The sequence below is a fragment of the Bos javanicus genome, chromosome 6 (assembly GCF_032452875.1).
Source record: "Bos javanicus breed banteng chromosome 6, ARS-OSU_banteng_1.0, whole genome shotgun sequence".
In the NCBI taxonomy this organism is placed as follows: Eukaryota; Metazoa; Chordata; class Mammalia; order Artiodactyla; family Bovidae; genus Bos; species Bos javanicus.
The window spans coordinates 103,219,390-104,372,822 of NC_083873.1; the positions used below are offsets into that span (position 1 = coordinate 103,219,390).

At 46.6% G+C, this 1,153,433-nt stretch overlaps 9 protein-coding genes, 3 long non-coding RNA genes and 4 other non-coding genes across 30 annotated transcripts in view; 9 read left to right on the forward strand and 7 right to left on the reverse strand.

Annotated features, from left to right (window-relative positions):
- Positions 1-225: 225 nt before the first annotated feature.
- Positions 226-32,002, reverse strand: WFS1 (wolframin ER transmembrane glycoprotein). Its single transcript, XM_061420772.1, has 8 exons — positions 31,837-32,002; positions 23,793-24,025; positions 14,504-14,586; positions 13,900-14,044; positions 11,786-11,956; positions 9,997-10,077; positions 8,969-9,114; positions 226-3,004 (listed from the first exon to the last, which is right to left on the reverse strand). Exons 2-8 carry the CDS (start codon positions 24,022-24,024, stop codon positions 1,196-1,198), a joined length of 2,667 nt encoding a protein of 888 aa, XP_061276756.1. The 5' UTR covers position 24,025; positions 31,837-32,002; the 3' UTR covers positions 226-1,195.
- On the forward strand, positions 20,504-22,171 carry LOC133249827 (uncharacterized). Of its 2 annotated transcripts, none has more exons than XR_009737111.1 (2): positions 20,504-20,875; positions 21,740-22,171. It is a non-coding gene; the product is annotated as an uncharacterized LOC133249827 (long non-coding RNA). The 2 variants fall into 2 exon arrangements; XR_009737112.1 differs by having other exon boundaries at positions 20,504-20,870.
- A 25,757-nt stretch (positions 32,003-57,759) lies between the features above and the next one.
- LOC133249828 (high mobility group protein 20A-like) lies at positions 57,760-89,618 on the reverse strand. Its single transcript, XM_061420773.1, has 11 exons — positions 89,513-89,618; positions 85,349-85,503; positions 78,993-79,072; positions 77,920-78,043; positions 74,935-75,061; positions 71,593-71,651; positions 68,099-68,207; positions 63,381-63,584; positions 62,260-62,351; positions 60,791-60,920; positions 57,760-57,970 (listed from the first exon to the last, which is right to left on the reverse strand). Exons 1-11 carry the CDS (start codon positions 89,538-89,540, stop codon positions 57,966-57,968), a joined length of 1,113 nt encoding a protein of 370 aa, XP_061276757.1. The 5' UTR covers positions 89,541-89,618; the 3' UTR covers positions 57,760-57,965.
- A 26,544-nt stretch (positions 89,619-116,162) lies between these two features.
- On the forward strand, positions 116,163-272,038 carry JAKMIP1 (janus kinase and microtubule interacting protein 1). 4 transcript variants are annotated; one of them, XM_061420778.1, is made up of 22 exons: positions 116,163-116,490; positions 196,703-196,967; positions 205,324-205,818; positions 214,319-214,528; positions 215,367-215,486; positions 219,560-219,706; positions 220,623-220,763; positions 222,507-222,566; positions 235,726-235,854; positions 236,983-237,111; positions 238,521-238,604; positions 241,541-241,603; positions 243,474-243,572; positions 246,387-246,488; positions 247,221-247,274; positions 247,802-247,867; positions 254,795-254,863; positions 256,218-256,295; positions 259,704-259,907; positions 266,309-266,374; positions 269,597-269,672; positions 270,802-272,038. In XM_061420778.1, exons 2-21 carry the CDS (start codon positions 196,839-196,841, stop codon positions 269,645-269,647), a joined length of 2,496 nt encoding a protein of 831 aa, XP_061276762.1. In that variant the 5' UTR covers positions 116,163-116,490; positions 196,703-196,838; the 3' UTR covers positions 269,648-269,672; positions 270,802-272,038. The 4 variants fall into 4 exon arrangements, with proteins under 4 accessions (XP_061276762.1, XP_061276759.1, XP_061276761.1 ...); XM_061420775.1 differs by lacking the exons at positions 246,387-246,488; positions 247,221-247,274; positions 247,802-247,867; ... (4 more) ...; positions 269,597-269,672; positions 270,802-272,038 and adding an exon at positions 123,393-123,583 and having other exon boundaries at positions 116,166-116,490; positions 243,474-243,881; XM_061420777.1 differs by lacking the exons at positions 116,163-116,490; positions 246,387-246,488; positions 247,221-247,274; ... (5 more) ...; positions 269,597-269,672; positions 270,802-272,038 and adding an exon at positions 141,003-141,922 and having other exon boundaries at positions 243,474-243,881.
- Positions 222,583-232,935, forward strand: LOC133249830 (uncharacterized). Its single transcript, XM_061420779.1, has one exon. The coding sequence runs from the start codon at positions 230,842-230,844 to the stop codon at positions 230,998-231,000; it is 159 nt and encodes a 52-aa protein (XP_061276763.1). The 5' UTR covers positions 222,583-230,841; the 3' UTR covers positions 231,001-232,935.
- Positions 272,039-272,134: 96 nt separating the features above from the next.
- On the forward strand, positions 272,135-414,966 carry C6H4orf50 (chromosome 6 C4orf50 homolog). Its single transcript, XM_061419244.1, has 16 exons — positions 272,135-273,306; positions 278,773-279,171; positions 286,712-286,850; positions 290,665-291,258; positions 303,294-303,404; positions 304,534-304,821; positions 306,558-306,864; positions 306,898-309,074; positions 316,897-317,058; positions 323,754-323,810; positions 326,219-326,401; positions 334,777-334,825; positions 336,785-336,906; positions 341,079-344,036; positions 379,845-379,988; positions 406,250-414,966. The coding sequence occupies exons 2-14, from the start codon at positions 278,876-278,878 to the stop codon at positions 341,319-341,321; spliced, it is 4,728 nt and encodes a 1,575-aa protein (XP_061275228.1). The 5' UTR covers positions 272,135-273,306; positions 278,773-278,875; the 3' UTR covers positions 341,322-344,036; positions 379,845-379,988; positions 406,250-414,966.
- Positions 363,268-363,340, reverse strand: TRNAA-UGC (transfer RNA alanine (anticodon UGC)). The gene has a single exon. It is a non-coding gene; the product is annotated as a tRNA-Ala (tRNA).
- Positions 414,967-419,390: 4,424 nt separating the features above from the next.
- Positions 419,391-485,587, forward strand: CRMP1 (collapsin response mediator protein 1). 2 transcript variants are annotated; one of them, XM_061420788.1, is made up of 14 exons: positions 419,391-419,869; positions 443,591-443,679; positions 449,163-449,347; positions 450,572-450,736; positions 457,454-457,515; positions 459,443-459,523; positions 464,986-465,054; positions 466,815-466,935; positions 470,995-471,151; positions 475,117-475,258; positions 476,099-476,269; positions 481,018-481,197; positions 482,234-482,399; positions 484,542-485,587. In XM_061420788.1, exons 1-14 carry the CDS (start codon positions 419,489-419,491, stop codon positions 484,631-484,633), a joined length of 2,061 nt encoding a protein of 686 aa, XP_061276772.1. In that variant the 5' UTR covers positions 419,391-419,488; the 3' UTR covers positions 484,634-485,587. The 2 variants fall into 2 exon arrangements, with proteins under 2 accessions (XP_061276772.1, XP_061276773.1); XM_061420789.1 differs by lacking the exon at positions 419,391-419,869 and adding an exon at positions 423,683-424,084.
- Positions 420,956-424,234, reverse strand: LOC133249835 (uncharacterized). Its single transcript, XR_009737115.1, has 3 exons — positions 424,055-424,234; positions 421,359-421,576; positions 420,956-421,236 (listed from the first exon to the last, which is right to left on the reverse strand). It is a non-coding gene; the product is annotated as an uncharacterized LOC133249835 (long non-coding RNA).
- A 3,136-nt stretch (positions 485,588-488,723) lies between the features above and the next one.
- On the reverse strand, positions 488,724-588,292 carry EVC (EvC ciliary complex subunit 1). Of its 6 annotated transcripts, none has more exons than XM_061420786.1 (21): positions 587,805-588,288; positions 582,311-582,436; positions 575,107-575,190; positions 572,777-573,009; positions 571,241-571,325; positions 561,204-561,302; positions 558,159-558,296; positions 554,412-554,570; positions 549,683-549,899; positions 546,916-547,064; positions 544,302-544,400; positions 526,708-526,920; positions 514,203-514,312; positions 510,154-510,364; positions 508,293-508,499; positions 502,680-502,824; positions 499,532-499,643; positions 493,413-493,539; positions 492,286-492,379; positions 491,125-491,236; positions 488,724-490,616 (listed from the first exon to the last, which is right to left on the reverse strand). In XM_061420786.1, the coding sequence occupies exons 1-21, from the start codon at positions 587,976-587,978 to the stop codon at positions 490,535-490,537; spliced, it is 2,976 nt and encodes a 991-aa protein (XP_061276770.1). In that variant the 5' UTR covers positions 587,979-588,288; the 3' UTR covers positions 488,724-490,534. The 6 variants fall into 6 exon arrangements, 5 of the variants coding, with proteins under 5 accessions (XP_061276770.1, XP_061276768.1, XP_061276767.1 ...); XM_061420784.1 differs by having other exon boundaries at positions 488,724-490,619; XM_061420783.1 differs by having other exon boundaries at positions 488,724-490,619; positions 491,125-491,239.
- A 69-nt stretch (positions 588,293-588,361) lies between these two features.
- EVC2 (EvC ciliary complex subunit 2) lies at positions 588,362-761,564 on the forward strand. Of its 3 annotated transcripts, none has more exons than XM_061420782.1 (22): positions 588,362-588,521; positions 600,075-600,129; positions 604,547-604,713; positions 608,841-608,909; positions 610,737-610,923; positions 616,981-617,090; positions 624,464-624,517; positions 645,097-645,231; positions 647,890-648,029; positions 677,789-678,113; positions 684,221-684,460; positions 688,238-688,413; positions 691,341-691,500; positions 699,784-700,238; positions 704,773-704,977; positions 711,506-711,628; positions 739,462-739,689; positions 748,332-748,546; positions 750,429-750,516; positions 755,801-755,997; positions 758,254-758,355; positions 760,850-761,564. In XM_061420782.1, the coding sequence occupies exons 3-22, from the start codon at positions 604,564-604,566 to the stop codon at positions 761,118-761,120; spliced, it is 3,630 nt and encodes a 1,209-aa protein (XP_061276766.1). In that variant the 5' UTR covers positions 588,362-588,521; positions 600,075-600,129; positions 604,547-604,563; the 3' UTR covers positions 761,121-761,564. The 3 variants fall into 3 exon arrangements, with proteins under 3 accessions (XP_061276766.1, XP_061276764.1, XP_061276765.1); XM_061420780.1 differs by lacking the exon at positions 588,362-588,521 and adding an exon at positions 591,514-591,803; XM_061420781.1 differs by lacking the exon at positions 588,362-588,521 and adding an exon at positions 591,816-592,209.
- On the forward strand, positions 697,579-697,680 carry LOC133250173 (U6 spliceosomal RNA). The gene has a single exon (XR_009737277.1). It is a non-coding gene; the product is annotated as a U6 spliceosomal RNA (small nuclear RNA).
- A 1,693-nt stretch (positions 761,565-763,257) lies between the features above and the next one.
- On the reverse strand, positions 763,258-763,330 carry TRNAG-CCC (transfer RNA glycine (anticodon CCC)). The gene has a single exon. It is a non-coding gene; the product is annotated as a tRNA-Gly (tRNA).
- A 42,532-nt stretch (positions 763,331-805,862) lies between these two features.
- STK32B (serine/threonine kinase 32B) overlaps positions 805,863-1,153,433 on the reverse strand; it is a 404,174-nt gene continuing 56,603 nt past the window's right edge. The window contains exons 2-12 of one of the 3 annotated variants that reach the window (XM_061420790.1): positions 1,108,050-1,108,105; positions 1,079,590-1,079,741; positions 957,768-957,941; positions 893,946-893,983; positions 875,036-875,125; positions 849,712-849,815; positions 842,366-842,482; positions 838,438-838,563; positions 836,384-836,515; positions 833,292-833,356; positions 805,863-807,785 (exon numbers count right to left, since the gene is read on the reverse strand). In XM_061420790.1, the coding sequence (XP_061276774.1) occupies positions 807,647-807,785; positions 833,292-833,356; positions 836,384-836,515; positions 838,438-838,563; positions 842,366-842,482; positions 849,712-849,815; positions 875,036-875,125; positions 893,946-893,983; positions 957,768-957,941; positions 1,079,590-1,079,741; positions 1,108,050-1,108,105 (1,193 nt within the window). In that variant the 3' untranslated portion in view covers positions 805,863-807,646. Of the gene's footprint in view, positions 807,786-833,291; positions 833,357-836,383; positions 836,516-838,437; positions 838,564-842,365; positions 842,483-849,711; positions 849,816-875,035; positions 875,126-893,945; positions 893,984-957,767; positions 957,942-1,079,589; positions 1,079,742-1,087,858; positions 1,088,059-1,108,049; positions 1,108,106-1,153,433 lie in introns of those variants that run through there. The other 2 variants (XM_061420792.1, XM_061420791.1) reach the window with 2 other exon arrangements.
- Positions 1,070,906-1,070,978, forward strand: TRNAC-ACA (transfer RNA cysteine (anticodon ACA)). The gene has a single exon. It is a non-coding gene; the product is annotated as a tRNA-Cys (tRNA).
- On the forward strand, positions 1,088,923-1,091,297 carry LOC133249837 (uncharacterized). The gene is made up of 4 exons (XR_009737117.1): positions 1,088,923-1,088,981; positions 1,089,961-1,090,112; positions 1,090,334-1,090,459; positions 1,091,065-1,091,297. It is a non-coding gene; the product is annotated as an uncharacterized LOC133249837 (long non-coding RNA).

The following is a 1,153,433-nucleotide window of genomic DNA, read 5'->3' on the forward strand; positions in this document are numbered from 1 at the left end:
GCGCTGAGTTTCTCAAATCATTGTAACCCTGTGCATTTCACACCTAGTAAGGCCTGAGTGGACAGCTGGGTGGTGGGGTCCCTAGCCCAGTGGGGCTGGGGTTGCTTATTGAGTATTCTGCTCTTTGTCACTCAAACTGTACTTGTGCGTAATTCAGTGCAAGTGTAGACACCTGTTGATTCTCTAGCATGTGCTTTTAAAAAAAATGACTTAAAGGACAGCAAATTTCATCGAAGGTTTTTATTTCAGCTGCTTCAGGACCTTGACTTTCTGCTTTCTGGTTCTGAACACGGTCTAGCTTTTCTGAGCACTGGGAAGGGTTTGCAATCCAGATTCCATGATGTCCAACTCTTTGCGACCCCATGGACTGTAGCCTGCCAGGGTCCTCTGTCCATGGGATTCTCCAGGCAAGAATACTGGAGTGGGTAGCCATTTCCTTCTCCAGAGGCTCTTCCTGGCCCAGGGATCAAACCTGCATCTACCCAGGGATGGTCCCTGTGGATTCAGACAAGACCCTGGCAAACTCACCCACAACCCACCAGGCAGGAGAGCCTCCAGGCGGGTAGGCTGCTGCATGCAGAGCTCAGGGCTTCTGCCCACGTGGCCTCCATCTCAGAATCAGGCGGGGCCCCAGGCAGGTGACAGAGCAGCTCTGCAGGCCCACTCCCCCACCCCTGGGCTTGGCAAACAGCTGTCAAGGCTGAGCAGCGATCAAATAAATAAGAAAGGCTATCAAATTTACACGGCAGGACTACTAGTTATTCAAAGAACAAACTCAAACGGAAGTAAATGAGGGGGTGGGGGGCGGGGGTCGTGCGTGGAGGAGGTGCAGGAGGAGAACAAGTGTCTGTAAAGTGCTTTCCGGGCGCCGGAATCCTAGTCTGGCTGGCACACCAGCTGCACGCGGAGAGGTCGGGGCTACGGGTGGAGGCCGTGCATGCAATTTCCAACCACGCCGGGCGCTCAGGGTGGACAGAGCTACAGCGGTCAGCCTGTTCACGGAGGTGGGAGCCGGCTGCGAGCGACTGAGGATCTCCGAAGCCCTGCATTTGCACACCCACCCACCCACCCACACACACACACACACACACAGATGAGTGTGGCGCCGTCCAGCTGGGTCGGGGGGAGGGGGGGGTGCACACGGGGGAGGTCCTGGCAGCCACGCGCAACCGCCGCTCCTGCACGGGGCGCGTCTTCAGGCCGCCGACAGGAAGGGGAAGAAGAAGAAGTCGAAGGCGAACTTGACGGCACCGTGCACGGCACTCCGCCAGTCCCGCTCTACCTTCACGTGCCGCCGGGCGGGCACGAGGTGCGCCATGCAGTTGAGGCAGCTGATGGCCTTGAGCTCGAAGACGGGCCACTTGCTGCCCAGGCGGCCCTCCAGGACGGTGCTGAACTCAATGACGCTGCCCTGGCGCAAGTGAAGGAGCACGTCCTTGAACTCGCTGCTGGCCCGCAGCACGATGTCCTTGGTCACGTCGTCCTCCTCAGGCCCGCGGCTGCCGTTGGCACCGCTGTAGGGCATGCCCACTGTGATCTCAAACTTGTAGCGGTCGAACCTCTTCATGTGGCACGGGTGCTTGGCCAGGAGCTTGAGGCGGCAGAGCTCCTCCTCGGCCGTGGAGACGTTGCCGGGGCTGCAGGACGGGTAGGCCTCGCCATAGAGGCAGCGCAGCCAGTCGCCCAGGAAGAGCGGCAGCATGTGGACGGCCGACTCAGCGCTGTTGTCGATCTCGGTCACGCGCACGTACTTGAAACGGCCGGTCCACGTGACCCGGTGGCCCTCCAGGTGGCTGCACAGGATCTGGGTGCGGGCCATGTTGGTCTCCTTCCAGGCCCGCGGCCCGCACAGGAAGCCGTACTGCGGCCAGGTCAGTGTGGAGTTGTAGACCTTCATGCCCTCCGAGCGGTACAGGTAGAACCAGCAGAAGAGCACGATGGCTGTGAGCCACACCAGGATGAGCTTGACGATGGAGCTCCGCGTCAGGGACTTGACCATCCCCACCACCGAGAAGTTGGCCTTGGTCCACCAGCGGACCAGCAGGGGGACGCTGCAGAGCACCAGGGTGACGGCGATCTTGGTGAGCTCCAGGGACACGAACCAGCGGGCCAGCTGCACCACGCCCATCAGCGCCAGGGCGAACACCAGGATGGGGAGAGCGAAGAGGAAGAGGAAGTAGCCCACCGACGCCCGCACCAGCCCCAGGCCGGTGGACTCGAGCAGGATGACCACCGACAGCTCGCACCACATGAAGCAGACCAGGTAGGGGACCAGATAGCAGTAGGTGCCTTTGAAGTTCCTCAGCTGGGCCATGCGGAAGAACAGATAGAGCAGGTAGACGTACAGCAGGCAGGGCACGCTCACGTTCAGCACGACCAAGTGGCCCACGGGCACCGTGAAGAAGGTCTGGCCCAGGAGCTTCAGGTAGCGCCAGTTGACGGGCATGGTGGGCAGCAGGGAGAGCAGGCCAGCCGCCACCTCGGTCACCAGGGCCCTCCGGGTGTAGGGCTCGGCCGAGGTGCTCAGGCTCATGTAGCTGGTGGCCGTGAAGAAGACCGACACGACGGCCAGCTCCGAGCAGGGCATGCAGTCCTTGCTGGCGATGGGGAAGGAGATGATGACGAAGAAGACGGACAGCAGGAAGTGGACGTAGGGCTCCAGGTGGTTCCAGCCGAAGTTCCCCTCGGCCTGCTCCACGTCCAGGTTGGGCTCGAAGCGCAGGAGCAGGCTGGTGAGCGCGCGGAAGCTCTCCCAGGCCTTGCTGTCCTGGAAAACCTTGAGGGTGCAGATGACCATGGAGATGAAGGACAGGTAGAAGACGACCAGGGGCACAAAGAAGGCGAAGAAGTCGATGGTGAGGTTGCTGATGATGAAAAAGAAGACCAGGGCGTTGATGTGGTGGGTGGGCACGAGGGTGGACAGCCAGTGCACGCCCGCTCGGGACGCCAGGTCAATCAGGTATTCCTTGAGCTCCATGATGACGTGCAAGGGGTACTTGACCACCTGGGAGGAGGGGTGGAGACAAAGGAGGGGCGTTAGAACCTGGACCGCTCTGTGCCACGTCACTGCTCCCTGGTTAACCCTTCCAGTCTCCCTGAAGCCGGGGCCTGGCCCTGGGCAAAGTGAACTCACCCGCTGTTTCAACCAACGGCGGGTCCCTCGGTCTGCAAAGTCCTTCCACCTGTAGCTCTCTCTCTAGGTGCTCATGCTCCACATGGCCCCCACAAACCTGCCCTTGATTCTACCCAGTCCCGCAGGGTCTGCCCTCTACCTCCTGCCCATCCCTAGTCCCTGACTGTACCCGACTGTCCACAAGGGTCTCCAGGCTCATGAGTGCCCATCTCCCCTGTGAGATCTTGGGTGCCTCGGGGAGCCCACCTGGCCCCCTCTTCCCTCCCCATGGGGCCTCACACTTGCAAAGACAACAGAGGACCAGGCTACTTGCATCTCAGCCACCCCTGTGATGAGGACTTCACCTCCTGAGCCTCTGTCTCTGGTGGATGGGGGATGGGTGGGGGGGGAGGTGACCCACCAACGGGGAGAGGAAGTGCTGCTTTACCAGCCTACCCTGGGCCCTGCCCGTCCCAGGAGTGGGGACTCCAGAAAGGAGAGTTCACGCCACGTGAATGGAAATGATTCAGCTGTAACAGGGCTGATGTGACATTTTCACTGCAGCAGGAGCCCCGACACCCGCCGCCTGCACCACCCACCCCTGCACACCCGTGTGCTCAGAACAGACACACAGCCCCAGGCGGGTGCTCCCCGCCTCACGTCCCACCGCCCCCCACAGACTGTACATAGAGGCAAGGGCAGCGGAAACACTTGTCCATTCCCACAAGAGAAGAGGAATGAGGGGCTGGCAGGGACGCGAGTGGGGGACCAGCCTCGGGCAGGAGGCAGGGACGCTCCTGCCATCCAGGGCGGCCCCCACTCCTGCCTGGTCCTGAAGCTCTCAGCTCCACCAGGGCTCCGGGGAGACAGGAGAGAAGCTGAAGGAGCTGAGAAGAGAACGTGTCCATGACCGTGCTAGGGCTCACGCAAGGAGGTCAGGGGCGTGGACTGGACCATGCTGAAGAGGGGCGGTCCTTGTGAGGAACACCCACGTCGGGGCAGGGAAGCCCAGCTGAGCCCACAGCCCATTTGAGGGGCAATGTGATGGAAGCCCGGTCAGTAGCCGGGTGAGGTGGGCAGCCCCGCCTCCATCTACGTCCCGGGGACACGATCTTTCTGCCCCATGAACATAAGGGCAAAGGAGGAGCTGGGATCCTGGGGGACCACACTGAGTGGCAACATTGGGGTGTGGCTGTCATCTGCCCAAGAGGCTGGGGTGTCAACTCTGGATGACCAGGACTCCCGGGAGTAGCTGGCAGAGTGAGTTTTCCAGGTAAGAGGGACCTGGGCTTACAGGGGAAACAGGAGTGTTTAACAGTGTGTGTGTGTGTGTGTATGTGTGTATGCACTTCTATAGACACCCACGTGTGTGTGTGTGTGCACTTTTATAGACACCCACGTGAGTGTGTGTGTGTGCGCACTTCTATAGACACCCACATGTGTGTGTGTGTGTGTGTGTACTTCTATAGACACCCACATGGGGTAGTGCATGCATGCTCAGCTGTGTGTGACTCTGTGCGACCCCATGGACTGTAGCCTGCAGGGCTCCTCTGTCCATGGGATTCTCTAGGTAAGAACACTGGAGGGGGTTGCTCCAGGGGATCTTTCTGACCCAGGGATCGAATCAGTATCTCTGAGTCTCTTGCATTGGCAGGCGGGTTCTTTTACCACTGAGCCACCTGGGAAACCCCACTTGTATATGTTCAAAGAGCTGCATTCCTCATTCAACTAACAGTCCACTTACCCTCTGTTTCAGAACAAGCAAGAAAATGATGAAACCAACAAACCAGCTCAGGGCTCCTCCAGCTCCTGGGCCAGCTTCCCCAGGAGGAGACCCAGTGCTCACCGTGTCTGGAGTAGGGTACCAAGGAACTTCGAATACCATAAAGTCAGCCTTGGTGGGGATTTCTGACACTTGTTGGTCAGCTACTAAGTCAGGTCTGACTCTTTGCGACCCCATGGACTGCAGCACACCAGGCTCCCACCCTCCACTATCTCCTGGAGTTTGCTCAAATTCATGTCCACTGAGTCAGTGATGCCATCCAACCGTCTCATCCTCTGTGGTTCTCTTCTCCTTTTGCCCTCAGTCTTTCCCAGCATCAAGGTCTTTTCCAATGAGTCAGCTCTTTGCATCAGGTAGTCAAAGTATTAGAGCTTCAGCAACAGTCCTTCCAATGAATATTCAGGGTTGATTTCCTTTAGGATGGACTGGTTTGATCTTGCAGTCCAAGGGACTCTCAAGACTCTTCTCTAACACAATTCAAAAGCATCAATTCTTCACCTCTCAGCCTTCTTTGTGATCCAACTCTCACGCCTACACATGACTACTGGAAAAACTATAGATTTGACTATCCAGACCTTTGTCAGCAAAGTGATGCATCTGGTTTTTAATACACTGTCAAGGTTTGTCATAGTTTTCTTTCCAAGGAGCAAGCATCTTTTAATTTCATGGCTGCAGTCATCATCCACAATGATTTTGGAGCCCAAGAAGTAAAATCTGTCACTCCTTCCACTTTTTCTTCTATTTGCCATGAAATGATGGGACCAAATGCCATGATCCCCTGTTTTTTAAATAATGAGTTTCAACCCAGCTTTTTCACTCTCCTCTTCCACCTTCATTAAGAGGCTCTCTAGTTTATTTTCACTTTCTGCCATTAGAGTGGTATCACCCACATATCTGACATTTGCCAGACAGCAAACCAGTGTCTCCAGAACCTGCTCCAGCTCTGCAGGAGCCCCTTCGACCAAAAGCCAGACACACCAGCAACAGAAAGAGCCCATGCGTGCGTCAGCCGCTGTCTGCTCTGCTAATTCCTGTCGATGGGGCCTCTCTAACCAGACAGACCAAAGGCACCCGGTGCTCCTGTTCTCGCCTCCATTCTCTCTCTGCAGTCAGTGCTGAGCAGCCTTGGGGGAGCTGGCCTGGAGGCATCCAAGTAGCTGGCACCTTAAAATTAACCTGAAACTCCTAATGCTCAAAACCATTCACATTATTTATTGGGTGTTTTTTTTGTTTTTTTGGTTTTTGCCTATTGAGACCACACAATCACACGGTTGAGAGGACATTTAAAAGACAACGAAGCTTCTAGAACCTGAAGTCCAACAGTGCTGACCTCTGCTGGCACAGTGAGCCCCTGTGGCCGCCGTGACCACAGCTGTCCTTTAAGGTCCCTGTTCTGTCCCCTGTCACTTCTACCCAAGCCCTACTACTTGGGACCCCACCAAATTGTGAGACTAGAAACCTTTTCTGTAGAGGCAGTCCTAAAATGAACTTCACTTTGAGCAGGAAAGAAGTTTTTAAAAAACGAGTAGGGAGTCAGTTCATGACAGGATGGGAAAGGGCACCCTGACCCAGGCTGCGGTCACCAGCAGCCTTCACCACGGACACGCCTGGCTGATGGGAAAAACTGAAGAGAACTGCCCGGTACTGACCTGGGCAGCCAACCAAGGAGGCCACCGCTCGCCCAGAGGGTCCGGGCTGGTTCACTGAGACCCTGCTCAGACCTGAGCGAACGTCCACGTGCTGGACTTTCAATAATGTGATGCGAACACTGTTAGGATTTTAAGACATTTCTGAATCCATCTTTAAGAAGGTTTCATCTGTCACAAAGGCTGGAGAAGCCTGGAGCCTGGAACATCCCTGGGGGTCACGTCAGCTTGCAGAGGGGTGTCTGGCACTTTCCACTGGGGGTGCCGGGCCCTCCCCAGGCACATGCCCCTTCTCTGTCCCCAGGGGGTGGTTAATAAAGGCCGGGACAGCTTTGAGCTCCAGGAAATTCATTCTGCTCCAATTCATTCTCTCTTTTCCAAAACACTTTTTTTTTTGGCTGAGATGGGTCTTTTGTTTCCGCATGGGCTCTTTCCTCTAGTCGCAGACAGCAGGGGCTACTCTTCGATGCAGTTCGTGGGCTTCTCACTGCAGTGGCCTCTCTTGTCGTGAAACACAGGCTTTTAAGTGCACGAGCTTCAGTACTTGTACTTGCGGGTTAAGTTGCTCCACAGCATGTGGGATCTTCCCTGATCAGAGATCAAACCTGTGTCCTCTGCATTGCCAGGCAGATTCTTTACCACTGAGCCACCAGGGAAGCCTTCCAAAACACTTTTAATGAGATAAATTGTAAAGCAATGAAAGTGCTCGGACAACAATTGCAAAAAATTAAAAAATAGCCTTATTTCTTGTCAGGATACTTTAAATCTCTTTTTCACAAAAAGGAATTTCAGACATCTTACAGCACCGAGTTTGTCGCCCGTAAGGAATGTGACATAACTTGCTGTGCACACTGAGATGCTTTTGAAAGCAGGCATTATTAGTAAGTATGCCAGGACAACGCAAACTAGGCTGTCCAGGCCGGGACCGCCTGGCCCACGGGTCTTCTTCCCTCACCTTTGACCCTCACTGGCATTTGGGGAGCACTTCCTCTTTAGCCAAGAAGCATGGCAAACGCTCCACCTTTCCTCTCTCATGTTAGTGAGAACATGCCTCTCTCATGGCATTTGGAACACACTTAGCCCAGGCCTGCCCCCAGGTGGGCCCTCAATAAAAGCGGTGACCTCCCTGGCCCAGCTCCTGGGCCGTCCTGACCCTGTGCCTCAGAACCTTCACCCCGACGCCCTACCTGCCCTCAGGGGCTCTCAGCAAGCTTGCTGGTCCGGAGCGTGGCCTTCACACCCACCATCTGGGCTGCAGCTTCTCTGAGGAACTTGCTTCCCAGAGGTGGCCTCTCAACCCACGAGGGCGGCTTTCTGAGCCCCCATATTCAGCCCCTAGCATGGGGCTTACACTGAGGCCGTGTCTGGGATGAGGACACACCAGCACACGTCCCATCACCGGCCCCAACCCTGCTCACACTCCAACCATACTGTGGGCAGGTTACACGAGCCCAGGAGCTGGGGAAGCACAGAACCCTACAGACTCTTGGGGGACCAATGCCAGGGGCTCTGCGATGCTTTGCCTGCCCAGAGGCCCCCTGTGCTGGCTGGGTCCCCTTGGCCACGAGTGGGGATGGACCTGTCTGGGGCCAGGTGGCCAGACTTCTGAAAATCCTGGTGCTCTCAGCAAAGGGGGATACAGAAGACGAATTCAACCCCCTGAGCTGAACTTGGGGAAACTGGTGAAGGGGGCCGTGGTCAAACTTCACCAAGGCTTATATCTGCCCCCTTTAGTCACAAACCACATGGCCAGGAAAACAAAAGCTGTGACTCCAGGAGCATGAGCAGCCACTCCTGGCTGTCGGCACAGATCCAGACGCTCCGTGCTCATCCCTTGTAATCACGGCTGCTCCCTGGTGGGAGGCGGTGGTGAACACGAGCTTCCTCCCCACCCCCGTCCACCTTCAGGTTGCCCTCGGTCACCTCCCCTGCCATCCTCTCCACACCCGCTCGCTCCTCGAACCCCTGCAGATCCAGATAAACAGGCACCACCGCAGAGCCCTCCTGAACACAAGACCGCACTTTGCTTCTGGGGGGAGGCACCTTCGAGGAACTGACCTCTCCTCTGGGCCATAAACAGACAATTTTTCCAAAGGATGGAGTCTAAGTGAAAGGTGGTCTCCAGCGCACAGCACCCTGCTCCCCACATGGCGTTTTGCAGGGAAAGATGCAAAGGTGCCCGTGCACATCCAACAACCACTGGGCCCGCCCGACGCCAACAGCGCCCCTGCCTCCAGAGCCTGAGCGTGTGCAGGAGGCCTCCTTTCATGAGGACGCATCCTTATGCAGCTATGTGGACAACCTGGCGGCACAGGCCTATCCAGGACAAGCGACACAGCCCTGGAGGTTCCCTGCTGGGCGAGGTCTCCCACCTACAGCTTCCTGGGGGGCACCCGGGCAGGCAGGTGGCCCGGGCCAAGGGCTCACCTTCAGGCGCAGGGGTAGGTCCTCGGGACTCTTGCCCGCCACCTCGTCATCATCGTCGTCCTGCAGGAACAGGTCGGTGGGGATGATGCCCTTGGCGTACTTCTTGGTGATCTCCACAAAGTCGTCCAGGGCTATGTAGCTCTTGGCTGAAGCACAGGAGAGGACACACGCGAGGTCGGTGAGACCGTGAGCACTGCCGCCCCGTGGAGATGGGCACATGGTGGGCAGCAGCTGTGTTGGGGTCAGGCTGGAGACGGGCGACCCCTCTCGGGCCCGGACAATGAGAGGAGAGAAAGGCAGGCCAGCCTGCCAAGGCCTCCTGGCCTTGCGGACCCACCGTCCCTCCCCAGAAGTGTCCCCCCACCCTTCAAGTCCTGGGGGGCTGCCTGAGCCAGGCTCCATGCGGACCCTTCTTCAGAACATTTTCCGCCCGTGCTGCTCGGACCCCTGTACTCCCTCGGCCCTGACCCCTGCAGCCCAGCCACCTACTAGCCCCTCCAGCCAATACGCATCCTCCAAGGTCCTACTATGTGCCAGGCATGTGCCCAAATCTTCATTACCCCCCACCCCCAAGTTCAGCCCGATATCCCCACCTCCCCACAGCCCATGCTGGCGGCAGCCCCCACTCCCAGCTGGGTGCTCCCAGGCCTTTGCCAATGAGGTTCGCTCACTCAGTCTGGAGCATCCACCTCCTTGCCCCTCGCGGGCTACCCACCTCCCCACCATTGCTGGCTCACAGCCATCACAGGCCCCAGCATCCTTCTCCATCAGGGACAGTTACACTGCCCTCTCGTCCCTCCAGTGTGTATGTGCTCCCAGTGGGTGGGGTCCAAATCCCAGAGCCTAGAACACCAACACCCAACCAATAGCCCTGAAGGGACTGGAAGGAAGATCTGTCAGCCTCTGAGACCCTGGGGGCCGGGCCTGGACTGACGGGGAGTCGGGGGGCGCAGACATGAAGCCCAGGGTGGTGGGGGCGACAGCATGGCCAAAGGTGTCGCTAGCACAGGACTGGCGGCCGTACTCACATTCACTGCTGACCAAGCGTTCCAGCACCCGCCTCTGCTTCTGCAGGGACTTGGGGACGGGCCCGGGCTGCACCCCGCCATCTGCAGGGACAGAGCGGGAGAGAGTCAAGGCCAGCTGACTGCCCCATCCCCTGCAATGAGTGAATGAAAGTCGCTCAGTCGTGTCTGACTCTTTGCGATCCCATAGACTACACAGTTCATGGAATTCTCCAGGCCAGAATACTGGAGTGGGTAGCCTTTTCCTTTCTCCAGGAGATCTTCCCAACTCAGGGATCGAACCCAGGTCTCCTGCATTGCAGGCAGATTCTTTACCAGCTGAGCTACCAGGGAAGACCATGAATACTGGAGTGGGTAGCCTATCCTTTCTCCAACGGATATTCCCGACCCAGGAATTGAACTGGGGTCTCCTGCATTGCAGGCGGATTCTTTACCAACTGAGCTATGAGGGAAGCCCCATCCCCTGCAAGCCCCCAGAAACTTGCCAGTGTCCCCCATGCGGCCCTGGAGGGCTGTGCAAGGTCAACCCTTGGGACCACCACTGCTCAATCTCCATTACAAGGTGACGTGGGCCCCGCTGGGCACAGTCCAAGCCCTGGACACACCACACTCTCTGATCAGCACAGCCGGCCCCCGGACACCTTTGCTGACATTGTCCCTTGGTGTGATCTTCCCCTGGAAGAAACCAAGCTCCCCAGGGCCACCGGGCAGGCCTTCCTGTGTCCCCAGCCCTGGTGCAAAAGTCGGTTCAGTGGGTGAACACAGAGCCAGGACTGAGATATCCTGCCCTCTGTCGACACCTTCCCCCCACAACGCCCACACCCAGGCAGGCGTTCACTGGGCTCTCCCATGTCAGGCTCCAAGTGGTCTTTGCAGGGTCGGGTCAGGTAGGGGCTGGACCACAGGGTGAGACAACACATGGGGAGGGGCACCGTGACTGGGAGGGGCCACAGGAGCCCAGAGTGGGTGAGGGGGCAGCAGGAACGGGGCGGGGCCATGGTCCCGCAGGGTCACTGGGGCTCCACGAGGGGCGGCCGGACCTGTCAGGTCAAGCACGCCTCTCGGGGGTCCTGCGACTGGAGCCCCAAGCCTCACGGCCGCCTCTGTCAGACCCTAGAGGATCAGAGATCAGAAAAGAGTCCGGCCCGGAGAAGGGGCAGAGGTGCCCACCCACTCATCTTCTCTGATGCATCGGCAGGTGGCCCCAGCCCCACCCCCACCATCTCCCCCTCGGGGCAGGAGGGAGCTGGATGGAGCCCTGGCCAGGTGCTTATCAAGGTTACCAAGAGACAGAAGTCAGCCCCAACCCTGGAAATGGAGAGACCACACCCAGTCAGTAACGCCCACTCTCCTGGTCCATCTGTCCTTCCAGCTGCCCGTGCCCTTCTCGGAAAGCCAGGTTAGAAGGAGGTGGGGGCACTGAAGAGGCTGGCAAAGGGGCCAGCCCTGGAGAGGCTCTTGGGGATTCGGGGACCCAGGTCACTGCTGGCACCTCTCACCCTCCCCACTCCCTGTCCCCTTCAGGAGGAGGAGGACACCCTGGACATGCCAAGGCCTGCAGCTCCGCCCGTGGGCAGCAGGTGAGACAACCCTAGGGGTGGAGCGGGTCAGGTAGAACCAGAGCTGGGGGGGCCCTGAGGGGTGCCAGGAACAGGACGCCCAGGAAGGACACTCCGCAGCCTTACAGGACACCTGCAAGAAGCTCCCTGGAGCCCCCCATGCCAGCTCCCATAAAGGAGCCCCCAGGATCCCGGCACAGAAGCCCAGGAGGCCCCACAGACAGAGCGCGTACCGTGCTCGTTGACCTGCCCCACGTTCTCCAGCAGCTCCGCCACGGCTACCTGCTTTTTCTTCTTGGGGTTGAGCTTCCAGTACATGACGAGGGCCGCCTTGCGCACAGCCCGCTCCAGGTCGGTCTCAGAGGACAGCTGCCTTACCTCCTGCTCGTTCTCGGAGGTGATGCCTGAGAGAGGGAGGCGTCAGAGGCCTGAGGCCGCCCGCTTGCCCACCTGGAAGCTGGCAGGGACGCCCCAGCCCCGGCCAGCACCGCCTGAAGGGGCTTGGGAAGAGATTCCCACGAGCGGCTTTGCAGGCATCTTCATCACCAGGGCAGAAACAAAGGTCCAGCCAGACAAGTGTCTGGCCTGAGTCCCCAAGGGTGGGAGGCTCGGCCTGGCCTTTCAGCAGACGCTCGCCGAGTGGCCACGGAGGGCTGGCGCTGGGCAAGGCTTCCCCACCTTCCTGGCTCCTTCCCCTCCCAGGTTCCGCCTCACAAGGACCCCTCTGGTGGGGTACTACTCTTCTCATCTTACAGATGGAGAAACTGAGGCACCCAGGGGTGGTGGCCTGGACTTGGTGCCAAGGCCACAGAGTCAGAGAGGCTGAGCTGGTCTCAAACCCCGGTCAGTCTCACTGCAGTGAGCAGCCAGGCTGCAAGACGGGGGGCACCCCTACACTCACAGCATCAGCCCTTCCCGAGGGCAGCCGGGAGCAGTGTCCCCACGTAGGCGGCCCTTTCCCAGGGGGAAAGACTCGCCCACAGAAAGATGGGGAGCAGGTTTCATGGGCCGTTTAGCGGCCGCCTCTCCCCCTGCACACGGACTACCAGGAATATCAGCCCGGCCTCCCCCACCCCAGGGGACAGTGAGAATGCGGGTGGCGGACTGATATTATTTTCTCCTTTGAAGCATCTCCCTAACCTTCCACCAGAGCCCACGTTCCTTTTATGATCAGGACGCGTTCAGTGAGAAGGTGGAGGGTGTGGGCTACGTAAGACCTGGCCCCCTCCCTCACACGCCAGCCAGTCCTCAGGCCTGCCCTGGCCACCCCCCTCAGGGCCTCTGGGAAGGCCACTGGCTCCAACTGTGAACGCTGGGGGCCACACTGACTCGATTGGCCAGGGCAAGACCATCCCACCTGCCCTGGAGCAAGGGAGGCTGGCTTGGTAAGAAATTCTGGCCAGCAGAACATGACAGTTCTAAATCATTAAAGATATCAGCCTAATGTCCAGAGAAAGGAGACTCTATACAATAATAAATAATGTTAATAAATATCATTTCTATATATCTTATATATATATACATACATAATATATATACATAAAAATACCGTATACAAATTTTGTTTTATATATATCTATATGATAACCCTAACATTTAAAAAAAAAATTCCAATATAAAACCAGAAGGAAAAACAGTAAACTACGGAGCACTTCTCTCTGGGTTTATAGATAATTTTTAGAGATAATTTCTATCTTTATGTTTTCTATATAGTTCAAGTTTTCTATAACAACCATAAACACTTCTGCAATCTGAGCGGGAAAAAGGAGGTCCCCTTTAAGACACACACACTTTCATCTTTCTTCTGAGGTTTGAAGCTTCAGGAAGCACTTTACCCTGACACCAGGAATGAACCATTTCCCTTGGGCAGGATAACATAGTAAGTGTCCCCAAGTGGCTAGGCTACACATCACTGCCCCCCAACACCCACGCCCGTCCTGGCTCCGAGTGCTAGCCTGGGTGGGCCCTTCTCTGGCCCCCAGTCCATAGCTGCTCCGCTCAGACCGGATGGAAAGTCAGTTCAGAAAGTGCTACTCATACCTCAGGCCTGTCATGCCCTCCAACTTGGCTCCATGGTCTACTCCTCAATTTGGATGAGAACCCAGATGGTATATCTCATTGGAGACCCCACCACAAGTTAAAGAGGATGAAAATGGCTTTGTTCCCTAAACATCCCATGTTATACTCCCAAACCATCTATGAGGCAAAGCCACGAGTACAGCAGAAACCACACTCATTTTTCCCAACAGTGTCGCCAGCACCAGGTTTCCCTGTTGCTATTTCGGTTGGTTAATTTAGCAGAGTAGTACAGCATCCCTCATGGGTCCCTCCGAGCCGCCTCACCTACCTCTCCTGTCCGCCAGGCATCGGCGGAGAAGCTTGACGGCCTCGCGCCGGCCCTGCTTGGCGGCGAGGGTCAGCCAGTCCACGGCGGTGCAGTTGTTGAGCTCTTCATCCCCGTCGCCAGCCAGCTGCAGGTAGTGCTTCCCCACCTGCAAGCGGGATCTGGTCACACCACACACCGCGGCAGCCTCCCCATGCAGCGCCCGGGCCCCCAGTCCACATCCTGCCTTGCCCCGCCCCCAAACCAGGCAACCTTGGGCTCCCTCACCCTGTCCACCCGGTGCTCCCAAGCCAGAGCGGGGTGTGGGGACCCCACCCTTCCACTGATGAAATGAGAGAGGGGGTGGGGTCATGTGGACAGGCAGGAGGCAGGGCTGGCATCAGAGGAGGTGATGCCCAAGTTCAGGTGTGAGCTGGACAGAGGTGAGCACGTACATGCTCCCCGAAGAGTGGTGGGAAGAAAAGCAACACGCCACAAACATGGAAACCCCACACATGGGGGCCCACGCATGGCAGGTACAGGCAGGCTGTACCCAAGCCCAGATAGCAGGCTCAGCACTAGCTTGTCCTGGGCGCAGCCCGAGCTCCCCGCGGACACTGGTCCTTACCTCCGTCTGTGCCTTGGGGTCCCCAGCCTTGGCCTTCTCCAGGACTTCCTCAAAGGGCGTGTCCACATCTCCCTTTGCAGGTCCTTTAACACAGGAAAGCAAGCAGACGGACTGTCACCATGCTGGTCCTTATCGCTTGTTGGAGGACGAGAGGGGCTGGCAGAAACGGGCTTCAGCCCCGAGTCAGGAGCATGAGAGCAGGTGTGGAGAGGGCCTGCCAGGATGCTCCTTCCGTTGCTGCACAGCCAGGGAACAGGGACCGCAAAGCTGCTGAGGGGTTCCAGGAAGGAACCCCTGTTCCAGGCACAAGGACAGAGCGGGGCACAGACCAATAACCACTTTCGCCCCTGGGGTTCACTGCAGCCAGAGCAGCTGATCTCAGGCTTGAACAGGGCTCTAGAAAGATGCAAGAGATGGAATGAAAGCCCCTGAGGTTCTTTATTTAATGATTTAAAGAACCTGCACCCCAATGCCAAGCATCCCAATAAACAAACCAAATCTATGTTTTCCAAGACAGTCATCTACACACGATTGACTTTGGGAGGTCATAATCACAGTACATACATTTTGAAATATACACATATATATTTGCACAACCAACTTTGCATGTGGCTCTGCAGTGAAATGTACCACTTCAGTGGCTCAGAAATCCCACCGCGGGGACACTCAGGGCCTCTGGGCCTCTCCTCTCCATCGGACCTTTAGATTATGCCCAGACTCCCTAATTTTATAAAACAATGCCACAAACCAGTCTGTGCGTGTATTTTTATTTGGGGGGCACTTTCCTGGCGTGGGTTCTTCAGGTGAATTACTTGATCCAAGGGTCCAAATATCACATACCTCGTGCACTATTTACTTCATAAAACGTTATCTTAAGTTATAAAAGCATCATGTAACTTCACTGATTTCACTATAACCTCTCCTGCAGTGTGTAGCATAACAAAAAGTTGTGTTTTTTTTTAATCACTTTTCACCAGTCCCTTTTTCCGGTTTAAGCAACCAATACAGGAGGCCTCTGCCCGACACCACACCTGGCCTCCACCCATGGTCACCTCCCATCTTAGCAGGTGCTTATCTGGGGTTAACAGACTCTTGATCTCTAATTCAGGGAAATAAGAGCAGTCCCTAGGAACAGTGCTGGATATCTAGCTATCCCAACCCATCTCTCCAGACCTTTCCCAGGACCAGCTCCATCCACCAGGCTCAGAGTTAGCCCCTGTGTGCAGGGTGCCCGGTCGGGAGGCAGCAGGGCAGGGGCCTACAGTGACACAGCTCTGAAGTTCAAAGGCAGAGTGGCCGCGTCCAGTTTGGGGCACACAGGAGTGGGAGCAGGTGGCTGGGGATGGCTCAAAGGGGAAGCAGGTGGCTGGGGATGGCTCAAAGGGGAAGATTCTTCCTGAGACTCACAGGCCCCTGTGCTGCACCCCTCTTGGTGGATGGCTTGCAAACATGATGATACCCGTCCCGCTGTGGAGTTCCCCCTGCTGAGCTTCTTCACCGAGGTCCTGGGACCTCACTTGGCCTGGGCCCAGGACATCCACCCCAGCCCTGGCCCCGGACCTCAGTGCTTCTTAAGTCATCAAGATCAGCTCTCCCTTCTGGCTGCTGTCACGCTCTCTGCCGGCCCTGGAATGCACTCTCCGGCCAAGGGCTCAGGCTAAGAGAACAAAGAGAAGGGCAGGGAAGGAGGGTGTGCAGGGTTAGAGAAATCCGACCCGAGTGTGAATCTTTAGCACTCTGAGCCTCAGGAGTGAAAGAACATTGCTACCCTATCGGTAAACTGGAGAAGGGAATGGCAAACCACTTTAGCATTCTTGCCTGGAAAATTCCATGGACAGAGGAGCCCGGCGGACTACAGTCCATGGGGTCACAGTCAGATACAACTGAGTGATGGAGCGTCTATCAGTAAACAAAGGATGTGGCAGACCCTCCTATCATGCACTCTGGGGAGACACAGGATGAGAAAGCACAGGATACTGACCTCAGAGAGCTGAGGGGCAGATCAAAGGAATGATTTCCGTGAGCCCAGACTCTTGCATCTACCCCGTACACAGAAAAGCACTAAATTCCCTGACTCAAGATATCTGGTTTTCTTTAACAGTAATCTACTGATGTTCCGACTACCTGGTCTTTGTTGCAAAAACCCCTGTGTATCCTGGCTCCTCCCCTGTCTCTTGGGAGCAGTATTTCAGAGCAATCTGAGATCTGAGAGGCTGTGTTCCAGGGTTAAGTCTTCAATTTTGTCCACCAAATAAAATGTAATTCTCAACTTTTAGGTTGTGCCCTTTTTTTTTTTTCTTCAGTTGACAGCATCAAAGTGCTGTGTGACTGTGCGAGACTCATGTCCAATCCCATCGTCAATATCCAGCCAGTAGGACTGTTAATGAAGAATGGGACACTTGAGATTAGATGCCTGGTCCAGAGTTGGGTGTTCTCAAGGTGTGTCTGCTTCCCCTCTCCATGCCCTACCTCTCTCTGCTGACCCCAGGGCCTCCCTGGCTCACTGAGGCCACGTGTCCTAGTTCAACACCAGGTACCTCCTGCGAGTTCACAGCTCTTTTCCTGACCAACTGAATTTGCAAGTCCAAGGTCATGGAAGATTCAAGTGTAGACCTATTGGCTAAAAAGATTATTCTGTCCATGATTAATTTTCCACAGAAGTTATTCATGGCCTAACATTTTGTCATGAAATGAAAGGAGGGCCCTGGAAATTGTCCCCTCCCCCGGCACAGCCCATCTCCGCGTTCCTGCATCTCTCACGGTCCCACAGGCCTTTAATGGAGACGATCTGTGTCCAGCAGGTCTGGCCCATCTCCATGCCCTGGGCAGGACACAAATCAGCAAATGCTGAACAGACAGGGGGATGAATGGATGGGGGACCGACAAGGAAGGGTCTCCAGCTCTGTCTCCCCAAATACTCGCATGGCGCCTGGAACACGTGTGGCCCAGAGATTGAACTGCCAAGCTCACCTTCCTGATCTGAACAGGTTCTAAGTAGAAATGGACAAGGATGAGTACTGAGCAAGTCAAATGCTCCCATTCTTCAGGACCACCCCGGGTCCCTGGGCTGGGGAGCCTCAGGCATCTCCTCCCAGCAGCCCTGAGGGCTCTGCCAGCCCCTTGATCCCTATCAAGTTCTCCTGGAGCCAGCTGGGAGCAAGAGAGAGAAACTGGCTTCCAGTTTCACCCGGCCGCTGCAATCTAGATTGGCTGGAGCGCATTGTTTAAATTGCTGAATGCACGCCAAAGGCTCTGAGAAGAGCACAATCTGAAACACGCAGTGAGCAACTTTGTTGCTCCCGTCTCTCGGGGCTGCTGCCCTTCTACATCACTGGCCCTGGGGCAAAGCCTTGGCCTCCTAGAGTCCCTGGTCCTCTCCTGATGCCCGCCGCGTGGGCTGAGCTGAGGGAAAGGTGACAAGAACCCAAGGGCATCCCGTGTGTCCTTCTCATCACTGTGGGTAGCTGGGTCACCCTGCGCCAGGGGTGCCCCATCAGCCTTCGAGATGCTAACCCTGGTTCTCATGAATACACAGGAAGGACAAGCCTTGTGACCCCGCCTCTTCCAGGGGCCTGGCTGAGCTCTAAGGCGGGGGTCCCAGCCGGGAGGTCCCAGCTTCCTACAGGCCCGAGCGGGGGTCATGGACCTTGCCCCTCATCACTCACCCAGCAGACATTTACCGAGCACCCGCCCTGGACCGGTCTGGATGCCGGGAGCCAAGGGCACTGAGCAGAAAGAGGTAGGAACCCCAGCTCTCTCTACCCAGCCAGGGTGCCAGCGATGACAGCCACAGTCCACAAGTGGAATCTATGGAGGTACCAGGAGTCATCAATCCTGATGGGAGAGGCTTTTTGGAGGAGGTGACGCCCAAGACTTGAAATGCAAAGAGGAGGGGAAAGGTGAGGGATGAAGGGCATATTGTCGAGTTTCCTGAGATCTGAGGAAGCCACCAGACCTGAGAGAGCCTCACTGCCCCAGCCATCTGTCCTCACAACAGGTCATCCTAGAGTGAGGGGGTCACAGGGATGCTACAGCAACCAGACAGATCAGGGCTTCCATCAGAGTCAGGATAAATAATCCGGGTACAGAGCTCCTGAGATCATCGAGCCAGCACCTCCACTGGACAAGGAGAAACTGAGTGTTTATGGCTGTGACTTGTCCCCAGGGCAGCAGGGACTCAGCGCTTTGCATCCACCTCCTCACCCCATCATATCCCGGCCTTCCTCTCACCTCCCGGCCTTCCTCGGGGCCCATTCCCTCTGTCCAGCTCTGAATCCCACTGTGAAACTGCCTGCCCACCCCCCAGGCCCACCTGATGACTCCAGCCAGAGGCCTGGAATCAGTCTAGCTCTCCTGAAGCCCAGTCCACCCACCGCCCTGCATCACGCTGGCCTCAGCTCCCACGGTTGTCCAAGGTCATCTCCATGTAACAGAAATCACGCTGCTCATCTCATTTAAAGGCTTTAATGCTCCCCAGAACACCCATTCTCCATACCCTGACCCTCGAGGCCCTACTTGAGACTGTCTGACCTCTTGACCCCACGTCCAACCGCTGCCCAGAGCCATCACCCGTGGAGCCCTCATGCCCTGTGTGTCTTGCACTGTTTGGGCCTCCCCTCACTGACCCGGGGTCTCCCTCCTAGAGGTGGGCCCTGCCTGCCCTGCCCACCATCTCCTGCACCCACTGGGCAGGCCCTCAGATAACACCAGGGTGAATGCCTCCTGGCAAACGGAACCCACCAGGGGTTCCAGACACCATTCCTGTCTGCAGCCCTGTGGCCACCTAAGCGAGTGCCAGCCCCACGCTCAGAACTGGAGGCCTTGTGGACCTGGCACTCCTGAGGGCCTGTGAACCCTGCGAGGTTAGCAGAGAGGGCGCCTCGTCCTCCATGGCCCCTGCCTGGTGCCCCCCACAGAGGACAGAGTTACTTGGTTCTTCTGTCTCTCCCTTCCCTTGAGCCTTCACCCCCCACGAGTCTGAAGACCAGCCTGGGCCATCCCTGCTGTGCTGGTACACAGGGCGTTGCTCTGAGCCGCAATGCAGGAGGCAGGCCCAGGGCCCTGGGGCACTCCAGAGCTCCATCTGTGGTCACCGCTGCCACCAGAGGCCATCACGGTGGCTGAGCACAGACTCGCAGACTGTGTTCCATCTCAACTTGACCTCTCACCAGCTGGTGGCCTGGGGTCCTCTACTTAACCCCTGATGCATGCTCCTTGGAAGAAAAGCTATGACCAACCTAGACAGCATATTAAAAAGCAGAGACATTACTTTGTCAACAAAAGTCCATCTAGTCAAGGCTATATTTTTTCAAGTAGTCATGTATGAATGTGAGAGTTGGACTATAAAGAAAACTAAGTGCTGAAGAATTGATGCTTTTGAACTGTGGTGTTGGGAGAAGACTCCTGAGAGTCTCTTGGACTGCAAGGAGATCCAACCAGTCCATCCTAAAGGGAATCAGTCCCAAATATTCATCGGAAGGACTGATGATGAATCTGAAACTCCAATACTTCGGCCATCTGATGCGAAGAACTGACTCATTTGAAAAGACCCTGATGCTGGGAAAGATTGAAGGCCAGAGGAGAAGGGGACGACAGAGGATGAGATGGTTGGATGGCATCACTGACTCAATGGACATGAGTAGACTCCAGGAGTTGGTGATGGACAGGGAGGCCTGGCGTGCTGCAGCCTGTGGGGTCACAAAGAGTCGGACACAACTGAGCGACTGAACTGAACTGAACTGGACGTGGCTGGAGAAGTGAGTTAACATAGACAAGGACCACAAGTGAGGCCTAGCCTGGAAGGTGCTATGCCATCTTCCTCTTGGAAGTACTTACTGGTACTTGACTGATGCTCAGCAGAACTTTGCTAGATGGACAGGGGAGTTAATGAAAACTAACCCCAATCCCTCCCTGGGTGGATGATCTCTGAGCTGTGCAGGGCTGGCAGGGCGGGGTCTGCTGTGTTCCATTCAGCAATGGTGACAGCACAAAGGAAAGGGACGCAGCACAGCCCAGACATGTGGGGTTGGGAGCCCGAGGCCACCAACCTGCCCAGAACTTGCTCAGTACTCTCCACCCCTCCCCTCGGGGACAGAAGCCAATGGAGACCACATCTGCTTCCCGACTCTCCTTATCTGAAACTGGCAGTCTTGACTCGGTCTGTCCCCGGAGGCTGTTTTGCTTCACCCAGATTGAAACCAAGCATTTTTCCAGCCCTGGTCTCCACGCCCTGCGGCTGCGGGGTGGTGTTTGTGGCTGGACCAAGATTCCGGATCAGGCCTGGGTCTGCCCAAAGGCCTTGGAGACAAAGCAGAGATCTCTGAAGGAGATGTGGAGCTCAGAAGGGCCCAGTGGGTATGTTTCTGGGGTAAGGTAGGCATTAGTCCAGCACAATTACACAGGGGAGCACAGGCTTGGTTCACCCTCCAGAGTGCGGAGATCCCTGCAGCTCTGCTGGGGGCAGGGGGCCTTATGGGACAGGAGACTGGGGGAGATCCCTGCAGCTCTGCTGGGGGCAGGGGGCCTTATGGGACAGGAGACTGGGGGAGATCCCTGCACCCATCATCACTCAGTGCTGGTCACTCTGGCAAGTCAGGGGCTTGGTTTCCTGGTCTCTAAATGGAGACAGGGACAGAGCCTTTCTCTCGGGCTGCCGTAAGGGGTCACGTAAAGCCTCTGGGTCCACAGGGCACCTGGCAGGGGCCTCTGCACAGAGTAGGGGTGGTGCTGAGCTGGGGGTGGTCACCTCAGGCAGCCAGCTTCTCAAGGGGAAAACAAAACAACAAGGCTGGGTGAGCAGGAGAAGGGTGGGGTGGGGGCTGAGACCCCGTTAACTCATACAGAGCACCTGGGGGAGAGGACCCTGTGACCACAAAAGTCACGGCATCTTGCCTTGTGGTGGTGCAAGACGCGAGAAAGCACATGCACACGTGCGCACACACACACGTGCACACACACACACACGCACAGTCTGCAGCACAAGCCTCCCAGGAGGAGAAAAGAGCCTGACACTCACACGAAGTCGCTGCATGCGGACACACGGGGCCCGAAGCCTAGGTTAAGGCCGGTCACCCAAGAGGGACTGGGTGGGGCCCTAAAACTGGACGGATGCCTCAACGCACATGGCGACGCCCCAGGAGGGTCCTGAAGAGGAAGGGGAGGAGGGGAGGAGGCTTGATGACACCCACGCAGCACATCGGGTTCTGTAGCTCAGGGCACGGACCCCTTCCCCCACAGCACCACACAGGTACCTAAGGGACCAGGGGCCTTGACTCAGCACCACATCCCACGTGCCGGGCTGATGAGCACGAGGTCCCAGCACGCAGGCTCCACGTGGCTGCTCTGACTTCACAGAAACAGTCTCAGAGAGGCGTCTCGACTCCCTGGGAAGGGCACACAGCTCAAGGTCAATAGCCCAGCCAAGCATCCCACCCCGGCTGTCTCGGCCCTTCCTGTACCACCTCGTGCTCCGGATGCTCCATACGTAAACAGCTCGTATGGAGAGACGCATGCTCTGGCGTCCCGGCCGGGGTGGGCAGGAAATCAGCACTGGCGCCAAACCAGACAGCGGTTTTCAAACTGCAGACGTCGACCCAGAAGGTCACAGAACCAACTGACCTGCCCAAAGCAGCATTTGTTTGCACATAAAAGCAAGAGCGTGGAGACTTACCAGACAGCCAGGCACACTGTAAAGGCAAGTATTGTTTTGGAACTTTCCATCCCCACTGCGTGTGCGTGTGCGTGTGTGTGTGCATGCAGGCACGTGGGCGTGGGCCAGGTTATGACTACGGTACATGTATTTCTTACTGTGGGCAGAGGTCAGAAAGCCCAACAGGCGGTGAGCCACGAAGAGAAGCCGCGGGGCTTTCACCACCCCTGGAGCTCGTGTCCCCAGTGGGCTCTGTTTTGATCGCTGTACCTACAGTGAAAGCCAAGGCCCCTATTTCACAGGGTTGGTCACTGTGAGTATAAGACAGACATACTGAGAAGCACCGCGTGAGTTATTAGAAAAAGCAACATTGATGCCAGCTATGTTCTCCCCAAACATCACAGCCGGAGACCCAGGCATCCTTGCTTTTATGAAACTCACAGCAAGGCTTGAGGCTTTTTTCACCTACAACAGCCCCCGAAGCGCAAAGGAGCCTTTCACGGCAGCTCCTGTTAGGCCCGCTGCCTGGTCCTGCTCACTCCTGCTGTAGCTCAATCACAAGCCTGACACACAAGCATAACCACTCCGACCCTTCCATCCTTCCTTCCACCCCACCACCTGGGAGGTCCCGGGCTCTCTCCAGGCCAAGCCCACCCAAGGCGAGGTCAGTTCTTCCCTCTGGCCCTTGCCCGGGCTGTGCTCTCTCCCCCACAGGCTCCAACTTGCTCAGGCATCCTCTCTTCCCAAGGCAGGCCTCCAGCTCCCTCCCCAGCCCAGTACCAGGGCCACCTCTGTGCTCCCCAGGTCCCGTGTTTCCAGGAGATTGTGGACTCTTCAGAGGCAGGGCTCACCTATGCCACCGATGGCCACTCAGGGCTGGCACCAGGCCGTGCTCAGTGAGCAGCAGGTGGACTGACCAAACCCTGGTGACCCTCCCCCAATGTCAATGGCACAACAACCAGTGGTCCCAGCCCACCCGGGGCCTCACACTGTCTCATCTCGGCCCCTGAGAAGTGCTTCCTGGGACAGACTGGAAACCTGAGGGGGGCGCCCAAGAGTGGACTGGGGTTTGGGGCCATCCTTGGCCGCCGGGCCTGGGCATGGTGGATGGTGGTCCAGAGGGCAGTGGGGACCTGGGCCAGGGGCCCAGGTGAATTCTAGGGTGTCAGCTGGCCTCCAAGGGGAGTGGCCACGGGGGGCCCCCAGACCAGGCACAGCAACCTGACCAAATGGCCACTTGAGGAGTGGCCATGGTGGACAAGGGATGATGACGTGGGCCGCCCCGAGTGCTGGGGGGGACCAGAGGGGAGCCTGCCTCCCGCCACCTCCCACCACACAGCGCCTGGTGCAGACCACCTGCCAAGTCCCTGAGCAGGTGGGAGCTAGTGCATTCGATGATAAATAATGGAAGGAAACATGACATCTGCTGCAGCCCAAGTCTATGAACTTGGGAGCAGATCCTGCTGGGAGGTGGGAGTCGACAGGCCTGGGTGGAGTGGTTGGGCCCGACTTCAGGGGACAGCCGCCCGTGGAAGGAACCTTGCAGGGGCATGTGGCCCACATGCCAAGACCTGGGTGTCCATGCTGCCCACAGAACACCCCCCGGGGAGGACAGTCCGGCATCCCGGGCCCGCCCCTTACCTGTTCCATCCATCCTCTCTCGGCTCCTGGCCCGTGAGGCCTGGGGCATGGCCGGGGCAGCTGGGTCTCTCACATCTGATCCAGGTCCAACTTGGGGTCCAGGAGCGGGGGGCGCCCCACTGAACTCCTGCTCCACCGAGGTGGTGGCGTTGAGCCGTGAGCGGGCCTGGGGCTGCGGTGGCGGCGGAAGCTGGGGGCCAGAGGAGCTCGGAGGAGAGGCGCTGGAAGCCATCCTGATGCGAGAAAAACCAGGGGGTCAAATACACGAGGCCAGCCAGGCCCAGGCTGCCCTGGCCCCTAGCTTTTGGTTGAGAGACGGGACGGCAAAGGGAAATGGAAGGGCGCTGCCCAGCATTCCACGTGATCTCACTCAATCTCACGATAGCCCCCGCAAAGACACTCCCATTTTACAGATGAGGAAGTTGAGGGAGGAAACTTGCTCAAGGCCCGCTGGCCTGGCAGGTCCCACAGCAGCCATGAGCTGGACCCTCAGTCTCCAGGACTTGAGTCCCGGGCCTCGGGTGTGCTCATCTGAGAAATGGAGATGCGGCAGGTCGGGAGGATTCAGTGAGATGGTCCACATGGAGCCCTGGGGACAGAATCTGGCTGCACTGGAATGAAGCTGGTCTCCCAGTCTGTCCACCCAAAATCTGTGCAGGGGACCTTATTTGGAAGACAGGGTACTTTGCAGATGTAATCAAGAATCTTGACAAGAGAGCATCCTGGCTTAGGGTGGGCCCTAATCAAGGACTGGGGTCCTTATAAGAGGGTAACACACAGACAGAGAAGAGGATGCCATGTAGAGGAGGGGGCAGAGATGGGAGACGTGGCTGCAGGCCCAGAGACACCAACAACACCCGAAGTCAGGAAAGACGAGGAAGGACTCTCCCGCAGAGCCCCCCGGGACAACCAACCCCGCCAACATCCTGATCGTGGACCTGTGCCTCCAGAGCTGTGAGACAAAGTTTCTGCTGTTTAAAGCCACCAAGTTTCTGTCAATTTCTCCTTAGAGCCCTAGGAAACGAATACACTGGCACAAAGTGGAAGTTTAAAATAAACTTGAGAGGGGCTTCCCTGGTGGTCCAGTGGCTAAAACTCTTGAGCTCCCAATGCAGGGGTCCAGGTTCGATCCCTGGTCAGGGAATTCGATCCTACATTCCGCAACGAAATTATCCTGCATGCCTCAGTGAAGACCTGGTACAGCTAAATAAATGAATAATAAAATATTAAAAAAAAAAATAAACATGAGAAGCAGAGGGAGGGAGGGAAAGGGGGAGAGGAAGAGGGGTGGAAGACAGGTGTGGGGGGAACACAGCCCCTGGAGCAGGATGTGGTCAGGCCTGGCCAACTCCAAAGCCCCCACACCAGGCTTGAACCCCAGGACACAACTCGGCGAGCCTGACGGCACCGGATATGAGCCCACGCTAGACGTGGGTGATGGAAACCGGGGGGCTGGTGTGTCGGAACCGATGACTGGAACAGACTGGCAAGCAAAGAGATCCGATGACCAACAGGGGCAAAGGGCTCAATTAGTCAATACTGTTGTTTAGCAACAAGGCGAAAATCACCACTGACACAACTGAGGGAGACCACGAGCCCCAGACTGCGGGACTGAGAGCTCCAGGCCTTCCCCAGCCCCGGGACCCCAGGCCGGGGCCCTGGGGAGCGGGGACGGGCTTCCGTGGACACAGACACTGAAGCAGATAGGACCGCGTGCACCGAGCGGGCTGTCCGCAAGGATCCCACGGCCCCCACCCCAGGCTCAAGGCCACGTCCACCCTCTTCATTGAGATGAGGAAATGAGAGCAGAGCAGGGAAAGGCCAGGGGTGAGGAATCCAGCTCCCAAACTAACCCACCACAGCCACTGTGCTGCCAGTTCTGGGGTCCTGAGCGGGTCACATTCCTCTCTGCCCCTCAGTTTCCTCGACTGTAAATGGGGGTACTGTGAGGACTACATGAGATCAGAGACCAAAAGGGCCAGGCTCCCAGGTATCCAAAGTGTCCAGCTCCGGCTCCCCCGAGCCTGCAGGAGTGGGTACTTGAAGCGTGCCTGGAGACCGCCGTCACCAGAAGAGTCAGAGGAGGCTCCAGAGATCAGACCTGCATTCGCCAAAGGACCCTGGAGATTTCAATCTGGGCACGACTCCCTTGGAGGGACCGAGCCCTTATTTTAAAACATCCCCTTGGCTGTGAACCAAAAGCTTGTCAAGCCACACAGATCTCTGCTTGGAAACCAACGCAGTGCTCAATGCTGTTCCCAAACGCCAGGCTTCCGGGAACCAAACTAAGAGGCAACTTTTGTGAAATCCATCATCTGAACAGACGGGCAGGCAGGCCCCGTGGGCGGGCGGCCAGCTGGGGTTGGGGGGGCGCGGGGAAAGTCAGCTGCGGATTCGGCAGACAGAACCCAGCTGTGCAGGTCCCCGGCTGATCCGAGACAAACCACAGGAGTCACGTCTGACCTCACCATCTCCTGTGGCTCCCACTGCCCAGGAATCAAGTGCTACCTTCCTGGAGTGGCAGAGGGCAGCTGGCCTTCGGAGAGCTGACTTATACCAGGGATCCTCTGTCACTACTAACAACGCAACAAGCATGTCTGGAACGTGCCCTTCTCAGCAATTTCCACCGATTTCTCCTAGGGGTGCGGGTGGGGGTGGCTGGCCCGGGAGGAGCGTCCTGGTGTTACCCGGCTGTGGTGGATGGTGAGATAACCTGTCCTTCCATGCTCACCCGCTTTCACAGACAGCAACCTCAGCTCCAGAAAGGTGAGATCCCTACCTAAGGCCTCGTAACTCAGAGTCTTGGAGCTAGAATTCAAAACCACAGAGCCTCTCATTCAGAAAGACCTTGTTTCTGAAAAAGAGGCCTCTCAAAATCTGTCCACCTGCCTCTGCTATCCAATCCCCACCATGCTTTCTCTTCCTCTGTCACTCACTCCCAAATCTGCAGTTCTGTGACCCCCACGCCTTAGCTCTCAAAGTGCCCCCAAGACTTGGAAGTGCCCTCTCCGCCGGGACCAATCCAACACGTCGTTCAAGTCAAGGGCCCAACTCGCCCCCTTCTGGGAGTTTCCCAGCTGCCTCTGCCCCGAGTCCTGTCTCCATCACCTGCTCTCAGGGAACCACACAGCACCCAAGGCATGTCTCCTGGAGAGCCCTCTTCTGCCAGGTGGACAAGAAGGACTCACACCTGTCTGTCTCCCCATCTATGAGGAAGGATGGGTCAGGAGGGACAGCACCATCCCTCACCAGTAGGACACAATTTTTCCACCAAAAGCCAACACAGGGAGTGAATGTCCGTTCTACCTTTCTTTAATAGCTACTTAGGGCTTCCCTCAGAGAAGGCAATGGCACCCCACTCCAGTACTCTTGCCTGGAGAATCCCAGGGACGGGGGAGCCTGGTGGGCTGCCATCTATGGGGTCACACAGAGTCGGGCATGACTGAAGTGACTTAGCAGCAGCAGCAGGGCTTCCCTGGTGGCTTAGTGGTAAAGAACCCACCTGCCAATGCGAGAGACCCAAGAGATGCGGGTTCAATCCCTGGTTTGGGAAGATCCCCTAGAAGAGAAAATGAAAACCCACTCCAGTATTCTTGCCTGAAAAATCTGATAGAAAAGAGGAGCTTAGCGGGCTACAGTGTATGGGGTTGAAGAGAGGCGGACAACTGAGCGACTGAGCACGTAACCTCACAAGGCCTCAGTTTCCCCATCTGTAAAGAGGGAATAATGCCTCCAGTGAAGGGGTGCTCTGGGGTGTAAGGGTGTGAAGAAAGAGAAAGCAGTCTGCAAACTATCAATCATTAAAAAAAAAAAAAAGGCCATTTCTCTCAAGTGCAAAACAAAGGCACATTCAGTTGAGAGACACCTTATAATAGAAATTTCAGAACAGGTAGCTTCTGGCTGGCCTCTTGGGCTAAGTATCATGCATGTCACATTACAATCACAACGAAACTTTTAAAGTGAAATCTCTAGTTAGTGAGAATGGACGAACAGAGGAGGATTAATTTTCAGATTTCCTGAGAGTCGGCCAAACCCTTTACGGATCAAAGGCCTTGTTACTTAAAAACAAACAAAATGACCCATTGCCATGGATGGGTCACAGAGAAGACTACAGATGCTCTCCTGGTGGAGGGACCCACAGTGGTGTCTGGTCCTTCCTTCTCTGACAGTCTTCTTTCCGGCATCTCATTCACTCAGAATCCCTGCTTCCGTGCTTTGCAAGGTACATCTGAGGCAGTCTGGCCTGGGGGAAGGAGCCCTGGCTGGAGAAGAGCTGGCCCCATCTCGCTCTGTGACCAAAGAAAGCAGGTCCCTCCCTCCGGCCCAGCCCGGCATCCTGAATCTCAACCACAGAACAGAGCATCAGCATTGCACTCCGCCCCGCCTCCAAGGCTCCTCCAATGACTACAAGGAGGGGCAGTCAATCCCGACCGCCACCCCACGGTCAGAGCGGAGGCTTGGAACCTGTCATTGTGTCAGATCCAGAGTGGCTGGCATTCTTTCCACATGAGCACCCAGGCATAATTTTACCCCAGCAAAACACAAAAACGCCAGCAACCACAGAGCTCGGTTGAGGGTCTGCCACCCCTGCAAGGGGGCTGCTGGGACCACATAACTACTGACAGGTGGAGAATGGCAGCATGTGGACTTCAGCCCAAGCTCTCTGCTGCTGCTGCTAAGTCGCTTCAGTCGTGTCTGGCTCTGTGCGATCCCATAGACGGCAGCCCACCAGGCTCCTCCGTCCATGGGATTCTCCAGGCAAGAGTACGGGGAGTGGGTTGCCATTGCCCTCTCCCAAGCTCTCTAACCCTTGCTTATAAGGGCCAAGCCCACTTGGCTCTCGACCCCCAGGGGACCACCCACCTCTGAAACAAGCCCTCAGGGGAAGACTCAAAGACATTCACGTGCTCTGATGCCAGCTACAGGGGAATAACCTGGGATGCCCACTGTTTCACACCCACCCCACATCCACACCCATCTGCGGACCTCCATGTCTCTGCTCCTACAGGACGCCTCTCAGGTGTGTCCATCATACATTCCAGCGCCATCCAGAGAGGGCAGGTGTGAAACTCACAGCCCCTCTAGATGCTGCTACACTACACAGCCATTAGCCACAACTTGTGTAAGAATATTTAAAGGTAAGGACGTGTTTGTATAACTCTGTTGAGCAGGATTTATAGCAACATTGAGATACTGCCCTGAGTCTATTTAGATGAAAACAAAATGCATCTGCAGAAAAAGATGGAAGAAAATGCCCCCCCTCCAACAGACAGCAATAGTGTCTACGTCTGGGTGAAGAGGGTAGGTGTGTGCTCAGGCGTTCAGTCACGTCTGGCTCTTTGTGACCTCACGGACTGCAGCTTGCCATGCTCCTTTGTCCATGGGATATCCCAGGCAAGAATACTGGAGTGGGTTGTCATTTCCTCCTCCAGGAGATCTTCCCAATCCAGGGATCGAACCTGTCTCCTGTGTCTCCTGCATTGGCAGGCAGATTCTTTATACCACTGAGCCACTGAAGTAGTTTTATTTTATTCTTTTTTCTAAATATGCTCCCCTAATTTTCTATAATGAATGTGAAGGTTTCTGGAATTACAACAAAATGTTAATTCTGAAACCCATCTGTGACTGAGCCCAAAGCTAGAGGGTCCAGGGGTTCTCAGGGTCTGGGATGTCTGCTCTGGCCTGGACAGCCCAGCCGCCTGGCACGAGGCTGCTCAAGACAAGGGCACAAAGCCCTTGGAGACTCCCAGGTACCTATTTTTGTCCCAGAGTCTTAAGGGCCAAACCAAGGAACATTCCAGCTCTACCAATGTGCCAAGTTCACAGGACTAAGGGGGAATCAGGCTGGGGATGCTCCCACCTGGCCAGGGTGGGTCAGTGGGCATGGACTGTGGGCTGATTCTGTGCCCGGCCTGTGCTGGGCCTCCCCACCCCACTGAGGATCCCACAGGGCCAGCCTTTGCAAACTCGCAAACTCGTCCGGATGGGAAGGATGACACCCAAACAAACAGCCACCAGGATGGCACACTTGCGGGGGGCAGCAGGCACAGAAGGGGGCCACCCTCAGCCGTGGGAAAGGAGCAGGGCAGGGATTCTCCACGAGAGGCCCAGACCAAGCCTTCAGGACAAGCCAGTACAAGCCAGGCAAGGGTGAAGGAGGGGGAGGAACAGCAGTGTGTGGGCATTTCAGTGGGGGACTGCCCAGGAGAAAAGGCAGTGGACAGAGAAGGAGCTGGCAACACAGTGGGGAAGGTGTACGTGGCGCAGAACTGAGTCTGGGCAGAGGACACGGGAAGGAGAAAAGAGGCTGAGTGGACAGCCGGGAAGCTGGGGCAGGCCCTAAAACAAGTGCTAGGCTTGGTGCTGGGGTTGAGCCCCGGGCAGAAGGAGAATTGAGGGCCGGGCTGCAGGGCAGCGGCAGTTTGAGACCCATCCAGGCTGTGCGGAGACAGGCCAGGGAGACCAAGGAGGGAGCCGGGCAGCCTTCCAGGGAAAGTGAGGAGGCCTGGCCCGGGGCAGGCATCTGAGGACAACTCCTGGACCAGGAGAGACAAAAGCATCCCCAACTGAACGAGAAGGTGTGGAAGCAGGATGTGGTCTGACTGGTGGTGCAGGCCATGGTGGTGGTGCCACTTTCTGGGGAGGGGACCTGAGGGAGGGGACGGAGTCGTCTGAAGAATGGAGCAACCTCTCTACCAGACCCCTCTCATCACCAGCATCATGGACCAGGGTTTGGTCTCTGTCCAGGCACTTTGGGGACTGAACTAGGTCCCCCTTGGCGACCAGCCCCCAAAGGCCTATCCAGCCTTGGCCTGGGAGGGGCAGGGGTGGCCTGAGTGGGGAGCCCTCCAGATTCCTTCTATCCTGGGAAAGAAGATGAGATGTGGTCTCCGGGCAACCCTTCCTGTGTCTAGTCAAGGCCCAGCTGCTGGGGGGAGCAAGAATATAAAGGAACCTTCCTCCAAATCCCCGTCAGATGCCAAGGGGGCACCGGTGAGAATCACAGCCCCTTGGAGACAGGCAGTGGGGAAGAATGACCTCTGGGCTTCTCGGCGTGGCTTCCTCACTGGGGCTGCAGTGAGGGAGGCAGCCCGCACACCAGGTACCCGGGGCACTGCTCCCTGAGTGATGGATCCCAGAAGAAGGGAAAGCCCTTTACAAATGGGCCCTGTGCCAGGGGTCACTGTCCAAGGTGACAAGAGGCAGGCATTTGTTCTCAGCGACTGCCCAGGAGGGGCACAGGTTTCCACCAGGCTCTGCCCGATCCACCGTAGGGTCCTGGGCGGGTCATCAAGCCCTAATGAGCCTTGGTTTCCTCATTTGTCAAATGGGCCAATAATCCCATACCCCTAAGACTACTGGACAGTCAAATACTGTGGAAGTGTTAGCTCCTCAGAATTTCTTAACATCAACTACAACCACTGGTGTGAGAGGTCCCAGATCCATCACACCCCGATGAGGTGGGTCAGATTTCCCAGAAAGTTTCCATCTGTGTGGGGGGTGACATGCGCCTTCCAGCGGCCCCAGGGGCACTGAGGGCAGCTCAGGGTCTCACCGAGCAGGCCGAGGGGGAAGGGCCATCATGACGGGGCAACTCGAGACCCATGCTGTGGGGCGCAGGGGACAGGGGCGCCCCCTTCCACCCACCGGGTCCCCAGCGCCAAGAGCCGCCTTCCTCTGAGGCCGGTTTTCCCGCTGGCGGTGGGGCTGGGGAGGGGGGCGGGTTCGAAGCCAGACTCGCGGACGTGACGGTGCTCAGAGCGCGCGGTGCCCCCACGATGCCCGGGGAGCCCAGGCTTAGGGTTGAGGGGGCGCGCATCCCCGGGAGGAAGCCGCGATACAGGCCCGGGCAGGGGGAGCCCTGAGTGTCGCGGAGAGGACGGGACCCTGGCCCTCCAACTTCTGGGGAACTTGCAGGGGACATTGGTACCAGCCGCCCACCGCTCAGATAGGGAAACTGAGGCCGAGGCGGGCGGCCAGTCCAGGCGCTCTCGGTTCGCTTTCCAGGTGCCGCTGCGACCGCCCCTCGCCCCGAAGTACTCACCGGCCCGCGAGAGGGCCTCACGCGGCGCTGCGACGCCCTTGGGCCTCCGAGCTCGCCACAAAGTTGATCGGCAGCAGCTGGAGGGACCAGGGCCGAAGGAAAGCAGCCGGGACCAAGCGGGCTGTACTGGTTTCTGTGGAAGCCGATGAGCGCAACTAGCAGCGCGGGGAGGGGCGGGGCCTGGGCGGGGCCGGGGCGGGGCCCCAGGCCGTCCTCCACTCCCGACGCGGCCCGGAGGACGCGGCGCCGACTCGGCCCGCTGAGCGGCCGGTCTGCCTGCCAATCATGCCGCACCTCCGCCAATCACAGAGCGCCTCGGCGGCTACAGCCTACGGGCCCATGGCGCTGCCAAGCTTGAGGACGCCGGGAGGGCGGGTCTGGCCCGCCCACTGCGAAAGTTTCCGAGCTAACTCGGGCGGTGCTGCCCAGACTGAACCCTTGCACGCCACGCCACACCCACAAGGCGTCCGGGTTGCTGTGCCCGGCTGCAAGCCCACGGGCGAGGCTCAAGACGACCTTTCACCCACTACTCTGGCCCCAGGCTCCCCAACTTCAGATTTATTATCACTGCTCTTGCAATATTAACTGACACGGTGAGTGCCTACTATGCACCAGACGCCTTAATTTTCGGCCCCATCAAAGATGGAGAGGGCTGCCCTAATGGAGCACGAATTGGAAATCCCATTTAATGTGACTCATTTAACCAAGGACTGCTTTAAAAGCACAAGATCAAATGCAGTATAGCATGCGTTCACAGAGTAATTGTGAAATTCGTTTAAAAATATCTATTACCAACCCAGGGAGTGGGGCAAGGATGAGGCAGTCTGGAAACCCTCTTCTTTGGGTCCTTCTCTGGGGTCTGAGCCTGAAGAAGGAAATGATAACCCACTTCAGTATTCTTGCCAGGAGAATTCCGTGGACAAAGGAGCCTGGTGAGCTACAGTCTCTGGGATAGCAAAGAGATGGACAGGACTGAGCAACTAACACTACCTCTGGGGTCTGAGAGGGGTGGTTTGGAGATGAGGGCAAAGGTCTATTCTTAAGCCAGGCCTTGGGGCTGAGAGGCCCGGGTTGGCAGCAGGGGCACCTCTTGGGCTGTGTCTGCTCTATGTCTGATCCTCACAGCCAACCTGAGATGCCTGTCCTGGGTTATCATTGCAGACTGCGGCTCAGAATGGCCGCTGGAAACATGTTACCAACAGGTTGGGAGCAAAGATTCCAGATGGTTCCGGAGATAAAGTCTATCTGCTGAACACACTAGCTCAGGGAATTTTTAAAGCCTTGTGATTCATATCAGTTCCCTCACTTTATTCCCAGGTGCCCCACCTCTGTCCCATTGCTATCTTCTTGTGTGACCCTGTGAGGCCCACAGAAGAACGAAGGAGCCAGGCATCCAGCAGCACTAGCTTTGCTCCAGGCTCAGTTTGGGGGGCTTTCACATGTTTTTCATTTCACCCCCAATAACCCTGTGAGGCAGGTAGCTTTGGGTTCATCTTTCTTGATGAGAAGATTGAGGCTCAGGCATAGAAGGTTTATTTGTCCAGAGTCATGCAGAATTCTTTCCCCCATACAGTATACTAATTACAGAAAACTTGGAGGATCACACAAAATAGAAAAAAGAAAAGAACCACAGGCTGTTACTGTTCACATTTTGTAATGGTTTATGCATATTTAAGGAAGGGTTTCCAGAAATCACTGTGATTACACTGCGCGTGTTGGTGCATGTGTGTGTGCCTTAGGGCAGGGGTCCCCAACCCCGGGCAGGGGTCCCCAACCCTCAGGGGACCAATACCGGTCAATGGCCCGTTAGGAATCAGGTTGCACAACAGGAGGTGAGTGGTGGGCGACCAAGCAAAGCTTCATCTACCACCTATCATTGCTCCCCATCATTCGTGTCACTGCCTAAACCATCCCCCCAACCACCCATCCATGGAAAAATTGTCTTCTAAGAAACTGGTCCCTGGTTCCAAAAAGGCTGGGGGCCAAGGCACTAGGGCAAAGCCCTAGAAGCAGAATCCCTAGATTCTGAGAGGATTCTTCACATCTATAGATACATTTTTTCTGAAACAGGCTTCTCAAAGTTACTTCCAGTGTATCTCCAAGGGGCACACACTAGCTTGGGGAATTATTTATTTTTTACTCTTGCCTAATATGGTAAGTGGAAAATAGTTTCTTTGCAATTGCAATCTGCATTTCCATGGTAACTCAGAGGCTGGACATTATATATTTCTTAATTTTGAGAAGAATTCACTCTCTCATTTATCTATTGGGAGCTTAGAGGCTCTTTGAAAATGAATCAGATGAGTTTCTTTTATTTCTAACCCAAAGATGGGTATCTTTGAAGGAGGAAAAGGCAAGCTGCTTTGGAATTCTTGCTGGGAAAATGCCATGGACAGAGGAGCCTGGCGGGCTGCTTCCTGTGGGGTTGTAAAGAGTTGGAAATGACTGAGCGCGCGCACACACGTGCCCTCGTCCTTACTGCCCACCCTCTCCTTCAGCTCAGAGGGCTGGAGGCTGACCCGAATGGCTCCTGCAGCCCACCCTTGAGAACCAGCAGCCCTCCTTGCACCTGCAAGCCTGGGAGCAGAGACGCCTCCTCCAGCATCTCGACAGGACTTTTCCAATTCATTCGTCACCGTCCACAAGAACATAAGAGGCTTGTCATCCACTCCCACTGGCTGGCCACTGCCTAGGAGACCACCATCAAGTAGAGGACAAAACCTTTGAAAGGACCCAATAAATAGAGGGAAGAAGACAGGGTAAACAGTTCCTCCTGGGAAAGAAAGAGAGAAAATGAATCACAGTCAGAGTACAGAAACATTTAACATATGCCGTGGGCTTCCCTAGTGGCTCAGACAGTAAAGGATCCCCCTGTAATGCGGGAGACCTGGGTTCAATCCCTGGGTTGGGAAGATTTCCTGGAGAAAGGCATGGCAACCCACTCTAGCATTCTGGCGTGGGGGTCCCCATGGACAGAAGAGTCTGGCAGGCTACAGTCTATGGGGTCGCAAAGAGTTGGACATGACTGAGCAACTAAGCACAGCACAGCGCATGGAATGAAAAAACTTTAAAAGTCATAGGTAAATTCAGAAAGAAAACAGTCAAGGTGGAAATAAAAGGAAAAAAAAAAAACTGGGAGATAATGTGGAGGGAAAACATGAAAATCATCAGGGAGAAAATGGGAGGCTTGCAGGCAGTTCTAAGAGGTACAGCATTTAAAGAACAGGCACTCCAAAAGGAGCTTGAGGGGAAGCAGAAATGAAAGAAATGCTAATAGAAAATGTCCCGGGGGCTGAAGCTATGCCATAAAGTCCCCAACTCCAAGGATAAGGAGAAAGTCTTGCAGAATTCCAGAAAAAGCCAGTCACATCCAAGAGAAGGAGACTCAGAGCAGAGTCATATTCCTTGGTGACTTTGGGATAATATATAGGGATTCTGAATGTCAGACACTGAGACTTTCCCCTCCTGTGATGAAATTCACATGTCAGGGCAAAAGAAGGGAAATATCTGACATGGCCAGACACAGAGAAGTTTCCTCTTACCCACAGAAGTTTCTTTCTCACCAACACAGTTCAGTCAGAGTCAATAACCCAAGATAGAACTCAGAAAATGGTGGTGAGCAGTGACCTTTGCAAAATTGATGGTTTAATCTAAATATACCTGGGATTCTGTACCATAATTGCTAAGTAGGGATTCTTGAAACATAAGCCACATACTGTAAGGGAAACCTGTGTAGCCTGGAAGTGGAAAAATAGAATTGATCTTAGCAAAACCCAGGAGAAGAGGGAGCAAGGGGTGGAGTGGAAAAGTTCAAGGAGCTGAGTAGTGTGGAAGTTGGGAGGATTGGGAGATTATGCATAAGAGACAAAAAGAAAGGGGAAAAAAGAAACAGCAGGAACAACAAAACATAATAAAGGATGAAAAATTTAAAACCATGGACATCAACTTTCATAAGAAATATGAATGGGCTGCATTTCCTATCTAAAGTCCATTAGACCAGGGAGATAAATACAAATCCAGTTTAAGTGCTGTTTCCAAGAACTGCACCCAAAATGCTAACAAACAGAGGTCCAAAGGGGACTACATTTGAAAACTGAAATTTAAAATGTAACAAGAGTGACAAATTAATGTTGCATAAAGAACTCAAGGCATAAAGCATTCACAGGAACAAAGAGGGCTATTATGTAATGGAGCAAGATACAATCTGCTGAGATTCAATAGTTATAAATCTTAATTCACCAGAAAATATAGCAGCTGTGATGGTTACTTTTATGCATCAATTTGACAGGGCCAAGATTTGGTCAAACATCAGTCTAGGTGTTGCTGTGAAGATATTTTTTAGATGAGAGTAACATTTTATACCAGTAGACTCTGAGGAAAGAAGATGACCCTCTGTAATGTGGGTGGGCCTCACCCAATCAGTTGAAGATCTTAAGAGGTAATGACTGAGGTCCCCGAGGAAAAGCGAACTCTGTCATCAGATTGCCTTCAGATTTGAGTTGCAACATCAACCTTTCATTGGGTCTCCAGTTTCCCCTACTTATTTTGGACCTGGCAGCCCCCACAATCACATAAGCCAATTCCTTGAAATCTCTACATCTGTCTCTCTCTGTCTTTCTGTCTGTCTCTCTCTCTCATATATATATATATGTGCTTTCGAATTGTGGTGCTGGAGAAGACTCTTGAGAGTCTCTTGGACAGTAAGGAGATCAAACCAGTCAATCCTAAAGGAAATCAACCCTGAATACTCATTGGAAGGATCGACGCTGAAGTGAAGCTCCAATGCTTTGACCACCTGATGCAAATGGCCAATTCACTGGAAATGAACTTGGTGCTGGAAAAGATTAAAGGCAAAAACAGAAGAGGGTGGCAGAGGATGAGATGGTTGGATAGCATCACCATTCAATGGACATACATTTGAGCAAATTCCAGGAGATGGTAAGGGACAGGGAGGCCTGGTGTACTGTAGTCCATGGGTCACAAAGAGTCAGACAAGACTTAGTGACTAAACAACATACATATATTAGACACAGATGCAGATGTTGATACAGATATAGGTATAGATATCTCCCATTGGTTCTGTTTTTCTAGTGAACCCTGACTGATGCAGCACCCAAACTCATAGGGCACTAACTTAGACCTACTAAGAGAACCTACTGAAACACAGCTCTTGTCCTAATTCAATGCCATCTCTCTAGGAGGCCTGTCTTCACTTCTGCACAAAGTCGAAATAACCCTGTGCTTTATTGTTGAGTATTAAATGAATGAATGGCTTCATAAGGAGCTCTTTCTTGCATTCAGGTCAGTGTCCAGACTCTTTAATGGAACATCTAAAAAAGTCTCCCACAGGCTTCCCTGGTGATCCAGTGGTTAAGACTCCATGCTTCTGCCTCATGGGGCGTGGGTTTGATCCCTGGTTAGGGAACTAAGATCCCACATGCCACACGGTGTGGCCAAAAAAAAAAAAAAAAAATGCCTCCCACACTTCATTCTTACTTTCCCACTGCAGTTCTCTGATGCCTCACTGTTTTCAGATTCTGAATTCATGTGCTTGCCCACTTCCTTCCTATTTAAGATATTGAGATATTGTTAGTTGTTCAGTCATGTCTGACTCTTTGAGACCCCGTGGACTGTAGCCTGCCAGGCTCCTCTGTCCGTGAAATTTTCCAGACAAGAATACTAGAGTGGGTTTCCATTCCCTTCTCCAGGGGATCTTATTGACCCAGGGAGCGAACTCGGTTTTCCTGCATTGCAGGCAGATTCTTTACTGATGAGTCACCAGGGAAGACCACTTCAGTTTACTCCACAAGCATTCAGTGATGTCCCACCAGCTCCAGGCCTTGAGTTATCATCTGAAGGATAACAGAGTTGGGGCCTGTTTTAGATTATTATTAGGCCATAAATAGTCCCCTAGATATCAGGCCCTACCTCCTGGAATCTGTGAATGTTACCTTATCTGGAAAAAAATGTCTTTGTAGATGTGACCAAATGACATGTAATGTCATTACATGAGATGGGGTGATTATCGTGGATTGTCCAGGTAGGCACCAAAGACTGTCACAGATACCCTTGAAGGAGAGAGGCAAAGGGAGATCACACACACACACCCACACAGAGAAAGTGATGCGGAGATGGAGCAGACAGAGATTGGAGTGATGCAGCCACAAGCCGACAAATGCCAGCAGCCACTGATGCTGGAAGAAGCAAGAAATGGATCCTCCTTGATTTCAGTGCAGTGACACTAATTTCAGGCCTTTGGCTCCAGAACTGTTGTTTAAAGGCACTGAGTTTGTGGCAGTTTTTCACAGCAGCCTCAGGAAACTAAGGTAATCCTGACGTTATGTTGTTTCTACGGTCTTGCTGTCACCTGCTGTCCACCAGGGTCCTGCAGATGAACTGGAGTGAGGCATGGAGATTCCAACCTTTGCAAGCACAGCCTTGGGATAAACATAACTAGAGCACTGAACCAACCCCTTGGCATTCAAATCCGTACTCATCAAAATCAAGAAATCAAGGGACCAGGAAAATAAAGAAGCTGTATTGAGAGCTGGGTAGTGCCTTTGAATGACCAGGCTGAGAATTCCACAGACCCAGTGACCTAGGTCCTGAGTGTGTAGCCCCCTGGGCTAGTGAGACCAGAACAACATTTGGGCATGTCAGACACACACTGGGTGTCCAGGACTGTGAGACCCTAGGACCACTCATGTATCCACATTTCTTTTAATTAATTTATTTATTTTAATTGGAGGATAATTCCTTTATTAATAATTGTGGTGGTTTTTGCCATACATTGACATGAATCAGCCACGGGTACACATGTGTCCCCACATCCTGAACCCACCTCCCACCTTCCTCCCCACTCCATCCCTCTGGGTTGCCCCAGAGCACCGGCTTTGAGTGCCCTGCTTCACAGACTCCCATGAGGGATTCTGATGTGCAGGGAAATTTGAGACCCATGACTGTAAAGGTGCGTCATTGAAAGTGTGATCTTTGTCCTTCACCTGGGCGCCTGTTAGAGATGAAGAAACCCACTCCACCTGAGACCTCCTGAGTCAGAGTCTTCATTTCAGAGAGAGACGCCTGTGATTCGTGTGGATGGTAAAGTAGGAGGTGCCCTGCTTTGGGCTGCAGCTTCCCAGACCAGGTTGCATGCGTCTAAGAACCACTTGGAAAGCCTAACTTGCCCAGGCCAAAGGAGTCAGAAATTTGGATTTATGGGGAGTCCTGGATAGCTGGAAGCAGAGGGGCCGTGCTCGGCATTCAGCAAGTTCAGGAGCGCACTCCAGCCGTGCTCCCTCCAACCCCTTCCCAGCCTCCCTGCTGGAGGCCATTCTCCCTGCCCTTGACCACGTCTTAGACAGGAAACTCTCTTAGTGTTACATCTCCATGGATCTTCCTGACACCATGACCGGGTGGCCTCCCTCTGTCCCCAAGGAAGTGGAGACTCCCCAGGATCACACATCACAGGGCGGGTCAGTGGCAGAATCTCTGGGCTCCCAAGCTCCGCTTCCTCTATCCCCACTTCTCTAACCATCCCCCAATACCCTCCTTCCCTATGTGCCTTTATCAACCCAAGCTCACAGTCCACTCTGCAGAATCCTTAAAACTGCAACAGAAGTGTCCAGAGTTGTGACAGAGGGCCTGGCACCAGTCACATGGCTCTGTGTCACCAGCGCCGGGTGCTACATGAGGGCCGCCCCCCACACACCTCACCTACCCACGCTGACCTGCACTTCCACCCCCCTACACTGCATTGTTGCTGGGGAACTCTGAGCCCCCACGAGTCTGAGTCGTGATTTACTCATCTCTGAAGGCAGTGTGACTGCCACTCTTAAGGGCCTTCCGATGGATGAGTCACCGAACACATCAAGAAGTTTCATACTGGAAAAAAGACCTCCCAACATGCCAAGGCAGCTTTGGGGCAGAAGACAGACAAATGCCTGCTCAGGGGAGAAGCAAGGCCCAGGCATCCCCCCGGGTCCCCGTCACCCCACTAGGTCATTAGGTGGGTTCTCTAGAGGGACGGAACCAACAGGACCTATATGGATATATAGAGAGAAATGCCTTAGAGAGATTCTCATGCAATTACGGAAGCTTACCATTTGCCTTTTGTAAAGCTGGAGGCCCAGGAAGGCTGGTGGTAGTTCCAACCCAAGTCAGAGCACCTGAGCCAAGGTCCAAGGACAGAAGGTGGACGGCCCAGCTCAGGCAGTGTGGATCCGCCCTTCCTCTGCCTTTTCTGTTCTGTCCAGGCCCTGAACAGATGGAGGGTGTCCACCCACACTGGGGAGGGTGATCTGCCTTCTCAGTCCCAACTCAAGCACTCTCATGTACACGCTCAGAAAGAAGGCCTAACCAGCTCTCTGCACACCCCTTGGTCCAGGCAGGTAGGCACATAAACTTAACCAGTCACAGCCACTGCAGCGCCGGGGTTGGGGGGGCACCCACTCCCCCAGCATTGGCTCCTTCACCTGAGAAATGGGCCCAGCCTGCTGCCCTGGGATGGGTGGGGAGAGGTGACCGCAAAAGCCACCAACGTGGCGCCTGCCCGTGGCATCACTGAGGGCAGCTCAGGGGCCACTGGTGGTTCAGTCAACAAGAACAAGCCACAGGGCTCTGTGTCACCAGCAACAGCGGCCACATCTGCCAAGAACCTCCTGCTTATTCCCTTCCTGAGCACTGCGGCATGAGATGGAAGAGTCTAAGGTGTATCCACTTCCTCGTTCTGGAGGGGCTTATGGACTGGTTTGGTCCAGAAGCTGGAAAATACCAGCCACCTGTTAGAGAACAGAAATGAGGAGATAACTAGGAAGAAGTGGTGCTGGCTTACAGATTCCCAGCACGCAAAGAAATTGCCACCAGCTGCAGCAGTCAGAGAAGGCCTCCCTGGAGGAGGTGATGACTTGACTTTTTTTGTTGTTCTTTTTTCTAAAAAGTAGACTTTATTTTTTAAAGCAGTTTCAGGTTCACAGTAAAACTGAGCGGAAAGTACAGATACTTTTAACATATACCCCCTACTCCTTAACACCCAGAGCCCCCTTCACTGTCAACAGCCCCCTCACCCCCACCCCGCAGAGTGGTACACTTGTTATAATCAATGAACTTGCATTGTGCTAAGTCACTTCAGTCATGTCCAACCCTTTGCGACCTAGGCTCCTCTGTCCGTGGAATTCTCCAGGCAAGAATACTGGAGTGGGTAGCCACGTCCTTCTCCAGGGGATTTTCCCAACCCAGGGCTCCAACCCATGTCTCTAGTATCTCCTGCTTTGGTAGGTGGGTTCTTTACCACTAGTGCCACATGGGAACCTGTAGTATGACGTCATTATATTGTTTAAAGCATATAGTTTAATGAGGGTTCACTCTTGGTCTTATACCTTCTGTGGGTTTAGACAAATTTAAAATACATGTATCCATGATTATAGCATCACACAGAGCAGTTTCACAGCCCTCAGAATCCTCTGTACCCCATCCATTCATCCCTGGCCCCTGTCATCAGCCTGGAAATCCCTGATTTTTCACTTTCCATAGTTTTGCCTTTTCCAGAATGTCATATAATTGGAAACGCATAGTAGGGGGTTTTTATAAGATTGGTTTCTTTCACTTAGTAATATGCACATCAGGTCCCTCCATGTCCTTCCTCCCCTGATAGCTCATCTCTTTTCAGCACCGTATGGTATTCCAGGTGGGGATGTGTCCGTTGATCCATCCATCACCTACTGAAGGACATCATGGCTGCTCCTGAGAGGTGCAGACCTGACATCAGAGAACAGAGCAGAGAGGGTCCTTAGGTAAGCCTGGCCCAGGAGATTCAGGGATCTCCCTGAGCATCAGCTCAGCACACACTTTACCCCACAGGTTGCTGGGAAGGTCCATGAACTAACTTGCGGGAAGTGGCCAGTACAGGGCCAGTGCACAGCAGGACCAGTGGATTCTGGTTCCTGCACATCATCACAGAAATGATCAGTACCCCTTGCAAAGGGTCACTACACCTGGGGGCTCATTAAGTCCACACTTGACCCTGAGAGTTTGTATTATCCCCAGGCTATAGACAGAGAGTCAGAAGCTCTGAGAGGTGGAGGGACCTGCCCAAGGTCACGCCATGACACCTCTTTGGTCTGATTGTCCCCAGTCCCTGCTGTGATGCCACGCCACCCCCAGACCCCCTGTCTGAACCCTAACAAGCTCACCTGGGCAGAGGGTCAGGTGGCTTTAGGGAAGATAAAATGTGTCACCAAAAGCGCTCTTTTAAACAAACACCCCCAGTCTGTAAGTTCCCAACTTCCTCGTGTACCTTCCTGGGGGAGGGGGTGCGGCTTTTCCTCCCTCCCTTCGGAAGTGACAAGTTCTCAGTCTGAGTCCCTGCTGTCATCTTTACAAAACCCAGAGTTAGTGGGAGAGGGAACTTATCGCTCACTTTAGCATGAAACAATAGAAGAAAACTTGGGCACACAGCACTCAAACAATGTCAAGAAGTGCTGAACATTACCCAATTCAAAATCCTCCCCGAAACTTTCCAGACACCCACTTAGCAGCAGCGATAGGAACACCATAGATAGGTGTCAATGCAGAGACTGGCAGAGAACGCTGGGCGGAAGAAAAAAATCACTTTTGATATTTGTGGGAGCAATTTGGACAGTTTAGAAAAAGAGATATTGTTTTTGACAATTGTTAGAAATATAAGTTACCCAGAGAGCTTACTGTGATCGCATATAATTGTTTTCCCGAAGTTTTTGACACAATGGAAGCTGTCAGACTGTGGCTGCAACTTGCTCTGTAACTTGCAAAAGAACTTTGAGAACAAGAAAGGAGAAGGAGCCTGGGTACAGGAGATCCTCTTGGCTCTTTGAGACTGTGTGGTACATGAAATGCTGCACGAATGTGTTGAATTGAAATTTCTTTCCTGGGGAAAATAAGAGTGGTTAGCCACGGTTCAGGCGGTCTTTGTGTTGTCCCGATGCAGGGACCACGAGCTGCCATCCCAGAGCACATCCATCTTGGTCCCTGAGCCAGGGGGGACGGTCTGGCCTGATGTCAGCATGTACAGTCTGCCTGGAGACACACCAGGATCCAGGATGTGCCCCACCAAGGGCGGCAGTACTATTTTCAGAATAAGGTTCAGACGTCTTCATGAGGGCCTGTGGGGTCCAGAGGTAGCCTAGGGGCAGATGGAGAAAGGATGACATTTGAGCTAGATCCCAAAGGAGGGACAGAGTTGTGCTGTAGGAGAGGAGGAGGAAAAGACTCCTCAGGAAGAAGTCAGGATGGATGCAAAGGCATGGAGAAGAAACAGAGCAGAGCCAGGCAGAGATCTGGGCTGATGAGAGCCAAGGGGGTGGGAGCAGCGGCCCAGGAGGCCGTAGAGGGCTGGATGGTGAAGAGTTCAGAGTTTGCAGATTACCCACTGGTGAAGGAATAGCAACCCCATCCCCAACACCCAATGTTCCAAAGTGGTCCCCTGGAGAGGAAGAAGGCATGTTTCACGATAATCAGTTATCTACTGCTAGGTAAGAATCTATGCCCAAACTCAGTGGCTGAAAACAACCAGTTCACCTGCCCTTCATTTTGGGTCAGGAATTTGGGCAGGAATCAGCTGGGTGGTTCTTTCATTGCAGGGGGCAGTGAGCGGTCAGCTGGGGTCCTCCATTTGGCAGCATTCTGCTGGCGGCTGAGCAGGGCTGGAAGGTCCAAGAAGTCTTTGATCTCGGCGAGGCAGTAGTGAGCCATGACGTGAAGCAAGATCTTCATTCCCTGCCCAGGAAGTGAACCTGGGGAGCCTGGATGAAAACCAGGAATCCTAGTCACCCGACCAGCAAGGGCTAGAGGCTAGAAGCTCTTTTCTCCTGGATCTTTGCCCCTGGTGAAAAATGGATTTATCATGGAGGCAGAAACTGTGAATGCAGATACAAAGTTTATCAGAGATATAGCACAACAAGAAGTAGGAGAACACGCAGTGAAATGGTTTGCTTAGCTAAGATGGAAGGCAGAGATGCACACCCAAAGAGAAAGGGTATGGGTGTCCCCCCTAGTGAGGAGGAGAGCGGTAAACAGACAGTTAAGTCATTTATATAGGTCAGTTCTTCCGGGTCTTTGTTTACCTTTAGCCAGTTATCTGGTTTCTTTTTCCACACCTGACCCATCCTGGGACCCTTCCCTGGTTGCGCCTGCACACCCCAGCCAAGACAGATCTCGAAGGGAAGGCTTCTGGGAGGAGCAAGACTCATTATGGCCTGGCATTATCCACTAAATTTTGACCCCCAAGGAGCCTTTCTGCACACGTGTAGTGTCTTCCTTATTTCAAAAAGAGGGGAAGCAGAGGTCTCTTAATCCTTTACTCAAACAGCATCTTGCCCCTCTTTGTCCTTGCCAAGATTACTACCTTAAGGTACTTATAAGAGACAAAGACTGGCTATTCATCCTGTTTCTGTTACTTCTGTTTCAGAGGGCAAGCAGGAGGCTAATTGTAAATGCTTTAACTGGAGAACACTGTCTCAGGAAGTGCTAACAATTTTAAGGATCCAGCCTGAAGCCTACTTCTTCGTGCCCCATGAAATGCAAACAGGAGGCCCAGTTGTAAACGTCTAACCTGGAACCCATTGATCTCCTACCTCAGCTTCACTCGCATAAAGTGGACATTGGGCTCCTGCACGTGGCCTCTGTCTCTTCATGTGGCTGCTTGGGCTTCCTCCTGGCATGGTGGCCGAGGGCAGTCAGGCTTCTTATGTGGCAGCTGGTTCACACGAGGGAGGGTCTAAGAGGGGCACGAAAGCTGAACCTCCCTTAAGACCCAGCCTCAGAGAAGAACATCTCTTTGCATCATATGTTCACAAGCTATTGTTCAAAATGAGTCACAGGGGAGCCAGCCCACATTCTACATGATGGGTGATGAAGAGTTTGCAGCCATTTTACATCTGCTGCAGCATGGGACCCCCAGGGAGTTAAGTAACCAGTTCAGTGTCAGGCTGACATAGTGGAGAATCAGAACTCAGGTTCAAGTCCTTGGCTCCTGGCCAGAGGTCTTTCCTCAACACACAGGCTTTAAAGCCACTTATCAAAAAAGGAAAATATTTCATCTAAAAAGACAAGCTGTTGGGATCAGGGCTTTGATTTTCTCCTTCCACCAATTGTCCAGAGACCTTTTAAAGAGTCTGCAGAAATGAATGAAAAGAGCAAAGTGGGAAGCCTTTGTCTTTAGAGAAAAAAAAAGAAAAGAAAAGAAGTGGGAGTCAGTGTTACCAAGCAACAAATATAAGGCAGAATGATATGAACAGCATCAAATTAAACAGGGCTTCCCAGCCTTTCTGAAGTCACAGCTCACAGAGAAAAATGGTACTTGTGCAGATTAGAGCAAAGGGGTGAGGCTACTCCTATAGGGAGCTCACTGGACCCAAAGGCTCCAGGCATCACAGGGAGTAATGGATCCTAGTGCAGAGGATATCACTATTCCAGCACACAGGAACCCATTTGTTATCACTGTTATTACCACCATCACCAGTACCACAACCATCGTCATCACCACTACCACCACCAACATCACCACCATCACCACTATCACCACCATCACCACCATCTCTATCACCACCACTATCATCATTACCACCATGACCACTATCACCACCACCATCACCAGCATCACCACTATCACCACTATCACCACCATCTCTATCACCACCACTGTCATCATTACCACCACCACGACTACCACCACCACCATCACCACTGTCACCACTACCCCACCATCATCATCCCCACTACCACCACCATCATCACCACCACCACCACCATCACCACCACCACCACCATCTCTATCACCATCACCACCACCATCCCACAATCATCACCATCTCCACAACCATTCCATCATCACCACCACCATCCCATCATCACCACCATCCCATCACTATCATCACCACCACCACCATCATCAACATTACCACCACTATCACTGTCACCACCATTCCACCATCACCACCACCATCCCATCACCACTACCATCCCATCATCCCCACAACCATGCCACCATCACCACCACCATCCCACCATCATCACCACCTCCACAACCATCCCATCATCACCACCACCATCACCATCATCACCACCACCACCACTTTAATCACCATTATCATCAACAAGGAAATAGAGCAGAAAAATACCCAAGTAACTTAGGGACTTCACCTCTCTTCCTCATCTCGAAACCAGGATAGTGCTAGTTAGCATTCACTGAGCACTTACTATGTATTGTCTCATTTGATCCTCTCAACAGCTGCATGGAACAAGGGCTGTTCTCTGCCCCACCCCCACCCCCATTTTATGATCGGAGGAGGAGAGTCTTTAAGTAATATGTCCAGGGTCATGTAGATCCTGGTGGCAGAGGCAAGCCTGACTCACTCTCAACCACTGAGTGCTTTCCTCTTGGTCCTCCTGTGAAATCCAAGTGGCATCCTGCTTTTACAGCAGAGGCTCAGAATGGTTAAGAGACTTGCTCCCAGCCACTGAGCCAGGGACCAGATCTTGTCTTTTCCTCCTGGCTGGGGGCTCTGTGCCTGAGTCCACACCCTGAGAGCCAGATCTTTATCCAGCCTGCCAGATTTTATGGTCTTCAAAGACTGCTGCCTTCTAGTTACTATGGCTGTTAGCACTCAAAGACAATTGAACCCTCCTGTTAGAGCCCCTGGATGTGTGTCTTTATCTATGCCTCTCTCGGAGCTTGCAGGCAGTTATCTTGCATGACTGAATGGAATGAGACTTCTCTGGAGGTGAAATAAGATCTGTTTGCATGTCTTCCTTCTCCCCACATCTTAGGCCACAGGAGGATGTGTTGATCAGAATTGCAAAAGAGCTATGCAAATTATAAAGTGTTTATAAAAACTTGTTATGATAAACTTTCTGATTAATAAGGCCTGTGGAACAATTGAGTTCTTGGATAGCAAGCTGACAGCGTCATTTCAGGAATTTATTACAACATGAAAAAGGTATTATGAGAAATAATTGCAAGAATTGCCACATCCAGCCTGGAAAAGAGATGGCTTGTGGAAGCAAGAGCAGGTTGTGCAGACTTTGCACCCACTGTGCCTGCTGCCAGGGCCACCATCCCCTGACCCTCTCCTGGCAGAGCAGGTCTCTGCTTGAAGCTCATCTCGCCATCAAGAAATGGAATCTTTCCTGCCATATCAGTAACAAAGAATGTCACAGTCATCAACAATTGCAGCCTTCCATATGAGCCGGTGAGCTCGGAGGAAACTCGGGAAGGAAAATAACACCTGCAGTCTAGCAGCCATCAGACTGCAGCCACTCCACACGGTGAGCCCTAAGGAAACTCAGGATGTGAAAACACCAGATACTGGCCCTAGGTAGCTGAGGTGCATAGCAAAGGAATGATTTCTTTGAACCCATTTGCATCTTCCCATAATAGAAAAGCACTAAATTCCTTAACTTAAGATAGCTTGTTTTCCTTTAATTCACTGTAATCTTTTGATGTTCATGTTACCTGTCCTCTGTTACAAAACTTCTGTATAACCTGGCTCCTCCCCTCCCTTCCTTGGAGCAGTTCTCTCAGAGTTACTTGAGATGCTGCCTGTCCCGCTTGAAGTCCCCCAAATTCCCAATGAATAAGACACCACTCTCAACTTTTAGGTTGTGAATATTTTTTTAAGTCTACACCATTGTGGGAATCTCTGGCCACCTTGACCACCCAGGGTACTGTCTTGGCCGTTTCATTTCATCTGCAAGCCTGAAGATGAAATGGTTCCAGATTATTTATTTTTATTATTAATCATTGAATGAATAAATGAATGGAGTGAGAAATGTTTTCAAATCCTCCACAGAGCAGTCAAAATGACATGTTTGGTCATATCATCCTCTTCCTTAAAAACTGTCCACAGACCTCCTTGCCCCTGCACTTAGAAGAAAAAACTCACTCCTTTTCCTGCCCACCCCCCAGGTGATACTGCCCCACTGAATTCACACCCATCTCCTTTGTTCCCACCTGTTCAGCCACTCGGCTTCTCTTCTGTTCTGAGAGGGTACCAAGCTCTTCCCACCCCAGGGCCTTTGCCCATGCTGTTCCCTCCACCCACACTCCCCTCCCTGACCTACTCTTCATGCAGTTGCCCCATGCCCTCCTTCCTCCCAGACCATTTTATTCACAGCATGCTTCTTCCACCAACACCGCCCATTACTGACTCCGCTGCAGGGTCTTCTAAGTGTCCCTTATTTGTTTGTGAACTGTATTTTTATACTGTATTTTGTATTTCTTTCTTCTTTACTAGCCTGTAGGTAGATTGATGGTCAGAGCTGAGCTTTAGTTACTCCACTGTATCTGCCTAATAAAGTCCCTCAAAAGGCTGGGGCAAGGGGCCTTAAAACACAGAATTTTCTTCTTTCACAGTTCTGGAGACCAGAAGTTTAAAATCGAGGTATTGGCAGGGAGGTGTCTTCCTGGGGGCTCAGTGGCAGGATCCTTCCAGGCATCGTCCACCCACCCGCCCCTCCTCCCAGCTTCTGGTGGCGGCCTGCAGTCCTCAGTGACCATGGCTTGTGGTGGCATCAACCAGTCCTCACCTCTGTTACCACATGTCCTTCTCCCTGGGTATCTCTATCTTCACATGGTGTTCTTTTCTGTGTGTCTGTGTCCAGATTTCTCCCTCCTTATAAGAGAACATAAATCCTTGGATTAGGGCCCATCCTATTCCAGGATGACCTCAACTTAACTGGATTACATCTGCAAAGACTCTGTTTCCAAATAAGGTCACATTCTGAGGTCCCAAGTGGACATAAATTTTGAAGGGGGCAATGCTATTCAATCCTCTACACCCCCTATCCCTGGCAAGCAGTCTACTGTATTTGTTAAATGAATGACTCAATCAATTAATTATCCAGATGACCATTTTCTCCAGACGGAGAGTGAGCATATATGTTCTGGAATGTTCTAGAGGACAGGACATGGGGCAAGAGTCAAGGAGGAAGATTTCAACTCAAAAGGTGGAAGGACTAGTGGTGACTGAGAGGGGCCAGCGTGCTCCCACATTTCCTCATTTCACTGACCCAGTGGGCTTGGCAGTCAGGCCTCGGTTCAGCTGGTGGAGAGAGGACAGGAGTGTCCCAGGAACATTGGTCATGGGTGGCTGCCTCATCAGCAGGGAGCTCCAGGTCACTGGGCATCTGTGCCTTGTGCCCAGCAACAGCTGTGTCACCATCTTGCCAAGGACTCTATCGAGGAGCTTCAGTTGGATGAGCAGAATCTAAGAGCCTTTCTAATCCTGAGGCTGTGTGATTTATTATCACAACCAACACTGCAGGGCCAGTCACACCCAGAGGGCAGTGCTCACGCTTCTTCCAGCCCAGTGCATGGTGGCCTGGGGAGGCAGGGGTGGGGCATGGCCTTTGGTGTCACACTCTGGCAGCAATGATAAACTATCCTCCAAAAACATGTACCCCTCTTTCCATAGTGCCGCTGCTCAGGCAAGGACTGTATTTCCCAGCACCCCTGGTTCTGTGTGTGGTCATATGACTACTTCTCACCAATGAAATGCATGAGAAGTGATGTCACTTCCAGGCTGTGGGTATAAAGAAGCATGTGCCTTCTATACACACTTATTCTCCAACTGCCAGCCAGGCAGGAGGTTCCTGAAGCCAGGGAAACAGTGAAGTCACTGACTGGTAGAGCCTGGGTCCCTGAATCACCATGTGGAGGAAGGCTGTCCACCAATCAGGGTCACCAGATTGCACTGTCAGAGAACAAAAACTACCTTCTACTGGTTGAACTACTGAGGTCTGAGGATTATTTGCTACAGCAGTTAGCATTGTTTAATTGACATACAGACAAACCTGATTCTACTGCTCCGCTGGCCACCTAGCCTTGCGCAAGTAACTCTTGTTCTTCTAGCCTCGGTTATGACACAGGAGTAATACGTGTCTTCAGAGGTTGTTGTGAAGAGTGTAAAAGGTTACTAAACCATGTAAAGTGATTTTCACAAAACCTGGCAGCCATTAAGTAGCCGTAATCAAAGTCAACTCCCTCCCCTGCCAAACCCAATACCTTTCTCAGGTCACCTAACAAATCTTTGTCACTTTCCTGCTCTGGGCCAGACAAGACTACACATGCCCTCATAGGAGTTTTCCTGGGCAGACTAGCACATCACTTGAGTAACTAAACCTCTAAAAACAAACTAAAAGGAGTGCTTATAGTTATTGAGAGAAGACCAGGAAGACAGAAGTGAGCCATGAAAATAAGCACTCTCCAGCCCTCTCAACCAGCAGTTCCTGTGTTCCAGTCCCAGCTCCACCACTGACTCTGAGCTCCTGGGACCTGGGATGGAGTCACTTGCTTCCCTGGACCTCAGAGTCGCCATCTGTGAAATGGTTGGAGCCTCCAGCTCTGTCCCTCCATCATCTTACACGTCTCTCTCCACACTCAGAATCCACTCCACTCATCACAGAGAAGAATGTGTCTTTACCTCTAGAATGCTGGGTGCCTTAAACCTCTGGGCCAGCCAGATAACCTGGATGGCACAGCTGTGACAGCCAGAAAGGCAGCTTAGGGGTAGACACAGGAGTTTGGAGCCTTGGAAAATTCTGGGGCACAATATAGAAAGCTGGATCAGGAAAAGACCCACACCATCCAAGCTCAGGGGACCCTGGGAATCTCACAGTCTGACTGCCTACACTTTATAGATGGAGTCCTGTGGACTGAGAGCAGCAGCAACTTGCCTGAGGTCACGCCATGGCAGTGGGGGCAGCATAAGCACTCAGCACCTCGGCCCCACCATCCCACCAGGCCAGCCCCTACTGAAGGGTTTTCCCCTGAAGACCAGTGCTCTGACCTCTGATGGCAGGCTCTCTACAAATGCAGATTTCTGATTAAACTTGCCTTTGAGGAGGTGGGCAGAAAGTTTCTGTATGAGGGAGGTGGGAGTGCAGGAGGATTTGACTCTTCTTGGTTACTCCCAGCCTTGTTACTGACATTTTTTTTCTTTTTCCAAGGAAATGGTTGTTGTTGTTCTGTTGCGAAGTCGTGTCCAGCTCTTTGTGACCCCATGGACTGCAGCACACCAGGCCCTTTTGTCCTCTACTATTTCCTGGAGTTTGCTCAAATTCATGTCTATTGAGTTGGTGATGCTGTCTAACCATCTCATCCTCTGTTGCCCCCTTCTCCTTTTGCCGTCAATCTTTCCCAGCAAATGGTAGGCAAATCAATTAACCACTTGATTCTGGTGACCTCTACTGGGCACACTTTTAATAGCAATGTTTAGGACTATATTCCTAAAAGCTGTTGTTGGGAAAGATTGAAGGCGGGTGGAGAAAGGGACCACAGAAGACGAGATGGTTGGATGGAAACACCGACTCAATGGACATGAGTAAACTCCGAGATATGGTGAGGGACAAGGAAGCCTGGCATGCCGCAGTCCACGGGGTCACAAAGAGCTGGACACGACTGAGTGACTGAACAACAAAAACAACAACAACTGCATTTTCCGCCTGCTTTTGGAATATTTTTATTTTTCACTGGGTCCAAAATTTTTAGTCGAGTGATGGGAATGCAGGTGAAAAGCACTGTATAAACTGTAGTGTGCTTAGTTAGTATTTTCTAACATGTTGCTATGGATGTGGGGGCTGCTGGCTTTCCAAGATCCTCAGTATAAGTCAACAACAACAAAAGGACTAAACTCAAGAGACAAAGAACTCAGACAACTTCCCCAAGCAGTTTATCTAAGGTTGTGACACTAAGACTCTCACATGCCTGTAGGTTCTATGTTTTTGACAAGCTCTCGGGTGATGTTTATGCAGCTGGTACCTAAGGCAAAGTTTTGAGGAGGAAAGAGATGGGGAACTTTGATTTACCCACCTCTGAGTACAGAGGCACTTCCATGTGCTACCTCACCACCCTGATATCAGAGAAGAGGCAGAGATGTGATTCCCCTGAGGACACACAGCTGGTGAGCGTGGGACTTATACTGAGGACCTTGAAAAGCCAGTGGCCCCATATCCATCGGTTTGTTGTAAGCCTGAATCTAGTTTTGAATGTAATTGTATACAGTGGTATTTTAATGTTTACTGTCTGATATTTCCTGTAACTTGTGGAGTTCATTTCATTTCAGTTCAGTTCAGTTCAGTCACTCAGTCATGTCTGATTCTTTGTGGCCCCATGGACTGCAGCATGCCAGGCCTCCCCGTCCATCACCAACTCCTGGAGCTTACTCAAACTCATGTCCATCGAGTCGGTGATGCCATCCAGCCATCTCATCCTCTGTCATCCCCTTATCTTCCCACCTTCAATCTTTTCCAGCATCAGGGTCTTTCCTAAATGAGTCAGTTCTTTGCATCAAGTGGCCAAAGTATTGGAGTTTCAACCTCAGCATCAGTCCTTCCAATGAATATTCAAGACTGATTTCCTTTAGGATTGACTGGTTGGGTCTCCTTGCAGTCCAAGGGACTCTGAAGAGTCCTCTCCGACACCACAGTTCAAAAGCATCAATTCTTCGGCGCTCAGCTTTCTTTATAGTCCAACTCTCACATCCATACATGACTACTGGAAAAACCATGGCTTTGACTAGACAGACCTTTGTTGACAAACTAATGTCTCTGCTTTTTAATATGCTGTCTAGGTTGGTCATAGCTTTTCTTCCAAGGAGTAAGCATCTTTTAATTTCATGACTGCAGTCACCATCTGCAGTGGTTTTGAAGCCCAAGAAAATAAAGTCTCTTACTGTTTCCATTGTTTTCCCATCTATTTGCCATGAAGTGATGGGACCAGATGCCATGATCTTAGTTTTCTGAATGTTGAGTTTTAAGCCAACTTTTTCACTCTCCTCTTTCACTTTCATCAAGAGGCTCTTTAGTTCTTCTTTGCTTTCTGCCATAAGGGTGGTGTCATCTGTGTATCTGAGATTATTGATATTTCTCCCAGCAATCTTGATTCCAGCTTGTGCCTCATCCAGCCTGGCATTTCACATGATGTACTCCGCATATAAGTTAAATAAGCAGTGTGACAATATACAGCCTTGACATACTCATTTCCCAATTTGTGGAGGTTATAACAGAAACCAAAAATGACTTCATGACTTGTATATAGTTCGATCACCTATTTATGCATTCTTTCACTATATCTTAATTATAAGGAAAATTTATTTTAAAATTGTCTTCCTCTTTAATCACTGGTTCATCAAAGCTTGATATGGAGATAATGCTTTTTTTTCCATCAAAAGTGACAATCTTTACGCTTAATTTCTATTTATAAGTCCTTGAACATTTGCAGCATTGCAATAGCTGTCAAAGCCAGAGATTCTAAGCTCACTGAAGAGTTCTAATAATTCTTGGCATGCTGTATTGCAATGTCCATGTGTACAATTTTGTAATAATTTACTGACAAAGTTTACTGCCGGCGTTCCAGCAGTTCCTACCCCAGCCCTCAGGCCTGAGAGTTGATATTTATATAGGTCCCCCCAGGACAGACTCCTGGCAGGAAGGTCCTCCTCTCTTCCAGGGTTTCCCACTGGCCACCATGATCACCACCAGCAGCTTAGGTCCCAGCCCCGGTCACAAGCTCCCCAGGACCCCACAGTGCCCCAGGCCACGCCAGGCATGTGTGTATGTTTGTAGCCCAGCAACCAAGCTAACTGCTTGGAGCACAGCACTGCCACCTGGCACATCCCCTGAGCAGGCTCTGTCGCCCTATCAGACATCAATTATAAAGCACAGGTTCAAAGAAAAACTGATTAAGACTTTCAAGATGGCGACTGCAAAGCATTAAACTCAGTCTTTTTGGGAGCAGGGCTCTGTGAGACTTGAGAGGATGCATATCTGTGAAGCCAGCCCTGCTGACCATCCTGGCTGATGTTTACTGAACTCCCCACATGCCAGACCTGGTCTAGGAACCCATGTAGTTCTCACAACAATCTGATGAGGTCTTGCTATCATCATCCCCATTTTACAGATGGGGAAACTGAGCATCCTAGAGGTAAAGTGATTTATGCAGGGTCACAGAGCTAGCAAGTGGCAGTGTCCGGGCACCTAGTCTGGCCCCAGAGCCAGTGCTCTTAACACACCAGCTGTATGGTTTACTCTACTTCATTCTAGGGCAGGAGGACTATCCACCGTTTGTACTCTCAGAGTCCTCAGCATCTCATCCACTTCGGCCCATCTCTGCGGGCAGGCAGAGCTAGATGCCCAGATTTCTTATCTCCCAGCATGAAGAGAGGAAGCAGTTCAGGCCAGAACTCCGACCTGCTCAGTCATAGACTCTGATAATCAAATGTAAGGGGTCTGTAATGAGGATGCCTGAGATTTATTCAATTATTAATAGTCATCTATTGAACTATGATAGGCATCACCTATTAGAAAGCCCTGAAATCAATTTAGGGGGCTGTGCCCAGTAGTTTTAAAATATGAAATAGAAGACAAAGTGTCAGAGTGCACCTCTGAAGTAGGGTAACTATTGCTTGGCATGAGTTTGGTTTTAATTCTGTTTGTATGCGCTGGGTCACACAGCAATTCTATTTCTTTCTGTGCCTCCTTGAACAAGTCCATCTCAGATCATTATGTTTCAGCTCCTCTGGCCAGGGGCACACCCAGGCATGCTACAGAAGTACAATGGCCACTCCTGCCATCTGAGGGCACCGTGGCCCCCTTGCGAGCCCCAGCACCCCCAGCGATTTGGTTTCCCTGGGGTGCGTCCTGCAAAGGCTGGGCCAGGAGCTGTGGAGGCACTGTCCAGAAGCATAGGTAACTGGATCTGGAGGGAGTCAGATTTCACAGATGAGGCTTCAGCTGTGGAGGGCAGAGCTTCTTGAAGGAGGCATCACTGAGCTCCGAGACCTGGTCTCTCTGCATCAGGACCACCCCAACAGCATCATCTCCCACCCCAGTCCCACATCCCATCTAGGACAGTGGCATGGGGTTCAGCTCCCATGAGGGGCATGAGGAACCTAAACCCAAGCTGGTCCCCACAGTGCCTGGGGAATGGAGTCACTCCAGCAAAGAGGCTCGGCCGTGGGGATGAGCATGAGACAGGCATCCGCTCAGCACCTGTCGGGTGATCCGGGTGTTACTGTCTCCATGGGATGGATCCTGGCAGGATGGTTGTCAGGGACAATAGGCACACCCACATCCAGTGTCCCCGCAGCATGCAGTCCTGTGCAGGGTGACTTAGAAGGCACAACTCCTCAGTCCCGACAGTGACCCCACTAGGTGTCAACATCCCCATTTTACAGAGCAGAAAACTGAGGCTCATGGAGGCAGTGCCTTGCTCAGAGTCCCACAGCTGCTAAGTGGAGATAACATGTCTCGGTATGTTTGGGCATTCAGACTCAACTTATTAGATACAGAAAATGGCAACCCACTCCAGTACTCTTGCCTGGAAAATCCCATGGACACAGTCCACAGGGTCGCAAAGTGTTGGACACGACTGAGCGACTTCACTTTATTAGACGCAGGCTTGTCCAGCTCCCTTGTGGCAAGTGAGGAAACGGAGATGAAGGGATGGATTCCAGGCCCTGCACGTTTTGGGAAGTAAAGCTGAGGCGAGGATCAACCCTGCTCATCATCCATGGTTAAGCCTTCCACCTGCACCCGAGAAGAGTCGCCCTCACCTCCGAGACACCTGGGCCCACTCTGTCTCACTCAGAACCTGCCACTACCTGCTTCTCTTGTTTGTTTGGTCCAAAGGCCAGGGCCTGAGACCCTGGGACCTGGATACAGCTCAGGGGTCACTATCAGTGTGCTGGACACCCTTCCAGGAGAAATCCAGGTTTTCCTGTGATGAAATAAAGGGCTGAGTTTGATGAGTTACACAACCATTGAGGCATTCGTGTTTAGGGCTGCCAGATAAAATATGGGGTGTCCGGTTAAAATTTTTTAAACCATTTTTCAGTGTTTCTTAAATACTGCATGGGACATACTTATACTAAAGTTCTTGTTTATCTGGATTCAAATTTAACTAGTGTTCTGTATTTTCATTTGCTAAATCTGGAAGTCCTCTTCATGGTCTAATTTGGATAATCCAGGTATTCTTATTCAGCAAACTTTGTTGAGTGTAACCTTGGCTGTAGGTTAGTGCAGGACAGGGTCACTATAGGGAGGGAGAGGCTGAGTTAGTTTGAAAGAGAAAGACCACTGTCTTCCTGCAAAGCAGCTACCCATCCTGTAGGCCCATGTGGTCAAAGCAAATAGCTGAATCTCCATAGGATACAGTTGTCATGGAAACCAAATCTGATCTCCTTGCTGATGGCATCTCTGGCCAATTACTGAGTTTCTTTCGTTCCATCTGTAAGTGGCTCAAGCGGACCTGCCTCACAACGAGATCAGATGTGTGTGGTGGTGATAGCTTAGTTCTCAAGTTGTGTCTGACTCTTGCAAACCCATGGACTGTAGCCCACCAGGCTTCTCTGTCCATAGGATTTCCCAGGCAAGAATACTGGAGTGAGTTGCCAAGCATCAAGTGTGTACAAAGACCAAGTACAGACCAGGCCTTCAGCAGCACTAGTGTAGTAGCTATCATGCTGGCTGAACACCTGCCATAAAAATGCTCAGAGACACCCCACCAATGTTTGCTGAGCAGAGAGAAAGATGCTGGGATCCTCTGCCAGGACTCCAGCCAGACTGCACAGAGACCTCTGCAGGGTCACAAGCTGGCTTTCTCCTCTAGAAACAGTGTCCACTGGGGCAGATACTGCCCTCTGTCCCACCCCGCCCCCCAATTTTTCTCTACCCGCTTCTTCCTCACTAACCCAACCCAGCTTTGCTCTGGACACCCCTGTTTTCAGCTAAAACTACATTTTTCTGACTCCCTTGCAGCTATCTTGACCAAATGCTGCCACCTTGGTCCCTGAGATGCAAATAGAAGTTGCTTTCTGGAAATTCTTTCTAGAAATTTGGACTTTCTGGAAGCTCTTTGTGAAAAGAGGCAGACCAGCTGTCACCCTCCCCCCTTTGCCCTCATCCTGCCTGGAGCACAGAACCAGTGCTGGAGGTTGGGGAGCTACCTTGTGGGCAATGCATGTACACACAAGAACTGCTGTCTTAGTCCCCACTGCTCACCACTCAACCATTTCTTATGTGGTGAGGCCATTGTGGTCACATCTTTGTTGCAGGTAGGCAGACCTAATCCCTGATGTCTACACCCCTGTGTGCAGGAACCACCGTGATCTCCCCTATTTTGTAGCTGTATCTTGATTAATAGCCTATAAAGCCCCACAGCAGCCCCATAACAAACACTGTTGGGTCCCACTCTCATTCCTTGTCCTTTCCACCCCAAGGGGCACACTGGCCAGCCTTCCAACCTTAGCCTTCCCTGCCCAAGGCTCTTCCGGTCTCTTGGGTTCCCCATGTTATCTGCATAGCAAGCAGGAAGAAAAAGGAATTAACCCCTCCCAGAAGTCATCCCCTAGCAGAGTCTGAAGGGAGTTGGTGGATAACTACCCCATTTCCCAGGCCACTGAGTGGGATGCTCTCAGGTGTGTGTCCCACCCTGGCTCCCGGAATTTCCCCAAGGCCCAGCCACAGTATCTTGCCTGGACAATGTGCCCTCTCATGTCTGTCCTCCCCTCCCTGTTTCACTTCCCCACTCCTCTACCTGGGGTTACCTCCCAAACAACCTGCTTGCTTGTAGGTCAGCTTCTGGGGTCTGACTGTATTACTTCATCTTCACCCTACCTCTTGTGGTTGGTGGGCAGCGCTGGTGTCCTTATAATTCAGTAGAGGAAACCGAAGTGCTTCTGTACTACTCACGGAGACTGACCGTGAGAGGGAGAGGTGGGCATAGGCTCAGGGACGCTGGGCACAAGGGCTCCAAGAGCAGGTGTGTGCGGCACTTACTCTCTCTGCTTGCAGAGGCAGACACGCTCCACCAACATCTTTCCAGATCAAAGCTGCTCAACTTACAGTTCCTGGGAGCAGACACTGCCAAGCCCGAGACAAAAGATAGACTGAGTCTGTTGTGCAAAGACACACACACGCATGATTTATTTTCTCCTGGATCAGTAGAGTAGACAGCTCTCCGACTCATCCTTGCTACCCCATCCTCAGGGGCCCAGGATCCCCACTCTTCTTCCACCGAGGGAGATGGCCTTTTGGAAGCTGACCTCTAATGCGCCCGGGATGCATCCTGGGGTCCCCACTGGTGAAAGGTGTGCACTGCTTTATGCTGCAGAGTTGGGAAGGGAGAGAAGACAGTTTAGTATCAGGAAAAAGTTGTGGAGCCCAAGGGCTGCTTCAGATGGAGCCCAGTCCACGTCTGCTCTGCTTATCCCAGATGCTCCCGGAGAGACAACTGTGTCCTAGACAGAGAAGTGGGACAGGGTCCTGGAAGAGGGGGCCCTGAGAGGAGGGCCTGCTTGGTACCCCATGCACACAGCTCAGGTTCAGATAGGATGGCTGAGTCACATCATGGCACGTGTGTGTTCAGTCACGTCCAACTCTTTGTGAACTCATGGACTTAGCCCGCCAGGCTCCTCTGTCCATGGAATTTTCCAAACAAGAATCCACTGGAGTGGGTTGCCATTTCCTTCTCCAGGGGATCATCCCAACCCAGGGATCGAACCCCTATCCCCCATGTCTCCTGTACTGGTAGGCAGATTCTTTCGCACTGTGCCACCTGGGAAGCAGGTCACACCATGAGCCTTGATTTACTTCCCAGTGTCACCCTCTGAGATCCAGAGTTCCGTGAGGTCATAAAACATCTTGAATTTCTGGCTTCCTAGCACTGAGCCCTGGGCTCAAAGGACGTCTGGGGATGGAGTGAACTGAGTGGGCTGAGGGGAACTTCAGGAAGCAGAGAGTGAGGGGCAGGAGCAGAGAAGCAGCTGAACCTGCAAAACTGCTTCCTGGACATTACCTGACACCAGGTGCATTGACAAATTTGGAGCCAATAATCAAGAAATGCTTTCTGAAAGCTGACCTTTCACATTATACTGTATCCTGTATACACATTACACAGGCACCACATGCCATGCCTTCCATCATGCCTTCCCTGGGAAGGACACCCACGTGAACACATCTGGACATTAACCAAACCCCACAGCATCTTTTGTCTGCTCCCCAGAGTTGCCAGTGTCATGACTGCAGTAAAAGGATCCAATTCACCAGGTAAGGAAGAGGCCACAGGGAGGCAGAAAGAGTAGGGGCCCATGGGCTTATCAAGACTGGAGAACATGCCTCCCACCTGCTTCCCTCATCCAACAGGAACCCAAGCCTGGGTAACCCTTCTCCCTTAGGAGCACTCACCACCTGGCACCTCTCCCTAAATCTCACTTGTCTAATTGATTCTTGGGACATGGCTGCCAGGTTGCTGGCTTGGGACAAGGAGAGTGGGGCAGTTCCTAGGCAGTGAGGGGCTCTTGGACAGTGGCTGTGCACCTTCTTTTCTTCCTTCTCTCCTCCTCTCCTCCCTATCCTTGCTTGAGAGCATTTGCCCCGGCCTGATTCCATGTGAATTTTGATACTTACGTGTTGTTGTTGTTCAGTCGCTCAGTCATGTCCGACTCCGCAGGCCAGGGCAAATGCTCTCAAGCAAGGATGGGGAGGAGAGGAGAACGGAAGGAAGAAGGGGAGGGGCCTGCAAGCTCCATTCCTCTCATTGCCAGGACCCTTGGCCTTGAGGCTTAGCTATTTATAGAGCAGGGATGCTACACCTTGTACCCGATGTGCTGTGTTCTGGAGTCACTGCTCCACCGTGATGGTGAAACCCCAGGGGTCCCCCACCTCAGTGTGAATTAGCCGGGCACTGGGGTGCCGTCCCATCTGTAGGAAACAGATAAGCTGTCGATGAACAAGTCCAGCTGTTTCTCGCCAGCACCGTGCTGATGGTTAGCCAGTAATGCACCAGTGAGGCGGTACCAGGTTTGAAAGTATTGAAATCTGCCAGACTGATTGGTACACACCCACTGTCCTAGGGCCCCTAACTGCCTAGGAACTGCCCCCTTCCCCTTGCCTCAATAAAGCAACACGGCAGCCATGTCCGGAGAAGTTCCCTCTTGTTAACGACTTTGGCCACCACCTTGGGCTTCCCAGGTGGCGCTAGTGGTAAAGAACCCACCTGCCAATGCAGGAGACATAAGAGATGCAGGTTCAATCCCTGGGTCCAGAAGATCTCCTGGAGGAGGGCATGGCAACCCACTCCACTATTCTTGCCTGGAGAACCACATGAACAGAGGAGCCTGGCGGGCTACAGTCCATGGGGCTGCAGAGCTGGACACGACTAAAGTGACTTAGGACACATGCACTCACCGCCACCTCATTCATAAACAGGAAATGGCAAGATGTGAACAGTAAAAACTTCTAGGGAAGGGACTGGGCAGGGGTGTGGGGAGTGAAGAGGAATGTTCACGTTTTACATTCCCCCAAGCAGTCATGTTTAAATATTTACAATGAAGTGGTACTCATGACATTTTCTTCAGAGAAGGGTGTTGGCACCAGGCCTGCGTGAGACGCAGCATGAACATGCTCTGTGCCCTCGCTCACCTCTCCCCACTGGCAGACCTCTGGGCCCTTCTTTGTCTCAGGAGTTTGGGACTGTCCTCTTGGGTCCTTCCTCTGTCAAGTCCTTCTAGAAGCCCACCTCGCAGAGATAGGGAACTGCCTCGCACCTGAGTGCCCACAGCATCTTGTCCATGGGGGGCAGCTCTCCTCTGGAACACATTGCACCCCAACAGTCTAGTGACCGAGGGTCCAGGCAGTTAAGAACTTGAGGCCAGGGGCTTCTCCGTATCTTCATCCCCTGGCAGCACCCAGATCAGGGACTGATGCCAGTGGGTGCTGGATTTAGGGTGACCATTCATCTCCACATCCCTCGCACCGGGCACCAAGCTTGGATGCACTGGCCGTGCAAGAAGTAGGCTAAGTGAAGAAGTGAGGGATGAAGGCACGACTAAGTGAATGGACAGGAATTTCTGGGCCTCAGTTTCACAGACCAGTGAGGACCTGGAGGAAGCATGTGTGAGGCCAGAGGAGGGGGAGAGGGACTCACCCGTGTCCATTACTCGCAGGCCAAAGTGGGGCAGCATGATGACTGTGTTCAGGTTCTCAAACTCCTTCTCCAGGATGACCCCATAGGTCTTCAGGCTGGCCAGCTCCACCTCCAGCCACTGCTGTCGGTTCTGAAAGGAACACCAAGGTGTTCATGTGGCTAGCCCCAAAACTTTACAAATGAATGAATAGCTGAATGAATGAGTAAATAAGCAAGTGAATAAATAAATACATAACTATGCACATAAGTGAGGAAGTAAATAAATGAACCAGTAAATAAGTACATAATTATAAGGAAGTAAGGATACATGTAAATAAATAGGCACCAAATGAATAAGTAATCAAATAAGCAAACAATTAGACAAAAAGGGTCTTGCAGCTGCTCTTGTAGGGCACACACAGAAGCCATGAACATAGTCAATCTCCCCTCTCTGAGTCCAAGGAATAAAACAGCTGTCCCACTGACAGAGCACCACCACCCTGCCTTGTTAAAAATACTACTTGGTATTAGACTCTTTATATCTTGGTGCTAGATTCTTTATATCTCTCAGTATCTCACCTGCCCTCCTGCCCAGGTGGTATCCCTGCCTCCTATATATAAATAGGCCTGGGGAGTGAGCTCCCTGAGGGTCAGGGAGCTTCCCTAGCCCCACAGCCAGGGAGAGGAGCCCAGACCCACAGCTGGGCCCCGGGGCTCCCATCTGCGGGGCCCCCAGCCAGGATGCCCCACGATGGGGCAGCCCCAGGGCGAGGGCAGGATTTGCAGATAAAGTGTGACTGTGTGCCAGGCCCTTGGCCCCTCCCAACATCCCTGGCGAGGCAGATGTGGTTGTCATCCTCCAAGTTGTGGGCTGGGAGCTCAGTGAGCCGCTCTGCTAAGAAGGTCCCGGACCGTAAAGGACACCCCCTCCCAGCTCCACAGTTCACACCCTCTCCACCAGCCAGGCTGCTGAGCCAGGGGCCCTGGCTGGGCTGACATCCAGGGACCTGTGTCAGGTGGGCCATTGCACAATAACTGGGGTGTTTCCTTTGGTTTTTTTTTTTTTTGTTTAACATTCACTGTTCTTTAATAAACTACACTCAAAGGAGTGTGGCAAACTAGAGGCCACAACACGGGTAGCGGGCCAGGGACATGCAGAAATAGCAGGCCAAATGCCACGGGGCAGTGTAGATGACCACGGAGCCTTGAGTGAAGCCAGCAGGCAGCACAAGAAGGCCCATGGCACGATTTCTGTACCTTGGAAACACTCTGTATTTTACAGACAGACACTCCATATTTTACAAGAATATGCAACAAGTGTGCTCTAGCAGGAACCGTGCAGAGGGAAGTGGCACTGCAGATTGCAATGTGTTCTTTTAATCGGACCACGTGGTCTTCCTCTCCAGCTTCCTGACCCACCAGGCCGGGCCCTGAGCTGAGCAACGGGCTACAGAGATGGGGACTGGCTGCTTCCCTCTGGAGCACCTTACCTGGAACTCCAGCAGCTGCCTCTGCAGGGCCTCCTGCTCTGCTTGCGCTCTTTCTAGAGTCTTCCTCAGCTCTCTGAGCTCAGATTCTTTGACTGGAAGGAAGGCGGAAAGAAGGCTGTCTTTATCTGTTCCTTTCCATCCAAAACCTCCCCTTCTCTTTGAACCACACCTCACATAGGCATAGGCTTCCCTGACAGCTCAGTTGGTAAAGAATCCGCCTGCAATGTGGGAGACCCTGCTTTGATTCCTGGGTCGGGGGGATTCCCTGGAGAAGGGATGGGCTACCGACTCCGGTGTTCTTGGGCTTCACTTGTGGCTCAACTGATAAAGAATCTGCCTGCAATGCAGGAGACCTGAGTTCAATCCCTGGGTTGGGAAGATCCCCTGGAGAAGGGAAAGGCTACCCACTCCAGTATTCTGGTCTGGAGAATTCCATGGACTGTATAGACCATGGCGTGGCAGAGAGTCAGCCACGACTAAGCGACTTTCACTTACTTCACATAGGCAACATTTGGGACCCTGATATGTGCAGGTGACCTCAAAACCCTTTAAAATAGAGTTAATTTTGTGCTTTGATAATAGAAAGGACATCAAGTCATCGAGGGAAATGTGGCAGATATAAAAAGGAATAAAGAAAAACACCCTCCTCTTGCCTGCCAGAGATAATCATGGTTAACATTTGCATGGATTCACATATGCGTAGTTTTATATAGTTGAGATCATAAGGAAGTTATGAAGAGCATGGGTCTTGGAGCCCAAGCACTTGGGTTTACATCTCAGCTCACTATCTGTGCAACCATGGGAAGTTACTTAACCTCTCTGTGCTGCACTTGTCTCATCTTTAAAAGGAGCTGATACTGTAACCGACCTCACAGTACCTTTATGATAATTAAAAGGTAGTTATTATAAACGTCTTAGACCTGTGCCTGGTGTGTCAGAAGCCCTCAGCTATTTCCCACCTGATTATCTTTATTTATTGTTATTCTCCTAATATTAATAACAACCTTTCATTTTTCCCACTTAATATTATAATACAACCTATTAGGTAGGTTACTCTTACTAGGATTATAAAATCTTTGGTCACCAAAGTTACTAGCAAGCGGTAGAACTTGATTACTCACTTTGCAGAAGTTTAAAGATGAACTCTTGCAAGAAACACAAGTCAAATGAAGCAAAACCCTTCTCTGGAATCAGGCCTCCGAGAAGAAGCGGGTCAGGATACTCGGCTTCCTCCTCTGAGTCCCCTTTGTTCAAATTCTGACCTTCCTCTCCCTCCAGAAGCTCCAGATGCTTCAAGCACTCAGCAGAGTCTTTTTCAAATTCCCCTAAAAAAGCAAAGAAACTCCATGTCAAAGGTCAGCCCCTGAGCACAAGATGAGCGGCTCTTCTGGACCTGGCCCTCTCTCCAGATGTGGGCAAGCCCGTCCGTCCTGAGCCCCCATCCCTGAGTACCAGGTCCCCAGATGTAAAAGAAGAATGCAGTGGGACTGGTGCCGAGTGGAGGCCAGCAGGGGAGGCTTCCTGGAGGAGGGGGTCCTTGACTGAGATCGGTATCTTTTTTCCAAACAATTTTGAGATCTAATTCACGTACCATACAATTTACCCATTAAAAGGGTATAATTCAATGGGTTTTAGTATATTCTGGTACATGAAATCATCACAACAATCATTTTTAGAATATATTCATCACCACCCCAAGAAAATCCTGGTTCCTTTTAGCCATTACCTCCCATCCCCCACCACTCCCTCAACCCTGCGTGCTAAGTCATTTCAGTTGTGTCTGACTCTTTGTGACCCATGGACTGTAGCCCGCCAGACTCCTCTGTCCATGGAATTTTCCAGGCAAGAATACTGGAGTGGGTTGCCATGCCTTCCTCTGGGGGGTCTTCCCAATCCAGGAATCGAATCCGCATCTCTTTTGTCTCTTTCATTAGGCAGGCGGGTTCTTTACCACTAGCATCATCTGGGAAGCCCCAACCCTAGGCCTCTACAAATTTCCCTATTCTGGACAATTCATATTCAGGAAATCCTACAACATGTGGTCCTTTGTGACTGGATTTTTAACTTACCATGTTTTCAAGGTCCATCTACGTTATGGCGCCTATCAGTACCTAACTCCTTTTCATGGCTGAATGGTATTTTCCACTGCGTGGAGGGGCCACATTTTCTTTATTCATTCATCAGTTGATGGACGTTTGGGTTGCTTCCCCCTTGGGGCTACTATGAATAATGTTGTTACGCACATTCATAGTGTTGTGTGAACATACATTTTCGGTTCTCTTAGGTACATACCTAGGCGTGGAATTGCTGGATCCTATATTGGGTGCGCCAAAAGTCCATTCGGGTTTTTCAGTAACATCTCATGGAAAAAACTGAACAAACTTTTTTTCCAACACAATAGTAACTTTATGCTTAACCTTTTGAGGAACTGTCAGACTACATTCCAACGTGGCTGCCCCACTTGACGTTCCCACTGGCAGTGAATCAGGGCTACGATTCCTCTCCATCTTCTCCAAAACTTACTATTATTCACCTTTTTGTTAGGACTTTGGGGGATGAACAGGAGGGAGACCAGGTGCACAGAGGTGGGAAAGCCATTCCTAGAGAAAAACAGCTTGAGGGGAGAGACAAAGAAACTGCAGAGTACAGAGCTATGGGGACCATTAGCAGTGTGAGATTCCTGGAAGGTAAGCGGGGTAGGGAACTGGTCTGCTTATCTGCTACAGCCCCCAAGCTCATAATAATAATAGTAGGCCCCAGAGTGTGCCGAGCATCACAGAATTATCTTGTTTCCTTACAGCAGCCCCGTGAGGTCAGTATTATTATCATTATCCCCAATTTTGCACTCGAAAAAGAAAAGGCAGTGGGTAGAAAATTCAACCAAGGTGATAAAGGCCATAAGTGGCGGAGGAGGGAGGCAAACTCAGGTCATTCGTGGCGACAGGGCTCTGCCCACCTAAGATATCACAAAGGCGGGGATGTCTACTGTCATCACAGAAAGGAGACACCAAGTATTAAACCCCCAGAGCCCCCTGTGGAGGCAGAAGGCACTCTAGCGGTTGCCCAGAAATGGGGTGTGACTGCTCACGGGTACGGTGCTGTCTGGGCTGATGGAAATGTTCTAAACTGAACTGCAGTAGTGGTTGCACATATCTGGGGATATACGGAAAACCACTCTCAGTGGGTGCGTTTTATGGTGTGTGAATTAGATCCCAGGAACACGGTTAAAACAATGAGCTCTGGGCCCTGGCTTCCCATCTGTGCCACGCCCTGATTTTGGTGAGCGGAAACAGAGAGCTGGGCAGGAGTCAGCTTCTTCTAGAGCTGGAACAGGCGATCCCTGGGCTCACACTCGCCTCGAAGGGCACTGTGAACCACGTGAGATCCAGCTCCAAAGGGACGCATGGCTAACACCCCCTCCCATCAGCACTGAGACTCAGAGACCCAGAGACTCACAGTGCGGCTACCCGAGGCCCTGCTTTCCAGCAATATCACAGCAGTAAAGGCAGATGTGGAAACGCTCTCAAGAGCTTGACCGCTAACATAAAACTTGTAGGCTGTTTAGGGGGAACGCTAAGCGAGGTGTGCCCACGTCCGTTTCCCTTTAAATAACTTTAGAGGTCCTCAGAGAGTTACACGGAATCAGAGCCACATGTATGTACAGCCTCACGTCTCCCAGCACATGATTTTATAGATTTTGAAATGAGCCGTAAACCTCTCCAGTGAGTAATTTACACAGTATAACTCTAGGTATCTGAGCTCACGTGTTATACTCAGTTGCAAGTAATGCGATGCATTCTCACCTTCACTGCCATTACTCACCTTCAACAAGACATTACTGAAGACGGTTTATTGCCTTACAAACCCCAGACGAAGGTCAGCCTCCTGTAGATCTGTGCATTCCTTCATCAAATGTCTATCGAGAATCTAGCAAGAGATATGTCCTAAACCACATGGCTCCCTCCTTCCAGGACAGTAGACGTTGTGTGTGTCTATGTGGGTGTGTCTGTTGGCATGTCTGTGTGTAAGCGTGTCTTGTGTCTGCATGCATGCGCACACATGTGTCACAGGCTGATGGTAACAGTAGAAGAGGAAGATAATTTCTAACTAAAGGGTACATGCTGGAGGCTCAGGAGTGCCCCCACCCCCAAGTTTGGGACCAGGAACAACCTTCCTAGGGGAGGTGGCATCTCAGCTGCACCAAGCAGGCACAAGGCTCTGATGTCCATCCTCGGAAGAGCCCTGTGAGGCGAGCAGCTCATCCTTATGTTACAGAGGCAGTAGTGGAAGCAGAGAGAGGTTAAGTAATTGGCCCCAGGCCACTCAGCAAGCAGGGTGCAGAAGAGAGGCTTAAGTCAGATCTATTTCTGTTTTAATAACATTAAGGAATAGGTGGGAAAAAATGTCACCCCCTAGTTCTGCCCCTGACACGATGGCTTTCATTCTTTGAGGATCTTCCCTAGTCCCAGAGCACGCCTCTGACTTACGCAGTTCCAGTCATTGCAGGGTCTCTGTCTTCTGTGAGTCTCCTTTCACTTCAGTGCAAGATGTTTTAATGGAAAGATGTTGTACTAATCCATATACTTCAGTTTCTTTGGGACAGAGCTCTGCCTTATTCTTGCTGTGTCCCTAGCACCTGGCTCAGTGCCAGGAAGGAATAAGTACCCAGGAGTTATTTGTTGAACATATTCATTCATTCATTCTACAGACACACAGTGAGTACTGACTATGAGCATCAGGCATGGCTCTAGATCCAGGGGATAATGCAGTGACTGAAACGGGCAATTAATCCCCAAACATGAGGGGCTTGTATGCTGGTGGGAGACAGCAAGCAATAACAAAGATGGACAAATGAAAGAGGCCAACAGGAGATGATGGAAGCAGGGAGAGAGATAAAGTTGGAGAGGGGCCCTGGGAGGGGCAGGATGTGTGCAGCACAGCCTGGGCTGGCCTCCTGGGGAAGAGGTCAGTTAAACAAGACGAAGGTGAAGCGGGGAGGCGAGCCTTGCAGGGACAGGCTGAGTGCTACGGGAAGAGAGGATGCTGTGCTTAGGCCTGGAGGCCGCACAGGACGGTGGCCAGGTCTGGAAGCCATTAAGGAGGCAGCGGGGCTCCAGGAGGTTCTAAGGCCCCTGAGGGGCGGGGCCAGAGCAGGGGGGCCCTTGTCAACTAAGAGGCAAGTCTATTTGTGCTTCCTTGGAAGACCCACTCCCCTCCCACATACCCACCTAGCATTAAGAGTGTTTGAATAGACCCTGCCTTAAAATTAAATTTAAATGACAAGGAGTCTCTGGGCTGTGGGTTGGTGAACCCCAGCATAGATGGAGTCAAGGTGTGCGTTTGCCTTGCCGCATCAAGCTGGTTGAGCTTCCTCAGTGACTCAGCGGTAAAGAATCTGCCTGCCAGTTCGGGAGGTGTGGGTTTGATCCCTGGGTGGGGAAGATCCCCTGGAGAAGAAAATAGCTTCAGTTCAGTTCAGTTGCTCAGTCGTATCCGACTCTTTGAGACACCATTGACTGCAGCACACCAGGCTTCCCTGTCCATCACCAACTCCCAGAGCATACTCAAACTCATGATGCCATCCAACTATCTCATCCTCTGTCGTCCCCTTCTCCTCCTGCCTCAATCTTTCCCAGCATCAGGGTCTTTTTAAATGAGTCAGCTCTTCGCATCAGGAGGCCAAAGTATTGGCATCAGATGGCCAAAGAAATGGCTACCCACTCCAGTATTCTTGCCTGGGAAATCCCATGGACAGAGGAGCCTGCCAGGCTACAGTCCATGGGGTGGCAAAGAGTGGGACACAGCTGAGCAATTAAACAACAACAGCTGAGCTGGTTACCTGTGAGGTTCTGCAGGTGCTGCTTCCCCAGCAGGTGCTCCCTCTTGTTATGCAGGGAACTGAAGAACTGCCTGCAGGTCCGACAGTACAGGTCATCGTTCTCATCGGCCTGTGGACAGAGATAGCTCCTGGTGAGCAGGGAGGAGGCACAGGGATCCCGCCTTCTCCGAACATAAGTGTTAAAGTGTTAGTTGCTCAGTTGTGTTTGACTCTTTGGGACCCTGTGTAGCCCGCCAGGTTCCTCTGTCCATGGGATTCTCCAGCCCAGAATACTGGAGTGGGTTGCTAATCCCTTCCCAGGGGATCTTCCCAACCCAGGCATCGAATCCAGGTCTCAAGCATTGCAGGCAGACTCTTTATCATCTGAGCCACAAGGGAAGCCCCCTCTTGGAATATAAAATTAGCTTAAAATGGCAGATGGGCTTTAGGTGGGTCCAACCGGGTCCAGCTAGTCCCTTTTCCACCTGGAAATCACTGGCCGGTTTGAGGCTTTTCCAAGCACAGTTGAGAATTTCAATTCATCCCAAGGTCTGTGTCACAGGGTGGGACAGAATATTAGGAATGTGGCAAAGAGGGTACAACAGGGAGTGTTTGAGAATTGGTGGTTATAGAGGGAGAGCAATTAGTCAGGACAGTGGTGGCCAGGCTCTCTCGCCCCATGTCCTTTCCCTTTCACCCTACATCCTGTAAACAATGACTCTGTAGGGTTACGTAACGGCTGAGCCCATCCACAGCACTGGGCACACGCATCATGATATAACTGCTTGGCCACGCACTGCCTTTGTTCATGCATACTTATATGAGCACCACCCAAAACGTCCCTTGCTGCTGCATCAGCCATGAGTGAACAGAGCCTGTCTGCAGTTCCCACAGTTCCTTGAATTTTCATCCAGCTTCCCTGCACATGTCTTGCCTACCCTGGGTTCATCGATTAGTGAGACAGTGGTATTATCTGAGTCCATGACCAATTCTGAGTTTTTCTTATGTTCAAAGGGTTTGCTTTGCAATGCTGAACAAACTCTATGACTAAATCACAAAGATGTGTCTTCTTATCAGACACATGCACACCAACCTGTAGGTGCTTGCCTATCCATGGGCCAGTTCTGGAAGATGCACCAGAAACTGGTCATAGTGGACACCAGGGGATGCAGGGACAGGGTGGGTGAGGGAGGGACTGGGTCTCTGGCTGAGCAGAACCCACCTCGCACTGTAACCTTTGTGCACTGTTTCCATTTTTAAAACCAGGCACATGTATTATTTTTAACAGAAAAATAACTTTAAAAGAGGTATACATATTTGATTTCATGTATTAATTCAGAGATATAAAAACTTGCCAATATCTGACAAGAGATGGGTCCTAGCACAGGCCTGAAGTGTCAGCTCTTAATATCCTCTCATAATCAAGCTTTGAGCTACATAAGGTTATGAGGAAGGCCAGCCTCAGACTACCAGGTGCTGGACTAAGGTCATAGAGGGGGGAAGGAAAAAAAATGAGGTTCTGGAACAGCATGGTCCCTGCTGGTGGAGACATAAGCCCGGCAGGGAGATGGAGACCAAGTCACGGCAGGCACTGGGAGCCAGTGTAGGCTCCAGGGAGAGGATGGTTGGGCTGGTGGGAGAGCAGGTGGATGCACAGAGCAGGCCCCTCCAGGAGGAGGGGCTGCTGGGGGGCAAACTCCACTCACATGGCCCCTGCCATAGTGGCTCCAGCCTGGGTCACAGAGGGGCTGACCATCCCAGGTGGACAATTAACTCAGGAAGTCCTTTGCCTTCTAAGTCTCGAATCATTGTCTAATGATAAAGAATGTTATACTTAAAACAATGTTTAAAGTTATTATGAATGCATGTTGAAAGTAATAGAAAAGGGATGCGTAAAAAGTTACAGGTATCCAACATCCCGTTTCTACTCACTGTGGGCAAGAGCTTCTTGTGTAGCCTTCCAGAAAGTTTTGGTATAAACACGTGTGTGTATGTGTGCTTAGTCGCTCAGTCATGTCTGACTCTTTGTGACGCTGTGGACTGTAGCCCACCAGGCTCCCCTGTCCAAGGAATTTTCCAGGCAAGAATACTGGAGTGGGTTGCCAATTCCTACTCCAGGGGATCTTCCTGACCCAGGGATGGAACCCACATCTCTTGCGTCTTCTGCATTGGCAGGTGGATTATTTACCATGGCCCTACCTGGGAAGCCCCATAAATGCATCTGTCTGGCCCCTAAGATTTACTTGCAGGTGTTCTTCATTTGTTAAATATCTATTTCATCATTACTCAAAACTCAAAGAGGAAGCGCCTATGAATTACAACTTAGCTTGGACATCTGACAACCCAGGTCCCCACCACCCTGTCCTTGACCCTATACGCACACTGTCTGCTCCAGGCGTCCAGAACTGTTCACGGCCCCCACACACCCTGTGCTGCTTCCCACCCCCAGGCCTTTGCACGTCCTGTTCCCTAGCCTAGAGCTCCCTCTTTGCTTCATTTCCATCTGGCCAGCATTTTCTCCGGGAATTTCCCATTTCTTCTTCATGAGCATCATCACAGAACCACCTGCCCTGAGACTGGCCCGGACAGCCTCGGGTGGGGTCCCTCTCACTGTGCATGCGTCTCTATCACAGCAGAGCCTAGTGTCATGGGTTGCACACTTGCCAGTTCGCCCTGGACAGGAGCCGTGGGGCTGCGCTTCACTTCACCCACTTCTGCAACCGGAATCTGGTGCCCTGCCTCCCACTGAGCTGGACTTCATACATACTTGCCCAAGGAACCCACAAAGAAAGGCCTCCATGAGGGACTGATGTGTGAGGCAAGCTCCAGTGATGCATGAACCCCTGCGCCCAGATGTTTCATTTCCTGGGCTGCCATAACCAAATACCACCAAATGAGTGGCTTAGAATAACAGAAGTTCACTCTCTCACAGTCTCAGAGGCCAGCAGTCTGAAATCAACCTGACTGGTCCAACATTATGATGTGGGCAGGGCCTAGTTCCCTCTGGAGGTTCTGGGAGAAGCTGTTCTTACCTCTTCCAGCCTCTTGGGGTGGCTGATGCCTTCCTTACCTTGGGGCCACATCACTCCAATCTCTGCCAGTGGTCATGTGGCCTCCTCCTCTTTGGTGTCAAATCTCCCTTCATCTCCTTCTTGTAAGGACACTTATGATTACGTAATTGTTTTTCAGTTGCTAAGTCATGTCCTACCCTTTGTGACCCCATGCACTGCGGCATGCCAGGCTTCCCTGTCCTTCATTATCTTCCAGAGTTTGCTCAAATTCATGTCCATTGAGTCAGTGATGCTATCTATCCATCTTATCTTCTGCCTAATGCCCCTCTCTTAAGATCCTTAACTTAATCACAACTTCAAGGACTTCCCTGGTTTTTGTTATATAAGGTAACATTCACAGGCCCCAGGGATTAGAATGCAGCTATCCTTTGGGAGGCACCATTTCTCAGGTGCCCACACCAAATGAGGCTGATTAGTTTAAAACCACAGTCCCCCAGTACTTACATCCACTGCTGAGAAGTCAAGGCCCTTGCCCTCAAATTCATATCCTGGTGCACCTGTTCCTGATAGACAAACAAACGGCATCACTTTACAAAGCACCTGTGTCAGAAAAGGCCTCAGCCGTGTCGGGAGAGAATCAATTCAAGGGTCAGAGATGCCTTCTGAGGATGAAAACACTTATCCTAAGAGGTCTCCATGTTTCCTGCTGGAGGATCAGGTCTTGACTTCAGTTGCTCAATTTCTGGCTGATTCATGTTGATATATGGCAGAAACCAATACAATATTGTAAAGCAATTATTCTTCAATTAAAAATCAATTAATTAAAAACCTCAGGGAAAATGCATAAATTTTTTTAAAAGAGGTCTTAAAATCCCTTATTATAAACCAAGAAGAAACACCAGATACCTCTGACTTCAATTTATAATAAACATCTAGCCAGGTATGAAATGAAGATTAGAGAGAAACAAGGAAAAATATAAACAATTCAGTTTTTATTAGCATGGCAGAATCTAGGTGGTCTTTTAAAAAATATTCATTATGATTATATTTATATAGTAAACTTTTAAATTTACTGCTTTCAATTAGGCAGAAATACATCTTGTTTAAAAGCCAAGTTCTCTTGGACTAGCCTTTCCTTGTAATACGGCAACTTGTCGTGTGATGACAATCTACAAATAATCACAAAAATAAGAAGGCAATAGGAGACCAACATGGCTGAAGAATTAAACAAGATGAGGTGTTCTCTGCTAAGTCTGACAAATGGCATTTTTAGGGAGAAATACATGAACAGAAAATGACAACTGCTCTCTGGGGACCCTTAGCCAGAGGTCTCAGGGCATGATCTGCTTAACTTTGCACATGAGGACCAGAGGCCTCACAACTCCCTCGGAACCATCTGACACTCCACTTTGTTAATGCCAATTATAAGCTAGACCAGTAGTTTTCAGAGGATTATTTTTATCTGGAGGTACTTCACTGAAAACAAATATTAAGTGGAAACCCAAGAAGTACAATGGACCAGAGTGGAACTGTCTGTGGACCAACCTGTCCCTCTGGTTGTTTTTATAAACAAAGTTTTATTGGCACACAGTCTCACCCATTTGTTAACATATTGTCTATGGTTGCTTTCCTGCTACAACCTTAGAGTTCAGTGGTTGCAACAGAGACCACGGTACCCATAAAGAGTAAAGCATTTACTATCTAGTCCTTTACGAAGTTTACAGATCCCTGATCTGGATGAAGCTACGGTGAGGGGCTCGTGCCCCAGAACTAAGGGTACAAAGTATGAATATTTGCTGAACTCGCTATATGCCAGGCACTGAGTTCCAAGCTCCTATGGTTTAACTTGCTTGATCAGCACCAGACCCAATGCTGCTGCTGCTGCTAAGTCTCTTCAGTCGTGTCCGACCCAATGCAGGGAGGTCCTATTAAAGCCCCACTTTCCATATGAGGAAACTGAGGCCCTGAATGTTTTAATGATTTGTGCAAGGTGACAGAGCCAGGATTTGACCCCAGGCATTTGGCTCACTGAGCCGACACCTGATCACTATGGAGACGGTTTTCCTGACCACTATGGAGATGGTTCTCTGCCAGGCTCAGGTGGGAAAGAGAAGCACCAAAGTGGAGAACTGATGGGCTCTGTTGGGATGCTGGTCAGCCCCAGCATGGGGAATGCAGGAAGAACCCTTAGGATGGACAGTGATGAGCCCTGGTCAGAATGCCCAATGCTGTTCTAGGTCATGTGCCCCTTGGTGGGGAACATGCCACAAGTAGGGTGGAGTTCCTGTCTCTGCCTTAAGCCTGCAGCCCCCAGAGGCACACCACAAGGATTTTGTTGCAAGCATTCTTTTTTTTTTGCACAGTGATCCCAGGAAATGCTGGTAGAGGAGAGGGGAAGTGGGTCAAGGGAGAGGGGAAAGCCAGTAGTGCAGGGGTGGGGTGGAGCTGGCGCTCGCTGAGCAGAAGCCCGCCGTCAACAGGGTGCAGTCCCATCAGGAGCCTCTAGAGGGCGCATGGGACACACTTCAGCAAGGCGGGTAGGGGCGACTTGAGGTCTTTATCCGCCATTGTTGCCCTTCTTGTGTGCACTGGTTTAGGGATGTTTCGTGTCTTAACTTCCTGGCACATCAGGCATGACTCAGGCTGGGCAAGGCGGAGTCCCTACACCAGCAGCATGGACTGAATCAGGGGTGTGTTGGAAATGCAGACCCCAGACCTGCTGGGTCAGAACCTGCATTTTAAAAGGCTTCGGGGTGATCCAGGGCACTTTGCATAACTGAGTTCCATAACTGCCAGTTCCTTTTCTCCTTCTAAGGATTAAAATGGAATCGGTGGCCCAGCACCACTCTGACATTCCCCAGAAGGGGGAGGGAGGGGGTGCCTCCTCCGTAATCAGGTACAAGGTGTCTCAACCCCAAAAAAAAGAGCCACAAAGGGATTACACCAGCTGCTTTGTGTAGGGGCGTGACTCCTTCCCCTCCTCCAGTTTTGCTCAGGTTTAATTGACAAATTAAAAAATGTGTATACTTCAAGTGTTCAAAGCAGATGACTGGCTATAGTATACCTTACCACAATCAAGTTAATTAACACACCCTTCATTTCACATAGTCTTCTTTTCTGTATCTGTGGTGAGAGCACTTGTAATCTTGTTGTTTAATCACTAAGTCAAGTCTCTTTTGTGACCCCGTGGACTGTAGCCCACCAGGCTCCTCTGTCCATGGAATTCTCCAGGCAAGAATACTGGAGTGGGTTGCCATTTCCTCCTCCAGGGGATCTTCCTGATCCAGGCAGGGGTCAAACGTGTGTCTCCTGAGTGGGTACTTACGATCTACTCTCAGCAAATCCAATACACAATGGGGAAAGGACAGTCTCTTCAATAAATGATGTTGGGAAAACTGGATAACCACATGCAAAAGAATGAAATTGGACACATCTTACACCACACACAAAAATGAACTTGAAATGGATTAAAGACTGAAACTGAAAAACACTCCTAGCAGAAAACATCAGGAAAAAGCTCCCAGACACCAGTCTTGGCAGTGGTGTTTTGGATAGCACACCAAAAGCTCAGTGACAAAACCAGAAAATAAACAAGTAGGACTATATCAAACTAAAAAGCTTCTGCGCTGCAGACTACAATGAAAAGGCAGCCTACGAAATGGGAGAAGACACCTGCAAACCGTACATCTCACAAGGGGTTAATACCCCAAATACATAAAGATGTGAATATTGATAGAGGCTAGGACTAAAAGAGAGCTCTCCAAACCCTCCATCTGCTGTAGAGCATCGCATAGCCCCAAGCCTGGAAGACAGCAGCTGCAGTCCACCCCGGCCAGGCTCACTCACCGCACCGCGCCTGCACCTTGAGCGCTGCCCGCCTCCGCAGGAAGGCTCGGTAAGCCTCAGAGTTCTGGTAGGCCTGCAGCTCGCGGATGTAGCGCTGCTTGTCTTCATCCGCCTCACAAACGTACCTCTGGAAGAAGGAGCACAGAGATCCTGTGAGACTCCCCTCATCTGGAGGGGGCTGGTGGGGTCCCCTTGTCTAACTTGCCTCTGTCTCTCTAGGATGCTACCAAGAAGCTATTGCTCATCTTCTACTTACATACCTACAGGGATGGAAACCTCACTACCTAACAGCAAGTTCACTCATTGTTCAAATGATGCAGACCATAGGAAAGGTCTTCCTTCCAATCAACTAGAACCTGCCTCCCTCTGGCTTTCACCACAACTGCCAGGTGTGGTCTGATGACTGCAGAGGAGGGTAGCGCTATCAGTGCCCCCACCCCAACTCTGGGACCTTACACTTCTATTCAATTATGGCAGTGCTTAAGACATTAGCGCTTAACTTTGTGCAGGGTGCTGGATGCAGAACAGGTGATAAAGAGATGAATCAGATCCATCCCCAGGCTACCTCATCTGCTATTGTTTTCCCTCCATTTGGAACACTTGTCTCAGCTTCCCTCCCCTGGCCAAATCTTACTTATCCTTCAAGATCTATCATAGAACATTCACCTCCTGGAGAATTTCTCTGATGCCCCCAGGTTGGCTCGGGCACCCCCACATTGGATTAGATGCCTCCTGGATACCACCCCCTGGGCCTGGTAGAAACCTCTGTCCCAGGCACTCCTCATACTGGATTGTATGTGTCCACTTTGGGGGTCCCGACCCCCTACACTATGAACTCCTTGAAAGCAGGGACTTGGACTCACCTTCAGTCACAGAGGCTGGCACCAACTGGTGTAACCCAGGGTCTGGTGTGTGTGTGTGTGTGTGTGTGTGTGTAGCCAAAATTTGCTCTAAGAATGCTTGTCAAGTAGTTATTATTCACAGTGACTATTTTATGCACCTGGTAATTTGAAATAAATTATCATGTTAAGCAAAAAACTTTTAAAGCACTGATGTGTTGAACTGGGGGCTTCCCAGGTGGCACTAGTGGTAAAGAACCCACCTGCCAGTGCAGGAGATGTAAGAGATGTGGGTTCAATCCCTGGGTCTGGAAGATCCCTTCGGGGAGGGCATGGCAATATTCTTGTCTGGGGAACCCCATGCACAGAAGAGCCTGGGAGGCTATGGTCCATAGGGTCGCAAAGAGCTGGGCATGACTGAAGCGACTTAGCATGCACGTGTTGAACTGGTCCTAACAAAGTATAGAGCTGAGCGTGGCCTCTTTCCCTGGGCTTCTGGAGCCTCTTTCCACCAGGCACGTGGTGCATGGCCTCTGTCCCATTCCTGCAGGGACTTGACTCTACCAAGGAGACAGCTGACAATGCTGTAGCAGGGCTTTTGAAACCACAACTTGGAGGCGCTCCAGACACAGCAGCTGGGGCAGGGAGAGAGGGAAGGATTTCTGAAATCGTGAAAGTAGCTCAGAGACTCCCTAAAATCTTGGATCAGAGGTTCTGCCTCTCCCTGACTCATAAGCGCTGTCCTGTGCTTTGTAATCACCATGCTTATTCCAAAGACAATTGTCATTTTTGTCTCAGCTGCTCAGACTGGAATGTTGGCAGCCTAAGCTACTGTGACAGGTGGGGACTAACCCTAACCATCTTCACCCAACTTAGTCACCGTAATTTTGCTTTGATCTCTTTTACACGTTAGCAAGGGTGTGTGGTGGGAACATTTCTTCCCCACTCCTGATGTTTCCTTCTGTAAGGGGGGAGCTTAATCCTGCTGGCCTCTCCAGGATCACCCTCCCCTCCAAGTGGGAGGAGGGGCTTATCGAGGGTAAATTGGGAGCCAGAACCAGACATGCTCCATGAGGCCCCTCCTGTTTCCTCCCCTGAGACCTGATGGAGACAGACAGCAAGGGTCCCAGGCTGCTCTTGGCCAGAGTCAGGGGCCTGCCCTGACTGTGATGACCAGGGTTTGTCCGCTTGTCTGACTGGCTACTGGATCTACTTCCTGAGTGGTTGCAGATCTGAGTAGCAAAGGGAGGGACTCTATTAATTGACACCATGCTCTCAAATTAGGATTTCTCTGTGATAGTTCATTTGAACCAAAGGTTTTCTATGGCAAAAAAAAGTTGGAAGTGCAGGGGTTAAAGAAGCTCATCTCAGAGTTTTTGCATTTGACCCAAAGAAATGACACTTTGGAGGCAGTAGGCTTTTCTGGGAAGAGTATGGGGGCTTTGAGGTCAGACATACTCAGAAGGAGTTTGGGAGGGCTTCTTGTAGGAGGTGACGCCACAGCAGGCATGGCTTGATCAGGCTGGAAAGTAGTGGGGGACGAGGTGGCAGAAGTTGACATTGGACATAAATGCCGTGATAAAAGCATGACTGTCCTCTAACTTAGGGCTGCTTCTTCTGTGACCCCAGAACATACTTCCACAGGAGGTTAACAGGAGCTCTGTGCATAAGGGGTTCCATGGTGGATTACTCTGAGAAGCCTTTCACGAGAGGTGGCAGAGATTCTCGTGCCCTAGAGTGCTGTGCTCCATCTCGCCCTTCACACCTCATTCCAGGAGAGCATGGGCTTCATCTGAACTATTTTAAGTGAATCAAATTATAGCAAAAGGCTCCAAAAAAAGCCCCGCAGAAGGAAAAAAATCTATTTCCCTTGGTCTGCTCCAGGATTTCCTAAACTTATTGGACAATTTTGCCATTTTTCACCGATTCAGCATTCTGCCTGACAGTTTGGGAGATAGTGGATGCCAAAGCCACAGAGACCAGTAATTGCTTTTAAGGGGTGAGGTGGGAGGCACCTCGTGCCTGTCTTGTGGAACATTCCCTCTCGCTCCAGTATGAAAAGATGGCCTGGGGGGAGCAGCCCCTAATCAAGGCTGCAGACAGCTAGACCCTGTTCTCTGTTCACTCCTCGCAGAAGAAGACTTACTTGCTTTTTCTCTTGTGGCAAGTGAGCCCATTGAGCAGCCAGCATCTTCGTGATTTCCGGGAAAGGCAGACTGGGGTGCTGGGCCCTCAGCTGGCTCCTCTGTTCGTTCAGGAATATCGTGTAACTGCGCCGGGAATGGAATACACACAACAGTGCTGAGCTGCTGTTGGAGGGGAGGCCTGCCGCAGCCACTCCCGCTTTCAGGGTTTCATGAAAACCAACAGTCAAGAGTTTGTCCATATTTTTCACTCAAACTGGTGAAATGGGGGCTATTTGAAGGTGGCGAAATACATGAATGGCTGGCTTATCCAGAGACTGATGGAAGACTTAAGAGGAATTTCGCCCCCTCCCACAGGAGGGGCATGAAGACTGGGTGGGCAACTTGCTCAAGCCTACTTGAGCCTCAGTTTCCCCCTCTGTGTTATGGACATAATATACCTGTTCATGGGGTGGTTCTATGGCTCAAATGCTCCAGGTACAAGCCCTCCCACCCTCCTGATGAGGGATCTGTGTCAAGGCACAGGGAGAAAGTCTGCAGGTGTTGGAGTGAGACAAACCAGTCTTTGGACCAAAGGCCATGTGCACTGGAGTTATGGGAAAACTGAGAAAAGACCTTCACCCTTCGAAACATGTGAACCTTGAGGATAAAGAGAAAAACACTCAAGCTTCCAGAAGAATCAGGTGACCCTCAGAGCAGCGGGAAGTGACTGGCCTGGGGCCTCTTTTCTGCAGCCCAAGATGCCAGGGGATGAGGCACAGGTCTCAGGGCCCTCGGGGGTTGCATTTTGAGCCTTGATGAAGGTTCACTAGATCATCCAAGGCCATGGAGCCCCAGGTATCACAAGCCTGGAAGGGAAACCAGACACACTGGCCCCACGGCCACCCACTTTCCTGTCTGTGACTCAAGCCCAGCTCTCCTTTGAGTATCACAAACTTATTCCAGCTTAAAGAACTAAACAACCCTCTCTCACTCCCTGTGGTGTGAGACTCCGTAACAATCAAGGGTCCTGAAGAACAGATAAAGGCTGAGATGGGACAGAGGCCATCCAGGCTCGGCACATAGTACATCTTACCCTGTCGTAGGAGCACGGGGAACAGCAAGATCCCTCGGGGGTTTCCTTTTCTTGCCTTTAGGCCAGCCTCCTTTCCTTTTCTGAAAGAGTAATACACAGGAAGACCTCAGGATTGTCAACAACGATTGACCATATTTGAGTCACAGTCCATAATAGGCAACACACTAAAGAGTCCTCGCCACACTCTACTCACATGACCTCTGACATCCTGGCAGCTCTGCAGAGTAGAGATGGTCGTGTCCTGAAGATGAGGGAACCAAGGCTTGGAGGAATGCAATCATTGCCTGGGTGTCCCCAGCAGGTGGGAGAGCCAGGGATGTTCCCTCCCATCGTGTTATGACTGTATGTGCTTAGTCACTCAGTCGTGCCCAACTCCTTGCGACCCCATAGACCCACCACGCTCCTGTGCCCATGGGGATTCTCCAGGCAAGAATACTGGAGTGGGTTGCCATGCCCTCTTTCGGGGGATCTTTCCAACCCAGGGATCGAATCCAGGTCTCCCACATTGCAGGCAGATTCTTTACCATCTGAGCCACCAGGGAAGCCCAATCACCAGGAAGCATATGGTCATATGATTGGGCACAAACAAGAAAGCAACATGAGATTTGGGTGACTAGGTTCAAGGTGAGGGGGTGGGGATGGGGCCAGGCCTTGGTCCTGGAGGCAGGGCGTTAACCTCTAAGCTTGACTAGCTCAGCCTAGGTTCCCATCTCAGCTCCACTTGTGTCATGTGACCACAGGCAAATTAGTAACATCCCTGTGCCTCTGTTTCCCCACTTGTAAAATGGGAATCATAATAGCCTGAACCTTGTGGGTTGTAATGATGATTAAATGTGGAAACAATCATGTGGTTCTTACAACAGAGCCAGGCAAGCAGTAGGTGCTCTCTAAATGCAGGCTGCCATGGCCACATGCAGACCCCCTCCTGTGGCAGCCAGTTCTCAGGAAGGAGACCCAAGCTGCAGCTCTCTCTTCTGTTGAGTGTGTTTCTTGGTTCATCAATGGTGCCTGCACCCTTGCTGCCACTGGGATCCTGGGCCATGCTCAGAGCCTAGAGGGCTGAATAAGATGTAGGCTTGGCCCTCAAGTGGCTCAGTCTAATGGAGGAGGTCTGGGGCATATAAATAATGGCAACAACTTATTTCAGGGACTAAGGGCTACAAAATGATAGCCTGGACACCCTTGCATTCAGGGCTCAGTTTCATATTTTTCCTAAACCAAACACACACAGGTGCCAAAAATGGTGGCAAATAATCCAAATGTGGCCTAAAAACCTCTGTTTCAGCTTTCCAGTTTTCCAGTTTTCAAAACTCCCTCCAAGACATGCCCATTTCAGCTTTCCCAAGGCCAGGAGATACACAGCTGGTCAGCAGCCCAGCAGGCTGGCTGGGAGAGGATCTGATACCATCACAGCCAGGCCACATGTGCTGAGGGCCTCAGGACAGAGGCGGTCAGGGCAGCGCCTGGCACTGGGGACTTAAGGAACAAGAACATAGAGCTCAGGCCATGCAGAGGCAAAAAGCCAGGCTAGTAATCACACGTGTTAGAGAGAGAATTCTGCAGAGCATCTAGCAAGGCACCAGGCATGCAGCAGGTGCACAGTAAACAACTCTCTTTCTTTCTCACTCCTATGTGATTGATTCCCGGAGTCAGAAAGGGAATGACAAGCCTTTCAGGACCCTGGAGAGCTCCTGGGTCCTGTGGTCAGCTCTGATTTCTGGTAATAAAAGCTGAAACCATTGCTACAGTCCGGTTCACCAAGAACTTTCCAACACACATGTTCCTGAATTTGAGTCTCACATTCCCTGCTCAAAGGAACTCTTTTAATCACCCCACAACACAGCAAGACACTCAGATAGATGATGTGACTTGGCCACCGAATGGCCAGGCTGAGAGTCAGAGCACACCGTGGCTTCTGTTAGAGCTGTGCCTTCTGAGGGAGACCCCACAGCTGCCTGGAGTCACATGGAGGTAGACCAGGTCACCTGCGCCCTGCATCACAGCGGCCTCCTCCCGTCTGCCTGTTCAGCTCCTCTGCTGAAGCACACAGGGAAAGTTGCTTGTTTTTAACTGGAGGAAACACTTTCATATATTTATTGTTATTTCTCTATATTCTAGTTTTATAAATCAGAAATCAAAATAAAAGTGCTTATCATTTTACTGCCATCCCTGGCCCTTTGTTTCAGCTTCTTTATCCAAAGAAAATCCTTCCTGAGCGTTTTCTGCGTTTGTCCAGAAACCATAGTTACAGAGACAAAGACACTTGGAAAGGCTGCGGGGATGTTTTTCTCTGAAGCTTTTTTGTTCTCGCTGAATTTCTCACACAGGATTTAAACCAAATTGACTCTGCCCTAAATAGAGCCACGTCCACAGTGAGCTGATCATTAATTAGCACTGGGTGTTACTACATGGAGAATATTTCCCACACACTTGAGTACGTTAGTTTAAAAGGAAAAGCAGAAGTAGAACATGGCTGAGCAAGGAAAGACATTGCAAAAAAGTGCAATCAGCAGGCGCGCAGAAGATCAATGGATGGGCAAAATTCAAGGGGGAAATAAAATCCATCTCAATAGGATTCTTGACCAGTACGGACCTTTCATGTTCAGATTGCAACAGACAGGGAATTTTTGATATTTGGTTTTATACACCAAATTTTCTTTTACAAAGAAAATGTCCACTGGGAGTCAGCAGGGTGTAGCAGAAGGTACAGTGTGGGGGCTTGAGTGACAGGTATGGGCTGAGTCCCTGGATCGGACGCACCATGAACCTGAGCCCCCTGTACCTCTGCAGCTCCTAACGGACACAACAAGAGGTAGCACTGCAGTAGGTGAGCTGACGTTTGTAAAGGGCCAGGACGTCTCGGCATACAGCAGCGTTCAGTGCATGTGTTCTTTTTATCGATAAGGGAGAAAAAACTCCAGAACATATCAATGAACAGGATTCTACAAGGCAATCGAGCAGGTCTCAAGGAGAAGAACATTTTCCTGTATGTAACAATCATATCAACCATTTGGGAACCAGACCAAAGCTCGATTGATGATTATAATCACAGTTAGGAAAAGGATCTTGGCTCCAGTGGTTTTACAACTCGCCCAGAAAAGTCCTGGTGATTTTCATGTGGGCAGAGCTTTGTTGAGGGGCATGCACCATCCCCCACCCCCACCTGAATACTGAAGATGTTTATTGCAAGATGTTATCTGCATCACACGTTTAGACACTGTCAAAGGCTGGCTTCCCACCTTTAGATATTATGGTCCTAGCTTAAAACAAAATTCTAGTTCATTTGTTTCTGAAATACACACACTGCAAAAGAAATATTGAGCTGACCAAAAGATTCATTTGGGTTTTTTGTTTTGTTTTTGTTTTTTTTTTATGTTCTTATGGAAAAACCCAAGTAAACATTTTGGCCAACCCAATACTTCTCTGTTTTTCTAAAAGGAGGGTTATTAGACATTACAGCATCCTGTTGCCTAGTTTCTTATCTCAGTTTTAACCAGGTTTGCAGACTAAAACCAGAGAGGTAATGATTCTAAGCACAGTGGAGGGTAGTGGTGAAAGCATGAATTCAGGAGTAAGACTGTCCAGATTCAAGTCCCAGTGACTCCGTGTGCTGGCCCTGAAATCTTGAGCACATTACCTAACCTCTCTGCGCACCAGTATCTTCCTCTGTGCAGCGGAGATACCAGCTCCTACCCCAGTATCTTCAAAGATTAAATGTGTGGGGCCAGGCACCCAGCTGTTAGGGTAGCTGTTATTGTTATTACAGTCAGCCCTCTTGCATTCTAAATCTGCTCTACCACCTTCTGCATCTCGTACCTCAGGAAAGTCATTAGTCCTTTCTGAGTCCCCCTCCACCTGGTAAGTGGAACTGGCTTGTTGAGAAGGTCATTAGGGAAGATCTCTGCAAAGGAAAGTACTTTCCCAAATCAATGCCATGATTTGGGATTAAGCCTTGTCTCTAAGAGATGAAAAGGTCCTGAGTTAAGCTCATTGCACATTTCTCTGGGGGCATGACAGACACTGCCAGTCATCTTCCTAGTATCTATTCTGGCCTCCTCCGTTAGGAATTGAAATTTGATTTTCAGCTGGGCAAGACCACCTGGAATAAAGCCTCCCATGCAACTGGCAGCCATGTGACTAAGTTCTGTCCATTCAAAGTAAACTGAAGTATAGTATGGAACTTCTGAAACATATCATTCAAGGAAGGAACCTATTTTTTTTTTAACCTCTTCCTCCTGCCTGCTGGCTGGAATGCAGACATGAGGGCTAGTGCTCAAGCAGCCACCATGGACCATAAGGCATCATGATAAGGACGGTGAAGCATTATGCTAAGGATGGTGGAGCAGTGAGGTGGCTCTGGGTCTGGGTCTCTTCTGACTGTGGTATCAGTGTGCTTGTGTGTGTGTGCTCAGTCACTCAGTCATGTCCACCTCTGCAATCCCATGGACTGTAGCCCACCAGACTCTTCTGTTCACGGAATTTTCCAGGCAAGAATACTGGAGTGGGGTTGCCATTTACTTCTCCAGGGGATCTTCCTGACCCAGAGATCGGACCCATGTCTTTTGTATCTCCTGAACTGGCAGGCGGATTCTTTACTACTGAGCTACCTGGAAAGCCCAAATTACTATTATCTGGGGAGTTTTTAGTTATGTGAAGCTGAGCCTAATCCCAACTGGTGCAGAGTACTGCTTCTTTTTGGTATTTCTCAGCAGACCTGGTTATGTCTCACTGTACTTTCACAATAATAAAGTAAAAAGAAAAAAAGTTTTTTTGTGCACCTATTATGGACCAGACCTTTCAGTATGCAATACTTGTTTAGTCTTGAGAAATTCCTTTAAAGTAGTGAAAGGTTGTTGTTGAATCACGCGAATACACCAGGATTCTTGGCCCCCGGAGGAGAAGAATTCAATCCGGAGCCAGAGACGAGGCTTGATCGCTCAGAGCTTTTGTGTAATAAAGTTTTATAAAAGTATAAAGGAGATAGAGAAAGCTTCTGACATAGGCATCAGAAGGGGGCAGAAAGAGTACCCCTCTGCTAGTCTTTAGCTGGATGTTATATAGTCACTAGCAGTCTGTTAATGAAAGAAAGGAGTGTCTTAAAATTCAGAATGGCACCAGGCCCCTCACCCATAAGATGCATTTTGGGATAATCTTGGCACCAAATGGTTTATCCTGGGCCATAAAATGATTAACTTGAATCTTGAAGAAGGGCAGACCACCATACAAATAGTTTCATTTACATAGATTAGGGGAACAATATCCATACTGGTTTGTCAAGTAGGTTCTGGGCCAAGAGGCAGAACCGACTTGGAGACAGAGTTTGGGGTAAAGGCTTAGTACATTAGCATAGCTTAAGACAAACATTTCCATAAGAAAAAGGCATTGGTTATCTCTAGACTCGAGAATAGCTAACTTCAGGCGAAGCTGGGTGTCATTATGGCAACACAATATTTTAAGAGAAACCTCCCTTTAAATTTGTACAGAGAAGGAAAAAATATTGCTAGTTTGTTTCCTCCTGCCACTTAAGAGAGATAAAAATGTCTGACACTTGCAGGCTATTTCCTCTATTTGGAGACCCCTGGCCTTCCTGCCTGTTACCCTCTCAGTAGATAATGTTATAAGGCTTTCCCAGTGGCTCAGGGGTAAAGAATCCACCTGCAATGCAGGAGATACGGGTTCAATCCCTGGATCAAGAAGATCCCTTGGAAGAGGGCATGGCAACCCACTCTAGTGTTCTTGCCTGGAGAATCCCATGGACAGAGGGGCAGGTTACAGTCCATGGGTTGCAAAGAGTCAGACATGACTGAGAGTATACACAAATAATGTTATCCCTGTTTCACCAAGAAGTAACTGAGTCTTGAAGATTAACACACCTTGTGCAAAGTGTCACAGCTAGAAGATGGCAGAGCCGCACTTCCAATACCCATCTGTCTGCCTTCCAAGACCACCTTCTTCCCACTTAGCCACCACTCAACTACCACGGTGCCCTCCATGCCAGCCCTCACCAACTCCCTTTCCCACACAGAAAATGGACTAGGTCATCCCCCAGCTAAGAACTGCTCACCTCACCCCAGAACTTTCACCCAAACCCCAAGTTTCCTGGAGTGGTCAGGCTCAGGAGCCAAACTCTTTAAGATCAAATCCTGCTCTGCCAATTATTGTGTGACCTTGAGCAAGTTCCTTGACTTCTCTGTGCTTCGCAGTGTCATGAAGGTTTGAAAAAATAATGCCCAGGAGTGCCAGCCCAGAACCTGGAGCACAGAACATGTTTAAGATGCAGGTGTTATCACTCGTGTTATGACGCCATGACATTGCAGCATGGGAGGCCCTCCAAGCCTGGCCTGGACCGCACTTGCCTTTGGTTCCTCTAAGTCCTGCTCCTTTGGGTCCCCCGGGTCAGTCAGCCTAATGTGCTGCATGGGCAGAGATGCCAGGTCCCGGCAGTAGGTCTGGATCACAGAGCTCCCGGGTAGTAGGCTGCCCGTCCCATTTGGAGGTGGGAAAAGGAATTCTGTGGGCATTAAAACAGCAAAAAACAGCCACATAAGGTCTGAGATACTGAAATCACCATCCCGCCTAGAGTCTGTCCAGCACAGGGACTCTGTGATGTGAACATTTGTGTTTGAAATGCCCACTGCTGCTGCTGCTGCTGCTGCTAAGTCGCTTCAGTCGTGTCCGACTCTGTGGGACCCCATAGACTGCAGCCCACCAGGCTGCCCCGTCCCTGGGATTCTCCAGGCAAGAACACTGGAGTGGGTTGCCATTTCCTCCTCCAATGCATGAAAGTGAAAAGTGAAAGTGAAGTCGCTCAGTCGTATCCGACTCTTAGCGACCCCATGGACTTCAGCCTACCAGGCTCCTCCATCCATGGCAAATGCCTACAACCTGAGTTGACGGTCATTTCTCTTGGCTCAGCCCCCAAGTCCCTTGAGTTAGCTTCACACCATCAGCAACACAATCCCCTGTGGAACCATGGGTTCCTCTTCACAAAGTCAGGGCAAACTTCAGACCAACTTGACAAGAGTTGTTGAAAGGTCTATTCACACCACAGGTACTTACAGGATGCCAAGTGCATGCTGGGTGTGGCAGACAACCATGTAGAACTGACAAACAGTCCCCCTGGAGTTTACATTGTGAGGGTAGGGGGTTAAACCCAAACACACAGAGTCCTCAGAGCACCACATGGTCCTTGGTAGGCTCTCAGTAATGTCACTTATTTTCCTGACATTTTAAATTGGTGCATTTACAGAAATCTATCCTCTGAGAATGTTGAGGATATTGTCTGCAGTCAAATAAACTCCTGACCTCCTGTGAATGAGGCAGAATGGTAATTATGATCCCATTTTACAGATGGGAGGGAGGTGGGAATGGGACACTTGATAGCTCAGATCTGAGGCTGCAACTCCAATATTTTGGCCACCTGATGAGAAGAGCCGACTCACTAGAAAAGACCCTGATGCTGGGAGAGATTGAAGGCAGGAGGAGAAGGGGATGCCAGAGGACGAGATGGTTGGATGGCATCACCAACTCAATGAACATGAGTTTAAGCAAGCTCCGGGAGATGGTGAAGGAGAGGGAAGCCTGGTGTGCTGCAGTCCATGGGATCGCAAAGAGTCAGACAAGACTGAACAACTGAACAACAAATAGCTCAAATCTGTTAGATGTATGCACAATCCCCCCTCCCCCCACACACACTTAACTATCGCTGTGACTGTAGATGAAGTACCCGGAAGCAGATTGATTCCAGAAAGATGCCTAGAATCACACAGGTGGGAAAGGCAGGTGTGACTGAACCCAAGCCTCCTGGCTACCAGTCCGAGGTCTGTCCTTTGCCTTCAACCTGCACCCCATGTGCTTCCTCATGGGGAGGGGAAGGTAACGACTTTCAAGTTACCATTCTGAAGTGGTATCCTGGTTCACTTCAGTTCAGTTCAGTCGCTCAGTTGTGTCTGACTCTTTGCGACCCAATGGACTGCAGCATGCCAGGCCTTCCTATCTATCACCAACTCTTGGAGTTTACTCAAACTCATGTCCACTGATTCGGTGATGCCATCCAACCATCTCATCCTCTGTCCTGGTAAGTATTACTTAACAACCACAATGCAGGAAACAGATCCTGCCAGACAGTTCTGGATGCTGACTTGTCTGGGGTTGAGGAAAGACAAGAAGGTATCCACTGACTTCCCTCTCAGCTTCCTGGGAAGGGGAAATACAGCCAAGAGTGATGACAAAACCCAGCATTCTGGAACTTTCCTTGGCTTGTATCCACATGGCCAAGCCTGATCCAGTCTTGCAATCCATCACTAGGACTATTTTTGTTTTTTTAATGGTATTTTTGTTTTGAATCATAACTTGTGGGTATGACTCAGAACTAGGGGGGCACTCCCATGGGTTATGGTAAAAGGCAGACAGCACCCCTCCCTGGTCCTTCAGCACCCGGTCCTTCAGCGCCCAGTCCCCTCCCTGGAGGCCACATTAGGGGGCTCTTCATGGGCCCTTCCAGAGTTAGTCTGTGCATTTACAAACACTTCTGTACCCTGCATAATGGCGAGAGGGCACACTGAACTTTACTTCTTTTGTTGACTATGTCTTTGAGTACTTTCCGCACCAGCCCATTTAGAGCTGCTGCATTTTCTGGTGAAGGGGGCCTGGAATTCTGCTGTGAGGAGGGGTCTTAGAGCAGTTAGCAGACCCAGTAAGAAATGCATGTTCCTCCTGGCCTTGCACACATAGCATTTCATGCATGCAGTGGGCTCTCTAGAAAACTGGGTTGCTGGGTCAAAGGGCATATGTGTTTCTAATTCAGATAGACTCTGGATGTCACATACCCCTCCACAGGGCTGGATCCATTTTACACCCATCAGCAGTGAAGGACTCAACTTCCTCTCGAGGATCCCTGCCGTTGGACCCACAGGTGAGAATCCCACCACCTCCCTCTCTGCTCACATCTCTTTATGGCTCCCCCTGACTTTGGCATGAAGTCCAGACCCCTTAGCCTGGTATTCAAAGCTCCAGGAAGCTGGGCCCTAATGTCTCAACTAGTCTCACACCCATCCAAATGATATAACTGACTCCAAAAGGTGGTGATAAAAATGGGTGATAATCAGACCCTTTGTTCATGTTATCCTATTTAATCTTCAGCATGACTCTAGTTGCCATGGCAACACCCACAGGTAGGGAAAGAAGTTCAGGTCAGTGACTCTCCCAAGTGCCCAGAGCAGGGCAGGGCAGATAGGACCTCCCCCCTGCAACCTTGGGTTGCCAGGCCACAGGCAGCAGCTGCAGAAACAGCAGTGGCTGACAATGCAGACTTCAGGGAGCTCTAGGTCCATATTAAGTCCCAGCTCCTAAGTGGGCAAAGGGGTTGCAATGGTGATTGCTTTGCCTAATACTGAGGCTCTAGAATGTTCTGTGACCTGCTCAAGATCTCCAATCCAGAGACAAGTGGTGCTTGTCCTGGGGCCTTGGCCTCCTCACTGGCTGGACAGTACAGTGGTCACACCTATACCTCAGCTAGAACTTTTGATCCCAGACTCAGCTCAGCCACCTATTAACCACATGGTCTCTTGTTCCTCAAGTTTTCTCAGTTGCAGGACTGGGCTACTAAGAGGCACTGGTTATTATAGTGCCTGGCACCCAGGAAGCAGGCTATCGTTAAGAACTGCTGGTAGCCTAAGCCTCCTCAAAGTCCTTATTGGAACATGATAATCCAGTCTGCAAGTTCAACTTTAAGTTCAAATGCCACCTGCCCGCAGGTGACAGAAACACATTAGCCAGGAGCAAAATCATAGGGCTTATCATGAAGGGCAGGAAAGGGCTTTTTCTGCATAAAGGAAGGTTCTGGACTGAGACCTGGATCTTTCCAGCATCAGTGTCAACATTTGCGCTGTAGACGCCAAAGCTTTGACACCCACCACCTGGGCTCGAATCCTGGTTACGTAAGGACCCGCGGGGCCGCGTTCGAGTCACCGAATGTCCTCTATTTTTCACTGTGGAGCACAGTCCCCGCCCCCAGGTCGCCAGGTCTTTACGCGGGACAGGTGAGAACAGATTCGCTGAGCCGAGAGCTGCCCGAACGCCGCACAACGCAACAGCTCTTATGAGCAGAGTCGCCGGCTGACGTGCGCGCGCGTCCGGCCCCAGCGCAGGGGCCCGGGATCTCAGGCTGTCACCGGAGCAGGGGTCACCCCTCCATCAGCACCGGCGGGCGCAGACAGCGCCGGACCGGCTCTGGGGCCGCGCTGGTGAGGGGAGGAGGTCATCGGCGCAGGGCCGACGGGGGCGGCGGCAGGGGGCTGACAGATGGGCACCTGAGCTTAGGGACGCGCGGGGAGCGGACCGGCCGGACGCAGGCCCGAGTCACGTGCCAGGCCCTGGGCACCACCCCGGGCATCCTCACCCGCGCCGCGGGGCCGGGTTGCACCGGGACGCGCCCACCCCGTCCCGGGGAAGACCCCCCAAACTCCCAAGGAGCGGGGCTCGCGCGACCGAGGGGAGGGGCCGCAAGTCCAGCCACTGACCCGCAGCCTGGCCGCTGTCCCGCTGCATGTCGCCCGCCCTGCCGGGCCGCCGCCTGGCCTCGGCCCACCAGGTACGCCCGCCCAGCGCCTGCCGCTCCGCCCCGCGCCCTGGGCTCCGTTTCCGCCCCTCCCCGTGCGCCGTAGGCGGGCCCTCTGGAGGCGTCACTCGCTGAGCCGCTGCGAGTGCCCGGGGTGCGGGCTTTGTCCACCCTGGACCGCGTCGCGCCGCCTGGACGTGGGCGGGCGCGTGGGGCAAGAGTTACAGCTGCGCAGGGTGCTCCGGGCTCCGGCGTTTCAGAGTAGCCGGGGACTGGGCGGGGCCAGGGTGGAAGGGGCGGGGAGTGGGCGGGGCGGAGAAGTGGGCAGCCCCGCCCCGCTACCGAACCCCCACCTTGGTTGCTGCGGGTCCCTCCACCCGCCCCCTCAGTTACATAAGTGCCCCTATTTATACGTCTCTGAGTATTTTCAAGTCACACAGGAATACATACTGTATTAGCACTGTGGCGTAATTAGAAAACTCAAAGCAGCCAGCCCCCTCTCCCTGAATCCTGCCCCTCAAAGCCAACAACCTGTTAATCCACTGGAGTGCCTCCTTTACGTTAAAAAAAAAAATCAAAATACATTTTCACAGATAATTCTAAACATTTAGAGATGGCCACGAGCTGCTCCACCCCTTCAGCGGCAACACTTCCACATTCACATGTCTCCATCCAGCTTGTGGCAGGTGACCTAAAGGCAGTCATGAGTTCAACACACTCTCTGTGTGTAATTTTGAGGTTGCCTATATGAATGCACGATCCCTGGAGTCGGAGGATGTGTGTCCACCAGCCTACCTCTGGCTGGGTGATCTTGGGCTGGTTACTTCACCTCTCTGGGCCTCATTCTCTTCATCTGAGACATGGGGATAATAAATAGTGCCCATTATATAGGATGGTTGTAGGGATCAATGAGTTAATATTCCTAAAGTACATCAGAGGCACTCACTGAATGTGTTAGTTGTTTCTGAGGTCCTTCCTCTGCATGTATCAAGGGTAATGAGAAATAACTGTGTAAAAACATAATTTGGTCTTTTCATACTCTGTACAGCTCCCCACTCCATTCCCTTATTTTTATTTTTAATCAACCAGTGGCTTCAACAAATAAGCCACTAAAGCTCTCTGTTCCTCAGTTTCTTCCTATGGAGAATAAAGATAGTATCAATAGCATCACAGGGATGTTTGAGGATTAAATGAGATGCTGTGAGGAGTATATAGACTCGCTGGGTACTAAGTCTGGTGTATATTTCCTAGCTAATGACATAAATAGCTACTCTTAGCTGGTGTTGTCCATGTCCACAGGGAAGCCCCAGGGCTGAGTCAACCTGGGCTGGGACTCCAGAGCAGGAAAGGAGTCCAGGAATCTAGAGTGCCAGTCCTTCTTTCACCAGTGGAGGAAGCTTAGTCCTGGACAGGGAACGTGGCTTCCCCAAGTGATGGTCCTTCCACCTCCCCATGCATCTTCTCAATTCAATCTAATTAAATGCAGTAAATGCAGGATGAGATTCCCCTCCTTGCAAAACTGAGTTAAGAATATTCTCTTAAATCCTTGCGATTAGCTAAGAAAACTATGAAACAGAAGAACATTCAAATGAGATTTATATTTTCATACATTAGACTACATAAAGCTTCTGGAATCTAATCAGTAAAGTGTTGATAAAGGAATGGTTAAATATGTGAGTGGAACAAAAGACAGAACCAAAATGAAATCCCAGAATACATGTTAGGTTAATTTATGACAAACATAATTAATTCAGAAAAATACAATTATTAATCAATACTATTAATTGGCTAGCTATCTGAGAAGAAAAAAGGATGGACTTCAATCTAATTTCAAATACAAAAGTAAATTCTAGATGGATTATGCTGCTGCTGCTGCTGCTAAGTAGCTTCAGTCGTGTCTGACTCTGTGCGACCCCATAGACGGCAGCCCACCAGGCTCCGCCGTCCCTGGGATTCTCCAGGCAAGAACACTGGAGTGGGTTGCCATTTCCTTCTCCAATGCATGAAAGTGAAAAGTGAAAGTGAAGTCAGTCGTGTCCGACTCTTAGCGACCGCATGGACTGCAGCCTACCAGGCTCCTCCGTCCATGGGATTTTCCAGGCAAGAGTACTGGAGTGGGGTACCATTGCCTTCTCCGAGATGGATTATAGACCTAAATTAATAAAGTGAACAATAAAAATAATACAAGACATTAGGATCCCAATAGCATGCTCAGCTAGACAGCTCACCTGGAACACCCTCCCAGATGAAAGTACTGAGATGGAGGATTATTTATAACAAAAGGCTCTGCTGAACCCACAGAGAAATACCCAAGAACCACATCTCCCACACAAAAAAAGAATAATCAGCCCAGGATAGAGTGGTTATTAACACAGACGTCTGAGCTCCACTGGGTCCAACCACCTACAACATGAACTTCAAGTTTTAGGGACTCATGCTGGTACGGTGGACCAATGAAAAAAATCTGCTCATATCTGCTGCGTCTGGGAGGAAAAACCACAAATGATACAAATGATAGTCTCTCCTGATATTTGAAGCTGGAGGACAGCTCCCATGTGTGTCTGAGTTTCAAACTTGCCCTGCCCCCAGGGTAAACACCCATCAAACTAAATTAAAATAGTTGTGAGTTAGTATTGCCCCTTGGTGGCGCTAGTGGTAAGAACTCGCCTGACAATGCAAGAGATGTAAGACATGCAGGTTTGATCCCTGGGTGGGGATGACCCCTGAAGGACGGCATGGCAACCCACTCCAGTATTCTTGCTTGGAGAACCCCATGGACAGATGAGCCTGGAAGGCTACAGTCCGTGGGGTCGCAGAGTCGGACACCACTGAGTGACTTAGCACAGCACACATCACCCCCTGGAGCACAAAACAAGCAGATACAAATGCTTTCTGGAGAAAAGGCATCTCCAGTCTGGGCCCTTCACCATATACCATATATGAGCTCATAATAAAAATTACCAGACAAAAAAATAATGCAGTATAAGTGAGAGTCTGCAGTTCAGTTCCGCTCAGTCATGTCTGTGTCTTTGCGACCCCATGGATTGCTGCATGCCAGGCTTCCCTATCTATCAGTCTCCCAGAGCTTGCTCAAATTCATGTCCACTGAGTCACTGATGCCATCCAACCATCTTGTCCTCTGTTATCCTCTTCTCCTCCTGCCTTCAATCTTTCCCAGCAGCAGGGTCTTTCCCAATGAGTCAGTTCTCATCAGGTGGCCAAAGTACTGGAGCTTCAGCTTCACCATTGGTCCTTCCAATGAATATTCAGGACTGATTTCCTTTGGGATTAACTGGTTTGATCTCCTTGCAGTCCAAAGGGCTCTCAAGTGTCTTCTCCAACACTGCAGTTGGAAAGCATCGATTCTTTGGCACTCAGCTTGCTTTATGGTCCAACTCTCACATCCGTACATGACTACTGGAAAAACCATAGCTTTGACTAGATGGACCTTTGTCGGCAAAGTAACGTCTCTGCTTTTTAATATGGTCTCTAGGTTGGTCATAGCTTTTCTTCCAAGGAGCAAGCATCTTTTAATTTCATAGCTGCAGTCATCATCTGCAGTGATTTTGGAACCGAGGAAAATAAAGTCTCTCGCTGTTTCCATTGTTTCCCCATCTATTTGCCATGAAGTGATGGGACCAGATGCCATGATCTTAGAGAGTCTGCAGTTAACATTAAGTTAGGATCCTCAAGTATTTCTGAGAGTGGACAATTAAATCACAGACTAAAATTAATCAAGTATAAACATAAAAATTTTAAAGAGATAAAAACAAAATAAAAAGAGTTCAAAGAACAAACATCAAACAAAGTGGTCAGGAACATTTGAAAAAGAACCAACTAAAGCAACTTGAAACAAGAAGTATAATCACAAGAATAAAAACCTCAATTGGTGGATCAAGCAGGTTGCTTGATACAATTAGTTAACTCAAGGCCAGATTTCAGGATGTTACCCAAATGCCACTCAAAGTGACAAGGAAGTGACAAATAGGAGAGGGAGTTCTCTGGACACACATGATAGAATGTAGAAGTCTAAGCTGAAAAAAATCAAAATGCCTCAGTGACTTGTGAGCTATCAAATGGCTATATAATTAGAGTATTGGAAGAAGTACAGCAGGAAATAATATGTAAAGAAATAACAATAAGAAATTTTTAAAATTTAAATTTGATGAAAATTACAAACACAAAGATCCAAAAGTATCAACAAACGTCAAGAAGCGTGCACACCACACACACACACACACCCCACACACATACCAATTCATGTCTGACATTGCTGAAAATCACTAATAAAAAAAGATAATCTTAAAAGCAGTCAGAGAAAATATCACATCAAAAGGAAAGCAAAGGTCGAAGATCTACACTACCTGAATTTTCAAGATTCAGTGTGAAGTCTGTGGTATTGGCATCAAAGACAGACAAATAGGTCAATGGAACAGAATAGACTCCAGAAATAGACTCACACATTATGTGGTCAATTGATTTTTGACAAAGGTGCAAAGAAAATTCTGTAGAGAAGACAGGCTTTTCAACAAATGGTGCCAGAACAATTGGATATCTATATAAAAATGAATTGTGATCCATACTTTGAACCACATGTGCAAATTACCTCAAAATAGACCATAGACTTATGTAAAAATAAACATTATAAAAATTCCAGGAGAAAACATCAGAGAAAATTGCTGTGATTTGGGCTTGGGCCTGGATCTTAGGTACAACACCAAATGCATGAGAGGTGGTGTGCTCAGTCGTGTCTGGCTCTTTGAGATCCCATGGACTGTAGTCCAGCAAGCTCCTCTGTCCATGGAGTCTTTCAGGCAAGAATTCTGGAGTTGGTTGCCATTTTGTACCCCAAGGGATCTTCCCAACCCAGGGATCAAACCGGCATCTTGAGTCTTCTGCATTGGCAGGCGGATTCTTTACCACTGAGCCACCAGGGAAGCCCAATACCAAATGCATATGACATTGATAAAATAGGGAAAAGATAAATGATATACTAGGAGAAACTGTATGATTATATAAATAAATGTGTATCAACTCTTGCAGCAAAACAAACCCATTTTAAAATATCAAAAGATTTGAATAGACACTTTATAAGAAGACATACAGACAGCAAGTAAGCACATGAAAAGCATTAATCATGTCACAGTATTAATCATGCAAATAAAAATGAAAATTAAAGGTACAAAGCCCTACCACTACACACTTATGAGAATTCTAAAATTAAAAAGGCAGACCATGCCAGGTTTTGGCTGGAGCTCTCATATACTGCTGGTGGGAATGTAAAATGGTACAACCACTTGAGAAAACAGTTTGTCAGCTCTTAGAACTGTTAAATATACATTCATTTCTGTTGTTGTTGTTCAGCCGCTCAGTCATGTCTGACTCTTGTGACCCTGTGGACTACAGCCGGCCAAGCTCCTCTGCCCTTGGGATTTCCTAGGCAAGAATATTGGAGTGGGTTGTCATTTCCTTCTCCAGGGGATCTTCCTGACCCCAAGGATCAAACCTATGTCTCCTGCTTTGGCAGGCGAGTTCTTTACCACTGAGCCACCAGGGAAGCCCCATTTGTTACCTGACCTGGATTTTACACTCTTAGATGCATATCCAAAAGAAATGAGGGCATAATTTACACAAAAACTTAACGCAGAAGTATTCTCAGCGGCTTTATGTGTAACAGCTGAAAACTGGAAACAATCCAAATATTAACATGTGAATGGACAAGCAAATGGTGGTGTATCCATCCAACAGAATACTTCTGAGCAAGACAAGGAGTGAACAGTAACTGGTGCAACAATCTGGATGGGTCTCAGAATAACTGCCTAGTGAAAGAAGACCAGGAAAACACCAGGAATGAGAGGTGGGTGTGGGGAAGGGGTAGAGGCAGGAAGGAGGGCTCATAGAACGGCTCCAGGAAGCCCTCAAAGGATGAACATGTTCATTATCTTGATTTGTGGCGATGGCTACATAGGTGTCTACACGTGTCAATGTTCATCAGCACTTTATATATGTGCAGCTTATCCTTACTAATTTTCCTTTGATAAAGCTGTTACAAAAATTATAATTGACAGTTTTGAGCAAATATAATTACACCACACCTGCAATGCGGGAGACCTGGGTTTGATCCCTGGATTGGGAAGATTCCCTGGAGAAGGAAACAGCTACCCACTCCACTATTCTCTATGGCCTGGAGAATGCCATGGACGGAGGAGCCTGGCAGGCTACAGTCCATGGGATCACAAAGAGTCAGACACAACTAAGTGACTTTCATTTTTTTCAGTTTGTAAGAAATATCGAAGTAAAATAATGGACATTAGCACAAAGGAAGGGATGGGAGAAGACTGAAATATAAGGTTCACATTACATGGGAAGTTATACGTGCTATTTGAACTAGATTGTGATAAATAAAAGATGCATATTATGAATTCTAAGTCAGCCAGTAAAAAGAAATAAAATAAAGATATAACTGAAAAGTTACTAGAGGATAGAAAATGGGATACTAAAAGTACTTAATTTAAAATTAAAAAAGGGTAAAAGGGGGAAAAATGAATAAATAAGTGGGAAAAACAGAAAGCATATACCAAGAAGGCAGACTTTAGCCCACATGTATTAACAATAACATTAAAAATGGATGGATTTACCACTCCACGGAAGAGGAATAAACAGGAAGACCCAATGATATGCTGTTTACAAGAAATCCTCTTTAAATATGAAGAAAGATGGGCTGAAAGTAAGTCTTTCGAAAAATAGACCATTCAATATTAAGGATAAGAAATTTCATAATGCTATACAAATATCAGGAAAAAAAAACAGGCTTTACAGCCAAGACTGTTACCAGAGAGGTTTCACAATGATAAAAGGATCAGTTCGCGAAGCAGACAGGACAGCCTTAGTTATATACATTTGTAATAATAAGGCTTCAAAACACATGAATGAACGTGACAGGACTGAAAGGAGAAATGGACACATTCACAATTATTGTTGTAGACTTTTTGACACTACTCACTCTCTTGGTTATTGACAAAAATCAGTAGGTTCATAAGATCTGAACAGCCTTATCAACCAACGTGACCTCATCGACATTCACAGACTTCTCTACCCACTGAAAGCAGCTATTGCATCTTTTCAAGTACAAATGGAAAATTCACCAAGATAGATCCTGTGCCAGACCATAAAATACATCTCAATAAATTTAAAAGGGGCAAAGCTATACAGAGTATGATCTTCACCAATGGTAGGATTAAATTAGAATTCAATAACAAGAAGATGTATGTAAAATCCCCCAAGTATTAGGAAATTAAGCAACACATTTGTAATTGATATGTGGGTCAAAGAAGAAATTAAGGGATTGACTGGAAACAGGGGGAAACAAAATATTTAAATTTGAATCATACATATTATGTATATAAAATTAGTGAGCTACTTAATTGAGCTTAAAAGAATAGAAGCCATAATTAAAATACTGGATAAAAACCATGTAACCTGAAAGGGAAGTGATTGAGGTTAAAGTCCTTGTTGTTTGAGATGGCAACTGAGAGTTTGATTAATTTAGGCTTTGCAAAATAAATATGGTAGAACTTTCAGGTTAATAACTGAAAAGATGAAAATAAATTAAACCTTTCAAAGAGAGGAAAATAGAATAAGAAAAAAGTTCATGTAATCTAAAAGAAGAAAAAAGAAAAAGGAGAAGGAGAAAAAAGCAAGACAAAATCAGATGGGTAGAAATAGCTCCAAAGAGACCTACACTTATGATCTGCTTAGGTGAACAAGCTGATTGGCTTAGGCTGAAGTGTTATTGTTGTAAAAATTCAAAACCCAAGTATTCAAGCCGCACCTGAAGTGTGAGAAGGACATAGGAAGGTTGGAAGTCAAAGGATGAAACAAAATTTATGAAGTAAAAGAAAGCTGTGGTAGCTTTTACTATTGAACAAAATAAACCTTAAATTAAGCAATCATTAGGATAAAGAAGATTACTACCACATACTGAATTTAGCAGCAGGAGGCCACAAGCTAGAATTACATGCATGGTATATGAAACGAAGGTGGAGAGAACTAAAGGGGAAATTGACAAATCCACTTAGTGGGGCAGTTCACCATACCTCTTTTTAAAATTTTATTTATTGTGGTGAAATATAAAGTTTACCACTTGAACCATTTTAAGAGTACAGTTCAGTGGTACTGAGAATATTCACATTGACACTGTGCTGCCATCACCACCATCCATGTCCAGAACTTTTCCATCATCCCAAACTGAAGCTCTATACCCATTAAACAATAACTTCCCATTTTTCATTCTCCCTAAGCCATTCTATTTTCTGAGTCTATGGATTTGATTACTCTTGTTGTTGTTGTTCAGTCACTAAGTCGCATATGACTCTTTGCACCCCCATGGACTGCAGCACACCGGGCTTCCCTGTCCCTCACTATCTCCTGACGTTTGCTCAAACTCATGTTCATTGAATCAGTAATGCCACCCAACCAACTCATCCTCTGTCGCCTCCTTCAATCTTTCCCAGCCGTCTTTTCCAATGAGTCTACTGTAGGGACCACATATAAATGTAATCACACAGTATTCTTCCTTTCATGATTGTCTTATCTCATTGAGCATAATGTCATCCATGTTGTCACATGTGTCAAATTTTCCTCCTTTTTAAGAGTGAATAATATCCTGGTATGTGTGTCTATGTGTATCAATCACATATGATTTATCCATTTGTCCGTGGATGGATACTTGGGTTGCTGCCACCACTTGCCCATTCAGGTGTGACCTCAACACGTGGTTGCTACCACCACTAGGCTATTCAGCTATAACCTAAGTCAAATCCCTTATGATTATGCCGTGGAAGTGACAAATAGATTCAAGGGATTAGATCTGACAGAGTGCTGGAAGAACTATGGATGGAGGTTCATAACATTGTACAGGAGGTGACAATCAAAACCATCCTCAAGAAAATGAAATGCAAAAAGGCAAAATTGTTTTCTGAGGAGGCCTTACAAATAACTGAGAAAAGGAAAGAAGTGAAAGGCAAAGGAGAAAAGGAAAGATACATCTATCTGAATGCAGAGTTCCAAAGAATAGCGAGAGATAAGAAAGCTTTCCTACGTGAACAATGCAAAGAAATAGAGGAAAACAATAGAATGGGAAAGACTAGAGATCTCTTCAAGAAAATTAGAGATCCCAAGGGAACAGTTCATGCAAAGATGGGCACAATAAAGGACAGAAATGGTATGGACCTAACAGAAGCAGAAGATATTAATAAGAGGGGGCAAGAATACACAGAAGAACTGTAAAAAAAGATCTTAATGTCCCAGATAACCACAATGGTGTGATCACTCACCTAGAGCCAGACATCCTGGAGTGCAAGTCACGTGGGCCTTAGGAAGTATCACTACGAACAAAGCTAGTGGAGGTGATGGAATTTCAGCTGAACTATTTCAAATTCTAAAAGATGATGCTGTGAAAGTGCTGCACTCAATATGCCAGCAAATTTGAAAAACTCAGCAGTGGCCACAGGACTGGAAAAGATTCATTTTCATCCCAATCCCAAAGAAGGGCAATGACAAAGAATGTTCAGACTACCACACAGTTGAACTCATTTCACACAGTAGCAAAGTAATGCTCAAAATTCTCCAAGCTAGGCTTCAACAGTACATGAACTATGAACTTCCAGATGTTCAAGCTGGATTTAGAAAAGGCAGAGGAACCAGAGATCAAATTGCCAACATCCATTGGGTTATAGAAAAAGCAAGAGAATGCCAGAAAAACATCTACTTCTGCTTAATTGACTAGGCTAAAGCCTTTGACTGAGTGGATTATTACAAACTGTGGAAAATTGAGATGGGAATACCAGACCACCTTACCACCTCCTGAAAAACCTGTATGCTGGTCAAGAAGCAACAGTTAGAACCAAACATGGAATGACTGACTGGTTCAAAATTGGGAAAGGAGCATGAAAAGGCTGTATATTGTCACTCTGCTTATTTAACTTCTATTCAGAGTACATCATGAGAAACGCTGGGCTGGAAGAAGCACAAGCTGGAATCAAGATTGCCAGGAGAAATATCAGATATGCAGATGACACCACCCTCATGGCAGAAATTGAAGAGGAACTGAGGAGCCTCTTGATGAAAGTGAAAGAGGAGAGTGAAAAAAACTGGCTTAAACTCAACATTCAAAAAATAAGGTTATGGCATCTGGTCCCATTACTTCATGGCAAATATATGGGGAAAGAATGAGAACAGTGACAAACTTTATTTTGAGGGGGCTCCAAAATCACTGCAGATGGTGAATGAAGCCATGAAATTAAAAGACACTTGCTCCTTGGAAGAAAAGCTATGACCAACCTAGACAGCATATTGAAAAGCAGAGACATTACTTTGCCAACAAAGGTTCCATCTATCAAAGCTATGGTTTTTCCAGTAGTCACGTATGGATGTGAGAGTTGGACCATAAAGAAAGCTGAGTGCCAAAGAATTGATGCTTTTGAACTGTGGTTTTGGAGAAGACTCTTGAGAGTAGCTTGGACTGCAAGGAGATCCAACCAGTTAATCCTAAAGGAAATCAATCCTGAATATTCATTGGAAGGACTGATGGTGAAGCTGAAGCTCCAATACTTTGACCACCGGATGCAAAGAGCCGACTCATTGGAAAAGACCCTGATGCTGAGAAAGATTGAGGGCAGGAGGAGAAGGGGACAACAGAGGATGGGATGGTTGGATGGCATCACCAACTCGATCGACATGAGTTTGAGTAAGTTCCAGGAGATGGTGATGAACAGGAAGCCTGGCATGCTGTAGTCCATGGGGTTGCAAAGAGTCAGCACAACTGAGTGACTGAACAACAACCCCCTTTTGGCTATTGTAATTAATGCTGGTGTGAATATGAGTGTACCGATATCTGTTCAAGGCCCTACTTTCACTTCTTTTGTGTATAAATGTGAAGTTTCTGGTTCTTGTGGTAATTCTGTGGCTCAGCAGTAAAGAATCAGCCTACAATGCAGGAGACGCAGATTCAGTCCCTGGGTCCAAATGTCCACTGGAGAAGGAAATGGCAACCGATTCCAGTATTCTTGCCTGAAGAAATTCCATGGACAGAGGAGCCTGGCAGGCTCCAGTACGTGGGGTTGCAAGGGTCCGACATGACTTAGTGACTAAACCACCATCGTGGTAATTCCGTATTTAACATTTTGAGGAATCACCATTTCCCATGTGGCTGTGCCATTTTTACATTCGCAGCAACAGTGCATAAGAATTCCAGTTTCTCTACATCCTCTCAACACCTGTTGTTTTCTGGGCTTTCTTGATAGTAGCTATCCAAAATGAGTGTGAATTGTCAATGTACCTCTTGATAATTTGTAAGCCAAAGAGGAAAAAAGAGCAGGTAAAAAATAAGATCTGAACAGCACATTTATAATCAGCTTTATTTAATGAACACATAAACTTATCATATAAAGAACATTTTTCATTTTAAGAAAAATACCATTTACAGTAGCAAAACAAAATGAGAAATACATTTACTGACAGATATGTAAGACTTTAACGTGGAAAATTATAATTTCATACAGAAAGATTTTTAGGAAGACCCAAGTAAATAGAGGTATTTATCAATATAAGGACTTGATATAGTGTCGCAGCTCTCCAAATTGTGTGGTTTCAAGCAGTTCTGATCAAAATCCAAATAAGGATCTTTGCAAAATTTGCCAAGCTAATTCCAAGATGTATATGGAAGTGCAAAGGGCTAAAAATAGCTCAAATGCTCCTTTAAAAGATGTTCAAATGAGGCGGGATAAACTTTGACAGATATTAATACTTACTATAATGTTAAAGTAATTATGACAGTGTGATATTGACACAGAGGTAGACAAATGGGATAAAAAGAGCAGACCATGAATACATGGAAATTTGATATATATCACAGGTTGCACTGCAGTTCACTGTGAGGAAGGATGGAGTTTTAAATAAGTGATGATGTGACAACTGGCTATTCCTATCAGGGAAGAAATTGAAATAGGATCTCTAGCTCACAGTGCACACAAAACCCAATTCCAAGGGCATTAATTCTTAAAACGACAAAGTAAAACTTTAAAACATTTAGAAGGGAATATGGGAGAATATTTTTAGTGCTTCAAGATATGGAAGAACTTCTTAAAATGCAAAAAGCACAAATCATAAATGAAAAGATTGAAAAATGGACTGTATTAAAAGTAATGTTTTTATTCACCCCAAGTAAAGTATATTAATATGAAATGACAAACTCATAACTGAAAGAAGATATATGTAAAACATATGCTCAACAAGACATTAGTATATAGAAAGAATAAATAATCCCTGAAATAATATGAAAAAGACTACCTCGTAGAAAAATAGGCACGATACATGGAAAGGCACGTTCACTGAGACAAAGTATGCGTAGCCAGAAACACAGCAAGAGTTGCTGTCAGAGAAATTCACGATTAAATGGCTCTGAGACACCACTGTACTCTCACCAGATCAGCAACAACCTAACATTTAGCCAAGAGTATGTGTTGGCAAAGATGAGGAGGAACTGGATTTTTTGGAGAACGTTGGTTGGAAAATTAATTGGCATGAACATTTAGGAAAACTATTTGGCGGTTATCTTGTAAAGTTGAAGATGTTCATGGCCATGATCTAGCAATTCCATTCCTATGGCACATACTCTGTAATAGCGCTTCTCAACCTGGGGTGACTTTGCTGTCTAGGGGGACATTTGTCACTCTCTGGAGGCATTTTTGGTTGTCACAGGTAGGTGGGAGGATGCTGCTGGCATCTAGTGGTTAGAGGCCAGGGACAGCTCCTCCCAAAGATTATCGTACCCCAAATGGCAATAGTTCTGCTGCTGAGAAACCCTGCTCTAGAAATCTATCTTTGTGCCTCAGGAGATATGAATCCTTGTGTCCATTGCTGTACTGTTTAAATAGGAAAAAAAAATCACCAGACTCTCTATTTACAGTTCATTCACATGTGTCAAAATGGATGAATTTTAAAACCTCAGTGTCCTGTAAAAAGTAAAACTTTGTAGAATATATATTAATAAATGTGTGCTAAGTTGTTTCAGCACAACTTAGGTCGACTCTTTGCAACCCTATGGACTGTAGCCCACCAGGCTCCTCTGTCCATGAGATCCTCCAGGCAAGAATGCTGCAGTGGGTTGCCATGCCCTCCTCCAGGGATCAAACCCGAGTCTCTTATGTCTCCCATCACTGGGAGGTGGGTTCTTTAGCACTATAGCTACCTGGGAAACACTATATTAATATATATACTGATATAAAAGAATGGTTACCAACTGCGTAAGGGCTTATGTGATATAGTAACATTCTATTTCTTAAGTTGAATGGTGGGTAAAATGACAATTATTTTTTAATATTTTTATTCCTTGACTGTAGTAAAATCTTAGAGTAATGAATCCTATGATCACACCAGTTTCTGCTTAATAGTTGTGGATTGAATCTTCTGTTCATCTTTTATTCTCAGAAGGGGCAATCAAAATTTCTTACTGTTTGAAAGACTACGATCACCGGAAGCTCTCTCAAGTCCTTGTGGGGCTACACTGCTTATGTGCAGTATAATTTCACTGCTTTTTTTTAATCGCAAGTTTTCTTTTAAATAAAAAATTTAATATAATTTTTAAAGGTTGCACATCACTTACAGTTGTTACAAAATATTGGCTGTATTGCCTGTGTTATTCAATACATCCCTGCAGCCTGTCTTACACCCGAAAGTTAGTATCTCTCACTCTCTTACCCCTATATTGCAGTCCCCACCAGTAGCCACAAGTTTGTTCTCTAGATCTGAGTCTGCTCCTTTTTTGTTATTTTCACTAGTTTATTTTTTAGATTCCACATATAAGTGAAATTATATGGTATTTGTCTTTCTCTGCCTGACTTATTTCACCTAGCATAGTACCCTCTAATTCCATGCATGTTGCTGCAAATGGCAAAATTTGTTCTTCTTTATGACTAAGTAATATTACATTGCGTGTGTGTGTGTATGTATATATATATACACACACACATATATGTATATATATGATACATATATGATAAGAAAGTCTCCAAGATTTCTAGACTGTACATGCAGCCTCTTAGATTTTCCTGCAAGAAAAAAATTGGTTTCATTAACAGTTATTAGGTAGTGTTTACTCCCAGTATAGCAAATTGAAAAGTGGCTTGACTGGCAAATGTGACCCTATAAAATACTAAAATAGAAGTTTTATATTATTACAAAAATATTTTCAACCTGAAATATTGCAAGAATGCCAAATAAAATATATAAGGTATCTATTCTCCAAATATATATACATATATATATGTATATATATATGTTGTTGTTCACTCGCTAAGTTGTGTCTGACTCTTTGGGATCCCATGGACACCAGGCTCCTCTGTCCTCCACTACCTCCCAGAGTTTACACAAATTCATGTCCATTGAGTAGGTGATGCTATCTAACCATCTTGTCCTCTGCTGCCTCCTTCTCCTTTTATATGCGTATATATTCTTTTATACATGCATATACATATATCATCACGGATTTTGTGTGTACCTTTTCCCCTTTTCTTTCTTTCCTCATTTTTCTTCTCAATCTTTCTTTCTAAGGCGGTATATAATGCAACTGACTTTTCCTGAAATTTTCTATTGAGCTTTGGAGAATACATACCTTATATATATTATTTGGCATTCTTGCAATATTTCAGATTGAAAATATTTTTGTAATAATATAAAACTTCTATTTCAGTATTTTATAGGGTCACATTTGCCAGTCAAGCCACTTTTCAATTTGCTATACTGGGAGTAAACACTACCTAATAACTGTTAGTGAAACCAATTTTTTTCTTGCAGGAAAATCTAAGAGGCTGCATGTACAGTCTAGAAATCTTGGAGACTTTCTTACCATGAATAAAACTCAGAAACTATATTTAATAAGAAATATAAAGTGAGAAACATTTATATACTTGATTATATAAAAGTTTGTTATTATGTGACAAAGATGCCACAGGTGGAGGAAAATTCACAGTTCATCCAGCAATGAAGACTGGATTTGGAAAAAGTGCCTGAATAGTCATGACAGGCAAAGATGTCATGTTAAAAACTGAAAAAAGAAAAAAGCGCCCCCCCTCAAAAAAAAAAAAAAAGAAAGAAAAAAGCCCCAACTAAAAAGAGTTGAACAGACAATTCACAAAAGAGCAAATCCTAAGTTATGTATATATTCAAATTCTGCCAAATTTCCCAATAGGCAGAGAAATGAAAACTAAAATAAGAAAGACATATCACTTTACACTCATCATAATGGCAACAATTATAGTATGCTGTAGCATCAGCATTGGTTGATGATGGGAAATAAATACTTTGACATAGAAGGGTAAGGTGTCACAGAATCTTGGTAAGGTGACCTCTCAACGTCTACTAAAAGTTTAAACCTCAAACCAGCAATTCCGTGCCTGGGAATCCATCTGTAGAAAGCTATGTGAGGACGCACATGCAAGGGTGTTTATTGTCCACAGTTCTCAGCTGGCGAGGACAAAAGGACGCCGCAATCATGGGAGCCATCCTTTCAACCTTTCAAAAGGGTGAGTCTCGTTCCTTCTGGATGCTGGCAGGGATTTTCACCAGGTGTTGATGAGCATGACAAGTTAGAAGCAGACAAATGTAATTACGATGGGTTCAATGACTCCCCAAATCCCTGCGTGTGTGTGTGCTTGTGTGTACATCTGCAGGTATATAGCATATAATTACAAGCCTCCATAATAAAATATGCTGCATAAAAGTAGTCCGTTCATGTAAATTAGTCACATGTATCTGCACTGGAGGAGCTGCATGAAGACCAGTCACCCGGGGGCCCATGAGGGTCACCCTGTGCATTGAGATTCAAGGTGAACTTTGTTTTCCTCTTTATATCTGCCTGTACTGTTTGAACTTTTTACATAAGCATGTATTATTCATAGAACCAGAAATAGTCCACAGAAAGCTGTTTTCATTGAAAGGGGAAAAGAGATAAAGGAAGCCTGTTCTGGCCCAGGGACCTTGTGGCTGAGAAGGCTGGAGCCCCCACACTGACGGTGGTAGAGAACTAGGGTGCTTTCCTGCCTTGCCTGCCTCAAGGCTGCTCCACCCTGTTTCTGGAGGAGAATCCCCCCACCCCGCGCCATATGCCTGCCAAAGGGAAGAGCCCTGTCCTATGCAAGAGCCTTGATCAGCTACTTTAATGGTCACCATTGTCCTTTTTTGCAAACTTTTAATTTTGAGACAATTGTAGATTCACATGCAGTTGTAAGAAAAAATACAGAGCAACTCACTGTACTTTTCATTTAGTTTCCCCCATGGTAATATCGCGCCAACATATAACACAGTATCACAATTAACCTTGGTACCAACCATGCACCTTATTCAGATTTCCCTGGGTTTATATGAACTCATGTATGTATGTTTAGTTCTATGTAATTTTATGTATGCAGCTCCATGTGCGGCTACCACGGTCAAGATACAGAGCAGTTCAAGACAAAGATCCCTACTGCTAAACCTTTATAGTCACAGCCACTTCCCCAACTCCTGGCAACCACTAACCAGTTCTCTATTTCTAGAATTTTGTTATTTTGATACAATTATATATATGGAATCATACAGCTGCTTTCACTCAGCATAGTTCTCATCACCATCCTTTGGATTTTAAAATGAATTGATGGAGAGCATGACCTTGGGATTGCAGAGACCTGGCTGTAGTTTCCAGATCCTTTTTGTTAGAGTGACTTGGCCTCTCTGAGTCTCCATTGTCTCATCTAGAATATGGGAATCACAGCACCTGCCCTGCAGGGATGGAAGTGAAGTTTACTCACTCGTGTCTGACTCTTTGTGACCCCATGGACTATACAGAGCATGGAATTCTCCAGGCCAGAATACTGGAGTGGGTAGCTGTTCTTTTCTCCAGGAGATCTTCCCAACCCAGGGATCAAACGCAGGTTTTCCACATTGCAGGAGGATTCTTTATCAGCTGAGTCATCAGGGAAGCCCAAGAATACTGGAGTGGGTAACCTATCCCTTCTCCAGCAGATCTTTCTGACCCTTGAATCAAACCGGGGTCTTCTGTAACCCTGTGGACTGTAGCCTACCAAACTCCTCTGTCCATGGGATTCTCCACGCAAGAATACTGGAGTGGGTTGTCGTGCCCTCCTCCAGGGGATCTTTCTGACCCAGGGATCGAAACCGCATCTCTTATATCTCCTGCATTGGCAAGCGGGTTCTTTACCACTAGTGGCACTTGGGAAGCCCGCATTTCTGTTGTTTTGTATTTGTTTTAATTTTTTATTGAGGTATAGTTGCTTTGGGATGCTGCTAGTTTCTGTTGTACAATGACGAAATGACTCAACTCTATGTATACACATATCTCCTCCCTCTCTCCCACCCCATCCCACTCCTGATGACCTTTAGATCATCACAGAGCACTGAGCCGAGCCCCCTGTGCTATTTAGCAGGTTCCCACTAGTTATTTGTTTTATGTATGGTAGTATATATATGTCAATCCCAACCTCGTGATTCATCCCATTCCCCCTACCCCCTACATCTACACATCTATTGGTTTCCTAGGGCTGCCATAATCAATTACCATAAACTGAGAGGCTTAAAACAACAGAAATGTATATCATTTCTGTTGTTTTAAGCCTCCCAGTTTGTGGCAATTCTACAGTTTTAAGGCCCCCCCCCCCACTTTATGGCAGCCCTAGGAAACCAACAGAGATTTATATACGTGAACCATGAACTTCCAGATGTTCAAGCTGGTTTCAGAAAAGGCAGAAGAACCAGAGATCAAATTGCCAACATCTGCTGGATCATGGAAAAAGCAAGAGAGTTCCAGAAAAACATCTATTTCTGCTTTATTGACTATGCCAAAGCCTTTGACTGTGTGGATCACAATAAACTGTGGAAAATTCTGAAAGAGATGGGAATACCAGACCACCTGACCTGCCTCTTGAGAAACCTGTATGCAGTTCAGGGAGCAACAATTAGAACTGGACATGGAACAACAGACTGGTTCCAAATAGGAAAAGGAGTACGTCAAGGCTCTATATTGTCACCCTGCTTATTTAATTTATAGGCAGAGTACATCATGAGAAACGCTGGGCTGGAAGAAGCACAAGCTGGAATCAAGGTTGCCAGGAGAGATATCAATAACCTCAGATATGCAGATGACACCACCATTATGGCAGAAAGTGAAGAGGAACTAAAAAGCCTCTTGATGAAAGTGAAAGAGGAGAGTGAAAAGGTTGGCTTAAAGCTCAACATTCAGAAAACAAAGATCATGGCATCTGGTCCCATCACTTCATGGGAAATAGATGGGGAAACAGTGGAAACAGTGTCAGACTTATTTTTTGGGGCTCCAAAATCACTGCAGATGGTGACTGCAGCCATGAAATTAAAAGATGCTTACTCCTTGGAAGAAAAGTTATGACCAACCTAGATAGCATATTCAAAAGCAGAGACATTACTTTACCAACAAAGGTCCGTCTACTCAAGGCTATGGTTTTTCCTGTGGTCATGTATGGACGTGAGAGTTGGACTATGAAGAAAGCTGAGCGCTGAAGAATTGATGCTTTTGAACTGTGGTGTTGGAAAAGACTCTTGAGAGTCCCTTGGACTGCAAGGAGATCCAACCAGTCCATTCTAAAGGAGATCAGCCCTGGGTGTTCTTTGGAAGGAAGGTATTCTTTGATGCTAAAGCTGAAACTCCAGTACTTTGGCCACCTCATGCGAAGAGTTGACTCATTGGAAAAGACTCTGATGCTGGGAGGGATTAGGGGCAGGAGGAGAAGGGGACGACAGAAGATGAGATGGCTGGATGGCATCACTAACTCGATGGATGTGAGTTTGAGTGAACTCCGCGAGATGGTGATGGACAGGGAGGCCTGGCGTGCTGCGATTCATGGGGTCACAAGGAGTTGGACATGACTGAGCAAGTGAACTGAACTGAACTGAACTGATTTAATCTCCACTCAAAGCTAGGAGGTTATTACCACTATAAGCTCCACTTTACAGATGGGGAAACCAAGGAAAGTCAAAGGGCAATGGCTTGCTTAAGGTCATCAGCTAGGAAGGGGCAGAGGCAGGATCCAGGGCAGGCAGCCTGGCTCCTGCAGAGATAAGCAAGAGCTTCAAGTTCGCCCTGGCAGAATCCCCTCTCCAACACTCTCCGAAGTTCATGGCCATCATAGGCATGATGTCCTCATGATGCTGAGCTGAGACCTACACCCCCGTGACATCCTGGCCTGGGTCGCACACCACAAGCCCATGTGCCAGGGAGGCCGCTTTTTGGAGGAGAGGATGGGTTCCTGGCCCCCCCGTGGCTGCTTGCTATGTCCCGGGGACCCTCGGCACTAGTGAGAATGAAGTGACCATACCTGCCTCATCGGCTTGTCCTGAGGATGTGGAGTGAGCACAGGGTGGCAGAGGGGCGTGGATGTACTGCAAAGCTAAGGATGGTGAAGTTGCAGGTGCCTCCAAGCTCTGAGGGGCCTGAGCTATGGGTTCAGGCAGTCACACAGTCTTAGAAATTTTGCAAAAGTGAGATATTTTAGCTGCAATTGGTCAAGACCACTGTAGGGCTGCCATAACAAGGTACCATAGACCGGACAGCACAGAAACATTTTCTCACAATTCTGGAGGTTACAAGTCCAAGGTCAAGGTGTCCGCAGGGTTGGTCCCTTCCGAGGCCTCTCCCCTTGGTTTGCACATGGCCATCTTCTCCCTGTGTCCTCATGTGGCCTTCCTGTTGTGCGTGTCTGTGTCTCTAATCTCCTCTTCTTATAAGGACACCAGTCATACAGATTAGGAGCCACCCTAAAGACCTCATTTACCTTAATTAGCTCATTAAAGACCTTATCTTTAAATATAGTCAGAGTCTGAGGTGCTGGGGGCTAGGACTACAACGTTCGAATCTGCGGGGAGACCAGTTCAGCCCGCAGCTCCCCCCGCTTTCCCACCAATTTTGCATCATCATACTTCTCCTATTGGGAAGTGCTGGGGTGGCTGAAGGCATTTTGGGGATGTAGCTGAAGGGAAGTTGACTGGAGGATGACTTGACATGTGTTTCGTGGGCAATGTTTATATCCTTAGCTGATCTGTGTAGGTTGAGTTCTTGCTCCCTGAGCGACTCTGATGACTGCCAAGTGTGACCTCCCCTACGCTGTGCCAACCCAGGGGCACCTTGCCTGAGAATATGGGTAAAGGAGGAATGAAGTTTAAAAGGGAGTCCTTCCCGTGGGGTGACCTGGATTTGCAGAACTTGAGTCACAAGACAACTTTGGAATCACCTGATCCAGGGCCTCTCAGGCTTCAGCAGACACTGGAATCACCAGAGGCACTTAATAAAATTCCGATTCCTGGGCCCTGCTATTCCGAGGCCCCACTTCAGAGTGGAACACAGGAACTGGGCATCTGCAGTTTTATACGCTTCCCCGTGTGCCTGTGAGGGGCACTGAGGTTTTGGAAGAACTGGCAGAGTCATCTTCTGGAAGATTTATACAATTTCTGGAAGATTTATTTGAATTTGGACAACTGCCTTTTATCCCCCAAATTAATAAAATCGCAAGGAGAAACTGAAAAAAAGAGAAGAAGCAATTCTTCCAAATCCTAGTGTTCACTTATGAAAGAATGATAAAGGTTGTCCCAAATTTGACAACAATCCTAAAAATGTCCATGACTACTAGTGATGAATTATGAAGCCAAAAGAAAATTTCCTAATTAACACTTAAAAAAAAAATCCATCATCAGAGGAGTACTCTGAATTATCTTTTTTCTCTGTAGAAAAAAATATTGCAAAATTGTCTTATGGAGACACAATCCAAAAGGATGAAAAAAAAAATGTAGAGAAAGATTATAAAGGTCAGTATTAGTTAATTAAAAATTATTATAACTTACAGAGGGGAGGAAGGAGAGGGTGGGACATATGGAGAATGTAACATGGAAACATATACACTAACATATGTAAAACAGTTAATGGGAATTTGCTATATGACTCAGGGAACTCAAACCAGGGCTCTGTAACAACCTAGAGGGTTTGGAAGGGGTGGAAGATGGGAAGGAGGTTCAAGAAAAAGGGAACATATGTATACCTATGGCTGATTCATGTTGATGTGTGGCAGAGAGCAACACGATATGTAAAGCAACTATCCTCAAGTAAAAATAAATAAATTTATAAAAAAATATTGTCTTATTTCCTGGATTTTATACTGCTTGTGATAGCTGACAACTTAAAACATTTAAACATTTGTTCTGATTTTTTAAATTATTCTAAACAAACGTTCACTTTTGTACCTGGTTTTGTCATATAATTTTAAAATTTCTTTTTCTTAAAGAGAACCTCCAAAATTGTGAAAGCTCCAGGTGCTATGAAACCTGGTCCACGCCCACTCAAAATCCTCTCCCCAGTTCCTTACCAACAGAACCCTGATTTTGTTTCAGGCAACAATTAACCCTCTTTAATTTTTAAAAATAATTTTCAAGAAGCCAGAGGTGGCCATGTGATACTGACCTGGTGGTACATATAAACAATGGAACATTACTCAGCCATAAAAAGGAATGAAATTTGGGGCACTGTAGTGATGTGGATGACCCTAGAGTCTGTCCTATAGAGTGAAGCAAGTCAGAAAGAGAAAAACAAATATATTATTGCATATATTTGGAATCCAGAAAAATGGTGCCGATGAACCTGTTTGCAGGATAGGAATAGGGATGCAGACATAGAGAGTGGACTGTGGACACAGTGAGGAAGGAGAGAGGGGGATGAATTGACGGGGTAGCACTGACATTAGAAGGCAGTGGCACCCCACTCCAGTACTCTTGCCTGGAAAATCCCATGGATGGAGGAGCCTGGTGGGCTGCAGTCCATGGGGTCGCTAAGAGTCAGACACGACTGAGCGACTTCACTTTCACTTTTCACTTTCATGCACTGGAGAAGGAAATGGCAACCCACTCCAGTGTTCTTGCCTGGAGAATCCCAGGGACGGGGGAGCCTGGTGGGCTGCCGTCTATGGGGTCGAACAGAGTCGGACACGACTGAAGTGACTTAGCAGCAGTACCCCACTCCAGTACTCTTGCCTGGAAAATCCCATGGATGGAGGAGCCTGGTAGGCTGTAGTCCATGGGGTCTCGAAGAGTCAGACATGACTCAGCGATTTCACTTTCACTTTCATGCATTGGAGAAGGAAATGGCAACCCACCCCAGTGTTCTTGCCTGGAGAATCCTGGGGATGGGGGAGCCTGGTGGGCTGCTGTCTATGGGGTCGCACAGAGTGGGACACGACTGAAGCGACTTAGCAGCAGCAGCAGCAGCAGTAGCTCAGACGGTAAAGCATTTGTCTGTAATGCAGGATACCCGGGTTCAATCCCTGGGTCGGGAAGATTCCCTGGAGAAGGAAATGGCAACCCACTCCAGTATTCTTTCCTGGAGAATTCCACGGTCAGAGGAGATTTGGCAGGCTACAGTCCATGGGGTTGCTGAGAGTTGGACATGACTGAGCAACTAACACACAAGTGTAAAATAGATAGCTGGTGGAAAGTTACTATACAGTGCAAGGAGCTCAGCTCGGTGCTCTGTGATAATCTAGAGGGGTGGAATTGGAGGGGTGGAAGGGAGGTCCAAGAGGGAGGGGATATATATATACATACATATAACTGACTCACTTTATTGTACAGCAGAAACTAATACAACATTGTAAAGCAATTATACTTCAATTAAAAAATTAATTGAAAAAAGAATAGAAGTCTCTGAGAAGAGTTTCCAGGAAAGTGGTTAAAGGGAGCCAACTCAGCTGAGGTATGCCTTTTGCCCTTCCCTTTCATCTTGACTGGAGTAGTGTTGGGATCCTAGGGGAAGGGTGTCCATCTTGACACCATGAAGATACTCTGAGGAAGAAAAGTCTGTGTTGAGGATGAAGGAGTGAAAGGGGATAAAATCGGGGAGGTTTACCTTTGGGTTTCTTCCTGAATGAGAAAAAAATGCTTAGTTTGCTTATGCCAAGTCACTTCAGTCGTGTCTGACTCTGTGCGACCCCATAGATGGCAGCCCACCAGGCTCCCCCGTCCCTGGGATTCTCCAGGCAAGAACACTGGAGTGGGTTGCCATTTTCTTCTCCAATGCATGAAAGTGAAAAGTGAAAGTGAAGTCACTCAATTGTGTCTGACTCTTAGCGACCCCATGGACTGCAGCCTATCAGGCTCCTCCGTCCATGGGATTTTCCAGGCAAGAGTACTGGAGTGGGGTTCCATTGCCTTCTCCAACAGTCAAACATAACCCCTAACTAATATACATGTATCAGTGTACCCCAACTCAATGGCTTAAACAAGAGAAATTGATTGTTTTTCAGTTCTGGAAGCTAGAAGTCTGAGATCAAGGTGGCAGCACGGCTACACACCCTCTGGAGGTGCCAGGGAAAGGTCTAGTCCAGGGATCTTTCCTGGCTCTGGGGACTTGCTGTTAATCTTTGGCATTCCTTGGCACTGATGCATCACCCCATTTTCAGCCTTCGCATTCACATGGTGTTCTCCCTGTGTGTGTCTCTGCATCTAGTTCAGTTCAGTTCAGTTGCTCAGTCGTGTCCGACTCTGCGACCCCATGAATCGCAGCACGCCAGGCCTCCCTGGAGAAGGCAATGGCACCCCACTCCAGTACTCTTGCCTGGAAAATCCCATGGGCAGAGGAGCCTGGTGGGCTGCAATCCGTGGGGTTGTGAAGAGTTGGACATGACTGAGTGACTTCACTTTCACTTTTCACTTTCATGCACTGGAGAAGGAAATGGCAACCCACTCCAGTGTTCTTGCCTGGAGAATCCCAGGGACAGGGGAGCCTCGTAGGCTGCCGTTTATGGGGTCGCACAGAGTTGGACACAACTGAAGTGACTTAGCAGCAGCAGCAGCAGCAGGCCTCCCTGTCCATCACCAACTCCCAGAGTTCACCCAAAGTCACGTCCATCGAGTCAGTGATGCTATCCAGCCATCTCATCCTTTGTCGTCCCCTTTTCCTCCTGCCCCCAATCCCTCCCAGCATCAGATTCTTTTCCAATGAGTCAACTCTTCGCATGAGGTGGCCAAAGTACTGGAGTTTCAGCTTTAGCATCATTCCTTCCAAAGAAATCCCAGGGCTGCATCTAAATCTCCTTTTAATAAGGATTCCAGTCATATTGGATTAAGGACCACCCCACCTCAATACAACCTCATTAAAAAAATATTATTTATTTATTTATGGCTGTGCTAGGTCTTCTTTGCTGTGTACGGGCTTTCTCTAGCTGCAGTGAGCAGGTAAGAAAGTGAAAGTCACTCAGTTGTGTCCGACTCTTTGCGACCCCATGGACTATAAGGACCATGGAATTCTCCAGGCCAAAATACTGGAGTGGGTAGCCATTCCCTTCTCCAGGGGATCTTCCCAACTCAGGAATCGAACCCAGGTCTCCTGCATTGCAGGCAGATTCTTTACCACCTGAGCCACCAGGGAAGCCCAAGAATACTGGAGTGGGTAGCCTATCCCTTCTCCAGCAGATCTTCCTGACCCAGGAATTGAACTAGGGTCTCCTGCATTGCAGCCAGATTCTTTACCTGGTCCGGATGCACAGGCTTCTCATTGCAGTGGCTTCTCTTGCTGTGGAGCACGGGTTCTAGAGTGTGCAGGCTTCAGCAGTTGTGGCACACGGGCTCAATTGCCCCTTGGCATGCGGAATCTTCTTGGATCAGGCGACTGAACCCGTGTAGCCTGAACTGGTAGATGGATTCCCAAACCACTGGACAACCAGGAAAGTTCAGTACAACCTCATTTTAACTAATTAATCTGTATGACCTTATTTCCAAAAAAGGTCACATTTTGAGACACTGGGAGTTAGAACCTCAACGTTTGGTTTTTTTGGAACTCAATTCAACTTGTAACACCAAGGCCTGTCCCCAGTGCCTCCATTCTTTGGGTGCCTCTTGACCAAGCATTGAGTGCTGCTGCTGCTGCTGCTGCTAAATCGCTTTAGTCGTGTCCGACTCTGTAGGACCCCATAGACGACAGTCCACCAGGCTCCCCCATCCCCGGGATTCTCCAAGCAAGAACACTGGAGTGGGTTGCCATTTCCTTCTCCAATGCATGAAAGTGAAAAGTGAAAGTGAAGTTGCTCAGTCATGTCCGACTCTTCTCGACCCCATGGATGGCAGCCTACCAGGTTCCTCTGTCCATGGGATTTTCCAGGCAAGAGTAGTGGAGTGGGGTGCCATTGCCTTCTACAAAGCATTGAGTAAGTCCTGCCAAATCAACTACCTGACCCTCTCTGATGCTCCTCTTCCCTTGTCACCGAAGCTATGCACACGCACCTCTTTGATCTCCACTTGCCTTTTCAGTCTGAGATTCAAAGACAGCCAGTGTATCTGTTAATGAGAGTCTTAGATCTGTTCACAGATATTCCAGGTCTACTGGGAACATGGGAGGTCTGCCCTTCCCGCCCTGATTCAGGTCAGGCATGGCCGATGACTTGTTTTAGCCAATGAGCCATAAAGCCAAGTGATATGTCTCTTCCAAGTGGAAACTTTAAAAGCTGGTAAAATTTGCCACCTTTCATTCAAAGTGCCAAAAATATTATGCGTACATGGTTTCAGCTTGGGCTCCTGACTGACTAGAGCCAGCAGAGCGCCCTGCTGGTTCAGGTAGGATGTGAGCAAAAAACAAGATGGTGATATTTGGGTTCATTTGTTACTTGGGCTCCACATAGCTTATCCTGATGTATACACTTAGACAAATCTGACAGGGGTCCTACAGACCCCCTTACCTGGTGAGACAGTCTCAGGATAAACAAATTCTTTCTTGTAGCCTGCATGTGCTGGCTTCTGCCCATCTTCCCATCTTACACTTTGGATTCTCAAATATGTAACATTATGTGAGAATTGAACCATAAAGAAGGCTGAGCACTGAAGAACTGACGCTTTCAAATCCTGGTACTGGAAAAGACCCTTGAGAGTCCCTTGGACTGCAAGGAGATCAAACGAAAGGAGATAAAATGAAAGCAAATGAATGAATCTTTGCCTAACTAAATCCTACCCTTCCTTCAAGCCTCAGGTGGACATCACGTGGTCCATTTTACTACTGTTGGGTGACGCTCTTTTGCCTAGTCACCAGGTCTGTGCCACCTGCTGGCTGTGACACATTCAGTATTTTCCTTTAACCCCTGACCTTCAGATCGCTATCTCTGGTTGTGTCTTCTAGACCATGGGTGGCCCCGGACAGCCACAGTTCCAGGTGATATACACCCCCTCCAAAATGGAGGTGAAGTTTCCTGGGGCCCTTAGCTCTAGGTGGGGCCGTCTGCCTGCAACAGCAGCTTCGACTAAGCCGGCGGCAGAGCTGCTAGCTTGGAGGAGCTCAGCAGCGGGACCCCCGCTCCTCCTGGGCACAAGTCGCCGGGTCCACTGCGCAAACTCAGGCCTCCTCGAAACTCTCCTCCTGGCGGCAGAACAGCTCCCGGCAACGTCCCCGGGCTGGGGCGGGGCAAGCGTCCGGCCCTACCCTCTGACTGGCAGGAGGACGGGCCAACCGGAGGGGCGCCCCGGGTGAGGGGCGGGGCCGCGCTGCGAGCAGGGCGGCGGGCGGCTGAGCGAGCTGCAGCCGGGAGTGTGCGGCACGCGCCGGCCGGCTGCCCGGAGCACGGTCACCCGGCGTCGCTGCACCTCGCCCCTCGCCCAGCCGAGCCACGCGCGCATCAGCCCGTCTTTCTCATTTGCTTCTTTCGATTTTTTTTTTTTTTTAAATTTTGCATGAATCCTTCTTCCGTTCCGTTTTGTCCTTTTTAAGGCGGGGGCGGTGGCAGCGTAACTCGGGGCGGGGAGGGGGCGGCCGGAGGATGCGGTGCGGGGCTGCACTCGCTACGCCCGCTGCTGCTGCTGCTGCTGCTGCCCGGCTCGGGCCTGAGCACCGAGCAGGTGGGTACAGGTGCGCGGGGGGGCGGGAGGCGCGCGCTGGTCAAAGGGAACCCGCGGACCCTGCGATCGATGGGGCTGGCACAGTGGCAAGGGAGGCAGTGACCGGTGCCGCCCCGCCCCATCGCCCACCTGCCTCTACCCTCCTCCAGCCTTTCGCGCCCCCTTTAATACCGCTGCCACCTTCGCATCTCACCTCCGAGGTTCCCCACCCTTCCGTTCCCATCCCCCACTCCCTTCCAAATCCCCCTGCGGCGTATCCCGTCCGCAGGACTCTGCGTCGCCTCCCTACAGACGCTTCCCCCGCCTCTCTTCCTCACGCCACCCCCATTTCCACTCCTCTCCCCATTCCGCCCCCAATCTGTGGAGGGGGATGGGGACCCACCGGGTGCCTCCCGGGAGTGGCGCGGGGGATGGGGGGGCGTGGTCGGCCGGTTCCCTGGATGTCCCACCCACTGAGTAGGTCTGGGTCCCCCGGATCTCGGCCGGGCGAGATGGCCCAGAGGATGGAGCCCCAGGGCCGCGCCTTGGAGGCTGGGGGCCGGGAGGGCGAGGCCGCCCCACCCCACGCATTGCACACCCCCACGCTGCTCCGCCCACGTGGGCGCCGGGGAGGAGGCTAGAGAAACGCGAAGAAAGGCTGGTACCCACCCTCCTGCCTGGCCGGCGCGTCCTGGGCGCACTCGGCCTCCGGAGATGGCGGACAAGGATTGGTTCCCGCGGGGCCCGGCACCTTGCCGGATGCCCTGCGTTCAGGCCAGCCACCTCTCGGGCCTCCCGCGCCTTCGCCCCCCGGCCCCTTCGCTCCATCACTCCACCCTCCTGGCTTCAGGCTCCTGAGGATCCGGTCTTGTCATCCCTGATAGAGGCTGCTTCCCACGCTGGAGCCTTTTACCTAAAAGCAGCCACCACCCACCCTCCACCCCCACCTCCCGCGTACACACCACCAGCACCATCCCTCCCCACACACTCTGGTCTGCCCTTCTCCGGACGTCTGGGGCGGCCTGGGCTCTGCGCCAGCCTCTGCCCAGCTCTGTAAGCTCCAGAGATACTGTATCTAACCCTGGTCCTCCTCCGCCACCCCCACCCCTTCCTTGCACACTCACAGGCACACTGTCCTTGGCCTTTGCTTGTGCTGTTCCCCCTCTTGGAACATCCCTACTTCAATTGGATAGCTCCTTCTAGAAGAAGGCAGGGAGAGCACGGCGGGCCACCCTCCCCTGCCCCCCACCTGAGTGTCCCTGTATGACAGAGCTGGACACACTGCCATCCTATCCAATAGCCTCCGCCTCCCTGATCAGACTAAGAGGTCCTGGAGTAGGGTGCAGGTAGCCTCAGCTCCTCACAGGGGGAGTCACCCAGAGTAAATATCTGGTCTAAGGGTATACCGCCTCCCATCTCAGGGTGACCCACTGGTGGGGGCCAAGGCTATAGGAGGGGCCCGCTTCTTTTCCAGGGCCTTGAGCAGGTGGGTGGCTCTCCCATGAGCCAGAATGGATGAGGAGGAGGGGCAGATTTGGAGATGGGATGGGGTGGTTAGGAGCCCCCCTTCTTTCCTGCCCCTAGGATGCTTGTCCAGCAGGACATTTGTTAACTCGCTGCTCTGAGCAATCTTTGTTTTGTACAACTCGGTGGAGGCTAATGGATGATTGCAAAGCTTTTGTTGTTGAGACGCCTGCCTGTGGTTTGTAATGCTAAACATCCCTGTTCAGTCTGGGGTGGAGGTGTTCACTCTTGCCTTGAGTCTTGTCCTAGCGAGAAGCCCCTCAAAAGGGTCAGAATATGGTTCCAGCAAATGAATTCATTGCCATTTTTTCTCCTTCACAAATCACCTACAGCTCCCCCTGCCTCCATGACCTCCTCACAAGTTCTTCCCATCCCGGCTTCCCTGGACCACCTCTCCCTCTCCCTGCCACAAAGTCTGAGGCAGACACGCCACCCCTGTGTCCCCAGATTGTCTTCACATTTAGGGGTTCCCCACAGGCTGTGTTTCCTCCCAAAAAGTTTCCCCTCCTTTGTGTGTCTGGAGAACTCCTATTCATATGACATCCCAGCTCTCGTGGTGGGAGATTCTGTGGTGGAGAGTCTTGTGGTGTTCCTTGATTCTGCTCAAACAGATTGTGTGGTTCTCTTATCTCTCACGTCTCTGCTGGCTCAGACGGTGAAAGAATCCGCCTGCAGTGCAGGAGACCTGGGTTCGATCCCTGGGTTGGGAAGATCCCCTGGAGAAGGGAATGGCAACCCACTCCAGTAATCTTGCCTGGAGAACTTCATGGACAGAGAAGCCTGGCTGGCTACAGTCCGTGGGGTTGTAAAGAGCCGGACACCACTGAGCGACTAACACACACTTAGTTCTCGCAGAACCTTATATCTGTACATTGTATAATATTTATGTCATTTTTCCTTAAGAAGACCTTGCCCATCAGAGATGAGAGGCACAGTGAGATCTGAGAGGCAGCACGTGTTTGGTGGGGCTCTGTCTTCCTGGGGATGCACCTGTACTGTCAGCGCTATAAGAGAGACACGTGCAGAGGGAGAGAGCATGACAGCTCCCTTCCTCCAACTTGAAGGCTTCACGAGGAGGAGGCAGGATGGAGCTCCCCTCCCTTTTTTTTCTTTTTAAATTTATTTTTGGCCATGCTGGGTCTTCATTGCTGTGAGGGCTTTTCTCGAGTTGAAGAGAGTGGGGACTACTCTCGAGTTGTGGTGCATAGGCTTCTCATTGTAGTGGCTTCATTTGTGGAGCACAGACTCTAGGTGCTTGGGTTTCAGTATTTGCAGCACGAGGGCTCAGTAGTTGTGGTTCCTTCCTGGGCTCAAGAGCACAGGCTCAATAGTTGTAGCGCCCGGGCCTAGCTGGTCCGCTGCACGTGGAATCTTCCAGGGCCAGGGATCGAACTCATGTCTCTGGCATTGGCAGGTGGATTCTTTACCACTGAGCCACCAGGGAGGCCCCCGGAGCCCGATTTCTTAGTGCACAGAGCACGTTGAGGCTGGGAGATGAGTGGCAGAAAGAACAGTTTCTGAGGAAGGCATTAACCAACAGCAGTTGCCCCTGTGTGCTGTGGTTTGTTTATCTCCCTAAGTGTTAAGGGACCCTCTTGCCAATGCAGGAGACAAGAGGCTGGGGTGAATCCTGGTTCTTCTCTCTCTGCCTCCTTCCCCTCTGTGGTTGGACCAAACTGCAGGGCTCCTGAAGCTGCGCTCACTGGTGTCCTGTTCTTGACAGCTGTGTGATCTTGGGCAAGAGGATTAACCTCTCTGAGCCTCTATTTCCTGTACAAATAAGGGCAGTGGTCCGACTTTGGCTTAATTGGTGTGGGGATCAGAAGTGTGGCCTCTGGGCATCCGAGGCACTTAAATAAGTGGTGATGATGATGATTCAATGGACACGAACTTGGGCAAACTCTGGGAGATGGTGAGAGACAGGGAGGCCTGGCATGCTGCAGTCCATGCAGTCCCAAAGAGGTGGACACGACTTAGCGACTGAACAGCAACAACATGATGATGAAGGAGTGTGTGATACGTGATTTGGAAAAATAAACCCTTTAGCTTTGTCACAGAGTAAACGCCCAGGTTAGAGGCCCTCACCTTCTTTGTCCTTCCCAAGCTAACATCATCAGGCCAATAAGCTAAATATTCAATAAGCAAGAATGAAAGATGAAAGAGATGGGTGCCATGTTGACTAATTCCAACTGTGCAGACTTGTGTGAGAAGGTGCTGAGAACGGTGCCAGAATCCTGAACTCAGAGTCCACTGGCCCCAGAGCAGATCCTCTGATGCCTCTTTTGTCTGGACTTTTTCCTGCTCACTGCTGGAGTCATCTCCATCCATTTCTTAGGAAAACTCTTTAAAAAATTATTGAAATACAGTTGATTTACATTGTTATGTTAGTTTCAAGTGTGCAGCAACATGATTCAGTTATATATATATTTCAGATTCTTTTCCATTATAGGTTATTACGAGGTATTGAGCCTAGTTCTCTGTGCTGTATAGTAAGTCCTTGTTGGTTGGTTCCCTGTTTTAGGGAAAACCCTTAATGAAAATAATGATCATAGGCTGAAGCTACCAGCTAGGTGAGGTGGGCTGTGAAGGAACAGGGCTGGGTTACAGGACGTGTGCCGAGGAACCAGCTCAGACCCTACTGGCTGTGTGACCTTGGGCAAGTCACTTAACCTCTCTGTGCCCAGTTCCTTTCTTGTGATGTTCACTGAATGAAAACAGCTCTCTATGGTTGCTTAAACTCCCACTCTTGCCATGAATTATCTTAATTTAAACTGCCTAGCAGCAGGCAGGGTAAGGATTGCATGAACCCCCTTGTTAGGGGCTGTGTCTGGAGATGGAGCTGGAAGAACTAAGCAGTGGTGGAGGCGGGGGATGGTCTCCCTCCAGAGCTTAGGTGTTGCTCCACGAAGCACGCCGATTCCTGTAACGGAAAGACAACTTTCCTGCAGGACTGGTGTGAGAAATCAATCAGAAGAGCCTTCTTAGTGCTTTTAATAGAAACATGTTACCTTAAAGCCAGTAGTAGCTGTTGGTGTTGCTGTAGCCTGAGGCTCAGAAAAAGGCCTGCAGGCTGGCCACCAGAGGGACCTTGGCTTGTCACTCTAGCCCTGAATGCCTTCGGAAAATGTTTTCTTTGCTTATGCCTTTCCAAAGCCAGAGGGACAGCCCGGGCACCGTGGGTCAGCAGTGAGGAGCAAGGGCCAGGAAGGGGGTCCTGGGGTCCTCACGGTGTGAAGGGCAGGGGTCAGGAGCCTCACCTGTAGGGAGTGGGAAGGGGCACTAGTGTTTGAGGGAGTGACCCAGGAGGTCTTAATTACCAGGGTGTAATTAACATGCTGGTACCCAGCAGTGGGGCTTCCCAGGTGGCGCCAGTGGTAAAGAACCTGCCTGCCAATGCAGGAGACATAGAGGTGGGTTGGATCCCTGAATTGGGAAGATCCCCTGATCCCCTGGAGGAGGGCGTGGCAACCCTCTCCAGTATTCTTGTCTGGAGGATCGCATGGACAGAGGAGCCTGACTGGCTACGGTCCATAGAGTTTCAAAGAGTCAGACACGACTGACACCATTTAGCTTGCACGGGGCAGCAGAGAGAGGGCACTGGGGTTCTCAGAGTGAGGGAGGAGCCAGCTCCCCAGTGGGGAGGGGGCCTCTGCTCTTGTCTTTGGTGATAGTATTTATTTTCAGAACCACAAGGAATACTGTTCCTCTCACTGAGATCTATGGAAATGAATTGAGACAAATGCTGTTTTCCTTAATGGAAACATCGCCTGAGTACATACCAAAAGCCAGACTATCTACAAGCTATGGCTCATCCACCCGGTGCTTGATGTTGTAAATAAAGTTTTATTGGCACCCAGTCATGCCCATTTGTGTACCTGCTGTCTATGGCTGCTTCTGCCCTGTACTGGCAGAGTTGGGCAGTTGGCGCAGACATCTGTCAAGTCAGAAACATTTACTACCTGGCCCTTTGCAGAAGTTTGCTGCCCCCTGGTCTGTGCTCTCTCCCTGGTTTGAGTTCACCCAGTCCTGAACACAACCCCAGGGGCTTCCCTGATAGCTCAGTTGGTAAAGAATCTTCCTGCAATGCAGGAGACCCTGGTTCAATTCCTGGGTCGGGGAAGATCCCCTGGAGAAGGGATAGGCTACCTGCTCCAGTATTCTTGGGCTTCCCTTGTGGCTAAGCTGGTAAAGAATCTGCCTGCAATACGGGAGACCTGGGTTCCATCCCTGGGTTGGAAAGAGCCCCCGGAGAAGGGAAAGGCTACCCACTCCAGTATTCTGGCCTGGAGAATTCCATGGACTGTATAGTCCATGGGGCCACATAGTCAGACGCGACTGAGTGATTTTCACTTGGATACAACCCCGGAGGAAGATGCTTGCATTTCTCATTTTATTGGTGGGCACATAGAGGCTCTGAAGTCTACCCGGGGTCACAAAACTGGCAGCCCATGTTATTTTTTTTTTTTTTTTGAGAAGGGGAAGAATTTATATTTTTTGTTAGCTTCTAATTGAATCTTATACTTGTTCAGAGAATGTGGTTCCGTATGATACCTATTGTTAAAAATTTCGATCCCACAGTTTCTTAATGTCCCGGTACCTGATGACTTCTTAAAATATCTTTTAAATATATACATATAGTTCAGTGGCATTGAGTATTTCATGGTGTTGTGTAACCACCATCAGCATCCATCTTCAGCACTTTTCCGTCTTCCCAAACTGGCAGGTCACATTCTTAACCATGACCCCATCCTGCCTTGTGGGTGTTTTGTAGAAAAAAGCAAGCATCAGCAGCATTATAATTTAGCACAGGAGGCTTTGGTGGAAGCCTTGGGACTGGATGCTGGTTCTGCAACATACTGACCGTGGATGATGGTCTGTTCCCTTTGAACCCTCTGGAGCTCAGTGGCTTCATTTGTGAAATGGGCATAGCCCCAGGCCCTGTCCCTGCAGACCATGTGGGTGCGAGGATGAGATGCAGAACAGAGGGGAAGGCCCAGCCTCGTGCGCTAGGTAGTATCTGTGATGCTGTCCCTGGAACAGCCACACCTGAAACAGCTGTGAGGTCTGTCTGTCTTCTCTGTGTGGCTCGTGTGTCCCTTTATCCTTTCCAGGTCCTGGAATCATCCACAGGCCCCGTCGTGTATCCTAAAGCCCCAGCTAGACCCCAGGGGACCCGTGTGCTGTGTGGATGCCGCTTTCCTGCCGTCCTTTCTCCCCTGCGGCCCAGACTTGGCTGAAGGGCCACTCTAGGGAATGAAAGGAGGTTCTGTTGCGGCCATCCTGGGGCTGCCAAGGGCCGCCCATCGTGGCAGTAATGCCCTTGTGTGTGCCAGGTCAGGGGATGCGCTGGCTCGGCCTGCTGGCCCCCGAGCCTCCATCTCGGCTGTATTTTGATACAGGAGCCCTGGACTGGCCCCTGGCCCCTTCCCCAGGCCTGGGGGGAGTGGGACACACCACCGAGGAGTGTCCTGCTGCCCTTGTGGGACAGACCCTGAGGATTCCAGGCATCTGCAGTGGAGGCGTGCTGCCGTCCATGGGGTCGCGAAGAGTCGGACACAACTTAGCGACTGAACGGCATCAAATGGTGGAGGTGAGAGTGATCTGGTAAAGTCGCTTTCTACTTCTTCTAGCTTTGGAAAGTCCATCTTCTCTCTTTTCCATTTCTATTCTGGTACTTCTGGAGGCTGATCCCTCCTACCTGCTTTCTGAGACATGGGGTTTTATTTTATTTAGCAGAATCACCACCTGACTCTTCTGTCGAAACAATTCTTTTTTTTCCTCCTTTCCCCTGTACTTTTTAAAGCTGAGCTGGAATTCAAGATTAGCCATTTTAAAATATACAAATTAGTGGCATTTAGTATTAATATATTCACAATGTTGTACAGCCAATACCTCTGGGTTTAAAAACAGTTTCATCACCCCCAAGGAAAACCCCTTCCCCCTCCCCCAGCCTTTGGCAGCCACCCACCTGCCTTCTGTCTTTGTGATTCCCCTGTTGTGGAATTTCATATACACGGACTCATATATAATGTGTGGCCTTTTGTGTCTTCTTTCACTGAGCATAATGCCCTCAAGATTCATCCATATCATAGCATGCGTCCATACTTCAGTCCTTTTTAAGGCTGAGTAATGTTCCATTGTAAGGATGGGCTACATTTTGTGACCTATTCATTATTTCCATTTCAAGGATGGACGCTTAGGAGGTTTTCACCTTTTGGCTATTGTGCAGACTGTTTGAAGCATGGCTTAAAGTGTTAAAACTTTCTTCCTGGGGCCCTAGTTGCCAAGGTTCTGTTCTGGTGTTTCCACTCTCTCTTCCCAGTACTCACTAATTCATCTGTTCAGACACTCATCAGATAGCTGTGGATGTGTCCTCCGTGCCCAGTTCTATGCTGGGGACCTCCAGCCTTGACTTGCTCTTGATATCTGGAGAACGGTTTATTGATTTCTCACTTTCCAAGCCAGAGTGTGGGAGTACCCAGAGGCAGGAGGGCCGGCACAGGGCACCCGAGTGGCCCAGAGAGGCAGCTGGCACCGGCAGGGAGCCCAGCCACCTTTCTGTGTGTTCCTGGAATGTGCCAGATGCTTTGCAGTTAGGTCTGCCCCTTGCTTCCTGGCCTCTTCATCTCCTGCCCGCTCCAGAACTGGCTTCTTCTCACCCTTGATATCAGCTTAAATTTCCCCTCTTTGGAGAGGTCTTCCCTGCCCTTCCCTGGGAGATGCCCACCTGCCCCGTCCACTGTTACTGTCCCCTTTGTCCCCTTGTTGCTTCTGACATGAAGATCTGAAGTGGGTTTGTTTCCCCATTTGTGATCATGGCCCTGGTCCTCATAAGCTAGACTGAAAGCACCGTGAGGGCAGGAACCTAATCTGTCATATTTTCTGTCTCCTAGCACAGGACGTAGGCATGCAGTAGGTGCCCAAGAAATGTGTTGCTACCGCTTGGAGTCAGATGTGAGTTAATTTCCTACCTTCACCTTGCTAGCTTGATGATCTTGAGCCTGTTACTTAATCTTTCCCAGCTTCACTTTTTTCTTCTGTTCAGTATGGAGAAAGTCCAGTGTCCCGAGCCTTTGGGGTCAGTGTGGAGGTCAGAAATAACTGTGTAGATGGCCCAGAGCCTGTCGGTATACAGTAGATGTTAGTTAGCGCTGCTGCTGCTGGTGGTTCCAAAAGTAGTGCTCAGAATACTTGTGAATGAGTCTCCTAAGTCATGTGCTCGTGTGCCCTGGAGAGTGGAAAATGTACTCTGAATTTCAAAGACTTTGTGGGAAAAAGAGAATGAGGAAGATCTCAGTAGTAACTTGAACATTGATTACTTGTTACAACGGGACCATTTTGGATATATTGGCTACGTGAAATGTATTATTACAATTAGTGTCACTGGTTTATGTTTACATTTTTTAACGTGGGTACTAGAAATTTAAAATTGCATTTGGGGTTCACATTGTATTTGGGGAGACAGTGCTGCTCCAGAGGTTGGTGGCTTTGCCTTTGTGAAGTGTGTGGCCCTGGGTAAGTGAGTCACATTTCTTCCGTGCTTCAGTTTCCTCCTCTGTAAACAAGAAGCTCGATCTGATGACGAACAATGACACTGCACATTTGAGGGCCTCCTGTGTGCCCCTGAAAGGACCCATAGCCCCATGAACACGAGTGGCTGGGTCCCTGCCCATGGCAGCTTTCAGTCTGAGAGAGGGGAGACCCAAATAAAACACAAACTCCGCCACTAAGACTGTGATTACTCTCTGAAGGGTATAAGTAAGGATACCTGACAAATAATGATAGAGTGAAGAGGGCTGGGTCTCTAGCTTGGAGAGGTCAGGGCTGAAACTTCAAAACCTTGGCCACCTGATTCGAAGAACTGACTCATTTGAAAAGACCCTGATGCTGGGAAAGATTGAAGGTGGGAGGAGAAGGGGACGACAGAGGATGAGATGGTTGGATGGCATCACTGACTCAATGGACATGAGTTTGAGTAAATTCTGGGAGTTGGTGATGGACAGGGAAGCCTGGGGTGTTGCAGTCCATGGGGTCGCAAAGAGTCGGACACGACTGAGTGGCTGAACTGAACTGAACTGTGAGGAGAGCTGGGGTGAATCCACCTACAGCCTGGGGCATGATAAGCTCTGTAACTGGCAGCCAAGATGAACACTTTGGGATGACCCGAGAGCGCTGAAACATTGGGCCACTCTACTCAAAGTCGCCTCCACTCAGCGGTTCTGGCGTTTTTCGTCCCTCTGCATATAATAACTGTACCAGAATTTTTATGTTCTGTGAAGAATTTTCAGTTCATTTCTCAGAGGCTCCCCCGGGGAATGTGGGCTTCCCCTGTGGCTCTGCTGGTAAAGAATCCGCCTGCAGCGCGGGAGACCTGGGTTTGATCCCTGGGTTGGGACCATCCCCTGGAGAAGGGAAAGGCTACCCACTCCAGTATTCTGGCCTGGAGAATTCCATGGACTGTATAGTCCATGGGGTCGCAAAGAGTCCGACACGACTGAGCGACTTTCACTCGCCCAGGAATACGGAGATCTCGCTTCTGAGCATCTCGTGGGCGGGGCTGCACCATGGTCAGCGCTGATTGGATGAGGGCCACTGATGCTCTGGTCGTGGCAAGCCTGTCTTCTGGTGTTGCGCGCCTTCACTGCTGGAGACCGCATCTTCTCTGCTTTCTGCATTTGGGAGGGAGGCTGTATTGAGCTCCTCTTGATCTTGCCAGAAGCCACGAGGGAGACAAATCACTTCACCGTTGGGAGCTCTGGTGGTGAGGGCCGCACCCGGACCCCGGCCAGGTGCGTGTGCTTCACGTGGAGAAATGCCGAGGGAGGCTTTGTCCCAGTTTTTCACGGGTCAGGGGCATTCTCATCTTCCACACACACACACACCTGCCAGCAGGTGCCTGATCTTGTGCGCCTGCTGGGTGGGGGCTTAGGGGTGGGCCTTGCACACGTGTAAGTGAAAATGGGTTATTGCGGGCGACAGTGAGTCTTCCTCTCCAGCCCTCATTGGGCCGCACTTATTGCTGGAGAACGAGTGACTTACCTGAGGTTGCCCACGTGGAAGTCGCAGTGGTGGGGATGGGGGGTCAGATCTCTGGCTACTCTGACAGTCGTTGATTACTTCTGAAAAGAGTGCAGCCACCTTCACCTGTGTTCAAGGCCCCCGTGGCCTGCTTCCAGCTCAATTCCTGTATCTCCTCCAGTGAATGTACCCCTCTCCTAAGCACTGTCCCTTCTCCTAGACCCTTGCTTGCCAGCTGCCTCTGCCCACAACAGCTCCCTCACCCACCCCCGCTTGTGAAACCCTGCAGGCTCCAAAGCCCAGCTTGGATGGTGGGGCCCCAGGAGGGACCTATCAGCTTGATCTTCAAGTGAAGATACAGTGAATGAAGTCAGTGGGGTTGGATTAAGACAGGAAGAGCCTGGAGGCAGAGGAACAGACTAAAGAGGCTTCCTCCTGCTCTGCGCAGGGTGTCATGGCCTGCCCCTGCGTCTCTCCTCCCAGGCCTTCACCAGAGCATGCTTCCAGCCATACTGTCTGCCTGCCGTTCCTGAGGGGGTCCGGCCTTTGCACATGCCGGTCCCTCTGGCAGATCTGCCCATCCCTACCCCATTCACTTGATGAACATCCTCCACATGTGCTGAGTGTCCATCATCAGCCTTATTTGCTCCAGAAAACCTTCCTTGACAGTACTTCCACATTTGCAGGCCACGTTGCATGTGTCCCTGGGGCTCCTGCTGCCCTGGATTCTGTATTCCAGCTGCCAGTGATTTGCTGGACTTTCCTGCTAGACAGAAGGTTCCAGGAAGTGGAGATGCTGCCTGGTCCACAGGGGGCCTCCCACAGCCCGGCACAGGGTCGGGCCACCGTGGATGGTCAATAGCTTTTGGCCTTTAGCCTCAGTGTTTGGTGTTGATAGTATGGTGACTGATTTGTCTTCACGTCTGAGCCAGGAAATGAAAAATGAGTATGTTTCATCTGCCTATAATGTCAGTGTTAGGAGGGACCTTAACCGAGTGCCGTTGGTTCTTCTCTCTGTTGTTTGCATCGAGTCCATTCTGCCCTTAATAAGCCCCACTCCTTCATGGCAGTGGCCACCTCTAGTGACATCAACTCTCCAAACCTTGGATGCCTCAGTACTTGCGACTGAAACATCCCTGGTTGTTCCATCAGTCCCGAGATGACAGTTGTGAGGCATCTTCTGTTGTTGTTTAGTCTGTAAGTTATGTCTGACTCATTGTGACCCCATGGACTGTAGCCTGCCGGGCTCCTCTGTCCATGGGAATTCCCAGACAGGAATACTGGAGTGGGTTGCCATTACCTTCTCGAGTGAAGCTTCTATGGAACTTAATAAAGTTTTCCTTCTGCACAGGGGGGTTTCACTGCCTTACCGTGCAGCCTGCTTTTACTTTAGGGCAGAAAAAAAAATGTTGGAAAGCTGTTCTTCAGAATCCAAACCATGTTCTTGTGTTCACAGGTCATACTTCTTGTTAAAGTGGTCTGATTTTTCCATTTCTCCAAAGCTGCACCTCAGAACATGCTCTGGAAGGCACATCTCTCTTTGGAAATTGGCAGGGCTGCTTCGTGTGCCAGGGCAGCTGGGCAAGTGAGCTCATTAAGCCTGGCAGCAATTGAGTTTCTGTGGCAAGTCTTGGAGCCTTTCAGAATCAGGGCCAGAAGAGGTTCTTTTGCCCACCAGACACCTTATTTTGAACAAAGGCCTGGATGCCCCCCGGATTCTGCCTAATCTGTTTAAACTATTGGGCAAATGGGTGTTTTACTTGCATGATCTGTCTCTCCCTGGAAATTTTCCAGATACCCAGGACGAGTCCAGTTTATGAGGGCTTGGGCATTACAGATCCCCTGAGTTTTCTATAGACATGGCTAAAGGTGCATGCAAGACATTCATGCATGCATGCTAAGTCCATTCAGTTGATTCCCCACTCTTAGTGACCCTATGGACTATAGCTGTCCATGGGATTCTCTAGGCAAGAATACTAGAGTGGGGTGCTGTGCCCTCCTCAAGGGGGTCTTCCTGACCAGGGATGGGACCCACATCTCATTATGTTTTCTGCATTGGCAAGTGGGTTCTTTACCACTAGCAAGATGGATGCAAGATACTTCATACCAAAATACGTAAATAATCCTGTAGCTGGAGAGGATATCAGAAATTGGGAGTGCCCCAGCTAGAAGATGGGGGAGGAGTTCTGGGTGCCCCAAACCTCAGGTGTTTACAACATACATTGTAAATTTTGGATTTCATAATTCATAAGCTCCTGGATTGTAGTTTCACTTTCTGGAGCAGAGGGCTTTGTAGGTAGACTAAGAGGTGGTGGGGAGGGGTGTTAACACTCCCAGGCAGGCATGTGCGCTGATCATTTTGTGGTGTCTTACCTGTTCATTGTTGCAGCTGTAGAAAAGTCTCTTGCTCATTAGATCTTTGTTAGCATCTGTGCTAGGTCTGTGAAAGCAATGCCATGGCACTTGAAAATACCTGTGGAACCATCCTTTTCCACCTTGGTCTGAAGCACTGAATTGTTATAACACTTCTCATCATCACATGTCATGAACAGGATCCTCAAAATGTTGTGAATGGCTCTATCTCTCCTCTGTGTGGGAAGGTCAAACTGTAGCCTCAAATTCTCCACCCCAGGAAGCTGGTAATGGACATTATTATAGTTGGTGTTCCATGACTACTGGGTGAGTAATTGATTTGCTTCTGTTTACCGGAACCAGAGAGAAAAAATCAGGATGGATTAGAAAGTGAACCATTTAAGAACCTAAAAATTGTGGGAGAGGTAATTTTGTATCTGAATGAAAAAGAGTTAGCTCTTTGAAGTTCTTGCTGTGACATTGGTTTGATTCATCTAATGCAAAATAACCTAGTAAAGGAGGAATAGAGGAACTAAAATGACATGGGACATATAGAAAACAAAAAGTAATGTGGAGGATGTAAACTCAACTATATCAGTAATATTAATAACATTAAATGTGAATGGATTCAACAAACCAATCAAAAGGCAGAGATTGTTAGACTGTATTAAAATGACTTAACTTTATGGTGTCTACAGGTGTATACCTCTTTAGACTCAGATATACAAATAGATTGGAAATAAAAGTACGGGAAAATATACACCATTCGAAGAGCAACTATACGAAAGCGACAGTGACTATACTGGTACCATGTGTGGGCTTAGTCGCTCAGTCATGTCCAACTCTTTGCAACCCCAGGGACTGTTGCCCACCAGGCTCCTCTGTTCATGGGGATTCTCCAGGTAAGAATACTGGATTAAGTTGCCATGCCCTACTCACTGCTATCATACCAGATAGATTTAAAATAAAAAAGCAGAGATAAAGAGGGATATTTTATACTTACATTTAATTACACAACCTAGACAGCATATTAAAAAACAGAGACATAAGTTTGCCAACAAAGGTCTGTCTCATCAAGGCTATGGTTTTTCCAGTGGTTATGTATGGATGTGAGAGTTGGACTACAAAGAAAGCTGAGTGCCGAAGAATTGATGCTTTTGAACTGTGGTGTTGGAGAAGACTCTTGAGAGTCCCTTGGACTGCAAGGAGATCCAACCAGTCCATCCTAAAGGAGATCGGTCCTGGGTGTTCATTGGAAGGACTTATGTTGAAGCTGAAACTCTAATACTTTGGCCACCTGATGCGAAGAGCTGACTCATTTGAAAAGACCCTGATGCTGGGAAAGATTGAGGGCAGGAGGAGAAGGGGACGACAGAGGATGAGATGGTTGGATGGCATCACCGACTCGATGGACAATGGGTTTGGGTAGACTCCGGGAGTTGGTGATAGACAGGGAGGCCTGGCATGCTGCAGTTCATGGGGTCGCAAAGAGTTGGACACGACTGAGCGACTGAACTGATACTGATACTGAATGATAAAAGGGTAAATTCAACAAGAAGATATAACAATTATAAACACATACGCACCTAACAGCACAACACTCAAATATATGGAGCAAACACTAATTGAAAAGAATGGAGAAGTAGATAATTCAGCAGTAATAGTTGGATACTTCAATATCCTACTTTCAATAATGGATAGAACAACTAGACAGATCAGTAAGGAAGTAGAAAACTTGAACTACACTATAAACTACACTATAAACCAATCAGACTTAACAGATAGCAATAGAATACTCCACCAACAACATCAGAATATGTATGTGTATATGTGTGTTGTGCTCAGTCATTCAGTCACGTCCAACTTTTTGCGACCCTATGGACTGTAGCCCACCAGGCTCCTCTCTGTGGGATTTTCCCAGCAAGAATACCAGAGTGGGTTGCCATGCCCTCTAGGGGATCTTCCCAACCAAGGGATCGAACTCATCAATCCCACATTGCAGGCGGATTCTTTACCATCTGAGCCACCAGGGAGATCTGTGTGTGTGTGTGTAAATAACATATTTTTAATTGAGGTATAATTGAGGCATAATACATTAGTTTCAGGTGTATAACATAATGATTTGATATTTGTATACATTATGGAATGATAACTGCAATGTCTAGTGAACATCTGTCACTATATATAGTTACTTAAATTTTTTTTTCTTGTGACAAGAACTTTTAAGATATTCTCTCTTAGCAAGTTTCCAATATGCAACACAGTATTATGAACTATAGTTAGCAAGTTTCAGATATACAAAACAGTATTATTAACTGTAGTCACCATGCTGTATGTTATATCCCCATGACTTTTGTATTTTGTAACTGGAACTTTGTGCTTGCTGACCTCCTTAGCCCATTTTGTCCACTCTCCTACCCACCCCCCACCCCCAGCCTCTGGCAACCACCAGTCTGTTCTCTGTGTCTGTAAGTTTGGTTTTGTTGTTGTTATTTTAAGATTCCACATATAAGTGAGGTTCATGTGGTATTTTTCTTTCTCTGTGTAACTCATTTCACTTAGCATAATGCCCTCAAGGTCCATCCATGTCTCACAAATGGCAAGATTCCATTCTTTTCTGTTGCTGAATAATATTCCATTTTATATCTATTTTACATTTTATTTATCCATTCATCCACTAATGGACACTTGAAAGTCAAAGTGTTAGTCGCTCAGTCGTGTCCAACTCTTTGCGACCACATGGACTGTAGCTCGCCAGGCTCCTCTGTCCATGAGATTCTCTTGGTAAGAACACTGGAGGGGGTAGCCTTTCCCTTTCTCCAGGGGATCTTCCTGACCCAGGGGTCAAACCCGGGTCTTCCACACTGCAGGCAGATTCTTTACCGTCTGAGCCACCAGGGAACAACCAGGGAACTAGCCGCCAGTGGACAACCTAGTGGGTACTTAGGATTTTTCAATCTCTTGGGCATTATAAATAATGCCTCGGTGAACATAGAGATGCATATATCTTTTCAAGTTAGTATTTTCATTTTCTCTGGATAAATACCCAGAAGCAGAAAATGCCAGATCATGTGATAGTTCTACCTTTAAGTTTTTGAGGAGCCTCCATACTGTCGTCCATAGTGGCTACACCAATTTACATTCCCACCAAGAGTGCACACGGTTGCCCTTTTCTCCAGTTCTTCACCAAGAATATACTTCTCAAGTGCCCATGGATCAATCTCCAGGATAGACCATGTGCTTTGCTGTCAAATAACTCAATAGACTTCAAAGGATAGGTATAATACAAAGTGTGTTCCCTGACCACAGTGCAATGAAATTGGAAATCAATAGCAGCAAACACAGGGCCTGGTCCACAGCTGATGCTCAGTTTCACCCTTGTCAGGCTGTCATCTCCAGCCCCTGCTTTTTTCTCCCTTCTCATCCTCCATTGCTCCTCGTTACCCCTTGGACCACAGTGAACTACTGACTTCCTTACCCGCCGTTTCCAGTGTGTTTGCTCACACTGCTCACTTCCTAGAACGCCTAGTCCTCTGCCTTCTCCACCCTCCCCGTCTTAGGAGGACCTACCTGTCCAGGCTTCCATGACCTGCCTTAATGAGTCACACTAAGGAGATTTTGTAATGAATAGATTACAGCAGTGGTTCTTCAAGGAGGGTCCTGGACCAGCAGTAGCATCCTTGCTTGGGAACATTTCAGAAATGCGCTGTCTCAGGCCCCACCCTGAGCTGCTGGATCAGAACACTGGGTTAAAAGTCAGAAGTCTGGGTTTTAACTAAATCTGTCTGGGGAGTTCTGATACCTGCCCTCCCTCCAGTTTCAGAATCAGAGTAGGCAGAACTGGTCCCCCACTTCTCTTGTAGTTACACAGTCGGGTTGTTTCTAAAATAGCTGGCAACTGGTTGATTCCCTCCAATAAGGGTGAATCACATTTACCATCTTGCTGGATCTGTAGGTAAGACTGCTGCTGCTGCTGCTGCTAAGTCGCTTCAGTTGTGTCCGACTCTGTGCGACCCCATAGACGGCAGCCCGCCAGGCTCAGCCATCCTTGGGATTCTCCAGGCAAGAACACTGGAGTGGGTTGCCATTTCCTTCTCCAATGCATGAAAGTGAAAGGTGAAAGTGAAGTCGCTCAGTCGTGTCTGACTCTTAGCGACCCCATGGACTGCAGCCCACCAGGCTCCTCCATCCATGGGATTTTCCAGGCAAGAGTACTGGAGTGGGGTGCCATTGCCTTCTCCAGTAGGTAAGACTAGGGGACCTTAATTCATAGCATGTAAAGGGTAGTTCTCCACCCAAACATGTACAGATGTGAGAGTTGGACCATAAAGAAGGTTGAGTGCTGAAGAATTGATGCTTTTGAACTGTGGTGCTGGAGAAGACTCTTGAGAGTCCCTTGGACTGCAAGGAGGTCAAGCCAGTCAATCCTAAAGGAAATGAAATGAAAGTTGCTCAGTTGTGTCCATCTCTTGCGACCCCATGGACTATACAGTCCATGGAATTCTCTAGGCCAGAATACTGGAGTGGGTAGCCTTTCCCTTCTCCAGGGAATCTTCCCAACCCAGTGATCGCACCCAGGTCTCCCACACTGCAGGCGGATTCTTTACCAGCTTAGCCACAAGGGAAGCCCAAGAATACTGGAGTGGGTAGCTTATCCCTTCTCCGGGGATCTTGCCAACCCAGGAATCAAACTGAGGTCTCCTGCATTGCAGGCCAATTCTTTACTAACTGAGCTACTAGGGAAGCTATCCTAAAGGAAATCAACCCTGAATACTCATTGGAAGGATTGATGCTGAAGCTAAAGTTCCAATACTTTACCTGATGGGAAGAGCCGACTCATTGGTAAAGACTCTGATGCTGAGAAAGATTGATGGCAGGAGGAGAAGGGGGTGACAGGATGAGATGGTTGGATGGCATCACAGTCTCAGTGCACGTGAGTTTGAGAAAACTCTGAGAGATAGTGGAGGACAGGGAAGCCTGGTGTGCTGCAGTCTGTTCAGAGGTGACTTGGCGACTGAATAATAACAAACCACCTAAGCAAGCACACATTTCAAATTGGTGCTCAGAGTGAAGGGTGTGTCAGCTGTCAGTGGCTTCCTGCAGAAGGAGGCCTGGCCCTGTTACTCTATACTCTGTCCCTCAGGGTGCTGGGCGTGGACTGCTTCATCATTTCTAGGAAAGGAGTGAAGGCAGCGGAGTGTGAAACCAACCCTGAGCCAGGAGTCACAGGCTTGGGTTTGAGTTCTGCCCACCCCCTGCCTGTAATGCTCTGCAGGGGTCCTTCCTCTACACAGTTTGTGGAGTGCCTGCTGTGTGCTGGACACTTGCTTTCTGCTCTCCTGAAGCCCATTGAGCAAGGGTGATAATCAAAGATAATAGTAGAATGACACAATACCCTTCCCTCTGTCTGGGTCTGTTTCCCCATCTGTAATAATGAAGCGGGTTTTTTTTTTTTTTTTAAATTGTTTTAACAGCTGATCTCCTCCCCCAATATACAAAACAGGGAGGAACTAATTTACCATCACATTTATTTTATGATTTTAAACTTACAGCGTTTCAAGTTATGAGTCAGCCCGTGAGAACAGTGAGGTTGGTCTGATGAATACAACTTTCAAAATTAAGTTTGGAGTGTTACTTGGGCTTTATTGTGGGTGTGAAACTATTCTGGTTTGAGAATCTTTTACCCACCACATTTGCAAATGGTAGGTTTTTGTCAACAACTTGTCTTGCCTTTTGGGGATCCATTTTCCTGGACATGATAGGAAAGTCTCAACCCCAAGAAATGCACAAAGCTGAGCGTTCACCTAGTAGCCAGGTCCATGCGCTGGAGTCTTTTGGTGTGCATCTCATTTGAGTTTGTATGCTCTGTCTGTAGTTTAAAATTAATTGCACCAGAAAAGAAAAATAGAATCAAACATTGTTGCTCCAACACCCTGATCTTTAAGATCCCTAAGCACCTTCAGGGAGGACCAGGGCTCCATGGAATGTGGTTTGGAACCCAGGCCTGGTCGCCCTCTCCCAGTGCCCCTCAGTCCTGATGGTCTGCTGTCTTAGGTGCTTGTTGTTGTTGTTCAGTCACTCAGTCCTGTCCAATTCTTTGTCCCTGTGGACTGCAGCACGCCAGGCCTCCCTGTCCATCACCAGGTCCTGGAGTTTACTCAAACTCATGTCTATTGAGTTGGTGATGCCATCCAACCATCTCATCCTCTGTCACCCCCTTCTCCTCTTGCCCTCACTCTTTCTCAGCATCAGGGTCTTTTCTAGTGAGTCAGCTCTTCACATCAGATGGCCAAAGTATTGAGCTTCAGCCTCAGCATCAGTCCTTCCCATGAATATTCTGGACTGATTTCCTTTAGGATGGGCTGGTTGGATCTCCTTGAAGTCCAAGGGACTCTCAAGAGTCTTTTTCAGCACCACAGTTCAAAAGCATTAGTACTGGCCGCCATCTCTTCGCAGACACCTGTGTCTCTGTGTTGCCATCTGCTCCTCAGTATATCACATTGGGTTGTTTGTTCCGTCTTAGCCTCCAAATGTCCTCACATCCCTAGGACCATGTTCTGGGAAGGAAGCACCTCCAGGACTGTCATTGATGGAGCTGACCCAGGCTGGAAGAAGAGCCACATTAGAACCACACTCACTTCCCAGGTCTCTGTGAGCAGACCTTGAGTGTCCAGTGCTCTCCAAGGATAATCTAAGGATGCTGCCCACTCACTTCTTCCTCAAAACGGACCTTGGGTTACTGGGTTACTGGGAGTGTTTGGAAGGATGATCAGTCATACCGAGAACGGCTGATGTCTTTCAGAAACCATACACCTGGCTGTGTCACCCCTCTGTTCAGTGGGCTCCCTGTGTCCTAGGATGAAGCCCACACCCCCTGTCAAGACATCTGTGGCCTCATCTCTTGATGCTCTTGCTTTCATCCTTTATCTTCATCTGCTCTGGCTACTATAAGAAAAAATACCATTGACTGGGCAGCTTAAACAACAGAAGTTTATTTCTCACAATTCTGGGGCTGATCAAGGTGCTGGCTGATTCTGGTGAGAGTTCTCTTCTGACTTGTAGGTGGCCGCCTTCTCACTGTGCATTCGTGAAGTGGACAGAGAGAGAGGAAGTAAGCTTTCTTGTGTGTCTGCTTATTAGGACACTGATCCTGTCATGTGAGCCTAATCACTTCCCAAAGGCTTCATCTCCAAATACCATCACATTGGGGATTAGGGTTTCAACATATGAATTTCTGGGGGACACAAACATTCAGTCCATAACACTTCCCCTTGCCTTACATAACAATCTGTTTTCCTTGAGTTTGCCCTTTTTCCTCCTGTCTCTGTACATCTGTTTTCTTGCCATAGCACACCCTTTCTGCCCCCTCTAAAGGTGGCTCAGGCTCATATCCTCGGGTACTTCCTGACTCCCTAGGCCCTGCATATTTTTCTGTCCCAAACTTGGCCAAACTGTGAGGCTATTGTCTTTCATAGTTTTTCTTCCGCACTGGTGGGAGTCCAGGACCTGGGTGGGATTTGTGTCTGAGGCTTCTGTGCCCAGGACAGGGCCTGGAAATGGGCAGCCACTGGAATGTTGAGTGAATGAGTGAATAAACAAATGGATTAATGAATGAATGGAGTGCATGCTCCTGCTCTTCCTGCCTCAATGCCATTCAACCTTCTTTAGACCCCTGCTGCCTTGTCTGCATGTCTGCATTTCACTCCTGCCAGGGTCCATGTCAGATGTCTCTTTCTTCACACTCTCCTGGGAGCCACAGCCCCAGGTCTGCAGTTATCACCTGGGCTTGTTACATTCATTTCCTCGCCTGCCTCCCTGACTCAGCTGAACTCCTCATGCGGGTGGGGTCACCACTGGGACACACAGCCCTGAGCCATCACATTCAAGGGACTGGGCAAATGTCTGCACCAGAAGACGTCATCCTTAAGCCTCTTCCTTCCCTGTGATGGTAGTAACCTGGCAGTGAGTAATCTGGCCATACGTTCTTCTTGGTCCAGGCACCCCAGCCCTGTAGCAAACCCCTGGTCTCACCCCGCTTGTTTCAGCTCAGCCCTGTGCAGCTCTGGAGTCATTCTCTTGAGAGAAGCCAGGATGTAGATGAGCTCTGTGTGCCCCTCCTCCAACTGTGCACACAGCAGGTGCTCTGTAGTTGTCTGGCGAGGAGTGCCCTAAGCATATCGAGCCCCATTGAGTGGCTGGTGTACAAAGGATGTGGAAACCACAAAAGAAGTTGCTCTTAGCTTGAAAGTCACCAGTCACCCTGCTTCTTCTCAGCGGTGTGATTATGTGACTCATTTCAAGAGAGGTGAGAGAGAAATGGCCTGATGGCTGGGGCCTTTTCTGGGACTTGTTAAGGGGCCGTTGTACATTAACAAAGGGGAGATTCCAAAATGGTGCAGGGAGTTTGTGAAGAGTCAGCAAGAAATAGCAGCAGAAAGAGCAAACACTGTATTCAGGTGAGGATTTGAGCAAGTCCTTTACTTGCATGCAGTTGAAATTGTGTCCCTATTAAATGAGGAAAACAACCTGTGCTTCTCCAGGACCTCGTGAGAACCAGGATTATGGATGTAAAGACCTGACGCCTTCTTGCTGCCTAAGGAGTGGCACCCATCTATCCCCAGGTATGCAGAATGGCTGTGGCTTCTTATTATAAACATAGTTTCTTTGACTTTTTGTGGATGAGGCAGTGCCTGGGCTTGCCTGTGGCTCTATCTTTACAACTTAGCACAATATCTGACACCTGGAAGCTACATAGCAGAGCCGGTAAAAATGTGGACATTGGAACCAGACCACTTGGGCACAGCCTCCCACACCTACTTGCTAGCTATGTCACCCAGTCAAAGTACTTCTGTCTTTTCTGCCTGAACACTAAATCGGGGCACTAATAATACCCATGTCATGGGGTTGTGGAATTATAGAGAATTTGGAGCATTTGGAAGAATTTCTAGTATAGACTGTTACATAATCAGCGACTGTTACGATTAGTACTACTGGGTGCATATTTGTTGAATTGTATCAAATTCTATTAGATGGGAGAGGAGCGTTGGTGCTGCCATGATGCTTTATTTCCCTTGCAGCACAGTTATTGGTTCCCATTGCTCTTTCCCACCTCGAAGTTTCTCTCTCATTCAGGATCTGGGAAGATTTTACAGTGAAAAGCTAAAGAAAAAGGAAAACCTCACATGCACAGAATGTTCTAAAGGAAGTTTCACCATGTTCTCATCAGATCAGATCAGATTAGTCACTCAGTCGTGTCCGACTCTTTGCGACCCCATGAATTGCAGCACACCAGGCCTCCCTGTCCATCACCAACTCCCGGAGTTCACTCAGACTCACGTCCATCGAGTCAGTGATGCCATCCAGCCATCTCATCCTCTGTCGTCCCCTTCTCCTCCTGCCCCCAATCCCTCCCAGCATCAGAGTCTTTTCCAATGAGTCAACTCTTCGCATCAGGTGGCCAAAGTACTGGAGTTTCAGCTTCAGTATCATTCCTTCCAAAGAAATCCCAGGGCTGATCTCCTTCAGAATGGACTGGTTGGATCTCCTTGCAGTCCAAGGGACTCTCAAGAGTCTTCTCCAACACCACAGTTCAAAAGCATCAATTCTTCGGTGCTCAGCCTTCTTCACAGTCCAACTCTCACATCCATACATGACCACAGGAAAAACCATAGGCTTGACTAGACGAACCTTTGTTGGCAAAGTAATGTCTCTGCTTTTCAATATGCTATCTAGGTTGGTCATAACTTTCCTTCCAAGGAGTAAGCGTCTTTTAATTTCATGGCTGCAGTCACCGTCTGCAGTGATTTTGGAGCCCAGAAAAATAAAGTCTGACACTGTTTCCACTGTTTCCCCATCTATTTCCCATGAAGTGGTGGGACCGGATGCCATGATCTTTGTTTTCTGAATGTTGAGCTTTAAGCCAACTTTTTCACTCTCCACTTTCACTTTCATCAAGAGGCTTTTTAGTTCCTCTTCACTTTCTGCCATAAGGGTGGTGTCATCTGCATATCTGAGGTTATTGATATTTCTCTCGGCAATCATGATTCCAGCTTGTGCTTCTTCCAGTCCAGCGTTGCTCATGATGTACTCTGCATAGAAGTTAAATAAACAGGGTGACAATATACAGCCTTGATGAACTTCTTTTCCTATTTCTCATTCCTCTAGTTGATGAGAATTTTGTTACGTGGGTCCTGAATATGAGTAGCAATTTTATCAATAATTGTGTTTATGTTTAGTAGGGAACTGAAGTAGGTGGTTTTCTGATGATATTGAAAGTTTCTCATGATTGAAAAAGTTGTACTGTTTTATATAAGCGTTGCTATTACTTTGGTGACGTTTGATATATCCTGTCAGTATTCTTTGTTCTTGGAGGTGATGGCACAATTTGCAGGAAGGAGCCTTGCTCTCCCTTCCTAAAAATGTTCCTGGATGCCTTCTAAGAACATGCCTGGCATAGTGCTGGGTCCTGGGGAAAGAAGACAAAACTGACAATTCTTTAGGCACCTAAAAAGTGGCCTTAGAGTCAGATACACCTGGGTTCAGTCCTGGCTTTGCCACTTAAACAAGCTGTGGACCTTGGGCAGGCGACTTCACCTCTTTGAGCCTCAGTTTCCTTATATGTCAAATGGGGATAATATTGTTACTTGTTTCACAAGGAGGTTTTGAGGATGGATTGAGATGGGTATCCCCAACACATTGCCTGGCGTAGAGTAGGCTCTCATATATGGCGGCTCTTGGTTTAACAGCTGCTTTTAGGGTTCAGGGAAAGGAGTCAGGCCTCAAGAGACCCATGCAGACTGACTCTGGGCCACCCTCAGCCACTTGCCTCTTGTTCTCTGGCTGGCAGGATGGGTAGGGTCACCTTTTCCAGAGGAGGTAGCTGTGTGTGGGGCAAGAGGCCTGGTTTCCTGTGGGTTTGTGGCTTTGCAGCATTGTCCTGTTGATGGCACCTGCGGGTTTCTGGAAGGTGGAGGAGGCAGGTGGTGGTAGATGGGATGAGGTCTCCAAGCCAGCCACCCCGGACTTGGTCTGGACTATCTTGTCCCGATCCATCCAGTCTGCCTTTTCACTGTGATATTTATTGAGTAACCCCTGGATGGATGCTTTATGCTCCTCTCTGGGTCTCTGAACCACCATTCAGAGAAGGTAGGAAGAAACAGGTGCTGCAGGAGGTTACATAAGTCTTTAACAGTCAGAGTTAGTGAACGGTGGACCCTAAGCAGGAGAGCTTTGTCTTCTCTCCACCCATGCTGCACCTTTCTGGGTGGGCTCAGCAAGGGGATTATAACAGGCTGAGGTTTGGCAGTGGGTCCTTCCAAGAGCAGATTCATGTGGACTGCACAACAAGATTTCATTTCCTGGGGGAAAAAGAATTTGAAAAGCACCTCTAATCTTTATTTATATATATATATATATATATATATATATATATTTTTTTTTTTTTTTGTCCTCTCAACACATGTGCTAGCTTTATATTTTACTGGAGTTCATACTGCACCAACTTTGTAGCCTGCCCTTCTTTTTAAGTGCAGAAATCCCTGCTGAAGATTTCCCCATCATATTGTTCCTTTGGAACAGGGACAGGAAGCAGGTGGTGGGCGTGGCCAAGGAGGCGGGGTGGTGATGGAAGCGGAAGGGGAGGAGTCAGGCTCAACTTTAAAAGTCAGTGGCAGGAAGTGATTCCTGACTGGCTGGAAGTTGGGGAGACGTGAGTCGGAGTTGAGGTGTTTGGGGTAACTTCAGTGCTTTAGTGCACATATTTGCTTTTGGAGTTGAGGAGGCTTGAAAGGGGCGGAACAGAGGAGTCTAGACAGAGGGATGACCTGCAGCATGCGAGTCACTCAGTTAGGACAGAGCCGAGTGCTTCCCAAGCCAATGAGAAAATAAGATGGTGGCTCTGATGTAGGTAGTGGCATTGGAGGAGAGCAGTGGGCTTCGCATTGACATTCAGGGAAAGGCAGCCGTTATTGTTTGACTGCTCTCTGGGTCCATCCATGGAAGGGGCTGCTTTTCTTAGCAGACCCTACAGGGGTGGCCTAAATTCTCGTAATCCATGGAGCATTCTCCGGAGACAGAATTTTCTCTGGCTCAGGTAACAGGACTTGATGTTGGTCCTACAGGCTGTAAGAAATGGAGCCAGGATTCAACCTGGGGTCTGACAGGGAAGTCCAGGGTTTTTTAGGGAGGCCCAGGTTTTCAGGGGCAGGAGCATTGGCAGTCATGGAGGACTTGCTGAAGCAGGCAGTAATGTTGCTTATACACCTTTACTTGGTTAAGCATGAGGCCAGGGTAAGGAGACCAGAGGATTGGGTTCAAATCCCGCCTCCTTGTGTATGTTTGCATTAGACACACCCTCTCTGGGCTCCATGCCCCATCAGTACAATGGGGAAGAAGGACCAGGTGGCCTTTCTCAACATCCCGTCCGAGTGTGGGGCTCACTCCTTCTCTACATAAGTGTTTGCTAAATATTTTTCTCTTGAGGAAGACTGATGTCTGACTGCCAACACAGCCTCCCTTCCTGAACTCCGTTCCTGATTGCTGGATGACAGTGGGTGTCCAGGTAGGTGTCCCTGTTCATGACAACAAGACTGTGTCCGCCATTTTGGAAGACTCTAACTCTTGTTGGCCACCCAGGCTGTCAGTGATGCTAGGAGAGTCACCCACTGGATGATATTATGGAGTAAGCCCTGGGGCCTGACAGATCTGTGTTCAGATCCCAGTCTTCCTGCATGTTCAGTGCCAGTCCTTTGACTCAGAGAACCTCCATTTCCGTATTTTTTAACAGGGAAGTGTTATCTCACCTAATCCCCTAACCTCCCCACCCCCGACCCCCACCTGCCACCCCCTACCCCTGCCCCAATCCTCTTGGTTTTCTTGAAACTGTGCTGCTTCCCATTTCTGTAGAAAAGTAGCCCTGGGGTAGGAGTGATAAGCCTGGGGTAGGAGTGATAAGGAGCTTGGTAAATGTTTGAAGAGATTTAAAATTAGATTAAAATGTAAAATACAGGGCTTCCTTGGTGGCTCAGATGGTATAGAATCTGCCTGCAGTGCTGGTGACCCAGGTTTGATTCCTGGGTCAGGAAGATACCCTGGAGAAGGGAATGGCAACGTACTCCAGTGTTCTTGCCTAGAGAATCTCATGGACAGAGGAGCCTGGTGGGCTACAGTCCATGGGGTCGGTTGGTTGCAAAGAGTTAGACACAACTGAGCAACTTTCACTTTTCTTTTCACTTTTCAAAATGTGAAATACAGCTCAATTCAAGCTTTAGAAATTCTTTGTCGTCATTCACTTGGACTATACTCCTATGGTTTTGCCTCTTGAACTATTCACATCCATAATGTCACCTCAGGCTCCTTCATCCCCTATCAGGGAGAGACACACAGCCTCAGGACGCTGTCTCTGCCCCTGGGGGCCCCCTCCAGGCAGCCCTCCGTGTTGACCCTGAGCAAGCAGTCAGAAATGCATGGGTGTTTGACCTTGTCCTGGCCATAAACCTCTCCAGTGGCTTCCTGCTGTGCTCAGGGTCAAGTACTAGCCCTTTAGGAATTTATTGTCCTCCCCCCGCCTCCTACCCCCCAACATTAGGCCTCTAATCACTCCAGGGTAGCACTGTGCCTTCTTCATCTATGTAGCTTTAGTACCTGGTATCTGACACTGAGTAGATTGTCAGGAAGTGGTAATGATGCTGTCTGTCACTGTATCTACTGAGCAGAACACATCCTCTGCTATTAGGAGTTTCACTTATAGCCCTTTGGATGCCAGTGTTCCTATTTCTTATACAGATGAAGAACCTGGGGTTCAGAGAGGATAATGGGTCTTGACAGAATTAAAAATAATCATTAAATAAATATAGAGTTAGTCTCTTAAGCTCTTTAAAGGGAGCCATGAGTCATCTATTGGGGCTTCCCAGGAGACACAGTGATAAAGAATCCACCTGCCAATACAGGAGACACAAGAGATGTGGGTTTGATTCCTGGGTTGGGAAGATCCCCTGGAGTAGGAAATGACAACCCACTGAAATATTCTTTCCTGGAAAATTCCATGGACACAGGAGCCTGGGGGGCTAGAGTTCATGGGGTCACAAGGAGTCAGACGCAACTGAGCACACACACACACATAAGGCATCTGTTACTTCAATTGGAAGGAAAAAAATCGGAAATCTTTTCCAGGTGCAGAGAGAGTCCAGGATTGGTAGGCATGCTCCAGTTGTGGGCAGGGTCCTGGTCTAAGGCAGCATCCACCTGCCTGGGCAGAGCTGAGTGGGAAATCCTGCCGATGCCCGCCATGCTGGGATGAGCTCCCAGTTGAAATCAGGCCACCAGTTCTGTTTCCTGTGCATAGTGTATCAGTGATGTAGTGATAGTGAGATGTTTGTGGGACTCTTCATCACTTAGTGCTTGTGGAATTTTAGTTACTATTATTGTTCCACTGTGAAATTTAAAGCTATACAGAAGTAAGAAAGCATTTCATAAAGAAAAAGCCACCAGCTTTCATCTTTATTCCCAGCACCTTCTGAACCACTGTTGTAGTATCTTTTCCAGCATTGTCCAGAGGCAGCATGCAGATCGAGACCTGTGTCAATGAAACACTTTGCTTCTCATGTGGGCTGAAGGGCTCTGGTTTGGAGCGTATTTCTTGGTGCCTCAGTTCTGTTACTCCTGAGCTGCTGGACTTGGGCCGGTTCCTCAACCTCTCTGGGCCTCCATGGCTTTAGCAATCAATGCTCTGGAGAAAACACCACTGCTGGTTAGGGCTGCTGCTTTCTGACATTGGTTGGGATACTGGTGAGGAGAGTCTCAGGGGATTCATGGGAAGGAGGAGGAGGGGACAGATGAGGAAGGGCTTTATCCAAGCCAAGGAGTTTGGTTTGCACCCTGAGGGCAGTGAGGCACCAGCGACAGTCTGTGAATATATTTTACTGTTTCAGATTCTCAGAAATGTAGTGGTAGACACCCAGATCAGGGACCCTGGATTAGAACTCAGCAGGGCTCAGGGTGGCCATGAATGAGGGGGCAGAGGGTGAGGAAGTGGCCAGACTCCACCCCTACAGATGGGGAAACCGAGGCCCACAGTGTCTATGTGACTTCTCCAGGTAGACTCAGCAGTTGCGAGGTGGGAGCCCAGATCCCCTGCTCTTATGCGCTGTGGCCCACCTGACCCAGGCTGCCAGCTCCCAAGGACAGAAGGACCCCACTGTCATGCCCGCGGGCATGTGGTTTGTGTTTTTCTTAGACACAGAGCCGAAGACCAAGGCTGGTATCACCTGAGGGTTCATCATCCTCGATCATGGTGCCTAGAACCCTTTCCAGCTGCCCTGTCCTACTACTTGTCAAAGATTATTCTAATGAGGCATATTATTCTGATTGTCTTTATGTTTTACTTTTCCACTTGATTATTTGGGTAAGTTTGTGGTTTGGAGTACCTCTGACAGAGACATGACCTCACCCTGCATACAACTGCTCTTTAATTAAAGTGCTGGGTCAAGAAAAAGAGTCATTTTGCTAAGTAGGACATCACTGCAACAATTGGTGACATACATTGGAGTGGGAAACGTATCAGTGGTAAAATCTCCTGGTTTTGATAATTGTGTTGTGATCTCATCATGTCTTTGATGTTAAGAGATGAAAGCCACAGCACTGAGGGTGAGCTGTTGTGGTGTCTGCAATTTATTTTCAAGTGGTTCATAAAAATAGACTTTTATAGATGTATCAATTCTATCGCTATAGATCTATAGATTGTATAGATTCTATCGATGTATAGAAACATCGATAAAGTAGCAGAGGGAAACTGTGAACTATTGGTGAGTCTAAGGAAGATGTGGAGAGTTCACTATACTATTCTTGGGACTTTTCTGCAGTTTTGAAACTTTGCAAATTGAAAAGTTTGTACTTTTCAATTTGTACTCCTAGCAGGAGAGGCTTGGTGAGGCTCGGCTCTGTTCACCATCCACCCTTGGGTCTCTGGCCTCTTCGGCATCTCCATCACCTCTAGGTGGAGAGAACTACTCACTCCACAGTTCCATTCTGATCAGCCTCCTGGGGACCAGTCTTGAATCAGAGACACAGACTTTTGACAGAATTCATTCTACCTTCTTTAGAGAAATCATTTCATTTTCAGAATCTTTCCTTTTGGGTCAACTTTCCTTAAATTTTTCATTTCTCTTCTTGCTTTACATGTTTATTGTGTTGCCTTCTAAAATTACTAAAATCCTATTTTTATTGTAACTATTCAAACCAAGAGGAGAATAAAGAAAGAACTACATTCTCTCCATGCTTGTGGGAACATATAGAAATTCACACACGCATAGTAGGGCTTGGTGTCTTTGTTTTTTTTATCCTTTGCTAATCTGGGATCCCTACCTCTCCATGAAGACATGACTTAAGGGCTCCCTTCTCCAGGAAGCCCTCCAGGCTCTGAGCACTGACCTTATTTCATTGCAGTCATCTGATTATAAGCCACCACCCCTGCCAGATCGTGGGTAATGCAGGGGCAGCAGCTGTTCCCATTTCATCGTCTGTACTCAAGCCGGGAGCCCAGGAGATGTACAGTCAGTGTTTGTGGAGTGAACAGATGGGCAGGGCCAACATCCTGGGCAAGGATGTTGCCTGAGCAGAACCTTGCAGGTAAGAGATGCCTCCTCTTTCAAACATTCCTTCTAGCCCTGAAGAAGAGAGTTCTAAGGCCCTGGGCATCTGGGATAGAAAGTCAGTTTGGGGAACATGGCCACTGCCACCCTGAGGCTCCCGTGCCCTGGCTGGCTGTCCTAACAATAATGCCCTGTGTGGGCCAAGCTGGTGGAATGGGTCATGAATGACCAAGGGTGGGGCCGGGGCTGGGTTCTCTCTTTTCCCCCAGGCCCAGTACAGGCTGGCCCGCTGGTGGTCTTGGGTGCAAGGAAGAAGTCCAGGCTAAGGCTGGAGAAGCACAGGATTTAGACATGGGACTGGCCTGGGTCTCGTTATCTTGTCCTGTCCTGGCTCCGTCCTCATTAGAGGCACTGCTTTCTGCAGCTGGGATTTATTAATCTTGTCTGCAGATTGCTCGGTTGGTGCCAAGGGACCAGGGCATAGCCAGCTGGAGGAAGTTGAAAGATCAGCAGGATGTAAAGCTGAGGGGCTGGCATCTCAGCTAGTGTGCTGGGGAGTGTAGACAGGAGCATCACTTGCTCTGGGCAGCTGTCCTGAGCTCGCCTGCCGGTTCAGGCTGAGGGGGTCACAACTCGCCTGAAGGCAGGACTGTAGATACTAGAACATTGGACTGAGATTTCAGAGGATTTTCGTTACTGGAAGAGAGTGGGCTGAGAATTCTCTAGCGGTGTGGTGTGTATCCTGGGAAGAGTGGTCAGCGTCAATTGAGGAGCCTGTGGAGAAGTGAGAAGTTCAGCTTTTCTGTTAGTTTCAGTTATTAATGATGAATATCAGTAATGCTTAACTATTAGATATCTTCATAGCTCTGTAAGAATATATACTTCAGCAACTTTGAAATTAGCATTTTCCCTATTTAATGGAAGCATAAACTGAGTAGGAAAGTGACTTTGAAAAGTCAAGTCTGTGGACTCATTCCTGATTCCATGGCCAGGCCCTGTACCCGGAGTTGACATCTGGAGATGAAAGAAGCACAGCCCTAGTCTCACCTGGTCTAGGTGGTTTCTGAGATTGGACCACCAACATGCAGGACATGTAAAGATCCCTCTTCCACCTTCCCACACCCATCACTATTTTGCATTCATTTCCTTGGCATTTGTCTCTGAACAAACGCTGAACTGAATTGGTCTAACCAAGCAGGGGTCCCCCGCCCCCAGGATCTAACACCTGGTGATCTGAGGTGGAGCTGAGGTAATAATGATAGAGATAGAGTGCACAGTACATGCAGTGTGCTCGGATCATCCCAGGCCATCCCCCTGCAGGTCCATGGGAAAATTGTCTTCCATGAAACCACTCCCTGGTGCCAAAATGGTTGGGGGCCGCTGGTCTACACGACAGGAGGTTCTGTATTCTCTCTCTCTCCCAGTCTCTTGTCTGCCTGTCCACCTAGGCTAACAGTCTTTGATGACTGGGGCTGTATTGTGAATACCCAGTGGTGGGGGTCATGGTGGTGGTGCTGGGAGGGTGGTGGGGAGGGTGGTGATGGTGATGGTGTTGTGGTAAGAAGGGTGGTGGTGGTGTGGGTGATGGAGCTGGTGGTAATTATGGTGATGCTGATGATGGAGGTGGCGGTGAAAGTGACTTTGGTGCTGGCAGTGGTGATGGTATTGGTGGTGGTTTGAGGGTAGTTTTGGTGATGGGTGTTGGTGATCATGATAATTTGGTGGCGGTGGTGATGGTAGTGATGGTGGAAATGATGCTGATGGAGTGGTGGGGTGGTGGGGTACTGGGGAGAGTGGTGATGGTGATGATATTGGTGATGGTGCTGGTATTGGTGGTAGTGGTGTGAGGGTGGGTGTGGTGATGGGTATTGGTTACTGATAAGGGAAGAGACGCCTCCTCCTTCACACATTCCTTCTAGCCCTGAGGAAGAGAGTCCCAGGGCCCCGGGCATCCGGGGACAGAAAGTCACTTTGGAGAACATGGCCAAGGCCACCCTGAGGCTCCCATGCACCCTGGCTGTCCTCACATTAATGCCCTGTGTGGGACAGGCTTGTGGAATGGGTCATGAGTGACCAAGGGTGGGGCCGGGGCTGGGTCCCCTCTTTTTCCCCAGGCCCAGTACAGGCTGGCCCCCTGGGGGTCTTTGGGGTGAGGAAGAAGCCCAGGCCAGGGCTGGAGCAGCACAGGATTTACACGTGATGGTGGTGATGGTGGTGGTGAGAGAGGCGGTGGTGTTGCACGTGATGGTAATATTGTCTTGGTGGTGGAGACGATGGTGATGGTGATGGTATTGATGATGGTTGTGAGGATGGTGGTGGTGTGGGTGATATAGTAGGGCTGGTGGTGGGAAGTGCCGATGGTAGGGATGGTGGTGGCTGTGGTTTTGATGGTAGTGTGAAAGTGAAAGTCGCTCAGTCGTGTCTGACTCTTTGCGACCCATGGACTATATTAGATGGTCCATGAAATTCTCCTGGCCAGAATATTGAAGTGGGTAGCTGTTCCCTTCTCCAGGGGATCTTCCTGACCCAGGAATCGAACCCAGGTCTCCCATATTGCAGGCAGATTCTTCACCAGCTGAGCTACTAGAGAATCCCTGTGTGTGTAGTAAAACTTAAAACTATGGGTCCACTTGTACTCACGTAAGCACTTTAGTTGTCAGTCTACTGCCTCTTCATAACAAGTTATGAAGTTGGAATCACCGCTAGGCTCCTTAGCCAGGTGGGACACAGGGCTGCAGTCAGTGCATGCTAAAGTTGGATTCGAACCCTGATAGATTGGCTGCAGAAAAGAAAGAAAGAAAGAAAGTGAAGTCGCTCAGTTGTGTCTGACTCTTTGTGACCCCCTGGACTGTAGCCTACCAGCCTCCTCCATCCACACTAAATCAGGGTTAGCTAAGTGTGATCCTGGGACCTCCGGCATGACATCACCTGTGGAAATGCTGACTCATGGGCCCAACCCATTTGATCAGCATTACTGGGGATGGGCCAGCTAAGGGACATTCAAGGAGCTTGTCGTTCTCAAGCGCATTAAAGTTTGAGAAGCACTGCATTAAGCTGCCACCCGGGCCTGCTCTCAGTTGCTGAGTCAGTCAGCGTGTAACCCAGGCTTGCGTGTCTCTAGCCTTGTTCCTTCCAGTGGCCTGTGTGCACCAGAGCATCAGGACCGTGGCCTCCTTCCTGGTGAGATGAGAGCTAATCCAGAGCAGAAGGGAGCAGGGAAAGGGGAAGAAGGGCATATCCTGTCTTCACTGTGTGCTTGACTCACCTGGGCATCTAGTTAAAATGCAGGTTCTGAGTCAGTGGGTCGGGGGATGGGGCCTGAGACCCTGTATCTCTCATGCAATCCTGGGGATGCTGACGCTACTGGTCTGTGGACCCACTTTTGAGTTGCAAGAGATTCTCATCCTTGAACTTGCATCAGCGGCACCTGAAGGACTGGCTGAACTCACCCCCACATTTCCGATTCAGCAGATCTGGGTTGGGCCTGAAATCTTGCATTTCTAACAAGCTCCCTGGCTGTGCCAGTGCTCCAGACCTGGAGGCCACACCTGGAACAAGCAAGGCCCGAAACCAGCGGCTACAGCTTTGGCTGCACGTTAGAATCACCTGAGGACCTTAAACAACCACTGAGACCTGTACCCACTCCAGGATGCTGAGTCACTGAGATGGAGCAGGGCCTGGGCATCAGGAATTTTCAGCCAAGGTTGAGAACCGCTGCTGGAGCCAATTTTTTTTTTAACCCTAGTTGCCCGGGTAGTTGAGAATATGATACCATCTCGGCCCCTGGAGAGTTCTGATTCAGTGGCCAGGTGGAGCTGGGCACGGGTATGAATAATCAATTCTCTGGGCTTTTCCAGTGGTCAGCAGGGCTAGGAACAGTTGCCCTGGACTGAGAGCTTGTGCCTGGCCCCTTGAGGCTCCTGTGCTGCTGGCCGTAGGTCCTGAGGACCGGCCTCGTGCTCCAAGCCTCTAATTCCTGCCCTTGGCGAGGTGAAGCGCCTTGTGCTCAAAGAGACTCTGAAGAGATTCCGCTTCTGCTGCTCCCCACTGGGCTGTGTGACCTCCTGGAACTTAGTTAACCTTCCTGAGCTCTGCCTTCATCTATAAAGTGAGGGAAATAAACTATTTGCTCCAAGGAGTTGCCTGAGAAATAATGTTTATAAATGGCTTGCACTGCATCCCGACACTTAGGAGTGCCCCTCAAGATCAGTAGCTGCGTTTTATTTATTTATTATTTATACTGATAAATCAAATGGAGCGGCTCTGAAACATGAGGAGCAGGAGAATCATGGGGGAACTTGGCTTCTGTGAGATTCATTAGGCTCCAGGGCTTCTGGTGCACAGCAGTTTGAAAATCACTGATGTTAGAATAATCTGGTGGTTGTTATTAGCTAGTAGCTTAGAAGGACTCACTCAGTGGTCTTGGACTCTGCGACCCCATGGACTGTAGCCTGCCGGTCTCCTCTGTGCATGGGATTTTTCCAGGCAAGAATACTAGAGTGGGTTGCCATGTCCTTCTCCAAGGGATCTTCCTGACCCAGGGGTCAAATCCAGGTCTCCTGCATTTCAGGCAGATTCTTTACCATCTGAGCCACCAGGGAAGCCCAAGGCACCCAGATTTCTGGCCTAGGGGGCTGATGGGGTATTTCCTGGGGTGAGGAACTTGAGAGAAACACAGATGTAAGGATGGGAAGTGGGGAGCCCAGTTCTGGGCTGCGTATTATGAGATGTCTGTGGGTTAGCAGGAAGGTATGGATGGCACTTGGAGACATGCATCTGAAACACATGAGACAGTCCTGGGCTGTATTCCCACCATCTCTGAGGAAAGGCTCAGGTTCTTCAGCACTTAGAGCTTCTTGTGTTGCGCTGTGACATTGACATCTGGTCGTGTGAGTGAGATCCATTTGCAGCATCTGAAGGATACTGTGTGCCATGAACTGGCTCTGGGTCTTGCTTATGGTCTGCTTTGGCCCTCAGGCAACACTTTGACCGTTGCTCCCCCTGTGTGTTGTCAACCCCTTGCCTCACTTTCTCTGCCCTTCCCTCCTGACACCTGCTCTGAGGCTGCCTCTTGGAGGCCATAGTTAATGGTTTAATGTCTTGGGTCAGGCCTGGTTACAGCTGTCCTTGGTAGTTTGTGGGCATGGACATGGCTCCTCTCAGCCTTGAGGGTTTTGTTTAGTTCCCTTGCCTAATGGTTAAAAGTCAATTTAAAAATAAATCATATATATTCAACATTGATAATTATTAGAGAAGTACAGACCAAAACTACCATGAGGTCCCATCTCACACTGGTCAGAATGGCCATTATCAAAATGTCTACAAATAAATTATGGAGAGGGTGTGGAGAAAAGAAACCCTCCTACACTGTTGATGGGAGTATAAATTGATGCTGCCACTATGAAGAACAGTATGGAGGTTCCATAGAAAACTAAAAATAAAGTTACCATATTATCCATCAATCCCACCTTTGGGTGTATATCTGGAGAAAACCAGAATCAAAAAGATACATGCACCCCAAAGTTCTTTGCAGCCCTGTTTACAATAGGCAAGACATGGAGACAAACTGTTTGTCCCTTTACTGAATGCATAAAGATGTGGTCCATATGAACAATGGAATACTACTCACTCCCCCAAAAGAATGAAATATTGCTATAAAAAAGAATGAAGTATTGCCATTTGCAGAAACATGGAAGACTGTTAATTCTGAGTGAAGTTAGATGAAGTGAGTGAAGATTGCTCAGTCATGTCCGACTCCTTGCGACCCATGGACTATATAGTCCATGGAATTCTCCAGGTCAGAATACTGGAGTGGGAAGACTTTCCCTTCTCCATGGGATCTTCCCAATCCAGGGATTGAACCCAGGTCTCTTGCATTGCAGGTGGATTCTTTACCAGGTGAGCCACACGGGAAAGGCAGATATTATATGGTATCACTTATATGTGGAATCTAAAAAATAATATTCAATACAAATGATTTATTTACAAGACAGAAATAGACTCACAGACATAGAAAAAAAAAACAGTTACTAAAGGGGAAAGGGGGAGGGATAAATTAGTATGGGATTAATAGATACACACTATATATTCTATATATAAAATAAATAAACAGCAAGGATTTATTGTATAGCACAGAGAACTATATTCAATATGTTGTAATAACCTGTATAAGATAAGAATCTGAAGTGTATATATATATGTATGTATACGTGAATCACTTTGCTATATACCTGAAACTAACACAATATTGAAAATAAATTTTACTTCAATATAAAAAAAAAAGAAAAAATCATGTATATGTGTGTGCACACATACACACAGTTTCCCAGGGCTGCTATAACAAAATACCACAAGCTGGGAGGCTTAAAACAGGTGTTTTTTCCTCTAGTGGATGTGAAGTGCTGTCTCATTGTGGTTTTGATTTTCATTAATGACTAGTGATGTTGAGCACATTTTCATCTGTCTATTGGCTGTTGGTATATATCTTCTTTGGAAAAATACCTATTTAAATCCTTTGCCTATTTAAAAATGAGGTTGTTTGTCTCGATTGTTGAGTTGTAAGAGTTCTTTCTATATTCTGGATATAGGCCCTGTCGACTAAAAAAAGATGTACAACTTGAGAATTGCGAGTTAAGTTTTATATGGGGCAAAGTGAGGATTGCAGCCCGGGAGGCAGCATCTCAGACAGCTCTGAGAGGCTGCTCCAAAGCGGCAGTGGGGGAAAGTCAATATATAAGGTTTGGGTGAAGGGGGAGTACCATGAAGCACTCACTTTACAAAAGGTTTTTTGTTAGTCATGAGGATCTGATGTCACCATGAAGGGATATAGCGCTTCTCCAGATATGAGATGCAAGGGTTGAGATCATGAAATTTGTTCCTAAAAACATCCAATATCTAAAGACCTGTCCACCAGGTTCCCTGGAGCACAGAGTGCCTCACCCTGCTTTGAACTCCCTCAGGGGTTATTGAAGGTCAGCAGCATGGGGTTCAATCTTCTTAGAGGCAGATGGCAAATGCCTTTGTTGTTCACTCATTGGCAGCGCCCTTGATAAGTGCCAATTTGTAGTTGACAGCCTCTTATTGGATATATGGGAGGCTTCCCTGGTGGCTCAGATGGTAAAGTGTCTGTCTGCAATGCAGGAGACCCAGGTTCGATCCCTGGGTCGGGAAGATCCCCTGGAGAAGGAAATGGTAACCCACTCCAGTACTCTTGCCTGGAAAATTCCATGGATAGAGGAGCCTTGTAAGCTACAGTCCATGGGGTCACAAAGAGTCGGACACGACTGAGCGAGTTCACTATTGGGTATATGACTTGCAAATATTTTCTCCTGTGGATTTTCTTTTCATTTTCTTTGGGCCATCTGGGTTAGTTTCCTGGGGCTGCTATAACAAATGGCCACAAACTGGGTGGTGTGGTCCTAAAACAACAGAAATCTATCCTTGCCCAGTGCTGGAGGCCAGAAGTCTGAAATCAGGGTGTCAGCAGGGTCACACTCCCTGTGAGTCTCATGCCTCTTCCAAGTTTCTGGTGGCCCCAAGCATTCCTCGGCTTGTGGCCACATCACTCCAAACCTTCACCACTGTTTTCACGTGGTCTTCTTCCCTGTGTGCCTTTCTGCTGTCTGTTATAGACTCCAGTTCCAGAATGATCTCCTCTCAAGATCCTTAACTTATTATGTCTGCACATACCCCATTCCCAAATAAGGTCACATTCTGAGGTTCCCGGTGGACATGAATTTTTGAAGGACACTATTCAAACCACTGCAGTGTCCTTCAAATTTTAAAATTCTGGTCAAGTTCAGTTTATCTTTTTTTTTTTCCATTTGTGCTTTGCATATCTTATCTAAGAATTCATTGCCCAGTTCAAGGTCATGAAGATTTATTCCTGTGTTTCCTTCTAAGGGTTGTTTTCTTTTGTATATGACATGAAGTGGGTATTAGCTTCACTCCTTTGCTTGTGAATATCTAGTTGTCCCAGCACCATTAGTTAAAACGGCTGTTATTTCTATCAATTTATCTTGATATTCTTGTCAAAAATAGAAATGACCATACATGTAAAGGTGTGTATTTGAATTTTCAGCTCTGTTCTGTTTATCTCTATGTCTGTCCTCATACAAGCATCACATTGTCTTGATCACTGTGGCTTTGTGGTGAGTTTTGAAATCAGGAAATTTGTGTCCTCAATCTTTGGTTGTTGTTTGTTTTAAAGGTTATTCATGTTGAAATTTCAGGACTATCTTCTTGAAGAAGTCAGCTGGGATTTTGATAGGAATTATGTAGAATCAGTAGGTAAGTCTGGTCTTAACTATAATAAGTCTTATGATCCATGAACATAGGATGCCTCTCCATTTATTAAGGTCATCTTTAATTTCTCTCCACAGTATTTTATATTTTTCAGTCTTTTACTAAATCCATTTTATTCTTTTTAAGTTACATTTTTAATTGGAGGATAGTTTCTTTACAATACTGTGTTGGTTTCTGCCACACATCAACATGAATCAGCCGTAGGTATACATACGGTCCCCTCCCTCTTGAACCTCCCTCCCGCCTCCCACTGATACAGCCACTATGGAGAGCAGTATGGAGATTCCTTTAAAAACTAGGATTAAAACTGCCATATGATCCATTTTATTCTTTTAAATATTATTTATTTTTAGAGGTTGTCCCCAAAACAAAATTCCCCACTGGAAGAGACTCCTCCTGTTTGAGAAATGATTGTTTCCCTTCTTTGAGTGCTGTTTCTTCTGAAGATTTTCTTTTTAAGCTGAGCCTAGGAATTGAGGTCCAGACCCCAGGCGTCAGGGGGACTGCACCATAAAGTCTTAGAAACTCAGGTTGGAAGGAGTCTTAGGGACCCTGGCACCAAACTCTGCTTGGGCTGTTGAAGTTCTGAGTTGAATGGAGTCATTTTTTTCTTTATTTCTGTGTTCATCTGTCCTTCCATCCATTCCCCCTCCCGCCTCTTTAACCCCACCACCAGGGTATCCCACATGGCACTCTGCGCTGAGGGATAGAGACTGGGGTGACTTAGACCCAGTCCCTGCCCCCAGGAAGCTCATAGCCCGCAGGAAATGAGGAGGCAGCCTAGATGCCAGCCTCAAAGATGGAGAGGCAGAGGTTAGGGGTGTTGGGGACAGAGAGAAGTCTGTTTATTTTAATGGAATTGACTGGAGTAGATAAAGTTGACGGTGAGGAGCCCTGGAGGGAGGTGACACTGCAGTAGCTGGGACAAAGGAGGGAGGTTTGAGAGAAGATGGGAATGAGAAGGGGTCCAAGGCCAGAGAAGAAGCAGGTGTTGATTTGGGGAGTGCAAGCCTGAGAGTGAGTAACTGCTTCTCGGTTCAGCTTGCTCTGTCCCTTATAGAAAAATACCATTTTCTCCTCTCTCCTGAACAGTCTGTGCTGTTCATTCCTAGCTCATTTTGATTCAGTTACAAACGGAATCATCTTCCAGTTTTATCTGCGAATTGGTTATTGCTAGTATATAGGAAAGAAAGCTATTATTTTTGTCAGTTAGACTTATTCATCTACTCTGGGAGAGTCTAAAAGTCCCATTAGTATATTTAGTCCCAATTGGATGTTTAGTATATTTCATCTTCTTGGTGCCATTGTCACTTCTCTGCAGGCTAATTTCTTCTCCCTCTCTTTTTCTTGGCCCAAACCTACCTACCCCCACTCCATTTCCTGGTTCTTCTCTCCCTCCCCACTGTTGACAGCAGCCTTCCACCTTTTCTTTCTAAGAATCCTCTTTGTTCACACAGCCGCCTTCCCCTGCCCCTAAATGGAAATACTTTCTTGGCTTATCCTGGTCATTAGAGCTGTGATGCCAGTGAGTGTCTCGACTTGCGGCTTTTCCCCTGAGAAAAGGGATCACTCGATTTGTGACCAGCTTTTCACACACAGAAATCTTGCCATGGCCTCTGCTTGGCTTTATTTAACGAGTGCCTTTTTATTCCCATCTTTATGGATTATCTCCCTGTCTGATTGTTCCCTTAGGAAAGATTCTAGAAGTGAAGCTACTAAGCGAAAGCAATCCGCATTTAAAATTTTTCACAGGAGTTGCCAAATGGCACTCTAGAAGAGCTGTGCCAATTTGTACCCACCAGGAGTGAGCGGGAATAGCCATGTCCCAGGACCCTGCCAACAGTGCAGACCTGTGCCAGCGTGACAAGTGAGAATTCTCATCCCTAGTCTCGTTTTTGGATTTCAGTGAGGCTGAGCATCTTGTCGCCTGTGTACTGGCCACGTGCTTTTCTTTTTGGAGAATTGCTTCTTCATTATTTATGCTTAGTTCTCTGTTGGCACGTCGCTTAAAGCAGATTTGATTTGTAAAGCTTCGTAACCTAAAGGGGATATTAACTCCTGGTCTTTAATATGTTGCAATAATTTTTTTCCCATCTGGGCTCTGGTGTTTTCGCTCTGGGATGCTTTTCCCCACCAGAAGTTTAGCCTTAGTGCCCTCTGTGGACGCTTAAACTGTTGGCCTCCTCTAATACTTGTTTTTAGGAGATTTCTTTGTTCTGTGGTTTCTTTAAAAAAAAAAAAAAGTTGATTTACAATGTTTCCAGTGTGAAACAAAGTGATTCATACACACACACACACACACACACACACAGATCTATTCTTTCAGATTCTTTTCCATTATAGATTGTTATAAGATACTGAATATAGTTTCCTGTGCTATACAATAGGACCTTGCTGTTTATCTATTTTATACATAGTAGTGTAAATATCTGTTAATTCCTAATTTATCCTTCTCCCTTCCACCTTTCCCCACTGGTAACCATAAGTTTGTTTTCTAAGTCTGTAAGTCTGTTCCTGTTTTGTAAATAAGTTCATTTGTATTAATTTTTTAGATTCCACATGTAAGTGATGTCATATGATATTTGTCTTTCTCTGTCCACCTTACTTCACTTAGTATGGTAATCTCTAGGCCCATCCATGTTGCTGTAAATGACATTACTTCACGCTTTTTTATGGCTGAGTAGTATTCACTGTGTATACACGCATATATGCACGCGCATATATAGACATGTATATGGTGTGGTATGCATACATGGGGATGTGCATATACACATATGTATATGTATACATCTGTTTATACCACATCTTCTTCATCCATTCATCTGTTAGTGAAGCCTTGTTTTTATCTCAGTGTGTAATCCACATGAAAGTTGTTTAAGGATCTAGATAGATATCTGGTTTTATTTGTTCCCAAATAGCTTGTCCTCTGTCCCAGTCCAGTGGTAGGGCATGAGCTATTCTCTCTCTCCCCATTTATGTGGGTTAAATTCCTGTGTCTGTCCTTGGATCCGTTTTTTGAACTTTCTCTCCCATCTCACTGATCTGTCGATCAGCCTACATGGTATCCCTCAGGAAAGAGGCACAGACACCCAGCTTGAAGTTTTCAAACCAGTTTTCCTTTCCTTCAAAAAAGATAGATTTCCTGTCTGAAGACGGCAACTCTGTGGATGTGTGGGTGAAAGTCCCTCAGTCGTGTCCGACTCTTTGCGACCCCATGGACTATAGCCCTCCAGGCTCCTCTGTCCATGAAATGCTCCAGGCAAGATTACTGAAGTGAGTTGCCATTCCCTTCTCCAGGGGATCTTCCTGACCCGGGGATCAAACCCAGGTCTCCTGCACTGCAGGCAGATTCTTTACTGACTGAGCCAATCTGGAGGAGCACAGAAAACCCTGTAGGGTGATCACCCCTACACCTCCAATCCTCTGAAATGTTCTCATCCCTTCTCTCTGCCTAATCATATCTCAGCAGTGGCTCCAAAAGTAAATTTTTATTTAACTTACAAACACTGACTTGCCACCTCTTCCGCCAGACCCTTACTGGGTTAGCCACATGAATTAAGCAGGGGCTTCCGAAGCCATGGCCCCTGCTTGCTTTCTTCACCCAGCACAAAGCCTCTGTGGACCTGTGTTCACTCGCAGCACCTGTGACATTTCCTGCCTGGCAGCCGGTGGGCAGGTAGACACCACCGCTCCACTGCTGTCCCCATGCTGGAAGGTTTTTGGCCTTCAAGTGCTTCGTGTTTGAGGTTGGGGGAAGCCGGATGTCTGGAGCACTCCCTCTGTGCTACCCTTGTCTGTCCACAGTCCTGACAGCATCCCTGGGAAGTGTTCCACCCTCATCATCCTCACTTCCCAGGTTGCGGGCTGGAGACCATGAGGTGAGGGCAGAGGAACCCGGCCAGGGTCCCCCACAGAGAAAGGGGTGGAGCCAGCCTCCAACTGGGGCCCTGCCTCGTAGCGCTGTTCTCTGTTGCCTTAACCCTGGAAATGTGGCCCAAATAACTTTCCAAGCTGTAGAAGCTTAGTTAGCTCTTGTTCTTTGGGTTGAAACAAAGTGTTGTCGCTCAGTTGTGTTTGACTCTTTGCAACCCATGGACTGCAGCCCACCAGGCTCCTCTGTCCATGGGATTTTCCATGCAAGGATACTGGAGTGGTTTGCCATTTCCTTCTCCAGGGGATCTTCCTGACCCAGGGATCGAACCTGGGTCTCCTGCATTGCAGGCAGATTCTTTACCGACTGAGCTTTGTTCTTTGGGGGAATAAAATGCTCCATAGAAGAAAAACTGTGCCAACCTAGTGCTGTTGCTTTAAGTGAGGACATCCCGGGAGTGGATTCCCTCATGCAGACGCACTGTGGGAGGCTCCATGCCCGGTGCTTTCCAGAGAGACAGCTCTAACTGCACAGGGAAAGGGATAACGCAGACAGTGAGCCCCAGTCTATGCACGAGGAGGTGACGCCTCAGGGAGCTTAAGTGACATGTCCAGGGCAGCCCAGGGGGACAGTATGGCATTCTGGTTCAAGTTCCTGGCCCTTCGCTGCTCTGACAGTTTGTGCCACTGGCTCATTAAAAAGGTCTAGATAATGGTAGATTTTAGTCAAAAGAAGGCAGGTGTTACAATGGAAAGTAGGTGCTAAAGTTTCATCTCTAAGTTTGAGATGTTCTACACATTTGTATCTTTCTAAATGTCACAAATCACCTGGTATAGAAATTGCTACTCTCCAGATAACTTTCAAATGAACCTCATTTGGTTCTCAGAATGGCCCTGTGCAATGGGCCAGATTCGCATCCCCATCCCTCTTTTTGCGCATGAGGGTCACCAGCCTACGGCATCTGGCTCTCTTCTAACCGTGGGACCAGTTACAGCACGTGCAGGGCTGTAGAGCATTGGCCAAGGGGCGTCAGTCTTTCGAGTGCTGAGAAGTCACAAGAGGACCAGTAACTGTTGCACCAGACCATGTGCCAGGATGAATCTCCGGGGAGTGGTGGGGCTGGGATGAACACAAGTATGGGCCAGAACCATCCTCTGGCACATCCTGCGGCCTCCAGGTATGTAGAGAAGCCTTCCAAATGATGCTGTCAGAAGTTTCCCAGGTGAAGACAGGTGAGAGCCTGTCATTCACATCAGATCATGGGTTGGAACCTCAGCAGCAAAGGGTTGGATGACCGGGACTAATGGGGCCTCCTGCAGCTGAAAGCTCAGGACAGATGGCATTGGGTTGATTTTTGCAAATCTTAAGAGAGGGAATGCACAGCAATCTGTTAGCTGTATTGGCATATGACTTGAATTTTTTTTGAAATCAGAATGATGTACTCAGTTCCTGTATTTGAATAAATCTAAGATGACACCAGTTGAGAGGTGTTTTATTGTTTTTTTGTACCACTAAGGAAAGGGAAGAACAATGCTGCCAGCTAAACCGCTACGGGGCTAGGTTGTAAGACACATTCCGTGTCTAGAGTGAGAGAGCATGCAGCTCGGAAGCAAGGCACACAGCAGTGTTCATGTGTTCACATGCTTGTGGATCGTGTCGGAGGGCTGACTTTGTGCTGGGTACAGCAAGGTGAAATTACGTGCACAGGCCCTGCTTCTCTGAGGCACACAGACTGGTCAGATACTTAGATCTGCCAACAGCTCATGGCAGAATTGTTTATTGATTGATGGGTTCATTCAGTCACCAAAGATTTCGTGAGCATCTGCTGTGTGCCAGACACTGTTCTAGCCATCGGAGACCCTGAGGTGAACAAAACTGCTCACGGAGCTGACCCTTTCCATGGCAGTGGATATTCATCTCCAGCAGTGGTTCTCAAATGTTACCATGCAGAAAAGCCTGCACACAAAGATTCTGATTGCCAGGCCCCACTTCCAGACATGGTCTGTCACGAGGTCCAGGGTGTGTGTGCACTCAGTTGTGTCTGGCTCTGTGTGACCCCATGGACTGTAGCCTGCCAGGCTTCTTGTATCCAGGGGATTTTCCAGGCAAGAATCTGCTGGAGGAGGTTGCCATTTCCTTCTCCAGGGGATCTTCCCCGACCCAGAGATCGAACTCAACATCTCTTGTGTCTCCTGAATTGGCAGGCGGGTTCTTTACCACTAAGCCACCCGGGGGGCCCTCAGGTCCAGGAGAGACCCAGGAATTGCATTTTCAGAGGCACCCTGGGAGATCCAGGAACAGGAGGACTTCAAATCGAAATGTGAGAAATAGAGTTTACAGCTCTATTAGCACATTAAGGACATCATAGCAGCCCACCGCGTAAATGCTCCACAGTAGTTCAGGGTATTTGCTAATATTTGGATGTTTGGCAGATACTTTGTTTTTGGTTTTCCTCTGGTGAACAAAACATCCGTGAATGTCCTTGCAGCTAAATCCCCCGTAGTTTCTTTCGGGTACATTGGGTACTTTGGCTGACTTTCTAAGGGTGAGGTATGGATCCGCTGTAGTTCTCCCAGCCACCATATCTGGCTCTGGCCTGACTGTCTGGCTTCCTGTCCCACTTGTTAGCTGGACACTTCTGAGCAGCTTCCTGAATCTTCCCCTGATTTTCTCATCCCTAAAACAGGGCAATAATAGTAGCTACATTTTAGGGCTATTGTAAGGAGTCAGTGTAGGTACTTAAAGCAGGGCTGATAAGTGGAAAGGCTGTGTTATGTGCACGTGAGCTATGGTGGTGGTGGTGGTACCACGTTGGAGTGAGGGAGGGGTCCTGCTTTCTCTGCCCCTGTCTGTGCACAGCAGTGACTCTGAAAGGGAGCTCTGGATACCAGCAGCCAAGCAGCTACGATTTGATGCTAGAGACTCACTTTGTCATCATGGATCCAACTTCATTCTGTCTCCCACATTGTCACCAGAAATTTCCTACCACTTTGGTCTGGATGTGTTTTTCTGCTCACGGCTCCTCCCTGACTTCCCACCCTGTGTGAGAATGAACTGTAAATTCCTTGCACACTGGACAAGGATGGAAGGCCCTTTAGAACTTGCCCCCAGCCCCAAAGAGCACCCCCACCCTACCCCGTCCCATATACTCTGTGCTGTTCTGTGGAGGGAGAGACTCTCTGAGGAGAGACTTCCTGTGGGAGGTGATGGTTGAACTTGGCCATTATTCCTGGGCCTTTGAGGAATGAATAGGAGTTTTCCAGGTGGAGAAAGGAAGAAGGGCTATCCTGACTGCTGAACCAGCACATGCAAAGGTGTAGCTGAATGTTTGGGGTGATGTCAGTAGATCATTGCGTCCTGGTGTGGGGTGTTGGGATGGGGCTGGGTAGTCAGTATATTGAGAAGGTTGCAGCTGTGAGCTGGATCGGAAGGCGCTCCAGTTGCTGGGTTGCAGAGTTGGGGCATGGTTCCTACACGCAGTGGACCCGCCATGCCAGGGCTCTTGAAATCATGCTGTTTCCCTGCCTACCTTTTCATTAGTGCCTTTTTCTGAGCTGTGATTCACCTCTGCATTCATCTTCTGTTTCTAGTATTTAAAGGGCTGTAAACATCTGACAAACTCCTTGCTCAGTTGCTAAGGACACAGAAGGCTTCCCTTCAATTATTTAGCTCGTCGCGAAACTGGGGCTTTGGAAGGCGACCAGTCTCTCTTTGCGCTCTTTGTGGTAAATCCCTTCTGGGAATGCAGATGCGACATCTTGGAGGGCTTTTCTAGCAAAAGGTTTTGCCGTGAAAGCGACTGAGTTATTAAAATAACTTCGTGGGCTAAAAACATGCAAGCAGAGGGTGGAGACTTAGGAGCAGCTTCCCCGAACTCAGCCTTGGCGCTTTCACTGATCTGCTTCTCTTCCTCACCCACCTGGTTTCCTGCCTGGCTCTGCATCTGCCCCGCTCGCTCTCTGGGGTGGCCATCTCTCTGAATGCAGCGTTTATCAGCTCTGAGGAATGCCAGCTGCTGCCTCCCACCGGGGGTGGTGGATGTCGGTCACGTCGGTCAGAGATGGAAAAGAGATAGGCCGTGGATTGTCCCTCGTGTTGAGCAGCCAGTGTTTAGCAAGCACTTGCTGTGACTTGTCTCTCTGGTGGCTCAGAGGTTAAAGCGTCTGCCTGCAATGCAGGAGACCTGGGTTCAATCCCTGGGTTGGGAAGATCCCCTGGAGAAGGAAATGGCAACCCACTCCAGTACTCTTGCCTGGAGAATCCCATGGACGGAGGAGCCTGGTGGGCTACAGTCCATGGGGTTGCAAAGAGTTGGACATGACTGAGCGACTTCACTGTCCCTGTCCACTGTCCTGCTGTGACTTAGCATGCATGCACGCATGCTGTGGAGCTAGTGGTAAAGAATCTACCTGCCAATGCAGGAGACGCAAGAGACTCGGGTTTGATCCTGGGTTGGAAAGATCCCCCGGAGAAGGAAATGGCAACCCACTCGACTATTTTTGCCTGGGAAATTCCATGGACAGAGGAGACTGGTGGCCCCCAGTCCATGGAGTGGCAAAGAGTCGAACATGACTGAACAACTGAGCATGCATGCACGCATGCATTCTGTATACAGGACACGAGGCCAGACTCGGTGACAAGAGATGGAATCCAGACTTTCAGAGCTAAAGAGGCCTCGGGAGGGAGTGGTCATCTCATTTGAGTATTTCTCCGTGGGACACACATGGCTCCGTAGGTATGAGAGAAGATTTTAGGTAGCACTATTTTTTTTTTTTAAGATTTTTTTTTGGTTGGACCATTTTTAAAGTCTTTATTGACTTTGTTACAGTATTGCTTCTGCTGCATGTTTTGGCCAAGAGACAGGTAGGATCTTAGCTCCCCAACCAGGGATCGAACCTGCAGCCCCTGTATTGGAAGGTGAAGTCTTAACCACCTGGCTGCCAGGGGAGTCCTGGCATTTTATTTTAGTAGGAATTATTTTTGTGTGTATAAGAGAAAATATGCCTAGCCCATCAAGCTTGTGATTTTGTGGATATTATTGCTTAGAATCAAGCTGAAACAGTGTTATGTTTTTAAAACGTCAGTCATTTTAAAGAAAAATATTAAGCAGTTAAAGGGAAGTTGCAAAGGGGCATGAGGGAATTTTGGCAGAGGTTCCTCCAAATATTCTGTATCTCAATTGCAAATGCCCTCTGAGTTATCCACTTAAAGCTGAGTTTTAAAAAGTAGTACATGTTGTATGTGTTTTATGCAGCAGCTGCAACTGGACGACTTGAAACAATGTCCAGCCCAAATGTGCATTTTTCAAAGGATGAAATTGAGGCCCAGAGAGAGGCGATTCATGGCCCAAGGTCACACAGCACTTTGAAGGAAGTGTAAGTTGCTCAGTTGTGTCTGACTCTTTGTGGCTGCATGGACTGTAGCTCACCAGGCTCCTCTGTCTGTGGAATTCTCCAGGCAAGAATACCAGACTGGGTTGCCATGCCCTTCTCCAGGGGATCTTCCCAATCTAGGGACTGAACCCAGGTCTCCCTGCATTGCAGGCAGATTCTTTACTGTCTGAGCCACCAGAGGCCTATGAGGGAAGAATGGTTATCAAAACCCAGGGCTGATGGTGGTCAGCTCAGAGGCGCCCTTTCTCACCCCAGATCCACCCTGCCTCCAAGGCCTGTGTAACAGGAAGCTGGAGTGCAGCAAGGTCCGGAGTGGAGGCTGCCCTGGTGGGGGAACCTCAGTGCTGGGGACGTGGAGCAGGTGTCTGGGCCAGGTGCACAACTTTCTGGGTGGGGCTCGTGTTTGAGACCTGGTGGCTGCATTTGCCTGCTTATTTGTCAAGGAGGGCGGGAGTGGTGGATGTGCCTGGGTGTGGCTGGTTACAGCAAAACAGATGGTCCTCAGATGAGCAGGTCGGTGGCGTGGGTTATTAGAGTTGCTTAGGAATAACCACTTCTTGAAGAAGATTCTGAAGACATCCCCATGGCAAGAGTGAAGGTCAAAGAACCAGAGTTTAGATTAACTTGGGAGTTAAAACGTCACGTAAACACTGTCAGGTCTCAGATGTTATGACTCTCTTGTTGACCTCCTGCGTTTTGAGGTCTGACCCAGCTCCTCTGGGGCCTGGTCTTATCTTTTCATTCATGGCACACAGAGCAGCTGTGAGATTCCTCAGCAGGTTAGAGGGAGGGTGGGTCCGGGGGAGGGAGGGCACTGAGAACAGAGGCTCCAGGCTCAGGTAATGCAGCTTTCACCAAGGAGGATGAAAGTCAGGCTCGGATAAGTTGTGTGTGTGTGCTTAGTCACTCAGTTGTGTCTGACTCTGTGTGACCCCATGGACTGTAACCCGCCAGGCTCCTCTGTCCCTGGGATTCTCCAGGCAAGAATACTGGAGTGGGTTGCCATTTCTTCCTCTAGGAGATCTTCCTGACCTGGGGATCGAACCCACGGCTCTCGTGTCTCTTGCATTGCAAGCAGATTCTTTACCCTCAGCCATCAGGCTTGGGATAGTTCATCAGAGCAGCTGTGGGGTGTCATGGCCAGAATTCGAAGAAATTTGGCTTTTTTTTGCTGCCCTTTAGGGCACTGTCTGTTGGTTATGTGGTTCTATTCCAGGTAGAATGATTGGTCTCGTTCTTCCTTCCTCCTTCTCTCCCTTCCTCTCTAAAGTGGTTCACGGTCTATCAGCCAGAGTGGTGAGGACTATAATGGGTACCGTGTCATCACAGTCATGTCAGCTCATGTTTGTGAGGGTGTGTCAGGCGCCCAGCGCCGTGTGAAACTTTTACTTATATTATTCCATTTACTTCTCACAACAACAGTGAGAGCTGGGTATGGTTATTTAAGACCCCATCTTCCAGGTGTGCGTCCCCTTGAGCTCGCCAAAGGACCACCTGCTTGAGGTGGCTATGTGTGTCTTTTGTCTGGAGACACGACTGCCCCGCTGAAACAGAGGAACACGAGACTGGGGTGTAGACAAACAGGAACCTGTCACTGTTCCCTAACCGTTGCAGTCTAGGGAGCTGGTTTTAGAGACCGGCATTTTCAAAGGTGCTTTGCAACGATTTGCTTCTTATCAGCAGCATCAGGGCCGTTTTCTGGGGCCCAGATGGAGCCTGTCGGGTTTCAGGGAGGAAGCCAGGCAGACGCTGATCCAGGCGCTGCCGGCTCCCTGGGTTATTCATCACCAGAGAGAGGCTGTTTCGGGGAACGCTGCTCAGAAGCCAGGAGTAGAAGCATGTGTCTATTCCTTGACGCGGAAACCACTCAATTCGGCAAGCGGGGCCATGTCCCTGCTGCATCAGGTGCTGGGCAGGGCCCTAGAGATGCGGAGGTGGGTGAGCGCACACGCTGCCCTTGAGGTTCAGGGCGCGACAGTCAAGGTTTAGGTGGACAGAACCCTGATGGGTGGATGCGGCTTCCCAGCCTGTGATCTTGGGCGGGTTGCTTCATTTCTCTGGGTCACAGTTTCCCCTTCTCTGAAATGGGGGGTGGGGTGGGGAGAATGAGAGCATCTCTTTCAAAGAATTATGGTGATCACTGAGCACGTAGCAGGGGCCTGCTCTTGGGAGCTGCTCCTCTCTCTCTCTCTCCAGAATGTTCTGCACTGTAGAAGCAGGGTGGGGGACCCTCGCCATCTCACTCACCTTTTAAACTCCAGAGCTTGGCTTACAGCAAACTTTGTGGTGTGTTTATTGAAAGAATGAATGTGATTATGGCCTTGGAGAGTTTGGCATTTAGGCGAGTGGAGACCTGGGAAGACGGGGTGTGTTCGGGACAAGCAGGGTTCTGAATGGAGGGGGCAGAGGTGCAGGGGTTGGGAGACCCGAGGCCTGGGCAGGGGGTAAGGAGAGTGGCCTGGCTGGAGAACAGGCTTCTGTAGGGAGAGCTGGGAGTGGAGTGGGAGAGATCAGCTGGACTGCACTGCAGCTCTTGACCACCAGCTGGATACTCTCTGAGGTTCTGAGTTGGTCTTTTGAGCCTGAGGAAGAGATGTTTGGGCTTCCCAGCTGACTCAGTGGTAAAGAATCCACCTGTCAATGTAGGAGATGCAGGTCAGAGTCTCGGGCCTGGAAGATCTCCTGGGGAAGAGACAGGCTTCCCACTCCAGTATTCTTGCCTAGAGAATTCCATGGACAGAGAAGCCTGGCAGGTTACAGCTCATGGGGTCACAAAGAGTTGGACACGACTGAGCGACTAACACACACGCAGACAAGAGATGTTTGGACTCCCCAGGTGGCTCAGCGGTAAAGAATCCACCTGTCAATGTGGGAGATGTGGGTTCCATTCCTAGGTCGGAAAGATCCCCTGGAGGGCAAATGGCAACCCACTCCAGTATTCTTGCCTAGGAAATCCCATGGATAGAGGAGCCTGGCGGGCAGCAGTCCATGGGGTCAGACATGATTTAGTGACTGAACAGCAACAACAAGAGATGTGTATCGTCATCTTCTCCAGGCCTGGTGGCAAATGGAGGCCTGCTCTGTGCTGGTTGGGAGCTGAGAGGCACAGCCCCGCCCGTTCCCCGAGTTTACAGTCTGGTCAGGAGAAAAAGACCCCACAGGTAGAACGAGAACTTGATATCATTTGGACTTCGTGAGCAGATACATAAATATTGAATTTTAAGTTAGGTGATTTTTTTTTTTTTTTACCATATTGTTTTAATTTGGAGGAGAGATGAAATGAACTTTCCTTCCATCCTGAGCACAAACAGTGCTTCGCAGTCAATTCTGGTTTCAGATCCTGGACTCAGCATTTCTTACCTGGGTGGCCTTGGGCCATGTCACAATTTCACGGAAACGCTCTTCTCCCGTCTGTAAAGTGTGAGAGTCATTCTGTGAACAGAAGACTTGAGGGTCAAGTGGTATGGCCCCACAGAGCTGGGCCTGAACGTGCCCGTTCACTGCTGGTCCCTCCCTTCTGGGAAGAAAAGCTGCAAATACACCATGTGTTGTGGAGAGGATGGGATTATAAATTAATTTTGTTTTCTTTTCTGAACCCTTCAATTTTTTTTCTTCAATTAGCATGATTTTGCTTTTATAATTAAGAATATGACTTACAAAGAAAAGCCCCAACAAGCAATCTGCTCAGTTGGGTCTTTGCCTCTGCAGACTGGCCCTGTGCCCAGTGGTGGCAGGTGTGGGACTCAGGAGGCCCCGTGCCCATGGTGCCGCTCCAAAGCTTTGAAATTTCCCAGGCAGCCAGAGAAAGGAAGACACTTGGTTGGACCCTCATACCTTTGCAAACCTTCCCTAGTGGCTCACTGGTAAAGAATTTGCCTGCAGTGCAGGAGACTGGGTTTCAAACCCTGAGGAGGAAATGGCAATCCATTCCAGTATTCTTGCCTGGAAAATCCCGCGGATGGAGGAGCTTGGGGGCTGCAGTCCATGGGGTTGCAAAGAGTTGGGCACGACTGAGTGAATGATCATGCAGGCATCTTTGCAGAACCATGTGTTCACATGCCTTTCCTGCAGTCCAGGAGCTGAAGCTTGAAAACCCTCATTTACTTAGGAAGAAACAAATGCAAAGGGGCACCAGTCTTCTGCTCCAGAAACATCTGCTGGGCGTGAGCCAGCGCTGGGGACAGTAAGTCAGTCGGCTGCATGGAGTATCTCATCAGGAAACACACCGGCCACACCATGGCCATCACATCATCGCACTCCACTCCAGCCTGCATTCAGCTTGGAATATGCCATAGAGTTCAGTTAGCATGTACGTGTTACCCAACCTACAGCAGTTCCAGAAAGCTGTTCTGCAATGGAAACCCTGCCTGACCTTTCTTGCTGTCACTCACTGTTCTCTGAGCTCCTCCTCTGCCCACATGGACTGTGGTCAGTCCTGGAGCACAGAGCTGACCTGACCAGGCCCTAGCACCTAAGGAGTGGATGTTCAGAGGAGGTCAGCTCTGCGAGGGCAGGGATTTCTGTCTGTTTCATGGTCTCAGTGCTGAGAACCTTGTCCTTCAGAGTAGAGACTCAATAATCCTTTGTTGACCAGATGAATAATTACGTGGGAACAAGCAGTAGATGATGCTAGCCCAGCATGGCCATAGTGGCCCTGTCAGAAGGAAGCACAGGACCTGTGGGTGCCCTGAAGCAGATTATAGAAGCTTCTAGGGGAGGAGACTTGTGAGTTCAGGAGAAGATAGTGTCCAGACTGAGACAGGACCCCTGGTCAGAGGGAGGCACGGAGGCAGAAGCCCCGCCTGATGGGACCTAGGAGCTATGGAGTGAACTGCATGGAAAGGTGGGCATTTGGAGAGCTGACCATGTGGCATCAGAGGAAGTGGAGCAGGGGGTAGAGTCTTGACCGTTGGGGTTAGGCTGAACCCCAAACGTGGAGGACCTTGTGAAGCCATCTAGGCAGAGGGATGACGTGATGGGAACCTGGAGGACAGTTGGGGCCCCCGGAGCCTGGGGAACAGACTGGACCCTCATCCAGAGACCTCATTCCACAGCTGTCAGTTCACCATGGTGTTGCCCAAACATCCTTTCACGTTTCTGTGACTGGCTCAAATATGTTCTCTGTGGACAGCCAGTCCGTGTTTCTTTGTGACTTACTGATGTGTACTTTAACTCTAAATTAGGCCCCTTCAGTGAATGAGTTTTAAGAGTTGATCCTTGCAGAACCCCTACACCATTATTTAAGTAAAGTGTCATTTTCTCACATCACTTCTAGCTTATGTTGGGAAGATCTCAGACCAGGGTTCAAATCCTGCTCCTGTGATGTGCTGGCTGTGTGACCTGGGTTGGGGGGTGGGGGCATTGCTGACCTTTCTGCGGTTCAGTGTCCTGAGCTGTGAGATACAGGAGGTGGCAGGTGAGGTGACAGTTATAAGGGATAATGCGTGGAGCATGTCCACCATAAGCCCCGCTCATCAGAGATGATACATCTGATCCTATGGAGCCAGTGTTGTCTGTATTGATCAGACTTTTCTAATTAAGGTTGGCTTCAGGGAAGAGGTTACCCAGTAATTGAAGGTCATTTCCTTCACATGTGCTGGATGGCCATGTGCACAGAGGGCAACGGGGTCTAGTGGGCAGGGCCAGGCTTTGGCATGAGTCAGTCCCATGTTTGAATCCCTGTGCTGCCACGTATGAGCCGTGTGATGTCTCTGGGCCTGAGTTTCTAGTTTCTTAGCCTAGGAACTGGGCATACTGATAATTTCCATTACATGAGTGTCGGGGCAGAGATGAGAAGTCCAAAGCTGAGAACCGGATGGAAGTCTTCTGATTCCAGGTCTTGCAGCCTCCACCTTCTTTACCTGGACTGGGTTTTTGAGATTACAGTTGTGTGTCTTTTGCTGCTGCTACTGCTGCTAAGTCGCTTCAGTCGTGTCCGACTCTGTACGACCCCAAAGACGGCAGCCCACCAGGCACCCCCATCCCTGGGATTCTCCAGGCAAGAACACTGGAGTGGGTTGCCATTTCCTTCTCCAATGCATGAAAGTGAAAAGTGAAAGTGAAGTCGCTCAGTCGTGTCCGACTCTTAGTGACCCCATGGACTGCAGCCTAGCAGGCTCCTCCGTCCGTGGGGTTTTCCAGGCAAGAGGACTGGAGTGGGGTGCCATTGCCTTCTCTGTGTGTGTCTTTTAGATGCTCCATTTACACTAATGCTTAAAAGCCAAGAATGACTGCTTATAACAGTCAGTGCACAGATTTGTTAGTTAAGTTTTTACAGGTTACAAGGTGCCAAATGTGTGCCTAAGTTGAGCTTGTCCAGCCTCCCTCCCTACATGAATTCTAGGTGTTGCATCTGGGAGGAAGCATACTTGCTGCCCTGGGTCAGCCTGTGTCTTTCAGGTGGGGTCAAGTGGGGCTTCCCTTGTGGCTCAGCTGGTAAAGAATCCACCTGCAATGTAGGAGATCTGGGTTCGATCCCTGGGTTGGGAAGATCCCCTGGAGAAGGGAAAGGCTACCCACTCCAGTATCCTGGACTGGAGAATTGTGTGGACTGTATAGTCTATGGGATCGCAAAGAGTTGGACACGAATAAGTGACTTTCACTTTCACTTTTTCACTTTCAAGTGCGAGAAGACCCTGAAGAAGCCTCCACTTCTGTGGATGTTCAGAGCAGAGCCTCAACCCTGGCACCCAAGCTGCATGTTGGAATCTCCTTAAAGCTTAGAAAAATGCCCATGTCTGTGCCCTACCCATTCAGTCAGTCAGTCAGTCAGTTCAGTCGCTCAGTTTTGTCCAACTCTTTGCGACCCCATGGACTGCAGCAAGCCAGGCTTCCCTGTCCATCACCAACTCCCCGAGCTTGTTCAAACTCATGTCCATTGCGTCAGTGATGCCATCCAACCATCTCATCCTCTGATGTCCCCTTCTCCTCCTGCCTTCAGTCTTTCCCAGCATCAAGGTCTTTTCCAAGATCAGTTCAATCAGATTCTTTCCGGTGGGGCCCAGGGATGGGTATTTTTGAGTCCTGGGAGGTTCTGATGTGCCAGGGGCTCTGTGTGGGAAACACTGGGGCATGAGGGCTGTGGGAGTCCAGCACAGGGACAAGACATGAGCTTCAGAGTCAAACTGCCTGGTGCCTCCTCTCCCCAGCTATGTGACTTTGGGCAGGTCCCTTCACCTCTCTGACCCTCAAGTTCCTCATCAGTCAAATGAGGAAAACACCATTTGCAGGGGTGTGAGAGTGGAAGGAGATTCTGCATGGGAAGAGCCTGGCTTAGTGCCTGGGATGGAGCAGGCACTCGTGCTATCGTGGCTGCTTTTACGATTAATTGTTAACAATCGTGCCAGTCCAGTGGGATGCACAGATACACCTGTGTCTTCTGGACAGTAACTGTTTTCTTAATTGTGTTTTCTCATGGTTCATGGCTAATGTGTAGAAATGCAATTAATTGTTGGATACTAATCCTGTATCCTTCCACCTTGCTGAGCTTGTGTGTTAGTTCTAAGAGTTTTGTGGGGAGGTTTTTGTAGATTCCTTAGGACTTTCTGTACAGAAGTTCATGTTATTTGCAAGTAGGGGTAGTTTTATTTTTTCTTTTCCAATATGGATGCCTTTTATTTCTTTCTTCTGGCCTTACTGCCCTGGATAAATCTCTAGTGCAGTGTTAATAGAAGAGATGAGAATAGACATCCTTGACTTGTCCTTGAACTTAGAGGCAAAGCTTTTAGTCTTTCACTATTGAGTGTAATTTAGACTGTGGGTTTGGGGTATGGTGGATGCTTTTTATTTGGTTGAGGAAGTTCCCTTCTGTTCCCGGCTTGTTGAGTGTTTTAATCATGACAGGGTGATAGATTGTGCCACATGCCTTTTATGCATTGAGATGGTCATGAGGATTTTGTCCTTTATTCTATTAATATAGTTATTAAATGGATTCATTTGGATGTTACACCAACTTTGCTTTCTTAGGATTAATCTCACTTAGTCATGGTATATGGTTCTTATATGTTGCTGGGTTTATTTTTCTAATATTTTGTTGAAAAATTTTGCATCTATATTTATAGGGGATATTAGTTTGTTGTAATGTTTTCTTGTGGGGCTTCCCTGGTGGCTCAGACGGTAATTTGCTCACAATGTAGGAGACCCACGTCTGATCCCTGGGTCAGGAAGATCCCCTGGAGGAGGGAATGGCTTGTTTTCTTGTAATGTTTTTGCCTGGTTTTGGTATCAGGGTAATGCTGTCCTCATATAATGAATTGGGAACTGTTCATTCCGCTTCTACTTTTTGGAAGAGTTTAGTATTGGAGCCGGAAATGGCAACCTACTCCACTGTTCTTGCCTGGAAACTCCCATGGACAGAGGAGGCAGGCGGCTACAGTCCATCAGGTCACAAAGAGTCGTGCATGACTGAGCATGCACGCAAAGTATTGATTCTTCTTTAGTGTTGGGTAGAATTCACCCATGAAGCCATCTAGGCCTGGGCTTGCTTTGTATCTAGGTGTAAAGTATGTTTAATATATAATAGTTTTCATCTTTATCATGGCATTACGGTTTTCCCTGAATTGGGAAGGAATGGCTAACATGGCTAGGGCGTCTTTGTTGTTGTTTTTAGTCGCTCAGTCGCATCGGCCTCTTTGCGACCCCGTGGACTGTAGCCTGCCAGACTTCTCTGTCCAGAGCTTTAAAGGATACGTTTACATCAGACTTTGACCCTTTAGCACTTTCCTGATAGCTCAGATGATAAAGAATCTGCCTGTAATGCAAGAGACCTGTGTTTGATTTCTGGGTCGGAAAGATCGCCTGGAGAAGGGAATGGCAATCCACTGCAGTATTCTTGCCTGGAGAATCTCATGGCAGGCTACAGTCCATGGGGTCACAAAGAGTTGGACGCAGCTGAGTGGACTGAGCATGCATGCATGCTTTATAAAAATGCATAGGCAGAAATGGTGGATTTTTTGCCCCATTCAGACCTTTGCTGGCATCATGATAAAGCTCCTTCCTCTCGAGCCTGTCTACCCACGCCAGCCTCTGAGCCTGGGTCAGCATCTCGCCTGTAATCTAATGGGTGTGTGAAGTAATGCTGTAGTCCCGTGTTCCAGATGAGGAGACTGCATGGAAGGGAAGGTACTGGCCCAGATCCATGAGTCAGTAAGTAGACAGGGAGCAGGCTAGCCTGGCCCCACATCCGCAGGCTTTCTGTTATCCTCTTATGACTGTAAAGAGTCACTGTGAGAGTATTCTTTTTCTTTTCCATTTTAATAAAAAATAATAAACAATGCTTGCTGTTCCAGAGCAGCAAGCGTTAGAATATTCTGGAGGGCATGTTAAAACTCACATTGCTGGGTCCACCCCCACTTTCTGATTCAGTAGGTCTGAGTTGGGGTCGAAGGCTTTTTATTCCTAACAAGTTTGCAGTTGATGCTGCTACTGGTCCAAGGACCATGCTTTGAGAACTACTTTTCTAGGGGAGGCATCCTAAGTTAATATTAAAAAAAAATTATCCTTCAGCCATAGGTGAAACTGTAAGAGGCTAAGTGGGACCTGGGGTGGATACAGCAGGCCTGCCTCTTGTCTTTGTTTTAGAGTGAGGGGGCTGCCCCCTTAGGGCCTCTGTTCACTCTCATCAGCCTGAGTTCATAGAGGGCCCCAGAAGGAGTCTGTGGCAGTTGAGCCTCGAGCCTTGGTGATGGCAAAAGGAGGTCTCCCGCTTCCAGATCCAAATTCAGATGGGAGGCCACAAAGCCCCTAAGTCTGTTCAGAAAGCTTTCAGAACATATCCAAAGGCAAATAGAAACAGAATAATAAAGACTTAACATTGTCTGCAAACTCCACCAGGTGTCAGGGTGCGGTACAAAGTGCCTTACATGTGTTGATTCATCTAATCCTTTCAGGTGAGAGCTGTCACCATCTGTACAAGTGAGCCACTAAGGCTCAGAGAGGTTAAATAACTTGCCCACAGTCACCCAGCCAGACACGGCCAGAGTGTGTGCTGAACCTGAGTCTCCCTGAGCCCCTAGAAGTCATCAGGGTAGTTTTTCTCTTCATGTTGATAGTGTGGTCTCAGACAGGAGGCCACACGTGTACGTGTGTGTGTGCACACACACACACACGCAGTGCTGGACCGAGGGAACCAGGATCCCAGGTTGACCTCTGTCACTTCCCACTGTGTCGTTTAACTTCTCCATCCTCAGTGTCCTCAGTGGACAGCGAGGTTGAGTTATTATCTCCAGGGTCACTCCCACGGTATCATTTGTCACTTCATAGAAACTTTGCACTGGGAGTATTTAGAAAAATGTGTCTCTTGGTGGTTTAGTCATAGGTTAATCTCAGCCCCTGTAGATTAATGCTGACTGTGGCCCATGCCCTGTGCTAGGAGCTTTCCATTGTCATCTCCTGGAACCCTCGCGTCAGAGTCCAGAAGCTGTGAACTTGACCTCTACTCCAGCTGCCTTCTAAGTCTGAGGGCAATGACTCTGGATATATTTTAAGAATTTAAGATTGGAATGCAGATAGCAACATTTTGCTATGTTAGTTTAAGAAATACCAATAATATGAAATAAAATCAAAGTATACAACTTTTTAGTATCACCAAGTCTACCTGGAACTTTTATTGTGTGACAGATCAGTGCAGTGCTCTGTCTGAATTTGCAAAAAAAATGTCACACCGAAAGCTCTAGACTCAGAAAAAGCAGAATCTGAGAAACCTCCTGAGAAATCTGTATGCAGGTCAAAAAGCAACAGTTAGAACTGGACATGGAACAACATACTGGTTCCAAATCGGGAAAGGAGTACATCAAGGCTGTATATTGTCACCCTGCTTATTTAGCTTATATGCAGAGTATATCATATGGCATGCCGGGCTGGGTGAAGCACAAGCTGGAATCAAGATTGCCGGGAGAAATATCAATAACTTCAGATACGCAAATGACGTCACTCTTATGGCAGAAAGGGAAGAAAATCTAAAGAGCTTCTTGATGAAAGTGAAAGAGGATAGTGAAAAAGTTGGCTTAAAACTCAGTATTCAGAAAAGTAAGATCATGGCATCCAGTCCCATCACTTCATGGCAAGTAGATGGGGAAACAATGGAAACAGTGAGAGCTTTTATTTTGGGAGGCTCCAAAATCACTGCAGATGGTGACTGCAGCCAGGAAATTAAAAGACACTTGCTTCGGCTCAGAGGTTAAAGCGTCTACTTGCAATGCTGGAGACCCGGGTTCAGTCCCTGGGTTGGGAAGATCCCCTGGAGAAGGAAATGGCAACCCACTCCAGTTTTCTTGCCTGGAGAATCCCATGGACAGAGGAGCCTGGTGGACTACAGTCCATGGGGTCGCAAAGAGTCGGACATGACTGAGTGACTTCACTTTTCTTGGAAGAAAAGCTATGACCAACCTAGACAGTATATTAAAAAGTAGAGACTTTACTTTGCCAACAAAGGTCTATCTAATCAAAGCTATGATTTTTCCAGTAGTCATGTATGGATGTGAGAGTTGGACTCTAAAGAAAGCTGAGCGCTGAAGAATTGATGCTTTTGAACTGTGGTGTTGAAGAAGACTCTTGAGAGTCCCTTGGATGACAAGGAGATCCAACCAGTCCATCCTAAAGGAAATCAGTCCTGAATATTCATCAGAAGGACTGATGCTGAAGCTGAAACTCCAATACTTTGGCCACATGATGTGAAGAACTGACTCCTTGGAAAAGACCCTGATTCTGGGAATAATTGAAGGCAGGAGGAGAAGGGGACAGCAGAGGATGAGGTGGTTGGATGACATCACCTGTTCAATGGACATGAGTTTGAGCAAACTCTAGGAGTTGGTGATGGACAGGGAAGGCTGGTGTGCTGCAGTCCATGGGGTTGCAAAGAGTCAGACACGACTGAGCAATTAAACTGAACCATTATGAAAACATAGGACTCCCATGTTGGGCTGGCTAACGTTGCTTGTGCAGGTCTAAATGGGTTCAAGCCCCCTGGAAAGTTTGCAAGATTTGGCTACAGAACCCACTCCTGGGATGGGAATAATTCTAAATATTCACGAAGTGCCTGCAAAGGGAGGTTCAGTGCAGCTCCTCTCAACAAAGAAGCATCAGCAATAACTCGGTGTCCAAAAATCAGAATGGATACACTCTATGGTGTTGCCACTTTTCAGACTCTCACACAAATGCTTACTTTATGATGTAAAGTGGTGAAAACAAGATAGAAAATGATCAGAGGACACAAGTTTGAAAAATAAGTGAATAGTGAAGTCTACATCTAGAAAAACAAGACAGACTGGGAGGAAGAAATCAAAATGCTACCAGTGCTTAGGGTGGATTTTGGGGATAAAGAGAAATTTCTTTTCTTCTTTCTCTGTGTTTTCCTACATCCCTTAAGTGGAGTAGTGTGCTCAGTCACTCAGTCATGTCTGACTCTCTGCGACTCCGTGGACCATATTCTGCCAAGCTCCTGTCCATGGGATTTTCAAGGCAAGAATACTCGAGTGGGTTGCCCTTTCCTCCTCTAGGGAATCTTCCCAACCCAGGGATCAAACCCATGTCTCCTGTGTCTCCTGCATTAGCAGGTGAATTCTTTACCACTGCACCACCTGGGCATGCTTTTTTAAGTGGAGTAGACGGACTTTTAAAGTGAAGGGAAAAGGTGACCAGCACCTTTTCAAAGCCTAAACTACTCTAGACACCTCGAGGGGTGGGTGTTCCCTCTCAGAGCCTGGAGCGGTTTCCGATCAGGCAGGCCTCTCAGTGGTTGCCAAGGTCACCTAGAGCTATGATGGTCAGTAGCAGTCCTCAACATCCATGTCCTGGGGGACTTTCCATTCGGCGCACAAATAGCTCCCAGCAAGTTAAGAGGAAGGAGATGCCTGAACAGCGGGACGGGCGGAGCAGGGGGTTGAGGGGGGTGGGGGGGGGGTGGGACGGGACTTGCAGGCCAGGCTCTGACCTTGTGGAGGGGTCATGAGGAACGACCAGTCTATGTACAGTTGGGAAGGATTTAGTGTATATACCACGTTTGACCTGGGAGCTGTTTCTCATTCTAAGTGGTGTGATTAGGATGGTCGAGACTGAGGCTGAGAGAGTCGATTCCTTCGCAGGTTGATAAGAAGTCCAGGGGTCCCCAAGGAGAGAGGGGTCTGGCGTTCTCGAGGAGGAGATAGGGGTCTGGAATTCTCAAGGAGGAGGAAAGGAAAACCTTTTTTTTCCCCTCTACATTCCTTAGTCTCAGTCACATAAAACTGTTTTTATCTTTAAGCCTGGAACTGATGATTACACAACAAACAACTCAGTTTAAACTCTACTAAGGATTATATTAGTAATCCTTATAATATATGAAATTATAGTAGTTAAATTGCCAACATCTGTTGGATCATCGAAAAAGCAAGAGAGTTCCAGAAAAACATCTATTTCTGCTTTATTGACTATGCCAAAGCCTTTGACTGTGTGGATCACAATAAACTGTGGAAAATTCGGGAAGAGATGGGAATACCAGACCACCTGACCTGCCTCTTGAGAAACCTATATACAGGTCAGGAAGCAACACTTAGAACTGGACATGGAACAACAGACTGGTTCCAAATAGGAAAAGGAGTACATCAAGGCTGTATATTGTCACCCTGCTTATGTAACTTATATGCAGAATACATCATGAGAAACACTGGGCTTGAAAGAAGCACAAGCCGGAATCAAGGTTGCTGCGAGAAATATCAATCACCTCAGATATGCAGATGACACCACCCTTATGGCAGAAAGTGAAGAGGAACTCAAAAGCCTCTTGATGAAGGTGAAAGAGGAGAGTGAAAAAGTTGGCTTAAAGCTCAACATTCAGAAAACGAAGATCATGGCATCTGGTCCCATCACTTCATGGGAAATAGATGGGGAAACAGTGGAAACAGTATCAGACTTTATTTTTGGGGCTCCAAAATCACTGCAGATGGTGATTGCAGCCATGAAATTAAAAGACGCTTATTCCTTGGAAGGAAAGTTATGACCAACCTAGATAGCATATTGAAAAACAGAGACATTACTTTGCCAACAAAGGTCCGTCTAGTCAAGGCTATGGTTTTTCTTGTGGTCATGTATGGATGTGAAAGTTGGACTGTGAAGAAAGCTGAGCACTGAAGAATTGATGCTTTTGAACTGTGGTGTTGGAGAAGACTCTTGAGAGTCCCTTGGACTGCAAGGAGATGCAACCAGTCCATTCTGAAGGAGATCAGTCCTGAATATTCTTTGGAAGGACTGATGCTGAAGCTGAAACTCCAATACTTTGGCCACCTCATGCGAAGAGTTGACTCATTGGAAAAGACTCTGATGCTGGGAGGGATTGGGGGCAGGAGGAGAAGGGGACGACAGAGGATGAGATGGCTGGATGGCATCACTGACTCGATGGACATGGGTTTGGGTGGACTCTGGGAGTTGGTGATGGACAGGGAGGCCAGGCGTTCTGCAGTTCATGGAGTCACTAAGAGTCGGACACGACTGAGCAACTGAACTGAACTGAACTGAATCCTGTTATCTTAAAATGTAGATTATGGGAGTGGGTCTAGTAAGATCTTTACAACCTCCAGACATTCTTTTGATTCATTGTAATAACTAATTAAAAAGTATGTAACTCCCTTGCTAACACTAGTGAGGCAGGCAGGGCACTCTTCCTAGCCCCTTCTGATGTCTATGTCAGAAGCTTTCTCTTTTATACTTTAATAAAACTTTACTACACAAAAGCTCTGAGCAGTCAAGCCTTGTCTCTGGCCCTGGATTGAATTCTTCTCCTCCGGAGGCCAAGAATCCCAGCATCTTTCGTTCAACATCAACCTTTCGAGGCGGAGAGGCACCCTCCATTCAGGAATGTTTACCTTGCTGTGAGTCCTGGGCTCCGTGCACACGATGTGCTGGGATTATGGCTCCACACCTCCGGCTCCATCATGGCTCAGCTCTGGGCTCTTGGGAAAGCACTTCACCCTTTCGAACCCTCAGTTTCTGATTCTGTGAAGGGTGAGGAAGAAGGACACTGTTTTGGAGTGTCTGCTACAGCACAGGCGCTGAAGTGCTTCTCACTGGTGCCCCTCCTAAAGTGTTTTCAGTTGACATTAATTATCTTGATTGCAGCTCTTATTTAATTACGTCTTTCTCGGTGCCCAAAGGATACCTTCCATCAGATCTGAGAAATGCCATTCTATCAAGTTGTCTGAGCATTTTTTTTTTTTTTAAAGGAGGAGGTATGGCTGGTCATTGCAAACTCCTTTTAAGTTAACTACTTAATTTTATTTTTGGCTGCACTGGGTCTTCCTTGCTGTACGTGGGCTTTCTCTAGTTGCGGTGCACGGGCTTCTCATTGCAGAGCCGGGGCTTTAGGTGCAAGGGCTTAAGTAGTTGTGGCACAGAGGCTTACTTCCCCTGCCGCAAGTGGGATCTTACCAGACCAAGGGTTGAACCCACGTCCCCTACGTTGGCAAGCAGATTTCCAACCCCTGGACTACCAGGGAAGTACACGTCTGAGCATTTTTTTTTTTCTTTTAAAGAATTGTTTTATTGAAGGATAACTGTTTTACAGAATTTTGTTGTTTTCTGTCAGACCTCAACATGAATCAGCCATAGGTATACATATTTTTTAACCCCCTTTTTATATATAAGCATTGCATGTTCATGTGGAAAATTTGGAGGAGATAGACAAAGAGATTAAAAGTCACTGATTTCCCCACAAAGTGACTGTCAAGTCCGTTCTTACTGAAGCAGAAGGGCTCATCTCTGACCCAGGAGAGGAGTCTGAGAAAGACCAATCTGTACCCATGGAACATCCTTAAATTGACCCGGGGAGGCTGGATGTCTGTCAGGCCCCATGCTGATGCAGCAGGCCCTCGGTACACGCTCCAGCGACAGCCCTCGGTACAGCCTTTCGGGCAGGGTGGGCGCTGCAGCCCCACAGCTGAGCCGTCCACTCCGTGGGGGAGGCGTGTGTGGAAGGCTGTCTGTCTCTCAACAAGCCCCTCCCCCACAAAGAAAGGAGAGGAACAGCAGGGGACAACCTCAAAGTCCAGCTGAAGAAGCATTGTTCACCGTTATCCTAACGCCGGTCTTTTCTCCCTGTGTGTACAAAGTGGTTCCCTTAAACACCGGGACAGTAGTTATGTGCAGATGCCATTACTTGGTAAATAGTCTGCGTTAGTTTCCTGCTGGCTGAGGGCCCGCACCCTGGGCGGCTGAGATGACACAAGCTTGCTGTCTCCCAGGTCTGGAGGCTGCAGTCTGCTCCCTCTGAGGCTGTGAGCAAGGATCTGTTGCAGGCCTCTCCCCAGCCCCTGGGGCTTTGCTGGCCCTTCTCGGGGTTCCTAGGCTTATAGCTCCACCCTGCCGATCCCTGCCTTCATCTTCACACGGGTCCTTCCTGCGTGCCTGTCTTTGCAAATGTCGCACCAGTCATATTGGATTAGGGCCCACCCCGATGACGTCACTTTAACCTGATTACTTTGTTAAAGACCTTTTTTCCCCAATAAGGTCACATTCTGAGATGCTGGGGGGTTAAGACTTCAACATCCAGATTTTTACAGGAGGGTGAGGAGTTTAACCTGTAACATACATCAAGAACATTTCTCAGTATCATGAAATGTTCTGACATTGTGGTTTTCAAATGTTTTTGTACTTAGAGTGGAACCCTTTTAACAATGAAGTGTTGAAGTCCCTGTGACACCCTTAAACTCATGTTAAAGTTGGGGAGGGAGAGAGGTACCCAGGTTTCGGAGGAGTCCAGAGGTGAGTGGGGCTGGCCTCTACTGTAGTGTGTGTGTGTGTGTGTGTGTATCTGCATGTGTGTGTATGTGCGGGTGTGTGTCAGAGTATTAATTATTAATATTAACTGATGAAACGGTTAATAGTTAATAATTAATTGTCCCCACTGTTCCCAGAGGGGTGGGGAAATAAGTGATTTAAAATTTTATCTTTGTCCTCACATTTTTCACAGTGAACATGTAATGCTTATTAACTATTTATACTCATTAATATTAATCACAATAAAAAATTAAATTTTGACTCAATTAACAAGTTAATGCAGCTCATGCCGTACTCACAACAACCCAGCCCCCTGAGGTGGGTGTTGTTACTTTCCTCATTTTCCTGGGTGGAGAAACTGAAGCTCAGAGAGGGCAGGTAACCTGCTCAGAGACACACAGCTAATGAGGACTATAGCTCGCTCAGTCTGATGCCAGAGCCAGCCCTTGGGAACCCTCCACTCCCCTGCCATCCTGAGGTTCTAGAAAGAGATGTTGCATTGGTGGAGTGTGGGTGAGGTAGAGTGAGGCAGAGTCTATTCGTAGGGAGCATGAACGAAGTATTGGATTTCTACTGTGTCATTTAACACTGCTCTGTGTCTCCCTCTTTCATTTTAACTCAGCTTTCTGGGGCACCCCCATTTCCATCTGTGTTCAGTTGCAACTCTGTCGGGCTGCTCTAAATAGGGGTGTGGAACAGGGCAGCGGGCGCTGATGGCATGGTGGAAGGTGAAGGAGCTTTCTGGGTGTGATCAGGACCTGCTGCCCTGTGGGCTCCAATCAGATGACCACAGTGGAGGGGAAGCAGACCTGATTTGTTTGGTTTTTTTCCTGGGCTGGTCATTTCTTGGAAATCTAGATTCTTTACCTTAGTTTGGCTATTAACTAGTTTTAAACACCATCAAAAGGAAGAAAAACAAGCAAGAAAGGGGTAAAAGGTGGAGTGGTGATGGCAGGGGCCATTTCTGGCTGTGTGAGCATGAGCAGAGGCTGAGCCCCTCTGGACCTGAGCTGTCTCGTGTACAAAGTATTCCACACGAGCCTCCCTCTCAGGCTCGTGAGGCTTGATGAGGTGACTCTGTGCCCACACTTAGCACATTCTCCTCGGTCCCTAATTGGCACTTCCCTCATTCCCAGAAGAGAGATTATCACTGAGGTGCTGAAATAGGATATTTCAAAAGTGCTTAAATATTCTCATGATTATTTGGGTGTCATGTCTAAAACACTGCTGAGTTTTCCAGATTTGCTGGCATATTGAATGCAGCACTTTCACAGCATCATCTTTTAGGATTTGAAATAGCTCAACTGGAATTCCATCACCTCCACTAGCTTTGTTTATAGTGATGCTTCCTAAGGCCTGCTTGACTTCACATTCCAGGATGAGTGATCACACCATCATTGTTATCTGGGTCATAAAGATCTTTTTTGTATAGTTCTTCTGTATATTCTTGCCACCTCTTCTTAATATCTTCTGCTTCTGTTAGGTCCATACCATTGATGTCCTTTATCATGCTCATCTTTGCATGAAATGTTCCTTTGGTATCTCTAATATTGTTGAAGAGATCTCTAGTCTTTCCCATTTTATTGTTTTCCTCTATTTCTTTGCACTGATCACTAAGGATGCTTTTTTATCTCTCATTGCTATTCTTGGGAACTCAGCATTCAAATGGGTATATCTTTCCTTTTCTTCTTTGCCTTTCACTTCTCTTCTTTTCTCAGCTATTTGTAAGGCCTCCTCAGGCAACCATTTTGCCTTTTTTCATTTCTTTTTCTTGGGGATGGTCTTGATCCCTGCCTTCTGTACAGTGTCACAAACCTCCATCCATAGTTCTTCAGGCATTCTTGTCTATCAGATCTAATCCCTTGAATCTATTTCTCACTTCCACATATAATTGTAAGGGATTTGACTTAGGTCATACCTGAATGGTCTGGTGGTTTTCCCTACTTTCTTCAATTTAAGTCTGAATTTGGCAATAAGGGGTTCATGATCTAAGCCACAGTCAGCTCCTGGTCTTGTTTTTGCTGACCTCTCCATCTTTGGGTGCAAAGAATATAATCAGTCTCATTTTGGTGGTGACAATCTGGTGATGTCCATGTGTAGAGTCTTCTCTTGTGTTGTTGGAAGGGGGTGTTTGCTGTGAGCAGTGCGTTCTCTTGGCAAAACTCTGTTAGCCTTAGACCTGCTTTGTTTTGTACTCAAAGGCCAAATTTGCCTGTTACTCCAGGTAGTTCTTGACCTCCTACTTTTGCATTCCAGTCCCCTATAATGAAGAGGATATGTTTTTTGGTTGTAGGTTCTAGAAGGTCTTGTAGGTCTTCATCGAACCATTCAACTTCAGCTTCTTCAGCATTAGTGGTCGGGGCATAGACTTGGATTACTGTGATATTGAATGGTTTTCCTTAGAAACAAACAAATCATTCTGTCGTTTTTGAGACTGCACCCAAGTACTGCATTTTGAACTCTTTTGTTGACTATGATGGCTACTCCATTTCTTCTAAGGGATTCTTGCCCACAGTAGTAGATATAATGGTCATCTGAGTTAAATTCACCCATTCTGTTTATTTGGGTGTAAACAGACTTAAGTATGGATTCACAGGTGCCTGCTGGAAGCCAGAACACTTCCATAAGTGCTGAAGGAGTGGTCCATTCACTATGCGATTCTCCCCCTCCCATTATTTCTTGATCCTCAAGACACCAGTCTCTATCAAGGTGTTAGGTGATGATTTGAAAACATTTGTAAGCATTTTTGTGGGAGCCAGCAGTTCTACTGGGTAGTGCTTTGGGGAGGAACTTGGCTGTCAAATGTTTGGATTTAAATCCAGGCAGGCTATGGGTCTCAGATCTCTCCTTCCGTGTAAAATGGGGCCATAAATGACTTCCCAGAGGGTTTGTGAAGGTTTTAATGCAGTGAATATTAGGGGCACTAGAGTGTTTCACTCTGCATAGTGCTTTGTTCATGATGGCGTTTTTATTAAGGATGGGCCAGGCTGCGTCTGGGAAGTGCCCATCCCTGAAGTGGGGTGGGTCAGCTCTGGCGACCTCCCACAGCTGGGGGATGGGGAGGAGTGGTTCCCAAGGAGGCTGAGCCACCCTGCCCGAGCCCCCAGACTCCAAACAGGTGGACCTGCATCTTTCACCTCCCTCTGCCTAGGTCCTGCTGTCCAACCAGGGCCAGCTCAAGACGTTGCCTCCATCATCCAGCCCCCAGCTGGAAGCCACGTCTCTTGCCCCTGGGTCTCCCCAGAGGGTTATCCCTCATTATCATTTTCTGTTTGGGGCTGCGATCATTTATGGACACATCACCTCTTCCCTGCTGGACTTGAAGTTCTGGTAGGAGTGGGGATAAGATTTATCTTTCTATCCCTGGGCCGTATGCGGTGTGACTGAAGGAGGGCCCTGCAGTGTCATCTGTGTGCACATACAGTCTCCTCTTTCACAGGCACTCGCCAGCTGCTCCAAGGCAAACGCCAAGGTCTCGCTGCCACAGAGTGCCTAGTCTGATGGCGAAGACGGTGCCAACTCAGTGCAGTCAGGGCTGTGAGGAAGAGAAGCCCAGGGGACTGTGGATGTGAAGAGGAAGCCCCCTACCCTTTGGAGGGCGGGTAGGAAGTGGCATCCATGGAAGGTCCCTGGGGGAGTTGATGCCCCCGCTGAATTTTGAAGATGGACAGGTGGGAAGGAGGGGTTGGGCATTTCAGGAGGAGAGTATCAGCGAGGTTTATGAGGCCGTGCTGCAGTAACAAAAGAACCCTGAAAGGTCAGTTCTAGGTCACCCGTGCGCTGGGGCAGGTCCACTGGAGCTCTCTTCCAACAGTGATTCAGGGATCCAGCCCTCCCCATCTGCTCAGGCCACAAGCTCTACACTTGACTTGTGAGGTCTGTGCAGCAGGAAGAGAGAGAAGAGGAAACACATGGGCTTTTACGTGCCTTTGCACAGATGGGAGAGAGGTCATTGCTGCTCACACATCATTGACTAGGCAGTCACGTGATCCTCACATGTTGCAGGGGAATCTGTGAAATGGAGGGAAGTGAATGGGGATTTGCTGAGCATGCAGGAATCCCACTTCCAGACGTGCTGGGGCCTCAGAGAATGTGGTTCCAGCCCCAGAGCTTTAAGCTCCGCAAGAAACTTGATAAAACTAACCCCCTCCCCCACCCATATTGAGTATTTATATCATGGTTGCAAAAGAGATTCATGGACAGAACAAGAGTTCAGAAGGTAAAGGGAATCTGATTACCAAATACAAGGATTAATTTGTTGGTAGACTTTCAATACATTTTTTAAGGAGTTGGGTGTAACATTGGCCCCCTCTCTCTCTTGCTCTCCCTCTCTCCCTCTCAAAACATAAATAAGCTTTTTCATATGGAAACAAAATCTTTGTATTTATGAGTTTCCTAAGCCTTACATAAGACGACAGATGGTTGCATGGCATCACCGACTCAATGGACATGAGTTTGAGCAAGCTCCGGGAGTTGGTGATGGACAGGGAAGCCTGGTGTGCTGCTGTCCGTGGGGTCACAAAGAGTCAGACATGACTGAGTGACTGAACTGAACTGAAGCCTTACAAAGAAACTGTGAGCAGGGTTACAATCCCATTTATGGTGGGAGATGCTGGGGGTGAAATTTTCTCATAAAATATTCAGGAGCACACGCTGAGATTCCTAAATAGGTAACTTCACGATTCTAATTGGCATGGGCTTTGTCTTTGTGATTTAATTTAGACCATCATTATGATTGCTGGTATTCTTTTGGGTCACGTTATTTTATAATGTGCTTCTTGAGTATCATTTTTATAATACGATTTTAATCCTATTGAATGCATTACAAAGATCTTTAATTCAAAAGGGGTGAGTTGTACCTTTTTGGTTGTAGCTTGGAGATTGTGGCAACATTGAGAGATTAACACTAGGTGTCAATTTGAGCTTTCATTTCCTTTAGTTGACAATGAATGCGTAGAAGTTGGCTTTTCGCATGCGAGCCCTACAAGGTCAGTGTTTCCTTGTAGATAGCCCATAGTTGGGTCTTGTATTTTGAGCCCTTCTAACAGTTTCTGTCTTTTAATTGATGTACTTAGACCATTGATTATTTTTTATTGAGGTATAATTGGCATGTGACATTATAATAGCTTTAGGTGGGCAACAAATGATACAGTATTTATATATATTGTAAACTGATCACCACAGTAAATCTAGTCTTCATCTGTCACCAGGCAAATTTACAAAAATTACTGTTTTTGTGATGAGAACTTTAAGATCCATTCTATTAGCAACTTTAAAGTATGCAACGCAATATTATTAACTATGCTGTCCATGGTCACCTTGCTGTATGTTATGCCCCTTAGACCGCTGATGTTTGGAGTGATTATTGATATGGTTGGATTAATGTCTATCATATTTGTTATTGTTCTCTATTTTTGTCCCTGTTTGTTTCTGTTTTTGTCTTCCTCTCTCTGCTTTCTGCAGTTTTAATTGAGCATTGTATATGTTTCCATTTTTTTCCCTTTCCTTTGTTAGTATGTCAATTGTACCTCTTTAAAAAAAATTATTTTTTAGTGGTCACACTCGAGTTTGCAGTACACCAACCCAAGTCTACTTTCAAATGGCACCATACTGCTTCATGTGTAGTATGAGTACCTTATAATAAAGTTTTTTTATTTAGTTCTTATCCTTGCTCTGCTATGTACTTTTTTCCCTCTGGATTCTTTCAAGGTTTTTCTTTATCTTTGATTTTCTACAGCTTCACTATGATATACCTAGGTGTAGGTTTTGGGTCATTTATTCTGTTTGGTGTTCTCTGAACTTCCTACATTTGTGATTGGAATCAGTAAGTTTCAGAAATTCTCAGACATTATTGCTTCAAATACTTCTTCTGCTCCTTCTTCTCTCTTCCCCCATTATACATATGCTGTACCTTTTGCAATTATACCACAGTTATAGGGTATTCTATTCTGTTTATTTTAGTGTTTTTAAAAATTTGCATTCAGTTTGGGAAGTTTGTATTGATGTAGCTTCAAACTCACTGGCTCCTGGGCCATGACCTGTCTACTGAGGAGCCCATCACAGGCATTCTTCATCTCTGTTACAGCGTTTTTGATCTCCAGGGTTTTGCGTGCTTCTTTAGAATTTCCATCTCTGCTGACATTAGCCATCTAGTCTTGCATGTTGTCTATTTTTTCCATTAGTGCCTTTAGCATATTGATTAGAATCATTTTAAAGCCTCAGTCTGACAATTCTAACATCACTGCCATATATCAGTCTGGTTCTGATGTTCATTCTGTCTTTTCAAACTGTTTATTTATTTATTTTTTTATTTTGCCTTTTAGTATGCCTTGTCGTTTTGTTGTTGTTGTTGAAAGCTGGACAGGAAGTATTTGGTAAAAGGAATCTGAACTGGTTCCCACAAAGTTCTCTGTTCCTGGGTTACAGTTTTGGTAAGTTGTTTTTCTTTGTGTTTACCTATCTGCAGCCATTTGCCCTATGATCTCAGTTCTCTGATGGATAAAAGAAAAGTGACTGATTTTCCATTTGTTCAGCATTTTTATTATATGAATGAGAGTGATGACTCCCAAGTTTCTTACACACCAGACCAGAAACTGGAAGTTTGATTCCGTTGTTTCTGTGTTCTTCCTTCCTTCCTTCCCTTCCCCCCTCATACTTTTATTTTCCACCTTTCCTCCCTTCCTTTCTCCTACGGAGGTCCCCTCCACACACATACTTTTCCTTCGGCAAGACTTTGCCAAAGTGGCCACGGGGCAAACAACTGCAGTGTTACCTTACTATTCAGTTTCTCTGGTACTTGGGGGAGGTGGCACCCACGAGTCTAGATGTGCCCTCTGTGGGTCCCTGAGCATGAGTCTTGCTGTTCCAGAGTCTCCCAAATTCAGAAAGGCTGAACTTGCCTGAACTTGGCTGCACTTTACTTCTTTGGGACATATTAAGATGGACATGTTAGAACCAGATGACGGAGGCTGTCCGAAGATTCCCAGGCCCTCCTATCCTTGTCGAAGCTGGTGTCCTTTGCTGTGAAGGCTGCAACCATTCCCATGACCCTGACTTTTAAGGTGATCATGCTGACTCTGTGACCGGGGTGACAGTGACAAGTGACAGTGGCAGGTGATGCTGCCACCAAAAGGGAGGGGCGTTCCGACCTCCTGTCATTTTTCTAGGGATTGAAGAGTGGTGGTCCTTGGAGAAGTTTCCCTCTAACCGTCTTTCGACTGTTTTAAGGTACAAAGGACAGGTCTCCTCCTATTCTGCATATGGAGATATGGAAGGCGTCAGGGGGTCTGACAGGAGGGAGCTTTGGGCTGGAGAGGCCTTCAGCATCCCAAGGGCAGGGAGGGGAGGACAGATACTCAGTATCATGGTCCCATGCCCAGCACAGTGCCTGAATGTAGGAGGCAAGCTGAGAGCTTGTGCTGAGCAAATGAGGGACTGATGTGTTCAACCTGCCAAGCCACTCTCAGCACCCAACATGGTTACCCAAGGGCAAGACCAAGGTCCTTGATGCTGTGAGCTTGTGATTTTGCTTGGAACCATATCTGAGTATGGGAGGGGGGTGTGGATTCAGCTGGCAAGTGAGCCAAACCCGCTATCCCGGGCACTCGCATCTCTGTCCACACAGAAGTCAGTTCTTACGTAGTGCTGCTTGGCTTCACGGTTGGGGATTATTTTTACCAAGCACTCAGGAATCCTGCATCCCTTGAAGGGTATGTCCTGCCTTAAATTTGTACCTGTGAAGCCACGCCTGGGCTGGATGTGAAAGGAACGTATGTAATGCTTTCACAGTTCAGCACACGTCCAGAAGGGGTCCTGATGTCACCAAACACCTCTCTGGGCAGGCACGTTGCTTGGTACTGGAGAGTCAAGCAAATAAGATGGTTTCACAGGAGTTGAGAATCCAGCCGGGCAAGCAGACGCAGAGGAGACCTAAGGAGACGCAGCTATTGGGCCCGATGGCAGGAACCTCGCAAGGCATCCCTCACTATGTGCAGACTTTCCTCTGAGGCAGTGGGACCACAGCAGGTTGACATGATGTTGTTATAATTAATGTTGTTGTTTTGATTATTTTCTGGGTAGAGGGGCAAAGTTCTGTTTAGTTCAGTCACTCAGTCGTGTCCAAGTCTTTGCGACCCCATGGACTGCAGCATGCTAGGGTTCCCTGTCCATCACCAACTCCCAGAGCCTGCTCAAACTCATGTTCATCAAGTCAGTGATACCATCCAACCATCTCACCCTCTGTCGTTCCCTTCTCCTCCTGCCTTCAATCTTTCCCAACATCAGAATCTTTTCCAAGGATTCAGTTCTTTGGCATCAGGTGGCCAAAGTATTGGAGTTTCAGCTTCAACATCAGTCCTTCCAATGAACATTCAGGACTGACTTTAGGATGGACTGGTTGGATCTCCTTGCAGTCCAAGGGCCTCTCAAGAGAGATCCACAAGATGGGGTAATTATAGCACCTGCAGGATAATCATTGGGAGACTTCGATGGGTTTGTCCTGTGAAAGGCTGACCATAGCGCCAGATGAGGGGTGTGGGTTGAGGATTGTCTTTCCCATCAGTAAGCACTCGCTCTTCTTATGCCTCATCACCTGGAGGACAGGACGATGTGGGATGTGTGATGGGCATCTTCAGCGTCTAAAGAGCCTTCTGTGTGTCCAGGGGAGTGGGCTCTTTTGGGGTGGCTTGCGGGTGCTGGAGGCGCTCACAGCAGAAGATGGCCCTTTTGGTTTGTGTGTTTGTAGCTTGAAAAATTAAGTGATTTCTAAAGTAAGATTGTCCTGGGGAGCAGACGACCCCATGGGGGCCTTCCTGTCCCTGGAAGGACTTTGGAGAGAAGCTGGAAGGCCATGTGTGGGGGCTCCTACAGAGGAATGACAGGCCCCAGGCTCCCCGCCCACGGGCCTGGCCTTTGTTTACCTTATTTGTTCATAAAGATGCTAATCCTCTTCGTGAGGGCTCCACTCTCCTGACCTAATTATTTCCCAAAGGTCCCCTTCCTAATATACCATCACATCAGACATTAGGATTTCGACCTATGAACACTGGAGACACACAAGCATTCACTCATTAGCTTGTGTGTGTGTGCTCACTCCTCTGTGGTGTACGTGTGTGACGTATACATTGCACGTGTGTTTCAGGACAGTGTGTGCATTGTGGTATATATGTGGTATGTGTGTGTGTATGCAGTGTGCGTGTTTCCTTGCATGAATGTGTGGCTTGTGTGTTGGGTGTGTGTTTCAGGACAATGTGTGCATTGTGAGCTGGGTGTGTGTGTGTGCGTGATATATGTAGAACATCAACAGAATCCACCCCTGCCTGTCGCTAGAGGGATCCTCAGAGGTTCCTTGGATGCAAAAGGTATAACCTGGACTAGCAAAGGAGGTCAGCCTGATGCAGGCCCCGTGGTGGGAGGGTTCACAGCTGGGAGACTTGGTAGCAAGGGCCGAGAGTCCCAGCTCGGGGGGAGTGGGTGGCCCTGGGTGTAGGGAGAGTCTTGGTGGGGTGGAATCTTGGCTCTGGTGGCCCCTGGAATGAGGGGGTCCTAGGTGAAGGGTCAGCAAGCCTGGGAGTGGGGCGCCCAGCTGCTGTGATGAATGACAGCACTGGTGCCCCCAGCGGTGGGGGCTGTGGAAGCTGAGGGCACCTCAGTGCGCCCGTGGTGACCACGTGGGTGGTACCCACTCCACAGCCTCTGAAGCACCCGGCAAACTCTGCTGACCTCCTGGTGGGGTCGGAGGAGTAATAAGTTCTCCTCTCCCCACCAGGCCCCTACTCCCAGTGACTCTGACCTGTCTGGGCCTCAGCTTCTTCATCTGTAGAATGGGTCTGTTCTCTTGTGGTGATCCCCAACCCCGCTGGCCTCCTAGTCCAGGTGGTGACTGAGAGTCATCCTGATGAGGCTTGGGCTGCAAGGACACTCTCACCTTCCCTGCGGGGCCAAAGAGGGAGGAGGCCTGGCCCAGGCCGAGTCCTGGGACAATTAGGAGGTGGCCAGGGGTGGCTCTGCCAGGCAGGGGGAGACGTGTGCTGAGGACTGGAGGGGACGGCAGGCGTGGCCCACGGTGGCTTCCGCTGGCTCAGGCTGCGTGGAGGGCTGCCCTCTGTGCCCGTGGGCCCTGTCCCCTGCAGGTGGTCAGCAGGGAGTGGCGGGGGAGGGTCACCCCACTGCCCCTGGGTGAGGGGGGCCGCGTGCAGGCCAGGAGACAGGGGAAGCCACGGTCAGGCAGGAAGAGGTGAGGGCTGGCCAGAGCCATCGCAAGAGGGTACACCTCTGAGAACGGGGGAGAACAAGGCTTGGTGGTCGGACACTTGAGGGTCAGGAGCCCTGGGGGCCAAGGTGAAGGCTGAGCGCCACCCAGAGGGTGTAGAACAGGCCCAGGCGGCCAGGCGCTCCCGGATTGCTGGGGCCGGTGGCTGTTCTGCCATCACTTCTGAGGCCCGCCAGCTCCAGGGTCCTGGTTTGTGTGACGGGAAGCAGGGGCCCTGGAATCCTGGCTGCAGACGGTCTGCTCTGGAGGGAGCTGTGATGCCAGTCCCCACACACTGGATGCGTGGCCAGCTCCACTGTGTGGCTGGAAAGTCCTAGGAAATGACAGAGGTTGGTGGCAGGGCTGGGCTGAGTGACTGAGCCCTGCTTCTTGTTCTAGGTGCCCCTTCCAGCCCTTCACACCTGAGCCCTGAAAACGTGTCAGGACAGCCCTGACTCGGTTGACTTTACTTATAACTTGCTATAATTTTTTGAAACTTCCACCGACTATTTCACACCCATGTTGAGTAAGAAAAGAGTGTGGACAGTGCGCATGAGCACCTTATTAATTTGCTATAACTGGAGAACGAGATGTCCTCAGAGTGTTAATATTTTAGACCTTGAAGGCTTTTTAAGTGTTAAAGGAATTATTTACTCTATTTTTTGCAGGGGGGGGAGGGTGTGGCCGAAAAACTTTGCTCTCTAGAAAAACCTTTGCTCTTTTTTCGTTTTCCTATCTGTTTGCCTCTTGCAGAATACCATCTGCCAGTTGTGTGGTGTGTTCTGCTGTTGTTTTGCCCTTCTAATGTCCTTGCTCTTTAATTTTTTTTTTATTGGAATGTGATTGCTTTACAATGTTGTATTAGTTTCTGCTGCACAGTGAAGCGAATTTGTTTCCCTTCCGCTCTGGGCTGGGCGGACAGACCCCTCAGCTAGCCTTGTGTGTAAATCATTAGATGGTAGGCTATGAGGGAGGGAAGGACAGGGGAGTTGCCTGCGGGGTGGTGTGTGCTGGCTTACGACTGATGTGAAAGGCAGCCGGGAAAGTGGCAGGGCTCGGCACTAAGAAGCTGAGTTATCTTAAGTCATTAAACAAAGTGCTGAATATGTGCCCTGAGCTTTTTTCCCCCTCCTTCCCAATGTATTGCTTTCCAGTGGCTGCCAGAAAGAATTCCCACAAATGGAGTGGCTTAAAACAACAGAAGTTTGTTTTCTTACACATTTGGGAGGTCAGAAGTCCAAGGTCAAGGTCACCCTAATCTTGGATGCTCTCATCTTGGGATCTTCAACTTGATTACATCTGCAGAGACCCTTTGTCTAAACCAGGGTGTGTTCCCGGCTGCCAGGAATAGGATGTGAACATATCTTTTGGGGGCCACTGTTCAGCCCACTCTAGTCCTCATCAGCCAGAAGCTGACATTGCTTGGGACCTGCTGCCCAAGCAAGCACCCTCAGAGTCATGCTTAAACTCCTTCCAGGGCCAGCACACAGCGAGGTGACCGGCGCACAGCGAGGTCATAGAGGCTGTCAGGGGGCCCACCTCTTGGTTTAATGCTCTGTGTCACGGTCATGAAAGTCTGAATAGCTTTTGAACCCAGACCCTTGCATTTCCATTTCGCACTCGGCTGCACATTCTAAAGCTGGTCTTGGCCCGGTCTGTGATCTGCAGGTCCCAGGAGGTCTGACACATTTGCACCCCTTGTCTCCTCCACTGATGACTTGAGTGATATTTGTTACAGGTTCCAATTCCCTGTTTCCTCTTTCATTTTAGCACAGTCACAATCCAGGGTTATTTATGCATTCATTCCCTGGTTGTCTCCCTGGCTAGAAACTTCTGTGATGGCCGGGACCCTGTCTGGTCCTCCTTTGCCCCCCACGGCTAGCGTGATTTCTGGAATGTACCTTCTCAGGTCTGCTGTCCTTCCCAGCATGGTGCCGAGGAATCACATCTCCTGGCTGAGACTCTTGGGCTCCTCTGTGAGGACTGGGCTGTGCCGGGCTCTTGGGCCGCAGTGAGCTCTAAATGAAAAGCCGTGGCACAGAGTGGGCACCAGGCTCATCTCAGGTGGAAGCATGACCCAGAGTTGCTCCTGGAGGTGGGGGGGGTGGGCAAGGCCTTTGCAGAAGTCATTGGCTGTGGGCTGATCATTGTGACACTGTGTGGCACTCTAAGCCTTGGGCCAGACTGGCCTTGGGTGTGTTCTTGACACAAGGCCAAGTTTGGGCCCAGAACCCTGGGTACCTTCCCCTCTTTCGTCCCATTCATCTCAACATTTATTGAGGCTCTGGCCTGGCAGATGTTGAAGGTGGCTGTCGAGAGCAGTAGGCTTGGCCTTAGCTTATTGGAGTCTATTTTTCCTGGAAATACTGAGCTCAGGCTTTGGGCTGAGCACAGGGTGAAGCAAACAAAGCTGGAAGTCAAGTCCTGTCCTTGAGCGGTTGATTGTCAGGGGGAGCTGACAAATGAGCAAACACACAGGACAGCTCTCAGCCTGTAGTTGGGGGGCTCAGAGGAGGCACCTGACCAACGTGGAGGGCATCTGGGAGGCTTCCTGGAGGAGGCATAATGGGAGCTGGCCGTGAAAAGGGGTGGGGAATTGGCTTTCTCTGTCAGAGAACTGCATCACCATGGCCTTCTGGGGAGTGTATCGGGCCTGGAGTTTGAGGTGGCTACGGGAGAGGTGGTGGGGTGGGGCTGTGGCGTGACTCAGACCCTGAAAGGCTTGTGCCCCTTCAGGGGTCAGGGTTCTCTTCAGAGGCGGCCTGAACCTTAGATGGCTTCTAAGCAGGAGAGTCTCTGTGACTTTCCCTTTTGAGGCCTCAGTTTTCTCATCTGTAAAGTGGGGGATGTGTGCTGAGCTTCTAATGAGATGATGCGCTTTTCCAAGGGGTGCTATGGTTGGGGTAAGAAACTGGGTCATCCCCAGGCATGGCCTCCTGTCTCTGCCCTTTGGCTCTTCTGCTCTTGGGGTCATGAGAGCCTGACCAAGGGGGCCTTGGGTCCAGCCAGTCCAGGGTCTGATAAAAAGGTGGTGTCTGGGACTGGCCCCAGAGACTTAATAGCCACCGTTCTCATGACCCCCAGATACTCTTGGGTTTCCATTCTCGTTCCCACTGCTGTCCATGGCTGGGTTGCTGTCCCAGGGTCTCACAGAGTGGTGGTCCAGTCTGGCTGCCTGCTGTGCTGCCTCGGGCACATGCTTTGCTTCCCTGGGCTCAGAGCCTCATCTGAAACCTCCTTTTTCCCAAGCATCGTCAGTGATCATGGGAGGGGCTGCTGGGAAGGAAAGGGGCCTTCCCATTTGTCAGGCCACTGGCAAGCTGTGACAGTGTGGTACCAGGTGGACTGTGCCTTGATACCATGGCTTCTAGCAGTGCCCAGATCCAGCACAGATCACCTTGGCCTTCATGGAGACAACTGGAGGCTGGCATTGCTCCTCCTAATAGATTTAGCTTTGTTTTGTTTAGTGAGTATCTTCACTGGGCCAGGCACCTTGCCAGCACTTCAAATTCTGGTCCCTATGAAGTGAGTGCTGTGGATCCCATTAAACAGACGTGAAAACTGAGGTACTTTCACTTCATTTCACCTTCCTTTAAGAAAAATGGCATCATTTTTTCTGTAAAACAGTAATAGAAAATTCAGTCTACTCTGAAGAGTATTAAAGAGAAAAAGTAGCTGCTGGCGCATCGTCACTAGGCTGTCCCAGCCGACGCCTGGGAGGTGAGCCTACCTCCTCCTCACCCCTGTGTCCCCACAACGCAGGGCCTGGCGCCGCGCAGCTGCTCAACACACAGTTGTGATCAAATGCAAAAGATGAACAAATACAGTTCAGAAAACTGCAATCACAAATCATATTTGTCCTTTGACACTGCCTTTTCCACTCTTTACGATGCTGGCCTTTCTCCCTGTGGGGTTTGCTCTCACCGCCTGGATGTAATTTACCTGACCCGCCTGTTGTGGCTGAGCGTTTCGTCGCTGGGAAGAACATCCGAGTGTTCGTCCAGAGACTGAATCTCTGCTTAGCTAAAGTGCATTCCTAGAAGGGGCGTTGTGGGGCCACAGGATGGAACAGAGGGAGCAACCTCCCCTTTCCCAGATGTCTGGAAGATGCTTCCTGCTCCTCGGGCTGTAGGGGAGACACACGGCAGAGGCCCAGGCCGATTTCTGAGAAGCACTGCGGTTGCAGGAGCAGGCAGGTCAGAGGAGAGAGGAATGAATTATGGTTTGTGCTCTGATAAGTCCAGTTGGAGCAAATGGAGTTCATCCTTCTCTGAAGACAGAATGTACCTTTCTGGAATCAATCTGGGGTGGGGGGGGGTGGTGGAGGTTGATTACCCCAAATAAACCTCCATGGCACGCTGAGAGACAGCTCTGTCTCCTGTTCAAGAGAGTGTAACTGGCCTCCATTACTGCCTTCCCAGATTCCTAGTTGGATGGACATCCCGGGCCCCCAGGGCTAGCAGGTCATGCTGGACTGGAGTTCATGGCCATTTCACGTCCCTAGCCCACCAGACCCACTGGCATTGACAAGAGCCCCCCACAACTCCCCATCCCACACTTCCCCTGGCCCCCTCCCAACTCCCACCCCACCAAGCAGCCCCTGCCCAGGCCACGGACCCCATGTTACTGAATCCGATGGCCACTTTCCAGTCTTCCTCTTCACTTCTCAGGAGCTGCCCCTGTCGGGTCCTTCCTTCTAGAAACACTTTCTTCCCTTAGCTTTCCTGGTTCTCCATTTTTCTCCTTCAATCTGCAGACTTCTCGTTTACTGTTCTCCTTGCTGATTTCATGTCTCCTCCCTGACCTCCCAAGGTTGGTCTTCCACCACTCTGGAATGCTCTCTTGTTTTCCTCTCTCCATTTTCTCCCAAGACTTCCCTGGTGGCTCAGACAATAAAGCGTCTGCCTACAATGTGGGAGACCCGGGTTTGATCCCTCGATCAGGAAGATCCCCTGGAGAAGGAAATGGCAACCCACTCCAGTACTCTTGCCTGGAAAATCCCATGGACAGAGGGGCCTGGTAGGCTATAGTCCATGGCGTTGCAAAGAGTCAGACACGACTGAGTGACTAAACTTTCTTTTCCACTTACTAGCTGTGTGGCCTTAGGTAGCTTACTTAGCTTGTCTGCAACTCACTTGTCTCATCTCTATCATGGCTCTCCTGCAAGGATGATATGCTTCCCTTCTCTCATTACAGGATTCGGCACATAATAGGTGCCTTGTAACTGTCTTCTGTGGTCACTCATTCATTCTCTCATTCACTCAGGAGGTGTTGATGGGGTGCTTCCTGCATGCTGGGCTCTGTACTAAGCACGGAGAACACTGAGAGAACTAAACAGATGTAGGCCCTGCTTACTTGAAACTCATATCCTGGTGTAGGGGAAATAGACAGGAAGTAAGTGAATGTCTGTTTGTCACACGGAAAGCAGTAACAAGGCAGAGCGAGGGGCAGAGGGCCCAGAGTCAGGCTCACAGCACAGAGCAGCCTGGGGTTGGCTGGGCACAGCACTGGGAGCTGGGAGCCTGTACTGTCTTGCCCCAGGCTGGCTTGGGCACTGCCGCTGGGCCCAGAGCTGGCTGTTCTAGCCAACTAGTGCTGGGCTAGTCCTGGGAGTGTGGAGGGAACTGCTAACCATAAAGGTTAGACTCCATAAAGGAGTCTGAAAGCCCAGTTTTCAGAGTGTGGTCCTTATTCCTGCTCCGGCTTTGTGCTCTCGGAGCACAGTGTGGTACCAGGTGGGCTGTACCTTGAAACCACGGGACCCCCTAAGGTCCTGCCTTAGGAACCGGCATCCGGTGACTGAGGCTCAGTGACATTTGCAGACCAAGGCTTACAGTCACTTAGGTGGCATAGTCTCATCTTGACGAGGCCAGGACTGGACCAGACAGAGTTACTCAGTGAGGAGTGGTCACAGGGAACCTCAGCTGGGAGCGTGGGAGACATGCAAATCGGCTTTCTGGGGGGTGATCCCAGGACCATAATAAGCTTCCAGGTGATTCTGATGCAGCCCTAGCTGGAGAAGTGCTTGGTCAGTTTTGAATGGCAGGGCATCCTTGGGTTAGCAGTGCAAGCTCTGGGAGGGAGGCCTCGGTGAATGCTGGCTGCACTCCTGTTAGAGTGCCCCAGGCAAGAGGCACACTACCCCACCCCCACCCCCACCGCCTCTGCTGACCTGGCCTCCTTCTTCTCCCAGGATCCCAAGTGATGGTGGTTTACACGGAGGAGGAGCTGAGCCCTGCGAGACTGGTTAGCACGGCGGAGCTGGGAGTGGTGCCTGCTGGCTGGCGGGAGTGAACGCAAGATCTCAGCGTCTCAACTTGAGAGGAAGCATGTCTAAGAAAGGCCGGAGCAAGGGCGAGAAGCCCGAGATGGAGATGGACCCGGTGCAGATGGCCAACGAGGAGCTGCGGGCCAAGCTGACCAGCATTCAGATCGAGTTCCAGCAGGAAAAGAGCAAGGTGGGAAGGGCGCGGGTCTCCCGGCTCAGGTGAGGGGTGGGCTGTGAATTCCTGGTGGACACACTGCCCCACGAGGGTGTGTCCCGGGGCTGGGGTGAGAGTGGGCACTTCCACTCTCCAAGCCTCAACTTGCCCTTCAATAAAATGGGTATAACATGGGTACAGAGGCCACATGGGTGCAAATCCTGTCCCATCCCCCACCTTTGGCTCTGATCTCAGGCCAGTCACTTCACTCTCCATACCATAACCCCCCTCACCTGCAGGATGGGATCATAATAAGGCCACCTGATGGGCCAACGGTCAGGAGTAAGGGTGTAAATACAGATACATGAAGGGCTCGGTATGGAGCCTGGCTCTGTGATGGGAGCCTTTGCTCTGGTAAGGCAGGTATGAGCTTTGGAGCCAGTCAGTACAATACCCAGTTGGGTGCCAGTCAAAGGGCAGGCATGATGGGAAGCCAGTGACAGGGGAAGGAGCCCAGGCTTTCTAATCTTGCAGACCTGGCTTTAGACCTCACCTAGGCTCCTGACTGACTTCACAATCTTAGACAAGTGACCTGAAGTCTCTGAACCTCCATTTTCTCATCTGTAACATGGTATCATAATGACTGCCCGACTTAAGGTTATCATGGGCTTTCATGGTAGCTGTCAGTAAAGAATTTGCCTGCAGTGCAAGAGACCCAGGTTCGATTCCTGGGTCGGGAAGATCCCCTGGAGGACGGCATGGCAGTCTACTCCAGTATTCTTGCCTGGAGAATCCCATGAACAGAAGAGCTTGGAGGACCACAGTCCATGGGGTTGCAAGAGTCAGACACAACTTAGCAATTAAACCACTACCAAAGATCTATAAAGAAAGCTTGAGTCCCGAAGAATTGATGCTTTTGAACTGTGGTGTTGGAGAGGACTCTTGAGAGTCCCTTGGACTGCAAGGAGATCCAACCAGTCCATCCTAAAGGAAATCAGTCCTGACTATTCATTGGAAGGACTGATGCTGAAGCTGAAACGCCAAAACTTTGGCCACCTGATGGGAAGAACTGACTCATTGAAAAAGACCCTGATGCTGGAAAAGATTGAAGGCGGGAGGAAAAGGGGATGCCAGAGGATGAGATGGTTTGATGGCATCACCGACTCGATGGACATGAGTTTGAGTAAGCTCATGGACATGAGTTGGTGATGGACAGGGAAGCCTGGCATTCTGCAGTCCATGATGTCGCAAAGAGTCGGACACAACTGAGAGACTGAACTGACCTGAACTGAAAGATATCAGGTGATGGAAACAAAGAAAGCCCACCTTGCACAGCCATGGTCCCCTTTATGCTGGTGTAGTTCTGACCCGGGTGGTTTGAGGGCAAAAGCAGGCAAGGTGGGAGGTGCTGTGCCAGCCCAGAGAGGAGCCGCCACTTGTGTGAAGAGAAAGAGGATGGGATTCGGGCTTGTTCCTGGGGGACCCATCTGAGGACCTTGTCGGCTGGGGACACGGAGGTTGTACCCTCAGCCCCGCAGGTCCCCTCCCGCCCCACCCATAGACCTGAGGGCGGGGAGGGCCTGCCCCGGGAATAGCTGCAGGTGTCTGGTTGAGAGCTGGGACTCTGACAGCAGCTGCAGTGCTGAGCAGGGTCCAGCTTCTGGGTGGGGAGGGGGCTGAGGCTTGGTCCTTGGCTCTGAGCCCAGCTCAAGACGGCTGCGTGGAGAACAGAGGCAGAGTCCCTGAGCTGGGGCGATGAAGACTGGGCTTCTAGAGCTTGGGGACACGTATGCCCCTTCCCGTGCCCAGACTCTCACGATTTCCAGCGGCAGTGCAGCCACAGTCTTTCAGCACAGCTGCTGGCCGTGCAGCCTGTCCACACCCTGCCCAGCCCAGGAAGGATTTGCCTGCCAGGATCTCCCGGGGTTATCTGCTGCCCAGCTGGGCCTGAGCAGCTGGCTGGGAAGGAGCAACAGCAGCTGTATCTGTGGGACCAGTGTCCTTTGACCAGGTCTCCATTGCACCTCCACCACCTAACCCGCCTTGAGGTCTTGGGGCAAGCCGGGTAGCTGCCTTATGCCTCAGTTTCCCCATCTGTTAAATGGGGACATCTGATGTGTTTGCCTCTCTGGGTTGTTTAAGGAATGAATAAGAGTCACATCCAGGGCCCTGGGCACTGCCTGTCACGTTGTAGTTACTCAGGGGTTGGCAGATGTTTCTTATGTGTCTGGTACGCAGGCCACACCAGGTACCGTGGAGAGCCTCCTGACCCTCGAAGTGACCTGTGAGGTTAGATGAGGCTCTCCCCACTTTGTTGTCCTTTAGTTGCTAAGTCGTGTCTAATTTTTTGCGACTCATGGACTGTAGACTGTCAGGCTTCTCTGGCCACGGGATTTCCCAGGCAAGTATACTGGAGTGGGTTGCCATTCCCTTCTCCAGGGGATCTTTCTGATTCAGGGATCAAACCCACACCTCCTGAATTGGCAGGCAGGTTCTTTACTGCTGAGCCACGTGGGAAGCCCCCTTCTCCCCACCTTACAGGTGAGCAGACTGAGCATTGGGGAGAAGAAGTGGCTGGGTTTCCGTAAATAAAATACCACAGACTCAGAGGCTTCGACCACAGAGATTTATTTCCTCATAGTCCTGGAGGTTGGGAGTCTGAGATCAGGGTTCGGACAGAGTCGGTTTCTTCCTGGGGCCTCTCTCCTTGGCTTATAGACGGCCGTCTTATTCCTGCATCCTCAGATGGTCTTCTCTGTGTGGGTCTGTGTTCTAATCTCTTCTTATAAGGGCACCAGTTGTATCGGATCAGGACCCCGCCCTCATGACCTCATTTAACTTGGTGACCTCTTTTAAGACTGTCTTCAAATACAGTCACATTCTGAGGTTCTGGTAGGGGGTGGTGGGGGTTGGTTAGAACAACCACACAGGAATTTGGTGGACACGATTCAGCCCATCACAGCAGGACAGTCCAGTCGTAGGTGTTGGCAGGGGGTTGGAAGCCTGGCCCACGAGAACCCCAGCCTGGGCCTCCCTGTCCCCAGCACCTCCTGCCACCACATGCCCTGGCTGCTGTGTGCTCAATCCAGCCACCTCGTGGCCCTTCCAAGGGTGTGCGGAGAGGGTTTCTGTTCTTGGAGAATTCAGCAATGTGTTTACTGGCTGGTATGATACCTGTGAAAGTCACTCAGTTGTGTCCGACTCTTTGTGACCACATGGATTATACAGTCCATGGAATTCTCCAGGCCAGAATACTGGAGTGGGTAGCCTTTCCCTTCTCCAGGGGATCTTCCGGACCCAGGAATCGAACCGGGGTTTCCTGCATTGCAGGTGGATTCTTTACCAACTGAGCTATCATGACAAACATACATATAAACCTTACGGTTGCATGTAACTGTTACTTCTATATGATCTTGTGATATCCAGTTTTGATGTTGCATTTACAGTGTTGTTACTTCAGCAGAGGAGCCCATAGAATCAAGGGTTGTTGGGAACACACCTGTTGGTTCTTCAAGCCCCCCTGGGCCTGTGCCCCAGGCCTGGGCTGGGCATTTGGAGGTAACTCAGAAATGACCCCATTCACAGACAGGCTGTGTGCTCAGATGCTCAGGGAGCTAGGCAGATGACAGTACTTGGCTTGTGGCACCAGGGATTTTAGGAAACCATGCAGTGGTCATAGGGGCCTGAGAAAGCTTTGCTTTATCTCTCCAGAGGTGGTCTGGAGCCAGCTCTGAAGGATTTTGCTAGCTGGTGAGAAAGGGAGCCGGATTCACACTATCCCAAGTATCCAGCATCAACTGGGGGCTTCCTCAGTGTCACCTGGGGTGCCAGGCCACTGGGGGCAGAGTCCCTGACTTGTTGAAGCCCACAGTCTGGGGTGGGTAGGGGCAGAGAGGGCAATGGTCAGCACATGGGCTCAAGACAGGTGCTGCCCACCACTCGACAGCTGGTGATTCTTGCAGTGAGCAGCCCACTGTGGTCTTGATCTACCCCGGGTCAGGGACTAATCCAGCTACAGAAGCGAGTCAGGCCCCATCCTGCCCTTCAGGGGCTGGCTCAGGTATGCTGAGAGGGTTGGAACTGGGGTGTGGTCTGTGCGGTGATGGAGGGAATCACATTCCAGGGACCCAGAGGAGGCCCTGACCCAGTCGATGAAGGCTTCCAGACCCTCTTGGAGAATGGAGGGAAGGCACCAGGCAGAAGGACCAGCGAGCCTAGGAGCTGGGACCCCCTGGGGAGTGGATGCTGTCATTGATTATTTACAAACTGCCAGACCCATCATCCTTTCATTCTTTCTTTCGCTCAGTCCACGGCTGGTTATTGAGCATCTACTGCGTGCCATGCTCTGTCCCAGAAACTGTGCTGCCCTGGAGACCCTCACCCTGAGCTGGTGTCTAGTGGGGGAGGTAGGGAGCAAAGGCCAGGAGGTGAACATGTGATATTTGTTCCATAGTGAAAAATGCCAAGAAAGTAAGGCTGGAGAAGCAGGTGGAGTGGGATTGGAGTAGGGGTGGCTCTTCTGGGAGGTGGTCAGCAACACAGGGGCGCTGCAGGTTGGGGAGGGCAGGCCCTGCAGAGACCTGGCCGGGAGCCCTCCAGGCAGAGGGAACAGCTCGGGAAAAGGCCTGCAGGTGGGAAGGTGCCTGCGTGTTCGAGGTGCAGCAGGCAGGGAGGTGGCCTGAGCTGGGCAGTCAGGGAGGAGGACCAGAGAGCCATAAGCCAGGGTCAGTCCTGCAGGCTGGGGAGGACTCAGGCTTGTGTGTTGCATGCTACAGAGCTCTCGAGGGTTTCTGTTTGTGTACTTTTGTGTTTTTTGTATGTTATCTATTCAATCCTTTATATCACTATGAACTCTCATTTTATACTTTGGGTTGTCATCCAGTACTATTAGGTTGGCCAAAATGTTCGTTTGGTTAATGAATACATCGTTCAATGAAGTTCTTGGTGAAAATGAAAAATGTCTTTTATTTTCACTTAAAACCAAGTGGACTTTTTAGCTAACCCGATACCTTATTTTGCTCAAACCGTTCCAGCTCTGGCCACTGGATCTCTTCCAGCCGTCTCCTATGTCCCTTTGACACCCTCGCCACTGTGGCCTTTCTTTGTTAATTTCTTCTTGGCACACCCCTACTTTCTGGTCCTGTAAGGTGCTCCTGGTTCATCTTGGATGTTCCCTGCCCCATTCCTAGAGCCACTCACCAAGGCCCTTTGGTCACTTTTATTGGAAAATGGTGTGAAAAACCAAGATCTGGGCACTGGGGGTGCTCACCACTGCTGGCATGCCATTACTTCTGGGCTTAGCTAGAAGAGCAAGGAAGTGTATGCATATATACTAACTGTGTATCTATACATATCTAAGCTAGTTCTTAATGTAACCTCTAAATGTGTATTAAGTTAAAGGTGAGTTCTTACTGATGCCCCCAGCCTAATCCAGTACCACTTGGATCCTCTGGCCTCCTTCCCTTGATTATGGTGTCCTCTCTCCAGCAGAGACAACCTGACCCCACCACCCACTTAGTTACTCAACACTCTGCACACACAGCGGTTTCAGAACAGTTAACCCGCACCCCAAGAATTCAGAGGGCAGTGGAGGGAAATCATCTAACGTGAGTGCTGAGGCCTGTGCCGGCCACCAGGGGGCGACATAGGGACGCGTGCACAGGGGCAGAGGCAGGGCGATTGGTGAGGCGACTGCCCCGGTCTCTTAGAGGATTGCAGCTGCCAGCTTGAGCCAGGGTGGTCGCAGGGATGGTTTGAGGAGCGAGGGAGACAGCCAAGCAGAGGCAGACTTCACTGTGCCCACTGGGGGGTGGGGTGGGCAGCGTTCTTCCCGCCAGCCCCTCCTGCCTCGATGCGTGCCCTGTCTCGCTCATTTTGCTCTTGTTGCATTTAGAGCCCAGGTGCTGAGACAAGGCTGGTAAGGTCCCCTCTCTCCTGTTGCCCCTCTGGACTTGGTGGGGTGGCTTAGAGGCGTCTGGCGAGTGAGATGACACGTGACTTCTGTCAACCTGCTCAGCGGGATGGAGTAAGGAGGGGGTGCCCTGTGCACACCGGGGCAGCCCCCGCCTCACTGTGCTACACTTGGGTCCTTGCCTGGGCTCGACCCTGGGCTTTTCTAGGTAGAGCTGGTAGGACCAGCAGGGTCTTCTCCCCCGGCCCATCCACTGTGAGCATCCCTGGCACCTCTGTTACTGTTAGCTTCAGCTGGCCCCCTCTGCCCCTCCCAGGGACAGGCCTGGCCTCCCCAACCCTCAGACTGCCCTGCACACACCTCTGTTCACACTGTCCACATCCCTCCTTCCTTTACTTATGGGGGACCAAACTTCCCTTCATCTGCTCATTCACTTTCAGCTTTCTCTCTCCCAAGAGTCTTCAAGGGGCAGCTGTTGATGGACTTGTTTCATAGAGAAGGATCAGGGAGGTTTTATAGTCAGGGTTCTTCAGACAGAAAAAGAACCAATAGGAGAGAGAGATGGAGGGGGATTTTTTGTTTTCAAGAAGGTGACTCACCTGGTCATGCAGGCTGACAAATCTGAAATCTGCAGAGCAGGCAGGCTGGAAATTTCAGGGAGCATAGATCTCACAGTAATGAGGCAGAATTCCTTTCTCATTAGGGCATTTCAGTCTTTTCTGTTAAGGCCATCAACTGATTTAAGGCCTTAAGTGAGGCCCACTCACAGTATAGAGGCTCATTTGCTTTACTCCAGGGCTGCTGATTTAAATATTAATCATTAAAAATACCTTCTCAGCAGCATCTAGACTCGTGTTTGGCTGAATGACCCGGTACCACAGCCCTGCCCAGTGGACACGTAACCATTAACCATCTCGAGGTTAGGTAATTTGCCAAGGGAAATGCATTCATCGGCACAGATTCAGAATCCGACAAGATCCCATCCTTTTGACTTCAGGTCACTGTCAGTGTTAACCCAGGAAGTTAGGACAGAGTTGCTCCCGTGGAAGGAGCATGCTGGAAGCACTTAGTCCCTCCCTGGGAAATCACGTTCAGTATTTAAAGTTCTGGCATCCTGGCCCTTAGTCCCTTAGGAAGAGGCCCATTCTAACTCTCAGGCAAGATGGGCCTTCTGACTGGGTCCATGTTTTATTTCCGTGCTTGTGTTTGATGTAAGGAGACTTGTGTCTTTGCCTGGTGGGTTTGATTTGCTTTTTCCCTGCTGTTTTAAGTAAAGATTTGTCCACCCTAAGTAACATCGTAAAACTCCTCACCTAAAATTAACTTCAGCATGTTGGTGTGCTATAAACAGTGTGGTGGGGGGAAATGATGCCATTTTCCATGGAAACAGACTATCCGTGAGAGACACATTTGTTTCAGTTCTTCGGAGATGGATGTCATTTAGAAAACAAATGGATTCTTGTGTAATGTATGTAATTGTGTGATATTTGAAATGGAAAGATCGAATAAAGCCTTTTGGAGTATTTGAAGAAAACACTCCCTTGGCACATTTTACAAATAACGTTTTGTTTGCTGAACAGATGAATACATTCTGGTGGGGCTGGCAGCCTGGCATCTGCAGAACACTTTCTCTGGGGCCAGGGACCTGGGAGTAAAGCCTGGCTCTGCCCCTTGGCAGCCCCTCACCCCAGGCAGGTCACTGGGACATCTCTGAGCCTTGGTTGCATACATGCTCAGTCATATCCAACTCTTTGTCACCCTATGGACTATAGCCCGCCTGGCTCCTCTGTCCATGGGATTTCCCCAGGTAAGAATACTGGAGTGGGTTGCCATTTCCTCCTACAGGAGATTTTCTTATCCAGGGATCAAACCCACGTCTCCCACATCTCCTGGATCGGCAGGCAGATTCTTTACCACTGAGCCACCTGGGAAGTCCGAACCTTGGCTGCCTCATGGCAAAACAGTTGCCCCCTTCCTAAGGTGGTGAGGGATTCATGCTGCTGTGGCTCTGGAGCCCCCCAGTCCTGGCAGGGGAGTGAGGGCACCTCTGCGTCCCCCACCCCCACCCCTTTCTACCTTCACCTGCTCCGTCTGCTCTAACTCCAGAGCTCAGGGCACGAGCACTGGAAATGTATTTCTGGTCTACACTTCGATGACACAGATGATTACTGCAGGGCATATTTTGTGACTGATAAATTGGCCTTCCTTGGAAAAACTCCAAATCGGAGGTGATGTCAGAGCCTGACCCTCCTCCAACACCTTCAGATGGTTTTCCAGGGCTGGGGAAATCTCAGAAAAACAGTAGGGAAGAGTCTGGGTGGGGCTGATGGAGATGGCGGCAGGGGGAACTGGAGGGTGGGGGCCCAAGAGGGTCTCAGGGGCCTGTCATACAAAAAGGGACTTGGGAAGGTGGCAGTGAGCCTGGCTGGCGCCCCCAGTCCTGGCCCTGACCCTGACCGAGTCTCCCCGCTCTGGCCGCAGGTGGGTAAGCTGCGTGAGCGGCTGCAGGAGGCCAAGCTGGAGCGTGAGCAGGAGCAGCGACGGCACACGGCCTACATCTCGGAGCTCAGGGCCAAGCTGCACGAGGAGAAGACCAAGGAGCTGCAGGCACTGCGCGAGGTGCTCATCCGCCAGCATGAGCAGGAGGCAGCGCGCACGGCCAAGATCAAGGAGGGCGAGCTGCAGCGGCTGCAGGCCACGCTGAACGTGCTGCGCGACGGCGCGGCTGACAAGGTCAAGACGGCGCTGCTGGCCGACGCGCGCGACGAGGCGCGCAGGGCCTTTGACGGCGAGCGCCTGCGGCTGCAGCAGGAGATCCTGGAGCTCAAGGCGGCGCGCAAGCAGGCGGAGGAGGCGCTCAGCAACTGCATGCAGGCCGACAAGACCAAGGCGGCCGACCTGCGCGCCGCCTACCAGGCGCACCAGGACGAGGTGCACCGCATCAAGCGGGAGTGCGAGCGCGACATCCGCCGGCTGGTACGTGTGCCACCCCGCCCCGCCTTGCGTGCGCGCCGGTCCTGCAGTACACGCACCCCCGCACTCCCCATGCATGCGCACCCTGTCTCTCTTGTACACAGGCACCTTTTCTGTTTTATACACGGGCACCCTGTCCTCCCTGCCCACAGACAAACCGTCCTTCTGTGCACACGCGCCTTATCCTTCCCTGACTCATGCGTGTGGCCTCTCTGCAAGCACGTGCCCCATCCTCCCCTCTTGGAGCAGTAAAGGGGACCACTGTGCTCCCGGCCTGGCTCTAGGCCCTAGGGTTCCAGCAAAGCCCCTCCCATCCTGGGTGCGGAATGGAGGCTTCCGGCAGGGCTCTCCTGTCGGTGGGAGACACCGTAAGAAATTGAAGGACTGGAGGTGGAAGGACCATCTCTAGACTGGCCACCAGCCAATGACAGAGCATCAGTTCACATCTTAACAACCCAGTACCTGGAATGGCAGAAGAGTCGCACTGATTTTAAATTTCTAATGTATAGAAAATCTAAGCACATACCAGGACTGAGGTTTTAGAGGTGTTCCGCAGCCCCTTTCCCCTCCGTGTATGGAGGCGGTGTTGTCACCTAATAGGAAGAGAAGGCTTTGGAGAAGGTCTCTTCTGCCTGTGAATCCAGACTCCTTCACTTGTCAGCTGTGACCCCAATCAGGTTGCATACGGTCACTAAATCTCTGGTGCCTCATCTACAGAAGGAGGAATGATCACATATCTGTTCCAGCATGCAGCGTGCTGAGAATTAAGTTAACCGTCTTTATCAACAGCCTATAGTTTCTGTAATAGGAGACATATAAAATATGTTCCTCTGCCATAGGAAATGTATAAAAAAAGTGAAAGTGTTAGTCGCTTAGTTCAGTTCAGTTCAGTCGCTCAGTCGTGTCCAACTCTTTGCAACCCCATGAATCACAGCATGTCAGGCCTCCCTGTCCATCACCAACTCCTGGAGTTCACTCAGACTCATGTTCATCGAGTCAGTGATGCCATCCAGCCATCTCATCCTCTGTCGTCCCCTTCTCCTCCTGCCCCCAATCCCTCCCAGCATCAGAGTCTTCCAATGAGTCAACTCTTCGCATGAGGTGGCCAAAGTACTGGAGTTTCAGCTTTAGCATTATTCCTTCCAAAGAAATCCCAGGGCTGATCTCCTTCAGAATGGACTGGTTGGATCTCCTTGCAGTCCAAGGGACTCTGAAGAGTCTTCTCCAACACCACACTTCAAAAGCATCAATTCTTCGGCGCTCAGCCTTCTTCACAGTCCAACTCTCACATCCATACATGACCACAGGAAAAACCATAGCCTTGACTAGACGAACCTTTGTTGGCAAAGTAATGTCTCTGCTTTTGAATATGCTATCTAGGTTGGTCATAACTTTCCTTCCAAGGAGTAAACGTCTTTTAATTTCATGGCTGCAGTCACCATCTGCAGTGATTTTGGAGCCCCCAAAAATAAAGTCTGACACTTTCCCCATCTAACGCCATGGACTATAGCCCGCCAGGCTCCCCCCAGGCAAGAATACTGGAGTAGATTGCCATACCCTTCTCCAGGGGATCTTCCCAACCCAGGGATCAAACCCAGGTCTCCCACATTGCAGGCAGATTCTTTACTGACTGAGTCTCCAGAGAAGCCCCAGGAAATGTATATTTAAGGGAAATAGAATGGGGAGAAAACATGTATTTGCCCAAGAGATGGATTGAGCTTAATTTAAAACGTACCAGGGACTTGGTGTCTGTGTGTGTGTGTGTGTGTGTGTGTGTGTGTGTGTGTGTATTAGTCACTCAGTTGTGTCCAATTCTTTGCGACTCCACAGACCGTAGTGTTCCAGGCTCCTCTGCCCATGGGATTCTCTAGACAAGACTACTGGAGTGGGTTGCTATTCCCTTCTCCAGGGGACCTTCCCAACCCAGGGATTGAACCTGGGTCTTCCACACTGCAGGCAAATTCTTTACCATCTGAGCCATCAGGGAAGCCCCAGGACTTGGTATCTGTTTCCATTCCAGTGCCAAGTAGAAATATCCCCAGTTCAGGTTGTCTCCGTGTGTGGGGGCCACTTAGGAGAATAGAGTGAAAGGAATTAATGTCCATTTCTCCCACTATTCCCCCACTTGATAAATGTCCCTCCTCCAACAGGCCTCTTGGCAAACTGTTCAGAAGGTGACCTGCATTTTGTTTCTTTGTCAGCTGAATTGGATTAGAAATGCAGGAAGGCTTCCAGGCTTCCGCTTACACATTTAACATGCCTCTTAAGAAACAATTGAGGAGAAAAAGGCAGTTGTGGTCAGTGTGGGGCCATTGGACTCATTCCTTAGATCAGTTAGGATTAGGTCTGACAACCCTGTTACACAGGGGCTTAAAATCTGGAATTTATTTCTCTGTTAATGTGCAAAGTCTGGAAAGGGCTTCACAGAGTAGTGCAGGCCACAGGGCCTCTCAGCTCTCCCCTCAGAAGGGGCTCTGTGAGGTGGCCCTGTTCCTCACGGCCCCTCCTGCCACGGAGTGCCAGCCATCACATCTTTATCCCTGGTTGGCAATAGGAGGACAGATGAAGGAGGGTGTGGTCATCTTCCACCCTCAGGTGGTTTCTGGGAATCCTTGGCCTTCCTCCGCTCACGCTGTATCACTCCAGCCTTGGCCACCATGTGGCCTTTCCTTTTCCACATGCCTATGTCTTGTCCTCTTTCTATAAGGACACCAGTTAGTGGATCTAGTTGTGTTGTGTTAGTTGCTCAGTCATGTCTGACCCTTTGCGACCCCCAAGAACTGTAGCTTGCTAGGCTCCCCTGTCCATGGGATTTCCCAGGCAAGAATACTGGAGTGGGATGTCATTCCCTTCTCCAGGGGATCGTCCCAAACCCAGGTCTACCCGCATTGCAGGCAGATTCTTTACCTTCTGAGCCACCAGGGAAGGCCTGCCCCAATGTGTTACGACTTCATCTCAGCTTAACAACTTAGTTACATCTGTAAAGATCCTATTTCTAACAAGTTCATATTCTGATTTCCCAGGTAGACGTGAAATTAGATGGGGACACCATTCATCCACAGGTACCGAGGAGGAGAAGAGAATGGGTCTGGGGGTAGCAGCTTGATTCCTCAGACTTTGCAATGAAGAAGCACTAATGAAATTATCCCCAAATCGATGGATTTGTTGGGAGCTGGCTAAACTGGGGTGTTTACTGAGACGTGTGCGCTGTTGGATGTGCTTGCTGAGAAGTGGCTAGATTCTGTGCCTCTGGGGCAGAGAGACAGCATAGGGAGGACTCTAGAGAGGCTGGCTTGAGTCTGATTCATGGATCTGCTGCTGCCTAGAGTGTGGGCACATTCACTGTTCTGGGCCTCAAGCGTATCTGTAAAGTGGGATAATGTCTACATTGAGGGTCTTTTAAAGACTGAGAAAGAGCATGTCTCTTAAGTACAAATGTCGTCCTGAGCTCACAGTAGCATGTAAGTAAGACAGCCATCATCCAGAACTGTTATTTTTTCCCATCAGTTAGAATCTTATGGTTGCAAATGACAGAAACTCTACCTCAAACCAGTTTTCTTGGCTAAAGTAGCTGGAATAGCCTCTGGCACAGCCCCAGTGGGACTAATGATGTCACCCAGGACCTGGATTTCTTAGGCCCTGCCCCGTCTTTTATCGTTCTCAGACTTTAGACTCTCACTGTGCTGGTGAGATGCCATCATTGTGTCAGACTCAACATCCTCAGAAGAAACAGCCCAGAGAAAGTGAGAGAAGCTCTTTCTTAACTCCTACGAAGAAATAGGAGGGTCCTAGCAACACCCTCTTCAGGCTGTTGGCTCTGAGTGGGTCATGTATCCATCCCTGAACCAATTACTATTAAGGGGCGGGGCCATGCGGGTGGTGTGAGCCAATCAGGGCCTGCCCTGGGAATTTGGAGTGGTGCCGCCCCACCCCCTTTCATGGTGATAGTGAGAACGTCAGAGAAGGGGAAATGGATGCAGGGACCAATCCAGGAATGTCCCGCACACTCAGGTGATGGGGTTCAGGGAAGCTCAAGAAGGTCACTGTCAGAAGGTCACACTTCATCACCGTCCTCAGGGCAAGGGGAAGGATCACTAAGATCAGGCTGGGAGCCAGACCAGAGTCAACAAATAAAGAGTGACTTCACAGCCGTCTGAGCTGGCAGGTCTCCTAACCTCTGGAACCCCAGGACTCTGTCTGGGGAAATGTGACAACCTAGAAAATATTGGCTCCAGAATCTATTTCACATTGTCCATCCATTCCTGGATGCCTTCTCCACTAGTGGAGGCTGTTTTCTAGGAACCTGTTCCATGTGATTGGGTTTAAGCCCTTTTCTCACTTACTGGAATCAAGTAGGAAACGGATGCTCTTCTAAGCTGAGGATTTCCAGAGACATCTTGCTTGTGATGCTGTGCCCTCTTGTGGAAGGGACTAGTGTAATGTGGTGGCGGAAGAGAGTGCTTCCTGGCCCCAGAGCAAAGCCAGAAGTGTGCAGCCAGGATGATGAGGGGAACAGACTGGAACCCTACCTGTTAACTTGTAACAGCTCGCACCACTAATTCCCCTGGCTTTATTTTTTCTCCTAGCACTCAGCATGCTCTAGTCTCCTCCAGTATTGACTTCTGCTTTCAGCTACCCTCCCCTCTGGAATGAAAGCTCTGGGGGCAGGGACTCTGATCTGTTTTGCTCATCAGTGTTTCCAGCATCTGTTGATGGCACTCAGTTAGGTATTTGGAATTCAGGAAAACAAGTCTAAGTGGTTTAAATTAATGAACTCCTTTCATATTGTTCTTACAGTTTCTGGGTTGAAATGGGCAGTGGCAACAATGTTTCCCGCGTCACTAAGAGTTCTTCCTTGCAGTGGGGAGCTGCTCCCCACACCTTCAGATCAGGTTTAGTCAAAGTGGGGAGCTGCAGGAGATTGTCTTGGGGGACAGGGAGGGATGCAGAGGGAAGGGGAAAAGCCTTTTTTTTTTCCAAAGGCCACTCAAAGAGCTTGTCAGAACTCTGGGACTTTGCTTGGAAACCTCAGTCTGGAGCTTTAGGGGTACCATTTTCCTCCTTTGTAAATCTCAGTTATATTTTATCAGTTTTTCATGGTCTGCTGTTTAAATAAGATAGCCAGGAGCTAAAGTAGATTAATGATGGCCGCCAACATTGATTGTGTGCTTATAAGATGCCAGGTTCTGTGATAAATTCTTCCCGTAGTTGATCTGAATCTCCCCCTAGTTAAACAGGGTGTTATCATTGTCTCCACCTCACAGAGGCTGAGCCAAATAGAGGTGACCCAGCCTGCCCAGAGTCACACAGCTGGTGGGGGCGGGGATTTGAACTTACTTCTGTCTGCCCTCAGGACAGGGCTCTTAATCAGTATTCTCTGCTTGAGTGATCTGTGTCTTGATTCAAGGTGTCTGATTCAGAGGTAGGAGTTTCAACTTCTGATTCGGGTTACAGTCAACTTCAATGTGTACCCTCTGCTAACTGCTAAGTCGCTTCAGTCGTGTTGGACTCTGTGTGACCCCATAGACGGCAGCCCACCAGGCTCCCCCGTCCATGGGATTCTCCAGGCAAGAACACCGGAGTGGGTTGCCATTTCCTTCTCCAATGCATGAAAGTGAAAAGTGACAGTGAAGTCACTCAGTTGTGTCCGACTCTTGGCGACCCCACGGACTGCAGCCCATCAGGCTCCTCCATCCATGGGATTTTCCAGGCAAGAGTACTGGAGTGGGGTGCCATTGAGCGTGCTTAATGAGAAGGGCATTTGTATTTGTTTTCTGGGGCTGCCTTAACAAATGGCCACAGACACACTGAAGTTTATTCCCTTGCTGCTCTGGACGCCAGATGTCCAAAATCAAAGTGTCAGTAGGGCCATGCCCCACTGAAGGCTCTCAGGGAGGGCCCTTCCTTGCTCTTCCGGCTTCTGGGGCCTCCAAGCATTCCTGGGTTTGTGCCTGCATCACTCCAGTCTCTGCCTCTTACAGGGCTCCCCTCTATGTTTTTCCTCTTCCTATGCATCTTCTCTTTGTCCTATGGGGATGGTTGTCATTGGATTTAGGATCCACCCAGTTAATCCAGGATGATCTCCTCATCTTAAGGTCCTTAATTACACCTGTAAAGACCCTTTTCCCAAACAAGTTTCTATTCACAGGTATCTGAATTCAGGATGTGAACATACCTTTTTAGGAACCACAATTCAAACCACTGCTGTGTTCTTCATATTTGCACACCAAAGGAGATAAAAGTCTAGGAAGGACAGGAGGTCCTACTTATTGAGACCTAATATGTGCCTGCAACAGTTATAATTAGAGTTGTTTATTTTATGCCTACCGTGTGTTAGGCACTTTCCATGTATTCATTTCACCCTCACAACATCCCCATGATTATCCCCATTTCACAGATGAGAAAACTGAGGCATAGGAAGAAATCAGGTAACCAAACCAAGGTAATGGAGCCAGTGAGTGGTGGCCTTAGGGCCAGGACCCAGCAATCGGTGGCCTTGCTCCTAAGCAGCCTGCCTGTCTGCTGTCCCCTTCTGTCCTCACAGTTCCCCTTTTTACATCCCCATTTTACAAGTGAGCCTGAAGCCTGGAGAGGTCAAATGCCTTGCCAGAGGTCACACAGTTCACCAGTGGAGGCTTAGTCTCCAGTTCATACCTTCTTACTCCATGCCTAGTACTTTTCCCTCTGTGGCAAGCTGTTTTATAGCACATGGCTTTAACCTTTGAGTTGGGTAATCCAGGCAATATCCACGTTATGTCACCTTAGATACAGGCTTGCTCATGGCGGGCATGCACAGGTATGTGTTAAATAATACCGTGTCATAAAGACTCTATCCAGAGTTTGTTGAAACAATTCTTACTAAAGTGTTAGTATTCTTTTCAGAAGTTTTTTGTGTGTCTTATCTCAGAATTTATTCCTAAATTCCATAATGATAATCACTGTAGTTGAAACTATTATGATTTTTGTCAATTAATGAAACTCTAGTACTGGGAAATTTTCTCTTTTAACACCTGTATTAGTTTCCTAGGACTGCTGTTACAAAATACCACGAACTGGGTGGCTTAAGCAACAGGAATGTATTCACTCACAGTTTTGGAGGCTAGAAGTCTGAAGTCAAGGTGTTGCAGGACTTTGTTCTCTGAAGGCTCTAGGGGAGGCTGCTTCCTGATTCTTCCAGCTTCTGGTGGCTCCAGGTGTTCCTTGGCTTGTGGCTGCATCACCCCAGTCTCTGCGGTCATCTCCTCCCTGTGCTTGAGTCTCTTTCCTCTTATAAGGACACCAGTCATTAGAGCCACCCAACTCCACTGTGACCTCACCTTAACTAGTTATATCTGCAAAGACTCTATTTCCAAATGAAGTCACATTCCCAGGTGGTGAGAAGGGCATGGATTTGGGGAGGGGGCACGCCAGCACAGCGCCCTTCCTGGGGCAGTTTCTCAGCTGTTGGCTTTTGTGGCCAGAAACAACTGAAGTGTATGGTATATGGCAGAAGCTTCCTCCTATGAGCTTTGTTCTTCTTGGTTTCCTGTAGGGAATGAGGGACGAGGCTGAGTGAGCTGGGGCTCGTGGTGAGGCGTGCACATGGGGAGACCGAGGCACTCTGGGGCCCCCAGAAGCAGCCAGTCAGTTCTCTGACTGTGGGACTCCTAGAGGTGTCAGAGCAGGGGTAGGAGGATGGAGCGCCAGCCGCATACAGGGAGTTAGTGTCGTGCGTGAGGACTTGGCTGGTCGGGAAGAGGCTGCAGATAGGAAGAGGAAACTACATGGAAACTACAGACTTCCATGGTGACCAGAAGTCTGTAAAGTAGATGGAGACAGTCCCATGGAGGGCAGGAAGGCTGGGGGAGTTGAGGAAGCAAGAGGGTGGGTGAGAGTGTCAGATGGGGTGAGGAGAGAGGACAGAAAATTGTCCGGTGAGTTTGGGGGCCAGGAGAGGGTTGGAGACCTTAGCGAGAGCTGTTTGCTGAAAGGCTGCAGCCCACTCCAGGATTCTTGCCTCGAGAATCCCATGGACAGAGGAGCCTGGTGGGCTGCTGTCCATAGGGTCGCACAGAGTCGGACACGACTGCAGCGACTTAGCAGCAGCAGCAGCAGCAGGAGACACAGCCAGATGGGAGTGGGAGGCAGGAGGACAACCAACTCCGACCAAGCTGAGGTGCAGGGGGCAGGGTGGGGAGTGGCTGGGTGACCCTGGAAGGTCAGGATTTGACTTTATGTCATGAAGGTAAGAGAGAAAGAAACATAGGTCAGTTTCGGGGTAAGTGTCTGGTTGATGATATAGGTTGAACCCTCAGCTCTGTGCTTCTCTGTGCTGGGGCCGGTGATTGACAGGGGAGCAGGGCCTGGGCTGTGCCCCACGGTGTCTCTCTGCCCGGTGTTGCTGAGTCCAGCCACCCTGGATCCATGGAGCTGCTGAACCTTCCCCTGGGCCCGAGGCCAGCAAGGGAGAGCACTCCTTGGTCACAAGCCCCTACAGTCAGCTGCTTGTTCTTTTTCTTTTCAGATGGATGAGATCAAGGGGAAAGATCGTGTGATTCTGGCCTTGGAGAAGGAGCTCGGCGTGCAGACTGGGCAGACCCAGAAGCTGCTGCTTCAGAAAGAGGCTTTGGATGAGCAGCTGGTTCAGGTCAGAGAGGCTGAGCGGTACCACGGTAGTCCAAAGAGAGAGCTCCCGCCCGGCATAGGGGACATGGCCGAGCTCATGGGCGTCCAGGTGAGGGGCTCACGAAGCACTGGGGCCATCGAGCCGACCGCCTACCCGTCACTGCTCCCACTGGTCATTCTTCTGGCGAACTTGCCTGCCTGCCTTCCCCCATCTCTCCTTCCCATCCATCTGTATACCCTTCCTTCTCTCCCTTACCCATCCCGCTACACGTGTAGACATTCACTGCGGCCAGGCCCAGCGCTCAGCACAGGGAGTGCAGGCTGCTTTTGCCTCTCGTGGTCTTAGAGTTCAACTGAAAAGAAAGAAATGAAAGCTTGAATGCCGAGTATCCAGTAAGAGCTCAGAAAGGGACCCAGTGAGGACAATACAGGATTTAAAGGCAGAGCCCCCTGCCCAGGAGAGGGAGCTCAGCCAACAGACAGGGCACCTGGGGCCACAGCTGGTAGTTAAGAGGAGGCCGAAGCTGCAGGCATTCATTCATTCACTCATTCATTCATTCACTAAATACTGAAGTGTCTGTCAGATAGGCTGTGTGCAGACACCACGTGAGGTCCCTGCATCTCAGTGGTGAGCGAGGTGGGCACAGTGCCTGCCCTTGAGGAGCGTCCTGGCACGTCAGCAACATGCCTTCATCAGAGATGCTCGGAGAGCAGGGGCTGAGATGGGAGGTCCCCACATCTTACGGAGCTGCTAGAGGGTTTGCGGTCTTATCGCCTTGGAGCTGGTCTTTCCACATGTTGCTTGACTTGGGGGAGCCCCAGCACGGCTGACAGTCCCCCTAATGAGGAGTTCACCTTTGTCCTGAGAGTTTTCCGAGAGGGTCCATGAAGCACTCTGACTCAGTTAAGCTTTTTCAAAGTACATTCGTGTCTTGATTCTATTTTAGGATCAACATATGGATGAGCGAGACGTGCGGCGATTTCAGCTAAAAATTGCTGAACTGAATTCGGTGATACGGAAGCTGGAAGACAGAAATACCCTCTTGGCAGACGAGAGGAATGAACTGGTAATCAGCCCCCCACCCCCTCAGAGGCAGATGGAGCCTGCGGGGTTTGGGAAAGCAGTCCTGGGGCCACAATCCAGGCTCTAAACAGGAAGTTAATACCCAGGCTGTCTGGTTTTCTCTACTTTCCCCTGATTTCTTCCTGATTAAAAATCAAACACACACTTGTTGAAGAGACCTGTTAGTACCCTTAGTTTCTGCGGGAATTTATCCTGAGCTGACAATCAGAGAAGTTCAGTGAGGGGTCCGAGGAGAGGGTGTTCATTGCAGTGATGTCTCTATATAGTAGCAACCAAAACTGAACCCAAACGAAACCAAACCCCACTTGTTCGATCCTCAAGTACTGATCAAAATAATTATGGAACATTTATGCAGTGAATTGTATGCAGTCATTAAGAATGGTGTTTTAGATCATATTTAACTGCCATGGAAATTTGTCCACAATAAATTAAATAATAAAAGCGGTTTACAGAACAGAAACACATTATCATCATCCTGGATAGTGGAAGTTATTTTAGGTGGTGTGATTATGGACAATTTTTATTTTTTGCTTATCTGTTTACTTTCTTTTGCGTAAAAGTTCACATAGTTCTATTTTTAAAGGTAGTGAATGTGAACTTCTGGTTAAAAAAAAAATCTCAAGTAAAAATAGTAACTTCTTGAAAATGCAGGATTAAACAGTTAAACTAATTTTCATGGAGTGGTAGTCAATATATAAACTTCTTGACAGTGCCTCATAGTATTTCTCTTTATTCGAAATTTTGTTATAAAAGTAAGTGTATCTGTATTTTTGAAACACATGGAGATAAAAAGTGTTATTAAGTGTTACTTCTTCATGGTTTTAACAGGATCAGAATGATTTCATTTCCTTCCAGTATTTTTAAAGGCATATTTTTATATAGCTTTCATCAGATGCTCCACCTCATATTATGTCCCCACTTATTGGGTAAATATTCATGAGCTAAAAAAAAATCCCTCATGAGAGGCAAAATAGTTTACTAAATGGATTAGAAAAAATATATTGCTTGAAACAATTCAGACCTGAAGCATTTAAAGAAAGAATTGATAAGCTTGCCACAACTGGGATTTTTTTTAAATTTATTTTTAATTGGAGGATAATTGCTTTTCAGTGTTGTGCTGGTTTCTGCCCTACAACAGCGTGAATCATTCATAAGTATGCACAGCGTGAATCAGCCATAAGTATGCATATGTCCCCTCCTTTAACCTCCTTCCCACTCTCAGCATTCAACCCTTCTAGGTTGTCACAAAGTAACAGGTTGAGCTCCCTGTTACATAGCAACTTCCTGCTAGCTATCTTTTTAATCTTTTTTTAATCTATTTACAGGTAGTAGTGTATATGTGCCAGTGCTACCTTCTCGGCTCGTTCCGCCCTCTCTTTCTCCCGCTATTTCCACGAGTCTGTTCTCTATGCGAGCGTCTCTATTTTTGCACTACAAATGGGTTCCTCAGTACCATCTTTCTAGAATCAACATATATTCATTAATATGCAATATTTATTTTTCTCTTTCTGACTTAACTTCGCTCTGTATAACAAGCTCTAGGTTCAGCCACCTCACTAGAACGGACTCAAACTCGTTCCTTTTTATGACTGAGTAATATTCCATTTTACATATGTGTACTAACAGCTTCTTTATTCATTCATCTGTCAGAGGACATCTAGGTTGCTTCCATACTTTAAATAACAGTGCTGGGATCTTAAAATCATGAGATAACTACTGTTAACAGGTTGAAGTGGTTCTGACATGCTTTTCGTGTTTATGTGAATGTCTTTACACTCAGGAAGAGCCTTTTTTGTTATTTTATGGTTACACACAGGATAGTTTCCCGGTGTATTGTTTTGCAACTTGCTTTTTTCCCTTGATGTATCAGTTGCCCCATTTCCCAACCATGCCTGAAGATCTGCCTTTGTCTTTGTAACAACTGTGTCGAACTCTGTCTGTGTGGCCAAACCATGGTTTACTCAACCACTCCTCTACTGGTAAAGATTTAGGCCATTTCAGGTTTCTCTGCTATTGTACACAAAGCCACACAGCAGATACATTTTTGTTTTTACTTCCTGGAACCTTTATCCCTTCAGGAAGATTTCTAGCGGTACAATGTATGAGTCAAGGTACATTTTACATCTCATGACTACCATCAGTGTTTCATCTTAACTCTCACATCCTGGTGACCCAAGGCAGAGGTCTGCAGTCAGTCCCTTGTGTTTGGTTCTTGGTTCTGGCACTTTCTGTGTGACCTTGAGCACATCGCCCCACCTCTCTGTGGCCAGGTTCTTTGTGAAATGGGGATGGGAAGGAGCCCCTCCTGGGATCGAGGTGAGGGTTAAAGGAGAGGGGATGCCTGGACACATGGTGAGTACCTGATGGATGCAGTGGGTCTTGCAGCTGGCATCATATGGATGAATATTTGAGTTGTTTCTAATTTTCATCCATTAAAATAACCCTGCAGAAGCTATACCCATGCACATTCTCGCAACAAGTGTCTGAGGCAGATACTACCATTGTTGTTCAGTCACTTAGCTGTGCTGGGCTCTTTGCAACCCCATGGACTGTAGCACACCAGGCTTCCCTGTCCTTCACCGTCTCCTGGAGTTTGCTACTGTTATTCCCATCTTATAGATGAGAAAACTGAGGCTGAAAGTTTGGCTGTGGTCTTGGAGCTAGTGTGTTGCCGAGGACACTGTATGCAGGAGGAAGAGAGGATGCTTCCAGTTGTGCAGTCTCCCAGTCCCTGCTCCGTATCCCCCTCCAGCATCATTTCTCGTGTCTCTGTCTCTCTGGACTGGCCTGCACACAGCAGTCAGAGTGATGGATTGTTCTAGAAGGCAGACCCGACCACAGAATGCTTGTGCCTCAAAGCCTTTGGCCAGAGGAGGGTGGGCGGGGAGGGCTGGCGAGCTGGGGGTGGAAACCGATGATATAGTTCTCAGCTCCCTAAATCAGGCCTCACCAGGCCCAGCCCTTCCCATCCCCCACATTGCGTGTTCCCACTGCCGTCCATGAAGCTCCTTGGACGCGCCATGTTCTTGCCCCTTCTGACCCCTGACAGTGTGCCTGCCCTGTCTGGAACATCCATGAGGACCTGTCTCACTGTGTTCCTACCTCTCCTACCATCTTTGCTCTCTTCCCCCATCTCTTGGACGGTCACCCCCAGGTGACTGTGTCTTCCCTTTGACGCAGCCCCCAGGACAGGACCCGGGCCCAAGAGGGGCCCTCCAGATGCTGACCAGATGCGAGGTTGGAGGGACACCCCACCAGTCACAGGGACCATGCTCAGAGGACTCGGGGAGCAGCTCAGGGCCGGGTGCTACCCCATCTTTCTCATACCCGCAGCACTGAGCCGGGCCCAGGGATCCTCTGTTGTCTGAAGAGTGCTGAGCTTTCACAAGTCTGTGCCTGGGGAGAAATGGTGGCCAGGAGGAGCTAGATGGCTGGACTGACTTTTATGCATGTGAACCTTGACCTCTGGGGGTTTTGCCTGGAGGTAAGGGAAGTGTCGGAGAAGGCAATGGCACCCCACTCCAGTACTCTTGCCTGGAAAATCCCATGGATGGAGGAGCCTGGTAGGCTACAGTCCATCGGGTCACTAAGAGTCGGACACGACTGAGCGAATTCACTTTCAATTTTCACTTTGATGCATTGCAGAAGGAAATGGCAATCCACTCCAGTATTCTTGCCTGGAGAATCCCAGGGACGGGGGAGCCTGGTGGGCTGCCGTCTGTGGGGTCGCACAGAGTCAGACACGACTGGAGTGACTTAGTAGTATAGTATGAGGGAAGTGTGGATGCAGCTCAGGCCTCTTGCCAGCAGGGTGACCTGAGGCAGATCTCTGAGTCTCTGTGTTGGGCTGTACCCCTTCCTCTTGCCTTGCCCGAGGCCTCCTGAGGCTCAGGTGGGAGCCTGTGTCTGGAAGCCAGGTATCTGGCGGCTCTTCCTGGTGTTTGCATCACGTAGGCCATGTGGTCCCCGCAGGGGCGGTTTCAGCCAGGTGGCATCTCCGCTGGCCTCCACAGCTGGGTCATTCAGCTGCTGCCCTCTGTGTCTGTCTGATTGCAGCTGAAACGCTCCCGCGAGACGGAGGTCCAGCTGAAGCCCCTGGTGGAGAAGAACAAGCGGATGAACAAGAAGAATGAGGACTTGCTACAGAGCATCCAGAGGATGGAAGAGAAGATTAAGAACCTCACTCGGGAAAACGTGGAGATGGTGAGTCATGGACCCGAAGTCCTTGTCTCCACCTGGGCTCCTCCAGCCCCTGACCCGAGCAGTCCAAGTTCTCCTAGGCCATCTCCCACCCGCCCCCCACCCCACCCCACCCCATCCCTCTAGCCTCTGTTCCCCAGAATTCACAGTGCTGTGGGCATCTGTGTCCGAAGGAGCGTGTACCAGGTGGCCTGACAGCGGGTTTGCACCTCCGCTCTGCCATCTCCACCTGGGGTCCTTGGGCCCAGCCCTCTTCCTCATCCATGAAATGGGATTGAAAACATCAGTGCTCTAGGGTCAGGGACAGGATGGAGTGATGACACAGAAGGTTCTCACAGAAGACCTGGCACATTGGGGCAGCTCAGTAGGCCGACAATTACAGTTTTGCTCCAAGTGCTTTGAATCAGGGCCTTTCATTTGCTCCAGCAAGAATGACTGGTCTTTGTGGTCAGAGTGGTGTCTTGCAGCTGATGGTTTAAGGAATACTCTGAGTTTCATTGTCCAAAGTAGCCTCAAGCATGCCTGTTGTACAGCTGAGAAGACTGAGGCTCCGGGAGATGGAACACCCTTCTCCCTGTTCCCTGGAACGTCCAGGTGTGAATGTGCATTGTTACCACGTGGTGTGCTCTCTTCCCCCAGGACCCACGCTTTCTAGGCTCAGGGCAGACGTCCACCTCTCCCACCCCGTTGCCTGCTAGTCCTTCCTGTTAGCAGTGGGCACAGTCGGCCCCGCCTCGAGCCTGGCCCTGGTCTGCAGCTGTCTGCTTCTCCAGCGTGGGGACCAGGGAGCAGTCATCCCTCCCTCCATCTTTCCATCCTGTATCCCCAAGCCCACACTCCATGCCCTGACGTATGGTGGGTCCCTGACAAGGGTTGTGGATGAGCGGCCCTGTAGTGTCCTCTCTTTCCTTGGCTGCAGAAAGAGAAACTGTCCGCCCAGGCGTCCCTGAAGAGGCACACTTCCTTGAACGACCTTAGTCTGACACGGGACGAGCAGGAGATCGAGTTCCTGAGGCTGCAGGTGCTGGAGCAGCAGCACGTCATTGACGATCTCTCACTGGTATGTCTGCGCCTGTGCCAGTGCCAAGCCCTCCGTGGGGTGCCAGGAGACATGGGCCTCCAGAATAGCATCAGGGGTGCAGGCAATGTGGGGGCGCAGGGGGGCAGGGGAGCATCTCACGGAGCTCCTCCTGGTGATGGGGCCTTCCTGCTCCATTCTTCCAGAAAGCAGCCTCCACTTGCTTTACACGACATCACCCGGTATCTGGGAGCGGTTTCCATGGTTACTCTTTTTGCTCAGCTCTTATCCCGAGTTTGCTGCCATTAAGAAGCAGCAACAGCCTCTGTTGAAAAGAGTCTCTGGCCTTTACAGAGTGGGTGTGATCGATCTGTCCTGGAGAAGTCTGATTTTTTTTTTTTAGCCTATTATTGCAGACTGTGAATTTGAAAACCGGAACCTTATAATCAGACTGGAATTTGAAGGACTTGCTAAGACATGTGTGTGTGTTTGTAAGATCAAGGAGGGGGGAGTGTGAGTATATCTTAAGGCGGCTGAGTGTGACATCCAGAGAGTTCTGCTGCTCTCTGTGGAAGGAGCTTAGGGACCATGAAGGGAGCATTTGTAGTGAGCTTTAGTTGTATCTTAGAAGCAAAGAGTACTACTTCAAAAAATAGAAAAGCCAGTGACCAAAGCTCTAGAAAAGGCTTTGACTGTAAGTTGTCCAATTCACTTTGCTTGCCCATCTCTCCATCTCTGCTCCCTCCTTCCACTCACCCATCTATACTCCCTCCCCTCCTTCCATCTGCCTTCCCATCCTCCCCCTCTCCCATCCATTCCTTCCTCTCTCCATCCTGCCTTTATTCCACCCCCCTCCATTTATTCTTTCAACCTTCTTTGCTTCATTGCACATAAAAGTCTTTATGCCACATAAGGCGAAAAAAACACACCCAGCAAAACGATGACAGGGTTGAAAGAGGAATAATAAACAGATAAGACGAGAGAAAATGAAGATGGCAGCGTCAGTCAAGATCAGGAGGGACACATGGGTGGACCATAGGGTTGTTGCCAGGCACCGTATTTGTCTCTGGGTGTCCTGACAGCCAAAGAGGATAGGAGCAGCCTATCAGAAAGGAGATAATCAGGAAGGAGAGAATTTGCTGCTTTCTTCTGGGGCAGAATGCTGCTACTCCTGCTAATACCCCTGTAGGTGCCATTTCTACTGACAGAAGCCACAGGTAATCGCAGTCTCTTGCAGGGCAGGTTCTACCACTTATAGCAAAGGAAGAAGCTGAGAATCAGAGAATCTCTTGCAGGGCAGGTTCTAGCATTTATAGCAAAGGAAGAAGCTGAGAATCAGGGAAACGAGGTGTGTGTCATCTGGCCAGGAAGAGGCCCCATGGGGCTTTGGCCGCAGCTCTGTGTGAGATCGAAGCCACGAGTTTATTTTCTGTTGGGGTCACTGACAGTAGGTAACTAGGTAACACCGCTTGACTCGTTTTCACTTTCACCACTTTCAAGTTTTATAGCTTCCAGCCCCAAAGGCAGCCAGGGTGGAGTTTTACAGTACTGGCCAACCTTGGCATTTTTTTCCTGGGAGGGTCCAGTCCAATTCACGGTGTGGCTCTGTAGCTGTCAGTTCTGAGAAGCAGCCGTGCCCTGGGTGCTCAGAACCTGGGCCTACCCAGGCCCGGTGCAGACCGGTAGGCGCAGCAACTTTGTGAGTTACGCCCTCTTGGAGCCAGTGGGTCCCTGGGCGTGATGTGAAGACTGGCTGAAGATGCAAATAGTTGTGTTTCCTTCTAGGAGAGAGAACGGCTCTTGCGGTCCAGAAGACATCGCGGGAAGGGCCTGAAGCCACCCAAGGTGAGCCAGCGGTGGCACAGCTGCCCTGCTCTGGCTCCATGCCAGGATCTGCAGGACGGTGGTCCAGGGATGGAGGAGGGGAGCGAGCAACCCATAGAGGGGCCCTGAAGGCAGGCACCCTCATATCTCTGCATATTTGATGCAGAAAAACCTGTTATAACTACTTCTCAAAGCAACATAAATAACTAGGCCATGGACCTGGTTACTGTCATTTATTCATGGAAAATTTACAGACGTATCCTGTATTTAGGCCTCTGGGGATGTGCGCCCAAAATTAAAAACATAAATACTTAGACCTTTTGAAGGATTTAAAGGATACCTGGTCTTGGTTTATAACATCTATATATCCTGTTTTGAAGAATCAGGGGCTTCAGGCTTTTTTGGAATGATGCAGAATGCATTCTTCCTGGAAAATGTGGTTTTGCCCTTTTTATAGAGACGTTGTCCAGATGTCCAGTGAGGTGAGCAGAGGCAGTCTTGGAAAACTCAGATGCCCACAGGGATCGAGCTGGAAAGTAAAAGAACAAATTGGTTTTTTTTTTTTAAGATTTTTTTGATGTGGACCATTTCTTAAGTCTTTATTGAACTTGTTACACTATTGCTTCTGTTTTATGTTTTGGTTTTTTGACAAGGGGGCATGTGGTATCTTAGTTCCCAGACCAGGTAGGTATAGAACCCACACTCCTGCATTGCAAGGTGAAGTCTTAACCTTTGAACTGCTACAGAAGTCCTGCAAATTGCTATTTTTAAAAAGGCCTTAGTTTGCATTAACACCTGGAAACATTTTTCACTTCCATGAAGATGTGGGCCTGGTCACCTTCTTATTAAACCAGATGCCCCTCCTGGTTTATCGTTTGGTAGAGATATGGCTATATAGAAATATTTCTCATCTATAAAGAAAACAGCCATGCAGATGTCTTACTGAATGACCATGGATATATGGCTTTGGTGTCAGTGGGACAATAGGGAGTGATGGGGACTGTGAAAAACTGGGTCCAGAATATCAGCTGCTGTAAGAAAGTGAGCCAGGTGGTGTCAGATAATTCAGTCACTCAAGAGCGTGGAAATCTCTGCATTAGTGTCCTAGGACTTCTGTAACAAGGTACCACAAACTGGGTGTCTTAGAACAGAAATGTATTAGCTCAAGGTTTTGGAGTCTAGATCTAAAATCAAGGTGTTGGCAGCACGATCCCAGCCTTTAGGGAGATCCTTCTTTGCTTCTGGTGATTTACTGGAAAATTGGTATTATTTGACAAGACTTTCCTTGTCTTCAGTTCAGTTCGGTCACTCAGTTGTGTCTGACTCTTTGCGACCCCATGGACTGCAGCACGCCAGGCCTCCCTGTCCACCCCTCTCTGTTCCTTGTCTTAAAGCTGCACAGCTGCAGTCTCTACTTTTGTTGTCATGTGCTGTTTTCCCTGTGTGTCTCTGTTTTTGCATAGCCATCTTCTCATAAGGACATTAATCACACCCCAATCCAGTGTGCCCCCCTTTTAACTGATTATTGCAATGATTCTATTTCCAAGTGAGGTCACACTCTGAAGTACTGGGGGGTTAGGGCCTTAATATAACCTTTTTGGGTTGGGGGGCTCATTTCAACCCATAACACTTCTATGTAAAATCTCAGGATTGTGAATGTTGGTGCAAATTGTTTATAGTACACTCTGGGCACATAAAATATATCTTGAACCAAATTTGTACATTTGGATAAAGGTTTATTTATAGCATCTCATTTAATCGTCATAGCAACCCTGTGAGGTTGGTGTTATTTTTTCTATTTTAAAATTACAGGAAGTATATAGGTATAAAATATATAAATAAGTCAAAGAGGAAAAGTAACAGACCGACATTTAAACTCAAATCTGGGGCTCCAAGGCCCAAGCTTATGCCACCAAGTCAAGTTGAATGAGGTACAAGTCTCTATGCACTGACATCAGAATCTCAGAGATGGGAAGCGGTTCAGCAGAACTTGGTTATATTTAAATACCTATTTTTATTATGGAAGTAGTATAGCCACATTGTAGACTATCTGGAACATAGTGGCCCATCATGGCAGTGCCTCCCCGGTGCGATCAGTGTTGGCATTGTAATGCAATCTCCTTCCCCCATCCTTGTTCCGCTTCACATTTTTTAGATACTGTAGCTGTAATTGTAGAATACATTTTTGCACCCTGGGTTTTTACTTACCATTATACCATAAAGCATTTTTCCGTGTTATGATGCTGTCATCATAAATACGAATTTTCAAGACTACATAATCTGTTGAGTGGATGGGCCATAAATTTGTCTAACGTTCTGTGTCCACCAAGCGTGTCTGCTTCCAGCTCCTCATGGTTGTGAATAATACTGCAGTAAATGTGTCTGTGCTTAGCAGACTGCTCTTCACCAGCCAGTTCTGCTAGATTCCTTGAGTGTTGAACGTTTCATTGGGTGACCACCCTTTCGGTCTTCTTGGACTCCCCGCTTCTGTAACTGTAACCACAGTGAACTCCTTTTGTCCAGAAAACTGTGTCCATAGTCTGGATCGTTCCCATGGATAGATTCCCGGAAGTCTACATGTGGGTCAGAGGGTGTGAAGGCTTCGATCAAGAACATTCAGCCTTCTGTCTGCTGTATAGAAGGGCTGTGTCCTTTTGCCCCGTTGTCAGTAATGTACATGATGGCCATTTTCACCACAAGACATGTTTAAAAAGTAACCATCGAAAGGAATTCAGTTTGTTGCATGAACTGGCTGTGTTGTGGCCTCATACACCCCAGAAAGGGTTTCAGGAAACCCAGTTTTGTGCCATGACTATATTTTTCAAATGTTGTCAGAATATCCAGAATAAGAGATTGTTTCCCTTTTCCTGTTTCTGAATGTGTCTATGGGAAGAGAACTTCACAAAGGCCTAGACTGGACTTAGGATTGGCTAGGCTTGCATGTACTGCAGGCAAGGTGGGCAGGAGCTGTGTCCTGCTCACTATGTCCTGGTCATTGCCTGGCACAGAGTGGGTGTCCCTAAATAGTTGTTGACTGAATAAACAAATTGCTCTTACTGGAAAAAACGCATTTACCTAACACTGGATCATTCCAGGATGCGGAAGTTTGGTCACTGTAATTACAAGAGTTTGACGCCACTAAAGGCAGAGTCTTGGAACCTCTAGGGGAATTTCCTGACCCGGCTTGGGGTCTTTCCCACTTACTGTGACCCACCAGTATTTTCCTTTTTCTCAGGATTCAATGTACAGCTGTTTCCCTTATGCTCCTGCTTAATCCTAGCTAGTCCAGGGCCGGATGGATGAGTGGATTCATCGGGACCTGGGCAGGTTTTTAGTCCCCAGGGCTTGGCCCTCAGGCCTGGGCGGCTTCCCTTCCTTCTTTCCCACATGTCGTGGGGATCAGTACTTTCTTTTCTCTCCTTAAATAATCTTCCTTGCACTCTGTCCCTCATGCATACATGCACTTTATCACTTTGTCCGGGTCTTTATGTGACAGAGTGTCTCGGTGAATGCACCGAAGATTCCAGAACTTTCCGTCCCTGCTCTCCAGCTGTTGCAAGCCTCTTTGGACTCTGTAGTTCCCTGCCAAGGGTCTGCTCCATTTCCACACCATAGCCCAGCTGCTGCAGATGCTCTGAGGACACAGCAGTCATCTTCCAGGGCAGCCAGCATATCCTCAACAGCTCCCGACCTGTCTCACTGGGCTCCTGGGGACAAGACTGGTGTTGGCTGTCCCTGCCTGGGGACCTGCCGTTGATTTTTCAGCCCTGGGTGGGGGTTACAGGAGAAGGACCTTAAGTGGTTCCTTGGGCCCTGTCCAGGGTTCAGGGCTTGCTCTGTGGAAGGTGTGATCAGGACCTAACTGGAAACAGAGCCCCTGCCCTGAAGTGGCAGGAGGTAGTGGGTCAGCCATTGGAACGTGCAGCCTAGCAAGGGAGAGATGTGTCTTAGGAGAGAGCTGGGCCCATAAAGAATGGCTAAAATGAGTACAGTTTGCTCACTTGTCTTGAAAGTAGAGCTGAGATCTTGGACGAGGCTCAGGAACTATGGCCTGGAGCAGCAGGAAGTCAGGCCAGCTCCTAGCTGTGAAGCCTTGAACTCTGAGAACCTGTTTCCTGGTTCTTAAAACACGTATCATATCTATGGGATCAATTGAAGCATCTGGCTCCAGGCCTGAAGAGTAGACAGGAATCAGTAAATTATATTATCCTTTTTCTTTCTCCCTTCATCTTAAATGAATAGCTTTCCTTTGGAGGGCCTGTTAGATGCAGGCCCTGCATGGGGGGGTTAGATGTGAGGCCCTGCCTCACCCTGCCCCCCATCCCCCTCTAACTCATGGCCCCCATTTTTAAAAGAGGCGGCTTCCCTATAGCTTAGATGGTAAAGAATTTGCCTGCAATGTAGGAGACCTGGGTTCAATCCCTGGGTCAGGAAGATCCCCTGGAGAAGGAAATGGCAACCCACTCCAGCACTCTTGCCTGGAGAATCCCATGGACAGAGGAGCCTGGCAGGCTACAGTCCTCGGGATAACAAAGAGTTGGACATGACTGAGTGACTAACACTGCTACTACTGCATTTTTAAAGAGAGAGAAATAGTCTCAGGTAGCAGCAAGGTGACATCCCCACCCTTTGAGGGAGGCTGGGAAACATCAAAGCACCACTGGAGAGTCGGCCCTTCCTGGGATCCAAGCGTCAGCTCTGTGGTCCCCTCTCCCGAATGGACCAGGCCTCTGCTGTCACCAGGACGCAGGTCACCCTGGGGATCTTCTTGAAGGTCACTCCTGGTTCGCAGCCCCTGCATTCACTCTGACAGTACACCTGAAACCTATCCAAACTTGACCTTGTGCCCCGAGGCCAAGCCCACAGCCTTGTGGGAGGAAGAACTCGGTGTCTGAAGCTGCCCTGGGACAGAAGCCGGGGTGCCATGCCTTAGCCTGGCCACACGCCTGAGTGCTTTCCATCACGTGCACACTTTCTCCATTTTTAAGTAGCCAAAGAAACCCTTTTTCCCCTCTCTGGTCATTTCCACTTGACTTTGTTCCCAGACCACCTTTCCCCCACGGCTCCGTCCTCAGCCTTTCAGCGTGGGGAGGGCTGGCTCCTGCCTTGTTTGCCGGGTTATAAGCAGCCCCTAGCACAGCGCCTGGCCCTCACCGTGGGGCTCGATCGCATGGACTAAGGGGGCTTTTCATCCTTGCAGTCTTGCCGAGGTTCCCCCCCGAGCAGCAGGCAGCCAAGGGCTTTCGCTCCATGTTTCAGTCCCTGGAAGGGATGAGGGCTTGGCCCTTCCAGCCTGGGCAGCAGCCCATCATCTTGTTCCCTCTTCAACGGCCAGGCAGGTGGCTAAGCTTCACATCAGAAGCACGTGAAGCCCCACAGGGAGCTGCTCCAAGGGCCGCCTGCTGGCTTCGTGGGCCCTTCGGTAAAGGACTCTGGAAACGATTGGGGCACTGGAGATGGAACACGGGCGCGGTTTTGAAAGTGCAGGGCCACACTCAGGCAGCTGAGTGGCTCAGCCGCACACGCAGTCTGTACTGTCCTACCTGGGGGAAAATCGCAGGTTGCTGGGCAATGGAGAGAGGGAGAGCAGAGCTAGGAGCCTGCCTTGGCCATTTCACCTGCCCAGCGTACCTCATCTAGCACAGCAATGCCCATGGGGACATCCAGATCACTTCCAAAGACTTTGGGATAGACAGGAAGTAATGGTGGTCATAGGCAACATACTCTAGCAGGACAAGACACCCCAACACCAGGAGTGAGCCTGGGGATGAGACTCAGTCTTCAGAGAGGACCACGCTAGAAGGCAGGTCTGCAGCTCCTGGCCCCCTGCCTAGAGTCAGGAGGGGACCCTAGATCCAGTGTGGAGGGGCTTGAGGCAAAGGCTCCCTGATTCCAGACCCTCCCTTCCAGGCCCTTGCTTCTTCATCTGTGTCCACCTCCTTCCTTTGGGTCCTCATCTTCTGTTCTGGGACCATTGCCACAGCTCTCTGGCTGCTCCCCTGCTTCCAGTATCTTCCTCCCACCAGAACTGTCTTTTTAAGGCAGAGGTCTTACCCTGCCACCTTCTTCCTTAAAAAACCCTCCACTGGTTCTCCTTTTCTCAGGAGATGAATCTAGGGCTCTTTGGCTGGGCCCTCAGGGCCTTTCGGGACCTGGTCCTGCTCACCTCCTGCCCCGACCTTGTGGCAGCTCGTGTCCAGCCAAGGCAGAACAGCTCTCAGCCCCTCCATCCCCCTATCCCTCTCACCATTGTCTTGGTGCATCTTGTTGCCCTGGGCATAACAGAGCGTCAGGTGATGGGTACAGAGGAATTTTCACTTTTGAGGAATTTCTGGCAAAGTGGGTCTAAGTAGATCCAGGAGGCAGCCCACTGTACATGTGTCATGGCTTCCACAGAGCCAGGAATCCTTCTGCCAGGGATCCTTCTTCCAGGCAGAGGCTGTCTTTGGTTTTTCTTGAGGGTCCAAGTGCAGAGCAGCTTAGAGAGAAATCAGGTCTTTAGGCTTGTTGCAGAACTCAACAGTTTGTAGATGGCTTGACTTCTAGGATTATCTCCCTCCTCCCTGTTAGCTGAGATTTTTTTTCTATTGCTAGTGCCAAAAATTCAAAGTCGTTTAAGCAAATAAATGAATTTATATAGCTAAGAAGTCTAGACGTCCGGTTTCAGGTACAGCTGGATCCAGATGCTCACGCGCAATTATCAGGGACTTGTCCATCTTCATCTTTCAAGTGTGCTTTCCTCTGGACTGGCCTCTTTCTCAAGCAGACTCTCCCATGTGGTGGCCCAAACAGCTTTAGCAGCTTCCAGCTGGCATTATACCTGACAACCAACCTTTGTGGTCAGAGGATCTCTCTCCTCAGTGGTTCCAGCAGAAGTCCCGGGACCGGTGCTCCTGGGTTCAGCCTGGTCACAGGTCCATTCCTGACCCAGTCCCAACTCTGGAGGCACCTCATTTGGAAAGACAATTTAAAGACTTAGCACTAAATTGCATAGTGTGACCTGGTTACATAGCTCATATCATGGCTACTTTGAAAGGATCAAACATTATTGAAGTTGAAATATATATGAACTTGGCTATACGTATTTTTTTCTCTTGTGAATTGGGGCTTCTAAAGTGGTACTAGTGGTAAACAACCTGCCTATCAGTGCAGGAAACTAAGAGACTTGGGTTCGATCAGTACCTGGGTTGGGAATATTCCCTGGAGGAGGGCATGGCAGCCCACTCCAGTATACTTGCCTGGAGAACCCCATGGACAGAGGAACCTGGCAGGCTATAGTCCATGGGGTTGCAAAGAGTCGAACATGACTAAAGCATCTTAGCACACACTTTTGTGAATTATTATTTGCCTCTTAATGTTGCTTTGTGCTTAGTTGCTCAGTCGTGTCTGACTCTGCGACCCTGTGGACTGTAGCCCACCAGGCTCCTCTGTCCATGGGGATTCTCCAGGCAAGAATACTGGAGTGGGTTGCCATGCCCTCCTCCAGGGTTGCTTTAATACCTTTCAAATAAAAAGGTTTACTTTTTAATGGTGAAATCTACCCTTTTTTCCCGCTAGGAGGGTTTTTGCATTTGATCTTGTGGCTAGAGAAGCTTCTGCAAGAAGGTGCCCTCATAGGTGCTACATGGGTGTGGGAACTGAGGGCCACTCTAGCTGCCATTTTTCTATCGGATGGTGGTTTGCTTCAGTTCATATAAATGGTAAAACAAATGCTTATGGAAGAATTGCTAAGAACCCATGAGTTCAGCTAGTCTGGGGGCACGCACAGGGTGAGGGGATGAACTGAGAAATTTCCTAAGTACACGAGGCAGGAGGCACCTCCCTGTTTTGTGCTCTGGTCCTGAAGAAGGTTCTCTCGGCATCACGGTTGCTAAGGCTGTTCCCAGGGGCCCTGACGACAGGGCGACTCGGGGAGCCTGGGGCTGGGAGGAAAGCCCCCAGAGAATCAGCCAGCCTGAAGGCTGTCTGCTGTGACTGATTCACCCAGGCCCAGCCCCTGGAAACTGGCTCCTCTCAGCCCACGATCTGCCCCAGAGCCGGCATCCCTTTTAACAAAGGCACACCTTCTAGAGCATCCTGGTTGTTCTCAGAACGGTGCAGCGGAGAAGGAAGGCAGTGGACCTAGTGTGGTAGAGGAAACGAGAGCGCTCTGCAGAAGAATCAGTGCTTCCTCCCAGGACTCGAGAGAGGCCTGGAATCTGGTGGCAGTGATGTGGCTTCCAGCTCCCCTGACATACACAGGCTAGCGGGTCTCAGACTCTCTGCCCCGCCCCCTCCCCGCTCCCGCATCCCCACCATGGAGTACGTCCTCTTCGTGCTGTATTTCTCCTTTTTCCTCTGTCTCTGCACCCTGGTGTGTCTGTACTTTTCTGGCTGCCAGGAGATGACCTACAAGCATGAAGGTAAGCGGCCAGCTTTGGGTCAGTTGCAGTCGTGTGAATATCAGCGGCTGTGATTGGAAAGCTCTCCTGTGCCTGGGATTATTGGGAATGACATGGAGGAGAGAGGAGGCCGTGAGAAGCTGGGCTCAGCCAAGAGGTTGTTTATTTGGGGGACGGGGTGCCTCCCTTTTTCCCCTCTGTTCACGTGATCTGCTAAGAATGAGCACCTTTGTATATTCAGCATGTCAGTGGAGAAGAAATGTTTATTTTCCAGTCATGGTTGCCCAAACTGCATTTCAAGCGTTTGGGTTGGTTTATAGAAAGATGTCAGCAAGACAGGGCTTTGGTGGCAAAGAAAATAGAAGTCTGGAGAGGTGGGCCCTTTTCCATAGACGATGCATTTGGAGTGAGCAAAGATGGAAATCTTATGTTCCTGAAGTTATTTTTCCCTTAGGAATTTCCCAGGGAATTTTTGAATGATGGAGGCTCCAAAAAATCAACAGTTTCTATTGTGCTTGACTTTCTTTAAAAACCCCATTATGAGCTGAGCGTTTGAGAAACAGTATTTCCAGGTGATTTTCCTTTCATTCCTTGGAGAATTGTATGTAATTTCGTGTATATGAACATGCAGTGGAAGGCAGGGTTGCTTGGTCTCCAAAGAAGACAGCCACCAGATTTTCACTTGAAACGTTGTCTTTTTTTTTTTTAAAGCTAGTTTTTTTATTAATAAAGCCATAAATTTATGTGGTGCATTTTGGCTTCCCATATAATACAGTCAATTTAAAAAAAACTAACTCTCAGGAAACAAACCAACCCAACCCATATGTCACACAAGGTGGGGGTGACTCGTGGTCACCTCCCTACTGCCTTGGAATTTGTGTGTGCTGTGGATTCATGGATCGTCTCCTTTGTGGTCATAGGATTATATATTTTAATTTTTTAATTAGAGGAAAGTTGCTTTACCATGTTCTGTTGGTTTCTGCCATACCACAACGTGAATTAGTCCTAATTGTATATGTATATCCCTTCCCTCTTGAGCCTCCCTCCCCCGTCCCAGCCCTCCCCTCTAGGTCATCACAGAGTGTCAGGCTGGTCTCCCTGCCTTTTACAGCAACTTCCCACTAAATATCTACTTTACACAGGACAGTGCATGTTGGTCAGTGCTACTTTCTCAATTTGTGCCACCCTCTCCTTCCCCTCCGGTGTCCATAAGTCAGTTCTCTATATTATACTTTGAATGTCCTTGTGTGTTTGAGCCCGCCTTCGGAGCTGTTTCTTCCTTCCCTCCTCGCAGCGTACTTCCTCGGGTTCTGTCTCTGGAGCCACATGATACTTCGAGGTGCTCCACTGGGGTCCAGGCAGGTCAATTTTAAATGCACAGCTGCAGCATCTGTAGTTAATACCCTGGTTGTTATTTGTCATTGTTTAGTCACTAAATCATATCCGACTCTTTTGCAACCCCATGGACTATAGCCTGCTAGGCTCCTCTGTCCATGGAATTTTCCAGGTGAGAATACTGGGGTGGATTGCCATTTTCTTCTCCAGAGGAATCTTCCTGGCCCAGTGATCAAACTCACATCTCCTGCTTCTCTTGCACTGTAGGCGGATTCTTTACCACTGAGCCACCTGGGAAGCCCAGTACTCTGTTTTAGGGCTCAGTAATTCCCAGGTGGCGCCAGTGGTAAAGAACCCACCTGCCAATGCACAAGACATAAGAGACGTGGGTTCGATCACTGGGTCAGGAAGATCCGCTGGAAGAGGGCATGGCAACCCACTCCGGTATTCTTGCCTGGAGAATCCCTATGGACAAAGGAGTCTGGTGGGCTTCCATCCATAGGATCACAAAGAATCTGACACAGCTGAAGTGACTTAGCATGCACGCAATTGAGTATTTAACTCTCAGTCCCACAAAGTTTCAAAAAGCAGGTCACCCTAGGTAATGGAGCACTGAGTCATCACCCCCCCCCCCCCCGCAAGAATAGCCCGCAATGCCTGCAGTGGGTGACCACCGCCTGGCCTCGTGTCTTGGCTGTGTGGAGACTGTGAGGCTTAATGTTTCCTGGGGCTGCATCCTTGTGCCGGGCAGGGGCCTCGCTGCGTCACTGCTCACTGCTGATCAGCACAACGGGCCTGTCCTTGGAGGCCTTGCAGTTAGCAGTGTTTACAAGAAATGAGGTCAGCTGAGTGGCTGCCCAGAAAAACAAGGAGCCTGGGGCTCGAGTGAACCGCATGTGTGCAGACGAACTGAGTGCTATGAATGTGTCCGCCGTCAAAGGTCATGGCCACAGCTCTCTGGAGGTGTGGCGTCTGGAGCATCATTGACACAAACTCAGGGGGATTTCTCAACCCGGGGGCTGGAAGTGTGCCTTTGAGCATAGGAATGTCTCCTCCAACCTCCACTCAGAGAGGATTGCATTTGACGTTGATGGAGTCTAGTAGGGACTCATGTCTACCTGGTGGACTCGCCTGGGGTGCACCGCCAGGTGGCTGCCCACCGATGCGGGCTGCAGGAGCGAAGGAAGGGACACCACGTGCAAACCCAAAACTACTCGTGGGTGAACGTTTGTTTACCGTTGAGTTCTTTGCAAATACTTATTGAGCAACCAGTATTTCTTGAGCGTGTCAGGCCTTGACATCAGCACAGTGTATCTTATGTTAGGCAGTGATGAGCATTATGGAGAAAAATAAAAGAAGAAGAACAGAGAGGTGGGGGTGGGGAAAGGCTAGTTAAGACTTTGATGTGGTGATCAGGGAAGTCTTTTGATAAGTTATGTTTGTGCAAAAACTGGAGGGAAGGGAAGGAGAGGGTCACGTGGGTTCTGGGGGACAGCATCTGGGAGTACAAAGGCCCTGGGGCAGGCACGTGGAAGGGGCGGAGGTGTGCTCGGCGGTGTGGCTGGAGCACAGTGGTGAGCAGGGGATGAGGCCGGAGCAGAGCAGGGGCAGGCGCAGGGCCTGTGGACCGCGCTGTCGATGTTGGCTTCAACTTAAGTGTAGTGCAGGGCTTTGAACAAAGGACAAACACAACGGGATTCTTATTACAAAATAGTCACTCTGGCCACCAGGTTATGGGACAAAGGCAGAAGCCGGAAGGCCAGTAGTGAGAGGTGATGGTGGCTTGGACCAGGAGGCAGGTGCTGGTTCGTGGAGGCTTGGATCGTGGGTTGAAGATCGAGCCAGCAGGGTTTCTCTCAGAGGCGTGGAGCATGGAGTGGAGAAAGGAGTTGGTTTTTGGCCTGAGGAACTGTAGAGGTGGAGCTGCCAGTGGTGAACACAGGTTAGTCCGAACATGGAAACAGCAGGTTCGGGAGTGTTAGGTCAGTGTTCTCCAGCCTCCCTGGAACTGTCGAGGAGGTGGCTGACGTGTGACCCGGGAGTTCAGGGGGCAGTACGTGTCCCACCTGTGTTAAATAAACAAAAAGCATAAGGCGAAAGCAGTTTGCAGAAACACAGTTGTCAATGCAAGGCTGTCGTGGGCGCCAGCCGTGGCCGGGGGCCTCCCTCAAAGCCCCATAAGAGATGCTAAACTGTGCAGGGTGACAAAGGAGCTCCCTTTGCCTCACTTCCTGGTTCTGAATTGGTTCCTAATCCTGTTAGTGCACCAGCCACGTTTTTCTGACATCTGGACCCAAGAGTTTGTACACCAGCACTGGCTCTGACGGCGGGAGGTGCCTGAGCATGTGGGGAGCGTCTCTGTGTGTTGATGGGTGGGGAGGGACCCCTGCGAGAGCCTGGTTCAGATTGACGAGTGGGAGCCTGGAGCTTGGCTCCGGATTTAGGTATGGTTCTTTCTTCATGGTCAGGAGCATCCCTGATTTGTAAAATCAAAAACCTTCTCACGGACTATTTGAGGCGGGCGGTGAGGGGGGGAGACCAGTGTTTCTTGGACAAGGGATGTTGATCTGGTGATTGTGGGCTGGTGTCTGTGGTCCCAAGGGACTGAAGCTCTTTGGGGCAGGGACCACACCTGGTTTTGATTGGTTGTGGCCCCCCAGGCCCCACCCAGGGTCTGACCCATAGAAGGCGCTCAGTCAGATGTTCACTTAAGGAATGAATGAATAAGTGAGTGAATGAAGGCCCATCTCTTGTGATATTCGGGGTGAGAGAAGTGCTGGACAGGGTAGCTGGAAGCCCAGCACACAGAGCCTCAAAACTGCCTCTGAATCTGAGTACTGGGTGTATATGGGTCCATTACGCCATTCCTTCTAATTTTGTAACTGTGCTTGTTAAAATAAACTAAAATTGCCTCTTGGGGCACGTCTGGTGGGGACCTGGGCCCCCCGCTCCCCAACTTGCCCAGCCAGTCAGAACCCCAGGTCCACCTGTGGACACTCTGCCCTCTCACCATTCCGTGTCTGACCTACAGCCCGGCATCTCACATGGCCTGCCCCTGCCCTCCCCTCCCCCACTCAGTATAGCAAGGATGCTACTCACCGTGTGTTACCACGCTGGGCACCTTGCTCGGTGACCTCACTTTGTGCTCAGGGGTGAGCTGGGGGTCCTGTGTCCCTCTGATGGAGAAGGGAGCTGGCTCTCAGACAGGCTGTGTGGCTCCCTTGCAAAAGGTCATCAGCACGTGAGCCTGAGCCAGGGTTGGGCCAGCACCCTCTGTGGTCACCCTCCACCCTCTGACCACCTCTGGCTGCTTCTTTCCCCCTCAGCAGTCACGCCCCCCCCCACCCCACTCCTGGGATGCCCCAGTGGCCCTGATGCACAGTGTCTCCCTGCAGATGACGGGGTGGGGGTATCCAGGCGACTCTTGAGTCCCTCTCTCATGCTTTGCAAATTGCCTTTCACAGAAGCATGTTGTGGAGACATTTTTTGGATTTGACGAGGAGTCCGTGGACTCGGAAACACTGTCGGAGACGTCCTGCAACACGGACAGGACGGACAGGGCTCCGGCCACACCCGAAGAGGACTTGGACGACGTAAGCGGGCCTCACCCCCGGGTGCTTGTAAGGGGGTGCCTCCCACCTCACCTGGGCTCTGTAGCCTCGGTCCCTCCCTGTGAGACGAACCTCGCAGGACCTGTGTGGTCACAGCCTGTGGCCAGGGAGGGTGGTCCCCACTTTGACGGGTTCTGAGAATGGCGATGGCGGGGTGCCTGCAGTCTGGAGGGGCCCTTTCCCTTCCCAGCACAGATTTCACACCGGAGACCTGTAGCCACGGCGGTGCCGCTTGCCCTTTGTCATTAAAACTGCTGTGTGGTGGTCTGCCCCTCGCCTCCCCCCAGGCTTGTACACACACACACACACACACACACACACACACACACACCTGTGTATATAAAGATGGTGTGTCACTGTAGGAGAGGATGCGAGCAGCACAGAAAAGAGCAGAGGGAAGCTGACTCCTCTCTCTCACGCTTTCCTGACCCTCCGTCTCTGCACATCCACCTTCCTGTTCCCTGCTCCAGAGAGCCTGAGTTACACAGGAGCAAAGAGCAGCCCCTTCCTCCCACCCTGCCCGCTGGGATTCATTCAGGAAACCCCAGTCAAATACGATCTCGTCGGACACACGCTTTTTGATTTGCCTTTTTCACCAAGAATGTGTAACAGGCTTCTTTCAGCACCAGATGCTGTTAGTCATCATCCTCCGTCCTGAGCAGACCCTCGTAGATCCACACGTGCATCCAGCCTAAGGGCTCCTGATGAGAGGCGTACGGGGCTTCCAGTTTTTCACAACTGCAGCGATGTTCTTTGGGTGGTTGTCTCCTTGGGAGAAATCCCCAGAATGAGACCTGAGGGGTGGGAGGGGTGCCTTTTACAGCCTAGACGCTCGCCATGCAGTCGGGACTGGCTCACCCTTGTTCCCCTGCACACGATTCAGTGATTCCTGGGGTTCAGGGAGCTCCAGGGTAGATGGCAGAGAAGGGATCTTCCCCCCAGCACTCTCTCCAGAGCCCTCCAGTTAGGTCCTGGCCCGGGCCAGTCTGTTAAGTAAGAGCTGGCAGCGGTCGTGACATCTGCACGTTGTCTTTGCCTGACTTGACCCTGGCACTGCCGTTCACGTCAAGTCACGGGCTTCCTGATGCTTTTCTCTTCCATGACGTGAAGACGACAACCCGAGAAGAGGCTGACCTGAGATTCTGCCAGCTGACCAGGGAGTACCAGGCCCTGCAGCGAGCCTATGCCTTGCTTCAGGAGCAGGTGGGCGGGACACTGGACGCCGAGCGAGAGGCCCGGGTAGGTGCCAGCGGAAGGTGTTGAGGGGTCGGACAGAGGCTGGATGTCCTGTGCATGCCCTTCCCAGCAGCCGGATTCTGTTGAGAGGGGATGGGGGTTGCCTGGCAGCCTCCGCTGTGGTGATGTTCCAGCATTTGGCAAATCCAACGGGAGCTACCTGCCCGTCCTCAGTGCAGGAGCAACATTTGCAGAAGAAATGCTGCTGTCTCAGTGTCCTGTGCCCCTTCCGTTGGCAAGAAGGGTTTCAGAAGTTTGACTCAGTGATGAAATCAGACTCACTGTGAAACAGACATCTCTCTTTCCCGGCTGAGAAACCCCCAAGAATGTTCCTAAGGCACACAGGCAGGGCTGCCCAGTTAAAGCCCACCCAGCGCTCTCTCGGGTCCCTGCTGGCCACCCAGGTCTGGACCATACCAGCCCTCATGGCTGGGCTGACCTCCACCATCTAGTAACGTCCACTCACTGGCCATTAGCCCATCTTCAGGAGTTGCACAGACCAGACTCGGCCAGCCCTTCCCTCTGAAGGCAAGAGGGACCCCTGGGAGGGCTCCTGCTGGGGTGACTCTTCACCCCAGCACACACCTGTTTCATTCCCACAACAGCCCCATGAGGTAAGGGGTGGCAAATGAGGCTGTGGAGGGAAGCTCCTCGGCTACAATAGTGTCAGCCTGTAACCTGTAGGTCAGAGGAAGTACACTGGAGGTGTATGCTGGAGGTGGTTTGGACTGAAGCATGGGTTTCTTATTAAAAAAACTTCAGCTCCTTGCACCATTCAAAAGTTGACAGATTTCACGTAGAAATCCGGGTTCCTGGCTTCTTTTGAGAGCTCAGAGCATCTGGTAGCACCAGTCTTCCCATTCCGGGTAGTCACCTTTGGCTGCAGCTGCTGAGTGGCAGCGTCCCCTCTGAGTTGAGACATGTGCCCCTGGTTTGCCACAGTCGCCACCACTCCCTAGTACCCTTCACCCAGTCAGTCTCTCTTATTTATACTACCCGCCTGGTCCTTGGGGTATCCGGTTTTCAGCCCTCGCTGTCGGTGATACCTTTGTCAGGAGATGGGCTGAGCAAGGGAGAAAGTGTGGCTGGCGTTGGTGGTACAGCCACGGCACGGGATCAGGAAGCTGGGCTGGGAGCTGACATGCTGGCCCCTCACTCACCCTCGTGAAGAAGCTGGCCGCTTCTCCAGGCTGCGCTCGTCTCTCAACAGGGGTGGCGCTGACGGCCTGTCAAGGCCTTGCGGTTCTTCCAGGTGTCACACCCGTGGGTGACACAGGAACCAGGCAGGCCAGTCGGCACATGTGCTCCTAAAAAAAGGGCCCGTTTCTCAGGACCGGATGCCACCTTGTCCTTTCCCCTTCTCTGTCATCATCCGCGGGGACCTGCTCACTTCCTGGTCTTTTGCATTTCAGACTCGGGAACAGCTCCAAGCTGATCTGCTGAGGTGTCAGGCCAAAATTGAGGATCTGGAGAAGTTACTGGTTGAGAAGGGCCAGGTGAGCAGAAACGGTCACGTGACCTGTAACTCTTTGCATTTCTATCCCCTTGGTGGTGTCGCTGGGGTCTTGGTGCCCAGGGGGATGGTCTGTTGATCTATATCATTTGCTCTGGAGATGTGAGAGAAAAAAAAAAGAATGTTAGCAGAGTTCAGGCGAGACTATCCCAGCTCATTTGCCTCTTTACCAATTTTTTAAAAATCCATCATGTTCTGAGAGTCTACTTGGCTTTTTCTTTGTTTGTTTGCCAAATGTACAAGAATAGGAGACAACTCCAAACATAAAGTGATCAGCAGAATCTTTTCTGACTTGAATCTGGAAGAAAAGCTGACACTGCCTATGAGGATTCAGTTGTGCAAATGAACTTGCAGCTAGCTCTCAGTGATGGCAGAGGTGGCCATGGGAGCCGGTCCAAAACTCTCCATGAGGCAGGGGAGCAGTGCAGAACATACACCACAGCCAACAAGCCACAGGCCAGCCCTGCCCCTGACCTGTTGCACAGCCCTGGGAAAATTACGTGATCTCTTATGTCTCAGTTTCCTCATCTTTAAAATGGGGCTAATAATAGTACTTAACACATAGGGAATGGGGGAGGAGGGAGACTCAACAGCAGCCTGGGTGGAGTCCAGGGGGAAGATGAGGCTGTTTTCACACTTCTGTCCTCACCTGCCATTGACCTCAGCTTCCCTCTTTCAGGCTGAGCTCACAGGTTGCAACCCGTCCAACCACAGCCTATGATTAAGTTAACCTCCCATCTGAGGTGCTAGGCCCTGTTTTTGGGTGTGCTCTGCCCCCAGTGCCTGCTAAATAAAGGGGCCAGTCTGGGACAAAGCACATGGCCGTTCATTCAGCTAGCACTTTACCAGAGCCCTTGCCCTGTGCTGGGCTCTGTGCTCAGCGTGTGGGATCATGTATCAGTTGGCTATTGCCGCCTAATAAAGCACCCCAAAACTGAGTTGTTTACAAATAACAGAAATTTTGTGTGCTTACAGTTCTATGGATCAGCAGTTTGGGTGGTTCTTCTGCTGGTCTCCCCTGGGGTCACTCTAGAGGCTTCATTTTGCAGCTGATTGGGGATAGATGGCCCCAAATCACCTCAGTGTCCTGTCTGCGCATTAGTTCCAGCTGTTGGCCAGGCTCTCATGGTCTCTCGTCCTCAAGGAAGCTGGCTCCTTTAAGTAAAGGTCTTGGAGCAGGAAGAAAGGGAAGCCCCCAAAGCACAAGTATAGGCCATGCCTCTGCCTGCATCACATTGGTTAATATCCCGTTCACCAAAGAATGCTTCAGCCACACCCAGTGGTGAGTTTGCTCCTTGGGAGGAGCTGCAGAGTCACCTTGCAAAGGGGCAGAGCCATGGGAGGGCCACTGCCAACAACCTCCCACAGGAAAAAAGATGAATGGACCCAGCTCTGGACTCAGCCTCATGGGCCTATACGTGTGTCAATACTGGGAAGACACAGGGTGATACGCGCTGGGTAGAAGGAAGGGAGGGAGGAAGTTCCCTCGTTTATACCTTCATCCATCCCCTGGCATTTACTGAGCATCGGCTGTGTGCTGGGCACCGTGTTAGGTGCTGGAGATGCTGGTATAAAGACAGACTTAGCCCCGCGGCTCATGGAACGTTCCTGGACAGAACTTGTCCAGACAAAGATGTGGTTAGGCAGAGGGTCTCGGATGAGCAGAAGTGTGTTACTGTGATGACACCAGTTCAACGGGCACATCCATGGGGGTGTGGCCCAGACACTTGCCCTCGAGCCTAAGAGAGCAAGCCCTGGAAGGGCTGCCAGGACCAGCTCAGGTGTGCTCCAGGTGCTTTTCTGTCGGTGATAACAGATGTTCAGTTAAGTCACTCAGTTGTGTCCAGCTTTTTGCAACCCCATGGACTGCAGCACGCCAGGCCTCCCTGTCCATCACCAACTCCCAGAACTTGCCCAAACTCATGTCCATTGAGTCAGTGATGCCATCCAACCATCTCATCCTCTGTCTTCCCCTTCTCCTCCTGCCTTTAGTCTTTCACAGCATCAGGGTCTTTCCTAAGGAGTCGGTTCTTCCCATCAGGTGGCCAAAGTATTGGAGCTTCAGCTTCAGCATCAGTCCTTCCAATGAATATTCAGGACTGATCTCCTTTAGGATGGACTGGTTGGATCTCCTTGCTGTCCAAGGGACTCTCAAGAGTCTTCTCCAACATCAGAGTTCAAAAGCATCTGTTCTTTGGTGCTCGACTTTCTTTATGGCCCAACTCTCACATCCATACATGACTACTGGAAAAACCAGTAGCTTTGATACAGATGAGCTCCCTGAAATTTAGGGAACATGAGTGGAGGAGGAATGCACTGCAGACCTGCCAATTCTCTTTTTCAGAATTAAACGTTTAGAGCAGTGGTCCCCAGTCTTTTTGGCACCAGGGACCAAGTTTATGGAAGACAATTTTTACCCTGACCGGGGCGGGGGGTGGTTGGTTTCAGGATGATTCAGCACCTTATATTTATTGTGCTCTCTATTTCTAGTCTGACTCACTAGAAAAGACCCTGATGCTAGGAAAGATTGAAGGTGGGAGGAGAAGGGGACGACAGAGAACGAGATGGTTGGATGGCATCACTGACTCGATGGACATACGTTTGAGTAAGCTCTGGGAGTTGGTGATGGACAGGGAAGCCTGGAGTGCTGCCATGGGGTTGCAAAGAGTCAGACACGACTGAGCGACTGGACTGACTGATTTCTAATCTAAAGCTTCCACTGATCTGACAAGAGGTCTGGTTCCCCGGCCCAGAGGTTGGGGACCCCTGGTTTAGAGGGACAATGAGATCATTCTAACTGCTCTCCTTCTCTCTGGCCTTTTCATAGAAAGGTTCATATGAAGTCACCTTTCCCACTGATGCTTTGTTACTTAGCTGTCTGCTTCAATGAGTATGAACATATTTAGTACTTTTCCTTAGGATTCCAAATGGGTTGAAGAGAAGCAGCTACTCATCAGAACAAACCAAGACTTGCTGGAAAAGGTACGTGGCACCAACACCCTGAGCCCTGCCCCAGCCGATCATGGAGCCCGAGGCCTGCTCCGGCCGCCGGAGTCTCACCCACGCCCGTCCTGAGGGCTCCTACCCACCGGTCCTGTCTCTGTCTTCTGGGTCGGGGCCCGCAGAGCTGGTTTGCAGATGTGGTGAGGCCTGCCAGTCCTCCTTATGCTGGGCTTCCAGAACACCTCTACCGTTGCCTTGGATTCCAGACCACTCCCCAACCCCCCCACCCCCACCACCTGGAGTGGTGCTGGCAGAGCCGAGCCTGTCCTTCCCTTTGTGGTCATGGAACTTGTAGGGAGTCGGCTTGAGTGGTAAATCTAATGCTTTGGGACGAGACCTCAGCTTTATCTTTTTCTTATTTGTGAACAATTCAGTGATTTTTTTTTTTTTTTTAGTAAATTTACTGAGTTGTGCACCCAGCCCCACCATGCAATTTTTAGAACATTTTCAGCCTCCCTTAAGGATCCCTCTTGCCCCTTTCTAGTCACCCCTGTCTCTCACCCCTCAGCCCCTGGAAACCTGCTTTCTGTCCCAGCAGATTTGCTTGTTCTGCACCTTCTGTCCTGGTGGAAGTGGACTGTGTTAGGCCTTAGCTTCTAAACATCCTCAAATGTCCCAACCGGACAAGCCCAGCCTTGCCTCCTTGGGGGGCGGCGGGGTCCTGTCCCAGCTCTGTGCTGACCTGTCGTGTGGCCGTTCATTGTCCCATGTCCCTCCACAGCATCTGGAGCATTGGGACAGAGCTGGTCACTTCCTGTGGGGTGGCTCCAGGCTTTGGGAGAGATTTCGGATCCCTGGTCCTTCTGGCTAAATTCTGAGAGGCCCGGAAAACTCTTATGCTATTTCCAGATGTCCCCCTGGGGGCAGTACCACCCCATTAGAGGTGGGGAGGCAGGAGTAAAGGTGACCATGACCCACCAGTGAAAGTGAAAATCGCTCAGTCGTGTCCGACTCTTTGCAACCCCATGACCATACAGCCCATGGAATTCTCCAGGCCAGAATATTGGAGTGGGTAGCCTTTCCCTTCTCCAGGGGATCGTCCCAACCCAGGGATCAAACCCAGGTCTCCCGCACTGTGGGCGGATTGTTCACCATCTGAGCCATCCGGGTAGCCCAAGAATACTGGAGTGGGTAGCCTATCCCTTCTCCAGCAGATCTTCCCGACCTAGGAATCAAACTGGGGTCTCCTGCTTTGCAGGCGGATTCTTTACCAACTGAACCATCAGGACCTTCATTTCCATGTATTGTCTTGGTCCTCACTGCAGGCCGCCAAGTGGGGGCTGCTGTGTGCCTCCATGTCATCCAAGGAGCTACATAGCTGGCCCAGAGTCTCCCAGTGGGTTTGGGACCCAGGCAGCCCGACTTCCCAGACTTTCAGATCTCCTACTCATAGGAGCCCTCTGGGGAGTCCAGGACACCTTCCTACTGCAACTAGCCAGGCCCTGGGTGGGCTAACTCTGGGAGATCGGGATAGAAAGAATTCAGACAGGCTTGGGGATCATTGTTGCTTCCCCAGGACTGACCTCTAGGAAGGGACTCAACTGCTCTGTGCCTTAGTTTCTCCACCATTTGTGTATTCAGCAAATACCTGGCCCCCATACAGGGCCAAGCTTGGGCTGCAGGGACGAAGCAGGCACAGCCTCTGATCTGGGCCATCCCAGCCCCTGGAGCAGAAAGGGCCCACCGTGCACACCCACTGAGACCCTCCCCTTCCCACCCTACCCCTGATAATGGCCCCTGTGTCCCCAGGCCAACATCCCGGGGGTCTGTGATACGGGACACGTTCTCACGGCCCCCGATGAGAAACAGTGCTTCTCCCACCATTAACCCCCAGGTGTCTCTGGTCTAGATTTACAGGCTGGAAATGGAAGAGAACCAGCTGAAGAATGAAATGCAAGATGCAAAGGATCAGAACGAGCTGTTAGAATTCAGAGTGCTAGAACTCGAAGTAAGAGACTCTATCTGTTGTAAACTCTCAAACGGAGCAGACATTCTCTTTGAGCCCAAACTGAAATTCATGTAAAGTCCCAGATGTTTTTCAAGCATGTGTAAGGGGACCTGTGACACTTGTTTTCTTTTCTTTCTTTCTTTTTCTTTTCTTTTTTTTTTTTTAAATCTGTACATTGAGAATAATTTCACTGCCTTAATATGTTCTGAAGAGAATGCTCACCGAAGTCCTTGGACATGTACCAGAGCTAATCTATTTATTGCCTACGGCTTGTTTTTGCACTTAATAAAATAATTTGTTTTTGCAATATTTTGCCTTTTTTATTTGTGTTTCATTTCCATAACTACTTCTTTCCTGCATGCATAGTCACCTGGTATGCCTTCTGCAAACGCGGACAGAAGCACTGTTGCAATTGATAACACACCTTTTTAAAGTGACGTTGCATGCATGAATCTCACCTTTTGAAAGAGCGGGGTCTGACCTGGCCTGCGGCTGACCTCATAATGTGTTTACTGCTAGTTTGGCCTGTTTTCTCTTTGCCAAGGTAAACACAAGGTAAGTAAACAGGGTAAGAGGAGGTGTTTGCAATAGGTAGTTGAGAAAGCTTGTAACAATGACGCAGTGAACGCAAACGCGAGCAGTACTGGACTAAATATGTCTGTAACTCAAACTGCAACTCAGAATGATTCCCTTAGCGTGAAGGGAGATTGACTGTTGTCCACAGGTAGAAATCCTGTTGCAAACCTTCAGTGACGTCCCAGATACACAGAGCTGGATCCAGGCTGAGGACATGGATGGTTTTATTGCTTCCAACTGGAGCCCTGCCTCGGATATGTTACTGTATTGCCTTGCTACCACCTGACTTCATAATCCTTTTTCGTTTGTTCGTTTCCATTTCAAACGCATCTACATGTGACACATCACCCGAGTTTGTGACTGGTTTTCTCTAAGCATCTGTGGTGATACGGCTGTCCTTTCCCTCAGCTGAAGCCTTTGCATGTCCTGAATCCTCGGTAAAAGTGAGCTCCTTGGCTATGTTGGTGTCTCTCAGATTTCGTTTTCTCCTCTCAGCTTCAGTTAAAATTCTGCTTTCTCTAGAACAGGGCTTCCCTATGGCTCAGCTGGTAAAGAATCCACCTGCAATGCGGGAGACCTGGGTTCGATCCCTGGGTTGGGAAGATCCCCTGGAGAAGGGAAAGGCTACCCACTCCAGTATTCTGGCCTGGAGAATTCCATGGAATAGTCCATGAAATAGTCCATGGAGTTACAAAGAGTCGGACCCGACTGAGCCACTTTCACTTCACCTCACTTCCCCGGGGCATCTCATCCTATACTTTGTTGTGCTAGCATGGACCGTGGCCTGTCTCAGAGCCAGGGGTGGCCGTGTGATTCAGCTCTTGTCTAAACATAAACTGAGTCCTTCGTTCAGGCAGCAGAAGTAGAAGTTAAGAAAGATCATGGTGACTATTTCTACCCCTGTCAGAAAACCTTTCACGGCTCTTTGCTACCCGCCATTTCTCATGAGAATTCCATAAGCATTGATCACTTTACTAGAACTTTCAAGTGTTTCCACCATCCTTTGGAGGAGCCATTAGAAATCAGTTTTCTGACTTTCATTCATATAAAACATGAGCTTTCTTGTGTCAGCTTTTCTATGGAGACCCCCTGTAAGTAAGTATTACAGGTAGAAGAGACATCTATAGACATTGTGAATGTGGTTGTTCGAGTCTAATGAGGGAAATAAGGTTTTCTATCTAAACTGTTTCAAACCAGGTTAGCCAGATTGGGGCTTCGTGGAAATTAATTGAATTAATGGCCCCGCCCTTCCCTTCTCCTTTAGAGGATCTGATTAGGGACCTGCCATCTAGTGCTGCCTTGGCTACATTTCTTAGTTAATGGCTAAAAAGTAACTCTTTGGTTCTGTGGCTGGATTCTGCAGCCGTGGTCCAAAGCAGGCTTACTGACTGTAATTTTGAGGAAATAAAAGCAGTTTGATTTCAAGGTATCATTTGGTGAGGTCTTGGCTGCTGGCTGACCTATCCATTGCTCGGGGTTTAAAGGCGGCTCTGTGTAGGAAACGCAATTGAGACCAGAGTACTGTTTTGCTGCTGTCCTTTATTTCTGTAAGTAATTGGGCAACTCAGTTCCTTTTTAAAAATCTGTCACTTTACCTATGATTAATGTACTACTTCTGGGGAAATGCTTGCTCTCCTTTTTTAGTAGTTGAGATTTGACTTATCAATATAAGGCAAGGGTCATTGGAAGGTTAGTGCAGATCAGAAAAAAAATTTGTGAACAAAGTCAGAAGATCGTATTGAAAAAGATACGAAGCCAGGGTCTGGGGTCTGGCCTTGTCACTCAATTGTATGGGACCTCGGAGGGGTCCTGTCTCACAGCCTCCTTCTCTCTGTCCACAAAACGGAAGCATTCACGGCTGCCTCCTGGGGTTATGTGAGGATGAAGTGAGCTAACAATGACTTCTATTGAAATTTCCCACGATTGTTCTTCATCGAGTGTTTAATGATGATTGTGTGACTTCTTGGGCTTTGATCAACAGGTCCACTCAGGACACTCTGCTAACCATTTCTTCCCAGCTGACTAGGTTAAGAAGTAACCCAGTGTCAGCAGGGGATCCGCTGCGGGGCAGACAGGACAGCATCTCTACCATCGACCAGACCGTAGCCTGAGTGCGCACTTACTAGGAACACCTTTGCCAACTGGAATTCCTTGGTTTTTTGCTGAATAACGTGGGAAAATGACAAGTGGTGAAATAATACAATAAAGTTCTGTTTTTAAACCAAATCTTTTCCCCAGGAGAGAGAGCGGAGGTCGCCAGCATTTAACCTCCAAATCACCACCTTTCCCGAGAACAACAGCAGCGCCCTCCAGCTGTTCTGTCGCCAGGAAGGAGTTAAGGTAGCGTGCCCGGGGGGGTGCCCCCACTCTATTATGGCCATGGCCCGCTCGCCCGAATGCCAGGCTCAGCTGGAAAGGGGATTGTGTGCCTGTGCCAGGGCTAGAATTGATTTTAATAAGATACCCCCTGTCGCTCCACTCTGTTTTGAAAGTCAGAGTTTATTACTCCAGCTGGGTCACTAAATTTGTATTCACGTTAAAAAGAGCAGAGGCATGGGATACAGCCTTGAAAGCAAACCCCACCTTGGCCACTTCCTGGCTCTGGCCCAGAGCCTGTCTGACCATCAGTCTCTTTATCTAGGAGATCTGAGTGGCAACACCCACACCGTGAAAGGGGTGTGACGGTTTTTAAACTAGATAATGAACCTGAAGACTCAGTGAAGTGCTCAGAGCATGCTGAGTGTTCTAGAGACGGGAGCTGGTGGTGGTTCTCACAACCGTTGCCCATGACCCTGGAATCCTGCTAGGCCCGCGGGCACAGAGAGGTCCTTTCGACTTACAGGATCCCATGAGAATTTCTAGAAAGCAGTGTTTGCGCTGGTGTAAAACTCAGCCAATACACGGCAGTTAGCAGCCCTCTCTGCTTGAAGGGACCACCGAGAATAACTCTCCGCCCGGCCTAAGAGACAAGGAAGGGAATGGTGTCTTACAAGGAGTGAGGGCTGTGGCCCAGAGATTGGTGTGGATGGCCTTTGTAGCTCACACAAAATGAACGTTGGACATCTTTTCCAGGATGTGAATATTTCTGACCTTATGAAGAAATTAGATATCCTTGGCGATAACGGGGTAACTATGAGCGATCGGTTTCCGGTTTCGTGTCCTTGTTTTGATTCGGGTGTACTCTGTCGTGGCTTTTGTTTCCGTTTTTGTTTTAATTTCTTCCTGATTTAAGAGATCGACTAAGTACAATGTAAGGCTTTTGTATGGCCGTGTTCCTGCGTGGGTGGCTGGGTCCGCATCCGTGAGAAGTGGGGTTCTGAAGTTAGGTCATCCTGACAGCGTGTGAGTAATGAGGGTTAAAAAGGCCTAAAAATAAATGCCCGGAAAGAAAGTGGAAGCACTCAAGAGCTCTGAAATCCCAAAGTGAGACTTTTGCCTTCTTAAAAGACTGGGCTTGAGCGAGGCCCTGTTTCTAAAAGGCTCGGGGACGCTGTGTGAGGTGTCCCCACCCCCGAAGGGCCGGTCCTCAGACCTGTCACTTCTGTGAGTTGGGGCTGACCCTGGGGAGGCCACTTTCAGAGTCGCGTAGGGCTGACTGTCTGCACGGGATGTGGGAGCAGTGTAAAACGCCCTTGCCCATTTTTGTGTTTTAGAATTTGAGAAATGAAGAACAGGTTGCAATAATCCAGGCTGGAACTGTGCTTGCCCTGTGTGAAAAGGTAGAGCCCAGCGGCATTTCTGTCCATACACCTTGTCCGAGCTTCCTGGCACCATACAAGAAACTGTACATTGGCGTCTCGCTTTGTTCTGGAAGCATGGTTCTGGTTTCCTGTCTGCGTTTGCATGCGCACGTGCACGCCTGTTCGTTTTCCAGGGGAAAGTCACTCATGCTTATGGTAGAAAGCTTAGAGACGGAGAAAGAAAATCAAAACTTCCCTCGAGGAAACCCGTCTGCGACAGTTGGTTTTATTTCCAGTTTTTTCCCCCCATGCCCCCTTTTTTTTTAAACAAACAAACAAACAAACTTTGGGTTCATACTTGACTTTAGCTTTTAATCCTGCTTCATAAGCTTTCCCCCATGAGATCGAACGGCCCTGCATCATTCTACCTACAGCCACGCCCTCAGCTAAATATTCTTCCGCTGTTAACATATTAGAGTATTTCTGTATATCATCATGCAGCGATGAGCAAGCATCTTTAATCATAAGTTTCTATCTATGTTTTAAAACACTTCCACAGGATAGATTCTAGAAGTGTGATCACTGGGCCGATGGGTAAGAGGGTTTTTAAGAGCTTTGACACTGTTTAGTCGTTTCCAGAAAAATGGTACCAAGTCGCCTTCTACATGAACGCTACCACTGCCGGTTTCTTGTTCAGCAAGGCATATGTGGCCACTAAGAATTCTGCTGATAGGATAGGCAAAAATCATACGACGTCATTATTTTAATTTTCATTTGTTCAAGTGCTAGTGATAATGAATTTTTTGTGTATTATCCATTTTCTCGTTCCTTGAGAATTGTAATTACGTTCCGTTCCGTTTGTTTATCATCCATTCATAGCTTCATTCAATCATGCCTTCATCTATTCACTTATTTAATATGAATTTGGTCATAATAATGGTTTTTCTTACTGATTTCTCTGTGAGGTTTACATGCTAAAGATAATAACTTTTGCCATATTTATTAAAAAAAATACATTCCTGATTTGCCTTTTACATTAATTTAGGGTGTTTTAAGACATCCCAACTTTTCAATGTGGTCTTGTCTGTGGATCTTTTTCTTGTAAACGTGAGTTAAATTTTAAAATGCTATTTTTATAATGATGAAGTCTTAATGATTTTAATCAGGATTCCTTCCAGAATCTTGGAGGACATTTAAAATGTAAATAGTTTTTTTTTTTTTTTTTTTGCCCCTGAGAACCTGTCCAGCCTTCCCTGTGCACAGGGCCCTAAATGTTGGCAACAGACTTACGGCAAAGCCTTGCTGAGGTCACACAGCTGGTAAGTGGCGATGCCCACGTCACTGTCTCAGTCACCCGGCTGAGTCTGCATTCTCAGGTGAGCGGGGGTGAGGAGGACTCACACCTGGCTGGCTGTTGGCCCCTCAGATGCAGGTGATGGTAGGTGACAGGGACATGGAGTGCATTCCGAAAATATCCTCTCAGCAGGAGGGCCAAATGTGACAGTGTAGCCTCCTGGGGGTCATGGAGAGAAGCCGGCAAGCGCTTTCAGTTTATACCATGTTCATTTCAACATGCACTACCCAGCTTGCCTGGAGGATGTGCCCAGGGCTCCCTTCTGGTTCCCCAGGGGCCCCTCCCAGGCTGGCTCTCAGCTCCACACCCGCTAACGACAGGGGCTGCTGCAGGCCGGCCCCTCCATCTCCCTGAGCCCTGAGCCTTGCTGGTGAACATCAGGACTCCAGGACATGGCACTTTTAACTGGGACCAGGCACCGCTGCCAAGCACCTGGGACCAGGCTGGGTACTGAGAGGTGACTGATCCATGTATAAGGATGGTGAGCAAAGAGCAGGCAACACCAGGGACCAGGGTGGGGCTGGAGCAGTGGGCCTGGGGAGGGAGTCTCCCTCTCTTCTACCCCCTTGAGCCTCTTGGAGGGTGGCAGGCTGTCTGGAGTCCCCAGCCCTGCCAAGAACAGCCTCTGCCAGGTACCAAATTCTCCCACCCGGACCCTTCTCAATAAACTCCTCCCCACATGCAGCAAACAGAGGTCTTTATAGACTCACAGCCTTGGCCCTGCCTCTGACCCTTGGGGCTCCTCGACAGTTGTGCAAGGTGAGCGGCATAGATCCCTTGTACACCGAGAACACAGGGCCTGCCTGGCATGCGGCTGCTATCTACTTTGACCCTGTCGCCCACTCCTTGCCCACCTATAGCAGCCCCTGCTGGTCGCTGATCATAGAGTCCCAAGTTGGACGGCCAGCACCATGCTCTGCTTCCTAAATGCAGAGACCTGTGCCAGCCGCCCTTGCCTAGCAGCTCCCCCTGAAATCCCACAGGGGTGGCGGCAGGAGTGATGGTGCCCAGGGTTGGCACAATACTCAGGACTGGTGCTTAGAAGCACCAGCACTGGACTCTGTGCCAGTGAGGGGCCCAGCTCCCCATTTGGGACAGTCCGTGGAGACTAGACTTAGAGACAGATGTCCTCTCATTTTCTCAGGGACATTTCTCATTTCCTCTGCTACGTGTCTGTGATTGAAGCCCCAGTGCTTGGGAGGTGCTGTGTCTCCCTCTCAGAGAGAAATGGCGCTGAGAGCGCACAGCCAGAGGAAAAATGGGTCATTGGGACCCCTGGAAGCACCTACAAGTCAGCCAGGGTGCCCAAGTGTCCTGTTTGCCCAGGATGTGGGATTTCAGTGCTGAAACGGGGACAAGCTGGACACCCTGGAGCTGACAGGTGCTGTAGGAAAGCTGGCAGTGGGACCCAGAGCCCCAGTGACATCCTCAGCCAGCTCCCTCAACCAAGTCATACATCATTTTGAAAATTGCCATTCAATTCTGGTATCTGACCAAACTGAGGTTCACTTCAGTTTTCTCTCTAACAGCACGAAACCCCTTTCATAGCCTGTGAGCGAAGTGCCACTCAAACTAGTTTGCACAGCCCCAGGCATTCCTAGGGGTGCTGGTGCTAGGTGCTAAGTCACTTCAGTTGTGTCCGACTCTGCGACCCCAGGGACTGTAGCACACCAGGCTCCTCTGTCCATGGGATTCTCCTCCCAGTGGCCATTCCTCCTCCAGGGGATCTTCCCAACACAGGGATCAAACCCATATCGCTTATGTCCCCTGCATTGGCAGATGGACACCAGAGCCACCTGGGTGTGCAAATGGGGTCCTGCCCGGGCAGCTTGCCCTTCTCCCATCACCACCTGGGGGAGCCCTGCTCCTGCTGGAAGGTCTGGCCCATCTCAGCACCCGCCAGACCCACCTCTGGTCAGCGGAGTCCAAGATCAGGGGTGTTGCCTTGCTGCCTGCCGCCCACCACCACACAGAGGCTGAGCAGAGAACACGGGATGTCCGGGGCATACAAGCAATCACAAATCACTCCTCTTCTCACACAGGTCAAATCCGTCAGAAAGATGGACGCTTTTTAAAAACCCAGGCTCTCACTGGGAATAACCGACTGGAGAAGGTGGCTTAGGCCACAGGAAAGTTTTCTAGTAGTTGGCCCAGAGTCAAGGCCTTGGGACCCTTCTCTGAAAGGAGGGTTGGGTCCTAGAGGAGGAAGTTCCCCACCCCTGGGCTCTGGGACCAGAGTCCTGCACTGGTGGGCAAAGTACCCACTGGGTGAGGGGTGTACTGGCCATGCCTCCCATGAGAGGCCCTCTCCTCGTGCCCTGTTCACTTGTCCTTCAGGGTTTTGGGGGCAGCAGGTGCCCTGTCCCCATGTCTCTTCCTCCTGGAGGATGGCACAACCCTGAACATCCAAGTTCCCTCCCAGAGCGAGGCCCCATAGACATCTGGTGGGATTCTGATATGAAGTCCGTGTCCTCACATGCCCGGGTGCCCAGGGCCAGCACTTTCTGTCCTGACTTTACTCCCCCAGTGGCTGGAAAGGACCTGTCAAGTTTTTCTGTGTGTGTGCCTGTTGTGAGTGGGCTTCCCTAGTAGCTCAGCTGGTAAAGAATCGCCTGCAATGCAGGAGACCCTGGTTTGATTCCTGGGTCAGGGATATCCCCTGGAGAAGGGATAGGCTACCCACTCCAATATTCTTGGGCTTCCCTAGTAGCTCAGCTGGGAAAGAATCTGCCTGCAATGCAGGAGACCCTGGTTTTATTCTTGGGTCAGGGAGATCCCCTGGAGAAGAGATAGGCTACCCACTCCAGTATTCTTGGGCTTCCCTGTTGGTTCAGACGGTAAAGAATCTGCCTACAATGGAGAGATTTGGGTTCCATCCCTGGGTCAGGAAGATCCCCTGGAGGAGAGCATGGCTACTCCGATATTCTTGCCTGGAAAACCCCATGGACAGAGGAACCTGGCAGGCTATGTCCATGGGGTCAGAAAGAGTTGGACACGACTAAGTACAGCACAGCTAATATACAAAGCAAAATTTTTTAGTTTTTTTTTAATGCATAATGTGCATAGCAAATCTTTTTTCTTAGCAATAAGAAAAAAACTAGACATCATGTTCTATAAAAGCAAAGAGCAGCTTGTTGTAAGGATTCTAAACTGGACTCTTTTTCCATTTTAGTTTATTCATTTTATGACTGCTTGCCTTAGGATAGTACAAAGAAAGTCTTTTTCATTCCTTGTAAAAAATATGTTTCCCAGTTTCTAAGACACTGCACACCTGCTCAGCCTAGTCTAAGGAAATGCTGCGTTGGGCACCTGCTCCCGAGGCTGCCTCTGTAGCCACCCTTGGGGGCCCAGCAAACGTGAACTCTAGGGGGAGGCTCTGTGGGTGCAGCTTTATCCAGGCTTGTTCCTGCTATGGAGCCAGCATGCGCCCTACACCTCCTCAGCCCATATCCCCCTTCCTTCAGGAAGTGACTGTAAGGGTCTTGCTTCAGGCCAGACCCCGGGCTGGGTGAGGAAACTTAACAGAGAACACCCCATGTGGTGGGACAAGGGAAGCAGCAATCTGTCAGCTGAGTGCTGTGCCGGAATCTGTGGAAGCCCTCGGACCCCACAAACTCAGGAAGCAGGGCAGGCTTCCTGGAGGAAAGAAAGAAAGAAAGTGAAGTCGCTCAGTCGTGTCTGACTCTTTGCGATCCCATGGACCGTAGCCCACCAGGCTCCTCCGTCCATGGAATTTTCCAGGCAAGAACACTGGAGTGGGTTGCTGTTTCCTTCTCCAGGGGATCTTCCTGACCCAGGGATCGAACCCAGGTCTCCCGCATTGTGGGCAAATTACCGTAGGAGCCACCAGGGAAGCCTTCCTGGAGGAAGCGACACCTAACACAGGTCCACAGGTTAAGTAGGTGTTATCTCTATAAAGACCCCAGGCGGAGGCTGGGGATGGGAGAAGTGGTGACGTTCCGGGTAGAGACAGGAGGTGGGCAGAGGCCCTGAGGTGAGGGAAAGCGGGGCTGTTCCCCCAGCGTTGTCAGGAGCTTGGGGGGCTTTAAGTGGGAGCAGGGAAGGTCCACAAGTAGATGCTAAGTGTTTCTGAGGGAAGGCACTGGCCGAAGGGGATTTGGGGTAAGACGCGAGCTTAGGGGCTGAGAGGGGGTCCTGCCTTGGGCGGTGGCAATGGAGAGTGGTGGGCGGGGTTTTGAACCAAGAGGAGGTAGAACCAACAACGGGAAGTGAAGGGGGAGGAGCTATGGCTGCTCTCAGCTTTTCCTTCCGGGGTCAAGGTGAGATGGGGCCCTTCCCTATAGAAGTGGGCCAGTGAGCCCTGTTTCTGAGGCTTGAGGCATTGGGCTCTGGGAGACATGTCTGGACTAAAGGGGGCATTTCAGAGACATTTCAAAGAGGGAGAACCCATAAGGGAGGTGAGAACCCCAGAAGGAGGACCCCTCGAGGAGGTCATCCTCGAGGAGAGAGGATGACCAAGGACAGGGGCTCTGAGGGCCCCAAGAGTCCAGGAGGGGCGGCCATGTCCAGACGAGGAGGAGGACAAGGGGTCTGGGGTGTCGGGACGGGCCCGTCCCCAGGTGCTTGGCCGGCAGGCCCCACGGCAGGGAGGTTGTCTGTTGGCTTTAGTAACGAGGAGACAAGGGGTCTGAGGCGTTGGGACAGGGCCGGTCCACAGGCGAGTAACAGGCAGGCCCCATGGCAAGGAGTTCGTCTGTAGGCTTTAGCAACGAGGAGGTGAATATTCATACATGGTGTCAAACCCGACCCTCCTGGACACTCTAAAACATCCTCCACAGGGTGTCACCCAGTTACCTGGACCTCTCCCCCGGCTCTCAGGTGCGCTCCTTGTAAAGAGACACCTGCATGCCCACACTTAAGGGGCAGCTGCCTGTGCCCGCTCACCCCCAGCCCAGACCTGAGGAGGGGCAGACACACCCCCATTACCAGCCCATGCAGGTGCCCCCACGGGTTCTCTCAGGCCATCACAGCCTGCTTGTCAGAACCCCCTTCATTCCTGCACCCCATGGTGCCCCTGGCTGTTCAGACATGCCCCACATGGCTGCAGGGGGCAGCTGTGGGGGTGCAGACCTGCGGGCAGGGTACAAAATCCCCACTTCTCACCTGTGTGACCTTAGACAAGTGACTTAATTCAGCTGCTGTGTCCTTACCTGCAACATGGAATGATGCTGCCTTCTCCACAGGGTGGTCATGAGGGGGCTGGGTGAGGTCCCAGGCGGGAAGCCGCCAGTACACGGCAAGGTAGAACCCAGGGAGGCTCGCTTGCCCACCTGGAGGGCTCTCAGGGCACACACTTGCAGGCTTCCACGCGGATCCATCGTGCATACCCACCACCTCCTCTACATACAGGCTGACCTGGACACACACCTCACACCCACCTTCACGTACATATGCACACGTGTGTACCCATGATTCCTGAGCAAACATCTGTTGAAGCTGAAACATCTGTGCAGACTATGAAATTCCATTTCAAGGACCACCATGGGACATATGGGGGGACCCCTCTGGGCCAGGAGCCTCCCCGAGGAGGGCGGCCCAACGATGGGCACTGGTTCTCACTAGCTGCGCCCTCTGTCCCTGCTGTTTTCCAGTGGCTGAAGCAAATAGAGGGAACGGAGGCGGCCCTGACCCAGAAGATGCTAGACTTGGAGAAGGAGAAGGTAAAGGACATGCCCCCACCCTGGGAGAGAGGGGGTTGACAGAGCGCAGATAAGTCATTTCCCGGGAAGGATTTACGTGTGTTTTGTATTGATATGCATGCATTTCTAAATTTTGCTTTTGCTCTCATCCCTATCCTGTGTGGTCATCATCCATTCACTCAGTTATTCACTTGATACATATTTTTGGAGCCTCTGTGATCCTGGAAACTATGACAGTTTTAGGGGTTCAGTAATGAATAGCAGGGTCCCTGCCTTGAGGGTCTAGCCCGAAAGCCCATGGGGACATGTGCATGGGAGTGGACAGCCACAGTGCAGCATGAGAACCTAAGGAGAGGCAGATCAGTGGTATGGAAGCAAATGGACCAGGGGTTCCGGAGACACAAAGAAGGGGCTCCAGTCTTCGCTTGCCCCTTCCTGGACATGAGTTTGGGAGAGACACATTGGACCTCCTTTTTCTTATGGCTAATGGGGTTTTCTATTTCCATCTCGATGAGCTGGAGGGATGAGCAATGCTGGACACATAGCCCATTATCACACAGTGCTTGGCACCTGTGGGCACCTGATTAACAGTGATGGTGGCTATTCACCAGGGCCCCTGGGCATAGAGCAGGATCTGTCATACCCAGTCTGGGGATGTTGGAGAAGGCTGCCCAGATGAGATAGTTCTTGAGCTTTCAAAGACCAATTTCCCCAAGTAGAAGTGAGGGGAATAAGGAAGAGCCTGAGGCCTGGAAGCTGCGTGTGGCATGGGAAGAGCCCTGGGCTGAATCCCCAGGCTTGGGTGTCTAGTCCGCCTCCATCACCGGTGAACCGTGGGATCTAGAACAAGGCACTGGTCCTCTCTGGCCCTCTGTTTCGTCCTCTGCAAAACCAAGTGGCTGCAACAGCTGAGCTCTAACCCTGAAACCCTCCAGTCAGTTCTGGAGAACTCATGCTTGGGGGGACTGAGTGATGGAGGGTGGGGAGGACATGTCCAGCAGGGAGAGTACCCAGGAGGTGGGTGATGTTGCTGGTTGGGGGAGAAAGAGCCACATCAGAGAACTACTGAGATGGTCTTCAGAGGGATTCCTACAACCTGGGCTTGGGGAACCAGGCCAGGCACCCAAGAGGAAGGAAGCTGGGGGTGTGGGGAGAGGTTTGATGGAGGTTCCTGGGCCTGGGAGGCTCCTGCTGGGGGTTCACACAGGAGCGACCAGGGCAGACCTGATACCCCTTCTCACCTGAGCACCTGATGGGTCCCCACCTCAGTGGAACTGACTCACTCTCCAGCAAGTGTGAGTAGGCTGGCTCTGAAGAGCTGCCTGGTGATGGGTCCTTGTGCTGATCTTGACCTTGGGCACCTTCTCTTTTTCAGGATCTGTTCAGCAGGCAGAAGGGCTACCTGGAGGAAGAGCTGGACTACAGGAAGCAGGCCCTCGACCAGGCTTACCTGGTAGGACCGGAAGTGGGTTGGATGTTCTGGTTCTTTAGAGTTAGCACTACAGGCTGCTCTCCCTTGGGGGCTGATGGCGAATGTGGGGTCCGTGCGGTGCTGAGTGGGCAAGATCCCAGTGCTGCCTCCACGTTTCGGTTTCAACCTGAACAACTGTACAGATAAATGGTCACTTTTTCCAAGTCAGTCATGATTTTTCCAAAATATTTACTTAACTTGATCATTTTCTCTGGGCATACTTATTCATACTTATTCAGTTCTGGGCTTCCCTGGTGGCTCAGACAGTAAAGAATCTGCCTGCAATGTGGGAGACCTGAGTTCGATCCCTGGGTTGGGAAGATCCCCTGGAGGAGGGCATGGCAACCCACTCCAGTATTCTTGCCTGGAGAATCCCCATGGCCAGAGAAGCCTGGCAGGCTACAGTCCACAGGTTGCAAAGAGTTGGACACCACTGAACGACTCAGCACACACACTCAGTTCTAGTAACCATTTGAAATGAAGGAAAAGAAACTTTCTGCTTATTAATATTTTTATTAATATTTATTTACATGCTTAAAGCCCAGAGCAAGTTTTCCCATAAGTAGCAAAAAGAGACGGTCACAAAGGAACACAGAAGTGGGACTTGCCAGGCAATTCAGTGGTTAAGACTCACGCTTGCACTGCAGGGGCATGGATTTCGATCCCTGATTGGGGAACTAAGATCCCACATGCTGCATGGCGTGGCAAAACTATCTTTTTAAAAACAGAACACAGAGGTAAAGCAGTGAGTGGAGGGCAGGTGATCATCAGAACAAGAATTATTTGTCATGAGGTTCTGTGCAACATCAAGCCTGGGTCACAGAACCAGTTGTGGGCTTCCAGGTGATGAGTGTGAGGAGGGACCACGCTCAGGTTCATAGGTCATATGGCTTTGAGGGGGCGTTTCCCGGATGTTCCCCACATCAGAGAGAACTCTGAGCTCAAGGCTGCTTTTTCAGGAAGAAGCAGTGAATAGCAATATCTGGAGCAAGACTTTGCCTAGATCATTTGTAGCTAAATCTTTTGACAAAGAGGGTTTCCACCTAACAAATGCAGAATCAATAACTAAACATTAACTTGCAATCCCCACTTCCATAAAGACAGAGAGCAGGAGGCTGGGCTTAGCACAGGCAGGACATTCTGGACGTGAAGGCTGGTCAGCCTCCTCTTGACCCTTGACCCTTCATGTCCAGGCTCCGGAGGCTTGAAACCCCAGGGCAGGGAGCCGCAGATGGTGAAGGTCGGGAAGGTTTCAGCCTCATCAAGACAAGGTGTTTTCCTCTCGATTGTCATTTCTGGGCATACAATGTTGTAATGGTGGTCAGAGCAACTGAAAAATGAGACCATGTTCATTCTTTTCTCCCTCTCTTTCGCTTTTTTGGGTTTTCCTTGATTCTATCTATCTATTCTATCTTGATTCCATCCTTTTGCAAATACCCTTTCTTGCTGCATTGTACACCATCTCTGTGCTCCCCTGGGCTTCCCCAGTAAGTTCCTAGGAATACTATTTCAGGGGATAACAAGAAAACCTGTGGCCAGAAAAAAAGAGGGAGAGTAATTTTGTTGACCTCTGGCTCCTTAATATGCTTAAGGATGGGCTGAGACTCCAAGAGGAACAGAGGAAGTCATATGTCAAGTTCACAGGTTCTTGGGCCCTCTTCTCAAGGGACATCTTGCAAGGCTGGTGTTCCCCAGCACACTCTGGGAAACTCGGTGTCCACCCTTGGCTGTCAAAGTGCTGTGTGCAGAAAGGCCCTGGGGGACCCTGAGAACCCGAGTCCTGGTTCTGCAGAGGAGACCCCTGGGCAGGCTGATCCTGTTGCTGGGTAGAAGCAACATTCTTACCTGAAGAACATTCCAGGAGCTTCTCTGGTGGTCCAGTGGTTAAGACTTCGCCTTTTAATGGAGGGGGTGTGGGTTCTATCCCTGGTCAGGGGGCTAAGATCCCATATGCCTCAAGGCCAGAAAACTAGAAAAACCACGGGGGCAAAATTATGACAAACTTAATAAAGACTTTAAAAATGATCCACATCAAAAAAAAAAAAAAGGAAAAAGACTATTCCAAAGCCTCGAGTGGGATTTCAGGCACATGTTGAGGTTGGAGCTGTGATCAGTGTGAGGCTGACCTGAAGAGTCAGGGAAGTAAAATGCTCCCGAGGGTGGCAGTGCCATGTGCCCAGGCAGAAGCGAGGAGAGCAGGTGCCAGACGCACACCTGTGTTCCTTTGTCATCGTGCAGAGTGAGATGGCACAGGGCCACAGTGAAGCTTCCGGAATTGGATGGTGAGATCCTGGCTGGAAACTGGCCACTTGGGGGTCTCCTAGGAGTTCGGCTGCTGAAGGGGGGCAGCCAGCAGGCACAGGCAAGCTCCCACTCCATGGGGACCCCTTGGCTGTGTCAGTGGACACATTCCCACCTTCTAGTTTCCTGGGGTGATCGCTGGAATTGGGAGAGAGGAAGCCAATGCCTATTGGCTAAAATTGGTCTGGTGGGCCTGGAATTCCCTTGCAGAGTTAGCACAGCTGTGCTGAAACGGGGGAGGCTACAGGAGTAGATGGCCACAGGCACAGAGGGCTACCTGTGTTGACCCCCTGCTTCATACCACTTCCTGCCTCTTCCTGGCAGTTTCCATTAAAACTGGTTGTTGGCCGGTAGCATCTTGGGAAAAGAAGGAGCTGCTCCTAGCAAGAGATTCAGGTGGGGATTTAGGGGAAAAGAGAAGGAAATACTGCTTTCTCTCTTTCATCCTTAGGTATTCCTATAAGGTAACTGTATTTAAGTGTCTCACCGTGAAGTTGAAAAGAAGTAACTTCCTCTCAGGATGAAAACTCTGAGCTTTCACAAAGATCCCCTCCATTGGCTACTAATCTCTTATGTGCTTCGCTAACCAAGGGAGTCTTGCTTTTTGCGGGGAGGAGGGAGCAATGAGGACATTGCCCCCAGTTGCTTGGGGTTGAAATCGCTTTTCTAATGAGCCAGCTGAATGCCAAGTGCCTGCAATTTGGAACACATTTTCCCACGCTACTCCAGATAAAAGAGATTTGTTTCCCAAGCTGGAGACAGTAAATTGGAAGCCAAGGATAAAAATAAAGACGAGTCCAATCAAACCTCTCTTTGAATCAGATATTTCAAGAAGGGATTATGACTATTTTTTCTTTATCTGTGGAGAGCAGAGCATCTTGATTGAATAGAGTAAGACATGTTCTCAAAACTGTGTGCAGGGAACTGGAAGGGGCTCCCTCACCCCACCCCGCTCTGCTCTGCCCGCTGCATGCCTCCCCACCCCGCCCAAGATCCCCCAGCTCAGCCTCGCTCAGCTGCAGTGTCCTGGGGTTTCCTGCCGCCCCCACCTTGTGACCTCCCACTGTCTGTGTCATGTGGGTCGCTCAGAAAATCCAGGAGCTGGAGGCCACGCTGTACGATGCGCTGCAACAGGAGCCGGGGCGGAGGGCCAGCGAGGCGCTGAGCGAGGGCCAGCGGGAGGACCTGCAGGCCGCCGTGGAGAAGCTGCGCCGGCAGATCCTGCGGCAGAGCCGGGAGTTCGACAGTCAGATCCTGCGGGAGCGCATGGAGCTGCTGCAGCAGGCCCAGCAGGTAGGGGAGGGGCCGGCAGGGGGAGGGGCCTAGCTGGTAGGGGTGGGGCAGGCAAGTGGGGGAAGGACTGGTAGGGGGAGGGGCCCAGCAGATGGGGGAGGGGCCGACAGGTAAGGCAAAAGACAGGCAGGGAGGGGCAGGGGCCGGCAGGGAGGGGAAGGCCCAGTTGGTAGGGAGACGGGCCGGCAGGTAGGGGGAGGGGCCAGCAGGTAGGGGGAGGGGTCAGTAGGTAGGGGTGGGGATGGGCATGTAAGGGGAGGGACCCAGCAGGGAGGGGAAGGGGCAGGCAGGTAGGGGGAGGGCCCAGCAGGTAGTGACAAGGACCTGGCAGGTAGGAGCAGGCGCCCCGCCGGGCACCTCTGTCCATCGTCTCCACTTCTCCACCCCTCCTGCCCGCTGTCGGAACACTGACACCTCTGAGGGCCCATTCGCTGGAGAGCTGGCCGTAAAGCAGGTTTCCGTGAAGTGGGGGTGTCTTCCCGTGGACGCCCTCATAGCCCGGCGAACCCTCAGTGATGGAGGGGGGGTTGCTCACGGGCACACTATACCGCCCACTGTTTCTAATCATACATTTGAACAAGGTTCCCACCCTGCTAAATGATAACACAAACCAAAGCGAGGCGTCCCCGCTTCCTCCAGCATCCGTCTTCTGTTTAAACTCAGGTTCTTGTAACAAGGGGCGCCGGCTGGCCGGTTTGCTTTGGTATTCCTAAGTGTGTGCGACGTCCTGTGTGAGCCTCTTGTGCTGCTGAGCACACGGGGGCCTGGTTCCCAGGACCCGTCGTGCTGCTGGAGCTGAGGCGGCCCCAGGGTCTGGCAGACCTTGGAGGCTCACTGCTTTAGATCTCTTACCCCATGGCACTCCTGCGGGTGAGACGATTACTTCCGTTTCCCTGATGCGAAAGCTGAGACTCAGGAAGGTTAACTCATGTGCCTGAAGGCTCTACAGCTCATAAGGAATCCTGCCAGTGAGGAAGGATCTAGATAACCATTGGGAATCGATGGCACCGAAGGAGAGGGAGACAGAGAATTGGAAGAAGGAGCCGGTGGAGAAGTGCCTTCTGTCCGAGGCAGCAGAGGCCCCGGTTAGGACTAAGAAGCGAGGATTCCCATTGAGTGCAGAAAAAGGGGTGCGGGGTCGGGGCAGGCACAGCTGACTGCATTTGGTTGAGGAGTGAAAGGGTCGTGACCAAAGGGGAAAGGGTAACTGGAGGTATGAACGCGAGCTCTTCATTCCATTCTTGATTTGGGCGAAGGGACTCCGGGCAGCCCCTGCAGGAGCCCCTGGGCTCCTGTGCTGCTGTGATATGCTCGCCAGCTACTGAGCTAGCCGGCTCTGATGGGCGTGGCTCCTGAGGGACCCGCCTCTGATGGGCGTGGCCCCTGAGCCGGTCTGATGTCTGGCACGTGCTAGGTGTTGGCTGAGCACCTGGAGCTGCAGCACACACAACACATACAACACACAACTTTCAGAGCACGACACAATATAGCACATATAACACACGACAAAACACAGCACAGCACCGTCAGGGCCTCTGGCAGCACTCGGCCGTATCTGACCCAGCCTGGGGCACCGGATGCCTGATTTGACCAGGACACATCCGAGTTTGCCATGGGCTGCAGCGGTCTGTCTTGCCTGCATCTAGCCCATGGGATGCAGTGACGTCACCAGTGTGACTCCTATGGACGTTTTATTTTTCAAGCACTGTTAACTAAGGGGAAAAGTGGATGTAGAGGGCAAAAAATCAATCAGCACATGGCCCCTTTCCCAACAGACTCATTTGGCACATTTACACCATGTTCTGCTGTAGTGCAGATTGGAGTTAATCCACTCATGCCAGCTTGCTTTGTCCTATCCCTCCCCAACCGCACAACCTCTGTCCCAGCCAATCTATCCACTGCACCCCAGAAGGCTTCCTAACACAGCGTAGCACCACCCTTCCCCAAAGACCCACCCTGGCTCCCCAGTTCCCAGAGGATGAAGCCTAGGTTGCATAACCTGACATTCTGACACCCCTGGGCCCCGTGCTCACCTCTACAAATGCATCAGCTGCTTTTCTCACCAGCTTTTCCTGCTCCATGTCACACTGTTTCCATTTGTAACTTTTCTGACATTTGCATGCCAGGCACTGTTCTCTGGGCTGGGGACACAGGGCTTGCCCTCTTGAGGCTTATATTCCAGAGCAGGGAGACAGACCAGTGCTGGCACTTAGAGGAGGCTCCATAAATGTTGGTTCATTGAGGGTCACACCAACCCTCTGAATGGGGGCCATTGATGCAGTTTCACAGGTGAAATGAGTGAGGCTCAAAGAGGGTAAGCAACTTGCCCAAAGACATAGCCAGGAAGTGGCAGAGCTGGGATGTGATGGCAAGACTCTTTTGAACACTGCCCCTTCCAGCCTCCCATAACCAGGTGAGAGGCTGACCCTGGTTATTTTTTTTAAAAAGTCATGAAAGACTAGAATGAGAGTCAGCTTCTCAGGCTGATTTCTTTTTAGATAAAGATAATTTTTTCACTTAATCTTTTTTTTTTCTTTTACTTTATATTGGGGGTATAGTTGGTTTACACTGTTGTATTAGTTTCAGGAGTACAGCAAAGTGATTCAGTTTTACATATACATATTTCCACTTTTTTCAGATTCTTTTCTTATATGATTTATTACATAATGCCGAATAGAGTTCCCTGTGCTATACAGTAGGTCTTTGTTGATAATATATTTCATATGCATATGTTAATCTCAAACTCCTCATTTATCCCTCCCACCCCAACTTTTCCCTTTGGTAACCATAAGTTTGTTTTCAAAGTCCATGAGTCTGTCTCTGTTTTGTAAGTAAGTTCAAAAAATGGACAAATGATCTAAATAGACATTTCTCCAAAGAAGACATACAGATGGCCAAAGAGCACATGAAAAGATGCTCAACATCACTAATTATTCAGTTCAGTTCAGTTCAGTTCAGTCGCTCAGTCGTGTCCGACTCTTTGCGACCCCATGAATCGCAGCATGCCAGGCCTCCCTGTCCATCACCAACTCCCGGAGTTCACCCAGACTCACATGCAAATCAGAATTACAATGAGGTATCACCTCACACTTGTCAGAATGGCCATTGTCAAAAAATCTATAAACAATAAATCTGGGGAGGAGATGGAGAAAAGGGAACCCTCCTCCATTGTTGGTGGGAATGTAAATTGTACAGCCACTATGAACAACAGTATGGAAGTTCCTTCAAAAACTATACATAGAATTACCGTATGACCCAGCAATTCCGATTCTGGACATGTATCCATAGAAAACCATACTTTGAAAAGATACATGCACCCCAATGTTCATGGCAGCACTATTTACAATAGCCAGGACATGGCAGCAACCTAAGTGTCCATCAACAGAGGAATGGATAAAGAAGATGTGGTACATACATATAATGGAATATTCAGTTCAGTTCAGTTCATTCGATCAGTCGTGTCCGACTCTTTGCGACCCCAGGTCCATCCATGCTGCTGCAAATGGCATTATTTTACAGATCAGCTCACCAAATTCAGTTCAGTTCAGTTGTTCAGTTGTGTCCGACTTTTGCAACCCCATGCACTGCAGCACGCCAGGCCTCCCTGTCCATCACCAACTCCCGGAGTTCACTCCATCGAGTCCGTGATGCCATCCAGCCATCTCATCCTCTGTCGTCCCCTTCTCCTCCTGCCTCCAATCCCTCCCAGCATCAGAGTCTTTTCCAATGAGTCAACTCTTCGCATGAGGTGGCCAAAGTACTGGAGTTTCATACTCAGCCATTAAAAAGAATGAAATAATGCCATTTGCAGCAGCATGAATGGAGCTGGAGATTATTATACAGAAGTAATATCTCTCTGTCTGAAGTAACTCAGAGAAAGACAAATGCCACATGACATCACTTGTATGTGGGATCTAAAAAAATGATACAAAGGAACTCAGACTGATTTTCAAAGCCCAGAAGTTGTTCCTGGGAGATTTTTGCAAACCCTTCGAAAACTATAAGAGGTTGTCCCCCCTCCATGTGGCACTGTGATTTCCAAGGCACTGTTCCCTGGGTGCCCATTTCACCCCCAGAGTCACAGGGTCACAGTGTGGTTATTACAGAAGAGGGATTCCACAGAGAGATTAACTGATTACATGACACCCCAAAGTCCACCAGCTGGTAAATTTGGGGCCTGGGATCCAAACCGGAGTCTAGCTGAGTTTGTGCTCATTCTTAGACGATCCCCGCCTTGCAAGGGGATTCTGAGGAGCGGTCACTGTCTCCCTCAGGCGGAAGAAGGTTAGAAACATTTCCGGTCTCCTTTATGGAGCACATACTCTGCCAACTTTACTCTAAGCATTTTGAACGGGCCTCCCTTGTGGCTCAGCTGGTAAAGAATCCGCCTGCAATGCAGGACACCTGGCTTTGATCCCTGGGTTGGGAAGATCCCCTGGAGAAGGGAAAGGCTGCCCACTCCAGTATTCTGGCCTGGAGGATTCCATGGACTGTACAGTCCATGGGGTAACAAAGAGTCAGAGATGACTGAGTGACTTTCACTTTCTTTTTTTTATCAATTCACTCTATTTTGCTGCCAGTGTGATCTTTCCAAAATCAAAATCTCATCATTTCCCTACTTAAAACCCTTCACAAACTCCCCATGACACCCCTAAATCTTCAAGCTCCTCACCAGAAAGCTTCTCACTGGAACATTCAGACCCTCTGCCCCCTGGCACCCCCAGCTCCCTGCACACACATCTCATTCCTTCTGCCTGGATTCCTTCTCCTTTCCTCATCTGGAAAACCACCATGGGCTGGATTCTATGCCTCCTCCAGGCCCCCCAGCCCACACCTCAATTCCTTACCCTCCTCACCTCTCTGCCAAGCTTGCCCTTCCCTGAGCCCCCATATAAAATAACACCCCTTCCCTTTCCCTACTCCACTTGACTTTCTCTGTGATGTCTGTATTTATCCAGGGCATCATCCATGTATTTGCGTAGTTCCATTGTCTGAATCTGATGGACCACAAACCCCTTGAGGCCCTAGGCCTATTGAGCCATACCTGCTGAGTAGGCACAGGGCCTATTGAGCCATACCTGCTGAGTGGGCACATGTGCCCACAGTGGTGATTCTCAGAGTAGGGTCTCCAGACCAGCAGCATCCCCATCACCTGGGAATCTGTGGGGAACACAGCTTCTCAGGCCCCACCCTGGAACTGATGGGTCAGCAACTCTGGGGCAGGGCCTCTGGGATCCACAGGGCCTCCAGGTGATGCTGATCTGAATTTAGGAATCTGGACAGAAAGTTTCTCCAGGCCTGAGGATGGGTCTACAAGCTTAATTCGGGCTGATGTAAATTGCCTGGCCATCAGTCCGACAGCCTTTTCCCAAGGAATGAGGTGTCCGTCTGCATTCAGGACTGGTAAGGCTAGTAGCTGTCCCGGCGTATCAACCCTGTCGGGTGATGAAGCGCTATTGGACACATGACAAACTGGAAGAGGTCGTACCTGCCAGGCCTCCTGGTGAAACGCTGCGTGGAACTGGAAGGAACAGATTGATAAAGCACCGGTGGGTGTGCACCCCAGGGAGCATTCGGTGGGTGCAGAGCCAGGCAGGTGGCCATCTCTCCCTGTTGGCCCAGGACTGATGAGTTTCTCAAGACTCTGGACGTTCAGTGCTAAAACCAGGAATGGCCCAGGCTCACAGGGACAGTTTGTCATCCTTAAACCTTCTAAGAACCTGGGTGCCCCCATCAACACTCATCTCCTCTGCCCCTGCTCCCAGGCTCCAGCTAAATAAATCTTAGACATGTCATTTGGTGCTGCTTCAAATCCATGAGCTTTATTGACCTGCCCAAAAGGCACCTCCGTGTCTTGGTCTGATCTTGATGTTTATGTTTTCAAAAGATCCTGCCTTAAGAGTGCAATCTGTTTCCATGCGTTTCAAGAACAGGCAAAAATCTACTTTTAGTGAGAGGTCAGAATAGAGTCACGTGGGGGCCTGAGGGAGCCTCCTGAGTGCTGAAGAGGCCCTCAGTCTTGATTCAGGGGGTGGAGAGACAAGGCTGTTCAACATATAAAAGTGAGTCGAGTTGCCCACTTACTGTTTGTGTGTTAAGCAGCTTATTGTTGTTCAGTTGCTAAGTTGTGTCCGACTCTCTTTGACCCCATGGACTGCAGCATGCCTGGCTTTCCTCTCGTCCACTATCTCCCAGAGTTTGCTCAAACTCATGTCCGTGGAGTCAGTGATACTATCTAACCATCTCATCCTCTGCCGCCCTCTTCTCCTCTTGCCTTCAGTCATTCCCGACTCATTTCCAATGAGTCGCTGCTTAAACACACTACACTAGACAAACAATGAAGAGTGAGATTTGAACCTGGAAAATTTACTTTTTCTGATACAGAACTTAATGTGTTGCAGAGAGTGCGAGAACTGGAGGATAAGCTGGAGATCCAGAAGCGACACCTAAAAGAACTGGAGGAAAAGGTAGGTGGTGTGAGCTCGTGCCAGCCCCTGGCGTCTTCCATGAACCGCTCACGTGGAGTATTCTCTTCTGTCAGTTTCATGAAGCCTAAGGAACAGGCTCTGTCTTCAGCCCTCTCTTCTCTGCCCGTGTCCCCCGTACTGGCGGTCCAAGAAATAAGTACTTTTCTAGGGAAGAAAGTCTGAACCCCTCTAACACTACCTCACTGGGAAGGGTGAGGTGACTTTCTCCATGGACTCATTCTCCTTAAATGACACTTAGGCCTAGAACCAATGAGTGTTCTTCCCTTCAGGGAAGTCTCTTCCTTCCAGCAGGAAGTGAGGCTGATGCCCAGTCCCACTGGCCCCTATGGTTGTCCCCACTTTACGGGTGAGGACACTGAGCCTGAGAAAGATTCAAACACCTGTCCACAATCCCACAGCTGGGGAGGGATAACCCGGGTCTCCAGGGATTCCACAGTCACCCTACCAGCGCCCCCGCCACATACTGCTGGTCCAGACAGATAAATGAATCCATATACGCGGCATCTTTGTTAGGGCACTTACCACTTCTTGTTCGTCTGCCCAGTGGCCAGGACTTCCTTGAGTTCAGGGACCAGCTTTTATTTATCTCTTTATCGAAGACAGTTCTTGCCATGAAATAGGGCATCATCAAATGTTTGCAGGATGAGTAATAGATGAGTAGAAAACCCAGACTTCCCTGATGGCTTAGACAGTAAAGAATCTGCCTGCCATATGGGAGACCTGGGTTGATCCCTGGGTTGTCGGGAAGATCCCCTGGAGAAGGGACTGGCTACCCACTCCAGTATTCTTGCTTGGGAAATTCCATGGACAGAGAGCCTGGCAGGCTACAGTCCATGGGGTCACGAAGAGTTGGATGTGACTGAAGGACTAACACACACACACAAACACACTCACACAGAAAATCCACAATTGCACATTTTATGTTGTAGAGGTAAGCTCATGTTTGGGAATAGGTGATGGACTCTGCCCCCAACTTTGGGGGTGGTGTCTGTTGGGGACAACATGCGTCAAAAAAGCTTTAAGGATGATGTGCTGCCACCCTGGAAAAGAAGATGGAGAAAGGATATTTCTGAGCTTCAGGTGTCTGACTCATTCCATGGACAGAGCAGGGCCAAAGTCACGAAAGCCACCAGAGGGCAGATTCACGGTTGTCTGCAAATGGGATGACAGCCCACTCTTTCTAGAGGGAATCAAACACAATGGCCCAAAGAGATAGTGCAGCTCTTCAGATGCTACACCAGTTTTCTTTCCTAAAAGTCAGCTTTTACACAGATTAACTCACCTTCCTAGCGTCTTCCCTACTGTACCTGGAGCCCCAGGGCCTCCCAGCCTGCACAACCATCAGTGTCCTCACGGGGGCAGCAGAGGGTAATGGCTGGAGGATCTGGGCCCATTTTCCTGAGTGCCCTGGAAACCCCTTAGGAATTTCGTTTAAGTAGACCCCTAGAGTCCCCATCCGGCTTCCCTAGTGGCTCAGCTGTAAAGAATCTGCCTGCAATGCAGGAGACTCGAGTTTGATCCCTGGGCCAGGAAGATTCCCTGAAGGAGGGCATGGCAACCCACTCTGGTATTCTTGCCAGGAGAATCCCCATGGACAGAGGAGCCTGGCAGCTACGGTCCATGGGGTTGCACAGGGTCGGACACGACTGAAGCAACTAAGCAGCAGCAGAATCCCCATCAGACAGCTGCTCACCACTCCCCCCACCCCCACACAATTCTGCGGTTATTTTGAGCAGCCAGTGAAAGCAAAAGTGTTAGTCGCTCAGTCGTGTCGGACTCTTTGCGACCCCATGGACTGCAGCCCACCAGGCTCCTCTGTCCATGGCATTCTCCAGGCAAGAATACTGGAGTGGGCTGACATTCCCGTCTCCAGGGTATCTTCCCAACCCAGGGATTGAACCAGAATCTGCATTGCAGGCAGATTCTTTTCCACTAGTGCCACCTGGGAAGCCATAAGGATAAGTTGAAGTGAAAGTATTAGCTGCTCAGTCTGTCGGACTCTTTGTGACCCCATGGACTGGAGCAGCCCAGGGGGTCTCAAGGATACTTAAAGGATACTATTGGCCTGGGCTGGTGGAAAAATAACTCCAGCCACCGTGGTCAGCTGTCAGGAACTCTTTCCCCACCACATGCCACAGGGTGGTCTCGGCAAGGACCTCGCCATTCTCAGGTCTCAGTTTCCCTATGTAGAAAATCAAGAGCTAGGTGATTCTAAATGTTCCTTCTAGCTTTAACTTCCAGTGATCCTAAAATGTGTTTAAAATTTGTTGGCTGTCTGGATGTTCATTTTTTCAGTAACAATTTAGGGGAGCTATTACCTTGAGGTTTTGGGAAAAAAAACAATGAATTATTTTCAGACACCTCAGATAATATTCAGACATGTTTCTCATAACCTAATCTCCAAAAAGAATCACCAGCAATTCTTTTTGAATAAATCAAGTTGTAAATAAGCTAAGGAAGATCTCTATTTTCAAACTGATCTGTACAATTTTTCACTCCTTTAGGGCCACTTTTTTTTCCTGATATTTTTTTCTTTTTAAAGCAGAAAAACCAGAGGCATAAAAGATTTTAAACAATGACTCTCTTGGAAGAGTGGGCCCTGGCAGGGATGTGGGAGGGGGAGGGGTTCTGTTTGTCTTCTGGTGGGACTGGGTGACCTGGGACCTGGGTGGAGTCTTCCTTGATCTTTGTATGCATGTCATGCCCCGCCTTTGGTGGGACCATCAACCATGACCATCAGCGGGTTCTTCCTGGATATATACTATCCTGCCACATTCTTCAAGGAAGTCACACCCCAGCACCAAAAATTCCTGGTCTGGGAATGTCAGTCCACGCCCTTCTTCTTGCCTGGAGAACCCCATGGACAGAGGAGCTTGGCAAGCTACACGGTCCACGGGGTCACAAAGAGTCAGACATGACTGAGCGACCAACACTTCCACTACGGTGTACCTCTCCCCCGTCTGTATTAGCCAGATGTTTGCAGACTCTGTGGGGTAACCCACCCTGGGCAAGGAATCCCACAGAATGGGTTTCTCAGGTGGAATCAGCTTCTGAAGCCCACTGACCTCCTGTGTCTCTTTCCAAACCCACCCCAGGGCCCTAGCTCTTGTGAAATGCTGTCATTGAATTCCATTCTACATATCTTACATCTTTCTTTCTTTTCTTCCCCCCTCCTCATTTTCTTTTGGTCTTATTTTATAGTTTTTGTTCCTTTTTTTGTTTTTCTCACTAGCATTCATTCTGTGGCCTTGATGACTTCAGTGAGCCAAGAACTCGGGTTGGTATCCTTTCATTTTCATTCATATTTTCTAAAAAGGAGATTTCCTCCCCACTCTGACCATAACATTCCTTTAGGCAATGTGGAAGGTGGCCTTGTGATAGATTGCTCAATATCAGGCCCACTGGGCTAGAGGCATCCAGGGGCCGCTGGCATGTTCCACCCCTGGGAGGGAGATGGGGGAGTTCTCAGTGAATAAGGTTGGACAGTGGAGACCTGGTTGTCACCCTATTGTTATTTCATCTTGAAAAGGTGGTTACAGTTTTGTCCAAAGGTCCTCTCTATTTTGGCTTTGGTTTTTGGTTCTCTCTGTCGCCTGTGAACCGGTAAATTCACCATACGGTCCACTATAGGCTATTTCCCGTGGAGCAGTAAAATTAACCAGAGTCGGCTTCTGGGGTCAGGGGTCTGCAGGAGTCCATGGCCTGCATACAAAACGCCCAGGAAACCTGTGTAAAGATTCCAAGCCCCTGGCCTCTCCCCCTGCCCTGCCCTTGACCGCAGATCTGGCTTTGATGCCATCCCAGCAGCTGGTCCTTCTCTAATCATTGGACCCTGCCTGTCTCACACTGAGTTCCTGCTTTGGCACCCAGGCCTACCCCCTTCTCCCTGTTCTGAGTGCCCACCATGGACTGGGGACTGCCAAGGCCCCTAGAACCTAGAGTTCTGCCCCCTGAGTCCAGCTCACGTGAGGGCCTTGTGAGCTCCAGGGATGCCCATAGCCCAGCAGCTGCCTGGACCCCCAGACTGAGCTCAGACACTGTGTCTGTGCCCAATGCCCAACCCTTGCACCTGAGGACTTTTCCTCGGGTCCTCTGCCCAGTCCTAGGACAGCACTTGGCATGTGGTTGATGTTCATTCAGTGCTTGTGTGGCAAGTAAAAGAAAGACCCCAGGTCTCATCAGACAAGAGTGAGGGTCACTATAGCAGGTTGGGGTGGGTGCAGGAGAACAGGTCATCTGAACCCCATTTCCTCTTTTCCTGGATTGTCGGGGAACGTCCCTCAGTGGGCTCGGCTGGAGGGTTCGGGACAGTGGTGGGGACAGGCGAAGGCAGATAAGCAGGGACTTCTCTAGCCATCCTAACCCTAGGTTCTTGTGTCATTTCCAATTATTTTTTAATTTTCCAGGATAGAAAAAAAGCTTATGGAATAAACTGAGTCCTATGGCAACCCTGACCCCACTCAAACCAAAATTCAACAGCAAAACAAGCTATTCCAAGCCCAGAGACTGAAACCAGAATTTGTGGATACTTGATGACAGTCCAAAGGGGAGGCATTTAGGATCTACGGCTGGGTCCTGGCTGGGTCGGGCTGTAGGAGCTCTGCAGGGACCAAGGGGAATTTGTCAAGCTCAGGGCCACATCTGAGTCCCCGCTATGGCACCTTCAAGAGCCCGAAGGGCAGAGACCCGAATACCAGGAAACTAAGTGCAATTACTAGAAACTGGTTGATTGGAGAGCTGCTGCACTGTCTGGGGACAGACCCGTGTCCTTGTCCCCACACGGCATGCCTCCCCAGCCGTGGTGTGTGTGCCCGGCTAGACACTGACTGTATACATATGTCTCCATGAGCTGTGCCCTGTGTATCCCAGAGTCTGTCAGCCAGAATGACTCAAAAATGTCCCTGTGATCTGAACGCAAAGTCAAGACCCAGTCACCAAAGCCCTCCAGGTCCATGTGCAGCTGAATTCAGCAGCTGGAGGCCAGAGAGAGACATCTGGAGCCTCACCCACTGTGGACAGTGGATGCCAGGACCTCAGATTTACAAGGGGGAAGCCACAGGCTCCATCACTCTTGTGGGTATGACATAGTGAAAGTCCCAGAGCCTGACTGCACCTGGGGTCATGGTGGAACAAGGACTGAGAGGTGGATAGAGCCCCCACTCAGACCACCCTTGGGCTTTCTCGCATCTGGGTTGTCATTTGCAAGGGGTTGGCAAGGAAGAAATGCTGTGTTATGAAGTGATTCCCTGGAGAGCCTGTGAGGACTGAGGCTCCTTCTGCCGTGGTTTGAGACCAAGTCTGCTCTCTTACAACCGGAGAGAAGGAGGCAGCCCTTCCTGATCTCGGGAGACCCACCTCTGCATCAAGCCCCTCAGGAGAACGGATGGAGTGGGGCAGCTCAGGAGGGCAGGACACCAGCTAGTGGGAGTCAAGTTTAGGAGGGAATCCCGGAGAAGAGAAGTCCCTTTTGGATGTTGTTGCAGTGAGTGGGTGGGTGGGGGAGCATCTCCAGGAGAAGACACCCGCTTATATGACTGCCCCCTCCCAAACTTTTGGAAGGAAGACTTTTGGAATCAAAATAAATCAAGTGAAATAGAAGGTAATGGCTGTGAAGGAGAGGATAGCCGTGTCTTATTGGAAGAAGCACCTGAAGGCAAGGATGGTTTTATCCCAAGGATGGAAAGACTCACTGCTCTGTGTTTGTTGGACTGCAAGAGCAATCTGTAATTTCTAGTGAGAATAACCTTTGGAGAAAACCTAAATGACCAAAATTCAGGCCACTGGAGGAATCAAGGAGGGGAGGAGAATCTAAGAAAAGAGCTGAAAGTTCTCAGAAGGACAGACCCAAGGATGGAGAACATGGATCTCAGTACAGAAGGGGCATCCAGCCAGACAGAGAGGGATGTTCAAACAAAACCAAAGGATTAGGGGGCTCTAAGCAAACAGACACCCAAGACAGCTGAGAAGCGACCATTCCTCTTTTGAAATCTAAACCCAAAGCACCGCCACACCAGCCCCATGACTTTCCAGCATCTGATGACCAAAAGCAAATGAACTGATGTCTCTGCTTGGAAAAAGCAGGCATCTGAGCACTCCAGGTAGCAATGGGAATGTAGAATCACACAAGGAACAAAAATGAAAAAGCACACCTGATTTCTCTGGAGCCAAAGAAGCACAGAGAAGCCTTGCTTTGCTAACTTAGCAGCGCAAGTCCGGGAGGTGTGCAGGGTCCCTGGGAAGCTGGACCCGCAGCACAGAGCACCCATCACCTCCCCGCTGCAGGAGTGTGGGGTCTTCTGTCCTCCTGCCCCACACTTCTGTCTACTCAGCTCTCCCACTCAGACAAGAGGATACGAACGATGGTGGCTTTGATGTCAGACCCATCCGGGTCCACTCCCAGACCTGCCACTCCCCTGCAGTGAACACTTGGCAAAATACTTGCCCCTCAGTCTTAATTTTTTCTATCTGTGGAATGGGGGTGATATTCCCACACAGCACTTCACAAAAGATTTTCTTTGGGTACAACTAGACAGTTAGGCCCAAAGACTCTTAGACACTGTCAGGAGCTGTAGCAGACAGCATTGAACACAGCTTTGTGGGAGTCATCCTCAAAGGAGACCTCATGGCCCACAGGGGACCAGGGGCCATTCTCTTTGGCCCCCAGGAGAAAGTTCAGGCCCAAGGGAGTGAGACTTACACAGGCAGGTATGGGAGCTGCCCAGGCTTAGAAGCCCAAAGTCCTCAACAAGAGCCAGCATTTCTTGTGACAGTCCTAGGCATCGCCTCCAAGGTTCCTGCCAGGGACAGGCCCAGTCACAAGAGCCACTGTACTCAGCAGGCCTCAGAGCTCCGGCAGCCCACCAGGTGCATACTCGTTCTCAGAGGCCATCCACAGCTCCCTGCGAGCCCAGGTGAGGCACAGGGCTCAGGGCTACTGGTGTGGTTGTCGCCTAGCAAGACAGCTGATCTTCTGCGCAGGTGTGGTTTCCAGGGCAGAAGAGCTACAGAGTCAACTCAGTCTCACTCAGAAAGGAGCAGGCTTGGGTCTACCCTTTACCACCTGCCTTCTAACAGATCTACTCGGAGTAAAGAGAGAACCCAGGTCAAGTTCCTGATACAGGAATGTCACGCTATGCCATGCTGATTAAGTGCCCAGCATCCCACTCCTCATTCTCCCCTCTCTCCTCACGCCTCACCCCTCCTCTTACACCCTCACGCCTCACCCCTTCCCTTACACCTCATCCCACCTCTTACACCTTTCCACCTCACCCCTCCTTTCACACCTTACCCCTCCTTTCATACCTCACCCCTCCCCTCACACCCTTACACCTCACCCCTCTCCTCACACCTCACCCCTCCTCTTACACCCTTACACTTCACTCCTCCCCTCACAACTCACACTTTATTCCTCCTCTCCTCCCCTCTCCTTTTCCTCCTCCCCCTCCTCTCCCCTCAGTTCTCGGCAGTGGAAACTTGTGAGGGGCAGAGCAGTGAAGAAGTTTAGATGACAGAATGTGCCCTGCCACCACCTTCTGGCAGCCATGTGGGCCCAGGGATCAGCCCTGCGGATGACCAGCCATTGGGTGTACCCAGGTCAGGACTTCCAGTTCTAAAATAGGAAAAGTCCTGGGTGCACTGGGCGGTTTTCCCTCCACTGCGTGTTCTGAGTTGCACTGACTGAGTCCTATATTCCAGATGCACTGACTCGGTGCCCACGGCCCTGCGGGCCGGGAGGTAGGGTGGAGGGAGGTGCCGCTGGAGCGGGGATAGCCCCAGGGGCGCTCTGCGCATGCGCGGGCCCTGCTGAGGGGCCCTGCTGAGGGGCCCTGGTCACCCGGGGAGCTGGACTCCATGATTTAGCGTTCACTCGGTGCCTTCCTGGCAGTTGCATTCTCTCTCCTCCCATCAGCCGCCTCCCTCTTTCTTGATCCTTGAGGTTGATCAGTTGAGCCTCAGGATCTGGGAGGTCTGCTCTCCCCTCTCCTTCCAGATTCAGTGTGTGATGAGTAGAAATCCCGCCTGACGTTTCCAGTACAAAAATGCATGTTTGTTTCTCTTCCATTTAACCAGACCCTGCTAGATGCCTGCCAAACTGGGCATACCAGCCAGCCAGTTGGGTGCTTCTCCCCCGAAGTTGTCTAAGAATCCTTGGGGACTCCTGCTGCTGCTAAGTTGCTTCAGTCGTGTCTGACTCTGTGCGACCCCACAGATGGCAGCCCACGAGGCTCCCCTGTCCCTGGGATTCTCCAGGCAAGAACACTGGAGTGGGTTGCCATTTCCTTCTCCAGTGCATGAAAGTGAAAAGTGAAAGTGAAGTTGCTCAGTCGTGTCCGACCCTCAGGGACCCCATGGACTGCAGCCTTCCAGGCTCCTCTGTCCATAAGATTTTCCAGGCAACAGTACTGGAGTGGGGTGCCATTGCCTTCTCCTGGGGACTCCTACAGACCCCAAACTGTGCCCCCAATTCCAGCTCAAGGGGCAGAGCTGTGGGTTTCCAGACCCCTATCAAGGCAATGGCAACCCACTCCAGTACTCTTGCCTGGAAAATCTCATGGGCAGAGGAGCCTGATAGGCTGCAGTCCATGGGATTGGGAAGAGTCGAACACGACTGAGCAACTTCCCTTTCACTTTTCACTTTCATGCATTGGAGAAGGTCATGGCAACCCACTCCAGTGTTCTTGCCTGGAGAATCCCAGGGATGGGGAGCCTGGTGGGCTGCCATCTGTGGGGTCGCACAGAGTCGGACACGACTAAAGTGACTTAGCAACAGCAGCAGCAGCAGCCTCCTCTCACCTCCCTCTCAACCCTCCCCTACCCCTCAACCTGTCCGGGGCTGCCGTCTGGTCTGAAGGGGGAACCCCTGTGCCCTGCTGTAGGTCAAGCTGTGTGTCCTTCCCATGACCACACTCAGCCTTGGGGAGCCTCACCCAGGCTGCTGAGGATGCAGGACCCTGTCCTTACAGCTGCCCTGTGGCCATCAGTGTCCTCCTCCCAGGTCTCCAGCTCTGAAAAGCCCACAGAGGTGATAATCTACCTTCCTGCCCTTCTCCCTCAGACACAGAGGGTTCATTCCAAATGGACCCCACAGTCTTAGTTACTTACCCAGAAAGACTCTGAAGACACATTCTTAAGCAGAGGTTCGGGGCCTCAAATGCCCTTTACCTGTCCTGGAGGGAGGAGACAAGATGCATCTTTACTCCAGCTGCTTCCCTAAGAAAGGGCTACCTGCTCCCTCCTCCTTGCTGGCCTGGCACTGTGATTTTTTTTTAGGTGGTCATCCTACCTCAGTCAGCTGTCAATCAATCCCCCTGCTTGAGGAGGCTCCTGGCAGCTAGGGTCCCTGGGGACTCACTGTGCCAGGCACAGGACCAGGCACTTGAGAGCTAAGTGACTCATGCAGCAGCAGGAAGGAGACTACTGTTCATCTCGTTTTGCAAGAGGCAAAGTTAATTGCCTAAGAACTTGGCACATAAGAGACAGAGTTGGACACAGCCCAGGCAGGCAGGCAGTAACTGCAAGGTGCTGCCTCTGTCCACCACCTGACAGCATGCCCGCTGTGTTCACTGGGGGCCGGGCTCTGTACAGGGGTGCTTTGCCTACAGCAACCCATTTATGCATCAACAGCGCTTGATGTAGGTGCTATTTTTACCTCCCACCCCTGCCTTTTATGAGAAGTTAAATGATTTGTCCAAAGTTCCGTCAGAGAAACACCAGAAATCTAAGGGCCCCCCCACAGCGCCCCCTGGCGGCTGATACCCGCCCCCTGCTGCCTCTGAGTTCCCCGTATCTAATGCAAGCCCCTGAGCCACCCTACACAGTGGCCATTGTTGGAAAAATATTTTAAATTTTTTCTTTTCTATTATGATTTATTATATGATGTTGAATATAGTACCCTGTGCTATACAATAGGACCTTGTTGGGGTAATTTTAAATTTTTTCCCATCATGTTTGGGAAACATTTTAAAACACAATCTTCTTCCACCAGACTACCTCTCTGCTGAGGTAGATAAGAAAGAAAACGATCATTATCAAATGAGCACCAAACCAGAATGTGATGTGCATCACAGACCATCTGTTAAGAGATTTTCAAAGGCAGAAAAGAATTCATAATCTTATGAGCCAAGGAGATGCAGCCCTGAAGATACAGATCTTCAGGATAAGCAATAATTTGTTCTCAAATAAAAGAACTTGGCAACATTAATTATTACATGTACGTTACCCTAAATCCATCTGGATATTGGGGTGACCCTCTATGTTAATTTGTTTTATACAAAGGAAAATGGAATTTCTCATACCTTTAGAATGAGGTGGTTGTGCAACTTGGAGCCAGGTGACCACTAACGTAAGCTCCGACCCTCCCACGGGAACTAGGAGATGAGGTCCTATTTTCCTTGAATGTTTGCATGCCAAAGAGATGGCTCCTAGGATCTTCAGAAAGATATCCTGGGTCATAAAACTGGCAAAAGGCTTATTTAGCTTTTAAAAGGATTTACATGTATTTCAAATAGATGAAGAACTATAAGTTTTCTAAAGTAGATCCTCTCAGAAAAGGGCAGGGGAAGTCTCGTCCATCATTTTTAGAGACGTCCATCTCTACCCTGCAGGAGGAAATGGGAGCTCATTCCAGTATCCTTGCCTGGAAAATCCTGTGAACAGAGGAGCCTGGCCGGCTGTCATCCAAAGGATCACAAAGAGTCAGACACGACTGAGGGGCTAAGCACGCATTGTCTCTTTAATGGGGCTTCCCAGGAGGCACTAGTGGTAAAGAACTCACCTGCCAATGCAGGAGACATGAGACTTGGGTTTGATCCCTGGCTTGGGAAGATCCCCTGGAGGAGGACATGGCAACCCACTCCAGTCTTCTTGCCTGGAGGATCCCTTGGACAGAAGAGCCTGGCGGGCTATAGTCCACAGGGTCCCACAGAGTCAGACACGACTGAAGCGGCTTAGCATGCACACACATCTCTTTAATGACGTCCATTATTTTAGAGAGAATTAAGCCACTTAGTTTAAATTTCTATTTATTTCTGTACCACTGGGCCTGTTTATGGCACTGGCTCCTCTTCCATGGCCAGCTGCCTCTGTTCTCACCTCCTACACCTTCACAGTGCTCTAATTCTCAAAGTAAGATCTGACCAGGCCCTCCTGCCTCTAAACACTCCAGGGACCCCCACTTGCCACACAGAGATGCCACAGTGCACATCCTGGAACCCACGGCCCACAAGTATATGGCCCCAAGTCACCTGTCCTGCTTGGGTCTTCATTTCCCCCTTGATTGTGTCTACTGGGCCAGCCAAACCCAATCGCTCCCATCACCTTCATCTTCCTGACTCTGTCCTGGGGCTCTGGTCCTGTTGCTCCCTCTCCATGGAGGAGCCTTTTGCCCACCTCCACCAGCTGCAATGGGTCATTCTCAGGCTACCTCTCCAGCTTCAGGCTCCCCCACACTCGACATGATGTGTTTCCTCCTGTTCAGGGTCTTGGTTCATCCCTCACCCTTTTAAAATATTTAAAAATACATATATTTTTTATAAAAAAATATTTATTTGGCTGTTCTGGGTCTTCATCGCTGCACGGGCTTTTCTCTAGTTGTGGAGAGCAGGGGCCACTCTAGTTAGTGGTGCGTGGGCTTCTCATTGCAGTGGATTCTCTTGTTGCCAGGCACAGGCTCTACAGCACATGGGCTCAGTAGTTGCGGCTCCTGGGCTCTAATGCACAGGTTCAGTAGTTGTGACACATGGGCTCAGTTGCTCTGCGGCATGTGGGATCCTCCCAGATCAAGGATCAAACCCATGTCTCCTGCGTTGGAAGCTGGATTCTTTACCACTGAGCCACCAGCAAAGCCCAGTCCCTCGAGCTTTCGTCCAGGCTCAGATTTGAATCCTAACTCTACCACTGCCCATCTGTGGGGCCTGAATAAGCTCCTCTACCTTCCAGAGCCTCTGTTTCATCATGCCATCTATATAATGGTTCTGAAAATGCCCATCTCACAAGGTTATCAGAACTGGACTAAGTAAGGCGAGATGGCCCAGTGCAGTGCTAGTTACCCTTCCCCTCCACCTACTCAACTCCAAGCCAGTGATAAATGTTTGCTGGACTCAGAAAGGAAGTTTAGAGCATCATTTATTGCTGGGTGAAAACTTGAGCCTCACTCTTGAGAATCTATAACACTCTCATGGTCCTGCCTGGAAATTTTATTTTACCTCTTTGTACACATTATTCAGTTTGTAACTCCAAGTGGCCTTTCTGCTTTGGGTGAGTGTGGGCATGCTGGCTTGTAAAACGAGAGGCTTTCATTCATATTGTATGATGTTTGTGCAGGTGAAACCCAAGTCTCCCACTCATAAATAATCCACCTGTTCTTGCCCTTCTCAAAGGATATTTTCTTGCACAATCTGAAGCCACCGCAGCCACCTGGAAATCTCCAGAAAGTCAGTGTTGCAGATTCACTTAATTTTATTCAGTCTTGGCCCATGAACTATGTACGGGATGGAGCCAAACGCTAAAGGACGGACTGAAAAAAGTTTCAGTTACGTTGTCAGAGCCCCCAGCAGTGATGGGTTTGATATAATGAACGTTGATGTGAAGATCGACACGTCCTGGATCTTCCAGGATGTGGAGGAGAGTGGTGAGGAGCAGGGATGTTTTCTGGGAGGAGCAGCCAGAAGTCCAGACGTGGACACGGGAACACTCAGGAAGCAGCTGGAATCCTCGGAGCAGAAGCTGTTGGCAGCTGTGGACAAGTACATGATGCCGGAGTCTGGGCTGAGGAGCAGGTAAAGATACCCTTTGGACCTCTTCTTTGTGTATGTTACAAATCCTGGGGCCTCCTCATCGTGGTAGAAGGGTGTATTGAATCGTTTCTATGGCTGAAGGAAAGGGAAGTGTTAGTCGCTCAGTCATGTCTGACTCTTTGTGACTCCATGGGCTGTAGCCCACCAGGATCCTCTGCCCACGGCATTCTCCAGGCAGGATAGAATACGGGAGTGGGTTGCCATGCCCTTCTCTGGGGATCTTCCCAACCGAGGGGTTTTTCCTGGGTCTCCTGCATTGGCAGGCAGATTCTTTACCCTCTGAGCCACCAGGGAAGCCATTCTATGGCTAAGGATGCAGGCAAAGCAGTCAGTGTTCCATCGTCTGCCCACAGCAGCCTCTGGCTCCTCTGTCTTTCCCATCCTCTGCTCTGTACCACAGGCACTGAGCCTGTTTCCCAGGCTCCCTTGCTCATTGGTTTTCATGTGGATCCAGCCAATGGGAGGTGCTGAAGGGAGGAGGAGGGAGAAGCCAGGATTCTCCCACCTCTCTTCTGCTCTGGGTGACATCTCCCACAGTGGTTGCCATTCAGTCGTGCCTTTGGCATCCTCTGTGGTCCTGTTCCTGGGCCCTGGAGTCTCCATCTTCTCTCTGTCTGTCCTTCCAGCCCCAGGGGCAGAAGTGGCCCCAGTGGTGGCTAACCTCTGGGTTGCCTGTCCACTCTGTCTGGCCTTTCATCTCTTCTGTCATCTTGGTAGCAGATTCCCTGTGTTTGATTCTCACTGCTGAGCCTCCTGGCTTCCCACATGGTTCAGTGGTAAAGAATCTGCCTGCCAGGGCAGGAGACGCAAGAGACGTAGGTTTGATCTCTGGATCAGGAAGGTCTCTTGGAGGAGGAAATGGCAACCCACTCCAGTATTGTTGCCTGCTGAAATCCCATGGCCAGAGGAACCTGTTGGGCTACAGTCTATGGGGTTCCAAAGAGTTGGACACAGCTGAGCACAGCACAGCATGAAAATAGCTGAACCTCCTGGCATAGGCTCTATTTTCTAATGGAAGCAACATGGTCCAGAGGTGGGGCATTTGAATCCAGGTCTTTATCCAAAGCCTATGTTCTTGTTTGACACCTAGTCTTGGAGGTTGGAAGTCAAAGATTAAGGTGTGGGCAGGGCTGGTTTCTCTGAGACTGCGCTCCACGGCTTAGCGTTGTCTGCCTTCTGTCTGTGTCTTCTGTGCATGTCGGTCTCCTCTTCTTATAAGGATACCAGTCATATGGGATCAAAGCTCATCCTAATGACCTCATTTTAACTAAATCACCTCTTTAAAAAAAAACTCTGTCTCCAAATACAGTCACATTCTAAGGTACTGGGGTTAGCTAACTTCAACATATGCATTTCAGGGGATATATTTGGTCCAAAGGGGCTTCCCTGGTGGTTCAGACAGTCAAGAATCTGCCTGCAATGCAGGAGACTTGGGTTTGATCTCTGGGTTGTCAGGAAGATCTCCTGGAGGAGGGAATGGCTACCTGTTCCAGTATTTTTGCCTGGAAAATTCCATGGACAGAGGCGCCTGGAAGGCTATAGTCCATGGGGTCATAAACAATTGGACATGACTGAGTGACTAACACACACAGTCCCAAACACAAGTTCTAGGGATTGACAGCTAGAAGAGGCAGGGCCCCAGCGCTGGAGAGATAAAAGTATAACCCACAACTGGTTATACCTGGCAGTGAAAATGAGGTCATGAGGCCTGGAAAAGATGGGTGGGAAACCCCTGCCAGAGGAGACCCTTCCATGTGAGGAAGAGACAGACAGCCTGGAGGCACCATGAGTGATGGAGGGGAAGGGCCTCTGTGGCTGGGGCTGGGATGAGGCCATCCTGGGAAGGCTGTATCCTGTACCCACCTGTGGGGAAATGTGGGCTGGGTCCTCAGTTCTCTTGTCCTCTGTAGCCATTCCCTTCCCCAAATGTGGGCTGTGTCCCACAGAAGCAGGGTGGAAGGGAAAGCAAGATTCGTGGCAAGGGTTCAGAGAAAAAGGCTTACCAAGAGCCTGTGGCATGGGCCACAGTGCAGGTCCTCCCACACACGGGTGAAGATAGCTGTTACTTGAACCCTGTGATACACAAAGTGATATGGGCCCCTTTTCCAGATGGGGAAACAGGCTCAGAGGATGGAATACATTATCCAGGGTCACTAAGAGCTGAAGCCAGGGTCTGAACGCACAATTGTGAACATAGACTTCAGGCTAATGTCACCATAGATTTCCTCCAGGTAAGGTACAGTAAAAGATCAATAGTGTATATTGGATATCACTTCCATTAAAGAGTTAAAATTTAAAAGTATTTATGGTAAAACTAATGCAACCACAGTGTTAGAAATTTGAGAAAGAGAACTCCACTGCCCATAACACCATCATTGTTACAAATTCACTTCCCACCTACATGCAACAAAATTAATAATAACTGAATACTTGTTGAGTGCTTGCTCTGGGCAAGGCACTATGTACATGCTCGACAAGTATTAACAGGGTTAATCGTTCAGTTCAGTTCAGTTCAGTTACTCAGTCGTGTCCAACTCTTTGTGATCCCATGGGCTGCAGCATGCCAGGCCTCCCTGTCCATCACCAACTCCCAGAGTTTACTCAAACTCATGTCCGTCGAATCTGTGATGCCATTCAGCCATCTCATCCTCTGTCATCCCCTTCTCCTCCTACCTTCAGTCTTTCCCAGCATCAGGGTCTTTTCCAGTGAGTTAGTTCTTCACATCAGGTGGCCAAACTATTGGAGTTTCAGCTTTAACATCAGTCCTTTCAATGAATATTTGGGACTGATTTCCTTTAGGATGGACTGGTTGGATCTCCTTGTAGTCCAAGGGACTCTCAAGAGTCTTCTCCAACACCACAGTTCAAAAGCATCAATTCTTCAGCACTCAGCTTTCTTTATGGTCCAATTCTCACATCCATACATGACTACTGGAAAAACCATAGCTTTGACTAGATGGACCTTTGTCTGTAAGGTAATGTCAGTGCTTTTTAATATGCTGTCTAGGTTGGTCATAGCTTTTCTTCCAAGGAGCAAGCATTTTAATTTCATGGCTGCAATCACCATCTGCAGTGGTTTTGGAGCCCCCCAAAAAAAGTCTGTCACCATTTCCATTGTTTCCCCATCTATTTGCCATGAAGTGATGGGACCAGATGCCATGATCTTCGCTTTTTGAATGTTGAATTTGAAGCCAACTTTTTCACTTTCCTCTTTCACTTTCATCAAGAGGCTCTTTAGTTCTTCTTCACTTTCTGCCATAAGGGTGGTGTCATCTGCATAACTGAGGTTATTGATATTTCTCCTAACAATCTTGATTCCAGCTTGTGCTTCATCCAGCTTGGCATTTTGTATGATGTACTCTGCATATAAGTTAAATAAGCAGAGTGGCTTAATCCTTAAAAATATTTAAAACTAAGTAATATTGGTATCCTCAATTTCTAGGTAGGGAAATCAAGGTGCTGGCTTAAGTATTTAATAACTTCTCCCCAGTCGCACAGACCATCACGTGGGGTCGCTGGGACCTGGACCCAAGCAGCCTGCCCAGTGGTACCTGCAGCAACAAGGCACCAATTTATCCTGGTAGAAGTTCCATGATAGAGTCTCCCAGTTTCATAGCACTCTTTGCAGCTCTACATAGTATAATATATTTTTAATTTGTCACTAATCAGTTAAAAGACGCTTACTCCTTGGAAGGAAAGTTATGACCAACCTAGATAGCATATTCAAAAGCAGAGACATTACTTTGCCAACAAAGGTCCGTCTAGTCAAGGCTACGGTTTTTCCAGTGGTCATGTATGGATGTGAGAGTTGGTCTGTGAAGAAGGCTGAGCGCCGAAGAATTGATGCTTTTGAAGTGTGGTGTTGGAGAAGACTCTTGAGAGTCCCTTGAACTGCAAGGACATCCAACCAGTCCATCCTAAAAGAGATCAGTCCTGGGTGTTCATTGGAAGGACTGATATTGAAGCTGAAACTCCAATATTTTGGCCACCTCATTCGAAGAGTTGACTCATTGAAAAAGACTCTGATGCTGGGAGGGATTGGGGGCAGGAGGAGAAGGGGACGACAGAGGATGAGATGGCTGGATGGCATCACTGACTCAATGGACATGAGTTTGAGTCAACTCCGGGAGTTGGTGATGGACAGGGAGGCCTGGTGTGGTGCAATTCATGGGGTCGCAGAGTTGGACACGACTGAGCGACTGAATTGAATCAATGAAAAAGGTATTTTCATTGTCTAGTTCTTATCTGTTAAGTGTCTATGTTTCCTAGGGGGTTCCCTGGTGGTGCAGTGGTAGAGAATCTGCCTGCCAATGCAGGAGATGCAGGTTCAATCCCTGGGTTGGGAAGATCCCCTGGAGAAGGAAATGGCTACCCACTCCAGTGTTCTTGCCTGGAAAATCCCATAGACAGAGGAGCCTGTTGGGCTACATACAGTCCATGGGATTGCAAAGAGTAGGACGTGAATGAGTGACTAAACAACAAAAATGTTTCCTACAGCTGCTAAAGCAAATAACTACAAATTTTCTGCCTTTGAACAACACACATTCATTGTCTCTCAGTTCTGGAGGCAGAAGTTCTAAAGTCGCCTCACTGGCCGACAGTCACGGGGTAGCGGGAAGTCTGTGTCCGCCTTTTCCAGCATTTATAGGTGCATTCCTTGGCTTCTGGCCTCTGCCCATCTTCAAGCCAGCAGTGTAGCATCTTGCTTCAGTGGTCACATGGTCTCACCTTCTGCCCCTCTCTCATGAGGACAATTATAATTGCAGTTAGTCCCACCCAGATAATCCAGCATAATCTCTCCATCTCAAGATACCTAACATAATCACATCTACAGTCTCTTTGGCATCTTAAGGTTATATTCATAGATGCTGGTTATATTTGGAGGCCATATTTCAGCCTGATGCAATAAGATTAGTCATTTTCTGCTTAATTTAAGTAATGGGATAATACCAGGATTAAATATTGTCTCAGATTTAATAGTTCATGTTGGTCTCAAAAACTAAAAAAGTTAGGCTTCTCTTTTCTCATTCAGGTATCACCACATTTTATAATCAATCAGAAGGTACTCCTCCCAACTCTCTGACTGATTAACCTTTCCTGGTGGCTCAGTGGTAAAGAATCTGCCTGCCAATGCAGGAGATGCTAGTTCCATCCCTGGGTCAGGAAGATCCCCTAGAGAAGGGCCTGGCAACCCACTCCAGTATTCTTGCATGGAGAATCCCATGGACAGAGGAGCCTGGTGGGCTACAGTCCATGGGGTCGCACAGAGTCAGACACGACTGAGTGACTAAGCATGAGCGCTATTCCTCTGGTTCATTTTAGAAGGAACATGATTTTAATCTATACAAGACGGCACCCTCCCTTCTGTCACTTTAGAGACCTTCCCCCAGGGCCTCAAAACTAGAGTAGGAGAGGGGCTCTTGGCCTGATCATTAATAACAGTGCATCATTTTATTTAATCATCGCCACAACTCCCAGAGCAAGGTGCAGTTACTTCTTACAGATGAAGATCCTGGGGGTCATAGTAGTGAATGAGCCCTATTAAGGCCTCATGACTGGTGAGTGGGAAAGCCAGCAGGCAAATCTGGGTCCTCTCCCGGGGAAGCAGAGTCTGTCCTGGAGGAGCAGGTCACGTGGTGTGGAGCTGGGTGAAGGATGAGGATGGGTAGAGCTTGTCCACATAGGCCGCAGATGTACTTTCCACAGGTTTCATGGTGATCTAGTCCAGAAGTAAGACTGGCACATGAAAGGGACTTGGATACCAGGCAGGAGACAGACAAGTGAGTCATTGTAGCTCCTCCTCTCTCAATGGGACCAGCAGGCAGATCTTCCCTTTTGGCTTCCCTCCATTCACACGTGCTTCTCCTGTCTATGGAGCTGAGGTCAGAGCTCACTTCCAGCCTGGGTATTACTTTGCATATGATGCAACTTCAGCACTTCCTCGGGATAATAAAAAAGACTTCCAGAGGCTTAGCCATCCCTAACTATTACACAGGTCATTTCCAACTTCTCATTTCTGTAAGTAATTCAGAGTTTTTGTAATCACAAAAAACTTTTTCTGTATTTTAATCATTTCCTTAGAAGAGATTTTCAAGACTGTAGCTCAAGTGGAAAGCATCAGAGCACAGGATTAGAGCCTGAGTTTGGGAGTCATGGGCTTCCCTGATGGCTCAGATGGTAAAGAATCTGCCTGTATAATGCAGGAGACTGAAGTTTGATCCCTGGGTCAGAAAGATGCCCTGGAGAAGGGAATGGCAACCACTCCAGTATTCTTGCCTGGAGAATTCCGAAAGAGGAGCCTGGTGGACTACACTCCATGAGGTCCCAAACAGTTGGACATGACTGAGTGATTTTTTAACTTTGGGAGTCATGCAGCCTGGACTCTATAACGCTGTGTGCTGCTGCTGCTGCTGCTGCTAAGTCGTTTCAGTCATGTCCGACTCTGCGACCCCATAGATAGCAGCCCACCAGGCTCCCCCGTCCTTGGGATTCTCCAGGCAAGAACACTGGAGTGGGTTGCCATTTCCTTCTCCAATGCAGGAAAGTGAAAAGTGAAAGTGAAGTCGCTCAGTTGTGTCCGACTCTTAGCGACCCCATGGACTGCAGCCTACCAGGCTCCTCCGTCCATGGGATTTTCCAGGCAAGAGTACTGGAGTGGGGTGCCATTGCCTTAGGCAAATTGTCCGGCCTCTCTGATCCTGTTTCCTCATGTGCAAAATAGGAGAAAAGGAGCCTACTTTCAGGCTGATCACATGAGGATTAATTGAGACAATGCAGATGTTTGGTTCGGGCTCAGTCCTTCATTGGTATGACCTGTACTGGGAATTACTGGTTTAGGGTTGAAGGGTTGAGAACACTGTTAAGGTTCCTGGTGCCTTGTTATTCAAAAGATGTGTCCAAACTATTTTAGATTATCTTGAAAAAGATACGTATGAATGTTTTATAAAATGTCATTTTTTTGTCTGAATATCAAATTGACCAAAAAACAGAAGAAAAAAAAAAGATGATCCCAGTGTCTGTGAAAACCTTAGGCCACGCTTACTGCATCCTGAATGTTGGGGCAGTCTGAGCACAAGTTGGAAAAGAATTTCCAGACACGGAGTACCGCAGAAAAGAGTGAGTTTATTAGGAACAAAGAACAGGTATAAAGTGATCACTGTGAGTGCAGAGGGCCTACAACTCCTGATGGGCCAGGGAGAGTCGACAGTTTTCATGGGTCAGTAGCCAATGTTTATAGCCTCAAGACAAAGACCATTGCTGCTGGAAGGCTGGTGTTAGGTGACTGGTTGGGGCGTGATAGTGTGTTTACTGGAGTGGGCATCTTTGCCTAACTGGGAGTCAGGAAGCTTGTTAGTGATGATCAAGGGGCTTTTTGGCAACAGTTAGTTACAAAGGGGCTCAATTAGCCTCGGAGGCGTCCTTGGTTCTGGGCACTGCTGCTGTGGCCTTGGTGCAAGGCCTGGCACCTGTGGCCAAGGCAGGACTCAACACTGAGTAAGCGCCTTGCTGCTTCGATGCGCAGGATTCAGGAACTGGAGCTGTCGGAGAGGAACCTCCTCCAGAAGGTGGACCAGCTGAGCACGCGCGTGTTCCAGGAGCGAAGCGCCTCTCTCCGGGCCCAGGAGCAGCTGGACGCACTGCAGGGGGAGCTGGCCAGCCAGGTACACAGCCCCTCCTCCTTCTTTCTGGCACTTTTTTCTTGTCGCAGCAGAGTCACCCTATGGGTTTTTTCGTGGCAGCAGCTGTGCCTGAATATAGACCATGGGGAGGGTGTGGAGAGCCAGACAGGAGGAGTGAGAGGGGTCCTCATTCTAGCAGTGCAGGCAGGGGCCACTGGACCTGGGCGAGGTCATGTGACTTCCCTGGGCCTCAACTGTCCCATCTGTAAAATGGGGCTCGCATCCTGCCCTGCCCCCTCACAGGGTGGCCTGTGGGAGCTGTGCACCCACTAGGAACTCTGGCCAGAGGTTCATTTCTGTGGGCTTGGTGCCTGACATCAGGGGAGCCAGCTCTGGTCTAAGGACAAGGAGAAGGACTGATGCCAGGTCTCTGCCTTCAGGAGCTGGCTTGTGGGCGGGGACACAGATGGGAAACAAGTAACTCCAAAACCGGGTGATGGAGCCATGAGGAAACGTGCAGGCAACAGTGTGCTTTCTGGGCCCTGTGAGTTGAGCCTTAGGGGAACAGCATGCGAGGGTGGGTAAGAGCCTGGGCAAGGCACGGAGGTACGGAAGAGCATAGCAGGACCAGGAGTTGAGACAGGAGGGTCCCAAGGAGGACAAGTTGTCAGAACCATGGCGTGAACCAAAGTCTGGAAGCCAAGGGGGAGCAGGACTTTGAGCAGGAGAGGCTCAAGTCAGGGTTTCGGGGATATCACTCTAATCAAATGGGAAAGAGAGATGGTGTAGGGAGGTGGCAAGTTAGAGCATAACTGGAGAAGTGGGTGGTTAAGGGAGTTGGCTCTGGAGGCAGATGTCTGGCGCCAAACCCTGGTCTGCCACTCACAAGCTCTGTGATGTAGGCCAGGTGACTTAACCTCTCTAGGCCTCAGTTTCCTCATCTGTGAAATGGGAACGATACAGCACCAACCTTCCTAACTTGTTGTCTGGTTTAAGGGAGTTAGGCTTTCCCAGTAGTGCAGTGGTAAAGAATCCACCTGACAGTGGAGGAGATACAAGAGACACGGATTCAATCCTTGGGTTGGGAAGATTCCCCTGGAGTAGGAAATGGCAACCCACTCCAGTATTCTTGCCTGGAGGATCCCATGGTCAGAGGAGCCTGGTGGACTATAGTCCGTGGGGTTACAAAGAGTCGTTCACAACTAAGCAGCTAAGCACACACACACTTTAAAAGAGCTCAGTTCAGTCCAGTTGCTCAGTTGTATCCGACTCTTTGCGACCCTATGGACTGCAGCACGTCAGGCTTTCCTGTCCGTCACCAATTCCTGGAGCTTGCTCAAACTCATGTCCATCGAGTCAGTGATGCCATCCAACCATCTCATCCTCTGCCATCCCCTTCTCCTCCTGCCTTCAGTCTTTCCCAGCATCAGGGTCTTTTCTAGTGAGTCAGTTCTTCACATCAGGTGGTCAAAGTAATGGAGCTTCAGCTTCAGCATCAGTTAATATGTGTAAAACACTCAAAACAGTAGGCATTTAAATAGCACTAGTTGCTTTTGTAATTACTAGTCTTTATTGAAGTGTTCCAGGGGAGAGAAAACGAAGGCTGGAGAGCAGAGACTTGGTGGGCAGAGACCCAAAGATCCTGAGAGGCATCCTCTTTTAGCAAATTGCTACTCACAGGCGAGCACAGCAGTTGTCAAATTGCAGGTTGACTCCCGCCAGTGGGTTGTGAAATCAGTTCTGTAACTTGCAACCAGCATTTAAAGATGGAATTGACTAGGAAATATGAAAGGGCATCATGTGTGTGAAGGGGAGTGCTGTTTTGTGAAGCTTGTTTCAGTTGTCAACACCTGCCACGTGTGTAACGGGCCACGTTCTTAAAAGATGTTTCTTACTGTGGGAGGCAGTCCGAAAAGTTTGAAAAACACCAGATCGATTAGCTTTTAAAAGAAATAGAGGTGAAGCAGGGAAGATAAGAAGTTCAATTAAATCGATGATAGCCTTTGAGATACCAGGGAGACACGCAAGTGCTGCTTTCTCCCTTTACATTGAAATTTAGGTGCAGAAAGTTGAGTCTATCCTCTTGGGTACAAGCCATCATCATCAAGATCCAGGACTTTTTAACCCGCGATAAAGTGGTGTTGTGTGGGCTCCTGCCATCAACCATGTAATCTCTTTGTAGAAAATCCTGTAATAAAGCCTTATATACATGTAGGATTTCCCAGGTAAGCATACACAGTCCTGGGACTTCCCTGGCGGTCCAGTGGTTAAGAATCTGTGCTTTCATTGCAGGGGGCATGAGTTCAATCCCTAGTCGGGGAAATAAGATTCCTTCATGCCTCGTGGTGTGGCCAAAAAAGTAAAATAAATTTGAAAAACATATGCAAAGCTCTGCAATCACCAGAGGTTCATACTCTGATGGGGAGACAGAAGTGAGGGTGACAAGCCAGAGAAATGCTGGGAGTGAGCTCCAGACACTGCAGGACCTGCAGCTCTGTGGCCGCACGCCTTGCATTCTGTTCTCCTGTCACCAAGATGCTCCTGGGAACGTCCTGTCACAAAACACTGTTTCCAGGTGAAGGGCAGACGTTCACAGTGGTGAGGGGGCTGGCTCAGGGCCCCCTCGGAGACCACTCGGCCCAGCTTCAGCCCAGCCCAGATGTAACCCTCCCCCTCTGCCTGGAGCTGTCTGCATTTCAGAGCAAGTTTGCAGGAGTGTGTGAACTCTGCCCTTTGTACCTAATATCTGCCAAATGACAATTTGCCCCACTGTTGACTATATTTGCTGTAACTATTTGCATACAAAGACGCCTCATTTCTGTGGCGACCTGTGGTCACTCCCAAAGGTGATCGAGGTAGACCCCTCTAGGTAACGGAGCTCTGGGCTCTAAGCATCACTGACTATAGGATTCGCACCATCAGGCAGCCCTCGCAGGGAATCTAACTCCAGTTTCTTCTGCCCCAATTTCCCCTGAAAGTAAAGCCTGCCAAGCTGTTCTCAGGTTTCCTGTTTCTCGTTTGCTCTTCTTTGTTTTGTCTTCTGCAAGCTCTTAAGAAATATATGTGCAGGTACTAACAGTTGAAACAGATCTTAACAGGAAGGCAAGTCTACCCATGTGCATAAATTAATTGTGACTATTAGGCCAGGACCCTGTTGTTTTTTGCAGTGAGTGGGTCACCCTGGTCCAGAGTACAGCCCATGGGTCTGGGAGGTCAAGATTTAAGAACAGGGAGGTGTGTTCTCGGATAGGCAGGGAGCCATGCAGAAACAAAAATCCTTGAGACAAACACGTGGTGGATCAGTGACTTTTAGCCGATTGACATTCAGCAGGTCATTTCTCAGTAGCTCAGGGTTGTATTCACAGTAAGGAATGGCTGCTGTGACACTGTTGATCTTGTCTCAGCCAGAAGTCACGGTTTTCAGCTGACCCTTACTGGACCAGGCAGGGTCCTTTTAGGCACTGAGCAACGGAGAAGTCTGGGAGGTTCTGGCGTGGAAGAAGCGACACTCAGGGGGTTCCAGGTGGCAGCTCTTTTCAAACTGGTGTGGGGGTACTCCGTGTTGGAACCACTGTGTGTGCACCAGCCCGTCCCCATCCTGACCAAGTTTCCCTGAGTCCCTGTCCTTGGAGCTCAAGAGGACCTGAAGGAAGGCACTTGAGTCCTGGGCAACATTTAAGAGGGCGCCAGTAACCGTCATTGAGATAAATACTATTCGAAGCAATATTTTAATGCAAAAACTAATGCGAAAAGAAAAGGCACGCTGAACAACAAAATATCGAAGTTTCAAATAAGGACAGGCTCGGTGAGACCCCGGGCCGCCTTCCTGACGCCCTCCTCCACCGCCAACCCGTAGGTTCGAGAGAACGAGCGCGCGGCCCAGCGGCAGCGGTGGCGGCTGCGGCGGCTGCGGGAGCGGCTGCGGCGCAAGGACGCGGCGCTGGGGCGGCAGGCTTCGGCGCTGGAGCGCGGCAGGCGGATCCAGCGGCGCCAGCTGCGCCTGGTGCGCGAGCAGGAGCGCATCCTGCGGGCGCAGGTGCAGCGGCTGGAGCTGGACGTGCGGCGCCTCTGTCGCGCCGCCGGCCTCCTGCTGGCCGAGCTGGACACCCCGAACTCCGGCGGCCCCCGATTCTCCGGCCCGGGCGACCTCCGGGGCGCCCCCGAAGGGGCTGCGGAGCTGCGCGCGCTGCGGGCCAGGGCCGAGCGCGGCGAGCGCGAGCGGGACCAGGCGGCCCGCCGGCTGCGGGAGCAGCGCGCCACCGAGCGGCGGCTCCGCGAGCAGCTGGAAGAGCTGCGCTGCTGTATCTATGGGCTGAAGCTGTCGGAGATCGGTCTGCAGGCCCAGGTGGAGGAGCTCACCCAGCACAACGAGAGCCTGCGGGGGGAACTGGGAGCCCAGGCGCCCGGGGAGAGAGCACTCAGCAAGGCCCCCACTGGTCCCCGTAGCCTGGTAAGTGACCACAACCCAGGGTGCGAGTGATTTTCTACTTTCCTCTTAACTTTCTCGCCCAGCCACTTAGTCAAGTCATGGACTCCTTCATTCCCCAGTCTTCCTCTTCATTCACCCCTCCAAACCACCATCCCCATCTATCCCTCCTTCATTCCATCCACCCATCTACCCACCTGGTGTCACCGGTCCACCCATACAACTTCACTCACCCGTTCACCAGTCCAGCAACCTCCCCATCATCTGTCCGCCTGCTCAGCCACCCATCCGCCTTTCCATCCACTCACCCTATCTCTTGTTCACCCATCCATGCTCTCTTCTACTCACCCTCCATCATCTTATTCACCGGACCACCTCGTTGTTCTATCTCTGCATCCAACACTCTCCAGGGAGCCAACCAGCTACCTTTCATCCTTCATCATCTGTCTCCTGTACGTCCATTCATCCGACAGTTCATGGGTCCCCGCCTGTGCCAGGCCCCAGGTGCTCTCTTCCACGTGTAGTGTGAAGTAACTGTCCTGTGCTCCTGCCTCCCCAGTCCACCCTCTCCCTGGGAAAGCAGTCAGCCTTTCCCACCTCCCTCACAGCTCCGAAGGTGACCATGGTTCCCAGCCTGGTGGTCCTGTATATGCATCTTCATCTCTGCTTGTTTAGACTGTGAGCCCGTCGAGGGCAGGTCCAGGTCAGATGGGTTCCGTAGCCGCAGCCCCAGCAGCAGCACACAGGAGACCCCCAAGGTTGGTGCAGGAGAGAATATGCAGGGTTGGGCCCCTTTCTAGTTCTCCTGTTTACTAGCTGTGTGACCCTGATTAAGTTTCTTAAGCTCTGGAGCCAAGGGCAGGCTGGACATTTATGTTATCATCTAACTGATTAGAAGAGCAAAATGTGTGTTTAATAATACTCCTGCCATGTGCTTGGCACCTTGCGGTGTTTTCAAAGGCATCATTTAATGTTCATAAATCTGTGAAGCAGGTACTATTAATGTCCGCACTCCACAGAGGAGGCTGAGGCTCAGAGAGGCAGTGCACCGGCCTGTTGTCACACAGCTCAGAAGAGGCAGAACTGGAATTTGATCCACGCTACATGTGAGTCCAGGGTGCTCTGTTTCTCCCGCAAGAGGCTGCTTCCCTGTAAAGGGAGAGTTAATTCAGCTCCCTCCAAGAGATCAAGATCCCAGTGGTTCGATTTGCATTTAAGGAAAAATCAGGAAGCCACCTTAGCCCAAAGAAGGTGGCTCATTGGAAAAAAAAAAAAATCACATTTATCTTCCGGCCTGGACAGTCTATTTCAAATTAACTGGAACTTGAGTTTCCTCAAGATCATGACATGTATCCTGCCTAGATGGTTTTAGTAATGAGTTTGTCTGTGCTCACAGTTTCTCTTTTTCGTACTTCATCCTGCCAGTGTCACCTCTGCGTGTCCTGTTCGTTCTTCCTCCGTTAAGTTAATCAGATAAAAGGAAAACAGTGTACCTTTGATATTGGCACCTTGTTGTAATTTCAGAAAATAAATGGTGTAGAGATTAAAATTCTCCTTTAGAATCCTTTCTGTAATGTTGCTAAATGTAAGACTTTAATTTAAGCTGTTAGTTTACATCCTTTATTCTCCCAATCTCTGCCCTGCTACTTTCTCTTTTATCTAAGGGAAAGGCTGAATACCTAAATGTTTTAGTGATGAGTAAATATTTTGTACGTTTTACGTTCTCTCATTTAATCTTTAGAGCAGCCTTGCAAGCCAGGTGCAATTCCACTGACTAGATGGAGAAACTGAGACCCAGGAGGGTCTCCAAAGAATCAGGGCCAGCAAGGGGACACCGGCCAGATCAGGGCGGTGACTCCAAGATGCTGTCCTTACCTTGGGACCCTGGGGCCAGAGTTGGATCCTGAGCAGTTTGGTGCAGCGTCAGTGGCTGCATTCAGTAGTTTGGGTGCCATGAGTTATAAGCCCCTTGTTGACACACATCTGTGACTTTTTAGATGTTTCAGGCCTTATCATTGAAAAATCTCAAGAAACTGGAGAACTACATCTCTCGAGGGGCTCATGCTCTCAAGACTTTGCTGGAGGTTGTGGTGCCCAGTCAAAAGTCTCTCAAAAATTCCCTGAATTGCCCATCAAGCGTGGTCCCCAGCCATTTTTGCCTCTAGCATTGGGAGAAGCTGGCCCATTATCAGATGAGTAGCAGAGGGAGCAGGGGCCTGTGAAATAGAAAATGCTGATCCTTAAACGTGGGAACCACATGCACTGGGGTGCGAGGCTCGTGCTTTAAGTGTCAGGTGGGACCCCAAGTGGACAGAGCAGTTCAGCTCTCTCTCTTACCAGTGGTGATAAAGTCCAGCAGGTTACTAAGCCTTTCTGTGACTCAGTGTTCTCAACTGTGAAATGGGAACGATACTGAGACCTGCTTCTAGTGTGATTGTGAGGATGCAATGAGAAAGTGCTGGGAAGGCCCTGGCACAGAGCCTGGTACCCGGTAGGATTTAGATTGTCGCATCATTGTCACCGTCACCATCGTCATCTTCACCATCACATCTTCATGGCCTTGTCTCATCCAGCAAAGATTGGATGGAATCACTCACACTGCTTACATCATGGTTTCCTCTTTCTTGTCTTTTTGTTTGTCCCAAGAGCTTAGGCTTCACTGCATGCAAAGTCGCTTCAGTCGTGTCTGACTCTTTGCAATCCCATGGACTGTAGGCTGCCAGGCCTCTCTGCTCATGGGATTCTCCAGGCAAGAATAATGGAGTCAGTTGCCAGTTCCTTCTTCAGGGGATCTTCCCGACCTATGGATCAAACCTGCATCTCTTACGTTTCCTGCACTGGCAGGCGGGTTCTTTACCACGGGCGCCATCTGGGAAGCCCTGCTGCTGCTGCTGCTAAGTCACTTCAGTCATGTCTGACTCTGTGCGACCCCACAGACGGCAGCCCACCAGGCTCCCCCGTCCCTGGGATTCTCCAGGCAAGAACACTGGAGTGGGTTGCCATTTCCTCTCCAATGCAGGAAAGTGAAAAGTGGAAAGTGAAAGTGAAGCCGCTCAGTCGTGTCCGACTCTTCAAGACCCCATGGACTGCAGCCTAGCAGGCTCCTCCGTCCATGGGATTTCCTAGGCAAGAGTACTGGAGTGGGGTGCCATCGCCTTCTCCCTGGGAAGCCCTGGAGTCGGTTAAATGTGACTGCGATTTATCTCCTCCGATCTGCGGGAGATGCTGATGCAAACTCAGGCTGACAAGGCCCTGGAGTGGGCAGGGCCTGTGATCACCAGCTCCCCCATCACAGCAGCCCATGGGCCGAGGGAGACGGAGAGCACTGTGGTGGCTTTCCGGGCAGGGCTGTCCCCAGGTGTGGTTCTCTCGGCCAAAGGGCTGAGAACCTCTGCCTGGTTTCAGAGGCCGGAGGTCAGTCTGCAGGGGCAGGTGGGGTGGGCGAGGCCCGGCCTGCTCCAGGATGACCTCACCCTTAGTAGGGAGGTCATTAGGGCATCTGCAGAGACCCTGTTACCAAATGAGGTCACAGGTGCTGGCGGGGGTGGGGGGGCAGTTCGGACTTGAACTTGACTTTTAGGCGACACAATTCAGCTCACAACCGTGCTGTCACGCGGCCAGCGATGACTCCGGCCTCGCCTCCTCCTCCTCCTTGGCCTCCTTCAGGTAGTGTTTCCTCCTCTGTCCTCCTGGGACCTGGGCTGAAGGCCCAGATGATGCACTATCCTTGGCGCCAGGCCCAGCTTCTCTGGAGCAAGTGCCCGTGAACCGCAGGGTGAGCTGCTGAAGGCAGGGTCCTCAGGCTGCTTCCATAGTCATCCTGAAAGACCGCCCTGGGCAGGGAGGTTGGCATGGTAACAGCCCATGGAAACATACCTGGACTCATGTCACCCTCTGTGGTTGTGCAAATGCAAGAACCCAACCCCCACTCCATGTGAGGTGCCCCGTGCGCCCCCATCGCCACCCCACCTTCTTTCTCACCAGCCTTCCTTTCCTCCCTGCTTCCTTCTACCCACACACAGAATCCTTCGGGTCCTCTCTGTTTTCTGCCACAACCCCAGCTCCAGCACAGCACTTGACATGGGAAGGAGCTTGGTAGATATTTATCAAGTGCAAGGAGAGAGGGAGAAAGGACCACAGACTGTCTGAGTCTCTTATCATTGGGGCCCCACGGGTGGGTCCAGGCCCCTTTCAGCCTGCGGCTCAGATGCTCTAGGTTCCCGGCCATCTCTGACCCTGTGAACTTGGGGCCTTTAACCCCTGTGGATTCTGCTGGGCGAAGGGCTAGCAGCGCTCTCTGCCTTCTAAGTGTGTCAGAGTGAAGAGCCCATTGGAGCACGAATGCAAGAGCCCTTTAAACATGGAACAAAAGTCGGGGACCATTTCAGTATAAAATGTCATGGGACAGCCACTGATTCTGGCTTTTAGCAATCTAGCAGCTTGTCTAGGAGAGTGTTATAGGCAAGGGCTTACTTTGGCTGTCGGTGTCTGTTTCATCATGGTTTGTGTGTTTCTCGTGTGGCTTGTTCTCGCTTCCAAGAGGAGAGCTTCCATCCCCTTCTGATGGTCCCTCCGAGGGGGCCTGGCACCTGGATGATCAGCTTCTTGTTCCAGACATTAGCAGTTCTCCCAGATGGAGACAGGCAGGGCCTAGTCCCCCAACCTGGAGGATCCAGAGCCTGGCCCTGCCCTCTGGGAGCCCCGGGAACCTTGCACGTCATTTAATTTTATGCCTCGATTTCCCTATTGGTCAAATAGAGAGGTAAGTGCTATAAGGGTTTCCTGCAGTGCCCTGGCAAAGGACCACAGACCTCAACAACAGTCCTGGAGCCTGGAAGTCCGAGATCACGGCATCTGCAGGGTCATTTCTTCTGAGACTTGTGAGGGAGGGTCAGTTCCAGGCCTCTCTCCTTGACCGTCTTCCCCCTGTGTCTCGTCGTCTTCCTTCTATATGTGTCTGTGTTCAAATGTCCTCTTTTTATAAGGACACTGGTCACAGCAGATTAAGGCCCGCCCTAATGACCCCACCCTAATTAACTGTGTCTGCAAGGACTGCATTTCTAAATTAGGTCATGTTCTGAGGTCCTGGGGGTTAGGACATCAACTTAGGAAGTTTGGGGAGGACACTGGAGGACACGTCCAGTGCAACTTACTGGATGCATTGTTACAGAGGCCCCATGACTGGCAGAACTGTCAGTTCTGGTTCCTTCGTGCGCTTCTTCACCAGCTTTGTGTGGGTACCAAATGATCCCTGTATTTATTAGGGAATCTTTGCACCAGATGCCATCTCTGGTGCTCTGTATCTGTTGTCCACTCCTTTTGTCCCTCAGCGACCTTCAAGGGAGGTGCTCTCTTATCCCCATTTTACAGATGAGGAAGTGGAGGTATGGAGAGTCCCAGGGTTCCCACAGATACTAAGTGATGGGGAAGGATTTGCACCCTGGCAGATGGATGCGCTGGTGGGTGCCACACTCTGCTCCTCCAGTAACTACTGGTCCATGGGTCAGTCAGCGTTTAACAGATGTCCACTCCACATGACGTGGTGAACTCGGTACTGGGGCTGGGAAGTAAGACAAGACCGCTGCCCAAATAGGATGACAAGACCGCCTAAGGCAAGAGGGTGCCAACAGAGGAAGGGGGAGGGGCCTGACAGTCTGTGGGTCGCTGTTGGGGACCTTGGTGTTTGGGAGGGGAATGCACCTAGGGCCGCGGGGTATGTCACAGTCTTCCAGGCTGTCCTCCTTTCAGAAGGCACTGACAGCCCCAACTCTGCGAATCTTGGAGTCAGAAAGGGCCACCTGGAGAGGAAGAAATGCTCCAGAGGGGGCGCTGGGCGTTTTGAAGTGCCAGCCAGTCACCAGCTCATGGAGGAGCAGTGCCTGCAATTTTAAAGTTGAAATGCTACAACGTATTGATAACCACACTGTAAAGCCAGAGAGTGTGTCCTTCAGGGTCTTGGTCTGCCCCTTGCCCGGAGCTGTGCATGTATGGAATTGCACTTGGAGTTCTGAGATCATTGCATGCTTGTATGCATTCCCAAAGGCTGACTGCATTTCCAAAAGGGTTAGACCCAAAGGGGTTAAGAGCCACAGCAGGTCTTCAATGCCTTTCTCTGGGTAATGGTGTAACCCCCAAATGATCTCCTTTCACGAGCCCCCAGCAGCTCCATCGGCTGGGGCTCCAGCTCCACTTCCTAACCACGGCATTCAGGGCCCTGCTTCTCCAACCCAGTCCTCAGCCTCACTGCACAACACTTCCTCCAGCCTGGCCCAGCCACCTTGGGCTCTGCTCCTCCAGCCTGCTCACCTTCCCTGGGTCTAAAGGCTTCCACCACCTGCTGCCCTTGGCCTCTCAGTAAACTCCTGCTTCTTTCTCTACATTTGGTGAGAATGCCACTTCCTCCAGGAAGACTTTCCTGATTTTACGTCATCTCACTCTGGCCTTGGTGTTCCCATCATGACATGACCCGCCCCTGGGGGCCCTAATTCTCACTGTGCCAGACTCGGAAGCCCACCTTCCCACAACTGTGCCTTCCTCATCATCACCAGCTGGGTACCATTCAGCCCTAAATCCCAGCCCCCAGACAGAGGCTGTGAGAGCAAGTGAGAGCAAGTGACTCAGTGAATAGATGACCCAAAGGAGATATTTGCTCCATGCCCAAGGCAAATAGAAGCTTCTGGCCAAAGGGACCACCCCAAGATGGCAATGCTGAAGTGAGGTATAGAAAGTGGAAAACCAGAGGGCGGTCTAGCCCCTGGAAAGTGGGTGTCATAGAGAAAATTATTACAAATTATTAGGGTACCTCCACCCAGGACCCTCCTCCCAATTGGTTACTTACATCTGAAGACTTTGGGCGTCATGGTGTGAATTATGGTGAGGATGATCTTTATGAGAGGATATTTTATTTGCTTCATATTTACAAAACACTTTCCCAAACAGGATCTCCTCAAAGCTGGGAGGTTGCCAGGTAGGGGTCAGTGTCCTTGTCCCCAACCCCACAGAGGAGACACTTGCCTTACCTAGGATCACAGAGTATACAGTTTCTAGAGCAAATTGCTTGGAACCCAGCTCCCTGAAGAAACAGTCATTTCAAGGACAAAGTCCAGACCTGGGGAGGAATTTGGGGAGGGAGAGTTTACTCAGGATCCCAGGGGAAAGAAAATTTAAAAGGACTCTGGCTTGCCAGATGTTGGTGGTTTAGTTGCTAAGTCGTGTCACTCTACGATCCCATGGACTGCAGTGTGCCACGCTCCTCTGTCCATGGGATTTCCAGGCAAGAATACTGGAGTGGGTTGCCATTTCCTTCTCCAGGGAATCTTCCTGACCCAGGGATTGAACCCGTGTCTCTTGCATTGCAGGTGATCTCCTGCATATCAGGCAGATTCTTTATCACTGAGCCACCAGGGAAGCCCGGTTTGCAAGATGAGCAAGGCTCATCTGCAGATGTGTCTGAATGCTTTTAGCAAGTATGCACCAGACACCATTCATGTGCCAAGCACCATGCAGGACATGAGGGGCTGGAGAGGTGAGCCTGCTCTTCAAAGGCTTGTAGGGAAGCAGACATGATGATTGCTGCCACAGGGGACAGCTCAAGGGCTGTTGCCTGGCCTGGAGGGTAACACGTTGGCTTGTACAGAGATTAAAAGTCACTCTCTTATTCTGTCAGTGTCAGGCTGTCATCCCAGAGCTGAGATCCCAACACCCCCCTCACTCCAGGTGGCAGCGGCTTCAGGGAAAGTGGACACTCCAGTCAGCTTCTCAGCCCCAGCAGTGTGAATAGAGCACCCTTGGTTGCAGGTATGAGAATTTATCATTGTTCCTTCAAGTCTAGGCAGCCTCTCCTTGCTCAGAGCTTGCATCTGTGCAGAAGTGCGTGTCACACACTTGTCACTCACTCCCATAGAGAGCAAAGGCTTTAAAATAGTGTCCGTAATGTCAAAAATAAAAACCTAAGCAAAAGTCACATAAAAGGTAATACAGATGGCCAGTGGTCTTACAATAAAGGTCAGTTCCATTACTTGTAAAACAAATACAAATGAGCAAAACCTCAAGATTCTGAATATTTGTTAAATATTAAAAGGACCTCAACACTGTTTATAGTTGGTAAAAATTGGAAACAACCCCAATGTCTGATCAGAAGGACCTGATTTGGTAAGTGAAGGCATTCCTTACATCAGAGATTATAATAAGGTGACCCTTATTATATCTGCTTTGCAGAAGAGGTTGTAGAAATTACAAAAGTTGTGGAAATGGTTTTCTGATACCATCCCATGATAAATGCACAAAGCAAAAGTCAACATTTTGTAGAAACAGACTTATGGAGGAATTTAAATATCTATGCATAGAAAAGGGGGGGAAAAGCCCAGAGGGATATAGTCTAACACATTTATAATATTTGTGCCTAGATGTCACTGTATTCCTTGTTTTCTTTTTTCAAAATATTGGCAGGTTAAAACTAAAACCACATAAAGTTACAGGCAAATGCTCCTGAGAGTGTTGAAAAGTAGGGAGGGCTGACAAGACTGAGCAGGGAGGGGCAGGAAGGCGGAGAGAAGACCCAAATCAAGTTCGGAGACCTGAATTCTGGTCCTCTTTTCCCATTGTGTGTGCTGTGTAACCTTGGGCAAGTCACTGTCCCTCTCTGAGAATTGATTTCATCACTTGTGACATGAAATGGGTATGGCATCATCTTCTCAGGAGTCCTCCCCTGGGTCTCCTCCTCAAGGCAGAGGTCTGTGTGTGTTCCCCATGGCTGTGTCCCTGCCCCAGAACCAGGCCAGCCACATAGGAGGGACTCAGAAAGTATTTGTAGAACTGAGTCAAAGTCAACGTGGGTATTAGAACAAAATTCAAATAGAAATGAAGAGCAGAATGGTGGTGGCCTTCGACACCTCCCTCCACCTCCCTTTCATCTGTTCCCTCCTCCTTCCTTCTGCTCCTCTCTTGCTGGTTCTCGCATCTTTGAATTGGTCTCCCTTTCTGCATCCCATTCCCTCTCTTTTCCTCTTTTACCTTCTCCCTCTCTCTCCTTCATTGCCTCATCTCCATCTAGTTCCAGTGGTGATTGTAAGCTCTTGACAAAAATGTTTAGTTCTGATCATGTGGGAAGCCAGTGGAGAAGACCAAGAAACAACCCAAGGTCTGTGGGCAGAAGACACCCACAGACCTGTTGGCCTGTCAACTGGGCCTGTCTGAGTGCCTAGCAGGGCCGCACCCAGACCTCTCTGCTTTTCATTGGTCTTGGCTGAGGCCTTGTTCAGATACTTGTTAAAAGCTTCTGGATGATTCTAAGGTGTGGCCAGACTCCCCCGGGCCTCTGAGGAGAACAAGACAAGACTGTCACACAGTAACTGGAAGGTCACAAATTGGGGTATGAGGATGGGGTGCTATGGAAGGGAGGAGCTTCATTTGGGGGATAGTCAGGAAGGCCCCGACAAGGAGCAGGTGGGGTGAGCTGAGGTGTGGGGAGGAGAGGAGCAGGCAGCAGGCACTAGGTGTCAGGCCCCAAGGCAGGCGGGAGAAGGTCCATCCAGGGAGCTGAGATGAGGGGGCGGGGCCGGGCCCGTGGGCGCTTTATCTTTCACAGTGGGAAGCATGGAAAGGTTGGAAACAGGAGGGCAACCCAACCCAGTTTTCATTTCAGTGAGATTGAATGCTCAGCTGCTGTGGGGTATGGAAGGGAAGGAAGGGCTTTGCGAGGAGGCGGCAGGTGACTAGTTACCCTTCCAAGGCAGGTGGGAGGAACAGTGTGTGCGGAGGTGCAGAGGCAGGCAGGAACCAGGGTGGGGAGGGGACAAGGAGGTGCTGGAGCAGAAGCCTGGGCAGGGGCGGTGGTGATGGCCCTGGATGGCCTCCTGTGCCAGATTGCAGCACAGTGGATTGAGGGGGAGCCAAGGCGGGGTGTTTCTGGTCAGTTCAGTTCAGTTCAGTCACTCAGTCATGTCTGACTCTTTGCGACCCCATGGACTGCAGCACACCAGGCCTCCCTGTCCATTGCCAACTCCCAGAGTTTACCCAAACTCATGTCCATCGAGTCAGTGATGCTATCTAACCATTTCATCCTCTGTCGTCCCCTTCTCCTACCCTCAGTCTTTCCCAGCATCAGGGTCTTTTCCAATGAGTCAGCTCTTCACAGTGGAAGAAGGCAGATTCTTCAGCAAAAGTATTGGAGTTTCAGCTTCAGCATCAGTCCTTCCAATGAACACTCAGGACTGATCTCCTTTAGGATGGACTGGTTGGACCTCCTTGCAGTCCAAGGGACTCTCAAAAGTTTTCTCCAGCACCACAGTTCAAAAGCATCAATTCTTCAAGTGCATTTTAGGGGTTGTCTCTGGCAACTGTGGGCAGGATGGGAGGGGAAGCAGGAGATCCAGTTAAGGGTCAATGGAGGAGTCTGCTGAGAGCAGGTGAGGACCTGGGGACAGGTGAGGAGGGCACGGGGCATCATCTGTCCACTTCCATTTCTTCCTCCCCTAGAAAAGCACCTGACCCATTACTTGTTCCTTACCTGTTTAGTCGCTAAGTCATCTCTTCTCAACTCCATGGACTGTAGCCCACCAGGCTCCTCTTTGTCCAGGGGATTTCGCAGGCAAGAATACTGAAGTGGGTTGCCGTTTCCTTTTCTAGGTGATCTTCCCCAATTCGGGGGTCAAACCCATATCTCCTGTGTCACAGGCGGATTCTTCAGCTCTGAGCCACCAGGGAAGCCTGGGAGTGGGGTTAGCCCTGCTCAGTTGAGTCAGTTTCCTGTAAGAAGCTTTCCCAGAAGACACACACAGCATATCTACTCAACTGTGTTTGTACTGAAGGGAAATTGGGGAAATGTAGGCTCTTGGATCAGAGAAGGCAGTGGCACCCCACTCCAGTGTTCTTGCCTGGAAAATCCCATGGACGGAGGAGCCTGGTAGGCTGCAGTCCATGGGGTCTCTAAGAGTCAGACACAACTGAGTGACTTCACTTTCACTTTTCACTTTCCTGCATTGGAGAAGGAAATGGCAACCCACTCCAGTGTTCTTGCCTGGAGAATCCCAGGGAAAGGGGAGCCTGGTGGGCTGCCGTCTATGGGGTCACACAGAGTCGGACACAACTGAAGTGACTTAGCAGCAGCAGCAGTCTCTTGGATGATATATCGCACCCCTGAATAAAATCCTGGGTCTTTTTCTGTAGAAAGAAGATGAGTTGATAAGGGGAAGCCATATAGAAGCTTAATAAATATTTGCTGAATAAATGTACCCTGAGTTCGAAACACCTGCCTTCCTGCAGGCTCTGTCTGTCCATCCACTGTCAAACATTTATTCAGCACCTAGTGTGTGCCTGGCAGGGGTGATGGTGAAGACAGAATGAAGGCAAGTTTCCTTCCTGAAGGACCTCGGGTCTAGTGTGGAAGCAGGTGGGAAGCAAGCATCACCCATTAGAACCGGGTTAGAAGTACCCGGGGCTGTGGGAACCTGCAGGAGAACTACCCCCTGCCCCATGGACGTTGACCGGAGCTGAGTTTTTCTGCTGGGCCCAAGCCTTCTGTGCTGTAGCTGTAGTCAGGTGCTTGCTGCCTGTCACATGCTCCGCAGGCTGGGAAGGGGGTGTGTGCTGGGTCAGGGAAGCCCCACAAATGTATCCCTGCTTGTCTTTTGGGGCAGGGCCCAGGGACAGCTGGCTTTGGCCATTTGGGCCTGTGGAAAGTTGAGGGACAGGATTCCCAGAGGCCCTGGGCAGGTGCCGCCTCTGAGGGTGTACACAGAGGAAACTTCCACCCAGGAAGGGGAGGGGCCTGGAGCCTTTGATGCTGCCTTGGGGAACCTGGGGGTGGCTTGGCTGAACAAACAAGCTCCTCGTCTGCTAAGTGGAGTCTGGGAGCTCACAGGAGGCAGTTGCATTGGCAGGACCAAGCACACAGGGCCAGGGCCCTACCACCAGGCCACGTGCCCTCTGCTGTCCTCACCAGGGGAGGGGGTCCAACTCCCTCCTAGGGTCTTTGGGAGGGCTTGATGGGGACAGGCTTGGAGAGAGCAGTTCAACCAGGGACACCCACCACACTTTTGACCTCTTGTGTCTTCATCAAGGATGCCCTGGGCCATGTTCAGGATGAATCGCTGCCCCTGCCCCGGGAGGAGGCGCTGGATGCTTGCAGAAGCCAAGACCCCAACGAGGCACCTGAACAGAGGGCTCAGCAGGTGCGTGAAGGAGGGGTCTTCAGGGACAGCCACTGATGGGCTAGCTCGCTTACGAAGTCCTGATGACCCAACAGGGTGGTGGTCTCTGCTCTGCAGACAGGAAGCTGAGGCTCAGAGAAGTAGAGTCCCTTGCTCACTGCCACCCAGCTGGGAAAAGTGGGCTCAGCCTCCACAATGCCCACGACGAGGTCCATGACACAGGCTCAACCCAACATTTAGGCTCACTCTCTCAGCCCTCAGAAGGGTGCCAGGCAGGCAACACACGTGTCAGCCTTGGGCAGCAGGGTCCTCTCAGGGGGATTTGTCCTCAGGGATTTGTCTTTGGAGAAGACTGTGTGATGACCAGGAGCTTCTCTGTTTCCAGCCCCACCCCAGTGACAGCTCAGGTGTGAGACAGGTGCGAGGTCTGGGAGCAACCAGGCTTGAAAGCCACTTGTCTAAGCTGATGGGAACCAGTGTATTTACTCACAGTCTCGGGTGTAGCTTCCGGGGTGTCTGCTGCAAAAGCCGGTGCACTCAGGGAGCCCCAGAGCCACGGTGTCCACCTGGCTGTCTGTGGTTTGCGTACAGTCCTCCAAGGTCATGTTCAGTTTCCATATAAGGCCAGTTATACCCAGTGGTACTGCTGACTGGCCAGGCTGACCGTTCCCCTCCACATTTCTGGGGAGCAGAGCAGATAAGTCAGACAAGGTCAAGTTTGCCCTTGGGGAAACAAGCGGGATCCATTGGCGAAGCCTGGGTATCAGCTCCTCCATCTACTCCGTGTGGGGCTGGGGCCTGGGAGTTATGACCCTGCGTGACCACGAGGGTACGGGGCTGAGGGAGGTGTCCTGCGCTTTGTGGTCAGAGGAGGTGGCTCCCAGACCCGATTCTGCTGCTCATCAACGGATGGTCACTCGCCATCACTGAGCTGGGTTCCTCACCAGACAGGCAGTGGTGACCATGAGGCCACCTTTGGGGGCTCAAAGGCCTTGAGTCACGAGACATACTGCCTCACCCTAACAGCAGATGTTGCTGTTGGTGACACTCTCCGAAAAGTTCCCGGGAGGGTCTCCTCCCTGGTGGCTTAGACAATAAAGTGTCTGCCTGCAATGCGGGAGATCCAGGTTAGATCACTGGGTCAGGAAGATCCCCTGGAGAAGGAAATGGCAACCCACTCCAGTACTCTTGCCTGGAAAATTCCATGGATGGAGGAGCCTGGTGGGCTACAGTCCATGGGGTCGCCAAGAGTCGGACACGACTGAGCGACTTCACTTTCCTTCTTTTCTTTCTTTCCTGTCACTTCCCAGGCCAGTCCTCCGAGGGGCCCCATGCATGGGGCTGCGTCCGGGCTGGACGAGGCCCTCCTGTTTTGGTCCCCAGCCCACAGACCACGAACAGGCTCCCCAGAGACCTTGCAGGATCTGACCGTGGACAGGTGAGGCCAGTGGCTTTCTCCATGCTTGGGGTGCTAGCTGGGTCTGATGAGCCCTGCTGTGCATGCTGCACAGTGTGACCACTATTTAGGAAGTGGGAGAGGGAGGGGAAGAAGCTCGGGGTTGGAAGAAGATTCTGGAAATAATTAAGAGGGCGATTTGAGCCCCAGGTGAGGAGTGGGCAGGAAGGGAGCCCTAGCTGTGTGCATGGGCCCAGCTGCCACATAGCAAACTTCATCTTGTTGAAACCTCCCTACCACCTGTGGGGCAAAAGCCATGACCCCCTCGTTCTGCAGAGGAGGAGGCTATGATTTCCCAAGGCCTCCCAGCCCTGGAAGGGACTGAGGTCCTGTCTCCATAGCCCACGATCTGCACCATGCCATCCCCTAAGGGTTGGAAGCCTGGTTCCAACCAGCCCTGATGTGGTCCTAGAGAGAGGGGTCTTTCTGCATTACTTTCATTCGCTCACCTCCTGCCTTGAGCCCTGCCTGGTGTGCTGTGTCATGTCCAGAGTGGAAAAGAGCTGAGAGCAGTCCCTGGGGTGGGAAGAGCTTCATAGAAAAGTTGGACCCCAATGGAAGGATGGAGTTAGACAGACTGGAAACCAGGGGTGGGCAGCGGAAGGGCAGGCCAGGTGGGAGGGCCCGCCAGGTAAAGGCGGTGAGGCTGGGAGTGGCCATGGGCTGGGGGCGGGGTCGTGGGCACAGGTGAGCCGAGGGCTCCCGGTGAGACTGAACAAAGCCGGGTTTCACCTCCCAGACTGGGTCTATTCTCTGAGTTGGCCCAGTCCTCCTCTCTGGTTAAATGCATTGAATGAAAAGTGAAGGTAAAATACAATATTGTAAAGTAATTAGCCTCCAATTAAAATAAATTTATATTTAAAAAAAGTGAAAGTGTTAGTGACCGACTCTTTGTGACCTCATGGACTATAGCTCACCAGGCTCCTCTGTCCGTGGAATTCTCCACGCAGGAATACTGGAGCGGGTTGCCATTTCCTTCTCCAGGGGATTTTCCCAACCCAGGGACTGAACCCAGGTCTCCTGCACTGCAGGAGGATTCTTCACTATCTGAGCCACCAAGTAACTATAAGAATACATTTAAAAGTATCTCTGAAACACCTCCTGTGTGCGCTGGACTGTTCTAGGCCGAGGGTCCCTGCCTTCGGGGGCAGATAGTCTACACTGCGTGTCCACTGAAGCCTCCCATGGCGCTGGCCTGCTCTATGTCCGTGCCGTCCAGCAGAGGAGCCGTGAACCACATGTGGGTTCTGGGCACTTGAAACGTGGCTGGCGTGACTGCAGAACTGAGTGTTAACTTTTATTTAATTGGTTTACATTTGAAGAGCCCCACGTGGGCTGTGCAGGGCTAGGGCAGGAGGTAGGGAGTGGTTCAACAACACACACACAAATATCCTACATGATCTGAGTGAGTGGAGGGTGCGATGGAGGGAGGTCAAGTGGGGTCAATGGACAGACAGTGGTGGAAGTGGCCGGGGGTCCTTTTTGAGTATTTTCTGAGCTGAGACGTTAGTGAAGCAAGAGAGAGAGAGAGAGATATGGAGGGGGATGGACATTCTAGGCAGAGGGGAGAGTGGGTGTGAGCCCACTGGGGCCGCTCACAGGCCTGCTTGTGTTAGGAAGACCCGTATGGCTGGTTGGGGAGATGAAGCTGGAGAAGTGGAGAGGGCCCCTGTTGGGAGAGGGGCGCTTCACACCTTCTCTTCTCTTCCCATCCCTAGTTTACTCCAGCGGAGCCTTGCTCGGATGACCAGACTCGCCTTCTCATCCGTGGCTGCCCCCCGGGGTCCATGGCTGGCTCACCGGTCCCCACGGAGCTGACCTGGGTTCCAGGGCAGAAGCTCACAGCCAGGCCTGCCCAGGGGTCCTCTCTCGGTGTGCAGGCGTCCGCACGCCCTCCCCAGGGCCGGGCTGCGGGCCCAGCTCCCTTGCCGCTGCTACTCCTGGAAGCTCCTCCAGAAACACTGCACACCGAACAGGTGCTGGAGGCCCGGCCCCTGCCCGCTCCCTCCGCCGCAGGACACCCTGGCCGGGGCCACCACTAGCCAAGAGGCTGCACTGCTTTCCTCGGCCAGGAGGTCTCACACATTTCACATCACCAGATTCCCGGGAGAGGATCCGAGGATGGAAAAGACTCTGGGAAAGCGGGAGGAGGAGCCCCAGGGTCAGGGTGGAGACTGGAGAGGCAGGAGGTGAGGACTTCGGGCAGAAAGCAGGCAGAAAGCAGGGTCAGGTGTCAGCTGGGTCAGGAAAGCGGGAAGAATCTGAGGGTGGAGGCTGGGGTCAGGGCCCCAGAGGGCACATGGATGAAGGCCGGGGCTTCTGAACCCCTAGCCGCAGCATCCTGCCTTGGGCACAGGCAGGAGCTTCCACTACTTGTTCTGCAGGGGGAGACCTCAGTGTCCTTGGAGGGTCCTGAATTCCTGAGCAGGTGGAGACATGAGGAAGGGCATGTCTGGGGCCTCCAAGGAGAAGAAGGAGGAAGAAGAAGGCTTTTATCATCATCAGAGGAGGAAGAGGGCCCCGCAGCCACATTCTCGGGGTCTCCGGGCACCAATGGGCCATCTTCAGTGGATGCCCAGCCCCTTACAGAGCAGAGCAGAGCCATCAGGAGAGTTCAGGGCAAGGAGGAAGACCCTGTGTGGTCTGGAAATGCTCTGCTTCCCCCAGAGGTAAGCCCTGGGGACGAAGGGCAGGAAGAAGAGGGGGAGAAGGAGCTGTCTAGCCTGGGTCTCAGGGATGTCCTGGAGGAGCCTGGCTCAGAGGACAGTGAGGCCAGGGAAATGTTTTCCCTGTTGGAGGAAGAAGGTTCATCACCATCGCCTGGATTGGCCTTCTGGTCCAAGGAGGCCGGAGCCACCCGTCACCCCTCGGCTCCAAGTAGAGGCCTTGACCAGTCTGCACTCAGAATAGAAGAGTTTGAAAGGGAGATGGAGGCTTGTTTCCAACACCTCTCCATTCTGAAGCTTGGGAGTGGGGGGTGTGGACAGAGAACTTCCTCATTGGCGGGAGAAACCTGGGGCTTTGCTCAGAGATGGTGCAGCTGCCAGGGGATCCTGCACCCTCAGCAGGCTTTGACACACCTGGGTTTGGATATTTGTTTTGTTGAGAGAACAAACCCCAGGGAGCCTGGTGAAGATGTTATGCGGGGAGAGACTGAGGCCCTGGGAACCTGCAGCCTTCTTCCGGGACTGACGTTGGATTTGGTTGACCTGAGCCCGGGCCCTCCAGCGGGGCCCTCAGAGCATGGTGGGAACCACCTCTCGCAGCCGCCGAGAGCCCTCGAGAGAGCATGGAGCAGGTTTCATCAGCTCATTTCTGGATTGAAGAATGAAAGGAACAACGTTTTAAGTGATAACGCCAGGCTTCAGGGAGATCAGAAGAGATGCCACCAAAAACTGCGTGCCCTGGAAAAAGAGAGGGAGAGAAATGTGGAAAAAATATCCACGCTTGAACAGGATAAGAGCGTGCTGTTAGAAGACATCTCTCACTTAAAGAGGGAACTGGACCAGTACGTGAAGGTCATTTCTGAGCTTGAAGACTGCAATGGGAAGAGTTACTGCAAGATTTCTGAGCTCGAAGAGGAAAACGATAGATTGAAAGGGCTCCTGGGGCAAATCCAGAAAGCCATGTCCACGAGCATCCAAAAATCCAAAGGTGTGATGGAGCGCGTCACCCTGGAAAACTGGGAGCTCGGTGTACTGACTTCAGAGCTCGGGGTCAGTTACAAACGGCTGATAAATGATATCATCCTGGGAATAGAAGACACGATCCGCACCTTCAGCGGGGAGAACGAACACCTTCTAAGAAGGATCCAAGCCCTGGAAGGGGAGGTTGTGTTGGGGAGCAGCACAGATGTGGGGCCTTTGGTGAGAGCAGAGGAGCATCTCCAGGGGAAAAGCACTGTGGAGCAGGTGAACACAGGAGAAAGAGGGGTGCAGGTGACTCAGATTTCAGGGCAACCGACTGCCAGAGGCCCCAGGCCGCCCTTGGAGCAGGATATGGGTCTGGCTGAGGGTTGGACAGGGCCGTGCTTAGGCCTGGACAATTCCAGATGTGGTGCTTATTCTGCTCCGTCTCCGTCACTGGTCCGGGGAGATGCCACAGGATCCAGGGCCCTGCAAGGAAACACCGATGGGTCAGGAGTGAAAGAAGCACATTTGGAGAAAGAGGAAAAAGCACCAAGCTGTTCTGCGGACCAAGGGCGAGCACTGAGGTCCCTGCGCGGTGGCATCCGGGTAGGTTGACTCTGTGTGGCTGTTGAATCATCTTGCTGACTTTCTGTAGCTCTGACCACACCCTTTACTCCAGCGTCCTCCAGCAGCCCTGAGAGGGAGTAGCAGTTGCCATCCCCATTTACCAAATGAGGAAATGTAGGCACAGAGAGGTTAAGTGACTTGCCTCAAGTCACACAGCTGGGAGGGATGGAGCCCACATTCTACCTGGGGGTTCAGGCTCCAGAGTCTGTATTCTTGTCTATGACAAGAAGAAGCGAGCCTGCCTCTCTGCTCAGGCTGTTCAGATGGGTTTCTGGTGGGACATGGAGAGGGTGTTTATCCTTTAAGATGAGAGCTTGTATTTTCAGACCAAGCAGTTTTTCAAACAGCTCAAGTCATTATTCTACTTATCGAGTCTCTATTGGTATATATGTATTTATTTATATTGAGGTATAATTGACAGCCAACATTGTGGAAGTTTAAGGTGTGCAGTGTGTTGACTTGATACATTTCTATATTGTAATCTGATTACCACCACAACTTTAGCCAACACCTCTTATCACGCTGCACATTGGGACTTAAAAGGAGACAGCAGGGGGCTTTAGAATTTAAACAAGGTTCAAACTCACCTCTGCACCGCCTACATCCATCCATGACTTGTCTGAGTCGTTTTCCTCATCTGTGGACAATACTCCACTTTCAGGACTCCTAGGATGAAATGCTCGTGACCTTGTTCCAGTGTCTGTAAGATATACAGTGTATCCTTTGTATAATTCATATCTCATCTCTCTGCCTCTGTCTTTCTTCTCTTTCTCTCCAGTTTTATCAATCACTTCACAGGATCATCTTTTGGTTTTATTGATGTTCTTTATTGTATGTGCTTAGTCACTTAATCATGTCTGACTCTTTGCGACTCCGTGGACTGTAGCCTGCCAGGCTCCTCTGTCCATGGAATTCTCCAGGCAAGGATACTGGAGTGGGTTGCCATTTCCTCCTCCAGGGGATCTTCCCAACCCAGGGATCAAACCCAGGTCTCCTGTACTGCAGGGAGATTCTTTACCATCTGAGCCACCAAGGAATGTCTATATTTTATTTCATTGATTTCTTCTAATAACTTCATTGTTTCCTTCCATCTACATTCTTTTGGTTTAGTTGACTGTTCTTTTTCTGGCTTCTTGTGCTGAAAATTTGGATCACTGATTTTCAACTGCTCTTCTTTTGCGATTTATGCATTTAAATCTATGCATTTCGTTCTAAGCACTGTTTTAACTACAACCCACACATTTTGATAAGTTGTACTTTTTATGTCTGTTCAGTTCAAAGCAGCTTCTCATCTCTATTGTGATATCTCCCTTGACCCATGGGTTATTTAGGAGCGTGTTGTTGAATTTCCAAGCATCTGTGTAATTTTTTAGTTATATTTTTGTTATTGATGTCTAGTTTTATTTCATTGCTGTCAGAAACATACTATATATATTATTGTAATCTTTTGAAATTCATTGAGACTGGTTTTATTGACCACGTGATGGTCTGTTTTGGGAAATATTCTATGTGCCCTTGTAAAGAATGAATGTTCTGCTGTTGCTGAGTATTAATTAGGCCAAACTGGTTAATTATGCTAATCAAATCTTCAATAACTTTACTGATGTGTGGTCTATTCGTTTTGTCATCTACTGAGATGTCTTTTAAGATCTCTTCTTTTTGTTATGTTAGTTTTGATTCTTGTTTTTGAAGGTATTTATGAGCTACATACAGATTTAGGTTTATGATGTTTTCCTGGTAAATCAAGTCTTTAAAGATGATGAAACGTCTCTCATGTCTCACATTTCTTGCCCTAAAATGGACTTTGTCTGATATTAAAATAACCACAAGAGTTTCTTTTTGCTAGTGTTTCCATGGTGTATAACTTTTTTTATACCATCCATATTTTTCCATTCAATCTATCAGTATCTTTATATATAAAGCATATTTTTTAGAAGCAGCATATGGCTTTTTTTTAAACTTAGCTCTGAGTAAGTTTGACATCCTCTGCTTCTTAGTTGGAGTGTTTGTTCCATTTTTGTTTCGTATCCATAATGGTGTAATTGGCTTATTTTTGCCTTGTTGGTGTTTCTGTTTGTCTGATCTGTTGTTTTCGTTTATTCCTGCTTTCTTTCCTTTGTTTTTGGTAAACTATTTTCTGTTATTCCATTTTCTTCTCCACTGGCTTACTCTTGCATGCATTTTGGTGTCATTCTTTTAGTGGTTACCCTAGATATTTCAAAATGTAGCCATTAATCATTAAAGTTTACTTTAGTACTTTTACCATGTCTCAAAGAATCCAAAAATCTTTTAATAGTTTAACTCCATTAATTTCTTTTTATCCTTTTTCATTGTTTATTTTTGTCAACTATGTTGCTTCTGTGTACAACATCCCTTATAAAGCACTATTTAGATCATTTTAAGCACTCAATAATTCTTTTTATTTACTCGTGTCTTCTTTCTACGTTCTTGCACTGTTCATTCTTTCTTCTGCTTCTGTGGATGTGCTTTACATTCAGCTGAAGAGCTTTTTTATTTCTTGTAGTTTAGGGTCTGCTGGTGATGAATTCTCTCAAATTTCTTTTTATGAGAACAGTTTTTCAACTCTACTTTTAAAAGATGTCTTCTCCTTGATTCAGAATTTTTGGTAGGCAGATATGGTTCCTTCTTTTGACACTTTAAAGACCTCATTTCATTGTCTTCTGGTTCTCACAGTTTCTATTCAGAAACTGAATAATTTGTCTTTTTTCCCTTGACAGAAATGTGTCATTTTACCACAGACTATTTTAAAGACTTGCCTTTTATCTTTGGGTTTTTTTCAGTCAGACTATGATATGTCTACATGAGGTTTTATTTATGTTTATCCTCCTTGTCTTTTCTGAACCTCTTGAAACTGTGGAGTCATGTCATTAATCAGATTTGCAAAATTCTTGGCCATTAGTTCTTTAAATATTTTGTTCTTTTCAATTTTTCTCTTCTCTCCTAGAAACCCAGACTTTTTTTTTTAACTTTATCCCCACATCTTTTGAAACTCTTCTATATTTTTTTCTCTCTTTGTGCATCAGTTTTAGTTTTCTATTGACCTGTCTTCTAGCTCACTAAAAGTTCTGCCATGTCCTGTTTTCTAGTAAATCCGTCTAATTAGTTTTTAATTTCCTTTATTGTATTTTGCAATCAAATATTCATTTTACCCTTTCAAAAGAGATTTTGATTCTCTGTTGAAATACTCCATACTATCATTCATTTTGCTCCATCTTTTCCTGTGTTTTAAAGAAATATAATCATAGTTATTTTGCCCTCTTGTCTGCTAACTCCAATATGTAGATCACTCAGTCTGTTTCTATTGACTATTTTGTTTCTTAGTGAAATCCCACTTTTCTCCTTCTTCATGTGACTAGTAATTTTTTTTTTAATGTTGGACACCATGCAGAACATATTGTAGGGATTCCTGTTTATTAGCTTCCTCTAGAGCAGGTTGAGTGAGTTTTGTTCTAGTAGGTAGCTGAATGACCAGCAGATCATATTATTCCCTTGCATGTCTATTTCAGTTTCCCCCTGAGTACCAGGCTTGATTTCACTCCTAAAGCATGGCCCTGGCTTCTAGGGCATGGCGTTCCAGTGGTATCAGGTGAGTTCTCAGAGCACTGACGGAAGACTCTCCACTCTGGCTCGGCCATCTTTGTAGCAGTGCATGACCTCCAAAATCTCTTCAGCAGCTGACCTCCCAGCTTCTGTTCTATACTAGGCTTCCGTTGTTGTTCAGTCACTCAGCTGTGCCTGACGCTTTGCAACCCCATGGACTGTAGCACACCAGGCCTCCCTGTCCTTCACGATCTCAGAGTCTTGCACTATGCCGTGCCACTTATGATTCAACCAAGGACCCAGGGGTATTTCTAAGACAGTGTCTGGATTTTTCCTCTGCAGTTCACTTCTCTCTGCTACTTTGTTCCACACATCCCAGCTGTCATAGCATCCCTGACCCCAGTCTCTGGTTTCATTTAACAGGACCACAGCGTTCAGCTTGGGATCTATTTCCCTAAGCCATGGTTTGCAAAATGTTCCAGGGAGAATGTGGAGCTCATCTTGTTGGGTGTGCTTTTTCTCAAGGATGGTAGCCCTGCATTGGTCGCCATTCGTGCCTGCAGAGAATTGTTTCTGTGTAGTTTCCTCATATCTTACAGTTGTCAAATCCCACCTAGTCAGACCAGGTGGGGACTGGAACGCTGAGGAGGTGAATTTCAAGCTGAGAGTTTCAAGGTTTGAAAGGAGAAGCAGATGAAGAACATTCCAGGCAGAGGGAGAAGCAAGTGGCCAGGCCCTGAGGCAGGAATAAGCCTGGGTTATTGGAAAAGCAAAAAGTTGCTGGCATGGCTGTATCACAGTGGGCACGTGTGAGGTGTAGAGTGAGGTGTAGATGGGAAAGCTGTCATGAGAAAGACCACAGAAGGCCTGGTAGGCTCTAATTATGATCACTTCTAAATGCACTGGGAAACTGTTGGAGGGTTTTCGTCAGAACAACATGATTACATTTCTGTGGTAAAAAGAACACTGTTTGCTATAAAGACACAGGGAAGACACAAGGAGAACAGTCAAGAGGAATTTGCCAAGAGATGATGCTAGCATAGAGGAATTTGAAATTAAAAACAAAAACAAAAACAAAACACGGAGGATTCCAGACAAAAACCATAGTTGGAATCAGTGGAACTGGTGGTGGACAGGAGGCGGAGGGGGAGGAAAGCTTTCCGTTTCCTTCATCCCAAGTCACAAACCTGATCGTGTTTTTATTTGTTTAAAATAAAAACCCTTAAAGCTTTCTGTGTCTTCCTGTTGCACTTGGTACGAAGTCCAGATTCCTTCTGGTGAGTTACAATCTGGCCCCTTGGAAATGTCAGCTATTGCTAGATAGGTCCCCAATCTCTACACTTCTGGATCCTAGATTTGCTCCTCCCACATCCCAGCTTTCTCCTGGGAACTGCTGCTCACCCTCCAGGTCTCCCTTTAGGGCTTGCATGTATGCTAAGTCACTTCAGTCATGCCTGACTCTTTGTGACCCCATGGACTGTAGCCCACCAGGCTCCTCTGTCCAGGGGGTTCTCCAGGCAAGAATGCTGGAGTGGGTTGCCATTTCATTCTCCAGGGGATCTTCCCAGCTCAGGGATCAAACCCACATCTCATACTTCCTGCATTGACAGGTATGTCCTTTACCACTAGTGCCAACTGGGAAGCCCTCACTTTAGGGCATCTCCTCCCAACCCTCCAGGATGGACTCAGTGCAGAGGTGGCTCACGCGTATCTCTCCCATGATGCTGTTTTTGTAGCTTGCAGTTGGCCGTGATGGCGTTTACACTACAAAAGTCAGCAAACGCTGCACATCTGTGTGCACTACCTCCCTGGAGAGTGGAGAGAGCCTCTGAAAGTGTGCCTGCCCCAGGCTCTGGCCGTCGCTTCCAGTAACAGGGGTCACTGTCTGGGGCAGTCCCACATGGCAGGCCGGGCTGACCTCCACCCCGCACTCTCATCCTCTTTAGAATGTCCTGTGGACGCTCTCTCAGGACGCTGGGGATGAAACCCAAGTCACTGCAGAGCAGGGAGGCAGCGAAGACACCAAACTTCCCAGAAAGGCCAAGTTGTTTTGCAAGTCTTAGATTTTACAGAGCCATTCGGAGCACCCATCTGTTCTTGAGGGGGCCCAGTCTGTGAATCTCAGGCCCACGCTTTGTGGATTTCTATTAATTAAAAAAAAACACATTCTGCTATCGTATTCCTGGCTTACAAGCCACCAAGTCACACTTTGTCCTCTCTACCTCCCTGCCATCTTGTCTCTCCTCCCCTCTTGCCAGCTCACACTCAGGTCAGGAACACGTGGAAGAGATGTATTGTGGACTTTCAGTTCCCAGGGAGGCTGCTTCCAATGAAAGCTAGACAGCTGGGACCATGAGCAGGGCTGTGTGAAACGTCTCAGGTTTCTGGGGCCCCTGACTTATTGCAGTTGCAGCTTTTATTATTAGCAAGACTGCTCCCTCCCAAGGCCACCTTAGTAGCATGAATCAAGAGCTTAATGATGCTCAGGCTCTTGATACAGAAAGTCACCCTTTGATGACTTCAGGGGAAGAATGAGAGCTGTGTCAGATAAGGCTTTCTGTCACATCCCCAATTACAGCAGCAGAATATTCGAATAATCTGAGTATTCGGTATACCACAGGATGCCATATAGAAACTAACAACAGGTTAGTTTAATACCATGACATGGTATTAAGGGAGAAAAGCAGGATACAAAAGATATATATGGCATATAAATGTTATATAGAAAAAATGCTACTAAGTCGCTTCAGTCGTGTTCGACTCTATGTGACCCCATAGACGGCAGCCCACCAGGCTCCCCCATCCCTGGGATTCTCCAGGCAAGAACACTGGAGTGGGTTGCCATTTCCTTCTCCAATGCGTGAAAGTGAAAAGTGAAAGTGAAGTTGCTCAGTCGTGTCCGATTCTTAGTGACTCCATGGACTGCAGCCTACCAGGCTCCTCTGTCCATGGGATTTTCCAGGCAAGAGTACTGGAGTGGGGTGCCATCGCCTTCTCCGAAAAAATATGCGGCTATTCATGCGTGTGTGTGTGTGTGTGTGTGTGCACATGCTCAATTGCTTCGGTCACATCTGACTCTGAGTCCCTGTGGACTGTAGCCCTCCAGGCTCCTCTGTCCATGGGATTCTCCAGGCAAGAATGCTGGTAGTGGGTTTCCATGCCCTTCTCCAGGAGATCTTCCTGACCCGGGGATCGAACCTCTGCCTCCTGTGTTTCCTGCATTGCAGGCAGAACAGATGCTCTACCCACTGACCCATCAGGGAAGCCGTGTGTGTGTGTATAGACATATACACACACATATAACCTGCCTATGTGTATGTATTTATATAAGTTATTACAAAATAAAAATTAGAGTCCAGAACCACTGGGGGCAGTGGCATCACCACCATTTGACCACGTTTCTCAAGGTGATGAATCAGCCTTCTCACTTTCTGCCCTCCCAGAAATTCCTTACTTGATGTTCATATGAAACCTGCTCAGATTTGACCCAAGAAGAGGCCCAGGGACAGGGGAGCCTGGTGGACTGCCGTCTATGGGGTCGCACAGAGTTGGACATGACTGAAGCGACTTAGCAGCAGCAGCAGCAGCAAGAAAAGTGCTTAAGGAAAATGCAGTATCTTCTCTTTCTTGTGAATATATGAAACTTTAGTGTAATAAGCATCTCATAATTGGATGTGAACACTAGATTTCAGTCATCATACTGTGTTTCAGTACGATGGTGACGGGCATCTATTAAAACAAACTCTGGGATGCCGTGCCATTTGCGTAGTTTTCATATGCCAAAATAAGCTTAAAAAATAACACTCTAGAATGTTATTTTGTGATTCCCTGGACCTTCCCCAACTCCCCTACTCAAGAAACTCAGCAGGGGCTGCTCACTCGTATGTGTACTTGGGTTCAGTTCAGTTCAGTTCAGTCAGTCGTGTCTGGCTCTTTGCGACCCCATGGACTGCAGCACGCCAGGCTTCCCTGTCCATCACCAACTCCCGGAGCTTGCTCAAACTCATGTCCATTGAATCAGTGACGAGAGACTGAAAATATAAGATAATAAATGGGTGAGAATGATGTTTATGCTGACTGATAGTTTTTGGAATGATTTCTGTTACTTTGTTTTATAAAATCTGTGGACTATGAGACACATAGAAGCAGAAACACAAGAAGGAAAGCAGGTACTGTCTGTTGATGAAGGCAGATTACTTGGAAGATAACCTAAGAATTGCATTCGACTCTGGTTCCTCAGCTCCAGGACCGGGAAGCCTCGGCCTCCAAGGAGGACCTCAGGCTGCACATCAGACGACTCCATCACCAAGTACTGACCCTGCAGCGCCAGCTCCGAGACCAGTGGTCTGCACACCGCGAGCTGCAGGCCTCTCTCGAGGAAGCGGAGCATCTCAAGGGCAAGGTAGGCTGGGCCCACACTTCCTTTCCAGCCTGTAAACTAACGTTCCTTCACTCCAGCAAGACTAGAAAGTGGAAAGAAGAATTAAGAGCTCACTGGACATTTCCAGCAGTTTGCAAGCATTTATTAGATTTTGAAAGTACAGAGCAGTATAGGAAAGAAAAACAAGCCTTGTAATCCCTCCATCTGGGTAACTTCTATTAGATCTAAAAATAATAATACATGTGTGCATGCATGCTAAGTCACTTCAGTCATGTCCGACTCTTTGCAACCCCATGGTCTGTAGCCCACCAGGCCCCTCTGTCCATGGGATTCTCCAGGCAAGAATCCTGGAGTGGGATGCTATGCCCTCCTCCAGGAATACATGTATATAGCTTTTTAAAAAGTCAAATGGTACCTAAATAAAAGTCTTTTTCCTGTAGGAGGTAAGTGGGTGTGAATATAAAAAAAGCAACAAGAGCAGTTGTTAGAATGGTTTAGTATTGTGTCTGTGGTGGTGGAGACACAAGCTTTTGTAGGTGGTAAAATTGTTCATAAATTGGGACACACACACACAGTAGAGAGATCCAAGTAAGAATGGTGGCTTGGGATTAGCAGATGCAAACCGTTATATATAGAATGGATAAACAGCAAGTCCTACGGTACAGTGTGTCTGTCGCTCAGTCGCTCAGTCATGTCTGACTTTTGCGACCCCATGGACCGTAGTACACCAGGCTCTTCTGTCCTTGGAATTTTCCAGGCAAGAATGCTGGAGTGGGTTGCCATTTCCTCGTCCTCCAGGGGATCTTCCTGGCCCAGGGATCAAACCCGTGTCTCCTGCGTTGCAGGCAGATTCTTTACCACTGAGCCACTTGGGAAGCCCCGTACTGTACAAGGAACTACTTTCAATACCCTGTGATAAATCATGATGGAAAAGAATATGAAAAAGAACATATATATAGGTATAACAGTCACTTTGCTGTACAACAAAAACCCAAAATTGTAAATCAGCTATACTTCAATAAAATAAATTAAAAAAAAAGAATGGTACATTGTCTCCACATCAATACCTGGTTGTAATATACTATATTTTTACAGAATGTTCCCATTAGAGTAAAGCAGGCAAAATATGCAAGAGATCTCTCTGTATTATTATTTTTAAAAAAATGTACATAACAGAGGCCAACACAATATTGTAAAGCAATTATCCTCCAGTAAGAAAAAGAAAAAAGAAAAAAACTGTATATAAACCTAAAATTATCTCAATATTTAAAAAATGCAGAGCAATATGGTCCTTTCTCCCCCTAAACCCCAACCCCTTCTGACTTCTATTTTTTCAACCCTATGTACCCACATTTCAGTACTTATTTGTGTGCCTCAGTTCAGTTCAGTTCAATCTCTCAGTCGTGTCTGACTCTTTGCAACCCCGTGGACTGCAGCATGCTAGGCCTCCCTGTCCTTCACCATCTCCCGGAGCCTACTCAAACTCATGTCCATCGAGTCAGTGATGCCATCCAACCATCCCATCCTCTGTCATCCCCTTCTCCTCCCACCTTCAATCTTTCCTAGCATCAGGGGCTTTTCCAATGAGTCAGCTCTTTGCATCAGGTGGCCAAAGTGTTGGAGTTTCAGCTTCAGCATCAGCCCATCAGGTTGGCATCAGCCTGTTCAATGAACACCCAGGACTGATTTCCTTTAGGATGGACTGGTTGGATCTCCTTGCAGTCCAAGACTGCAAGACTCTCAAGAATCTTCTCCAACACCACACTTCAAAAGCATCAATTCTTCTGTGCTCAGCTTTCTTTATAGTCCAACTCTCATATCCATGCATGACTACTGGAAAAACCATACCTTTGACTAGACGGACCTTTGTTGGCAAAGTAGGTCTCTGCTTTTTAATATGCTGTCTAGGTTGGTCATAACTTTTCTTCCAAGGAGCAAGCATCTTTTAATTTCATGGCTGCAGTCACCATCTGCAGTGATTTTGGAGCCCAAAATAATAAAGTCTGTCACTGTTTCCACTGTTTCCCCATCTATTTGCCATGAAGTGATGGGACCAGATGCCATGATCTTAGTTTTTTGAATGTTGAGTTTTAAGCCAACTTTTTCACTCTCCTCTTTCACGTTCATCAAGAGGCTCTTTAGTTCTGTGCTTTCTGCCATAAGGGTGGTGTCATCTGCATATCTGAAGTTATTGATATTTCTCCCAGCAATCTTGATTGGTCCAGCTTGTGCTTCCTCCAGCCCAGCTTCCTCATGATGTACTCTGCATAGAAGTTAAATAAGGGTGACAATATACAGCCTTGACGTACTCCTTTTCCCAATTTGGAACCAGTCTGTTGTTCCATGTCCAGTTCTAACTGTTGCTTCCTCACCTGCATACAGATTTCTCAGGAGGCAGGTCAGGTAGTCTGGTATTCCCGTGTCTTGAAGAATTTTCCAGAGTTTGTTGTGATCCACACAGTTAAAGGCTTTGGCATAGTCAATAAAACAGAAGTAGATGTTTTTCTGGAACTTTCTTGCTTTTTCGATGATCCAGCGCATGTTGGCAATTTGATCTCTGGTTCTTCAGCCTTTTCTAAATCCAGCTTGAACATCTGGAAGTTCACAGTTCACAAACTGTTGAAGCCTGGCTTGGAGAACTTTGAGCATTACTTTACTAGTGTGTGAGATGAGTGCAATTGTGCAGTAGTTTGATCATTCTTTGGCATTGTCTTTCTTTGGGATTGGAATGAAAACTGACTTTTTCCAGTCCTGTGGCCACTGCTGAGTTTTCATGTACTGAAATCATACCGTACAGAAATATTCTGTATCTTGATATTATCATTTAATGCAAAATTTTGGTGATATTTTCAAATCAATACATGCAAATTGAACTACAGTATTTTAAACTCTTGCATATTATTTTTCCAGAGGCCAAACCATAACTTCCTTAATGGAATCTTTGTTTAAGTAAATCTGAATTGTTTCTGTTACTTTGCTCTACAAGCATTTTTATCCATCTATCTTGGAGTATGTTTCTGCAACATATGCAAAGGCTAAAATCTTAGTGAAAGAATTACTGTGTCAAAGGCTATATTGACTTTGATTGATAATGGCAACTAGCCCTCCAAAATGGTTATGTCATTTATACTCTCACCAGGAATGAGTGCAATTGCTTGCCCACAACTGGTTACCCTGAATCATATCACATTTTATATATTTTTTGACAAACTGATGAGTGAAAATATACTATCAACATTTTGATGTGATTTCTGACTCCTTTTAATGCATTTTTTGTATAATCGAATACACTATACATGGAGTTTTATGTCCTCTATCCATATTGCTTCATAGCCTTTATGTCCGTTATTTTTGGGACTGTGCAGTAATCTATGGGGTGTTTGTGATTTCTGTTCCCCTACTGTTGGATCTATAGTTATTTCCATTAATTTATATATCATTTTTATGGGGCCGAGGTTCCTTCCCTGATCAGGGAACTAAGATCCTTCAAGCGGGTGTAATGTTCAAAGAAAATGAAGCAGGGGATAGGGGGAGTTTCTTACATATTCAAGTATGTTTATAAGGAAAAGGGGGCTTCCCAGGTGGCACTAGTGGTAAAGAACCTGCCTGCCAATGTGGAAGACCCAAGAGACATGGGTTCAATCCCTGGGTTGGGAAGATTCCCTGGAAAGGAGCATGGCAACCCACTCCAGTATTCTTGACTGGAGAATCTGATGGACAGAGGAGTCTGGTGGGCTAAGGTCCATTGGGTTGCAGAGAGCTGGACACAACTGAAGCGACTTAGCACATATATCATTTTTTTTTTACAGTAGTTCAGAGAATTGGGATTACTGGTTCGAAGAGAAGAAATAGTGCTCATCGTAAATACATATTGCAAATTTGCTTTCCATAAAATGCTGGCACCCACTTCCAAAGTCAAAGCCATTCATGGGGGGATATTTCTCATTGTGCCCTCAATGTGGGAGGTAAGATGACATTTTTGTCCTGTCTGTCACTGATGTGTGAAAAATATAGCTCCAATTATACACATGTTAGAATTTTTTTTTTTTTACCATATCCAATATGTGTTTAAGTCTTTTTGAAAAATTACTTTCATTCTTTTTGTCTTTTTCTGCTTCAGTTTGGATATTTCTTTCTAATCCATCTTTCAGTTATATAATACTCTTTAGGTGATCAAATTTGCTCTTAAACTCATTATTTTAGTTCTTCATTTCAGGTATTGTCTTTTGGAGTCTTAGAATTTCCATTTGGTTACTTTTGGATAGCTTCCAGTTCTCTGATGAAAGTCTTGTAATATAATTATTAAGCGTTTTAATCACAGTTACTGTCAGATCTGTCTCTGATAGCTTCATTTTACATTACCACTAGTGAATGGAGAAGGAAATGGCAACCCACTCCAGTGTTCTTGCCTGGAGAATCCCAGGGACGGGGGAGCCTGGTGGACTGCTGTCTATGGGGTCGCACAGAGTCGGACACGACTGAAGTGACTTAGCAGCAGCAGTGATGGATGAAGGTCCCAACTTCACGTTCTCACCAACATTTGCTACTGTCTGTCTTTTTGTTGCTATCGTCCTAGTGGGTGTGAGGTGCCATGTCATTGTGGTTTTGACTTGCATTTCCTTAATGGCTAATAACCTTGAGCATCTTTTCATGTATTTATGTGCAATTCATGTGTCTTCTTTGGAGAAATGTCCATTCAGATCCTCCCTCCCTCAATTTTGTAATTGGATAGTTTCTTTTTTGTTGTTGAGTTGTGAGAGTTTATATATATTATAGATACAGGTTCCTTATTAGCTATAGGATGTCATTTTCTCCCATTCTGTTGTCTTTTCACTTCTCATTTGTTTTTTAATTGCAAATGACCCAGTATACACGTTAGTCGCTCAGTAGTGTCTGACTCTTTGCGACCCCATGGACTGTAACCCACTAGGCTGCTCTGTCCATGAATTCTTCAGGCAAGAATATTGGAATGGGCTGCCATTCCCTTCTCCATGGGAAGAGCAGGGAATAGCTCACAGCAATATATTCATGCTATTTCTTACACTGAAGTAGAGAGAAGATTTCATCCAAGCCTGCAAATATTACGATGTGCATTTTGAATAGAAGACAGTATGCTTGGAGCTGGCATTTTAATCTTCAGATATATTCAGAGAAGTGTGCCAAAATAGATATATGGAAATGTTCATTAAAGTCTTATTTTTAAAACAAAGAAATAGAAACAATATAAATTTTCATAAACAAAGAATTGGTTAAATAATTTTGTTCCAATCTCATGATTAAATAATGTGCAAGATTTTAAAAGAATATGATTGGTTTGTATGTATTAAGGTGGAATCAACACCCAGGATTTTATATTAAATGACAACAGCAAGCTGTAAGAACAAGATGTAAAGCATTTTGTATAGTATAGTTTCATCTGTGTGTATACACACATATGGCTTCTGATTGTGGTAATGCAGGGTTGAAAACAGTATTAGAGGTCAAAAGAGCTTGGGGGAGAGGAAGAAGGACTTTTATCTATCTAGCTTTCTTGTAGTGATTACAGAGAAAATCAGAGAGTGAGTGAGAAGAATTCCCAGATCACCCATCTTATTGTAGCTTATGATTTTATGGGTCAGGAATTTAAGGCAGGACTTGGCTGCACAATTCTACTCTGCAGAGCATCAGTGAGGATCACTCAGTGGTATTCACCTGGGCACTGGGCTAGGCTGGAAGGTCCAAGGTGGCTTCATACATGTGCCTGCCGCAGAGAATAATAATGGTTTATATTCACTGAATGTTGGCCAGATGCCAGGCCTTGCCCTAAGCACTTTACAGGAATCAATTCATAGAGTCCTCATCCAATCTTCCCCGTGAGGTGGACAGTAATACTACCCCTGGGCTTCCCAGGTGGCACAGTAGTAGAGAATCCACCTGTCACACAGAAGACACTGGTTTGATCCCTCGGTCAGGAAGACTCCCTGAGGAAGGAAATGGCAACCCACTCCAGTATTCTTGCCTGGGAAATCCCATGGACGAGAGGAGCCTAGCAAGCTGCAGTCCACGGGGTCGCAGAGAGTGGAACACGACGTAGTGACTAAACAGCAACAACACGGCACCTACTTTACAGGTGAGGAAACTGAGGCACAGGAAGACTTGACTTTCTCAAAGTCACAGGACTCAGGCATCTGTCTAGGACGCCTATAGGTTTAAGACCGCACCAAAAAACTCTGGCAAACTCTGCATGGGGAATGGGGAAATCTTTCTTTCTGACTGCATGCTTGCATGCTCAGTCATGTCAGACTCTTCAACCCCATGATCGGTAGCATGCCAGGCTCCTCTGTCCGTGGGATTTTCCAGGCAAGAATAACGGAATAGGTTGCCATTTCCTCCCCCAGGGGGAGGGACCTAGTGATAGAACCCGTGTCTCCTGCAGCTCCTGCATTGGCACGCCATTTCTTTACCACTGAGCTACCTAGGAAGCCCTGCTTCCTCAAGGAAAAGGCAACAGAATGGCTTCATCACCTGCGGTCTGGCAGAGCTCATTCTCTGGTGCTCAGAGAATCCTTCCTCCTCTGATCTGGTCGAGCAGCTGATGGGAAAGGCCTGTGTTCTCACCACCAACTCCTGGGGGAAAAGAGATGCGAGCCAAGCTCTCTGAGCACGGCTTGCCTGTACACGCAGCAAGCTGTGGTACCCGCCACTCAGCGTTATCAAAAATCTTGGTTCTCTTTCAGCTTGATGAACTTCAGAAAAAGCACCATGAAGTGAATTTGGCTGTGACGCCTTTGAAGGTAATACATGTGTGAAATCAGCATGAAATACCTCTTTCAAAAGAGAAAAAGGGAGCGTAGTACTAGATTGGCCAAAAAGTTTGTTCGGATTTTCCTGTAAGATGTTATGGAACAATCCAAGAGAACTTTTTGGCCAACCCGATATTTTTCCCATTAGGAACTAGTCCATGCCTGTTGTATAAAAACAGTGGAAAGAAGAAGGAGAAACACAGCATCCCAGGTTCCCTTCTGAATCTAGCGTCTTCATGTATTTTCTTTTAGTATATTTTACATGTGTCTGAGACCCTACTCTACCTGCGTAGGTATGTCTGTGCCACGTGGGTCTTCACCAGCCTTTGAAGCTGCCGTTCTTGCCAGATCTAAAGCAGGAGACTGCAGTTCATAAAGCCTCCAGACCCTGCGGGTGTTCAAACCCCTCTGTCCAATCTCCTTGCCTCTCTAGCTCCCTCCCTGTCTCTTTTGCATTATCACACAAAAGCACCATGCTGCACTTTTTTTTCTTGGAAAAGTTTTCTCCATGCATCTAGACATTTCCTGAGGACACATTCCCAGATAAGGCATTATGGGCTCATAGGGTTTAATACGCTCATCGAAGATGTAGTTTGGGTGAGATGACACGTGTAAGCTCACACATGGCACTTGGACTTGAGCAGTGCCAAGTGCCTGGAGGGACTGTCCATTTTTCCCACTCTCTGGGCATGGTGGGCCAGGAGGACATAGTTGAGCCCCCAGACCCTACTGACTTTGCTGAATCCCACCCCCTCTGAAATAATAGTGATACCCTTTGGCCTGCTCTCACAGCTTCTTCTGACCCTCAGTGGCTATGGCATTGATGGAAAAGTAGAGCACAAACTGTAATGCTCTTGAAAATGGGAGGTGTTCTTGCTCCTCTGTTATTTTCGTCATCTGCTATGTACCGGCAGTACTGGGCACTTGGGCATCATTGCCTAGAAACTGATGTGCAAAGGTCCCTGACCCTCTCTGGGCTGGGCTTGGAAGGGAATTCTGGCAGGAAGGGGTCATCATATCCTCCGTGGAGCAGCTCCTCCAAACATGCACAGACACGGGAGGTCATTTCATGGCCAGAGGGTCACACACTCAAGTCACCCACATAACAGATCTCTCCTGTGCACAGCCATGGAGCGAGGACAGTGCAGGGAATCCAGGAGAGTGTCAGCCTTGCCCTTAAGGAGCTCCCAGGCTATGGAGGAGACAGAACCACAGATGTAAAGATTTACTCCTGGGACAGCAGGAGCCAGGAGCCTGGGCACAGAGGGACCCAAGTTCTGAGCATGAGGGGGACCTGCCCAGGGTGGCACTACCCAGGCTGGCTTCTGAACAGATCTGCACAAGGTTTTCCTGGGCTCAGGACATGTAGGAGCCACAGAAGAGTAGTGAGGAAGTTCTGGGGTGTCGGGGGTGGGGAGTGGATCATTGTGTCTGGAACACGAGGCATGAGAAACAGGGTTATCGTTGTGGTGGGGCTGGAGAGGCACGGTTCTACCTTTCATGCGTGAGCACCTGCCTGGGCTGGCCAATGCGCGTGCTTTGTCTGCATCGTCTCCTTCTGTCTTGATGTGGCAACAATGCCCATTGTACAGATGAGCAAGTCACGGGGTAGAGAGGAGCTTGGTCTCATAGCTGGTTGGTGGAGGGGCTGAAGACCCGTCCAGAAGGCATCCAGAAGGGATGGGCAGCAGTGTGGCCCCTTGATTTCAAAGCTGCCTCTGGCTTCTGGGTGAAGGGAGGGATGGCAGGAAGGAGGCTGAGCTAAGACGGGTGTGTGTGTGTGTGTGTGTGTGTTAGTCGCTCAGTCATGTCCAACTCTTTGCGATCCCATGGACTGCAGCCCACCAGGCTCCTCCGTCTATAGGATTCTCCCGGCAAGAATACTGGAGTGGGTTTCCATTCCCTTCTCCAGGGGATCTTCCCAACCTGGGGATTGAACCTGGGTCTTCCCCATTGCAGGGAGATTCTTTACCAGCTGAGCCACCCGAAGTCCTAAGGCAGGGCTGTGGAGAAGGCAATGGCAACCCACTCCAGTACTCTTGCCTTGAATCCCATGGACGGAGGAGCCTGGTAGGCTGCAGTCCATGGGGTCACTAAGAGTCAGACACGACTGAGCGACTTCACTTTCACTTTTCACTTTCATGCATTGGAGAAGGAAATGGCAACCCACTCCAGTGTTCTTGCCTGGAGAATCCCAGGGATGGCGGAGCCTGGTGGGCTGCCATCTATGGGGTCACACAGAGTCAGACACGACTGAAGTGACTTAGCAGCAGCAGCAGCAGCAGAGGGAAGCAAAACCTGGAGCCAGTGCCCCGCCCCTCCCACTCAGCCGTCCCGCCCCCATAGGAGCCCAGCGTCCATGGACCCCACCAGTCATGTCTTCACCCTCATCCTTTCAGGCCAAGCTGGCTTCCCTGGTCCAGAAGTGCCAGGAGAGGAACCACCTGATCACACACCTGCTTCAGGAGCTGCGCAGACACGGGGCGGAGAACCACCTGCTCTCCGGGATGGCGCAGAACATGGTGAATGACGTGGCGCTGGCCGAGTACGCGGCCACCTTCCTGGCTCCGAGGGTCCCAGAGGTAGGGCCCCACAGACCGCCCTGCCCCTCTTCCTGTAGGGACTGTGGGCTCATCCACCTGCCTGTCCACCTCCTGACCTGCCCTGACCTCCCCCCTTCTGTCCCTTGACCTTGCCTGGAACATGGCTCCTCCATGCCAGCGCCTCTGCTCAGGGCTGGCACAGGGAGGTGATCCAGTCATCCTTAACCTTAGAAAGTCTCACAACATGGTGCAGGAGACAGACACAGAAACCGTGACTTTAATTCAATGCCATACAAGTTCTGTCTCATCAGACATTTCTTTCATGGGTGCCTCAGGACCTTAGCACTTGCCACTTTCTCTGGCAGGATTCCTGTCTGCCCTGCAGCCTCCCACATCTGTCCTTCAGGGCCCAGTGTGGCCTTGCTCAGGAGCTGGCCCTGGATCCCACATGGCACGTGGGCACAACCGATGCGGCAAGTTAGAGGAATTTCCCCCTACTGTTAGAGGAGTTTTGTCAGCCTCTCTGTTGGGGCCAAAGCTGCTCCCTAACCATTTCTGTCTCTCTAGTGCCTGGCATGGAAAAGCTGTGCAGGGAATAGTTGTTGAATGAATGAAGTCATGAACTAAATGACTGAGAATGTCCTCTTTTAATGGTCAATGAAAGAGGAGACTGGGGCTCAGAGAGGTTGGGAGACTCATTCACATGCAAGCACACACACACACACACTCATTGGGCACACAACCCCATTCCTGGGGACCAGCTAGCAGCACCCCTAACCAAACTAGCTCAGTTCCTGATTGTGCGAGGGGGAAATGCAGCTTCTGCTATGGATATAGCCGGCCCTGTTCTCCACCATTCCCCTGGGGCTCTGCAATCAGAGGGGCCTGCTTTTGATAGTGTAGCCCTATGTCTGCATCTCCCTGCTTGGCCTTCCCAGCCCAGCCTCTGCAGGCCAAACCTCTCTGTCCCTTCCTTCCCCTACAGCCTTTAGGATATCAGGTGTCCTCTAATCCAAATTGCCACACAGCCCATGTGAACTCCAGGAGACCAAGGGGCCTGCTCAGGGCCACAGTGACTTGGTTCAGAGTCAGAATTTGAACCTAGAGCCCCTGACTCCCAGGCCAGCGCTCATCCCTCTGCCTGAGGCTTTCAAGCTTCTTCAGAGGCAGAATAGGGGTGGAGAGAGAGGTCGGCATCTTGCTGAGGGGCCTGGCACAGTCCCCATGTCTCAGTTAAGGCAGGACTGAAAGCAGAGTTCCAGGAAAGGTGTTGGCTGTGCCAGGGGTCTCCTGGGAGAGAGGCTGGCGGTGGGCTGAGAAGGCCTCGTCGCAGTGAACCCTCCCACCCACCCAGGGGCCGTTCTGTCTGGCAGGCTCTGAAACTAGACCCGATTTGTTCATTGGGATTGGACAGGCTGACTTACATTGACCAAATTCAGAGTCTGAGGTATAAACCTGAACACTAACAATCATTTCTCATGTGAGATCAAGCTATGCACAGGCTGAAATATTGGATGGATAAAAAAATAATCAGCCTGTTCTCTCCCTATAGTGGAGTTATCTACAAAGTCCAGTTCATGGTTCATTGGTTTGTTTGTAAGTCAATCAACATTTATAGTCAGAGAGTCATTTGGGAGCCTGGGATGGAAACAGAGAGAGTTAGTGGTGTCATCAGCCTGACACGTTCATTTCCTGGAAGGATATGCTTCTGGGCCCGGACAGGCCTCCCCAGGGGCCAGGGTGTCTCCCCTGTGGATATTCTGAAAGGCCATGGCCAATCATAAGCTTATACTCCCTCCTTTACAGGTGACTTTGAATCTGCCATGACCCATTTTGCAGTATTTTACAAATCAGCTCACCAAATTCAGTTCAGTTCAATTGTTCAGTCATGTCTGACTCTTTGAAACCCCATGGACTGCAGCACGCCAGGCCTCCCTGTCCATCACCAACTCCCGGAGCTTACCCAAACTCATGTCCATCCTGTTGGTGATGCCATCCAACCATCTCATCCTCTGGCATCCCCTTCTCCTCCCACCTTCAATCTTTCCCAGCATCAGGGGCTTTTCCAGTGAGTCAGCTCTTCACATCAGGTGGCCAAAGTAGTGGAGCTTCAGCTTCAGCATCAGTCCTTCCAATGAATATTCAGGACTGATTTCCTTTAGGATGGACTGGTTGGATCTCCTTGCAGTCCAAGGGACTCTCAAGAGTCTTCTCAAACGCCACAGTTCAAAACCATCAGTTCTTCAATACTCAGCTTTCTTTGTAGTCCAATTCTCACATCCATACATGACCACTGGAAAAACCATAGCCTTGACTAGATGAACCTTTGTTGGCAAAGTAATGTCTCTGCTTTCCAGTCTGCTGTCTAGGCTGGTTATAGTTTTTCTTCAAGAAGCAGGCGTCTTTTAATTTCATGGCTGCAGCTCACCAAGAACACCCCCATTTTCTTGATCTGAGGAATAGCTTACTGTCCCCTCCACAAACCACAAAAGCCTGGCTCTGCCATTTCATTTCACAGATATTTATTGAGCACCTATTGTCACGAGCCAAGCATGGTGCTGGGGTCTGGGGAGAAATGATGAATCAGGCCAAAATGTGCACACAGACAAGGAGAGAAATAATTGTAAATTACAGTGAGGGTCAAAAAGGAGAAGATTGAGACTATGTGTATGCCTTAATTGCTCTGAGCCTTGCTTTACTCATCTGTAAAATGGGAATATTACATCCTACTTGGTAGAATGAACATGAAGACAGTTGGAGATAACTCATGAAACACCCTGTACAGGGCTGTCCCACAGGTAGGAACTTGGTCCTCGTGTGAGCAGTTGTCAAGGGGGTAGGCATCCAGGAGCCCTGGGTTCAAATTTTAGCTCTGCCACTGTCTTACTCTGTGGCCTTAGGAGGGAACACTGACATGTGTCACCACGGGGGCTTTATGTAACTGACTTAGGGAGTCCTCCTGTGTGGGAGGTGCTATTATTATCACCCCCCACCTTTCCAGATGGGAAAACTGAGGCTCAAGGAGGTTACAAGTCATGCCCAAAGACACCTGTCTACAAGCAGCTGTCTAGCTCAGCCTTTTGTGTGTTCAGTTGTTTGCATAAGCAGAGCTGGGTTTGAACCTGGGTTTCTGTGCAGGGCCACTGCAGGGTGGAGAGGCAGTGTGTGTTGGGTGCGGTGTGGACCTTTGGGGCATGTGGGCAGCAGCAGGGGTCTGGCACGTACAGACCAGGCCCTCAGTGAGTCCGTCCCTGTTGTCCCTGCAAGGCCGATCCTTGTGTGCAGATATTAATATGTGACCCCAGGGACTGTGGCCCACCGGGCCCCTCTGTCCGTGATATTTCCCAGGCAAGGTGCTGGAGTGGGTAGCAATTCCTTTCTCCATGGGATCTTCCTGACCCAGGGTTTGAACTTGGGTCTCCTGCATTACTGGCAGATTCTTTACCATCTGAGCTGCCAGGGAAGCCCTATATTAATATAAGGCAGTGAAAAATAAACGTGATGTATTTAAGAAGCAAAAAGGGCTCCAGGATGGCTCGAGTGAGGGGACTTCCGAGTGGAGAAGTTCTGAGAGGTTAGACACGAGGTCACGGGCACCTGACTGGCCATAGGAGTGTTTGCACCCAGTTCTTCAGTGAATGGGGAGCTGCCAAAGAGGTGCAGCAGTAACTGCTGTGCTTTGGGAAGATGATCCCAGCAGGCCTGTGGGCTGGACTGGGCTGCAGAGTCCCAGGCAGGCCATGCACATGGCAGCCAGATGGCTCAGGCCGCAAATACCCAAGGCCCAGGCAGCCAAGCAGAGCCCTGGGGGTACGGAGACCCTTCGTGGTGGTGGCGGCAGCTCCTCCCGCTGGCAGCTGGGCAGGAAGTGGGTTTTACTGGTGCTGATTTTCGTTTCAGAGAACACAGATGGAATTCCCGGTGGGGACATTGGGCTTGGGCTCAGAGCCCAGGAGGGCTGCCCGACTGGCTGGGGAGATACTTAACGGACTTGAGGAAGGGGGCACATGCCAGAGCCGAGAGGGTGGGTCCTGGGAGCCCTGCACTCGGGAGGGCGCTCCCGTTAATCACAGCCTCCTGAGGGAGGGTGGGGTGTGGGCTATGAGGGGGGCATCCCATATGGACAGGCTGCTGTTCATTTATTCCCGGGAGGCAATGATGATGGGAGACTCACAGAGCCTGCCCTGAGCCAGCACTTTCTGTGGTTTATTCACTTCATCCTCCCAACATCCCCCCTCGTCAAGGAGGAGACTGAGCCCCAGCGTCAAAGCTGGTCAAGGTCACACCCGGGAGTGGCAGGCTGGGGTTCAGAGCTGGGGTCCATCTGAGCTCCACCCGTCAGGAAGAGGGTGCTCCCCCTCCCGCCATAGCAGTGGCTCAGGGTCAGTGATCGCCTCCCATCAACTTCCTCTTCTCGCCTTGGTTGAGTGGGTGATAGAAATTGAGCCTCAGTGGGCTCAGGCCCTGGACCCCTTTCTCGGGGCTGCATCTAAAGTGTCTTGGTCTGTTGGGCTCACTTAACAAAAATACTACAGACTGGGGGGCTGAAACAGCAAGCATCTTATTTCTCACAGTCCTGGAGACTGGAAGCTGGGGATCAGCCACGTGGTGGGATTCTGGTGGGGGCTCTCTTCCTGGGGTGCAGATGGCCGCCTTCTCCCTGTGTCCTCACATGGTGGACAGAGAAGCCAGCTCTCTAACATCCCTTCTATCAAGGACATTGGTTCCTCTGGACAGCCAGAGGACCCTGTCATCATGATCTGATCACTCCCCCAAGACCCCATCTCCAAATTCCCTCACTTGGGGGTTAAGATTTCAGCATGCGCATTTTTGGGGGGACACAGACATTCAGGGCAGAGGACAGCGTGTGGGGGGGATGGGGGCGGCCAGCCCTCAGAGCTGCCATCTTCCTGACCTGCCTCATTGTCCAGGCCGCCACTGTCCGCAGGTCAGCCCTGCATCCGGCCTAGTGCCCTTCCCCAGCTCTGTAGGTTCTCTCGAGCGTTGGTCCCGAAGCAGGGAATCCCACGAGGCCAGCTTGGCCAGTTCCCCCACTGTCTTTCAGCTGGGAACATGAGGTCTTGGTACCTCCCTGGCTTCAGCTGAGATGGGAGTGCGAGGAGGGCAGGTTCCTTCCATTCTTGGACTCCCAAATGGACATGGGGGTTCTCAGTCCCACCCCAGCCCCAAACTGACTTGACTGAACAGGGCTCTGGGCACCTTCTTGGGGCCCCCTTAACTTTTTTCCTGACCCCGAGCCCCAGGACATCTCTTTTTTTCTGGATTTCACCAGGACCTAGGCTGTTGACATTCCCAAGCCAAGAAGGAGACACCATTGTTGTTACTTGCACCTGGGTGTCATCCGCTTTTGAAGGCAGATGCTTGGGTGCCAAGGGGCAGTGGAGAAAGGGTGCCCTCCGGCCCATGCCCAGCCTCCTGCAGGCTCCAGTGGTGGTGGTGGTGGGGTGGGGGTGGGGTCAGCTCAGCAAATGGAAGATCCATCAGAGCACTGGATGTCTTATCCCTGTCTGGCTCCCTGCTGTTCCTGGGATGTGAGAGTCCCTGCCCTCTCTATGGGCATGGAGTTTCCTTTGGCAGATAAAGACACCCAGACCCTGAAGAATAGCCACCCTGTGGCCCAATGCTCACCCTTCACCTCCTGAAGTCACCTGCTCTTTTAGGCCTGGATAGCACAGGGTGGGGGTTGCTAAGCTCTTGTAGGGCTCTGTGAGACCCCCCTCAAATGCCCATCACGTTGCATCACATAAAGATATTCACTGAGGATATAAGGTCAAGCAGTAATTGCTCCACTGAGGGTGGTCAGGGGCTTGGTGTACTAAAACCAGAGGGTCATCGAGACCCCAACCTTAAAAAGACACATGCAACCAGGCGAGGAAGCTGCTAATTCCACTTCCTCTTGCCCTGCTTTTTCCTCCATTCTCCATGTCCTGGAAACATCTTGCTCTCCTCTGGGCACTGGTCAACAAGATCTATATATGAGCCTTTGGAAATGGAATCTCATCTTGAAAGAAACAGCGAAACTGAAAGCCCTAAACTCCCTTAATTCATTAAATCAACGACCCCAAGCCTGGGCCTCCGAGGATCCAGGCAATTAGTTTCTCTTCATCTGCTGCCTTTTATGGAGAATATCCCCCAAAAAAATTTACCTGGGGAGAGAGGCAGGGGAGTGGAGTGTGTAGGGTGAGGCTTTATCCATCTATTACTCTGCGTGGAGCATTTGGTAGATGTTTACTCTTATTTGGTTCTGACAAGACCCTGCAAGGAGCATATTCGTGGCTCCACTCTGCAGATGGAGAGGGCAAGATTCAGAGAATTCAACTGAGTTGGCCAGGACCATGGAACCAGTAGGCGGAAGAGCCAGGTTCAACCTGAGGTTGCCTGGCTCCACGCCTCTCCAGGCTAATGGGATAAACAAGAAGCAGGAGAAATATCTGTAGATCTCTGATCACGTACTGAATGCAGTGCCTCTGAAAGTAGTTTAGTGCCTATGAGGCTACTCTGTGCATACAAAGGCCAAGGAAACCTGAAGTCTGTGTCTAATAAAACTAACTCCAAACCCAGGTGCAAGCAAAAGCATTCCCTTGAAGCATAGCAGTGAGTGGAGAGAAGGAGACTGATCTGGGAATATAATTCCTGGAGGAGGAAGCACACAAAACTAGGCTTTTAAGGATGTAGATGGATGGTGTGAAGACCCTCTAGGCTGGGAGAACAGCATGTGCAAAGGCACTGGGGTGTGAAGGGTCATGGTCCTTGAAGACACAGAGTTTTAGGAGGTGTGAGTGGAGTGTTCTGGGGGCAGGAAACGCAGTGAGAGAACAGGCACTGTGCCTGGTGCAGAGGGTTTCCGATAAGTGGTGCTGTGATTGGATTGGTATCAGAAGATGGTAGGGCCATCATCCACGCCCCTGTATATTTGTCTCTGGATTAGTCAGTCCATTTAGAGGGATAGTCAAAGAGCCCAGGTGTCCCAGTGCAGTGTAGAGGGGCTATGTGATAGGCAGGTGGCTGAACTCAGCCAAGGGGAGTCAGGGAAGATTTCATAGATGTGGAGACACTTGGATTAGGTATTGATGTATACATAGAAGTTCACTAGAGAATGAGAGCGCAGAATCCTCCGGGCAGGAAGGTGGCCGGTGCAGTGGCTGGTGCAGATACTTGGTGGACACAGTGGAGTTGGGAGAAGGGAGCTATCACAGCTACACTGCACTCGGGGCCCCTTCCCCACTGGAAAACCCAAGAGGAAGCAAGATCTGGGCTGCTGGTCTGGAATCAACTCTAACCTGCCTTGAAGATCCAGCTGTTGCTCTTGTTGAACCCACTGGGAGCCGCCAGGCCGACTAGCTGAGTTCCTACTGCCACTTCAGCTCTTCCAGAGCCTGTGCACTTGTGGGGAAGAGGAGGACAATTGGTCCATGGAGTGGTGCAGGGACTTGGGTCCAGCCTGACCTGGATTCCTGAGTGCTCAGTCAGGGGCCGCAGGAGCAGCTCAGTGATCGGCTGTCACAAGGGGCTGGAAGGACCTTCATGCAGAGAGAGTATTTCTCCTGAAGACTCTCTTGTGTGGCTGCCCTCCTCGCCCTGCCCCCCTCCCAGCCTTTTTTGTTGTTGTCCAGTTGCGAAGTCATGTCCAACTCTTTGTGACCCCATGGACTGCAGCATGCCAGACCTCCCTGTCCCTCATCATCTCCCGGACTTTGCCCAAGTTCATGTCCATTGCACTGGGGATGCCATCCAATCAAGTCATCCTCTGTCACCCTCTTCTCCTTCTGCCTTCCATCTTTCCCAGCATTAGGGTCTTTTTCAGTGAGTCAGCTCTTCTCATCAAATGGCCAAAGTATTGCAGCTTAAGCTTCAGCATCAGTCCTTCCAATGAGTATTCAGGGTTGATTTCCTTTAGGATTGACTGGTTTCATCTCCTTGCAGTCCAGGGGACTCTCAAGAGTCTTCTCCAACACCACAGTTCAAAAGCATCAATTCTTTGGTGCTCAGCCTTCTTTATGGTCCAACTCTCACATCTGGAAAGACCATAGACCTTTGACTATACAGACGTGTGTCAACAAAGTTATATATTTGCTTTTTAACACATTGTCTATGTTTGTAACAGCTTTTAAAACCTGTTCATCAGTCTCCACTTGGAGATTCAATTTGAATAAAGGAAATGGAAGCTTTTCCTTACACCTGTATCGTTGGGAGCAAATCCTGGACTCCCCTGAAGGTCCTGGGTGGAGGAGGGGGTGCCCTGCCTATACGTGTGCACACACAGGAAAGTGGATCCAGCCATAGGATGCACTTTCTGCAGGGGCCAGGGGCTGCTCTTTCCAGTTGTAGTCAAGTGTGGAAGGCTTTTCCTCCTGTGTCACGCAGAGTAACTGCTGGGATGTCTTTTCTTCCAGACAAGCCACCATCTGGACGTCGAGTCTGAGATGACGGCATTTGTCAGAGGTCAGTGCGATTTTCAGTTAGGAAGAGTCTGCATACTCAGACAAGTCCAGGCCAGCAAGACAATCTGACAGGTGGGCCAGGGTGGGGAAACGCCCACGGTCAAGTGCAGACGACTAAAGGAAACCAGAGCCTGCTGTCTTGCACTCTCTTTCCTGCTTGGCTTTGCCTTTTTGTTTCACTCTTAAGGAGAATATGTTAGAAAAATACTGCCATACCCAAATGGCCAAATTCTGCAGCCCTGTAGTTTCACTCCTGGAAATTCATCCTGAGTAAATAATTCTGTGTGTGGACAAGCTCAGTGGACAGGCATATACATGCCAGGTTATTTACAACAGTGAAAAACTATTCAGGGAAACTCCAGTATTGTTAATTAACTCTTATTTATCAACTATGAGGGAATTCCCTGGTGGCTCTGTGGTAAAAGAATCCACCTGCAATGCAGGAGACCCAGGTTTGATTCCTGGGTCAGGAAGATCTCCTGGAGAAGAAACTGGCAACCCACTCCAGTATTCTCACCTGGGAAATTCCATGGACAGAGGATCCATGGAATCTACATCTACTGACTGTAGATGGGCTACAGTCAGTGGGGTCACCAAGAGTCAGACACGACTGAGTGAACATATGCTATGCTAAGTCACTTCAGTCGTGTCCGACTCTGTGCGACCCCATAGGCGGCAGCCCACCAGGCTCCCCCGTCCCTGGGATTCTCCAGGCAAGAACACTGGGGTGGGCTGCCATTTCCTTCTCCAATACATGAAAGTGAAAAGTGAAAGTGAAGTTGCTCAGTCGTGTCCGACTCTTAGCGACCCCATGGATTGCAGCCTAACAGGCTCCTCCGTCCATGGGATTTTCCAAGCAAGAGTACTGGAGTGGGGTGCCATTGCCTTCTCTGGAGTGAACATATATACCACTGATATAACTGTACATGAATATCTGTGAATGACTGGCAGCTTAGGCTAGAAGATAAACTAAAATACCAACAAGGGTTACTTAGATGGTAACATGGGTGGGATTTTGTCATTCTATTATTCTAATTATTAAAAAGAAAAGAATTTCCCTGAGCCTTATTTTACCAGTGCAGTGGACTGTCAGCCCTGGGGAAGGAGGCTTCCTAGGGGTGTATTTAGGGTTATTTTGTTTTAAGATGCTCAATCTAAAAGTGAAGAAAGTATGGATAATGTTACCTTTAGGCAACTGAGCTGCTCTTGATAACTGCTTGCTTAGAGATTCTTATTACTAGATTCTGTTCTTACCAGCTGTGTGATCTTGGATGAGTTAATTAACCTCTCTGAGCCCGGGACCCTTATCTTTAAAAGGAGGATAACGTGATCTTTTTCAGATATGTTAGTGCCTGGTATGTTGCACGGCGCCAACAAATAGGAAGAGAGACCTGGCTCCAGTTTTCCGCTGCTCAGGATGGACCGCCCCTTCTGTACCTTCAGCTTCCATCCCTGCAGTCTGGGTTGGCATCTGTTTCCACAGTTGGAGGCACATCAATTCTAGCTGGTCCTGCTTCTGCCACTAGTTTGTGCAAGCCTCCTCCTTCATCTGGGCTCAGCTTCTTCATCCTTGAAAGAAAGACGTGTACCAGATTGATGAAGTTACTTATTCACTCAGCATTTCTAAAAGACTGCTGCGTGCCAGACCCCTATCAGTGTTGTAGGGTTTACAAAGATGAGCTGGCTTGCAGAGGTGGTGGTCCTTGTGCTGAAGGAGCTTATAGCCAGGCAGTAGACGGTGAAGCAGGCAGGCAGTTTTCTAGGATACCGGAAGACCACAGCAGTACCATCAGAGGGGTGTGGGTGTGGCACTCATAGAGTTCAAAGGCACCCTTCAAAAGAGGGACTTTGTCATGGGGTGAAGGATCTGGGGATGAAAGAGAATGAAAAGGCTCAGAGACTTGCTGGTTTTTAGAATAGATTTCTGGATTGAAGTTTGACTGGGCATACCCTCTTCTAGTTCAGAAATGCCTCCTGAATCCCCAAATGGACAGTGTCCTGCAGAGACCTTTGCATTCAGAGACCTGGCCTATTCCTGAGGCTGAGTGGCCAGCATGGACAGCTGAACTGGATTCTTTGAAGGTGAGAAGACATCAGTCATTTAATTTTTTTTTTTTAAATATTGATTTATTTTTCAGTTACTTCGGGTCTTAGTTGCGTCATGCAGGATCTTTCATTGCAGCACGCAGGCTTCTCTGTAGTTGTGGTAAGCGGGCTCCAGAGAGCTCAGGCTCAGTGTATGTGGCACACCATCTTAGTTGCCCAGCATCACGTGGATTCGTAATTTCCCAACCAGGGATCGAACCCATGTCCCCTGAATTGGAAGGCAGATTCTTAACCACTGGACCACCAGGGAAGTCCCAGTCACTTAATTTCTTAAATAAACAGTTTTATTGAAGATATGGCTTCCCTGATGGCTCAGAGGTAATGCACATACAGAAGAGGGTACAACTCAGAGGTGTACAGCTCCATGAACTGCCATGAAGCGATTTATGCTCATAAAGCCATCATCAGATCAAGAACTAGAAAGTGACCACAAAACACCCCCCCGCCCCGGTTTCCCTTATGTGTATATTTAGCTGCTCAGTCGTGTCCGACTCTTTGCAACCCTGTGGACTATAGCCCTCCAGAGTCCTCTGTCCATGGGATTCTTCAGATAAGAATACTGGAGTGGGTTGCCATGCCCTCCTCCAGGGGATCTTCCCAACCCAGGGATCAAACCCAGGTCTCCCAGATTGCAGGCAGATTCTTTACCATCTGAGCCACCAGGGAAGCCCAAGAATACTGGAGTGGGTAACCTATCCCTTCTCCAGGGGAATGTCCCAACCCGGGAATCGAACTGAGGTCTCCTGCATTGCAGGCGGATTCTTTACCATATGAGCTACCAGGTTTCCCTTATAGTCTCTTTTTATCCTCTGTTTTTTAATTTTCTCTTTTGTTCTGTGTTATTTTTGTGTTCTGTGTCGTTATTTTTGTGTTCTGTTTCTGGTTATTTTTGTGTGTTCTGTGTCTGGTTATTTTTCATTGAGTGCTAGACATCATGTGTGAGAAAATATGAAGGCATATTTTGAGATTCTGTTTGATAGTATCTTCATCCAGACAGGGCTTTTTCCATTCTTCACACCAGAACTGTTTCAGAGATGAGTTTCATACTTATCAGATTTGTTTGTTTCTTGGTCACTCTTATTCATAGGGCCCAGCCTTTCAGGATTCTAAGCAAAAGACTGTAATGTTTATTAGTGTCCTTCCCCTAGCCCCTGCCCACCCCATGAGGCTGTCAAAAGCTCTGCTTAGCTTTCTGTTAGTGCTTCTCAGCTGCCACCCTCACACACAGGCTCCCCTTTCACTTGGAGGGGAGATTCAACCTTCAAATGTGGGCCAGCTACACTTGGTTTCTCTCCTGTCTTGAATTTTAGTCCCATGAATCCTCACAGTCTTTGGGGGCTCTCAGATGCTTTCAAGTAGATCTTTTGTTACATTCTGTCCAGCTTTCCTAGTTACAGTTACTCAAGGTTTGGTCCAGAATGCTCAAACCAGTTGGAGTCAGGGCTTCCCAGGTGGCACTAGTGGTAAGGAACCTGCCTGCCAATGCAGGAGACGTAAGAAACCCAGGTTCGATCCCTGGGTCGAGAAGATCCCTGGAGGAGGGTATGGCAGCCCATTGCAGTATTGCTGCCTGGAGGATACCATGGACAGAGGAGCCTGAGGGCTACAGTCCCTGGGGTCCCAAAGAGTCGGACGTGAATGAAGCTGACTTAGTAGCATGCAGTTGGAGCCAGAGCAGCACTCTGTTTTCCCAGAGAAAACCTATTTTACTTATGAGATTTGAAGTCTGACTGGCCTGAGTTGAAATCTCAGTTGTAATTCAGTGTGACGTTGGGCAGATTACTTACTGTGTCCGTAAAATGGGGATAATGATGTCTACTGTTGATATGAGGATAAAATCAGATAAGCAGAGTTGAATATGTGTCTGGAATATAAGAGATGCTCAAGAAAAAAGAATAGCAACCATTACTTAGGAGGAAACTGATCTTATTCTTAGCATTTTATTTCAACCTATGATTATTGTTTTTTTTCCTGTGGCTTCTCTCCTGCCTTCATGCTTATATTAATTTTTTTAATCTAACAAATGGAGCCAATATTTACCTCTCAGGGTCTCTGGGGAAATTCAATGAAATCATGCACATAATGCAATTACCATACTGCCTGACGCAGGAGGTGTTCAATAAGTGACAGCTGTGTTATTGACTGACCTTAAGGTTTGTTTGTTTGTTTTTACTGATGGCTTTCATTTTGAATTACTTGTCTACAGGCTCATTATCTAATAATGAGAACGTCTTTCCAGCTCTGATCTTTTTCTAGGAAAATTACACCTGACTTTGGATCATAGACCTACCTTATCACAGGCAGGTAGAAGACATTTTAGGCAGAGGGAATGGTAACTGCAAAGACAGAGGGGAGAGCAATCCTAAAGCATGGGGGGCTGGCAAGAAATTAAACGAGGCTGAAGCATGAAGGAGAGGGGAGTCTAGGAGATCATAATGAAGATGCTGATGAGAACAACCATGAGAAAGAGCCCCGGCCCCTATATCTCTTTTTAACATTTATGTCTTTATTGTTCCTTTATTTTTGGCTGTGCTGGGTCTTCGTGGCTGCACTCGAGCTTTCTCTAGCTGTGGCGAGCGGGAGCTACTCTCTAATTGCAGTGCGTCGGCTTCTTGTTGCAGAGCATGGGCTCTACAGCTTGTGGGTTTCAGTGTTTGCAGCTGTGGCCCGTAGAGCTCTAGAGCATGGGCTCAGTGGTCGTGGTTCACAGGCTTAGTTGCCCCATGGCATGTGGAATCTTCCCGAACCAGGGATCAAATTCGTGTCCCCTGCACTGGCAGGCGAATGCTTGACCACAGGAAAACCAGGGAAGTCCTGCCTTCATTTCTTGACTACATACGCTGTGCAGTACATCAGCTTATCCAGTACTCACTATAAACCCACAAAACAGATCTCAACATTCGTTCCACTTCACTGTGAGTAAAGGTGTGGCACAGAGAGGATAAGTAGCCAGGTCACACGGCTGGAGAGCTGGGGTCCCCACCCGGACAGCCTGCCTCACGAGCTGGCACTCTGGGCATCATGCGTCCAGATTGTGCTGGGCCTTCATTGAGGGGGTTAAAAGTTGTCCCTCCTGCTCTCGTTGAGGTTACAGTCTAGAGTTCGATGTGAGAAAACACCATCCAATGTCTGCAGTCAGCGATATTGGGCAGAAACCGATAGCCAAGCTTTTGAGGAAAAAGTTGGAGCATAAATTGAATGAACAGACCAACCCAAGCGCATCGTAATACTCTCACGGTTCCAGGTTTCTCAGGTGCTCCTCAGCCTTCCTCAGAGTTCTCACCATCCCATAGAAGGCCACTGGATGACAACTCCTGTACCGGAATGATCTCAAGGCCACACGATAGTTTACCGCGAGATGACAGAACGGTTGATGTAAATATCTTTGTTCAGTACTGTACACAGTACCGAGCCCATAGGAGGCCTTGTTGAGTGGATTTGGAAAAAGAACGAGGCAGTGGAAGGGAGCTGTTGGGTGATTTCTCTAGAAGGTCACGCTCACACCTCGTCCATCCTCGGCATTGTATTTCGCCTGCAGCCTTGGTTCTGTTCAGTTGTAACAGGCATTGAGCAGAGCTCTCTGCCCTGCAGAAAAACAGATTGCCAGCCGTCTCTCTGGGCCGGCTTTGGGTAAGAGCTTCCCATAGTGAAAATGAACTCTAAATGACACCAGGGGATTAATGACCTAGAAGCAAAACGGGGTCATTTTTTGAAGGGCAGTAACTAAATTTGTCACATGTCACAATTATTTTATGGTTGAGCTTAGAGGAAAAAATGAAAAAGGGGAGGAAGGAGGTTGGCATCCAGTGGACACTGGCTTCCTTTTAATGAGAAGGTCACCATCTCTTGTCACTGTGAACCACACACAAAATTTACAGAGGACATCACTCTACAGAGATACCAGTCACGGTCTTCCCAGGCCTTCAGACCCGGGGTTTGAGCCTTCCCCACCCCCATCTCCGCTTCCATCCATAACTCAGTGCTGATGGCGTGTGCCTCGCTGAAATGTATTAGAAGCTTCCAGGCACAGAAAGTGCTCAATAAATGTTCATTACCATTGCCATCTCTTCCTTGGATAAAATGTGGGGTCAGAGGGGCTTTTATGAACATTAGAAGCAGAGACCATTTCATTGTGCTCTTGCCTCCAGCTTCCCCTGCCCTCAGGACTGATGGCTGATCCTGAAATATGCCAGGCTTCCGTCACCATGGAACCAGGGCTCCCTGTGCAATGTCTGCAAGAAAAAGGCAGAACGTCCTGTCCTGGCCTCCAGTCTGATGATCTGCCGTCCCCCGAGCTCCTGAGCCCCGCACGGATCCTGGCTTTGCACCAAGAACTTCGACGAAGCTTCAGCAGCACTTCCCAGGTCAATAAATCACCACTGGAGTTATAAATAGAACTGGGCTGTGCACTCTCTGGGGGCCATTTCCTCCACACCATAAATAATTTGAAGCAGAACTTTCAGAGAGCGTTTTAAGAAATTGGTAGCAATCAAACCCCTCATTCTGTGGCAAGTGGCTTTGCCTGTGGCTTAGGGAGCTGTGGTGATTGTCAGAGCTCAGGAGATGCACTGGACTTGCACATTTTTAGGAGCGCAGCTTTGCAAACGTCCAGGCAGCAAAGGGAATATCGACTGTTCCCAAGCCTACCAAGTGGCTGGCCCAGTGGCTCTCCACTGGGTGTGATCCCCATCCCCCACCCCCACGCCCAGGGCAGAATTTGACAATGTCAATATTTTTGTTGTCACAACTGGGAAGCTGCTGCTGGCATCTAGCAGGTAGAAGTCAGAGATGCTGCTCACCGCCCTCCAGTGCCTGGGATAGCCTCCTAAAACAAAAAGAGTCGTCCCGCCCAGGTGTCAGCAGCGCCAGGCTGGGAGTCCTGACCTGATCTAATAGCTCCTAACCTTGTCAGCTGCAGAGAACTGTTTGGTTACGTTCCTACCTGAGGCCCCTCCCCACGTTTTAAAAGATTTTTGTCTACCAAAGGAGATGCTTGATTGAAGTCATTATCTCTTTTACATTTTCGAACATTAAAACCACTTAGAACTTTCCGATAAGTCCATTCATTCAACAGACATTTGTGGAATCCAGTGTATGCCAGGCAATAAGATATGAGGGAGAAGGAGGTGAGATCACGTTGGTCCCTGCCCTGGGGGCTCACAGGGCAACAGAGAGACGCAGGTGTAAACATTTCACCATGCACTCGTGGTTAAGTGTGTCCTGGGACGTGAGACGAAGGCAAGGGCTGGTTCTGCCTGGCTTGGGGGAATGGGAAGTCATTCAGGAAGGAAGCCCAACGAGGTGCTGAATACATGGGTGAGGTGGGGAAGGGTCTTACAGTCAGAGGGAACAGCAGGGGCCAAAGTCTGAGGCATGAAACTTCCCGGTGTGCAACCAGAGCGGAAGCAGGTAGGGCAGCCCGTTGCCAAGCCAGGTGCTAAGAGTCGCTGCCTCATCCCTACCCAGCACCACTTACCTTCTCTGGGAAGGAGACCCTGTCCTGACCTGGGTGTAGGACCCAGGGGTAGAAGAAGAGGCGAGGGAGCTCGGGTCACGTTAGCCCAGACCCTGTGCCCCCGGCTCACCGATCAGAGACTTCATCTCTCTCCTTGGGAGGGGCTGGAGGGAAGGTCAGAGTTACCCTCCTAACTCTGTTCCCACCTGGAAGCAGCTGTCATGGGAGGCCAAGGAAGGACCAGGACAGGCAAACCAAGGGCTCCTGGAGTAGTAGGCAAAACCTATTGATTTTATTTTAATGTATTTTCACTTTTTATGCTGAAATGAACAATGCAAAGAGTTCCCACACAGCCTCACCCAGCTTCCTCGAAGTTAACACCCCAGGTGCCTAACCAGAGCACAAGGAATGAAATGAATAGATTGATTTTGAGGAACCCTGGGAGGCCATCAAGACATAAGGAAAGCACCTCCGAGAGCGAGCATCGGCTCACCAGGCTGCTACCGTCTTCATTAGCCCATGGGATGTGTCATGGGTCATCACGATCATCCACGGTTCCTTGGATGGGTTTACCCATGGATCCACCCATTCATTTGTTCAGTAAGCATTTGATTTAACTGCCACGTGAGCGCCGGGACCTCGGGGAGGTTCTGGGAAACAGGAAGAAAGCAGATGCCTGTCTCCAGCCTCCAGGACCTCCTAGAAGATGGCCCCATCACACACAGAGTCCCCAGACTGGCATGTCGTCCTCACCTTCATGATCTGAACCAGCCCCGCCACCCCGTGACTGCCGATTGTGTGGCATCCTGCAGAGACCTTCACTACGCTGGTTTGCACTCGCCTCTTTTGCCCTCTCCCTCCTTTTTTTCTGGAACAATGCCATTCACTCTGAGCACTGGGACTACGCTCAAGACAAGCTGGGAAACGGGTAACGTTGGGGTGAGCAGCCAGCTGAGCTGCAGGACCGAGCCCGCCGGAGGCAGTCAAGGCCATTTCTGGTTCCCAGACACTCCCGCCAGGTTCAGACATTGGTGTCCTTGAGTGCTTCCTTCCGCCACTGCTCACGTTCGGGGCCTCAGCAGAGAGGCCATGGGGGAAAATCCATTAAAGAAGTCACAGCAGTCTTGGCAGCGTAACCCGATGATTCCATAATAAATCACAGTCTGAAGACAGGAGCCACTTAGTACCCTGAGCCAGGAGTCCCACCTGGAGTGGCACTTTGGATCTCCTCGCACTGGGTCACTGCTTTGTATGGTGATTCCTCCCGGTGGCACTTTTGCGAGGGCAGACTCTGGAAACTTTCTGGCCTGAACCATAGATTCCAGCCCTTGGAAGGGACCCTATGTTCCCCTGCCGCCCCAGGTGGACCTGATGGGACCAGGGCCCAGCTTGGTCAAAACTTCCCAGGCTGGGGACAGGACCTTCCCAGGGTGACCAAGCAAGGTCAGGCAGGAACTTGACCCACCGGAGCTGGCTCAGGCCGCCCCACGCTTCAGGAGTGACCCAAGGCCTCTGGAGATGAGCCAGATGGGTCAGCCTGGCCGCCTCTGCGGAAAGCAATTCATCACATGGCTGTCAGCAAGCTGCAGCCATGGCCTTCTTGGTGAAGCCCGGCCGAGCTATGCAGAACGGGAGCCCTGCACACAGCAAGGTAAATGCACATCCCACCCCGACTCCTGTGAACAGGCCCCACCTGGGCTTTTAGGCAAATCCGATGAGAGAGTTGGCTTGGCTGGTGGCCAGGCAGTACTAGCGTTCAGTGCAGTCTCTCCCTGCACCTGATTCACTGCTGTTCACTGCCGTGCCCTTCTGGGAGGCATTTTGTTCCTGTGTCAAAGCGATCTATTGAGCAAATATTTCCCTGAGCATCTGCCTGTCAGGGCAGATGAGAAGCTGGGGGCCGGGTCTCAGGAGTCTCACTCTAGGTCCCCATCCTCCAGGCTGCTGGGGGGATGGTTGCACAGATGGAGCAGATGGAGCGGCATAAGCAGGGTGTGGCAGGGAGCATGCAGGGGCCAAGGGCGCAAAGCTGTGGCTGACCAGCGAGGGAGGGGTCAGGGAGGGCTTCCTGGAGGAAGTGATGACTGAGGTGGGCCCTGGAGGTGAGTAGAGCTTGGCCAGGGAGGGAGGCCTTGCGGGTAGGGGCAATCACAAGGGCAAAGGCTAGGGGTAGTGTCGGGGGTAGGAGATGGGAGGTGGATGGGTAAAACATCTTTCTACAGTCCCCCAGTGAAAAGTGATGCTTTTTTTTGCAATACTATTATGAGTTTCCTGTGTGATTTTACAAGGGTTGTTAGTGTGCATGCATGCTAAGTCACTTCAGTCATGTCCGACTCTTTGCGACTGTATGGACTATAGCCCACCATGTTCCTCTGTCCATGGGATTTCCCTAGCAAGAATGCTGAAGTGGGTTGCCGTTTCCTCCTCCAAGGGACCTTCCTGACCCAGGGATCAAACCCATGTCTCTTGCATCTCCTGATTGTTGGTCTAGGGAAGACATTTTCATGTTTCAAAATTCAGAAGGCGCCGAAGTCTGCATGATGCAAGTTTCCTTCCCACCCCTGTTCCGGGCTCCCCTCCCAAGAGGCAAACGCGACCCAGCTTCTTAAGACTCCTTCCAGAGACGCTCTGTATATCCTGCACGGTCACTTCCCACGTGTGCTCACCCCTCTTCCACCCCGAGGAGCATTATTACACACTCTGGCCTGTGCTTTGCTTATTTCAGTTCCTACAGCTTGGTGATAATTCCACATGAGAACATAAATTTCTCATTCATTTTCTAAACAGTTGCACTGTTGGGAATTCTCTGGTGGTCCACTGGTTAGGGTGCTTCCCAGGTGACGCTCATGGTAAAGAACCCGCCTGCCAATGCAGGAGACATAAGTGTAGGTTCGATCCCTGGGCCGGGAAGATCCCCTGGAGGAGGGCATGGCTACCCACTCCAGTGTTCTTGCCTGGAGAATCCCATGGACAGAGGAGCCTGGTGGGCTACAGTCCATGGGGTCACAAAGAGTCAGATATGACTGAAGCAACCTAGCACGCATGCACCGTGCCCGTGTGATTGGACTTGGTGCCTTCACTGCCGCCAGGGCCCGGGTTCAATCCCTGGTCAGGAAACTAAGATCCTGCAAGCTGAGTAGTATACCAAAAAAAAACACAAAAACCATATTTTAAAGAACAGTTGCACTGTTTTCCATTGTGTGGACAGCCCCGCTTCAATGGACATGTGCATTGTTTCTGATCTTTTGCTGTTAAATCCAGGACTGTCACGACGATGCTTGCCCATCCATCTCTTTACTCATGTGTGAATTCATCTGAGGGCAGATTCCTGGAATCTGGAATTTCTGGGTCAGAGCAGAAAAGCTTTTGTCACTCTGAGAGCCCTGCCCACCCCCACTCCCCAGCCCACTCTGAAGCTGCGTGGCTTTCACCCACCCTTGCGACGCTTGGCGGTCCCTGCTGTCATGCACGCAAGGATGTGCTCTTTCAATTTAGCCTTTCCTTTCTGAGCCCCTGCCATGGATGGGCCAGCGTGGCTTCAGGTGGTGAACTAGACAGACAGGGCCCTGTCCTCAGGAGGAGGGGGGACGTTGGACTGGGGAGACAGCTCAGTGGACAGCACCTGCTTCCTGACCTCAGGGAGGGACCATCGGGTTTCCAATCTGCAGGCGCATCCCTCCTTTTTTCGCTCTGATGCTGGGAGGCAGGTGGCCCAGGACCTGAGCACACCCGCCCTGTTTGGCTCCTCCCCTCACCTTACCTCTCTGTGCCTCAGTTTTTTCATCTGTACAATGGGGACACAACCTAGGGTGGGTGTGAGTGAGTGAGGAAAAGCACTAAAAAGAGGGGACATGGTGAGAACGCCAGGAATGCTGCTGTTGTTTCCTCTCCGTGAGGGTGATGTGAAGAACCAGAATTAGGAGGAATCAGGGAAGTCGAGGGTGACGAGGAGAGGATGCCGATGCTGGTGGCACAGGTGGAGACAGGGCTTAGGACTGCAAAAGCTCTCAGAGGAACATCTGTAAGGAGATTGGGAGACAGTGACGGTGCTGCTGAGGGTCTGTGTGTGGTGATACAGCCAAGCTTGTCCAGGGCTGTAAGGAGCCTGCCAGGAGCTTTTCAACAATGACGGTCACAGGAGCTCAATTCCTGTGCGGGAACTGCTGCTGTTTCCTCTAGGATCTTTGGTCCTTCTCCTTGGTCTGCCTGTTCCTGGAAAGCTTCCCCACGGCTTTGAGGGCATCTTTGTCCAGGTCTTCAGGAGGCAGTCTGGGCTGGTATCGCTCACTTCCTAAAAGCCCCTGTTCATCAACCATAAGGAAGCTCATTTATGCTGCTTGGGCCAGTCCTTCTTGCTTCATTTGACTCTCGTTAAAAATGAACAGATCTAACGTGGGCCATTCAGTATGAGCTGTGCAGCTCTGCCATCATCAGCTGTGTGACCTTGAGCAAGATGCTTGCCCACTCTGTGCCTCAATTTCCTTCTTCTGATGACAGTAACAAATTCACCTCCCAAAGTGTATTCCAGAAGGATTAAGCAGAGGCTAGATGCCTGCATCGTAACTGCTTGTGGTGTTGATGTTATTTTTAAGTTTAACTTGCTGGTATGCCTTCAAGTAGAAAGCCAACATTCCCCGCCATCCAGAGAAAATGTTTTCAAAAATACAGAAATTACTGGTAAGCATGGAAAATAATTTCCTGAGCTGCTTCTCCCCCTCCAACTCCTGGTGAGTCCGAATCTGCAGGACCAGCCCAGCCTCAGATGCTGACGTTCAGCCCTTCAGGGATCTAACCAACAATTCCTCTAGCTTTATCTACCCTCTGCTCCATCCACAGGGTGACCAACACGCCCATAGCACTTGCCCTCCTGTCCGCTCTGCCTAACCTATCCTCCTTGAGGGCAGTTCCAGAGTGCAACAGAGCAGGCTCTGGCCTCAAAAGTCCACCTGCCATTTCCTTTCTGTGTGACCTTGGGCCCCTCGGGACCTCAGTATTCTCATCTATAAAATGGGGACATTTAAAGGACCTCGTATCTTAGGGAGACAGTTTAGTGCACAGAACTCAGCTCATTGCGCAAGATATTATTACTGTCGTTGCTGCTTTTAAGTTCTCTACCTGCTAAAGTCAAGGCTCAGTGTGTCTTCCCATTCCTGGAATTGCATAAAACACAGTGCCCCCCCACTGACCAGATAATAGCCATCGCCACCCCAGACACTGGGCACTCATGGCTTTTATGCAGTGTATCTCTGAAATTCCTCACTGATCAGCTTGTGAAGGATGGTGGTTTATCCCCATTTTGCAGCTGAGAAAACTGAGGTTCACAGATAACCCAGACAGGTAGAGCCCTGGATCTGAGCCCCAGTCTGCCTGGCTCTGACTCTGAAATTAGTTTTTCCTCCATTGGACCTTGAATCCCAGAGCGTGACACACAGGTCCTCACACATGTACCTGTGTGATCCACCTCGCCCCATGTATGTCTCTGTCTCTGTCCAAGGAGTTAAAGAGACTTAAGTAACAGACATGGATACCAGGAAGCCTGCACACAGCAGTGAAGACCCAGTAGAGCCAAAAATAAAGGTAAATAAATAAATTTTTAAAAAATAATCTGTATTACAGAGTGAAAACTTAAGGCCAAATAATAATTGATGGTAGGAGAGAATAACTATATGCCCCACACTGAGGTTGTGGGCAGCTATGACAATTGAATGGGAAAAATATGATTTCTGAGCTTCCTGGTGGTCAAGGCAAACGGGGGGAATAACATGGGTTTGATTGCACTGAATCTCCAGTGAAAGGAAGCAGACTAGAGAATTTTCCTTCAAGCTCTGACCTCCTACGGGACTCGTCCTGAGGGTCTCTGTACAGTGGAAGGGGGGTAAACAGTGGCTCGTGTCCCTAGGAGGACACCCGCTCAACCATGTGGGCTATGGAGGGAGGGCCATCTCATAAAAGCTGCTTCCTGGATTTCCCTAGTGGCGCGGTGGACAAGAATCCACTTGCCAATGCAGGGGACACAGGTTCCATCCCTGGTCTGGGATGATCCTACATGCCGCGGGCAACCACGGGGGTGGCGCGCCCATGCGCCACAACTACTGAGCCCACACTCTAGGTCTCGAGAACCATGACGAATGAGCCCGAGTGCCACAACGAGAAAAACCACCCCAGTAAGAAGACTGGGCATTGCAACAAAGAGTAGCCTCCCCGCGTGCTGCAACAAAGACCCAGAGCAACCTGAATTTAAAAAAATAAAATCTAATAGAAAATAAAGTTTAAAAAAAGAAGCTGCTTCGTGCCCCCATCTGTGCCATGGGCCACACCCACCTTCACGGGGTTCTCACAGCTCCTTGGGCTCACGGCATCATCACTCGCCCTTTAAGGTGAGACCACATAGACACCTCTGGTGTTAAGTTTTCTTGGCCTGTAGGGGACAAAGCTCTCAGAAGGGGTGCCAGCCTGCCATGCTCCTAAGCCCTGCCTCTCTGCCACGCTGCCTGGCTCAGGGATGCCCGGCGCTTGGATTACTGCCCAGAGCTAATCCCCTCCGTTACTCCTCCCAACCCCCTCCCTCTCTCTACTCCCCACTCTCCCTTCCCCCACCCACCTGCAGTCCTCCCCCACAGGCAGGCACATCAATTCTCCCCTTGGCTATAAATCTCCGCCAAAAGCTCCCGAGGGCCCCCAAGCCCTCCAAGGCTCCGCTCCAAAGCGTGCAGCTCTGACTGCTGGCAGCTGAGAGTAATTGAGCGACGGGAAGCAGGTGTGAGGCTGGAGGTGGGGAGAGTTGGGGGCAGGGCTGACTGCTTCCAGCTGCTGCTGTGGTTTCTGCTACCCTCATCCTGGGGACTAGGACCCCTGGTGTTTGCCTCACACTGGACAAGACCCCAGAGTCAATATCCTCCACCACACACACACACACACACACACACACACACACAGGGAAGACTACAGACAGAAGGTGATGGGTTAAATCTCAATGGCCTCAATATACAACTCCCTATCATTCAGTTCAGTCGCTCAGTCGTGTCCGACTCTTTGTGACCCCATGAACCACAGCATGCCAGGCCTCCCTGTCCATCACCAACTCCTGGAGTCCACCCAAACCCATGTCCATTGAGTCAGTGATGCCATCCAACCATCTCATCCTCTGTCGTCCCCTTCTCCTCCTGCCTTCAATCTTCCCCAGCATCAGGGTCTTTTCAAATGAGTCAGCCCTTCGCACAGGTGACCAAAGTGTTGGAGTTTCGGCTTCAGCATCAGTCCTTCCAATGAACATCCAGAACTGATCTCCTTTAGGATGGACTGGTTGAATCTCCTTGCAGTCCAAGGGACTCTCAGGAGTCTTCTCTAACACAGTTCAAAAGCATCCCTATCGTTACTGATGGTTTATTCATCAGACACATGTCAACACTGAGGTCGAACTGTGTCCAGGTGCTGCCCCGGGTGTGATCAGCAGAGCAGGATCCAGGCCCACCAGCTGGGAGTGTGGGGTCCATGGTCAGGCAGCAGAGCCAAACAGCCAACTGTCCGTCTCTTCCAGGGCTGCTGGTCTGGTTGTTCACGTTGTGTACTGAACCAAGTATATAGTCCAGGGGCCAAAGGGGGTCAAATCCCCTTGCTGTCTCTTCTTGCCAGGAGACCATGCCTGTCTAGAAGAAGTAGTGCCATTTATGAGTTCACAGAGAGGGCTGTGGGCTGGAGCCACGTGGAATGGGCATTTTTTTGTGATTCTGCACAAATGCTCCAGACCAGTCTCAGCACCTGATTTTTGCCGACTCAGACCCAGAGGTGCCACGTCAGCAGGCTGAGGTCAGCAGGTCTTGGAGGAGTCAGGGAGGCCCCAAGGCCTTCCCTGTGCAGCTCTCCAGCTTGCCAAGTGCTGCAGGGCTGTTCCTGGCCCCGTGCATCTTTGAGCCTGACTCAAGAGCCCAAGCTGTCCTGAGCCTGGCCTGGGAGCAGCCCTCAACAGGATGGTGGTTTCTGTTCACTGCATCATTAGGAATGACCATGAATTTCTTCCTTTTTTACCCCGAAAGAGTCTGAGCCCTGAATTCTGGGTCCTACCTAGGACCATCTAACTTCTATACCCCAGTCCCGACCCTGAGGGGAGGGAAGGAGCACTAGGTAAGGAAGTTACAGGGCTGCTGCTTAATAGCTGTGTGTCCCTAGGGGAGTCACTTAACCTGTCTGTGTTGATCAGCTGTTGCTTCAACATCGCCAGATAACAAACCAGCCCAAACTCAGCCACCACCATGTCCATGCCCACACTCTAAGGTCTATGGTGGGCTGTGGTTCGGCTGACCAGGCTGGGCTCAGCAGGGCAGCTCTGCTGTAGGCTGAGGCTGGATTCAGGCCTGTGGCACCCATCACCACATTCCCCTTTGAATTCCGGGAATTCATGGTCTTCTGGTGGCACACAGGGGGGTGGATGGGGCATCAGTGCCTCTTAACACTGGAATATGCCCAGAACCATATTCCAATGGCCACAGCGAGTCATGTGAACAGGTAGAACATCAGTGAGAGGGGAAATGGACTCCTCTGCCCACTCCCCAGTGTTTCAAGGTCATGGGCAAGAGGAGGAAGAACCGATCAGAAACACCCCAACTACTACACCCTCACAGCCGGACTTGGGCGTGTCTCACGTGTGACGGCGATCAAGACGGAAAGCGACCAGACGTGCAAAGAGGAGGAGGCACGTGGCAGCTTTCTGCTCCCGCTGCCACCCTCCTTTGCCTCTCCTCGAGTATCTTTCATGTGGATATAAAATATGTCCAAGTGAAACCAAACCTCGTGTACCCTCAGTGGAGTAAGGGCTAAGGACCTCGTAGTACATGGAACAGTCATCCTCAAGTGTCAGAGCACCCATCTCTGCTCGCTTTCTGTCTTTCTCTCTTTATCCCCCCTGGTTTTTGGCTCTGCCATGTGGCATGCAGGATCTTAGTTCCCCAGTCAGGGATCGAACCCATGCCCCCTGCAGTGGAAGCACAGAGTCTTAACCACTGGACCACCAGGGAAGTCCCTGTTTTGTTTTGTTTGTTTGGGTTGGGCTACACCACATGTGAGATCTCAGTTACCCACCTGGGATCGAACCCGTCCCCCCTACAGTGCAAGTGCAGTGGTTAAGCCACTGGACCTCCTGGGAAGTCCCTTTCTGTCTCTTCTCACTGTCTCCTTCCTCCCTGGTCTGCCTCCTAGAAACACCTGGCTTTCCTCTTCCAAACACATCTAAACTGAGACATGCAGAGAATGATCAAAGCAAGTCCATCCCCCAAAGGAGCCAGGTGGTATTTTATTTTTCGGCCCCTGATCTTTTAGGAAGTTGAAGTATTTCCTCCAAAGTTCCCTTAAGGAAGAGGAGGTGGAGTGAGAAGGGATGTTTCCTGAAGTCCCAGGCCTGGAGCCTCCCTCCCACCGGCAGCCAGGTTTGGGGTGGTTGTCGCCTGGCTGAGCAATCCCAGGGCAGGGGCCCCAGGGCCCAGCTGCTTCCTGTACAGACTTCAATCCTCCTATATTTAGTCCTGCTCTGCCTTCCTCCCTCAGAGGTGCCCTGGGCCCGTCACCAGCCTTCTCAGGATTCGGAGGTGTGATTGTGCTGGCTTCTTACAGGAATTCAGTAGAGCAAAAATGCTGCAAAGTGAGCTTCACTTCTGTGCTCTCTCTTCTCTTCCTCCTCCTCCTTCTCCTGCTGTGTGTGTGTGTACGTATCCTCAGATCAGCAAACCCTGTCAGCTCTACCTTCAGAATTTATCCAGGATCTGACCACCTCCTATTGCCCCCAACACTGTTTTGTTTTGGTTTTTCTGCAGCCGCATCCCCAGTGCCTAGAACTGTGCCGGGTGTCTACTAGGGGTTCAATTAATGTTTACTGAATGAATGAATTAGTTGCTCGATTTTTTTCAGTGGTGCTCCCAGCACCTGTTTTACCATATCTGGTTGTTTCTAGGGCACAGGCTGCCCAGGTGGTGCAATGGTAAAGAATCCACCTGCCAATGCAGGAGACCCAAGAGATGAGGGTTCAGTGCCTGAGTTGGGAAGGTCCCTTGAAGTAGAAAATGGCAGCTTGCTTCAGTATTTTTGCCTGGAGAATTACATGGACAGAGGAGCCTGGCGGGCTACAGTCCATGGGGTTGCAAAGAGTCGGACATGACTATGCACACACAAGATCCAAACCTTGCTGGATGAGAAATATTACCGTCCTTTTCATGTTTGCCTTGGGGTGGGGGGGTTGGGAAGGAAGTGATTCAGCAGAAGAGGGGGCTGGATTCGAACCCAGGTCCCCTCCCAACCCCTACTTCTCCTGCACTGGGACTTTTGCCTTTAGCTGCTGAAGAAGTAAAGAGCCCAGGCATTTCTAGGGGTCTGGGATGGAAGAAAGGTGGGTCAGAGGGTAAAGATGTCACAGGCAGGGATGGAGAAAGAGGCAGAGGTGTGAGGGTTGGGGGCAGGGAAACGTCATACTCATTCTTCATCTCTGGAAGTTTTCCTTTGGAAGGATTGCTATTTACTACACACCATCTGTCTTACTCATTTAATACAGATGCCTTATCTGTGCCATTATTATTAGGGCCATAAATTTCACCTTATACATAGGGTGACATCTTTTCTCAGCTTAATATTTGTATTTCTTGTATCATGGAGATTTTCTTCAAGTATTGGTTTGCAGGATGGTGGACAAAGACTTGGAATGAGACAGACTGTAAAACTAGTACTGAATCTAACTGGCTATGGAACCTAAGGGGATATATTCTCTCTGAGCCTCAGTTCCTCATTCCACAGTTTCCTTTATTTTGTAACCATAACCTTCCTCCCTCCTTCAGAATGATCATTCCAATACATTCAGTACAGATGGCTTTACTGTACTGTCAGGAGGAAAGTCATCTTGTTTAACTATTAGTACTTCATACTATGTAGTGAATGACTGACAGTTTCTAGGAACATTTGTATTTTGTGAAGAAGGTGCTCACTAGCACAGGGGAAATTTTATCTGGCAGATTTGGGAGCAGAGGGGTAAAATGCACTGATGCCTTTGAGGGCCCTTGCTTTATAAATAAAGGCATCAAGACTCAGAGAAGGGGAGCGTGGCTCCCTTTGCCACACAGGAAGTCAGGGATAGAGCTGGGCCTGGGACCTGGGATTCCTGATTCCCACATTGCATGGTACTCTTTCTGTGCATTGAAATGCAGAGGAGAGTTTGTCACGGGGTACAGGTTTGGGTCATATAAACAGTACATGTGCGGTGAATACAACATGAGAAGAACATATAATTCTTCCTCCAACAGTGACCCCTTAGCAAGTTCAGTCTTATTTCTTTTTGTGAGCCATGACAATTTGAGTCTTATTCAACCCAAACCATGAGTCACTCCTCTTGGGAATAATGAGAAAATGAGTGAGCTGGGGTTTCCAAGAAGAGGAAGCCTGAAGGACTAGCAGCAGGAATAAGGGGATGGGATAAATTATATCCTTCATTACATGGAAGCTTCTGGAGGCAGGGAACAGACCTCTTTCCTGGCCCTGAGGAGAAGGAGAGGCTGGAAAAGTGTAAGAAAGTCAGATGGCTTGATCTGACAGGAAGTTATCAGGGGCAGAATCTGGGCTGTAAGCCCTGAGTACTGGGAAGGTGGGAAGGAAAACTAATCAGCATAGCTGATATAAAAGCAACTCAGACTTTTTCCAGTTCAAGCTTCCAAGTCCGCCTATGACCTTGAGACCAGGATGGGTCCTAACATGCAAAGGAGAGTGTTTCAATTAAAACTGATTTTGGATGCATATAATGAATTCCAAAATAATGATGGCTTAAATGAAGTAGAAGCTTCTTTATCTCAGAGGGGCCCACGGGCATCACTCAGTTCAGTTCAGTTCATTTCAGTTCAGTTCAGTTGCTCAGCTGTGTCCTACTCTTTGCGGCCCCATGGCCTGCAGCATGCTAGGCCTCCCTATCCATCACCAACTCCTGGAGTTTACTAAAACTCATGTCCATCGAGTCAGTGATGCCATCCAACCATCCCATCCTCTGTCATCCCCTTCTCCTCCCGCCTTCAATCTTTCCCAGCATCAGGGTTTTTTCAAATGAGTCAGTTCTTCCTATCAGGTGGCCACAGTATTGGAGTTTCAGCTTCAGCATCAGTCCTTCCAATGACTTTTCAGGACTGATTTCCTTTCAGATGGACTGGTTGTAGCTCCTTGCAGTCCAAGAGACTCTCAAGAGTCTTCTCCAACACCACAGTTCAAAAGCATCAATCCTTCAGCACTCAGCTTTCTTTACAGTCCAACTCTCACATTCATACATGACTACAGGAAAAACCATAGCTTTGACTAGACGGACCTTTGTTGACAAAGTAATGTCTCTGCTTATCAATATGCTATCTAGGTTGATCATACTTTTCTTCCAAGGAGCAAGTGTCTTTTAATTTTGTGGCTGCAATCACCATCTGCAGTGATTTTGGAGCTCAAAAAAATAAAGTCTTAAAATGTTTCCATTGTCTCCCCATCTATTTGCCATGAAATGATGAGACCAGATGCCATGATCTTAGTTTTCTGAATGTTGAGTTTTAAGCCAACTTTTTCACTCTCCTCTTTCATGTTCATCAAGAGGCTCTTTAGCGCTTTTTCACTTTCTGCCATAAGGGTGGTGTCATCTGCATATCTGAGGTTATTGATATTTCTCCCGGCAATCTTGATTCCAGCTTGTGCTTCTTCCAGCCCAGCATTCATGATGTACTCTGCATGTAAGTTAAATAAGCAAGGTGACAATATACAGCCTTGATGTACTCCTTTTCCTATTTGGAACCAGCCTGTTGTTCCATGTCCAGTTCTAACTGTTGCTTCTTGACCTGCATACAGGTTTCTCAAGAGGCAGGTCAGGTGGTCTGATACTCCCATCTCTTTCAGAATTTTCCAGTTTGTTGTGATCCACACAGTCAAAGGCTTTGGCATAGTCAATAAAGCAGAAATAGATGTTTTTCTGGAAATCTCTTGCTTTTTTGATGATCCAACAGATGTTGGCAATTTGATCTCTGGTTCCTCTGCCTTTTCTAAATCCAGCTTGAACATCTGGAAGTTCATGGTTCATGTACTGTTGAAGCCTGGCTTGGAGAATTTTGAGCATTACTTTACTAGCGTATGAGATGAGTGCAATTGTGCAGTAGTTTGAACATTCTTTGGCATTGCCTTTCTTTGGTATTGGAATGAAAACTGGCCTTTTCCAGCCCTGTGGCCACTACTGAGTTTTCCAAATTTGCTGGCATATTGAGTGCAGCACTTTCACAGCATCATCTTTTAGGATTTGAAATAGCTCAACTGGAATTCCAACAGCTCCACTAGCTTTGCTTGTAGTGATGCTTCTGAAGTCCCACTTGACTTCACATTCCAGGATGTCTGGCTCTAGGTGAGTGATCACACCATCGTGATTATCTGGGTCGTGAAGATCTTTTTTGTATAGTTCTTCTGTGTATTCTTGCCACCTCTTCTTAATATCTTCTGCTTCTGTTAGGTCAACACCATTTCTGTCCTTTATTGTGCCCATCTTTGCATGATATGTTCCCTTGGTATCTCTTAATTTTCTTGAACAGATCTCTAGTCTTTCCCATTCTATTGCTTTCCTCTATTTCTTTGCATTGATCACTGAGGAAGGCTTTCTTATCTCTCCTTGCTATTCTTTGGAACTCTGCATTCAGATGGGTATATCTTTCCTTTTCTCCTTTGCCCTTAGCTTGTCTTCTTTTCTCAGTTATCTGTAAAGCCTCCTCAGACAACCATTTTACCTTTTTGTATTTCTTTTTCTTGGGGATGGTCTTGGTCACTGCCTCCTGTACAATGTCACGAACCTCTGTCCATAGTTCTTCAGGCATTCTGTCAATCAGATCTAATCCCTTGAATCTATTTATCAGTTCCACTGTATAATCATAAGGGATTTGATTTAGGTCATACCTGAATGGTCTACATGCTCCTTCTTTATTTTCTAACATTTCAGATCAAAACTTCCATTCTCAAAGTCCCCTCATGATCTGAGATGGTTGCTGTAGTGTCAGCCATTAAGTCCAAGTTCCAGGAAGCAGAAGATAGGTTATCATTGGGCTTTCCTGGTGACTCAGTGCTAAAGAATCCGCCTGCCAATGCAGCAGACATGGGTTCCATCCCTGACCTGGGAAGATCCCACATACTTCAGAGCAACTAAGCCTGTGCACGACAACTACTGAGCCATGACTACTGAGTCCATGCGCCTAGAGCCTGTGCTCAGCAATAAGAGAAGCCACCACAATGAGAAGCCCATGTGCTGCAACTACAAAGACCCAGCATAGCCAAAAACAAAAAAGAAAGTATGTTATTTTTGGTCGTGGAGTAGTAGGAGAAGTAACTCCCTAAGGAGCCCTTTAGGCGTCTTCTGCTGATACTGTCTGAAGGTCAGAACATAGTCACATGACCATAATTGGCTGGAAAGGAAACTGGGAGTACAGTCTGTTACTTGGATACCTGGAAACCCCAAACAAAACTAGTGTCCCATTATAAAAAACAAGTGGCAAATGATCAGGGGATTGGCCTCTATGGTCTCAGCCTCAGGTAGCATGAGCTCTTCCTAGGTGTCGAGCATTTGGATACAAAGTCATATACACATGGTGTGGCCTCACCATTCACGCTGTCAGCAACAAAACAGAGCAAATTCACTGGCGTCTTAATGGAAATGTAAGGAAGAAAGAACCTAAAGAATTTCTGTGGAACAAGGGGACAAAATGCTCTATCCACCCCCTTGATGTCTGACCCATGTTTTCTGTATATCATATATTTCCTCACCATCCTCTTTATTCTCAGAGAACTCTGTACTGGCTCTTCATTGGTTCACCCACAGCCTTTTAGCTCTATGAGGCCTCGAAATCTTCCACCACCGGTCGTCTCTGCTGGACCACTTTTAGGAGCCTGACCTTTTGAGGAGAAGAGGGACCCCTGGGTCTGCTCTGATCCAAGACAAAGACTGCTCTCTTTTAAAACCTAAGGCTTTGGCCAGGTTGTTCCGTAGGATTAGCCCATCTCTTACTAAGTCAAGCCCTACCTTTTTTCTGAGCCGCTTGAATCGTCAGCCTCCTCTAGCATCACATTTCTCACTGGGACATTTGAGTTGCCCTCGCACACTGTTGTATTGTAAGGTCAAGAGTTTTGTCTATATTGAAATCCCAAAGACCCAGAACGCTTGAGGCACTCTGGTTCTAGTCAAAAGACAGCCTGTTTCCTCAAAAAGTTAAAAATAGAACCATCACAGGATCCTGCAATCCTGCTCCTAGGTATACAGCCAAAAGAACTGAATCACGGTCTCAAAGAGAAACCTGCACTCCCGTGTCCATGTACCATCATTCGCAGTAGCTGAGACGGGGAAGCAGCCCAGGTGTCCATCAGCGGGTGAGTGGGTAAGAAAATGCAGTCTGTTCATGCAACAGAATATGATTTAGCCTCAAGAGGAGGGACATTCTGGCACATTCTACAATGTGCATGAATCTTGAGGACATTATGCTCAGTGAAATAAACCAGTCACAAAAGCACAAATGCCAAAAAAAAAAAAAATAAGCACAGATACTGTGTATTTTATACCACTTATACATTGCTGTTGTTGTTTATAGTCGCTAAGTCATGTTCGACTCTTTGTAACCCCATGGACTGTACCCTCCAGGCTCCTCTGGCCATGACATTCTCCAGGCAAGAATACTGAAGTGGGTTGCCATTGCTTTCTCAAGGGCATATTCCTGACCCATGGATCAAACCTGAATCTCCTGCATTGGCAGGCGGATTTTTTTTACCACTGAGCCACATGGGAAGCTCACCACTTATATGGGATTATCTAATGGAGACAAATTCATGGAGACAGGAAGTAGAATGGTCATTGCCAGGGTTGGGGCAGGGGCATGATTGTTCATTGGGTGTAGAGTTTCAGTTTTGCAAGTTGAAAAAGTTCTAGAGAGTTATTGCACAGCAGTATGCATATCTATAAATGGTTGAGATGGTCAGTTTTATTACTGTGTTTTTTTATCACACACACACACAAAGAGTTGTAGGTTCAGGAAGATAAAGTGAAAAAAAAGCATGATTGCTTTTAAAAAATTTTTTTTTGAAGTACAGTTGACTTACAATATTGTGTTAATTTCTGCTATACAACAACGTGGTTCAGTTATACATATATGTGGTCTTTTTCACATTCTTTTCTCTTATGGTTTATGGCAGGATATCGAGTACAGTTTCCTGTGCTAAACAGTAGGACCTTGTTGCTTAGCCATCCTATATATAATAGTTTACATCTGCTAATCCCAAACTCTAATCCTTCCCTCCCCCTTGGCAACCGTAAGTCTGTTCTCTGTATCTGTAAGTCTGCTTCTGTTTCATAGACATGTTCATTTATGTCATGTTTTATATTCCACATATAAGTGATATCACATGATATCTGTCTTTTTCTGACTTAACTCATTCACTATGATAATCTCTAGTTGCATCCATTTGCTGCAAATGGGTTGTTTCATTATTTATGGCTGAGTAATATTTCATTGAGGGGCTTCCCTAGTGGCTCAGAGGATAAAATATTTCATTGAGGAGGGCATGGCAATCCACTCCAGTATTCTTGCCTGGAGAATCCCATGGACAGAGGAGCCTAGCTGGCTACAGTCCATAAGATGCAAAGAGTTAGACACGACTGAAGTGACCTAGCGATATTCCATTGCACGTCTTCTTCATCCATTCATCTGCTGATGAACATTCAGCCTGCTTCCATGTCTTGGCTGTCTTTAATTGTGCTGCACTGAACTTTGAGGTGTGTATATGCTTTTGAATTATATTTTTCTCTAGATATGTGCCCAGGAGTAGGATTGCTGGATCACATATGGCAACTCTATTTCAGTTTTTTGAGGAACCTCCACACTGTTTTTCATAGTGGTTGTATCAATTTACATTCTCCATACCCTCTCCAGCATTTATCTGTAGACCTTTTAATGATGGCCATTCTGCATGGTGTGAAGTGATACCTCATTGTAGTTTTGATTTGCATTTCTCTGATAATTAAGCATGCATTGCTTTCAAGATGGAGAGAAAAGAAAAAAAGAGTTAGTGCTCAGTCAGCATCTATCCTTTCCTGGGCTTTGGGCTGAGCACTTCATTGCACTCCTGGTCCTGTCAACTTGAAGCAGCAGTCACTGCTTCCGTAATTTTAGAGATAGTTCATGTATTCTCTCATTCCAGCAATTCTTATCCCTCATCTCTTATGTGCCAGGCATGCTCCTTGGTGTGGGACATGCAGCTATGAATGAGTCAGAGGGGGAGAGAAAGGCTATACCCACACTCATACGTGGTGTGAGTTCAAGTCATGATTGATGAAGAGGATGAAGAGGGAGAAAAAGGGATAAAAATGAGGAAGGTGCTCCTATACCTACAGCGGTGTCATCCCAAGATGCTCAGAACAGTTGACGTTTGGAGCGGAAGATTCCTTGAAGAAGGAATGCAGGAGAGAGGTGAAGTAGCATGTCCTAGAGAACCCAGCTAATAAAAGACAGGTCTGAGATTTAACTTCATTTTGAAAAACATTTTACTATGAAAGAATTCAAACATTTACAAAACAAACAATAGAAGGAACCCCCATGTAGATGTCACTCAGTTTCAAAAATTAGCAATTCAAGACCAATCTTGTTTTCATCTGTATACCCCGCCCCCTGGCTTCCCCCTACACATATTATTTTGAAGTAAAACTAGACAACTTTTCACTTAATTCAAAGATATTTTTGTAACCATCACCACACTATCACCACACCTCAAACAATTCCTTTTTAATAAAATATCCAATCAGTGTACAAGTTTCTAATTATCTTATACATTTATATTAAATTTTTTTTTGCAGTTTTTTGAGTCAAGATCTAAATAAAGTCATCACACTGTGATTGACTGGTGCCTTTTTTGGTAATAAAATATACATAATACAAATTTTACTGTTTTAACCAACATGTACGTTCATATTGTTATGCAGTCATCACCACTATCCATCTCTCCAGATCATCTTCATCTTCCAAACAGAAGCTCCGTCCCTGTTCAACAACTCACCCCAGCCCCTGGAGACCACCACTCTACTTTCTGTCTGTGAGTCTGACTACGCTAAGTGCCTTGTTTAAGCGGAATTGTACAGTGTTTGTGCCCTTCTGATGACTGGCTTATCTCACTCAGGGTACTGTCCTCAAGGTTCACGGCTGGAGGTAACACAGTACAGCTACTGAATTCATCTCACAAGCCGGGTCCAGGCAGGAAAGAGGAGACACTCCCAAAAGGGGTGACTGAAGAGGGTGTACTCGGTGTCAGGACAGTGGGGGTGAGGGGACAGAGGACGGCAAGAAGGGAAGTAGGGCCTGAAGAGGCCTCTGCTGCTCCCGAGGCTGCAGGGAGCCAGGCTGTGGTGGAGACCCTCAGCCACTGTGGACATGCTCCCAAGGGGGTGCAGAATAAATTCTGAAACCTTCTCTCCTGCCTCCCTCCTGACCCCTTCTCCTGCCTCTCATTGGCTGAACCAAACTGGAATCCAGAAATCAAGCTAGAGGTCATGTTTAGGGGTCAGCCTTCTGGGTTCCAGAAAATGGATAACGCTGGTGGCTGGGAGGACAGCAGAGGCTCGGCTGGCCCCATCGGTCAGTGCCCAGCACAGAGCAGATGGCTGTCACTGTTTAGTGTCCAGGTCGTGTCTGACTCTTGGCGACCCCGTGGACTGTAGCCCGCCATGCTCCTCTGTCCATGGGATTTCCCAGGCATGAATACTGGAGTTGTTGCCTTTTTCTTCTCCGGGGATCTGCCCGATCTAGAGATCAAACCCACATATCCTGCACTGGCAGGCGGATTCTTAACCACTAGTGCCACCAGGGAAGTGGAGACAAATTAGAGTCTGTCCCTCGATCAATGAACAGGAGATGCTGAGATGGAGAGAAAGAGACTTCATGAGGGTCAGGCAAACCATGAGCTGTGTCTCCTTGAGTGGGAACTCTAAAGCACTCCCAGATCTTGTTTGCGGGGGGCCCCTCAGTGAATCACTGATGAAAGGATGCTCGGAACTCACGTCCATGGATACAATGTAGGGCTTTCCCTCCCCTGGAACTCCAGTGGGCTCTTCAGTGTGGGGGAAGATGACCTGGAGGAAAATGAAGTGAACCCCGAGGTCTGGCCTTAGCAAGACCTGCAACCAGCAGCTGCTCAGCCCCTGGGGAATCTGTGTGCCAAGCTGAATCAGGAACAGCTCCTGAAGGAAGATTGATTAAGATGTCACGCCTTCCCAGGCTGTCTAAATCAGAATGCTGCTGACTAAGGGAAACCTCCGCTCTCTGCCTCGGCTCCCCTAATGCAGTGGGGGATGGGGCTTCCAGGACCCGACTAGATTACCTGCTTTGCTGGAAGAGCTGTAGAATCCTCAGCCCGATGCACCGAGAGCATGTTGGTTAACATAGTGGATTCTGAAACTAGCCTCTTAGGCCACTTACTGTGTTGTTGTTTTTCAGTCACTTGGTCCTGTCTGACTCTTTGCAACCCCATGGACTGCAGCACACCAGGCTTCCCTGTCCTTCACTATCTCTCAGAGTTTGCTCAAACCCAAGTCCATCAGGTTGGTGATGCCATCCAACCATCTCATCCTCTGTCATCTCTTCTCTTCCCGCCTTCAATCTTTCCCAGCATCAGGGTCTTTTCCAATGAGTCAGCTCTTCACATCAGGTGGCCAAAGTATTGAAACTTTAGCTTCAGCGTCAGTCCTTCCAGTGAATATTCAGGAGTGATTTCCTTTAGGATTGACGGGTTTGATCTCCTTGCAGTCCAAGGGACTTTCAAGAGTCTTCTCCAGAACCACAGGCTGCTAACTAGCTGTGGGTAAACTGTACTTAACCCCTCTGTGCCTCTGTTGTCTCAAATGGAATGTGGAAGCACAGCATCTGTCTTATATTCATTACTTGTAGGAAGAAATGAATCGATTATGTAACATACTTGGGCAGAGCCTGGCATATAGCAAGTCTTTACTAAATATTTGATAGTATCAGCATTTTTGGTAAAATTATAAGTCCCACCGGCTACTAACTTTATGCTGGGCATTTTTCAAGGCCTTTCATACGTGTTGCTACATTTCATTTGTGTAACGATGTCAAGAAATTGGTTTTGTCTCCCATTTTGCAGATGTTGAAACTGAGACTTGTCATTGTCCAAGTTGTATGTATGGTGATGAGCACAGGCGAGATTCCTGAGAGTCCCTTTGTGGATTCCTGTGATTCCCATTTGGGCCCAATCAGACCCTCAAGCCCCTGGTCTCTTCTCGGACCACTCTGCCCCTGATCTTAAGTCTGCGGAAAGCAGAGAGGTGCAATAGTAGCTATTATTGATTAGTCTGGCCTTGATCGTTGCTGCTTCTCGGGGCAGTGTGTGCATAAAAGGAACCCTTTCAGTCTATTTGTAACCCACCCTACACTGTGCCAGGCTTCCCTTGTGGCTCAGCTGGTAAAGAATCCACCTGCAATTCGGGAAACATGGGTTTGATCCCTGGGTTGGGAAGATCCCCTGGAGAAGAGTAAGGCTACCCACTCCAGTATTCTGGCCTGGAGAATTCCATGGACAGTATAGTCCATGGGGTTGCAAAGAGTCGGACACTGGGCGACTTTCGCTTTCACTTTCACTACCTGCCCCACCATTATTTGAAACCAGGTGCTACCTCTCCTGCAGTTTCCTTAAGCAACTGACTGGGATTCCCCCTGCCAGCCCCTTCCCCAGTGCCTGGCAGATGCTCAGTGCTCCATAAATGCACACACAATTTAGCTGAAAGCAAGTCCTTTTTTTAAAAAATAGTTTTTAAAACAATCTGTTATTTATTTATATTTTTTGGCCATGCTGTGTGGCTTGCAGGATCTTTGTTCCCTGACCAGGGATCTAACCCAGGCCCCCTGCAGTGCAAGTGCAGAATCCTAACCACTGGACTGCCAGGGAATTCCCCAAGCAAGTCTTAAAAATAAACATCAGTGAACAGGAGATTCTTGGGATTGAAACTAAGACATTAGAAGGACAAAGATGGGAAATGGAGTCTTTAGTTTGGAGAAGACTTGGAGGACATCCTTCCCAAGGAGCTGTGGGTAGAAGAAGGTCTGAGGGTGAACTGGGGAAAGCCTAAGTCTGAGGTTGGTCCAACCTGGGTCCCACCCCCTGGGTGACCTTGTGTGAATGTCCTTATTCCCTTCAGCTCCTTCTGTAAGAGAGGGGAAGTGATGTCTACCCAGTGAGGCTGCTGTGAAAACCCCCATGAGAGAATGTGCTCAGAGTGGTTGTATGTGCTGTGCACGTGTTTAAACTCTTAGCGATCTGATCTACTGTGTTCTAGAAACTGGTATCTTTAATTTCTAGAAGCATATCGGACACACAACATGTGTGATGCATGTTATTGCCTAAATGAATCCTCAGTGAACAAATTTGAGTTCTTCCTTCAATGCCATTCTGAGTATATGGGTCCCAGAGGGAAGTTACATGAGATGGGGAGGAAATGGGGTGGGTGAGAGGATTACGGGGTAAGAGAGAAGTGGTCTGGGCAGAGACAGAGGATGTGGAAACTGGGGCCGGCACACCAGAGTCTCTGCTCCTCTATCTGCTGAATAGGCAGCCTTACCTGAGGTAAAGCTCAGGTCTTGGGGCCTCAGGTCTTGGGGCCTCAGTTTCCTCATTAGCAATGATCATCCTTAACTCATTGGGTTGTTAGAATTATAAGAACTTTAGTAAAATACTTAGAGCCTAGCACAGAGGAAGCACCTAGTTAATGTAAATCACCATCAGAACCCTTAATAATTGGCAGAAGGAAGGTTTATTAGATATTGTTGATCTTGCTGATTAAAACCTTTCCTATTTCATTTATTCACGTATATGGGTGAGGTTTGGACTGGCTCTACAGTTTTTTGGCTGACTTCTCGATTGGGGAGATCAGACAGTTTGGGGATAGGTAGTCTAAGATGACGGCCTCGCTTCTGGTGGTTGGGACCAGTCAGCAGTAGGCTGGTCTGTTCAGCTAGGATGCTCATCCCTGCTCCACGTGGCCTCTTATCCTCCAGGAGGCTAGCTCAGGCTTCTGTACTTGGTGGTCTCAAGGCAGCATTCCAAAAGAGAGGTAGCAAATCAACTATACTCCATATAAAATAAAGACTAAAGCAAATGAACAGCTAAAAGAGAGAACAAGAGAGCAGGTGCTTCAAGGTCTCCTGAGGCCAGAACACCCACAATGATCACGACTGCTCCTCTCTGTTCATCTAACGTGTGACAAGGTAGGGAAGTCATACTGCAAATGCGTGTGTACATAGAAGAAGGAGGAACTCTTTCGACCAGCTCTGCAAACAGTCTTCCACAGAAGAAGCTAATGTTTTTGAGGCTCTGGTAACTTGCCAAGCACATTGGCTTCCATAACTGTTGTCCACGCAGCAAAATTAGCTTCCTGATGAGGTGAGAATTTCACTATATTAGGAATATTCAAGCCACATCTGCAGATCCCTTAAAATGACTGAGATGGTGGGATTCAGCCTGCAGGCTAGGGGCTGGGAGGAGGGCACTAGGGTTCTTTCTATCAGTGAGAAATGCAGGATTCGAAAAAAATGCAAAATAGCCAACTGAATTACAGATGAGAGTTAGGATTTCTTTTGAGGGATCAGATGGTTAGATAGCATCACCGACTCAATGGACATGAATTTGAGCAAACTCTGGGAGCTAGTAGAGGACAGGGAAGGCTGGAGTGCTACAGTCCATGGGGTCTCGAAGAGTCGGACACGACTGAGCAATTCAACAACAACAAGGACAAAGTCAAAGTCATGTTGATTTTATTGAAGACAAGCATGTTAATACTAGCAGAGGTGTGTGGTTTTCCCCAGTCACTAAGCAAGAGAGGGGTGCGTGATTTTTGAGGGGCCTGAGTTGATGGGAGGGAATAGAATGACCTAGCCCTAATCTGTCTTGTGGGAGTTCTTGGTGAGGTCACTTTTTGAGGCCCTAAAGACATACTGGGTGGTATGGACACAGCACTTCTTTCATAGGCTCATTGCCCTTGTCTCTGGATATTTGAAGCCAGGAAGTTTGGAATTTAAAAATGAGAGGCAGTCCTGGGTAGGATGGAGTTGTTAGCAGCTCCTAGAGATATTAGACAATCACTCCTGCCAAGAACAATGAGAAAGCCTGTTTTGTATGAAATACGAAAATTATCCATTTAAATCCTCAGGGAGCAGCTGAATCAGTGAGGACTAGAGGGAGACAGGTTCTGGGGAGGGGAGAACTGTGGAGAGCCAGCTGCTGCTTTTCCTCTGGGTCTTTTGCAACCTGGGGGCAGGACCATGAGTCCAGGTCTGGTCCAGTGGATGCTGCTGCTGGGGACAGAGAGATGCCCACCCATGGGACCAAAGAGACAAGTTAGAGGTGGGGGTTCGGGAGTCAAGCGCCTGCTTCATTTTCTCCTCTGGACATTTGCCAGATTCTAAAGCTGGGGCGGATGGGGAGTAGATAAACCAGTAAGAAAGCCTTTGAACAGTACAGCAAGTTTTCCGCAGTCTGGAGGCTGAGAAGAAAAGGATTCCTATTCAGGCTCTGCCAGGGAAAGGACCCAATGAGCATGCTGCTGGGTTACTGTAGGAATTTGAGTTCGTGGCTCCCTTGCAACCATGGGGAGCTTCCAGCAGGGAAATGACTTCATGTGTTTAAAGACCATTTTGGACTCAGTGTGGAGAAAGGACTGAAGGGGAGAGAACAGTGGAGACAGGATGGTGTGAGGATGCTGCCTGATTCTGGACAATGACTGAGAGGCTGCATGGTGATTGATTTGTTCTATTTCTTTCATAAATCGAAGAAGCAGATAAACATGAGCAGACAGAGGAAGGCTCACTACTTGATGAATGGGCCATCTGTCTCAGCAGCAAACTTGGGAAGATTAGGGTGAAGCCAAGGCAGAAAGAGGCGTCATTTGTCTTAAATTATTAAAAAAAAAAAGAGAAGAAAACTGACATTATATTGTGAAAGGGATTTGACAGGTTTTTACAATGAGAAAGAAGAATTTGTCTTGATCCATGTGGTATTTAGCAGTATTGAAACTGGGGATGATCTGAATTAAGTTTAAAAATAAAACAGTTATCAGAGACTTGGGGATGAATCAGTGCAACTAACTCATTTGAGGAAACTGAGGCCTAAGGAGAAAAATGGCTTGTTTAGGGGACCCAGTAAATGGATCACAAAGCCTTCTAATGTATTTTTTACTTGTGGGGGCCTGCTCTAAGACTATGATTACTTCTTGCAAACATTCCTTGTATGTTTAAAAATAAAGCGTATTTAGTTATTATTAGTTTCAGACTTCTATTCAGTTCAGTTCAATTCAGTCGCTCAGTCGTGTCCAACTCTTTGCGACCCCATGACTCGCAGCACGCCAGGCCTCCCTGTCCATCACCAACTCCCGGAGTTCACTCAGACTCACGTCCATCGAGTCAGACTTCTATAGATACCATTATATCAAGTTTGTTACCTGCGTTCTTCAAATGTGATTTGTCCTAACTGGCATTTTTGTATGCTTGATCTGTCTGAGGAAGATATGTTTAAACATCCAACTTTGGAGTAGATTTAACATTTTCTCTTTCTAATTTTCTTAATTTTTGCTTTGTGTATTTTGAAGCTATATTCTTTGATGCATATAAGTCTAGTATTTTTTTATCATACTATCAATCTATCCTTAATACTGTTTGGTATTTTCAAGTTTATTTTGCATAATGCTGAATAGCTACACTGAGTTTATTTTGGTGGTTAATATTTGCTTGGTACACCTTTCCCGTTCTTTTAACAGTCAATCTTTCTCTGTCCTTATATTTTAGGTACGTCTCTGGTTGTAGCAGCATGTGGCTTTATTTCAGAAATCCAGTAGGATGATCCCTATCTTTTTTCAAGAAGAGTTTAGTCCATTTATAATTATTATAGTAACTAATGTATACATTTGATTTCCATCATCTTATTTTGTACCTATTATTTACCCTGCCTTTGCTATCATTCTTATTTTTCTCCTTTTGTGCCTTCTGTAAAACTGACTGTCTTCTTTATTCCACACTTTGCCCCGGGTACATATTATATTTCTATTCTTTGAGTACTCTTTAACATTTTATTGTGCATCCTTGGATTAATATCTCTATCATCCACCTGTACACAAAATCCCAGAAGACTTTAATTATGATATATCTTTTTACATTTTCATATTATCCAATAATATATTTCCACTCTGTTTATATACATCCCAAATTAGTCATTATTATTTTATATAGTCATTACTTGTTTAGATTTACCAATTTCTTGCTTACCATTCCTTCTTGAATTTTGTATTCTTCTTTTGGGTTCAGGTTAGTTCTGCCTGGAGCCCATTGATTACTAGCATCTTATCAGCAAGGAATTTTAGCAGTTAACCTCAGTTTGTGCCTAAAAATGTCTTTACTTTGTTTTCACTATTGAATGATCATTTACCTGGATATAGAATTCTAGATCTTCAATAATTTCTTCTTGGTAATGTGACAGTGTTATTCCACTGTCTTCTGGCTTCTATCAAGACATCTGCTATTGTGTAATTGCCATACATTCTTAGGTAACCTGTCCCTTTCTCTCTCTTTGGCTGATTTTGGGATTTTCTCTTTGTTTGGGGGATTATAAAGTTCTGCTAGAAGACATATTTATTTTCTCTCTCCTACTTGGCACTTGTAATTCTTAAACCTGAGAATTTATATTTTTCAATATTTCTGGAAAATTCTGTCATTATATATTTGAATATTATCCTCTTTCCTTTCTTTCCTTCTGGAACTCATACTAGCATTGTTGGACTACCTTATTTTTTCTCAATTCGTGACGTCTCTTCCATGTTTTATAACTCTGTCTAAATAATATCCTAGCTAGTTTCCTCAGGTGAATCTTCAATGGTACTGTATTTTTCTGCAGCATGAAGTCTCTGAATTCAGACTCTTTCTATATTTCAGTGTTACCATTTTTAAAGTGGAAGTTATAATAATACCTACCCACCTAAAATTATTTTGAGGTTAAATGAGTCAATATATTAAAAAAAAAAGCTCTTAGAGCAATACATGACCCATATTAAGTACTCTATAAAAGTTAGACATTATTTTTAGAATCTACTTTATGGTGCTATCCAATAGTTCTATTATTTGATGTTCTTAGGAAACTGAACTCTCCTGATTATGTCTTATGTCTCACAAGTAAACTATCCTTTTGTTGGGTGCTCTGTAATCTTGGCCTGTGGGACTTTATCAGTATGAAGAATCCTGTGTGTCTCCACTTCAGCCATAAGAATGTTATAGGCTCAACAATATCAGGCCCAGGAATTTCAGGAATATCACTGGCCTGTGGGTGTTAGGATATCAGGCGTATCATAACCAGAGTTTCACTGGCTCAGGAAACCTTTTATCTATTCATTTACTAACTGGAGGTTTGTGCACCATTTGGATGGTATGAGTTCAACCCCACATTCCCATGAGATACAGGCATGTGGTCACATATTCTCAAGGGAGATATTTTTCCCCACTTAGAGCTCTGACTGAGAAAGACAAGCAAATCTTATGATCTCCTGTGCTAAAGGGAGAATTTCCCCACCTAATCTACTGTTTTGCTGAGGGACTTGTCATTCAAGGTCCCAAGTTACATGATGATCTCAGTTCCAGAGCATGACTCTCTCTGCATAAGTGTTATGTCCCATTCCCCTAATTCACAGAGAACAGCACAGCCTTCCCAGGGCACCATCTTTCATGGAGATTTCCCTTCCTGGCTTGTGAGTTCAGCCCTTCATGTAGAAAATGCTTTCAGTGCTTTATCCAGCGATGTGGAAGTCATAGCATCCACCATATTAGGGGAGAAGTCTTCTTTGGTCTTCCTCACAACCTCACACTTAGCATAGAGCCCAGATCAAGGTTGGATTCAGGAAATATTTGTTGAATGGACAGACTGGAAGACTGGACACCTAAGAGCCTAGTCCTCCAGTTCAGAGCCTTGGCCACCACATGGGACTGTGTCTCTACTTGCTCAGGAGTCTGATCCTAAGCAGAGGAGACCATGCCTGAAGAGGACAACAGAAAATTAATTGGAGGGTATGATACTGCCAATGAATTTAGTTAACAGATGTTTCCTTTTCAGCCTGATGCTCTCCATGCCCCAAGCCCAGCAGTAACGAAGGTGACCACTGCCTTACAGGGTAGTGAACGCTTGTTCCATGAGGTAGTGCTTCTCAGGGGTCAAAGTGCACATGATCACCTGGGGGTCTTGTCAACAGGCAGTTGGTCTGGATCTACTTCTGCAACATGGGAGCGAGGAAAATCCAGTCAATTCTGGCAACACAGAGAAGACATGAGCTCTGGACTTGGGTTGAACAGCAGGTCAAATCCGAATCCCATATGGCTCCTCCCCAGTCCCCCTGATTGATTCATTTCAACTGGGTGAACCTTGGCTCTCTTTCCTGCAAAGTACTTTCCTTACAGAGCTGCTGGGAGGAAAAAAGTAACTACCTTTAGTAACAGCAATCATGAATCTAGAGCTTCTTGAGTGCCAAGCACAGTTTACAGCACTCACATGTATTAACTCAGTCCTAACAGCAACCATACGTGCACACAACTACTAACCCTGTGTTGCAGCTAAAGACATGAGGCATAGAACTGTTGCCCAGCCAGAAAGTGGGGAGTCACATTTGAACCCAAGCAGTCTAGGTCCAAATGCAGGCTGTAAGCCAACATTGTGCTGCTTCCCAGGATATAGGAGGACATTTTTTGTGGTCTCTGGCCCATAAATGTGCATATACAACATTGGCCATTATTATTATTATAAATATCATTATTGTTATTATTACTACTATTGTCATTGTTTACAAGTAAATCATGTTCCCAAGTCCTGGGATCTCATGGCTCAGGACCGCCCCCTCCCCATTCCCCCAACCAGATCCACATTGGAAGGAAGGCTTGCTTCTCCCAGCCTGGCTGTGGAAGTGATGTATGAGATGAGGATGAGGATAGATCTTGGGAGATTGGGGGCTGGGATGAGGCAGGTGATTCGAAGCTAAGGCAAAGGAACATGCCAGGGATCAGTGTGGCTGGAACAAGGAATCACAGAGGAGCAGCAGGTCATGAAGCAAAGGCTGATTGGATCAGATCACAGAGGACATGGGAGGCTGTACCAGGGAGTGAGGCATTCTCCTGCAGGAAATGAAGAAGAGAAAGTTCTTGGGTTAGAGGAGGGGTAATTGATTTTTTTTTAAAGCTCAATTCTGTGTTGAATTTTCCCCTGAAAACAAACTTGCCAAAAATTTTATATTGAGGTTATTTGGACAGAAAGACTAAAAAAAACAGTGGAGATGTGAAAAGGATTAATAACGTTTGAATGATTCCTGATTTTTAAGTATAGATCTGACACTTCCTGTGTGCTTACTAGGTACAGACACTCATTACTTTTTAGCCATTTAGTCTTCACAGCCACCCTGTGGATCCCTGAACTTTGTTTATTCAATTTAAAAAATTGTATATTGAAGTATAGCTTATTTACAATGTTGTGTTAGTTACTGATATAAGCAAAGTGTTTCAGTATATATATATATACACACATTCTTTTTGAAATATTCTTTTCCATTATGGTTTATCAAAGGATACTAAGTATAATTCTCTGTGCTATTAGAGTAGGACCTTGTTGTTTATCCATCCTATATGTAAAAGTTTACATCCGCTAGCCCCAACCTCCCACTCCAACCCTCTCTCAACCCTCTCCCCCTTGGTGACCACCAGTCTGTGCTCTATGTCTGTGATTCTGTCTCTGCTTCATAAATAGGTTCATCTGTGTCGTATCTTAGATTCCATGTATATGTGGTATCATGGTATTTGTCTTTCTCTTTCTGACTTACTTCACTCAGTATGATAATCTCTACGTCCATCCATGTTGCTGCAAATGGCATGATTTCCTTCTTTTTATGGCTGAGTGGTATTCCACTTAGGGCTGGGGTTAGTAGTACTCATTGTATGTATGCACCACATCTTCTTTATCCGTTCATCTGTCGATGGGCATTCAGGTTGTTTCCCTGTCTCGCCTGTTGTGAATGGTGCCGCTGTGAACATAGGGGTGCCTGAGTCATTTTGAATTAGAGTTTTGTTTGGACATATGCCACCTGATCTGCCTCTTGAGAAATTTGTATGCAGGTCAGGAAGCAACAGTTAGAACTGGACATGGAACAACAGACTGGTTCCAAATAGGAAAAGGAGTTCGTCAAGGTTGTCTATTGTCACCCTGTTTATTTAACTTATATGCAGAGTACATCATGAGAAACGCTGGACTGGAAGAAGCACAAGCTGGAATCAAGACTGCCGGGAGAAATATCAATAACCTCAGACATGCAGATGACACCACCCTTATGGCAGAAAGTGAAGAGGAACTCAAAAGCCTCTTGATGAAAGTGAAAGTGGACAGTGAAAAAGTTGGCTTAAAGCTCAACATTCAGAAAACGAAGATCATGGCATCTGGTCCCATCACTTCATGGCAAATAGATGGGGAAACAGTGGAAACAGTGTCAGACTTTATTTTTCTGGGCTCCAAAATCACTACAGATGTTGACTGCAGCCATGAAATTAAAAGACGCTTACTCCTTGGAAGGAAAGTTATGACCAACCTAGATAGCATATTCAAAAGCAGAGACATTACTTTGCCAACAAAGATTCGTCTAGTCAAGGCTATGGTTTTTCCAGTGGTCATGTATGGATGTGAGAGTTGGACTGAGAAGAAGGCTGAGCGCCAAAGAATTGATGCTTTTGAACTGTGGTGTTGGAGAAGACTCTGGAGAGTCCCTTGGACTGCAAGGAGATCCAACCAGTCCATTCTGAAGGAGATCAGCCCTGGGATTTCTTTGGAAGGAATGATGCTAAAGCTGAAACTCCAGTACTTTGGCCACCTCATGCAAAGAGTTGACTCATTGGAAAAGACTCTGATGCTGGGAGGGATTGGGGGCAGGAGGAGAAGGGGACGACAGAGGATGAGATGGCTGGATGGCATCACTGACTCAATGGATGAGAGTCTGAGTGAACTCCGGGATTTGGTGATGGATAGGGAGGCCTGGTGTGCTGCGATTCATGGGGTCGCAAAGAGTTGGACACGACTGAGCGACTGATCTGATCTGATCTGATCTTGGACATATGCCCAGGAGTGGAATTGCTAGATGACATGGTAATTCTGCTTTTAGTTTTTTTGAGGAACCTCCATACTATTTTCCATGGTGGCTGCACTAACTTAAATTCCCACCAACAGTGTAGGGGGATTCCCTTTTCTCTAACCCTCTCCAACATTTGTAATTTGTAGACTTTTCTTTGGTTATTCCTTTTTACAGTTGAGGAAACTGAGGCACAGTTCAGTTCAGTTTCTCAGTTGTGTCCAACTCTTTGTGACCCCATGGACTGCAACACGCCAGGACTCCCTGTCCATCACCAACTCCAGGAGTTTACTCAAACTCATGTCCATTGAGTCAGTGATGCCATCCAACCATCTCATCCTCTTTCGTCCCCTTCTCCTCCTGCCTTCAATCTTTCCCAGCATCAGGGTCTTTTCAAATGAGTCAGTTCTTCCCATCAGATGGCCAAAGTACTGGAGTTTCAGGTTCAATATCTCTCCTTCCAATGAATATTCAGGACTGATTTCCTTTAGGATGGACTGGTTAGATCTCATTGCAGTCCAAGGGACTCTCAAGAGTCTTCTCCAACACCGCAGTTCAAAAGCATCAATTCTTCTGCGCTCAGCTTTCTTTATAGTCCAACTCTTCAGTAGTCATCCATACATGACTACTGGAAAAACCATAGCTTTGACTAGATGGACCTTTGTTGACAAAGTAATGTCTCTGCTTTTTACTATGCTGTCTAAGTTAGTTGTAGCTTTTCTTCCAAGGAGCATGCATCTTTTAATTTCATGGCTGTAGTCACCATCTGCACTGATTTTGGAGCCCCCCAAAATTAAGTCAGCCACTGTTTCCAGTGTTTCCCCATATGTTTGCCATGAAGTGATGGGACCAGATGCCATCATCTTAGTTTTCTGAATGTTGCGTTTGAAGCCAACTTTTTCACTGTCCTCTTCCATGTTCATCAAGAGGCTCTTTATCTCTTCTTTGCTTTCTGACATAAGGGTGGTGTCATCTGTGTATCTGAGGTTATTGATATTTCTCCCAGCAATCTTGATTCCAGCTTGTGCTTCCTCCAGTCCAGTGTTTCTCATGATGTACTCTGCATAGAAGTTAAATAAGCAAGGTGACAATATACAGCCTTGACGTATTCCTTTTCCCATTTGGAACAAGTCTGTTGTTCCATGTCCAGTTCTAACTGTTGCTTCCTGACCTGCATACAGATTTCTCAAGAGGCAGATCACATGGTCTGGTATTCCCAACTCTTGAAGAATTTCCCACAGTTTGTTGTGATCCACACAGTCAAAGACTTTGGCACAGAGAGGTTACATAAGTTTCATAAGTTGTCCAGGGGCTCAGGTGGTGAGGGGTTGGTTCTGGAGTCCACTTTCAACCCCTACAGCATGTTACCTCTGCAGTTTAAGAACAAAAGCAGGGGGCGGACCTAGCTCGCTTCCCTCCTCTAACCCCTCTTACTCTCCTCTCTCCTCCTCTGACCCTCTCCTCCCACCCCTCCCCACTGCAGCCATGTCACCAGGATCCAGTGTTTTGGCTCTTTTCTATCTTAAAAGGGCATGACTCCCATGCCTCCCAGGGCTGCCTGTGTGCCAGCCTTGAGAATGGGTCCTCCATGTGGGTCCAGGCCACGGAGGACCTCACTGCTGCCCTAGCCCGTTTTCCATAAGCGCCTGAGCCCCAAGGGAGAAGCCACTGTAAAACAGGGCAGAAACGGCTCCTGCCAAGACAGCCCCCCACCCGCTTTCTTTCCTGCTGCAGACGTTTAACGAGTCCAGCCTGGTTGAATGCTGGTGTTGGGAACACAGGATTGAGCTAGACAGTGCCAGCCCTCAGGGACTCCGGTCACATGAGCAAGTAATTGGAGTGTAGCCTGATGTGATGGATGCTAGTCGGGAGAGTAGAGGTCAGGGAAGTTCCCCTGCGGCTGATGGAGGGTGTGGGGGTGGGGATGGGAGGAGGCAGGCAGGAAGTGCCATTCAAAGAGGCTGGAGGAGGAGAAAAAGCCCACAAAGTTCTGTGAATGGTGGCCTCAGGAATTTGGGTCTTCTCCCAGAATCCAGAGGGAGACATCCGAAGGTTTCTGTGAGGTCCTCAAGAGCGTATTTTTGTGTTCTGTGAAGTGAACTTTTAAAAGCCCTTTTAAAAAGTGTTTTCATGGGCCTCGTTGTATCCGATCCTTCCTCTGCCCTCTGTGAGAGAGGAGGGCAGGTCCCACAATCTGCATTTTACAGATGAGAAAACTGAGCTGCCAAAGGACTTAAGGACTCAGGACTTGCTGGGTCACTTAAAATTGACACTTCTCATCACAGTGCTCCTAATCCCTGGTTTGGGGGTAGCTCTTCTAAAAGCAAACTTATCTACAAAAGCTCTGGGGGTAGAGACCAGGATGATAACATTTGGGCTTCCCTGGTGGCTCGGTGGTAAAGAATCCGCCTGCCGATGCAGGAGACATGAGTTCGATCCCTGATCCAGGAAGATCCCACTTGCCAAGGAGCAGCTAAGCCTGTGTGCCACAACCATTGAGCCCGTGCACTGCAACAAAAGAAGCCTCTGCCCTGAGAAGCCTGCACACTGCAGCTGGAGAATAGCCCACGCTCATCCCTGCTTGCCCCGCCTCACCTCAGCTAGAGAAAAGCCTGTGCATCAATGAAGACCCAGCACAGCCAATAATAAATACATAAATACAATGATAAAAACAGATGATAACATTCAACATAAACAATAATATTGTGCCACTTATTGCGTGCCTGCTGTATGCCAGGAGGAGCTGGGCTGTGTGTCATCATTAATGCATCATCTATACTAATTCATGAACTGGTGATATTCTTATCTGGCACCAAAGGAAACTGAGGTTCCCAAGAGTTACTTTCTATCAGGTGGCAGATCTGGGAGTTAAACGCCCCTCTCTAATGGTTGAATTCTCTAAAGGAGCTCGGCTTCACGGCTCAATAAATGGACCAAAGATGGAAAATGCTAGAGTGGAAATGATATGCTCTCTGCTCTATAGGGCATTTAGCCAAGTCCTGCAGGCACGGTGCGTGTGCTTGTGTGAACAGGTGGCCGATGGGCTAACACCTGGCAGGTTAGTGAGTTACACCTGCCATCCTGACCAGGAGGATGGGCTAATGTCCAAATATTGTTCAGAAATGCGGCCCCATAAAGAGGCAGATGTTAGAAAGAGCTGAGCGTTTGGGAGTCACGTGGCAGCTCTCTAAATTCACTGAATGAACATCCAGTCCCATGGCTCCTCATCTACCTTCTCGGTGGCCTTAAACCACTAGACTCACTTCCCAGCCTCAGTCTCCCTTCCTCCAAGTGCTCTGTACATTTTCTTGAATAAGTGAACAGAGGGAGCAAATGACATCGAAGCCAAGGACAACATGGGTGGTGAGGTCTGTGTCAAAGCCCAGAAGAAGAAGTCTGGATCTGGACAGGGCGGGTGGATGTGGGGAGCTGGCATGTGTAATCAGAGAATTCCTGAAGGAGGTGGACCCAATGAATCCTCCAGTAGAAAAAGTGGACCAGGGTCAGCCCAGGAGCAGGGAAGGGCTTTTGTGTTAGCAGGATGGAGAGAATAAGGGCAAAGTCAAATCAGAGTGTTTGGAGAATGGATTCAGGGTCAAAAAGAGTAGGTTTTTAGTTCTGTTTGGCCTTTAAGGGCTGAATAACCTCAAGGAAAATAGCTCTTTGTTCCTAAGCCTTTTTCTCCTCCACAGAGTGAGAATCCTGGTCAATGATTCCATCTCCCCATTGGGAGATTGACAGTGAAAGTCTTCACTGACATGAGAGTGTGTTCCTTTACTCAAGAGACCAAATGTGCTTCCTCCTGGTGCTGTTCAGACCCCCTAAGAGCCGCCTCTGTTTTGCCCTGGATACAAACCACCAGGGTCATGGGAACACACCAGCCAAGTGTCTGGATGGTGAGGCCCCAGGGGGCTCTTTGTGGGGTGTTTCTAGCTCCGTCCCAGACTCTGGGAGTGTCTTTTCAGCCGGGCCTGACAGAGATGGATTCCAGTGACCTGTGAAATCCGGGCATGGTGCTTTCATCCAAGTCTCCTTGGAAAAGACCCAGGAGAGCAGATCTTGCTTCATTGCAAGGGCACCAGGCGGGCTGAACCATCACTCTCTAAGCACAAAGCATAGACGCAGTCCTGCCCAGGGAAGTCCCCCACCCTCTTTCCTTCTTTGTCCCCTCCCCACCTCTCTCCTTCCACTTATGCCTTTGAACATTTTTTGGAGCATCTTCCATGCCTGGCTTCCCTGATGACCCAGCGGATAAAGAATCCCCCTGCAATGCAGGAGACACAGGAAACTTGGGTTCCATCCCTGGGTGGGGAAGACGCCCTAAAGAAGGAAATGGCAACGCTCTCCAGTGATCTTGCCTGAAAAATCCCATGGACAGAGGAGCCTGGCTGGCTGCAGTCCAGAAATTATTAGAGTCAACATGACTGAGCAACTGAGCTCCCATGCCTGGTCCCAGCCAAGTGGATGGCAGAATTGAATCTAAACATGGTCCTTGCCCTCAGGGGACTCACGTGCTCCTCAGGGAGACAGATGTTGGAGCTGATTGTACCCCTACTGAAGGGGTGACCCAGGCTCTAGAGGAGCAATCTGACCTCTCCAGGTGCATGAGGCTTGGGGGGCTCTTTCTCCATGCACCCCATTACAAAGCTGCTGCATCTGTCCACCCGGTGTGATACTGGGGAGGAGCCACTCAGATATGCTCTAATTTAAATTGTCAAAATTGTCTAGTATTTCAAAGTTTAGTAGCGTGGTGTTAGTTATTCAGTCGTGTCCGACTCTTTGCGACTCCGTGGGATTCTCCAGGCAAGATTACTGGAGTGGGTTGCCATTTCCTTCTCCATTTCAAAGCTTATGAAACCTCAATGTTTTGACTGTCCCGGCAACCTTATGAAGTGGCCAACTGAAAAAAAAGCTCAGAGGAGTTTGAAGATGGTTTGAGTTAACACTTGAAACCAGAGTCAGTCTGAGATGATAGAAAGAGGAGCTTGAGGTGTCAAGGGTTGGCCCCATAGAGCTTTTGAGACTCTGGCATATAGTAAACACGTACATAGTGACTTTTATTACTAGTTGATATTTTCGAAGAAGTAAATGGCACACAGAGACCATCTGATCTAAGCTCCTTACTGGAAGGAGGATGAATCTGAAGCCAGGGAGAGGCAGCACCTTGAACAAGACCCCAAAGCATGTCAGTGTCAGAGCAGTCACAGCATTCAGAGCCCAGGGCCCCTGATTTTCAGTCCTGTACCCGCTCACAATCCTGGAGTAGGAAATGGCAACCTGCTCCAGTGTTCTTTCCTGGAAAAGTCCATGGACAGGAGGGGCCTGGGCAGCTGCAGTCCATGGGGTTGTGAAGAATTGGATGCATCTGAGCACATATACACTCCCCTCACAATATGGTCAACCTCTGCCAGGACCCAACAATTTCCACATGACACCTGGTTGTCATGTCTGGAGGTGTGATCTGAGTCCGGTAAACACAGGAGCAGAAGTTAAAGGCCATACACATTCACGGGGCTATAAACCTATCATGTAAAAACCACCTGAAATTTCACTCCTCTGGTTAGTACCCAATAAAGTTCACTTGCTAAGGGGTGGCAGGTATTTAAAGCTGCTTATTGTCACAAGAGCCCTTAATGACCTAGCGTCTTCAACTCTTAGTTACCCTTTATTAGATGATAGCAGAATTAGGTTGGAGAAGGCAATGGCACCCTACTCCAGTACTCTTGCCTGGAAAATCCCATGGACGGAGGAGCCTGGAAAACTGCAGTCCATGGGGTCACTGAGGGTCGGACACGACTGAGCGACTTCACTTTCATGCATTGGAGAAGGAAATGGCGACTCACTCCAGCGTTCTTGCCTAGAGAATCCCAGGGACGGGGTAGCCTGGTGGGCTGCCGTCTATGGGGTCGCACAGAGTCGGACATGGCTGAAGTGACTTAGCAGCAGCAGCAGCAGCAGAATTAGGTAATCAGATCAGGCTCTTCAACTTTTAATTCTCTCTCAACTTATGGTGGTCTCTACTGATGGACACTTTGGGTTTGACTCAAACAGAGCTCCAGGCAGCTTCGAGCTTGCCGCCAACTGTATTTACTCAAGAGAGTCTTAAGGCACAGACGATTCATTTCCCTGAATTTCTCACTTAGGGTTTTCTTTTCTGTTTATAAGGCGTAAATTGTAAATTTCCCCTCTCCTTCCCTTCTGTCCTTTGGCTTCTGATGCAAGTCACTGTTATTAAAATACAATTCATATCAGAGTCAGTTCTCTTGGGTTTCTCAAAAGTAAATATTTCATATCTGAATTCAAGTCAAGAAGGTGTAATGTTATTCCTAAAGGAGAACGCTCATGCTTTTGCAAAACAAAATGTAAATTCTAGCTGCCTTGGTGTTGGGTTTGGGATAAAGGAATATTTACCCAACTTCCAGCCTTTAACGTAAGGCAGATATTGGCTTGAAAAAAAATGTCTGTTGGCAGATGAGCCTGCAAGCTGAAAACTATTCACATCCTTCACCTGGGTAAAACCTTTTGAGGGGATTCTCTGGTTGATCGTTGAGACACAGATATAACTAATTGCACAATTTATCACAGTATTATAATAGCAAGTTATTAGGAACAACCGCAGTGTCCAGCTGCTGGAAGGGTTAAGTAAATGGCAATATATCTCATCAATGAAACATTGGTCATTTAGCATTCATACAACACATACTTACTGAGTGCCTACCGTGTACCAAAGGCAGGGTTAGGAGGTGGGTATACAACGATAAACTGGCAGATTTTGCAGCAGTTCACAATGGCTGCTGCAAATATGGTCCTTTGAGGAACTCTTACAATACAAGATCAGAACGCTTGTGAAATTTTATAATCTTGATTCCATTGAAAACACACGCTAATGTATTCCCTGGGACACTGACTTATTTTTTTACTTTTATTTATTTCTCCAAATGTCTTTGGTTTTTAAACTATTTCCCCAAATCGTATTAAGATGCACATAAAAATATCTTTGGTTTTTAAACTATTTCCCCAAATAGTTTTAAGGTGCACATAAAAATTCTATAGTGGGCGAAAAACAGATTTTAAAAAGCATTTCAATATTAATTTGGAGGTAGCCCTCTTAGGAATTGTCCGTATATCAAAAGTCACTCTCCCCTTGGAAGTGACATGGAGTGTCTTCCAGGGTAAGAATGTCTCCTGGCCCCAGAGAGATGTTTTATAGTAGGAGGTGTGGGGTGTTTGTGCCTCCAGCTCATGCAGTACCCACCCCTCTTCCTCCAGAAGCTCACGGAGAATCTTGCCTCCTCTGTTGCCATCCTGTCCCTGCGGACCTGCCGGCTGCTTCCGGTCAGAGCAAACAAAGGTACTTCATCATCGGCTGCACGCATTCCCTGGTGACAGAGGACTTGGCTGCCACTGTCTGAGGTAAGCTGTGAGTGAGTGTGCGGGCGCATGCGCGTACGTGTGTGTGTGTGTGTGTGTGTGTGTGCGAGTGTGTGTGTCTACGACACAGAGAGAGAGAGAGAAAGCCAGCCCACCCGCCAAAGACCTTTATTTACTGTTTCTTGTTTTCGCCCCTGACCTTGTAAGAGTCAATATTTTGCGGTTCGTATTCCAGGACTCTGCATCTGGTGGACACTCACTGAATAGGATATATGAATTAAAATACATTGTTCAGGGGAATTCTGTGAAAGATTTTTATTTCTACTTTTGACTTAATGAGCTCCATCTCAATTAAATTATCAGATGTATTATGAACATTTAACGTTTATAGAAGGCCATAAACTTTATGTGCCTTCAGATTGCAAGCTCCGTGTGTTAATGGCAGCTCCATGGTTGCAGAGCTCTCCACCAAGGCGGAACTGGGACACAGAGCTCCAGGCAGGACTCTGGTCCTGGCAGAGCTCAGGGTCCACCCAGGAACACACAACTGGAATCAGACAATGGTGAAGCTGTGTGGTCCATGCTGAGAGCCAGAGGAGGTGCCTGACCTCGAATGGGCAGTGCAGTTAAGGAAGGCTTCCTGGAGGAGGCCACGTCTGTGCAGAAACATTAAGACTGGAAGAGTTACCAGGCAGAGGGCAGGGGTGGAAAGAAGGAACGTTCTAAGCAGCGGGAACAAAAGGGACAAGGGCCCAAGGCCAGAAGGATGGGGAGGAGTTGAATGTGGCTGTAGAGGGAGTGGCCTGTGCTCAGTGATGGACGGGAGAAGGCAGCAGGGTCTATAGGGCTCCCACCCTTGAGGTCAGAGGGCCCGATGGTGGTCCTAGATACATGTGGCCAGCTCATCTGTTGCCATGGGAACTGCTTTGGCGCCTCTGATACCAGGTCACCTGTGGATGACCCGTCTGTTGGCTTTGATGTGCTGCTGGCTGCAGACGACACTGCATACCAGTCCTCTCCCCACCCCTGACCCTCCTGGGTGGTTCACAGTGCTCGTGGCCATTGACCATGTGCAGCTGCTCCTGGGCTGTCTTCTCCTCCACAGCGGTGACCCAAGAAGGCAGGACCACCATGCATTTCACCTGAAATGTGGGCACAAAGAAAGCGCCCATAAAATCCTTATCGAATGAATGGATAAATGAATGAATGAACATGAATGGGCAATGGAGGCACTGTGGTTCTCCCTAAGGCCAGCGAGCAGGTGGCCTGGCTGGGTGGGAAACAGCAAGCCTGAAGAATGAATGGTCATGGGGGTGGGTGGGTGGGTAGCATTTTCTACTTATGAACTGGCTTATTTCAATCATCTTAGTTCTTCCTCTGGCTCAGAAATTGTGGTCTCCAAGTCTGAGGATACAGGTGCTCTGCTGGGTCATCTATTTTTTTTTTTATGGAGGTAAATAACCTCCCAGGTGGTGCTAGTAGTAAAGAATCCACCGGCCAATGTAGTAGATGTAAGAGACGTGGGTTCGATCCCTGGGTCAGAAAGATCCCCTGCAGCGGCGCATGGCAACCCACTCCAGTATTCTTGCCTGCAGAGTCCCATGGACAGAGGAGCCTGGCAGGTACGGTCTATAGGATTGCAGAGTCAGACACGACTGAAGTGACTTAGCTTGCACACAAATAATGTAAAATTCATCATTCTAATCATTTTTAATGATTTACAATTTAGTCAAATCATTCAATTTAATCAATTAAATCATTTACAATCCAGGGGGTTTTAGTGCATTCCCAGCGTCGTGCTGCCAGCACCACTCTAATCTCAGAACATTTTCATGAACCAAGAAACAAACTCCATACCCAGTAAGCGGACGATCCCCAGTCCGTCCTCCCCACTAGCTCCTGGCAGCCACTCAGCTAGCTACATTCCGTCTCTACGGATCTGCCTCTTCTGGACATGTCGTATAAATGGACCCCTAGCGTATTTGGCCTTTTCTGTCTGGCTTCTTCACTCAGCAAGTGGTTTCAAGGTTCATCCACGTTGTAGCATCAGCACTTCATTCCTTTTTATGGCTGAATGATAATCCTCTGTGTGGATATGCCGTCCTTTGTTTATCCACTCATCAGGTGATGGACATTTTGCATTCTTCCCTTTTTTGACTACTATGCTTATTCAAGTTACCAAATTAATACATCTTCCTTACGAAAATGCAAACCTGACAAAAATACACACACACGGTAAAGTTCCCTTGGGATTCACCTCACCACAGCATCACCCTCTGCCCATGGGTACTTCTGCCTTGAAATCTTCCTTGTCTCTCTTCACTTCTTTCTCTACACTGCAGAGAACTTTCCCCGAGGGTGCCACTCTTCCCGGGGCCCCCAGGCCCCAGATTCCTCTGCCTCACTAGCTCCAGCTCACTTTCAACTTTCAGGAGGTGTTGCCACCTCCGGAAGCCATCCCTGGTTCCTAAGGAGGAGTCCTGAGCTGTCCTCACCCTAAACGCTGGTGGATGTCTGTCTCTCTTAGCCTCCCTGACAAGACCATAGCTACCTGAGGCCAGGACCGCACCTCCTAGTCTCTGAGATGGCTGGGTGCATGCTCAGCAAGGGCTCTGCTGAAACTGAATGATTGTGGGATATGCAGGTCAGAGGCGGGTTGCCATAGAAACCCAATTTGGGGATGCCTAAGAGAGGGGCCCGTCTGTTTGCAGCAGCCACCCTTCTGTCAATGTTTCCAGTGACAGACTGGCTGCCTCCAGGACCGCTCACTCCTTCCAGAACCTCCTTGGTGCAGCCACCGGATGGAGTGACCATCGGTCTGCCAGGCCCTGTGGCCTTGGGTCAAGCTTGAGCTTGTTTATATTCTAGTGCTCAGGCTACAGAAGGAACAGTCACCATTTCCAACACACGCCTCTGTGCTCACCAGGTGCCCCTTTGCCTGGAATTTGTTTTTAGTCACCAAATCATGTCCGATTCTTTGTGACTCCATGGACTGTAGCCTGCCAGGCTCCTCTGTCCATGGGATTGTCCAGGCAGGAATACTGGAGTGGGTTGCCATTTCCTTCTCCAGGGGATCTTCCAGACTCAGGGATCGAACTCACGTCTCCTGCATTGACAGGTGGATTCTTTAACACTGAGCCACCAGGGAAGCCCATCACGAGACCTTGGGTCTTTAAGGTCATCAACATGCCCTCCTTAATGTAGCTCATTTCTTGCAGTTCCAGAGGAAGGGGGCTCCCTTTCAGCCACTTCTGCCTCCCTCCCCCATGCCTTCTCTTAGAATCAGCCATTTCTTTTAAGCATTCCCAAACTCCTGGTTCCTTTGTCTCAGGCTAAACACAAACCAAATAGGCAAGCCCCTGTGCAGTCTCCACCCTGTCTCCTCTTTGCCAGGCTTCCCAGTCTCCACTCACTCCGCCCCCTCCCCACACTGCTCCCCACCCTACTCCTCAGACATGGCTTCCCCCCATCACCGCCCCCCCTCCCCCGCCAGGTCTTCACCTGGGCAATCCTGAGACCACCTCCTGGTCCTATGAACTTGATCTTTCATGCCACTTGTCCAGGAGCCGCTATTCAGAGTGCTCTCCTGGGGCCCCGGACCCCACCTTCCCCCATTTCCCCTCCTGCAATTGCAATCTCCAGGCCTCTTCACCAAGGCGCCCTTCCAGCCTCTCAATGCCCTTTTCCCCGGGGTCTGGTCCTTGGCCTGGTGTCTGGCGCCAGCCCAGACCTCCTTCCAGATCTTCCCGTTCCTTCAGAGCCTCCTTCCTAGTCCTGCCCTGATGCCCCACAGCAACTGAAGCTCAGGCAGATCCAAAGAGGGGCTTGTTGTCTTCCTGTAATGCATCGGTGAGCTCACTGTTGCCCCAAGATGCCTAGTCCATTTTGAAAGACCTTGAATTCTTCGAAAAAATTTCATTCTTCGGAGGTGAAGTCTTCCTTTTTAGAATCTATGAGAATAAGGATGTGCGTTCTCAGTCGTGTTTCACTCTTTGTGATCCCATGGACTGTAGCCCTCCAGGCTCCTCTGTCTATGGAATTTTCTAGGCAAGGATACTGGAACAGTTTGCCATTTCCTGCTCCAGGAGATCTTTCCCACGCAGGGACTGAACCCTTGTCTCTTGCATGTCCTGGATTGGCAGGTGGATTCTTCACCACTGTGTCACCTGGGAAGCCGCATAGTGAAAATAAAATTCAAACAGTGTTGTCTAAAGTACATTTCATTTATGCATCTTGGGAGGAAGTCTCCCTATGTCTGGTTCACTTCTATTTTGTACACATTGTCGCCATGCTACATACTGAGCCCTAAACTGGTTGTGCAAAGCGTTAAACCTGGAGTTACTTCATGCCCACGAAGCATCAGGTAACAGCTGTCACCCTCTCTGAAATACACACTCCCCAGTGCATCTGGCCCAGTGAAACAACACGGTGGATAATAATAGCAGCTACCCTAGGGGACTGTCAGGAGTAAATTAGCATTGAGTATTAAATTAATTAATTAGTACTCAGTGAGTATTCATTTAATAAAACATGTAAATGCCAGGCTCAGTGCTTGGCACAGAGTTAACACTCAGGAAGTGCCTGTCACCACCATCATCACCACATCATACTTATCATCTTTGTTGTCATAATGACTAGACTTGGAATCAGGCAGAACCAAGTTTGAATCTCAGCTCACTTGCGGTGCCCCCTTGGGCGCCATGCTTGACTTCTCTGCATATGAGTTTCACATCTGTAAAACGGGAATAATAATGGCCTGGCCTTGTTGCAGAGATAATTAAATAAGCTACATGTGTAAAAGTAAGGATAATGAGAGCAAGTGGAAGGCAAGCAGCGCCCGAGGGCACATGGAAGACATCGGTCCCCTTCTCTTGTGTGTCAGGGAGGGTCACAAATGCCCTGATCATCTTCCTGCCTTAACGCAGTTGTGTGAGATCCCGGGGAGATAATGTGCGGGAAGTGGTTTGGAAATGCTGAAGTGCTATAAACACGTTTATAATGATTATGACTAATTAAAATTTAGGGCAGCCAGGAGGGAGGCATGGTGTGAGATGAAGCTCCAGCCTCCTGCCTTCAGAGGGTTTTTGAGATACTCAGAAAACATAACCAGTTAAGAGACTATGAGTGATGAGTTACTTGGAGCTTGGAGGCTGAAAAGTGAAAGTTAGTTGCACAGTCGTGTCCAACTCTTTGTGACCCCATGGACTGTAGCCCACCAGGCTCCTCTGTCCATAGCATTCTCCAGGCAAGAGTACTGGAGTGGGTAGCTATTCCCTTCGCCTGGGGATCTTCCCAACCCAGGGATTGAACCCGGGCTTCCTGCATTGCAGGCAGATTCATGGAGTCTGCAGGCCAGCAAACTCCCTGGGTCCCTCCATACCTTCAGCTCCTTGTGCATCCATCTCTCCATTCATAAACACATAATGTGTCTACCCTGCACCCGGGGCAGCCAGGGGTGCAGGTAGTGAGGGGGAAGCCCCGTTCCTGCCCCCAAAGTGCTGACAGTCCACACATGAGACAGGAAAGCGGTAATTCAGAACCTCCCCTCTGATGTCCTCTATGGGGTCACCCGTCACGTGCAGGGCCAGCCTTTTTGGAGGTTCACCCCCCACCCGGTCCCCCTGAGTACAGCTCCTTAAGGCCGAGGACTCTGTCTTGTCCTCTGCATTTCCCCAACACCCAGCACAGGACCGGACATCTGGAAGGTGTGGGTGGATGAGTGTCAAGTTGAACCAACTTAATAAAACCTGCTCTCTGAGCAGTCAGGGACCAGGCGTGCATTACCCCAACCCACAAGGTTATTCATATCTCTTTTAACAATGCTGCAGTCTGATCTGGGCCACCACTCTGAGATCTTTCCATTTGTGTTTTCTCTGAGTTCCCATCACTCCCCGCCCCCTCTGCAGAAACTAGAGAGCTGGTGGCCAAGCCCTGGGCTGTGGCTGCTCTAGTTACTGGTTCCTGCAGGGACATCCAAGTGGGATCAGAGACTGCTCCATTGCCTTTTGTGTCCGATGGAGGAGCTGAGTTCTCCACCTTCCATCGCCAGCCCTCTGCCTGCACCCTCAGACCAGCTCCCCCACCCCCATTTTCTCACCGCCGCCCCGCACCAGACAACTGACTGCTCTTTTTTTTCCAAAGAGCAGCACTTTTTATATCACTGCCATGTACAAAAATACTTCCCGAATCTCTCTCACTGTCATCTGCAGGGAACAGTCCAAACCCCTAAACTCGGCATTGGTAGTCTTCGCCACCCTCTCTGGCTCTCGCTCCCTCTCCTCTCGCTCCAAACCCACCTGCCAACGCACCCAACCCTCTGGCTCCTCGCAAGACACATGCTGCCTTTCCCACCCCGTGTCTTTCTCACGGCTTCCTCCATACCTAAGCCCTGCTGCCCTGGGATGCTGCTTCAGAAGCAAGTTCTTCTTCAAAGACTTCAGTGGTTTCCATCAGCTGGAAGCCGCCTCTAGCCCACATTCCTCACTGTATCTGCACTATCTTATGTCATTCATCTCTCTCACTGTCTGTGCACACAGAGACGTGCCATCATATACTTTACATAGACATGCATGCATGTATGTTTCCCAGATGGCATTTGTCCCAGGGCTCAGGCCCATTTGTCTACAGGAGTCATATTGTATTTCCCCCAGCCCACCGCTCAACTGGGATGAGTCTCTGGCTTCTCTCTGATCCCCCAAAGAATCCCCTCACCCAGGCAGTGATGAGCAATGCAGAACTTACCAAAAGGGAACAGGAGACTGGAAGGGGCTTCATTACCTACTCTACAGCGAGCAACCTCACATCCTCACGGGGACACTTCTCTTCTTCTGGAACCCCCTCAAGATACAAGAGCCCAGAAATGGATGGACAGGGTCCTTTCTGACCCCTGCCCCCACAGCTCACCCAGGTCTGGAGGCATCAGTCAAATCAGTGAGTCCCATCCCACAGTTTCACCGACCTGTGGTCTTAAGTGTCACTTGTGGTCAGGGGCACAAACTCAGGCTTCCTAGGAGTTCAGCTTCTTTGCCCAAGGGGATCAATTTTTAGTCACCTGCAGAACTAGTGTCACAACTTTCTTGCTGATCTGAACAAAGTCATTTACTCTTGCTCTACTCATGTCGTTCAGTTGCTCAGTTATGCCTGACTCTGCAACCCCATGGACTGCAGCATGTGAGGCTCCCCTGTCCTTCACTATCTCCCGGAGTTTGCTCAAACTCATCTCCACTGAGTTGATGATGCCATCCAGTCATCTCATCCTAGTACTTGCAATTAAAACTCAAATTCACTATTTATTCTCCTGCCCTCATCACATAAGCTGAACTATATTCATAACTGTCATGGGGTGTTTGTATTCCCACAAATTTCTATGTTGAAGCCCTAACCCCCAGGGTGATGGTATGAGGAAGTGGGGCCTTTGGGAGTTACTTAGGTCAGGAGGATGGGGCCTGCATAAATGGGATTAGTGCCCTGATAAAAGAGACCCCAGAGAGCTCCCACACCCTGTCTGCAGTGTGAGAATACAGAGAGAAGTTGACAGGCTGCAGGCTGGAAGAGGGTTCTCACCCTGATCTGGCCCTCCAGCTCCCAGAACTGTGAAGAGTACCTTTCTGCGGTTGATAAGCCACCCAGCCGATGGTACTGTCTATCCCAGCAGGCATGGACTAAGACAGAAGCTAACATTAAGTGCTTATAATGCTCCAGGCTGTGTTAGAAGCACTTTGCACACATCCACTCACTTCATCATCACAACCAAGTCTGTAAAGTGTATATTATTATCACACCTCTTTATAGACGTGGAAACACAGAGGTTAACCAACTTGCCCATGATCACAGACCTGGTGAGAGCAGAGGTGGGATTTGAACCCTGTAGTCTGGCTTTGTGACTGAGCTCCTAGTGACTGTGCAGGACATCATGATGATGAAGCCCTGAGAAATCCCCGATTCAGAGTTGATCCAGATAAAGTGTCTAATATCGTGTGCCTTGTTTGAAGCTCAGACGTGAGCATTCCTTCTCTGTCCACTTTCATTTCAACAGCAATTTTGTCTGTCGTGGTCCTTCCAGAGCCCACTGGGTACCAAGCTGTGACCCCTCTTGCTCACAGCAGCAAATCCTGCAAAGGGGCTCCCACTCAACACCATGTCCATTTCCCCAGGTTTCAGGAAAGATACAGAGGAGGCTCTTGAAGGTGGAGCTGCCATCCTCACCATCTGCGCTTCTGGGGCATGTCCTGAACCAGCTTCCTTGCAGAGGCTCAGTAGGGCTGCGGGAGGCAATGAGGCAGATGAGTCCCCCCAGAAAGGGCTGTACCCCCTACCTCCACCCCCATCTGCATCTGCTTCAGTCCACAGCTTATGAGGAATGAGGGGGTAGACATGCTGTGATATCCTCAGCTAGTCCAGCCAGACTTCCACAACCTCCTGAGCTTCAAGTGTCCACCGAAACCGCACACCATATTTGCCAACCTGAAGAGCTGGGGCCTCCTCTGAACTTAAAACCAGCCCCAGAGTCAGTGGCAGTACCTCAAACTTTAGAAAAGGCACAGCTGAGGGACCCTGAATGAGAAAGGGGAGCCCTGAGGACTGACATCCGCCCACCCTGCAGCTCAACAGAGGAGACACAGACTAATATCTGTCCTAACAGAAGCCCATTGACTAGTTGTCTTTGAAAACCACCAGTCCCCGTGGGCCCTTGAATGAGCCTTCAGCATCTCCAGGCCATGATCTCTCCATCTGCCTCGACACGAGTGTGGGCTGGACCATTAATAAACACCCAGAGGAGCTTTAAAAGACCTTGATGCCTGGTCCTCAGGCCGGGAGGCTCCCTCTGCTTGGTTTGGGAGGGGTCCAGGGGTTGACACTTCTGCCAGCTCCCAGGCAGTTTTGACAAGAAGTCTGGATCCAGGTGACCTCCACAGTGGCCCACTCCACCAGGCAGAAACTTCTGGAGTTGCTTGCAAAAGAAACTAAATTCAAAAGGGCCACATAGGCGATCAGTTTCCCCAAAGTGCCTTTGAGAGGTGGCCCCAGGGAAAGTCAATTCACCAGAGAGCACCTAAGGCAGGAGTCGCTCTCGCCTTCCCCTGAAAGCTTTCTCTGAGATCGCGTGCTGCCTCCAGCCCAGGCCTGGCCCTGACTCCCCTTGTCTGTGCGGCTGCAGAGTGTGGGGACCTGATAACTTGACCACTGGCAAAGACTTAGCTGTGTTAAGAGATGGGGCTGGTTTTCTCCCTCCAAAGGTGGTGATGTGAATGATTATGAATGTGGTTCAGGACCTAAACTGCCCAGGTTTGACCTCCAGAAACACCGAGTTCTAGGTGGGTCACCTTGGGCGAGGCATTCAGCATCCATGACTCCCTTTCTTCATCTGTGATGTAGGAGATGAGGGCAGTGCTCCATCCTGGGGAGGCGTGTGATGACCAGAGTCCGGCTCTCCACACTGAACACCCTGAATACTGTGTGATGATGACCATTATGACTATTAGATAATTTCTTTTGATGTGGACCATTTTAAAAATCTTTATTGAATTTGTTACAATATTGCTTCTGTTTTATGTTTTGGATTTTTGGCTGTGAGGCATGTGGGATCCTAATGTCATGACCAGGGATTGAACCCGCGTCTCCTACATTGGAAGGTAGGAGTCCTACCTCCAGGGAAGTCCCTATTAGATCATTTCTTAAAGGGGAGAGAAATATTGGTGTTCCTTGTCAGTAAAGGGTCCAAAATTCTTTTTGTTTCACCTTATTTCTTTCTCTGAAAAAAAAAAAGATGACTAACCCAGGTGGTGCTAGGGGTCAAGGACCTGCCCGCCAATGCAGAAGATGTAAGAGACTCAGGTTCGATCCCTGGGTTGGGAGGATCCCCTGGAGAAGGGAATGGCAGCCCACTCCTGTATTCTTGCCTAGAAAAAACCCACGGACAGAGGAACCTGGTGGGCTACAGTCCATGGGGTCGCAAAGAGTCGGACACGACAGTAGCAACCTAGCACACACACAGCCATTAAAATCCAAATGTGAGTGAAGACCAGAAACTTCCTTTGGTCTTTTTAACCCAGGATGACATGTTATCTGTCCAAGATAAGTGACATTCATTTCTTTATCAAATATTTTATCTATCAAATATCTATTAAATACCTCTGATGTGCCAGATGCTGGGCTTGGCATGGGAGTTCTGGCCAGGAGTGAGACAAACCCACCATCCTAGCCTCACAGAACTAACAGCAGACTAAAATGGTACATAAATGCTTACACAAGAAATGAGTCAATTTCAACTCTTGTCATTGCTATGAAGAGGGACATGAGGGTCTATGACCGGGGACTCTGGGTGGGGAAACTTTCAGAGGAAGGAACAATTAAGCTAAGACCTGAAGGGTGAGTAGAGGCCTTCAGGGTGCTGTGGGGAAGAGCATCATCGCAGGGGGAATAGCATATATAAGTCCCGAGGCAGGAAAGGGCCTGGAGACTCCAGGGGTGGTCCCAGGTCAGTGTCCCTAGAGGGCAGCAAGCATGGGAGGGGGTTTTGGGAGATGCAGTCAGGGAGACTGGCCATCCAGGGGGCTGAATGCTGGGGCGGCAGTTTTTGTTTTCTTCTCAGTGCTGCTGGAGAGTTTTAAAGAGGAGATGTGAACTGCCCTGGCGTTGGTTCAGTGTGTCTGCTGTTTGGAAAGTTGATAGCAGGGTCACGAGTGGACATGAGAAAGCCCAGTGAGGGAGCCCCAAGGTGCCGACCATCATGATGAGCTGAAAGGTCCGGATGACAAAAGCTTGACATTCAGACAAAACTGGGGCTGCCGGTGATGGTTGGAGAAGGAGAGAAGAGAAAGAAACCACCAGTGATGGACACGTGCTGTGTGTCAGGGTCAGCGGCGTGGTATCACGTGAATTTTCACACAAGACTTGGAAGGGATTGTAACCCAGGGCCGAGCACGCTTTCTGCTCCGTGATCCTCAATGCTTGACACACCTGCCGTGGTGGAGGGGTTGTGCCGGGGAACCTCTCCTCCAGTTTTGTGTCTTGTGGTTGAATTTTGGGGTCTCCTGTCTCTGGGGGCTTCTTCTGGGAGCTTCCCGATGACAGAAGTGACAGTGTGGTTTCTTTGTCGAGTGTCCCCTTTCACTCTGTGCCTCGCCCTCGGGCCCTGGAATCATTTTTCTTAGCCATCATTTGTGTCTGTCTGGTCCCTGGCTCTCTGATGAATGACCATGGCATCTCATTGCACTCTGAGCTGATTGCATCGCCTCGCCCTGGGTCTCTGCTTGGCTCACGATGATTTACAGGTGTCAGAGACTGGACACCTCCAGGTGACCTGTACAAACTGAGACCTGGGGTGATCTCTGAAGCACTAGAGAGCCCAATAAGGAAACCTCCCCTGGGGCTGTGAGTGTGCCTCAAGACTCAAGGTAGAAGTAGAGGAACCGAAATCCACCAACCTCTCTGCATCCTGGCCCACAGTTGTCTTTTTTTTTTTTTTTTGATCGCTGAGATTTTTCAGTTATATGTTTCTGGACATTTTAATTTTATTTTCTTATCTTAGGTCTCTCAGTCATGTCCCACTCTTTGCAACTGCATGGACTGTAGACTGTCAGGCTCCTCCGTCCAAGGGATTCTGTCTAGCTTTTGCAACCCAGACTCGCTGAGCATAGCTGTGTGAATGAGGTCATCTTCTCAGAGATTCTCAGGCCTCAACTTTTCCTTTGGACTAAACCTCTCTTGTGACAGCAAAGTGCCATGTGGGAGTCTAGGCTTCACCAAGCAAGGTAGTTTTGGTTTCAAATGCCTGTTTTGCCACTTTCCAGTTGGGTGGCTTTGGACAAGACACTTAACATCTCTGAGCCTCAGTCCATCTTCTATAACATGGAGGTGAGAAGACAAGAGTGCTAGTATTAGAGAATTTCATTAAAACAAAAAATGTTGGGAGCATCTGGTAGGGTAGGTACCACACAGGTGGTCTGGAAATCCTGGATACACTTAAAAAATTTTTTTTACTGAAGTACATTAAGTGAAAGTGTTAGTTGCTCAGTTGTGTCCTACTCTTTGCAACCCCACGGACTGTAGCCCACGAGGCCCCTCTGTCCATGGAATTCTCCATGCAAGTATATCAGAGTGGCTTGCCATTCCCTTCTCCAGGGAATTTTCCCAATCCAGGGATCGAAGCTGGGTCTCCTGCATTTCAGGCAGATTCTTTACCATCTGAGACACCAGGGAAGTATAGTTGATTTACAATGTTGTCCTAATGTCTGCGATACAGCAGAATGATTCAGTTATACATACATATATTCTTTTTCACATTCTTTTCTATGATGGTTTATGACAGGATAGTGAATATGTTCCCTGTGTTATACAGTAGGGCCTTGTTGTCTGGGTCCACTTTTGTTTGGCCAAATCTTTATTTAGGTCAGACTAGTTCTGCATTGAACCAGCGACCCTTCCAACATCTAAGAAAAGGCAGCTCTGGGGTTCACCCTTCTTGTCTGTGTAGCAGACATTTCGGGGCCCCAATGCTACACTCTGGAGCCTGTCTCTGCTCTCAACAATAGTGACTTGTTCCGAGGTGCTCAGATCACCTTGTGCCCACCTCAAGCACGGGATCCTGTCCTCTAAGCAGAAAAGGGACTTCTGTGCATTGCTGAGAAATCTCAGATGCTGCTTTGGGAGGCACTCAAACCAAGACAGTTTTTATGAACAACAGAACACTGGTTTTTGCCCTTGAGTAACTCACGCTGTCCTGGGGTGACCAATTCTGTACTGGAGAAGGTGGGCAGGAGCTGTGGTGTGAGGGATACCAACCCAGAAGCTTGGGTCCAGCTGGGCACAGCCTGCTTCACACCTGCTCTGCATGGGGTGAAACCTAAGTGGCTCTGCTCCATCCCCTCATTGTTGATTGGCCTACAGCCAGACACCTGACCCAAGCAGGCCAATCAGAATTCCACAATTTTTCATTTTGAAACTGAGACCCATTCTCTCTGGGTACAACAAGTTCCACGGTAACTTCAGGAGCTGTCAGTGTATCAGATTCCCTGTGACCGTGAAGGAAGGCAGTGCAGAGTAAGAAAGAAAAAAGTCACAACCAAGGAGAAACAGAAAGGTTTCTTCCCGGTGGTGCTTGTATAATTGGTTACAGCTGTGTATAACCGCTGCGTCCCTGGGGATGGAAGAGATCCTCACCGTAAATTCCAAATCAACTTAAACTTGATTTTTGTCACAGGCAGTCAAATCATGTGTACAGATACACAACCCGGTATCTCGCAGTAAAAGTACCCAACAGCTTTGGGTACAGTGTTCCCAACAGGTGAGTGAATACAGCCCAGAGGAGATACTGAGGAAGAAAGGAGAGGAGAATAACAAGGACTGATCTTCTAGAACATTCCAGGAGCTAAAATTACCATTTTGTGTGCATTTCCTATGTAAGGGAAGACTGAGTCCCATAAAAGACCTGTTACTGCAAGCAATAGAACCCCTTAATCACTCTTCAAGGAGTCAGAGGAGTGTGGTCTCGAGGCTGGTCTGGCATCTCAGTGATACCAGCAACCACTCAGCTGCTTTCCCTCCTTCAAATCCACTGTCCGCAGCTTGTTGGTATTTCTTCCGGGTGATAAGTGCCTCATGGTCACAACAGGGCTGCTCCAGCTTCAGGCTTCACATCTGTGTCCCAAGAGGGAAGGGAAGGTAAATCTTTCCCAGATGGCTCCATCGGACTTTATTCTGTATCTCATTGGCCAAGTCTGCCCATAAATATGTTCCATGGCCATTCCTACCTGAGGGCCAATTACCACCTTTCCAACCTCTAGGTTGGGAGATGATAGAAGAAAAAAGGATTGGGAAAAGTTGTGGACTGGCCAGCAACTTTCCTTATTAGCATGTGCAGTCCATGGGTCTCAAAGTGTTGGACACGACTGAGCAACTAACACACACACACACACACACACACACAATACGTTGTGTCTGGGAATAGTAAGAACTGGCTGTGAGTGGTCCTTAGAGGGTGTGCTCACAGGTAAGATGGAGGAGGACCTGATGTGCCCATGAGAGCCACTGAAGGTCCTTAAGCCAGGTGGAGGACTGTCAGGACCAGAGCTACATTCTAGAAAGATCACCTTGGTTATTAAGTAGAGGATGGCTTGGAGAGGAGTTGTACTAAGAGCAAGTTAGAGGCATTCCGGTGCTCATTCTATGAATTGAAGATAGTATTTACAGGCATAGAATTTACACTAACCCCTTCCTGAGCTACTTATTGATCAAAAATGTGCCTGAACAGATAAATGAGACTAAACTAAAACTCTTGAGAAATACAGAAGAATTTATCCTGGTGGAGAAATAGACTCTGATATGGCACTTATATCTGATTTTTCAGATGATGCAGATGGCTTTTCTTTGCATTTCTGTGCATAAGCAATTCCAGGCCCCATTAAGTTACTGACTCAGCCACATAAAACGAACTCAAGGTTGCATCTATGGGAGAGTGAATACAAATCACATTAACTCTATAGAATAGGACATTAGACTAAGTATTTCCAGTAATTGAAGAATGAAAAATATCATTATACATTATATGTGTTCCTTCTTATAGAGCTGCTGGCCTTGTTAGAAAGGCTATCTTGTTGTTATCCAGTCACTAAGTTATGTCTGACTCTTTGTGACCCCATGGACTGCAGCACGCCAGGCTCCTCTGTCCTCCACTATCTCCTAGAGTTTGCTCAAATTCATGTTCATTGAACTGATAATGCTATCTAACTATCTCATCCTCTGCCGCTCCCCTCTTTTGCCTCCAATCTTTTCCAGCATTAGGGTCTTTTCCAATGAGTTAGTTCTTCACATAGGTTAGCCAAAGTATTGGAGCTTCAGCTTCAGCATCAGTTCTTCCAATGAATATTCAGGGTTGATTTCCTTTAGGATTGGCTGATTTGATCTCCTTGCTGTCCAGGGGACTCTCAAGAGTCTTCTCCAGCACCACATTTCAAAAGTATCAATTCTTTGGTGCTCAGCCTTCTTTATGGTCCAACTCTTACATCCATACATGACTAGTGGAAAAACCATAGCTTTGACTATATGGATCTTTGTCAGCAAAGTGATGTCTCTGCTTTTTAATATCCTGTCTAGGTTTGCATAGCTTTTCTTCCAAGAAGCAAGCATCTTTTAATTTCATGGGTGCAATCACTGTCTGCAGTGATTTTGAGGCCCAAGAAAATAAAATCTGTCACTGCTTCCTAATATATTTGTATATTTGGTTAGAAAGGCCACAGTATACTTATTAAAAAGTATACTATTTTTTATAGTATAAAAAAGTATACACACATATACTATTAAAAATTCAGATTATGAAAATTAATTTTGAGTAATGTATGTTTGTTACAAAAACATGTATAAAATAGAGAAAAAAATTTAAGAAGAAAACATCAAAACTCATAAAAACAAAATAGCTGCTGCTATTTTGGCCCATGTCCTTTTTTATCTTTATAGGTAAGTTTCCAGTATTCATAACTGTAGTATATTTTATATGCTGCTTTTTAAAAAATTATTCACATGCATTAAAAAAATTTTTAAGTCTGTATTGAATTTGTTTCAGTATTACTTCTATTGTTTTATTTGTTCTGATTTTCTGGCCTCAAGGCATGTGGGATCTTAGTTCCCCAACCAGGGTTTGAACCCACACCCCTTGCATTAGAAGGCAAAGTCTTAACCACTAGCCCACCAAGGAAATCCCTATATGCTGCTTTTTTAAAAATCTAATCTCATCTTGTAGGTTTCCCCCCCGCCATGATAACATAGTTTTCCTAAACTTCCGTTCTCATGGTTTCATAAACAAAACTTTGTTGACCCCTGTTATTGAACATTTGAGTGACTTCCTTTTTTTTCATAATAAATAATGTGATGCTTATCATTGTGTATAAATTTTTGTCTTCGTTGAAGACTATTTCTTGGAGATTGATTCTCAGAGATGGAATTACTATCTCAAAGGGAACAAACAGTTTTAAGCCACTGATACCTACTGCTGAATCATATTTTCAAACTCATGATAAAAGTTCAATTAAAGACAGACAATGCAGTGAGGAAACCTGCCTTCTGAATTCTCTCCCCTGGCAGGGGGCTTGGTCATTAGGTCTGTGGACGATTTATTGCCTTATTTCTAGATAGGATCAATATGCCCAGAAGCCCCAGTATAATGAGATTCAGAGGGGCCTCAACTCATGAAAGAATCCATCAATTAGACCAGAATGTTAAGAACAGCGAAAGTGAAAATGGTCCAATGAATCTTGATATTGAAACACTGATTAGGGCATTTGGGGGAAAAGAGCATTTTACTTTTATCTATATTTTTTGTATCCCATACAGTTAGGAAACTCATGGAAACAGAACAGAGGTTATCTGTGTCATAGTGTATGCTCTTTCCACTACACACTTGCAAGCTGACCCCACTACACTCACTCAAAATTTATTTTAAGAACCATCATTGCAAGTCTGCCAGAGTCCTTCATCACACTTCCCTGGTAGCTCAAATGGTAAAGAATCCTCCTGCAATGCAAGAGACCCGGGTTTGATCCCTGGGTCAGGAAGATCCCCTAGAGGAGGAAATGGCAACCCACTCCAGTGTTCTGGCCTGGGAAATCCCATGGACAGAGGAGCCTGGTGGGCTACAGTCCATGGGGTCTCAAAGAGACATAACTGAGCAACTAACATTTTCACTTCACTTCACTTCTGCCAGGGCCCTCCATCACACTAGCCCTGTGATGGGTGTTATCACTGTCATTTATAGATGGGGAAACTGAGAGAGAGATTAAGTATCGTGCCCAAGGTCACAGAGGTAGTAAGTTATAGGGCTGGTACACTTTGTCATCACGGCCTTTTATGAAAAAACAGGCCTGATTCTTTTAAAGTAATTTGGAGAAGCTGCTTAAAGTGCTTTTAACACTGATTCTGGCTTATTTTATTTGTAAAGTCTGTTTACCGCAGTTATAAGAAATATCCTGTTCATTCCAGTTCTGTCCTGTCACTTGTGCAAAATTGGTATCTCTGTCTCCCATTCATTCATTCTTTCATTCTTTTATGCATCTACTCTTCCCAAATACACACACACAGTGGTGGGTTGGAGCTGGTTTCTCCTGGCTGGTCAGAGCTGCTTGTGAACATCTCTACCAGCTCCTCAGTGACATCCCATTGGTGGCTGGAAATCAGCCACGGTGGGAACATTTATATCACAGAAATTGACAAATGCTAAAAATCAGGGCTGTTTTTTTCTGAGAGCCCTTCATATATACCAGCTAACCCCTGCAGTTCTCCTGCAGGAAAAGCTGTGCCTTTCTTTATCTTCTTCCACTATCAGTCAAGAACGACTCTTTATGGCTCCAGCCAGACTCCTCTGCCCATGGAATTTCCCAGGAAAGAAAACTGGAGTGGGTTGCCATTTCCTTCCCCAGGGCATCTTCCCGACGTAGGACTCGAACCCGAATCTCCTGCATTGGCAGGTGGATTCTTTGCTACTGTACTACCTGGGAAGCCCTTGGCTCCTCATCCAAATGAAGCCAGGAGCCAGGAGGGGCCACGGGAAACAGACTTAGCAGGAAGGGACCTTCAAACCAGACTCAGTGTGTCTGAAGAGACACCCTCAGTGAGTGGACCCTGTTCTGGGCTTTAAATACCATGTGAAATATCCCTTCAGTGGCTTAACACACATTCTAGCAAGTCTCATTTTTACTCCATTCATTGATGAACTTCTGTGATAGTATAACTTATAATAAGAAAAGTATATTTGATCCTCCATCCATTGCTCCAGGCACTTAGCTCCCCAAACTCTAGGAATGTCTCAACTGTTGAGATACAGATGGCTTTGTTATGTTAATAAGATGACTGGGGAGGGGTGCCCCAGGTAACCTAAAGGTGGGGGCCAGTTGCTAGGGAACCAGCCATGTGATTAGAGCATTAGAATTTTTCATCCCCCCCCCCACCAGAGAGCTTCCCAGGTGGCTCAAGTGGTAAACAACCCACCTGCCGAAGCAGGAGACGTGGGTTCAATCCCTGGGTCGAGAAGATCCCCTGGAGGAGGGCATGGCAACCCACTCCAGTATTCTTGCCTGGAGAATCCCATGGACAGAGGAGCCTGGTGGGCTACAGTTCTTCAGGGTCACAAAGAGTCAGATGTGACTGAGCACACCAAGGAGCTATACAAAACAGAAACCTTTAATTCAGTTCAGTTCAGTCACTCAGTCATGTCTGACTCTTTGCAACCTGATGGACTGCAGCATGCCAGGCTTCCCTGTCCATCACCAACTCCCAGAGCTTGCTCAAACTCATGTCTATAGAGTCGGTGATGCCGTCCAACCATCTCATCCTCTGTCGTCCCCTTCTCCTCCTGCCCTCTATCTTTCCCAGCATCAGGGTCTTTTCAAATGAATCAGTTCTTCACATCAGGTGGCCAAAATATTGGAGTTTCAGCTTCAGCATCAGTCCTTCCAATGAATAGTCAGGACTGATTTCCTTTAGGATTGACTGGTTTGATCTCCTTGCAGTCCAAGGGACTCTCAAGAATCTTCTCCAACACCACAGTTCAAAAGCATCAGTTCTTCAGTGCTCAGCTTTCTTTGTAGTCCAATTCTCACATCCATGCATGACTACTGGAAAAACCATAGCTTTGACTGAGAGACCTTTGTTGACAAAGTAATGTCTATGCTTTTTAACATGCTGTCTAGGTTGGTCATAGTTTTTCATCCAAGGAGCAAGCGTTTTTTAATTTCATGGCTGCAGTTGCCATCTGCAATGATTTTGGACCTTTTATTAACAGAGAGTTAAGAAAGTGGATTGCTTCATCTTTTGGGGAAGTGATGAAGGGTCTGTTGGGAGAATTACCTCACTACTGCTAACCAGGAAATCCCAGACTGACTTGGTAAGACAACATTGCTGGGAGAAGCTGAGACTGCCGCCAGGCTAGAAATTGGTCTTGGTTTGCTGACGCAGGGCTTAGCACAAGTGACTCCATTTGGAGTCACACTGTTGTTTCTTTATAACAAGGCTTTTTAAAAAAGATGGGGTTCACAGAGCTTCCAGGTGGATGGACCAGAGCTCATCCGTGTGCCTGGAGGGTGCAGCACACCAGACTCCATAGGGACAAAAGCTCCTACACTGGGGACCATCCTGAACCTCGCCCTATGAACCTCTTCATCTGTATCCTTTACAATATGCTTTATAATATACTGGTAAACATGAATAAATGTTCTTCTGAGTTCTGTGAGCCCCTTTAGAAAATTAAACAACATAAGCCAGGGTGGGGACTTCCCTGGTGGTCCAGTGGCTAAGACTCCACACTCCTAATGCAAGGGCCCAGTTTCGATTCATGGTCAGGAAACTAGGTCCCATATGCCACAATACACTGCAACGAAGACCGAAGATTCTTTGTCACAACTAGGACCCAGCGCAGCCAAATAAATAAATATGAACAAAATAAACAAAATTTTAAAACTATCTTTTAAAAACGTCCTAAGGAGAGGATCATAGGAACTTCCAACTTATCCCTAATTGGTAACAACACAGATTTGTGATTGGCATCTGAAGTGGGGGCAGTCTTGTGGGACTAAGCTTTTAACACGGGAGCTAAGGCTTCCTCCAGGTAGATTTTGTCAGAATTGAGTTAAATCACAGGACCTCCAGTCAGTGTTTCCTGAGAAGTGGAGAATTATTTGGTGGTGTTGGAAAAAATACACACTGAAATTTCCCAACAATCGGCTGTCCAGTGAAACAAATGTCTCTGGCATGGTGGTGAGCTCCCCATGAGAGGGTGTATCCAAGAAGAGTCTGAGCAAAATCTGTCTCAGATGCTTAAAGGATGTGGGGTTTGGGCTTTGAGAGGGGCCAGAAAAAGCCACAAATTCAGAAGGCATGAAGGAAGAAGAAACAGCAACACTGGTGAAAAATCTATGAGAAAAATAAGGACAGGGTACTACTTTCAAATTCAGTAGGAAGGTACCGAAAAAGAAAAAAACAATATGAGCAGCTTGAGGGAAGGGACTTTATTTCATTATTTCACTGACACCAAAGTAGGTTCTTGCCTGGTGCTTGGTACCCAGAAGGTTCTGGATCAATGCTGGTATCAGTTATTGTTGTTCAGTCGCTCAGTCGTGTCTGACTCTTTGCAGCCCCATGGACTACAGCCGCCAGGTTCCCTGTCCTTCACCATCTCCTGGAGTACCAGTTACAGGACTGGAAAGCTAGTCCAAGCTCAGCCTTATCGATCAAACCGTGTGATTCCTGTAAGGCCACTTTCTCTCTAGAGGTCTGCTTCCTCAACTAATTATACAAGGACTTATTTTAGATGATTTCTTGAGAATAACTAGTATTCTAATTACAACACCATGATTCACACCAAACCTGTTTATAGCATAATGTGGATCACAAACAGACATCATTAAAAATATAAAAATTAGTGGCCAGATGGAGCAGATTGTGAAGGTTCTTAAATTTTGAAGATGTTTATTTATTTATTTTTTTAATTGTGAATTTTGCATTTGATTCCCTTTACCTGCAATAAAATGCTAAATATTCCCTGAGGAAATATGTTAGAATTGGTTCGCATTCAATGAGAACTGCATTAAGTCGATCCACATTGAGTCTATTCTTTGTCAGCACTCACCCTATTCACCAGCGGTGTCTGGCCGCTTGGGCCGTCACTCATGCCTTTTTCTGTAGGCCCTGGGTCAGGTACTCATGCTCAGTCGCTCAGTTGTGTCCGACTTTTGCGACCCCATGGACTATAGCCAACCAGGCTCCTCTGTCCGTGGGATTACTCAGGCAAGAATACTGGAGTAGGTTGTCATTTCCTCCTCCAGGGGATCTTCCCAACCCAGGGACTGAACCCAGGTCTCCTGCATTGCAAGCAGATTCTTTACCACCGAACCACCCAGGAAGCCCCCTGAAGTCTGGTAGGTCTCGTTTAAAATTCCCACCCCACCAATTACTGCTGTAGGATCTTGGGAAAATTTATCTCTTAGCCTCTCAAAGTCCTCCTCTGTAAATGGGGGAAATGATAAATGCGGATCATGGAGAGTTTTGAGGATTCAGTCTGGTGGTATCTGTCAAGCGCTCAGGGAAGTAGGTGACACATAGTAGGTATAGTCCAGGGTTACTGTTCTTGTAACTTTGGATTATCAAGTTCTGCCTCTGCTGGTCCTTCCACCTGGAGCACCGGCTCCCCAGGGAAGATGCCCCCACAGAACCCTCCTCACTTCTATTTCCCAAGACTCCTGCATCCTGGTCCTGATCGCCTTGTGGAGGCTGCAGATCCTTCTGTCCTTTCCTGCAAGCTCCTGAGAGCACACACTTTGCATTTGTGCCAATCCAGAGCACTCAACCCACTGTCCTGCATGTCCAGGGAGCTGAGTATCTCCTTAATTGACCAATCTGGACTTCACATTCAGATGAGAGACACATAAAAAAAGGGAAATGATTTCTGGTCCAACAACTGCTCCTGATGAAGGGTTAATGGAATGGAAGCTCCTATTCAACAAACACCCAGAGGAGGATGGAGTTGAGGGGAAAACCCACTGAATGTGCCCATCAGTGCCAGGAACACTTGCCATCAAGTACCTATTCACTGATTCCACCCGCTAGGCACCTAACACTGCTTATGTGACCAAGGCAAGTGCACTCAGTTGCAAGGAATTTGTGTGGCGGCTTTGTGACGTGGAAGGGTTTGCATTTCAAAAGATGAGATAAGACAGGTGGTGGGGCTGGAGGTTACATAGTCCTGGAAGTCTTGCTAAGGAGCTTGGCTTTGTCCTGAGAGCAGAGAAAGACAGAGAGCAGAAGCAAGGAAGTGAAGTGATTGGTTTTCTCGTAATTCTGACTGCTGTGTAGAGAGTGGACTAAGGGGAGGCCAGCCCAACAGCTTGGTTGGGAAGTTGTTTCAGTGATCTAGGTAAAAGATGCTGGTGGTCTGGGCAGGAAGAAAAGAAGGAAACAGCAGAGAATACCAGTTCTTCACTTTCCAGGTGCCTTTAACCTGTGAAGTAGGTCAATTCAGCATTGTTTGGATTTACAGATCAGAGTGAGAGAAAGAGCAGTGACAGAGAGGTCCTTAAGTATGACCTTCTCATCTTCTCTGTACATCCCCCGGAAAAAAGGCTGTATGACCTTGGGTGTTAAGTGAATGGTGTCAAGGATAGTCACATCTGTGTTGGCCCCTCCTGTCAGAGTGCAGTCTCTTATTGAGGAGCTCCTGTCTTCACAAAGGTCTGGAACTAAGTAGGGCACTGACTGGTGTCCCCATTTTTGCCCTCATTTTCTTATACCCAAGGGCTTCCCCTCTCCCCATCATGTGGTCGTCTCTCTGCCTGGGATCTCCGTCAGTATCTGTTCAGACATTTGCTTCCCTCAATGGACTAGGAGGTGAAGAGGCAGTCTAGTCCCCTCCAACTCCCCTGGCATGTAAATACCTGCTGTTGTTTTATAGAATCATCAATTCTAGGATTGGAAAGGACTTTCAGGTCCAGTGGGTAACTGTTCCTTATGCAAATGCAGGAGTCCCCTCTTATGTCCACACACCTACAGCGCAGTGACCACATTCTTCCTCCAAGAGGTATCCTGATATTTCAGTCGGATCACCTTCATGCCTCTGACTCTCAACAACCACTGATATTTTGTGAAGTCAGCATTTCATTCTGTCTGAAATTTGAGTTTACCTGTCTATTTTACTCACTCAACTGTGTTCTTTAGGGACATAGATGCCCATGTTTTATTTACTTTAACATTCCTCATAGCCTTGAACACAGCACCTGTCATAGAGTGGGAACGTGATAATGAGAAAATGACTAAACGAACGAATGGATGAGTGGCTAGCTCTCAGTGTTAGAAAGTTCTTTACCCCTCGGCTGAAGCATGCCTCCTGCTAACCACCGCTTCTGGAGCTGAAGTCCACTCCACACAAACCATATTTTCCTCTTCCTCGTGGTGGCTTCTCACCTGATGAGACCACAGCAACTTGCTTTATTTGCCTCAAACACATCAGCCTGTTCCTGCCCAGCTTTTTCTTACCTTGAACATTTTACGTGTTTTCCACTTCTGCCTGGAAACCCTTGACTCTCATTTCTTTCATGGCCGGACCTTCCGTGCCATGTGGGCCTTACTTCCCAAAAAATGCCACATCCAACCACTCAGTCTAGAGTAACTCCCTTTGTCCTTCTACCTCTTTATCTCTCTGTGCTGAATTCTGGGTAAGTTCCTCAGATTCATCTTCCAGTTCATGAAACCTCTCTTCATCGGTGTCTGCCTAGCCTATTGACTGAGGTCTTGGATCTGTCACTCTGCATTTCATTCATAGAATGTGTATGTGAATATTGTAAGCATCGTCATTTTAAAATCCTTTTTACAATCTCTATTGCATGTCATCCTCCGTTAGTGATTTCTCCAATTTATTGTATGCTGATCATCCCTCAGGACTTGAGTATCTTTGTAATTGTTACAATTTTCAAGATGCAACTTTACCAGGAATTATCATCTATGAGTGATCCACATAGGTTATGGAGGGGACCCATCAAGTTCATGAATCTTGGAAGAGCTGTTACATTAACTCCTTGATGAATACGAGATCAGTGCAAGGAACTGGGTACCAACCTCGTGCACGATGTAGGCAAGAGGTGAGGATTTTTTCTATTTGGTCTCACGCACCTGATTCTAGAAGCGTTAACTTTACATGACAGCTTTGTCCTAAGACTGGAACATCATCAAGTGCAGTGGTACCCAGATGCCAGGCTCTTAATGTGTGCACTTCATGTCTAGAAAACACCCAGCTGAATATATGAGTGTGGGACTCAGTGAAAACACAAATTTCTGAGATCTATCTCCTTGGCACTGATTCTGTAAGTCTAAAAGTGAGCCTAGGAATCTGAATCTTATACAGCTCTCCATATGCTTCTGATGTATAGTGAAGTTTGGGTACCAGTGGTCCTAGAAGCTCTAGGGACTGTAATTGGATTTATTTTTACCTTGCTTATTTCCTTCAAATAAAAGGATTGAAAGCAGCTTACAGGATACATGCAAATACATTGTGAAAAGCAGACTTAAAAACCACCCACACAAATAAACTGAGGAAGTGAGAGCTGACCTTATGCCAAGACTGGAGACACACACAAGGTAATGCTGTGGTCAGTGTCCTCACCAACATCCTTATCATGTGGCTGGGAATGAAGTGGGAGCCGTTATTATCCATTTCTGGAGACCGTCAATATTAAAAGCCATCTCAGGGAAATAAGTTATGTGAGCAACAGTAGAACTGCAAAGGGATTGCTGCTCTTCGATAGGGTTTTAATGTTTCTAGGGTCCTGCTGTGTAAATTGTCCAAATACACACTTATTGGTCTGGCAACACTCAAGAAGACTCTCCTGGCAAACTGAATCTGCCTTGCTGAGTCCTCCGAGCCCATGTTCACTCACACTTCTTGGCCAGAGGACTCTTATTTATCTCCAAGACACCACTCAAATATCACCGACTCCAGGCAGCCCTCCTCCTTCATCTCCTTCCTTCCTTTTGTCCTTCACTCATTAAGCCCTTATCACGTCCCAGCATTGCACTGGAGCTCCCCAGTTTCCCCTCATGCCAGCATCTGCCATGTGGCAGATGTTCCCATCCTCATCTCCCACAATGCTTCCCCTCACTTCTCTGGTCTCTCCCTGTTGGCTGTCTGTGCGCCCTGCCTCTCTCCACAGGACTTTTGCACAGGCCGTGTCAGTCTTCTGTCTGGAATGCTCCTCCCCGCTCATGTTCCGGCTGTCCCCCATTTAGGTTATTCCTTTCTGGCCCCCTGCAGTTGTCTCACTCTGTCTTCCTTCGTGTCCGGGACATAATATTTCTTTCGCGATTCCTAGGTTACCATCTGTCTCCTTGAGCACACAAGGACAAGCGCTGTAACCTCAATGCCTAGCACCGAGCCTGACAGAGAGGAGGTGCCTGCTAACTTTGTTGAGTGGGTGAAAGAAGACATCCCTGAGAACCTCAGTCTCTTTCTTCCTTTGGATCAGTCATTTTTAAACTTCTCTTGGTCGCTGGCCCCTTTAAGCATCTCATGAAGGCGACACACCCTCTTTGTACATGAATGCTTCTTCACACGAAACTCCTGTGTTGTTTCAAGGTTCAAAAACCCCCAGATAAGAGAGTGCAGAGAAGAAGAAATCGTCCTATACTGCTGGTGGGAATCTAAGTTGATGTAGCCACTATGGAAGACAGTATGGAGGTTGCTCCGAAAACTAAAAATAGAATTACCACATGATCCAACAATCCCACTCCTGGGCATATACCCAGACAAAATTACAATGTAAAAAGATTCATGCACCCTGAGGTTCATAGAGCACTATTCACAATATCTAGGCACCGAAATAACCTAAACATCCATTGACAGACGAATGAATGAAGGCAATGTGGTACCTATACACAGCCATAAAAAAGAACAAAATAAGCCATTTGCAGCAACATGGATGCAACTAGACATTATCATACTAATTGAAGTCAGGCAGACAGAGAAAGACAAATACCATATGATATCACTTATATGTGGAATCTGAAATATGGCAGAAATGAACCTATCCATGAAACAGAAATAGACTCACAGACACAGAGATAAAACTTGTGATTGCCGGGGGGGAGGGAGAGCGAGGGACTGGGAGTTTGGGGTTGGTAGATGCAAACTCTTACAGATAGAATTGGTAAGCAACAAGGTCCTCCTATATTGCTCAGGGAATCGTATTCAATATACTGTCATAAATCATAATAGAATATGAAATAGAATATATATATGTATAATCAAATCATTCTGTACAGGAGAAATTAACACAACATTCTAAATCAACTATACTTCAATAAAATAGAAAAAAACACCCCAGATGAAGAGAGCATTATTAATTTCAAGCTAAGATTCATTTCTAGAGAGAACAGCTGATGATTTATATATAGATATCATGATTTACATGTGTGCGCCATCGGTAAGTCAGGTCCGACTCTTTTGTGACCCCGTGGACTGCAGTCCGCCAGGCTCCTCTGTCCATGGGGTTTTCCGGGGAAAAATACTGGAGTGGGTTGCCATTTCCTCTTCAAGGGGATCTTCCCAACCCAGAGATTAAACCCACGGCTCCTGTGACTACTGTATTGGCAAGTGGAATCTTTACCACTGTGGTACCTGGGAAGCCCATCATGATTTAAGCCCAGTTACAAGGAGAGATGACTGTGGGCTTCCCGGCATCTTAAAGTGTTGTGTGTTCAGATGGCTTCATGTAGATGCCATGCAGGTTGGTATGTTCCCTTTAAGAGCTCATCTCCCTGGTTTTTTGTTGTTGCAGGAAAGAAGGCAGCGCAGAGGCAAGTGCATCAAACTGGAAAATATTTACATCGCTCCCAACTGCCCAGTGTAGCAGAGGTGGGCCCATGATTTGAGATCCCTTCGAGGGATCTGAGCTACAAGCCAAACAACCCTCTTCCTATTTCAAGTCACTCTTGAGAACGCCTCTACTCTGTGTAAAACCAACTGGGGGACCAGCGGGATGGCTGATAGCTGTCAGAAGCCTGTATGTATTGGCACAGGGTGGCAGAAGGTGTCGGGGGCTGGAGTCCCAAGGTCCTGAATGGCTTGGCCATTCCTAAGCTGTGTCCCTGCACAGATGACTAACCTTTGAATTTCCACGTCTGCATCTGTTTGAGGGGCCTCATGCCTACTTGACAGTTTTGTTCCAATGACCTAATGAACTAATGGCTGCAAAAGTGCCCCAAACACCACAATGCTTCCCGTGTGATCAGGAATCATAGTTGTTGGTAAAATGCAATTCTGTCTTTTCTCACTCACATACTGACATCTGCTCCGGAGGGCTCTCTGCCATAAAGTACTCATTACCGTTCTATATAGCTGACACCCAAGACTGGTGATGTGGGGCCTGGGAGTGTCACAATGTGAAAGACATCTGAGTAGTCACCTTGGTATTCCAGAGCTTGTGCAGGGCTAGCCTGTGCAAAACACTGTACGTGTGTGAGCACTTTCCTAGGGAGAGGGACCATGGACTTTACTAGATTCTCAAATGAGACTGGGACCCCCCAAGGGTGAAGCACCCCTAATCTAGGGAGAAAGGACTCTACTAAGGAACGCAGAGACCCAACTCTGCCTCTAACTGGCCAGTGATGGGCCTCAGTTCTTCATCTGTGAAATGGGTGTGGACATGAGCCCTCTGGCGTCCCTCTCCGCTCAGACCTCTGATGAGTCTATAACCCTCCCTGTATCGTGTCCTTCATCAGATGAGGCTCATCCCGCTGCAGCAAACATCATCTGGGGTCTTACTGTGGGGCAGGCTCTGGCCAGCTGGGAGTTTCTGAACCCAGCCCCCACCTGCTTCCAGAATAAGTAGAGATTTCTTCTTTTCTACACATAAGTCTCTTTGGGCCACTGTGTGCATGAATTTTCCACCTCTCTCAAATAACCAAAGCACCCCCAAAGTGCCCAAAGTACTGGAGCTCTGTTTCTGCTCATCTTACCCAGCAGTTAAAGAGCGCTGTGGCCCAGCAGCTGGGCTCAGACCTAGAGGGTCTGTTTCTTCTGTAAAGACTTGCCTGTAAACTGCAGAGCTGGCCATGAGGCCATCTCACTCGGGCAGCCGAGGGGCTAACGGGGATGTCTGAAGTCTTAACACCCTGAGAAAGGCAGCCTGAAAAGCGGGCTGTGCGTGTACAAGCTGGTGAGCTGAGTTCTCTCTTGCCTCTGCTGTGAGGCAGAGGTGGATGGCAAGAAGGCGGCTGGTGGGTGGGGTCTGCCCTCACGTCTGGGACTTCAGCAGGACCAGGGCTGGGCTCACACAAGCCCCACGATACATGGGACAAACCTCAGAGAGTTCCCAGTCCACAGTCCTCAGGCCAGATTTGGTTCACAAGCATATCTTGGTTAGCTTTTGTTTTGTTTTGCTTTGTTTTTTTAATTGTGGTGAAAACATGCATACCATATAATTTACCACCTTCAGTTCAGTTTAGTTCAGTTCAATCGCTCAGTCATGTCCGACTCTTTGTGACGCCATGAATCGCAGCACGCCAGGTCTCCCTGTCCATCACCAATTCCCGGAGTTCACTCAAACTCACATCCATCGAGTTGGTGATGCCATCCAGCCATCTCATCCTCTGTCGTCCCCTTTTCCTTCTGCCCCCAATCCCTCCCAGCATCAGGGTCTTTTCCAATGAGTCAACTCTTCGCGTGAGGTGGCCAAAGTACTGGAGTTTCAGCTTCACCATCATTCCTTCCAAAGAACACCCAGGGCTGATCTCCTTCAGAATGGACTGGTTGGATCTCCTTGCAGTCCAAGGGACTCTTAAGAGTCTTCTCCAACACCACAGTTCAAAAGCATCAATTCTTCAGCGCTCAGCTTTCTTCACATTCCACCTCTCACATCCATACATGACCACAGGAAAAACCATAGCCTTGACTAGACGGACCTTTGTTGGCAAAGTAATGTCTCTGCTTTTGAATATGCTATCTAGGTTGGTCATAACTTTTCTTCCAAGGAGTAAGCGTCTTTTAATTTCATGGCTGCAGTAACTGTCTGCAGTGATTTTAGAGCCCCAAAAAATAAAGTCTGACACTGTTTCCACTGTTTCCCCATCTATTTCCCATGAAGTGATGGGACCGGATGCCACCATTTTTAAATACCCAGTTCATTGGCATTAAATGCAGTCACAGCTTGTGCAGCCATCACCCCCGTTCATCTCCAGAATCTTCCATCTTCCCGTATTGAAGCTCTGTCCACACTGACCCCCGTTTCCCCTTCTCCAGACCCTGGAAACCTCCATTCTACTCTCATGTCACTATGACATTGATGACTCTGGGGACCTCATACAAGTGGAATCACACAGAGATTTTTTTCTTTTTGAGACTGGCATATTTCAATTAGCACAAGGTCCTCAAGATTCATCCGTGTTGCAGCATGTGTCAGAATTTCCTTCCTTTTTAATACTGAATAATATTCCATTGTGTGGTTGGATCACATTTTGCTGATCCATCCACCTGTCAATGAACATTTGGGTTGCTTCCCTCTCTTGGCTATTGTGAATATTGCCATGAACATTGAGGTATGGAAACCTAGGTTATATCTGTTAATAGGGGAATTAGCAGATGACATTTAAAAGCCAAGAGATTTCTCATAAAAACCTGGATTTCTGGCTTCTCTTGGGAAAAGAGTAGATCTGGCAAGTCAGGGTCTCTAGCTTCCTGGCCATACTCAGAGCTGAATGAGGCCCGATCATTCATTCCTTGCCCCCCAGACAGGCACATAGCCCGGGGGACCTCAGGCCCCCACTCCCTCCTGGTCTTCTCCTTGCTCCCCGCCTCATACGCCTGGTCTGCCCAGCATCTTTCAGTTATGGATAGAAACACAGAGACCAGAGAGGCACAGTGACCTGGGCCCAGGGTCTCACAGACAGGCTGGTGATGTGACTGTGGTCATCCAGGAAGGCTTGGACTGCACTCTGGTTCCAACTCTGCCACTTGCCTCCCCCCTCACCCCCTCCACCGTGACCTTGACTGTTCTGAGACCAAGGTTCTTTTTTTAAGGGAAATGGGAGAGAAGGAACCTTCTCCAACAGCTTCACAGAATCATTGAGACAGACAGAGAAGGGGATGCATGGTGATTAGAACCTGGGGTCAGGATGTGAGGAGCTTATTACACAGCCCGGGTGAGTCAGGCAGCTCAGAGTTTAGAGGTCTGTCTCTTCATCTGCAAAATGGGGAAAGGGGACTAGATTGTTCTGAGAGTTAACCGAGAGGGGGACGGTGAAGCCCCCAGCAGAGGGCTTGGCACGCAGCAGGTGCTTCACACGAGTTCCTCTGGAACAAGTGAGGCTTGTGTTCAGGGCTGCAAATCCCCTTGGCAGCAGGGCACAACCCAGCAAAAGACATGATGTCCTGATGTTGCGGGGACAGCCTGGCTGCAGTCTGATTTCAGAGTCAGCCTGATTTCAGAGGCCACCCTCCACCTTTTACCTTCTGGGGCCTCAGGCAGGTCACCCGTCTCTCTGAGCTGCAGAACCCCGGCTGTCAGATGGGGTGATATCCTAGTTCTTACCAGCACAAGGTGGGTGAGAAAGCTAAGGTGCCTGGCACAGCATTGATGCTCAGTTGAGTTCAGTTGTCTTCCTTCCCTTCCCAAGCAAAAGTCTCCCTCTGAGGTTCAAAAGATGGCATATTTTCCAAATATTTTCAAAACTAAAAGAGGGAAAAATGTAGTTTTCAGCTTTCCACTGGAGGCTCCTGGGTCCACGTGTTGTTGGGGTTGAGGTGTGACACTCCCTGCGGTACCTTCCTCCATCCAGCCAGGTCTGGGCTTAGAGAAGACACTTGGACAGACCCAGTTCTCACAGGCAGGTTTTGCATCAGTCTGTTGGTTAGTCGGTTGATTACCCCTCATGACATGCCTCTTCTGAGCTGGTTTTAACATGAGGCTTCACCCTCCAGGCTCATCTCTGTTGCTGAAAGTGCATTGCCCCAGATGGCATTCTGGTCCTGACATAACCCATCACTGGTCCTTCTACTCTCAATACTACGTCTGTTACTTCAGTCCTTCCCAGAGACCCCGAGGGAGGCCTCTGAGCCACTTGCGGGCCTGTGAGGCCCTCCTGAGTGGAGCAGTCCATCCTGCTGCACCCAGGAAACCTAAGAGGCCAGGTGCGGCCTCGACAGAGCCCCGCCTCTCTACCTTCAGGCTTTGGATGAATGAAATGGGAAGGCAGATGGAAAATGCACTTGTCAACTCTTAAGTTCTGCATGAGTATACTGGATTTGACCTTCATGTCCTGGAGAGACAAGAGACCACCTGCTGCAGGAGAGAGATTAGGGTTTAAAACAGAGTCACTGGGCTGGAGTCTGGGCTCTGCAACCTTTTAGTTTTGGGATCATGGAAAAATCACTTCCTCTCCTCTATTTACTTACTTGTCAAAGGAGCAATAAAATACCTGCCTTAGCGCCTGCTAGGAGTGTTTATAGATACATGGGATGGGAAAGCGCTTTTCAGACTTCAGTGTGGTGCACACGCTTTCATGTCATTAATTCACATCACTGATCCAATGCACATCCATTACGTATCAATACCTGCTGTGTGCCGCTAGGCACAAGGTGATCTGTCTCATGACAGTTTGGAGAAGGTCTCCAGGCTAAGGAAGAAGAGAATTGCTTGTCAGATGGTTGTTCTGCGCATTCATAGATTGTGATTAGCAACAGCCAGCGAGTTGGCATGGCAACGTTTCCCCGTGAACTGCTAGGCAGTGTTCTTAAAATAGGTCCGCCAGAGGTGTAGCAGCAGTGGAGATACACAGAGACCGTGTGGTCTGATGGCTCTGCAGACCAAGATGTGCTGGGAGTGATCATGCCTCTGCCCTTCCCAGGCAGGCCAGTGGTGCAGGAACTAAGATAACAGATCCGGAAGCATCCATTGTTAGAGCTAGAGCCTTCAGTATTAACATCTCTGCCTCTCCCCATTTTACAGGTGAGGAAACTGAAGTCCACAGAGGTTAAGGGACACACTCATAATCACACAGCTGCGTGATGGCAGATGGAACCAAATCTGGTTCTGATATCTTACGCAGGGCTCTCCGGCTGTGCCACGATGCTCCTTCTTCTGATCTGTAATTCTAGATCTGAGTCTGATGCAATTCGTTTTCTAATGATTACAATCCACATGGCATCACTTGTGTGCGTGCTTAATCTCTCAGTCATGTCCGACTCTTTGCGACCCCATAGACTGTAGCTCACCAAGCTCCTCTGTCCATGGGGATTCTCCAGGCAAGAATACTGGAGTGGGTTGCCATGCCCTCCTCCAGGGGGTCTTGCCTACCCAGGGATCAGAGCCAGGTCTCCACATTGCAGGTGTATTCTTTACCATCTGAGCCACCAGGCAACGTTTATTTGATCCAAGAATTTCCCCCCATGTTTCTCCCTGGGAAGTCCTGAATCCCAAGATATGAAAACTCACCTACTTCTTAGCTAGGCTGAGATGATTGCAGCTTAAATCCGCCCCTTCCAAAGCCTCCCTACCCTAGTTTCCCATGTGAAAAGGAAGCAGCAAAGCTGATCAAAAGTTTATGAATCATTCTGTGATGAGATTACTGTATGAACTTACTTATCCATCATTGCAGAGGACAGGGAGCCCAAATCCTTTAAAAGATGGATTTCTTTCTGTTTCTGTTACTCAGCGATTTACTGAGTAAACTTTGTAAAAACTTGCGGCTTCTTAACGTTCAGGCAGGTGGGAGCTTCTTTTGAGGGATTCACAGCTTTTCTTTTAATTCCAGGGTGAAATTTCAGGTCTGGAATGAGACACTTCTTGAGAATTCAGTCAACGTCGGAGAATAGGGTGCTAGACTTTTCTGACACATTTGAAACGTTCAGCCCCTTTTTCTGTATTCAGACAGTGCCTTGAAGTGGGAGGGGCTGGGAGTCAGGGGGTGGGTGCAGTGGGAGTCCTGCCACGCCCCCTTCCTAGGCTACCATTGTGCTCTGTAGTGATGATTCTTCGTCTTGGTTGCGTGTTGGACTCACCTGGAGAGCAATTAGAAATACAACACCCAGTTCCTCTCCAGACCACTTAAATCAGGTCGTCTTGAGCGGGCCCCAGGCAGGGTCTTTAAAGAGCCCCCCAATGATTCTAACGAGCAGCCAGGGGGAGAACTCTCAAACTATAGCCTTGCTGTCTCTTTTCATTCTCCCATCCACTGTGTTTATTAAATACCCAGATGCCAATTGTGGGTTTCTTTTGTGTCAGACCCATTTTGCTCTTTGCTTAGGAAAAACATGTATTCTCAGAGGTGACAGGAGGAAAGTTCTCATCTTTGGAATATTTTATATTCCACGAGCTGGCTTGGTAACTTCACCTTTAGAGGCCCTTTTAGGCTGCTAATGCTCCTATGAAATGAAATGCATAGCACACTGTAGCCAACTGTAGCTACACTGCAGCAGACCTGGATGCTGAGTTCTTGGTAGCTGGTCATGGCACAGTTACACAGAAGTTCCGATTATATGACTGAGTGATCAAACAGGCACATAAAGCAGATTTCTTGGGTAGAGTTACTTGCATCCTAAAATCTTCCAGAAATAGATATTCTAAGTCCAGTGTGATATATAAATTGACCAGTCATGTAAGCAAATAGAAGCAGATTTCTCTTCAGCATTTGCACCAATGGTCACCTGTGTTCCTACCTGGCTCTGAAATGCATTTTTTGGAAATTCTCTGGTACATTTTCTTTTGAAAAGACCCTGATGCTGGGAAAGATTGAAGGCAGGAGGAGAAGGGGACCACAGAAAATGAGATGGTTGGATGGCATCACCGACTCAATGGACATGAGTCTGAATAAACTCTGGGGGTTAGTAATGGACAGGGAGGCCTGGCGTGCTGCAGTCCATGGGGTCACAAAGAGTTGGACAAGACAGAGTGACTGAACTAAACTGAACTGGTACCTTAAGGAGGCAGAGAAGAAGAAACCTCTGGAGTTTGTGGCTGTATTTAGTCCTCTTTCCTGTTTTATGAGAATTTCTAGAAAAAAGAGTGTATGCCTTGAACCTAAAACTGCTTTTAAAATGTCAGTAGGCTTAGGATGGGAGGACTGGCTTTGCTTTATCCCATTTGATTTTCCCTAAATCCTATTCTGGTTTCAGCAAGCACAGCTCCCATCCAAATCTGATGTCTGCAACTTTGGCATAAATGTATTACACAGAGTCGTAGGAAGACTAATGGGAGAACTGATACCATCAAAATAAGGTTTGCTCTGACAACAATTTTTTTGTCTTTGAAAAACATCATCAGGCGATGCCCAAAGGTAAACTGATGATACCTTTATATGATGGTAGAACAAGGGAAGAGAAAGACAAATGAATGGGCTGAAAACTCAGTATCAACTCTATCAATAGCTTCCTTTTAAAGCAAAAGTAATATGACACAATGTTTGCAAGTATGACATTGAAAGTGATGGGAGCAATATATATCTATGCAGCGATGTTATAACTATTAACTATTAGACTTGGCATCAGGACAAGGACACATTCTGCCTCTCACAAAGGTTGGATTATGGCCCAGAGACACAGAGGTCTACGACTCTGCCACCAACTGGTCGTGCAAGCTTTAACAGAATACTTCACCTCTTGCAGTCTCAATGTCCTCCACAGAAACATCAAGGAAGGTGTGGGCCTTAATGAGTTAGCACAGGTTTCCTAAAGCATTCAGCACAGATTAGTGCTCTGTGGATGTTGAGAACCTTCCCTCAACATATTGAACCTAACTCAGATGCATTTCAGTGCAGTGGTGGGACATGAACCACCAACCTCAGTTGGGTAACTGAGATGATCTCCCAACATTCAATGTCGCATAACCAATTTTTGCTGGGGAGGCAGGGAAATGACCTGGGTGTCACTGGCAACGGTGATGAGCCATGGCTTGTCAGTTCATTTTTGCAGAACCTCCTCAGTCTTCTCACTCTCCCAGGTTGAATCCTAGGCAGATATCACATAAAAGCTGTGAAGCACAGACAGCATTTTGGAAATTCTGTACTTTCCCAGTGGGTCCCCAACGCACAGGAACTCTACACCTCGTAATTGCATGTATCTAAAAGGACCCCATGTGTTACACATCTCTATTAATCCACACAGGGTCAGAATTTTGGCAGTCCGTGCTCTGCCCCTCCCCTCGGTTTGAAGCACTGGTTCACAGTGGGGTGGTCTGGCAACACAGGCAGACACCCCCCACTTCCTTTTGGATGTTCTGTGGTGGGACCCTCCTTTGGGTCCTGGAGCAGTGGCTGTCCCCAAACTCCCACCTGCAGCGCAATGGACACAGCGATCCATTCTTGGAGATGCCCATCCGATTTCTGACCAGTTGGGTTTTCAAGATTTGTATTGATTGCTCAATCTTGTGTATAGTAGGCTGGCATTTTCTCTTGTTACCAAGATGTATTTTTCTATGTTAGTCAAATGTATAATTTGTGTAATTTTGTACATTAAAATGTATCCTTTTTCACAATTAAAGTTTTCTTTTTTTCCTTTTTGAATGTTTAACTTACTGCCGGTTCATTACAAAGTGCTGTAGACCCTGACACAAAACAAAAAAAAAAGGCACCAAATCCAAGACTCTTGACTTTTGGTGGGGAATAAACTGTTTGGGGCTTCCCAGGTGGCTCAGTGGTAAAGAATCCACCTGTCAGGAGGCGCGGGTTCAATCCATGGGTCAGGAAGATCCCCTGGAGGTGGAAATGGCTACCCACTCCAGTATTCTTGCCTGGAGAATTCCATGGACAGAGGAGCCCGGTGGGCTACAGTTCATAGTTTACTTACTTCACTACTTTTGCTGTAACAAATTGCCATGAACCTAAGAACTTAAAACAATACATGGTTATTATCTTATAGTTATGCATATGAGAAAGCCTAAACGAAACTCACTGGGCTATAAACCAAGGTATTGGCAGAGCTGTGTTCCTTCTGGAGAGGCTAGGGGAAAATTGGCTTCCTTGTCTTTTCTGGATTCTAGAAGCTGCCTGCTTCTTAGGCTTATGTTCTCCTCCTCTGGCTCAAAGCCAGCAGCAGCCCTGCATCTTCACATCTCACTCTGGCTCTTGCACCTGCTTCTGTTGCCACATCTCCTTCTCTGACCCTCCAGCTTCCTTCCATCTTCCACTTATAAGGACCCTTGTGATTGCATGCGGCCAACTCGGATCATTCAGGATAATCTCTCTACCCCAAGATCCTGAACTTTAGTGCATCTGCAAGGTAACTTTTGCCATGTAAGGTTACATACATACAGGTTCTGTGGGTCAGGAGGTGGATGTCTTTGGGAAGGAGGCATTATTCTGCCTCCCACAATCCCCTATGAGCTGATTTGGAGGCTGGAGAAGAAAACAGACATCTTAGAATCAAACAGGTCTGGATTTGAACTGTATCTCCACTTGCTGGCCATATAACTTGAGGGAGCTTTCTTTACTTCTCTAAACCTTTTCTCTTATTTTCAAAATGAGCACAATAATCCATTACTTGCCTCACAGATTTGCTAAGAGGGTAATTAGGCAGCTAAAATGAACTTCAATTCTATTTTTCTCCATTCTATAACTTATGGGTTTTCTTCAATCCTTTTTTTGGTATATTTACCCCAAAAGTCCCTAATGGGGGATATGCCGCAGAGCTGAGTAGTGCCTCCTGTCCTGTGTCCTGTTTGTTCTCTGCCGTCACCTGGAAGGCTTCCTAGCCAGACGGGATGAGCTGGAGGCTTTCCTTCACCAGATGTCACAGTTTAATCCACTCATGAGCACTCCTTCTTAGTCTCTGGACGGCTGAGAGCAGTCAGAGTGCAGGATGGGGAAGGTCACAGTCACCCTCCGGACCAGGTGCAGAGTGCTCAGGTTTTCTGGACTTTCCTCTGTTGGCCTCTGGCAGACATCCCTCCCCTTGGTGTCCCTACAAGCTGGTGGGCACATTTCCTAACTTATCCCCTGGCTTTGTTTCTGCCTCCCTTCCTCTGTTACACTGGCGTTACTGGTCTTGAGATGAGGAGATGCTGTGGAAAGCACTCAGACAAACTGAGGTTTAATCCCAGCATGGTCACGTCCCGGAGGTTCACGTGAGCCGTGGGTTTAAGGTTCGTCATCCTCAGCACCCCAGCCTGGAAACAGAGGTGCTAACATCTGCCCAGGGGGCTGTGGAAAGCGGGATGCGATGTCTGGAAATAAACAGTGTGAGCATAGACCCTGACACATGGTGGGTTTTCAATAAAAGTCAGATTCCCCTCCTTTAGAAGACATAGGAGATGAAGAGGAAAATAAAGTCAGTAACTCAGTGGGCACCCAAGATGTGTGATGGATGAATGTGGAACGATCAGCTGCCCAAGGTTGCATGGAACACAGGATTCAAACTCAAAAATCTAGACTCTCCTACCTATGCCAAGTTCCTGCTTTTCTCTCCCCACTCCAATGGGAACTTTTCAGCCAGCTTTCTTGCGGGGAGCAGTAAAGGATACTGGTTGAGATACAGATTCTGGGACCAGACTACTGTGTTTCAGTCCAAAGTGGGATCATTCACTAGCTGTGACCCTAGACAAGTTACTTACCTCCCAGAGACTCAGTTTTCTCATTTGAAAAAGATGGCTAAAATGATATGTATCTCAAAGGTCTCTGTGAGCCTTACAAGAGCAATGACATGTAAAATGCCTGCAATGGTCCTTGGCATGTAGCAAACTCTATGAGTGGGAGTTATTCTTATGTTCTCTAGCTTCTGCACAGAGGACTCTTTCTCTCCTCCCTCCATGTCACTCCCTCCTAGTCTTGACAACCGCCTGGCCCTTTCTCCCAGTGAAAAGGGTTTACTTGGAAAGTAGTGAGGTCTCCATCAGCAGCAGTATTTAAGCAAAGCCAGAGAGACTGTCTCCTTAAGATGTGAGAGCAGATGCACGCACCCAGCATGAGGACTGACCTCAAAAGTTTCATCTAACTCAGATTCTTGAATTCTCTATTTCAATGGGTTTGCTTGTGTTTGTTAATCACACAAAAAGCTAGACTCCTTGAGACCCCCATGGACTATAGCCAGCTAGGCTCTTCTGTCTATGGAATTCTCCAGGCAAGAATTCTGTAGTGGGTTGCTGTTTCCTTCTCTAGGGGATCTACTTGACCCAGGGACAGAACCCAGGTCTCCTTCATTGCAGGCAGATTCTTTACTGTCTGAGCCACCAGGAAAGACCTTTCTAAGGGTTTAGTCACCATGAATAGTTTTGGAGCTTTAGAATAAGTCTCCATGTGGTCTCCAACATGAAATTTCCTTGCTTGGAATGTTCTGAAACAGTATTTCACAGAAACGGGAGCAGGTTTTGTTAAAAATACACTTGCACTGCATCCCGGAGTCTGGGACTCCTAGAACCATGAGGCTGGGTGCTGAAGAGACAGTTCCTAGCCCTGGAAGAGGTTGGGGTGGGGGGTGCAAGAGGAGGCACTCACGCCCCCAGCTGGGTCCCCACCCAGCCCGATATGGCATGTCTGAACTTGCTTGAGGAGTGGGGGTTGGCAGCTGGCAATTCTGCCCATCCAGAAAGAGCAGCTGGGACCACCATGTCCCTGGAGACTCTTAAGACCCTCTGCCTGATAATGATCAGGGAGAAATGAGACAGGGTATCCAGAGAAGGCACATGGCACCTGGCTTTGAAGGGGGTTAGAGGGAAACTGCAGCAGAACGACCCCCGGACCCCATGCCCTTCACCCTGGCCATAGTCAGAGGAAGCCTGGGACTACCAGGCTGCAAATTCCTAGCTCAGCAAGGGTGGGCTGCATCCGGGGTCATGGGAGGTGACCCTGGAATGGGGAATATTTGTGTGGGTGACGACAGGACTGTGTGCAGTGTGTGTGAAATGATCTGTCTCTTTGTGTGTCTTTTTCTGGAGCATGTTGCTATTTAAGCTCCCGACTACCCGTATTTCTGGGGTGATTTGTGTGTGGGCTCCCTGTCGGGGGTGTGTGTGTTGGAGTCACCTTGTGAGTTAGTCTTTGGTATAAGGGCATGAAAAATCTCTTTGTTGCGGGGTTATTGCAGGAGTCAGCCTCGTGTACATGTGTGAGTCATTGGTTCACATGCAAGAGTGTATTTCTCTTGTCTGTTGGCGTGAATGCGGTCCTAGCACATCCCTCCTGCCTTGCGGTTTCATCCTTCCTGGTGTGCAGCCCTGCCCGGTATATGGTGTGTGTGTGTGTTTGTCTCCTTCCCCTGGAGAATGTGAGCTCCCGGAGGGCAGGACTCCATCTATTCTGTTCACGGTGCTGTTGCCAGTGCCCAAAACGTGCTAGGCACCAGAGGGGCACTCAGTATAATAGCACTGAGTGAATGGATGCCGTATCCAATGTGTGAGCATCTCTCTGGTTGTGCAATCAATCTCGGTGTGATGCTGTCTATGCGCTGGGTTGGGTGACTGAGAATTTCTGGCTTGTGTGTATGTGTGTGTGTGATTGACTAGGAATATATACAAGCTTGTATGTGTATGCAAAATTACCAATGATGTGCATGAAAGAGACTAAGTGTGTCTGGGGAGCGTGTGTGTAACCGACTCTCGTGTGCGCCGGCATGCTTGTGCATCTCTCACGTGTTTGTATGGCGTAATTGTCTACTGTGCTAATACCAACCTGCGTGTGCTTGGCAGTGTGTGCGTGCCCGAGGTTCGCACCCCTCGCTCTCCTCGCGCCCTGCGCTCGGCCTGGGGGCGGGGAGTGGGGGTGCGGCGAGGGCACTGCGGTTGGGCTGCCCGCCCTCGGCGCTGCGGCGAGGGCACGTCACGGTCCCTCCACGCCCTCGCCGCGGTCCCCGCCTCTCGGTCCTTTGTAGCCGGCCGCGGTGCTCTTCGACAGTCGCCCGGAGGCCCCGCCCCAGCCCCGCCCCGGCCCCGCCCCGGCCCGCACCCCGGCCCGCCCCTGCCCGGGCCGCAGTCGCGCCTGGGCAGCCGCGGGCCCGCACCGAGCGCGGAGCGCGGCGCACGGCGGTGGCCAGGGCCGCGGGCGGGCGGGCGGGCGGGAGGGTGGGGGCGCGGTCGGGCAGCCGGCCTTGGACCGGTATGGCGGACCGGCGGCGCGCGTGGAACACGGAGGATGACCTGCCCGTGTACCTGGCGCGGCCGGGCAGCGCGGCGCAGACCCCGCGCCAGAAGTACGGCGGCATGTTCGCCGCGGTGGAGGGCGCCTACGAGAATAAGACCATCGACTTCGACGCGTACAGCGTGGGCCGCCGCGGCTCGGCGCGCACGCCGCGCAGTGCTGGCCGGCTTGATGCGGTCGGCCTGCCGGGGCCCGGCGGCAGCGAGGACACGGCCAGCGACGTGAGCGAGCCCTCGGGCTCGGCCGTCAGCTCGCCGGGCGAGCGCGACGACAGACCGCCCGCGCTGCGCATCCGCTGCCCCGCGCCCCGCGACCTGCCACTCGGCCGGGACAATGGCCAGGTACCCTCGGGGCGCGCGTGGGCCGGACGGAGGGGGCGGGGCCCTAGGGGCGCGGGGCGTGGGGCCGCCCGGAGGCCGTGCCCGGGGGCCGGAGTGCTAGGGGCCGCTGCCCTCCGGGCTTGGGAGAGCGCCCAAGGCCCCTCCCCCACTCTATCGTACAGCAGGTTTGGAGAGGTTTGGCCAGTCGGTCAGGGTTGGCCAGCATAGTCCAAGAGACTCCAGAGGGTCTTTCGAGATCCAGTCCCCTGCTCCTCCTCTGCAGAAAGGGAGAGACCGTGGTTCTGAGAAGGGAAGTAAGTTGGCTAAAGCCGCCACATGGTCCTTAGAGCGCAGAGGGCCCTCTGGGGTTAATTTCATCCAAAGGTCCCCATTCTCTGCTTTAACAAGACGAGTAGCTCTGTTCCGCATTCATCCCTTCATTTATTCACTCACTCATGAGGAATTATAGAGCACCTCCTATGTCACTAGCGCCGGGAGAGGTTTAATGAAATGCCTCTGGTTACACGGCTTAAAGCTTAAGCCTTTCTTGAGTGCTCCCTCTGTGTTTTCTGGGGGGAAGGATTTGGTTAAAGATTGAAATCGTCGGGCAGATAGACCTGGAAACCGCGAGCCGCAATCACCCGACACCTTCAGAGAATGTTTCTGAGTCCCGCACGACGCCAGTGTGCTCGCTTCACAGAGCAAGTTGGAGACAGAGCAGGGATTTGAACCGGGGTCAGTAGACTTGGAGATTTTTCTCCTCGTGAAAGCGGGGGAAACATCAGGGAGAGGGAACGCCAGGCATTGGACCCTAAGGCTCATCTCCCTTTAGTTGGTGGTCACCAGAGCCACTGAGGGAAGATGGATGGATAGACGACCCAGCTGTGGGATATATATGGTCAGGTGCTTGGAGAACGGAAACTGGAGCACCTGACGGCCGGAGAGCCATCGCCTCACCCCAGAACTCCATGTCTGAGCACTGCCCAGGTCCCAGGCCACTATGGGTACTGGGGTCCCTGTTTGGCACTCCCGCCCCACCCCTGGCCACGGTGGGCGCGACAGACTCACTGTGAAAATTAAATCAGTTATGACGCCAGGTAGCGAGCATTCAATAAACATTCGTCGTGTATTATGAGTTTTATCATTATCATCATTTTTATGAACCCTTCTCCCCTTAAATGTTATGAGAGGCATACAGTGAGGGAGCCAGTTTGATCTGGACGGAAATCTGGGTGAGGGGGTTCGTGGAAGAATGGGGGCTGGGCCGACCTGTGGCTGCTCCGACTCAATAGTGGGTCTCTTCCAGCCCCCATCCTCACACCCCCGGTTTTCTGTCCGGGGAGCTCAGGAACTCTCCGTGGTCCTGAATCTGGCGCCTCGCGGAAGGTCTACAGTGCGCGGGAGTGGGGGCGGGAGGGGGGCAAGGAAAGGACATATCGAGAGGGTCCCGTCTCCTTGTCCGTATCCCTTTTCTATCTCTCCCTCCCCACTTCCTTCCCTGCTGTCCGACCTCACTTGCGATCCAGGATTAAGAGCCCGAGAGGGAGGCTTCGGGGGCCGCGGACCTAGAAGCTGGGGCCAATACGGGAGAACCGTGGTTTCGTCAGGGCTGTGCGTCCTCTTGAGCCTCAGCTTCTTCATCTGTGAAATGGGGGTGGCATCCCCCAGCCTCCCTCATGGCGTGGTGGAGTATCAGGGAGGCGAGAGAGCTTTGTGCACAGCCGGGAGCTGTGGAAGAGCGTCCATCAGGAGCTGCGGTCAATGTCACCAACGCCAGCATCGGCCCTGGGCTCGGCCCCGGACGGCTCTGCAGCCGCGCCTCGGCCCTTGGGGACGCTGGTCGCTTCCTCTTCCACTGCTCCTTCCTCTCCCCCTCTAGCCCGCTCCCCTTTCTCCATGGTTTCTGGACAAAAGGCAGCGCCTCGGGCACGCCAAGGACCCCAGAAGCACTCGAGGTTCGGGACCGTGAAGCCAAGGGGCTCGCGGTCTCCCTTGGGGGAGCGTTTTACTCTCCGCGGGCCGAGCGGCTACGGGGTTCGGGTCCCGTAGCCGGCGGGCCTCGCTGCTCCTGCGCGTTGCAGAGGGTACCCGGGCCCTCCCCCAACCCATAAACCTCTTTCCTGGGGAGGGAGGAGGGGTTTCGGTGGCGCAGGCGCAGCGTCTGCCAAGGCCCAAGGCTGAGCGAATGCGGCGCTTTGTACCCGGGAAGTCCACTCGGAGCTGTGGTCTGTTTGGCCAATAGCGAACCTGCGCCCCTCCCCCGAGTTCTCGACCCCACCCCTGGAGCTACCCTGCCCAGACTGAGCCCCGGGGATTCCCTGGTTTGTGGAATCTAGCACTTAGCAACGCCGAGGAAGGGAATATAGAGTGGGGGGAAGGGAGACCCCAATTTCCGGTTAGCACCAAGAATTTAGGACCCAGCTCAGAGCCGAATATGAATGAATGAATGTAGGAGAACTGACCTCTAGACTAGGTATGCCAGAACCTGGCTTCCAGATACTGCTCTGCTGCAGCTAACATGCTTTATATCCAAGAGATATTTTACCTGTGTGTCAGCCTCAATTTCCCACCTGTGAAATGGGAAGCTTATGGCCTAGTGTTCCTGGAATACTAAACTGTTTCTCTTTTGTAAACATCCCATCTTCATTTTAAGGCTCAGGTAACTCTGGTCTCCGTCCTGGACTGGAGGACTGGCTCCCAAGTGGTGATGGAGGTAAGGGCTTCAGGCCCTAACCTGAGAGGTCGGGGGTTGGGGGGTGGGGGGCTTTAGCAGGCCTAGTGCACCCTTCCTCTGGGTGGCAGCTTGACGTATACAAGATGGGGTCTTTTAGCAGAGCCTGTGCCCGAGATTTGAGTTTTGTAGGCCGAAGTGACAAGGTTGGCATTTTAACCTGCCTGGAGATTTGGGGCACCTGTCTGGTGTTATGGGGGCTTGCTAGGGCTCTCCTTTTTCTTTCTTTTGTCAAGTTTATCAAGCCGTGTCCAAGCCTGCTCCTCACCTCTTCCCCAAAACACCATCTGGACCTATGGGTGCTGGGGTTGGTGTTCACTCTCCACTGGAAACCAGGACTTCCTTCTCCCCCGCCTGACCCCTAGCCTGCCCCGGAGGGCTGCGGGGATCTTAGTGACAATGGTCTGGCTCTGAAATCAGCAATCACTGTCTGGTAGACTGGCTCTGGGGATGACCCGGTGGCCCCAATGGCAGGGGGCTGTGTGATGTGAGGGGGGTGGGCTGCAAACGGTAGAGCAGGTCAGCCACTAATTAGGGCCTTGTCTTTGGGGGTTCCTGCTTCTGCAGGGAGGTTCCTACTGAGTCCCCGGACAGACGGGTTCAGTAATTGGGGTGGGAGGGGTGGCAGAGAAAAGATTCATGGAAAAGCCATTAGAGATGAGTCTGGTAGAGGAGGTAAGATATTCCGAGAGAGGGCACAGTTTGAATAAAGGCTTGGACTTGGGGCTGGATATATGCTTGAGCTGTGCAGCGAGTGGCGCAGCAGACAAACGGAGGCTGTGGAATGAGAGGTCAAAGGCGGGAGGTTGCTGGACCATATCCTCAAAACACTCCAGCAGCCGAGGGAGGGGTGGGGGGTTCTGGGCATCCGGCCCACATTCCGTCCCCCACACAGATGTTCCGGGAGCCCCCCGCCCAGGCCCCCATGAGGGACCGCACACCTGTGGCGCTGCCCATGGTCTCCGCCTGCGCATCCGAAGTCCATCTCTGGCTTTCAAAAGAGCCCTGAAAAAACCAGACCTACCCAATCGCGAGAGCGAGGCCGGGGCCCAGCCGAGGGCGTGTGCGCGGGGCGGGGGTCGGCGGGGCTGGTTGGTTGGGGGGCGGGGGGCGGAGTGCGGGGAAAGGGGTGATCGGAAGGGAAGCGCTTCCTGGTTCGAGGCGAGAGGGGCGAATCGGGCTCGGCTCCGCGCCGCCGGGAGGAGCTGTCTGTCTGCAGCCCCCTCCTCCCGCCCTCGTCCCGCCCTCCTCGCGGAGCCGGGCGGTGCTGGCAGCCGGAGCTGCGGCGGCGGGCGAGCGGGCCGAGCAGCCGCGGGCAGCCGAGCTCCGTGCCTCTCGTCTCTGGGCCGGGGCCTTTGTCGCCGCGCCCGCGGGAAGCGGGACCGAGAGACAGCCGCACCGAGCGAAAGCCAGCCCCACAAAGTCCCCCGGCCGGGCCGAGGGCGCCAGAGGTGGGGAGGGGGGCCATGTCTTACCAGGGCAAGAAGAGCATCCCGCACATCACGGTAAGCCGGGCCCCCGCCCCCCGAGCCCGCCCGGTCTCGGTGCAGTGGTGAGTGGGCGCCGCCGAGGATCGGCCGGGGTCCGCAGGGGCGGCCGGCCAGGCTTCCTGCGGCGCCGCGGGTGGGGCGGGGCCGGGCTCGGCTCTGGAGCCCCCTCCCCCCAAGCCTCTGGGGACAATGGGGGGAGGGGGAGCCCCTCATGGCGGGGCGGGGCTGGAGCCTCGGGTCCCTCTCCCCGCGGGCTTGCAGCCGCCTCCCCCGCGGCCACCGCCCCCCGCCCCCTTCGCCACGGGATGTGCCAGAGGATGGCGCGGACTGAGAGGATGCGGAGCTGAACAAAAGAGGGAGGGGCGCGGGGGTCCGAACCCCCTCCTTCCTTGTCCTGGAGCTGAAACTCCAGCGCGGGGATAGAGGGGGGGGGGTCTTTGCACCGTCCAGCTCTGGCCCCTCGCGGCAGCGTTGCTTGCCTGCTAAGGAGGGGAAAGGGTCGACTGTTGGCCCCCACTTCCCGCCCAGACCGGTGGAGTGGAAGTCTGGACCTGGAGACAAGCGCCATGATGGAGGAGCCCCTCCCAGTCCTCACGGCAGCTAAAAATAACCTAATGGAGAGACTCTGGGGGGTTAGGGGCTGTGGCCCTGAAAGGGTTAACACTGGGGTGCGGGGGTTAGGAATGGCGGTGGGGGCTGAGCCGTCCTCTGGGTCCCAGGGTGTGGCCGGAAACAAAGGATCCCAGGTCCTTCGGCTTTGTCTCAGGGTGGGGAGCTGAGGGCACAGCGGGGCCGGGAGACCTGGCCTCCATCCTCCTTGCCTGCCGGGCCTTAGAGCTGAACCACACCGTTCCTGAGGGATGTGGACCTCGGGTGCTGGAGAAAACCGTGGGCCTTGGGTGGCTGGTATCTAAGCAGCCAGATAGATGGCCTGCTGAAATTCCATCTCCATGAAATCCTCGAGAAGATGCTTGAGGTTTGAGACAGGAAACCTAGCATCCTCCTTTATCCAGAAGGGGTAAAAGCTCAGGGATGGCCCCAAAGCACCTTGGAGAGGGCCACATTGGGTAAGGGGAAAGGAACTGATGTTACCCACTTATCTGCCCAGTGTATTGTGGATCTTGTTTTATTGAATCTTCTCAATAAGCCTTCTGAAGGGGGCATTGTCCACCTAAAGCTCTCAGAGGCTGGAGCACTGGGGCACAAATGAGAGGAAGATTGGGAGGGGGCTGGCCCCCTTGCTTCTCCAGAAGAGCCCTGCCTCCTGCCCAACTCTGGACTGAGTCTTCCCTTAGAAAACTCCTCCTTGGCCCAGCTTCAGATCTTGTCAGTAGACCTTTGCTGAGTCACATCCAGAGATGAGACCCTTGAAGATGGGGGCCACCTCTTAGCCATCCCTAATCCCTGCCCTCTGAGACACAGAGGCATACGTGACCAATCCCTTAACGCTGTAGCTGGCTAAGAATCCACAGGGGAGATGTGGTTGCTTTGGGGCCAGGCAGTGTGGGAGGAACGTGTGGAATATTTGTAGGAGCCAGTCCCAGCTTCTGGACTCTGACACTGCCCTCGAGGGATCTGAGGCAGGAGATGGAGGTGATGCAGTGGTTGATGAGTTCGGAGGCCTGGGTACCGCTGTGGCTGTGGACCACAGCAGATCTGTAACCTGTACTGGACCCCAGTTTCCACGAAGGAAGTTTAGCAAGATGGTCTTTGAGGTGGGTCAATGGGAGCAGTGCCTCTGGAGTTGTGTGGCTCTGTCTACACAACCGCAGTAGTCTCCCTGCCTGCTGGCTGTGGCCCTCTGGAGTGGAGCTGAACTGGCCCGGCTTTTATACCAGATGGATCTGGGTGTTCAGCCCTGCTCTGCCTCCTTTCTGAGCCTTGGGGCTCTGCTATCCAAAGTGCGCCAAGCCCTGGCCATTTCACAGGACCCTGGAGCATTCATTCAAGAGGACCCTGGCAAAGGGCTTAGTGTTTGGTGGGCACATGGCAAGGGCTTCAGAACTTCTGGTTGATCCTGCTTCTTTAGTCCTTTGTGCGAAGCAGGCAGTCAACCTGTGTGTCAAAGAGAGTCAGATAGAGTGGCTCTGGCAGCTCCAGTAGCATGGGAAGGAGAGATGCTGAAAATGATCCTTAGTTCCTGGAAAAGTGGCCCTTGACAAGGCATTTGTGTTTGATGTAGTCCACATAGTCCACTCCTGGAGTAGGACATGGCAACCCCCTCCAGTATTCTTGCCTGGAAAGTTCCGTGGACAGAGGAGCCTGGCAGGCTGCAGTCCACTGGGTCATAAGGAGTCAGACATGACTGAGCCACTAAGCATGTAGTCCACTCCAGCTAGAAAGGTATGTGGTTTAAGAGGAGAAGCCACAAAGGATGGAGCTCCTTTGTAGGGCCCACAGCTTCTTGAGAACCTTTGGCTGATAATGCATAAGAAGTGACAAGAACTGGAATGCCATTCAGTGAGTGGACGGGCACTGTGGCTTTTCACTTACTGCTCCCTTAACCTGTTCAATAGTACTCAGTTCCTAGGTTAATAATAATAGGATCTGGTCTGTTCCATGCACCTTCTGTGTGCTAAGGAAAGTGGACATAAGATGGGCGTGTCCTTCATCTTCCCAGAATTTAGTAAAGACTGACATTTCAGCCTGAAATGGTAACAGTGTGTATGTGTGTGTGTGTGTGGGGGGTTGTTATAAGGGAAATACAGGAGGCTTGAGGGGACCACCACAGCAATACCCAGTTCTGGGAAGGGGAGGGAGTTAGGGAGGAGGGAGGGGATTCTCTGAGAGTTAGGGGAGGCCCTGAGGCCAAAGAGTGTGACCCCTTGGAGAAACTGAAGCGAAGTCAGCACTGCGGAGCCCGACCTCTGCATCCAAGTGTGGCTTCTCTGTGCAATTAGAGCAAACCTTGGAGACAGGTAAGATGTTTTTGGGAGCCATGGTGTGTGTGTGGCCTGTGGAGAGACCAAGGCGGGGGGGCTGTCAAAAGGACCAAGATACATCCTTAAGTCCCCTTGATGTTGGGTCTCTGTGCCCCCTTGAGCCTCAGCTCGTTCATCTGAGCGAAGGGGATAAGGTCGCAGATTTGGCAGTGAAATCAGAGACAGGAGAGAGGATGTGAGCAGAGGAAGAGAAGGGACACCCCAGACAGGGCACAGTGGGGACAAAGGCAGCTGCATCACAGAAGCCCTCTTCTACTCTCTTTTCCTCTATTCTTCACCTCCGCTTTTTTCTGAGATACTAGAGTAGCCTGATAGAGAAGAGGGGAAAAAAAAAAAAATCGAAACACTTGGCTTCAGCCCCCAAGGATTGTTTAAAATATTAATAAAGCTCCCTTTCACGTGTGGCTTTTTTAAAAATTAATGGTACAGCTGGGATTAATTTAAGCGGGTTTTTGGTGCCCACTTGGGTGGTTAAGTGAGTAGGGCATCCTGGGCGTGGCTCTGAACGAACAAAGGCTGGTGGCCCTGCAGATGCGCTGTGTCCCCATGGAGCCACCGAAGGGGAGGCAGGAATGTCCACTGAGATGGTTCAAGAATTATTATCATTACGAATAAGACTTCATGCATACTGACCATTTGTGATTTTTGCAGACCATTATGGCATTCAAAAGGATTAAAAAAAAAAAAAGGATTTGTGTGATCTCTAACTGGGTTTTTTGAGGAAGGCAACCTGTTTCTCAAAGAGTAAACTGAGATTACAGAGTCTTAAAAGCTTCTTCGGTGGCCTGTGAAGAAATGAAGAGGTCCATTCAAACAGGGAAGAGTAGATAGTCTGGTCTGCTTGCTAAAATAGTCACCGTCTGATTGAAATCTTTGTGTGTGTGTGTGTTAAGTCAAACATTCAAGATGAGATGAGCAGGGGAGAAAGTGATCATTAAATTAAAAGTACCTCAGACTCAATTACCTAATAGACAGATGTGCCAAAAGCTTGTTTCTTCCCAAAGATGGTGTTCAGCCTACCTTTAACTATGTGGCTTATCTTGGTGCCTTTTTATGCAAAGAATTTGAGATGCCTACAGGGATTTGTCATGCATCTAGTGAAATCGGAGGAAGTAGAATAGCAGGACTGAGACTCAAGGAAGAGCAGAGACCAAACCTGCCAGTGATCTGGCCCACAAGAGTACTAGCGGACATCTGGTTCTGAATCGGGGCTTCTGTCATCTGGGGCAGAGAAGCAGACAGTCTCAGCTTGGTCAAGTTCATGATCAGACAAGGAGTAGTTGGCCATATTCTTTGGGGTAAAATTATTTTAAATTAGATTCTTAAAAAGTGTATCAGAGAGCATGCAAGTGATACTGCATTGTGACATCTTCTGTAACATAACCGTACACACTTAGACCTGAGCGCCTGTGTTTTATGACGGACTTGGCCAAGACTGAGTACATGAAAACACATAATATAACGTTTGTGAATGCACATTGTGAGTGACTAACAGATGACAGTTCCCTCCCCCCAACACAGGAGATGAAGATACAGAATGACAGATATCAGCCACTGTTGACTGCAGATCTTTTCTGTTCCTTGAATATTTCATGATCTTGACCTTTCCAGCTAAATGAAAAATTGCACGTGCCTGGGATGACTGAAAAAGGACCAGAGGGTAATCTGTGGAATAGAGCACAGGTGTTAGAAGTGTTCAGAGAAGGGAGGGCTCAGCTTTTTCCAGAAGTGACTGGAGTTGGTCTCTGGGGGCTTGGGGGATGGCATGAGCTAGGTGTTGAGGGCTTTGATTGGTGGAGACATAAGAAAAGCATGCAAGGCAGGTGGAATAGCATGGACAAGACCTGGGCTGGAGAATGAATGTGGTCAGCAGGGTGAGGATTTTACATAGCTGAATCTGAGGATGAGGAACTTGAAATAAATTTGAATGGCTGGGGAGCGAGAGAATTCTACAGGGCTTTAGAAGTCAGGCAGAATGCGTTCAAAGTGAGGGAAATAGCCCATGGGTTCTAACTAAGTCTGGCTCAAATGCAAATGGGATGTTTGATCTTGGACAAGTCAGTTCTTCTCTGGGCCTTGGATCCCTTTTCTTTACAGAGTTGGAGTAGATAATTCAGCTCCAAGTATAGGAAATTCTGACTTTATTCTGAGGGTAATAGGAAGCCTCTAGAAGTTCTTGAGCTGGGAGGATGGTGATAAAGCCAGAATGGAAGAATGTGGACTCTGAAGTCAAACTCTCTGCGTTTGAATCCTAGCTGTTCTGCTTACTTGCTGTGTAATTTTGGTAAGTCACTTAATTTCTCTATGTAGCAAAGGGAGGCCTGGTGTGCTGCAGTCTATGCAGTCATAAAGACTTGGATATGACTGACGCAGCTTAGCATGCACGCATGTACTTTATATTAATATCAGACTGTATTCATAGAACCTTAGGGATTCAGTCCTAGGCAAATACTTGATTTGTACAGCGTCAAAGTTGAGAAGAAGCTTTTAAATTTTGTGAATTTCTCTGTGTTTATACATTTGAGGCAGCAGAAAAGAGTGTCCATTGCTTCTCCCCCACCCCCAGCCTCCCCTCTAGTGTAGGAGTTTTAAGTACCCTCTCCTTGCTTACCTCCAGTAGCAGGGAGGTCACCACTTTGCACAGCAGCCTGCTTACTCCTGGACAGCTCTGTTGTTGGAAAGTCTCATATGTAGAGAGTCTACCTTTTGCCCTCAGAAGTTTTCACAGATGCCTTCCTCTTTCACACTGATATTCCTGGAGGATCTGGAAAATATTTCTCAGTTACCTAGGACCTTCTGTTTTTCAAAATATCCCCAGTTCTTTAGTGCAATTTCTAAGTACAATATTTGGATTTTTCTTTCCCTTTTCCCCTCTTCCCCCACTCCTTTTTTCTTTTTGCTGTTCTTTATTTCTGAGCATGGAGAACAAAATGGAATCAAAATAAAACTTTGGTTACTGGGCACCTTTTAAACTGGTTTGGCCTTCCCAGGTAGTACTAGTGTAAAGAACGCGCCTGCCAATGCAGGAGACAAGGGATGCGGATTCAATCTCTGGGTTGGGAAGATCCCCTGGAGAAGGGAATGGCAACCCACTCCAGTATTCTTGCCTGGAGAATTCCATGGACAGAGGACCCTGGTGGGCTGCAGTCTGTAGGGTTGCAAAGAGTCAGACACAGCTGAAGTGGCTTAGCACACATGCAAACTGGTTTAAGTACTTTCTAGGGTCAGACTCCTTTGAGAAGCTGATAAAAGCAATGGAAGGTTTTCCTGCTTCCTCAAAAACACACAGAACATTCAGCATAAGGCATTGGGCTTTATAGGCCAGTATTTAGTGTGTCGAGAGCTTTTACTTAAGTAATCCTGTGAGTTGGGTACTTTGATTAGCTCTACTAACAGGGAAAAAAAAAAAACACTGGAACACAGAGATTAAGTTCTTACCACAGGTCACCCAGCTAACAACTTGTATAGGAGTAAGCTGTAGTCTCTGGGGTGAAGGATCTCACAGTCTCATGGGTGAAATAGACAAACAAAAATGAGCCAAAAGATGAAGTTGTGAAATGATGCTACTAAGGAGTGCAAGCCCTATGCCATAGGAACTCCAAGAGGTGGACACATGTTCCTGGAGGCAGAGTGCTGTGCCTGACAAGGTGAGCTGGAAATGAACGGGCAGAGCAGGTGTGGCAGGAAGTCCAGGTAGCAGATGCCGTAGATGAAGGCACAGGGCTGTGAAAGTGCAGCTTAGAGAGCCAGAGTGCAGTGCAGTGCTAAACTGCTTCAGTCGCGTCCGTCTCTATGCGACCCTATGCACTGTAGCCTGCCAGGCTCCTCTGTCCATGGAATTCTCCAGGCAAGAATACTGGAGTGGGTTGCCATGCCCTTCTCCAGGGGATCTTCCCGACCCAGAGGTCGAACCCATGTCTCTTACATCTGTCTACATTGGCAGGAGGGTTCTTTACCATTAGCGCCACCTTGGGAGGACTTAGATAACCAGACGATAGTGTGAATAGACGAATATGGTGCCATGCTGGGAGAGGGCAGGAGTCAGACCAGGATAGACGAATATGGTGCCATGCTGGGGGAGGGCAGGAGTCAGACCAGGATAGACGAATATGGTGCCATGCTGGGGGAGGGCAGGAGTCAGACCAGGATAGACGACTATGGTGCCATGCTGGTAGAGGGCAGGAGTCAGACCAGGAAGCGCCTGGAGGCTTACTTTATCCTGCGTGTGAGTCCGAGCTGGAGAAAGGTTTAAGGAGAGGCACACCATGGTCAGTCCCATGAACAGAGGAGCCTGGCAGGCTACAGTCTGTGGGGTCCCAAGAGTCGGAATGACTAAGCACACACATGACATGGTTGCATTTGTGTTTCAGAAAGGTCACTGGCTGTTTTGGGAGGGGACAAGGCAGGCAGCAGGGAGACAGGGAAGAGGGCTGACCTGCGGCAGGTGCAGTGGGAGGTGGAGATCAGCAGGTAGGTATAAGGGTACTTCTGGAATAGATGTTGGGTTTGGGGTGTGAGAGGTTAGAGAGAAGCTGAAAACGGAACTGGGCGTTTGAATGAGATTTATTTCCCTGGGTTGCAAGGACTTTATAAATCAGACACTAAGCTCTGTCTACACATCAATTCATTTACTTTTTCAAAACCACTCTCTGCCTTATAGATAGAATACTGAAGTACAGAGAGGTAAACGTGCCTAAGGAACAAGGGTAATAAGTGTGGGGCCCGCTTAGAACTCAGGCATTCTGGCCTCTACCCACCATGTCCTTAGCCAGCAGGCAACACTGCTTCCTTGTTAAATGAGCATTTAATGAAATAGTAAGTGTGGAAGCATCTGACTCACAGGAGGCGTTGTCAGTAATTGTTAGGTGAATGCATGCGTGCTCAGTTGCTTAGTCATGTCTGACTCTTTGTGATGCTGTAGGCCACCAGGCTCCTCTGTCCATGGCATTTTCCCAGTAAGACTACTGAAGTGGGTTGCCGTTTCCTCCTCCAGGGGATCTTCCTGAACCAGGAATCGAACCTGCATCTCTTTTGTCTCCCACATTTCAGGCAGATTCTTTACCACTGTGCCACCCAGGACATCTTTATTAGGTGAATAGGGCTCTGAATTTCCTGTCTTACCACTGGAGAGCCCTTTCCAAGTTTCAGAGGCTTTGATCTGCCTACCCCCTTTTGGCCACACTCACAACAATCCAATTAGAAGGGCTGGTGAGATGCATGATGTTGGGAATGGGCTTGATATGTATGATCTATTCTTGCTTATTCCCTTTCTTCAAAGGAGGAAACTGAGGCGCAGGCATCTTAACTAAGAACACTGGGGTAACTATCACAGAACACTGGGTTGTCACTTGGTAGGTACCCAGTGGCACTAGGTTCAGATCTGCCTCCACTATCTCCTGGCTGGGTGACCTTGAGCAGATTATATCACTTCTCTGAGTTTGCCTATTTGTAGCAATAATACCTGCTTCTTAATGTGACTTCAGAATTAAAAACAGGAAAAAAAGAATGAGAAATGAAAATCCGTGTAGTGCAAGTGGTCCTTTATATGTACTCGGAAGGCAAAGGATTTCTGTCCAGATTGCTTTATATAAGATAAAAAGCAGAGACAAGGAAGTGCAGAAATGGGTCTCCACATACATCCAGATTTGTCTGGCCTCTCCCTTCTGTAGGAAACCTGAAGACCTTTCCTGCTCCTGGGGTCATGACAGAGCTGTGTTATTTTAAAACCAGATATTCAGTTCATCAGGGAGTGTTTGCTGAATGTCTGTTAGGTACAGTGGAGCTTGAGATCTCGCTGTTAAAATTGCAGTTGCCATGGAAATGGGCCTGAGCTCACAGAAGATCCTGTAGCCCCTGGAGACCACCTCTATTTCTGATTCATGAAGGAGGGCAATGCCGCTGTGTCCTCTCCCCATGCAGGTGGAGAACAAATGTGTGTTCATTACATTCAGTTTCAGGCCTGTTGCCACTTCCAGGGTTGCTTTCCTGGAAAGTGTGGCAAAGGGCTGCTGGCTGACAGGCTGTCCCCTGAGGCAAAACCAAAGGCAGATGATTTTTGTGAATTAATAAGAGCATGCAGCTGCACTGTAGGTCGCTCTTGCTACTGCAGGGAGGCTGGTTGGGACAACTGTGAGGGGACCCTAGAGGAAAGAGGGATCTGGTCATTTGGGGTAGGAACAGAGTCATGGGTTTATAAAGTATTTGAGCTAGAAAATCAGACAGCAGCTACTGGGGCTGTGGCTCCTGGTGCAAGTTTTGGATGGTGTATCAGTTCACTTTGATACAATAATACTGCCTAACAAACAACCCCATAATTCTGTGGCTTACAACAAGAGTTGTCTGTTGTTCTCAGGTCTGTGGGTGGCAGAGGCTTAGCTGGACTCAGCTAGAATTGTCTTCAGGTTTCTGTTTGAATCAGGTGTGCTGCTCATAGCATCCCATTCTGGGACTCAGACTGAAGGAGGCATCATTCCTTGGGTCCTGCAGTTTTCACGGTGGAGGATGAACTCTGAAAGAAATTGAGCTGAAACCCACCTGCCTCTTGAAGCTTATGCTCAGATTGGTGCACTCACATCCACTCTCAGTCTATTGGTCAAAGCGAGTCATGCAGACACACCCACAGTCAGTGTGACTGGAAGAGCCCTGCACCCACGCTGGAGCATGGCAAGGGTAGGAGGGCAGGAAGGAATGTGAAAGAAATAACCCAGTCTACCACAGAAGGTCTCCGTCAAGAGTGTCTGAGGTATTTGTTAATAACATAAATTCCTGTCCCATAAACTAGATCTGGCAATTGAAAATCTTGACAAAAGCACTAGGATTGGAATCCCAGTGGATTTGCAGCATTATCTTGGCTCTGGTGCTGTGTTGTGAGTTGTACTTGCATGAGTGGAGTGCGTAGCTGCCTGTCCAATTGAATGTTTGAGTTGCAAGCGTGAGTCAGTGACTTAATGTCAGTCAGTGGCTTGTAGAGTTTGAAAGGCAAAGAACTTTCAGAACTCACCTTGACATTTCCTTGCCTCATGAGAAAGCAATTCTACCTGCGCTCAATGCATGGACAAGCATGTCCTTTACCTTTTTGAGACTTGTTCTTGTGCTTGCCCTTCAGACACAAAGAGGTTCTTCATCTTTCAAGGAGTAATTTGTCATTTATTTACTCTGAGCCCCTTCCCACTGATAAATCAGGCAGCCTGATCAAAATCTCTACACACTTACAGCCTGTAAGTGGATGGAGTTGCCCTCTTTGTATTAAGGCAGTACCCCTATTTTTGGCACTCACTCATCCACTGACAAAGTTAAAAGACTTGCTCCTTGGAAGGGAAGCTATGACAAACCTAGGCAGTGTATTAAAAAGCAGAGTCACCAGTTTGCCAACAAAAGTCCATATAGTCAAAGCTATAGTTTTTCCAGTATTCATGTAATGATGTGAGAGTTGGACCAAAAAAAGGCTGAGCATAGAATTGATGCCTTTGAATTGTGATACTAAAGAAGACTCTTGAGAGTCCCTTGGACTGCAAGGAGATCAAACCAGTCAATCCTAAAGGAAATCAATCCTGAATATTCATTGGGAGGACTGATGCTGAAGTGGAAGCTCCTATACTTTGGCCACTTGATGCTAAGAGCTGATTCATTGGAAAAGACCCCGATGCTGGGCAAGATGGAAGGCAAAAGGAGAAGAGGGCAGCAGAATGAGATGGTTATATAGCATTACCAACTCAATAGACATGAATTTGAGTAAACTCTGGGAGATTGTGAAAGACAGAGGAGCCTGACCTGCTGCTGTCCATGGGGTTGCAAAGAGTCAAACGTGACTTCAAGACTGAACAACAACAAAATCCACTGACCCCAGATTCCAGTGTGTGAACTAGTGAAGCATGGTAGGAGAGGGGATGTGGGGTGTCACAGGCTCTCCCCCCAATTTCTTGAGTGGAATAATAAGTATTGAAACAGTGGCACTCAGTGAGATGTACTTGAAACCAGCTATTACATACAATGTGAAGCATAATCCATGATTGTTTTTGATCTGTGGGAATATAAAGATTACAGATATGCCATGATCTAAGAAAGAAAAGTAGTGAAGAACTCCATGGATGGGTGAGGTAGGAGGGAGCCAGATCTTCAGCATCAAAAAGTGAAAGTGTTAGTTGCTTAGTCGTGTCTGACTCTTTGCGACCCCATAGACTGTAGCCCACCAGGCTCCTCTGTCCATGGAATTCTCCAGGCAAGAATACTGGAGTGGATTGCCATTTCCTTCTCCAGAGGATCTTCCAGACCCAGGAATAGAACCTGGGTTTCCAGCATTGGAGGCAAATTGTTTGTCATCTGAGCTTCCAGGGAAACCACAATTCATCACAGGGTTTCAGGAAATCTGTTTTCAGGTGCCTGTGGTGTTTCAGGACCATGGACAGCATACAGTACTGCTTTCCAGTCCTTATTTACTTCATGGAACCTGAAAACTTCAGAACTGTGTCCGTGTGTATACTATTTATTTTGCTGGAATCTTCCACTTCTCCTCCACTTTTCTGCTTCATGTCTGTGTGTATGTGTGTGTGTTAAGTCACTTCAGTTATATCCAATTCTTTGCGACCTTATGGACTGTAGCCTGCCAAGCTTCTAGGTCCAAGGGATTCTCCAGGCAAAAATACTGGAGTGGTTTGCCATGCTCTCCTCCAACTTCATGAGCATCTCATACTTCAGAACCCAGCTCAAACATCCTCTCCTTGATGAAATAGTCACTGCCTTTCTCTGTCTCTGTAATAGCAATGTTCACTCTCTAATGTTTTCCAGATAGCAGCCAAGGTTGCTAAACTAGTGACTTTGGGGTAAGTTGTTGGTTTGATGAGAGTGGAACCTTGTTTTTCTTCTAAAGCTCCCCAGACCTTAGTGAGTTTTCTGTTCCTCTAACTTTACTTTGGAAATGACAGACTTTATTCCCACCATGCAGAAAGGAGAACAGAATTCAGGGAGGCTTCATGCTTCCCTCAGGACAGTGATACACAAGATGCAGTGTGATCCAGACCTCCCCTCCTAACTGATGGTTGTTTATTTTGCTGTTGTGTGGGTAGAAATATCAGAAACTATAAAGGCTAATTTTTGTAAGTGGCATTCAACATGGTACTTGATGTTCTGAAGAGAGCAAAGGCATCCTGCCAACACCTACTCTCTCCTCACAGTTGGGGCTGGAAGGGAGATTAGTGTTGGGTTTGGAGAAGAAAGTCTTCCGTTCTCTGTGCTGCTGTTCTGCTCCCCACGATGTTTGGCCGTGGAGATGTGATGACTGCCCAGCACCAAGGTGTAGGTGGGCCCCACCTATATTGAACAACCTGTCCTGTATTGAACAGGATTTGCACTAAGCAAGCTCCTGTTCCCAGGCAGCAGGGTTAGACTTCAGGGAATGTTAAAATAAAAGAGATTTCTCATCTGTCAGTCTACTCTGTCCTTTCTTCATTATTTCTTCCCCAGCTTCCTCCCTTTCCTTCTTCCCTCTTCCATTCGTTTTCCTCCCCTCTTTATCACTCCTTTATCTCACTCTTCTTTTCTCTCCCCATGCCCTCTGTCTTTTCAAACACTCTTTCTTCTCCTTCCCTCCTGGCTGTCACCTCCTCCCCTCCCACTCAGCAAACATTTGCTAAAAACTTTGTAAGGGCCCTGCATGGTCTCTGGGGATTTGGAGATGAGTCACACAGAACTCTTCTGGGAATGGAGGGGTATCCAGCCCAGCAGGAGATGGGCATGTGACCAGTGACCATGAAGTGTGATGAGCATTGTGGGGGAGGGGTGCACAAGGGGCACTGGGGACACGGGGCAGCACCCCAAAGCCTGCACTGGGTGGAGTCATACTACCAGAAAGCTCTACCATGTAGAGAGTTTGGTATTTTGCTTTTCCACCTAACGTTTTATTGTCTAGCACTGTGGTTTAGCCTTTAAAATCCCTGGGGAGGGACTTCTCTAGTGGTCCAGTGGTTAAGAGTCTGCCTGCCGGTGCAGAGGACACGGGTTCAATCCCTGGCCTAGGAATCTAGGATCTCACTTACCGCAGGACAGCGAAGCCCATGCACCGCAACTACTGAAGCCTGCATGCCCCCAGAGCCCGTGCTCTGCAACAAGAGAAGTAGCCCCCATTCACCACAACCAGAGAAAGCTTGTGCATATCAGCGGAGACCCATACAGCCATGAATAAATAAATAAAAATTCCTGGGGGATATTTTAGCAGCTGAGTGCTAGCCACTAGTGGTGTGGTACCTTGTCACTCATTTTGATTTACCTCTTTGTGGATAATTCTTTGACCCTGTTTGGGATATTATCCTGAGGACAGATTCCCAGCACTGAATTTCTAGGTCAAAAGTCAAGATCTGTGATACAATTTGAAAAAATGGCTGAGGCATACCCTTACTAAGAAATCCCAGCTTGAAGGAAGCTGTGCAGATGATCAGTTTCTCTTCTCCCACTTCCGCACAGTTTGGGCAGTCTCAGTTCAGAAACTTTGGTGGGCTTGAATTCCTCCTTGGTGAAAGCCTTTTCATTATCGTCATTACCATCGTGGGCAGCCCAGCCTCGCGTCTGCTTGTGGCGTTAGAGCCCCTGTGAGCCAGCACCTGCTTGCCTCTCCAGCTTCCTCACCCTGTGGTCCTACTTCAGCCAGAGGAAACCACTGACAGACCCCCGAGTACTCTTGGCACCCCCTAATCCATGCCTGTCCCTGCCATTGCCTCCCTCTACCATCTCCTCTGTCTGTGTTAGGTGCTCAGTCGTGTCCGACTTTCTGCAACCCCACGGACTGCAGCCTGCCAGGATCCTCCATCTGTGGGCTTCTCCAAGCAAGAATACTGGAGTGGATTGCCATTCCCTTCTTCATCTCTCTCCTCTGCCACATGGCTAATTCCTACTCACTCTTCAAGCTCAGAATAAGCACGGTTCTCCTGGAAGGGCTGGAGTGGAGGCCTTCTCTGCTCCCACCACCCCTCTGTCTAAGCCCTTCCCACACTGGAGTGCAAAGGTCTGGTTATGATTCAGTCTCTCCCACTGGCCTGAGAATTCCTTAAGGGCAAGATTTTTTTTTTTAGCTGCATGTACTCTTTTTCTTAAGCAAATATTTATTGAGTATAATTTCTGCTACAGAAAATGGCAAAGAATAAACAATGTGTAACTCTGCTGAGTATTCACCAGTGGCAGGCCTGGGCAAAGCATTTTATATACGTACCCCATGGGGTTATCCCTCAGCCCTGTGAGGCAGGGACAATTATCCCCATTTTATAGATGAAGAAACTGAGGCTCAGACAGGTTAAGTCACATGGATAGCAAATGAGCAGGGATTGGAAGCTGCATCTGTCTGACTCTGAACGTTTTGTTCTTACACAACACTGATCCAAGGCCGTGAGCCATGATGAGTGTAAGTCTCTTTAGGTTACTGCTGTCACCCAGGAAGAAGTGAGCAGTCTCTGACATACCCTTGCTGTTAGATTTTTGTTGAATTTTTAAGGAGGTATTTAATTTTCTTTCAAGGTATTTAAAACAGTGAGTCTTGTACAGAGTTTGTCATTGTTTATATCTGCTGACTGTTTGCTCCTTGTGGTAATCCTGGGAGAGGCAGGGTATTGGTATTTTTCTTTTAAATGTGTGATTTTTATTAAGTTCTTCAAAATTATGTGTTATAAAACTTACTGTTTGGAGGGAAGTACGGCTCTAGGGTTTTTCACTCACACTTCCTGCATGAAGAAAGGGAGTCCTAGAGAGCTAGATCCTCAGGTTCTTTCTAGATTGCATCTGATTATGGGTGGTTATGGCTTCTACCATGTGGGTGTGTGCTAAGTCACATTAGTCGTGTCTCATTGCGACCCTCTTTGTAGCCCACTAGACACCTCTGTCCATGGGGTTCTTCGGGCAGGAATACTGGAGCAGGTTGCCATGCCTTCTTCCAGGAGCCAAACCTGCATCTCCTGCAACTCCTGCATTGCAGGCGGATTCTTTACTGCTGAGCCACTAGGGAAGCCCTCAGATGGGTGAACATATTTAAAAACGAGACAAAAGTGTGTTCGATGGAGTGAACGCTGGACAGGAAATTAGGAAACCTTGAGTCTAATCTCCACCCATGTTGATTTTATGAATTTGGGAGGTCAGCCCATCTCGAGCTCCATTTCCATCCAAGGTCAATGGGACCACACATTCCCTGAGAACCATTCAGCACAAACAGGCATGGAGAGCACTGCAGCCATGAAGCACATTTCCTGAGCTGTCTTTTGAGAAAAAATATCCTTGTCAAGTGTCCCACAGAATGAGAAGGGTCTAAATTTGGAAAAGATCAACTCAGTTCCCCTCTTGAATGTTCACATTACGCATCGGCAGTAAAGGATCTGGGAATTCCTGACATAAAAACGATCTCTACATCTCTTTAACCCAGAATTTTCTAAACTCTCTGCACCTGGGAATCCCCTTTTGGATCAACATCTATTAAAACCCCGCTGGGCTAGAGTTCCAAAGAACATACTTTTGAAAGTGTCAGTTGAAAGGCAAGCACGCTAGTCATTTGAAGGAAGAAAAAAGAAGTCACATCAGCTCTTGCCTTCTGCTGTGAGCTTATTGTTTTTAGAAATAGGCTGGCCCCTGAGAACAGCAAGAGCCAGTACCCTGATGGTAGCTACACATGGTATCTGCTGGTAGCTGGGGAGTGGAGTGGGGATTTGAACATCTGATTCTAGGAAGAGCAGAGCTGGGTGGGGCTGATCTTCTGGGCACAGTGCATTAAATACCACCTTTCAGGATTAGCCTGAAAAGCCCTTTATTAAATGTGACAAGGCAGACGGCTGCCCACGGGACACCGTGTTTCAGAAACTAGGCGCCAGCTGCCAATGAGTCACATTTCTCTGCTTTCTAGTGCCCAAGAAAACTGCACAGCAGTGTCTTTGCCTCTGGATACGCAGTGCTCAGGGCTCTTTCCTTTGGTCCTGGCTTCTGTCTTAAAGATAAGAGGCAGGTGGTTGGACCTGGGGGTGACTGAGCTTGAAGCCCTTTCCTCCAGAGACCCCCTTCCTGGAGAACAGGACATAACGTCTCTTCCTTGGCTTCCTTGGCCCTTGGTTCTTTGTCTCATGGCCACGATGCCGTTTCTCTCCATCTTTACGCAGTTATCCTTCGAGAATTAGTTCAGGTGTTCATCCATTCATCTGTCCTGCCAGGCTGTGCCCGAGGTATTGGAGACCCAGCAGTGAAGAAAACAGGTGAAATCTCTGCCCTCATGGAATCAAGTCTCTGAGGGAACTGCAGGGACAGATGTAAGTGCTGCCCTCCTTCCGCAGTAACTCGAGTGTAGCTGGTTCCCTGTGAGTGGTACCTGATGCAGCCAGCAGGGGAACACACCTCTGATGTCAGTGCGACAAGGCACATTTATAAACACATGTAAATGTAGACTATGTCAGATGTACTGTGTTAAGAACTGTGTAAACATAAAGTGGCTAAGAGGTGAGGGGTCTGCAGACGAGACTGTGATGTAAGGTGTCCCAAACAAGCCAGCCAAGGGGGGAGCCCTCAGGTGACACTGAGCAGAGAGCTGCCCGGCGCAAATGAGAGAGTGAATTTTGCCTACATAGTAGGAGTCCAGATTAAGTAAGGTCTCACTAACTTAGCCCTCACTCTGGAGGAAGCATACTGATGCAAGAACCCACTAGAGGGTTCTGAGTAGCAGGCTGCAGGCTCTGTTTCTGCTCAGCAAGCCTTTTTTGATTCCTTAGTTTGTTGCTTGTTTGTTTAGTCACTGAGTTGTGTCCTGTGCTTGTCTTTTAACACTGAGCCCCCTGGGAAGCCCCAGACGGCACTAGTGGTCAAGAACCCACTAGCAGGAGATGTGGATTTGATCCCTGAGTCGGGAAGATCCCCCGGGGTAGGAAATGGCAACCCCACCCCTCCAGTATTCTTGCCTGGAGAATTCCATGGACAGAGGAGCCTGGCCTGCTGCAGTCCATGGGATCGGGAAGGGCTGGACATGACTGAGTGCACATACATGCATGCATTCCATTTGCTGACTCCTTAATTTGGGTGACAACCTTCTTTTCTAGGCTTATGCAGCATCCTCTGCCTTCCTCTCATGGTCAGTGCTGTGGGACCACTGGGACCCACCTGAGGTGCATTCTGTATCTATAGAGGGTTTCTCAGGGGGCCCTGGTGGGATCTAGCCCAGTTACTCACTGGGTACCCTGTGTTAGCTGGATCAATGGGTACCCTGTATTGGATTTCCATGCCTGCCTCCCTTACTCCACTTATTGGAATCACCTCCCAGATCACTGCTTGGGTCTAAAATCGTCATCTCAGGCTCAGTTTTCAGAGGAACCCATGCCAGACCCTCCCTCTGAGGTGGCTACTCTGAATTGTTACTGTTTCAGTTCAGTTCAGTTCAGTTGCTCAGTCGTGTCCAACTCTTTGCTTTGCAACCCCATGAATCGCAGCACGCCAGGCCTCCCTGTCCATCACCAACTCCTGGAGTTCACTCAGACTCACGTCCATTGAGTCAGTGATGCCATCCAGCCATCTCATCTTCTGTCGTCCCCTTCTCCTCCTGCCCCCAATCCCTCCCAGCATCAGAGTCTTTTCCAATGAGTCAACTCTTTGCTTGAGGTGGCCAAAGTACTGGAGTTTCAGCTTTAGCATCATTCCTTCCCAAGAAATCCCAGGGCTGATCTCCTTCAGAATGGACTGGTTGGATCTCCTTGCAGTCCGAGGGACTGTCAAGAGTCTTCTCCAATACGACAGTTCAAAAGCATCAATTCTTCGACGCTCAGCTTTCTTCACATTCCAACTCTCACATCCATACATGACCACAGGAAAAACCATAGCCTTGACTAGACAGACTTTTGTTGGTAAAGTAATGTCTCTGCTTTTGAATATGCTATCTAGGTTGGTCATAACTTTCCTTCCAAGGAGTAAGCGTCTTTTAATTTCATGGCTGCAGTCACCATCTGCAGTGATTTTGGAGCCCCAAAAGATAAAGTCTGTCAGTAACAATTGGCTTCTTATCCAAGGGGTGGGGCTTAAGGGCAGAGGCTGTGCTTTGTCCATCACCACATCTCCAGCTAGGAGGTAACACAAACAGTAAATGGGCATGTGGCAGAAAAAGTTCTCAGCCTCCAAGAAGTGCAAGTTGACAAATATAAATGACAACCAAGGGTGTTTTGGTGGTCTCAGAATGGCAAATTGGAGAGGTACTTTTGAAAAGCAGTCTAGTTATATTTATCAAGGGATGCAAGCACGGTTTATACTTTTTGACTCAGTTGTTAAATTTCTGAGAATTTAGCTTAACAAACAGTCCAAATTAAAAGAAAAGCTTTATACACAAAGATGTTCATTGTAGAAATATGTATCATTGTGAAACATTGAAAAGAACCATGGGGGAATAATGAACAGTCTACTGTGTATGCATAAAATGAAATATTTTATAACCCCTTAAATGAAATAACTTGAGACAGGCTTATGGTAAAATGCAGAAAGGACACAACCGTGTGTTCTTTCCGGCTCCTAGAATTGGCTGTATTCTCTGCTGCCTCTGGGCCTTGGCATGTCAGTTCTTTCTGCCAGGCGCTTAGCACTCACCTTACTGGCCTTCTTCCTTACCTTTTGGTCCAGCTTATCTAGAATTATTTTCTAGATCTGAGCTTGTTCTTATCTGACCCCCCAATAAGGTCAGCAGCCCTTTCGCTTTGTGCCCATGATGGGCACCCTATAATTCTCCTTTTTTGAATCCAACATACTCCCAGATTTGTTAAACCTCTGTCTGTCCCTCACCAACTCCACGAGAGCTCATTCTTCTCCTGTTCTTCCAGGCTCCTGGGCTAGTATCTGATGGGTGAACGGGTGAGTGAATGACTAGGTGTGCTAGGATCACAAGTATGGAAGTAGAGGGAAATCGGGAAAAAACATCAGAACAGTGACTGGTGGTGTTTTTCCTGGGGAATGTCACTTTGTTTTTTTGGCCATTTCACTTGTTTGAAAATGTCTTTAAATTGAGTTTTGTTAATTTCAATAATAATGCCTGAAGAAATTCTTGTTCTATTTACAAATGACCCAGTTTATTCCACAAATGAATGACATTTAAAAAGAGGAGGAGATGGTACAAATTTCAGTGGACTGCAGAGAATTGTGGGCTGGATGTGTTCTGGGGACTTCGGGTGGATTCCTCTTCACAATACCCCAGTGTAAAAGGACATTTTTGAGATAATCAAGTAAAATTGAACATGGTCTGGTTATTAACTGAGCTGAAGGAATTGATGATGACTGGGTTTGTTGGGATAATGGATCTTAGTTTGTTTTTTTTTTTAATTGCCTAACAGATTATGTAGTAAAGCATTTATGGGTGAAATGATATCATGTTTGAGATTTGCTTTAAAATATCTCAGTGAATACAAAGCCAGTGTTTAAGGGGGGAAAGAGGTGAAAGGAGAAGGATGAAGTCTTGAAAGAATCTGGATGAAGGCTAGCAGGGGGCTTTTTAAGACCATTTCTTTACTTTAGAAGAGTTGAAAATTTTATGCTGAAAGTTAGAAAAAAGCATTTCTTGGCTTTTCTATAATGACATTTACTACTTTGCTTGGCTTTTCAGAGTGACCGACTTCTCATCAAGGGCGGACGCATCATCAACGATGACCAGTCCTTCTATGCCGACGTCTACCTGGAAGATGGACTCATAAAGTGGGTGGACCAAACACACCTTTTAAAGAAGCCCATCTCCCTAAGCTGCCCAGCCCTTAGAGGAAGTAGAAGGCTGGCATTCTGCCCCAGAATAACTGTGCTGGCTCTTGTGACTCCCAGGGAGGGAGACATGTGGGGAGGCGCAAACCATGGGTGGAGAAGGGGATGGTGTTTGCTGAGTGCCCCATGATGACACAGGCTCCCTGCCATGGTGCTCACACAGGCCGTGAGGCCCACAGAGGCTGTGAGGCACACACACCAGCCATTCTGTTCTTGGCGGGTGGTGGGCCCCTGGGGGCAAGTGGCTGCTCCATGTTGCAGAATGAGTTAGGGGCAAGGGCCTAATTCCAACCTAGCACACCTGACTAGATTCATAGCTTTTTTTTCCCCCCTACGTGCCTGCAGTTTCTGGAATTGGGTGGAGGGTGCCAGGAGAGAAGGATGCATGTTGGCCTCCAGGCAGGGTTCTTCTCTGGTTTAGGGAAGACATGCTTTGGGACTCTGGAGTTCTCCTGTGCCTTCTCCTGGCTGGCTGCCTCTTCAGCCGTGTAGGACATCCCAGAGGTGTGAGTCTGGGTGGGCTCCCAGAGCACAATACCCCTGATGGGGAGACCTACACAACAGAAATTTATTCTCATAGTTCTGGAGGCTGAAGTCCTGGGTTGAGGGTTGAAGTGCCAACAGGATGGTTTCTCCTGAGGCCTCTCTCCCTAGCTTGCTGACAGCCATCTTCTTTTTTTTAATTTATTTTTAATTGGAGGGTAATTGCTTTACAATGTTGTATTGCTTTCTGCTGTACAACAGTGTGAATTGGCTATAGGAGTAGGTATGTCCCCTCCCTCTGGAGCCTTCCTCCCCCACACCCACCCCCGACAGATGGCCAACTCCTTGCCGTGGCCTTCCCTCTGTGTGTGCCTCTGGTTTGTCCTCCTCTTTCTTAAAAGAACAACAGCCCTATTGCATTAGGATCCGCCCTAATAGCCTCATTTTAACCTAATTACCCCTTTAAAGACTTTGTCTCCAAACATGGTCACATTCGGAGTTACTGAGGGTTAGGGCTTCAATATGTGGGTTTCAAGGGACACTGTTCAGCCCCTAATACCAGACAGTGGCTTTTACGTGATTTCCACCTTTTACTCTGCTGCTCAGCTCTTCCTCTGGAGTTGGGAAGAGCAGAGTTGGAGATCGTCTCAGATCCAACTTGGGCAGCTGGCCCTGGAAAGAAGGCAGAGGGGATGTGAGCAAGGTCAAGTTCAAATAGGAATGAATGTTTATTGGTGGGTCCGTCCTGGGCATGTATCCTCTGACGATGAAGATGATGGTGGGGAGGAGAAGAGAGGGAGGAAGGGGCAGAGGAAGAGGAGGGATGAGGAGGAGGAGGCTGTGGATTGCCTTGCATGTTAAGGGACCATCTGTGAGGAGTAGGTACTCAGGGCAGCGTTGAGCCCCTCCCGGCCTCCCTCTGCCTGACCCCCCAGCAATTTATCCTGAATGGATCTGACCATTTCCGGTCCAGCTCAGGCCTCACCTCTTCCAGTTTATTCCCTCCCCGTCCCCCAGTTCCCTCTGCACTAAAAATGGCCTTTGCAGAACTTGCCAAGCAGTTCTCCCCTGCGAGACTTGCATCCATAAATCCTCCATCTGAAATGCCTTGCCCCTCCCCCATCCTCATGTCATGCCCCTGCCTCCCAGCTCCTGTTTGTCCTACCGGCCCAGCTCGTGTGGCTCCTCCTCCAGGAAGCCTTCCAGAACCCAGACTGTTCCTCTGTGCTGAATGTGCCCACCTCCCCCTCACCACCTCCACCAATGCCCTTGCCGCTGATGAGAGATCTTGTCTTACTACCTGCCATCCCATAGGGCCTAGCACTGTGCCAGGGATGGATAGGACCCCAGTATGTTGATAAATGTAACATACAAACCTAGACATCAGAAGGTGAGGACCTCAGTCTCAGCCACGGTATAGCCTGGAACCAGAAAGGGATGGCGGGGTGGGGTGGAGTGTGGTGAGATGCATGGTAAAGTGAGGTTTCTGAGTCACTGCGGCTTAGATGAGGCACAACCGCTCCGCATTGAGCTCCCCACTTATGTGAGGCCTCTGGGGTCCTGAGCGTGAAGGACATAGTGACACGGAACCACTATTCCCACCCGCCATGTGCAGTTGGGGGTTGGAAGATTGCAGTCCAGGATGTGAGCCCATGCTCAGAGGTTGGGCTGCAGTTATTAAGTGCTTGCTGTTTGTGTGAGGTCACCCAGGGTATTCAGGAAATAAGCAGTGTCTGTAAATTCAAGATTCATCAGCTCTTCCTAGGAGATGCCTTTTACTTTTAACCCTGTTGCTGTAAAATTTCTAAGCACTGGAGGTGCCTTTCCTGCCTTACTAAGCAGAGCAAATGACCATGTTTGAACACCTTACAGAGTCTCGGATGGTCTCGTGGGGCCCAGGTCCCTGCTGGCTGAGAAGGAGGTGTGGAAGTGAGGAGAGCCCAAGGAACTGCCTGGCACAAGGAGGCTGTTATTCCTCTTCACTCTGATTAAACCCCAAGAATCCTTTCATCTTGCGGCCATTCACCAAGTTTTACTAAAAGCCATTCAGCTATGTTTGTGCAGCATTTGTTATGATTCATCGAGGGCTCCATCCAATTTGCTGAGCATTGGAGAATCAGATGCTGATGGCTGAGGACTTTTTTTCTGAATGGTGGTGAGGGTGATGCTGGCTGGGGACCGGTGCCTGCTTCTCCCAGTTCCTTCCTTTCTTTTCTTTCCTTCCATCCACATTGTCACTGAGAACCATTCAGGGAGTCCTCCTCCTAATTCGTGGGGGCTCACTGGGTGTCCCGTTTAGTTTAATCCCAGTTTGGAGAGAACCTGCTGCTTCTGTGGAAGGGAAGAAGGAAGGCATCTGAGCTTGGCAGGCAGAGTATGATAGTAGACTGGGGGAGACCGAGCTTGAATCCAGACCCAACACTGGCTCGCTGGGTGGCCTTGGACAAGTTACCACCCCTCTCTGAGTTCCATTTTCCTCTTTTGTAAAATGTGAACACTTCCTCCCTCACAAGTTGTTGGCAAGAGATGAGAGAGGGTTTGTAAAAAGGCGATGATCTGCCTGGTTAGAATGGCCCTGAAGGGTAGGCCTTGTTGACGCTGCGGTGTGGCAGCCAAGTCACACAGACCAGGCTCAGGCTCGGGTGTGACTCCACTGGTTCCCACTGGAAGGCTGTGCCGAGGTGTCTGTGTGCATGTTTGTTCTAATTGGGCTGTGCCTGTTCCTTTGTGAGTGGTACACATTCTGAACATCACCCTGTCGTCTTTAACAGCTAGTGTGAACGTGAATGAGACCTTCCATAAAGGGCTTAGAAAAGTCTTCCGTGGTCAGTGCACAATAGCAGTTCACGGCTCTTGTTATAAGGCTTGGGGGTGACTTCCCTGAACCCCCTTCCCTTCAGCTCCTGGCATCGTCCATGATCTTGGAGATGGGCAGTGGGGAGATTGGACCCGGCAGGATTCTCTACATGATGGGAATTCTAGAGGGAAGAGGGCTGGCGATTAGAAGCAGCAGCAGCTGCAGTTGTTGTGCTGGTGAAATTGGCAGAAATGCTGACATTTCCTGGGGGCTCACCATGGCCTTGGCACTGTGCTTGGACTAGAACCGTTTCCATTTTCAGGGCAAACTGTGTGATGCTCCACTTCTTCTGGAAGACCCCCCACATACAGCCCGGTTACCTCTGTGCCCCAAGCCCAGGAGTCCAGAAGATCAAGGAGCTTCTGCTTCTATTCCTGCGTGTGGACTCTGGCGCCTGACGTTTGTGGTCACCGAAGCAACATTTTCCTGCATCTTCATTACTGATGTTTTTAGATAACTTAGGGAAACTAATGTTGGGGCCAAATCCCAACCGTTCAGCACAACTGGATTCCTTTTTAAAAAAATTTTATTTATTTATGCACTTTTGACTGTGCTGGGTCTTCATTGCTACCTAGGCTTTTCTCTAGTTGTGGCGAGCAAGGGCTACTCTTGGTTTCATTGTGTGGACTTCTCACTGCGGTGGCTTCTTTTGTGAAGCACGGGCCCTAGGGTGCTAGGTTTTGGTACTTGCGGCACGAGGGCTCAGTAGTTGGGCTCCTGGGCACGAGGGCACAGGCCCAATAGCTGTGCTGCATGGCTTAGCTGCTCCGTGGCATGTGGGATCTTCCTGGATCAGGGATCAAACTCCTGCATTGGCAGGTGGGTTCTTTACCACTGAGTCACCAGGGAAGCCCCTGGATTTCTGTTTTAAATAACCATTGCTTGTGGTCTCTGGCGGGCGCTGGCCATGGAGGCTGTTGAGTCTGTCCTGGTCTTTCTCCACCCACCCCCAACCCCATCCCTCCACTGGCCCCTAGATACATCTCCTGACTCTGGTTCCAACATACAAGACACAGCCGATAGATGCCGCAGGGGCAAGTCTTTGAGATTCTTAGGCTCTTCCTCCTCCTTCCCCAACTTTTGGAATTTGCCCCACTTCTCAAGGACATTTGCAGGCAGCAAGCACATGGGGAATGGAAGGGCTGGTCAGTCTATCTAGAAAAGCCCTGCCACCCTCGGTGTGACTCCCTCATGGTAGGTTTTATGGTGCTAATGCCTGATGGTTAAGCAGCTTTCCTGAGGCCAGTGCTCACAACTGTTTTCTATGAGGATTGCGTGTCTGTATCAGTTTGCCGGGGCTGACGTAAGAGTGCACAGATGGGGAGGTTTAAACGTCAGATACTTGTTTCTTCCAGTTCTGGAGGCTGACTGTCTGAGATCAGGGTGTGGGTAGGTTGGTTTCTTCCGAGGCTTGGGATGCCCGTCTTCTCCGTGTTCCCGTGTGGTCTTCCCTGTACATGTCTGTGTCCTAATCTTCTTTGCTCATAAGAATACCGGTTATATTGGGTCAGGGCCCACCCTAGTGACCTCGTTTTAACTTAATGACCTCTTTAGAGGCTGTCTCTGCAAGTATAGTCTTATTCTGAGGGGCTAGGGGTTAGGACTTAAACATACGGATTTGGGAATGTCAGAGTTCACTCTATAGCCTTGCCTTTGAGGACTTGCAGAGCTAAGGGGTCTTGTCACTCTGCCTCCCTGCCATTGCTCATCTCTGTCCCCAAGGCAGTTGCCAAGAAACTATGAAGTATTCTTGAGTGACAAGCTGTTCAGAGAACGCTTTCCCACTTAAGGCCAATGCTGGTCTCACTGCTCTTGGGTTCAGCTCTGCCCCTGCCTCCCCCTGGAAGCCCTCCCAGATCACCAGGGCTGGTGATGTGCTCCCCAACCCCCAGTGTGAACTGGGTTGTAATAAACATCTGCTTATATGTCTCTCCTCATTAGGCTGTGAGCCCCTGGAGGGCAGGGACCCTGCCTGAGTTTTCTCTGTCCACCTGGTGCCCTGGGTGGGACCTGCCCCAGAAACTGCACAGTTGGCAGCCATTTTTTCTAAGAACCAAAATCTGTCTTTGTTGTCTGTTTCCAGGCAAATAGGAGAGAACTTAATTGTTCCCGGTGGAGTGAAGACCATTGAGGCCAATGGGCGGATGGTTATTCCTGGAGGTATTGATGTCAACACCTACCTGCAGAAGCCCTCCCAGGGGATGACGGCTGCTGATGACTTCTTCCAAGGGACCAAAGCAGCGCTGGCGGGCGGGACCACAATGATCAGTGAGTCGTACCCCTGCGTTAGGCCATAGGCTGCTACTTCTGTTTCAAATCCCCAGCATTGTGAGCAACATCAGGCTCTTTGCTCTGGGTACCCGGTGTGCAGAAGGCTAAAGTTTTAGAACCAGTGAGGCAGGTGTTGTTATGACCATTGGGAAAGCAGAGGCTCAGAGAGAGAAGCTGCTGAAATTTTCACAGCTGGAAAGTGGTTGTGTCAGTATTGCTGCTGGGATAATGATGCATAGCATAATGTTTCCAAACTTTGAAAATCACGTTGCCATGGAAACCATGGAGGAGTAAGTTTAAAGGAGGAGAGAGTGATTTGCCATGTCCTGAGAGGTCAAGTAGAGTAAGGACTGGAAAGTCAAATTAGCAAAGGCTAATTTGATGCCCTATGTGGGTGGAGGAGTGAGAGGGGTTGGGTAGCAGATACTGCTCTTTATGGCTGTGAAGGGTGGATGTTAGAAACAGGGCGGGAACAGAGGGATGTGCAAAGCCCAGTGTGGTTTGAAAGACATGTCTTCCCACTGATATGCTTTACATCTAAGACTTTATTTGAAAAAGGGATGGTGAAGTTCATATTCTTTTAAGTCCTTTTCACCTTTGCATTCTATGCCCAAGAAGGTAACATGGAGTCACAGGAGACGGTCCAGTCTTTATCGCTGACCGGACTCTGGGAATCTTCTCTGTACTCCTTACTAGTTGTGTGACCTTGGACGTTTTTCACCTTCTTTAAGCCTCAGTTTCCTCATCTGCCAAGTGGGAGTATTTATACTCACTTCATAGGGTAGTTGTGAGGATTTTATTAGATAATTTAGGTAAAGCCTTTGTGGCAGTATGTGACACATCGTAAGCATTCAATAAGCAGTCATGATAACGATGGTGATGAGGAGGAGGAAGATGAGACTACAGTAACAGTGGTGGTGGCAATGAAGACTGAGATGGTGGTGACCGTTTCACTGCTGATGATTTTGATAATGATGGTGATGACAGTAACAATATTGATGTTGACGATGGTGAGAGTGATGAAGGGGATGGTGATGCTGAGCATGTTGGTCTGGATGGTGTAAGTGGTGGTGATGATCATGGTGATGGGGGGATAAGGGATGGTCACAGTAGTTATGCTGTTTGGAGGTGATGGTGATGATGGTGGCAGGGAAGAGGCTACCATTGGAACAACTTGGATCCTGAGCATCTTGGGATGTGACACATATTTTTCTGTCCCAGTTGACCATGTTGTTCCTGAACCTGGGTCCAGCCTGCTGACCTCCTTTGAGAAATGGCATGAAGCAGCAGACACCAAATCCTGCTGCGACTACTCCCTCCATGTGGACATCACCAGCTGGTACGATGGCGTTCGGGAGGAGCTCGAGGTCCTGGTGCAGGACAAAGGTCAGTTACAGCCCCAGAAGCGGGGCACAGTTCTGGAATCATTGTATCTTCGATGGATCTGGTTTGTGGAGTTAAGAATCTCTTTAACTGCATCTGTTCTGAGCCCAACTGTGAGCTCTGCCCTGCCACATGAACAGTGGAAATATTGGACCCTCGTTAAAGAGTCTGTCTTCTTCTCCTTCAGATCCTTTGGAGAATCCCTCTGTTCATAGAAAAAAGCCTGATTTCCTGAGCCTTGCACACAAGGCCCCCACTGACCTAGCCTCACTTTTCTCTCTCCCCACTACACTCATCTGGGTGTTTATTATCCTGAATGCCACCCCCTGAAACCTGCTACACTGCTGGGTCTTTGTTCTTGGTATCCCTATACCTGCATCCAGGGATGCCCGTTCTTCTCTCTGGTACCCAGCTCAACTATCACCTCCTCTGATTTCCCTGATCAGAATTGCTTTATCCCTTGAATATCCATAGCAGGTTACTGGGGCCTATTTGGCACACCTTTTCCATTGCTTTTGCTTTGTTTTTTGGATTGAAGACCCTTGTTGTCTGTCTGGCTCTTCTGTTAAACTCTGAGCTTATGATCAGAGGGGATCATGTCTGTGCATCTCTATGTCCATCCTGGCCCTCCTCTGTGTGGGCTCACACAGGCTGTCCCTTCACAGTGTGGGTACCTTACAGTGTGTGTTACACCAAATGAAGATAAACTGAACTGAAGACCCACAGAAGCAGAGAAGAGAACAGAGTGAAGAAGATATGAGTGGTCCCTCCAGAAAGGGGGCAATTTTGAGGCTCTCTGAAGAGACAGCCTCAAATAAATGAGATGCTTCAAGGAGAGAAAGGGGGGTACTTTCAATTTTTAAAATATATGTGCTGTGTTTTCTTATAAAAGTATCATCACCACAATATGAATAAAGAAAATCAAGAGAAGGAAAAAAAAAGTTCCCCCTCTGGTCCTACCCCCAAATCACCACTTACTATCAATGTTAAAGATTATTGCTTTCCATTCCCTATTTAGACAGTTTTCTCCTTATATAGTTATACAGTAGCAGTTACTTGGAATTCTTCTTTTTTCACTTAACATTTTATGAATAATCATTACTCTTCATTAATAACTTTTTATGGCTCGTAACATACAATGTAATAGCTAATTTGCTCAGCTATTTCCTTTTTATTGGGCACTTAGGCTTTCCGTTTGCTTTACTGTAAATTGTGTTTGGTGAACATCTTTGTGTATAAACATTTGTTTGCATCTCTAATTATTTCCTTAGATTTTCAGAAATGGCATTACAGGGTCAAAGTTTTAACTTTTTTCAAAAGTCTAACACTTATTTCCAAATTGCTTTCCACAAAAATGCACCCACTTGTGTGCCCACTGCGCTATGTCCATCACTCCCTGCATGTTTGCACCATTGGGTCTTGTTGCTTCTATGAAATCCTTGCTAATTTGATGAATAAAAGTCAGTCTGCTGTTGAACATTACAATGCTTCAACTGCTAATTACGTTAAACATTTTGTGCACGCTTTTCCTTTATGTGAATATCTGATGGTGTTCCTTGCCTGTTTACCAGTTTGGGTCTTATAAGTCTGAACTTCTATATCCAGATAGTTTTATCCCTTCATTGAAGTTGCTGTGAGTCACTCTTTTTTTATACAGAATCACAGTCCAGGATGTAAAAAGATCCCAGAAGTTGGGCTGCCTGGATCTGAATCCTGCCCTCATACTTCTTGGCTATCGGATACTGTGCATGTCACCAAGCTGACCTCTCTGAGGCTCACCTAGTGATCTCAGCACCAGAGCTCTGGTACCAGGGTGAGACCCCTGGTCTGAGCTTGGTGTTAATTCTCCATTCAAAAAAGGAAGCCACTTAAATGTCCATCAGATAAACAGAATGTTGTCTATCCGTAAAATGGAGTGTCATTCAGCTTTGAAAAGAAAGGGAATTCTGACACCTGTTATGACATGGGTGAGCCTTGAGGACATGATAAGCCAGTCACAAGAAGGCCAATGCTGTATGACTGTGCTCGTGTGAGGGGCCTGTTGTCATCCAGCTCATAGAGAGTATACACAGGTGGTTGCCAGGGCCTGGGGGGAAGGGGAACGTGGAGTCAGTGTCTAATTTGTTGTTGTTTAGTCACTCAGTCATGTCTGGCTCTTTGCTCCACTATGGACTGCAGCATGCCAGGCTTCCCTGTCCTTCACCATCTCCTGGCGTTTGCTCAAACTCATGTCCATTGAGTCGGTTATGCCATCCAACCATCTCACCCTCTATCATCCCCTTCTCCTGCTTTCTGTCTTTTCTAGCATCAGGGGCTTTTCCAATGAGTCGACTCTTCACATCAGGTGACCAAAGTATTGGAGCTTCAGCTTCAGCATCAGTCCTTCCAAAGAATATTCAGGGTTGATTTCTTTTAGGATTGACTCGTTGATCTCCTTGCTGTCCAGGGGACTCTCAAGAGTCTTCTCTAACACCACAATTCAAAACAAATCAATTCTTTGGTGCTCAGCCTTTTTTACGTTCCAACTCTCACATCCATACATGACTACTGGAAGAACCATAGCTTTGACTAGATGGACCTTTGTTGGCAAAGCAGTGTCTCTGCTTTTTAATATGTTGTCGAGGTTTGTCATGGCTTTTCTTCCAGGAAGTCTTTTAATCTCATGGCTGCAGTCACCATCCGTATTGATCTTGAAGCCCAAGAAAGTAAAGCCTGTCACTGTTTCCATTGTTTCCCTATCTATTTGCCATGAAGTGATGGGACTGCCTGCCATCATCTTAGTTTTTTGAATGTTGAGTTTTAAGCCAGCTTTTTCACTCTCTTCTTTCACTTTCATCAAGAGGCTCTTTAATTCTTCTTTGATTTCTGTCATAAGGGTGGTGTCATCTGCATATCTGAGGTTATTGATACTTCTCCCAGCAACCTTGATTCCAACTTGTGCTTCATCCAGCCTGGCATTTCACATAATGTACTCTGCATATAAGTTAGATAAGCAGGGTGACACTCTACAGCCTTGGCATACTCCTTTCCCAATTTGGAACAAGTCTGTTGTTCCATCTAACTGTTGCTTCTTGACCTGCATACAGATTTCTCCGAAGGCAAGTAAGGTGGTGTGATATTCCCATCTCTTTAGGAATTTTTCACAGTTTGTTGTGATCCACACAGTCAAAGGCTTTAGCATAGTCAGTGAAGCAGAAGTGTTTAATGGGGATAGAGTTTCAGTTTTGCCAAAATGAAAGGTTTTGAAATAGAAGCACAGAAGTGTGCATGTACGTAAACCACTTAAAATGGTGCAGGTGGTAAATTTTAGGTGAGGTGTATTTTACTACAACAAATAAAAAGCAACATTTATTATTTGTGCACAACTCTGTGGAAAGGCACTTTGGTCTGGGCTCAGCTGGGTGGTTCTGCTGCCCACATGTGGCTTACTTATGCTGGAGGCCCCAGCTGGGAGGTGGGGGCTGCCTGGGATGGCTCTCTGCACCCTCCCTTCCCCGGCAGCTCTCACAGGCTTCTTCCCGTGCTGTCTCCGTGAGGCTGATGGAGCTGCAAGCCCTCTGAGTCCAGGCTTGGAATGTGTCCACTCACACTTCTGCTTCATTCTGTGGTTCAGAGTCAGTCTCAAGACAGCCCACATTCAAGAAATGAGAAAATAGATTCTACCTCTTGAGAAAGGTTGTTGTAAAAGTTTTGTGAATCTTTAAACTATTTACCAGCCTGTTTAACTTCTTCCTGCCTCCTGCTTTTACATGAAATTATCTCATTTATTTGTTTGTTCACAGCTTATTTCCACTAGAATATAGATAGGAATCCTTCCTGCCTCCTTCATAGCTGTATCTCTAGCTTCTAGAATGGTACTGGCCCATAGTCCATACTCAGTGAATATTTGATGAGTCAGACAATGAATATTCCCTGAGAAAGGGCTTCTGGGCTCTCATAAGTTTCAGAAATGCTCCCCATTTATTCTCTTCTTGAATATTCTTAATGCACATTGTCATGTAAAAATCTGTCTTGCAGCCAATAAACCTATTTATTGTTTATGAATTCAGTTTTTCTTTACTGATATAAATGTCAGCTTCCCTATGTTTGATTACAAGCAAGAGACTCACTCCAGAGCTTGGCTTAAGCTAAACAAAGCAGCTTTCCTTTAGTGATAGAGACGTGTATTCAGGGATCCATGAATACATCCGTGCCATGCCAGGAAGTCTTCCTGTGCTCATCCCTGCCTTTCTCTCTGAGCCAGCCCTGCCCTCCTCCTACCCTTGACCTGCATTCTCTATTTCCGTAGTCCCTGCAGTAGAATACAACAGCCCACACTTTGTCTGGGTGGACATCTGTTCCAAAGACCAGTCAGATGTCCTTTGCTGTCACTTGGACTCAGTCCCTCCTCCTGGCTCAGCTCAGCATCTGTTAGATGCCCAGCCCTGGACCGGCCATCTGTGATCTGTGGCCATGTGGCGTGAACATGGCTGCTTCCAAGGTTACTGGTTGGATACGGGGAGGGTATTTGCTAAAAAATGTAAGACAGTTCTGAGAACTGGAGGGTGTTATGGATGGATTGATGGCTCAGTAGGTGTTCAGTGTCATCCTTTAGCCTTGGTGCTCCTTGCAGCCTCCTTGGAGGAGGACTGTGATGATGGAGATTATGAATTTGGGAGGTTGTTGAGTAACAGGGCTGACTGTATTTCCCAAAGTTTTACCGCTAGTAGTAGAATTACCGGGCCAAAGATACTGAAGCACAACTCTTGATACGGATTGGTTTTCCAAGCAGGTGCAAATTGGTTGTGCCAATCTTCCTGTCACTTGTTAGGAAAGAGCATCATTTTGATGCTTATTCACTAGCGTTGAGCAGCATATTCTAAAGTGTACAGTACTGAGGTTTCCATCTGAATTACTTTGATTACACATAAGACCAAATAGTGTTTATCTTTATTTGTTAGCCAACTAAAAAAAGTTGTCTAAAAATTCTGAGTGCCTTTTTTTGCTTTATTGCTTTTATTTTAATCTTTTTAAACTGTAAAATGAAGCATGCAGAAAACCACAGAAGAAAAAATGTGACTTTATGAATTACAAGATTCCCCTTTCCAGGTGAGAAATAGAACTTTGCCCCAAACAAAGACCTCCGTGATGAACTTCTCATGGGCCCCTACTGTAGTCACAACTCCCTCCTCTGCCCAGAAGCAACTCCTGGCGATATTCTTCAAATAAGAGGTTTTGAAAAAAGAAACTTTTGTTTAGTTTGTTGCAGATATGTTCACCATGTTGGTTGTTTCCTTTTTATTTTGAATTTTTAAGACTTAACTTATAGAAATTTTCCATTTAAAATGAGTCAACTCTATCATGATTTGGACAAAAGCGAATCTGAGACAGCTTTACCCCCATCCACCCACTCACCAGAACCAGTTCTAAGGCATATTTATCAATTCTGCCAATTCATTATTTCTGCTTTTATATTTGTATTGTTTACTTCTAATTTCTGGTGAATTTCCAGACTGAGTGACTGAACTGAACTGATCGTAGAAGTTTACTCAATCGATATGTTTCTCCTCTCTTTCCAAAAATAACAAAGCATCTAAGGCTATGAATTTACCTTTCACTGTGGTTTTACCTGTTCATTGTTGTTCGGTTGCTAAGTTGTGTCCAACCCTCTGCCATCCCATGAACTCCAGCACACCAGGCTTCCCTGTCCTTCACTATCTCCCAGGGCTTGCTCAAACTCATGTCCATTGAGTCAGTGAAGTCATCCAGCCATCTCATCTTCTGTCACCCACTTCTCCTGCCCTCAGTCTTTCCCAGCATCAGGGTCTTTTCCAGTGAGTTGGCTCTTTTCAGCACATGCTGTGGGTGTGGAAGGTGAAATAATGGTCCCTTGTTCTCGGGCCCCTTGATGGCACTAGGAGCAGTCCTCTCCCCGCATGCCCTGCTCCCCCACCTCTGACTGCACAGTAAATCCTGTCATTTCAGCTTTTCACATTCTCACTCCCTCTCCTTCCCCGCAGCTCCTACCCTGGTTCAGAGCCTCACCTCACCTGTCCCTTTGGCCTTCAGCATCTTCCAACTCGCTTCCATGTCTCTCTGCTGTTCTGCACACCCATCCTTCCAGAAGAGTCCTTCTGGGACAAAAAAGTCTGATCGTGTCATTCCCTTGCTTTAAAAGCACGTGTTTTACTAGACAATAGTGATGGCTGTACAACATCCTGAATGCGCTAAATGCCACTGAAATGTACACTTTAAGATGGTTACGATGCTGAATTTTGTTTTGTATATTTTACCAGAATGAAAAAGCCTGAGGGAATTTTCTTAAAAGCACATGATCTTTTTGCTTCTGACACAGGACATTTTGTAGCACATCTAATGTCCTTTTATCCTTCCTTCTGTCTGTGCCGTGCACGCCCCTCCCTCTCAGCCCAGGTAGCTCCCCTCCCCTTCCCTCTTCCCTCCCTTTCCCCCTCCCCTCCCCCTCATCCTCCCTGTCCCCTTCTTCCTCTTCCCCTTCCTCTTCCTGCTCTTTCAGACTCAACTGTCACGTGGCCTTCCCTGGAGGCCCCCTTTGACCCTTATCCCCACCCCCAGGCTAGCTTAGATGCCCCTGATGTGAATTCTGATGGCACCCTTCCATCTTGGTTGTTACCACTCTGTGCTGTGCTTATTGATTTACCGGCAAGACGTGTTCTTTTTTTTCTTAAATGCATTTTTTGCTCTCTTTTTATCTTGAAACAGGAGTCAATTCCTTCCAGGTCTACATGGCTTACAAGGATCTCTACCAAATGTCTGATAGCCAGGTAGGTCCTCGTACACCCTCCACCTCCCCGGGGCAGGAATAGACCTGCCTTGTCAGGAAGGCAGCGCAGGGCAGGGGAGATGTCAGAGCAGGCCGGGGAGGGCCCTGGGTTCAAGTCCTGGTTCTGACACTGAACTGTCAGTCATCACCCTGTATTCCTTTCCGGCTATAGTGGCATAGAGCGGGGACCCCCTGCATGGTGATTCCCAAACTCAGCTCGTCCTCAGCCTCATGTAAAGACCTCACTAAAAATACAGACTCTTAGATTCCATCAGAGATGCTCAGGGCTAGACTTCAGGAATCTGTATGTCCCGAAAGCTCTGCAGCTGATTCTGGGGCTCAAGCGAGTTTGGGGACCATTTCCTTAGGTCTCTGACTTGAAGCAGAGCCCTGGCTGTTCCTCCAGCCACGTGCGAGTCACGTCCTTTCTCAGTTTTCTCATCTATACAGCATGATCACTGCTGGCCCTGTCAACCTCAAACAATTGTTATGTGGATGAGTTGAGTCAAGGAAGATAGTGTTCTGAGGAGTACAGATGTAGCGGGTTACAATTTATTGGGCCCTGGGCCTTCTTTCACTACTAGGACCCCTGGTTTGATTTTGTTATTATCGCTCTGCCTTCTGCTTGTTAAAAAGGTGGGGCAGTTTGGTGGCAAAGGAAATGAATGCTGGAGCCAGACTGCTTGACAGGAAGCCCCAACTTTGCTGTGTAGCCTGGGGCTAGATTTCCTAACCTCTCTGTGCTTTAGGCTCTTAATGGCACTTACCACTAAGAGAGGTTGTCGAGGATTAAATGATTCCGTACAAGTAAAGCTCTAGGGCAGCGCCTGGCACACAGCAAGCGCCATTCGGGTATTAATAAGCAGATTGTCATGATCACCATGGGGTTTCATGTGCAATGGAGGAAGCGTCCATGTGTTCCCTTTCAAAATAGACACTTGGAGTTACAGGATATAACTTAGCCCCGGATGTCCTGGAAACCTTTGATGCAACCATCAAAGGCATCCTAAAGGCTAAAAGTTCATTCAGTTTCATGGAAAAAGTAGTGTGTGTTTCTCTAGCATAGTTGACATTTTCATCTGTTTCATTCGAATGTCTGTTTCACTGAAGCCCTGGTTAGAAATGGAGCTGAGCAGATTCAGGGTATGGGTCCTCAAAAGTGCTCGATAACTCCATATGCCTCCACCGCCTGTTGTCTACCCCTAAAAGCACACATCCTGGGTGAAGGAGGTCTTATATGCAAAGAGGACAAAGTTGAGATTGGCAAAGGGAGGGAACATGTGGCTTTGTCCTCACCAGATACAACTGTCTGACTACAGATCCTTTGTGGGTTGGAAGAGGGTGGTGGGCAGTGTGGGCAGGACCTGGATTGGCTAAATCAGGTGATGCTTGGCAGGATATATGTGATCTGGGCATTAGAGTTATTAAAGGACTTGGTCCCCCCTATTTCACTGTGACTTGTAAGATGACATGGGTTGGAATTTTTGTAGAGATGTACACGTTTCCTGTGGTTGTTGGTGGTTGCAATACAGGCTCAGTGTGTTTAATTATACAATTTCAGTAAACTTCTCAGCTGCACTTGTGCCCATCAACAACTGCATACTTTAAAGAAGCAAAGCCACAAAGAAAGTGAAAGGCCCGCATGGGTGTACTTGTGGGCATAATCATGCCTTGGTGGGACTTTTATCAGTTATGCCCACCACTGCCACCCCCCCACCCACCTTAACTTCCTGCTTTTGGATCTGGAGGGTGTAGGGCTAAGGGAAGATCTTTTCCCGTGCTCACTTGTTGGACAGCGTGTTCCATTGATGTCGATGGAGCATCCCGGCAGGTGGATGACTGTATGTGTGAGCAATAAGGCCAGTCTTTGCAAATGCTCATGCTGTGATATTTTTATCTGACCCCAACCCCCGTTTATCTCTCCTTAGCTCTATGAAGCCTTCACCTTCCTTAAGGGGCTGGGAGCTGTGATCCTGGTCCATGCAGAAAATGGCGATTTGATAGCTCAGGTGAGTGGTCTGAATTCCCAGCCTTTCTACCTCAGTCTCCTTCTCCTTGTTGTAAAGGCTATGAGAAGAGGGGATGGAAGCACTAATCAGCCAGGTCACTAGGCAGTGAAGGGTCAAGCCAAGAACTGGATGGCATGTCAGACCTGAGTGTGAGTCACTCATACACTGTCTGCATTGTGGCCTTTGGCAGGCCATAGTACCTCTTGGATTGCAGTTTTCTCACCTGTATAATAGGGGTAACATGACTGCCCTGTGAACCATGGAGAGTTTGCATGTGCAATAAATGAAGATCCGAAAGAAAATGCATTTGGCACACCTAGGGGACCCCAGAGGCAACAGACGTGGAAACTGGAGTTGCCCGTCCTCCAGTGATTTGGGAGCTTTGGGAGCGGGGATAGCGGACAGAGCGCAGGCTAGGAGCAGAGTTCTAGCCCAGCCTCCTCTGTCTCCTGGCCCTCTGACATGGGGCAGGGAGCTCTACCCCAGGAAAGCTCCTGTTCTTTATCTGAGGGTCAGTGATATTGTGTATGCAAAGCTCAGTGTTGGACATGTAGCAGATGGGGTCGTGCAAATTTTTGGATAGAGCGAGACTTGAACTCATTTGGATCATTCTGGCCATAGGGTGGAGAATTTGATGGGAATGGAATAAAGTCAGGTTGACCGGTTAGGATTTACTCATAGGAAATGAAGAGAGGATACAGAGGGGGTGGAAGGGGCAAGAGTACGGTGGAGGAGGAGCACTCTCTGCAAGACTCATGATAGATTGGATGGGGAGGAAGAGGACGAAATCAAGAAGGGTCACGTCGTCTCCTTCGGGGGAAGGGCTGGGTTAATCATGATGCCACAAATCAAGATAGAAGATTTGGATGCGCCCAGTGAAAGTAATTAATGCCACGCTAAGTAGTGTATGTGTGTGCTTAGTCACTCACGACTCTCAGCGAACCATTGGACTGTAGCCTGCCAGGCTCCTCTGTCCATGGGATTTTTCAGGCAAGAATACTGGAGTGGATTGCCATTTCCTCCTCCAGTGGATCTTTCTGACCCAGTGATCGAACCCACATCTCCTGTGGGTTCACTATGAGTCGGACACAACTGAGCGACTTTCACTTTCATGGTAAAACTCTACTTCTGTACACCAAAACTTGTTTCAGTTCTCGTGGCTGCATAACAATCCCCCGCCATCCCAGATTTAGCATTCTCAAACAATAAACTTCTTCTGTGTCACGGTCCTGTGGGTCGAGAGTCCAGGTGTGGCCTTCCTGGGTCTTTGACCTTGGGATCTTTCACAGGCTGCCATGAAGCTGTTGGGTCTGGCTGCAGTTGTCTCATGGCTGGTGTGGGACAGAATTCCTTTCCAGCATTGCTCAGAGCGTTGTTGCTAAGATTTAGTTCCTCACAAGCTATCAGACCGATGGCCTCTATTCTTTGCTGGGTGTTAGACAGAGGCCCCCTTGGCTCCCTGACACATGGGCAGCTACATCATGGTGGCGGCTTCCTTCCAAGTGAGGGAGAAAGAGACCTCATTTGACCTCACTCAATCCTAGGTCTGTGAGATTTATCCCTATGGCTTCCTGAAGCACAGTGTTTTCTTTTTCATCATGGTGTAGAATTACACAGCAGAAATAGATCACAATTTGTTCTCCAGTTGATAGTTTATTTATTTATTTATTTTTCTATTTATGTTTGTTCAGTGTGTCTGACTCTTTGGGACCCCATGGACTATATCCCGCTGGACTTCTATGTCCATGGAATGCTCCAGGCCAGAATACTGGAGTTGGGTTGCTTTTCCCTTCTCCAGGGGATCTTCCCAACCCATGGATGGAACCTGGGTCTCCCGCATTGCAGGCAGATTCTTTACTGTCTGAGCCACCAGGGAAGCCCCTGATAGATATTTGGATCGTTTTAAATTTGGGACTCTTGTATGTAAAGTTTTCTTGAACATTCTTGTTTAGTCTGTTGTTAAACATGTGTTCGCATTTCTGTTGGTAAATACCTGGGAGTAGCACTCCTGGGTGGTTGGGTACATATATTTAGCTTTTGTAGTTACTGTTACCCACTTTTCCAGGGTGCGCCAACCTGTCGTCTCATCAAACGTGTGCGAGACGTTGAGTTTGGAACCTCAATACTTTAAAAAATTATTTATTTATTTATGGCTGTGCTGGATCCATGTTGCTGTGCATGGACTTCCTCTAGTTGTGGCGAGTGGGGTCTACTTTCTAGCTGTGACTTGCAGGCTTCTCACTGCGGTGGTTTAGCTCGTTGCGGAGCACAGGCTTCAGTAGTTGCAGCACATGGGCTCAGTAATTGTGGCTCCTGGGCTCTGAGCGCAGGCTCAGGAGTTGTGGTACACAGTCTTAGTTGCTCCATGGCCTGTGGGATCTTCCCAAACCCGCATCAAACCCGTGTCTCTGCATTGCCAGGCAGATTTTTTTTTTTTAACCTCTGAGCCACCAGGGGAGCCTCTGGAGCCCCAGTTCCTAAATGGGGCTTTTTTGCTTTCTTTGCTGCCATTGTGTGTGTGTGTGTGTGTGTGTGTGTGTGTGTGTGTGTGTGTGTGTTGGCCTCACCATGCAACATCTAGAATTGAAGTTCTCCAGAAAGAAAAGAAAGATAGTGGTAAGTCTTGAGATCCCATGAACTGTAGCCTGCCAGGCTCCTCTGTCCATGGGATTCTCCAGGCAAGAATACTGGAGTGGGTTGCCATTTCCTTCTCCAGGGGAGCTTCCCGACCCAGGAATTGAACCCAGGTCTCCTGCATTGCAGGTAGATGCTTTACCAACAGCTATGCAGAAAGCCCAGCCAGGGATCAAACCTGGTCCTTGTGCATTGGAAGTACAGAGTCTTAACCACTAGACCACCAGGGAAATCTCTTGCTACTGATTTAAGATTGAGTTTTCTCAGCTCCAGTAAATATGTTACCTTTTGTACACCTGCTTCCCCAGTTCCAAAACATTTTTGACATCTCCGCATTCTTTCGGTTCTTGGGTACCATTTCTATCACTCTAGTGGAGTTTCATGATGGAGTGACAATAATGGGAGTATTCAGCCATGATAGTTAACTAGAAACCCTTCTCTAGCCTTTTGTGATCCGTTCCCACCACGCCCCCTTATTTCATCTTTTGTCTTCCCTCCCTTTTTCTCCTCTTTCCTTCCTTCCAACAGAAATAGTAACTGATGTTTAAACAGTCTTTCACAGGGATGTCTCCGTATCGTAAATCTTTTTGTAAACAGTTTAAAAAATGCCTTGTAAACATCATCTTCAATAGCTGACATTATCTCGTTCTGTACTTAAATCCACCCCAGCTGTTGGATCTTGAAAACATTTCCATTTATGTTCTTATAATAAACTCAAGCTTAATAACCATAAATGCAGAGTTGAAAATTACGATTTTTTTTTATTGTTGATAGGGTCTGGGGCTTCTCATAGGAACGTGTTCCAGAATGATGATACAGAAACTGGAGAAGTTAAAAATAGCAGCAGCACAGCTGACATCTGGGCGATGTGAAGAGATCACTGTTGAGATACTGAAGTATTCCTAAGGAGGGGGCATCTTGAAGCTTTGGAGCCAATGGATTTGCATCTAGGCCATTAGCTCAGGGAACCATTTCATTTCTAAGCTTGAGGTAGAGCTTTCCTGTTAGAAAGATAGGTGCCAGAAAGATGAAGCTATAGTAGAGGGAATGAGAACTGGGTGATGACTCAAGAGCTCTCACTAGACACTATATGCACGACACATATATATATACACTGCAGATTGTATATACATCACCCAGACATTTCTCATCTACCACCTTGGTGATGCATGATAGCAACTCCAGGTGCAGGCGCTGTTATTTCTAGTGTGAACTAGAGAAGGTGAATAAAATAATGCTATTTGCAGCAAGCATGGGTGGACCTAGAGATTATACTAAATGAAATAATGAAGTAAGCCAAAGACAAATATCATATGATAACGGCTTATATGTGGAATCTAAAATTTAAAAATGATGCAAATAAACTTATTTACAAAACAGAAACAGATGCAGAGACATTAGAAAAGACATGTATGGTTACCAAAGGGGAAGGTTGAGGGGGAGGGATAAATTAGGAGTTTGTGGTTAACATATACATTCTATTATATAGAGAACAGATAACCTACAAGGACCTACTTACTGTATAGTACAGGGAACTCTACTCAGTATTTTATAGTAACCTATAAGGAGGAAGAATCTGAAAAGGAATATATTGGGTTGGCCCAAAAGTTCATTCAGTTTTTTCCTTTTGTGTATAACTAAATCACTTTCGGCTATGGGTTTTCCAGTGGTCATGTATAGATGTGAGAGTTGGACTATAAAGAACACTGAGTGCAGAAGAATTGATGCTTTTGAACTGTGGTGTTGGAGAAGACTCTTGAGAGTCCCTTGGATTGTAAGGAGATCCAACCAGTCCAACCAGTCCATCCTAAAGGAGATCAGTCCTGGATGTTCATTGCAAGGACTGATGCTGAAGCTGAAACTCCAATACTTTGGCCACCTGATGCAAAGAGCTGACTCATTTGAAAAGACCCTGATGCTGGAAAAGATTGGGAGCAGGAGGAGAACGGGACGACAGAGGATGACATGGTTCATGGGGTCACTAAGAGTCGGACATGACTGAGCAACTGAACTGAACTGAAAATTACTTTCAGTTCAGTCAGTCACACTGTTGTGTCTGACTGTTTGCGACCGCATGGACTGCAGCATGCCAGGCCTCCCTGTCCATCGCCAACTCCCGGAGCTTGCTCAAACTTAGGTCCATCAAGTCGGTGATGCCATCCAGTCATCTCATCCTCTGTCATCCCCTTCTCCTCCTGCCTTCAATCTTTCCCAGCATCAGGGTCTTTTCTAAGGAGTCATTTATTCCCATCAGGTGGCTAAAGTATTGGAGTTTCAGCTTCAGCATTAATTCTTCCAGTAAATCCCTTTACTCCTCGCCTAAAGCTAACACAACCTTGTAGATCATCTCTACTTCAATTTTTAACAAAAGGAAAGAAGAGAAGACTGAGTCTCACGAGAGTGTGACCAGTGTGCCCAAAGTCACACGCACGCTCAGTTCTGGAAGTGGATGCCCAGTTGAGGATTCTGTGGTTTCCGCATCCATGTCACGCCCACACACCACCTGCTTCCTTCTCTTGTTGGGCAGCAGAGACTTAGAAGTTGGAAGAGTGGAGGGTGGTCTTTGAGGCTCATTTCTTACAACCTTGCTTCCTCTTACTGGTCCTGTGGGGTTGAATAGAGCCCCTGTGGATGGGGACATCGCAAAGGGGGAAGGTGGGCACTGGGAGTGAAGGGGGCAAAGAAGCTGTGGATGTCTCCAGCCATTAGACTCCACACGGTCCAGTCCTCCTGGGCTCAGCTGTCCCATCCGTCTAATGGGTTGGAGGACTGGCCTTTCCTGGCTCTGGCATTCTGCCATCACTGACTCGTTCGTTCTTGTCTTGTAGGAACAGAAGCGGATCTTAGAGATGGGCATCACGGGTCCTGAGGGCCATGCTCTGAGCAGACCTGAAGAGGTAATGGAGCCTCTGCTGGGTGTGACTCTGACATAGCTGAGAGCTTACCCCAATGCTATTCCAGCTGGAACAGCTGGCTAGAGCTCCCGCCCCCGTCCCATTCCCCATATGAGTATCTCGGCACGTGTGGTCTTCTCCAGGGTCTGCCCTGGGTCTCGGGAGCTCTGGGGGCTGCAGATCCATCAGAAGAGTTAGGAAAGGCTCTGCCTCTCCGAGGGCCCAGGAGCTTCCCACCAAGGCCCCAAGGTCACTTCAGAATCCCGACCGAGGACTCGGGGTATTTGACAACAGGAATGTGGAGCCCCATGTCCCAGACACAGCGAGTTCCAAATCACTGCCTCTGCATAGGCCTCCTGTCCGCTATACTGTAAGACTTGACAGATTCCCCCAGGAGTGAGTGATAGGGCGCACCTCGTGTGTGTGTGTGTGTGTGTGTGTGTGTGTGTGTTTAGCAGGGACAGAAGGAAGGCAAGCAGATTGAACATCGGACAGGATGGGCGCCCAGCATTTTCTGATGTCTCATCAGATCACTAGCAGTCTTCCCTGATCTCCGCTTTGGGCTGGCCTGTTTGGAACATGGGACACGACACATGAATACACAGACTCCTTATCCCAAGGATTCCTGAACTGGCCCAGTGCTCCAGACATGAGGTCCATGCCCATGAGCTGGATTCCCAGTCCCTGGTGAGACCAGGAACACACCAGAGATAGTGTTTATAAACCTTTATAGCATGTTACGTTGCCACCAACTCTAGGCATGTGAGCAGCGTGGGGACTCTTCTGGGTGTGGCTGCTTTCCCGGCACGTGGCTGTGGCTTGGGCTTTCTGTCAGCCAAGAGCAGCACAGCCATGTGTGGGCCTCCGACAGATTGGAAATTAAAAATAAGACAATAAAAACATCACTGGTTCTTTTATTCAAGAAGTACTGGTCTAGGGTGTACAGAGAACAAACCTCATAGCAGGTGGTTTCAAATGGTTGTTGAACAAATGAAGGAAGGAATGTATGGGAACCCCTGTGTTCCCTGATATCAGGAATTTTGTAAATAACCACCTCCAAGCATGTGAGTTGGACCAGAGAGAAGGCTGAACACTGAGGAATCGATGCTTTTGAACCGTGGTGCTGGAGAAGACTCTTGGCCAGCAAGGAGATCAAACCAGTCAGTCCTAAAGGAAATCAACCCTGAATATTCATTGGAAGGACTGATGCTGAAGCTCCAATATTTTGGCCACCTGATGCGAAGACCCAACCCATTGGAAAAGATCCTGATGCTGGGAAAGGTTGAAGGCAGGAGGAGAAGAGGGCGACAGAGGAAGAGATGATTGGATGGCATCATGACTCAATGGACATGAGTTTGAGCAAGCTCCAGGAGATGGTGAAGGACCGGGAAGCCTGGTGTGCTGCATGGGGGCGCAGAGAATCAAACATGACTGAGTGAACCACCACCACCAAGCATGTGAGCAGTGTGGGGACCTTTTGATGGCCTGTTCTGCTTAGGTGATCTTCTGACAGAGCATCCAGAGCACTGCCAATCATGCAAATAACAGAGTTCTGCCTTCCAACTCTCTAGCCGAATACATTGCCTTTTTTTTTCCTTTTTAAAAATCGACAGTGTCTTCCTCCCTTGATGCGACAGATTTCCCTCTGACCACACTTCATTAAGGAAAATCAAGGAAGGCTGATCAGGAAGAGCCCTGGGTGCTCAGAGTCGGTGGTGCCCCCACCCCTCCCCTCATGACCTGTGTGTTCGCTGTGTCCGCAGCTGGAGGCCGAGGCTGTGTTCCGGGCCATCACCATCGCGGGCCGGATCAACTGCCCTGTGTACATCACCAAGGTGATGAGTAAGAGCGCGGCGGACATCATCACCCTGGCCAGGAAGAAAGGTACGCAGCCCAGCACCCGGGATCTCCGCTGGGTGTGAGGAAGGGGCGTGTCCAGCAGGTTCAGGTTCACTGGTGGAGCTCTTGCCCAGGACAGAGACCCTCTGCCAGCCAGGTTGAAAAGGGAGCTGGACAGTGGGCAGATGCCAGATGGGTGGTTGGTTTTAGGTTTGATTCCTGGTGTGCCACGGGCCCCAGGTAAGTGGTGTTCTGAGCCTCATTTTCTCCATTTGTAGCTAAGGTGATTATCCCTCCTGTGGGTCACGTGAGACCATGTATTTTAAAGGTCTGTGAAGAGTTCCAAGTTCTCCCCAGGGTTTCACATCAAGGCAGTGATGGAGCTGGGGCTGCATCAGCTTCTGGGTCCTCCCCGCCTTCTTTCTGCTTCTCTCTGGGCCCTTCATCCTGGTTCCCCCATCCAGGGCCTCTCAGTGGGTGCATGCACCCAGGCTCCACTGTGGGACCCACAGAGAGCCTCAGCTGCAGGTTGGGAAGGAGGAAGATGTTGTTCCACCGGCCAGAGGGTCTGGGGGACAGCCCCATGCTGGACATCAGGGGAGTGAGGCAGGAAGTCCGCCTCCAGCTCTAAGACTTGGACATACTACTTACCCTCTGACCTGCTCAATGGCCCTTCCCCAGGAGGCTCAAAGGAGGCATTGAAGGGCATTGCCCAGGCCTTATGATTGAGGCCTACAGCCCCCAACAACTAGCAGGTCAAGAGTGAGGAAGGGCGCCCAGATGAGTCTTCCTTCCCAAAATCAGGGCGAGAGAGATGGACAGAGAGAGAATGACAGATGGACAGAGATGAGAGAGAATGACAGGAGCTCATGTCACACGGAGACAGTGGCTAGACTCTTTGATCCTTGTGGACATTCACCAAGGAGGTTCGCCACTCAGACAAGGTCCACCCCATCCACGCTCTGGGAGTCGTATGAGGTTGATCGGAAGCTCTGGGTCACACGGTGTGGCCAGGTGAAAATCAGCAGGAGCAGCACAGCCCTGACAGCATCCACCACCCTCTGTGCCCAGAGGGCTCCCCCTTCTTACAGGAACCCTTCATGGAAAGTGCAAGTGGCTCTGGTCTTAAAATTCTTTGATGATATATGTTACTGGGTTGACCAAAAAAGTTAGAGTTTTTTTCCATAAGATTTGACAGAAAAATCGAAACGAACTTGTTGGTCAACCCGATATTTCACCTAATGTGTCCAAAATATTCACTCCACATGTAGTCAAGATAAAAGCACTAACAGGATATTTGGCATTATTTTTTCTGTACAATCTTCAAAATCTAGTGTGTGTATCACCCTTTCAGCACGTCTCATTTCAGACCAACCCCAACTCCAAATGCCTGAAAGCCACGATGCGGCTGGTGGTTTTCATATGGAACAGCAGCTTTTTTTTTTTTTAAATTATTTGTGTGGCTGTGTGAGGTCCCAGCTGCATCGTACAAGATCTTCTGTTGTGCGTGAGCTCGCTAGTTGCAGCTCAGCTGTCCTTCTGCAGGTGGGATCTTAGTTCCCCAACCAGGGATTGAATCTGCATCCCTTGCATTGGAAGGCTGATTCTTAACCACTGGGCCACCAGGGAAGTCCGGGAACAGAGGAGTTTTGAACCCCAAATACCTGGTTTTAGTATTTTAAGGGCAAGCTAACGAGTGGAGGTGTTGATAGCGCTCTAGGCCAGCGTAGCTTGCGGAGGACCAACTTTGGGTTAAAGATGAGGAAACTGTGGCTCAGAGCGGTAACAGAAGCTTAGAAGCAGCAGTAAGCATGCTGGCATAACTATGCCTGCAGGCCCTGGAGCTGCCGAGAAATAAGGTGACCACCAGCCGTGGGTGGCTATTTCAGTTTAAATGAAGCAAATTTAAATACAATTTTTAAGTTGGCTCTTTAGTTGCTTCCCTGGTGGCTCAGTGGTAAAGAATTTGCCTGCAAACACTGGAGACTCAGAGACACGGGTTCGATCCCTCGGTCAGGAAGATCCCCTGGAGAAGGGAATGGCATCCTGCTTCCAGTCATGTTGCCAGGAAAATCCCATGGAGGTCTCAAAAGTGTTAGACACCTACCAGGGTCCAGCCCCGGTGGATCCAGGGAATTCGAAGCGGGGACAGCGTCGGCGAGGATCAGGAAACAATTGCTTAATTAAATGTTAATTAAGGATATAAAGAGTAATAGAATAAGGATAGCTCAGTGAGAAAATTTAGTGGAGAAAAGAGGCTGAATAATTCAGCCAGAAGGTGAGAGAAAGAACGACATGGGGAGACCAAGTTTCGGTGAACAAGGCCCTCACTTTATTTTCCAAAGTAGTTTTTATACCTTAAGTTATGCGTAGAGGATAATGGGGGAAGGGGTAAAGTCATACAGTAAGCCAGGCTTTCTTCCTGCAAACTTACCATATGCAAAAGTTTAGGTGATTTGCATCATCTTCTGGCCTGGAGGCCTGTTAACATTTTAAGACCCTTTGTTCAGAAAACTTATTTTTCTCTAAAGGTGATTAGTCAGGCGCCACCCTCCAAAAGCATTAGATAAAGTTGCATTCCTATAGGGCAAAGGTGTGGTGGGCTATAACAAGAAAAAGAATTAACTCAAGGGTCCAAGGTTACAAACATTAAAGCTACTACTTACACCAATTATATCAATCAATACAATGCCAGGGACACAGTAGGTAAGGGATATGGAGACGTAGCAAACATTGGCCCAACAAGTGAAAAACCCTTCACCAATACAATTTCTAATCAATCTTTTAACTGCTCAAAGGAATCTGTATTTAGACAGTTTAGAACATCTCATGCCTCTCACAGTTGGGAGGCTCTGAGCAATCACATGTGGCCAGAAAAACCTATTCAGGCAGGCTAGAGGACTTCCAAAGGAGTTTGTAGGTTGAAACACTATCACACCCAGGAACTTTATTAACTGGAGCTGTAAGTTGACTCTTTTTTCAGAGAGAGGTAGTGGGGGACAGCCCCCCATAAAGTCAGAGGTGTAGGTGAGAGCACAAAGCAGAAAGTAGGCAGAGTCTGGTTTTGGGGGTAGATACTCGAGAATTTCCAGGGGGACTCCTGAGGCTTGATCCCACCTTTGCGTATGCCGAACCTCCTTCCTCATGACCCTTGCCACGGGCGGAGCTCCTCACGCTGGCTCCCGGCAGACACCGCTGAGCGTCTAAACAACAGTGGCATTAGCCCTGTTTCTTGTGCTCTAGGGTCACGTGTGGCTGGTGGCTCCTGCCCCGGACAGCTCGGCACAGAACAGTCCCACCACCACCGTTGGGTGGCACCATCCCAGAGCCAGGCTGCTGGAGACAAAAGCCTCCCTCCCACTTGCCAGCAGTGTGGCCCCGGGCAGATGCCACAGAGCCGTGGGACCAAGTCCCCTTGGCACTTCCTCAGCTGCAGGAATTCTCACTAAGCCTGAGACTTTGCCCGTGGGTTTTTGTTCTGGCAGAAACACCTCTGGCCCCTCCCTGGAAAGTGAGTGCTCAGCAATGAGCCCCCAGCAGTGACTTGGCGGCTGCATACCCTGGTCCCCTTGCTCCGCATGGTGGGACGGCCTTGGGGCTCCTGGAGCCCCCAGGGCACTGAGCTGTGGGCGCCCACGGCCATGACTGGGTGCTCACTCCCCTGTCCTCGGTGTTTCTCTCGGCCTATGTCCCGTCCTCCATGCCCGCCAAGTTGTTTCCTGGAATCACTTCCAGATAAAACGCTTGAACTTGATTTTTCACTTGAATATCTGCTCCTGGCAGAACCTATGCAAGGACAGCACATCAGGTGTCTGTGCCTTGATTGACCATTGTAAACAGATAATGATCAGATCCAAGTGCTGAAAGTGTTGATGGTCCACAGGGTCACTGAGTGGGACAGCGGGTGCTGAGTGCCTGGTGGCCGGGGGTGGGGCCTTTGGGGTGTATGTGGTGAAGCCTGATGGAGAGGACGCCTGATGGAGAGGACGGGTGTGATTTATCCCCAGTCTCATTGTCTGGCCTTTGAGATTCTATTTTCCTGCATCAGAATCTCCCATGAGAGACCATCCACTGTCAACCATACGTGTCTGTTTGCCTCCCAAGGCCCGCTGGTTTTTGGTGAGCCCATTGCTGCCAGTCTGGGGACGGACGGCACCCATTACTGGAGCAAGAACTGGGCCAAGGCGGCGGCCTTCGTGACTTCCCCTCCCTTGAGCCCGGACCCCACCACGCCTGACTACTTGACCTCCCTACTGGCCTGGTGAGAACCCTGGGGTGGCTGGGGTGTTGGGGCTGGGATTGTGGGTGGGGTCACGGGGCTGGGGTTGTGGGTGGGGTCTAGGGGCTGAGCAGGTGGGTCGGGCCTTTGGGCAGGTTGAAGGGCTGGAGATTGCAACTGCCTCAGACGCACTTGGGAGAGGACCTTGGGCGGGGCACTCCGGGAGACCTCAGAACAAAGCTCCAAGTGGTTTACAGCACGCCTTTGGGCCTTTTGGGCTTCCCTGGTATCTCAGATGGTAAAGAATCTGCCTGCAGTGCAGGAGACCCAACTGAATCCCTGGGTCAGGAAGGTCCCCTGAAGAAGGAAAGGGCAACCCACTCCAGTACTCTTGCCTGGAGAATCCCATGGACAGAGGAACCTGGCGGGCTACAGTCCATGGGGTCACGAAGAGTCGGACACATCTGAGCATCTTAACACTTTCAGGCCTTTTAATCAGTAACTGTTCGAGTTTATAGGTCACCTGCCATCCATTCAGCAATATTTAAGCACCTTCTGTGTGCCTGGCACTGCAGTGAAATAGGAAACACACAGAATTAGGAGTGTGAGACCAGGATCCCAACCCTGATGGACTGTGTCACCCTGGCCATGTCAGCTAACCTGTAATGTCTCTGCATCAGTTGGCTCCTCGGCCGAGTGGGGAGAACGCAGTACCTACTGCAGAGCTTGCTGTGAGGTAGTGTAGGCAGAAAGCCTGGAATTCGGTGTTCACAGCAGCCAGTGCATTCTAGTCTGCTTCCTGCACCCAGTAGGCGCACAGGTGCTTCAGTCCCTTCTCTGCTGTCCGCCAGTGTGAGGCAAGAATACGTGAGGTCACAGGAGAAGGCTAAATGGTGAGGGGTGCAAGCCGTTCTGGAAGTGGAGATGCAAGCTTGGAAGGTTTTCTAGAGGAAGTGACATCAGGCCTGGAGCTAGAGGATGCATATGAGTTTGCCTGATGGGTGAGGATAAGAAGGAGCTTCTAATCAGCAGGAACCTTAAGAGGGTGAGGCTGTGTACCCAGCATTGACGCAGCAGCCTATGACTTACATATCCAATCGCTCACTCAGAGTCTCTGCAGCCTGAAGTCTGGTGGGCAGTTCCAAGTCCAAAACAAACCCTTGATCTTCCTCCAGGGAGCTGCTGCCCCCCAAATTTTGCCCATCTCAGGAGGAGGCTGGACATGGACCAAAGGTCCTAGAATCTGGCCATTTCTTCCTCCTTGGCTGCAGCCATCCTGGCTAAAGGACCATCATCTCTCACCTCCCAACTGGCCTTGTTTATTTCCATGTGGCCCCTTCCACACCCTCATCGCATCACAGTCTGTTCTCACCAGATGCTGAGAAATTTTAAAACTTTAATCAGACCAAGCCATCCCTTGGCCAGGAGACCTCCAGGGTTCTTTCCTCTCAAAGTGAAACGCAAGTTCCCACGATGTCCCACAGGGCTGAACCTGATCTGACTTTCATTCCTCACTAACACTGCCTGGCTCTCCCAGGCCCTCCTCTCCCCTCGGTTCCCCTGGTCCAGCCCGCTGGTCTCAAATACCCCAGGCAGGATGGTGCCATAGGGCCTTTGCATTCACTCTACCCCTGCCTAGCACTCTTTTCTTGCTCATCTTCTGATTTGCTCTTTGCTGGAAGATTTCTTCTTAAAGAAGAGTTTGAATCATCTTCTGAAAAATGGCAACCCCAGTGCTACCCCACACACCCTAATACTCATTCTCCTGATAGATACGTTCCTGACTTCTCCACCCCGCACGGGAATGTCAACAAATGCACAGAGACATTTGTCTCTTTCTGCTTGTAGGTGCATCCCCATTGCCTAAGACTATGCTAGACACAGGACCACACAGCTTTGTTGAATAAATGAGTGAATATCACATCTGAAAGTATTTTTGTATGTCTAGATGATTGCTCACATGCCTGGGGCTCTGAACTAGAGGCTGGCCTCTGTCCTCATTGAAAATCACAAAATAACGCTCCACTTATTCCATTGATTTAGATGCCACTTTGGGGCTCATCACATAGTCCAAAAGTATTTTCTCTCCAACGCCTGAGGGACGAAAGAGCAAACCCAGTGAGCTTGTGTCACTTTGTTGCAATCAACAAATCAACAAATAGCGTTTTGTCCCTTGGGCACAGCACAGAAACACCAGCCTTACAGAAGGATGACCTGTGTCAGGTCCCATGTGACATGGCAGGAATACAAGGCCAGGGGCATGACCTTCCTTCCAGCACAAACATCCCTGACTCCATGAGACTCACAGGCACGTCCTGGAGGCTAGGTGTTTGACTCACTTATTTATATATTCATTCATTCATTGGCTGCACTCATTTTTTTTCCTTTTTTTAAACCTTGAGATAAAATTCACATAACCTAAAATTCCTTGAGCACTCAGAAAGAAGAGGTTGGTGAAGGAAGGAGAGAGAAGCAAGGGAGTTAGCATCTTTGACACCGTTTGTCTGGAGCTGAGCGCCAGGCAAGTAGCTCATGGGCTCCTCAGAGTGACCCTGGATGGAAGGTTCTATTCTCTTCTCCGTTTTATGCATGTGGAAAAGAGGAGTGACTTACCTGACCAGGAGGTGGCAGGTCCGGGATTCAAAAGCAGACCTGTTGGATCTGTAAAGTCAAAGGGTTGTTCAGAGGTCTAGTGAGATGCAGAGTGGAAGTAGAGTCACCCTGCTCAGCTTTAGTAGCTTCTGCTCAGCAGGCTTCTGCACGGATGCTGCATCGTGGGGGCACCGTGGACTCTCTCTCCGAGGGGTGAAAACATGCCCACCAAGAGGGAAATGATGCCTTCTGCAGCAACACTGATGGTCCTAGAGATGATCATACTGAGTGAAGTAAGACAGAGAAAAGCGAACATCATATGACACCGAAAGCAGGAACAGATGTAGAATAGATGCTTTCACAACATAGGAAACAAACTTATGGCTACCAAGGGGAAAAGAGGGGGTGAATTGAGAGATTGGGGTTGACATACAGACACTAGTATATATAAAATAGGTAATGATAAGGACCTACTGCATCGCTCAGGGAACTCTACTCCGTACTCTGTAACGACCTATATGGGAAAAGAACCTAAAAAAGGCTGGATATATGTATACGTATAACTGACTCACTTTGCTATACTACAGAAACTCAACGTTGTAAATCAACTATACTCCAAAAATTTTTTTAAAAGGAAAAGAACAGACCAGCGCCCCAGGACCTGTTTTAGGGCAGGAGGAAAAGGCTGACCTGGGGAGCCTTACCCAGAGTCCACACTCATACAGAACCTACTCCTGATGCCCAGGTCTCTTTCCAGTCTTCAACCAGACACCAAAGGCCAATGGACCTTGTGGTGTCACTCAGCAAAGCCTATTGTTGTTGTTCAGTCGCTCAGTTCTGTCTGACTCTTTGGGACACCATGGACTTCCCTGTCCTTCACTATCTCCCAGAGTTTGTGCAAACTCATGTCCATTGAGTCAGTGCTGCCATCCTATGCCTCATCCTCTGTCCATCCTCATCCAACGCCTCATCCTCTGTCACCCCCTTCTCCTCCTGCCTTCAATCTTTCCCAGCATCAGGGTCTTCTCCAATGAGTCAGTTCTTCGCATCAGGTGCCAAAGTATTGGAGTTTCAGCTTCATCATCAGTCCTTCCAATGAATATTCAGGGTTGATTTCCTTTAGGGTCGACTCGTTTGATCTGCTTGCAATCCAGGGAACTCTCACGAGTCTTCTCCAGCACCAGTTTGAAAGCACCAATTCTTTGGCACTCAGCCTTCTTTTGCTCACATCTGTACATGACTACTGGAAAAACCATAGCTTTGACTATGTGGACCTTTGTCGACAAAGTAAAGCCCATAATGTGCCCCGAATCTCACTAGGGTTTGAGTTTCACAGCCTTCTTGGGTGTTTCAGTCAAAGCCTGATCCTCAGCGTGAACTCAGGTCTGAAGCCCACCCTGTTTTGCCTTTACCAGTGGAGACCTGCAAGTCACGGGCAGCAGCCACTGTCCCTACAGCACCGCGCAGAAGGCGGTGGGCAAGGACAACTTCACCCTGATCCCTGAGGGTGTCAACGGGATAGAGGAGCGCATGACCGTGGTCTGGGACAAGGCGGTGGTAAGGCGGTGGCATCTCCCCCTGGAATGTTCTAGAAACACCCTCCTGGCCCTCCTGGCCCATCGAAGCAGTGTGTTAGGCCCCTGGTTCCTAAATTTCCTTTCTTGCTTCGAGGGAGAAGCAGAATGTACCAGGATGGCACATGGAAAACAGGTGGACCCTTAGGAAAGCTTGAGGAAACTTCCCTGGTGGTCCAGTGCTTGGGACTCCAAGCTTCCAATGCAGAGGACACGGGTTCAACCCCTGGTCGGGAAACTAAGATCCCACATGCCTTGAGATGTGGCCAAAAACTTTTCTTTTTAACTTAAAAAATTTTTTTTCATTAAAAAAGAAATCAATGTGAGCCCTGTAGCATCCTCTGCACGTGTAGATGAGACAGCGGCTGTCGTTTAGTTTTTAAGGATGAAGATATTTTGTTTTGAGCCACATTTTAGTCCATGTAAAGATAACTGTAAACCATGTGTGTGTTCGAGGTTAGGGTTGAGAGCAGGGTACAGAGACTTCCTGTTCCATAAGGAATCCCTGGGTCACACCTCGATCACTCACTTGAAAGAGTAGATTTTTATTCTCAATTAAACTTGGGCCCAGTGAAACTGACCAGATATCAGGATGGCCCTCGGGAAAATATTAACACACCTTGGAGTGGTTAATTACATCTCCTCTGCTCTGATGAAGCCAGGCCCCTGGCACTCTTTCAAGGTGGCCTGGTTTCAGCGGGCAGAGGAGAAGAAAATTCTGAAGTCCTTGCAAGGACTCCCATTGGCTGCTTTAGGTGTGTCCTGTCTGCCCCTTCTGAGCCTACTGTGAGCTGCTCTTCTCATCAGCGGATCTCTGCTTCAGGCTACTGGCAAGATGGATGAGAACCAGTTTGTCGCTGTTACCAGCACCAATGCAGCCAAGATCTTTAACCTGTACCCCAGAAAAGGGCGGATTGCCGTGGGCTCGGATGCCGACGTGGTCATCTGGGACCCAGACAAGGTGAAGACCATAACAGCCAAGAGTCACAAGTCGGTAAGTCCTGGTTTATCAGTGACGCTCCTGCCTTGGGTGAACGGGTCTTGCTCTGCAGTCATTTTAGGAGCCTCTGGTTAAAAATGATTTATGAATTCTCTAACTAAAGTGTGATCTGATATCTGGTGTGACTCCGTCATTCTGATTTCTCCTCTGGTTGGAGAGATTGGGAGAGGGGTTTGAAGCAGGCTCAGCTGAACTGTTCTAGCATCTCTCTCTCTCTCTCCTCTCTCTCCCCCTCATTTCTTTCTCCCTCGGTCTCCGGAGTTCCTGGCAGCATTCTCAGCTGACTCTGCTCTTAACTCTATGTGGGTGATATAACCTGAGCCTCATAGAATTCCCCAAGTGAGGAATGCCACTGTGGCATTTAACTGTCCTTCCACTAAGAGACAACAGATCATACAGAGCTGAGTGAGTGCACAGTTGGCTAGTTTTGACTGGAGTTAGTGATTTGCTTCTTGCACCACTTTTTTGACATTTGCAATCCACATTTAGGCTTCAAAAAAATTATAAATTATTGCCTAGCAGGATCACTTCAGGGTGACTCAGGACACAGTAGATGAGCAAATGTTAAAACTGAAAACAAATCATCTGCCTGGGTCCTGGAAGGCAGTGGCCACGAGGAGTCCAAGGCGTAGTATTAACATCTGTTTGTAGAAAATCAATTTGATTATTTCCCTGAAGCCCTGAGTCCACACCTAAAAACCATCACAAACAATAAGGCTGATTCCAAATCAATATAAAGAATCGATACCTTCACTGTGAGATAATTATAGAGCACTTGGAAAAACAGAATGGGAATCAAATTCCTGTTTTAATAATACTCAAAAATGAAGAGTTCCAAAAATGCAATTTCTTCTATGCTAAAAAAAATTCAATAGAATAAAAATATCAGTTCTTTCTAATTTAATCTATAAAGCTGAAGTCATCTTCACATAAAATGTAATGGAGTTGTTTTTTTTAACTAGAAAATCAGAGTTCCTGGATGGAAGATGTGAGAATAGCCAAAACATTTCTGAAAAAAATGAAAGAACCAGTGCTAATCAGCCCCATTATTAACTCATATTATAAAGCTACAATCATCAAGATAGTTTGGTATTCAGTTCAGTTCAGTCGCTTAGTCGTGTCCGACTCTTTGCGACTCCATGAACTGCAGCATGCCAGGCCTCCCTGTCCATCTATTACCAACTCCCAGAGTTTACCCAAATTCATGTCCATTGAGTTGGTGATGCCATCCAGCCATCTCATCCTCTGTCGTCCCCTTCTCCTCCTGCCCTCAATCTTTCCCAACATGGGAGTCTTTTCAAATGAGTCAGCTCTGCGCATCAGGTGGCCAAAGTACTGGAGTTTCAGCTTTAACATCAGTCCTACCAATGAACACTCAGGACTGATCTCCTTTAGGATGGACTGGTTGGATCTCCTTGCAGTCCAAGGGACTCTCAAGAGTCTTTTCCAATACCACAGTTCAAAAGTATCAATTTTTCTGTGCTCAGTCCTCTTTATAATCCAACTCTCACATCCATACATGACCACTGGAAAAACCAGAGCCTTGACTAGATGGACATTTGTTGACAAAGTAATGTCTCTGCTTTTTAATATGCTGTCCAGGTTGGTCATAACTTTCCTTCCAAGGAGTAAGCGTCTTTTAATTTCATGGCTGCAGTCACCATCTGCAGTGATTTTGGAGCCCCCCAAAATAAAGTCTGACACTGTTTCCACTGTTTCCCCATCTATTTCCCATGAAGTGATGGGACCAGATGCCATGATCTTAGTTTTCAGAATGTTGAACTTTAAGCCAACTTTTTCACTCTCCTCTTTCACTTTCATCAGGAGGCTCTTTAGTTCTTCTTCACTTTGTGCCATAAGGGTGGTGTCATCTGCATATCTGAGGTTATTGATATTTTTCCCGGCAGTCATATTCCAGCTTGTGCTTCATCCAGCCCAGCGTTTCTCATGATGAACTCTGCATATAAGTTAAATAAGCAGGGTGACAATATACAGCCTTGATGTACTCCTTTTCCTATTTGGAACCAGTCTGTTGTTCCATGTCCAGTTCTAACTGTTGCTTCCTGACCTGCATACAGGTTTCTCAAGAGGCAGGTCAAGTAGTCTGGTATCCCCATCTCTTTCAGAATTTTCCACAGTTTATTGTGATCCACACAGTTTGGTATTAGAGAAAGAGAAAAGAGAGCCACGCAATAGACTGACCATATACAAGAATTTGATTTCCAACAAAGGAGACAGTTGAAATTAGACAAAGACTGTTATTCAATCAATTGTGTTTGAATACTTAGCTCATAGGGCTAGACCTCTACTGTACTCTCGACTGTAAAACAAATGGAAATGGGTCAAAGACTGAAATAAAATGAAGTTATGAAAGGACTAGAATGATACCCATTTTTAAAAATGATCATTTTGAAGGTGGGAAGACCTAAGCGAGATACAGAACTTAGAAGCTATGAAGGAGAAGACTGGTCTGTTTGGCCACTGACTACATACAAATAAAACCAAGAAAAAAAAAAACCTTTATATTGCAGCAGGTAATAATACTTATTACTTTATATGACATCTAAAGGCAGAAGATGAACAGGAGAAGTATTGGTAATACAAACAAAGGGAGAAAAATTTTTAATGTATTTTAATTTTTATAATTTTTATTTTAAATTATGAAAGTATGGTAACAAGAGACTTGGAAAATACAGAAGAAAGGTTACATATAATTACACTATATATTACAATTACTTTTTAAGTAGATAAATTAAGATTTGTAGTTGGATTTTTAATATCAAACTCTCAAAAATGAATAGAATGAATATACAGAGAAGTAGAAGGATATTGTAGACCTGAAAAGCACTATAAACTATTTCAACATAATTAAGATTTATACAATTTTCACACAACAGTAGGATACAAATTCTATTCAAGCTCTCACAGACAAGAAATTTTTTTAACATTGACTATGTCATTAGAAACCATTAAGGAAAATACTGAAAGCCTAATAGAACAAGGAGCATAAAGCTCAGTGACACGAGAAGAAATACACAAAGCGTTTCTGTTCATTCAAAACCAGACCTGACCTTATGTGTAATTAACCAAATACAAATCATCGTAGTAAAATGTTTTCACCCGCACCAGTGACTGAGATGCAGGGGTTTACGACGACAGAGATGAGGTCTGACAAGGAGGCCAACCGACTGATGGGGTTTCACTGGGAATATAAAACAGTGCTGCCTTTTCAGAGGGCAAATCTAAGTTAAAATCCATTTACGCTTTGGCCCAAACACCATGTCTAGGAAGATGTTCACATATGCCTGTGTGGACACCCATGTGTATTTGTCATGCTTTTTAGCAAAAGCAGGAAAATGACCCTCATGTTTGTCCCTGGAAACTGAATAAGTAAATGATATTATGTCCCTGGCCTGCTGCAGTCCCTGGGGTCGCGAAGAGTCAGACACAACTGAGTGACTGAACTGAACTGATTATGTCCCTGGGGTGGAATCTAGTTCAGCATTTTAAGGAATGTCAAGACACTTTTAGCCCACAAGATGTGCTGACAGGAACATTCTCGGAGGTAGGAAGAAGAACAAAAGTGGAAACTGTGTATGGAGCACCTGGAACATGAGATAGTTGTTCACATACAGAAAATATCTGGGGGCCCAGGACGGAAGCGACGACAGCTCGTGAATAATAGTCGTTTGTATTGAATTTTACTTTGTTCATATAGCACCTTTAAGTAATGCAGCAATTATATTAGCTTCTAAAACTCTGTGTGGTCCAGTGGTTAGGACTCTGCGCTTTCACTGCTGAGGCTGTAGGTTTGATCCGTGGTTGAGGAACCAAGATCCCCCAGGTCATGTTATATGGCCAAAAATAAAAAACTAACAGTAAAAAGCAAAGCCAAAAAAGCCAAAACTCTATGTGGTTGTGAAATACAGAATGTGACATTGTGGGCAATTTATCCTGAGCCTCAGAAGAATTCCCTGGTGGAGGAATGCCAGTGTGAGTCAGGCTTCTCAGTCTGAGAGTGAAGACAGACCTGCTTTTTAAAATGATGTATCTTTTGTACAATTGGAATTTTCACTGTCTACATGACCTGCTTTTTGAATAATCAGAGAGTGTGACTGGTGTTAGTTATATTCACTTTAGGAGTTATGAAAGGAACGCATTATGTTTTAAGGAAATGATTTGTCTTTCAAATTATTTTTTTAAAAGACAGAAAAAATTAAAAAGACCTTCCCCAGTGCTGGAGGGGACTTCATAGACATGAAATCACTACATAGTCCCCTGTTGCCAATGTCGTGTCAATTCATCTGATGCCTTCAGAAAATTATTTGGCAGTCTGCAATGAATGCCTTTCAAAAGCTCATATCCCTGTGACCCAGTAATTTAATTTTAGGAAACCATCTTAAAGAATGTTTTTAAAAATGAGATCCCAAAATGTCCATGTTAGCCAAAGTGGCTGCATTTCCTAACTCCAGGGACCCCATTCACATTCAAGATCCCCAGAGGGTAATAGTTAGATTATATAAAACCACCAGCAACATCAAAGTTTAACAGTGAGGGGCTAATTATACAAATGAAAGAGCGTACAAAGGAATATTTCATGGCACTAAGGTGTTTCCCAGAAAGAATAAACACAGGAAAATGCCCGTGATAGCCTGTGTAGCAGAATCACCATCAGGATGAACAGGGCTCATGCAGAGAAAAGCCTGGGGAGCTGATTAAACCCGGTGGTTCTCGCCCCACAGGCCGTGGAGTACAACATCTTCGAAGGCATGGAGTGCCACGGCTCCCCGCTGGTGGTCATCAGCCAGGGCAAGATCGTCTTCGAGGATGGCAACATCAACGTCAACAAGGGCATGGGCCGCTTCATCCCCAGGAAGCCCTTCCCCGAGTACCTCTACCAGCGTATAAGGATCCGGAACAAGGTGACAGCCCGGGGACTCTGCCCAAGCCTCCCCTTCCTCCTGTGTAGGAGGAGGGAGCTGAGGACTGGGGTCCCCCTGTGCAGGGGAGGAGGGAAGTGGGTGTGAGGCTGGGCCGTTGTCACTGACTCACACTGGGGACCTGCTTGTGTCCCTGGCCACACGCTGTCTCCCGGGACTTGGGAAGACGCCCACAGACCCCTGGCTGGCTCTGAGCCCTCTGGCGGGCTCCCAGCCTCCCACCTGAGCCCCTGCAGGTTTCAGTTTCTCTGCTCAGGGCTCTGTCCCCTGGGGCAATCCTCAACCCATGCAGAGGGCTGGGGGCCTTGCCCCATTCATTTCTGGGTCCCAGCAGAGGTTTGTGCTGGCAGTTGTTCTGAGCCAGCTGCCCTTAGAGGTGACCCTCTCATCCTCTCTCCTCCTGTCTGGGATCACCTTCCAAACAAACTACCCAACATCCCCTAATCCGTGGTGAAGATGCCCCTAGTCCTCGGTTTAGGGGTCCTTGTAGGAGCATCAGGGAAAGTGTTTTCCTCTTGGAAATGGCTTTGGAGTTCTCCTGCAGGAAGCTCTGTGTGTGTGTGTATGCATGTGAGTCTGTGCATGCCTGTCTTTATATGAATGTGTTAGGTTGTATGTAGGCATGTGTGATGTGTGCATTATATGTGTTTGTTAGTATATGTATGCAGGCATGCATGTACATGTGTAAAATTGTGTGTATGCATGTGGCGTGTGTATTATGCATGTTTGTTAGTGTGTATCCAGGCTTGTGTGTGCGTATATACACATATGTGTGAATTATGTGTGTGTGGAGTGGGGGTGTGTGGTGTGTGCATGCATATGCATACATGCACACGTGTGTGTGTGTGCGTGCATTTAGGTATGCTGGTGCATGTGAATGTGTGCCTGTGTGTGGCGTGTGTACAAGCATGTGTGTGCGTACTTGTGCATATCCCCAGGGAGACCACAGGTCACTCGCCTGCATGTGGGAATGCATATGTGCATCTTGTCAATCAATTGCTCTTCTCACCCCTCTCAGGTTTCTGGGTTGCAAGGGGTTCCCAGGGGCATGTATGACGGGCCTGTGTACGAGGTGCCAGCCACACCCAAATATGCAACTCCCGCTCCTTCTGTCAAATCCTCGCCTTCCAAACACCAGCCTCCACCCATCAGAAACCTCCACCAGTCCAACTTCAGCTTATCAGGTGAGAAACTACAGCAGCCAAGGCTCCCCACCCTGCAGTGGCTCCCAGCGCCATGAACTCCTGAGAAATGGACCCACAGCCTCAGACACCCGAGGAACCAAAGATGGGAGTGGGGGAATCCCCGCCTCCCTTCCTCCGGGGGTTGTGCAGAAAGCAGAGGGGGTCCATGGGGGCAGCATAGAGATACATGACCCTGGTTTATGAAGAATCTGTGTAAATTGTCCATGTGCTCGTCCTTAATGCACTTGGGTCCATTTTACATTCTTACCCATGAAGCTGAGTATGGAGGGGAAGTCACAGTGGCTGCCTTTGCTGGGTATATCTTCTGGGTCGGATCTTTAGCTAGTCCCATCCATGGTGGTTTGTCACATGCTCTAGTAACTCAAGACTGTTTCAGCCTCACAACAGCCCTGTGTGTAGAGTCATATTATTCCTACTTCTTTAAGGAGGAAATTAAGGCCCCAAGACATTCAGTGTCAAAATGCCAGGGCTTGATGCTCAAGTGAATGTGTGTGGACAGAATCAGAAGTTCCCTGGTCCCTCAGCCTTTCTGAAGGCTTTTGGGATGCGTGTCTGCAATTTCATCAGCTCACCACACGAGGGCAGGCGTGCATGTGTTGGGACCTTGGAATTTCAATTGAATGTGGGTTGCTTGCTGTGCCAGGTACTAGGAAGATGGTGATGAATAAGACATGGCTGGGCAGCCTCAGTCCAGTCCAGAGGTTGGCAGACTTTTTCTTAAAAGGCCAGATAGTAAATATTTTAAGTCTTGTGAGCAAAAAGGCAAAATCTAAGGCCATTAAAAAATGCAAAAACTACTCTTAGTTCATGGGCTGTACAAAAACAGAGCTGAGTTTTGTCATGGACTGATTGGTGGGCCAGCAGGAGTGAAGGGCATTTAAATAGAAAGGCTATGTGGTTGGCAAAAGGCAGAATGGAGGGACAGAGAGAAGATACCAGTTTAAATACCAGTTTAAATTGTGGGGGTGACCACCTACCACAATAATTCAGGGATCATGCAACGGGGGACATGAATTAAGGGGTCCCTCAATCCAGACCTTCTTGCTTTCCCTGAGCCCATTTGTTCTGGAAGGAAAATCTTCTGACTGACCCTCCCCACAATACTCCTCCTCCCCAGCATTATCCAGCTTTCAATATTTACTTAATACATATTCATTGAGTGCCAGCACTGAGCTTAGTTCTGGAATTTTAAATCTTTAACCACAAGAGAATGTATGAGATTGGAACGGATGGTTAGCTTTGCAGATTTATAACAAAAAAGGCTGTCCCTACCTCCATGCAGAACTGCCCGTTGCAAACGGGGTGGGTAAATCCAGCTCTGAGTGTTCACACACAGGCACACATGCATGCCCACACATGCACATACATGTGCCCCCACACATAACATAAAACACCTTTGTGACATTGGACTTTGGGGACAGACCACTTGGGGCTAGAATTCGGGCTTTTCTGCCCTCCAGTGGTGCTCCTACAATTGACCTGAGCCTCAAATTCCTCATCTGTAAATTGGGGGTAAAACAACACCCTTTTCACAGGACTACTCTGTGCCCTGAACTCAACAACATATGCTAAAGCACCAAGTCTGTGCCTGCACATGGTAGGCAATCAATCAATAATTATTTGTCCCCGTTTTAGGCTTCCCTGCTAGCTCAGTTGGTAAAGAATCTGCCTGCAAGGCAGGAGACGTCTGATTCGATTCCTGGGTCGGGAAGATCCACTGGAGCAGGGATAGGCTACCCACTCCAGTATTCTGGCCTGGAGAATTCCATGGACTGTATAGTCCATGGGGTCGGAAAGAGTCAGACACAGTTGAGCAACTTTCCCTTTCCCCTGTTGCAAGACCATGAGGCCAGACAAGAAAAGAGAATGGGGTGGTCAGTGCTGCAGGAGGTGGCCCCGGGGCCTCGGGGGGCACAGAAGAGAGAGCATTGGACCCCATGGAGGTCAGGGAGCCTTCCCAGTGGTAAGCCTGGACTGCAGGGTCGGGTGGACGGAGGGCTGGTCAAGACAAGGGCTCCATGTCCCAAGGGCTTGACGTGGGGACTTGACACGAGAGGGCAGGAGCAGCCGGCAGAGCTGGTGTCCACAGATCTCCGAGTGACTGGCCGTGTCTCTTCCCAGGCGCCCAGATAGACGACAACAACCCCCGGCGCACCGGCCACCGCATCGTGGCGCCCCCTGGCGGCCGCTCCAACATCACCAGCCTCGGGTGAAGGCGCTGCATGGATGAGCCAGAGTGAAGGATTCTGGGAAGGACGTCCATCCCTTACCTGTCAGTGTTTGGAAGCCCACAGTTGTGTTTGGTACTGATGGAGGGGGGAGGGAGATGGAATGATGTTCTTTCCCTTTATTTGGTTTAGGAAGAAGTGGTACTAGTGTGGTGTGTTTGCTTGGAAATCCCCTGCCCTCAGTCGTGTGTTCATCTGAGTCCACCTCAGAGCATGGCGTCTCCACAGGCCCCTCCTTAGTGAACACAGGTTCTAACCTTGTCTTGTACTGTTCCCTCCCACTCCTGACGCCACGGGCTCCATGGTTCTCCGAGTGGTTCCCTTGCACCCCTCTAGCTGTTCTAGGATAGTTGATGCATGTTACTAAGTTATGTATGCGAGTCCGTGCGTGCGTCTGATGGAAGACGGCCGGAAGACCCAGGTAGACAGACACGAAGCCCAGACCTCAAGCCCCCGCGGGGGGCAACTCCAGATCTCTCGCAAGGAAAATGTGTTCTAATCGGCCCACCCCCCACACCCCCAGTGAGATCCTGGGTGGAACTCCCAGGCAAGAGAGCCCCCCACCCCCAGCTGCTTACCGAGAAGCGTCACCCGCGTCCTGTGTCAGGAACCCTGGTCTCCGTGGTGCCGGTAGCTCGCCATGTCTTTCCGGTCCATGTGTGTCCTTCCAGCCAGCTCCGGACTGCAGGCCGAGCAGGTTCACCCTCAGAAAGGGGTCTCCCGCCCGCATTCAGGGCTGAGGACGGTGGGGCCACGGCTGCTCCCGGTGCCCGTGTCCTGGTCACTCCAAGGCAGATGATGAGCAGTCAGATTTTTAAAGTTTTGTACATAGTTTTCCTTTGTAATCACCCCCATTTTTACTTAACGACTGACTTATTGTGACTCTTATTTCTGAATTCAAAGCTTGTGAAAAAATAAAATCAATGGCCCATTCCCGGACTGGGGTGTTGGCATTTAAGTGGCGGCTGGTTGAGTGCACGTGCTTGGAGCTTCCCCTCATGGTAACCAGTGGTGCTTACTTTAACAAGGACTCGTTAGGTGGTGGGGGACACAGAGGAGGGAGCAGAGGGAGCCTGTGGGGAGTGTTAGATCCTGAGACTGAGGACGGGAAGAGGAGGAGGATGGCTGGCAAAGGGCCGGCTTCTCTGGTGCAGACACTCTCACTGTAGCCAGTTTCAAGCTAAACCAACATGAAGCCCATGAGTCTGCGATCCATACACTGTAGGTTGGCTCCGGTGCCCGGGGCTATGGTACCCATCCCAGCACAAATGGCCACTCCTGTGCCAACCCCCCTGCATTGTCACATGGAGCTCAGGCCAGGGGACCCAACACAAACACATAGCCCCTGGCACCAGGACACCAGAGCCGACCTACAGTGTATGGATTGCGGTATGTATAGTAAGGGCCATTGGCTTCAAGTTCTCCTCCAATGACTTCAGCTCATGAAACAAGAGAGCAAGAAGAGGATTCCTGAACAAAGGCTTCTACTAAATTGAAAGTTCCCTCCTCCCTCCCTCCCTCCCTTTTTACTTCCACCAAGTATCTAAGGACTGCCTGCTTTATGCTAGGCATCGGGCTAGTGGGGACAATGCAGTGGGTATATATTCGAGGGGGAAGGTCAGATATTATTACCCAAACTACACACCATGCCAATTGCTGTAAAGGAGGCATTTTGCAAGGAGCAGAGACATTATCTCCCACTCCTCGTGTCCCCATAGAATGAGAGGTGCCCACTCTCTGGGGGGAAAACATGGGGGCTCTCTTGGCCTCTTCCTCACTCATTCTCCCCCAGTGGAGGGCGAAACTACCTGATTTCTTCTCCGAACTGAGTGTGCTAACTGGCTCCCTTCCTCCATCCATGGAGATGACTGGCTTCAGGAAACACACCCCTCAGATGTGAATTTAACCACAGTTAGTGATGTTCACCAGGTGACCCTGGGAGGCTGTGGACTCATCTGGGATCTGGGTTAGGGCAGGTTGAGTTGTGTTGGGGATGGGCATATGTGCAGTGGAGGTGTTGCCAGCCATCCTGGCACAAATGGCCACTCCTGTGCCAACTCCCCTGCACTGTGACATGGAGCTCAGGCCAGGGGACCCAACACAAACGTGCCCCATAGCACCTGGCACCAGAAGTGCACCCAGACAGGAAGTGTGCCCAGCAAGGAGGAGAGGCGAGTGTTGCAGAGCCAGAGACTGGTCCATGGACATCTCTCAGCTGGCAGATGCAGCAGTAAGTGGAGCAACATTAGAACAAAGAATTATAGGAGTGGTTAGGCAATTCATTGACCTAAAAAATTACTTTTTTTTTTTTTGTATTTGTGATTTTGTGGAATTCATCAAGTTTTAAAAACATAATTTGTTCTGATCTCATTCTGAATATATATTCACTCTTACTATCTTTTGTAATTTTATTGGCTTTTTTATGAAACTCCCAAATACACAAGTTCCAGACACACCCCCCCCATCTCCCTACCCCATCCCTAGTCCCTGCTAGATCTGGGTCCCCTTGCCAGTCTTCTTACTGTTGTGGGGGTGACCCCGTGGTAGAGGCTTGTGACTGGGGCCATGTCTGTCTATGGAAGGAAGGAGCGGGCAGGTTTAGTTCAGGGCAATGTAGGAACAGGTCTTTGTGGACATCGAGTCCCCAGTTTGGCTTCACCAATTCCAAAGCTGATATGCAGATGTGTGTAGCTGCTTTGCCTCTATCTCAGCTGGTTCCAAACTTGGATGAGAAATAGAGTGTTATCTACCATTCCCTCTAGCATCCCAGCAACAAAAAGCAGAGACAGTTCTTAAGAGCAAAAGAGGAGGGTCTGATATTGTCAAGGAGGGCAGGGGAAGCTCTTGCAAGTTGTGAGTGAGCCCTGTTGAGATGTCAGCATGGCTAGGAGCTAATGAGGCAAAGGGGATGGGAGGTGGAAGTGTTCCCGGCAGAATGTCATGTGGCAAGGCCATGTGGTAGGCGGGGGGTGAGGCCTGCATGAGGCCAAGAGAGGAGACAGACTGGATGCTGGGTGAGGCAAGGGCATCAGCTGGGCTGGAGGGGTGGCTAACACCAGACCTCACCAGACCCGTGGTCTATGTCAAAGACTGTTTTTTTTTTTTCTCCTAAGAGCAAGGGATCGCCACTGAAGAGCAGCAGTCAGATCTGTGTTTTAGGAAGTGTGGACAGATTAGAAAAGGGTGGTCCAGGGCAGAGGGAAGAGCAGGAGCAGTTAGGAGGCTTCTGTAACAGCAGCAAGATCAGCCCTAAGGTGATGAGAACAAGACAGACCCCAGGCTGGCTGGAGGAATCCTAGGAGTCTTGACCTTGTATATCCCTTGGCTTCATCCCAGCAACTCAGCTCAGAGAGGCTAAATTTGCACAAAATCCGCCAAACTTGTCATTATATTATCACTCATGAACCCCTTCCATTTCACCTCTTTCCATCTCTGTAACCACTCACATTCTGTAAGGACTGGGGACACAACCCAAACGGAGGGAGGGTGGCTGAGATGTGTCCCCTGGGGGCTTCTGGCCGCTCCTCTCTCCCCTGGCCCGGGGTGTGCTGTGTTCATGCAGCTCAGTGTCAGGCCTGAAAGCCCTCCTCCACACCTGGGTGTCCCACCTGCACCCACCATCGCCAAGGGTCCTGTGGCTTCCAGAGGTCCATGTTCCATTTTGATCACAGAGGCAATTCCATTATGAAAGACTCCCAGAGTCAATTTGGGATGTGATGAAAACAGACACAGCCCACAAGCCTTCATGGAGAGTAATGTGCCCCACACTGTGCCAAGCCGTCCAGCAGTCTGTGACATGTGACATATTCCCTTGGGCTAAGGAAGCTACATTTAAGCAAAATCATCACCCATGCAAGATCGGTGGAGGTTGGTTTGCTGCTCATGACCTTCTGAGGGTTCTGGTGCTGCCAGGGCATCTGCAGTTACCAAACCCTAGTCACCAAATCATTCCCAACATAGGAGGCATTTGCCTCCAGACTACCTCTGGGCACAAGACCCATGTGCCAAAAGCAATTTCTATGTAAACCAGGTTCTCAGAAGACTGCAGGAAGGAAGCCATCGCTTGTTACAAGACTGCAGAATAAGGTGATGTTTTATTTAGCCACAAGAGGGAGCTGCTGGTTAATTTTGGAACTCTACTGGATGCCCAGTCAGGATTTGAGGATGCTCTAATGGCAGATATCCTTAACAAATGATGCAACTAGCATGGATTCCCTCTTCTGTTAAGAAGCCACTCTTTCCTGACTAAGAGAGACTAACCTGGGTTTTAAGAAATATAGATTCAGACCACAGATCGTTGGTCCAGAAAATCCCTGAGACAGGAGCTCCTAGAACCTGAAGCCCACTGTGTACTGGGAATTCATGGAAATACTAAACTCTCATCCCACACACACATGGGCTGGCACCCTCTGCCTTAGGTCAGAGGATGATGCCCGCCCCCCAGCTCCCCAGGAAACATCTGGTGGTGTTTGGAGACACATTTTGTTGACACAGTTGGGAGTGTTCCTAGCATATTGTGGGTAGAGGCCACACGTGTGCTAAGTCTCTTCAGTCATGTTCCACTCTTCTGTGACTCTGTGGACCATGGCCTGCCATCCTCCTCTGACCATGGGATTCTCCAGGCGTGGGTTGCCATGCCCTTCTCCAGGGGATCTTCCTGACCCAGGGATTGAACCCGCATCTCTTAGGACTTCTGCATTGGCAGGTGGGTTCTTTGATGATGCTAAACATGCCATAATACACAAGATAGCCCCCATCCCCAAAGAATTTTCTCACCTCAAATGTCCCCAGTGCCAAGATGGAGAATCCCTGATTTCAATTAAAAGAGCAATTTTCTTTCCAGATGGGAATGGCCTCTCCTGGCAGTGGTTGGTCTGGAAGCTTCTGGATATTCCCAGCATCCTCTGGGAGAACCATTTCTCCTTAGGGGAGAGCAGCTGTCTAGCAGAAGGCCTCACGGTTCCCAGAGGAAGTCTTCAGGGTGGGCAAGGCCTCCCTGCATGCATCTTCATTCACTTAGTCGTATCCAACTCTTTGCGACCCCATGGACTGTAGCCTGCCAGGCTCCTCTGTCCATGGGATTTTTTCCAGGCAAGAACATGGAGTGGGTTGCCATTTCCTACTCCAGGGCAGGGCCCCCTACCCAGTGCTTTAAATGTCTCCAACAGAAGACACTGCTGCAGCTGTCATTACGCCTCTATGGGTCCTTGAGTCCCTGGGGTGGGTGAGGACAGGCCCACAGGCTAGGGGTTCCATGGTCTATGTCATGAGACCTGAGACTCAGATCCTCTTATGGAGACCAGGCCAGAGCTGCTGGCTGAGCCAAAGAAGGGACTGGGTCCTGATGAGAATCCAGGTTGGCCAGTGGTCATGGTGCATGGGACAGAGAGAGTGGGGGTGATGAAGATGCAGGAGAAAAGCCCTCGGACCCAGAAAACACCAGCAACACCTGCTTCACCAGCGGCAGAACTCCACGAGGCCGCTAGAGAGCAGAGGGCCCCGAGGCGGGACTGAGGCCACCCAGCCTGGCGAGGGCAGGCCTGGAGGGCATCAGCACTTGGCGGAATGGGAGGTTAGAGAGAGTCATGAAGGAAGGGCTCCCTAAGGAACCAAGCCGTGTCTCAAAGCCGAGGAGACGCAAAAACTTGAAAAGATGTGTTCCCAACACCGGGAGCTTGTCATTTTCACAGGCCGTAGGGTCTGCCTTACTCTTTTAGGCGTTTGCTGGGACTCTGCCATCCATTCTCCAGCCCTGCACAAGCCGGTGGGCAGAGGGAAGACCCCATTGTCCCCCCTACCCCTGGGGTGGCAAATCCTCCTGGGGGAGGGGCAAGTGGGCTTCAGAGAATGCCCGGGTCTTCAGGGCCTGTCCCGAGCAGCCTTAAGCTACAGATGGCTTCTTCTCTTTAGCATCTTCTTGGAATTCTCGCCATCACCAACTTCACTTTCTTGCTGGCTCAGCCTCTTGCTGCTTAAAAATAGGGAAGAAATGCAGTTGGTCAGAACAATGATTCCAGGTCTGTCGTGATGCAGCCATGCATCCAACCTGATCATGTGAAAAGGCAGTGATGGGCAGTCGAAACAGCTGGCATGTTGACATGGGCTGTTAAGAAACAAAACTCCTAGCTCCCCTGTGCTTGGTGGGAGGCCATCCATGAGCCACAGGAACAGGAAACCCACGCTCAGAGGACTGCGGTGCCCCAGTCCTTGCCGGGCCCACCTTGCCGCCAATCCCGAAGTGTCTAAACCCAGTGGCCCTGGTGAGGCCTGGGACTGCCGGCTGCTGTGGCTGGATGCTGGTGGGCTGAAGAGATGGGTCATGGCCAATGGAGCCAAACTGGACACTAACAACAGCAGTAATAGTCACACCAACACTTCCCATCATCACCCATCAGTTCTCGGACCTGAGTCAACACCTGCAAGAGATGCCGGTTTTCCCGCCCAGGTTTAGGAGACCAACAAGGGCCCCATTTTACCTGAGCGATCCTGATGTGGGGCCCCCCGAGGCAGGGTCATCATCCTGGGGACCCCCAGTGTCCCCTCTCTCTCGGGGTGCTGGCTTCTTCCTTTTAGTCCTCAGGGGCTTCTCTGCTGAAGACACGGTAACCAGACGTTGGCTCTGGGGTAGTTTCTCTTGGCCTCGCTTTGCCCCAGCCTGGCACTCTTTGAGGAGCTCTGGGGGCCGAGTGCATTTGGTACCTACTGCTCTTAGACCTGCTTAACTCACAAGGAAACTGAGATCTTGCGGGAGGTGAGAGCCTGCCCAAACCCATGCAGCCGGGAGGTGGCTGAGCCGGGATTCACACTCAGTCGGTCAGGCTCCTGCTGTGTTTATCCCACACCCAGCCAGCCTGGCAGCTTCCCGAAGCAGTGAGAACCTGAGAACCTGCAGCTTTTAATAGCCCCCTGTGATCTCTTTTTCTAAAGTGTTTCCCCAAATTTTTGAATATTGTTTTGTTTTTTGGCCATGCCTCGCAGCATGGGGCTTCCCTGGTGCCTCATACGGTAAACAGTCTGCTTGCAATGCAGGAGACTCAGGTTCGATCCCTAGGTGGGAAAGATCCCTTGGAGAAGGGAATGGCACCCCACTCCAGTATGCTTGCCTAGAGAATCCCTATGGACAGAGAAGCCTGGTGGGCTATAGTCAACAGGGTTGCAAACAGTCGGACATGACTGAGCACATATATCCCTCCTTCCTCCACACAGCATGTGGGACCTTAGTTCCCCAATCAGGGAGTGAACCCACGCCCCCTGCCTGGGAAGTGCAGAGCCTTAACCACTGGACTTCCAGGGAAGTCCCTGGCCTTCTGTGATTTTACACACTTTCTTCTTGCCGCACCATCTGTGATGTCACTGGGGTTTCCACTGGCAGGGGGAGAAAGACTAATGAATCCCATTTCACAGATGGGGAAATGGAGTCAGATGTGAGAGTCGACTGCTGAGTGGACTTATAGCAGGTTGGAGGGCCAGGGGTCCAGCAGGCATCCTGGTTGAGCCTGCTCATCTACAGACAGGACACACAAGCCCAGAGAGGGTGCATGTGGTCCCTGAGGTCACGCACCGGTAGCGGCAGACCTGGGGTCCAGAACCTATATTCCTGCTCACCAGCCTGCAGGGCACCTCCTCCTATGACTCACCTGAGAGCCCACGTTTACTCGAAAATAGTTTGCTTTCGGCAAGAGGTACCCGGGCCAATGCTGCCAGCTCTGAGATGAAGTTCTGTTCAGCTTCCTGAATGCGAAGAGAGAGGGTCAGTGGGGCCTCCCTCTGCCGTGCTCCGCCTCTAAATCCCCTTCCATCAGATCGAGGTGGATGCGCTGAGAGTGGGGACAGGAGATAGGACAGCATTCCCATGTGGAGCATCCTCTGTCTCCCTGAGAAGCATCCAGAGAGGCCTGAAGTGGCCGAGGCACATGGAATGCAGGGGCGGCTGGCCGTCCATCCTCACTCACTTGGGCTGTGGGCCCCACTTTACAGATGAGAATACTGAGGTGTGAGGGACTCCTTGAAGGCAGCACAGAACCAGGATCTAACCCCTCCCTCTGCCTGATCCCTTGGGGCCTCAGTTTCCCCATCTGTAAAATGCCAAGAGTAACCCACTATTGGCTGTGGATGAACCTAAGGCCCTCAGTGACTGTCTACAGGAGGCCCTCAGGGAATAGGGGTCACCACCCTATCATATCACTGTTGTTACGCCACACTGCTGGTGAATACTCAGATGGGTCAACACTGCTCAGCACTCCCTTTCTGGAATATCTGATTTCTTTTTAAGGGCAGCCGCTTTGCTTTATAGCCATACCTTATCTCACACCAAGGAGATTTTTCTGGGATGAAATATTCACTTTACATCATGAAATATGAGCGTCCTGGATATTCTAAAGTGCAAGCCTTGGGCCCAGCAGCACTGCCTGAATGATGCTAAGGTCAGCCTTAACACCGAGAGGGCCACGGGGTGGCGATTGGCACACAAGGGAGATGCTCATTCTTTTCAGCTCAACAGACAAAGCTGATGAGTGGTCTGGGCTTGCCTCTAAGCTGGGCGCTGCAGACCCCAGGCAGAATCGAAGTTCATAATCGAGCTGCAAGGCTGATGCGTCATTAGCCCAGGAGACTCGCCGAGGCTGAGGGGCTCCGGCGCAGGGTGTGTGGTCCCCACGAAGGCGCCTGTGCCTTGGTCACGTGACCACGAGCTTGGCTTTTCACTGTTTCCACTCCCCTGTAAACCACTGCCCACATGGCACACGAGCGTTTGCACAAGTTGTACCTGTAGCTGGGTCTCAAGCTGGGCTTCCAGATGGTCCATGACCCTCGCCTTCCGCTTCCGCGCGTCACGGCGAGTCCGCTGGTGCGTGGTGAACTGAGCCAGGAACTTTTTCTGCTGCGCCAGCATCCTGCGGGAAGGAACGCGGCCGTCAGCGCTGCCCTGCCAGCGGGTTCATCAGACCCAGCGCGACCCTGCCCCGAGGACCTGCTGAATCAGCGGAACTGATGACCGATGGCCGAGCCCTTGGGGAGAACAGGGGATAACCGCCATCGCGGCTTGATTTACTGAAGCCATGCGAGACGCAGTTCTCGACTCCCTCTGCCCCGCGACTGACTCATCAGAAAAACAGATGTCCTCCGATGAACACTGGGGAGTTTACAGAGTCTCACACACAAATTTTTCACTTGATCTTCAGGGTGGTTTGGTAATATCCACAGGACAGAGAGGAGAAGAGCTCGGGAGAAGCTCAGAGGGCCGGGGTGGAGGGTAGGGGGGCAACCCTGAGTCCCACACCTGCAGAGTTCGGGCTGCAAGTGGCATCTTCGTAGGAGAAAAGCCATTTAATTCCGGGGTGTGGCGAGGGTGGGGAGTGGGCGAGATGGTGCCCTGAAAGGACCCGTCTTTGTTTAAAATTTCAGAATTGCTGGAGCTCCTCCCTCTAAAACAGAAGGCTGGGTTTCCTAGAAGGCAGAGTCTGAGAAGTCCTGAATAGGACAGCCTCATTACTGCCAGTGGCAGGGGCCAGAGCTGGGGCTGAAGCAGGATCCCTGACCTGGAGACAGCACCCCCACCTCCCTTTCAGGAGCAGAGACTCCCTCCCCTCCTCAGCAGACCTTCCTCTGGTCCTCAGCAAAGGGGAACATTCAATTCCACCCACCCTCTTTCGGTAATTGTTCTCTGCCGTTGTCTTTTCCTTCTTATGATTGGTTTTCTGAAAGGCGCTGAACTTCTAGACATGAAGGCAGAAGACACTTTTAGCATCAGCTGTCCATGGATTGTATCTGAAGGCACGAAATTCCACCAGCTCTTGCTTCATGCTCTTCTTTCTACCAGTAATATCTTTCCCTCTCTTTTTGCTTTTTCTGGTAAACTCTTATTCATCCTACAAGACCCTATCATCCATCCTTCCCTCCACTCATTCATTGATTCACAGAAGAATTTCTAGACTTCCAGGTGTGATGCTGGCTTTTGAAGACACAGCTGTGAATAGCAGACTCATAATCTCTGCCCTTACAGGGCCCTACTTTGAGCTGAGGGGAGGGAGAGATATCAAACAAGTAACTATGATGCAGCTGAGGTCAGTGCTCTGCAGTGTGGTCTCTCTCACACCTTCAAAGAGGCTGCATTACTTTGCTGGGGCTGCTCTAACAAATGACCCCAAACTAGGAGGCTTCTAACACATCTATCCTCTCTCATGGAAGAGTCCAGAAATCTTCAGTTAAGGAGTTGGCAAGGCTGTGCTCCATAGGAGGTTCTAGAGGTGAACCTGTTCCCTGCCTCTTCAGGTGCCTGCCGGCACCCCTTGGCTTGTGGCTGCATCACTCCAGTCTCTGCCTCTGTTGTCACATCATCTCCTCCATGAGTGGTCAGATGTCCCCCTGCTTCCCTGGCCATCAGCCAGGGTGATGGCCTCATCTCAAGATCTTTAACATAAATGACATCTGCAATGATCCTTTTCCCAAATAAAGTCACATGTATGGGTCCACCTGCCAATGCAGCAGGCGTTAAGAGATGCAGGTTCAATCCCTGGGTCAGGAAGATTCCCCTGGAGGAGGGCATGGCAGCCCACTCCAGTATTCTTGCCTGGAGAATCCCCTGGACAGAGGGACCTGGCGGGCTACAGTCCATGGGTTCACAAAGAGTTGGACATGACTGAAGTGACTTAGCATCTATGGATTCCAGAGCTTAGGACATGGACCTTTTGGCTTCCCTGGTAGCTCAGCTGGTAAAGAATCCGCTGATTGCTGAGTTGGGAAGATCTGCTGGAAAAGGGATAGGTGCCCACTCTAGTATTCTTGGGTTTCCCTGGTGGCTCAGCTGGTAAAGCAATGCAGGAGACCTGGGTTTGATCCCTGGGTTGGGAAGATCCCCCGGAGAAGGGAAGGGCTACCAACTCCAGTATTCTGGCCTGGAGAATTCCATGGACTGTATAGTTCATGGGGTCACAAAGAGTTGGACACGACTGAGCGACGTTCACCTCACTTTTGGGGACCCCTGTTCAGCCCGCTACAGAGGCCAGGTGGCTTCTTTCTGTGAGCAGCCTCAGTCCCACACGCATCTTGTCCCTAGTCCTGGTCACTCTCGACTGTCATCCAGCTGACTTTTCATCTCCCCCATGGACCTGGCTCTTGGGAACCCTGGGAAGTGACAGGACTGCCCAGGAAGGGCCTGTGTCCCCTGGTTAGGGCAGGGCTTCAGTCTCAAGAGCTGGGGAGCCACGCAAGACCCTGCAGTCTCAAGGGTCTGGGAGAATCTGAGACACGGCTGTCTGGTGTTTCATGCGATGCCGTGGCTGCAGCATAGAAAGCAGGAAGGCTGAGTGGGGGTCTGGGCAGAGGCTGCAGCTCCAAACCAGGAGGGGAGTGACGAGGACCTAAGACGAGAGAGCCGGCTGAGGACAGGGTCACCTGGTTGAGTGCATCAGCTCGTGGATGCCTTATGTGGACACAAATGCGACTACGGGAATGGATACTTCAAAAATATCCATTTGAAAGAGTTCTGATTCCAGAACTGTTTGAATTTCACATTGCACCACGTGCAGTGCCAACGTCTCTGCCAAGACGGTGCTGACAGCAGTGATGGACATCGGTGCCCTGCCACGTGCCGGCCTCGGCGTGAGAGTTTTGCAGGCTTTGCATGGCTTATCTGACACTTATACGTCCGTAGTAATAGGTGCTATGGCAACGCTGTTTTACAGATGGGGAACCTGGGGCCCGGGGCGTAAAGGGTGGGAGGGGCCTCTAAGTATCACCTGGTATCCCTAGGTGGGCTCGCTTACAATCCCACCCCTCACCAGAGAAGAAGTGTGAAATTTACCATCTGACTGAGAAGTGCTTCATGTGCGTGCTTATTCTCATATCCTTTTTAAAATCGGTATCTGTCATCACCACGCTGCTCTGTCCCTAGGAGCTCTGGCTGACTTTCACTAGAAACTGCACTTATGAATTCAAGGAGATGGGCATGGAGGGAAGAGCACTGACGGTCATATATGAGTCTCTAAGATCAGTGAGACCCGCACTCCCGCTGGGCTTTGCTTCTTTATTTTCCATAAACCCAGCAGGGTTGGACCAGGTGGTGGCTAAGGCCCCTGCTCTTGGGTCACTGGGGTCAAAGTGGAGCCCTGGGATCACAAAGGACTGGAGAGTGTTAGCAATTCAGATGTTTGGGCCCTGCTCCAAGTCCCTGAGTCTGGGTGTCCAGGGTTGCAACCAGCATGTTCAGCACAAAGCCACGAGAGACAGATGCCCCCAAATCTGAGAACTGCTGGACTGTAGTTTGAAGACTGTGCCAACAGTCAGAGTGAGTCCCAGCCTCAACCCAATGGCAGGGTATTTGCTGACCACTGCTCATGCTAAAGGTCGGACATGACTCAGCGACTTCACTTTCACTTTTTACTTTTATGCACTGGAGAAGGAAATGGCAACCCACTCCAGTGTTCTTGCCTGGAGAATCCCAGGGACGGGGGAGCCTGGTGGGCTGCTGTCTCTGGGGTCGCACAGAGTCGGACACGACTGAAGTGACTTAGCAGCAGCAGCAGCTCATGGCCAGAGGATTTACGGAGGGGAAGCTGGACTCAGTCTGATCTGGGGGACGTTGCGGATCCTGCTTCTTAAAGGAGCATCAGAGAAGGGCTGGGATTTACTCGGTGGCCCAGGATGTAGCTCACTTTCCTCCATCCTGGAGAGCGGTGGTCCTGCTGCTAGTTCCAGCTGGCGAGATGCCTCTCCTTAGACAAGGGAGCCCCATCCCCGCTGCGGTCCCACAATGCCCCCTCCCTCATCACAGCGCCTGTGCCGACTTGTTTTCTTTTTAATTTGTCCATCTCTCCCTCTAGGCTCTAAGCTCTCAGGTGGGAAGCACTGTCCCCTGTGCCTACCTCAGGACCTAAGTATGTGCTTATGGGGACATGCTGGTGCTAAGCCCACATCCCTTCAGCCTACGTGGTGGTTGGCTGCCCTTCAGGGGACAGTTTCCATGCATGCCAATGTCTCATTACGAGTACCTCTGCCCAGGTCTCAGGGCTTCCTCTGACCATGGGGTGTGGGGCTTGGCCAGCTCAGGGATGCCTGAGAACGCTGTAGAATTAATGCCTCCAGGGCAGACCCTCAACCACCGTGGAAGGGGCTCGGTAGACTTGGTAGACAAGTCCCCTATTTTCCTCACCCCTTGCTGGCATTATTGGAAGTTGAGTTCTATACATCTTGTGGGCCAAGGGCTCCACTTTGACCCCAGTGACCCAAGAGTTGGGGCCTCTGCCACTCCTTGGTCCAACTCTGTTGGGTTTATGGAAAATAAATAAGCAAAGCCCAGTGGGGGTGCAGGTGTGTGATTTAGTTTCAGTGATTTAGAGGCTCATACATGACCCTCGATGCCCTTCCCTCAATGCCCATCTCCTTGAGTCCATAAGAAGGTCCAGATTGGGGTGGGCCTCAGTTGGCATGGAAACCCCTCATTGTCACAGGCCTTATTGGCTTTTCCCTCCTAGTGGTAGGCCACACAGCGCCCCCCACTACACCCTAATCCCTGGAACGTGTGAAGATGTTATGTTACATGGCAATCAGGACTCTGCTGGGGTGATTAAGGTTACTGGTTTTAAGATTTGGACATTAACTTGGATTATCTGCTGCTGCTGCTGCTGCTGCTAAGTCGCTTCAGTCATGTCCGACTCTGTGCGACCCCAGAGATGGCAGCCCACTAGGCTCTCCCATCCCTGGGATTCTCCAGGCAAGAACACTGGAGTGGGTTGCCATTTCCTTCTCCAGTGCATGAAAGTGAAAAGTGAAAGTGAAGTTGCTCAGTCGTGTCTGACTCTTAGCAACCCAATGGACAGCAGCCTACCAGGCTTCTCCGTCTATTTTCCAGGCAAGAGTACTGGAGTGGGGTGCCGTTGCCTTCTCTGCTGGATTATCTAGGTGGGTCCAAATCACTGGGGGACTTCCCTGGTGGCTCAGTGGTAAAGAATCTGCCTGTGATTCAGGATACCTGGGTTCAATACCTAGGTCAGGAAGATCCCCTGGAGAAGGAGATGGCAACCCACTCCAGTATTCTTGCATGGAGAATCCCATGGACAGAGGAGCCTGGCAGGCTGCATAGTCCATGGGTCGCAGAGAGTCAGACACGACTGAGCGACTAAACAACAACAATCACTGGAGTCTGTGAACACAGAGGTTTCTCCAGGTGCGGTCAGAGAGATGCAGCAGAAGAGATGACAAGTGTGGGCAAGACTTAATGTTCTGGATGCAGGGACCACATCTCTGGATGCAGAGAGAGGCCACTGGGAGGTCAGGGTGGGCCCAGCCAACAGCCACAAGGAAACAGAACCTCAGTTCTACAAGGAACTGGATTCCGCTGACACCTGAAGAAGCCTGGAAGCTTCCAGAGCCTCTGATGATAGGCCAGCCAGCAACACCCTGATTTTGGCCTGGGAGGCCCAGAAAACCAGTAGCATCAGCCTAACTTCTGACATTCGGCTCCCTGAGACAACACGGAGTGTGATAGTGGCGGTGCAGGGGTGGGCGTTGCTATGGCAGCAGCAGGAAACAGTCCTCCTCCTCTTTCCCTGCCCCCTCACCATGCTTCCTGGGCTTACCTGCCCCTGGGGCCTCAGCTAAGCATGGATCAGAGAGGAGATGCCACATCAGGGCTGTGAAGACCACTCCAACCTTGGGACGAAGCCCTCAGCATATCTTGACTTGTGCCCTTCTGCCAAAGTCCCTTCCAGGGGCTGCGAGTTAGAGGGGGAACCAGACAGGGGCTTGTGGGCTGCCACATGGGACACGAAACCCAGGCCCACAGGCGAATGCATGGGAGGTCAGCTGCTGAGAGTGTATTAGAGACAAAGGCGATGCACAGGGGCTGGGACCTTTGCGTGGGGACCCTCAGCCAGCGGGAGGCCTTACCTCTGGTGAACAGCTCTGGAGGCTTCCTGAGCTCCACCTGCCATCTCGGCCCCAGACGAAGGATCGGCGAGTTCTTGCTTTTTCCACAGCTTGTAATCTTCTATTCTCTCACCTGAAAGTGAAAGTCGCACATTCCTGTCTGACTCTTTACCACCCATGGACTGTAGCCCACCAGGCTCCTCTGTCCTTGGAATTCTCCAGGCAAGAATACAGGAGTTGGGTAGCTGTTTCCTTTTCCAGGGGATCTTCCCAACCCAGGGATCAAACCCAGGTCTCCTGCATTGCAGGCAGATTCTTTACTGTCTGAGCCACCAGGGAAGCCCAAGAATACTAGAGTGGGTAGACTATCCCTTCTCCAGGGGATCTTCCTGATCAAGAAATTGAACCAGGGTCTCCTGCATTGCAGGCGGATTCTTTACCAGCTGAGCTACCAGGGAAGCCCACATAACACACAATGATCGAGGTGGGTGTTTGAAGGACTCACACTGTGCTGGGAAGGGGCCAGGCGCTGGGGTGCAGAGATGAGCAGGACACACCTGCTCTCAGGTGTGCTGTTTACCAGCTCCATGCTTCACCCTGGGAAGGGCTTCGTGTGCAGGAGGAAGCCACAGTTTCCATCACACCCCATGCACCAATGAGGACAGTACCCCAGCTCTGCCTGCATCTGCTCAGCCCCGCTTTCTTGTTAAGTATTGGGAGAAAGGAAAGCCTAATAAGAAAGGGTCAACACTAAAAGGCCACCAAAAATGGTTAAAAGTCCACACCAGGAAAGAAAACCATCCTACGCAAAGTGCTGTACGCATGCAGTGAGTCCTACAGACATGGGTGCTGAACCGGGTGCTTTCCAAGGAGCTGAGAGGTTTGGTTTCTGAGTCTAAGGTGCACTGGTCTATATATCAGAACACGTTTCCTCTTCTTTTTTTAATTATTTAAAACAATGGTATATTTTGAAACAGATGATGATCAAAATTATTTTCTCCTGCATTCTTGCTACTACCTGAATTAACTGCTTATTAGACCACAGCCATAACAATATATATTTATATATTTTTTTCATATATACATTTTTTCATATTTCATCATATATATATTTCATATTTCCTAGTCATCTTGTGCACGCTGTGTCTTAAGTCGTCTCAATTGTGTTTGACTCCTTGTGACCCCATCGACCATAGCCCACCAGGCTCCTCTGTCTATGTGATTCACTAGACAAGTGGGTTGCCATGACCTTCTTCAGGGGATCTTCCTGACCCAGGGATCGAACCCAAGTCTCTTTTTTGTCTCCTGCGCTGGCAGGCAGGTTCTTTACCACTAGCGCCACCTGCGCTAGTCATCTCAGAACATGCTTATTCTTAGCTAGCCGCTACATTTATCTAGTTACACTTACCTAGTTGCCATACCAGAGAAGGCAATGGCACCCCACTCCAGTACTCTTGCCTGGAAAATCCCATGGACGGGGGAGCCTGCTGGGCTGCACTCCATGGGGTTGTTGAGGGTCGGACACGACTGAGCTACTTCACTTTCACTTTTCACTTTCATGCACTGGAGAAGGAAATGGCAACCCACTCCAGTGTTCTTGCCTGGAGAATCCCAGGGACGGGGAGCCTGGTGGGCTGCTGTCTATGGGATCACACAGAGTCAGACACGACTGAAGCGACTTAGCAGCAGCAGCAACAGCAGTTGCCATACTGACCGAGCTATGAGATGTCAACAGGCCACTGACCTCCCTGGACCCAAGCTTTCTAGAATTAATAGAAAGGTCCATCCTGGATGATCCCCAGGGGCATAGCATTCTAGGACTCTTAAGAGTTGACTGAATGAAAAAAGGAGTTCGTGTGATCAAGTTACATCATTTCAAGGCATTTGTCGAGAAATCCTCTCACTAAGTTGAGGTATCAGGGAAGCAGGAAATTAGAGCTGAGAGGATGCAGGAAGGGTGAGCCTGAGCCTAGCCCCACAAGTCGGGAAACTGAGGCTTAGAGAGGGGATGTGAACACCCCAGTTCCTGAATGTTCTGCAGGGATGATCAATCACGTCTGCCTCCTGCTAAAGGAGACCTACCCTTACTTGAGAGAACCATCAGGAAGGATCTGTAGCCAGCTGGCAGATTTCTGGGCAGGTCCCAGATTTTATTTGAATGTAGAGCTCTAGTTCCCCAGGGAAACGGCAGGAAAAAAGCAGCAGCTGAGCTCATTGAGAAAAATAAGATTCATGGAAGACCTGCTCCCAGGACCAGCTTCCCGTCCTTCGTCTAGAGATTGTGGACAATCCAGGAAAAACCCATCAGAGAAAATAGGATTCTCCCCTGCTCCAAAGCCCCAGGTGTGGGGAGGACTATTACAACAAGAGACTTTAAGGAACTGGTTTTTGTCTGTTACTCCATGATGTTCTTGCTGGCCCTGGGGTCTGGTCTGCTCCATCCCCCAGGTGGCCTCTTACGAGAACCCACAGGGAAAAACTGACTCTCATGGGTAAATGTGCCCACATATGGGCCACTGGCCTGTTCTTACTCATTGTCACTGTGACAGCTTAAATTGAGGGAACGTCTCTTTGGCCACTAGGAAGCCCAGAGGCAAATGCATGTCACCTCTTAAGTAGGAAAGTGCTCACATATGTCCCAGACGATGACTGAACTTTAATTCCATCTCACTGTCCTCTCCTTGTCCCGCTTCATCTACTTAAAAAAAAAAAAAATCCTATTGTACTCTATAGGTATGTTTCTTTAAGTGCTTTTTCAAAAGCCTTTGGGGAACAAGTCATTGTCATTGAAAGTATTAGTTGCTCAGTCGTGTCTGACTCTTTGTGACCCCATGGAATGCAGCCCACCAGGCTCCTCTGTCCATGGGATTCTCCAGGCAAGAATACTGGAGTGGGTAGCCACTCCCTTCTCCAGGGGATCTTCCCAACCAGGGATTGAACCCAGGTCTCCTGCATTGCTGGCAGATTCTTTACCATCTAAGCCACCAGGGAAACCAAGGTGGCTTCAAGGTGGTTTGGGGGACAAGGCAAGGATAAATAAATACATAAAACATAAAAAAATTAAATCCTCTTAAATAACCATTTGAAAATGCTGACATCCCACCCCATCCCCAACTAAGAGCACATCTGGCTCGCTGCTGGCAGGGCTTCCTCGTGGAGGGCACCATACCCTGCAGGGTCTTCAGATGCTGCAGCCTTCTCTCCTCGTGGTCCTGCATGACCCTCCCAATCTGCTGGTAATATGCCTGCACAAGCCGGCCGATGCCAGGGCTGGTTACGTAGACACTCTCCACGGCTGCCTCCATCAGCGTTCTCTGTGGGCAGGAGGGGAAGGTCTTAGTAGAGGGCACACACAGAGCCAGCTACGGCCAACACAGTCCTGACTCCCATAGTCCACTTACTCCCAAACTTCGCTGGTCCAGAGCAGGTAGAGAGCACCTGGCTGGTTTAAACCAGCATTAATAATCTTATTATTAATGCCAAAGAATGGTCAAACTACTGCACAATTGCACTCATCTCACACACTAGTAAATGCTCAAAATTCTCCAAGCCAGGCTTCCGCAACATGTGAACTGTGAACTTCCAGATGTTCAAGCTGGATTTAGAAAAGGCAGAGGAACCAGAGATCAAATTGCCAACATCCGCTGGATCATGGAAAAAGTAAGAGAGTTCCAGAAAACTATCTATTTCTGCTTTATTGACTATGCCAAAGCCTTTGACTGTGTGGATCACAATAAACTGTGGAAAATTCTGAAAGAGATTGGGAGTACCAGACCACCTGACCTGCCTCTTGAGAAACCTATATGCAGGTCAGGAAGCAACAGTTAGAACTGGACATGGAACAACAGACTGGTTCCATATTGGGAAAGAAGTATGTCGAGGCTGTATATTGTCACCCTGCTTATTTAACTGATATGCAGAGTACATCATGCAAAATGCCAGGCTGAATTAAGTACAAGCCAGAATCAAGATTTCTGGGAGAAATATCAATAACCTGAGATATGCAGATGACACCACCCTTATGGCAGAAAGCAAAGAGGAACTAAACAGACTCTTGAAAAAGTGAAAGAGGAGAGTGAAAAGGCTGGCTTCAAACTCAACATTCAAAAAATGAAGATCATGGCATCTGGTCCCATCACTTCATGGCAGAGATGGGAAACAATGGAAACAGTGACAGACTTTATTTTCTTGGGCTCCAAAATCACTGCAGATGGTGACTGCAGCCATGAAATTAAAAGATGTTTGCTCCTTGGAAGAAAAGCCATGATGAACCTAGACGGCATACTAAAGAGCAGAGACACTGCTTTGCCAACAAAGGTCCTATAGTCAAAGCTATTGTTTTTCCAGTAGTCATGTATGGATGTGAGAGTTGGACCATAAAGAAGGCTAAGTGCCAAAGAATTGATGCTTTTGAATTGTGGTGTTGGAGAAGACTCAGTTAAGAGTCCCTTGGACTGCAAGATCAAACAGTCAACCCTAAAGGAAATCAACCCTGAATGTTCACTGGAAGGACTGATGCTGAAGCTAAAGCTCCAATACTCTGGCCACCTGATGTGAAGAACTGACTCACTGGAAAAGACCCTGATGCTGGGAAGGACTGAAGGCAGGAGAAAGGGATGACAGAGGTTGAGATAGCTGGATGGCATCACCGACTCAACGGACATGAGTTTGAGCAAGCTCCAGGAGATGGTAAAGGACAAGGAAGCCTGGCGTGGTTCCTTGGGGTTGCGGTCCATGGGGTTGCAAAGAATTGCACGTGACTGAGCAACTGAACAACAATATCCCTAAACACATGTTGCTTCTTTCTGCCTGTGGATTTGATCACATTATTTTTGATCACACGTATAATCTGACTCTTCTTCTATACTTCTATAGCATTTACCTCATCTGCACTACTTTTTTTTTTTTTCTTTTGCTGTGCCATGCAGCATGTGGGATCTTCCTGACCAGGGATTGAACCTGTGCCCCCTTAATCACTTAGAACTGGACATGGAACAACAGACTGGTTCCAAATAGGAAAAGGAGTACGTCAAGGCTGTATACTGTCACTCTGCTTATTTAACTTATATGCAGAGTATATCATGAGAAACGCTGGGCTGGAGGAAGCACAAGCTGGAATCAAGATTGCCGAGAGAAATATCAATCACCTCAGATATGCAGATGACACCACCCTTATGGCACAAAGTGAAGAAAAACTAAAAAGCCTCTTGATGAAAGTGAAAGAGGAGAGTGAAAAAGTTGGCTTAAAGCTCAACATTCAGAAAACAAAAATCATGGCATCTGGTCCCATCACTTCATGGGAAATAGATGGGGAAACAGTGGAAACAGTGGCTGACTTTATTTTTTTGAGCTCCAAAATCACTGCAGATGGTGACTGCAGCCATGAAATCAAAAGACACTTACTCCTTGGAAGAAAAGTTATGACCAACCTAGATAGCATATTCAAAAGCAGAGACATTACTTTGCCAACAAAGGTCCGTCTAGTCAAGGCTATGGTTTTTCCAGTGGTCATGTATAGATGCGAGAGTTGGACTATGAAGAAAGCTGAGCGCCGAAGAATTGATGCTTTTGAACTGTGGTGTTGGAGAAGACTCTTGAGAGTCCCTTGGACTGCAAGGAGATCCAACCAGTCCATTCTGAAGGAGATCAGCCCTGGGTGTTCTTTGGAAGGAATGATGCTAAAGCTGAAACTCCAGTACTTTGGCCACCTATGTGAAGAGTTGACTCATTGGAAAAGACTCTGATGCTGGAAGGGATTGGGGGCAGGAGGAGAAGGGGACGACAGAGGATGAGATGGCTGGATGGCATCACTGACTGGATGGATGTGAGTTTGAGTGAACTCCGGGAGATGGTGATGGAAAGGGAGGCCTGGCGTGCTGTGATTCATGGGGTCGCAAAGAGTTGGACATGACTGAGCAACTGAACTGAACTGAACTGAATAATCTTATTTTCCTTGGTCAGGGATGGTCTGACGCTGGGTGTATGACCCAGTCCTGACCAGTGAGATGCAATGTTAGAGAGAGTCTGTTGAGGGCCTCCCTTTTCCCAACATTAAGCAAAGCCTTGGTGAGGGTGATAGACTTTGTGTTTCCCTCTTCTGGCCAGGACACAGCCTGATGTATGGAGCAGCAGCAGCCATTTTGAGACCATGAGGCAACAAAACCAACACCAATAATGATGGATCAGAAAGAGGTTGGTCCTTGGTCACATCATTGATCCTCTGTGCCAGCCTGGAACCACCACATTTCTTGTTATGTGAGATCAGTAACTTCCATTTACTTAAGCACAGATTTCTGTCACTTGCAGTTATACACAGTCCTCAATGACACACCTTTGGACCCAAAGCAGAACAGAGAAGAAATGCTGGGATGCCCTATCACTGGGGACATGGTTGGGCACTTGTAAAGTCATCACCTTTTACCTTATGAGATGATGGGCAAAGGTCAGGTTCGATTCACCATTTCAGCAAACATTTACTGAATGGCTTCAAGCTCTGGGCAAGAAAAAAAATGCCCATTCATTATTGTTGAGTGATTCATTATGTTCGTAGGGCTGAGAAATATACCCTGACGTGCTGGCGTGGATGGAAGCCGTGGAGGTGAGGAGGGCTGCAGCTCGGGATGCAGAGGAGATGAGAGTCCGTCTCCTCACCCCTAAGTCCTGCTCCTCCCTTACTGTGGTCGCTTCTCTCTCCCTCTCCATCCAACATTCACATCTGACTCCACCCCCAAGGACTCTGAGCTCTGGCCTTGCACTTCCAGTCAGGAGCTCCCGCTAACAGCCTTCCTTGGATTTCATTTAGCACATGTAATGCAGAAGATGGGAGAAGGCAATGGCACCCCACTCCAGTACTCTTGCCTGGAAAATCCCATGGACAGAGGAGCCTGGTAGGCTGCAGTCCATGGGGTCGCTAAGAGTTGGACACAACTGAGTGACTTCACTTTCACTTTTCACTTTCCTGCATTGGAGAAGGAAATGGCAACCTGCTCCAGTGTTCTTGCCTGGAGAATCCCAGGGACGGTGGAGCCTGATGGGCTGCCGTCTATGGGGTCCCACAGAGTCGGACACGACTGAGGCAACTTAGCAGCAGCAGCAGCAACGCAGAAGACAGGAAGTCCCTCTTCTTCCCTGTCAAGTCAGCAAACCCACCTGCACTTCACACCTTCTGTCCCTCTAGGCTCCTGCCACAGGGGGGCGGTGTCCACCTCTCTGCATTGCAGCCTTCCTCCCTTCTCCAGGGCCTCCGTCCTGGCCACCTCCCTCTCCTCCTCCCCAGTTTTTCCGGCTGGTGTACCACTCAAGTCAGCAAATACACTTGCTCTAGAATGTCCAATGTTTCAGCCCTCTCTCGATCCCCCTCGGCGCTGCCTGCATCTCAGCTCCCATCCAGCACAACTTGTCAAGTTAGCGTGTCCTCTCCCAGTAGATGATAAGCTCCCTGAAGGCAGGAACACTGCCACCTGGCTCCTCTGTCCCAGCACCTGCCGCAGGGCCCGAGGCCGAGGGGCCCTGTGAACAGAGGTCCAGCAAAGAACATCCTTCCAGACACCGGGCCCACGTTCTTTCTGGTGGGTGTGTGTCTGGTGGGGGTCCGTTATCTAAGCCTGACTCAGAGTCCTTTGGAGAAGCCGAGGAGAAGATATGCCACACGTATGTTTCATTCTGTTTTCACGTAATGACCATTGATTAGGTCAGAGTTGTAAGGTTTTAGGAGAGGGAAGAGACTCTCCCAGCATCACTAGCCCTGAGGTCTGGATGATGAAGTGTGGCAGACACCAAAGATCTGGAACGAGATGGGGTGTTTCAGAATTGAGGGGCCAATCTCTCTGCTGTGCAGGTGAGTGACTTTATGTAAATGAAGGGACTCATGGAAGTGCCCTCGAGGGTCCTGGCACATCCCAGATGGGTCTGCTGCCAGCCCAAATCTAAAACACCTCCCATGGGTACCAGCCACAGACTCTCTCTGCTGAGATCTGCAACACGTGGGGGTCCCCTGCCTTTTCTTACAGCTTGAGGGAGGAGGCAGGAAAGGAGAAGCCAAGCACGTGCTGGTCATTCCAGACATGACCAGCCTCCAGTCCCAGCCACTCACTGAGGCTGGGGGGCTTTAAGCATGTCTTCTGCCCAGTGAAACTCCTCAGTCTTCCCACCTGAACAATGGGAAGAAAAATTATCCTTTCCAGGCAAGGGCTGTGGTAAGAGCCCAGTGAGATGAGGCAGTCAAAGCCCCACCCACCCCTCCACTGACTTAGAAGGGCGATGCCCACGTCACTTCTTACGAAGGTGGTTTTCACTCCTGTGGTTTGTCATAACTCAGTGCAAGGAGACAACCACGGCTTACTCAAGTCAGACTGATGTTAGCAGCAATGGTCAGCCATCAGGGACAACTCCACCAGTGCTCAGGTTCCCACAGAGGTGGCCAAGGGCAGGGAGGGCCTGCCCCTGGGGGAGGGACTTAGGCTCAGACTCTGTTACCTGCCACTGACTCACTGGGAGGCTCTGGCTGAAATGACATTCCTCTCTGGGCTGGTGCAAGGACCGAGCTGGTGCTCAGAAGGACGGGAGACAGGGCTGGGCAGCGGGCAGAAATCCTCACCGCTCCACGGGGCAGGCGTTCCCTCTTACAGCAAGGGGAAAAGGCAGCTCAGAGGCAAAGAGCTCTGCAGGTCTCAAGGCTCCTGGGCAGGCCCAGCTGCTGCTCTGCTCAAATCCCTTCTCTCGTTCACCCCTGACCCCCGCCTCTGGTCCCCTGGGCTCCCTGGGGGCTGGGGCGGCCCCGCACCTTGAAGTCGTCTGTGTCCTTGGCCCGGCTCCTGGAGGCTGTGTTCCGCGCGTGGCCCAGCAGCGCCTGCCCGATGGCGTGCTCCGTGTGCTGCTGCAGGAGCTGCCCGACTTCCTGGGCCTCGGCCAGGAGCTGCTGCTGAAGCTGCAGGCGCGTCTGCTGTGCCTCCTCCTCCAGCCTGCCGGTCTCCTCCAGCACGCGCGCCTCCTGGAAAAGTCGGGCGGGGAGAAGACTGGAGACCCCTGTCGCCTGCATGGATGCTCTGTGCATGTGTGTTAGCCACTCAATCGTGTCTGACTCTTGGCGACCCCATGAACTGTAGCCTGCCAGGCTTCTCTGTCCATGGAATTCTCTAAGCAAGAATACTGGAGTGGGTTGCCATTCCCTGCTCCAGAGGATCTTCCTGAGCCAGGGACTGAACCCTGGTCTCCTGCATCACCTTTACCGTTTGAGCTCCAGGGAAGTCAATGGATGCTCTGGTTAGGACCAAACCAGGAGGTGGGGTTGGCCCTGCCTGGGGTCCCAGAAAGGTTGGAGAAGGGTAGGAGTGGGCACCTCTGGCCTGGCAAAAACTTGTACACAGTGGATGAGCCTGGGGATCTTGACGATCCCTTTGGGCATTTATTGAGCACCAACAGTGTGCCCAGTGCCATCCATGGCTCTTTACATGTACAAGAACTTACTTGATCACCCCAAACACTTTGAGACCTGATCACTAGGAGTGATGAGGACACAGAGGAGCAGAGACGCTGAGCAACTTTCTAAAAGTCACACAGCAGAGAGGTTCTTCAGTCACATCTGAGTCTGAGAGTAGTCTGGGACATCATGGAAGCCAATATAGGGGCCGTGAGAAGTCCGTCTCTTGAAGGAATAGGGGTTGGAGAAGGAGGCTGGGGAGTCGGAGGTAGGGCAGGAAGTGCTGCCTGCTTCCCACCAAGTCCTCCAGGGCCAAGAAAAAGAGACGGTGAGCTTGTCCCTCACTCATAGGTCAGAAAACATCAGCTGCTCATACAGCTCAATAGCAGTCCTGGAGTCAGCCTGTCTGGGTTTAAATCCCAGCCCTGCAATTTACAGTCTTTCTTTAGATTTGTGAAGACCTTAAAAGAGACCACAGAGCCCTCTTCTCTCAACCCCTGATGATGACTGCACCTATCTGTGTTCTGACTTCTTATGCAACTTTAGTATAATTGTCATTATCATATACACTGCAAGCTTTGGGCATACTGGATGCCCTCAGCAGGGGTACCTATTGTGCCATTGTCCCCACCCACAACAATATGGGAGCAGGGTTGATTTTTTTTAATTTATTTATTTACTTGGGGGCTTCCCTGATGGCTCAGTGGGTAAAGAACCTGCCTGCAATGCGGGAGACATAGGAGAGTGGGTTCGATCCCTGGGTCAGGAAGATTCCCTGGAGGAGGAAAATGGCAACCCACTGCAGTATTCTTGCCTGAAAAATCCCATGGACAGAGAAGCCTGGTGGGCCACAGTCTAAGGGGTCACAAAGAGTCGGACATGACTAAGCAACTAAGCACTCATTTAATTATTTGGCTGTACCAGGTCCCAACTGTGGCACACAGGAGCCTCAATTTTCATTGCAGCTTGCAGGATATTTTTAGCTGAGGCACGCAAGATCTTTGGTTTTTTCTCTCAGTTGCAGCATGCAAACTCTTACTTGCAGCATGTGGGATCTGGTTCCCCGACCAGGGATTGAACCTAGGCCCCTGCTGCACTGGGAGCAAGGAATCTTAGCCAGAGAAGTCCCCAGGATTGGGGCTTTGACTAAACCAGACTGGAACCTGGAAGCCAAGGAAGCGGTACTCCTGCTCTGGGTGGGGCAGGGCCTGAGGCATGGTCTTACCAAGGCTCTGAGCAGTTGCCACTGGTGCTCGTCCAGACACTGGGAGGAGCCCTGCTCCAGGGCGTGTTGCTCCCGCAGCTCCTGGAGAAGGCTTTTCTTCCCGGACAGCCTCATCTGGGCCAGGGTGGTGATGGCACTGCCGCGGAGAGCCAGCCTCCGGAGAGCCGAACGCAGGAGCAGTCCGTGCCCCTGCAGGATGCACTGAGTGGACCTTTGGAGACAGTGGGGAGGAGGTTGGGGGGCGGTGAGTGTTCCTGGTGTCAGTGTGGTGCTTAATTTTATGTGTGAGCTTGGCTGGGCCATGGGCTGAATGGACAGCTGATCCAATATCATTCTGAGAGCTGCTGTGAGGGTGTTTCTGGATGAGATTAATATTTGAATAAATGAGTAAAGCAGATGGTTCTCCCTAAAGTGGGTGGGCCTTGTCCAATCAGTTGAAGGTGTGAAGAGACGAAAAGGCCCACTTAACCACAAGTAAGGGGTAACTCCTCCTGCCTGACTGCCTTGAGTGGGACATGGTTTTCCTTTGTACTTCCTTCTCTTTGTACTTAAACTGGAACATTGGCTTTTCCTGGGTCTTGGTACTGCTGACCTTCAAACTGGACATCACACCATTAGCCCCTGAGTTCTCAGGCCTTTGAACTTGGGACTGAAATTACATATTGGTTCTCCTGAGTCTCCAGCTTGCCTACCGTGGATCCTGTGACTTCTCAACTTCTCTATATCTGTACCTATGCATGCATGCTAAGTTGCTTCCGTTGTGTCTGACCCTTTGCAACTCTATGGACGGTGGCCCTCCAGGCTCCTGTGTCCATTGGATTCTGCAGGCAAGAATACTAGAGGGGGTTGCCACACCCTCCTCCAGGGGATCTTCCCGACCTAGGGACTGAACTCGTGCCTCCTATGTCTCCTGTATTGGCAGGGAAGCTCTTTACCACTAGCGCCACCTGGGAAGCCCACCTGGGAAGCCCACCTATATCTTTACCTATATCACCTATACTATGTCTTCTATTGGTTCTGTTTGGAGAATCCTGACTAATACACTGACCCACTAAGAAACACCCCAAACAGTCATGCCCCACAGGGAAGCTTTCCAGAAGCAACAGGTTAAAATTATCCCATCTTCTGCTGCCCATCCTTTTAGATGTGGGTGCACACTCGAGTTATAGTCAGTCATCTGTCCTTTGATTAACCTTTTTAACTTGATCACATTCTGCCTCAAGTTTCAGATGCATATATACAGTTACCTTCAGTACGTATCCACTCAAATTTCTTACATGACTCTCAAAATTAACACATTCAGAACTGAAGTCATGAACTATTTTTGAGTTCCTATCTCAATGAGTTAAGTAGGAAACTGGTTTAGAGAGGCTCAACATTTGGTTTTCTAACTTGAGGTATTTTCTTACAGCCTGAAAAGTTGAACAGAAAACTGTCAGTCAGTTTACCAAGGAGGAGAGAACCAGCAAACACTCCTAAGAATAAGGAATCACCCCTCGTAAAGACCTAATTTTGAATCAGCTAAATTCACCCATGGAGTGGTTGATCTGCCACTGTCTGAAATCCCTGCTGGAAGTAAGATAAATCCTGTCTGGAGGAAGATCCCATCATTCAAAGTCCTAAGTTATTACTATGATTTTTTAATAACACTGTCTAGCATTCAATAAAAATAACCAGACTTGCAAACACATAAGAACTGACCAAAAATAAAGGAAAAAAAAAAAACAACAGACAACAGAAACATACCCACAAGATACTGGATATTAAAATAGTCAGCTATAATGAATATGTTCAGGAAATTAAATGATAAGATGAATCTGAGCAGATAACTGGAAACTATGACAAAAATAAAGTGGAAATTCTAGAACTAAAAACACAGTAACCAGCATTAAGAATTCAGCAGATGGATTGAACAGCAGATAAGACACACCTGAGGAGAGTGTGAAGGGGAAGAGAGTCAAAACAAGTTATCTAGACTGAACTACAAGGAACAAAAATATAGAATAGCATGTAAGAGACAAATAACCTAAGGTAAAAAAATCTAATAGACATTAAATTGCATTCCCAGGAACAGTAGGAAGAGAATAAGCAGAAGGAATATTTAAAGAGATAAAGATTCAGAATTTTAAAAAACTGATTAATGATAGCAAATTACAGATTCAAGAATCACTACAGATTTAGTAAAAACAAACAGGAAATGCACAAAAACCCACATCCATGTTTAGGCATATTATAATAAACTGATGAAAACCAAAGAACAAAAGAAAATCTTAAAAGCAATCAGAAACAACTGAAATCAGAAACAAAAGATTTCTTTAAAAGAATTTAAAAGACAGCTAAACCAGGATTTTACACCCAATGAAAACATCCCTCAAAAGTGAAGACAGACATTTTCAGACAAACAAAATCTAAGAAAATTTGTCAGTAGCAAATCTAAAATAAACAGAATCTTCATGCAAAGAGAAATACTCCTAGGTGGACACTTAAAGATGCAGGAAAGAATCAAGAGCATCATAAAGTGTAAATCTAAATGAATATTGACTGCACAAACCAAAAACAGTATCTTGTGGAGCTGCAAATGTACAAAGAAAGTGAAAGTGAAAGTCTCTCACTCATGTTCAACTTTTTGCAGCCCCATGGACTGCAGTTCATGGAATTCTCTAGGCTGGAATACTGGAGTGGGTAACCTTTCCCTTCTCCAGGGGATCTTCCTAACGCACGGGTCAAACCCAGGTCTCCTGCATTGCAGGCAGATTCTTTATGTAAAATGCCCAATAAGTAAAGCATTTTTCCTCTGTGAGAGAGAAATGAATGGAAATAAAGCATTCTACTGTCTTGAAAGAAGGAACATATTAATGTATGCTATATTTTGGCACACAAAGGATGCAATTCAAAATCTCTGAATCATTAAAATCACAGTAAAAGAATATATAACTAATAAGCTAAATTATTAGTATATAACATATATACTATATATTACTATGTATAGTATATATATACTATATATTATATATATATATACTATATATTATATATATATATACTATATATTATCTATATACTATATATATAACACATAACTAATAACTAAATTAGAGAGAGAAAACAGAAAATAATAAAACACCTAAACCAAAAGAAGGTAAGAGAGGAGAGGAAAAGGAACATAGAGCAGATTGGAAAAACATAAAACAAACAGAAAGGAGATAGATTAAAAATTCAAATATATTACCATAAAGTTTTACATTAAATATAAATGGACTAAATATTGGTACTATTAAAAAATATAGTTTTTGAGACTAGATAAATCTTCCAATTGCTCACTACTGTCCTTAACTTGCTCACCAGATTCTCCCTACTTGTTTCCATCTCCTGATACCTCCTTTGTATTATCTAACAATACAGCTATCCACATGCTTCTTGATATATACACAAAATAATTTCCTGGAAAAGACTGGGCAACTAGAAAATTAGCTATATCTAAATAATTTTTCTTATGTAAAATAAAGAAAAAGAAATATTTTTCAGGAAGCTGAAAAAGTGATACCACATTAATAAGTATATAAAGAATATTTTAAAATATAAAATTTGTTAATAAATGGGGAATGACTGAAAATGGGCACAAGTGGTCTTTTTTGGAGTGGTGGAAGTGTTTTACAATTGGATCATGGTGATGGGTGCAGAACTCTTAAAATTAACTAAAAATCATTGAATTGTACTCTTAAAAATAATGTATGCAAACTATACCTCACAAAAGGTGTTTTAAAAGTTTCTATGAAAGACAACTCTATGAAGTAGGTATTGTTAGCCCCATTTTATGGATGAGAAAATGTGCCCACACCTGTGCCCACACCAGGTCTGACTTCAACCTTTCATACATGGCACTCTGCTATCACTGTGTTTCATATTTATGTTCACAATTTGGTTGTTCTCCAAACCACACTGTAAGGGAACCCAGGGGGTGGGAATTAACTTACAGATGAGGACACGGAGGCTAGCGTGAGTATCACACTGGACAGGAGGCCCCCAAGCCTACACGAAGTTGTACTCACTCTTCACTGAGGCTGCCGAGCTGGGCCAGGACTCGGTGGATGATGTTCTCATGGTCATCCCTCAGGTGTGCCTGCAGCAGAGTGGACAGTGCGTCCTCCTCCATCCACACCTAAAGCCCACAGCAGAGGGACAGGGGTCGAGCTCAAGTTCATTTCATCCATCATTGCTTTGTCGGAGCATACTTTTTGTTTCTTATTTTTAAAAATCCCTTTCTCTTTTGATTTAATTATTTTTCTCCTATGTGCTAAGTCACTTCAGGCATGTCTGACTCTGTGTAACCCCAAGGGCTGTAGCCCACCAGGTTCCTCTGTCCATGAAGTTTTCCAGGCAAGAATACTGGAGTGAGTTGTCATTTCCTACTCCAGGAATTGTCCCAGCACCGTTTCTTATATAATTTATCTTCTTATGACTGGCCTGTCATGACATTTTGTCTGACATAGTTTCCATATGCACATGAATCTCGTTCCAGGCTCTTTATTTAATTCTGCGGGTCTGTCTGTACCAAGACATCACACTTGAAGTTCTGCAATTTATAACAAGAGTTCATAGCTGCTAGAGCACGTCTCCCCATATTCTTTTGTACAAAACTGTCTTGCTATTCTTGGTTCCTTTTCTTCACATATGAATTTTAGGGTCTGTATATCAAGTTTGGGAAACAGCTTTTTGGGGATTCATTTTGTAATTAGATTGAATTCATAGACTTATTTGTAGAAATTGAATTTTCCTATCCAAGAACAAAGCCTTTTTCTCAATTCTTTAATTCCCTTCAAAAACATTTTATAAACTTCTCCACTGGACTGTGTCAGTCACTCAGTTATGTCTGACTCTTTGCGACCCCATGAACTGTAGTCCGCCAGGCTTCTCTGTCCATGGAATTATCCAGGCAAGAATACTGGAGTGGATTGCCATTCCCTTCTCCAGAGGAACTTCCCAACCCAGGTATTGAACCCTGGTCTCCTGCTTCGCAGGCACATTCTTTACCATTTGAGCTACAGGGAAGTCTTCTCCATTAAGCTCTTATAAACACTGGTCAGATTTATTTTTAGGCACCCTGTAGTTTTTATTCTAAAGGGGATCTTTATGATCTCACTACTGTTCTCTTCTACTGCTTTGGAAGTTACTTATTCTATTTCTATTCTATCTACATTTAGAAATTTTAACATATATTCCTGATTTCACAAATCCAAAGTTAATCAACATTTCTTTTACCATAGGATTCATGACTGTCAGCACTTCTGAAAATTTCTTATCCATTATCAGCTTCAATATTATCTCTCTTTCATTCTCTCCATTCTCTCCTAGAATTTCTGGAGCACTAAGGAAGTCCCCCTAGGACTTTCACATTCTATTCCCATGCCTCCTGCTGCTGCTAAGTCACTTCAGTCGTGTCCGACTCTGTGTGACCCCATAGACAGCAGCCCACCAGGCTCCCCCGTCCCTGGGATTCTCCAGGCAAGAACACTGGAGTGGGTTGCCATTTCCTTCTCCAATGAATGAAAGTGAAAAGTGAAAGTGAAGTCGCTCAGTTGTGTCTGACTCTTAGCGACCCCATGGACTACAGCCTACCAGGCTCCTCCATCCATGGGATTTTCCAGGCCAAGAGTACTGGAGTGGCGTGCCATTGCCTTCTCTGCCCATGCCTCCTAACCTCTCATATTTTCCATCTCTTTAGCCCTCCATGTCATATTCTGAACTACTTTCTCACCTTTATCTCCTAGTTCACACATTGTGTCTTCAACAATACTGAATTCGATATTTAACTCATCCATTAAATTTCTGTCTTCATGATTACAATTTTCATTCACAAAAGCATGTAGTTTTTAAATGTCATCTTTTTATATCATGTCTTGTTTTTATGCTAGTAATTCCTCTTGTTTTTTTTTCTTATTGTTTCAAACATACTTCCTTTATAAGTGCTCTCTAATAGTCTCTTCATCTGGATTTCCTGGCGCTTGTGGTCTAAACTTGGTGCTTGCTGTATGTGCTGGCTCTCACTTATGGCAGATTGTCCCCTGTGTGTTTCGTAATTCTGGATGTTAGCTCATCTTCAGTGTGGCTTTGTCTGTGAAAACCTTGTGAGGTCCAAGGCCACACAAGTGATGCTCTAAAGAATAGCAGAAACTCAGATCTAAGTCTGTCTGTCTCCAAGGCTCAAATATTTCCTAGGTCCACCATGCACCTCCCTAGCTCACTCACATCACCAGGAAACACAAGCACTTAGAAACATGCAGCTAGCCTGTGTTACACCAAGGGCTCTGTCTTTAAGGTGAGACTCTTTCACTTCCCCTACATCTGGAGTGTTTTTCTGGAGATGGCCATGCTGCATGCAGAACAGAGACAAAGCACAGAGGCTTCTCTGGTGACTCAGCCTGCAGTGCAGGAGACCTGGGTTCGATCCGTGGGTCAGGAAGATCCACTGGAGAAGGAAATGGCAACCCACTCCAGTGTTCTTGCCTGGAGAATCCCATGGGCAGAGAAGCCTGGCAGGATACAGTCCATGGGGTCGCAAAGAGTCAACCATGACTGAGCGACTAACACTTTCACATAGGCTTTGAATGTGAGTAAGCAGCTTAGGCTTCAGTTCTCTGGGCCTCGTAATTTAAAACACTTATACTTAATCACACAAAATCACACTGCGTTACCCAGAATTGTTTGTTAAAGCCAGTCTCTGATGTGTTTTGTGAGAACTCTACAATAACCTGTCAAAGTGCTTCGTAAACCAGAACACTCTAGAAAATTCAACACAGTCTAGATTCCCTAAAAAATATATTAACATTGTCACTAAAGTACATGGGGGTCTTTGATGTGCATTTAGAGAAGACAGATAAAGCTAGTAACAGGATCCAAAGATGGCCAAGAGTACACAGATCATCCAAGCAGACGGTGCCCAAAGTGGTCACACCATTTCTTTAATATTGTTGAAGGCAAGTTCATAAATGTTTGAATTTAGAAGCAAAGAGCTGCTTCCCTGGGCTAGAGTGTTAAACCTGTTAAGTGCTACTGGGTCATTTGTGGTTTCCAATATGGTTACTGTTGTTTCAAAGTTTCATCTACTAAGGAGAGAAAGGGAAAAGGAACCAACAGTCAGCACATGCCTGGTACGTGTTGGGGGTTTTGGAACATTTTCCTATAAAGGAAAAGAAAGAAAGTGAAGCTGCTCAGTCGTGTCTGACTCTTTGCAACTCCATGGACTGTAGCCCATCAGGCTCCTCTATCCACGGGATTTTCCAGGCAAGAATACTGGAGTGAGTTGCCATTTCCTTCTCCAAGGGATCTTCTCAACCCAGGGCTCGAACCCAAGTCTCCCATACTGCAGCCAGACTCTTTACCATCTGAGCCACCAGGGAAGCCCTCCTATAAAGGAGGTGGGTTTATAAGTGAGCCAGGAGGTGAAGTCACTGGTGTGCTACGGGGAGGGAGGCACTGCAGGTTTAAAAGCACAGTCAGAGAGGGTCTTGGGGTGAAGGCGGCATGGGAGAAAGTCCTTAAGCAGGACAAATGAGTCAGGAACGCTGGGGAGCTAGAGGCATGCAAGGATACCAGGGAGGCTAGGGTGGAGTGAGAGGGGAGACAGGGAGGAGAGAGAGGGAGGAGGTCAGCTCCTGACACATGGGGCTGTGCAGGGCAAAATAAGGACTCTGGTTTTTACGCTGCATGAAATGAGCGGAGAAATGAATTGATGTGACATAGTATCTTTTATCAAGTCTAATGTGCCAGTGGTTATGAAATGCAGTTATTTTAGGTCCCATGCAGAGAGAAAAATCACTGCCAAGTAAATTAAGAAGATCTCGGTTTTAGAGATGTTAAAATGTGAGTAAATCTGCATCTTAAAAATGAATGGGATATATGTTCCTTCTGGAGCAGGGAGGGGTCAAGATGGCAGAATAGGAAGACACTGAGCTCACCTCCTCCCACTGGCACATCGAAGTTACAACTATTCACAGAGCACCTATTGATGAGAATGACCTGAAGAGCAGCAGAAAAAAGTCTACAACCAATTGTATAAAGATGAATGGGAAGTTCCTGTACAGCACACGGAGCTCAGCTGTGATGACCTAGAGGGGTGGAATGGGGAGGGGGGTGGAAGGCTCAAAGGGAGGAGATATATGAATACCTGTATGGCTGATTCACATTATCGTACAGCAGAAACTAAGACAGCATTGTAATGCAGTTATATTCCAATTGAAAAATTGCCAGATTAAAAAAAAGAAGAAACCACAATGAGAAGGGTCAAAAGGATCGGGTCAGCGTATACTCACGTCCCATAATTACAGGTGGGGGACCCCCAAATGGGAGGATAATTACTATTGCATTGGTTCTCCCCACACAGTGAGGGGTCCAAAGCTCCCCAGCCCAGGGGTCCTGAACTACGAAGATGAACCCTAAGAACGTTTGGCTTTGAAGATCTGCAGGGCTTATATTCGGGAGAGCCAAATGATCATGGGAAACAGATCCATCCTCAAAGGCTGCACACAAAATCTCACAAGGTCCAGGATCCAGGGCAGAAGTAGTCATTTGAAAGAACCCTGGGTCAGATCCACCTGTTGATATTAAAGAGCCTGCCAGAGAGGCAGGAGGCAACTAGAGCTCCATCTGGGGACAGAAACACGGGTGCAGCCATTTGGGGGAGCTCTTTCTACCTCGAAAGCGGTGAAGAATTTGTCTGCAATGCAGGAGACCCAGGTTCGTGGAGAAGGAAATGGCAACTCACTCCAGGATTCTTGCCTGGAGAATCTCACGGATGGAGGAGCCCAGTAGGCTACAGTCCATGGGGTTGCAGAGAGTCAGACACGACTGAGCAACTAACACTTTCTACCATGAGGACACGTGCTTAGAAGCACTCTTTCTGAATCCCCACTCTGGCTTATTAGCACAGGGGTCCAGCCTCGCCCACCAGCCTGTCAGCACCAGTGCTGGGGCACCTCAGGTGAAGCAGCTGGCCAGGCAAGGACACAAGCCCTCCCACCAGCAAGCCAACTGCCTTAGGACCCGTAGAGCCTCCAGCTGGCCCAGGACCTGACCCTGCCCACCAACCGGTGGCCCCGTACTAGCTGCTAGACCAGCCTCACTCACCAGTAGTCTTAGTAATATTTTTTGGATATGTCTCCTCAGGGGGCTTCCCAGGTGGCTCAGTGTTAAAGAATCTATCTCTCAACCAGGAGACTTGGGTTCAATCCCTGGGTTGGGACGATCTCCTGGAGGAGGAAATGGCAACCCAGTCTAGTATACTTGCTTGGAAAATTCCACAGACAGAGAAGCCTGGGAGACTATGGTCCATGGGGTCGCAAAGGGTCAGACATGACTGAGCATGACCACCCACTCATGTCTCCTCAGGCAAAGGAAATGAAAGCAAAAATGAGCAAATGGGACTAAATGAAACTAAAAAGATTTTGCACACTGAAGGAAACTATCAACAAAATGGAAAGGCTGCCCACTGAATGGGAGGTATTTGCAAATGATGCGCCCCACAGCAACAATTACCTTAGGTCCACCTGCACAATCAGGATAATCTCCCCGTTTCAAGGTTCTTAACTTACTTCCCATCTGCAAAGTCCCTTTGCCATATAAAGTAACATTCATAGCTTTTGGGAATTAGGATGAGGAAATCTTTGAGGGGATGTCCCAGCAGACTGAAGAGAAGCCTACACACCTGCATTAGAATGGATCACACTTTGAGGACCACTAGGTTAGGGGCGGCGGCCGAGAGGAGCAACCCCACGTTCAAGGAGCAGTGGCTGTGCAGGCACAGGAGGGCTGAGAGGAGCTACTCCACATTCAAGGTCAAGAAGGGGGACCTCAGGAGCAGTGGCTGCGCTTGGCTAGAGCAGCCGTGAAGAGATACCCCACATCCAATGTAAGAGAAACCCAAGTAACATGGAGAGGGCATCAGAGGGCATCAGAGGGAAGACACACTGAAACCATAATCACAGAAAATTAGCCAATCTGGTCACATGGACCACAGCCTTGTCTAACTCAGTGAAGCTAAGCCATGCCGTGTGGGGCCACCCAACATGGATAGGTCATGGTGGAGAGGTCTGACAGAATGTGGTCCACTGGAGAAGGGAATGGCAAACCACTTCAGTATTCTTGCCTTGAGAACCCCATGAACAGTATGAAAAGGCAAAATGATAGGATACTGAAACAGGAACTCCCCAGGTCGGTAGGTGCCAAATATGCCACTGGAGATCAGTGGAGAAATAACTCCAGAAAGAATGAAGGGATGGAGCCAAAGCAAGAACAATACCCAGTTGTGGATGTGACTGGTGATAGAAGCAAGATCTGATACTGTAAAGAGCAATATTGCATAGGAACCTGGAATGTTAGGTCCATGAATCAAGGGAAATTGGAAGTGGTCAAACAGGAGATGGCAAGAGTGAACGTCGACATTCTAGGGATCAGCGAACTAAAATGGACTGGAATGGGTGAACTTAACTCAGATGACCATTATATCCACTACTGTGGGCAGGAATCCCTCAGAAGAAATGGAGTAGCCATCATGGTCAACAAAAGAGTCTGAAATGCAGTACTTGGATGCAATCTCAAAAACAACAGAATGATCTCTGTTCATTTCCAAGGCAAACCATTCAATATCATAGTAATCCAAGCCTATGCCCCAACCAGTAATGCTGAAGAAGCTGAAATTGAATGGTTCTGTGAAGACCTACAATACCTTTTAGAACTAACACCCAAAAAAGATGTCCTTTTCATTATAGGGGACTGGAATGCAAAAGTAGGAAGTCAAGAAACACCTGGAGTAACAGGCAAATTTGGCCTTGGAATACGGAATGAAGCAGGGCAAAGGCTAATAGAGTTTTGCTAAGAGAACGCACTGGTCATAGCAAACACCCTCTTCCAACAACACAAGAGAAGACTCTACACATGGACATCACCAGATGGTCAACACCGAAATCAGATTGATTATATTCTTTGCAGCCAAAGATGGAGAAGCTCTATACAGTCAACAAAAACAAGACTGGAAGCTGACTGTGGCTCAGATCATGAACTCCTTATTGCCAAATTCAAACTTAAATTGAAGAAAGTAGGGAAAACCACTAGACCATTCAGGTATGACCTAAATCAAATCCCTTATGATTATACAGTGGAAGTGAGAAATAGATTTAGGGGACTAGATCTGATAGACAGAGTACCTGATGAACTATGGAATGAGGTTTGTGACATTGTACAGGAGACAGGGATCAAGACCATCCCCATGAAAAAGAAATGCAAAAAAGCAAAATGGCTGTCTGGGGAGGCCTTACAAATAGCTGTGAGAAGAAGAGAAGTGAAAAGCAAAGGAGAAAAGGAAAGATATCCATTTGAATGCAGAGGTCCAAAGAATAGCAAGGAGAGATAATAAAGCCTTCCTCAGCAATTAATGCAAAGAAATAGAGGAAAACAACAGAATGGGAAAGACTAGAGATCTCTTCAAGAAAATTAGAGACACCAAGAGAACATTTCATGCAAAGATGGGCTCGATAAAGGACAGAAATGGTATGGACCTAACAGAAGCAGAAGATATTAAGAAGAGGTGGCAAGAATACACAGAAGAACTGTACAAAAAAGATCTTCAGGACCCAGATAATCATAATGGTGTGATGACTCACCTGGAGCCAGACATCCTGGAATGTGAAGTCAAGTGGGCCTTAGAAAGCATTACTACAAACAAAACTAGTGGAGGTGATGGAATTCCAGTTGAGCTATTTCAAATCCTGAAAGATGATGCTATGAAAGTGCTGCACTCAATATGCCAGCAAATTTGGAGAACTCAGCAGTGGCCACAGGACTGGAAAAAATCAGTTTTCATTCCAATCCCAAAGAAAGACAATGCCAAAGAATGCTCAAACTACTGCACAATTGCACTCATCTCACACGCTAGTAAAGTAATGCTCAAAATTCTCCAAGCCAGGCTTCAGCAATACATGAACTGTGAACTTCCAGATGTTCAAGCTGGTTTTAGAAAAGGCAGAGGAACCAGAGATCAAATTGCCAACATCTGCTGGGTCATGGAAAAAGCAAGAGACTTCCAGAAAAACATCTATTTCTGCTTTATTGACTATGCCAAAGCCTTTGACTGTGTGGATCACAATAAACTGTGGACAATTCTGAAAGAGACGGGCATACCAGATCATCTGACCTGCCTCTTGAGAAACCTATATGCAGGTCAGGAAGCAACAGTTAGAACTGGACATGGAAAAACAGACTGGTTCCAAACAGGAAAAGGAGTACATCAAGGCTGTATATTGTCACCCTGTTTATTTAACTTCTATGCAGAGTACATCATGAGAAACGCTGGGCTGGAAGAAGCACAAGCTGGAATCAAGATTGCAGGGAGAAATATCAATAACCTCAGATATACAGATGATACTACCCTTATGGCAGAAAGTGAAGAGGAACTAAAAAGCCTCTTGATGAATGTGAAAGAGGAGAGTGAAAAAGTTGGCTTAAAGCTCAACATTCAGAAAACGAAGATCATGGCATCCGGTCCCATCACTTCATGGGAAATAGATGGGGAAACAGTGGAAACAGTGGCCAACTTTATTTTTTTGGGCTCCAAATTCACTGCAGGTGGTGACTGCAGCCATGAAATAAAAAGACATTTACTCCTTGGAAGGAAAGTTATGACCAACCTAGACAGCATATTCAAAAGCAGAGACATTACTTTGCCAACAAAGGTCCATCTAGTCAAGGCTATGGTTTTTCCTGTGGTCATGTATGGATGTGAGAGTTGGACTGTGAAGAAATCTGAGTGCCGAAGAATTGATGCTTTTGAACTGTGGCGTTGGAGAAGACTCTTGAGAGTCCCTTGGACTGCAAGGAGATCCAACCAATTCATCTTAAAGGAGACCAGTCCTGGGTGTTCATTGTAAGGACTGATGCTGAGGCTGAAACTCCAAAACTTTGGCCACCTCATGTGAAAAGTTGACTCATTGGAAAAGACCCTGATGCTGGGGAAAGACCCTGACTGGGGGCAGGAGGAGAAGGGGACGACAGAGGATGAGATGGCTGGATGGCAATACCGACTCGATGGACGTGAGTTTGGGTGAACTCCGGGAGTTGGTGATGGACAGGGAGGCCTGGCGTGCTGCGATTCATGGGGTCGCAAAGAGTCGGACACGACTGAGCAACTGAACTGAACTGAACTGATTCTACATCCTATTCCAATTGTGTAACTAACAAAATCCACAATATTTAACAATTTCCCTGAGCAATGGGGTATGAAATCACCAAGATCTTTTACCTAGGTAAATAGGTGGAAAATCAATTTTATAGTCTGGGTGTGTGTTTGATTTTCCATGAAGAGTTTTGTCGGTCCTTTTCTTCTCATGACTAAATATTCATCTCGACCACAGAAAGTTCATCTCTTATTTTCATCATCAACAAGGAAATATGGAAAGCAGGAGAGAATATGGATCCCTAAATATCTTATGGTAATTTAAGGCAATTAGACAATCAATCAGTAAATTAATTTTGACATACACACTTTGAGAAAGCAGTCTTGGGTCATACTTATTTAATCAGTTGATGAGGTCATTAACCCTCCTGTTTGCTTCTTGCATGCAAAACTCCTCTCAAAATACTTCCGCACAAGCACAGGAAATTTCACATATGTGCATATGCTCACAAAGTACATGAATAAAAAATAAAACCCAGAATCTAGGTACTGTCTGATATCTACTTAAAATAAAAGACTCATAACTGGAGGTTTTTGGATGAATCATGAGCCTTTGCCTAATAATTTATCAGAACTGAAATTCTGGATTTTTTTCAATATCAATGTTATAAAGTGATTAAACAGATATAGTGCAAAGGGTTTTAGCCTGCATTTGCCTGTGTTATCTTGCAGCAACCACGTAGGGTATTTTGATCCGTATTTTTCACATGAAAGCTGAGATTCAGAGAAATTCAGTAAGTTGCACAAAATCACAGAGTTGTGGGAGGTCAGCTAACTGGCTAAAGTTACTCAGGCCATTAATGCCATTGCTGTTGTTTAGTCGCTAAGTCACGTCCAACTCTTTTGTGACCCCATGGACTGTAGCCCGCCAGGCTCCTCTGTCCGTGGGATTCTCCAGGCAAGAATACTGGAGTGGGTTGCCATTTCCTTCTCCAGGGGATCTTCCTGACCCAGGGACTGAACCTGCATCTCCTGTGTTGGCAGGCGGATTTCTTTACCACTGAGCCACCAGGGAAGCCCATTAATGGGGTTGTGTGCATTCGTGCCAAGTCGCTTCAGTCGTGTTTGACTCTTTCAGACCGTATGGACCATAGCCCGCCAAGTTCCTCTGTCTCTAGGCAAGATTGCTGGAGTGAGTTGCTATGCCCTTCTCCAGGGAACCTTCCCGACCCAGGGATCGAATCCATTTCTCCAGCACCTCCTTCATCGGCAGGTGGATTCTCTACCACTGAGCCACCAGGGGAGCCCATTAATGGGGCTACTCTGCTACAAATGCAGGCATTCAGCTTCCAAGGTTAGAAGACTGTCTGCAAACCACAATCGTCCTTAAAAGGCCTGACCCCCTACTTGGGGAGCCAACATCAGAGGCACTTTAGATTCATCTGGTGAGCTTTCCAAACCACTGAGGCCCAGGTTTCCCCGTTTCCCCAGAGATGGCAAATGATATGGCCTGGGATCCGGGATTGGTATGAATTGGAGGAATTCAGCTTCTTGTACATCCCCTGGTGATCCTGTGCCAATTTCCAAAGCTGCATATTATCCCTGGAAATGCAGCGAAGTTTTCTCCCAGCTAGTGGGTTTTGAATAAGGAAGTTAAGAAAATCAGGGCTACTGCCCTTTAGGACCTACCAGCCACATATGCAGGAGACGACTACTGGTCATAGGACAACAGATGAAGCTGATGGCAGACTGAAATTTATTAGAAGGAGATCTAATTAACTGGACAGGCAGGTAGCTAGACCTGTGCCCACCCACAGGGAAAGGCCCTGTGTTTGCATGGTGCTTCCATTTACTTTTTGGTAGTTTGGACAGCTCACCTTATTTTCTTTAGAAAATTTCTATCAGATACATACATTGAGGGCTTTTTGTGACTAACTGAACACTCAACGGAAAAAGACATGGTGTTTCTCATAACAAGCACCTAGGGGTGGGCAGTCCGGGGCTGGGACAGTCCACCTCTCTGCCCCACCCTCCTTCATCTCGTCTCTAAGTCAAAGGAAGGCCAGCGGTCCTCCAGTCCTCCTGTAACTGCTTTGGGCAAGAAGAACAGGAAATGCTAAAGAGGAAGATGTTTCTTAGCAACACATGACCTTTGTATTAGTGAACAGAAGCTCCCTGCAGGTATTGCACCTTGTCTCATAGGCTAGAACTCCATCAATGAGGCCACTTCTAGAAACTGGGATACTGAGCATGTTAGTTTTGCAGGCTCTAGCATGCAGGAAAGCAAGAGAGAAGGGAAATTGGGGCATTTTCAAGTGTCACATTTGAAAATCTGACAGTTTTAATTTTTTAAAAATAAAATTGACGTATATTAACTTCCTATGGCTGTTGTAACACAGCACCACAAATCTGTGGCTTCAAACAAATTTAGTACCTTACTGTTCTGGAGGTGAGTCTGGAATGAAAGGAACAGGACTGTTTTCCCTCTGGAGGCTCTGCGGTAGGGGTGAAATCTGTTCCTTGCCTTTTCCAGCTCCTTGAGGGCACTCCCATTCCTTGGCTGATGCCCATATCCTTCTAGCCTCTGCCCAGGACATCACATCTCCTCTGACACTGACCCTCTTCCTTCCCTCTTAAAAGGATCCTTGTGATTACACTGGCCACTCAGATAATTAGAATAAACGTCATGTCCCCAAATCCTTAATTTAATTGCATCTGCAAGGTCCCCTTTGCCCTGTTAGGTAACATATTCACAGGTTCTGGGGATTAGGATGTGGGGGCATTATTCTGCCTACAACACATATTGTTGTTCAGTCGCTCAGTCGTGTCTGACTCTTTGCGACCCCATGGACTGCAGCATACCAGGCTTCCCCATCCTTCACTATCTCTGGAGTTTGCTCAAACTCATGTCCATTGAGTCAGTGATGCCATCCACCGTCTCATGGTCTGTTGCCTCTTCTCCTGCCTTCAATCTGTCCCAACGTCAGGTCTTTTCCAATGAGTCAGTTCACATCAGGTGGCCAATATACGGTTTTAATGATGAAATAGACTTTCACTGAAAAATAGGAGTCCCCTATGTGCAGCCCCTCCCACCCCTACCTCAGTCCACTCCCCTTGAAGTACTACCTTCTGCCATTTACTTCTGTTGTTCTAAAGAACAGGCTCTGGGCGTCATCTCCTGACTTCCTACACTGGGAGAGGAGGGGTCTGCTCTCTTCTCTTCCTCCCATCCTAGCCCACCCGGCCGGCTGTTGTGAAAGGCTGGCAACCAGAATCTTGGTAAAGCATTCAGCACAGGCACTTGGGGATGCTCAGTGAAAGAAATGCCTCATTATCCTTCAAAAGTTAATGAAAAACGCAGACTCTAGACCCAGTTTTACGAAATGCTGCACCTGCTTTTCCTGCTCTAGGAGATCCTGGAAGAGTTTCCACTGCTGGCTCCGGAAGCGGTCCGACTTCTCCAGCTGCCGAGTCGAGTTCTCCTGGGCCTCCTGCCTCAGGTATTCACACTCTGCCTGGGAGAGGTCGGTTACACGGGGGAGCGTCTGCAGGAACAGGATGTCCGCGAACTTCTGGAACGTTTCCATGGTGCTGCAGTACAGCTCCTGAAGCCGAGAGCCACAAGACGGAGTTACAAGTCATGGTCTCACCCTGGGCAGGACCAAGGTCTCCTCACAAGACACAGAGGCAATCCAGCAAAGGGAACTTTGTGTGTCGAATCACACACGTGTGTGCACATGCGCATGCGCACAAATACACACACAGTCGGGAAATACCGGCTGCCTCCCAGCCCTCTCACCCGCACCCAGTCAAGCCCCAGACTTGCCCCGCTGACCCAGTGAGACTTTACTCACTGGCATCTCCTCTAAACCTCCATCCAGATTCTGTTCACAGCCCCTCCCTGGTCTCCCTGCCTCCCTCCATCCTCCACATTTAGGTGAGTTATTTGCAGAAGCACAGCCCTTTCATTTCCGGTTCAAATACCTTGGAGGGCTTCTCTTTCCATTGCAATCAGAATTACCTAGCAGGGCTTCAAGGCAGTCCTGACTCATTACTCACCATTCTGCTCTTTCATCCCACCTTCCCCACTCCATTCTCTCTCTAAAAATGTATCTTTTTAATTGTGAAAAATAAAAGCATATAGATAATAATATATTAAACATTCTGAATCCACCATTCAGTTTTCTTTTTTCCCCCAGATTAAATACACTAAAACTTGCAGGTTAAGTTGGAACCCTTTAAGTTCTCTCCGTAATTCTTTTCCCCTCCCACCTAGCCTCCCCAGAATCAGCCATCCCTATGAATTCAGCATCTCTGTCTCCAATTTAGATGTCTATACTTTCACTATATGTGATGTCCACAAACGTGGCTTTTGGTGTGCCTGTTCATTCACATAAATGACATCTCATTGCATGTTTCATTATACAGATACTTTGCAAGCCTCTACACTTTGCCCCACCTCCAGGCACTTGCACATCTGAAATGGACTCCTCTTCATCCTGCAAAACCCCTATGAAAAAACCCCTTCTCTGTGAAGCCTTGCCTGGGCCACTCAGACTAACAAGGGCATTTCTGACCCTGGGCTCCTGCAGCTTTTTGGTTAGCCCCACCAGGGCATCAAAACTACAATTCATCTGTCATTCCTCCTGGACCACAACTGCCTGAGAGTGGCTGCATCATACTCTGCACCTACGTCTCACATCCTCCCAGACCAACCACCTGACTGCAGTTTCTGAATGCATCACACACCAACAGGAGGCAGAATGCCCATTCCCCCTTCTCCATCTAGGAATTCCCTACATGTGTTCCAAATTCTATTTGAGGTCTCCTCTTCTGCGAGGCCTCCTGACCACAGGGCTTCTTGTGGCCACTAGTTGTTTGATTATCCTTTTCATGGACTAGACCATGAGGTTTCTCAAGAAACCTCTTATTACTTTAGCATCTATAGCACCTAGAAGAGTACCTGGCAAATATCAGGTAATAATATTAAAATTGTTAATAATTATGAGTCCTTACTGTGTGCCAGAGTGTCACAAACACATTTCTTGCATAATATCATCATCCAATAGTCCAATGTAGATGTTCTATTATAATTACCATTGTTTTATAGGCAAGAAAAATAAGACCCAGAGAAGAGTTGTAGAGGGTGGATTCTGACTACTGGACTATTGGACTCATGCTTTTAACTTGTATGGTATGAGGATAATTGTTCTTTCTTTTTTTTTTTTTTGGAAAAAAATTCTTAGCATCTCATCTGGTGTACTTAGCTCATACTTGGTGGGCTCAATGAATATAAGTTAAATTTAACTCCGTGTTAATTAATGACCGTGCGTGCATGCTCAGTCGTGTCTGACTCTTTGTGACCCCATGGACTATAGCCTCCAGGCTTCTCTGTCCATGGGATTATCCAGGCAAGAATACTGGCGTGGGTTGCCATTTCCCCCTCCAGAGGATCTCTCTGACCCAGGGATCGAACCCAAGTCTCCAGCATCCCCTGCATTGGCAGGTGGATTCTTTACCACTGAGACACTTGGGAAGCCCAAACTCAATGACTACCATGCTCTGAAAAGCTCATGGCCAAACTGAACTTTGTTTGGAATAAAGTGCCCATGACAGGGACATAAGGGATCCACATCCTTTTAGAAGACTTAGAGATCCTACTTCTGATAGTGGCCAGGCAGGTAATTTGAACCAGTTTTTCCCACTGAGGATGAATGTTTTTAAAAAGCTGGACAAAATGTTTATTAAACCATCATAAAAGTCCCAAAGAGCTAACAAAGAAGTATAGAGTGTAGGGTCCAAGGTCTGGGAGAAGATGGCATCAGAGAAGCATGCCCAGCCTTTGGGCTGCATTTATATACAGGATGTAGGTCAGTCCACGGAGAAGGCAATGGCACCCCACTCCAGTACTCTTGCCTGGCAAATCCCATGGGTGGAGGAGCCTGGTAGGCTGCAGTCCATGGGGTCACTAAGAGTCAGGCACGACTGAGCGACTTCACTTTCACTTTTCACTTTCATGCATTGGCAAAGGAAATGGCAACCCACTCCAGTATTCTTGCCTGGAGAATCCCAGGCACAGAGGAGCCTAGTGGGCTGCCGTCTATGGGGTTGCACAGAGTCAGACACGACTGAAGCGACTTAGCAGCAGCAGCAGCAGCAGCAGCAGGTCAATCCAAGGGACATGCCTGCACAGCTGATGGACCCTGGACAGCCTCTGGTAGTTGAAGGGACAGAAGGTGGAGCTCATGGCTCACCATGAATTGGGGTCTGGGTAAGCCATTCCACACCAAGGATTGGGAACCCAAAAGCTGCAATACAGAAACATGAGTGAAATGGAAGGAAATCAGATCTGACAGGTTTAAACACACAGCAACCTGGAATCCGTTCATGCGGGTGTCCCAGTTTATTTCAAGTTTAGGCCTTGAATTAAGGGGATTCTAGATCATTCGAGACCCAGTCATCTGGCAGAAGCAAAGGAAAAAATCTTTGGAGAAGGAGAACATCACTGTATGCCTGAAAATATTTTTGTAAATAATGTACAAATCTGAGATAAGGCATAAAGTGAAAAATACATGAGTATTTAGCCTTCATCTTCTTTTAGCCTTCATCTTCTCTTCACAAGGAGACGAGAATACAAGCAGAGTACATGAGGAGACAAGACCATGACCAAAGAGCTACACGAACAACACACATGCAAACCCACAGGCTGTCTGGGGAGCACAGTACACAGACTTTAGGGCTGATGCTTACTATGCTTCTGATTTTAAAAGCCACTCTTAAACCTTAAAGCAAAGACCTGGAGATTACAAAAAGTAATGCTATTTAGTTTTTTTTTTTTTTAATTAGAACTTCTAGAATTGAAGAACACTGTCCAATAATAGGAACCCAAAGCAAAGGTTTCACTGCAGTTTAGATGCAGTTGAAGAGAGAATACGTACAGGAAGACAGATGAGGAGAAAATCTAGGACAAAGTAAAGAGAGGCTAAAGGATGGAAAATATGGAGGGGAAGATGAAGGATAAAAGATACAGTAACAAAGTTCCACATGTTTAACTGGAGTCTCTGAAGGAAGGAAGGGAGAGTTCAGACAGAAGTCATATTTGAAGTGATGGTGGGTGAGAAATCTCTCAAAACTGATGAAACAAATTTACAGATGAGGAAACTGAGGCTTCATCTGTACATGTGAAAGGGAGGTTAAATAAATTGTGTTAGTTCACCCACAGGACCCTGGTAAGGCTTCACCACACATGATCTAACCATGATGCTCTTAGATGAATTTTTCTAACAATGAATGAATGGGACTATAACTAGCACCTAATAAACACAGGGTCACTGTTTGCTACATTAATAGTAGATAAAACAGTCTTTAGGGAAAAAAAGCTCTTCTAGAGAGAAAGGGGACCAGTTCATAATATCAAAAGGTTTAATTTGCCAGAAAGATGCAAAGTTTCTAAATTTATATGCACTTAACAAAAAAAATGAAGGTGTCAATCACTCAGCTTTGTCTGACTCTTTGTGACTCCAAGGACTATAGCCCACCGGGCTCCTCTGTCCATGGAATTCTCCGGCAAGAATACTGGAGTGGGTTGCCATTCCCTTCTCCAGGGGAATCTTCCCAACCCAGGGATTAAACCCGGGTCTCCCACACTGCAGGCAGATTCTTTACTGTCTGAACCACAAGGCATTATCCAAATCAATACAATTTGACACATTAATAAAATAAAGCAGAAAAGTATAATGTTAATTATGGGAATAAATGAAGAAAAAACTATTTCACAAATTGTAATTTCCATGCAGAAGAAACACTAACAAAATAGGAAATGGAAGGAAGCTTCCTTAATCTGAAAAAATCTATAGCAAACATTTCACCTGAGGGTAGAAACTATAAAACAATATTAAGAAAAATTAATAAGACAAATAAATACAGGGATACACCATGTTTGTAGACTGGAAGATTTGATACAGTAAAGACATTCATCCTCACCAACTTGATCTATAAATTCAAAATGCTAATCAAATTGGGGGCTATATCAGTAACTTTGTAGACTACAGATTGAAGCTGCACATAACTCTTGAATCCAACAATTCTGCTCCTAGGTATCTGCCCAGAAGAAATAGGCACATGCGTGTATCAAACAGCATCCACAAGAAAGTTCTTGTCAGCAGAATGTGTAACAGTCTAAAATAAGAAGCTACACAAATGTCCGTCAACAGTAGGATGGATAAATGGTGGTGTATTTATACAGTGAAATAAGAATGAATACTGCTGCACACGACAATACAGAGAAATCTCACAAGGCACAAAGCTTGTCTCACAATACAAAGTGGAGCGACGCAAATCTAACATGCTATACAATCCCATTCCCATAAAAGCAAAGACCTAATTTCCATGTAAGGCAGGGTCTGGCTCCTGTGAGCAGGGAGGAGACTGGGACAGGCAGGAGGTATGAGGGGGTTCAGGGATCCTGGCCAAGATCTCTTTCTCAATCTGGACAGAGGTTACATAGATGTGTTTTCACTCATCATTCGCTAACCTGTAAGTTTATGTGTTATCCATTTATTTGTATCTGTTACAGTTCACAATAAAAATGGTTTAATAATATGGGAGTGACTTACATTTTCTTCCAGCCCCTGGAAATCCCAATTTCCTGCCAGGCAGGAGACAGATTTTAAACATCTGATTCTCCTACCTTGGAATCTATCATCCCACAGCAGTGGCTGTGGACATTAAGACATACCTTTTTCTTTTTGGCGTGTGATTGTCAAACTACAAAAATATGCTGTTTGTAAATTCAAGAACTAAAATCATTGCAGATGGTGACTGCAGCCCTGAAATTAAAAGACACTTGCTCCTTGGAAGAAAAGCTATGACCAACCTAGACAGCATATTAAAAAGCAGAGATATTACTTTGCCAAGAAAGGTCCGTCTAGTCAAAGCTATGGTTTTTCCAGTAGTCGTGTATGGATGTGAGAGCTGGACTATAAAGAAAGCTGAGTGCCGAAGAATTGATGCTTTTAAACTGTGATGTTGGGGAAGACTCTTGAGAGTCCCTTAGACTGCAAGGAGATCTAACCAGTCCATCCTAAAGGAAATCAGTCCTGAATATTCATTGGAAAGACTGATGTTGAAGCTGAAACTCCAATAGTTTGGCCACCTGATGCGAAGAACTGACTCATTGGAAAAGACCCTGTTGCTGGGAAAGACTGAAGGTGGGAGAAGGGGATGACAGAGGATGAGATGGCTGGATGGCATCACCGACGTGATGGACATGAGTTTGAGTAAGCTCTGGGAGTTGGTGATGGACAGGGAAGCCTGACCTGCTGCAGTCCATGGGGTCGCAAAGAATAGGATGCGACTGAGTGACTGAACTGAACTGAAATTCAAGAAAGGTGAACTTTGTAAAAGCTACATGGTTCACTAGTCGAGGCTCTTTCTAATTAAAAAAAAAAAACCCAAAACATGCTAGATCCTGTCTGCTCCCTCGACAGAGACACATCGGCATCATTGTCACATGCTCTGCAGGTCACAAAACACAGCACTTCCACTTTACACTGAGATGTTACGTTTGGGAGATGCTGATTCATTCTGTGGCTGAAACAGAACTGGAATTAATCTGTTCTCTCTTAGCATGTGTGAGGGGTCGGATGCAGTGTGGACCGGGGGGGAACCTTGGTGCCTCAGCCTTTTGCACTTTTCTTCAAACACAAGCAGAGGGAACCCAAGCTAGGGTGGCAGTTCCCTTGGACTCCCCTGTCACTTGGCTTCCCCTTCTGCTCCCTGACCCAGAGGAGCAGTGCCCTTCCCTGACTTTTTTCAGAGAAAGTTCTGGAGGGGCAAGGATGCATATTCTGGAGATCATGGAAGGGAGTCTCAATTTTCTGATCTGCAAAAGGGATACGATGCAAAGTCCATCCGTGAAGACAGCACCTGCCTTGAGGACTGATGATCAGGATTACAGACTTCCTAGATGGTACGGTGGTAAAGAATTTGCTTGGCAATGCAGGAGATGCAGGAGACTTCAGTTCGATCCCTGGGTTGGGAAGCTCCCCTGGAGGAGGGCATGGCGACCCACTCTAGTATTCTTGCCTGAAAAAATTCCATGGACAGGGGAGCCTGGCAGGCTTGTCCACAGGGTCACAAAGAGTCAGACACGACAGAGCAACTGAACGCATACGCAAACAGCACAGGGCAAGCACTTCATAAATGCTGGCTGTTATCATTGCAGAGAGGCTAGGAAAGTTAGTGTGGCTCTCAAATAGGCTGCCTATGGCTATTTTCCTTCCAGGAACTGAACATTTTGGAGAAAAGGCAGTTTGGTTCCATTTGTCTGCAGGGTAGGGAGAAGGGAGGTAAGGAAGGGCACCCTTCCCAGCAGAGGCAGGAGAAAGCCTGGTGGAGCAGTGTGGGGTGAGCTATGGATTTGGGGAAGCAGAGGAGCAGTAGGGGGTCACCCCAACAGGGTGGGGCATGGAGGGTGGGTGGACTGGGGCAGAAAGGGGCTCAGTGCCTCACGAAGGAGGAGTCAAGGCCCGGCAGTCTGGACCAGCAAGTCATGAATGTGACCAGCTCTGAAGATGTCCTGATCATGGTGGGTGGTGACTGAGTGAATAAAACATCCTTCCAGGATCCCACAGGCATGGCCCGGCTCTCTGCTGAGTTTTGGTTCATCACAGGAACCGGAAATGTCCCCCGGCAGGGACGGTACCCTGCGTGTTCTAAGACACAGTTACCTGCTTCAGAGTAGGGTGTGCCCAGGATCCTGGGACAGAACAGTGCAAGGTCACAGGTCAAGACACAGGTCAAGTTGGGTCTCTTAAAAATGGGAAGTAGGTGGGACCAAGGGTCAGGAGCCTGGGCACCACTTGCATTGGGTCACTCACCAACAATGTGACTGGGGGTGACTCTCTTCCTCTCTGGGTCTTCACCCTATCTGTGCCTGGAAGACAGGAGATGCCGGAGACACATGTGTGGAGGGGCACACGGGGTCCAGATCTTTCTCTCTCCCAGAGCCATGCCCTTTGCCACATAGCCTTGACAGGTTTTCCCCAGAAGAGTGGGAAGTACCTCCCCAACCCTTTAACTTTGGGTCCGTCACATGACCTGCGTTGGCCAACAGAATGAGGTGGAAGCCAAGTAGGCTAGTTTGGAGGCTAGTCCTCCGCCATTGCTAGAACATCTTCAGGCTGGCCACTGGTCCCAGGAGGAGAGGAGAGACAGGAAAGCATGGTCAAGTTGTGTCAGTCATTCCTAGACCAGCCAACTATTGGCAGACACACAGACACACATCACTGTCATTTTTGGCCACTGGATTTTGGGGTGTCTCATGCACAGCATTACTGTAGACATAACTGTGTGATTCCACACCAGATGGAAGGGTCCCTAAAGGTGAAAGCTCTGGTGTAAAGGTGTCTTATCCTCACAGCACGCATGGGTTCATCCTGCAAACATCTCTTGAGTATCTATTGTGGGCCACGGCCACTCAGTGAATGAGGCTGATGTGGACCCTGACTTTAGGGAGCACAGCCCAGGATGGGGGCAGGCATCACAAAGGAACTCATGGTACAGTATGCAAAGTGTGATGGAGGAGAGGCTGGGAGCCCTAGGGACAGACCAGGGGATCTAATTGATCGGGAAGGGCTCCCCAAGGAAGTGATGTGTAAACTGAGACAAGAATGAGAAAAAGCCAAACTGAGGGGCTGGAGGAAACAGTATTTAAGCAGCAGAAGAGCATGTGCCAAGGCACTGTGGCAGGAAGGAGACGCTCACCTTCGGGGAGCTGAGGGATGTCTGAGGTTGGCTGAAGGGCAGAGAGCAAAGGACATGACTCCAGACAGGTGGTGAGTGGGACTTGTCACGTAGGCCTTGTGGGCTAGGTCAGGGGGTCTTATGGCCCAAGCAGGGTGGGCCTCATGGACCAGACAAGGTTGGCTTTTGGGTATTGTGTCACATGGGTCTTATGAGTCAGGCCATGTGAGCACTTCATGGACCAGGCTGGGTGGTCATCACGGCCAGGTTAAGGATGCTGGATTTCATCCTGAGAGCTATGGGTAGCTTTCCAGGGTATTAAGTGGGTTCTTTCATATGGTCAACCTACAAAGAAGGTAGCTAAGACTTCCTAGATCAGAGAGGTGAAGTGATATCACTTCACCAGTGACCAGGCCTCACAGCGGGTACACGGCTGGGTCAGGCCCACAGCCTGACCTGGGTGACTCTTATCTTACCTGCGCTTCTGTACTTCTTTGCAGGGAAATGAGCTAACTGTGAGAATTACTAAAAGGAGAGCACAGGTATAACTGAGTACTACGTGGTAACCTGAGGGCACGGGCACGTTTTACTATATTTACTGGAAATAAAGAAAACGTAATTACTTATCATTGTTGCTGTTGACAACTGTTGATCAGTTGTGTCCGACTCTCTGCGACCCCATGAAAGGTAGCCTGCCAGGCTTCTCTGTCCATGGAATTTTCCAGGCAAGAATACTGGACTGGGTTGCCGTTTCCTCCTCCAGGGCATCTTCCTGAACCAGGGATCAAATCTGCATCTCCTGTATTGGCAGGAGGATTCTTTACCACCAAGCCACCTAGGAAGCCCACTTACTCTATTAGCCTTATTGAAACAAAAAGTCACATTCCTGTAGTTTGCTACCGTAAGGCAGATGTGAAAGCGCCAGTCTATTTTTTCTCAGACTCATACTTAGCAACGAGGTATCACACTTTAACCTTGATAAACAAACATGGAATGGACTCGCCCTCTATAGCACCCAGTGAAATCTTCTCTCCAGGGACAGACAGCACCTATATGGGGCCTACACTTCTGTCAACTTTCTTCTCAAGATCTACTTCCAATAGAACACTGCCCCCAAGTCATTGTTTTGGTATTTCTCCCAAACCTAATTTCTTGTACTCTTTGAAAACTTGTTTCCCATCTCTGGTAGACAAAATAATGGCTCCCCAGGATGCCCATGTTCTAATCCCTGGAAACTTTTGAAGGGTCCACTTTACACAGTCCAAGATTTCACAGGTGTGATTAAAGGATTGAAAGGACCCTGAGATGAGATTATCTCGGATTATCTAGGTGAGTCCCACATAGATAATTCCAAGGGTCCTTGTAAATGAAAGAGAAAGAGGCAGGCAGTCAGAGTGACAGGAGATGTAGGGTGGACACAGATGCAGGAGAAGCCCACCTGTGGCTTGGAGATGGAGCGAGGGACCACGAGCCAAAGAATGCAGGTGCCTCCAGCAGCTGCAAAAGGCAAGGACACAGATTCTCCCCTGGAGTCTGCAGGAGGAACACAACCCTGCTGACACCTTCATTTCAGCCCAGTGAGACCCTTCCTGACCTCCAGAAACATAAGGTGATCACTTCTGTGGTTTTAAGCCACTACGTTTGTGGTAGTTTATTCTGGCAGCAAGAACACACCATCTTCAGGGTGCCACTGATTACATGACACAGCCACTGATTCATTGATTCACTCATTCCATTACTCATCAATGTTGACTGATTGCCTGCACTGTGTCATCCCCAGCTGGATTCTGCAGAACATGCCACAGCAAGCTAGAGGAACGTGGCTTTTGGTTCTATTTTAACAAGACTAGTAGAGTAACTGGACTTCCCAGGTGGCTCAGTGGTAAAGAATCCACCTGCCAAGGCAGGAGATGCAGGAGACTCCCAGCAAGGACTGCCTGCCCCTTCCCTTACCTTGTCAACTGAATTGCTTCTCCCCACCTGAACATTAGGGCCCTAGGCCTGTATCCCAGACTCCCCAGCTGTGTGATCTTGAACAAAATTTCAGTGCTGTGCAGGAAAGAGCTGACCTGGCTAATAGAGAGGCCTGGCCTTAGTCCTTGCTTCCTAGGAAGTGACCTCTAAGTTCTTCAAATGTCTTGCTTGATAAGAGGGTCTCTGTTTACCTGGGGACCTTGGGCAGCTTTAGACAATCTATGACCATGATGTGATTTAGGTTGGGGCTTTTGGGCCATGTGGCATCAGCTCCACCTGCAGAGGGTCTGGGGGTTAAGGTGAGCCATACCGGTGGTCAACCACATCTACGTGACTGAGCCCCAGTAAGAACTAGGGATGCTAAGGCTTGGGTGAGCTTCCTTGGTTGGCAATGCTCAGTATGTAGTGTCAGACACAGTTCTGGGAAGAAGTTAGTGCTGTCCACGACTTCACTGGGACAGGACAACTGGGAGCTTCCTGTTTGTAACTCTAGACTCTGCCCACATGCCTCTTCTCTTGGCTGACTTTGATCTGTAGCCTAAACTGTAACCATGAGAACAACTTTTAGTGAGTCCTTCCAGAGCAGGAGTCCCAGCCTTTGGGATCTAATACCTGATGATCTGAGGTGGGGCTGATGTAATACAAAAATAAAATATACAATAAATGTAATGTGCTTGGATCATCCCCAAACCACTCCCCTCCATCCCCCTCTGGAAAAATGTCTTCCACAAAACTGGTCCCTGGTGCCAGAAACGTTGGGCACTGATGTTCTATAGCTGTTTAGAGTCCCTTGGACATCAAGGAGATCAAACCCGTCAATCCTAAAGGAAATCAACCCTGAATATTCATTAGAAGGACTGATGCTGAAGCTGAAGCTCCAATACTTTGGCCACCTGATGCAAAGACTTGACTTATCGGAAAAGACCCTGATGCTGGGAAAGATTGAAGGTAGGAGGAGAAAGGGGCGACAGAGGATGAGATGGTTGAATGGCATCACTGACTCAATGGACATGAGTTTGAGAAAACTCTGGGACATACTGAAGGATGGGGAAGCCTGGAGTGCTGCAGTTCACGGGGTTGCAAAGAGTCAGACATGATTGAGCAGTTGAACAACAACAAAAAAAACAAGTACTGTTCTATAGAACTGAAGAACTTGAGGGTGGTCTTGGGGACCTCTGGGTTTGCATTTGATATCAGAAGTGAAGGTGATCTTGGGGACTGAAGGAAAGTTGCATGGCTCAAGGTAACCTGAATTAAAACTCCCCTCCAGGTCCTCCCCACCACTCTAGGCAAAACAAAGAACTCTCTCACTCGAATAAAAAATAGACATTAGGTTGATTTCGCCCAGCTCCAAGCCGGCCCAGCCTCTGGCCAATCTCCAGAACTCCTTGCCCCAGCCGTTTAAGAGATAACTACTCCCAGAAACCTTGGAGAAGAACAAGCCCCTTTAAGACAGTAGCTTTCTACATACATATATACTTATTCTTTTCTTAGATAAGTGCAGCAGCTCGATAATCTGACTACTGCCCCTTCTCACCTCATTAAAGGTGATCTGTTCCTGTAAAGTGCTGGTCTCATCCTTTTTCTGAACCTCGCCTACTCTAACTCCGTACCTTACAGGGACTACTCCCAAACACGTCACGAGTGCCTGCCATTATTATTTCTGCTTTCTTCAAAGACAGAGTTTCACTTTTTCTCCTCTCTTCTTTGCCCTAACTTCCTGTGAAAATCTGAAGCTGTGGGAGCTGACCTTGGCAGGGCTGTTATCCTACATACCCAGGAGCTCTTCAGGAGACAGCGTGGGGAGGACAGTCAGAAATAAATAAACAAATCAGCAGGTCTCTGGGGCACCCTGCGAAGTGACAGTGGCAAACTCAGTGCCTGTCATTATCAGGAAGACGTGTAATTTACAGGCATCCATCTCAGTCAAACTGAAAATTTACTGTTTGTTTAAGAGGCCAAGAGACAGTGGGAAGTTAGAAAAATGCACTTTTCTCTGCAGCCTGAGCACTGTTAGGTGGTGATCAAATTCATCTCGCAGTCACCGTGCCTACACTATCTTGATCAGTGTCCAAAGAAAGGGGGGATTATGTCTCCGTGTGACCAGGTCTGGGAAAGAGCCAGCAGACTGCAAGGCAAGTTACCTCGTGAGTGTGACCGGTGCTGACACACCCTTCCAGATGGTGAGTGATAATAACCAGGCTCATGATGACAGATTTCTAAGTGCTCACTGTATGCCACACACATTTCTTTCTATATGCTTTGCACATGTGAACTTTTTCAAACTTCTGAATAGCCATAGGAATAAAATTTATTATCCCCACTTGAAGAGGAGACCCAGATGTTGACCATCAAAATAGACCCCCATCCCATGCCTTCTCACCACCTCCATCAGCATCATCTAAGCCCAGACCCCCAGCATCTCTTATCCGGAGCCCTGCAGAGCCTCCCCAGGGATCCCTGCTTCCACTTTTGCCCCCTACAGTCCGTCCTCTAGACAGAAACCAAAGGATCCTTGGGAAACACAAGGCAAGTCACTTCTCTACTCAAAACAGGTTTGAAACTTCCCTTCTTACTCTGAAGTCAATGCAGGGACTTTCCTGGTGGTGCAGTAGCTAAGACACTGAGCTTCCAATGCAGGGGGCGTGGGTTTGATCCCTGGTCAGAGAACTAGATCCTGCATGCCGCAACTCATGATCCATGATGCCACAAGAAAGATCAAAGATCCCGCATGCTATAACTGGTACAGTCAAATAGATAAATAAATAAATAAATAATATATAAATAAATAAATATATATATACGTAAAAAAAAAATATATATATGTAAAAGAAGGCAATGCAAATGTTTTCGGATAGACTGCAAGGCCCTCTGAGACGAGGCTCTGACCTCAGCCCATCCCTGTTTCCCCCTCCCCCATGGCTGCCACACTGGCCTCCCTGCTGGAACCCCACACGTGCCCCTCAAACTTCACAAAAATGAAGTTGAAATTTTCTTTGGTTCACTGTTGAGGCCCCAGTGCTTAGACTGTGGGTTGCACAAAGCAGTGCCTAATCATATTCACTGAACAAATGAACTAACAAGCTCTCAAGCTTACAGCTGGTTGGTGAGGAAGCCACACTCTCACCAGGCCCTGGATCCAGAGTCGGGCTCACCACCCCTGGGCTCAGGGCCTCCTGCTCAACATGCTCAGGGACTGAGCAGAAGGGGAGGTGTTAACTGAGCACCAGCCACGTGCAGGCTGTCCCCTGCCCCCTGCCCCCTGTCCCCGTGCCCTCTGCCCCCTGTCCCCTGCCCCCGTGCACTCTGTGCTGCCACAAAGGCCAACAGGCCTTCTGTCTCCATCTCCCAGATAAGGAAAAGGGCTCTGAGAGGTTAAGCTCTCCTTGCTCAACGTCGCCCACCCAGGAACGTCCTCGCCAGCATTCCAGTCTTCCAATTGGCTTCTTTCCACTACACCAGAGGATTTCAACCTCGTTCTTTCGGAAATACCCAGTAAAGCAGTTCCCAATACCCAAGGCAATGAGCTCCACATTTAAGGGATGTAAACTTAACCAAAGTTGCCTGGAACCAGGGGACTTCCCAGATGGTGTAGCGATAAAGAACCTGCCTGCCAATGCAGGAGATATAAGAGATGCAGGCCCTACCCCTGAGTCAGGAAGATTCCCTGGAGGAGGGCATGGCAACCCACTCCAGTATTCTTGCCTGGAGAATTCCACGGACAGAGGAGCCTGGCGGGCTACAGTCCATGGGGCCATAAAGAGTCAGACATGACTGAAGTGACTCAGCACACACGCACATATGGAAACAGAGGGCTCTATGTGAAATGACTGAGTGCCGAAGAAGTGATGCTTTTGAACTGTGGTGTTGGAGAAGATTCTTGAGAGTCCCTTGGACTGCAAGGAGATCCAACCAGTCCATCCTAAAGGAGATCAGTCCTGGGTGCTTACTGGAAGGAGTGATGTTGAAGCTGAAGCTCCAACACATTGGCCACCTGATTCCAAGAGCTGACTCATTTGAAAAGACTCTGTTGCTGGGAAAGATTGAAGGTGGGAGGAGAAGGGGACAACAGAGGATGAGATGGTTGGATGACATCACCGACTCGATGCACATGAGTTCAAGTAAACTCCAGGAGTTGGTGATGGACAGGGAGGCCTGACGTGCTGCAGTCCAAAGGGATGCAAAGACTAGGACACGACTGAGTGACTGAACTGAACTGATGTGAAATGACAACATGAATAATAGGAAACATCTCTTCACTGACTCTGGGGGAGAAGCTGGCACAGGCTTCTGGCCATTTCAGGCCTTTCAAAAGCACCTGCACAGAACTGCCAACACCCCTTCACCTTGCCCCCAACCTCTCCTAACACAAGGCATTTCTAAGTGCCTCCTCCCGAGACACAACTCCAGCAGGGACTGCCCCTTGCTCACACCTGCTGGCCTCTCCTCATGTTAGAAACAAGGGTGTCTTTACCTCCTTGACCAGACTGTAACGGGCCAGCAGCTAGACCAGCCATGGTAAAGCCAAATGTGCAGCATTCTAAGGATATTGCTGGAGGGATGAGGCTGTGGTCACATCAGCATCATCAACGGATCTTTATTAATAGACAATGCTGTACTTGTGGCCACGCACTGAGACTGGCCAGGCACTGGTATGTGTATTTCCTCCTCACAGCAGTGACCGGGTGCTTTCTCCTGGCTTCGCGGAGGAGGAAAGTGACACTGAGTCGACCAAGACTTTGGATTCTAATCCCAGCTCAAGGGAGGGAGTGACAGCCTGCTGGACACTAACTCCTGCTGGACGAGAGCGCAGATGGGCACAGGGGTCCTGGACATCATCAGAGTCATAGCCCATCGGACTCTCACCCCTTCCCCACCAAAGCTGTGGTCCTCAAACTCTGCTGTGCATCTGGATGTTATTAACATGCAGGAAACTGAGACAAAAGTGAGATAACCTGCTTCCAATTGCATAGCTGGTCAGTGGCTGGAATGGGACTGGCCCGTAGGCCAGTCTGGGTTCAGAAACTTGCCTTCACTGCTGTAGTCACAGCCCATGCTCACCAGCATGGGTCATGGTAAGCACAAGAGCACTGAAGTTGGAAAGACTTACTTTAAGTCCCATCTCACTCTAGCAGGCTGGCTATGGGACCTGAGAGAGATGGTTGAGCCAGCTTAGAGAGGTTTTGTAACCAACTCACAGTCAAGCAGTATGTGAGGGGGACCCAGAGGGGGACTAGAATGCAGTATCCTCACTCCCAGCCCAGGGACTTAAGTCCTGACTCCCTTGGGGATGGTGGTGTTCCTTTCTCGCCTGGGAATCTTGGGCTTTGACAAATTGAATCCCACCTGGCTGTTTTCTCAAGAAGACCCTTCCTGGCGCCTCATCTGTAAAGGAAGGAAAATGCAGTTTCTGCCTCACAAGAGTCTCATGAGGATGAAATGATGAAAAACTCAGAAAGCACTTACGACAGGGGCTGGCCCTGAGCAAAACTGGCTCTGCCATCAGGGTCCTGGGGTTGCTGATACAAAGCACCCAGACAACAGAAGTCTATTGTCTCACAGATACAGAGGCCAGAAGTCAGAAATCAAGGTGTCAGCTTCTTCCGGAGGCTCTAGGGGGATCCCACCTGTCCCTTCCAACTTCTGGAGGCGCCAGGTGTTCCTTGGCTTGTGGTCGCATCACCCCAGTCTCGGCCTGTGTCTTCTCACGGCCGCCTTCCTATGTGTCTGTGTCCTCACGATGACCATCTCGTAAGGACACCAGTCATCAGATTTAAGGCCCATGCTAACCGAGAATGATCTCTTCTCCACTGATCACATCTGCAAAGCCCCCCTGCTTCCACATTAGCTCACATTCTGAGGTTCCCGATGGACATGAAATTTGAGGTTCACTATTATGGATGGAATTACATCCCTCCAAAATTCATATACTAAAGCCCTAACCCCCATTCTGACTATATTTGGAGATACGGCCTTGGAGGAGATAGTGAAAGTAAAGTGAGGTCATAGGGTGCAGTCTGAATCTGATGGGACTGGTGTCCTTGTAAGAGAAGGAGACACCTGAGGTTTCTCTGCCAGTGAGGGCACAGTGGGAAGGTGGCCGTCTCCAAGCCAGGAAGAGAGGGCTCACTGGAATTCAACCCTGATGACTCCTTGATCTTGGACTTCTAGCCTCTAGAACAACGAGAAAATAAATGTCGGGTATTTAAGGGCCAGGCTGGGGCACTTTGCTGTAGCAGCCTCTGCAAACTCATACAGATGCCACTGAACCCCACACAGCTGCCATCATGACGGAGGCTGTGCTGTCTCCCCTTCCTCGTGTTCTGACTGGGCTGCCTGCTGACTCCTGGTCCACTTGGAGCCTGTCTCCCACTTCAAAGCCTGTCTCAGGCATCACCTGTGGATGGCCATCTTTGAACTCACCTTCATCCCCCCATCCCCGGCGTCTCTCACCCCTCCTCTCTGCATCCATTAGCAGGGATGTTGTAAGGGCAGTGAACTTGGATTGGGCATGTCCCGGGTGCCAACTACTGTCTGGTCTCATGCACATTCAGTGCTCACAACAGCATGGTGAAGAAGGGCATCACTGGCCCCATTTCACAGATAGGGAAACTGAGACCTAGAGAGGCCAAGTAATGTTCTGGAGGTTGCACTGTGAGGAGGGAGGAGAGCCAGGATGCAGGCTCAGGCCCTCTGGATCCAGGTGGACCTTCCCTGGGGCGCTCCCCACCAATGCGGCACATGTCACCTTCCTTCCTGACTGGGGCCACATTTCTACCTTCCCAGCAGCTCTGGGTCCTGCCTGGGGCAGGGTCTCTGTCTCAGTCATCATCGTATCCCGGAGACCCTCTGACTTTGGAGGGCTTGGCTGCTCTCTCCTGTTTTCTTAGAGCCAGCCCTTGTTCCAGAGCTAAATGAGGTTGCCCAGGGAGAAAGAGATGGTGCCAGCACTCGAACCCAGGCCTCTGTTTCAAGCCTAACCCTCCTTCCTCATCACCGCTCCACACTCATGACACCCATAGACGCCAGCCTACTCTCAACGTGGATGAGCTGACTTTTAAAGACCCTTGCCTCTAGGAACGCTTAGAGGTGAGAGTCCCGAACATCTCAGAAATGGAAGGGGCCTCAGATGTGACCTGGACCAACAACTGCCCTCCCTGGTTTCTGCCCAGAGGGTCTCGGGGTCCCTGGCCCCCGAGGACGTGAGGTTCTCACGCATGCACGGATGCTGAGGTTTTTTGGCCAGTTCTGCCTGGAGGCCACGTACCTGGCAGAGCGCGGCCACGGCCTGGGCGGCCCTGACGTCCTCCTCTTCCTCCAGGTCACCCCGCGTCAGCCTCTGCATCTCCAGGACGTCATGAAATGCCTGCAAGTAAAACAGAGGCCGAATCTGCAGAGAGATGCTGATTTGTTTCCCCTGAACAACCTCCCCGAATGACCCTGCCTCGCACGTTGGAAGGATGTTCACCCTTGATTTATACCCAAGGAAACCGAGGCACAGGAATGTCACATGATTTTCATGGCTTGTGAACTGTGGCTGAGGCCGGGACCAGCGAATCCTATTTCCAGGAAAACGAGACTGCACTTTTGTTCATCTATCCAGCAGGAGAAGATGCCACCCTGCCCACCACCGCCTCCCTGCCCTGTCACCCCTGTCTCCTGACCACAACCCCTAGACATCATTTTCTGATTTCAGCTCCTGGGGACCACTATCCAGGTCTTGGGAGGCCCATGCAGCAAAGCCCGAACCCTATCAGGGTGGTCAGTGGCCAGCCGGGCCCCTCTGACCATGTGCTGGCCCATCCTTGAGGAGCCCAACAGAGTGACAGAGAGTCATGTACCAGATGCTCCAAATACAGTCAGAGAGGCACCTGGGGCCCAAGTACGGAGGGTGGACTCCTCGTAGGGGTCAGCAGAAGGGCAAGAGTCCCTGTGAGGGAGACACGTAAGTTGAGCCTTGATGGACAAGGAGGGGTCCTTGAAGGGAAGATGGGAAGCCAATCCAAGCCAAGTTCAGGGAGCAACAGCAGTGGTGACCTGGCAGTCAGAAGCCTTTGGTCTCAGTGGGAGCAGAACAGGAGGGGAGCTGAGAGGGAGGACCAGAAGCCAGAGAGGGAGGGGCTGGGCAAGGGGCCAAAGTCCACGCTCACTCATCAGTCCCTGTTTATTCGGTTGTTTGCCGCCCATTCATTCATTCAATTATCTGTGCTTTTGTGTGCATCATGCATCTGCCCACTGATTCATTTCTTCGTTCATTCACCCATTCCTTCATGTCTTCGTTCATTCACTCATTTGTCATTTCTCCATTTATTCATTCAGTTATGTGTTGCTCTGTGGGTCCTGGAGAAAGAAATGGCAACCCATTCCATTACTCTTGCCTGGAGAATTCCATGGGCAGTGAGGAGCCTGACATGACTGAGCAACTAACACTTTGTGGGTCCATCCATTCATTCATTCGTCCACTTATTCTTTCATTCACTCATGCGTCCATTCAATCCTTCCCTTCTCGGCTCCACGTCTCCTGAGCATCAGTGTGCACCAGCCTGGGCCGAGATCCTGGGTTACAGAGCTGAGGCATCACCGTCTCCACATTCAGAACTCCCCCTGAGCAATGTGACGTTAGGCAGGAGGATCCGGCAATCCCAGAGTAACAGAGATCTGTATGATCCTATCTTTTCACTCTCATTTCAAATGGATCTTCTCAAAGACAGAAGCAGCCCTCACCCCACTTTATGTCAAATCCAAGAAACCCCAGGCATGGGCCCTCAGAGGAGGCTCTACGGGTGAGCAAGAGCACTGGACCAGGGACCCAGGGATGAGAAGACTTGTCCTCCGTCTTTGAGGGTCCCTCTGCTGGCTTCTCACTGGGGGGCGGGGGAGGTAGCCACACTATCATGCTGGCCCCCAGGGAGGACCAGTGTTTATGCTCTGGGCCGAGCCTGAACCCTGATACGGTCCTGCCATCCCCTTGGCAGAGCAGAGACAAGCAAATGCTCATGCAGAGAAATAGGCAGGCCATGGCTGTCCCTAGCTTGGTCTGGTTGAGTCCCAACAGCCCCATTAGGTAGGCGTGATGATTTCTAATGCACAGATGAGGAAGTTGAAGGCCAAGTGGTCAGCGAGACACCGCAGCAGAGGCAATGCTCAAACCCAGGTCCTGCTGCCCCAGCACCCAAATGCTTAACGACCTTGGGCGACAAGCCAGAGACTAACAGCCCCTCCCTCCACACCCATCGACAGGGCACCATGAGGCAGAGTTCTGTCCTCCGAGGACCCCAAGCCCTGGTCCTTCCAGCCTGTGCTGCACCAGTTTGTCTGTTTTCCTTTAAGCAGGGTGACACCTTGCTTCCTGTGCTCCTGGGGGTCCCCTTGTCTTTTATTCCTAGTCAGGCCACGAGCTCTGTCTAGCTTGCCCACCTCTCTGGTCCTTCCTGCTCAGCTCCATGTGCAGGGCCCTCCTCTGACTTGTCACCTGACCCACCGAGGGGCCCCATCCTTGTCTGTAATTGCCTGCCCTGCACCTTCGGACATGCCTGTCCCCTCTGGGGACACTGCCTGGTGACTTCCGTTGTAGGCTGGGCCCTTGTCCGGCACCATTTGTGAGATGCCGTCTCCTCAGACCCTCCCACCGCCTTTCCTTCATCTCAGTGAGGGCGCTGATGCTCGCATCACTGGCTTATAGATGGGGAAGCTATGGATACAGAGCTCAAGCCACTTGGCTAAGGTCCTGAACTGACACATGGGATCCAAGAAGAGACTTTCTGTCTGCCGGATGCCAAAGCCTCTGGCTTCCCCAGCACAGTAACAAGGACTAAGCAGCCCCCATGGCTCCCTTGGATGGCTATGCCTGTGGACCTGGGCATGAGTCGGGAGCAGGTCACCTGGAGGAACTCCTCGGGGTGGGCGGTCAGCTGCCCCGCAGCCAGGAAGCTCCTCCGCTCCTCCTGCTGGGCCAGCGCAAGCCTTGCCATCTCCTCCGCCTGGCGCACCAGCGAGGCCTTGACCAGGTCTTTGCCTCGCTGGACAAACTCTGCAATTGAAACAAAACAAAGAACACTGCAGGTCGCTCGCCTGGCAAAACCTCCACTGGCTGCTTCTTCCAGCACGTGGAGTGTCAGAAACGCTCATTTCTTATTTTTATCATTTAGGTGCTTCCAAAAGGCTGGTGTTAGGAGCTCCTCAGAGTCCCTTGTCATTTTAAGGGACCCATCCCTCGCTCATTCACGGCCCAGGGTTCAGAGCAACATGCGAGGCTTTCACCCTGACCCTGACCTGGAGAGAAACAAAGGGGCGTTTTCCTGGAGAAAAGAGTATATGTGTATGGGGGAGGGGAGGAGGGGGCACAGGGAGGTGCAGGTGACACAGGACAGAGGGCCTGAGTCTGCAGGAAGACAGTGACATTTCAGATTGGAGTCGAGATCCGAAACCCACCAGGGCAAGTTATATCAGCAGAAGAGGAAGTGGGTGGACCAAGGCCAAGGGCCCCTGCGGTGGGGGAAGGTAAACTTGAGGCGAGAGGAAAGTCAAAGTCGCTCAGTCATGTCCGACTTTTGGCGACCCCACGGACTACAGTCCATGGAATTCTCCAGGCCACAATACTGGAGTGGGTAGCTGTTCCCTTCTCCAGGGGATCTTCCCCACCCAGGGATCGAACCCAGGTCTCCTGCATTGCAGGAGGGTTCTTTACCCGCTGAGCCACTAAAAACAACCTCTCGGCCTACCCAGGCCCCTCAGCCTCAGAGGCGCACCAAGCACAACGCTGGGAACTGGGGCCTACCAGTGAGCAGGACCTAGCCTAGCTTTCAAGGTGCTCATGGTCCAGGGAAGACAAGAAATGCGGAAGGAGAAGGAATTGTGCTGATGAGGGCTGGGATGGTGGTGGGGGAGGAGACACAGGCAGCGTGGGACCCCAGAGAAGGCTCCTGAGAGTGGAGACAATGAAGAGCCCAGCCAGATTCTGTTCACTTGGGTTTCGGAGGAGATGCTGGGCAAAGAGGTTGGAGAGGAGGTGAGGGCTGGGTCACAAGGGGCTGCAGCCCTTGGAGACATTGGTTTCAGCATCTCGCCTCCCCCAACTGCCCCACATGTCATACTTCCTTGGGCACTTTTCCCAGTGCCGGCAAGCTTCCCAGGGCTTGACCTGAGAATCTGTTTAGCCTCTAGCACCAAAGGAAAGAGTGCAGCCAGGAGAGACCAGGGTCCTCCGTCCACCCAAGACTGTCTCCTTGTCTCCTCTGTCTTGTTCTATTTCACAGGAGCCCCACCTAGGGGGCTGCTTCACCATCCCAGCCTGGCCACTCCCTCCCACTGGTAAAGCCCTGTCCACCACGTATGGTGACTCCAAGGCCAGATGCATTCAGACTCTATGCCATCCAAACTCCCAGCCACAACAGGTTTCCATGTGGTCACACATGACCACGTGAAACCACAGCACCCAGTGACACAGACATGTGTGGAACAGCCTGGTTGGAGTCCTGAGTCCCAGTCTGGAGAGCCAGCTCTCCAAAGGGCAGTGGGAAGGCACAGCAGAGGGGACAGAGCAATTGCAGAAGGATCAAGCCCATGGCTGCAGTGGAAACTGGTGCTGGAGATTGGACTGTGCCCCCAGAGTGATGAGCTGAAGTCCTAAGCCTCACGCGCCTGCCTTTGGAGGTGGGGCCTATGAAGTTAAATGAGATCCTAGGGATGGGGCCCTAATCACACAGGGTTGGTGCCTTCTAAAAAGAGGAACTCAGGTGAGAAAGCTTGCTCTCTGCCATGTGAAACATGCTGAGAGGGTAGCCATCTGCAAGTCAGAAAACAGGCCCACAGCAGAAATCAAACTGGCTGCACACTGATCTTAAACTTCCAGCCTCCGGAAACGTGAGAAACAAATGTGTGTTGTGTAAGCCACCCAGTCCATGGCATCCTGTTACGGCCGCCCCAGCAGGTAAGACACCCAGAGCCTCCCTGGTCCTACAAGGTCCCCAGAAGCTGCTGGAGACCTTGTTAGGCACACAGATCCCCTGCCATACAGACTTCCTGACCTGGAGAGGCCCCGGCTGTGCTTCCACTCAGGCCGCAGGTGCACACACAGCCTTGGCTCAGTGCTGAGGAGCTCTCCTGCTGAGGGTCCAAGGAGGTGCAGGGGGGGTACCCGCCCTGCAGGTGGAAGACCTGAGTTTCTTCCTGAGGGTCCCACCAGTGGTGTGAGCTGGACTGTCCTGGTGCCCTTGATGTCTTGAGCCCTAACCTGCTCAACTCCCAGGGTCCAGCCCGGGAGCAGCAGCACGTGTGGGAAATAATCATGCCCAGTTCCCATGTGCTTGACCACCGGCCACCTTCGTCCATCTGCAGCTGAGCCAGGCCCTGAGACTCCTGCGGGGCTTCTGGGCTTTGTTCTCTGAGTATTCCAGGGGGGGTCTCTGTCAGCCCGAATCACTGATGATGACAGAGCAGGCAACACTGGACCCTAGGAGGCAGCCCTATTACCTCTGCTTCACGGGAGGACAATCGAGGCTCAGAGACGTTAAGTGACTGGGGATGGCAGCCTGGGCTAGTCTCATGGGAGCTACTCCTGACGCCTGCAAGTGCCACCACCAGCCCTGGCCCCCATGGCACGCAGCACAGCACGGGGTCCCAGGCGCCCAGCCTGGCCTGCTCACTCACCCCTGCTGAAGCCCTCCGCCTCCTCCCAGAAGGCCTTGTGCTGCTGGGTCAGCAGGTCCTCCTTCTCCCGCCCGGACAGCTTCCCCTCGACGGTCAGCAGCTCCAGGCTGCGGGAGATGCCAGCCAGGCGGCACTTGGTCTCCTCCTGGACCTGCAGCTTCAGGAACTCCATCGTTTTGGCCACGTGTGCCCGCCCCAGCGTCCTCTCCAGGGTGTCCTGGGAAAAGCAATATGGAGAGCATCAGGCTGGGACATTCAGAGTCGGTGCTTGGCCACGAGGGTCTGTTAATAGCCACGGGCTCCATCCTGGGGCCCCCGGTTCCCTGTGAGCAGAGCACAGTCGAAGCTCCCACTCTCCTGAGCTTCCTGTGTGCACGTCTCAGATGGGGACAAAGTGGTCCCTCTTGGGGACGTGGTGCGGCCGATGCTGGATGCCGCGCGGAAAGCACCTGGAACACGGTGAGTGTGCCACAGCGGGCTCGCTCGTCTCTGGGGGAAGCTCAATAAATGCACACGACCAAACAGGAAAGTCCACCTCCCTCATCATCATCCCTCCCAGGTTGACAGGGCTTCTGGGAGAAACAGTAAAGGTCACGGGGCTTCCTGGCCTTCGAGCCTCCAGAAACCAGAGTGCTGGGGATTAAAGAGATTCTCCAGGTAAGACTGACGGGGAGGGTGACCCCAGCTGCTAGACTTTAGAACAGGTCCACCAGCCCTACTGGGTTGTCCTTCACTGAGGACACAACCCTTGGAAACGATGCCTCCCCCATGCGGGACATTTCCATCAAGGGCAGAGGCAGGCCCTGCAGGTCTGCATCTAGGGTCCTTCTGTCTCCAAGAGCAGCAGCTCAAGGAAATGTGTAGAATGGGAGCCCAGGCATGGGGTTAGAGTCGCAGGCCCTGTGTTGCAGTGAAAGGACGCCTTTCCCCTCCTGGGGTGGTCCACCTGGCCCCCGGGACTCCATGGCCACGGCCCGAGTTAGCCTCAGCGCCCCTCTCCCCATCATACCAGCACCCCTGCCTTCTCTACATCCCTGCATTTCCTTCCTGCTGGCCTAGAGCCAGGCCCAGCTCAGGCCCTGGTCAATTCCACCTGGGCAACTGCCCTGACTTTACTGGCATCAAACTGCCCCCTCAGCTCCTCCCTGCATGGCAGATGGAAGGGCCTTTCTGGGGTGCAAACATAACTCTAACATCCCCAGGCCCAAACCCTACAATCACTTCCTTCAAAGCAAATCTAAACTCCCAGGCACAGTGGACAAGCCTTCCCGAACCAGGCCTGGCTGGGCCTCCAGCCTGGTCCCACACCTGTCCTTGCTCCGGACTGCCCAGCATGCCTGGCTCTCAGCTCCGCAGGGCCTTTGCACATGCGGGGCCTCCTCCTGGAACACCCTGCCCACGACCTGTCACTCCTCTGCCTGCCCAGGTCCTACTGTGGACTGTGTGGTCGCTTCCTTGGCTTTTCCCCAACCCTTCGGTCCCTCCTCCCAGCTCCACAGCTCCTGTGCCTTGTTTGGACCAAGAACCCTGGATGCAGGGGCCATACCTATCATGCAGCCCTGGGCCTCACTGTTTACTGAGCTGCATTGGTCTGTGTTATAACAACATGTGAACAGGGCCAGGACAGTGATACCCTAGTTACAGATAAGAACGGTGAGGTTTATTCTTGAAGGCCATCAAACTAGCCCAAGGACAGCGGGCTTCCTCCAGTTCAGTTCAGTTCATTTCACTCAGTCATGTCTGACTCTTTGTGACCCCATGGACTGCAGCACGCCAGGCCTCCCTGTCCATCACCAACTCCCAGAGTTTGCTCAAACTCATGTCCATTGAGTCGGTGATGCCATCCAACCATTTCATCCTCTGTCATCCCCTTCTCCTCCCGCCTTTAGCTGGGCTTCCTCCAACTAAATAAATAAGCCTGACAGGCATCAGTGGCCCCATAACCACTAGAGGGTGCAAGAGGATAAGTGCTCCGTGCAGGAGTGGCCAGCAAGCGGTCCCGCCAGGCTCCCAGGGTAGTGGAAGGCGTCCCCCGTCCAGAGCAGCCACCTCTAAGATGGTTCTCTAAGTGAGGCCCCCTGGCTGGGCAGCGACAGTGCACTCTCTGGATTTATATTTGAGGAAAGACAGGCGTGGAGAGAGGTGAGCAGGAACACAGGAGCATAAGATGGGCGGCGGGAGGGGGACAAGGACTTGCACGGGAGGTGCAGGGGCCACTGCTGGCTCTGAGTGTAGCTGGTCCTCAAATGTACCCAGCCTCAAACCTGACTCCAGACCTGCACAGTCTTGGGCACAGTGGATCTGACTTACAGAGTGTATGTGATCATAAAATAAATCAAAATATGTATAGCACTTAAAATAGCGACCAGAAGATAGCAGGTGCTGGTGAATGCAAGCTGCTGTTCCAGTTATCTACAGCAGGTGCCCACCTCTCTCCTGGCATCCTCTTTCTCTTGAACATCCCTAGAGACTGATTCTGATGACCTCTGGGGCCCTTTCTAGGGCTCTTCCACTTCTGATATTCAGCGATGCTATGTGATACGTTCTGACTGCCCAGGCCAGAACACTCAGATGTCACTAGCTTGGGAATTTAAAGTTCTTCTGGAGCTTATCGTCAACAGACTCCATCATACAGAAGCTACTTTTTATTTTTGGTGCATAGGATACAGGCAGAGCCCAGCTGTCCCACTTCTGTACAAACAAAGATTACAGCCTTTTCACACATCATGACAATGATTTGTTTCTATCTCTTTCCCCTGCTGACATGTGACCTGCCAGAATCCAATCACTAGCACATACTGAGCACTCCCACTGGGTCAGGCTCTGTTGTAAAGGCGTTACCTGTTATCCGCTTTCTAACACTCTCAGAGCTGATGCTATTTGGATTCCCATTTTACAGATGATGAAACTGAGTCCCAGAGAGGTTAAGTTACCTGCCCAATGTCGCACGGCTAATAAGAGGCAACTGTGGAATGGGTCAGGATTCTAGCTCAAGTCTGCAGCACGGTTTCTGTAACAGGATGTGGCACACAGTAGGTGCTCATGAAATGCTGACTGAAGGAAGGACCTACTGATAACCTGGAGAAAATTCTTCCCCTTCTTCCTCTCTGGAGTGACTGGCTAATATTTGGGCCAGTGTCAGCTAAGGATACTATTTTTCCCCCCGGCATCAATATCCTGCTGATGGAATAATAATTAAATACAAAGAAAAAAGAGTAAAAGGAAAAAAATCTTTCTCCTTTGATGAGCATTCATATCGGCAGCCTTATCAAATTAAAGTCCAATTCAAAGGGGCTTGGACCGCAAACCAGGAAGTTTGGGGCACAGGCTGAGGGATGTTATTAGACAGTATAGGGGTCCCAGGTGCGTTGCTTGGCTGGTCCCTCTGCTCACTGGGAATGAAATATCTGTGTCTATCTTTCAGCAGTGCAGAGGAGAGAAAAGAAACAACGTGTACATGATAAGCAAAAGCAGAGAAAGTTCTCAAACAGCTCCGTGCAGCTGGGAATTTGTTATAATGCAGACCCTGATTCGGGAGGGGGACAAGATTCTGCATTTCTAACCAGCTCTCAGGCGATGCTGATGCTGCCGGTCTGTGGACCACACTTTGAGGAACAGAGCGGTTTGTGCAGAAGCAGCAGGAACCTCTCGATTCGACAGGACCATCTCCTCTCTGAGGAGCTGAGTCTTTGAGCTGAGGGCAGGGCGGCTGCTGCAGGTTTCTGAGTCAGGTGTGACCTGGGCGGGTGCATGGGTCTGAGCTTATGAGTTCTCAAGGTCAGAGAAAGGGTTAATAGGTGCATAGTGTCCTGGGCTTTACATACAGCCAGGCTAGTCCAAAACTTCCAGGGCAAAACCCCATGGTGACTATGAGTTTCTGAGCATTTCCCAGGGCCCTGCCTGCAGCAACTCCTGGGATGGAATTTTTTTTATCAGTAATCAAAGCTCAGAGGGGTTAAGTAACTGATTCAAGATCACACAGCTTCAACTGGGTAAGCTTAGATTTAAAGTTGGATTTGGATTTGTGGATTCCTCTGAACCAGTGGTTGGTATTCCCAGTTACACATGAGAATCGTTGGGGCAGGGGGTTTAAAACTGGCAATGCCAGAACCTTCACTTCAGACCAATCAGACTGGATTTCTGTGCAAAAGGCCTGGGGCACAGGCATTATTTTAAGCTCCCTTGGTGATGATACATGGGGCCATCAGGAGAGCTACGCAAAGCTCCATCCACCAGTGGGCGTCAATTTTGATTGCTCATTGTGGTCAGCTGGAACCTTAAAAATCCTAGACTGATTAAGTCAGAATCTCTGGGAGAGGGACCCATCTTGGATTTAAACAGCAGTACTTTTTCAACCTCCTCAGATAACCTCAATGTGCAGCCAGAATTGAGAACCAATGTTCCAGGCTGTAGTGACATGGAGCTGGCAGGCTTTTCTATTAATGGAATGGACGGATGGATGAATGGATGGATGGATGAATGGATGGAGAGATGTACAGATCTCTGTGACTGATGGACAGATGGACAGATGGATGGATAGACAGATGGATAGATAAATGCCTGATGGATGGATAGATGGACAAATGGATGCACTGCTTTTCTCTGGCTTCTGTATCCCCATCTACAGTACACGGGTGTGGAACTTAATTATCCCTGCAGCCCTCCAAGCTTCTGATTCCATATATCTAGTCTGAATATCACGTTCCCTCCCTGCCCCTTCCAGTATTACCAGAGCCTGCAAATCCTGAGAATCACGCAACAGCCCTTCAGCTGCAATCATTCTTTCTGTCAGAGTCATCATGAGCTGTCGGGCTTTGGAGCTGGAACACTTAAACTGGTCCACCAGAAAGTGCTGGATGTTTTCCATCTGTTTCCAGAAAGCTTCCATCTGTGAAATGAGAATGAGAAGCAAGAGGTGGGGGAGAGAAAACTTATTTAAGAAAGGTATAAAGCTGTCTGGTTCAGGCTTGAGCATTACTATTCACCCCTTATCACAAACTCAGATTCTAAACACTTCCACAAGTCGGAGCAAGTTATCTTGGCAACAATCACATTCTCCAGAAGTTCCTCCTCGTTCTTTTGTGAGTGCCAGTCAGTTTCAAGGCAGCTTTTCAGCAAACACCAGTGTATGGCTGATAAGGAAGGAAAACACAATGAGATTCCCCAGCTTAAGCAGCTGAAAGACAGCTGCTTAAGAAAAACAGCCTGTGATTGCTGCCTGGGATGGGGAGGGGAGGGGAGGGGCTCATGAAATTCAACAGTGTCCTCCTGGAAGCTTCCGGATCTTTAAAAGGGATTAAATCCATCCTGGAAATAAAAGCATGGATGGCCATTTAAATATTAATTATTGCCCTAAAAGTACAAAAGAACAGTATGGCAGAGACGATGATAACCATAAAAACATTTTGCTTTCCAATCTTTTCCCCTTTCCTCAACCTTGGGCTTCCCTGGTGGCTCAGACTGTAAAGAATCTGCCTGCAATGCAGGTGACCTGGGTTGGGAGGGGAGGTTGCCCTGGAGGTTGCCCTGGAGGAGGGCACGGCAACCCAGTCCAGTATTCTTGCTTGGAGAATTCCATGGACAGGGGAGCCTGGTGGGCTACAGTCCATTGGGTCACAAAGGGTCATACACGACTGAGCAACTAACACTTTTCTCCCCATCTTACTGAGAGCAGAGCAGGAAATCTCCAAGTGGTTTAGTGTTGAGGGCTAAATTTTTGTCACTGCAGCCTCCCAGAGCTCAAAGAATGACATCTGGAGTCATAACAACTTTTCTTTATGGCATGCAGGTTATATGCCAGGCTCCACGTGTCACACATCTCATTTCTAGATAAAATATGTATTGGAAGGACAAGAAACAGGCTCAGGTAGTTAGGTCACTGGCCAAGAGTCAAGAGGAAGAGGGGGATTGGATTCAGGTCCCTTCAGCTCCCACGGCGGTGGTTTTCTCTAGCTTGGCTCCACCCCTCAGATGCCAAGATGGACATTTCTCGCTCAGCAGCACATGGGAGAGTCAGAGCTTAGTGGTATCAGAAGTCCATGCTGATCTTGCTGCTATGGGTACAGACAGATGGAGACCTGAAACTCTGAGTCAATCAAACCAGCCATCTCTCCTGGGCATGGCCAGGAGAAAGCCTAGACCTGTAAGAACTGGCACCTCTTTGAAAATTTTGTCTCCCATCTCCCGGGCCTCATGGTAGCTCAGCAGACCCTTTATAGACCCCCGCCACCTCCTCACTCACATTCACACCCTGCTCTTGCCCTTCTCATCCCATCAGATGACCTCCTTTCCAACCGCTATCCCAGAAGGTGGACTCAATTCAGTTCAGTCACTCAGTCGTGTCCGACTCTTTGCAACCCCATGAACTGCAGCACACCTGGCCTCCCTGTCCGTCACCAACTCCCGCAGTTTACTCAGACTCACGTTGATTGAGTCGGTGATGCCATCCAAGCATCTACAACAGAGGATGAAGGTGGACTATCATCTGTGAATTCCCGCACATCTGGAAACAGAGTTCTACGTCCCAGAAGAGGCAGCTCTGCATCTTCTCTTCCTATCTCAGAGAACCAGGATGCCCACTCTATTGTTCTGAAAAACTCATAATTCCCTTAGCATTCATGACATGATTTTCTCCTGGTTCTTCAAGGTCTAGACTCTGCTTCTTGTTTTGATTCTTCTTGAATCTTGCTCCTTCAATGCTCGCAGGATCCAAGATTTGGCATAAGGCTTTTTACTACCCCTTCTACATGCACTTCTGGACCACAGGCATCTCTGTTATTGGATGATACCAATTTTGTTGTTCAGCCGCTCAGTTGTATCCAGCTCTTTGGACCCCCTGGACTGCAGCATGCCAGGCTTCCCGGTACTCCTGGGCCAGGGGCATCTCCATTATTGGATGCTGCCAATATGTTAGAGAATCTGCTGAGAACTATCAATCCTCTGCTTGAAATGGTCAGACAAGGACAAGATGTTCCACTGCTCTGGGGAGACCACGGACCGCTGGAATCTGGGTTAAGCACCCTCCCTGAGCTTTCTCATCTCGGACATCCTTGTTCTCCATGTGCTCCTACTTACCTGAGCTCAGTGGAGACGCTCCATCTCCAGGCATCTCCAACTCAAGGTATCAAGCCACATTCAGCATTTTCCCTCCTGACTTCCTGTCATACTGGGGTCTTTATTTCCATAGACCTGACGCTCTACACCCTCTTCTTCCCACCATCACCTCCTCAGACACAACCCTCTCAGCTCTCCCACTTTTTCTTACCTCTCCATCCCTACTGCAAATGCTTTCCTGAAATTCCTACTGGATTAGCCCCCAAACTCCTAACGACCCTCTGTTCAGCAGCCTAAGCAGTGCTTCTAAAACAGAATGAACCAAGCCACCCTCTGCCACTTCAGTGACTCCCATCTCCTTGGCATGAGATGAAAGCCCTCAGGGAAGACCTCTGGCTTTATCTTGCTCAGCCTGCTTCCTGCCCTGGCTCCCTTCTCTGCCCACCCACTGGACAGCATCCATCCACACTTCCCCCAAAACCTCATCATGGCTCTTTCTTCTATTCAGACTTTCCTAACTCTAGAGAGTAAAATGAATTGCTCCATGCACTGTACCTCAGGCTTCCCATATATCCATCTATCATGGTCCCTGTAAGCCACAAAGTCCTCACCTGCTCACCTATTGGTACCCCCACCAGACTGGCCTGAGCATCTTCCCACAAGGGCCAGGTCTAAGTTCATTGTAAATTTCTAGTGTCCAGCATAACACCTGGGTGCCAAGGAAATATTTGTTTAATTCAGAATATGTGAACAGTGGGTAGTAGAATGTCAAAGCAAAAAAGAGAATTTGAGGGAAGCCATCCTCTTGAGGATGATTGAGCCATCCTCATAGTTCAATCCATAAAGAATCTGCCTGCAATTCAGGAGACCTGGGTTCAATTCCTGGGTTGGGAAGATCCCCTGGAGAAGGAAATGGCAACCTACTCCAGTAGTCTTGCCTGGAGAATCCCATGGACAGAGGAGCCTGGCAGGCTACAGTCCATGGAATTGCAAGAGTTGGACACAACTTAGTGACTAAACCATTCATCCTCTTTGGAATTTAAAACATGCTTTTGTTAGTGATGCCTGGAGTTTGAGCAGTTAGCAGCTGGCATCTGCTCTAACCCACAGGGCAGTAATGTCACAGAGGGTTAGGGCGATATTTGCTTTGAATGATAAAAAGATCCATCTAAAATTTAAACAAGGAGAATTCATTAAAGGAAAAAAAACCAGACTCCCTCAGTAAATCTTGGCCCCTTAATTATACCTTCTCTATCGCTTAACTTCAGAAACAGGATCCTTGGCTCCAGGGTATATTTAATACTCAAATACAATAGAGAATTTGAGTATTAAACATGCTTCTAGGTACCAGCTCTTTAATCTTGCCAAATGAACTGTCCCAGAAACCATGCTTTTTATAGGGGAAAGAAAATCCACCACATACATTAGCTATTAGCTGCTCAGAATATTCTCTTTCCTTCTTTTCCACATCTGCCAGGGTGATGTATTCGGAGTCACCGCCACCCAACATCTCTGTGTTTGACAGCTTGACCTGAAGTCTCTTTTCTAATTCCTCCAAATCCTGGAAAAAAAAAAGAAAAAGACAAAGAAAATGTATCTTAAATTCTAGAGAAGAAATGCTTTTAATTTTTTACCACATTACCATAAAAAATTTCTTATGATAATTAATGCTCTGGGTATTGTCCTACTGAAGGATTGATGAAAAAAATCTATTTTTCTCATTAAATGTACAGCCTCAGGAATAATGGATTATGTATTTTCTTCTGTATTTTCCTCACCCTCCCCCAAAATAGGCCATACTTTAAAAACAATGAAAAGTATCTTCCAATCTTGATGAAGTTCCAGGAACATGTCATGGTACTCTGGAGTGTTGGGATGGAATATTTCCTCTCCACTCCTCTGGTTTCCATGGGGAAGGATTACTTAGTACACCCCAGGGAGGAAGTGATATGTATTTGATTGGTGGTTCAAAAGCAGGAAGTGAGCACAGTGCCTAGCTTGCCCAGCCTCATCCTCTTTGGGACAGACCATTCAGGGGAGGCCACCACCCTGGTGTGGCTTCAGTCTAGAGTGAGCTGGGAAGCAAGGGTCCCTCTTGTGTGTGGGGAGGTCTGAGGTGGCCCAGCTTTGCCAGTAAGTGATTTAGGTAAGCAATTTAGTTAATCCTGGATTCAGCGTTAGGAAGCCATGATTGCTATATATCTAAGTCACACCCTGCAAGCAGGTTCCTCTCAGTAATTAAGCTGACATTTGTATATATGTCTCCCCAACACTCTCTTAATTAAATCAGATCTTAGAAGGAAAAGGAGAAGTCTATGTATGGAGTCTTTCAAAACCCCACATAGAATGTGGGTGGCAGTTCTGTTTTCTCCAGACCTGTGTTCACTGACATGAAATCAACACTGGTGTGGGTTCAGGTTCATTAGGAAAACTGCTGTTGATTGTCCAAGTGGAAGTCATATGTGGCTTCTAATTCTCTACAGTAACTCTACCAGAAAGAAATGAGGGTTCCTTTCTAGCTGAGGAAACTCATCCATGGGAAGTTGAGATATCTTGTCCAAAGTTCCCCAGTAGGAAGTGGTATGCTAGGTTAGGTCCCTTAGGCCCATGGACTCCAGAGACCCACTCTTCCAACTGCATGCATTATCTGCTTCTCTCCAAAGCAGCTGCCATTTCTGGGTACTTCTCATCCTCATACAGAGGTTCTAAGGCTGCTGTCAATATTAAAGGAAAGAATGCATTTAAAGTCCTCAGACAGATGACATTCAGTGAATAGTAGCCACTATAATAATTAAAATGCTCTGTAAGTGGTAGAGGTGAGATTTGATCCCAGACCTGCAGACACCAAAGCTCTTATTCTTGCTATATGACATATGACATTGTTTCATTACTCATATAACTGCAAGTATCACCACATAATCAATATTTTTTGTTGTTGGAGAGTCATTTAGACTCATTGAACCTCAACTTCCTCAGCTGTAAACAAAAATAATGATGGCCACTCACAGGGCTGCTGTGAAGATTACATGTAAAGCCCTGTGTGCACTGCCTGATGATCACAATGGTGGTGGTACCCAGGATGATGACAAGAAAAATGAAGATGGTCTGCCTTTTCCTTGGGAGGTAGTGATGGATCCTCCCACATGGAATCCAGAGGAATGAAGACAAAACATTCTTTACCAGTCTCCCGAACCTCATGGTGGTGGTGCTAAGGATGACAATGGTGACCGTGATGAAGATAATGGTGATGGCAGCAGTGAGGGTGATGACAATGATGGAGTGATGATGATGAGGATGATGGTGGAGGGGGTGATGGTCACGGTGATGAAGATGATAATGACGCAGATGATGCTGGTGATGGGAGTAATAAGAGTGATGTCAACACGGTGGTGGTGATGATGAAATGTTGGTAGTGCTTTTGGAAATGAGGAGAAGCATGGTGATGGTGGTGGTGCTGACAGTGATAAGAATGACAATGAAGATAATGATAACGGTGGTGATGGTCATCATAAGAATGATTATGACAATAACAAAGATGGTGCTGGTGATGGTGACATTGATGATAGTGATGCTATTATTATGATAATAATGGCAATGATATTGATGATGATGGCAAAGATCATATAATCAGTGTCTAGCTGCTACTGAGTGTTCATTGGAAGGACTGATGTTGAAGCTGAAACTCCAATACTTTGGCCACCTGATGTGAAGAGGTGACTCATTTGAAAAGACCCTGATGCTGAATAAGATTGAAGGCAGGAGGAGAAGGGGACGACAGAGGATGAGATGGTTGGATGGCATCACCAACTCAATGGGCATGAATTTGGGTAAACCCTGGGAGTTGGTGATGGACAGGGAGGCCTGGCATGCTATAGTCCATGGGGTCACAAAGAGTCAGACATGACTGAGCGACTGAACTGAACTGAGCTGCTACTTTGCTACATGTCTCATACACAACTCTCTTCTCCTTTCTGTAATCCCGTAGGACAGGAATTACTATCCCATGGCACAAATGAAAAACCTAGCATTCTGAGAGTTTGTGAAAGACAGACCATGGTATCAACCTCTACTGCCCTGATTCATTTTGCTGTGCATAAAACAATATAAAGGTTGTATAGAAGGCGAGAAGAATGCAAAGTGGTGTTAAGAGTTGTAACTAATAAACCAAGTATATATTTTAAAATTCCCCCAAACTGTACAGAAAATAACATCAATAGTGGTTCTCTTTGAGTACTGGATATGACTGACATTCTTTTTTCCTACTTCCAATATCTTTCCACATTTTAATAATATATATTGTTATCTTTATATTTATACCTATAGCTTTATATACCATTATATTGTGTTGAAAACTGTATGTTGTAATAAAGTATTTTTATACATAAAAGATACTTTCCTATGATATTATGTTTTATATATCTTAATAAACTATTTTTAAGTTACTTTGCAATATAGCTTGAAGACTTACATTTTCTTGCTTTGAAAGAATCTTCTGGTATAATTCATCATCAGACTTCTTTTTAGGGAGAAGGTCAAGGAGGCACATTTTAAAAATTTGAATAAACATCTATTGCCAAAAAGGGAAACAAAACAAGAAAGATTTAAACAATGGTATCTTCACCCTTCCTTCCTTTTTCTCCTACCACCTTCTTTCTCCACTTCCCCCCATAATTTTTGCTCTAGGAAAAGACCATCAGATTTAAAACCATGACAGTGGTCTATAATGAACTGTGTTTTCATGAAGCTTCTAAAGAAAAATGCCTCATCTCTCCCGCACATATTTATAAGGAGCCTACTCCTTGGGAAACCCCCCACTTTCCCCATTTCCATGAGTGAAGAAAACAGACAAGGAAAAGGGGGAGTTGCTTCTCTGTGGAAACAATCAGAAGAACACTTGTAAGAAATTAAGATGTGTAAAGTCGTCCACTCCGGCTCCCTGTCTCAATGGATGGAGGTGTCCTTTAAATCAAGGACCCTCCATAGGCAGGGACACCTTGGCAAGTCCAAGGGTGCTGTCTTCACAGTTTGTTTAGTCATTCGCCGATTGTAGGGCATCTGAGTCTTTCCCGTCTGGGGTTATTCTGAATAAAGCTGCTATGAACATTCACATAGAGACTTTTGAGTGAACATAAGTTTTTCTGGGATGAATGTCCAAGAGTACAGTTGCTGGTTCTTCTGCTAACTGCATGTTCAATTTTATGAAAAACTGCCTGTTTTCTGGAGTGGGCTTTTATACTCCTACCAGCAATGTATTAGTGATCCAGGTTCATCACATCCTCACCAGCATTTGGTGTTGCTGCTGTTTTTATTTTAGCCATCTTGATAGGTATGCAGTCACATCTCATGTGGTTTTAATTTGCATTTCCCTATTGTGGGGAAAGGAGAAGGCAATGGCAACCCACTCCAGTGTTCTTGCCTGGAGAATCCCAGGGACGGGGGAGCCTAGTAGGCTGCAGTCCATGGGGTCGCACAGAGTCAGACACGACTGAAGCGACTTAGCAGCAGTAGCAGCAGCATTGTGGGGAAACAGTGGAAACAGTGTCAGACTTTATTTTTGGGCTCCAAAATCACTGCAGATGGTGACTGCAGCCATGAAATTAAAAGACGCTTACTCCTTGGAAGGAAAGTTATGACCAACCTAGACAGACACGACTGAGTGACTGATCTGATCTGATCTGATTGTCACCCTGCTTATTTAACTTCTACGCAGAGTACATCATGAGAAACACTGGGCTGGAGGAAGCACAAGCTGGAATCAAGATTGCCAGGAGAAATATCAATCACCTCAGATATGCAGATGACACCACCCTTATGGCAGAAAGTGAAGAAAAACTAAAAAGCCTCTTGATGAAAGTGAAAGAGGAGAGTGAAAAAGTTGGCTTAAAGCTCAACATTCAGAAAACGAAGATCATGGCATCTGGTCCCATCACTTCATGGGAAATAGATGGGGAAACAGTGGAAACAGTGTCAGACTTTATTTTTGGGGCTCCAAAATCACTACAGATGGTGATTGTGGCCATGAAATTAAAAGACACTTACTCCTTGGAAGGAAAGTTATGACCAACCTAGATAGAATATTCAAAAGCAGAGACATTACTTTGCCAACAAAGGTCCATCTAGTCAAGGCTATGGTTTTTCCAGTAGTCATGTATGGATGTGAGAGTTGGACTGTGAAGAAAGCTGAGTGCCGAAGAATTGATGATTTTTAACTGTGGTGTTGGAAAAGACTCTTGACAGTCCCTTGGACTGCAAGGAGATCCAACCAGTCAATCCTAAAGGAGATCAGTCCTGGGATTTTTTTGGAAGGAATGATGCTAAAGCTGAAACTCCAGTACTTTGGCCATCATGAAAAGAGTTGACTCGTTGGAAAAGACTCTGATGCTGGGAGGGACTAGGGGCAGGAGAAGAAGGAGACAACAGAGGATGAGATAGGTGGATGGCATCACCGACTCGATGGATGTGAGTTTGAGTGAAGTCTGAGAGTTGGTGATGGACAGGGAGGCCTGGCGTGCTGCAGTTCATGGGGTCGCAAAGAGTCGGACATGACTGAGTGAACTGAACTGAACTGAACTGAATGGCTTAAGGGAATGACAGAGGATGAGATGGTTGAATCGCATCACTGACTCAGTGGACATGAGTTTGAGCAAGCTTCAGTGATGGTGAAGGACAGGGAAGCTTGATGTGCCGCAGACCACAAGGCCACAAAGAGTAGGTCACGACTGAATGACTTAACAACAACAATGGCTTAATGATGTTGAACATCTTTTCATGTGCTTCTATGTGTGTTTACCTGTCAGCCGTATATTCTTTTTGGTGAAATATCTGTTCATGTATTTTGCCCATGTTCCAATTGGATTCTTTATTATTTCTATTGAGGCTTGAGAGTTCCTTATATATTGTAGGTACTGCTGCTGCTGCTGCTGCTGTTAAATCGCTTCAGTTGTGTCCAACTCTGTGCAACCCTATAGATGGCAGCCCATCAGGCTCCCCCGTCCCTGGGATTCTCCAGGCAAGACCACTGGAGTGGGTTGCCATTTCATTCTCCATTGCTAGTTCTTTTTTAGAATGTGGTTTGCAAAATATTGCCTCAGTGTTTTCATCCTCTCAACAGGGTATTTTGCAGAGCAGAAGTTTATTTTGATGAGTTTCAATTTATTAGTTTTCCCTTTTATGGATCATAATATCAGTGTTAATCTAAGAACCCTTTGTTTAGATCCCAAAGATCTTCCTCCTTTTTTTAAAAAAAGATTTACAGTTTTATACTTTAAAGTACATGAGCCATTTTTAGTTAATTTTTGCATGAGGTATGAGGTTTAGCTTGAGGTTCATTTTGGTTTACTTATGAATACTCAACTGCAGGTAATTCATTGAAAAGATTAACATTCCTCCACTGAACTGCCTTACACCTCTGTCAAAGGTCAGTTAGACATATTTATAAAGCAAGGCATCTTTTGTTTTTGAGAAGTAATTGACATAACCAGCTTTGTTCTTTCTGAAGATTGCTTTGGCTATTTGGGGGTCTCATGTGTCCATACAAATTTTAGGATTTTTGTTGTTGTTCTATTTGAAAAATACCATTCAGATTTTGATAGGGACTGCACTGAATCTGTAGATTGCTTTCAGTAATACAGATATTTTAACAATAGTAATTCTTTCAATACATGAGCACGGAATATCTTTCCATTTATTTGTGTCTGCCTTGATTTCTTTCATCAAAGTCTTAAGTTTTCAGTATACAGGACTTTCACCTCCTTGGTTAAATTTATTCCTTGGTATCTTATTCTTTTTGATGCAATTGTAAATGGGATTGTTTTCTTAACTTCTCTTCCTGTTGGTTTGTTTTTCGTGTATAGAAACAGGGCAGATTTTTGTATGTTGATTTTGTACCCTGCAACTTCATGGAATTCATTAGTTCTAATAGTTTTCTGTAAAGTCTTTTCTATGTATAAAATCAGGTATTTTGAAAAGAGTCTTTACTTCTTCCTTTCCATTTTGGATTCTGTTTATTTCTTTTTTTTGTCTAACTTCCCTAGAAATTCCAGTACAATGGTGGATAAAAGTGGCAAGAGTGGGCGTACGTGTATTGTTCCCGATCTTAGAGGCAAAGTTTTTAGCTTCTCACTGTTGAGTATGATGTTAGTTGTGGGTTTGTCATGTATGGCCTTTATTACATTAAGGTACATTCTCTCCATGCCTACTTTGTTGAGAGATTTTATCATAAATACATGTTGAATTTTGTTAAGTGCTTTTTCTGCTTTGAGATGATCATATGATCTTTATCCTTCATTTTGTTAATGTGGTGTATCATGTTGATTGATTTGTGGATGTTGAACCTTCCTTGCATTTCTGGACTAAATCCCACTTAATTATGGTGTTAAAAAGTGAAAGTGTTAGTTGCTCAGTCCTGTCTGATTCTTTGTGACTCCAGGGACTGGGGCCGGCCAGGCTTCTCTGTCCATAGAATTCTCAAAGCAAGACTACTGGAGTGGGTAGCCATTCCCTTTTCCAGGGGATATTCCTGATCCAAGGTTTGAACCTGGGTCTCCTGCACTGCACGCAGATTCTTTACCATCTGAGCCACCAGGGAAGCTATAACCCTTTCAATCTGCTGCTAAATTTGATTTGCTAATATTCTGTTGAGAATTTTTGCATCTGTTTTTACCTGAGATGGCAGTCTGTATTTTTTTTTTCCCAGGAATCTATCTGGTTTTGGTATCAGGGAAATGCTGGCCTAGTGAAATGAGTTTGGAAGCATCCCATCCTCTTCAGTATTTTGGAAGAGTTTGAGAAGGGTAGGTATTAAATCTTCTTTAAGTGTTTGGTAGAATTTACCAGTGAAGCCATTGATCCTTCTTTTTTGATCAGGAGATTTGTCAATTTTGTTTATCTTTTAAAAGAACCAGACATTGCTTCGTTGATCTTTTCAATGCTTACTTTTTTAGTCTCTATTTCATTTATTTCCACTGTGAACTTTGTTATTTTCCTTCCTTCTACTAACTCTGGGCTTCTCTTTTTCTTCTTCTAGTTCCTACAGGTGTAAAGTTAGATTGTTCATCTGAGATTTTTCTTATTTTCTGAGGTAAGCCTGGATGGCTATGAATTTCCCCCTAGGAACTGCTTACGCTGCATTCCACAGATTTTGGTAAGTTTTATTTCCACTTTTATTTGTCTCAAAATAGTTTTCAATTTCTCCTTTGATTTCTTCATTGATTCATTGGTTGTTCAGTAGCACATTATTTAATATTCACGTATTTGTGATTTTCCCAGTTTTCTTCCTGTACGGGTATCCCTAGTGTTATTGAACTCTGCTTTAACCGCACTTTGCAGACATTTCATTTTTATAAATCAAAGGTACCAACCATGTGTTGAGCAAGTATTTCATCATCACTTTTCTAGCAGCATTACCTCACTTTGTGGCTCTGTGTCACATTTGGGTAAGTCTTGCAATATTTCAAATCCTCCACCAGCAAAAAGATTACACTTTGCTGAAGGCACAGATGATGGTCAGCATTTTCAAATAGCAAACTATTTTAAAATTAAGATTGCATATTGTTCTCTTAGATATGCATTGCACACTTAATAGACAACAGTACAGTGTAACTATAACTTTCATATGCACTGGGAAACCAAAAGCTCACGTGACTCACTTTATTATGATATTCACTTTACTGCAGTCATTTGAAACCAAACCCGCAACGTCTCCAACGTACGCCTATAACTGATTTCTGGTTTCGTACCACTGTGGCTGGAAAAGATGCTTGATATGAGTTTGCCCCTAAATTTATTGGGACTTCTTTTGTGGCCTCATTATGCTTGCCAATACTAATAAGCTCTAAGAAGATAAAAGTTGGCCTGGCTTTTTACCCACTGAAGTCTAAGGCTATGTAAAGTAACATTCTTTTCTCAGGATGTCCATCTCAAATCTATTTTCTTTTTGACCCCAAACCGAAACAGTAATGTTTATTGGTTTTGTCCCACTTCCTTAAATTTTAAAAACTTTTTCAATTTAGAATAATTATGGACTTAGAGGAAGGTGCAAGAACAGTAGAGTTCTGTGTGCTTTACCCCCAGGTCTGCTATTTTACATCACTGTGGTATTAATATCATATCAAACCTGGAAATCGACATAGGTCCAGTACAGTTAACCGACCTTACTCATTTTCTATTCATTTTTGCAGGCTTTCATTTGTGTGTGTATGTGTGTTTGTGGTTTTATGCAATTTACCTCATGTATTCCTGTGTACTTCCCAGATGGCTCAGTGGTAAAGAATCTACTTGCCAATATCTAGTTTCAGTCCCTGGGTTGGGAAGATTCCCTGGAGAAGGAAATGGCAACCTACTCCAGTAGTCTTGCCTGGGAAATCCCATGAACAGAGGAGTTTGGTATGCTACAGTCCATGGGGTTGCAAAAGAGTCTGCCACGATTTAGTGACTGAACAATTGATTCCTATAACCACTGCCACAAACAAGATAGACAATCTTCCAGCACCAGGAGAAACCCCCGGTCCTACTGCTCATCTGACAGTAGCCACCCCCTTCCCACAGACCCTAATCTATTTTCGTCTCTGCCATTCTGCTCTTAAAGATGCTCTTAAAAACTCCTAGACAAGTCCAGCACCCTGTCTTCCTCAAGGGCTGCCAGGGAGCTCTAAGCTTCTGGTCTGAGTCACTTCTGAAATCTGACTTGTGATAACAAATCTCTACCAGAGGAACAAAATTTGAAGTCTTTGTATAACACGGCTCTCTCCTCCTCCCTGTGTTTCTCTAGGTCCTCACACCTGAAGACACGCCCTGCAGAGAATGAAAGGCCAGGCTTAGAAAGCACTTCTCCCAGCATGATGTTGATTTCAGCCAGACACATTTCTACTGAGCACCTACTCTATGCAGGGCATTGTTCTGGGCTCTGAGGATACACAGGCTTTGTACTCAAACAAACCTCATTTGGGTTCTGACTCTGCCATTTACCAGCTATGTGATTTTGGGCAACTAATTGACATCTCTGAGCCTCAGGTTCTTCATGAGTAAAACAGCAGTAAGGTTTCCATGAGATCAGACATTTAAAGTGTTTAGCCTAGCAGAGTATCAGTGCTTCTTAAACACTGCTGTAATGATGCTGGTTACACATCCCCAAAGAGCCCAGAGCTTTGCCCACAGAGACTTTTCTTTTCTATGTGTTTTTTTAATTTTCTTTTATTTTTAACTGGAGGATAATTACTTTATAATATTGTGCTGGCTTCTGCCAAACACCAACATGAATCAGCCATAGATATATGTATCCACAGAGACTTTTCAAAGTGGGACAACTTAACTCCATAATTCCATAGAGTAAGAGCTGGAAGTATATTATTTTCACACCTATCCTAAAGTGGCCCAGAGAGGGAAAGTAACTTAGCCACAGTAACACAGCTGATAAGTGTCAAAGGGTGGATTAGAACCCAAGTTTCTGACTCTTCAGTTCAGTCGCTCAGTCATGTCTGAATTTTTCTGACCCCATGGACTGCAGCATGCCAGACTTCCCTGTCAATCACCAACTCCCAGAGCTTGCTCAAACTCATGTGCATCGAGTCAGTGATGCCATCCAACCATCTCATCCTCTGTCATCCCCTTCTCCTCCAGCTTTCAATCTTTCCCAGCATCAGGGTCTTTTCCAATGAGCCTGTTCTTCGCATCAGGTGGCCAAAGTACTGGAGTTTCAGTTTCAGCATCAGTCCTTCCAATGAATATTCAGGACTGATTTCCTTTACGATTGACTAGTTTGATCTTGCAGTCCAAGGGACTCTCAAGAGTCTTCTCCAACATCACAATTCATAAGCATCAATTCTTCAGCACTCAGCTTTCTTTATGGTCCAACTCTCACATCCATACATGACCCCTGGAAAAACCATAGCCTTGACTAGATGGACCTTTGTTGGCAAAGTAATGTCTCTGCTTTTTAATATGCTATCTAGGTTGGTCATAGCTTTCCTTCCAAGGAGCAAGTGTCTTTTAATTTCATGGCTGCAGTCACCATCTGCAGTCATTTTGGAGCCCCCCAAATATAGTCTGTCACTGTTTCCATTGTTTCCCCATCTATTTGCCATGAAGTGATGGCATCAGATACCACGATCTTCATTTTTGAATGTTGAGTTTTAAGCCAGCTTTTTCACTCTCCTCTTTCATTTTCATCAACAAGCTCTTTAGTTCCTCTTCACTTTCTGCCATAAGGGTGGTGTCATCTACATATCTGAGGTTATTGATATGTCTCCTAGCAATCTTGATTCCAGGCTGTGCTTCATCTAACCTGGTATTTCTCATGATGTACTCTGCATAGAAGTTAAATAAGCAGGGTGACAATATACAGCCTTGACGTACTCCTTTTCCAATTTGGAACCATTCTGTTGTTCCATGTCCAGTTCTAACTGTTGCTTCTTGACCTGCATACAGATTTCTCAGGAGGCAGGTAAGGTGGTCCGGTATTCCCATGTCTTGAAGAATTTCCACAGTTTGTTGTGATCCACACAGTCAAAGGCTTTGGCATAGTCAATAAAGCAGAAGTAGATGTTTTTCTGGAACTCTCTTGCTTTTTCGATGACCCAAAGGATGTTGGCGATTTGATCTCTGGTTCCTCTGCCTTTTCTAAAACCACCTTGAACATCTGGAAGTTCTTGTTTCTGGTGCTCTTGGAACTTTCCCAGTTCCAGTTGAAGTGTCTCCCTCCATGGAAGTCTGATCACCTCCTCAAAGCCTACACACCCTCAGGTCGTCTCTTATACACTCTCATGGTACTCCATCATTTATTTGCTTTGTCGTATTTTTTGCCTCTGTGCATTTTGTGCAGTCTTTTGATTGCCATCTCTCCCCTGAACAGTAGGCTCCATAAAGGCAGGTATTGCTCAGAAGGGTAGGGAGGCTACCCACAGGAAAGATGGGCAGATGAGTGATGGTGAATGCTCTGTCCACGACAACAGGCTGCTTCCCTGTGGGCAGTCGCTGGCTGCTCCAGGGGTGAGGCTGGCCAGGACTATGTCCCTCACCAGCCCGATGGGGCTCTGAGCACAGAAACAATCACCCCCAGGGAGCAGAGCCTTGGAAAGAATTGCCAGGGCCACCTGCACCCAAGCAGGACCAGGTGAGACTGATGAAAGCAGACTGCACTTCAGAAGGGTGAGTGTCTCATACCTGGGCTTCTGCAGGGGCCACACAGGAATCTGGAATCCTAGGATGATTCGTGGTTTCACATACTGGGGCCTGATCATGATGATTGTTCTGCTTACATAGAGCAAAACTTCTTTCTGTTTTATCTTCAATTTAATGTCCTTTTATTTTCCCAGTTTCTAATGGAGCACCTGTGGGCCTATCTATGTCTGTCTGTCTTTCTCTCCATCTACCCCTCCCCTTCTCTTCCTAACAGGTCTTCTCTCTCATCCCTTTTCTCAAGAGGTCTCCTCCCTCACTCAGTAATTCAGAGGATATGTCTCAAGGAGAAATGATTCCTCCTCTTAAAAAAAATTTTTTTTTATTTGGCTGTGCCAGATTTTAGTTGCAGCACGTGGGAATCCAGTTCCCTGAGCAGGGAGTGATCGAACTGGTGCCCCCTGCAGTAGGCGGGTGGAGTCTTAACCACTGGGTCACCAGGGAAGTCCCGATAATTCCTCTTTTAGCCCGAGTGGCCTTGCTGCCTGGCTAGCCCAGGGGCTTCTGTACTGCAGTGGGACTCATTCCTCTGACTTCCTGTGGCTTGGATCCAGTATTGATTCATGTGTGCCTGGCAGAGACTATCTTGTTTCCTGACGTCCATGGCTCTGATTTCTCCTCTCTTCACTCAGACAAGGTATGCAACTATGCATCTCAGCCCCAACTTAGCACTTTATGACTTAGGGCCTATCTCCTCTCTGTGCCTCAGTTTCCCTATCTGTAAAGTGGACATATTAATGGCACCTACCTTGCCAGGTTTTATGGGGTTTAACATAACCACTTGTGTGACAGCCCCAGGCTTAGTGTGTAGTAAGCGCTCAATAGTTAGTGATCCTAAATCTTATGATCACCATTATCCTTCCTCCAAAAATACTGTTCTCTTTGTTCTCTGTCTCCATCAAGAGGTGTGTCCAGAGAGTAGGTACCCAGCCATCTGCTTAACCCCCACATGTGTACATGCCCAGTCATTAAGTCGTGTCCAACTCTTTTGCAACCCCATGGACTGTAGCCCGCCAGGCTCCTCCATCCGTGGGATTTCCCAGGCAAGAATACTGGAGTGGGTTGCCATTTCCTTCTCCAGGGGATCTTCCTGACCCAGGGATTGAACCCACATCTCCTGCATTGGCAGGCGGACTCTTTACCACTGAGCCCCCAGGGAAGCCCTTAACCCCCACAGTGCTGTACCCCATCTGCAGGCATTTTGTGGTCGGATGCCTAGTCTCTCTCTCCCCACTCAGCGGTGGCTCTGTTGTCACTGATGCCCATTTCTCAAGCGTCCCCAGGACTCCACACACACGGAGGGCAGGCCTCTGGGTCCTGAACTCCACCTACCATGTGCTTCTCCTGCCTCAGGGCCGCGTCCAACTGCAGCAGGTCTTTTAAGTGAAGGTTGTAGACACACAAGTCAAGGTCCACACTGAAAAATGCAAAGAGGAACAGAAGAGACTTTCAGCGGATTTCAAGTGGGGCCCGAGGTTGCCGAGTTATCAGGACAGCCCTGCTCAGGAGGAGCCACGGTGCACCCTGACTGCAGACGTTAAATTCAGCAGTGTGCTAAGATTCCTCACGGCCACCCAGGGCGCTGAGGAGAAATCAAAGAAGACATCTGAAACCCACCTGTGGCCAGAAGGGTACAGCTGCTTGAGAATCAAAGACCGGAGACAGGAACAGATGGAAGGTAAGAAAAATGAACACTTCCTCTGGCCCCGCCCCGGGCATTTTCAGGTCTAGCATCAAGTGTCATCCTTCCCCTCTGCCATCATGCACACATTCTCATGCCCATTTTACAGATGGGAAAACTGACTCAGGAAATCAACAGTCAGAGAAACCTAGTAGCAATCATGCGGTCATAGGGGCAGATAAGTGACAGCATGTAGATAAAGGCCTTTGACTTTTTCTCCTACACAAGCAAAGATGTTTTAAATACTACACTCCCACCTGAGCTATTACGAGTTCTCTACGTCTGAATGCTCAGAAATATCCCTTTCCAGCCTGGCGGGGGAGCCAAGAAAGCTCCAAGTCAATGGCGTCCGTCCTTTCTGGGGCCCCCTGCAGGGTCAACATCTTCTGAGCCCGCTCTCTCCCCAGCTCTGAGCCAGGCTGTGCCTTGTTCATCTCGCCCAAGGCCCGCGGGGACTTGCAGAAATTCAGAGTCGACAGGGGCCTGAGGACCAATACACAAATCTGCTGACTCCTTTACTGAATAATTACTGTGTGCTGAACTCTGCTCTGGACTGGGCACTTCGGCAATTTAGAGCGTGGACTGCTACTGGGCACTTTGGCAGTTTAGAGCATGGACTGCTAACGACAAGGCACCAGGGTCAAACTTGACTCCAACACTCACCTGCTGTGTGATCTTGGGCAAGTCACAGCCTCTCTGTGTCTCATTTTATTCTTTGTAAAATGAAGGCAATATTAGCATCTACTTCACAACCTTAATGACTGAAGGCTGTTAAGAGGAATTAATTATTTGACTCACGAATATTTATTCATCACTGCATCTGTCTCGGGCTCCCACTGGCTGGTAGGACACAGCTGTGAATAAGACAGATCTGGTCTTCGTGCTCACGAGATAATGTTTGCAGAGTGCTTAGTATTTTGTACACAGAAGGCACTTAACCAGCTCTAGGCACTGCTATGCAGGGCATGAGGCAGGTCAGTGATTAGAAGAGGCCCTCCTGTCTCTCCCCAGGACCCAGGCTGGGTTCCCTAACCCCTCTGCCGGCCAACGCCACACATTCAGCTCCAGCTCTGACACTGGGTCGCTGTGTGTCCACGGCTGAGTCCTTAACCACTCTGGGCCTCCGTTTCCTCCACTGACCAGGATATGGCCCATCGGTCTGAGTCCTCCACCCGCCCCCTCCTCACCTCTCGCAGGTCAGCACCTCGGGGAAGCTGCTCGCCCCGAGGAAGCTGCGACCCAGGAACCTGTCGTCGCTGGCGGCCGAGTGGACGCTGGAAGAGGAGCTGCAGTTGTCCTTCTCAGCCTGGCTCAGGCTCCCCAGGCTGCTGGAAGGGGACGCCTCCAGTGGCTGGTTCGGCAGGACGGCCTGCTTTAAGGTTTCGTGCAGAGATGGGTTGGAGGAACCGTCGGCCAGAGGCTGGGGGACAGGAGACAAAGCACCCTCTCAGTCCACGTGACCCATCACCAGCATGTTTCTGTAATTCTACCCACGACACACGCAGTGGGTCCCAGGAAGGCCAGGCCAGGGAGGATGGGGAGGGTATGAGTGGATTTTGCAGCTTCTACCCCAGGGGCATGGCCATGGCCCCAGGGACCCGCATCACAGCTCCTGTCTCATCCTTCGTCCCTGGAGGCCAGCCCCTCTGTACCAGGCTCCTCCCCGCCAGCTCTCAGACCCCAGGCCTGCTCTGTCTGTCGACCCACCTTCCTTATCAGGGAACGCCCCTGCCCCCTGCCATGACCACACGAGGACACAGCCTAGTGCCTGGCACAGCCGGAGGGCTCAGCAAACATCAGCCGTCCGTGTGTCCAGCCTCAAATCTGCTGCTCCCAGAGGTGTGTACAGAGGGCACTGAGCTGGTGACCAGCTCCAAACCCTCACTGTCATCCCATGCTTCTGGGCCTTTCCGGACTCTGGTTCCCATGCCTCAAATTCCCCTCACTCACCGTCTGTGGAGCAGAAACCTCCTTCCCTCCGGACACAGACCCTTGTATCTTCCTTCCCTGCTCCCCGGGCCCAGCCTGGGGTGGATTCCACAGGTCCCGGGTCACTTCTGTCCTGCCTGCTACCACACACTGTCCTACAAGATCCGCAGGGCTGGGAGGACCTCCAGGTGAGGACAGTGCCCTCCTGACCACCGGATAATCCACAGTGCCCACCACCGAGCCTGCCCAGCACAGGTACTCATGAGGAATAAACGCCCTGAATCTGGGAGTTTCGAGCCGTCACCCACCCACCAGATAGTGAAGGAAGTGGTTCCCAGTGTGTGTCCAGGAGGCAGTTCCATGAACTATAAGCAGTTACTGTTCACTGTGAATGTTCCACAGAAAAATTAGTTTAGGAAAGTCTGTGTGAACAAAGTAGAATCATTTATCCCCCCTTTTTGGCTGTGTCACAGCTTATGGGATCTTAATTCCCCAATTAGGGATCGAACCCGTGTCCCTTTTTGGGAGCATGGAGTTTTAACCACTGGACTGCCAGGAAAGCCCCTGGAATCATTTCTTTGGTGCAGGAATTCTCAGAGCTTTCGATACGCTCTGCTGTCCTCAAAAGCAAATAATAATTTAAAAAACTGAATGTGTACTGAGTGTGCAGACATCATAAACTGTTCTAAGTCCTACACCCAATGCCCCATGTAACCCTCAAGATGACTAGGTGAGGCAGAAGGGCCCTTTATCCCCATTTAGTTGATGAAGAAACTGAGGCCCTGAGAAGTCAGGAAATGGCTAGGAGTAAATGGCTGAGCTGAGAGCTAGGTTCAAGCCTGTCTTCTTTATCACCAGGAGAGCAGGCCGTCCTTTCCTTAACTTACTCAAGCAGGAAACTCCTTCTTTCATGGAGCATCTCCTAGGCCGAGGGCTCCCCAAAGCATTAGGGATTATGCTGCCCTCTGCAAAATGCCTGGCCCCAGATGTGAACTCCTGGCTCCAGGTGTAAGACTTGCGGGTATGACTCTGGCCCAGCCACTTCCTGCAGCATGACCTCCGACAGGTCATTAGCCTCTCTGGGCCTCAGTTTCCTTGTGCATTAAGTGGAGATAACGGTATTATTTTCCTTACAGGAACATGGCGAGGAGAACTGAAACGCCTAATGTATGACAGACGCTGAGTGTTACGCTGGCCCCACAGTAAGTGTTCAGTTAAGTGTCAGCTGCTGGCATGAGTCCTGGGGTCTCTGAATGAGGAGTAATGTTAGTAACTTGTATCAGCATCAGTATTTGTGTCAGTGTTGAAAGAGGAGAGTGGATGCTGCCCTGCTGTGCTGTCGCCTGGCGTCATGAGAATACTTGCTCCACCATGGGCATACCCTGCGCCTGACAACACCATCGTAAAATGGATCCACCCTAAGGGCATGGTCCATTACAAAGCCACAAAATTATCCCTATTAAAATAGCTTGCCATAAAATCCTCAAGTAGGACCCCAAATTGCACATTTGCGTCTCCCCGCTCCTACCCCAATCTCCAGCACGTTACTGGTAAATTTCATTTCTAAGACGGAGCTCAGGACGCTTACCCTGAACTTCTGATTGATGGGATAGACGACTTTTGCCTTCAGTGCAAATGCTGTGATATTGCTGTTGAAAGACGGCTCGTATTCCTGGGAAGAAGAAAGAATAAATGGCGTGGGGAGGCTTTTGGTGAAATGAAGGACAAACCACTGAGTTTCCAAAGTGCCACATCCCATTGGTAACAGTGGCCCTGGGAAGGGACGACAGTAGACACATTTAGAGCCAAGCAGTACTCACTTGCTAGGAGCATGGATGGATGGATAGATGGACGAATGGATGGATAGATGGATATATGAGTGGATGGACAGATGGATGGGGCAGGTGGATGGATGGATGGATGGATAGATGGGTGTCCGGATGGATGTGGGAGAGACAGAGGAACAGATGGGTGAGGGGATGAACGGACAGATGTTACAAAGCACATTCTTCATTTAATTCCAAGTCTTCAGCTTTGGAAGAAATAAGGAATTAAATAACATGACAACACCAAAACTTTTCCTAAAAGTTGTGAATCACTTTAATATTTTTAGCACTACCAAGTGTATAAAAACTTACGTGTGGCAATATTCATGCAAGGCTTTTGATTAGATCATAAAATGAAAAGACGTGCTTTAGCAGATCTTTTCACTTTTCTGAGCCTCCATCTTCCCAGACAGGAAGCAGGTAGCCTATCTCCCCCAGGGACGGGGATGTGGATATGGACAAAGCCCCCAGCGGAGATGCTAGAACAGAGCCCAAGTGAGGCGATGGACCACTTTGAATCTCAGTAGTAAAGAGCTGCCATCAACCTCTGCTCAGGATCCATCTCCCTGACACAGCTGGACAGACTGACTCGTAGCCTGCTCCACGGCCCCACATCCTCTCTGTATCGCTCTCCTGTTAGGGTCACCCCTGGCCTTTGCACAGTCAGTGCTGAATAAGGGCTTGGACACATCCAGTGGGTGAATGAAGTCAAGCAGACAGACCGGTCAGGAGCCTGGCCCTCCAGGTAGGGAGGAATCTCAACTCAGCAATTCTGAACCAGATGCCAACACCTTTCTACTAAATCTTAAAAAAAAAAAAAAGAACTCCATGACAAACGATTGATTGCCAATTGCCACATTCTCCTTGGAACCCCATACCCTATCACGGGGAATGCAGAAGAACTTATCACTTCCTCACAACGTGAAACATTGAAACAGCACCCGACAGAGCCTATGATGTGGGTTGTACCCATATTCAGAGAGGATTTCACCACAGTGCCCTTCTGAGTGGGACAGAAGGAAGCTCTGTGGCAGGGCCCCAGGTCTTGTCCTGTCTGTCTCTACCTGTGCGTGTGCTAAGTCACTTCAGTCATGTCCAACTCTTTGCGACCCCGTGGACTGCAGTCCACCAGGCTCCTCTGTCCATGGGATTCTCCAGGCAAGAATACTGGAGGGGTTGCCATGCCCTCCTCCAGGGGATCTTCCCGACCCAGGGATGGACCCCAGGTCTTTATGTCTAGCTGCACTGGCAAGCAGTTTCTTTACCGTTGCTTACAAATACAGACTCAGATGACAAGAATGGGGGCATCCACCAACACGTGCCCCTCCTTAAACGTCCAAGGATGCTGCCATTTCCCAGATGGAGAAGATGGCACAGAGAGGCTGAGCTGTGCACCCAAGGTCACACAGCTATTAAATGTCCGGATCGGGACTAGAGCTCAGATTCCCTAGCTCTCCTCTTCGGCTGCCACTGTCCGTCTCCTTCCATGAGATAGAACTGAGAACAGGAGGAAGAGCCATGTAATTGCAAGGTCAGTGGGAGTTTAGAGGAGAAGCCCCCAGGTCAGCCTCACCACCCCCCAGGGACACAAGTCAGATCCAGAGGTACTGGTCACTCCCACACCTGCCACATCCAATCAACCTCGAATCCCACCACCCTAACCTTCTAAGCATCTCTCTAGGGCCACAATTCAGGCCCAAGCCATCATCGTACCTACCCCAATGGGCTGAAACAGCCTCTTACCTGACTCCCTGTGCATGTACCAAGGACTTACTGCGTGCTACCACTGGATGGACGTCTGCTCATTTCACTATGACTCAGTCATGATCATGCCCATTTTATAGAGAGGTAAAGCAAGGCTCAGAGGTGGACACTTTCCAATCCAGTCTCCCCAAAGCAATCAAATGACTTTTTTTTTTTTTAAATGATTGCTTTTTTTTTTTTTTTTTAAATTTTTGGCTGCACAGGCTCTTTGTTGCAGCATGCATGAGAGCTTTCTCTAGTGAGAGCACTCAAGCTTAGGTGCCCTGCGGCATGTAGAATCTTAGTTCCCCGACCAGGGATCGAACCTGTGTCCCCTGCATTGGAAGGTGGATTCTCAACCACTGAACCACTAGGGAAGTCTCTCAAACAAGCTTTTAACCATACAACTCCCCTCGATTCCTGGCTTTCCTTGGATCTGAGCGAATACAGAATAGCTGCCCCCAGCCCCCAGCAGCCCATCAGTCACAGTCTCTTGAATCTTTGCTGGCAAGATGGTACAACAGCGTGGCAGTAAGACCAAAAAGGCTGACTTCAGAACTGGTGACATACTTTGCGAGGCCCAGTGCCAAATGAAAATAGGGGCTGGCGTGCGTGTGTGTGGGAGGGGCCCTTAGTCAAAAGTGATTAAGAATTTCAAGACAGCAAAGTCCAGGAACAGGGAGGGGGTAACTGGGCAGAGGGCCTCAGTGGCCACACGGGAGGTCATCTGCCTATGAAGCTGGCCTCCAGAGATGATCCAGGGAAGACACACTTCTTCAAGGAAAGATGAGGAAGCAGAAAGGGTGCTGTGCGTTTTGACACTTCTTCCAAACAGAGGTGGAGAGAAAGGACAGAGTGGACGGGGGTGGAAGATGAGAGGAAGGATTGTTCTCTGCCTTCCAGGGGCTCATCTTCTACAGGGGCAACACCAAACACACACTGCACTTCAGGGAAAAACATAATATAAGAAATAAAGGATGTAGACGCAGGGGTCCACCTGAGATGTGCAGAAGTGGAGCTGAGGACCAGGAGCCTGGGCCGTTTCCAGTTTCTCACAGTGCTTCTTATTAAGTTCCGCTGTCCTCTAAATTCTGATCATCTCCCCAACCGTAGCAACACAATTATTCAGAAAATAGGCTGTAGTGCAGATTTACAATGTAAAACTTCTTCAGCTGAAGCAACGCAATTATTCAGAAAATTAAAACATAATTGTCGGAAAAGAAAAACCATTTCACTCGCCCACAAAAGGTACTCTTTTCAGCAAATGCAAAGACACATCCAGAGGGGAGCTGTGCCCCACCACCCCTCCCTTCTCCGAAGCCAAAGGACAGGACGAGGCTGTGAAGCAGCAGTTCCCAGAGTCTTCTGGAACTTTCTGTGTATTTTTGGCGTGAGCTATTTATCGAAGCAGAGTTCATGCAAGGAGTGACATGGACCCCAAATGCCTTGGTTTTCTGGGCATTGGAGGGTGTCAGGGTTACAGCTCATCGCCCTGTTAAAGTCAGCCCTGCCCTCATTCCTTGACAAGCTCAGTCTGCTGTAGACAGGGGTATTTCGGCAAAGCCGGTCACGGGAACAGGCAGATCTGTAACTCTTGGCAATTATTAGCTAGATAATGGGCAGTGGCGAGGCACAGCTAAATAGTTCACAGGTAAAACATTACTAGGTGGAAGAAGTGGGTTAGCCTTCTGGGAGGCAGACAGACTGGGCTCCCCAGCAAGGACTGATTCATTCTGTGCTAGAAGGATTTACAGAGTTGATTCCTGGGTGACCCTAAGGGGCCACCACCACCACTGTCATCACAAAGCTCAGAGCCTTGAGGCTCAGAGAGGTTGTGTCGCTTGTCCAACAGCACACAGCACACAGGTGGCAGAGCTGGGCCTGGGTTCCAGGATTCTGGATCCCAAAGCCAGCGTTTTTGCATCATATCTGAGGTCGTCTTCTATGTGAGAAAAGTTTTTTTCAAATAGGTTTATTGAGATATCATTCATGCTACTAAACTGTGTAAATTGTACAATGTAATGCTTTTTGGTGTATTCACAGATACATGCAGCCCTTGCTACAGTCAATTTTAGAACATTTTTGTCATTTTGTAAGAAACCTGTACCCTTTAGCTGTCCCCTCTACCCCTCCCACCCCCTGTCCCTACCCTAAGCAACTACCAATCTGCTTTTGGTCTCTTTATGTTTACCTGTTCCAGACATTTCAGATGCTTGGAATCTTATGACATATGGTCTTTTGTGACCAGTTTCTTTCAGTTAGCATCCTATTTTCAAGGTTTATCCGTATTATTTTTACGACTGAATGGTATTTCATTGTATGGAGCGACCACATTCTGATTACTTGTTCATCAGCTGATGGACATTTGGGGTTTCCAAGTTTGGGCTACTGTGAACAGGGCTGTCAGGAATATTTGCCCACAGGTTTTCTCATGGATCTTTGTTTTCATTTCTGTCAGCAGAGTTTTAATCCTACGTGGTGAGGGGATCAGAGGGAATGAGAGAGACAGATGAGGGAGAGAGAGAAACTAAGACAGAGTGACATTCACAGCCGCACTGTCACACAGAGACACGTGGAGACACAAAGAGAGAGATGGACATACAGGTGGATGCAGTGATACACACACAGACAGACACTGGAGAGACAAGCACCTGGAAACAGAGGCTGAGCAAGTCAGCTGGAGACACACAGCACAGACGAGGACAGGCGGACTCATCTCTGGGAACAGCCAGGCGCTCTCTCTTCCTCTGCAGCTCTGGGGCTTCCGATCCCTGAAGTACGGATAGGGTGTGACTCTCGAAAACTGGATTTTCAGCTTATCCAGAAGCTTCCCCTATGGATTTCCAACTTTTTGGTGAAATTTGTTTTAAAACACCCGGCCCGCTTTCCTCCTTTGGTAAGCGGAGGCTGCAGTCAGGTCCCTGACTGTCAGGGGCCATGGGGGTGTGGGGACGCAGCCCTCCCAGACAGGAGTTGAACATCCCCGGGTCCAAATATCAGCTTCAAGGCTTGGGACAGTGACCTGGCTCCACAAGACTCAGTTTCCCCATCTGGAAAATGGGCATATAAACAAGGTCTATATCATGGAGTGCTGAAAGGATTGCATGAGAGAATTCACATGACGGTTTACATCACTCAAAAATGACATACGTAAAAATGCCTTGAATCCAGTAGGTGCTAAATAAGAAACTTTGTTCTATCTTTCTGCCTTTCCCAGCATCTTTCTCTCTTTCTTTCTCACTCTTTCCCTCCCTCTTTACCTAGATGTCTATATTTACCTTTTGGCAATTGATGCTGAATGACTGGAGTCTGTGGTACCTTCTAGGGACTAGGAAGTGACTAGAAGTCACTCATTCTTTCTTTGGAAGAAATGCCCCCTTCATCCATGGCACTCACGTATGAAGTGATACCCTATGGGCTGACTCAGGATGGGGGACGTCGGGGGAGGGGACAAAAAGAAAGGTATAGGGAACATCCATCTCTTAACATTTCCATCAGAGGCCCAGAACTCCCACTCCCAGATACTTACTCAAAAGAAATGAAACAAAATGAAAACAAACTTACAGAATATCAGAAATAAAAGCAAAAATAAACAAATGGGACCTAATTAACCTTAAAAGCTTTTGCACATCAAAGGAAACTATCAGCAAGGTGAAAAGACAGCCTTCAGAATGGGAGAAAATAATAGCAAATGAAGCAACTGACAAACAACTAATCTCAAAAATATACAAGCAACTCCTACAGCTCTACTCCAGAAAAATAAATGACCCAATCAAAGAATGGGCCAAAGAACTAAATAGACATTTCTCCAAAGAAGACATACAGATGGCTAACAAACACATGAAAAGATGCTCAACATCACTCATTATCAGAGAAATGCAAATCAAGACCACTATGAGGTACCATTTCACACCAGTCAGAATGGCTGCGATCCAAAAGTCTACAAATAATAAATGTTGGAGAGGGTGTGGAGGAAAGGGAACCCTCTTACACTGTTGGTGGGAATGCAAACTAGTACAGCCACTATGGAGAACAGTGTGGAGATTCCTTAAAAAACTGGAAATAGAACTGCCTTATGATCCAGCAATCCCACTGCTGGGCATACATACTGAGGAAACCAGAAGGGAAAGAGACACGTGTACCCCAATGTTCATCGCAGCACTGTTTATAATAGCCAGGACATGGAAGCAACCTAGATGTCCATCAGCAGATGAATGGATAAGAAAGCTGTGGTACATATACACAATAGAGTATTACTCAGCCATTAAAAAGAATACATTTGAATCAGTTCTAATGAGGTGGATGAAACTGGAGCCTATTATACAGAGTGAAGTAAGCCAGAAGGAAAAACACCAATACAGTATACTAACGCATATATATGGAATTTAGAAATATGATAACAATAACCCTGTGTACGAGACAGCAAAAGAGACACTGATGTATGGAACAGTCCTATGGACTCTGTGGGAGAGGGAGAGGGTGGGAAGATTTGGGAGAATGGCATTGAAACATGTAAAATATCATGTATGAAAGGAGATGCCAGTCCAGGTTCAATGCACAATACTGGATGCTTGGGGCCAGTGCACTGGGACGACCCAGAGGGATGGTATGGGGAGGGAGGAGGGAGGAGGGTTCAGGATGGGGAGCACATGTATACCTGTGATGGATTCATTTTTATATTTGGCAAAACTAATACAATTATGTAAAGTTTAAAAATAAAATAAAATTAAAAACAAACAAACAAACAAACTTACACACACTCACAGATGCCTTGTTCAGAATAACCAGGCACGGAAACCAACCCACACTTGGTGACACATCCCCACAGCAGACTGAGCAATTGAAAGGGACAAATGACTGATCAGTGCAGCAACCTAGACCAGCAGGCACAAGAAAGCGTGTGATTGCTCTTATGTAAAACTCGAGAGCAGCAAAACCAATCGTGGCAACGGAAACTGTAGCAGTGGCTGTCTGTGCAAGGAGCACTGAAGAAATTTCTGGAATAAAGGAACATTCCTGATTGGGGTCTCGGTGACAAGAGTGTATGCGCTTGTCACTCATTAAACTGTAAGTTGAAAATCTGTGTTTTTAGTGTGTAAGTTATACCTCCAAGAGATGCCTACTGGAATATGAAATCTGTTGGGGCTCATCTGGATAATCTGTGTCCTGGACACAGGACATCCTACGTGAGCCTTCTCCGATGCACCCCAACACCCCACTTACATCTAGAGGCTCCTCATCCTTTGAAGTCAGTGCTTCTCTCTTCCTCCTCCTGGATGGGGACCCAGCTGCCGACGGGGTCTGGATGTTAGACTCCAAATTCCTGAGCAGACTCTGAGTGTCGTCTTTCTAAAACCCAAAGGTGGAGGTGAGCGGGAGAGCATGTCAGAGTCGGTCAGCCGAGCGCCCTGCAGGAGCCATCAGCCCCCCTCCGCCCAGCCATCATGTCTACTGGTCTCCACCCCTCCTCCACCGCCTGGCCCTCTGTGTGCAGTGCTCCCCTCCAGGCCCATTGGAAATCAACTCCACATTCTTCAAGGCTGACCACGTGTCACCTTCCTGACAATCCCCCAAAGCCCCATCTCAGTGTCCTCAGGCCCTGGAAGTGATACTTGGCTCGAGGCTCATTCCATTGTTCTTCTGAGTTGGTCACCACCATGGCTGCCACCCCTAGTAGCCTGAGAGCTCCTTGCGGTGGGGCAACAGCTTAACACGGATTCTGGTCACAATATTTTCATTCAGTTCAGTTCAGTTCAGTCATTCAGTCGTATCCAACTCTTTGCAACCCCAGGGGCTGCAGCACACCTGGCTTCCCTGTTCATCATCAACTCCCGGAGTTTAATCAAACTCATGTCCATCGAGTCAGAGATGCCATCCAACCATCTCATCCTCTGTCGTCCCCTTCTCCTCCTGCCCTCAACCTTTCCTAGAATCAGGGTCTTTTCCAATGAGTCAGTTCTTTGCATCAGGTGGCCAAAGTATTGGAGTTTCAGCTTCAGCATCAGTCCTTCCAATAAATAGTCAGGGCTGATTTCCTTTAGGATGGACTGGTTGGATCTCCTTGAAGTCCAAAGGACTCTCAAGAGTCTTTTCCAACACCACAGTTCAAAAGCATCAATTCTTCAGCACTCAGCTTTCTTTATAGTCCAACTCTCACATCCATACATGACTACTGGAAAATATTTTCACTAGCCAATCAATACATAACTTTTTTTTTTACGTGTGTCTCTGTCTAAAGATGCCTGATTTAACATACTGTTGATTCATTAACCTTGAACTCACGGCCAACAGCACTCGTGCCTGGACAAAGCTTATCTAACACGTGCATTTTCTCCATAGCACAGCACAGCTTTTTTGTCCTTAGAAACACTAGACTGCTGCACTTCAGCGCCACACTTCATTTTCAACAACAGAAGCACCAACAGAAAGCACAAAGATGAGAAGAAAGAAAGGCACTAAAGAGAACATGGAAAGGACACTTGTTGACAGTATGAGCGGACACAAGAAAGCCGAGTGTGGCCTTGTTCAGTCTCATTTGGAAACTGCACGCCAGGCAACTCATATGTTTCTCAACTCTGCTCCTATTCAGGAAGCACCTCAAAAGCGCCCCAAGTGCCCATTTGGGGGATTACAAAATAAATTTTAGTAAGCAGGCAAATTTGAAAACACCGAATCCATGAATAATGAGGATCAACTAGTTCACAATAGAAACCATTCTAGAGTTTAAGATTACCTACGGTATTTTCTTAAAAATCACCCAATGACAATATTAAAGATAACAAGCATATTAATATTATGTGTACACACACAACAGCTCAATGTGGAGAATGACACATAAGTATAAATATTCTTGTTATTTCCAATACTGTAATTGGATGACTTTAAAAAACCAATGGATCACGGGAGGGCTTGTCAAATACATCTTGCTGGACCCACCTCTAGAGATTCTCATCAGTGTGTCTGGGGTGGGGTCCAAGAACTGGCATTTCTAACAAGCTCCCAATAATGCTGATGTTACTGGTCTGGTTCATTTTGAGAGTAGCAACAGTCTGAAGGCAACCAGCTCAGATGGCGGAGTTCAGAATCTTTCTGGGAGACAAGTTTTTCTAAAAGAGGAAGTTGATCAAATACCTAATGTACTCCAATATCTTGAAAGGAAATGGAGATAAATGGGAGAGAGTTTATTGTTAAATCAATAACATGTACTTAGAATTTAAGGAAATGAAAAATGGGTAATTATTAATTTCAAGGAAAACAAAATCTTGTGCAAGAAAGGAAATATTCATAATCACTGCAGATCCTTGGCTGACAGTGAATTATGTTTACAAAATTGCAGTAACGGAAACACCAAATGCTGATTTAACCAAACGTACCCCATAACCACACAGGGAGGTGGTGATGGTGTGTGGGGAGGGTGTAAATATGAAGAGTGGGGAGAAAAGAGAGCTATTAGTAAATCACTCTCCACCTCCACAGTGGGACGTCAAGCAGCCACATCATCAGGTTATTTAGATATGGGAAGTAAATGACCAAAACAGCCAGCTGAACAAGAGTCAAACAAGATGGCTTCAGAGAAGTGAGAAATGGTTGCCAAGGAACATTTTAAATTATGCGCATGATTCACTAGTGGTAAAGAACCTGCCTGCCAATGCAGGAGACGTAAGAGAGGCGGGTTCAATCCCTGGCTTGGGAAGATCCCCTGGAGAAGGAAATGTCAACACACTCCAGTATTCTTGCCTGGGAAATCCTATGGACAGAGGAGCCTGCTACAAAGACTTGTACACAATCAAAGTGACTGGGCATGCACACCTAAGGGTGGACACATTAGTCACTCCAATGTAAACAAAGTTTTAATGATGAAATAAATAAAACTAATAAAACAGAAACCACAAAGGGAAAGTGGTGTAAGATAGAATTATAAGCTGGGTGACCTGGACCAGAGAACAGAGTGCCCAGGACCTGTGAGGGAGGAAGTGCCTGCTCCAGCCTGAGAGTTGTAACAGTTCCCTACATGATTTTCTCTCTGGGTTCTAAAGGATGCTTCCTTGGACTGCAAGGAGATCAAACCAGTCAATCCTAAAGGAAACCAACACTGAATATTCATTGGAAGGACTGGTGCGGAAGCTTAAGCTCTAACACTTTGGCCACCCGATGTGAAGAGTCGACTCACTGGAAAAGACCCTGATTCTGGGAAAGATGGAAGGCAAAAGGAGAAGAGGGAGGCAGAGGATGATGGTTAGATAGCATCACCTACTCAAGGGACAGGAATTTGAGTAAACTCTGGGAGATAGTTAAAGACAGAGGGGCCTGGCATGCTGCAGTCCATGGGGTTGCGAAGAGTTGGACACGACTCATCAACTGAACAACAATGGTCTAAAGAATGAGTGGGACAAGAGGCAGAGAACAGATGTGCAGAAGTGCAGAGGTTTCTGGGGATCAAGGGGATTCTGGATGGCTGGATGTACAGACACCTGTGTGCTATGTTGGATACCCTGAGGAAGGTCAGTGACCTTATGCACCATGCAAGGAAACTGGACATGATCTTGTGTAGGCAGCCAGGAGCCACTGGAGGTTTTTAACTGGGAGTCATATTGTTAGATGTGAATTTTAGAAATAGAGACTAGAGGTGGGAAACGGAGGACATTTAGAAAAGAATATTGCAAAGATCACATCCAAACCATCAGAAAATCTCATCAGTCCTACCCTTGACCATGAACCCCCTCCATGGCTACAGACCTGAACGGACTTACCACCACCCTCAACTAGACTAGTACAGCTGTGACTAACCAGCTGTACAAACCCAGACAGCTTGGTTAGTCTCTGTCAGCCTCAACTTAGTTGCAAAATGGGTGACTCTATGGTCTGAATGCTGTGTCCCTTACCTCTCTTGTCAATTAATATGTTGAAACCCTAACCCACAAGGTGATGGTATTTGGAGGCGGGACCTTTGGGAGGACCTATTAGATCATAATGATGGTGCTCCCATGAACGGGATTAGTGCCCTGCTAAAAGAGGCCCCAGCCATTCCCCTGCCCCTTCTGCCATGAGAGGACTCAGGCAGAAATCAGTCGTCTACAACCAGGAAGAGGACCTTTGCCAGAATCCAACCATACTGGCACTCTGATCCTGGACCTCCAGCCTCCTGAACTCTGAGAAATGTTTGTGTTCATCAGTTACCAAGTTGATGGTATTTTTGCTATAGACACCCAAGCAGACTAAAACAGATACTAACACCTGCCTCAGCAGGTAGCGGATGATGAAAAATTCTGACTTAGGCATTCAGAAAGACTGCCGTTAAAGTCCAGCCCACTGTTCATTCTTCATGACCCTGGACAGAGAACAACTTGCAGAGCCTCAACGTCCATACCTGGTAAGTAAGGATGACAGCCTCCACTCAGGCTTGGAGTGAGGCTAGAGAAGGAAACAGCCACAAACCCTTGACAAGGGGCCTGGCACCCACGGAAGGCTCTGACATGTGACTTCTCTCTTCACACAAGAAGCCAATGTCTTTTAATTACCAGGAGGATTTGACAACCCAGACTTTCCTACAAGAGACTTGCATTATGTTAATTTTAACCTTTATCATCTCTTTGCAGCATGACACTCCTCTGAAGTCACCTGGCTTACATCTGCTGACTGCATACCCTGTTCACATGGGCCAGAAATGGGGGGACAAGACCACACTACCTTAGCTCAGATCCGACCAGACTCATCCCTCAAGGAGGTCCGAGCCGCAAGGACCTAAAACAGTGATCATTCCGCCACTGATGGAATGACTTCTGTATGCTGGATACCTCCACACAACATGTGATTCCATAATGACAACTGCCACACGAAACATCCATTAATCCCCTTCAGGCAGCCACCTGTGACCAATCCCATCCACCCCCAATACAGTAGCTTTGGGGTGAAACACACCTGTCATTTGGCAAGATATTTAACCTCTCTGTGCCTCAGTTTCCTCATCTGTAAAATGGGTACATTAATGGAACCAGCTCACAAAGCTGTTTTGGAAATTCAATGAGATGACAATTCAGGTACAGAGTGTGGCTCAGCACCCAGCATACAGCCAGCATTCAGTAAATGCTAGTGTTTCCATTTCCCCATTACAGAACTCATCTGGCTGTGTTACAATCAAACATTTACTAGTAATCTGTCCAACTCCATCTTGCTCCAGAGGCAGGAGCACACTGCCGTCCCCTGGCCGTGTCTAGCAGTAGAAGATGCTCAGCAAACTTTTGCTGTGTGGAATGATGAGTGCATGCTGATGTAGCAGAGCGGACTCCAGCGGGGCTAGCGGGGGAATCCACACAGCAAGGAAGCAGAATGGACAGGCGGTTGCAGAGACTAGGGCAGGTGAGGGAATTCCCTGCCCTCCAGGCCCCCACGGTGAGCCCAGCGCATCAGTCAAAATCCTTGATGCTGCAGAGGAGACCGCGGCCTGGAGACCTCATTGGCTAAGGTCACGGGCAGTTGTTGGATGGAGCGGACCCTTCCGGGGAATCGCAAGTTAAGCCCATCTGTCACTTGGCCGCCTCCCACTGCAGTTACTGTCTCCAGCCGCCTCCCAGAGCAGAAGGGGAACACCCGTCCCCAGGGCAGGACCCGTCGCGCGCGCGATGCCCGTGATCAGGCTCAAGTGGAAGCCTGCACCCCAGCGCCGAGGGGGGACCGCGCCCTTGCATCCCACACGCGGCCGCCCGCCCGGCCGACCCACCTGGTGCCGGAGACGCGGGCGCACGGAGCGGCAGCCGAGCCAGAGGCCGAGGCCGAGGCCGAGCGCGGTGCCCAGCAGCACGGCGGGGACTAGCAGAGCGGGCGCTGGCCGCACCGCGTCCCGGCCCAGCCGCAGCCGCGCTTCGCTCCCGCAGGTCGTCTCGCCGCGGGCCATCCGGGGGCGCTCAGGCGGCCGGCTCGCCGCCTCCCGCCTCCCGCCGCGCGCTGCCCCGGCCCGCCGCCCGGCGCTCCATCCCTGGCGGGTCCCCGCTGCCGGACTCCAGATCCCGGCGGGGCCAGCGGGGCCAGCGGGGCGGCGCGGTGCACTCCGTCGATTTCTCGGGCCTGTGTAGCCTCCTCCTCCTGCTTCTCTCTTGCTTTCCGGAGCTGCCTAGCCGGAGGGAGGAGCCTGGACCGTTTGCTCCAAACTTTGAGCCACCCCCGCCTCCGGCCCTGCCTTTTGCACTGAGCATGCCCGGCCAGAGGCGCGCTTCCCAGCGAGGAGAACCTTCTGGGAGGAGTCTTGTTTTGCAGAGGGCTCTGATTTCCAGCGGGGCCGGGGACCTCAGCCAGGTCTTCACGCGAGGAGGGTGTTGCTCGGTTCAGTTTATCGAGTGCTTAGAATTTGTTAAGCATTTAGCTTGATGATCCAAGTAACTTTCTTACCAGCCTTCTGAGATGGGCGTTACTATCCTCTTGGTGAGGATCAGGGTCTGCGGTGAGTGATTCATTGCTGGTCTGACTCAGCCCTGCCCCATGACCTCGAGCAGTTGGCCATCCTTGGGTCGCACAGTCCGGCCCTGCCTCTGAACTTGTTTGCCTGAAGCCTCCTGTTTTACTGCTGGTTTCTTCGGGGATGGTCAATGCTTTCCTCTAAGACAACCTATAGAGAGATGCTTACATCCAGCCCTGGCTAGCCACGGAGATGCCACGTGGTCACTCATTCACTCAGCCTACCCAGAGACCCTACTGTCTGAACCAGCACCAGGCCAGCCATCAACCAGACAAGGTCCAGCAGTGAGCATCTTGCAGGGAGATAGGCAGATGAGTTCAGCATCTGTTCTTTCTATAAGCAACATGTACTGATGCTAGCTCTCATTCTGGCTGCTGGGGTACACACACACACACACACACACACACACACACACTTCTACCCTTTGGAGCTTAATTCCCTATGAGGGCCAGAGAAGAGGTAACATAGGGACCTGTTTCAACAGAGAGGGGTTTCATGTCCTTTTAATTTGCAAGGATTGAATAGTCTTTTTACTTTGTTTCCTCACCTCCCTCAACATCCAGCTCAAGTTTCTGGGTTTTTCCATCATTTCCTCTTCACTCCTTCCAAGCTGGCAAGATGGGAACTACTGTGTAGATTTACTTTGTATAAATGAAGAAACTGACAGCTAGACTGGAGTCGTGGCTCGTTCGAGGTCTTGCAATAGGAAATGGGGCAGATAGAGTCACACCTGTGTCTGTCTGGCTTTAGGACTCACACTCTCTGCCATGCGGTGCTTCTTAAATGTTTCCCCAGGAGCATCTTCAAGACTCTTGGGAACATGTCTGAGGGCAAAAACCAGACGTTCTTGCTTTATGCTGGCTATTTCTTTGGATACTCAGGCTTTTATTTTTAATTTTCACTGCTATGTTTAAAATAGCCAACAAGGACCTACTGTATGACACATGGAACTGCTCATTGTCATGGGGTGGCCTGGATGGGAGGGGAGTTTGAGGGAGAACAGACAACTGTGTAAGTATGGCTGGGTCCCTTCACGGTTCACCTGAAACTGTTACATTGTTTGCTAATAGGCTGTACTGCAATACAAAATAAAAAGTTTAAAGTATGGTGTAATCAGGAAGGGCTAATTTTAAATCTACACTGGATCTGCTTCTGTGACTCTAGCCTTTTTTTTGTTATGATAAACATACATGATGGCCTGCTTCAGGGAGATAACCTGATCTGCCTATGTGTGAAGGACGGCAAGGAAGTGAAACTAACACATCCTCCTGCCTAAGGCTTGCTATTCTAGGGGAATTTGCAAGGACTGAGTAGTCTTTTTACTTGTTTCCTCACCTCCCTCCCATCTCTGATCCATCAAAGAACCTGGCAACCAGGTCCTGACAAGATGGTTATTTTTAGGCACTAACCTGTCATCTTCTCCATCAGCTGGCTTTCCAAACTGTCGTCTTCCTTGCCTCAACACCTTGTGTCTCAGATCCATCGTCCCGTTGTGTGGCGAGCAGAGGGAGCTTGGACTTGGTAACTGTAGTGTTTGCATTTTACTTTAAGGTAGAAATCATCCTCTAAATTTCTAAAAGAATTAATGCTCCAGCATTCAGCCTTTTGCCTTGTCTCACTCCAGGCACATGCTGGGTACCACTGAGGGCAGTGAACCCCATGGGGAAAGCTTGGCTAATAAATTCTCAGGTTCCCAAACCCCACTGTCTTGTCCCTGTGAAGTCAGGAAAGGCCTATTGGATGGGTAGGAGTATGGGGCTACAAGCACCGGACTTCCTGCCTGAGACTGAAGAGGCATGAGCTGTCCCTGAGGGCCCAGGGGAATAAGAGCCCTACCCCCTGCCCCCATGGAGAGTTCTGGGAGATTCTTCAGCTGCTGACTCCTGGCTCCAGACACGAGCTCCCCTCTTGGTGTCCCCAGAGAGGTAGGTCCCCAGTGTCTGGCCCCTGCCTGCATGGCTTGGAGCAGGGCTTGGGTTCCCAGCCAGAGGTTGGACTGGGTCATGGCAGTGAAAGCACTGGATCCTGGCCACCTGACCCATAGTCAGTGACAAGGGATCTGGCCCTCTGGCTTTACAGAAAAGAATTTCCATAAAGACAGAGTAGTGAAGCAAGTAAAGTATTTATAGGAGGAAAAGGAATACAGTACCTGCAGACTCTCAGATGGAGAGTCCCCGAGTTGCACCCACATGGCAGCTTCAGTCACCTATATGGGGGATTTCTTTGGGTTTTCCTCTGGCCAATCATTATGATTTGCCTGGTTCCCAAATTGGTATTTGGTGTATCTCAGGATCCTCCCGTGTGCGCGCAGGCATCTCTTAGCCAAGCTGGATTCTAATGAAAAGCCGTATAGGTAGAACATCCCTCCACAGCCTGACCAGGGGCTGTGGGAATGGGTCCTTGAGCTGGTCCAAGGGCTCATCCACAATGAGGGCTCAGGCAGTGGGAACGGACTGGGTTGAACTGAACCTAAAAGGACCCGAAAACTGGCCTTGCCCTCTGGCCATGAGCTGCCAATTCCCCGCCCAGCCCCTCTCCTTGCAGTCCTGCACCCCTATGGTTCTCCTTCTCCAAAAGCTTCTCAGTTCGCTAATGGGGGGAGGGGGAGAGAGGAAAGGGGGCCTGCTGCGCCTGCGTAGACTCGGGAGTCCGTCCACTGTGTATCAGAGAAGGCTTGCTGGAGGAGACAGGCCTGAGCTGAAACTTAGAGAACGGAGCAGGCATTAACAGAGGAGCACTTGGAGGCTCTCAACTTTCTGGGAGCAGGAGTCACCCGATCTGATTTTGGTAGAGCCCCCGGGTGAAGCACGAGGAAACGCAAGTGTGGTCACTTCTCCCAGGCCTCGCCAGCTTGGCTCCCTCCTTCCTTCCCTCCCTCTCGAGTTTGGTCCAAGGCTTCCTGCTGGCCCGCCAAGGTCCAGATGCCAGTGTCTTGCTCCCAGAAAACTTTCCGCGGAGGTTCGCACTGAGCATGCTCGGCGGCGGCGGGGCAGGGCCTGGGGTCCGGAAGCTGCCCCAACTCCGCCTGCACCCGCCACTTGTGGGGTCGCGGGACCCAGGCGGGCGATGGATACCCCGAGGGGCCCGGGGCGCGCCACGTGGGTGCTGGCGGGGAGCCTGCTGGCCGCTGCACTGGCGCTGCCCGCGGAGTCCCGAAACCTCGGCCAGCTCCCCGCGGGGCAGGTTCCCCTCCAGCACCCCCTGGGCCCACAGCCTCTCCGGGACCCCCACACGGTTCCCGGGGCGGGGCTTGAGCGGACCGCCCAGGTAAGGAGGGCCCGCTCCCAGTCTCGGGTCGGACTCCGGAGATTTGGCTTCACCTACGCTCCTGGCGGGGAGGCCCCTTTGGGTTGGGGAAGTTACCCGAAAGGGAGGGCGGGATCTGAGTAAGATGCAACCCTGGTGGATCCCGCTTGTGGCCGGAAAACGCCCTGGAAAGGTGGGGAAAGAGGTGTGGTTTGTGGCTGAGAGCTTGGACCTTATAGGCGGCCCGGTCGATCCCCTTCGGCAACCTAAGAGCTCTGAGACCTAGGGCAGGTCGCTTCTGATCTGTACCTATTGCAGGGTCTACCCCAGCGGGTCGATGTGAGCGTAACTATTGCAGGGTCTACCCCAGAGGGTCGATGGGAGCGTTTAGATGAGTTCAGGAGTGCAGATAGAACGACTTTCGCAGGTGAGTGCTCCGCAAGAGTGCAGCAGTTGATAAAAGGCACAATGGCTGGAGTTTTCTGCGACCGCAAATGTAGCCTGCCCTTGCCCCTGTGTCCCTAGCTTGGGAGGGCGCGGAGCTCTGGCTCACATCCTAGATACGTCCTTCTCCTCCTCTCCCAAATCTGATCACCAGGCCCACTGCTTTTCCTCCTGATCATCTCAGATGTCTGCCCTTCTCCCATCCAGGCTGCCTCTATTAGGTTCAGTCCCCGCTCCCTCAGCCTCTGGCCTCTGATGACTGTTTCCTCTGGGTTACCCCCGCTCCCCTAATTTGTGCGTTCTACCATTCATGTCCCCCCGACCTCTAGATGACCTGTCTGTGGTATACATCTGATCACTTTTCTCCCGTGCTCACACCCGCTTTCACTCTGACCGCAGTTGCACTTCCAGGCTTCTGCTCCCAGGAATGCCTGTCCAGTGGTCTGGCCCATCGCTGCCTTGTGGCCCTCCCAGCCCTTCCTCAAGGCCTGGCTCCTCTTATTCTGTTGCATTTTCTAAGTATAGGCCCCAGGGTGCCTGCTATACTCACTGCAGATATTTAGGTCTTTTAAATGAGATTTCTTTCACTGTCTATGATTGGTTCTTAGGCTTTCACTAGAGAAGACAAAATAATAATACTGTGTCGATTTTCTGAGCTTTTAGAAAGCTCATGATGAACATTTTCACAGGGTCCTTTCGCTTGTTCCTGGCCGTTGAGATGGGAAGTATCTGGCCCATTTTGCCAAAAACTGAGACCCAGAGTGGCATGCCCCCCAGGCCTGTCCTGTGCTCTCACATTCAGAGCCCACCCGCCTGTCCTCAACTGCTCTTTCCTTTGGAAAGTCAATGCCAGAACATTCATGTGGATATTTGTTGCCAGGCCATTCACAAGAGTGCTTTGAAAACCGGAGCATAAATGCTCGTATTAACTTATTATTAATATCTATCCCTTTCTGCAAAGGGTGAGGTAATAGTTACAACCATTTCCCAGATGTTCTGAAACTGCTGTGTCCAGTACAGTAGCCCTGGCCACGTTGTGGCTGTTTGAATTTAAACATTGCAGGTGCTTGGTGGCCCCGTAGGTTAGTGGTTACCATATTGGACAGCCCAGACCATAGAACATTCCCACCATCCCAGAAAGCTCTATTGGAAGTGTGCTGGAAGGAGAGAGACAGTGAAGACTTGAGTGGGCAAGAGTCTTCTGAGTGTTTATGGACGGCCCTTTAGGCTTCAGACCTAGGCATCAAGACCTGGGTGCTTGAGATATGAGAGAACAAGACAGTCTCTGCCCTTTAGAATCCAGGAGAAGGGCGCCAAGTGGTGTTAATCTATGGTGCAGGAGTCGGCAGTTCAGGCTGTAGAGAAGTGCAGTGGGCAGAGTGGACTGGAAGGGGTGGCTTTGAGTGCTGTTTGGACAGGGTGGTCAGAGAAGGTGCTTTGGGGCGGTGACAGTTAAGCAGAGCCCTGGATGGAATGAGGGAGGGACATGGGTGCTTCTGGAGAAAAACTTCCCAAAGGAGATTGTAGTGAGGACAAAGGCCAGAGGCAGGATGTGCTTGGTGTGGTCCAGGACCGCAAGGAGGCTGGTGTGATTAGAGCAGGGATGGGGGGAGGAAGGAGGAGCGGGTGGAGGTGGGTCCAGAGGATGGGGAGGGGCCACATCAGGAAAGGCCCTGTGGACCGTGGTTAAGACTCCGACTGTTATTTTGTTGGAAGCCGTGGGTGGGTTTTGAGCAGAAAAGTGACCTGCTTTGATTTGTCTTTTTAAAGCATCTCCGTGGCAGCTATGAGAATAGAGGATAGAGGGTAGCGGTGAAAGTAACGACCAAGAACAGAGGCAGGCAGGAGACCAGGCAAATGATGGAGATGAAATGGACCAGTGAGGTTAGTGGACGGCTGCTGAGAAGTTGCTGGATTGGGGATATATATTTGAAAATAGAGCCAGCGGAGTTTGCTGTGACTGGATGCAGATTGAGAGAGACGAAGGACGGAGTCAAGAATGAAAACAAGGACTTGGGCCTGAACACATAGAAGACTAGGGATACCGTCAGCTCATATGCAGAAGCCTCAGAAGGCCATGAGGAATTCTGATTTGGTCTTATTGAGTTTGACCCCCCACCCCTGCCCCCTGCCACGAGGCATCCAGGTAGAGATGTGTAGCAGAGTGGTGATGGACGAGTCCTGATCTGGGTGAAAAATCTGAGCTGGAGATCTTTACCAGGGAGTGGCCAGTGCACACATGCCTTTAACCCCGGTGTACCCAGGACCTGGCTGAGTTTTCCTTGTGGGTAAGTATAGTTTGGGAAGAGTGAGGCCTTAGGGCAGAGGCCTGGAGCAATACCAAGGCCAGACCAGAAAGAAGAAAGGATTCAGCAAAGGACATCAGAAAGTGGGGCTGATTTTATAGGAAGGAAACCAAGGCTGTGACCCACAGGTCAAGGAAGGAAGGCATTTTGGGAAGAGCGGACTTCCCAGTGATGTTCATATCCCGATCCGTGGAGCCTGTGAGTATGTTCCATCCCTTGGCAAAGGGAGATTGACATTGCAGATGAAATTCACGTCGCTATTCAGCTGACCTTGGATCATCCCAGTGGACCAGTGTAATCCTAAGGGTCTTTCAAAATGGAAGAGGGAGGCAGGAGAGAGTCCGAAGGAGATGTAACCTTGGAAGAAGGTCAGAGGGATGTCCCATGAGGCCTCAACCTGCTGCTGCTGGCTTTGAAGATGCCCCGTGAGGCCTGTCAACCTGCTGCTGCTGGCTTTGAAGATGCAGGAAGGGGCTATTAAGTGAGGAGGGTGGGCTGCTTCTAGAGGCTGAAAGAGGCTCCCCCACAGCCTCCAGATAAGAATGCAGCCCTGCAGACACCTTGATTTTAGTCCAGTGAGACCCATGTGAGACTCCTGACCTCCAGAACCATGTGATAATAAGCATATATTTGTTTTGAGTCACTCTGTTCGTAGTGACTTGTTACAGCAGCCATAAGATGCCAATGCACTCACATGCCAAATACTGCTGGTGAGTTGTGTGCGATGGGGATGGAGAACTGGCTGTGAAATGAGACCGTCGAGGTCATGATGACCTTGTCAGGTGACCTGTGTCATCTTGGAGAGGGGTTTCACACAGGGAAGGGAAGGCTGGACATTGAAGTGAGGTATTGACTGGTGGTTGGCATGGTCTCTGTGGGACCAGGCTGCTCACGGTGGCCAAGGAGCCCCCAGAGGAACCCCTGGGCTAGTGACACCCAGGAACTGATGAGACCTTAAGGGAGCCTCGGCTAAGAGGGCCTTTCTGAGTTGTTTGCTCCCTGGGCACTTGGTATCCTGCTCCTCTCCCTGGAGTGGGAGTGTCTGTTGGAACGGGGCCTTTGTCCTTCCATGAAGTCAGGGACCTGCCACAGAGCTTGCTGTGCGGCGAATGCTGGGGAAAGAATAGGTGGAGAATTCCAGGGGCAGGGATGGTACAGGCAGACGTGTGTGGGAGTTGGTGCCCTGTGGCACCACTGTCCACCCCAGAGACCTCACAAATTAATTCTTTTATTTTTTTAGTTAGCAGATTTTAGTATTTAGAACAGTTTTAGATTCTAGAAAAATCATACACATGGTGCAGAAAATTCATATATATTCCCCTCAATGCACAGCTTCCCCTACTCTTGACATCTGATGTTAGTAAGATACGTGCATACACATGTACTTAGTCATTCAGTCGTGTCTGACTCTTTCCAACCCCATGGACTATATAGCCTGCCAGGCTCCTTTGTCCATGGGATTCTCCAGGCAAGAATACTGGAGTGGGTTGCCATTTCCTACTCCAGGGCATCTTTCTTGACTCAGAGATTGAGCCCGGGTCTCTTGTGTCTCTTGCACTGGCAGGCGGATTCTTTTCTACTGAGCCACCTGGGAAGCCCTAGTAAGGTACATTTATTACAATTAATGGTCTAACCTTGACAAGCCATTGTCAAAGTCCATAGTTTATTCAGATTTCTTTAGTTCTTGTACCCAGTGTCCTTTTTGGTTCCAGGCCCCCACCCAGGACATCACTTTACATGTAGCTGTCACTTCCTTTGTTGTGAGGACCTTGGCAATTTGGAGGAGGACTGGGTGGGGATTTTGCAGGGTGCTTTCTGTTGGGATTCATCTGGGTGCATCTGGCAACATGCCTTATGGCTGTTTGTGGGGTTTTTTTTTTAATTTGTTTTGTTAGTTTTGTTGTTGTTGTTTTCAGATTTCATTCTAGTTTATTACAGTGAAAAAAATACCCCACGGTTCTAAGCACATATTCAATTTCTGAGCGTCAAAGGAGACAGATTTAGATACATTAAAATGTGGTTTCTATGTTCATAATGATATGCAGCCACATAAAAAGTAATGTACAGAACACCTTGTCCTACAAAACAGCTTTGGGAATTTTCTTTGACTAGAAATTTTCCCAGTTTGGGAACATTAGCTTAGACATGAACATAAATTCGAGATACTGTTAATTAACTTATTTGAAAGAGTGGAATATTTAAGAAAGCTATTTCTACCAGTGGAAACAAAGATGGAAAACTGTCAAATAACTGTGAGTTGCTTGGAATTCTGCCTGGCTTCCAAAAATTAAGCTGGGAACAGATGTCTGCCCACACAGTGAAAATGATCTAATTAGTCAGTGTTTCCTTAAATGAAACACAAAATGACAAAAATGATTCCTTAGCTGACTCCCAGTCAAAGGGGAAGAAATATTAGATAAGGTGGAAACTATGGTGTGGTCAGAGTCCCTTGGACTTCAAGGAGATCCAACCAGTCCATTCTGAAGGAGATCAGCCCTGGGATTTCTTTGGAAGGAATGATGCTAAAGCTGAAACTCCAGTACTTTGGCCACCTCATGCGAAGAGTTGACTCATTGGAAAAGACTCTGATGCTGGGAGGGATTGGGGGCAAGAGGAGAAGGGGACGACAGAGGATGAGATGGCTGGATGGCATCACTGACTTGATGGATGTGAGTCTTGGTGAACTCCGGGAGTTGGTGATGGACAGGGAGGGCTGGCGTGCTGCGATTCATGGGGTCGCGAAGAGTCAGACACGACTGAGCGACTGAACTGAACTGAACTGAATGGCGTGGTCTTAAATTTCAGGAATAGGGACAAGCAATTTAGAGGAATTTTTCTGGGATGCTCTGCTGTTGTTGTTGACCTTGAACTCTTGGCTGGACCAGCACTGGCCAGGTTGCTGTGCCATGAACTCACCACCCATCCCCCCAACCCTCCCTGCCCACCCAACCGTACTATACTTGTTAGAAGGAGGTCCCTATGCAGGGCCTAGAATGGAAGCTCTTAGATTTCTTTTTTCCTGCCAAATGGCAGCAAAGACAGTGTCTGGCACACGGCATTCTTCTGGGAAAATGGCACCTGTTTCCACCTTGTGGAAGGCATGTTATGAGCTAGTGGTTGTTCTGGCCACACATACCTGTCCCGGGAGATCTCAGGGACAATGTTTCTACCAGGCGTGAGAGTCCTGGCCCCCATCACTTGGTCTCTTACTATTGTCAGTTTTGCTATTGTTGCGGTGACACATGGGCACATGCTCCTTGTTACAAGGAACAAATCAGTACAGGCGGTGTGGAGACAGGGATCCTCTTCTACTGCACACACACAGTCCCCGAGCCCCCAAGGCTAACACTTCTGCATACTCCTGCCTAGGCTTTTAAAAATAATGCATGGTTATGATCTATGGTATTATATGGCATATTGTTAAACATGTAACTATATATTAAATCTATAAGTAATTAATACTAAACATATTATTAAATATCTACATATATTTTCAAATTACTAAATATATAAGTATATGTACTAATAAAGTAACTTACTAAGTATGTAACTATATGTACTAATATGGGGTTTCTCTGATGGCTCAGTGGTAAAGAATCTGCCTGCCAGTGCAGGAGACACAGGAGACTCAGGTTCAATCCCTGGGTCGGGAAGATCCCCTAGAGAAGGAAGTGGCAACCCACTCAGTATTCTTGCCTGAGAAATCCCATGGACAGAGGAGCCTGGTGGGTTACTAGTCCATGGGGTCACAAAAGAGTTGGTCATGACTTAGTGACTGAGCATGCACGCACATGTACTAACATAATTTATATAAAAGATAAAGTGAATATAACTATCAAATATATAACAATATATTAAAATTTATAAAATAAGGTGTCATTTTTATTAAATGAGACTGTATTATTCATCGTATTGTGATCCAGTGATCTCACTTGATACATCTCAGAGTTTTTTCCTAGATGATCATAGATCTGCTTTATTTATATATTTATATTTGCAGCTGTGGTAATATATACATAACAAAATGGTCTTCCCTGGTGGCTCATCAGTAAAAAATCTGACTGCAATTCAGGAGACGCGGGTTTGATTCCTGGGTCGGGAAGATACCCTAGAGTAGGTAAGGGCAACCCACTCCAGTATTCCTGCTTGGGTAATCCCATGGACAGAGGAGCCTGGCAGGCTACAGTCCATGGGGTTCCAAAGAGTCGGACACAACTTAGCAACTAAACCACCACCATCATACACAACAAAATTTACCCTCTTATCCCTTTTTAAGTGTACAGTTCAGCAATGTTAAATACATTCACATTTTTGTATTTCCATCTGCAGAATTATTTTAATCTTGTAATACTGAAACTCTGTCCCCATTAATCAACAACCCCCCATTCTGCTGTCCCCCAGCCCCTGACAACCACCCTTCTACTTTCTGTCTCTTATGAATTTTACATATCTCCTATAAGTGGAATCATACACTATTTGCATTTTTGTTACTGGCTTATTTCACTTGGCCTGATGTCCTCAAGTTTCATCCATGTTGTAGCCTGTGACAGATTTTCCTTCCTTTTAAGGCTGAATGATATTTCATTTTATGTCTGGACCACTTTTGGATGGGTTTCCCTGACAGCTCAGTTGGTAAAGAATCCACCTGCAATGTGTGAAACCTGGGTTTTGATCCCTGGGTTGGGAAGATCTCCTGGAGAAGGGAAGGGCTACCCACTCCAGTATTCTGGCCTGGAGAATTCCATGGACTGTATAGTCCATGGGGTCACCGAGAGTCAGTCACAGCTGGGCAACTTTCACTTCCATTTTTGCTTATCCATCCATCCATTAGCGGACATTAGGTTCCTTCTACCTTTAGGCTATTGTGAATAACCCTGCTGTGCACAGCACGGGGCTTGGCCTGTTTCAAGGGCTCTAGCCAAGACACTATAGTAATAATCATGATAATGATTATTATTACTGTTTTATAGTGGAGGGCTCTGGGCTTCTTTAGGGCTCACTATTTCACAAAGATGGGATGGAGGGGTTGACTGAGCCCTGTTTGGACAAGTTTTCATTACTGAACAAGGTGAAGCAAGCTGGGAGGAGTTCTACACTTTGCAGAAGAAATAACTGAGGCTCAGAGAGTCTAAGAGACTTGACTAAGGACACACAGCAGATAAATGGTTCAAGTTCAAATCTAGGTCTCCAACTCCCAGGCCAGTGTTTTATGTACCACTCTGAAAACGAGCAGGATTTTGGGGATTCAGAGGCTTGAGGCTCTCCCCGCATCAGAGGGTTCGTGAAAAGCAGAGTCGGGGTTCGAACTCAGGTCTAACTGTGTGAAATTTCCACTGCACTGTGTTGTCTCCCTAGACAGCTTCCAGGAATGCGATTATATAATCCTCTACTCAGAGGCTGGTGGAGATGGTTGACTTAGAAAGATTTACATCAGGTGTCAGGATAAACGTGCAGCTCCTCTCCATGCAGGCCATTTAGAGATGACTTTTCAACCACTCCTAGCGTTTTCTTCAATAACGTCTTTGTGCCTTTGGACTTTCAGGACTTACCCCTTGGGATTTGGCCCAGTGTGGAAAACTCTCACGTTACAACTCCAGGTAAGTTTTTCTCTTGGTTGATTTTTTTATTGATTTGACCATAAGAGAGAACCAGACCCTAAAGCCATAGACCTCCTGCTTCTGCCTCCCTGGCAGCCTGCTTACCTGTGTACCCTACAGAGCAAGGGCTGTGAGTCCCCTCCTGCAGCAGTGGTCTGGGGTGCCCAGATCTGAGTTCAGGTAAGGTGGTGATTGATTCTTGGTAAGATTCAATAATAATTGGTAAGAATCAAGAATCAATAATGATTCAGGTAAGGGGAATCTTGATTCTCCCCTGAAGGTGCCTGATGAAGAAAACGCAGAATGTGTTTTAGTGTATGTGTATTAGTCAACTGTGTGAGTTTCTTTTTGCTGCTGTAACAAGTTATCAGGGATTTAGTGGTAAAACAGTATCGATGTATTCTCACATAGTTCTGGAGGGCGAAAGTTCACATCAGTTTAACTGGTCTGATTCAGAGTGTCAGCACGCTCTCCAGGGCCCTGGGAAGAATATTCTTCCTTCTCCAGGATCTGGAGCTTCATTCCTTGAGTCCTGCAGATCATGACCCTTCCTGCAGCCTCCAAGCCAGCAGCATTGCTTCTTGCTGCAGTGGTCCCATGACCTTCTCTTCTGCCTGTCAAATCTCTCTCTGCCTCCCTCTGTAAGGCATCTGGGATTACACTTATGGCCCCCTGGATAATCCAGGTTACTTCCCCATGAATTAAACTAAGGGTCCTTAATTTAATCGTATCTGCAAAGAGTCTGTTGCCATATAAGAGAACATATTTACAGGTTGCTGAGATTAGGACCTGGGTGTCTTTGGGGACCCTTACTCAGTCTACCTGACTTCCCAGGTGGCTCAGCAGTAAAGAATCCGGCTGCCAATGCAGGAGATGCAGGAGACCTGGGTTCAGTCCCTGGGTCGAGAAGGTCCCTGGAGAAGGAAATGGCAACCCACTCCAATATTCTTGCCTGGGAAATCCCATGGATGGAGGAGCCTGGCAGGATTGCAAAAAGTCGGACATAACTGAGTATGCATGCACTGAAAGTCTACCACACCAGGTTTCAGAAATCCAACTGAAACTAACCAAGCAATGAGCAATGTGTTGACCCTTATCTCTGGACTGCACAGGCCCTGGATCCAGGAGCACAGTGTTCTCAGGGCTCTGCTTTTCACTTTCCATTGAGGCTCCTGCTTTCGTCTGATGAGTGTCATTCTCAGGGACCTTCTTTCCATGTGGAAGTAATTGCTGCCACTTGCAGAAAGGAAGAGACTTTCTGTAGCTCGACAGAAGTTCAGGGAAGACTAATGGACACAGTCTGAGTTCCATGCCAGTCCCCAGTCCCATCAATGGGACTTGGGGGGAGAGTCTTCTGGGTTCTGGGCTTAAGTCTGGCCTCCTGGGGACCAGGATATGCTGAGATCCAGGTTAGTCTGTAGAGACTGAGCTAGAATCTTACTGATTAGTTGGGGGGCTACCCTGAAGGGAGGTGTCCTGGGAAGGCAGAACAGACTTTTCATCCAGAATTGACACAGGTTATGAATACACCTTGTTTTATTCCAGGGATAAATGTATTTCATTTTCTGGGGGAGTTAAAATTATTTTTTAGGTCTTCTGTTACTCTGCCACACTCAATATGTAAGCAAATTTGGAAGACTCCGCAGTGGCCACAGGACTGCAAAAAGTCAGTTTTCGTTCCAATCCCAAAGAAGGGCAATGCCAAAGAATGTTCAAACTACTGTATAATTGCTCTCATTTCACAAGCTAGCAATGTTATGCTCAAAATCCTTCAAGCTAGGCTTCAGCAGTACATGAACTGAGAACTTCCAGATGTACAAGCTGGGTTTTGAAGAGGGAGAGGAACCAGAGATCAAATTGCCAACTTTTATTGGATCATGAAGAAAGCAAGAGAGTTCCAGAAAATCATCTACTTCTGCTTCATTGACTACAATAAAGCCTTTAACTGTGTGGATCAAAACAAACTTGTGGAAAATTCTTAAAGAGATGGGAATACCAGACCATATTACCGGTCTCCTGAGAAACCTTATGCAGGTCAAAAAGCAACAGTTAGAACCAGACGTTAAACAACGGACTGGTTCAAAATTGGGAAAAGAGTACGACAAGGCTGTGTATTGTCACCTTGTTTATTTAGCTTATATCCAGAGTACCTCATGCAACCTGTTGGGCTGGATGAAGCACAAGCTGGAATCAAGATAGACAGGAGAAATATCAGTAGCCTCAGATATGCAGATGACACTACCCTTATGGCAGAAAATGAAGAGGAACTAAAGAGCCTCTTGATGAAAGTGAAAGAGGAGAGCAAAAAAGCTGGCTTAAGACTCAACATGAAAAAAGCTAAGATCAGGGCATCCAGTTCCATCATGTCATGGCCAATAGAGGGGGAAAAAGTTGAAGAAGTGACAGATTTTATTTTCTTGGGCTCCAGAATCACTGTGGATGGTGATTGCAGCCACGAAGTTAAAGCTTGGTCCTTGGAAGTAAAGCTATGACAAACATAGACAGTGTATTAAAAAGCAAAGGCATCACTTTGCCAACAAAGGTCTGAATAGTCAAAGCTATGGTTTTTCCAGTAGCCATGTGTGGGTGTGAGAGTTGACCGTAAAGAAAGCTGAACGCTCAAGAATTGATGCTTTCGAAGCGTGTTGCTGGAGAAGACTCTTGAGAGTCCCTTAGGCTGCAAGGAGATCAAACCAATCAATCCTAAAGGAAATCAGTCCTGAATATTCATTGGAAGGACTGATCTGAACCTGAAGCTCCAATACTTTGGCCACCTGATGTGAAGAGCTGACTCGTTAGAAAAGACACTGATGCTGGGAAAGATTAAAGGCAGGAGGAGAAGGGGATGACAGAGGATGAGATGATTATATAGCATCACTGACTCAATGGACATGAGTTTGAGCAAACCCCAAGAGATAGTGGAGGACAGAGGAGCCTGGCATGCTGCAATCCCCAGGGTTACCAAGAGTCAGATACAACTTAGCAACTGAAGAACAACAAGCAGTCTTTGCAAAAGACTTTACAAAAGTTTACAAAATCCAGTGTTTTCATTTGAGTAAAATAGGTTGAGGTGATATCACCATAATCACAGAAAACTTTTAGTCACTCATTAAGCAGACATTTTGGATAAGGGAGGGCAGTGTACTTAGGACTGTGGTTGTAGTGAGAGCAGAGGGTGGAGGAATGAGGTCACCGGGAAGGCTTCAGGGAGGGCTTCCTGGAGGAGGTGTTGAGTCTCAGCTGAGTCCTGAGAAGTAGCAATTAGCAGGAGAAGGAAACAGAGGGAGCCAGGGTGCATTCAAACAGCTGCAGAGTCATGACCGATGACCCACATGACAGCACACTAGTGGGGAGACCGCTGGGTAGTGATGCAGTGGGAGGATGGTCAGGTCAGAGCTTGACTTCCTTCTGTACTGTCTGTGGACAGTAACAGTGTCTGTCCTCATTCAGGTCTCCATCAGAGCCCATGGCTGGGCCTTCTGAGCTCCTGGAGGAGCAGGGGCTTAGACACCTGCACCAGAGACAAAGCCTAGAGTGGCCTTAAGATTTGAAGTCCACTGAGTCTTTGTCCTTTAGCCAGAAGGACTGGACTGGGGTCTGGAGGTGGGTGTTCCGTCCCACTTGTGTGATTGACTCGAACAGTCCCAACTGAGCAGCCAGCCTGGGAAAGTGCGTGCTGTTTTCCATGGTGAGGGCTCTCAATTCCCAGATGCTCACCTTTGTCCCCATTCCAACATCGTGAACTGAACCACAGATACTATTCTGGGAAAAAGGATATTGATTTTATCCAGGATCCAGTTCCACATTCTTTTTTTTTTTTTTTAATTTTTCCTACATTTATTTAGAAATTCTATAAAAGGGGTTCTAAAGCAGTTCTAAAGACCTTGCTATCAATACTCTGTGTAAGGAAGAGTGAGAAACAGGATTCATTCTCGGCCTATATACACTTTGTACTTGGATAGAAGATAAATGCTGAAAAGGCATGACTCCACAATGCTGGTCACTTCAAAATAGAAATTTACAGAGTGGTTAGAGGTTTTCCCAAGGGCACAGCTGGCGAGTGGCAGCCAGGATTGGAACCCAGGGCCCTCTGATGCTAAGTGTGTAGGAATCACCCATGCCTCCTCCCTTGCCTAGCGGTTCTGACTCAGCCGGTCTAGAGGGGGGCCAGGCTTGTACATTTCAGCCTACAGATCAGGTAAGAAGCACACACTTGAAGAAACTATTCTTAAGCTCTATGGCTCCCAATGAGAACTTCTCACCTTGGCAAAGAGATAAGTCATTCCTTCATTCACACTCTCGTCCACTTACTCAGTGAAGATTTTCCAAACGCCTGCCATGTATCATGTGGTTTGCTTCTAGAGTTTAACCACTGCCTTTTTGTGTTATGTAATGCATGCACGTTGCTGTTTTGCAGAGGAGGCACCATTCGGAATGAAATTCAGTAAGGAAATTGAAGTCTTTAACCCACCCCTGGCTTCTTCAGCCTCTAGTGGGCCATGGGTTCATTCCGTCTTTGCTTTTACACACTCATGGCCTAGGAAGACCTTGTTTAAAAGAGACTCTGCTGTAACACACCGCCTGGTAAGTAACATGTTCAGTTCTTTTAAAGACATATCAGAAGTTGTAAAGAAACTGGTTTTGGATCACTTGTGTAGAAAATGTCACAGGCTTTTGTTGCTCCTCCAAAAAACACCTATTCTTTCTCTTTCACTAAATATAGTTATCATTAGGGAGCAAATCCATTTTTCTTTACAGAGAGCTGCTTCTTCTATACAATATACACTATTTAGATGAATAGGATGTGTGAATCTGAGCATTAGGCAGCTTTATCTGCTGGTTCTAAAGCAGTGCATGGGGTTTTGCTTTAACTGGATCGATTCTCTTGCACCTGTTATAAAAACGCTGCTACCGATAATAGTGCCAAATGTTTAAAAATTATTTTCCACTCGCCAGGCATGTTGTTGTTGTTCAGTCTCTCAGTCGTGTCCGACTCTTTGCGACCCCGTGGACTGCTGCACACCTGTCAGCAGTCAGGAAGGACAGGCTTCCCTGTCCTTCACTATCTCCCGGAGTTTGCTCAGACTCAACTCATGTGCATCAAGTCAGTGATGCCATCCAACCATCTCATCCTCTGTCATTCCCTTCTCCTCCTGCTCTCAATCTTTCCCAGCATCAGGGTCTTTTCTAACGAGTCGGCTCTTCGAATTAGGTGGACAAAGTATTGGAGCTTCAGCTTCAGCATCAGTCCTTCCAATGAATATTCAGGACTGGTTCCTTTAGGATGGAGGGGTTTGATCTCCTTGCAGTCCCAGGGACTCTCAAGAGTCTTCTCCAACACCACAGTTCGAAAGCATCAATTTCCGTGCGCTCATCCTTTTTTATTGTCCAACTCTCACATCCATACATGACTACTGGAAAAACCATAGGCTTAGTGCTTTCTATGCATAATCTCACTGGAGCCTCATTATGAGTTTCTTAAACAGGTACTATTTTTATTCCCTTTTTACAAATAGGAACTGAAGATTGGAGAGATTAAGGAGTTTGCTCAGGGTCCCACAGGTTGAAGCAGCAGAACTAGGATGTGGGGCCCCTGCTCTTAGCCGCTGTCCCTGCTCCCAGTGTTCCTCATACTCTGTGTAATGTGTTGGTGCCACGTGAGGCTGACTCTCCCCTAAGCTGTCATAATTTATAATGGCTTGAGAACCACTGGGTTCAGCCAACAGGCTACCACGGCGACAATCTCCTCCTTGGCCCTTGGCTACATTTTGTGTTAGTCTCTTACATTTTGTATTAGATAGTTGTGTGACAAATTATCACCAACATGGTGACTTAGAACAGTGAAATTTATTCTCTCTTTGTTCTAGAGGCAGGAAGGCCAAAGTCAGGGTGCCAGCAGAGCTGTGCTTTTACTGGAGCTTGTAGGGGAAAATCCATCCTTCTCTCTTTCAGCTTCGGGAGCTTTCCTTGGCTTGTGGCTGCATCACTCCAATCTTTATATTGTGATTCTACAGAGAAACAAAACCTGTAGGATGTGTGTATACATACACGCACACACACACACACACGTATGGGAAGGAGGGAGGGGGAGATTTATTTCAAGAAATTGCTTATGTGATTGTGGGGGCTGGCAAAGTCCACGATCTGCAAGTGTGGCCTGGAAACCCAAGAAAGAGCTGATACTCAAGTTGGAGAGGTCTCTGCACAGAATGCACATTTCCTTAGGGGAAACCTTCATCGTTTTTGTTAAGACCTCACCTGATTGGGTGAGGCCCACCCACACTATGATGGGTCATTAGCTTCCTTCAAAGTCCACTGACCTAAACGTTAGATCTCTTCTAAAAATACATTCACAGTGACGTCAGGGGGTGATTGATCAAGTATCTGGGAACCATGGCCAGCCAGCTGACATCTTTCATTTACTGTCATACTCTGCTTTCACCTTCTGTGTCCTTTTCTCTGTGGGTGTGTCTTCTCTTCTGTCACTAATGAGGACACTTGTCATTGGATTTAAGACCTGGCTAAAGCCAACCCACCTAAACCCAGAATGATCTCATCTTGAGAGCTTTGGCTTAATTACATCTTCAAAGACCACTTTTCCAAATAGGGTCATTTTCCCAGGTTCTGGGCTTCAGGACGAGCTGCATCCAGCCACCATGGTGGTCATCAGCTTTCCAGTATGTGCTCCATCCCCCTCCTGTGTGTCTTTGCCCAACAAACTGTGTTTATCTGATTGTCATATGCAGGATACTGTGTGGGGATCTGAAGGCTAGAAAGCCAGATGTCTGCCCTCAAGGACTTTCTGGGGTCCTGGAACGTCAAAGCATGAGGGTGAGGTCATGGACGGAGACTCAACCAGAATCAAAGCCCTCAACAGCTCATGCTGCTGCCTGTGGTCAAAGTATTCTCAGAACATCACTTCTGTTCTCTGCGTCTTTGTTCATTTCTATACAATAGCCAATGAGAGAGTCACACTCTGGAGGAGTGTGCCCTACGGAATAATCATAGCATATGGAGCTATATCTATCCCTATACCTACCTATACCGATCCTATAATAGCATATGGAGCTATAACCAGCACACTGCCTGGGTAGAGTCCAAGTTTCCTACCTGTGCAGCCTTGGGCAAGTGGTTAACCTCCATGAGCCTTAGTTTCCTCATCTGTAAAATGGGAGAAATAGAATTCATGTGTGTACAGTGATGGGCATACACCTGGCACTTGGGAAAGAATAGCCATTGTTAGGATTATCAGTATCACTGAGAGCTGCCTTGGTCTTTGATTCAGAGTATGGCTCCACCCACCGCAGATGAAGGTGGACAGGGCAGACAGTGGGGATGCATGGCCTGGAGTCAAGGGGCATGTTCAAGGATGAAAATGAACAGGTATCAGCTATGTTTACAAGGAGCAATGGAGCTGGCATCCAGTGGGTGAGCCCTGGCTTTCCATTGGTTTCCAGGGGAGGTGTCATGGGGCTGTGTGTATGTGAGTCACTCAGTCGTGTCCAACTCTTTGCAACCCCTTGGACTGTAGCCCACTAAACTCCTCTATCCATGGATTTTCCAGGCAAGAATACTTGACTGGGTAGCCATTCCCTTCTCCAAGGGATCTTCCTGACCCAGGGATTAAACCTGGGTCTCCTGCTTTGCAGGCAGATTCTTTACCACTGAGCCACCAGGGAAGCCCCTCATGGGGCTGGAAGAGGCCAATCCTGGGTGGATTCTCTACCTGTTAATGAGAGATCCAGCTTGCAAGAAGCACTTCAACACACCATGGTCCATGTTCACCAGGTTCCTGCTGTGTGGCTCGCGTGCCCCACTCAGGACATGTGCGTGCTGTTCTGCTCAGTTGCTCAGCCTTGTCCGACTCTGAGACCCCATGAACTGTAACCCACCAAACTCCTCTGTCCATGGGATTCTTCAGGCAAGAATACTGGAGTGGGTTGCCATTTCCTCCTCCAGAGGATCTTCCTGATCCAGGGATCAAACCTGCATCTCCTGCGTCTCCTGCATTGGCAGGCAAATTCTTTACTACTAAAGACCCTGTTGTTGGGAAAGATGGAAGGCAAAAGGAGAAGGAGGAGGCAGAGGATGAGATGGTTAGATAGCATAACTGACTCAGTCAACATGAATCTGAGCAAACTCAAGCCTGGCATGCTGCAATCCATGGGATGGCACAGAATTGGACATGACTTAGCAACTGAACAATGACAAGGCCTAGGAAGCCAGGACATGTGAGCAATCCTTAAAGGACTTTTCCATAGCTCTGCTCACATTCCTCCTGCTAAAGTGTCAGCCCTGGTTCGCTGAGTCCCTGTGACAATGATGTCATTGACATGCACCTCAGAACAGGACATAGCCCCATGTCATCACATGTCCACATTTTTCTTTATTCATAGATTTTAAGTTCCAGTTCTGTAAGACTTAAAGAAAAATCTTCAGGGTCAAAATGCATGACTGCAGAAGTAACCCTTCTACCCTGCCTTTTACTTGTTCATTTTTTGGCCACATCCCACAGCATGTGGGACCTTAGTTCCCGGATCAGGCATCTAGTCTGTACCCCCTGCATTGGAAGCATGGAGTCTTAACCATTGGGCCACCAGGGAAGTTCCTCTACCCTCCCCCCACTTTTAAAAGTTCATCTTGTACTTTTATTTAACATGTGTAGCATGAACTGTTTTTCATTTTCTAATAAGTTCTATATTTTATTGTAGTATGGAGACATTTCAAGAGACTTTCAAGGGACTTCTGAGAATGGAGTAATTTTTCAGAAATGTGCAGTGGTGAGTATTCATCTGTGGTTTATACTTAAAGAGAAAGTAATTGAATTTGCCAAAAATGTATATTAGTAGAGTTATGTATTTAAAGAACTGGCAGATCACGTGGCCGTCTCCCCGTATCTGAACACGGGTGATGAAGTGACCCACAGGGATCTCATATTTTATATGCAAGCACCAGACTAAGATTTTTTTGGTAACAACAAAATCATTACTGAAAATCCTCTGTGATTATTTAAAATGGGAAAGAAAGCATGTATTTTCTCCCAGATTTTAACATTGGTATGATGTCAACAGTTTACAAATTTATGTAATGTCTTTTAGGTCTTTGATTCTTACTAATCTCATGAGATGACCTTCACATGATCCTTGTGTTGAGGGTCCCCGAGACCATCGTCAGGTTCAATGGTTCCCTAGAAGGACTCAGGGAACTCAGAAAAACTGCTCTACTCACAGTCACAGTTTATTACAGCAGACCGATATAGATTATAGTCAGCAAAGCCAAGAGCTCATAGGACAGAGTTCTGGGGAGACCAGGCCCAAGACACCTGGTCTTCTCCTGGTGGAACTGAAGGAGCAGCATTTAATTATTCCCAGCAGTGGTGTGTGACATCACCAGGGAAGCTCATCCAAGCCGTGGAGTCCAGGATTCTTATTGAGGATCCATCATGTAGGCATGGAGCACTCATGTCACTGACCTCAGTTACTCAGGTCACCTGAACACAGCTTTGCCCAAGGCCCTCACCATGAATCACATGGTTAGCACAGACTACCTGGGGTGGCCCAAGGCCATAAGTATAGCAAGACACTCTTTCCAGACAAGATATTCCACGGGCTTTAAGGGCCAGTCTCTCAGGAGCTGGTCCTCTCTTTGGGATAGGCGGGGTTTGGACAGTCCACCTCTGCTTAGTTAACTGTGTACTGCACAGCTCTCTTGCGGCCCAGGCCTTGGCTCTCTTGCTGCACTTCCTGGAATGCAGTTGTAGCTACCATTTTCTCATGTGTCTTACTAGAAATGCTTCCTGCTACATGGGTGTAGTTATAAGTATGTGTGCATGCCCATGTGCACGTACATACACATACCTTCTTTCTTCCTCTTTTTACGTAGGTGACAGTACCCTATATACCAAGTTTTACAATTTGCTTTTTTCACTTATTACAATCCAGAGCTCATTCTTCTTGGGGGTGTACATGACTTCTCTCTCTTTTCTCAGCTTCTCTGTCTCTTTTAGCAGAGCTGGGGTGAAGGAAGGGCAGGAATGGTGGGAAATAGGCTTTGAGAGAGGGGGCAGGACACGATGTCAGAGACCAGGTGGGGAGCCAAGCTGGAGACGGGCCACTGGCTCTGAATAACTGAGCTGTGCAAACACATGGGTGGGCAGAACCCGGAAGGTGACTGGCCAGGAGACAGGAGACCAGCTCAGGGCAAACTTGGAGATCAAATGACAGTCAGAGGCCCGGACTGGCTGGGGCTGAATCTTCAAAATAATGGATTAAGAAAGCGCTACAGCTTGTTTTTCTTGGTGACCCCAGTTGTGACAATCTCCCCACTGTAGTCTCACACATGGATGTTTTTTCATCTAAGTTTCTCTGTGGTTTCACTGCATTTCAGGGTCCTGGTTTCTTTGAACCGGTCTGAGCAACAACTTGTCAAGTGGGAGTCAAAATTCTCCCAGGGCATTTGAAATCAGACCTGATGAATTCTAGAACCCTCATGAGATTGTAGTCCCTTCCCTCTGCCTGCAGACCTAGTGGGTGCAGCTCGAGCTGGGGCCTTACATTGGGAAGTTGGGCTCAACAGCAAGTCTGGCCTCACTTCCCCTCCTGTCCTAGGTATCTGTGCAGAGTGAGTGGCCATCGGCCCACGTGCGACTGTTTGTGAACAACACCAGGACACCCACAGCCGCCAACCTCTCCGACCTGTTCTTACTCGACAACATCACAGGCCTCACGATCAGGGAGTCGGCTGGAAACCAGACCTCGAGAGGCTTCCAGGCTTTCAGGAAGAAGTTTCTGCAAGGTAATAGCCACGTGTACAAAGTTAAGGGTGGGGCACAATGGAGATACACACAGATGGGCACAGAGCGCAGGATGGGCAGCAGGCATCTTCTCAGACACGGGACTTGTGTTCATGCCGTTGATCCTCATGGTAGAATCTGCTGGCGGGGCATCAGAGGAGGAGACCCCTGCTCAGCGTCTGCAACCAGGAAGCTGGTTTGTCACTTAGATTGAGAGAGGTGGGATTTGGGGAAGGATTTTTAAGAATATGCATATTCAAAGTTTATTACAAACAATTTCAAATGTACACAAAGAGGTTATAGCGAACCCCACTGTATCCATCAGCCAGATGATCAAAATGACCGTCACTCAGTGAAATGAAGAGCTTGTTTGGGGGAGTGCTGGACAGACACGGGAGGGGTTTGGCATCAGCCCAGGAAGCGTGCTCTTGACGTGTTCAGCTGTATTAACGGAAGTGACTCTGCTGCTAATTAGCTCCCGTTCAAAGCGTGACACCATCACTGGTTGGCTTTCAGAGGTGTGTTTCCTGAAGTGAGCTTGTCATTGGTTAATTAAGGAGATAATTTTTCCCTTTTTTTTTAACTTGACAATATTGTATTGATTTTGCCATACATTGATCTGAATCTGCCACAGGTGTACAATTAAGGAGATTTCAAACCAATTCTGGGGGCTTCCCTGGTGGCTCCGAAGTAATGCAGGAGACACAGGTTTGATCCCTGATCCATGAAGATCCCACGTGTGCAGAGCAACTAAGCTTGTGCATCACAACTCTTTTTTTTTTTTTTTTACTTTATCCTTTATATATATATATATATATATTTTTTTACTTTTAATAATTTTTCTTAAAATTTATCCTGAACCCTCCTCCCTCCTCCCTCCCCATACCATCCCTCTGGGTCATCCCAGTGCACCAGCCCCAAGCATCCAGCATCGTGCATTGAACCTGGACTGGCATCTTGTTTCATACATGACATTTCACATGTTTCAATGCCATTCTCCCAAATCTTCCCACCCTCTCCCTCTCCCACAGAGTCCATAAGACTGTTCTATACATCAGTGTCTCTTTTGCTGTCTCGTATACAGGGTTATCGTTACCATCTTTCTAAATTCCATATATATGCGTTAGTATACTGTATTGGTGTTTTTCCTTCTGGCTTACTTCACTCTGTATAATAGGCTCTAGTTTCATCCACCTCATTAGAACTGATTCAAATGTATTCTTTTTAATGGCTGAGTAATACTCCATTGTGTATATGTACCACTGCTTTCTTATCCATTTATCTGCTGATGGACATCTAGGTTGCTTCCATGTCCTGGCTATTATAAACAGTGCTGCGATGAACATTGGGGTACACGTGTCTCTTTCCCTTCTGGTTTCCTCAGTGTGTATGCCCAGCAGTGGGATTGCTGGATCATAAGGCAGTTCTATTTCCAGTTTTTTAAGGAATCTCCACACTGTTCTCCATAGTGGCTGTACTAGTTTGCATTCCCACCAACAGTGTAAGAGGGTTCCCTTTTCTCCACACCCTCTCCAACATTTATTATTTGTAGACTTTTGGATTGCAGCCATTCTGACTGGTGTGAAATGGTACCTCATAGTGGTCTTGATTTGCATTTCTCTGATAATGAGTGATGTTGAGCATCTTTTCATGTGTTTGTTAGCCATCTGTATGTCTTCTTTGGAGAAATGTCTATTTAGATCTTTGGCCCATTTTTTGATTGGGTCATTTATATTTCTGGAGTTGAGCTGTAGGAGTTGCTTGTATATTTTTGAGATTAGTTGTTTGTCGGTTGCTTCATTTGCTATTATTTTCTCCCATTCTGAAGGCTGTCTTTTCACCTTGCTAATAGTTTCCTTTGTTGTGCAGAAGCTTTTAAGTTTAATTAGGTCCCGTTTGTTTATTTTTGCTTTTATTTCCAATATTCTGGGAGGTGGGTCATAGAGGATCCTGCTGTGATGTATGTCAGAGAGTGTTTTGCCTATGTTCTCCTCTAGGAGTTTTATAGTTTCTGGTCTTACGTTTAGATCTTTAATCCATTTTGAGTTTATTTTTGTATATGGTGTTAGAAAGTGTTCTAGTTGCATTCTTTTACAAGTGGTTGACCAGATTTCCCAGCACCACTTGTTAAAGAGATTGTCTTTAACCCATTGTATATTCTTGCCTCCTTTGTCAAAGATAAAGTGTCCATATGTGCGTGGATTTATCTCTGGGCTTTCTATTTTGTTCCATTGATCTATATTTCTGTCTTTGTGCCAGTACCATACTGTCTTGATAACTGTGGCTTTGTAGTAGAGCCTGAAGTCAGGTAGGTTGATTCCTCCAGTTCCATTTTTCTTTCTCAAGATCGCTTTGGCTATTTGAGGTTTTTTGTATTTCCATACAAATTGTGAAATTATTTGTTCTAGCTCTGTGAAGCATACTGTTAGTAGCTTGATAGGGATTGCATTGAATCTATAAATTGCTTTGGGTAGTATACTCATTTTCACTATATTGATTCTTCCAATCCATGAACATGGTATATTTCTCCATCTATTAGTGTCCTCTTTGATTTCTTTCACCAGTGTTTTATAGTTTTCTATATATAGGTCTTTAGTTTCTTTAGGTAGATATATTCCTAAGTATTTTATTCTTTTCATTGCAATGGTGAATGGAATTTGTCCTTAATTTCTCTTTCTGTTTTCTCATTATTAGTGTATAGGAATGCAAGGGATTTCTGTGTGTTGATTTTATATCCTGCAACTTTACTATAATCATTGATTAGTTCTAGTAATTTTCTGGTGGAGTCTTTAGGGTTTTCTATGTAGAAGATCATGTCATCTGCAAACAGTGAGAGTTTTACTTCTTCTTTTCCAATCTGGATTCCTTTTATTTCTTTTTCTGCTCTGATTGCTGTGGCCAAAACTTCCAAAACTATGTTGAATAGTAATGGTGAAAGTGGGCACCCTTGTCTTGTTCCTGACTTTAGAGGAAATGCTTTCAATTTTTCACCATTGAGGATAATGTTTGCTGTGGGTTTGTCATATATAGCTTTTATTATGTTGAGGTATGTTCCTTCTATTCCTGCTTTCTGGAGAGTTTTTATCATAAATGGGTGTTGAATTTTGTCAAAGGCTTTCTCTGCATCTATTGAGATAATCATATGGTTTTTGTTTTTCAATTTGTTAATGTGGTGTATTACATTGATTGATTTGCGGATATTGAAAAATCCTTGCATCCCTGGGATAAAGCCCACTTGGTCATGGTGTATGATCTTTTTAATGTGTTGTTGGATTCTGATTGCTAGAATTTTGTTTAGGATTTTTGCATCTATGTTCATCAGTGATATTGGCCTGTAGTTTTCTTTTTTTGTGGCATCTTTGTCAGGTTTTGGTATTAGGGTGATGGTGGCCTCATAGAATGAGTTTGGAAGTTTACCTCCCTCTGCAATTTTCTGGAAGAGTTTGAGCAGGATAGGTGTTAGCTCTTCTCTAAATTTTTGGTAGAATTCACCTGTGAAGCCGTCTGGACCTGGGCTTTTGTTTGCTGGAAGATTTTTGATTACAGTTTCAATTTCCATGCTTGTGATGGGTCTGTTAAGGTTTTCTATTTCTTCCTGGTCGAGTTTTGGAAAGTTGTACTTTTCTAAGAATTTGTCCATTTCTTCCTCGTTGTCCATTTTATTGGCATATAATTGTTGATAATAGTCTCTTATGATCCTTTGTATTTCTGTGTTGTCTGTTGTGATCTCTCCATTTTCGTTTCTAATTTTATTGATTTGATTTTTCTCCCTTTGTTTCTTGATGAGTCTGGCTAATGGTTTGTCAATTTTATTTATCCTTTCAAAGAACCAGCTTTTGGCTTTGTTGATTTTTGCTATGGTCTCTTTTGTTTCTTTTGCATTTATTTCTGCTCTAATTGTTAAGATTTCTTTCCTTCTACTAACCCTGGGGTTCTTCATTTCTTCCTTTTCTAGTTGCTTTAGGTGTAGAGTTAGGTTATTTATTTGACTTTTTTCTTGTTTCTTGAGGTGTGCCTGTATTGCTATGAACTTTCCCCTTAGGACTGCTTTTACTGTGTCCCACAGGTTTTGGGTTGTTGTGTTTTTATTTTCATTCGTTTCACAACTCTTGAGCCCGTGCTCCAGAGCCTGGGAGCCCGGCTTCTAAAATGCATGTGCCCTAGAGCCCATCTGCCACAACAAGGGAAAGCACCGCAATGAAAAGCCCACGCACCACACCTAGAGAGTAGCCCCCACTAGCCACAACTAGAGAAAAGCTTGCACAGCAGTGAAGGCCCAGCACAGCCAAAAATAAACAAGGAATTAAAAAAAACAATAATTCTGGAATGCAGTTGTTACTCTGACTTCAGAGCTGTCAGTTTTCCTAGGAAGGTGGGACTTCTTTTATTCTGAGAAGGTGCCTTGTCTACAGATGAAGAAACTAAGGTGATGAGGAACCTGCCCAAGGCCCAGGGTTGGTAGTCAAGGCGGAGACAGACTCAGTCTGACTTCTCCGTCCACCCCATACCCACGATGCTATAGTGCCTCTCACAGGCCTGGGACTCTTACTGACTTCCTTATACATGGCCCACATTGCTCATCAATGCCACCACTCTTTCTGAGTCTAGATGAAACCTCAGAATCCATCTTAACACCATACTATTGACAGAAGCTGTCAGTGGAGTTGGCCCGCCAGTAGTGACCTCTTTGCTGGCTCTGGTTTAAGCATGGTGTAAGAACCATCATGGTACGTCTCAGCTAAGTGATCTTCAATGCCTTTCTTCAATGATGTAAAAATAAATCTCCCCAGTTCTTCAGCTCGAGCTTAGAGACAGGAACGTAGGGCTGAGAGCAGAGCCCAGACTCGATCTCAGACAGAGCTCCCTTGATTTCTCACTATTTCAGAGCTGTGTGGCCTCCAGAAATCATTGCATTTCTCTGAGCTGCAGACGTGGTATGTGTCCCCCGGACTCACAGAGTCACTGCAGAGTCTGAATGGGGCGACATGGCCTGGCACTCTGCCTGCCTCTCACTTTATCGCTCCAGTGGCCTTGTGTAGTCCATGCTCCTACCATCCCGAACTGGGCACGCTCCTCCCACGGCTCGGCATCAGCTTCTACTCTTGTGTCCCGCTGGAGGACCTTTCTCTGCTCCCTTGCCCCTCACTCACCTGCCACTCCTGCACTTCACCTGCTCGGAGCCAGGACCACACACTTCGCCCATGAACTTGCTGACTTCTGCTCTTGACACGTGCGCTCTGTACATCCCTGAATCTCAGTCCCTGCAGCTGTGAACTGTGGGTGCTCTGGCACCCACTTCTGGGAGTCCTTCTAAAGAAAAGGGAGTTCCCCACCCACAACTCCAGAGCCCATTGGTTCACCTTGGGGTGTGACCCATCCCTATGGCAGAGGTGCCGTCTCCTAATAGCTGGCGTTTCAATCCTGGCTTCTTATTAAGGGGAGATTTGAGTCAGAAACCCCGTCTTCTAGGGAAGCTTCTCTGTGTAATTAAGCACCAACCAGCGACCATGAGATCAGAAGGGACCCTCCATGATCCCGAGTGGCCTTGTTCTCCCTCTCCCGGGTCTGGTCTGGCACGGCCTCTCTGTGCCTCGTGCTGGGCTCCCAGGACCAGGCTGCCTGGAAGTGTCAAAGTGGCAGCTAGTGTCACCCAAAAGTTAGTTCAGTAAAGACTTTTTCTTCATTGTGTGAATAGGATCAGTGGGAATAAATAGGATCCCCACCTGGATTCCAAACAAAACAGAAAGGTTCTGTATTTCATAAGTGGATGAGCTAAATACATCCTGAGTTAGGAAGGCTGACCCGCCCAGCCCCGGCATTTCTGGATGGGTTGGGGGTCCAGGTAAAGCTCCCTGCACCTGCTGACAGCCCTTCCGAGTGAAAGCAGAGTGGGCTCAAGAGCACGCCTGCTTGATTTACTCTCCATGCTAAAAAATGTGTGAGCTCAAAGGGGCCTTGGCTGCCGCCGTGCGCTGTGGTGCCGCCGCCTTTCGACAGTGGCCGTGTCTGGGGTGTGCAGGGACCCCCCTGCTAACTGCACGTGCCTTCTCTCTGAACAGTTGGAGACTCCTTCTCCGTCAGCTACACAGCCTCGCTGGAGGCCAGAGACCTCGGGAGTGGAGACATCCTGCTGCTTCCTGCCCAGCTCTCCTTCCAGAGTTCATCACCGGTATTGTCTGTGTTACTTGTGGTTTCTGTCTTGTCATTGTTTTTTTAGAAACCTCGAGCACATTATCCATGCTCTTCTTCCTTCCATCCTCCATTCATTCAGTGATGCCGAATTCTGGATTAGTGAATGGGCCCTGGAATCTCACACACTTTGCCGTGAACCAGGCTCCCTTTTAGCTTCTTGTAACCTCTATGGACCTGATTATCAAGATATGTCATGCATAAATGTTAATTTCTTTTTTTTGCCATGGTCTCATATTTATTTACACATGTCTACATAGGTTTTTTTTTCCTTTTTTAAAAATTTATTTACATAGATGTTAATTTCTCATCACCATGTCTTGTGTGTAATAAGCACTCAACCATATACTTTCTATTGATATTGGTTTGCTAGAGTTTGCTAGCAAACTCTATTGATATTGGTTTGCTGTGAAAAGGTACCACAGACCAGCTGGCTCACAAACAATAGAAATGTGTTCGTTCACAGCCCTGGAGGCTGGAAGTTCAGGTCAGGGTATGGGCAGGGTTGTCTTTCTGAGGCCTCTCTCCTTGGCTGGTAGACAGCTGTCTTCTCCCTGTGCCTCACATGGTCGTCCCTCTGTGTGTGTCTGTATCCTCGTCTCCTTATAAGGACGCTTGTCAGGTGGGATTAGAGTCCACTGTGATGGCCTTGCTTTACCTTAATCACATCTGTTAAGATTCTGGATCGTGGAAAAAGCAAGAGAGTTCCAAAAAAACATCTATTTCTGCTTTATTGACTATGCCAAAGCCTTTGACTGTGTGGATCACAATAAACTGTGGAAAATTCTGAAAGAGATGGGAATACCAGACCACCTGACCTGCCTCTTGAGAAACCTATATGCAGGTCAGGAAGCAACACTTAGAACTGGACATGGAACAACAGACTGGTTCCAAATAGGAAAAGGAGTACTTCAAGGCTGTATATTGTCACCCTGCTTATTTAACTTTCTATGCAGAGTACATCATGAGAAATGCTGGGCTGGAGGAAGCACAAGCTGGAATCAAGATTGCCGGGAGAAATATCAATCACCTCAGATATGCAGATGACACCACCCTTATGGCAGAAAGTGAAGAGGAACTAAAAAGCCTCTTGATGAGGGTGAAAGTGGAGAGTGAAAAAGTTTGCCTAAAGCTCAACATTCAGAAAATGAAGATCATGGCATCCGGTCCCATCACTTCATGGGAAATAGATGGGGAAACAGTGGAAACAGCGTCAGACTTTATTTTTCTGGGCTCCAAAATCACTGCAGATGGTGACTGCAGCCATGAAATTAAAAGACGCTTACTCCTTGGAAGGAAAGTTATGACCAACCCAGATAGCATATTCAAAAGGAGAGACATTACTTTGCCAACAAAGATCCATCTAGACAAGGCTCTGGTTTTTCCTGTGGTCATGTATGGATGTGAGAGTTGGACTGTGAAGAAGGCTGAGTGCCGAAGAATTGATGCTTTTGAACTGTGGTGTTGGAGAAGACTGTTGAGAGTCCCTTGGACTGCAAGGAGATCCCACCAGTCCATTCTGAAGGAGATCAGCCCTGGGATTTCTTTGGAAGGAATGATGCTAAAGCTGAAACTCCAGTACTTTGGCCACCTCATGCGAAGTGTTGACTCATTGGAAAATACTCTGATGCTGGGAGGGATTGGGGGCAGGAGGAGAAGGGGACGACAGAGGATGAGATGGCTGGATGGCATCACTGACTTGATGGACGTGAGTCTGAGTGAACTCCGGGAGTTGGTGATGGACAGGGAGGCCTGGCGTGCTGCGATTCATGGGGTCGCAAAGATTCGGACACAACTGAGCGACTGAACTGAACTGAACTGAACTGAAGGTTCTATCTCCAAATTCAGACACAGTCTGAGACACTGGGGTCAGGGCTTCAGCTATAGATTTTGGGGGGACATGATTCAACCTGTAACCCCATTACCATGAGCATTTTCATTTTCCATTCACTCTTTTGTTAATCCACGTAGGTGGTGAATGCGGTTAGTGCATGGCCCATGCTATGCGCTGTGCACCCCTGGGGCTACAGAGAAAGAGATATGTCCTTGTCCTCGTGGAGCCTGTGCTCTCGTTGTGTGTGTGTGTGTGTGTGTAAGTCGCTCAGTTGTGTTCTACTCTTTGCAACCCATGGACTGTAGCCCACAAGGCTCCTCTGTCCATGGAATTCTCCAGGCAAGAATACTGGAGTGTGTAGCCATTTCCTTCTCCAGCGGGTCTTCCCAGCCCAGGGATTGAACCTGGATCTGCTGCATTGCAGTTACTCTGGTCATTTTGTTCAGACTGCAGCCCCTGGAGGAAGTACTTTTCATAACAGATGTGGAAAACGAGGCTCCAGCGTGACTACTCCAGGTCACGTGGCAAAACCAAAATCGACCTCACAGCTGCTAGCTCCTTCCATCCAAGGCTGAGAGGCCTGTGTGCGGTGTTTCTGCTGCAGTAAGAAAACTAATCCTGGATAAAATTAAATAAAATGAAAGATTCCATAAAGGTAAGGACCAGATATGAGAAAGCCATATGAAACTGTCAGAAAAGACGAATGTCTCAGAAAACAATTAAGTGCAAAGTCAAGAACGAGAACAGAGAAGGATGAAAAAAGGGAAATAAAAGGCCCAGAAAAAAATACCATCTGAATTTCAAAGGACAGGAAACCAAATATGCTAAAGTCAAAATTTAAGATAAAGGCAACAGTCAGAAACCCGTAGTGAGAAACTCAGAAACCAAATGAAATTAAAAGCTCCCTGTGTAGGGTCATTAGGACTTCAGGCAGCTTCACACCTCCCAGAAGAGCCTGGGGAGGCTGGGGGGACATTAGGAGGCGTGGAGTCGGGGCTCCCTGGCTGTCACCCCCTAATGGGTCCTGTCCATTGCTTTGCTTGGTGCTTGTGTGTGTTGTACCAACACTATCACCCTGGTAACCCTCCGTCCTCCCACTAGAATGTTGCTCCTTGAGACCCCATTGGTCTTATTCCCAATCTGTATTCTTGGTGCCAAAAATAGAGCCCTGCACACAGTAGGTGCTCAGTAATTGCTCGCTGAGTGAGTGCATGAATAGATCACTGAACTAATGATTCTTGGGCAGGTGTGTGGTTTTTTTTTTTTCTTTTTTAACTTCTCTGAGCCTTTGGTTTCTCATCAATAAAAAGGAAGACTGTTCTATGTCTCCAGTCTCTTGGGATAAAAGCGATGATTTTATATTTGCATATGGCTTTCAGGTTCCTTTCCCTTCCAAGCCTTCAAGAGCTCTCTCTCTGGGCAGTTTTGTGGACAGAGTGGAGATTCTAGAGCTCCAGACTTCATAGTGTGTGTTCTAGGCTCCTACCTGCTTGCATTAGACTGTCAGCATTGCCTTTCTTAGACCTGCCTTAGAAAAGTTTCCTAGAAAGCTTGGTGTTTGTTGAGCGCATAAGGGCTGGATAAGGCTCCTATGCCTTGTTCTCTAATCGATTCACCCAGTTGGACTTCAGAGTTTCTTTGGGTGACTCCTGGGCCTTCCTCTAGGATGGAGAGAAGGTCCAGTGTATTTGGAATTGAAAACGATCCAAGTCTGAGGGAAAATCTTGTCAACTCCACACAAGAACATTGGTCTGCTCTGCTTGTCGGCTGTAGAGAGGCTCACACTACAGATGGGAGAATAAAGGAATTATTTAAAAATGCAGGTACCCAATGGGGTGAAATCCTTAATGTTGGCGTGGACTTGGTGTCTGGTACTTCACAGGCTGAAATGCTGCCCTCGCTATGTTTTTAGAATGGTTCAGTGTTTCTGAGCTTAAGTTTTCCCAGTTGAGAAATGAGGGGTGGGGGTCAAAAGATTCCCTTCAAACTCATCTCTTCCAGTTCTGACATTTTAAAATGGTATGAGAGCAATAAAAATAGTTACCACTTTCTAATCCTCACCATAGGAGGGAGGTACTGTCAGAAATGCACTGTGTTTGAGTCTGGAAACTACCTTCTCCAGCTCACATACAGGTATACACACAGGTACACACACAGGAATACACACAGGTATACACACAGGTACACACACAGTTATACACACAGGTATACACACAGGAATACACACAGGTATACACACAGGTATACACACAGGTACACACACAGGAATACACACAGGTACACACACAGGTATACACACAGGAATACACACAGGTATACACACAGGAATACACACAGGTACACACACAGGAATACACACAGGTACACACACAGGTACACACACAGGAATACACACAGGTACACACACAGGAATACACACAGGTATACACACAGGTACACACACAGGTACACACACAGGAATACACACAGGTACACACACAGGAATACACACAGGTATACACACAGGAATACACACAGGAATACACACAGGTATACACACAGGAATACACACAGGTATACACACAGGAATACACACAGGTATACACACAGGAATACACACAGGAATACACACAGGTATACACACAGGAATACACACAGGTATACACACAGGAATACACACAGGTATACACACAGGTATACACATGTGCACATAGATACAGACACATGCACCTCAACTTCATACAAGGGTACATGAGACAGGACAGAGATGCAGCAGAAGTCAAGAGGAAAGAATTTAGAACATTCATCTCCAGTTCCTTACCGTATATTGTGTAAACATCCCACCCACCTTGTAAAACCATCACTGGATCTCATGTGGTCCGTGTTTCCCAGCTTCAGGCTGTGCTCTAAAACATGTTTCTTAAGCCTTGAAGTTTATATGGTGGATGTAGGCTGATGGTTTCTGTTTTGCAAAGAGATGGAGACAGGCTGCGCAGCACACTTTCAGCCCCTCTCTGTTTAGACCTTGGGTGTCAAGAAACAGCAAGGAGGGACCCAGAGGGAGAAGAGAGAGAGGAAGCCAGCCTTCGAACCCACTAGTTCAGAAGACCCTGAAACTCACAAGACACCACAAATACTCTGCAGCACATACAATTCAGGAACAGAAGGGCCAAATGATTGCTTCAGAGGTGTCTCTTCTTTAAAGACATGTGTGTGTGTTTTAATTTCCATTGTTCTTCAGTTGCTAAGTTTGTCTCTGACTCTTTACGACCCCATGGACTGCAGCATGCCAGGCTTCCCTGTCCACTGTCTTCCGGAGTTTGCTCAGATTCATGTCCGTTGAGTCGGTGATGCTGTCTAACCAATGAGTCAGCTGTTTGCATCAGATGACCCAAGTATTAGAGCTTCAGCATCAGTCCTTCCAAAGAATATCCAGTGTTCATTTCCTTTAGGATTGACTGGTTTGATCTCGTTGCAGTCCAAGGGACTCTCAAGAATCTTCTCTGGCACCACCATTTGAAGGCATCAATTCTGGATGCTCAGCCTTCTTTATGGTCCAATTCTCACATCCATTTCCCTCCTTAAAACATCAGCTTGTCCACCTGGCCTGTGATGGGTTTGGGATGCCCCAGTGCTCCCAGTGTAGCTGCCGTAACGACTGTAGGACATGGATCAGGGGGTTTCCTGCTTCGGGTGGACCATCGCTCAGGTCAGGGGAAAATGCCTCTAGAGTGGCCATGATAGAATTAAACAGGGGTTGCCTAGCTCACTCTGGCTCCAAGTGTCCAGGCCAGGTTATCTACGATGATACAGCCACCACCATCACCACCTGCTACAGCCAACAGCATTCATACTTTCATAGCACGCTTCCTTATGGGCCAGGCACTCTTCTGACTCATCCTCACAGCCAGCCTGTGAGAGGAATAAAATCCCCCCTGTACAGATGAGGAAACTGAGGCACAGAGAGGTCAGTACCTTGTCCAAAGCCAGAGTGCTGGAGAATGATGAAGCCCAGCATGAACCTGCATAATCTGCTTCCTTGCACTCCTCTGCACTGCCTTTCAGTTGCAAGATATTCTACCTCCAACCCCAGAAAGAAGCATGTTCTCATGTTGGGTCTCCTCAGATACCACGAGATTGGATAGATAGCAGAGTACATCATGAGAAATGCTGGACTGGATGAAGCATAAGCTGGAATCAAGATTGCTGGGAGAAATATCAATAACCTCAGATATGCAGATGACACCACCCTTATGGCAGAAACTAAAGAGGAACTCAAAAGCCTCTTGATGAAGGTGAAAGTGGAGAGTGAAAAAGTTGGCTTAAAGCTCAACATTCAGAAAATGAAGATCATGGCATCTGATCCCACCACTGCATGGGAAATAGATGGGGAAACAGTGTCAGACTTTATTTTTCTGGGCTCCAAAATCACTACAGATGGTGACTGCAGCCATGAAATTAAAAGACGCTTACTCCTTGGAAGGAAAGTTATGACCAACCTAGATAGCATATTCAAAAGCAGAGACATGACTTTGCCAACAAAGGTCCATCTAGTCAAGGCTATGGTTTTTCCTCTGATCATGTATGGATGTGAGAGTTGGACTATAAAGAAAGCTGAGTGCCAAAGAGTTGATGTTTTTGAACTGTGGTGTTGGAGAAGACTCTTGAGAGGCCCTTGGACTGCAAGGAGATCCAACCAGTCCATCCTAAAGGAGATCAGTTCTGGGTGATCATTGGAAGGACTGATGTTGAAGCTGAAACTCCAATACTTTGGCCACCTGATGCGAAGAGATGACTCATTTGAAAAGACCCTGATGCTGGGAAGGATTGAGGGCAGGAGGCAAAGGGGACAACAGAGGATGAGATGGTTGGATGGCATCACTGACTCAATGGACACGGGTTTGGGTGGACTCCGGGAGTTGGTGATGGACAAGGGAGGCCTGGTGTGCTGTGATTCATGGGGTCACAAAGAGTCAGACATGACTGAGCGACTGAACTGAACTGAACTGGACAGATAGCAGTCATAACGCTCACCTTTCATTCCCTATGTTTTCTAAGCAGAGGAGTATTAGAAAGTATGGGAGTGGATGTTTAGGGTGTTGGGGCTTGGGGGGTCGAGAGCACTGGAATGAAAGGGGATCTCACTGACGTCAGAGCCTGCAGTTCTCTCCTCCTTCCTGAAGGGGGCAGACCAGACCTTGGAGGGGGAGGGTAGTTGCTCAAGGTCATTCCTTTCCCCTGACCTCACCCCCCTCCAAGTGTTTCACCACCCTGGTAAGATGCCTGTGTTTCCCTGGCCGTTAGGGGAACTGGTGTCTGGATTTTACACACGCCTCCGGGAGAGGAGGCATGAGGGTTCTACAGACCTTTTCCCCTGGAGTGACTTTAAGACCACCACCAGCTCTGACCACCCCCCACCCCCGACAGTCAAGAACCCACTGTAGCTCCAGGTGGGTGGGTCGGAAACAGACCACTTGTTACCCGGTGTCTCAGATGCCAAAACCGGTTGACTGAACTGCTTTCTTTATGCTTTTTTCTAGAACAGAACCCAGCTAAAAGCCCCCTTCACCATAACAGCAGAAGAAAAGATCACGGTAAGAGAAAACTTTGACTGGGAAACCCACATTACACCCCCACTGTGTCTCTTTCTGTCTGTGGTTTGTGGTCTCTTGCTGTCCTCAGAGGCCGGGGAGGAGCCCACCACTGACCTTAGCCTCCTAGACCCGAGCCGAGGCTGGGGGCTCCCTGAGGTCTGGGATTCCCCAGTGTGGCCTGGGGGCTGTCTCGCTGGTTTTCTGAATACCCCCTTCATCTGGGCGAGATGGATTGGTCACTGCCTGGGACCAGCTTGAGGCCTCACCCACCCATCTGTACATCTGTTCAGCGGGCTGGTACCTGCCTTTTGGTGTTTGCCCGTGGCCAGTGGGTGGTCCGTGTTTTGTCTTCCCAGAGCTTAGAGACCTGCTTCTGTGGTCCATCAGGAACACTTCTCCCTTTTTCTTCATCATCCGCTCACCTGCAGCTCACGTATCCATTCATTCATGTGTTCATCAAGTGTTTATTTATCATATAAACACGGTCCACATTTCTTCAACCCCCGGTGTACGCATACTAAGTTGCTTCGGTCACGTCTGACTCTTTGTGACCTTATGGAGCGTTAGCCCACCAGGCTCCTCTGTCCATGGGATTCTCCAGGCAATAATACTGGAGCAGTTGCTATGCCCTCCGCCAGGGGCTCTTCAAGACCCAGGGAACCAACTCACGTCTCTTGTGCCTCCTGCATTGACAGGTGGATTCTTTACCACTGATGCCACCTGGGAAGCCTCCCAGTAATTGCCAGGCCAAGGAGTTTACATTTGCTGAATCATGACATCTTCACTACAATCTTGGGGGATAGATTGAACTTTTAAATTGCCTCCATTTCTTATATGGGGAAACTGTGGCATGCCCAGGTCAAGGCATTTGCCTAAGGTCACATGACCATGTGTCAGGGCTCCCAAGACCACCCCCAGGTTCAGGGTTTCCCTAGGAGGACCCAAAGCACTGCACACATTGTCCTTCTCAGGCTGATGTTGATAGAGAAGGGTGCAGAGCAGAATCAGCAAAGGAAACAGACGTGCGGGACAGGCTCTGGAGATACCAAGTACAGGCTTCCCAGGCTCTCTCCCAGTGGAGACACGCAGGGCATGCTGAATTCCTCCAGCACGGAGTTGTGACATCACATGTGAACTGCTGTCCATCAGGGAAGTCATTAGAGACCCAGTGCCTGGCACCTCCCAGCAGGACAGTGTGTGTTGAGTGTAAATCACACCATATGCACAGCAGTTTAGGCCGTGAGCCCCACTTATCAGGGGATGGTGGGAACCCTCTAAAATCCGGGTTCCCAGACACCAGCCATGGCCCAGCATCTGGAGCAGGCCTCCCAGAGGATGGAAGCCTCAGGCCCGCTGCATGAGCGCCTTCTGCACAGCTGGTGTTAGAACGGGATTTGAACCCAGGCCCTTTGGCTCCAGAGCCCTGCTGTTGGACAGTGGACCACACTGCCTCCTAGCAAGCTGAATTCCTACACAGAAGAGGCAGGAACAAAACCCGAGGCAGGCACACAAGTGTAGACAGTCCTCCTGGCTGGTCCGTGCATCCCCCACTGTGCCCTACGTTGTGGGTGGCCCTCAACAGGTAAAGATCCCTGATTGGGCTGATTGTCATCATTGCCTGTGATTGCCCCTCAGCGGAGGAGGTAGCTGATGGTTGCGTGATTGCAAGAAAGGTCAGAGAATATTCATTTAATCAATATTTATAAGCCCTTCCTCCATGGCCTGATAGCTCAGTTAGTAAAGAATCTGCCTGCAATGCAGGAGATCCCAGTTCAATTCCTGGGTCAGGAAGATCCACTGGAGAAGGGATAGGCTACCCACTCCAGTATTCTTGGCTTCCCTGGTGGCTTAGCTGGTAAAGAATCCACCTGCAATTCAGGAGACCCTGGTTCAATCCCTTGGTTGGGAAGATCCTCTGGAGAAGGGAAAGGCTACCCACTGCAGTATTCTGGCCTGGAAAATTCCATGGACTGTATAGTCCATGGGGTCGCAAAGAGTCAGACATGACTGAGCGGCTTTCACTTCACCTCCATGGCCCAGACCCTCTCATGAGAATGGAGACGCACTATATCCAGGTCTTCAGGGCTACCTCTGGCTCACGCATTGCCTTCAGGAGAAGAAGGAATAGGTGGCCCCCCAGGCTGCAGACAGCAGGGATCTAGAGCCAAAGCGCCCAGGTTCAAATCCTATTCTAATACCAGCTGTGCAGAAGGGCATTCACACACAGGCCTGAGACTTCTGTCCTCTGGGAATTCTGCTTCAGATGCCTGTTCAAGATCCATGGGTGCAAGGCTAGGCGATGGAGCAGTGGGTTGGATTTCAGCCCCACTGGTCCCTGGGCCAGGTAACCTCTGCCTGTGGACCATGTTCATGAAGGTCATTATCAAGTGGAGAGATGAGACGTGTCAGTGATGGCTCTATAGTGCTGTGGGGAAAATAAGCTTTTACACCAGAAGCCTGACTCTGAATCCCCGTTCCCCCACTGATTGTATGTGACACTGGGCATGCTACTTACCTCCCTGGACTTCAGTGTGCTAGTTGTAAAATAAGAATAATAACAATACCCGCTTTATAGGGTGATAACCTAGATAGCATATTGAAAAGCAGAGACATTACTTTGCCAACAAAGGTCCGTCTAGTCAAGGCTATAGTTTTTCCTGTGGTCATGTATGGATGTGAGAGTTGGACTGTGAAGAAAGCTGAGCGCCGAAGAATTGATGCTTTTGAACTGTGGTGTTGGAGAAGACTTCTGAGAGTCCCTTGGACTGCAAGGAGATCCGACCAGTCCATTCTGAAGGAGATCAGCCCTGGGATTTCTTTGGAAGGAATGATGCTAAAGCTGAAACTCCAATACTTTGGCCACCTCATGCGAAGAGTTGACTCATTGGAAAAGACTCTGATGCTGGGAGGGATTGGGGGCAGGAGGAGAAGGGGACGACAGAGGATGAGATGGCTGGATGGCATCACTGACTCGATGGACGTGAGTCTGAGTGAACTCCAGGAGTTGGTGATGGACAGGGAGGCCTGGTGTGCTGTGATTCATGGGGTCACAAAGAGTCGGAAACGACTGAGCGACTGAACTGAACTGAACTGAACTGAACCACAGTAAATGAATTGAGGCAGGCAAAGTACTGAGCACAGTGCCTGGCATTCTCTAAGTGCTCAATAAGCCTCATCAATGTTATGAAACATGTAAACAATACTGTTGTGCAACTGTTTTGGATTAATTGTGTGTATCAGAGTTGCAAGCTCAATTTCCATGAGATTCACACCAGTGCTGCAAGTGTGTGAGTCAGGCTTATGGAAGATTCTAAGGTGTAGTGGAGTCTGCAGCAGCCTGGAGATTCAGACTGCCCATCACCCACTATCTGTCCCCCGACTTTGCAACATTAAACAAGAGGAAAAAAGCCAAACAGTGTACATCAGCTGTAACTGAATTTGTGAGGTTGTAACCTGACATATAGATCATAGATCAAGCGGTACTGACAAGGTGCAGGGGAGCTGAGTGGACTCAGTGGATCGCAGGCCTCTTGAAAGAGTTAAGAGTTCAGTTGGAGCTTAAAGAAAAGGCTTAACTAAAGATGGAGGAGAGGTTTCTAAAATATGCAGCTGAAGATCTGACATCAAGGTTAAGCTTGTTTTGACTGTGGGTTGGATGTGAACCAAGATTTACTGGGTGCAAGCACAGTGCAGAGTCAGACACGACTGAGCAACTAGCACACACACACAAGCAGTGCCTGGCATCATGAGGGTACACGTAATGGCCCTTGCCAGGTAAAGTGTGTGAGCCGCCAGGTTGGCTTGGGCACCTGCGAAGGTAATGTCATTATACTAGGAACATGTGTTGATGAACAGGAGAGCTTGGCAGTGAGGTATAAGCTCCTCTGACATTTTCATCAAGCAGGTAAAACAATTTTGGATTGGCCAAAAAGTCTGAACTAACATTTTGGCCAACCCAATACAAAGTAAAGACATTATGTAACCCGTTATGTAAACTGGGATCTGCAACACTTGGAAGAGACCCCGTTACTTCCTTAATTTTTTATTAATTTCTTGAGGGTGAAACTGACATCTGTCAGACAAGGCCCCAAGAAGTCCTCTCTGCCTCCTGGATGAACAGAGAGGAAAAAATCACTCTACCCTGTGCTGGACATTGAGTGCAGGTGTTCTTTTTTTTAAAAAAAATTTGTTGAAGTATATTTGATTCACAGTGCTGTGTTAATTTCTGTTGTACAGCAAAGTGACTCAGTTATACATATATATTCTTTTTCATATTTTTTCCATTATGTTTATCACGGGATATTGAATATAGTTCCCCGTGCTCTATAGTAGGACCTTGTTTATCCATCCTGTATATAATAGTTGCGTGGAGGTGTTCTGATTCACTCCAGCTTCTCATAGTAAAGCTGGGCATCCTGCCAGGCACTGGGAGAATAAGTCACCGTATTTTACTCAAAGGATCTGGATCTAATCAAGAGTGAGACATTTAAACCAATTGGTATGTCATCCAAATTCATTTCTAGTGTAATTCCTGTAAGAATAATAGTGGAATTGGGAGGAGGAATGTGATCAAATCAATCAAAGTTTCATCTGAAAGTATAAATTTATGAGGCTAGATGAAAAATTGTTGAAATGAAGAATAACATGGGAAGATTTGCCATATCGGATATGAAAAATTAGAAAGCTGTGTTAACACTATATGCAGGTCTTGCAAGAGAAACAGACCAGTGGATCAAAATAGAGTACCTACACATACATGTATCTGATAAAATGATATTTCAACTCAATGGGGAGAGAATGTTTCATTTATTAATTTGGGGAGCAACTGACTGGATCTTCTGGAAGAAAAATGAAGATGAACTCCCTCAATAGATATAAATCTAAATAGATGAAACAGTTTGTAAAAAGTAAGTCCTGGTTAATATGCTATGGGGGAAAAAAACATCAAGGAAAATCATCGATATTGTCACTCTGCTTATTTAACTTATATTCAGAGTACATCATGTGAAATGCTGGGCTGGATGAAGCACAAGCTGGAATCAAGATGGCAGGGAGAGATGTCAACAACCTCAGATATGTAGATGATACCACCCTTATGGCAGAAAGTGAACAGGGACTAAAGAGCCTCTTGATGTAAGTGTGAAAGTGAAGGAGAGTAAAAAAGATGACTTAAAACTCAACATTCAAAAAACAAAGATTATGGTATCCAGTGCCATCATTTCGTGGCAAATAGATGGGGAAACAATGGAAACAATGAGAGACTTTATTTTCTTGGGCTCCAAAACCACTGCAGATGGTGACTGCAGCCATGAAATTAAAAGACACTTGCTCTGTGAAAGAAAAGCTATGACCAACCTAGACGGCATATTAAAAAGCAGAGACATTACTTTACCCACAAAGGTCCATCTAGTCAAAGCTATGGTTTTTCCAGTAGTCATGTATGGATGTGAGAGTTGGACTATAAAGAAAGCTGAGCTTTTGAACTGTGGTATTGGAGAAGACTCTTGAGAGTCCCTTGGACTGCAAGGAGATCCAACCAGTCCATCCTAAAGGAGATCAGTCCTTAATATTCATTGGAAGGACTGATCTGAACCTGAGGCTCTGATACTTTGGCCATCTCTGCGAAGAGCTGACTCACTGAAAAAGACCCTGATGCTGGGAAAGATCGAAGGCAAAAGGAAAAGAGGACGACGGGATGAGATGGTTAGATAGCAACTCAGTGGACATGAGTTTGAGCAAACTCTGGGAGATAGTGAAAGACAGGGGAGCCTGATGTACTGCAGTCCTTGGAAAAGTAGGATAGGAGTGAGTGACTGAACAACAACAGCAATGTCTTTATGATGTATTGTTCTTGTTCAGTCACTCAGTCATGTCCGACTGAACATATAAGTTAAATAAGCAGGCTGACAATATACAGCCTTGCCATTTCCTACTCCAGCTTTTTATGATATATAAAGAGCTCCTATTAGTTTATAAGATAAAGAATAGCCTCCATATGTAGCTATGTATGATATGAGAATTTCTCAAATACAAGGATTTACAATATGTACCCTTTAGCACAGTGGAGGGAACTTGTAACTCTGCTGGCAAAATCATGTGACTTTGGGTTTCACTCAGAGGGCTTCTTCCCAGGTGGTGCCAGTGATAAAGAACCTGTCTGCCAATGCAGGAGACACTAGAGACACAAGTTCGATCCTTGGGTCAGGAAGATCCCCTGGAGTAGGAAATGGCAACCCACTCCAATATTCTTGCCTGGAAAATCCCATAGGCAGATGAGCCTGGTGGGTTACAGACCATCGGGTTGCAAAGAGTCGGACACGACTAAGCGTATATGCACACACACACACACACACACACACACACACACAAACACACAAGCACAGAAGGCTGGGGGCATGCAGTGACGTTTCATCACATCTGCCTTCTCCATGTTACATCTTGTTTGAATGACTACCCCAGCCTCCTGCCTGTCCAGTCCTGCTCTCCTGAAACACCAGCCTGCTCACTTTCTATTCTGGAGGGGCTCCCCACTACCTGCTGATAAAGCCCAGTTCCCTTAGGTGGTATTCAGGCTCCATCAAAAATGGTGACCTCTGCTATATCCCAGTGCCATGGGGTTCCTGTGTTTCCCACTTCACTCTGGTTTTACATATGCTGATCTTTTCATTCCCGTCTTCTGGGTAGCTGGCATACATCCTATGGGAACCCTGACCAATTTTCTCCACCTCCGTCATTCCTTCACATCTCCCAAGCATACTGGTGGCACCCCTCGCTGGGATCCAGTGGCATTGGGCATCCGATAAACCTTGTCACGCTGTGACTTTGAGATTATTCTCCTTGTTAGCACTTAATACATTTTTATTGACATCACAGTAGAATTTTTGCCCAGGGAGAGACTTTAAAGATTACCTAGTTTTACTTCCTCATTTGAAAATAAAAAAACTCCTAGGTCCTGAGATGCTCTGGGAACTGGCCAAGGTCCTGAAGCTTGATGACGAACATTGAGGAATGGAATCATGCTCTGTGGTTCTGCAATCCAAGCCTCATTCACTAGATTTGTAACTTAACAGCTCTGTTAGTGTGTGTGATTATCTCTGTCTGTGGTTACCTGCAAGCTCTGGCTCCTGCCAGAATTGTGAGAGTTTCTGCCCTTAGAGCTGCCCCTCAAGGGCTGTGGGCCAACAGCCCTCTGCTTCCTCAAGCAGTAGAAGGATCTTAGTGAAATTACTCCTAAAATCTCTTCTAGGGAAATCAATATGGTCTCCCTTTCAGAACCTTTCTGGTTTGGGGGGGGGGATGGGATTTAATGTATGTCCATTGTGGACATTTTAAAGAAACCACCACTCTACACTCACACACACACACACACAGAGAAAGAGAGACAGACACGGAGAAAATTAGAAGAATCACCTGCTAGCCCTGCCGCTAGAGATAACCATTGTTAACATGGTGGTTTCTTGCTTTCCCCAAGCCTATGAATGCATTTCTTACATAATTGAAGTCAAACTGTATAAATTATTTTTCCTCATGGTCGTGTAACTTTTTATTGGATTTTAAGCATTTAAAGCATTTCTTTTGGAAGTCTTTTTTTGGTCTGGCATTGCTCTTCATAAATAACAATGGTGAAACTCATCAAAGGAATCTGTTACCAGCTAATATGTGATTAAAGAGGTGGTAATAACAGATGATTCTTTTCCAGAGATGAGAAGGAAAGTTAGTGGGGACGGTGGGGATGGGGAGGCTGGGGTCACTGAGCCACCTCCTTTTCTTTATTCTTAGATAATGAAGTTTAAGATAAATAGGCTCTTTGAAATCTGTGCTTCAAATGATTAGTGGAATTTGTCTGCAAGATTTTTGCCCTTATTTTACAGATGTGGAAACTGCAGTTTAGGGTGGGGGAGGCTCAGGGTCCCCCCCGTGTGGTGGGGGCAGAACTGAGAGCTGAACCCCCAATTAGGGCCTCAGTTCAGTCGCTCAGTCGTGTCCGACTCTTTGCGACTCCATGGACTGCAGCAGGCCAGGCCTCCCTGTCCATCACCAACTCCCGGAGTTTACTCAAACTCATGTCTATTGAGTTGGTGATGCCGTCCGACCATCTCGTCCTCTGTCGTCCCCTCTCCTCCCGCCTTCCACCTTTCTCAGCAGTTATGGTCTAGACCCATGGTATTATGAGTACGCTCTGCTGCTTCTCACAACCTTGTTTCTGGTCCTCATCATTTCTCCCTGGACTGTGGCATCCAGGTGTGCTTTCCTCCAGGCTGAAGCCACACAGTAGCCAGATTTCTATTTCTAAAACACTGATCTGACCATGTTACTTCCTGACTTAAAACCCTGCCGTGATCTCCCATAAGCCCATAGAGTGATGTCACATGTTGCTAACCCACTGTGTTGGAACTGGGCTGTGTCTCTTGCCACGTGCAGGTCCTGCTTATGCCCTTCTGTCTGCCTGGCTTACCCTCCTCCTGGCCTGGCTTATTGCCCTCTGCCCACAGTCACCTCTTGGAAGGTCTTCCTTGTCTTTTGAGCTGAGCCAGGGGCTGCCCCTCCTCCCACCCTAGTCCTCAGGTTTTCCCCCTCACCTCAGCCACCCGTCACCCCACCTACTACAGAATTCTTGCCTGGGAAAAGCCACGGACAGAAAAGCCTGGTGGGCTGCAGTCCATGGGGTTGCAAAAGAGTCGGACACAGCAGCTAAACAACAACAGCAAAGATTAGAAAGGAATTACTTGGCCTCTGGTGAAAGATCAATGAAAATGTTGATAGTTAAGCATAGTTTTGAGGGACTGTGAAGGCTTTTGGCCAGAGACTCAGGAATTCTAAAATTCTGCCCTCCTAGTCACACCCTAATAAGGTGAGCTGGGTGCTCAGAGAGTATCAGAATGTTCATAATGGCGCAAGCCCCTGACAGTTCAATGCAGGGCTCCTGGTAAAAGGCCAGGCTGGAGCCTGAGCCCTGCGGAGGCAGCTGTGGTGTGAAAGCTATTAGTCTAGACTTTGTGATGTGAATCCTGGGTCTACTGCTTTCTAGCTCTGTGACTTTAGGCCATCTATTTAACTTACCTGTATTTGGTATTATTATTTGAAAATATGGATTAAAGTAATGCCCACTTTATAATATTGCTGTGGGGAGTGAATGGGTAATGCATGTAATACACTTGGAACTATCCCTGGTGCTCAGTATCTGGTCAATACATATTAGCTGCAATGATGGTGGTGATAATGGCGATAATGATGCGGCTGGTGGCGATGTTAGTGGTGATGATAATGTGATACGAGTGATTCTAGGGAGCTTCTTCCTTCCCATAAAACAAAATCTCGAGATTCATTCTTCTTCGGTCATTTATATGGAGGAGGAAAGTTGAAGAGTGGAGGCACTGTGGGCAAGTCAAGGAAGCAGGAACTAGCTTAACTTAGCAACACAGATAAATGGAGAAGGTGGAAAAGAAGAAAGTGAGAGTTGTGAGTAGGCTTGCCCCAAGGAGGCAGTCTTTACCTAGGTGTACTTATCACCTGATATTGGAAAGTAGAAATTGCAGGAGAGAAGGGGAGAAAGATGGTATGGTCTGCAGAGCTGGTCTGGCTTTGTCCTCTTCCTAAATACAGGCATTCATTGCTGCAGCCATGTTGTTATTGATAAATTAAGCTCCTGGTCCCCACACTGCCTCTGTTCTTTAAGTTCTCTTGGCCGCACAACTGATTAAGGAGGGCAAGATCTCAAGGTGGAGATTCAGAGAAGGTGGAGGTTGGAAAAAGAGTGGGAGGGAGGTGGCCTGTCTCAGCTGTTCTACTTCATAAAGTAGGAAAGGGAGGGAGATTTTGATTGGGAGAATGAGTTAGTTCTGTTCTTGCCTTTTTTAGTACATTGATCCTGCCTACCTAAAGTTATGTCCCAGTATTTTTTTTCTGGTTCTCATCCATCATGTAAGCAACTTCTACTGTGGTATGGGAGTTTGGGACTAAAAATGTGTTTAGAAAATCAGACAGCCCCCTGGATGGTAAGTGGTCTGATGTACTAGGGGAAAACACAGACTTTGGAGTCAAACAGAGCTAACTGTGTTGCTCTTTGGCTGTGGACTTTGATTAACTATCTGAACTCTCTGCATCTCCGTTTATCTCTCAATGGAAAGGGGATAATACATCCCCCACCAGATTGCTGAAGATGGATTGAATGAGATAAAGCACTAGCACACTGTTCATTTCCTGAGGCTGCCGCAGCAAATGATCACAAAACTTAGAACAGAAACCTATTCCCACACCGTTCCCAAGGCCAGGAGACTGAAATCAAAGTGTCGGCAGGGTTTTGCTCCCTTTGAAGGCTCTAGGGAAGAATCCTTCCTTGCTTCTGTCTAGCTTCAGGTGGCTCTTGGAAATCCTTCCTCAGCTGTAGCTGCATCACTCCCATCTCTGCCTCCATGACCACATGGTCTTTTCCCCGTGTGTGTCTGTCTCCAAGTCTCCATCTCCTTATAATGATACCATCACTGGGTTCAGGATCCACTCTAATCCAGTATGGATTGGGCTTCCTAGGTGGTGCTAGTGGTCAAGAATCCATCTGCCAGTGCAGGAGACATAAGAGATGTGGGTTCAATCCCTGGGTCAGGAAGATCCCCTGGAGTAGAAAATGGCAACCAATTCCAATATTCTTGCCTGGAAAATTCCATGGGAAGAGGAATCTGGCAGGCTATAGTCTGTGGGGCTGCAAAGAGTCAGACACGACTGAGCGATCAGACACAATCCCATATAACCTCATCTTAACTTGATCATGTCTAGAAAGACCTTATTTCAAAATAAGGTCCCATGCAGAGGTACTGGGGGTAAGACTTTAGTGTATCTTTATGGATGGCACAATTCAACCCCCTATAGGAACCTAAGCCAGGGAATGGCATATTGTAGGTGATCAAATGTCATTAATGTCCTTCACCTCTCCATTCTTCTCCCTACAGCTGAAAAAAAAAAAAAAATTGCCTTCTGTGAAAGAAAAAACCTTGAAAACATATCACTGATCTACAGCCTTTTGTTCTCTTTAGACAGACATTTTGTCTCTTTTCCATCCGTATTTTAATATAGGCTCTGTGAACTGCTCTTCATATGTATTGATTTGTTTTTTCTTATCTGGTAGGTACACAAATCAGGGCTCAGAGGGCTGTTGCCAGCATGAATGGAGAGCTTGCATTTCAATTTGGTGCTAATCAAAATGTAAGATTTAGAATCAGGGTGTTTGCATCTGAAAACAGAATTGGTTTTCTGACCATCTCTGATAACAGCCTCTGTGGACAGAGGCTGATTCATCATAGGTGATTCGTATGTGGCGACACGCTTGTATTCAGGTTTCAGTAACCGTCAGGACCAAAGCTCCTGGTTCTGACATAACTTGGCTTTGATTGTCTAGAAGGTCAAGTTGGCCTTGTTCATCTGTCAGATAAATTTAACCTTAACTACATACAGCCTGCATTGGGATCCCAGGAATGAGAAATGGGTTAGTTGTCTCCCAGCTCCTAAATAATGTGTTAAATGTTCCCATAATCTGCAACCATTGTTTTAATTGAAGTGTATTGATTTACAGTGTTGTTTTAATTTCAGGTGTATAGCAAAGTGATTCAGTTTTGCATATATATTTTTTTTTCAGATTTCTTTCTCTTATAGTTTATTACAAAATATTGAGTATAGTTTTCTGTGCTGTATGTACAGTAGGTCCTTACTGGTTATCTGTTTTATATAGATTAGAATGTATATGTTAGTCCCAAGCTATTTATCTCTACCCCCCTTACCTCTTTGGTAACCATAAGTTTGTTTTCTATGTCTTTGGGTCTATTTCTATTTCATAAATAAATTTATTTGTATAATTTTTAAAAATGATTCCACTTGAAAGCTATATCATGTGATACTTGTCTTTCTCTGTCTGATTTGACTTCACTTAGTATAATAATCTCTAGATCCACCCATGTTGCTGCAAATGGCATTATTTCATTCTTTATTAATGGCTGAATAATATTCCATTGCATATATCTTCTTCATCCATTCATCTGTCAATGGACATTCAGGTTGCTTCCATGTCTTGGCTATTGTAACATTGAGCACTGAGGTCTGCAGCCCTTTTGAATTAAACCTGCTGTCACAGGTTGGCTTCTTGGGAGCAGGTGCTGAGGTAGGGTTTGAGTATAACATAGTGGCCAGTGTGCAGAAGGGTTAACATAGCTGACCTGAGATGGCTGTCCTTAGAAAGGCCAGCTTACAAGGTGAGTCCTTGGCTGGCATTTGGGAACTTGGATTTCAGGACGATCCTCACCATTTACCGAACTAAGAGTGGCTCACGTTGCCTAAAGCGTTCTAATAAACAATATATTTTATGTTGAAAATGTTTTGTTTTCTTCTGGGAGCCTGGAATTTTGGTGCATGCTTCCCAGGTGGCACTAGTGGTAAAGAACCCACCTGCCAGTGCTGGAGAGATAAGAGCCATGGGTTTGATCCCTGGGTCAGGAAGAGCCCCTGGAGAAGGGCATAGCAGGCTACAGTTTGTAGGGTCGCAAAGAATCAGACATGACTGAAGTGACTTAGCACACACACACGGTAGCAGGCAGAGGATGCCTAAGTGACTCAGTTCAGTTCAGTTCAGATCAGTCGCTCAGTCGTGTCCGACTCTTTGCGACCCCATGAGTCGCAGCACGCCAGGCCTCCCTGTCCATCACCAACTCCCGGAGTTCACCCAGACCCACGTCCATCGAGTCAGTGATGCCATCCAGCCATCTCATCCTCTGTCGTCCCCTTCTCCTCCTGCCCCCAATCCCTCCCAGCATCAGAGTCTTTTCCAATGAGTCAACTCTTCGCGTGAGGTGGCCAAAGTACTGGAGTTTCAGCTTTAGCATCATTCCTTCCAAAGAAATCCCAGGGCTGATCTCCTTCAGAATGGACTGGTTGGATCTCCTTGCAGTCCAAGGGACTCTCAAGAGTCTTCTCCAACACCACAGTTCAAAAGCATCAATTCTTCAGTGCTCAGCCTTCTTCACAGTCCAACTCTCACATTCATACATGACCACAGGAAAAACCATTGCCTTGACTAGACGAACCTTTGTTGGCAAAGTAATGTCTCTGCTTTTGAAGATGCTATCTAGGTTGGTCATAACTTTCCTTCCAAGGAGTAAGCGTCTTTTAATTTCATGGCTGCAGTCACCATCTGCAGTGATTTTGGAGCCCCCCAAAATAAAGTCTTACACTGTTTCCACTGTTTCCCCATCTATTCCCCATGAAGTGATGGGACCGGATGCCATGATCTTCATTTTCTGAATGTGGAGCTTTAAGCCAACTTTTTTACTCTCCACTTTCACTTTCATCAAGAGGCTTTTTAGTTCCTCTTCACTTTCTGCCATAAGGGTGGTGTCATCTGCATATCTGAGGTGATTGATATTTCTCCTGGCAGTCTTGATTCCAGCTTGTGTTTTTTCCAGTCCAGCGTTTCTCATGATGTACTCTGCATAGAAGTTAAATAAGCAGGGTGACAATATACAGCCTTGATGTACTCCTTTTCCTATTTGGAACCAGTCTGTTGTTCCATATCCAGTTCTAACTGTTGCTTCCTGACCTGCATACAAATTTCTCAAAAGGCAGCTCAGGTGGTCTGGTATTCCCATGTCTTTCAGAATTTTCCACAGTTTATTGTGACCACACAGTCAAAGGCTTTGGCATAGTCAATAAAGCAGAAATAAATGTTTTTCTGGAACTCTCTTGCTTTTTCCGTGATCCAGCAGATTTTGGCAATTTGATCTCTGGTTCCTCTGCCTTTTCTAAAACCAGCTTGAACATCAGGAAGTTCATGGTTCACATATTGCTGAAGCCTGGCTTGGAGAATTTTGAGCATTACTTTACTAGCGTGTGAGATGAGTGCAATTGTGCGGTAGTTTGAGCACTCTTTGGCATTGCCTTTCTTTGGGATTGGAATGAAAACTGACCTTTTCCAGTCCTGTGGCCACTGCTGAGTTTTCCAAATTTTCTGGCATATTGAGTGCAGCACTTTCACAGCATCATCTTTTAGGATTTGACATAGCTCAACTGGAATTCCATCACCTCCACTAGCTTTGTTCGTAGTGATGCTTTCTAAGGCCCACTTGACTTCACATTCCAGGATGTCTGGCTCTAGGCCTGAGTAAAAACCCTAGTTGCATGAGTGCCTGTGTGCTCAGTTACTCAGTCATGTCTGACTCTGCGACCCCATGGACTGTGGCCCACCAGGCTCCTCTGTCCATGGAATTTTCCAGGCAAGAATACTGGAGTGTGTTGCCATTTCCTACTCCAGGGCTTGTTGTTGTTGTTCAGTCACTAAGTCGTGTTCAACTCTTTTCGACCCCTTGGACTGCAGCACACCAGGCCTTCCTGTCTTCTAGTATCCCTAGGCCTCCACCCCCTCCACTTCTCCAGGGGTACCAAGTCTCAAATGAGTTTCCCTAGTGGACAGCATTTCACATGGGTCATCACACTGACTGCTGGAGGAATTAAGTCTGTTCTGTGTGACTGCTGGGAGAAGAGGCTGGAAACTTGGTCCTGGTTTCCACTGGACTTTGCCCCACGTGCCTTTTCCTATTGCTGATTTTTCTTTGTATCCTTTCACTGTAATCATAGTGTGAGGATGACTATATACTGAGTCCTGTGAGTCTTTGTGAATCACTGAACCTAGGAGGTGGTCATGGGGCTCCCCCATCATAATCAGATCACCTGTGGAGGGGAGGAGTGGGGAGCAGGACTGGGCAGAGGAGATGTTTCAGTTTTGCAAAATGCAAAAGTTCTGGAGATGGTGGTGATGTGTGGTTGTACTTAACATTACTGAAATGTACACTCTAAAATGACTAAAATGGTAAATATTATATAATGTGTGTATTGCTGCATTTAAAAAATAGTTCATAATCTTCTTGTAAGTGGTTGAGCATTCAGAACTTAAAACTCCTAGAAAGCAAGATCCTTTTAAGAGGTCATCAGGCACACTAAAAGACAGTGGAGTGGCAGCATCAGTATTCTGAGGGAAAAAGGTTTTGGACCTTGGACTCAGCCAAGATAACAATCACATGAGTGCAGAGTTACGTGAGAAATAAAAGCATGTTCTACACAAATTTACTTCAGCCCACACAAATATGGAAAATGCTCTATCAAACTAAAAAACAAAACAAAACATAAGAAAATGTAAGGAATGGATTCCAAAACATAGTTTTTCTTTAATCAGTAATATAACAATGTTATAGGAGGAACTTCCCTGGTGGCTCAGTGGTGAAGAACCCGCCCGCCAATGCAAGAGATACAGGTTCTATCCCTGGGTTGGGAAGATCCCCTGAAGAAGGAAATGACTACCCACTCCAGTGTTCTTGTTTGGGAAATCCCATGAACAGGGGAGTCTGGCAGGGCACAGTCTGTGGGGTCACAAAGAGTTGGATATTACTTCATGACTGAGCATGCGTGCAATACAGAAAGCAGTAAAGAGAGACCTCCAGTGACAGCAGTGCAGCAAGCCTAGAAAGTAGCCAGTCCCCGGTAGATCTGGATGTCAGAGAGCTCCTGGAGTGACGACTTTAAGGAACAACAACAACAAAATGACTCTCTGCAACAACTAATATCATTAAGGAAATGGATGTTACACCAGGAAGAAAAAAGAAAAGCAATGAGAAACCCCAGGAAAAACAAAAAGTTACACAGGGATGTGTTGGCCCAAATTGAAGTAATCTTAAAAATATGTCATGATTTTGAAAATTGATAGGGTAAGAAAGGACACTGCATTAAAAATATGTCACTTTTAGGGGCATGTATTGGGCTTCCCTGGTGGCTCAGACAGTAAAGATTCTGCCTGCACTGCAGAAGACCTGGTTTTGATCCCTGGGTCGGAAAGATCCCCTGGAGAAGGGCATGGCAACCCACTCCAGTATTCTTGCCTGGAGAATTCCATGGACAGAGGAGCCTGGCGGGCTACAGTCGGTAGCGTTGCAAAGAGTCAGACCTGAGTTGACTTAGCATACACACGCACACAGGGGTGTACATTTAGTTACACAGGATTACATTCAGTTAATTTGAGTGAATATGCATATCCATTCATATACAGTGAATATATATGTCTAATCATAATCATGATAGTCTTTAATTTCTTTTATTTTTAGAATTAACTTATAAACCACCACAAAGACTTAAATATGATTGCAGAATATACATACATATAGGCATGTATAAAATAAATAATAAATTCTGGAGGGCAGAAGTAGTGAAAAGAGATGGAGGAGGAAAATATCGGGCCTTAGTTTCACCATGTTTCTTAGTAAGAAGACAAGAAATATTCTCTAAATTTAATGCCATAAAAATTGAGTTTCAACTTTTCAAAGTTAGGCAAAGATAGCTAACTGAATATAACTATTAAAATTGGGAGGAAGTGTAAGGAGGGATATAAAGCCTTTGGGAGGTAACAAATCCTTCAGATTTTTAGGTTAAAAATTCATGACCTAAATCCACATCTGTCATAGCAGGAATCCATAAACAATGTGTAATGTTGATAAATAGGGAAATAAAGATGCATGTGTAATTTTTAGCATATTTAAGTTAACTAACCATTCTGGTTCACTAAACTATAGAAATTAAAACCAATATCTATTTAACTATCTAACCTCTGGAAGCCTTCGACTGTGTGGATCACAATAAACTGTGGAAAATTCTGAAAGAGATGGGAATACCAGACCACCTGATCTGCCTCTTGAGAAATTTGTATGCAGGTCAGGAAGCAACAGTTAGAACTGGACATGGAACAACAGACTGGTTCCAAATAGGAAAAGGAGTACATCAAGGCTGTATATTGTCACTCTGTTTATTTAACTTCTATGCAGAGTACATCATGAGAAACGCTGGACTGGAAGAAACACAAGCTGGAATCAAGACTGCCAGGAGAAATATCAATCACCTCAGATATGCAGATGACACCACCCTTATGACAGAAAGTGAAGAGGAACTCAAAAGCCTCTTGATGAAAGTGAAAGTGGAGAGTGAAAAAGTTGGCTTAAAGCTTCACATTCAGAAAACGAAGATCATGGCATCCAGTCCCATCACTTCGTGGGAAATAGATGGGGAAACAGTGGAAACAGTGTCAGACTTTATTTTTTTGGGCTCCAAAATCACTGCAGATGGTGACTGCAGCCATGAAATTAAAAGACGCTTACTCCTTGGAAGGAAAGTTATGACCAACCTAGATAGCATCTTCAAAAGCAGAGACATTACTTTGCCAACAGAGGTCCATCTAGTCAAGGCTATGGTTTTTCCTGTGGTCATGTATGAATGTGAGAGTTGGACTGTGAAGAAGGCTGAGCGCCGAAGAATTGATGCTTTTGAACTGTGGTGTTGGAGAAGACTCTTGAGAGTCCCTTGGACTGCAAGGAGGTTCAAGCAGTCCATTCTGAAGGAGATCAGCCCTGGGATTTCTTTGGAAGGAATGATGCTAAAGCTGAAACTCCAGTACTTTGGCCACCTCATGCAAAGAGTTGACTCATTGGAAAAGACTCTGATGCTGGGAGGGATTGGGGGCAGTAGGAGAAGGGGACGACAGAGGATGAGATGGCTGGATGGCATCACTGACTCGATGGATGTGAGTCTGGGTGATCTCCGGGAGTTGGTGATGGACAGGGAGGCCTGGCGTGCTGCGATTTGTGGGGTCGCAAAGAGTCAGACATGACTGAGTGACTGAACTGAACTGAACTGAATTGAACCTCTGGGAAGCAGAGTTAGAAGAGGGTGAAGAAGGTCACATAGGTTATTCACTTTTCTTTTTAAACCCTTGCCTTCTGTCAAAAACCCATTTTCTCCCACTGGCATGCATGTGTTACCTTGCTTCTCAAAATTTACAAAATGGCTGAATGATTGCCCATTATGTGGATAGAATAATTCATAGAATCTTAAAATATTTAACCATTCTCCACATTGTGGAGCATTTAGGATACATCCACATTTGTTATTTTATTTAATGTTCTTAAAAACAGTCTTATATGTAAATAAATCTTCTGTGCATATGAACCAACCTGTGTGTAAACTATTTTTTTACTTTATTTATTTTAATTGGAGGCTAAAGGATGGGATGTGGAGGGAGGTGGGAGGGTGGTTCAGGATGGGGAATACATGTAAACCCATGGCTGATTCATGTCAATGTATGGCAAAAACCAACCTGTGTGTAAACTTTTATGTATAGCTTCGAATTATTTCCTGAGGCATGAACCCTAGAGGTGAGGGATGGACTTTTTAAAGCCCCTGGTTAAGGACACAGACATTTTTTCCTTCATTTTTGAGTATAGACATTTTGGTAAAAACTCTCCAAAGGATCAAAGTATCATCAAAATGGGAGGCTCTCTCAAGCCAGGCCTGTTTTCTTTCTTTTTTTTTTTTTAAGTATTTATTTTTATTTATTTATTTCAGCTGCACCAGATCTCAGGTGCAGCATGCAAACTCTTAGATCTGGCATATGGAATCTAGTTCCCCTGACCAAAGATTGAACCCGAGCCTCCTGCATTGGGAGCAGAGGCTTAGCCACTGGACTACCAGGAAGTTCCCAGGCCTGTTTTTGAGATAACCTTCTGATGAAATGAGTGGTTAATGGCCCCTACATAGCACCTCCCCTTCTGGACCAGTGGAGTCGCCTTGGGTCACCCAGCCCACAGGGGAAGGCAGGGCAAAAATCACATTTCGTGAGCGAGTTTTATGGTCAGCAGGCCCTCTTCTGATGACTTTGCTGGACTTGGTTCATGTCTCTTGTTTAATCCTCAGCACAACCTTTGGAGGGCTCTCATCTCTATCTTACAAGGAAAGAGCAAAGGCAAAGAGAGGTGAAGTGAGAACTTCCCTGGCTGTCCAGTGGCTAAGATGTTACCTTCCAATGCAGGGGGTGCGGGTTTGATCCCTGGTTAGGGAGCTGAGGTCCCACGTGCCTTGCAACCAAAAGGCAAAATATAAAACAGAAACAATATTGTAACAAATTAATAAAAGACTAAAAATGCTCCGCACCAAAAAGAGAGAGCGAGAGATGAAGTGATTTGCCCAATGCCACATGGCCACGGGGTAGCAGAGCTGGGCCCCACGCCCAGTGGTCTGAGTCTAGAGCCCAGGCTTCAGCTGCTGTGCCACTCCAGGCCCTTGTCTGTGAGAAGCGTGTAGTCTGGGTCAGCCCTGGCCAGTGCCAACAGGAAGAGCATAATCACACAAGGGAGAAAACATCTCCTTCTTATTAGCTTCTAGCATGTAGCCTAGTACCCAGTAGACACCCAATACATATTTGTCAATTAAATAAAAGAGTCAAACTTTGCATGCATATCCTCTGGGTTTTTATTTGATTTACTCTCCCTGCTGTGAGAAGTAATGTTTTTATCCCCATGTTACAGATAAGAGAACTGAGGTTCTCAGAGGTCAAGTCCATGGCCCCCAAATATTGTTACCTTCCAGCTCTTTTGATAGAGGAGGCATTCCAATTCAGGTCTGTAGGATTTGAAAGCCAGAGCTGTCCTCATTTTACTCAAAGTGTCTTTGGGAGAATTCAAGGAGTTAGTTCTTGTGAAACCTTTAGCCCAGGGGTTCTCAGAGAGTGGCCCCTGGTCAAGAAGGATGGCAGCAACCCCTGGGAACTTGCTAGAAATGCCTCTTTTCGGTTGCTGCCCAAGGTCTGGTGATGCAGAATCCCTGAGGGTGAAACACAGGCCATGCAGGTGATTCCGATGTGAGCCCCGACGTGAGAGCACGACCTTGGCCCCAGGTCTGCCCCATGCTGAGTGCTTAGGGAGATGGCAGCTGCTGCTGTCTGGATCCCAAAGAGATCCCATTTCACCCCTCCCTCTAACCATCATGTTCTGGATCTCAAAGAGATGGTGGAGGGAAGGGTGGAATGTGGGGAAAGTCTAGAACTTACTGCTTCTCACAGTTGTTACTTGGTGCTGGCCACTCCTGGCCCATCAGTGGATCCACATTAGTCCCAGGATGTCACAGAGTGGAGCCCGGAGGAAACCATCCAGGAGAGAGTACGCTTGGCACATTGAATGAAGCTAGCATGAGCTCTGCATCTCACCCTGGATGGTCATTATTGGGCTTTGCTTCTGCTGTGTGATGCCGCCCCTGCCACGTGCATCCTCCAGAGTGACCCTGATGTCCAAAGTGGGCTCCACCCCTAATGGGTAGTGGTCCCAGGGCCGGGGGAGTGGACAACCTTGAGGGAAGTTGAGGGCACTATGGATTCTTGCTCTGGCCTCTGCAAAATTCTGCCTGACTGAAAGCATGTCATGGTTCCTTCCTGCTGCCTTAGGATTGTTACATATTTGCTTGGGGAATTTAACATTCCTGAGTGCCTGTGATGTACCAGCCTTGGGGTGGTTGGTCCTGTCGTGTGCAAGCCTCCATGCTCAGCTCCTTGAAGTGCTTGGGCCCAAAGAGGTTCAGCAGTGGTCCCAAGACAACCAGCTAATAGGAGGCAAAGCTCCATCCAAACCGGGCTGGTCTCACTGACTCTGTTCTTGCTCTTCTCTAACTCAGTTGTAACTTGCCTTGAAAGATGTGAAGTGTGACCACGAACAGATCTGTTTCTCTCTCTTGTCCCACAGGTTCTGCCAAACCACGGCCTCCACGCAGCAGGGTTCTGCGTGGCCTTCATCCTCTCCCTGGTGCTGACCTGGGCTGTGCTTTTTTTCATGGTTCGATACCAGTGTGTGAAGGGAAGCTCGCTTACCAGACATCAGGTGGGAATCCACACACATCTTCTTCCTGGAGGGCAGTTGGTTGGTGGTAGATGTGAGGTTCAAGTTTATCCTTCAACTCTGGAGGGATGTCAGGACCCCTGGGGAACCATGATGCATGCTCAAAGCTAGGCCCTCCTGCACAGACTGAGACTGCTTTCCCGGGAGGCATCCCCAGCATTAGCTGTTTTTAAAACTCCCTGGATGATTCTAACCAGATGGCCAGGATTGGGAACCCCTAATTCTGGCTGAATCACTGAGTGCCTGCCTGTGTGGCCCACTGTGCATTCATGCCACACCCTGATTCAGGTCCTGGTCTGCCCTTCGTCCTCAGGATGAAGCCCAGACGGCTTAGCGCAGCTTATAAAGAGAGCCCTCTGTGGTCCAGCTTCACACCCCGACATCCCACTCTAGACAATGACTGCTGAGCTCTCCACACTCACCAGGATACTTCTGTAATACTCCCTCTGTTCTTCAATGAGCAGGATTCTGACACATCCTGTAAAACTCATCTCTGGCCTTGCCTCTCCTTGGAAGTCATCACTTGGCCACTTCCTGGCCGAGTCAGGGGCCCTCTCTCTGGGTTCTTGCCCTGGCTTCTGGACCACCCTCCTCCCCACTGTTTATCCCCATCTGTGAACTCCTCAGTCTCTGTGTTCCTGTCTTGGTCTGCATTCCCGCAGAAGCACACCCTGAGACCAGGATCCAAATGCAAATAGTTTATATGGAAAGTGACCCCAGGAAGTAAAGGTAGGGGATGGGGGAGTGAGATGGGAAGGAAGGCAGCCAGTCAAGCTACCACCGTGGGTACCAGGCACTTCTTCATCCCACCTGGGAACTCGGGACATTGTAGAAGCAGCCTCAGAGTCATCCTGCCTGAAGGGAGAAAGAGAATGGGTATTGAGTTATGAAATGCTGCTGGTTGAGGACAGGGGTGGGGAGGGGGCCAGGACAAAGGTGCTATTTCCCTGAAATGGAGTCTGAAGGGCCAGAAGGAGCCTTCAGGGAAAGAAGTGTAGGTGTTGGCTGGTAGATCTTGGGCTCAAAGGCACGGAAGAGCAAGGGCAGGGGTCGTGGTTGGAGGACTGATGCTGGCTGCTGTAATCCCCATTGCCTGGTAAGGAGCCTGGCACTTGGCACTTAGTGAACATGTGAAGGAATGAGTCTCCACCATCACCCCGCAGCCAATCAGAGGATGGACAGACGGAGGCAGGGAAACAGGTTGCTGTCCTAGGATGAGAAGTCACTGCTGGGAGTGAGCACCCTGAGGGGTGGTTCATTTCTGCAGGACCGTGGGGTCGGGGTGACTGTTACCCAGAGGTCCAGCAACTTGAAAGGAACATTTGTCATCTTTTTCCTTCACCATGTAGTGAGGAAACTGAGTCCAGTAAAGCCAAACAGCCTTCAGGGGGCCGAGTATAGGCTGAGACCTGGCTTCCAGGGACATCCTCACCTCTGGAGGCTGGTAGTCCTGTCCCGTTGTTCACTTTGTCTCTACTTCCTGGAGGAGAGACTTGTCATTTCAAAGTGAGGTCAACCCACAATCTCCTTGACAGGCAGAAGTGAAGAGAAGAAAAATAGCCCATCTAATGAGACATTCTACTTACTCTCCCAAAGCTGTTATCAATCACAGATGAGCAAGACTCACCCTGCTCATTCGATGAAGGAGCAGAATTCATTTCTTGGAGATTAAAGGCTGATTGTTACAACCACGGGAGGAAAGCAAAGTGTGAATTTGATTTAAGATCTGAAGACTCTTGTAGTATTTTTTTTTCCAACGTCACAATATGAAATCTTTCCACATTATAAAATTTTTTTTTTCTTTGTGGTGGTAACCAAGGAGAAAATGTGTTATAAAGCAGAAGGCAGCCCTTAGAGTTAGGTAGACTTCGGGTCAAATACCATGCAGGCTCTTTATGAACTGTGTGAACTCTAATAATGTCATTTTCATCTCTCTGAGCTGCATTTTCTGTATATGTAAAGTGGGGACATCAATACATTTTGTGTGACATTTTCATGATGTAACTCATACAAGGCACAGGGACAGAAATTCTTAAATGTTAGTATAATTATGCATTTTTGCGGCATTATTAATGTCAGAGAGCAACACAGATACATCATCTATCCAATTGAAGGATTGAGCTTAATTATCTCTGATGTCACTTCCATCTGACAACTCTATATTCTGATTAGAAGCCAACTAGATCCATGATGTTGAAGTCCATCTGCCATCTGTTAATATTCTTCTGCATCACGATGACGATGACGATGATGGTGATAATATGATGGTGTTGGTGGCGATGATGGTGGTGATGGTGATATATGATGGTTTTGGTGGTGATAATGAGGATGGGGGGACAATGATGATGATGGTGAAATATTTGTATTATATCTTTATAGTTATAAAGCTCTTTCTATCCCCTGCTTTGTTTTATCCACACAACAAGTCTGTGCAGGGCTACAGGAATTATGATTCCATTTCTTTGATGAGAAAATGAGGCCCAGGAAAGTACAATGTTGTGCCTGAGTCTTGTCTGCTCACCAGTGGTGAGGCCAGCTAGATTCTCTGATTACAGATCCCCATGTTCCCTCATGACTTTTCCAGCATGTGACATTCACAGGAAGGCCCACTCAACTGTTGTTCCTGAAATTCTCTTGAAGGTTCAGCATCACGAAAACAAGCTGGAGCACTCCCAGTTCACCTCAGCTGATGGTGTGAATGAAGATCTCGCTCTCAATGACCAAATGATTGACATTCTATCTTCCGAGGACCCCGGGAGCATGCTTCAAGCCTTAGAAGAGTAAGTATTCTGAGTCACATTATATTTCTGCAGGTATCATGAATGTTCTATCTACAGCAGCATGAGAGCAAATGCTGAGAATATTTCATTCATTAATTCATCCCACTTATCATTCATTTGTCACTCAGTAGTCGTAATCTTTGGAAGAAAAGTTATGACCAATCTAGACAGCATATTAAAAAGAAGAAACATTACTTTGCCAACAAAGGTCCATATAGTCAAAGCTATAGTCATGTTTGAATGTGAGAGTTTGACTATAAAGAAAGCTGAGCACCAAAGATTTGATGCTTTTGAACTGTGGTGTTGGAGAAGACTCTCGAGAGTCCCTTGGACTGCAAGGAGGTTCAACCAGTCCATCCTAAAGGAAATCAGTCCTGAATATTCATTGGAAGGACTGATGCTGGAGCTGAAACTCCAATACTTTGGCCACCTGACGTGAAGAACTGACTCATTGGAAAAGACCCTGATGCTGGGAAAGATTGAAGGCAGGAGGAGAAGGGGAAGACAGAGGATGAGATGGTTGGATACCATCACTGACTCAATGTACGTGAGTTTAAGCTCTGGGAGTTGGTGATGGACAGGGAAGCCTGGCGTGCTGCAGTCAGTGGGGTCACAAAGAGTCTGACATGACTGAGCAACTGAACTGAACTGAACTCAACTGAGTCATAATCAAACAACTGCCATGACCTGAACACTATGCTTGGTATTTAAGAAAAAAGATAGAACATAGTTTGAGCTGTGAGGCAGTCTGACCTATTGGGAAGACAAACACAGAAATGGAAGTGACCATGAAAATTTGATGAGTACCATGCTAAGACTGGGGCTCGCCGAACACAAAAGAAAAGGTAATTACCTCTGAGCAGGTCATAGAAATGCTTCCCAGAGGAAGAGATATTTTAACTAATTCTTGAAGCTTTTCAAGTAGATTAAGAGAAGAAAGGCTTTTCAGGCAGAAAAAAGGGCAGATGTCAAGACAGGAAATGAGCAAGTTATATATGTTTGGTGAAGTGTCAGTAACTCAGTATGATTGATGTAAGGATTGGGGTCTTGAGTAGTGTAGTGAAGGAAAGGAAGTGACATATTGAGAGAGAATCCAGACCAGGTGATATGACTGTTGGCTAAACTGGGTTCATCACTTTTCTTTTTGTCTATTTATCTATTTATTAACCTTTAAGGACCAAGATCAAAGTATTTTTATTTTATTTTTTTACTTATTGAATTAACGTTAGTTTATAACATTTTGTAAGTTTCATGTGTACCACATATTTCTACCTCTGTATATATACAGAAGTAGAGTATATTTATGTATATATTTAATATTTAATATATGTATATATATTTATTATTTATTTATGTGTATATATCTATATATATGTATATATATGTGTGTATATATATATATATACACAGAGAAGTAGAGTATCTGTGTGGGTATCTACAGCATGCTCACCACCAAAAATTTAGTTTCCATCCATCACCGTACAGTTGATCTGCTTTATCCATTTCATCTTCCCCCAGCAGCTTCCTCTCCAGTAACCACGATTCTGTTCTCTGTATCTATGAGTTAGTTTTTCTTTGATTTTGTTCGTGTGTTTTCATTTGTTTTCTATATTCCACAGATGAGTGAAATCATATGGTATTTTCCTTCTCCATCTGACTTATTTCACTTATATAATACCCTCAAGATCCATCTGTGTTGTTGCAAATGGAAAGATCTCATCTCTTTATGGCTGAGTAGTATTCCATTATCCATTCATCTGTTCATGGCCATTCATCTGTCATCCATTATCCATTCATCTGTTTATGGGCATTTAGGTTGCTTCCATAACTTGGCAGTTGTGAGTAATGATGCAGTAAGCATGGGAGTGCATGTGTCTTTTCAAAATAATGGTTTCATATTATTTGGTAAATACCCCAGAGTGGGATAACTGGATCATATGGTGGTTCTGTTCTCAGTTTTTTGAGGAATGTCGAGACTATTTTCCATAGTGGCCATTGCTGTTGTTTAGTTTCTCAGCCATGTCTGACTACTTGTGACCCCATGGACTTCAGCATACCCGGTTTCCTCGTCCTTCACTGTCTCCAGGAGTTTGTTCAAACTCATGTCCATTGAGCTGATGATGCTATCCAACCAACATTCCCACCAACACTCACTAGATAATAGTCCTTCTCACAGGTGCAAGGTGATCTCTCACTGTGGTTTTAATTTGTGTTTCCCTAATAATTCATGCTGTTGTTTTCACTTGCCTGTTAGCCATCTGTATATCTTCTTTGAAAAATGTCTATTCAGTTCCACCCATGTTTTAGTGGGTTGTTTTGTTGTTGTTGAGTTGTATCAGTTCTTTATATGTTTTGGATGTTACTACTTATTAGATATAATTGCTTGCAAATATCTTCTCCCATTCAATAGCTTTTTAATTTTGTTGATAGTTTTCTTTGCAGTGCTGAATCTTTTTAGTTTGCTGTAGTCCCAGTTGTTTATTTTTGTTTTTGTTTCTTTTGCCTGAAGAGACATACCTGGGGAGATACTGCTAAGACTCATGACCAAGAATGAACTGCCTATGTTTTCCACTAGGACTTTTAGAGTTTCAGGTTTTACATTGTAGTCTTCAGTCCATTTTGAGTTGATTTTGGAGTATGATGTGAGGTAGTGGCCTAGTTTCTTTGTATTTGCATGTGCCTGTTCAGCCTTCCCAACGTCATTTATTGAAGAGACTATCCTTTATCCATCGTATGTTCTTTGCTGCTGTGTTGTAAATTAATTGTCCATATGTGCATGCATTTATTTCTGGGCTCTCAATTCTGTCCCATTGATCTATGCTTTTGTGCCAGTACTATGCTGTTTTGATTACAGCTTTGTAACATAGTCTGAGATCGGGAGTTGTGATACCTGCAACTTTATTTTTCTTTACCCTCAGGATTGCTTTGGCGGTTCAGTCTTCTGTGGTTTCATATAAATTTTAGAATTTTTGCTCTATTTCTGTGAAAAATGTCCTTGAGATTTTGATAGGGATTTCATTGAATCTATAGATTACTTTAGGTAATATGGACATTTTAACAAGGTCATCCTTTCAATCCACTAGCATGGAATATCTTTCCATTTATTTGTGCCTTCTTCAGTTTCTTTCAACAGCACTTTGTACTTTTCACTGTCCATGTCTTTCACCTCTTTGATTAAATTTATTCCTAGTTATTTTATATTTTGTGTTGTAAATGGGATTTACTTCTTCATGTCTCTTTCTGGTAGCTCATTGTTAACATATAGAAATGCAACAGATTTTTGTGTGTTGATTTTGTACCCTGCAACTTTATGTGTTTGTTTATTATTTCTTTCAGTTTTTTGATGGCGTCTTTAGGATTTTGTATATATAAAGTCATATCATCTGCAAATAGTGACAGTTTTACTTCTTTCCTTCCAATTTGGATACCTTTAGGTTTTTTTCTGGCCTCATTATTCTGGCTAGGACTTCTGATAACTGTGTGAAATAATTTCTCCCTTTGTGGGTGTGTGTGTGCTCAGTCACTCAGTCATGTTCCACTCTTTGCGACCCCATGGGTTGTAGCCTGCAAGTCCATGTAATTTTTCCTGGCAAGAACTGGGATGGGTTGCCATTTCCTCCTCCAGGACATCTTGTTGACTCAGAGATGTAACCCACGTTTCCTATATTGGTGGGTGGGTTCTTTACCACTGAGCCACGAGGGAAGCCCCTATTTCTCCCCTTAAGTCTGTTAATAATTGTTTTATATATGTTGGTGCTCCTATGTTAGGTGCAAATACATTAATAACTTTTATGTCTTCTTAATAACTTTCCCCCCTCATAATAATATACTATCCATTTTTGTCTTCAGGTCTGTTCTGCTTGGTATGAGTATGGCTACACACCCTTTCTGGCCATCATTTGCTAACAATTTCATCCTCTGTTCCTTCGCTTTGAACCTGTGTTTGTCTGTAGAGCTGATGTGGGTCGCTTGGAGGCAGCATGTAGTTGAGTCCTGTTTTTTAATCCATCCAACCACTCCATGCTTTTTGACTGGTGAATTCAACCCATTTACATTTAAGGTTATTATTGATAGATGAAGACTTAATACTACAATTTTGTTTTCTGGTTGCTCAATCTCTCCGCTGTTTTTTTTTTTTCTCCTTGTGTTTCTGTCTGCTATTTTGATTTGATGGTTTTCTCAGTGTCCTCTTTTTTATTTTTTGTCTTTCTCTTCTAGATTTATGTTTTGTTGTTACCGTAATGTTTGTGTAAAACTTCTCGTAGATAAAATAGTCCTTCTTTTCCTGATGGGGCTTCCCAGGTGGCTCAGCGGTAAAGAATCCACCTGCAATGCACGAGATACAGGTTCGATCCCTGGGTCAGGAAGATCCCCTGGAGAAGGAAATGGCAACCCACACCAGTATTCTTGCCTGGAGAATCCCATGGACAGAGGAGCCTGGCGGGCTACTGTCTGCTGCTGCTAAGCCACTTCAGTCGTGTCTGACTCTCTGCAACCCCATAGACGGCAGCCCACCAGGCCTCCCCATCCCTGGGATTCTCCAGGCAAGAATACTGGAGCGGGTTGCCATTTCCTTCTCCAACGCATGAAAGTGAAAAGTGAAAGTGAAGTCGTTCAGTTGTGTCTGACTCTTTGCAACCCCATGGACTGCAGCCTACCAGGCTCCTCTGTCCACGGGATTTTCCAGGCAAGAGTACTGGAGTGGGGTGCCATTGCCTTCTCTGTCTACAAGGTTGCAAAGAGTCAGGCATGACTGAGCACACACATGCTGATAATATCACTGTGTGGGTTCCATCTTTTTCTTCTTCCCCTTTTATGTTTTTGTTTTTCTCAAATTATCCATTTTTATGTTGTGAGTTACGAAACTGAAGTAGTTATCATTGTTTCTTCTGCTTTCCCCCCTCCTTTAACCTTTATGCTGTAATGTTTTAAAACCTATTTTGGGGAAGAGTTCCAATTTTCTCATTCTGTTTATCACCTTACTCAAAATTTTGGGTACTTTGCCTTTTTGTTTCTGGTCAAAAGGCTCCTTTCAACCCTTCTTGTAGGCCAGGTCTAGTGGTGATGAACTCCCTCAGCTGTTGTTTGCCTGAGAAAGCCTTTAATTTCTCCTTCATATCTGACTTATAACCTGGCTGGATAGAGTATTCTTGGATGACAGTTTTTATCTTTCAGTGTTTCGAGAATGCCATTCTGCTCCCTCCTTGCCTGTAAAGTGTCTGCTGAGAAACCTGCTGGTAGCCTAACAGTGATTCCTTTGTAGGTTGCTGTCCTTTTTACCCTGGCTGGCTTTAAATTTCTTTCCTTCTTATTGACTTTCAACAATTTTAATGTAATGTGTCTTGGAGAAGGTCATTTTGCATTGAGGTAATTAGCTCATAGGTTTGTCTAATTCCTTTCCTAGCTTTGTGAATTTTCTGTTATTATTTTTTAAATAAACTCTCTGTTCCTTTCTTCCTCTCTTCCCTGGGATGCTCATCAGCCTAACGTTACCCTTCCCAAACGAGCTGAATAACTCTCTTAGAATTTTCCTCTTTTTTAACATCTCATTTCTCTTTCATCTTCTTACCAGTATCATTTCTAGATGTCTATTTTTGGGTTTGCTAATTCTCTCTTCCATGTACGCTGCTCCATTTCCAATGTTTTCTAATGCATTATTTACCTTGCGTATGTGTTCTTCAGCTCCAGAACTTCTTTCTGATTCTTTTTTTGAATTTGGTAAAGTATTCCTCCTGTTCATTAATTTTGTTTCTTGGTCCACTGAACTGCCTTTCTGAGTTTTCTTCACGACAGCTACTTTGAATTCTTTATGCGTTAGATCTCAGTATTCCGTGACTCTGAGTTTGGTTTCTGAAGAATTGTCATTTTCTTTTTGTGGTACATTGTTTCTGTGGTTCTTCGTGGTGCTCGGTGAGTTGTTCCTCTGCCAGTGCACTTGAAGGAGCAAACATCTTTTTGATTGATTCTGAGCTGCCTCTAGATATACTTAAGAATTAACACTTTTCATCCTTCCCAGGTGGCACTAGTGGTAAAGAACCCGCCTGCCAGTTCAGCAGACGTAAGAGACGTGGGTTCAGTCCCTGCGTCAGGAAGATCCCCTGGAGGAGGGCATGGCAACCACTCCATTTTCTGACCTGGAGAATCCTCATGGGCAGAAGGGCCTGGTGGGCTACATTCCACTGGGTTGCACAGAGTCAGGCACAACTGAAGTGATTTAGCAATAGCGATAGACAGCAGTCCTCCACTGCCCTTGTCAGAGCTGTGGCTCCGTGTCCTCATCATCACGCCTTGTGCTTCTGGTTACTTGGTGCCTTGCTGTTGCCAGCATCACTGGTGCTGCTACCAGGAAGAGGGCCTCTTCTGCCACCTCTGGGAACCCCTGAGTTGCAGGCGCAGCCACCACAGGGGGAGGGTTCAGGTGGGAAGGAGCTGGAGTCACATGGACACCTCTAGCAAGTCCAGTGTTGTAAGGTTTATGGGCTCTCCTGCTAGAGGTAGAGAGCTGGGGGACCAGAGTCGTGGGTAACTCAGAGGCTGGAGGGACAAGGTCCCAGGTCTGCTGTCACTGCCCAGTTCCCTGCAGCCATGGCACTGCTGCAGCCAAGCTGTCCTCATCTGTGCCACCTCTTCCTGGTGCTACAGGGCACCAGGGGCTGTGGGCTCATCTGCCAGGGCTGGGGAGACCAGGACTACAGGCATCAACTCTGCTGTTCCCCTGGGTGTGCCTCCTCTGTCTGTTCCTGTGTGTCCACCTTTGGATGTACAGGTGTGTGGAATTCTCTGACATCCTGTTGGGCGAAGACACCTTTGTTGCCTTGTGGGTGTTTTACTGATGATAGATTGAAGGGGGAGGCAAAAGGGAATGTCTCACTCCACCATGATGCTGATGTCCTCCACCACAATCCATTTCTTTTTATTTATTGAACCTAGAGTGTTTTGCCTGCATGTGTGTTAAGTTGCTTCAGTCACGTCCGAGTCTTTGCAGCCCAATGGACTGCAGCAAGCCAAGCTCCTGTCCATGGGATTTTCCAGGCAAGAATACTGGAGTGGGTTGGCATGCCCTCTTCCAGGGGATCTTCCCAACCGAGGGATCGAACCCGTGTTTCTTACATCTCCTGCATTGGCAGGTGGTTCTTTACCACTAGCACCACTTTGGGAAGCCTTTCTAGTGTTCTATGTATGTGTAATTGAACATAGAGCCAGACACGGTTCTAAGAACTTTACAAATATGTGTAATCCTCATAAGAACCCTAGGAAGCAGGTAACGCTCTTTTCGCCATCTTACAGATGAGAACTTAAGGTTAAGAGGCTTGCCCCAGGGTACACGGTAGTCAGTGAGAGGACAGGTTTCAAACCCACTCAGTTTCTCCAGGCTGGGCACATGGGTCACAGTCTGCTGGCTGACTGTCACTCAGCCCCATAGTGTTCTGCTCAGTTACAAGCTCAGAGGCACAATCGAGCAGCTGTGTGATCCTATCTCCCTGGAAACAGGTGGCTCATAGCGATGGACCCAAGATCCAACCAGAAACGAGAGTGTGGCCTCCTTATCTTTAGAGGGACTGTTCATTGCCGGGAGAGGAGAGCTCTGTTGTGTCTGATTCCCAGCACCTTGTGAGCTAAGGGAGTGTTCTAAGTAGAGAGGGATTTTCCTCCTGCTTGAAAGGGGGCTCCTTACCAGCTGAGTGAGCGCCTTGGTGCAGGCCAGGTTGCCAGCTTCACAAGTCCTAGGCTGACTTCACACCCTGCTGGAATCGGGCCTGCTAATCCATTTCTGGGTGTCAGGGTTGTGCAGCCATTCAGATGTGATCCTTCATTTTAGCTTAATTCCCTAATCAGAATGCCAAGGGTGACAAGTTTAAATTTAACCACACTGTCCGAGAGGGTGGAAAGGGAGAAAGGGGCAGTCACTGGCAGAGATTTGTAAATATCTCCAATGATACGGCACTAGTGGTAAAGAACCTGCCTGCCAGTGCAGCAGACATAAGAGACGTGGGTTCAATCCCTGGGTTGGGACGATCCCCTGGAGGAGGGCATGGCAACCCACTCCAGTATTCTTGCCTGGAAAATCCCATGGACAGAGGAACCTGGCAGGCTACAGTTCATGGGATCACACAGAGTTGGGCACGACCCAAGCGACTTAGCACTAATGATATTAAGTGGTATGAGCAGATGATTATTAGTGTATTTCTTAACTAACAGTCTGTTTTCTTCCAAAACTTGAAAATGGGTAATGTTGCGGTCCTTTAATGGACCAGAACCTGGTGGTCCGGAGTCGACGATAAGAAAGTGAAAGAATTAAAAAGACTAATATTCCTTGGGTTATGTGGAAAACCAATAAAGCCCTAGAACAAGGCTTGTACCACTCACGAAGGCACAGGGCATCCTCTCGAGGAGGTCTTGAAAGCCCGGGCAGGAAAGTGAGCTCGGCAGGTTTCCACGGTCCAGAGAACTTAGTCAGAGAGAGAGAGACGCAGAAAGAAGGACGCAGGGACCCAAGTTGATAGTGGAACAACGGTGCTTTACTGAACTCTGTGTGAGTATATATACTGTTTTACAAGGTAGCTTTTTCAGCAAAGATAAAGATCAAAAGACCAGACTTACAAGTTACCAAGGAAACAAGGAGTAATAGGGGTCATAAGGCCAGAAGACAATCCATATCTTAAGAAAGAGGGTCGTGACTAATCACTTTCACCGTATGGAAAAGTTAATGAAGGAAATCCATGCATGCATTCCATCCCATGACCTCAGTCCTGGGAGCAGTGTGCCGTTCCACTCGTTCCTGTTACCAGGAACTGATAAGGAACAGAGGGCTCATGAGAGACAGAAAACAGCACACAGGAATCCTACTGTTAAACGTTCCCTGACAGAGATTTGGTTTATGTGATCGTCACTTAGATATTTAATTTTTCAAGTAGATAGGGCTCTAGCCCCTTCTAACCTGAGTAATTAGTGAAGCCAAATCCAGTCTCTTTACCCCAACACTGAAATTGTATCTCAGAGATAGAGTTTTGGGTAAAGTAGAAAAGAACAGCTTTATTACTTTGCCAGGCAAAGTGGGCTACTGCCCTCAAAACTGTGTGTTTTGAGCTGGAGTGGGTAGGGAGGAGTTTTCTTTTTTTTAACACTAATGTATTTATTTGGCTGCACCTGGTCTTAGCTGTGGCGTGTGGGATCTTTAGTTGCAGCGTGTGAACTCTTAATTGTGGCATGTAGAAATTAGTTCCCCGACCAGGAATGGAACCCAAGGACCCTGCACTGGGAGCACAGAGTCTAGCCACTGGGCCACCAGGGAAGTTCTAGAGGGAGGAGTGTTACAGTAATGGTTCAAAGAGGGCGTGATCAGCTCGTGGACCTTCTTCTGATTGGTTGGTGGTGAGGTAAGTGGGAGTCAGCATCATCAGCCTTCTGGTTTCAACTGGTTTGGGGTCTAGTTGCTTGTGGACAACACGTACCTTTAATTTCTCCAAACTGATGGGGGTTTCAGTATCTGCAGAACAGCCCAAAGATATTGTTCTGTGTATCCCTTGAGGGGCAACCAGGACTCTGCCCCAGGGTTGCTCTGCTGTTTCTTTTAAGGGTTCCTCAATTGTCTCCCCATTTCCTCCCTTCTCTAATTAGCATCTGTTTGAACCTGCTGTTGGAACTCAGGAAAGATCAGGGAAACTGAACAAAATCTACTTCCTGTAATAAAGAAATAGGGGCCACAGAAAGACTTTTGTGCCCAGGAGTCCCTCAGGGTCTTGCCTGGTATGGTTAATACTATAAAATAAGAAAGCATTGATCATCCCAGCTTTGTTTTAGATCCAAGAAGTGATGGCCTGTGACAAGGAGAGTCTTCCTTTATCCTTATATTTTATAAATTATTTTTAGCTGCTGCAATTTGCTGATACTTGTGTGTGAATGTAATAGGGAAATTGAGGTTCAACAAGATTTTATTCTTGTAAATCACTTAGTAGCTCTGGACTTATATTTCTCACTGGGAACTGATCTTATTTTGTCCAAAGAATATTTATCATTGATTATCAAGCATGACCTGGAAGTTCTAACTAGGGAACTAAGTTTTCTCCTCCCTTCCTTCCCCCATCTCTCTGCCCTCGCTCCCCATCCCAACATGCAGTTTTTATTGAATGCCAGTTCTGTTTCAGGCATTGTGGTTGGATGCTTGTTTTGGGACCTGGCAATTATTTACAAAATCCCAGCATTGCCAATTACTTTTCATCTTTCCATCTTGACTTATGTCAGGCTTAGAAACTCCCAGAAAGAAAATGTCACTCAGAATGTCAGGGGCTTAGTATGCCTGGGAATCTGTGATGACCTCCCCACTAAACATAGATTGTTTTTCCTCCAGCAAATCACTTATCCCATTTGTAATTGTTCCGTGAGGTTTAGCTGGGATTCTAAACATGCTGGTGATTTGATTGTCACCTCATTTCCGAGACCCATCAGAGCCATAACTTTGCCCTGTTTTGCTGATTTATTTTTCTCAAAGAGCATTTCCTTGGTTTGCTTGGTTGTTTATCTTTTACATTGTTTATTCATAGGCTGCCTCAAACAGAGAGGATTTGAGGAAGGAATATTTCCTCTGATTTTTATCAGGCTCCCTGACTATTATAATGGAGGTGGCTCAGCCCCAGGTGGGCTGGGGCGGGGGTGGGGAGGGGGGGAAGGAGGAACTGACCATGACTGGCTGGTCCTGGAAGTTTCCGGAACATGGCATGCCCACAGAGTTTTAGCTCCTTTCTTGTTCTTGCCCTGACCACTGCCAAGCACCTCATACCCCGATTTTTCTTAATTCTCACAACAACTCTAACAAAAGAAGCTGATGTTCCAGAAGGTTTATTGGTTTTGCCTGAGGTCACACAAGAGGTAATGGATTGGTCCCAGGCCTGAGTGCTTTCAAATTCACTCTTCTATTGACAGAACAGCTTTTTAAAGCTTGAGCTTAGGTTTTTCTAGAGAGGAAAAGAAAAATAAGAAAGTAAGTCTAGGTCTGCATTTATTTCCTCTTTTATTAAATGGAAGCTTATTGCTGTCTTTTAGGGATACCAACATGACCATGTAAACTGCCTCAAAATTTTGTTTTGTATTAAGTGTGTGTTCAAAGAGTATTTGTAAAACCAAGGCTTTTAAATACATGTAGAGGCATACCAGAGATACCAGAGAGTTAATGTGGCTTTGGTTCCAGGCCATCAAGATAAAGTGTGTTCCATGAATTTTTTGGTTTGTCAGTGCATAAAAAGTTATGTTTCCATTATACTCTTGTCTATTAAATGTGCAATGGCATTATGTCTAAGAAAACAGTGTCTATACCTTGATGTAAAAATACCTTATTGTTAAAAAAATGCCTTTGATTTGAAGTAAGAGACAGAACTTCCTCTCTGTTGAACCCTTCAAGGCCATTGTGGGGTTATTAATTGGCCTCGTTTCCATCTTGTTGTGTCTGAGAGAATATGGAGGCCTGAGGAAAGGGAGAGAGGTGATGGAACAGCCAGTCAGCGGTGCAGACAGAACACACAGGGTATTTATCGGTTGGGTTTGCCATCTCGTATGGGCGCTAGCGTGGTGCTACGAATCAATTCCAGTAGTATTGTCAGAGATCATTGATCACAGATCACCATAAGAAGTATATGATAATGAAAACATTTCACATATTGTAAGAATTGCCAAAAATGCAGCACAGAGACAGGAAGTGAGCAAATGATGTTGGAAAAATGGTACCAATAGACTTACTCGACACTGGCTTGTCACAAACCTTCAGTCTCTATAAGGCATAGTAGCTGCACAGCTCAGTAAAGCAAAGCCCAAAGATCTGCCTGTATCAAGTCGTTTTCTATGTGCCACTCATAGTATATGTTTTTTGTATACATACTGTGGTTAACTTGATGGCAAAGATTAGGAGAAGGTGCAAGCCTCCTCAAACCAGACCTCCTGGGATGTTTTGTAATTCTGTCAGATGTCCATCTTACAGGCTTCATATGTACACAAGGAATCAAGGAGCAAATGAGGGAGACTCAGCAGGATCTGCTGAGGGGTCGAGAGTGGGATTTGAGGAAGAAAGAGCCATCAGAGGTGATGCTAAGTTTCAGCCTGATCAACTGGGAGACTCTGATGTTATTTCCTAAGATGAAGAAAGAGGACAGGGTTGCATCTTGAGGAAAAGACTGGAAGTTAGTTTTGGACATGGCAGCTGAAAGGTGCCTTTGAGACACCCAGATGACAACGTAAAGTGGGCGGTCAGCTGCGTAGGTCTGTTACCAGGTGGAAGTCTGGATGGAGGTGCCAAGTAGAGGGGGTTGATGGAGGAAACTATGGGGAGGACAGGGAGGGGAGGGAACCAGCATGGTCCCCTAAAGAATGCCAGCATTTAGAAGTCAGAAAGATAAGAAGAACCCAGGAGAACAAGGAGGTTCTCAGGAAAGTCATGAGAAGGCGGCTTCCAGAAAAAAAAAAAAAATGGGATGACGGACCATGTCTAGTACTGCCTGGAGTTCAGTCAAGTGTCTTGATTTTGGCCACTGGGATATCATTGATGATCAGAGCAGCTTTGGGGGAGAGGCAGAGGTAGGAAGCCAGGATAGGATGAGTAGAATGGCAACAAGATGTATGGACGGCTTCTTCAAGGTGCTGTGCTATGACGGGGAGCAGAGAAATGCAGCCGGAGCTTAAGAAGAACATGGAGCCATGAGAGGGAATGCTTAAGGCTGATGCCAGAGCATCTTAGCATTCTGATGGGGATGGTCCAGCACAAAGGAGGGGAGGTGGAGGGTGCAGGAGAAACCAGGGATAGTTGCAGAGAAGAGGTCATTCAGGTGTGAGAGATGGAACCAGGGCTCCATTGGAAACGCTGGAGAGGCATATCACCCATCACACAGGGAAGGAAGACCCAGAGCAAATGCAAATGCGTGCAGATGTGTGGTGGGACCTGTAGAGGTGTAAACACAGCACGTGCCTTTCTGAAGTTTCTCAAGGAAGTACCGGTAAGGACACCAGGGAGGGGAAGCGTGGGGAGGACCGTAAGAAATATGGAACAGTCCTGCCAGAGGAAGAGGTGGTTTACTAGAGAAACCCCAAAGAATTACCAGGCAGGTGGAGGGCCCATTTGAGGCCAGGGGTTCCAGCCTGCCTGGAGGAGGCACCCTCCCCTGCAGAGACTGCGGAAGGGTGGTGGTAGAGCCCAGGGCTTAGGAACTCAAGCTCAGCAACCCGACTGCCTGGTTTGGGTCCCAGCTCTGCCACTAGCTCTTGGGTGACTCTGGTTCCCTTATCTATAAAATGGAGATAACTGTGCTTACCTCAAAGGGTGCTAGGGCCATGGCCAGCCCCCTGCTCTGCATGGTAAGGGCTTTTCCAGGTGAGCAGGAGAGGGACAAGGGGAGTGTGGTGCCTCCTGTGGCTGCTGTCATGAAGTACCATCAGCTAGATGGCGCCAAGCAGCAGAAACTTATTGTCCCACAGTCCTGGAGATTGGAAGTCCAAAGTCAGTTCCACTGGGCTGAAGTTGATGGAGCTGCATCTCTGTAAATCCTCCTGGAGAGGGTTGTTCCTGCCTCTTCCAGCATCCAAGGGGCGGGGCCCAGCAGTCCTTCACTTGTGGCCACATCACTGCACAGTCTCTGCCTCCATTTGGCTTCTCCTCTTCTGTATGCATCCAGTTTCCCTCTGCCTGTCTCCTAGAAAGACACTCTTGATTGGATTGAGGGCCTACTGGATAATCCAGGATGGTCTCCTCAAGTCATGGTCCTTCACTTACATCTGCAAAGACCCATTTTTCATAAAAGGTTGCATTGACAGATTTCTGGGAGGACCTGATGTCTTTGAATGGCCATTATTCCAGGAAATGATCAGGAAGTCTCAGGAGAATGAGGGAGGAAGTGGAGGCTTGAGGACTCATAGGAAGAAGTAAGAAGTGGGTTGGAGGGTTCAAGGAGGTGAGTCATAGCATTGTTTCTGGAATGTTCCTGAGGGTTCTCTTCAGACAAGGGCCATTGGAGATGGTCTTCTCTCCATTAAGAAGTGGTTGAGGGACTTCCCTGGTGGTCCATGGTTAAGAATCTGCCTGCCAGTGCAGGGGACATGGGTTCGATCCCTGGTCGGGGAATAATCCACATGCAGCAGGGCAACTAAGACCGTGTACCACAACTACTGAAGCCTGCACGCTAGAGCCTGTGCTGCACGAGAGAGCCCACAGCAATGAGAAACCCATGCACCGCAATGAAGAGTAGCCCCTGCTCACCCCAGCTAGAGCCCACAGCAATGAGAAACCCATGCACCGCAATGAAGAGTAGCCCCGGCTCGTCCCAGCTAGAGCCCACAGCAATGAGAAACCCATGCACCGCAATGAAGAGTAGCTCCAGCTCCCCCCAGCTAGAGCCCACAGCAATGAGAAACCCACACACCATGATGAAGAGTAGCCCCTGCTCGCCCCAGCTAGAGCCCACAGCAATGAGAAACCCACACACCGTGATGAAGAGTAGCCCCTGCTCGCCCCAGCTAGAGCCCACAGCCATGAGAAACCCATGCACTGCAATGAAGAGTAGCCCCTGCTCGCCCCAACTAGAGAAAGCCTGCGTATAGACATGAAGACCCAGCACAGCCAAAGATACAATTAAAAAAAAGAAGTGGTTGGTTCAGGGCTCAAATGCGGGTCTCTGACCCGAGGCTGGTGCCCTCTGGTCTTCCTTGTTGCTTACAGACCATTTGATGGAGATTCTTCTTGGACTGAACAAGAGGAGACTCCCTAGGAGGGAAAGGGGCCCTGATCCAAGTGAGGGTGGCCCTCCCCATGACAGTGCACCCTCCCCACCCGCATTGCCCTCAGTGGGACTGGGACATAAATGGTGACTTGTAGGCGGCAGGGGCTCAGAGAATACTTATGGCCTTGAAGAACTGCACCTCATCACCTGGGGCCAGATGCTCCACTGGAGACTTGTAGGGTGGTAGTGGGTTTTAGGGGGCCAATACATAACCCCCTCCTCTTTTCTTCCCAAATTCTTTTTTATTTGGCCACACTGCTTGCCTTGTGGGGATCTTAGTTCCCCGACCTGGGATTGAACCTGGACCCTCAGCAGTGAAAGCTTGGAGTCTTAACCACTGGACCACCAAGGAATGCCCCTCTTCTCAAATCCTAAATGACTTTGAGGATAGCTCATTCCTTTCCCTTTCCTCCCCTCCCCCTCCTTCTCTCTCCAACCCCACCTTCTTTCCATTTTCTTCCTGTATTGATTAAGCATCTGTTAATAGCTTGTGTCAGTTACTGTGCCACATTGTGGGGACACAAATGAACGGGAGCCTGACCCTGGGCTCCCGTTCGGCCCTTGCCCCGTGGTTCTGTGATACTCATGCTGTGTGTCTGTTTCCACATTAGATCCCGAGGAACCAGTCTGGTGGTACTAGGTAAGCATCAGCAATCGTCTTGTGAATGAATGAGTGGCTGAAATTTGTGCTGGGTGTTGAAGGGTCATTGGGACACTGTTAGAAGGTGAATGGCTTCTGACAAGATAACCCAAGTCTAGGCTGTTCCTAGGTTTCTGGAAGGATCGAGTTCACCCAGAGCATCAGATGACCAAGCATCTTGCTACCCAGGCCAACTGAATTGGAAGCGGCCCTATCCTCATGCCTGTGCTTTGCTACAGGGTCCCATAAGGACCCAACAAGCCACAGAGGGATTTTCATAGCCTGGCAGGCTACAGTGAGGCTGCTGCCAAGCAGAGCAGCAGCAACGCCAGTCTCGTTGCCATGGTGACCCTCACTCGTCTCCCCAGCTAGGTGACAGTTTGTTGGAGAATGTGTGTCCAGCAAGCTCCTCTCAGCAAGTGTTTACCAAGCTCCCACTGAGTGCTTGGCACCAAGCTGAATGAGGTGCTGGAGAGGAAGCCAAGCCAAGGGAGGACCCAAGATGCAACCATCCACAGGGTGAATCATCTCACACAGATAGATACAGCACAAGGAAAAGGCGCAGGCTGGGAAGATCATTGAATTGCACCCTCCACCCCATCCTCACCACAGTGTCTCTGCTGTGTGCAGGTAGTTATAAATGGTCTGTTTAACCTGGGCTTCTCTGGTGGCTCAGATGGTAAAGAATACACCTGCAGTGGGGGAGACCTGGGTTTGATCCCTGGGTTGGGAAGATCTCCTGGAGAAGGGAAAGGCTACCCACTCCAGTAGTCTGGCTTGGAGAATTCCATGGACAGAGGAGCCTGGCAGACTATACAGTCCGTGGGATCACAGAGTCAGGCACGACTGAGCGACTATCACACTTTGCTAACCTCCGCAAGATGTGATGGGTATGCTCTCTGACTCAGCATCTCACCTTCTCCACCCGACTCCTTCCAGACCACGAGGTTCATGCATCCTCTTAGGAATTTATTAGACATAAAAGGAATCATCTCAACAGTTGGGCGTGTCTGAAGGGTCAGTAATGAACTCCCATCTCCCGCCACCTTGAGTTCCAAACCAGTTGGAAAATAAGACATACCTCAGGCATGTTGTCCAGCCCAGCCACAAAAATCACCCTTTTATTACTTAGAAAACCTAGGTTGGAGGATGTGGCTTTTAGCTGGAGGCATAACCACCCCCGCAGTTGGACTCTCTCCACAACTGACTTCAGGGGATTCCTGCTCCAATTTTCCTTCACTTCCCTTGTGGAGGGATCACAGACAGAGGCGAGACACACACGGCCCCTCCCCAGCACTGGCCATTTCCATCAGTTAGCTTCAGTGATGGAACTTTGTGCTTTTGGCTGGTAGGGCCAGCTGTGCTGAGGGTGGTGGTGCTTCTCACAGACTCTTGGGGTCCTGTCCTGGGCCACCGTCTGCACGTCACCATCCACATTGGTCTGGCACCAGCCTCAGAGAGCAGCCATAAAAGAGCGGGTCAGAAGCAACCCAGAAACTCATTCTGTCCCACAGAGATACATCATCCCAGACTCTGATAATACCCATGTTTGCTTTTTCTTTTTCTGTTTCTTTACTTGATTTTTTGAAGTCACTAATGAACATGGCACAGAATTAGAATGACAGAAAAGGCCGTACTGTGAAAACCAAATTATCGTCTCATCGCCTGCACAGTGTTGTCATCCCCAAAGGCAAAGGCAGTGTCATGTACCCTTTAGAGATGGTCTATGACTGTATGGATATTTACACAGACACACCTTTTTTAAAATGCAAAATGATCACATACTTTACCCACTGTTTTGCTCCCTTTTCTCTTACTTTGCAGTGATCTTGGAGATTGTTGATTATCTATACCTACAGAACAACACTGCTCTTTTAAGTGGGTGCATAGTTTTCCAGCAATAGTAATGACAACTGAATTTTTAAAGAATTTAATGTGAATGAAACACAGACCTGGTTGTTTTATTGACGTGGACATATTTACTATTTACTCTTCAGAGTAGGCTCTGAGCTGAGTGCTGTTTACAGATGAGGAAACTAAAGCACAGAGGGTTTAAGTCGCTTGCCAGGGTCACAAGGCAAGTAGGAGCTGTAGTCAGGATGTGGGTTCAGAGCTCATGGTCTTAACCACTGTACCTCCCAGCCACCCACTGAAGAATATGTGGTTGGATTCAACCACGTTTCCTCTTGGTCAGCACTGCAGTGCTTGTCTGGGCACAGACGTGCAAGGCCACCCGTAGTGTGACTTTTTCAAAGGCGAATTGCTGCATTAGTGTGCATTTTAAAAAATATAGGTATTGTCCAGTTGCCCACCATAGAGGCTGGACCAGTTTGCCATCCCCAGTGTTTGACAGCATAACCTAGTCATAGTTAGTCAGTGTTAGTCACTCAGTTGTGTCCAACTCTTTTTGACCCCGTGGACTGTAGCCCACCAGGCCCCTCTGTCCGTGGAATTCTCCAGGCAAGAATACTGGAGTGGGTTGCCCTTCCTTTCTCTAGGGGATCTTTCCAACCCAGGGATTGAACCCAGGTCTCCCACATTGCAGGCAGATTCTTTACCATCCGAGCTACCAGGGAAGTTCTAACCTAGTCAGAGGGGCGGGTGATCTTTGTACCTGTGCTGATCTAATAGGAAACCATGGCACCTCCTGAGAGCTTTAATGCTGCACTTTGCTTATATTGTGTAAGGTCAGACGACTTTTCCTATGTTGAAGGTGTAGTCGTGTTTCCTTGTCTGGTTAGCAGAGGAAGTGGTTTGGGCTTAGCACTGAGCTGCTTGAGCTGCAGTGCTCTTCCCAACTCTTGGCTCCATCACTTAATCACTTGATGGCCTTGGTCAAAACCCTGTGTGTCAGTTTCTTCATCTGAGCATGAGGATGGATGGTGATGATGCCCACGCCATGGGAGGTAAGCATTTAATGAACTCACGCTCACCCAGACGTTAGAGTGCCTGGCTACGGTAAGTGATTCATATCTTTCCAGTCACTTTAGCTTTTGGCTGTATTCTGCCCACTGAATCTCATGGTTTCTTTCTATGGCACAGCTTCATAGGTTTTGCAGAAATGGACACACGTTTCTTGGTGACTCCCAACTCCTTATTCATTCCTCTGTCCACGTGTGCCATGCAGTTGTTCAGTCTACATTAGGTGGCAAGGGGCTGGAAATGCAAGGTATAGTCTAGTGAGGAAGACAGGCATTCATCAGAGAATCACATGGGAAAATACGTGATTCCACACCATGCTAGGCTTCTCTGGTGGCTCAGATAGTAAAGAGTCTGCTTGCAATATGGGAGAACTGGGTTCGATCCCTGGGTCGGGAAGATCCCCTGGAGAAGGAAATGGCAACCCACTCCAGTATTCTTGCCTGGAGAACTCCATGAACAGGGGAGCCTGGCAGTCTACAGTCCATGGGGTCACAAATAGTTGGACATGACCGAGTGACTAACACACACACACACATACACACGGGTGCTAGGCACCATGAAACTTCATCTTGTCTTTAGCACGTGTCTGCCCTATAACCAGCACCAGTCTTGTGACGTGGAAAAGTCATCCCAAGTGCTCAGTAAATGTTGCTACATGAGTGAATAAGAATGTGATTAATACTGTGATTGCATCCAGTGCTCGTAAAGTGAAAAGTCATAAACTCTGTGTAAGTGTGAGGATAAAGAGCCTAGAGGTTTGTTCACCTCCTAAAACTGTGGTGCTTGAGCTCATGAGGGGTTGAATGTTCCCTGGGGCTCCCAGAATCAGGCACCTTGGAGGTGGTCCTCATGAAATGTCATGATGTGGTGAAGATTAAATGAGCCACAAAGGTAAGTTTTATTTGTATGCATCGATGGGTGGGAAAATAAGCTTTTCTTGGTTATGTAAGAGCACATCCTTGTACACTAGTGAAAGGACAAATGTGGCATGAAAATTGTTTGCACAAATTGCTGATCATCTGTTAGCTAACTTCAAGTATAAAGCGATTTTTACTTTCCTGGGAAAATAGAATCTTAGAGTCTGGATGCTGCAGAGGATCTTAGAGGCCTAAATTCTTGGCCAGAGAAAAAGTACTGTTACAAGAAGTTGGGTTCAGCTATTCACCATTTGAAAGCTGATACTTGAGAGGCACAGTTGGTGGAAAGTTTCATTTATCTTGCAGGTGGGCAACAGAAGGAGAAGGCATTCTCATGTCCAAAGGCCAAATTCCCACTGCCAGTCAGAGGGCATGAGTTTTTAAAGGGAATCTTCAGAGGAGTATACGTGGATGGAGGGGGCAACATGCAGAAACAGCATGATCAGCTGACAGTCATCTGGAAATTGGTCATGATCAGTGGTCTCATCAGTGGTCGTCTTGATGGTTTTGAGCACAGTTAATCTTCAGTTCTGGGGTCAGTTTGCTCCCATTTATTTATCTTGATCCAGATTTCTGGCCTCCAGAGCTGTGACCCAAGACATTTCTGTTGTCCTGAGCCTGCCTGGTTCCTAAGATTCTGTTATAGCCGCTCCAGGAAACCAGAGTCATGCATGTCAGTTTGGGCAGCTTGTAGTTCTCAAAAGGCCTTTCTCATCTTTAACCAGGAATTCTCATCTGGGGTCCCATGGGAGGAAACAAACAGCCCAGGGAATTGTGGGTGTCATCCTGACATGGCCTCTCCTCAGGGGCCTTCACCTGTCCCTTCCAGAGCTCTCCCCCACGTCCATCTCAGCTTCACTGTCTGAGTCCTGGCCTGGTTTTCACCGGCTGCCTGCACTCAACCTCACATCCAGGGCCTTCAGTCCATTCTTTTCAGTGACCCTGACTTCACTGGCCTCCCATTGCTCTTGGTAAAACCCTGTCATATACCCATGACTGGAGATAGTTGGTATGCATGTGGTCACCATCCCCAGATACCTCTGAGGTCACCAGGAAGACGGCAGAACCTGGAACGATGGAAACTTTAGGAAGGTGGCTCTCAGAGGGTTACAAAGTGGACCTTTCTGACCGAGCTCTCCCGCAATGGACAGCTGCCTGAAAGAGCATTTAACGCCCCTCCCGTGTGTGGGCAGAGTGGAGGCTGGGGAACTCCAGCGGGAAAGCATTGAGGAAACCTGGGTATTGGTTGGAATGATGACTTAGCTGAAATCCAAGGTTGATCTCATTTCTAAAGCCATCTTTAAACGTTCCGTCTTGCAGTTCCTTTCCTGTCACCATCATCTAATCTCCAGGTACAGCAAAATCTAATTTTCCAAAAAAGAATTCATATGCAATCCACCTGTTTATCACTCGTCTCTCTACCTCTCTATCTATCTATCTGCTTATGTTCTCTTCACATTTTCCTTTCTTTGCCATAAAGAATGACACCAAGGAAGACTCTGACAGCCATAACCATAGCAACAACAACGTGAAGGAACATTTTCCAGCATCTGTTTTGTGCTGGGTGCTGGCTCAGGACTTTGTGCATGTCAGTGTGAGGCAGTGGGGCAGAGCATAGAGCCTGGACTCTAGTCGCATGGCATGGCTTCAGATGTCACTTCTGCCACCTGATAATGATGTGACTTTCAACAAGATTGTTTAAGTTTTCTGCATCTCAATTTCTTCACCTACCTTACAAGGTCATCATGGGCATTAAATGGTTTGATATCCGTCAAGCAATTAAAACAAAGCCTGTGCATAAAAGTCACTATTCATCATCTCAGTGATCTTCATTAAAAAAATATTTTATTGAAATATAGTTGTTAATTTACAATGTTGTGTTAATTTCTGCTGTATAACAAAGCAATTTAGTTATATATACCTATATATGTGTACACATTCTTCTTCATATTCTTTTCTATTATGATTTATTACAGGACACTGAATAGAATTCCCTGTGCTAGACAGTAGGACCTTGTTGTTTATCCCTCCTATATATAATAATTTGGGCTTCTCAGGTGATGCTAGTAGTAAAGAACCTGCCTGCCAATTCGGGAGATGCAGTTCAATCCCTGAATCAGGAAGATCCCTGGAGGAGGGCATGGTAACCCACTCTAGTACTCTCACCTGGGGAATCCCCTGGACATAGGAGCCTGGTAGACTACAGTCCATGGGGTCACAAAGAGCTGGACTTGACTGAAGCGACTTAACATGCATATATAATAATTTGGCTTCCCGGGTGGCTCAGTGGTAAAGAATCTGCCTGCCAAGCAGGAGACACGCAGGAGATGTGTCCACTCAGTCCATGGAGTCCCAGTGAGTCAGATGCAGCTTAGCATAAACAACAAACAGCAACATATAATAATTTGCATCTGCTGGCCCCAGTCCTTCCCCCAACACTCCTCTCCTTTGACCACAAGTCTGTTCGCTATGTCTGTGAGTCTGTTTCTATTTCATAGATAAGGTCATTTGTGTCTCAGTGACCTTCACTTGACAGGGGTGATAATTTTCTCATTTAACCAACTGGGAAACCAGGCTCAGAGACATAAAGTAACTCACCTGAATCACCCAGGGCTTAACAGGGGGAGGGAGAAGCTGAGACTAGAAGCTAAACTGGTGTGACTCCCAAGCTCATGATGTTTTCAGATATAATGAAATATCATCTGAGAAATGGGCAAGTGGAGAGAGGAACCCTCCCTTCTCTTTTTCACCTCTTCCTAAGCTGTCCTATTGGGGTCTGACCGACAAGGGGAGGTGGGAATGGGGAGTGGGCAGCAGGCAGTGATAGGGAAACGCCAGGATGAAAAGATGAACCTCTGTCTACATCTGTGCTTCCTTTGAGGAGCAGCTCAAGGCTGGAGAGAGAGGGCCCAGTGTGACTTCTAAACCAAGAGATCTTTAAGAGGAAAAGGTCAAGGACAAGGACGCAGACTGCTGACCTTGAATCTGATCACAATCTATTTGAGTTTATACCAAACTAAAAAACTTAGTGAGTGTGAGAGTGAGTGAGTGAGTGAAAGTTGCTCAGTCATGTCTGACTCTTTGCAACCTCATGGACTGTAGCCCACCAGGCTCCTCTGTCCATGGGATTTCTCAGGCAAGCATACCAGAATGGGTTGCCGTTCCTTCTTCAAAGGATCTTCCCAACCCAGGGATTGAACCTGCATCTCCTGCTTTACAGGTGGTTCTTTCCTGTCTGAGCCACCAGGCTTATGGTTTATCATAACTTTACCCAGCGTTTCACTCACACACAGTGATGACTTATTTAACCTGCCGTTACAATTTTGACAGTGAGGACTCCCAGGAGGTCTTTTCCCCTAAATATCCATTGTCCAGGCCCTCGAATCCACTGGATATAAATATGATTTATAGTCCCTGCATGGAATCTTGCTACAGTAAAATGCCATGGAAATTGGCTCCTATGAGGAAAATTTCAGTGTCACCAATACTCAGTTGGTTTTCATGGGTCTATTATGCTTATTATGCTTACATCAGCCAACTTGAAGACACTGGATTTATACTGTAAAAAATGGTCATGGCCATTTCATTTTCCTTCCTTATGAATTACCTTCCATGTTAATGAGTCCTCTTTCTCATTCAGGAGAACATTTTCTGCATCAAATTTTATCCTAATTTCGTCCTGACACCTTACTTGCCATTTGGTGAGAACTTGATTAATTTTTATATGAAATAAATAAGGAAAAAGACACTCATGTTATTTTCTGTCTTTTATCATCAGTAGCTGATCAAAGTATTTATCTGTTCTTGGATAATTTCAGCTGTGCCATTTCTTTTAGAAAGATGTTATCATAGACAAGCCCATTCATACATTTTAATGGCTTATATTTATGAAGTGCTTCCTCTGTGCTGGTCATTGTTCTAATTCCCATGTGAAGTCACTCATTTTTAAGAGGGCTATTGCTTGTACAGGGAGTATGTGTAGCAAAACTGGCCTGAGCAAATCCCTCCCCCTCTAAAGTACAGTGACAAGATGACATTTCTGTGACCTGAGCAAAGGAATGTTCCCTAGGAATTGTGTGTGTGTGTGGTCAGTAGCATCCACCTCTTTGCAACCCCATGAACTGTAGCCTGCCAGGCTCCTCTGTCCATAGCATTTTCCAGGCAAGAATACTGGAGTGGGCTGCTATTTTCTACTCCAGGAGATTGTCCTAACCCAGGTATCGAGCCCTAGTCTCTCGTGTCTCCTATACTGGCAGGCAGATTTTTTACCACTGTGCCACCTGGGAATCCCAAATGAATGTTCCCTAGGAAAGCAGGTTTAAATCTTGCCAACTCTGCCAACTTTGTGAAGTAGTAGAGAATTTTAAGAATTTTAAGAATCTCAGTCCAGGCTGTGTAACTTAAAATGTCTTTGTTTCCTGGAAGCATTTGAGAATTTGTGGGGGAGGGTTGGAAAAATATGTGTATTTCACTGTCTAAATAATTGTAAGTGCCATAGTGGGTGATGGGAATTTCACCAGTGGACCCAATCCTATATGCCAACTATACATTCTTAATATGCGTTTTGTTCTTCTGTGCCATTTGGGAAATTAACAGATGATCGCTTCATTAATTGCATGCTATTTTAATTGGTTTAAAGGGACATTTTTCTTTCTTTTGTGGCTTTGGAACACCCTGACAGCTCTTATTGTTGCTGCTTCTGAGCATTTATCCATGGTGATTAACATTAATACTATTAAAACAGAATGTGCCTGTGAACCTGTGTTCCCAGGCAGTCAGAAAGGGTGAGCTGTGAGGACCGACTCTCTTCTGAAGCCAGTTTCCCGGGGGAGAGAATAGTACAGAATAAGGAAATTCCTGCATATAGAAGCGACACACTGCCAGACTCCGTGCATTTTCTATTTCTTACGTCTTTTAACCGTGAACAACCACCTGTGAGGACAGTCCCCGTGAGGTGATGGGGAAACTAAGTCCTGTACCCAGCTTGCTTAAGCTCAGAAGTGGTGTAACAGTGAAGAATATAGGGACATGGCCTCCCTCCTGTTCATTTCGGTCTTCATGTCCCTAGGAAAGCACTTGCAGTTTATCCAACAGGCAGCCACACATACCAGTTTATAAATGAATGAGTGATGAACGGATGGCGACTCTGCTAAGGTGAATGAGTTTCATATCCAGCTGTATTACATGACCACAAGCTTGGTAGCTTAAAATAACACAAATGTATTGAGTTGGTCAAAATGTTTCCGTAGGCTAGTACAGAAAACTCAAACAAACTTTTTGGCCAACCCAATATTATAATTCTGGAGGTCAAAGTCCAAAATGGGCCTCCCTCGGAAATATCAGGGGCTTCTCTGGTGGCCCAGATAGTAAAAAATCTGCCTGCATTGCAGGAGACCCAGGTTTGACCCCTGGGCCAAGAAGATCCCCTGGAGAAGGGAATGGCTACCCACTCCAGTATTCTTGCCTGGACAATTCCATTGACAGGGGATCCTGGTGGGCTACACTCCATGGGATCACAAGGAGTCGGAAATGACTGAGCGACTTAATACATTCATTTTCCCTTTTCAGGAAATATCAAGGTGTCAGCTGTAGGAAGAATCCATTTCCTTGGCTTTTCCAGCTTCTTGGAGCTCCTCACATTCCTGCCTTGTGGCCCCTTCGTTCATCTTCAAAGCTGACTATCTCATCACTTCTGCCTCTGCTTCTTTCATCACATCTCCCTCTGATTCCCACTCCTCCTCTGCCTCCCTCTTCCACTTTTAAAGACCTTGTTATCAATTTCTGTTGTAAGGTGGGCTGATTAAACAGCCTGAATTCGAATCTGCAGCCTTTACCATATCACCTAACAGATTCATAGCTTCTGGGAATTAGGACGTGAACATCTCTGGGGGTGACGTTGTTTTGTCTATCACACAAAGCTTCGTTAAAGGTGTGAAATCGATCTTGCCTGTCTCATAGAGAAGTTATTTATTTCTGAACCTGTGAACCACGGTTTGTTTGGCTCCTTGGATGTTTAACCGTGCACGCATCACCTGGAGGCATCTCTTTGCTTCTTCCTTGCTTTGTAACCCGCAAAGCGCTCTCTGCCCGTGCCATGCTCAGTAAATACCTGTTGAGGAACTGAAGGAATGAAATGGACGAGCTTTTGTTTAAAATTAGGTTGATTTGGTCTAAAGGACGTAGGAACCATTTTGATCTAAAACGGTAAAATTTGAGCATTAGAAAGAGTGGCTGGACTCTTAAGACTTCCATAGGCCACACTCCACCCCTTCTGTGTCACTCAAGGACAGAGCGTAGCATTCATGTCCTCTGAGTGCAGCGTTAGACATTCTTCTGTGGGTGCCCTTGTCTCAGGTCACACTGCAGCCTGTACCTATCTTTGAGGTGTTTTCTCCCCAAGTCACACAGCACTGGTGCAAGGAGATTCAGTCCACATCAGGCAAGTGTGGGAGCTTTCTTAACTTAAATGCTTTGTACCCCACAGTTGCTAGCATCTTCTGTAGGAACTCACGGGCATATCTTCCAGCGTTCCACAAGGGAACCTATGCAAGCATAGGTCCAAGAATGACCTTATTCAGGGAAGTTCAGAGGATGCTTCCCTATTCAGAATGTATGGTTCATTTACAAGTCCTTCCATCCAGATGTAATTTATCAATCAGACATCATTTTTATAATAAGCCATGTCGCCTAGTATCACATTTGATGTTCTTGGCCTTCTGAGGTTTTCAGGTAAAAGTTAGCCAAAGCTCAGGTTCTCAGGGAGTTGGGAAAAATTTTATTAATCTTTTGCTCTCATACCAAAACAAACAAGCAAATAAACCAATATATAGACTCCCAACTCATTTGTCACCATTGGAGGTTGCTATGACACCAACTCTTTAATTAGCAAAGACTCAAACATCTATCCTAATTATGAGCTTTATGTCAGAGTAACTGCATTGTTGAGGAAAGAAAGTCCTTCTTTTTGAAGAATTACAGCTTAAAAAATATAGAAGAAATGATAGAATTAGAAACTGTGATTTTTTTTTTCAACCCCTAACGATGTCATGGATCTAGCTAACAATTACAATGCGTATTGAAACCATTAGGTGAAAGGTTAATAGGGAATTTCCTGGTATAGGGATCTTGCTGGCACCACTCAAACCTTTGATCCACCTTTGTATTTTGTAGAGTCATACACCCATAGTGTGACTCTACAGAAAACACATGTTACCACCACTAATGGTACGTTTTCGAAAACAGATTGAATCTGACTCCAATCAAGACCTTAGATCTAACTAATAGTTTGTGGAAAAACAGAGGACAGAAAAACCATGACACCCTTGGAAGCAATCAGCCAATTCCAGAATGTTGGTGATTCTGCAGGATAAATGACCTGGTTTTCCCAACAAATCAGTGGCATGCAAAGGAAAATGGAAGGGTAGAATGATATAGTCTAAAGAAGACTTAGTCAACATTGTCAGATTTTGTTTGGTTCTTGAATTAGACTTTCCACTATAATTTTTTGGGACACTTGAGGTAGTTAAAATAGTGACTAATGCTAATTATTGGAATTATTGTTAACATTTCAAATATGATAGGGTTAAATGATATTTAATATGATAATGACATCAAGATTTGGTAAAACTGATAAACATAAACATATATATACATATATAGAAATACATATGCACTTATGTGTGTATGTATACATACACATTCACTTTTGTGTATGTGTATTTATAGTGTGTGTGTGTGTGTGTGTGTGTGCTTAGTCATTTCTGACTCTTTGCAACTCCACGGACTGTAGCCCACCAGGCTCCTCTGTCCGTAGAACTTTCCAGGCAAGAATACTGAAGTGGGTTGCCATTTCCTCTTCCACAGCCTCTTCCAGACCCAAGGACTAAACCCGTGTCTCCTATGTCTTCTACATTGGCAGGCGAATTCTTTACCCCTGTGCCACCTGGGAAGCCTGTATGCTATGCAAAGTCACTTCAGTCGTGTCTGACTCTGTGTGACCCCATAGACGGCAGCCCACCAGGCTCCCCCATCCCTGGGATTCTCCAGGCAAGAACACTGGAGTGGGCTGCCATTTCCTTCTCCAATGCATGAAAGTGAAAAATGAAAGTGAAGTCGCTCAATCGTGTCCGACTCTTAGCGACCCCATGGACTTCAGCCTAACAGGCTCCTCCGTCCATGGGATTTTCCAAGCAAGAGTACTGGAGTGGGGTGCCATTGCCTTCTCCAGGGAAGCCTGTATACATGTATATAAACATTATATATATATATATATTCCTGATAGTTAACGATACATACTGAGAAAATTAGAAGTAAAATGAAATATCCTGGTTTGCTTTAAAATGCTCAGACTTTGAATAGAGTAGCTAAAACATGATTGGTAAATACTGACAGTTTTCCAAGTTGAATAATGATTACATTGGGAGTCCTACTATTCTACTTTTAAATGCTTAAAAATATCCATAGTAAAGTGTTCTTCAGTTCGGTTCAGTTCAGTCACTCAGTCGTGTCCAACTCTTTGTGACCCCATGAATCGCAGCACGCCAGGCTTTTCTGTCTATCACCAACTCCCAGAGTTCACTGAGACTCACGTCCATCGAGTCAGTGATGCCATCCAGCCATCTCATCCTCTGTCGTCCCCTTCTCCTCCTGCCCCCAATCCCTCCCAGCATCAGAGTCTTTTCCAATGAGTCAACTCTTCGCGTGAGGTGGCCAAAGTACTGGAGTTTCAGCTTTAGCATCATTCCTTCCAAAGAACACCCAGGGCTGATCTCCTTCAGAATGGACTGGTTGGATCTCCTTGCAGTCCAAGGGACTCTCAACAGTCTTCTCCAACACCACAGTTCAAAAGCATCAATTCTTCGGTGCTCAGCCTTCTTCACAGTCCAACTCTCACGTCCATACATGACCACTGGAAAAACCATAGCCTTGACTAGACGGACCTTTGTTGGCAAAGTAATATCTCTGCTTTTGAATATGCTATCTAGGTTGGTCATAACTTTCCTTCCAGGGAGTAAGCGTCTTTTAATTTCATGGCTGCAGTCACCATCTGCAGTGATTTTGGAGCCCCCCAAAATAAAGTCTGACGCTGTTTCCACTGTTTCCCCATCTATTTTCCATGAAGTGATGGGACTGGATGCCATGATCTTATTTTCTGAATGTTGACTCTTATATTTTACAGTCAGATGCTATTTTCTATCAAATTAGTAAAAATGTTTAAGTAGAGGGACAGGTGAAATAAGGACCCTACTGCGTTGATGGGGAGTTTTTCTGGAAAGTGGTTTTAGCATGATGTCCTAGGAGACTTAAAAATCTTGGTCACATCTGACCCACATTTGATACTCTTTGTGAAAATAATACTGAAGAGATCATCGTGAATACCAAAAACTCTTTACAAAGGATGTTTACTTCAGATTATTTTAGATTTTGAATTTTTCGAGTAACCCAAATGTGCAGCACTAGAAGAATGATTCATTGAATCATGGTACACCGCATCATGAGATATTTTTCAACCATTATGAAAGAAACTTTTGCAGCTTTTAAATACCATTTAAAGATGCCTGCTATAATAGTAATTGGAAAAAGGACAAACTTGTACTTGGATCTGTGTAACTAAAATATGTGCAGAGAAAAGAAACCGGAAGCAAATACAACAAAATGCTTTCCTTGGTTCTGATTGGGTGGTGGACCTACAGTCAATGAAGTCTTTTTGTGTGTTTTTATTATTTTCCAGATTTTTCTACTGTGAACATAAATTAATTTTGTCCTTTGTATCTTTTAATAGTTTTATAGAGGTATAGCTGAGATACCATAAAATTCAGTCACATTGAAGACAGGCTCATGTATATGTGTATCTTTAGTTGTCACAATCAAGTTTCAGAATCTGAGACCCTGTGAAGTATCTCACAATATTTCCTGAGTAGACTTCATTTTTAGAGCAGTTTTAGATTTACATAAAAACTGAGAAAATAGTACAGAGAGTTTGTACATATCCTGTACGCAGATTCCCCTGTTATTAAAATCTTCCATTCCTACGGCACATTTGTTAAAAATAATGAACCAATAACTTTATTATTAATTAAGCTCTATTTAGATTTCCCTAGTTTTTCATGTCCTTTTTATGTTTCAGGATTCCATACAGGATACCATGTTACATTTAGTTGGCACACCTATAAATTAATTTTTAATTGGAAAAAAGTAAACTTTAATTTTTAAATTCTCCAAATATTTAACCATTTTCTCGTAGTCTTGTTGATGTTGTTGATTTATGGCTTGTTGAGAAAGACCATGTCTTATATTAGTTATATTCCATGTCATTTCCAACATGGTTGGAATTTTATTAAATAAGATTCTGCTACTTTATTCACTGTCGTTTTGTAACTGGTTGGAGTAGAAGAGGAGAAAAGGAGAGAAAAGGAAAAAAGAAAGACCTTGCCCACACATAATTGGAAAACCTCAGCGCTCTGAGGGACCTTTGGTTTCTGTTGCAATTTGATGTAATGGAATTCTCTTGACCTTTGTGTTTCCCAGGTTGGAAATTGCAACCCTAAATCGGGCAGACTCAGATCTGGAAGCTTGTCGAACTCAAATCAGCAAAGATATCATTGCTCTTCTGCTGAAAAATCTGACCAGCAGTGGCCAGCTCTCCCCTCAGGTGGAGAGGAGGATGGGTGCTGTGTTCAAAAAGCAGTTTCTGTTGCTGGAGAAAGAAATTCAAGAGGAGTATGATCGGAAGATGGTGGCTCTGACAGCTGAGTGTGACCTGGAAACAAGAAAGAAGACAGAAAGCCAGTACCAGAGGGAGATGGCAGCCATGGAGGAAGCAGAAGAGGTGCTGAAACGTGTTAGTGAGAGGGTAAGGCAGCTTTGAAAGGGAGGCTTTCTTTTGCCTCCCTCCTTCCTCTTAGGGATTCATCATTTACCCATCCATCCCTTTTATCCATCCATCCATCCATCCATTCTCCCCACCTGCCACCCTTCCATCTATCCCATCTACTCATTCATCCATCCATTTATTCACTCACGGCTCATCCATGCTTCTGTCCATCCAACTCCCAACCTATCCATCCATCCACCTACCACCATTCTATCTACTTGTCCATCTACACATCCATCCATCCATCCATCCATCCAACCACCCAGAATTCATTTAGAAAGATTTACTGATCACTTCTGTCTAGGCAGTGAAGGTGCAGAGAACATTGAGACATGGTTCTTGCATTTGAGAAGTTCATAGTCTAATGAAGGATCCTCACGTATAACAAGTGTGACTTCATTCAGCTGTGTTATAATGTTCAAGTGCCGGGGGGGGGCCATGGGGCAAGTCGAAAGGCTTCATTCTGGGAAAGCATAGCTCAGGGGGCTGTGATGTCAGTGCACATGTGTCTGTCTGGATTGCACTGTACTGGATCATGGTTCTCTCTCCAGTACGGGCTCTGAACCAGACAAGCCTGGACTCCTCTCTGCTCCTGAAGGCCCTGATTACTTCTGTAAGTCTGTGAATCAAGGCCAAGGGCACCGGCCTCTTCGAGTGGCTGGGAAAAGTAATGCAGGAAAGGAGTCCCTGGGCCTGGGCTACAGAAGGCTCTCCTGCACAGTGCGGGGTCTGGAAGTTCTGATCCGTCAGCCTTCGCAGGGCCGGCCTCTGTTGATCAGAGACCAGCTCTCATTTTTTTAGAGAGTGTCAGTTGCTATCTTGAAAGGAATCATGCCACAGTGTTTTTTCCCCAAGTGTACCAAATCCAGCCTGATTTCTTCCTTCCTTCATGAAAGAGATGGCTGGTTGGCTCCGGTGACTTGAGCCCACATATTCTAATCCATCGGGCGGGAGGAGGGAGTCTAACCTCTACTTAGGAACAAGCTTCTCGACTCCTAACGTCCATTCCCCAGACTGGTGGCTGTGCACAGAATTCCCCAGAAGTGAGGAGAGCTCTTGGGGTGATGCCTCCTGGCTCTCACATGGTCACCTGTGGTCAGACCGTGGACAGGGCAGTAAAGAAGAGAGGAGTGATTTACGCTATCTCGCTCCCACCCACTCCCCTGCAACTGGGGTCCCTTAACCTCAACACCCATCTCATTTTAGGGATGAGAAAATAAGTGTGACTTATCTTCTGTTTGGCTCCCGTATGAATTTCCTGCAGCTGCTGTAACAAATGGCCACAGACATAGTGGCTTAGAACAGTTCACAGAAATTCATTCTCTCACAGTTCTGGAGGCCAGAAGTCCAAAATCACGGTGTCAGCTGGACGTGCCCGCTCTGAAATCTCTTGGGGAGAAATCCCCCCACCCCAGCCTCTTCCAGCTTCTGGTGGCTCCAGGCATTCCTTGGCTTGTGGCCACAGCCCTCCAATCTTAAGCTCTGTCTTCACATGCCCCTTGACGCTGTCACCTTCTCTTCTATCTCTTATAAGGACACTCATCTTTTGATATAGGACTCACCCAAATAATCTAGGATGACCTCATGAGATCTTTAAGTACATCTGCAAAGACCCTGCTTTCAAGGACGATCACATTCATCAAGTGCTGGAGTTAGAAGGTGGATGTATCTTTCTAAGGAGGGGGCACGGTTTAGCTCACCGTGGCTCCCCTAGCTGACCACACTCTCTGATCTCCATCCATGACTTTACAGGTCAGGACCATGTTTCCTTGAGCTCAGCACTTAAAAAGAATGCATTATATACAGTTAGTGATTCAGTCCCAAACAGCCTCATTCTCTCTCTCTCTCTTATTTCCTAAATTTGTTCTAATTTTTTTTCTGATAAAAATAATATGTGTTCAATAAAGAAGGCTTGAGAAGGACTGGAAAGCAGAGATCAGCAAGCTGGGACCCAAGAGTCCAATCCTGCCTGGCCTTTTTCTGTCTGACCCTTGAGAACGGTTTCTTCATTTTTAAAGAATTACAAAAAATAAAAACAAAACAAAAAAGAATATGTGGCAGAGACCAGATGTGTCCTGCAAAGCCTAAAATATTTATCTTGTTCTTTACTGAATGCTTGCCAACTCCAGCTCCACAGCATAAAAAGAAGTCCTCCCTTCCAAAAAAAATTGAAACCCATCTGACCACTCAACAGCAGACCAACATTCGTTCAGCCTGTTTGTTGAGTTCTACTGTGTCTCAGCCTGGAGATATAGCTATGTTAAAGGGCCTCCACTCCTGTCCTAGGATTTCAGCATAATCCCTTTGCTTTAAATATATTTTCTTACAGAGTGAAGTTTATGCAGTTCACTAACAGTATATCATGCTTGTTTCCACTCACCATCACAGTACAGTTTCTGATTTCATGAAATGCTCTCACGCTTAGTTAGCATTCACTGTGGGCCAAGAATTGGTCTAAGCTCATCACCTGGACCTTCTCTTCAAATATTCACACTCACTTAGGGAGGTGGAAATTGATAGGATCCCATGTTTACAGGTAAGGAATCAGATGCTGTAGGACATGTGGCTGGACCAAGATTCACGCAGGCAGCTCATCCCAGCAACTGCACCTCACAGACGCCCAGGGCGATGCAGTTTTAAGTATCGGGTCATTATTTCCACTGGCCGTTGGGAGCATGGAGAAGGGGTGACACGCAGTGTCTTCCTGCTTCATCCATGCAGGGGCCAATGGGAGGGGACTATCCCTCTGGATCCCCCAGGCCACCGTGTGCAGAGACCAGTCTCTTTATTTAAGCCAATCTGCTTCCAAAAATACCATATGAATGGCAAAAGGTAATAGAGCTATTTCCCTTCCAGTCTGTTCAAACCATTCCATCTTAGAAAACTATTGACGACCTTGTACTTATCTGTTCATTTATTATAGTCACCTTTAGATAAAAATGCATGAAAATATATCAGTCATATTATTCCTCCAAAAATTTGCTTTAAAAAAAAACGAAATGGGCAGTATCAGTTTTCTTGAGTAAAGTTTAGGAATTCCAATAATTAGTATAGCAGTGAATTCTGTTCACATTGAAAAACCTATGTAATCCCAAACAGTTTTCAAAGCATTTCTCCAGGGAGAGACTCTTGGGAGGTCAGTGCTGACCATGGACTCTGAGCGCGGGTGGCTTAGGTTTAGATCTCACTCTGTTCCTCCAGGGGCATTGTTCAGGCTCCCTGGGTCTTGGTTTCCCCATCCTTAAACTGGGGATAATGATGACGCCTGTTGTATAGAACAGTTAATATTAATACTTGTGTAGGACTTAGACCAGGACTTGGCACTGTCGGCCCTGTTCTATACAGTGTTTATCATGATTCATCATTTTGTGTAACTTTAAAGAAGCCCATGGCATAAAACAGTCAGCCTGTGAAATCTTTTCAGTTTGAGCTGGGGAAACAGAAGCCCAGAGGGAAAGTGACTTGCCCAGATTCCTGCAAGCAGCCACTGGCCATTCAGGGTATGTGCTGTGTACCAGGACTCTTTTCCAGATCTGCCAGCTTCCCAGCTGCTTGGAGAAGAGGCAGCGCCAGCACCACCTGCCCTGAGCTCCCTGAGGTCTCCTAACTCCTCTATATGTGTGCTTAAGGAAGAACTGCCTTACGTGCAAGAACTCTTACACTGTAACCACCCCTGGTGGATTTACTTCTATAAAACATTTTTACAATTTGCCAAGCCTTTTAAATTGAGTACAGGGAGTGTCATTTAGTACAGTCATAATTTCTGGATACAATTTCACATTTTTGATGGTGTAGTTCAATTCAGTTCAGTCACTCGGTCATGTCCGACTCTTTGTGACCCCATGGACCACATCACACCAGGCTTCCTCCCCTGTCCATCACCAACTCCCAGAGCTTGCTCAAACTCATATCCATCAAGTCGATGGTGCCATCCAACCATCTCATCCTCTGTTATCCCCTTCTCCTCCTGCCTTCAATCTTTCCCAGCATCAGGTTCTTTTCCAATGAGTCAGTTCTTCGAATCAGGTGGCCAAAGTATTGGAGCTTCACCTTTAGCATCAGTCCTTCCAATGAATATTCAGGACTGATTTCCTTTAGGATAGACTGGTTGGATCTCCTTGCAGTCTAAGAGACTCTCAGAAGTCTTCTCCAACACCACAGTTCAAAAGCATCAATTCTTTGGCCCTCAGCTTTCTTTATGGTCCAACTCTCACATCCATACATGACTACTGGAAAAACCATAGCTTTGACTAGACAGATCTTTGTCAGTAAAGTCAAGTCTCTGCTTTTTAATATACTGTCTAGGTTGGTCATAGCTTTTCTCCCAAGAAGCAAGCATCTTTTAATTTCATGGCTGCAGTCACCATCTGCAGTGATTTTGGAGCCCAAGAAAATAAAGTCTGTCACTGTTTTCATTGTCTCCCCATCTTGATGGTGTAGAGTCAGGGTAAATAGCAGTTGCCAGAATAGCCTGCCACAGGCCTGTGATTCTTGAGCCAGGATTGAAGTGCCCTGTCCTGGTCCATGTCCTCCAATCCCTCCATGCAGGTTGCTTTTTCAGGCATTTGAAGCCAAAGGATAAACATGCCTCATTTATCTGAAAAGTCTATTTTAGTGAAAAGTTCAGTAGGGAGTTGTGGTGAATGACCATTATATTAATGTGTCTTTAAAAATGCACATATGTTGCCAGTTTTTAAAATATAAAAATTTGGATAAAAACCCAGACTTTCAGCTTCTTTTAAAAAAAAATGGGAAGATGTGGCTACACCAAGTGCATAGTCCTGCAGAGCCTCCCTTGGTGGGTTGACTGGCTGGCCCTGTAGGCAGGGCTTTCTGTCTCCACATTGCCCCACTCCCCACCACTCTAGTGTGTCCCATGCCAGGCCACTTCACATGACCTCTGCTGGTTGGCAGGCCTGGGAAGGGGTGTCCTTTGCTTTAGACTTTAGTCTCTCATCTGTGCCTCAGGAGAACTGAACTGGAGCAGGAGATGAACGCATTTCTGTGGATTGTGGGAGTGACAGTCTTATCATCTTCAAAGTTTATGTCCCCTGAAAAGGAGGGGATTCATGTGATGTCTATACCAGGGGCCAGGGATCTTGGGGTCTTCTTAGAATTCTGCCCCTGCAGGTGGGATTACTAACATGCCCTCCTGCAGCATGGGTCTCTGAGATGATGGGAGTGCAGATGCATCAGGAGCTCAGTGAAAGTGTGTCCCCTGCCTTCTCTCTGGACCGTAGAAAGTGCAGGCATCCCAGAAGCCACTTCTTACCTCCTGTTTGCCTCCCTTTTACACAAATGATCTCAGCTTGGGCCTGATCACTGGTATTTTTCTCTTCAACTAAGTTAAGAATGAAAGATGATGGAAATAAGCTCGAGAGGCCTAACAGCAGAGTCCATTGATGTTTCCATTTTGCGGGCTATTTTCAGGCAGTTTGATTTGAAGATTTCAACCCTTATGAATTTTCTTCTTTGAGATGGTTCTGTGTACATGTGTATACATGTGTGTGTTCCATGCATGTGTGCACACATGTGCTTGCATGTGCATGTGTATGTGTGTAAGTGTATCGCTCTGTGTGCGTATGTGTGTAGCTGTATCTTTGTGCATGTATGTGCACTGTTTGTGGCTGTGAGCATTTATATGCACTGTGTGTGTGCATGTGTATGTTTGCTGGTACATGCATGTGTGCAGTGTGTATGTGTGTGTACGTGTGCATGCATGTGTGTGCTTCTTTGTGTATATGTATGTGCACTTATGTGCACTGTGCATGTGTGTGTTGATGGTGCACGCGTGTGTCCTGTGTGTACATGTGTATTGTGTGTGTGCATGTATGTGTGTGCATGTCTATGCATTATTTCTGGGTGTGTTTATGTGCACTATGCATGTGTATATGTGTGCATGTATATATGTACATCACTGGCGGGTGCATTTATGTGCATTGTGCGTGTGTGTTGGGACATGTATGTGTGCTGTGTGTACACATTTGCACACACATATACATGTGTGTGCTCACATGTTGCGTGCATGTGCCTGTACACACCCGGCTGGTGTGTCACCCCCCACACATTCCCTCTTTTCTCTGCAGTCCGCCGTCGAGTGCAGCAGCCTCCTGCGGACCCTGCACGGCCTGGAGCAGGAACACCTGAGGAGGTCGCTTGCTCTACAGCAGGAGGAGGACCTTGCCAAGGCCCACAGGCAGCTGGCCATTTTCCAGAGGAACGAACTGCACAATATCTTTTTTACCCAGATAAAAAGTGCTATTTTCAAAGGCGAGCTGAAGCCAGAGGCAGCAAAAATGCTGCTGCAAGATTACTCTAAAATACAGGTAATGCCTCCAATGAGGCTCCCTCTGATGGAGGAGTCATTTTCCTGAACTGTTTCACTAAATGTCTCCTCTTCCCGAGTTAAGTCCTGTCTCTTCTTTTGTGCTGGGTTCCAGTGAACTAACCTCATCTTCTTTCCACCTCTTGATGTAGAGGGTGACTTTCCAGTAAGCAGGGAAAATAAATGGTGGCTTGAAGCACAGGCCCTGGACTCAGGCTCACCTGGACCCGAATTCTAGCTCCACCACCTGTCAGCTCTGTCAACTAAAGCAAATTGCCAAGTGTCTCTGAGTCTGTTGCCTTATCTGTAAAATGGAAGTAATAGAGTCCCCATACTAAAAGTGGCATGATGCAGATTTAATCAAATTCACAGAAAGCCAGTGCTTGGCACAATATAGGTTTAATATATATAGCAGTTAAAAGTAGAAATGTGTAAGTGCATGTATGTACGTGTGTGTGTGCACATGTGTGGTGATGTGTGCCTAGGGCTTATGATCTCTGTCTTCATAGGCTTGGGTGAATTTGTGGGTGTTTGTGCATGGAAGCTTGAGTGTCATTAATCCAGAAAGAATGAATTCCTAGATGACTGTGCAAATACTGGGTTGGCCAAAAAGTACATTTAGGTTTTTTTGTAACATTTTAAGCCAAACAAATTTTTTGGCCAAACCTACCAGACCACCTGACCTGCCTCTTGAGAAACCTATATGCAGGTCAGGAAGCAACAGTTAGAACTGGGCATGGAACAACAGACTGGTTCCAAATAGGAAAAGGAGTATGTCAAGGCTGTATATTGTCACCCTACTTATTTAACACAGAGTACATCATGAGAAACGCTGGGCTAGAAGAAGCATAAGCTGGAATCAAGATTGCCGGGAGAAATATCAATAACCTCAGATATGCAGATGACACCACCCTATGGCAGAAAGTGAAGAGGAACTAAAAAGCCTCTTGATGAAAGTGAAAGAAGAGAGTGAAAAAGTTGGCTTAAAGCTCCACATTCAGAAAACGAAGATCATGGCATCTGGTCCCATCACTTCATGGGAAATAGATAGGGAAACAGTGGAAACAGTGCCAGACTTTATTTTTTTGGGTTCCAAAATCACTGTAGATGGTGATTGCAGCCATGAAATTAAAAGACGCTTACTCCTTGGAAGAAAAGTTATGACCAACCTAGATAGCATATTGAAAAGCAGAGACATTACATTGCCTACAAAAGGTCTGTCTAGTCAAGGCTATGGTTTTTCCAGTGGTCATGTATGGATGTGAGAGTTGGACTGTGAAGAAAGCTGAGTGCTGAAGAATTGATGCTTTTGAACTGTGGTGTTGGAGAAGACTCTTGAGAGTCCCTTGGACTGCAAGGAGATCCAACCAGTCCATTCTGAAGGAGATCAGCCCTGGGATTTCTTTGGAAGGAATGATGCTAAAGCTGAACCTCCAGTACCTTGGCCACCTCATGTGAAGAGTTGACTCATTGGAAAAGACTCTGATGCTGGGAGGGATTGGGGGCAGGAGGAGAAGGGGATGACAGAGGATGAGATGGCTGGATGACACCACTGACTCGATGGACGTGAGTTTGAGTGAACTCCGGGAGTTGGTGATGGACAGGGAGGCCTGGTGTGCTGCAATTCATGGGGTCTCAAAGAGCCGGACATGACTGAGGGACTGAACTGAACTAATAGTTTATATGAGACTGTCAGTAGTTTTACGAGGCCTGCCTAAGGTCTTTAACCTGCACCTGTATGTGTATGCTTAGTCGCTCAGTCATGTCCAACTCTTTGTGACCCCATGGACTGCAGCCTGCCAGGATCTCTGTCCATGGAGATTCTTCAGGCAAGAATACTGGAGTGGGTTGTCATGCCCTCCTCCAGGGGGATCTTCCCAACCCAGGGATGGAACCCAGGTCTCCCGCACTGCAGGCGGATTCTTTTCTGTCTGAGCCACCAGGGAATGAATGAAATCACTGGTGTGCAGTAACACACTGGAGTTCTGGTCCTGACTCAGGCCCTGTGAGTAAGGGCTGTGACAGAGCAGAGCCATCCCAGGAGGAGACCAGTGGCCCTCGTGAGCCTTCTGGGAAGAGAGGACCCCTCTCTGAAGGTACTGGACATCTGAGCATGAAGAGAACTAGCCAGGCTCTCCTTTTTCCTCTTGGTTTTTCCCACTAAAACTTTAGGAGAATAAGTAAACTCCCGGGTAGGTATTCAGACCCTAGCGCATCCCTTAGGGATGAATAGACTTTGCTGCCCGTTTACTTACTCCTCATGATGAGCTGTGTCTGACTCCCCATGTCAGGAAGTACATGTGTTATTGTTCATAAGACTGGGGATAGAAAAGTAACAGCTGTGGTGATTAGTGCCGTGGCACAGACACGTTGGTATCTGAGGACCCCGACTCTGAGCTTCCTGACATAAGGGCTCAGATCAGCCAACTCACGGGATCCAGCTCCGTGGAGGATGGAAATACCATCTCAGTGTTCCTATTGTGTTGACCTGCTGCCAGGAACTCTTAGGGAGAAGCTGGCCTTTGGACACATCCCATTGACCATTCCACTCTTCACTTTCTGGAGAGTGCAAATCCTCAGGTGTTGGGCCTGGAAAGATTATAGCTTTTGTATGGAAAGGGGACTGTCCAGGGCCTCATATGTTTCTTTTTGAAGAAGACATTGAACCTCCAAGTAACGCATTGCATGAACAGTATTTCACCTGGAAAAGAGACAACAGAGCCAGTCAGTGAGATAATACACTAAGGCTGATGTTTTAATTACTGCAGGTCTCATTTCTGCTGGTTTAATTATGGCTCATCTAATTACTGTGCTACTGGTTGAAGTTGGATTTGTGAGACAACCACTACTGAGCTAGAGCACAGGTCCTGGAATCAGATGGCTGAGGTTCAAAGCCTTGCTCAGTCGTTTACCAGCTGTGTGATGTGGACTCAGTTTCCTCATCTGTGAAATGGGAATAATAGAATCCTCTCCCTGGATTAAGTTAGAAAAGACGAGAAACACTCTGGGTCCAGTGCCAGGCCCAGAAGAAGCACCCAGTGTGTGCTAGGCTATTATTACTCTCGTGAGCTTGCTTGGGTTTTTATGCATTTTGCAAATTCTGAGAACTTCTTGCTACTCTGTGACCAGACTCATCTCATGTCCTTGCTGAATGTGAGGGTGCTGGGGTCAGAGCCAGTGGCGATATATCCCAGAACTTCAGCATCTGATGTGATGCTGTGTTTGGGGAACTTCAGAGGTGTGTTTGGGGAACTTCAGAGGTGTGACCACATGTGGCTGAAGGACACCTGAGTAAAATGTACATTCCATTCCTAAGGCAGCAGAATTGTTTTGATAAGACTTTACCATCTGGGTCTTGAATGCACTTTTCAAAGCCCTTTTAAAAAAAATAATTTCTGTTTTAAATTTATTTTTAATTGGAGGATAGTTACTTTACAATGTTGTATTAGTTTCTGCTATTACGGCAATATGAATCAGCTATAAGTGTGTGTGTGTGTGTATATATATATTCCCCTCCCTCTTGAGCCTCCTTCCCACCCCTCTAGGTCATCACAGAACACCAAGTTGAGCTCCCTGAGCTATACAGCAGTTTCCCTTTCCTATTAGTATGTACTTTTCTCTAAGCCTTTGTTCAGGGCTGGGACATTTAAGGTATTCATCTCGGGGCTTTTGTTCCTGTGTATTTTCTTCAGAAAGGAAATGTAATATTTTAAATGACTAGAAAGAATTTTCTCTAAATTTTAATTAGTCATGTTTTCTCGATTTTTTTTAAAAACAGGAGAGTGTCGAAGAGTTAATGGACTTTTTCCAGGCTAGTAAGAGATACCATCTCAGTAAAAGATTCGGCCACAGAGAGTACCTGGTCCAGAATATCCAGTCATCAGAGACCCGTATGCAAGGCCTGCTGAGCACTGCGTCTGCCCAGCTGACCCTCCTCATCCAGAAACACGAGAGGTAAGACTCCTGAACCACCCCAGATAAGGCAGACAGACAGCCTTCCTCCAACATTCCTTGTAGAGACCATCTGCTGCTGCTGCTGCTAAGTCACTTCAGTTGTATCTGACCCTTTGCGACCGCCAGGCTCCTCTGTCCATTGGATTCTCCAGGCAAAAGTACTGGAGTGGTATGCCATGCCCTCCTCCAGGGGATCTTCCCGACCCAGGGATGAAACCCATATCTCTTAATCTCCTGCATTGGCAGGTGGGTTCCTAACCACTAACACTTCCTGGGAAGCCCTAGAGACCATCTACTTCTGTTCATTCACTGAATGCACTGGCTACTTGACTTATTTCTTAAAAATTCTCTAGTTAGAAGAATCGTTTGCATGATAGAATTTTAAAAATATAGTCAGTAGTCGAGACGACTTTACAATGAGCCAATATGTTCCCATCATCAACTTCAGTAGGTGCCAGCTTGTGGCCAGTCTTGATGTAGCTGTTCATCCTGACCCTGAGTCGTTTTAAAGCAAACCCCTAGCATTTCACTGAGGCATCAGTGGTGGAGGCTTAGAGGAACTGTGTGGTAAGGGCAGCCTGCTTCGCCTTGAGCTCTAGCACACTGCTGGCTCTTGCATTCACCTTTGTTTTTTGTGTTTTGGGTTTTTTTTTAAGTAAATTATAGTTGATGTACAGTGTTGAGTTAGTTTTAGGTGTACAGCACATGGATTCAGTTATACATATAAATCAGTGTATCTGCGTGTGTATATATATTCTTTTTCAGAATCTTTTTTATAAGTTATTACAAAATATTGAATATAGTTCCCTGTGTTATACAGTAGGTCCTTGTTGGTTATTTATTTTATATATAGTGGTATGTATATGTTTATCCTAACTTCCTAATTTATCCCTCCTCTCCTCCCCACTTTGGTAATCATAACTTTATTTTCTATATCTGTGAGGCTTTTTCTTTTTGTAAATAAGTCCATTTGTATCTTTTTTTTTAAGATTCCACAGGTAAGCACTGTCATATGATGTTCGTCTTTCTCTGACTTACTTCACTTACTATGCTAATCTCTAGCTACATCCTTGTTTCTGCAAATGGCATTATCTGCATTATTTCCTTCTGTTTATGGGTGAGTGTATGTATATATGTATACATACATATATATGTATGTATATACTACATCTTCTTTATCCATTCATCTGTCAATGGACATTTAGGTTGCTTCCATGTCTTGACCTTTGGAATTAAGTATATACACACAGATGCTTATCTTGGATTCTGGGTACTTTTTCTCAGCAACATTGGGGTACCATGAAGCCAGGTAAATGGTGTTAATCACTGTAGGTTCTAGCCCCTTGACAACATTTTTTTCTAAGCTAGTCTTTGAGACTCATGATTGTCAACAATGAAATTTATTCTTTGTAGGTTACAAGCTCTAAAATGAATAGGGCCATGATGATAAGGTTGATTTTCTTAGGACAACCATGGTTTTATGATTGGTTCTACTATCTAGCTAATTGTATTAGGACTTTGCAGCTCCCTTGCCCTCTTTGGGCTTCCCTGGTGGCTCAGAGGGTAAAGCATCTGCCTGCAATACAGGAGACCTGGGTTCGATCCCTGGGTCAGGAAGATCCCCTGGAAAAGGAAATGGCAACCCACTCTAGTTCTCTTGCCTGGAAAATCCCATGGACGGAGAAGCCTGGTAGACAACAGTCCATGGGATCACAAAGAATTGGACACGACTGAGCGACTTCACTTTCTTTCTTTCACTTTGCCCTCTTTAATGAGGATTCTGTAAAGTGCAAATTATATGAACACTTCCCACCTAAAGATGCTAATAAATTTGTCACTGCAGTTGACTTGACATTCCTGATTCATTTGCACTCTAGTGAAAGAAGCAGCTCTTTGCCATGAGCAGAAGCACCAGACAGCTGGTTGTACTGTTGGGAGCAGTTTCCAGGGAAGTATATTACCTCTGATTTTTAAATACTATTTTAATAGGTTGGCACAGACATATTTCTGAAATGTGTATCTACTGTTCATTCAGGAAGCTTCCATGGAGAATTTACTGTGTGCCAAGCAGGGGCCTCAACCAGGGATGCAACAGACTGGGAACAGTAGTGGTAATATTGACAGCATCTGAAAAAACAGATCCAGTAAGATATGTTTGAGGAATTGGCTCACATGAGTTGGAGGCTGAGAAGTTCCAGGATCTCCATCTGTAAGCTGGAGGCACAGGAAAGCCAGTGGTGTAATTCAGCCAAAGGCCTGAGAACTGGCGGAATCCCAGTCTTAGAGAAGGAGATGAGATGAGATGTCCCAGTTCAACAGCAAGGCAGGAAAAAAGGGGGGATTTCTTATTCCTCCACTTTTTATTCTATTCAGGCCCTGAGTGAACTGGGTGATGCCCACCCACAATGGGGAGAATCAATCTGCTTTATTGAGCCTACCCATTCAAATGCTAATCTCACAAGAAAACACCCTCACAGAGACACTCAAGCGTGATCTTTGATGTGGGCACCCTGGCCAGTCTATCTGATACACAGAATTAACCCTCACACTGAGCTTTCCCTGATTGACCTCTTGGACTTTGCTTGTGCCGTTCGCGTCACCAGGAGGTCCTAGTCCATCATTTCCTCCTGGAAGAGTCTATTTGTTCCACCGTGGTCCTCTGGAATGTTACGTTCTCCAAAAACTCTTCCCCAATTTCTTCCCTGACAGGTGATATCCCTGTGATGTTGAGCGTCCTCTACATGCCTCTAAAAAAGATGATCTTTCCCTTCCTGCATTTTAGTAATGTCTTAGCTGCCCGTTATGATGGTGGCGATTTCTCAGATTCAAACCAAACTAATATGGAGATAAACACTCATCTCCAGCATATTCAAGCTGCAGGTGAGTTTGGACACTGCATCAACTAACTCTGCATCTTTTTCATCTAGAGCAGGCTACTTGGATGAAGATCAGATGCAAGTACTCTTGGAGCGGGCTCAAACAGAAGTTTTTTCTATAAAACAGAAGTTGGACAATGACTTGAAGCAGGAAAAGAAAAAACTCCACCAAAAACTAATAATTAAGAGAAGACGGGAGATGCTGCAAAAGGTATATAAGGAATTCTGACATTTATTTTTTGCATAATCATTGTGAACACCTACCAAGTGCCAGGTTCAGTGCCGGGCACTGGCATCAGAAGGCTAGGATCCAAAGGGTGACTGGACAGGCATCCTAAGGCACCATCTGCAGTTGATTGGTAGTGACTCTTTGGAATGCTGTGATAAGGCTTCAGTGGGTCCCGTCCAGCTCAGCAAAGCTGAGGGTTGTGATAGATTAGTAATGTCTGCCAGGACAAGAGACTAGCAGTGCTGGTTCCAGTGAATAATGACTGGTGGCTGCTATAACATTTATGGAGTGTTTACTTAGCACTGTGCTAAGTGTATTATGTATCTTATTTAATTGTTTTATTAACCTGTGAGGTAGATACTACTATTTTCTGTCTTTTTTCTGACAAAGACATTGAACCTGAGAGGGCTTAAGTGTTATGATCTATTTGAGCTACTACAGAAAATACTGTAGACTAGGTGGCTTATAAAGAACAAAAATTGATATGTCGCAGTTCTGGAGGCTGGAAGTCAAGATCAGGGCTCCAGCAAGGGCAGGTTCTGATGGAGACCCTCTTCAGGTTGCAGATGATAGACTCCTTGCTGGTGGAAGAAGTCAGAAGGGTGGAAGGTGGGGAGGGAGCTCTGTGGGTGGGTGTCTGGCCTCTTTTGCAAGGACACTAATTTCATCCAGGGGCTCCATCCTCATGCCCTAAGCTCCTTTCCAAAGCTTCCTCACCTACATCCTCAGAACATGTGTTAGATTTCAACATCTGCATGTTGGGGGAACACAAGCATTCAGATTACAGCACTAAGTAATGAGGTCAAGGTCACATGTTTAGTGATTGGCAGTTGTGGGATTGAGTCCAAGACTGTGTGATGTAGAGTCTCAGCCTTGCTCTTGACGCTAACCTGCTCAGTTTTTTGCCCACCTGGAGAGGGGGCAAACACAGCAAACACATAAATGCACCCTGTGCTGTCTTCATGCTCTGGTAGCACAGAAGTCACCGTCACCTGGGGAAGGCTGCACAGAGCAGGTGCAGCTGAACCTGAGTCCTGGGGACAGGGAGCATCTGGTGTGTGCAAGACAGGAGAGACATTACAGGTGGTGGGCAGGCATCTTGTTCAAACCTGAAGGATTCAGGCAAGGGTGCCCTGCTGTGTGTGGAGCTCCAAGAACATGAGGATTGAGAGGGCAGGGGCTGGAGGAGGCACGCCCAGGAAGCAACACCTCTTCAAGGAGGGCAGTGTGCTGGGGTGACAGCTGACTTTCATCCAAGGATGAGGGAACACTGAAGTGTCCCTGAACACTGAAGTTTTCAGGAGAAGTGATGCCAAAAACTCAATCTCTGTGTACCAGTGCCGAATCAGAGACAGAGTTTTGGGTGAAATAGAAAAGCAAAGCTTTATTGCTTTGTCAGGCAAAGGAGGACACAGCAGGCCCTTGCCCTGAAAAACTGTGTGTCCCCCCCAGGAGGATTTGGTGAGTTTTATAGCTATACCTTAAGGGCAGTACTGCTGATAAGGATCAGCATGTTTGCAGGGCCTGCACGTCTTTAATCTGGCCTCAGGTGGTCTCTTGATGAGCAGGTTATCAAGCTGTCACCTTCTCTGAAATGAAGAATGCTAACATCTTCCATGATGCTGTTAAAGTGCTGCACTCAATACATCAGTAAATTGGAAAACTCAGCAGTGGTGACAGGACTGGAAAAGGTCACTTTCCATTCCAACCCCAAAGAAGGGCAATGCCAAAAAATGTTCAAAATACTGCACAATTACACTAATCTCACATTCTAGCAAAGTAGGGCTCAAAATTCTCCAAGCCACGCTTCAACAGTATGTGAACTGTGAATTTCCAGATGTTCAAGCTGGATTTAGAAAAGGCAGAGGAACCAGAGATCAAATTGTCAACATCTGTTGGGTCATAGAAAAAGCAAGAGAGTTCTAGTAAAACATCTACTTCTGCTTTATTGATTATGCCAAAGGCTTTGACTGTGTAGATCATAACAAACTGTGGAAAATTCTTTAAGAGATGGGAATACCAGACCACCTTACCTGCCTCTCAGGTCAAGAAGCAACAGTTCAAACCGGACATGGAACAACAGACTGGTTCCAAATCGGGAAAGGAGTACGTCAAGTCTGTATATTGTCACCCTGCTTATTTAACTTATATGCAGAGTACATCATGCAAAATGGCAGGCTGGATGAAGCACAAGCTGGATTCAAGATTGCTGGGAGAAATATCAATAACCTCAGATATACAGATGAAATCACCGTTAGGGCAGAAAGTGAAGAACTAAAAAGCCTCTTGATGCAAGTGAAAGAGGAGAGTGAAAAAGTTGGCTTAAAACTCAACATTCTGAAAACTAAGATCATGGCATGTGGTCCCATCACTTCATGGCAAATAGATGGTGAAACAATGGAAACAGTGACAGACTTTATTTTCTTGGCCTCCAAAATCACTTGCAGATGGTGACTTCAGCCATGAAATTAAAAGATGCTTGCTCCTTGGAAGAAAAGCTATGACCAACCTAGACAGCATATTAAAAAGCAAAGACATTACTTTGCCAACAAAGGTCCATCTAGTCAAAGCTATGGTTTTTCCAGTAGTCATGTATGGATATGAGAGTTGGACTATAAAGAAAGCTGAGCACCAAAGAATTGATGCTTTAGAACTGTGGTATTGGAGAGGACTCTTGAGAGTCCCTTGGACTGCAAGGAGATCCAACTAATCAGTCCTAAAGGAAATCAGTCCTGAATATTCATTGGAAGGACTGATGTTGAAGCTGAAACTCCAATACTTTGGCCACCTGATACGAAGAACTGACTCCTTGGAAAAGACCTTGATGCCGGGAAAGATTGAAGGCAGGAGGAGAAGGGGACAACAGAGATGGTTGGATGGCATCATGGATTTGATGGACATGAGTTGAGTAAGCTCTGGGAGTTGGTGATGGACAGGGAAGCCTGGCATGCTGCAGTCCATGGGGTCACAAAGCGTCGGACACAATTGAGTGACTGAACTGAACATCTTCCATTAGTTGGGAGTTTCAGTTCTGCAGAAGAGCTCATAGATATTGTTATATGTATCCCTTGAGGCAGGACCAGGACCCTGCCCCGAGGCTGCACTCTTGTTTCTTGACTGCTCCTCCCTTGTCTCCAGTCCCCTCCCTTACCTGATTAGAAACTATTTGAAAGGTTTCAGTGCCCAGGAGCCCCACAGGGTCCTGCTTGGTTTCAGAAGGAAGCTTAGATTTGGAATTTAGGAAGCTCAGTTGAGCAGCCTGTCAGATAGAATTGAAGGAGCCCTAAGGTACAGACCTATGGGAGGCTCTAGTACTTGACCAGATCAGAAGTGATGAGACCATGTCCTGAGCGTGGGAACAGTGACAGATTCAGGAGATATGAGATGTCAGGATGACATAGCTGGCTGTCAGGATGACATAGGTGGTACCATTCAGGAGGGAAAGGGAAGCAGAATAACTTAAATTGATTGATAGAAACTCTACTTTTATTACCGAGTGTTGGGCCCAACAGGAAGCTGTGATTCTTATCTCAGCCATTGAACTCCACCCCAACTTCAACATTGCCTCATCCATCTCCATTGGCTCAAGGATCAAAGCAATGGGGCTTATAGCCATATTTCTCTGATGGTCTGGCCTGGTTCATGGTTAGGATCTGCAAGGATGGATGAACTGCAGAAATTCCAGTGATTTTCCATGAATACAATTTCTTACAGTTGCTTTTGCTAAATCTTGTGAGTGCCACAGGGTGGGAATGCCACTCTGCAAAGGCAAAGGTTTGTGTTGTATCCCCAGCACTGAGGACACAGGTTCTTAACCTGTGTTCTTAACCAGGTTCTTAACCAGTATTTATAGAAGGAAGGAATTGACACTCTCAGGTCACCTGAACCCATGAACAAAAGATATGTTTGTGCAAAATAGAACCCAGACTATCTGCTGGGTACACTATTATAGGCTTTGCTTTTTATTTCTTCCTTATAATGAGAAGCTGGGTGTACAACTCCATGGACTATACAGTCTATGGAATTCTCCAGGCCAGAATACTGAAGTGGGTAGCCTTTCCCTTCTCCAATGGATTTTCCCAACCCAGGGATTGAACCCAGGTCTCCCACATTACAGGGGGAATCTTTACCAGCTGAGCCACAGGGAAGGCCCATGGGTACACTATTATAAATAACACTGTGATTGACATCTCTGTGCATGTCAGCTTTTTTCCCATCACAGGGCCTTTTATACTTTCTGTTATTTCTTCCAGAAATATCCTTTCCCCCGTCTTCACTCGACTGAGGTATGACCTCACCCCTCAGGTCTCTCTTGCTGCTGCTGCTGCTAAGTCGCATCAGTTGTGTCCGACTCTGTGTGACCCCATAGACGGCAGCCCACCAGGCTCCCCGTCCCTGGGATTCTCCAGGCAAGAACACTGGAGTGGGTTGCCATTTCCTTCTCCAATGCGTGAAAGTGAAAAGTGAAAGTGAAGTTGCTCAGTTGTGTCCGACTCCTAGCGACCCCATGGACTGCAGCCTACCAGGCTCCTCCGTCCATGGGATTTTCCAGGCAAGAGTACTAGAGTGGGGTGCCATTGCCTTCTCCGCAGGTCTCTCTTAGGGCTCCTTTATTTTTTAACATTTTTAAAATTCATAGTAGCATAATTATAGCAAATATAATTACATTTGATGATGGTTAGTCTTTTTTTTTCTTTTCCATTATAGTTTATCACAGGATATTATATATAGTTCCCCATGCTCTACAGAAGGACCTTGTTGTTTATCCATATAGATTCTTTAAAAGGCCTCTGTGACCTCCTTATTTAAATTGTCTCTCATGGGTCTCAGGGTTTTTTCTCTTAGAATATCTTGATTTTCAGTTCCTATGTGCCTGGGATGTGGTACTAATAATAGCAGACATTCATTGAGGCCAACTCTGCACCAGGCCCTTCTCTAAGAGCTACCTACACATTTTATCTGGAGCAAAACGAGGACTGCAGCCCAAGAGGCAGCATCTCTGATATCTCTGAGAGACTGCTCCAAAGCAGCCGTTGGGGAGGGTCAATTTATAAGATTTTAGTGAAGGGGGAGTTCAGTACCATTAAGCACTCATTTTACAAAAGGTTTTTTGGTAGTCATGAGGATCTGATGTCACCATGAAGGGATTTAGTGCTTCTCTAGATACGAGGAGATGCAAGGGTTGAGATCATAAAATCTCTTTCTAAAAACGTCCACCTATCTAGAGTCCTGTCCCACCAGGGTCCCTGGAGCACAGAGCGTTTCACTCACCCTGAACTCCCTCAGGGGTGTTGAAGGTCACCAGCCATAGCAGAATGGGCTTCAGTCTCCGTGGAGGCAGGTGGCAAGTGCCTTTGTTGTTCAGTTGGCAGTGTTCTTGGTAAGTGCCAGTTTGTAGTTGACACACGTCTTAAGCAGCTCATTGACTCCTCACAGCTACTCTATGAGGTAGATCCTATTATTATCCTCTTTTTATAGTTTAGGCACTGGACACACAGAGAGGGCTAGACATGCATTTGGGGTAACTCAGCTTGTAAGTGGAAGAGCCAGGATTGGAACCCAGGTGGTCTGCCTCTTGAGTTTTAACCTACTCAATAAATACGTGTTCAACAAAAGTCAAACAAATGAAATTTTCACTACATTTTCAGTTATTTCCTTAAGAGTAATTTTCTTTTCGGCAGGGGGGACACTTATCAGCTTTATTAACTTACTTAAAAGCCATGAAACCTCAAACAAAAGAGGCAATGCTTAAAGTTCAGCTGGATGAAGCAAATTAAGCCTTTTCCTTTGCCTGGATCCTCACCATAAATCTTGCCTTTGAATTATCAAATTTGCCACCCCTTGCCTTGGGAATATTGTGATTAATAGAGACAGAGGCAGATTTTGTCTAGTCCAGGAGGTGAGAGCAAGAAAGAAAAAATACTGTGAGTGAAGAAGGTGGGAAAAAGATGCCCTGGATCCTTCTTTGAAACACATAAAAGATGATCACATTTTACTAAAGTTCAATCAAGTTACCTGCTCTTCTCCTTTGGGGGGGATGTGTTAAGAAGATAGAGTCTTGTGTTTGCTTTGGCAGCACATACACTAAAATTGGAATAATACAGAGAAGATTAGCATGGCCCCTGCATAAAGATGACATGCAAATTCGTTCCATATATTTTTATACTGATTCACATTGTTGTACAGCAGAAACTAACACAGCACTATGGAGAACAGTGTGGAGATTCCTTAAAAAACTGGAAATAGAACTGCCATATGACCCAGCAATCCCACTGCTGGGCATGCACACCGAGGAAACCAGAATTGAAAGAGACACGTGTACCCCAGTGTTCATCGCAGCACTGTTTGTAATAGCAACCTAGATGTCCATCAGCAGATGAATGGATAAGAAAGCGGTGGTACATATACACAATGGAGTATTACTCAGCCATTAAAAAGAATACATTTGAATCAGTTCTAATGAGGTGGATGAAACTGGAGCCTATTATACAGAGTGAAGTAAGCCAGAAAGAAAAACACCAATACAGTATACTCATGCATATATATGGAATTTAGAAAGATGGTAACCACAACCCTGTATGAGAGATAGCAAAAGAGACATAGATGTATAGAACAGTCTTTTGGACTCTATGGTGGGGGGGGGAGGATGATTTGGGAGAATGGCATTAAAACATGTATAATATCATATAAGAAATGAATCGCCAGTCCAGGTTCCATGCAGGATACAGGAAGCTTGGGCATGGTGCACTGGGATGACCCAGAGGGATGGTATGGGGAGGGAGCTGGGAAGGGGGTTCAGGATGGGGAACACATGTACACCTGTGGCGGATGCATGTTGATGTATAGCAAAACCAATACAATGTTGTAAAGTAAAAAAATATGTATAAATTAATTAATTAAAAAAAAGAAAAAAATTAGCCATTAATACTGAACACCACATACAATGAGAATCACTGGTGTATGTAATCTGCCACATTTCTAAAGCATGCAGTCACTCCTATTAATGTAAATTGAAGCCGGCTATACTGGTCTTGGGCTTCCCAGGTGGTGCAGTGGTGAAGAACCCACCTGCCAGTGCAGGAGACGCAAGAGACCTGGGCTCGATTCCTGGTTCGGGAAGATTCCCCTGGAGGAAGAAATGGCAACCCCCTCCAGTATACTTGCCTGCAGAATCCCATGGACAGAGCAGCCTGGCAGGCTACAGTCTATAGGCTCACAAAGAGTTGGACATGACTGAAGCGACTTCATGGGGTCGCAAAGAGTCGGACACTACTGAGCAACTGAACTGAACTGAACTGAAGCGACTTCACGCACACGTGCACACACACTGCCCTTACCAAAGTTAATGTACTCATAAGGAAATCTTGAGAACTTTAGTGAAGTCACCTCTCCACAGCTCCTGGTGCTAATCCCAGAGGTCAAAGAATTGTTTTGATTGAGAAAAACACAAACATAACCGAAGGCAAGGGAAAAAAAAAATAATCTTAATAGAAACGTCCTCTCTTGTCGTTTAAGGCTTGACTGCGGGGAGAAATCAATAGTCCTTCCAACTCTGAACACACTCTTGAAGTATTTCTCTCCTGTTGGCCTATTTGCAGAAAAATTTCGTTGGTTTTCCTTTTATTTCTTCTAGTATTTACAATAATTTTAAATTTTTAATTGAGGATAATTGCTTTACAAACTTGTGTTGGTTTTTGCTGTACAACAAAGTGATTTAGCCATAAATGTGTATATATATATATATATATATATACATACCTTATATATATATACATGCATACCTTTTATATACATATACATACATACCATATATATATATATATAAGCCATGTGTATATATATATATATATATATGCCTCCTTCCCCACACCCCAGCCTGACTCTCTAGGTCATCCTTGAGGGCCAGGCTGGGCTTGCTGTGCTACACAGCAGGTTCCCACTAGCTATCTGTTTTACACATGGTGGTGTATATATGTCAGTGTTACACTCTCAACTTAGTTGGTTTTCGAAGAGCAAAGCATTCATTCAAAGTAACCATTCAGTAGTTCCTTTCTCCTCTGCTGCTGTCATACTTTGGCTTTCTCCATCGGTCTTTAAGAACATCAGTTCCTTTTTTTAAAGAATAATTTGCCAAATGTGCGATAGTTGGGGAAAGGGCTGTTGATATTCTGCGCCTCCTGCAACTATTCCCCAAAGTGTTTTCTTGAGGGCTGTACCTGCCAAGCCCTGCCCCCTGCTAATTGTCTGCTCTGGAATTGCTGGCAGCACAAGGAACAGCGGAGGGAGCAGCTATCCATCGCTGAAGCCTCTGGGGCTGCTGAGGATGCTGGCCAGTACCTGGGCCAGTGGCGGGGCCTGATGGCTGAGCACAGCGCCGCCCTGGAGGAGCTGCAGGAGCGCCTGGACCAGGCTGCCCTGGACGAGCTCAGGGCCCTGACCCTCTCGCTGTCCGAGAAAGCCACGGAGGAGCTGCGGCGCCTGCAGAACTTAGGAATGACCCAGGAGCTACTCAAGCGTGGGGTGCCTTGGCTCTTCCTGCAGCAGATCCTGGAGGAGCACAGCAGGGACCTGGCAGCCAGGGCCGAGAGGCTGGAGGGCGAGGAGAGGGACCGGGGCCAGGAGGGCGTCCAGAGCGTGAGGCAGAGACTGAAGGATGATGCGCTGGAGGCCTCCACGGAGGAGCAGGCGGAGCTGAGACACTGGGAGCACTTGATCTTCACGTGAGTCTTAATCCCTGTGTGTTGCCCTCTCCTCCTCTGTTCCTATTGGTGGGGGATGGATTCCACCTGCTGGTTATGGGCATAGCCAGACACATGACACCTGATCCTGAGTCTGAGATTTGATGTGGCCCAAAGGTGGGGCTTTGGCCACCTGATGCAAAGAACTGACTCATTTGAAAAGTCCCTGATGCTGGGAAAGATTGAGGGCAGGAGGAGAATGGGACAACAGAGGATGAGATGGTTGGATGGCATCACTGACTCAATGGACATGAGTTTGAGTAAACTCCAGGACACAGAGGCCTGGCATGCTGCAGTCCATGGAGTCACAAAGAGTCAGACATGACAGCAACTGAATTAAACTAAAATAAAGGGGGCCTTCGGTTGTGTGATACATGCCAGCAAAGCTTTGGCAGCTGTTTGGGGGTGGTACATCAGATTGGAAACTGGAGGAGCCTCAAACACCACCTGCATGGGGCAACAGAAAGGAATGAAATGTGGGCTGTGTATAACAAAAATCTGGGTTTAAATCCCAGTACCACCACCAGTTGTCTGAGTGTAGACAAGTTACTTAACCTCTCTGAGCCTCATCTTTCTTGTCTGTGGAATGGGATGACAATGCTCAGTCATTTATGGTGTTTTGAGTAGCACATGATGCTACTGGGTTGTTAGAAAGTGAAGAAAGCATTTTATAAGAAGTCGGGAGGTAAAATTTCTAGTTCTGATTCCATGACTCAGTGATACCCTCAAGGATTCAGCCCTCAACACCTTTCTGCTCTGCTATACTTATTGTGCTGCCTTGGTCCTTGGGCTCATCCCTTGATGGTTTCATGATGGCTGCTGCAGCTCCAGGCGGCACACACATCATCTCTTTCAAACATCTGCAGCATTGATCTTCCCTATCCTATTGGGCAGGACTACATCATAAGTCCATGCCAAACTGTTCACCTGCTAGGAGGCTGAAAAGGCCATGATTGTCTTAGACTAGAGGGCAGCACTTCTTCTTTAGGCTTCGAGGGCTACATGGTTTCTGTAGCAGCTATTCAACTCTGGCCGCAGCGTGAAAGCAGCTACAGACAACCCGTAAATGAACATCACTGTGTTCCAATAGAACTTTATTGACAAAAACAAACAGTGGGCCAGATTTGGTCCATAAGCCACAGATTGCCAATTCCTGCCTTAGACCACTCAGGATTCCCTCCCTTGGGCTACTAGGGGTGTTTATATCTCCAACATTGTTGGAGGATAACCCCTGTAAACAAAAGCTGAGCTGACAAGGGACAAGGAAGTGACTCTAGATTAGACCATTAGATCACCATCTAGTAAAATGCCAACTCCCAGCATTGACGAGGGGTTGCGTGAACGAGTATGTCAGTCTTTTAACACAACCTTTGATCCGAAATAAGTGGATGGTAAGAGGTACCTGCCATCATCACCACCATCATTCCTATGCAGGAAGAACTCAGATTATCAGGAGGAGAACAGACACACAGGTAGATGATTGTGATGAGCAAAGCAGGAGCAATTAACCAGGTGATCATGTGGAGGATCAGGATCTTTACCACGATAGGAAGGAGGTACATTTTAGGTGCTAGCCTCTGAGCTGGTACTGGGAGCTAGAGATGAGGGGACCCTACCCACTGGTGCTGTGCTGAGAGGAGGCAGGACTGGGTGGTGAGCAGCTTGGTGGGTCCTTGTCTGGGTGTGAAATGGGAAGACCAGTCTCACTGCACAAAGAAACAAAATCAAAAGCCCCACCAACAGCAGCACAGTGGAGAGAAACAATAACCCCACCTCCCTAGTCTACTTATTTAGAGTAATAGAAACTGTTTACCTATAAGGGCATAGTTGTGGGCATTTGGCTATAACTTAGTGCTACTTCCTTAAACCAATGGACCCACCAATCAATATTCCATTTCTCTTTGAACAAAGCAACCCAGAAAACCCTATTCAAGCGAATAAACAAAACCAAAGCCCTTTGACCATTCTTTCTTCAGTGTGACCATTCCACAGTTTAACTTGGATCTTAGCCACAATTTCAATTCTGAATCTACAGCTCTTTTGATTAGAAATGGTTATATTGACATAGGACATCCTAGGTGGCTTAGTGGTAAAGAATCCACTTGGCAATACAGGAGACGCAGGATACATGGGTTCAATTCCTGGATCAGGAAGATCCTCTGGAGGAGGAAATGGCAATGCACTCCAGTATTCTTGCCTGGAGAATTCCATTGACAGAGAAGCCTGGTGGGCTAGAGTCAATAGGGGTCGCAAAGAGTTGGACACAACTTAGCAACTGAGCACATACACACTTATTGACATAGGATCATAGAGAGGGTATTGGGGGTTGGGGGGGCGGGTAGGGGAAGGAGTCCCTCCCAGTATATCTGCTCAGTCTGTCTGTCCACCTCCTCTCTTGAGCCCCATGCTGCTTGCTTGACATCTGTGGTCTTCTCCACCTGCATCAAAGCCTGGGCTCTCCTTGAACCCTTTCAGGGACACCAGATAGCAGAGCGTCGTTCTGCAATGCCCATCCTTCCTTGGTGGCAGTAACATCCATGGAGCAGGGTCCTCCCGGACTCTGTGATGCAGTGTCTCTGCCTTAAGTGCTCTTCCCTGGGGACTGACCCTCCGCCCAGCAAGGAGAGGCCCCAGGTGTTGTGGAGAGGGAGGTTATCTTGGTGTGGCTGAAGTGACCTCTCCCTTCTTTCTCATCTCTCTTTTTTTCATGATTCTGTCCTTGTTTAGCTCACAGTCTTTGTTAGTTTTTGTTGACTTGAACAAACAAGATGCTGTCTTCTCTAAGCCCATACAAATCAGACCCTTAAATGCCACTTCTTATTTGCACAAGCTGTTCTCAGCAGTAATTATTCAGTTCAATCTGCATTTGACCAAAGTCTCTTTGCTCCATCCAACCTGTTTGAGCTGGCTTTTTAAAGTCTGTGGATTGGACTTGACATTCTCATTACCGGATGGTCACCTTCTTCACCTTCATTTGGTTCCATTTTGCTGGAATATTACTAAAGCTGCCGCTGATAAAACAGGAAAAGAGAAATCTTACTTTTCTATCAGAAAACCTCTATGATTTTCCCTAGGGTTAAGGAGGGTCAACTAACAGTATACACGATGTGAGTCTGCTTATATACTTTGCTTATTTAAGACTCTAAGAGGTTGCAGCCTTTATTTCTGAGGCATTAAGTAGAAATGACGTTGCACAATAGTTTGGAAACATGTTTTTATAAGTTTCCTGATTTCAAGTGGGATGGAGTTGCTGTACACCTGGTCTGAGGAAGTGAGAATTCATCAAGATGCATATTTTACCAAAGTCTTTAAGACCTTGTTTCTAAACTCCTGCCTGTATGTTAAACTCCTGCAGGGCAGGAGACCTGTATGATCCTGGTGCCTATCTAGCTGAGCATCAAGACCAGACCACCCAGCACACGTGTGCATGTCCAGTTGTATCCAACACTTATAGACTTATAGTATTCTTATAGACTGTAGCCCCCCTGGCTCCTCTGCCCATGCAGTTCTCCAGACAAGCATAACTGGAGTGGGCTGCCATTTCTTTCTCCAGGGAATCTTCCCAACCCAGAGATCAAACCCTCATCTCTTGCATCTCCTGCATTGGCAGGCATACTCTTTACTGCTAGGCACCACCTGGGAAGTCCCTAGACCACCCAGGGAAGAATAAAGACTCAGATTCATTTCAGAGTTACTTTCACCTTAGAGGCCACATAAGCAGCAAATATGTAGGGCAAGGATTTCCATGAAGGAAGGTACAAAGGAGCAGCTGTGGTTTCCTTATGTGCTTCAGAAAAATTGATGGGTCCCATGGAACCCTGTGGGCTTGAGGCCTTCAGACTGTTTCTGGTTGGGGGCCCACATCAGCTCTGATAGTCTTATTCTGTTCCCAGGAGAGAACTTTCTAGCTGAGCCGAAATTGCACACCCCTCCATGGAAATTTGGGCCTGATAGACCTGGCCCTGGCCTCCCACAGCAATGTCCTGCAGGTATTTCCAAATTTTAAAGCATCCGCAAAGTGTATTTTCTGCAGCCAGTGCTGATCAGACATTGCCAGAATAATCAAACAGATGATACGATTTCATATCTAACGCAATATGGTGGCTCAGTGCTAAAGAATCAGTCTGCTAATGCAGGAAACACGGGGTCAATTCCTGGGTGGGGAAGATCCCCTGAAGAAAGAAATGACAACTCACTCCAATATTCTTGATTGGAGAATCCCTTGGACAGAGGAGCCTGGAGGGCTACAGTCCATGGGGGTCACAGAGAGATACAACTGAGCAACTGAGCGCACACACACACACACACACACACACACACACACCAGCATGACACACATTAGGTGCTGAAGAAACCCATGTGGAATGAATGCCTGATCCAGGAGATGGCGGGCGTTTCCGGACATGGATTTGACTAATGGAATCTGAGCTTTGAATTTCCACTTCCCCATCCCCAGCACAACCCACCCTGTCTTCTTTTTTTTTGCAAGAACAGACCACTCTTCTTGCTTTTCCAGGAAGCTCTGCTCTTCTGCCTTCTCCCTGTCCGAAGAGGAGCTGCTTGGGATGAGGCAGGAAGTTCACGGCTGCTTCGCTCAGATGGACAGGAGCTTGGCCCTCCCCAAAATCCGGGCCCGAGTCCTGCTGCAACAATTCCAGACAGCTTGGCGAGAAGCAGAGTTCCTCAAACTGGACCAGGCCATGGCTGCCCCTGAGCTGCAGGTAGGATGGGTGTCTCGGGGCCTCATGCTGGCAGAGGCAGGGCCTCCTCCAGCTGCTGAGGCTGTAGAATCCGGCTCCAGTGCCGCCCTCAGCCCTCGCCATGTTAGCATCGGGCATTCCCGGAACTGCCTTAAGTTCTGTAGTGGACACCCTGGTACCTGGCTTTGCACTGTCCACCAGCAGTTATGAGTCTCCACCACTCATGGTTCACAGGTCCACCCCTCTCCTGGGCGTTGATTGCCCTTGGTGGTGGGAGCCACCTGGCCTGAGAGGTGACTCTCCCTCCTGCCCCTCCCATAGCCACAGCCAGTGACCCACGCAGGAGGCTTGTGTAAGTGGTATGAAGAAGATGCTCATTTCAGCTCAGGTGGAAAAGGGCATCTCTGATCCCAGGGCTTGGAGGGTGATTTACAGATGCCTGTGCGGGCTAAGTCATTTCAGTTGTGTCTGACTCTTTGCAACCCCATGGACTGTAGCCCACCAGGTTCCTCTGTCCATGGGATTCTCCAGGCAAGAATACTGGAATGGGCTGCCATGCCCTCCTCCAGGGGTCTTCCTGACCCAGGGATCAAACCCGAGTCTTCTGCATTGGCAGGTGTGTTCTTTATCACTAATGCCACTGGGAAAGCCCTGACACGCCTATAGTGAGCACCTGTTGCATGCCATCGAGAGGCAACTCTTGGGTGCTGGGTTTACTCCGGAGCCCCCCATGGGCCAGTCAAGGCCAGAGCCCCCACCTTACCTAGCCCTTTCCTCCTCCTGTCCTGGTTCCCACACCTCCTGTGGCTTGCTCTGAACTCCTTTCTCAGGAAACAGCGTTCACCCCAGTCCCTGCTGTCTCTGGCTCTGCCTCCGGGGAACCTGACCTCTACAAGGCCTTTGAACTTGCTGTTTCCTCTGCCAGGAACATCACAGGGCCAACTCTTTGCTGTTTCTTCACATCTCAGTTCAGATGTCATCTACACAGAGGTCCTCCCTGAGCACTATCCAAAGTCAGCACCTCCGCAAGCATCCTTCAGAATGCTGTGTTCTTGCTTCTTCGTAGAATTGATTTGGAATGTCCTGGTTGCTCAATGTACTCATGGTCTGTGCACCAGCCCCCACCAACAAGCTCCCTGTTTGTAGTTCCCATTCACCACTCCATCCCAGCATCTAGAATGTGCTTGGTGCTTAGTAGGTGTACAGTGAGTGTTATTGACTGAACCAACCAACCAGCAGATGTGGGCAGAATGTGGGGGACTTCCCTTGAGGTGATATCACATTGATGTTGAAAGCATTTCACATCACTTACACTTCTGTCAACTCAGCTGTGGCTAACAGCAGGGCCGGGAGTAGGTGTTCTGTCCTCATGTTACAGATGAGAAAACTGACCGAGAGGAAAAGTGAATTAATTGACTGAGGTAGGACAGAGTAGAAGGACTGGTCTTGGAGCTGGTGCTTTCTGACTTTAAACCCAGTGCTTCTCCTTGAGGAGGAAAAAAAAAAATTCAGCCACATCCTTTCTGAATAAAATCAGTGAACAGCACCAACTTGGAAGATTTTATATCGTTTCACATTAAAAAAAAAAAAAAAGGGCTTCCTGGGTGGCGCTAGTGGTGAAGAATCGCCTGCTGATGCAGCAGACATAAACGACTCGGGTTCAGTCCCTGGGTCAGGAAGATCCCCTGGAGAAGGAAATGGCAACCCATTCCAGTATTCTTGCCTAGAAAATTCCACAGACAGAGGGGGCTGGCGGGCTACAGTCCATGGGGTCGCAAAGAGTTGGACATGACGACTTAGTATGCACATTAAAAAAAAATAGTGAGTTGAGAATTCCCTGGCAGTCCAGTGGTTAGAACTCTATGCTTCCACTGCAGGGACCCTGGGTTCCATTCCTGGTTGGGGAACTAAGATCCCAGAGGCTCTGCAGCACAGCCTAAATAGATAAATACATGAAAATAGTTTTTCAAAAACGTTATGATTTTATTTTGAAGTGTTTTTTTTTTTTCTATTTCTCTTATTAGACTGTTGCAAGATATATAAAATGGTGATACTTACAGAGTTAGGAACAGGTTATACCCAAAAATGTGTAAAAAGTTTTGGAAGAGTGAGTTAAAAATATATATATATATCCATGTAACTGAACTGAAGTGTGTTTCCCCTGCTTTTGAGCTGGACCAAGGACTGAAGGGCTGATACCAGCAGGAATTAACTGTCTGACTGTAAGCTGTTCAAAGTTCTGGATTTTGAAAGTGAATTGGCCTTGTGTCCCAGAGGGGCAGAGCATCTGCCCTGGGCCTAAGGTTGGACCCTGGAAACCCTATAGAGATGCACGGGCAGAGGTGAGGGATGGAGCCTGCGGTTGGCTGAGCCTGGGTATCTTCACCAGCAGCACCATGAGAAGAGCATCATGGTGAGCAGACCTGGGAGGGCACCCCCAGGAGCCACTCCATTGCCAGGCCCTCCTCTCCTGCCAGCCTGGGGGTGTGGACAAGTTATCCTGCAGGCAAGCGAGCTGGGAGCTCGGACCTAAAAGGTTTTTTATTCTTATTTCATCTTATTTATTTTAGCCTTCTTTTTCTTATCCATCATTTTTTCATCTATAAAATGAATATAAGGAAGATCACTGTGGGAACTGTTCAGTCCCAAAGTTGTGTCTGACTCTTTGTGGCCCCATGCACTGCAGTGCACCAGGCTTCCCTGTCCTTCACCATCTCCTGGAGTGTGTTCAAATTCATGTCCATCGGGTCAGTGATGCCATCCAGCCATCTCATCCTCTGTCATCCCCTTCTCTTCCTGCCTTCAGTCTTTCCCAGCATCAGGGTCTTTTCAAATGAGTCAGTTCTTCGCATCAGGTGGCCAAAGTATTGGAGTTTCTGCTTCAACATCAGTCCTTCCAATGAACACTCAGGACTGATCTCCTTTAAGATGGACTGGTTGGATCTCCTTGCTGTCCAAGGGACCCTCAAGAGTCTTCTCCAACACCACAGTTCAAAAGCATCAGTTCTTTGGTGCTTAGCTTTCTTTACAGTCCAACTCTCACATCTATATATGACCACTGGAAAAACCATAGCCTTGACTAGATGGACCTTTGTTGGCAAAGTAATGTCTTTGCTTTTTAATATGCTATCTAGGTTGGTCATTGGAGAAGGCAATGGCACCCCACTCCAGTACTCTTGCCTGGAAAATCCCATGGACGGAGGAGCCTGGTGGGCTGCAGTCCATGGGGTCGCACAGAGTCGGACATGACTGAGCGACTTCACTTTCACTTTTCACTTTCATGCATCGGAGAAGGAAATGGCAACCCACTCCAGTGTTCTTGCCTGGAGAATCCCAGGGACGGGGGAGCCTGCTGGGCTGCTGTCTATGGGGTTGCACAGAGTCGGACATGACTGAAGTGACTTAGCAGCAGCAGCAGGTTGGTCATAATAACTTTCCTTCCAAGGAGTAAGCGTCTTTTAACTTCATGGCTGCAATCACCATCTGCAGTGATTTTGGAGCCCAGAAAAATAAAGTCAGCCATTGTTTCCACTGTTTCCCCATCTATTTGCCATGAAATTATGGGACTGGATGTCATGATCTTCATTTTCTGAATGTTGAGCTTTACGCCAACCTTTTCACTTTCCTCTTTCACTTTCATCAAGAGGCTCTTTAGTTCTTCTTCACTTTCTGCCATAAGGGTGGTGTCATCTGCATACCTGAGGTTATTGATATTTCTCCCGGCAATCTTGATTCCAGCTTGTGCTTCTTCCAGCCCAGTGTTTCTCATGATGTACTCTGCATATAAGTTAAATAAGCAGGGTGACAATATACAGCCTTAAAGTACTCCTTTTCCTATATGGAACCAGTCTGTTGTTCCATGTCCAGTTCTAACTGTTGCTTCCTGATCTGCATACTGGTTTCTCAAGAGGCAGGTCAGGTGCTCTGGTATTCCCATCTCTTTCAGAATTTTCCACAGTTAATCAACACAGTCAAAGGCTTTGGCATAGTCAATAAAGCAGAAGTAGATGTTTTTCTGGAACTCTCTTGCTTTTTCCATGATCCAGCGGATGTTGGCAACTTGATCTCTGGTTCCTCTGCCTTTTCTAAAACCAGCTTGAACATCAGGAAGTTCACGGTTCACATATTGCTGAAGCCTGGCTTGGAGACTTTTAAGCATTACTTTACTAGCGTGTGAGATGAGTACAATTGTGCGGTAGTTTGAGCAATCTTTAGCATTGCCTTTCTTTGGGATTGGAATGAAAACTGACCTTTTCCAGTCCTGTGGCCACTGCTGAATTTTCCAAATTTTCTGGCATATTGAGTGCAGCACTTTCACAACATCATCTTTCAGAATTTGACATAGCTTGACTGGAATTCCATCACCTCCACTAGCTTTGTTCATAGTGATGCTTCCTAAGGCCCACTTGACTTCACATTCCTGGATGTCTGGCTCTAGATGAGTGATCACACCAGTATCTGAGGCTCTCGTAAACTCTTACAGACATGTAAGTCAGATTGCTCCCTCCTCTTTCCTTCAAGCCTTTCCTTGGCACTTTCTGCTAGGATACAAGTTCTACTGTGGTCTCAAGGTCTCTACTGTGGTTTCCACCTAATCTGACCCTTGATGAGCCATGTGCTGGTAAACTGACTCTGGATGGAAGTTCATTGTTCCTGATTTGTAGCATTTTCCCATTTCCCTCATGTCAGTACCCATTCTACGGTCAACCGACTTGACATCACAGCACGTGGGCGCTGAGAGAAGTGTACATGAACAAACCCTCCGCCCCACTCTGGCTTCACCCCATCCCAGTGCCAATCCTCGCTCTAGGTTTCAGGATCTTACCCTCCAGGCCAGCTCTGTTCCTCAGAGGCCCTGACTCACAATTTCCTTCTTTTGTGTGGTCTCACCTCCTTTAGAACAGGAGATAAAAACTAGTTCACTCATGGAGTTAGTGAGCCCAGCCTGAGTGCTTAAAGACATTGGGCTCAGGGGTCTGGAGGCTCAGTGTCGAGTTCTCAGGGCTCCTGTGATGTGGCTGAGGCCACTGATTCTTTTCTCCTGGCCTCAGTCTCCTCCTCTGTCCAATGGGGCATCTGAACTCAGTGAATTATCCTTTAGGTGCTTGCCTCCTCTGAGTGGGCTAGGGCAAGCCCTGAGGACATGCTGGTCCCCTCTAGTATTATCACCATGGTCATGAGAGTCAGGGCGGAGACTGGTGGGCAGGCCTGAGTCCAGGTCGAGAGCAGGCTCTGGGAGCTCATGGCAATGAAAGAGAGGAGCAAGGGTGGGCATGTGAGCCAGGGAGCGCAAAGCACCAGCCCTCGCGGGAGTGACCACTGACCACATGTTGCTCTGAGCCTCTTAGGTGGGGTGTGTTACGTCGCGTTGGTTGTGCTCCCTCGGGCTGTGCTGCACTGGGCTGTTGTGCTGTGTTACGTCATGCCCTGTTGTCACATTCTCAGGTTACATACCTTCTGTTGTCACAGAACTCTGCCATGTCATAGCTATAGCCTGTGGTGTGTTATATTGGATTGTGTTATGCTGTGTGTATTGTGTTACATTGTTGTGTTTCGTATGTTATGTTATGTTGTTATGTTTATGTGGTTTAGGGCCTCCCTGGGTGGCTCAGTAAAGAATCCACCTGCAATGCAGGAGACCTGGGTTTGATCCCTGGGCTGGGAAGATCCCCTGGAGAAGGGAATGGCTACCCACTCCAGTATTCTTGCTTGGAGAAGCCCATGGACAGAGGAGCCATGGGGTCACAAAGTGGGACATGACTAAGTGACTAACACTTATGTTACATTGTGTTTTGTTTTGGCAGTAGTCTTGTGAGGTAGGCACTATTATCTCCATTTTATGGGTATGGGAACGAGGCTCAGAGATTGTAGCATCTGCTACACTCATTCATTCATTTTTTGAATATCAGTTTACTGAGCACCCACAATCTCTTCCTTAATCCCTCTCACATTTGCTGTGGGCTTCAGATCTTTGGGGTCTGTTCCCAGATTTTCACACTCCTGACACCTTGTCCTGCCAGGCTCAGCTGCAGTGTCACTTCCTCACATTTGGGAGCAGCTAGTATGTGTGTGCAGGGTGTGCAGATTGCTGTTCTAGGAGGATGGTCAATGTCAACACCCCCTGCCCTGGCCCTCAAGCACAGTGCTTCCTTGAATGGATGCATGCAGCTGTCCTCAGCAGCCATTCACCTCTGCAGGCGTGTCCCCGTCCACCCAACATGAGATAACAGCCAGCACGCTCATTCCATTGCCTTGTCTTCATGGCACTCTCTGAACCTCTGAGAGAGTCTTTTTCCATCTGCAAAGCTCTGGTGCTGCCCACAGGCAACCTTCTCCTCCCCTTGGTGGGACGAGCCCCCAGAATATGCCAAGACCAAAGGTCAGTGACCGGAGCTCCTTCCAGGAAAGGCTTCATCTCTCCACCCCTCTCTGGCTAAGACAGCTGTGCGCTGCAGAGAGCTGCAGGAGTCTCTCTGGGCTTGAGGAGATCGAGGGCTGCACCTGCCTGCTGGTGATCACTTTCTCACCCATGTTTTCTCCCCACTCCAGCCACAGTCCAAGGCCAGAAAGCCACGCTCCAAGAGCAGAAGCAAGATAGACCTTTTGAAGAAGTGCACTGAAGATAAAATTCAGCTGTTCAAGGAACAGGCTCCCGAAGACCTGGTTGAAAAGGTCAGTGTTTCGTTCATCACAGGGCTGGCCGCCGCCTGGTTTGAGGACACACAGAGCCCTCAGGGGCTGTAAGTGTCCGCCTCCATCCTGCACCTGGCTTTCATGCCGTGCTCACATCCTGCACGTGGGCACCGCCCCCACCCCCGTGCCTGTCCTCCTGGCCCTTCTGCCTGGAACGCTTTTCCTCCACTTCTCCACCCAGAGGTCTCAGGTGTGTCCTTCACGCTTCCCCTTGGCTCGGTGCTGAGGGGTTCACTTGTGCTGTTTCCCTCTATCTCCGCCTATATCTTGCCTGCAACCTGACCTCCCTCTCCAGCCCCCTTTCCTCATCTCCCCAGCGAGGCTTTGGTTTGTCTGTACACCATGTATGACACATGCTGCTCATCTGTCCTTCCCTCTTCCTGAGTTTGCCTTTCCGCCTTTCTTTACCTGGACAAGTCAACTTTGTCCTCAGCTGTCCCTTCTTCCAGGAAGCCTTCCTGGAACACCTGCTTTCTCTTTCACCCCTCCCCCACCAGCTTCCTTTCCTGTCCCAGCATGCCTCACGCTGTGCCTTCATCTACTGGGATGCTGAAGGGACCATGATCCCTTGGGTGGTCCCTCCTCTCAGAGATGCATATTCTAGACAGACAGCCCTTAAAATGCATGACTATGGTCAGCGCCATTAAAGAAATGAGTAGGATGCTGTGATAGTGCTGGGGCAGGGGGATGGTGAGAGGGAAGTGGAATCAGCAGCAGGTGGGAGGGTCAGGTCAGGTGTCTCTGAGGAGGTGAGGTTTAGGAGTTGACACCACGTTGTCACTGCTGGGGTGCCTGCCACCTCCCCCAGTAAGGGCAGGCCCTTGGAGGAGTGTGTCAGTGAATGGATGTATGGACCATATTCTAGAGCTGCTGTTTTTGTTCCTACCTGCTGTCCCACAGGTCGTTTGCCTAAGTTTTAAAATTATTATTATTTCTTAACTGTATTTCTCAGAACACAAATGCGTCATCTGGCGAAGAGCCGTAGCATCTGCTCTGGGCAAGGTCAGGTCCCTTCCGGGTGTGCCAGGTTGCTGATGTCCCCTGAGACCAAGCGGTAGCACCCTTATTCCCACTCGTGTGCTATGTAAAACTGAGACATGAGACAAAGACTAAGGCAGGGACAGGTGGAAATACCATCTGTCTTACTGTTCAAGGCTAATTCAGGAGCTAGAAATTATATGAGAGCCAAATGGGCTTGCTAAGCACCCCAGAATTAAACGGACCAATCTCAGGCATCCGTGGGGTGTCCGAGGGGCAGGCTTCCTGGAGGAGCAGGAATGGGGCTCCAGAGCAGAGCTGAGCCAAGCCTGCCCAGTGGATTCCCAGTTCACCCAGGAGGGGACCAGGAAAGGGGTGGAGGGGGCAGGGGCTACACGGAGGAACTAGCAACATGGCAGGCATGGCAAGACATTTCCCCCAACGCACACTGGTTTGGGACCCACTGTCAGACTTAAGGGGGCTTCCCCAGTGGCTCGGTGGTAAAAGAATCTGCCTGCAATGCAGCAGCTGCAGGAGACTTGAGTTTGATTCCTGGATTGGGAAGATCCCCTGGAGGAGAGCATGGCAACCCACTCCATGTTCTTGCCTGGAGAATCCCATGGACAGAGAAGCTTGGCATGTTACAGTCCATAGGGTCCCAAAAAGTCAGACATGACTGAAGCGACTTAGCATGCATGCATGCACGTCAGACATAAGGTGGATATTGTCAGAGAAGGATAAGTTAGGGATTGGTTTGGTGGGAGTAATGGGTGGCCTGAGCCATAGCCAAGGACACAGTGCAGGTTTGGGGGAGCCCAGAGAGCCTGTAGCCCCATGCAAAGGCTGGTTTGCTGGAGTCTGGGGTCTATCCAGGGGGTGTGGGAGCAGATTTGTGGTGGAAGGATCTCAAGTGTTGGCTAGGAAGACAGGCTGAGTCTCATCAGCACCGAAGAAGGAGGATAGAGACAGTGAAGGATGGGGTTAGAAGTTCCCCAGGTTCCCTGAGCCAGACGCAGCAGCCTACCTTCCCTGAGTTCCCCTGACCCCACGTACATCCACTATTCTAACCTGTTTCTCACTCATTCCATAGGCTTTACCCCTTCTGACTTCCCTCAGAAATAGGAATGATCCATATCCCTATTTTACAGATGTGGAAACTGAGTCTCCAACTGAGTTCACCTGGGTTTCTGTAACCAGGAGGTGGTGGGCCCAACATTTTAAAGCTGTATCTCACCTTCGTCTTCAGGGCCGACAGGGAATATTGTCATGGAACACGGTTATATCCTGCAGTTGTGCAATGTTGGATGAGCATGCTTTGGCTCCCACATCTGTTAAATACAGAGAACGACAGTAACAGCCCACCAGTTTGTGAGGAGCAGTGGGCTGGAAGGTGCTTTTTCCCTTTGGAGTGGGCTCCATGCCCATTTCTCCCAGTGATGGAGCAGCTCATAGACCACCCCATCCCAGGCTCACAGAGAAAGGCAGCCAAGAGTCACTTGTCAGCTGTGACCTTTTCACGACAGGCCATCTTCACAAATGGCTGTTACACTGCGGCAAGTGCCAGTAAAATAGGCACTCCCCAGTCCGCGGCTTTGATGTTCCCCCCGAAATTGATCGGCCGCATCTCAACATCCAAGCGGCCGTTGTTCAGATTTTTTATTTGCAGGGTAATTGCAGAGAAATGACAGTGCTTGGGCAGGGGTGGGGGTGGTGTGGTATGCGAACAGCTGAGAGTTGTTTGATCTTGTTTCAGCACTGGGAAGCCCCTCTAAGCTCATGCAGCTGTCAAAATGGAGCAAGGGGGGTTGTTGACCACTGCCCCAAGATCCATGGTCAAGCCCCAGCCTGGCTGGCACCCGGGTGTCCCCAGAGGGACCACAGCTTCACGACTGGGGCTGCAGAGCAGGCTGGGAGCACCTGGCAGGCACCCCCTTTCTTAAATAGAATCTGCATCAGATATCCCCACACCCTCAGCCCCAAATCGCTATGTCCCTGGTCAGGACTCTTCTGTCTGGAAAGACTGAGGGAATTACCCAAGGTCACGCCATCAGGGAGGGGTTGAGCTGGGGCTCCCACAAGGCACTTCTGTCTCCATCACCTGTGCCCTTCCTGTCACGGGGCTGGGCTTGTAGTGACTGCAAGGAGGCTTCTGTCTCCCAGCAGGACTGGTTGATCCTCCTCCCAAAATCCCCTCCCTTGCTTCCACCTTTCTTCTTTTCCTTGACCTCCTTGGCTTTCCCCTTTTCCTCGGTCCCTTTACCTCCTCCTGTAAGAAACATTTTGTGGCCTTTTCTCTGGGCCTGGCCCTGTTCTAGGATCCTGCTCTTGAGACATTCACAGTTTTAGATGAGCAGGCAATTTGTGCATGGACCATTTAGAAGTTTGCCTCTTGCTTTCACATGAAAGCCCCCCTGACTACCCCAAGCTCTGCCTTGAATGAGGGGAGTGTAACTACTTTGGAAAGAGCTGTGTGACTGATTCAGAGAGGAAAAGAGAGACCAGCAGAGGGATGAATGTTGGCCTCCTACCTGGCCACCTTTTCTGTCCAGTGGAGAGGTTATCAGAGTAAGGTGTTAACTCTGGTCAGAGGAGCTGTCCAGGGTGGCTGGAGTACACCCGTGACCCTCCACAGATACCTGGTCCTTCTGATGGGCTCATTACAAATGCACAGATGCAGACTTTCAACCTGGGGGATATTGGGGGGGGTGTATATTTTAGAATAAGTTAACCAAGTTCTTGATGAAAGTGAAAGAGGAGAGTGAAAAAGTTGGCTTAAAGCTCAACATTCAGAAAACTAAGATCGTGGCATCTGGTCCCATCACTTCATGGCAAATAGATAGGGAAACAGTGGAAACAGTGTCAGACTTTATTTTTCTGGGCCCCAAAATCACTGCAGACGGTGATTGCAGCCATGAAATTAAAAGATGCTTACTTCTTGGAAGGAAAGTTATGACCAACCTAGATAGCATATTCAAAAGCAGAGACATTGCCAACAAAGGTCCGTCTAGTCAAGGCTATGGTTTTTCCAGTGGTCATGTATGGATGTGAGAGTTGGACTGTGAAGAAAGCTGAGTGCTGAAGAATTGATACTTTTGAACTGTGGTGTTGGAGAAGACTCTTGAGAGTCCCTTGGACTGCAAGGAGATCCAACCAGTCCATTCTAAAGGAGATCAGTCCTGGGTGTTCTTTGAAAGGAATAATGCTGAAGCTGAAACTCCAGTACTTTGGGCACCTCATGTGAAGAGTTGACTCATTGGAAAAGACTCTGATGCTGGGAGGGATTGAGGGCAGGAGGAGAAGGGGATGACTGAGGATGAGATGGCTGGATGGCATCACCGACTCAATGGACGTGAGTCTGAGTGAACTCCGGGAGTTGGTGATGGACAGGGAGGCCTGGTGTGCTGCGATTCATGGGGTCGCAAAGAGTTGGACATGACTGAGCAACTGAACTGAACTGAACTGAACCAAGTTCCAAAAGAAATCTCTGTTGAGGTTGAACTAAAATTAGAGGCTCATTTGAGAATTGTCTTCTCCAAAAAGTTGGAATGTTTCTTATTTTATGTAGACCTTCTTTTAGGATCTTTAATAGGATCTTTCCATTTGTTTCCATTATATAGGGTGAACCTCCATCTCAATATGCTTGGGACAGTCCCAGTCTCCCCTTCACCACATGTCTGATCCCATTAGCTTTCCCTTATACTTTAAGCTTAGGTGACAAATTCTAGGGTCACATATACCTAAGGTCTTGTGTATTCCTTATGGTGATTCCCAGATATGTTACAGGTTTGGTTGCAATTGTGAATGATGACCTATTTTTAATTATGTTTGGGGCTTATTTGATACTGTTGTGAAAAAGTCTTACCAATTTTTAAAAGTCTTTCCAGACTTCCTTCTTCTGTCTCCAGAGCCAGACTGCTGAGTGCAAGTCCTAGCTCTGCCACTTTCTAGCTGTGTGATTTTGAACAAGTTGCTTAACCACCCTGTGCCCTCCCTAGTGTGCTCATCTTTCAAGTGTGATGGCAGACATACCTATCTCTTGGGATGGTTGTGAGCATGTATCTGTTGATTCTACTGATTTTTTGCCTAATAATTTTTGTGCTAAGTGGCTTCATTCACATCCGACTCTTACAATACTATGTACTGTAGCCTGCCAGGCTCCTCTGTTCATGGGATTTCGCAGGCAAGAATATACTGGAGTGGGTTGCCATTCCCTTCTCCAGGAGATCTTCCTGGAGATCCAGGAGATCCCAGAGATCGAACCAGCGTCTCTTACATCTCCTGCACTGGCATGCAGGTTCTTACCACTAGCACCACCTGAGAAACCCATAATAATGCATCCTGTATGCAAATAATCACAGTTTCGTAACCTCCCCTCTGGTCTTTGCACCTCAATTATTTTTCTTATCAGTTTGTGTCCTTGTCTGGTTATTCCATCAACTCTCTCATTTCCATTGGTTGATTTTTCTCTAGATTATGAATCATATTTTCATGCTTCTTTGCACACATGGTAATTTTTTATTGGATGCTAAACATTGTAGATTTTACATGTTAGGTACTGGCTTTTGTATTTTCTTTATTACTGTTGGAATTTTGACATGTACATATATTGGGATTCATTTTGTCCTTTTAAGACTTGCCTTATTAGGCTGGGTCCAGGAAATGGCAACCCACTCCAGTGTTCTTGCCTGGAGAATCCCAGGGACGGGGAAGCCTGGTGGGCTGCCGTCTATGGGGTCACACAGAGTCGGACATGACTGAAGTGACTTAGCAGTAGCAGTAGCAGGATCCTTTGCAGGATATATTCATTAGTAGTTCTGGAAGTTGGTCTCTGCTGGTTGGTCCTCCTCTCATGACCTCTGCTCTCATTGGCTCTCGGGTTGGGGGCCGTGTCTTAGACTTTCCACTTCTTTTCCTTCTGCTTCTAAGTGTGAGATGGAGGTAAAGTTGCAGTCCCAGCCCCAGTCAACAGCTGGGTTCATCTCTGGGAACATCAGACGCCTCGGCAAGAATAAGGCTCCAGTGTGGGTTTGATAGATGGTCAGAGCTGTTCTCTGCAGGGGTCGATCATGTCAGTGCTGTTACCATCTCTTGCAGGGCAGCCAAGGGGGGCGGCTTGGAGGCACGTGCCCAACTGGTAAAGGGACATTTGAGCATCTGCCTTGAGCTTCCCAGGTGGTGCTAGTGGTAAAGAACCCACCTGCCAATGCAGCTTAGACGTGAGAGACACAGGTTTGATCCCTTGATTGGGAAAATCCCTGGGAGAAGGACACAGCAACCCACTCCAATATTCTTGCCTGGAGAATTCCATGGACAGAGGAGCCTGGTGGGCTATAGTCCATGAGAGAGTTGGACAGTACTGAAGCAATTTAGCACGCACACATGCACCTTGAACTTCAGGAAACTCTCAAGAGCTTGGGGCAGTTGGTCAGTTTGTAGGGCTGGAAGGCTGCCACGCATAGGGCCTCTGGCCAAGGTTTTACTTGTGGAATGCCTTGACCAGGACAGAGAATGTGGCTTCTTTCTGCTGCTTTAATGCCTGGGCCAATCCATAGAGCAGAGTAGAAAACAGCACAAACTATGTGGCTCATTTTTACTGTCCAGCTATCAGAAGTAGATCTATCTATCTGTCTATTATCTGTCTCTCTATGTTCATCTATCTATCTGTGTCTATCTGTCACCTCTATGTCTGTCTATCATCTGTCTATCATCTCTGCTTTTTTTACTTAACACTGGAATTTCAAGATTTTTCGTATCAGTACATGACAGTTTCCTCATTGCTTTTTTCATCAGTATAGCATTTCATGATATGAATGAACCCTACATGACTTAACTGATGTTCACTTAAAAGACATTTAGGTTCTTCTCAATCTCTTGATATTTCAGATGATCTTGGAACCTCTGTGTGTATCCCACACCCCTTTGTAGTAAATCAAGTAGAGCAACTCTTACTATTTCCATTTCACAGGTGAGAATACTGAAACTCAGAAAGGTTGAGAGGCTTGGTCAAGATCACATAGCTGTGGAGTGGTAGAATAAAGCCTAAAGCACAGGTCTCTTGATGCTCATTTCTTTGTTCTATTAGCCAATTTTTATTTGATAGATCCAGAAATGAAGACTATTTCAGTTCATCTTTGGTGTGTTCTGTTGCCAGTTTTGCACAGAGTATATGCGTCTAGTCAAAGCTGTGGTTTTTCCAGTGGTCATGTATGGATGTGAGAGTTGGACTATAAAGAAAGCTGAGCACCGAGGAATTGATGCTTCTGAACTGTGGTATTGGAGAAGACTCTTGAGAGTCCCTTAGACTGCAAGGAGATCAAGCCAATCAATCCTAAAGGAAATCAATCCGGACTATTCGTTGGAAGGGCTGATGCTGAAGCTAAAGCTCCATTATTTTGGCCACCTGATGTGAAGCAATGACTCATTGGAAAAGACCCTGATCCTGGGAAAGATTGAAGACAGGAGGAGAAGGGGATGACAGAGGATGAGATGGTGGAATGGCATCACTGATTCGATGGACATGAGTTTGAGCAAGCTCCGGGAGTTGGTGATGGACAGGGAAGCCTTGCATTCTGCAGTCCATGGGGTCGCAAAGAATCAGACACAACTGAACTGACATACAAATTTCTCATAAATATCTTTGGGCTTCCCTGGTGGCTCAGATGGTAAAGAATCTGCCTGCAATGTAGGAGACCTCATATATATCTTTAGGGACATTCAAATATAAATGAAAATGGCAAGACTGTATTTTCTGCTCACCCATGATTTCTGGTATTGTCTTAGTGATGCCCTCTGTCTGAGTGCCATGTCTGCCACATAACCATTCACCCATTCATTATTCATTCACTGTTTCCAGGTTTCAGAATATGCCATGCTTGCACACTTCATTAGCAATCCCTTCATCAGGAGTGAAACTCTTGCCCTGCAATCGACCATGCACCCCAGTGTGTTTCTGCAGCAGCCTCAGCAATTATGCAGAGGTGACTAGAACGGAACGGCTTCTGTCAGCAGCGGCTCTTCACATACCTGTCATTTCAAAAGTGACTGGAGCTTAAGCATGAGAATAATGTGCTTTTTCAGATGACCTGACAAGAGAGAAGATTGATGGTGCAAGTCCTTATAAAGCTTGGGAGAGAGAAAAAAAAAAGGGTACTTTGGAAGGGAAAATCCATTCATCCACCTACAAAGACCAGGAAAGCCTCCAGATGGTTCTCTTCCTGTCGGTTCTTGACCCTGTTTTACCCCTCAAGGCAGAGTCTGTCAGGGTCATCTCCCTGAAGCACCAGTTTAAGGGAATTTCCTTGTTTTTAATTTTTCTCTTATATTGAAGTACAGTTGATTAACAGTGTTGTGTTAATTTCAGGTATATACAACAAAGTGATTCAGTGATATGCATACATATCTATTCTTGGTAAATTCTTTTCCCATTTAGGTTATTACAGAATATTGAGCAAAGTTCCTAAGAGAAGTTTCATAGGTTCCCACTGCTCCGAAACAAAGGCAAGATTCCTGAGCTTTACCTTCAAGACATTACAAACAGTCTTCAGCTTACCTTTCTAGTCTTTTATTCTACTTCTGCTTTTCTCATACCAAAATGTTGCCATGGTTATCTTTGGATAGTTTGGTTGAGGTAACATTTTTCTACATTGTCCATTCTAAAATTTCACTTTTCATTTTTATCAAACTTAGGCATGCATGCATTCTTTTAAAGAGTCGTGTAATTCTATGAGTTTTGTGCCCCCCAAAAAGCAGCCCTCTCAGCCACATACATACACATTTGCAAGCCCCAAGAGGTAACAACTTGTAATTGTTCAGTTTGATCTTTTGGTGTTTACATCCATATCGTTAAATACCATGCTTGCCTTCCCGTTTCTTTTGGGTATTTTGTCTCTCTCTCGACTTTTTTTTTTTTGTCTATTTTTGGTAATATCTATTCACTGTTCTTTGTAGAAGATAAGATACAGCTGTTTTTCTTCTATCATCGTGCAACACATGAGCCCTTCCTATTCTCCCCATATTCAATGCAGTTAGATCTTACTTAAGGTTTCTATTACTATGATTATTTAAAAAGTATCCACATCTGAGTCATATAAAAACAGATTTTTTTTCCTATATAACTTTTAGTTTTTTCTGGAGTCATTGTTGTCCTTTGATTTCTTTTTCTTCGGTTACTTTTCTGTGTACTTATCACTAATTTAATCACTTTTTGGTGAATGGCCAAATATCCTATCAGGACCATCACACAAGTCATGTCGTCTGTAATTTCCATCTTCTTAAGGACATCTTTGTCTGTGCCTCTGGATAGCGGTGCTCCAATCCAGGCATTGGCCTCTGTACTTCATGCACAGCTGCCATCTTGAGGTCATGCTACGAATTCCCTTCACTCTTCTCTTTCCTGACATGTTCCTTTAATGAAATACAGTCAGTTCAGTCACTCAGTTGTGTCTGACTCTTTGCGACTCCATGGACTGCAGCACGCCAGGCTTCTCTGTCCATCACCAAGCCCCAGAACTTGCTCAAACTCATGTCCATCGAGTCAGTGATGGCATCCAACCATCTCATCCTCTGTTGTCCCCTTCTCCTCCTGCCTTCAATCTTTCCCAGCATCAGGGTCTTTTCAAATGAGTCAGCTCTTTGCATCAGGTGGCCAAAGTAGTAGAGTTTCAGCTTCAACATCAGTCCTTCCAATGAACATTCAGGACTGATTTCCTTTAGGATAGACTGGTTGGATCTCCTTGCAGTCTAAGGGACTCTCAAGAGTCTTCTCCAACACCACAGTTCAAAAGCATCAATTCTTCAGCCCTCAGCTTTCATTATGGTCCAACTCTCACATCCATACATGACTACCGGAAAAACCATAGTTTTGACTAGACAGACCTTTGTTGGCAATGTAATATCTCTGCTTTTTAATATGCTGTCTAGGTTGGTCATAGCTTTTCTTCCAAGGAGCAAGAGTCTTTTAATTTCATGTCTGCAGTCACCATCTGCAGTGATTCTGGAGCCCCCAAAAATAAAGTCTGTCACTGTTCCCATTGTTTCCCCATTGAAATACATCCTGTAGGGGGAGGAGCCAAGATGGCGGAGGAGTAGGATGGGGAGAACACTTTCTCCCCCACAAATTCATCAAAAGAGCATTTAAACGTCGAGTAAATTCCACAAAACAACTTCTGAATGCCAGCAGAGGACATCAGGCACCCAAAAAAGCAACCCAACTCTTCGAAAGGAGGTAGGAAAAAATATTAAAGACAAAAAAAAGAGACAAAAGAGGGAGGGATGGAGCTCCATCCCGGGAAGGGAATCTTAAAAAGAGAGAAGTTTCCAAACACCAGGAAACCTTCTCACTGCCGAATCTGTGCCGAGCTTTGGAAGCACAGAGGGCAACATAACAGGGAGAAAAAATAAATAAACAATTAAAACTCGCAGATTGAGAGCCCTACGGTAACTTCCCCAGCGGAGAAGCAGCACAGACGCCTGCATCCGCCATTAGCAAGCGGGGGCTGGGCAGGGAGGCGCGGCACCGGCTGCATCGCTGAGAGTAAGAATCTGGCCTGAATACCCTGAGCGCTATCTGAGCGAAATAATTTGGGCTAGCAAACCAGACTGTGGGATATCTACCACGCGAAAAGCCAGTCCTAACCTAAGGCCACCAGGCCCGCGCACAGAACAAAGGACTGAACAGAGATAGCCAGCTGCAGACCTTCCCCTCCGGTGACAGGCAGCCAGAGCCGGAAGGGGGCAATCGCAGCCCCAGAGAGACATTATCTATAAAACTGTAAGCAGACTTCTTTGCTAACTAAAACTTCTTGGGGGTCTGGACGGTCAACATTTGCCTGAGAAGGTGCGCCGGTTTTACGCCCAGATAACTGAGTGGCGGGGAGGCGATAAGTCGCAGCATTGGCGCTCGCCAAACACCTCATCACCTGAGCTGCTCGGACCTGAGAAGAGCACAAAACGCAGGCCCAACTGAGTCTGCACCTCTGAGGACTACCCGAGTGCCTGAACCTGAGCAGCTTGGACCTGGGAGGTGCATGCAACCCAGGGCCGGCCTCGGATTGTTCCCAGCGGAACAACCTAGAGCCCGAGCAGTGTGGGCAGGGTGGCTACATGCGCCGTGAGCGGAGGCAGACCCAGGGTGGCTGAGGCACTGCGAGCCCACGCCAGTGTTATTTGTTTGCAGCATTCCTCCCTCCCTCCCCACAGCGCGACTGAACAAGTAAGCCTAAAAAAAAAAAAAAAAAAAAAAGTGTCCTCCACCGTCCCCTTTGTGTCAGGGTGGAAACCAGATACTGAAGAGACTAGCAAACAGAAGAAGATATAACAGAGGGAAATGCCTTGGAAGCTACAGGCAATAGACCAAAACCCTGTGGTTACTACGGACTACATAGGAAGGGGCCTATAGATCTTGAGAAGTATAAGTCTGACCAAGGAGCTAGCCAAAAATGAACTGAACCCACAACAACACCAAGAAAGTCCTAGATATAGTTTTATTATTTTTACGATCATTCTTTCTCTTTTTTTTTAATTAAAAAAAAAAATTTTAAGTCCTCTATTGTTCCTTTAATTTTCACTTTTATAACCTATTACTTTGCAAAACAAAAAAAAAGACCCTATTTTTTTCTTCTTCAGCAAACTTCATATATATATTTTTAATAATTTTTTGACCTTGTTTTTTTTTTTTTTTCTTCTTTTCTTTAACATTGTATTTTTGAAATTCCAAACTCTACTCTAGATTTTTAATTTTCACTTTTTGGTATTTGTTATCAATTTTGTACCTATAGTTTTTTTTTATATAATTTCTGTGACTTCTTTTCTTCTTCTTCTCTGTTTCTTTCTCTTCTTCTTCTATATAACATTGTATATCTGAATAATATCAATTTTGTACCTGTATTTTCTTTATAATTTTTGTGACATTGTTTGTTTTTGTTTGTCTGTTTTCTCTCTTTATTTTTCTTCTTCTTCTTTTTTTTTTAACATTGTATTTTTGAAATTCCAAACTCTACTCTAGATTTTTAATTTTTGCTTTTTGGTATTAGTTATCAATTTTGTACCTGTACTTTCTTTACAATTTTCACGACCTTGTTTGTTTTTGTTTGTTCGTTTTTTCTCTCTTTCTTTTCCTTCTTCTTTTCTTTAACATCGTATTTTTGAAATTCCAAACTCTACTCTAGATTTTTAATTTTCGCTTTTTGGTATTAGTTATCAATTTTGTACCTGTACTTTCTTTACAATTTTCGCGACCTTGTTTGTTTTTGTTTGTTCGTTTTTTCTCTCTTTCTTTTCCTTCTTCTTTTCTTTAACATCGTATTTTTGAAATTCCAAACTCTATTCTAGATTTTTAATTTTTGCTTTTATGTATTTGTTACCAATTTTGTACCTTTAAGAACCCAATCTTCAGGACCCATTTTTCACTAGGGAGCAAGAATACTGGCTTGACTGCTCTCTCTCCCTTTAGACTCTCCTTTTTCTCCACCAGGTCGCCTGTGTCTCCTCCCTAACCCCTCTACTCTACCCAACTCTGTGAATTTCTGTGTGTTCCAGACGGTGGAGAACACTTAGGGAACTGATTACTGGCTGGATCTGTCTCCCACCTTTTCATTCCCCCCTTTTATCCTTCTGGCCACCTCTGTCACCTTCCTCCTCCTTCTCTTCTCTGTATAACTCCGTGAACATCTCTGAGTGGTCCAGTTGTGGAGTGCACATAAGGAAGTGACTACTGGCTAGCCCACTCTCTCCATTATTGATTCACCTCATCTCATTTGGGTCACCTCTAACTCCCTCCTCCCTCTTCTCTTCTCCATGTAACCCTGTGAACCTCTCTGAGTGACCCTCATCGTAGAGAAACTTTTCATCTTTAATGTAGATGTTTCATCAATGGTGCTGTATAGAAGGAGAAGTTTTGAAACTACTGTAAAAATAAGACTGATAACCGGAAGCAGGAGACTTAAGTCCAAACCCTGACTCCAGGGAACTCCTGACTCCAAGGAACATTAATTGACAGGAGCTCATCAAATGCCTCCATACCGACACTGAAACCAAGCACCACACAAGGGCCAATAAGTTCCAGGGCAAGACATACCAAGCAAATTCTCCAGCAACAAAGGAACACAGCCCTGAGCTTCAAGATACAGGCTGCCCAAAGTCACCCCAAAACTATAGACATCTCATAACTCACTACTGGACATTTCATTGCACTCCAGAGAGAAGAAATACAGCTCCACCCACCAGAACACCGACACAAGCTTCCCTAACCAGGAAACCTTGACAAGCCACCTGTACAAACCCACACACAGTGAGGAAACGCCACAATAAAGAGAACTCCACAAACTGCCAGAATACAGAAAGGACACCCCAAACTCAGCAATTTAAACAAGATGAAGAGACAGAGGAATACTCAGCAGATAAAGGAACAGGATAAATGCCCACCAAACCAAACAAAAGAGGAAGAGATAGGGAATCTACCTGATAAAGAATTCCAAATAATGATAGTGAAATTGATCCAAAATCTTGAAACTAAAACGGAATCACAGATAAATAGCCTGGAGACAAGGATTGAGAAGATGCAAGAAAGGTTTAACAAGGACCTAGAAGAAATAAAAAAGAGTCAATATATAATGAATAATGCAATAAATGAAATTAAAAACACTCTGGAGGCAACAAATAGTAGAATAACAGAGGCAGAAGATAGAATTAGTGAATTAGAAGATAGAATGGTAGAAATAAATGAATCAGAGAGGATAAAAGAAAAACGAATTAAAAGAAATGAGGACAATCTCAGAGACCTCCAGGACAATATTAAACGCTACAACATTCGAATAATAGGGGTTCCAGAAGAAGAAGACAAAAAGAAAGACCATGAGAAAATACTTGAGGAGATAATAGTTGAAAACTTCCCTAAAATGGGGAAGGAAATAATCACCCAAGTCCAAGAAACCCAGAGAGTCCCAAACAGGATAAACCCAAGGAGAAACACCCCAAGACACATATTAATCAAATTAACAAAGATCAAACACAATGAACAAATATTAAAAGCAGCAAGGGAAAAACAACAAATAACACACAAGGGAATTCCCATAAGGATAACAGCTGATCTTTCAATAGAAACTCTTCAAGCCAGGAGGGAATGGCAAGACATACTTAAAATGATGAAAGAAAATAACCTACAGCCCAGATTATTGTACCCAGCAAGGATCTCATTCAAGTATGAAGGAGAAATCAAAAGCTTTTCAGACAAGCAAAAGCTGAGAGAATTCTGCACCACCAAACCAGCTCTCCAACAAATACTAAAGGATATTCTCTAGACAGGAAACACAAAAACAGTGTATAAACTCGAACCCAAAACAATAAAGTAAATGGCAACGGGATCATACTTATCAGTAATTACCTTAAACGTAAATGGGTTGAATGCCCCAACCAAAAGACAAAGACTGGCTGAACGGATACAAAAACAAGACCCCTACATATGTTGTCTATAAGAGACCCACCTCAAAACAGGGGACACATACGACTAAAAGTGAAGGGCTGGAAAAAGATTTTCCATGCAAATAGGGACCAAAAGAAAGCAGGAGTAGCAATACTCATATCAGATAAAATAGACTTTAAAACAAAGGCCGTGAAAAGAGACAAAGAAGGTCACTACATAATGATCAAAGGATCAATCCAAGAAGAAGATATAATAATTATAAATATATATGCACCCAACACGGGAGCACCACAGTACGTAAGACAAATGCTAACAAGTATGAAAGGAGAAATTAACAATAACACAATAATAGTGGGAGATGTTAATACCCCACTTACACCTATGGATAGATCAACTAAACAGAAAATTAACAAAGAAACACAAATTTTAAACGATACAATAGACCAGTTAGACCTAATTGATATCTATAGGACATTTCATCCCAAAACAATGAATTTCACCTTTTTCTCAAGCGCACATGGAACCTTCTCCAGGATAGATCACATCCTGGGCCATAAAGCTAGCCTTGGTAAATTCAAAAAAATAGAAATCATCCCAAGCATTTTTTCTGACCACAATGCAGTAAGATTAGATCTCAATTACAGGAGAAAAACTATTAAAAATTCCAACATATGGAGGCTGAACAACACGCTGCTGAATAACCAACAAATCACAGAAGAAATCAAAAAAGAAATCAAAATTTGCATATAAATGAATGAAAATGAAAACACAACAACCCAAAACCTGTGGGACACGGTAAAAGCAGTCCTAAGGGGAAAGTTCATAGCAATACAGGCACACCTCAAGAAACAAGAAAAAAGTCAAATAACCTAACTCTACACCTAAAGCAACTAGAAAAGGAAGAAATGAAGAACCCCAGGGTTAGTAGAAGGAAAGAAATCTTAAAAATTAGAGCAGAAATAAATGCAAAAGAAACAAAAGAGACCATAGCAAAAATCAACAAAACCAAAAGCTGGTTCTTTGAAAGGATAAATAAAATTGACAAACCATTAGCCAGACTCATCAAGAAACAAAGGGAGAAAAATCAAATCAACAAATTAGAAACGAAAATGGAGAGATCACAACAGACAACACAGAAATACAAAGGATCATAAGAGACTACTATCAACAATTATATGGCAATAAAATGGACAACGTGGAAGAAATGGACAAATTCTTAGAAAAGTACAACTTTCCAAAACTCGACCAGGAAGAAATAGAAAATCTTAACAGACCCATCACAAGCATGGAAATTGAAACTGCAATCAAAAATCTTCCAGCAAACAAAAGCCCCGGTCCAGACGGCTTCACAGCTGAATTCTACCAAAAATTTAGAGAACAGCTGACACCTATCCTGCTCAAACTCTTCCAAAAAAATGCAGAGGAAGGTAAACTTCCAAACTCATTCTATGAGGCCACCATCACCCTAATACCAAAACCTGACAAAGATGCCACAAAAAAAGAAAACTACAGGCCAATATCACTGATGAACATAGATGCAAAAATCCTTAACAAAATTCTAGCAATCAGAATCCAACAACACATTAAAAAGATCATACACCATGATCAAGTGGGCTTTATCCCAGGGATGCAAGGATTCTTCAATATCCACAAATCAATCAATGTAATACACCACATTAACAAATTGAAAATTAAAAACCATATGATTATCTCAATAGATGCAGAGAAAGCCTTGACAAAATTCAACATCCATTTATGATAAAAACTCTCCAGAAAGCAGGAATAGAAGGAACATACCTCAACATAATAAAAGCTATATATGACAAACCCACAGCAAACATTATCCTCAATGGTGAAAAATTGAAAGCATTTCCTCTAAAGTCAGGAACAAGACAAGGGTGCCCACTTTCACCATTACTATTCAACATAGTTTTGGAAGTTTTGGCCACAGCAATCAGAGCAGAAAAAGAAATAAAAGGAATCCAAATTGGAAAAGAAGAAGTAAAACTCTCCCTATTTGCAGATGACATGATCCTCTACATAGAAAACCCTAAAGATTCCACCAGAAAATTACTAGAAATAATCAATGACTATAGTAAAGTTGCAGGATATAAAATCAACACACAGAAATCCCTTGCATACCTATACACTAATAATGAGAAAACAGAGAGAGAAATTAAGGAAACAATTCCATTCACCATTGCAACGGAAAGAATAAAATACTTAGGAATATATCTGCCTAAAGAAACTAAAGACGTATATATAGAAAACTATAAAACACTGGTGAAAGAAATCAAAGAGGACACTAATAGATGGAGAAATATACCATGTTCATGGATTGGAAGAATCAATATAGTGAAAATGAGTATACTACCCAAAGCAATTTATAGATTCAATGCAATCCCTATCAAGCTACCAACAGTAATCTTCACAGAGCTAGAACAAATAATTTCACAATTTGTATGGAAAAACAAAAAACCTCGAATAGCCAAAGCGACCTTGAGAAAGAAAAATGGAACTGGAGGAATCAACCTACCTGACTTCAGGCTCTACTACAAAGCCACAGTTATCAAGACAGTATGGTACTGGCACAAAGACAGAAATATAGATCAATGGAATAAAATAGAAAGCCCAGAGATAAATCCACACACATATGGACACCTTATCTTTGACAAAGGAGGCAAGAATATACAATGGATTAAAGACAATCTCTTTAACAAGTGGTGCTGGGAAATCTGGTCAACCACTTGTAAAAGAATGAAACTAGACCACTTTCTAACACCATACACAAAAATAAATTCAAAATGAATTAAAGATCTAAACGTAAGACCAGAAACTATAAAACTCCTAGAGGAGAACATAGGCAAAACACTCTCTGACATACATCACAGCAGGATCCTCTATGACCCACCTCCCAGAATATTGGAAATAAAAGCAAAAATAAACAAATGGGACCTAATTAAACTTAAAAGCTTCTGCACATCAAAGGAAACTATTAGCAAGGTGAAAAGACAGCCTTTGGAATGGGAGAAAATAATAGCAAATGAAGCAACTGACAAACAACTAATCTCAAAAATATACAAGCAACTCCTACAGCTCAACTCCAGAAAAATAAATGACCCAATCAAAAAATGGGCCAAAGAACTAAATAGACATTTCTCCAAAGAAGACATACAGATGGCTAACAAACACATGAAAAGATGCTCAACATCACTCATTATCAGAGAAATGCAAATCAAAACCACAAAGAGGTACCATTTCACACCAATCAGAATTGCTGTGATCCAAAAGTCTACAAATAATCAATGCTGGAGAGGGTGTGGAGAAAAGGGAACCCTCTTAACCTGTTGGGAATGCAAACTAGTACAGCCACTATGGAGAACAGTGTGGAGATTCCTTAAAAAACTGGAAATAGAACTGCCTTATGATCCAGCAATCCCACTGCTGGGCATACACACTGAGGAAACCAGAAGAGAAAGAGACACGTGTACCCCAATGTTCATCGCAGCACTGTTTATAATAGCCAGGACATGGAAGCAACCTAGATGTCCATTAGCAGATGAATGGATAAGAAAGCAGTGGTACATATACACAATGGAGTATTACTCAGCCATTAAAAAGAATACATTTGAATCAGTTCTAATGAGGTGGATGAAACTGGAGCCTATTATACAGAGTGAAGTAAGCCAGAAGGAAAAACATAAATACAGTATACTAACGCATATATATGGAATTTAGAAAGATGGTAACAATAACCTGGTGTACGAGACAGCAAAAGAGACACTGATGTACAGAACAGTCTTATGGACTCTGTGGGAGAGGGAGAGGGTGGGAAGATTTGGGAGAGTGACATTGAAACATGTAGAATATCATGTAAGAAACGAGTTGCCAGTCCAGGTTCGATGCGCGATATTGGATGCTTGGGGCTGGTGCACTGGGACGACCCAGAGGGATGGTGTGGGGAGGGAGGATGGAGGAGGGTTCAGGATGGGGAACACATGTATGCCTGTGGCGGATTCATTTTGATATTTGGCAAAACTAATACAATTATGTAAAGTTTAAAAATAAAATAAAATTAAAAAATAAAAAGAAATACATCCTGTATTAGTTTCCGAGGAAAGGACACATGAAGGATTTAATATTTTAAAATTTTGCAAGACTGAAAATGTTTCCTTCTGCTCCCATAATTGATGGATAATTTGACCCATCTTGGAATTCTGGAAAATTTTCGTGACTAATTTTGAAGATTTACTCCTGGTCTTTAATCTGCCTTTCTAGATCTCTAATTATTCAGACCGTTTATCTATTTTTCTTTTTTACTATTTTCCTTCTCTTTGTTCTTTTGCTTTACATTCTGGGGAACATCTTAAGTTTTCTTTTTCAAACCTTTGAGTTGTGTTTTCTTTTAATTTTATTTATTTATTTATTTTGGCTGTTCTGAGTCTTCTTTGCTGGGCAGGTTTTTTTCTTCTTTGCTGGGCAGGTTGTGGCGAATGGGGGCCACTCTCTAGTTGTGGCACCGGGCTTCTCATTTCAGTGGCCTGGCTTGTTGGGGGCACCGGCTCTAGAGCATGGACTCAGTAGTTGTGGCCCACGGCCCAGTTGCCCTGCAGTCTGTGAGATCCTCCTGGACCAGGGACCAAACCCATGTCCCCCGAAGTGGTGAGCAGATTCCTCACCATTGAGCCACCAGGGAAGCCCTTGAATTTTTATTTATATTTTTAATTTTCATTTTTTTTCAAGAGCTTTTTTCCCCTCTCTCAACAGTCTCTTCTTAAGGAAATAACATTCTCTTGTTGTTTTAAGGCTTCTATAGCTCTTGTATCTTTCTGAGAACATTCATTTTTTAAGGTTTTTTTTTTTCAATTCCTGCATATTTATTGCTATCTCTATATTCATTAGAGTTTTCCCAGGAAAGTGGCCATCCTTGGTGGTCTGCTCATGTTTAAGAGTGGAGTACTTAAAAGCTGCTTGGAGTCTGTAAGCTGTAACTGGGGTTTGCAGACTGTGACCTTCACTCTGGTGTGATTGGGCTGAACCATGAACTTGGAGAACTCCTAACAACAGTATTTTTAGAACTTTTTTGAAGTCTGGTCAGAGTTCCCAGAGAAGACTAGTCTCCTGCCTTGCTGCACATATGTCAGGAGCCAAATGAGGGAAGAGGACTGAGATTTTTAGTAGTCAGTAGGTAAAGTTTCACTTGAGTAGAATAGCCTTCAGATCAGATTAGACCAGATCAGTCGCTCAGTCGTGTCCGACTCTTTGCGACCCCATGAATCGCAGCACGCCAGGCCTCCCTGTCCGTCACCAACTCCCGGAGTTCACTCAGACTCATGTCCATCGAGTCAGTGATGCCATCCAACCATCTCATCCTCTGTCGTCCCCTTCTCCTCCTGCCCCCAATCCCTCCCAGCATCAGAGTCTTTTCCAATGAGTCAGCTCTTCGCATGAGGTGGCCAAAGTACTGGAGTTTCAGCTTTAGCATCATTCCTTCCAAAGAAATCCCAGGGCTGATCTCCTTCAGAATGGACTGGTTGGATCTCCTTGCAGTCCAAGGGACTCTCAAGAGTCTTCTCCAACACCACAGTTCAAAAGCATCAATTCTTCAGCACTCAGCTTTCTTCACAGTCCAACTCTCGCATCCATACATGACCACAGGAAAAACTAGAACGGTAGATGCATGTTATAAATCTACTTTCTTTCACCAGGAATCTCAATTGTTAATATTTTTCTACATTGTGTGTGTGTTTTATAATTAGAAATGAAGAAATTTCCTAAAGGAGGAAAGAAAACTCTCAATATTATAAGTTATTGGATCCAAAATCACTACAGATGGTGACTGCAGCCATGAAATTAAAAGATGCTTACTCCTTGGAAGGAAAGTTATGACCAACCTAGATAGCATATTCAAAAGCAGAGAAATTACTTTGCCAACAAAGGTTCATCTAGTCAAGTCTATGGCTTTTCCCGTGGTCATGTATGGATGTGAGAGTTGGACTGTGAAGAAGGCTGAGCATCGAAGAATTGATGGTTTTGAACTATGGTGTTGCAGAAGACTCTTGAGAGTCCCTTGGACTGCAAGGAAATCCAACCAGTCCATTCTGAAGGAGATCAGCCCTGGATTTCTTTGGAAGGACTGATGCTAAAGCTGAAACTCCAGTACTTTGGCCACCTCATGCGAAGAATTGATTCATTGGAAAAGACTCTGATGCTGGGAGGGATTGAGGGCAGGAGGAGAAGGGGACGACAGAGGATGAGATGGCTGGATGGCATCACTGACTCGATGGACGTGAGTCTCAGTGAACTCCGGGAGTTGGTCATGGACAGAGAGGCCTGGCGTGCTGCGATTCATGGGGTTGCAAAGAGTCAGACACGACTGAGTGACTGATCTGATCTGATTGTCTTTTATCTTTTTCCTGCACCCTAAAGGAAGCTCTATTTAACAAATTATAGTAATGATAGTGAAAATAATAGTAGTAGTAAGAATATGGCAGCTACTGTTTATTAGGGGCTTAAACCACAGACTGTACTAGACATTGTCACCTGTTATCTTATTGTTTGCTTTACACATCCAAAACCGAGACTCAGAGAAGTTAAGCAGTTTGTTTAGGTCACATAGCTACTTCGGTGGTAAGAGTTCATAAGAGATTACAGATCATCCACAAACAAAACTACACTGACTGGTTTAACCAAAGCCCACTGGCCTCCAAAGTCAAATTAATTTGTTTGAGATTTTTGCACTTTAATGATCTAGATGAGGGGGTGGGTGGAAATGTCTTTCCAGGCATAGAAATCGACTTTGCTACCTTGAATAATGATGTTTATTTAGCAGGGTGCTATTTCATTCAACAAGTATGAACATACCTTTACTGAGTCCACCCCCTTCTTGATGCAAGATAAAGGAGAAAGTCTTAAATTTTGAATCCATCCAGCAAAGCATGATGTAGACTGACCTGCGTTGGGGGGTGGCCAGCCACTCGAACAGGAGTGAATGCTTATATTTAAATAGTGTTTCATCAGCATCTCCTCCCAGCATTTGGATATAAAATTCCTGATGTGACTCCTTTCTGACCTCTGGCTTTCCTTTCTCTTTGCTGGTGACATCCTGGCCTCTTTCTATTCCTTGCCCGCTTCTCTCCAAGAAGGGTGCTATCTGATTGGTGGTATTAACGAAGGAACTGAGCTTCCCCCTCTCTTTAGAAGCCTGCCTTCCTGCAGGAAGCCCCCATTCTCTGACCATGATGTGATGAGCTTGTGGGGGAAGCTGGTTGTTTGGGGGAGTGTCCACTCATTTGCAAACTCATCTGAGCCACGTTCTCCAATCTAGTTTTCATCAATATTGAAGCTGACATTTGGTGTCTGGCTGGCTTACCCATGCATCCAGTTGCATTTGTTTCCAAACTTGTGCAAGGAGGAGGGGTGTGATGTCTTGAACTCCTTAGAGTCCCAATAATTCTCTGCTGATTGACAGGTTGATTTTATTTTGCAATAAAGGACATCAGAGAGAGCATAGAAGAAACTCCTTCAAAATGCACATTCTGTCAGGGAAACTAGGAAATTGTTTGAGCTTCACATTTAAAATAAGAGTATTTAGCAGCACACTGTTTTGGAAGTGAATTTTTATTACTTTAGGTGGTTTGAATATTTAATTAAATCGGTCATTAATACTTCATAGAAATGCAAATCTGTATCTTTTCCCAGGAGTTCTTTTAGACAAGGATGAAAGCCCCCTTTAGAGGCACATTCTCATTGTGCTGGAATTAACAAATTAAGTTTTCCAAAGAAGAAAGAAATAGGTTGTTAAAGAATTTTTCTTTTCTTAATTTCACTGTCCAGGTTGTTCTTGCAGTATATACAAAAGGCTTTACACTTATCCCCCATTTTAGGAATAACTTTGCATATATAGGGCTTCCCTTGTGGCTCAACTGGTAAAGAATCTGCCTGGAATGTGGGAGACTTGGGTTCAATCCCTGGGTTGGGAAGATCCCTTGGAGAAGGGAAAGGCTACCCACTCCAGTATTCTGGCCTGGAGAATTCCATGGACTGTATAGTCCATGGGGTCGCAAAGAGTCAGACACGACTGAGCAACTTTCACTTTTGCATAAATAAAATGAGCTATCCCTCCTGGCTACCTCACTGTACCCTGCGTGTCTCCAGGGGACTAGACCTTATAGCTTACTGGAGCCATTACCTGTCCAAAGGTGGGGAAGATTGAAATCACATGGAGGAAACATGAAAATTTTGCTCATGGCAGGTGTGTCATGAGGGGGCCTTTCATCCTTTTCTTGTTTATCTCCCATCACTCACGTTTTTCCTTTTTAAGAACTTTAGTAGGCTTTCCATAGCCCCCTTTCTGTTGCCTCCAGAGAAAGGCTACCTACTTTGACCTGGTGGTGAGGGTCTCTGTGCTGTGGTCTCTGTCTGACCTCTATGTCCTTATCTTCCACTTTTCCTCTCAGTTTTGGTCTGATTCACCCTCTCACTAATCCCATAGGGACCCCGTGCATTCCGGCCTCAGTGCCTCTGGTTTTTTGGTCCCTCTTCCTGAATGCCTGGATCCTTCAATATCCAGCTCAAATGCCGAGGTCTTCACAACTTTCCCCTCCCCCTTCCCCTTCTCCATCCTCTAAACTATCGTAGCCCTGTATAAAGACCTCCTTTATGGCACCAACCATGTGCCTGCATGCTCAGTCACTTCAGTCCTGGCTGACCTTTTGTGACCCCATGGACCAGACTCCTCTGTCCATGGGATTCTCCAGGTAAGAAGACTGGAGTGGGTTGCCATGCCCTCCTCCAGGGGATATTCCCAACTCAGGGATTGACCTGCATCTCCTGCATTGCAGGTGGAGTCATTACCACTGAGCCACCAGGGGAGCCTGGCACCAACCATGTCCTACCTTTAATAATAAAATTAAAATGAACAATAAACAACAACCGCTAACCATCATTGAACACTCCAATGTGTCAGGCACTGTTATAGTCAATTAAAAATAGTGGATTATTTAATAATCAAAATAATTCTATTTATTTTGCTTCTGGCCAAGACAGAATTTGGAGAAAGAAATGGCAACCCACTCCAGTGTTCTTGCCTGGAGAATCCCATGGACTGTAGGTGGGCTACAGTCCATGGGGTCACAAAGAGTAGGACACGACTGAGCTACTAACACACACACAGACAGAATTAAAGCATCAAATTATCCCCTCACCTAAAACACAACAAAAAGGAATGAACAAAATGTATGAAACAGTGGTTTTTTGAAAACTCTGGTTATTGTTCAGATGATCAGTCATGTCTGACTCTTTGCGACTCCATGGACTGCAGCACGCCAGGCTTCCCTGTCCATCACCAATTCCCAGAGTTTGCTCAAACTCATGTCCATTGAGTCAGTGATGCTATTTAACCATCCCATCCTCTGTTTTCCTCTTCTCCTCCTGCCCTGAATCTTTCCCAGCATCAGGGTCTTTTCTAATGAGTCAGCTCTTTGCGTTAGGTAGCCAAAGTATTGGAGCTTCAGCTTCAGCATCAGTCCTTCCAATGAATATTCAGGAATGATTTCCTTTAGGATTGACTGGTTTGATCTCCTTGAGGTCTAAGGGACTCTCAAGAGTCTTCTCCAACAACACAAGTTCAAAAGCATCAATTTTTAGGTGCTCAGCTTTCTTTATAGTCCAAATCTCACACCCATACATGAACACTGGAAAAGCCATAGCTTTGACTAGATGAACCTTTGTCAGCAAAGTAATGTCTCTGCTTTTTAATATGCCGTCTAGGTTGGTCATAGCTTTTCTTCCGGGGAGCAAGCGTCTTTTAACCTCATGGCTGCAGTCACCATCTGCAGTGATTTTGGAGCCCAAGAAAATAAAGTCTGACACTGTTTCCCCTTTTATTTGCCATGAAATGATGGAACTGGATGCCATGATCTTAGTTTTTTTGAATGTTGAGTTTTAAGCCAGTTTTTTCACTCTCCTCTTTCACCTTCATCAAGAGGCTTTTTAGTTCCTCTTCACTTTTTGCCATAAGGGTGGTGTCATCTGCATATCTGAGGTTATTGATATTTCTCCCAGCAATCTTGATTCCAGCTTGTGCTTCATTCAGCCTGGCATTTCTCATGATATGCTCTGCATATAAGTTAGGATGACATGTAAAGCCCTGATATACTCCTTCCTCTGTTTGGAATCAGTCCATTGTTCCATGTCTGGTTCTAACTGTTGGTTCTTGACCTGGACAACAATCAAAAGTGATCCCTGAGATACAGGAAACAAACTGAATTGAGCCTATGATCTGGTGACAGATCGCCAGGCAGGTGGCTGTCCACCTGGTGCTCCAAACCAAGAAGGAGTGGGGTCTAGTAACATCCTTTTGATAACAAGACTTCATGTTTCCTCTGAGCAGGGAAATGAAGTTCTCAAAAAGCAGAGATGTCCCTTTGCTGACCAAGGTCCGTATAGTTCAAGTTGTGGTTTTTCTAATAGTCATGTGTGGATGTGAGAGTTGGACCATAAAGAAGGCTGAGTGCCAGAGAATTGATGCTTACAAATTGTGGTGTTGGAGAACACTTTTGAGAATCCCTTGGACTGCAAGGAGATCAAACCAGTCAGTCGTAAGGAAATCAACCCTGAATATTCATTGGAAGGACTGAAGCTGAAACTCCAATACTTTGATCACCAGATGGAAAGAGTTGACTCACTAGAAAAGACCCTGATGCTAGGAAAGATTGTGGGCTGGAGGAGAAGGGGGTGACAGAGGATAAGATGGCTAGATGGCATCACCAACTCAATGGACATGAGTTTGTGCAAACTCTGAGTGATAGTGAAGGACAGGGAAGCCTGGCATGCTGCAGTCCATGCAGTCACAAAGAGCTGGACACAACTTAGTGGCTGAAGACTAATAGCAACTTGCAGAGGAACTGTTTCATGCTGTGGTTCTGCCTGTTATTGCCTCTGGTCCCTGATAATAGTGGGCTGTTTTTTGAGCCACATATGCAGGGCCCCGCAGTGTGTCTTTGAAGAACTAGTTTCCTTTGTCGTTCTTCCTTCTCCAGGGCCTGTGGCCAGGACCACCTCTCCAAGAAGCCTTTGAAGTTTCTCTAAGCAGCATTTTCTTTTCCAGCCAATAACAGCCAAAGTGGACTATTTGCTTTGTTGGGGCACTTTTCCCCTCCTCCCTGTGGCAGAGTTTTTTTTTGAAGGACAGATCATATAGGTGATCTGAGCCCTTCAAGCTGGGACTTGCTCTCCTCTGAAGGACACTCAATGGGGACAGGAAAATTATGCAGACGTGGGAGAACCCAGGGCATCGTCCTCTGCCAGCCTCTACATCATGGAAATATGCCAACTACTTTAAAACCTCTAAATACAAACACGTGACTCTTAAAAATAGCTTATGTGACAGGAAAAAATGTTTCACAAACTTTTTTTTTTTCAATTTTTTTTGGTGGTAAAATATACATAACATGAAATGTACTATGTTAACCATTTTCTCAGCGTCCAGTTCAGTGGCATTAAGTACATTAACATTGTGCATAACCATTAACACCATCCATCCCCAGAAATTTTGTGTCTTCCCAAAATGAAACTTTGTCTCCATTAAGCACTAACTCCCACCATTCCTCTCCCCAGCCTTTGGTAACCACCATCGTATGTTCTCACCCTATGAACTTGACTGTTCTAGGAGACTCATATAAGCAGAATCCTATGGGAATTCATGCATTTGTGACTGCCTGATTTCACTGTCATCCACATTGTAGCATCTACTTGAATTTACTTCCTTTTCAAGGCTGCATAATATTCCATCATGTAGATTAAAGAGCCCATTCTGTTTATCTCTCCATCTGTTGAGCAGCACTTGGGTTGCTTTGACTTTGGGCTACTTGGAATATAATTCCACAAACCGTTAACATGAAATTAAAGGCTTCATCAAGATATGGTGCTTATGCAGGCTACTTTGAGGGTTGTGCTTTAGCTTTCTGGGCAGGGGACTGGAGTGTATACTTACCCTTAGGGGCTCAAGTGGTGAAATCAGAGAGTTGAGTTACATGAGCTCAGTCATGTCTGACTCTGCAACCCCATGGCCTGTAGCTCACCAGGCTCCTCTATCACGGAATTCTCTAGGTGAGAATACTGGAGTGGGTTGCCATTTCCTCCTCCAGGGGATCTTCCCAACCCAGGGATCAAATCCGGGTCTCCTACATTGCAAGCAGATTCTTTACCATCTATTAGACTATGTTGTTCTCTGTAGCAGGTTTTCTAGAGAAAGTGTAAGAGGTAGTAATGTGGAGAAAAAAATGTAGAGATGCTGGAATGAACAAACTATTAATACTTAGTTGAGTGAAGGATTCTTTCATTGAGAATTTCTTCTGAGCCCTTCAGGTGCTAAGGCCCTCCCCCAGAGGAGTTGTTCTGCTGGTGCCAACTGGGAAGAGGAACTTGAGAGATGAAGGAAACACAGAGAAGGGGGCGATAGATATGCCAAGTGAAGTGAAGTCACTCAGTCGTGTCTGACTCTTTGCGACCTCATAGACTGTAGCCTAACAGGTTCCTCTGTCCATGGGATTTTCCAGGCAAGAATACTGGAGTGGGTTGCCATTTCCTTCTCCAGGAGATCTTCCCAACCCAGGGACTGAACCCGGGTCTCCCCAGTACTTAGTTGAGTGAAGGATTCTTTCATTTAGAATTTCTTCTGAGCCCTGCAGGTGCTAAGGACCTTCCCCAGAGGAGTTTTGTTCTGCTGGGGTAAACAGTATGGTGCCAACTGGGAAGAGAAGCTTGAGAGATGAAGGAAACACAGAGAAGGGGGTGAGAGATATGCAAAGTGAGGATGCTTCAAAGTGGCCCCTTGGGAACCAGAGATGCAGAGAACAAACAGGAGGTTTTCCAGAGGACGAGGATGCGTGGCATTTGAATCATAGTAAAGAGTTTGGATTTGCAGATGCAAGGAGCCTGGTGGGCAGGGCATGAGCCATCATGGGTATGGAAGTCTAGGTGTGGGGTGGCGGTGGCGAAACAGACCAGCTGTACCTTAGCCTGGATGGGGGTGAGAAGGGCTTGGAGACCTCGTTAGGAAGACTGAACTTTCATCCTGTAGGATGGGGAAGCTTGAAAGATTTTTCCCTGGAGAGCAACACAGTTCAGTTTCCCTCCAAGAATGATAAATGTGGAATGAACAGCTAGATTCCAAAAGCCCCGCAGTGAGCCTCTTTATGAGCGGAAGTGCCCTTGCTGTCTTATATTACGCTGAGATTCCAATACTGTTGCTTTTAACTCTTGAGACCTTCCTCAGGGTCCCGACTGGATGACTGGCTGCCTACCTGCACTGTTACAAATAGCACCAATACCAGCTGCTGTTTGTAAGCTGCACGTTCTGTCCTCTTCCCTCCCCTTACTTACCGCTCTCTGGTCTCTGGCTGGCCCCTCCCAGGTCCGAGGAGAATTGCTTCGGGAGAGAGTGCAGCAGCTGGAGGCCCAGGAGGGACTCTTTGCCGAGTCCCTTGTCTCCCTGCAGTTCCAGAAGGCGGCGAGGATGGCCAGAACCCTATGGGCGTACACCGCCCTCCTGAGCATCCAGGACCTGCTTCTGGAGGAGCTGAACTCATCAGAGACCCTGACCAAGTCAGCCTGCATGCAGATCCTGGAGTCTCACAGCCCGGTGAGTGCAGGACCCAGGAAGGAAAGGATGCCTGCTACATTGCATCCCTCAGTGGTTCTTTCTGGTGACTGCTTCCATTTCTCCCACCATCGGACGGGTGATCTGCTGCCCTGTCTCTGCCGAGGGGCCCTGGGGAGGGCTGAGTGAGGTAACTTACATGGGAGGCTGGTGCACTGTTGCTGCCCAAGGCTTCTCTATTTCGTTGCCTTCAGAAGCAAACCTTTTAAATGTTAGCATTTTTAACATCTGGGAACCTGGGATTCCTTTTGCAGCCAGCAGCTGTTTGTTTCTTTGATAGTGCTATGAAAAGTAGAGAGAGAAATGGCAACCCACCCCAGTATTCTTGCTTGGAGAATCCCATGGACACAGAAGCCTTGTAGGTTCCCAGTCCATGGGATCCCAAGAGTCGGATACGACTTAGCAACTAAACCACCACCACCATGAAAAGTAGATGTGTAGCTTTCAATGAGGGCTTCCCAGGTGGTGCCAGTGGTAAAGAACCCACCTGCCAGTGCAGAGATGTAAGAGATGCATGTTGGATCCCTGGGTTGGGAAGATCCCCTGGAGGATGGCATGGCAACCCACTACGCTGTTCTTGCCTGGAGAATCCCATGGACAGAGCAGCCTGGTGGGCTACAGTCCATGGGGTCACAAAGCGTCGGGCATGCCTGAAGCAACTTAGCACAGCTTTCAGTGAAGGGCGCCTTAGATGTTATGAAGTATTGAATTTGCTTTTATTTTCAAAATTTTAATTATTACCATTATTTCTACATGCTGCATGTTTTCAGGGTGTGGAAGGTATATTCATAACACAAAAGCTAGCAACGTAACTGCTTTGAGGACTAATTTTAGTTCCTGTATGTGTAATTTTAGAATTTTATGTATTATTATAATAGTCACCTAAATGGAACTCACATTTACTGAGTGCTGTGTGTGCGGCAGGAGAGCACTAACGAGCTGTGTGAAATGGGCCTGCTCTCATTTAAGCATTAATAATTCTTTACTCAATCATGCATCTTAAGACGATCGCTTAAGCATGATTAATAATAAGTTGCAATTTTATGCCTTTTTGCAATTATGTTCTTTGTCAGACATTATGTCAGTTAATCATTGAGCCATGCTGTGAACTCGGTAGTGTTTCTGTGCCCAATTCTCAAGTAAAGAAATGAGATTCAGGCAAGTGGCAGGTCAAGCTTTTTCCAAGCTTTTTCCAAGTTTTTCCAAGGTCCACAGAGCTAGTAAGTGAAATCTGTTATTTTCTGACTTTAGCCCCTGGGTCATGTCCACAGATATCTCAGTTGATCCTGTTGATGGAGGTTCCCATTTCTTCATAGAAAATCATAAATAACATTAGACTTTGAAGCATTTGCGCTTGGTCACTCTGTGCTTGGTGTCTGACTCTTTGTAACCCCATGGACTGTAGCCTGCCAGGCTCCTCTGTCCATTGGATTTCCCAGGCAAAAATACTGGAGTGGGTTGCCATTTCCTTCTCCGGGGGATCTTCCCAACCCAGGGATCAAACCTGCATCTCTTGTGTCTTCCACATTGGCAGGTCTTCACTACTGCGCCACCTGGGAAGCCCAGATTCTGAAGAGTCCAGGCTATTTTTCCAGCAAATATAGTGCACCCTGCACCATGAAACCTGCTTGTAGGGATAGGAAGGAAGGGGAAACCTTGTGGATATCCCAGCACAAAACATCCGACACTGGATAAATAAAAATAAATATACTTTTTCTTGCTTTGTGAGTTCACAGTAGGATGAGGAAAATCCCCAAGGGATGAGGATAGCTTGGAAAATCTGAACTCACAGAAAGAGATGAATGCAAACCCAGAGGCTGAAATCCAAAAGCAAAGGAAGAAAACCAGGACCTCCAGGGTTTGGGGGGTTAATTTGAAGGACCAGGAGGCGGGGCTGTGGGATGTCCTGAGGAGCAGAGCAACCAGTGCGGTTGGTGCGGAGGGTGGGTGGTGAGGGGAAGCCACTTGTGCTCAAGGGAGGCCCCAGGATCACCTGTCCGTCTCCAGCCCTGCCAGGGTTGGGGGCGGGGAGTGCCCTCTGTGAGTTTGTCATCAAAGGTTTCTGCTAACAGGACAAAGGAATTAAAAAAACACTTTAGCCATTCAGTCAGAAAATCTCCAAGGTGATGAATTAAATTAGATATGCAAATATCTGGCAAGATTGACCATTTAAAAAAGAGGTAAAGAAGTAATATCAGAAGTATAAAAGGCAGCATGACAATAGATGCCCCAGAGTTTTTAAAAATAAGAGAATTCTATGAGAAATAATTTTATGTAGGTGAATTTCAACATTTCTAAAAAATTATAGCTCGCCAAAATTGGCTCAAGTACAAAAAAATCTCCATAGTCCTGTTACCATGAAAGAAATTGATTCAATAGTCTCAGAATCTTCTGACACACACAAAAATATCTAACCTTGATAGTTTTATAGGCCAATTCCACCAAACCTTAAGATAGCAAAATTTTCCAATCTCATATGCAGATCACTCAGATGTTAAAAAAATTAGGGAATATTCCTCATTTCATGAAGCTCATATAACCTTGACACCACAACCAGACATGACTAGTATGAGAAAGAATAATTACAGTTTAGTCTTACCTATGAGCCTAGATGTACAATTCATAAACGAAATATTAATGAATAATCCAATCATCTATAAAAAGATACAGCACAACCAGTATGAGTTTTTCCCAGGAAGGTAAGGTTGGTTTAACACTAAAACATGTATGAACAAAATTCATCAGATTAACAGATTAAAGAAACACAATTCCTGTGATTATTTTGGTATGAATGGAACAGGTGATTTATTGAATTCAGTGCTCATCCAGTGTAAGACTCCTTAGCAAATTAGTAATAGGAGGAAATCCTGCAAGATATTTACCCAAACCCATAGGGAGTATCACCGCTAGGTGATTGGCATGGAGGCAAGGTCACCGCCTGGCATTACAGGTGAAGGAGGCGAGGTCTTCAGAGGAGGGGCAGGACCGTGGTCATGTGTCAAGTAAATACGGAACAAAGCAAGACACTAGAAGCCGCTGGCTTTTAATTCCCAATTCATCTCTTCATTATAATGAAGTATAGAGAGGAAGGAGAAGTTTATAAACTCTCTGAGAAAGACCTCAATTCAACCCTAAAACACCTAATGGCCCTTTTTACTTGCAACAACCCTCGTTCCTACTGGCAATTGGGTAGCACATCACGTACATTTTCAATTTGACGTTAAAGCCCTTTTGAGTGACATCAAAGCTTCCTTATTCTCGAATGAGCTCGAAGTAGAAGAGTTAATATGTCCTGAATTGGAAGCAACTGATGAAACTATGGATACAATGCTGGTTGGTTTGTTTGTTTTTTTTAAATGAAGATTTACATTTGGAGGGAAGACAAACCTATCATTTTACACTTGATATTAGACTTTCATCCTGCAATTTGATCATTCTGGGAAAACCACTTTCCCATTGGGAATGGGCTTTTAAGCTGTTGCACATTCAGAATTTAAAAAGCATGAAATGAAATGCTTTGGAAGCAGTGATTCCTAAGAAAACTGTGTCAGGTTCCCTTCATTTGATGAAGCGTTTAGACTCATTCTGTGAAACTGGATCACAGAAAGGACATAACTGAATCATGGGGTTGAATGGCAATCATGGGCAGCTTTCAGTGTGATGGTCCTACTCATAACACATCATGTGACCTCAGGCTAACTGCACCCACTGTATTTAATCCAGTTTAAGTTGCTTCGTGTGTATCTACTTTTCCAAGCCTGGACTGGATGTCTTCCTTTTCTGTCTTCTGCCTTACTGCCCACTCACCACCAGTCCCTCTGTTGATTCTGCCTTAATTTTCTCACTTTTGACCTTTGCCACCCAGCTTCGCTACTCAGACAAATCTAGACCTAAAAACAAAAAATCACATCAGTAGTAGCTCTCATCAGGGCCAGGGCATCGTGTTAAGTGTGTAACCTTCTGTCAGCCCCGAGATGTTTTTATTCCCATTCTACAGATGGAGTTGAGGTTTAGGACTTTTAACTCATTTTGCCACAGTCCCAGAACTGGAAATCAAAGCCCACACCTCCTGCTTGCAAAGCCCAGTTCCTGTTCTCACACCAATTTCCGCCTGCCTCTTTCTTTCCCTACTGCAGTTTCCTCCACCCTTCAGCCAAAGCAACATTTCTGAAAAATAAAAATAATTAGTGACAGCTCCATTCCCAGCTCCATATTTTAATATCTCCCCTCTACACCTCCCTCCCTCAGACCCTGCATTTTAGCCCTCGGACCTTCCTGAACACTTGAGATACATTCAGGCCTCAGTTCCTTTGAAGGACCTCTGTCTAGAAAGCTTCTGCTGCCAACCCTACAATCTCCTCTCTGGCAGCTGCAACAAGCCAAATGTTGCCTCTTCTGTGAAGCCATCCATGATTCCCTTGGGCAGAGTTGATTTCTCCTAGCTCTGTGCTCAAGTCACCCTCCATCTAGATTCCCTGAGGTGACCTGTTACCTGTCACTGTATCTGTGTTTGCACAACTGTCTCCCTCGCTAGACCATGCGTTTCCAGAGTCTAGGGGCCATGTCTCATTCACCCCGGAATCCCTCATGCCCAGTAAACGGCCTGGAACTGTCTGTCTTCATCATCATCGTCTACCCATCTGTTCATCCATCCATTCATCCAACAGATGTCTACAGAGTGCTTTCCAGAGACAATGGGAGCAAGAGATAGGGCCCCGAGTTAGAGAAACCTGAAGTTACTCCTCTCTCAGGTTCTTGGGACTTCACATGTCCTTATGCTCTCTGCTCCTTAGCTAACTTATTTATAAAATGGGGTATTAACGAATTCCTAGTTTGTGCTGGTTTATGAAGATCAAATACATTAATTTATGTAAAGATACCATGAATCGAATCTAGTACACTGTGGAAGTTCGGTGTGTGCTAACTGCCATTATTATTGTTAATAATAAGATGATGCTGATTACTGTGACTCCTTCCACAGGCCAGGCGCCTGCTCCGTATCGGGAAGCTGCGGCTGCTGTTCAGTCACTCAGTCGTGTCCAGCTCTTGTGACTCCATGAATTGTAGCCTGCCAGGCTCCTTTGTTCATGGGATTCTCCAGGCGAGAATACTGGAGTGGGTTGCCATTTCCTTCTCCAGGGGATCTTCCAGACCCAGGGATCCAATCCAGGTTTCCTGTTTGGCAGGCGAGTTCTTTACAGCTGAGCCACCTGGGACGCCTACTCCCTGCTGGGGAGTGGGATGAACAAGACCATCCCAGAGTCCCTGCCTTAGCATCGAAACTCTAGTGAAGAGAGCAGATTCTAGATTCAATTCTAGAAGCATATCTTGGATTCCATTAGTGCTAAGTGGCAGGGGTTTGGGGATAGGACTGACCCCTGGGAGAACCTGCCATCAGCAACTTAGAACCTGCAGGATATGTTTGTTCCCAACCAGGGTTCACCTGGTCTTGGAAAATCAAAGTGTGACATGCCAGCTTTCTGTGCTCTGCCTGTTTCAGGGACACTAGTGGGTGTTTTCCTTCCTTCCCCATGCAGTGGGCTGGGGCTGGCACCTCAGTGGAAACCTGGTGCATGACCAGCTCCAGGCACGCTGACAGAACATGGGAGTGGAAACTCATTAGTGCTGTTGGAAATGCTGTGTTTGGTTATGTTTCCATTTGGGGTGCAGTGAAGAGAAGGATGGTAACAATTGGAAATCTCATCATGCCAGAAGCCCATACTCAGAGCATCCCAAACTTTTCACGGCACTGGAGGCAAAATCTATATGCTCTCCATGCTATGACCTCACTTTACCTCTCTGGCCATTTTCTCCATGTCTTGATTTTTGAGTAATGTTTCTGAGACTTTGATGCAAGCTTTGGGGCCTCTGCAGAAAGGGAGATTGTTTTGTACAAAATTTAGGAGGCTCAAGGACGACCATCACCTGATGACGTCTATCCAAGGCCTCTTAGGATCAAACCCCATACTCACCCCACCCCCAGGTAGAACACTGGCCAATCTGGTGAATAATGGGTTCGATGACAATGGTTTCAATGACTAGCTCCTAAAGCCCACCTTCCTGCCCACCCTCTCTTCCCCGCCTAAACAGACTGTGGATAGTCTCTTGTACCCAGGTTCTCTCACTCTGATGGCCTCAGGCTGCCAATTTCTTGTTTGGCCAGTGAGAGACAGTATAGCTTGGGGGTTAGGGCACAAACCAAATCATGGAGCCAGCTGACCTGGCTCCATATCCTCATTCTGCCACTAAAGATTCATGGACGTGCATTGCTGAGTCCCTTCAGTCATATCCAACTCTACAACCCTATGAACTGAAGCCCGCCAGGTTCCTCTGTCCGTGGATTCTCCAGACAAGAATACTGGAGTGGGTTGTCATGCCTTCCTCCAGGGGATCTTCCTGATCCAGGAACCAAACCCATGTCTCCTATGTTTCCTGCATTGTAGGTGGATTCTTCACTGCTGAGCCACCTGGGAAGCCCCCTTAAGAATCATATGGCCTGGCAAATTACTTTTTCTCTCTGCCTCAGTTTCCACATAGGTAATGGAAAAGAAGTATGGTTTCCATGTAATTTTTATAAGGATTCAATGAGATGAATCTATGCAGGGCATTGAGAGCACTGCTGGGCATGACCTGAGTATGGTTGGTGTGAGGCATGATCCATGTTTGCTGGTCCAGCCCAGTCTTCATCGTGTAGAATACATGCTGATACCCCACATACGTCTGTAACAGGTGTGAGCTGCTAGGCAGGTGCCATGGGCTGCAGGTGAGGGGGTAGAAATGCAGCCCTGCCCCCCAGGAGCTCACACTCTAGCAGGAAATAGAGCATTGTTCTAGTCTGCTTGTGCTGCTGTGTCCAAACACAATAGACTTCAGAGCTTAAATAACAGACATTGATTTTCTCACAGTTCTTGAGGCTGGGAAGTCCAAGATCAAGGTGCCAGCTGAGTCTGTTTCTGGTAAAGAATCTTTGTGGTTTGAGCACACAGCTGCCTTCTCACTGTGTCCTCATGTGACAGAGAGAGCTCCAATCTCTTTTTCTTCCTATAAGGGCACTAATCCCATCATGGGGGTCCCACCCTCATGTCTATCTAAACCTATGCATGACTGCTTGCAGTCCTGTCTGACTCTTTGCAATCCTGTGGACTGTAGCCTGCCAGGCTCCTCTGTCTATGAGATTTTCCCAGCAAGAATACTGGAGTAGGTTGCCATTTTCTCCTCCAGGGGATCTTCCCAACTCGGGGATGGAACCTGCATTTCTTGCATTGATAGGTGGGTTCTTTACCACTAGTGCCACCTGGGAAGCCCTGCTGACCCCTAAAGCCCACACCTCCACACCTCCAGGCGCCCTCTCACTGAGGATTAGGGATCCAGCGTATGGATTTAAAGGACCACAAGCATTCATCCAGTCTGTAACAGGAAAATACTAGGGGTAGTGAGTGGGCAGTTGAGGAAGGGGAGTCTGTATCTCCCAAGGAACTTAGGGAAACTGTAGTAAGTCCCTGACAGCTTTTGATTACTGAGGCAACCATTTCGAAAACATCGGACTGAAATAAACAGGTTGCCAACTAAACAACTGGATAAAAGCAGACTGCCCCATGCATGAAGTTCCTGTTTCTGGGAAGTTCGGTTGACTTATGTACCTGACCTCTTGAGTGAACCTGCTTTGCCCTCTCTGCACCCTAATTCCTGCTCCTTTAAGTTCACCAACAGAGAGAGAACCAGTGACCTCTAGGGACCCCACCTTTGACCCCCAAAAAGGCAGAGCACGCGGGCCATGTTCTTTTCTCTCCTTGTGACCCTGCTGTGTGGTGAGGTGTGCCATGTACCCTCCAGAATGTGTTCCTTGTTTTCTCAAGGTCCTTGATGGTTGTGGCTGAGGTGTTGTCCCAGTGCGCAGGCACAAGCTGCTAACTTTGTAACATGCTTCTGTTCTCTGACATCTTTCTATCCTTCATTTTCTAGTGTCTGTTTAATATTTAATTTGTACTGAAAGTTTAATACTGAAGTTTTACTGAAAATAAAATTTTTCAGCTTTTTTATTTTGAAATAATTATAGATTCACAAGAAGTCACAAAAATAGTCATAAGAATCACAAGGACTGGTCTAACCTCAGCATTGGCCCAACAGGGAAATGTCTCTGGGGGCTGCCACAGGGAATGTGGACCCAGGTGAGGACCCCCAGCAGCTCCAGCCAGTAGCGTCATGGACTATGGCTGAGACCAGCACAAAGCACTTTCCCCAAGGAGGGCCTTCTAAAGCCCGTCCTTGAAAGAAGCCTCAGAGTTGGCCAAGCAAACAGGGAAAGGGCCTGCAGGTAGGGGCACAGCATGTGCAAGGGCACGAGGTGTGAGAGACCCGGAAGCAGTCTCATGTGCTGTTTGCACAGCTGGATGGCAGGGGGTGGACAGTGATGGGGAACACATGTCCCCCCATGGCTGATTCATGTCAATGTACGGCAAAAACCACTACAATATGGTAAAGTAATTAGCCTCCAATTAAAATAAACTGATTAATTAAAAAAAAAAGAGGAGGTCCTGCCAGGCTTGCAGCGCCAAGCTGAGAGGGGTGGATTGCATCCTGCGGCCCACCTGCCTTGTGCTCAGTACCTGCCCCTCTGTGTGCAGGAGCTCCAGGAGCTGGAGAGAAAGCTGGAGGACCAGCTGGCACACCAGGAGGCGGCCCAGCTGCAGCGGGCACTGGACAGTTGGCAGCAGTGGGCAGGTGAAGGACCTGCGCTTCTGCAGGAACCAGAGGAGACAGATTCTGAAAGGCACGTCTCTGCTGTCCTGCAGCGAGCCCTTAGCAAGGGTCAGAAGCTCCTGGAGCATCACCAGCAGAGGTAAGCTAAGGACCCAGTGTACGACATCTTCTTTACGCATTCATCTGTGGACGGGCACTTAGGTTGCTTCCATATCTTGGCTATTGTAACTAGTGTTGCAGTGAACACAAGGGTACATATATCTTTCGGAAAACACAATTTTTAACAGCTTTGTAATTTTCCACTGTGAAGAACAGGGTGAAAACTATAATACATAGCATGACTCCATTTTTGAAAACACAAATTCATTGAAAGAAAATAGGCCAGACTGTAATAGATGTGATTTCTGTGTGGTGAGATTACAGGTGACTTTAATGTGTTTGATTATGCTTTTCTGTGTAAACACAACATCAAAGCACAATTCTGTTCCACTGAAATAATTGCATAAGAGGCTGATTCCGTTTGATCAGAGGAAAATGCTCAGAGATGTTGATTTGACTTAGACTTGATTATGGATTTTAGTATATTTAACACCTTAATGTATTCCATGCTTCATGGAGAAAATTGCTGTTGATCAAGCTTTTTGTATGAGTTGTACCCTCACAGGGTTTAGATTGTATTAACCAGCAAGAAGGCAGGATGGATAACCTAGGATACCAGCTTTAATTGGCTGAGGGGATAGACTGGGAAGACCACCTTGTGGGGAAGTCAAGAAGCCTGATGGAGACCTCATGTGATAAGGTGCCACCCAGCTTCTGTGGTCAGAGCCAGGTCCACCCTTGGGAGATGATTCTGGGCCCACTTCAACACAGGAGCACATGATGAAGACCCCAGACCTTGGTATTCTTCAGCACCAGGCATGACAGCTAATACTGAGAGTTTTCACATCAGGATCACCATTGGAGGTCAGAGGGAACAAAAAGTGCCCACTGTACTGAGCAGGCATCTTGAGACTGAAAAGCAAGGCAGGCAGCTCCATTTAACCGATGGATCCATTTATCTATGGTAACTTACTCATATAGTGGATCAGGCGGACAACAACTTAGAAGGCTTCACGGCTTCACTCTAAACCGAGGGGCCATTGAGACAATTTTATAATTAACCTAGGGTATGGGGTAGATCAGAGAAGGCGATGGCACCGCACTCCAGTACTGTTGCGTGGAAAATCCCATGGATGGAGGAGCCTGGTGGGCTGCAGTCCATGGGGTCGTGAAGAGTCGGACACAACTGAGCGACTTTCCTTTCACTTTTCACTTTCATGCATTGGAGAAGGAAATGGCAATCTACTCCAGTGTTCTTGCCTGGAGAATCCCAGGGACGGGGGAGCCTGGTGGGCTGCCGTCTATGGGGTCGCACAGAGTTGGACATGACTGAAGTGACTTAGCAACAATGGGGTAGATGCTTGGAAATGGGACGTGCGTTCCTAAGTCAAAATTTATGAATGGGTAACTAGTCTCGTGGATGCCAGGAATACTTCAGGGAAGGTTTTCATCCTTATCTAGGGAATAACAAAGCACAGAGAATACCTGACCCTAATGATTATTAAACAATATCTATTAACTACAAAGCCTTTGATGACAGAGAAGTGATTCATTGCGCAGTCCTGGGTGGGTCAGCAGAAGGACAGGAAATACTATAAGGGCCCAAGATGACATCAGTTATACTCATAGCCATGCAGAGCACAGGCTGCCCTTCAAAGCCACAGAAAAGTCTCCATACAGTTCCCACAAAAATTCTCACTTGAAGGAGCCCTCCATCCTGGTGAGCAGTCCTTGATTCATTTATTTGCGAGATAATCTAGCTAAAAAGAGGCCAGCTTCTTCTGGCTATCTCTTTTGATGGATTTCTTTTTAATCATGTAGATTAGATTTTTGATACTTTGTTATTTAACCAACTAGACGGTCTTCTCATAGGATCACTTTATAACAACACTGAACTTATGGAGATTTTGTTTTCACCCTAGTTTGAGAGAGGAGCAAGAAGACAGTGTCGTGCTGGAAGATTTGCTGGAGAATATGGAGACTGACACCTTTGTGACCCTGTACGGCCAGGTGAGAACAAGTTCACCGTGTCCTGGGTCCATCCCTTGCCAGCCCATAACTTGACCTCTTTCTCAGAGTCCACGTTTCCTCACCTGCAGGACACAGATGATAACAGGAACCTTGAGAACTGCTAAGAGGATTTGTGAAAATCCCTGGCCCAGGGCCAGCACCTAGGGGACATTCAATTGGGGTTACAGCAGCAGCAAAAACAACAGTAATCACTGCCCTGGTCAGTTTCTTTTCCGTGATTAGACAGGCCCCCAAGTGGTCTTCTTCTCAGTCTTAAACAGGTTTAATATACACAGAGTAAGTTCTACCAGGAACAAAGTTAGTCATTGAAATCTGGGCCATATAAGGAGAATGCTGAGATTGCACACCACGTTTCAACCTTTCTGTGTTGAGGTTAGGTAGTCTCATTCTTGGCCAGAGCTGCAGCCCTCATCAGCGTTCCTGAGACAGAGCGCGAGGCTGTGCACATGGAGTCATGTGCAGAGTTACGTAACTCTACTAGCGGTGTTTTATGTGCATTCCAAGGTGGGCTTCCTGGTTTCTTTGGGTCTCAGCAAATGTGATTTGTGACAGTGGCTTATGCCAATCACAGGCCGTTGGGAGGTAGGTGTTGCTGACCTTGCTTCAGTTCAACGATGTCACTGTTACACTGATTCTTCCCACCTCTCCTTGAAGTTCCAGCTGCTGTGTCTGTGTTCATGTGAAGAGGGTAAAGGTAGAACACAATCACTCTGTTGTCTTTTCTTTGCAAGAAAGTACATGCCACCAAGTCTCTGAAGCAAATTATACTCATGTCCTGAGGAGACGCGACCCATGGATCCCTGGTTGCAAGGGGGGCTGCAAGTTCAACACTTCCTTTTCAGCCTCCAGAGAGAGCCAGCAGGGAGCAGAGGTGGGGCACTTTCCGGTGTCAGCCAGCAGAATTGGCCACAACTGTCCACAGGCACATGCATCTTCTCACTTGTATTAGTTTCCTATTGCTGCTGTAACAAATTACTACCAATTTAGTGGGTTAACAGAACACAAATTTATTATCTGCTCGTTCTGTGGGTCAGAAGTCCTGCATGGGCTTTGCCAGACTAAAATCAAAGTGTCAGCAGGTCTGTACTCCTTCTAAGGCTCTGGGAGAATCTGTCTCCTCCTCATTCCAGTAATTGTCAGAATTTGGTTCATTGTGGTTGTAGGACTGAGGTTTTCATTTCCTTGCTAGCTGTTGTCAGCTGATGGCTGTTACCAGTTTCTAGAGGCATTTGAATTTCTTAGTTCATGGCTCCCTTCTTTCATCTTCAAACTCAACAAATCACATCTTACTGATGCTTCTTCCATCGTCATCACATCTCTCTCTGACCTACCATAGCAGGAAAAGTTCTGTGCTTTTAAGGACCCATGTGATGATGAGGTTGGACTCATCTGGATAATCAGTCTAGGATACTCTCAGCTCATGATCATTAAGCTTCATCACAAAGTCCCTTGCCATGTAAAATGACATATTCACAGGTTCTGGGATGGGGCATGAACACCTTCGAGGCCATTATTCTGCCAATCACACCAGACAGGAAGACAAGGTTAAGCGTCAAAGTGAGTAGTAAGTCTAACATGCTTCTTCCTCTTTGACATGAAAGCTGACCTAGGCTTTCTTGATATTTTCAGCAAGAGAGGAGTACCTACTCATGGCAGGACCCAGGAGAGTACTTGCCATTCACCTCACTGTCTGGCAATTCTACCAGCATCCCCTTATAGACAGGCCCTCCAGAGGGGACATTATTGCCCAAGTTCACATTGAGGAGCCCAGTGGAGCTAGAATTGGAGCCCACATTCTTCTACCCCACACCTCTTAGCTTGAGCTCCAGACTGGGGATGGGGGAGGAAGCAGAAGTTTCCAGAATACCTGTTGTGCATTAAGTATCATCCTAGGCACTCATGTCAGTTATTCATTTAATCCTTGCAGAAAGCTGGGAATCAGGGACTATCTTCTCTATTTTGCAAATAGAGCAACCAAGGTATGAATGGGTGGCTCCGGGTTCCAGGGCTCACCGTCCTCCTTGGAGCTCAGGACTCGGCCTGGGGTTGGTGACTACACAGATGTGCTCTTCCTGCTGTGTTGCCCTGCAGAGCACATGCTGCTCCTGGCCTGGGTCTCTGTGGGAACTGAGCCCTCTCCCACACTCACTGTGATTCCCCCTCTTCTTTGTTACTAAGAGACTTGACAGATGGCCAAAGGGTCATGTGTACAATATCATCCAGGTCATCCCTAATTTGTTGGCTCTTTTAAACTGTGAACTCTGCTAAAGAACTGGCTCTGTCGGGAGTAAATTGCTGCTGGGATGGAAGCCTTGAGCAGCAGGAATCATTTAGGAGGGTGACTTTTCTCTGCACCCCCTCCCCATCCTGTGCCTTGTAGAATCCCCCAGCAATGTCTACTCAACTTCATTTCTTTCTTTCCCGCCCTTGTGTCTTAGTGAGGGTTTTCCAGAGAAACAGAAGCACAAAGACTTGGGAAAAGAGGGAGAAAGAGGTTTACTTTAAGAAATTAGCATATGTGATTGTGGAGACTGGCAAGTCCAAGTAGGCTGACAATATAGAACAGCAGGCTGGAGACCAGGAAAGAGCCAGTGTCGCAGTTCAAGTTCAAAGGCCCACTACTGGCAGAATTCCCTCTGGCTCAGGGGTCAGTCTTTGTTCTGTTCAAGCCTTCACCTGGTTAGATGGAGCCCACCCACACTGTGGAGGGCAATCTGCTTTAAGTCCACTGACTCGAGTGTTAATCTCATTCAAAAGCTACTTCACAGATATATCCAGAATTATGTTTCTCCATATAAATCTTGGCACTGTGGCCCAGACAAGCTGACCTATAAAATTAACCATCACTCCCTTTGTAGAGGAGTCCTGTATTTTGCCTATTTCCTCTTTGTACCAGGCAAGAGAATAACCAGGGAAACCCAGTCCCCCTCCCATTCTTTCTACTTCTTCTAAATACTCCTCCCCCTCTTCCTCCTCTTCCTTCTTCTCCTCCTTCTTTTTCTTCTTTCCCCTGCAATCTCTGTCTTTCTCTCCCTCTCCCTCCCCAACCCTCCCCTGCCTCTATGTGTCTTTTGTTTTATTTCCTGCTTATTACACTACCTTAGGGACAGCATAGTTCAAATTACAAAATTTGCATGAAGGATCATTTCCACACGAGCACCCATGTTTTCATATTTATGCAACTTTGCCAACTCCTCCTTCTTCTGCATATTTATGACAATGTCAAAATAACACTCAAATGCCTGCTCTGTGCTAGACACATCACACATCATCCAAGTTAATACTCACTGTTGCTCTGGGGGCCCTGGCAGTGGGAAGAGCCTCCCCTAGGCACTGCTGCAAATCTATCACTCCTTCTGTGATGGCAATGATACCAACAGCAGTGGATATCAGCCCAGTGTTGAGGAGAGGCATGGAGAGGATCATCACTGGACAGATGAAGAAACTGAGGGTCAGAGAGGTGATGTGACTCAGCCAAGGTCCCACAGCCACTCAGTGGTGGAGCTGGTTTTAAATCAGTTTCTCTTCCTTTAAAGGCAAAACTAATACAATTATGTAAAGTTTAAAAATTAAATTAAATTAAAAAAAAAAAGTGCTACTCATTTCATGCTACTGCACCATTCCCTTTGAAGCAAAATATTTCCTAATTGTTTTGTGAATAAAATGGGAAGGGGGAGCTCATTTTAAAATGAATGTACTAACTCAGCAAGGCAGAAAGTTTCCTTGTGCTGTGGAAAGAGGTTGGGACCCCACCTGAGGTCTTCACTGAACTCATCTCCTTTACTCCCTCAAGGCTCCAGTATGACTTGTAGACAGTAGAGTGGAATTCTTTTTTAACCACATATAATATGACTTAGAGTCAGCTTAACATCTTCTGAAGAGGCTTTTTTCTTGAATAAATATCGACTGTGCTCCTAGTAAGTGGCAAGTGCTATCCTAGGCCCTGGGATTTTAGCAGCAAAGTAAACAGATGAAGCCCAGGCTCTCAGGAACTGATATTCTAGTGCATAGAGCAGGCAAGCAACAAAATAGATACATAATATATATATTATTTTGTATGGATTATGATCTCATTTTTATAGTCATGTCCGTCTATCCACCCATTGTCCATCACTCCATCTGTCTGCCTCTCCTTTCATCTCTTTGTCCACCCATCCATCCATCTATCCATTCATCCATCAATCCACCTCTGTCTATCCATCCATCCACCAACCATCTCTGCATCCATCCATCCATTCATCTGCCCATTTGTCCACTCATCATCTATCCATAAACTGTCCATAACCCATTTATCCATTCATCCATTTATTCATCTGTGTAACCCATCCATCCATCCATTCATCTATTTACATACATGCTTAGAAAGATTCCTAGAGTGTGCTTTGCCTAATGCTACTGATAATTATTTCTGGGTAGTGGCACTTGGAATTATTAACAGAATTTTTGTGCTTTTCCCAGGTGGCACTCATGGTAAAGAACCTGCCTGCCAACGTAGGAGACATAAAAGATGCGGGTTCGATCTCTAGGTCGAGACGATCCCCTGGAGGAGGAAATGGCAACCCACTCCATTGTTCTTGCCTGGCGAATCCCATGGGCAGAGGAGCCTGGCGGGCTACAGTCCATGGGATCACAAAGAGTCAGACACGACTGAAGTGACTTAGCATGCAACACACTGCATCCCTAACTCCTGGCCAGTTCTGCTCTGTTCTCCATCCCTATGTTCTGTCAACTCTGGTTATTCACTTGAAATCATACAGGATATAAGTGTGCAGCCTGGCTCTTTCCAGGCGGTGGAAAGCCCTAGCGATCCTTCCATTTCTTTCACTGCAGACTGGTATTCTGTGGTATGGCCATAGTACAGTTTCTTTAACCCTCCACTGCTTTAGGGCCTTTTCAGTTGTTTCCACAGCCTGTGCTGTTCCCTCTGAGCCCTGTCGCCTCACGGAACATGAGTAGGAGGAGAAATTACTAATTGGCCTGGCTGTAGGCCAGGGCTGTAGCTATGATGAGTGAGTTGCCCTGTATCCAGGAGGATAGCTGGAAGGGATGGATGAAGGCTTAGGGAATGTCATGGGGAGCCAAGGCTGCTGACCAAATAGATTTTCTTGACGGCTCTGTAAATTTGGGGACATGTTTTCAAGACCAAGCTAATAAAGTATTTATCTCCCTGGGACAAAAAGTCCTAAGACCGTGATCCATTCAACCCTGCTGTTCATCAAGGTGAGAGCCGTGAGGCTCTGAGTCCCTGCATTCACTCCTCCAGGAGCTGAGACTGGCGTCGTACCTGTCGAAGCTGACGATGCTGCCGGGGGGCACGCTGCGCCGGCTCCTGACCGTGGCTCTGCCCGCAGCCTCGCAGGCTGAGCTGCTGGCGGTGCTGGACTCCGTGGGCCAGAAGCATCAAGACCACTCGGTGGAGAACGATGGCAGCAGGGTGCAGGCTGACCTGGGCAGGAGGGGGTGAGTGCAGGGTCGGCCGCTTTTGGAAAATGAGGTCCCGTTTTCCTGAGAGAGAACGGATCGGGGTGGTGAGCCAGACCATGGGGCACAAGCACACCCGCCTTCCCAGGGGAACTTCCTCACTTAGGGAGCAGATGGCATCCAGGAGTGTCATCATGAATCCTGGAAGTCATGGCAGGCCCAAGGCTTTTGTCCACAGCTTCTCTTTTCATCACCGGTTCACTTCCCAATGGGATCTTAAGACAGTAGGTTTCCTTGGGCTGTAAATATGCCATATACACACAGTAAATGCATAAAGGAAAAAGGCAGAGAGACACCATGGTTCTATCAGCTGGAGCAACTGGCTATTAGCATTTTGTTACAATTCTTCCTCCAGAATGGGTTTGTCTGCTGGGTTGTATGAGTGTGTGCGGTGTGTGAGGGTGTGTGTGCGTGTATGTGTGTGTGTGCATGTGCATGAGCACACATGTATAGGAATCCCAGTATATACAGCCTTACCTCCTGCTTTTCAGAACCTTATAGCAGAGGCAAGTTTGCTTATTACCTTTCAGCTCTTGTCCACGTGCAAACATCTTCCTAAGCATCTGTTTCGACTCTTTCTGCTATTTTAATTAACAATTTAAAATTTCATGCTTTTCCCAGTTATAGAAACATCTCCATAGATATTATTTTTCATAGCTGCTTATTATTTTACTGAGGCGTGTAGCATAGTGTATATAACTGTTACTCTATTGCTGACCATTTAGTTTGGGTTCATTTTTCCTCAATTGTGGATAAGGCGGCATAGATACTTTAGGATCAAATGGCAGGTGTGCATTTTGTCAGTTAAGGGTCTTTATTAAGGAAAGGCATGAAGAGGGATGTTGGATAAGTATGGGGCAGCCAGCCAGTCCACTTGAGAGCAGAATTTATTAGGGGTGAGGCTGCAGGGAAAGCCATGACCAACCTGGAAAGTGCTGAAGGCCAGGCAGCAAAGCCCAGTCCTCAACGAGGATCCACAGGAGGCTAGGGAAGGGCGTCTTGATGCCCGTGAGTCTGTGGAAATGGCATGATTGTGTGGACATGTGTATATGCAGGTTATTTTCCCCGACTTGTAAGGGAGTCCCTGACTCACAAAGGCAAGGTGCACAGCAGAGGGCTAAGAGTAGGGCTGGGTGCCAGGAAGGGTGAGAGGGTGACACCAGCTGTAGGGGAGGGGAGGGGAGGGAGTCTGCAGCGCCCGGGAAGAGCAAGCATTCCTAGAGCTGGAGGGACCCAGCACGGGGCGGGCTGGGGCTGGATGTGAGTGTGCTCACAGGACTGGGGTGTGGGTGGGGTCGGGGCTGGGGTGGGCGTGGTCGGAGTTTCCTGTTTCAGCCTGCTTTCTCTAGTGCAATCAGAGAACACACAGGCAGCAGGTACTGGTGGTAACCCTGGAGCAGGACTTTGCATGGTCACAGCTTGGCCCAGCGTGGATGAGGGTTCTTCACCACCGCCGCCCCTGCCCCCGCTCTGCCTTCCCCATAGCCCCTCTCAGCACCCACTCCCCTCCCAACCCCCATAGCTGCACAATGTGAAGCAGCTGAGGCAGAGTATGAACTTGGCCAGAACCAGGCACCAGTGGACACTCGATCCTGTATTGACTTGACTTGAACCCAAGCCCGTGGACATCTTTACCCCTGTCCTGTTTGCTGTCCCTTCTTCAGTTGAGAATCATGTGGCATTCAGGCTCTCTGCCTTACCCTCCTTCTGAGCTTCCCTTGTACCTTCTCAATCTTCTTATTCATGTATTTATAAAACATGTATGAGCTCTTAGTGTGTCCACTGTCAGGCATCGGTGTAGGTGGGAGAGTAAGGGACAGTCCTGCCGCCCAGAACGTCCACTCTGGGGGAGGTGGACCACACACAAGCCAGCGCAGAGAGCTCTTTGCTTCTGGAATCTTCCATGCATTCAACTGCAGGGATGCTCAGACTCAGCTCAAGTGTCCCCACATCTCGGCAGCCTCCCTCTATCTGACCCATGTCACGTGCTACCTATCTGTGACCCCTGGACTGGGGACCCCTTGGGGCAGAGACTGTGTCTTGACTTGGCCAGCAAGATGCTTGATCAGTGTTCACAGAGTGAGTGAGTGAGTAAATGTGAATACTCTCAGGGTTTTTCCTATCAGCCAAAGGTCATACTGAAGGAAGGAGTTCCCAGAGGGCTTTTTAGGATTAGGCATCACTTGAAGGTTCTGTTCTTTTTGAAAATATAAGAATGTCCCTTCTTGCCTTCAGGAAACACCAGGGTTGGTGGCAAGCCTTAGAGAGCAAACTTCGTGGAGAACTGATAAACAGAGGATTAGAGAAGATGCTCTGGGCTCAGAAGAGGAAGGAGAGGTATGAGGGCATCTGTTCAGGTGGACTGGAGGGGTTGTCAGCCAGGGTGCCCATGAGCCCAGAAGGGAAGGTGGAGGGGACCATGAAGGGAGGATTACTATGGACACAGCACACTCCTTCCCTCCAGACAACATCTTTATTCGAAGTGGGCTTAGTTTATTTTTCTTTCAAGGGAGAGCATGAACACAGAGCCATACTACCAAAATGGGCTTAGTTTAAAGTGAAGTAAGTCAGACAGAAAGACAAATATCAAACAATAGCACTTACATGTGGAGTTTAAGAAAAATAATACAAATGAATGTACTTGTGAAACAGAAATAGACTCACAGACTTAGAAAACAAGCTTATGGAACCAAAGTAGAAAGGGGCGGGGAGGGAGAAATTAGGAATATGGGGTTAAAAGATACAGACTACTGTATATAAAATAGATACGCAACAAGGATTTACTGTATAGCTCAGGGAACTGTAGTCAGTATCTCGTAACCTAAAATGGAAGAGAATCTGAAAAACAATACATATATAAAACTGAATCATTTTGCTTTACACCTGAAATAAACACAATATTGTAAATCAACTATCCTTCCATTTTTTAAAAAAAAAGGCAAAGTGAGCTTAGTCTAGGAGCTGAAAATAAGCCGCCTGCTATCAGTGGGAGAATGTTCTATCATTTATTAGCATTTTAATTGCAGTCTTTATTTTAACTAGTGGCTCTTTTTAAATGGGATCTCATTAGGAGAATTATTCCTTATAAAGGCTTAGATTTTATGGTTTATGAAGCCCTTTCTCGTCGTGTTGGACTGAGCCTGCCCACTTTCGGAAAGTGGGTGAAATCCCACGGCCATGCTTTACCAGCTCTGGGAGGTCAGAAGAAGAGACCCCCACTGGTGAAAAGTAGCCGTGGGATTTGGGGGCACTGAACCAACCCCTCTATTTCTCTGAGCTTCCAGGCCACTGCTCTTTTCACTGTATTGAGTCCCTTTCTCTTTGAGCTTCGGTGGCAGCACACCTGGAGAGCAGAGGAAAATTGGAGGCAGGGTGGTTTTAGATCGCTGCAGACAACAGACTCAGGCGCTCACGGGTTTCCCACTAAAAATTTGGAAAAATAGTAACACGAGTGACAAGAGTTAGGTTAACCCGTTTTAACGTAACAGGTTAAATAGTGATAACCAAAATGTGCCGTGGAAACAGTGATGCCCACAGGACGTGGGAGAGTCCTGCACCTTCCAGAATTTCTCAGGGTGAAGCCGTAGAGACCAAGCTGCCCAGAGAGTCCATGATAACAGTCCCAGAGCCATTGATAATGGGCTGGACATCAAAATTTAGTCCCAGAGGAATTAGATTAGGGTATGGCAACGCACTCCAGTATTCTTGCCTGGAGAATCCCAAGGACTGAGGAGCCTGGTGGGCTACAGTCCATGGGGTCGCAGAGAGTCGGACACGACTGAGTGACTTCACTCACTATTGAGCCCAAACCAAGAAAATTAAATTCAGGCCATATAAAGGGAAAGCGCTCCACCAAGGACTGGAAGTCAGGGTCCTAGGATGAGGTTGGGAGAGCAAAGGCATTCCTGGGCTGCACTGATGTCAGTGGTCGAGTGCAGATCAGGAGGACCCCGGGCCCATGGTGCTGGACCACTGTGCCCGCCTTTTCTCTGCCTCAAGGCGCTGTGGACGGGTGGTGGGAGGAGGACAGACTGCGAGTCAGAGGGAGCTGATGGAGCTGTCTTTGAATCCTTGTTCAGGTGACACAGCTGCCAGGGCAGGAGTTCGTGGTGATGAGGTTGGAACCTCAAAGCCACTTCTCTTCAGGAAGGGCCCATGAGCCTACCAGTGGCCTCCAGTATGTCAGCCCGAAGTGACATGGCCTTGTCCTGCCCTGCTTGGGCAAAGGACCCTGTGGCTTTCAGGTCATACAGGGCTCTCAGAGGGAGTCAGAGCCATTTTCAAGTGCAGCTGGAACTGAGGGACTGGACCGCTCACGGGCAGGATTCCAGCAATCCTTTTATAGGATATTCCCCCAGTGTGCTGCTCTGTTCTATTTCAAACAGTTTACCTAACTTCTAACTGTTGCCTTACACTCAGATTTTACCAGCCTGTGTTTAGTGTGAGGCCCACAGGCAAAGGCATCATGGACAATGTATCCCAATCATCTGGGGGGAGACGGGAAGCTCTGACTTGTAGCATCTGTCAGGTTCCGTGGTGTGAAACACCCCCACCCTGGCTGATCGCATGCTGACAGCATGATGACAACAGGCTCACCAAACTCCGGAGAAGTGAACAGTCATGAGTCAGTGTGAGCTGTCTGCAGCCGCCCCTGCCATGGGCTTCAGCTAATCTCAGGGGCCACCCTGGCAACCACAGAGAAAACCCTTTAAAATTACACTTGACTGGGGACCTAGGAACCAAGGGGGAGTTTTCCTGGAGAACTCTGTCGGCACGCTCAGGAGAGTATGTTGCCAAAAATGTCCAGTCTGATTTTCTGTTCTCTCTTTAGCATATTAAAGAAGACGTGTCCCCCTCTCAGAGAGAGGGTGATATTCTCTGGAAAAGGAAGTTGGCCGCACCTGTCCCTGGAGTCCACTGACGAACTTACCCCGGTGCCCATTGTAGGGGCAGAAGCTGTTGACTTATTAAACACGGGTGAAAAGCTCTTTATCTTCAGAAATCCAAAGGAGCCTGAGATCTCACTGCATGTTCCTCCCAGGAAGAAGAAGAAGAACTTTCTGAATGCCAAAAAGGCCGCGTGGGCCTTGGGCATGAACTAGCCCAAAGGGAAGTTTCTAGAGTCTGAAGACACAAAGATTTGTTTTCTCCTGCCCATCTGCATGTATGCATGTTTTATGTACAACTCGCAGGTATCGATTGTACATGAAGGAGACTGACACATCTCTAACCCTCCCCCTCTACCACCATGACTTTCGAGGACTCAGTTTAATCTGGTCCCATGAATTCCCAGGTGGCCCACGCCCTTCAGCATCACAAGGGACATGAAGAGACAGGGGACCACCCCATGAACCCTCACTGCTTTCGGTCCCAGCTCACGGAGGATCTGGGGGAGACACCCCAGCTCCCAGTTCACATCCCCGAAACACCTGACTGAAGTGTGGGCTGTGTGTCAAAGGGCAAGGCTCTCAGTTTTCACACTGTGTTTGTTACATATTCTATTTTTATCAAGGGAACTTTTGATTAATAAATGCATTTTATATAAAGCTGCTCTCAAGGAGACTCATTTTTGCTTTCTGTAGGAACCATTTATTTACTTATTTTTGATGTTTGTTTTATTTTTTAACTTTTTATTTTATATTGGAGTATAAGAGGGCATGGCAACCCACTCCAGTATTCTTGCCTGGAGAATCCCATGGACAGAGGAGCCTTGTGAGCTACATACTGTCCATGGGGTCGAAAAGAGTCAGACACAACTGAAGTGACCTAGCATGCATGCATAGCCAACTATGCAGAAGGACATGGCAACCCACCCCAGTATGCTTGCCTGGAAAATCCCATGGACAGAGGAGCCTGGTGGGCTGCAGCCTGTGGGGTCACAAATGAGTCAGACACAACTAATCGACTAAACAACAAATAGCCAATTAACAATGTTGTAATAGTTTCAGGTGGACAGCAAAGGGACTCAGCCATACCTATACATGTATCCATTCTCCCCCAAACTCCGCTCCCATCCAGGCTGTCACATAAGGTTGAGCAGAGTTCCCCGTGCTACACAGTAGGTCCTTGTTGGGTATCCATCTTAAATATAGCACTGTGTGCATGTCGATCCCAAACTTCCTAACTGTCCCTTCCCCCATCCTTCCCTGCTGCAATGGTAAGTTCGTTTGTTGCTTTCTGTAGGAACCGTTTATTTTTAGTCCCTTCTTAGGTTTTGCCCCTATGTTGTGATGTTCAGTAGAGGTTTGCCCTTCATCATTCCAGGTGCCTGAAGAGGTCCCAGCCCCTGGGCTGTACCATCTCCAACTCAAATCAGGAAACCCAGAAGCTTAAGGTCATAAAGCCGATAAGTAATAAAGTCAGGACTCACTGAAGACTTTACGGCCCCAAACTCTCGTCCCTTCTCCTGGACTTGGTAAATGGACACACACTTGCCCGCGCTTGTTTACCAGCAAACTGACTGTGCACAGGTCCTTGTCTTTCACAGCATGCTTTCCTGTACCCTGACCTTTCCATCCTCATAGTGGTGGTTGCATGAGCATTTCTGAGAACAAGGCAAAGAATACAGTTACAATCGTATTGGGTCTACGGTTACCATCAGAGGTTAAAGCATCTGCCTGCAATGTGGGAGACCCGGGTTCGATCCCTGGGTTGGGAAGATCCCCTGGAGAAGGAAATGGCAGCCCACTCCAGTACTCTTGCCTGGAGAATCCCATGGAGGGAGGAGCCTGGTAGGCTATAGTCCACGGGGTCGCAAAGAGTCGGACACGACCGAGCTATTTCATTTTCCTGACGGTGGGAAATGATCGGAAAGGGAGTCCTGTCACCAGCAAGAGGAAGAAAAGGGATCCCAATGATGAAGCATCTATTACAAGAGAATCGCTTCTATTAATAGACCCTTCCAGCTACTTGAATCCACTTATTAATCCTTGATGATACCCAGCAGGTGGGGATAATTACTCCCATTTTACACCCAAGTAAGCTGAGAGTCAGAAAATTTTAGGTTTCTGGCAATCACACCACCTGTAAAGGAGGAATCCTCACTTTGAACCCAAGTCTCCTAACTTTCAGACCTTACCTGCCAGGAGACTCTGCATTGCCTTTGGCAACCTGAAGGCTAAGTCTCTCTCTCTCTTTTTAAAAAATTATTTATGTATTTGGCTTTGCCAGGTCTTAGTTGCAGCAGGCAGGATCTTCCTTGCAGCGTGTGAACTCTTAGTTACAGCATGTCGACTCTAGTTCCCTGACCAGGGATTGAACCAGGGTTCCCTGCATTGGGAGTGCAGAGTCTTAGCCACTGGACCACCAGGGAGTCCCTGTGAAGGTCAAGTCTTATTTGCAGTTTTCCTTTCCCATGGGTACCATGCAGCATGGTGATCAGGGACCTTTACTGGGGGTTGGCACTTCTTCCAGGGACCTCTGTGGACCATTATAGTGGCTGCCAGTTGAGCACATCACTGCTATAGTGGATATGCACAAGTAAGCTGTTCCAATGAAGGAGAGAAAAGTGAATGGGATCAGTTCTCCCATCAGAAGGTCAGGGGAGCAGAGAGGAGAGAAAGGGCAGTGAGTTTCACACACAGCGTAGTGGACTGGAAAAGGCATGGTCTTTGGTATAAGCCAACACAGTCCGATCCTGCTCTGTTGCCTGTGAGCTGTGTGTCCTGGGCAAGTCACCTGACCTTTCTGAACCTCATTTTCTTAATCAACAAAGGGATAATGAGATTATAAGAATTAGATGAAACCAGATCTGTGAGGTGCTTGGTGGTGGCGTGGGCCTGCCAATCTATGTCCTTCTGTATTCTTTGAAGGTGATCTGTTTGCTTTTCTAATAATTTCCTGATTCTAGCACTCAGCTGGAATTATGCATGACTGAAACTAGATTGCACACAAAGATTTGAAAAAATATCTCAAAATTATGGGCTGAAGGCTGAATGAATAAGCTATTAGCAACAACAGGAGGTGCTCAAACTGTTCAAAATCCAACATTTGAACCTAATAATAACTCCCTACATTAATAGACAGAGAAAGACTAACTATTGGTTTAAGTTCTCTAAACTCGCTGCATGAGAAACATGAAGACATGATGGGAAAGCTTGTGCTTCTGAAATCAGGTAGGTCAGGTTTAAATCTTGGCTCTACAACTTTTGAGCAAGTCACTTGACCACTCTGAACCTTTTTAGTCTCTTTATCTGGAAAGCAGAAGCCCTAATACCTACCTTAGGGTAAGGATGTCACAAAGAGTGAAGATATCACATATCATATAAAATGTTAGCGTACAGTAAAATGTTGGTGTGCAATAGTGCAGCTTATCTATTCTATTTTTACATATTCACAAAATTGAGTTTTATGTTTCCTTTTTATTACTGTTTCCACCCTAGATAAATAGACAGTGACCCTTCCAGAAAGGCTGCACCTGCCACAATACATGGAAGGCTATCCATGAGAGGCTTCCATGAGAGCCAGGCTTCAACAGTACGTGAACTGTGAACTTCCAGATGTTCAAGCTGGATTTAGAAAAGGCAGAGGAACCGGAGATCAAATTGCCAACATATGTTGGATCATTGAAAAAGCAAGAGAGTTCCAGAAAAACATCTGCTTTATTGACTATGCCAAAGCCTTTGACTGTGTGGATCACAACAAACTGTGGAAAATTCTTCAAGAGATGGGAATACCAGGCCACCTGACCTGCCTCCTGAGAAATCTGCATGCAGGTCAAGAAGCAATGTTAGAACTGGACATAGAACAACAGACTGGTTCCAGATTGGGAAAGGAGTGCGTCAAGGCTGTATTTTGTCACCCGGCTTATTTAACTTATATGCAGAGTCCATCTGGAGGAGGCAGTGGCAGCCCACTCCAGTACTCTTGCCTGGAAAATCCCGTGGACAGAGGAGCCTGGTGGACTACAGTCCATGGGGTCGAGAAGAGTCAGACATGACTAAGTGCCTTCACTTTCACTTTTCACTTTCATGCATCAGAGAAGGAAATGGCAACCCACTCCAGTGTTCTTGCCTGGTAAATTTCATGGACAGAGGAGCCTAGTGGGCTACAGTCCATGGGATCACAGAGAGTTGACATGACTGAGCACGCACACACGCACATGAAGGCCTTGCTGTGGGAGTTTGGGAGTGAGATACAACCTGACGGGGTATTTGGGAACAGCTTGAAGCTTATGACTCCAAATCTTTACCTCCAGACTGGACTTCTTCTTGGGCTCCAGACCCTTTTGTCACAGATACTTGTCCAACCCTGAACACTTTGGCTTCCTAGAAAACCTGTTCCACTACAGACGTCCCCTCTCTGAATGGATGGGACCAAGCCGGAAACTTACAATTATCCTAGACATCTTCCTGTTTCTCAGTCCCCCAAATATGATGACCAAATCTTGCTGATTGCACTACTGCCGTAGTACAGTGGTAAAACTTATGCCCGCCCCGACCTCTCCCTTCCTGCTTAGGTCCTGTCTCTCCCAGATGGTGCCAGCAGCCTCTGCTCTGGGTTGGCTGCAACCAGTCTGTTCTATGGTAGCCATATCTAAGTCACTCCCTTGCTGAAAGACTTCCAAAACCTTTTCATTACTTACAAGACCTCCATGAACTGTCCTCTAATAGCCTTCCTATCTGTGTCTATAAAGGAAGTCTTTACTTCCCAAGGAGCCATCGAGTGGTAATGAGACACAAAGAAGAAAGTGCATCTGGATTTCCATTCTGGATCTGCCATTTACCATGTGGCTCAAAAGAAGCCACCTAACTTGTTTTCCTTTCTTTTAGTAGCTTTATCTGGTTTTGGTATTAAGGTAATGGTGATCTCGTGGAACGATTTAGGAAGTGGTACCACTGCTTGTACTGTCCAGAAATGATTATAGAGAATTGATATCACTTCTTCCTTGAAAGAGGAGAGTGAAAAAGTTGGCTTAAAGCTCAACATTCAGAAAACTAAGATCATGGCAACTGGTCCCATCACTTCATGGCAAATAGATGGGGAAACAGTGGAAACAGAGTCAGACTTTATTTTTTTGAGCTCCAAAATTACTGCAGATGGTGATTGCAGCCATGACATTAAAAGACACTTACTCCTTGGAAGGAAACTTATGACCAACCTAGATAGCATATTAAAAAGCAGAGATATTACTTTGCCAATAAAGGTCCATCTAGTCAAGGCTATGGTTTTTCCAGTGTCATGTATAGATGTGAGAGTTGGACTGTGAAGAAAGCTGAGCACAGAAGAATTGATGCTTTTGAACTGTGGTGTGGGAGAAGACTCTTACAAGTCCCTTGGACACAAGGAGATCCAGCCAGTCCATCCTAAAGGAGATCACTCCTGGGTGTTCATTGGAAGGACTGATGCTGAGGCTGAAACTTCAATACTTTGGCCACCTGATGTGAAGAGTTGACTCATTGGAAAACATGGGGGCAGGAGCAGAAGGGGACAACAGAGAATGAGATGGCTGAGTGGCATCACCAACTCGATGCACATGAGTTTGGATGAACTCCGGGAGTTGGTGATGGACAGGGAGGCCTGGCATGCTGTGATTCATGGGATCGCAAAGAGTCGGACATGACTGAGCGACTGAACTGAACTGAACTTCCTTGAATAACAATAATCATATGAAACAGTTTCCAGTGAGTCGATCTGGATCTAGTGCCTTCTGTTTTGGAAGGCAAGTAATTATTGATTCAAGGACGTTAATAGATATAAACCGATTTATATAGTCTTTTACTTCTTGTGTGAGTTTTGGTACTGTGTGTCTATCCAGAAACTGGTCCATTTCATATAAGTTATCATATATGCAGCATGAAGTTTTAGAAAATACTTGTTTGTTTTCCTTTTAATATCCATGAGAATAGTTGTGATGACCATACTTTCATTTCTGATTCATAATAGCTTATTCTTTTTCTGTCCCTTGATTAACATAACTACATGTATAGCAATTTCATTGATCTTCTTCAAGAACCAGAACTTATATAAGAACCTCATTTCCTTGCTCTTTTATTGTCCTATTTTTAAGTTCCTTGACTTATGTTCAAATTTTAGTATTTCTGTTTTTCTAACTTTTTTCTGTTTAAGCTTAAATGGCAGTCCTTTGCAGCCCCCTATGGTCCTCTTACCTCTAATTTCTTCTTTTCCAGGGGAGACTATTCTCAGTACCTTAGCTGTTTCTTGTGGCATCAACCTTTATATTCTTAGGAACATACTGCAACTTCTCAGTGCTGTGTTATTCATAGTGTATATTGACCTTTTAGTATAGCAGATGAGAATTTAGCTCTCTTAGACACACACACATGTAAACACACATACAGAGATAAATATACATAGCCTTCCTTTCCGGTTATCTGATGCAATTAAAATACAATTTTCACTAAATACTCAGCATTTTTATTAATAACATTTCATTTGAAGTTGAGCCATGTAGTGAATTTTAATTGCATTTCCTTTTTCTGTGTAACTTTTTGTTTTCCCTAGAGTTAATAATTGGCTAGAAACTGTAGTTATGGCTAAAAATGACTCCTTATCTTTTGGAGAAACATACTGAAATATTTATGGAAGAAATGTGGTAGAGATTTGCTTCAAGATAATATGGAAGGGCTTACTGGCCATGGTGAAGTAACAGACTGAATTTAAACTCCCAACTTAAACAACTAGAGAACTCGACAAAATACAGGAGAGAGCTATTTTCAGACACGGGGCAACAGGCAGCATGGGACTGCGATACTGGAAAGAAGGGAAGTAAATGAAGGGAGCCCTACGACTGTCCCAGCTCAGTGCCACAGGGAGTTTTATGGCTGCAGACCAGGGAGGGGAACCCAGGGCCCAGCAGTTTGCTTAGGTGAGGAGACAAAGAATGGAAATCAAGGAGGCTGAGGCAAGTGAGATTTATAAGGCAGAATATGGAGGAGAGACATTAGAGGGGGAAGAGAAAGAGAGAGAGGGCAAGTTAGTATCAACAGAAGGGCTCCTTTGAGTCTGTCTGAATACTGAGCCCTGTGTACATGAGGAGAAACTGTCAGCAGGGAGAACGAACCACCAGAAAAAGTAGTTTTCAAACAATTCCCAAAGCTCACCAAGGACTGGGAATATTTTCCATTCCCACTAGCCCGAGTGTGATGCATCGGCTGGTCTTCTGATGGATCTTGCCTTGGTAATGGGAATAAATTAACTGGTCTGGGCCCATCATAGCAAAGCTTAAAGCAAGTCTCAACAAATCTATAGAGACAGAGAGTAGATTAATATTTGCCTGGAATCATAAGAGATGGGCAGGAGCATGGGGAGTACGGAGAGTGGTAGCTATTGGGTACATTTTGGGGTAGTGAAAATTTTCCAATTGTAGATTACAGCTATGATTGCATAACTCTGTAAATATACTACAAACACAAGAAACTATACTTTCAGTGGGTGAACTTTACGGTATGTAAATTTTATCTTGATAAAGCCATTTAAAAGATTTAAAAAATAAAGAAGAAAAGAAGCCTCAGACAATTTAAACTGATCCCAAGTGACTTAGAAGCATGACAAAACAAAGCCCAAAGCCACTTAAAGGAATGCAAGATACTCCAGTGTTCAATAAACATAAAGTCACTGGTGTCTGGCATCCAATTAAAAATTACCAGGCATGCAAACAACAAGAAGATAAGATCCATAAGCATGAAAAAAAAAAAAAAAAACACCCATCCAATTGAAATTGTATTAGAAATGACAGATAGGAAAGTATTTGCATATGAGAACATTAAGTCAGCTATTATATATTCCCTGTATATTCAAAATGAAGGAGAAAATATGAGCATGATGGGAGAAGTAGAAGACATAAAAGTTTTCAGGCAACTTCTGGATTCAGATCTGACATGTAAAGTGCTTAGAAGTCAGAACTTCTCTCTCTCCAACAGGAAGAAAAGCTGAAAAAACTGAAAACCAATGTCTTTTCTGGGGCCCTTCAGAGAACTGAAGTCACAGGACAAACTTCCACCCTGATATCTGAAGGCACAGTCTAACTGAGAGAGTCCCAGAAAGACCCAAGACTTAAACAGATTCTGTGTAAAGGGATTTGTTTTGTTGTTCAGTCACTCAGTCCTGTCTGACTCTGCGACCCTGTGGACTGCAGCATGCCAGGCTTCCCTGTCCTTCACTATCTCCCAGAGTTTGCTTAAACTCATGTCCATTGAGTTGGTGATGCCATTCAACCATGTCCCCTGCTACCCTCTTCTCCTGCCCTGAGTCTTTCCCAGGATCAGGATCTTTTCCAATGAGTTGGCTCTTCGCATCAGGTGGCCAAAGTATTGGCGTTTCAGCTTCAGCATCAGTCCTTCCTGAATATTCAGGGTTGATTTCCTTTAGAAAAAAGATGGAGACAGATATTCCATGCATGTCAACACTAATCAAATAAAGAAAGAAAAGAAAGTTTACAAGGAAGCAAATCAGACTTCAGAACAAAGGAAATTATCATGGATGAAGATAATACATATTAATAAATGGGTCAGTTGTTCAGGAAGATATAGCAATCCTAAATACATATGCACCTAACAATAAAGTATCAAAATACATGAGGCAAAAAGTGATAGAACTACAAGGAGAAATACTCCATCTAACAGCATCTGCATACACATCCTTCTCAAGTTCACATGCAAAATTCCAAATATAAACCATATTCTGGACCATGAAGCACAACTGAAAAAAATCTAAAAGAAAAGGAATTATACAAAGTATGTTGTCATATCACAGTGTAACTATACTAAAAATCAAAAACAGAAGAGAGGGCTGGAAAGTCTCATAAGTATTTGGTATTAAAAACACACTTTTAAATAACACATGGGTCAAAACGAAGTCTCAAGGAAAAATTTTAAAATACTTTGAGTTGAACGAAAATGAAAATACAACTTGAAAAATGAATGGATGCAGCACAAAGAGTATGTAAGGGAAAATGTATACCATTAAAGGCACATAGTAGAAAAGACAAAAGATCTGGAATCAGTCGTCTAAGTTTCTCCATTACGAAGCTGGAGCAAGAAGAGCAATGTATGAGACAGACTCAAATTTGAGGCTCTGTGTTGCCCCCGAGGAGCTGTGGGACTCTACACTAGCTTCTCAACCTTCACACTACTGATTTTGTTCATCTGTACAGCCAGGATATGAAATAGTACCCATCTCATGGTTGTTGAAAGGATGAAAAGAGAAAGTCAACTCCCAATGAAGTATGAAGTGTTAGACACTCAGTTGTGTCTGATTCTTTGTGACCCTGGCAGACTCCTCTGTCTGTGGGATTTTCCAGGCAAGAATACTGGAGTGGGTTTTCATTCTCTTCTCCAAGGTATCTTCCCAACCCAGGGACTGAACCCAGGTCTCCTGCATTGCATGCAAATTCTTTACCATCTGAGCCATCAAGCCATCTGAGCCAACTCCCAATGTCCAGTGCATATTAAGGGCCTAACAAATGATGACTGACTGTGTTGTTATCGATGTCTTTGTGGCAGTACAGCCTAATATAAACATTCTATATTTTATTCAGTTTTGTTGTTGTTATTCAGTTGTTCAGTGGTGTTGATGATAATGAGTGGTTAGGAGAGCTTTAACAAATACAAATAAGTAAAAAAATATGCAGACTTATGGGAGATAACAGTGTTTACCATTTAATCAATTCTGTTCAGTAAATGAATTAATGAAACAGGAAAGAAGGAAATGAAGGAGGGAGGGAGAGAGGGAAGGAAAGAGGAAGAAAAGAAGGAGCCTTATTTTTCAAGTGATTATGTAGAAATAATAAAAAAAATATAAAGGCCTTGAGAATGCAAAGCAAAATGTTAACACTACTTGTTCCCAGAGAATTGACTACAGATGATTTTCTTTTATTTTTCCTTTGTGCTTCTCAACAGCTTCAAAATTTGTTAAAATGAATCTCTATTGCCTTTGTAATCAGATAAGAGCAGAGAATGATATCTAAATTCAGAGATTTGGTATAAAGAACATGATTTTCATTATTTTCCTTCTAGTCATATTCCTGGTTTAGAAGTATCTAAAATCCACTTCACATAACAATAATGAACCGTAAAACCAACTTTCCTACCAGTTTTTCTACTGTGCTATGATTGGGTAGATTTGAGTGATCAGCCGACACTCGTGATTTCAGTTAGAGATTGAGTTCTGCTGCATGTAACAGGAATAAAAGGCTCTAGTGAGGTACATAAGATAGAAGTTTAGTTTTTTCTCACACAACACACACTCTAGAAGTGGCATCCAAGCTGGGACAGAGCTCCACGATGTCACCAATGCCGTCTTTCTGCTCAAGCCGTCCTAGGTGCATGGCTTCTGTCCTTACAGTTACCTCATGGTCCCAAGACGGCTGCTGCAACTCCAGTCATCACATCCTCACTCTAGGCTGTGAGAAGAAGGAAGAAGAGCAAAATATACCAATTGTGGCAGCTCACTTTAAAGAACTTTTCTAAAAGCCCCACTTCTGCTTGCAAATTATTGGCCTGAATTAAGCCACCTGACTGCCCCGGGTACAACGGTGGATGTGAAATGTCATTTTGGAACTGGCATTCTCCAAACTGAGCTTCCCAGGTGGCCCAGCTGGTAAAGAACCTGACTTCCGTTGAGGGAGACATAAGAGACGTGGATTCAATTCCTTGGTCAGGAAGATCCCCTGGAGAAGGAAATTGCAACCCAGTATTCTCGCTTGGGAAATCCCACGGACAGAGGAGCCTGGTGGGCTACAATCCATGGGGTCACGAGTAGTGGGACACAACTGAGCACACATGAAGAAGAAGTTAAATAGAAAAGGTTTGGGAGGGCAACTCAAAATCTTTGCCAAATTCTTGTGTGGCCAATGGGAGACCAGAAATAGTTGAGAATTTTCTTATGGGGAAAAAGCTAAGGCTTCTGTGTGCCATTTCTTCTATGAACATTCTCATTTACTCCTCAAAACTCTTTAGACTCAGAATTGGATATTACTATTACCATTTACCTCTGGAAACTTGGACTCAGAGTAAATTTGTCCATGAGACTCACTCAGCTATGCAAATTTCAGCTGGGTTTCTAACTTGGGTGTCTCTGACTCCAGAGCGCATGTCTTTCCTCTGCACCATTCTGACTCCCCTGGTCTGCAAATGGAAGCATCATTCACTTATCCTTTCAACCACTGGTCAGTGCACTGGGTGTTGACACAGAGTAGATACTTAGGGAATATTTGTCCAATGAATGAATGAGTAACTGCCTGCCTTGTGGGGAGGAGCTCATTGTCTTCCTGGTGAGGCGCATCGATCAGGGCCACCCAGAGCCATCTACAGGATGCTGTGATTCCCTCTTTCTAGGGAGCACTGAGGAAAATGTGACCAAGGATACTGGGTGCACCTGAGCTGGGAGGACCAACTGGGATGCTCAGACAGGAAAGGAGCTCAGGCTTGAAGAGTCATAGTGAGGATGGGAAGATGAGGTGAAGGAGTTCCGGAGTTAAAGGGTCAGGGTGACAGGGCGGGTCCTGGAGACAAGGCTGGACTTGTCTCAAAGCTCAGTGTCCTCAGGGAGAGACAAACTGGGGGCTCAGTCTGGGCATCCATGGGACCCCCTCTCCGTATCTTCACCAGTTTGCAGCCCCTCACTTTCACTCTCTGATCTCCTTCTCAGCAACTCAGTTTTGACAATTTATGGAGTGAATGTCCATAAAGTGCCCATCTCCTGATGGGCAGGAGACTCTGGCAGTTTGTCCTGAAGCTCCAATTTCATTTTTTGAATTACATGAACTTACTCTTCCATGTTGGTGAATTGGTGAAACTTGTGATGACCAAGGGCGTTCTGTGGACTCACCCTCAGGTCTCCAGCTCCTGGGACAGTAGGTTGTGCTTGCTTTGAAGGTTAACATGCCCACACTTTCCCTATAATTGTGCCTTTTGAAGGTGAGAAGGCGGGAGTGTGTAGGTATATGGATGGTGGAGTTGTGTTCTTTCCAGAGAAAATAAGTGTAAATCTCAGGTGGCTCCACGAAAGCAACGGTTAATTTCATTCCTCCTCTAGTGGGTCAAACATTTGACAACTTATAGACACAGGTTGCAAACACAGAATTTTCTCTTTTTCAGTTCAGTTCAGTCATTCAGTTGTGTCCAACTCTTTGCGACCCTATGGACTACAGCACGCCAGCCTTCCCTGTCCATCACCAACTCCCAGAGCTTACTCAAACTCATGTCCATCAAGTCGTGATGCCATCCAACCATCTCATCCTCTGTCATTCCCTTCTCTTCCTGCCTTCAATCATTCCCAGCATCAGGGTCCTTTCCAATGAGTCAGTTCTTCGCATCAGGTGGACTGTGTATTGGAGTTTCAGCTTCAGTCCTTCCAATGAATATTCAGGAATGATTTCCTTTAGGATTGACTGATTGGATCTCCTTGCTGTCCAAGGGACTCTCAAGAGTCTTCTCCAACACCACAGTTCAAAAGCATCAGTTCTTCGGTGCTCAGTTTTCTTTATGGTCCAACTCTCACATCCATACATGACTACTGGAAACACCCACTGCTTTCACTAGACAGACCTTTGTTTCTCTTCTTCTGTAATGATTTAATTTCCATTTCTAGTCATCATTTTCTGCTCTAGAAAACTTGACCTAGCTGCAGCCAGGTAAGCCCCATCAAAATCAGTGATTTCTTAGTTTTAAACACAGGTATTTGCAAAGTTTCTCCCTCCCCACTTCTCCACCCCTGCCATGTTGGTCTCTGGGAGAGGGAATCACCCACGGGTTTCCCTTGATGAGCATCCTGAGGGGTACAACCAGCCTACTGATGTTTTGTTGTCAGTTTCCCCCTCGGCTGGTGGCCAGGGTGCCCACACTGTCATCCACGCTTGTGTCCCCTCATCACACCCCTGGCTCAGCTAGGACCTGCACCCTTCCCTTACCTCCCCATGCCACGCCTGTGTGGAGATGAATTCCCTGGCACTGCCCTCCAGTCTAACACCACCTGGACCTCACCATACTAACCCAACTCCAGCACCTTGATGACAATGTACCCTTTCTTGAGGCTTGTGGTCCTTCTGCAGCCCCAGAAAGGAAGCAGATACAAGTGCCCTCCAGATGCCCCTTATTTAACTGAGGTTCTATCCTTCCCCTTCCCCACCTTTGGAATTTGCCTGGAGAAGGTGTTCCAGTGTGGGATTCCTTCTATAAGACACTCTCTTAGCCTCCTCTCCTATTTTTTTCTCTTTTCTTCCCCTCTTAGTCTCACCTCCTGTTGAGTTTGAAAATGGTTTTTATTCTTAATATATCTTTGCCAGCTCTATTGTGCATGGTTTAATTTGTATATTCAGAATCCACCCAACTCTCAGATCCAAGAAACAACTTTGAGCCTCTGAAAACTTGCCTCTTGCAGTTGAAGCTTTGGGTTTCAAACCTGTGTCTTCTATGATTTTCAAGAGATTGTTTTGTAAGGCATTATTTTGCCATGCCTTGCCATGCCATGTCAAACCTGTGTCTTCTATGATTTTCAAGAGATTGTTATGTAAGGCACTATTTTGCCATTGACATGCCATGCCATGGCACAGGGAGGTAAGAAAAGGGAACCAAATGCATGCTGGCAAAGGAGCTTATTTTCAGTCCTTCCAACTCATCTTACCCCAACACGGTCTCTCTCTCCAGGTCTCACCTTCCCCAGAGTTATGCCAGACATTGGTCCTGGCCTTTCCCCCAATTCCTTGGAAAGTATCAGCGTCTGTTGTGCTTCAGGGTCTTTAAACCTGATCTGTTTCCCTTTCCTGCAACACACACATGTGTACATGCGCACACATATATGTGCATACATGACTTCTGTTGTAGTCTGATTTCTGCCAGGTCATTCTAAGGAGAAGACCATGTGTGCTGGTTGTTGCTGCTTGTTTAAGGTGGATGGGAAATGAGCACAAGGAAATACGTGCTGGTTGTGGGTGGGGGGCTTGCTTAGCCTAGAATTTTCTCTTGATCCACGTTTATGTGTCTGATAGGAACTCCACAGATGTTTGTTATGGGGGTGGACATCTGAAAGGTAAGGATATTTCTATATGATCTTAGACTAAGCATTCCAATCATCAGAACCTCTGTTCTCATAATTATAAGTTGATCAATAAGGAATTCCTTCCTGCCTGTATCACTTAAGCAATGTGGGGGGAGATGTGGAGGAATTGTTTCCATGGAAAGGCAGAGAAAACCATTTACTGGTGATACTCTTGAGGTTGGCAGTGGGCCCAGGAAAACTGAGGAGGGGCCTGGGATAGCTGTGTGGTTCCCATGAACAGGGGATGCATGAACTTCCCCTGCCATGATAAATGGTCCTTTTGCCCAGAAAGAGAGCTTTGAGGAGCCAATCCTGAGAGCTTGCTATGTGACCAAGAACTAGCCTCTCATGTGTAAGATCCTACTTATGTCTCATAGTAACTCTGCAAGGTAAGTACTAACATTACCCCCATTTTACAGATGGGAAAACTGAGGTACAACTGGTAAGTAAGGCACACAGATGCAGGAAATTGCAGCTGAGGGAGCCAGGATTAGAACCCAGGCTGTCTACCTCCAGAGCCTACATCATCATCAGATGACAAGGATGAGTGGTGGCACAGAGGGGTAGAGATGTTGGTTCTTTTAGGAGGTCCCCACAAAAGCTGTGGGCATTGGAAAATGCAGACTCCTTACAGGAAGCTGAGGCACACGTCTTGGGTGTAAATGTTGCAGGATTCCCAGGCACAGACTACTTTCTCATTGCATGTCCAAGCCAGATCTACCCAGAAGCTGATCTGTTATAGGAATCAGTAAGCATTTGCTGAATTGATTTGAAAATAAGGTGTTAACAAATGTTACGCCTCCCAAGACTTGTTTTCTTACCTAGAAAGTGAGCATAAGGATCTCTACTGCCAAGCCTGTATGTGTGTAGGTTAAAAGAGTAACAGAGTCTCAGATAACTAGAGGGGTGATGGGGAGGCAACAGTGTCCCGAACCTCGATGGTGGGTCAGAGCTCTGGAAAGGAAAGGCAGCAAGTCCTGTGTGTTGCGCACCTTTGGGAAAGAGCAACTTTCTGTCAGGTGGTCGCATTTAATTGTAGGACCTTGTGAGATGAATATTCTGTTCCATCGACATTGGTCCTGGCCTTTTCCCTAGCTCCTTGAAAAGTATCAGTGTCTGCTCTGCTTCAGGGTCTTTACACCTGATTTGTTTCTGCTTCCTGGAATGTTTCCCTTCCCTGCAACACACACATGTACATACACACACACACATACATGCACACATGTGCCATCCTTATTTTTCTGCCTGGCTAGCTTCCTTAGATCTCAGATGTCCCTTCTGAGAGGCATTCTTTGATATCTGGACCTAACATGCCCTCTCTTCATTCCCCTGTGGTTCCCATATGTCTAACTTCAAGTGTGCATCACTGTGGTTGCTGGTATACATCTGCGTGCCTGGGATGCCAGAGACCAGTGGAGGCTGTGACTTTGTCTTATCTGTGGTACCCACCCCCATGCATCCCCGGCACCTGGCACAGGGCTGGGCATTACTAACTGCTCTACTCACATTTGTTGCATGAGTGCGTGAATCATTATCTTCTCCAGTTTCCCTGGTGGCTCAGATAGTAACGAATCCACCTGCACCACAGCAGACAGTTTTGATCCCTGGGTAGGGAAGATCCCCTGGAAGAGAAAATGGCTCCCTATCCCAGTATTCTAGCCTGGAGAATTTCTTGGACAGAGGAGCCTGGCAGGCTACAGTCCATGGGGTCGCAAGGAGTTAGACACGACTGAGTGACTAACAGTTTCGCTTTTCTTTGCATTTTCATGCTAGGAGAACAAGGCTCAGAGACATCAGTGACCTGCTCAGAGTTACCCGGCTGGTGAGAGGGACTCCTGCCAGGTGTGGGACTCTGAAGCCACAATGGCAGAAATATCAACAAGCCTTGAAAAGACTTCAAAATTCTGCGAAAAGATGCAGAGGCTGAGAAGAAAGGACATGAAACCACTCCTGCATTCTAAACATGTACAAAGGTGGTGGTGGGGTGGGGAACCAAACGCATGCTCGAAAAGGAGCTTGTTTTCAGCCCTTCCAGATCATCTCATCCCAATGCGTTCTCTAGCTCTAGATGTCACCTTCCTCACAGACAAGCCTGACCCCTCTCTTTCAAATGACAACTCCCTCCAAACCCCTCTCCTCTCCATCTCTGCCTGTTTTTCTCCATACACCACCTGACACATACCTGTGTATCCGATGGGTTGTGTAGGGTCTGCATTAAGGTACAGGGGTGTCCATTCCATGCAAACAAACCTGGGATTCAGGTTTATTCACTTACAGCTGTATCTTCAGTGCCTAGAACAGAGTCTGACATCTAGTAGGCACTCAATTAAAGGTTTTAGGAATTTATGACAAAGGAAGAAATGAGTAAGTGAAGAAAATCTGCATCTCTCTGCATCTTATGCATATTGATTCTTCTCTTAAATATCTATATCCTCTCCGAACAATATTATTATGACAGTCAGACTAAAACTCTGCTGTTTGGAAAGGTCAGAAATGGCTGAAATAGAAAAAATTAGATTTTAAAAATTCATTAGCCTGGATAAGTGTGCAGTGATGGGGAGCATTCAGACACTGAGAGTGGGAGTAGAAGTTGAAAGAGCTTCTCTGAAAAACCTACTTCCCCACAAATTTGCTAGTAGTATATGCTGTTCAAGTGTTAGAATTTTGCCAATTTGCTGGGTGAGAAATTGCACATTAAGGTAGTTAAAAAAAACTGTTCAGTTCAGTTCATTCGCTCAGTCATGTCCGACTCTTTGCGACCATGAATCACAGCACGCCAAGCCTCCCTGTCCATCACCAACTCCCGGAGTTCACTCAGACTCACTTCCATCGAGTCAGTGATGCCATCCAGCCATCTCATCCTCTGTTGTCCCCTTCTCCTCCTGCCCCCAATCCCTCCCAGCATCAGAGTCTTTTCCAATGAGTCAACTCTTCGCATGAGGTGGCCAAAGTACTGGAGTTTCAGCTTTAGCATCATTCCTTCCAAAGAAATCCCAGGGCTGATCTCCTTCAGAATGGACTGGTTGGATCTCCTTGCAGTCCATTGAGGTATAATTGATATGTAATAAATTTCACATGTTTAAAATGTACAATTTAATGCATTTTGAAGTATGGATGCAGTTGTTAAACCATCATCAAAATCAAAAAGTAAACATATGCATCCCCCCAAAAGTTTCTTTGTGCCCCTTTGCAATCCCCCTCTCTAAAGCACCCTTTCCCACATCCCCAATCACTGACCTGTTCATATGCTATAAATTAGCTTGCATTTTAAAGCATTTTATATAAATGGAACCAAACTGCTACTGCTACTGCTAAGTCACTTCAGTCGTGTCCGACTCTGTGCGACCCCATAGACAGCAGCCCACCAGGCTCCCCCCTCCCTGGGATTCTCCAGGCAAGAACACTGGAGTGGGTTGCCATTTCCTTCTCCAATGCATGAAGTGAAAAGTGTAAGTGAAGTCGCTCAGTCGTGTCCGACTCTTAGTGACCCCATGGACTGCAGCCTACTAGGCTCCTCAGTCCATGGGATTTTCCAGGCAAGAGTGCTGGAGTGGGGTGCCATTGAACAGCCTTCTTTATTTTCTTTCTTTCACTCAGTGTAATCATTTCAGGTTTCATGCATGTCATTGTGTGCATTAATAGTTGGATAGTGTGCATTCTTTTTATTACATAGTAATACTCAGTTGTGTGGATATACTGCAAAGTGCTTCTTCACTTACCTTTTGATGGTTATGTGAGTTGCTCCAGACTGTGGCTATTATGGGCTTCCCTGGTGGCTCAGCTGGTAAAGAATCCTCCCGCAATGCGGGAGACTTGGGTTCGATCCCTGGTTTGGGAAGATCCCCTGGGAAGGGAAAGCTACCCATTCTAGTATTCTGGCCTGGAGAATTCCACGGACTGTACAGTCCATGGGGTTGCAAAGAGTCGGACATGACTGAGAGACTTTCACTTTCCCTTTGGCTATTACGGATAAAGCTCTGTATGGACATGTGTTTTGTGTCTCTTATATTGTTGTTGTTGTTTAGTTGCTAAGTTGTGTCCATCTCTTTTGGGACCTCATAGACTGTAGCATGTGAGGCTCCTTTGTCCATGGAGTTGCACAGGCAAGAATACTGGAGTGGGTTGCCATTTCTTTCTCCATGGGATCTTCCTGGATCAGGGATCGAACCCACATCTTCTGCATTGGCAGGTGAATTCTTTACCACTGAGCCACTGGGGAACCATCTCTTTTGGTTTTTCCCCATGGATAGTATATAGAAATATGATGTTAACTATACTTTTTTTCAGGGATGTCCTTTACCTTATGGAAGAATTTTCCATCAATTCCTACTGTGTTAATAGTTTTAATCAGAAATGAATGCTGCATTTTGTAAAGTTTTTAAAATTTTTATTTCATAAGAGATTTTTCTTTTCCATAATTTTTAAAATAAATTAAATTGATTGATTTTTAAATATTAAATCAACTTTTTATTCTTGGGGTAAACTCAACTTGATATATTTTTCTTTTAAAATAAAATATCACTATTTGCAAAAATCTTCCTGAAAACTTTTGCAACTAAGATCATGAATAATATTCATCTGCAGTGTTCTCTTCTACTATGGCCACCTGATGCGAAGAGCTGACATTTGAAAAGACCCTGATGCTGGGAAAGATTGAGGGCAGGAGGAGAAGAGGACGAAAAAGGATGAGATGATTGGATGGCATCACTGACTCAATCGATGTGAGTCTGAGTGAACTCCGGGAGTTGGTGATGGACAGGGAGGCCTGGTATGCTGCGGTTCATGGGGTCACAAAGAGTCGGACACAACTGAGTGACTGAACTGAACTGAATGTTCTCTTCTGCTATCTTTCTGGTTTTGGAATCAAGGTATTACTGGTTTCATAAAAATGAGTTGGAAAGTATATTCTTACTTTACTTTTCTGGGAGAGTATGGGGAAAATTAGGTTTATTTCTTCCTTAAATATTTGCTAGAATGCAAAGGGAATTTGGGTACTGAGAATTTTCATGATTGGGATATTTTAAATTAAAAAGTCAATGTCTTTAAACACATAGAGACTTCTGTGTTTTTTAAAATAATCTTTGGTAGTTTACATTTTCAAAGGAATTTTTCCTTTTCACCTGTTGACATATTGTTCATTTATTGACATAAGGCTGTTCATAATATTTTCTTTTCTTCTTTTTAATTTCTGTAGAATCTGTACTGGTGCTACTTCTCTCATTCCTAGTCTTAATAATCTGTGCTGTCTTTGATTTTTTTTCATGATTATGAGCTTGGCTAGAGGCTTATCAAGTTTACTGACCTCTTCAAAGAACCAGTTTTTAGTTTTAGTGATTTTTCTCTACTGTTTTTTCTATTTCTGATCTTATTTTCATTATTTCCTTTATTTGACTTAATTCAGGTTTTTTATAAAATATGGACTATTTTTAAGTCTTTATTGAATTTGTTACAATATTGCTTCTGCTGTTTTCATGTTCTGGTTTTTTGGCCATGAGGCATGTGGTATCCCAGCTCCACAACAAGGGATTAGTCCTGCACCACTTGCATTGGAAGGTGAGTTTCCAAACACTGGATGGCCAGGAAAGTCTCTACTTGAGGTTTAATTTGCTCTTTAAAAAAAAAAAAATCTAGTTTCTTAGGGGAAAATCTGAAGTCAAGTCTTTCTTCTTTTCTAATATACACAGTTAGTCCTTTAAATTTCCCTCTAGTAAATGTGTTGGTGACTCCAATAAATTTTGATCATTTCTGTTCTGAGTCCATTTGATTTCTTATCCTCTTCATTTTCATCATGTTCCCTGATTCTTTACATGCCTGACATTACTTTATTTAATGATAATCATTGTAGCTTGTTAGGGGCTAGATTGGAGAAAGAAATGGCAACTCACTCCAGTATTCTTGCCTGGAGAATCCCAGGGACAGGGGAGCCTGGTGGGCTGCCATCTATGGGGTTGCACAGAGTCAGACACGACTGAAGTGACTTAGCAGCAGCAGCAGCAGCAGCAGCAGCAGGGGCTAGATATTTCTGTGTCCGACTCTTTGCAATGCCATGGACTGGACTCCTCTGTCCATGGGATTCCCAAGGCAAGAATGCTGGAGTTGGCTGCCATTTCTTTCTCCAGGGGAGCTTCCCAACCCAGGGATCAAACCTGGGTCTCTTGCACTGCAGGTGGATTCTTTACCTTCTGAGCCACCAGGGAAGCCCTAGATATGTTTGTATTCTTATAAATATCCTTTGTTCTTGGATGCAATTAATCACTTGGAGACATTTTGATCTTTTGAGTCTGGTTTTTAAGATTTTGCTTCAGTGGTAAAGAATCCACCCACAAATGCAGGACATAGAGGAGTCTTGAGTTCGAGCCCTGCGTCAGGAAGATCCCCTGAAGGAAGAAATGGCAACCCACTCCAAGATTCTTGCCTGGAGAATTCCAAGGACAGAGAAGCCTGGAGGACTTCAGTCCATGGGGTTGCAAAGAGTCAGACATTACTGAGCACGCAGGCACACATTTAAGATTTATTAGGTGGGCCCAGAGCAGTGTTTAGTCTATGGCTAATGGTCCATCTAGTCAAAGCTTTGGTTTGCTAGTAGTCATGTATGAATGTGAGAGTTGGACTATAAAGAAAGCTGAGTGCTGAAGAATTGATGCTTTTGAACTGTGGTATTGGAGAAGACTCTTGAGAGTCCCTTGGACTGCAAGGTGATCCAACCAGTCAATCCTAAAGGAAATCAGTCCTAAATATTCATTGGAAAAGACTGACGATAAAGCTGAAACTCCAATAGTTTGGCCACCTGATGTGAAGAACTGACTCATTTGAAAAGACCCTGATGCTGGGCAAGATTGAAAGCAGGAGGAGAAGGGGACGACAGAGGATGAGATGGTTGGATGACATCACCGACTCAATGGATATGAGTTTGAGTAAGCTCTGGGAGTTGGTAATGGACAGGGAAGCCTGGTGTATTGCAGTCTGTAGGGTCGCAAAGAGTCAGACACGATTGAGCAACTGAACTGAACTGAATTATTACCCATTATTGAGACGTGCTTTTTCTTAGTACTCTACAGAATGATCCCTGAATTAAAATGTTGTAAGATCTGGGAGCAGCACTATTCGCAGCCCTGTGTGAGCCCTGAATACTCTTCCCTCTAGTCCTTTTTAGTGGTTCTTTCACTGGCCTCAAATAGTTTTCTCACATGCATAGTACTCTACTGATTAGATGAGGGCTGCTCTTTGAAAGTCTCTGAAATTCTCTCCTCTGCAGTGCCCTACCCAGAATCTCTGGCCACCTTGAACTCTCTGGACTCTGAGCTCTGTCTCTTTAACTCAAGGAGCCCTTGGACTCCATCTGAGTTCCCTTCCCTGCAGGGATGCCTGTAATGTCTCTCAAGGCAGAAAGTGGGACAATCATAGGGCTGACTTCATTTATTTCCCAACTTTCAGGTTCACTGTCCTTTATTGCCCGATGTCCAATGTCTTGAAATTGGTTGTTTTGCACCTTTGTCTATTAAAGACATTTTTCCTAGGCAGAGGGTAAATCTAGCTCTTGTTTACTACATCTTGGTCATAAGCTTAGACTGTTGTTCAGTTGCTCAGTTGACCCCTTGGACGGCAGCATGACAGGTTTCCCTGTCCTTAGACCAAAGTGATTTTAATTTACTTTTCTCATATCAGTAAAGTTCTTCATCTTTTCCTACAATTGAGATTCTTTTTCTGTGAATTTTTTATTCATTTCTTGGCTCATTTCTCACCAGGGTTTTTCTTCCTTCTATAATTCTGGAAAACTCTATAGAGATTTATATGTTAGGGGTACTAACACTTTGTTGCTCTTGCGATTTAAATTCCAGATATTTTCCTAGTATATTTGTCATTTAAAGTTTTATATTTTTTCATGCAAATGTTTTTAATTTGTATGTAAAAATGCTTTCCCTTATTGCTTCTAAATTATTAGATGTATTCCTTTAAAAAAAAAAAAAGCAATATAAGTAAGCACATTGTGGAGAAACCAAGCATTCGGGTAAACTCTTCAAGCATCCCTTGGGTGAAGGATGCTAAGGTTCTGATATAACAGCTAGATTGTCAGTACCTAGGTTTTTTTTTTTTTTTAAAGAGAATAGTATCTTTGAAATACACTTGTATTGAATATTTATATGAATTTGTGTTGTAAAATATTTGCTGAAGTTGGATGAGGTAAACCCCTGTATGTTGAATTCAGTTTCATGCGTGCATACTAAGTCATCTCAGTTGTGTCTGACTCTTTTGCCATGCCTTCCTCCAGGGGATCTTCCTGACCCAGGGATCAAACCAATGTCTCTTACATCTCCTGCATTGGCAGGCAGGTTCTTTAGCACTAGTCCCACCTGGGAAGCCCTGAATTCAGTTGTATGTTTTTTCAAAGCTCTGTTTATAGTGAAAGGGTCCCTGGGAAGAAATACCAAGCACAGGAACCCAGGCAGAAAGACTGACATTTAGGGATGGGCAGGGAAGCAAGGCTAGAGAAATGTGGTGTCATCATTGATTGAGCATGTACTATGTAATAGCACAATAGAAGAACATAGTTGTAAGAGAAAGTCTTCAGTGGATATAGCCCTGTTTGTGGTTGCCTAGTCTGTGAAATAACCTTCCTAAACTTGGACTCTTATCCTCCTTATGATTTCTGCATCCCCGAAGCAGAAATCAGTCACTCACTTTCCCAGCCTCCCTTGCCATTCAGAGCAGGCATGTGACTCAGTCTTCACCAATCAAATGCACTGACATAAGACTTTGATTTGCAAAATAGAAAGGATTGGATGAGGCAAGCACATCTGGAAATTCACTTTATCAGGAGAATTACAGCAGAGGCTGCTTCAGAGAGGGGCAGGCAGGGCTGGTGGGCTGGGGTTCACCCTCCCAGTGAGCCTTGTGAGCTAAGATGTCCATGCTCAAGGGAAGTGGCAATAGGTGAACTTCACTGGAGGTGACAAGTAGGGGCATTTGGACATTGTTTCTGGATATTGTCACCACCTCAAACTTGATCTTCAGACTCTTTGATTGGGAAGGGTGGGATCTGGGAAGTAACACTTCTTTAACTTGCACCTTCTTCCAGCTAATAAGAAAAAATAGAGGGAGACAATAAAGTTCTCCTTGTTTTCTTTAGAGAATAGAGATGAGAGAAAATAAAACCATTGCTTCGTGGCCACCAACCATCCTCTTTGTTCATTTGAAAAGAAATTGAGACTTTTCTATATACCAGATGCTGTGCCAAGTGATAGACTTCTGTGAGAAGCAGGAAGAAAACCAGGATATCAAAACTTTTGACCAGTGGGGATATCAAAAACAATAAAAGCCTTTATCACTCACTGCAATTGTGTCTGGAAAATAATTCTGTGCAGGCTGCGTGGTGTGAGATGTTCGAAGTTGTTGAACATGAAGCCCAAACATGTTAATTTGATAAATTAGCAGGAGGTTATTCCACCCCTACTTCGCAACAAGATCACAGGAAATTTGCTAACACAGAATGACAATATGCTAAGGGGAAAAAAAAATCCCCAGAAGTGATCAATAACCCTTTAGTTCCCATTGCTATGAAATGGGAAAGACTTTAACACTTGTTTTAAAGTTTATTTTACTGAAGTATAGTTTATTTACAATGCTGTATTAATTTCTGCTGTATAGCAAAGTGTTTCAGTTATACATGTGTGTATATTCCTTTTCATATTCTCTCCCATTATGGTTTATCAGAGGATATTGAATATAGTTCCCTATGTTACGCAGTAGGACCCTGTTGTTTGTGCATTCCACAGATAATAGTTCGCATCTGCTGACCCCAAACTCCCAAATCCCTCTCCCACCCCCGCTTTCCCCTTGGCAGCCACAAGTCTCTTCTCTACATTTGTGAGTCTGTTTCTGTTTTGTGTGCATGACTTTATTAAGTGATACCATATGATATTTGTCTTTTCCAACTACTTCACTTTTTTAGTACGGTAATCTCTAAGTCCATCCATGTTGCTGCAAGTGGCCTTATTTCATTCTTTTTCGTGGCAGAGTACTATTCCATTGTGTATACGTACCATCTCGTTATCCATTCATCTGTCTATAGACTGTTATTAATAGGTTGTTTCCATGTCTTGGGAAAGCTTTTAAACTTTAATGGTCAATGCAAAATAAAATAAGACAAAAACAATCTCTCACCTTTGTACAGTGTCTCACAATTTCCAAAGCATATGTATTCATTCATTTAAGCAGTTCAGTTAATGGAAGATCTACTGAATGCCACACTCACCCATCTTTCCTCAACCCATGTTTTATTTTTCACATAATGCTATCAGTCAACTTTCTTAGTCATGAGCAATAGAAAGGGACTCTGGCTGATATAGTGGTGGTGAAAGACAATAACAGTCTTTATAGTTAGATACACTGACCTGTCTTTCTATCCCATGCCAGCTATGTGACCTGGAACAATGTGAATTTCTTTGATCTTGTAAAGATGGTAAGTCAGCTCATGTGTTTCCTTTGCTCCTAGCCTTCCAAAGGCTTCCCATCTCAGGCAGAGATAAGGTCAGGCTCCTTTCTCTACCCTGTAAAGTCAAACAACTTGACAGTTATGTGCCTGACTGCATATCCCACTCCTTCCTCTTATTCTGCTCCAGCCACTTTGGACCTTGCTGTACCTCAAGCAGCCAGACACGCTGCTGCCTCAGGGCCTTTGAACTTGCTGATTGCTCTCTCTGCAGTACTCTTCTCTCACCATCTACAGGGCTTGCTTCCTCACTTCCTTAAGCCTTCATTCAAACATTGCCATCTCAATGAGGCCTTCCCACGTTGAAAACTGCAAATCCATCCCTCCATCCTCCTCCTATCATTTCCTGCTCTGTTTTTCTCCATATCACCCATCAGCTTATAACATACTGTGTCATCTACCTGTTTATATTCTGTCTCCCTTCGCTGCAATGACTGCTCCATGAGAAAGGATGCATTCAAGCACCTGAAATCCGAGAACACAGTAGGCACATCTGCTGAGCAAATGAATGAAGCAGGCCAGCTTCCTGTCCTCCTCACCCTTGCAGTGGGTGGTTAGAGTCCCTCCTGACACCTGTGAGGATGAAATGAGATTAGGTCCTTAGAATGCCTGGTGTACCGCCCGCAAGTACCAGCCTTGGGTGCCCCGCTGTCCACCTTGTGGGCCAGCTTCTCACTCCACACAAGCTGTCCAGGAAACAAACCTGATTAATGCCCTTCACCTTGACTACCCTGAGCATTGTGCTTGAAGAAGCTTTGAAGCCAGTAACTATCAGCCAGTAAACTGTCTGCCAGAGGTTCAGCTCAGAGGGGGCCACACTCAAGGGGTCACTGGGGAGAGAGGAGAAGGATGCTCAGTTTTAAAAGGAAGCAGGAAGACATCGATCCTGCAGATGGGAGGGGGGCAGCAAAGGACACACTTCCAGCCTGAAGGATGCACAGTCTAGCTGGGTGCACGTATGTCATGGTATAGATGTGATGTTGGAATGCAAATAAATATTGAGCTAGTACAGAGATTCACAGGTGGGAGAGCTCACTGTGGGCTATGGTAAGAAGGGAAGACTTCTTTGGGGAGGTGACAGTTTGATCAAATTATATTGTGAAGGATTTGTGGGTATCTTGGAGGCAGAATAATACCTAACTTTGAACTAATTAAGAAACGGTAGTGTAACAGGCTTCCCAGGGGGCTCAGATGGTAAAGAATCTGCCTGCGATGTGGGAGATCTGGGTTTGATCCCTGGATTGGGAAAATCCCCTGGAAAAGGAAATGGCAACCCACTCCAGTATTCTTGCCTGGGAAATCCCATGGACAGAAGAGCCTGGTGGGCTACAGTCCATGGGGTGGCAAAGAGTTGGACAAGACTGAGCAACTAACACAGGAGTGTAACAGGTGGAGATGAAAATGTCATCTTTAAAGCCTGAATTGAATATGGTTTTTCAGGGCACTAGTCCACCAGCTTCTTGATCTGCTGGCTTTCAGAAGAGTCACTCTTCCTTGTCTCCCCACCACCACCACCACCATGGACTGGTCCCTGTACCTGAGCTGAGTGGCCACATCGATTTCCTCTTACTTCACCCTCACATTAGGTAGGCTTACTCCCTACCATCTCAACAGTTCACACGTACAAGATGAGTTCAAACTTAACCCCCATCTGGTCAGGAGTGCTCTCTGATGGTGCATAGCGGTCCACTCTCTGAGGAGTCTGAGACAAGCATGCCCAGCTCAGTGATGAAACACAGAGGGGTTCAGATGCTCCCTCCTGTGGAGGGGATGGAAATACTCTTGCCTTTATGGAGATATCCAAAGTGGGGAAGAAATTTCTCTCCTGGGAAACCTGGCCAATTATGGCTGGCTGAAGTTCAGGTTGATTTGGAAAACTGAAAGAAGCGATGAATTGAGACAGGTATATTAACACCACCCTCATCAACATAACAACAATTGCATCTCAGCAATCCAGCAACCACAACCATAACATCACTTCCTTCAGTCCTAGGGAGCAGCTTAGCGTGTTTGCTTAACATGAATCACCCCATCTAACCCTCACAGGATTTGCCTGAAAAGATAAAATGTGGAGAGACTGTGGATGAAATTATACCCCTAAGATATTTGTCATCTGGTAGAAAAGAACTGTTTTGGAGGTAGACATATCCGGGTTCTAACCCAGGGTCTTTTATTACTCGGACAAACAAGTTCCATAACCTCTCTGAACTTCAATTTTTAATCTCTCATGGGGGAAGAAAAAAGAATCCTAGCTTTGTTGTGAGGACTGAGTAAGGTTTTGTGTGAGGTACAGGGCACCCTCCCAGCGGGGTCACCTGGAAGGCATCTTGTCAAATGAGACTCTAAGAGAAACAACCAGGAGATGAGGTCACCCTCTTATTCACCCTCTCTCTGTTCTGGGGTCCTTTATCTTTCATCATTTTGCTTCCTCTCAGCTGGGAGCTGTCAGAAAAGCTCAGAAGGGTAGGGGAAAGACAGCTTTTATCCCCTACGCTTGTCATTTTCAGCTCCTCACTGATGCTCAGCTCTGTTTTCTCAGGAAATGTTTAAAAAAAAAAAAAAAACCTTCACAAACACCGAAACAACCCTGCTTCTCTTCAAAGTGGACTCTCTGAAGACGAGAGGGAATTGGATCTCTGTCTACCCAAGGACCTTGTTTATAAGTTGGGTTCTGTGTGTTTGTTCCCAAGAGAACCAGCACAAAATAAACCCCAGGATGCTCAGGGGGTCCTGGGGCTGGGAGACACCTGCCACTGAACAACAACACACTTTGTTGAGGCTCCAGTCCTGAAGGCAGCACAACGCTTTGAGAAGCGGGGTGGGAATGGTCCATGGAGCATGTGCATGTGCGAAAGATGGCTGACGCAACGCCCCCCACCGCTGGCCAACAGAACTCGGCCATGAACAGAGGCACATGCCCCTCCTCATTCTGCAGTCGTCGGCACTCATCAGTGAAGCTACGGTTCTTCCTCTCAGTGGGTTTCCTCAAGTCAGGGACTGTGTTGTTTGGTTCGCCACCCTCTGCCTCAGCTCATTTCAGTTCAGTTCCGTCGCTCAGTCATGTCCAATTCTTTGTGACCCCATGAAGTGCAGCACACCAGGCTTCCCTGTTCATCAACAACTCCCCGAGCTTGCTCAAACTCATGTCCTTTGAGTCAGTAATGCCATCCAACCATCTCATTTTCTGTCGTCCCCTTCTCCTCCTGCCTTCAATCTTTCCTAGCATCAAGGTCTTTTCCAGTGAGTCAGTTCTTCGCATCAGGTGACCACAGTATTGGAGTTTCAGCTTCAGCATCAGTCTTTCCAATGAATATTCAGGACTTATTTCCTTTAGGATGGACTGGTTGGATCTCCTTGCAGTCCAAGGGAGGCTCAAGAGTCTTCTCCAACACCACAGTTCAAAACCATCAATTCTTCAGCCCTCAGCCTTCTTTATAGTCCAACTCTCATATCCATACATGACCCTTTGAAAAACCATAGCTTTGACTAGATGGACCTTTGTTGGCAAAGTAATGTCTCTGCTTTTTAGTATGCTGTCTAGGTTGGTCATAGCTTTTCTTCCAAGGAGCAAGCATATTTTAATTTCATGGCTGCAGTCACCATCTGCAGTGATTTTGGAGCCCAAGAAAATAAAGTGTGTCATTGTTTCCATTGTTTCCCCATCTATTTGCCATGAAGTGATGGGACCCGATACCATGATCTTAGTTTTCTGAATGTTGAATTTTAAACCAACTTTTTTGAATGCTTTTCCCACCTTGGGCAGATTCTGATCTTTGGTGAGACTCCAGACTCAGCCCGACGGAGAGTGAAGCGTAGAAGCAGAGGTCATCCTCAGAGTCTGTCCCACCACAGGCCAAGGTGCAGACTTGTGTATTCTTACACTGGTCATTGTTGGCACTGGGGTGGTGGGGTGGAAGGGAAGGCCCTGGGAGAGTTCTCAAGTTCTTTTCGCAATCTCCACCAGCAAAGAAGACTCTAGTGCCTGAGGCAAGTCTGGGAAAGGTTACAGGACAAACCCGTGGTGGCAGAGCATACAGGGCGTGGGGGTGGAGGCACAGAGCTGGTGAGAGGGCCCGAGGAGGTCTGGGCTGGGCCTCCTGTGCTTAAAAGGTCAATGTGGAGAGGAGGCCTGCATGGCTCCGCTCACACTGTCCTGCCAATCTGGGCAGAAGGAGACCTGCCCTGCTACAGTTGGGGATGGTCATCCTGGGGTTTGGGGCTGTAGCCCCAGCCAGCAGCAGGATGTTCTAGATGTGACCCTGCTTGCAACGTATGGAGTTTTCACGTGTGCAAGTAGCTGTGAGGACAGGGGCTTGATGTGCTGGGGTCTCTGGCACAAGACTCTTATAATTGGAATAACGATATTTAAAACGGAAAAATAAAATGCAGCACTTCTGAATGGGTTGTTGATGTTGCTGTTGTTGTTTAGTGACTGTCATATCCAACTCTTTGTGACCCCATGGACTGCAGCATGCCAGGCTCCCCTGCCCTTCACTATCTCCTGCAGTTTGCTCAAATTCATGTCCATTGAGTTGGTGATGCCATTCAACCATCTCATCCTCTGCCACCCCCTTTTTCCTTCCATCTTTCCCAGCATCAGGGTCTTTTCCAATGAGGGGACTCTTCATACCAGGAGGCCAAAATATTGGAGCTTCAGCTTCAGGGATACCCCACCTGCCGATGAGCCTTTACACAGAAATAATACTAAACATTTCTGCTTTTATTTTTTATGATTGTATATTACTCAATTTTATACATATATGTCTATAATTATAGACATTATTTTTTGAGATTTATTCTTTACATTGAGAAATAAGGGATCTAGTCTACTTGCTGTATTATCCACTTCCTCTTCCCTCCTTCTACACTTTCTTAGTTTTCTTGAAGTTTTCCTGTCATCTGTGGATTGATTAGAGGTTGAATGAGTTTAAATACAAGACAGTTTAAGCTTTGGGCCCCTCAGCTTCTCAGGCTCCTTCCAAAGCTGTGGATCTAATTTTGGATTTTTAAGATTGTGCTCAGTTTCTTAAAAAGAATTTAGTCCCTCAGTCATGTCTGTTTCTGAAATCCCATAAACTATAGCCCACCAGGCTCCTCTGTCCATGGGATTCTCCAGTAAGAATCCTGGAGTGGGTTGCCCACTCCTTCTCCAGGGGATCTTTGCAACCCAGGAATTGAACCTGTGTCTCCTGCATTGTAGGTGGATTCTTTACTTTTGAGCCACCAAGAGGTTTCCAATTTGTTCAAGCTCCAGACCCTCCAAATCTGGATCTGCCCTGTTAACTTTATAATGTCAAATATATGTAGACAGTATAGGTATATAGCTTTTAGCTGTACTAACACTCTGTAGTCACCATGCTGTAATGAGGATGGTAGGTATGTATGCTCAGTCATTCAGTTGTGTCCAACTCTTTGTGACCCTATGGACTGTAGCCCACCAGGTTCCTCTGTCCATGGGATTTTTCAGGAAAGAATACCGGAGTGGGTTGCCATTTCCTTCTCCAGGGAATCTTCTCTTCCTTCCCAGAGATTGACCCTGTGTCTCCTACATTGCAGGCAGATTCTTTACCAGCTGAGCTGGGAAGGATGGTAATAAGCTCTATTTCTTTCTTTTTTAAATTGGGGGTATAATTGCTTTACAATGTTGTGTTAGTTTCTGTTGTACAATAAAGTGAATCAGCTATATGTGTACATATTTGCACTTCCCATCCACCCCTTCCATCCTACTCATCTGTATCATCACAGACCACCAAGCTGAGCTCCCTGTGTTGTATAGCAGGTTCCTGCTAGCTATCTGCTTGACACATGGTAGTGTATATATGTGAATTCCAATCTCCCAATTCACCCCACTCTTCCCTTCTCTCCCTTGTGTATACATGTCCATTCTCTGCATCTGTGTCTCTATTCCTACCCTCAAATAAGTTCATCTGTACCATTTTTCTAGACGGCATATTAAAAAGCAGAGACATTACTTTGCCAACAAAGGTCCATCTAGTTATAGCTATGGTTTTACCAGTAGCCATGTATGGATGTGAGAGTTGGACTATAAAGAAAGCTGAGGACTGAAGAACTGATGCTTTTCAACTGTGGTGTTGGAGAAGACTCTTGAGAGTCCCTTGGACTGCAAGGAGAGCCAACCAGTCAATTGAAAAGGAAATCAGTCCTGAATATTCATTCATTGGAAGGACTGATGCTAAAGCTGAAATTCCAGTACTTTGGCCACCTGATGCGAAGAACCGACTCACTGGAAAAGACCCTGATGCTGGGAAAGATTGAAGGCAGGAGGAGAAGGGGACAACAGAGGATGAGGTCATTGGATGACGTCACCAACTCAATGAATATGAGTTTGAGCAAGCTCCTGGAGATGGTGATGAACAGGGAATCCTGGCGTGCTGCAGTCCATGGGGTTGCAAAGAGTTGGACATGACTGAGCAACTGAACTGAACTGTACCATTTTTCTAGATTCCACATATATGTTAATACATGATATTTGGTTTTCTCATTCTGACATACTTCACTTAGCTCTATTTCTTATTGCATCAATTGAAACTGGGCCTGTGGACTCTCATAGTGAAAACTGAGTTGCTTGGCACCTGGAGAATTCTCTCCATGTCTTCACCCTTCATCTTCTGACTTCTATCAGCTAAGTCACAATCATATTCTCTTTATTAAATATAAAGAAAGTATCCCTGCTTTGTCCCAGGTTTGATTCTATAATTTTAAACCAACCAAAGTATTTGCAATATTATATTTGTCATGTTTGAAAGTGACAAGTAAAAGTGAAAGTCACTCAGTCCTGTCCAACTCTTTGAGACCCCATGGACTATATTGTCATGTTGGTTTGGATGTGAATTCCTTCCAAGCCAAGCTGTTTGCTTAATTCCAAGGAGAAGGGTTCACCATGAAAGAACCACAGGAAGGAAGCGATTTGGGCCTGGATTTGGGGGCTGGTTCCTTCCTTCACTGAGTGTGTGGCTTTTATAAGTGATTCTTCATCCCTAGGCCTCAGTTTCCTCATCTGTGAAACTGAGATCCTAGCTGAGACCTCATCAGGCTCTGTGTGCACACAATGTAGAGTGAGTGCTCTGAATACTTCAGTGTTGTTATGAATACTGATCTCAGGCATCTCATGCTCCATCAAATTAAGCTCATACTCTCTTTACTCTCAGTTCTATGACATTTCTTCCACTTGCTTCTCCAGCCATTTTATTGAATTTTTTATTGGGGCCATAATTTTTAATTTCCAGAAACTCTTTTATACTCTTCCCCTCTTTTTTTTTTTTTTTTTTTTTCAGTACAGCTTGTTCTGTTTTTCTTTTAATGGCTGCAATACCTTCTCACATCTCTCTGAGGATATGAATTCAATCTTTCAGGGTTCTCTTCTCTTCCCTGAATTGACTATTTCCTTTGGGGAGAATTGGTCTGTGTTTACCCTGGTCCTCTTTCTCCTTCTTTTCTCCTGAGGTCTGCTTTTGCCGGCCTGTTCTTACGGTTTGTCAATAAAGGACTAAGCTGATGGATGAGGTGCTCTGTGGGCTTCTGCTGGTGTGTGACCATGTTTGATCTCTTGGCTTTCTCACAAATGAGGTTATGTGGGCATTCCCCATGGGTGAGGCCTGCCAGCACAAGGCTTGACTTCAGTCTGTAGGGTTGGTACAGACAGACAGACTGCCCCTCCCTTAAGCATAAACTCTACCCTGAGCACTAGGAACTGCAGTTAAGTTTGCCTTCCTGTTTCTTTGGAAATTAGGACTCCAATTTCAGTCTTGGAAAAGAAATTGAAGCTTCTGCTGGCATGTGAGTAGAAAGAACACTGTTGGGAGGGTTGATGGCCAGGTCTTTTGTACACACAGCTTTTAAGATCCATACACTCCAATGTTCATGGTAGTGTTATTTACAACTACCAAGATATGGAAGTAGCCTAAGTGTCCTTCAGTGGATGAATGGATAAGAAAGATGTGGTTTAAATATACAATGGAATATCCCTCAGCCATAAAAAAGAGGGAAATGTTGCCATTTGCAGTAACACGGATAGACTTCAAGGGTATTATGATAAATGAAAGAAGTCAGATAGAGAAAAATACTGTATGACATCACTTATATATGGAATCTAAAAAACACAAAAGACTAGTGAATAAAACAACAAAGAAGTATAATCACAGCTACAGAGAACAAACTAGTAGTTACCAGTGGGGAGAGGGAAGAGAAGGGGCAACATAGGAGTTCAGTTCAGTCGCTCAGTCGTGTCCAACTCTTTGAGACCCCATGAATCATAGCACCCCAGGCCTCCCTGTCCATCACCAACTCCTGGAGTTCACTCAGACTCACGTCCATCGAGTCAGTGATGCCATCCAGCCATCTCATCCTCTGTCGTCCCCCTCTCCCCCTGCCCCCAATCCCTCCCAGCATCAGAGTCTTTTCCAATGAGTTAACTCTTCACATGAGGTCGCCAAAGTACTGGAGTTTCAGCTTTAGCATCATTCCTTCCAAAGAAATCCCAGGGCTGATCTCCTTCAGAATGGACTGGTTGGATGTCCTTGCACTCCAAGGGACTCTCAAGAGTCTTCTCCAACACCACAGTTCAAAACCATCAATTGTTTGGTGCTCAGCTTTCTTCACAGTCCAACTCTCACATCCATACATGACCACAGGAAAAACCATAGCCTTGACTAGACAAACCTTTTTTGGCAAAGTAATGTCTCTGCTTTTCAATATGCTGTCTAGGTTGGTCATAACTTTTCTTCCAAGGAGTAAGCATCTTTTAATTTCATGGCTGCATTCACCATCTGCAGTGATTTTGGAGCGGCAAAAAATAAAGTTTGACACTGTTTCCACTGTTTCCCCATCTATTTCCCATGAAGTGATGGGACCAGATGCCATGATCTTAGTTTTCTGAATGTTGAGTTTTAAGCCCACTTTTTCACTCTTCTCTTTCACATTCATCAAGAGGCTTTTTAGTTCCTCTTCACTTTCTGCCATAAGGGTGGTGTCATCTGCATATCTGAGGTGATTGATATTTCTCCCGGCAATCTTGATTCCAGTTTGTGCTTCTTCCAGCCCAGCATTTCTCATGATGTACTCTGCATATAAGTGAAATAAGCAGGGCGACAATATACAGCCTTGACGTACTCCTTTTCCTATTTGGAACCAGTCTGTTGTTCCATGTCCAGTTCTAACTGTTGCTTCCTGACCTGCATACAAATTTCTCAAGAGGCAGGTCAGGTGGTCTGGTATTCCCATCTCTTTCAGAATTTTCCACAGTGTATTGTGATCAACACAATCAAAGGCTTTGGCATAGTCAATAAAGCAGAAATAGATGGTTTTCTGGAACTCTCTTGCTTCTTCCATGATCCAGCGGATGTTGGCAATTTGATCTCTGGTTCCTCTGCCTTTTCTAAAACCAGCTTGAACATCAGGAAGTTCACAGTTCACGTATTGCTGAAGCCTGGCTTGGAGAATTTTGAGCATTACTTTACTAGTGTGTGAGATGAGTGCAATTGTGTGGTAGTTTGAGCATTCTTTGGCATTGCCTTTCTTTGGAATTGGAATGAAAACTGACCTTTTCCAGTCCTGTGGCCACTGCTGAGTTTTCCAAATTTGCTGGCATATTGAGTGCACCACGTTCACAGCACCGTCTTTCAGGATTTGAAATAGCTCAACTGGAATTCCATCACCTCCACTAGCTTTGTTCATAGTGATGCTTTCTAAGGCCCACTTGACTTCACATCCCAGGATATCTGGCTCTAGGTGAATGATCACACCATCGTGATTATCTGGGTTGTGAAGATCTTTTTGTACAGTTCTTCTGTGTATTCTTGCCACCTCTTGTTAATATCTTCTGCTTCTGTTAGGTCCATACCATTCCTGTCCTTTATTGAGCCCATCTTTGCATGAAATGTTCCCTTGGTATCTCTGATTTTCTTGAAGAGATCTCTAGTCTTTCCCATTCTGTTGTTTTCCTCTATTTCTTTGCATTGATCGCTGAGGAAGGCTTTCTTATCTTTTCTTGCTATTCTTTGGAACTCTGCATTCAGCTGCTTGTATCTTTCCTTTTCTCCTTTGCTTTTCACTTCTCTTCTTTTCGCAGCTATTTGTAAGGCCTCCCCAGACAGTCATTTTGCTTTTTTGCATTTCTTCTCCATGGGGATGGTCTTGATCCCTGTCTCCTGTACAATGTCATGAACCTCAGTCCATAGTTCATCAGGCACTCTATAGAGTCCCTTAAATCTATTTCTCACTTCCACTGTATAATCATAAGGGATTTGATTTAGGTCATACCTGAATGGTCTAGTGGTTTTCCCTACTTTCTTCAATTTAAGTCTGAATTTGGCAATAAGGAGTTCATGATCTGAGCCACAGTCAGCTCCTGGTCTTGTTTTTGTTGACTGTATAGAGCTTCTCCATCTTTGGCTGCAAAGAATATAATCAATCTGATTTCAGTGTTGACCATCTGGTGATGTCCATGTGTAGAGTCTTCTCTTGTGTTGTTGGAAGAGGGTGTTTGCTATAACCAGTGCATTTTCTTGGCAAAACTCTATTAGTCTTTGCCCTGCTTCATTCCGTATTCCAAGGCCAAATTTGCCTGTTACTCCAGGTGTTTCTTGACTTTCTACTTTTGCATTCCAGTCCCCTATAATGAAAAGGACATCTTTTTTGGGTGTTAGTTCTAAAAGGTCTTGGAGGTCTTCATAGAACCATTCAACTTCAGCTTCTTCAGCATTACTGGTTGGGGCATAGGCTTGGATTACTGTGATACTGAATGGTTTGCCTTGGAAATGAACAGAGATCATTCTGTCATTTTTGAGATTGCCTCCAAGTACTGCATTTTGGACTCTTTTGTTGACCATGATGGCTACTCCATTTCTTCTAAGGGATTCCTGCCCACAGTAGTGGATATAATGGTCATCTGAGTTAAATTCACCCATTCAAGTCCATTTTAGTTCGCTGATCCCTAGAATGTTGATGTTCACTCTTCCCATCTCCTGTTTTATCACTTCCAATTTGCCTTGATTCATGGACCTGACGTTCCAGGTTCTTATGCAATATTGCTCTTTACAGCATTGGCCCTTGCTTCTATCACCAGTCACATCCACAACTGGGTATTGTTTTTGCTTTGGCTCCATCCCTTCATTCTTTCTGGAATTATTTCTCCATTGATCTCCAGTAGCATATTGGGCACCTACTGACCTGGGGAGTTCCTCTTTCAGTATCCTATCATTTTGCCTTTTCATACTGTACATAAGAGTAGGGGATTTTAAAAAAGATTATTATGGGATTATGTGAAATCATGTGTGTGTGAAACCTTTGAAAGTTGTAAAGCACTATAGAATCAAAACTAATAAACAGAATCAAAAACCCTTTTTATTTTATAATTTTAGATTTTTGCAAGAGCTTCAAAGACAGCAAGATTAACCTTTCCTAGTGTTGACATATTACATAACCATAATACAGTTGTCAAAGCTAAGAAATGAACATTGGTACTTACCAGTAACTAAAATCTGGAATTTTTATATGGAAGTCACCAGTTTTTCCACTAATGCCCTCTATCTGTTCCATGAGGCCATCCAGCACACCTCGTTCATTTAATTGCTGCATCTCCTTAGTCTCTTGTAAGCTGTGATATTTATCAGTCTTCCTTGTCTTTTGTGGTTCTGGTACTTTGATGAGCAGGAATTTTCAGTTGAGGTCTGTCCAGTGTTTTCTCATGACTGCTGGGGTTATGGATTTGGGAGAAGCATACTGCAGAGATGAAGTGTCTTGCTCATCATATCTGATCGGGGTACATGGTATCTACAGGACTTTTTCCTTGTTATCTTTGACTACCTGGGTTAAGTGGTGTGTGTCAGGTTTCTCCACTGTAACATACCCTCCTCCCCTTCCATATTCTATCTGCTTTAGAAGTGAGTCACTAGGTTCTGCCCACAGGTCCCAGGATAATTGCCATACTTTCTCCATGATCCACTTCCCTACACCATTCTTCCTTCGTGAATGACTTGGTATCTCAGCCAAATTTGGCACATTCTCTGGGTATTTGCACATAGAGGATACAGAATGTCAGGGCAGTCTTTCCCTTCACGTGCTTAATTTTTAGAATTAGAGATATATGATGATAGTTTTTTTACTCCATCCTACATGAAAATCTACTCTGTAGTTTGAGAAAATGCCATAAACTGGAATCTCTCTGGCTTCCAGTTTCCTCCTTTAAGATTTTGGCCTTGCAGAAATCCAAGACCTGATGAGACAACATAAGCGGAGTGCCTGCCCTGGGGCCTGGTGTGAGGTCCATTCTCAGTAAATGACAGTTCCCTGCTGCCTGAGCGATCTCAGGGCTTTCTGCCTCTAACATTCTAAAGTCCTGAGATTACAGTCACCAAATCACACATGACTATGAGCCAATTCTTTTCATTGGATAGAATTTTAAGGCAGAAAGAAAATAGGAAATCCCTATTTCTGCTGCCTCTTGCCTCTATTTGATTAATCAGAGCCAGAAAGTTCTGAGTGGGGGCCATTGCTAATAAAAGTGCAATATTTCTTGCAACTCAGTGAAGTCTGTGTTTTCTTTTGTTAAGAGCTATGTGCTTTGCCAAAGCCTGTTTCCCCTTCATCTTTTCTAACAGAACTTTGACCTTGGTCATGCCTCTGTACCATCCCCATATCACGTAGAGGAAGGTGACCTCATCTGAAGCATAAGAGAGTAGATTGCTACTGGTCTAAACTAATCAGAGCGCTTCATCCTGTATGTTGGTGATAATTTAGGATGGGCCTGTGAGCCAATCTTGTTGATGAGATGTGGGGGAAAGTCCAAAGGATTCTGGGAAAGTCTTCTTCTCTGTGAGAGAGAGCCACAGGAAGGTCGTATTCCTTTTCCTTGCCCCAATAGGCCTGTATCTGGATAGGATGTGCACAGCTGTGGCCACCATCTAATGACCAAGAGGGTCAACATCCTGAAGACAGTGCCAAAACATCAGAATGTCAGGGTGGAAAGATGCACAGAAGCTGGGCCCTGGTGATGTTCTTGATCTGTGGGCCATTCTGTGCCAGGGGTTTGCCCTCCCCTGGTCTCCTTGTTAAGTGGGACAATACATTTTCTTGAGTAAGGTGGTTAGAGTTGAGTTTCTTCTTACCTAGAGCAGAAAGCAAACTGATACACTACATTTTTGGAAAAATCCTCCTGCAAACAAGCAGCCTTTTCAAAACACCTCTCCAGAGACTCTTACAGTGGTGTGCTTTAAATAGCTGATATTTTTATCTTAGAGAAAACTTGTGTGTGTGTGTGTGTGTGTGTGTGTGTGTGTGTGTGTGTGTGAAGGGAGCAGGAATGTTGGGCAGAGGGGGAACCAGCTGACTAACAAAAGCAGAAAGGAGAAAAGGCTCAACCCAAGGCATTCAGAGTGCATACTCTTCCCATAAGAAGGATGAAGGAGAGGAGAGGACAATTTTCATAAGTGTGTATTCATGCCAGGCAGTAGGAGCTCTAAACACATGGCTTTATTGAATTCCCAGGATAGGGCTGAGAGATTTCAAGTGTCTTAAAACATAACAAAAGTCCTGGCCCTTTACCACCCCAATCCAATTCTTTGGTAAGTCCTCAGATATGTCCCAAATCCACTCACTTTTCTTCATCTCCAGGGTTACCAAGCCTTAGATCTTGGACTATCTTGGACTTCTTGCTTCAATTTTGAACTTCCCACAGGGCTCTGCTTTGAGATTTCAACATTGATACAGTCAGTCATTCACTGATTTCTGTTATATTCTTATATCCTGAGCTCCCTTGAGAACTTGTGAGCTGGGGAGATGGGGAAGGGCTGATCAACAAAACAGGATTTAAGTTTTTCTCATCCTGCCCAGAACACCATCCAGAACCCCTTCTTTTTCAGCCTTAATGGTTAAGTTGACTACATATGACACATGAAGTGAATTCTTGTTTAGAAAATGCCATTGAATTGAACATAGTAGGTCGTTGTACAAATAGATTCTTAGCATGAGGACGATGCCAGGATGCAGTCTCTATGCCTGGAAAGGTCTGAGTGTTACTCACCACTCTTCCTGTAGAGAGGAAAGACTTAGCAGGTGTGGGTGTTGGGGGATGGAGAATAAACATGAAGTGCAAAGAGGCTGAGAGGGAAACCCATTAATCATGTTTGTCCGTGATTACCCAGGAAGAAGAAGCTGCTTGTTATTTGTGAGAGTTAGCAATTAAACATGAGAGACGCCCCGCCGTGCTCTCATGTTTGAGGTCAGAAGAGGAAATGGGACAGACAACGAATGGTGACAGGCGCAGTGCGTGGGCTGACTCATCAAAGTGGCAGCTAACTGGTAAGCGCGGCCAGGCTGGGCACCACGGTGGGCGTGTCTGCAGTCCTTACATGTCCACTGAAGGCAGCTCACTGCTGGGGGGCCAGCTAGACACAGCCCACCACAGTGGAGTTCACAGTCTGGATTGGGGTGAGTGGGACACGTAACCAGAACTGTGCTACTGAGCTCAGGTTTGGCTGCTCGCTGCTCAAAAGCTAATAACTCTAGAGGCAAGTGTCAGTAGAAAGGAAAGGTGCTTAAATCAGATAAGATGTCAATCTCTGGAGAAGGCGGACTCATGTCCAGAGGACAGCTCTGAAGATTCTGCTCAACCATGGCAGTTTTTAAAGGGAACAATGGGGGCAAGAATCTGAATCATCAAGGCAGGAGGTTGAGTTCTGCATCCTTCTCCGCTGCATGCAGACTGGTAGACTCTCTCTTTCAGATGTTATCTTGCTCATGTGATCTACTTCCAGGATTCCTTAAGGGGCTGTCGTGGGGTAGAGAGCTAATCCTTCTTTCCTGGATTCTTCATTCTTCTTTTTAATCTAAGGAAAGAAGCAACAGGCTAGACAAGCCATGTTGTGTATTGGGAAAGAGTAACTCGGAGGAGTTAGTTTCAATTGCTTAGTGATCTCATTCCTTTACTTAGGTTTTAAAGGTTAGAGAAGACAGAAATGGGTAAACAAGAAAGGGGCAAAAGAGCTACTTTCAGTTGGTCTAGTATGGTAAATGCTTCCAGAGTTAAACTGCATAAGCCAGACGCTATACGCAAAGGCCTGCTGGGAGCACATGCTGCACAGACAGGAAGAAAAAAGAAATAGAGGAACTTTCAAGAATACTCAACTGGGAAGGAAGGGGTCACTGACAGGGGTCCACAGTTGAGAAAAAGCCCAACAGTCAACTCATGAGGACAAAATGGACCATAGATTTCTCTGCAAATTCTTCTCCTCCATGGGGGAGTTCATGGGGCTGAATTGCCTGTGAGCAAGTCAAGGGTTTACTCTCAGTCTGCCCACCTAATGTCTGAGGTGTGTTTCCTGGATCAGAGGTCAGCAAACCTTTTCCCCAAAAGGGCCAGATGACAAATATTTTCAGCCTTGCAAGCCATCTAATTCATGTGGCAAATACTCGATTCTGCCTTTGGAGTTTGAATGCAGCTGTAGACACACAGAAGCAAATGGGTGTGGCCAAATTGGCCTGAGAACAGAAGGGTCTAGATCCTTGTTACTCCAAGCATGGTTCCTGGTCCAGTAATATCAGCATGCCCTGGAAGCTTGTTAGAAATGCAGAATCTCAGACCCCACTGGGGGCCACCTGAATTAGGATCTGCTGCTCACAAGGACTGTTCCTGAGACTTCCACATACATCACTACCATATAGAGTGATCACATTTTTGTCATGTGTAAAATGGAGAGATAATTCATATACCCAGCACACTGGGTGGTGTGAGAATTCTGAGTGTTCACAGGTTGACAACGCTAAGAGACCACTCTCCACGGGTCTCCTCTGTCGGTGCATGCCTTCTAAGTGAGAAGGATGGCCCTTTTGTTCTAGAAGATCTTCTCAAGGATGTTTGTGCAGCAAACTTGACTGATGGAGACTGTGTCTCCCTCAGGGCAAAGGGCTGAAGTGCTCAGTGCCTGGTATAAAACACCCGGGTTCCCTGAGCTTAGGGCACCTCTTGTGTAATGTACTCCACTGCATGCGTGAGTGTGCTGGCCTTCTTCAGAGCATCCTGAGGACAATGGGACACCAAAGGACTTGCTGATGCTCTGATACTACTGTGGTTGTTAATAGTAATAAAGTCCTCTGATGACTCAGGAGTCTCTTGACACACCTCCCTTTCCTGAAGGAAAGGAAGTTTCCTGGATGGATCAAAGTCGAGGAACCCATCAAGTGTTCTCGGCAACTTCTCCCTGCAACTCCCTTTGCTTTTAATTCCACAAGAAAGGAAGGATGGGTAGAATTTACTTTTCCTTAGCCTCTGTCCTTGGCTGGTTCCTGGGAATCTCCTGTAGGATGCTCAAGGTCAGAAGTGCTAGGGTTGTGACCTGATCCAGAGATTCCATCCCCTGGCCACCTTCTTTCTCCCTTCCAGAGCAAGTGGCCATAAACCACAAATGTACTGGAAAATGTTATAAACCTGGGTCACAGTAGCATGGAAATGGTATGGAACATCATATCAGAGCTGGAAGCTGGATGCTGTGTCCCCAGGAAGATTCTCTTCCAGGTGCTTTTCCTGGTAGAAGACAGAGTATCCTTGTAGTAACAAGTGGTAAGGTGACTCTAGAATCTCTACAGAGCAGGGACTCAGGATGCCAGTCTGGATGGATGGGAGATTTGCCTTAAAACTGCTTTTGTTTAGCAGGCACCTTCTGCTTAGCTAAAGAGCACCTTTATGGGGTGATTTTGTAATTCTAAGAGAGAATGGGAAGGACCCCCAAGCCCACCCTGTGGGGTCACCGCTCTGTGATAGAATGTTCATGAAGTTTGAACTTCAGCTGACAGTTCAAATCTTGGCTCTACCACCAACTAGGTAAGTGGCCTCAGGCAAATTATAGGTCCTCCAGAGTTTGTTTTGCTCATCTCTAAGATGTGCATACTGCATAGAATTAAAATCATGTCAAGTTCCTGGCAGAAAGTGGGCCTGGAATAAGCTCTGGCCTCTCTTGGGACTCCTGGGGGAGAAGCAGGCTGGAGCACTGCCCACTGGCTCCCTCCATGCCTGGTCTTTGTTGCAGCTTCTGGGAAGGTCACTGCTAGCTATTTGACCCAAAGCCTGCAGTAGATTGAGTGAGAAGGCACAGAGATGGAGGGCTTGCACAGAGGGTAGGTGATGGAGACTGTTGTCTGCAGAGCTCAGCTTGGACAATTTGTGGGAAGAGCTTCATGAGGTGGGAAGAGATGCCTTGCTTGGTGAGAACTATGGTTTTGCATGGAACTCCATGAGTTAGCGTGTGCACACCTTCAACCAGAGCCCCATAGTTGACCTTCATAAATGCTGCTTGAGAAAGGCAGCGCAGGAATTACCAGGCCCCACTCCAGTATTCTTGCCTGGAGAATCCCAGGGATGGGGAAGCCTGGTGGGCAGCTGTCTATGGGGTCGCACAGAGTCGGACACAACTGAAGCGACTTAGCAGCAGCAGCAGCAGCAGCTCATGGGTGCAGAAACTGACATTCAGAAATGTAAGGACTTGCGGAGAGCCTGCCAGTGGTTCCACACAGTGAATGGTGGGGCTGTGATTTGAAGCCAAGTCTCCCACTCCAAAGCATTTCTTGCTGGGCCAGTATCAGATCAGGTGGGCTTGTGCCCACTCCAGAAAGGACCAGTGTGTCCAGTGGGGAGCAGCCTCCCAGCCATCATTGGAGATGTGTGGATGTGGAAGACACTGCCTGATTTCTGTGCAGGCCAAGGACCCTGGAAAGGGAAGTGGACCAACCTATGATGGGAACTGAGGTGAGTCTGATGGATGGGGGTCCCTAAAGGAAGCTGAAAGATAAGACCTGGCAAGGGGGCAGGGGGCATCAGGAGGCGGGGACCCAGGGACAGTGTGTCACTGCGTGGGACCTTCCCAGGACCAATCACATCTTGTACTTTCAGAAGGTGAGGGAGGAGGCCGAACGGCAAGAACTGAGTTGCCTGCAGCTCAAGAGCTCTGCGTTGGAACCACCATTAAAAGAGCTGATTATAACAAGTCCAAACTGTGTCTCTACAGGCTGGAAAGAGAGAAAGGGGTGGACGTCAATCTTCTGGCAGAAGCCTGGAGGTCATAGCTCATGGTGGCCAGGAACCATGATGGTCAACACAGCAGAGAAGTGACAACAGCTGTGGGCACCAAGGCTTTCTAGTGACGCCCCCTTTTCCCACTAGCGGGGAGGGGCCCTTCTGGTTAACATGAAAGTATTTTGTGGTTACTCAAGCAAGTCTGGAGACAATTCTGGACAATATAATGACTGTAATTCTGTCAGTAAGTGGGAAGGGACTTCAAGCATGTGGCTTGGAGTTTACTATTACTATGAAAGTGAAAGTCGCTCAGTCATTTCCGAGTCTTTGAGACCCCATGGACTATAGACAGTCCATGGAATTTTCCAGGCCAGAATACTGGAGTGGGTAGCCTTTCCCTTCTCCAGGGGATCTTCCCAACCCAGGGATCGAACCCAGGTCTCCCACATTGCAGGCAGATTCTTTACCAGATGAGCCACAAGGGAAGCCCAAGAATACTGGAATGGGTAGCCCAACCCTTCTCCAGCGGATCTTCCTGATCCAGGAATTGAACTGGGGTCTCCTTCATTGCAGGCAGATTCTTTACCAACTGAGCTATGAGGGAAGCCCATTACTAGTATTATAAATGTGAGTAATTTTTACTTATTGGCACGAGAAGACTGAAATATATTTCACTGGAAATGGGAAAGCCCTGTCAATGTTACCAGTTTCCAGCTTGTCCCTCTGTGCCTAAATCTCAAATCATAAGGTGACTCCTCATGCAAGTTCTTCCTTGGGCACATATTTCTTTTATCGGATTGCTTTCCTGACAACTGGCCTGAGGCTCTGTACTCTGGGAATGGGGGTTTGGATGAGGGAGGAGGGAAAATTCATCTGGAACTCGAGACTCAGGTGATATGTCTCTTAAGGGGATGGCAGGGGGACTGGGTACTTCATTGGTGGGTCAGGAAGAGGCAGCCTCTGGGAAACCACTGGGACAGGGAGAGAGAGAAAAAAAAAAAAAAGGCCTGGGAGATGGCAGTGGGGCCAGATAGGTGGCTGCCAAAAGCAAGCTTCACCCATTTGGAGAGTTTGTGTTGGTCTTGCTTTTATCTCATTTGCCCCCAAATTATTAGTTGTTGGTTAGTCGCTAACTTGTGTCCTCCTCTTTTGTGACCCCATGGACTATAGCCCACCAGGCTTATCTGTCCATGGGGATTCTCCAGGCAAGAATACTGGAGTGGGTTGCCATTTTCTTCCCCAGGGGATCTTCCTGACCCAGGGATCAAACCCAGCTCTACCTACATTTGCAGGTGGATTCTTTACCATTGAGCCACCTGGGGAGCTCAAATAAATGATTACCTCCTGTGAAATAGGTGCTTTCAGGACTGCATATGGGAAGTGTGAGGAGGTAGACTTGAGAACCTGACCTCTCTTAGCAGTTTGGGGAGAAAGAGGATGAGTCATGGTTGAAAGTAACCCTGTCATGCAGTTGGCAGAAATCAGAGCTGTAAGAAAGTCACAGAAAATGTGAGAGAGGGTATGTGGGGAAGATTATATCTGTCTTGGGTCAGGGTTGCCATGAGATGCAGAAGGCATCATGGAGGGGGTGGAATTGGCCCATGAAAGTCACATATTTTGAGATGCCGATGTCGAGATGGGGGTTGAAAGGGGTCCCAGGTAGCAGAGGCAGGTTGGCAAAAGTAGGGAGGTGGCAAGTTAAGGAATCTGTACAGTAGAGCGAATACTGTTGATTTGCACCCATGTGTGTGCTGTAAGGTTTGAGTGGCAACTTGAGGAAATTTTAAGAGTGTTTTCTTTAGGTGGAGAATTTTCTGTATTTTCCTCTATTACATAGATTGTATCTTTGCATGTGTGAAATAATGATGAGATGATCACGGTGATGATGATGGTGATGGTGGTGATGATAGTGGTGGTGATGATGGTGATGGTAACGATGATGGTGATGACAATGATGATGGTGATGCTGCTGCTGCTGCTTCTGATGATGATGATGATGGCAATGGGGATGATGACAGCGGTGGTGATGATGGTGATGATGGTGATGATAATGATGATGATGGTGATGATGATGGTAATAATGATGATGATGGTGATGATAATGATGATGGTGGTGATGATGACAACATGAATTGTGATCAAGTTGGATTGAGCCTTAAATTGCCAAGCTTGGTTTTATTCTGTGGGCAAAGGAAACACACCACTGACTTGATATAAGACCTGATATACTCCCTACCTCCCTGCCCCCCATCTCTTTTGTTTCTTGCTGAATTCGACTCTAAGGGGACATTGCCCATCTCACCCAACCATACATAAGAACAAAGTTGTAAGAAGGAATCTCCAAGAAATAGTTTATTCTGAACAAGGAACAAGGCTGACTTGAACAGAGCCAGGAAATCCAGTGTCTCGGGCTACTTCCAGCTCCTGCCCCTAATTCATGAACTCAGTCCAGTGAGACATCCTCAGTGTAGCCACGGTCGCAGTGAAGAGAGAAGCAGCCCCATTATTTCCTGCAGGGGACAGGATGGTGCCCACAGGGAACAAAGAATGAAAAGTGTACAAAACAGTGGACACGTGGACAATACCATCTAGAAACAGCCTGGGTTCGAAGGAGGAAAACAAAAGACCATTTCTTTCCTTTTTTCAAATAAAAACATAAACCATGTGATATATGAAAATGTCTCTTAAGAAATCTAAGAGGTTTATGATGTAAATAGTGAAAGTTGGATAAAAATAAAAACACAACTGAACTTTTCACAGGACTGTACAGATATCAGAGACTCCAGAAAGATGAGTTCAAAGAATCTAAAACACCAGGCTTGTTTCTACAGAAAACTGACCTGCCCAATGAGTGAAACAAGAAAGTTTCTTAAAATTACGTTGATTATGATGTTGACCAAAAACTGCTACAAAGTAGTTTGGGTATGTCACACGCAGGATCTTAATTAACCTTTTAACAACCCCAGGGGTTAGTTTTTTTAATTCCCATTTTAAAATGAGAAAACTGACACTGAAGTGATTATGTGATTGCCTGAGGTCTTCTGGTTAGTAAACAGCAGGGCTGGATTCTGATCACAGTCCTGATTCCAAGGCTAAGCTTTATTCTGGTTGCTAAAAGCATCTCCCAATTCAAAAACAAAGTGCTCCCTGAACAGATCATCAAGTAGTTTGCTCTTAGCATGAGCCACCATCATCCTAGCGTAAACTTTCTAAGTGACTGGTTTATCAGTGTTTATCCTAGTTTATCCTAGTTTATCCTAGTTTATCAGTGTGGAGCAGCCTCCTTGATGGCAATTGGAGATCCTCTTTAAGATGGTGCTGATGAGATGATGTCATCCCTTCCAGGAAAGGAAGCTTGGATGGAGACAGAGACTCGGAGTTCTGCCATGGTGCTGGGTTTTGGGAGGAACTCTGCTGACACTCTTTAGGGGTGACCGACGGTCAGTGACTTGACCTTCTGAATGGGCATCGTCCTGCCATCCCAGCACCAGGGGTGGGGTGGGAGTGGAGACCTGCTGAAATTAAAGATGGGGACAGTAGCAGGCCAACTTAGAACATCAGAAAGACTGGCCTGGCAGAGGAGGCAAAAGAGGACACTTCCGGTTTTGCTCCAGGATTGGGGGATCGTGTTTCCATAGGCAGGGCAAACACATCAGACAATTAAGGGCTGAATTTTCAAAAGTATGCCCTGAAGACCAGGGTAGACCGAATTGCAAAGTTGTGATGGGTCTAGTTGCTTTAGGGGATGGGAGTGCACTCCAAAAAGTAAGGTTCTATTTCGCCTGTATAAATAATGTCATAAATGTCAAAGGCTTTGCACGTTTACTACCCAATTGGATTCTTCCAATAACTTTGTAATCAGAGGTGGGGCATTGAGCTGTGTGACCCCTTTGACAGATGTGGAAAACTGAGGCACAGAAAGGGCAAGGCTTGTCCACAGATGTGCAGGGAATTAGCTGGGCAGCTTGGACCACAACCAAGGCTCCCCAGCTCTGAGCCCAGGGCCTTCTCTGCATCTGATGTTATTTGGGGTGAGACGGGGACCATCGCGGCACAGAGAGGGGCTTTCGGTGGGCAGGGCAGAGGTGTGTGCAGTCCCGCTGGAAGCCGCAGGTGGTGGCTTAGCTGCTGCAGCCACGAGAACAGGCATGGGCCAGAATGTTGTTGTTACACCCGTCCTGGAGCTTGCCCTGGGCCTGGCTCCCGGCTCGGCCTTCCATGTCCAAGAGCTGGCCGCCCTGCCCCTGCTGCTTCCTCAGCCTGCAAATAAGCACAGCACAGACCCAGTTAGCGATGCGGAGCAGGGGATGTCCAGGCACAGAGGGGAACCAGAGAAATCAAGGAGACTTGCAAGAGCAGAATGCTGTGTCTGGGAGCCCACAGGTTGGGTCCGTACCCAGCTCAGGTGGCTCTGATGAGTTACTCAACCCCCAACGCCTTGGTCTCTTTATCTGTAAAATGGAGATAATAATTCCTACCTCATGGCTCCTTGTGAAATCCACAGGAGATCACATATATAATTTCCAAGTTTACACAGTAGGTAGAGGGTGAGCCCCACACATCATTCACACGTATTAAGTACTGAATGCCCACTGGTGGACCAGCCATCATGCCCAGGAGCAGAGGAAGCCCTGGCCAGCAAAACAGTCAGAGTGTCTATCCTCATCAAGTTTACCACCCGACGGGGGAGTTGGATATAAATCAAATTATCTCACAAAGGTAATTATAGGGGAATGGAATGCAGAAGTAGGAAGTCAAGAGATACCTGGAGTAAGGGGCAAATTTGGCCTTGGAGTACAAAAATGAAGCAGGGCAAAGGCTACCAGAGTTTTGCCAAGAGAACGCACTGGTCATAGCAAACACCCTCTTCCAACAACACAAGAGAAGACTCTACACATGGATATCACCAGATGGTCAATACTGAAATCAGATTGATTATATTCTTTGCAGCCAAAGATGGAGAAGCTCTATACAGTCAGCAAAAATAAGACCAGGCGTTGACTATGGCTTGGATCATGAACTCCCTATTGCCAAATTCAGACTTAAATTGAAGAAAGTAGGGAAAACCACTAGACCATTCAGGTATGACCTAAATCAAATCCTTTATGATTATACAATGGAAATGACAAACAGATTCAAGAGATTAGATCTGATAGACAGAGTGCCTGAAGGACTACAGGCAAGAGGTTCCTGACACTGTACAGGAGGCAGTGATCAAGACCATCTCCAAGAAAAAGAAATGCAAAAAGGCAAAATGGTTGTCTGAGGAGGCCTTACAAATGGCTGAGAAAAGAAGAGAAGCTAAAGGCAAAGGAGAAAAAAGAAAGATATATCCATTTGAATGCAGAGTTCCAAAGAACAGCAAGGAGAGATAAGAAAGCCTTCCTCTGTGATCAGTGCAAAGAAATAGAGGAAAACAATAGAATGGGAAAGACTAGAGATCTCTTCAAGAAAATTAGAGATAACAAGGGAACATTTCATGCAAAGATGGGCTCAATAAAGGACAGAAATGGTAGGGAACTAACAGAAGCAGAAGATATTAAGAAGAGGTGGCAAGAATATACAGAGAACTGTACAAAAAAGATCTTCAAGACCCATATAACTACAATGGTGTGATCATTCACCCAGAGCCAGACATTCTGGAATGCAAAGTCAAGTGGGCCTTAGGAAACATCACTACGACCAAAGCTAGTGGAGGTGATGGAATTCCAGTTGAGGTAACTCAAATCTTAAAAAATGATGCTGTGAAAGTGCTGCATTCAACATGCCAGCAAGTTTGGAAAACTCAGCAGTGGCCACAGGACTGGAAAAGATCAGTTTTCATTCCAATCCCAAAGAAAGACAATGCCAAAGATTGTTCAAACTACCACATGATTGCACTCATCTCACACGCTAGCAGAGTTAAAAATTCTCCAAGCCAGGCTTCAATAGTACATGAACTGTGAACTTCCAGATGTTCAAGTTGGATTTAGAAAAGGCAGAGGAACTGGAGATCAAATTGCCAACATCTGTTGGATCACAGAAAAAGTAAGAGAGTTCCAGAAAAACATATACTTCTGCTTTATTGACTACACCAAAGCCTTTGACTGTGTGGATCACCACAAACTGTGGAAAATTCTTAAAAGAGATGGGAATACCAGACCAACTTACCTGCCTCCTGCGAAATCTGTATGCAGGTCAAGAAGCAACAGTTAGAACTGGACATGGAACAACAGACTGGTTCCAAACAGGGAAAGGAGTATGTCAAGGCTGTATATTGTCACCCTGCTTATTTAACTTACATGCAGACTACATCATGGGAAACGCTGGGCTGGTTGAAGCACAAGCTGGAATCAAGATTGCCAGGAGAAATATCAATAACCTCAGATATGCAGACAGTGAAAGTGAAGTTGCTCAGTCGTGTCTCTTTGCAACCCCATGGACTGTAGTCTATCAGGCTCCTCCGTCCATGGGATTTTCCAGGCAAGAGTGCTGGAGTGGATTGACATTTCCTTCTCCAGGGGATCTCCCTGACCCAGGAATCGAACCCAGGTCTCCGGCATTGCAGGCAGATGCTTTACCCTCTGAGCCACCAGGGAAGCCTGCTGCTGCTGCTAAGTCACTTTAGTCGTGTCCGACTCTGTGTGACCCCATAGATGGCAGCCTACCAGGCTCCCCCATCCCTGGGATTCTCCAGGCAAGAACGCTGGAGTGGGTTGCCATCTCCTTCTCCAATGCATGAAGGTGAAAAGTGAAAGTAAAGTTGCTCAGTCGCGTCCGACCGTCAGCGACCCCATGGACTGCAGCCTTCCAGGCTCCCCGGTCCATGGGATTTTCCGGGCAAAAGTACTGGAGTGGGGTGCCATTGCCAGGGAAGCCTAAGAAGAACTAAATAGCCTCTTGATGAAAGTGAAAGAGGAGAGTGAAAAAGTTGGCTTAAAGCTCAATATTCTGAAAACTAAGATCAGGGCATCTGGTCCCATCACTTCATGGCAAATAGATGGGGAAACATGGAAACAGTGAGAGGCTTTGTTTTTGGGGGCTCTGAAATCACTGCAGATGGTGATTGTAGCCATGAAGTTAAGACACTTGCTCCTTGGAAGGAAAGCTGTGACCAACCCAGACAGCGTATTCAAATACAGAGACATTACTTTGCCAACAAAGGTCTGTCTAGTCAAAGCTTTGTTTTTCCAGTGGTCATGTATGGAAGTGAGACTTGGACTATAAAGAAAGCTGAGGGCCGAAGAATTGATGCTTTTGAACTGTGGTGTTGGAGAAGACTCTTGAGAGTCCCTTGGACACAAGGAGATCCAACCAGTCAATTGTAAAGGAAATCAGTCCTGAATATTCATTGGAAGGACTGATGCTGAAGCTGAAACTCTAATACTTTGTCACCTGATGGGAAGAACTGACTCATTTGAAAAGACCCTGATGCTGGGAAAGATTGAGGGCAGGAGGAGAAGGGGACAACAGAGGATGAGATGGTTGGATGGCAACACTGATTTGATGGACATGAGTTTGAGCAAGCTCTGGGAGTTGGTGATGGACAGGCAAGCCTGGCGTGCTACAGTCTATGGGGTCTCAAAGAGTCAGACAAGACTGAGCGACTGAACTGAACTGATCTCACAAAGAAATACCTGAACAGATGAGCACCCAGACTTACAATATACTCCACGACAAACAGTGTTGAGGGAGTTTAATTCTTTAAAAAAATTTTTTTATTGAAGTATAATTGATTTGCGTTATGTTAGTTTCTGGGTCCAGTAAAGTGACTCGGTTGTGTATCTCTACATGTCTATTTATATGTTCGTTTTCATATTCTTTCCCATTGTGGCTTATTACAGGATATTGAATACAGCTGGCCTTGTCATTTATCTATTTTATGTATAGTAGTTTACATATGCTAATCCCAGACTCCTAATTTATCCCTCCTCCCTTCCTTCACCCTTTGGTAACCATACATTTATTTTCTTTGCTTTTTTTTTTGTTTCATATATGATATTATACATGTTTCAATGCCATTCTCCCAAATCATCCCACCCTCTCCCTCTCCCAGAGTCCAAAAGACTGTTCTATACATCTGTGTCTCTTTTCCTTTCTCACATACAGGGTTATCATTACCATCTTTCTAAATTCCATATATATGCATTAGTATACTGTATTGGTGTTTTTCTTTATGGCTTACTTCACCCTGTATAATAGGCTCCAGTTTCATCCACCAACTGATTCAAATGTATTCTTTTTAATGGCTGAGTAATACTCCATTGTGTATATGTACCACAGCTTTCTTATCCATTCATCTGCTGATGGACATCTAGGTTGCTTCCATGTCCTGGCTATTATAAACAGTACTGCGATGAACACTGGGGTACACGAATGAAACTAGAGCACTTTCTAACACCATACACAAAAATAAACTCAAAATGGATTAAAGATCTAAATGTAAGACCAGAAACTATAAAGCTCCTAGAGGAGAACATAGGCAAAACACTCTCTGACATACATCACAGCAGGATCCTCTATGACCCACCTCCCAGAATATTGGAAATAAAAGCAAAAATAAACAAATGGGACCTAATTAAACTTAAAAGCTTCTATACAACAAAGGAAACTATAAGCAAGGTGAAAAAGACAGCCTTCAGAATGGGAGAAAATAATAGCAAATGAAGCAACTGACAAACAACTAATCTCAAAAATATACAAGCAACACCTGCAGCTCAATTCCAGAAAAATAAATGACCCAATCAAAAAATGGGCCAAAGAACTAGACATTTCTCCAAAGAAGACATACAGATGGCTAACAAGCACATGAAAAGATGCTCAACATCACTTATTATCAGAGAAATGCAAATCAAAACCACAATGAGGTACCATTTCATTCTGCCATCCAAAAGTCTACAAGCAATAAATGCTAGAGAGGGTGTAGAGAAAAGGGAACCCTCTTACACTGTTGGTGGGAATGCAAACTAGTACAGCCACTATGGAGAAGACTGTGGAGATTCCTTACAAAACTGGAAATAGAACTGCCATACCACCCAGCAATCCCACTGCTGGGCATACACACCGAGGAAACCAGAATTGAAAGAGACACGTGTACCCCAATGTTCATAAGTTTATTTTCTATGTGAGTCTGTTTCCATTTTGTAAATAAATTCATCTGTATCATATTTTAGATTTCACGTATAAGTCATATCATATGATATTTGTCTTTCTCTGTTTACCTTTCTTCACTAAGCATGATAATCTCTAGGTCCATCCATATTGCTGCAAATGGCATTTTCATTCTTTTTTATGGTTGAGCAATGCTACATCTTCTTTATCCACTCATCTGTTGATAGACATTTAGGCTGCTTTTGTGTCTTACCTATTGTAAGTAGTGCTGCTATGAACACTGGGGTGCCGGGTTTTCTCTGGATATGTACGCAGGAGTGGGATTGCTAGCTCATATGGCAACTCTTTAGTTTTTAAGGCTCCTCCTTAAAAATAGTGGCTGCAGCAATTTACCTTGAGGGAGCAGGGATGTGAACACTGCATTTCCTAACAGCTGGCCACCTGGCTGCTTTCCACGTGATTGTGGAGGTCAACATCCTTCCCTTTCTGATCTCATCAAGTTCAGGATCATGCCCTAAACCACAGCTGTCATGACGTGTAGATGGTTAGGCCAAAACATGAAGCTGAGACATTTAGGGAGGCAATGAGAAGTCTGAGACCAGGGAAGAGCTCAGCTCAAACCCTGGATCTCAACACCAGCCACTTGAGTCAAGGGGTCAAGCTGTCTATCTTGGGAGCCTCAGTTTCCCGATCTATCACTGGGGACTATATCACTTACTCAGCAGGAGGCTAAAGGGAATCAGAGAGGATGGGCACGAAATATCTAGTACAGAGCAGGAAATAATCATATTACTAGAGTTCTACCTTGTTCTGAAAGACACAGGTTTCAGCCGGAATGTATCCTTTATATTAGTATGTTCTGTCAGATATAGTGCAGGCCTACAGCTTGATTTAAACGAAAGAGCTGTTTCACCCAACAAACTTCTGTGTGTGCTCGTCACATGCAGAGAACTGTGGAGGACCCTCAGGTGAACACATACACAGCCTCAGATGGATCTCAGTTTGTGTGTGTGTATGTGTATGGTGGGGATGCTGTGTGTGTGTGTGTGTGTGTGTGTGTGTGTGTGATGGGGATGCTGTATGTGTGTGTGTATGATGAGGATGCTGTATGTGTGTGTGTATGGTGGAGATGCTCTGTGTATATTATGGGGATGCTGTGTGTATGTGTGTGTGTGTGTGTGTACACATACATGTGGTGTGGATGCTGTATGTGTGTGTGTGTATGGTGGGGATGCTGTGTGTGTGTGTGTGTGTGTGTGTATGATGGGGATGCTGTATGTGTGTGTGTGTATGGTGGGGATGCTGTGTGTGTGTGTGTGTGTGTGTGTATGATGGGGATGCTGTATGTGTGTGTGTGTATGGTGGGGATGCTGTGTGTGTGTGTGTGTGTGTGTATGATGGGGATGCTGTATGTGTGTGTGTGTATGGTGGGGATGCTGTGTGTGTGTGTGTGTGTGTGTGTATGATGGGGATGCTGTATGTGTGTGTGTGTATGGTGGGGATGCTGTGTGTGTGTGTGTGTGTGTGTGTGTATGATGGGGATGCTGTATGTGTGTGTGTGTATGGTGGGGATGCTGTGTGTGTGTGTGTGTGTGTGTGTATGATGGGGATGCTGTATGTGTGTGTGTGTATGGTGGGGATGCTGTGTGTGTGTGTGTGTGTGTGTGTATGATGGGGATGCTGTATGTGTGTGTGTGTATGGTGGGGATGCTGTGTGTGTGTGATGGGGATGCTGTGTGTATGTGTGTGTGTGTGTGTATTATGGGGATGCTGTATATGTGTGTGTGTGTGTACACATACATGTGGTGTGGATGCTGTATGTGTGTGTGTGTATTATGGGGATGCTGTGTGTATGTGTGTGTGATGGGGATGCTGTGTGTGTGTGTGTGTATGGTGGTGATGCTGTGTGTGTGTGTGTGTGAAGGGGATGCTGCGTGTGTGTGTGTGTATTATGGGGATGCTGTATGTGTGTGTGTGTGTATGATGGGGATGCTGTGTGTGGTGGGGATGCTCTGTATGTGTGTGTGTGTGTATCATGGGGATGCTGTGTGTGATGGGGATGCTGTGTGTGTGTGTGTGTGTGTGTGTGTGTGTGTGTGTGTGTGGTGGGGACACCTAGTGTTTGGAACCATGCTAGTATTTGAGCAAGTCCTCCAGCCAATGCTGAAACATCAGCAGCAACACAGCAGTTTATAAGATAGGGAACTTGGTGGCTATTGCTTCCTGTCCTTTGTCTACTTGCAGGACCCAGGCCTCTGAGGCTTGCAGCCCTCCAGGTGGAACAACTGGGGAAGGCAGGCAGGATAAAACACATCATCCTAGTGGAGGAGGGGTCAGGACCAAAGGGACAGAGCTGGGATCTAAAGGACAAAGTGGGCAAGGAGGGGAGAATCTATGGGGAGGGAGGAGGGTGGTCGGATTTCATCTGCAAGGCTGGGATTGTCTGAGAATCTTGCTCCTGTTTTCTTATTCCCTCCCCTTCATTCAGAGAGACTCTCTCAGGCATCTCTGGAGAGAAAATCAGATCAGAAATAGGGAAAACTCAAATGACAAGAAACCTATGGAAGTGAAAAGGAAATTGTTTTACTTACAAAGTAGGACATCGCTATTTGGTTCACATCTGTAATATTGCATAATTCTCTAGGTATATTGCAAGATAAAGATGAATGCCATTAAGATTTTCTTTTAAATGCCCAAACATAGCTTAGATAGCATTACTATCTCTAGACTTCTGTACTCTCTGATTATAATGCAAAATAAAGCTTCAAAAGCTGCATAATAAAGAGTGGAACATATGGAAGAGGGAGCCCCAGTAAGGGAGAGATGGAGTCAGAAGTCTTGTGTAGATCAAGGAAGGCTTCCTGCAGGAGGCAGCTTTTGAGCTGGGCTTTAAGGATTGATGTGGAATGTGGGTAGCTGGAGGGAGGGAAGAAATTTGAAATAAAAGGACACCAGTGCAGTAAGGCACAGAAAGTAAAAAAAAAAAAAAAAATTCCAGGGTGGATCAGTCTTTTTTGGAGCTATGTAATTTCAGCAACTTCAGCTCCTTCTCTTGGACAGAGCTGTTTTAAAGAGAACTGGCTGTTTCAAGTCTCCCCTCTTCTATGGAGGGTTGTATGTGGAACAATATGACCTGAGTGCTGGGGGCTTCGAACAGTAAGTAAATGAGACGTGAGTCATGCCGCTTGCAACTTACCACCAGGCTCAGTGTGAGATGAGGAGACAGAACCAAAAAGGAAGAACCCTCTCTAGACACCCACCCATCCCCCTACAGGCTTACAGAACTGGATTCTGATCTAGTTCTTGGAGGCTCCAAAGCCTGCCTTCTTCTCTCTGCATCTACAGTCCTGCCCACCTACCAACTATTCACCATCCATCTACCCATCCACTTTCTCTTCACCTATCATATATTCTACTCCACCCTTCCATCCATCCATCATCCACCCATATGTTCAATTATCTGTTCCACCCCACCCCTACGTGTCCACTCCTACTCACTGTGTCCCCCCTCCATCCACTTACTTATTCACCTACCCATCCATGCACCTCCTATATAGAAATCTATCTCATCCATTCATTATCCATCCATTCATCAATACATCCCTCCATCCACCCATCTGCTCATCATCCATCTACTGACTCACCTGTCCCTCAATTCACTATCCACCCTATCCATTGATTGCCCCCAGAGACTCCCTATTTACCCATCCACCCACACAGCTACCTCCCATCTGTCACCTTTTCATTTACTATCCATCCACCCATCTATTCATCCACCACCCTTCTGCCTATTCATTCATCCATCTACTCCCATATTTCCATTCATCTGATCAATCATCTGATCCACCTATTACTTCCATATCCTTCCACTCATTCTTTCCACCAGCTATGAGTATGCCAGGCTCACAGTTGAGGCCTGGGGAACACAACAGAGAGCAAACAGTGAATGTTCACTGTGATGAAGCCTCTGCCAGAGGAGGCAGTATGGCCCGGCCTCCAGGGCCTGGGCTTAGAGCCAGGCTATCTCGTTCTGTCTCTGAGTCTGCCACTTACTAGCCATGTGACTTTGGGAGGCTGGATTCCAACTCAGGTCTGTCTGTCTCCAAGGCCCCTGCTCTTTCCACTGAATCTCATGCCTTTCAATCCGGATCTGGGAGGAGACAGCGTGGAATGATTTTGCCATGCTCTGAAGAAATTAGAAAGGCTCTGCTGCTGCTGCTGCTAAGTCACTTCAGTCGTGTCTGACTCTGTGTGACCCCATAGAGGCAGCCCACCAGGCTCCCCGTCCCTGGGATTCTCTAGGCAAGAACACAGGAGTGGGTTGCCATTTCCTTCTCCATAGAAAGGCTCAGTTTGCTTAAATAGAAACCCAGGAACCAAGACAATGATGTGAAACCATATGGTTGGTCCCAAGAGCTCACTTCCATGACTAGCCCAGAGCCCAGTTATCTATATTTCAGGAGGAAATGAAAAAGGATTTTACATATCTTAGTAGATGTAGCCCAAGTCTACTGATACAAATTGGCTAGTTATCTCTGCAATGGCAGGAACATTTAATTTTCTCAGCCAACTTTATCAAATTAATTGTCAGTTTTGTGACCAGAATTCCGAGTGATGGATGTGAATGCTCTCAACGTCCCGAACTCAAGCATTAATTGTCAGAAGGAAGTGCTCTGTGATGGAGACCCTCGATTAACGAGAACAGGACATATTAAAATTCGTCGTAATATGGGCTGGAGGCATTTTTCAAAGGCAAAGCACTACACAGGACGAAAAGAAAATGGTTAGCAATCAAAGTAATTTCAAACCAAGCTCTTTCACACCCCGAGGATGCAGTCAGATTAACACCAACATTGATCTACAGCCTCAAATCCAAGGTACAGCCTGGCTCCTTGGTTCAGACTGACCAGCTTTCCTTTGTGCTGGGTGCTTCAAAAAGGAAAACACTTCAAGTACTGTCACACCTATTCATATCATTTCACTGGTTATATGCGTCCAAAACCGTGTGGCATCTTGGAGTGGCCGTGTGGTGTGGTGGGAGAATGCAGGCTTTGGAATCATACAGAATTCAATCAGGATCCCAGCTTTGCTGTGAGTGGCTGAGGGACCTGGGGGAACTCACCCAACTTCCTGAAGCCTCTCGTTCCTAGCCTGTAACACCCCCACAACACCACCTCTTTAATGAAGGTGAACAGATACATAGTATGTACCTGCCTGAAACAGGCACTTTATAAAGGGCCGGGATTTTTATGATGATGACTGCAGTGTGGATGTGTGATGCATGTACTCAGTCGTGTCTGATTCTTTGCAATCCCATAGACTGTAGCCCACCAGGCTTTTCTGTCCATGGAATTCTCCAGGCAAGAATACTGAAGTGGGTTGCCATTTCCTCCTCCAAAGGATCTTCCCAACCTGGGGGTTGAATCTGCATTTTTTTTTTTTTTTTTTTTTTGCCTCCTGCATTGGCAGGCAGATTCTTTACCACTAAGCCACCTTTCTTTGTTACTGATTGCAGTGTGGGGATACTCCCATTTCACAGATGGAGAAACAGGATCAGTAAGTCAAGTTTAACTTCCTGCGGTAGTTCTGATGAATGTCTCCCAGCAAGAAGGTCCCCACAGATGGTTCCATTCTAGGGGATCAAGGAGGGAGACACAGAAAAGTGCAGGTACTGGAATGGGGTGACATAGAATGGCTGAAGGTCAGGACCCAGCAATGGGTGAGACAGAACAGGCTCAGGTGGGGGAATCCAGTCGCACAAGTCGTGGCGGGATCCAGGGGGGGTCTGCAAACCAGGAAAGGCTGGGCATGGAACTGGTGCCTGGAACCGGGTCTCCAACCTGGTTGCTGGTCTCCTCTCCTTTGGGAAAGGGCCACGGCGTGCTATCTGTGACCTTGCATCAGCCGGCCGGGGGCAGGTGCACAGACAATGCGTGCTGGAAAGCTAGGCAGGTGGATGCAGGAATAAATGCCCAGCCAGGTATCTACTGCTCATCAGCTGCCTGTTTGCACAGGTTGGCAGGCTCTGTCTCAACACACTTAGAGGGAAAGGAAGCCAATCCCAACCGAATGGAGTAACAGGGTATCCTCGCTGGACAAGAATTCATGACCACTGGAAGAACTGGCGAGCTCACAGACCTTGTGGATGACAGTTTGCATGAGTCAAATTGGAGCTCTATCTCTTGTGGCCAAGGGAGTTGAGATAGATTGCTGTTTTGTGTGTATATGTAAGTGTTGGTTTAAAAATTAAGGCACAATGATGTCTGACATGGCACTTAATTGATACAGTACTATATTGGCCTGGTAATTTTGTGTATAATAAATATTACTAGTAAATATTTGGGCAGTGCTGACTGATCGTGTAGGAAGGGTGTTAAGTGCTTAACATTTGTTCACTCACTGGTCCATACAACGGTCTTTCATATAGGGTAGGTTTTAACACCCCCTTCCCTGGTGGCTCAGACAGTACAGAATCTGCCTGCAATGTGGGAGACCCGGGTTTGATCCCTGGGTTGGGAAGATCCCCTGGAGAAGGGAACGGCTACCTCCACCCCAGTATTTTGGCCTGGAGAATTCCACAGACAGAGGAGCCTGGCAGGCTATAGGTCATGGGGTTGCGAAGAGTTGGACACAGCTGAGCAATTTTCACTTTCACCACTTTACAGATGAGGAAACTGAGGCACTAGTGTGAGGTCCGAGGTCGCAAAGCAAACATGGATCAGGATTCAAAACCAGGCAGTCTGATTCCAGAGGCTGTGCTCTTAGCTATTATGTATACTGCCTGTCCACAGTTAATAAAAACCAAAGAGTCAAAGTTACTGGAAAGTTCTGGAAGGGCATGCACCAACTTGAAGAAGAGTTGTCTGTTTGGGGATAGAAGGTGGATATTGAAGAGAAGGGATGTGATTTAGGTCATACCTAAATGGTCTAGTGGTTTTCCCTACTTTCTTCAATTTAAGTCTGAATTTGGCAATAAGGAGTTCATGGTCTGAGCCACAGTCAGCTCCTGGTCTTGTTTTTGCTGACTGTATAGAGCTTCTCTATCTTTGGCTGCAAAGAATATAATCAATCTGATTTCGGTGTTGACTACCTGGTGATGTCCATGTATAGAGTCTTCTCTTGTGTTGTTGGAAGAGGGTGTTTGTTATGACCAGTGCATTTTCTTGGCAAAACTCTATTAGTCTTTGCCCTGCTTCATTCTGTATTGCAAGGCCAAATTTGCCTGTTACTCCAGGTGTTTCTTGACTTCCTACTTTTGCATTCCAGTCCCCCATAATGAAAAGGACATCTTTTTTGGGTGTTAGTTCTAAAAGGTCTTGTAGGTCTTCATAGAACCATTCAACTTCAGCTTCTTCAGCATTACTGGTTGGGGCATAGACTTGGATTACTGTGATATTGAACGGTTTGCCTTGGAAACAAACAGAGATCATTTTTGAGATTGCATCCAAGTACTGCATTTCGGACTCTTTTGTTGACCATGATGGCTACTCCATTTCTTCTGAGGGGTTCCTGTCCGCAGTAGAACAGTGTCCACAGTAGAACAGTAGTACAGTGGAAGTGAGAAATAGATTTAAGGGCCTGGATCTGATAGATGGAGTGCCTGATGAGCTATGGAGTGAGGTTCGTGACATTGTACAGGAGACAGGGATCAAGACCATCCCCATGGAAAAGAAATGAAAAAAGCAAAATGGCTGTCTGGGGAGGCCTTATAAATAGCTGTGAAAAGAAGAGAAGCAAAAAGCAAAGGAGAAAAGGAAAGATATAAACATCTGAATGCAGAGTTCCAAAGAATATCAAGAAGAGATAAGAAAGACTTCCTCAGCGATCAATGCAAAGAAATAGATGAAAACAACAGAATGGGAAAGACTAGAGATCTCTTTAAGAAAATCAGAGATACCAAAGGAACATTTCATGCAAAGATGGGCTCGATAAAGGACAGAAATGGTATGAACCTAACAGAAGCAGATATTAAGAAGAGATGGCAAGAATACACAGAAGAACTGCACACAAAAGATCTTCATGACCCAGAAAATCACGATGGTGTGATCACTGACCTAGAGCCAGACATCCTGGGATGTGAAGTCAAGTGGGCCTTAGAAAGCATCACTACGAACAAAGCTAGTGGAGGTGATGGAATTCCAGTTGAGCTATTCCAAATCCTGAAAGATGATGCTGTGAAAGTGCTGCACTCAACATACCAGCAAATTTGGAAAGCTCAGCAGTGGCCACAGGACTGGAAAAGGTCAGTTTTCATTCCAATCCCAAACAAAGGCAATGCCAAAGAATACTCAAACTACCGCACAATTGCACTCATCTCACACGCTAGTAAAGTAATGCTTAAAATTCTCCAAGCCAGGCTTCAGCAATATGTGAACCTTGAACTTCCTGATGTTCAAGCTGGTTTTAGAAAAGGCAGAAGAACCAGAGATCAAATTGCCAACATCTGCTGCATCATCAAAAAAGCAAGACAGTTCCAGAAAAACATCTATTTCTGCTTTATTGACTATGCCAAGGCCTCTGACTGTGTGGATCACAATAAATTGTGGAAAATTCTGAAAGAGATGGGAATACCAGACCACCTGATCTGCCTCTTGAGAAATTTGTATGCAGGTCAGGAAGCAACAGTTAGAACTGGACATGGAACAACAGACTGGTTCCAAACAGGAAAAGGAGTACGTCAAGGCTGTATATTGTCACCCTGCTTATTTAACTTATATGCAGAGTACATCATGAGAAACGCTGGACTGGAAGAAACAAGCTGGAATCAAGATTGCCGGGAGAAGTATCAATAACCTCAGATATGCAGATGACACCACCCTTATGGCAGAAAGTGAAGAGGAACTAAAAAGCCTCTTGATGAAGGTGAAAGTGGAGAGTGAAAAAGTTGGCTTAAAGCTCAACATTCAGAAAACGAAGATCATGGCATCTGGTCCCATCACTTCGTGGGAAATAGATGGGGAAACAGTGGAAACAGTGTCAGACTATATTTTTCTGGACTCCAAAATCACTGCAGATGGTGACTGCAGCCATGAAATTAAAAGACACTTACTCCTTGGAAAGAAAGTTATGACCAACCTAGATAGCATATTCAAAAGCAGAGACATTACTTTGCCCACAAAGGTTCGTCTAGTCAAGGCTATGGTTTTTCCTGTGGTCATGTATGGATGTGAGAGTTGGACTGTGAAGAAGGCTGAGCACCGAAGAATTGATGCTTTTGAACTGTGGTGTTGGAGAAGACTCTTGAGAGTCCCTTGGACTGCAAGGAGATCCAACCAGTCCATTCTAAAGGAGATCAGCCCTGGGATTTCTTTGGAAGGAATGATGCTAAAGCTGAAACTCCAGTACTTTGGCCACCTCATGTGAAGAGTTGACTCATTGGAAAAGACTCTGATGCTGGGAGGGATTGGGGGCAAAAGGAGAAGGGGACGACAGAGGATGAGATGGCTGGATGGCATCACTGACTCGATGGACATGAGGCTGAGTGAACTCTGGGAGTTGGTAATGGACAGGGAGGCCTGGCGTACTGTGATTCATGGGGTCGCAAAGAGTTGGACACGACTGAGCGACTGATCTAATCTGATATGATTCAAGAGAAGCAAGCAGTCACCTGGTCTAATTGTTTGCACACTGCAAGAATCCCTTCTCTAGCATCCCTTGCACAGAGCCAGCCCATCTTAACCCAAACCCCACTGCCCTCCTCCCCAGATAGTCCACTTCACTTGGGAACTTCTCAAATCCTTATAAACTTTTCCTTTGCATAGAATTGCAACTGAGAAATCTGTGGCCTGATAGCTCCTCCCCCCTGGCCTTTGGTGCACTTCCTGGAATTATTCAGATGATTCTAATTTTTCTCTCTCTAGGGATATACCTTCAATTCTTAGGAGCCCCCAAACTAACCACCTTTCACTGTCCCCCAGATTCACCCCACCCCACTCTCCACCTGCTCTCCAGCCTGTGAGTCTGACTTGTAGGAACTGTATCAAAAACTCCTAAGCACTTTGAGCTTCCAGGGGTTGACCACTTGGGAGCCCTGGCAGAAATTAGAAGGAGCAAGGGCATTAAGTCCCCAGTCCCCTTCCTGTACTGGCCCCTGGGGCTACTGGGAACCTTGGAAGGTCACTTCTCCAATCGAGGGAGCCTTCTGGATGGCCTCCCTCTCATCTCTTCAACCTCCCAGTGGGAACACCTTGCCTTCTCTGAAGCCCCAGTTTACTTACTGCACAAGCCTCTATGACGTCCTTATAGCCACACCTTTGTAAAGGGTCCTTTGTAGATAAATTATCCTTGGAGAGTGTCTCCTCTGCAACTGTGACCGATACAACATCATTTCTAGTTCCTCATGAGATGTCTTTTCCTTAAGTAAAAGCTCAGTATAACTGTCTGTTCTACTTTCAAACCTCATCACTTATTGGGAAGATCACCTTGTATGCAACACTTATCTTGCAAATTCAATAAGAGCCTTTGGCCAGAAGCATTAAAATTCTATTTTATCTCCTATTGCCTGAAGCAAAACCTATTTGAGGAAGTCTGAGGATGGAGTCAGCTGCACCTTGGGTGTGATATAGCAGAAAGGAGAGGATTATCTTACTAAGCATCCTCTTTCCCCTTTTGCAAACAGATGAGCTCTGGGGGAAATAGAAGGGATGGCACCCTCAAGTTTCTGAGTGATAGGGACTGAGACTTGTTGAGTTCATTCTTACTCAACACCTCCTCATTTAATACCTACACCACCCTTCCAGATAAAGTTGGGCAAATGACTCCTTCTCTGTAGATGTCATGTGTGTGTGCTAAGTCACTTCAGTTGTGTCTGATTCTTTGTGACCCCATGAACTGTAGCCCACTGGGCTCTTCTGTCATTGGGATTCTCCAAGCAAAAATACTGGAGTGGGTTGCCATGCCCTCCCCCAGGGGATCTTCCTGACCCAGGGATCAAACCTGCGTCTCTTGTGTCTCCTGCATTGTAGGCAGATTCTTTACCATTGAGCCACCAGGAAGTCCTCTGTAATGTCAATACTTACAATCAAGGTCGTGGTGAGGGTTTATTTTAGATAAAATGTAAATGTGTATAAAGCATCAAGCACAGTGCATGGTATGCAACAGGCTTTCAATATTCTAAAAAATGATAACCTATTTCATTTAACTGGCTAGCAATGAGATTTCCATATGTAACAGGGAGAAAATTAGACCACCACCACCACCAACATTTACTCTAAAACAGATCACTGGATCCTATTTATAGCTTTCAAATTTACACATAGCCTTATTTCACATAGGATTAAATAAGGCCTATAAATATTCATATAAAAATTAGGGTACCTCTTTTTGACTAGAGAAATCTGATGCAAGGAAAAATAAAGATAGGTCTTTAAATGAGTTAAATCTGAGCAGACCAGTGACCATATGTTCTTTAGAGCAACATGATACAGGGTTGCATACAGTTGAGGCAATTTGTCAGGGTCTGTGTGTCTCCTTAACTCACTCAAGTATTCTTGCCTGGAGAATCCTGTGGACAGAGGAGCCTGGTGGGCTGTGGTCTATGGGGTTACACAGAGTTGGACACAACTGAAGTGACTTAGCATGCATGCATGCATTGGAGAAGGAAATGGCAACCCAGTCCAGTATTCTTGACTGGAGAATCCCTGGGACGGAGGAGCCTGGTGGGCTGCCATCTACGGGGTTGCACAGAGTCGGACACGACTGAAGCGATTTAGCAGCAGCAGCAGCAGCGTGTCTCCTTTGGCCGACTGAAAACTGGACATGTTTTATTTTCTGTGGCTGAGATGGATATGTCAGGATCAGTTACCCTTTTTAACCCAGCTGCAATTTCCTCTGACTGAGACCCCAGCGAAGAGGACTGCTGCTGCTGCTAAGTCACTTCAGTCGTGTCTGACTCTGTGTGACCCCATAGACGGCAGCCCACCAGGATCCTCCGTCCCTGGGATTCTCCAGGCAAGAACACTGGAGTGGGTTGCCATTTCCTTCTCCAATGCAAGAAAGTGAAAAGTAAAAGTGAAGTCGCTTAGTCATGTCCGACTCTTAGCGACCCCATGGACTACAGCCTACCAGGCTCCTCCATCCATGGGATTTTCCAGGCAAGAGTACTGGAGTGGAGAGGGCCCTGATTCCTGTGTGATTTCTTGATTTTGAGTTTTCATGGAACTAGAGTTTCCCTCCGGTCACTTTCATCTGGGGCTGAAATTCCTCCCGCGGTTTCAGGCCATGGAGTTGATTTCCCCTGGCCGTTTCCTTGTGTTTGGAAAGGTGCCACTTTGCTTCCCATTTAGTCGCCTGGCCCCTCTCTCCACTCTCCCTTAGACACATCACTGCAGTTATGCTTTTATCAGTTTCTCTGACCGTGAAACAGGCAGGAAGACACTCACGGATAGACCTGCGATGAGAACTGGGTGAGAAAGTGGCTGCAGGGCCCTGTCCCCACCCTGAGCTCAACACACCACAGGCGCTCTCAACTGTCAGCTGCTGTTCCCTTTCACCTGCTCCTGTGAAACCGAGGTTTGCACCACATTGGGAACCTCAAAATGGAGAGAATGTCAGTGCACTGGCCTTGATTTCAGAGGCTGGATTCTCAGAGTCAGCCTCTTCCTAGCACAGAAGTTAGAAGGAGGGTGCCCGAGGAAAGGTTTTCCCCGTTTTATAGAAGTATCTGAGAAAAGTGGCTCTAACTCTGTCCCTCCTTCCCTGTGGGTTGTTGAAGAGCTGAGAAGGATGTCAAGGTTTTCTGTGAGTGACACAGACCTTGGTCAAGTCATGGAGTCACTAATGCACAGCCCAGCCTTTATTGACACACTTATGGAGCCTGAGGCTCAGAGAAGCTGGAACCCCACCAGGCTGGCCACCGAGAGAAGCAGAGCCAGGACCTGCAATGTCCACTCCATTCCCAAGCCTGAGATGAGTTATCCTCATACCTCCTTGCCACCAGTTCCCAGAGGCTCCAGGCCACAATGGAAGGTCCCTATCTATCTGCTGGGAAACTCCAAGGAGGCCACATGGGCAGATGAAGCCAGCAAACTTTGAATACACTGTGATTCATATTAATTTATATCATCTGGGCCACCAGATGCAAAGAGTTGACTCATTGGAAAAGACTCTGATCTGGGAAAGATTGAAGGCAGGAGAAGGAGGAGACAGAGGATGGGATGGTTGGATAGCATCATTGACTCAAAGGACATGGATTTGAACAAACTACAGGAGATAGTGAAAGACAGGGAAGCCTGGTGTGCTGCAGTCCATGGGGTCGCAAAGAGTAGGACACGACTGAACAAATAACACTTTCATTACACTTTGGGCTCTGGAGCTAGACTGCCTCCTTATACTCCCCTCCCTCCCTGCTATCTCTTGGCCATGTGCCCGCCACCTGCTTTATGCCTACCCTTCTCCAGCTGCAAAATGAGGCAATAAAAGTAGCTGGCTCACAGGATGGATGTACAGACTAAATGTCATACAGCGAGTGCCCTATAAAAATGAAGCCTAATAACATCAGCTCCCTGCAAGTCAGGGCCCCACAGGACGCACTGGAGAGAACCCCAAATACACCACTGCAGAAAGTAACCCCTTCCTTCATCTCACAGAGCTTGTTCTACCAGACAGTGAGCCCCATGGGAACAGGGACTTTGCTCCCATTCTATCCCCAGTACCCCACCCAGTGGGGATGTGGAACAAGCACCTGCTGGACACCTGGATGAAAGCATATGTAGCAGAAAGAGCCCAGAATCCAGTGGATGGAAGATCAGATTTCAGGTCCTTCATGTTACAATTAAGAGCTGCAAGAGCTCAGGAGGAAGAAGGAGGAGGAGGAGGAGGAGGAGGAGTACCTTAGAAAATGTGATGGGTAGGGATTTGAGCAATGGTTCTCAAGCGGGGGCGATCTGCCTCCCAGGTAAAGTTTGGGGCCATTTTTGGTGTCATAGCTATGGAGGTGCTATGATATCTAACGAGTAAAAGGTCACAGATTCTGCTAAACCTCTTACAATGTATAGAACTGTCCCCACATCAAAGAATTGATGTCAAGAGTCATCAAATGGCAATACAGCTGAAGTTGAGTAGCCCTGGATTAAGGAAACATGATATAAAACCCATAAAATCACATACAGTCATTATTAATAGTATTACTAAATATAGCATGTGCAGTATTTGATTATTAAAATGTAATGTTTTCAAGGGCTCCAAAGGTAGCTTTAGTATGATTTTAACTGTTTAAGTTCTTTACAAGATGAAGCAGATAGAAAATTCCTTTCTCATCAGGGGCTTCTTATACTGCAAAGCTTTGTCAACTGCTATTGAAAAGACCTTTTGGAAAAATCACCCCTGCTCTGATCTTTGGCTAAAATTGGAAGACAAGCCCCATGGTGCATTTCTCAAACTAATGGAAGCTCAGCTGCCCGGGTCCTTGGAAGCCTGGACCAGTCCCTGGAACCAGATGCTCCACCTCACTCAGTGGCCTTTTGCCAGCTGAGACCATGATCCATTAATAACTGTGTTTCCAGAAAATTAGGCAGTGCTAATTTTAATTTTGTTCTCTGTCTAGAAAGTGAGGTCCAGAGAAGTCAGACCTAGGGCATCTCCTCAACGTTTGCACAGTGGTCCAAGCAAGTCTGTGTCCCAATCTGTACCCTTTAGGCTTCAAGCATACTGAGGTCATAGGTCCTGCTATATCCACTTCTGTGTCCCCAGGTACCAGTCCAGGATAATGATGCATCTTTCAAAGGACCAATGAGAATCTTCCATGGGAGCTGATGCAATAGGTGCCCGGCTCATGTCCCCCTTAAAGCCTAGGACAGTAGTCCCATGACACAGGGGGACCTTTGCTCTGCCCAAGAGCTTCTTCTGGTTGAGGAAGCACACCTGACCATGCAAGAAGCAGGTGGCTGTGCAGGGTGTTTGTGTCTGTAGTGGCATCCTTCAACACATGAGGGCTCAAAGTTGCAGATGAATGATTCAAGGCAAAGGAGGAAGAGGACTGGAGGGTCTGCCACGTGTATGCATCACCGACGTCATCTTGGGCCCATTCAGTTCCTCCTGTCCTTCCACTAACCCTACCTAGGACTGTGCTGTGCAATAAATCTCTTCTCCATTGTTAGTGGATTTGTAAAGAATGTGTGTGTGCGTGCTCATTTGTGTCCCACTCTTTGTGACCCCATGGACTGTAGCCCGGCAGGCTCCTCTGTCCGTATAATTTGTCAGGCAAGAATACTGGAGTGGGTTGCCATATCCTCCTCCAGGGGATCATCTTCCCTACCCAGGGATTGAACTCTTCTCTCCTGCATTGACAGGCAGATTCTTTACCACTGCGCCACCTGAGCAGCCCCTTTGTAATGAACAGATATTGTTTAATGATCATAGATATTATTTAGCTTCCCAGATGGCGCTAGCGGTAAAGAACCTGGCTGCCTTTGCAGAAGATCTAAGAGACACAGGTTCAGTCCCTGAGTGGGGAAGATTCCCTGGAGGAAGAAATGGAAAGCCTCTCCAATACTCTTGCCTGAAGAATCCCAGGGACTGAGAAGCCTACAGTCCATAGAATTGAACAGAGATGGACAAGACTGAAGTGATTTAGCACACAGCATAATGATCATTAGGTCCAAGTAGCATCTCTGCTCTGTTAGTCTCCAAATAAGGACAAAGACCTTGGCTGACATATTTTTGGCACCCACCCATCATAAATCAGATAGGGTCTTGACTTAGGAACTCAGTTTCTGTCTCCAAGCACTTCCCTTCATAACTGAGCTTAACTATAAAACTCCTGATGGTCCCTTAGAAGTATGGAGTGCAGCTGGGGATGCTTCCAGATTGCCATATGCCTGATCCAAGTCGTTCGTAAGTTACCCATACAAAACTTCCTAATTCTGCTTTATGGAGCTGCCTTCCTGCCTCACTTTTCAGTCTCAATATACAGTGTCAGTTCGTTGGGCATTTTTCATTCCTTCTGTTCTTGGGGACATTTTTAGATGGGATTCTTTTGGGCTTCCCAGATGGCTCAGTGGTAAAGAATCTGCCTGCCAATGCAGGAGACACAGAAGACTCAGGTTCAGTCTCTGGGTTGGCAAGATCCCCTGGAGGAGGAAATGGCAACCCACTCCAGTATTTTTGCCTGGAAAATTCCATGGACAGAGGAGCCAGGTGGGCTATAGTTTATGGGATGGCAAAGATCTGGACACAAGAGAGCGTGCACCAACACCCGTGACTCAGCCAAGAACTAACTGGAGGAGGCACAGTTTGGGTGCATGGGTCTCTAGGAGAAATTCTCAAACCCTGAGGCGTCAGAACGACTGGAAAGATGTAAACTGTAGAGTCACAGGCCCATTCTCTCTACTTCAGATTCAGAAGGATGCTGTACTTGTTTCCTAGGGTGGCTGTAACAGGTGTCCCCACCTGGATAGTTCACAACAACAGAAATGTATTGTCTCACGGTCTGGAGGCAGAAGTCTGAAGTCAAGCTGTCAGCTGGGTTAGCTCCTTCTGGAGGGGCTGATGGAGAATCTGTACCAGGGCCCCTCTGGCTTCTGGTGGCTGTGGGTCATCCTTGGCGCCCCTTGGTTTGTAGATGCATCACTCCAGTCTCTGCCTCCATCTTCACACAGTCTTCTCTGTGTGTCTGTGTCTCTTATCTTCTTCTTAGGACATCACTCATATTGGATTCATGGGCTTCCTTGGTGACTCAGGGGTAAAGAATCCACCTGCCAATGCAGGAGATGCGGTTTCTATCCCTGAGTCAGGAAGATCCCCTGGAGAAGGAAATGGCAACCCACTCCAGTATTCTTGGCTGGAAATCCCATGGACAGAGGAGCCTGGCAGGCTGCAGTCCATGGAGTCATAAACAGTCAGGCACAACTGATGGGCTGAACATGCATGCATGCATTTCGGATTAAGAGTCCTCTGTTCCAGTATGATCTCATCTCAGCTAATTATATCTGCAACAACCCTATTTCCAAGGATTGGAAATAAGGTTGTATTTTGAAGTCCTGGTGGCTAGAACTTCAACATATCTTTTGGGAGGTCATAGTTCATCCTGTTTAACAGAGGCAGCAACTCTAAATGCTAACAACTCTCACCCCAGGAGTTCCTGACAGGAACCCCTGTGACCATGGCACTTCCTTCCAGTTCACCTTTGCAGCACCCTCTGCAGAGACAAGGGCCTGCCCAGTGGCTCAGTGGTAAAGAATCTGCCTGCCGTGCATGAGACACTGGAGACACAGGTTTGATCACTAGGTCGGGAAGATCCCCTGGAGGAGGGCATGGCAACCCACTCCAGTATTCATGCCTGGAGAATTCCATGGACAGAGGAGCCTGGTGTGCTAACACCCACGGGGTCGCAGAGAGTCGGAAATGACTGAAGCATCTGAGCACGCACATAAGACATGGAGGAGATAAGGTCTGTAATGACTATGCAGGAAGTAGGAGCAGTGTGTTTCAGGCGGACGGCCAGGCCTGCAGAGACCAAAAGGAGAAGGAACTGCCAGAGGAGGCAAGGAGCGGGCAGCAAGGTCCCAGTGGAGCATGAAGGGAAGCTTGGTTTGGTGTCTCAGTGTCCCCTCTCAGCATCCCACTGGCCACGTGGCTGATGTTGGAAAGAAGGTCTTTAATTTTCCAGCTACTCCAGTGTCAGCAGAACAGGTGCTTCATAAACAGGACTGCAGAAGGAGTGCAGGATGCATGGTGCCTATCTCGCTAATATAAAAGAGATTTTTAGAAACCCCTTTCACTCATGCTCCTAGATGTCTACAGAATCATGTTATTCTCCAAGAGTGATAAAAATGCATCTACAAAGAGGATTGTACAAAATATTTATGACACCTTAATTCCTAATAGATAAATTCTACAAACAGCCCAAATGTCCACAAGAAAAATGGATAAACCATATGTGTACTATTTATATCAGTTCAGTTCAGTTCAGTTCAGTCGCTCAGTCATGTCTGACTCTTTGCGACCCCATGAATTGCAGCACGCCAGGCCTCTGTGTCCATCACCAACTCCCGGAGTTCACTCAAACTCATGTCCATCGAGTCGGTGATGCCATCCAACCATCTCATCCTCTGTTGTCCCCTTCTCCTCCTGCCCACAATCCCTCCCAGCATCAGGGTCTGTTGTAAGGAGTCAGTTGTTTGCATCAGGTGGCCAAAGTATTGGAGTTTCAGCTTCAGCATCAGTCCTTCCAATGAACACCCAGGACTGATCTCCTTTAGGATGGACTGGTTGGATCTCCTTGCAGTCCAAGGGACTCTCAAGAGTGTTCTCCTTGTTTCCTTTTAGCAGATGAGAAGTTGCAGCAGGGTGGTTATGGGTGGCTGTAATGTGGGTCCTTTCCCGGGTACATCATGGAGCAGGGATAGGGTTTGACATGGAGGGGTTGGCAAGGTACAGGACAGCATCCTTGTGGGGAGAAGCTGGGGGAAAGACACTGCTCCCAGCACACCTGCCCTGACAGGTAGCCTATTAGCTTCAGGGATACTGGGGAGCAGAGACGCAGGGACAAAAGAGCAGAAACTTCTGTCAAACCCACGCACATCTCCCCTTTCCCATCTTCTTCCATGCCTCCCGCTTTCACATATGCTCATCCTGACCACCCCCATCTGGAAGACAACTTCCATCCTCCATCTTTATTTTGACAACTCCTGTTAACGGTGCCAGCCTCACTTCAACTCCACGACTACAACTCTCACGGGGGTTCTCAGTATAGCTGGGTGATCTTACTACATTCACCTTTCCACGTAAGAAAGAACATCTGATTGGTCAAAGCCATTATATAGTTGGGTTTCTGCTAAAAACAGCCAGATGCCACCTGACAACACAAGGAGGGGTATCTCATTTTCATTTTCTTTTTAAGGGAAACAACTTGGGTTCTTCAGGTTCCAGATGGAAGCATCTTCTGACACACAGTGCCACACACAGTGTGATTGTTCCCTGCTCGGGTCTGTCACCCTCTGCATTTCACAGGCTCCCATTTTCCACCCAGGTACTCTTTGAGGATGCTACAGTCCCTGCCTAAACCACTGGAGGACCCAAGCCAAGGCTGCCTGGAGCTCATTCTCACTGTGGTCCAAAGTGCCCAAGCTGGTTTCAGCGGAAGTTCCCAGGACTGACTGTCTACCGTGGGGAAGGGACCATGAGCCTCAGAGCAGACAGGACCACAAGGAAAATGTGATGGGTTCTGAAACCTCTTATAATCCTAGCCCTCACCTGCTCCAAGTTTCTTCCCATCCTGCTGGGACCAAGGACATGATCAGTGTGGGTGAGGCTGTCTGAGAGATGAGTGATGTTGATGAGTGAGTGATGTTGTCTGGCTTGGTGTGTCTGTGTTTGTGTGTGTGTGTTTGTGTGTCTACTAGCCTAGATTTGTAGCCACCCAGGACAAAGGACAGGCTACTGCCTCCTTCATCCCCCCCAGCGCCCACTGGGAATGGGGCCCTGTCCAGCCCATCAACCCAAACAGCCCTCCCCAGGGCCCTCACACCCTGCTGCACCTCCCGCCCACCCCCTGGCATACTCTGGGAATTCAAGCTTCTAATCCAGCTGCGGGTGCCCACCTCTGCCAGGCCACCTTGCTTCTCTGTGTATTGCCCTCACTGATGGACCTCCATGCCCTGGCCTCCTCGCCCATCAGGGCACCGCCAGGCATGGCACCTCCAGGAGCTTCCCTGACACCCAGGCTGAGCTGTGTGCCTGCTGCAAAGTCATGCCTGGGCTGCCCTCTCTCACAACGTGTGGACCCTCTGTGGCTGCCACCTGCGAGAAGCCGAAAGTGGTGGAACACGGGCGAACACATAAGGGTCAACTGGGCATGTGTCCATCTGGCCCTCCTGGAGGGACGGAAGTGGATCTGATTGTCTCTGCAAGCCCGAGGCCTGGGTGAATGACTAGATAAATGGAGCTATGTGCTGTGAGTCCTGCCTGCAGGGCCTCGGCTCCTGTTGTGTGAGCCCACGGCCCCTTGAGGCCTCTCTCTGAGTCATCAGGCACTGGTGGATGGACCCCCAGATGGTAACATGGGTGGGTCCAAGCCTGAGCCTCCACTTCCTCGGCTGCCGTAAGGGCAGTCATGTGATCAGGTCAGTCATGTGATCAGGTCAGCCCCTCCCACCTTACCATCATCCTGTCTCCTGCCAGTCCACAATGCTGGGGTCCTAGCACAGCCCACACCACGTTATCCCATCAAATAATGATAATCACAACAACAATCATAACAGTTATCCTTTTCCTGAATACTCCTACCACGCCAGGCCTTGAATCAACCTTACAGCAACCACACGGCAAGGGCGTGATTTCCACTTTGTCGTTGGTGACAATGAGGCTCCATGATGTTAAGCGACCTGCCCTGGGTCGCTCTGGCAGCAGCAGACCCAGGACTTGATCCAAGGCAGTTTTTCTCCGGGTCTCGGGCGTATAGCCTTCTGCTGGCCTGCCCCTCCATGCCAGCATCCTGTGTGCCATCAGTCCTGCTGTGGTCACCCCACTTCACATAAAGACCCCTGGGGCCCAGAGAGGTGAAGTTGGAGCCTTGCTTGGGCCAGACGGCAGAGGCTGGATTAGAACAATGGGGTCTGCCTGCTGGTTCCCTTCCAGCATTGTGGCTGGCTTCATGGGGTTTGGGGGCCTTGATTCACCCAGGGAGACCATGGGTCCCTTGAAAGGGCTCTGCCCAGTGGATCCTGGTAGCATACTTACTTCTCTCTGTTGAATACGATGAATTCCTTCCGCACGGTCTCCAAGCACTGCTGGAGGTGTCCATTCTGTCAAAGAGCACAGAGAGGGGACCGTAAGTGACGACGCATCCTCCCCGGAGTGAGGACGACCAGACACTGATCTAAATAGGATGCTTGGGGATGGGGACAAGCTAAGCAGCTGGAACATCCCTGACTGTACAGGCGACAGTCTCATGGGGAGGTAAGAGCTGACAGAAGATGTTTTTCTACATGTTAAGCCATTAAATGCAATGTCAAAGTCTTGTTAAAATGGGCTATGAGTTGAGTTTGTTTGTTTGTTTTTACATTTTGGCCACATGGAATGTGAGATCTTAGTTTCCTGACCAGGGATCAAACCTGCACCCCACTGTGGTGGAAACACAGTCTTAACCACTAGACCACCAGGGAAGTCTCTGGAATATGAACTGAAAATCAGGACCCTGGTTTCCTGATCACTTGAATGTTCATGAGGCCTGATTGAGCAGCACGGTGGGGGAGGGGGAATTCAAGGCCGTCACGCAAAGATGCTCATTCTCCTCAGGAACAGGAGCCAAGGACCACGGTCTCACAAATGTTCTAACACACGTCTCACAGCTGCCTGGATGCAGGATGGACGTGCACGTGTCTGCAGGACCCCCACCCGCTGTGGGCCCACGTGAATGCCCACCCAGGTCTCCCCTGGCCAACTTCTGCATTAGTCCCAGCACACAGCCTAGGGTCCACAGTACTTTTAGGGGCTACAGAGATATTTTTTTCAAATAAGCTGAAAAGAATGAACTTTTAACACCGAATGCTATATTTGTCTTCATAGCAATGTAATCATAAATTGTAATGTTTAATATATTTTGATGGAGGAAGGGAAAGTTGTGGGGTGAACTGTGTCCTCTAGAAAGATGTGTTGTAGAAGCAACCTAAATGTGCATTGACAGATGAATGGATAAAGAAGATGTGGTGCATATGTACAGTGGAGTACTCCTCAGCCATAAAAAGAATGCTGTAATCCCATCTGCAGCAACATGGACGGACCTAGAGAATATCATACTGAGTGAAGTCAGTCAGACAGAGAACGACAAATTCCAAGTGATATTAGTTTGTTGTTGTTGTTGTTGCTGATTATTCAGTCATGACTGACTTTTGCAACCCCATGGACTATAGACTGCCAGCCTCCTCTGTCCATGGGATTCTCTGGGCAAGAATACTGGAATGGGTTGCCAGGGGATCTTTTCTATCCAGGGATCAGTCCTGAGTCTATTGCATTGCAGGCAGTTTCTTTACTGCTGAGCCACCAGGGAAGCCCATGATGTTACTTAAGTGGGATCTAAAATATGACACAGGTGAACTTATGAAAAAGAAACACAAGACATAGAGAAACAAAAGACTCACAAGACATAGAGAACAGACCGTGATTGCCAAGGGGGTGGAGGTCGGGGAGGGAAGGATTGGGAGGTTAGGATTAGCAGATGCAAACTATTAAGTACAGAATGGATAAACCACAATTTTCTGTTGTATAGCACAGTGGGAACTATATTCAATATCCTGTGATAAATTGCAATGGAAGAGAATACAGAAAAGAATGTATATATTCTTGCAACTGAATCACTCGGCTGTAGGGCAGACATTAACACAACATTGCGAATCACTATACTTCAATAAAAATAAATAAATTGAAAAAGACGCGTTGAGGTCCTAACGCCATGTACTGGTCAATGTGACCTTATTTGGAAACAAGGTCTTTGCAGATGGAACTAGTTAAGATGAGGTCAACCTGGAGCAAGGAGGGGGGTTCTTAAATTTGATGACAGGTGTTTTTAAAAGAGGACTGTGTGAAGACACAGAGAGACACAGAGAGGAAAATGCCTTGTGAAGATGGAGGAAAAAATGAGAGTGATGTAGCTATGAGCCAAGGGGTATCAAGGGCTGTAGGCCAGCGCCGGAAGCTGTAAGAGGCAAGGAGAGAGCCTCCTGAGAGCCTTTGAGAAAGCACAGCTCTGTTAATACCTTGATTCTGAACTTCCGGTCTGTAGGATTGTGAGTGCACACATTTCAGTTGTTCCAGATCAGTGTGTGACACTTTGTGATGATGGCCTAGAAAATTAATACAAGGACCCACAAAGGGTGGCCTTGGATGCCTCCACAGTATAACACCTTTGCAGAGGGTGCAAGAAAAAAGAAGAATGACTTTTTTTCTTTCTCTTTTCTGAGAACAAAGAAGATAAAGAGAACAGTGAGCAGGCCTGAACATTCCTAGTTTTTTTGCTCCTAACTCTGCATGTCTGTAACTAAGTTTGCTTCACTCCTATTTTCCTTTGACTCTATGCTAAATACATCCTGTTTCTGGTATTCACCCGTACAACACCCTTCCCCTTGTAGTTACACATCAGAAAGAAGGCCGCAAGGCACCGAACTGCCAGACTCAATTACTGGGTTACTGATGCCAGCCTATGACTGTCTTTGAAACAATGCAAGAGGAAGAAATCAAGATCCTAACACATTAGTACCTCATAACCAACTCCTGACTTTGATCTTAGATAAGCTCCTAGACTCCTCATGGAGGTGGGGGCGGGGGCACAGTTCTTGGAGGCACGAGCCTACTGTATTCTCCTCTCCACTGGCTGAGAATTAAATCCACCTTTCTATTATCTCCAGACTCTGTCTCGTATTTTTTATTTAGCTTTGGTGGGCAGAGAAGGCCAAGATTTTGGCCAGCAACGGGTGCTGGGCTCTACTGGGCGCAGCACTGAAGTCACTTGGCATCGTTCTTGGGCTCTTGATCAGAGATACCGAGATTCCTGCACTAGGAAACCGTGCTAACGTGAATGATGAGAGCAAGAACGTATCGACTCAAGCGATGCTCTCACAGCATCCTGCTCTGAAAGATCACTCCTTTGATGGAGGCATTTGATTTACTGCAAACGAAGGAGGCATTTGATTTACTGCAAACGAAGGCATTTGGGAGGGTGAAGTGACACGCCACACTCCCCGCCCACCCTTCTTGTGGCTAAGGAGCAGCTCAATCACATTCACTGGACTATAGGGTTCCTCTCTGTCAGGGTGTGCTCCCAAGACAGCGCTCACCGGAGGACAGCTGTCCTTAGAGCCATCTTTGGATCTGTTCTTTGCCAACCTCTTCTTCTTTTTATGAAGTGGTTTGGATTCAAGAATCATCTCTTCAAGTTCAAATGTGGGATCGCAGTTCAGTCTCCCTTTCTGAAAAGAAGTGGAAAAGGAAACATGGTTTGCCTTGGTTCCGCATCACTGATTTGTATTTTCATTCATTAATTCAATCACTCATTCATTCAATCACTCATTCAACAAGTAACAGTGAGCTACTCCTAGGGTGTGAAAGAAAGTTGTGAAAGTGTTAGTCACTCAGTCGTGTCAAATTCTTTGTGACCCCACAGACTGTAGCCCACCAGGCTCCTCTGTCCATGGAGTTCTCCAGGCAAGAATCCTAGAGTGGGTTTCCATTCCCTTCTGCAGGGGATCTTTCCAACCCAGAGACTGAACCCGGGTCGCCTGCATTGCAGGCAGACTTTATACCATCTGAGCCACCAGGGAAGCCCCCCCCACAGGGGACATATCTGCTCATTTCTGTCCTGATGATGAACACTGACACATTCTCACTGCACATGTCATTCATTTAGCCCTATAATCCCCACCCACCTGTTAATATCCACATGTTTCCTTCATCTTGTGTGTGTTCATTTCATGAGATTGAGTTCAGTTTACCAATCTGGTACTTTTCACATATTTTCTCATACCCTCCTCCTCACGTCATTACTACTTTTTATATTAATATAAATATCATTTTTAACAAATCCATTTAAAGATGCCATTTCTGGCCAAAAAGTGAAAGTGAAAGTCGCTCAGTCGTGTCTGACTCTTTGAGACCCCATGGACAGGTAGCCTGCCAGGCTCCTTTGTCCATGAAATTATCCAGGCAAGAATACTGGGGTAGGTAGCCTTTCCCTTCTCCAGGGGATCTTCCTGACCCAGGGATTAAACCCAGGTCTCCTGCATGGCAGGCGGATTCTTTACCATCTGAGACACCAAATCTACCCAGTTCTCCATCCTGGCTGCCAGGTGCCCTGCAGCTGAAGCCAGTTGACCCTCAGGCCTGCGGTCATCCCTGGGAGCCTCTGGGCTAGCTCCTTAGCCTCCTTCCTGTCGGCCTCCTTCATTCATCCTCAGCAACCACCTGTCCACTCAATGGTATAAACCTGACACTTTTACCTCCCTGCCAAGAGCACTGCAGTGTTTAGAGGGCACAGTCCAAAACCCTTGTCATGATCTCCGGAAGTCTCCAGGGTGTAGACTGTGGTCCCTTCCACCCTCATTCCCTACCGTTTTCTTCTATTTTACTCTGCTCCAGCTATAAAGCTTTCTCACCGTTCTTTGGAAGCTTTTTGCTGCCTGGAGGTGCGTGATCTTGATATTCCCTCTGCCTGGAAAATTCCACCCTGTCTTTACAAGCCGGGTTCCCTCACTTGGTTCGGATTTCTGCACCTCTACCTAAAAGCAGCCTCTGCCTCCTTCTCCTTCACCCCGTTCTCTCTCTGTCTCCTAGCTCGTTCTGTGTGTAGGAATTGGCATCACTGCCTGATGTCACGTTACACGGTTACTGGTGACTCACTGTCTTCCTCTCATGAATCTGAGTAAGCTCCAGGAGTTGGTGATGAACAGGGAAGCCTGGCATGCTGTAGGCGATGGGGTCGCAAAGAGTCAGAGATGACTGAGCAACTGAACTGAACTGAACTGTTATATATTTACTGGTAACTCACTGTCTTCCTCTACCCGACAGGCAGCTTGTGAAAGGGTGGCTCATTGGCTCCCATTACCCTGCTCTCACCCGCCCAGGGCCTGGATCTGTGCACATTGAGGGTGTGATTTAACAAGAAAAAGGAGGTTTTGTGCCCCTGAGGACTCACTACAGGGAGGGAAGCCACCCAACTGGACCGCGCAAATCAGGTCCAAATCCACGCCGAATCCCAGTGAAAGGTGATTCCTTTGGAGCTCAAATGATGTGGCCAGCAACCCCCCTCCCCCCTGCCAGCTTCCAGAGTGTTCCTGAATACCCAGGAGGGAGACCCTGCACAGGGCTGGATGTCATAGGACAGGACCTCACTCACATTGGGCACAAAGCCGGGTGTCAGTGCCTTCTCCAACACCGCATCCCAGTTCATGTCGGCCAAGTAGGGTGCGCTCTGGACGTCACCAAGGCTGGACAGGCGGCTCTCAGGGTCCTTGGTCAGGAGCTGCAGGCAATGAGCAAACGTATGCAGTTGGGCAGGACTGAGGTTCGCAGAGCCTCCGAAGATGGAGTCTTGGGAAAATGAAGGTGCCTCTGCTTCCACGTTCCATGAATGTTGTGCCCTGTCTGGGCTGCTTGTGTTGAAGCATTGTACATGCTCAGTTGCTAAGTCAGGCCCAACTCTTTGTGACCCTATGGACTGTAGCCTGCCAGACTTCTCTGTCCATGGGATTTTTCCAGGCAAGAATACTGGAGTGGGTGGCCATTTCCTTCTCCAGGGAATCTTTGTGACCCCAGGATCGAACCCGCAACTCTGCGTTTCCTGCATTGGCAGGTGGATTCCTGACCACTGAGCCACCAGGGCTGCTTATTGAAGTGTCACGTATGCTTATACCTGTTTACAGTCAGGGAGGAGCTGAGAGGCTAGGCTTCCCCAAGGTCAACCAGCAAGGGCCTCTTTGGGACTAGCTTTTCAGCCTCCATGCTCCCCTCAAGGACTCTTACCCTGGGATGTGCTACCTGCCAATGATGTCTGCAGAGGCTTCCAATTAAAAATAAAAAGAATCAGCTGTCTCGTTTTGGAACGTTCAGCTTGGTAATGGGATGCATAATAAAATTTTCCCCTGGACAGCTATGAGGTGACCTCTGCAGCCTGACGGAGTAGTCTCATTTGTAGCCAAGATCTCATTTTTAGCTTCTCCTCAAATAGAGTTTCTGCTAATAAGGGGTGATGCAGTAAAAGGAAAAAAAATTAGCTGTATCGTATTACATTGCATCCAGAGGGGTTTTCAGGTTTCAAAACACTGGCTTGTCTGATGCTAAGAACACAGCGGCTACAAATGAAAGACAGGACCCAGCCCTGGGACAGCCACTCGGTAGCCATGTAGCTTCAGAGGAGCTGCTGACTGAGACAAACATGTTTCCTCTGAAAGCAGGAGGAATAATGGTAATTCTTCCACTTCTGGTTCATGATTAAGATGAGACCCAAAGGGGGTTGGTGAGGACCTGGGACACCTCTTCGCAGGATGGCATGCCCCAACGCTGGCAGATGGTGGCTGGAATCAGGACCCCCTCACCAGGCGGCTCTCACCGTCACTCCAGCTAGTAGGCTGGACACCTGGCAGATGCTACCTGCTGATCATGGGGGCCTCTCTCTAGGAGCTGCCCCCCCAAAAGGCAGGTGCAGATTTAAACAGAGATGCTATTTCAATGCCTGGGGGTGAAGTTTATGGTTTAGGGTAGAAGCTAGTTCTCTGACTCCCTGGGTGTGCAGGAGGCAGTGTTGGCAGGTGGGTAAGGCTTCTGGGTGATTCCAATCAGCAGTTGGGGTTAAGGACCACTGATGTCTAAAATCCAGGAGCTCAATCTCCCCTTAAGCAATTTAACTAATGAGTAATTCCCCAAGTTGTCTACAGCAGGGGTCCACAGCCTCCAGGATCTAATGCCTGATGATCTGGTGTGGAGCTGAAATAATAATAGTGGAAATAAAGTGCCCAATAAACCTAATGTGCTTGAATCATCCCCAAACCATCCCCCTACGCCCAGGTCCATGGCAAAACTGTCTTCCATGAAACTGATCCCTGGTGCCAGCAAGGGTGGGGACTGCTAATCTGCAGCAGTGGAAGGATTAAGAGCTGACATCTCGAGTTCAGAGAATGAATGACTGTGTTAGTCACTCTTTGCAATCCCTTAGACTGTGGCCTGCCAGGCTCCTCTGTCCATGGGATTTTTCAGGCAAAGAGTTCAGAGAGCTTAGACTCAAGTCCTCTGCTGCCCTCTAACAGCCTTGCGGGCTTGAGTGAATAATTTTGCTTTTCTAAGCCTCAGTTTTCCCATCTCTAGTATAGGGGTAATAACAGGACTCCTCTCGAAGGGCCTGTAAGGACTAAATGAGCAGAGTATAGAACACAACATTCCCCCAACGAGCACTGGCTGCCATCCTCACAGTTCCTCCATTAAAGGTAACTGGTGCCCACTGAGCATGCGCACACACCTGCCGACCACACGCAAGGCTCATCCCTGCGTCTCGGAGGATTCTGAGCGAGTTTAGCCAAATGCCAGCTGCTGAAGAAGGGCATCAAAACCCACTGCCTATGCCAAACTGGAGCTTATCAGAACACAAACAACGGGGCCCACCCCGCCGTTTCTGATTCAGCAGGTCTGTGGTGGAGCCTGAGAAACCGCATTTCCAACGTGCTCTCCCAGGTGATGCTGGTCCAGGGACTGTACTTGGAGACCCACTACTTTATTCTACTAGTAAGAATTCCAGATGTTCAAGCTGGGTTTATAAAAGGCAGAAGAATCAGAGATCAAATTGCCAATATCTGTTGGATCATCAAAAAGCAAGAGAGTTTCAGAAAAACATCTACTTTTGCTTTATTGCCTATGCCAAAGCCTTCTACTGTATGGATCACAAAAAACTGGAAAATTCTTCAAGAGATGGGACTACCAGACCACCTTACCTGTCGCCTGAGAAATCTGCATGCAGGTCAAGAAGCAATGGTTAGAACCAGACATGGAACAACAGACGTTTCCAAACTGGGAAAGGAGTATGAAAAGGCTGTATATCATCACCCTGCTGATTTAATTTACATGCAGAGTACATCATGTGAAATGGCGGGCTGGATGAAGCACAAGCTGGAATCAAGGTTGCCAGGAGAAATATCAATAACCTCAGATATGCAGATAACACCACCCTTATGGCAGAAAGTGAAGAAGAACTGAAGAGTCTCTTGATGAAAGTGAAAAAGAAGAGTGAAAAAGTTGGCTTAAACCTCAACATTCAGAAAACTAGGGTCATGGCATCCAGTCCCATCACTTCATGACAAATAGATGGGGAAACATGGAAACAGTGACAGACTTTATTTGCTTGGGCTCCAAAATCACCGCAGTTGTGATGGCAGCCATGAAATTAAAAGACACTTGCTCCTTGGAAGAAAAGCTATGACCAACCTAGACAGCATATTAAAAAGCAGAGATATTACTTTGCCAACAAAGGTCCATCTAGTCAAGGCTATGGTTTTTCCAGTAGTCATGTATGGATGTGAGAGTTGGACTATAAAGAAAGCTGAGAGCTGAAGAATTAATGCTTTTGAACTGTAGTCTTGGAGAAGACTCTTGAGAGTCTTCTGCAAGGAGATCCAGCCAGTCAATCCTAAAGGAAATCAGTCCTGAATATTCATTGGAAGGACTGATGCTGAAGCTGAAACTCCAATACTTTGGCCACCTGATGCAAAGAACTGACTCACTGGAAAAGACCCTGATGCTGGGAAAGATTGAAGGCAGGAGAAGGGGACGACAGAGGATGAGATGGTTGGATGGCATCACGGACTCGATGGACATGAGTTTGAGCAAGCTCTGGGAGTTGGTGATGGACAGGGAAGCCTGGTGTGTTGCGGTCCATGGAGTCGGACATGACTGAGTGAACTGAACTGAACAATTCCTAGGAAAAGTCAGGAGATACCCAATTTCTTAAAGCTCAGTGAGTTAAAAGATGATTTGTAAAAATTTTAAAGAACCATATACATTAAATATTTCTAATTATTAGAAGTTGGTAGCGGGGTGAAAAAAGTCTGAGGTCTTTGTCATCCCAGATTTTACTTCAGGCCACACCGCTCTGTCCAGCGGCTTTGTGATCTTGAAGTGAGATGGTGAGAGCCCTTCCGTGAGATGTTAGAACCCCGCTGACTTTGGTATTTTCACCACTGTCCCTCCATTCGTCCTCTCGTTCCTTAGTCGGCTGGTCTGTTTGTTTCTGCACTGAGTGACCAGCTCCTGGCCAGGTAGACGGGCGGCTGCCCCCTTACCTTCTTTAGCAGGGCGACCATGCCCTTGCACCACGTGGAAGAGTAGTGGACACGCTCCACCTTGAACATGTTAAGGATCTCGTCGATGGGCGTGGCTGAGTGGATTTCATACGGTCTCTGCAACAAGGGACAACAGACAGCATCAGAGACGGCCATCCACACGCCAGACACAGAGAACAGACCTGCGGTTGCCAAGAGAGACAGGGTAGGGGAGGGATGGACTGAGATTGGGATTAGATGATGCAAACTATTACATATAGAGTGGATAAACAACAAGGTCCTGCTCTATAGCACTGGTAACTATATTCAATATCCCATGATAAACTATAATGGAAAAGAATGTATGTATCTGTATCTACTTATATCTATGTCTATGTATGCATAACTGAATCACTTTGCTGTACAGCAGAAATTAAGACAACATTGTAGATAAATTATAGTTCAATAATTAAACTTTGGCCACCTGATGCAAAGAGCTAACTCACTGGAAAAGACCCTGATGCTGGGAAAGATTGAGGGCAGGAGGAAAAGGGGACGACAGAGAATGAGAGGGTTGGATGGCATCACTGACTCAAAGGATGGGAGTCTGAGCAAACTCTGAGAGATACTGAAGGACAGGGAAGCCTGGCGTGCGGCTGCAGTCATGGGGTCACAAAGAGTTGGACATGATTTAGTGACTGAAAATCAAAAATAAATAATATATTAAAAAAACTGTGTCAATATGAGGGGTGGTTTATTCTTTCCCTGCAGGTAACAGTGGGTGTTCCAATTACATGGCTGAGCAGGTGGCCTGGACCCTAATGTCAACAGTGACCAGTGCAGGAACCCAGTGGGTGGGTGTTCTCTTACAGCCCCAGAAGGGTCAGTGATTGGTGAGGTCACATAGCCAGGAAGCGGCAGAGGCAGGACCCATACCCTACAGCCTAACCCCAGAGTCTCTGTTCCAGACCTAGGCCTGCAGAGAGGAGTGGCTCTCACCATTCACAGCCCCCCACCCTCTGGCAGGCTTGGCTGCATCTTCCCTGCCCTGGCTGAGCCGCCCCACAAGTGAGCAGGGCAGGAATCACCAAGTCTGGGTCTGGTTGGGCGAGGGAAGCAGGGAGGCTGGGCCATTTCCCCCTGCCATCCTTTCTTCTGCACCAGAAGGATGCCTAAGCCCTGTTCACCAATTCCCCAGCACGGCAGAGCACTGAGCTTTCTGACACATTCTCTTGACATTGGAGTGGGCAGATTTCTTTTCTTTTTTTGGCCTCCAAACACCTCTCAAAGCTTGGAAAGGCTCCTTTGACAGGGACCTTGCGGAAGTGGCTGAACAGTAGATGACTCCCTCCACCCCTCCCACCCAAGAACAGCTCTTTCAGAGCCTCTTCTTCACCCTCCACCTGGCTGTGCACTCCAGGAAGCTTCCAGGTTTCCATCAGGGTCACATGACCCAGGGCTGGAGCAGGCAACTGTTTCCTAAGCGTGTATGTTTCAATGACCAAACTGATCCTGGAGAAATCCGGAGGAATGAGCTCATTGTTAATCCACGTGACCTTGGTTGACTGGTATGGAGTTCCTGCGAAGCGGTGGGGGGCGCTCCTGGTAGGTGGGATTACAAAACCTACATCTCTGTGTCCTCAGGGCACCGAGCAGTATCTGTTGCCCAGCAGGTCCCGGAGCAGAATGACAACAAAGATGACGGTCAGATCATTCACAGTTGCTGATGGAACACAGACCGTCAACCTAAACACCATGCTGGGCTCCCATGGTGCATAAAGGGCCAGCTCCAACCTCGTGGAACTTGGATTACCATGGGGCTGCAGCAACTGGAGACATCAGCTGGGAAAAGGGAGGTGATCCTGAGCCCTGGTTTGGATACAATTCCCTGGAAGGAAGTGTCTGTATCTCTACCAAATGGGCCCTGCCCCCCCACCCGCCCTGCCGAGGAAGATGCCTGCCGACATGGGTACACCTGTGCCTTCTGATACATCCACCTAGAAAGGGGCTTCTTCCTGACTGGCTGCCTCCTCTCTCATCTGTTTTACTGAATTGGGAATCTCCCTTCCGCCCAATAGGGCAAAACCCCAAACCATGAGCTCCCTGTGTGTGCATGCATATCCGATTCTTTGCGACCCCACGGACTGTAGCCCGCCAGGCTCCTTTGTCCATGGGATTCTCCAGGCAAGAATACTGGAGTGGGTTGCCATGCCCTCCTCCAGGGGATCTTCCTGACCCAGGGATTGAACTGGGGTCTTCTGCATTGCAGGTGGGTTCTTTACCATCTGAGCCACCACGGAAACCCGTGGACTCCCTAGAAAGTCTAATCAGCTTGCTACACTAACATTCTTTAAATCTGGCTTCAAACATTTTTGAATTTAATAGGCAGTGGAGTACAGTTTCAGTTTTAAAATTTCCACCCAAAGCTGCTGCCTGCTTTCATGTTGCAGGATCCCTTTGCGTTTCACCAGGAACAACCACCACAATTAGAAATGAGAGTGAATATTCACTGAGAGCATCTGGGATGTGACACAAAGCTCCCAGCATCTCCATGAGCTGGCTACTGTGAATGTGACCACCTGGGCTTTCCAGGTGGTGCTAGTGGTAAAGAGCCGCTTGCCAATGCAGGAGACAGGAGACCTGGGTTCCATCTCTGTGTCGGGAAGGTCCCCTGGAGGAGGGCCTGGCAACCCACTCCAGTATCCTTGCCTGGAGGATCCAATGGACAGAGGAGCCTGGCAGGCTACAGTCCATAGTGTTGAAAAGACTTGGATATGACTGAGGCGACTTAGCAGGCACACACAATATGACCACTTTACAGCAGATGAGCCGGAGGCCCCAAGCCCCAGAGCTAGGATGTGATGGCATCGACATTAAAGCTCAGGCAGTATCAACCCCCAGCTCACCTCTGAGCACTACTGTCGCAGAGGGAATTGTGTCCCTCAAGTTTATATGTTCAAGTCCAAATCCCAGCGCCTCAGAAGGTGGCCTTGTTTGGAGACAGGGTGTTTACAGAGGTGATCAAGTTTACACGAGGTCATTAGCAGGGACCCCCCAATTCAATATGACTGGTGTCCTTGTAAACAGGGGGAACCCTAGAGAAAGACCCTAGTACCCAGGGAGATAGACATAGAGGAGACACCAAGCAAGGAGACACAGGGAGAAGACGGCCGTCTTCTAGCAATGAGGAAGCATCTTGATGTGAGGTGTAAAGGGGCAGGTTCCTTCACCACTTCACCACTTCCTTCACTTCAGAAGGAGTCAGCCCTGAAGACACCTTAAACTTGGACTTCTAGGCCCCAGAGCCACGAGAGAACAGGCTTCTATTGTTTAAGCCGCCTGGTCTGTCGGACTTGGTCACAACAGCCCGAGCAGACTAAGACCACTACCCTAGCCATCCTCAGGCAGAGTTCTAGGGAAGGTGTCTGACTTCTGCTTTGTTCTGGGAGGTGTCAGCGCTGTGTAGACCAGGCTTCTGGTTCGAGCAGACAGACAGGGTCCCGACCCCTCTCAGCTCTTCATGGAAAAGATGGCAGTGAGGGGTTTCGGGTGTGGGGTGCATGCTGGGGGGCCCCTACGGGGGCTGCTGGGTGCACGGAAGGGGTAGAGGGGTGCTGTCTTAGTGCAGGAGGGGGTTCAGGAAACCAGAGTTCATGCCACCACCCAAAGACCAGCCTTCAGGGGTTGAGACTCTGGTTTTTGAACTCTTAAGGATCGTTTCAGGATCGCTTCTTCCCATCTTTTTGCCTCTCAAAAGGCCATTTCTCTGATTCCGGTCCAAGTTCCACCCTGGTAACCCAGCTACTGCAGTGTCAGGGTGCTGGCTCACCTCTTCATTTTAGTTTGCAAAACTGAGGCTGAGAGACAAAAAGCGACTTTCCCAATGCCCCAAAGACCCAGATTCTCCTTTGCGGCTCTTTCCATCAGAGACGGGAACTCAAGCACCCAACTGGAGAATCAGCCAACAAGTGTACAGACTTCTGTTATCATTTACGCTTCATTCTATTTCCCACTTGGCTATTTCAAGGCATCTGTGAATTTTACTTGCCCCCCCAGGCCCCTCAAAGAGCCTTTCTCTCTCTCTCCCCCGACTTCTGGAGGGAACCAGACCAATAAAAACAACGATGAGAATAACAGTAACCATAATCAGCCATGAGGCTAATATAGCAGTTAAATACTTCTGGAAATGCATTTGGAACACTATGACTAAAATCTGCACTGCATCTTGAAGCTCCAGGCTCAGCCTTGATCTGTTTGGGTGGTTGTGGAGACGAGAATATTGTTCAATATTAAGATCAATATTCCACCGACTTGTGGTCAAGAGTTCTACTGAGGCTTGGTCTCACTCATTGGTCTTAGGATGTGCTAAGAAAACCGAGTGGTATTTATGAAAGTGAAAGTGTTAGACTCTCAGTCCTATCTGACTCTTTGAAACCCCATGGACTATAGCCCACCAGACTCCACTGTCCATGGAATTCTCCAGGCAAGAACACCAGAGTGGGTAGCCATTCCCTTCTCCAGGGGATCTTCCCAACCCAGGGATCAGAGCCGGGACTCCCGCATCGAACCAGGGAAGCCAGCAGTATTTTTAAGGTGATGTAATTACCTGTTCAGCTGGTGAAAGTGATTTTGGCAGCAGGGCACCTGATAGACTCATTATGGAGTGCAAGTGTATCTATTCCAGGAAACCCAGTTTACAAAAATTCCAATTTACCAGGAAACAGAAGAAGCAGGAAAAGAATTGCCACAGACCTGTTATTTTAACTGCCAGAGCTAAGCTGGGCCTTGGGGACCATCTCATCCAATGTTTTTCCCCCAAAATCTTTTTGCTCAAAATCCAAAACATAGAACAGATGCAAGTGAAGAACAGTCCCCCAGGTTGCTTAAACCTCCAGCAGCTGGAGAAATCTTTTTCCCTCTATGAACTGTTGAATCATTCCTGCAGAGTCCTTTGCTTTTAGGAAGCAAAGCTTGAAAATCCCTTGCTTTATGGGAACTGGAGGAGCAAGGTCAGAGAGTTCACTTCACCCCAGGTTTCTAACTTCCAGCTCAGCGATCTCTCTGCTTCACTGAGGGACAGGAAGGCAGCGTTCGACTCAAGGGCCACCTCTCTCACTTTGCTGGGTTAATAAACCAATAGATGCTCATCTCTGTGGTTGAGCCCACCACTTGGCGTGCATCCAGAGGTTCTTAGTTCTGCTGCAAACTGTAGGCCCTCCATGCATGTGTGTGTGTGTGCTCAGTCGCTTCAGCCACATCTGACCCTTTGCAATCCTATAGACTGTAGTCCGCCAGACTCTTCTGTCCACGGACTCATCCAGGCAAGAATACTGCAGTGGGCAGCCAGTCCCTTCTCTGGGGGATCTTCCTGACCTAGGGATTGAAACTGGGTCTCCTGCATTGCAGGCAGATTCTTTACCCACTGAGCCACCTGAGAAACCCTAGGACCTCCATAACCCTCCTCTATTTCCCAGCACCCCCACCTTCTCTGTCTACTGAACCTTAAGGAGAAATGCTGACTGGAGTCAAAGCCAAGGGTAATACCAGGTGAGGGTGGTGGTTGGGAGGAAGCAGAGAGGGTAGAAGTCTTCACGGCGCCATAGTGTGGATTTTAGGGCTCTACCTGCGGCTGCATGCAAAGCGCATTGTGCCAGGTCATGGGCACAATGTGGCCTGACGTTCAGAATCTCCTTTCGCTCATGCCCTTGAGTTCTCTGGCAGTGGTTCTCAACGGGGGATAATTTGTCCCCCAAGGGACGTCTGGCAACATTTGGCAACATTTCAGTTGTGGGGGTGATTCCAGCTGGTCTCTAGTGGTTAGAGGCCAGGAATGCTGCTAAATACTCTCTAATGTACAAGGCAGCCCCCCACACAAAATGGTATCCAGACCCAAGCAACCATAGAGCTGAGGCTGAGGAATCCTGTGCTTTGCAACCACCAGCCCAGACCATTCAAGAGCTGCAGCAAAACTGGGGATTCTCCAGGGAAGAATACTGGAGTGGGTTACCATGCCCTCTTCCAGGGGATCTTCCCGGCCCAAGGGTTGAACCTGCGACTCCTGCATTCTACTTGTGGGGAGAGGGATGTCAAGGGGAAGGGTCTCTTACGAAGCTCAGCTGTGGATCGGTGGCAGCTCAAGAATCAGGCAGATTCTTTACCCTCTGAGCCACCAGGAAAGCCCATAGGTAAGCCTTAGGCAAGCCTGTGGGAGGTAGTTTTCATTCAGTGCCTGAGAAAACTCACAAGATCACCTATATTATTTTTTGCATTCTTAAAAAACCACATGCCATAATACGTTTTTTGAGGAACTCAGGGGGAATAATTGAGTTCAACAGCAGAGAACAGTTGCTTGAACCACAGGGCGATAATGAATAACACTCACATAGCTTGGATGGTTTTCACCTAGCTGTCATCATTCATTCATTCCCATCCCTCATCACCCTGCACCGGGAGCCCCTACCTCCAGGAGTGCTGACTGCCAGCTTAAATATGCAGATGACCGTGGGATAACATTAAAAGAGCAGTCGGTGATGGGAACTCACTCTCCACAGTCGTGTGCTGGGTGCCAGACCTATAAGGTGTCATTGTGTTGTTCAGTCACTAAGGTGTTCCCGACTCTTTGATGCTGTAAGGCGACTAATATGAAAGCCGTGTGTCCCAGCTGGGCATGTGGATCCTGGGATAACTTCAGTGCCACAGAATAGAATGGAAGGATGTTATTATCCTCATTGTATAAGGGGGAAGCCATGGTCCTGAGAGGTTAAGTGGCATCCTTTTCAAATAATATTTGTATAGAGAAAATATGCCTCCAAATTAGTTTGACATAATTCTTCCTGCTAAAATAAAACTGAGCTATTAGTTGCCAAAGAGTTCCCTTAGTCATCTTTAGTTATGAAATTTAAATGAAATAAAACAAAAATACTCACTGAATGCCCCACTTTTATAGGACACTGAGCTAAGTATTCGGGGAAGATTGGGACAAAAATAACAATAGCAAAAAACAAGCAGGAGAGTCTGATTGAGCATGAGTACGTGATGTTGTGGGCTGAAATCATGAGATTGGGGTGCTTTGAGTGTTTGAGCTGCCACTGATTCGTGGCTGAGCTTAGCAAGAGACCCTTCCCCTTGACATCCCTCTGCGCACAAGTAGAATGAGGGCCTGGACCAGAAGCTGGTTAAGAGCTTTTTAACACTCAGGACAGTGGAGCTGGCACATGGGCCATCAGGAGAGACACCCAGGGCTCCTTGCCAGCATGGTGCACCACCCATGGGACATGGCCATCCGACTCTACCCAAGCCTGGTAGGACCTGAGTTCCCCCGCCAACTTCCACAGTCCCCATGCTCACCACACAGACACACATCTTACCCAGCCCCGCAGCAGCTCGTAGGCCGTGACACCCAGGGACCACCAGTCAACGGGGTAGGAGTACCCAGGGCCTCCGTCCACATACACCTGGAACACTTCCGGCGCTGCCAAAGACAGGACAAAAGACATCACTGGGCATCTCACTTGGAATGCATCATGCCCAAGAAGGAGGACATGGGGCCAGGAGCTGGACTGCGAGGCTCACATCCCATCGACGATGCTACGTAGTTACTACCATCTGTAAGTCACAAGCCAGCTTGAGACAAGCTGCAGGCATCGCAAGCAACCCCATGTGACACCTGGGGCAGAATACAGACAGGGCGCCCCGCTGCAGAGGGCAGTCTGCTGGGGAGTCAGGGAAAGCAGACAGGGAGGAGGGTTTGGTGGAGCATGAATCATGGTCAGCATGGGGAATAAAGTCTGAGTTAAGAGGAAGAGCCTACACTGTCACGGAGCAGGACCCTGTGGGGCTCCTGGGCACAAAGACTTTCTGTGCCCGCCGATTCTTTGATGACAGGAAATGAGCTTCACTCAGTGTCTGTGACCTTCCCTTAGCTCCAACCTGTAGTTTCAAACAGATGCAAAGCAAGGATGGGAGGGGATGCAGAGACAAGGGAGGAACAGACAAGAAACAATAATGCAGCCTTGGGGCAGAGTCCTGGTCCCCTCCCAAGCGATACACATAACATTTTGGAGCTCTTCTGCAGATACTAAAACCCCCACCAGGTGGGAGAAATTAAGGGTCTGATGTGCTGTGCTAAGTTGCTCCCATTGTATCAGACTCTTTGCGACCCTATGGACTGTAGCCCGCCAGGCTCCTCCGTCCATAGCATTCTCCAGGCAAGAAATACAGGAGTGGATTGCCATGCCCTCCTCCAGGGGATCTTCCCAACACAGGGACTGAACCTGCACCTCTTGCATCTTCTGCACTGGCAGGGGTGTTCTTTACCACTAGCGCCACCTGGGAAGCCCAAGGGCCTGATGCCCACAAGCAAGTAGACCCAGACCGGTTAGAACCAGAAGGTGGATGATGCGGACCTCACTTACCTCACCAATAACCAATCAGCAAAATGTCCGTGAGCTTGTCACCCTCTGAACCATTACTATAAGACCCCTCACTACCCACTCCAGGTGGGGACACACAGCTTTGAGGGCATTTGCTCACTGTGGCCCCCTTTGCCTGGAAAAGCAATTTGTTGTTGTTGCTGTTGCTGAGTCGTGTCTGACTCTTTGCAACCCCAAGGACTGCAGCACCCCAGGCTTCCTTGACTTTCACTATCTGCTGCTGCTGCTGCTGCTGCTAAGTCGCTTCAGTCACGTCTGACTCTGTGCGACCCCACAGACAGCAGCTTACCAGGCTCCCCCGTCCCTGGGATTCTCCAGGCAAGAACATGGAGTGGGTTGCCATTTCCTTCTCTGCACTATCTCCTGGAATTTGCTCAATTTCATATCCATTGAGTCGGTGATGCTATGTAATCATTCCATCCTCTGCCACCCCTTCTCCTTTTGTCTTCAGTCTTTCCCAGTATCAGGATCTTTTCCAATGACTTGGCTCTTTGCATCAGGTGGCCAAAGTACTGTAGCTTCAGCTTTAGCATCAGTCCTTCCAATGAATATTCAGGACTGACTTCTTTTAGAATTGACTGATTTGATCTCTTTGCTGTCCAAGGGACTATCAAGAGTTTTGCCCAGCACCACCCATTCAAAAGCATGAATTCTTTGGTGCTCAGCCTTCTGGTCCAGCTCTCACATCTGTACATGATTACTGGAAAAATTATAGCTTGGACTATATGGACCTTTGTCAGCAAAATGATGCCTCTGCTTCCTAATACACTGTCTAGGTTTGTCATAGGTTTACTTCCAAGGGCCAAGCATCTTTAATTTCATGGCTGAAGTCACCATCTGCAGTGATTTGGAGCCCAAGAAAATAAAATCTCTCATTGTGTCCACTTTTTCCCCTTCTATTTGCCATGAGGTGATGGGACCAGATGCCATGATCTTAGTTTTTTGAATGTTGAGTTCAACATTCAGCTTTTTCACTCTCTTCTTTCCCTGTCATCAAGAGGCTCTTTAGTTTCTCTTCACTTTCTTCCATTAGAGTGCTATCATCTGTATATCGGAGGTTTTGCTGTTTCTCCTGGCAATCTTGATTCCAGGTTGTGATCCATCCAGCAAAGCAGTAAAGCTATTCTTTCCTACTTCACCCAAAACTCTGTCTCTGAGATTTAACTTGGTGTTGGGGTACAGAGACCAGATTTGGTTCACTCCTAAGGGGCTGAGAAGCTAGGTAAATGTCAGTCTGCTTTGGCACCAACACCAGGTCAGATGTCCCAACAACCAGAATGGTTAGAGCCCTTGGTGCCTAGTCTAGTCTCAGTACAACGTTATTTTAGCATAGGTGGGAATCAATACAAAATACCCAGAATAAGTAAATGCACAGAGAAAGAAGGCTGATCAGGGGTTGCCAGGGGCTGGTGGGGGGATGGGGCGCAACTGCTCATTGGGTTTCCTCTGAGATGATGAATGTTCTTGAGCTAGACAGAGCTGGTGGCTACACAATGTGGTGAAGGTACTAAACGCCACTGTGTTTGCTTGCAAACAATTCATTTTAGGTTATGTGAATTTTACCTCTGTAATAAACCAGTGGAGGGTGGAGCCCCCAGAGGGATGGACCCTCACTCCTCAGGGGGCTGCAGCTGTCCTGGGGTCCCCTGGGGTCCTGCTGCTTCCTAAGCTGCTGGAAGGTAGGTTCATCACTGCATCACCCCCAATTCACCAGGCCAGGAGTGCATCTCAAGCTTTAATTGCTCACACTGGCTTCCAGGAAAGTCTTGGGAAATGTAGGTCATTTCTAGAAAATTAATTTACAGATGTAATTCCATTTTACAGGTGTCAGAGCAGCCAAGCTCTGTCATGGGGAACCAGGACATGTTGTGACTAAAAACATCTCAGTTTTCAGACTGGCATTCAGATGGCGTGGGGGCAGGAAGGGCCAGAGGAGGCAGACAAGGGTAGACAAAGGATGCTTGAATTTGGCTCTAGATGGGCAGCTGGACACTTGAACCTGTTGTTGTTCAGTCACTCAGTCGTGTCTGACTCTGTGACCCCATGGAATGCAGCATGCCAGGCTTTCCTGTCCTTCACCATCTCCCGAAGCTTGCTCAAACTCATGTCCATTGAGACAGTGATGCCATCCAACCATCTTGTGATCTGTCGCCTCCTTCTCCTCCTGTCTTCAATCTTTCCCAGCATCAGAGTCTTTTGCAATGAGTCAGTTCTTCACATCAGGTGGCCAAAGTATTGGAGCTTCAGCTTCAGCATCAGTCCTTCCAATGAATATTCAGGACTGATTTCCTTTAGGATTGACTGGTTTGATCTCCTTGCAGTCTAAGGGACTCTCAAGAGTCTTCTCCAGCACCACAGTTCAAAAGCATCAGTTCTTCCGCACTCAGTTTTCTTTACGGTCCAACTCTTACCATCAATGAACCTGACCCTCGGCCAAATTCTAGCTGTCCTCCAGCAACCCACACCATTTATTTTGTATTTTATAACAACTGCACCCAAAGATTCTCCTTTCCTCCTCACGACAACCCCCAGGGTCATATTATCATTTGACACGCTTTCCCGAAGAGGTTCAGAGAGGGACAGCAGAGGACATGAAGTCACACAGGAGAGAGTGCAGAGCTGAGGTGTGCCTTACATACTAGTCAAATTCCAGTTTGAAGTAAGCTTTGCATCAACGTTTGGGTACAAAACCATAATCAGTCTACGTTGGGGAAGATGTTATTGGGAGTTTGGGGAAATGTCATTTTGGTTTATTTGAGCCTCACCAAGTGGTATGTGTGCTGGGGAATAGGAAGAAGGTTGGTGTGATTGCAGCTGGGTTAACACATTCTCTTTGCTTCAGTTTGTAAAGCATGAGCAATAATAAACAGTCTATTCACAGGGTTCTTATGAGTATTAAGGAAAAATGCTGGCTAAGAGCTAAGCCTGATACCAGGCTGGTCCATTGTGAGTGCTCTGGAAATCTTGGGCATGGTTTTTGTTAGTAGAATTGGCATTCAAATGTCCTCTCTTCATAAAACTCAACTTCTCACTGTCCTCCCAGTCAGCCTGGGGACCATCCTAAATTCCAACCTCCTCAGCCTCATGACTCATCAGTCTCCAGACCCTATGAGCTTGGCATTCTGGGCATCTTTCCATCTTCCCCTTCCTATCCATCCTAGATCAACCTGAATTCAAAGGTGGTAGTGGTACTGGTTTAGTAAACATCTGGTGAGCGAACATTTGATTTCCTAGCCTCTCGGGGCACTGAGCTGTGCTATTCTGCATCCTACTCTGGGAGCCTGAGGCTGGGCTCCAACCCAGAGGGGCTTCCTTCCCTGCACCCCAATCTGTGCACTTGTCCTTCTTCCCTCTGTGTGAAGGGTTCTGATAAAGGAGACAGTCGTGCAGGCTTGTGCAGAACCAGGACTTTGACAGCTGCTGGCCCGGCCCACGTGCTCAGACCAGGCCGGAGGCAGGGACACGCTCAGGACTACAGGAGAGGCTGTGTGTCCAGCTGTCCCCATAAAGCCTTGTCATGCCTGGCTGCCCCAAGCCCATCTGGAATTCATAGTAGAAGCAGCATCTGACCAGTTCTGTCTTGGCTGTCCCGACGAGCCACGTGACAACTATCTGCAGCCTGTACTCCACTCCCAGAGAAGGTGGCAATCTCCCTTCCCTCGCACACCTGGGGCTGAGAGAACATAAACAACATTTATGTCACAATCCATATGCCACCAAAATGACTGCTGTAGTGCCCTGGAACCAGTGCTTAGAAGTGAGGGCGTCATAGAGGGTTAGAACTTGAAGGACAGGTACAAGACACACACCTGCCACCATTATTTCATGTATGAATGAATGAGTGTGGAAACAGTTTGCTAGGTGCTGTGTTAAGGATTTTACACATACAGCTTCCTTCATTCTTCCAGTCACCCAATAGAACTAGTGCTACAATGATCTCCACATTCCAGATGAGGAGGTAGAGTGTAGTTGGGTGAATGAAAGTGAAAATGTTAGTTTCTCAGTCATGTCTGACTCCTTGTGAACCCACGGACTGTAGCCCACCAGGTTCCTCTGGCCATGGACTTCTCCAGGCAAAAATACTGGAGTGAGTAGCCATTCCTTTCTCCAGGGGATCTTCCTGATCCAGGGATCCAACCCAGGTCTCCCACTTTGCAGGCAGATTCTTTACCACCTGAGCCACCGGGGAAGGTGAATAGTGTCCGCAAAAGACTATATCCAAGTACTAACCTCCAGCATCTGTAAACAGGGCCTTATTCAGAAATAGGGACTCCGCATGTGTAATTAAGGACATCAAGATAAAAATCATCCTGGATTCAGGGTGGACCCTTCCTAGATTCAGTGTCTGATGACTTTATAAGAGAAAGGAGAGATTTGGAACACAGAGAAGGCCAGTGCAGGAGGCACAAGAGACACGGGTTTGATCCCTGGGTTGGGAAGATCCCCTGGAGTAAGAAGTGGCAACCTGTTCCAGTATAGACTCTTGCCTGGAAAATTCCATGGACAGCAAAGCCTGGTGGGCTATAGTCCATGGGGTCACAGAGTCAGACACCATTGAGCACACATCCTTAAAGCACCCTGAACCACAGATGAAGAAAAAAGAGACAGAGAGGGAAAGGGGCAAGTTCAGGGCCATCTAGGTGGTGAGTGGAAGAGTGTGGAAGGCTGTTCTTACAATTTTCTAGAGGGGACTCAATACCACTATCCCACTGTTATCATAAGCAGTGGCTTTCTTTACAATGCTAAGAGCTGTGCTATTAATGTGCCATTGACTGAGCATCTACCATGTGCTAGAAGCTCTTCAGGTTTCTCTACCTCTATTATTTACTCCTCAGGGAAGCTAATATTTATGGAGCACTATCTGCAGCTGCATGTGCGTGATCTCCTTTTAACCTCAGAAGGACCTTGGGAGGTGAAAATGATCATTATGTCCGTCTGAGGAAGCAAAGCTATGGTTTTTCCAGTAGTCATGTATGGATGTGAGAGCTGGAGCATAAAGAAAACTGAGTGCCAAAGAATTGATGCTTTTGAACTGTGGTGTTGGAGAAAACTCTTGAGAGTCCCTTGAACTGCAAGGAGATCCAACCAGTCCATCCTAAAGGAAATTAGTCCTAAATATTCATTGGAAGGACTGATGCTGAAGCTCCAATACTTTGGCCATCTGATGTGAAGAACTGACTCCATTGGAAAAGACCCTGAGGCTGGGAAAGATTGAAGGAAGGAGGGGAAGGAGACAACAGAGGATGAGATGGTTGTATGGTCTCACTGACTTGATGGACATGAGTTTGAGAAAGCTCTAGGAGTTGGTGATGGAAGGGAAGCCTGGCGTGCTGCATTCCATGGGGTTGCAAAGAGTCGGACACAACTGAACTGAAGAGGAAGCCAGGCTTGGAGCGGTGACAGACCTATCAAGGTCCCAAGTCTCATTGGAAGCCTGGCTCCCCTCATTCTCCAGTGTCATCCAGAATGATGACCAGAGCCTTGCTCTGTCTCCTTCAATATCCATACATTTCCCACCATGTTATACCATCTTTACATGTATGATGAAAAGAAAAATAATGTATCATAAAAAATATATGCACACACACACTACATATATGTGAGGTGGTAAAGAACCCGCCTGCCAATGCAGGAGACATAAGAGATGCAGTTTTGATATCTGGGTGGGGAAGATCCCCTGGAGGAGAGCATGGCAACCCACTTGAATATTCTTGCCTGGACAGTCCCATGGACAGTGGAGGCTGGTGGGCTATAGTTCATAGGGTTGCAAAGAGTCAGACAAGACTGAAGTGACTTAGCATGTAGTATATATGTACATACTTTACATGTCTTATAGTACAAAATCTCTCCAAAGTCAATGCATTAAATCTGCAAATTTAATTGGAACCCAAATCAAGAATGTTTATGAAGGTCTAGGAATGCTAAATTTAGGAAATCAAGGTTTTGACATAATCCGAAAGAATGTGTAGTTTGCCATTAACATGCACATTAATAAAAGTGGCTCTTGAATCACAGTGCCCCAGCAGCAGCCTTCCTCGCTACATCCCCAGGGTCCTTCATGGTGCCCAGTGAATGCTGAATGCTCTGTGGATACTTGTGAGCCCATGAATGAATACCCTGGGCTGACACCAGGCTCCATGGAAGCGGCTTCTCCAGCATGACCAGGGGCATGAAAAGATCAGCCCTACCTCCCATCAACCATTTCTAGCAGCAGCTGAGCAATTCTGCCAATGCAGGTTTTAAATGGAAAGTGAGTCTGGATTCCAAGTGGCATCAGAGAATTGGCCTTCCAGAAAAGCAAGTACATGGGGTGTCGAATGAAAGAGATCGCCTCAAGGCAATGAAAATATGCCTTTGGTGGATTTTGCCACCTTCGGCTCACCACGCAGAGCTACTTCCTCATTAGACTAAAAATATGGAAAAACTCCCAGAAACCTCCTAAGTTATAATTATTAGCCTGCTGCTTTAGCTCTATGAATATTCCTGAAGGCTTTGATTGCTGCAGTGGAGTGTGACACACTATTCAATGTCTAGCTTACAAGTTGACTGGCTTCCAGGATTGGCTTCCACAGGTAATTGTGTCCTTCTGGACTGGGAATATAGAATCACCACATTTCAGCCTAGAGGGGACCTTCAAGGTCATTTCCTTTCTCTCCTACATTTTGTAGGTGAGGAAGCTGAAACCTACTGGAGGCATTCCATGGCTTTCAGCCCAGCTGGGGCCAGAGCCCAGGCCTCCTGTCCACTGAGTCTCACTTCAGTTTGCACATCCCAGCCAGTAGAATGGCCAGATCTGGACACCTCCACCCAGAAGCCCCACAGGCATGGCATTCTTACTATGTCCAAGCCAAATCACCCCTCTCCAACTGCCCCTTCTCCTGGGTTCCCAGTCTCTGCCGATGGTCTGCTCAATTGCAAGAGTCAGAAATCAGTCTACGCTTTGATGTATGCTCAGTTGCACAGGTAATGTCTGACTCTTTGCAACCCTACATACTGTAGCCTGCCAGGCTCCTCTGCCCATGTAATTTTCCAGGCAAGATTACTGCAATGGGATGCCATTCCCTACTCTAGGAGATCTTCCGGATCCAGGGACTGAACCTGCATCTCTGTCTCCTGCACTGACAGGCAGATTCTTTACCATTAGCGCCACCTGGGAAGCCCATGCTTTGATGATTTGATTAACTCTTGATTCATCATTGTTCCCTTCCAGAATCTTCCTCTTCTCTCTAATCCTCTTTCATAACTGTCTGGACTAATGACAGCCCCTCATGCACCCTAGCCTGGGGATGTTTAACCCCACCCACCTGTTCCTGCACTCATACGTCAGCAAATTTGAAGAACTCAGCAGTGGCCACAGGACTGGGAAAGGTCAGTTTTCATTCCAATCCCAAAGAAAGGCAATGCCAAAGAATGCTTAAACTACCGCACAATTGCACCCATCTCACACACTAGTAAAGTAATGCTCAAAATTCTCCAAGCCAGGCAACAATACGTGAACCGTGACCTTCCAGATGTTCAAGCTGGTTTTAGAAAAGGCAGAGGAACCAGAGATCAAATTGCCAACATCTTCTGGATCATAGAAAAAGCAAGAGAGTTCCAGAAAAACATATATTTCTGCTTTATTGACTACACCAAAGCCTTTGACTGTGTGGATCACAAAAAACTGTGGAAAATTCTTCAAGAGATGGGAATACCAGACCACCTGATCTGCCTCTTGAGAAACCTGTATGTAGGTCAGGAAGCAACAGTTAGAACTGGACATGGAAAAACAGACTGGTTCCAAACAGGAAAAGAAATACATCAAGGCTGTATATTGTCACCCTGTTTATTTAACTTATATGCAGAGTACATTATGAGAAACGCTGGGCTGGATGAAGCACAAACTGGAATAAAGATTGCTGGGAGAAATACCAATAACCTCAGATATGCAGATGATACCACTCTTATAGCAGAAATTGAAGAACTAAAGAGCCTCTTGATGAAAGTGAAAGAGGAGAGTGAGAAAGTTGGCTTAAAGCTCCACATTCAGAAAACTAAGATCACCGCATCTGGTCCTGTCACTTCATGGCAAATAGATGGGGAAACAGTGGAAACAGTGGCTGACTTTATATTTTTGGACTCCAAAATCACTGCAGATGGTGACCGCAGCCATGAAATTAAAAGACGCTTACTCCTTGGAAGGAAAGTTATGACCAACCTAGACAGCATATTAAAAAGCAGAGACATTACTTTGCCAACAAAGGTCCATCTAGTCAAAGGTATGGTTTTTCCAGTGGTCATGTATGGATATGAGAGCTGGACTATAAAGAAAGCTGAGCGATGAAGAATTGATGCTTTTGAACTGTGGTGTTGGAGAAGACTCTTGAGAGTCCCTTGGACTGCAAGATCAAACCAGTCCATCCTAAAGGAGATCAGTCCTTGGTGTTCATTGGAAGGACTGATGTTGAAGCTGAAACTCCAATACTTTGGCCACCTGATATGATGAACTGACTCATTGGAAAAGACCCTCATGCTGGGAAAGATTGAGGGCAGGAGGAGAAGGGGATGACAGAGGATGAGATGGTTGGATGGCATCACACACTCGATGGACACGAGTTTGGGTAAACTCCGAGTGTTGGTGATGGACAGGGAACCCTGGAGTGCTGCAGTTCAAGGGGTCGCAAAGAGTTGGACACGACTGAGCGACTGAACTGAACCTGCTCCTGCAACACTTTTCTAAGTCAGTAGCATCAATGAAAAAAAAGAGACGGAATGTGTGAATGTGGTGATGATTCAGGCTAGGCTTACTGCCATGACAGCCTCATGCAAGCTGTCTGACCTGTTACTTTTTGCCTCGATTTTCTTCATCTTTAAAAAGGAATAACTATATCTGCCACATCATGTTATGGAGAAGAAAAAAGTGAAGTTCTGCATGTATTTATTAAGCACAAAATAAGTGCTCTATAAATGCAATATAACATTGTGTTATTATCATTCATATGTTCAAATTACTTAATTAAAATCACTCCAAATTTTTCTGTATACTCTAGAATAAAAGTCAAACTTCTTAGCATGAAAAATTTATAAAAAATTAGGTTCCAGTTTCCTCATATTTTGGCCACTGTCTTTATTATGCCTGTTGTGTAACCTACTTAAGTATGCTTGCCTGGAGAACCCCAAGGACAGAGGAGCCTGGTGAGCTACAGTCCATAGGGTCAGACATGAACAAGCAACTGAGTATATGCCAACAGGAAAAAATAGGACATGCTTTATTTTTAATCTTCAGTGACTTGCCTGATAATCTTTACCAGATTTTTATAATCATGAACTCCTATTTATACCTCAAAACACAGACCAAATTTTACACCCACTGTGGAATGTTCATCAAGTCCCTTCCTGATCCTCAGTTCCCTTCTTTCCCCCTCTCACCAAGCATATCACTGTTCTGGATTCTTACCAAACCCTTGTCTGTTTGTCCCTTACAGCACTAATCAGGCCATATTGTAATTAAGGATATACATGCCCATTGCCCTCACTGGACTGTGAGCTCTTTAAACAAGGATATGACTAGGTCAGGGTGAAAACCTCAGGGATTAGCATGAAGCTGGTCTAGATAGAGATGCTCAAGGAATCAGAATAGCAGAGTTTGAAGTCACAGAATCCTGGCTTTGAATCTCAGTGGCCACCTTTGCTGTTTATCACTGGACAAGCACTTAGCTTCTGCATATGTCTCAGATCCCCTGGGATAATAACAGCCTTTACCCCATAGCGAGATAACATATGGGAGTCATTTAGAACAAGGGCTGATGCAGAGCAAATTCCAAATAGATATGAGCTAGTTATTATTGTATCAATTCATCACTGAATGAGAAATGAAATACATCCATAAATGAAAGACCAACTAACGGATGGACATGCTGTACATGTCCCCAGATGATTCAGAGTTCCATCATCATTCTTTGATTAGAGTTTGTAGAAAAGCCGTGAAAAGCAGAGATAAGCAGGATGACTGGCCTCTGTCTGTATCCCTTAGGGTAATTCATGTTCCTTTGGCTTTTTACCTTGGAGATGAAATCAGGTGTCACACACATATTAATTCGAGATGAAATGAAACTGCTGTGTCAATCTGATAATTTCTTTTTATTTGGTGATACAAATAGCATTAATAGCAACAGAAGACTTGTTTTATTAAAGTATGTAAGACACTGTTCCAGTGTGGACCAGTAGGATCTCACCTGTCTGCATAAGAGGAAAAGCAGGGGAAGCTTAATTGGGTGAGTAAATACAGAAGGTCTGATGCTGTTGTTCAGTTGCTCAGTCATGTCTGACTCTTTGTGACCTCGTGGACTGCAGCACGCCAGGCTTTCCTGTCCTTCATTATCTCCCAGAGTTTGCTCAAACTCATGTCCATTGAGTTGGTGATGCCATCCAACCATCTCGCCCTCTGCCGTCTGTTCTCCTGTCTTCAATTTTTCCCAGCATCAGGGTCTTTTCAAATGAGTTAGTTCTTCGCATCAGGTGGCCAAAGTATTGGAGCTTCAGCTTCAGCATCAGTTCTTTCAATGAATATTCAGGACTGATTTCTTTTAGGATTGACTGGTTTGATCTCCTTGCAGTCCAAGGGACTCTCAAGAGTCTTCTCCAGCACCTCAGTTAGAAGGCATCAATTCTTTGGTGCTCAGCATTTTTTTATTGTCCAGCTCTCACATGTGTACATGACTACTGGAAAACCATAGCATTGACAATACAGACCTTTGTTGGCAAAGTAATGTCTCTGCTTTCTAACATGCTATCTAGGTTTGTCATAGTTTTTCTTCCAAGAAGCAAGTGTCTTTTAATTTCACGGCTACAGTCACCATCTGCAGTGATTTTGGAGCCCCCCAAAATAAAGTCTGTCACTGTTACCATTGTTTCCCCATCTATTTGCCATGAAGTGATGGGACCAGATGCCATGATCTTCATTTTTTAAATCATTTTTTTTAATGTTGAGTTTTAAGCCAGCTTCTTCATTCTCGTCTTTCACTTTCATTAAGAGTTTCTTTAATTTCTCTTCGCTTTTTGCCATTAGGGTGGTGTCATCTGCATGTCTGAAGTTATGACGAGGTACAGAAATAAATGATGTACCAGTAGCAGAAATCTACTTCATGTGAAATGTGTCAGATTAAAGTAACAGATTAACAAAAAAGACCTTCGGAAAGTTTTCTAGAGAATGATGGAAAGTGCTAACTGAAAGCACAGGATTGGAATCCAGTGCATTTTACAGTCAATATGTGAAACGGGATAAACATCCAAATGGCATGTCAGGCTGATTAAGTTCATTTAGACAGTGCTGCTTTCTTAAAGGATTCCAGAATTTCCTGTTTATCTGAGGCCAATATTGCTCATTAAAATTTCACACTGTCCAAAGCTTTGGTTGGTATACAAGAACCACATGATCTGGCCCTGCCATGCCTCCAGGCTCCCTCTCCTTGTCTACTTTATCAGGCCAACGTAGCTTCCTTCTAGTTCTTTCTATGTGACAAGCTCCTTCTTACCTCAGGGTCTAGGAAAATACAATTCCATTTCCTGCAATGCTTTTCCCCCTTTTGTACTGCACAACATCTACCTGTCCTTTAGAACCCAGCTGAAAGTTCACATCCTCATCAGTGTTATCCTGTCCCCTCCAATCGAATCCATCTGTCTCATCAGCACCTGTCTTTCTGCAACATAATTCTTATAAAGACCTCAAACAATTCTGCTTCTGTTGAAAATGTAAGAGTTGGAAATAGTCACTCTGAGCCTAACAATGGTCATGTATGGATGTGAGAGTTGGATTATAAAGAAAGCTGAGTGCCAAAGAATTGATGCTTTTGAACTGTGCTGTTGGAGAAGACTCTTGAGAGTCCCTTGGACTGCAAGGAGATCCAACCAGTCTATCCTAAAGGAGATCAGTCCTGGGTATTCATTGGAAAGACTGATGTTGAAGCTGAAACTCCAATACTTTGGACACCCGATGTGAAGAGCTGACTCATTGGAAAAGACCCTGATGCTGGGAAAGATTGAGGGCAGGAGGAGAAGGGGACGAAAGAGGAGAAGATGGTTGGATGGCATCACCGACTCAATGGACATGGGTTTCAGTGGACTCTGAGGTTGTGATGGACAGGGAGACCTGGTATGCTGCGGCCCATGGGGTCGCAAAGAATCAGACATGACTGAGTGACTGAACTGAATTGAACTGATAACCCAAATACATGAAAAGTGAAATGAAACAGAGAAATTTCTTGAAACATAAATGATGAAATCTTATTTAAGATTTACATGGTTTTTCTTACTTAAGAAAAAACAGATAGAATTGATCAAGTCTATTAAAGAAATCAAAGTCATAGTTAAAAACTTTCCTGCAAAGAACTGCATGCCCAAGTGGCTTCAGTGGTCAATTCAATCAAATATGCTAAAAATAATACCAGTTCTCCACAAATTTTTCCACAAAGCAGAGTAGGAGGGAGCATTTTCCAACTTACACTGCCAGCATTTCTCTGATACCAAAACTACACAAGAAAGTTACAAGAAGATTATAAATATTCCCCATGAACCTAGATGTAAATATTGTAAATGAGATATCAGCAAATTGATTATAGCATTATATAAAAAGGAAAATACATTATGACCATGTGGGATTTACTCTGGGAATAGAAGGCTTGTTCAATATTCTAAAATAAATGTATTTCAAGGGACTATGGAAGAGAAACCATATGATTATCTTAATAGTCACAGAAAAGATATTTGAGAAAATTTGACATTCATTTATGATTTTTAAAAACTTAGAAAATTGGAAATAGAAGGAAATTTCCTTAATCTGATGAAAAGCAACTACAAAAACCTTATAGCTAATATCATACCTAGCAGGAAGACAAACAAACAAAAACCCCACAACTAATTGATTTACGACAAAAATCAGGATCAAGACCAAGTGTAAATGTTCTAGACAGGGCAATAAGACAAAGAAAGGCATGCAGATTGGATAGGAGAAAGTAAAACTGCCTTTACTGCCTACATAAAAAATTCAAAGAATTTACTAAAACACCTGCTGGAACTGATAAGTGAATTCAGCAAAATTACGGGATATCAGGTCAACACACAAAAATCAATTGTGTCTTTAAAGATTAGCAATGAATGACATGGAACTGAATTTTTTAAAAATACGCCATTTGGATAGCATCCAAAATTCATAAGATAAGGCCTGAGTGAGTGAGTGAGGGAAGGTCACTTAGTCGTGTCCGACTTTTTGTGACTCCATGGACTATACAGTCCATGAAATTCTCCAGACCAGAATACTGGAGTCAGTAGCCTTTCCCTTCTCCAGGGGATCTTCCCAACCCAGGGATCAAACCTAGGTCTCCTGCATTGCAGGTGGATTCTTTACCAACTGTGCTATAAGGGAAGCCTAAGACAGGTCTACTTGTAACAAAATATTTGCAAGATTGGTAGGCTGAAAACTATAAAAGAATCCAAGGTCATCTAAACATATGGATAGAGATTCTGCCTTCATGGATTGGAAGACTCAACATTGTTAGGTTGTCACTTCTTTCTAAACTGACCTAGATTCAGTGTAATCCTAACAAAAGCCATCAGGACTTTTTTTGGGGGTGGGGGTAGAAATCAGCAATCTGATTCTATGATAAAATTTACATGAAAAGGCAAAGGGTATAGGAACAGCTCAAATAATTTTGAAAAGAAGAAAAAATTAAAGGACTTTCACTACCTGATTTAAATATTACTATGAAGCAACTGGAAAAGTATGAGACTGGCCAAAGCATAAACAAATAGATCAATGGAATCCAGAAAATAGACCCATACATTTATGGTCAGTTGAGTGTTGATGAAGTTGCAAGGCCAGTGCAATAGAGAAAGAACTGTCTTTGCAACAAATGGTGCTGGATAGAACAACTGAACAGTCTTTGCAAATAAATGAACCTTCACATCATATTCAAAAGTGAGTTCAAAATGGACTATAGCTCTAAATATAAAATGCAAAAGTATAAAACTTCTATGAGAAAACAAAGGAGAAAATCTTTTCGAACTTATGTGAGGGAGGAGGGAGAAGGCAATGGCACCCCACTCCAGTACTCTTGCCTGGAGAATCCCAGGGACGGGGGAGCCTGCTGGGCTGCCGTCTATGCGGTCACACACAGTCGGACATGACTGAAGTGACTTAGCAGCAGTAGCAGCAGCAGTGATGGAGGAAAAGATGCTTAGATATGACAGCCAGTACATGATCAATAAATGAAAAAGAAATTGGACTTTATTTGAATTTAAAACATCTGCCTTTTAAAAGACTCTATTAATGTAATAGAAAGATAATCCACTGACTGGTGAAAATATTTGCAAACATGTCTGGTAAAGGACTTATAACCAGAATATATAATAAAAGTCAGTCAATCCAATAAATTAATGGCCAATGATGTGAGCACATACTTCACAAAGAAGGTGCATGGATAGGATCCAAGAATCCCACTTCTAACTAATTATTCTATAGAAGTAGCAACTTAAGTCAATCCTAAAGGAAATCAGTCTTGAATATTCATTGGAAGGACTGATGCTGAAGCTGAAGCTCCAATACTTTGGCCACCTGATGTGAAGAGACGACTCATTGGAAAAGACCCTGATTCTGGGAAAGATTGAAGGCAAAGGGAGAAGGGGGAGGCAGAGGATAGGATGGTTAGATAGCATCACCGACTCAATGGACATGAATTTGAGCAAACTCCAGGAGATAGTGGAGGACAGAGGAGGAGATCATGGAGGACAGAGGAGCCTGGTGTGCTGCAGTCCATGGGATTGCAGAATCTGACATGACTTTGCAACTGAATAACAACAACTAGATGCTAAAATTTGTATAAAAACCTGCATGTAAACAGTTTATCTTTAATTTTGTAAAACTGGAAACCACTCAAATGCCCTACAGCTGGTGGATGGATAAACTGATTATGTATATTCATTCAATATACATACTGGATGTGTATTTGGGGCTTCCCTTGTGGCTCAGAGATTAAAGCGTCTGCCTGGAATGCGGGAGACCGAGGTTCAATTCCTGGGTAGGGAAGATCCCCTGGAGAAAGAAATGGCAACCCACTCCAGTATTCTTGTCTGGAGAATCCCATGGACCGAGGAGCCTGGTGGGCTACAGTCCACGGGGCCGCAAAGAGTCGGACATGACTGAGCGACTTCACTTTCTCTCTTTCACTGTCTTTGTGGTTCAGCTGGTTAAAGAATCCACCTGCAGTGTGGGAGACCTGGGTTCGACTCCTGGGTTGGGGAGATCCCCTGAAGAAGGGAAAGGCTACCCACTCCAGCATTCTGGCCTGGAGAATTCCATGGACTGTATAGTCCATGGGATTGCAGAGAGTCAGACATGACTGAGCGACTTTCACTTTCACTTTCATTCATCCAAAGGAGTCCTACTCAGCAAACAAAAGGAAAACTGCTGATCCCTGCAACATAGCTAAGTCTCAAACACAGCATTCTGAGTAAAAAAAAAAGCTAGATTCCCAAAGTTATAGACAATATGGCTCTGTTTTTATGACTTTCTGGACTAGTACAAGTTATAGGGGTACTGATCACTAGCTCCCAGGGACTGTGATAAGAGAATTTTAGAGGTGCTGGAACTTTTTCTCTGTCTTTGTTATGGTGGTGGCTGCATGACTGTGTTTGTCCAAATTCACAGTATTATACACTAAAAGAGTGCATTTTGCTGCATGGAAATTCTTCCTCAAAAATAAACATCTCAAACTATGTTTATTGGTTTGATGATTTGCAATGTGATTGTCTCTCTCACAAACAGCCAAACCAATGAGGGCAGGAATATTTTGTTCACAGATGTATTTCCAGCCTGTAGAACCCTGCCTGCCATGTGGAAGGTGCTCAACAAATCTCTGTCGAATGGATGGATGGATGACTGGCAGGTCCTCAGGGAAGATACTGGGTCTTGGAGCCTCACTGACCTGAGTCTGAATGCTGACTCTGTCACTTTCTCTGGCACAGAGGGCAGCACGCTTCACTTCCTCTAACCTCCATCATTTCTACAAGGAAAGCACAAGCGTGGCCATGGGCCATGGTGCCTCCACAACAACTCAACACAGTGAGTGTGTTTGCTCACTGGGGAAAGGACAGCCCCCTGGTCTCCCAGGGCACTCCCCCCCACCCCCACCTACTCCCAATCCATCCAGCTGTAACCGTGAATTAGGATCTGTTTTGAGTCTGTTTTCTTGACTAGACTGCAAGCTCCATAAGGCAAGGAAATGTCATTTCTGGCTCTGGATTCCCAGGGCTTAACATATAGCAACTAATCAAGCATCTGAAGGATAACAATGACAAGTGCAACAGTAGTAATCTTAGCTACCAGTGTGATGTATCTACACTTGGCGTTACGTCACGTACTGGTCTTCCACAGTCACATCGTGAACTCCTCACAAACAGCCTACTAAGGCCAATTGAAAGTGTTAGTCAATCTGTGTGCTTAGAAGTTCAGTGTCAGTTAGTGCTTAGTCGTTAGTGTCCAACTCTTTGCAACCCCATGGACTGTAGCCCACCAGGCTCCTCTGTCCACAGGGATTCTCCAGGCAAGAGTACTGGAGTGTTGCCATGCCTCCTCCAGGGGATCTTCCCAACCCAGGGATCGAACCCAGGTCTCCCACAATGCAGGCGGATTCTTTAGCCACCAGGGAAGTTAGTCACTCAGTCGTGTCCAACTCTTTGTGACCCCATGGACTGTAGCCCTCCAGGCTCCTCTGTCCACGGAATTCTCCAGGCAAGAATACTGGAGTGGGTTGCCATTCTTGCATAACCATTAGTCCCATTTCTCAGATGAAGACACTATCAGGTCCCGTGGTTCATCCTTCACCATGCTGGGTGCTTCATGTACCTTATACTGGATAATGTAATTTATCTTAGTTCATCTAGTCTCTAAGCAGAAGATACTCAAACTGCCCGATGCTGAAGCCCATGCTTCATCGAGACCCATTCCTGGCAAGCTCAGTTACCTGTTTGCTTCTCCAAGGACACCCTTGAGGCTGATCCCATGAGTCTGATCATGACCGTCTCTGGCATTGGCATATCTTCTGGTTCCATGGCCCTTATTATGGCATTCAAGACCCTGGTGCTTTGGTCTGTCTCGTCTCTCCCTCCCACCTCCTCTAATTCTATAAAGCTATTAAAAAACAGGACCACTAGGGTCTCCCAGACCACCATGTTATGACCCCATCCATGCCTTTGCATGGACTGGAATGGCCTCTCCTTACCCTCACCCGGCAGGTGAGCTGTGAACACACCCTGTGAGTCTAATTCAGATGGTCCCATTCTGGGGAGTCTTTCTTGACAGGGATCAGCTTATATGCAGGCCTTCACAGCTGTCTGTCCCAGAGATGCCAAGTCCCTGGGGCCCAATGCCTGACTCTGAGCCCTGCACTCCTGACATGCAAACATTCCATGTTTGCTGAAAGAATGCTCAGTTCTTCATCTCACTTCAGATGGATAAACTGAAGCCCCAGACAGCTGCTGGAACATTTCTTACTTCTAATCTGGCACCTTTCAGAGAGTTCTTTTTTTCCCTGTTTGTGAATTCCATCTGCTTTTTTAATTAATGAAAATTCAGCTCTATGCAAATGTTTCTTCTGGGATCATTCTTCATGAGCAACCTTTGGGAGCTTACTCATCAGCCCGTTCCCTGAATGCATGTTTGGAACATTCTGGGAACTTGTTATTGGGCCTTTGAACCAAATAGCTCAAGTGAACGAAGTCAACAAAGCTGCCGCTTGGTAGCAGGAATTTACAGCCCTGGGAACTGCAGAATGTGACTTGATTGAGAGAGTTTTCCCCTCACCCTCATCTTCCCTACTAACCTCCTACTGCCTGGCACTGCCAACCCCTATGGTCTCTGAAATTATTTCCTTTTGGTAAATAAGTTGCACTTTCCAAATCTCACAAAAGCCTCTCCTGCACATTTGTTTATCAATTCAGTACCAAAGACCCCTTAATTAGAAGGACACCAGAAGTCCGGAATCCCAGGTACAGCTGGGATAATACACCTTTCTCTTGTCTGAGAAATGTGGCTTTCTGATTCAAGAACTCAGTGTCAAAAGGCAACTTGGTATAGTGTCAAAAGCATGAACTTTGGAGGCAAGTGTCCATCAACAGCCAAATGGATAAAGAAGATGCGTGTGTGCTAAGTCACTTCCATCATGTCTGACTCTTTGTGACCCTACGGACTGTAGCTGCCAGGCTCCTCTCTCCCTGGGATTCTCCAGGCAAGAATACTGGAATGGGTTGCCATGCCCTCCTCCAGGGGATCTTCCCAATCCAGCGATCGAACCCACACTTCTCATGTCTCCTGCATTGGTCGGTAGGCTCTTTACCACTAGCACCACTTGGGAAACCTAAAGAAGATGAGGTGTGTGTGTATATTATATATCTGTATATATACCATGGAACAGTACTTCACATAAAGAATGAAATGACATCATTTACAGCAACATTGATGGGCCTAGAGATTGTCAAACTAAGTGAAAAAACCCAACAGAGAAAGACAAATACCATATGATATTGCTTATATGTGGAATCCAAAAAAATGATATGAATAAACTTATTTACAAAACAGAAATAGACTTATAGACATAAAAAGCTTATGGTTACCCAGGGAAAGTGGGGGAGGCATAAATTAGGTGTTTGGGATAAATATATACACACTACTATATATAAAATCGGAGAAGGCAATGGCACCCCACTCCAGTACTCTTGCCTGGAAAATCCCATGGACAGAGGAGCCTGGTAGCCTGCAGTCCATGGGGTCACTGAGAGTGGGACACGACTGAGCGACTTCACTTTCACTTTTCACTTTCATGTATTAGAGAAGGAATGGCAACCCACTCCAGTGTTCTTGCCTGGAGAATCCCAGGGATGGGGGAGCCTGGTGGGCTGCTGTCTATGGGGTCACACAGAGTCGGACACGACTGAAGTGACTTAGCATAGCATAGCATAGCATATATAAAATAGATAACCAACAAGGACCTACTACATAATGAAGAGAACTATACTCAATATATTGCAATAACCTAAGAGAAAAGAGAATGTTTAAAACAATATTTTTTAACATTCTCTTTCTATATATATATATATATACACACACACAGACACATAACTGAATCACTTCGTTGTATACCTGAAACTAACATGACATCATAAATCAACTATATTTCATTAAACATTTTTTTTAAAAAAAGCAGGGACTTCAGACCCATATACATGTGGCTTCAAATTCTGGCTCTATCCCTTGGCAGCTGTGTGATTCAGCGTAGGTTAATTAACCTCTCTGGGCCTCAGCTTACTCTTATATAAAATGAGAGAGATATGAAAAACTCTCCTGGATCTTCTGGGGATTAAACGTGATGACAGACATGTGATGGGATCACAATACATGTCCAGCTTTCTTCTCCCTTTGGAAGGTGGGGCCACTGTAGAGAGTGGCCAGCTGGGTCACCATGGGCCTGCTTTCCCAGAGGCTAAGAGCAAGGACAGAGGAGCCTCAGACAGGAGTGGGAAGCCGAGGCACCCAGGGAAGTCTGCTCTGAATGGCGGTAAAGCAGGGGCTGAAAGGTCAGCATTGGGAGAACACTGTCTTGAACTTCTCCAGTGGTCAAGAACCCAATTTCCTAGAGATCAATTTTCTTTTTGGAAATAGCCTAAAGGCAGTAGGAACTAATCTATAGGATTATGGAGGCGGCTCCAAATGGGAGATTCTTCTCCCCTCTCCTCCATGTTCCCTCTGCAGATGATGACTCTTCTGGCCTCTCTCCACCCCTTCGGGCAAGATGCTCCTGGGCTTAGAACCAGTGTTTTTCTCTCCCACTGCCTTGGCTTTGCTGCATCTCCATGACGGTAACTCTCAATGCACAGACTGAGTCCACACCACTCTCCAGATGCTTGGAGTACATCCGAATGTCCGGAAGTTCCTACAGACACCTCGCCTCCAAGTCCATCCTTCCCACCATCCCTCGCACTCGCCCCTCCTGTGGTGCTCTCTGCACGGGAGCCTCCCTGGAATCCACTCTGCTGCTAGACCCAGAGGCCTGGAGGCAGCTTTGCCCCCTCCTTCACTGCCATTCTCCATCTCCAAGTCCTGCCCATCTGATCTCTGTTGGATCTTACTGCAGATCTGACCTCCAGAACTGCCTCAGACCTAGATTCTTCTGGAAAGGGATTTCAGAAGGATCGTCAACAATGAAAGCTGTATTGGGACAGTATACTAATGCATATATATGGATTTTAGAAAGATGGTAACGATAACCCTGTATGTGAGACAGCAAAAGAGACACAGATGTATAGAACAGTCTTTTGGACTCTGTGGGAGAGGGAGAGGGTGGGATGATTTGGGAGAATGGCATTGAAACATGTATAATATCATATAAGAAACAAATCGCCAGTCCAGGTTTGATGCAGGATACAGGATGCTTGGGGCTGGTGCACAGAGATGACCCAGAGGGATGGTATGGGGAGGGAGGTGGGAGTGGGGTTCAGGATGGGGAACATGTGTACACCCGTGGCAGATTCATGTTGATGTATGGCAAAACCAATACAATATTGTAAAGTAAAAAATAAAAATAAATAAAAATACTTCTGTTATAAAAAAATTTAAAAAAAAGAAAGAAAGCTGTATTGGGGTCTGTATTTAGCATCCCAAGGGGACTCTGAAGTAGACAGATCTGCTCATATGTATACCCTCTGCTGTTCACACTGACTTGGCTCTGCTCTCATCCCGATGTCAACCTGGGCAGGTCACCTAACTCTCAACCCATTTTCTCGACTCTAAAAGTGGGAATAAATAATTGTGCCTACTTTATGTTTATGAATGGCTTCCCAGGTGGCGCTAGTGGTAAAGAACCTGCCTGTACATGCAGGAGACATAAGAGACATGAGTTTGATCCCTGGCTCGGGAAGATCCCCTGGAGGAGGGCATGGCAACCCACTCCACAATTCTTGCCTGGAGAATCCCATGGACACAGAAGCTTGGCAGGCTACAGTCCAGGGTCACAAAGAGCCAGACACAACTGAAGTGACTAAGCACGCACGCATGTTTATGAGGCTTAAATAAGGTTATGGATAGAATGCCTAGCACATAGTAAATACTAAAAAGTATTGTTTCACTATTATGTAATTTATTAAGTTAGTGACAAGTAACACAAGGAGTCAATTCTGGAGACGTGATGACATGGTTCTTGAATCTCCACAATCCACATATAAACACTGGCAGAGCAGATACAAGATAAAGCAAAAACCATGGGCAACACTTACTATAAAGCTAAGTTGTTCCCACAAACCCCAAAATATAAGCAGATGGGAACAAACCAGCAACAGTCATAAGCCCTCTATAGCAGTGATTTCTGTATAAAAATAACACAGCTGATGATGCACCAGAGGACAGAGAACTCCAAAAGAGTCAGCAGACACTGACTGGGAAGAATAGCCAGTCTGAGAACAGCAGCTGAAACAGTGAGAGGCTTGTCCAGCCCCATCTCAGGTGAATGAAAAGTGTCCTTGGTGAGTTCTGCAGAAGTTGGAGTCTGGAACACAAAATCCATTCACTCAATCCAGCCAGAGCTCTCTTCTAGGAAGGATCCCAAGGAGAAACTGTTGGGAGTGAAATTAAAACTAAGCAGGATGGGGGCCCTACAGATGAAAGAAAGGGGAAGTCCAGATGGAAGTGGGCAAGAGGACTGGGCCAGGAAATCCCAGGTAGCAAGCTGCCTAGGGACATGACATGTCACATAAACAATAGAAGAGGCAGGTCGGTTAGAGAAGCTACCCTGAATCACACCATCTTCTAACGATTCAGGAAAACCAACATTAAGTGAAATTCCATGCAAAGTGATTGTAAGAGAAAGGACAATGGCAAGCAGAACAACACTGGACAATGAAAGTACCTCAGAAAAGACAGTGTGGTGGATTGTTTCATGAATGGTTCCCAATGGATCAGGCCATCAGGTACCCACACTCTACGCAGTCCCCTCCCATGTGGGCCCTGGTCTTTGTCACGTCACTTGCTTTGGCCAATTGGACATCAGGAAATGTGAAGCAAGGAGAGGGTCGGTAGGCACTTGAGAGTTGGGCTTTCCTTCCTGAAACTGCTGCCATCATGTGAGCAAGTTCACTCTCGTCTCCTTGATGATAAAAGACCATGCAGAGAGAGGGGCCCGTTCATTTCAGGTGTCCCACTCCAGTACTCTTGCCTGGAAAATCCCATGGACGGAGGAGCCTGGTGGGCTGCCGTCTGTGGTGTCGCACAGAGTCGGACACGACTGAAGCGACTTAGCAGCAGCAGGCTGGCCCAGCAGCTGAATGAGTGGGCCTAGCCAAAACCAGCAGAAAAACCACTCAATCAAGTAGCAGATGCGATAAATAAAAGATTGCTTCTGTTCTAAATATCTAGGTTTTGACATGGTTTGTCATCAGCAATTGATAACTATACAGACATTAAGAATGAATAATATAGACATTAAAAATTATGCAAGACATGAAAGAACATGTAAATTATGATTTAGATACTCAGAAATCTCATAAGAGGACTCGTAAAAAACATCAGAAAAAAGGAAAATTATTTCAGAAACAAATACTTCATGAGAAAGCACACAAAACAAATACAATAGAGACTGCTTTAAAATAAAGAGAAAGATAAAAAATTGAGAAGCAAATTGAACATAGGAAGAAAGACAAAAGATTTGAAAATGGCAAATGTTGAGGATTGGCAAAGAAGACCCAACATTCAGGTAATAAGGATCCTTAACAAAGAAAAGAAAGTAAAAGAACAGAATGTGGATTAAAGCAAAAGACATTTCTGGGAGCTTCCCTTGTGGTCCAGTGGCTGCGACTCCATGTTCCCAGTGTAGGGGGTCTGGGTTTCATCCCTGGTAGGAGAACTGGATCCTGCATGCCGCAACTAAATATCCCACAACTAAGACCCGGTGTGTGTGCTAAGTCACTGCAGTCACACCTGACTCTTTGTGACCCCATGTTATAGCCCACCAAGGTTTTCTGTCCATGGGATCTTCCAGGCAAGAACACTGAAGTGGGTTTTCATGCCCTCCTCCAGGAGATCTTCCCAACCCAGGGATCAAACCCACGTCTCTTATGTCTCCTGCATTAGTAGGCGGGTGTTTTTTTTAACACTAAGCCACCTGGGAAGCCCTCATAACTAAGACTTGGTGCAACATGACCTTTCCATCAAAAGTCCTACAGAAAAGCCAACCTGAAACTATATTGGAAGGGTAATGTATACTTCAGAATACAGACCTGCAACGACCAGCAGCAAAACGTATTTTGGCAACACCGCTGGACTTTAACGAAAAAGAAGAAGGGCTTATTGCTTGTTTTTTCTTAAGCCTGAGCCAAGCTGGAATCAAGATTGCCAGGAGAAATATCAATAATCTCAGATATGCAGATGACACCACCCTTATGGAAGAAAGTGAAGAGGAACTACAGAGCCTCTTGATAAAAGTGAAAGAGGAGAATGAAAAAGTTGGCTTAAAGCTCAACAGTCAGAAAACTAAGAGCATGGCAACCGGTCTCATCACTTCATGGTAAATAGATGGGGAAACAGTGGAAACAGTGGCTGACTTTATTTTCGGGGGCTCCAAAATCACTGCAGATGGTGATTGCGGCCATGAAATGAAAAGATGCTTACTCCTTGGAAGGAAGTTATGACCAACTTAGACAGCATATTAAAAAGCAGAGACATTACTTTGTCAACAAAGGTCCATTTAGTCAAGGCTATGGTTCTTCCAGTAGTCATGTATGGATGAGAGAGCTGGACTATAAAGCAAGCTGAGCGCCGAAGAATTGATGCTTTTGAACTGTGGTGCTGGAGAAGACTCTTGAGAGTCCCTTGGACTGCAAGAAGATCCAACCAGTCCATCCTAAATAAGATCAGTCCTGGGTGTTCATTGGAAGGACTGATGTTGAAGCTGAAACTCCAATACTTTGGCCACCTGATGTGAAGAGCTGACTCATTTGAAAAGACCCTGATGCTGGTAAGGATTGAGGGCAGGAAGAGAAGGGGACCACAGAGAATGAGATGGTTGGATGGGTATTACCGACTCAATGGACATGAGTTTAGGTGAACTCCAGACAGCTTAGGTAAGGGCCAAAGGTGTGAGAGAGCATGGCTGGGGTCTGGTGTGGGAGTGGGAGGTGGGCTGAGGGAGGGGTGGGATGTAGCAGGAGAGGAACGCTGAGGCCTGAGGGGGCCTGGAACACTCACCCATGTAGGGCTTGGTCCCGGCCATGGAGGAAGCCTTTTCTGCGCCTTTCACGACTGTCGCTATGTTGAAGTCTGTGATGTGAACGTGTCCTGGAGACAGAGAATCAGAAAAAGCAGTTAGCAAAAGCTGCAGGCAGCTGGGTTATCTCCTGTCTGATTTAACAGTGTGGTATGCAAGGGGGGATGTACAGGAAGAAAATATTAGAACTTTTATTTACATTTGTGTTTATTTGATACTTTAGGAGGGTCTGTTCTGGCCACATCATTGACAGTAGCCAAGCTATGGAATCATAATAATAAGTGGAATCACAATCACAAGTCAATCCTAAAGGAAATCAGTCCTGAATATTCATTGGAAGGACTGATGCTGAAGCTGAAACTCCAATACTTTGGCTACCTGACGTGAAGAACTAACTCACTGGAAAAGACCCTGATGCTGGGAAAGATTGAAGGCGGGAGGAGAAGGGGATGACAGAGGATGAGATGGTTGGACGGCATCACCGACTCGATGGACATGAGTTTGAGCAAGCTCTGGGAGTTGGTGATGGCCAGGGAAGCCTGCTGCAGTCCATGCGGTCGCAAGAGTTGGACACAACTGAGAGACTGAACTGAAGCCATGGAAGCAACCTAAGTATTGGACCTTGAGGGCATTATGCTAAGTGAGAAGTCAGACAGAGAAGGACAGATATTGCACCGTCTCAGTTGTATGTGGAATCTAAAAAAAAAAGCCAAACTTATAGAAACAGAGAGTAGAAAAGTGGTTGCCAGGGGCTAGAAGAGGAGGAAATAGGGAAAGGTTGGTAAGAGGGTACAAACTTTCAACACTAAGATGAATAACATTCAAGGATAATGCAAAGCATGGTGACACTTAGCATAAGGCCCTCCAGGTCCATCCATGTCGCTTCAAATGGCAAGTTTTCATTCTTTTTTTTTTTAAGGCTGAGTGGTATTCCGTTATATAGCTAAACCACATCTTCTTTACCCCTTCATCTGTTGATGGTAGGTTCCCAGATTCCCTGGAGAACCAATACTGACTATTTGGATTTTCCTCCTTCTCCCCTCCCACCTTCCTTCTGACACTTTCTTTTCTCTCTTCACCCCCACATCTCCTTGTCTCCTTCCTCCCTGTCCCTCTTCCTTCCCTCTTAGGGTACTTGACATCCATGTCCCATCGGCTCCCATTACTTTAGGCTGGACAGAAAGTGGTTTCCACCCTCAAGCCCCCTCCCTACTCAGTTCATCAGTATCGTACTAAGGCCCCCACTGGCCAGAGCAGGTGGACAGAATAAGGTGCCCTCAGGGCATGAGTATCCTCTCTTTACACCCCTCCCCCACCTACTGTTTTCCTGAAAGGAGGAGTCTGGTCTCAAGTGTCTCATTTATTTATCAGAAGCTTCCACTCTCTGGACCAGTGCTTCTAAACTTTAACATTTTTATTATGTCCTCAATATAAATACTAAGCTCCCTGAGGCTTGGTTTTCTCATCTGTAAAATGGGGATGATGATAACAAAATATACATCTCAGAGGGCTGTTGGGAGGAGTCAGAGAATTAATACACAAGAAATGGTTACAGCATACTGCCACACAACAATGAGGGCATTTTCTGTAAGCATTGCTCTTAGCAGCATTATCCTGCCAAGGTGTGGCTCCAATCCCTTCTCCAGCTGGGGCCAATCCACCCTGCACCCTCCCATTGCCTCAGTTCTAGTTCTAACAAACAAGTAAATTCAAGTCCAGTTTTAGACTGTGAGTTATGTGAAAGTAGCTGGACATCTGAGTGGTTTCTGCACCCCACACCTGTACAGTTCCAAGCACAGCAGTACCCTTGGGACGGAATTCTGGAATCTTAGAATATAGATGGCTTTTATGTGGTTTCATTTCTCCCACTCTTAAAATTCTTTAATATTTGCATGATGAAAGTAACGCCAGCTCATTATAATAAATCGTAGAATACAAATACATGTTTGAGTTTCTCCTTTCAACATCCTAGGGTCTCCTCTACCTGCCACATAACCACACTGATTCATTTAGCTCCTCCATTCTTTCTTGCTTTTGCTTATGCAAATGTATATCCACATATCACAGGACTTTGGTTTGTTCTTGCAATAAAGAGATCATACTCCATCGATCATTCTAAAAGTCACTTTTGCATTTAATTTGGCTTTGGGATGGAGCACGTGTCTCCAGGTGGCTTTAATAGTTGGCTCAGGCTGAGCATATGAACAAATCATGGCCCATGAAAACTGGGGAGATGATTTTCTAGGGGGTTCAGGAAAGGAAACGTTTTCTTCCTTTTCCTTCCAGAAGCTATCTAAAGTGATATTCTCTGCCTTTGGCTGGTGTGATGTGGGGAAATGACCCCTGCCCCAAACTGTAGAAGCCATTGGGTGCCACAAAGAAAGACAAGCTAAAGATGAAGCCCATTTTTGGAGAAGGCAGAGCTGCAAGGACAGCAGAGAAATGGTACCAAAGCCTGATCAAACCCTGCCTGAAGCCATATTCCACTGGGCTTCAGTTATACGTGCTGAAAAACACGTTGCTTAGGGCGATTTGAGTTGGGCTCCTTGTTGTCTGCCACACACTGTTGGTGTCCTAATTCATGCAGCCACTTACCACAAGATTTCAGCAGGTTATTTCACTCTATAAGCCTCCTAATATTAATAAGTACCTGGTAGGGTAATTGTGAGCATTCAACAGGGTGTTTAGGGACTGAGGATGTGACCTTTGAGCAAAGATCTGAAGAAGAGAGGCAGCAAGCCAGTGGACTTCTGGGGGGAGGAGTGAGGTGGCTGAGGGAACTGGCAGCACCAGGACCTTGCAAGGGCCAGCAAGGAGGCCAGAAGGAGAAAGGGGGAAAGGGCTCAGGTGGCTTTTACCCCAAGCCTGAGGGTTTTGAGAAAGACAGACACAATCCCAGTCATTTGTATCACTTTGGCTTGTGTGTGGATTACTGGGGCAAGACTCAAAGCAGGGAAACTGATTAAGAGGGGAAAAAATGCATCCCTCATTTATGTAAGCTGCTATTGTTTAAGGTTGCGTAAACGGTACAGAATTGGTGCTGAAGTTCATGTTAGTCGTTGAAGAACTTCTGTCGGGGGTGGGGTATGGCTACCCACCCCCCTTTTATAAAAATTTTTTGGATGTGGATCGTTTTTAAAGTCTTTCTTGAATTTGTTACGATGTTGCTTCTATTTTAGGTTTTGCTTTTTTGTCCGTGAAGCTTGTGGGATCTTAGTTCCCTGACCAAAGATTGAATTTGCACCTCCTGAATTGGAAGGTGAGGCCGTAACCACTGGACTGCCAGGAAAGTCCTGCCCTTCCCCCTCCTCGAGCCTGAAGTTCTAGAGACCAGTGACCCATCCACGGTTGGCAGCTGAAACGTGGAGAGCCATGTTTTGTCTCTAGTTTCTTTCCGGTGGGCGCTTCCACCGCCCCTTGTTGCCCCCTTCAGGGTGGAGTCGCCCGGCCCTGTCCTTGTTTCCTCCTGGCCCTCCAGGGTGGAGGCTCTGGGGCAGCTCTGAAGCAGACCTGTCTTCCCAGCAAGTCACCTCCAGCAGGAGTGCCAGACAGCAGAACCCCATTTTTGATTTCCACACCATGCTAGCTGATGAGCTGAAACTTCCTGGTGTGCCTCCTTTACCGGTTGAGTCAAGATGTGGGAAAGTGAAAATTAGTGCCATACGAGGTCTCCTCTGAGTCCCTTCTCAGGAGAACGGAAATTTACTACAAAGTGTGCACATATGAACAGTTTTCGGCTATTTGCTTTCTGTAAATTAAAAACATTCAGCAATCAGTGAGAGAATGAGCCCAGTATACGGTGTGAGATCCATTAGTAAAAGTTTGAATGAGAATCATCCACAATTGCCCTCCCACCCCTGTTTGTGCATCCTGTACTCCAGCCCTGCTCTCTCCTTTCTCTGAACACATGGAAACTCATCACACCTCCAAGACTTTGACACCATTTGGAAAGCTTTGCCCTCTGCCTGGCAGATTTCCATTCATTCTTCAAAACCTGGCCCAAGAGTTGTATTCCTGATGGATGGACATCCAGCCTTTGCTTGATTGCTTCCACTAACAGGAAACTCACTACCATGGGGGGTTGTGTCTCAGTTGACTTGCTCTGCTAAAACAGATTACCATGGACTGGGTGGTGTAAACATCAACATTTATTCCTCAGTATCCGAGCCTGGAAGTCCAAGACCAGAGTCCAGCACGCTAGGGTCCTTGGTTTCTTCCTGGGTTACTTGGCAGGTTTCTTGCTGTATCCTCACATTGTGAGGAGAGAGCAAGCTCCAGCCCCTTCATCCCATTATAGAGCACAAATCCCGTTGTGGGGGCTCCAATCCTTTGACTTCTTCCAAACCCAATTACTTCCTAAAGGCCTCAGCTCCAAAAGCCATCACACTGGGAGTTAAGGCTTCGACATACCAATTTAATTAATTCCATGCACACTTAGTCCATGGAAGACTGACTGGTTTAGGCCTCTCTCCTGGACCCTCCCAACTCCTCTCCATTTTCATTTCCATCCTAGCATCCACTATGCTGTATCTGCTGTGTCTGTCTCCTTGAGACCAGGTATCCTCCCTTGTTCATTTCTATGTCCCCTGTATGTTAGCACTGGCCTGATCTGGAAAAAGTACTTAACAAGTGTTTGTTGACTGGCTGACTTACTGACCAAATAAAAGATGGAATGAAAGAAATATGGTGAGCAAATGCTATCATCTTTCTTCATTATTTACTTCTTAGAGCTATCATGATATTTACAGGATCTGACAACATTCCATTTTTTACTTTTAAGACTACAGCAGCATCAATTTTTCAACCAGATCTTAAATGATGAGACTCAGCCACCATCTCTGTGATTTTGTACTCCCTGGGGTCAGCATCAGGCTCGGCATGTGCATGAAAAGTGTACGGAAGTGAGAAATGGACCATAAAGAAGACTGAGTACCAAAGATTGATGCTTTCAAACTGTGGTGCTGAAGAAGACTCTTGAGAGCCCCTTGGACAGTAAGGAGATCAAACCAGTCAATCCTAAAGGAAATCAACCTTGAATATTCTTTGGAAGGACTGATGCTGAAGCTGAAGCTCCAATATTTTGGTCACTGCTTCGAAGAGCCAACTCACTGGAAAAGACTGATGCTGGGAAAGATTGAAGGCAAGAGAAGGGGGAAGCAGAGGATGAGCTGGTTAGATAGCATCACTGACTCAATAGACATGAGTTTGATCAAACTCCAGAAGAGAGTGAAGGACAGGGAAACCTGGTGTGCTACAGATTATGGGGTTGCAAAGAGTAGGGCACAACATAGTGACTGAACAACAACAACAATCTGTGCATTTGGGGGAAGAGCACTTGAAACTCTACACACTAAGGATGTGTCAGTTATTTGTGCCATGGAACTGGGGGATGGGATGATGGAGATTATACAGGGCTAAAGTTCCATCCACAGTCCCCGCACTGGGAAATAATTACTGATGCACAGAATCAACTCAGCATTACCAGTAGCGGTGACTCCTGCTTTGAAGACTGGTTCCTGCATTTTCCTTGCATATTCCAGGAGGAAGCATCCAAAGCATCCTGGATTTTGCTGTATTTTCACTTGCTTCTCCTGCAGCCACATTGCACCAGTGTCTGTTCCTGCTCCACCATGCTCCCTCCCTTCCCTTCACCCCTCTCAGCTCCTGAAATGAAATTACCTTAACTCTGTATGGATATTTACCAAATGAAGGAGGACAGTGGAGTGATCTCACTGGGACCAACAAGGCCACAGCCTGGGAGAAGATGAGAGTCTGCTTGGGAGGGGATAGTCAACCCAGTGGCAGGCTTTTAGATCTGTCCTCAGAAGCCAAGATTGGACTTCAGGTAGTAGCCATCAGAGGGCGCTAGACCAGAAGTTAGGATGGCAAGAAGGCCCTGCGTAAGAGATGATCTTCTACCACATAATTTTTTTGCCTTGTTTCCCTGAAATTCAGAGTCAAGTCTCATATGAACATCTGTCTCCATCTTAGGTGGTTTACAGGTGTACAACGTGCCTAAGCCAGAGGTCAGAGTGGTGCTGCTGAAAAGATGCAGCTGGATGCCCAAGGATGCTCAAGAGGATGAGAACCCTAGCTGTGGATCCAGCTGCCCCACCCATGGAAGGCCCCAGAGCTCACTGGTAATAAAGCTAATAATATCTACTTCCAAGATGCTGGTGTGATATAACCCTGTGATATAACCCTGGATGCCGATCCTCCCCTTAGGATCATCCTGAACACTTTTCCTTCCTCCCACTTCTCTTCATGGAGATCATACTGAACTTACTTCAGGACAGTGGTAGAAAGAGAGAGAAAGAAGAAGGAAGGAAGGAAAGAAGGAATTGAAGAAAGAAAAGGAAAGGAAGGGAGAGAGAAAGAGAGAGAGAGACGGAGAGAAACAAATCAAATTCTAAGGTACCAGCTTCTTCAGGCTTCATTTGGCTTTACTGCAGTAGGAAGACTGACTGTGTGAAGGCAGGCCTTTGCCTGATGTAGAATGAAATGACCCTCTGATTTTCTTCTGCTTTATTTGCTTTGACTTCCTTCCATTTGTTGGTCATAGGGTAGGAAGGCAGGGCTATCAAAACAATCTGTGTGTTCCCAGATCTCCTGAGACACAAGAGAACAAAAAACTGGGAACAAGAAATGCAACAGGTCTGGGATTTCCTAAGCTCCTAGACTGAGATTTGGGGGAATTCCCAGCTGCAGTCCATGGGGTCATAAAGAGTCAGACACAACTAAGCGACTGAACAACTCAGCTGAGATGAGTTTCAATACCTTCCCCCAGATATACTGTGATTTCATAAAATCTGCCCAGACTTCACATCCTATTTGAGTTGATCCTGCTTAAACACCACCTCACTCAAGGCTTTTGAATGAGCTCAGTAATTCTGTTTCTTTCCCCTTTCTCTACTTCTGTGGCTTTTAATTTAATGTTAAATCACTAGATTTTGGTTAATTAGTTACTAGCATAGCCAAGGCTACCTGACCAATGTGCTCTCCTTCCATATGTATTTTGGTATGTGATTTTACACAATCATGCAAATCACAATGAATCAGATGCAGAGAGGCTTTTAGAACACTTTCTCAGCCATGATCTGCTCTTTGCAAGGACTCTGAGGGGCACTGGGATAGAGATTATCTTTTGACACTTAGTATCCTTTTCCACTCCTTTCTTTCCTGCCCCCTGTATTATAAGGACAAGAAAGAGAGAAACAAAAAAACATGTCTTGACTCTCTTGCAGCTAGGGTTCTGGGCAAGATTTAGATTCTGCCATTCAAATGCATGCTGTTCAAATGCACTCAGGCAAGATTTGGAATGGGGTTTCCCTGGTGGCTCAGACAGTAAAGAATCCACCTGCAATGTGAGAGACCTGGATTTGATCTCTGGGTCAGGAAGATCCCCTGGAGGGGGGCATGGCAACTTACTCCAGTATTCTTGCCTGGAGAATCCCCATGGACAGAGGTGCCTAGCAGGCTTCAGACCATGGGGTCACAAAGAGTCAGCCATGACTGAGTGACTAGCACAGCACAAGGTTTGGAAAAAGAAAGTAAGCCAAGGGAGAAAGCCATTTGAAGGCTGGAGTTACACCATCTCAAGCCAAGGAAGTATGCATGTCACCAAACCAGAAGCTCAGGGACAGAACTGACACCTACCCATCCCTGTTGCCTTCAGAGGGAGCACAGCCCTGCAGACATCTTGACCTTGGATTTCAGTCACCAAGACTGTGAGAAAATACATCTCTGCTCTTGATTGCCTCTCAATTTGTGGGACTTTGTTCCAACACCCCTGGGAAGCTAATACAGGAGGCTATTTATTGGGGGGTCATGAGAGATTCCTTACACAGGGTCTTCAGGACCTTAAGACATCACATTGTACTAGACACTTCCTTCCACTCCCAGCAGTCTTCAGAAAGAATCTCAATACAGCCCTCCCAAGGATCCCAGTGTAGCTTTAAACTGCATTCCTAAGTTTTATCCTTAAACTCTTGGAACCCTATCTAGAATAATGACACTAACTCTTCGTTCCTCAGACTTAGCAGAAATACCTCTACCCCTCAATTTGCCCCAGTGGTTCTCTCCACTTCCATCTCCGCTGTTCCAATCCCTGTATCTCAGGCTTCAGCATCAATACATGCCTTCTGTTAATTTCCTGGACTCTCTTCCTGCCAAGATGGAGATGGCATGGCACACACAGTGTTCTGATGAGGGGGATAGGGGTGTTGCTGCTGCTGGATATTGCCATTTTGGGGAGCACTCATCACAATTATCAACAAATATGTTAGCAACAGATGGAGAGGCAATTCTTCAAAATGAGTCCAGTGAGTGCATGCTCTGAAATATTGTCTATTAATAGAAAACTTGAGGTATAGTAAAGCCAACAGATTAAGAGACAACTGCCATTGAAAAGACAAGCCTGTCATTCATGGTTCCTAAGAGGAGGGGACACGTCATACCATTGGGGGTCACCCCGGGGAAGCATCAGGGTCAGTCATGAGACACAGGGACAAGGGAGAAAATGTGATCAAGAGCTTCTCTGGTGGTTTCTGTGGGAAGGAACAGGAGAGGCAGGGCAAGCAAGCTTAGGACTGGCTAGTCTGAATAATTTCAGGAGTTTGGGAAGAGGCAGGGCAAGCAGGCTTAGGACTGGCTAGTCTGAATAATTTCAGGAGTTTCTGGGGGCACAGGACTGTCCCTGGTCATCTGGATCCTGGCACAGGGAAGCTTAGGGAAAGTGGACGGTGGCCTGGAGTGTGCAAAAGTCAAGCATCCACATACAGGAAAGAGAAGACACAGTGAATACAATGAGAAAACAAATTCACTCTGCTGGTGTGCCTTTACTAAAGATCCTAAAGCTCCAGGTGAGGTTTCTGACCCCCAAGTGTTCATCCCAAGGCCACTGAGAAGAGTGAGTTCTACACTTCATAGCCAGCTGTTCTGAGACCATTGGAGCTTTCTCACTGGCCTTCTAGAATGCTCTGTTGCCCTTCCCAACGCTCTGTTGACTCCATGCATGCTGCAGGATCCAGCAAGCCCTCCCTCCTCCTCCTCTCCAAGCCTCACTGCCCTGGTGTTCCTGCCCAGCTTCACCCTGTCCTGCCCAGCACTGGCCTTGCTGGGTCTGTATCACTCTATCTCTCCTGCAGCCCTGGATACACCTTAGAACCACCTGGTAACTTTAAAAATCCCACTTTCTCCTGCAAGATGAGTCAAATAGGACTTCTAAGTTTGGCCCTTGGAATTGGCACTTTTTATAGTTCCTAGGTGATGTGCAGCCATGGCTGAGAAACACTACCCTAGACTGTGAGGTTCTTGACCACAGAGGCTCTGTGTCCTTCGGTCACCTGGCACAATGCCTGGCCTACAGCAGGTCTGCAAAATGATGGAGTCACTTTTTTGCATACAGAAGAGGAAAAAGCTACAGCTGTCTCTTGGTATCTTCAAGAGACTAGAGTCAGGACTCCCACTGATACCAAAGTCTTTGGATGTTAAAATCCCATGTATAAAGTGGTGTAGAATTTACCACTTGGGCACACCTGCCCAAGTTTTTTCAACTTTTAATACCTAATACAATGCAAATGCTATGTAAATAGTCATAAATACAATGTATATGTTATATAAATAGTTGCCAGCAGTGAATTCAAGTTTTGCTTTTTGACACTTTTTGGAATTTTTTTCCCCAAATGTTTTTTGATCTGAGATTGGCTGAATCTGAGAATGTGGACCCCTCAGATGCAGAAAGCTAACAGTATACCATCAGTAAATTTGAACAAGAGTCTTCAGTGACACTCAGGGCAAAATGCAAACACTGCCCTTCTGTCTCTGACTCCCAGTTTTTTGCCCATTTTGAGGGAAGTCAAACTCCAATACTTTGGCCACTTGATGCACAGAGCTGATTCATTTGAAAAGACCCTGATGCTGGGAAAGATTGAGGGCAGAAGGAGAAGGGAATGGCAGAGGATGAGATGGTTGGATGGCATCACCGACTCAATGGACATGAGTTTGGGTAAACTCCAGGAGTTGGTGATGGACAGAGAGGCCTGGTGTGCTGTGGTCTATGGGGTCACAAAGAGTCAGACATGACTGAGTGACTGGACTGAACTGAAAGCTCCCCAGTGATGCTTTCAAACTGTGGTGCTGGAGAAGACTCTTGAGAGTCCCTCAGACAGCAAGTCCCTCAGACAGCAAGCCAAAAGGAAAGAGTCAATCCTAAAGGAAACCAACCCTGAGTATTCATTGGAAGGACTGATGTTGAAGCTGAAGCTTCAAAACTCTAGCCACCTGATGTGGAGAGCGGACTCATTGGAAAATATCCTGATGCTGGGAAAGACTGAAGGCAAAAGGAGAAAGGGACCGCAGAGGATGAGATGGTTGGATGACATCACCAACTCAATGAAGATGAGTTTGAGCAAGCTCTGGGAGATAGTGATGGACAGGGAAATCCTGGAATGCTGCAGTCCATGGGGGTCTCAAAGAGTTGGACACAACTGAGCAACTGAACAAAAATAACAAGTTCCACATGTGTTAAAGACCACCACCCCTACTTGTGCTAGTGACTCTTCCTTTTCTATGAGCATCTTACAGATGATTGCATTAATCTCTGCAATTCTTCCCTCCTCTTGGGATCCATCCTTCTTGGGATGCAACTTGGCAGTGCCCAACCCCCCAGTTGGTTGGGTCTTGTGACTTTCTTTGCCCACTGAGATGGCAGCAAATGTGACAGAGGTGGAGGCTGAGTGACTGGACTTTCCCTGCTCCTTCTCCTGCTCTGGCAATGCAAGGTCACATGGGGCTGACCTGCCAGAGGATGACCCATGAGCCGCTGGGCTGAGCTGTCTAGTCCATGAACCAAAGTCATGGTGTACCAGCAAGCAGCCAGGTGAACCCCAGACATGGCAGTGAGCACAGCCAATGTCACTGCAGCTGCCTAGCTGACCCTGTTGGACCTCAGTCTTAGGAGCAAGCCCTGCCTATGAAAGCTTCAGAGACCTGTGAGCTTAATTGGATGCATGTTTGTGCCATTATATTCACGTGGTTATTCATCACCCAGCATCACTGTACCAAGAGAAAATTAAATGCAATCCCTTCCCCCTACAGTTTAAATTCCCTATTTCCTCAAGCACTTTGCCCTCAGCCCTAAAGCACACTCAGCTCTTCTCCTCATACAACTCTAGTATGCTACCTCTTCCTTCAACTTCCTTTAACCTCCAGGAATGGTCTTCTTCGGGCTTCCCAGGTGGTGTTAGTGGTTAAGAACCTGCCTGCCAGTGCAGGAGACATAAGAGACATGGGTTCGATCCCTGGGTCAGGAAGCTCCCCTGGAGGAGGGTATGGCATCCCACCCCAGTATTCTTGCCTGGAGAATCCCATGGACAGAGGAGCCTGGCGGGCTACAGTCCATAGTGTCTCAAAGAGTCGGACACGACTGAGCGACCTAGGATGCATATGCTATCTCTCTGCTTTTGCTGTTAGCCAAGAGAACCCAATCTCAAAGGAGAATTAGGACCCATTCTAGGAGATGAATCCAGCCTGGCGGACAAGAAAGCAGGGCAGACACTGGGGGAGCAAAGTCTTCCATAAGTCTTGGATTTTGTGTAACCAGCAGATCTTGAACATTTTTAATAAAAATATAAATGCAGTTATTTAATTATGCTTATGCTTCATTGTAAACACAGCAACCAACTTGTTCTCTGAGAAAACATTTAATGAGATTCATCAGCAAACTCTTTAAATAGGAACACACAGTTAACTGTTTTGTAAACTTTTTTTAATGCAGTTAACAAAAGGCTAAGGAGATCTGTGAAGAAGGCTGAACGCCGAAGAATTGATGCTTTTGAACTGTGGTGTTGGAGAAGACTCTTGAGAGTCCCTTGGGCTTCAAGGAGATCCAACCAGTCCATTCTGAAGGAGATCAGCCCTGGGATTTCTTTGGAGGGAATGATGCTGAAGCTGAAACTCCAGTACTTTGGCCATCTCATGTGAAGAGTTGACTCATTGGAAAAGAGTCTGATGCTGGGAGGGATTGGGGGTAGGAGGAGAAGGGGAGGACAGAGGATGAGATGGCTGGATGGCATCACTGACTCAATGGATGTGAGTCTGAGTGAACTCCGGGAGTTGGTGATGGACAGGGAGGCCTGGCGTGCTGTGATTCATGGGGTCGCAAAGAGTCGGACACGATTGAGCGACTGAACTGAACTGAAGGAGATCGAATGTACAGAATGGTGATTATAACTAATAATACTGTATTGTGGAGTTGAAATTTGCCAAGAAGGTAGATCTTAAATGTTCTCACTATTCACACAGTAAAAATGCAACTATGTAGATATATTCCTAAGTATTTTATTCTTTCCGTTGCAATGGTGAATGGAATTGTTTCCTTAATTTCTCTTTCTGTTTTCTCATTAGTGTATAGGAATTCAAGGGATTTCTGTGTGTTGATTTTATATCCTGCAACTTTACTATAGTCATTGATTAGTTCTAGTAATTTTGTGGTGGAGTCTTTAGGGTTTTCTATGTAGAGGATCATGTCATCTGCAAATAGTGAGAGTTTTACTTCTTCTTTTCCAATTTGGATTCCTTTTATTTCTTTTTCTGCTCTGATTGCTGTGGCCAAAACTTCCAAAACTATGTTGAATAGTAATGGTGAAAGTGGGCACCCTTGTCTTGTTCCTGTCTTTAGAGGAAATGCTTTCAATTTTGCACTATTGAGGATAATGTTTGCTGTGGGCTTGTCATATATAGCTTTTATTATGTTGAGGTATGTTCCTTCTATTCCTGCTTTCTGGAGAGTTTTTATCATAAATGGATGTTGAATTTTGTCAAAGGCTTTCTCTGCATCTATTGAGATAATCATATGGTTTTTATTTTTCAATTTGTTAATGTGGTGTATTACATTGATTGATTTGCGGATATTGAAGAATTCTTGCATCCCTGGGAGAAAGCCCACTTGGTCATGGTGTATGATCTTTTTAATGTGTTGTTGGATTCTGATTGCTAGAATTTTGTTAAGGATTTTTGCATCTATGTTCATCAGTGATATTGGCCTGTAGTTTTCTTTTTTTGTGGCATCTTTGTCAGGTTTTGGTATTAGGGTGATGGTGGCCTCATAGAATGAGTTTGGAAGTTTACCTCCCTCTGCAATTTTCTGGAAGAGTTTGAGCAGGATAGGTGTTATCTCTTCTCTAAATTTTTGGTAGAATTCAGCGGTGAAGCCATCTGGACATGGGCTTTTGTTTGCTGGAAGATTTTTGATTACAGTTTCAATTTCCGTGCTTGTCATGGGTCTGTTAAGATTTTCTATTTCTTCCTGGTCCAGTTTTGGAAAGTTGTACTTTTCTAAGAATTTGTCCATTTCTTCCACGTTGTCCATTTTATTGGCATATAATTGTTGATAGTAGTCTCTTATGATCCTTTGTATTTCTGTGTTGTCTGTTGTGATCTCTCCATTTTCGTTTCTAATTTTATTGATTTGATTTTTCTCCCTTTGTTTGTTGATGAGTCTGGCTAATGGTTTGTCAATTTTATTTATCCTTTCAAAGAACCAGCTTTTGGTTTTGTTGATTTTTGCTATGGTCTCTTTTGTTTCTTTTGCATTTATTTCTGCTCTAATTTTTAAGATTTCTTTCCTTCTACTAACCCTGGGGTTCTTCATTTCTTCCTTTTCTAGTTGCTTTAGGTGTAGAGTTAGGTTATTTATTTGACTTTTTTCTTGTTTCTTGAGGTGTGCCTGTATTGCTATGAACTTTCCCCTTAGGACTGCTTTTACTGTGTACTAAAGACCTATACATAGAAAACTATAAAACACTAGTGAAAGAAATCAAAGAGGACACTAATAGATGGAGAAATATACCATGTTCATGGATTGGAAGAATCAATATAGTGAAAATGAGTATACTACCCAAAGCAATTTATAGATTCAATGCAATCCCTATCAAGCTACCAACAGTATTCTTCACAGAGCTAGAACAAATAATTTCACAATTTGTATGGAAATACAAAAAACCTCGAATAGCCAAAGCGATCTTGAGAAAGAAGAATGGAACTGGAGGAATCAACCTACCTGACTTCAGGCTCTACTACAAAGCCACAGTTATCAAGACAGTATGGTACTGGCACAAAGACAGAAATATAGATCAATGGAACAAAATAGAAAGCCCATAGATAAATCCATGCACATATGGATACCTTATCTTTGACAAAGGAGGCAAGAATATACAATGGATTAAAGACAATCTCTTTAACAAGTGGTGCTGGGAAATCTGGTCAACCACTTGTAAAAGAATGAAACTAGAACACTTTCTAACACCATACACAAAAATAAACTCAAAATGGATTAAAGATCTAAATGTAATACCAGAAACTATAAAACTCCTAGAGGAGAACATAGGCAAAACACTCTCTGACATACATCACAGCAGGATCCTCTATGACCCACCTCCCAGAATATTGGAAATAAACGCAAAAATAAACAAATGGGACCTAATTAACCTTAAAAGCTTCTGCACATCAAAGGAAACTATTAGCAAGGTGAAAAGACAGCCTTCAGAATGGGAGAAAATAATAGCAAATGAAGCAACTGACAAACAACTAATCTCAAAAATATCCAAGCAACTCCTACAGCTCAACTCCAGAAAAATAAATGACCCAATCAAAAAATGGGCCAAAGAACTAAATAGACATTTCTCCAAAGAAGACATACAGATGGCTAACAAACACATGAAAAGATGCTCAACATCACTCATTATCAGAGAAATGCAAATCAAAACCACATTGAGGTACCATCTCACACCAGTCAGGATGGCTACGATCCAAAAGTCTACAAATAATAAATGCTGGAGAGGGTGTGGAGGAAAGGGAACCCTCTTAACCTGTTGGTGGGAATGCAAACTAGTACAGCCACTATGGAGAACAGTGTGGAGATTCCTTAAAAAACTGGAAATAGAACTGCCTTATGATCCAGCAATCCCACTGCTGGGCATACACACTGAGGAAACCAGAAGGGAAAGAGACACGTGTACCCCAATGTTCATCGCAGCACTGTTTATAGTAGCCAGGACATGGAAGCAACCTAGATGTCCATCAGCAGATGAATGGATAAGAAAGTGGTGGTACATATACACAATGGAATATTACTCAGCCATTAAAAAGAATACATTTGAATCAGTTCTAATGAGGTGGATGAAACTGGAGCCTATTATACAGAATGAAGTAAGCCAGAAAGAAAAACACCAGTATACTAACGCATATATATGGAATTTAGAAAGATGGTAACAATAACCCTGTGTACGAGACAGCAAAAGAAACACTGATGTATAGAATAGTCTTATGGACTCTGTTGGAGGGGGAAAGGGTGGGAAGATTCGGGAGAATGGCATTGAAACATGTAAAATATCATGTATGAAACGAGTTGCCAGTCCAGGTTCGATGCACGATACTGGATGCTTGGGGCTGGTGCGCTGGGACGACCCAGGGGGATGGTGTGGGGAGGGAGGAGGGAGGAGGGTTCAGGATGGGGAACACATGTATACCTGTGGCGGATTCATTTTGATATTTGGCAAAACTAATACAATTATGTAAAGTTTAAAAATAAAATAAAATTTTAAAAAAATGCAACTATGAGTGGTGATGGATATTACCAGTTGATTGTGGAGCTGATTTCACAATGTATATGTGTATTAAATCATCATGTTGTACACCTTTTAAAAATCACATTGTACAACATATTGTTCTACATATATACAGTTTTTATTTTCCAGTAATACCTCAATAGAGCTGGAGGGAAAAGAAAGGCAACAATGACTAAGAAAGGAAAAAAAGAAAAGCTAATGAGATTCTATCTGCTGTCATAAATCAGAGAAAGGAAAACCATGGTCACAGCCTCCTCTCCTGTCCTTCTCTCCTGGGGAGACTTGTGTTTTCTGAGAATCTCTGCTCCTAATTTTCCTTCTGCACTTTCTGAAAAGGCACCCACTGGATGCTAAAGATGAAGGAGGGGAGGGTATCAGCCACTCACTCCTTAGTGTGTTAGTGTTCAGTGCTCTGTTCCCATACCAAGCTTGATAAAATAGGATCTTAGAGAAGAGAGACAAGGGTCCAGTAAGAGGTGCTTGGGGAGTGTGTGGAATGTTGCAAAACTATAGCACAGGGTCAGGACATTGTATAAGTGGGTGGTGAAGGACAAGGTGACTGCAGCGATGAAATTAAAAGACATTTACTCCTTGGCAGGAAAGTTATGACCAACCTAGATAGCATATTCAAAAGCAGAGACATTACTTTGCCAACAAAGGTCCGTCTAGTCAAGGCTATGGTTTTTCCTGTGGAAACATATGGATGTGAGAGTTGGACTGTGAAGAAGGCTGAGTGCCAAAGAATTAACGCTTTTGAACTGTGGTGTTGGAGAAGACTCTTGAGAGTCCCTTGGACTGCAAGGAGATCCAACCAGTCCATTCTAAAGGAGATCAGCCCTGGGATTTCTTTGGAAGAAATGATGCTAAAGCTGAAACTCCAGTACTTTGGCCACCTCATGTGAAGAGTTGACTCATTGGAAAAGACTCTGATGCTGGGAGGGATGGGGGCAGGAGGAGAAGGGGACGACAGAGGATGAGATGGCTGGATGGCATCACTGACTCGATGGACGTGAGTCTCAGTGAACTCCGGGAGTTGGTGATGGACAGGGAGGCCTGGTGTGCTGTGATTCATGGGGTCGCAAAGAGTCGGACACGACTGAGTGACTGAACTGAACTGAACTGAAGGACAGGGTGTGGTGTTGGAGAAGACTCTTGAGAGTCCCTTGGACTGCAAGGAGATCCAACCAGTCCATCCTAAAGGAGACCAGTCCTGGAACTGAACTGACTGACAGGGAGGAAATATGAAAAATGCGAAAGGGCTGAGGTGGAGAGGTGAGGCCGAGTGCAGAAGGGGAGGAAGGAAAGGATGGATGCAGATCCAGGAACTCAGGAGCGAGGGAACGCAGAGAAGGTGGTGTGAGCTGTGGCCCGAGGCTAGGCTGTAGCGTCGGGCAGGAACTGTGGCATCAGGCAGGCCCAGCTACCCCACAGGCTCCCTGAATCTCCTTTCTTCGTAGATGAAGCAGCTGAATTATTCCTATTGCCTGGTGTTCCTGTCTTGATTTTGCTTTCCAGAAGGAAAGCTGCCCAGGGTCTGAAAGGTCTTTGTCCCAAAGTCTCTCTCAGTCAGTAGGCAGGGCTCCGAGGATTCCAGCCAGAACCCTGCTTCCCAGGCCCCTGGCTTCCAGGACAGCCCTGCCAGGGGTCCTGCATCACTCAGCCTGGGCCTCCGCTTGCCTCCACCTCACCTGCTTCCATGGTCTGAGCAGAGAAAGGATAGGGGAGGCCGAGTCCTATAAGCTAACACAGCCCTCATGAGCACCTCTTATGTCTCGGTGCTGGGAGCCCTCACTGTCCCGTCTTACACCTTCACGGCCCTGCCAGGTGGTATTACTTCTGCTATGTAACCTGCCCAAAGACACACAGCTAGTTGGGGGACCAGTTGAGACTCGGGTCTGGGGTTCCTGACTTTTACATACAAACTGGGGCCCTGATTTGCATCCTCAGCTCTGCCCAGTTTTCCCTGGCATCCTGAGGTTGTCCTTGCTCTTTCATCAGGAGTCCAGGGATTTCAACTCACTGCCCCAAGGTATGTGGTCTGGTTTTAGCCTCTGGCAGGAGATTGGAGCGCTGAGGGTCCCATCCACCATTCCCATTCTGCCTCCCAATACCAAAGGGTTTACACAGTGAGGTAGGATTCCCTGAGACACACGAGTCCTAGAGAGGCTTCGAGCCACAGCATCAGCCTGCGTGGAGTTGGGGAGGGAGGTCTAGCACAGTTGTGTGGAAGAGTCGACAGATTCATCTCTGGATGATTCAGCAGCATCTCATGGATTTTTCCCCACCTGCTCACTCCAGCCCACCCTCCCCCAAACCCTTGAGGGATTAGTTCCTGAAAGAACATCAGTGAATTAAGTCTTCAAGTCCACCATGATTGGACTTGGCTTTACAGCCAACAGCGGCTATATATCGGCAGCTATAAAGGTGCCATTGGCATGGACTGCAGTGGACTGTCAATCATTGCTGGGTTGTACCCTGGACTCATGGTCCTAACTTGGTTGGATACCACATGCCGGAGGTTGACTCAGAACTCCAAGGCCCAGGTTCTCTAAAGCAGGGTCTGTCCTCTGCTTCTTACCAAGCCTCCCAGGGGATTCTGATAAGACCAGAGTCAGAAAGCCACTGACAGGGAACTATCTCCATAGACCAGCAGTGTCAGGCTCAACTGGGAGCAGTGAGAAATGCAGAGTCCCAGATCCAACTCAATCTACTGAATCAGTTTAAGAATCTGCCCTGACTCCTCATGAAAGCTTGAGAAGCCCGGGTGAGGAAAGGCTTTAGCAGATTACTGATGATTGATGTCTAGCTCACCAAGCATACTCTATCTCACTTGATCCCATGACAATTAGGAAGGTGGGTACCATTTTGTCTGTTTTACTGAAGAAGACATGGAGGCTTTGAGAGGTGAGTGTGAGTGACTTTTCTGAAGCCCTTAGGTTCACAGGTTGGGGGGCAGGGGTGGGAGACTCAGAGCCTCCACCCCTGTATCCCATTCCCACTTCTGCCCTGTCATTCTCACACCAGGATGTGGACAATGATGTCTTCGGATGTGAAACCTTCAGACACGTTGGACTCGACTCACCACGGCAGGACACAGACCAGAAACTTACAAAGGTGTCTGTTCACCAGGATTGAAACAAAAAAGGCTTTCTAGTCAACCCCAAAATACAACTCACCAGGACCCGCCCCCCGCACCCACCCAGATTCCCAGAGCCTCAAAATTGCCACTGAAACAGTCTCTAGAAAGCATTCATAACAGGCTTACCATGTTCGTCCAGCAATATGTTGTCTGGCTTGATGTCTCTGCAAGAGAAAACAGAGAAGCTGAAAATATGATTCCTTGAGTGCATGGAGGAGCACATGTCAAACACGACAGCTGTGGACAGATACCTGACAACAGCCAGTGTGCTTGTATCTCCCCCAGCGTGAAGGCTCAGACAGCAAGCAGGACGGTTATTATTATTACGAAAGCAGAGCCCCATGCTCTTACTTTTCTCTTCCTGGAACTGCAAGTGGATTGTGTGAGTATGTTTTTTCCTGAATTTTTAATGATGTCTGGCCAGTTGACTCCCAGGAGTGACTGCTCACTGAGCCCTGGGTCTCTTCGGTGGGTACAGACAATTTTGCTTCCTGGTGGAATTTAGCCCTCCCTCCTTGGTAGGTACTAACCTCCCAGGTTTAATGTCCTTTGTTCCATAGACCTGGGAATTGCAGCTCTAGGAGGGTCAGTAACTTGTCCGGGTCAGAGATGGACCACAGCCTCTGCTAGTTTTTGTATGATCTCAGGAGATGGGACATTTATTATACAGAAGTGAACGGAGCATGCATTTCTAAAATCTGTGATTTTAATATGGAGCTTCAGAAAGCACATGCATGTTCATGATGAGTACATCAGGGTTGAAGGTGTCAATTGAGTTTCTTGAAAGATCACACCCAGCAATCAACCAGTTTTTGCAGTTTGTGAGCTTAGGAGGTTTTCTACATTTTTAAAGGATTGTAAAAAGCAAAACAAGACACACACGTAGCACACGAAGCAAAAATGAAAAGAAATGTATCACACACACTGATGTGGCCCTCAAAATCTGAAATAGTTATTATCTGGTCCTTTTAGAAGGTTGCTGGTCCGGTTTAGGGCTTCCCTGGTGGCTCAGATGGTAAAAAAAAATCTGCCTGTAATACGAGAGACCCAGGTTTGATCCCTGGGTCAAGAAGATCCCCTGGAGAAGGGAATGGCAACCCAGTCCAGTATTCTTGCCTGGAGAATATCAAGGACAGATGAGCCTAGCGGGCTATAGTCCATGGGATCGCAGAGTCCGACACAACTGAGCGACTAACACTTTCACTTTTAGGGTAACAGTCGGCCGTGTGCAGCAAAATCTGAGCTAGGCAGTTTCTGAAAAATTCAGCTCTCCTCATCTTTAAAGCAAAGGGCCCCCAACTCAAAGCTGTGCTTTTTAAAGGCAGGGGCTTTGCTTTCTTCACTTTTTGTACTTTCAGCATGGTGCCTGTAACCAGCAGACACTGTCAGAGAAAAACCAGGACAGTAGTTAAAACACTTAAGATAGATTTTATTCAACAGCAATCCCCAAAGTAGAAAAGGGATCTCAGCATAGAACTGGGCTTCATTCCAAACACAGTGTGGACAAGTGGGAATTTGAAGCAGAGGAGGTAGGGGTTGGTGGATGGAAAGTCATTAACTTTTCATCAGTATTCTCGCTGAGGGCAGTCCAGGGCATCAAACCACTTGAGGGATGAGCAACCTGATCAGAGGATGATGAGTTTGGGAGGATGTTGGATTATGGCTAAACCGACTTAGTGAAGGTAAGAGTGACAGTCGCTCAGTTGTGTCTGACTCTTTGTGACCCCATGGACCATACGGTCCATTGAATTCTCCAGGCCAGAATACTGGAGTGGGTAGCTATTCCCTTCTCCAGGGGATCTTACCGATCTGGCGAACGAATTCTGGTCTTCTACATTGCAGGCAGATTCTTTACCAGCTGAGCCACCAGGAAAGTCCAAGAATACTGGAGTTGGTAGCCTATGCCTTCTCCAGCAGATCTTCCTGACCCAGGAATCGAACTGGGGTCTCCTGCATTGCAAGCAGATTCTTTACCATCTCAGCTATCATGGAAGCCCCTAAACTGACTTAGTAGGTTTTTACTAAGACTGAACAATGCATAAACCGACATGGAAGTCCAAAAGATGATGCCTGGTTTCAAAAGAACTCAGAAGAGCCTGAGCAGAGATTTAGAGAGAAGAGAATCTTTATCAACACACAGGAAACAGGGAAGAATGAATGTGAGGGAAACACAGCCTTGGAGAAACTGAGTTGACACTTTCAGCTCTGATTTACACATCATTAGCAAGCATACACTTTCCAAAGTGTTGTATTAAAGCCATAGATTTTAGAAATGCAAGCCCCACTCACCCATTTAGAGTCAATGTCAAATCCTTTGAGACTAATGATGGCTTTCTTTGAAATAAAAAGTGACTGCTCCAGAGTTTATTAAATAGCAATTCTACCAGAAAACACAACGTGGTTATTTGGAACCATATGAGGCAATGTCTGCGGCTTTGGGGGAAGAAAGAAACACTCAATCCATATATTGAAATTTTCATTTTATTGTGACTTTTCCCACCATGAATATTGATGGGCATTAAACCATGAACTCCATGCTGCCAAGTTCACCAACATTCCTGGTGAACAGAGATGGGTTGTTAATGGATCCCCCAGGGGAAGGATGAACTTGAGAACTCACACAATTAAAACAAAAGGCAGAAGACCTGGAGTCAAGCGTTTGTGGCTCAAATCAGCAAACACTTGGCCCCTGTCTAGGGCCTACCTAGAGGGCCCTAGGAGGGTTGCTTCAAGAAAGGTGAGAAAAGGGAAAATAGATACTTGTTAAGAATGAAAACAGCAGCGAATGTGAAAGAGCATCCTTTCTTTAAGGTGTCACTGGACTAGGGTGACCTTGTCTGGGGCCTGGAGATCTCAGAAGAGGTAGCCATGGACCAGGAGCCTGGACCCCAACGGCTGCAAGGTCCTTGACCTGAGTTGCTGCCTCCCCTGAGGCTGAGCATGCCCTGTCTTGGGGTTTTCTGACCACCCCTCTCCAGTCCTTCTTTCTTCATCCTTCATCTCCTCCTTCAATCCCTTCCCTTTCCTTCTGGGGACATTCCTCAAGTGCTTCTTCCTGGCAGATCTTGGCAGACAGCTTGACCTGCAGAGGCTCCAGACATAGTCCCTCCCCTCCAGAAGCTCAGACTCAGTGGGAAGGGGAGGGGAGACATGCAGGTGGGAGGCTCAGAAGCCACAGTACGGACCAGCTATGGAGCCCAGGGAAGAGGGAACGGCTGGCTGGGGATCACATGGACCAGTGGGGACCAGGGTGGCAGAACCAAGAAAAGATGGGGCAGTGGTGGCAGGACTAAGGAGAGGCGACTGGCATAGGTGGGTGAATAGTATCCTCTCAGAATTCAGAATACTTAGGACCTCAGAATGTGATGCTATTTTGAGTCACGGCCTTTGCTCCTCCAAGGAATTAGTTAAGGATCTCAAGATGAAATCGCCCTGAGTTTGGGGCTGTCTGTCATCTTAGGAAGGAGACAGGGGTTTGGTCACAGACACGATGGGGAGAAGAGGCCACGTCTAGACAGAGGCAGAGTCTGGAGTGATGTGGCCACAAGCCAAGGAGAACCAGGAGCTCCCAGAAGCTGGAAGAAGAAGGCAAAGATTCTCTCCCAGAGCCTCTGGAGAAGGCTGGCCCCATGGGCACCTGAATTTCAGCCTTCTGGCCAGAACTGTGAGGTCACAGATTTACATGTTTTGAAGCCACCAATTTTGTGAGAATTTGCTGCAACAGCCACAGGAAGCTACATGCCTAATGGAGCAGAAAGAGAGCTTATGGAGGAGGTGGGTAAATGTCAAGCTCCAACCAGAGTCCCCCAGTGACCACGGTGTGACCTTGGATAGGACCACCGTCCATTAGAGCCCATCAGAAGGTCCCTGTTTGTGGTCTCTTACATCCTGAGAACCAAACAGGGGCAGAAGTATGAGTAACCTGGCTTTCTAGGTGGCGCTAGTGGTAGAGAACCCACTTGCCAATGCAGAGGACATAAGGGATGCAGGTTCGATCTCTGGGTCAGGAAGACCCCCTGGAAAAGGAAATGGAAACCCACTCCAGTGTTCTTGCCTGGAGAATCACCATGGACAGAGGAGCCTGGTGGGCTACAGTCCATGGGGTTGCAGACTCGGACATGACTGAAGGGACTTAGCATGCACAGGTGACTTGGTAAACTAGACCCCACGGCTCCAAGGAAAGAGGGTGTTCTGTCTGGGTGAGTACTACTCAGGAGCAACCTTCCTGAGTCCCCACGCCCACCCCTCTTGCTGTTGGGGTGAACTCCCTGTACCTCGGCTTCCCTTGTGGTGTGGACAAACCATCTGACACATGCTCTGCATCGGCTCTCAGCACACAGGGGAGTCAGCAATCCTCAAGCATCCCCTCCACGGTCCCTGGGGCCATGACAGTGGACAAGACAGAACCAGTCAAATGGAGCTCGCTTCTAGGAGGCAGACAGGAGTGAAAAACGGACACAACCCCAAGTTGGGACAAGTACTCTGAGAAGAACAAATCAGGGTCTAGAAAGGAGACCTGCTTTGGGTAGGCGGCCATGGAAGGGCTTTCAGAAGATGTGGCATTAGGTTGACATCTGAATGGCAAGAAAGAGAAAGTCTGATATGACCCGGGAGCAAGCTCTCATTTTGCTGATGAAGGCATAGAAGGCTGAGAGGGTGAATGGTTTAAACCTGTGACATCCATCCAGCTGAGGGGACAAGACAAAGGTGGCAGGGTCATTCCAATGATTGCAGGCTATCAGACTTATCCTGGCAGGCCTGAATACAGGAGCCTCCCTTGCCGGCCGTCCTGTGCGAGCAGCTACATGGCAGGGGCCTGCAGGCACTTCTAGAAACTGAGTGTCAGCAAGGAAACAGGGACTTCACTCCTGTAGCCACCAGGGACAGAATTCTGTCAACAACCAGGAGACCTTGGGACAGATCCAGAAAGATCCAGAAAGGAAGGCAGCCCAGTGGGCTCCAGGATGGAAGGCTTGTGACACCCTGAGCAGAAGGGCCAGCTAAGCTGTGCACCGACTCCTGACCCCTGGGAAACTGAGGAAATAAATGTGAAAAGCCGCCCCTTTAGTAGAAACTTGTTCTGCCATGATAAAAGACTGCTACGAGAGCTATATGATCTTGGACAGCACACTCTGAGCCTCGCTTGCCTAATCCGGAAAATGGGAATGATGGTTCCTATCTGACAGTGGCTGGGGGGGTGTATACACAGAGGTGCTATCATGGGAGGCTTAGTGGGGCTCCCGGTGCATAAGCCGTGCTGAAATAAACAACAATGCGGGTTCTATCATGTTCTTTAAAGGGAGCTTCTTAAGCTTTTACAAATGAATTAGGTCTCTTTCATTGGAAACTCACCAGGCAGACTCTTGCAAAGCCTTACAGAGCAGCCGGGAGCCTGAGTCATTCAGGATTTAATAAGAATAGCATTTATGGGCAAAGCATCTTATTGGAACCTCTAGGTTAGCGGGTTCCAGGGCCATTTCCTCCGGTTCTACTTTTCACATTGATTGTATCTCGGCTCAAGCACGTCATCCAGCTGAAAATTAGCCCGTGTGTTTGGAAAGGGCATCAGAAGCACTGTGTGGACGGGCAAGTTTGTGACGATGTTTTCTGAGGACAGACCTATAATTTCAGAGCTAGGCAAAATGACACTTTGATGGAAAGTGTGCTTGCAAAGGCTATAAAACCCGGTTTTGCTTTTGAATTATCCCCCAGCCCCCCAATAAAACAAACCATAAAATGTCAGCCGGTCTATTTTAAAAAAACAGCACAGAAGTGGCTCTGATTCAGACTGCAAAAAAGGGCCATGGGGACATATCTGCATGTGTCCCTTTGCAGGGGGTCTCTGAGTGTCTGCAATCTTATGCAGCAATAAAGACAAATGAAAACCTGCTGGAAAAGGAGCCACGTCTGTGAAATGAACATCTGTGGATATTTTACCCCTAGGGAAAGAACATGCTGTTGACATCACGGAGGAGTAAAGGGAGATGGACAGGAGAGGCCATGTTTCTATCCCAAATCTGCTGGTCCTGAGGTCTTGGCACAACGCCCAGGGTAGAGCCTCAGTTTCCCCATCTATAAACTGGATAATAACATGCACTCCAGGTAGTTATGGCGAGGATGTTTTCATCCTGCTCACTGTTAAAGCACCCAAAAGTGTCCCAGGTGACTCAGTGGTAGAGGATCCTCCTGCAATGCAGGAGATGTGGGTTTGATCCCTGAGTCTGGAAGCTCCCCCGGAGAAGGCAATGGCAACCCACTCCAGTATTCTTGCCTGGAGAATCCCATGGACAGAGGAGCCTGGTGGGCTACAGTCCATGGGGTCTCAAAAGAATCGGACATGACTTAGCGACTAAACAGCAACAAAGTACCTAAATCTACATCCTAACTATTACAGGAACGTTATCATGTTCTGAAACACAGATTTGACGGTGTCAGTCATCTGGTCCAGAAAGTTCCGTATTTCTTCACTGCTCTCCAAGGGGGTCGCATGTAGAGCATTACAGGCAGGACTGGGGACCGAATGAAGGATGGCCAGTTCTGAGCACAGACAAGACCTCTATTTGATTAGGGAGCCAACTTCAGGTTGTTGGACTTAGGAAGCAACGCTTGGCATCTTCCTTCAGGCTGGCTGAGTACTAGATGTTTCTGTCCAATGTCAGTGGGGATTTATGACAGCAACCAGCCCAGTGCCAGGCCCACAGGATACAGACTTGTGGTTAATAACATAGGGCTGGGCTATCAGATTGGGCACCAGGGAATAGGCTGCAGGCAGTGACCAAGCTGGGGTTAAAATGCTGGGATTCACCTTGGCTGTGGACCTCGGTGGCCAGCTGGCATCCATTCAGCAGAAAGACGATGGGGGACGGGCGGATGAGCTTGGTTCTTGCATTTTGGGGAAGGCCATGGACTGTCCTTCCACTAACTGGGTACCAAGACTGCAACCAGGCATCATTGTTACCAGTTAGATTTCACTTCTTTCTCTCATCTTTCCCCTGCTTCCTGTGGAAAGCAGGGACCATGTACAGACCTCAGCCCCCAACACAATGCCTTCATGTTAGCAGAAGTCCTGATACTGTTAAGATCTGCAGTTCACGGAGAGCTTCCTGTGAGCCAGGCACCCTGTGGGCGGGTCACGTGGGTTTCACGAGGGGTATAGCTTCTCTGGATCAGGTGCTGTGGTGTCACTTTCTCTGTCACCTCTCTCAATTCCGACCCAACTCTGAGAGGCAGGTATCACTCACTACTCATATTTTATTATGAAGAAAGAAGTATTTACAGAGGGTCAAAGGTCACATGTCAATAGACAAGACTCATTCTCATCTTCCCTCTAGACCAATGTTCTCTACCTGGGGGAGAAACTCAAGAAGAAAATGAATTCGAGTTCGAGAATCTCAACTAGGCAGTACTAATTCAAGGAGCAAGCTTAAATAATCTGATTTGATAAATAAAATTATGTCACTTGGATTTCAGGATATGTTTCTTTATTACAACATCCAAGTACAAGGTTGTATTTGTTTTTTCAGTTCAGTTCAGTTCAGTCGCTCAGTTGTGTCCGACTCTTTGCGACCCCATGAATTGCATCATGCCAGGCCTCCCTGTCCATCACCAACTCCCGGACTTCACTCAAACTCACGTCCATTGAGTTGGTGATGCCATCCAGTCATCTCATCTTCTGTCGTCCGCTTCTCCTCCTGCCCTCAATCCCTCCCAGCATCAGGGTCTTTTCCAATGAGTCAACTTTTTGCATGAGGTGGCCAAAGTATTGGAGTTTCAGCTTCAGCATCAGTCCTTCCAGTGAACACCAAAGACTGATCTCCTTTAGGATGGACTGGTTGGATCTCCTTGCAGTCCAAGGGACTCTCAAGAGTCTTCTCCAACACCACAGTTCAAAGGCATCAATTCTTTGGCACTCAGCTTTCTTCACAGCCCAACTCTCCCATCCATACATGACCACAGGAAAAACCATAGCCTTGACTAGATGGATCTTTGTTGGCAAAGTAATGTCTCTGCTTTTCAATATGCTATCTAGGTTGGTCATAACTTTCCTTCTAAGGAGTAAGCGTCTTTTAATTTCATGGCTGCAGTCACCATCTGCAGTGATTTTGGAGTCCAAAAATAAAGTCTGACACTTTTTCCACTATTTCCCCATCTATTTCCCATGAAGTGATGGGACCAGATCTTCGTTTTCTGAATGTTGAGCTTTAAGCCAACTTTTTCACTCTCCTCTTTCACTTTCATCAAGAGGCTTTTTAGTTCCTCTTCATTTTCTGCCATAAGGGTGGTGTCATCTGCATACCTGAGGTTACTGATATTTCTCCTGGAAATTTTGATTCCAGCTTGTGATTCTTCCAGCCCAGCGTTTCTCATGATGTACTCTGCATATAAGTTAAATAAGCAGGGTGACAATATACAGCCTTGAGGTACTCCTTTTCCTGTTTGGAACCAGTCTGTTGTTCCATGTCCAGTTCTAACTGTTGCTTCCTGACCTGCATACAGGTTTCTCAAAAGGCAGGTCAGGTGGTCTGGTATTCCCATCTCTTGAAGAATTTCCCACAGTTGATTGTGATCCACACAGTCAAAGGCTTTGGCATAGTCAATAAAGCAGAAATAGATGTTTTTCTGGAACTCTTTCTTTTTCCATGATCCAGCGGATGTTGGCAATTTGATCTCTCGTTCCTCTGCCTTTTCTAAAACCAGCTTGAACATCTGGAAGGTCACGGTTCACGTATTGCTGAAGCCTGGCTTGGAGAATTTTGAGCATTACTTTACTAGCGTGTGAAATGAGTGCAATTGTGTAGTAGTTTGAGCATTCTTTGGTATTGTCTTTCTTTGGGGTTGGAATGAAAACTGACCTTTTCCAGTCCTGTGGCCACTGCTGAGTTTTCCAAATTTGCTGGCATATTGCGTGCAGCACTTTCACAGCATCATCTTTTAGGGTTTGAAATAGCTCAATTGGAATTCCATCACCTCTACTAGCTTTGTTTGTAGTGATGCTTTCTAAGGCCCACTTGACTTCACATTCCAGGATATCTGGCTCTAGGTGAGTGATCACACCATTGTGATTATCTTGGTCATGAAGATCTTTTTTGTAGAGTTCTTCTGTGTATTCTTGCCACCTCTTCTTAATATCTTCTGCTTCTGTTAGGCCCATACCATTTCTGTCCTTTATCGCGCCCATCTTTGCATGAAATATTCCCTTGGTACCTCTAATTTTCTTGAAGAGATCTCTAGTCTTTCTCATTCTGTTGTTTTCTTCTATTTCTTTGCATTGACCCAAATGGCTTTACTAGTCCATCCTAAAGGAAATCAATCCTGAATATCCATTGGAAGGACTGATGCTGAAGCTGAAACTCCAGTAATTTGACCACCTGATGCAAAGAACCAACTCATTGGAAAAGACCCTGATACTGGGAAAGATTGAAGGCAGAGGAGAAGGGGATGATGGAAGATGAGAGTTGGATGGCATGATAGACTCAGTGGACATGAATTTGAGCAATCTCTGGGAGATGGTGAAGGACAGGGAAGCCTGGTGTGCTGCAGTCCATGGGGTTGCAAAGAGTCGGACACGATATGGTGACCGAACAACAACAACAAATGGCTTTACAAAGCATCCATCTGTCCCTTCTTACATAAACCCCTTTAATGGCCCTCTGGTGCCTGCAGCACTAGTGGCCAGACTTTAGGATTCCATATTCTAACGTCATCTCAAAAATAAAAAGTGAATGCTGAGATGTAGTTGTCAAATATTCAACCCATTAACTGAAGGCATCAAAGAAAACCAGCAAGCTCTACCACTATACTGTACACAAAGAGGGAAAGAGGAGCCTTGAAGTTATGAGGACACAGTTTCAGAGTAAGACCCAATCCTGGAGATGTGTTTATTATTTTTTAAAATTTATTTTATTGAAGTATAGTTGATTTAGAATGCTGCTGTAACAAATCACTACAAACTTAGTGACTTGAAGCAGATTTTCCTCTTACAGTCCAAAAATGCATCTTCAGGGCTAAAAGCTGGTGTCAACAGGACTGAGTTCCTCTGGGAGGCTCTAGGGAGAACCTGCTCCCTTGACTTTTCATCTTCTAGCGAGGCCTCTGTTCCTTGACTGTGGCCCCTCCCTGTCACATCTACTACTGACGCTGACTCCCCCTGTCTGTTTTATAAGGACATTTCCGGCTATATTGGACCCACCTAGATAATCCAGGATAATTTTCCCAGCTCATAATCCTTAACATAAACATATGTACAAAGACTTTTTTTTTTTTCTATGTAAGCTATTGTGTTCACAGATTTGGGGGGATTTGGACGTGACACCTTTACAGGAGGGATGATTCAGCCTACACTGCGTGTGTGCTTAGTCACTCAGTCGTGTCTGACTCTTTGTGACCTCAGGAACCATAGCCCACCAGGCTCCTTTGTCCATGGGATTCTCCAGGCAAGAATATTGGAGTGGGTTGCAATTTACTACTCCAGGGGATCTTCCTGACCCAGGGATCGAACTCGGGTCTCCTGCATTGCAAGTGGATTCTTTACTGCCTGAGCCACAAGGGAAGCCCATTCAGTCTACATCATGTCCGCCCAACTTCAGAGTTGAAGTTCTAATCCCCAGTACCTCAAAATGTGACCATACTTGCAGATACAATCTTTCAAGAGATGATTAAGTTAAAATGAGGTCACTGGGGTGGCCCTAATCTAATCTGACTGGGTCCTTACAAGAAGAGGCAATGAGGACCCAGACACACACAGAGGGAGGACTGTGTGCAGACACAGGGGGAAGGTGGCCATCTGTAAGAAGAGACCGACCCTGCTGTTCACTGACCTTGAACTTCCAGCCCCCAGAATCATGAGAAAATAAACTTCTGTTTAAGCTGCTTAGTCTGTGGAACTCTGTATGTAGCCCTAGAAAACTAGTATCATCCTTACCTTACTGGACCACAAAACAGAGGCTGAGAGCAGTTAAACCTTTTCTCCAGGTCACAGAGTCCAAGATGGAACCTGGATGTACCAGTCAGAGACCCAAGACTTGATTTTAAGGCATGGAAACAATTTTTACAGTGTACACACAGTCTAGCCAGTCAGTTCTTTCTTACATCTGGCCTAAAACCCCATGGAGCAACTCAAATCATTTTCTTCTCCTTTGGGAGAGAAAGTGCATCCAGTCAAGCCATGTTTCAGGCTTGTTGTTTTTCCTTTAATCCTGCAAAGAACAAACAGCAGCATGGTTGACATTGATTAATTCTGTTCAAATGCTGGGCCACTCCACGGGGCCTGGATGTAAACTTGGTTACTAAGGCAATTGCATTTGGCTAATTATTCCCAAGTGTATCTTGTGGAGAATTCAAGGCTCTCAGGATTCACAAACACATTCAGGGATGAGCTGGGTTCAATTAATTCCTTCATGGATGGATGAGCCTAGCAACACACCTCCCTAGACAAGGGGCTTCCTTCCTACACAGGCCAGGAAGGGTCCATGAAGTCCTCACAGAACCACCCAGGTCAGTCTTATTTTCTTTCTAGTTTCTCTAAGAATACTAGATTGAAAAGGTCTGTCCATGAATCAGTCTGTGAACTCCTCAATGCAGGATTCACTGCAGAGCATATGGAAAACTATAAAAGGGTATAGAAGGATAGGATGCTGGCCCTGCAGTGACCGCAGGACCACCTGTGATGATGAATAAAGCTTTGAAGCCCTTTATACGTGAACTCTTCTACTGCCTGGGTCTCAGTTTTCCTCATCTGTAAAATGTGGATGAAATGAAATAATGTATGTAAAGGATCTAGCTCAGTTCCTAGCATACAGTAGACGCTCAAAAAATATGACTGCTTCCTCCACCTCGACTCAGTACTATTGCACAGGGCATTTAGAGGGAACAGGATGAAGCAGGAAGGGAGACAGAAGAGCTGACCTCAAAAATGATTATGACTATTCTGCACATATGTGCACACAACTCATGAAACTCCTTCTGTATACATACGTGCTATTGTACAGCTCACAAACCCCACATTGTAATTTGTTTAACCCACATGACAGCCTTAGAGAATCAGCATTATTTTCTTTTTATGGACAAGGAAACTGAAGCCTTGAAGAGAGATGAAGTGACTTCCCCTGGTCAAAGTTAAAGTGGCAGCAGCAGGATTTGAACCCAGCTCTCCTGATGCCCAGTGCTCTTTCCATTTCCTGAGTGGCCAGGCACCCTGACTGCATACTGTGTGCATGCTGTACCACCAGGACCTAGAGCACAAGCTACCACAAAGAACACACTGGGTAAACAATTGTTTGGATACTTGAGTGGGTGAAGGCCCAGCATTCAGGACTGCCTGTCCTGTGATTCCTCTTCTTCTATTTCTCAAGGTTGGTCCACAGTCTACAGAGCTCCTCTGAGCAAGGCAGCTACTCGGGACACACCCTAGACCAGTTACAGAGTCCCAGGCCAGGGAACCTGCCTTCCCACCAGCTCCAGTGGGTTTCTGATGCCTCCTCAGGCTTGAGAGCCTTGCTCTGCTCAGGGACATGATGGATATCTGAGTTGTCTGTCCCATCACACCTTCCACCACAGTGGGAGGCTGCATTCAGGAGAGGAATTTTCCAGAATTCTCAGTCTCCAATCCCTGGCCTGTAGGCATCGCTTCATTAAAACACAGGGCCCCAGTAATGGGCTCCGGTTCCTGTGGGAATCAGTTAGGACTGTGTTATAGCTACTGAGTCCCATGGGCCCCCTCGGGGGCAGGTCTGTTTGGTTTGATTGGTGTGATGAGGGTAGGGCGAGGGCAGAACCACTTCTCCACTCACAGCGTGGATCTGTGTGCAAGAGGGAGCCAAGCAGGTTCATTTAGCGGGTTCTAAAGCCACCAGACATGGCAGGTACTGATCAGCTGGCAAAGGAAGGAAGCAAAAGAGACCTGACACCCACCCAGCCACCGCTGATGGCAGGGCCCAGACTGGAACCACAAATGGAGATTTCCCTTCTCTGATTTTACTAGGAATGTGGGAGACCTCGTTAGAAAGCGGAGTCTGTGTGGAGCATTACAGAGAATTAATATTTTAAGAGTTGCTATTTTCAGGGCCCAGTCTCTCTGGAAGTATTTCATCCAAGGGAGTGTGCTGCCAAAATGTGTAAGAGTCACCGCGTTCCAGCCTGTCAACACTGAAGGGACCTCAGGTCTATCTGAAACAAACTAGCCCCGGGTCTGGCAACTTTGCTCAGCCTCAGTTTTCCTCACCTGTAAAGTGGGACAAACATCAAGTCTACCTCTGAGGGTTGTTGTGAGGATTCAGTGCAATGATGTGTACAAAAGAATTAGCTCAGGTTTGGTCCATGGTGAAGTTCGAGTTAATACATTCAAAAAATTTAAAGTACTTAATTTAGAAATAAGAAAATCTTGGTTGGGGGAAGGGGAAATTCTATAGAAAGCGGAAGAACTGAGACCAGGTTGGAAAGCTGGAGTCTCCTCGCTACAAGTTGTTGAGCTTTACATTTTTAGGGACAGGTTAAAGAAGCAGACCACAGAGAGGGGTCGAGGGGTCCTCTGTCGTGTCTCCCTCTGTTCCTTCTACCCGAGGGAAAGGAAGACACAGCTGAGAGGGAAGTTTAACAAGATTTGAACAGGGCATCTGCATGTGCATTTTGCACGTGTTGTGCTCAGTCGCTCACTCATGTCTGACTCTTTGTGATGCTGTGGACTGCAGCCTGACAGGCTCCTCTGTCCATGGGATTCTCCAGGCAAGAAAACTGGAGTGGGTTGCCATGCCCTCTTCCCAACCCAGGAATCGAAAGTGTGTCTCCTGCATCTCCTGCATTGCAGGCAGGTTCTTTACCTGCTGAGTCATGGAGGAAGCCCCTCATTTTGCACTGCTGCTGCTAAGTCACTTCAGTCGTGTCAGACCCTGTGCAACCCCACAGACAGCAGCCCACCAGGCTCCCCTGTCCCTGGGATTCTCAAGGCAAGAACACTGGAGTGGGTTGCCATTTCCTTCTCCAATGCATGAAAGTGAAAAGTGAAAGTGAAGACACTTAGTCGTGTCCAACTCTTAGCGACCCCATGGACTGCAGCCTACCAGGCTCCTCTGTCCATAGGATTTTCCAGGCAAGAGTACTGGAGTGGGTTGCCACTGCCTTCTCATTTTGCACTGGACCCCTCTAATTATGTGGGTGGTCCTGCTTTTACCTCCAGTCATGTAATTCTTAGGCTTTTTGGCAAGGTGGCTTTGTATCTTCATGCTGTGGTTGAAAACTTGAGGCTCAGAGAAGTCAAGAAGCCCGCTCATGGTACAAAGGTCCCTGGTATCACCATCATCATTACCAGCATCATCACCATGTCATCCTATCACCACCATTATCATCATCAACATTGTTGTCACCATCACCATCATCACCACCCTCATCACCATCTTTATTGTGATCATCACCAGCATCATCACCATGGTGATCCCCACTAGCCTGCCCCCCCCACCCAGCTCTCTGTTCCATCACCCAGGATACATCTTGCATGACAATAACACAATGTGAATGACCACATTTACAGTATGTTTTCTTTTCACTCCTTGTCTATCCTTAGAAAGAAAGAAAGAAAGTGCTAAGTCATGCCCTACTCTTGCGACACAATGGACTGGAGCCCGTCAGGTTCCGCTGTCCATGGGATCCTTCAGGCAAGAATACTGGAGTGGGGTGCCATTTCCTTTTCCAGGGGAACTTCCCGACCCAGGAATTGAACCCAGATCTCCCGCATTGCAGGCAGGTGCTTTACCAACTGAGCTACGAGGAAGGTAATCTCCATGAGAATAAGAACTGGCCTGAGTTTTGTCCACTCTGTTTCAAGTAGAGAGCAGTGCTTGGCACATGGTAAACTCCAAAAGTGTTGTGGAAGGAGTCCATGATTGCCCAAGATGCCATTGTCAGAAACTGCTCTTACTTTACATTTTTTCATCTTAATTAATCTTCCCCATTACCCCTCAGGAAGGATAATGATTCCCATTTGATGGATGAGGAAGCTAAGTCAGCGTTTAAGTCCCTGTATACACACAGAGAGAGGGAGAGGGGCTGGGAGAGGATGCCTGTAAAGTCATCCTCATCTTAAACACGAAACTTTTCTCTTTATAACATCAATTCACAAAACTGGCTTCCCTGGTAGGCTCAGTTGGTAAAGAATCTGCCTGCCATGTGGGAGACCTGGGTTTGACCCCTGGGTTAGCAACAGCCCCTGGAGAAGGGAAAGGCTACCCACTCCAGTATTCTGGCCTGGAGAATTCCATGGACACAGTACAGTTCATGGGGTCACAAAGAGTTGCACACGACTGAGCAACTTTTCACTTCACTTTCATTCACAAAATTAGGCAGAGCATTAGTATTAATACAATTCCTGTTTATCCCCTAAGCAACCCCCTTCCATTTCATAGCATTATTTCTGTACAGAAGTTTGGCCTTTTGTGTTTCTCTTGGTAGCACTGGAGAGGTTTGGGAAGGGGTCGGAAGGACCCTTACAGCGAGGACCCTAGAAGTGAGGACCTTGGACTAAACATAAGGGGAAGAGACTGGGGTGTACATGGCAACAGGGCCGGGGTTGCTCTGATGCAGCCCACTCTATTCCATTTTCTTTTTATCTGTTGAGTGAGGAGAAATGAAATAGCTCACAGCCAGCTGCAAGATAGGTCTGGTTAGGGGCAGTCACCAGAATAATAACATATTCAAACTGTCCCCAGGAAAGCAGCAGTGGCTCAGCAGACGCCTCACGCACTGAACGTGGCCCGGTGACTCAAGTAACCTCATGTGTATGTGGTTTCATCACGTCCTGTCTCAGACAATGGTGGCTCCAGCTGCGGTCCAGGCACTAGTGATGCCAGCAGCCCCTGGAGCACAGTCCTCGCTGTTATTAGTAATAGAGTCACCTCTACGAAGATCCTCAAGTTTCACCACATGCTCAACGAGAGGAATACCTATGCCCTGTCTCCTTGGAGACCTCAGGTAGCTGCCTTGGGGTGGGGCTGGGATCTAGAGGTTAAATTTGCTTGAGGTCCCAAGGATGCATCAGGGGAACCATCAGCCTTTGGAACAGTCTGCTTGTTGTCGTTGTTCAGCTGCTAAGTCATGTCTGACTCTTTGCCACCTCATGAACTGCAGCATGCTAGGCTCCTCTGTCCTCCACCATCTCCCGGAGCTTGCTCAAATTCATGTCCATTTAGTCGGTGATGCTATCCAACTATCTTATCCTCTGTCATATCCTTCTCCCCCTGCCCTCAACCTTTCCCAGCATCACAGTCTTTTCCAATGAGTTGGCTCTTCGCATCAGGTGGCCAAAGTATTGGAACTTCAGTATCAGTCCTTCCAATGAATATTCAGGATTGATTTCCTTTAGGATGGACTGTTTTATCTCCTTGCAATCCATGGGACTCTCAAAAGTTTTCTCCAGCACGACAATTCCAAAACATCAATTCTTTGGCGCTCAGTCTTCTTTATGGTCCTACTCTCACATCTGTATATGACTACTGGAAAAACCATAGCTTTGACAGACCCTTGTTGGCAAAGCTATGTCTCTGCTTTTCAGTACACTCCATGTCTAGCTTTGTCATAGCTTTTCTTCCAAGGATCAAGTGTCTTTTAATTTCAGAGTCTCCTTCAGCTGTTATAACAGCATGCCACAAATGGGGCAAGGAGGTGGGGAGCTTAAGAAACAGAAATTTAGGTTCTCACAGTCCTGGAGACTAGAAGCCCAAGATGAAGGCGTGGGCAGGGTTGACTTCCTGTGAATCATCCCTCCTTGGCTTGTAGATGGCTGTCTTCTTATTGTGAACTCACATGGTTTCATCACTCCTTTCAGGTCTATGTCCTAATCCTCCTCCTCTTAAAAGGACACCAGTCATGTTCATTAGAGCCCACCCTTATGATCGATCTTAATCATCTCTTTAAGACCCTATCTCCAAATATTGTTACGTTCTCAGGTATTGGGGGTTAGGATTTCATTATATAAATGTGTGGGGACACAATTCAGCTCATAACAGTCTCTCATTGGAAACCCTCTTGGCCTCTGGTTGGACAGTAGGAGGATGGGCCCCTCTAGAGATGGTTATTGGGAAATAGATGTCCAGGAAGAGCCAGCAACCCTTAAGTCAGAGGGTGCATGTGGTCGGCATAAGGAAGAGGCCAGAGAGTGGACTGAATGATGGAGGTAAAGGATGTTAGAGAGTGTGGGGACCCTGTGACGGAGTCAAGGGGACCCTGATGAAGGTCTGGGAAGAAAGGAAATGTGACAGGCATAGATGCTGGTGCCACAGGTCTTGGAGACCTGGGTTTGAATTCAGCTCTGCCAATGATCTCAAAAGGAGCATAAGAATATCCACTTATAGAATCCCAATAACTGGTTACTCTCAACCTCACCGTTATCACTGACCAGCCATGGTGGGGAGGAGGGAGCCTAATTCAGGGCTAAATCCTGAGGTTTCTTCCCTCCCGCACAGTGCTCCCTTCTCCCCAGCCACAGTGTTGAGCCCTGAAAGCTCTCTGAGCACCCACTATCTGCACAGCCCAGAGCTGACCAGGGACTTTACCTGTCTACATAGAGCCTGTGACCAGCTCTCAGCCACATGCCTGGGCAGAATTGTCACTGCTTTTGTAGGTGAAGCATTGTCTGCACAAGGAAGGGGAACAACATGCCAAGGTCACACCAAGGTCAACAAGCTAGGGAGGGTCAGAAGCACCAATGAAACCTGGAGCTTTGGGATGGGGCTCTAGGATCATTCCAGTCACAGCTCTATGTGCTGGGCCAGTGTTTCTCAGAGAGTCTCCATCAACTCCATCAAAACCACTATCAGCAGCCTTGACTAAATTAAAATGCAGACACCTACCACCTGACACAGGAAATAAGACTTTCTGGGGAACTGGCTGGTGGTCTGCTTTATGGGTGCTGACCTGCACCCTCAAGGTTGAGGACCATTATGACGATCTTTGGTTTTGTACCCTCTCTACCAATTCCTTCCTTGCCCACATTCCCTTCCCACTCAGCTAGCATTTCATAAAGCAGGTGCCATCACCAATGTTTTGACTGATTAGTTCAGGAGCCACACGGAAAGCAGTACACTACTGGACATTTCAGTTTTCGCTTCATTCTCCTGATCAAGAAGAAAGTCAGCCTGGTACTTTGACCATCTCTCCATCACTTGCTAATCCCACCCTCTTTTTAATACAAAGAGAGAGAGGGTAGGACTCAGCTCACACTTTTGGTTGAGTTTTGTCATATGATTTTGTTTTCATTGATTTTTCTTGACAGTCACCTTCTATTTAAAGCAAGTGATATTGGTTTGCTGTTTCAGATATGAACTAAAAGTCCTTTAAAAGGAATGCATTAAATGAAAGAAAAATCGATTGACAAAAAAAGGGAAGCATTTGGTTGGTGGGGTGATGGGCAAATATTAAGAGGGCATTTTGTGGATCTGAAGTTGGGAATCCTGTCTCAAAGCTGTCTGTCAGTTTGGAAAGTGATCTGAGATGCTAAAGCTTACCAAGACAGGTTCTTCATGCTTTAGCCCTTTGGTAGCTATTTTAGGTTTGAGAGCTCTTTCTTATGCCTAAATGGAAAAAAAAAAAAATGTGAATTTTAATGGTGAAATATAAGGACCAGGTATTTTTGAATTTGAGGGTATTTCTAGATATATCACATCACATTGATGTCCATGACTCCCTGGAATCAAGACTTATTTGGTAGATAGAGCAATACAGTCCTCTCCAACAGTGTAAATGTGCAGAGAGCCAGCAGGGGTCACAGGGGCCAGGGGTGTATTTGGGAAGCAGCCCCTTCTTAGGGTGGAAGGACTCAGAGCAGACTTCTTGGAGCTGAGGACCCAGGAAAGCAGCAGGGGCCCGGGCCCCAGGCAGACTGGACATGCCACGGGCAAGGGAGAAGGGGGTGCTGGTGTACAGTACAGGCTGGATGACACAAGGCAGGTGGGGAGGTGGCCGCAGCGGGTTAGGAGGAACAGGGCCACTGGGGTCTGGGCTTTTTGAAGAGACCCAGGAGAAGCCCCTGGAGAATTTCTAACTCAGTGGAAACTTGCTTCTTTAGCATTTGAAAGAGACCCTGCTGGACAGCTTGGGGAATAAAGAGGGAGAGAAAGAAGGTAGGGAGACCACCAGGAGGGTTATCAAAAAGCTGGGAGAAAAGTAACTGAGTGTGGAGAGGAGGAAACAGATGCTGGTGGAGGAGAGGTGGAAAGTAGAGGGTGGAAGGTGGGGGTGGAATCCAGGAGGAGAGGTGGGAGGGAGATGGAAGGAGGAGGGGTGGGAGGTGAAGAATGGAGGGCGGAGGGACGGGAAGTGGGGGAGATGAGGGAAGGATGACTGCAGATTCTGACCAATAACTTCAAAAGGGGTTCAATACGCCTGGGGGCTCTGCTTCTTCCAGACTCACCTTCATCAACCTGAAGCTGATAAATGGCCACGTTGGTGACCGTTCCCAGGGATCTGTATGTCCTTATGGAGGAGAAAAGAAGACAATCTCTGAAAGGGTCAGCCTCTCTAAGACAAGTAGGGTCCTCGGCTCCTGTCAGGGCTTCCCTAATAGCTCAGTTGGTTAAAAAAAAAATCCGTCTGCAATGCAGGAGACCCCAGTTTGATTCCTGGGTTGGGAAGATCCCCTGGAGAAGGGAAAGGCTGCTCACTCCAGTATTCTGGCCTGGAGAATTCCACTGGCTGTATAGTCCATGGGGTGGCAAAGAGTCGGACACTATTGAGCAACTTTCACTTTCACTTCACTTGGGCTTCTGCCAGTGCTATGATTGGGTCCCTCTCTGTCTATTCTCTGACAGATGGCAGGTGGGGAAGTGATGAGAGGGAGAGAGAGAGAGGAAAAAAAAAAAAAAAACAGCTTTGTGTCTTCCTAAGTGTTGTAGACACCACTCTGGAGAGAAGCGAGGGAGGCAGTTTGGGTGCCAAGGGGAGCTGTGACATCAGACATCCCTCCTGGAACCCAGCTGGCATCACTTGCTCACTTTGTGACCTGACCTAACTTGGTGATGTGAAGTTTCTAAACTTTGCTTACTTGCAAAGTGGAGGCAACAATTTCTGTCTCCAGGGAGTGCTATGAAGCCTAATGTGATAACAAATAACAACAGGACACCTAATGCTGGAGGAACAGGAAGGAGAAAGCAGGGCTGAGTTAGGAGTGAGGCTGCAGGAGCCTGGGGAGGGTTTGGGGGAGGCATCAGGACTCATTCCAGCTAGGGCGAGGGCCTTGGTCCAGTCTCACTGCAGTGTGAGGATCCTGCAGGGGTGTCGCAGAGAGGAACAAACCTGACCCCAATACTAGATCTATTCCTCTAGCTCTAAGCCTTGTGCTCTGTGGCCTGTGCTGAGTCATGCTGGCTTTGCACCTTTGTAAACGAATGTTACCTGTAGCTTGAAATACACACGACAGCGCATTCTCAAGGTTCTGACCATTATAGGTATAACACTTTCCCATTAATTGTTGTTGTTTAGTTGCTCAGTTGTGTCCGACTCTTTGCGACCCCATAGACTGCAGCATGAGAGGCTTGCCTGTCCTTCGCCATCTCGCAGAGTTTGCTCAAACTCATGTCCATTGAGTTGGTGATGTCATTCAACCATCTCATCCTCTATTGTCCCCTTCTCTTCCTGCCCTCAATCTTTTCCAGCATCTGGGTCTTTTCCAGTGAGCTGGCTCTTCACATCAGGTGCCCAAACTATTGGAGCTTCAGCACCAGTCCTTCTAATGAATATTCAGGGTTGGTTTCATTTAGGATTGACTGGTTTGATCTCCTTGCTGTCTAAGAGACTCTCAAGAATCTTCTCCAGCAACATAGTTCAAAATCATCAATTCAGCTCACAGTCTTTGTTATGGTCCAACTCTTACATCCATACATAACTACTGGAAACACCATAGCTTTGACTATACAGACCTTGGTTGGCAAACTGATATCTCTGCTTTTTAATACTCTGTCTAGAGATAAAACATTGCAGAAAACACAGTAGCATTTGTCTTGTTGTAGGATCATGGTGACCAGATCCATGTGGACAGCTGCAAGAACAAAGGATTCCAGCACTAAGAAGTTGCAATAACCAGCCACACCCTCTCCCCTTTTGGTAGAAAAGAAGCCTGAATTCTAATTCAGGGTAGATGGTTCTTTGTGATACTAGTCCACCATCTTCTTGGTCTGTTTGGCTTTCTGAATAAAGTTGCGATTCCTTGCCCCAACAACTCATTTCTCTATTTATTGGCCTGTCCTGCCATGAGCAGTATGAGCTTGTACTTGGTTGACAAGGGTTTCCAATAGGGGCGGGACATGTTCTGATTTACATTTGTAGAAGATGGCTTGACACTTTCCGGTAAACATGGGGAATTGACAAGATGCATTCAGATCATTAGAATGCAAGCACCAGGTAGACAAGTATGCCATGTTTCTGCTCACTGCTTTGGAAGAACGCCTGGCACACGGTAAGTGATCATTAAGTATTTATTCAGTGACTGGATGAGTCCCCAAGGAAGACAAGGAATAAAACCAGTATGAACGCACTGGGACAAAGAGATCAGGGCCATTTATACCAAAGGGTGAGCTGTCATCACATGTTTAAAAAGCCAAGCATAAAAAAAAAAAAAAAAAGCCAAGCAGAAGGAGGAGCCAACTGAATGGACTGTTGGAAGGTCTTATGTCAGTGCTCCTTTAGGGGAGCCTGGCAAGCCAGTTACTCACAGAACTTCAGAGAATCTCCAGCTATGGAAAGACTGGGGTCCACTGAAGATGGGCTGTGCTGGGGGCTGTAGAGCTGACACTCTTCACCTACGCTGTTGGACCCACAAATCCACTCCCAGCCTTATGATGCTGAGTCACTCACAGGGAAGGGTGTACATGTGCACATGGCTGAAATGAGCAGGGGAATAAAGAAAGGTCTGACTCATAAAAGGTGTCCCAACTTCCATGTCTTGTCCTGTAGCCACATCCTCAGAGGCCAGGCTAAGATCAACACCATTCACAAGACTGAAGAGGCCCCAGAGAGTGAAGATTTTCAGACACTGACATGTCCAGTTGCAGCGTGATCATCCCATGGAGGAGCTTCTCCACCAGCTCTAGCTGTCTGATGCTCCACCGGGGTGCCCTCCAGGCCCAGGACCTACAAGCCAGTTTTTTATTGCCTCCTTCTTCACTATCAGTTAATGGTTATCAATGACCAGTAGCCATTTGAGGAAAAACTTCAAAATGAAAAGCAGAGAGAAAATAAAAACATCAAAGGACTTCAGAGGAAACAGAAATAAATGCAGAAAAGAGGAAACTTCAAAATAACTACGATTAATATCCTCAGAGAGTTAGGAGGAGATACTGTATAAAACAAAAAAACACAGTAAGGTGCAATGAAAAAGGAACCATCACAGAAGGAGAAAGAACTCTTGGAATTAGCATATCTGACAACTAACAAAAAAAGAAAAAGAAAAAGAATCAAGAATCAATAGGTTTGGTTTCAGGAGAAACCACACTTCAAATTTTGAATTTTCATCTTTTCTCAACCATACAATATGCAGTGTCATGATACTGGGTAGCAGGAGAGGCTGCAGTTCCATCAGCCACAAGTTCACAAGGGTAAACAGCCGATATACTTACAGCCATTCTACACCCAGACAGCTATTCTGTTTCTCATTCAGTACAGTATTCAATAAACTACATGAGCTATTCAACACTTACAGGTTGATGTATGGCAAAAGCACTATCATATTGTAAAGTAATTAACCTCCAAGTAAAATAAATAAATTAAAAAAATAAATAAATAAACTTAATCCAGTCATCCAAACAAGCCACTAAACATCCCTAAACATTTGAGGAAAACTCCAGTGTGAAAGGTAGATATTCAAATAGGTAAAAAAAACACTTAACTATAAAATGAGCTTTGTGTTGGATGATTTCACCCAATGATAAGCTAATGTCAGCATTCTGAGCACATTTAAGGCAGACTAGGCTAAACAAAAAGGCTAGGCTAGTCTAGTCTAAAGCCTTTGACTGTGTAGATCACAACAAACTATGGAAAATTCTTCAAGAGATGGGAATACCAGAACACCTTATCTGCCTCCTGCAAAATCTGTATGCAGGTCAACAAGTTAGAACTGGACACGGAACAATGGACTGATTCAAAATTGGGAAAGGAGTATGTCAAGGCTGTATATTGTCACCCTGCTTATTTAACTTATATACAGAGTATATCATGTGAAATGCCAGGCTGGTTGAAGCACAAGCTGGAATCAAGAGTGCAAGAAGAAATATCAATAACCTCAGATATGCAGGTGACATCATCCCAATGGCAGAAAGGGAAGAGGAATTATAGAGCCTCTTAATGAAGGTGAAGAAGAGAGTGAAATAGCTGGCTTAAAACTCAACATTAAAAAAAGAAGATCATGGCATCTGGTCCCATCACTTCATGGCAAATAGATGGAGAAACAATGGAAATAGTGAGAGACTTTATTTTCTTGGACTCCAAAATCACTGCAGATGGTGACTGCAGCCATGAAATTAAAAGACACCTGCTCCTTGAAAGAAAAGCTATGACAAATCTAGACAGTGTATTAAAAAAGCAGAGATATTACTTTACTGACAAGGGCAGTATAGTCAAAGCTATGGTTTTTCCAGTAGTTATGTACAGATGTGAAAGCTAGACAATAAAAAAGGCTGAGTGCTGAAAATTGAGGCCTTCAAACTGTTGTGTTGGCAAAAACTCCTGACAGTCCCTTGGACAGCAAGATCAAACCAGTCAATCCTAAAAGAAATCAATCTGGAATATTCATTGGAAGGACTGATGTTGAAGCTCTAATACTTCTGCCACCTGATGTGAAGAGTTGACTCATTGGAAAAGTCCCTGATGTTGGGAAAGATTGCAGGGAGGAGGAGAAGGGGGAGACAGTGGACAAGATAGTTGGATGGCATCACTGTCTCAATGGACATGAGTTTGAGCAAACTCCAAGAGATGGTGAAGGACAGTGAAGCCTGGTGTACTGCAATCCATGGGGTTGCACAGAGTTGGGACACAACTGAGTGACTGAATAACAAGGCTAAGCAATGATGCTTGGCAGGTTTGGTGTAAGAAATGCATTTTTGACTTGTAATATTTTCAACTTACAATGGGTTTATCAGGATGTAACCCTATCATTCTCAAAGAGATGGGAATACCAGACCACCTGACCTGCCTCTTGAGAAATCTATATGCAGTTCAGGAAGCAACAGTTAGAACTGGACATGGAACAACAAACTGGTTCCAAATAGGAAAAGGAGTATGTCAAGGCTGTATATTGTCACTCTGCTTATTTAACTTATATGCAGAGTACATCACGAGAAACGCTGGGCTGGAAGAAGCACAAGCTGGAATCAAAATTGCTGGGAGAAATATCAATAACCTCAGATATGCAGATGACACAACCCTTATGGCAGAAAGTGAAGAGGAACTAAAAAGCCTTTTGATGAAAGTAAAAGAGGAGAGTGAAAAAGTTGGCTTAAAGTTCAACATTCAGAAAACGAAGATCACGGCATCTGGTCCAATCACTTGAAGTGATGGGGAAACAGTGGAAACATTGTCAGACTTTATTTTGGGGGGCTCCAAAATCACTGCAGATGGTGACTGCAGCCATGAAATTAAAAGACGCTTACTCCTTGGAAGGAAAGTTATGATCAAGCTAGATAGCATATTGAAAATCAGAGACATTACTTTGCCAACAAAGGTCCATCTCGTCAAAGCTATGGTTTTTCCACTGGTCATGTATGGATGCAAGAGTTGGACTTAAAAGAGTTGGACTTAAAAGTTGGAGTGAAGAAAGCTGAGCACCGAAGAATTGATGCTTTTGAACTGCGGTGTTGGAGAAGACTCTTGAGAGTCCCTTGGACTACAAGGAGATCCAACCAGTCCATCCTAAAGGAGATCAGCCCTGGGATTTCTTTGGCAGGAATGATGCTAAAGCTGAAACTCCAGTACTTTGGCCACCTCATGTGAAGAGTTGACTCATTGGAAAAGACTCTGATGCTGGGAGGGACTGGGGGCAAGAGGAATAGGGGATGACAGAGGATGAGATGGCTGGATGGCATCACCAACTCGATGGACGTGAGTTTGAGTGAACTCCAGGAGATGGTGATGGACAGGGAGGCCTGGCATGCTGCGATTCATGGGGTCGCAAAGAGTCGGACACGACTGAGCAACTGAACTGAACTGAACTGAACCCTATCATAAGTTGATGAAGATATGAGTATCTATCCTTTCGGTTCTGTTTCTCTGCAGAACCCTACAAACACAGATGGGCAAGTTATACCCATGAGGACTCATCTTGTTTCTCTGTTTTCTGGGTGACTCCGACTCATGCTTCAAGTCATAGCTCTTATTAAATAGTCCACTGACCCAGAAAAGATGAGAGCAGATCTGTCATCTTCTCCTTTTTAAACATTCTGAATTTTTTGCTCTAGTATAGGATGAAACATTGAATTAAAGACAATTGCCCTGGCAGGGTGCCAATACAGAATAGTAATGACAATGTCTAGAATGTTGAGTAAAAGCTAAGGGGTGCTGGATACCATGACTCCTGGCATGATGGAGGCTTCAAGGCTCTGGCAGAAAGAATGGATGCCATCATGGTTGTTTTCAGTAAATTAACCAAGTCCGTGAGTAACCTGGTTAGACAGAGGTAGCAGGAACCAGGGCCCAGGGCTGTGGCATCCTCTGCTTCCGTTAATACATCTTCTGCTCTCCTGCTGGGTATCCTGATCCCCAATCCTTTGGATTTTTTCCTCACGTGTAAGCCCTTCTAGCTGTTGGTGCCCATCTGTCTGTCATGGGGTGGGTCGACTACTGGCTAATTTTGTTGTGCTCTCATTCTGGACCACCTGCTTTATCTTTATTATTTGCCTGCCTTCAGGGATGAGTAGGGTCAACTTGAGTGCAGCCCACATCCTGGCCTTTTTCCAAGGGTGGAGAAGTGGCCGGTGCCTCTGGGAGGACATCTGTGTGACCATTTGGGTGTGTCCTGCATGGCAGGACACTCATCCTCACTGTGTCGCCTGATGGACACTGTCCCTCTCTGGTCTCCTGGTCTCCCTGTCCCTAGTCCCATAGGCCAGTATCCTGGGATGATCACACAAGAGAATCTGTTTTTAAATATTTGTATCTACTTTATTGAAAAAAGGTTTATAAAGAGGTTTACACAACACATATATGATCACTGCTGCTGCTGCTGGTAGGTCGCTTCAGTCTTGTCCGACTCTGTGGACAACAGCCCACCAGGCTCCTCTGTCCACAGGATTTTCTAGGCAAGAATGCTGGAGTGGGTTGCCATTCCCTTCTCCGTATATGATCACTGGGTTACAAAATAATAACTGATTATGTGAGGGAAATAGAACACAAGCCCTTTGAAAACTGCACCCTTATTCTATAGAGTACTTTTGCATGACTGGAAAAAGACGCTCCCCCTTTACACAGAGGTCAACCTATGTCTCAGGCACACATCTTGTTTTGGTAAATAAAGTTTTATTGGAATGCAGTCACCCTCATTCATTGATGCATTATTATCTATTATTACTTTCACACTACAAAGACGGAACTGATTAATGAGACAAAGACCTTATGACCCACAAATCTAAAATATTCACTCACTGACCCTGTAGGTAAAACATCTGCACAACAAGCTAAGCACAGGCAGGGCTGGATTCTATCTCCCCTGTCTTCTTCTACTGCCCTGCCTTGTGTTGTCTTCATAACAACATTGCAAAGGAATTATGAGAAGAGACAGGCTCAAAAATGACAGACTTGGGACTTTCCTGGTGGTGCAGTGGTTAGGACTCTGGGTTTCCACTGCAGGAGGTGTGGGTTTGATCCCTGGTTGGGGAACTAAGATTCTGCATGTTGCATGGCATGACCAAAAACTAAAAAATAAATACAAATTTAAAAAAGAATGATAAAGGCACGGCCAATCCCCAGATAGGTTCCTCTGATCTCCTTTTTGACCAGATCTAATCCTGGGTGCTGTCTTTGGCCTGCCAAGTTTTCTTTTAGGAAGAATCCTCCTGCTACAATAGTTTAGTGAGAGTCCCCCTACTCTTCCTTTTTTTTCTTTTTCTTTTTGATGTAGACCATTTTTGAAAGTGAAAGTCACTCAGTTGAGTCTGACTCTTTGTGATCCCATGCTATATGTGATCCCATCCCATATACAGTCCATGGAATTCTCCAGGCCAGAATATTGGAGTGGGTAGACTTTCCCTTCTCCAGGGGATCTTCCCAACCCAGGAATCAAACTGGGGTCTCCTGCATTACAGGCAGATTCTTTACCAGCTGAGCCACAAGGGAAGCCCAAGAACACTGGACTGGGTAACCTATCCCTTCTCCAGGGGATCTTCCTGACCCAGGAATTGAACTGGGGTTCCCTGCATTGCAGGAGGATTCTTTACCAACTGAGCTATCAGGGGAGTCCCTTGAAGTCTTTATTGAGTTTGTTTCTGTTTCCTGTTTTGGGATTTTGGCAGTGAGGCATTTAGGATCTTAGCTCGAGGACCAGGGATCAAACCTGCATTAGAAGGTGAAATCTTACCCCCGGGAGTCCCATCCCACTCTTGATGTCTCTTTCTAGTAAGTGTCCATCTGCTGATCCTTCACTCTGCTCCTTGGCTAGAAATCCCCACTGTCATTGCTGTATTTGAATCTGAGCTTGATCTCTCTTCTCTATGGTAACAGTCTTGATCCCTTTGCAGTAGTCCCGAATAAAGTCTTCTTCCCCATTTTAGCAAGTGTCAAGGGTAATCTTTTCTTTATCAGAGTTGAATACCTTGCCTGAAGTCGCATGGTCCATCAGTGACGCATCAGGGCTCCCATCCGGGCTCTGAGGCATCCAGCCCGGCAACTCTGGCCTATGGCACCTGCCTCTCCAGCCAGGTATCCAAGATTGGATGCTGCTCACACACACTGGACTCTGGACTCGAGTTTGGGGACACTTTTGCTCGACTGAAACACTGTTTCCTGCCCTGGAAGTGTAGACAAACCTCTGATTCACACTCTCAATCACTATCTTTACCCACTGATGCCATTAGTCACCTCTTTGGCATTAAAGTCACTTAAAAGGGCTGCCAAAGAGTTCATTGATTCTTTGGTCTACTCATTCAAAACGTGGCACTCCTTCAACATTGCAGACACTGAGTCAGCCAATGAAAATCCCACACGAATATGAAGAAGTCCACAAGAGTCTGACCACGGGTGAACTGCTGAAATCAATGCCGTTTAATGTGCTTGTTCACAGCTTCACAGACCGTCTTGGCTCGTAACTAGGAAATGCACCTAACAGGGTCACGATTGAGATCTTCGTGTTGCCTGAGACCTGGCCACCAGGTCCAAGAAGTGGGCTCACCAAGTGTCAGCACAGTTCTGTGTCCTCCAGCTGCCATTGCACCCTAAACCCTCTTATAAGAAGACCAGTGAGGGTTGAGAGTGAGAGCCATCAGGCATGACATGCCCGCTTGGAGAAGGAAGCTGAAAAACACGGAAGAGGTACTCCGACCCTCTGAAGCTAAGAGAGAGGCTAAGAGACTCACAATAGAGACCTCAGCTGCCTGTGAGAATTAATGAATGGGGTTTTATCCACTGTCTGCTCAGGCCGTGAGCCTCCTATTTGCTCTTTTGCTGACCTCAACAGCAGAAGAAAGAATGAGAGTAAGCAATATAGGCCAATTAGCTGGATTTAGGTTTGGCCGCTAGATAATTTGTGGCTTGACTAAAGAAAGAAGTTTATTTCTCCACCATGTAGTAATTTAGAGGTAGGCACCTGACAGCCAGCACAGCGCCTGGGCACCACAGAGTCTTTGAGGAACCAGGTTCTTTCCAGCTCCCCGCTCTGTCATCAATGGATGTGGATTCTCCTCCCCTTGGATAGAGCTCCAGGTATCATGTCTCCATCCAAGCAGCCAGTTGGAAGAAGTGGGGAGGAAGAGGCAAAGAGGTTGTGTCAACTGGCTCATCAGAAGGTTCCTAGAAGTTGCCTTTGATATTTTTGCTCACATCTCATTGGCCAGCACCCAGCCCATGATCACAGCTAATGGAAAGGAGGCGGGCAACATGGTGTTTATTCTGACAGCCACATGCCTAGCTAAAATGTACTACTATGGGCCATGGGAATAACAGCTACAATTAACCATCCAAGTGTCCCCTTTGGGGTGTCCTTCAGAGGAGAGGAACTGAAGGGGGTGGAAGAAGGAAGCTGTGCTCTGAAACTCCAATGTCAGGATGCCCCTACCAGGCCCTCCTAAGAATTCACTCAGACCCATGAAAGACAAGGCCATCTGTCACCAGGACCACCTGGGCTCACCTCCTACTTGACCTTGGGCATGTTTCTGTGCCCCATGCCTGAGATTTGTAATTTGTAATTTGGGAATAATAATAGATCTAATTCAGGAGGTTTCTGTGAGTATTAAGTGAGTTATTGAGTGCAGCCCCCTTAGAACCAGCCCCCAAAATTGGTAAGCTTGCTGTGGTTATCACTTGGACATCTCCATGCAGAGAGTGTCCACACACAGTCATCATTGTTGTTGTTAACTTGTCTCCAAATCTTATGCAATCCTGTGGGCTGCAGCCCACCAGGCTCCTCTGTCCATGGACTTCTCCAGAAAAGAATACTTGAGTGCGGTTGCCATTCCCTTCTCCAGGAAATCTTCCTGACCCATGTCTCCTGCAATGCAGTCGAATTCTTTACCACTGAGCCACCAACGAAACCCCCATGGCTGGTTGGTCAGCCAACAGCAAAAGGACTAACATGGCCAGTTACACAAGTCCCTTTTATCTCCCTCTTCTTTGACCTGACACACCAAGAAGTAGGAGACCCAGAAGCAGGGTCGGGGTGAGGGGGTTGGTGGAGGTGGGTACCTCCACACTCATATTGCTAAGGGGAGAGATGAAAAAGGAGAGGGCAGATAAGCCCCTCCCCACCTCAGTGTCCATAGCCACACCTGCACAGTGACTGAAGAGGGGAAGGCTCTGGATCTTATATAAGAATCCAATTTTAAACTGGACCACACTGCACTTTGGATTAGCAAAGTTTCCTGGGATGTGATGGAATCTACCCAAAATGCAATCAGCTATCCAACAGAGAAAGAACATTCACCACTGCACAACTGAACAAGGATTAGACAAAAATAAAGAAAATTTGATTTAAATAGCCCAATGAGCAGAAATAATGTAATAAACTGGATATGCTCACACTTCCCTCCTACAAGTTGGCTTGCACTTGGCCAAGTGTGGCAGCCCACGGAAGTTTCAAGTGTGCTCCAATAGATGAGCTGCGGTGGGGGGGGAGGGGGTGGGCGGGGGGTGGTGGTGTTCGGTGTTGGTGCAGGGGAGCTGCCAGCCCTCCAGCCTGGGACTCTGTCCTGTGTGCGTCCTCTCTCCAGCATCTGGTTCAGCTGTCCTCCAGCCTCTACTGATGGGCTCAGGAAAAGGCTACTACTCACTGCCTGGTGAGGCTGTTGGCCACAGGCTGGGCAGCTCCAAATCCTTTATGGAGAATCCAACCAGCTCCCCCATCACATCTGCCACAAATCTGCCCACAGGGGCCACACAATTCAAGCATTGTTCCTCTCCTATTTGACAAATCAAAAGGCATAAAGAGCTATCCCTGAGCTGCTCCAGAACATTTCTGAATCATGGGATGGGTGGTGGTGGTGAATGGTCTTTCACTGGGTACTGTCAAAGGGATTACAAATTGCCGAAACTGTCTTGAGAAAGAAGAATGAAGCTGGAGGAATCAACCTTCCAGACTTCAGATTATACTACAAAGCTACATTCATCAAGACAGTATGGTACTGGCACAAAAACAGAAATATAGACCAATGGAACAAGACAGAAAGCCCAGAAATAAACCCATGCACCTATGGGTACCTTATTTTTGACAAAGGAGGCAAGAATGTACAATGGGGCAAAGACAGCCTCTTCAATAAATGGTGCCGGGAAAACTGGACAGCTACGTGCAAAAGAATGAAATTAGAAAACTTCCTAACACCATAAACAAAGACAAACTCAAAATGGATTAAAGACTTAAATGTAAGGCCAGAAACTATAAAACTCTTAGGGGAAAACATAGGCAGAACACTCGATGACATAAATCAAAGCAAGATCCTCTATGACCCACCTCCTAGACTAATGGAAATAAAAACAAAAGTAAACAAGTGGGACCTGATTAAACTTAAAAGCTTTTGCACAGCAAAGGAAACTATAAGCAAGGTAAAAAAGACAACCCTCGGAATGGGAGAAAATAATAGCAAATGAAACGACTGACAAAGGATTAATTTCCAAAATATACAAGCAGCTCATACAACTCAATACCAGAAAAAACAAAGAACCCAATCAAAAAGTGGGAAAAAGACCTTAACAGACATTTCTCCAAAGAAGACATACAGATGGCTAACAGACACATAAAAAGATGCTCAGCATTGCTCATTATTCACTTCAGTTCAGTCGCTCAGTCGTGTCTGACTCTTTGAGACCCCCATGAACCACAGCACGCCAGGCCTCCCTGTCCATCACCAACTCCTGGAGTTCACACAGACTCACATCCATCGAGTCAGTGATGCCATCCAACCATCTCATCCTCTGTCATCCCCTTCTCCTCCTGCCTTCAATCTTTCCCAGCATGAGAGTTTTTTCAAATGAGTCAATTCTTCACGTCAGATGGCCAAAGTATTGGAGTTTCAGCTTCAACATCAGTCCTTCCAATGAACACCCAGGATTGATCTCCTTTAGGATGGACTGGTTGGAATTCCTTGCAGTCCAAGGGACTCTCAAGAGTCTTCTCCAACATCACGGTTCAAAAGCATCAATTCTTCAGCACTCAGCTTTCTTCATAGTCCAGCTCTCACATCCATACATGACCACTGGAAAAACCATAGCCTTGACTAGACGGACCTTGTTGGCAAAGTGATGTCTCTGCTTTTTAATATGCTGTCTAGGTTGGTCATGACTTTCTTTCAAAGGAGTAAACGTCTTTTAATTTCATGGCTGAAATCACCATCTGCAGTGATTTTGGAGCCCCCAAAAATAAAGTCTGACACAGTTTCCACTGTTTCCCCATCTATTTGCCATGAAGTGATTGGACCAGATGCCATGATCTTCGTTTTGTGAATGTTGAGCTTTAAGCCAACTTTTTCACTCTCCACTTTCACTTTCATCAAGAGGCTCTTTAGTTCTTCTTCACTTTCTGCCATAAGGGTTGTGTCATCTGCATATCTGAGGTTATTGATATTTCTCCCAGCAATCTTGATTCCATCTTGTGCTTCTTCCAGCCCAGCATTTCTCATGATGTACTCTGCATATAAGTTAAATAAGCAGGGTGACAATATACAGCCTTGACAGACTCCTTTTCCTATTTGGAACCAGTCTGTTGTTCCATGTCCAGTTCTAACTGTTGCTTCCTGACCTGCGTGTAGGTTTCTCAAGAGGCAGGTCAGGTGGTCTGGTATTCCCATCTCTTGAAGAATTTTCCACAGTTTATTGTGATCCACACAGTCAGAGGCTTGGCATAGCCAATAAAACAGAAATAGACGTTTTTCTGGAACTCTCTTGCTTTTTTGATGATCCAGCAGATGTTGGCAATTTGATCTCTGGTTCCTCTGCCTTTTCTAAAACCAGCTTGACCATCTGGAAGTTCACAGTTCACATATTACTGAAGCCTGGCTTGGAGAATTTTAAGCATTACTTTACTAGCGTGTGAAATGAGTGCTATTGTGTAGTAGTTTGAGCATTCTTTGGCATTGCCTTTCTTTGGGACTGGAATGAAAACTGATCTTTTCCAGCTCTGTGGCCACTGCTGAGTTTTCCAAATTTGCTTACATATTGAGTGCAGCACTTTCACAGCATCATCTTTTAGGGTTTGAAATAGCTCAACTGGAATTCCATCACCTTCACTAGCTTTGATCATAGTGATGCTTCCTAAGGCCCACTTGATTTCCTAGAGCCAGGATGTCTGGCTCTAGGTGAGTGATCAGACCATTGTGATTATCTGGGTCATGAAGATCTTTTTTGTATAGTTCTTCTGTGTATTCTTGCCACCTCTTCTTAATATTCTCTTCTTCTGTTAGGTCCCTACCATTTCTGTCCTTTATTGAGCCCATCTTTGCATGAAATATTCCCTTGGTATCTCTAATTTTCTTGAAGAGATCTTCAGTCTTTCCCATTCTGTTGTTTTCCTCTATTTCTTTGCACTGATCACTGAGGAAGGCTTTCTTATCTCTCCTTGCTATTCTTTGGAACTCTGCATTCAAATGGGTATATCTTTCCTTTTCTCCTTTGCTTTTTTTTTTTTTTTTTTTTTTTTTTTTTATTCTTCCAATTTTATTTTATTTTTTAAACTTTACATAATTGTATTAGTTTTGCCAAATATCAAAATGAATCCGCCACAGGTATACATGTGTTCCCCATCCCGAACCCTCCTCCCTCCTCCCTCCCCATACCATCCCTCTGGGCCGTCCCAGTGCACCAGCCCCAAGCATCCAGCATCATGCATCGAACCTGGACTGGCAACTCGTTTCCTACATGATATTTTACATGTTTCATTGCCATTCTCCCAAATCTTCCCACCCTCTCCCTCTCCCACAGAGTCCATAAGACTGTTCTATACATCAGTGTCTCTTTTGCTGTCTCGTACACCGGGTTATTGTTACCATCTTTCTAAATTCCATATATATGCGTTAGAATACTGTATTTATGTTTTTCCTTCTGGCTTACTTCACTCTGTATAATAGGCTCCAGTTTCATCCACCTCATTAGAACTGATTCAAATGTATTCTTTTTAATGGCTGAGTAATACTCCATTGTGTCTCCTTTGCTTTTCACTTCCTGTCTTTTCACAGCTATTTGTAAGGCCTCCTCAGACAGCCATTTTGCTTTTTCACATTTCTTTTTCTTGGGGATGGTCTTGATTCCTGTCTTCTGTACAATGTCATGAACCTCCGTCCATAGTTCATCAGGCACTCTGTCTATCAGATCCAGTCCCTTAAATCTATTTCTAACTTCCACTGTATATTACTCAGCCATAAAAAGGAACACGTTTGAGTCAGTTCTGATGAGGTGGATGAACCTAGAACCTATTATACAGAGTGAAGTGAGTCAGAAAGAGAAAGATAAATATCATATTCTAACACATATATAAGGAATCTAGAAAAATGGTTCTTAAGGATTTATTTCCAGGGCAGCAATGGAGAAACAGACAAAGAGAATAGATTTGTGGACATGGGGAGAGGGGAGGAGAGGGTGAGACATATAGAAAGAGTAACATGGAAACTTACATTACCATATGTAAAATAGATAGCCAACAGGAATTTGCTGTATGGCTCAGGAAACTCAAACAGGGGCTCTGTATCAACCTAGAGGGGTGGGATGGGGAGGGAGATGGGAGAGAAGTTCAAAAGGGAGGGGATATATGTATACCTATGGTTGATTCATGTTGAGGTTTGACAGAAAACAACAAAGTTCTGTAAAGTAATTATCCTTCAATACAAAAATAAATTTAAAAAAAACACCATGTGTTACATTTCTCTTTTAGCTTAGTTCTAGGGAGAAACGTGAGTTCTTTCTGGGTGACAAGTTGTTCTCCTTTTTATTTCCTGAAGTTAAAAGTTAAATATGTAATGTGTGCATGCGTGCGTGTGTGTGTGTGTGTGTTAGTTGCTTGGTCATTTCCAACCTTTGTGACCCCATGGGCTGTAGCCTACCAGGCTCCTCTGTTCATAGGATTCTCCAGGCAAAAATACTCAAGTGGGGTTGCCATTCCCTTCTCCAGGGGATCTTCCCAACCCAGAGATTGAACCCCGGTCTCCTGCACTGCAGGCAGATTCTTTACTGTCTGAGCCACCAGGGAAGTCCAGGAGAAAAGCTAAGTATAGACAGAAAGAAAAAGGTCTGGACATTGAGATCGGCAGATTTAAGTTCAAACGTCTTCCATCACTTACTATCCCCATCATCATCCATGTGCTATTAAACTTTTCTGGGTCTCAACGGTCATAGCTGAAAAATGGGAGGATGGTGGGAGGATGTTTAACAGACCTGATGGTTGTGTGGATTTAATGAGATGTATGTACTTAATGGAACCCTGTAATGCATTAGGCATGTGGTAAGTGGTAGTGATCATCATGGCCACAATGGACACTGCTGCTGCTGCTGCTAAGTCACTTCAGTCGTGTCCGACTCTGTGTGACCCCATAGACGGCAGCCCACCAGGCTCCCCCATCCCTGGGATTCTCCAGGCAAGAACACTGGAGTGGGTTGCCATTTCTTTCTCCAATGCATGAAAGTGAAAAGTGAAAGTGAAGTCGCTCAGTTGTGTCCGACTCTTAGCGACCCCATGGACTGCAGCCTACCAGGCTCCTCCGTCCATGGGATTTTCTAGGCAAGAGTACTGGAGTGGGGTGCCATAGCCCTCTCTGACAATGGACACTAGGCACTCTAATTTGTCTTCCAAATTTAGTAGTCTAGGAATTTGACACCAACTTCGACCAAGGCATGGTCAGGATTTGGACCTAAGTTTGTCTATGTGAAATGCCAGGTGCTTCTGCTCAATGCAAAACATTATGAAGAGGTCACAAAGAATTCAGATATATCTGATGCCATCTGAGTCATCATTTGGCCGTTCATGCCTCTCGCCCTGCTTAGGAGGACTGTTGTGTAAGTTTCCTTCTCTGGCACACACTTGGTACCTTCCTGGAGTTTGCTTAAATTTATGTCCATAAGTCAGTGATGCCATCCAACCATCTCATCCTCTGTGGCTCTTTTCTCCTTTTGCCTTCAATTAGCCTCAAGGCCTTTTCCAATCAGTCGGCTCTTTGCATCAAGTGGCCAAAGTACTGGAGCTTCCGCTTCAGCATCAGTCTTTCTAATGAATATTCTGGGTTTTCCTTCAGGGTTGACTGGTTTGATCTCCTTGCAGTCCAAGAGTCTCTCAAGAGTCTTCTCCAGCATCACAGTTTGAAAGCACCACAATTCTTTGGTGCTCAGTCCAGCTCTCACATCCGTACACTTTTCATGCATGTCTCTAAACATCCATGAGCACGGCAGTGCAGAATCACAAGTTCTAAATTAGGTCTTGTAACACTGCCTTTTAAAATTCCAAGCCCGCCGCAGGCTGATTCTTGGCAGCAAACCTTTGTAGCACACAACACACACACACACACAATCTTGATAACTTCCACTTCCCCAGTGACTCACTAATCAGTCTCTTTTGAAAAATGAGTAATATCAACATTGAAGCTCCCAAGTTAACTTTTCACTATTCCACAGGAAAAATGTGTGTTGAAACATTAGGGATATCGCCTGCTGCCAACCTCAGTAGAAATTCTCTGCATTTTCATGCAGTTGATGAGGCTGAAGGTTTTCCATCATGAAAGTCTCTTTTCCAACCCAGCATCTGGATTTACTGCTGTAAAATAGAATGTGACTTGATTTGCAGCTTTTTTAAAGAATGCAGGTAAACAAGATGAATGGTGAAAACATGTAAGGAATTTTAAAATGGGAATGAGGTTAGGTATATTTAGGTTTTAATGTAGAGAAAGCTTCAAGATTTCTTATTGCTCACCTTACTCACTGGTTCTAGATGTATCTAAAACCTACTGTGTGCCAGGAACTGTTAAACCCCAAAGGGAGCAAGATGCACAAATGAACAAACCTACAATCTGGTGGAGGAAGTAGATATATAAGTTTTTGGGCTAAGAATATGCAAAAGTTCAGTGGAAACACAGAAGAGGGAATAATTACATTGTTTAGAAGAATCTGGGAAGATTTCTCAAAGGAGGAGCTTCCCTGGTGGCTCAGACAATAAAGCGTCTGCCTGCAACGTGGGAGACCCAGGTTCAATCCTGGGTCAGGAAGATCCCCTGCAGGAGGGCATGGCAACCCATTCCAGTACTCTTGTCTGGAAAATCCCATGGACTGAGGAGCTTTGTAGGTTACAGTCCATGGGGTCTCAAAGAATTGAACATAACTGAGTGAATTCATTTGCCTTTCTTCAAAGGAGGAAGTATTGTTTTTCTAGGAAGAGTTGAAAAAAGAGGGCCATTTAGCCTGAATGAACCCTGTGAACATATGGAGCCCTAAAAGGACACAGGGGGTATGGACTAGAGTGGCATGTTTTCTCCTGCTTAATGTAGTGTCCTGCCTCTTCTTCTGGTTCCTTTGGGGAACCTCTTCTCTCTTCATTGTGGTCCCAGAAGAGCTGTTCATGGGGCTCAGAGGGGTGGGTATATGGCTCAAATATCTAAATTATAATATTCCATAAGTCTTTCTATAGGGATTCATTCAGAGATAGTCATGTGACTCAAGCAAACCAATCAGAAGATGCTCAGGGATAGTCACGTGACTCAAGTAGATCCATCAGAGGTTTTGCAGGGATAGTCATGACTCAACAACCTATCAGGTTTCTCTGGGGTTAATATATGAATTTGGTGACAGAGAAGACTGGCTTTGACTGTGATGGCCAATCTGGGGACAAGGCAGCCTGGGACTGTTGCCCCACTGGACAGCTTGTTTGCTGAATGAAGTTAGCAGACAGCTACAAAGCAAGACCTGCCTCTCCTCTCCCTCTCTCTCTGAGATTGAGCTTCAGCAATATCAGATGTAGTCAATGTCCAAGTTTTTAAAACAATTTTCCTTTTTTAATTAAACTGGTTTGATTTGAGGTTCTATCCACTCTAACTTTATCAAAACAGTGATAACAAGTTGCCATACCCTAGTAGCATAAAGGAACTAGAGGGCAAAATGAGAATTAAGGATCAGATTATGAACAACAGGGCCAAGGCATTCAGACTTCATTCTGTGGACAATGGGGAGTGAGTGAACATTTTTTTTTTTTAATATAAATTTTTTTGTTTAATTGGAAGCTAATTACTTTACAATATTGTATTGGTTTTGCCATACATTGACATGAACGAGCCACGGGTGTACATGTGTTCCCCATCCTGAAACCCCCTCCCACCTCCCTCCCTCTAAGAAGCAAAGTGACATGGTTGAGTTTTGTTTTAGAAGGCGTCTCTAGCAGGGGAATGAATCAGGAGATCTTGGATTCGTTAGTTCACGCAAATATTGTGAGGGCCTCCACTGAAGTAGTCAGGGAGAAGAGAAAAAGATGAATATTTTGAAACTGATAATTTCATCTGAATATGCCAGGAGGCCGTTTTCCTCTTTAGTAACTGAGATGACCCAATTAGCAATGAATATTGAATTTTCGTATGTTCAATAATGGAGTAAACACGTCACAGAATCATCTCTCATATAGCCAAAGCCCCATAGGTACGAGGACGTGTGTCGCAATTAGCAAGCAAATCAGTTAATAAAGAAAACAAAGGAAGAGTCACAATAGGAAAGGTGGCCAAACGCATTTCTCCACGTGACATTCTATGACTGGTTACAGCAGCTCTGCTCTATCTGGATAGAGCTCTATCTACTCTATTCGGATAATATCTTTTTCATAACCTTGAAATTTTTCATAACCAATAACCTAAATGTATTCCACTTTGGTCTAAAAGCCTCAACTTTTGAAGAACCTTATAATATCTAAAAGAAGCAAAGAAGACATAGTAACTGTGAGCAAAGGCCACAGAACTAGCACCAAGGCTGGAGTCTGTATTTCACGTGCAGTCTGCCCAGAATCCACAGGCGACATATCACCCAGGCCTTGGACTCTGATTCAGAACACCAGCAGCAGGACCTGCTTGCAGCCCTGACTCACCCTGTGGCCTTGATAAACCATAGCCTTTCCCTGGGTCTTGATTTTCTCTGTCTATAAAATAAGTGGAGTTATAAGAGATAGTCCAAGCTAAAGAATTGCTGTGTGAATTATACGTAATAATACAAGACTTTCTAAAGTTAAACTGTTTGAATTTAAAAATACTTATGCAAAAGGTGAATTTATATAAGAAGGGGAGTATAGGGGAGTTTGGGGGGAATGGATACGTGTATAGGTTTCGTTGAGTCCCTTTGCTGTCCACCTGAAACTATTAATATCATAACACTATAATCAAACTATTAATTGACATCATAATAATATCAATTGGCTATCAGTTCAGTTCAGTCACTCAGTTGTGTCCGACTCTTTGAGACTCCATGGACTGCAGCACACCAGGCTTCCCTGTGCATCACCATCTCCTGGAGCTTGCTCAAACGCATGTCCATTGAGTTGGTGATGCCATCTAACCATCTCATCCTCTGTTGTCCCCTTCTCCTCCTGCCTTCAATCTTTCCCAGAATCAGGGTCCTTTCCAATGAGTCAGTTCTTCACATCAGGTGGCCAAAGTATTGGAGTTTCAGCTTCAACATCAGTCCTTCCAATGAATATTCAGGGCTGATTTCCTATAGGATGGACTGGTTGGATCTCCTTGTAGTCCAAGGGATTCTCAAGAGTCTTCTACAACAAAAAGCATCAATTCTTCAAAAGCATCAATTCTTCAGCACTTTATAGTACAACTCTCACATCAAGACCTGACTACAGGAAAAACCATAGCTTTGACTAGATGGATCTTTGCCGGCAGAGTAATGTCTCTGCTTTTTTACTATACTGTCTAGGTTGGTCATAGCTTTTTTTCCAAGGAGCAAGCGTGTCTTAATTTCATGGCTGCAGTCACCATCTGCAGTGATTATGGAGCCCAAGAAAATAAAGTCTGTCACTGTTTCCCCATCTATTTCCCATGAAGTGATGGGACCAGATGCCATAATCTTCGTTTTTTGAATGTTGAGTTTTAAGCCAGCTTTTTCACTCTCCTCTTTCACTTTCATTAAGAGGATCATTAGTTCGTCTTCACTTTCTGCCATAATGGTGGTGTCATCTGTGTATCTGAGATTACTGATATTCCTCCCAGCAATCTTGACTCCAACTTGTGCTTCATCTAGCCCAGCATTTCACGTGATGTACTCTGCATATAAGTTGAATAAGCAGGGTGACAATATACAGCCTTGATGTACTGTTTGGAACCAGTTTGTTTGGAACCAGTCTGTTGTTCCATGCCCAGTTATAACTGTTGCTTCTTGACCTGCATATAGATTTCTCGGGAGGTAGGTAAGGTGGCCTGGTATTTCCATCTCCTGAATAATTTTCAACAGTTTGTTGTTATTCACACAGTTAAAGGCTTTGGTGTTATCAATAAAGCAGAAGTAGATGCTTTTCTGGAACTCCCTTGTTTTTTCTATGATCCAACAGTTGTCGGCAATTTGATCTCTGGCTCCTCTGCCTTTTCTAAATCCAGCTTGAACATCTGGAAGTTTTCAGTTCACATACTTGATTGGAGAATTTTGAGCATTACTTTGCTGGTGTGAGATGAGTGCAATTGTGCTGCAGTTTGAACATTCTTTGGCATTGCCCTTCTTTGTGATTGGTCATTTTTCAAACTGACCTTTTCCAGTCCTGTGGCCACTGCTGAGTTTTCCAAATTTGCTGGCATATTGAGTGTAGCACTTTCACAGCATCATCTTTTAGGGTTTGAAATAGCTCAACTGGAATTCCTCACCTCTACTAGCTTTGTTCATAGTGATGCTTCCTAAGGACCACTTGACTTCACATTCCAGGATGTCTGGTGCTAGGTGAGTGATTGCACCGTCATGGTTATGTAGGTCATGAAGATCTTTTTTTGTATAGTTCTTCTGTGTATTCTTGCCACCTCCTCTTAATATCTTCTGCTTCTGTTAGGTCCATACCATTTCTGTCCTTTATTGTGCTCATCTTTGTATGAAATGGTCCCTTGGTATCTCTAATTTTCTTGAAGAGACCTCTAGTCCTTCCCATTCTATTGTTTTCCTCTATTTCTTTGCACTGATCACTGAGGAAGGCTTTCTTATCTCTCCTTGCTATTCTTTGGAACTCTGTATTCAAATGGGTATATCTTTCCTTTTCTCCTTTGCCTTTCAGTTTAGTTCAGTTGCTTAGCTGTGTTTGACTCTTTGCAATCCCACAAATTGCAGCACGCCAGGCCTCCTTGTCCATCACCAACTCCCTTTGCCTTTAGCTTCTCTTCTTTTCTCAGTTATTTGTAAGGCCTCCTCAGACAACCATTTTGCCTTTTTGCATTTCTTGTTCTTGGGGATGGTCTTGATCCCTGTCTCCTGTACAATATCACGAACCTCCGTCCATAGTTCTTCAGGCACTCTGTCTATCAGATCTAATCCCTTGAATCTATTTGTCACTTCCACTGTATGATTGTAAGGGATTTGACTTGCTATACACCATGCAGTCAATTCGGAGAAGGCAATGGCAACCCACTCCAGTACTCTTGCCTGGAAAATCCCATGGACGGAGGAGCCTGGTAGGCTGCAGTCCATGGAGTCGCTAAGAGTCGGACATGACTGAGGGTCTTCACTTTCACTTTTTACTTTCATGCATTGGAGAAGGAAATGGCAATCCACTCCAGTGTTCTTGCCTGGAGAATCCCAGGGATGGGGGAGCTTTGTGGGCTGCCATCTATGGGGTCGCATAGAGTCGGACATGACTGAAGCGACTTAGCAGCAGCATACAGTCAATTGGCTATATTACATTACAAAATAAAAAATTTAGTAAAAAAAAATCAAAAGGTGCATAATCCTATTAATAGGTATTCAACGGTCATCCATCAGACATTCTTGATTGGTGCTGTTCGGGCTACACTAGTGATGAGAACATGGTTCCAAGCTTGTAGAGGCTGAAACCAAGTGGGAGAAACAGTTGAAGTGAAGACTACAGGGATGGTCATTGTGATAGCGGGGGTCTATGTGAGGTACTTTGGTAGCAGAAAGGACAAAGCACGGAACTCCAATGTGCCTGTCTTTGAAGTCATGGTAGTTGTCATGGAGGGGACAATGCTGGAGTCAGTGGGGACACCATACCCACAATGTTCTAGGGAAACCAACCAGTAAGTGTGGAGGATGGACTGATGGAAAGTCAAAGTCTAACCAGCTAGACCAGGAGGTTGTGCTGGTCACAGCCCTCTTAGTGGTCTCATCTATTTCCTGTCCTTTTCACAGGGACCGCATTTCTCAGCATCGGTGTCTTCTGGCCTCCAGCTGGTGTTGCCCTATGTTGGAAGACTGGAAGTTGGGGAGGAGCTAGGCGCTTCCTTTGGGCAGCAGCCCTAGCAGGACTGCATCTTCTCCAGGTCATTGTTCCAGTACCTGCCTCTGTGGTACGGCCTGGCTCCAGCTCTCACGGAGCAGATCCTCTCAGGGTCTAGGCCCATCAAAGGAACCTGGCTCCCAGGCAGGACGGCATCCTCCCTACCCTCTTGCTCCACGTGTCCCTTCAGGGTATGTAGCAGCTGCCCTGTTTATCTCTTTGTTGCCTTGTAAACCCTTGTTTGTTCCTCAAAAGACATACATCAGTGTCACCAATTCCTGGTACTAAGTTCCCTCCGTTTGAAATATTCAGGGTTGTTTTCATATTCTGCCTGCATCCAGACCTATATACAAAGGCTGATGAATTAGTTCAAGTAAGAGATAATGATGGATGGAGGTAGTGAGGGGAACCAGGAAGATTTGACAGTCAAGTGGATGTGGGAATAAAGGAGAGGAGAGCTGACAGAGAGTTTCCAAGATGACAGGACCCACCAATTTGCAAACAGAATCATGAGTGCATAAGGGCTTAAATTTATTCATCCCACTCCTAGGGTTGAGCTGACTGTATATGATTTGTCTTCATATCTCCAATTCCAATCTGAAGTCAAGGAACAGATGGGAAATTTCTACATGCAGCACTAACGAGAGTTCGTACTGCAATATGCAATTTTTATTGCTTTTCCAAATAAATAAATAACAGTGTATGTGTATCCTGATGGAGATGAAATCTCTCATATTAAAGAAAGCTTGTTTACTTTTTCAGAAAGAACTCTGGTTTCTGCACCAAAACATTTAGAATTTGTAAATGCCTCTGATGATAGTGGAAAGGAAGCAATCTCAATTACTGTGAGTACTAGAAGTTAATTCTAATGTCTAAGTTAATTCTAGTATCTTCCAAACTGAAACACTGACTTTGATCTTTCCTTTCACATCAGAATCCCATGAAATTAACATTTGTAACTGTCTCCTAACTGGCCGCCTTAACCTAAACTTTTCTTTCAGAATGCCTGTTCTGTGCGGTTGCTCAGAAGACTCCCGTACATTGTTCATCTCCCCATGGCTGACAGAACAAAGTCTGAGCTCTATTCCAGTAGTTGAAATTCCTCAACATAAAACTCTAGCATGGACAGCTTCTCAAAAAATTAAAAATAGAATTACTATGTGATCCAGCAATTCCATTTCTGAGCTTGTGCCTCAAAGAACTGTTTATAGCAGCATTCATCACAATATCCAAAAGGTGGAAGCAAATCAAAATGTCCAGAGACAGATGAATGGGTAAACAAAATGTGGTATATACATACAGTGGAATATTACTCAGCCTTAATAATGAAGGAAATCCTGACACATGCTGTAAATGGATGAACCTTAGACATGATGCTAAGTTAAATAAGCCAGTCACAAAACAAACACTATAGAAGCTTGCTGATATGAGGTGCCTAGAGTCAAGTTTAGACAGACAAAAGTGCAATAGTGGTTGCCAAGGGCTGGAAGGAGAGGGAATGGGGGAATCGCTGCTTAATGGGTTTATTTTGAGCTTCAAGTTGGCAAGATGGAAGAACTGTAGGTTGTACAACAGTGTGGATGTACTTAACATTACTGAACTGTACAGTCGAGATGGTTAAGTGCTATGTGTGAAATGAAGTCACTCCGTCATGTCCAACTCTTTGGGACCCCATGGACTGTACCCGCCAGGCTCCTCCATCCACTTTTCCAGGCAAGGATACTGGAGTGGGTAGCCATTTCCATCTCCAGGGGATCTTCCCAACCCAGGGATCGAATCTGGGTTTTGAGCACTGCAGGCGCTCTTTACCATCTGAGCCACCAGTGAGGCATCAAGTATTATGTGTATTTCACCACAATAAAAAATAAACAACTCTAGCTCAGCCTTCCAGTTTCATCCTGTCTTGTCTGCTGCAAGGCTCATCCACGTGATTCCCACCTAACTTACCTGAGCCTCCTGTTCACATGATCCCACAATGCCCTGCATCAGTTACGCCCTCCCCAACATCACAGCTCCGATGATCAGGGAACAGTCAGCTCCTCACAGCACAGCACATTCCCCTCCTAAGCCCCAAAGGGTTGCCTCATCTCACCTGGCGTCCTGTCCCCTGGGTGAGCTCACAATCACATTAAACCCTGACTTAGGGCTTTTTCTCTCCAAGCACATGGGGCTCTCTGCTGTTTCACTGTAATGTGTGAGCATCTTTGATCTTCCCAACCCTGGGCATGGAGTACTTTGAAGACTGCCATGGCTCTACCCCAGTTCTGTTACCCCAGAATGGAGTAATGGATCTGGGACCTTGCAGTAGAATCTGTCAAATGGAGTCTCTCTTTCCAGGTAAGTGAGCTGTGGCTCATTTGGCAAAATGAGCTATCAAGGGCAGGTTATCTGAGCTTCCACTGAATTGTGTCTCTGCTCTCAGAAAGAGCCGTGCCTTCTCTTCAGCTGTAGGGAGGGGGGCTACTTCCCCTTCTCCTGCCTACAGTCCATCTTCCATGCAGCAGGCAGAACGACCTGCGAAAGCACCTCTGTTGAAGCCACAGATCAGATCATGTTAATCCTCTGCTGAAAACAGGATGATAGCTTTCCCCTCCGTCAGGGTAGAAGCCCGAGCTGATGAATCCCAATTCCCCTCGATCTTACCTCCCACCCTGGTCTCACTTCCACCACTCCCCCCAAAGCTCCAGCCACGTTGCTCTCTCACTGTTCCAGAGACACGCCAAGGACACTCCCATCTCGCCACCTGTACACCAGCAGCTGGAAAGGCTGCTTGCCCCAAGACTGCCACAATCCCACATCTCCCATCTTGCAGCTCATGCTCACATGGCCCAGGATCAGAGAGGTCTTTTTCTGACTGCCCTCTGTACAGCAGCAGCAAGCCAGACCCCTGCTTGTGGTCTGCTCTATGTTGCCATTGAATCTGAGAGCACTTAGGTAGCGCTGGAGATAAAGAACCCACCTGTCGATGCCGGAGACCTAGAGACGCAGCTTCGATCCCTGGGTCAGGAAGATTCCCTGGAGGAGGGCAACCCACTTCAGTATTCTTGCCTAGAGAATCCCATGGACAGAGCAGCCTGGGGGTCTACAGTCCACAGGGTCACATAGAGTCAAACATGACTGAAGTGATTTAGCACACACACACACACACACACACACCTCATCTCCTGGGGCTTCCCAAGTGGCTCAATGGTAAAGAATTCACCTGCTGATGAAGGAGATGCAGGAGACATGGGTTCAATCCCTGGGTCAGGAAGATCCTCTGAAGGAGGAAATGTCAACCCACTTCAGTAATCTTGCTTGGAAAATTACATGGGTAGCAGAGCCTGGCGGGCTATCATTCCATGGGGTCTCAAAGAGTCAGACACGACTGAGCATGCACACATCTATCATATCCTGACATATTATATACACATCTATTTACTGTCTGCCTCCCTCCACAAGAACATATGCAGTAAGCAGACAGAAACTTGATCAGCCGTTCACTGCTGTAGCCTTAGCCTGACATGATGTAGGTACTAGGTAAGTCTCTGTTGAGTGGATGTATGCATGGATGGATGGAAGAAAGGATGGCTGGCTGCATGGATACATGCACGCATGGTTGGATGGATGAGTGGAAAAATGAATGAATGAGTACCTGTGAAGGCTGCACAGATTATCAGTTCCAGCCCAAGGGAGATAATGCAGAGTGGCATGGTGCTGCTGCTAAGTCGCTTCAGTCGTGTCCAACTCTGTGTGACCCCATAGACAGCAGCCCACCAGGCTCCCCCATACCTGAGATTCACCAGGCAAGAACACTGGAGTGGGTTGCCATTTCCTTCTCCAATGGATGAAAGTGAAAAGTGAAAGTGAAGACCCTCAGTCATGTCCGACTCTTAGCGACTCCATGGACTGCAGCCTACCAGGCTCCTCTGTCCGTGGGATTTTCCAGGCAAGAGTACTGGAGTGGGTTGCCATTGCCTTCTCCAGAGTGGCATGGTAGTCGTTATCAATCCGTTGGTATGGAAATAGCTACACCATCCTCCTCTCTTCTTCCTTTATTTCAATCCTTATCTGATTTAAAGTAATTATTCCAACAAGCCCTGTGGCCACTTCCACAAGACAAAGCCTGTATTTAATAACCTTACTCAAGGTCCTGTACAAGAAGACCTGAAGTCAGTCAACCCCTTTCACGTGCCAAATCCTCCTCCTGGAAAAAATGTTCTCCGCCATCTGTGCCTGTTAAAATGCTATTCAGACTTCAAAGTACAGCTGCTCCGGAAGCCCAGGCAAGATATATAGTGTATGTGATCTCTTACTTCTTGGAATTATCAGGATATTTTATCTCTACTTACCCCTTCTTATGATTCATATCCTTTCTAGCCCTATATTTTCTTCACTTGCTAAAAGTGGGGGAGGCTACACTGAATCATAATAAGATATATATATAGAGAGAGAGACATATATATTATAATAAGAGATATGTATCTGTAGCAGTGTGTATATGTATATATATGGTTATCTAGAGCACCAAATATGGTATTTAACAGCTATTTTGTGGATTATTTTTTTAAAAATTGGAGTCTAGCTGCTTTACAATGTTGTGTTAGTTTCTGCTGTACAGCCAAGTGAATCAGCTCTATGTACCCATACATCCCCGCTTTTCTGGATTTCCTTCCCATTTAGGTCACCACAGAACAGTGAGTCGAGTTCCCGGTGCTATGCAGTGGGCTCTCTTTAGTTACCTGTTTTATACATATCCCAATCCATCCCATCCCCTCTTGCTATCCATACGTTTGTTCTCTATGTCTGTGTCTCTATTTCTGCTTTGCAAATAAGTTCGTCTATACCGTTTTTCTAGATTCCCCATATATGTGGTTGCTATTATTATTAACAACCAACGTGCTTCTCCCACAAGGACTGAGGCTTCTTGAGGGTAGTTTTGTTGCCTTAATGCATCTGCCCTTAATGCCCAAGCTCTGACACTTTCCCATCATTGCTTACTGAATGACTGCAGGAATGAATGAAGGATTCTACTTGAGAGAGGGATGCAGGGCCTCAGGGAACAGCATGGGAATAAGGCTTCAGCAGCCTTCGTGTTCTCACTACGTGGTGCCATTTCCAAAAATGCTGACCGGGTTTTCTGATGCTGTGTTCATCGTCTTACTTTTGAACATCTTCTGTAAAACAGCCTCTAATTTATTGGATTCTTTCAGAGATTTGTTTTCTGCCTTCAAATTCTGCTCCCAGATTTCATTCCAGTTTCTTTGATGTTACATTGAGACCCAGGTCCTTATTTCTAAAATTTATTATCTAACATAAATGCTCTCCACCCAATTGCAGGAGCAATTTATACCCCAGAGATGGAACAATCCCTTTAAGGAATAATTGGATTCTCTTGTATCTCACTTTTTTATCATCACAAAGCCATAAATTCTCAAAATGCTAGCCTATAATAGAAGGGAAACCAAGCTTTGTGCTTAGAAATAACAAAGTTACTCCTGAAAATGAATTGGAATTTCCATCCTAAACGACACTTCTGAATGCCTTCAATTTCTTTTCCCAACTGAAAATTTCTTTCTCGTTGCACTGATGCTGGGCCCAGAGGGTAGTGAAGAAGGATTGCTGAAGTGTTTGTTCTTTAATCTGATGAAAACTGGTAGTTTATTTTCGGCACAGTGTTGCCTGAGAGGGGTGGGGAAGATATTTAAGATACAAAATTAGGTCATATCAGTTTTATCCTGTGTTTATTAATTACTATTACTCTACTATGAATCTCGCCAGAGGCTTAGTATGTGTGAAGCAGGCATTATGCTATGAGCATTTATGGATCATTTCATCCGATTCTCACATTAGCCCATTTTAAAGATGACAAGACTGAGGAATGATGAGATGAACTGTTCTGAGCTCTCACATTGTTAGCATTCCAATCCAGGCAGTCCAATCTCAAGGTCATACATGATAGACAAACTGTAAGTCTCATTGTAAAGTGCCAAAATTTAGGATGATATTAAGGTGATTTCAACAGCTCTGAATTTTTATCAAATGTATTTGCTTTTCTAACACACTCACCTCCTCTACACCAACCCAACAGTGCAGTTTTCAACAAGGATTTAGAAAAATATATAAGGGAAATATAAGACAATTTAATCATTAACAAAATATACTAATTTCTATAGCAAAACTACTAAACTGTGTATCTGAAGATACATATGATTATTGATGTATCCATAAAAAGAGCATTGCTATTTAAAAAAATAAAAGTTTACAAAAAAACAAAGCTCACATTTGATAAACACCTTCCCTTTAGAGAGAAATCTATGCTTTGATTTTCTTCATTAAAAGGATAACATTCAAGAAAATTTCAAAATAGGAAAAAGAAGAAAAAGAAAATCTCCCTTGAGCCCCAGTGCCCTGGAAAATTGTTTGTTTATTAAGCAGACATTTCTTTACATAGTCATGCAATTTTATAAGCTATAATTTTCTTCCAAAATCATAAAAGTAGCTTTTTAATATCACAGGATTTCTACAGTAAGCACTATATATATAAGCATATCGTAGTCTCAGGTCTCTTAAAAGTAGGCACACACTTTACTAAGCTGATTTCTTTCCTTTAGGTTATTTCAAAATTATTGGTTATTGAAGCAACACTGTAATAAATATCCTCAGGCTTAGAAGCTTTTATGCAGGTCAGACTGGAGCCCTACGACATATTCCAAGAAGTGAAATCAGTGGGTCAAAATGCATGAATATTTTAAATGTACTTGATTCTTATTGCCAAATATCTTTTCAAAAGGGTTTTAACAATTTCTACTGCCATCAGCAAACAGATATTCAGACTGCCCAGAGACCATGTTTCTAGAATGCTTCATCTCAGGAAACACCCCTGTCTCCCCTACAAGTAAAATCCAACCCAGATACCATCATCTCCCTGCAGCCTGAATGACCCTTGAAGCCAAATTAAATCCTGGCTCCTCTGTGTGTTGTGGCACTCTGAACAAGCTCTGAGCAAGCACTTCCCACCTCAGCTGAGAGGGTCAATGCATGTCTGTCTCCCTAGGCCACCTGGGAGCCCAGTGGCAGGCACACAGTAGGTACTCAATGCGTAATTAAGAAGATTTGGAGGTTTTAAGAAAAAGACCACATATTTATGTATCAGGATGTCTGATGTGCTGTCTGGCACACAGTACGTGCCAATTAAACACTTACTAAATGAATGAATGTGATCCTGAGATTAAGTTTACTTCAAAGCCTGTCAAAGCAGAAAAGCTACTACCTGGGAAATCTGTTTCAATTCCTTAGGCCTCAGTCATTCATTTAAGGCATAAACATTTTTTTCCTTTTAAAAAAAAATTCTTTTCCAATATGGTTTATTACAGGATACTGAATGTAGTTCCCTGTGCTATACAGCAGGCCCTTGTTGTTTCTCCATTCTCTGTATAATAATTTACATCTGCTAATCCTAAACTCCCAGTCCAACTTTCCTCCACCCCCCTCCTCCTTGGCAACCACAAGATTTATTCTCTATGCTTCTGAGTCTGTTTCTGTTTTGTAGATAAGTTCATTTCTGTCATATTTTAGATTCCACATGGCAGTGACATCATATGATACTTGTATTTCTCTGTCTGGCTTACTTTACTAAGTATGATAATCTCTGGGTTCATCCATGTCGCTGCAAATGGCATTACTTCGTTCTTTTTTATGGCCGAGTAATATTCCACTATATATATATACATATATATATACCACAGCTTCTTTATCCATTAATCTGTTGATGGATGTTTAGGCTGTTGGCATGTCTTGGCTACTGTAAAAAGTGCTGCTGAGCCATAAACATTTATTAAACACCTACTATGTGCCAAAACCTAAAATCAGGAACCAGGAGATAGGTAATTCTGAAAGCACCTTTTGGAAGAATATACAGTTTTGGGGGGTCTCCAGCACACAATAGTCAGTGTAGGGAAGTCCTCCTCGAAGTATGAAGAGGATGCCCAAAGGAGGAACCACACATCTCTCCTTGGACCATTTAGGAGTCTTTATACAGGAGTGGCTTGGAGCTGGAAGGTGACAGTGTAAGCTACACTGGGTCCTCCAAAAATATGTCTAAGTCCTAACCCCCTCTGTCTGTGAATGTGACCTTATTTAGAAGTAGGTTCTTTGGAGAGGTGATGAAATTAAATATCTTGAGATGAGCTCATCCTGGGTTTGAGGTGGTCCTATGACTGGTGTCCTTATAAGGGAAAGGAGTGGGGGATTTGAGGCGTGGAGATGAAGGGACCACAAGTTCACATGAAGGTGAAGGTGGAGGTTGGAGTGATGTTGCTGCAGGCCAAGGTACACCAGGAGCCATCGGAAGGCACTGCCAGGAGACGAGGAAGGAGCCTCCCCTAGAGCCTTCAGAGAGAAAGAACCCCAGCCCTGCTGACATCTTGGACTTCTGGCCTCCAGACCCGGGAGAGAATAAGTTTCTGTTGCTTTAAGCCACCAAGTTTGTGGTACTTTGTTGCAGCAGCCACAGGAAACTAATGAGATGATGCAGAAGATGCCAAAGGCTTTATATCCCTCTTTTCCTCACTTCTGCAAAGACTGCTGTTCTGAGAGGTTGGATTCCAGGCAATGGACTGGGCCACTGTGTGCTGAGAGGTGAGTGCAGAGGTGGGCTCACTTCTTCCTGCTTCTCCCTTCCTTGCAGTCAGAAATAAAGTCATGCAGCCCACCTCTTCCTTAACTAACCACCTCTTTCCTGATCTGCTTCCTCTCATACCACAGACCCATCCAGGGATGCGTCTGGCTGGGGCCAGCCAGGCTGTAAGTCTGCTCAGCACCTCCTGCAGGTTTGACCACTCCTATTGCTCACTTCTCTCTGTGGCATCCTCCTGGGCACAAGGAGTGAGATGCAGCCCCCTGGCCTCCGGTTTGAAGGTGCTGAGTCCTCAGTAGCTCACTGGGATGATGCTCCATGGCATCTGGCTCTGTTCCTAGAAATGGCTTTTTTGAGGTTTGGGGTCCAAGCCCAGCTGTTAGTAAAGTGGTGCTTGGGTTTCCCAGAGGGTTGTGTTCCTTGGGAAAGTCATGTATTTGCACAGCTGTTGGTTTGGAGCAGGATTTGGGGCAATATCCCCTAAAGCAGTAATTCTCAACCAGGGGTGACATTGCCCTCCAAGGCACATTCGACTGTATCTGGGGACATTCTTGTTACACTTGGCAGGGAAGGAGAGGAAGGGCTTTAAGCACCTAGAACATAGAGACCACAAATGCAGCTAAAAGTCTTTCAGTGCACAGGACAGCCCCCACCAGAAAGAATTATCTGTACCAAAATATCAACACTGTCAAGACTGAGAAACCCTGCTCTATACCCTTCAGAATTCCACCATGAATCCTAATGTGCTTAGTCACTCAGTCGTGTCTGACTCTTTGTGACCCCATGGACTGCAGCCTGCCAGGCTCCTCTGTCCATGGGGATTCTCTAGGCAAGAATACTGGAGTGGGTTGCCATGACCTCCTCCAGCAGATCTTCCCAACCCAGGGATTGAACCCAGGTCTCCTGCACTGCAGGTGGATTCTTTACCACCTGAGCCACCAGAGAATTCCCAGTTGGGAATAATTTAACCAGGTGGACTGGGTAAGTAAAAGCATTTTAAAGCACCATGCAGAGGAAGAACAGAAGTGGAAGACAGCAGGAACTCGGGAAAAAAGTAAGGAGTCTGGAACAAGTGAATTTTAAAAGTCTGTGGGTGGAACCAAAGGAAGAGGATGCAATGCAAGAGATGAGGCTGGAGGATGGGCTAGAGTAAGGCTCTCAAATATCACCATCATCATCGTCACCATCAGCTTCGTCTTCTTCTTCATCACCATCATCATCACCATCATCAGTAACTTTTGTCACAGAAGCTCATGTTTATTGAACACTTACTGGGGACTAAGTTTAAACATGCAACACATTATTTTAGTTTATTTTTTCAACATCCAAGTGTAGTTGGGTATTAGTTTCGGCTTGTGACAAATGACCACATACTTAGTGGTTTAAAACAACAAAATTTGTTCTCTTACAGTCTAGAGGTCAGAGGTCCAATGGAAAGTCAAGGTTCTGGCAGGGTTTGCATTCCTTCTGGAGGTTCTTGGGGAGAATCTGTTTCCTTCCTTTTCCCAGCTTCTAGAAGCCACCTGCCTTTCCTGGCTCATGGCCCTTTCCTCCATCATCAAGGCCAGAAAAGCCTGGGGTGAAGGCTGAGGGCTCACATTGTATCCCTTTGACTTCTTCTTGTTCCTCTTCTTCCACTTCTAAAGAGCCTTGTGATTCCATCGAACCACCTGGAAAATCCAGGGCAATCTCCCCATCTGAAGCCCTTGGCCGGGAATATAACATATTCACAGGGCTCAGTAATTAGGATATGGCCATCCTGTGGCAGGGGCAGTTTTTGGTCCACCATCATTTTTGCTACAGGTAACAAACCAGAGCTTCAGATCAGTTAGATGCTGTGCCTGAGCTCACAAACTCCCAATGCGGGGGCGCAGGTCCAATCCCTGGTCAGGGAACTAAGATCCCACCTGCTGCATGATGCAGCCAGGAAAAAAAAAAAAAAAGTCCAAAATGGAGCAGATATATTTATATGTATGACTGATTCAATTCATTGTTCAGTAGTGATGGGAAGAGTTGATTCATTGGAAAATACCCTGATATTGGGAAATACTGAGGGCAAAAGGAGAAGAGGGTGGCAGAGGATAAGATGGTTAGATAGCATCACCAACTCAGTGGACATGAATCTGAGCAAACTCTGGGAGATAGTGAAGGACAGGGAAGTCCTGTGGGGTTGCAAAGAGTTGGATACAACTTAGCGACTAAACAACAACAACATAAACAACATTGTAAAGCAACTGTGCTCCAATACATGTTAATTTCAAACAACAACAAAATACACGTAGGCAACTATACCAAATTATCACTAGTTAAGACAGTTTCTCTTTCCAGAATTCAGGAGGCACAAGCCTAAGGGAGTGACTCTATTTACCAAAGAGAAAATTAAATCATAAACACACAAGCATTCCAAAGTGAGAACACAGATGCGAGCCCCATCAGTTCAGACAACCAAAGCTGAAAACTAGCGCTGTCCGCACAAGATAATGAGCAACTCATCTGGAAACGCCAAGGGCTTCGGGGACAGAAGAGGTGAATACTGCCGCAGAAAATAGAGTTCTATTTGCATGTACGTGTGAAAGCAAAAGGTGTCACTTTTTGGTGATAGTCACATTTTTTTTTCCTTCATAAAAGCCTGGATAATAAATATTATGTGTAAATATGATAGAGAAACTGACTGCCACTTACTATAAGTATAGAGACAGTAAGAGCTTGGTGACTTGAGATGTCCACTTACTGTTTGCTCTCAGGCAAGTTATTTCCTCCCCATGAGACTCTGGTCTCACCTGTAAAATGGGGCTGATAATGGGCCCCATCTCTAAGGCCTGGTGTTGGGATTAGGTGAGGTCATACCTGTAAAGCACTTAAAGTAGAGCCTGGCACATGCAACATGCTCAGCAAATTTTTATCTACATCATGGGTATAGTATCTTACAAAGTGATTCCTATTTTGTTACCTTCCAATCACAAGTTCCAAATATGGGGAGAATGCACTGCATTTGCAGGAGACCTAGGTTTGATCGCTGGGTCAGAAAGATCCTCTGGAGGAGGAAATAACAACCCAATTCAGTATTTTCCTGGAGAATCCCATGGATAGAAGAGCCTGGTGGGCTACAGCTCCTGGGGTTACAAAGAGCCAAACACAATTGAGTGACTAACACTTTCACTTTCAGTTCCAAGCTCTGCCCTAGTGAGTAACCTCCTTCTTAAACTGTTCCCACCCAAAGACACAAAATGACAAAAAATCTCCTGTGTGTGTGTGTACCTGCACATGCTTCATTTACTTTTTATGTGTTAATATTTAAAAATTAAATTGTCCACAGAGAACATGAATGATGACTTCAAGAAGAAAGCCTGAAGAGCATATACTTTAAATAAATGAAAATCTTCAAGATAATCAGAGAATTATTTTTCAATTACATATTTTTGAATCGTTTGAACTTTGCAACATGAACACATATTATCTGTTACAAATAAAATCTTGACTTAACCCTATTCTCCATAGCAAAAAACCAAAATTTACTCCTTTCTTTTCTCAGTGTATTCAATAAAGTAACAAAAAGTTGTAAAAATACAAGTGAATAACTTGTATTACAAGTTATTCACTAAAGGGATAGTTCCTATAAACTTAAAGTATAAATAATGGCCCATCTCTGAGAACCTTGTCTCCCAGGTAATGGGCATCAAGCTAAAATATCTTTGTGTAGCTCACAGGAAATATCCTGACCAGGGACACCTGTGAATGACTGCAGGAAGGAAGAAATTAACCCACTCTCTCTGGAGGCTCCAGAGACTACGCCAAAGCCTTTGACTGTGTGCATCACAACAAACTGGAGAATTCTTCAAGAGATGGAAATACCAGACCACCTGACCTGCCTCCTGAGAAATCTTGTATGCAGGTCAAGAAGCCACAGTTAGAACCAGACATGGAACAACAGACTGGTTCCAAACTGGGAAAGGAGTATCTCAAGGCTGTATATTATCACCCTGCTTATTTAACTTATATACAGAGTACATCATGAGAAACGCTGGGCTGGATGAAGCACAAGCTGGAATCAAGATTGCCAGATTCAAGACTGAATCTTGAATTCAAGAAATTCAAGATTGTTATTGAAATATCAATAACCTCAGATATGCAGATGACACCACCCTAATGGCAGAAAGTGAAGAAGAACTAAAGATCCTCTTAATGAAAGTGAATGAGAAGAGTGAAAAAGTTGGCTTAAAGCTCAACATTCAAAAAACGAAGATCATGGCATCTGGTCCCATCACTTCATGGCAAATACATGGGGAAACAATGGAAACAGTGACAAACTATGTTTGGGGGCTCCAAAATGACTGCAGATGGTGACTGCAGCCATGAAATTGAAATATGCTTGCTTCTTGGAAGAAAAGCTATGATTAACCTAAATAGCATATTAAAAAGCAGAGACATTACTTGCCTACAAAGGTCCATCTAGTCAAAGCTATAGTTTTTCCAGTAGTCATGTATGGATATGAGAGTTGGACTATAAAGAAAGCTGAGTGCCAAAGAATTGATGCTTTTGAACTGTGGTGTTGGAGAAAACTCTTTAGAGTCCCTTGGACTGCAAGGAGATCCAACCAGTCCATCCTATAGGAAATCAGTCCTGAATATCCATTGGAAGGACTGATGCTGAAGCTGAAACTTCAATTCTTTGGCCACCTGATGTGAAGAACTGACTCATTGGAAAAGACCCTGATGCTGGGAATGATTGAAGGCAGGAGGAGAAGTGGACGAAAGAGGATGAGATGGACATGAGTTTGAGTAAGCTCTGGGAGTTGGTGATGGACAGGGAATCCTGGTGTGCTGCAGTCCATGGGGTTGCAAAAAGTCGACTGAGCAACTGAACTGGACTGAACTCTGGAGGCTGACCAGAATTAGAAATGTTGAACTTTATTCCCTCCTCATTTAGTACAAAAGAAGCCTGAATTCTAACTCAGACGAGACAGTTCTTTGGGACAGGAGTCTTCCATCTTCTTGTGTGTGTCTTCCATCTTTATTTGCTCGCTTTCCAAATAAAGTCACTATTTCTTGCCCCAACAACTTGTCTTTTGATTAAAAGACCTGTCATGCAGTGAGTAGTTGGGAGTAGACATGGGAACCCACTCCAGTACTCTTGCTGGAAAATCTTATGGACAGAGGGGCCTGGCAGGTTACAGTCCATGGGATCACAGAGAGTCAGACATGACTGAGCGATTGAGCATGCACACTCGCATGTGGTGAGCAGTATGATCTTGGACTTGATAACAAAATGATAAGCTATAAAACAGCACTGTATCCTTATCTTTTAGACAATTTGTAGAAATGAGAAATAACTTTGGAAAATTTGCTCTTCTCAGAAATAATGCTAGTTTAAAGAAAATTGCTTGCTGGTGTTTCAGGATTAAACAATTATTCTTCCTAAAGGTAAAAACAGAGAAAAAAAGATTTCTGACTAAGATCATAAAAAAACCCTCAAATAAAATTTATAATTAGCTTTAATGATAGAAAGGGCTTCACAAATATTTGACACATTAAGCAGATATTTTCTCAAGGCTGAAACTTTCAATCAACAACTCCAAGGCAAAGATGTAGATACTTTTCATACATCTACGAGATTCCTGTCTTGGAAAGGAAGCTTGTGAATCTGATGACGTGAAGGATCACTGAGATTACAAACCTTTGAGACTGTGAGTTCATTTGAATGTGATGCAGATTTGGGGCTGGAAGCAAAATAAAGTGCACTATATAAATAATCAGACTTCACTGAGAGATTTTTCCCAAGGGAGTGAAAGATATGGCCCTAAGGCTTTCAGGCATTTTCAGACCACAATTTGATAGAAGTAACCTCACTGGTGAAAATTTTTCTCCAAAAGAAGCTCGAAAATATTTCCCTAAAGCCACTTCAATTAGCATTTAGGTCTCTGCTCTGTTCTAAAGAGTGAACAAGCTTGCTGTTTACCAGCTTATATTTGGATTAGATTGGATCTAAAATTACAAGATAGAGGAAAGAATTACAGGTGCCCTGAACCTCACCTGAGCCATGAGCTCTCTTCAGATCAGTTCATTTTCCCAAAATTGATAAATGTAGTACAACAGCACCTGCCATTCATCAAGGAGACTGCGAGAAGCCTTTATTGTTCATATCCTTTATTTTTGTGATGAAAGGTAGTTATGTATCAAAAGAATTATGACTATATTTTGCAGTGAAACTTTGTGAAATTTTTAACATCAAATTTATAACATCCTTTAATTTCAAAGGAATTTCATGTTTGTGGCAAGCTACTTTGGGAAACTTTTGAGAGTCTGACTCTTCAGATATCAAGGGATATTTGGGCAGAAAAATTATAGGAAGCTGTGCAAGATATAGGTAGTGACCCACTGCATTTGAACTTGTGCTTTCAAGTAATTTCAAGTAAGGCATGTCTTTCCTCTCTTGAGTATTTCTTCATTGATTCAATATATAGTTATGGAGCACTTACCCTGTGCCAGACAGTAAGTCAGGTGTGATTTACAGGCTAGGGGCATCACCACTAGAAGCCTTCCTTGCTTCATGGCCACTGCTAGAATACAGCCTTCCTTGGGGGGGTTGATGAGATCCATCTGTGCATATTGTCATTTTCAGATGTGGAAGCACCCTCCCTCATTTAAGTGCTCTATCAACAGTTCAATGCATTTTGAAAGATAAGAAAGTCAGGACAGAGCATGCTCATCAGTGTGAGGTCCAGGGTAGAACTGAGATCAGAGAGTGTCAGTTTGAAACCTGGCTTATGACCTTCCAGCTGTGTGTCAGGGTGCAAATTGTCTAATCACCATGACAAATGAGGGTAATCATCGTATCTTGCCCATTGGACTGACATGAGAATTAAATGAGGTGATATTTATATGTATATTAACATACACACATGCACATATCTGCACATGCTACGTTGCTTCAGTAGTATATGACTCTTCATGACCCCATGGACTATAGCCCGCAAGGCTCCCCTGTCCATGGGATTCCCCAGGCAAGAATACTAGAGTGGGTTGCCATGCCCTCCTCCAGGGGATCTTCCCTACCCAGGGACCAAACCCATGTCTCTTACATCTCCTGTATTGGCAGGAGGGTTCTTTGTCACTAATGCCACATGGGAAGCCCATATATATGCACACACATATGTGAACACACATATACACATGTTTGTATGTAAGCATATATTCCTATGTCTAGTTTAAAGTAGTGTTGACACATAAGAGTTTAATAAGCTTGATTCACTGGTGCTGTTTTTACTCATCTGATTTTCTATGACCTGGCCCTTCTGGGTACCTAGTGACCAGCTCTGGCTGAAGAGCCCTCTGGGGAGGGGCCTTCAGCGAAGGTTATTCTCCATTACCAGTTGAGTTAGGTCATTCCCAAACTTCAGCCCATCAATGATTAACATCAGTGGAGGTCTCAGGATGTGCCCCCTACTGAGCTGACCAGTGCAGGCTTTACTCACCCAAACTCTCTCTAGGAGCTCATCTGCCCAGTGTCTCCTGCATTCCTCTTCTCCGAGCTAATGGTTATTTGTCCTACAAATCACAGATGCATGTCCCAGAGGAAGACTTGCCAGCCTCCTCTGTGCTCCCCGCCCTGCCCCCCACCTCAGTCTGGGCTGGGTGCCCTCTTCAGAGCTCCCTTCTGCCCCAGGACATGTGATGTCCTGTCCTGGGTGCTCCCCCTGGACTGCAGTAATCTGGCCCCTAGGGGGGTTGCCTCCTCCATCTGGGGAGTGCTCCCTGGTGCAGGCAAAGGGTCCCATCGGTCATTTTCCTCCCAGGGCTGGCACGTTTCTTAGCCCAGAGTGTTTTGGAAGATTGAAGGGCCAACTCAAGTGCTCTAAAAAGTAGATCTTCTAATTGTTTTAAAACAATGATTTATTTTGAACCCACAGTGGTATTTCCCTGCTTCAGTGCTTTCAAACCCACTGGGTTATACTCTGAAATACCTTTTTTAAAAAATTTATTTATTTTTTATTGATGGATAATTGCTTTACAGAATTTTTCTGTTTTCTGTCAAACCTCAACATGAATCAGCCATTGGTATACATATATCCCTGTTATATTCTACAAATCCTCAACATCAGCCTCAAAGGATGGAGGTTTGTCACCACTGAGAATAAATGAACACCTGGCTTCAAAGTCAACTCCTCAGATGAAAGGAAGAGGAATGAGGCACGTAAGGCCCCACCCCAACCCCTCCCAGGCACAGTTAAATCCTTTATGAACTTTTTTCTCATGGAATTCGCATCAGAGCCCAGCAAAGCAGATGTCATCAGGCCCATGTTGCAGATTAGGAAAAGGAGGTATGAAAAGCTAAGTCACATGTCCGAGTCCACCAAGATAGAAGATAAGAAATTACTGGCAATTCAACTCAGGCTTGCATTTGTCAAAGGATTCTATCACTTGCAAGTGTGGCTACTTGGGAAGAAGCAACATTCATCAGTCTGTATAAAATATGGCACTGAAAATGTCTTGTACGTACGCAGTGGGGGACTTATAAGATCAGCTGTTGAATGAATGAGAAACATTGCCCAACACTGTCCTAAATCCCTATGCACGGTGAATACAGACACACATCATTTCAAGTCTGTACACATGTATACAGTGAAAAAGAGATTTGTTGAACCATATGGGAGAGGGAGAAAACTGGACTCAAATCTCTGCCAAGTCTGTAAGTTTACAAATGGTAAGGTAATTCCATTTACTTAGAGGATTTTTTAAAAACAATTTCCCTATACTGTTGGACAGCTCCTTTCCTCCAAGGTAGATTTAGAATCTGAGGACAGATGACCCCAAAGAGAGCAACTTTAAAATATTTATTGAAATATAATGAAATGGTTCCAACAACCATGCTCTTTTTTTAAAAGTTTTGTTTTAAAGTCTATTTTATCTGATATGAGTATTGCTACTCCTGCTTTCTTTTGATCTCTATTTGCATGGAATATCTTTTTCCAGATGTATGGCAAAACCAATACAATATTGTAAAGTAAAATAAAATAAAAAAAAAAAATAATAATAAAATGTAAAAAAAAAAAGATTTGTGTGTGTGTGTGTGTGTGTGATGTAGACCATTTTTAAGGTCTTTATTGAATTTGTCACAATATTGCTTTTGCTTTATGTTTTTTGGCTTTGAGGCATGTGGACTCTTAGCTCCCTAACCAGGGATAGAACCTGTACCTCTTGTGTTGAAAGGTGAAGTCTTAACCAATGGAGTGCCATGGAAGTCCCCCAACCACCATGCTCTTAACTGACAGTTTCATTTTCGCCTGGTCTGTCTGCCCTGGGATGCTGGCCTCTGTCTCACTCAGGTCCACAAAGACTCAGTCTGGGGGGTTGTAGGCGAACAAATCATCTATTGCTATTCTATTGCACATCTATTGCACACTAGCAGAGCAATGACAGTGAAAATTGGTGAATGACACTGATACAAGAGATTAGTAAAGAGCTCACATCTTTCCGTGCCTTCAAAGCAGCCCAGCCAGCCCACAGAGTCTTCTCTAGTACTAAATGACCTTCCTTAACAAATATAGCACAGGGCTTACAAGCAGAGACTCTGGAGCCAGAATTCCTGCAGGCAAAAGCTAGTCTTTGACTGTGTGAATGAACAATGCTCCTCAGTAAACAGGTCTCATTTCATTGAACATTCCCTTTACTCCTATATGGCTAAGGCTGCTGAGGCTATTACTACTACTACTGTTACCATGGTGACTACTACAGCCTCACCTCTTCCCCCTTCCTCTTTCTAAATACTTTTTCTTTTCCTCTTTCTTCTTCATTTGCATTCGGTCATGTGTGCTACTATTTGTGTCAAAATTATACACGTGAACAAATCCAAGAATCAAACTGTACTGAAAGTTTTGTTACAATTTTTAGCAACAATTCATATCTTTCTCTCCCACTTTTCCCTCTCCATCCCATTCATCTGTCTCAGGCTATAATTTTGGTATTTATTTGGTATTTAGCTCCTTATCTCGAAGTGTATAGGACTCATTGATTTTCAGTTTCCTGCTCTATCTACTGTCTTCCCACTATGGATGAAAGCGTGTGTAGCAGTCTTTTTCCTTTATGTGTCCGCAAGAGACACACTCATCTCGCCACTCCCTCACTTCCCCAGCGGTGTATTAATATATTTTTCTAGTTAGGTCAACTTTCAGGGTTTAGGGGATTATGACTAAGCATGCTACACAGAGATGCTTCATGTAGTAAACTGTATGATATCCAATGTCCTAGCTAACACTTTGATTCCTTGGAGTTAAAAAATTACCTTCTTTTTATTGTTGAGGTTTTTTCTCCTGACATCATTTATTCAACTTCAGATTCTTAACCAACTAAATAAATCTCTCAAGGCAGCCAGATATCTTAGCCCTTTTTATCAGCTCACTTTTCCTGAAGAAGACTCTCCGAGGGTCTTTTGATCTGACTCCAATCAGAACTAGTCATGGTCTACACCTTAGGCACAGCTGACATTGATGACCTGCCCATCATCGTGAAGCTTTTGCCTCTTTCTCTCCTTTGCTGGAGCTCCAGCTTTCCATATACCATGTCTTCCTCCTGATTTAGCCCTTCATTTTAGTAGAGTCCACGTCATTTTCTAACTACTTGAGACAAGATATACAAGAGAGAGATTTTTTGAGACCTTGAACTTGTAAAAATGTACATCTCAGATTTGATTGATTAGCACGTTTCCTCCGCCTTCTGGTGATAGATAATCCCAAAGGATCCTGATTCCTCAGCCTTTATACCCTGTTCTTCTGTGCAGACTTATTGGCTTTGAAGTTTGTTTTGATTTATGTCTGTTTCTAGTCATTACCCTGCAGCCTTGGTGCACCCTTCAATCTGGAAACTCATATATTTCAGGTCTTTATTTCATTGATGATTTCTTCCCCCTGTGAAGTGAAGTGAAAGTCGCTCAGTGGTGTCTGATTCTTTGCGACCCCATGGACTATACAGCCCATGGAATTCCCCAGGCCGGAATACTAGAGTGGGTAGCCTTTCCCTTCTCCAGGAGATCTGTCCAACCCAGGAATCGACAGGTCTCCCACATGGCAGGCAGATTCTTTACCAGCTGAGCCACCAGGGAATGTTTTCCCCCTTTTCTTCACCCCCTCCATCCCTCTCTATTTTCTTTCTTTCTCTCTGTCTCTCTCTCTCTTTCCCTTTCTTCTTTCTCTGTCTGATGTTGAACTTCCTGTTCTGGCCCTCTAATTCTCTTATATTTTCTTTTTCCTTCTTATTCTACTGTTTAAGGAATATCCTTAACTTTGTCTTCCAACACATCTTCTGAATATTTCATTTCTACTTTCATGTTTTTAATTTATGAGAACTCTGATCTGAAGTTTGTTCTTTGAATGTTAAGTAAACATAGCGTTTATTTTACAATTGCAAAAATCTGTTCATTCCTCTGAAAATACCAAGCATGATTCTTTTGATAGTTCTTTCTCCTGGCAGAGTTTCTGTTTATTCCAAGCTTTTTTTTCTTTTTCCCATTTGATTGCATGGCTCTCATTATTCATGTTAGAAGATTTCTCTGGATGTCTGATAATCTTTAGTCATCACTAACCCAGTTGGGAGCTTACAGCAAAGAAGCAGGTCTCGCTGACTGTGAACTACACTCCAAGGGAACTGGGGAACTTCTGATGTCATAATCTCTCTCCTCTTGGCTCAGCCACATCCCCCCTGAAATCATTCCAGTGTCCAGCCTGGAAGCTGAAGTCTTGAGCCCAGCTGGAAGTGGGGTGGGTGTGTTATTCAGCATCTGGTATGGATGCGTCTAGTTAGTTGTGCTATCTTCAGTACTGCTTCCCAACTCAAGAGGCTTAACGTACTTCAGTTCAGACACCCTCTGTTTTACTATCTTTAGTGAATAAGCCTTCAGTCTTCTGCTTGGAAGAGGAAGAGACAGACATCCAGTTATTCAGGATGGGCAAGCAGATTGGTGCTTTTTAAAATGTCTTAAAAGGCTTTCAAACCCTGCACCCCATTTTAGCCTCTCTTTTATCCCTTCTCCCTCCTTCCATCATTGTTGATGACTATTCATTTCTGAGCCTTTGAAGAGATTCTTTAACATCTATCAATTCATGGTTATTTCCAGACACAACTCAAAATTCAGCTTCTGGTGTCGTAAGCCACTTACCACGAAACACCTTCTTTCCAATTTCCCCTGTGTTTTGCGATAGTCTCCTCTTTAGTTTTCTCCATCTTTGTGAATTTACCATTTTTCAAACATACTTCATTTCCATTTTATGGAGATTTTAGAAGTGAGAAAATGTAAGTGTGTGTGTGCACATGCATGCGCGTGTGTGTGCTTAATCTACCATCTTTACACAGAAATTCAAGTGCTTGTCTTTCCCAAGTCTTCCTACATTGTACAAGTTAGAAGAAGACCCTCTAGGCACAGTGCAAGACCATGGGTGCACAGATCTGCAGCCACTCATGCCCCCTCCTCTGTGGTCAGAGAGAAGACCTCATTAAGGATCCCACTGCTGGACTTCCCTGGTGGCTCCATGGTAAAAATCCACCTGCCAACACAGGAGATGCAGGAGAGGCAGGTTTGATCCCTGGATTGAGAAGATCCCCTGGAGAAGGAGATCTTCCACCACAACCAGTATTCTCACCTGGAAAATCCCATGGACAGAACAGCCTGGTGGGCTACAGTCCGCAGGATCACAAAAGACTCAGACACGACTTAGCGAGTAAACAACAAGGATCCCATTGCTATCTGAAGGCTCTTGCTAGCCTCCTGCCTCTGCAGTCAAACTCACCTTACTCATCTGTGCTGTGCACAGGCAGGGAAAAGTCAAGGTCCCGAGCAAGAGCCCAAAGCTCTTGCTTATATCCAGAGCCCAAAGCCAGCACCAAAGCTTTGCAAGAGGAAGAAGTCCTCCACGATGCACAGCATTGATTTCAAGGTATGAAAAGTAAGAGAGTAGAATCCGTCATGTTCCCAACTCATGCCACTCCTTCTAACCTGAGTCTGAACACTCCAGGCTCCCAAAGACATACCAGAATGGAAAAGCAAAGGGCAGCCACGTCTCTAAGCAGTGGGTACCAAGAGAGGAGGGCACATGGGCAGTGGCGGTGTTTCACCTCAATGCAGGTGATGATGGAGTAGGCTGTCTGCAGAGAAGGTATGAGCAATAATAATGTTGCTCTGCTTTTTATGATCTCCATGTACTGCCACATCTAAAGAATGTCAGTGAGAAAATATTCTCCATGGCTGCAGACTGCTCCCATCACACCCTACCCACTGGCATCCCTCTGGGGATGATGTTACCTGTGGATGATGTGGTACCGCTGCAGATACTCCAGGGCCAGGGCCAGCTCACAGATGTAGAGCTTCACGTCTCCTTCTGTGAAATGTACATTCTGCTGCAGGTGATAACGTAGATCCCCTCCAAGCAGCAGGTCCACCACCATGAACATGTCCTCCTCATCCTGGAAGGAGTACCTAGGAGCACCGAGAAGCAGAGAAAGTTAGGGATGGAGATGTCTCCCATGCCCTCAAGGTCAATGGCCCCATTTTCCAGAAGCGCAAGCTGAGGCTCAGAGAGAGGCACTGATGCTAAGTCACAGTGCCCTGTGGTGAAGTACCAGTCCTCTGGGTCTGAGCTGACAAATGGGACCTGAACCAATGCTGGTCTCCAATACACTACTTCATTTTCAGTGCATGCTTTAATTAGACATAGGCTGAGCACCAAAGAATTGATGCTTTTGAATTGTGATTTTGGAGAAGACTCTTGAGAGTCTCTCGGACTGCAAAGAGATCAAACCAGTCAATCGTAAAGGAAATCAAACCTGAATATTCATTGGAAGGACTGATGCTGAAGCTGAATCTCCAATACTTTGGCCACCTGATGATAAGAGCTGGCTCGCTGGAAAACACCCTGATGCTGGGAAAGATTGAAGGCAGGAGGAGAAGGGGATGACAGAGGATGAGATAGTTGGATGGCATCACTGACTCAATGGACATGAGTTTGGGTAAACTTTGGGAGATGGTGAAGGACAGAGAAGCCTGGCATGCTGCGTCCATGGGTTGCAAACAGCTGGACATGACTCAGTGACTGAACAACAACAATGGACTTCAGTAAGGTCTCCAAAGCTGCAGTCTCCTCTCCACTCCATTCCCCTGCCCTCCCCACATGTGCCACTCCCCACAAGGAGCTTGTTTCTACAGCCCTAGAAGGCAGTGATGCTCTTGTAAGAAACACCCAAGCTTTAAGGGAACTGGCAATTTCTACTTGGATGGCTGCTTGGAACCCAGCTGGTGCCCAAGCTCCATGGAGAGACCACAAGAAGGAAAACCAAGGTGCTCCACTCGACAGCCTCAGCTGAGCACCCAGTGCCAGCCATCGCCAATCAGCAGCCTTGGGAGTGACCCTTTGGGAATTTGGGTATTTCGTTATAGCCCCAGCTGACATCACGTGGGGCAGAACCACCCCGATGAGCCCAGTCAACTCACAGAACATGAGATAATTGAGTGATTGTATTTTGAGCACTATGTTTTGGGGTGTATTTTTTCCCCAAAGCAGTAAGAAATGCACTTAGGCCTTTTATGGATCAAAGAGACAACAGATAAACCCTAAGAATGGTGTCAAACAATAGTAAACTAGAATCACATCATAAAATGTTGTCACAATCCACATGGAACCATGGACTGTAACAAGGACTTTGCAGAATGACTGGATGTTGTCCTGGATGCTTAGATCTGTGTCTCAGATCCTTGAATATTATATCCTGGGCCAGACGGGCTATCCCTCTTGTTGGACAGAAGAGGGAAGAAGGGCCTCAGTGAGCCAGTGTTAGGGTGAAGACAAGGACCCACACCCCTCAGTCTTGCCTCACTTACAATTACCCACTGTTGGGATGCTGCTGTAGTCGCACACTGCTGTGTTTCCCTGCCCTGGCTGTGCAGACCAGGGGAGGGAACCTGATTCGGTCATAGAAGAGGTGACAGACCCTGTGATTATGGGATGGAGAGCTCCAGAACTGGGAGGAAATCTAAATGCCATCTAGTCCCATATGACAGACATCGGGAGCCAGAGGGAGCGAAGAAATGGCTGGTTTATGATCTAAATGTCTGGTCTTCTTTTTATGCTTGTCAGTAAAGCTTTATAATTTTCTACTTAAAAGCCTGGGATGTATGCATTTTTATTATGATATTTTTATTATCATCGTTGTTATTATCACACTTCATTATTGTTTTTTAAATTTATTCTTAATTGGAGGATAATTGTTTCACAATATTGTGTTGGTTTCTGCCATACATCAGCATGAATCAGCCATAGGTATACATATGAAACCTTGCTATTGTTATGATATTTTAAAATAGATTTTATTTGAGAAGACAGTCTTTTAAAGTAAGATGTACTCACAGGTCATTGCTAGGGGAAGATGTACTCTGGAATTGCTTATGTTTATCTTGAATTTAGCAGCTTGGCTGACCTCTTAGTTATAATATCTTTCTAATACTTTTTCCACTTTTGAAAGTGTTAGTCGCATAGACATGTCCGACTCTTTGCAACCCCATGGACTGGAGCCCACCAGGCTCCTCTGGCCATGGGGATTCTCCAGGCAAGTATACTGGAATAGGTTGCCATTCCCTTCTCCAGGGAATCTTACTGACCCAGGGATCAAACTCAGGTCTCCCACATTGCAGGCAGATTCTTTACTTCTTGAGCCACCAGGGAAGCCCCACTTTTTCCACTTATTACATGAAATGATGATTCTTTCACAACAACTGCCATGTTCATATATCCTTGCAATCCTCATGCCCCCTACTTCTTCTTCCTTATTTTATTTTACTATCCAGGACCTCCAGTAAAACACTGATTATAAGAGGTGACATCACGCATTTTCATTTTGGTCTGGAATATAGTAAACTCTATTAAATAAATTGTTTGCTGTAGATATTTGGTGAATAACTTTTTTTTTGCCACACATGTGGCTCTTAGTTCCCTGACTAGGGACTGAACCCGTGCCTCCTGCATTGGGAGTGTGGAGTCCTAACCACTGGACGACTGCCACTGGATAACATTTATCCAGTTAAGAAAGTTGCTGTCTAGACTGCTAAGAAATGTTATTGAGTGGTTCAGAGGCTTTTTTTCTTTAACATTAAAATGTCTTTGCATTCCTAAACTAAACCTTACTTGATAAACACACTCATATATGTATATCTAAGTAAATAAGACACATATATACGTATCTATTACATCAGATCAGATCAGTCGCTCAGTCGTGTCCGACTCTTTGTGACCCCATGAATCGCAGCACGCCAGGCTTCCCTGTTCATCACCAACTCCCAGAGTTCACTCAGACTCACGTCTATCGAGTCAGTGATGCCATCCAGCCATCTCATCCTCTGTTGTCCCCTTCTCCTCCTGCCCCCAATCCCTCCCAGCATCAGAGTCTTTTCCAATGAGTCAACTCTTCGCATGAGGTGACCAAAGTACTGGCGTTTCAGCTTTAGCATGATTCCTTCCAAAGAAATCCCAGGGCTGATCTCCTTCAGAATGGACTGGTTGGATCTCCTTGCAGTCCAAAGGACTCTCAAGAGTCTTCTCCAGTGTAATAGATATACACATCATAGAGAAGTATACTAGATATAACATATACTATATATATTTTTAAAAATTGGATTAATGTTTTTCATTTAGGATTTTTTTTATTCTCTTTGTATATTGATAGATTTGGTTTATTTTTTTTAATTTTTATTTACTTTTTTAAAATTTTATTTTATTTAACTTTACAATATTGTACTGGTTTTGCCATATATCAAAATGAATCTGCCACAGGTATACATGTGTTCCCCATCCTGAACCCTCCTCTCTCCTCCCTCCCGCTACCATCCCTCTGGGTCGTCCCAGTGCACCAGCCCCAAGCATCCAGTATCATGCATCGAACCTGGACTGGTGACTCGTTTCATATATGATATTATACATATTTCAATGCCATTCTCCCAAATCATCCCACCCTCTCCCTCTCCCACAGAGTCCAAAAGACTGTTCTATACATTTAGGATTTTTTTTATCAAATGTTACAAGTGACACTGGCTCAAATTTTCCTACCTTTGTCCTGACCCATTTTGGTATCATGGTAATACTGACTTTGTATGATGAAGTGATTTTTTTTTTTTTTGTCTATGTTCAAGAAGAGTGCATAAGAGACGCCATTTGGTTGCAGAATGTGTGGTCTCAAAACATCCTGCATTTCCCTATTTCTAATTCATGTGGGATTTTCCCTCCTCGCTTAAGGTGTACCTGTTGGATGTCTGATGATTCCTGCTCCTTTCTCTCAACAAAGAGAGGAAAACTGACTAGGAAATTTATGCACTAGGAAATTTATGCATATCATTTCATATGATAGTAAAGTAATGCTCAAAATTCTCCAAGCTAGGCTTCAATAGTATATGAACCAAGAACTTCCAGATGTTCAAGCTGGATTTAGAAAAGGCAGAGGAACCAGAGATTAAATTGCCAACATCCATTGGGTCATAGAAAAAGCAAGAGAATTCCAAAAAAAAAATCTACTTCATTGACTATGCTGAAGCCTTTGATTGTATGGATTACAACAAACTATGGAAAATTCTTCAAGAGATGGGAATACCAGACCACCTTACCTGCCTCCTGAGAAATCTGTATGCAGGTCAAGAAGCAACAGTTAGAACAGGACATGGAACAACAGACTGGTTCCAAATTGGGAAAGGAGTATGTCAAGGCTGTATATTGTCACCCTACTTTTTTAATTTGTATGCAGAGTATATCATGAGAAACGCTGGGCTGGAGGAAGCACAAGCTGGAATCAATGTTGCTGGGAGAAATATCAATAACCTCAAATATGTAGATGACACCACCCTTATGGCAGAAAGCGAAGAAGAACTAGAGTCTCTTGATGAAAATGAAAGACGAGAGTGAAAAAGTTGGCTTAAAACTCAACATTCAGAAAACTAAGATCATGGCATCCGGTCCCATCACTTCATGGCAAACAGATGGGGAAACAATGAAGACAATGAGAGACTTTATTTTCTTGGGCTCCAAAATCACTGCAGATAGTGACTGCAGCCATGAAATTAAAAGACGCTTGCTCCTGGGAAGAAAAACTATGACAAACCTAGACAGCATATTAAAAAGAAGAGACATTACTTCACTGACAAAGGTCTGTCTAGTCAAAGCTATGGTTTTTTCAGTAGTCGTGTATGGATGTGAGAGCTGAACTGTAAAGAAGGCTGAGAGCCGAAGAATTGATGCTTTTGAACTGCAGTGTTGGAGAAGACTATCGAGAGTCCCTTGGACTGCAAGGAGATCAAACCAGCCAATCCTAAAGGAAATTAACTCTGAATATTCATTGGAAGGACTGATCCTGAAGCTGAAACTCCAATACTTTGGCCACCTGATGTGTAGAACCAAATCATTAGAAAAGACCCTGATGCTGGGAAAGATTGAGGGCAGGAGGAGAAGGGGACTACAGTGGATGAGATGGTTGGATGGCATCACCGAGTCAATGGACATGAGTTTGAGCAAGCTCCAGGAGATTGTGAAGGACAGGGATTGCCTGGACTGCTGCAGCCCATGGGGTTGCACAGAGTCAGACACGACTGAGGGACAGAACAACAACTGGCCACTGGTGCTGGTTCATCAGGCCCCCTTGCAGATGCTTTTGCAATCAGCGTGTGGACACTGAAAGAAAAACCTGTTCCTCTAGGCGTGCTTGGCCAGAAGCTGTAACTGTGAGACTGTCTAGATCCTGATGCCCAAACGAAGATGAGACCCACCTGAAGCTGCAGGGAGTTGAGCCAGGCTGAGATATAAGTACAGAGAGAGGCCCTGCTGGAGGTGTGGGCTCCAGCCCAGGCAGAAGAGTGGTCTGTCCCTGAATTTCATGTTTACATGGTCAATGGCTGTACTTTTTGATTAAAGCTACTTAACATTGTGCTTCATTCACTTGGAACTGAAAAAGTCATTTGATGCATCCTTCTACTTATTTGCTCCTGGAGAGAAAGGTCTAGATGGTCAAAAAGGAATGATAGGAATCAGCTAATATATGCCCCCTACAGATCCTCAATTTATATTCCAATAGTTGATGGACTATTGAAACGCTGTGTTAATAAGAGTGAGTTCTGCACTCTCAATTCACAGCTAAACAGTCAAAGGACATCTCATTCCATATTCCATCAGAACTCTTTGGAAGAGCGACATGAATTTTCAGGAGAGAAACAAGCAGACTGGAATGAATTCTAAAGAGGAAATTTAAAATGCAAAGAGAACAATAATTTAGGCAATAACTCTGGTTACGGCTTTTTCTCGCTGAGGATCCTTTGTCACCTGGGCCATGGACTCTGCATTCCCCAGGAGTCTCAACGCTATTATCTGAGAACAGAGAATGGCCTTGTATTGATCTCCCTGTGGTTTCTCCAGCCCCGTGCTGTTGTCTCTTTTGCTTCTTCTTGGATTGGAATAACAATTACGTTCTCATGATACTGTTGCATATTGTCATGGAAATGATGGAGATCAGGAATGAGAAACCTACACCGGATTACAGTAACAGTGACCATGGAGAAATCAACATTCAAGATCAAAGAAGGTCGGGAGCTAGAAAGGCATCAGTCCTGGCCTGGACATTGACACAGACCACCATAGTGGCTCAGTGGTAAAGAATCCGCTTGCCAGTGCAGGAGTGGCAGAACATGTGAGTTTGAGCCCTTGGTTGGGGAGGTCCCCTGGAGAAGGAAATGGTAACCTGCTCTAGTATTCCTGCTGGGTTAATCCCACAGACAGAGGAGCCGGGCAGGTACAGTCCATGGGATCACAAAGAGTCAGACATGACTGAGCACGAACACACAGCATGTGTGTTGGGTTTTTGTTTTTTTTTTAAAGCATTTGCTACTTTATTACAAAATAGATTAAAAGTGACTTGCTAAATACATGTAACATAATACAATTGAAAATAGGTAAACTATCAGTCAAGTCAAAGAATAAAAAAGAAAGTCAAGAAAATGGATGCAGACAAAAATACCCCAATTCATGCTCAAAGAACCTGCCTGCAAGCCAGAAGTGGGTCATCAATGGGACTCTAATCTTCCCCAGCAACTAGAACAAAGTGAAAAACACGACCAGCTCCATGATTCAAGGGTCAAGGTGAAAAAACAAAAGTAAACTTGTTTACTTTTATGATTCATATGTTTATTACTGGTACAGAAGCCAGAGAGATATCTTTCCCACTGGCTTCTTATAAATATGGCATTCTGTAACGTGTGATCAATGAGCTACATAAAATTGTTCTGTGGACTTCCTTGGCTGTTCGTGGCTAAGACTCCGTGGTCCCAAAGCAAGAAGTCTGGGTTCAGTCCCTGGGCAGGAAACTGGATTCCACATGTCACAACTAAGAGTTCACATGCTGCCACTAAGAGATCTTGCATGTCACAATTATGACCTGGTGCAACCAAATAAAAAGTAAATGTTAAAAGATAATAAAATAGCTCTGAACAGAGTCACAAGTTTAATGGGAGATTCTTTTGTATGACGTTCCTCAGCGTAGGCTGAATGTGTCAAAGCCCAAGCCCATAAACACAGTGCTTCGTGGGGCAATAGCAAGGTGGTCCGGGCAGCGTGATCATGGATGAACTTTCTTAATAAAAGAAATGATGGCAGATGGCCTCAGGGACTACTTTACAAACATGAGCTCATGCACACACCAACAAAGACTCTAGGCTTCTACCATCCAGCCAGCCCTGTGCCAGAAGCTGGGGTTCAGCGGGAGAAGTTGCCCCAGATGTCTCACCTGAGTTTGGGATAGCCATAAGGGGTCTGGAGTTCGATGTTCCATGCCAGGACAAGTGCCCCAGGTGATCCATTGCTGCATTTCCATTTCTTGCCCTTTGCCATGAACCTACAGTCCCAAGGAGACTCTTTGTTGTCATGTCATCTCTACCTGATCACTCAAAATGTTTCCTAATCCTGCCTTTCTACTCTTTTTCATCCATCATCCTCTTTTCAGTTTAGAGCAGTAGTTTCCAACCAGGGGCACCTTTGCTCTCATGGGGACGTCTGACAACATCTAGAGACATTTTTGGTAGTTACAACTGGGGGAATGGGTGCTACTGGTCTCTAGTAAGTAGAGGCCAAGGTTGCCATTAAACATCCCACAATGAACTGGATGCCCCCATCACAAAGTGTGACCTGGCCCTGAGTGTCCACAGCACCAAGGCTAAGAAACCCTGGTTTAGATGAATGTGCTCCTTTTAGGGGGCTTCCCTGTGGCTCAGCTGGTAAAGAACCCGCCTGCAATGCAGGACTCCTAGGTTCGATCCCCGGGTTGGGAAGATTCCCTGGAGAAGGGAAAGGCTACCCATTCCAGTATTCTGGCCTGAAGAATTCCATGGACTGTATAGTCCATGGGGTTGCAAAGAGTCGGCCATGACTCTTAACCTGGAAGACCGAGCTGGGTGACCCTTTTTCTGTCCCTGTGCACCCTATAATAGTTAACACTGGTGTGCTGCCCACCATGTGCCAGGCACTACACCACGTACCCTATGTCTATTAACTCACTGCATCCTCTCAACGGCCCTTGGAGGTAAGTGTTACCATGAGCTGCCTTTGGCAGATTTGGACACACTGAGACTCAGAAAGATGAAGGACTATTTTCCAACTGACCCAGCCAGGAAATGGCAGAGATGAGAGTTGAACCAAGATGATTTCTCCATCTCCAGATTCTAGAATTATTATGGGAAGTAAGGTCTGGCTGCTTGCTGCTTGAAAGCCAATCAAGAAGCAAGATAGACGGAAAAGAAGTTTGCTTTATTTCGGATGCCAGTAACTGGGGGAAGGGCAAACTTATGTCCAAAGGCAAATTCATGTCCAAAGACGAACTTATGTCCAACAATCAGTGGGCAAGAGCTTTTAAAGCCAGTGCAGTGGGAGGTTGGGAGGCTACATGTAGAAACAGCACAGTCAGTTCTTGACATCTTGAAATCAGTCATGCAGTGGTCTGGTCAGTTATCTTGATTGTTTTAAGCAGTAATTGGTTTTCCGTGTTCCAGGGTTGGTTTCTCCCTATTTCCTTGAGGCCAGTTCTTGGAACTGTGGCAGCTTATGTGAGGGCTACAGTCTGGTCATCATGTATTAACTTCTTCTACCTGGTAGGGGTTTAAGTATCTACAAGACAGCTCAGTTCAGAATATTATCTACAGCCCTTAATGAGCAACTAAAGTCCTTGATTTTCTATAACAACTAAACTATTATCATTTTGCCCTGTTTGACTGCTTTCCTTGGTTTCTTCATTCTCTCACTTCTCTGGTTAAACTTACTCTTTGGCTAAAGTGTTTCCACAGACAAAAGGCAGGCTGAGGACATGGTGCTGAAGGACCATAGGGTCCTGCTCCATTTCAGAATCCCTGCTCAGGGCTCTGGTGGCACTTTCCTTGTGGCACAGGGACCCTCTCTCTCCTGGTCTCTTCTCCCCACCAGACAGCCAGCTGTCTGGCACAGGGACCAAGCTATTTTTAGCTTTGTGCCCTTGCATTTAGCCCATTACTTGGAGCATCAGACACACTCAAGAATGAATGAATCATAAACACCCAAAGGACCCATAGTCTATGTGGCACATCAGTCTGTCAATTTCATGCAGAAGCTTGAGGGAGCGGGGAGATAGTACAGAAAGAAATATGGGAGGTGGTGGGTAGATGGGAAAGGAAAGCTTAGTTTTGGGCACTGGTCTCTGTCTGATGTTTACATCATTGCTTCCAGGAGCTTCTTGTCCTCCACACTCCTCCCACCTGCCAGCTACACAGCAGGTTTTGCAGACTCTAAAGTACCATCTCCCTGTGTCAGTGCAGAACCTTGTTCTTGTGACTTCATGGTTTCATTTAATTTGTAAATTAAATTTGTGCTTGCTCCTGCTTTCTTCTAAAGCAGTGCCTAACAAAGACTGATGGAGAGGGAAAATGTGGAATGAAGGGGAGGCGAATGGTGCATCCATGTGGACAAACTGGCTGTGAGCATGGTTCAACCTCCTCCGCAGGGCACAGCAATAAGGCAGAGCAGAACGGACAAATGCGCTCACTGTCTAAATGAGACGCTCTCCTCTTGGGCTGAATTCCAAAAGAAATGTATAATTTGCATTCTTTACAAAGGGGCATGGAGTAAGAAACAGGAAGTGAATAATGGTAATGCACACTAGGAGAGTGTGTCCTGTGTATATCTCTATATACCTGGGAGATATTGGTCCTTAGTTTTCACTGCACTATCTTTATCCGCCTTTGGTATCAGGGTAACACAAGTTCATAAAATGAATTGGGAAGTGTTCATTTCTCTTCTATTTCCTAGATTTCCTGGAAGAGATTGTATAAAATAGGTATTAGTTCTTTAAATATTTGTTAGAACTCTCTAGTGAAATTATCTGGACATGGAATTTCATTCTAAGAGCTTTTAAATTATGAATTCAGTTTATATAAAAGTGATAGGATTATTTAATTTTTTCTTGCTTAAGTGTTGGCAGTATGTAGATTTTGAGAAATTGCTCCATTTCTTCTAAACTGTCAAATTTATGAGTATAAAGCTTTTCACAGTGTTCCCTTATTATCCTTTTAATGGCCGAAGAATCTTTAGGGATAGCTTCTGTTTTATTCCTGATTTTCATAATTTGTACCTTCTCTCTGTTTCTATTTGTCAGTTTTGCTAAAGTTTCATCAGTCTTTTTTCCGAAGAACAAGCTTGCTGTTCCACTGATTTTTTTTTTTTTCCTACTGCTTTCTTCTTCTCAATTTCATTGATTCTACTCTATAATTTCCTTCTTTTTTCTTTCTTTGGGTTTATTTTTCTAATCATTTTTTTAGATTTTTGAGATGAAAAATAGATAAAATTTTGAGACCTTTTCCCTTTTCTAATGTAAGCATCCAGAGCTATAAATTTATAAATCATCACAGCTTTAGCTGAATCCTACAGATTTTGTGTTTTCATTCACACTTGTATGTATCTTTATCTCTTTTGAGGCCTCTTCTTTAACCCAAGGATTATTAGAAGTCGGTGTTTAATGAACAAGTATCTGGAGATTTTCCTGCAGTCCTTCTGCGAGTATGGTCCAGTGTGGTTGCATTATGGTCATAGCACATGTTCTGTTATGGTTTCATTTTTTAAAGTTTGTTGAGGTTTGTTTTATGAACCAAGAACCAGATATATTATCTGTGAACTTTCCACGGACACTTGGGAAAAAAGTCCTTTCTGCTGTTACTTGTTGAAACGTTCTACAAATGTCAGTTAGGCACTCTTGGTCATGGTGAAGTTCATCCTTTTATATCTTTGCTGACTTTCTGTCTAGAAGTTCTATCAATTGCTAAGACACCCCCAGGTATAACTGTGGGTTTTTCTGTTTTTCCTTCTAGGGCTATTAAATTTTGCTTCATTTGGAAATTGTAATGGTTGACTCACTTATAACATTATTTGAATCATCTTAATACAGTGCCCTATATCAATTACCATGTATAAATTTCATTTTCTATTTATAAATATTATCTATTTCCTACTGGGTCTCAGCACAGCTGGTTTTACTTGTCCCTTGTTATAAACAATGCTGCTTATGCTCACAGGCACAAGATAGCTTGTTAAACAAATGCACCGAGCACCAACTGTATGTCAGACCCTGGTCTAGGTGCTGTGGATACGTAAGCAAACAACAGAAATCACATCCTGTCTCTGTGGGATTACGTAAAGTGGAGTAAGCAACCAGCACGGTGGGAAGCACATAGAAAGCCTTAAGGGGAACTAGTTATAACAATGAGCGGCTAAATAAACAATGCTACATTCTGATGCTAAATATATGGAATGATTAATGTGTATCACATTCTTACTCTTGCAATCCTTGCAATAACTCCAGAGCAATATACAATTATACCTATTTTGTGCGTGCTCACATGTGTGATAAGTTGCTCAGTCGTGTCAGACTCTTTGCGACCCCATGGACTGCATGCAGCCCACCAGGCTCCCCTGTCCATGGGAATTCCCAGGCAAGAATACTGGACTGGGTTGCCAGTTCCTCCTCCAGGGATTGAAACTATGCCTCCTGCATCTCCTGCATTGCAGGAGGGTTCTTTACACTGTGCCACCAGAGAAGACTTTACACCTATTTCACTAAGCCCAAACAAGCACCTAGAAAGTTTACCTTATTTAAAGTCATACACTTGATTTATTTATTTTTTTAATTTAAATTTATTTAATTGGAGGCTAATTACTTTACAATATTGTATTGGTTTTGCCATACATCAACCTGAATCCACAGGAAGTGGGGCATATTAACCAGCGGCAAATGGGAGGTTTTTCAGTAAATGGTTCCGCATCAATTGTATGTCTATGAGGAGAAAAATGAATTCTGACAGACCGCATATCATACACACCTAAAAATTTCAGAAGGACTGTAAATCTTAATGTATGATACAAAACAGTGAAATTTCTAGGAAAAAAAAACATGGAAGAAGAGTACAGGGAATAAAGACTGATGGCTAATAGATATTAAATGTTTTTTAGGGATGACAGAAATGTTCTAAAATTAGATAGTGGTGATGATTATGCAACTTGCAAATATATTTAAAACTACTGAATTGTGCATTTAAAATTGTGCATGTGGAAATTTTATAGCATGTGAATTTATATCTCAATGAAACTTTATCAAAAAAAGCAATGTACACAACAATGTTCAGTATAATAAGCCATTTATGCAAGAAGTGGAAGGACTTTTTTTTTTAAGGAAATAATATATGGGTTATTTAGGCATACATAAAAGATCGCTGGAATTATAAGACTGACAACTATGATCTGGGCAGGATCACTTGATGGCCTGGTTTTAGGACTAGAGGAAGGAATTTTCACTATTTACCCTTTTGCATGATGGAGAGTAACACTGACATAAATATGAGCAAACTCTGGGAATGCAAGGAGTCAGTTAGCAACTGAACAGCAATAACAAATTATGAACCATATGAAAATACCTATTCAAAATTGAATAAAATTAGCTTAAGTTCATACATTTAAAGTGAAAGAAAAAAGGGCAAGAGATTTGAAGAGTTGCTTGAACAAAAGGAGGGATATACAACTAGTACATATAAAAATATATAAAGTGTTCAGCCTCATTAGAGAAGTACAGATCAAAATGAAAATGTGGTTTCATTTGTTGGGTATGAAAATGTGATTTCATACCCAACAAAATGGCTAAAATAAGAACTAGGGACAACAGCACAAGTTGCTGGCTCTGTAACAGGCCTGCCTGTCATACACTGCTGATTGTAATCCAAATTGGCCAAGTACTTTGGAAAAGTACTTAGTAGTATCTACTCTGAGTATCTACAGTACTCAGGTTGAGTATCTACACTAGCAAAGTAATGCTCAAAATACTCCAAGCCAGGCTTCGATAGTACGTGAACTGTGACCTTTCAGGTGTTCAAGCTGGATTTAGAAAAGGCAGAGGAACCAGAGATCAAATTGCCAATATCCGTTGGATCATAGAAAAAGCAAGAGAGTTCCAGACAAACATCTACTTTGGCTTTTGACCACGCCAAAGCCTTTGACTGTGTGGATCACAACAAACTGTGGAAAATTCTTCAAGAGATGGGAATACCAGACCACCTGACCTGCCTCCTGAGAATCTGTATGCAGATCGAGAAACAATGGATGATTTGGGAGAATGGCATTGAAATATGTGTAATATCATATATGAAACGAGTTGCCAGTCCAGGTTCGATGCATGATACTGGATGCTTGGGGCTGGTGCACTGGGACGACCCAGAGGGATGGTATGGGGAGGGAGGAAGGAGGAGGGTTCAGGATGAGGAACACATGTATACCTGTGGCAGATTCATTTTGATATATGGCAAAACAATACAATATTGTAAAGTTAAATAAAATAAAATTTAAAAAAAATAACAGAACATACATTCTTCTCAATGCTATGTGGAATATATACACACCAATATAGACCTTGAAACCATGAAATTGATCCAAATTCTTGGGATGCAGTGAAAGCAGTGCTTAGAGGGAAATTTATAGCATTAAGTGCATATATTAGAAAAGAAGAAAGATTAAAAATCTGTGATATAAGCTCCCACCTTAGGAAACAAGAGAAAGAAAAGCAATTTAAGACTAAAGCAAGCAGAAAAAATAAAAAAAAATTTTGAGGGAGAATCATTAAAATTGAAAATAGGAAATCAATGGGTGAAATGAAGAAAGCTATTTGAATGAAATTAATGAAAATCTGAACTCTAGTTAATAAAATTGTATCATTATTAAAAAAAAAAAAAAAGAATTGGACATGAGCAGAAAAAGAAATAAAAGGAATCCAAATGGGAAAAGAAGAAGTAAAACTCTCACTGTTTGCAGATGACATGATCCTCTACATAGAAAACCCTAAAGACTCCACCAGAAAATTACTAGAACTAATCAATGAATATAGTGAAGTTGCAGGATATAAAATCAACACACAGAAATCCCTTGCATTCCTATACATTAATAATGAGAAAATAGAAAGAGAAATTAAGGAAACAATTCCATTCACCATAGCAACGAAAAGAATAAAATACTTAAAAATATATCTACCTAAAGAAAATAAAGACGTATATATAGAAAACTATAAAACACTGGTGAAAGAAATCAAAGAGGACACTAATAGATGGAGAAATATACCATGTTCATGGATTGGAAGAATCAATATAGTGAACATGAGTATACTACCCAAAGCAATTTATAGATTCAATGCAATCCCTATAAAGCTACCAATGGTATTCTTCACAGAGCTAGAACAAATAATTTCACAGTTTGTATGGAAATACAAAAAACCTCGAATAGCCAAAGCGATCTTGAGAAAGAAGAATGGAACTGGAGGAATCAACCTACCTGACTTCAGGCTCTACTACAAAGCCACAGTCATCAAGACAGTATGGTACTGGCACAAAGACAGAAATATAGATCAATGGAACAAAATAGAAAGCCCAGAGATAAATCCATGCACATATGGACACCTTATCTTTGACAAAGGAGGCAAGAATATACAGTGGATTAAAGACAATCTCTTTAACAAGTGGTGCTGGGAAAACTGGTCAACCACTTGTAAAAGAATGAAACTAGAGCACTTTCTAACACCATACACAAAAATAAACTCAAAATGGATTAAAGATCTAAATGTAAGACCAGAAACTATAAAACTCTTAGAGGAGAACATAGGCAAAACACTCTCCGACATACATCACAGCAGGATCCTCTATGACCCACCTCCCAGAATATTGGAAATAAAAGCAAAAATAAACAAATGGGACCTAATTAAACTTAAAAGCTTCTGCACAACAAAGGAAACTATAAGCAAGGTGAAAAGACAGGCTTCAGAATGGGAAAAAATAATAGCAAATGAAGCAACAGACAAACAACTAATCTCAAAAATATACAAGCAACTCCTACAGCTCAATTTCAGAAAAATAATTGACTCAATCAAAAAATGGGCCAAAGAACTAAATAGACATTTCTCCAAAGAAGACATACAGATGGCTAACAAACACATGAAAAGATGCTCAACATCACTCATTATCAGAGAAATGCAAATCAAAACCACTATGAGGTACCATTTCACACCAGTCAGAATGGCTGCGATCCAAAAGTCTACAAGCAATAAATGCTGGAGAGGGTGTGGAGAAAAGGGAAACCTCTTACACTGTTGGTGGAAATGCAAACTAGTACAGCCACTATGGAGAACAGTGTGGAGATTCCTTAAAAAACTGGAAATAGAACTGCCTTATGATCCAGCAATCCCACTGCTGGGCATACACACTGAGGAAACAAGAATTGAAAGAGACACGTGTACCCCAGTGTTCATCACAGCACTGTTTATAATAGCCAGGACATGGAAGCAACCTAGATGTCCATCAGCAGATGAATGGATAAGAAAGCAGTGATACATATACACAATGGAGTATTACTCAGCTATTAAAAAGAATACATTTGAATCAGCTCTAATGAGGTGGATGAAACTGGAGCCTATTATACAGAGTGAAGTAAGCCAGAAGGAAAAACACCAATACAGTATAATAACGCCTATATATGGAATTTAGAAAGATGGTAACAAAATAAAAAAAAGAAAAATGGTAACACTAACCCTGTATACGAGACAGCAAAAGAGACACTGATGTATAGAACAGTCTTTTGGACTCTGTGGGAGAGGGAGAGGGTGGGATGATTTGGGAGAATGGCATTGAAATATGTATAATATCATATATGAAATGAGTCACCAGTCCAGGTTCAATGCATGATACTGGATTCTTGGGGCTGGTGCACTGGGACAACCCAGAGGGATGGTAGGGGGAGGGAGGAGGGTTCAGGATGGGGAACACATGTATACCTGTGGAAGATTCATTTTGATATATGGCAAAACCAATACAATATAGTAAAGTTAAATAAAATAAAATAAAAAAAAAAGAATTGGACATGAAACAACAGACTGGTTCCAAATAGGGAAAGGAATATATTAAGGCAGCATATTGTCACCCTGCTTATTTAACTTATATGCAGAGCACATCATGTGAAATGGATGAAACACAAGCTAGAATCAAGATTGCTGGGAGAAATATCAATAATATCAGATATGCAGATGACACCACCCTTACGGCAGAAAGAGGAGAGAAACTAAAGAGCTTCTTAATGAAAGTGAATAGATGGGGGAAACAATGAAAACAATGACAGATTTTATTTTGGGGGGCTCCAAAATCACTGCAGATGATGACTGCAGCCATGAAATTACAAGACACTTGCTCCTTGGAAGAAAAGCTATGACCAACCTAGACAGCATACTAAAAACCAGAGACATTACTTTGCCAACAAAGGTTTGTCTAGTCAAAACTATGGTTTTTCCAGTAGTCATGTATGGATGTGAGAGCTGGACTATAAAGAAAGCTGAGCACTGAAGAATTGATACTTTTGAACTGTGGTGTTGGAGAAGACTCTTGAGAGTCCCTTGGACTGCATGGAGATCCAACCAGTCCATCCTAAAGGAAATCAGTCCTGAATATTCATTGGGAGGACCGATGCTGAAGCTGAAACTCCAATACTTTGACCACCTAATGCGAAGAACTGACTCATTGGAAAAGACTCTGATGCTAGGAAAGATTGAAGGCAGGAGGAGAAGGGGACGACAGAAGAGAAGAGATAGTTGGATGGCATCACGGACTCGATGGACATGAGTTTGAGTAAGCTCCAGGAGTTGGTGATGGACAGAGAAGCCTGGTGTGTTGCAGTCGATGGGGTTGCAAAGAGTCAGACATGACTGAGTGACTGAACTTAACTAAACTTAGGTTGAACATGGTTTCCCTGGTGGCTCAGTGGTAAAGAATCCACCTGCCAATGCAGGAAATGTGGGTTCGATCCCTGATTTGGGAAGATCCCCTGAAGAAGGAAATGGCAACTCACCCCAGTATTCTTGTCTGGGTAATCCCAATGGACAGAGGAGCCTGGGAAGCTACAGTCCATGGGGTCACAAAGAGTTGGACATGACTTAGTGACTAAGTAACAACTCAAGCTGAACAAAAACATGACCAGTTATCCAACAATTTCTTTCTTCTGCAGATATCCAGCAAAGACATTCACCTGCATATACAAAAATACATGCACCAAAATGTTTGCACCAAGAGTTTTGATTTTTGCAGGGATACCACAACAAAACACCATAGACAGGGGTGGAGTGGGGTGAGGATTTAAAAGACAGCAATTTACTCTCTCACAATTTGGCAGGGTTGAAAGTCCAACATCAAAGTGTCAACCTGGGGCCTCTCCCTTAGGTTTGCTGATGGCTGTCTTCTCCCTGTGTCCTCATATGATTGTCCCTCTGTGTGTTTCTGTGTCCAAATTTAATCTTCTTATAAGGAGATCAGTCAGATGGATTAAGATTCACCTTAATGACCTAATTTACCCTTAATTACTTCTTCAAAGATGGCCCTGTCTTCAAACACAGTCATATTCTGAGGCACTGGGGGTTTGGATTTCAACACGTTTATTTTGAATGGACACAATTCAGCCCCAGTGAGTCTGTTATCTGTTCACAGATTCATCTGCCACTTGGGCCTTCTCTTCTGTGCATCCTGTTGTTATTCATCATCCATTTATCTATGGAGCTGTTTGATTCTCTAATTAGTTGTGTGTGTGTGTGTGTGTTAGTTGCTCAGTTGTGTCCAACTCTCTGCAACCCCATGGACTATAGGCTTCCAGGCTCCTCTGTCCATGGAATTCTCCAGGCAAGAATACTGGAGTGGGTAAACATTCCCTTCTCCAAGGGATCTTCCTGACCCAGGAATCAAACCTGGCTCTCCTGCATTGCAGGCAGACTCTTTACCTGATTCTGAGAAGCCCTAGTTATTTGTAGGTGCTGTTTACATATTGGAGACTAAACTTTTGACATGTATATATGCTGACAATACCTTCTCTCAACCAGTGTTCTGACTATTCACTTTGTTTCCTGCAGGGATCTATTTCCATGCAGCAGCTTAAACTTGTTAATTGTGTCTTATTTTCTGTCCCTTTGATCTATCTCCACATGAGACAGGTGAAAGTCTCTCATCAAATATTTGACTTGTTATATTTCCTTATGATTCCAGCAATTTTTGCTTCATATATTTTTCAATTTTGTATCAGCATACAACTTCAGAGATGTGAATTTTTCTTATCATTTTGTAGTTTATTCTCATTATCCTGAAAAAAATTTTTTTGCTGTGATGTCAATTTTGACCTATATTCTTTTCCTGATCTATCTTTTTACATCTCATTACATATAGTTTTTCACTATCTATCTTCATGTTTTTTGCTGCACTCTTGTAAATAGGCCATGCATAGATTTTTAAAATATCCAAACTGAGAGTTTGACTATTGTTCAGTGAGAACAGTATGTTCACCCCTATTATAGTGACTGATACTACTGCTATCTTTATGTGTAGTGCTTTCTGTCTACCATACTTTTCTCCTCTTCAAGTTCATTGATTCAGTTTCTTTAATTACCCTCTTGGCTATTTCTAAACTTTTAGTGCTTACATTTAAATATTAACATCTACATCATCTTACTTAGCAAGGTATTGAATTAAACAATGTTTCTACTTTCTTTTTAAAAAACATAGAAGTAGTATGTTTTACTATGATCACGTCTTTTTCTATATCCTTTATGTTATTGTTACCTAGTCTTTTTTTAACCTAGTTTTTAGAATTAAATTTTATTTATGTTAATCTTGTTCAACTTTTGTCACTTATATATATACATATATTTTTGAAGTAATTTTAAATATAATACAATATATATTTTATATATAATAAAATATATGTTATATACACAATAATTATATATATGTAATATATACATATAAAACACATGTACCTGTGGCTTGTAAATAATAATTCAATAAACTCTATAGCTACTGCCCAAATTAAATAGAACCTGATTCTGAAAAGATGGTGGAGAACACCAGGAATCTATTCCCACCTCAACAACAACTGTACTGGTAGAGTGTCTGATGCAATTATTTTGGACTCTGGAGTCTGACGAAGGCTTGCAACTTTCAAGGCTTGGATTTAAGTTAATTATGGCTAATTTCAGTGCTTAGTACAGCAGCAGCTACCCATCTCTCACCCCCAGGCCCAGAGCAGGCAGATGTTCTTGTGTTCCAGGAGCAGCCGGCACACAACTTGCAGAAGGCAGGGTGGGCCAAAAGGGCCCTGAGCTTCAAATGTTGGAGATCTGTGACCTGACTGCTAATTGTTGTTTCTGACCACAGAAGCAAAGACAAAGAGGTGGGGGAGCATTGCTGTTGTATCTCCCCTTATTGTTGTGAACTCCTCCCCCACTGGCTGAAGTGACCTTCAGGGGACTTAAAGGGCGTGTACCCGTTTCACCCCACTTTAATTTTTCTCTTTTCCTCTTTTGGGAGTCAGATATTCAAGTCTAGTACATTTAAAACCACATTTATGGGGAAAATTAGAAATTCACCATGCATGCATAGGGAAAAGCACAGTCTCAGAAAAAAAAAAAAAAAAATTAAGAAGACCTAAAGTTTACACCTCAGGCTGATCCCTGGCACAGGGACAACATACAACAATCAAAAACAAAAAAGATCCTGAGGAAGGGAAGAATCTGATTCCTGAGTTACCAAATCATTAGATTAAAAAGTCAAGTTTTGAAAAAAAGTGTCATGAGACATACAAAGAAGTCAGAAAGTATGGCCCATTCAAAGGGAAAAAATAAACAAGAAACTGTCCCTGTGACAAGATCTTATAGCAGATTTAGTAGACAAACACTTTGAAATAATGGTCTTAAAGATGCTCAAAGGACTAGACTAAAGGAAGCTGTGGAGAAATTCAAGGAAATGATACACAAGCAAAATGGAAATATCAAAAAAGAGCTAGAAAACCTAAAAAGAAACCAAAACAAAATTCTGGAACTAAAAATTATAATAACTAAAAGGAAAAATCACTATAGGGATTCAAAGGTAGATTTCAACCAGTAGACGAATGTATCAACAATGTTGAAGCTAGGCCAATGGAAATTATTGAGGCTGAAGAAGAGAAAGGAAAGGGATTGAAAAAAAACAGAGCATGAGGGGTCCTCTGAGATACCATCAAGTGGACCAACGTACACATCATAGGAGTCCTAGAAGGAAAAGCCAGAGAGAGGCAGAGAGACTATTTGGAGATATAATGGCTGAAGCGTCCCAAATATGAGGAAGCGCATGAAAATGAACATCCAAGAACCTCAACGAAGTCCAACAGGATGAACTTAAAGAGACCCACACTGAGACACATTATAAAAACTGGGGAAAACCAAGACACAGTCTTGAATGCAGTAGGAGAGAGGCAACCTGCCATATAATATACTGCTAAGTCACTTCAGTCGTGTCCGACTCTGTGCGACCCCATAGACAGCAGCCCACCAGGCTCCCCCGTGCCTGGGATTCTTCAGGCAAGAACAGTGGAGTGGGTTGCCATTTCCTTCTCTAATGCATGAAAGTGAAAAGTGAAAGTGAAGTCGCTCAGTCGTGTCCGACCCTCAGCGACCCCATGGACTGCAGCCCACCAGGCTCCTCCGTCCATGGGATTTTCCAGGCAAGAGTACTGGAGTGGGGTGCCATTGCCTTCTCCGGCCATATAATATAAGGGAACCACAATAAGATTATCTGCAGATTTCTCATCAAAAAATTTGGAAACCGGAAGTCAGGGGGCTGATAATATTCAAAGTTCTAAAACAACAACAAAACAACTCTCAAGCAAGAATCTTATATCCAACGAAAAGTCCTTCAAAAGGAAGCGAGAAAATAAGACTCCCCCAGATAAATAAAGTTGAGGAATTTCATTACCTCTAGACCTGACTAATAAGAAATTCTCAGGGCAGTCCTACAGGCCGACACAGAAGGATACTAGACAATTTGAAGCCATAGGAAGAAATAAAGGTCTCAATGAAGGTAAATACAGGGCAAATGTAAAAGCTAGTATGGTTGTAATAACAGTTTGTAATCCCACTTTTCATTTTCTACATGGTTTGAGAGATTAATGCTTTTAAAAAAAGCAATTATTAGTCTAAAAGTATTATTATAACTTTAGTTTGTAACTCCACACTTTATTTTCTACATAATTTAAGACATTAGTATATTTAAAAAAAAATATTAGTTTATGTTTTTAGATACACAGTGTGGTGTTGTTTAGTTGCTAAGTCTAGTTGCTAAGTCATGTCTGACTCTTTTGTGACTCCATGGACCGTAGCCCACCAGGCTACTCTGTCCATAGGATTTCCCAGACAAGAATGCTGGAATGGGCTGCCATTTCCTTCTTTAGGGGATCTTCCCAACCCAGGGATCGAACCTGTGTCTCTTCCATTGGCAGGCAGATTCTTTACCACTGAGCTACCAGAGAAGCTCAGATACACAATGTATAAAGAAAGGTGTGATTCTGGGACAGCACTAAAAGGAGGAGTGGGGATGGAGGTGTAAAGGAATGGAGTTTGTGTATGTTACTTAAGTTTTATTTAGGGTAAATCCAAATTAGTGTTGTAATCGTAGAATGTTAAATTTAACTCCATGGTAACCACAAAGAAAATAGATACAGAATGCACACAAAAGAAATGAGATAGGAGAGTGAACATTTCACTACAAAAAAATTAGCTAAACACAAAAGAAGACAATAATGAAGAAAATGAGACGCAAAAAGCTCTAAGGTATATAGAAAACAAAGTAAAGTGACAGGAAATGAAATACCACCTTGTTAGACAGCCTTAAAAAGGAAGGAAATTCTGACTCACTCTACAACATGGATGAACCTGGAAGACATCATGCTGAGTGAAATGAACCAGTCACCAAAAGTCAAATACTATATGATTCCATTTTTATGATCCTAGAGTAGTCAAAATTACAGAGATAGAAAGAAGAATGGTGAGTCCAGCGATGAGGAAGGGGAGAATGGGGACTTATGGAATAGATTTTTGCAGAATGAAAAGAGTTCTGGAGATAGACAGGGGTGATGATAATATGAATGTACTTCATACCATTGAACTGTACACTTTTAAACGGTTATGATGGAAAAGTTTATATGTGCACTGTGCCAGAATAAAAAATTAAATTAAAAAACAAAACGCAGAATCTGACCAATAGCACCTAAGTACTTGCAGACCTCCCTTCAATTACATCTTCCTCTATCTCCCAGATAGAACTTCATTCTTTTAAAGAAAATTTATCCTTGTCTTGCTATTTTATAGATTTAATACCATTATGCATATATCTGAAATGTGTTGTCTGGTTTAGCATAATTCAAAATGCATACACTGGTACTTATTACATAGCAGTACTTCTCAGTAACAAAGTAGGTGATGTACATTCAAGCCCCAGTACTTGTGAGGTGTGCACTTCGGGTATCAAATTCACATGTGAAATAATCTGTTTTTTCTTTCCAGAGCCCATCAGAGACTTTCTTGTTGTATCCTTCTCTGCTGGACACTTTTTTTCCTGGTTGACTTTTCAATGAAGGCACAACCTTCAGAAGGTTCTCAGTGCATGTGGAGGTCTCAGTTCACACTCTCCATCTTACATTTGCCCAAAGTCTAATCTTCTACCCCTGGGGGTGCTGAACCCTAAGTCCCAGTGTAACTGAGGTCAGCGCCCTCACCTGCTTCCGGGCAGCTAAGGTGTTGGTGCATATCCTTCATGCTCTGGTTTTCAGTGCCCATCTGCTGGCACATGAAGGTTTTCCTTTCTTTCAAGTCAAATTCTGTACTTAAAATAGTTTTTAAAAATATGCTTCATCCCGTGTTTCTTGGTCTTTTTACTGAGAGGCTTTTCGTGTCCTGTATTAGAGCACTGCTTTGCTATAAGTAGAAACCAACATGCCATCTTGAACAACAGCTTTTTTTTTTTTTTTCTCTCACCACCCCTGGGACCCTTCACCAGTCATCTCATTCACCTTGCCACTGACCAGCATGAATGCGGACTACAAAGTGAGGCTTCTTGATCAGTCACTCTCATAAAGGGCATCCTAAAGATGGATATGTGGTAGAGAGTCATATCAAGCATTAGAAACAGTTCCTGGGTCACTCATTAATCATTGCACAAATAATTAGAGAATATCTGCTTAGTGACAGGTAAGGCTTATAACCAGCAATATTTTATTGATGGTCAAAAAATGTTTAAAAGATCCAGATTGCAGGTTCTCAATACATGCAATTTTTATACAATTAAAAAAATCTGTGTATCCTTTTCAAATGTGAGAGGAAAAATACAATGTAAAGGCTCCTGAAAATGTTGGTCATATGAACTCTAAAAGCACCACATGTGAGTGAGCTACAGAGGCATAACTATGAAGCGCAGCTCTTTAGATCTTTTTTTTTTTTTTTTTTTTGAGTGATCAAAACACCTCCCATTAATTTTCCAGCCAGGTAGGCAGGTGAAAATAGATTTATCCACTTGTTACAAATGGAGACAATGGATCTGAGAATGCACCCATAAGCAAACGAAGGCTCAGGCTTCAATTTCTTGATATCGGTATTAGCTGATCCACAAGCACCCCAGTAAAATTGCGGCTGATTGTAATGATCTAAACCATCTAAGGCAATTAAAAAAAAAAAAAGAATGAATTGGCTGAGTTGAAAAAAAAATACTCTAGACAGCTTTCATGTTCCAGAAATGACCTGTTCTCTAATAGTTCCTTCACCACTCTGTCCTGAAAATTAAAAGATACACACTGGCACCAATAATGATTCAAATGAAGTCAGCACATTCAAGTCAATCTTAGAATGAGCATTGATTCTCTCTGCACTCTGCCATCTACAACACAATCGTCCTACCATGCAAAATTGAACATGCTTGCTATACTCGATCTTTAAAAAAACAATTAACAAGAACAAAGCAAACAAATCTGTTTGGCTTTCATATGCTCCATGTTTATGATATGGATTTGGAGTTGCAGAGAACAAACTCAGTGAGATAAAAAGATCATTTGGAACAATCCATGTCTGTTTGAAAGTATGGCACTCATATTCAGTGGGAGCTAGTCCAAATGAATGGCAATTAAACAAGTATTTATAGAGTGTCCTCTATATGAGTCAGTCAGTGAGGAAACTGGAAAATCCCACAGGCTCCTGTTCTCACTGTGAGGCAATTTGGTGCTTCAGAAAAATAGCAGAGCTGGGCACTTGGACAGAGCAGAGGTAGAGACTACATACTACCATTTGCCAGCTGTGTCCCTCTGGGCAAGTATTTCAAGTCATTGAGCCACATTTTCTTTCTTTGTAATATGATTATTGCAAGAATAAAAACAATCATTAGTTGGTATAAGAAACATATGAGAAGATGCATGTGGAAGCAGTTTGAAAAATAGATACAATATTTTTTAAGAGTGGTGTCCGACTCTTTGTGACCCCATGGACTATAACCTACCAGGCTCCTTGGTCCATGGGATTTTCCAGGCAAGAATTCTGGAGTGGGTTGCCATTTCCTTCTCCAGGGGATCTTCCTGACCCAAGGATCAAACCCGGGTCTCCCAAATTGCAGACCGATTCTTTATCTTCTGAGCCACCAGGGAAGCCCATAGATGCAATCACTGTTCCATTACAATAATAAATGAAACAAAAAGAATCTCCCTGTGTTTTAAGTCCTTTGGTTTTCCTCTCAGACAAGAAACTGCGACATGATGTACAATAGCCCTTTCAGTGAATTCCTTCAAGGTTTGACATCAGAGGCCCTGAAAACATCAAATTCTCTATCTGCTACTTGAAGATATCTTTGAATATCTCTATCTTCAAGTAGCAGCCTGGGGAAGAACTTGGAATGGAATCTTTGGATGGCAAGGATGGCATATTAAGAGAGGGCCCCTAGCTGAACTCCCCAAAGTAGGATGTGCATTCTAAGAAGCCTGTATACTTTATAAAAGCATCAAAACTTGATAAAAATTCCTTCAAAATGCTGGCTGACTGTGTTCTCCCTTGGTTCTTAGGTGAAAAGAGATGCTTGGGGGCATTTACAACAGATGATAAAGTGATGTGTTGTGGCACCTGTAAGAATTGGGATATGCATGGCTGAAAAGCTGGTTCTGTTTAAAAATGCTAAAAATTCCTAATGAGGCTCTCCTTGACTTCTCAGATTTGGGCCTGCCTTTTCTTTGAGCCTATCTTTCTCCCCACCCCAACCAGTGACCTGGGCACCAGTCACACTCAGTGTGACTGACTCAATGGTGGTTCTTCCCACAGGGGACCCTCCCAGAATTTCTCAACTCAGCTCTAAAGCCCTGATCATCCCTGCATCCACTCATCCAATATTTTCAAAGCATGCACTGAACACCAGGTGCTGCAGAAATTGATGGGGATACAAGGATGACAGTCATGGAGACAACATCAGATCTACAATGTAAAGGGTGGACATGAGATAGCGAGCAAAGGATTCATGGGGATTCAGAGCAATCCTGGCAAAAGTGCACCTTTTCTGAGAAGACTTATTCCCCTCACAGGCTGGGCCAGAGACCAACCACAGATGAACCACAATAAGAAGATATTTGTATTGAAATGAAATTTGTATTAGCAGAGGTTTTAAACAGAACACTAATAACAAAAAGTCAGACTCTTGGAATCATGACTGAATCCCACTGCTGCCAGACCAGAGTCTGGGGCTCCCCTAGTGGCTTAGTGGTAAAGAATCTGCCTGATAATGCAGAAGACACAGGTTCACATGTTTGATCTCTGGGTCAGGAAGACACCCTGGAGAAGGAAATGGCAACCCACTCCAGAATTCTTGCCGTGGACAATCCATGGACAGAGGAGCCTAGTGGGCTAGAATCCATGGGGTTGAAAAGAATTGGACATGATTTAGCAACTAAATAGCAGCAGCAGCAAGTTGAAACTACATCATTAAATAATATTATATCGTTGGTTTACTTGCTTTATCTGAATCTAGTCTGCGGCCCACCCCTGTCCCCACATCAGGAAGGGCCTGCTCTTACAGGACAAAAGCACTGTCAAAAATCAACTGACCGTATATTTGTGGATCTATCCTTGGACTTTCTATTTTGTTCCATCCATCTGTCTATGTTGATACCAATACAACACTGTCTTGATTATTGTATATTTATAACTCTTGGATTAGTTTTGTAACTACATTCTTAGTAGAAGGAAGTTCCCATCTATTCTAAGTAGATATTGCTCTGTAGGTTTCTTTTCTTGTAATGTCTTAGTTTTAAAAATTGTTTTGGCTATTCCATTTCCACATATATTTTAGAACAAGTTTTTAATTTCTACATAAAAGCTTGCTGAGATTTTGACTGAGGTTGTATTGGATCTGTGGATCAATTTGGGGAGAATTTATACCATAGCAATATTGAATTTTAAGACCCATGAGCAAGGTATGTCTCACCATGAGCAAGGTATGTTTTATAGTATTCAATGTATAAGTCTTATATAGGTTTATTCAGATTCATCCCTATTTCACATTTTTATGTTATTATAAATGATATTTTAAAAAAATCAATTTCTAAATGTTTATTCTTAGTACTGAGAAATTCAATAATCTTAAATATATTGATCTTATCTGGAATTCTACTAAGTTCTCTTGTTATAATATTTTTATCTTGATTCTATCAAATTTTCTATATAAACAACATCATCATGCAATTTGTAAATAGAGGGTTGTATTCATCCTTTCCAATATGAGTGCTTTCTATTTCTTTTTCCTGCCTTATTGCACTGGCTAAAAACTCCAACATAATGTTTAATGGAAGTAGTGAGAGTGGATATTCTCATCTTGTTTCAGATCTTTGGGAAAAAGCATTAAATTTTCTCCATTAAGTACAATGATATCTAAGGTTTTCTATAGATGCCTTTTATTGGGTTGAGGAAATTCCCTTCTACTCTAAGCTTGTTAAAAGTTTTTAGCAGAAATGGATGTTTGATTTCATCGAATGCTGTTTCTGCACTAATAGGAATGATTATATATTTCTTCTTTTTTAGCATGCTTATATAATTAATTCTATTATTTTTCAAATGTTAAACCAATCTTGAATTCCTGAGATAAATTTCACTCAGAAATTGATATCCTTTTTATGTATTATTAGATTTGATTTTTAAGATTTTGTGAATAAGCCAGAAAGAAAAACACCAATACAGTATACTAATGCATATATATGGAATTTAGAAAGATGGTAACAATAACACTGTATACGAGACAGCAAAAGAGACTATGAACAGTCTTTTGGACTCTGTGGGAGAGGGAGAGGGTGGGATGATTTGGGAGAATGGCATTGAAACATGTATAATATCATATATGAAATGAGTTGCCAGTCCAGGTTCGATGCACAATACTGGATGCTTGGGGCTGGTGCACTGGGATGACCCAGAGGGATGGTACGGGGAGGGAGGAGGGAAGAGGGTTCAGGATGGGGAACATGTGTATACCTATGGCAGAATCATGTTGATATATGACAAAATCAATACATTATTGTAAAGTTAAAAAATAAAATTAAAAAAAGGAAAAAAATTTTTGTGAATATATTTTGCATCAATATTCTTGAGGGATATTGGCTTGCAGGTTTCTTTTCTTGTAATGTCTTTGCCTGGTTTTCATAACAGGGTAACGTTGAATTCAAAGAATAAAGTGGGGAGTATTCCCTCTATTGGTATGTCTTCAAGTTCACTAAACTTTTCTCTTACAATGTCTAATCTGCTATTAATCCTATCCAGCATATCTTCAACACATTTAGTTTTCAACTCTAGAAGTTTGTTTTAGGTCTTTTTTATATCTTCCATGTCTCCACTTAACTTTTTTAACTCATGGAATACAGTTATAATAACTTTTAATGTCCTCATATGTTTCATATAAATTTTTCATTCTTTTTTTTTTTTTTTGGTTGTTTCAAGCAGGAGGATAAATCTGGTCTCTCTTATTCCATCTTGGTAAGAAGCAGAAGCCCTTAGCCTACATTCTGATACAGAGTAGATTTTCCAAAAGAAAGACTGATGGAATTAATACTTACAGAATGCTCAAGGTGCCAGGAATGCACAGTGAATAGGACAGAAAAACCTCTGTGCTCCAAAGTTTACAGTCTAGTGGGGGATGACAGCAAACTAACATGAAGCGAAAAGTAAATACATAAATGAGACAATTTTAGATAGTGTTAGGCAAATGAGAGCGATCACTAGGGATTGGAAGAGACTGGGAAAACAGCCTTACAGATATTGGTCAGGGAATGCATCTCTGAGGAGGAGGTGAACATGCAGTAGTCATGGGGAAAGGCAATGCAGGCAGAGAGATCCACAGATACAAAAGTCCTGAGTGGGAGTGACCAAAGCACACTGCAGTGTGGAATGAGGACCAAAGAGGCTTAAATGTAGTGAGAGAGAGAGAAGGGGAAGACAGGGGCCAGATCAGCTAGAATCTTATACATCAGGGGCGAGGAGTGCAGTAGAGTGGGGAAACTGCACACAAACATGCAAGAAATATCAAAGTGAATTTTTCTTTACATCCCTCCCTCGAGAATGATGAACAACAAACATCAGAGAAATTGGCTCACTCTTCCTTGCATCTGCACAATGTATTCAACCCACAGGCTGCTGGCAGTCAGGATGGAATGGTCCTAAACCTACTGCTGTCCTGCACCTCATCCAAGACATCCTCCCAACAGCACACCCTAAGCACCGCGGGCAAGCCATTCCTGCAGTCTCACAGCCATCCTCCTCACTCTCTGGCCCCGAAAGGGAAATGACAGAGCTGCAAACTGTATGGCAGCTGCCACATTTCCTTCCAGATATGAGGGAACATAGAAATGGATGAAGCACACAAATGCTCTCTTTGCATGAGAAAAACTGGTACGAACAGTATCTCTTTAGAGTGGCTTGCCATTTACAATCATAAGCAGAACCATTTTTTGGTTTCCTTCCCCCACATTCTGGTGTAATTTGTTTTCTCCATATCTGGCTTTGAGAAATGCATAATCAGAATATCTGAATAAACTTGATTTATGTCCCAGCTGTGTGACTTACTCATTGTGTGACCTTGGGCAAGTCATTTAATCTCCTTGAGATTTTGTTTCCTTTCCTGAGATATGAAGAAGTTCTCACCTTCCCATCCTCTCCCAGGGGAGCTGCTATTAACCATATTAACATAAATGAGTCCTTCTGTACCTAGATAATGAGGCTGAGTCACACACAATCCTCCATGTAAGAAGATAATTTGGTGTTAAGCTGAAAATTCTAGGGAAAATGGGGAGGGGGGAGAAATCAAGGTCACAGTCTATAATAAATACTTTTACTCTTATTCAATTTTAAAAATTAAAGACTGAACTGAATTTAAGGGAACAGTGATGGCATTGCACCCATTGACTCAGACATACTGAAAAACTATTACCACCCATGGCTCTCTGGGAATCTTTCAGATCTTGCTCGCTCACAGTCAACAAGATGATTGAAAATGCGGTTTGCTCTTGGCAAACCAAACAAATTTTCTGTGTAATGTCCTCCATCCAAGCATTCTACATCATCTTGGTTACATGGTTCAGGAACCTATCTTGTGGGTCCCATCTTGGTCCTGTGGACCCCAAAGTGTTTGGATGTTTGAGATGGGAAATCCTCTGCTTGGCCTTTATTTAATTCTGCAGTGGGCAAAATGTATTTAAAAGCATAAAATCTACGTTCATGCAAAAGATTCTGGGGGTTGAAAAGGAATTATAAGTAGAGTAACTTTTGAGCTAACCAAGTAGTTTCACCTTCTTCCTGTTATTTCACATTGAAAAGTCAGCATAACCATTATCCCCAGTGTGTAGACAGAAACCTGAACCCTAGAGAGGACAAGGGGAATTGGTGAAGATCACAAAGATGGTGAGAAGAGACTGACACCCAAATTGCTTTTCCAAACTCAGTGCTCCTTTAAGTAAGCCATGCTAGAAGAAAGCTATGACTGGGATAAAACACTATTAATATAAGACCAAATTATTTTGATTCAGACTACTGCAAATTATTACTTTCACTCTGTTCCTTAGCGACTGCAACTGAGTTCTTTATCTAATTTCTTCACCTTTTCCCAGAGTTCACACCACCTCCCAAATGAGTCCCATCTGTGAATTTAATTAACCAGCTGCTGTCCTGGTCTTCCAGATCGTTAATTAAGATCTTCTTTGAAACCAGACCTAACCCTTTTACCCTCAGATATCCCCTGGAGACTTTCATGAGGCTCTGAAGATAACTGTTTATTTTAACCCCACATTATATGCTCAGCTTGCAAAGAGAGTTTTAGAACCGTACTATTTCAAAAAGTTAATTTCTCCAGGGACAGACTGTGAGCCAGCTCTGAATGTTTTATCAAAATCCAAACAAAATAAACTGCTTCCAAATGTTGTTTATGCTCTTGTTTTTATTAATGTTAGTAATTAGAAAAAATATTAATAACATTTGCTGTAGAACCTTTGGTTTAAATCCCAAACCTGCTGAATGCGTGTATTAACAGGGGACTACATGTATATCAGCAGACTAAAAATAACCATCCATTTATCTCTTTCATGCAGGAATCCAAGATCTAGAAAGTTACCTTAAAAAACTAAATTAAAATAAGAAAAAAATCTTTATGTATAAAGATGCTCATCATTCTATACATTACCAAACATTGGGGCTGACCGTATTATCTAACAATGGGAGAATGGTTAAGCACATTTTGATACATCTGTGTTATGGGATATTATGTTGCTATTAAAATCAACACCATGTAATTACAGGGAAGGCACTTGGGGATATAATCTCAAGTGGACAATAAAGAAGACAAATAAGCAAAATTTAAGGTTATTTTAAGGGGGCTTCCCAGGTGGCTCAGTGGTGAAGAATCTGCCTGCAGGCGTAGGAGCTGCAGGAGATGGGAGTTCAATCCCTGGTTCGGGACTATCCTCTGGAGAAGGAAATGGCAACCCACTCCAGTATTCTTGTTGGGATAATCCCATGGACAGAGGAGCCTGTTGGGCTATACTCCATGGGGTCACAAAAAGTCAGACATGACTGAGTGACTAAGCACGCACACACAATTACTTTATATAGAAGTAGGTCCCTATGAGCAAACATGGGAATGACCAGGAGTAAAGATTAAAAATAGTCAATTTGGAGTTATAAGATTGTGGAGGTTTATTTGTATGTTTAAGTTAATATGTATGCAATAGATAAAGTTAGACTACCCTAACTCAAAATATCTTAGAAACATTATTGATGATCATGGTATGATTCAGGATGCTTGCACTATAGCTCTCTACAGCAAATGTGTTAAAGCCTACCCACAGACGTTGGACCCTATGTCTGTTAGCCCGGAGGTACTTCTAACCTCCAGTATCTGTATCTCTATGCCCAAAGATGTTTATCCAGGACCTGCAGGAGGCCATGCTTACAGCAGATCAGAACATCCAAAGAATCAACATTTCCTTAGGAGGAAATTTCAACTCTTCTTAGGAGGCAACCAAACATCGAAATAATCTCACTTTTCAGGTGGTGTAATTCTGAGATGTCTCTTTTGCATCATTTCTCAGATTCTAACGAAGGACCAAAGAAAGTCTTTGAAGTTTTTCTAACATTTAGAACAAGAACAACCGGTTATCCACATGAAATAACAGGAATATCAATAACTACCTCATATCATACACCAAAGATAATTTGAAGGAGAAAATAGATATACAAGTTGGATATATTTTCTAGAAGAAACACAGAAAGCTCTCTCTGTGATGGGATAAGTAAGAATCCTTAGGGGATAAAAAGCAATGAACATAAGGAAGACTGATCAACTGCAGTTCATCCAAACTAAAATCTTTACTTACTAATGATACCACAAAGAAAAAGAAAAGCAAGTTACAGGCTGGGCTAAAATATCCACAGTGTAAAAATGACAAAGCATTTTCATCCAGATTTTATAAAGAACCCCTACAAATCAATAATAATTAAAAAACAACCCAATTTAAAAAACGCAAAAGACGTGGGCAGACACCTCACAAAAAAGATATATAAATGCTAATAAGTAGATGAAAGTTCCCAACATCATTAATTATCAGAAAAAAAAGGGAAATTAAAATCACAAAGAAATGCCTGTACACATTGACTGGAATGGCTATAATTTAAAAGGCTGGCAGCTCCAAATGTTGAAAATGTTGTGGAGCAACAAGAATCATAAATTGCCACTGAAAGTGGACGTGTTAGTCACTCAGTCGTGTCCAATTTTTGAGACCCCATGGACTGTAGCCCACCAGGCTCCTCTGTCCATGGGATTCTCCAGGCAAGAATACTGGAGTGAGTAGCCACTCCCTTCTCCAGGGGATCTTCCTGCATAAAGAATATGCAGGCATATTCTTTACCATCTGAGCCACCAGAGAAGCCACCATTGTCATTAGGGAGCAAAGATTTGATAACTTTGGAAAACTCTTTGGCAGGTTCTTATAAAGTTAAACAATTCAACTTTTCCCAAAGTGTTTACCCAATAGAAACCAAAGTATAAGTTCACAAAAAGACCTATATAAGAATAGCCATAGTAGCCTTCCTCATAGTAGCCCCAAACTGGAAACAGCAAATGTCTATCAATCAGAGAATGGATAATCAGTGTGGTATTTTCACATAGCAGAACACTACACAGTAAGAAGAAGGAATGAATTACGTGTACTCAACAAATGATATGGGTGCATAGCCCGCTCATTTGTATCTGACTCTTTGCAGCCCCACGGACTGTAGCCTGCCAGGCTCCTCTGTCCATGGAATTTTCCAGGCAAGAATACTGAAGTGGGTTACCATGACCTCCTCCAGGAGATCTTCCCAATCCCAGGATTGACGCTTCATCTCTTGTATCTCCTGCATTGCCAGCCAGATTCTTTACCACTAGTGCCCCCTGGGAAGCCCTTATGAATGATATGCATATGTGTGTGAGAATGTGTATATGTGTGTGTGCACTCATTCATGTCCAACTCTTTGCAACCCCATGGACTATAGCCTGCCAGGCTCCTATGTCCATGGGATTTCTCAGGCATGAATACCAGAGTGAGTTTCTATTTCCTTCTCCAGCGGATCTTCCTGACCCAGGGATCAAACCCGCGTCTTTTTCGTCTCCTGCACTGGCAGGCAGGTTCTTTACCACTGTCCCATCAGGGAAGCCCCTTGAATGAGAGGGCTGAATCTCAAAAACAGTGCTTGAAAGCCAGGCACGAGCTTTCCATTCATATGAAATTCTACTAGGCCAAGCGAAATGACGGTGATGGACATAAGAACAGTGATTTTCTGGAAAGCAGAGATGGAGATTGACAAGGAAAGCACACAAAAGAAATCTGGGAATGATCGTTATGTTCTTTGTTAGCAACTGAGCAACAACATCTTGGTAAGAACGTGGGTTACATGGATACTTTTGTCAGAACTGATTAAACTAATTGATGCATCAAATTTAACAGTACACTTAGGATGTGTGTAGCTTGCTTTGGGAAAAAGAAAAGAACTAAGCCAGTCCATTCAAAGACATGCTCTACTGATCACTCCCTACTCTCCAGTGTGTGGTAATTTGCCAAGCCATCGGGCACAGGTCAGTTTAGGAAACACTTCCCACTCAAGACGGTGTGTGTGTGCGCTCAGTCATTTCAGTTGTGTCCAACTCTTTGTGACGCTATGGACTATAGTCCATCAGGCTCATTCACAGGATTCTCCAGGCGAGAATACTGGAATGAGTTGCCATGCCCTCCTCCAGGGGATCTTCTCAACCCAGGAATCAAACCCACATCTCCTGCGTCTCCTGCACTGCAGGCAGATTCTTCACCCATTGAGCCACCTGGGAAGCCCACTCAAGTCTGCAGGGACTGAATATAAGCCAGAGACAACCAATAATTCCTTTCATTGGCTTTTGGTCCCTGTGAATACGTTAGCCTTGAATAGCCATCCTTCCACATTTGACTCAAGCTGATTCTTCTCTCAGGTCTGACTTCTGGATGGATTGCTTGGCTTAGGGACACATTGTAGGTTTGGACATTTGTGGTTTTGGCTGACAGTCTCTAGTTTAGGGGATGAGAGCCTCCAGGAAGAAGTATACCCATAGGATGAGAGTCTGGGGCACTGAGGTGAAGGGAGGTTTCCAAGGATATGGACATTCTGAATAAAAGATAACCAAAAAAAAGCTAAATAATCTATTCACGGTTGAGAGAAAAAAAGTTACAGAAGGCAGATGCAGAAACCAGGAGGGATGTCTAAGTCAGAGAATTGAGTGTGAGATGAAGTCAAACACTCAAAGTTGGATACAGACCTTAGAGGTGGGGAAGAGTCAACCCAAGTGGAGAATGGAGGTGGGGGTTGGACTCAGATAAGTGGAAGAACAGGAAGCATTTCTTGAAGTAGGGAGCCTTGAAGGACTATAAATTTGATCAATGACAAACATATTTAAAACACCTCCTGCACACCCAGGGAATTACAAGAAAACCTTGCCATCCACCCTGGGAAATGGTGGGAAAAATCACCCACACAAGAAACAAAAATTGCAAGTCTGTATCAAATGTGGTGTGAAGGCGAAATTCATACCACCCATCTGATAGACATTTAACAGAAAAACTGGCCTGACTAGTGGAAACTGAGAACACAGCAGAAGAAAAGATGAAATACTTCTGCAGTCAAGGTGACACAGAAAACTGGCTGAAGATGAATTCTCTGACAAAAACTTTAACCACACGTCAGATGTTTAAGAAAAGAATTAGCCTCTCAATAAATGGACTTAAAGGAACAATATGAAAGGGGGCTGCAGATAATTATTTTCAAATTGTTTAAAGAAAAGGAATAGAAGCCATAAGTCAAAAATAAGAACTTGAGAACAATAATAACCCCCACCAAAAAAAAAAAAAAACAGGAAAATAGAAAAATAATGAAACAGCCCGAACTATGTGCTGGTCACAGTTCTGCATAATAGATAAAAATACATCACTGCAGAAAATGGACAAAACCCTGTCTTCCAGAGCATTCATTCAGGAGGGGAAGATCACAAACAAACATAGAAAATAATTTTAGCAGTGATCAACATCACTTAATTGTGCCAAGATCAAGTGAACACATACATTAACCAAACATAAAACAAGCAAAGTCGTGCATACATGGCTCATGAAAGAAAGAAAAGAGGACATTTGGTGTCATGGATATGACACAGTGCAGCTGTATTGAATGGGCATGGAAAAAAAGTGCAGATTTCACCACAATTTCATTAAGATGAAGGATCTAAGACATAATCCGACCTTCCTTCTTAAGCAAAGCTCAGTCTTTGATGTCCCAAGCTCCAGATCTTCTTGAATTCAAATAGTTCCTCCTCAATACAATACAAATCCAGAAGAAACCTTCTCCAGAAAATTCAATTTCTATCTTTAGGTGACTTCTGCCATTTTTAATTGAAAGTCTTATTGAAATAATTTTAGACTTATGTGGGATTCTAAGGAATAATTCAGGGAGACTGAATGTACCCTTAACCCACTTTCCCACAAATAGTAACAAAACTGTTATACAACCACCTGGAATTGACACTGGTGCCAGCCTCCTATCTTAATCACATTTCCTCAGCTTTACTTTGTATTCATAGGTGTGTACATTTGGTTCTATATAATTTTACCATATGTGTGGGTCCCTGAATCCACTCTCACGGTCAAGATACTGAAAAGTTCCACCACCACTAGAATCCCTGGCCTCGTCCTTTAAAGACCACACTCACCTCCATCTTCTCGTGCTCCACCACTGGGCAAGCCTCTAATCTGCTCTCCATTTCTAAAACATTTTTTTCAAAAAAGGTGATATAAATGGAATCATAACACAACTTTTTGGAAGTGGCTTTTCTCATTCACAATAATTCTACAGAGATTTATCCAGGTTGTATACATCAACACTTTTCTTTTGATTGCTGAGTCATATGCCATGTTATTCATGTACAGCAGTTTATTTAACCACTCACCCATTGAATTACACCTGTACTGATTTTTAGCATTTGGCTATTGCCAACTAAGTTGCTATGATTAGGGTTTTTAAATATATATTTATTTGGCTATTTCGGGTCTTAGCTGTGGCACGAGAATTTTTGTTGCATCATGAGGGATCTTTCACTGATGTGCACAGACTTGCTAGTTGCAATGCACGGGCTCAGTAGTCATGGCACATGGGCTTAGTTGCTCGTTGGCGTTTGGGACCTTTGTTCCCCGACCAGGGATCAGACCTGCATTGCAAGATGGATTCTAAACCCCTGAACCACCAGGGAAGTCCCTATGATTAGGTTTTGTGCGAATGAATAAGTTTTCATCTTCTAGGATTCATTCTGGAGAGTGCAGTTGCTGAGTCACACGGCAATTCAAGAAACTGCAATACTGAGAAAGTTTTACAGAGCAGCTGTATCATTTCATATTCCCACCAGCAGTGAAGGAATGATCCAATTTCTCCACGTTCTCACTAGCATTTGGTGTTGTCACAGTTTTTAAATTTTAGTCATTCTGATAGATGTAACATGATTTAACACTGCAGTTTAAGTTTGCATTTCCCTCATGGCTAACGATGTTGAAACATTTTTCATGTGCTTATTTGACATCTGTGTATCCTCTTCAGTGAAATGACTACTCATGCCTCTTGCTAATTTTTAAAGTGGATTTTTTTTTTTTTTTACTGCTATCTACTCTAGATAATTGTTCTTTGTCAAATGTGTGATTTGCAAATACTTTCTTCTAGGAGCTTTTGTACGGCGAACATTTCAAATTTCAATGAAGTCAATTTTATCAAATTTTTGAGCTTGCTTCTAATGTCAAGTCTAGGAATTCTTCACCAAGTCCTTGATCCTCAGATTTTTCTCCTTAATTTTTTTCCTATAAATTTTATGGCTTTACATTTACACGATTAATTTTCAGTTAACTTCTGTATAACATGTAAGGTGTAGGTTTAAGTCTTTTTTCCATTTGACTATGAATCCCCAAGTGCTCCAGCATTATTTGTTGAAATGCTATCTTTCCTCTATTGAAATGCTTTTGATCTTAGTAAAAAAAAAAAAAAATTAGTTGAGCACATTTGTGGTTATATTTCTGCGAGTTTCATTCCGTTTCATTGATTTATAGTTCTATCATTCTGCTAATACCACACAATCTTGATTAGCATTGCTAAAGGATACTTTATTATCAGGCAGAATGCTGTGCTATGCTTAGTCGCTCAGTCATGTCTGACTCTGCGACCCCCATGGACTGTAGCCTGCCAGGCTGTTCTGTCTGTGGAATTCCCCAGGCAAGAATATTGGAGTGGGTTGCCATGCCTTCCTCCAGGGAATCTTTCAGACCCAGGAATCAAACTGTGGTCTCCTGCATTGCAGGCAGATTCTTTACCAGCTGAGCTACCAGGGAAGACCATCAGGTAGACTAAGAAGAACTTATTTCTTTCCTTTTAGGATTGTTTTAGCTTGTTTAAGGCCTGTGCTTTCCATAGTTTGTCCTGGTCAACAAAACTCCGTGCTGGGTTTATGCTAGGGTTACGTTTGGATTGTTTGAAACCTATAGATCCGTTGGGGAGAACTGACATATTTGCTTTGCTGAGTTTACCAATCCATGAAGATGGTATGCTGCTTCATTTATTTAGGTCTTCCTTGAGTTCCTTCTTTAGTACTTGCAATTTTCAGCACACAGAACCTATAAATGTTTTGTTATGTGTATATCTAAGTATCTCATTTATCTTTGAAATGAGTATAAATGATACTGTGTTTAAAATTACAGTTTCTGCATGTCCATTCTCAGAATATAGAAATGAAATGGATTTTTGAGTAATGGTTTTTTATTCTGCAACCTTGCTAAACTCACTTATTAGTTCTTGGAATTTTTTTTTTTTTTTGTAACTTCTTTTAGGTTCTTTATATAGACAAACATGGTGTATGCAAATAGAATTGTTTTATTTTTCTCTTTCTACTACATATACATTTTTCTTTTTTATTACCACATTGACTAGAACTTCTAGTATTATGTTGAATAAAAATGGTGGGAGTGAATATTCTTGCCTCATTCCCAATCTTCTGGGAAAAAAATTCAGTCTTTCACAATAAGTGTGAAATTAGCTGTTGATTTTTTTGTAGATGTTTTTATCAAGTTGAGGCTTTCCCTCTATTCCTAAAATGTTGATAGTTTTTATTATTAATGAGTATGGGGTTTTATCAAATGCTTTTTCTGAATCAATAGATATGAACATATGGCTTTTTAATTAGACTATGAATATGGTAGATTACATTGACTAACAATGCTGAAGGTTGAACCTTGTGTATCATGGATAAATCCCAGTTGCTTGTGGAGTATGACTCTATAGATTGTTGGATTCAATTTGGTAATATTTTGTTGTGGATTTTTAGGTGTACATTCATGAAAAATATTGTTATGTAGCTTTTTTTTTGAGGGGGGATTGGTACTATCTTTGTCTGGTTTGGATATCAGGTAATACTGGCTTTTTTAAGATGAGTTGGGAATGTTCTACTCTCTTCTATTTTCTGAAAGAGACTGTATAAAGTTGATGCTAAGTTTTCTCTTTTTTTGGCCACACCACTGGCTTATCGGATCTTAGTTCCCCAACCAGGGACTGAACTTATGCCCCCTGCAACAGAAGCACAGAGTCCTAAGCACTGGACCACCAGGGAATTCCTGGTGTTGATTCTTCTTTATTGTTTGGTAGAATTCTCCAGTGAAACTTTCTGACTATGGAGATTTTTTATTAAGAGTACTTAAGTTACAAACTCAATTTCTTTAATGGCTCAGATAATCTATGTCATATTATTTAAGTTTTAACAGTTTGGGATTTTCAAGGAATTGTTCCATGTCTTCTAAGATGTTGAATGTATTTTGAGTACAAAGCTGACTAAAGTATTCCCTCATTAAATTTTTAATGCTGCAAGATCCTTACTGATCATCTATTTCATTCCTGATATGCATGATTTCTTTTTTTTTTTTTTTCATGATTTGTTTCTTATCTTTTCATCTTTGTCAGTCTGTCTGGAGGTTTTTTCATTTTACTGATCATATCAAAGAACCAGCTTAAAATTTTTTTTCTCTACAGTTTCCCTATTTTCAATATTGTTGATTTCTATTATTATCTCTGTTATTTCCTTCCTTTGTTTGGGTTTAGTTTGCTCTTCTTTTTCTAGTTTATTGAAGTAGAAACATATTGATTTGAAATTTTTTGTTTCTAATGCAAGCATTTAATGCCATTAGTTTACCTCTCAACATTGCTTTGTTTCACACATATTTTGATGTATTTTATTTCCATTTCCAGTCAGTTAAACCCATTTTTTTTAAATCTGATACCTCTTAACTGATGCTTTATTATATAGGAGTTTGTTATCTAAGTTCCAGGTATTTGAGTGTTTTTCTGTTATTGATTTCCAGTTTGAATTCATTATAGTCAGATTATACTCTGACTGTAACTCTTTAATATTTGCAGAGACTTGTTTTATTTTATTTTTAATCTTTTCCAGGGTGTGATTCCAACAACAATTTAGACATCAACCACTTGGGAGTGATCATGAACTCCATTCAGCTCTTTAGGCCTCAGCTTCATCATGTATAAAACTGCTGTGGATTTAAGTAGACGTCCTGAGAGCCTGCTCTGTACCAGGCACTGTGCTGGGTGCTCTAACACAATGCTAGTCCTAGTAACACCCTTGCAGAAAAGACACAGTTGATTCTCACTGTTCATGGAAGCTTTGTTGGATGAAGTTGCTGTGAAAACTGGATTAGTGACTAGCAAACCAGTGGTCCTAACAGGCTAGGCTCCTATGAGCCTCTGGTCACAACATTCTATCAACCAATCAATATCCTTGCTTTGTGTGTGTTTCTGTTTAAAGACAACTTGCTTGATGCATCTTATTGATTAGTTAACAGTGAACTCACAGCCAACAGCACTATAACTCATATCTGAATGAAACTTACCTAGCATATATTTTCTCCATAATGCACATCACAGGCTTGAGATTAAGAATGCTAGACAGCAGTTCAGCACCAGGTTTGGTGGCCATTTAAAACACCAAGAGCAACAACAAAAAGCATACAAATGTGGTTGTAGAAAGGACACATGCAGCAGTGTAAGAGCTGAAACAAGGAAGTCTTGTCCAACCTCATTTGGGAACACACACATCTGGTGACTCTTATTTTGTGGCTCCGTGCATGTCCACAGATGACCATGAATGTGCCATGAGTATTGATTTGAGGCTTTCAAATAAATTGTTGTGAGTTGTAAATTTGCAAATATGGGATCCATAAATAATGAAGATTGACTGTACTCTTATCCACACTTTCCAGATGCAAAAATGGAGACTCAAAGAGGTTATAGCATCATCCAGTAACAGGCAGAGGGTGTTCCTTCCATAATACTAGCTCAATTCATGACATTCCCCCAGGCTTTCTCTCGCTCTTCCTGAACTCGGCAAACCCAGGGCAGAAGGGCAGCCCTTCCCTCCTCTGAGTTCCAAGAGCAGCGATAAGGATGCAACTGTAGCTCACTCACATTTACTGAGCACTTGCCGTGTGCTGGGTGCTGGGCCAAGGGCTTTGCATGCACTGACTCACTTAATCTTCACAACCACCTTTGTGAGTCTATGTTAATATCATCTCTGTAAAAATGCACGGAGAGCACAAGTGATGTGGCCCCTGTCACCTAGCTCATAAGAAGAGGATCCAGGATCTAATTATAGGCAGCCCAAACGCTTGGAAGGTGCACTGCACACACAGCCTTGGACTGAACCCTACCTCTACTGCAACACAGCATGCTGTGTGGAAATTATATGCTTCTTTATTTCTCTCCGAAAGATTGTGAGTTTCCAAAAGACATCAGCCTGTTTTCTTCCTCCTTGTGTCCAGATGCTGACATGGAGCAGGTTGCCAGTGAATGACAGAGAGATAAATGAAGGTGTGAACCTCTATCCTCCTGGTACACAGCATAGGGCTGGGCACACAGTGGCTGCTTAGTAGGTGTTTGTTCTAGAAGATGATCAACAGTTTTCATAAGCAGCATCACTTATCAGCAAAAGAGAAAGAACACTAAGTTCTCTGATTGCCCCTGCCCACCAGCCCCAGGCAGGCTGTTGGAGCCAGCTCCTCTTCTGAGCCACAGCTAGACGCATCCTGGCTCTGGGAGAGTCCAGCTAATTAGACTCTTGTCTGCCAACAGAGAGCGTCGACAAACACAGAGAGGAATTGTTAGCAGCGAAGAGGAGGGGAAGGCGGGAGTGGGGAGGCGGGGCATCAGCAATTTGTTAGAGGCAATGAAATGGAGCGAGTTGTGCCTCCTGCTAAATTACCATATGTGCTAATTGTATATGCATCAGTAATTGTTGGCTGCTGCTCATTTACATTTGATTATTATATTTGCGGTTTTTAATTGCATTTGAATATGTCTTCCCCTAATACTGTCAAGATCACCATAGCTGTCAGCAATCCTCAGTGCCTTTTCTGCTAACAAAATGCAGATCTGCTACCCAGGCCTTCATCTTATCCATATGAAGATGGGAATAGCTGTGATTAGCTACCATACTAAGGACGACTAGTTTCTGAGCATCCACTGTTTCGGAAGCTGTCCTGGGTGCAGAATTTAAAGTCTGACAAAACTGAGTTTCATTTCTGGCTCTGTTCTTTACCACTGTGTGATTTTAGGCAAGTGACTTAACCTCTCTGATCCTCCATTTGATTCTGTATAAAAACGCATGCTTTGCACAACTGCTGTGGAGGTTGATAACAGTAGGTTAAAGGGCCAGCTGTGTGGCAGGGGTTGAATAAATGATGCTGTGATTACTGTCATTTACCCTGAAATCTTCCACGTCCCCATTGCCTCTATCTTTGCTAAGAGTCCAATCGCTCACCTGGAATGAAGTGATAAGCTTCCCAGCGGGTCTCTCTGCCTCCCTCCTCTCTGCCCAGGCTACTACACACATACAGATGCACATCTGAATGCATGTCTTTTCCATGTGCAGAGATGACCCTTTGCAGCCTGAAGGACAAGCTCCAAACCTCATAAAGAGACACACAGACCACATACGGGGTCTGCCTGCCATGATCGAGGCTGCAAGCCACCCTGATAAGATGGCAGGCTCACTTCTGCCCCTGCTGGGAGGGCTGAGGTCTGCCTGCCATGATGGAGGCTGCGAGCCACCCTGAATAAGATGGCAGGCTCACCTCTGCCCCTGCTGGGAGGGCTGAGGGTAGACAGCCCTCAACTGAGTTAGAATTGCCTCAGCTAAAGAAAACTGCCTTGGCCAAGGTCACCTCCTCCTTCCTGGGGCAGCCCACAGCCACCGCCTGGTCAGCCTCGGGGTAGAGAAGCCTGGTCCGAAATCCCCACTCAGGATAACTCTGAAGAGCTGGTCAGCTTCAAAATACCCTGCGGGGTCATCCAAGGCCTCACTGAGACTCCACCAGGATCAAGTGCCCCTGTGCTCACCCTGCCTCCTCCCATCTCTTCCTTCTCCAGATGCTGAGCCCCAGAGCGCTTGCTAATTAGGCTCCCCACCCACCCCTTGCTTGCTGATTTCCACCTCAGAGTCTATTTCCCAAGAAACCACCTTGCAACCCAGGCAACCTCTCTAGATGGGTGACCCATCTCTCACGTGTCTGATACACGCGGATGTCTTTCCTCCCCACTGGCCATTCACTGCCCCAGCTCCCTGCTGTAACTCGCACTTCTCTCCCTTTCCAGAAGGTCTTTTCAAACTTGGCAGCCTAGAGAGCTCCTACTCCTCCAGCAGGTGCAGATCAAATAGCACCTCCTCTGGGAAGCCTCTCCTGATTGTCCCAAGCAGTATTCAAGTGTGGGTCCTCTGGGCCCTGAGAGGCCTGTCTGTCTCTGAACAATGTAGGTCACTTAAAACCTACAAGGGTAAACTATTATTCTCTCAATGCACTATGAGGAAACTGAGACTTAGGTTCTATAACCTGCCCAAGGTCACACAGCTGCTAAGTGGCAGAACCAGGACTTGAGCCCAGCACCGGATGGCCTGCACTTCTATCCCCAGGGCTGTGTCACTTTGCAATACCATCACCATTTTTGTTTCTCTCCTCTGGCCTGATCCTCACCACACTAATACTGACCCTCTTTGGGCACTGTCCTTAGTGCTTTCTATGAATTCTGCACGAGCCCATCCGTAGGCACAGAGAGGTGAAGCAATGGGGCAGAGCTGCACAGCCAAAGCCAAGGAGCCTGGATTTGGACTCAGGAAGTCTGACCCCAGGGTTCACACTCTTCTCCCACATAGTGTTTAAATGACATGGAAGTCACTGAATGATTCTGAGCAATGACATGGTAAGAGGTCAAAGGACCCCCCCTCCCCCTGGCTGCTGTGTTGCAGAGACTGCAGAGGGGCCAAGGAGGGGAGAAGGAGACCACTTAGGGTTGAGACCATGGTGGTCAGAGAAAGTTATGGGGAAGTGAAGAGGAGTTGTCATGTTCTGAGCAGCAGTTTGCATTCATTCACTCATTCATCCATTCATACATTCATTCATTCACTTTTTCTCAGGGTGTTCTTATGCACCTTTCATAGTTCCATCCTCCCCTGTACGAAGCCCCATGTGAGATGTCAAGGACTGTGGGGGTGAAGGCAGGTATAATTCCCACCCTCACAAAGTTCAGAACCTCACCAGGAAAGAAGACAGGAAGCATGATTGCATAAGACATTCTAGGAGGTCAGGGCTCTTAGGGCATGTGGGGCTTATCTCAGAGGAGCAGATCCTTTGAGTCCAGGCCAAGCTCAGCTCATACGAGGCTGCAGGAACTCAATGAGAGAGTTAGTTACTAGGGGCACAGGATGTCTGACCCGGGGCTTAAAGTTAGAAAAAGTAGTGAAAGGTGTTCAGACACTATGGAGAGAAAAGCTGAGGCATGAGCTTGGCTGAACACTCAGAGAATAGAGATGCTCTAAGTCTGCATTGAAGAATGCATGTGTGCATGCTCAATTGCTCAGTCATGTCCGACTCTTTGCAACCAAAGGGTACAGCTAGGTTATTGCATGGGGAAGCAGGAAAGGGATGGGAGGGATGGGACTGGGGGGGGAGGGCTTTCAATAAGCATTCACCTTGGGGCTGCTCCTTTATGTACCAAACTCCTCCCTGCTGTATGCTCCTAACCCCTAGAAAACCTCAGGTCCTCCTCCTGAGATTCTAGGCCTGGACACCCTGTCAATATGTCTACACCCTGTCTATGACAACAGGTTCAGTCTAATGAATTTCACACACGTTTATGAAAGACAGTCTGGCTTACAAAACAGTAATCTTGTGAGATGAACCATTTGTAAGTTTGAAGTGTGGTCCCAGGAAGGTTATGTTCTCCCTCTGGGTTCAGTGTCTGCATCAATAACAGACGGGAAGGCCTGATGAGATCAAACATCAACTCCGGAACACAAAGCCTGCAATTTCCTTCTTCTAATCTCAGAATAAGAAACAAGCAAGGCAACCACTCACAGGCAATACAGCACTTGGACTTGCAATATCCTTGCACATACTATATACTTTGCATATTACACTTCTTTCAACAAAACCCCATGAAGTGTAAATTGCCCAAGAGACATGAGTGCATATATTCACCACAGACAAGAAAATTCACATCAGCCTCAATAACAGCAGCCCTAAATTATAGGCAACCCAACTGTCCATCCATAGGAAAATGATTGAATAAACTACAGCATATTCATATATCAGAATAGTATACAGCGGTGAAAAAAAAAAAAAAAACTTCTGAAGTACAACAGATGAATCTCAAAGACACTGTTAATTAAAAGAAGCCAAACACGAAAGAGTATTTTTCCATTGTTACATTCATGGCAAAGTTTCAAATGCTGGCAAAGTTTCATAACTTGATTTGGGTGGTCGTCAACTTCCCTGGTGGCTCAGATGGTAAAGAATCTACCTGCAGTGCAGGAATCGCAGGTTCAATCCTTGGGTTGGGAAGGAAAAGCGAGTGTCTACCCACTCCATATTCTTGCCTGGGAAATCTCATGGACAAAGGAGCCTAGTGGGCTACAATCCTTGGAAGTCACAAAGAGTCAGACACGACTGAGAGACTAAGCATACGTATGTAAAATTCTAATTACCTGAATAGCTAAGATTAACGCAATTTGCTATCTGTGTGTTATGCTGTTGTTGTTTAATCTGTTGTGTCGACTCTGCGACCCTATGGACTGCAGCCTACCAGGCTCCTCTGCCCTTGGGGTTTTCCAGGTAAGAATACTGGAGTAGATTACCATTTCTTTCTCAAGGGGATCTTGCCAATTTTACCAGGGATCAAACCCATGTCTCCTGCATTGGCGGGCAGATTCTTTACTGCCAAGCCAAAATAAATTTTAAAAAGTCTCTGAAGTGAGTATTCCAAACAGGAAAAAGTCAGATGGCTGAGTATTAATTAATAGGAGGGGGAACTCAGATGGCTGTGACGCTCTCAAAATAAGATAAGAAACATTACTGATGCTGATCCTCTAGACACCAAATCCTATTAGTTTTTCTACAGCTTGATATATGAAAAAATAGACCTGCCCCTCCTCCAGCCCCAAATAGATAAGACTCCTTAGATATAAGATCTCAGAGATCATGTGCTCATTTTCCTCAGAGCACTTATCTTAGTTTAAAATAACACACTATTATGCTGATTGTTTGATTAATCTCAGTCTGCCCCATTGGGCTATGAAATCTAGGACAGTGTCTGATTTCTCTTGCTGTGGAATCTCCAACATTTAGCTCAATGCCTCGTATACAGAACATTCTCAAAAACTATGTTTTAGTGAGTGGTGGCAACTAGTAATAAACTAAGAATTTTATATATGGGATGTTTATTGAGGTTAACTCAAAAGAAAACCCAAGATCATAATATCCACTTCATTTCATGAGTCTTTACATTTATATTTGGTAATCTTTAAAAATGTACAGGCAAAATTTGAAAAATTGCATCAAAGAACATAACACATGTGAGGTCAATGGGCAAGACCTGACTGAAGGTTACATTCTGGTTGCAGTTAAATTAAGCTAGACCTTAGGACTCTGATGGTGGGAGGGATTGGGGGCAGGAGGAGAAGGGGACGACAGAGGATGAGATGGCTGGATGGCATCACTGACTCGATGGACGTGAGTCTGGGTGAACTCCGGGAGTTGGTGATGGACAGGGAGGCCTGGCATGCTGCGATTCATGGGGTCGCAATGAGTCGGACATGACTGAGTGACTGAACTGAACTGAACTGAACTGAGACCTTAATAACAAAATGTTAACTAGAAAATCCCCAGGTAACTGGAAATTTAAAAATATACTTCTCAAAAACTGATGAGTCAAAGCAAAAATTACCATGGAAATTAGAAAATAATTGGAACAGAATGATAATGAAAATACAATATATTAAAACTTGTGTGATTCAGATAAAGCAATGCTTTGAAGAAAATTATAGCCTTAAGTGCAGTGTTACAAACAAAAAAATGATGCTAAAAACTAATGTTCATGTATACCTCTAAAGAAATTAGAAAAAAACATTTTAAATTGCAAACTGGGAAATAATTTTTAAGTGCACAATCAATGAAATAGATAAAAATGAACAATATACAAGATCAATAAGACCATTACTTCTTGGAAACCACCAATAAAATTAATAAAACTCTGGAAACATTGATGAAGAAAACAAGGGAAAGACATAAACAACACCAGGCATGAAGAAAGAGGCATCATTACAGATCCAAGAGATATTAAAAATATAAGAGGTATGGTAAATTAATGTATGACAATAAGTTTGAAATTTAAGTGAAATAAATAACTCTAGAGAGGCATGGCTTACTAGAACTAGCACAGGAAGAAATTAAAAAACTGAGTGATATTAGTTCAGTTCAGCCATTCAGTTGCATCTGACTCTGCAACCCCATGGACTACAGCATGCCAGGCCTCCCTGTCCATCACCAACTCCCAGAGCTTTCTCAAACTCATGTCCATTGAATTGCTGATGCCATCCAACCATCTCATCGTCTGTCGTTCTCCTCTCCTTCTGCCTTCAATCTTTCCCAGCATCAAGGTCTTTTCAAATGACTCATGCAATAAGATATAAACATTTGTCAGCTACTGAGAATTTCAGACACACAAGCCACAACTCTTGCCCCAAAGAAACAGTCTCAAAAACATGTCTGGTTGGAGGATTAGGCTTGGTCTTATGCAGCCTTTCTTCAGGCAGAAGTTTCTGGGTAGGGGGGTGGGGGTGGGGGCGGCTCCCTCTAGGCAGAGAGAAGCAACAGGGCAAGTGGATGAACCCTGTGCTACTTTCTGGGTGGGGTGCTGAAAACCCTAGGGGCTTTTCTAGGAGACAGTATTGGAAAGGGATGCCATGGCCAAATTTTGTAGATCCTGAAAAGCCAGAGTGAAGAGTCTAATAGTTCTGGTAAGTGTTCAGGAGCAAGGAGAAAATCAAGGATACATCCTTAGGAAGCCTCAGGCAGCAGTGGTGGTAGAAGGATTAAAAGGGACAAATACTTAGAGAGAACAGAGAAACGGTGAGAGGAAGTACAACCAATCAGGTGAGAGAGGAAGAAGCTCCCTTACTAGTCGCTACTGAATGCCAAGCAAGGCACCAGGGCACTTTATCAGTCACTGCATGTAGCTCTGACCCTGATTCAGTGATTTTACTGCCTCTGTTTTGCAGATGGGGAAACCAACCCCTGGGCTAAATACTCTGCCTAAGATTACACAGAGGGGCTTCCCCAGTGGCTCAATGGTAAAGAATCCGCCTGCAATGCAGGAGACGCAGGTTCCATCCCCGACCGGGAAAGATGCCCTAGAGAAGGAAATGGCAATCCACTCCAGTATGCTTGCCTGGAAATCCCCTGGGTAGAGGATTCTGGTGGGATCCAGTTCATGGGGTCGCAAGAGGGACATGACTTAGCGACTAAAACACCACCACCCCAAGATGACATGGGTTAGAAGTGGTACTGCTAATTTATATCCAGGTGTGACTCCAGCTCAGATTCTTTCTCCTCATCCTTTTCTCTCCTCAAAATGAGTGATAATGACAGCCTATGGTAGAGGGGATAGGTAAGTGTAATAGAGTGCACAGGATGGCTAAAGAGCAAGAAACAAAGGAGGACGCAGGGCTGGAGAAGACGCATCAGCTACCTGCACAGTATCACTCTCCGAGATGAGGCACAGGCAGTCGTTACCATGGATACAGAAGATGATCCAGTTTCTTCCAGTGCCCATGACCTTCAGTTTTATTTCCTATAAAATGGGGATATTGAAACTGACGTCTCACTGTTCTGGTGAGAATGAGATGTTCTTTATCTGATGCGTACAGCACAAGTCCTGGCACAAAGGACTTGTATACAGGATACTCACAAAACGATTCTGTTATGGTCAGTTGTAACAAATGTCTGACGGGAATTTATGTAAAAGGGGGAAGAGATAGAGAAAAGACATTGAATATAGAAAAAGTATCTCATCACATAAATTCCTCCTTTCCCATCTTGTTCCTGAAAGCACCTCAACTAAGTCACCTAGGCTGGGTTTTGCCATAGGCTAGCTGGAGATCTCTGGGTTGGAGAAGTTTAAGGAATGTGAGGGCTTCCCTGGTAGCTAAGCTGGTGAAGAACCTGCCTGCAATGTGGGAGACCTGGGTTTGATCCCTGGGTTGGGAAAATCCCCTGGAGGAGGGCATGGCAACTCACTCCAGTATTCCTGCCTGGAGAATCCCCATGAGTAGAGGGGCCTGGCAGGCTACAATCCAAGAGGTCACAAAGAGTCGGACATGACTGAGTGACTAAGCACAACCCAGCACAAAAAATGTGAACTTCATAACTCAAGCCTTCCATATATTCATTAACAACTTATACCTTCTCAGAGAGCTTTCATAAACATCATCCAGTTTCTGCATAACCCACTGAGAAGCAGCAAGGGAGCACTATCCATCTTAACATCTCAGAGAAAGAAACTGGTACCCACGTGGGATCTGACTTCTTATCAAACATCGTAAAACAACTTAGGGGAGGAGCCAGGCTGAGAACTCCAGAGTTCAGACCTTGGGAAACAGGCTTTCAACCTACCTCTATGCTTGATATCCAGATCAAGGAAGAAAATTATTTTAATAAACATTAAGCCTATGCTTTAATATGAATTTTATGGGCTTTGGGCTTTGGCTAAACCCTGAAGATACACACAGATAAATATACTTACCCCTTACTTCAGCAGATCCATTGTTGCCTTGCTGCTGCTGCTGCTAAGTCGCTTCAGTATAATTAAATTGTTTTTGTTCCTTTCCCCCTACTAGGCTGTAAACTCCTTAAGAGCAAGAACCACATCTAGTTGGACACCATTTTCCCTGATGCTCAACACAGTATCTAGCACACAGTAGCTGATGAATAGTTTTGGGAAAAAGGAAAGGGAGTACGAGGGAGGGAAGTAGGGAGGGAGAGGAGGAAGGAAGACAGAGAGAGAGAAGAAGGAAGAGGAAAGGAAGGGAGGGGAGGAAAGATGGATAAATGGAGGGAGGAAAGAAAGGAGGGATGGAAGGAGATGGAAAGTGAGAGAAAGAGCCTGGGCTCTAGAATCAGAAACTCTGAGTCAGGTACCTTCTCTCACCAGTGGAAACCATGAGCAAATCTCTCCACCTGTCTAAATAATCAGACACCAGGGACCAACCTTCGACAGCCTGTGCACGTGGTCAATGAGCTCACTCTGCAGAGGGCACAGGCTTTAGTGACTTGCTGAGGTTTCATGGTAAGGGTGTGATGGAGCCTGCTCCAAAACCTGTGCTGACCCCATCTCAGCCCACAGCCTCCCAGTTGTGGTAGAAAACAGGCTTTTTCCCTCTGAATAGCTTTTAGGGTAGGAGATCTTTCCATGGTGATGGACTCTCCAGTGACTGTAGCCCAGCACAGAATATCTGGCATGTATAAAGGCACCACACATTTCACCACAAGAGTCCTTAGTGACTCATTTAGCTAAGGAGGCAAGGTGCTTCCTCTATCAGCAGCGATTAGGAAAAGGAATCAGAATAAGACAGTCCTGGGAGTGAAACGACAGTGCACAAAAACCAGGGACTTTATTCCCCACCACGGGCAGAAACTCAATAACTCAGACTTGTCCTTTGAAATCTGACAATAAGGCTGAGGGCATCTTCAAGTATGACTATGGCTCTTGCATCTTCTACCCTGCTCCATCGATTAGAATGAGAAATCTTAGTATTAGTTCTAACATATAGAAGTTTCACATAAATTAGAACCAACACTTTCCTCTGTCTTCTTACTTACACACCTCTTTGCTGCTTGAGACAGCTCAGCTATCACACTGAATGAATCATGGGCTTTGGAAGATGAACTCCAATTTGGAGAAGGGTGGGTTATTTGTTCTATCATTCAATTTTGGTCTCCATTCTCAAGGAGCTCAGAAATCCATGGAAGCTTCAGGTAGGTACATTGGTAATTTTCTTTAAAAGGTTTTTCGATGTAGGCCATTTTTAAAAAACAAGCCTTTATTGAATTTGTTACAATGCTGCTTCTGTTTTATGTTTTGGGTTTTGGCCCTCAAGGTGTGTGGGATCTTAGCTCTGACCAGAGATCGAACTGGCAGCCCCAGCACTGGAAGTCAAAGTCCTAACCTCTGAACCACCAGGGAAGTCCCTACACTGGTCATTTTTATAAAGTGAGAGAAGTGGCATGATAGAGGCAGGGTGCTCTGAGAGTTCTTCAGAAGCAATGGTCCAAACAAGGGTTGGTAGGGTTGGGGTGGACAGTCAGTGAGGACTTTCTGGAGATGAGGGAGCAGGGAAACGAATAGAGGCTGACCAGGAAAAGAAACAGAGGGCAAGGCATAGGTGAGTGGATGAAAGAAAATATCGCCTGCTGTCACCAGCTATATCAGTAAACAAAGGATGTTGCAGGCATCAAGTCTTCAGCCACTGCAGCCACCCTCCTGGACTGTGCAGTGAGGAGACTCAGGATGAAAAACAACAGGCCCTAGATGGCTAAGGTGCATATTAAAGGAATGATTTCCATGAGTCCAGATTCTTACATCTTCCTATATATTTTGGTTCCTCCCTTACCTCTTCGAGCTTAGAGCTATCTGAGAGGCTGAGCTATCCCTTAGAGCTATCTGAGAGGCTGCACCCCAGGCTTAAGTCCCCGGAAAGTCTGCCAAATAAAACACAGTTCTCAACTTTCAGGTTATGTATTTATTCTTTTTTTCAGTTGATAGGTAAAAGGAACAGCACATGCAAAGGCAAGAATCTCAGCCTTGCTGGACAGCAGGATATATATGGAGGAAGGGCTAGAGTTGAAGAGATATGCAGTGACCAGATCATTTGGGATCTAGAGTGCCTAGCTAAGGACTTGGATGCTATCCTGTAAGACAGTGGTCCCCAACGTTTTTTGCACCAGGGATCAGTTTTGTGGGAGACAACTGCTTACCTCCTGATTCCTAACAGGCCACTGATGGATACCAGTCAGTGGCCTGGGGGGTTGGGGACCCCTGCTGCAACAGATGGAGTTTTTCAGTCAGGAACGACTCTTTGTGAGCCCATGGACTGCAGCACACCAGGCTTCCCTGTCCTCTTCTGTCTCCCAGAGTTTGCTCAAGTTCATGTCCATTGAGTCAGTGATGCTATCTAACCATCTCTAAGAGATGGGTGCCAGTGGATTACTAAGGGAAGAAATAACATGAATATAATTGTGGGTAGATGGGTCACTCCAGAGGCAACTAGAGATTAAACTGAAATCCTCTGTGACGTACCAGGACAGGGAAGGATATGAGTTTTAGGGCTTTGATCGTCTAATTGAGGATGTTACACTAAAATGGAGAGAAAAGAAACTAATGTTCCAGCACTGCGAAACTGTTCACTAAGGAATATATCAGGGGCAAGGCAGTATCAGTAAACGAGCTTTTGTGCATCACTTTCTGATTCACAAAAGCAAAAAAGACTAGGAAAGGGCGAGGGGCAACTGACATAGCTTTTGATGTTCCTAAACCAACGCTAGAAGGAAGAGAAGGGAAAAGGAGTAAGGATTATGGCCACAGACTAGGTGTTTTCATATATGCTGGTTGGCCCATGTCATTTCATCAGTAGGCAGTCTATGCTACCTTTACCATTTTCAGAGGAGAAAAGTGATGCTTAGATAGGTTAACAGGAAGGTAACAAAGGCCATCTGTGGAGATGAGCGGCAGAACCAGGACCAAGCAAAGGTATGTGTGGCTTTAAGTCCTGCATTGGATCCTTCATGCCACAGGCAAGCAGATACTTTATCACAGACTGATTCAGCAAAGGCCTCATCTGTTTACACCTCTTTCTCCCCATGCCCTAAGGAACCCTCATGGATTCTTAGCCTTGCAACTTGTACTGTCCACGGTGACAACAATATCCATGAAGATGCACCACCTGTGCTCCGGGACTTACTCTCCTGCTGCTCTGAGACACTGCCCTGCGAGTCATGCTGAGCCCCCAGCCAACAGCCAGACAACCCCAGGAACCAGAGCCACTTGGCTGACAGATGGTTGACTGCAAATGTGTAAGCAGCCCCTTTGCCTCGTTTCTGTTGGATCATCTGTTTTCTGCAGATCTCAGTCATAAAGATGAGATCAATAGGCAACATTTTGCTTAGCTCCTGATTTCTGCTTTACTAAATATACACAACACCTTACCTAACCAGGTGTTTCCTTTCCTGGGTCAGCAGGGGTAAAAATGAAGAATTAAGTAAATAAAGGATGACTGACCCTCTACCCCTAGATTTTCCTTTGTAAATTTGTAGGTGGACCACGTGGGCAAAAGAACATCCAATTGCAGGCAGACCACATGAGCAAGACAGTGTTCCAAGCAAAATCAGGAAAAGTCAACAGGTCTGCACACAATGGAAAGATGACCAAAATGATCAAGAATCTGACTTCTGGCCTTAAAGATGAACCGAGAGTGTTTCTCTCTTCTCCCTTTAAAACTGTCATGGTTGGGCAGAATCTTTGGTCACTGAACATAAGCCCACCACTTCCCTAGTTGCTCACCTTTCTGAGTAAAGTACATTTCTTCTCCACCAAAGCTTGCCCCTCAATTTACTGGCAGTTGAGCGGTGAGAAGTTGTTTCTGCATTCAGTTACATGGCGCCAAGAGCCCAGGTCAAACCACAAAAAGCACAGCTCAGTCAAGACAGCCCTATTTCGGACCCACCCACAGAATCATGAGCTAAATAAGCAGTAGCTGTTTAAAGCCTTGCATTTTGGAGGGATTTGTTCTGCCAAAAAAGTTAAAGGCTACATACACAGTCACTGAGAAAGCTCAGTTGGCTGAATTGGCCAAGAATGCAGAGTTTGAGTTCATGGAAACTCCTTCTTTGCCATTGGACATTCTGAATAAAATTTTACTATGGAAGGGGATTTTCAGCAGTATTTTGAGAAACAGTCAAGTTGTCTGACCAGGAAGAGGTGAGTCTTTCCCTACTGATTTGAGAGAATTCCATCCTCCAGCCCAAGGCTCGCTTTGCCTGCAGAACTGATGCTCAGTGGACCATGGACGATAGATCCTGAAAAGCCCACGGATCCTCTGGATGAGAGATTCCCAGAGAGACGGGCTGTCCCCCATCATGCTCACTAAACCACAGTGAAGCCCTACATGTCCCCCGCACAGAACTGCTTCCATGTCTGTGAGTGAGGTGAATTTGATTAACTTTTTATTTCCCTACAAATCTAAGAAATCACAAAGCTTGATCAAATCCCCAAACCCTGGGGTCTGCAGCAAGTCTCTCTCTGCCTCGCCAGGACCTGGCACACAGTAGGTGCTCAATAACTGTGAGGTTTCCTAGAAGTCCATCTGCTCTCTTAGCTTCAGTTCCCTTAGGTGGAAAATAGGATAATAATGTAATGGTATTCTTTATACTCTGAAAAGCTTTTAAAGAGAAATAAGTAAGAATTGATGCTTTTGAACTGTGATGTTGGAGAAGACTCTTGAGAGTCCCTTGGACTGCAGGGAGATCCAACCTGTCCATTCTAAGAGATCAGTCCTGGGTGTTCTTTGGAAGGAGTGATGCTAAAGCTGAAACTCCAGTACTTTGGCCAACTCATATGAAGAATTGACTCATTGAAAAAGACTCTGATGCTGGGAGGGATTGGGGGCAGGAGGAGAAGGGGATGACAGAGGATGAGATGGCTGGATGGCATCACCAATTCGATGGACGTGAGTTTGAGTGAACTCCGGGATCTGGTGATGGACAGAGAGGCCTGGCGTGCTGCGATTCATGGGGTCGCAAAGAGTCAGACACAACTGAGAGACTAAACTTAAACTGAACTGACTGAAGTGAAATCAATGTGTGCAAAATAACCCACATAAGGATTATTTTTAAAGTGATTTACACCACATTAAATTTTTAAAATATTTTAGTAGGTAAGGGAAAGGGAGCAGGGTACAGAGCTAGATATAGTAAGACGTGGCTTCAAATTCTAATTCCCTCACTTAATATCTGTGTTGTTGTTATTGTTGTTCAGTCGCTAAGTCAAGTCTGACTCTTTATGACCCCATAAACTTCAGCAGGCCAGGCTTCCATGCCCTTCACTGTCTCCCAGTTTGCTCAAAGTCATCCAACCATCTCATCCTCTGTCGCTCCCTTCTCCCTCAATCTTTCCCAGCATTAGGGTCTTTTCCAATGAGTCGGCTCTTCAGATCAGGTATTTCCTGAAGTATTGGAGCTTCAGGTTCAGTATCAGTCCTTCCAATGAATATTCCAGGGTTGATTTCCTTAAGGATTGACTGGTTTGATCTGCTAACAGTCCAAGGGACTCTCAAGAGTCTTCTCTAGCACTACAGTTTGAAGGCATCACTTCTTTGGTGCTCAGCCTTCTTTATGGTTCAACTTTCACATCCATAAATGACTACTGGAAAAACCATGGCTTTTGACTGTGTGACCTCAAGCAAATTTCTTAAACTTTTCTCTCCTCTGTTTCCTCAAGTATAACATAAATTATGAACAGAATTGTTGCATGGTTTAAATAAAATGTGTGCAGAAGATTGGGAATAAAGGCAAATGAAAACCTCAGACCCATTAAGATGGCTACTATCAAGAAGAAAAATAACATAATAACAAGTAGTGGTGAGGATGTGGAGAAATCAAAATTTTGTGCACTGTTAATGGGAATGTAAAGTGGTCTGGCTGCTGTGGAAAACAGAATGATGGTTCCTCAAAACACTGAAAATAGAACTACCATAAAATCCAGCAATTCTGCTCATGAGTGTACACTCAGTGTCTGTAGGAGATTGGTATTGGTTCCCCTCTCAGATACCAAAATCCACAGATGCTCAAATACCTTATATAAAATGGCAAAGTATTAACATTTGCATATAACCTATGCACATTCTCTCATTACACATAGTATAAATCATCTTTAGGTTACTTGTAATTCCTAACACAATGTAAGCGTTGTGTGCACACTTGTTAACTGTAGCGTAAGTGTGATGTAAGTAGTTCTTGTTGTTCAGTTGCCAAGATGTGTCCAACTCTTTGCAAACCCAAGGACTGCAGCATGTCAGGCCTCCCTGTCCCTCACCATCTCCTGGAGTTTGCCCAAGTTCTTATCCATTGTATCAATGCCAAGTAGTTGCTGGTGTCCAGCAAATTCAAGTCTTTCTTTCTGAAACTTTCTGATTTTTTTTTTTTTTTTGGTCTCCAGTTGGTTGACTCCATGGACGTGGACCCTGAAGATATGAAAAGGTGACTATATATCCAAAAAAATCATGAGTGATCTAGAAGGTAGGATCTCAAAGAAAGCTTGTTACTCACCACTGCCAAAAGGCAGAAGCAGCCCAAGTGTCCATCAGTGGATGAAAGGACAATCTATCATTTACATACGCAATATTATATTACTCAGTCTTGAACAGGAGGGAAATTCTGATGCACGTTACAGCATGGGTGAAACCTGAGGACATTATGCTTACTGAAATGAGCGACTCACAGAAATACAGATACTTTATGGTTCCATTAAGAGTCCAACTCTTAGAACAGAAAATAGAAAGTTGGTTGCCAGGGGCTGAGGGGAGAGAGAAATGGGGAGTTAGTGTTTAATGCATACAGGGTTTCGTTTCCAGGGTCCAGTGTAACAAGATGAAAAGCATTCTGGATGTTGGCTGTACAACACTGTGACTATAATCGACATGATTGAATTTTATGCTCAAAATGGTTGAGATGGTAAATTTTATGGGTTTTTTTTTTTTTCTTTACCACAATTAAAGAGTATAAAATCAAGACACAGTGTCTGGCATGAGGAGGTGCTTTTTAAAAAAATTTTATTTATGTTTGGCTGTGCTGGGCCTTCGTTGCTCTGCACAGGCTTTCTCCAGCTCTGGTGAGCAGGGCTACTCTCTATTTGTGGTCCATGGGCTTCTCATTTTGGTGGCATCTCTTGTTGCAGAGAATGGGCTCTAGGGCATGCAGGCTCAGTGACTGTGGTGCACAGGCTTAGTGGCCCTGAAGCATGCAGAATCTTCCCAGACCAGGGATCAAACCCATGTCTCCTGGATTGGTGGATGGATTCTTAACCACTGGACCACCAGAGAAGTCCCTGAGGAGGTGCTTTGTGAAAATCGCTTAATCGTGTCTGACTCTTTGCCTCCCCATAGACTGTAGCCTGGCAGGCTCTTCTGTCCATGGAATTCTCCAGGCCAGAATACTGGACTAGGTAGATGTTCTCTTCTCCAGAGGGTCTTCCCAACCCAGGGATCAAACCCAGGTCTCCCGCATTGAGAACGAATTCTTTACCATCTGGGCCACCACGGAACTCAAGGTGCTTAAAAGATGCTTATTAAATAAAGGAAGGCAGGAAGATGGTAAGAAAAGAAAGATAGAGGGAAGGAGAGTAACACCAGAGTACTTATAATTCATTCATTAATTCATGTACTCAACAAACTTTTCTATATCTTAGCTTTGACTCTTATTAGCTGTGTGACCTTAATAAAATCAATCAACCTCTCTAGGACCCACTCTGTACATCTGCTATATTTAGGTGCTACCACCCAATGTTTGGGATTCTTCGGGGAACTGAGATAATGAAGGCAGTAAGTGACAGTTGTTCAATCGTGTCTGACTCTTGAAATCCTATGGATGGTAGCCCACCAGGCTCCTCGGTCCATAGAATTCTCCAGGCAAGAATACTGGAATGGGTAGCCATTCTTTTCACCAAGGATATTCCTGACCTCAGTATCGAACCTGGGTCTCCTGTTTTGCAGGTGGAATTTTTACCATCTGAGCCACAGGGATGTCCCTCATGAAGGTAGAAACCTCTGTAAACCACAAATTCAGTAAAAATCTTGCATATATCATCAGCAGCAACAGAGAGCAGTGTTGATTTTACACTACAAAATATTGGCGTAAAAAGACATGGTATTTTTATCATCATATTTTGGAAAGCTTCTAAAAATAAGCCATTGACAAGTACTCCAGTGAAAACACTCACTGTATAAAAGGATAAGTGTCTCCTAAATAATTTAGCTACAAGTTAAATGAAACTGACCAACACAGTTTTGCAATGGTGGTCTTGTGTTTAGAAAGCAAAAAGCAAAAATATGAGAAGTGTCTGTTTCTTAAGTAGCAAAATAAGGAACACTTTCATAAGATACACAATGGCATAGTGTGTCTCCAAGTCACAATATACCCTTTGTAACGTGTGAGTTCCCTATTGACATGACATGAAAGCTTGGAACATCTGCACGCCCGGATACCTTAACGTGGAGACTAGCGCACGTTACATGAGGACATGAATTTTGGAGATTTGACCACCCACCCACGTTTGAATCCCAGCCCCCCACTACTTGCCAGCTATGTGACTCTGAACAAGGGACTTCATATCATTTTTGCCTCATTTTCTCACCTGTAAAATGGGATCATTGAGATCTTACTGAGAGGGTAACAGGCAGGAAGGCCAGGGGTCTCCAAATGGAGGAAATAGGCTGCAAGTGTCATTTTTATCTCTCTTAAGAGGCAGGAGGAAACAAACTAGTGATATTTTTTCCTGCTCTATACAAATTTAAGAGGAGGTTTCTCTTAAAATACTGTGTTGCCATAATGACACCCGGTTTCACCTGAAGTTAACTATTCTCAAACCTTGAGTTAACCAATGCATTTTTCTTATGGAAATGTTTGTCTTAAGCTAAGTTAATGTACTATGCATTTACCCTAGACTCTGTCTTCAAGTCGGTTCTACCTAATGGCTCAGGACCTACTTGACAAACCAGTATGTTATATTCAATTGTTCCCCTAATCTATGTAAACAAAACTATTTGTATGGTAATCTGCCCTTCTACAAATTTCAAGTCAATCGTTTTATGGCCTGGGATGGTGCCAAGATTATCCCAAAATACATCTTATGGATGAGGGGCCTGGTACCATCCTGAGTTTTAAGACATTCCTTTCTTTGATTAACAGACTGCTAGTGATTTTTCACTTTCATGCATTGGAGAAGGAAATGGCAACCCACTCCAGTGTTCTTGCCTGGAGAATCCCAGGGACGGGGGAGCCTGGTGGGCTGCCGTCTAAGGAGTCGCACAGAGTCGGACACGACTGAAGCGACTTAGCAGCAGCAGCAGTGACTATATAACACCCAGCTGAGGACTAGCAGGGGGTACTCTTTCTGCCCCCTTCTGATGCCTATGTCAGAAGCTTTCTCTATCTTCTTTACACTTTAATAAAACTTTACTACACAAAAGCTGTGAGCAATCAAGCCTCGTCTTTGGCCCTGGATTGAATTCTTCTCCTCCAGAGGCCAAGAATCCTGGTGTCTTTTCGTGGGTCAACAACAATCTTTCATTACTTCGCAATGATATGACAGATTGTATATTCTGACAACACCCACAACGTTACCCTAGAAAAGCTGTACAAAATAAATGCATTCACCTCTAAAGCTGCCAACAACAAAGAGAGAGTGGAAAATAAGGGAGGCAAATTGAAACTAAATCCAAGTTTGCCCTGGGCATCTTTGCTGATTTCAGAAAAAAAGAGGCATGTGCTTCACTCAGCCCAAGGAGATCAACCAAGGCCTTGGGCCCATGTGAGTAACTCGGAATGCATCAGCAGAATGAAGAAGAGAAACTATGATAGTTTTTTCTCATATCCTACTAGTTTATTGTTTTATTTTTTTGTTGAAATATAGTTGCTGTACAATTTTACATGCATTACAGGTATACAATGCAGTGATTCATATTTTAAAGGTTATACTCCATTTATATATATTATAAAATATTGGCTATATGTCCCATGTTATACAATATATCCCTGTAGCTTTGCCCCTCCCCCATTCTTTCACCCCATGGGTTAACTGCTAGTTAGAACAAAGTAGTTCTATATCTGTGAGTCTGCTTCTTTTGTGCTATATTCACTAAGATATATTCTTAATAGACCCAGAAAAACACGTAAGATTCAACATTCATTTAGATTAATAACAAACTATACACTAGGAATCAGCCCAATAAATAATGTCTTCTGAAAACCTACAACATATATATTAAAAGCATCCTTTTTAAAATCAAGATGAAGACATAGATCCAGCCAAAGGGATGGGAAAGAAAAATGAAGACTATTAGGAAGAGATAAAAACCATCTAAATTTGCAAGTGGTACGATTGCTTGACTAGACAAATCCAAGAGAACCTAATACTAACGATAAGAATCATATAAGATCAATAAGGAAAAATACATTGCATTTAGTTACTAGCCACAAACAACTAGAATATAGTTTTAAAAAGATAAAAAGTTACCTAGGAATAAGTTCCACAATTGATGCACAATTGTTTCTGAAGAAGATTATAGCACTTTTATGAAACCTAAATAAATGGAGAGAAATACCATGTTCACAGATTCAATAACATAAAAATGTCAGCACTCCTAAAATTAACCTATAAATTCAGTGTGTTTCCTGTCAAAACTCAATAGTTTTAATAGAATTTGACAATGGATGCAAACCCTGTATGGAAGAACAAAGAATGAAGATATCTAAGGTAAATTTTGAAGATGAAGAGGATGGAAAGACTTACCAACCAGAACCTAAAACTTATTCTAAAGGTATAATTAAAGAAACAGATATATTGGTAGAGGGATAAACAAGCACACCAGAGAAACAGACCCAAGTACATATGGAAACATGACAAGTGACAGACATGGCATTCACAGATCAGAGAAGAAAGATGCAGAAAAGCACAACTACAACGGAGAGATAGATTTGACTATGTTAAAACAAACTTCTGTGCATCAAAAGTCATCATTAGAAAGTAAATAGATACATGAAAGAGTTGAAAATATATATTTGCAATGTATCTGACTGAAAAAATATTAATATTAATTAAGATTGTATAAAGAACACATTAATAATTAAAAAAACAATAGTCAAGAAAACATTTAAAGTGCAAAATGGGGTAGTCAAAACAAAGTAAACCTAAATAGCAACTGAATACTAAAGAGAAGTGAAAGAGGTTCACTTCTTCCATTAACCCAAGGAGACTTCCATTAACCCAAAGATCAAAAATAGTCCATAAACATTGTAACACTGTAGTTTTTCTAAACTCTGAGAAAGAGCCCAGATGTAAAGGAATGTATGGGAACTAAACTCCAGAAAGTGATGAGCTACTGACAAGAGAGGAAAGCAACACAGCTGTGCTCAGACCTGGCAGAACATTGGGAGAAGCAGGACTCCACCATACAGAGGGGGAAATTAACTAAAGCTTTGTTATTGTTGTTGTTCAGTCTGCAAGTCTTGTCTGACTCTTTGTGACCCCATGGACTGTAGCACACCAGGCTTCCTTGTCCTTCACTGTCTCCTGGAGTTTGCTCAGACTCATGTCCATTGAGTCGATGATGCTATCCAATGATCTCATCCTCTGTCATCCCTTTCTCCTTCTGCCTTCAATCTTTCCCAGCATCAGGGTCTTTTCCAATGAGTCCGTTCTTTGCATCAGGAGGCCAAAGTATTGGAGCTTCAGCTTCACCATCAGTCCTTTCAATGAATATTCAGGGTTGATTTCCTTCTGGATTGACTGATTTGATCTTGCAGTCCAAGGGACTCTCAAGAGTCTTCTCCAACGCCACAGTTCAAAAGCATTAATTCTTCAGCGCTCAGCCTTCTTGATGGTCCAACTCTCATATCCGTACATGACTACTGGAAAAAACATGACTATACGGACCTTTGTTGGCAAAGTGATGTCTTTGTTTTTTAATACACTGTCTGGGTATGTCATAGCTTTCCTTCCAAGGAGCAAGCGTCTTTTAATTTCATAGCTGCAGTTACCCATACAAAACATAACTATGTGAGGTGATGAATATGTTATTTTGATTGTGGCAATCTTTTCACAATGCATGTGTATAGCAAAACTTCACAAAGTATATCTTAAATATATATAATTTTTATTTTTGAATTATGCCTCATTATAGCTGGAAAGAAAGAAAATAATCAAGCTAAGGTCTGGGGGAAAATATTTGTAGTATATATCTGAAAAAAGACTCATATCCAGAATATACAAAGGGCTCCTACAAATCAACAAAAGCTAAAAACAACTTCACATGTCATGATAAAATGCTATTTAAAACAACAATGTTTCACAATATCAGATTTCCAAAAACTTTAAATTTGACATCATGTGTTGGCAGGTATGTGGAGCAACAGGAACTATCAGCATCTTCGAAGTGATACAAACTGATAAAACCACTCTAGGGGACAACTGACTTTATCTGGTTGCTGTACCATATAACCCAGCAATCTTACTTCCTATCATAACATGGAGAAACACTAATAAAAACACACACAAGCAAACAGCATGTATAAGAAGGCACATAACAGCATTGTTTGTAATAACAGAAAAGTAGAAACAGCACAAATATTCTCCAGCAGAAGAATGGATAAATATATTGTGATATTTTCCTGTGACAGAATCTTTATAGCAGTAAAAATGAATAAACTTCTAAACACACACACACAAAATAACAAAGCAAGTTGGATAACTTTCATATCTTGTATCAGTAATATAACACTTAAAAACATGCAAACAATATCATATGTTGCTTATCAATACATCCATATGTCGAAAAGTAATGTAAACTTTACCACTGGATAGTGCTTATGGTCATGTTTCATTGTATTTTCACTCCTCAGTGTTTTCTTAAGAAAGGTGATAGGTACACTGGTATATTTTTTCTGTAGGTTTAAATTGCAGTAAGGATATATTTCTTGAGCACATGGCACACATAGGAAGTCAATAAAGACATTGATTTAGTAATTGAGTTCTCAGAAATAACTAAAAAAATTCAGGGTTTCAAGATAAAAGTTTCTGTAATTCATCTTTTAATAAGGTTAATATGTTAAAAATCTATTGTAAGTATTAAAAATATTGCTTACTTAAGAGACAGGGAAAATTGTAGGGTAGGAATTAATTTGATTATTTGGTCCAGGAGATGTTTAATAGCTAGGCGAAATTTCTCCCTTCAATTTTCTATGTTTCTTGATGGATATAGTTACAAATTAACTTTTCTTGATCTCATCATTTGTAAACGTCAATAAAGTATCATTCCCACAAATCATAACCCAATTTCAGGCTTGACACATCCTGCAAATAAGTAGCATAAAAGAATTTACAGTTAAAATGGAAGTTGGCAGTCTTGCTAACCAGCCCCACTCTCAAGGCAGAAATTCACTGTTGGAGGGTCATCCAGCCCGAGTTATATCCTGCAATGAGTGCGCCCACTCGCAGTGAAAGCAGCCTATTTCTCTCCTGAGCAGATGTACCTGTGAGAATGTTCTTTCTTAGTTGGAGACCAAAGATGCCTCCTTATAGTCGAATGCCGTCACTGCTTCCAGTTTTATTTATTTAGTTATACTGTCACTTGCTCACTCCCTCATTCACCTACATATTCAAAAACATTTACTGAAAGCCCAGGTTTGAATCACGGCTTCAGTCACAAAAGTAGGTAAATCATGGTTACAGAGAAGTAGACAGACAATGTCAATTTCATCTGTTAAGTGCTATGATGGAGAGAAGCCCAGATCAAGACGGGAGCACAAGCGAAGTACTTAGAGCAGCCCAGGCTGTCAGAGAAGGCAAGCTCCCTGGAGGAAGCAAGAACGGGTAGGAGCTACACGGAAGAGGTCCCAGCACAAGGAATAAGCAAGATAAAGCTATGGGTGTGTGAAAGACAATGATGCATTTGTAATAGATCATGGTGTTCATATTAATGCAACCAGATATACAGTTGGGGAATGAAGATAGAAGCCAAAAGAGACTCGAGTCTAACCTTCAACATCATTCAGAAAAAAAGACAAAGCTGTTTTTTATTTAATATAGCCACACAAATAATTACAGTTGAGAGTCCATACTCATCTTCTTTTTTGCCTTTGAGTCTTTTATGCACCTGCATCACCCCTCTGGTTTCCCAGGTGGCTCGGTGGTAAAGAATCTGCCTGCCAATACAGGAGACTCGGGTTTGGTGCCTGGACCGGACAGATCCCAGATCCCCTGGAGAAGGGAATGGCAACCCACTCCAGTATTCTTCCTGGGAAATACCATGGACAGAGGAGCCTGGCGGGCTACAATCCATGGGGACACAAAGAGTCAGAGACGACTTAGTGACTAAACAACACCACCACCTTTTAGTCTCCTCTTAGTGAAGAAAAAGGCCTCTACTTCTAATTTGGACCAGTTACTCTGATTCTTTTTCCATCTTATCTAAGTAAATGTTGAAAAATGTTAGTGAGAGAGGACAAAGGTCCAGTGATCCTTTACAAGAAAACTCACTTTAAGCATCTTTTCATGTGTTTGTTAAATGAGTTCTCTTGTAAAGGATCACTGGACCTTTGTCCTCTCTCACTAATATTCAGAGAAATGCAAATCAAAACCACTATGAGGTACCATTTCACACCAGTCAGAATGGCTGCAATCCAAAAGTCTACAAGCAATAAATGCTGGAGAGGGTGTGGAGAAAAGGGAACCCTCTTAAACTGTTGGTGGGAATGCAAACTAGTACAGCCACTATGGAGAACAGTGTGGAGATTCCTTAAAAAACTGGAAATAGAACTGCCTTATGATCCAGCAATCCCACTGCTGGGCATACACACCGAGGAAACCAGAATTGAAAGAGACAAGTGTACCCCAATGTTCATCGCAGCACTGTTTATAATAGCCAGGACATGGAAGCAACCTAGATGTCCATCAGCAGATGAATGGATAAGAAAGCAGTGGTACATATACACAATGGAGTATTACTCAGCCATTAAAAAGAATACATTTGAATCAGTTCTAATGAGGTGGATGAAACTGGAGCCTATTATACAGAGTGAAGTAAGCCAGAAAGAAAAACACCAATACAGTATACTAACACATATATATGGAATTTAGAAAGATGGTAACAATAACCCTGTATACAAGACAGCAAAAGAGACACTGATGTATAGATCAGTCTTATGGACTCTGGGAGAGGGAGAGGGAGAGGGTGGGATGATTTGGGAGAATGGCATTGAAATACATATAATATCATATATGAAATGAGTCGCCAGTCCAGGTTCGATGCATGATACTGGATGCTTGGGGCTGGTGCACTGGGACGACCCAGAGGGATGGTATGGGGAGGGAGGAGGGAGGAGGGTTCAGGATGGGGAACACATGTATACCTGTGGTGGATTCATCTCGATATTTGGCAAAACCAATACAATATTGCAAAGTTTAAAAATAAAATAAAATAAAAAAAACTCACTTTAGATTTCCATCATCAAATATGCTACGTGGCTGAAGAGACATATCACGGAGACTTGACCTTGACATGCTCCTCTCAAGGGGAAAGGGCAACTTTGGCATGACATATCCTTTGGATAACAAGCTGCTGCCTGCATCTCAACTTGGTCACACACCACCCGTCCTATGATTCACTCTCATTAAGGCTCACATTCATTTCTAGCTCATGCTTCCTTTTTTTTTTTTTTTTTTTAATAAGTCCTTTCCCTCATCCCAGATTCGTTGTCTTAGTCTTTCTGGTAAAGCCTCGGAGAAAACAGCAGCACATTTTTCACTTCCCAACAATTACATGCAGCTGGGCATACAGACCTCGTTGAAGAAGCTGGGTTCTTTCTTATTAATCTCCCAAGTGGGAAACTCTTCACAATAAAAGCTGAACTGGATACAAGACATTAATAACTCACATCTGCAGATGTTCATACAGCATTTTCACATCCAGTTCTTCATGTGATGGTCCTAGAGGCACTCCCTAACACACACACTCCTGGGCAGCTTGAAGCAGGTGGTAAAATGCAGGAGCACCCTGGCTCTTGGATGCCCCAGTGGCTGTGATAGGAACCCTTTGCCTGCCTATCAAACTCACCTATTTGCCTTTGACTAGCTGCTCAAGCCGGAGAAGGCAATGGCAACCCACTCCAGTACTCTTGCCTGGAAAATCCCATGGACAGAGGGGTCTGGTAGACTGCAGTCCATGGGGTCGCTAGGAGTCGGACACGACTGAGCGACTTCACTTTCACTTTTCATTTTCATGCATTGGAGAAGGAAATGGCAACCCACTCCAGTATTCTTGCCTGGAGAATCCCAGGGACGGACAGCCTGGTGGGCTGCCGTCTATGGGGTCGCACAGAGTCGGATACGACTGAAGCCACTTAGCAGCAGCAGCTGCTCAAGCAGAGGAGCTATCAATCAAAGTGTACCATTCCTTATACAGAAGTAGGGAGCCTGTGTGACAGCCAGGCTGGCCAATCATATGGTCCCATTCCTCTGCTTGCAGAAAGTGGCTCAGGCACGTGACCAAGCCTGACCAGAACACTCTTTAGGCGGGGCAGGGTTTGCATAATTTAGCCTTAATTCAGGCTAGATCTCCCTGATGATTCCTGGAGGTTCTAGACAATCTTTTTTTCTCCTTCTTGGTTACATATTTTGCTTTTCCTACAAACCAAGTTCACCAGAGAGCCTCCCATGTGGCCATAATCAGGAGCTCATGATATAAGCAGAGACAGCACTGGTGTAGCTGCTTTGGCAAACTGTTTGACAGCATCTTGACGTGAGACCTTTCCACTTACGTGCTGTGATCCAGTTGTTCCACATCAAGGTATACATCCAGCAGGAAAGTGCATATGCTTGTACCAAAAGCCTTGCAGTAGAATGTTCCTAGAAACACCATTTGTTAAGAGTCCCAAACTAGAAATAACTCAAAAGTCCCTCAACAATGAAATGAATAAAAAACTGTGGTGTAGTCACACAATGAAACACTATACAGGGACGAGAACAAGTGACCTACAACTGCCTAGGGTGGTATGGATGAAGTTCAAACCACAATGCTGAAAGCAGGAATCCAGACACAGAAGTTCTGGTCCCATCCTGTGTGCACATTATCTACGTCTCACGCCTACTGTCTGATGGGATTTATATAAGATACAAACACAGGCAAAGCGAACTCTTGCTGTTCTAGGTCAGGACAGTGACAACCTCTGGTGGGTGGAGGCTGAAGGGGGTCTTATGGAAGCTGATATGCTATGATTCTTGTTCTGGGTTCTGGTTACATGGCTGGGTTCAGTTTTAGAAAATTCTTTGAACTCTTCATTTATCACGTGTGCACTTTTTTGTATGCATTTAACTTTTCTAAAAGCTAAACTGTGATAGTTTTGAGCTGTGGTGTTGATGCTTTTGAACTATGGTGTTGGGGAAGACTCCTGAGAGTCCCTTGGACAGCAAGGAGATCCAAGCAGTCAATCAAAGGAAATCAATCCTGAATATTCATTGGAAGGACTGATGCTGAAGCTGAAGCTCCAATACTTCAGCCACCTGATAAGAAGAACTGACTAATTAGAAAAGACCGACTCTGATGCTGGGAAAGATTGAAGGCAGGAGGAGAAGGGGATGACAGAGGATGAGATGGTTGGATGGCATCACCAACTGGATGGCCATGAGTTTGAGCAAGCTCCAGGAGTTGATGATGGACAGGGAACCCTGGTGTGCTGCAGCCCATGGGGTCACAAAGAGTCAGACATGACTGAGCAACTGAACAGAACTGAAAAGCTAAATGATTTAAAAGAAAGAACAAAAGTTATTCATCCAGAAAAAGAGAAGACTTGGAGGGGAGGCACAACCGTCGATCCTTCTGTATCTGAGAGAGTTCCACGTAGAAGCAGGTAGAAAACAGAACCTGAAACAGGAGGAAAATGACCGGATACACTACAGCTGAGTGTAAAGATGACCTTTTTGAGAATAAGTTCTCCTTGAGTCTTCACCTTTGGAAAGTGGTCAAAAATTACAAACTTCCAATTGTGAGACAAGTAAGTCCTGACCACTGTGTTGTACATCTACAACTGATATAATAGTATGTTTCAGTTATATTTCAATTAAAAAAAGGCCATGTGGCTGTTTCATAGAAAGGAAAGGGGATTATGGTGGTTAAAATTGGAGAGGTACTCAGGGACTAAATCGTGCCATTATGGGTCACATTAAAGGATTTTATGCCGCCTTTTAAGAGTAATGAGAAGCCCCTGTACTGTTAATCTGAGAGTGATGTTATAAGGACTACATTTGAGACATTTTTACCATGACTGCCATGGGTAAAATGAACAAAAAAGGGGTTAAGAATGAGTAAAACAGAATCACTTAATGGGGATGAGTGTTCATTTGACAGACGAGTGTGTATATATATATATATATATATATATATATACACACATATATTACAGCTATATATGTATATGCTATGCTAAGTCACTTCAGTTGTGTCCGACTCTGTGCGACCTCATAGATGGCAGCCCACCAGGCTCCCCCATCCCTGGGATTCTCCAGGCAAGAACACCGGAGTGGGTTGCCATTTCCTTCTCCAGTGCATGAAAGTGAAAAGTGAAAGTGAAGTCGCTCAGTCGTGTCCGACTCCTAGCGACCCCATGGACTGCAGCCTAGCAGGCTCCTCCGTCCATAGGATTTTTCAGGCAAGAGTACTGGAGTGGGGTGCCTTTGCCTTCTCTGATATAATGTATAACAGATATATATATAAAAAACCTTCCCAGGTGGTGTAGTGGGTAAAGAACCTGCCTGCAATGCAGGAGATGGAGACATGGGTTCAGTCCCTGGGTGGGGAAGATCCCCTGGTGAAGGAAATGGCAACTCATTCCAGTGTTCTTACCTGGAAAATTCCATGGGTAGAGGAGTCTGGTGGGCCACAGTCCATAGGGTCACAAAGAGTAGGATACAACTGAGTGACTAAGTACACACGCACACACACACACACACACACACACACATATACTTGAGTCACTTTGCTACATAGCAGAAATTAACACAACATGGTGCATCAACTATACTTCAATAAAAAAATTTTAAAAAAAGAACTGTAGGCATTGAAAATATGAGTCTGCAACTCAGAGGACGAGATCTGTCCTGGAGACCCTCCTGTGGGCACTGGTGGCATATGAAAAGTAATAAAAGCAGAGGAACAGAGGAAAGGAACTAGAATGAGAGAAAAGAGGACCCAGAAACTCAGTCTGAGGGACATTAACATTTAAAACCCAGGCAGAAGAATCTGTCTTGCATCTCCAGGAAATTTTTCTAAGAGTGAATTTGTTTGTCACACTGACCACCCCAAAAATCCAAAACTGAAGAATATTTTTTGTATCATCAATGGACATGAATTGAAAACTTTCCTTTTCCCAGGTAATCTCTTAGGTGCTGGAGATACAAACCTCAGGCATATTGTTTGCCCCTGAAGAGCTTATGGGCAGAGAATAACCATAACCAGCTATGTGGTCATGTCCTGAATTGCTCTACATCTCACAATACCCAAGAGGAAGTAGCCAAGATGAAACATTTTCTGCCTTTATCATAAGGAGTACTCTGGGCTCAGCTATACAGAAAAAAATAAAGTTTTCTTCCTGGGGGTGAAAAAGAAAAGAATAACTTCCCCAGTACAACCTGGCCTGAGAGGCAGCTTTGTCCAGCAATACACCACAGCTGATGGGCAGTAAGTATCCAGATTCTCCTACAAATGGATTCCCCAGTCACCCCACCCATCCCGGTTCTCCTGGAGTCTAATTCTTCTCCTGTCCCCCTGGCAGGCCTCCCAGTGCTGGGTGCTCAGTTCCCCTTGTTTGTTGACGGGCTCTTAAGTGACAAGACAGGACTGAAGCCCACCTCTGCTGGCCAAGAGCCCATCTCCCCTCCTCTGCCTCCAACACCTCTGCCTTCACTTCTGCAGACCCACTCTTAGGAGGAGAAAGTTATACCCAGGGCCTGATGTTATCAGCCTTGTTAAGAATCTAAAGTGCTGTTGGGTTCAAAGGTTCAAATTGATGCTTCTCTTTTTAGCTAAACGAGATGGGAGCCGACTGTTCTCAACAGCCTCTCTTCCTCAATGACAAATCTTTTATCCAGTCAAAACAACAAGTTGTGTTATAACCTGGATCTAGTCAATTATGATGCCAGCTTTTTGAGCACAGGTGAACTTCTGCCATATTTGGCTAAGGTATGTGTTAGTTGCTCAGTCGTGTCTGATTCTTTGCGACCCCATGGACTGTAGCCCACCAGGCTCTTCTGTTCCTGAAATCCTCCAGGCAAGAATACTGGAGTAGGTACCCACTTCCTTCTCCAGGGGATCTTCCTGGCTAAGGTATAACCTTCTATTTATCTTCAGTTATTTTCACATAGACATGATCTTGGATTAAGTCACTGGGTTGAGTTTGACTTGCAATCTAGAATGAATAGTCAAAGGAAGACACTGTTCTTTCTGTAGACAGATCCACCAAATTCTTACTACCCTCTGAATGGTCCAAAAAGTCCATACCATTCACAATGCTTCAGTGCAACCTTTCAAAGGAGAGAAGAATAGCAGCACCATCCAACGATCCAGCACCGTTCTAAGCCCTTGCTACATGCACCCTCATCCATTTCCCCATAACACAAAGAGGGACATACATTGTCTTTCTCTTTCCAGGGAGAGGAAACCACAGCAGAAGGAGATTAAGTAACTTACCCCAGGTCACATAACCAGTAAATGACGGAGCTGGGATTCAAAATCAAGTATTCAGTTTCCAGGAAATGTCTTCTTGTCCACCATGCTGCCCACCCAGCACCCACTGAATTCTAGGCATTGAACACAGCACCATGCACAGCAACCTCGCTCAGGAGACAGACAAGAACCCATTCTACAGATGAGAAATCTGGAGTTTACGCAGATTGAGCTTCTTGCCCAAAGCTACCCGCTAGTAAAGGATGGGGATAGACTAGCTCATCTCCAAATCCGTGCATGACAAGGACCCATCTCCACCCTTCTGCTCTCCATCTCAACCAGTCAGCACAAGACCTGGCACATAATAGGCATTCAGTCACTATTAGATGGGGCTTCCCAGATGGCACCATGGTAAAGAACCTGCCTGCCAATGTAGGAGACTCAGAAGAAGAGGGTTCAGTCCTTGCGTTGGGAAGATCCCCTGGAGAAGGAAATCATAACCCACTCCAGTATTCTTGTCAGAAAAATCCCATGGACAGAGGAGTCTGGTAGGCTACAGTCCATGGGGTCACAAAGAGTCAGGCACAACTGAGCAGGCATGCACATTGCACATTTACTATTTGCTGAATGAATGAATAAATGAATGGATAATTTCTTACTACCTTTATTTGGGGCTCTTTCTCTCTTGTACCTCTGTGTCCTCTCCCCGTCTTGTTCTCTTGGATCTTTCCTTTTAGCACATGATTCTCATAATCCTGACCCTTGAAAAGAGAGATTTTTTTCTTGTCCCTAGATCCTCATGGGGTTACTGATTCCTTTTGATTCCTCTCTCTTTCATTCTTTACATTCATGTTCTTTAAAGATGTGTTTACACTTGTTTCTCCTCCTTCCTCCCTGACCATCAGTCTTGAGCCCTTTGTCATCTGGCTTTTCTTTTCCACCCACAACCATTCCTGCGGGAACTATTCCTTCAAAGGTCACATCCATCATTCATTTGTTCAATCAATATTTATTGAGTGTCTGCTGTATGTGAGGCAAGGCAGCTAGAGCATGGAAAAAGTCGTTCGTGAGCTGTTCACCTCTTGCAACTCAGGAAGACACAAATAAAACATGTCAGGAGAAGTGAAATAAGGAATGTGAGTGAGGGCCATAAGTTCCTTGTGAGAGTGACAAGTGAGAAGTGACAAGCGGTGTCCTGAGTCTGGCAGGCGACCTCTCCTATTGCTGTACAACCCCATAGGAAGCCTGGGGGACCTGGGAAACTGTACCTACATCAGCCGGCTTCCTTGATTACTTCCCATTTTCTTGTATCTGTCTCCAGAAGTTTATATATCCTTTTCTATCTAAATAGGTCTGTTGGCAATTTTATACCCATCATTATGACAATAATTCTTCCAGTTTCCTCCATCTCCACTAATTTCTTGATAATCCATCCACTCCTTAAATATTGGTATTCCTGAAGCTTCCATTATAGGGATTGCTAAGATCCTTTCAGTGTGTCTACATAGTAAAAATTATTTTCATATTATTAAATCTTTATTTGCCCAAACTTTCATATTCGCATGAGAGTATGGTGGAGTTTTCCAAAAACCACATGACATGTTATGATGTCAAATTTAAATGGAACACATGTTCATATTATATACGCTTGTGTTTTGCAGACCTTTCTGAGGTATCAAGTTTGAGGTATACATATGTTCATTGTCGAAGATTATCTCGGTTTGTCTCACACTTTCCACTGTGTTATTAGCTACCTTTGGTTATATCTGCTTAATAGCTGTAATTTCATTATCATCCAATAAATTGTTCATTTGAAATCCACAAGTTCTCCTTATACTTACTCAGACACATCAAAACTACCCTATGTTGTCCTGTTTTGTAATAATACTTAGAAAATAATTTCAAAATAATTTCTAGAAAATAAAAATATAAAAAGTTCAATCTTACCTAAAGTTTTTGTTATTTTATAACTTAGGATGGGGCTTCCCATGTGGCTCAGTGGTAAAAGAAACTGCCTGCCAATGCAGGAGATATAGGAGTCATGGAGACACAGGTTCAATCTCTGGGTCGGGAAGATCCCCTGGGATAAGAAATGGCAACACACGCCAGTATTCTTGCCTGGAAAATTTCATGGACAGAGGAGCCTGGTGGGCTGAGACTGCAACAAGTCGAACCCGACTGAGCATGCACTCATTCCCCTTTTAATATTTACTTTAAAATAAATGAACATTTATAATATATCTGTCTTCTGTTTAGGGATAGAGCATTAGCTTAAAAAAATCTAGACAATTCACCTCCTCCAACCCATAGCCGAAACATCTGTGAGTAAAACTGCTGAGAAAAATGAAACTAACATATCAGACAATTCTGACTCATGGAAGAGAGGAATCTTCTCCAAAGAAACTAGGTAAAAATACAAATAAAACTACAACAAAAAACGAACAAAATTACTTTAGTTCCCTCAGCTTCACAGATGATAATAATTTATCTTTCTGTGTTCTATAGAATACAGCATTTTAGAATATTACTGTGGTGACAGTTGAATTAGGATATCTTTATAAGGCCAATCATTTGGAATTTAAAGAAAAAGGAATTACATGAATTAGACATAGACAAAACAAGCGCCTTAAAAGCCAAAAAAAAAACAACAAAAAACAGTTGGCTTATTGCAGTTTTTCATGGTTTAAATGGAAAACTCACTCAAATGTGCTACAGGATAAGTTATCACATTTCATTTCCTGAGGAAGGAAAACGATAGCTCAGGGGCCAGTAAAGCCTTCTATCACTGACATTACTGCATGCCTGCTGGAGGACAAGTCAGCAAAAGAAATCACAGCATTGCCAGTTTCCAACAATACAGTAACCTTTGGCGTCAAAGAAGTTAGTTGCGAACATGCAGACTGAGCCATCCAAACAAATAAGGAACTGCACTTTTGCCTTACACATTGACAGGTACGGCAGGATTTGCAGTTTTGCTTCTATTCCTCTGGTATCAGCACTAACGCATCATCAAAGAAGATCTTGCCACAGGGGTGCTGAAGTATTCAAAGTGCTGACTAACCTACGAATCTTGGCATGTGTTCTCACTGAGAGCACAAATGAACTGATGGGTGAAATGGATGGTCCCTTTGTACAAATTTAAAAAGTGGTACCGAGCTGTACCAACAGCGCTTGTGTTTCTCACTGCTACACACTCATAAATGAAAGCCAATTCACTTACGAATGGTACTGATGAAGCAGGAAAAAAACTGTATTAAACTTATATCCTTTCTAATATTCTGAGTGACAAGATGGGAAATGTGTACAAAGCCACTTCTCTCCAGAAAACAAACCAACCCTTCTGCATTTAATTCATAAGCTGAATCCATACACTTTGCTCAGAAGATGCTATTTTTACTTCAGCGATTGACCTACTGACAAATCTGAAGATGAATGAAGCCAGCCTGTCATTTCAAGAAAAGAAAAATCTTATTGAATTTGTTGCTGGTAATAAAATCTGAGTTTTCAAGTGAAAAAGTAGACATTTAGGAAACTAGTGTCTAGTTTGACAGCTTTCCAACACTTAAAGATGTTTCCGATGAGTTTGATAGTGCTATTAATGTGTATTTTTAAATATTGGATAATAAAGTGTGCCAATACTGAGAAGGTTTGAGTCAGTCATTGACTGTTTCCCAAATTATTATTATTTACTGATATATTCTGTTACAAAATAATGCAGGGGTAAAAGATCCACTTAAATTTCAAGACAGACTGAAAGATTTTAAGGTAACAGAATATGAAAAATTCATTGACATGGCTTCATATTTCATACCACAACTGACCTTTAAGGAAATGCCACTCATTGGGTTTTCAAATAATATCAAAGATGAATATCCAAAATTATCTGAAAATGGCCATCAAAATATTTCTCCCTCCACCAACGACATCTCTGTGTGAGGCTGCATTTTCTTCATATACTTCAATGAAAGCATCATATTGAAACAAATTGAAAGTAGAAGCAGATATAAGGACACTGCTTTCCATAAACCCAAATATTACAGAAATTTGCAAAAATGTACAATGGCATTTTCTATCTGTAGTTTTGTTTTGGAAAAAAATAGGCATTTTTAATAAAAATTTTATTAATGTTAACATGTAGGGGATTTACTGTTACCATTTAAAATTCATTTATAAATAAATCTTTTTTGATTCCTCTGCTTTCATTCCTAAAATTGAAAATGTTCATAGATACAACCCACATAAACAAAATCTCTCTGAGGTCCTCAGTAATTTTCCTTAGAAGCATTGTTGTATTATATTTAATCCTCACAGCTCAATGACATTCAGTCCAGTTCAGTTCAGCCACTCAGTTGTGTCCGACTCTTTGCGACCCCATGAATGGCAGCACGCCAGGACTCCCTGTCCATCACCAACTCCCAGAGTTCACCGAAACTCATGTCCATCGAGTTGGTGATGCCATCCACCCATCTCATCCTCTGTCATCCCCTTCTCCTCCTGCCTCCAATCCCTCCTAGCATCAGAGTCTTTTCCAATGAGTCAACTCTTCGCATGAGGTGGCCAGAGTATTGGAGTTTCAGCTTTAGCATCATTCCTTCCAAAGAACACCCAGGACTGATCTCCTTCAGAATGGACTGGTTGGATCTCCTTGCAGTCCAAGGGACTCTCAAGAGTCTTCTCCAACACCACACTTCAAAAGCATCAATTCTTCAGCTCTCAGCTTTCTTCACAGTTCAACTTTCACATCCATACATGACCACTGGAAAAACCATAGCTTGACTAGACGGACCTTTATTGGCAAAGTAATGTCTCTGCTTTTCAATATTCTATCTAGGTTGGTCATAACTTTCCTTCCAAGGAGTAAGCGTCTTTTAATTCATGGCTGCAATCACCATCTGCAGTGATTGTGGAGCCCAAAAAATAAAGTCTGACACTCTTTCCAATGTTTCCCCATCTATTTCTCATGAAATGATGGGACCAGATGCCATGATCTTAGTTTTATGAATGCTGAGCTTTAAGTCAACTTTTTTACTCTCCTCTTTCACTTTCATCAAAAGGCTTTTTAGTTCCTCTTCATTTTCCGCTGTAAGGGTGGTGTCATCTGCATATCTGAGGTTATTGATATTTCTCCTGGCAATCTTGATTCCATCTTGTGCTTCTTTCAGCCCAGCGTTTCTCATGATGTGCTCTGCATATAAGTTAAATAAGCAGGGTGACAATATACAGCCTTGACATACTCCATTTCCTATTTGGAACCAGTCTGTTGTTCCATGTTCAGTTCTAACTGTTGTTTCCTGACCTGCATACAGGTTTCTCAAGAGACAGGTCAGGTGGTCTGATATTCCCATCTCTTTCAGAATTTTCCACAGTTTATTGTGATCCACACAATCAAAGGCTTTGGCATAGTCAATATAGCAGAAATAGATGTTTTTCTGGAACTCTCTTGCCTTTTCCATGATCCAGAAGATGTTGGCAATTTGATCTCTGGTTCCTCTGCCTTTTCTAAATTGAGTGTTACTAATTACTGACCCCAGCCTTTGCTTTGGTCCTCCAGAAGCAAATCCTGAGATGAGGCATTGTCTAACACAATGGAGTATTACTCAGCCATTAAAAAGAAAACATTTGAATCAGTTCTAATGAGGTGGATGAAACTGGAGCCTATTATACAGAGTGAAGTAAGCCAGAAGGAAAAACACCAATACAGTATAATAACGCATATATATGGAATTTAGAAAGATGGTAACAATAATCCTGTGTACGAGACAGCAAAAGAGACACTGATGTATAGAACAGTCTTATGGACTCTATGGGAGAGGGAGAGGGTGGGAAGATTTGGGAGAATGGCATTGAAACATGTAAAATATCATGTATGAAACGAGATGCCAGTCCAGGTTCGATGCACGATACTGGATGCTTGGGGCTAGTGCACTGGGATGACCCAGAGGGATGGTATGGGGAGGGAGGAGGGAGGAGGGTTCAGGATGGGGAACACATGTATACCTGTGGCGGATTCATTTTGATATTTGGCAAAACTAATACAATTATGTAAAGTTTAAAAATAAAATAAAATTAAAAGAAGTTTACTAATAAGGCTTTCTAGGAAAACCAGTCAGGAAGGAGAGAAGTGGAACCCAGCATGAAAAGAGGCCAAGGAAAGCATTCCTAGAGGGAATCCTGAGGGGTAGGAAAGGAGATCACTCACTCTTCGATGTCCCTGACTGAGGTTCAAGGGAGCTGAAGACTACACACCTACACCCAGGTATCTCCAGGAGGATATAAATTCTCAGGCAATTCCAGCAATATGTGCATCAGGCAAAGAAAGTTCTGGAAGGCTGAGAGCAGCCCGACAGCAAAGCACCATGTAGGTGCTGGCAAGCTGGAGGGAAGCACACTGGGATCCATCAACAAGTGGGAAAGGGATTCGAGCAGGCAAGGGCACGGGCAGAATACTGACAGCATCTCGGCATATGCCCATCTCACAGGAGGAGTAAGTGATTTTCCCTCCCACCCAAATATGTCTTACTTCTGTACTATCCATCTTAGTTGAGAAATGCAAATCAAAAGGACAGTGAAGTACCACTTCACACTGGTCGTAATAGCGAACATCATCAAATCTACAAACAATAAATGCTGGGGAAGGTGTGGAGAAAAGGGAACCCTCTTACACTGCTGGTGGGAACATAAATTGGCACAGTTAGTAAGGAGAACAGCATAGAGGCTCCTTAAAAGACTAAAAACAGAACTACTGTATGATCCAACAATCCCACTCCTGGGCATATACCCAGAGAAAATGGTAATTCAAAAGGATACATGAGCCTCAATGTTCATTGCAGCAGTGTTTACCAGCCAGTATATGGAAGCACCCTAAATGTCCAGTGAATGGCTAAAGAAGATACAGTACATATACATAATGGAATATTGCTGCTGCAAAGTCACTTCAGTCGTGTCTGACTCTGTGTGACCCCACAGACGGCAGCCCACCAGGCTCCCTCATCCCTGGGATTCTCCAGGCAAGAACACTGGAGTGGGTTGCCATTTCCTTCTCCAATGCATGAAAGTGAAAAGTGAAAGTGAAGTCACTCAGTCGTGTCCGACTCTTAGTGACCCCATGGACTGCAGCCTACCAGGCTCCTCCGTCCATGGGGTTTTCCAGGCAAGAGTACTGGAGTGGGGTGCCATTGCCTTCTCCGGAAATGGAATATTACTTAGCCGTAAAAAAGGACAAAATAATGCCATTTACTGTGATGTGGATGGACTTAGAGATTGTCATACTGAATGAAGTCAGACAGAGAAAGACAAATATCATACGATATTCTTATATATAGGATCTTTTAAAAATGGTAAAAATGAACCTACTTACAAAACAGAAATTGGATCATGGATGTAGAAAACAAACTTACAGTTACCAAGGAGGAAAGGGGAGGATAAATTGGGAGATTTGGCTTGACATATACACACTACTATATATAGACAACTAAAATGAACCTACTGTATAGCATAGGGAACTCTTCAATACTCTGTAATGACCTATACAGGAATAGAATCCAAAAAAGAGTGACATGGAAGCCTGTGCTGAAGTCCATGGGGTCACAGAGTCAGACATGACTTAGCAACTGAACAACTATCTATCTATCTATCTATCTATATATCTCACTTTGCTGTACAGCAGTAATACAACACTATAAATCAACTATAGTCCAATAACAAAATTAATTAATAATTTTAAAAAACCACACTTCCAAGCCTGAACTATAGGTATCACTAAGAATCCTCCACTTCCCTTATCTCCTATCTCCAATAGGAATCAAGCCACCAAGCCCTGCCAATGATACTTGCTTAACATCTCAGGAAAGCATATGCAATACTGGGTGCATTTTATTGCTGTAAAGTTGGGTGAGGAATACAGCTTATTCTACTAGTGAAAGTAGAAATACCACTGATTATAAGTGTTAATCACTCAGTTGTGTCTGACTCTTTGTGGCCCCATGGACTGTAGCCCATCAGTCTCCTCTGTCCATGGGATTCTCCAGGCAAGAATACTGGAGTGGGTTGCCATTCCCTTCTCCAGGGGATCTTTTCAACCCGGGGATTGAACCAGGTCTCCTGCATTGCAGGCAGATTCTTTACCATCTGAGCCACCATGTAAGCCCATACAACCTACTACTTCCTTCAAACAGCAGATTCTGGAACATCAACATTGAAGGAGTTAGATTCATAGAGTTGGATCCATAGATCCTTAACCCACCATCCTGGTGGACGAGGCAGTAACAAAGAGAAGGATGTGAACTGCTTCCATACAGGCCATCTCTAAGGAATAGAAATAGCCAGACACCCTCAGAGGAACAGTTTCCTTCAACATACCAGTTATTTTCTATAGAGAAAGGAGGTGTAAGTGAAGCCATATATCTAATTACTCAGAAATCCAATAAAGTTATGAGAAGCATGAAGAAATGATGACAGCAGCTTATTCTCCAGTAAATTTCTCATAGGATGGTTTGGATTTTTTTTAGTAGAAATTCTTATTTGGGATGTCAACTTGATAAAGAGGAGAGCACAGAAATGGTTCTCACTGCCACTGTTCTAGTTGATTACTGCAACAGGAACCTCACTCGCCTCCCACCTCTGCTCTTTCTGCCTACTTTCAAGGCCACACTCCCAGGAGATCCAGCCACAGAATAAATTATTTCATGCTACCACACTCTACTTAAAATCCTGTGTCGCCTCATTGTCTTCAGATGAAATCTAAAGTCCTAAGCCTAGTATATGAGGTTCTTAAATATCTCCTCTGTCTTTTCAGCCTCAGCCCAGTTGTTTGGTGTTTTGCATTTCATGTTTCTGTTCCTGTCATCTGCTTATGCATGAAACACCTTCTCTCTCCCTCAAACTGACCTGCAACCTGTCCCCCACTGTTCAGTATTCAGCTCAGAGGTCATCTTTACCAGAGAGCCCTATGTGACCTCAGCAGGCTGGGATGCACATCACACTGTCCTGGGATTTCTTGAATACTTGTTAATCATCACAAAAGGACTTGTACTCATTGAAATTTGGAACCCTGTCCTACTGATCTTTAGACTCTCAAAGATTATCACAGTGCCTGGCACAAACCCAGAGGCAGTGGATGGATGAACAACGGAAAGAAAGTTTCAGGACCCTGGTCAGTTCCCTAGGTCTTCTTTCACCCTGATGGTTCCTGAAGCCATATTGAGTGAGGATTCTGGAGTTATTCTCATCTTCTCTTTGGGACTCTCAACTGCTAAGAATACCTCCTACCCTATAGGCTGACCTTCATAGTTCTTACCCACAAGGTTCAATCCTTTATCTGGCTTCTCATAAGCTGTGAAAGTGCTGCACTCATATGCCAGCAAATTTGGAAAACTCAGCAGTGGCCACAGGACTGGAAAAGGTCAGTTTTCATTTCAATCCCAAAGAAAGGCAATGCCAAAAAATGCTCAAACTACCGCACAATAACACTCATCTCACATGCTAGTAAAGTAATGTTCAAAATTCTCCAAGCCAAGCTTCAGTAATACATGAACCGTGAACTTCCAGATGTTCAAGTTGGTTTTAGAAAAGGCAGAGGAACCAGAGATCAAATTGCCAACATCCGCTGGATCATTGAAAAAGCAAGAGAGTTCCAGAAAAACATCTATTTCTGCTATATTGACTATGCCAAAGCCTTTGACTGTGTGGATCAAAATAAACTGTGGAAAATTCTGAAAGAGATGAGAATATCAGACCACCTGACCTGCCTCTTGAGAAACCTGTATGCAGGTCAGGAAACAACAGTTAGAACTGGACATGGAACAACAGACTGGTTCCAAATAGGGAAAGGAGTATGTCAAGGCTGTATATTGCCACCTTGCTTATTTAACTTCTATGCAGAGTACATCATGAAATGCTGGGCTGGAAGAAGCACAAGATGGAATCAAGATTGCTGGGAGAAATATCAATAACCTCAGATATGCAGATGACACCACCCTTATGGCAGAAAGTGAAGAGGAACTAAAAAGCCTCTTGATGAAAGTGAAAGAGGAGAGTGAAAAAGTTGGCTTAAAGCTCAACATTCAGAAAATTAAGATCATGGCATCCGGTCCCATCACTTCATGGCAAATAGACGGGGAAACAGCGGAAAGAATGTCAGACTTTATTTTTGGGGGCTCCAAAATCACTGCAGATGGTGATTGCAGCCATGAATTAAAAGACGCTTACTCCTTGGAAGGAAAGTTATGACCAACCTAGACAGCATATTGAAAAGCAGAGACATTACTTTGCCAACAAAGGTCCATCTAGTCAAGGCTATGGTTTTTCATGTGGTCATGTATGGATGTGAGAGTTGGACTGTGAAGAAAGCTGAGCACGGAAGAATTGATGCTTTTGAAGTTTGGTGTTGGAGAAGACTCTTGAGAGTCCCTTGGACTGCAAGGAGATCCAACCAGTCCATTCTAAAGCAGATCAGTCCTGAGTGTTCTTTGGGAGGACTGATGCTAAAGCTGAAACTCCAGTACTTTGGCCACCTCATGCATAGAGTTGACTCATTGGAAAAGACTCTGATGCTGGGAGGGATTGGGGGCAGGAGGAGAAGGGGATGACAGAGGATAAGATGGCTGGATGGCATCACCAACTCGATAGACGAGAGTTTCGGTGAACTCCGGGAGTTGGTCATGGACAGAGAGTCCTGGCGTGCTGCGATTCATAGGGTCGCAAAGAGTCAGACATGACTGAGCGACTGAACTGAACTGAACTGAATTCATCTACTTCCTATTTATAAGCCTAACTCAAGACACTATTATCTCTTTCCTGGGTCATCACAAAAGCCTTTTAAATAGGCTGTTTACTATGCTCCCTAATCTGTCTTACCCACAAAAGTCAGAGTGAGCTTTTAAACACACAAATCAGCATGGCAGACTAAAGGTGGACACCAAATTCTTTGCCACCACCCCCATCAGTAGGTGCAATCTACTTATGCTCCCTTTGCGTCTGGGCTGGCCCAGTAGCTTGTGTTAACTAACAATGAGGCAGAAGTGTCTCTGTGTAACTCCCAGGGCTGGGTCTTGAGTAACAGCAGTAAAAATTTAAGCCATTTATAGAGCCCTGAGAGGTTGATAATGAGGTACTTGACCCACTGATGTATCACATGGAAAACAATAACAACAACAACAACAATAATAAGGGGTAAATATATATATAATGGAATATTACTCAGCTATAAAAAGGAATGAAATTTGGTCATCTGTAGACATGTGGATGGACCTCGAGTCTATCATATACAGTGAAGTAAGTCAGAAAGAGAAAAACAAATATTGTATGTTAACACATATATGTGGAATCTAGAAAAATGAAGCAGATGAACCTATATGCAGGGCAAGAATAGAAACATAGACATAGGTAAGGGACTTGTGGACACAGTGGGCGTGGAGGGGAGGGGAGGGTGAACTGGGAGATTAGGATTGATATATATACACTATCCCATGTAAAAGAGATAGCTAGTGAGAACCCGCTACTTAGTAGAGGGAGCTCAGTTTGGTGCTCTGTGATGACCTAGAGGGTGGAACGTGGTGATGGAGTGGGAGAAGGTCCCAGAGGGAGGGGATAAAATGTACATACATAGCTGTTTCATTTCATTGTACAGCAGAAATTAAGACAACATTGTAAAGCAACTACACTCCAATAAAAAATAATAATACCAGCTTCCATTTAAGAAAAGTTCTTAGAAGGCCTAAGACCTTTTTAGATATATAAATTTCACCATGTCTTAAGATCCTATGAGGCTGGTAGTATTATCTCTATTTTTCAAATGAGAAGATTGTAGTTCCATAGATTAATTTTCTCAATAAACCAAGAGCAAGCATTGAAATCCTTGCCTAACTGACGCTGACACTCTTGGTCCTTCCTGAAGGAGGATGCTCAAGTCATCTTTCCTCTCTCTTTTCCTTGCCCGTCCCCAAGACCAGATACGAATATTAAGAGACAAGTTCAACTGGGAAGAGATCTTATTTTCTCCAAATTAAAACAATAAGTCAGATGAGTTTCAGATGCCACATTGCATAAGTGATATTTGTCCTGCCCTAAGAAACTCCCCACAAGTACAAGGGTCAATCCCGTAATTAAAGCCATATGTTAACCAGTGCCCTCATTTGCTCACTCCCTCCTTCCAAGTTTCATTGCTCTTCAAACCATACTAATGAGGGAGAAAGGCACTGGCACACCTCCATAGCTTCAATAACAGCAAAATCTGTGATCAGGGACACTCTTCTGCCTGCTTCCTCCCCCATCACCCCTTCACCTTCACTACTCGCACCGCTTCTTTCTCGTAAAATGCAGAATGACCTTCTGGCCAGGAAGAATGAAAAGTACTTCAATTCTGTAGGTCAATGGCATTTTTATGAACCCTAAATTATATCTGACAATCATAATCTTGCCTTTAGGTCAAAGAATGCAAAATTATGCCTCCTCCAAATCAATTTAATCTATAATTTAAATTACTGACTGCTCACGGGGGCCAGCACCATGGTGATAGTCACAGGGCAATGCAATCAGCCTCAAGGATGCTGAGCATTGGCAGTTCTCCCAACTACATAAGCTGGGTTTGCTGTGCCTAAGCTATTTATTTATCATGTCACTGGCACACACACACACACACACACACTCACACACACGCACAAAAGGGGATGGCAAAGGATGAGATGGTTAGACAGCATCACTGACTCAATGGACATGAATTTGAGCAAACTCCAGGAGACAGTGGAGGACAGATGAGCCTGGGAGATTACAGTCCATGGGGTTGCAAAGAGTCGGTCACAACTTAGCGACTGAACAACAACAACAAATCAATATAAATCAACAAAACAAACATCACACCCACTTCACCTGGTTAAAAGCCCCATGGGTCTTAGGGGCTTCTGATTGACCTTGGAATAAAAACTAGACATCTGAAGCTAGTTCAGAAAGCACCTCCACCTCCCCCAGGCTTTTCCTCCCTTCCTGCACATCTACCATGCCGGCTGTCTCCACACGCCTTGTATTTATGTGCCGTCCATCTTCACCCGTGCAAAGAACTTCTCACTGCTCCATCTGCCTTCTTCAGTCTGACAAACTCCAGTCTATGTTTCAGGTCACAGCTCAAAAATCACTTTGGCGAGGAGGCTTCCCTGACTCTGACCCAGTGACCAGATGAGGTCCCCTACTTTATACTCTCGGAGTTTCTCAACCTTTCCCTGTCATGACAAACATGGCACTTTGCTGTTTGTATTTACACCAAGTTCCACTGGACCATGAGGGTAAAGGTTGTATCCTTGATAGATAACAAATGCCTCGCACCTAGATAAATGGATATTATTTGTCTCTAGCAGAAGCCCTCAAAATGTGGTCCCCAGACCAGCAGCATGACATCCCCCAGAGACCTGTCAGAGATGCAGGTGCTCTGGTTTTATCCCAGACTTACAGAATCAGAAACTCTAAGGGCAGGCCAGAAGGCAGTGCTTTTAGCAAGCTCTCCAAGCAATTTTGATGTGCACTGAAGTTTGAGACTCATTGGTCTTCTTAGAAAATTATAATTAAGGTATAGTTGGAGGACTTCCCTGGTGGTCCAGTGATTAAGAATCTGCCTTGCAGTGCAGGGGAGAACTAAGATCCCACATGCCTTGAAGTGACTAAGCTTTTGAATTGCACCCACATGCCACAACCTCTGAGCCCATGTGCTACAGAGCCCAAGTGCCACAACTGGAGAGCTCATGTGCTGCAACTACTAAAGCTATCAATTCGGTCAGTTCAGTTCAGTTCAGTTGCTCAGTTGTGTCCGACTCTTTGCGACCCCATGGACTGCAGCATGCCAAGGTTCCCTGTCCTTCACCAACTCCCAGAGCTTGTTCAAACTCATGTCCATCGAGTTGGGGATGTCATCCAACCATCTCAGCCTCTGTTGTTCTTTAGATCATGAACTAAAGCAATGCATGCAATCCAAGATCCCATGTACTACAACTTGGAGAAGAAAACGGCAATCCACTCCAGTATTCTTGCCTAGAGAATTCCATAGACAGAGGAGCCTGGCGGGTCCATGGGGTCGCAAAGAGTTGGACACAACTGAGCAACTGAGTACCAGAGGTACTCAGGGGTAGCAAAAAAAAAAGTTAAAAAAATGAAATATACTTGGTTTGCAATATTGTGTCAGCTCCAGGTGTACAGTTATTCAGATATATGTGTGTGTGTGTGTATGTTATTACAAAATATTGAGCATACTTCCACATGCTATATAGTAAGTCTCTGTTGGTTAACTACCTCTGTTGTTCAGTTGCTCAGTCATGTCCAACTCTTTGTGACCCCATGGACTGTAGCCCACCAGGCTTCTCTGTCCATGGGATTCTCCAGGCAAGAATACTGGAGTGTGTTGCTGTTTCCTTCTCAAGGGGATCTTCCCAGATTAGGGATCGAACTCATGTCTCCTATACTGGCAAGCAGATTCTTTACAACTAAGCCACCTGGAAAGCCCTAACTATTTACTTCTGAACAGCACCAACAATCAGTGATCTTTAATACGAAGGCACTCACACTGGAACAGGTAAAACTTAACCCTGCTCAACCACGAAAGGCAAGACTGGAACCAATGGGTCGATATCCTTTGCAGGCTGATTTTGGATAAGGGACAGGAGGATTTTCCCACAATCAGCCAAGTTTCGTAACAGAATGCCCCTGAGAAAGAGAGCAGGGCACACCAGGCCCCTAGCTGTGCAGGTACATTTTAGAGTTACACTCAATAAACGGTGACTTGAATGGTGGAGAAGAGATTGCTGAGTCAGATAATACCAGCTGCCACGTTTCTGTTCATCTCAAAGACTCTTGGAGGCACCCCAGGTGTGCCTCAGTTCAGTTCAGTTCAGTTGCTGTCATGTCCGACTCTTTGCGACCCCATGGACTACAGCATACCAGGCCTCCCTGTCCATCACCAACTCCCAGAGCTTACTCAAACTCATGTCCATTGAGTCGGTGATGCCATTCAACCATCTCATCCTGTCGTCTCCTTCTCCTCCTGCCTTCAATCTTTCCCAGCATCAGGGTCTTTTTCAATGAGTCAGTTCTTTGCATCAGGTGCCCAAAGTATTCAAATTTCAGCTTTATCATCAGCCCTTCCAATGAATATTCAGGACTGATTTCCTTTAGGATGGATTGGTTGGATCTCCTTTCAGTTCAAGGGACTCTCAAGACTCTTCTCCATCACCAAAGTTTAAAAGCACACAGAGTTATGCCTACTCTGAAGATTTAAAGGAGCATAATGAAGCTTGGAGGGGCTTAGGTAAAACATCTTTTAATATTGAACAAATACAACAAAAACCATCAACAGTCCTCTACCCAATTTCAGGAGAAGCTAGGCCATAAGGATTTTATAAATGGCTCTAAATTTTAAAAACACAATTAAATCTAAATGGGAAGCTGGTTGACTGAACAAAGAAAGTTCACGTCCAGGATATCTGAACAGGAGAAGCTGCTGTTATTGGAAATCAAAAGAAGAGTGTTCCCTGTGAAAGGTGCATTTATATGCTGTCCCCTAATTGGAGCCGACTGAATAGATAATCATTTGGAGTGGAAATGATGTCAGAAGTCCTGCAGTCAAATTGGAGAAAGATGTAAAATCTGATTGAAGTGACTAAGATCTTTGAACACCTCCTGACAACAATCAACAGATCTACTCCCTATTTAGAAACTGCAATTCACACCACTGCCATACAGATTGCAGAACGGTTCCCTTTTGACTTCGAACTTAGAGTTAACTCGCTATGTTGTCTAGAGTACTTGACTCTGAAAGGGTCATGACTGATACCACAGAAGGCAAAGGATTCCACACAGTGTGGGGTCACTGTTTGTCCCTGAAATAGACGGTTCAGTGATGATCCCACCTAACTGATGCTTTGCTTTCATGTAAAGGCCTTGAAAAGTGATGATCAGACTCTTAATACATCCATCATTCCCAGATGTCTTTGTGTCACAGTTTTGAATGGATGATCCAGCCCTTTCCACATACTGCTACCATTCATTTATCACCAAGAAAGAACTATGTGAGATTTCCTTGGTGGCCCAGTGGTTAAGACTCTGTGCTTCCACCGCAGTGGGTGTGGATTCAACCCCTGGTTGGGGAATTAAGATCCTGCATGTTGTGCACTGTGGCCAAAAAAAAAAAAAAAAGAGCTATGTTAAGTAAGTAGCTTAGAGTCTCAATAACTTTCTTGATTTCTCTCTGGATGAAATGCTTTCTTGCTTCATCTTAAAACTTTAACCCTTTGTTCATATGTTTCTCAAAATAAAAACACAACTTTGGAAAATTTATGGTTCAGTTCAGTTCAGTTCAGTCGCTCAGTCGTGTCCGACTCTTTGCAACCCCATGAATCACAGCACACCAGGCCTCCCTATCCATCACCAACTCCCGGAGTTCACTCAGACTCATGTCCATCGAGTCAGTGATGCCATCCAGCCATCTCATCCTCTGTCGTCCCCTTCTCCTCACTGCCCCCAATCCCTCCCAGCATCAGAGTCTTTTCCAATGAGTCAACTCTTCACATGAGGTGGCCAAAGTACTGATTATGGTTACCAAAGGGTACCATAGGGGAAAGGGGGCTGAAAAAATAAGAGTTTGTGATTAACATATACATGCTACTATATATAAAATAGATAACCAACAAGGACCTACTGTATAGCACAGAGAAACATATTCAATATTTTGTAGTAACCTATAAGGGGGAAGAATCTGAAAAGGATATATGTGTATATATATATATATATATATATATATATATATATATATAGTGCACGGTATATATATGCATACATAATTGTTTCCTATTTTTAATTCATATTGACAGATGCTCCAAATCTGTGTGGTGTTTTTAGTTTGGTTTTTGAAGTACAGTTGTGTTAGTTTTAGATGTAAGAAAAGTGATTCAGTTATACACACACACACACACACACACGTATATATATACCTGAATTGCTCTGCTGTACACCCAAAACTAACACAACTATTCTTCAAAAAACAGAATTAAAAAAACCTCACAAATCTGGAGCATTTGCCAACATGCACTAAAAATAGGGGGGAAAAATGACAGTTTCAAGGAAAAAAATGAAAATTCAAATCTGTAAGGATCACAAATGTTAAAGAAGAATAATAATTATGTTAAGGAAAAATGAAAATTTGTCCCTGTATATACAATCTCTCCTGGATGTACAAAAATGGGCCAAAGCAAAAGACTAAAAACGTGCCAAACAAACTGAGACGGAGATAGTTTGATTGATGGGATCATAAGAGATTTAAAATTTCTTCTTAATTTTCTCTTATTATTTATCAGGTTATAACAATTCATACCGTGTGACTGTGGTGCAGGGTTAGACAAACAGCAAAAGAAAGACAACCCTGAAACAAACCCATAGGTACAAAAAAATGATACAAGACATGGCAGGTCACTGAAGATAGGGGGGTCTTGTGCCCAAGAGGGAATATAATAAGTGATGCTGAAATAGTGGGCTCTCCAGAGGAACAAGATAAAACTAATCTAAATATCACCATATACAAAAATCAACACCTCACACCATATCTTTTGGATTTAAGAATCAAATGGGAAAAGCCAAATTTCAAACTGTTAGAAGAAAATACAGGAAAATCTCATTATAGTCTGGAGACTGGGAAAGATTTTTCAAAGATATATACTAACTTTAAAAAGAAAAAAAACTGGTCATTTACTTCCATTAAAGCTAGGATCATTTCTATAAAAATTCACCTCGCTCAGTCATGTCCGACTCTTTGCAAGCCCATGGAGTATACAGTACATGGAATTCTCCAGGAGTGGGTAGTCTTTCCCTTCTCCAGGGGATCTTCCCAACCCAGGAATCGAACCCAGGTCTCACACATTGCAGGCGGATTCTTTACCATCTGAGCACCAGGGAAGCCCAAGAATACTAGAGTGGGTAGCCGATTCCTTCTTCAGCAGATCTTCCCAGCCTAGGAATCGAACCAGGTCTCCTGCATTGCAGGCATCCAGATTCTTTACTAGCTGAGCTACCAGGGAAGCCCCCAAATTCACCATAACATGTGAATTCAAGCTATAAGTTGTAAGAAGATGTTTAACATATATAAATCAATAAGGAAAAAGACAATCTTAGAGAATGACTGTCTGAAACAGGGGGCAGAGAAGGGTTCCCCAAGAAAGCAATATTTGTGATTTTAATGAGGCAGGCTTCTCTACAGGGGGAGAAAGTTCAATTAAGAGGAGTGTTGAAGCCCACTCATTAAGCAGACCTAAGCTCTGTTCTTCAACAACCTTCATGTCAGTTATAAACATGATATTTGCATCTTTATCGACCTCACTTCTGGTTCATTTCTCAACTGGTTCCAAGCTGGGGTGGGTAAAAGAGAGGGAATGGTATTATTTATTAGACTCAAATCCCAACAGAAAAGAACCTGACTTTTATTCTGGATGGTTTTGAACAAGTATGACATGACCTGACTTCAGTTTTTGTGAAGTTCATCCTGGTGGCTCTATGGAGAATAGACTCAGGGGCAGAGATGAAAGCTGAAGGATCATTAGTCGACTTTCACCAAACCCAGAGCAGGCAGCAGGGTGGCTTGGTGACAGGAGTGGAGGGATAATAAGCCATTACAGCCAAAGGAGTGTGGTATTGTATTGAATGGGGGGAGAGGGGGAAGGGCGACCAAAGATGAGACCTAGAATTCAATCAAAATGAAAATAATAGTGGATATGAAGTGTCTTAAAGATAGCGGTGCTAATTTATAATGGCTCTATATATGGCTAATTCATAATGACTCAAATATAGATATATATAATTTTATTATATATTATTATACATTGTATATATTATTTATATAAAGAGGGTATTTCTATATATGCATTCATACTGATGCTGAAGCTGAAGCTCCAATACTTTGGCCACCTGATGTGAAGAGCCGACTCATTGGAAAAGGCCATGATGCTGGGAAAGATTAAGGGCAGGAGGAGAAGGTAGCGACAGAAGATGAGATGGTTGGATGGCATCACCATCTCAATGGACATGAGTTTGAGCAAACTCCAGGAGATAGTGAAGGACAGAGAAGCCTGGCATGCTGCAGTCCAAGGGATTTCAAAGGATCAGACACAACTTAGCTACTCAACAACAGTATACATGTATATGCATATAGTGCTTAGGTGCTCAGTCGTGTCTGACTCTTTGTGACCCCGTGGACTGTAGCCTGCAGGCTCCTCTGTCCACAGAACTTTCTAGACTCCAGTATTTTCAAGAATACTGGAGCAGGTTGCCATTTCCTAGTTCAGAGGATCTTCCCAGCCCAGGGATGGAATGTGCATCTGTCTCTTGTGTCTCCTGCGAGGCAAGCAGATTCTTTACTACTGCACCCCCTGGGAAGCCCATATATGCATATTTATATACATAAACATGATCAGGCTTTATCTGATATTTAGAGCAAGAGGATGCAGAGAATCTATTTTGTGGTGATGCAATAAGAAAACACAAAGAACGTAAACTTTTCCTTTTAAGAGAACAATGCCAACCTTCTGCTTGCAGTAATTAATTTCTCTCTGCCTGGGTCATCGGAAGCTGCTTTCAACTCACTCGGCAAGATTTCCTGTAGGTCTGCTCATCACTCACGAACATTTTATCCTTAAAACCGGCAGCCTCAACCTAGTGCAAATATGACATTTATGTCCAAATTGAATGTGCATAAAATGTCATCCTACCCTCAGCCCAGCACAGCAACTTCCAATTATATCATGTTTTAAGGGGTGATGACAAATGCAGGAGAGATCACCCAGTGGCCTTTGCTAAGATAACAGAATGGGAGCATTTGGATTAAATCACAGCGTGTCGAGGGCATTCTGACTTCAGGGGCGCCACAAGACTTTGATTAAGCCACCAATGGGTGGCTTCTTCAGAAGGATTATGGCGGGGCTGGGTTTCACCCACAGCTTTTGTACCTTATATGGTCCACACAGACCCTATAAAGCAGAAGATCAAGAATTATGTTCCAAGAGCTCTTTATTAGGCTGGCAGCAAGGCCCCAGGCTGTAGGGAAGAGATGGTTATTTTGTGAGGTGTCACATCTGAGCATTACTTTAGCAAATAACCCTGACTGCCTGGGGCCGGATCCTGGTCAGCCACGGGCAGCTGCACCACTTTGGACAAGTGTTTTCAGAATCCTGTGCTTCAGTTTCTCCATCTGTTAAATGTGAACACTAATCCCATCTACTTCCTTACTAATCGTGAGGATTAAAAAGGATGACTTGCATAAAATACTATGTCTTGATGGGCTGGGGCAGTTGTAACAAAACACTGTGGACCAGGGGCCTTAAACAGTAAAAACAAACTGTTATTCTTCTATGTTCTGGAGAGCAGAAGTCTAAGCTGAAGCTTCCAACAGATTTGGTATCTGGTTCACAGATGTTCTTCTTGCTGCATCCTCATGTAGTAGAAGGGCCAAGGGGGCTCTCTGGGGTCTCCTGTATAAAGCGTTAATCTCATTCATGAGGCTCTGCCCTCATGATCTACGTTGAGTGCATGCTGAGTCACTTCAGTTGTGTCCGACTCTTTGCCAATCAATGGATTGTAGCCCGCCAGGCTCTTCTGTCCATGGGATTTTCCAGGCAAGAATACCCGAGTGGGTTGCCATGCCCTCCTCCAGGGGATCTTCCAAACCCAGGGATCGAACCAACATCTCTTATGTCTCCTACATTGGCAGGTGGGTTCTTTACCACTAGTGCTACCTGGGAAGCCCCCTCATGACCTAATCACCTCTTAAAGGCTTCAGCTGCACACATCAGCATATTGGGGTTAGGTTTCAACAGATGAATTTTGTAGGACACAAACCAGAAGAGTCCCTGGTGCACACTGTACATTTAAGAAAGACTAGTAGTAATATTATCTTTAAGTAGGACCACCTGCCTTAACTCTATCACTTTCCTTGGCACACAGTAGGGACAAAATAACCATTTGTTCCAAGGATAATGAATGAATTATCATCACACTCTCACCTTCAGTTTCCTCACAGGTACAAGGGGACAGTAATGTCACCTCCCAAGGCTGTCACAAAAATGAAATAATACGGCAGACAGCAAATAAATGGTAGCTCATAAAATGAGCTTTAAAAGCCTTATTCACTGAACTAAAAACAAAATCAGGGACCAATGCAAAAAGACAACCTCTGAAATGGAGAGAAAATATTTGCAAATGTTGTGAACAAAAGGGCTTAATTTGCAAAGTACACAAAGAGCTTATACAACTCACTAACAATAACTACAACAGCAAAAAAAAAAAAAACAGTCAAAAAATGGGCAGAAGACCTAATAGACATTTCTCCAAAGAAGATATACAGATGGCCAATAGGCACATGAAAAGATGCTCAACATCACTAATTATCAAAGAAATGCAAATCAAAATTATGGTGAGGCATCACTTCACACCAGTCAGAATGGTCATCATTAAAAAGTCTCCAAATAACAAGCCCTGATGAGGGTGCAGAGAAAACGGAACCCTTCTACACTGTTGATGGGAATGTAAATTGTGCAGAGCCACTATGGAAAATAATATGGACATTCCTTAAAAAACTAAAAATAGAGTTGCCATGTGATCCATCAACCCCACTCCTGGGCATATATTCAGAGAAAACTCCAATTTGAAAAGATACATGCACCCCAGTGATCATAGCAACACTATTTAAAACAGCCAAGACATGGAAGCAACCTAAAGGTACACCTACAGAGGAATGGATAAAGAAGATTGGTATACAAACATAATGGAATATTACTCAGTCATAAAAAAGGATGGAGTAATGCCACTTGCAGCAATATGGATGGATTTAAGAGATTACTATACTAGGTGAAGTAAGTCAGAAAGAGAAAGAGAAATACATAATATCACTTATATATGGAATCTAAAATATGATACAAATGAAACTTATTTACAAAACAGAATCACAGACATAGAAAACAAACTTACATTTACCAAAGGGAAAAACCAGTGGCGGAGGGAAAAGTTAGGAGTTTGAGATCAGTAGATACAAATTCAGTTCAGTTCAGTTCAGTCGCTCAGTCGTGTCTGACTCTTTGCAACCCCATGAATCGCAGCACGCCAGGCCTCCCTGTCCATCACCAACTCCCAGAGTTCACTCAGACTCACGTCCATCAAGTCAGTGATGCCATCCAGCCATCTCATCCTCTGTCGTCCCCTTCTCCTCCTGCCCCCAATCCCTCCCAGCATCAGAGTCTTTTCCAATGAGTCAACTCTTCACATGAGGTGGCCAAAGTACTGGAGTTTCAGCTTTAGCATCATTCCTTCCAAAGAAATCCCAGGGCTGATCTTATAAATTACTACATAAAAAATAGATAAACAAGGTCCTACTGTATAGCACAGGGAACTATATTCAATATTTTATAAAAAACAGGATGGGGAACACATGTACACCTGTGGTGGATTCATGTCAGTGTATGACAAAACCAATAAAATATTGTAAAGTAATTAGCCTCCAAAAAATAAATAAATTAAAAAAATAAAAAACATAATGGAAAAGAATATGAAAAAGAATATATATATATATATATATATATATATAGTGTGTGTGTGTGTGTGTGTGTGCATGAATATTTGAATCACTTTGCTGAATACCAGAAATTAATACAACATTGTAAATAAACTATAGTTCAAGAAAAAAATTTTGAAAATCAGGGAGACTTCCCACTTGCTTGTCTTTACAGTTTAAAATGCAAATTTGTTTAAGTTTCAAATGAACAGGCTTGCATTTTAAACAGTGAAACAAGATTGTTTGTTTGTGTTTATTTCTCTCTGGGAGGGAATGATGCCTATTTCATAGGGTCATTATGCAGCGTGAGTGAATCAATGCAAGGGAAACCTGGCCTGTAGGAGATGGAGAATTCCCTTCGCCAAAGAAACAAACCGATAAACACCAGATCCTGCAAGGAATCGGAGCTGTCAATCTCCATTTCCCTCCTTCTTCCGCCTGAATCTCATAAGCCAGTGGGCACAGCATGGTGACCTCCTGTGGTTTGAGCTCTGTCACTGGAGGGGAGCTGGTCCTTCCGGTCACCCCACTGTAGGCGAGGCCACTTCTGGTGGTTGCTGATGCTACTCTTGCTCCCCACGTGGCAGCTCTACATCCAGACACTTCAAGTTTGGGGGAAGCTCTCCTTCTGTCTGTGCTCAGCCTTGTCCAACTCTTTATGACCCAATGGACCAAAGTCCACAAGGCTCCTCTATCCATGGGTTTTTTCAGGCAAGAATGCTGGAGTGGGTTACCATTTCTTTCTCCATCTCTCTCTCTACCAGAGTTACAAATTGTATCCATTAGCACTGGACCAGAATAGCCTTCACTTTTAATTTCTTACAAGAAACCCATGGAAGAGGTCTGAGGAATAATGGGTATTTGTGGGAGTGGGGAAGGGTGGTCAATGGGCAAGTGAGTTCACTGGCTTAAAAAATTTCAAAATGGTTTTCTCAGAGCCTTTGCATACCACCTTTCACATGACTCCTGGAGCGGAGATAGAAGAAGAAGTTCTAAAGCTTACTTAATCAAAATACACTCTTGTACACTGTGTAATGTGTTACTATGTCCCAAGGAACAGATTTAAGACTGTATTAAATGCCCATTTATCTGCTGTTGAATATCCACCAGTGGCTACTGCAGGGTTGGGCACATGACTGTAAACTCCACATCCCATCTCTGCCTTCATGGAGTCTAATGTCTAAGAAGGGAATGACTGGCAAGTCAATCAAGCCCCAAGTGGAGTTCATAATACACACTTGTAAGGATGCAAAAGCACAGGAGTTCAGGTTTAGTCTGAGATGAGGGCAAGAAAGTCTCCAAGGAAAAGGAAGGGTTTGGGATTTTTGATGAAAGACTGGCTAAGGTTTGAACATACAGAGATGGTGGAGCAGAAAGGACAGCAGGGCCCAGGACAAGAAGGCTAGAGCAGACAGGCCTGGGCTGTCATGCCAGCCTAAGGACAGACGAGGTGAAAAGCAAGATACGCACAATGGGTTAGGACATCCTGGGAAAGGCTTGAAGAGGAAGGGGAAGGGGAAAAGAGGGGTGGGACAGCTATGTGGCTGTTGTCCATAATCATAATGATAAAATATTTCTACTAGGATATTTGAGCACCACTTCATTTTAACCACTGTTAACTGGCATTTGACATTTCAGATCTTGCTTAGACCTCCCAAGTACCCTCTGACATAGGGTATCCAACCCCTGTAGCTTAGTGAGGTTGTTAAGAGAAAGAACTTTGGAGGCAGAAAGACCTGGGCTTAAATCGGGTTCCACCAACTACTGGTGTGTGACACTGCGCAATTCACTTAACTTCTCTGAAAGTGTTAGTTGCTCAGTCGTGTCTGATTCTTTGGGACCTCACAGACTATAGCCCACCAGACCCCTCTGTCCATAGAATTCTCCAGGCAAGAATCTGGAATGAGTAACCATTCCCTTTTCCAGAGGATCTTCCCGACCCAGGGATAGAACCTGGGTCTTCTGCATTGCAGGTAGATTAGTTACCATCTGAGCCACCAGGGAATCCCTAACTTCTTTGAACCTTAATCTATAATCTATCTCCTGGTATTGTTGGGAGCTGACAGAAAGCATTAAAAGTGCTTAGCAGTGCACCTAGCATTTAGAAAGATTGAAGAAACCAAGGTTCAGAAAGCATAAGGACTTGTCTGAGGCTACACGACTAATAAACAACAGAGCAGGCATTTGATCTGCAAGCTATCAGACACCAAAGTCAGTGATCACTCCAGAGTGAACTGACTGCACTGTGATAATGAATGATGCTGATAAATAATATTCATTGAATGCTGGCTCATTGCTCTGAGCACTTTATGTTGTTCAGTCACTCAGTCCTGTCTGACTCTGCAATCCCACAGACTTCAGCATACCAGGCTTACCTGTCCTTCACCATCTCCTGGAGCTTGCTTAAACTCATGTCCATGGAGTTGGTGATGCCACCCAACCATCTCATCCTCTGTCGTCCCCTTCTCCTCCTGTCTTCAATCTTTCCCAGCGTCAGGGTCTTTTCCAATGAGTTGGCTCTTTTGCATCAGGTGGCCAAAGTATTGAAGCTTCAGCTTCAGTATCAGTCCTTCTAATGAATTTTTAGAGTTGATTTCCCTTAGGAATGGATGGTTTGATCTCCTTGCTGTCCAAGGATCTCTCAAGAGACTTCTCCAGGACCACAGTTCAAAAGCATCAATTCTTCAGTACTCAGCCTTGTTTGTAGTCCAATTCTCACACCCATACATGACTACTGGAAAAACCATAGCTTTGACTATACAGACCTATGTATTATTGTCCAACCTCTGCAACAATCCTATGAAGCAGGCACAATTATTATATCCATTGAACAGATGAGGAAACTGAGGTCCAGGATGGTGAGATGACTTGAAAAGACATGCTCGCTATCCTGAAAAGAAGGAAATGGCTCATTGCAGAGTGATCCAGGGGTCACCCCATGTTCATCTTTGCTGAACTGCAGTGCTGAATTGGCCTCTTTGTTAGGTGACCCATGCCTGGAGCTATGGAAGGGGGATGTCTCAGCGCTCAAGCCATTGGCCCCAACCAGACTCCATTTCTTTCCTCAAATGCACTTAGAGAACCTACATTTGCATACGTAGGCTGGAGATTCAGTCAGCGACATTATGCCTTTGTAACAAGATGCTATTTTCAAGGAAATGGCTGCTAGATTACGTATGTGCTGAGCTGTGGGCGTGTGTTTGACATTTTAACTTTCCAATGGAAGCGCTTCAATGATGCATAATTTAAGCCTTCTAGGAAACGCGAAGTTACACCCACATCAGGCAGTCAGTCTCTAAAATTCACATATTTGACCAAAACTCCTTGCAGCAGCAACATGAAACATATTGTCCTTGGAGAAGGACAAACATATTGTCCTTGGGGCGAAGATGAAATGTTCTGGGTTTTGGAAGTAGACCTTTGGGAGGGGCCACAACTTGATTCTATTTCTTTTTAGCCTTTCAACTCTGCACAATTCTTTAAAGTTTCTAAACTATTTTCTCCTATGTAGAATGTTGTTGTTGTCGTTCAGTTGCTCAGTCGTGTCTGACACCTTACGACACCATGGACTGCAGCACACCAGGCTTCCCTGTCCTTCACTGTCAAACTCATATCCATTGAGTCAGTGATGCCATCCAACCATCTCATCCTCTGTCTTCCCCTTCTCCTCCTGCCTTCAATCTTCCCCAGCATCAGGTGGGGAATTTTTCCAATGAGTCTGCTCTTCGCATCAGGTGGCCAAAGTATTGGAGCTTCAGCTTCAGCATCAGTCCTTCCAATGAATATCAGGATTGATTTCCTTTATGACTGACTGGTTTATCTCCTTGCTGCCCAAGGGACACTCAAGAGTCTTCTCCAGCTCCACAGTTCAAAAGCATCAATTCTTCGGCACTCAGCCACTTCCAAAAGGTTTATGATAAAAAGGTACGATAATGCAGATGAAGGATCTAGCATGGAGACCAGCACTTGATAGATGTTCAATGTAAACTATGGCTACTATGATTATTATATGGTCATTATCTGTCCAGTTCCATTTAACAACCTTTTATCAAGTGACATGGTGAATTACACATAATGCAGTCAGTTCTCTAAAAAGTCAAGAAGGCAAGAGACAAGGGGAAGAAAGGCCCGTCTTTGCCTCCTTGTAACATAAGAATGGGTGGAAATAAAGCAATTTCATGAGATTTTTCTCTTGAACACTGTTATTCCTCTCATCGTCTTCAGAATTTTAACTGTAGGTTGCCTCCATCAAGAAATGTAAACTTGTATACCTGTGGCGGATTCATTTTGATGTTGTGCAAAACTAATACAATATTGTAAAGTTTAAAAATAAAATTAAAAAAAAAGAAATGTAAACTTGTCTTTCTTATACCTAATCTCCCAATCTCTCTCTCCTTCTATCCATCTTCCTGTCAATGTCTCAGTCCAGACACACATCTCCTCTGCCCTGAACCTCTTGTTCTACAGAAGCACTGAGGGGTGGATGCTGGGAGAAAGAGAGAGCATGATGGACAAGGAGGAGGGACCGTGAGGAGGAGAAGCACCCAACTGGGCTGGACTTTGAAAATTAATCAAAGACATTGGGGTTTTTTCCCCCTGAAAGCAATGAGGTTGTGGGGTAAGGGTGGGAGGGAAAGTCATGAACATCTCACAGAGGGGAGGAAGTAGTTTCTGAAAATGCAATTTAATGAAGATTGCTAGTGAGGTATCACAATAATTGGTCAGACACTGAACAACACAATCATATTAAGTGGAAGGGATTGCTTTGGATGACTCAAGCCAAGATTAGACTCTCTCATCTCTTTCCAACCCACCATGAGGTGATCAATGAATTCTTAAATGGATCTTCCTTCCTGTCCCACATCAATGACCAGGCATTGGAAGTCACAGGTGGGAATCCAAAGACAGAGCTTGACCAGGGAGCCTGGGGGCTCTTGTAGCATCAGAGACAGAGCTCTAGTTTGAAGCCAGAATTATGCCTAAAAGTCCCACCACATGAGTGATTCAGTCATTTAGTCTTGCTGGGGCTCAGTTTTCTCACCTGTAAGTGGGGAAATTTCTCATGACTGGTGTGAAGATCAAAGGTCATAACAACTACATAATGCTGTGTATACAGTAAGAACTCAATAAATCATGTGTGACACTTGGTTCTCCTCCAGAACAGAGATCATGATTTGTTCTTATTTATCTCTATATCACCAGTGTTTGATTATCATTCATTCTACTCAACAATACCTAGTTCTCCTTCCTTCCTAGGTACGTGGTAGAAACATGTTTCCTGACCCCCTTGTGATTGGACAGAGCCCTGTAACTCACCCTGAGCTGTGACCAGAGATGGATGTTTCTTGTTTGGGAGCTGAGCTTCCTTTCCCTCTGGCCCACCATGGATGATACGTCTCCATATATCATCAACCTACAGGCCTGGATCCCTGTGAAAAACAGGACCCTCTGCCAGGCCAGGCTGGATGAACTGTAGCACAAACAACACACAGAGCTTTGCTGTTTAGAGACCGTGAGAAGAGGGGGCTGTTTGTTACTGCAGCATAGCTTAGCCCATCCTGACCGATACAGCAGGGCCTGTAACATCATAGCAACTCATAGCAACTCAGATAATGTTTTGTTTTTGAACAAATGTACATAAAAGGAATTGGGGATTAAAAAGTGGGGAGCTGGAGGGAGGAAAAAAAAGAAGGAATTAAAGGAAGAATCCAGATGAGAGACAACAAATACACAACCAATGTCACATGGGCCTCTCTTTGTCACACGGCTAGAAAAATAAAAGCCTATTTCTTATTCTGGTTCTGCTCTCACTAGTCTGAGCTGGCATAAGTGGCAGGATCAGCCTGGGGCATATCAAAGAGGCTTTAGTTCTCCAGGAAGTTGGAGAAGATGGAGACAGATGGGAGATGACAGGGGTCAGGATAGGGGCTGTGAGGTAAATATTTCAGTCTGTGGGACACATAGCTACTTAACTCTGCCTTGGTCATGTGACAGCAGCCACACACAACACATAAAGAAATGAGCATGGTTGTGTGGCAATAAAAATTTATTTACAAAAACAGTAGGCACATCAGATTTGTTCCATGAGCCAGTTTGCCAACCCGTCAACATGGAAAATCAGAACCATCTAAAGAAGTTCAGAATCAAGTGGATCAAGAATGGGATGAACCTGCTATGGCACTTTGACCCAGGTGGAATGAACAATATAAAGGGAATTAAAGAGAAAATAGAAAGCAGAGAACATAGCCAATGAAACTCAAAGATGAAGGCACCCCAGGCCCAACCCCCAACCTCCTCTTCTTCCCGAGCCCTGGCTCAGCCTCTTCCTTGTGTGTGTGTCTGTCTTCGGGGGGCAGAACGGTTCTGACGAATGCTGTCTCGTCTCTGCAGAAACAGATCTGGGTTTCTGGAAAGGTTCCACAGATGGGCCTTCCACCTCCCCCTCCACAGCTGTTCCCACTCTGCTTGTGTGTGCATGACTCACCATCAGTCATTTCAATTACCGAGGCCTCCATTTGCCAGCCCCTCCATCTGCCAGGGCTCTCCCTTGCCAGGCCACCAGCCACCACCCCTGAGAAGTAATGTCTCTGCTATGAGCTCAGGACTAGAGAACTGTGACAATCTCTCCAAGCAATAGCCATTGTCCACTACTGACCCCCTTATTGTTTCCAAGAAGTATGGCAGCTCAGTGCAGGGGCAGCCAAAAGCAGGGGCTACTGAAAGTGAATATTTGGCAGGACGCTGCTACAAATCCCCTTAAATGGGAGCCATTGCCTGCTCAACTGTTAGAGCCATCCCCGGTTGAAGGAAACTCGGGAGTCAGAGGAAGTTCTGATGAATTATTGTGAGAGAAGAAAGTCACAGTTTTTGTTGGAATTATAAGAGGGTTGGTTTGGTGTGTGTGTGTGTGCTCAGTCGTGTCTGACTTTTTGAGATTCAGTGGACTGCAGCCCTCCAGACTCCTCTGTTCATGGATTTCCCAGCAAGAATACTGGAGTGGGTTGTCATTCTCTTCTCCAGGGGATCATTCCAACCCCAGAATCTAACCCACATCTCTTGTATCTCCTGCATTGGCAGGCATATTCTTTACCCCTGAGCCACCTGGCAAGTTGGAGGTTTTGTTTTTCTGTTAGGCATGATGACCTGGGAAAATATTTGACCAGAACCTATAACTAGCCTCAAACCTTGTCACAGATTTGGAAGAAAACAGAAAAGGTGACACTCTAGACTAAATCCATTGGCTGAACACTATAAAGCTTTTCAATCCAATTCCCAGCTGGGAAGTCTTGGCTCCTCTTGGACTGGATTGACTGGGCCCCCTGATGCTAAGTATATTCCTTTGACCTAAGCAGAAACAATCCAGATGGCTTGAATTAAAGCCAGCTCCAGCTCCCTTTTCTACTCCTTTGCCTCAGGACCCCACCCTAAACTTGTGTCCCAACATCTTCTGATGGAGAGAGGAAGAAAAGTGAGAGTCATCAGGAAAGACTTCCTCTAAGACAGGACAGATTCCCCCCCAAGGCTCAGAGTAGAGACAAGGGCTCGACACAATTCTAGGTTTTCTCACTTTGAGTCACATGCAGGGGGCTTCCCAGGCAGTGTTAGTGGTAAAGAATCAACCTGCCAATGCACGAGACACAAGAGATGCAGGTTCAATCCCTGGGTTGGGAAGATCCCCTGGAGGAGGAAATGGCCACCCACTCCAGAATTCTTGCCTGGAAAACTCCGTGGACAGAAGAGCTTGGTGGGCTACAGTCCATGAAATCACAAAGACACGATTGAGCGACCGAACACACACAGACCACAACCATCACTGCCACCAGATTCTCTACCTACTCCTTCCAAGAGCAAACCTCTGAAATCACAGCTCATCTACGGGGAAAAAAAGAAAGCACTGTCCCTGTCATCAGCAGAGACTGCAAAGGTAGAGAAGCCATCCAGAGAGACCCTCAGGGTTCCAGCCACTGACAACATAGTCTAGTTTAGTCCAATCAGGCCCATGGGCCACACTCCTCCTCCTCCATGACTCATGTGCCCTGGACACTGCCTTGTCTTCGGAGAGAGTGAGGGAGACAAGGCAAAGGCAGAAGAGACTCAAGAACCCCAGCCTCACTTACAGCCACCAAGAAGGAGGAAGAACTAGAACTATATTTTGCACAAAGACCAAGAGTCTTGGGTTCTTGTCCTGTCACTATCACTCATGTGCTCTGTGACCCACACCCCCTCTCTGGGCCTCAGTTTCCCCCTCTGCAGCCCATCACAGTCTCAGCACAGCACACACATATTCAATAAAATGCTCCTGAAATGAATTATAGGAATCTCACTAGTTAAACTCTTGGACCCTGTCCAGCTCTAGAGTTCTCGGCCATTCGTTTATCACCATTTTTCTATGAACACAGATTCAGATGGGGGAACCAGAAGTTCCAAAGACCATGTTTGTTCTGCTCCCCACACTGCCCATTTCAGAGTTCTACAATTGGAACAGAGTTCCTATTTCAGATAAGCACCATTCTTAGGATTTTCCGGAAGCAGAAGACCCTGAGATGTGGATTCATCAGTAAGTGATTCATTAAGGAGTGCTCCCTGGGAGACCAGCGGGATAGAAAGTAATGGGCATGACATCAGGCAAAGACAGCCTCAGCCTGGTCCTGCAGGGAGCTCCGGAGGGCACATTCCTCAGTTCGAGAGAGCTGAGCTCTCACAGTCCTGGGACCATCGGTCAATGGCCAGAGGGTCACCTGGAAGGGGTGTAAACTTCCAGGCAGGCACTTCTGATTCTGTAGCAAGTTGCCATTGTAAATAGTTTTGCTTGCTTTTTTTTTTTTTTCAGAGTTTTTTGTTATTGTGTAGAAACACATCTAATTTTTTGCAGGTTGATTTTGTATCCTGTGACTCTATTGAATTCATTTATTAGCTCTAACAGCTTTTTGATGAGTCTTTAGGATTTTCTATTGATTGGATATATAGAAACTTCATCTACAAACAGAGACACTTTTACTTCTTGCTTTCCCACTCAGTTGCAACTCCCTAACACAGGAGGAGAGGCTCACCCAATTGCTCAGACCCTCTCATCCATTTGTGGAACCTCAAAAAGCAACCTGTGCGTATCTTCCTGCCAGCTGTTCCTCCATCCACAGGGTCCCAGGACGGGTTTAGCCTCTGCTTCCTGCACCCATTTAATTTACAGCTCCTAGGGCTGAGCGGCTAGCAGCTCTGCAGTTTCAACCTGGCTGCATCTTAGACTCACCTGGGAACTCACTGATGCCTGGGCTTCGGTTTCGTCTCAATTACACCCCACTGAGTGGGGTCCCCGCATCCATCATTGGCAAAGTCACCAGAATGATCTGATGCCCAGTAAGGTCTGAATCACCAAGAGGCTACTTGGTTCAGTATATTCAGGGCCTACTGGTCATAACTCAGTTCTGTAGCCGCATCTGGGTTTCTGGATCCTCATCTCTAGCTTTCAGCTGGAAGAAGAAGTTTCCAATTCAGACTCAAGTCCAAGCCAAGCTTTCCAAACCTGCTTTGGGCAGCACCGCACGATAAGGTGGGGGGATTCTGCCAATATATTAGTGACACAGCACTTGCCCATCTGGCTCCATATCCATGTGGATCTGCTCTAGTGCCCCAACCCTGGAGGAGAAAAGCAGCAAGGGAGGGCCCGGGTGCCACGTGTCCCTCACACACGATGTGGGAAGGTTGCAACCACTTTAAAAATAGAACAGCTTATTTCAGTATGTCTTGGCCAGTCCTACAAGTGACTTTAGGTGACTTACAACATAAACATGGAAAACAAATGGTGATAAAATTAGAGATTAGGGATTGAGGAATTTTAATTTCAGATAGAAAGCAAGGCAATAAAAAAAAAAACAGCAGAGAAATGCTGATCGAAATAAGGCAGGAAATGAACACACAAATCACACTGAAGAATGAACGTCCTTCAGTGTGTGAAGATCTCTGTGACATTTAATAACATAGATTTCAAACTAAAGCACTAGACATTAGTCCTGTTTTACAGATGATAAAACTAAGTTTCAATCAGTCATCCCAAATCCTTCAGCCTGAGACTCTAATTCAGGCCTACCTGTCTGGGAGTTCTCTCTTCTTAAGGCATCATGTAGCCTCTTTAAGGTGGTTTAGCTCTGAACTTTCTTTCAATCATAGAGGAGAGGATGACACAGCCAAACACACAATTTTCATTATGAGAATGAAAATACATTCCAGTTCTTCAGGGAAAACAAACTTCTATCCAAGCACTGAGTTCAAGAATAGCATCACTCTTCACAACAGCCAAGACATGGAAACCACCTAAATCCCCACCAATGGATGAATGGATTAAACAGATGCAGTACATATATACAATGGAATATTACTCGGCCATAAAAAGTGAAATAATGCCATTTGCAGCATCATGGATGGGCCTAGGGATTATCATACTAAGTGAGTCAGAAAAAGAAAGCCAAATACCATGTGATACCACTTATATGTGGAATCTAACATATGACACAAATAAGAAGTGAAGTCGCTCAGTCATGTCTGATTCTTTGGAGCCCCATGGGTGGTAGCCTGCCAGGCTCCTTCATCCATGGGATTTTCCAGGCAAGAATACTGGAGTAGTTTGCCATTTTTTTCACCAGGGGATCTTCCCAACCCAGGGATCAAACCCGGGTCTCCCAAACTGCAGGAAGGTTCTTCACCATCTGTGCTACCAGGAAAGCCCTATAAACTTACCTACAAAACAGAAAGAGACTCACAGACATAGAGAGCAGACTTGTGGTTGCCAAAGAGGATAGGGGTAGGATGGGAAGGACTGGGAGTCTGGGATTAGCAGATGCAAACTATTATATAAAGAATGGATCAACAACAAAGCCTTACTGTATAGCACAGGGAGCCATATTCAACACCCATAATGGAAAAGAATATGAAAAAGAATATATATATACACATGTGTGTGTATAACAGAGTCACCTCACTGTACAGCAGAAACTAACACTGTAAATCAACTATACATGAATAAAATAAACTTTAAAAAAACGAGGAAAGAAAGGTGTCCCTCAGATGGAATCAGGGAAGGTTTCACAGATGAACACTGGGCAGGGTTTGGTGGAGCAAGCAGGAGTTCACCAAGCAAACAGGGTTAAGAGAAAATTCAGGAAAATGGAACAGCACGTGCAAAGGCGTAGATAAGTGTCTAAAACCATTGGTGCTGGAGATTGGCTCCAAAGAGCCTAGTACTTGTAGAGCTCAATGTGAGGTTAACTAATTTAATCACATTGTCAAGTTCAGTCAAAGAGACGAGAAGAGAACATTTAATTTCAAGACACGCAATAAAATCTTATTAAGGTGGGCTCCACTAATTCAGAACATGAAGCAATTCAGAGAGGTAAAATGAAGCTTTTGAGGAGCTGATTTATAATAGAAGCAAGATTAGAGACACCAGTTCCAAACCACATAGGCTACTAATAAGTTTTCAAATATTCAGGTGTGTTTGGTCACATAGCAACCAAGATATGCTAATAACAAATACTTAATATATTCATTAAAATAGTTCCCCATGGTACCGCTCCTCTCTATACCTTATTAGACTTTCTACTCCCCACACAATGTTGATATACGTGGGCCTGCCTCACTTGAGCTGTTTTTGTACGAATCACTGCCACGCATCCTTAAATTAAACAGCACTCACTGCGTGCCTGATGTTCGGATGCTCCCCGGATGTGTGGTTGAGAAAGGCGGATGGCCACTCATCTGCATTTGAACGTCTCATACAGGGTCTCTGTAAAGCTTGAGATGCCTTTAAGCATAACATCCAGACCTGAAACTGGTGACTGGCTCAGGGTTCCTCAGACATCTCATTATTCCTGATACAAAGCTCAAGAGTGCTGGCAAAATGGAAATTGTTAGAGTGCTTTAGACTAATGTTCCCTCTCACTGCACCTCATATAAAAGTTCAGGATTGGGAGGGAGAGACAGGATACACCTTCTTTGTATAAACACTGTGCACAGCAGGAATTCTAAACCAGTTGGACATCAAGATCTCCCACTGGGGGAATTCCCTCATGGTCCACTGGTTAGGACTCTGAGCTTTCACTGTCAAGGGCCTAGGTTCAATCCCTGGTCGGGGAGCTAAGATCCAACAGCCATACAGTGTGGCCAATTTAAAAAAAAAAAGAAAGAAAATTAGGATCTTTCATCGTGTCTCTCACCTAAACACAAAGAGAAGATACAGAGTTTGGATGCGAGGCACCTCTCCACACATGGTCCCTTTAACTGGCACCTCCTTCCTCTTCTTTTTTGCTCCCTGAAACCCTGCATCTTCCTGGGAATAGACTATGATGTTGGCATGGTCAATAGATGACGATGCTGGCAGGGTCAACAGACATGACCCACGGATGACTCTTGGGCTATGCGGCTGAATGTCCTGCAATGGAGGTGGGTGGGGTCTATTTCTACCCTCCCTCCTGCCCAAACCAATCAGTCCCCCAGAGACTGAAGCATAGCAGCTCTCTTTCACTTGTCCTTCAGGACACAACTCATGTATTCACTCAGAAAGAATTTATTGAACAAATGCCCAATAATCTTCTGCAAAAAAAAAAAAAAAAAGGCAGTCTTATTGGGAATCAAAGACACATGCATTAAAACAACTATAAGAGATCATCTTGTTTTGCTTCTGAAATTGCCTGGTGAGAAAGTGGTGAAAGAGGCATTTTTAGAGACTATTTGTTAAATGGTCACATTCTGAAATGCAATGTCATAGTATGTTTCCAAAAAAACCCTTTATTCCAGTGTGTTGACTTCAATGAATTTATATTTTAAGCAAATTATCATGGAAGCAGAGAAAGTTTTATAAGCATCATAATAGCTAACTTTGACATTTAACCATTGCTGGGCACCATGCACCTATTTTAACATAGATTCAATGAAGTTCCCAGTCAGTGAAGTATGAATAGTCTATCACAGGAGTGGTTTGGATGAGATGGCATAACACATTTTAAAGAGAAACTGACATGCAGAAAGGATTAGTGCATTTTAGATATTGCTATTTTGTCATTGTTATTTCCTCAAAAAGTGACAACACATATTCTACCACAAAACATAACAGTGAGATTTATTCTAGTTAAGATGAAACACTTCTGATATATTTAATAATATAATTAACCAGATTTCAAGTCAGGGAAACCAAACATCTAAGCATCTTGATGATTCTTCCAAAGGCATCTAATAAAATTCAAAGTCAACTCCAAAAATAAAGAAACTGTTAGAAAAAACAAGAAGGAAAGGATAACATTCTTAAGGTTATCAGTGCAACTAAACAAGGGAACTAGTGAAGAGGTATAGATCTTGGAAGTGAAGTGAAAGTCGCTCAGTCATGTCCAACTCTTTGTGACCCCATGATAGTCCATGGGATTCTCCAGGCAAGAATATTGGAGAGGGTTGCCATACCCTCCTCCAGGGGATCTTCCCAACCCAGGGATCAAACTCAGGTCTCCCACATTGCAGGAGGATTCTTTACCAGCTGAGCCACCAGAGAAGCCCCATAACTATTGGAAAAGTAGAATATATTCACTCATCATTCAAGTATTCCTCCATTTTACCAATATTTCTGGAGTGAACTCTTCATGATCAAGTTCTGGTGGCCCAGAAATGATGCATTCATTTTGGAGGAAGAAGGAAATAAACAGGATAAGAAGTAAATGAACAGGATAATTAATGATGATGACCTGGCTCTGAAAAAAAATAATTAAGAGTATTGACAGATAGAAGGGCTGTGGCCATAAGACCCTTTGCATCACACCTTCATCTCTCCCTGCAGCCATTGAAGGGATGTCACAGAATTCAGCCTGAAAACCACTGGTTCACCCACCATCATGCCATGTAGTCAAGTGAGACCAAGAGGATGGCAAGAGATGAGAGACGGTCAGCCCCAAACAGTGGGTGACATACAGAGCTGGGCACCTCCAGTAAGCTCCACCCACAAACCCTCATCTGCACAGTCTACACAGGTGACGATGTGTTAAAGCCACAGTCTCTGTCGGCCACACTCCCCACCACACCCCAGTGTTCCTCAGACACAACCCCTTTCTTCATTTAGTTCCTGTGTGCCCCTGTATGCACCTGAGCCAGTAAGTACTACTTTGGCATAACTTCTCGTCCCAAGGACCTGAGGATAAGGGTCATTTCTCAAGCCCACCTGCTCACAGGAAGAAGCCAACTCAGGTCCTGACAGATTGCATACCTGCTGCTTCTGAAGAGGTTTCCATGGAGATAACAGGGTTCGTGTCTGCCATGGCACCCTCCATCGCTGCTAGTAACACAGAGCATCTGATTCAAGGCCATGGAGGCACGTGTTTATATGAACTTGGACTATTCCTCGTGAAATTTTCATCGGCTACATCTCCCACACTGGTTCTTCCTTTGGTTTTTTCGCTTAATAACAATATATCTTATCCTCAATTTTAAAGAATTTGTCACTTTAAGTAATTTGGGGAGCAAAACTATAGGATAGAAAAGGAATATAAGAAGAGAGAAGGAGAAGGAAACAGGAAGAGTAAGAGAACTTTGCAGAGGGGTACCTGGTGGACCACGAGGGAATTCCCACAATGGGAGATCTTGATGTCTGGCTGGTTTAGAATTCCTGCTGTGCACAGTGTTTATACAGAGAAGTACCATTGAGGGTGTGGGCCTTGTATCACAAGTGCTACCTGTGAGATGGTTCCAGGTGTCTCTGGTGTGACATTGAACACCATCAAATGCAGAGCAAAGGGCCACTTACTCCAATTCCGATTGCATTTCCATCTTAACTATATTGAGGCGAAACTCTGAGTTTGATGCCAGCCTCTCTTCCACACTCTCCTACGACTTGTCAATCTCCATTTCAAGCCACAAAAGACCTGGTCTCAGGTTCACCACCTTGGCAGGCAACAGTATTTAGTTAGAATTTAATGACACAGTAAGTTTCAAGGTATAAATTCTTAGGGTTGCCTTCTATTTAAAACAACAGAATACAGCTTTTTACTCACAGGATGATACCAAGCTTTTAAGATCAAGTTAATCTAAATAAAAAAAGGGAGTTGATGCAGAAGTGTTAAGCCCATTATATGCAGGTGGTTTTTAAATACGAAGATGATGACCGTATCACCATGAGGGACCTCTATGGGGTCTCTCCCACCTCCTTCTCCAGGACATCACAGAATCAATTTATCATCTGAAAAGTGGACAAACACTTTCCAAGGTCGTTTCAACATTTTTTTTTTACTGGTTGAAATGTGCCTGGGGAATGCCAGGCTGCAAGCATAAGAAGGAAGACACGGAGGAAGGGGAGGCAGCAACAAGAAGGCTGGCGTAAACATGCATCTGATAGAAATACATCTTATAAATGCCTTATTTCCCCACTTCCATCGGAGCCAATGGCCTTAGACCCATCCCAAAGAATATATTGGCAAATCAAAGGTATGTGCCCTGCCAATCAAAAGGAAAATACACTTCTGTTGTGAATTATGGAGAAAATAATTAAAAATGAAAGCCAAAAAGGATTTCTGAGATCAAGAAGCACTTAAGTGCATCGTTCCATTGCTGGGGCACATATGTTTGCATATTAAACTCAGCAAGTTCTGGGGGTAATTTATCATCCACGCAAAATGTGTTTTCTGTGCTGGAAGCCAAGGATGCAGAGATGAAAAGGCACGGTCCCCACTCTCAAGAACACACTGGGAGAACAAGCGGGCTCCCCATTTCTTCCACACATCCCTCCCTTTTCTCTCCCGTCCACTGAGAAAGTACTATGTTCCAAGCCGTGGACTGGGTGCAACCATCCAATTCAACACCACAAATGGATTATCAAGTGCCCACCTGTGCCCAATCCGGTTTTAGATCCTGGAAACACAGCACATGAGATAAACAGAACCCTGGCCTCAGGGAGCTCATATTTATTCTGAGAAAAAAAAAATCTATAAATAAATGAGCAAACACCAGAGGCAGCAAGGAGCTGTGCTTTCTACATAAAACAGGGTGATGTGACAGAGAAAGTCTGGGAGCTGGATGAAGCTGATGGTCCAGGATGGCCTCTTGTGAATGAATGAGCCACGACCCTCTTTTGAGATGGTCAGATGGAACAATCACCGGGCAGACTCTGAGAAGGATCACCGAGAGCACCAGCCATGTGCTGCGGGGACCCAGAGGAGGAAGCAAGGATTTCTGCTCTGGATGGAGACGCTCAGAGGGGATGGCTCTGGGAGAGGAGGGTTTCTGACTCTGGCTGCCTTTGTAGGTTTCCAGCTCAATGTGTCAACAACCCAGCAAACACATTGGGCTTCCAAGTCAGCAAACTTCCAGAAATCTCTTTTTGCACAAGTGTTGAGAACGATGCTCCTTCTGCACCACCTTTTAAGATATTTCTCCTGAGCAACCTAAATGTCCACTGACAGAGGAGTGGATTAAAAAGATGTGGCACACACATACAATGGAATGTTACTCAGCCGCTAAAAAAGAATGAAATAAGGCTCTTTGCAGCAACATGGATGGACCGAGAGAGTGTCATACAGAGTAAAGTAAGTCAGAGACAGAGAAATGTCATATGACATCCCTTATTTGTGGCGTCTAAAAAGAAATGATACAAATAAACTTACAAAACAGAGACTCACAGACTCAAAGAATGATTTCATGGTTTCCAGGGGGAAAATGGGAGGAAGGAACAGTTAGGGAGTTTGGGACAGACATGTACACACTGCTGCATTTAAAATAGATAACCAACAAGGACCTATTGTACAGCCCATGGAACTCTGCTCAATGTTATGTGCCAGCCTGGATGGGAGGGGAGTTTGGGGGAGACTGGATACATGTGTATGTATAGCTGCGTTTCCCTTCGATGTTCATCTCAAACTACGACAACATTGCTAATCAGCTATACCCCAATACAAAATAAAACGTTTAAAGTTTGAAAAAAAAGATATCTCTCCTAGTTTCACACGTGGCTGTTAAAATGTGAATGAAAATGAAAAACGCAATGTCACCTGTGAAGAAGTCCCTCGGGAGCCGTGGGTGGGTCCATGCTGGGCACCCTGAAATTCAGAAATTCAGTCAGAAGAGGGTTCACAGAGAAGCAACATGCACACCTGCGATTCCTGTTGAGAATCCGCACCAGCTGGATGGTGGCCGAGGCTTCCGTGGAGTGTGGGGAGTCAGGGGAAACGGTGAGAGATGCTCAGGCTTTAGAGTGAGACAGATAGGGGTTAAAATACTGACTCCCCGAATTCACAGTCTGATGATGCTGGGGAAACTGCTCCGTCTTACTGATGTAAGTCTTTGCATCTACAGACCAAGATAATGATGCTCAGTGCATCTCTTTCACTCATCTAGCACAGGAAGACAGCTCATGATACATTGCGAGGAATGGGCTGAGAGGTGGGAAGCAGGGGAATTAAGTTGAGTCTTGCAGAGGCAAAGTTTTACAAGCAGAAAGAAGGGGCCAACACACTGTTGGGGTCACATGTAGACGGGGCATCAGGAGTGACAGAGGGGAATGATGGTCCACAGAGCTCTCACAGGCAGCCAGGAACATCTGAGGACCAAACTACTGTGTTGCAAGAGAGTGTGAAGATTCCATGGTCCCCTGAAAGTTTTGCACAGCACAAGTCTCCCTGGAGATCCAATATCAGGAAGCATGGTTCTCAAGGTCATTTGTGATGTGTTTTCCAAGGAAGGATCATCATTTTGGACTGAGAACCTTGCAAATTTCCACCCTGCCCCTCATGAGCAGGGTGGACTTAGACTGTCATTTACCACCGTCTCTTAAACAATTCTCAGGGCAAAAGCCCAAGCGGCTATTTATCATCGAAGCACACACTCCTGAGAGTTGACAATAATGACGTTGTGTTTTCTGTGCCTCTCCTCTGTCTGGCCCTAATTCCTGACTTCCCCAGGTACTGCAAGGCTCCGGGTTGGGTAGGGGCCGAGTGTGGCTCGGGAGCCTGTTCAGGCATCCTTTCCTGTCCCCTGTGGTGCCCGTCACTGACCCGGGTACAGCAGTTAACACGAGTGTGTGACAGAACATTCTTTAACCATAAACGTGCTGCCTCTGGTTTTGCACACTGTGATGTAGTTTCATTACGCCCGTAATTCTTTGGATTTGATCACATAGCCTGGGTCATTCTGCTCTGCCTCTCACAGTTGGCTGTGCTTGGGCCCCGTTCTCAGCCCGCAAAGCAGGCTGCGGGTGGTCCAATCCCCGACTCACAGAGCAGGAGAGAGGACTCAGGCTGCTGGCTGTCAACATCATCAAGCAGCAGAAACTCTTCCTTAAATGAAGCCACATGTAGAATATGAAGAAACATGAACGCAGAATGAGGCAGGACAGAGACCAAGTCCCTAGACTTTCAGCCCCATCAGGCCCGAGTAAACTCTAAGGAACTTTCTGGGCCCCCAAGTCTCCATGGAAACCAGGGAAGGACCAGGGGATAGAGTTTAAGCCTTTCAGGCCACAGGGGAGGAAACAGCACCCAGAGAAGGAAAGTGTCAAATCTGAAGTGAGTGGATACAATCCAAAAAATAGGTCTGTTTTCTCTTCAAAATTCTAATACAATTGCAAACAACTCTTCTTGCATCAGCTAGAAAAATGTAGATGGTGCAACATTCTGGAAAGTCTAAGTTCTGCAGGAATCCTGGCTCTCTCCTGTTAACTGTGAGGCCCTATACAATCAATCACTCAAGCTTCTCCAAGCCTCAGTTTCCCCATGTGTAATAATGCCTGCCTTGGGGACCTGCTGTGGGCAATGGGTGCCAGGAAATCCATGAGGTGCCACTTAACTTGGGGAGTCTCCCTGACGCCATAGCAAATGCCATGCTTCTTCTTCCTCCACAATGTCAATTTCCTGGGCACATGCACCCTCTTCCCAGCACTCGCCAGTATCTTGAATTGTCCGTATTTTAATAATTATTGGATTTTTGCCTGTCTCCTGTCCAAACCAGGAACAGGGATGCTCCACGCAGTTGAAGCCATGCCTTTTGCTTTACACATATCATCAGCACTTACGACCATACCTGGCACATAACAGGCACTCAATAAATACGTACTGGAGGAATGAACTCATGAGTCCAAGGACAGCGGGCGCTCGTGCAGAGCCCCAGTCTGATGCACAGTCTGTTCGTTTATAGCCCTAACCCCCCTCGGCCTCAGCTGTCTCTGTAAAGTGGAGAGGCCCAGAGCCAGCTGACAGGGCCCCAGGAATGATGAATGGCATGACCCCGGTGGAGCACTCAGTGCAATGCCAGGTACCCAGCAGGTGCTTAATATAAGTTCCCTATTAGAGCAGCCACCACTGTTATCCACCAGAATGTAGAAGGTCACTTCCACTTCTCAGCTTCATACACTTTACTCTGGATCACAGGTAAGGGGTGAAACCCCATGTGTTCAAATTAGCAAAATCTTTTCTACTTGGTTTAGAAGACTAAAGGGTTCGCTTTTGGTTTCCAGGTCAGTGTGGATTAGTGAGTGAAGAACCAAGGAAGTCGCCACCTACAGCTCCCTGCACATTATGTGGGGGAGACGGGACATTTACTCATTCCACCCCTCATTCAGCTGTTACTTAGTGAGCCATGTAACTTCACGTCTTTAATGCCAAGACGTGATCCTGAGCCCTGGGAAGGAGCAGTGGAAATGCAAGAGATTCTGCCCTTTTGGAATCCTTCCTTCCTTCCTTTGTGTCTGTGTGTGTGTGTTTAAATGAGGCATAGAAAATAAAGAAGATGAATAAGTAAAATGGATCATGTACTGTAAGGTTAGGAGCCGCCAGGGTAGAGAGGAACTCACAGTTTTAAATTGGGTGGTCAGAGAAAGAGCTCAAACAGGAGAAAGACCTGCTGGAAGTGAAGGGGTATGCCCTGCAGGTGTCCCCAGGAAGTTGTCCCAACAGAGGAAACATCAGTGCAAAAGACCAGAAGTAGGGACTGGTGGTGGGTGTGTGCCCAACTGCTGTAAGAAAATGGGGAGCTGCCATGTGACTTTCAAAAATGAGGAACAAGGACACCATGGTTTCCAATTTAATTAAGCTCACTACAGTGAATACACTCTTCCCAAATGTATTATATCCTAATGCAACTTTTGTATCTCTTGGGGATAGAGCTTAACATAAAATTGCTTGTCATTGAGACTCCCTCATCTTTAACGAAATCCTTACATGTTTAATCACTTAGTCATGTCCAACTCTTTGTGACCCCATGGCCTATACAGTCCATGGAATTCTCTAGGCCAGAATACTGGAGTGGGTAGCCTTTTCCTTCTCCAGGGGATCTTTCCACCCCAGGGATCAAACCCAGGTCTCCCACATTGAAGGTGGATTCTTTACCAGGTGAGCCACAAGGGAAGCGCAAGAATACTGGAGTGGGTAGCCTATCCCTTCTCCAGTAGATCTTCCTAACCCAGGAATTGAACCAGAGTCTCCTGCATTGCAGGCAGATTTCTAAATCTTCAACATGATAAAGGACATCCCTGGTGGCTCAGATGGTAAAGCGTCTGCCTACAATGCAGGAGACCCAGGTTCAATCCCTGGGTCAGGAAGATCTGGAGAAGGAAATGGCAACCCACTCTGGTATTTTTGCCTGAAAAATCCCATGGACGGAGGAGCCTGGTAGGCTACAGTCCATGGGGTCGCAAAGAGTCAGACACTACTGAGCGACTTCACTTTTCATGTTTAACTGCATTCCCTGCCTCCCACCAGAAACTTCATACACACAAACTGTTTACGGGATTTATGTTATTACCCACAGTTTTTCTCAGAAGGAAGTGTAAGAATGTATATATCTTGCTAACAAATATATCATTTCCATAGACCTTTCAGGTACACATTTGATTTGGACTTCAGAAAGCATGGAAAGGAGGGCGGTACTATACCCATTGTACAGATGAAGAAACTGAGGCTTTACCCAATATCTAACCACCATATTTCTTCTTTTTAATTCCTCTCAAGGCATCGCTCTCATTGCTCATTCACCTTCAGACTATGAGGCTTATCCCTGAGCCTGGCTCCTAGAAGTTGAGTTTAGGAAGAGCAAATGCTTTGGTGTTAGACCTGGGCCTATCAGGGTTATTCTGGGCTGGCTTATACTGGCTCATGACAATTGCTGAATTTTCAGAAAATTTGCAAGCTGGCTGGCATGCAATTAATTTGGTATAAACCATTTCCTAGACTGTTATTGCTGCTGTAATAGAGTACTATAGACTGGGGGACTTATAAACAATGGAAATTCCTTTCTCAAAACTGTGGAGGCTGGAAGTTCAAGATCAAGATCAAGGTGTGGGCAGATTTGAGGTCTGGCGAGGGTCAGCCTTCTGGCTCATAGATAGTTGTCTTCTTGCTGTGTCTTCACGAGGCAGAAGGGGAAGGAGTGAGTAAGGAAGCTCCATGGGGGCATTTATAAGGGCATTAATCCCATTCATGAAGGCTCCACCCTCGTGAATTAATCAACTCCCAAAGGCCCTCACCTCCTGACACCATCCCATTGCAGATTAGGCTTCAAACATATAAATCCAGGGAAGACACATACACCAAGTCTACAGCAGACCATGATGGGAATATTTACACCCTGGGAATTGGCTGACACTACAAATCAGGGTTTGCATTGTGTCCCCTTGGTCTGCTGGTTGTTAACCATTTCCTGGTATATTGTTGCCTCTAATCCCAATGCCACCTCCTGTCAGCTACTTAATCTTGCACGAGTTATTTAACCCACCCATCCTCAGCTTCTCCAACTGTAAACTAAAGACAAGAACATCCACCTTGAAAGATGGTTTGAACCAGTGAAGTTGCTCAGTCATGTCCAACTCTTTGTGATCCCATGGACTGTAGCCTACCAGGCTCCTCCATCCATGGAATTTTCCAGGGGATCTTCCCAACCCAGGGATTGAACCCAGGTCTCCCACACCGCAGGCAGACGCTTTACCATCTGAGCTACTAGGGAAGCGTTGTAAGATGGTTTAGATCAGGCTAAAATAGGAAAAGAGCCACGTACCATGGATGACCCAAATAGGGTAGTGTTACTAAGATTTTAAGACATGGATCTTAAGACCACTTGATAAAGTGTGGGAAGACTTTAATGAGTACCAAGGACCAAGGAGAGCCCTAATTACAGAAAAACCATGGGAAGTATAAGAAAGAGTCAGAGAAACGGGCACCAGAAGGGACTGTGTCGGGGGTTGGAAGGTGGGGAAGCAGAGGGCTCCAAAGACCACTGGCCAGTCCAAGGGAGTCCTGGCTTTCCCTCTGACCTTCTGCAAACTCCACGCCCTTCCTGATTGATTGATGGACCACCCCCCCCTTCACTCACAAGAACTGTCTGACATAGCGCCCAATTCTATCCTGCCTCCAGCCTGGTTTTTCATGGAACAACCTGTAGCTCCTCATCCCTCCCTTTCCACAGTTCAGTGCTGACCCTTTGGATATCAGAATGGAGCTGGGACATTTTATAATCCCCACTCACTCCCTTAGGGATGACAAACCTATTCCACTTAAAAGTAAAATTTGGGAAATCTGACATCTTGAAAGCACAAACCAAGTGACCAGTGATACTGACAAATCCTTGAATAGTAAAAGGTGAGACAAGGACCCTGGACATGTCAGCATCACCTCTTGCTTCCTTCTAGTAAGGGAGTTGCCATGGTGATGGAGACTAAAGAAGATGCTGCTAATTGGAATTGAGAAAACCCCATGAGCATTTCCCATCTCTGACCCCCAGGACATGGTGGCCATTTGCTATCTCTATATTTTTTAAGTTACCCAGGCCCCCAAAGGACAGTGACTACTTAAGGAAAAGACCAGAGAAACACAAATTGGTTAAAGGGTCTGTCCTTTCTCATCTGTAAGCTCTGTAAAGATCGGGAGTGACTATCTTGCCCACTGTTCCATCACCAATGCCAGCACAGATGCTGCAGATCCTTAACAAACACTGAAAGAATTAATTTATTGAACACTGTGGATGCTGAGACTACAGAGGCGAATGAGACATGGCCCCAATCCCCAGGAGTCTCACACTAATGGAGGAAACAGATGTACAAGCAGATAAATGTGATTGAACTGCCTTGTTCTGCAATAGAGTCCAGAAGGAAGCACTACCTGTCGTCACGTGGGCAGCAACCCTGAGGCAGCTCGGAGGAGAAGGTAGTTGCTGGCCTATGAACTCCAAGAGGGCAGGAGACAGAAGGATCCTCTTCTTCTCTGGACCCTAAGAAATTAAGACAGGGGCACTTCCCTAGTGGTCCAGTGGATAAGAGTCCACCTACCAATGCAGGAGACATGGGTTTGATCTCTGGTCCGGGAAGATTCCACATATAGCAGAACAACTAAGCCCGTGTGCCACAACTACTGGGCCCGCACTCTAGAGCGCCAAAGCTGCAAGTACTGAGCTCCTGCCCCGCAACTACTAAAGCCCACACACCTAGAGCCTGTGCTCTGTTACAAGAGAAGCCACCGTAATGAGAAACCCACACACTGCAACTAGAAAACAGTCCCCGCTCATCACACCTAGAGAAAGCCCATGCACAGCAATACTCAGTCATGTCCGACTCTTTGCCACCCCATGGACTGTAGCCCGCCAGGCTCCTCTGTTCATGTCCATGGGGATTCTCCAGGCAAGAATACTAGAGTGGGTTGCCATGTCCTCCTCCAGGGGATCTTCCCAACCAACGGATTGAACTCAGGTCTCCCACGTTGCAGGTGGATTCTTTACCGTCTGAGCCACCAGGGAAGCCCAATGAAGACCCAGTGCAACTACAAGCAAAATTGGAAAAAAAAAAAAAAAAAAAAACTCTTTTAAGAAATTAAGCCAGTGCCTGGTACACAGGAAGAGTCAAATAAATGTCTATTTAATGAATGAATACTTGTAGGGGGAAGAGCAGACGTTCTCACAGAGAAGAAAGGGGAATCGGTATTCCAGGCAGAAGGAACAGCAAATGCAAAAGGCCTGGAGGGATCAAAACGACAAGATGAATGATGGGTCCCACTAATCACTTAGTGTGGCTGGAACAAAAATGCACGAAGACAGGAGCAGGCATGGGCGTCCAGAAGAGGGACTAACATAATATCAGAGGCCAGGTTGTGAAGAAACATTTATTCTGTGGGCTTTGGGGAGTCATTGCAGAATTCTAATCAGAGGTGGGGTGGGCTTAGATTTGCACTTTGATGAGACTTTCCCTGTGCTGTAGGCTAAATGTTTATGTTCCCTTCTCCCAGTTCATATGTTGAAACTCTAGTCCCCTGTGTGAGGGAGACAGAGTGGCTGGGGGATAATCAGGTCATGAGGATGGAGCCCTTGTGACGGTATTAGTGCCCTTATAAGTAGAGGCAAGACAGTGCTCTCCCTCTCTCTCCCTCTCTCCCAGACCAAGGGGAGGGCACAGCAGGAGGACAGCCATCTCTACACCAGGAAAAGGGTCTTCATCAGAACTTGACCATGCTGGCCCCCCATCTCAGACTTCCCAGCCTGCAGAACTATGGGAAATAAATGTCTATTATTTAATCCACCAGTCTATGGTAATCTGTTATGGCAGCCTGAGCTGAACAAGACAACTTGTGTGTGGCAAACTGGTGATGATTAAGTGCTAAAATGCCAGTTGGGAGGTTGTAGCAATATTCAAGATCAAAGATGATTATTTTTATGAAAATGAAGCTGCTCAGTAACTGGTGATTCTTTATACAGGGCTTTGGTGTGTCCATGCTCAGTCTCTTTAGTTGTGTCTGACTCTGCGACCCCATGGTCTGAAGTTCGCCAGGTTCCTCTGTCCATGGGATTTTCCAGGCAAGAATACTGGAGTGGGTCGCATGCTATCCTCCAGGAGATATTCCCGACCCAAGGATCAACCCATGTTTCTGTGTCTCCTGCACTGCAGGCAGATTCTTTACCACTGAGCCCATCAGGGAAACTCTGTACAGGTCTTTGTCCTTCATCAGAGGTTCCCTAAGGGACTTCCTGTCTCTGTCCTCTCTACAACCTTCTTTCCTGCCCCCTGCTTCAGACAGATCAGCTCTATCTTTCAACACCTTATGTAGTTTTACTTGAATCAAAGGTCTCAATGCCGAAGAAAAACTAGCCACTAATTTAAGTGGTTCTTTCTTGGCTTCCAGTAGCCTGTTAGAGAGCTGTGTCATAATTCAGCCATTCTCTACTCAGGGAAGGCTCTAGAAACAATACTTGCTATGAGAACTGTTTACATTAATTGCAGGTATCTGTTCTCATCTTGTCCTGCCAGGTATCCACCCCTCCATCCCCACAGTTACTTCAACAGCAAATAGGGCAGGGGAGGCACCTGCCCAGCTGTAAATAGAACATTTAACAGTCTAGTAAATGTAGTCAATCTGGTAAGTAGAACTGGATTTTGAAAATACAGTCTGAAAATACACACAAACTACCTCCCCACTACCACTGATCGAGACAAAAGTCTTTAGTACTGAAAACTCAATCCATCTTCTAATAGTCAGCAAGCACGTCCTCATGTTCACAGCTGGATGAGGACAGGATTGGTCCAGCCAGCCCATAGCTGACCTGAAGGACAAGTGCTAGTCCTACCAGCAGCAGTGGAGGTCCCTGACCCAGCAGCCGCCTCAAGCGCAGGACCGTGTGGATGCTTGTATGCATTAATATTGCCCTGTTTGGTCTTTACAGCAACCCTGTGATGTGATCACCTTTTCATTTCCATTTTCCAAAGAAGTAAACTGAGACACAGAAGGGAGACTCAAATCACTCTCAAGGCATCTGTACTAGTCTGCTCAGGCTGCCATAACAAAACCACCACCACCTGGGAGACAGAAGCAGCGGAAGTGTATTCTCGCACAATTCTGGAGGTTGGAAGCCCGAGATCGGGGTCCAAGATCAGGACGCAGGCATGGTTGTGTTCCGGTGAGGGCTCTCTTCTTGGTTTGCAGGCAGCCCCCTTCCTGCTCTGTCCTTACATGGTGGAGACTCGAACTCTCTCCATCTTCTTACAAGGCTACCATCCTTTTGGACTAGTGGTGGTAGTTGCTAAGTCATGTCCAACTCTTTGTGACTCCACGGACTATAACCTGCCAGGCTCCTCTGTCCATGGAATTCTCCAGGCAAGAATATTAGAATGGGTTGCCATTCCCTTCTCCAGGGTCTCTTCCTGTCTCAGGGATCGAATTCAGGTTTCCTGCATTGCAGACAGATTCTTTACCATCCGAGCCACCAGGGAAGCAGACAGGTAAAGATCACATTGGATTAGGGTTCCACCCTAATGACCTCGTTTAACCTTAATAGCCACCAAAAGGTTCTATCTCCAGATACAATCACATTGGGAGTTAGGGTATCAATATATGAATTTTTGTGGGGCAGGGAGAGGGTGGGGAGGAAACACAATTCAGTCCATAGCAACCTCTTCACCTACAAGAGGCAGAGCTGTTATTAGAACCTGGGAGATCAGACCTCAGAGCCCGAGTGTTGGAACTCTCTGCCTCATCTCTCCCCTCCCCTCCTCTCCCACACCCTGCCTCTCCAGGGCTCCTGTTACTGCACAACTCCTCTGTTTGGGGTGGGATATTTCATCACCTTTTTCCTTTGCTCCAGTTGTCTAAAGCCCCAGAAAGCAAAACAGCTTTGCTTCAGAACAGGTGAAAATATTGCACTTGACAACTCAACCTGAATCGTCACAGGCTTGGGAACACCCATCATTCATTCTCTAGAGGCCAAACTGTCGCGAAAACTAATCAGTGCCTGCTCTTTGCCTCTGCCAGTTATAGAGCATGTCAGCAAAAGACAGGAATGAGAAGGGGCGCAGTCAGGCGCTCCAAGGCCATGGTAATTCACCCTCCGTGTAATGAGATGAAAAGCTGACGTGTAATTAATTCAAAGCCATGGCGTCCTTATGAGCCTGACAAGTGATTCCACACCACACTCCCTGCTAGCAGGGTGACAGAGCAGCCAAACAGAAGACTCGCAGGAGGTGTTCCATGCAGGGAGGAAGGGGAAACGGTGGGCAAAGAAGGGAAGGGCCAGGGCCTTCTCACAGCAGCAGTGGTAGAAGGGTTGCAAGTGTGGGCCATGAAGTCAGACTGGATTCAAGTCCCATCTCCTCCATCTACTAGTGGCGTGACTCAATTACCCCATCTGTAAAATGGGGACAGGTCACTCAATGCCAGCCCTGTATGCCAGCTGTTGTCCTATATGACTGTATTTTCAAGATACGGTACTATAAGATTAGAAATGTTTTCTTACTTTTGTGGGTTTTTTAAAAATAAATAATTTGTGTGAAAAGTACTTTAAACCTATTACAGTACAGTATTATACAGCTGATTGTGTTAGTTTGGTACCCAGGCTAACTTTGTTGGTCTTACGAACAAACTGGACTTACGAATGCATTCTAGGAAAGATACTCATTCATATGCAGGGACTTACTATAAAAAAAGAATTACACACCAGAATGCAACCTAGTGGTGGTGGGATTCTAGATAACCATTTCCTTCTTGTTGTTCTTCTTTAGTTTCTGAATCCTGTCTGACTCTTTGCAACCCCATGGACTGTAGCCCACCAGACTCTTCTGTCCATGGGATTTTTCCAGGCAAGAATACTGGAGTGGGTTGCCATTTCCTCCTCCAGGGGATCTTCGCAACCCAGGAATCAAGTCCACGTCTCTTGCAGTGGCAGGTGGATTCTTTACCACTGAGTCACTGGGGAAGCCCTATTGCCTTCTTACGTACATCATTTTCTGCATTTTGCAATGAACCTATACTGCTTTTCTGATCAGAAATGGTGCAGCCACTGTGCAAAATAGTCTGGAGGTTCCTCAAAAAATTAAAAATATAACTACCATATGATCCAGCTACCCCATTCCTGGGTATTTATCCAAAGAACAGAAAAATACTCATTCAAAAGATACTTGTACAACTATGTTATAAGAGCCAAGATATGGTAATAACTTCACAGCCCATCAACAGACGAATGGATGGAGAAGATGTGGTGTGTGTGTGTATATACATAACTGATTACTACTCTGCCGTAATAATACAGATGAAATTTTGCTATTTGCAACAACATGGATGGACTTTGAGGGTATTATGGTAAGAGAAATAGATCAGATGGAGAAAGACAAGCCCTGTATGATTTTACTCACATGTGGCATATAAAAAACAAACAAAAAATACATGAACAAACCAGATCAATCAAAAACAAACACATACATGCTGAGAACACAGTAGTTATCAGAGGGAAAGGGGCGGGGCCAGGGGAGTGTGAAGTGATGAAAGGGGATCAACTGAATGGTGACGAATGGAAGCTTAATTTTTGGTGATGAGCACACTGGAGTGCATACAGAAATATAATGTTGTACACAAGAAACAAATATAGTATTAATAAACCAAATGTCCCCTCAACAAAAAGTAAATTAGAAAATTTCTCTTGCATAGCAATTAAAACATGAAGCGGTTTTATTTCCCCCAAATAACTGAAGTACTTGTGTGGCTGGATTCATGACAGACACACACTTGTTACCAGTCTCTAATGTATGACATTTCCCCATAGAAATGCCCATCTGAGGCATTTGGTAGGAGGAAGCTGGGTAGACTGGGAGGTATTAGAAGCCTCAGAAAGAGGAGACTTCACATGCAAAGGCTCAGAGGCAGGGAAACCACCAGCAAAGTGGCAAATCTAGGACACAAAGCAGAGACGAGAGCCAGCAGTGCAATGGAGAGAGTTTCAGAACACGGATGGAACTGGGCCCTGTGGGCCAGATTCAGAAGTTGGAATTCAGCATATCCACACCGGGCAGCCATCCAGAGTGGAGTAAAACATCAGCTCCCAGAAGTCCTTCTTGCCATCAACATCATGCAGGTGATTTTCGATAAATTCCCTTAGAAGACTCCCACTTGGCATCCTCTTAAAACATTGTACCTGTGTTCTCAAACATACAACAACCTTCTCTTCTAAATCAATTTCAATTCCGATTCACCAGGTAAGAGAATAGAATGAAAATTAAGTATGTGCTTAATGATTTCATCAGAAAATGACAATAGTCATTGGAAAGCATACACAGCGATATATTCAAAAGAACATCCGAACCCAGAAAATTCCATTTCCTCTCTGAACAATGCAGGATTCCTGCTGCAGAGCCATGTCTGCATTTGGCCGCACCATGAGGCATTCACAACAGCCCTGCAGGGACTCACTCACCAAAGATTGACCAGGAAAGGATGCTCCAGGCCCTGCATGATCTGGAGTTCCCGGAAGACATTCCGCACCTCATCCCTCTCGATGCACTTCTGCTTGTTCATGTACTTCATCGCATACATTTTCTTGGTGTCTCGCTTCTGCACGATGCACACCTGAGTGACAGCCAAAGGGGAGAACGTTCAGACCAACATTTCAAAAGAACAAAAAGGGAAAGCCCCTCACTGCCTCCCCACTCCTGGGTTCAAGGCTCAGTTCTGAAATCCTGGTGGGCGAGCAGCCCTGGCTATGCCACAGCCCCTCCACATTGGCATCATGGAAGAGCTGCTGATCAGGTATTTACACTAAGTACTGCCCATATAGGGATTCCTTGGTGACTCAGCCACAAAGAATCCGCCTGCCAGTGCAAGAGACGTGGGCTTGATCCTTGATCTGGAAAGATCCCTGGGAGTGAAACTTAAAGTCGTTCAGTCCTGTCTGACTCTTTGCGACCCCATGGACTATAGAGCCCAGGGAACTGTCCAGGCCAGAATACTGGAGTGAGTACACTTTCCCTTCTCCAGGGGGATCTTCCCAACTCAGGGATCGAACCCAGGTCTCCTGTATTGCAGGTGGATTCTTTACCAGCTGAGCCACAAGGGAAGTCCAAGAATACCGGAGTGGTAGCCTATCCCTTCTCCAGTGGATCTTCCCAACCCAGGAATCAAACTGGGGTCTCCTGCATTGCAGGCAAATTCTTTACCAAGTGAGCTATCAGGGAAGCCCTCCCATGGAGAAGGAAATGGCAACCCACTCCAGTATCCTTGCCTGGAAAATCCCATGGACAGAGGAGCCTGGTGGGCTACAGTCTGTGGGGTCACAAAGAGTCAGACACAATTTAGTGGCTAAACAGCACAACCGCCTTCAACTGCAAGGAAACTGCAGCTGAGTGTGCTAATTAGAGTTCAACAAGCTTCTCAGTGTCAAATCCACAACACTTTGACTTTGGAGCAACTCCCTAACTCACAAGGGGCTGCAGTGGGAGGGGGGACCTGCTGTCAGAGAAGGCTGTCTGGAGGCGCTAATGCCAGAGGGGAGTCATGAAAGGCTGGCAAGATGGCAAAGTCAAAAGAAGCGATGTTCAAGGAAAAGGAAAGATATAAAGGAGGACATGGAGCCTTAGGACACCCAGCAAGGAGTACAGTGTCACTGAAAAAATTAGCAGGAAGAACAGATACCGTGTTCCCAATATCCTGACAGGGTTTTGCCTTCCTTTCCCAGGTTGCCACATCAAAGGACCACAGACTGGGGGGCTCAACACAGGAGACATTTACTGTCTCACAGCTCTGGAAGCCAGAAGCTCCAAATTAAAGTGCTGGCAGGGCCGTACCCTCTGCAGGCTCTCAGAGAGAATCTTTCTTGGCCTCTTCTAATTTCTGAAGGTTGTTACCAATCCTGGATGCTCCGTGCTAGCAGCTAAATAAGTCAGTAAGTGTTAGTCGCTCAGTTGTGCCCAACTCTTTGTGACCCTATGGACTGCAACCCACCAGGCTCCTCTGTCCATGAGGTTTTCCAGGCCAGGATACTGGAGTGGCTTGCCATTTCCTTCTCCGGGGGATCTTCCCAACCCAGGGATCGAACCCCAGTCTCCTGCACTGCAGGCAGATTCTTTACCGACTGAGCTACAAGGGAAGCCCTTGCTAGCAGCTCCATCATGTAAATTTGGGGGTGGGGTGACACTGTTCAACTCAGTACAGTAACTACTCTTAACACCCTCACTTGACAGATAAAGGAAGAGACGCACAGAAAGGTCTTAGACCTTCTTCACCCCTTGGGACTCAAACTCAGGCTCTCTGCCCCTCCAGCCGGTGCTTTTCACCAATGATGCTCCTCCTGGGAAACAGGGCTGTGATGGACAACACCAGGGATGTGGTCGCTGGCCTGGGAGTGCAGGGTTTTCTCCAGGCAGCCCAAGTTGCTCTTCTATTGGAACTCGGAACACTTTTGGCCCCAACAGGCTGTGAATCTGAGGCAGATACAAGACGGTGGGGGCTTTCCTGGTGGCTCAGTGGTAAAGAATCCATCTGCCAATGTAGGAGATCTGGGTTCGATCCTTGGTCCAGGAACATCCCACATGCCATGGAGCAACTAAGTCTCTGTGCCACAACTACTGAGTCTATGCTCTAGAGCCCAGGAACCAAAACAACGGAAGCCCCTACACTCCAGAGCTGGTGCTTGGCAACCAGAGAAGCCACCGCACTGAGAAGCATGTGCACCACAACTAGAGTAGCCCCGATTCACTGCAACTAGAGAAAAGCCTGTGCAGCAACAAGGACCTAGCAGAGCTCATTAAAACAAACAAAAAAAGAAGATGATGGACAAAAGCCTGAATTCCAATTCCTACTCTGGTTCTTGCTGTCTTTCTGAGCTTCTGTCTCAGCATCTGTCTGAACTGAGTTATCAAAGCCCACCCTGCCCCACTGGGATGAAACTAAATAAGACTGAGGATGTGAGAGAGCCTGGCTGCATCTGGGGGATGATAAATGTCACCCGAATCTTAATGTCTTAAAGAGCACATTTCATGAAACCTCCAAATGAGTGTTTTTCTAGGCAGTACATCAGTGGCACGAAGTTCTTGTTGTTCAGTAGCTCAGTCGTGTCTGCCTCTTTGTGACCTCATGGACTGCAGCACACCAGGCTTCCCTGTCCTTCACTATCTCTTTGAGTTTGCTCAAACTTATGTCAATAGAGTCGGTGATGCCATCCAACCATCTCATCCTCTGTCGTCCCCTTCTCCTCCTGCCTTCAATCTTTCCCAGCATCTGGGTTTTTTCTAGTGAGTCAGCCCTTCGCATCAGGTGGCCAAAGTACTGCAGTTTAAGCTTCAGCATCAGTCCTTCCAATGAATATTCAGTGTTGATTTCCTTTAGGATGGACTGGTTTAATCTCCTTGCAGTCCAAGGGACTCTCAAAAGTCTTCTCCAACACCACAGTTCAGAAGCATCAGTTCTTTGGTGCTTATCCTTCTTTATGGTCCAACTCTCACATCCATACGTGACTACTGGAAAAACCATAGCTCTGACTATACGCACCTTTGTTGGCAAAATGATGCCTCTGCTTTTTAATACACTACCTAGGTTTGTCTAGGTTTTCCTTCCAAGGAGCAGTGTCTTTTAATTTCACGACTGCAGTCACCATCCACAGTGATTTTGGAGCCCAAGAATATGAAGTCTCTCACTGTTTCCATTGTTTCCCCATCTATTTGTCATGAAGTGATGGGACTGGATGCCATGATCTTACTTTTTTGAATGTTGAGTTTTAAGCCAGCGTTTTCACTGTCTTCTTCCATCTTCATCAAGAGGCTCTTTAGTGGCATGAGGTTGAAGGCTCACAACCTTTACCAACAAACTTTAAGTTTGTATAAAGCCAGAGGAGGCAAAGGTGTGCTATACAAAAGCCCTGTGGGGCCCTGGTCCACAGGAATCTGAGACCCTTCTACAGCCCTGAGATCCACATCTGCAGGCAGACATGTGGTGGGTGGATCATTCTACTAATTAGGGTTTCCCATCTCCGTCACTCTTCATTTGTCTTCTCAGAAAAGGTGTGGAACAGACACGACTTCTGCCAGGGCTGGGAGCCCTGAAGTCCAGTCAGCTGCATCATCTCAAAAAGCTGAGGCTGTGACTCCACGGGGTCTGGGCAACACCCATGTGAGAGGAAGAGCCCCTGTCCCCCCTACCCTGTCCCCAGCTCTTGTTGGTATAACTGATGGTGGGCGAAGGTGCTGAGAGATGGCTCTCACCTCCCCGGGAAGAGGGGAAGTTGACACTCACTGCAGCTCAGAGACAGCTCAGGAGCTAGGGGAGACTCTTCAAAATGGGATTCGAATTCGAGCTTTCAAAGCAGAGCTCGTGAGTTGCATAGGGCTTGGACGTCTGACTCTGGGTACCAGATAAGGAAGGGAGGTTGATACAGAATGTTGCCTGGAGGGGTTGAGCATCTCAGCCTCCTGGGCTCAGAACAGGTGTTCCAGAGGGAACGTCAGCCCTCCTTACCAATGGTCAGCTCTGCTCAGGTGCTGGGAAACTTCCAAACAGAGGAGGTGGGTCCCAGGTGGCCTCAGCACTCCTCAGCAGGGCAGTACAGAACCCCTTCCACCAGAAACCACAATTAATGAGGCAGACTACATGCAGTTTGGCCAGAGCCACTCCAGCTGCTGACTGGCAGTTAACAACCCTCATTAGTCTAATTCAGTTAGGAATTGATTTATCATTTATTAATTACAATTTATTGGGGCAAATAAATAAATGCTAGTGAGCATGGATTTCAGATGACTTGTCGTAAGAAAGACATGTGGCCAGCATACTGTGCATCAGAAATCTGGGACCTGATCCCACTTTGGCAGAGAAGGGGGACCGCTGGGTGTTGAGAATCTCCATCACACTGGCATCCAGTAGTCCCCAGTGGACTGCTCATTCACAGCACTGATGACCTCAGTCTGCAGCACCCTCAGAGGTCTGGGAGGGCCCTAGGATGGTGTATTTTGTAAAAAGCTTCCCAGGGGAATCTGACATGCAGGCCAGCTGAGAATCACTTTGCTGGACTCTTCAGGAAAGTCCTTGTCTGGCTGTATCCTCAGTGACCTTTATGGTCAGGACTGTGAACCCCACTCTTCAGCTCAGGCAAGCCTGGCTCTGGGGAAACAGATGACCCCAGAATCAGAGAAACCAGAGCTGTGCTGGGAACCCAGGACCGTGCAGGTGCAAAGGCTGGTGCTGCCCTTCCGTGGACCAGCCTGGATGCTTCTTCGTACATGATTCAGTTGACCTTTGCTGTGCTGCCCACCCCATCCTCAGCTTGAGTGCACTTAGCAAATCCTGCTGATTGATGTACAGCTGTAGTGTAACATTTAAAGACACTGGTGATGCTTGCAGGAGCAAGAATCTGAGCGGGGGAAAAAACCAAATTGGGGAAAAGTGAAAAAAAATCAGGATTAAATAAGGTCAATATGCCAGCAAATTTGGAAAACTCAGCAGTGGCCACAGGACTGGAAAAGGTCAGTTTTCATTCCCTAAGAAAGGCAATGCCAAAGAATGCTCAAACTACGACACGATTGTACTCATCTCACACACTAGGAAAGTAATGGTCAAAATTCTCCAAGCCAGGCTTCAGCAGTACATGAACCGTGAACTTCCAGATGTTCAAGCTGGTTTTAGAAAAGGCAGAGGAACCAGAGACCAAATTACCAACATCTTCTGGATCATCAAAAAAGCAAGAGTTCCAGAAAAACATCTATTTCTGCTGTATTGACTATGCCAAAGCCTTGACTGTGTGGATCACAATAAACTGTGGAAAATACTGAAAGAGATGGGAATACCAGACCACCTGACCTGACTCTTGAGAAACCTGTATGTAGGTCAGGAAGCAACAGTTAGAACTGGACATGGAACAACAGATTGGTTCCAAATAGGAAATGGAGTATGTCAAGGTTGTATATTGTCACCCTGCTTATTTAACTTATATGCAAAGTACATCATGAGAAACGCTGGGCTGGAAGAAGCACAAGCTGGAATCAAGATTGCTGGGAGAAATATCAATAACCTCAGATATGCAGATGACACCACCCTTATGGCAGAAAGTGAAGAGGAACTGCTGGGGTCCAGCCCCGGTGGATCCAGGGAATTCGAAGCAGGGACGGCATCGGCGAGGATCAGGAAACAACTGCTTAATTAAACGTTAATTAAGGATATAAAGAGTGATAGAATAAGGATAGCTCAGTAGGAAAATTCAGTAAGAAAAGAGGCTGAATAAGGATAGCTCAGTGAGGAAATTCAGTGGAGAAAAGAGGCTGAATAATTCAGCCAGAAGGTGAGAGAAAGAACGACATGGGGAGACCAAGTTTCGGTGAACAAGGCCCGCACTTTATTTTCCAAAGTAGTTTTTATACCTTAAGTTATGCATAGAGGATAATGGGGGAAGGGGTAGAGTCATGCAGTAAGCCAGGCTTTCTTCCTGCAAACTTATCATATGCAAAAGTTTAGGTGATTTGCATCATCTTCTGGCCCGGAGGCCTGTTAACATTTTAAGACCCTTTCTTCAGAAAACTTATTTTTCTCTAAAGGTGATAAGTCAAGCGCCACCCTCCAAAAGCATTAGATAAAGTTGCATTCCTACAGAGCAAAGGTGTGGTGGGCTATAACAAGAAAAAGAATTAACTCAAGGGTCCAAGGTTACAAACATTAAAGCTACTACTTACACCAATTATATCAATCAATACACTGCCAGGGACACAGCAGGTAAGGGATATGGAGACTTAGCAGCAAACATTGGCCCAACAAGTGAAAAACCCTTCACCAATACAATTTCTAATCAATCTTTTAACTGCTCAAAGGAATCTGTACTCAGAAAGTTTAGAACATCTCATGCCTCTCACAGTTGGGAGGCTCTGAGCAATATCATGTGGCCGGAAAAACCTATTCAGGCAGGCTAGAGGACTTCCAAAGGAGTTTGTAGGTTGAAACACTGTCACACCCAGGAATTAACTGGAGCTGTAAGCTAATTCTTTTTTCAGAGAGAGGTAGTGGGGGACAGCCCCCCGTAAAGTCTGAGGTGTAGGTGAAAGCACAAAGCAGAAAGTAGGCAGACTCTGGTTTTGGGGGTAGATGCTCGAGAATTTCCAGGGAGACTCCTGAGGCTTGATCCCGCCTTTGCGTATGCCGAGCCTCCTTCCTCATGACCTTTGCCACAGGTGGAGCTTGCTCCCCGCAAGGAACTGAAAAGCCTCTTGATGAAAGTGAAAGAGAAGAGTTAAAAAGTTGGCTTAAAGCTCAACATTCAGAAAACTAAGATCATGGCATCTGGTCCCATCACTTCATGGGAAATAGACAGGGAAACAATGAAAACAGTGGCAGACTTTATTTTTGGGGGGCTCCAAAATCACTGCAGATGGTGATTGCAGCCATGAAATTAAAGACGCTTACTCCTTGGAAGGAAAGTTATGACCAACCTAGATAGCATATTGAAAAGCAACAAAGGTCCGTCTAGTCAAGGCTATCGGAGAAGGCAATGGCACCCCACTCCAGTACTCTTGCCTCAAAAATCCCATGGATGGAGGAGCCTGGTGGGCTGCAGTCCATGGGGTTGCTAAGAGTCGGATACGACTGAGAGACTTCACTTTAACTTTTCACTTACATGCATTGGAGAAGGAAATGGCAACCCACTCCATTGTTCTTGCCTGGAGAATCCCAGGGACGGGGGAGCTTGGTGGGCTGCCATCTATGGGGTCGCACAGAGTCGGACACAACTGAAGTGACTTAGCAGTAGCAGTAGCAGTCAAGGCTATGGTTTTTCCAGCGGTCATGTATGGATGTGAGAGTTGGACTGTGAAGAAAGCTGAGTGCTGAAGAATTGGTGCTTTTGAACTGTGGTATTGGAGAAGACTCTTGAGAATCCCTTGGACTGCAAGGAGATCCAACCAGTCCATCCTAAAGGACATCAGTCCTGGGTGTTCATTGGAAGGACTGATGCTGACGCTGAAACTCCAATACTTTGGCCACCTCATGTAAAGATCTGACTCACTGGAAAAAACCCTGATGCTGGGAGGGATTGGGGGCAGGAGGAGAAGGGGGCGATAGAGGATGACATGGCTGGATGGCATTACCGACTCGATGGATGTGAGTTTGGGTGAACTCTGAGTGTTGGTGATGGATAGGGAGGCCTGGTATGCTGCGATTCATGGGGTCGCAAAGAGTTGGACATGACTGAGCGACTGAACTGAACTGAAAGGGGAGTGGTCATGCTGGGTACCATTGTTCAAATATCTTTATCTGACGTGAAGATTGCCTTTGGCAGACAATGATTGTTAACTACCTAAATGCATCCTCTCCCTTCTTCCTTTATAATAGGACAATTTTCTTCAAGGAGGCAGTATGAGCTATTAAATACTCACTTGCAGCCAGAAGTAGCCATAGTTCTGACCCGTGAGATATTAGACTGTTTCTGACTTCTAAGTTTGCTTTTTGCTTTCTGACTTCTGCTTTTGCTTTCTGCATAAAAGGGAATAGCTACAGATGGTTTCAATTTTCTCCTATTCCCTACTTTTATTCTCCTTTTGACCTTGCGCTTTCTGCATAAAGGGTAATAGCTACAGATGATTCCAATTTTCTCCTCTGCATCACTTTTATTCTTTCTACCTTGAGCACATATGTAACGTCTGGAGCTGCAGCAGCCGCTTGTGATCTTGAGGCTACAAGAGTCTCAGAGATACTGAAACTGTTACCATGGTGCCACCTACCTTCAAACTTCTTGTTATATGAGAAAATAAACCCTCTTTGTTTAAGCCACTCCAATGGCAGATTTTCTATTTCTCACTCCTGAGAACATCTTCATCTGATATACAAACTATACAATGATTTTTCATGGCACAGAAATTCCATGTGGGCTGTTGCCGGGAGCTGGCATGGCCGAAGAACCCTGACAATACAAGGAAGAATGATTATGAGAAGCAGAAGGCTGTGATCTATGGAGCCTCATTAAAGTGATCAAAAGTTAGCTTTGTGAAAATACTCATTTGGATGAGTATTTCAGTCAATAAACATTTGATAAATGCCTGCCATGGTTCTGGCACTGTGCTAACCATGAAGATATGACATGGCTCTAAGCACTCAAGATTTGATGGGATAAACAAACAATACTCAAGAGTGAAGACAAAGTACCTCACTTCAGGTCCCCAGGCCCCATACAGCATGGCCCCAGCCCCGCTTTACTTCTACCTGTTACTCTCCTCCCAGCTCGCTTCTTATCCTGGCCTCCGTGCCATTCCTGTCTACCACGCTTTTCCCCACATGTACAGTCTTGGTTGCTCACCTCCTTCAGGCTCTGCCCATGAGTCACCTTATCCCAAAAGCCATCCCTGAGCTCCTTCTGTGAACGAGCCAATCCCTCCTCAGTCCCCACCCCCGTACCTGTGTCCCTGTCATCCAGCTCCCATCACCAAACATGCTTCTGGGTTTGTTTCCCTTTTGTCTGTCTCCCTTGCTAGAGTGTAAACCCCATGATAACAGGGATTTTTCTCTCTTTTATTCACTGCTCCCTCCTTAGTGACTTGAACAGTGCCAAGCACAACTAATTGACCTCTGTGGCTGGCTAGCTAGTTGGAGGAATGGACAATTACTACTTCAGAAAGAGCAGTGCTGTGAGACAGATGAGCACATGAAGCTAAGGTACCTGAGAAGAGGAATCCTAACCAGGACCTGTGATTAGGAGAAGGCATTCTGCAAGAGGCTGCATTTGAACATTCCTTGTTTCTCAGTCAACAAGGGTTGGCGTCATGACGATGGAAGTGTGGGAGGAGGTGGAAGGAAGTACATTGCCAGGAGAGGGCACAGTCCCTCTGCAAACACAGAGAGCTGGAACATGTATGTTAGTAGTGCTCTCAACTTCCTCATCTGTAAAATGGGGGTAGGAGTGTACCTATCTTAGTGGGTGATTTTGAGGGTTACATGATAAGCACTTACTAAATTATTATTGTTGTGATTATGGGAGAAGGAAATGGTAACCCACTCCAGTACTCTTGAATGGGAAATCCCATGGACAGAAGAGTCTGGCAGGCTACAGTCCATGGGGTTGCAAGAGTTGGACACAACTAAGCAACTAAACCACCACCACCACCATTTTGATTATGATCATTATTCATACATGTTATGAAGGTAAGAATAGAGAATGTTGAAGAGATGTGCAGAATTGGCCCACCAAGGAGCTCAGGAACAATTTCACAATTGTTTGATGTGATGGTGAATCGTATGTGTCAGCTTGGCTGGGTCATGATGCCCAGGTATATGGTCAAACAGGATTCTGTATGTGTAGGTGCTTTTGCATGCATGCCTGCTAAGTCACTTCAGTCATGTCCAACTCTCTGAAACCCTATGGACTGCAATCCGTCAGGGTTCTCTGTCCATGGGATTCTCCAGGCAAGAATACTAGAGCGGGTTGCCAAGCTCTCCTCCAGGGCATCTTCCCAAACCAGGGACCGAATCCACATCTCCAGCACCTCCTACATTGACAGGCAGGTTCTTTACCACCGGGTGCTTTTAGATAAAATTAATTTGTGATGAATTTTAACAAGTGGACTTTGAGTAAAGCAGATTGCTCTCCATAGTGTGGGTGGGCCTCATCCAATCAATTGAAGACCTCAACAGAACAAAAGACCGACCTTCCCCAAACAGAGGGAATTCTGCAGCAGATGGCCTTTGATCTTGCACAGCAATATCAGCAACTTGCTGGATCTCTAGCCTGACAGCCTATCCTGCAGATTTTGGACTTGCTAGCCTCCATCATGATGTGAACTAATTACTTAAATAACTCTATCTCTGTCTCTCCCTGTACACCTCTTATTAGCTCTGTCTTTCTGGAGAACGTTGACTAATACATATGGCAATGAATCAGCCAGGATCACAAGTCACCACCTAATGTCAACTTCTCCTGGGCCCTGGGAGCCACTGAGGCCTCCAGGGCTGGGCATCTGGCTTTTCTCCACAGTCCACTAAAATGTAAGCACAGGAAGCTCAAACTGCATGGTACTTGATTCTAAAGTATTTGTCCCCAGTCAGCAGAAAAAGAGACGGCAGAATGGAGAGGCATCCCTTGCCTGGGGCACAGCCCCATGGTGTGTCCAGCTCCACTCTAAGCTGAACTGGCCTCTCCTTGGGATGCTAAGAAACAGTGCACCCACCCCATGGACCCTGCATCTGTGAGTTCTGATCTGTATCAGGTGAAGCTCACTCCCGTTCACCTGAGACACTGCACGGCAGACATCATGGAGATAGACCATGGTGAAAACCGAGGCAACAAATGTGAGGAGCAGAAGACAGATGGCCTTGCATGGCATGTTTAAAAGGTTGGTGTTGCAGGTTGAATTATGTTTCCCCAACTCTGCATGGTGAAGCCCTAACCCCCACTACTTCAGAATGTGAGGCATTTGGAGACACGGCCTTTAAAGAGGTAATTAAGTTAAAATGAGGGCATGAGGGCAGGCCCTGATCCAATTGGGCTGGTGTCCTCTGGCCTCCAGAACTGTGAGACAACCACTTCTGTGGCTTAAGCACCCAGGCTGTGGAATTTTGTCACATTGGCACAAGCAGGCCAATATGGTTGGCTTTTGTCCTGAGGACACTGGGGAAATACAGAAGGGTTTAAAAAGTGGATCCCAGCTATACAACTGTGAATGAAAGAATAAAGGAAATAACATACAAACATACAACGTGGAAGATATGGCGTTTGGGGGGAGGGGAATGTTTTTCTAACAACAGGGTGGAGAGGAGTGTGGAGGTAATTCCAAGAGTGTTTTATAAATAATTTATTGCCTCTGCTTACGCACACAGTTTTCCTCAGGAGTCATAAGGGACTTGCTGTGTTAGGAAATGCCAAAAGGCGTCATGGGGACAAGGGTCCAGGACCAGCCCTGTTACTTCTAACCCCCTTATCCTGGAATGTACTCTCTAGGATGAATCAAGGTTGGCACCGGTTTATAGGCAGAGAAAGTCCTCAGGAAGCTCATCCAGAAGATGGACTGAGACGTCATTGTGGGAAAATGGGAAATGCAAATGAGTAATGACGTCTGTTACTAATAAACTGGTCAGTAATGGATCATTTGCTCTGGCCAAGCTTGAAAGCCATTCACGAGTGAGCCTGCATTTCCTCTGATATTTAGCTCTTAAAGCAGTCCATGGAAGCCAGCAAATTCCTCTAACCCATGCCTCAAGCCAAACACGGACTAATTAATATGAAAGGAATAAGTGTGTGTGCGTGCTAGTTGCTCAGTCCTGTCTGACTCTTTCCAACCCCATGGACTGTAGCCGGCCGGGTTCCTCTGTCCATGGGATTCTCCAGGCAAGAATACTGAAGTGGGTTGCCATGCCCTCCTCCAGGGGATCTTCCCCACCCAGGGATCCAACCCAGGTTCCCCTGCATTGCAGGCAGGTTCTTTACCATCTGAGCCACCAGGGAAGCCCATGAAAGGAATAAACACTTCACTCAAAAGAAATGGATTCCAACCCTTATCAAAGATGCCTGCATGAACGATGAAAGGTGCCAGTAAAAGCATCATGCTAAAGAATTCTAAAACTGATTCTTCCATAAGAATAACAGCTCATTTCAGAGACACAGAGAAGTGAGACATCTTGCCCAGAGTCACCAGGTTGACCCAAATTCCAGCTCAGCTCTGTCAGACTTAGAGATGAAACTGTCTAACAATTGTGCTATAAAACGATGAACTCTTGCAATGTCCTGAAAACAGCAAACATACGCGCCAGGCCCCCACTTACAGCAGGATGCAACATTGGCTGGGCGTCTTACACACATCTGCTGCCACCGCCCCATCACTAACTCTGGCCCTACCACAGGACCTTTGCATCGGCTGGCCGCTTTTGTCTGTGAAGTTCTTCCCCCTGAGTCTCCACGTGGTCTGTCTCCTTAGCAGCTAGGTATTGGCTTAACTGTCTCCATCTCAGAGAGGCCTTCACTGTTGCCCTCTCCTCCAAGGAAAGCTGTCCTACCCTCCCAGGTCATCACATTACACATTTTCTGCAGCGCAATTATCATCACTGAGATCATGTTTATGTACTGTTTGTGTATTTATCTTCCCTACTAAACCGTCAACTCGGTAGCATCAGGGACCTCATTCATCTTGCTTGCCACACCCTCACAAGTACCCAGACGAACATTGGGACAAAACAGTTGGCAGAAACGTTTACTGTCTGACTCAAAGTCCTGCTGTCCTTTCCACCCCTACTCCTATCCTAGAGGCCCAGCAACTTAAAAGATGAAAATGATTCCAAAACTGTACATTTTTAAGGGAAAAAAATATGCTGATCAGTCAAATGTTTCTGAACATTCAAACTGGTAAAACAGATACATAAGACCAAATCTCTAAAAATTGCAAAATTGATTTGTTGCAGTCTGGGCAGTAAATTGGTTAGTCTGCTATTAATCAAATAGTTTTTCACACGCAGATGTAAAAGTCGGGAATGTGGAAGGAGACAGCTAATAATATGCTTGTGTGTGGAAATGATCGTCATTGCATAATAAGATAGTGTGGAGTCTGGAATTATCATCTGTGCAACTCCTGCTCAGTTTTATCCAGAATCTGCCTTTGAGGGACATAAAAAGCTATTATCATACAACTATTCCACTTTCTGCTGTTTTAGTGCAGACTGCCTCTGGCTATTCCATGAATTTTAATTAACTCTCTGTTTATTTTGCTTCAACCCTATGACTCTCTAAGCACAGGGCCCATTTGCTAATCCAAGAAAGACACTTCTGAAGTGAACTTCTCAGGAAGTTCTCCCAAAGGTATCTTCCTCCTTCCCTTGAAAATAATTAAGCCCTGTCGACTTTCAAGTTGACTCAGAGCAGAGTACTCCAGCCTGGACTTTCTCTGCTGGAGCAAAAGCAAAACATTCACTGGCTCCACCTTCCAAGGGGTCACGAGGAACTTGTGAGGCAGGGAGAGTGAGCCTGGAGAGAGAGGGGGCCTCTGTGAAAAATGAGAGTTTGCAGCAAGGGGGATGCAGAAATTCTCCTCAGGACCCTAATCCAGAGGCAGTCAGTATAAACCGGTCAACTAACTCTTATCAGTTAATTTGTTAATTATCAAGGTTTTCACTCATTTATATAATATTCATTCATTTAATTATGTAGCATATATGTCATATGCATCATATACACATTGTATATGTAAATAAATATTGTATGTGAACATAAATATACACACTGCTTAGTGTATATATATATGCATATATGTGTGTTTATATATATACATGTATGTAGATATATACTGTACTGCTTTGTGGGCATACATATACATATATGAGCGTGTGTATGTATCTATACACTCTATGTGAACGGTGGGTATACATGTATACATATACATATATGAGTGTGTGTATGTATCTATGCACTCTGTGTGAATGGTGGGTATATGGATTGTTGTTGTTTAGTTGCTCAGTCGTGTCCAACTCTTTTGTGACCCCAAGGACTATAGCCTCTGTCCTCTGTCCTCCTCTGTCCATGGGATTTTCCAGGCAAGAATACTGGAGTAGGTTGCCATTTCCTCCTCCAGAGGATGTTCCTGACCCAGGGATTGAAACTGTGTCTCTTGCAAGTCTCCTGCATTGCAGATGGATTCTTTACCACTGAGCCACTGGGGAAGCCTGGGTATATGTATACGTGACTATACATACACAAATACACATTAAATATACTACTTAATGTGTACGTATATAGATGTATAGATACATATGCTGCTTAGAAGGTATATATGTATATAGATATGTGTTTATATATACTATACATTTATATTTGTGTAGATATATGCATACACATACATGTGTATATGCTATATACATATACACATGTCTATGTACACTGTTTCCTAGGTATGAATACATGCATATTCATAAATGTGTGCTCATATACATATTTTGCTTAATGTATTTGTACGTGTATATATATACTGCTCCGGAGAAGGCAATGGCACCCCACTCCAGTACTCTTGCCTGGAGAATCCCATGGATGGAGGAGCCTGGTGGGCTGCAGTCCATGGGGTCGCTAAGAGTCGGACATGACTGAGCGACTTCACTTTCACTTTTCACTTTCATGCATTGGAGAAGGAAATGGCACCCCACTCCAGTGTTCTTGCCTGGAGAATCCCAGGGACGGGGGAGCCTGGTGGGCTGCCGTCTATGGGGTCACACAGAGTCAGACACAACTGAAGCGACTTAGCAGCAGCAGCAGCAGCATATATACTGCTCAGTGAGTATATATGCACATGTATATATGCATTATATACATAAATTCCATATATATGTGTAAATATATATGTGTGTATATGTATTATACTTTACATATATACAGTTGCACTCAGTAAGTACTGCAGATCAAACTGTGAACAATAAGGAAACATTCCTACCCTCACAGAGCCTATGTTCTCAGGCATAAGACCAACAACCACAAGGAAAAACAAACAAGTATTTAATGGATTTACAGGTAATGACAGGTGCACTGAAGAAAACAGGACCAGGAAAGGCACATGGATACGAAATGCTTGGGGTGGAGTCAAGTGGGGTGGGTATTCAGGGAGAGGACACTTGAGCAGAATTCTGTACAGGATGGGTGACCTTTGCAGAGTTCTAAGGGAAGATATCAAGGAGGTGGGCCTAGCAAGTGCAAGGTTCTGAGTTAGAAAGAAGTTCAGCATGTTCGGAAGATGAGAAGAAGGGCTGCAAGGAACGAGCAGGAAGATGGAGGGGCAGAGAGGAGTGTCAGTGAAATAGGCATAGCCAGATTGCAGGGCCTTGCAGGCTGGCATAAAGAGGTTGGCGTGCATTCTCAATGGCAGGGAAGCCCCTTAACCATTCCATCCAATTCATGCTTTATCACATCACTGGCTGCTATGTAGACCAGAGCCTTCCTTATTCTTTCTCTCTCTCACTTATACATGCTCTAGGCAGCATTTATTGAGCCTTCCCCACCTGCTGGGCACTGAGCCAGCTGCTGATGGGACTGGCAGGTGACTATGACCAACCCTAACTTTTCAAGAATCTCACAGTCTGATGGCTGAGGCAGAGGAGCAATCTGAAGACCACCTCTAAGCAAGATGTGCTGTGAAGGATGGCAAGAGGAAGCTGAGAGAGTCAGGTCTTCCCCTGATCCCTCCAGGTGGCTACCCAACAGTTTCCAGAACCCACCACATAACCTAGAGACAAGATAACATGGAACGCATATGAAAAATGCCAACCATATGCCAGGTCCGGGAGTTGTATGGTCTCTGCCACTTATTTTCACAGTAAACTTTGAAGATCACTCTGAGCATTGTTTCCTTCTTTTAAAGTCTTCACTTTAGAAACTTATTTTTGTTCAATTCAATATAGAATTCCAGATTGGTGGTTCTTCTTTATTATCACTTGAAAAATGCTGTTCCCCTATCTTTGGCTTGCATAGTTTCCATTTCCTAACACAATGTGCCCTTTTGTCCCCTGGTTCATTTCAAGATTTTCTATTAATGGTTATAAGCCACTTTTTAATTTGACTATGATGACCTTTGATGATGTTTTCCTTGTGTTCCTTTTGCTTGGAGTTGGTTGAACTTTCTGGATATGATTTTATCATTTTCATCAATTAAACAAATAAACCATTATTTCCCCAAATGTATTTTATATGCCCATCCCTCCTTCTGAAACTCCAATTACACATACGGTAAATTACGGCACTTTGTTCCATAAGTCACTGAAAGTGAAGTGAAAGTGAAAGTCACTCAGTCGTGTCCAACTCTTTGCGACCCCATGGACTGTATAGTCCATGGAATTCTCCAGGCCATAATACTGGAGTGGATAGCCTTTCCCTTCTTCAAAGGATCTTCCCAATCCAGGGGTTGAACCCAGGTCTCCCACAATGCAGGCAGGCGGATTCTTTACCAGCTAAGCCACAAGGGAAGCCCATAAGTTACTGAAGCTCTGTTAATTTTTTCCTCGGTGCTTCATTTGTATAGTTCCCATTGCTATATCTTCAAGTTCACTAGCCTTTTCTTCTACACTGCATTTGTTGCTGTTATTCAGTCACCAAGTTGGGTCCATGGAGTGCAACATGCCAGGCTCCTCTATCTTCTACTATCTCCCAGAGTTTGCTCAAATTCATGTCTATTGAGACGGTGATGCTATCTAACCATCTCATCCTCTGCCTAATCTGCTGTTAATATCCCATCCAATGAATGCTTCATTTCATATATTGTAGTTCTCATTTCTAGGAGTTCTATTTGAGTGGCTACCACAGGAAAGCTGGGTAGGGGGAAGGGAAAGAGAGGGCAAGGGAATTAAGAGGGACATGCTACTAGGTACAAAATAAATAAGACACAAGGATATAAAGTATGGCACAGGGAATATAATCAATACTTTATAATTGTAAATGGACTATAACCTAAGAATATATCAAATCATTATTTTGTGCACCTGAAACTAAACATTATAAGTCAACTATGAAAGTGTTAGTTGCTCAGTCATGTTCAATTCTTCAAAGCCCGCCAGGCTCCTCTGTCCATGGCATTCTCCAGGCAGGAATACTGGAATGGGTTTCCATTCCTTTCTCCAGGGATTCTTCCCCACCCAGGGATCAAACTTGGGTCTCCCACATTGCAGGCAGATTTTTTACCATTTAAGCCACCAGGGAAATAAAAATATGAAAATAAAGTAAAATTGCACTTTCCTGTGTCCAAAGATTTCCTAGACATGAAAAGAAGCAGGAAAATATGGCCCACAAGCAGAAGGAAAATTAATAAAGAGAAACAGACTCAGAAATGGCACCAGTGATGAAATTAACAAACAAGGACTTCCATGGGGCTATTATTCATGTGCTCTCTATGCTCAAGGATAAGGAAACTGTGAACATAATAAGGATAAAAATGGGCATTCTCATGTTTTTGGAGAGGAAACAGAGGTTTGCAGAAAATTTATGACTGGTCCAAGTTCATATGGCTAGAAGCAGCAGGACCAGAATCTGAGCTCAGGCTTCCTCATCTCGAAAGCTCATGCTCTTTCTCCTACATGTTGTTCCTTCCCAAAGCAAATGTCCAATGTTTTGGGATGTTGATGGACTCTCTCCTCCTGACTCTCATGGTTTCTTGCTAATATACATGTGACTAAAGCTACTTTCTTCCTAAATTCTGTATTTGGGAGGGACATGTGGGAACAAAACAGGCTGGTGGCAGTGGGGTCTTCTCCAGGCTTCTGATGCATCATGTGTAAAATGGAGATAATAAGGCCCAGCACACTGAGCTTTAAGAAGACAAGAATGGTAAAAGGGTTCAGTTCCTAGGACAATGATTGTGAGTTAGCCAGGACTCTCCAGGTTGCAAATACTGGGAACCCAACATGATCTCTTCCATCACCTCCACTAGCTTTGCTTGTCGTAATGCTTCAAAGCAGAGATACCACTTTGCCAAACAAGGTTCAGTTCAGTCACTCAGTCATGTCCAACTCTTTGTGACCCCATGGACTGCAGCATGCCAGGCCTCCCTGTCCATCACCAGCTCCCAGAGTTTACCCAAACTCACGTCCATTGAGTCGATGAGGCCATCTAACCATCTCATCCTCTGTCGTCCCCTTCTCCTCCCACCTTCAATCTTTCCCAGCATCAGGATCTTTTCAAATGAGTCAGCTCTTTGCATCAGGTGGCCAAAGTATTGGAATTTCAGCTTCAACATCGCTCCTTCCAATGAACACTCAGGGCTGATCTCCTTTAGGATGGACTGGTTGGATCTCCTTGCCAACCAAGGTCCATATAGTCAAATTTATGGTTTTTCCAGTAGTCATGTACGGATGTAAGAGTTAGACCATGAAGAAAGCTGAGTGCCAAAAAATTGATGCTGTCGAATTGTGATGCTGGAGAAGACTCTTGAGAGTCACTTGGACCAAGATCAAACCAGTCAATCCTAAAGAAAATCAATCCTGAATATTCATTGGAAGGGCTGATGCTTAAGCTGAAGCTCCAATACTTTGTCCACCTGATGCAAAGAGCTAACTAATTGGATAAGACTTTGATGCTGGGAAAGATTGAAGGCAGGAGGAGTAGGGGATGGCAGAGGATGAGATGGTTGGATAGCATCACTGACTCAATGGACATGAGTTTGAGCAAGCTCCGGGAGATAGTGAAGGACGGGGAAGCCTGGTGTGCTGCAGTCCATGGGGTCACAAAGAGACATGACTGAGTGACTGAACAACAACAACATGATCTTGCATAAACAAAACAGGGTACCAGCTTCCGTGGCTGGTAAGGACAGTGGATATAGCTATAGGACTGGAAGAACAAAAGGTGGAGGCACTGATGGTACCTGCCCATGCCCCTCTCCTGAACCTCCCCAGAGCTCAGGCCGCTTATTGTGGACACCTGAGGCTCTCTGCTAGGGCCTTTTTCTGCCCTGGATGTGAGTGAAGTGAAAGTCGCTCAGTCGTGTCCGATTCTTTGCAACCCAATGGACTATACAGTCCATGGAATTCTCTAGGCCAGAATATTGGAGTGCGCAGGTAGCCTTTCCCTTCTCCAGGGGATCTTCCCAACCCAGGGGTCAAACTGGGGTCTCCTGCATTCCAGGTGGATTCTTTACCAACTGAGCTACCAGGAAAGCCCTACTTCTGAAGCCTTTTTCTGCCCTGGATCAGTCAGTTCAGTTCAGTTCAGTCACTCAGTCGTGTCTGACTCTTTGCGACCCCATGGACTGCATGTGGACACATGGGGTGGAAGAGGTGTTTTCTGAAGAAAAGAGATGCTATTGCGATAAGTAAGGGACATGAAAAGCATGCTGGACAGTAGAAAACAACAGCCTTTAGAGTCCACTGATTCACCATTCCTTTTCTTTGTACAAATGAGAAAACTAAGCTTAAGATTGGTTAATTCACTATCCCAAGTAAGCACAACTAAAGCATATCAGAGTCAGCCTGCTTCCCAGATCGAAAGTGTTTCCACTGAGATATGTAGAAATTCATCTGCCATGCCTCAACTGTCCTAGAATTAAGTCATAAAAGTGTTATAAAACCCTTCAGTAAATTCTTGCTAAAACCAATGGATTGCCTGCAGCTGTTTACTTTGGTGCTTCACTAGGGAAGCACAATCTACCCCCCACATGAAAGTCAAATAAGATTTCTGCAAATTCACATGTGGTTTTCCTGATAACCAAGGCTACTGTCGTACTTTAACAATGAAATGTCTTTCTTGAAAACTCATAATAAATGCCAGCTATCAAACCCACCAAAGGCTGAAAGCAAAGCCAAAGTACCCATTCAATAGTAGGAGGGTGGTTCTCTTCATCCTAGCCCAGCACACTTCCACCCTGAGTCTCATAATAGTCATCTACATTGACATGAAATAGGCTCATCTACATTGACATGAAAAGCAGTAGTTATTTGGTATTTTGACCAGAACAGAGCTTTGTTTGATTGCCTTGAAGCAACCTCATCCTGAATACTGGCTGTTTGTGTACGTTCTACATGAATTTGGGTGTCATCAAGATACTGCCACAACCTAAGAGTGACTTAAACATAAATTCTCCTCTAGAAAGCTTGCATTTTTCTTCAGAACACCCACTATAACCAAAGCTTGAATATATTTATGCTCTGAACCACAGGTTCTGAGAACCAAGGCAGCAGCCAAAGAGCAGCACAGATGAAGACAGAAAAGGAAAAGAAAACTTTCAGGATATAATCAAGTAATAACTCATGAGGGCCCAGGCTAACGGATCTGATAGTACTGACAGGAAAGGGTGCAAAGGGCTCAGGGCCAAGATCACCACTGACTCCAGGGTAAAATGATACACTTCTACGTGGTGCCAGTTGTGTTGTGGGTTAAAGGAGTTGCTTCAAGTTTTCTTCAGCCACAAAACGCTCAACATTAGGGTAAGTGACAACAGAAAGTAATGATTTAACAGAATTTTTAAAATGTTTTGTTGTTGTTGCAGAAGTTCAGCCCTCCCCATGGGACTACAGGCAAACTTTCTAAATTCTCTGGATCATAACTCTTCTTCTAAGAAATCTAGAGAAGAACCTCAAACGCAGCACATAAACTCTGTCCACGTTTCTGGCTGAAGTAACTCACATGTATAGAGCAGACTGTAAGCAGTACAGAGCAGAAGAAAAAAAGAAAGGGACCGAGATTTATGTGCATGCCCAAGAAGAGAGTATGCAGTATAAATCCAACCAAGGTAACTTCTTGTTCAAAGTATTTTTTCAAAGAAATACAACACAATCCAAAGTCTACACAACATAACATTCACAATATCCAGGATGCAAGCCCAAATTACTCAGCATATAAAGAACCAGGAAAACGTGATCTATCCTTAATCAAGGTGAATCTTAAGATGACCCAGATGTTGGAAATAGAATAAATGATATGAAAACAACTCTTAAGACTAAGACTAAGCTGCAGGGTATAAAGGGCAATATGGTAGAATAAATGAAAATATGGGAAATCTGAGAAAAGAGAAACTATTTTCTTTTAACCCAGAAGTTATACCTAGGATTATCATAGTCAAACTGCTGAAAATCAAAGATTAAAGGAAAATCTTGAAAAGAAAGAGATGGATGTGACATATTATTGCTGTTGCTGCTGCTGCTAAGTCACTTCAGTCGTGTCTGACTCTGTGTGACCCCACAGACGGCAGCCCACCAGGCTCCCCCGTCCCTGGGATTCTCCAGGCAAGAACACTGGGGTGGGTTGCCATTTCCTTCTCCAGTGCATGAAAGTGAAAAGTGAAAGGGAAGATGCTCAGTCGTATCTGACTCTTAGCGACCTCATGGACTGCAGCCTACCAGACTCCTCCGTCCATGGGATTTTCCAGCCAAGAGTACTGGAGTGGGATGCCATTGCCTTCTCCAGATATATTACTATCAGCTAATAATGATTCAGCTTAATGACCTCCCAGCAGAAAGCACAAAGGTCATTCAGTTGACAATGGCACAAAATCTTTAAAGCAATGAAGAAAAAGTTGTCAACCCAATAATCTGTATCCAGTAGAAATAGTCCTCAAGAAAGGTGAAATAAATGCATTTCAGTTTAGTTCAGTTCAGTTCAGTCGCTCAGTTGTGTCTGACTCTTTGAGACCCCATGAATTGCAGCATGCCAGGCCTCCCTGTCCATCACCAACTCCCGGAGTTTACTCAAACTCATGTCCATTGAGTTGGTGATGCCATCCAACCATCTCATCCTCTGTCGTCCTCTTCTCCTGCCCTCAATCTTTCCAAGCATCCGGGTCTTTTCAAATGAGTCAGCTCTTTGCATCAGGTGGCCAAAGTATTGGAGTTTCAGATAAAATAAAGTTAAGAGAATGCATTGATTGGAGATTTGTGCCACATAAAATACTAAAGGTTACCAGCGGGAAATTCATACCTTCATGAAAGGTATGAGTAATTATTAAGGGCTATTTTCCTTCTAATTTTTTAAAGGCCAAAAAACCCCCACATACTTTTAAATATATATATTTTACATATACATTTGTTGGAGAAGACTCTTGAGAGTCCCTTGGACTGCAAGGAGATCTAACCAGTCCATTCTGAAAGAGATCAGCCCTGGGATTTCTTTGGAAGGAATGATGCTAAAGCTGAAACTCCAGTACTTTGGCCACCTCATGCGAAGAGTTGACTCACTGGAAAAGACTCTGATGCTGGGAGGGATTGGGGGCAAGAGGAGAAGGAACAGAGGATGAGGTGGCTGGATGGAATCAGTGACTTGATGGATCTGAGTCTGAGTGAACTCCGGGAGTTGGTGATGGACAGGGAGGCCTGGCGTGCTGCGATTCATGGGGTCACAAAGAGTCGGACACGACTGAGCGACTGATCTGATCGGAAAGCAACAAACTGTAATGTTGTATTGGAGATTTATGATTTATAAACTATAACACATGACAGCTATAGTATAAGAGTTGACAGGTGTGGTAAATAGATCTATACAGTTGCCAGCTTTTTAGATTTTATGTGAAGTATAAAATATTAACTCTAAGCAGATTGAAATAAACTGTGAGGTGAAAGTTGCTCAGTCGTGTCCATCTTTGCGACCACATGGACTATACACTCCATGGAATTCTCCAGGCCAGAATACTGGAGTGGGTAGCCTTTCCCTTCTCCAGGGGATCTTCCCAACCCAGGGATTGAACCCAGGTCTCCCACATTGCAGGCAGATTCTTTACCAGCTGAACCACAAGGGAAGCCCTGAGGATATGCATTATAATCCCTAGAGCAATAATTTTAAAACAAGGAAGTATGGCTATAAAGTCATGAGATAAATGGAGATTCTAAATCATTAGTTCTAAAACAAAACAGGAAAAGAGAAACCAAAGAACAAAAGAGAGAACAAGAACAAATAAAACCATGCTAAGCCTAATTGAAACTAAATCAATAACTACATTTACTGTGAATAGACTAAAAGGTAGAGATTGCCAGACAGATTTAAAAAGAAGCAAGTTCCCAGGTGATGCTAGTGGTACAGAACCTGCCTGGCAATGCAGGAGATGTGAAAGATGTAGGTTCAATCCCTGGGTTGGGAAGATCCCTGGAGAAGGGAATGGCAACCCACTCCAGTATTCTTGCCTGGAGAATCCCATGACAGGGGAGACTGACATGACAGGGGTTACAATCCATAGGGTTGCCAAGACTTGGACACAGTTGAAGCAACTCAGCAAGCATGCACACAAGACCTAACTATATGATATGCTCAAGAGATTAATGTCAAATATAAAGACACAGATAGAATGAAAGAAAATGCATGGAAAAATATATGCCATGTAGGCTAGAATAACTATATGAATTTCAGAGAAAATAAGCTTAAAAAAAAAGATCATTAGCAAGAGATAGAAAAGAACATTTCACAATGATAAAAAGGTCAGTCCATCATGAGGTCATAACAACTATAAATCTGTATGGACCTAATAACAGACCTTCAAAGTGTCAGATGGAAAACTGACAGAAATAAAGGAAGAAGAAACAACTCTAGGATCAGAGTTGGAGATTTTGTACAACTGGCTCAGAAATGGATAAAACAACTAGATTGTTACAATCAGTGAAGATGGAGACCAAGGAAGGAGGTGGTTCAGGATGGTGGTGTAGGAACGTCCTGGACTCATCTCCTTCCATGGACACAATAAATTCACAACTACACATGGAAAACACCCCTATGAGAATGACCTGAAAACTAGCTGAACAGCTTCTCCACAATAAAGGATAAAAAAGCCACATCAAGATGGGAAGGAGAAGCAGAGATGTGATCTCACACAAAAAAAAATCTCCACCCCCCCCCCCCCAGCCTGGTGACCTGAAATTGGGAGGGGGCTCACAAATAGGAAACTTCACTCCAAAGAGCCAGGGGTTTGTGCCCACATCAGGCATCTCAACCCTCGGAACTGGCACTGGTAAGGAGAGCCTGCAAAATGTCTGGCTTTGAAACCCAGCAGGATTTACATCTGGAAGAATATAGGGCTATAGAGAACAGAGAATTTATAAAGGGCTTGCATGAAGATTCACTCATCTTGGACCCAGTGCAAAAGCAACAAACAGGCCTAGGTTTAGATCTTATGTGAAGGAGATTCACTTACTAACTTTAAATCCTAAGGTTCATTAATTAACCTTAACCCCTCTGCTGGATGGGCAGGAATCTGTTGGGAGTCTTCCTGGTGCCATTCTTATCCTCTCCCCTTCTAGCACCAGTGTTTGTGCCTCATCTTCACACCGCTTCTCAGCCCTGCCAAAGCCAGTAGGCACATGCAGGCCATACAGGGGATGCCCCTTGAGCATCTGGCTCTGCTGTGCAGGCGGAATTGTGTTTTGGTGCCCCGTGGGTCTGAGACAATCAGAGAAACTATTCTCGGAAGGCCCCCATACTCCAGTCACTGTACAGACAATCGACTGAGATGTAGCCCGTCTTCCTGTGAAAAAAGCTGATCTACTGGTCTTGGAGCTTCAGCCCGAGGGACAGGCTTCCAGTTTTCCATACATTTAGAGGCTATGGACATGGTCTAGGGGATGTCCTCTTTGTGTACTCCCGTGAACTCACTGCAGCTCCCTGGTAACTCCCAGTGAAAGTCAAAGTCTCACAGTCGTGTCTAACTCTGCGATCCCATGGACTATAGCCTTCCTGGCTCCTCTGTCCATAGAATTCTCCAGGCAAGAGTACTGGAGTGGGCTGCCATTTCCTTCCCCAGGGGATCTTCCAGATTCAGGGATCGAACCCAGGTCTCCTGCATTGCAGGCAGATTCTTTACCAACTGAGCCTCTAGAGAAGCCTGGAAATGAGATCAAACACTCATCTGGAGCCCTGATTTTTGCAGCTGTCACCAATGAGTTATGTGTAGATCATCTGATGTGAAGGCCAGTGAGGTTTACAATTGCAGTTCTATATTACTGTATGTATTGGCATACCTTAAAATGTGTGGCCTGCAAGTCCAGCTTCTAATCAGCCTGAAGCTAAGGGCTAACTGAAATTCCACTCTCTGGAACATTAACAGGTCTTTGCACACCTTCAACAACTGGGAACTATGAAGAATAAGTCAGAGACCTAAGATAATCACAAACATTTAAGAGACAATCAAGAGCTAGGGCAAGGTTAAACAATAAAGTTAATCTCCTTCATAAGGCCAGTATTTCAAGACTGGCAGAGATAGCTGCTTCATGTAATATTAGACACAAATACAGAGAGTCAAGCAAAATGAAGAGAGAAAGGAATATATTTCAAATAAAAGGAAAAGATAACTACCAGTTTAAAAACCCATAAGGAAACGGAGATAAGTAGTTTAGCTGAAACAGAGTTCAAAATATTGGTCATATAGATGCTCACTGAACTTGGGAGAAGAATGGATAAACAAAGATAGTACTTCACCAGAGATAGAAAATATAAGAAAGCATCAAGTCAGTTCAGTTCAGTTGCTCAGTCATGCCTGACTCTTTGCAACCCCATGGACTGCAACACACTAGGCCTTCCTGTCCATCACTAATGCCAGGAGCTTGCTCAAACTCATGTCCATTGAGTCGGTGGTGCCATCCAACCATCTCATCCTCTGTCATCCCTTCCTCCTGCCTTCAATCTATCCCAGCATCAGGGTCTTTTCCAATGAGTCAGTTCTTCACATCAGGTGGCCAAAGTATTGGAATTTCAACTTCAGCATCAGTCCTTTCAATGAATATTCAAAACTGATTTCCTTTAGGATTAACTGGCTGGATCTCCTCTTGGAGACTGGCTGAGTCTCCTCCAAGGGACTCCCAAGACTCTTCTCCAACACCACAGTTCAAAAGCATCAATTCTTCGGTGCTCAGCTTTATTAACAGTCCAATTCTCACATCCATACATGACTACTGGAAACACAAAAGCTTTGACTAGACGGACCTTTGTTGGCAAAATTATGTCTCTGCTTTTGAATAAGCTGTCTACATTTGTCATAGCTTTTCTTCCATGGAGCAAGCATCTTTTAATTTCATGGCTGCAGTCACCATCTGCAGTGATTTTGGAGCCCCCAAAAATAAAGTCTGTCACTGTTTCCACTGTTTCCCCATCTATTTGCCATGAAATGATCAAACCAGATGCCATGAACTTAGTTTTCTGAATGTTGAGCTTTAAGCCAGCTTTTGACTCTCCTCTTTCACTTTCATCACAAGGCTCTTTAGTTTTCCACTTTCTGCCATAAGGGTGGTGTTATCTGCATATCTGAGGTTATTGATATTTCTCCCAGCAATCTTGATTCTAGCTTGTACTTCATCTAGCCTGGCATTTTGCATGATGTATTCTGCATATAAGTTAAATAAGCAGGGTGACAATATACAGCCTTGACGTACTCCTTTCCCAATTTGGAACCAGTCAGTTGTTCCATGTCCAGTGCTAACTGTTGCTTCTTGACCTGCATACAGATTTCTCAGGAGGCAGGTCAGGTGGTCTGGTATTCTCATCTCTTTAAGAATTTTGCACAGTTTGTTGTGATCCACAGTCAAAGGCTCTGGTGTAGTCAATAAAGCAGAAGTAGGTGTTTTTGTGGAACTCTCTTGCTTTTTTGATGACCCAACAGATGTGGGCAATTTGATCTCTGGTTCCTCTGCCTTTTCTAAATCCAGCTTGAACATCTGGAAGTTCCTGGTTCATGTACTGTTGAAGCCTGGCTTGGAGAATTTTGAGCATTACTTTACTAGCGTGTGAGATGAGTGCAACTGTGTGGTAGTTTGAGCATTCTTTGGCATTGCCTTTCTTTGGAATTGGGATGAAAACTGACTTTTTCCAGTCCTGTGGCCACTGCTGAGTTTTTCAAATTTGCTGGCATATTGAGTGCAGCACTTTCACAGTATCATCTTTTAGAATTTGAAATAGCTCAACTGGAATTCCATCACCTACACTAGTTTTGTTTGTAGTGATGCTTCCTAAGGCATCAGGAAGCGTCCATAAGCCTCTTATCCTTCTCCATCAGAGGGCAGACAGAATGAAAACCACAATTACAGAAAACTAACCAGTCTGATCACATGGACCACAGCCTTGTCTAACTCAATGAAACTATGAGCCATGACGTGTAAGGCCACCCAAGATGGACAGGTCATGGTGGAGAGTTCTGACAAAACGTGGTCCACTGGAGAAGGGAATGGCAAACCACTTCAGTATTCTTTCCATGAGAACCCCATGAACTGTATGAAAAGGCTTCACTGGTGAATATTACAAATGCCCAAAGGTTTAATACTTATATTTCTCAGACTCTTCCTAAAAATTGTGGAGGAGGGAACATTCTCAAACTCATTTTATAAGGTCAGCATTGCCCTGATGCCAAAACCAAACAAGGATCACACACAAACAAAAATTATAGGCCAATATACCTGATGAACATACCTGCAAAAAATCGTCAACAAAGTATTAGCAAACTGAATTCAACAATATATTAAAAGGATCATGCACCCTGTTCAAGCGGGATTTACTGCAGGGCTGCAAGGATGATTCAACATCCACAAATCAATCAGCATGATATACCACATTAACAGAATGATGGCTAAAATTCACCTGATCATCTCAATAGAGGAAGAAAAAGCTTTTGACAAAATTCAACATTCATTTATGATAAAAACTCTCAACAGAGTGAGTATAAAAGAAACATATTTCAACATAATAAAAGGCCATGTATGACCAATCCACAACTACCATCATACTCAAGAGTGCAGAGCTGCAAGGTTTTCCTTTTAGATCAGGAACAAGACAAGAATGCCCATTCTTGCCACTTTTATTCAACACAGATTAAATCGTAAGGATATTATGCCAAATGAAATAAACACGTCACAGAAAGACAAATACTGCATGATTCCATGTACATGTGGTATCTAAAATAGTCAAATTCATAGAAGCAAGACTGGAATGCTGGTTGCCAGGGGCTAAGGGGATGAGGGCATGGGGAATTACTATCTAATGGGCATAAAGTTTCAGTTAAGCAGGATGAATAAGCTCTAGAGATCTACAGTACAGTGTTCTCTGTTTAGCCAACAATAATACATATATTGTACGCTTAAAAATTTAAGCAAGTAGATCTCATGTTAAGTCTGCTTTCCACAATAACTTTTTAAATAAAATGCCTACATTGAAGGAAAAAGCTGCTGTTAGCCATCACATAAATTTGTGGTTTTTTCCCACTTTCCTTATTTAGATTCTCAAAGAAGAAATAGCATGAGCAACCTTGAAATAATTACCATTGTAATTCACCTAAAGCAGGGCAGCCGTGGTAATTTAATTTTCAGAATGAAATTACAGCATATCCAAAGGAAACTATTCAGACTTCCTTTCACATTTCAAATTTGGCAAATTCAAATCTTTCTGTCAAACAGGAAATCCCCAGTGCCCAGCAATCAACACAAAAACAAACACACAAACATGCACATTAGTATAAATCCAGTGGTCAGAACTTTTATATTTTATGGATGAAATTTTTAAAAATCCACCATTCTTACCTTTCCAAAACTGCCTTTACCAATGGCCCGCAGAATCTGAAAATGGTCAAAGTTGACTGTAAAAGAAAAAAAAAAATGAACAAGTTAGATTTGTCAGTCCTTGTATTGATTCTTAAAATGTCTTCACCTGAATATCTAACCATTTATTTCCAATGGCTTCTGGTTTACTGCATCGTTTGCCATAACAGCACTCCACCCCTGAATGGCTGCTTTGTATATTCCACTCCCCCATCCCCAACACATATATTTGGCAATTAACACTTCCCCAGTGTATATAAAGGAGGAGAGACATCTTTTGGGCCAGAGGGAAGGGATAACAGAGAAAAACTTGGATACTTGGATTACCATATTCTTGCACCCTGTTCCCTTTGCCAAGATGACTTTACTTCTAGTCTCTGTCTTGCCACCAAGCACTATTACCTTACACATTCAGACATCAGTTCACCTGTCTCAGTGTCCAAGGAGCTAATCCTGCCTCCATTATGAAACCTCTGGACCACCAAGTGACATGATTACATCGTAGTCTTTTCCTGCTAGGGTGTCTCACCTCTGGTATCATGAGCCGGAAGGAGGAGGACAATAATTTCAAACCCTGCACTGCCCTGTCTCCAACCCACTCCAGTATTCTTCCCTGGAGAATCCCATGGACAGAGGAGCCTGGTGGGCTCTATTCCGTAGGGTCACAAAGAGTCGGACGTGACTGAAGCAACTTAGCAAGCAAGCAAGCATTGCCCTGTCTCATGTCTCTCTTTCACCATGTTTCTTGATGGGGCTCCCCATTCTTGCTGTCTATTGCCTTATTCCAGTCTGGCTTATACCTCATCCCCACAGCACAACATCAACAAAGTATGGCCATACCACCCAAGCCAGTGGACGGTTTTCTGTCCCCATTTTACTTGGCCACTCTCTCCCTCTTGAAACATCTGCTTGTCTTCTGTGGAAGTACACCTTCTCGATACTCCATTTCATGCCTCAGTTCTTTTGCACATTCATCCTTTACCTCCCATCCATTAAATACTGGATTCCATCAAACCTCCATCCTACAGCCTTCCTCTCCTCACTGGCTCCAAGGGCTCTCATCATCACCTAATGGCCAATAACTTTCCAGGCTGTGTGTACAGATTGATGCCAACCCCACAGTGACTCCTGGGGGCTTCGAAGTTACCCTGAACCATTTCAAAGGATCCTAAACAAAACCTAGGAGAGAGTGTGGAGAAAAGGGATCCCTCCTACACTGTTGGTGGGAATGCAAATTGGTGCAGCCACTATGGAGGACAGTGTGGCGATTTTTCAAAAGACTAAAAATAGAGCTGCCATATGATCCATCAACTCCACCCTTGGGCACATATCCAGAAAAACTATATTCGAAAAGATACATGCACCCTAGATTCCACAGCAGAACTATTTACAATGCCCAAGACATGGAAGCAACCTAAACGTCCATCAACAAATGAATGGATAAAGAAAATATGGTACATATAGTACAATGAAATATTACTCAGCCATTTTAAAAAAGCAAAATAATTCCATTTGCAGCAACATGGATTGACCTTGAGGTCATAACACTAGGGAAGTAAGTCAGATGAAGGAAGACAAATATCATACAATATTCACTTATGTGTATTCCCTTTGGGATTAACAGATACACACTACTATATATAAAATAGATAAACAACAGGACCTACTGTATTACACAGGGAACTATATTCAGTATCTTGTAATAACGTCTAATAGAAAAGAATATATATATATATACACACACACACACATATATATAGACTGGTGGTTGCCAAGGGGGAGGTAGGTGAGAGGGATGGATTTGGAGTTTGGGATTAGCAGATGCAAACTAGTGTAGAGAGGATGGATAAATGACCAGGTCCTACTGTAGAGCACAGGAAACTATATTCAGTATCCTGTGATAAGCCATAATGGAAAAGAATGTGAAAAAGAATGTGTGTGCATATATATGGCTGAATATATAACTGAATCACTTTCCTATACACCCGAAACTAACACAATTTTGTAACTCAACCATTTGTCGTTGTTGTCACTAAGTCATGTCCAACTCTTTAGGGTCCCTTGGACTGCAGCATGCCGGGCTATCTGTCCTCCACTATCCCTCCACTGTCCTCCACTATCTCCTGGAGTTTGTTCAAATTCATGTCCATTCAGTTGGGGATTCTATCTAACCACTGCATCCTCTGATAATCCTAAAGGAAATCAACCCTGAATATTCATTGGAAGGACTGATGCTGAAGCTGAAGCTCCAAATCAACCATGAAACTGAAAGTGAAGTCACTCAGTTGTGTCCAACTCTTTGCAACCCCATGGATGGTAGCCTACCAGGCTCCGCGGTCCATGGGATTTTCCAGGCAAGAATACTGGAGTGGGCTACCATTTCCTTCTCCAGAGGATCTTCCCAACCCAGGGATTGAACCGAGGTCTCCTGCATTGCAGACAGATGCTTTACCATCTGAGCCACTGCTGCAGCTGCTGCTGCTAACTTGCTTCAGTCGTGTCCGACTCTGTGTGACCCCATAGACGGCAGCCCACCAGGCTCCCCCGTTCCTGGGATTCTCCAGGCAAGAATACTGTAGTGGGTTGCCATTTCCTTCTCCAGTGCATGAAAGTGAAAAATCAAAGTGAAGTCGCTCAGTTGTACCCGACTCTTAGAGACCTCATGGACTGCAGCCTACCAGGCTCCTCTGTCCATGGGATTTTCCAGGCAAGAGTACTGGAGTGGGGTGCCATTGCCTTCTCCGATCTGAGCCACTGCTGCTGCTGCTAACTTGCTTCAGTCATGTCCAATTCTGTGCAACCCCATAGACAGCAGCCTACCAGGCTTCCCCGTCCCTGGGATTCTCCAGGCAAGAACACTGGAGTGGGTTGCCATTTCCTTCTTCAATGCATGAAAGTGAAAAGTGAAAGTGAAGTCACTCAGTCGTGTCCAACTCTTCGTGACCCCATGGATTGCAGCCTACCAGGCCCCCGTCCATGGGATTTTCCAGGCAAGAGTACTAGAGTGGGGTGCCAATGCCTTCTCCGATCTGAGCCACTAGGGACACCCAAATCAACCATACATCAATTTAAAAAGAAGAAGAAGAAAGAAAGCAGGCCTAGGTTGAGTGGTTCAACATTCATTTGACCTCATAAGCTCAAAGCCTGGAACTCATCCCTGAATCCTCTCTTTCTCAACTCCACACCTAATCCTGCACTAGGTGAGGTCTGTTTCACCTCTTCACTGTCTCTCCCATCTGTCTACTCTATGGTCACCCTCTGGTCTAACCCACAGCATTTCTTGTCTGGACAAACCACAGTGGTCTTCCAACATCCTCCCTCAGGAAGGGGGTCTTGCTCATCCTCTGCTTATACTCCTCCAAAACACCCCTCCATTGCTTTCAGGGAAAGGGGAAAATTCCTCCCCATGGCCAAGAGACTACACAGTTGGGTCCTGCCACTTCTGTTTCACCTCCCATCCCCATCCCCAAACCCACTGAGCTCCAGACACGAGAGCTTTCTTTCCATGCTCTGAGCAGCCATTCCCTGTGCCTTTAATGCTCTTTTCTGGGCCCTACACTTGTTAACTCTGCTTCCTCTTCATTCTTCCACATTCAGAGAAGGTTGCCCTCACCCTCCAGAGTCTGCTCTCCTTGTTATACAGTCTCACAGCATCCTGGGACTTTCCTCCAAAAGTCATCACTCTGTATTATTTTATTTTTTAAATGTATTTATTTGTGGGCTGCACCACACAGCTTGTGGGATCTCAGTTCCGGGACCAGGGATTGAACTTGGGCCACAGCAGTGAAATCCCTGAAAAAAGAAAAAGTAGAATAGGTAGACTGACTGACCTTTTTTTTTTTTTTTTTAAAGCCATGCTGCAGGGCATAAGGGCTTCCCTGGTGGCTCAGACAGTAAAGCATCTGTCTGCAATGCAGGAAACCCAGGTTCAGTCCCTGAGTTGGGAAGATCCTCTGGAGAAGGAAATGGCAGCCCACTGCAGTACTCTTGCCTGGAAAATTCCATGGATGGAGGAGCCTGGTAGGCTACAGTCCATGGGGTCACAAAGAGTCGGACATGACTGAGCGACTTCACTTTCGTGCTGCAGGGCATGCAAGATCTCAGTCTCAGCCAGGGATTGAACCCTCTCTCCTTGCAGTGGAAGCTCAGAGTCTTTAACTACTAGGCCACCAAGGAAGTCCCATTGTGTATTACTTTACATGCATCTGATTAAGATCATTTTTCGAGCATTAGACTCCAAGTTCCGTGAGGTCAAAGGCCATGTTTGTTTTTCTACGGTGTCCCCACAGCTAGTAGGGCATTAGAACACAGTCATATTTAACAAATATTCATCAATTAAAGGGATAACTGAAAGCAGATCTCCATATTCATGGTGCCAAATGCAATCCCTAGTACATAATGAGTGTTCGGTAAATATTTCTGAATCAGATTGAATTACCGCCAGTTTCCAATAACTAGGAAAGACATGCTATTTACAAAAGATGAAGTGAACTGATTAGTTCACTACATTATGGGGGCAAGGATGGGGAGAGGTGAATGAATACAATTAGCTCCCTATGTATTCAACTTAATGCCATGGAAGATAATTATGTTGAATTGTGTCCCTGCCAAGCCAAAGTCAGAATTCAGTGTGCCATCTAACACCTAACGTGCTTAGTATAGAGAGACAAGGTTAATGGTTAACTTAGCAAAACCTGGGTTCTTTGACCTAGATTGGCTTCCTTTGTAAATAACTTGCCAGGAAAAGAAATTCTCTTATTTTTTCCTCTTCCCCACTCACCAGAGCTCAAGGGAAGAGAGAAAAGTGAGGAGCTTGGCCTGCATGTGTGATGTGACCGGCAGTGAGCTCGGAAATGTACATATATTATCAAGTGCTCCCAAGGTCCCAGGAGGCATTTGCCACCTGCCCCCAATTAGCAATAAACATCCCCACTTCCCTGAAGGCTCCACACTGCTTTGTGCTGCCATGGGTGTGCTGTCATTTCACCTGCTTGCAAAGCCATTCCTCCAACACTCTTCATTTCAAGAAACACTCCTACCTGGCCTTTGACACATGGCACATGCTCATGAAAGAAAGAAAAGTGATTTGTTCTCCACTCCCAACAAATCACTTTCTTCTTCTTAGTGCAATCTCAGAACCTTCTGCAGACATCTGTCCAGGGATCAGGAAACCCCAGCCTCAAGTCAGACTGCTTAGGTCCATAACTCAACTCTGCCAAATGACCTTGGATGACTTAACCTCTATGTGTCTCACTTACCCCATCTGTAAAATGGGACCAACAGTGCCTACCTTCCATAAGAGCATGGAATAGTGCCTGGCACACAGCAATTTCCCTAGAAGACTTAGCTGTTCGTGTTGGGGATGAGGAACAATCCTCCTGCTCTGCTGGGTTCTTCCAGGAGGGATATTTCACTGAACATTTGTGGCCTCTGGCCCCATCAAAGGTGGTGGGAGTTGTCCAGCAGTAAACTGGAAAAGGGATTGCACCGGTGCATTTCTGCTTGCCCTGCACTCTCTCTGGAATGGCTATCTTTGGGGAGTAAGCTTTCCCTCTGTTGCTTCTTGTCAGAAGCGTTTCAGAGCCAGGCACCATGTAGGGGAGGTCTACAGGGAACTGAGTCGATGCTGAACAGGTAGGTGAGCTTGGCTAATACTGGGCTTCAGAATCAGCGGGTCCTTGCTGCTGCCCTCCTGGGTCCCATTCCTCAATCCCACCTAGATCCCTTCTAGAGGTAAGGCTTGGTTCTCCACTGGCCTCCTCTTTTGTCTTGAAAATAAATGGAACGAGCTTTAATTACTGAGCAACCCGGCAAATGCCTAAAACTACTGCTTCCCTGGTGGCTCAGACAGTAAAGAATCTGCCTGCAATGCAGGAGACTCGGGTTCAATCCCTGGGTCGGGAAGATCCCCTGGAGAAGGAAATGGCAACCCACTCCAGTATTCTTGCCTCGAGAATTCCATGGACAGAGGAGCCTGGCGGGCTACAGTCCAAGAGGTTGCAAAGTCCGACATGACAAAGGGACTAACAGACTGCTTTAGTAATTAGCATTATAATATTGCAAATAAGCTCATTCATCCAGATCCTCATGAAATGTGTACTCATGGGTGTGGCAGTGGGGATCTAACATAAGGTACAGGGCAAATAGGTATCTATTTCATGTTTATTTGCTTATTGGTCTAGATTGGATTTAAGTGATTGAGCATATGGCCTGGGTTTTCCATTTATTTGGCAACCCTCTGACCTGATATACATACACTTACATAAAAGTGACTCCATGTATACACTGTGAATAAGGGAAGGGTTACACTTGGCTGATAAGCAGATTGAAATGGTTGTAATCAGTGAGTCCCAAGCCAAAGATGGATCCTAGAAATCACATTCTCATCTAGGGCTGTTGGCCCAGAGCAAGAGGAGTTGGATGGTGGGTGTGAGAGGGGTGATGAGCAGGTTTCTCTGGGCGACCACCTTGTCCTGGTTTGCCCAGAACTTCCCTGGTCCTAGCACTGAAGGCCCTGCATCCCTGGGAACCCTGCAGTCCTGGGAAAACTGAAAGAGTTGACCTATAGGTTTCTAGATCATGAGCATTGCCAGAGTTGGCCAGGGGAATGGGAAGGTGAATTCCTGAAAAGCAGTGTCTGTTTGGACTTTCCAACACTTAGAAAGGACTGGAGTTTCCAAGGGTAACGCTGTAATAAGTGCACTGTGAAAGCAGAAGTAGATAGCACGTTGCCAGCCAGAGGCAAAGCCAAGAGGTGCCAGTGACCTCACCTAAAAACACAAGGGGCTGTCACATGGATGATGAAATGACACAGGAGCCATGAAGTAATGAGTTGCCTGCCCTGCCAGGCCCAACTCGCCCTTTCTCTTTGACCAGGAAGCCTCAGGTCTGTTAGGGAGCAGTGTGGCTAGCCCCAAGCAGTGAATCACAGTTCATCGAATCCAGTGAGTTCATCAAGATTCCCTGCTGCTGCTGCTGCTGCTGCTGCTGCTGCTGCTGCTAAGTCGCTTCAGTCGTGTCTGACTGTGCGATCCCATAGACAGCAGCCGACCAGGCTCCCCTGTCCCTGGGCTTCTCTAGGCAAGAATACTGGAGTGGGTTGCCATTTCCTTCTCCAATGCATGGAAGTGAAAAGTGAAAGTGAAGTCACTCAGTCGTGTCCAACTCCTAGCAATCCCATGGACTGCAGCCTACCAGGCTCCTCCGTCCATGGGATTTTCCAGGCGAGAGTACTGGAGTGGGGTGCCATTGCCTTTTCCATAAGATTCCCTGGAGGCTTGTTAAGATAGATCATGGGTCCCCTTCTGAATTTCTGGGCAGGGGCCAGAGACATTGCATTTCCCAAGTTGAAAGTTCTCAGGTGATGCTGCCTGTCCACTGGACACCTCTGTTCCCCACGGTCCTAGACACTCATTTAGCGGACAGTGACTTCATGACATAGGTCCAGTCAATGAGATCTAAGCCTATTAACAGTGGTATTCCTGGAAAAGCATATTTTCCTGATGAAAAGGGACAGTTATAGCTGGAGTGGTTCTTGAACATGCCCACTCTTCCTCCATGAGTAAGGATATGATGTCTGGAGCTACAGCAGCCATCTTGTGACTATGAGACAACAAACACAAGCAGAAGACCAAGATATGGACACAGAAGCCACTCCATATTGTTGGGCCCCTGAAGCCATCCAAAGTCCTCCTACCTCTGGACTTATTATATTAGAAAAAATTACAAAACAGTCTTATTTGTTCAAGTCACTATGAATCAGATTTTCTACTACTAGAAGCCAGAAGCATTCTTCTCTAATATACAAAGACAGTCACACTAGTAGGAGCTTAGTAAATGCTATTTTATTGTTGAATTTCCAGCCTCATTGTGATTTTTCTGAATGGCAGAAGAATAATTGTTGTTTGGGGTATAACCAGAGGGGCCATCTACCTGAATTTGAATTCTGGCTCCACCATGCACTGGCTGAGTGACCTTGGCAAAGTCACTTAACCTCTCTGTGTCTCAGTCTCTTCACTTACAAAATGAGTAAACTAAAATATCCATCTAAGGTTGTCATTGGCTTCTTCGCAGGTGGCGCAAGTGGTAAAGAATGTGGCTGTCAATGCAGGAGATGAAAGATATGCAAGTGTGATCCCTGCATTGGGAAGATCCCTTGGAGAAGGAAATAGCAACCCACTCCAGTATTCTTGCCTAGAAAATCCTATGGACAGAGGAACCTGGTGGGCTACAGTCTGTGGGGTCACAAAGAGTCAGACACAACTAAGCACACACGCGTGCGTGCACACACACACACACACACACACACACACTGGATTGTCATTAATATTGAATGAATCAATGGAGGTAAAGTATTTACAATAATGCTGGGTCAGAAGTAATGCCTATCAATATTAAGTATCATTATCATTATTATTCTGTATCACTAGTTTTCCCCCACTTTTCACCTTTATGACACAACACTAGTTTGATTAACTCATGACCAAACACTGCAGGGGTGATAAGCGAGAACTGTATTAGTGCCTATTAACTACTGATGGTAATAATCACGCTGAGTAAATTTGGTTGTTCTATCTTATGAGCCAGTGGGTTCTTTTCTCATTTCCATCAGACCAATTATTTCTAATTAATTTCATAGCGCTCTTTCAACATGCAATATTCATGAAGAAGCTTATTCTGAGAGCCAAGTGTGAATTTTTTAAGATGGCTAGTTACTCTTTAAATAATCGCTAATGGTAAGTAAACCCCAAGCAATATCCTATAAAAATACATCAAGCAAAGACAGTGAGTAAATGTCCCCTTTTCTGTCTCCCTAAAAAGCTGAAACTCTGGAGTTCATTCCTTTTACCAGTGCACTTGGGCTGATCATGTATGTGTAGGAAATTTCACTCCCTATGTCAGTGATGATTTCTGACATCATTTTAAAAATTGGAAGATCTGGCAGAACAAGCTCTCTGATGTCCCTTGACAACACGACAACAGTCTTCTCTGAGTCACCACTCTCCATGCCTGCCCAGTTCAGGCATCTGTTTCCTGCCTGATCCCATCAGTATTTGAGGTTTTGGTCACTGGACTGTACTAGAAAAGAACCTATCAGATGGGGGAGATGGTAAGGTGCAGAGGTTGAAGGGAGGGCTTGATGTTCCTCACTGCTAGTTTTAAATCTAAATCCACCATTTTTTGCCATTGTGAACCCAAGGAAATAAATTAACTTCCCCAGCCTCAATTTTCCCATCAGGAAAATGGGGGTACTGACACCTACCTCCCCAAGTCAGGGTGAGGGCCATAGGCAGTGAAAGCTGAAGGCTGATTCTATAAACGGAGGCCATCATGAACAGTATCAACTCAAACCCTACAGGAGCTGTGAACCCTGAGCCTGGCCACTTAGTATCTACAGTCTGTTTATTCATCTCTCAAATAGGGTCATCTTTCAGTTCAGTCACTCAGTCGTGTCCGACTCTTTGCAACCCCATGGACTGCAGCACACCAGGCTTCCCTTTCATCACCAACTCCCAAAGCTTGTTCAAACTCACATCCATCGAGTCAGTGATGCCATCCAACCATCTCATCCTCTGTTGTCCCCTTCCTTCTCCTGCCTTCAATCTTTCCCAGCATCAGGGTCTTTCCCAATGAGTCAGCTCTTCACATCAGGTGGCCAAAGTATTCGAGTTTCAGCTTCAGCATAAGTACTTCCAATGAATATTCAGGACTGATTTGCTTTAGGATGGACTGGCTGATCTCCTTGCAGTCTGAGGGACTCTCATGAGTCTTCTCCAAAAAGTTCAAAAGCATCAATTCTTTGGTGCTCAGTTTTCTTTATAGTCCAACTCAGTTTTCTCTCATATCCTTACATGACTACTGGAAAAACCATCAGATCAGATCAGTCGCTCAGTCGTGTCCGACTATTTCGACCCCATGAATCACAGCATGCCAGGCCTCCCTGTCCATCACCAACTCCCGGAGTTCACCCAGACTCACGTCCATCGAGTCAGTGATGCCATCCAGCCATCTCATCCTTCTTCGTCCCCTTCTCTTCCTGCCCCCAATCCCTCCCAGCATCAGACTCTTTTCCATTGAGTCAACTCTTCGTATGAGGTGGCCAAAGTACTGGAGTTTCAGCTTTAGCATCATTCCCTCCAAAGAAATCCCAGGGCTGATCTCCTTTAGAATGGACTGGTTGGATCTCCTTGCAGCCCAAGGGACTCTCAAGAGTCTTCTCCAACACCACAGTTTAAAAGCATCAATTCTTCGGCACTCAGCCTTCTTCACAGTCCAACTCTCACATCCATACATGACCACAGGAAAAACCATAGCCTTGACTAGACGAATCTTTGTTGGCAAAGTAATGTCTCTGCTTTTCAATATGCTATGTAGGTTGGTCATAACTTTCCTTCCAAGGAGTAAGCGTCTTTTAATTTCATGGCTGCAGTCACCATCTGCAGTGATTTTGGAGCCCAGAAAAATAAAGTCTGAGACTGTTTCCACTGTTTCCCCATCTATTTCCCATGAAGTGATGGGAACAGATGTCATAATCTTCGTTTTCTCAATGTTGAACTTTAAGCCAACTTTTTCACTCTCCTCTTTCACTTTCATCAAGAGGCTTTTTAGTTCCTCTTCACTTTCTGCCATAAGGGTGGTGTCATCTGCATATCTGAGGTTACTGATATTTCTCCTGGCAATCTTGATTCCAGCTTGTGCTTCTTCCAGCCCAGAATTTCTCATGATGTACTCTGCACATAAGTTAAATAAACAGGGTGACAATATACAGCCTTGATGTACTCCTTTTCCTATTTGGAACCAGTCTGTTGTTCCATGTCCAGTTCTAACTGTTGCTTCCTGACCTGCATACAAATTTCTCAAGAGGCAGGTCAGGTGGTCTGGTATTCCCATCTCTTTCAGAATTTTCCACAGTTTATTGTGATCTACACAGTCAAAGGCTTTGGCATAGTCAATAAAGCAGAAATAGATGTTTTTCTGGAACTCTCTTGCTTTTGCCATGATCCAGTGGATGTTGGCAATTTGATCTCTGGTTCCTCTGCCTTTTCTAAAACCAGCTTGAACATCAGGAAGTTCACGGTTCACATATTGCTGAAGCCTGGCTTGGAGAATTTTGAGCATTACTTTACTAGCATGTGAGATGAGTGCGATTGTGTGGTAGTTTGAGCATTCTTTGGCATTGCCTTTCTTTGGGATTGGAATGAAAACTGACCTTTACCAGCCCTGTGGCCACTGCTGAGTTTTCCAAATTTGCTGGCGTATTGAGTGCAGCACTTTCACAGCATCATCTTGCAGGATTTGGAATAGCTCAACTGGAATTCCATCACCTCCACTAGCTTTGTTCGTAGTGATGCTTTCTAAGGCCCACTTGACTTCACATTCCAGGATGTCTGGCTCTAGGTCAGTGATCACACGATCGTGATTATCTGGGTCGTGAAGATCTTTTTTGTACAGTTCTTCTGTGTATTCTTGCCACCTCTTCTTAATATCTTCTGCTTCTGTTAGGTCCATACCATTTCTGTCCTTTATCAAGCCCATCTTTGCATGAAATGTTCCCTTGGTATCTCTGATTTTCTTGAAGAGATCTCTAGTCTTTCCCATTCTGTTGTTTTCCTCTATTTCTTTGCATTGATCACTGAAGAAGGCTTTCTTATCTCTTCTTGCTATTCTTTGGAACTCTGCATTCAGATGTTTATCTTTCTTTTCGCCTTTGTTTTTCACTTCTCTTCTTTTCACAGCTATTTGTAAGGCCTCCCTAGACAGCCATTTTGCTTTTTTGCATTTCTTTTCCATTGGGATGGTCTTGATCCCTGTCTCCTGTACAATGTCACGAACCTCTGTCCATAGTTCATCAGGCACTCTATCTATCAGATCTAGGCCCTTAAATCTATTTCTCACTTCCACTGCATAATCATAAGGGATTTGATTTAGGTCATACCTGAATGGTCTAGTGGTTTTCCCTACTTTCTTCAATTTAAGTCTGAATTTGGCAATAAGGAGTTCACGGTCTGAGCCAGTCAGCTCTTGGTCTTGTTTTTGCTGACTGTATAGAGCTTCTCCATCTTTGGCTGCAAAGAATATAATCAATCTGATTTTGGTGTTGACCATCTGGTGATGTCCATGTATAGAGTCTTCTCTTGTGTTGTTGGAAGAGGGTGTTTGCTATGACCAGTGCATTTTCTTGGCAAAACTCTATTAGTCTTTGCCCTGCTTCATTCCGTATTCCAAGGCCAAATTTGTCTGTTACTCCAGATGTTTCTTGACTTGCTACTTTTGCATTCCAGTCCCCTGGAATGATGAAAAGGACATCTTTTTTGGATGTTAGTTCTAAAAGGTCTTGTAGGTCTTCATAGAACCGTTCAACTTCAGCTTCTTCAGCATTACTGGTTGGGGCATAGACTTGGATTACTGTGATATTGAATGGTTTGCCTTGGAAATGAACAGAGATCATTCTGTCATTTTTGAGATTGCATCCAAGTACTGCATTTCAGACTCTTTTGTTGACCATGATGGCTACTCCATTTCTTCTGAGGGATTCCTGCCCGCAGTAGTAGATATAATGGTCATCTGAGTTAAATTCACCCATTCCAGTCCATTTCAGTTCGCTGATTCCTAGAATGTCAACATTCACTCTTGCCATCTCTTGTTTGACCACTTACAATTTGCCTTGATTCATGGACCTGACATTCCAGGTTCTTATGCAATATTGCTCTTTACAGCATCACACCTTGCTTCTATCACCAGTCACATCCACAGCTGGGTATTCTTTTTGCTTTGGCTCCATCCCTTCATTCTTTCTGGAGTTATTTCTCCACTGATCTCCAGTAGCATATTGGGCACCTACTGACCTGGGTAGTTTCTCTTTCAGTATCCTATCATTTTGCCTTTTCATACTGCTCATGGAGTTCTCAAGGCAAGAATACTGAAGTGGTTTGCCATTCCCTTCTCCAGTGGACCACATTCTGTCAGATCTCTCCACCATGACCTGCCCATCTTGGGTTGCCCCACGGGCATGGCTTAGTTTCATTGAGTTAGACAAGGCTGTGGTCCCAGTGTGATTAGATTGACTAGTTTTCTGTGAGTATGGTTTCAGTGTGTCTGCCCTCTGATGCCCTCTTGCAACACCTACCGTCTTACTTGGGTTTCTCTTACCTTGGGCGTGGGGTATCTCTTCATGGCTGCTCCAGCAAAGCACAGCCATTGCTCCTTACCTTAGACGAGGGGTATCTCCTCACCGCTGCCCTTCCTGACCTTCAACGTGGGATAGCTCCTCTAGGCCCTCCTGTGCCCAGCTCCTTGGACTGGGGTTGGTCCTCCCGGCCACTGCCCCCTTTAGTCAAAGGAGTCCCAGTCTATGGAAAAACCATAGCTTTGACTAAATGGACCTTTGCTGGCAAAGTAATGTCTCTGCTTTTCAATATGCTGTCTAGGTTGGTCATGGCTTTTCTTCCAAGGAGCAAGCGTCTTTTAATTTCATGGCTGCAGTCATCATCTGCAATGATTCTGGGTCATCTTTGCTGCTACTGCTACTGCTGCTAAGTCACTTCAGTCGTGTCCGACTCTGTGCAACCCCATAGACAGCAGCCCACCAGGCTCCCCTGTCACTGGGATTCTCCAGGCAAGAACACTGGAGTGGGTTGCCATTTCCTTGTCCAATGCATGAAAGTGAAATGTGAAAGTGAAGTCCCTCAGTCATGTCTGACCCTCAGTGACACCATGGACTGCAGCCTTCCAGGCTCCTCCATCCATGTGTCATCTTTGGGGGCCCATTATTCTGCTGACCCCACCAGAGAGAGGCATAAACAGTAACTATGTTGGGAGGAGAACAGGTGGTTCAGGCCAGGCCTTTAAAAGGAGAGAACAATCGAGCAGATACTTGAAAAAGGCCATGCAAATATCCAGGGGATGGTTACTGCAGGCAGAGTGAATAGCAAGAGCTGAGGCCCTCGGCAAGAATATGCATGGTGCTCGGCAAGAACAGCAGGCAGGCAAGGATGGCTGGAGTGCAACTGGACAGGGAGAGCAAGCAGGAGACCAGGATCTGAAGGATGGTTAGGAGCTGACCATACCGGGACAGGGTAAGAGCTTTAGGAGATTTTTTCTAAACCTGGTGGGAAAGTACTAGAGAGTCCTGAGTAGAGAAAATAAAAAACTACAGTTGGATGATGCTGGCTTAAGCTATTTGGAAATAAGCACATTTAGGTGTGATCTCAGGGAAACAAAACTGCCACATGATTGTAATTAAGGATGTGGAATCCCAGCACAATTATGTTACAGTTGGCTAAATAAATTAATCAGAAAAATGAAGCGGGCACAAAGATTTTTAGGCCAGTAAAACTACTCCGTGTGATACCATAATAACGGTACATGTCATGATACATTTGTCCAAGTTCACAGAACGTGCAACAGGAGTGAACCCTAATGAAGACTATGGACTTTGGGTGACACTGATGGGTCAGTTTCATTGGTTCACTGCTTGTAAAAAAAGTATGGCTATGGGCAGGGAGGTGATAATGAGGGAGGCTGTGCATGCGAGGTGGCAGAGACATAATGGAAGTCTCTGAATCTTCCCCTCAATTTTGCTACAAACCTTGAAAGGCTCTAAAAGAAAACAGTCTCAAATTTAAAAAAAAAAAAAAGAGGGTAACCAGTCAGCAGCCCAGGAAAAGGAGAAGCAACGTAAGCATGTAGCAGAGTTGGTCCAGTCTGTCCACATGTGGGAAGCAGGGACAGGGCAGTCTCGTTATGAAATTCAGGTCTCCTCTCACATCTGTGTCTATGGCTTGCTTATCCTGATGGGACGAGGGGACCTCAGAGGTGACAGGGCTCTGCTCACAAGGAGTTCAGGCCTAGCAGGGAACACAGCTAGATTCTGCAGGCACCTAAGCTGATGCAGTAGCTGTAAGGACTAAGGTCATAGAGAGGGACTCCCTCCATGCTGTGGGGACAGTCAGGAAAAGTTTTGAAAAGCAGAAAACCTTGAGTGTGGATTTGAGGAATAACAAGAGTTCTCCAGGGGGTGAGGATAAGAAGTAGGGATTCCAAGAAAAGTTACAAGGAAAACTAACACCCAGAGGCATGAAACAGCAGGATGAGTTCTTGGAACAGGAGGACCGGGTTATGAGTATTAAGGCATGAGTAGGGTGGGGATAAAAGCAGGAAAAGATGGGGACAACAGGGAATGAGATGGCTGGATGGCATCACTGACTCAATGGACATGAGTTTGAGCAAACTCCAGGAGATGGTGAAGGACAGGGAAACCTGGTGTGCTGCAGTCCATGGGGTCACAAAGAGTCAGATATGATTGAGCGACTGAACAACAACAGTGGGGTGGGGTTAGGAGGGTTAACCCACCAGATCACTGAACATCTCTTCAGGGTAAGGATGCATCCGGCCTCCACAGGAGCTTTTTAGGAAAAGCACTGCCCAGGGGGGATCCTGTCCCTTTATTTATCAAGCCACTGAGTCCCTGGGATTCAGCCTCTTTCTGGTAGAATCAGAGCTCTGATTCTGGTAGAGTAGAACCAGCTGTGGGACAGGAAGGCTTTAATTATTTCCAGCTGTGCAACCCTGGACAAAAAGTGATGTCTGTGCCAGCTCTCACACAATGATTCAAAGAGAAATCCTGCATGACTTAGTTGTTGTTGTTCAGTCCCTAAGTCGTGTCCCTCTTTGTGACCTCAAGGACTACTAAACACCAGGCTCCTCTGTCCTTCACTATCTCTTGGAGTTTGCTCAAACTCATGTCCATTGTATTGGTGATGCCATCCAACCATCTCATCCTCTGTTATTCTCTTCTCCTTCTGCCTTCAATCTTTCACAGCATCAGGGTCTTTTCTGGTGAGTTAGCTCTTTGAATAAGGTGGCCAAAGTACTGGAGTTTCAGCTTCAGCATCAGTCCTTCCAATGAATATTCAGGGTTGATTTCCTTTAGAATTGACTGGTTTGATCTCCTTGCAGTCCAAGGGACTCTCAAGAGTCTTCTCCAACACCACATTTCAAAAGCATCAATTCTTCAGCGCTCAGATTTCTTTATGGTCCAACTCTGATATCTGTACATGACTACTGGAAAAACCATAGCTTTGACTATATGGACCTAGAGCATGACCATTTCTCCTGGAAACCAAGCTCTCAATTTTCTGACTTTTGACAAAGGAGCAAAAACAGTTTGGAGGAAGGACAGTGTTTCAATAAGTGGCACTGGAACAACTGGACATCCATGGGCAAGAAAATGACCCTCAACCCAAGTCAAGGCTAGAGTCTTTGGCAGGGGGCAGGGTCAGTTCACTGATGAACTGACTGGGAACAGGAGACAGCCCTGCCGTGAGGTCTGAGGAAGAGCTTGCGCTGCCTGGAGATAGATCTGCATACACTTTGAAGCTGGAAAGTTTGATTTAAAGGGCTGCCACTTTCATTGTGAAAGAGAAATCAGACTCCTTGATGATGGCAAATGGGGATGATGGACATAGAAGTTCAAGAGAAGGTAAGAGAGAGAAAGCCAGGGATGGCACCCTGGATGGCCCCAGAACCCAAACAGACCCATGTGGCCCAACAGCTTCAGAAAAGCCACATTGGTCCAGGCAGCAGGACAGTCAACTCAGCACCTGCCTTGGTCCCGGGCCTGCCCATCACTCTTGCCTGCCATCAAATGCTGCTACAGCAGCCCCCACTCACAGTGACCTCTACCTCCAGCAAGGTCCTCCAACTCTGGATTCTAACATCTAACCTTGAGTGTTTAGGGGCAGAAGCCTGTCCCACGAACCTCCACGCCCCCAGTATCCAGCTCAGGGCCTATCCTATACACAGAGGAAGGGCCTGTATTGGTTTTCCATGCTGTGTAATATCACATTTATAGCAGCTTAAAATAACATCCACTCATTAGTCCACAGCTCTGCAGTCCAGAAATCTGAGTGAAAGCAAGTAGGTTCTCTGCTTAGGGTCTCACGAGGCCAAAATCAAGGTGTCAGCTGGGCTGCTTTTATTGGAGATTCTAGGGGAAGAATAAGCCTCTTAATTCATCAAGGTTGTTGGCAGGATTCAGTTCCTCATGGTTGTACGATGGTGGTCCCGTCTCTATCCTGACTGTGAACCGGGAGTTTTCTAAGCATCTGGGGGCTCATAATATCACCTCAAATGCTTCTTATGCATCTGCCCTCTCTTACTGTCCTTTCTGTAATCAGTTGGAGAAATCTCTCTGCTTTTAGAGGGCTCCTGTGATTAGGTTTGATGCACTTTGATAAGCTCCTTCTTGCAGTGCAACATGACATAATCACAGGAGTGGAGTGGGGGCCAGGATGCTTTGTGGGGGCCATCTTAAAACTCTGCCTCCTACAGGGCCAAATAAATGATGACTTCATTGTTGTGAACTGCTAAAGACTGGGGATGGCCCCTAAAATACACACGCATGTACACACACACACACACACACACACACACATGCATACATGCATGTAGGGACACACACACAATTTTATTCCTTTACTAGCCTAATGCAAAACAGAATAATGAGATGAGAAGCCTCACTGAAATGCTTTATATCCATGGCCTGTGGTGCTCCTTTGGAGTTAAGAAGATCTGTTTATTTTGTATTTCCTTCCTGACCTTCATGGAGATCTGATTCTATTTTAAGCCCTGGGGCAGAACAAACCAAACTGGGTCCCAGCCATCCAGGCTCTGCCCATCAAGAAAGTAAGTGGCACTGCCCAAGTGGAGGAAAGCCCTGGAGGCATGGGGGGCTGGACAGAGAGGGCACTGGCCACCCTCTCTGACGGCTCTAGGTGACTCCAGAGCTCAGAAAGCACTGATGGCTTTTAAGGAGAGTTGGGATTATAAAGCTCTTGGCAAGCACAGTGAAATCCTTTGCCACCTAGACATCTGAGAAGCTCAAAGATTTCAGGATGTTTTCTCTGTGAGACAGCCAGTTTCCATAATTCAAAGAAGGGCTTGATTTCCGAGTGGATGGGCTACACAGCAGCTCCCCAACCTACGGACTGAAGGGATAATGACATTTTGGCAGAAGCATGGCATGAGAGAACACCTTCTTGAGGAGGTGGGTTTACTTTATCTGTCTCCTCCCCACTCCTGTGAAAATTAAACAAGATCACACACAGAAAGGTTTAAGGCCAGAGCCCAACACATACTAGGTGATCAGTAAATGGTAGCAGGATGATGGGGATGATGACATGATTGATGTTATGGGCTGAACTAGCTGTGAAAAGAAGGGAAGCGAAAAGCAAAGGAGAAAAGCAAAGATATACCTATTTGAATGCAGAGTACCAAAGAATAGCAAGGAGAAATAAGAAAGCCTTCCTCAGCGATCAATGCAAAGAAACAGGGGAAAAAACAGAATGGAAAAGACTAGAGATGTCTTCAAGAAAATTAGAGAAACCAAGGGAACATTTCATGCAAAGATAGGCTCAATAAAGGACAGAAATAGTAGGGACCTAGAAGAAGCAGAAAATATTAAGAAGAGGTGGCAAGAATACACATAAGAACTCTACAAAAAAGATCTTCATGACCCAGATAATCATGGTGGTGTGATCCCTCACCTAGAGCCAGACATCCTGGAATGTAAAGTCAAGTGGGCCTTAGGAAGCATCACTACAAACAAAGCTATTGGAGGTGATGGAATTCCAGTTGAGCTTTTTCAAATCCTGAAAGATGATGCTGTGAAAGTGCTGCACTCAATACGCCAGCAAATTTGGAAAACTCAGCAGTGGCCACAGGACTGGAAAAGGTCAGTTTTCATTCCAATCCCAAAGAAAGGCAATGCCAAAGAATGCTCAAACTACCACACAGTTGCACTCATCTCACATGCTAGTAAAGTAATGCTTAAAATTCTCCAAGCCAGGCTTCAGCAATACGTGAACCATGAACTTCCAGATGTTCAAGCTGGTTTTAGAAAAGGCAGAGGAACCAGAGATCAAATTGCCAACATCCACTGGATCATCGAAAAAGCAAGAGAGTTCCAGAAAAACATCTATTTCTGCTTTATTGACTATGCCAAAGCCTTTGACTGTGTAGATCACAATAAACTGTGGAAAATTCTGAAAGAGATGGGAATACCAGACCACCTGACCTGCCTCTTGAGAAACCTGTATGCAGGTAGGAAGCAACAGTTAGAACTGGACATGGAACAACAGACTGGTTCCAAATAGGAAAAGGAGTACGTCAAGGCTGTATATTGTCACCCTGCTTATTTAAGTTATATGCAGAGTACATCATGAGAAACGCTGGGCTGGAGGAAGCACAAGCTGGAATCAAGATTGTCAGGAGAAATATCAATAACCTCAAATATGCAGATGACACCACCCTTATGGCAGAAAGTGAATAAGAACTAAAGACCCTCTTGATGAAAGCGAAAGAAGAGAGTGAAAAAGCTGGCTTAAAACTCAACATTCAAAAAACTAAGATCATGGCATCTGGTCCCATCACTTCATGGCAAATAGATGAGAAGAGTGACAGACTGTATTTTCTTGGGCTCCAGAGTCACTGCAGATGGTGACTGCAGCCATGAAATTAAAAGACACGTGCTCCTTGGAAGAAAAGCTATGACCAACCTAGACAGCATATTAAAAAGCAGAGACATTACTTTGCCAACAAAGGTCTGTCTAGTCAAGGCTATGGTTTTTCCAGTAGTCATGTATGGATGTGAGAGTTGGACTGTGAAGAAAGCTGAGCACCAAAGAACTGATGCTTTTGAACTGTGGTGTTGGAGAAGACTTTTGAGAGTCTCTTGGACTGCAAGGAGATCCAACCAGTCCATCCTAAAGGAGATCAGTCCTGGATGTTCATTGGTAGGACTGATGTTGAAGCTGAAACTACAATACTTTGGCCACCTGATGCAAAGAGCTGACTCATTTGAAAAGACTCTGATGCTGGGAAAGATTGAGGAGGAGAAAGGGACGACAGAGGATGAGATGGTTGGATGGTATCACCGACTCAATGGACATGGGTTTGGGTGGACCCCGGGAGTTGGTGATGGACAGGGAGGCCTGGTGTGCTGCGGTTCATAGGGTCCCAAAAAGTCAGACATGACTGAGCAACTGAACTGAACTGAAATGTGCCCCCTAGGATTCACATGCTGAAGTCCCCAGAACCTTAGATGTGACTTAACTGGAGAAATGGTTTTCAGAGATGAAGGGAAAATAAGGTCACTGAGAGTGTTAATTGCTCAGTCGTGTCTGACTCTTTGTGATTCGCAGGAACTGTAGCCCCCCAGGCTCCTCTGTCTATGGGATTCTCCAGGCAAGTATACTGGAGTGGGTTGCCATTTCCTTCTCCAGGGGATCTTCTCCACCTGGGGATTGAACCCAGGTCTCCTGCATTGAAGGTAGATTCTTTACTCTCTGAGCCACCAGGGAAGCCCAAAATAAAGTCACTAGGGTAGGTTTTAATCCAATATGACTGATGTTCTTTTAAGAAGAATAAATTAGGACACAGACATGCACAGAAGCGAGACCATGTGAGGACACAGAGAGAAAGGTGGCCACAGAAGGAACCAACACTGCTGACTCACTGATCTCAGATTTTTCAGCCTCCAGGACAGTGAGGACATAAATTACGGTAGTTTAAGGCCCCCAGTCCATAGTGCTTTGTCACGGTGGCCCAAGCAGACTCATACAATAATGATGATGCTGTTGATAATTATTAGAAAAGCACAGGACTGTGAGACATGAGGGACCCTGGGTTGTAAACAGAGAGCTCTGTGAGTCATCCCTCATCACCCACTGCAGTGTGGATCCAGGGAAGAGAGGCTGGGAGACATGTGGTACCCGGACAAGAGAGTCGGAGGGTCTGAACTGGAGCTAAGACAGGAGGAAGGAAAGGGATACAAATCAGCAGGACACTGGAAGTGGACACAGAGGATGGCAGGTGTGGGCCTCGTGATGATTCTGGATCCCCAGCACGGGCGACTGATTAGATATGCACAGCAGGGTTCACGCTGGAGGCAGAGACAAGAGGAGAAAGACAATTTGTGGGCAAAGATGGGGACTTTGGTTTGGAGCCTGTGAGTTTGAGAGGCCTGTGGTGATAAAGAGACAGCAGCAGGACCCAGCAGAGAGGAACTGGTGAGAGGATATTGAAACAAATGATCAGGTATTGAAACAACCGCCTGTGAAGAAAAGAGAAATCATGAAAACTTAAAGGACATAATGAAATCTGTGTCTCCCAAAAAGCAACTTTTGTAGTTCAAGTCACCACATTAGTCTCAGAACGTATAAACATGCTATTTGAAATTTGTGAAGTCATATATGATCTTACATTCCCATGTTTATAAGCTGAGGGCACACGTTCAGAACTGAGACTGTCCTTATCTCTTTATTTTGAAAATGGTACTTTTGGAAACAGCATCATACAGTCACAACATATGCTCAGGTTTTGTCAGATTCTTGGAAAGAGATAAAAACTTGAGAACAGCAGTCTGAAAAAAACTGACAATATCTGAGAGAAAAAGAAAAGGAAATGAAACTTTTTGGAAATCTCATGCCTCCCACTGTCCAGCTGAGCTCCAACGTCTGTCAGATATTTGCTGAGAAAAAGACTAAACCATTTCTTTCTTTTTTTTTTTTTTTTGGTTCATTTTGTAGAAATGGCAACTGCTCCAATATCAAGACCAAAGCAGATCAGATCTCTCAGGTAGCAGGCCGGATTGTTCTCCATAAATCCTCTCTAATTTTCACAGTGACTTTCAAAGGGAGTGAAATTACCATTCCCATTTTGCAGACACAGAAGCAAAGGCCCAGAAAGGTTAGGGGAGCCTCAGGTCCCACAGTGCAGTGGGGAGGCGCTGGGTCTAGAGTCTGGTGTGTGTGTTCAGTCATTTCAGTTGTATCTGACTCTTTGCGACCCCATGGACTGTAGCCTGCTAGGCTCTTCTGGCCATGGAATTCTCCAGGCAAGAATACTGGAGTGGTTGCCATTTCTTTCTTCAGGGGATCTTCCTGACAGAGGGATCGAACCCAGGTCTCCCATGTCTCCTGAATTGGCAGGTGAGTTCTTTACCACTAGTGCCACCTGGGAAGTCCTAGATTTGGGGACATGCACCAAAGTCCGAGTTTGGAGTAGCTGTGACGGCAGCTGAGAAATCTGCTGACCCAGAGGTTACACGTGCTCCTACCCTTCCGTGAGCTTTCCCAGCTACCAGAGTGTCAACCTGCTCATTTCTAACATGGAGAGGGCTTCGCACACAGGAAAAGGTGCAGAAAGTGTTTACTGAACTGTGGAAACAACAGCAAACTCAGAGCATGCCTAGGCAAAGGGATGGGGGAAGTTCATCATCATCAAGACCGCCTACAGCACGCAATCCTGCAAGGGGGAAACTGGCTGTGGAGGTAAAATTATCCACATCTTCCTCCTCTGTGTGCAGAGCACAGGCACACAGAGTCAGGGTGCACAGGTACCCAGCACACCTGGGCTGTCACAATCTCACAGCACGTGGGGAGTGGGGAAGACGATTGTAAAACAAGGCATCCAAAGGCTCCTGGAACAAGCGTGGAGAGGCGATGATAAAAGAGAGGTTGAGGAGCCGTAGCCGGCCCTGACCAGCCAAGCTGGGGGGAAAGAAGGACAGACAGAGCGTCGTTTGGCCAAGCGTTTTGAGCAGTCACATTGGTCATTCGTGTACAAATACTGTGTCCAGCTAGGTGCTCTGGGAGGAACAGTGACCATAACTGGTCATCCTTCCTGTGGAATTTACATTCTAACCAGGAAGACAGAGAGGAGGTTGGCAAATAACTAAGATAACAATAGCAGGTGGCGATAATCTGCATAAAGGAAGTCAAGTGGAGTTGGAGTCATCTGCTTGTGGGGAGGGGACCCTCCACGGGTGGGCAGGGCAGGCCTTTCTGAGCAGGTGGCTTCTGAAATAGAACCTGAAGGGAGAGAAGCCTTTAGCTCTGTGGGAACAGAGCAATACATGCATCTGTGTTCAGCACAGGGAACAGCATGTGCAAAGGGACAGAGACAAGTTTGGTGTTTCTGTTGTTGTTGTTCAGTCGCTCAGTCGTCCATGGACTGCAGCACGCCAGGCTTCCCTGTCCATCACTGTCTCTTGGAGTGTGCTCAAATTCATGTCCATTGAGTTGGTGATGCCATCCAACCATCTCATCCTCTGTGGCTCCCTTCTCCTTAATTGGATGTAGTGTTTCTGAGGACCCAACAAAACACTGTGTGTCTGGAGTGGGATTGATAGGAAGGGCAGGTGGGGGCGAACTGAAGTCAGAGAAGCAGGTGGGCCCCTCAGGCCAGTGTTTTAGAGCTTGGAGTACATTTAAAAGCAGGGGGTGCTATGGAGGAGTCCCAAGCAGGGACAGTATGTGACCCCACTTAGATTTTCAGACGATCCCTTTTGCTGCCTGTGGCAAGTGAAGGGTTGGGAGCGAACTCAGAAAGGGGGTATGGGTTAAGAAGCTGCTATAGCCACATCAATTACCCGATGTCTGAGACCACTCAGTGCCAGGCCTGGGTCTCAACCCTCACGGTGAGGAGCTCACACTCTCTTCACTCTCTTATTGGCGGAGTCAAGACCCCGAAACGTCAGGAACCTTGCCTGTGGGACAGAGGTGCAGATGGGTAGGCCTGGGAGTTGAACCCAGGCCAGTCCAGCTCCAGAGCCTGAGCTTGAAACCACCAGGCCCACAGCACCATGTACGACGATGTGCACTGGCCCAGGTGGCCGTGGCATCCGGGAAAAGAAAGCGATCAGAGGCCAGTGGGAACTAACAGAAATGGCACAAGTGAAGGTCAAAGTAACGGCAAGCACCAGCCACACTGGGACACCCCCACCACAAGCCCTCTTCTTCCAGAAGCAGGTGGAAGCCCCCGTCTCTGAGGGTCTCTGGCACAGACACCAGAGTAAGTAAGACAGCCCTCTCAGCTTTCCTGAAAAAAAGAAAGAGGCTCCAGCTCTAAAGTTGAGCTTCCAGCTGTAAACGTTGAGCTTCCGGCTCCTAAAGTTGAGCTTCCGGCTCCCAAAGCTGAGCTTCCAGCTCTAAAAGTTGAGCTTCCGGCTCTAAAAGTCTCTTCCCATCCTCCTGCAAGGTACTAGCTGGCCATGCTTGCAGGCAGGACAGGACGAGCTGTCGAACTTGCAGGGCTCAGTCTAAAGTGAAAACGCATGATCCCTTGTTCAAATATTATTAAACGTTTCAAGATGGTGACAGAGCATCAGACCAAGTGTGGAGCCCTTCTGAGGGTGCAGCCCTGAACAACTGCCCAGGTCCCATGCCGTGGCGCTGGCCTTGTTTGCCAGTAATGGGTGGAGAACACACTGGGTGTGCTTGTGTGTGTGTGTGTGTGTGCAATAAATGTTTGAAGCAGAACATTTATGTCATTATCATTGGAATCCATTCCATTTCAATCTGACAGTCTGTCTCTCTGGCTTAATGAGAGAAAACCAAAGGAAGACGATTAAGATCAGACAAGTCCTGCCACCAGACAATTTACATTCTTACAAAACTCCAGTGAGACTGCTATTGTGTTCAATGTTACAATTAAGGTAACTAAAGCTCAGAGAGATTAATTAATACCGTCAATTTCTCACAGATATTAATGCTTCATGCTTGCATCATTCTTGCTGGTTCAAAAAGCATTTCATCCTTGTCTGACCTTCACAGCACCCAGGGAGAAGTACAGAGCAGAGACGCTTCTCCTTGATTTAATAGGAGCCAAGTGTCTTGGCCAAGTTCCTACAACCAGCCGAGCCCCAGCACCATAGTAGGAACCAGCCCACCTGACTGGTCCACAGCCACCCCTCAGGACCAGGAGTCCTCGTTCTGCTCCTCCACACTGGGCCCAGTTTCTCTGTACACACCTGGAAATGGGTTACGGGTCTGGCTGCACTTTTTGAATTGGCCATGAGGAAACTCAGATCTGCGTGGGGGCTTTAGTAGGGACACACTTCTGCCTTCGCCCTGGCGCTGTTTCTGCCCCATCCCTGCTTTCCTTCCTTGTCGTTGCACATATTTTCATCTGTGCTGCCTTCTTATACTTCCAGTGCCGGCCAAGACAACTTACATCTTTCCTTGCATGTGAAGGAAAGCAATTTTTCAAGCTCACACGCACGTGTCTCCCTCACCAGCTCTGATCCTTCTCAGGGCCAAGGGCTGTTTGGGAAAGCTGATGGGGCCAAGGGGTGGAACTGGGTTGGGCTCAACTGGCCAAGTGTGTGCAGACCAGCGCATGAGGCCCCAGGGGCATCCTAAGGAAGGGGGGTGTGGGCGGATGAGGAAGGGGGGTGTGGGTGGATGGGGAAGGCATTGTGGGGGGTAGGTGGGTGATGAGAGGGGTGTGGGGATGGGGGGTGATGTGGTCTCCCATTTGGAAGGTAAAGCAACTTCAGAAAGCTAACCAATGACACAGGACAGCCTGAGATGTGACACTCACAGAGGACCACCCAAGAGCATCCCCCAATCCCAGCACCTCTAACCAAATCCAACCATGATTTCACCATAAGCCTTGACGATCCAGCTCAGGTAGCCTCCAGCTACCCACCCCCTCCCATGGAGGACAGGTTTCCAGCAACCTATGACAATACGTGAACTGTGAACTCCCAGATGTTCAAGCTGGATTTAGAAAAGGCAGAGGAACCAGAGATCAAATTGCCAACATCTGCTGGATCATTGAAAAAGCAAGAGAGTTCCAGAAAAACATCTATTTCTGCTTTATTGACTATGCCAAAGCCTTTGACTGTGTGGATCACAATGAACTGTGGAAAATTCTGAAAGAGATGGGAATACCAGACCACCTGACCTGCCTCTTGAGAAACCTATATGCAGGTCAGGAAGCAACAGTTAGAACTGGACAAGGAACAACAGACTGGTTCCAAATAGGAAAAGGAGTACATCAAGGCTGTATATTGTCACCCTGCTTATTTAACTTATATGCAGAGTACATCATAAGAAACGCGGGACTGGAAGAAGCACAAGCTGGAATCAAGATTGCCAGGAGAAATATCAATAACCTCAGATATGCAGATGACACCACCCTTATGGCAGAAAGTGAAGAGGAACTAAAAAGCCTCTTGATGAAAGTGAAAGAGGAGAGTGAAAAAGTTGGCTTAAAGCTCAACATTCAGAAAATGAAGATCATGGGATCTGGTCCCATCCCTTCATGGGAAATAGATGGAGAAAAAGTGGAGACAGTCTCAGACTTTATTTTTCTGGGCTCTAAAATCACTGCAGATGGTGACTGCAGCCATGAAATTAAAAGACGCTTATTCCTTGGAAGGAAGGTTATGCCCAACCTAGATAGCATATTGAAAAGCAGAGACATTACTTTGCCAACAAAGGTTCGTCTAGTCAAGGCTATGGTTTTCCCAGTGGTCATGTATGGATGTGAGAGTTGGACTGTGAAGAAAGCTGAGCTCCGAAGAATTGATGCTTTTGAACTGTGGTGTTGGAGAAGACTCTTGAGAGTCCCATGGACTGCAAGGAGATCCAACCAGTCCATTCTAAAGGAGATCAGTCCTGGGTGTTCTTTGGAAGGAATGATGCTAAAGCTGAAACTCCAGTACTTTGGCCACCTCATGCAAAGAGTTGACTCATTGGAAAAGAGTCTGATGCTGGGAGGGATCGGGGGCAGGAGAAGAAGGGGATGACAGAGGATGAGATGGCTGGATGGCATCACCGACTCAATGGACGTGAGTTTGAGTGAACTCCAGGAGCTGGTGATGGACAGGGAGGCCTGGCATGCTGCAATTCATGGGGTCACAAAGAGTTGTACATGACTGAGCGACTGAACTGACTGACTGACTGATGACCTCATAAAGCAGTGAGAACAGGTCACATCTCCCCGACTTGGTTCATTAATGTAAGGTTAGGGGTGTGGAAGAGCTAGGGCTGCTGAGTAATCCCAGAGAAATGCCAGGCTCAACTTGGGTCATGCATCATACCCTCTGCTCATGGAATAATGAGCCCGCGCTGCTCCCAATTAGGGCGTCACATCCCTCCAGCCGCCGGCTCTGCAGGAGGCATGGTGTGTTCTACAGGAGACGCGCTTCCTCTGTCTTCCTGTCTCTGTTTATTGGAAGACAGGAGGGAGTTCTTTGAAAAGACTGGAACTCACACAAGTGAGTCCTATGCCTCTATGAGGAACTCCTTTTAAAAGAAAACCTGACGTTTAATAAAAAACACTCTAGTGGAAAGATGTCAGAAACATCTGTTATCTATTCATCAGTTATATACTTACAGGGAGTTTATTCTTTGATGTTGTCAGTGCTGTGTGTCGAGACACAGGAACAAACAGGACAGACAGCATCCCTGTCTTCCAAGAGCCTAAAATCTAAGAGGAACCTGACGTTCAACAGGAATTTCACCTGTATTGGGCCCATATGCTGGAGGCTACATGAAGAGGCACCACATTAAAGAATATACCTGGGGGGAGGGAAGGCTCCTCTGAGGAAGTGAACTTGACACTGAGACCAGAGGAGGCACAGGGGTTGGGCAATGTTGGGAGGAAAGGCAGGAGGGGTGGAAGAAGGAGGAGAGTATGAGAGGTTATCCCAAGCAAATGAAAGAGCAAGGTCAAAGATGCTGAAATGGGGGTGAGGGGAGCAGAGGTTAAAGATGATACTGGAGAGGAGGCAGCAGCAGGCCATGCTGAGCTTCTAAGGTTGGATAAAGATGTTATTCTTCATCCTGAGGGCAGTGGGGATCCTACAGGGCTCTGAGAGGCAGAGGGGGACTGTGTGTGTGTGTGTGTGTGTGTGCATGTGTATCTTAGAAGGAGGGGAGATATGATCTTAGCAAGATGACTCATCCATCACAGGGCTAGCCGATGCTGTGTAACAAGTAAGCCCCAAAACTTGATGGGTTATAACAAAAGATGTTTGTTTTGTCACTCATGCTACTTGTCCACACAGATCAGCCAATAGCGCCCTCTACTGCGCTCACCCAGGGACCCAGGCTGACTGAGGTTCCATCGGAACTACTACGTATTTTACTCCTTTGGTTGTCTCTCTCTTTCCTGAAACCAGCGTATCTGTCTGTTTAGTCCACTCCCTTCTCCTCAGGGCCCAGCATGCAAAAAGCATTTATTCAACCACAAATTTTGAATAAATGAATGTTGAACACTTCAGTCGGTCACAATCATCCATCATCCCCAAGAGCCAGCCAAGAGTCTTCCTTCCCTACTCAGGGACTTTTCTTCCCCAGCCCTTTATGAACCCCACTCGTGGTTACTTTTTCCAATCGCAGACCTCACCTTCACAGAGAGGCTTTCTCAGACTACCTTCATGATGTCAACTTTATGTGTCAACGTGACTGGGTGTGAGATACCCAGATATTTTGTCCAACATTATTCTGGAAGTGTGTCTGTGAGGGTGTTTTGGATGAAAGTAACTGCTGAATTGGTAGAATGAATAAAGCAGATTGCCCTCCCCAGTGTGGGTGGGCCTCACCCAATCAGTTGAGGGCCTGAACTGAACAAAAATCTTAACTTTTTGAGAAATAGGAGAACACTCGAATCGACTGCTGTGAGCTGGGAAATCAGTCTTTCTGCCTTCAGACATTAACTGAAACATCAGCTTTTTTAGACCTCAAGTCTGCTAACCTTCAGGCTGAAACTTATACTATCAGCTCTCCAGGGTCTCCAGTCTTCTGATGACAGGTCTTGAGACTTCTTGGGCCTCCATGATTGCATGAGCCAATTATTTATAACACACTCCTTTATCTAGCCAACCATCTACCCATCCACCCATCCTATTGCTTCTGTTTCTCTGTATTCCTTGACTAATACAACACTATAGCTGACATTACTGGTACCCTACTCATCTTTCTCTCCTTACCATCACAATGTATGCACTGAAAACACCTACATATCCTTGATGGAGGGCTTTCCCTGGTTATCGGACTCTGCTCTGCCCTGCATGCAGCTGGTAAATGCCCCAAACTGAAAGCACCCAGGGGGAAACTTCAACCAATGACTGGTGAGCATGGGTGGATCAACACCCCATGTGCCTTGGATACAGGTATGGGATGACACTAAGGTGTGTTACACACCACTTCCTAAAGTCTACAGGTGCCCAGAGAGGTGATTCACTGGATAACACAAGCCTTACTGGATGCCTTCCCTTCCCTGCCTCACGTGCCCTCCCCTCCATGTTTCTTGGATTCGCCTTCAAAGCAAACTGCTTGCACGTGGATCCTTGCCTCAGGCTCAACTTCTAGAAACCCAAACTAAGACAAACCCCATCAAGGAGGTCCACACACATCATTTTCTATTACAGGACCCTGTATGCCTCCTTCCTGGCATATATCACATTCTCTCATTTTTTTATGCATTCATTTGTTAGCTCACTGTCTCGTCTGTAATAAGTGCACTTGACTATCTTTATTTCCCTTGTGCCAAGTGTGAACTGGTTGTTCAATAAATATTTAATAACATCTGTCAGATAAAGGATGAAGGAAGGAACTAACCCTGGACATGTGCCTTCTCCTGCCCAGACCTTGGCTCCCTCACTAGGAAAGTGAGGCCGTTGTGCATGGCACCTGGAAGGCTGCTTGTGGTTTTACATTCTGAGATCCAGAGCCATCAGGGGCTGGCGAGATAATGAAGTGCACGGTTTTGTTGCCGGACAAGGCTCTGGCTAAGAACGTGGCTTCAGTCTGCATTAATTTGACAAGGAAGCTGGAGAAAGCATGGCAATTAAGAAAGAAGAAAAAGGCAGAGGGAAAAATCTTTCTTAGAGGTGGTCTTTGGCAAGCTAATGACAGAGTGCAGCCTGGTGCAGAAAGAACATTGGAAGTGTTTGCATATAAATTGCCTTTTAAGGTTTCCATTCTTCAAGACTAATGAGTGTTTCAGATTTAAACATAACTGTTCTCCCCTAATTACTGTTTTAGTCACTCTCCTGTTTTTCCCCCTGATTTCCACTTGTGAGTCTAGGACGGAGAACGATGAGCCCACTTCCTGGGGTCAACGACCCTCAGCATCGGCAGATTTAAGGTTTGCTGGTGATCCCAAAGCATGCTGTGGTGGTTACAGAAGTAGAAATGTAATATTGTACATATGAAAAATAACAATAATAAAGTTTCATTAAAAAAAAAAAAAGAAAATTGCTGCTCAAGGAGGTAGAGCAGTTGCCCAGATCCCACATCTAAAAATGGTAGGTTTGGGCTTCAAATCCAGGTGTGCGTGGACTTCTGTGTTTTCCATTACCAGATCTGTTAGTCATTTAAAAAACAGTTATAATTCTCAGGGGGAGAAAAGCTTTAAATTGCAAGCCACTGACTCACAATAGCAAGAAATGGAAATGAATGAATAAAAGCATAGGCCACTACCAAGTAAAAAGCAACTTACATAATTTTTAAAGAATTTTAAAAATTCATGACACACACATGACAACTAAATGCAATATGTAATTCTGAACGGGCTCCTGAACTGTGAAGTTTTTTTACCTCGATCTGAGCCCCTTTGCCCCTCCTCATCTCGAGATGAGGGTCGATTCTCTTGCTTTGTCTGGAAAGGAATCCCGACGTTCCTGTCGCACCTCAAGAGGAAGCCAGTCTCACACTGAAACTCGACAGGAACCCTCATGGGTCATGCCACAATCCCAAAGACACTGATTTCCCCATCCACTCGAGATAAGGCCTGATGCCCCTGGACCGATTCGAATGGAACCCTGAGTATCATGAATAAACATTTAAACCAGCTTTAGTGAAAAATATCCATATAGAAAAGGCCACACAGATCCCATATTCACCATGTCCTTACGTTATGACAGACACTAGTGGAGCAACTGATAAAGTGTGAATAAAGTCCACTGACTTTAAACAAAACATGCGTAATACCAAATGAACTTGAATTTGATTCACTCACTCTGCAAGTCACTTGACTTGTTGACATATAAAAGACTCAACAGAAAGTCTGAAGAAGCCTATATATCTCAGGAAGTAGAATATACAATTAACTATATTGCCACAAATAAGTCTTTAGGTCCCAATGGCCTCTTCCACTGAAGTATGGAAGAACACCAAAATTAGGTAAATTCTTCTAAAAAACAGAAAAAGGGAAAACATTTCCCAATATGTTTCATGAGATCAGCGTCATCTTGACATCAAAATATGAGAAGAACATTATAAGAAAGGAAAATTACAAGTCAATCTGATTCACAAACATAGATGCAAAAATCATAAACAAAATATTAACTGACTAAATCCTGCTATAAGGTTACTATAACAGGACCAGGTTCAGTTTATCTCAGAAATGTAAGATTAAAGACATTACAGATGAAGAGAAAAAAAGGCACTTGAAATAATTTTAATTAATGCATTAAAAGCATCTGATAAAATCCAATACCAATTCATGACAAAACACAGTAAATTTAGAAGTAAAGTTCCTTTAATCTGATAAAGAGTATTTACAAAAGAAATTATACCTAATGGTTAAATATTTATATAAATTGGGAAAGAAGCAAAATGCTTATCACCATTTCTATTCAACCTCTAGTAGGTCCCAAATAATTTCTTTGCCTCAGAAAGACATAAAAGGTACAAGGTTTAGAAAAAAATATATAAAACATCTCTGTTCACAGAAAACACAATTAGATACATAGAAAGTCAAAAATAATCTACAGAAAAACTTAAATACTTAATAAGTAATTTTAGAAAGGACACCAGATATAACATCAATATACAAAAAGCAACTGTATTCCTATGTCATTTTATTTTATTTTTTAAATTTAAATTTATTTATTTTAATTGGAGGCTAATTACTTTACAATATTGTATTGGTTTTGCCATACATCAACATGAATCCGCCATGGGTGTACACGTGTTCCCCATCCTGAACCCCCCTGCCACCTTCCTCCCTGTACCATCCCTCTGGGTCATCCCAGTGCACCAGCCCCAAGCACCCTGTATCCTGCATCGAACCTGGACTGGCGATTCATTTTTTATATGATATTATACATATTATAATGCCATTCTCCCAAATAATCCCACCGTCTCCCTCTCCCACAGAGTCCAAAAGACTGTTCTACACATCTGTGTCTCTTTTGCTATCTCGCATACAGGGTTATCATTACCACCTTTCTAAATTCCATATATATATATATATATATATATATATATATATATAAATGCGTTAGTATACTGTATTGGTGTTTTTCTTTCTGGCTTACTTCACTCTGTATAATAGGCTCCAGTTTCATCCACCTCATTAGAACTGATTCAAATGTATTCTTTTTAATGGCTGAGTAATACTCCATTGTGTATATGTACCACTGCTTTCTTATCCATTCATCTGCTGATGGACATCTAGGTTGCTTCCATGTCCTGGCTATTATAAACAGTGCTACAATGAACATTGGGGTACACATGTCTCTTTCAATTCTGGTTTCCTCAGTGTGTATGCCCAGCAGTAGGGTTGCTGGCTCATAAGGCAGTTCTATTTCCAGTTTTTTAAGGAATCTCCACACTGTTCTCCATAGTGGCTGTACTAGTTTGCATTCCCACCAACAGTGTAAGAAGGTTCCCTTTTCTCCACATCCTCTCCAGTATTTATTACTTGTAGACTTTTGGATCGCAGCCATTCTAATTGGCGTGAAATGGTACCTCATTGTGGTTTTGATTTGCATTTCTCTGATAATGAGTGATGTTGAGCATCTTTTCATGTGTTTGTTAGCCATCTGTGTGTCTTCTTTGGAGAAATGTCTATTTAGTTCTTTGGCCCATTTTTTTGATTGGGTCATTTATTTTTCTGGAATTGAGCTGCAGGAGTTGAGTGTACATTTTTGAGATTAGTTGTTTGTCAGTTGCTTCATTTGCTATTATTTTCTCCCATTCTGAAGGCTGTCTTTTCACCTTGCTTATAGTTTCCTTTGTTGTGCAGAAGATTTTAAGTTTAATTAGGTCCCATTTGTTTATTTTTGCTTTTATTTCCAATATTCTGGGAGGTGGGTCATAGAGGATCCTGCTGTGATGTATGTCGGAGAGTGTTTTGCCTGTCTTCCTCTAGGAGTTTTATAGTTTCTGGCCTTATGTTTAGACCTTTAATCCATTTTGAGTTTATTTTTGTGTATGGTGTTAGCAAGTGTTCTAGTTTCATTCTTTTACAAGTGGTTGACCAGTTTTCCCAGCACCACTTGTTAAAGAGATTGTCTTTAATCCATTGTATATTCTTGCCTCCTTTGTCAAAGATAAGGTGTCCATAGGTGCATGGATTTATCTCTGGGCTTTCTATTTTGTTCCATTGATTGATATTTCTGTCTTTGTGCCAGTACCATACTGTCTTGAAGACTGTGGCTTTGTAGTAGAGCCTGAAGTCAGGTAGGTTGATTCCTCCAGTTCCATTCTTCTTTCTCAAGATTGCTTTGGCTATTCAAGGTTTTTTGTATTTCCATACAAACTGTGAAATTATTTGTTCTAGCTCTGTGAAAAATACCATTGGTAGCTTGATAGGGATTGCATTGAATCTATAGATTGCTTTGGGTAGTATACTCATTTTCACAACATTGATTCTTCCGATCCATGAACATGGTATATTTCTCCATTTATTAGTGTCCTCTTTGATTTCTTTCACCAGTGTTTTATAGGTTTCTATATATAGGTCTTTATTTTCTTTACATAGATATATTCCTAAGTATTCTATTCTTTTTGTTGCAATGGTGAATGGAATTGTTTCCTTAATTTCTCTTTCTATTTTCTCATTATTAGTGTATAGGAATGCAAGGGATTTCTGTGTGTTGATTTTATATCCTGCAACTTTACTATATTCATTGATTAGCTCTAGTAATTTTCTGGTGGAGTCTTTAGGGTTTTCTATGTAGAGGATCGTGTCATCTGCAAACAGTGAGAGTTTTACTTCTTCTTTTCCAATTCGGATTCCTTTTATTTCTTTTTATGCTCTGACTGCTGTGGCCAAAACTTCCAAAACTATGTTGAATAGTAGTGGTGAAAGTGGGCACCCTTGTCTTGTTCCTGACTTTAGGGGAAATGCTTTCAATTTTTCACCATTGGTTTCTCTTTGTAATCGCATAAATCTTTCACCTATGTGTCATTTTAAAAATAACATTCAAAGAGCATCATACACTTGAACATCTATAATGCTTATCTGTAATCATACAATTAAACATCTAGAATGTTTAATTATATACAGGTTTTTGCATATCTAGAACATGCGTAAGAGCTCTACAAGTCCTACTGAGAGAAACAGAATGACTATAGAGGGCTACATCATGCTCATGGATTTGAAGACTCAATATGTTGAAGATGCTAATGGTCCTCCAAATTCACCTATTTAGTTGACAAAATCCCAGCCATTTTTTAAAAGAAAACAGACCACCTGTTCCTATGATCATACGGAACTACAAAGGACAAAGACTAGACAAGGCAATCCTGTAAAAGAATGATAGAAACATTAAAATGCCATTATCTAAAGTTACAAAGTTAGGGGAATTAAGGAAATACATTATTGGCATACAGACTGACAAACAGAGCCATGAAATAGAGTGTGACACCAAAAACAGACAGATACACATACAGTCAAATCCTTTAAGACATGCTTTTTGCAGGTTATTGAAGAATGGATTCCAATATGACCCCACTACCCTATATCCATGACATGGGGAAGTCCCCTTTCACAAGTCTGGGGTTGACCATTGGCCTTCTTCTGGCCAAAGGGATGATAGGAAATGTGACATACACAGAGATTAAAAAGTCCTTTCACATTATGACTTTCTCTTCCCTCTTAGAACCTAGACAGCATATGAACCAGCCAGCCTATCTTGCTGTAAGATGACAAACCACAGGAAAAGATGCCCCAGCCCACCCAGGGCTTGGTTGCAGATGTATAAGTGAGTCTCAGCCCAAATGGCTGACATGCAGAATTGTGACCAAAATAAATGGCAGTTGTCTTAAGTTACTAAAATTATTTTGATAGTTTTTGTTATACAGTAATAGAAAACTGTTCACAATGGCCTTTTCAATACACATAGAAATAAATATTATCCCCTCCTCCGCTTCCCCCATAAATAAAATTAACTTCCAATGGATGGAAAATCAAAAGGTAAAAATATAAACCTTCAAAGGTTACATAGGAAAAAAATAGTGGGGACTTATAAGATTTCTTTAAGAATATTGGAATTTTAAGAAAATTCTTAAAAGAATTTTAAAAATATTTTTTAAATATTTGGGACTTATAAAGATTTTTTTTAAACAGGGAACAAAATACGTCTAACTCTATAAAGGACACACTTATTATGTTAGCTACATTGAAGTAACAATTCCTGTTCACTAAAAGATACCAGAAAGAGAATTAAAAAGCCAAAGTGTAAGAATATATCTGCAATGTATCTACATGAGAAATGATAATTTTTCAAAATATATCAAGAACACCTAAAAATCAGTAAGAAGAGAGAGAACCCAATTTGAGAAATAATTGGTAAAAGACCAGTAAAGATATTTCATAAAATGAGTATCAAAACAGCCAATATGCAGATGAAAATGCTCTCAATATCATCAGACATCAGGGTGATATAAACTGAAAACATAAAATGGATTATCACTGCACATTCATCAGAATTTCTAAAAGTAAAAAGAATGACAGTACTGAGTATTGGCAAAGATGCATGAAAATTAGAATTCTCATATATCTCAGTGCAAATGTAAATTGGTAAAAACATTTTGGAAACGATTTGACAGTGCCAATCAGAGCAAACCATTTGCATATAACCTAGCAATCCACTTCAAAGTACATAACCCCAAACTTATGGGTACCACCCAAAATACATGTTCAAGACATATATACAAGATTTATTCCAGTCCCAACTGGAAACAACTCAAATTCCATCAATAGCCAAAAGGATATACTGTGATATAATCAAACACTGAAATATAAACACCAATTAGAATAAACGATCTACAACTACATGAAACAATATAAGTAATCCTAAGAAATACAATGTCAAATGAAAAAGTCACATGCAAAAGAAGATACACCATGGGTCTACACTTAAAGTTCAAAACCTGGGGGAAGAAATGAAGTGGATGAAGTCAGGGCAATGGCTATCTTTGGGAGCAGGTGAGTGGGAGAAACCCTGGGGTCTGGGAGAGACATGGGCTGTGGTCCTTGAGGTCAGTAGTTTTTTTCTTCTTTTTTTTCTTTCCTTCTTTTCTGCAAGAGACTCAGTTACTTTTACTTTTTTATGGTGAGAACACTCAATATAAGATCTACTTTCTTAACCGATTTTTATGTGTACAATATATTATTCACTATATGTACAGTATTAGTACAGCAGATCTCTAGAGCATACTCATCTTGCTTAATTGAAACTTTATGCCTACTGATTAGTAATTCCCCATTTCCACCTCCTCCCAGCCCCTGGCAACTACCATTTCACTCTTTGATTCTGTGAATTTGATCATTTTAGATTAACTCATATACAAGGAATCATGCAATATTTATCTTTCTGTGACTGGCTTATTTCATTAAGCATAACGTACTCAAAATATATCCAAGCTATTATATATTTTAGAATTTCCTTCCTTTTCAAGGCCAAATAGAATTCCAATGTATGTATGTACATGTGTGTATCTGTGTGTGTGTGTGTGTGTGTGTATTCTATTCATCTATCAATGGATGCTTAGGTTGTTACAACATCTTGACTACTACATATAGAGTTACAATGAACACAGATAAATACCCAGAAGGGGGATTCCTCGATCATAGGGTGGTTCTGTGTGTGATTTTTTGAGGAACCTCCATTCTGTTTTCCACAGTAGCTGCACTGTTTGCATTACCACCAACAGTATACAAGGGCTCCAGTTTCTCTGTATCATTGCCAACACTTGTTGTCATTTGTTTTTTTGATGATGGCCATCCTGACAGGCATGAGTGGCATCTCACTGTTTTAAATTTGCCTTTCCCTGCAAATCAAATGGAACATTAGTGACTTCAATTTTTTTTTTCCTGTACCTGTTGGTCATCTGTTATGTCTTCTCTGGAGAAATGTCTATTCAAGTCCTTAGCCCATTTCAAATTGGGTTATTAGTTCTTTTTATTATTGAGTTGTAGGAGTTCCTTATATATTTTGGAGTTTAACCCCTTATCTGATATATGACTTGCAAAATGTTCCCCAATTCTGTAAGTCACCCTTTCACTCTATTGACTGTTTCAGGCTTTTCAGTCTGGCACAGTCCTGCTTACTCTTCATTTTGTTACTTGTGTTTTTGGTGTCATCTCCATGAAATCATTGTCAAGATCAATATCATAAAGATTTCCCCTTATGTTTTCCACTAGAAGTTTTACAGTTTCAGGTCTTTTATTTGTCTTCAATCGATTTTGAGTTGATTTTTGTGTGTAGTGTGAGATAGAGATTCAATTTCATTCTTTCACACCTGGATATTTAGTTTGTTGAAGAGACTATCCTTTCCCCATTGCATATCCTTGGAACTCTTAGTAAAGACAGGTTAACCTTAGATCCATAAATTTACTTCTGGGCTCTCTATTAATTTCCATTGGTCTGTATGTCCATCTTTATGCCTGCATCATATTGTTTGGACCGTGATAGTTTTGTGATATACTTTGAAATCAGGAAGTGTGATGACTTCAGCTTTGTTCTTCTTTCTCAAGACTTATTTGGCTATTTGTAGTCCCTATGGTTCTATATGAATTTTAGAATTTTTTTTCTATTTCTGTAAAAAGTATCATTGGGATTTTGATAGGGATGGCACTGAATCAGTAAACTGCTTTGCATAGCATAGACATTTTAACATTATTAAGTTTTCCTATCTGTGAAGACAGGAAGACTTCCCATTTTTAATTTCTTGATATAAGCTGTGGTCATACAGGTATCACATTATGAAGACCACCTCAAGCTGCACATTAACAATTCACATGGTCATCTATATGTATATTGTACCTCAATAAAAATATTCACAAAAACTAGACCATAATTACTAAGATACATGGAATATATGGAAAACAATGAGTTAATAATTAGCCTCAATTAAAAAAATGAGAGAAAAAAACTCATTGGATGGATAATACTGGGTCTTGCAAAGACACAACTTCTCTGAAATTTGATAAAGGGAGTTACACATTTATTATGCCCTTATCACATGAGGTAAAGTTCTCTCACTTACTAAATACTAAAGGAATGGTAGAACTAAAATTTACCATTCTGCAATTCCTCAGTTAATAACTGGTTCAGACAATGGTCATTGATGGATGTTAAAATTATTAGGTGGAAAGTTGATGTGAGATTTTACAAGGAAAGAATAAGACTGTCACTACCTAACCTACTTACCAATCTTAGCATCACTAAACATGACAACCCAAAATTGTACACGAGGCAAGAACCACTAGAGAAGAATCCATGCCAAAAATAATTAAAGGTAAACCTAATTCACACTTAACGTCTAACTGGAGATCTGCAGGACACATAAGGGCTAGGAGAGCAAATTAAATATCACCACAAAGAAGCAATAATAAAACCCTACACATCAGATATTTTTCAGGACAGCTCATTTCTTTAACAAGTAAGTAGCATTAAAAAGCAATGTTTAAAGAAAACCCTTGTTTGGATCTCAATTTCAACAATCTACAAAGGCATATTATTCCAAGTAGGTTATATATCTGAGTGTGAATAAGAAAACCGCAAGTCCTCTAAAGGAATACTGGGAATATTGTAAATTTTCTTGAAGAAATAGGTAACAATCTAAAACTTTAAACAGTCATAATTTTAATATTAAAACTTGAGAAGCATCTCCACTGAAGTAAAAAATAAGACAAGGATGCCCTCTCTTACTGATGCTATTCAAGAATTCAACCTATTGGGAAACAATAGGCAACATCCTTTTCTATTTTGGAAACCAGAATAGACAATAAATATTTCATTCCTATTTTGGAAACCAGAATAGACAATAAATATTTCAAAGAGGTTCAACTTCACTAGTATCAGAAAACACAATTTTAAAAATTCATCACACTGGCAAAAATTTAAAACTTGATAACACTGAATGTTGCCTAGGTGTGGATAAACAGGAACTATTAAGATTCCAGGTTGGAATGCAAATTACTCCTCTGGGGAGTAATCTGTTGGTTTCCTATAAATTCCACGATGGCAAACCCTATGACCCAGAAAATCCACTCTTTCTCAGTGCATATTTTGTAGAATGTGTCCCATAGAACTTCCCAGAAATCTGCATAAGGAAAGCCAAACAAGAAAGCTCACATCTATATCAACATGGAAATAAGTTAATAAATTGTGGTATACTCCTGGGCAACACTGTAGAGCAGTTACAATAAATGAATTGCATCATATGAATAAACATTAAAAATGGGGACTGAGAAAAGCAAGTTGCAGAATGATCTGATTTCATTTTGGTAGAGTTTAAGAATAGGATTTACTCCTTGGGTTACAAAACATTAGGCAAAATTAAAAAAAAAAAAAAACCATAGAAATGTTTGTGGTGATCTCTGCAGAGGGGAGAGGATTATGGTGTGATAGACAAGAGGCTTCAACTGTATCTACGATGCCTCTTTTCTTAAACTGGGGAAGGATATGCTGGTGGACACTGTATTATTTCCATTGTATTATTGTCTATGTTTCACATATTTCATTAAAAAAATCATTAATGAAAGACTGATCCTAGTCATGAATCCCCAAATCCACAAAGGACTCTAGATACATCGCTTGCAAATGGCAACAGTTAGTGGTATGAGGTTATACCTGAGGTCACAACTTCCCCACAAGTATAGAGAGAGTCAGTGGCAGACTTGAACTTCTCTCCTTCTGTGAGTTGGTCAGTGTAGCCAGTGGAACCATGGCAGAAAACAGAAGCCTGAAATGGTTAAGGTACACATTGTAGCAGCTGTGTGTCTGCAACCCCAAATCTGTGGTTTGAAGCCAATTTTTCCCTTCCCCCTGCAGCTGTTCCAGGGGTATCACTTACCTCTGGAAAACAACCATTTGCATTTCTTTTTCCCTCAAAACATGCTTCTGGAGCCTCATCTCCTCTTTGTCACACTGAGATGCTGATTTGGATTCATAATAAGTGAATGGGCTGCAATGGGGCTCTGAAAGTGTCCATATCTAAGATAAAGGCGTGGGCCAGCCCCCAGGGATGCCAGCCAAGTGACACAGATACATCCCACCAGTGTAAATGCTCCTGTTCACCCAGAAACACCTGCCTGAACACCGTGACCTCTGGAAAGGCCTGTCAGTACCCAGGAAATGCTGTAATAAATTATCACAGACTGCGTGGCTTAAGCAACAGAAATTTATTCTCTTGTGAGTCTATTAAGGTGTTAGCAGAATAGTTCCTTCTGCTGCGTCTGGGGGTGGGGGAGGGCATCTGTTCCAGGCTTTTCCCCCAGCTTCCAGTAGCTTTCTGGACATCTTTGGCGTCCTTGGCTTGTAGAAGCCTCACCCCAGTCTCTGCCTTCATCATCACATGGTGTTCTCCCTATGTGTGTGTCTGTGTCAGAAAATTCCCCCTTTTATAAGGACGCCAGCCATACTGGATTAGGGTCCACCCTGATGACCCCCATTTTAATCCAATTGTCTCTGTAAGGACACTGGCTCCAAATAAGATCACAGTCTTAGGTCTTGGAGGTTCTGCTTCATTGACTATGCTAAAGCCTGTGTGGATCACAACAAACTGTAGAAAATTCTGAAAGAGATGGGAATACCAGACCACCTTACTTGCCTCCTGAGAAACCTGTATGCAGGTCAAGAAACAACAGTTAGAACCGGACATGGAAGAATAGACTGCTTCAAAATTGAGAAAGGAGTACGTCAAGGCTGTATATTGTCACCCTGCTTATTTAACCTATATGCAGAGTACATCATGAGAAATGCCAGGCTGGATGAAGCACAAGCTGGAATCAAGACTGCCAAGATAAATGTCAATAACCTCAGTTATGCAGATGATGCCACTCTTATGGCAGAAAGTGAAGGGGAACTAAAGAGCCTCTTGATGAAAGTGAAAGAAGAGAGTGAAAAAGCTGGCTTAAAACTCAATATTCAAAAAATTGAGATCATGGCATCCAGCCCCATAACTTCATGGCAAATAGATGGGTCAACAATGGAAATAGTGACATAATTTATTTTTATTATGTTATTTTATTTTCCTGGTCTCCAAAATCACTGTAGATGGTGACTGCAGCCATGAAATTAAAAGACACTTACTCCTTGGAAGAAAAGCTATGACAAATCTAGACAGCATACGAAAAAGTAGAGACATCACTTTGCCAGCAAAGCTATGGTTTTTCCAGTAGTCATGTATGGACGTGAGAGTTGGACCATAAAGAAGGCTGAGCACTGAAGAACTGATGCTTTTGAACTGTGGTGTTGGAGAAGACTCGAGAGTCCCTTGGACTGCAAGGAAATCAAACCAGTCAAGCCTAAAGGAAATCAATCCTGAATATTCATTGGAAGGACTGATGCTGAAGCTGAAGCTCCTATACTTTGGCCACCTGATGCATAGAGCAGATTCATTAGAAAAGACCCTGATGTTGGGAAAGAGTGAAAGCAGGAGAAGAAGGGGACAAAAGAGGATGAGATAGTGGGATGGCATCACCAACTCAAATGGACATGAGTTTGAGCACGGTCCAGGAGATGGTGAAGGATTGGTAAGTCTGGCATGCTGCAATCCATGGGGTCGCAGAGTCGGACAGAACTGAGCGACTGAACAACAAAAAAATTAAGGGGGCTCTGGAAAAGTAGTGCAGTTCTGGGAAGAAAGGTGACTTTATTACCAATATCTGTTGAATGAATGAACACAGGCCTTCTGCTTGACGGCTGGGATCTTAATCACTGGCTAACACTGCACACGACGCATCAGGGAAACTGAAATGTACTTACAAGGGGCTTTCGCTGAAAAAGCAGGCCCCTTAGTGTAAATCTACAGCAATTTCCAGAAGACAGGAATTTTCAGTTGCAGTGTTATCATTACACAGCCTGTTATTCAGACCCAGAGGGTAGAATTGCAAATTAAAGAAATGCTTTGTATTAAAAAAAAAAAATTCTTTCAGAAGACTAAGTCATTATTGTCTGTAATTGGGGTACAAGATGGGATAAAATTTCCATTCTATCAGAGATGATGATACAGGAATCATTTCTATCGTTCCATTCTTGAAAAAAAAAAAAAATAACGGAGTTTCCAATGAACCTTCATATCAATAATGATCTTAATTATCCATCCCCTTTTTGTGAGCCAAATGCCTCTTCTTTCAGCATAAATAAAAGAGGTAATTTTAGTTTTTCTTTTCTTGTGTTTTTTTTTTTTTCCAATCTCCTTCTTCTTTTCTCTCTTCCTCCCTCCCTCCCCCCGCCCCACCTCTCTCTTTCAGAAAAACAACTGCAGGACATACATTCCTGAATCACTGTTCCAGATCTGCTGCGGAACAGTGCAGACCCTCCTGGGAAGTCACATGCCGTGTCCCCAGTCTTCCTGGAATGACAGCAGCTCCGGGTTGAAAGAAATCTTATCCTCTTGCATCAATGCTCCTCCAAGGCCATCTCGCCGATCAGTGGCCATCTTCTCCCAGTTTCAACACCTCCTGTGGCCATGACATCTGTCCATTCGCCTCTCCAGAGACTGCTCACAATGACCAAGGAATATGGAGCATGTGATCAAGAATTCGGGGATCACTGACTATTCTGACTTTGTCCTATCGCCTTGGGCAGCAACTCCCTCTCTCTGCACCTCACATCATGCGTTACTGCTGGAAGCCCTCTGACTTTTGGCCTATTCTGTGTGGGTTTCTTTTTAAAGTATTTATTTGTTTATTTGGCTGCACTGGGTCTTAGTTGTGGCTTGTGGGATCTAGTTCCTGAGCAGGAATGGAACCCGGGCCCCCTGCATTGGGAGCACAGAGTCTTAACCATGGTACCACCAGGGAAGTCCTTGGTGTTTTTTTAAGAACTGAATTAGACACTCACTTTTAAAACTTGAATAGTTCATATAATAATCCAGATCTCCAGCTTCTTTAGAAAGGCAACAATCTGGCCACTGCCCTGGCCCAGGTTCCTGCAGGGAACACTATGCTGGAGTTGGGTGGTGACTGCCCACTCTGGCTGGGACCCTCCCCTCCTGAAAACCCAGAAGCCAGAAAGGAAGAGGGTGAGTATTGCTCCCTGGAGGCAACAGAGCTGGGGACCACAACATACACACCTCTGTGTTTCTGGGCCATTCTCTGCATGTTCTCCCAACCAACTCTGCCCATTGAAATTCTCCCCATCCCTCAAGGCTAAGTTCAAAGACCACCTCCTCCAAAAAGCTTCTTTCCATGCCCCCTGCTCCCCAATCTGAAGAAGTCTCCCTCCTCTTACTTCCTCTAATTCCTAGACTCAACCCTGCCATGTCCCTTTTCAGATCCTTCCTTTTAGTCCACTTAGCTGTGAACACACACACACACACACACACACACACACATATCAGACTTCTTGAGGATAGAGGCCCTAATTCATCTGTATTCCCTAATTTAGCACAATCTCTGGTGAGCAGAATAACACACCTCATCCCCAAAGATGTCCATGTTTTAATCACTGGAGCCTGCAAATGTTATATTACATGGTGAAAAAAAGGGATTAAGAGAGCAGACCGAACTGAGGTTGCTAATCAGATGACGTGTAGATGGGGAGATTTTCCTGGATTATCCACGTGGGCCCAATATAATCACAAAGACCCTTAAGTATTGAAGAGGGAAGCAGAGAAGTCAGAGTGATGTACAGTGAGAAGGCTTCAGCTGGCCATTGCTGGCTTTGAAAACAGAAGGATGCCACAAGCCAAGGAATGAAGGCAACCCACAGAAGCCAGAAAAGGCAAGGAATAGATTCTCCCCTACGAGCCTCTGAAAGGAAGTAGTCCTTTTGATACCTTGATCAGTTCAGTCACTCAGTCATGTCCAACTCTTTGTGACCCCAAGGACTGCAGCATGCCAGGTTTCCCTGTCCATCACCAACTTCTGGAGCTTATTCAAACTCATGTCCATTGAGTCAGTGATGCCATCCAACCATCTCATCCTCTGTCATCGCCTTCTCCTCCTGCCCTCAATCTTTCCCAGCATCAGGGTCTTTTCAAATGAGTCAGTTCTTCTCATCAGGTAGCCCAAGTATTGGAGTTTCAGCTTCAGCATCAGTCCTACCAATGAATGTTCAGGACTGATTTCCTTTAGGATGGACTGGGTGGATCTCCTCGCAGTCCAAGGGACGCTCAAGAGTCTTCTCCAACACCACAGTTCAAAAGCATCAATTCTTCGGTGCTCAGCCTTCTTCACAGTCCAACTCTCACATCCATACATGACTACTTGGAAAACCATAGCCTTGACTAGATGGACCTTTGTTGGAAAAGTAATGTCTCTGCTTTTTAACAAGCTGTCTAGGTTGGTCATAACTTTTCTTCCAAGGAACAAGCATCTTTTAATTTCATGGCTGCAGTCACCATCTGCAGTGATTTTGGAACCCCAAAAATAAAGTCTGTCACTGTTTCCACTGTTTTACTGACCCACTAAAACCCATTCCACATTCCCAACTTCCAGTGCTGTAGGAGAATTGGATTCTTTTAAGTCACTGGTGATAGTAATTTGTTAGGGCAAAAATAGGAATCTAATATACCCTCTTTTTATACAGTTGGTGCTCAATATATGCCTGTAGATACTGAATCTGACAGCATCTTCTTTCTCTGCATCCCAGAATCACCTAAGGACAAGGATGCATCATCTCTCACCCTACACAGTTGAGTCACCAGGGCACACAATTAACTCCTAATGAGAAACCAGCTTGGAAAAGACAGAAGACGGGAAGAGTACAGGGCTTTGGCTTTAGAAGATGAAGGCTGGAATCCTGGTCCTCTACTCAGTAGGTACAGTAACCAGAAGTTCTTTCACTCTGATAAATCTCAGTCTCCTCACCCATGAAACAGGGATAACAGTACCTCCTTCCAGAATTACTGAGATAAAGAACTGGTACACAGATGAGATTTGAAATGTCTAGAACATACATACTCATATGTGCCACAAACTCATTATAAACTCTTAGGATGGCATTTCAACCCAGTCTGCTGCTGACACTGGGTTTTGTAACCTAGGAAAGAGCTCTGGTTCTCAGCCAAGAAATGCTTGGGAGGTGTGTTAGCCCCGGGGTGTACTTGTTCCCTGGGTCCTTCTGTTACATGAATAAAACATATAGATCTTAACACTCCATTTGCCCCCCTGCACTACTGTGAAGATAACAGCTCTCTGCTTTAAGTCACTGACTTTAACACTCATTTTCCACCCATCTTCATACCACACCCTTTGCACGACAACTTTCTGGCATCTTCTTTCAAGAGATGGGAGTTTATTTCCCCAGTCACTACATCCAGACTGGCTTGGGGATTTGATTTAGCCAAATAAATGTGACAGGAGGATGGTGGGCCAGTT

What these genes read in the sequence shown, in the direction of transcription:
- EVC2 (XM_061420780.1), top strand. Translation starts at nt 591,603, where the DNA reads ATGGATACCCCGAGGGGCCCGGGGCGCGCCACGTGGGTGCTGGCGGGG. An exon ending in GACGGGAGATGCTGCAAAAG is followed by an intron (nt 691,501 to 699,783) that starts GTATATAAGGAA and finishes AATTGCTGGCAG; the next exon opens with CACAAGGAACAGCGGAGGGA. An exon ending in GCTGACCTGGGCAGGAGGGG is followed by an intron (nt 755,998 to 758,253) that starts GTGAGTGCAGGG and finishes TCTTGCCTTCAG; the next exon opens with GAAACACCAGGGTTGGTGGC.
- JAKMIP1 (XM_061420778.1), top strand. Translation starts at nt 196,839, where the DNA reads ATGTCTAAGAAAGGCCGGAGCAAGGGCGAGAAGCCCGAGATGGAGATG. An exon ending in TACTGGTTGAGAAGGGCCAG is followed by an intron (nt 238,605 to 241,540) that starts GTGAGCAGAAAC and finishes ACTTTTCCTTAG; the next exon opens with GATTCCAAATGGGTTGAAGA. An exon ending in TAAAAGAACTGGAGGAAAAG is followed by an intron (nt 266,375 to 269,596) that starts GTAGGTGGTGTG and finishes CTTATTTTATAG; the next exon opens with TTTTTGTTCCTTTTTTTGTT.
- EVC (XM_061420783.1), bottom strand. Translation starts at nt 587,978, where the DNA reads ATGGCCCGCGGCGAGACGACCTGCGGGAGCGAAGCGCGGCTGCGGCTG. An exon ending in AGGATGAGGAGCCTCTAGAT is followed by an intron (nt 575,191 to 582,310) that starts GTAAGTGGGGTG and finishes TCTTCTTCCCAG; the next exon opens with GAATACGAGCCGTCTTTCAA. An exon ending in CCGTGGCCGCGCTCTGCCAG is followed by an intron (nt 526,921 to 544,301) that starts GTACGTGGCCTC and finishes TCTCGGCTTCAG; the next exon opens with GAGCTGTACTGCAGCACCAT.
- WFS1 (XM_061420772.1), bottom strand. Translation starts at nt 24,024, where the DNA reads ATGGCTTCCAGCGCCTCTCCTCCGAGCTCCTCTGGCCCCCAGCTTCCG. An exon ending in GGGGCAGGTCAACGAGCACG is followed by an intron (nt 10,078 to 11,785) that starts GTACGCGCTCTG and finishes CTGTCCCTGCAG; the next exon opens with ATGGCGGGGTGCAGCCCGGG. An exon ending in ACCTACCCCTGCGCCTGAAG is followed by an intron (nt 3,005 to 8,968) that starts GTGAGCCCTTGG and finishes CCCTCCTCCCAG; the next exon opens with GTGGTCAAGTACCCCTTGCA.
- LOC133249828 (XM_061420773.1), bottom strand. Translation starts at nt 89,540, where the DNA reads ATGCAGCGGGACAGCGGCCAGGCTGCGG. An exon ending in CAAGGTGCAGGCGCGGTGCG is followed by an intron (nt 71,652 to 74,934) that starts GTGAGTGAGCCT and finishes TTTGTCTATCAG; the next exon opens with GAACAGGTGCACCAGGATAT. An exon ending in CATCTTTAAACTTCTGCAAA is followed by an intron (nt 62,352 to 63,380) that starts GTGAGTAATCAA and finishes CCTTCCTTCCAG; the next exon opens with TCAAAGAATCTGAGCTCAGA.
- CRMP1 (XM_061420788.1), top strand. Translation starts at nt 419,489, where the DNA reads ATGGCGGACCGGCGGCGCGCGTGGAACACGGAGGATGACCTGCCCGTG. An exon ending in TCGGCCGGGACAATGGCCAG is followed by an intron (nt 419,870 to 443,590) that starts GTACCCTCGGGG and finishes TTGGCTTTTCAG; the next exon opens with AGTGACCGACTTCTCATCAA. An exon ending in CTGGAAGATGGACTCATAAA is followed by an intron (nt 443,680 to 449,162) that starts GTGGGTGGACCA and finishes GTCTGTTTCCAG; the next exon opens with GCAAATAGGAGAGAACTTAA.
- C6H4orf50 (XM_061419244.1), top strand. Translation starts at nt 278,876, where the DNA reads ATGTACGGGATGGAGCCAAACGCTAAAGGACGGACTGAAAAAAGTTTC. An exon ending in CAGGATCTGACCGTGGACAG is followed by an intron (nt 304,822 to 306,557) that starts GTGAGGCCAGTG and finishes TCCCATCCCTAG; the next exon opens with TTTACTCCAGCGGAGCCTTG. An exon ending in CTCCGCCGCAGGACACCCTG is followed by an intron (nt 306,865 to 306,897) that starts GCCGGGGCCACC and finishes GAGGCTGCACTG; the next exon opens with CTTTCCTCGGCCAGGAGGTC.
- LOC133249830 (XM_061420779.1), top strand. Translation starts at nt 230,842, where the DNA reads ATGGAGTACGTCCTCTTCGTGCTGTATTTCTCCTTTTTCCTCTGTCTC.